At 44.2% G+C, this 1,126,805-nt stretch overlaps 5 protein-coding genes and 1 non-coding gene across 8 annotated transcripts; 2 read left to right on the top strand and 4 right to left on the bottom strand.

Moving 5' to 3' along the window:
* Positions 1-46,170: 46,170 nt before the first annotated feature.
* Positions 46,171-74,544, bottom strand: dnaja2a (DnaJ heat shock protein family (Hsp40) member A2a). Its single transcript, XM_070898050.1, has 9 exons — positions 74,403-74,544; positions 70,103-70,162; positions 68,428-68,651; positions 68,255-68,335; positions 66,921-67,054; positions 57,070-57,266; positions 53,140-53,284; positions 46,860-46,987; positions 46,171-46,631 (listed from the first exon to the last, which is right to left on the bottom strand). Exons 1-9 carry the CDS (start codon positions 74,478-74,480, stop codon positions 46,440-46,442), a joined length of 1,239 nt encoding a protein of 412 aa, XP_070754151.1. The 5' UTR covers positions 74,481-74,544; the 3' UTR covers positions 46,171-46,439.
* Positions 74,545-98,436: 23,892 nt separating this feature from the next.
* On the bottom strand, positions 98,437-162,218 carry LOC139278194 (neuropilin and tolloid-like protein 2). Its single transcript, XM_070896845.1, has 10 exons — positions 162,182-162,218; positions 152,550-152,621; positions 148,013-148,090; positions 147,116-147,256; positions 146,555-146,803; positions 144,873-144,917; positions 144,638-144,765; positions 123,334-123,562; positions 119,090-119,203; positions 98,437-99,398 (listed from the first exon to the last, which is right to left on the bottom strand). Exons 1-10 carry the CDS (start codon positions 162,216-162,218, stop codon positions 98,815-98,817), a joined length of 1,677 nt encoding a protein of 558 aa, XP_070752946.1. The 3' UTR covers positions 98,437-98,814.
* A 3,559-nt stretch (positions 162,219-165,777) lies between these two features.
* On the bottom strand, positions 165,778-497,259 carry itfg1 (integrin alpha FG-GAP repeat containing 1). Its single transcript, XM_070898049.1, has 18 exons — positions 497,010-497,259; positions 494,208-494,286; positions 493,984-494,117; positions 492,821-492,878; positions 471,741-471,821; positions 433,506-433,600; positions 377,718-377,776; positions 363,759-363,849; positions 356,876-356,970; positions 341,783-341,937; positions 306,349-306,499; positions 302,910-303,018; positions 264,288-264,331; positions 224,640-224,718; positions 186,510-186,634; positions 185,266-185,348; positions 178,784-178,901; positions 165,778-166,262 (listed from the first exon to the last, which is right to left on the bottom strand). Exons 1-18 carry the CDS (start codon positions 497,224-497,226, stop codon positions 166,203-166,205), a joined length of 1,833 nt encoding a protein of 610 aa, XP_070754150.1. The 5' UTR covers positions 497,227-497,259; the 3' UTR covers positions 165,778-166,202.
* On the top strand, positions 497,201-878,938 carry phkb (phosphorylase kinase, beta). 3 transcript variants are annotated; one of them, XM_070898046.1, is made up of 33 exons: positions 497,428-497,506; positions 497,653-497,732; positions 499,119-499,211; positions 524,573-524,659; positions 559,555-559,693; positions 620,754-620,853; positions 633,224-633,331; positions 633,492-633,572; positions 644,306-644,421; positions 664,766-664,829; positions 676,268-676,363; positions 677,791-677,988; positions 682,251-682,308; positions 686,093-686,170; positions 703,211-703,369; positions 706,226-706,320; positions 757,956-758,011; positions 758,243-758,336; positions 778,016-778,099; positions 778,847-778,951; positions 791,432-791,514; positions 791,616-791,706; positions 798,297-798,358; positions 798,457-798,619; positions 809,298-809,379; positions 816,177-816,234; positions 834,741-834,831; positions 837,505-837,707; positions 855,839-855,973; positions 861,442-861,571; positions 862,921-863,028; positions 866,301-866,441; positions 878,386-878,938. In XM_070898046.1, exons 3-33 carry the CDS (start codon positions 499,148-499,150, stop codon positions 878,518-878,520), a joined length of 3,264 nt encoding a protein of 1,087 aa, XP_070754147.1. In that variant the 5' UTR covers positions 497,428-497,506; positions 497,653-497,732; positions 499,119-499,147; the 3' UTR covers positions 878,521-878,938. The 3 variants fall into 3 exon arrangements, with proteins under 3 accessions (XP_070754149.1, XP_070754147.1, XP_070754148.1); XM_070898047.1 differs by lacking the exon at positions 834,741-834,831 and adding an exon at positions 819,121-819,211; XM_070898048.1 differs by lacking the exons at positions 497,653-497,732; positions 499,119-499,211 and having other exon boundaries at positions 497,201-497,506.
* LOC139279205 (U6 spliceosomal RNA) lies at positions 502,420-502,524 on the top strand. Its single transcript, XR_011596421.1, has one exon. It is a non-coding gene; the product is annotated as a U6 spliceosomal RNA (small nuclear RNA).
* A 55,131-nt stretch (positions 878,939-934,069) lies between the features above and the next one.
* Positions 934,070-1,115,255, bottom strand: abcc12 (ATP-binding cassette, sub-family C (CFTR/MRP), member 12). The gene is made up of 29 exons (XM_070896944.1): positions 1,115,155-1,115,255; positions 1,114,903-1,115,061; positions 1,114,652-1,114,799; positions 1,112,327-1,112,560; positions 1,091,340-1,091,513; positions 1,089,587-1,089,734; positions 1,089,044-1,089,192; positions 1,088,827-1,088,934; positions 1,088,395-1,088,679; positions 1,088,213-1,088,284; positions 1,077,115-1,077,239; positions 1,038,536-1,038,608; positions 1,038,229-1,038,432; positions 1,034,642-1,034,776; positions 1,031,222-1,031,321; positions 1,029,604-1,029,693; positions 1,018,208-1,018,297; positions 998,063-998,166; positions 989,284-989,484; positions 971,988-972,214; positions 961,203-961,340; positions 960,888-961,074; positions 945,911-946,000; positions 945,629-945,818; positions 943,137-943,296; positions 940,336-940,414; positions 935,762-935,875; positions 934,867-935,031; positions 934,070-934,162 (listed from the first exon to the last, which is right to left on the bottom strand). Exons 1-29 carry the CDS (start codon positions 1,115,253-1,115,255, stop codon positions 934,070-934,072), a joined length of 4,143 nt encoding a protein of 1,380 aa, XP_070753045.1.
* Between the last annotated feature and the right edge of the window lie 11,550 nt (positions 1,115,256-1,126,805).

Here is a 1,126,805-nt window from a genome sequence, read left to right as displayed (position 1 = left end):
TCAAAGTTAGGGACATAAAGGGGGATATTCTTGTGGAGGTAGGGGACATGGCTGAGGTACTAAATGAATACTTTACATTTGTCTTTACTAGAGAAGAGGATGCTGCTAATGCAACAGTAAAGGAAGAGGTAGTAACGATATTGGATAGGATAAAAATAGATAAAAAGGAGGTACTTAAAAAGTTAGCAAGGTAGAAAAGTCACTCTGTGATACCGGATGGCATACATCCCAGGTTACTGAGGGAAATAAGGGTGGAATTGCGAAGGCTCTGGCCACAATCTTCCATTCTCCTTAGTTATGGGGGTGGTGCCAGAGGACTGGAGGATTGCAAACACTGTTTAAAAAGGGGGAGAGCACTATAGGCCAGACAGCCTAATGTCAATAGTGAGAAAACTTTTAGAGCCAATAATCCGGGACAAAATGAATTGGCATTTAGAAAAATATAGCTAATAAATGAAAGCACGGATTTGTCAAAGGCAAATTGTGTTTGAATAACTTGATCGAGTTCTTTGATGCAGTAACGGAGAGGGTTGATGATAGTAGTGCTGTAGATGTGCATGTGAACTTTCTGGCATTTGACAACATGTACAACATAATAGACTTGTTAGCAAAATTAAAGCCCATGGGATTAAAGGGACAGTGGCAGCATGGATACAAAATTGGCAAAAGGACAAAAAACAGAGCGTAGTGGTGAACAGTTGTTTTCAGACTGGAGGGAAGCTGAGGGTGGTATTAAGGCCACTGCTCTTTTTGATATATATTAATGACCGGGACTTGGGTGTACAGAGCATAATTTCAAAGTTTGCACATGATATGAAACTTGGAAATGTAGTAAACAATTAGGAGCATAGTAACAGACTTCAGGAGGGCATAGACAGACTGGTGAAATGGGCAGGCACGTGCAGATGAAATTTAATGCAGAGAAATGCAAAGTGATACATTTTGGTAGGAAGAATGAGGAGAGGCAATATGAAGTAAATGGTACAATGTTAAAGGGGGTCCAGGATCAGAGAGACCCAGGGTATATGTACACAAACCTTTGAAGGTGGTAGGACAAGTTGAGAAGACTGTTTAAAAATATATGGGATTCTTGGCTTTATTAATCGAGGAACAGAGTACAAAAGCAATGAAGTTATGCTAAACCTTTATAAAACACACTTTAGGCCTCAGCTGGAGTATTGTGTTCAATTCTGGGCGCCACTTTAGGGAGGATATTAAGGCCTTACAAAGGATGCAGAAGAGATTTACTGGAATGGTACCAGGGATGAGGGACTTGAGTTATGTGGAGAGACTGGAGAAGCCAGGGTTATTCTCCCTAGAGTAGAGAAGGTTAAGAGAAGATTTGATAGAGATGATCAAAATCACAAATGGTTTTGATAAATAAGCAGATACTGTTCCCATTGGCAAAAGGGTCGATAACCAGAGGACACAGATTTAAGGTGATTGGCAAAAGAACCAGAGGCGACATGAAGAAAGCATTTTTTACACAACATTGTTGTGATCTGGAATGCACTGCCTGAGCGTGGTGGAAGCAGATTCAACAGTAACTTTCCAAAGAGAATGGTATAGTACTTGAAGGAAAAAAAAATTACAGAGCTATGGGGAGTAGGAGAGTGGGACTAATTGGATAGCTCTACCAAAGAACCGGCGCAGGCATAATGGGCCGAATGGCCTCCTTCTATCCTGCATCATTCTATGATTCTATGACAGGTATGGCAATTTTACCTAGTGTGATAAACAGTTCCCTACCTGGTGGCTTGTCTGAGAACTGCCAAAATTGCAGATGTCGCTGGTAGATTCCTACATAGATTTACGAGGATTTAGCCAGGGATGTGGAGTTACAGTTATGAATAGATGCTTAAGAAGTTGAGGCTTTTTCACTAGCGCTAAGAAGGATAAGGGATAACCTGAAAGTGGTCTTCAAGATTATGAAGACTTACGATAGGGTAATAGATGGATTGTTCCCACTGGTTAGCAAGATGTTAATGAAAGGGTACAAGTTCAAGAAAATCACGAAAAATATTAAAGGGAAAAATGGAAAAAAAATCCTTTCTACAAAAGGTGGTTAGATTGTGGAATTATGTCATATGCTCTTGTTGAAGTAGAATCCATAAATTCTCATTAAATAAAATTAGATAGGTGCCTGAAAAGGGGAAGCATTTAAGGGTATATACTGAGTGGCTCATGCTGAGAAAAATACTTGCACAGACTTGGGCCAAATGTTACGTTTTTGTGCTGTTTAAGGATGGACTCCCCAAGGATCTGGACATTGCGTTTTAATCCCCAAGGATTTTTTGGTTATCTGTACCTTGTGTTTTAATTTCTCACTGCAGGAAAAAGCTGGAAGCCATTTGTGGGAAGGGCCCAGGTACTTCTTCCATGTTGGACTTGGAATGATGGGCAGGGGATCTGGGAAGACAATGGACAAGATAAGGCAATTCATCGCAGGTGATGAGCAAATGGAGAGTCCATTTGTTAAGCAATGTGAACTCGTCAAGTGAACTGATCAGTGATCGAGCCATTACCTGGATGAGATACAAGAACAATAGAAAGCTATTAGGCCCAGACCGCTCGGAAGCAAAAACCATCACTGGAAAAACAGGAAACCTCGAAACAAAGGAAGAAAACTTTATTGAGCCAAAAAGAAGACACATCCACAGGAAGCCTCGAAACTTTATCCGGGCTAAAAGAGGCAGACAATATGGGAGTATAAAAGAAGGCTCTCTCTCTTGCCTCGATACTTCGCCTCTACAAGAATCCAACCCTCCGTGTGGGACAGAGAGAAGAAACCAGAAGAGACACCTTTTCATCAGAAGAACATAGCCAAGTTTGCTGATGATACAAAGATGGGAGGAAAAGCAATGTACAAGAAGGACACAAAAAATCTGCAAAAGGACATGGACAGGCTAAGTGAGTGGGCAAAAATTTGGCAGTTGGAGTATAATGTTGGAAAGTGTGAGGTCATGCACTTTGGCAGATAAAATCAAAGAGCAAGTTATTATTTAAATTGCAAAGTGCTGCAGTACAGCAGGACCTGGGGGTAATTGTGCATGAAACACAAAAGGATAATATGCAGGTACAGCAAGTGATCAGGAAGGCCAATGGAATCTTGGCCTTTACTGCAATGGGGATGGAGTAAAAAAGCAGGGAACTTTTGCTACAGCTATACAGGGTATTGGTGAGGCCACACCTGGAATACTGCGTGCAGTTTTGGTTTCCATATTTATGAGAGGATGTATTTGCTTTGGAGGCAGTTCAAAGAAGGTTCATTAGGTTGATTCTGGAGATGAGGGGGTTGACTCGTGAGGAAAGGTTGAGTAAGTTGGGCCTCTACTCATTGGAATTCAGAAGAATGAGAGGTGATCTTATCGAAACGTGTAAGATTATGAGGGGGCTTGACAAGGTGGATGCAGAGAGGATATTTCCACTGATGGGGGAGACTAGAACTCAGGGCATGATCTTAGAATAAGGGCCACCCATTTAAAACAGAGATGAGGAGACATTTCTTCTCTCAGAGGGTTGTAAATCTGTGGAATTCGCTGCCTCAGAGAGCTGTGGAAACTGGGACATTAAATAAATTTAAGACAGAAATAGAGAGTTTCTGAAACGATAAGGGGATAAGGGGTTATGGGAAGCGGACAGGGAAGTGGACCTGAGTCCATGATCAGATCAGCCATGATCTTATTAAATGGTGGAGCAGGCTCGAGGGGCCGTACAGCCTATTCCTGTTCCTATTTCTTATGTTCTTATGTTCTTATGTAAGAAGCAGCAAGTAAGCCAGCGAATCGGTGAGCGTAATCTCTGCACACACATCTTTTAAGATCACAGCCACAGTGTGAGGACGTATTGTGTGTTCTCCCAACCAAATTCTATGGGGTTTTCAGGGGAGGTGTTAGAAGTGGATACTTCACATTAGAGGCCTGTTTAGATGGGCCGAACAGTGTATTGTACTGCATTTGTTTGTTTTACACACCAGGGTGTGTGTGGTTTTACTTGGTGCAGGTGTGTGTGCTTTAACTTTAATAAAAGCATTGCCGCTTGAGACCAAGGTATTCGTTCGTGACTCATTCATCTGTTCAGTACAGTAATCACTCCCAGCTCTAGAACTATTATAAAGTGGGGGTTGCTTCAAAGACACCTAAGGGAAACCACTTACAGCTGAAACATTTTATGATTCAAATGGACTCATAAATAGCTACCCTAGTAATACCAAAGTCACTCCAAAAAGAATACTTGACAGAAGATTAAATATAGTTATTTGTTATTCATTCAACCAATACAGTAGACAGTCCAGTTTTTGAGTGGGTTGAATGAAAATTTCTAAAATATAAACTCTGTGTCTCATGATATAATTATTAAGCTTGTTACGGTTTTCATCAGCAAAGCTAATATCAGATATAAAGTGCTGGTCTCACTTCTTTGCTTGGTTTTGGTGGCTACTCTACAAAATAAGCACAGCACATTTGATTAGATCGGTGTGATTCTCTTCTACACAGGACTGGCAACATTGTGGCTGTAACAAATAAAACGTAAGAATATATATCAGGTCTTTAGCTGACATGCATTAGTTAAAGAGTAATCTGAACCAAGGTTTAGATCATTCAGTCTGAAGTTGCTGGTTTTGTATTTTTACACTCTTCCTTTGGCGAGAATAGTATGAATTAGTGGAAGGACTCGCAGGCTGATTAACAAACTGACAAGTCGTGACATGAACGCTCCTTCCATAGCCATAATCATTTTTATACCAGCCGATCGGGTGGTTAGTCCTATACGGCGGGAGAGCTTTATGGGTTCCACAACCCATACAATGAGGGGGAACCACCCACGTTTACCAGATGTGAATATCTCACTGGATGTCAACTAGTATTCAAATCCGGAGCTCTGGTCTCCACTCGCCAGGACTATCTGGAGTGGGGTTCAAACCCTGCACCTGCTGACTTAGGCAGGAATGTTATCACTAAGTCTGAGGAAATAGTGCAAGAGACTAAATACACAGCCCCACCATAGAAGATTCACTCTTTATAAAATGGTTTAACATTTCCAGCTAGTACATGATTTATCCAAATATTAGCTTGATCATTTTGATCGCTAAAATATTCAAGCACCAATATAATTCAACTGTAAAAGGATTTTTTTTAAAACACTGCAGTGGAATTTGTCCATATGAAGGTAAGAGGCGTTTTGCTGCTGTCAGAGAAAGGAACACTATTTGTTCTTGATCAGCACAAAAATGAATTAATCATTGCTTTCAATCTACCAAACAGTTCCTATACTGCCATCTCTTAAATGGCATAGCATTTGATCAATTAGCCACAAGTATTTAATTCAATAAGATGTTATGCTCCTTTATCTCATGTCTACTATTTGAATGAAGCAGATATTATTATTAAGGCAAGTGATTGGCATTGTAAGTATTGCTGAAAATTGTGGAACAGTTGCAGGACAAACAACTAGAATGATGGGCATGTAGGTGAATATTTTTCTTGTAGTCCCAGTTTTTTTTCCCCCTCACAGCAGCTTTACATTGAATTAGCAGTATGTTTTAAAGTATTGGTGTTCAGCCTGCCTAAAAGTGAAGAAAAGTTACAGCTGGATACCGTAACAGCTACTTCTATAATCAGCAAGCACATCAACACTGTTTAAAAATAAGGTGGCACTAAGCAGAGGACATGACTGTACAAACACTGTTACATTTGCATGTTTATATGGTTGAGACATCAAATAGTAGCTATGTATTTTTATTTCACATTTATTATATCAGGAGCATCCCTGATTATAGTCGCTCAACCATTGGTAGCCGTGGCTTCTGTTGCCTAGGCCCAAGCTCTGGAACTCCCTGCCTAAACCTCCCCGCCGTACTTTCTCTCTTTCCTCCTTAAAGACACCCCTTAAAACCTACCTCTTTGACCTAATTCCCCCTTATGTGGCTTGGTGTCAAATTTTTTGTCTCATAATACTCATGTGAAGCGCCTTGGGACATTTCACTACGTTAAAGGCGCTATATAAATCCAAGTTGTTGTTGCTATATGTTTACTATTTGTCTGTTTTCTTCAAAATGTAATGAATCGTATATTTTAAAAAGTTATGAAACTAGCTGCTTCACTTTAGTGCTCCATTTCTAAAAACTTACTAAATATCATAGACTTACAGTCAAGTATTTTTTAAATTGAACATTGTTTGTTTGTCTGGAAGCATTACATATCAATAACAAGTGAAAAGGTCAACTTGCAATAAGTAATATAAAAATAGTTAACAAAATGATAAGCAATAGGTATCATAGAAGTAAATGCATTGAACGATTGATTATGTCTTGAAATATCGATGTTATTAGAGTATAGGAGCCATACGACAAGTCAGAAACCAGCTTTCTGAACTTAAGTGCCACTGAACTCTTGTACGATATCAGAGTAGTCAAGTTCCCGATAAATCTCATTCAATCGAGATCTCTGCAAAGCCATTTAGATGCTGTTGCATAGTCGACCTTAAATAGTTCTTTGTCAATTTTAATTGTGTAAAGCTGCTTTTGCCTGATGCAACTGTCACAGGCACTGCCAATGTGATATCTTGTTTACTTGTCATGTAACCTGTCACATGACCCTTTTATTATATACAGCATTCATTGCATTACCACAGTAGTCCACTGGGTGGAGCTATATTACACTTCTCCCTCCTTAATGAAGAAGTAATCAAAACAAAATAATCATCATACATAACTTGCATGGTTATACACAACAAAAGATATGGACTTATTTTGCCATATTTACAAATCAAACTTAACGACTGGTATTCTGTTTTGAAGAGGATACCTTCAGTCTCGACCAGAACTTTCCAAATATGGTGTCGAACTTAGACTCGTTCTAGGCTGAGCCTGAGGAGAGTTTTTCTCCAAGGGATGCCCTTGATCTACATTTGAACTCTCTACAAATTCAGATTGTTTGTCTGCCTGATTCGGACTCAGACTTAAATTTGGACTTTCTCTTGGACTTGTTTCTAGTACATCTGATGTAGGGTTTGCTACGGGTACTCTACTTGTAATAAGATTATCTGACTCATCAGAAATAATCAAATCATTCCAACTTTCAACTCCTTCCACATCTGTAGATAAAATATGATCAATGTGAACAAACCTAACCTGTCCATGATCAAACATCTTGACCAAATATGTGTGAGGGCAATATATCTTCACTACTTTTCCTGGTAACCACTTTAACCATTTATGGTGATGGTTCTTCACTCTCACCTTCTGATTCAATTTCACACTTCTCTCTCTTACTGTACCCCTATCATGATTCTGTGTTAATTGTTTCTCTTCTACCAACTGTGCCAGGTTTGGCTTTAACAACGAGAACCTGGTTTGTGGCTGTCATTTGAGAAACAACTCTGCTGGTGTTCTACCAGTAGTTGTATGAGGAGTATTACGATAAGTAATCAGAAAATTTGCCAATTTGTGGTCCAATAACAACTGCTGGTACTTTGGCTTTGGATTCAACATTTGCCTGATGAGGGCACATTGTACAATTTGTACTGTGCGTTCTGCTGCACTATTTGAAGCAGGGTGGTACGGTATGTTTTACACCGTTTCTGATCACGAACTGTGCAAATTGCTCTGAACAAAATTGCAGCCCATTATCAGAAACAATTTCTTCTGGGTGGTCATATGAAGAAAACAATCTTCGCAAATTGTCTAGTGTTTTACTTCTTGTTATTTTCCGCATAAGAAACGCCTCTACCCACTTTGAATGACTATCAATCACAGCTCAGCAAAATCTATATGTAACCTTTGCTATACCTTGGGAGGCCATTTCCATGGCTGTAATGGTACTGATGGTAGTTTCTTGCTTACCGATTGACATGTTGTACACTGACTAATGATGTACTCTATATCTTTATCTAGACCTGGCCACCATAAGTAACTGCATGCAAAACTCTTAGTCAAGCACATTCCCAGGTGCTGGTCATGAAGACCTCCTAATAATTTGGACCTGAATTTATTTGGGATAGCTACTCTTGCACCCCATATGATACAATCTTTATCCACGGACAATTCATTCTTACGAACTAAGTATGAATGAATATCTTTCTCTGATACCTGGTTTGGCCAGCCATTTGTTATGTAATCATATACCTTTGACATAATTGGGTCACATTTGGTTGCTCTACCAATTTCTTCCACAGTGACTGGCAGTTCATCAATGTATGAAAAATAGAACACTTCTTCCCTATTGGATGTAACTTGTGATGGGGTTGGCAATCTGTACACAGCATCAGCATTACCATCTGACTTAGGTCCAACAACAATGGGGGTAGCCCAATTACATAGATCTACTTTAGAGATAATGTTTTCTGTTTCTAGTCTTTTGAGTTCTTGCTCAACTTTCTTGAGTGTGTATGGTAAGGGATGTGGCTTGCAGTAAACTGGTCTAGCGTCCTTCTGTAATCTGACACTTGCCTTGAAACCTTGAATTGGACTGCCTGTTTCGCGAAACACCTTCGGATTTGCTTGATGATGTCATCTTTTGATGCAAATCTCATTTCAACACGAAAAATCTCATTCAAATCCAGCTTCAGTGATCCCAATTAATTTCTACCTATTAAGGCAGGCTTGCCTCCTGCCACTACTAAGAGAAGTAAACTCTGAAAATGATTCTTGTATTTCACCAGTACGGTGATATGTCCTACAACAGGAATTTGCTCTCCTGAATAGACTCACATTCTATCTTCGATTTCTCCATCGAAAAATCACTCAACTTGTCAAGATACAGTGATTCTGGTACTATGCTCACGGATACACCAGTGTCGATTAACATGGGTGTCCTGATTCTTACAATGATAACTTGGATGACGATATTTCGCGAATTGCTGTATCTCCAGAACCTCTTTATTCTGTTGCTTTTCTTCCATGCTATGTATACTCTGGCGATTTCAATTTATGGCCTTGAAAGTTGGGTTACTTTTCGGCCTTTGCAAGATGCTCAGTTTTCTTGCAGAAGAAACATTCTGCCTTCACATATGGACAGCTTTGAGCAATGTGTTGTCCCAGGCACCGATAGCATGACTTCAATGCGCTGTTGTCTTGGCCAGCTGCTGAGGCCTTGGGGCCCAACTGCCTTTTACTTTTAACCTGCAGGCGATTCACCGCAGTCCGGGGAGCGTCGAGAGAGGCGGGAGTCCAGAGAGGCAGCGGCCTATAAAAGGCTCAGCAGTCCGGGGAGCGTCGAGAGAGGCGGGAGTCGAGAGAGGCAGCGGCCTATAAAAGGCTCAGCAGTCCGGGGAGCGTCGCGAGAGACGGGAGTCGAGAGAGGCAGCGGCCTATAAAAGGCTCAGCAGTCCGGGGAGCGTCGCGAGAGACGGGAGTCGAGAGAGGCAGCGGCCTATAAAAGGCTCAGCAGTCCGGGGAGCGTCGAGAGAGGCGGGAGTCGAGAGAGGCAGCGGCCTATAAAAGGCTCAGCAGTCCGGAGAGTCGAGAGAGGCGGGAGTCGAGAGAGGCGTACCGGTGCAGCTCCAGCTGAGAGAAGTCAAAAAAGAAGTAGAAAGAAATCAAAAGGTGACGTCAAAGCCAACGTGGTAAGTGATTGGCTGCTGATTGGTGAGTAGTTTTTCTTTTTCTTTATTAGTCAGTAACTTTTAACATTGTTGTCGGCAATTTAAGTGTATCTAAGGGTTAAGTCATGGCAGGACAGCTCGGTCATGTGATATGCTCCTCCTGTACCATGTGGGAACACGGGGACAACACCAGTGTCCCTGACGACTACATGTGCGGGAAGTGTGTCCACCTCCGGCTACTGACGGTCCGCGTTGCGGAGTTGGAGCTGAAGGTGGATTCACTCTGGAGCATCCACGATGCTGAGAATGACGTGAGTATCACGTGTAGCGAGTTGGTCTTACCGCAGGAGAAGGGTCCACAGCCAGCGAGGGAATGGAAGACCAGCAGGAAGAGTAGTGCAAGGAAGGTAGTGCAGGGGTCCCCTGTGGTCATCCCACTGCAAAACAGATACACTGCTTTGAGTGCTGTTGAGGGGGATGACTCATCAGGAGTGGGCAGCAGCAGCCAAGTTCATGGCACCGTGGCTGGCTCTGTTGCACAGGAGGGCAGGAAAAAGAGTGGGCGAGCGATAGTGATAGGGGATTCAATTGTAAGGGGAATAGATAGGCGTTTCTGCGGCCGCAACCGAGACTCCAGGATGGTATGTTGCCTCCCTGGTGCAAGGGTCAAGGATGTCTCGGAGCGGGTGCAGGACATTCTAAAAAGGGAGGGAGAACAACCAGTTGTCGTGGTGCACGTTGGTACCAATGACATAGGTAAAAAAAGGGATGAGTTCCTACGAAATGAATTTAAGGAGCTAGGAGCTAAATTAAAAAGTAGGACCTCAAAAGTAGTAATCTCGGGATTGCTACCAGTGCCACGTGCTAGTCAGAGTAGGAATCGCAGGATAGCTCAGATGAATACGTGGCTTGAGCAATGGTGCAGCAGGGAGGGATTCAAATTCCTGGGGCATTGGAACCGGTTCTGGGGGAGGTGGGACCAGTACAATTCGGACGGTCTGCACCTGGGCAGAATCGGAACCAATGTCCTCGGGGGAGTGTTTGCTAGTGCTGTTGGGGAGGAGTTAAACTAATATGGCAGGGGGATGGGAACCAATGCAGGAGATAGAGGGAAACAAAAAGGAGGCAAAAACAAAAGACAGAAAGGAGATGAGGAAAAGTGAAGGGCAGAGAAACCCAAGGCAAAGAACAAAAAGGGCCATTGTACAGCAAAATTCTAAAAGGACAGAGGGTGTTAAAAAAACAAGCCTAAAGGCTTTGTGTCTTAATGCAAGGAGTATCCGCAATAAGGTGGATGAATTAACTGTGCAAATAGATGTTAACAAATATGATGTGATTGGGATTATGGAGACGTGGCTCCAGGATGAGCAGGGCTGGGAACTCAACATCCAGGGGTATTCAACATTCAGGAAGGATAGAATAAAAGGAAAAGGAGGTGGGGTAGCATTGCTGGTTAAGGAGGAGATTAAGGCAATAGTTAGGAAGGACATTAGCTTGGATGATGTGGAATCTATATGGGTAGAGCTGCAGAACACCAAAGGGCAAAAAACGTTAGTGGGAGTTGTGTACAGACCTCCAAACAGTAGTAGTGATGTTGGGGAGGGCATCAAACAGGAAATTAGGGGTGCGTGCAATAAAGGTGCAGCAGTTATAATGGGTGACTTTAATATGCACATAGATTGGGCTAACCAAACTGGAAGCAATACGGTGGAGGAGGATTTTCTGGAGTGCATAAGGGATGGTTTTTTAGACCAATATGTCGAGGAACCAACTAGGGGGGAGGCCATCTTAGACTGGGTGTTATGTAATGAGAAAGGATTAATTAGCAATCTCGTTGTGCGAGGCCCCTTGGGGAAGAGTGACCATAATATGGTGGAATTCTGCATTAGGATGGAGAATGAAACAGTTAATTCAGAGACCATGGTCCAGAACTTAAAGAAGGCTAACTTTGAAGGTATGAGCGTGAATTGGCTGAGATGGATTGGCGAATGATACTTAAGGGGTTGACTGTGGATGGGCAATGGCAGACATTTAGAGACCGCATGGATGAACTACAACAATTGTACATTCCTGTCTGGCATAGAAATAAAAAAGGGAAGGTGGCTCAACCGTGGCTATCAAGGGAAATCAGGGATAGTATTAAAGCCAAGGAAGTGGCATACAAATTGGCCAGAAATAGCAGCGAACCTGGGGACTGGGAGAAATTTAGAACTCAGCAGAGGAGGACAAAGGGTTTGATTAGGGCAGGGAAAATGGAGTATGAGAAGAAGCTTGCAGGGAACATTAAGACGGATTGCAAAAGTTTCTATAGATATGTAAAGAGAAAAAGGTTAGTAAAGACAAACGTAGGTCCCCTGCAGTCAGAATCAGGGGAAGTCATAACGGGGAACAAAGAAATGGCGGACCAATTGAACAAGTACTTTGGTTCGGTATTCACGAAGGAGGACACGAACAACCTTCCGGTTATAAAAGGGGTCGGGGGGTCTAGTAAGGAGGAGGAACTGAGGGAAATCCTTATTAGCCGGGAAATTGTGTTGGGGAAATTGATGGGATTGAAGGCCGATAAATCCCCAGGGCCTGATGGACTGCATCCCAGAGTACTTAAGGAGGTGGCCTTGGAAATAGTGGATGCGTTGACAGTCATTTTCCAACATTCCATTGACTCTGGATCAGTTCCTATGGAGTGGAGGGTAGCCAATGTAACCCCACTTTTTAAAAAAGGAGGGAGAGAGAAAACAGGGAATTATAGACCGGTCAGCCTGACATCGGTAGTGGGTAAAATGATGGAATCAATAATTAAGGATGTCATAGCAGTGCATTTGGAAAGAGGTGACATGATAGGTCCAAGTCAGCATGGATTTGTGAAAGGGAAATCATGCTTGACAAATCTTCTGGAATTTTTTGAGGATGTTTCCAGTAGAGTGGATAAGGGAGAACCAGTTGATGTGGTATATTTGGACTTTCAGAAGGCGTTCGACAAGGTCCCACACAAGAGATTGATGTGCAAAGTTAGAGCACATGGGATTGGGGGTAGTGTACTGACATGGATTGACAACTGGTTGTCAGACAGGAAGCAAAGAGTAGGAGTAAATGGGTACTTTTCAGAATGGCAGGCAGTGACTAGTGGGGTACCGCAAGGTTCTGTGCTGGGGCCCCAGCTGTTTACACTGTACATTAATGATTTAGATGAGGGGATTAAATGTAGTATCTCCAAATTTGCGGATGACACTAAGTTGGGTGGCAGTGTGAGCTGCGAGGAGGATGCTGTGAGGCTGCAGAGCGACTTGGATAGGTTAGGTGAGTGGGCAAATGCATGGCAGATGAAGTATAATGTGGATAAATGTGAGGTTATCCACTTTGGTGGTAAAAACAGAGAGACAGACTATTATCTGAATGGTGACAGATTAGGAAAAGGGGAGGTGCAAAGAGACCTGGGTGTCATGGTACATCAGTCATTGAAGGTTGGCATGCAGGTGCAGCAGGCGGTTAAGAAAGCAAATGGCATGTTGGCCTTCATAGCAAGGGGATTTGAGTACAGGGGCAGGGAGGTGTTGCTACAGTTGTACAGGGCATTGGTGAGGCCACACCTGGAGTATTGTGTACAGTTTTGGTCTCCTAACCTGAGGAAGGACATTCTTGCTATTGAGGGAGTGCAGCGAAGGTTCACCAGACTGATTCCCGGGATGGCGGGACTGACCTATCAAGAAAGACTGGATCAACTGGGCTTGTATTCACTGGAGTTCAGAAGAATGAGAGGGGACCTCATAGAAACATATAAAATTCTGACGGGGTTAGACAGGTTAGATGCAGGAAGAATGTTCCCAATGTTGGGGAAGTCCAGAACCAGGGGTCACAGTCTAAGGATAAGGGGTAAGCCATTTAGGACCGAGATGCGGAGGAACTTCTTCACCCAGAGAGTGGTGAACCTGTGGAATTCTCTACCACAGAAAGTTGTTGAGGCCAATTCACTAAATATATTCAAAAAGGAGTTAGATGAGGTCCTTACTGCTAGGGGGATCAAGGGGTATGGCGAGAAAGCAGGAATGGGGTACTGAAGTTGAATGTTCAGCCATGAACTCATTGAATGGCGGTGCAGGCTAGAAGGGCCGAATGGCCTACTCCTGCACCTATTTTCTATGTTTCTATGTTTCTATGTTTCTATGTTAGTTGTCTGACGACTGGAAATGGCTCAAAATTCTCGGGAGTATTGGTCGGCCATATCCATCGATATAGCTGTCTGACAAGCTAAATCAAAAGTCAATTTAGGGGTTGTCAACAACTTTCTTCTGATTGCTTCATTTTTCATCCCACAAACAAAGCAGTCACGCAATGCTCAGTACTGAAAGTTTCCAAAATGACAGTGAATGGATAGCTTTTTTAATGCTATAATGTACTCACTGATACTCTCATCATTCAACTGATTTCGTGTTCCAAAACAATAACTTTCAGCAATTTCTAGGGGCTCAGGACTGTAGTGCTAGAATCTCCATCAGTGGTGTATCCTTTGGCTTCATGGGTTTCATACACCTCGGAGCCTGCTTCAGTCAGGAAAATAGCCCATTTTCTTTCTAACATCACCCGGTTACGATTTTCATCATTGGGGACTTCAACAATACTACTCGCGGTGAAAAACATTTCTAGCCGCTCCACATACGCTCCGAAAGTCCCTCGGTCATGATGGAACTCACCCAAGTGCCCTATTATTCCTATAGGCGCGGCCATCTGGACTCTTCTAATCAGCCAAGTGTGCTTGTAATTTACCTTGGATTTTTAGCTGTTCTGCAAAACAAAGAACCTGGTTAGAATCACCATCAGTAGCGTGTTCTTTGGCTTGACAGAAACAAGCAAAGTTACCTCTCCAAGTCTCTGTTAGTTGGCTGGATTAATCACCAACAAAATTTCAGCTAGGGAATCCAATTATCCTATCCTCATTCTTTTATTATATACAGCATTAGTTGCATTACCATAGTAGTCCACTAGGTGGAGCAGTAGTCCACCAGATGGGCAATATTACAGTCAACAGCACTCTAAACACAACAAAATAGAGGGTCTTCCAAAGCTGCGCCAGGCTCAACTATCACTCCTCTCCTGGCAATCCCTGGGGTAAGTGGCAATAGCAGCCAAAGGCAGTGAAATCAGGTGGTTTCCCAGGCTGTGACTCCCATCCATCATTTCTATCAGCACAGGCAGTCGAGTGGTGGCTGGCTACCTTCCCTGCTGTGATGGAGGAGGAAATCTATGGTTGTGTTGGTTGGGGTGAGGATGTGGCAGTTGGCTTCCCCATTTAATTTCCCTGCAGCTGTACTATCCAATTTTGGGTGGTATAAATGAGGAAAATACAGCCCATGTTGTTTGGCCGCAATCCATTAATCCATAATACACTTTGCACTTACAGAAATAATTGCTGACATTATATAATAAAGGTTCAATCTGACAAGGACTTGCATCTACCAACTAAATTACCATGCATTAGTTTACAGTGTGCCCAGCTTTCAAAATGTGGCCTCTAAAAGGTAATAAATCTGACATCATGCAGGCAGGCCTTTCCTAATTGTGCAAGTCCATTTAATTTTCTGGAAAGAATTGACATTCATTCTGCAGTGATCTTGTGGCTTCAGCAAGTTTGCAAGATTCCACTCTGCATAGTGCAGGAAAAAGCTGACTAGATCAGTGTTGTCAAATGGAAATCGTTGACTAGCCACAGGCATGGCTACAGCAGCACTGTTCTAACCACATGCACTAATTTTAGTAGAAAATGGCGTACACACAATACAGGTAAACGTTCCTCACTTGTATATTTACTTAACAAACATCTATTATCATTCAGTCTCTTTCACCAAAGCTTGGATTTCGGGCATGAATTTATCGGACACAGCACATCTTAGTGCAGCTTCTAGGTTTTTATCCAGCAATTGCAAGCATATTTTGACTCCAGAATAATTGCTGAGAAGGTTGACTCACAATGACACGTGTCAGACCCAGCTCTGTTTTCCACCCAGAATGCAGCTTAGATGCTGCATGCCCTTTGTTAGAATATGTTCCCTTGGAGCTGTTCCTTATTGTTTGGGCTTGCTTTCTTCTGCTGACTTGGAGCACTTAGTCTGAGCAATTCAGCTGGCCATGATGACATATAATGTTGTTGGTGTTTCCATGGTGCTGAAGTCAGGAGCTTTTACCCATGTTGCACACCATTTTAGCAAATAACCACTAAGCAGTAACCAAAGAAGTAAATCACACACAACAATCAAAAAAAACTTGCATTCCTATGTTTTTGACTCTTTCAACTGCCAATTAGGATGACAGTCATCAATTGACATCTAATTAACAAAGTGCTCCTTTTTAAAAGGAGCACAAACAATAAACTCTAAATTATAAATAAAAAACAAAAAAAACTTATGAAATTAAGTCATAATCTTATTTACAGTGTCGACAATCAACTCCAGCCCCTGCAGTACTCACCGAACACAAATGGTCTGAAGCATACTGGCAGACGACCGCGATCCAGGCCCACCCAGGCACGGACACAACAACAACAACTTGTATTTATATAGTGCCTTTAATGTAGTGAAACATCTCAAGGTGCTTCACAGGAGCATTATAAGACAAAAAATTTGACACTGAGCCACATAAGGAGAAATTAGGGCAGGTGACCAAAAGCTTGGTCAAAGAGGTAGGTTTTAAGGTGCATCTTAAAGGAGGAAAGAGAGGTAGAGAGGTTTAGGCAGGGAATTCCAGAGCTTAGGGCCTAGGCAGCTGAAGGCACAGCCACCAATGGTTGAACAATTATTATCAGGAATGCTCAAGAGGGCAAAATTAGTGGAGCACAGATATCTCGGGGGTTGTGGGGCTGAAGGAGATTACAGAGATAGGGAGGGGCGAGGCCCTGGAGGGATTTGAAAACAAGGATGAAAATTTTGAAATCGAGTTGTTGCTTAACCGGGAACCAATGTAGGTTAGGAGTGGTGGATGAACGGGACTTGGTGCGAGTTAGGACACAGGTAGCCGAGTTTTGGATGACCTCCAGTTTACGTAGAGTAGAATGTGGGAGGCTAGCCAGGCGTGCATTGGAACAGTCAAGGAGAGGTAACAAAGGCATGGATGAGAGTTTCTGCAGCGGATAAGCTGAGGCAAGGGTGGAGACAGGCGATGCTACAGAGGTGGAATTAGGCAGTCTTAGTTATGCCGTGAATACGTGGTCGGAAACTCATTTCAGGGTCAAATATGACACCAAGTTATGAACAACATGGTTCAGCCTCAGACAGATGTTAGGGAGAGGGATTGGAGTCAGTAGTTAGGGAACGGAGTTTGTGGACGGAACTTAAAACAATGGTTTTGGTCTTCCCAATATTTAATTGGAGAAGATTTCTGCTCATCCAGAACTGGATGTCGGACAAGCAGTCTGACAATTTAGATACTGTGAAGGGGTCGAGGGAAGTGCTGGTGAGGTAGAGCTGGGTGCCATCAGTGTACTTGTGGAAAATGATGCTGTGTTTTCAGATGATGTCGGTAATGGGTAGCATGTAGATGAGAAATAGGAGGGGACCAAGGATAGATCCTTGGGGGTCACCAGAGGTAATGATGCGATAACATAGCCATGGAAGAGAGGCAGGCAGTCAGAGAAAACAACACCAGCGGCCCCATCCAACCTGGACCTGTTGATGGCCACCTTGCCCAGGCTTAGGAGTAGACCCACGTCCTCCAATTTACCCTCCCCCTCCACACCGGGTGGCCAAAGAGCAGGAGCGTGAGACTGAAGTGCAGCCAAAAATTTAGGAGCAGCCTCTTCAAATAGTGGAAGAGGGGCTGCAACCTCTCACACTCAACATATACATGAAACACAGACCCATCCAGGCCGCAAAAGTTACAAGCAGTCTGGAAGTCGATGAAATGATGGGACTGCTTCATGCAACACCCTCCACGCCAGATCTCCACTTGAACAGAGGAGGACTTCTGCGTAGCAAGTCCTATGCTTTTCGTCTAACCCTTTTACTAACAAATGCACAAAAAGGTTAAAGTACACATGTGTATTCCTTGCGAATATGAGTATTGAAATCAAGTGGATAATGAGAGTCTATTTTATTGACTAATTAAAAATGGAATTGGCCACATTTGGATTCCCAATTGGCTGCAATGTGCTGGAGGCCGTTGCACAGAGCAGTCCCGTGCAATAGGTTTTTAAGTAGGTTCACGGATTCCCAGGCCGTTTGCAATTTCTGTGGTCTGGAAGAGTCCGTGTTCCCTGTGGTATGTACAGTGTGTGAGGTTGCAGCCCCGCTTCCATTATTTGAAGGGGCTGCTCCTCGATTTTTGGCTGCACTTCAGTCCTATGCTCTTGATCTTTGGGCAACCTGTGCGGAGGGGAGCGGGCAGGTCGGAAGGCCTCCTCGTAGGACTGCTCCTGACCAAGGGGGCCATTAACCATTCCAGGCAGCGGACGGTCGAGGGGATCGTTCAGCCTGACTGCCTGCCTCTCTTCCGCGGCTACATTCGCGCCAGGGTGTCCTTGGAGATGGAACACGCGGTTTCCACCGGTACGCTCGCGGCCTTCCGCGAGAGGTGGGCGCCGGAGGGACTGGAGTGCATCATCACCCCCGGCAACCAAATTTGAATTTGATCTAAGTTCCCTTTAAAGTTTTATTTGGAAACATGTGGGTTCTAGTGCCCCTTTAAGAAGGGGGCACTTGTCTTTATCTGTTTATTTTAAAATAGTTGTGGTTGATGGCCTCTCTGGAGATGGAGCACGCGGTGTCCACCGGTACGCTCGCGGCCTTCCGCGAGAGGTGGGTGTCGGAGGGACTGAAGTGCATCATCACCTCAGAAACCAAATTTTGATTTGATTTGTACGGTTTTCTTAAACATTTTTGGTTAGTTTGCAGTTTCTAGTTGTTGTGCCACTTTAACAAGGGGCACTTGGTTTAATTGTATAATTTAAAAGAGCTGTGGCTGGTGGCTAACTTGTTGGACAACACTGCCTCGTTGCTACAGGCGTCTCCTGTCTGGGGTTTATCGGTCATGGAGATTTGGGGACTGGATCATAGGCGGAAATCAAGTGGCAGCAAGAATTTGTACACTTACATATTTAGCAACAAAGTCCATTTATAAATCGATAACCCGAATTCACAAATAGATCTGTGACTCCCGCGGACCAGGCAAATCTGCAATCTTTAACCTTATCACTGGAACGGCCCGGGGCCTCGTGCAATTACACGGGGTTCACGCCCCGAACACACAAAACCAAAAAGCTCCCGTTATAACCCGGTGTATTAGACTGTAACCTTACACAGCACAGCACTGCCTCTCGTCATTTAACATTATTGCAATTAAAATACATTCCAACGGCCACTTCGCATTGAGTGGATTAAATAGAATAACTTCAATTAGACAATGATTCCCAGCCAGTACAAACAGGACGAGCATTAAATAAAGATGTAACCTGCAGGTGGCAGGTAACTTTCACTCAGTTTCACCAGGCGCTGATTATGGCGTCAGGGAGCCGAGCTGAGCGGGATGCTGTTGGGGACAATGTGGAGTTGGTTCTCTCGCAGGAGGCGAGGGATGAGAACAAACAATTATTTATTAAATATTTCGATGCAAAAGGTAAATTCGATTCTCGTGGCAGAATAACTCACACCAGTTTATTTCACACGCTTGTTACCGCATACTTATTTACTTTTTTTAAATGTATCTTGCACTGCTTTTAATTTACCTACTACATTTCTGTAAAGTTCCTATTTCTGGGGTGTATTTTTTTTTCACAAGACATAATTTGTGCGGAGATTTTAGCACTAGTAGCTCTTTAACTTAATAGAAGGGGTGGGTGGACCCTGTCCCCCTCGCGCGCACACTTTTTGGCAGGTCTTTGACTTTCCTTGCCCCCATCCCAGCCCGTGCTACAGCCACCATCCAATCAGTGGGTTCCACTAAATAAGTACAAGTTAGATTTGACAATGTGTTGGTCTGTATGGTTTACTGCGTTTACTAATTGAACAGTGTAATGGTATATTCAGACTACATTGTACAATTGAAAGTTCGGTCTATGGGCACAGCTAAATGTTTTCCTTCTCCTTTGCAGCAAATGAGAAAATAAGGGAAATGGAACAAGCTTTTGGAAAACTAATGGAATTGGTTGATTGTGTCTTGGCCGTTCACTTGTTAAAGATGCCGGCAGCAATCAAACGAATGAAGCTGAAAGACTTCCTTAGTAATTTTTTCCCCTGCTTTATGTTTATCTAGTATTCTTTGTTATGTCTTTAATACTCTTATGAATGACTCCGAGGTCTAGTATTGTACTTGAGCTGTTGTAACCTTAGTCCCATTTATTGTAACTCCAGAGTGAGGCACAAGCATGGTGGGCAGCCTTTTATACTGGGCCCTGCACACCTGTGCAGGTGACCCTCAGGTCTCCCACTGCAGTGCCCTCTAGTGGCACACCTTATGTGACTATACAGTTAGTATACATGGTCTACATAAATGACATACAGTACAGAAGTGGGTGATTTGGCCCACTCCATGCTGGTGTTTATGCTCCACAGCCTACATGAGCATCCTCGCACTCCTTCTAACTCCATTATCTATTCCTTTCTCATGTTTATTTAGCTTCCATTTTTAAATGCATCTGTGCTAGTTGCTTCAACTGTTCTTTGTGGAAGTGTGTTTCACTCTCTGGATAAACAAGTTTGTCCTAAATTCCCTATTGGATTTATGGCCTCTAGTTCGTGTCTCTCCTGCAAGTGTAAACATTTCCCCCAGTCTATCAAACATTGTCACAATCTTAAAGACCTCCTATCATGTCACCCTTCAGTTTTTTTTCTGTAACACAGACCCCCAGCCTGTTCAATCTTTCCTGATGGATATAACCCGTCAGTTCTGGTATCTTTCTAGTAAAACTCTTACACCTTTTCAGGTGTGTCTCTTTTTAAAATATAGAGACCGTACTCCCAAGTGTGGTTTAACCAAGGTTCTACACAAGTTGAACTAATGCCTCTTTTTCAATTCTACCCCTCCAGAAATTAACCTGTGAGAAAAGAAGCTTTTTCCTTTAACAGCCTTATTACTGCATTACTTTGTCATTACTTTTTATGATGTGTATCTGTGCACCCAGATCCCTCTGCCCCATTTACACACTATTCTCCAGGGAGTATGTGGCCTCCTTGTTCATTCAACCAAAATGTACAAACTCTCATTTATCATTTAACATATTATTCAATATATATCGTAGTCATTTTTAAATGAAGTGGAAACCAAAGAATTTGTGCCCTCCTTGCATAACTCTCAAATGTTTAAAAAAAAAAAATCCAAGCTTTGTTTGGACTTCTCCCAGTGACTCCTGATTAAACCAGGAGTAACCGTGCCATATGGAACAGGGGGACGATTCCAAGTTCCATACCCAGTCTGTTGCTGGGTTACCTGATTGCAACTAGGGTGACTGTTACAGTTGGTTTCTGCATCCCTGGATTTGGGATGGGGCAAATTTGGCATATGTTCCTATCCATGCCAGCTGCAACTATAAGTGTGTAGACAAGAGTGGGCTTACCTGTAATTCCCTTCCATTCACCCCCTTGTTTAACATCCTTTCCACAATTGTCACATTGGGGCCCCCCCGCCATATGAAGAATAGCGACTTGGGTGAAGTAATGGGGAGGACAGAGACAGAGACACCCCCCCCCCCCCAGAGCTGTATTGTAGAAAGGTGAGGCAGGAAGGGGGACAAATTTAACAGGAAAAACAAAAGGCCACTTGCTAAGTGATTTTGCTTTTGGGTGTGGGGAAAAATCTATGGAATTGCTGAATATGATCCCAACACACCAGTAATTATGCCAGGAAATCCTTTTAATACCATGTGTAAAAACAGAAGAATAGTTAGTCACCATTACCATCAGCCTAATTATGAATGGGGAGAGATGTAGGGTGTAATCCGCAAAACACTAATGAAAAATTCTGGAATGTCCAGTAAATAGAAGCAGAATGTGACTTGCGCAGTCACAGTAAAATAATGGTCCAGGTGATTGCATTTTCAAATCTTTTTATGCTTTTATGATTTGTAAAACACCTGCATTTCACTTCACAATCTCCTTCATGCCTTGTGTAGCTACAGGAGAAGCTGATCAAGTTGCAACTGCTGCTGTGATGGTGAGTATTTTTTTGTCTAAATGTGGCTCCATAGAACTGGTTTACCAATACTTTTATGTAATTTAATCCTCTTGAACACTGTTCACTTCCTATTTCATTACATTATCTTGGGTTATTTTGTGTTACTAAATCCACTTTTTAAAATGCCAATGCTCCAATCCATTTTAACTAGAGACACATTTACTGTCAGTTCAGCTCTGATTAGTTTGTCCTAAGTACCTGTAAATATTGGCTACCTGCTAGTTTATAAAATCAGTCTGTTTACACCATAGAAAAGTGCCATGAACCAGGAAAAATATCCACCCTGGAGCAGATATGTATATGGAGGGGGAGAAGATGGACCATTTTATCTTGAGAAAAACAAAATGCTAGAAACACTTGGGTCAGGCATCATCTGTGGAGAGAAAAACATAGGGTTAATGTTTCAAATCATTTAACCTCTTTTGACAACTGAAAGATGTGACAGATGAAAAACTTTTAACTGGTTGGGGTGGCAGAGGGGAACGTGGAGGAAAGGAAAATAAACGAATAGGTCTGATATTGGGTGAAGGGCAGGAGATGATTAACTGACAGAAGTGATGGTGCAAGGCAAAATGAGCTGATAATTTAAGAAAGCAAAGATGTCCTAGAGGGTGAGGGTAGCTTAGAAAATCTGTTGAAGTGAAGAAGGCTTCTGTGGCCCTGGAATCCCCTTAATAAAAAAATGGAACAAGTAACAATTGTTTTGAGTGAATATGGCTTCAGAGTTTTGGATTGGCTCCAGTTTCTGTATGCAAGAGGACTAGGCTAGGCAAACATTAGAGAAGGAGTTTATTTGAGGTAACCAGGACATAAATGTGGCAGCTGAAAAGATGAACAGTTTATGCAAACAGTGTTCTAGCTGTGAAGTATGAAATTCAGCTTGGGGGCCCAGTAGATTGCGGCATGTGAGATGGTGTCAGTATCAGAGGCATATTGGTACATTATTGGCGATTCTGATGGTGAGCTGTCATTTCGGCCTTGAAACTGAATGCAACTTCAGGATTTAGAGCCATGCGCAGCCTAATGCGGAAACCCTTAAGTTGCAGTCTGTCATTCACTGCTCATCCACAGGCTCACTGTGCCCTGCCCCACCCCAAACAAACCAGCAATCAGCGTAATCTTCAAATCTTGGAAACTGACAAACTTTGGTTCTTCAGCAGTGAGTACGCTGTTAAATAGTCAAAAGTTAAACCCAAAGAGATGAGGTGTAACTGGGCTTTTAACAGCATATTGACTGCTCAACAAAGTGTTTGGGCCTTAAAAACTAATTTTAATTTTTGTGCAGTGTCAAATTTTTCCATTTTAATAAATATTAAAACTTTTTTAAAAAAACATTCAATTTTATTTCAGGTTTGCTTTTTCCCTATGAGCCCCAATCTTTGTTTTGATCTCTACTTTTTAAAACATTTTAGAATCTTAAACTTACCCACTTCTGGTTTGCTGTAAGAATTCTTCATTTTGATTGGCTGCTTAGATGGCTTGTCATTACAACAGCTCGCACTATAGGATTCCCACTATACTACGTTGATTTTGAATTGTGCATCGGAAACCCCAAACTTCTCTATGCAGAGATCGCAAGATTTTTGTGCAAAGCTTACTTAGGGCAGCGGCGAATGCTGTTGCTTTGTCGCTGACTGCAAATTCCGGACCATTATTTTTGCCTTTAGTTGCAACAATATTGAGCTGTAGGAAGTTGGTGTCTGACTAGTCTATAGAGTTTGGCGGTGGTGGGAACATATAGAAGTTAACCTATCTTTGTGTGAAGTGTGGCTGAGGAGTAGAATGAGTATATTGGAGGTGATCATGTAAGCATGTGGTGAAACAAATATATTGCAGCAAGAAGTGGGTGTGCAGTCAGTTTATAATGTCATGGTAAAGGGCATGAAGAGCGGTGAATCAGTTGTACAGGATGTTGTTGGTATCATTTGACCAAGGTGGTCTTAATGTTGAGGATTGGTGGCCAGGAGCAAGATTGGAAATACCTGGCATATTTACGTTTTTCTCTTAATCCAACAAACTCTATTGTGTACAACTGATGGAAACCATTTATTCACATTCACAGGCTGACTATCCAGAGGAAGTGGTAATAGCCACTCTTGCTATTAAGACAAAGAAAAAAGGCAAGTCAAAATGTATGTGCAGTTAATAACATTAATTCGGGATAGTTTAATGTGGATGACATCATATTTCTATTTCAGACACAGCTCTCTTGGCTTTGAATTCTAAAGTAGAATTCACCAAATCAAAATGCAAAGCCAAGTCGACTGGAGCAAAATATCGCACGGTAAGTTCATGCCCTAAATTCTCTTGTCAAAGATTGATTGAAATCCCCCTGGCTTTGTAGATAAATGCATTATATATTTTGTGGTGTAGATAAGGAAAGTTCTAATCTTGGTCTGTGTTAAGTTTGGTCGATCTCTGCCATTGGTTTTCCTACATATGGACGGGGAGAAAACATTTAGCTGAAGAGAGGATCAGACTTTTCTTGTCACCCATTGATAGTCAGTGGGTTTGCATGTTAGAAATGGTTAGTTTGAAGTACCAGATAGGGCTGGTTCTACAGGCACAAGATGGGGCTTTTGTATTCCAGTCTAAAATCCCACAGAATTGCAAGAGACCAGACAATTTTCTATTGGTTCACATTCCTGAGTCAGTTGGTCTGGCATGTCTTTTGTAGGATTGACCAAGAGTAGAAAATGGATTTGCCACCTACTGATTGTGACTATTAAACTGTTGGATGAAAAGGGAGGAAGCTTTTCTGGCTTGAATCAGTCTTTATCTGGAGGAAGTTGCTAACATCTTGGCATGTAGGGCTCTGTCATGGACCTCTAAGACCATGGGCAAGCGGGATGGCCTAATAACATCTGCAAGATGTAACGTAAATTTATGGTTTCTGCAAAAATTTGACAACTCCAACCAGATTCTAGATGAACAGCAGAGGACTTGATCTTTTCACCTGCAAACTGGTTGTATTCTCGAACTTGGTTTTGTATACCAGCATGTGCTGTCCTGTCTTATCATTTACACTTCCAAAGTAGGTATGTCGGTGCCTGCTTCTACAAACAGCAGGAAGTGGGCTTCAGTAACGCTGCTGCTTAGTATTCCCTGGCACCTACTGTGTACTATATTCAATGCCAAGCTGCTAGTGGCATCTCCAGTTATAGGAACTTGGGTCCAAAGGTAAGCAGCAACTGTAGCAGTACATTGAAAGTGCGCACTTTGAAAGTAAACTGGGTGTAGCCATGCAACCATATACTGCTTGTCATGCAACATTATTGCTACTGTTGATGGTGACATCCATGTACTTTAATAATAATAATAATTAGGCTTTATTTCAGATACCTCAAGCCAAGCCAAAACCTGGTTCATTCTCCAACTGTGACCGGGAAATCTTCACAAGGTAATGCTTTTTTAAACTGAAAAGTGGCATATTTTGATCATAGTTGCTAACAATAACATTTGTCAAAATATTTTCCTTCCTGTTGTTCAATGTATTTTTTCTTAAATATATGCACAGCAGTCCAATAGTGAGAACCAAAAAGACTTCAGTTCTTCAAGGAGCTGCACCAAAGAAATCTTCTGTCGGTGACAAAAAGTAAATTCCATCTTTATTTTAAAATAAAGATTCAGTTGCTAATTTCAAACTTTTTATAAAGGGATGACATTAAGCATCAAAATGGCCATGTTTATTTTTCCAAATTGATGGTGTTTAGATGTAAGATTTGGGAATGCAGAAGCTAGAAGGCTGCTAAAGGGCTTCTATTATATTTCCACCTCCCCTGCTCCAGGAAGCATTCACCCCCTCTAGTTCCTTGCTCAAGGATCTGTTCATATGTAATCCATGGGGATGGATGGACATGTATAACCCAGCGACTTGCTGCCTTTTCCTCCTTCACACCACCTCCTCTTTTTAGAGGTTGAGGGGCACAAATATGAATTTCAATTTCATCCCCTCTTCCACTCATTCATTTTATCATAAATTTTGATCCTTTTTGTGAGTAATGCAGTTTGGGGTTCCTTTGTAAATATAATATTTGTGATTGGAGAGACTGTTAGTCCGTGTGTGTGTGTGTACATAATGTGACTAATGTCTAAGGCAATGTTTAGATCTATCAGTTGTGCAAAATACCAGAAATACTTGCATGAAGATCTATCTATTTAGGTATCACCATTGACTGTAAACTAACTTTGTTTTTATTTTTAGATCTAGACAAAAACCACAGAAATGTTCACGTCGTTCTCCAGCACGTGTGGATAGGTCACTGCCGTTTATTAAGATACCTTTGGCTGATGGACAAGTAAGTAAACAACCTTTTTGAGGGCCAAGGTTCTAATGCAGGTCAGATTGATTTTAAAGGTGAAGACTTGTTTAAGAAAATCTAATCCTACATAACCTTGTAAGCAGATGTATACTTGATGCTTTGGGCATCATATCTATTTGACAAATCTCCATGATGGCCCTCAATCTTTCATAATCTCCTAAAACATCTTTGACCTCTTCTGCTAGGTGTTTGACAAGCTAGGGTCGAAATTAAAATGCAGAACTTCATGGGTAATAATTTTGTTACCTGAGCCGTGTGCAAATTGGAATAGGGCCAAGCTGATTAGAAGATTAAATGTGTGGTTCAAAGAGTGGTGTGGGAGGCAGGGGTTTCAATTCATAGGGCACTGGTACCAGTACTGGGAAAGAGGGAGCTGTTCCATCGGGACGTGCTTCACTTAACACGGGGATTTGTGTCCTGGCGAATCGAATAGCTAGGGTGTTAAACTAATGAAGGGTGGGTGGGGGAGGAGAGGAAGTGGTAAGATTGAGGAAAGGGTAAATTCAGAAGCAGCAAGAGAAATGTCAAGGCTGTAGAGCAGAATAATAAGAACACAAGATAAGAACATAAGAAATAGGAGCAGGAGTAGGCCATACGGCCCCTCGAGCCTGCCCCGCCATTCAATAAGATCATGGACTCAGCTTCACTTCCCTGCCTGCTTCCCATAACCCCTTATCCCCTTATCATTTGAATAAATTTAAGACCGAAATACAGTTTTTTAATGTCCCAGCTTCCACAGCTCTCTGAGGCAGCGAATTCCACAGATTTACAGCCCTCAGAAGAAATTTCTCCTCATCTCAGTTTTAAATGGGTGGCCCCTTATTCTAAGATCATGCCCTCTAGTTCTAGTCTCCCCCATCAGTGGAAACATTCTCTGCATCCACCTTGTCAAGCTCCCTCATAATCTTATACGTTTCGATAAGATCACCCCTCATTCTTCTGAATTCCAATGAATAGAGGCCCAACCTACTCGACCTTTCCTCATAAGTCAACCTCCTCATCTCCAGAATCAACCTAGTGAACCTTCTCTGAACTGCCTCAAGCTAGTATATCCTTTCGTAAATATGGAAACCAAAACTGCACGCAGTATTCCAGCTGTGACCTCACCAATACCCTGCATAACTGTGGCAAGACTTCCCTGCTTTTATACTCCATCCACATTGCAACAAAGGCCAAGATTCCATTGGCCTTCCTGATCACTTGCTGTACCTGCATACTATCACTTTGTTTCATGCACAAGTACCCCCAGGTCCTGCTGTACTGCAGCACTTTGCAATCTTTCTCCATTTAAATAATAACTTGCTTTGATTTATTTCTGCCAAAGTGCATGACCTCACACTTTCCAACATTATACTCCATCTTTCAAATTTTTGTCCACTCACTTAGCCTGTCTATGTCCTTTTGCAGATTTTGTGTCCTCCTCACACATTGCTTTCCCCCCCATCTTTGTGCCATCAGCAAATTTGGCCATGTTACACACTCCCTTCTTTCAAGTCATTAACATGGATTGTAAATAGCTGGGCTCCCAGCGCTGATCCCTGCGGTACCGCACTAGTTACTGGTTGCCAACCAGAGAATTAACCATTTATCCCAACTCTGTTTTCTGTTAGCCAATCCTCTATCCATGCTAATATATTACCGCCAACCCTGTTGTCATGTATTGATGCTTGCGGTCACTAGGCACCAGGGGGTGCCACTGTCAGAGGTCATCGTGCTGTCAGGCCCTGGCATATAAATGCTGGTACCATGTCTTGTAGTCACTTTGGGCGTGAATAAAGTGGCCCTGGTTTACACCTGAGTGAGTTTACAGCAACAAGTCTTTTTGAGTCATAATATACATAACATTTGGCGATGAGGTAACTTAAGAACCTTCGCATGCACAATGGGCATTATTGGAATTCTGGAGAGATTCGTGGATGGTGAGGATTGGGTGGATTTTATCAACCACTTGGATCAGTATTTTGTGGCCAACATGGTGGGAGACGATGACGCAGTTAGGCACCGGGCGGTTATCCTCAATGTTTGTGAGTCAAGAATATATGGCCTCATGAAGAATCTGCTATCGCCTGCATGTCCAACGGACAAAGAATACAAGGATTTGTGTGCTTTAGTACATGACCATCTCAAGCCAAACGAGGGGATCATATCACGCTATTGCTTTTACACACGTTCGTGCTGAGGGCCAGGATGTGTCGGAATTCGTTGCCGACCTGCGACGTCTTACTGAGCCATGCAAGTTCGGGACCATGTTGGAAGACATGTGGCGAGATTTCTTCGTGATGGGCATCAACCATGATGTGATTCTCCGGAAGTTATTGACTGCACAGACGCTGGATTTGAGCAAGGCCATCGCGACTGCCCAGGCATGCATGACGACTGATGATTTGAGGCAGATATCATCAAAGTCTGTGCTGTAAACAAGAGTGTGTTGTCGTCTGGCAGAGCTGGTTATGGCAGGGCCTACTCACTGCTTACGTCAAACCTGTAACTGCTCAAAGTCCGCCAACTAGGAAGAATCCTATTTCACCCTATTGGTGGTGTGGGGGCAATCATCGGCCTCATCAGTGTCAGTTTAGGCAGTACATCTCAAGGCTGTTCCAAAGTGGGCATCTTCAGAGAATGTGTCCACAACTGAGCAAGCGTCCTACTGCTCATCACATTGGTGATGATGACCAGTCTAGTTGTGCATCCGGCCAGCACTAGAGGAAGTGTGTGGTCTGTATTCGTTCTGATGGTTAATGTGAAACAGAATGGTGTGCCGATATCGATGGAGCTGGACATGGGTGCGAGTCAGTCGATAATGAGCTAAAGGTCATTCGACAAGCTGTGGGACACCGAGGCTGTGACGCCAGAGTCCAGTCAGTGCCAAGTTGCGTACTTGCACTAAGGAACTCCTACCGGTGATTGGCAATGCAGTCGTCTAGGTGTCATGATAGTGTGTTTCATGATCTTCCGTTATGGACTGTCCCAGGCAATGGTCCAATGCTGTTCGGCAGGAATTGGCTTGAGAAAATCAAATGCAATTGGAATGATATCAAAGCGTGGTCATTGGTGGATGACACTGTGTGCTCAAGTGTTGAAGTTTCCTTCTTTTGAACCGGGCACTGGTAATTTTACTGGAGCCAAGGTGCCGATTCATCTGGATTCTGATGCAAGGCCTGTATCATAAAGCTTGGTCTGTTCCCTATATGATGAGGGAGAAGGTTGAAATTGATCTTGACAGACTCTAACGTGAAGGGGTCATCACCAGTCGAGTTTAACAAGTGGGCCAGTCCTATTTCTGTGTTGGAGTGATGGCACTGTCAGGATTTGTGGAGACTACAAGGTTACGATTAATCAATTTTCAAAACTGGATCAGAATCTGTTAAGAGAGCTGATGACCTGTTTGCCATGCTAGCTGGTGGAAAGTCGTTCATTAATCTGGATCGGACATCGGCCTATATGACACTGGAGCTTGTCGACACTTCGAAGAAACTCACCTGCATCAACACCCATAAAGGACTGTTTGTCTACAAGTGTCCTTTTTGGAATTTGTTTGGCTGCAGCCATATTTCAGAGGCATATGGAAAGTCGTCTAAAGTCTGTCCCTAGAACTGTTGTTTCAAGATGACATTCTGGTCACCGGTCGCAACACTGCTGAACATCTGAACAACCTTGAAGTTCTACGTTGATTGGACAAAGTGGCGCTCTGGCACCTGAAGTTGAATTCCTGGGGAGGAAGATTGCTGCTGATGGCATCAGGCCTATGGATTTGCAAACCAAGGCCATCAAAAATGCACCCAGGCCTCAATGTGATGGAGCTGTGTTCATTCCTTGGGCTACTCAACTACTTCGGTAATTTTCTTTACCTGGATTGAGCACTTTTCTGAGCAGCATGTGCAGTGGCTCTAGTAAAGTTGACAACTGGGTCTGGGGTGTATCTTAAGATAAAGCTTTTGAGAAAGCTAAGAATCTGCTCTGTTCAAATAAGCTGCTGGTTTACTATGATCCGTGTAAGCGTCTTGTATTGGCCTGTGATGCATCATATGGGGTTGGCTGTGTACTCCTACAAGCAAATGAGTTTCGTAAACTACAACCTGTTGCGTGTGCTTCGAAGTTTATCAAAAGCGGAAAGAGCTTACAGCATGGTAGAAAAAGCTTTGGCCTGTGTAGTGTTTTTTTTTAATAAATGAATGTGTTCCTGTTTGGTCTTCACCTTTGAACTTGAAACTGATCTCAAGCACTCATTTCATTGTTTTCGGAAAACAAAAGTATCAATACGAATGCATCGTCCTGCATCCAGAGCTGGGTGTTGGTGCTGTCTGCCTATGGATTGTTATTCACAGACCAGGCACTAAGAATTTGTGCCGATGCACTGAATTGTCTGTCTTTGCCCACAACAGATATGGAGATGCCTCAACCTGCAGATCTACTGTTAGTAATGGAGGCTTTTGAGTGAAGATACTCTTGTCCCAGCTCAACAAGTTGGGATCCGGACCAGCCATGACTCTTATCTGTTGTAAAACTTTGTTTTCCATGGTGGTTGATCTGCAATACCCATGGAGATGTGTGATGAGACCAAACCTTACAACCATCAAAGATGAACTGTCCATTCAGTCAGATTGCCCCACAGTAGACAATCTTGTTATGCCCAAGAAAGGCAGAGAGAAATTTGTATGTGAACTACATAGTACTCATCCTGGCATTGTCCTGATAAAAGCCATTGCCAAGGCTCATGTTTGGTGACCTGAAATTGACTCTGATCTGGACTTGTGTGTGCATCAGTGCAATACTTGCATGCAGTTAAGTAAAGTACCAGCGGAATCTCCGCTGAGTCTTTGGTCATGGCCATCTAAACCATGGTGGAGGATCCACATCGATTTTTGCAGATCCTTTCCTGGGAAAGATGTTTTTTGTTGTGGATGCATATTCAAAGTGGGTAGTGTATTATGTCAGCTAGTATGTCCACAGCTACCATTGAGAGCCTTTGTGTCATGTTTTGCTACTCATGGTTTGCCTGACATTGTTGCGTGACAATGAATCTTCAAGTCTGGAGTTTCAAGAGTTCATGAAACTCAGTGGTATTAAACATGAGGTCAGCCCCATTCAAACCTGCTTCTAACGGTCAAGCAGAGCGTGCTGTTCAAATGATCAAGCAGAGCATGAAACATGTAACTCTGGGTTCCCTGCAGACTCATTTGCATATTGCTTATGCGTACCAGGGTCTCCCCAGCTGAACTACTGATTGAGAAGTCTCAAGACCAAGCGCGCTCTTCCCAATTTTGAATGAGAGTATTGAAAACAGATGTCAAAGTCAGCAATTTTATCATGATTGTGCTGCTGTTACATGATATTTCTGTCAATGATCTAGTTTACATATTGAACTATGGTTAAAGTCCAAAGTGGATTGCTGTACTGTCACAGCCAAGGAAGGTAACTGTTTGTTGTGCTCAAGAATGGGCAAACATGCAGGAAACCTGTTGTTCAAGTGAAACTGCGGCACACTGATGAACTGCAACTGTTTGAAGAAGCCATCGGTGACCAACCAACCAATGGTCATTCATCAGAGGACTTTGCTGTCATTACCAAACCTGGATTTCAGTCTCTGACATGGTCATTACCACTCCCATCGGATTGGCTACTCTGCCTCCAGTCATAACAGACTCCAAATGCTCGCCCAGAACTGGAGTTGAACTGAGACGATCAACTAGTGAGCGTAAAGCCCCAGACTTGTAAAGAGATGGATACTAAGATCTTGAGGGGGGTGTTGTCATGTATTGATGCTTGGTCACTAGGCACCAGTGTGCGTGCGTGAATAAAGTGGACCAGGTTTACACCTGTGAGTTTACAGCAACAAGTCTTTTGAATCATTATATACATAACACCCATGAACTTTTATCTTGTGCAGTAACCTTTTATGAGGCACCTTGTCAAATGCCTTCTGGAAGTCCACATCCACTGGTCCCCCTTTATCCACCCTGTTCATTACATCCTCAAAGAATTCCACCAAATTTGTCAAATGTCTTCCCTTTCATAAATCCATGCTGACTCTGCCTGACCAATTTTTGTTTTTCCAAATGTCCTGCTACTGCTTCTTTAATAATGGACTCCAACATTTTCCCAACCACAGATCTTGGGCTAACTGGTCTATAGTTTCCTGCTTTTTTTTTTAATCTGCCTCCTTTTTTAAAAAATTATTCCGATAAAAATCAGCAGAGTGGGTCAAGAAGGGACAGAGGGCAGAAAGCTCCACAAAGGTAATGGGGCATCAGTGGCTAAGGTGACAACAGGGTAAAATAGAAAAAAATTAAAGCTAAAGGCACAATATCTGCATGATGCGTTTGCAACTAAATAGATGAATTTATAGCAGATAGAAATAAATGGGCTTGATATAATAACTGTGGCAGTGACCAAATTTGGGAACTAAATATTGCATATACTTGACTTTTTGAGATAGGCAGACTGGAAAAGGAGGGCTGGTAGCCCTGAAAGGATAGGATAAGGACAGTAGAGAGAAGGGATCTTTGCTCTGAAAAACAAGATGTAGAATCACTTTGGGTGGAGCCAAGAAACAAGGGACAGAAAACACTGGTGGAAGTAGTTTATAGGCCCCCTTAACAGTAATTGTAGTGTCAGGCACAGTTGATCAGGAAATTAGAGTTGCATGTAATGAGGGTAATCATTGGGGGCTTTAATCTACATATAAACTGGGCAAACCAACTGCAGAGGAAGAGTTCATGGAATGCATTCAAGATAGTTTTCCAGATCAGTATGTCGAGGAACCAACTAGGGAACAGGTTATTTTAGATCTCTTATTGTGCAATAAGACCAGGTGAATTAATAACCTTGTAGTAAAGGAGCCTCTGAACAGTAAATCATAGAAAAATTCTGACACCGAAGGAGGCCATTCAGCCTATCATGTTCATGCCAGTTGAGAGTTACCCAGCCTAATCCCACCTTCCAGCACTAGGTCTGTAGTCCTGTGGATTATGGCTCTTAAGTACACATCCAAGTACTTTTTAAATGTGAGGGTTTCTGACTCTACCACTCTTTCAGGCAGTGAGTTCCAGAGCCTCATCTCCCCTCTAAACCTTCTACCAACTACTTTAAATCTGCTATGATGGAATTTAATGTTCATTTGAGTGATTTATAAATCTGAAACTAGGGTCTTCAATCTGAACAAAGCAAACCAAGTAGGTATGAGGAGAGTTGGGGAAACTAGATTAATAATTCATAAAATGCATATCCATTCCTTTTGAGGAATAAAAACCACACAGGTGGGGGAAATGGTCCAACCTTTGCAAACAAGTATTCAATTAAAGGAAGAGGCTTATATTGCCAAAGAGGAGTAAGCCTGATTTGGGAATTCAGTAAAAGGGCCAAGAAATAAGAGGAAATAGAATGTGTAAATTAGCTAGAGACCTAAAACAGATGCAAAAGCTTTTAAAAGTATGTTAAAAAGGAAGAGATTAGCAAAAGTAAACATGGGTCCTTGAGGCAGACAGGAGAAATTATAATGGGGAATAAGGAAATGGCAGAAATTAAACGCACACATGTTTGTCATCATGGAAGAAGAAACAAAAAACATTCTGGAAAGAAGGGTCTAATGAGAATGAGACATTTAGTATTGAGAAATAGTACTGGAAAAATTAATGGGACTAAAAGCCAACACATCCTTTTGAGCTGATGGCCTACATTCTAAGGTTTTAAGAGGTGGCTGCGGAGATAGTGGATGCGTTGATTTTGATCTTCCAGAATTCCCACTATTTAAGGAGGGAAAGAGAAAACGAGGATTTAGAGACCAGTTAACCTGACATCAGTAGTAGGGAAAATGTTAAAATCTATTATTGAGGATGTGGTAACGGGTCAGAATGATATGGGCAGAGTCAACACTGATTTATGAACGGGAAATCTTGTTTGAAGTGTTTTGAGGTTGTAACTAACTGGGTAGATAAGGGTGAACCAGTGGATGTAGTATAAATCTAGGTAGCCGCACAAAATTATTGCTGAAAATTAGGGCTCATGGAATTGGGGGAATATATTAGCATGAATTGGTTAATGGACAAAATCGAGTAGGAATAAATGGGTCATTTTCAGTTGGAAAGCTATAACTATTGTGGTACTGCAAGGATCAAGTGTTTGGGACTCGGCCAGTTACAACCTGACTTGGTTGAGGGGATTGATGTATCCAAGTTTGGTGACGATACAAAGCTAGGTGGGAAAGTAAGTTGAAGAGGCTGCAAAGGGGATATAGTCACTTTAAGTGGGCAAGAACATGGCAGATGGAATATAATGTGGAGAAATGTAAAGTTGTCCACTTTGGTAGGAAAAATAGAAAAGCAAAATATTTTTAAATGGTGAGATTGGGAAATGTTATTGAACGGGACCTGTGTCCTTGAATACACATCAAAGTTAACATGCAGGACAGTAGGCAAATGGTATGTTAGCCTTTTATTATAAAAGGATTGGAGTATGAGAGTAAAGAAGTCTCACTGCAATTATATAGGGCCTTGGTGAGACCACAGCTGGTGTACAGTCTTGGTCTCCTTGCCTAAGGAAGGATTATCAGGATTACTTTGGAGGGAGTGTAGCGAAGGTTCACCAGACTGATTTCTGGGGTGGGGATTTGTCCTTTTGAGGAGACTAAGCCTATATTCCCTAAATTTAGAAGAATGAGAGGTGATCTCAGTGAAACTTATAAAATTCTTAAGGGGCTAGACCGGGTAGATGCTGGGAGGGTGTTTTCCCCCGGCTGGTGAATCTAGAACTAGGGGTCACAATCTCTGAATAAGGGATCGGCCATTTTAGGACTGAAATTTCTTAACTCAAAGGTTGAGTCTTTGGAATTCTCTACCCCAGAGGGGAAGGCTGTGGATGTTCAAGACAGAGATTGATAGACTTTTGGATATTAAGTGAATCAAGGGATATGGGGATAGTGGAGTTGAGGTAGATCAGCCATGACCTTATTGAATGGATGGTGGAGCAGGCTCGAATGGCCTACTCCTGCTCCTATATCTTTTTTCATATGTATTCTCGTGCATTAAACACACGCTTTGCCTTTCATGACTCACTTTTGGAAAAACCTATCTGCAACCTAGATCTCTGCTTCCTTAAGAATCTTGCCATTTAGGGTATACCTCCTTTCAGTGTCTCTACTTTGAACTACATGGTCATCTTTCTATCACTTTGCTAACCTGTCTTTCATCCTGTGTTCTTTTGTTAACCGCCATGCTCTTTAATTTAATATCTTTCCTCTGTGCCTTTTTCCCTTGGAACTTTCTCCAAATCCAAGCCATAAATAGAAAATGAGCAGTCCCAGCACTGATGCCTGAGGCACAATGCTGCCCTTGCCTGCCAATCTGGGGGGGACCTGCACATAAACCCTATTTCCTCCCCCCACTTCATATCTCAATGTATCTACATTCTTCCTTCCTTATGCAACTTACTGATTTTCTTCCTAGATGCATTCTACAATCCTCCATCTTGCTCACAAACATGCATCCATCTTCAGATAGCAAAGTTCTCCATTGCCGACAGCTCTCCTTTTCAACTCGACCACTATTTCATCAATGCATTCCCAAACCATGTGTTTTTTCTTGTCTTGGAGCACAGTTATATTTGTCATTGAGCTTGCTGGTTAGACTGCTACATCTATCCTTAGCCACTCCTGAATACACCTTTTGGCCATGTCTACTGTTATGTCTTTAGATGCTCTGCCTCGTGAAGTCATTATCAATGTGTTGTACTTGAACTGTAGTGACCTTAGTCCTTTTATTGATTACTTGAGTCAGGATCATATCTGGTGGCCTGCCTTTTATACTAGGCCTGGCACACCTGTACAGGTAACCTACAAGTCTCTCTCTGGTGGCACACCTTGTGATAGTACAATCAGTAACCATGTAGGATACATCACTCCATTCTTCTCCCCGGGTTCTGCCACCGAAGCTGGGAAGTCTCCTTTAGATCTGATTTTCTTCCAGAGTCCTGCCACTGGAGCCTGGAAGGTGCGTTCGGGTCGTCTCAGCTGGATCATCTCCACGCAGTCGTGCTGAGTGGTCTGTGCCTCGAGTGCTGTGCTGGTCTGTTCTCTGGTGCCGGGTCCACCCTCTGGTGAGAGCTTGCTTTGCCTCTGAACACAGAGGACATCAATTGCTGGAGGGATGAAATCTTCTTAACTCCAATGGATCTTCTCCATCCACCTTCTTCTGAGTAGCGTTGGTCCATCACCTGCAACAATCCACAGTGGTAACTTGTGCAATGTGCCATCATGGAGTACCTTTACTTCTGCACTACTGACGACTGGGATAAGTTCATTGGTGTCGGTGCACAGCTTTGCCTGAACCGGGACCAACTTGGGTTGTTCAGCTTGATTGTCCCATAGCCTCTCAGACTTCTTGATTCATTACTGACTGGCTCGCTCCTGAGTCCACTTCCATGAAGACTGGAACGCCATTTATATCGACTTCCATCCTCAACGGGGAACGCTCAGTGGTGCAGGTAAACATGCTATATACCTCATCGTGGAGCTGAGCTGCCTCTCTGACTATTGCTTCATAATCTGTGCTGGATTCATGGCCATCTGCAGATTCTTCATCAACAGTGAGTCATATTTCTTTTACACATTTGCTGGAGGTGGCCCTTTGTGCTGCAGTCTTTAAAGCGGCACTGGTGAGCCCTGTGATTCCCTCCAACGCTAACATGGAGCTACTCGATTAGTCCCCCTCAGCGGGGAGAGTGTTGCCGGGTTTGAGTCCTGAGGATGAGTCATCTGCCTAGAGCCACAGGTTGAGGTCATGAATGCCTGGCTCATGGAGATGGCCTTCTGCAGTGTGACTGTGGTATCCGCAGCGAGTAGCTTAAGGCGGCCCTTGTGGCCGATTCCAATGACTCTTATCCCGCAGCGCTTTGGTGAGGTAGTCGCCGAAATCACACGGTGTCGCTAGCCTCCTGAGGTCTGCAGCATATTTTGCGATTTCCTGGCCTCTGGGCCGTCAGTGGGTGTAAAACCGTTGTTTGGCTGTGAGGACGCTCTCTTGGGCTCGTGTTGTTCTTCGATCAGCGTTCCAAGCTCCTCGTACGTCTTGGTCATTATCTTCGCTGGTGCCAGCAAGTCCCTGACGAGGCCATAGACAGTGGGCCCACAACTGGTTAGCAGGATAGTTCTGGGCTTATCAGCCAGTGTGACCGAATTGCCGCCTGCCAGGTCATTTGCTGTGAAGAAATGGTCGAGCCTCTACACAAAGGCATCCCAATCATCACCATCGGTGTACTGCTGCAACGTACCTAGGGTAGCCATTTTCGTGTGAAGGTCTGTAATTTTGTCGCCAATTATTGTCTTTAGATGCTCTGATGACTCCACGGGGCAATGTATTGTACTTGAACTGTAGTGCCCTTAGTCCTTTAACTCCAAAGTGAGGATCACACCTGGTGGCTTGCCTTTTATACTAGGCCTGGCACACCTGTACAAGTCTCCCACTTTGGTGGCACACCTTGTGATAGTACAAGCAGTAACCATGTAGGATACATGACCTACAGTCTCAAACCTTTCCTCACTGCACCACCTAAACCAAAATACCACCTGTTGAGCTCCTTCTAGCACCAGTCTGAAATCTGAAACCCTTTCTTCTGCATTTGCCATGTTCAATCCACTTCCTAACTGGCCTAGTGACTCTAGGAGTAGTTGTAAAATGATCCTTGAGGCTCTGCATTTTAATCTAATAGCAAGTCTCTCTCTCTCTTTTTTTTTTTTTTTTTTTTTTTTTTTCCCCCCCCCCCCCCCCCCCCCCCCCTTTTTGCTGCCCACCACCAAAACCTCCATCCTACCTTTCCCAGTATCACTGGTTCTAACATGCAATGCTCATCCACTCTTGACCTGGCACCTAGAAGACGGACAGTGATTTGTCAGCGGCTATATATCTCATGATTAAATCTCCCATAGCTACCACTTGACACTAGCATCATATGCCCTTCTCTTCAGTCCATCTGGAGATGCTCCTTACATTTGTAATTTTCTTTGTAGGAGCATTCCACAGAGCTTGTCTGTACTGTATTACAACATCATGTGCTAGTTAAGTGCCTCTTTCTTGACCTTGGTGTGAGTTCAGTCAAACGTTTCCTCATCGTTCAGCTAAATTCTGCTAAGCTCCTCTTATGTCAGTGCGCCTCTTGATTCCCCGCTCAGGTGCTTGCTCCTGCTTAAAGCTTTGCAAAATACCTGAGTGCTCTTTGCTCCTCATCTGGCTTAGCTGAAACTACAATAGATATCTAGCAGCCAAATGCATCAGATACAGTATTTGATCTCGCGCTCTTGCTCTCTCTCCATTTATCAGATCTATAAATTTGTGAACTAAAATCTAACGCATATTTGCCACTGAATTCCCATTTAAAACGCTCCCTTTGCTCGGTGTTTGACATTGAGACTCTTCTATTAATGTAGATGATGTAATGTGGTCTTTTGCACTGCGAACAGGAAAGAGGAGAATGCAAAGAGGAAATAGTCTCTGGGGAGTGCCTGAATAGAGTCCCTTACTGAAAGGCTTTTGCTGTTTATGCGACATATGCCTTAACATAACCTTATCTATTTTGACCACTTGTTTTCTTTTATATGTTCCTGGTGATGTTGCTCTGCAATCTATATGGATGCATTTACAAGTATTGGCCATTTACCCATCTATTTTAACATTTACCCACTTTCATCTGTCTTGTTCTACTGGCAATGCCATGGCCCTCTACCTTGAGGGATGTAGCTGGTGATCCTAATCTGTAAATTCATTCTTCATGTTTCTAAAGCAGTTACTAAAGTTGTATTTTATTACTCTTGCTTTCAAAATCAGTTGTGATGTTTTAATGTTTGCTTATTAGGCAATCCATGCAGTTGGCGAGGAAGTAAACAATATAGATGTGCAGTCACTTGATCCACATGCCCTTCAGGGTATTCAGTTCCTAGTGGTAAGCCTCTTTCTTCTTTGCCTGTTGTATCCACCGGAGTTGTTTTATGAAGATTAATACCTAGCTAAAGGCACTAGAAGGTTTTTTTTAAAATCTGCAGCAAATGACTTGCTCAGACCTAAAATGTCACTTTCACCAGCTGTTTAAGTGAAGGGTCAAGTCTTTCACTTGTTTTAAAAGCAGTTGACCTGCAGTGAGACTACAGCCTATAATGGTCAAGGACACATTCTCTGATTAATCCTGCAACATCATTCCTGTTTCATCCCATCTTCACTTCCATCTACAGTGTTGCTGATTTAAAAAAAAAAAAAAAAATTGTTCCTGGTATGTGGATGTTGTTGGCAAGGCCTGCATTTATTGTCCATCCCTTATTGCTCCTGAGAAGTTGGTGCTTTGTTACTCCAAGTCCATACGTACTGACCCTCACTGGTTTTTTGGCAAGAATGGGGAGAGCTGAGGGCACATCAGGAAAGGAATATTAAAAGCGGCCTACTGAAGCCAGTCTGCTGCAAAAGTTGAGGCTTCCCTGAATTTGGCTTAATGGGCAAACCCACTAAAACATTTAGGTTGTGATTTTAGGCCAATCTCATGAATCTATAATGGAGATGACTGTTGTCCCTGACTGCTTGGTAGATTTGGCTTGGATGTGTTTCTTCCACCCCCACCTCCCCTGAGTCCAATGAATTTCTCAATTGTAAAGAGCCACAAGTTGAGAACTAATGCCAATTGAATCATAACCTGGTATGAGCTATGTGGAGGGTGAAGCTGATATGTCATTATCTAAAATGGTTTTGTTTCTCAAGGGGAGAAACTCCTGACTAGATTTATCTTTGCACAAGCTAGCAACTTATTCCAAAGATTTATGACTCTTTGCAAAGAAAGACCTCCTGACTTCTAACCTAGTGCTATACACAACGTAGACCACTTCCCATATCTCGGGCGCCTCCTATCAATATCAATGACTAGATCCAACACCATCTCCAGTGCAGCCTTCGGCCGCCTGAGGAAAAGTGTTTGGAGACCAGGCCCTCAAAACTGCCACCAAGGTCTACTGGGCTGTAGTAATACCCGCCTCCTGTATGGCTGAGACATGGACCATGTGCAGTAGACACCAAGTCGCTGGAAAAATATCACCAACAATGTCTCTGCAAGATCTACAAATCCCCTGGGAGGACAGGCGCACCAACATCAGCGTCCTCGTCCAGGCCAACATCCCCAGCATTAAAGCACTGACCACACTCTATTAGCTCCGCTGGGCGGGCCGCATAGTTTCAAGATTTTGTGTTCCATGTAAACCTGATGGTGTTAAGCTTTCTCCTTTCTTTCTACAGACTCAACTAACAGCCTTGTGTGAAAAGGCCCAAAATAGTGCAATACATGGCAACAGCATATGAAGAATTTCTGCAGTCATGTTTTTTTGATTCAAAAGTTTTTTTTTAGGATTTTATAGAATTTGTGTTTGTTGGGGGGGAGGTGTTGTTGGAGAGATAGGTAGGGGATGGGAGGGAGGAGAGAAGAATAAGATATTTAATTATTGTTCTACAATTTGTATTCCTACATTAAATTGATATATAAAACTCCATCATCCTTCCCTCTCTCTTCCCTACCAGCCATTTGCTATGTTTAGGCAAGGGGCATGCAAAAGTGGAACGAAGTGTTCTGATTTTTTTTTTGTTTGGGGAGGGGACGGAAAGGAAGTGGGTGAAGGGTGTGGTTTGAAGCTCCACTTCATGTTGAAATGTTGCATGTTGTGTGGTTCAGGGAGAGGAAAGGAAGCAGTGATTCTGATGTGGATCAAAAGATGGCTTGTTCTACCTGAAGTTTTATTCAAAGGCACATCTGGCTTCTTGTGGATGCAGAGCTGGATGTTGACATCTGTATTTGAAACTGATGTCACTGAGTGACAACAGGCCAAGGCTAAATTTTTGGGGAACGTCATTAATTGTGCAATGTAAACAGATGTACTACCTTACTGGGACTCTCGTACAAGGGCATTCCCTCAGCAGACAAAATGGTATATTTGACAGCACAAAAGGAGGAATATTCTCTAAATTACTTTGAACTGACTTGTGTATAGTTTGCAGCTTCCATTACTGCTAAGTTACATGTTTTGAACATCAGCTTTGAACTTTAGTTTTAATTTATGACTTGCATTTATATAGTGCCTTAACATAGTAAAATGTCCCAAGGCACTTCACAGGAGCATTGTTAAATAAAAGTTTACACCAAGCTGCATAAGATTAGGACATGATGACAAAGCTTAATCTAAAGTAGGTTTTTAAGGAGCATCTTGAAGGAGGCACAATTTAGGGAGGGAATTCTATAGCTGAAGGTGATTGTTTAGGGTGGGAATTCCAGTGCTGATTGCATGACTGCTATTGATGGAGCATCGCCCCCACAAAGAGCTGGAATCGGAGGTGTGTAAAGAGCTGAGGGTTGTAGGGCTGAAGGAGGTTAGAGACGGGGACTGGTGAGGCTGCGGAGAGATTTCAGGCTGAGCATTTTAACAGAATTGTAAGCACGACTGGGCTGGGTGAAGACCTAGTGCAAGTTGGGATACGGGTAGCAAAGTCCAGCTCGAGAATAGTAAACTGGGTTACAGAATTGCCTGTGCCAAGTTGTTTCTTTTGTTTGCAGTACATTCAAGCTGTATAAGGAGCTATTTTCTCACCTTCCTGAATTGCTTCTTTAAATACATTTTCTGAATGGATTATCTAATATAAGTGCTTGTTGTATAATCTGAGTTAAGTTTTCAAAATTGCAAGTCAGCAAACCTGTAGCAAGGAAGAACTTGATATTGTAATAGTTTAAAAATTGCTTATTACCATTTTGGCTGCAAAGCTATATTTAGATTTGAATCTTGTAGCAGCCTCCAGCGAAGAAACAATGAGCCACATCAGATTCAAAGAAAACTAGAGCAGGATCTTCCAGTGCTGTTCAAGTTCTTTAAGATGATTGCTGAGTAATTCCTAGGCCCACAATAAACATGAGATAAAGCTCAGAAAAGGCAGTAGGGAACATAATAGATCAGATAACTAATAAAGGTAGTGAATGTTTGAAATGGATGAGCCAGTAGTCTTAAAAAGGAATTGATGTGCATTTTGTGAGAAAAGTGATGAAGGATTATAGGTTATGAATTGTACTCTACTTTGCACAGTAGAGCTGGAACAGTATTCCTGTACTTCTATTTCTGCACAAGAACAAATGTTCTTGGATTCAATGATCAACTCTATAACTGGGCCACATATCCCTATAAAGCTAGTTTGCCTTTTTCTACCCAATATCTAGTTAAAGAATAGAATGATCATGAAATGTAATGCACAATCCTTACTTCATATACCAGCTCTGGAAATGTATGAATTCTTCCCTTTTTAATCGAGAATAGTTTGACTAATATCTCTATTTATATAACAAACAAACAGATCTAGCTTTCACAGTTGGAATAATACTCCTAACCTTTTCGGTTAGATGTCCTCTCTAGTTTAGACTTTGAAAGCTCAGCTGATAGCTTTTTAAAAAGCTAACACTCTGCTGCTGTATGTGATCACGGATCACTCTGCTGCAATTTTCTCTGACCTGATTTTGCTTGTGTGCATAGAATATCTAATTTAATTGACTAGCTAATTTACCAATATTGATGAAGACAACGATCACCTTTAATGATGGCCTAAGATGCTGAATAATGGCCCTCTATTGTTTCAAGGCTATGCTAATTTACAAATTCAGAGGGTCATTTCTGGGACGAGGCCGATGTGAGCATCCTCAAAGCAGAATTGGTGATGGATGTTAACCCATTATGATCTGTAGAAATACAGCTCCAATCACAGGCAGAATCTGATCTGCCACACCCATGAAAGTACCTTCATTCCTCTTTAATTGACCAGATCATGTTTGTGATGTTGGCTGGGGAACCAGGAAAATGCCCCTGCTCTTCAAACTAGTGCCATAGGATATTTTGTGCCACTTGCAGGACCATTGGTCTCTTCCAAAAGTGTGCACCACTCCCTCAGCAACTGCACCTAGATTATGTGTTTGAGACTCTGGAATGGGGCTTGAATCTTCTGACTCCAGAAAGACTTGCATTTATATAGTGTCTTTTACAACTTCAGGATGGCCTAAATGCTATAGTACTTTCAAAATGTAATCACTGTTGTAGGAAATGCAGCTGCCAATTTGCACACACCAATGTCTCACAACCAGCAATGTGATAATGACCAGATAACCTGTGTGATAATTGAGATAAATATTGCCCAGGACACCAGGAAGATCAACCCTGCTCTTCTTTGGCACTATTTCAAAGAATCTTTTATATCCACCCAAGAGGGCTATTCCAGGTCCTATCAAGGGGACAAAATGAGAAATAGAAATAAAATTGACATCACAAGGATTGTAGGGCAGTGATTGGCTCTTCCATATTAATTGAATCACTGGACAGGGAACAAATCTTAAGCTAATAACTGATTAAGAATATCAGCAACTGAATCATTAAAACACAATTAATCTTTATTATATTGATTTTACTATTGAATACTCATTATAAATAATACAATGTAATTTGAATGTTTTTCTTATCTATGCGCATTTTGGCTCCCACTTCAGACCTGAGCCTTTAACCTCTTTTTACACACACTTTCTCTTTCCCTTTAATGGTCAATATTGAATATGTTGAAGTGCCTTGGGATGTTTTACAACGTTGGAGGGGGGGCTATATAAATAAGTTATTATACCAAACAGTAACTGCTCTGCTACTTGTAATAGTGCAATGAGCATAGACCAATGAAAAGCAAATACAAACTTCCAACAGGCAGGTGCTCAAACAGCTGCTACTGTACTAGAGACAACCTGCTCTTTGAGGAAATGTTAATTTTTATTAACCCTGAAAATATGTAAATTGGTAAAAGCATATTTCAACTTTTTGATTTGAAGTGGGAAAATTGCTTCAGGTATAATATGGCCCAGATTGCATGATATCAGCATGGTCCTAATTTTGCCCAAGCAGAAATAAATGCGTATGCTGACCTGTACGCACATTTTGTTGTGGACTGTTTGGTCCGAAAGCTACTTTTAAACATACACCAGAATATGTATGGTGCCACTCTCACTGGTAATCAACGCCAACGTTGTCAAATCTTTAAACTTAAGCTTCAACATCAGAAAAATCACTTGTGGCCTTCATACTATCCTTGTGTATGATTACCCCTTCTTTCCCTCTTTTTGAGTGGTCCCAGGCTTTACCTCAGGTCTATACCAGTGCCACGGCAATCCTCATCAATTATTTTGCTCTTGCCCCCCTCTCCCCAGAGTCCCACTGATCTAAGTTGCCACATGTGGTACAGTGGTCCAAGTCAGTCTTTTCAAAGTTTGGCAGGTTATAATTTATAAAACAGCGTTCTCAATTTGCTAATTACATTTTGTATATTCATGAATGATACTGAAGGCCACACTTCTCAGTAGCTATAGGATCATGTTCCACTTGTGTGACTAGTCAGTTCCTCAGCCTGCAAGAACACACTAAGGGATTATTTTTTACAAAACAATCTAACCAAGTAACAATACAATATTGAATTTCACCTCAAAATCAACTGGTACATCTTTACATTGAAAGTACTTTCAATCAGTTTATCAAAGCTCAATTATGTTCCTCAGAATCTTCAAATTAAGGATCATGGCTATGTATTGTACAGCATACAGCTAAAATTGGACATCAGTGTTTGGTACCACACAAATGGTCAGGGGAAATACAAATCAGAAAAACCAGGTCACAAGGAGACACTTATGGATTGAATTTACAAATCCTCCCTCCATGTGCACAGGCACAGATACTTAAAAGCTGTCGGACCCCAACTAATTATAGTACCACCAACACTAGCCTTGTTAATTTGGAGTACACTGGAGCCAATGTAAGCACATACAATGAGTTTCTGCTTCAAAAGTTACTTAAAAAAATTCTCATGTCTTTAAATCCTTTCATGACCTAACTCAATAAACCTCCCCATACTCAAGTTCTTCAGATTCTGACCTTGCATATCTGCACCTCCTTTACCCTACCTTCAGTGACCTAGATTCCACTCCATAAACCCCTCTGCATCTCCACCTTTAAGATCTGCCTCAAAACCAAACTTTTGGTCACTCCTCCTTTGACTTGGTGTCCATTGTTTTTTTTTTCCTACACCTGAAGCTCCTTGATGTTAAAAGTACTATAAAGATTCAAGTTGTTGGTGTGCAGTTAGATATTTGATCATGGTCCATTAGGTATTAAAAAATATTTGCCACATTCCATCAACATTTTGCTCAATTAAAAAAAAAAAATGGGATCCAGCAGGTAGTATGTAGCTTCGAATCAAATATTCACAGCCACTGCCCAATGATTCCAATAAAAATAAATGCTCATCCACATCTTTAATTGATTTGTATTACTGGGCAACATTTGATTGTATCTACAATGACCACCACTGCTCTGTCATACAGGTAGTTTTTGCTACACATATTTAGCAGACTACACCCTATTTTCAGCAAATGACATTTGATGTGACCATTAAACAAAAGTCTGCCCCCAAATTCTTAAAACAGCTATATATTTAACAGTGCATACAAGTGATTCTAATTTTTTCAAAACTTTTAATTGGAACAAACATTTTAACAGATGACTCAATTTTGGATGTCAGAAATAACTACTTACAGTTTAAGTATGGAAAAAAGACATTTTAAATCAGTCTTACAATACAGAATGGTCCAAAGGCTTTGCCAGAATTTAAGGCAAGGGGAGGGGTGGGGGAAAGCAAAAAAAAAACTTTGCCCAAGCTTTATAAAGCAAACAGAATTGGGCCTGCTTGCAAGCACAGGGTCAGAGTAAAAAAAAAGTTGCACTGTTGCCATTTGAATTTATTACTTAAACAACCACAGAACTCTCAAGATTCTAGAAAAGAACCATACAACCACATTATCTGTTATTTTGTTTTAACTTTTTTTTTTGAAGCTCAAGAAAACTTATAGATGCAGCTCCACTTGGGTTGACATGCAGCTGTTTGGAGATATGCGCACCACTAAATTCTTTATTTCTACTTATGTTAGCAGCTCATGTGATTTCAGCCCATACATCAATCAAGTGTACACAAGGGCCTTACAACATCAGGAAAACATTTTTAAAATGGTGGCAGAAAGAAAAGAAAAGAATTTACAGAAACTTCTCTTTTTAAAAAAAAAAGCAGAGATACAAGGACAGACAAAATTTGTGATACCAGTTTAATTCTCACCAGCTGCTCCCCTGCATAGGTCTCAAAGAATTGAGCACCTCACACTGTGCCATGGTTAGTTTACTTTAAATTATACATTCGGTAAATATAATTAAAAGTTACATATACAGCAAAGAGATGTCCATCAGAGTTCCTCTGGATTGAGTTGTGACATAAAGTCCAGTTTGGCTCTTAGCAAAACCAGATGAAACCTGAAAATATCCAAAACTGAACAGAACATGGTTTGCAAGTGTTTTATCAAAGTTTACTGATGGGCACACTGTACACCAGGGCCAGTGTGGTGGCCACTTTCATCATCAGAGCTATCATTGTAGGCTTCCCGTCGGTGTCCTCCTGCAGAGCCACGGGTGTTATCAAACTCCTGCAGATCAACCTCCTCAATGTCACCAATCACATCAGGAACATCGGGCCTGGCTGGGAGTAGATCCTCTAGTTCCTGTAAACAACAAAAGTATTCATTTTTTGTGCATACATTTTTAGTTACATAAAATGTTACAAACCAGTCACATTTAACATGGTGATAAATTTTTTCCTGGTTTATAGTAGAGTATTAGATGCTTCATTACTACATCTTTTCAAGTGCCAGATACCAAAATATCTGATGGTGGTTCCATTCAGTCAACCAAACAAGTAAAAAAAATAAGCATTGGAGCTTTCCACTTACAGCTATTTTTTCAGGACTAATCCAATTATGTTCAGGGAACTGAACATCAAACTTGATGTACAAGTCGCCTTTTTCAAATGGATTACGATATTGCGGCATTCCTTCACCTTTGACCACACGAACACAACCTATTGAAGAAATAAAATACAAATATTAGAATGGCCCTTTGTCAACTGAGTGCAAGATACAACCTAAAACGCACTATAAATATCTGAATTTTAGGAAAGTAGAAAATCAGATCTACACCGCAGTGGTTTTACTCAGTACCACCAGCCAATGAATGCATAATCAAGGAATTTTATACCACAACTGCCTGAAGCACCAGGTAAAGCTATACAGCAAGCATAACCAGGCTATGGAATAAGAAAGGCGCACTCTCACAATATAAGCAGAACTATTTTTTTTGCAATCTATTTGCATTCTGGGGGGGGGGATGCGTGGAGGAGAAAAAGAGGGTGAACAGCCAGAGGTTGTGGTCCATATCGGGACCAATGACATAGGTAGAAAGAGGGATGAGGTCCTGCAGGCAGGGTTTTCGGGAGCTAGGAGAGATTAAAAAGCAGGATCTCAAAAAGAAGTAATCTCCGGATAACTCCTGGTGCCACAAGTTAGTGAGTACAGAAATAGGAGGATAGAGCAGATGAATGATTGGCTGGAGAAATGGTGTAGGAGGGAGGTCTTTAGATTCCTGAGGCACTGGGACTGCTTCTGGGGGAGGTGGGACCTGTACAAGCCGGACAGGTTGCACCTCAAGAGCCAGGACAATATCCTCACCTGGGGAGGGCATTGCTAGTGCTGTTGGGGAGGTTTAAAACTAGCTTGGCAGGGAGATGGGAACCTGAGAATAGATTCAGTAGGGAGGGGAGTAAAGCTGGAATTAGAAAGCAAAAATGTGGGAAGTGAGTTTGAATGACAGAGGAAACAAATAGGAAAATGTAAAAACATTTTTTAAAGCTCTATCTAAATGCATGTAGCATTTGTAACAAAATAGATAAGTTGATAGCACAAATGGATATAAATGGGTATGATCTGATAGCCATTGCAGAGATGTGGTTGCAAGGTGACCAGGACTGGGAACTAAGTATTCAGGGGTATTTGACAATTCGGAAGGACCAGACAGAAAGGAAAAGGAGGTGGGTAGCACTGTTAATAAAGGATAGGATCAGTGAGTTTGTGAGAAACAATATTGGCTCAGAGGATCAAGATGTTGAATCAGTTTGCGTGGCGATAAGGAATAATAGAGAGAATAATAAAGGTGGGTGTAGTTTATAGGCCCCCCTAACAGTAGCTACACTGTTGGATGGAGTATAAATCAAGAAATTATGGAGACTTGTAATAAAAGAACAGCAATAATCATGGGTAATTTTAACCTTCATATTGATTGGGCAAAGCAAATTGGCCAGGGTAGCCTTGAGGAGGAATTCATAGTGCATCCGGGATTGTTTCCTTGAACAGTACGTTGCTGAACCAACCAGGGAGCAGGCTATTTTAGATCTAGTACTGTGTAATGAGGCAGGATTAATAAATGATCTCGAAGTAAAAGATCCTCTAGGAATGAATGACCATAATATGGTTGAATTTCAAGTTAAGTTGGAGGGTGAGAAAGTTGGGTCTTAAACCAAGGTCCTAAGCTTAAATAAAGGAGACTACAAAAGGTATGAGGGCAGAGTTGGCTAAAGTGGACTGGGAAAATAGACTAAAGAATGGGATGGTTGATGAGCAATGGCAGACATTTAAGGAGATATTTCATAACTCAACAAAAATATATCCCAATGAGAAGGAAAGACTAAGAGAAGGGCTAACCATCCATGGCTAACTAAGGAAATAAGGGAGGGTATCAAATTGAAAACAAAGGCATACAATGTGGCCAAGACTAGTGGGAGGCGAGAGGATTGAGACATTTTTAAAAGCCAGCAGAGAACTAAAAAAATAATTGAGGGATACATTATGAAAGTAAACTAGCACGAAATATAAAAACAGATAGTAAGAGTTTCTACAGGTACATTAAAAGGAAAAAAAAGTGTGACTAAAGTAAATGTTGGTCCCCGGGAGATGAGACTGGGGAATTAATAATGGAGAACAGGGAAATGGCAGAGACATTGAACAAATATTTTGTATCGGTCTTCACGGTAGAAGACACTAAAAACATCCCAATAGTGGATAATCAAGAGGCTATAGGGAGAGAGGAACTTAATACAATCACTAATGAAGTAGTACTACGTAAAATAATGGGACTAAAGGCAGACAAGTCCCTTGGACCTGATGCCTTACATCCTAGGGTCTCCAGAGAAGTGGCTGCAGAAATATTGGATGCATTGGTTGTAATCTACCAAAATTCCCTGGATGCTGGGGCGGTCCCAGCAGATTGGAAAACCGCAAATGTAACGCCCCTATTTAAAAAAGGAGGCAGACAAAAAGCAAGAAATTATAGGCCAGTTAGCCTTAACATCCGCCAATGGGAAAATGCTGGAGTCCATTATTAAGGAAGCAGTAGCGGGACATTTGGAAAGACATGATTCAATCAAGCAGAGTCAGCATGGTTTTATGAAAGGGAAATCATGTTTGACAAACTTGCTGGAGTTCTCAGAGGATGTAACAAGCAGGGTGGATAAGGGGAACCAGTAGATGTGGTGTATTTGGATTTCCAGAAGGCATTCGATAAGGTGCCATATAAAAGAGGTTACTGCACAAGATAAAAGCTCATGGCGTTGGGTATCTTAGCATGGATAGAGGGTTGGCTAATTAACAGAAAAGAGAGTTGGGATAAATGGGTCATTTTCCAGTTGGCAAATGGTGACTAGTGGGGTGCCACAGGGATCAGTGCTGGGTCCTCAACTTTTTACAATGAAGGGACAGAGTGTAATGTAGCCAAGTTTGCAGATGACACAAACATGGGTGGGAAAGCAAACTGTGAGGAGGACACCATCTGCAAAGGGATTATAGACAGACTGAGTGGGCAAAAATTTGGCAGATGGAGTATAATGTGGGAAAATGTGAGGTTATCCACTTTGGCAGAAATAATAGAAAAGCAAATTATAATTTAAATGGAGAAAAATTGCAAAGTGCTGCAGTACAGGGAGACCTGGGGATCCTAATGCATGAAACACAAAAAGTTGGTATGCAGTAACCAGGAAGGCAAATGGAATGCTGGCCTTTATTGCAAGGGGGAGAGAGTATAAAAGCAGAGAAGTCCTGCTACAGGGTATTGGTGAGTCCACACCTGGAGTACTGCGTACAGTTTTGGTCTCCGTATTTAAAAAAAAAAAGGATGGATATACTTGCATTGAAGGCTGTTCAGAGGTTCACTAGGTTGATTCCAGAGATTGGGCGGGGGGGCGTTGACTTATGAGGATAGGTTGAGCCTATACACATTGGAGTTCAGAAGAATGAGGTGTGATCTTATTGAAACATTAAGATAATGAGGGGGCTCAACAAGGAGGATGCAGAGGGGATATTTCCACTCAGGGGAAATTAAAACTACGGGGATGTAGTCTTAGAATAAGGGGCCGCCCATTTAAAACTGAGATGAGGAGAAATTTCTTCTCTGAGGGTTGTAAATCTATGGAATTCTCTGCCCCAGAGAGCTGTGGAGACTGGGTCATTGAATATATTTAAGGCAAAGATGGACAGATTTTTCAGCATTAAGGAAGTAAAGGGTTATGGGGAGCGAGCAGGGAAGTGGAGGTGAGTCCATGATCAGATCAGCCATGATCTTATTGAATGGCAGAGCAGGCTTGAGGGGCCAAATTGCCTACTCCTGCTCCTATTTCTTATGTTATTGATTCAGCATACAGCTAGGTTTCTTTCATCAGATGCTTCTTGTTGTACCATTGTTTAAAAAGGGAGGAAGGGATAAACCGAGTAATTACAGGCCAGTTAGTTTTACCTCAGTGTTGGGCAAATTACTGGAATCAATTGAGGGACAGTACATGCCTTCATTTAGAAAGACACAAATCAATCAAGGACAGTCGGCATGGATTTGTTAAGGGATCATCATAGGCAGTCCCTCGGAACCAAGGAAGACTTTCTTCCACTCTTAAAATGAATTCTTAGGTGGCTGAACAGTCCAATACGAGAACCAGTCTCTGTCACAGGTAGGACAGATAGGTGTTGAGGGAAGGGGTGGGTGGGACTGGTTTGCCGCACGCTCTTTCCGCTGCCTGCACTCAGCGATAAGACTAGAGGAGCTCAGCGACCTCCCGGATGCACATCCTCCACTTAGGTCTTTGGCCAGGGACTCCCAGGTGTCAGTGGGAATGTTGCATTTTATCGGGGAGGCTTTGAGGGTGTCCTTGTAACATTTCTTCTGCCCACCTTTGGCTCGTTTGCCGTGAAAGAGTTCAGAGTAGAGCACTTCACTTGCTTTGGGAGTCTCGTGTCTGGCATGTGGACAATGTGGCCTGCACAGGAGCTGATCAAGTGTGGTCAGTGCTGCAATGCTGGGGATGTTGGCCTGGTCAAGGACACTGATGTTGGTGCATCTGTCCTCCCAGGGGATTTGTAGGATCTTGCAGAGACATTGTTGGTGGTATTTCTCCATTGATGAGGTGTCTACTGTACATGGTCCATGTCTCTGAGCTATACAGGAGGGCGGGTATTACTACAGCCCTGTGGAAGGTAGTGTCTGACTAACTTGATTGAATTTTGTGTGAGATGGTAACAAGGAGGGTCGATGAGGGCAATGCCTTTGATGTAGTCTACATGGATTTTAGCAAGGCCTTTGACAAAGTCCCACATGGCAGGCTGATCAAAAAAGTAAAAGCCCATGAGATCTAAGGGATTGTGGCAAATTGGATCCAAAATTGGCTGAGTAACAGGAAGCAAAAGTTTGACTGGTGTTTTTGCAACTGGAAGGCCGTTTCCAGTGGGGTCCCACTTGGCTCAGTCCCTTGCTTTTTGTAGTATATATTAATGATACTTAAATTTAGGGGCATAAAGAAATTTGCATATGATACAAAAATTGGCCATGTGGTTGACAATGAGGGGGAAAGCTTTAGACTGCAGGAAAATATCTATGAACTGGTCAGTTGGACAGAAAAGTGGAAAATGGAATTCAATCTGGAAAAAATGTGAGGTAATGCATTTGGAGAAGGGCAACAAGGCAAGGTAATGCACAATAAAATGGGAGGATACAGAGAGGTGTGGAGGAAGAGGGACCTTTGAGTGTATGTCCACAGATCCTTATTAGGTAGGACTGGTTGATAATGTAGTTAAAATGGCTTCCTTTATTTGCTGAGGCATAGAATACAAGAGCAGAGAAGTTATGCTAGAACTGTATATAACACTAGTTAGGCCACAGCTACTGCATGCAGTTCTGGTCACCACATTACAGGAAGGACATGATTGCACTAGAGCAGGTGCAGAGGAGATTTATGAGGATGTTGTCAGGTCTGGAATATTTTAGCCGAGGAAAGATTGGATAGGCTGGGATTGTTTTTCTTGGAACAGGAGATGCTGAGATTTAATGGAGGTGCATAAAATTATGAGGGGCCTAGATATAGAGTGGGTAGGAAGGACTTATTTCCCTTAGTAGAGGGTCAATAACTAGGGGGCATTGATTTAAAGCAGCTGGTAGAAGAGTTAGAGGGGAGATGAGGAAAGAAATTTCACCCAGAGGGTGGTGGGGGTCTGGAACTTGCTGCCTGAAAGGGTGATAGAGGCAGAAACCCTCTTCACGTTTAAAAAGTACTTGGATGTGCACTTAAAGAGCCGTGACCTACAGGGCTACGGTCCTAGTGCTGGAAGGTGGCATTAGGCTGGGTAGCTTTTTCTCGACCGACATGGACACGATGGCTCGAATGGCCTCCTTCTGCGTCGTATTTTTCTATGACTCTGTGACTTCATTCCTCATAGATGTGTGTCATTACAAAATAGCAATGTCCTCCTGAGTGTGAATACACTATTTATACAGTGCCAGACTATGTCCCACAATCACCTTTTGTCCCTTCTATTGAGGCAATAGTGCCATAGCACAAATGGAATGGTTCTACCACTAAAGAAACAGCAAACCCTCACAGCTATGTTTATTCCAAAAGCTGTTCTGTGCAATGCATTAGGAGGTACAACACTCAGGTGGTGGGTAAATGGCGAAAAACTGGATGGGACAAATGGACGGTGTGTTGCAACTTTTATGCAGGAAAAAATACCACTTACAAATCTATTTTTAATCACAATTATACACTAGAAAATGCTTCGCACTTTAAAAAAAAAAAAATAATTTATACTGGTGGAATAGATCTTCAAATAGTTTGGTAACTTTCATACTATTCTTATCGATTACCTGGTTCAATAACTTTTCCTGGAGGATACTTCACAACAATCTGCCGCCCATCCAAATGCTGGAATGTGAATTGAAAGCCACAGAGTGCCTCAACGAGACCAATTTTGTGAGTCATGTGCAAGTCATTTCCCTCTCTTTGAAACACCTAGGAATAAAAGCAATTGTTATATGCAATGTCTTCAATGGTCCAGTGAACCAAGTATAACTTCCATTTTAAAGAGTATCAAAATGTAAGAAACCAAATAGATAAAGCGTCACTGATCTAAAGTGTGGTGCACCATGGCACGCTACGCCAACTATGCTCCACGAGTGTTTCCTGGACAATCAGGGACAAAATAAAATCTAAAGCAAATGCAAATTTCCATTAGTTACAACGGGCAGGAATATTGGATTGCCATTTATTTAAATACAGTAGTTGCAGTATTACTACTTTAGGAGTTTTGTCTAGTCCAAATTTTTATTTAGCAATTTTGGGTTTGCCCCTTCAGTTTATGACTAAATATTTTACACAGAGGTTGTTCAGCTGACTTAACCAAAGTAAATGGCACCATTAGATGATCAACTGACATTTTATTTAATAAAATTGTACTGGGTTCCCAAGGAAACATTCTATGAAACGATGTTACATATATTTTATGAAGCTTTTATACATATAGCTTATTCACAATCTATAAAGTGTTTGTACAATTAAAAGTGCATTCACTTATTTTATAAATCTGTACAATCACACATAGGTTAAGTCACTGCTCACCCTAACTTCCTCCTGCAAGCAATGTACAAGTATCGCAGCAGCAGGCTGCTGATACTGGACAATATGCAGTTTGAGGGACAGAGAAAAAGCTAAGTGATTCCGTGTGTTTGGCCCTGGGTATTTTTTTTGAGCATAGGAATGGTGGGGAAGGGTCTTGCATAGTTGCATACTGGTTGAGGTTGGTGCCCTTCACGGCATGGTTTGTTTTGACTCAGTTTTCAAGAATGGGCCCCAGATGGTGGCTCAGTTCCAGGCAGAGGCCAAACATCACCCACTCAGTAGCAGATGTCACATGGGTTGGTGAAAGGTTTGGCAGGGCTGCAGTCTGCCAGATTGGTTTGCATGTACTTGCAGCTAGTAACGAGAGCTATTCTAATCTACTTGCGCCCGGGGCCTTCTCTCCCACGGTCAGACGCAACAAGCACGGAGCATCAAGATATATTAAGCCAGTCACCATGCACAATTCCTGAATTATGGATAACTGTGAAGGTCGTGTCATCTGCTTATGTGTAGATGAGTATGTAATCAGAAAGTCATCCAAATTCTTTGATGCTTTGAAAAATATTCAGGAATGAGGTGGTTACATATAGCACATCATCAGCATACATATTGTGTGTTCATTCCCCTTGATTCTACTCTGATTGCCTGGGTTCACTTGGATGCATGTCCCTAGAGGGAGCATTTTTGTTTAATCACTTGGTGCAGCAGGATGTGAATGCAACATTGTAATTCACCTCCTGTAGATGTTGCTAAAACCCTTTCTCTTGAGTGTTGCAAGAAATAATTTGGAGTGTTGCAAGAAATAATAAGTTGAATATCTTTTCCACTTGGAGAGAGTGTGCCAAGACAGAGCAGTGGTGCACTAACAGTAGTGCACCATCTTATGCTGGCCCTTGGTGACCACGTAAAAACTGGTCTGACAAAGGGTCCACACCCGAAGCATTTATTTATTCTCTCTACAGATACTGCCTAACCTGCTGAGTGTTTCCAGCATCTGCAGTTTTTTGCTGTGCATATAAACACTGTTGCATCGACCATCCCAGGGATGACTGGATCTAATCTGGAGTCTAAGATCTTTGGCAGTATTTCAGTCAGCATTGATAAAAGATATTGATTACATGACAAGCCTGGGTGGAGTCTAGATCTTTCTTGTATATTGTGATTATGCCCTCTGGATATATCTTGGGGAGGGCCTTTGCTTCCATCACATAGCATAGGAGTTTCAACAGGAGGGGATGAACTCTAGGAGTAGGGTCTTGTATAACTCAGCAAAATAGCCATCAGGGTTAAGGCTTTCTCTGAAAGTTATGGGTGACATGTTTTGCATTCTATCATTTTATGACAAATTCTCAGCAGTAAAAAAATAACCCCTGACTAGTTTTAAAGTTATAATAATAGAAACTAACGTCAAAGAATGCTAGTGCCTTACCCATTGTTAGCAGCTCATGCCAGTTGTAAAACTGGTACAGTATTATTCATAAAGACTTCGAGGAACACCATTTTCCCAGAAGTTTCCAAAATCAACCCAATTTAAAAATCTGTTAATTTCATTACATGGGCTCAATTTTCCCCAATTATCTGCGCCTTTTTTGGCGTAAGTTAAAATCTTCAAGTTTCCCCAAAGTTTCTGCGCTAGCGTAATTTACCTTAGGCTAAGATTTTTTTTTTTAAAAAACCTCATTGGGGACGTAACCTGCCACCTGTGGCAATTCTGGCCAGCTCCAATTTTTCTTAGCACGGCGTATGTGACCACTCTGGAAAAACCTTCTGGGCTGTTAACAAAATCGGCGCAGGCAAGAGAATCAGCGCAGCAGATGCAGTTCCACAGCTGAAACAACAATAGCAGAGAGGGGACGTGGGGGGGGAGAAGGAGGCCTTTCAGCCAGGGTTAGGAGCGGTACCCGGGTAAAAGCCCCGGGGGGGGATAGAAAGAGAAGCGGATAGACTTTTGGCATATACTCTTAATAATTTAATGCTGGTAAGCTGTTGCAATGTGCAAGGTGCTTGTGCAGATTGCTGTGAGCTGGCCAGAATGTGTTGTATGTTTCATTTTCCAGCCTCAGCCCGTAGTGCGTCCCTCGTTAACCTAGCAACCTGATCTTTTTGGTGCAGATCTTAGGTTCCACCCCCAAAGCTAAAGGACAGGCTACGAGGCACCAAAAACAATTCAAACAGGGAAAGTTGGATGATTTTTTTTGCCGCTGTTGGGACCCAAAAAAACGGGCATAATTCTTCACGTATGCCAAAAAACGGCATTGGGGAAAATTGACCCCTTTATCTCTTCAACAATGGCCCAGCCTCTCAATTTGTGCTCTCAATTTAAATCTCATTCTACCTACCAAAACACTTCCTGCAGTAATTGATGTTTTTGGTAGACAGTGATCATCTCTCCCCACCGTTCTATATAAACTGTATACCTGCCCAAATGATGCTACAATGAATATAAACTACAGACAGAATTATAAGTGAAAATTGTCCTGGATTTAACCATTTTGCAAGAACTGTTGCAGCAGTCATTTTCAGTTTTCTGGAATAAAGCTCCAATATTAGTATACCAACTATAAAAAAAAGTTTAATAAGCAACAAATGCTTCTGTCGGATTGTAAAGTGGAAGTGAAGAAAATCAGAGCACTGCATCTTTACTCCAAAATGGGCATGATATTTGACCTTAACTGAAGAAAATGGAGCTAAATGCAATCTGCTTTATAGATAATTTATGAATTGGTAAGAGATATGAAAGAAATACTATGGCTAAAAACAGGTTACCTTCACTTCTTACAGAACATTAATTAAAATAGCAGCTTATATGTACATGCTCACTGGCATCAAGCTCTCACTTACCTGAACTGTAGCAGTGTTCGGAATCGACTAAATTGATAGTACAGTATATATAAGCTCCAAACATCTCAAATGCCAAGTAGTTTCAGGTTCACAAGTGACATACTCCAAAGAGTTATATTTTGTTTGATTTATTGTTGAATGATTAATAAAAATAAGACTGCTTCCCTCTATTCCCTTTAAAAAAATGCAAGAGCTGTAAATGACATCAAGATTCACCCAATATGTTTTCTCCCTCTGATAGGTTGATCCATTTGACATCTGCTGAACCACAGCAGCAATATTTGAGATGAGAAACAAATGATAAAAGTTAGGGTCATTAACTTGGTTAATTCAAGTACCTCATGATCCTTCTCTTGTAGTACGAGGATAATATCACCAGGTTCCACACCAGGAGACTGGTCTGCTTCTCCACTGAATGTAATACGCTGCCCATGCTTCATGCCTTTATCTATGTGAACTTCTAGAATCTTCACTTCTTTTATCACCTTCTTTCCCTCGCATTTCTTGCATCGATCCTTTTCATTAATAACTTCACCTGTAATATTAAACAATTCAAGTTGTAATATAGGATAAGCAACTTTTAAACAGTTCAAATTTAATAGCTCTACCATGCAGCCTTTGTTCAGATAGTTTTAGGGATTAATAAAGATTAGACATAGAAACAGGTGCAACATAAAATACACCCCCTTGTGATTTTAAATCGTGTATGTACAAGCAGTTTAGAATGCTACAGAATAGACAGATTTAGATTAAAGCTTAGTGGCTTCTAGAATCTAGTGGTAGCTCATGTTTAAGACATGGTAAAGCCATGACGGGGTAGATGCTGGGTGGATGTTTCCTCTGGCTGGGGAGTCTGGAACTAGGGGTCAATCTCAGAATAAGGGGTCAGCCATTTAGGACTGAAATGAGGAGGAATTTCTTGAGGGTTGTGAAGTTTGGAATTCTCTATCCGGAGGGCTGTGGATGCTCAGTTGTTGCGTATATTCAAAACAGAGATCCATAGATTTTTGAATATTAAGGAAATCAAGGGATATGGAGATTGTGCGGGAAGATGGAGTTGAGGTAGAAGATCAGCCATGATCTTATTGAATAGCGGAGCAGGCTCGAAGGGCCGAATGGCCTGCTCCTGCTCCTATTTCATACGTTCTTAAAGCCCATGTTTCTTTATAACAGACATAGTGGCAGCAACTCAATACAATAGGACTGAAATTATAAGGCTACGCACTGCATGGAGCCACTGTAGGTATGACTATGGGTCAGATAGGGCTACAACATTGTAGGTCTAAATCTGCAACTGTGCTCACATTTAGTCATGATCTGTGCTGGAACCGTGCAATTTCTTCCTTAATATACTAACAGATTTCTCATAGGAAGAAGCATACATTGCATAATCAGTGCATTATAGCATGTAATCCAATGCTAAAATATAAATACGTGTCTCAAACACAAAGGTTTATGGTCACAACTGCATGTATTCACGATTACACCATTCAAATTACTTAAGGCAATGGATACCATTTCTAATCTTTTAAATATTTGCTATTTAAAATGCAATGTTGAATTGAACTGCATTAGTTTATAATCCCAATACACAGTGGGCAAAAATCTTTGTAACCCTAAGCATATGCAGATAATGTAAAGATAATGTTTAGATTTTAGACACCATCTTTTTTGTCACAAATTCAAGAATAACCCTCTACTTCGCTATGCATCCAATATGACATATTTGCAAAATTTCATACTGTTTGCTGGTGTTGAGCTTGGTGGCATTAGTGACAAAGTAATAAAACCAAGACAATACAGTTAAATGGCTCTGGGTGCAATAGCTCCTTTCTAGGGCATGCACTAGTACAGGCGCAATGCCCCGAATCCGGAACTCCGAAAACTGGACATTTTGCACATGGCTGGAGTCGTCCAGAATTATTGTCCGAAAACCAGACTTGAGGCAAAACCCAAAATCCGGCATGGATTAGGTCAAGAATTCCAGATTTCAAGCAGGAAAATAAAATCTGAAACCCGGAATCCTCAACTAAATCCATGCTGGATTTTGGACCTCGTTACTCAAAACCCAACACAGATTCAGTCGCGGATTCGGTTTCAGACTATTGATTTTCTTGGCTGAAATCGAGAAACCCCCAAAAACCAGAACAGATTCGGTCCCGAGGATTCCGGATGTTATACCTGTAACAGCTTCATACCTCTGACCACAGATGAGCAGTTTTACTACACTAGAAATGGGTGTTAAAAGGCCGATGGACAGATGTATTTTCCCCATTAATTGTTGGGGACAAGATATACTAGTTTCGCAACAAAATTGTTCAGTTACTGCAGTACCAGTTGAGACCAAGTCCATATGGGATTTATGGTATCGTGCAAAGAAAAAAGTTTCATGAATAATCTTGCAGTAAAGGGGCCTTTAAGGAAGAGAGTGATCATAACATGATAGCATTTTATATGGAGTTTGAAAGTGATTTAGTTAAATCGGAAACTCTGGTACTAAATCTAAACAAAGCAAACTATGTAGGTATAAGGGGCAAGCTGGCCAAGGTAGATTGAAAAACTATATTAAAAGTTATGACAGTAGATAAACAATGGCTGGCATTTAAAGAATTAATACGGAATTTACAACAAATATACATTCCTTTGAGGCACAAAAACCTTACAGGAAAAGTGGTCCGATTGTGGATAACAAGAGGATTTAAAGATAGTATTAGATCAAAGGAAGAAGCTTATAAATTTGCAAAAAAAAGCAGTAAGCATGAGGATTAGGAGGATTTTATAATTCAGCAAAGGAGGACCAAGAAATTGATGAAGGGAAAATAAAGTGATAGTAAACTAGTGAGACAAACAGACTGTAAAAGCTTCTCTAGAAATGTAAAAAGATTAGCAAAAGTAAATGTGTCCCTTACAGGTGAAATTATAATGGAGAATAAGGAAGTGGCAGAGAAATTAAACAAATACTTTATGTCTGTCTTCACAGAAGAAGACATAAAAAGCCTCCTGGGAATAGTGGAGAACCAAGGGTCTAGCAAGAATGAGGAATGGAAAGAAATTAGCATTAGTTAAAAAATAATACTGATTAAATTAACAGGACTGAAAGTCAATAAATCCACTAGACCCACATCCTAGGATTTTGAAAGAGGTGCCTGGAGAGATAGTGGATCGATTGGTTGTTTTCTTCCAAAATTCCGTAGATTCTAGAATTGTTCCCTTCCAATCCGCAGGAACCAATGTACCCCCACTATTTAAGTTGGGGGGGGGGGGGGGGGGGGGCAGAGAAAGAGAGAAAACAGGGAACTACAAACCAGTTAGCCTGACATCAGTAGTAGGGAAAATGCTAGAATCTATTAAGGATGTGGTAACAGGGCACTTAGAAAAGAATTGGATTGGGCAGAGTCAACACAGATTTGAAAGGGAAATCATGTTTGACAAATTTGTTGAGTATTTTTTTTTGAGGTTGTAACTAGCAGAATAGATAAGGGGGAAACCAGTCGAAGTGATGTATTTGGATTTTCAGAAGGCACTCAGTAAGGTGCCACACAAGAGGTTATTAAACAAAATTAGGGCTCATGGGATTGGGGGTAATATATTAGCACGGATAGAGGATTGGTTAATGGACAGAAAACAGTAAGAATAAATGGGTCATTTTCAGATTGGCAGGCTGCAACTAGTGGGGTGCCGCAAGGATCAATGATTTGGATTATGGAACCAAATGTAATTTATCCACGTTTGCTGATGATACAAAGCTAGGTGGGAATGTAAGTTGTGAGGACACAGAATCTTCAAGGGGATATAGATAGGCTAAGTGAGTGGGTGAGAACGTGGCAAATGGAATATAGGGCCTAAAATTGCCCAGGAGATGCTCCGGTTTTTTTTGGAGCAACTTAATTTTTCTGGAGTATTTCAAAAATCCCCATTTTGCACATTCAATTTGCACCAGTGTGAGTTAGTTAGTATTTTTTTTTAAAGTTTAGTTTTGTTCAAAAGGGACGTTACCAGCCACCTACACCCGTTTTAGCCATTTAAGCCAGTTTGGACAGCTAATAGTTACTCCAAACTAACTTAAGCCAGCGTATGTGACCACTTGTGGCCGCATAGAAAATCCTTGCGGAGAGTTATGAAATCAGCACAAGTGGCTAGAGATTTGGGGGGGGGGGGGGGGGGGAAGAAGAGAGGGAAGCGCAGAGGACCTTGCAAAGCACTAAACACCTTCACAACAACATTCAAGCAGCATAAAAATCATCAATAATAAATTTTAAAAAACTTAAGTCCTACCTTCCTAACTCGGTCCAGGAAGTCAGCGGGCCGGCCGGTGAGAGAGGCCACTTGGCCGGGGATAGGTGCAGGCGGGACGGCACAGGGAACTGGGCTCACAGAACACACACAGGCAGGTTGGGCTGGGCTCGCACAACACACAGGCTGCAGGAATCAACGGATAGCGGGCCAGGCAGCCAGTGCAAGGCCACTCGGCCGGGGATAGGTGCGGGCACGACGACCGGGCGAGAGCGCACAGGGAACTGATTCTCTGACTGACTCGCTCTGTCTATTCCAGCGATATCTCTCTTTCCAGCAGCCAGGCTGGCGTGCGTTGTGAAGCCACTCGGCCAGGGATAGGGGCGGGACCCATCGTGTCCCACGCTGCAGTACGGCTGGGGGCAGGAGCTACTGTGCTTGCGCGAAACCTCCAGTGCGCATGTGTTGAGCTGCAGGCACTTTTTTCACGCAGGGCCCTAGCTCCGCCCCCCTAATGGACAGAGCACGCCGTGCCAAGTCATGGGAGAGGCCAGAATCTAGGGAGATCTTTTCAGCGCCGTTTTCACCCTAGGAAGTCAGCGTATCTCCAGTCGGTGAGTGTGCCGAAAAAATGGGTGGGTCAAATTTGGGCCCGTAATGTGGAGAAATGTGAAGTTATCCATTTTGGTAGGAAAAATAAGAGTTTTTTTTTTAAACTGGCGAGAGATTGAGAAATGCTGGTGTTCAGAGGGACCTTGGCATCCTTGTACATGAATACCCAGGTCCCTATTTATAAACAACTTTTATTTATCTAGCGCCTTTAACATAGCATAATGTCCCAAGGCGCTTCACAGTAGTGATATAAGACATCACAGATAAATTTGACACCGAGCCACAGAAGAAATTAGAGATAACCAAAAGCATGATTAAAGCGGTAGGTTGTAAGGAACATCTTAAAAGGAGGAAAGCAAGGTGGAGAGGTTTAGGGGAGTTCCAGAGCTTAGGGCCCCAATAGCTGAAGCCACAGCCACCGATGGTTGAGCAGTTATAATCAGGGATATACAAGAGGGCAGAATTTGAGGAGCGCAGACATCTCGTAGGGTTGCGAGGATGAAAGAGGTTACAGAGATAGGGAAGGATGAGGCAACGGAGGGATTTGTAAACAACGATGAGAATTTTGAAATCGAGGCTTTGCGAAACCGGGAGCCAATGTAGGTCAGTGAGCACAGGGGTAATGGGTAATCGTGACTTGGGAGAGAGCAAGGACACGAGCTGCCAAGTTTTGGATGACCTCAAGTTTACGTAGTGTAGAATGTGGGAGCCCAGCCAGGAGTGCGTTGGAGTTGTCAGTCTAGATGTAACAAAGGGTTTCAGCCGCAGAAGAGCTGAGGCAGGGGCGGAGGTGGGCAATGTTAAGAGGTGGAAATAGGCGATTTTAGTTATGTGGCCGGAAGCTCATTTCTGGGTCAAATATGACACCTAGGTTGCGAACAGTCTGGTTTAGCTTCATAGATGCTAGGGAGAGGGATGAAGTCAGTGGCTAGGGAACAGAGTTTGTGGTGGGGACCAAAGACAATGGAGAAAATTTCTGCTCATCCAATACCGAATGTCGGATAAGCAGTCTGACAATTTAGAAATCATGGAGGGGTCAAGAGAAGTGGCGGAGAGGTAGAGCTGGGTGTCGTCAGCTTACATGTGGAAACTGACTCCGTGTTTTCGAATGATATCACCAAGGGGTAGCATATAGATGAGAAATGGAAGGATAGACAAAGGAAAAGGAGATGTGGCAGCTTTGTTAATAAAGAATGAGATCAGTGCTGTCAGTAGTGAGGAATGATAATGACTCAGAAGATCAAGATGTAGAATCAGTTTGGGTGGAAATAAGAAATAATAAGGGGAAGTAGTCACTGGTGGGCATAGTCTATAGGCCACCTAACAAGCTACACTGTTGGATGAAATATACATAAAGAAATGAGAGGCTTGTAAGAAAGGTACGGCAATAATCATGGGCAATTTTAATCTTCATATTGATTGGACAAATCAAATTGGCCAAGGTAGCATTGAGGAAGAGTTCCCAAAGTGTAGCTGAGATGGTTTCCTTGAACAGTACATTGTGGAACCAACCAGGGAGCAGGCTATCTTGGATCTGGTACTGTGTAATGAGACAGGATTAATAAATGATCTCATAGTAAAGGATCCTCTTGGAAAGAGTGACCATAGCATGGTTGAATTTCAAGTTCAGTTGGAGGGTGAAAAAATTGGATCTCAAACCAGTGTCATGATCTTAAATAAAGGCAATTACAAAGGCATAGTTGGCTAAAGTGGACTGGGAAAATAGATTAAAGTGTAAGAGGATTGATAATTAGTGGCAGACATTGAAGGAGCTATTTCCCAACTTAACAAAAATATATTCCAGTGAGAAGGAAAAACTTTAAGGGAGAACCATCCGTGGTTGGAAGTAAAGGATGGTATCAATTTTTTTTAAATGGCATACAAGGGGCCACATAAAAGGTTACTGCACAAGATAATAGCTCAAGGGTTGGCGATAACATTAGCATGGATAACAGATTGGCTAACTAACAAAATAGGGAGTGGGGATAAATAGGTTATTTTCCAGTTGGCAAACAATAACTAGTGGGGTGCCACAGGGATCGGTGCTGGGGCCTCAACTATGCTGCTGTAGGGTGGGAAAGCAAGTTGTGAGGACACAAACAATCTGCAAAGGGATATAGACAGGCTAAGTGAATGGGCAAAAATTTGACAGATTGAGTATAATGTGGGAAAGTGTGAGGGGTTATCCACTTTGGCAGGAAAAATAAAAAAGCAAATTATTTAAATGGAGAGAAACTGCAAAATACTGCAGTTCAGAGGGATCTGGGGGTTCGTGCATGAAACAAAAAAAGTTAGTATGCAGGTATAGCAAGTAATGAAGATGGCAAATGGAATGTTGGTCTTTATTGCAAGGGGGATGGAGTATAAAAGCAGGGAAGTCCTGCTACAACTGTATAGGGTATTGGTGAGGCCACACCTACAGTACTGCATAGTTTTGGTCTCCTTATTTAAGGAAGGATATACTTGCACTGGAGGAAGTTCAGAGAAAGTTCACTAGATTGATTCCGGAGATGAAGGGGTTGACTTATGAAAAGGTTGACTTATGAAGAACGGATGAGTAGGTTGCACCTATACTCATTGTAGTTTAGAAGAATGAGAGGTATCTTATTGAAACAGAAGAAACTGAGGGGGTTGGACAAGGTAGATGTTTCCACTTGTGGGGGAAATCCAGAACTAGGGGCATAGTTTAAGAATAAGGGGTTGCCCATTTAGAACAGAGATGAGGAAAAATTTGCTCTAAGAGTTGGAAATCTGGAATTCTCTGCCCCAGAGAGCTGTGGTCATTGAACATATTTAAAGGTGGAGATAGACATGATTTCTGATTGATAAGGAAGTGAAGGGTTATGGGGAGTGGGCAGGGAAGTGAAGCAGAGCCCACGATCAGATCAGCCATGATCTTATTAAATGGTGGAGCAGGCTTGAGGGACCTAATGGCCTGCTCCAAATTCTTAAGGTCTTAAATAGGTGGGGGCCAAGGATAGATCCTTGGGAGACACCAGAGGTAACAATGCAGGAATGGGAAGAGAAGCCATTGCAGATTTTCTGTACACAATTAGACAGACAAGAATGGAACCAGGCGAGTGCATTCCCACCCAGCTGGACGATGGTGGAGAGGCATTGGAGGAGGATGGAGTGGTCAACTGTATTGAAGGCTGCAGACAGGCCAAGGAGGATGAGGAGGCATAGTTTACCTTTGTCAGTCACAAAGTATGTCATGTGAGACTTTTGAGAGCCGTTTCAGTACTGTGGCATGGAGCGAAAACCAGACTGAAGGGATTTAAACAGCGAGTTCCGGGAAAGATGGTCACGGATTTGAGAGGCGACAACACATTCAAGGACTGGAGAGGAAAGGGAGGTTGCTAGCACAGTGGGCAGGGAGTGGGTTGGTTTTTTGAGGGGTGATGACCACAGATTTGAAGCAGAGGGAAACACTACCCGAGAGAACAGTTAACAATATCAGCAATCATGGGAGCCAAAAAAGGATGTTGCATGGTCAGCAGTTTAATGGGAATAGGGTCAAGGGAGCAGGAAATGGGTCTCATGGACAAGATGAGCTTGGAGAAGTCAAGAGGGAAGATCAAAGTGAAACCAAAGAAAGATGCGAGTTTAGGGCTAGGGCAGGTGGGAGCTTCAGAGGAAGTCTAGCCCGGTGGACTAGGGGAAGGAAGGGAACTCGCAGAGGCAGCTGATCGGATGGTCTCAATCTTTGAAACAAAAGTCCACGAGCTCCTCACACTTGTTGTTGGAGGAGAGTATGGTGGAGACAGGGGAGAGGGGTTTAAGAAGACAGTTTGCAGTAGAGAATAGTAGCCGGGTATTATCTTTGCATTCCAGAATGATCCGAAATAGTGAGCAGTTTTTGCAGACAAGAGTAGGACTCGATAATGTTTTATGCGGTCGAGCCAGATCAAGCAGTGAATGGCTAAAAGTTAAAATGCAGGTACAGCAAGCAATTAAGAAAGCAAATGGTATGTTGGTCTTTATTACAAGAGTACAAGAGTAAAGATGTCTTACTGCAATTACACAGAGCCCTGGCGAGACCACATCTGGAATATGGTGTACAGTTTTGGTCTCCTTCCAAAGGAAGGATATACTTGCCATAGAGAAAGTGCAACAAATGTTCAGCAGACTGATTCCCGAGATGGGGGGGGAAATAGTCCTATGAGGAGAGATTAAGACGACTAGGCCTATGTTCTCTAGAGTTTAGAAGAATAGGAGGTGGTTTCATTGAAATATATAAAATTCTTACAGGGCTTGACCAGTTAGATGCAGGGAGGATGTTTTTCCCCTGGCTGGCGAGTCTAGAACCAGGGATCATAGTCTCAGAATAAGGGGTCTGCCATTTAGGACTGAGATGAGGAAAGATTTCTTCACCCGGAGTGTGGTGAATCTTTGGAATTCTCTACCCCAAAGGTCTGTGGAGGCTCAGGCGTTGAGTATATTCAAGACAGAGATTGATAGATTTTTGGAAATTAAGGGAATCAAGGGATATAGGGATAGTGCAGGAAAGTGGAGTGGATGTCAAGGGGCCGAATAGCCTACTCCTGCCCCCGTTATGTTCTTTGCCATGTATAGATAAGTTCGTAAAAGTAAGCTAGGCTACAGTCACATTATGTCAAGCAAATAATGTCAAATCCGGGTTTGTTCTCAATAATTTGATGTAGGCTTCATGTTACATATGAACATAAGAAATAAGAACAGGAGTAGGCCATACGGCCCCTCGAACCTGCTCCACCATTCAATAAGATCATGGCTGATCTGATCATGGACTCAGCTCCACTTCCCCGCCCGCTCCCCATAACCCCTTATCGTTTAACAAACTGTCTATTTGTCTTAAATTTATTCAATGTCCCAGCTTCCACAGCTCTGAGGCAGCGAATTCTACAGATTTACAACACTCAGAAGAAATTTCTCCTCATCTCAGTTTTAAACGGGCGGCTCCTTATTCTGTCAAGCCCCCTCATAATCTTATACATTTCGATTTAAGATCATTCTTCTGAATTCCAATGAGTAGAGGCCCAACCTACTCAACCTTACCTCATAAGTCAAACCCCCTCATCCCCAGAATCAACCTAGTGAACCTTCTCTGAACTGCCTCCAAAGCAAGTATATCCTTTCGTAAATATGGAAACCAAAACTGCACGCGGTATTCCAGGTGTGGCCTCACCAATACCTTGTATAGCTGTAGCAAGACTTCCCTGCAATAAAGATACCATTGACCTTCCTGATCACTTGCTGTCCCTGCATACTATCCTTTTCAGAACAAATCCTACTCATTATATATATATATTTTTTAAATCCAGCATTACTGTGCATTACATGTAAACACAAAGAATTTACTCACCCTCTCCATTGCAATCAGAACACACAGACTGCATCTGTTGAACCATTCCCGGTGCCAACTGTCTAATCATAATCCTTACACCTCGTCCCCTGCAAGCACTGCACTTCTGAACAGCTCCTGCCTTCCCACCCTGGCTGTGTTTAAAAATAAACATTTTAGTGTTGTCAACAAATGATTGCATACAAGCATAAGCTATCAGAACAACTGTTGAGATCAATAAGGGCTCTGGCACTTAATTGAAAGACATTCAAATCAGTGCCACTATTTAGAGAATCAGTTTGTTAAACCAAATAAAGACATTTGAAGAAAGAACTTTCTTATTCCCAGTTAAATTTAATGATGGAGATTATACAACAAAGGCTATAGTTAAATTTATTCAAGATTCATCTCCGAAAAAAAGCCAAAGCAAAGATGATCCAAGAAAGCATGCAAAGAATACTTGGTTGATAGAAGACGTATAATTTAATAATTAAGGTAGAAGTAGCAATGAAAGCAATGACTGCTTAAGTGTCTTCAAAATATAAAACTAATTATAAATCCACTCATTTCATTATTTATCACTAGAGGAAAAAAAAGTCAGACATTTAATGATCTACATTCCTATTTTTTTTTTTAAGTCAGGATTTCCATCTCTGATCACTACCAGTGACTAATAAGTGAACTGTGGATGCCATACGAGATCAGCATCAGGCTCTCCTGTAATGCCATCTATGGTTACTTAGCTTGCCAACACTCAATGAGTGGCCATTTTTACCATGTAGCAGACAGCTGACACCCTGGAACTGTACATCGGCATAAGCAATTGCCTTCAAAAGAGCAGAGAATACTGGCAGAAAAAACACACACTTTCTATTTTCTTTAGAAAGTACCAAGAAATTTTAAGCCGTAATAAATTAGCATCCTATTGTAAATTTTCCAAAAATAAAACAAGCATAGCTTAGTTGGTTAAAAACCTCAGCACCATTGCTTCAAGCCCCACTCGCAGACTCAAAACAATCTAGGTTCATGTTCTGATGCCGTACCAAGGCATGCGACTTTCAGATTTGAGATTACATTTCAAACTTGCAATTAAACCAAGGATCTATCTGCCAGTCCACATGGCACTAGTTGAAGAGCACACAGCTCTTGGATATATTGATCAACATCCCACCCTCTAGCACTAAAACTAGTCATTCATCGCACTGCTATTTGTGGGAAGGCCTTCTATAAATGTAATACTTTAATGGATGGCATGCTTTTAAATCACAAATATTGAAAAAAAAGTACAGTTCTGTACTTAATGATTTTAAAATACTAAATCACAAATAATGCAGTTTTACTTCAGCGCAACTTACCCATTACATGAACTACACAGGACATTTTTGCTTAATTGTAGCTTGGTTGTCTTTGCATTATACAAGTCTTCTAAAGATACCCTGTTGAATTTAGAAAACAAAAATGTAACATGACAATTGATATGCCAAAAAATAATGTTTTTTTTTTAAATAAAAAGGAAATGAAAACTTACTTAAGGGGATGCACCATATCCTCTCCTCTTCGTCTACTGTTGCGGTTTCTACTCTGACCACCCATGAACCCAAAGAGACCACCACCAAAGATATGCGAGAAGATATCATCCATTCCAGTTCCACCGCCACCACTTTCTCGCAAACCTTGTTCGCCATAACGATCATAAAGTTCTCGCTTCTCTGGATTTGATAAAACTTCATATGCAAAGCTTATTTCTTTAAACTGTAGACAAAAAAAAAGTGAATATTCTTCAATCTCAATAATCAATCTAAAAACACTTAAACATCATCTTTTTGGTGGTCAGCCATTCAGTATTAAAAGCTAAATCTACCATTCAAAATATCGTTGACCATATAGGTTACAAATCAATACCTTGAACATGGAAACTTTATGCATGAATCATTCAAATTCGTATTAGAATAAGCCTCAACCTTCCTAAGTCACCTCTGCCCTGCCAGGAAATAACAGTCATCAGTTTGCCCAAGGTTTTGTTCCGCAGAGAAACAGCGGCCCCGATTGTACATACCGAATGGTTTTTAAAGATAAACTCTACCCATGAAAGTGATCTAGCAAAAGGACATGAAATGCTAGATAACATTTCAGCACCATGACCAAGAAAAACATTTTTGGCAAAATGAGCATGGTTTCAAAAATGCCCTACATGCCATCAGTTCCATGAAAATTCCTTCTCTGAACATTGAGTAAAAGGCATAGCCCCAGCCACCCTCATCTCTCACCCAAGTATCCGATATACAAGGACGCACTCAAACCTTTAATCTCATGTGCAGTATTCTCTGAGTAGCAACTTGATGACAGCAGCAACCAAGCCACTTAAAAAACTATCGAAGGATTCTAATTTCCAAGAAATAACTAGTTAACAACTCAATTTTTAAAGAAACAGCATATTTCAACAACTTATACAGCGCCTTAAACATAATAAAACATCCCAGTTGGGTTTTGGGGTAGAATGGATATCATTCTCCAATGGTTCAGCTAATTTATTAAATAGGTAGCTGAGCCATACAGCACAGGAAGGTCCTAGGTTTAACCTATGACCATGCTAAGTTAGCCTTTGCCAGGATGGCAGAAGGAATGCTACAATTAAGAGGAAAAATTAATGCATGGACTTTTTGTTCAATATTTAGTGACTCCTGTTGGAAGTGAAAGTGTGGAATGCCCTTCACAGTCCAATAATCTGCCATGGCTCATGTTAATAATGGCATCTTATGCAAAGTACTGGGAGGCAGCTGGCACCTGTGTAACCAAACCTCAGCATGGAGTTGTGCCTTCACGAGAGGAAGGGAAGGGAGAATGTTTAAGAAAAAATATTGTGACTTCAGTGCAAAATTTAAATTTCAAGAGTGTAGCATTGCTACTATTTAAAATTTGGATGGGCTGAGTACATCAAGCTGCATGTTCCCATCTACCTGGTGCGTTTGGGACTATCATTTCCCAGGCAGTGCCTAAATGTAGAGACACACACACACACACACACACACACACACACAAATATCACATGTGTTACTTAAGACAACTTGGAAAGAAGTGAGGCCAGCTTTGTTAGCAATCCATTTTTCCCATTTCAAAATTTCTCAGTTAAAGTATAGCAACGTCAGATATGATTAAGTAAACAAAAAAAACTTTAAAATGTAAAAAAGATTGGTGATCGTTACCTTGTCTCCAGCATTTGGATTTTTATCTGGATGGTATTCCTTAGCCAACTTGCGATATGCCTTCAGAAAAATGAATACATCACAGGTCAAACAAATTGAATAAAAATATTTTTATTCAGTCAGCATTATATTCCACATATTAAAGAGTTTGTTTAATAATAGTTATTGGGAGGGAGGAGGAAATTAATTCATTAAGTACACAGAATATTCAGTGAATTTTTGACAATTATGACAGTGGAAAAACTGGATTTACAAGTACAGGTACTACCAATCCATGATATTATCTCAGGAAAAGTGTAAGACCCCAGATATCACTAACAGCATATTAAATGACATTAACTGATTGATTGAAATAATCAAATACTTCATTATGTGTCACATGACTAAGACCAAGGGCATAGTCCACACTGCAGCAATATTTACAGGTAATTACAACTATATATTTAACTATCAAGAACAAGTTGATCTGTAGGTACCAATATAAATAATTTGCATAATTATTTGAATTTTGTGCGACAAGCTCCTCCATTGTAGTCCCTCTTCCCCTTCTAACCGTCACTTCTGAAGGCATGGCTCATGCCGGGATACTGCATTTTGAAAGACAGCTATCTGACTGAGGGATACGACAGTTAAGACCAACCCCGCCCTTGAAGCAACTCCCAAACAGATACATATTCCAGATGAGGATCGCTGAATAGCAATCAGACGTGGTAACTGCAGCTGACTTTTTCCTTCTTGGCCCAGGAGTAGACAGTCCAAGTTTAATGCCTCTACTGCTGCCTCATTGGAGATACACCACAGGCCAGGGATTGAATCTGGGAACATCATGGTCAGTGTTTTAATTCCATACCGAGCATGCATTTATGATGAAAGCTTGAACCTCATTTAATGTGTGCATTTCATAGTGATTGATAAATTAAGGTGGTTGTTATTCACCTTAAGAACAACTAACTACACAAAAACACATCAAATGTCACCTGCCTACAAAAAATATGTGCAATCATACCTACATTTTTCTTGCTACTGTTCGCAACATCAATGCAGTAATATGAACCTCTCTGAATTCCTTTCTACAAAATCCGAAGTTTAGTTAAGGCAGATGAAATCATGAAACAAATATTTCACCTTCCCAGTGAGTAACAGCAAAACTAGCTAATTGTGCTGTTCATTATGCAATACATATTTCAACAGCCATAATAGCAAGGCAACAACTTAATGAATATCCTACAAATTATATTGGTGACAGCTAAGGAGCTACCATTTGTGACAGTAGGTACATTTTTTTTTAAAAATTAATATACTTTGGAAGGAATGTTTTTATCTATGTTCCATTTCCTCACCTCTAAAGAATATGGCTAAATCATGATGTTAACTTGCACATCACACCAGACAAAATTCAAAATATATACCCTGTATACACAAGAGGCACCAAATTTCAGATCCTGTAAAAGCTAAATATTCATGCTTAACAAGTCAAGTTAAACTGGTAATTAACATTACAGCATTCGCAGGGCCATGGGGACCAGATTACTTTTTTGTCCATTCTGACATATAATGGGATCAAAAGGGAAATTTAACACTCAAAACAGGGCTCTTATCAACTGGCTTAATCACAGAACTTCTTTCGTTTCCAAGAATCAATTTTGTTCCCTATCGTTGCTATGATACATATATTTGTTGTGGTAAGCAACACAATTTGGTGTCTTTGTTGCTGTTAAAGATATATTATAGCTTGATATTCATTTTGTTGAATGGATATTTGATTAACTACAGCCTAACTTTTCCTCCGAATATTGGGTTGTAATTTCAAAGAGTAACAAGTTCCACCTTGAAACATCCATGGAAGGAAACTATAGAAGGCTACGACACAGGAGGAGGCAATTTCACTATGTCTCTGCCACCCAGAACTAATCCCAATGCCCTACTCTTGCATCTGTATTTTTCCTTGTGAAATTTTCATCTAAAAAGATACAATAGTCTCTGCTTCAACTTCTACCTCCACTCACGCTTTGAAGGAATTATATTTTTGCACCCTTATATCTCTGTTCCTCCATATCGTGCAAGAAACACCATTTAGATTGTACTGCCAAAAATGCATTAACTCACAATTTGCTCCAGTAACATATCTAAGCCCGCTTGAGATTTTTGTGCCATCAGTAGATAGCTATCTGCCCCCAGGGTAAGGAGAGAGATGCAGGAGAGATCAGATTTAGAGGAGCAGAAATTTCTGGGATAGGGAGTTATAGGCCTAGAGGAGGTTAGAGAAATAGGGAGAAGAGGGGAAGAAGGGCTTTAAATGCAAGGATGAGAATTTTAAATTGGAAGCGTTGGAGGACCAGAAGCCAATGTAGGTCAACAAGGACAGGAGCAATGGGTGAGCAGGACTTGGTGCAAGATAGGATACACGCAGCAGAGTTTTGGATTTGCTGAAGTTTACAGCGCGTTGAGGATGGGAGGCTGGCCAAGTGAGCATTGGAATAGTTGAGTCCACAGATGAGGATTTCGGTAGATAAGTGGAGATGGGCGACGTTTCAGTGGTGGAAGTGAGCTATCTATTTGATGGGGAGAGATAGGGCTTTGAGTAATACAGCACAGTTTTGAATTACTCGTGAAAGGTACAGGGATTCCAGGTACAAAAAAATCTGCAAAGAAACACTGATTAAACTGTTCCTGTCCCTTTTAAAAAATACCCCTCTAATCTCAGTAGATGCATACAGTCCAACTAGGTAGCAATGGCCCACACATGGTCTGGAAAGACAAAAACATGACGACCTTTTATTATAAATTATTCTGAAGAAAGAAAATATTTTACTTTTGAAGACTGCAATTTTTTCTCAAGATTCTTAATATGAATATAGTTAGCAGCAGAATGATGTTTAAGTTATGCAGAAGCATTCTAGTAGAAGACAAAACCATTCAGGAATTGGAACTGAAAGAAATGTCTACTAGACCAATAGTAATTTCACATATAAATTAAATTAATTTCAACGTGATAAGCTTTTACACAGTGCACTTTCAGACACAAGTAGAAATTTCACAAGACTATTAGATACACATCAGTCTTAGGAACATCAACGGCCAATTTTGATAACCCCCGAGATCAGCGAACTCAGCACTGGACAAGGACCGAATCTCAAACTTTCACCATCATTCAATTTCTTTCTCGCTTGACCAGATGAGCTACCTAGGGAGCCCGTGCTCGACATCCTTTTAAATAGAAATGCCAATTCTGTACAGTACACAGTGAATTATTTAAAAAAAATCAGAAGACGGTACAATATATATGGAGCATCAATCACGCTTCAAAATGTGAAAAGCATTAAAAAGGGCTGCCGTTCCATATTTTGGAGAGATATGGAGCCAGAAATCTACACTCTCCACCGTGCTCACCCAACAGCAACTAATCGTTGGAGCAATCGACTTTGTAACTGGAAAGGAACAAGCTAACAAGACAAATAGCAGAATATATTGTGCTACACATTTGCATACCATTCATCAACAATTCTACAGTTTATGGCATTCGCAAACACGTTTGCCGTCATATCAGATTAGGGGTAGAACCCTTGCAGAAATGTAACTTGGGTGTTCCTTCGCCCTTTCGGTTTAGGGGCAGCTCAGCCCTACCGACGCCTGTGGGTGGTGGCAGTCTCCGGCCGCGGCAGAATACGCTGACAGCGAGACGTTTCCAGATTACAGCAAGGTCTAAATTTACAGGCAGCGTTTCACGTGCCTCCGCAGTCACCGTCATTTCACTTCTGCAAGTCTCGCAACGACCCACCCGCTGCGGCGTGAACCAGCAGCGGCAGCGCCGACAAAAGCTGGCGAGCCCCGCGGGAACAAAATGGTGTCGCGGTGTCAGATGAACAGAAACGAGCCCGGTGTTTCCCAAACTCGCACCACGCGACCTGCGGGGGGGCGGAGGGACACGGAGCGGATGCCGGTGGGGCCGGCACTCTCACTTCCAACTGCCGACTTTCCCTTGACAGCGGCCCAGCTCCGCCTGTTTAATAAAAACACAAGATGAAAGCGGCCGGATGCCGAGCGGAGTCAGGCTGAACCCGGTCCACCCGGCGCCGCTGCGCCATGGCTCGCCGATCTCTCCTCACCCCCCCAAAATACCAGGGCCTCAGCAGCGGCCTAGCCGGTTAGGCCTCGGCTTGTTTTTTTTTCGAAATCCTTAATGGGGGGGGGGGGGGGGGAAAGAGAACACCAACTACCCGGCGCCGGGTTTACCGCGCCGCTGTGGAGGTAATCTGTTCTCTCTTCTCTCCTCTCTTCTCTCCCTCCGACCGTTACTGACCTTCTTCAGCTCGTTCTCTGTGGCCGCAGACGCAACTCCGAGGATATCGTAGAGCTTTGTGTCGGCTACAGACGCCATCGTGACAAGAGAGGAAGAAGCTCGAGCACCGGCCGCAGGCAGGCAGGCTCCGGAAGTGACGTTGGCCCGTTTCCTCACATATAGCTCGTTTACGTCAGCGCGGCTCGGTGACAGTTGGGGAGAGGGGGCGGGGTTTTAGTTATCACGTGCAGCCGGTCACAGTACCACACATTCAGAGACCATTAACCTCACACATATTCCACATACACATCACACATATCGCACACACAAATATATACCACATACACATATATATCACACACAAATATTTATTTATCACACACATATTCCACATACACATATATATCACACACATATATATCATACACACGCACATATCACCGAGAGAAAACCAAGTGTGCGACGGCTTCGAGGTGGGCGACTGCGTGACGTCATCAGGATCCAGGTCGTTGTTTGGAGCGTGGGCAGGAACATCGGCTGGGCCCTGGTAAAGCAGAGGAGCGACGAGTGATCGGGGCGAAAGAGCGATGAGGGATCATGGCTGAGATTTGATGGTTGATCGTGACGGAGGTTTGGCGAATGTTTGGTGCGGTGGGAGATCGTGACGGAGGTGCGGCGAGTGTTTTTGTGGCGGAAGAGCGGTGACAGATTGTGGCGGAGGTACAGTGAATGAGGGTACAGGGCCCAGAAGAGCCGAGGGCCCAGTGGCAGTACGGGCCTTCCCACACTGTGATATGTGTGCGCCCTAGGTCCGTGCAGTAGAGCAGGTCTCCAGTTGTCCTGGTTAACCTTTGCCACTGGATAAAGGCCTAGCTCTGTCAAGCCCATATGGTGGCTGATGTGCAACGGTCACCACACGTTAAAAAAATCCACGCACAGGCATCTTGTACCCCCTCAATTGGAGTTCAGGACTGGAACATCGGGTCCTTCATCGAAACATCTGTGAACTCATGTAGAAGCAATTCATCCTCGTTCGAGGGACCGCTTATGATGATGACATATCACACGCATATATATCACACACACAAATAGATATCACACGAACATATCTGTTGCACACGCAAATATATATATCACACACACACACACACAGGTGCATTATGGGTTGGGCAGGTGACATCAGACACCAACAGGCTGAGGTTTGATACAATCTCTTGAATTTCTTGCATCGCACTTACGCTGACATCTACGCCAACAGCGATTTCCGCTGAGATTTCCTGAGAATTCCATTAGCGTGCGCTTAAGGAACTTCAAAACCACAATAAAATGACTGGAAATCAGTGTAAACAAAGCGCTGAACATACCCCATCTTTCTTCTTTGAGTCCTTCTTGATCTTATTGGTGTTATGAAAATTGCACTTTGAAGCCATCAAACCATCATTTATATACATTAGGCACAACAGTTGATAAGTTGATATATTTGCCTAGAGCTGTGATGCTGTGAGTTGAACTCAGAAAGTGCAGTCTGAACATAATTTACCTAATTTTACAAGATACATCAATATTGTTCAGTGAGCTGTACTGATGGGATATTCTTCTTTATCGCCTAGCGCTTTCTGTCCATTAGCTTTTCTTCAAATAATTTTGAAAAACAGGAGAACAAAGTTCATAAGAACATAAGAAATAGGATCAGGAGTAGGCCATTTAGCCCCTTGAGCCATTCAGTAAGATCACGGCTGATCTGATCTTGGCCTCAACTCCATTTTCCTGCCCACTCCCCATAACCCTTGATTCCACTATCTGTCTATCTCTACCTTAAATATATTCAGTGACCCAGCTTGTTCAGCAAGCCTTCAAAAGTCTTGCATGGGCAAAATTTATGTTGAATATTTTTTTCTAAAATAGAGAGATTGTATGTATTTGCATGCATGCATTTGTGTGTGTGTGTGCGTGTGTAAAATGAAAAAAATCTGTTTGATTACATACCTGTTACGTGTTCTATACAAGTTAAAATGTGTATTAGATAAAAAGAGGGAGAGGTGAGAGAGACAAGGGCAGAGAGAAAAAGAGTGTGTGTGCTTTCTTCATTTAATGCTACTTAAATTTAAAAAAAACACCAATGAAATGTAGAAACCAACTAATTATTTCAATGTGTCAGAATAGTTCAATGGCTCAGAAATTGCTGGAACGATATCAATTAGCCATTTTTCCTCACCCTTCAGATCGCACTATATTTGCGCAGCAAATTGTTGGACATGCAAATTGATAATGGCATGGCGTGGCGATGTCAACATTGCTTCTGGGATCTCATGAATGCCATGCCCAATGGTCTATCTCCTTAACCAATGCGATTTAAGGATAAAGAAACAGAGCAAACAATGGAGAAGGAAATAAGGTGAATTAGAGTCAAATTAGAGAGAGCAAGAGAGTAAATTAATTTAAGTAAGAAAAAAATTACAAGCAACAAGCAGATGAAAAGGACATTTTAGCCCAGTTGTGTTTGGAAATTGTTTTGTTCCTTGAAAAGTTAATAATGAGTGAATGGCAGGGTATATGTGCGAAATGTACATTCTTACTCATATACAGTATTCCCAAATTATTTCATGTAGGAAATTTATCTTATTTGCATTTCTGAGTGTCAAAGCAATTTTGTGTCCTGAAAATTATTGCCTTCCAAGACTGACAGGAATATGAATGGCACAAAAATACCACCAAGATAGATTAAAAAATAAAGTTTTTAAAAACTCTAGGAACAATTCTCTACCTGCTAGAGTGAGACTCCACAGCTTAATTTGTTCCTTTTCTGGGCCTCCAAGGTTGGGTTTCATGTCAGGACCACAAATCCTGTCATTGACAGGGTCCTTACGACATGAATTACCAGCCCTAAATGGCAGCGGCGAGATTGATTGCATTTACAGTGCAAATCCAGCAATGTTGTGACAGGCCCTCGGTGATGTTGCAATTTTTCCAGTTTTGTTGAGACTAATAGCGGAGCAGCGTAAATTGTCCAGCAATTTTTGGAGAATCGTAACTCATGATTTATATCTTCATCACAAATTGCTGGATTTGTCATCACAAATGGCGGTCGCCGTTAATTCACCATTGTTTTTTCAGCAATTTCTGGGCCATTGTTAATCGTGCATACTTGTGAGACAATTTCTAACACCTAAGGACAGAGTGGGAGGGAAAGAGAGAGAAAGGCACAGATCGAGAGAAAGGAAACAAGCAGTTATTTCATCATTCTAATTTGATTTCTTAAAAAAAAATAATTTTGAAAGCAACAAAGCCTCTTTTGGGAAACAGATGGGCGTGAGGTGAAAAGCATGAGGAAAATTGGTTCAGGATGTTTTTTTAAAGTGTGTGTCAATATTTTATGTGTGAGTCTGTCAGTGTGAGAGAGAGGGAGCCAAAGTAACAGTGTACTAATTACACATCTATTGTGTCTTTTATTTTATGTTCTATGAACTTCAGAACATTAACCTAGCTGACAGAAAGAATGGGGGTGACAGTAAGAGAGAGGACAAAGTGTAGTTCGCAATTACTCACTTGTGTCATTGTTACTGGTCATAATTAACTGCACTCTTCTATATTTATAATCGTGATTGGATCTTTGGAAGAACTCTGAAGACTCTGGTATCTAATGCTTCTCAGTATGTGAGCTCTGTTTCATGGCATGCTTCTCAGCCAGTATTGTAAATATAGCTTTTCTGTTTCTAAAGATGTCTCTGAAGAAGAGATTGCAGGCCTGAATGGCAGTTCTGAAGCCAGTACGTCACAGTATCATTTACACTACCTCTTCCAAACACCAGTGCAATTATGGTCACCCCTGATGATTTAGGTAGACATATGAGCTGGTTTCACCAAGTAAAGCATTGAGCATGAGTGAGCAGGAACAGGTAATGGAGGCAGAGGAGGAGCAGCAATATGTTGGTCGGAGGACTTGATTGCGATCATCATCAGCTGCAGAACCCTGGGATCCAGATATTGTTAGGCCTACTTTTAAAAGGATATTATCTGAGCACTAACATTTTTTTCAGTCATTAGCGAGGCTGTCAAGCATCCTGTAATGCTACAAAATAATATTTATGAATATACAGAAAGGGTGAAGAAAAGGCCATCAATGCTTGCCCCATCTACTACATGGTGCAACCTCACAAATTGCCTCTTAACATATGGTAACCCCTGGGTGAGGCAAAACAAAACAAATGAATTTCAGTTTCATCTCTGATACAATCAAAGTGCTGTCAGTTTAATATTTACTTTGGTGAGGTGGGATTGATCTCCAAGCTTATTCATCACTTGTCAAATGGCAATAAAGGTATCAGGTTATTGTTATATCAAAAAAGATAACCTTTTGTTAAATGAATTCAACAGCTGCACTTGTTTGTTAAACTACAGATTATTTCACTGGCAGAAAAATTCAAGGAATGAAAGGTTAGGGTCAACACAGTAACATGGTGGAACTTAGTGACTTAGAAAGTTGTTAAATTGCAGCCTACCGCTGGGAAGCCAAAGTATCCACTTATTCCAGGTAGTAGGTCCTCTTTAATAGGCAAATCGGAAGGAGATAATGGAAGGCCCACCACCACCTTCTCAAGGGTAACTAGAAATGGGCAATAACTGCTGGCCTTGCTAACAACGCTCGGAGCCCGAGAAGGAATAAAATAAAAATATAAGTAGCCCTAAGCTAATTCCTGAAATTCCATGGGGCCATCTCTTGCAAAACATTCATACAGCCACAGAAGTTTATAGCACACAGGAGGGCATTCGACCCATGATGTTTGTGTTGCTTCTTTGCTAGAGCAATCCAAAACTAATCCCACTGCCCTGCTTTCGCCCTATAGTGTTGTATCTTCCTCTGTTTCAAATATTTATCTACTTTTCCCGTAAAAGATTCAATGGTCTTTACGTCAACCACTCCCTGTGGAAATCATTCCCTGCTCCAATTACCTTCTGCATAAAAACATTTCTCCTAGCCTCGTTCCTCACTCTTTCAGTGACAATTTTAAATGTATGATTCCTTATCATTGACTCCACAATCAGAAAAAATTGTCTCTCCTTATTAACCCTGTCAAAACTCTTCATAATTTCAAACCTCTATTAAATCTCTTCTTAATTTTCACTGCTCCAGTGGAAATAGTCAAAGTATCTTAAGTCGTTGCTCATAGGTATTAGTTTCCCATCCCTGACATCCTCTCGGTGAATGAACACTGTACACTCTCTCGATGACGTAATATCCTTTCCATAGTGAGATGCCCAAAATTGCACACAATATTCTAACTAACCATTGCCATAAAGCGAAATACTTAAAAAAAAAATCTCTTATTTGGAAAATGTCATTAAATTACCACAATTTACATGGCAAAATACATTTAGAGCCTTTTCAAAATGGCATAAAATGAAATTGTACAGTGCTCACAGTCCCTCTCCAACAAGTGTAACATGGATTACAAAGACATGTTCAGTACAGTATCGCTTAACTATGTTATCAGGGGAGACGTGAGAGGGAGTGCAGCGAAGGTTCACTAGACTGAATCCAGGGAAGGCTGGGCTGTCATATGAGGAGAGACTGGATCAACTGGGCCTTTATTCACTGGAGTTTAGAAGGATGAGAGGGGATCTCATTGGAAATAGCGGATGCATTGACAGTCATTTTCCAACATTCCATTGACTCTGGATCAGTTCCTGTCGAGTGGAGGGTAGCCAATGTAACCCCACTTTTTAAAAAAGGAAGGAGAGAGAAAACAGGGAATTATAGACCGGTCAGCCTGATATCGGTAGTGGATAAAATGATGGAATCAATTATTAAGGATGTCAAAGCAACGCATTTGGAAAGAGGTGACATGATAGGTCCAAGTCAGCATGGATTTGTGAAAGGGAAATCATGCTTAACAAATCTTCTGGAATTTTTTGAGGATGCTTCCAGTAGAGTGGACAAGGGAGAACCAGTTGATGTGGTATATTTGGACTTTCAGAAGGCTTTCGACAAGGTCCCACACAAGAGATTAATGTGCAAAGTTAAAGCACATGGGATTGGGGGTAGTGTGCTGACATGGATTGAGAACTGGTTGTCAGACAGGAAGCAAAGAGTAGGAGTAAATGGGTACTTTTCAGAATGGCAGGCAGTGACTAGTGGGGTACCGCAAGGTTCTGTGCTGGGGCCCCAGCTGTTTACACTGTACATTAATGATTTAGATGAGGGGATTAAATGTAGTATCTCCAAATTTGCGGATGACACTAAGTTGGATGGCAGTGAGAGCTGCGAGGAGGATGCTATGGGGCTGCAGAGCGACTTCGATAGATTAGGTGAGTGGGCAAATGCATGGCAGATGAAGTATAATGTGGATAAATGTGAGGTTATCCACTTTGGTGGTAAAAACAGAAAGACAGACTATTATCTGAATGGTGACAGATTAGGAAAAGGGGAGGTGCAACGAGACCTGGGTGTCATGGTACATGGCATGCAGGTACAGCAGGCGGTTAAGAAAGCAAATGGCATGTTGGCCTTCATAGCGAGGGGATTTGAGTACAGGGGCAGGGAGGTGTTGCTATAGTTGTACAGGGCCTTGGTGAGGCCATACCTGGAGTATTGTGTACAGTTTTGGTCTCCTAACCTGAGGAAGGACATTCTTGCTATTGAGGGAGTGCAGTGAAGGTTCACCAGACTGATTCCCGGGATGACGGGACTGACCTATCAAGAAAGACTGGATCAACTGGGCTTATATTCACTGGAGTTCAGAAGAATGAGAGGGGACCTCATAGAAACGTTTAAAATTCTGATGGGTTTAGACAGGTTAGATGCAGGAAGAATGTTCCCAATGTTGGGGAAGTCCAGAACCAGGGGTCACAGTCTAAGGATAAGGGGTAAGCCATTTAGGACCGAGATGAGGAGAAACTTCTTCACCCAGAGAGTGGTGAACCTGTGGAATTCTCTACCACAGAAAGTTGTTGAGGCCAATTCACTAAATATATTCAAAAAGGAGTTAGATGAAGTCCTTACTACTAGGGGGATCAAGGGGTATGGTGAGAAAGCAGGAATGGAGTACTGAAGTTGCATGTTCAGCCATGAACTCATTGAATGGCGGTGCAGGCTAGAAGGGCCGAATGACCTACTCCTGCACCTATTTTCTATGTTTCTATGTTTCTATGAAACATATAAGATTCTGACGGGACTGGACAGGTTAGATGCGGGAAGAATGTTCCCGATGTTGGGGAAGTCCAGAACCAAGGGATAGTCTTAGGATAAGTGGTAGGCCATTTAGCACTGAGATGAGGAGAAACTTCTTCACTCAGAGAGTTGTTAACCTGTGGAATTCCCTGCCAGATAGTTGTTGATGCCAATTCACTGGATATTTTCAAGAGGGAGTTAGATATGGCTCTTATAGTCAAGGGGATCAAGGGGTATGGAGAGAAAGCAGGAAAGGAGTACTGAAGGAATGATCAGTCATAGAAACATAGTCGCTCTGCAGCCTCATAGCATCCTCCTCGCAGCTCACACTGCCACCTAACTTAGTGTCATCCGCAAATTTGGAGATACTACATTTAATCCCCTCGTCTAAATCATTAATATACAGTGTAAACAGCTGGGGCCCCAGCACAGAACCTTGCGGTACCCCACTACTCACCGCCTGCCATTCTGAAAAGTACCCATTTACTCCTACTCTTTGCTTCCTGTCTGACAACCAGTTCTCAATCCACGTCAGCACACTACCCCCAATCCCATGTGCTTTAACTTTGCACATTAATCTCTTGTGTGGAACCTTGTCGAAAGCCTTCTGAAAGTCCAAATATACCATATCAAATGGTTCTCCCGTGTCCACTCTACTGGAAACATCCTCAAAAAATTCCAGAAGATTTGTCAAGCATGATTTCCCTTTCACAAATCCATGCTGACTTGGACCTATCATGTCACCTCTTTCCAAATGCGCTGCTATGACATCCTTAATAATTGATTCCATCATCTTACCCACTACCGATGTCAGGCTGACCGGTCTATAATTCCCTGTTTTCTCTCTCCCTCCTTTTTTAAAAAGTGGGGTTACATTGGCTACCCTCCACTCGATAGGAACTGATCCAGAGTCAATGGAATGTTGGAAAATGACTGTCAATGCATCCGCTATTTCCAAGGCCACCTCCTTAAGTACTCTGGGATGCAGTCCATCAGGCCCTGGAGATTTATCGGCCTTCAATCCCATCAATTTCCCGACTAATAAAGATTTCCCTCAGTTCCTCCTCCTTACTAGACCCTCTGACCCTTCTTATATCCGGAATGTTGTTAGTGTCCTCCTCAGTGAATACCGAACCAACCAAGTCATGATCTTATTGAATGGCGGTGCAGGCTCGAAGGGCCGAATGGCCTACTCCTGCACCTATTTTTCTATGTTTCTATGTTTCTATAACTATTAAGTGTCACAGTGACACTGTTAATCTCATAAATAGATTCAAATATAAATAGGAACGTGAAAAATAAATATCTGGCAATAGCACAATGAGGCATGCATTTGTAATAAAAAATGCACAATATGAAAAGCAATTTATAAAAATCATGCAAATTAGATCCAAAGGAGCTGATAGAAAATGCCACTTTAAGCTGTATAATGGATCAAGCAAATAGAATTAATTGAGAATTAAGTCCAGAACCAGGGGTCACAGCCGAAGGATAAGGGGTAAGCCATTTAGGACTGAGATGAGGAGAAACTTCTTCACCCAGAGAGTGGTAAACCTGTGGAATTCTCTACCACAGTAAGTTGTTGAGGCCGATTCACTAAATATATTCAAGAAGGAGTTAGATGTAGTCCTTACTACTAGGGGGATCAAGGGATATGGCGAGAAAGCAGGAATGGGGTACTGAAGTTGCATGTTCAGCCATGAATGGCGGTGCAGGCTTGAAGGGCCGAATGGCCTACTCCTGCACCTATTTTCTATGTTTCTATGTTAACATGCATACACGTAATTGAGATCTGAAATTGTGCAAGTGAAATAAATAAAATAAGATCAAGGGGATAACAAAGAAGTAGACAGCAGTGAAAAATAAATCAGAGCATATGTAACAATGTAAAGTGGTATCGTAGGTGAAAGCTATCTAAAAAACGCAAAATGTATAAACATTTCAACTATCATTACTTATAATTACTTGTTTCTTGAAAACATTAGTAATACATAAAAACAAAGGTGGGAGAATCAATTAAATAAGTACAAAAATAAGTTTCATTCAATTCAGCAATGACCAGCTGTGAATTCTGTATCAAATAGGTCGAGAAATTCAATCACACAGTGCCTGTTGTTCGGGTGCTAAATGGCCTCCTAAGCTTTCAATATGGCAGGCAGGAAGCATACTCTCATTACAAGTTGGCAGTATGCTGCCCGCCATATTGGTGTAGGCAACTCCATTGATGTCAGGAGTGCATGCTGGCATTATGTTCAGAGCTGAATATCTTATTTAAATGAAGGTCCTGTGCTTCTTACAGAACCTGGTTTAAATTTTGGTATGGGCCAGTGCAATGCCAGCCATGTGCTGAACCCTCACAGCAACACGTAGGCATGATAATCCATCACCCATTATATAGCATAACTCACGTATTATTATTAAAATCAGATAATGCCTTCGAAGATCTAAAGAGAGAGCAAGGGGGCAGTAACCATCTGAGATTGGGACTTTCTGTGCCCGGCACGTTATTGCCCTTACCGCCCCTCAAAGGAAGCGGAGCACAATCTCACATGCTCCACTTCCTTTGGAGGTGGTTACCAGGGCTCTGAGGGAAGCGCTACGCAGATGCTCCGCATAGCACTGACGTGCTTCAATGCCCATCTCCTTTGATTAAAGGAGCGGCCGCTGCACCACTCTGTAAGGCCTCTGATGGCCTCCACTGGGCCATCAGGGCAGCGGGCGACCGGGCCTGCAGCCTGGCACCCAAAACAGAGTTCCGAGCTGCATGAAGATGGCGCAGACCATGCTAGGGCCGACACTGTAGAGCAGACCCGAGAGTCGGCAGGCAAAAAAAGTTGGGGGCACGGGGCACTGGCGCCCTCACCTTTAAAGAGTGCCCTGAGAGCAGATGGCGGGCCATGGGGCAATTTCACCCACGGGTCGTTAAGGGGTTGGCGCGTGGTGGTGAGGGGTCGTCGTGCAATGCAATGATGTCATCACCGGTTGTGCGGCAGTGCTAACCACAGGGTATGGCGCTGCCGTGGCAGTGCCTATACAAACTCCCGGGCAATTTCCTGGGTGAAAAGTCTCCTCCGCCCCATTAGTGCTGGGCATTTTCGCCCCCAAAGTGTGTGTGCGTGTGTGTGTGCATGGCAGGAAGGATCCCTCATCAGCGAAATATAGGGGGCAGAGGAGGGTGGAAACACAATGTAATCCCAAAAAGGAGGGGGGAGGTAGGCGCAATTTTGTTCAGAGCCTGGATCCATTGAGGTCCATCCCATCTGTCCTGCTGCACATCTGCCCCTTTACACAAGAGTTTGTGGAATTTTGAGTCCTATATGTACAATTTTTAACAATAATTGGAGAACTCACATATAGATTTGGGTTTTCTCTGTAGTCATTTCTCCATGCCACATAAAATTATAACCACATGGTGGCACCAGAGGACCATAACCGTACTTAAATGTCTACATGTAGCTACTGCACCACTCTGTGGCCAATCAGAAAGCAGGCTACTAGTAATATTTTCCTCTTTTGACAAATTGTAATGAAAAAGGAGACATACGTGAAAATTGGTAGTATATCAACAAAAGACACTAATGCAATAATGCTGATTTGAGTGTTCCTACCCCTTCAAAAACGGTCCAATGAACATTAGCGAAAAGCAAGTAAAAAATCTGATTTTGCTCTTGTTGGTGAACCAGTGCAAGGTTCTGCAGCTGTAATAAAGTCAATTTGAAAAGTAAATATTTTACTCAAGATTGGACCAGATGGGGTGGTAATGAGTTGAACAAAAGGGAAGTATTGAAAGTATCACATCAGTTAAAATATGGGAATAATACAGAGGATTTTTATTTGCATATGGATGTAGCAGCCATTGGTGAGAAGAGGACAAGGAGGAGAAGGCAGGTCAGGTCTGAAAAGGGCAGAGGGGAGCACAGCTTGCAGCAGCAACTCGTACAGGTAGTGTATGTACTGCAACAGAGTGAGCTAACTGGACATGGCATATGAGCTGTGCATGAAGTCTCAGATTAGCAGGGAAGTTGGTACTGAGATGTGCCCCGACCCACAAAGATCTGTAGGGGCAATCGACCATCTGCAATGCTCTATTAATGGCCGTGAATGCCCACTGCTCTGTGTGAGCATGGAATAGTGGCCATCTATGACATCTCAGATATCTATGATAACTCCTCCCTCAGGGTATCCAAAAACAATTCCTCAAGTAAGTTGAAGCAGGCTATGACTGTACCTTGCAGTTTATAGCCCAAAACCCATATGTCAGAAGTGGATCCATTCATGAATGATACTCTTAATATAGTTATGGCCTGTGTCATGTATTCAACTGTCATTGTAATCCATGTATAAACTGATCTAAGTTGTACACCGTGAGAACACTGACCACTAGGTGGTGAACTTGTGGGAGACACTCCTAACCTGGACTTTAAGGTATAAAAGGGGAAGCTCTACCCATCTTCTCCACTTCAGTGCTGGAATAAAGGTTGCTGGTCACAGAGTGACCTTCTCTCAAGTATGGGCCTCGTGTGCATTTGTACTGTATAGTAAGGACATATTATTGGCGACAAAAAACTGGGATTTAAACCACGCGAGCATGGCCACTAGCAGCATAGACGAGAGGTACTGTGTTGGTGATGATTGGGACAATTTTATTGAGAGACTACAGCAAAATTTCGTCACTAAGGAATGGCTGGGTCAGGATTCGGCCAACAAACGCAGGGCTCATCTCCTGACGGTTTGTGGATCCAGGACGTACTCCCTGATGAAAGACCTTCTAGCGCCAGAGAAGCCGGCGGACAAGACTTTTGAAGAGCTCAATAAGTTGATCGGGGAACACTTTAAACCGGCGAGCAGCATGCACATGGCGAGACACCGGTTTTACATGCACCGGCGGCGAGAAGGGCAAAGCGTTCCAGACTTTGTGGCAGACCTCCGCCGACTGGCGAGCCTATGTAAGTTCCCAGATGCATGCAGAGCGAAGATACTGTGAGACTTTTTTTTTTTATTGAGGGCATCGGGCACGCTGGGGTTTTCAGGAAACTGATTGAGACCAAAGACTTGACCCTGGAAACGGCGGCTTTGATGGCCCAGACATTTATCTCAGGGGAGGAAGAGACCAGAATGATGTTTGACAAAAATCTTGGTTTAAATGCAGCAAATGGACAGGGAGTCAATATTGTTAACGCGGCACACAGTTCTCCAGGCAGACAGGGGCAATCGGACATGCCCGAGCATGTAGTCGAACCCAAAGGGGGAATTCAACAGAGACAATGGCTAGCTGAACGGCGATTCATGCCATCGCAAGGGACAATGCGGCCAGTAATGGGGCCATCAACACCTGTCAATGGTGCGTTTAAGGACAGTTACAGTGACAGTCAGAGACGATCGATTGGTAATGGACCTTTTGTTTCCAACAATGGCTCATGTTGGAGGTGTGGAAGCAAACACAGCCAGAGTTTGCAGAAATTGCAACGCCAGCGGTCACTTGGCGCATATGTACAGGAAGCGTGCAGCCAGGTTGATGTATGAGGAGGATGGGCCCGATGAAAGCCCTACAAGGCCAAATGGACACTGGGGGAAAATGCTGGAAGCTGAAGTTCAGCGAGTTCATGTGGAGCACATATACAGTTCATACACCAGGACGTCACCGATAATGATGAAAGTGCTCCTCAATGGCATCCCAGTATCAATGGAGCTAGACACGGGGGCCAGCCAGTCCCTGATGAGTATCAAACAGTTCGACAAGTTGTGGGCGTCCAAGGCCAGGAGGCTAAAATTATTGCCGATTGACGCACAGCTACGGACATATACAAAGGAGATCATTCGGTGCTAGGCAGCGGCATGGTAGTCGTGACCCACAAAGATTCGGAGAACAGATTGCCACTCTGGATTGTCCCAGGGGATGGTCCCGCACTGCTGGGGAGGAGTTGGCTTGCTGTCATGAACTGGAAATGAGGCGATGTCAATGCAATTTCTTCTATGGAGCGAATATCATGCTCACAGGTCCTGGACAAATTTGACTCACTATTCCAACCCGGCATAGGCACTTTCATGGGGACCAAGGTAGTGATTCACATAAACCCGGACGCCAGGCCAGTACACCACAAGGCCAGAGCGGTGCCGTACGTGATGAGGGGAAAGATAGAAGGCGAATTGGACCGCCTGCTGAGGGAAGGCATCATCTTGCCAGTCGAATTCAGTGACTCGGTGAGCCCGATTGTGCCGGTGCTCAAGGCGGATGGGTCGGTCAGGATATGTGGTGATTACAAGACCACCATCAATCGGGTGTCACTCCAAGACCAGTACCCGCTACCGAGAGCAGAGGACCTCTTTGCGACGCTATCCGGTGGCAAACATTTTTCAAAATTGGACTTGACCTCAGCTTACTTGACCCAGGAGCTGGCGAGTGAGTCGAAGAAGCTGACCACCATCACGACACACAAGGGGTTGTTTGAGTACAACAGATGTTCGTTCGGGATTCACTCGGCCGCCGCGATCTTTCAGTGAAACATGGAAAGTCTCCTCAAGTCGATTCCAAGGACGGTGGTTTGTCAAGACGACAGCCTCATCACGGGTTGCGATACTGAAGAACACCTCCACAACCTGGAGGAGGTGCTACGCAGACTGGACCGGGTAGGTCTGCGACTGAAAAAGCCGAAGTGCGTCTTCCTAGCTCCAGAGGTAGAATTCCTGGGAACGAGGATAGCAGCAGACGGGATCAGACCTACTGCGTCCAAAACGGAAGCGATCCAGAGAGCACCCGGACCCCGTAACACGACGGAGCTGCGTTCGTTCCTGGGGCTCCTGAACTATTTTGGTAACGTTCTTCCCAAATTGAGCACGCTGTTAGAGCTGCTCCACCTGCTCCTACGCAAAGGTCGCGAATGGGTCTAGGGGGACAGCCAGGAAAGGGCTTTTGATAGAGCACGCAATTTGTTATGCTCCAACAATCTGTTAACGCTATATGACCCATGTAAGAAACTTGTTTTAATGTGCGATGCGTCGTCCTATGGGGTCGGGTGTGTGTTGCAGCATGTTCATGCCAAGGGTCAGTTACAGCTGGTAGCTTATGCCTCCAGAAGTCTGTCCCAGGCAGAAAGGGGCTACGAAATGGTGGAAAAGGAAGCGCTTGCATGTGTATATGCAGTAAAAAAAATGCACCAGTACCTGTTTGGCAGGAAATTTGAGCTGGAGACAGATCATAAACCCCTAACGTCCCTTTTGGCCAACAACAAGGCCATAAATGCAAGTGCGTCGGCCCTCATACAGAGGTGGGCACTCACGTTAGCCGCCTATGACTACACAATTCGGCACAGACCGGGCATTGAAAACTGCGCCGATGCACTCAGCAGGCTTCCACTAGCCACCACCGAGTGGGCAACCGATCATGCTGCTGAGATGGTCATGGCTGTTGAAGCTTTCGAAAGCGGAGTCTCACCCGTGACAGCCCGTCAGATTAAAGTCTGGACAAATAGAGACCCACTACTGTCTTTAGTCAAGAAATGTGTCCTGAATGGGGACTGGGCAGCCACGTACGGGGCATGCCCTGAGGAATTTAAACCATTTCACAGGCGCAAGGATGAACTCTCGATTCAGGCCAATTGCCTACTATGGGGAAACCAAGTAGTCATGCCCCAGATGGGCAGAGAGGCATTCATCCGAGAACTCCACAATGAGCACCCGGGCATCGTCATGATGAAGGAAATTGCCAGGTCACATGTTTGGTGGCCAGGGATAGATGCAGACTGGAACTTTGTGTTCGCAGGTGCAACACGTGTGCCCAGCTGGGCAATGCGCCCAGGAAGCCCCCCTTAGCCCCTGGCCCTGGCCCGCCAAGCCATGGTCACGCATCCATGTGGACTACGCAGGTCCTTTCATGCGAAAAATGTTTTTGGTTGTAGTAGACGCCTACTCCAAATAGATCGAGTGTGACATTCTCAATTCAAGCACATCCTCTGCCACGGTAGAAATTCTATGGGCAATGTTCGCCGCCCATGGTCTACCGGACGTCTTGGTCAGCGACAATGGCCCGTGCTTTACAAGCATTGAATTCCAGGACTTCATGGCAGGAAATGGTATCAACCATGTCAGAACGGCACACTTCAAGCCGGCTTCAAACGGCCAGGTGGAACGAGCAGTGCAGATAATCAAACAGGGGATGCTCAGAATCCAAGGGGATTCCCTACAAAGCCGCTTATCACGCCTTCTGTTGGCCAATAGATCCCGACCACACTCGCTCACAGAGGTTTCACCCGCAGAGCTGCTAATGAAAAGGACGCTCAAAACCAGGTTATCCCTTATACACCCCACCATGAAAGAAATTGTTGGGAGCAGGCACCGGTCACAATGTGACTACCACGACGGGAATGCGAGGGCGCGATGTATTGATGTCAATCACCCTGTCTCTATCCTCAACTATGCTGCAGGGCCCAAATGGCTTGCAGGCACTGTGATTGCCAAAGAGGGGAATAGGATTCTGGTAGTTAAACTTACCAATGGCCAAATCTGCCACAAACACGTGGATCAAACAAAAAGGAGGTTCAGCAACCCCATAGAAGAAGCAGAGGAAGAACACGATGTAGAGTTCACTCCACCACAGGTGACCGAACACCGGAACCAAGAGGAAGAGAGCCCAGTCACTGTGGGCAGTCTGGACAGGCTTGAGGTACCACAAACAGCAAACACTCAGGCCAGCGCCCAATGACCAGAGCCCCAACTCAGGCGCTCTACAAGGGAGCGTAAACTACCAGAGAGACTTAACCTGTGATCCCAATAAGACTTTGGTGGGGAGGTGATGTCATGTATTCAACTGGTCATTGTAATCCATGTATAAACTGACCTAAGTTGTACACCGTGAGAACACTGACCACTAGGTGGTGAACTTGTGGGAGACATTCCTAACCTGGATTTTCAGGTATAAACGTGGATGCTCCACCCATCTTCTCCACTTTGGTGCTGGAATAAAGGTTACTGGTCACAGAGTGACCTTCTCTCTAGTATGGGCTTCGTGTGCATTTGTACTGTATAGTAAGGACATATTAGCCTGCATAAGTGAGTTGCCCACTGAAAATGCAAGACGCTCTAATGCAGACAATCTAACCTCAGCATCTTCCAATGCTGTATATATGCAGGCAAATGGCTGTTCAATATGACCGTGTGTTCTAACAGTCACTACAGAAATATGTGCAACTTAGGAAGGGCATTCTCCTTGCTCTATGATTAAAGCAGATGAAATATTATGAGTAAATAAGTGCATATATCCATCTAGGTATTATATAGCCATTGCTACTATATGCTTGTGCACAATTATGTGTAAGATATGCTAATATACTATATTGGGCAAATCATAGAATATATGAATAATATGATACATAAACTAGTTCTGTGCATTGCTCCATTCTCTACAGTCCCAATATATTCCACACTGTCCTTCCTGAAAAATAAACTATGCTTGCTCATACAGAGTGAGTTGTTTCCTACTATATGCAATTTTGACTTCAAACAGTGGGGATTGACACAGGGTGATCTGCGTCATGGAAATTCTTCCCTGTAGTATAGTTTTGTTCCCATTATGGAATGTATAATATAACTAACATAACCCTGCTTTTTCACTTTAATAGCCCTCTTGCTGCATCCTTACTAACATTTCTCTGTGTCAGCACAGTAATATATTGTTCACAACTACTTTTTTCCTTCAACTTCGCAGCATGTCTAGTGCCTTGTTGCTAAAACAAACTATTTGCGATTGTCACTGAAGAACTTCCCTCCAAAATTGTGCAGCCAGATTAACACACAACTTGTAATATATATTGGTCACATTGCTCATTGGCTGAGATGGAAACATTAAAAAAAATCATTATTACTTGTGCATGTGATTGGCTGCTATTGTTCATTACTGCTAAAAAAAATAGCATTCTCCAAAATTACATTTTTCAAAACTGTACATTCCAACAATTTCATTGGTGGCTCACTAACTATAATGAGACACATGCATTCTTCCCAATTTCATCAAATATGGCCCCTTGTGTTTTATCACTTAGATGCAAATGAGCATATCAAAAGGAAGATTGTGGTCCATTAATTTCTAAATTGTCTGTAACTTATATCAAACATCAGAGGGAGTGTTCATCTAATCAATTAAAATTAAGTACATTTCTTGTGGAAACTTAAAAGAACTACAATTTAAAATAAGGAGGCAATGCTGAAAATAAAATCAAAATTATTTCTAGGACTAAAAGAAACCTGATCAATAGTCCACTAGGTTTAGAAGAGATGTTGGAATTGAAGCCGATGATGACAGTCCCTATACTGGGAATTTCTGCTGTTGTATCTTTGCTGGAAGTGAATTTACAGCAGCGTAGTGGAGCAGCACTAAGGAAATTCCAGGCCTATCGTAGTTTCCATTCAAGTGTATCATTTATTCCAATTGGTCATGTTCTTGCAAGCTGTGTGAGAATTGAAACAATTTTAAGATATTCATTTTGGGGGGAAAATCTGAAAAGACTAGAATAAAAATATTGAGAGCATAAAGTAATTTCTTGACTATAGCTTGACATTTCAAAAGGAAAGACTAGACTAAAATTGGAACATCATTTCTTCCAAATACTATAAATAAAATAACATTGAACAAAAACTTGAATTCCAGATACAAGACTAAAAACTATATTTGTGCGACTACAACAACATTGATTATACGCCATTTTGTTGGTTGTATTGGATCTCTAATATGCTACATCACTGATCAGCGCACAATAGGCTTATGCCAATAGCACTTGAAATACTTGAGAGTAAAACCTGGCGGTGAAGTTGTGATTGCAACCTGTCAATTATCATCATCATCATCATAGGCAGTCCCTCGGAATCGAGGAAGACTTGCTTCCACTCCTGAAGTGAGTTCTTTGGTGGCTGAACAGTCCAATACGAGAGCCACAGGTGGGACAGATATTTGCCGAGGGAAGGGTTGGGTGGAACTGGTTTGCTGCACACTTCTTCCGCTGCCTGCGCTTGACCTCTTCACAATCTCGGCGTTGAGATTCGAAGAGCTCAACGTCCTCCCGGATGCACTTTCTCCACCTAGGACGGTCTTCGGCCAGGGACTCCCAGGTATCAGTGGTGATGTCGCACTTTACCAGGGAGGCTTTGAGGGTGTCCTTGTAACGTTTCCGCTGCCCACCTTTGGCTCGTTTGCCGTGAAGGAGCTCCGCATAGAGCATTTGCTTAGGGAGTCTCGTGTCTGGCATGCGAACCATGTGGCCTGCCCAGCGAAGCTGATCGAGTATGGTCAGTGCTTCAATGCTGGGGATGTTAGCCTGAACGAGGATGCTAATGTTGGTGCGCCTGTCCTCCCAGGGGATTTGCAGGATCTTGCGGAGACATCGTTGGTGATATATCTCCATACCCAACTCTCAGCAGCTGGCTCCTGTTGGATTTTAGCTGTGGCTCAGTGGTAGCACTCTCACCTTTGAGTCTAAGGGTTGTTGGTTCAAGTCCTATTCTAGAAACTTGATCTAAGCTGATACTCCAGAGCAGTCACTGAGACAGTGCTACAGTGTTGAACCTTCGAGTCTAAGGGTTGTTGGTTCAAGTCCTATTCTAGAAACTTGATCTAAGCTGATACTCCAGAGCAGTCACTGAGACAGTGCTACAGTGTTGAAGACACCGTCCTCTTAGATGAGCCATTAAACGGAGGCCCTGTTTGCCCTCTCAGGTGGATGTAAAAGATCCCATGGTACTATCTCAAAGAAGAGCTGGGGAGTTCTCCCCGGTGTCCAGGCCAATATTTATCCCTTAACAATCAACACTAAAACAGATGATCTGGTCATTATCATGTTGCTGTTTGTGGGATCTTGCTGTGTGCAAATTGGCTGCCGCGTTTCCTACATTACAATAATGACTACACTTCATAAGTACTTAATTGGCTGTAGTTGTAGCACTCTCACCTTTGAGCCAGAAGGTCATGGGTTTAAGCCCCAATCCAGGACTTGAGCATGTAATCTAGGCTGACATATCAATGCAGCACTGAGAAAGTGCTGCATTATCAGAGGTGCTGACTTTTGGATGAAAAATTAAACCTATGTGTTCCATGGCATTATTCAAAAAGAGCTGGTGTTCTGGAGAACATCTATCCTTCAGTCAACACCATCAAAAACAGATTGACTGTTCATTGCATTGCTGTTGACGGGATCTTGCTGTGCATGTTTGCCTACAAAACAACAGTGGCTTCACTTCAAAAAGTAATTCATTGGCTGTGAAGCACTTTGAGACATCCTGAGAATGTGAAAGGTAGCATATCATTGTAAATGTTTTTTTCTTTGCCTCAAGAAATTTCTGGAAGTAAATGCGTCTTACTATGAGGCACACAATTTAGTGATATTGTGCTTACCATATTCTCTTTGCAGTGTTCTGTAAAGGATGAGAAAATCTAAGATTATCACCTGACATTGTTAGGTTATGTGTTTAATATGTGCAAAAGTTAAAAAGAACAAAGGGAAGTAGGAAGAAGAGGAAATGGTCACAGTATTTGAACCATGAAACTAAAATTGATTTCCTCCTCGATACCTCTCTGGAATTCCAGCATGTCGATGAAATAGTGTTACACAAATGCATTTAAATTAGGCAATTAATTTATATTTGCCAACACAAAGCATTATTTGGCACTATTGAACAGAATAATAGAAAATACTGAGCCCAGATTTCAGTACCTTTTCTTTCTACCATGTATAAATTATCTTATTAAATTCAATCAAATAATTCAAATTCTGTCTGTTACACTATTCTGAATTATTTTTTATAATCATTGGGGGATCAATAATCTGCTGTTCCAGCATGTATTTTAAAATTTGGCTGTCAGTCAATTATCATTAACTGCCAATACAAGTAACGTAGATGTCACTTTATGGGTGATGGGAGAGGGACAGATGAAATCTGAAGAGTTTATTCAACTTTGTACTGACCTGATAACTCATAAATGACATACTCATAGATGAGTTTAGTCCACAAGTAAAAACATTCTTCATTTTTCATATCCAGCCGATTGAACAGTCTATTTATACCACAGGTTTAGTGTTATTTTTTGAAAAAAAATGTAAAGTGTTATTCATTCTATGTTTGATTAGTTATAATGAGAACTGCTTTAATATTCCTTTTTAGTTCACGTTTTTGTCTGATTACATTTTTGTGAAGTGCCTTGCGATGTTTATCTGTTGTATAAATGTTGTTATTATTGCTGTTCTTGTTATTATTGTTCTGAGCGGTTACCTCTTCCCAGAGAGGAGATGACCAATTTAAAAATCCATTTAATAGTGAATGATATTTCAAAAGGATATTAGTAGAGTGCTAATGGCTAATGAGTTATGGTTATGGAACTAATTTCAATTTCTGTCTCCATTACTCATCCCTCACAAAATATAACAATGCAGTTGAAGTTAAGCATCAAAGTGTCGCAATCCTATTAATACCACTCTGTATCTTAGCACTTGAGTTAATACCATTTTGCACACTGGCAGCATTCATCACACAATGTGGCTTTTAATGACATTCTGAGATAAGGAACTGAATAAGGAAATACACTGCCAACAGGTTGAGAGTGGAGAGAAGGAATTCTTGGTATTAGATGCTAAGTGTAATAGGAAGTGATATGTCTTCTATATACCTTTGCTGATGTCTTGTAGCCTCTCCACACGCTTAGAAATATCATCAATCCTCAGTCAGGCCGCTGCATGGTGCAGCTTTCAATAAGTGTGGTGTTCCGCCACAGGGGAAGGTACATTTAGCACTGTCCATTCCACATACCAGAAGAATCTTGACTGCATTCTCTTCCCTTGTTTGTCCACTATTTTTTCACACTCTTTGATTGCTTGCACTATATGCTATTCCCCAACCAGGAGAGCACGTAGGTGACCTATCAGACCTCACTATCTCTTCTCTGCTTTGTCACCTTCACCCCACCCCACAGAAAAAAAGATAATCCAGTTGAGATCCTACAATTATGAGGCAAAACCATTAACCACCGTTCCACAGAATTTAACATTTGTTTCCCAGCAATCACAACCTGCTCAAAAATCCAAGAGGGGGATTTTCAACTAATAGCTGGTTTCAAAAAATGCATGTTAGGCCTCCTAAATTTGAATGGACAGCTCACTTGCCTGATCTCTACTCGAAGTGCACTTGGTGTCTTTTTGAGTCAGGTGCATTTTAGTTATCCAAGGTGCCCGTCTGTTGCCGAATACATATATGCAAATAAGGGCCCTGCGCCTGTTACTGTGATTTTCAACTCCTTCAGCTCTGAATTCGCCTATTCTAAAACCCACTCACAATCCCTGGGGCGGAACAGTTGGGAGGGATGGTGTACCAGTGTCATTTAAAGGGATCCTCAGTTGCAATTAGTTATGGACCTGGTTGCTCATTTTTAAATGCTAGCAGGCTTTTATGTTCATTTCTGCTGAGTTGGCTGATGTAGCTGAGTGCAAAACTTGTGGCAAGTCTTTTTTGTAGCTGGAAGAGAATTGCTGCCCATAGGCTTCTGCACAAACTTCAGCTGGTAACATGGGTGTGCTGCTCAGTCTGCCATTGTAGAGGAGGACCAGGAGGAGGAAGAGCAGAAAGCAAGAGTTGGGGGGAGCTTTAGCCCACACAAGTTTACAGGACAACAACATCGTTCCTCTAGTTATGTGAGGAACAGTGGCTCTGATTCTTGATGGAGGCTGTAGAGAGCTAGGCCGCCTACTGCAACAGCAACTGGTGTCCATCACCAGATCATACACTTTATTACCTGCGGCTCTGAAGGTGCCTGGATTTACATGCTTCAGGGTCATTTCAGGCTGCAGTAGGTGACATAAACAATATGAATCAAGTTGCGGCACATGCCTGCATCAGATCCAATGAGTGCACTTGAGATGGCCATCGTGGGTGAGCTTGTGGACCTTGGACCTGAGAGGGCCTGACTGCAGCAGCTTGGCTACTGCCAGGGCAGTCTGATCCAGCTTGCTTTATAGCACCAAAACAGACACTGGTTGAAGGGGTGACGGGGAGCATGCATCTTACCATCTTTAAAAAGGAATGCATCTGCCTCTTCTGTGAAGCTACTGCCACCCGCATGAGGTTGTGTCTCAGCACTCCCATTACGCTGCACGAGAACCAAGTATAGGAATGATTGGATAGTTTAGATGCCCCTATCGATGCTTTCATTCAAGATGCAGGAGGTGCTGGAACCCTATACCTGAATGGAAACAATCTGAACTACCATCAAAGATGTTAGAGCTGTTACCACAAGCTCCATAACCGAGAGCCTCACTGCAGTGTGCAGAAAGGTGATTCTATGCTCCCTGCAGACAGTGCAGTGCTTTGATGTCATGTGCAAGGACCTCACATGAGTTTGAGATGGACTACTCCACACTGATGCAAGCTCCCGGGCAGGCAGTCCAATGCATTGAGCAGTTGCTGGTGTCCAGCTATCCATCTTTTATAGCCTAAGCCCTGGAAGCCTTCATCTGTGCTGTCTACAGAGCTAGTACATGAACTTGCCCTGCGATAAACTCATTCCTGTGCCATCCTTTCCCTTGTTCATGTTCCTGTGCACTTGTACTTGGAGATTCTCCCAGTGTAGACCCCAGTGGCAGTTCAAGGCAGCACCAGGTTGCCATGCATAGTATGTGAGGGTTGGATGGCCAAACATCCTGTGGGACATATTCTCCAGCCTTGCCATCTGCAAATATCTGGTGCAGAGGAAAGTGTGTTAGTGTGTGACCTGAAGAAGGGTTCTGAGGATGAGCTTGTCAGGGTAGCACAGTGTGGATGATGTTTGAAAGAAGCCGCAGGTGTGAGGCATTGAGGGGAATATTTGAGGAGGTGCAGAGTGTGCAGGTGGCAGTTGAAAGAGATGCAGTGCAGTGAAATGTGCTGCTGTGCTGCTGTGAATGGAGGAAAGTGATGGGAAGCAGGGAAGACTTATGAGTGCTGGGGCCACAGATGGAGCAGGACTAAGCGGAGAGTAAGATAGATGGGAATAGGAATCTTATCTTAGCAGCTCTAGTCGAATCATTGTTTTTTTTTTAAGGCACTGTGCCAAGTTCTCAGGCAATGCTTAGCACATGCATCTAGTCAGCTACCTCTGCCCACCATTGTGGAGCTATTTGCCTTGGCAACCTTCTCCCGTTATCCAGAAACAGGACCAGCTTCTTCCTGCTAACCTCCTCTAAAATTACTTGTCTGAAAATGTTGAGGCCTTTGAAGTACACATTGAGAATGTACTTTCCAAGTTCAAAACCATGCAGCAAAGTGCACCTCACCTTTAAGAGGTGGAGGTTGCCTTTAAATTGCATTACTCCTGTCCGAATTCACTCCCCCCGCTAACCAATGGGTGAGCTGTCAATAATCAGTATGATTAGTCCCATCATATGGAAATGAGGCATGAACATGAAATGGTTCAGGCCTCTCACCCGCATCATTGGTGGGCACCACAGAGGCCCCACCCACTTTCTGTCACCTTGGGCTTAAGATAAACATTTCCCTCCCCTCCCTCTTTCAAGTGCCAGGATTTCACAGAGCTTTTAAAAGTTAACCATATACCAAGATAAGTCACTAAAATATTACATTTCGTAAAGAGAATGGATAAGTAGGTTGCCAATAGTATGCACAGAAAGAAATAATTTTACATTTCAACAAGCTTTTTATTTGAACTGGCAAATACACAATCCTGTGAGTTCACTAATGGTAAATTTATTCATCGTGGTGACCTGATCTAAATAGTGTGTTAAATTAATGTGTAAAAAACAGGCCAAAACAAGTAGAAAACATTGCCATTCAAAACCATAGTCTAGCAGGGTCTAAAAATTCAATGCTTCTTTTTAAGTTAAAAAAAAGATACTTGAAAGGGCTTTTGATGTCGTTGTAGTGCTGCTTTTCTGCTTTTCATACTTAAGTTAAAAAGCTTCTCTCCAATGGAATGGAGCAATTAATGGGCTAACAGCAGGAGACCAAAGAATTAAACCTTTAGCATATTTACAGTAATTACCAACCAATAATACAATATTAGCAAGCTTCAGAACACAATCAGAGAGTCTGTTATTAAGAATTGTTGTCGACAGTTCGTCTCACAGAAATAGTCAATCAGAAGGGTCAAGGAAAGGTGACCCCAGTTCCACATATCTTGTCATTGAGCTGATTATTGGGCTATATTAAAATGCCAAATGAAATGTCAAAGTGACAGAGCAGCATTTGCAAGAGACAAAGAGACTAAAAGATAGTGTTCAGTAACAGCACAGCAGTTCCACTTCAGAAGTCAATGGACATTGAACGCTGAACAGTGTCATTTCTGCCACGTACGTAGATTTCAGGAGGAATCTCCTCCATCACTCTGTCTTCTATGACTCGTTCTGGACTGTCTTGTGAGTGTTTTAAAGTATAGCAGCTTTTCTTGAAGGTGCTATTAAATGTTTTCATTGGCTGTGGCTGAGAGAAATCATTCCGAAATGGAAGGTCCATTGTGCTTAAATTAGTCCTGCTTTGCTTTATACTCGGTGGTTGTGAGCCGCAGTGGTGGTCGTGGATGCACCTGGAGGCGTTGGATGAGGAGCGCCTCAGTTTATGGTAGTTCTCAAAGTCTTCAGATAAATCAGCCAAATCTGCCGTTATTTCTTTGTCTCTTAGCGAAAATAGTTCGTAATGAGGAGGATCAAACACTTCTTGAAATCCTGATTTGTTAAATGCCGCTTTGCGAGCCAAAACCTTTTTGCGAGGTTGTTTTAATTGCACTAGTACAGAAATGACAAGAAGAACCAGAACAATTCCTGATGAAATGCCGATGATTGTTCCGTGAGTTTTGGTAATCTGGTGAAAGAGGCCAGGCTTTTTCTTTTCTGCAAAAGTAGTACAAATATCCGAATATGTAAACATTACACCAATCTAAAAATATTCACACCAATGCCACTTTGAGTACAAATAAATGTCTTTGACAAGAACTAGAACAGCTAGTCTTGACCGAACCATAGCTCAGCATCTGACCTGCACAGTGGTAGCACTTGATTGTAAATGGACTTTCATTGTATACTATATTGGGGCCAAGTTTCAGCCTGAGTTGCTCCTGTTTTTTTGGAGCAACTGGTTTAGAATGGAGTATCTTAGAAATTGCAATTCTCGGCATTTAGTTTGCTCCAGTTCTAGTCAGTTAGAACAGTTTCAGTTTGGAACAGATTTTTTTTTCAAAAGGGGGCGTGACCGGCCACTTACACCCATTTTGAAAGTTTAGGCAGTGAAAACATACTCCAAACTAACTTAGAATGGAGTAAGTGTAGATTTTTGTACGCTCAGAAAAACCTTGTCTACACTTAGAAAATCACGCGTAGGGAATGCGGGGGGGGGGGGGGGTTTAAAGGGAAGTTTACAAACATTAAACACTTCAGTTTTACAAATAAAGAGCCATGATCAATAATAAATGATAAATACATCAATAAATCAACCAATAAATCAATCAAAAAAAAATTAATAAAAAATAAATTTTTAAAAAAAATCAATAAATAAAACATTTTCTACTTACCGACTGCAGCACCGGGAGTCCTCCAACAGCGTGCTGGGACGGCCCCCCCAGTGTGTCTCTGTCAGTGTCTCTATCTCTCTGTCTGTCTGTGTGTGTGTCTCTCACTCTCTGTCTGTCAGTGTCTGCGTTTCTGACAGTGAGGGGAGGGGGAGGGGGTTGGGGGAGGGGGAGAAGGGGGGTGGTGGGGGGAGAGGGGGAGGAAGGAGGAGGGAGGTAGAGGGGGGTGGGGAGTAGAGGGGGGGGAGGAGGAGAGGAGGCGGAGGAGGAGGAGAGGAGGCGGAGGAGAAGGAAGAGAGGAGGGGGAGGGGGAGGAGGAGGAGAAGGGGGGGAGGAGAAGGAGAAGAGGGGGAGGGAGAAGAGGGGGAGGGAGAAGAGGGGGAGGGAGGAGATGGGGGGAGGGAGAAGGGAGAAGGGGAGGGAGGGAGGAGAGGAGAGGAGAGGAGAGGGGAGGGAGGGAGGAAGTAGAGGAGAGGGAGGAGAGGGAAGGGAAGGGAGCAGAGGAGAGGGAAGGAAGGAGAGGGGAGGCTGAACGGCCGGGCCCAAGACTTCGGGCTGGATTTACAGGTAGGTGGCGTCGGGTCTCGAGTCCGGGGGGAGGGGGTCACGGAGGTCGTGTGGGGGTCGCGGAGGTCGGGAGTCGCGGAGGTCAGGGGGGGGGGGGGGAGTCTTGGAGGTCGGGTCGCCGGGGCTGGGGGGGAGCGGAGGTCGGGGGGGAGTGGAGGTCGGGTGGGGGGGAAGAGCGGAGGTCGGGTCGGGGATGGGGGGGGAGCGGAGGTCGGGTCGCCGGTGGGGGGGTGGGGGAACGGAAGTCGGGTCGCCGAGGGGGGAGGGGCGGGGGAGCGGAGGTCGGGTCGCCGGGGGAAGCGGGGGTCGGGTCGCCGGGGGGCGGAGGTTGGGTCGTCGGGGGGGGGGGGGGCGCGGAGATCGGGTTGCTGGGGCGGGGAGGGGGAGAGCGGAGATCGGGTTGCTGGGGCGGGGAGGGTGGGGGGGGGAGAGCGGGGGTCGGGTCGGGTCCGGTCCGGGGAGCGGGAGTCAGGTCGGGTCGGGTGGGAGGAGCCTTATCCACGCAGCCCCACTGAGGCCATTCGGCCAGGGCTAGGGGCTGCGTGGTTCGGGCCCCTCCCACAGTTTTGGGCGCCTGAAGCTACTGCACATGCGCGCCCACTGTTTTCAGTGCAGGGACCTGGCTCCGCCCCCCACAGCTCGTGCTGCGCCGCACCGCGCTGCGAGAGGACCTGCAGGGAGTCAGAGAATAGGTGAGGTTTTTTTAGGCGCACTTTGTGACGTGAAAAACGGGCGTCCAGGTCCGGGCTGCGCTGTTTTAGGCACGGCCCGAAACTTGGGCCCATTGTTTCTAACTAGCATAATTATCATTATAGGTTTTTTTAAAAAGCAGTCCACTATCTAAATCTATAAACTTGTCAGACCTAATAACCATTCCATTTCAATGTAATGGCCTATCTTTCGGCAATGAAAATTTCTCCATTTTCTCATTTATTTTATTTGCAGCTCAAAAAATATGAAAATATACAGATTTACAACTATTTGGGGACTTAGACAAACTCGATTATTTTTATTAAAATAGATCTGTTATTTCAGAAACTGCTAATAATTCTGATGAAATTATGTGGTGAAAAAATATCAGATGCAGTAGGAATTCTAAAGTTTGTCATTATCTTTAAGTCTAGTTCTGTAACAATTGCTCAGTAGCATTTAAAGAGTGTTAACAAAGCACATTAAATGTTTCTGAGGTCCCTGATTTTAACTCGAGGGACAAACTGGGTGGGTAGTGGGTAATGGGGGGGGGGGGCAGGGGGGAAGAGAAGGGGGGGGGAGGTGGGTGGTCAGGAGTGTGAGGGACCTGTGCCTGTCTGGACATAAGAGGGAAGAGTGTATGGAAACATTGGACCCAGTTGAAATTGTACAAAGAAACTAATGAGTAAAAATAAGACATGTGATTCACGATAATGTAACCAGGATACTTGTTTATGCACCCCGAACAGGTGACGACTGCAAGCAAGTCCAAATTACGGCTACTGCTAACGTGTAAATATTGTATTGTTTGAGCGTAACAAACATGTCTAAGATAGCGTATATAATCGCGTTACTCTATGTTGTCACGGTTGTAAAGCTAATAGGATTAGAAGATAACTTGTTTTTCAAGACCCATATACGTTTACACGGCAATCGAACCGTGTTACCCACTAGCCCAATCAGTAGAGGCCCTGTTCGTGGCCACCCCTGGGTGGACCCCCCGTGACTTATATACGGCGGATACCTCGGATGCACCCTGTGAGGGACAAACGGGCGAATATAGAAGGGGTATACAGGGAAGATGCATGGAATTAATAAATCCCACAGATCCTGTGTGCAAGGGGTCCCGGGGAAAGGACGAAACGGTATGCTCAGACAATGCAAGCTACCCGCTTTGCTTCTCGGGGCAAGGATGGGGGTGTGCATATGCCCTGGACCCCGAGAACGCCACCTGTGTGCAGACGCAGTGTGCCCGTCAGCACTGTCGAGTGCATAGAGGCCTGAACGTGACCGCAGGGAGGCAAGTTATCTGCGGTCAGTGCAACGGAACTCATGTCAGCTCAGAAACATGGACATACCCGTTTGATGCTTACCAATTGGTAGGATCGGGCTCAAATTCAAGGGAACTGAGCAATTGGTGGTATAAGCAGTTCACGAGTGTTAGCAACACCGACGTAAAGTGTTATAGAGCTAAGGAGGGATTTGTGTTCCTCCTCAACGGCACCTTCAAGACCGCAACACCGACCCTCCCGATCCTCTTTGCAATAGGAACTATAGGACCACTCACTGTTCCATGCCCCCAAAGAGGGCATACCCGGAAAAGGATAGTAACACGGGGCATCAGCAAGGAGTTCTGTGCCGATTGGAAGGATCCTATCACGCTGGGATCATCACTCGGCCGCGGGTTCCTCGGGGCCCTGTCTGTGGGGGGATCAGCGGGGGTAATTAGTGCCAAAAATAGGAACTAGCTTATTTGTGGATTAACCATTCTGGGAAACAGCACATCTAAGGGATAGGATGCCATCAACCGGGAGCTGTCTGAATTAAGATTGTATACGCAGCAGACCCGTTATGCCATAGATTATCAGTTAGCCCAACAGGGGGGAGTATGCACAATAATAGGAGACAAATGTATAACGCATGTTACGGATGAATCATACAATATCACCCAAGCCATTGATGCCATAAGAAAGCAGCTTGACGAGTTCAGACAAGGCTCAAAAAGGGGGAACAGCTAGCTTGACTGGCTATTAGGGGGATCCTGGGGGTCCTATTTAACACATGGAGTAGTTATTCTTGTTGTAATAATAATTACTTGTTGCTTGATTATCGGATGTTTTAATATCTGCTGTAAAGTCATGATGGCCCGAATAGTGCCGGTTGCCAGCGTGATCACCGGAAAAGAACGTCTGATGGGAACACCTGGAGACGCCGAGGAAGACGGAGCGGACGATGCAGGCACAGACCACTACCTATGAAGGGTAGGCTAGAGCTACAGGCAAGGCAGGGAAGTAACTTGCCTCGAAGGTAGGCACTGAGCCACCTTCATTGTGGTCATCTGGATTTCGTGAACATCCTCCAGGACCAACAGGGGGAACTGTTGGAGTGGATTTTCGGACATAGCAATGCAGGATGGGGTAAGCCACCACTAAATGAACTTTGTACCAAGAAGCCTATCTGCTGTCCCTGATATGAACTCTGCAGCAACAAGTGACTCCTGGCCAGGTGCAGGCCACTGTTTCATAGAAAGCTTTGCAACAGAATAACTAACCATAAAAGATACAGAGGAAGGGCCCCCAAACTCGCGCCATGCTATCAGGTTTCACTAGGACTAAAAAGTTGTATGTAAATTAATTGCGTTGCCATATAGATTGATTAGTTGTATGTAAATAAATTGCATTGCCATATGGATTGATTGGTTGTATGTAAATGAATTTAAATGATTGTATTCCACCCCCTGTAAACTGCTTATAACCCCGCGGCACAAGGCACTCGGGGAGAAGGTGTTTGCAGATCGCGGAATCTCAACTCTTCTCCCAGAGCTCTGTTAGCAATAAAGTTGTCTCTCTTACTTTACTAGAGTCTATGTGAATTTATTTTCATTAACAACCGGCATCAACCTGTTGGGTCGAATGGCCTGTTTCTGTGCAGTAAGTACTAGGTTATACTATGTAACAGCATTTCCTTCTTACATTTTACCATTTGCACAGCCAGAGTCTCCTTCCAGGACTCCTGCTTCACTTCACATTGCACACATTTGGCTTTCCATTCACCACCCACCCAACCTCATCCCACCTTGCCTCAACTCCAGCTCTCAGGACATGCACCACAGCACAAGTCCCACATATCTCCACTTACCCTTTCAACAACCACTCACTACCTCTCGCTCTATCTTTCTGCAGGACAAGATAGAACATAATGCGATGGATAGCAGCAAGACTGGGGGAAGAGTATTAGGCATCTTAGCCCTAACCAACCCAACTGAAGTACAAAGCCCTGGCGATGAGTGACACCGGGAAGGCACGGCTGTCTATATATTACTTGTAGTCCTTCAATCACCTCAGCAAATATTCAGCATGCTTCACAAATTGAAGCTGCATTCTGAAGACTGTCACCTGCTCTCAGTACCGTCTACCTTGATGCCTTTTTCTTCCCTCTTGGTCCTTCTCAGCACCTGGACCCTGCTGAATAATACCCCTCAGAGGAGTACAATCCTAAGGATGCACCGTCACACACTCCATCCCTTTCAAGTACCAGCACAAATATTGGGACCATGTGTAGGTGAGATAGAGGGGTCTGCACATGATGGAAAATCCAGCACAAGTGAGCAGGAGCAGGTACAGGTGAGACAGCCCAGGTGAGAGCTGGCTGGAGGGTGAAGTGCTCTCCCAGCTCTGCTGAGCAGGACAGAGATGAGGACTTCAGAGGCCTAGCCATGAACAGAAAACTGCTTGTCTCTCACAAGAGGCTCAACAATGTATTGGAAGGCCTGCCAAGGAGTTTCAGCACTATGGAGAAGTCAACTGCCATGTCAGCTACTTTACTACCACTCAACAAATACCCAACATGGTGCCAAAATGTCAACTGGGCCAGACTGCCCTGGAAGCAGTCAAGGTTCAGCAGTCTGCAGCCTGGCAATCACAGGCTTGAGCACTCAGAATTTGCCAGCCACGAGCATCTCAAGTGTTTTAACACGAGGAACAGCAGCCTTCCACCAGCTTTGCTGAGGAAACTAAGGACCACATGATAGGAGTAGTAGAGTCAGTAAGCCCTCTCATAAGTAGGAAACCATGGGTAGACATTGACACTTGGGTGAGAAATTAATTGAAGGCAATTATTGTGTTGGGCATTAAATTGATCACCTTAATCACATTTGGCACTTTGGTCTGCATTGTGGTTTAATAGTGTCTTCTGAGTTTGCATTGCCAGTATGTCATTGATATAGAAGTTGACTGAATGGTCAGAGCAGACAAGAGATGTAATAGGCAGTCGAAGATCAGTGAACCTATGTCACTGTCCAGGAATTAAATCTTGCCTGAGAGTCCTCCAAAATGAAACTGTAACCAGAGGTCCTATTTAACCCAAAGATTTAACTAATAAGTAGTAAATAATAAAAGTAGACAATGCTGTCCACTTATGATTAAATTGGGTAAGAAAAACATGCATTGAAGCTGTTGAAGGAATGTGCTATAATTTTTTTTAATGTTGAGGCCAATTAGGTGTTTTTTATATTTCTAGTACCATAATTGAGGAATTATGCCAAATGTCATTCCTTGAAGACTCACTAGATTTGAAATGGATCAGACACGCTTTAAACAAACAAAGTAGTATATGATTTGCTGCTTTAAGTAACAGCCACTGTTGGAATTAGAACCCAATGTATAGACAGTGAGGTAGATTTTCATCTTAATCACCTAGACTTTAAGACTCACCTTGCTAGAAAGTCTAGCTGCAGAACCCGCCTGATTTTGCTTCACTTTAAATTATTGGAAGGAAAATCAAGCAAGCTCTTTAAGATAGATCCATTCCAGCCGATGGTTCTCTCCGCATTGCCCAATGGCTCTCTCCGCACTGTGCCCAGGTGATTTTTAAGGCCCAAGCAGTAAAAACTAAAAATCTACTCCAGTCCCTCAGCACTACTGTGCCAACTATAATTCTTTATGAGTTTTACTAGTAAATGTAACAACCATGTAAATTTGGGTTCACATAATACAATCAGAATATTTTCAATTTTTATCTTTAATTCATCTATGCACTTAAAAAGGGAGTACTTTTTTCGCAGTTCAACAAAAAGTTGGAGGAGAAAAATGCATATAGTTTTAAGTGGTTTCCATGTCTCCACTTAATTGTGTATCAGGATCCTTAATTGATGCAAAATGCAACTCCATTAGTCACCTTGAGTTTTATGAATCAGCTATAAAACTGTGCATGTAGTTGATTGTGCAGAATGACGGAAAATAATTACCAACCTTTGGAGAGAAATTGCATCCATTATTGGAAAAAACATAGAAAATAATTTATCCTGATAAACTGGAGCAGTGTAACTGTGAGTGTATAACAAATCTTTAGGAAATCGAAATAATGGAGTTTGTCAAACCTTTATAGCTGCTCTACTATACATTATCTGCACTCTCCCAAAATGATCAGACATTGAATCCTTAGAGAATGACTCAGTGCTTTTAGCATGACTCACAGGAAGGCCTATGCCTTCCTTAATTATTTAGTCAATCACAAAAGCACAATGAATGTGCCGAAGATGCTGGTTCACTACAGATTATAAATGCTTTATGATAATACAAGTATTTTTAAAACATGATTATGGGCTCAATTTTCCCCAGTATTTGCGCCGTTTTTTTTTGGAGCAGGCTGCTTTTTCTGGCCTAACTTAAAAATCCCCGAGAGAGAGAGAGAAAGAGAGACCTGAACTGGCGACCAAGAAACCGGGCAGCCTTTGGACGGGGTTGGAGGTAAGGTAGTGCTATGTGTTTTTCAATTCTTGTGTTGGGAGCTGGCTGTATGCTTCACTTTGCAGCCTCAGCTCACATTGTGTCCCTGGTTACCATGGCAGCCCGATCTTTTTGGCGCAGATTAAGGCTCCACCCCCAAAACTAAAGGTCGGGTTAGGCCACGCCAAAATGAAGAGGTGCAGTGGGGAAACTTACAACACTTTTTTTTTGGCATACTTGGGCCCAAAAAATTGGGCGTATGCCAAAAAAATGCTTTGGGGGAAAATTGAGCCCATAATGTGGACAAACAATGAATAGGAAAACTAAATATCCCCACCCAGCCAGAATATATGGGTGAGTTCTGCGTTGGCTTTAGTTATTGAAGTAAAATGTATCAAATCAGATGCATTGCATTCTGATGTCCATTCACCTATGTTAAAAACCATACTGTGCCAGAAGCCATCAATACTGCACATTGTGACATTTTCATCAATGTACTCGTCACTGGTGAGTTCTGCCTGCTGCAGCTGAAAGCACTTGACTATATATTTAGACTGGTCATGGTATAATGGATGACAGATGGTTATTTAATATTGGATTTTCCTTTGCCATGTACTATGGTGTTAAAATGTTCTATAATATACTTTTTATTGAACCAGAGTACACAACATCAGTAGACACTTTACCCACTGAATTAGAATATGAAATATTTACTTCACTGGTATATCGCTATTTAGACAGACAGAAAACTAAGGGGAATAGGTAGAGAAAGTACTAGTTACACAGAGTATATAGCATCTGAGTATCACCAGGAGGGGAACGGAAATAGCATTGTGTGGGGCATGAACTTACTGCCATTAGAGTAAAGTTGGAATATTATGCCCAGTTTTGGAATCCATGCTATAGCAAGGATGTTGACGCAATAGATGGGGTACAATTCAGAATCATTAGGATGTTGTCTGGTATAAAGAAATACAAATATGAAGATAGTCGCGAAAAGTAGGGCTGTTTTTGTTACGACAGAGAAAATTAAAGGGGGATTTGATAGAGTTATCAGGAGTGAAGGGTTATGGGGAGCGGGCAGGGAAGTGAAGCTGAGCCCAAGATCAGATCAGCCATGATCTTATTAAATGGCGGAGCAGGCTGGAGCGGCCAAATGGCCTAATCCTGATCCTATTTCTTATGTTCTTAGTTGTTTAAAATTATAAAGGAATGAGACAGAGTAAATAGAGATGGACTGTTCCAGTGATTGATAGCCCTAGAACGAGGCTATAGATATGATTAAATGAATGTGATTTAGGACAGAGAGCAAGAGAAACTATTTTACACAGAGGGTATTGAGGCTGTGGAAAGTACTAATGGAGTTAGTTATTGAAGCAGAGACCATGTCAGCATTGAAAAATAATTTAGATGCGTGATTGAACGAAAAGAGGACTCATGGATCTGGGAACATATGCAGATGCAACCACTTGAGTGGAGTAAGGGGAAGAATCAGAGAGGTAATAAAAAAGGTCTAAGGGACAAAATTGGGTTCCTTTGCGCCTCCCGTTAGCACCTCCAGGGGGCGATAACAGGACGCAAATGGTTTTTGCGAGATCAGCGACTCCCGTCATATTCGCTGGGAGGTTTGCGGCGATATGGTGTTGCGCCCCAATCTCCTTCACCCGGAGACCATGATGTCATCGCTGTGTGCATGGCCCAGGTAGCACCCCAGACCCGAAATTGACTTCCACCCCCTGCAGCAGCGTCAGACAAAAACACCGACAGCTGCAGGAGGCGTGCATTGGGCGGCTGGCCACTTTAGGGGTGATGTTTAAAGGCGTGGTGGCCAAGATAAATAAAAACTTACCTTCTCTCTTGTAGGTTTTTTCGCGGGTTCCTGCCTGCGATTGATCAGCCCAGCTCTGTGCTCAAGTGCTGGGCTGATCGGGTGGGATCGCGGCTGCCGTCGTGGAGAAGGTTGTTTCTTTTCCTTTGCAGAGCCTGCAGCGATGGCCCTCCCCATTAAGGGAGGGAAGGAGCCTTTCAACGCGGCAATACTCACTGCCCCGCCTGCTGCCGATTGCGCTCCAGGAAGGAAGTGGACACTTGATTTAGGGCTCCACTTCCTTCTTGGAGCCAAAACACCGAATTAAAAAAAAATTAAACATTGTTAGCGCTTCACACTAATTTTTCAAGCTTTTAAAAGTTAGCGCATCAAATGGAGCGAAACCCAATTTCACCCCCCTTATTGAGTACTCTTTCGCTCTCTATTCTCATTTTCCCTTGTTCCTGAAGACATGCACACTAGCACCCATCTGATAGCTCACTAAAGTGGCTGCCTTTGTAAGGAGATGAGGAGGGAGCTGGGACCTATGATGCCCGGTCTCCATCCCCTTTATGCTGCCACGGGATTTCCCCTGGAAGTGGGAGGTGGGGCGAGGCAAAATGTTTGACCCTGAAGCAAGTTGAAGCAAAGGACAACAATGGAAATGAGGTGGGATGGGACGCCGGGCTCATTTTCCTCCAGCTTCACCGATAGAGGGTCCACTGATGGTAGGCCTTGACTGATTCCCGGGATGGCGGGACTGTCATATCAAGAAAGACTGGATCAACTGGACCACAGAAAGTTGTTGAGGCCAATTCACTAAATATATTCAAAAAGGAGCTAGATGTAGTCCTTACTACTAGGGGGATCAAGGGGTATGGCGAGAAAGCAGGAATGGGGTACTGAAGTTGCATGTTCAGCCATGAACTCATTGAATGGCGGTGCAGGCTCGAAGGGCCGAATGGCCTACTCCTGCACCTATTTTCTATGTTTCTATGCCCTCGGCTCCCATGTTAATCAGGCAGTGTTATGTATGGCGAAAGAGTCAGACTGAACACTGTGAGCTCAAAGTAAAATGTGACCGTAGTCTTTTATTGCAGGTCTCCAGAGTGGCTCTCCAACCTGTGAGGCCTCCTTAAATACCTGTGCTCCCAAGGGATTATGGGATCCCTTGGGACTCTAAGGGATGAGCCCTCTGGTGGCTGTAAAGAGTAAATATAAGTTTACATATATAACAACACTCCCCCACCCCCCCGCCGCCCCCAAAGTCAATAGTGTAACTATTTACAATGTGAATCGATCTGGGGCCCTTCGGGCCCTGGTTGATCGTCTTGGTGTGAAAGCTGGTATTGTTGAATTATTTGTTGGGCCCTCGCTGGGCTGCTGTGCAGCTAGCCTTGCTGGGCTGCCTGGTGTGTTCGGTCCTGCAGGGCTGCTGTGGATGATGGGTTTTGCTTCGTGGTCAACTGTGGTGCTAATTGCCACTGATGTGTATGTTGGGGGATCAAAAAAGGTAGGGTCCAAGGTGGGTTGCTCAGGATAGTCCGTGAAACTCTTTTAGGTTGAAACTCTTTTAGGAGGATAGTCCATGAATCTGAGTTTGATTTGGTCCAAGTGTTTCTGGTGATTGAGTCCATTTGAAAGTTTGACCCGAAACACCCTGCTCCCCTGTTTGGCCATGACAGTGCCGGGAAGCCGCTTGGAACCTTGTCCATAATTCAACACAAATACAGGATCATTGATTTCAATCTTGCATGACACATTTGCGCAATCATGGTATGTACTTTGTTGAAGCCGCCTGCTCTCTACCTGTTCATATAGATCAGGGTGAACTAATGAGAGCCTTGTCTTAAGTGCTCTTTTCATGAGCAGTTCAGCAGTTGGGATCCTAGTGAGCGAGTGGGGTCTCATGCGGTAGCTAAGCAGGACTCGGGATAGGCGAGTCTGCAGTGAGCCTTCAGTTACCCTCTTCAAGCCTTGCTTGATGGCTTGCACTGCTCTCTCTGCCTGACCATTGGACGCTGGTTTAAACGGGGCAGATGTGACATGTTTGATCCCGTTACGGGTCATGAATTGTTTGAACTCAGCACTGGTAAAACATGGCCCATCGTCGCTCACCAGGACATTGGGTAGGCCGTGTGTGGCAAACATGACCCGCAGGCTTTCAGTAGTGGCAGCGGACATTATCTCACATTCAATCCGCTTGGAGTATGCGTCTAGAACTACAAGGAACATTTTACCCAAGAACAGGCCTGCATAGTCGACATGTACCCTAGACAACGGTTTGGACGGCCAAGACCATAAACTTAGCGTTGCCTCCCTGGGTACATTGCTTAACTGCGAGCATGTATTACATCTGTGAACGCAGGACTCTAAGTCCGCATCGATACCGGGCCAACACACGTGGGATCTGGCTATCGCTTTCATCATTACGATGGGTTGGTACTGTGGAGGTCATTGATGAAGGTGTCTCTGCCCTTCTTGGGAACCACTACACGATTGCCCCACAGAAGGCAGTCTGCCTGTATAGACATTTCATCTGCGCCGCTGGAATGGCTTTACCTCTTCCTGCATTTCCACTGGGACACTGGACCAGCTCCCGTGAAGCACACAGCTTTTGACTAGGGATAATAAGGGGTCCTGGCTCGGTTTTGGTCCAGGTTTTGATCTGCCGGACAGTGACGGGTGATTGCTCACTCTTAAATGTTTCCATAACCATGGCTAAATCTGCGGGCTGCGCCATTTCCACTCCCGTGGTGGGCAATGGCAGCCTACTGAGAGCATCGGTGCAGTTTTCTGTGCCTGGCCTGTGGCAGATGGCGTAGTCGTAAGCGGACAGTGTGAGCGCCCATTTCTGGATGCGGGCCGATGCGTTGGTATTTATCCCTTTACTCTTGGAAAACAGGGATATGAGTGGCTTATGGTCAGTTTCCAATTCGAATTTTAGCCCAAACAGGTATTGATGCATTTTCTTTACCCCATAGACACACGCTAACACTTCTTTCTCAATCATGTTGTAGGCACTCTCAGCCTTAGACAGACTCCTGGATGCATAAGCAACCGGTTGCAGTTTCCCAAAATCATTAGCTTGTTGCAATACACACCCGATGCCATATGACGACGCATCACATGCTAGTACCAAACGTTTACATGGATCATACAACACAAGCAATTTATTTGAACATAACAATTTTCTCGTTTTAACAAAGGCATTTTCTTGGCTTTTGCCCAAAATCCATTCGTCCCCTTTTCACAGCAAGACATGCAATGGATCTAGCAGTGTCCTGAGACCCGGTAAGAAGTTACCAAAGTAGTTCAGGAGTCCGAGAAACGACTGCAGCTCCGTCACGCTCTGTGGCCTCGGTGCATTCTTGATTGCCTCCGTCTTCGCGTTGGTGGGCCTGATGGCGTCCGCCGCAATCCTCCTTCCCAAGAACTTCACTTCAGGCGCCAGGAAAACACATTGAGCGTTTTAACCTGAACCCCACGTGGTTGAGTCGACTAAGAACCTCCTCCAGGTTCTGCAGGTGCTCAACTGTGTTCCGACCTGTGACCAAGATGTCGTCCTTTAAGACCACGGTGTGCAGGATCAGCTTCAGTAATCTTTCCATGTTTCTCTGGAATATCGCCGCCGCTGATCTAATTCCAAATGGGCATCTGTTATAAATAAAAAGACCTTTGTGCGTGTTGATGCAGGTGAGGCCCATCGATGATTTCTCCAGTTCCTGTCATGTAGGCTGAAGTCAGATTCAGCTTCGTGAACGTCTTTCCTTCCACCAGCATTGCAAAGAGGTCGTCGGCCTTTGGTAGTGGGTATTGGTTCGGCAGGGAGAAACGATTGATAGTTACTTTGAAATCGCCACAGATTCTGACTGGGCCGTCTCCCTTGAGGACAGGAACGATCAGGCTGGCCCACTCGTTGAACTCGATCGGTGAAATGATGCCCTCTTGTTGCAGCCGATCTAGCTTGATCTCTACTCTTTCTCTCATCATGTACGGGTACTGCTCTCGGCTTGTGATGGATGGGTTGTGCCCCCGGAATTAGGTGGATCTTCACTTTTACTCCTTGGAATTTCCCGATGCCTGGTTCGAACACCGAAGGGAATTTGTTTAAGACCTGGGCACATGAAGTGTCGTCAGCGGACGATAGCGCTCGGACGTCGTCCCAGTTCCAGCATATCTTTCCCAGCCAGCTCCTACCGAGCAGCGTGGGACCATCGCCCGGTACCACCCAGAGTGGTAGCTTGTGCACCGCTCCATCGTAGGAGACCTTTACGGTAGCACTCCAATTACGGGAATCAGTTATTTCGTGTAAATTCTTAGTTTCATACGAATTGGAGTTAAGACTGGCCTTGAGGCCTTGTTGCACCACAATCTTTCGAAAGTCTTTTTGCCCATGATGGACTGGCTCGCGCCCGTGTCCAGTCCCATTGACACCGGGAGTCCATTTAGTTCAACATTCAGCATTATTGGGGGACAATTCGTCGTGAATGTGTGCACCCCATGTACCTCTGCCTCCTCGGTCTGAGGCTCTGGTTCGTCGTGATCCTCCGTGGATCTGTCCTCTTCTGCAACATGGTAGTTTGCAGGTTTAACGGGATTTGCAGCTCGCCTGCACACTCGTTGGAGGTATCCCACAGCCCTTGCAACCATACCCTTTGAATCAGCTTGATTGGAAACAATGATCACCCCCGCAGCACCAACAAGGTATTAATGGCTTTGTATTCATCCCCTTGATGGTGGACTCAGACATTTGCAGACCTGCAGCTGCAGGCATGTGTGACCTGCCCTGTACGTTGCGATTCGAAAACAACATCACTTTGTTCACAGCATTTGTGTGCGGAGAGATTTGCTTAGCATTGTCACTGTTGGCAACGAATGCCTGGGCCATTGCTATTGCCTTACTCAAAGTTGGGGTCTCTACAGCCAAAAGTTTGCGAAGTATGGTTGCGTGGCCAATGCCAAGTACGAAAAAGTCTCTGAGCATGTGCTCCAAATGTCCTTCAAATTCGCAATGTCCTGCAAGGCATCTTAGCTCGGCAACATAACTCGCTACTTCCTGGCCTTCAGACCTTTTGTAGGTGTAGAACCGGTACCTCGCCATCAGGACGCTTTCCTTGGGGTTCAAATGCTCTCGGACCAGTGTACACAAATCATCGTACGATTTCTCCGTGGGTTTCACTGGAGTGAGCAGATTCTTCATGAGGCCATATGTTGGTGTCCCACAGACGGTGAGGCAGCGTTCTCTTCCCCATCTAGCTCGTTGGCCATGAAGTATTGGTCGAGTCGCTCCACAAAAGTTTCCCAATCATCTCCCTCCGAGAATTTCTCCAGGATGCCCACTGTTCTCTGCATCTTTGGGTTCACTATCTGTATCTCGTCGCCAGTTGTTATGTATGGAGAAAGAGTCAGTCTGAACACTGAGCTCAAAGTAAAGTGTGACCGTAGTCTTTTATTACAGGTCTCCAGAGTGCCTCTCCAACCTGTAAGGCCTCCTTAAATACCTGTGCTCCCAAGGGATTATTGGATCCCTTGGGACTCCAGGCAATGAGCCCTCTGGTGACTGTACAGAGTAAATACGTTTACCTATATAACAGGCAGGGAGGCCTAAAAAGTTAAGTGAAAGGTTCTTTTTAAGCCTCCCTAGAGATCTTTGGGCCTGGGGCTTTTGGCTGCAGTTTTTGGAGAACAGCCTGAAGATCTGGATGCCAATAGCCATTCCTACTGCTGCAAGACTCTCAGGTCTGATGAACCGCCTGCATTTCTGGCCCATTTCTTGGTCCATGGCCCTGCCAGATGGCTGGATTGCATCGGATGCATGATAATGATCTGAATTGGCAAATTCAAACCGGTTCAAGTCATTGCATGTGAACTTACTTTGAATTTACGCCACCTGTCTGGTGCCTAGGTGGACAGAGGACAAGAAAATCATTTCCAGCCTCTTCAGGAAAAGAGCGGCATTGGAAGCAGAAAGAAATGATATATTTCCAACATCAGACACAATTGGCAATAGCGTTGATATTGTTAAGCAGTCTTTTGTGTATCAACAAGACCGTTTTGTCAGGCTGACCAACCCCTTTAAAACAAAATAAATTACATATGAACATAGGAACATAAGAAATAAGAGGTGGGGTAGGCCATTCGGCCCTTCGAGCCTGCTCCACCATTCAATAAGATCATGGCTGATCTTCTACTTCAACCCACCTTCCCACGCCATCCCCGTATCTCTTTGTTCCCTTAGTATCCAAAAACCTATCGATCTCTGTCTTAAATATACTCAATGAGAGCATCCACAGCTCTCTGGGGTAGAGAATTCGAAAGATTCACAACTATTAGGGCTAGATTTTCAATTTTCGACGAAAACGGTAGTTTTATACTAAAATTACCGTTTTTGCTGCGCTACCATTTTTAGGCCGAACTTTCAGCCTTTACATCTGCGCCATGCGATAAAGTTGGCGTTGCACGAGGATTCGTGGTGCAAACCGCAAGTTTCGGCAACGTTGGTCCGGGGCCGGGAGCGCTGCATGGGAGGTCCTGGGAGGGCAGGCTGTGGGGGGAAATAAATTGCAAAAAACATTCACAAAACCCTTACCTACTAAATCGCTGGAAAAGAATTGAAAAATAAAAACTTAAACGTACCTTTTTTGCAGGTCTTCATACTTACCACTGCTGGCAGGGCTGCACCAACAGGTTTGATCCTGTCGGTATTCTGGGAGCAGAGTATGGATACGGAGAAAGCCGAAAGTACGACGATAACACAATCCGCGGTGTTGCACGCTGTTTCACGTCAGCGCTCCTCTCCCCAGCAATACATGGAAACGCCGTCGCAAAAAGGTGCCCGAAGATCCCGCGAAATCGCGGCGAAAGCCTGATCGCAAAGTTGCCGAAAATCCAGCCCTAAGAGTGAAGAAATTTCTCCTCATGCCAGTCCTAAATTGCCGAGACCTTATTCTGAGACTGTGACCAATGTTCCCTGTAACTTTTTTTCAGGCCTTGTGGCCCACTCAAAATACCACGCCTGCTTGTTTTTTCTGTTTAAAAGCCGGCTGCATGGGATCTTCCACACAGCTTACAGGGAACATTGACTGTGACCCTAGTTCTAGATCCTTAGCCAGAGAAAACATCCTCTCTGCATCTACTCGGTCAAGTCCTGTAAGAATTGTATTTGTTTCAATGAGACCAACTTTCACTCTTCTAAACTCTAGGGAATAAATGTCTATTCTATTCAATATCTCCTCATAGAACAATCCCCTCATCCGAGGAATCGTCTAATGAACCTTTCTTCTAAGGCAAGTATATCCTTGCTTAGGTAAGGAGATTAAATCTGTACACAGTACTCCAGGTGTGGCCTCACCAAGGCCCTATATCATTGTATTAAGACTAATTTACTATTATACTCCAATCCTTTTGTAATAAAGGCCAACATATCATTTGTTTTCCTAATTGCATGCTGTACCTGCATGTTAACTTTCAGTGATTTGTGTACAAGGACACCTAGGTCCCTCTGAACACCAACAAATATTCTGTTTTTCTATTTTTCCTACCAAAGTGAATATCATCACACTTCTCCACTTTATATTCCATCTGCCATGTTCTTGCCCACTCACTTAACCGGTCTATATCTTTTTGCAGCCTCTTTGCGTCCTCCTCACAGCTTACTTTCCCACTTAGCTTTGAATTGTCAAGAAACTTGGATGCATTACAAGCAGTCCCCTCAATTAATTCATTGATATAGATCGTGAATAGCTGGAGCCTAAGCACTGATCCTTGCGGTACCCCACTAGTTAAAGCCTGCCAGCACGAAAATGACCCGTTTATTCCTACTCTCTGATCTCTGTTCATTAACCAATTCTCAACAACGACAATGATTTGTATTTATACAGCGCCTTTAACATAGTAAAACGTCTCAAGGCGCTTCACAGGTGTTAGAAGACGAAACAAATAAATTTGACACTGAGCCACAAAAGAAGAAATTATGGCAGATGACCAAAAGCTTGGTCAAAGAGGTTGGTTTTAAGGACCATCTTAAAAGGAGGAAAGAGAGGCGGAGAGGTTTATAGAGGGAGTTCCAGAGCTTGGGGCCTAGGCAGCTGAAGGCACGGCCACCAATGGTTGAGCAATTATAATCAGGGGTGCTCAAGAGGGCAGAATTTGAAGAGCCCAGACATCTTGAGGGTGGGAGGGGGGTGAGCTGAAGGAGATTACAGAGATAGGGAGGGGCGAGGCCATGGAGGGGTTTGTAAACAAGGATGAGAATTTTGAAATCGAGGCATTGCTTAACCGGGAGCCAATGTAGCTCAGCAAGCACAGGGGTGATGGATGAACGGGACTTGATGCGAGTTAGCACACGGGCTGGCGAGTTTTAGATTACCTCAAGTTTACGTAGGGTAGAATGTGGGAGGCCAGCCAGGAATGCGTTGGAACAGTCAAGCCTAGAGGTAACAAAGACATGGATGAGGGCTTCAGCAGCAGATGAGCTGAGGCAGGGGCGGAGACGGGCAATGTTACGGAGGTGGAAATAGTTGGTATTAGTTATGGCACAGATATGTGGTCGTGAACTTATTTCAAGGTCAAATATGACACCGAGGTTGCGCACAGTCTGGTTCAGTCTCAGACATTTGCTAGGGAGAAGGATGGAGTCGGTCGCTAGAGAACGGAGTTTGTGGCGGGGACCAAAGACAATGGTTCAATCCATGCCAGTATATTACCCCCAATCCCATGAGCTCTAAACTTGTGTAATAACCTCTTGTGTGGCACCTTATTGAATGCTTTTTGAAAATCCAAATAGATTTGTCGACTTTTAGTCCCATTAATTAATTACTTCAACAGTTTTCTGTACTTTGTTTAATCTTTCCATTAAACTATTAAATTCAAAAATGTGTATGAGGCATTACTGATATAGCATCAATTCCGAAAATGCACAAGATTTTTCCTAAGCTTTTAACACAGACCATTCAAAGGGCACCTGCCAACATTCAGAAACGATCTGGACAGGCTGGTGTGAATGGTGAGGACAGTCTTGGCAGTTTTAAATGGAAATGATCAGGCACTGGATCCAGCCTTTGACAGCAATTTACTGTTTATTTAGTGCATCTCGGTGTACATTAGTTAATTCTAACAGCTTTATTTCAATAAGATTTCATTCTGTTTCCAGTTAAGGATTAGAGCTCTAAGCAGTGCTAGTATAAGGATAACAAGCCTATTCTTCCCCAAGTAGGCAGTATTTAACATTAATTGTATTAATAGAAAAAAACTGCTCTCAGTTGAAGTCAGTCTCTTTGCGGCTGTGAAAGTTTCTGTGGCAGGGACCATCTTCCAATGTTAGATGCTTGCTGTATATATTCTATCATAATGCTGGGCATATTATTGACTTGCTGTTTCAGTGCCAAGGTGGCCATGTTGTTAATTGCTCTTGATATATGCTGAAGAATATTGCCAACCAAGGACAGGACTCTAATCCACAATTAAGATAACGGATATCCTGGGAACTGCCACAGTTGGCCAGGGTTCCCGGATTGTTTTCAATTAACTCTGCTGCAAGAGAATGCAGATGGATACTGGACGAGGACAAGATCATACTTAGCTTTTGGTGCAATACCAGCCTCCCTCCCACCCCACTTCTGGTCCGACGAGCCCTACGTTTGCCATTTGTAGTACTGACAAAAAGGAACAGGCCCTTGGCAGGACAGGCTGTCTCATTCATCCAGTGCTAGCGGTTAACCAAAGACGATCAGGTATCGGGCAAAGCTGAATATCTCCACTGTTACTCTAGATTTTAACTCTGTTTAACATTGGCAGACACACCACTATAAACTATCATAGGGGGTGGAGGGGGGGACAAATAGCAAGAAATATACAACCATGGAATATTATCCAATTAATCTTCAGTACCAGTCTAAATAAGCCAAAAATCATACCCATCTTCAACCGGGTGACATATCTTCATTTCATAACTGTGATCTGAGCCTCTCCGATTTTATTAGGGAATGAGATGAGCTATTTTGTATTAAATCAGATTTCCATATAGTAGCTGTGGAAATGTCAAAACTAGTTAAGATTGGTTAGGCTTTGTAAACCAATGCTTAATGGAAGCTTTGACTGAGATAAATGTACTGATTTAACCCATAAATACAGCTGTCAGAGAGAAATGGCTTTTGTCAAGTCTGATGAAGCAAAGGGCATTTTTTTCTCACAAATGCTTTTACAGTTCTAGACAAACAATGTTACCTTTACAATGATTTTCATCCCATGGGTACACACAGTTCTGGACTCCATTACAGACCAAAGAATTGTTGATGCACATGTTGCTGTGGCAAAAGAATGTGTTGTCCTGGCAGGGAGCTGTGAGACAAAGGTTAGTGTCACCATAAATTATAGCACAGCAATTGTATTTCAAAATCTTATACAAGATGTGGTGTAGCACTGTGTATAGCCATTCAACCATGAGCAACTAAACACAGTAAATGTGCACTTTGAAAAGGTCATGTCTTTGTTAGTTCAGCTGTGCCAGTTAGGTAAATTGGTCATAGCTCCATTATTCACAGTAAAAGCATGAACTGAATCTCTGACACAAAATTAATGAATTCATGTAATCTTGTTGGATTTATTGATTGCTAACTTGCATGAATTCATAGCATCGTTCAATCATTAGCTTTGGAAACTAGGTGTAAACAAGATGTACTGCTCTGGTTAATAGCATTCTGAAATAAGGGAATAGATCAGAAAATAACAAAAAAAACTATAGTGATGTACTTTTGGCACTTTCTGTGATGCATACTATTTTGTACATTGTGATCCAATTTTTCATGGTGATTCTTTAGGGATTTATGCTGATCAACTGCCTAAATTTTCAACACGTAAAGGACAAGTCATAAGTTATGTCAAAGTAACAATATCTGGAGATGTTGTTTACTCTGCAGCTGGTGGGTTGAAAAAGATAAAAATGTACATTCAAGTGGTATCTTCATGCAAGTGGCATCTGCTATGAATAATTTGTGTCTGAAGTCTCTAAAGGTCTGTTTTAAAAAAACACAAGATATGAACATTACTTTAAAGGGTTTTGGGGTCAGGTGGGCTCTTCATTTTTAATGAAAATCCCGATTGGAACAGGCAGTTTTTCTATGCATAATCCCGGAGTGAATTCAGACAAGTGAGTAAAAAAGAGAAGCCTTATGAAGATATCAATTAATTAATAAGCACACAAGCACACATCAACTGATATAGATTAAAAAGATTTGCATAATTATTATTGATTTTCACTGAATAGGGAATTTGATCTTGTTAACTTTAATTACTAGCTGTAATCCATTGCCTCATGGACACTAAGTCACAATATAGGCACTTTCCTGAAATCAGTACTAATTCAACTATCTTTATTTCAAAAGGGCCACAAAAGAGAAAATAAGATTGGGAAAGATATATTTAGCAGAACAGGTGCTGTTGTGCGACTGCTGATAAAATGAACTGTCTTTTAAAATTTATATGGGAGTCATGTGTCGCAATCTGTCAATATGAAATGGGATTTAGCCAAAGTGGACTGGAAGCAGCTACTTGAAGGTAAATCAGTGTCAGAGCAGTGGGAGGCATTCAAGGAGGAGATTGTGAGGGTTCAGAGCAAGTATGTTCCCTTAAAAATAAAGGGTGGGACTAACAAATCTAGAGCCCCCTGGATGTCAAGGGGCATACAGGGTAGGATAAAGAAAAAAAAGGGAGGCTTATGACATACCGAGGGCCCAATACCGCAGAAACTCAAGGGGAATGTAGAAAGTGCAGGGGTGAAATTAAAAAGGAAATTAGGAAAGCAGAGAGAGCATGAAAAAATGTTGGCAAGTAAAATCAAGGAGAACCCAAAGATGTTTTATAAATACATTAAGAGCAAGAGGATAACTAAAGAAAAAGTAGGGCCTATTAGAGTCCATAAAGGTAATCTGTGTGTGGAGGCGGAAGACATAGGTATTGTTCTTAATGAATACTTTGCGTCTGTTTTCACAAAAGAGATGGGCCATGCAGACATTGCAATCAGGGAGGAGGAGTGTGAAATATTAGATGAAATAAACATAGTGAGAGAGGAAGTATTAAGGGGTTTAGCAGATTTTAAAGTGGTTAACTCCCCAGGCCCGGATTAAATGCATCCCAGGTTGTTAAGAGAAGCAAAAGAGGAAATAGCAGAGGCTCTGACCATCATTTTCCAATCCTCTCTGGCTACAGGTGTGGTGCCGGAGGACTGCTAAAGTTGTACCATTGTTTAAAAAGAAGAAAGGGATAAACTGAATAATTACAGGCCAGTCAGCCTAACCTCGGTGGTGGGAAATTATTGGAAAACATTCTGAGGGACAGGATAAATCTTCATTTAGAAAGATACGGATTAATCAAGGTCAGCCAGCATGGATTTGCTAAGGGAAGGTCGTGTCTGACTAACGATTGAATTTTTTAAAGAAATAACAAGGAGGGTCGATGAGGGTAGTGCGTTTGATGTAGTGTATATGAATTTTAGCAAGGCTTTTGATAAGGTCCCACATGGCAGACTGGTCACGAAAGTAAAAGTCCATGGGATCCAAGGCAAAGTGGCAAGTTGGATCCAAAACTGGCTCAGAGGCAGGAAGCATAGGCCAATGGCTGATGGGTGTTTTTATGACTGGATGGCTGTTTTCAGTGGGGTTCCGCAGGGCTCAATACTAGGTCACTTGCTTTTTGTGGTATATATCAATGATTTAAACTTGAATGTAAGGGGTATGATTAAGAAGCTCGCAGATGATACAAAAATTGGCCGTGTGGTTTATAATGAAGAAGAAAACTAGACTGCAGGAAGATATCAATGAACTCATCAGGTGGGCAGAACAGTGGCAAATGGAATTCAATCCGGAGAAGTGCAAGGTAATGCATTTGGGGATGGCTAATGTTAAGTATCAAATAACTCCACGAGGCGAAGTACAATGAGCTTGTTCAGGCATGACCTTATTCCAGTTTATTTATTCTCAAAGTGAGGATTCAACATGGCTGCCAACATTATATACACGGTTTGCACATGTCTGCCAGTGACCATTAGGACTCCGACAGTTGCGCCCTCCGGTGGCAGGTAAAACCCAGTTAACATACATAACAGCTAACAAGGTAAGGGAATACACAATAAATGGTAGGACACTGAAGTGTAGAGGATCAGAGAGACTTTGGAATGCATGTCCACAGATCCCTGAAGGTAGCAGGACAGGTGGATAAGATGGTTAAGGCGGCATATGGAATACTAACTTTTATTAGCCGAGACATAGAATACAAGAGCAGAGAGGTTATGCTTGAACTGTATAAAACACTAGCTAGGCCACTGCGTGCAGTTCTGGTCACCACATTACAGGAAAGATGTGATTGCACTAGAGAGGGTACAGAGGCGATTTACGAGGATGTTGCCTCGACTAAAGAACTTTAGCTATGAGAAAAGATTGGATAGGCTAGGGTTATTTTCTTTGGAACAGAGGAGACTGAGGGGAAACCTTATTGAGGTGTATAAAATTATGAGGGGCCTTGATAGAGTGGATAGGAAGGGCCTATTTCCCTTAGCAGAGGTGTCAACAACCAGGGGACATAGATTTAAAGTAATTGGTGGGAGGTTTAGAGGGGATTTGAGGGGAACCTTTTTCACCCAGAGGGTGGTGGAGGTCTGGAACTCACTGCCTGATAGGGTGGTAGAGGCAGAAACCTTCATAGCATTTAAAAAGTACTTGGATGTGCACTTGAAGTGCCATAATCTACAAGGCTACAGACCAAGAGCTGGAAGTGGGATTAGGCTGGATAGCTCTTTGTTTGCCGGCACAGACATGATGGGCCTAAATGGCCTCTTTCAACGCTGTAAATTTCTATGATTCTATAATATCACAACCTAGCTAAAGTACTTCCTGCTGTTGTTGAGTGTACAAGTGCAATGGCATTCTGTTTTCTAGTGTTGTCCTGACTTACTTTCCGACAGGAAATCGAAAAGCTTTTCTGTCAATAATTCTTACAAATATTTTCAAAAAAGGAAAAGAAATTCTGATATAATCATGTCAATTTTTGAAACATTTCCTTTTTGATCTTTATGTCTGCAAACATTTCTTGTAAATTTCTAAAGACAAATTTTAGAAAGTATAATCAAAGAAGTGTAGAGGACCAAAATAAATTGCATTCCTGGAAATTTAAAAAAGTTTTAATCTTTTATCAGCAATTCTCCAAGGTAACATATGTTACCCCTGTTAATCAGTCAGCTCAGCCACACTGCTCCCAAACTTCTCGCAATCCTCCCAGTGCCACACCTTATAACATTGAACAGCATAATTTCCAAGCCTGCATTTTTGATTATGGTATCAAAATCCTGCTGCCGTATTACAATAGTGTTTCAGTTTTAAAACAAACTATCCTCTGAAGCAGTCTATTGCACAATAAACAAGCTAATAACAAATTAAATGTTATTTGAGAATAATGTTTGTAAGCCATTAATTACTTACGATCCACAAATGAAGTAAATAGCATTTGGAATTTGCTAAGCCTGCTGCCCTCATCAGCCCACATGCGAACCACTCCAACTCCAGTTTGTAGCATTATGTCATTGGCTACTGTGCTACAAAACTTTGCCTTCAGGTTTTCAATAGCACTACTCCCATCATACACAGCAACAAAATTCCTCTTGCATTCATTAGAGTGATCCATTTGATAATCGAGAAAGCGTAAATAAATCTATCAAACAGAAATATTTTGAGGTTTAGTGACAATAGTGTATACATAATATGGTATTTGATTATTCTTTACAGCCCATAAAAGCTTATTGTTGTATACCTTTACATTTAAAGAAAAAGAGGACCAAGAATGAGTATCCTTTGTCTTTAAAACCATCAGAATGAGATCTCAGAGAGTGGCTGATTTTCATCATCATCATCATAGGCAGTCCCTTGAAATCAAGGAAGACTTGCTTCCGTCTAAAAGTGAGTTCTCAAGTGACTGTACAGTCCAATATGGGAATTACAATCTCTGTCACAGGTGGGATAGACAGTAGTTGAAGGAAAGGGTGGTTTGGGAGTCTGGTTTTCCGCATGCTCCTTCCGCTGTCTGCGTTTAGTTTCTGCATGCTCTCGGCGACGAGACTCGAGGTGCTCAGCGCCCTCCCGGATGCTCTTCCTTCACTTAGAGCGGTCTTGGGCCAGGGATTCCCAGGTGCCGGTGGGGATGTTGCACTTTATCAAGGAGGCTTTGAGGGTGTCCTTGAAACGTATCCTCTGCCCACCTGGGGCTCGTTTGCCGTGTATGAGTTCCGCTTGCTTTGGGAGTCTCGTATCGGGCATGCAGACGATGTGGCCTGCCCAACGGAGCTGGTCGAGTGTGGTCAGTGCTTCGATGCTGGGGATGTTGGCCTGAGCAAGAACACGGACGTTGGTACATCTATACTCCCAGTGGATTTGCAGGATCTTGCGGAGGCAGCACTGGTGGTACTTCTCCAGCTCTTTGAGGTGTCTACTGTATATGGTCCACGGCTCTGACCAATATAGAAGAGCGGGTATCACTACTGCCCTGTGGACCATGAACTTAGTGCCAGATTTGTTGTCCTGGTCTTCAAACATTCTCTTCCTCAGGCAACTGAAGGCGTCAACTCAAGAACAAGAAGGCATCAGGAGCAGATGGAATTCCCGCTGAGGCACTCAAGTATGGCGGAGAAGCACTATTGGCATGAATGCATGACCTCATTTCTCTTATCTGGAAGGAGAAGAGCATGTCAGGAGATCTCAGAGAGGCCGTAATCGTGACCATCTTCAAAAAAGGGACAAGTCCGACTGTGGCAACTACAGAGGAATCCTCCTGCTGTCGGCCACTGGGAAAGTCATCGCTAGAATCCTCCTCAACCATCTTCTCCCTGTGGCTGAAGAGCTCCTCCCAGAGCCACAATGCGCTATCCGTCCACTAAGGTGTACAATGAACATGATCTTCACTGCGTGACAAGTACAAGAGAAATGCAGGGAACAGCACCAACCCTTGTACATGACCTTCTTTGACCTCACAAAGGCCTTTGGTATTGTCAACCGTGAGGGACTATGGAGTGTCCTCCTCTGTTTCGGCTGTCCCCAAAAGTTTGTCACCATCCTCCGCCTGCTGATTTTACTTACCTGACCACTAACATTTAATAATTTTTTTTGATTTTGACCTAGTTTTTAGTTTTTCTCTCCTTTTCATTTTTGAATGTCAGGAGGTGAAGTTCATGCTTATCAACTTGAAAATATTTGGGCTGGAGATGGACTACTTTTCAGTATCAGAATCGAGCTACTGTGTGTCAGATGGGCAATAAAGCTCCCCCTATTCTGCCCCACCTTTGGGGAACAATCCCTATTACACCAGTGTACCAACTCAACCATTCGTAGTCCCGTTTAATGGTCCCTTATGCTGAGGTTTTGAAGTTGTCACATTGAATCATTTATAAAGCAAATCCAAAATTACAGCATAGAACCCATACTGAGAGCCTGTCCTTGATTACAACAATAAGTCTACCTTCAGATGGTGGACTTTCACTGATCATTCTTTATAACCACAGTTAGCATCTTCGGAGTACCACTTGTGCCCTACAGACATTGCCACTATAGTACTGACTGGACAATATGCTTCAGTATACTGATGTGGGTTAAATGCAACTTCTTCCCAGGTGTGGTATCAATAGCATCTCATTTTTATAAGGTTGTTAAAGGAAAGTTAATTCAACATATTTAATTTTATTCAGTTTCCAAATATTAAGCTAGTTGTGTTCAATTACTATTATGGATGTATTGTGTATGTGTCTGCATTGAAGCCAGATTGTGAGCATGCAGGTCTATTATCAACCTTTGCCTTGATATCAATATGGGTGGCTAGTAAATCCTTGTCAGTTCATTTGTGCATATTTTGACAAAGAGCTATAGAATAATTGAGCTAAGAATGATATATACCAATTAATTATAAATGGTGGACAATGCACTTGCACCTACACACCAACATTTCACTTCTGGTCCTTTACAAAGGAAGTTTGAATCCAGCTTTTAATAGAACATTTATTATAACATTACTGAATCATTATTCTCGAATTTCATGAATTACATGTAATGCACACTGTATGTAATAGGCTTGGATCCCAAAGACCATGTTATAACAAAGCTGCACTGTTGTAAGCAATACCAATGAAGAAAACAAATCACAAAGCAGCAGTGCTGAAAGCACATTTATCTTCTGTTCCATTTCTGTAGATTACAAAGCACAGGAATATTGTATATTAATTACCTTATTCGGTATTAATTTGGAAACGTTATTAAAGTGCCATTCTCTTTGAGTCTTACCTGATGCGAATCTGCATAAGAAGAATTCCAAATAATCTGTCTTGATTTGTTGGTAATGTTAATTGTGCAATACAAAGGTTAAATGAAATAGCTCGCACTCTTGGGATCACAGTGGCACTGGGCAGTAAATTGAATTTTACCTATCATATATTCCTTGCATGCATGATATAAATTTTTTCTGATACTTTAAAATAAAGCGCATCTTTCAAGGTCAATTACAATTGAAATTGGTCACGAAAACTACCATAATGTACAAGCTATGCATCCATTTGTTCAAAATGTAAATGCTATTGATATGGATTGTACAATACTGCAGGATATGATGGACATATTTGACGGACATTTTGAAAGGTTATTTGGCAAACAAGACATGAAAAGAAAATAAATTGAACAAAATTTTTAATCACTTATGAGAAAGCGGTTAAATGCCAAGTAACAGTTTACTTGCAAATTTCAATCTCACTGCCTTCAGGGACAATTCATATTAATCAGAATTCAATGAAAACAAAGGACTTTCGGAAGAGAAAGAAATATTGACATATTTATGCCCATTGCCTGTAGATATCACAGGTGTTTTGTTGCTAATGGAAATAACCCAGGTGGGAATTTTTCTCTCTGAAATCATTATTGTAAATGCCATTTAAATCACACCAAACGTAATCTCATTTTTCTGCAACAGGTTTTAGGCTGTAATATATTGTTACTGTCATTAGTATTCATAAAGCTAAGACATTGGGTTTATTCTAACATTAGACAGCCTACATCACAGTTGGTGAATCTTCTTTATGATCAACACTGTAAAATGTATAGCTATATTTGCATCTGTGAAATTAAATAATTTACTTGCACTGTTTCATTAATTAAGTGCATTTGACCTGAAAGTGCAATAATATTTTTGATATTGTCTTTTAATAAAAAAACAAGCACAAAGTAATAAGAGACTGAGTTTAATTCAAAGTCATTCTGACGGTGCCAAGCAGCACAGACGCATACATCACTAGAATGCTGCTGTGATGCCACATAACTATATCGTTATTGTTGTGTATCTGTAAAGCATGCACTCCCATGTTCCGCCAACAGGGAGCTCATCCCCTGAAGTCCCAAGGGATCCCAGCATCCCTTGGGAGCACTGTATATAAGCCGGCCCCGAAGGCCTGTTCCTCACTCTGGAGTGTCTTATTAAAGACTGAGGTCACTGTTGTTTTAACCTCCCTGTGTGCAGCCTCATCTGTGTTAGGAACACAATAACTGGCGACGAGAATACAAATCCAACGCAAAGATGCCGCAAACTGTGGGCATCCTGGAGAAGTTCTGGGAGGGCGAGGACTGGGAAGCCTCTGTCGAACAGTTAGACCAGTACTTTGTAGCCAACGAGCTGGACGGAGAAGGAAGCGCTGCAAAAAGGAGAGCGGTCCTCCTCACAGCCTGCGGGGCACCGACCTACAGCCTCATGAAGAATCTTCTGGCTCCGGTGAAACCCACAGATAAGTCGTATGAGGAGCTGTGTACACTGGTTCGGGAGCATCTTAACCCGAGGGAGTGTGTGCTGATGTTGAGGTATCGGTTCTATACGTGCCAGCGATCTGAAGGTCAGGAAGTGGCGAGCTACGTCGCCAAGCTAAGGCGACTTGCACGACAATTTGAGTTTGATGGCTACCTGGAGCAAATGCTCAGAGACTTTTTCGTACTGGGTATTGGCCACGAGACCATCCTACAAAAACTTTTGACTGTAGAGACAACGACCCTCAGTAAGGCCATTGCGATAGCACAGGCGTTTATGTCCACGAGTGATAACACCAAACAAATCTCTTAGTACATAAGTGCTAGCAATGTTCATAAATTAACTGGATCTGTGTTTACGAGCAGAAATGTACAGGGCAGAACCCACAAGTCTGCAACTGCCAGCAGGCCTCAGGTGACCCAGATGACTGAGTCCTCAACAAAGGATGAATGTAAGGCAATTCACACCTTGTTGGCATTGTGGAGGCTTCCATTCAGCCTATTCATGCCGCTTCAAAGGGTATGTTTGCAAGAACTGTGGAACAATGGGGCACCTCCACCGAGCTTGCAAACGAGCTGCAAGCTCTGCAAAACCTGCTAACCACCACGTGGCAGAGGAAGATCGGTCCAGGGTGGACCAAAGCAATTTTGAGCCTCAGAGAAAGGAGGCAGATGCTGAAGTACACGGGGTGCACACATTTGAGACGAAATGTCCACCTATAATGCTAAACGTAAAATTGAATGGCTTACCCGTAGCCATAGAACTGGACACTGGCGCTAGCCAATCCATCATGAGTAAAAAGATGTTTGAGAGACTGTGGTGTGACAAGGCATTCAGACCAGCCCTGAGCCCCATCCACACGAAACTGAGAACGTACACCAAAGAGCTTATCACTGTCCTGGGCAGCGCCATAGTCAAGGTTACCTACGAGGGCACGGTGCACGAACTGCCACTCTGGATTGTCCCGGGCGATGGCCCCAGACTGCTTGGAAGGAGCTGGCTGGGCAAAATCCGTTGGAACTGGGATGACAGCCGAGCGCTATCACAGTCAATGAGGCCTCATGTACCCTGGTTCTTAACAAATTTCCTTCCCTTTTTGAGCCAGGCATTGGAAACTTTTCCGGGGCGAAGTTGCAGATCCACTTGGTCCCAGAGGCACGACCCATTCACCACAGGGCACAAGCGGTACCTCACATGATGAGGGAGAAAGTGGAAATTGAGCTGGACAGGCTGCAATGCGAGGGCATCATCCAGTGGAATTCAGTGAGTGGGCCAGCCCGATTGTTCCAGTACTCAAAAGTGATGGCAGTCAGGATTTGCGGCGATTATAAAGTAAGAATTAATCTTATCTCGCAACAGGACCAATACCCGCTACCTAAGGCAGATGACCTATTTGCGACGCTGGGAGGAGGCAAGACGCTCACCAAGCTCGTCCTGACTTTGGTCTACATGACGCAGGAACTGGAGGAGTCTTCGAAGGGCCTCACCTGCATCAACACGCACAAGGGACTGTTCATCTACAACAGATGCCCGTTTGGAATTTGGTCAGCTGCAGCGATCTTCCACAGAAATATGGAGAGCCTACTCAAGTCGGTACCACACACACTGGTCTTTCAGGACGACATATTGGTCACGGGTCAGGACATTGCCGAGCACCTACAAAACCTCCAGCGACTGGATCGGGTAGGGCTGCGGTTGAAGAGGTCGAAATGCGTCTCCATGGCAACAGAAGTGGAGTTTTTGGGCAGAAAGATCGCGGCGGACGGCATTCGGCCCACAGACGCCAAGACAGAGGCTATCAGGAACGCACCCAGGCCACAGAATGTCACGCAGCTGTGGTCGTTCCTGGGACTCTTCAACGATTTTGGTAACTCCCCACCTAGGTTAAGCACCCTTTTAGAGCCACTATATGTGTTATTGCGCAAAGGTGAGAACTGGGTATGGGGAAAAAAACAAGTAATTGCTTTTGAGAAAGCCAGAAACATTTTATGCTCCAACAAGCTGCTTGTATTGTATAACCTGTGTAAAAAAACTTGTGCTAGCATGTGCTGCGTCGTCGTACGGAGTCAGGTGTGTATTACAACAAGCTAACATTGCGGGGAAGTTACAATCTGTCGCCTATGCCTCCAGGAGCTTGTCTAAGGCCGAGAGGGCCTACAGCATAATTGAGAAAGAGGCATTAGCGTGTGTGTTCGGGGTAAAGAAAATGCATCAGTACCTGTTTGGCCTCAAATTTGAGCTGGAAACCGATCACAAGCCCCTCACATCCCTGTTCGCTGAAAACAAGGAGATAAATACTAATGCCTCAGCCCGCATACAAAGGTGGGCACTCGCGCTATCAGCATATAACTATACCATCCGCCACAGGCCAGGCACTGAGAACTGTGCAGATGCTCTCAGTCGGCTACCATTGCCCACCATGGGGGTGGAAATGGCGCAGCCTGCAAACTTGTTGATGGTGGCGCAGCCCACAGACTTGTTGATGGTCATGGAAGCATTTGAAAATGATAAATCACCTGTCACGGCCCACCAGATTAGGACTTGGACCAGTCAAGATCCTCTGCTGTCCCTAGTAAAAAACTGTGTACTGCATGGGAGCTGGGCCAGCATCCCCGTTGAAATGCAAGAGCCAATCAAGCCGCTCCAGCAGCGAAAGGACGAGCTGTCCATTCAGGCAGACTGCCTGTTGTGGGGTAACCGCGTAATGCGACCAAAAAAGGGCAGGGAGACGTTCATCTCAGATCTCCACAGCACACACCTGGGTATAGTAATGAAAGCGATAGCCAGATCCCATGTGTGGTGGCCCGGTATCGACTCTGACTTAGAGTCCTGTGTACAGCAATGCAGCGTGTGTGCTCAGTTGAGCAACGTGCCCAGAGAGGCACCATTACGTTTGTGGTCCTGACCCGCCAGACCATGGTCGAGGATCCATGTTGACTATGCAGGCCCTTTTCTCGATAAAATGTTCCCGGTGGTGGTGGATACTTTTTCAAAATGGATTGAATGTGAAATAATGTCGGGAAGTACCGCCACCGCCACCATTGAAAGCCTGAGGGCCATGTTTGCCACCCACGGCCTGCCTGACATACTGGTCAGTGACAACGGGCCATGTTTTACCAGTGCCGAATTTAAAGAATTCATGACCCGCAATGGGATCAAACATGTCACCTCGGCCACGTTTAAACCGGCCTCCAATGGGCAGGCAGAGCGGGCAGTACAAACAATCAAACAGAGCCTCAAACGAGTCACAGAAGGCTCACTCCAAACTCGCCTGACCCGAGTACTGCTCAGCTACCGCACGAGACCACACTCGCTCACAGGGGTGCCCCTGGCTAAGCTACTTATGAAAAGGACACTTAAAACCAGACTCTCGCTGGTTCACCCCAACCTGCATGATCAGGTAGAGAGCAGGCGGCAGCAACAAAATGTAAACGATGGTCGCGCCACTGTGTCACAGGAAATTGATCTGAATGGCCCTGAGTATGTGCTAAACTATGGACATGGTCCCAAGTGGATCGCGGGCATGGTGATAGCTAAAGAAGGGAGTAGGGTGTTTGTAGTCAAACTAGACAATGGACAAATTTGCAGAAAGCACCTGGACCAAACGAGGCTGTGGTTCACAGATTGCCCTGAACAACCCACAGCAGACACCACCTTTTTCGAGCCCACAACACACACCCAAAGGATCAACACCACCCCGGACCAGGAAATCGAACTCATCACACCCAACAGCCCAGCAAGGCCAGGCTCACCTAACGGCCCTACAGGGCCAACAACACGCCAGCCCAGTGAGGGCACAGCCAACACACCAGAACAGACATTTGTACCGAGGCGGTCCACCAGGGAAAGAAAGGCTCCCGACCGCCTCACCTTGTGAATAGTTTTCACTTTGACTTTTGGGGGGGGGGGGGGGGGGGGGGCTGGGGGGAGTGATATTGTGTATCTGTAAAGTATGCACTCCCATGTTCCGCCACTAGGGAGCTCATCCCCTGAAGTCCCAAGGGATCCCAGTATCCCTTGGGAGCACTGTATATAAGCCGGCCCCTAAGGCCTGTTCCTCACTCTGGAGTGTCTTATTGAAGACTGAGGTCACTGTTACTTTAACCTCCCTGTATGCAGCCTCATCTGTGTTAGGAATACAATAGTTACACTGTGAGACAAAAAAGGAAAATCGCCCTTAAAGGTTGTTTCGGGGTTTGTAAATTATTTATCAAAAAGTAAATGTTGGTCCCTTAGAAGATGAGAAGGGGGATTTAATAATGGGAAATGTGGAAATGGCTGAGACCTTAAACAATTATTTTGCTTCGGTCTTCACAGTGGAAGACACAAAAATCATGCCAAAAATTGCTGGTCACAGGAATGTGGGAAGGGAGGACCTTGAGACAATCACTATCACTAGTGAGGTAGTGCTGGACAACCTAATGGGACTCAAGGTAGACAAGTCTCCTGGTCCTGATGAAATGCATCCCAGGGTATTAAAAGAGATGGCGGAAGTTATAGCAGATGCATTCGTTATAATCTACCAAAAGTCTCTGGACTCTGGGGAGGTACCAGCGGATTGGAAAGCAGCTAATGTAACGGCTCTGTTTAAAAAAGGGGGCAGACAAAAGGCAGGTAACTATAGGCCGGTTAGTTTAACATCTGTAGTGGGGAAAATGCTTGAAACTATCATTAAGGAAGAAATAGCGGGACATCTAGATAGGAATAGTGCAATCAAGCAGACGCAGCATGGATTCATGAAGGGGAAATCATGTTTAACTAATTTACTGGAATTCTTTGAGGATATAACGAGCATGGTGGATAGAGGTATACCGATAGATGTGGTCTATTTAGATTTTCAAAAGGCATTCGATAAGGTGCCACACAAAAGGTTACTGCAGAAGATAAGGGTACGCGGAATCAGAGGAAATGTATTAGCATGGATAGAGAATTGGCTGGCGAACAGAAAGCAGAGAGTCGGGATAAATGGGTCCTTTTCGGGTTGGAAATCGGTGGTTAGTGGTGTGCCACAGGGATCGGTGATGGGACTACAACTGTTTACAATATACATAGATGACTTGGAAGAGGGGACAGAGTGTAGTGTAACAAAATTTGCAGATAACACAAAGATTAGTGGGAAAGCGGGTTTTGTAGAGGACACAGAAAGGCTGCAAAGAGATTTAGATAGGTTAAGCGAATGGGCTAAAGTTTGGCAGATGGAATACAATGTCGGAAAATGCGAGGTCATCCACCTTGGGGAAAAAAACAGTAAAAGGGAATATTATTTGAATGGGGTGAAATTACAACATGCTGCGGTGCAGAGGGACCTGGGGGTCCTTGTGCATGAATCCCAAAAAGTTAGTTTGCAGGTGCAGCAGGTAATCAGGAAGGCGAATGGAATGTTGGCCTTCATTGCGAGAGGGATGGAGTACAAAAGCAGGGAGGTCCTTCTGCAACTGTATAGGGTATTGGTGAGGCCACACCTGGAGTACTGCGTGCAGTTTTGATCACCTTACTTAAGGAAGGATATACTAGCTTTGGAGGGGGTACAGAGACGATTCACTAGGCTGATTCCGGAGATGAGGGGGTTACCTTATGATGATAGATTGAGTAGACTGGGTCTTTACTCGTTGGAGTTCAGAAGGATGAGGGGTGATCTTATAGAAACATTTAAAATAATGAAAGGGATAGACAAGATAGAGGCAGAGAGGTTGTTTCGACTGGTCAGGGAGACTAGAACTAGGGGGCACAGCCTCAAAATACGGGGGAGCCAATTTAAAACCGAGTTGAGAAGGAATTTCTTCTCCCAGAGGGTTGTGAATTTGTGGAATTCTCTGCCCAAGGAAGCAGTTGAGGCTAGCTCATTGAATGTATTCAAGTCACAGATAGATAGATTTTTAACCAATAAGGGAATTAACGGTTACGGGGAGCGGGCGGGTAAGTGGAGCTGAGTCCACGGCCAGATCAGCCATGATCTTGTTGAATGGCGGAGCAGGCTCAAGGGGCTAGATGGCCTACTCCTGTTCCTAATTCTTATGTTCTTATGTTCAAATTCAAGTGTAACAGCCATTTACTTAAAAATGTAGTTTTGCCATTAGTATAGCCCTGTTAAAAAGCCTACCTGCTGCAGAGAATTGTCATTATTCTTTTACTTTAAGTCTTTTTCTATTTTTAGCAAAAATACTGGTCAGAAAGTTTGTTGATGATTCTCTTTTTCATGTATTATGGGCACAGTTTGAAATTATTGACAAGAAACATAGAAAATAGGTGCAGGAGCAGGCCATTCGGCCCCTCAAGCCTGCACCGCCATTCAATATGATCATGGCTGATCATTCAAACTCAGTACCCCACCCCAGCCTTCTCTCCATACCCCCTGATCCCTTTAGCCGTAAGGGCCACATCTAACTCCCTTTTGTATATGTCCAACGAACTGGACTCAACAACTTTCTGTGGCAGAGAATTCCACAGGTTCACAACTCTCTGGGTGAAAAAGTTTCTCCTCATCTCGGTCCTATATGACTTACCCCTTATCCTTAGACTGTGACCCCTGGTTCTGGACTTCCCCAACATCGGGAACATTCTTCCTGCATCTAACCTGTCCAGTCCCGTCAGAATTTTATATCTTTCTATGAGATCCCTTCTCATTCTTCTAAATTCCAGTGAGTATAATCCTAGTCGATCCAGTCTTTCCTCATATGTCAGTCCTGCCATCCTGGGAATCAGTCTGGTGAACCTTCGCTGCACTCCCTCAATAGCAAGCACGTCCTTCCTCAGATTAGGAGACCAAAACTCACACAATACTCAAGTTGTGGTCTTGTGAATGTTTAAAAATGTATAGAGACATTGAAGTTGAGAACGTGGGAATTGTATAGGGACAGTATAAGCTAACAAAGAATTCATGGAGGAATAGTCATGACATCTCAGACTTGAGACTGCGAAATGTTACAACACCAACACATATTGAAACAAAACCCACAGCTTGCAGAAAAACCTCAAGGTCTTATTAAATCATGTTATTAACCTGAAACATTGACAGAAGGTCTTTGTTTAAAATCGGACCATGCTTGGGTCGGCTTATGAGTGGACAAAGGGAAGGAGGGATCAAAAGAGATGGGCTGAGCTGGGATGTCACTCTGGCCCTATCTTGTTATCTTTTGCCGAAAATGTATAACCATCGTCCCTTTACAATGTAACGTCACTTTGTCCGTAGGAAGTGGGTGCGTTCGAACAGACTTGCATTCCTTCTGTCTGATAAAGTCCCCGATCGGGATTTGCTTTTTAAATAAAAACTTGCTTTGTTTAAAGCACAAACGGTATTCGTTTCAGTAATTTTGCTGAACCAGATTGAGGTAAAAGAATCCAGAAATCAACATTTGGTGTCAGAAGTGGGATCTCAACAGACGACTGCCAAAAACTTGCGAATTAAGAGCCAGACTAGCCTTGGACGAGATGAGGGGAAAGTGGCCACTGGAGTGAGTATAATTTCAATACTGCTCCAGTTTCCCCCGGTTTCAAAAGTCTGAGGAAAGTTTAGCCACTCGCTGGTTCTCAGGTAGTGTCTGAACGAGATCCAGGACAATCTGGTGAATACCTTTCAAACTTAGAATAGGGATAGAGATAGGGAAATTGCGCGGTGATGCAAACCAAGCGGCGACTTGGAAAGATAGGTTATAGTTAGAGCTAGATAGGGATAGATGATCAATCATGGATCCAAAAATTAATAGGAAAGAAAAGAGACTCTTGTGAACGTCTGTTTAAATGAGAAATGGTTCTGTGATTTTTACTGTTAAAAAAAAAAGCCGGGGAGTTGTGGTTTGTTTTATCTCCACCTACTTTTTCAAACAGAATGAAAGTTTTTTTTAACCCTTCGTAGTGTTGTCCTGTATGTGGGAAGTTTAAGAGTGTGAACCTTATTGAATTACGTATATTCGGATGATAAGTTACGGAGCCAGGAAATGCACAAAGGATAGGTTGGTTGAGCAAAAAAAAAAGAAAAAATACATGGTCCCCGGTGGTTAAAAAAAAGGATTTAACATGCTCACTTACTTGTCGAAAGAAAACATTCAGAGAAGGCACAGCAAAACAACTGAGATGGATTCAAAAGGATTCAAAAAAATATATATTATATTAAATAACACGACCTTGAGGCTGGAACAATTGAGATAATGAAAAGCAGTCCACAGCCTACGTGCCAGACTTCTCTCTAGTTATGGAAAAGACAAAAAAAAAGTAACGTACTAAACAGGTGCTGAAAAAAAAATGTTCTGAGATTTTAAATTATGAGAAAAATTCCACTGCAGTCTAAAAAAAAAATCGCTCCTGTCCAGTTGGCAGAAAAACTCCATTAAATTAGGGCTTTCATTGACTGATTGGATTTAAACTGAGCAGTGACGTGAAAGGATAGGGAAATTTGGAGACTAAAAGAAATTAAATAAGGCTCATGAGAAATCAAATTTAGAAAATTAGGCTCACAGGGAATTAAGTAAGGCTTATGGGGAATTAAATAGAGGATAGGTGTTCAAGTCAGGTGTGACGTCGACCTCGTATATCACTTGGCCCGTCTAGGCACTGATTGGATTTAAATCACGCAGCAACTCGAAAGGTAGGGCTAGATAAGCGCGCGGCGGCGCGAGCGCGCAGCGGCGTGGGACGTGCGGCGGCGCGAGCGCGCGGCAGTGAACGTGGGCCGACGCAGACGCGCAGCAGCGTGAAACGCGTGGCGGCGTGGGACGTGCGGCGGCGCGAGTGCGCAGCAGAGTGAACGTGGGTCGACGCGAACGCGCAGAAACGCAAACCGCGAGGTGATGCTGAAGTCAGTGCTGGTTTCAGTAAGTCTGTGTTTATTTTAAGTTTGTTAAATCGCGCGGCGACGCGAACCGCGGGGCGACGAGGAAGTCTGTGTTTATTTTAAGTGTTTCAAATCGCGGGGCGACGCGGGAGTCAGTGTTAGTTTTAGTAAAGTCTGTTTAGTTTAAGTGTTTCAAATCACGCGGCGACGCGAACCGCGTGGCGACGCGGAAGTCAGTGTTAGTTTTAGTAAAGTCTGTTTATTTTAAGTGTTTCAAATCGCGCGGCGACGCGAACCGCGGGGCGACGTGGAAGTCAGTGTTAGTTTTAGTAAAGTCTGTTTATTTTGAGTTTGTTCAAATCGCGCGGCGAAGCGAACCGCGGGGCGACGCGGAAGTCAGTGTTAGTTTCAGTAAAGTCTGTGTTTATTTTAAGTTTGTTCAAATTGCACGACGACGCGAACGCGTAACAACACGGTAATTCGAGTCAGTTTAAATACGAGGGGCAGCGTGAAAATGGGTAATCAGTTGGATAAAACAACGGATGCGGATAGTCCGCTACAAAAGTTACGTGAGGAATTCCCTGAAAGAGCTGAAGACTTTAGAAAATTATCAGGAGCCCTGAACAAATTATTAGGAGATGACCAGTGGCCTCTAGGTGGCACTAGAAGCATAGAGGTAGCAAAAAAAGCACAGGGATTGTCAAAAATTAAAAGATGCATCACTTCTGTCAAGTTGGCAAATAAATGCTATTAAATTGGGACTCTCATTGACAGAGGGAACACATGTTAAAACTGTAGACGTCTTTAAAAAAAGAATGTGCGCACGAGAAACTTACTAAGAGATCCTCTGGGACCTCTGAGAAAGGTATTGACCGACTACGTAGTCAAATGGCTGGCTTTGTGTTAACCGAGGCTGATGATGAAATTGATGAGTGGTCACTGACTCAGCGCCCAACGGCGCCTCCCGCACCCCCTGGCCCCTTGCTCCAGTCCTCTTCCCAACACCCTCCACCTTACACTCCGGCGAGAGGAGTTAAAAATAACCCCATACCACCAAAGCAACAAACCCAAACTGACTCCTCATCCTCTGATAGCGATTCGGATCCCCAGTTCACAAGCAATATAGCCGAAAGGACCAGATCTCACACTCGAAAGGGCAGAACTATATCTCGATATCACAGACAGTCCCGTAAATCTTCTAGTCAATCTACCAGTCCAAGTTGTGAAAGACATAGCAAACACCCCCGCCGATCGAGACGCAGAACTGTCAAGCAGTCAGACAGCTCCGAAACATCCTCCGACCTAGAAATGATTTCCAAGATCCCAAAGTCCCGACACCAATTCCCTGTCAGACCAATGCCAAACCCTGATGCACAACAAGCTGCAGACCACCCCACTATAGATGTCTATGTGATCTTCGAACAACTATTTCAGTTTATAATGCAGAATCAAGGGACCTGTGGGCCTTGGTAAAGCAAACCTTGAGCCCAACTGAACACACCCGATTTCTAACTCACCTAGGACGTGCTACTCATGATGCATTGTTGGTTGCTCACCCTAACGATATCCAGGATCGCCTAAATGCTATCTTCAATTCTCTCACCACGACCCTTCAGAAGCCCATCAGTATGGCCACAGTATTAGAAACTGAACCCAAGCGTGAAGAAACTGCCGATTGAAATATACGGGAGTCAATCAGGAGATAATGCCTTCAGGGCAGGAGAGGATTCTCCTCAATTCTGCGCTATCCTACTTCAGTGCCTGCCCTATTCGATTGCTCACGCTATCCGGACAAATAATATGAATTGGGCAGATAACAGTAAAGCCCAGATGGAAAGGGCAGTTAGGTATTATTGGCAGGAAAAGAAAGGGGAGGGAGGAGGTGCGCCCCCAACCCGGGTCAAGACTGAATACGTGACTAGAAAGGAAGAGCCATCTCGGGAGGAAGGACCAATAGAACCGCAGTGTTGCATACAGGATTGGATGGATAAGCAAGGATATGGTTATACTAAACAACCAAACGGCCCGAGCCCTGCTAATAAACCTCCCTACTGTCCCCGGCTTGGTATGGGAAGAGGTCGGGGCTGGGAAAGACGAGATGGATGCTTTATTTATGGGCAAGAAAGACATTGGAATAGAAATTGTCCCTCCCGTCAGCACGAAAAAGGAAGAGGAAGAGGAGGGGGGCAAGGGGGGAGAGGACGGGGATCTTACACTAACTTCTCCCAGAGCAACCCCTTTGGCCAACCGTCCCCCGATTCGTATTGACTACGCAGGGACCCTCCCCGAATGACGAACCGATGATATTGTTAAAAATTCGGAATGAGTGGCAATCCTTCTTGATAGATACGGGAGCCTTCATGTCTTCTGTACAATCAAAGCTTAAACTCCCCGCCTTCACTGAAACACAGGGACTGTCAGGATTCCTGGGACAAGTCTCTACATTCCCGGTGTCAGAACCGGTTAAAATGGGTTACCAGGAAGAATCGGTGGAACATCGATTTGTTATCACAACCAATCTGGACTGTAACTTGATGGCTAGAGACCTCCTCAGCAAATTCCAGTTGCATTTGGAGTGTGGAGATGATGGAATTATTGTAAAACAGGGAACCCTTAAGCGGCAGTATTATACCACTAGAACCCCTCAGTGGTGGTCTCTGGACCTGCCGCAGGCACCCTATCACGTGACCCTAGCATACGATCCCAGTGGAAATGGGAAGACCTCTTCACTCCAGCAATCGATGTCCCCCATGCTCAGAGGCAGAGCAAAACCTCACCTTTGCTTGGGCCAAGCAACAGAGAACAGATCAGTGCAGCACCTGAGGCACAGACCATCCATCGCGACTGCGTGGCAATGATCCGACTGGAACGATCTAAAAATACCTTCCCAGCTCCAGTGGCAGGACTCCTGGGGAAGAAGATCAATTTCATAGGTACCCTTCTAGCGGTTGTGGCAGAATCGCGGGAGAGAAGGATCAAGGCAGTCGACCTCGAGGACAGAGGCAAGATGGCGTTCCTGCTGCAGCGAGGGGCAGCGTGGTTGAAAAAAGAGCCCCACCACGCTAAAGATTTGGAAGTTATGGTGCGCCAGGCTATAGACGAGGCTGACCCTACCAGCCGGGATGTGCAAATACCTGACTATGTGGATCCTCATGTGTGGGCAGAGGACCACTCCCAAGTGGGTTATACTCCCATTGATCCGATTGAGATCCCAGTGCAGGGCAATGTGGACTGGCCCTCTATCCGACAGAACCCACTGAAATCACAGGCAATCCTAAACTGACCTTTCAGCACTGTACTGCAATTAATCCGGCCTGTTTTCTTACTGAGCCACCCCAAGATGAGGAAGAACCCAGTCATGATTGTTTATCTTTAATTTAAGAGGCCACATCAGTCAGGGAAGATTTTGTTGATGTACCAATTGAAGATCCAGACTGTATTATGTATGTTGACAGAATTAATCCAGAAGGTACACGAATCTCAGGATACGCCATAGTAAACCAGGAGAATCAGGTCTTGGAATCTGCCGCTTTTGAAACCACCTATTCTGCCCAACAAGCTGAACTATTCGCCCTCACCCGAGCCTGTATCTTGGCCAAAGATCTCAAAGTCAATATCTATACCGACTCTAGGTATGCCTTTGGGGTGGCCCATGATTTCGGACAATTATGGAAAAATAGGGGATTCCTAACCTCACAGGGGAATGAGATATCCCATAAGCAACTAGTATCTGATTTGTTGCAAGCCCTCATGCTCCCCAAGCAAATTGCCGTTGTTAAATGTACCGCCCACACCACCGGAAAATCCCCGGTTGATATAGGGAACCACCGTGCTGACAAAGAGGCTAAACAGGCCTCTCGTGACCAACAGATGGTAGTGCCCAAAATGATGAGTCAGACTAAAAATCCTGCGAAGGATAAGTTAGCCTCGGAAAAACCTATGCCAACCATCCAAGATGTTATCAAAGCACAGGAGGACGCTCCTGAAAAAGATAAACTGTTGTGGAAATATTATGGATGTACTTATGACATTGTTTCTAAACTCTGGACCACTCCCACGGAACAGACTTGCATGTCTGACGAGTTGGCTCTATGGGTTATTGAATGTATGCATTTTGCTACTCATTGTGGAGCAAGGACCACGAGTGACACACTTGGTGGCACCCTAGACTCCAGGCGCTCACCCAGAACATCAGTAGTCATTGCCTGGTTTGCCAGCAACATAATCCAGGGAAGGGAGTCCCCTGTGATTGGGGTAAAACACCCCTACCCGAAGGTCCCTTTGAGACATTTCAGTTGGACTACATTGAGTTGCAAAAGGTTCAGTGTTACAAATATGTGTTAGTAATAGTAGATGTGTTTAGCAGATGGATTGAAGCCTACCCTACCCTGAACAATAAGGCTCAAACTGTTGTTAAGGTGTTAATGAGGGAAATTGTTCCTAGATATGGTATCTCAGCTCGACTGATGACCACCTATGTTCTTTCTCTGACTCAGGCTCTGCGACTAGCTCACAACCAGGTTCAAGATGCTCACCTCGACCTCCCAGTTTTACCCGAATTGTCCCTCGTGGCACCAGGGAAGTATGGATTCGGAAGGGATTAGAGCCACGATGGGAGGGGCCTTTTCAGGTGTTACTCACTACCCCCACTGCAGCCAAGGTTGAGGGGAAAAGTGCCTGGGTTCACCTGCACCACTGCAAGCTCACCACCCTCTAGCGAACCTATTTTACTGGTTATTCTAACTCCTGTTTCTGTTCCAGACTTCCTCTTCTCCATAGCTGAACAAGGCCGTTGGCATCCTAATTTGAACTTTTACCCGTAGTGATAGACAGCCAGCTACACTGACGGTGACCTGAGAAGAGAGACGGGAAAACTGAACTCTTTTAATCAGCAAAATAATTGGACTATTTATCTGAATCCTGAGCCATAAGATGAAACTGTCTGTATGCCACAGTCTGTATAATAGTGTTGATATATGACAGTTTCGGCGCATGGGAGGGGAGACAGAGACGAGAGCTCCATGTAAACATCTTTTTGTACATGTCTTATGTTTATGCGCAAAATGGGAACTTTTCTAGATGTTGGGTGTGTTCACATTCCCTTTACATTCCAAAGGGGGAATTCCTTTGCGCCCCGTTCCACTAACCCTAACTGAGATTGTCAGATGGATTCAGAGCCAAACTATCTCGAGAGGAGGGGGGCCAATACAATACTGCTGAAGCTCTGGAGGGCATCACAGCTGAAATGGTAGCAATAAGGACCGTAGCATTACAAAACCGAATGGCCCTCAATTACCTGTTAGCTGAGAAAGGGGGAACGTGTGTCCTGATAGGATCTGAATGTTGCACTTACATTCCTGATAGTTCAGAAAACATAACCAATCTCGCTGATCACATAAGAAGGGAGGTGAAGAAGTTATCCACACCAGCAGAAGGATCTAGCTGGTTTGATTGGCTATCAGATGGATCTTGGAGATCCTATCTAATTGTTGGTTGCCTTAACCTTTGTTGTAAAGTAATGATGGCAAGGTTAGCAAACCCTCTTGTGGTCAAGGGCTCCCGAGTTATGATCCAACGAACTAAAGAACTACTCGACACTAACAACAATATGATTCAGGAAATAGAGTGTGAACGGATGAATGCAATACTCCTAGAATGATCCTAAGTGTTATCATGGAATGATAAAAGGGGGGAATGTGAATGTTTAAAAATGTATAGAGACATTGAAGTTGAGAACTTGGGAATTGTATAGGGACAGTATAAGCTAACAAAGAATTCATGGAGGAATAGCCATGACATCTCAGACTCGAGACTGCGAAATGTTACAACACTAACACATATTGAAACAAAACCCAAGCTTGCAGAAAAACCTCAAGGTCTTATTAAATCATGTTATTAACCTGAAACATTGACAGAAGGTCTTTGTTTAAAATCGGACCATGCTTGGGTCGGCTTATGAGTGGACAAAGGGAAGGAGGGATCAAAAGAGATGGGCTGAGCTGGGATGTCACTCTGGCCCTATCTTGTTATCTTTTGCCGAAAATGTATAACCATCGTCCCTTTACAATGTAACGTCACTTTGTCCGTAGGAAGTGGGTGCGTTCGAACAGACTTGCATTCCTTCTGTCTGATAAAGTCCCCGATCGGGATTTGCTTTTTAAATAAAAACTTGCTTTGTTTAAAGCACAAACGGTATTCGTTTCAGTAATTTTGCTGAACCAGATTGAGGTAAAAGAATCCAGAAATCAACAATCTCACCAAGGCCCTGTACAACTGCAGCCAGACCTCCCTGCTCCAATACTCAAATCCCCTCACTATGAACGCCAGCATGCCATTTGCTTTCTTTACTGCCTGCTGTACCTGCATGCCTACCTTCAATGACTGATGTACCATGACACCCAGGTCTCGTTGCAACTCCCCTTTTACTAATCTGTCACCATTCAGATAATAATCTGCCTTCCTATTTTTGCCACCAAAGTGGATAACCTCACATTTAACCACATTATACTGCATCTGCCATGCATTTGCCCACTCACCTAACCCGTCCAAGTCCCCCTGCAGCGTCTTAGCTTCCTCCTCGCAGCTCGCACTGCCACCCAGCTTAATGTCATCTGCAAACTTGGAGATATTACATTCAATTCCTTAGTCTAAATCATTAATGTATATTGTAAATAGCTGGGGTCCCAGCACTGAACCCTGCGGCACCTCACCAGTCACTGCCTGCCATTCTGAAAAGGAACCGTTTATTCCCACTCTTTGCTTCCTGTCTGACAACCATTTCTCTATCCATGTCAATATATTACCCCCAATACCATGTGCCTTAATTTTGCACACTAATCTCTTGTGTGGGACCTTGTCAAAAGCCTTTTGAAAGTCCAAATACACCACATCTACTGGTTCTCCCTTATCCACTCTACTAGTTACATCCTCAAAAAACTCCAGAAGATTTGTCAAGCATGATTTCCCTTTCACAAATCCGATCCTGTCACTGCTTTCCAAATGCGCTGTTATTACATCTTTAATAATTGACTCCAGCATTTTCCCCACCACTGATGTTAGGCTAACCGGTCTATAATTCCCTGTTTTCTCTCTCCCTCCTTTTTTAAAAAGTGAGGTTATATTAGCTACTCTCGAATCCATAGGAACTGATCCAGAGTCCATGGAAAGTTGGAAAATGATCACCAATGCATCTACTATTTCTAGGGCCACTTCCTTAAGTACTCTGGAATGCAGACTATCAGGCCCTGGGGATTTATCGGCCTTCAGTCCCTTCAATTTCCCCAACATCATTTCCTGATTAATAAGTATTTCCCTCAGTTCCCCCTTCTCACTAGACCCTCGGTCCCCTAGTATTTTCGGGAGGTTATTTGTGTCTTCCTTAGTGAAGACAGAACCAAAGTATTTGTTCAAATAGTCTGCCATTTCCTTATTCCCCATTATAAATTCACCTGATTCTGACTGCAAGGGACCTACATTAGTCTTCACTAATCTTTTTCTCTTCACATAGCTGCAGAACCTTTTGCAGTCGGTTTTTATGTTCCCTGCAAGGTTACTCTCATACTCTATTTTCCCCCTGCTAATTAAACCCTTAGTTCTCCTCTGCTGAATTTTAAATTTCTCCCAGTCCTCAGGTTTGCTGCTTTTTCTGGCCAATTAAATGCCTCTTCCTTGGATTTAACACTATCCCTAATTTCCCTTGTTAGCCACGGTTGAGCCACCTTCCCTTTTTTATTTTTAACCTACACAGGAATGAACAATTGTTGTAGTTCATCCATGTGATCTTTAAATGTCTGCCATTGCCTATCCACCATCAATCCTTTAAGTATCATTCGCCAGTCTATCCTAGCCAATAACAAAAGATCAATCAGAGTAAATTAAAAGTTTCTTTGCTATTGATTTTGAATCCTTTAAGATTTGAATTTATTGTGGCGCACAAACTAATGTGGAGATATCAGCAACAATTTCAGTGCAATCCGTGTTTCCACAAACTAGTATGAGGACCAATAAATGACCTCTGGGAAGCCTGAATAATGTTTGGTGCCAATGCTCTCTTTATTTTTAAAGGGCACTGCTCAAATTGCCAAATGTTTTGGTTTGAACATGACACTACAAATGTTCTATCATACAAGGCTCTGGGTAGGAACCTCAATTAAAGTTACTCTCTGTGCATTGTTTTCTGTGAAGTACAAACATACTTTAGCTTTTGGTGGGGCTCTTATTGTCCAAATGCAGTCGATTGCTTCTCCAGGTTTTATTTTCTCCTCTTGTTCCACTTGACTAGAATGAATAATCCCATCAGGCCCTGATAATTCAAACTGGCAATCTAGAGAGACAAAATATTAATATTGACTGGAAAGAAAGAGAAAATATGAACTTTTTTTTAAAAACTAGTGTTAAAAATTCACCTGGAACATGTAATGGTAATAATACCTGGAATAGGGTTCAAGATTCCACCAAGATAGATAAAATCAGGATCTGGAAAAGTAGGAAACGTTTGATGGTCAATTTAAATGACATGTTAAATCAAGTAATATTTGATAAATATATCTAAAATGTGCATCTTTATTTTGGAGGAACCTGACACAAAGGAAAAAGATTATGGTTATTGGAGGCCAATTATCACACCCCCAGGACATTGTTATGGGAGTTTCTCAGGGAAACAGCCTACAGGAGTATTTAGATGACATCCAGGTTGGGCTGACAAGTGGCGTGTAACATTTATGCCACATGAATGTCAAGTAATAGCCATCTGTAACAACAGAAAGTTAACTTCAACAGATCCATCACTGCTGAGTCCTCTACTATTAACATTTTGGGAGGTCACCGTTGACCAGAAGATTAACTGGACCAGCCATATCAACTCTGTATCTATAATAGCAGGAGAGAGGCTGGGTAAACTTTGACAAGTGGCTCACCTCATGATCCCTCAAAGGCTCCCCTCCATCTACAAGGCTCAAGTCAGGAATGTGATGTAATATTTACCATTTTCTTGGATAGGTGTGGCTTAAACAACACGCAAGAAGCTTGACAATATCCAGGACAGAGCAATTCACTTGATCGGCACCAATACTCTTGTACTCAATATCCACCTGTCCACACTACGCTTGCAGTACGTCCTACCTACAGGATGCATTGCACCAACTCATGAAAGTTACTTCAACAGCAACTCCTTCCCCATTGACCTCTATTACCAAGGACTGCAGTACCAATGTCATGGGAACATCATCCTCTCCTAGTTCCCCTCCAAGTCACACAGCATTCTAATTTGAACAGTTTCTTCACCATTGCTGAATCAATATACTCAAATTCTGTAACACCATTGTGGGAGTATCATTACCACAAGATAGGCTAAAAGAGTTGGGACTCCACATTTTAGAGAAGCTTAGATTTGGGGGTGATCTGATTGAGGTTTATAAGATGATGAAGGGAATAGATTGTGTTCTAGTTGACAGTTTGCTCCAATTACATAGATTAGGGAGGACCAGAGGTCACAATTTTAAGTTGTGTAAGGCCAGATGTAAGTTAAATGGCAGGAGGTGGTTCCTTTCCCAGAGCACACTGGATCTCTGGAGAAGGCTGCCGTCTCGTGCGTTGGATGTCGATTCACTAAATTGCTTCAAGTGAGAGCTTGGCTGATTTCTGGTTTGGGTGGAGCTCATCTCTTGTAAAAGGTAGGTACTTCAGGGAATTCAGGGCTAGAGTGATCTGTTGGACTAGTTTTGATCATTTAGATGGGTCAGAGAAAAATTTCCCAGATTCTTTCCCCTAAACTGGTCTGGGTTTTTATCTGTTTTTTGTCTCTCCCAGAAGATCACATGGCTTTGGGTGGGGTGGAGAGAGTATACATTGTGGTACACATATCACAATTGTGTGGGACAGGCTGGATGGACCATAGAGTGTTATTCTGTCTGTCATTCTTCGTATGTTCGTAAGAACTTAAGCAGTTCAAGGAGAAGGCTCCCTTCTACCTTTGTCGAAGCAACTATGTGTGAGCAATAAATGTGCCCCTTACATCCCGACAACACATTTTTAAAAACTGTGTCCTCGCCAAAGTTGATAGTTCTGCCCATTGAAAATCTTTACTTTCTTCCAAAAAATGATAAATTAGTTACCTGGTACAAAAGAATATTTTGCTCGAAATCCAAAACCTTCTAATTCCTCATCTGAAGTAAATTTTATCCATAAGAACCTTCCAGATGATTTAATAAGTGGTGGACTTTTTTGACCACAGTAACGGTTTATCACATGGGAGAATCCAAATGGTCCATCTCTGAATTCCAAGTGGTCAAATCGACAATCCCAGGAGGGTTCAATGCTATAAGGTTCGTCAAAAGTGAGTTCAATTCGCTGGCGTGGGGCGGCTGCAAGTACAGCAAAATGTTAACAAACGTAGTACTTAGGGGACGAGGCTTGCCTCGAGGTTTAAGGTGTATTCAGTTATCAAAGGAAGAAGCATTGTCATTTCTGAGAACATTTCAAGCAGGAAGACTAAAGATGCACAATGTTGTAACAAGTCTCCAGTTTAGCCATTTTAACAAATTATATACAGTCATTCTTCAAGCAAATGCTGCAGATAATCCCTACTAATAAATATGGATAGATCTTTGGTGAGTACTGCCACTGGGCTCCAACTAGTGTCATAGAGTTTGGTGAAAATGAGGAAATTACATTACCTTCCAGTATGTAGATACATTCTCTATTGGGAGGGTAAGTATTTGGGTAATTTGGTGAAGAAAAATATCCGCCATTGTCATTCCGAACCCAAACTCCGCATTGTTTTCCTGACTTGTGATGGGGTATGATGTTCTGTCTCTCTGTAAAATGAAGTAAATTCAGTTTACAGTGATTTAAATTATAATTTCAGGAGCACAGTTGGTAGATGGCTGGTATATGCCAAGAAAATGGCTGCTGCTTAGTAACTATAATTATCTAATGCATTGAATTGAGATCATTAAGTTTTGGTATCATTATGTATCCTCTAGCCGCTAAAGCAGGTCATATGCTTTGCTCATGAACAACTAATTTTACAATCAGAGTTTGGAACGTGCATGTGTAAGAATTGGCAGAAAAAAACAGGCAGAAATCAGTAAAGCATCTACTGAGTGTGAGCTACGAATAAGAAATAGCCATCTAAATGTGATAATATGGGTATGGTTTAGACTTGAATGGTGAGAAGCAGATTTTCGACAGACCCAAATGGAAGTGTACTATTTCCACCCAATTTTCTGAGGTGTGCTCATTGGTATAACCCCATATGTAAAGGGAGAATGCTCGCTGTAGAAGAAGAAAACTGGAGGTGAAATTTAAGGGATAGGGACAATTAAAAGAGAGAGTCAGAATAGACTGAACAAATTACTGAAAGTTTTTGGGAAAACCTGTTTGCCAAGGCTGAAGGAGAAAGGGACTAAGAAATGACAGGTAAAAGTGATGGGAAAAAAAAACCAAGGTGCAGGTATGAGAAGGCAGGCAAGGGGCAGAAAAACCCTTTGTAAACTAACAGCACTTTCTCCCTAGTTAACATTGAAACATGCCTGTAAGGATGTGGAGCCAAATTTCAGAGCGCAGCTTACCATTGTCGTCATTGAATGTGCCATCTCTATGTGCATGGATGGCATAGCTCTGCAGCTGGTTCTCTGATGACCTGGACCCTGTGAAGATAAGTCACCATGGTCATTGTCAGGTAGATATGGCAAGGCTTTCACTAATGACCGGCAGCGTCTTGATGGGTACAGCCAATCAGGTTATGCTGGCTGTTGATCATGTGGTATATCTTCTTTCATGCCGTTCCGCTGAAAGCATAAGATACTGTGATCGGGTTGCTTCTGGGAAAGCATCCAGTATTGTGGTTAGTCAGGCATTCACATATCATACTGGTGCCAATCCAATTACAATCATAGAATGAGGCACAGAAGGAGGCCATATCTGTGCTGACTCTTTGAAAGAGCTCTCCCAATCAGTCCCACTCCCCTGCTCTTTCCCCATAGCTCTGTAATGTTTTCACCTTCAAATATTTATCCAATTCCCTTTTGAAAATTATTATTGAATCTGCTTTCACCACCCTTTCAGGCAGTGCATTCCCGATCATAATGACTTACTGTGTAATTTTTTTCCCTTATGTCGCCTCTGGTGCTTTTGCCAATTACCTTAAATCTGCGTCCTCTGGTTAACGACCTTTCTGTCAATGGAAATATTTTCTCCTTATTTACTCTATCAAAACCATTCCTGATTTTGAACACGATCAAATCTCCCCTTAACCTTTTCTACTCTAAAGGAGAAAATCCCAGCTTCTCTAGTCTCGCCATATAACTGAAAGAAACAGGAATGTTACAGCCAATATATTTAGCCATTTATTAAATGCTGGCATTTAGATTCTCACGAGCCCTTGTGATAATTGTTCTATTTTTGTTGCCCTTAGCCCCAGTCCTGGCATCAATGGCTTTCCAGTGAGAATCCTAGCTAAAAAGTTTGCAATAAAAGGAGTATCAAAGAGGAATGCCAGGGAGGTCTGGTTGTACTAGAGGCGCTCAGTGCCTAAATGTCAGTATCTACACACTCACTACTGCAGACAGAAATATATCTTACTTTGGCAGATGATTCGTGCCTGCAGAGTATCCTATTTCAAAAGGAAAGTTGGGAAAGCAAATTGAGAAATTGGATAGGATAAAAATAATGAGGAGGTACTTAAAAGGTTGGCAAGGCTCAAAGTAGAAAGTCACCCGGTCCGGATGGAATGCATCATAGATTGCTGAGGGAAGTAAGGGTTGAAACTGTGGAGGCTCTGGCCACAATCTTGCAATGCTCCTTAGATACAGGTGTGGTGCCAGAGGACTGGAAGACTGCAAATGTTACACCCTTGTTCAAAAAAGAGGAGAGGGATAAACCTGTCAACTACTGGCCTGTCTGCCTCACGTCAGTGGTGGTTTTTTTAGAGACATTAATCTGGGTCAAAATTAATTGGCACTTAACTTAATATGGGTTAATAAATGAAAGCCAGCACGATTTGTTAAAGGCAAATCGTGCTTGAGTTAACTTGACTGATTTCTTTGATAAATAACGGAGAGGGTTGATGAGGGTAGTGCAGTTAATGTTGTGTGTATGGACTTTCAAACGGCGTCGATAAAATACCACATAATAGACTTGTTAGCAAAATTAAAGCCCATGGGATTAAAGGGGCAGTGGCTTTCTGGATACGAAATTAGCTAGGGGCAGAAAGCTTACAGAAGTGGTGAAAGGTTGTTTTTCAGACTGGAGGGAAGTGTGCAGTGGTGTCCCCCAAGGGTCAGTGTTGGGACCACTGCCCTTTTTGATATATATTAATGACACGGACTTGGGTATAAAGGGCATAATTTCAAAGTTTGCAGATGACATAAAACTGATATGACATGACAGGTAACAGACTTAAGGAGGACATAGACTGCCTGCCGCAACTGGCAGATGAAATTTAACGCAGAGAAGTGCAAAGTAATTAATTTTGGTAGGAAGAATGAGGAGAGGCAGTATAAACTAAATGGTAGTTTTAAAAGGGCTGCAGGAACAGAGAGACCTGGAGGTGTACGTTCACAAGTCTTTGATGGTGGCAAGACAAATTGGGAAGGTTGAACTTGTCTTTACATAGCAACCTTGAACACCCATTTCAAATGGGCATCGTTACAAATTTCTCATAAACTACCCATTACAAAATTCAACAAACAGAAGCCCAAGTTGACTAGTGGTGAATCAACCAACCACCTATTTTGTAAGAGAAACATGCTAACAATAACATTCAAGGACCATAATGGGCAATAAATTGTTGACAGTGTGCCCATCATTTCCCAATTTGTGTGACCAGCAGGTGAGGCTCCCCACCATGCACATTTTGAAAATAGTCCCTTCAATGTCCAGCATTCACATAGATGTGTAACAATTGCAGTTTAAAAAAATAATTTGTTACCAAGTGTAAGACAAAGAGACAGGAAAAGAAAAAATTGCAAACTGTATAAGTACAGAAATACATAATTGCAGCAATGGAGAATCAGCAAAAGTCTATTTCAAATGTGACAATGCGGGCCAATGACAAGTAGATGTTAAATTTCACCTGTTGTGCAGCAACTTGCAATCTACTCCCTAACAAAAAGTATGTGTTTGTTATAAGAAATCCAGATTATCTTTATCTCAAAGAAGTAAAGCTAAGCCAAAACTGTATGATGGATATGTGATGGCTCCAATAAGCAAATGTAAATTGAACTGTACGAGAGAAGGAATTATAGCCAATCTTGAACCCCATATTGTAGATAAAGATGTAACACTATTATCTCTGATTCTATGACTTCTGCTGGATGCAGAAATATGACAGAAATTTAACTTTCTGAAGTTGCCAGCTGTTACACCATAGCATTATGTAAATATTGCATTATGTAAATATTGTTAACAAAAACCAAAGAACCAAGAAGTTCTGAATGTATGCAATGATGGGTTTTAGGTCTGAGTGGTCTACAGTACATGCTACATTGAAAATAGACAAATTTGTGAAACTGGTAATGAAATTGTCTATAGAAATTTCCTATTGGGTTGAAAAAGCCCCTGAAGAAAGCAATTGATTAACTTATTGCATAGGTGCTTGCTCCTATCAATAAACCCATGGATTGGGTACCAAGTATGGAGCCAAAAAAGCCTGAGGATTTGCATTGATTCTATGGGCCCAAGTTTCGAACCGCGCCGCAGTCCCGACCTGGACGCCCGTTTTTCGGGCCACAAAGTGCGCCTAAAAAAACGCTCCAGATTCTCCACCTCCCTGCAGGTCCTCTGGCCCTCGGCGCAGCGCAGCAGGAGCTGTAGGGGGCAGAGCCAGGTCCCTGCGCCGAAAACAGTGCCGGGACCTCTGCACATGCGCGAAACTGTGTGGGAGGGCCCGAAGCACGCAGCCCCTAGCTCTGGCCGAATGGCCTCACTGGGGCTGCGTGAATAAGGCTCCTCCCACGGCCAGCTCCTGCTTCCTCCCGACCCGACTCGACTCCGGCTTCCTGCCTCTGGACCGGACCCGACACCCGCTCCCCCCGCCCCCTCCCCACCCCTGCCTCCGGACCGGACCCGACACCCACTCCTCGCTCCCTGGACCGGACCCGACACCCGCTCCCCAACCCCCGCCCCCGGACTGGATCCGACCTGACCTCCCTCCCCCCGACCTGACCTCCCTCCCTCCCTCCCCCCGACCTGACCTCCCTCTCCCTCCCTCCTTCCCCCCAACCCGAACCGATCCGACCTCCCTCCCACCACCCCCCCGACCTGACCCAACGCCACCTACCTGTAAATCTGGTGCTGGGTCTCGAGCCGGGCCCCTTCAGCCTCCCTCCCCCTTCTCCTTCCCCCGACCCCCCCAATCGCCTTTTTCCCCCCCATCTCTCCTTTATCCCCTTCTCCCCCATCCCTCCCCCTGCTCCCCCCCTCTCTCCCTCTACCCCCTCCTCGCTGTCAGAAACACAGACACTGACAGAGAATGAGAGACACACAGACAGACAGAGAGATAGAGACACTGACAGAGACGCACTGAGGGGGGCATCCCAGCACGCTGTTGGAGGGCTCCCGGTGCTGCAGTCGGTAAGTAGAAAATGTTTTATTTATTGATTTAAAAAAATATATATTTCTTATTAATTTTTTTTGATTGATTTATTGGTTGATTTATTGATGTATTTATAATTTATTATTGATAATGGCTCTTTATTTGTAAAACTGAAGTGTTTAATGTTTGTAAACTTCCCTTTAAACACCCCCCCCCATTCCCTACGCCTGATTTGTAACCTACGCCTGATTTTCTAAAGTGTAGACAAGGTTTTTTTCGAGCGTACAAAAGTCTTCACTTACTCCATTCTAAGTTAGTTTGGAGTAAGTTTTCACTCACGAAACTTTGAAATCAGGCGTAAGTGGCCGGACACCCCCTCTTTTGAAAAGAAAATTCTGTTCCAAAGTGAAACTGTTCTAACTGACTAGAACTGGAGCAAACTAAATGACGAGAATTCCGATTTCTAAGATACTCCGTTCTACACCAGTTGCTCCTAAAAATCAGGAGCAAATCATGTGGAAACTTGGGGCCTATGTATTTAACTAGAACAATTAAGAGCTCTTTACACCTACTGTCAGCTGTTGAACAGATTGCCACAAAACTCACAGAGCCACATTTCTCTGAATTAGGTATCAAGATGGGTTCTAGCAAGTTAAGTTGGCAAAAGAATTAAGCCAATTGATCATTTTCAACATTCCATTTGGTAAGTTTCAGTGGCCATGCATGACTTTTTCTGTTGTATCACTCCAGAGGAGTACTAAAAGTGTAAGCATCAAAATCTTGGGGACCTAAATTGCCCCTTTCCAAAAGGCCCATTAGCGCATCTGGGAGGCGCTAACGGAGCGATAAGGATGTTTTGCCCGGGGATAGGCGGCGGAAGCAACCCGCCCGGAATTGCCGCTGGAATGGCAGCAGCGAAAACGGCTTTGCACCGTGCCCCATAATTTTCTCCCCAGGCAGTGGCGCACATGGCGATGATGTCATCGATGTGTGCGTTGACACCTTATTGCCACACGTCGACCCTTTATGGGGAATTTGCCCCATGGGAATTAGATTGGCGTGAGGCGGCCACTAGCAGCTTTGCGGGTTGCAAAACTGTGGTGGCTGGTGCCCCCCCCGTCCACTCTTAAAGGGGAGGGCCTTGCGCCGCACTTGCCATCTTTTTTTCTGTTGGTTGACATTGCAGTCGACCCGGCAATGGCACCCTCTTGGGTGCTGGGACACTGGCCCAGCCAAAACCCTCCCTGGTGGTCCAGTGGGTGCCTAGAAAACAGCTACAGAGTTTGCAGCGGCCCTCCCCTTTAAAAGGAGAGGGACATTGTGACACGTCCGCGCGATGCGGCACATCCGCGTCGCGCTGATGCCATCAATGCCGCGCTTCCGCCCTTCTATCCCACCCTGCTTCCGCCCCATGGAAGCAAATTATGCCTCCAATACGGCCCCGCAGATTTTTTTCCCTTTAAAGTCGCCAATTCTGGGACACTTAGCTACCCATCTCGCTGGGCGCTAAATTTTCATTTAATTCGAATTTTGTGCCCCAAATGGGGAGCGGGTCAATTTCGCTCCCTTGGGGTTTTCTAGGAGCAGAATGAATTGCAGATGTCATCTTGGTTTATGTAAAAGGAAATTATCTTAAAAATACCACAGCAGGTTATGGCAATAATTGTTGTAACCTTCTTGGAAGAGAAAAAATTACAGTTAAACAAGAAGATATTTAAGTTGCAGCTTACATAGGTATAATATATATTTCTACGTGAACCATTTACAACTGATACAAGATCCAAATAAAAGTTAAAACTATCCTAGATTCATTCACCAAATAATGTCTCTTCCCTCAAGTACCTTAGTTTAGTGATCGCGCTTCAATCTTTCTGCCATATTTGTTGAACCACTTCGATTTATAAGAGATCAAGGCATGGAATGGCAATGATTAGAGACCCATGACCAATCTGTAAATTAAGTCAAATCATTTGGTTTCTAGGTATTGTGGTGTGAAGAAGTGGGAACATTCATGTGATACAAAAGCATTCGATCTGTGAGCTGCTTTGATGTAAAGATCCAATGGAATATGCCTCAAAAGCAGTCACTCCAGCAGAAGGAAACTAACTACAAATGAGAAAGAGATGCTTGCCATAATATATAAGGTGAGTGATTTGACCACTGTGTATGGAACAGAGGTGAGACTCATCATAAGTCCTTGAACAACATTATTATCTGCAACCAAATGATTACGAAGAATGCTGCACCCTCCGAAAGTGAATTACAAGCAAGTAATGGATATGTACATTGCTGCAATGTTTACAGACAGTGAGTTCATTGAGAAGATCAAAAACATCATGGTGCAGTATCTTGGTATCTCAAAATAGCACCTAAAATCCATTTAAAAATTCTGACTAAATGCCCAAAGTTCAAAAAATATATTCTTTCTGAGATTAAGAATGCTACCATTTCCAATATGAATTCTCTATTCAAGATGAAATCGCATTCAAAGTTATCAACACTGGGAATGTAAAGGCAGAGATGATGCAGAAAATTAATTCCAGCCATTTGGGATTGCTGGATATTTGTACGAAGCCAGAGATGTTGTATACTGACTCGCCATGAATGCTGAACTCAACCCCTACATATCTTCATGTGATACTTATAATAATTCTCAAATGTCAAAACAAGGCGGCTTTAATATCACATGTCGCTGATAGACTGATGTCAAAACTGGAACACAAATTCTGTCTTGAGAAGCTTATTCCCCTGTGGAAAAATATGCGGCAGAAACGCCAGCATCAGTAAAAACAGACACAACAAGCCATCTTGATGGTGGCACAGTGACTCACAAGTCCAGAAAGAAACAAACACAGTTTAGATCCACCAAAATTTCAAATAAGAAAGAGATCATCAAAAGGCAGACTAATCAAATCGCCACTGAATTTGAATGTGTATTTTGTAAAATATAATTTACAGCAAGTGAATAATTGTGGGATGATTCTAAAAGGACTGAAGGAAATTGTGTAAGTTAAAACCCAAATAGCTTATAGCAGGAAAAGTCTTTTGGAAAGGAAATGTAATATAATCAGGTCAGGCATCTGTGGAGGGATGCAATGCTTTCCCTTTTACCTCCTCCCTTCCTATTGTCCAGGACCCCAAAACACTCCTACCAGGTGAAACAGCAATTTACTTGTACTTCTTGCAATTTAATATTCGCTGCTCACGATGCAGTCTCCTCTGCATTGGGGAGACCAAACACAGATTGGGTGACTGCTTTGTGGAACACCTCAGTTCAGGCCGTAAGCATGACCCCAAGCTTCTGGTTGCCTGTCACTTTAATTCTCCACTCCACTCCCACTCTGACTTCGGCCTCTTACAATGTTCCAGTGAAGCTCAATGTAAGCTCGAAGAATAGCACCGCATCTTTCAATTTGGCATTTTACAGCCTTCTGGACCCAACATCGAGTTCAACAATTTCAAACCATAACCTCTGCTCCTATTTTTTCACATGGCAGCTGTTGATGTTTCTGCCATTCATAAGAACATAAGAAATAGGAGCAGGAGTAGGCCACCTGGCCCGTCGAGCCTGATCCGCCATTTAAGATCATGGCTGATCTGATCATGGACTCAGCTCCACTTCCCTGCCTGCTCCCCATAATCCTTCATTCCCATATCACTCAAAAATCTGTCTATCTCCGCCTTAAATATATTCAATGACCCAGCTTCCCATTTACACCTCTTCTAGACTCATCTTTTGTTTCTGTACTTGTCCCATTACCATCTCCTTTTGCTTTGTACTATCATACCTTTTGTCATTTGAGCACTCCTGCCTTCCAACTTATCACAGACCTTTCCTTTTGTTCTTTCCTCCCCTCCCTCCTTTCCCTGCCCCTGCATTTGCTTAAAATCTTTTACATCTCAAATTTTTCCAGTTCTGACAAAAGGTCATCGACCTGAAACGTTCACTCTCTCTCTCTCTCCACAGATGCTGCCTGACCTGCTGATCATTTCCAGCATTTATGATTTTTATTTCAGATTTCCAGCATCCACAGTACTTTGCTTTTGTAATATAACAAAGTTGGACTGATTGTATAAAAGGTAGACTACACACCATTGTGTTCTGGGATTGTTATGTACTGTCCAACTATTAGAATAAATTACCCACATTCTGCCTTTAAAAACAACCACGTTTGTATCCATTCTAAAGTCAATGTCTAGTTTGTGTGCATTTGTAAGAAGCTGAAACTCTCAGTAGTAAAGAATCTACTAAGTGAGCTATAAGAACCTTTGTTACACCAAGTATATGAATGTTGCAGTCTGCCTTACAATGGAGCAGATGTCTTTGGGACACTTTAGTCTGGATCAGCATATGCGATTGCCAAAACTCTCTGTATAAATAATTCAGATCTGAGATGCAAGTACTGAAGAATGCTACCACTTGAACTGATTAAACATGTTGTTGTAACTCATTAAGACACTGTCAAACTCTAATGAACACAGACATTATTTTTTTTAATCTGAAAAGGGAAGTGAATCTGTTTACTTTTACTGAAAACTTCCTGTTGGCCAGCTAGGAATTAATTATATTTCTTTACATTTTAAAACTTCCTTCAACCAGTATTAACAAATAATCTCAAACTGGGACAAAGAAGTTTGGGGCCGAAATTCAGTTGCTCAGTGAAACCCACTAGCACCCGAGAGGGATGCCAATGGGCCACTAAGCTCCTACCGAGTGAGCACCGCACTAGCAGCACCTCCCGGGAACTTCAGTAGAGGATCGCCGGTGACGCCAACAGTCAGCGTTGCACACTCTAGCGCCAACCACTGGGTGACATAGATGCACGTGCGTCGTGGTCGCGAACTTCATTGGGTTTGCCTGCCTTAGCGCCTGCCACCAATCGCAACAGGGAAAGCAGGCAATCCCCAACCTCCCAGGACGATAAGGAGACAACTGAACAGGTGGTGTCCATAAGTTGCGATTTTTGCATTTCCATTGAGTTATTATGCACTTATTTCACCTTGATTGGCGTGCAACAGTCTTCAACAGAGCTCCAGTCCATTTTTTCCAGTCTTCAGGTTGTCCATCGGACCTCCCCTTTAGGTGCTAGGAAGCCGGTTTCCTAGCACCAAAACTTCAGTTGCAATGCCGCGCTACCGCCCCAGGAATCAGGGTTAACGCCCGAAGAGGGAACGCTTCCCTTAGCGTTCCACTCCTCTCCTGGGGTGCTAAAACTGAATGCCCCGGTTGGAGGCGGTAAACATCGTCCAGCGCTAAAGTTAGTGACCAGGCGGTATCACCGCCTCAAACCAGGCAGTACAGGGTCCTTCCATTCCCCTGTTTTGTCTGTCCAGGGTATTCTGCCCTGTACCTGACATTAAGGGGTTTCATTTTCAATAAAGATTTAAAAAACACATTAATTCAATTAAAAATAATTTTAGTTGAAACTCCTTTTTTTTTGTTTGCAAAATGTTGTTTTAAAATATCTACTTGTCTATTTACTGCTGGGGTATGGTTTAATTTAAAAGAACTGGAAGAATTATTTGTTTTTAAATTGGGAAAATGGAAATAATCTATTGCCTCTTGTTTTAAAGAAGAGCTGGGAGAGTGGAAACTAGGCAAGATTTATTTTAATTGCCCTAGTAGCAACAACTATTCTATTGCAATGAGAAAACGTTATGATTTTTTAAGACATAATTACATATAGGGAAAAGCAACCCAATGGTTCAATTCCCCTAATTGTTATGATTTTATTTTTCGAAAATCCTAGGTGAAAAAAACGCTTTTTCTTTAATTTAAACATTTATATGGAAACAATGGTCAAAGATTCTCTTCCGGCAAAGAGAGGATTCGCCCTGGTCTTCAGTGTCCCATTCACTGTGTTATTGAGACTATTTAAACAGATATAATTACCGTTTTCATTTTTCAACTTAAGCAATTGAAAATCGACAATTCATTAACACACAGCCAACTAGGGACTCGGGAATAGGTGGTTTGATGGTCGGAGCGCAGTGCAGGAGGGTTCTGACCCATTCTAACCACAGGCGCGGAGCCCCTGGTGGCCACACAGACAGCAAGATCTAAGACCGGCCCTGATAGCACACAGCTGATATACGGGTGTACATGACTAGTAAAGAGTTGAAGAGCAAGTTTTCCTCGGTTCCGAGGGACTGCCTATGATGACGATGATGATGATACGCGAATGGTTAGTGGCGGATACACGGATAGTAAATGGTTGTCGTGCTCTCTGCCAGCCACCAATACGCACTTATTTAGCAGCTGCGACCTAACATGCGATGGTCCCATCCCTGAATCTTTTGGGATGAGGACCTGCGAGAGTGGTGACCAGATCAGACGGTGACACATCAACATAAACGCCTGCGAGATGGCAGGTCGATTCAAGATGGGCTTTAATGCTGACTGTCGAAGTGGTGATACATTTCAGGCTGCTCGCCAGTACATTGTATTATCTCACTAATGCAATAAATGAGCGCAGTACAACCTATATCTACAATGCACATGCTAGCGGATATAAAACATCTTGTTTTGTTTCTCAAATTCATATCTACTAATGTTCCTAAATAGTTCAATACAATAGCTGTAAAAAAAAATAGAATTACAAACGCACCTTGAACCTTTTGTGTAGACACGATCCCTCCTGTGAGAACAATGATCGACCAGACTGGAAAAGAAAATGAGCTTTCAGTGTCTGGGTGTCAAGAAAAACATGCCGCCCAAATAGGCGAATGGAATCATATAAAATTGGGTAGAATGGTACAGAGATTAGAAATTTTAAAAATTCAAAACTTAATATTTTTTTCCTCAAAATCCAAGATAAAACATATATTTATATTACACAAAAAGGTATTCCCAAATAATTGATCACAATCAAGGTAAAAATTCAACATACTAGATTTGTTTTCTAGAATGGCAGTAAAGTCTGTCTACATATCCTGCGACACGCAGCTTTACTGGGGAACTGAATTAGGGGCTTCACTCCTCTCCGTCTCGGTCTCGTTGTCGTCAGGGAAATAAATGTTTTGCATTCTCCCCGCAATTGTGATGTCCCGGTGGCGAAAGTACTATAATCGAGGTACTTTGATCATGTTTCCCTAAACTAACTATACAATTAATGAGACAAGTCAAATAATACGAGTATTGGCACATCTCCTGATCCAACGGTAATTTCACCAGTGAGTTCCTTGAAGAATTCTAAAATTGTTTGGTTTTAGGAAGGATACGCGCGACTCCGAGCCTCTCCTGCAATTACAAATGACAGAATTGTCACTGCCTCAACCTTTTGACGAAGAGGGAATTCTGATAGGAAACTATATACACTACAGTCACACGGCAGTAAAATCTCAACAGTTCACCGACCAACTGCATAGATTTTGAAAACAATGCAAGTGTTATTGAACCCTCCCCAACAATAACGATTGCGTTTCCCGAATAAAGACTCATAACGCTTCTTGGTGTAGCTTGGGGTTTGGTGCGAGTTCTTTGCATTTTACGGAGTTTAATGTACGGTGTAGCTAAAAGCACTTTAAGACTCCCAAACCTTTGCATTTTTTGACCGTCAATGCAGGTTCCTGTTATCTTACCCGATTGTCAATGTATCTTTCTATCTTAAGCCTCATTTTAAAGGATTGCGACTTTTCCCCAACAAACGCTAACCGTGTGATACATCTAAATGTTATTTTTAGAATCGCTTATACCCATGCAAGCAATTAAGAGAGTGCGTTTGTTAGCCAGGATTAGTGACAAGGCAGTAATATAATTAACGGGGTCAGAAAGATGTTCAAGCAGCTTTTAACTATCATCTTGGTCCACAAAAGGGAGTATAAATTAAGAATCATATTTGCTATAGTTTGTGCAGTTTAGTTTGGACTTATCTTTGCCAATAGCCAGTATCACATTGGACATTGCTGAAAATGTATTTTGTGCAGATGCATAATTACTGCATATTTATTGAGTGACTATCACCAGAAATACCATCCTATGTGTGTCTTTCCTCTAATTCTGCTCTCTTGAGCATCCCTGATTATAGAAAAGCAAAATACTATGGATGCTGGAATCTGGAATGAAAACAGAAAATGCTGGAAATACTTAGCAGGTCAGGCAGCATCTGTGGAGAAGAAGCAAGAGTTAACGTAAAAGGCGCTATACATACAAGTTGTTGTATATTATTGAAACTTAAATAAATTACAAAATGCAGCTATATTCTCCTTGAGGCGATGAAACAATTGTTGCTGTAACGACATGACTCTTTCTACTAAATTTGAAGGCCTTGGCTTTACTAAGGGAGTGGGATACTGGATTGGGAACACACTTTCCTGAGTGCCCCTGTGTGCTCGAACCTCCTTGGCCTTATATTCCCCTACTCACACGCATCAAAAGTTTCCTCGTGTTCCAATGCAGAGAAAGCACGCTAGCGCCTTGTCATCTGGTGCAAATTTCCCAGCCACGCAGGGTGGGAGATCCTATGCAAGAGCAGCTGGAGAACAGGGAAAACGCCTTGTCTTCATCCACTCAGATTTTATGTGGCAATGCACAGTCAATGTATAAATCAGCTAATAAATGTATTTATTCCAATACATGCACTAAGAAGCGGTAGATTGTACAAGGGAATCCCAAATGTTTATTGCACTGTGATTGAAATCCGGACCCATGATTTTAGGAAATAGTCGTTCGTAGTATTCAGAATCCTTTTTTCTGAGATCAACTTGATCTTCCAAGTTTTGAAATGACACTTTTTCATAATTTCCAATTAATCATGATTGGTCATTTGGAACAAGCTGTTACTGGATGTGGTTCCCAATTTGGAGCGAATAAGCATGTTCGCCAAACCCGACAAAAGGACAGTTACGTTTCATCAATGATTTTGAAGTGCACCCGTTCACAGAATAGAACCAGAGAACAGTACGGCACAGTACAGTACAGCACAGAAAGAACCCTTCGGCCCGTCCAGTCTGCGCCGGCTCGTCTGAAGAGCAATTGTTTTAAAATTCTAAGACAGCTTGTGTGGAAATTCATGGGCGTTATGCAACTTGCGCCCACGAGTGGATGAGAAATAGTACTATAATTTCTGCTTAGTGCTCAACATCGCTCAACAATAAAATCAAATCGACCTTTTTTAAACGGACGGATAAATGAGATTCTAACGGTACAGGGACCGCGGTGAATGACTGCAACCTCCAGCTTCTCCTACATGTTGCTGTTAAAAGCTACCAGCTCAGAGCAGACCATTGAATCCCCCTCTCAGCAATGTGGAGCAGGGGCGTTCGATCAGGCGGGGAATTCAGCGCCTTTTCATCGCCGTTCATCTCACTGGCGCACTTTTTGCCGAAGAGTATAGATCGGGTGTTATTCTAATGACGTTGCCAAGATTTGGGCATAACAAAGAGATGTGGGTGTTGCAAGCAGGAGAATGGGGACGATGATCGAAGCTTATGTAGACACTCGGGGCGAGCTCCGGCGCCGAGGGATTGAATGAGGAAAGGAGCCGTCCTCAAGGTGCTCGGACAGGAGCAACTCCAGCACCACGTGGAGCTGTTACTTCAGCACTTCCCGCAAAGCTCCACATAGCGGGAAAGGGACACATCCTGACACCCATTACCCGCCCTCAGTATCAGTCGCCGAGCAAACAAAGCATTTGCTTCCAATCTGCTTCCCAAGAAATAAAGGAAAGCGCGGATCGACTCTATTTTCTCTTTTTATGCAAGGTCCCGAGGCTCAAGGCGCGGAGCTCCGGCGGTTGTACAACCAGAGCCCAGTGGGACAGAGACTTGTGCTCAGTGAATGAGCAGCTCCATTTTATTGATCACTTTCTCTCTACCCCGCGCTGCTCTCATCGTATTGGGGTCGCCTGTTCTACACACTCTACATTTATGCAAACTTTTTGTGATTTAAAATTGATTCGGAAAGCAATGACACATCCAAGGCATGATCCTGTTACAAGAAAAGATTTGCTTCAAATAGTTCAAAATACCCGGACCTTTTAAACACAGGGATTCCAACACAACTGAGTGGAAATATTTTAGCCCGTTAGAGAAGTCCTGGTAAAGTCGTTAATGCATTGAGACAAAAGCTTCTAAAATAAAACAAAAGGGCAGGCATGTTTTCAAGAACAATTATTCTGGACATGAATACGATTTGATGATTTACAAAACACAGCAGAACCTTCCTGTAGATGGCGACGTTATTTTATATTTTATTCGGACTCACCTTTGAACATGAAGAAAAAGCGTCTTTCCAGCACCATCCTTTCGGTTTGGAAGATGTCTATTTTCCCCGAGTACCTTCTCGGAAGTATTGAAAGGGCAGTCTGCAATGCTGGCTCTGCAGACACAGGCACAGAGCACTTCGGAGTCGTGGCCAAGTGAAACAAAGAATCCACGTTATTCGAATCAAGCGATTTAGCCTTCCATTCGGTTGCTTTTCTCCCCGATACCTACCTACTTTCATACATTAGGTCCGTAATCCAATCTCCTGATATTCTAATTCGGTTCAAAACGAAATCCATGCCTTTACCCGACAGCAGAGACCCGCTTCTTTGCTAAAATACAAACTTTCCGCGCCGGGTTAATTCCATCCCTTTGTCATATCTACCCCTCGGGCATTCCCTCCACAAAGACCGTATTAGTCCTCCAAGAATGTTCTTTGGCTTTACATTTCTTTGAAGGGACTTTTCAATTCACTTAAGCATGGGATAGAAAATCTGGGAGAATCGGACTTGTCCCAAAGCTGCCTAAATCCGTCACAGGGTGCAAAGCGGACAGGAAGGGACTGTCGCTCTTTGGAGGAGCAGCAAGAGCCACTCCAGCTCCCAGCTGGATGGAAGGACTGTACAGCGAATGAATGAGGCTCATTTTCAGATCTACGTGCTGTGCTTCAATGAGCAGCTTGTACGCATGCACCCACTCCACAAAACACACCAAGCTGCAGCCTGCTGTTTCCAATTCCACACACACACCTTCAGACACAACGGCAGTGACCAAAGACAGATCATTAATGAAGCCTTAAAAAACAAGTTCACGATTGCTTAAAGGGATTAGTACATACATCATTTTAAACATTTTGGGGTTGTAAATCCCAACATCATTTGGTTGTTACCGTGGAACAGGGAAAAATAAATACACCCTATAGATTTTTTTTCGACAGTGTGGTTTATACCACATTGTCTCTTTAACTAATAATGTTTTCAGAACATACACAACGTAACAATACTACTGTGTTGGAAAGACAGATTCCTGGAAAACGCAAGCTTTCTATCAGCTTTTCATTCATCGTTAAACGTTTATATAATCTTTTGGATTTTGGCCATTAATAGAACAAAACGTCCTGTCTTTCAAAATATTAGGCATTCAGGACAATGCACTGCTATTGACAGCAATATCTTCCAATATGGTTAAATCAGTTAAGTGAAAATACAGCAGGCGAGACGAGTTTCCAGTCATACGTGCCTCTCCATCTTAATTTGCAGCTTTATTGCATCTGATCATCCACTCAGTCTAAATAACGAGGAATTGTCCTCTTCAACAAGGGTGTATAAAATGACCAGTGACCAGTGATCCATACGTTTTGTAAGAAGCTATTGGAATACAATAGATGACTGGTTAAACCGACCACAAAACAGAAGAATGGACTTATCTGCAATACTATCGTGATAAATCAGGAAAAGGATTCTTTGTAAGATAAACAAAAATGGAACTTCTGCTCACCAATAATAGTTTTCAAGTTTCAATCTGTGCTGTAAGTTTTAATGTATGACAGGACCAACAATACAAATATACTGCAACAACTAGTAGCACCTGCATGTAGTAAAATGCCACAATGTACTTTACAAGAGCATTATTAGACAACATTTTACACCAAGCCACCTAAGGAGATATAAAAACAGGTGATGAAAAGTTTGGTCAGAGGCAGGTTTTAAGGAGTCTCTTAAAGGAGGAGAAAGAAGTAGAGAGGTTTAAGAAAGGAACTCCAAAGTTTGGGGCCTAGGCACAGCCACCAATGGTGGGAAAATCAACCAGAAATGCACAAGAATTGGAGGCACGTAGAGTGATTTGGAGGAATTTGAATACAAGGATGAGAATTTTAAATTCAAGACATTACTGGAACTGGCAACCAATGTAGGTCAGCCAGCATAGGGGTTATGGGACTCGGTGCGAGTTAGGATACGGCAGCAGAATTTTGGATGAGCTGAAGTTTACGGATGGTGGAAGATGGGAGGCCAGCCAGGAGAGCATTGTAATAGTTAAGTCTGGAGGTTAAAAAAAAGCATGGATAAGGGCTTCAGCAGCAGATAGGCTGAGGCAGGGGTGGAGACAGGCGATCTTGGTTATGGTAAGAATATGAGGTTGGAAGCTCAGCTCAGGGTCTAATAGGATGTCGAAGTTGCGAACTTCAGCCCTAGGTGGCTAGGGCTGAAGACAATAGCTTTGGTCTTTCCAATATGTAGATCGTCAAATATATCGCCATCTTGCAGTATGGTTGGGAATATTCAAACACTACAACATGGTCCAATATATGTAAACCTCGAACAGATGCAAGAAGTTATTCACAAAAGATCAATCTGCCGATTATAATGGTTTGCAGTGTCAGGGTACTTTGCCTGTAAGGTATTTTGTGATAGTTACTGTCCTGTGACTGTTACCATCTTGCAGCAAGATAGGGCAAGCAAACTTGAGTTATACTGTCGGCCCCTCATTGCTCTCTTTATCCAGGCCATATAGAGGTGCGTGCATCAAATGCTGCTTAAATTTAAATGTTTATTTGCTGTTCAGCAGCTCCTTACTAATATTAAAAAGCTTACAAAGTTAAACATTTTCCATCATTCAAATGTATCTGTGGAAACAATTAAAAACTTCGCTTTGGACTGAAGGCAGAGCTGTTTGTATGAGGCTCACAATATTCGATTTGGGCAATTCATTTCCAAATTACACTGTTTACATTAATACAAACCCCAAACTGATTCACATGGAAACTGTGCAGTGTATTTGACCCATTCGAAAGGCTTTCATTTCCCGCTGTACTTACTCTTACTGTTTGCATAAGGGAAAAATAAAAGGTTGCTGCTATTGTGAAATTGTTAAATGAGTTTGTGTTGCAGAACTAAAATGTGATATTTCATGTACTTTGAGGTTAGATAGGTTAACTAAAAAAAAATCCAACCTTACCCACAGGCCTTCGAAGCAGTTAAGCTTACTTAAAATAATGACTTTTTAATGTAACGCACAGTCAAATGAATGTTGCCCCAGCCTCTACTTTGCATGAAACTTTGGTTATGTTCCTTTACCTCACAGTAGAGAACAGAGGTGGGAATGCAAAGCAGTAACTCATCTGGCATTTTTAATTTACAAATATATGGAGGTGAAATTCCACTTTATAAATTTAGCAAAGAGTTGAAGTGAGTGAAAAAAATGGGATTTCTTTTTTTCTAGCCAATTTTCTGTAAAATTATCGTTAGGAAAAATTTAACCCCATAGCATGCTTGGGTTAAGCGGATCAACACCCCTTATTTGTCAAAATATAGTTTCAAAGAAAGCTTGGTGGCATCTTAAAATCATAAGATATTATTCACCGCTGTCAGTCAAATCATTCTATTATCCATATACTGCTAAAACAACATTCTTAGAACTCCAGCTACATGCTTAAGTTATGCATTTGCCTCTTACCACAAACTAGTTTGCAGTGTAGGGATTTAAATACTGCAATTCCAGTCATCTAGTCTCACAACTGGATGTCAGTCTGAGTACTGTTTCACATCTAAAATAATGCGATCATATAGTAGTATAAAAAGCAGAATTTGAAACAGAATATTTGTTTTAAATGATTAGAAGTTTAATACACCACAATATGGTTCATTTTGACCTACCAGAAACATTAAGTATACTTCTCCACAGAGACCATTTATTTTAAGCAGACATTTGGAGGCTGATGAGCCGCATTAATAACAGAACGATTCACCAAGTTGAGAGAAACAACAGGAACATACATTTGGAAATACATGCAGTAATACAGTGAAATGCATAATTTAATTTGAAATTATTAACTCCCCAAAATATACAGCTCAAGTTATCTGCAACCACTGCCCAGAAACCATAAATCGGATTTCAAAAAAATCCAGGAAGCAGTTAGACTATGTACAATTCAACATTAAACATTCATCTTTTGCTATTTATTAGAAGTAACATTTTAAGCTTAACATAACACTTAACATTTCTCTCTCAGGAACCATTGCATTTCACATGGCATCAAAATGGAATCTGTGTGCTTCCTGGCGCTTCTCCCGGTCATCTGCTTTCTGAAATAAAAGCAAAAAGAAAGTCATTAGGAACAAATATACCCATTTTCTTTATCGAGCTGCATGGTATGACCAGAACCTTTTGACCCAAATTACTTAAAAAAAAATCCAAGTTTGAATTTTCTCTGTAAATATTTAACCAGGCTGGAAAAGTTGTTTTTGAATAAAGACCATATAGTCAGTAAAGGATAAGAATAATATTCTAATTATATGAAAGGAGGAAGATTTTGGGGCTTTTTTTGTGAAGTCTCTATCAGCCATATTAAGGTAAGCTAAGACCTACATTTGCATCGTATTTTAATATTTTTTTTTTTAAAGTCCATGCTAGTTAACTCATTACATTTACACAGACTACTTTTCTTTCTGTTCAAAGTTAGGAGTGACAGCTATGGAGAAATGTAATTTTATGATTTTGGTACCCAGAGTCAGACACAGTGCAGAGTAAAGCTCCCCCCACCACAGCAATGCACTTTAACTCTAATTTGCAGTGGATTTGTGTAAATCTTTCCATTTCCCACCATTTTGGGATAATAAAGTGAAATTGCCAAATTAATGCCATTCAGCTGAATAATGGCTAGTTTAGCGCTATGGCTTCATACCTGCTAGGAACTGGATGTTCAAACTAATTTTATATTGAACCATTAAAGTTGTCAGAGAAAATCATTATCCATTATTACTCTGTGCTGGATTCAAATCTAGGTATAAGGGCTGCAAAGAAAGCAAGGTACATTTTCCACCCTGATGCTGAAGCTATAGGACTGGTCTGTTGAAAGCTTTGCGCTCAAACAAGTGTGCACTGCTAGTAAAAAATTATGCAATGCCCACAAAGAACCACAGCATTCAATGATGCAGCTGTGGAACTGCTCCTTCAAGAAGTGGACCAAGGGAAGGATGCCCTGTTTGACATTGAAGTGCATCCTTCCCCACAAGAGAACTATCCAGACTGGATCAAAGGGTCAACATGGTGGTCCTCATTCAGATAACCTGGAAGCAAATGAGGAAGACCTTTGCCAACCATGAAATTGTCCCAAAGTAAACTACCCAGCATTTCCATTTACAAAGTAGATGGGAAAAGTATGCATGCCAGAAAGAGTTTCTTCTGAACCTGTCATATCATGACTGAGATCACATGCAAAGTCCTCAGATAACCCTATAGTGCTACCTAGCTTCACATGCATCGCCACAACTTTCTAGCTCCAACTTCAAACTGGAACTATTGTTGCACTTACATCTGTAAAGGTGAATCAACAAAGCAAACTTCCAATAAAATCTATCTGCACAGGCACTGCGTGTCACTGTAGGTATTTCTCAAACTTACAATCTCTTAAAACTATTGGCAGGACAAAGCAGTACACAACAGGCAGCAGAACATTCAACAGGAGGAAGGCCTGGAACTTTCTTCACTTAAGTACATTTGAGTCCACGATGGAAATCCTGGGCCATGAGAATATAGAGAGTGGGCAGACTGAAGCCAAAGGTCTCCCTTATGTTCAGTATTCCTACTTTCCTTCTGTTCTTTCTCCCCCTGCTCATTCATTCTCACACAAACATGCACTCAATCATAACACCATGGCATGAGTCATATTATCATACAAGTAGTAATTTAAGCCAGCATTATAACATATATTCCTCCAGTTTTTATAGATGTCTCTCAAGAACCAGCCAGAGCTTGTGGTACCTTAGAAGATGCCACCCAGCATCATTCATTGCTCAACTTGTCGAATGCAGCAGCACAAGTACGTCCACTCAGTGGGATTTAGATTGTCAGTTTGAGGAAGGGACACAAGTGAACAGGAGCCTGTGTTGGTGGCAGTGGAGGAGTAGGAACCTGCTTGTTGGAGGTTTGGAACTCGATGGGTCTATATAAGAAAGTTGCTATCTGAACACAAGCATTATCAACAATTGTTTTGGTTTGTCTATACCATCATGCAAATTTGAGCAGTATTTGTGGAAGAATCCAGTACCCATATCTGTGCAGTTCTGCATGATGCCTTATCAAAAAGTTGTATAGCACGCAGCAGATAAAAATGATCTTGAAGACTCTACCATATTATACTCACTAATCTGTCCAAGCATTGAAGTGTTGCTTAACAATATCTACAATATGCTCAATAATGATCTGGTTGTTTCATATGTCTCATTATATATGCATTCATCTGGTGTTCTTAATTGTCACAATGCTGTCACAAGCTGGTGCTGAACAGCATAAGCTCCGTCACAGAGAAGCTATCCTTCCTGTCTGTCTTCTCTGTCAAACAGGGCAGACACATATAATTGTCTGAAAATAAAATCATGACTGCTGCCTGAGAAATGGGCATTCACCTGCAAGAGCCTGTCTTCTACCAGCTGATTACCTGACGTTGATGGAATGGAAGCCTTTGTGGGTCATAAAAGATGTAGGGCCCTAGATGGTCATATGGATGCCATCAAAAACAGCCTAGACTTTGGGGAATTCTGAGACAGAAAAATTGCAGAGCTCTCTCAATATTCTTGCAGTTTTCCATGGGGAAGGTAATGATGAATAATCTATCAGTGACTTGCTGAATGCATTTTTGAACTGTGAATTTTATGATGTTGCTATGAACCTGAAGCATAAAGTGCTATTTTTGCGGTAGAGGTTGTTTGCAGGATAGATTCCAGCAGATGGCACAACCCTGCTATTGCTTCGCTGGTGAAGTGAAATCTCCGAAGGCATTCCTGGATCCGCAGATGTGGATAAGGATGGATACAGGCGGTCAGTCTCTGATGCAGATAAACGTGCTTACCGTCCCTTTTTTCTGCCTTCAAAAAACTCAGCAGTATTTAATCGAATATCCATTTTAAGAGTTTAGGTTGCAGCAATGAAAAAGCCAGCAATACAGCTTTAACTCACTTCCTGAATAGCTCAGAATGTGCTTCCCTTCATTGTTCATTTCGGATGGACAAGCTGAGCTCATGAATATGGGAGAACACTTTAGGCTGGCTGGAAGATTAAGAACTGCGTGATTTGGGTGGGGAAGTGCTGTGCTGAGCTGTGCTGGGACCAATCATTCCGCCAACCAGACAATTTTCCTGACTGTTCTAACTCAGTGAGTCATTAAATCTGCCATAATTTTGATTTTAAATGACTGCACTAAAAAGAAGCAAAACTAAAAATTTCAAAAGCATGGTGAGCAAAAACAGATATCCTGTAATCCAGTAAAGAAACAACATTGGATAAACCGATTTGTAAATGTGGACCGTTAAATCGGTGAGAAACCAAGGCCAATAGTTCTATTAATATTCATCTGCCTTCATAGTTTTGTACATCGAGATGTACTTCTTTAAATACTCTGAAGGACACTGCTCCAATAGGGAATAGGCAGTCTGTTGTCACTGTAGAGTGTAGAAAAGCGACTGCATCATCAGACTAACAATGAATCATTTTTGAACACTTGAGGGGGAAAAAATAACCTTATTTCTCCTGAAGTCTGAAATACAGTAGCATTGGCACTGATAGTTCCCAGTACCTCTTCAAAGTAGCCATTCTTCATGAATATGCCGAGATAGCGACTGTCTACAGGTTGTTCAATCAGTTCTGTACTCAGCCAATACTCACATAAGGGCACGGCCAAACGTACGTCACTAGATTGTGATCAGGAGCAGGAACTTTGGCTGATTTGAAATTTATTAGTGTAGGAATATTAAATCCAATCAGCTGCCCCAGCTGAACAGGTTCAGATCCCTACCTATAGCCCTTTGATTATCCACTATTGGGATGTTTTTAGTGTCTTCTACTGTGAAGACCGATACAAAATATTTGTTGAACGTCTCTGCCATTTCCCTGTTCTCCATTATTAATTCCCCAGTCTCATCCTATTGGGGACCAACATTTACTTTAGCCACTCTTTTCCTTTTTATGTACCTGTCAACACTCTTACTATCTGTTTTTATATTTCATGCTAGTTTACTTTCATAATCTATTTTCCCTTTCTTAATCACTTTTTTTAGTCGTTCTCTGCTGGCTTTTAAAAATTTTCCAATCCTCTGGCTTCCCACTAGTCTTGGCCACGTTGTATGCCTTTGTTTTCAATTTGATACCCTCCCTTATTTCCTTAGTTAGCCACAGATGGTTAATCCTTCTCTTACAGTTTTTCCTTCTCATTGGGATATATTTTTGTTGCGAGTTATGAAATATCTCCTTAAATGTCTGCCACTGCTCATCAACCGTCCCATTCTTTAGTCTATTTTCCCAAACCACTTTAGCCATCTCTGCCCTTGTACTTTTGTAATCTCCTTTATTTAAGCTTTGGACTCTGGTTTGAGAACCAACTTTCTCACCCTCCAACTGAATTTGAAATTCAACCATATCATGGTCACTCATTACTAGAGGATCCTTTACTACGAGATCATTTATTAATCTTGCTTCATTACACGGTACTAGATCTAAGATAGCCTGCTCCCTGGTTGGTTCCACAACGTACTGTTCAAGTAATATGCATCCATAAGATCTCATTCCAGACTTTGAAAGCGGTAAAGCATCCCATCAGTCCTTGTGTTCAATTTAAAGTATCAAATTTAATTTACAAAGACGAACAAGCACATATGGAAATGTCATAAAGAGTGTACTAGTCTAGTAATTACGGAATTGGACTCGTAACCCAGAGGTCATGGGTCATAGCAAGTTATGAAATTTAATTCAAGCTGGTAATAGAACTGCCATTTTGTTATAAAAATCCAACTGGCTCCTACCCAGTCTGGCCTACAAATGACTCCGGTTCCATTACATGTGGCTGACTCCAACGTGCACTTTGTAGTGGCCCCTTACTACCTTCTCAGGGCAACTATGGCGGCGCAATAAAGGTGGAGTTGCCCACATCCTTAGAACATAAGATTTTTTTTAAATTGTATTTTTACAGTGGACAGTTTTCCATCAACTCCTTCTGTGAATAGCATAATAAAAAAAAAAAAATCACAATTCTAAGAATAAAGCTAACTTAAAAAAATATTCTAGAAATAACTCCTTTCTTTTCCTTTAATTTCTTACCACCATGGGAGCCTAATTAATCATACAACCATCAAACTGCTCTCATTCATTTAATGGGGTGTTGGCCCAAAATCTGAATGCCTTGGTCACAGAGTTCTGCTTCAGGCCTTTGCTGCAGAATTCCCAGAAATCATCCCCTTTTTGTTTTGGGTGGGTGATTTTGAGGGGTGGGGGTTGGGAGTTGGCAGGCTGACAAATGTAAAGTAAGGCAGGATCAGTAATAGGATAAGTAGATCAACAACCATTTCTAATATCGATAACGAACCATCTCTACAGCATTGACAAAGCTAGCCTTTAGTCTTTTGTTATCGACTCATCTGTTGCATTTCAAATGCAAGAAAATAATGGTTATTGGTTACATATGCATACTACTTGTCATTTGGGTTTCTGGCTGACTCAAGGCTACACAATGCCCCTCTGGACTTGTGCAAGCTGCCAATGCATTTATCATTGATTTCAATGATTTTTCGGTGAGTGTTGAAAACTTGTTTTTCAAATAGGCTTATCAGCTTCCATTAAGCAATTTTTGCATCTCCCAATATTGACCAGCTTGAAAAGGGTTAGTGTTAAGACTCTTAAGAAAACAGGTATCTTTATGAAGTCAGTGCATAACAGATGAAATGTATTTTCTGGCCATGCCAGAACTATGAAATGTGACTAAAAATCCAATAGCAAAACAAACAGTACATATTTACGACACAAACATTTTGAGCAATGGCTGGTTAAATGCTTAGCTGAATGCATGATGTACTGTTATCATCACTTGCATGCAGAGAACCTTTGAGTGACATAGAATCATAGAATGATACAGCACAGAAGGAAGCCATTCGGCCCATCGCGCCTGTGCTGGCTCTTTAGTAGAGTTATCTAATTATTCCCACTACTCTACTCCTTCCCCATAGCCCTGTAATTTTTTCCCCTTCAAGTATTTATCCAATTCCCTTTTTAAAGTTACTATTGAATCTGCTTCCACCATTCTCAGGCAGTGCATTCCAGATCACAACAACTCGCTGTGTAAAAAGGTTTCCTCATATCGCCTCTGGTTCTTTTGCCAATCACCTCAAATCTGTTTCTTCTGGTTACTGACCTTTCTGCCAATAGAAACAGTTTCTGCTTATTTACTCTATCAAATGATTTTGAACATCTCTATCAAATCTCCTCTTAACCTCTTCTGCTCGAAGGAGAATAACCTCAGCTTTTCCATCTCTCCACATAACTGAAGTCTAGTAAATCGCTTCTGCATCCTCTCCAAGACCTTGACAGGTATCTCTGTTCCTGCACGCCTTTAAAATTGTATAATTTAGTTTCTATTGCCTCTCCTCAAAAATTATTTAAATAAATCCACAGTAATGTTGTTGGCAAATCTTTATAAGGTTACAATAGATTTTGCAAGACTTTAACCAAGCATCATTGCTTATATTTTAAACATCCAAAGACTTTCTATAATTCTGTGGGTGTTCTGATTACAGGAATTTTCTCTAACTCCTCCTGCAATGTACAACTATTTCAGACTTCTGCAGTATGTAAAGGATGTTAAATTAGTAACAAAAGTAAAATTATTGACCCCGTGAGTCTCGCTCATTCTTCGAAAGAAACATACTCCACATGATAAGAACCCTCATTTCCAGTCTCTGTCTCCAAGAATTTGTTGTAAATAGTTAATCAAGCTATTACTGTATACCACTGCAGTTTCTGCTTCTTCTGGAAAAGCACAAATAAGTCAAGCTGGGGATTAACTTTTATATAACACAAAAAGGGATTGTTATGTGGATGCCATCCCAATGTTGTGATATCGAAAACATCTCAAAATGGGCTCATCCATAGTTATTTTTCTCACTGGCATCCTGGACATAGTCCTGTGTTTTACAGAAAATGCTTTGTTTGTGGAATAAGGGAATTGTAACAAATTAGGATAAATTCACTGATCAAGTACAATAACAACTTCAGCCATATATTGCATTTATATAGCCTCATTAACTTAGAAAAATGTCCTAAGGGGGTTCATAGAGGGATTATGCAAAATGGATACTGAACCCAAGAAGGAAAGATTAAAAGGGGTGACCAAAAGCTTGGTCAAATAAGTGGGTTTTATGGAGGGTTTAAAAGAGAGAGAGAGATGAAGGCTTTTAGGGAAGGAATTCTCGAGTATAGGTCATAGTAGCTAAAGTACAGCAACTAGGGTGAAGGGAGAGTGGTCTGCCCAAGCAGCCCGAATCAGTGAAACACAGATTTCAGAATAGGCTGTAGCACTGGAGGAGGTTATAGGGATAGGCAAGGCTGAGATGACAAAGGCCTGAAGGAGGGTTTCAAAAGCAGATGGTTTATGGTAGGGGTGGAGATGGGTGATGCTGCAGAGATGGAAGTAGGCAGTTTTCGTGAAGGAGAGGATAAGGGATCAGAAAATCAGTTTAGGGTTGAACAGGACACTGAGTTTGCAAACAGTCTGGTTCAGCGTGAGTCAGCGCCCAGAAAAAGGGATCGAGTCGGTAGTGAGGGTACACGACCTTTGGACAATGGCACTCAAAGTGACTGTGGGTCACAGGATCAGCACAAGGTTATCACCCTATCTTGCGCCCATGCTCTTTCTGATACAGCATCAGCGAATTTACTCTAGTAGATAACCTTGCTATTTACGTTCTGCATTTTCCCAAGAAAGGCTATTACATATTAAAATAAAAATAATGGGCTCAGTTTTGCCCAAAGCTGTTTTTTGGCGTATTGCCAGAGTTACGGCCGTTTTTCTAATCCAGAACTAGTACAAAAATAAATGTGACAAGTTTCCCTGCTCTATTTTTCAAAATTGGTGCCGCGCAGCCTGTCCTGTGGCCTCAGGGGGTGGAGCCAACTCTTTGCGCCGAGAAAACGAAAAAAAAAGGATACTTTTGACGTGATTCCTATGGGCGTGTATGCGCAATACACCCGGTTTGCAATCGGCCATTTTTAAAGAGGCAGTTATGTGTGTGAGAACTTTAATTATCATTGGAAAATTCAGAGCTGCAATACAAGATGCAACGCGGCGCAAGGATGAAGAATTTCTTACAGGATGAAGTGGAGGCACAAGTTACTGTGATTGAGGCCAGATGGCAGGAGCTGGACACCAGCAGAGGTCACATAAAAGTTCCACCCGAAGAAACGCAGGAACCAACTTGCAGAAGATTACTGTTCAATGGTGATCACCCCGAGGTCTGGAGGCCAGTGCAAAAAGAAGTGGCAGGACCTTGGTCAAGTAGTTAGTGCAAGTAGTATTTTCATTTATTCAATGCAATTGCAATTGTAAATGTGACCATCTGTATATGTCCCACCCAGCAGAAAGACACCCTCTCTAAAAAGTTATATTTTCATCTTTGCAGAGGAAAGTGGCACACAACAAACGAGAAAGAACTCGAATAGGAGGAGGTCCGGCAAATCTGCACCCACTGACACACTTGGAAGACAGGGTTGCTGCTTTGATGGGTCCTGCCTGGAGAAAAGCAACCACCACTGCACAAGCTGGGCCCACACTCGAGGGAGAGGGTAATTCCTGCAAATTTCACAGTCTGGCTTTCCTAAATGTTAAGTACTGTGCGGGCTAGCCATGCTGCAGTTCATGGAGATGTCTCCCTCAGCTACGCTTCGGTTGATACAATGTGCTATCATTCATCGTGGTCCTTCAAATCAGCCTGCTGCCTGCACTGTGAGAGCCTATTTAGGCTACCCACCCTGCCCCCTCCTCTGCTGCTGCTAACCATTTGTCTATTCTGTTATATTTTACAGAACTTGAGGCCAACCCTGACGATACAGAAGATTCAGACAAGGACGAGCTGAAGAGGAGAACACCTTCCAATCTCACCTTCCAGACCAAGAGCATGAGGTGAGGGGGAGGGGGATGGATGACGTCCCCACTCTTGTACCCACTTTGGAGGAGGTGCAGGTGCCACTGAGGTGCTAGACCCTTCCCTGAATAGTGGTTTGAGTGTTAGTGGAATATTCCATGGTTTTCCATCATCCGAGGCTGGGGATTCCAGTGGGTTGCAGCCAGGCACACCCAGGGCCCCACCGTCCCAGGCTGAGGATCCCAGTAGGATGCAGCAAGGTACATCCAGGGCCCCACCGTCCCAGGCTGCGGGTCCCATTTGGATGCTGCGAGCCACACCCATGGTGAGGAGGGGAAGGAGAGCTCGACCGCGCTATCCTGAGGTGCAGGATCTAACAGATGTGGTTCACAAGATGGCAATGAGTGCAGAGAGCATTGACCTTGCACGATCACTCCTGGACACCATCAGTGAGGTGGGTGATGAGATATCGGGACTGTCGGGAGAAGTAACAACACTCTCACGAGAAATGGGAACGCTGTCCGGGAAGATGAGGGAGGGAATATCTCAGTCAGCTGAAGCCATGTCGGTGCACATGAGGGAAGTAATGTTGCAGGTAGTTGAAACACTGTCAGGGCACATGAGGGAGGGAATTTTGGAGTTAGTTGCTGCAATAAGGAAACACGGCCAGACCCCGCGCCCATTGACAGAATCAACTGCCACTCCCACTCCAATCCCCAGATCAGCTTCTGAAGAGACCCAAGCCGGGCCTTCCACATTACTGCCTGCCCACCGCCGCACCCTCCCCCACCCCCACCCACCTCCCCCCGCCCCATCAAGAAGTGCGCATTATCTGAGATGTTCAAAAGAATAAGCTTGGTACCAACCAGAGAAATGCTGCGCCAACGCCTGTGGGCAGGGGTGGAGTCACCAAGACCAAGCGCAGCGGGCGGTCTTAGAATAAGGTGGAGGAGAGATGAGTGCAGCCTTTCTTTGCTGCTGCTGCTGTTGTTATTATTATTGTTGTTAATATTGGAACTGTTCTCAAATTAAAAGTTTTTTGTAAGTTATGTAAATTTACAAGTTTAAAAGTTAGTAAGTGATCTTAAAGTTTGTAAGTGATCTTGTGAAAACTTTAAAGTTTGATACAAGAATATGTTTATTAAAGTTAAGTACAAACAAATATTTGTTAAACTTTTGAATAAAATATATTTTAAATTATAACTGAATCATTTCCATTATTAACACAAATTGTGAAGTAAACAAGAATCATTTCCATCATTTGTTCCATTAACACAACACAACGTTACGGAACAGGTCCAAACATGGCCCATTTGGAATAGTTGTCGCTGAGCTTTCAGGCAGCAAAGCGGTCATGGATGAACTGCTGGCGCAAGGCTCGAGCAATCGTTAAAGGGGCATGACGGTCCACCCTCCTCCGCCGTGCTTCGGGTTCAGGTAGTTGCATAGCTTCCTCGTCCTCCTCCTCGTCGTCATCTGCATCTTCCTCATCATTATCATCAGCCACTCTCACCTCAGGTGGGTCTTCTACTACCATCTGCTGCTGCATGATGGCTAAGTTATGCAGCATGCAGCACACAACAATGAACTGACGGACAATCTCCGGAAGCCTCCGGAATGATCCAGGCATCGGAAACGCTGTTCCAAGATGCCAATGCTCCTCTCTATTATGCTGCGCGTTGCAATGTACAACATGTTGTATTCCAGGTCAGCTTCCATCTGGGTTACGCGTAGAGGCGTCATGAGCAGGTGGTGAGGCCGTACCTTTTATCTCCCAGTAGCCAGCTCTGCCCTTCTGGCCTCTGCTGAAACATGGCAGGTATAACGCTCTAGCATAGGATGAACACATCATGCATGTTCCCAGGGTATCTTGCATCAACTGACATGATGCGATGCATGTCGTCACGCACAAGCTGCACATTAATGGAGTGGAAGCCTTTTCTGTTCCTGTACATCTTGGAATCCTCCAAAGCTGCTCGCAAGGCGATGTGGGTACAATCAATGCAGCCCTGTACTTTTGGGAAGCCAGCAATCCTGGAGAAGCCCACAGCCCTGTCACACATTGCCTGAGCGGTCATAGGGAATTTTATGTAGTCATTCCTCCAGGCATATAGTGCAGCAGTCACCTGCCGAATGCAGACATGTGTTGCATGTTGAGACATGGTGCACACATCCCCAGTTGTAGCTTGGAACGATCTGGATGCATAGAATGAAAGTGCAGCTGTAACCTGACAAAGCAGTCCTCCTGATGCTTCTAGGTTGCAGCTCTGCTTTTATCAACTCACAGATCTCAGTTACAACTTCTTTGCGGAAACACAGTCTTCCGACAGTCTGCATCACTCAGGTGCAGGTACGAACCCGTCTTGATGTACCCGGTGTGGGTAAGGCATCCTGCCCAGCACCCGACAGACTCTGAGATTCGTCATGCGATGACGTCGAATCAATTGTCTCCTCCGCAGCACCGTCATGCAAAAGGTTTGCACAAGGTATGGCATTGTCAGTATTGTCCCCATGCTTAAATGTTACCTTTGCAAGAAGCTCAAAACGGCAGGCAGGCAGGACAAGGTTCTTTGTTGTCTCTCCCCACAGGTCTGTATGGACCATACCCAGGTCTGAGCAGGCTCTGTGATCGGGAACCCCCCCACCCCCCTCCTCCAAACAGCCTCCTGGGCTACATTTAATGTGTAGTGCAATCTTGTGATGCCTTCCTTATGCCTTCCACAGCCCCCCCACACACCCAGGTTACATTTGATGGGTAGTGCAATCTTGTGATGCCTTCCGCAACCCCCCACCCATTCGGGCTACATTTGATGCATAATGCAGTCTTCTGATCGCCTTCCACAGCCCCCCACCCATCCAAGCTTGATTTGATGCGTAGTGCAGGCTTCTGATGCTTTCTGATCACCTTCCTCAGCTCCCCACCCCCGGGCTTCTTTTGCAGTCGAGCCCCGTGCCCGTGTCCAGACCGATTCTGCCGGCCTTCGCTCCGACCCTCCAGCTCTGTTTGCAGATGTTCGGTGGTGGTGTGTGAGTTGAAAAAAATATGAAAACTTACAAAATTCCATCAAACTTCCATTTGCTGCATTATAAAGGTAAACATTTTAAATCTTTATGATGCATATTTAAGTCGTCTTGACTAGATCCAAAACTTTGCTGAAAAACAATGGCGTCTATCTGCACCGATTTTTCAATGTGCGCTGCTTTTTCTTATCTTACCAGAAGGTTTTTCGGGAGTGGTCACAAATGCCGCCCTAGGAGAAATTATTTTGGGGCATACTTCCATAATTGACAAAAACTGGAGCAGAAATCAGGTTACGACGCAAAAAAAAAACAAACCTAAAAAAATCATAACTAACTGAGTTACGCTGGCGCACATTCCTTGGGGAAACTTAAATTTTTTTAACTTGCGCTAAAAAAAGCGCCGCGCGCCAAAAAAACGGCACAAATCACTGGGGAAAATTGAGCCCAATAAATGTACCAGCAATCTTATGCTGTTAAATAACGAAAACATCAATAGTAATTAAACTAAATGAACATAACTGTAGCACATTGATGTGACCATGATAACATCTACAGATTCATTGTCAATATCATAGCTTGAATATTTCTGAAAGTTATTCCAATACTATATAATAACAATTCTATTGTTTAAAATCTTATTACTGTGCATTACACAAACATTAATTGAAATCTCAAAGAAGTACCTTCTCTTGCCAGTGTAAAATGCCGATTACAGCCAAAATGAAAACACAGACTCCAATTAAGGCTATGGCTGTAAGCAGTACAATGTTACTGGGGGTCAAATATAATTTGGCACTCCAGCTGTGAAAAGAAAGGAGAAAAAAATTAATGAAGTTAACATTTCAATGAGACAATATTATTTTTAAACTATTTGGAAAATAAAAAATAACTTGTATGCCGAATAAATTTGGAAGTATTGCTGCCCGATATTTTCTTCAGTAACTTGTGCTTAAATATCATACTTTGGAAAACATTCCAAGTGTAGTATGTATTGTCATGAGTACCATTTAAAAAAAATAGAATTATAGAATCATACAGCAGAAAAGGAGGCCATTCGGCCCATTGTGCCGGTGTCAATTCTTTGAAAGAGCTATTCAATTAGTCTCACTCCCCTCCTCTTTTCCCATAGTCTTGTAATATTTTCCTTTTCAAGTATATATCCAATTCCCTTTTGAAAGTTTTTATTGAATCTGCTTCCACCACCCTACCAGGCAATTCATTCCGGATCATAACAACTCGCTGTGTAAAAAAATTCTAATCTGCCCTCTGGTTCTTTTGCCAATTATCTTAAATTTCTGTCCTCTGGTTACCAATCCTCTTGCCAGTGCAAACAGTTTCTCTCTATGTACTCTATCAAAACCTTTCATAATTTTGAATACCTCTATTACATCTCCTCTCAATGTTCTCTGCTCTAAAAAGAACAATCCCAACTTCTCTAGTCTTTTGACATAACTGAAGATCCTCATCCCTTATACCATTTTAGTAAATCTCCTCTGCACAGTCTCCAAGGACTTGATATACTTCCTAAAGTTGTGTGCCCAGAATTGGACAGCACACTCCAGCTGAGGCCTAACGAGTGATTTATAAAGGTTTAGCACATTTGCTTTTTTATATTAATTATAAAGAATAGTCATTACAAAAGGTACAAACCCCCACTATCTTTTTCTTCCTCTAAAGGTACTGACTCATGAGGAGGTACAGTACCATGGATGCTGACAGTGCTTTACCACCTTTCCTAAATGGTCATGCTTCATGTGTTAGCAGATCAACCATTCACTAACCATTTGACCATGGAGGACTATTACAATTGAGCCTTACCTTGCACTCAACCAACCCATACATGCATCTTTCAGGATGAGTCACTGGATTGCAATCAGCAAAATGAGGATGATTTTTACCCTCCCTAATCTCGATACATTGATGCAAACTATAGAGCATTCATCATTGTTCTTTGAGATCACCTTACTCAGCACAGATCAGAGAGCGAACCTGCAAGCTCTATGTCTCAGCATCACACCACGCAGTGTATTTGTTCACTGAGTTTCAAACCGCTGTATTATTTTGTTCTGGTTTCAATCTATGACCCAGCTTCTATACTTAGAGGGAGGGTGGTCAACTATAAGTAACTTCAGGGGGACGTAGACAGGTTAGTAGATTGGGACTGGAATAGCGGGTCCTTCATTGAAACATTTATGAACCCATGTGGAAGCAAGTCATCCTCGTTCGAGGGACTGCTTATGATGAGTAGATTGGAAAGACAGAAGTCCGATGAAAGTTAATGCAGAAAAATGTAAAGTATTACAGTATGGGAGGAAGAATGAGAAGAAATATACACTAAATAGTAAAACGTTAGCAGTTAAAATGCAAGTTATTTAAAAGTGGGAGGACAAGTTGATAAGGCTGTTAAAAAAAACACATATAACCCTAGGCCTTATAAATAGAAATGTAGTGTACAAAAGCAAAGATGTCATGTTAAACCTACACAAATCATTGGTTATGCCAGTTAGAATATCGAGTCAGGTTTTTGGGAACCCTACTTTAAGGATAGGGTACGGAAGAATATATATTTTCTGTATTCTAACTTACATTTTGTTCATGCTTTATTCATTACTGATTTTCTCAATAATTTTATTTGTATTGTCTGTTCATCATCATAATCATGCATTGGTCCACTGCCTTGCTTGCACACTTATTATGTTTCTTGTCTTTCGTTTCACATCTGATAATTCCAATTTCTATTTTACTACTAGTTAGTCAGCATTCACAGATTCTGCAAAGACTTTGAAGCTCTGATATTAGCTTCCCAAAGATATCCTTGAAGTAGCAACATAATGGCTCGGATTTTGCAGTCAGTTGTGAATGTTCGCCGTCCACTGCACTTACACTGCAATTACAGCATCTTGAGGGCCCAAACAGTGCCCTCTACAGGGGATCTGGGACCCGTGTAAACAGGTCAAGCAACAATGTGTCTCCTCATCCAATCAGATTGAAGAATCCTTACCGAGGCAGGCAGGAAGTGGCAGCTAGAATATTTAATTCAATGTACAGAAGGCAAAATAAAGAGAGGGAAAGAAAGATGCGATTGAGAGAGAGAAATAAAAGTGAAAAAGGAAAAGTAAAAAAAAATTTTTTAGAAAACAATTACAATAATTAAAATCTGAAGGAATAAGACTCCAAACTTAAAAGTAAATTTTCAGTGCCAGAGAGGTTGTTTGGCAGTAATTAAATCGTACCACGCCGTTAAAAATTCACTTACACTTGAATGGATAAGCCCTACTTTTTTCTGGCGCATTTAATGGGTATCTAATGGGCAGGTACCACAACATCACGCCGTTCATGTATTTGTATGCCGAGTTTGTTGGCGAGGTACCACTGTAATGAAGCTTGTGGAGGAGCAGGGCAACTCTGACAGCAACTTCCTGATTTCCACATTTAAGAACATAAGAATTAGGAACAGGAGTAGGCCATCTAGCCCCTCGAGCCTGCTCCGCCATTCAATAAGATCATGGCTGATCTGGTCGTGGACTCAGCTCCACTTACCCGCCCTCTCCCCGTAACCCTTAATTCCCTTATTGCTTAAAAATCTATCTATCTTTGACTTGAAAACATTCAATGAGCCAGCCTCAACTGTTTCCTTGGGCAGAGAATTCCACAGATTCACAACCCTCTGGGAGAAGAAATTCTTTCTCAACTCGGTTTTAAATTGGCTCCTCCGTATTTTGAGGCTGTGCCCCCTAGTTCTAGTCTCCCCCACCAATGGAAACAACCTCTCTGCCTCTATCTTGTCTATCCCTTTCATGATTTTAAATGTTTCTATAAGATCACCCCTCATCCTTCTGAACTCCAAGGAGTAAAGACCCAGTCTACTCAATCTATCATCATAAGGTAACCCCCTCATTTCTGGAATCAGCCTAGTGAATCGTCTCGGTACCCCCTCCAAAGCTAGTATATCCTTCCTTAAGTCAGGTGACCAAAACTGCAAGCAGTACTCCAGGTGCGGCCTTACCAATACCTTATACAGTTGCAGCAACACCTCCCTGCTTTTGTACTCCATCCCTTTCGCAATGAAGGCCAACATTCCATTTGCCTTCCTGATTACCTGCTGCACCTGCAAACTAACCTTTTGGGATTCATGCACAAGGACCCCCCCAGGTCCCTCTGCACCACAGCATGTTGTAATTTCTCCCCATTCAAATAATATTCCCTTTTACTGTTTTTTTTCCCCAAGGTGGATGACCTCACACTTTCCGACATTGTATTCCATCTGCCAAACCTTAGCCCATTCGCTTAACCTATCCAAATCTCCTTGCAGCCTCTCTGTGTCCTCTACACAACCCGCTTTCCCACTAATCTTAGTGTCATCTGCAAATTTTGTTACACTACAGTCTGTCCCCTCTTCCAGGTCATCTATGTATATTGTAAACAGTTGTGGTCCTAGTACCGATCCCTGTGGCACACCACTAACCACTGATTTCCAACCGGAAAAGGACCCATTTATCCTGACTCTCTGCTTTCTGTTCGCCAGCCAATTCTTTATCCATGCTAATACATTTCCTCTGATTCCGCGTACCTTTATCTTCTGCAGTAACCTTTTGTGTGGCACCTTATCGAATGTCTTTTGGAAATCTAAATACACCACATCCATCGGTACACCTCTATCCACCATACTCGTTATATCCTCAAAGAATTCCAGTAAGTTAGTTAAACATGATTTCCCCTTCATGAATCCATGCTGCGTCTGCTTGATTGCACTATTTCTATCCAGATGTCCCGCTATTTCTTCCTTAATGATAGTTTCAAGCATTTTCCCCACTACAGATGTTAAACTAACCGGCCTATAGTTACCTGCCTTTTGTCTGCCCCCTTTATTAAACAGAGGCGTTACATTAGCTGCTCTCCAATCCGCTGGTACCTCCCCAGAGTCCAGAGAATTTTGGTAGATTATAACAAATGCATCTGCTATAACTTCCGCCATCTCTTTTAATACCCTGGGATGCATTTCATCAGGACCAGGGGACTTGTCTACCTTCAGTCCCATTAGTCTGTCCAGCACTACCTCCCTAGTGATAGTGATCATCTCAAGGTCCTCCCTTCCCACGTTCCTATGACCAGCAATTTTTGGCATGGTTTGTGTGTCTTCCACTGTGAAGACGGAAGCAAAATAATTGTTTAAGGTCTCAGCCATTTCCACATTTCCCATTATTAAATCCCCCTTTTCATCTTCTAAGGGACCAACATTTACTTTAGTCACTCTTTTCCGTTTTATATATCTGTAAAAGCTTTTACTATCTGTTTTTATGTTTTGCGCAAGTTTACCTTCGTAATCTATCTTCCCTTTCTTTATTGCTTTTTTAGTCATTCTTTGCTGTTGCTTAAAATTTTCCCAATCCTCTAGTTTCCCACTAACCTTGGCTACCTTATACGCATTGGTCTTTGATTTGATACTTTCCTTTATTTCCTTGGTTATCCACGGCTGGTTATCTCTTCTCTTGCCGCCCTTCTTTTTCACTGGAATATATTTTTGTTGCGCACTATGAAAGAGCTCCTTAAAAGTCCTCAATTGTGCCACCGTTTAGTCCTTGTTTCCAGTCTACTTTAGCCAACTCTGCCCTCATCCCACTGTAGTTCCCTTTGTTTAAGCATAGTACGCTCGTTTCTGACACAACTTCCTCATCCTCAATCTGTATTACAAATTCAACCATATTGTGATCACTCATTCCGAGAGGATCTTTTACGAGGAGATCGTTTATTTTTCCTGTCTCGTTACACAGGACCAGATCCAAAATGGCTTGCTCCCTTGTAGGCTCTGTTACATACTGTTCTAAGAAACAATCCCGTATGCATTCTATGAATTCCTCCTCCAGGCTACCCCCTGCGATTTGATTTGACCAATCGATATGTAGGTTAAAATCCCCCATAACTACTGCCGTTCCTTTTTCACATGCCTCCATTATTCCCTTGATTATTGCCCGCCCCACCATGAAGTTATTATTTGGGGGCCTATAAACTACGCCGACCAGTGACTTTTTCCCCTTACTATCTCTAATCTCCACCCACAATGATTCAACATTTTGTTCATTGGAGCCAATATCATCCCTCACAACTGCCCTAATATCATCCTTTATTAACAGAGCTACCCCACCTCCTTTCCCTTCTTGTCTATCTTTCTGAATCTTCAGATACCTCTGTATGTTTAATTCCCAGTCTTGGCTACCTTGCAACCATGTTTCTGTAATGGCCACCAAATCATACCCATTTAACTGCATATGTGCGGTTGCCAGAAGTTGCTGTCCGATTTACACCTTAATAATAAGTGCTGATAGCCTCACCGTTATTCTTACCGCAAAATCCGGGCACATACTTAGTTTAGAAAAGCAGACATGAATCTAAAGAATGAATTTTAAACAGACCAGTTAACCACTGCTGTTAGGGTTTTGTTTTCAAATCCAACAAAAGTTATCAGCTTGCACTTCTAGCAACTTAGTGGGCAAAAAATGTTTAAACCTGAATGTGCACGAACAAGTCTAACGAACAGGGCATGCCACAAAATGCCCTGCTCCAGCAAAATCTGGCCTAATAGAAGCATGCAAGTTATATTTAAAATGAGAATACAGTGACTTATTTTTGCAATTTCTTCTTAATGTACCCCAATGAGACAAATGTTGCAAGTTTACTTGACATAATTTCCCATTTAATATGATAGTGGATTTAACGAAAATGTGTACTCTTGGGAAGCTTTTAAAATCATATGGCCTGTTCTGATAAGCTTAAGAGGAATGCACTGTACAGTATTCAGAAGATATTAAGATCCACACCCCAAACCGATGACTGCTAAATTGAACAATAGTCACGGCTAACGTAGAAATCACCGTGTCAGACAGCAAGTCACTTATTGTTACAAAACTTAAGTATTCTTCAAAAAGATTCATTATGTTAGTGACTATTGGTTTACATCATTTACAATTGAATAATCGCACAGTGATTCTAAAGTAACATATACAGACATTAGGAGGAATGACCCAACTTTCTGGGCATCTGGCCATATGGATACACAACAGAAGACTATTGACATTTTCAGAAACAGTATTGTGTTAAATGTATTCCAAGAATAGACTGGTTAAATTCCCAACATTGCAGGGATATAAAATCAGCTTACAAATGTTACCTTTTTGGTGAATTATGAGGATATGGAATTACTATAAGCTGAGAATTTGGAATGATAGCTGTCCATTCTTGTTTTCTTATAGACTATCAAAGAGAAAATAAAAGAGAAAATAATTAGACAGAAAAAAATTCACCTCAAAATGCAGTTGTATCTTCAAACTAATAGAAATCATTTAAAAGCACAACTTGCATTTACACAGCACTCTTTACAAGCAGAAGATTTAGAGTCAGCTTTAGTATAATAATAATAATAATAATAATGTAAACAAGCAAGGCTAATACTTGTGATCCATTTCACACTGCATGCATCCAATGTCCCTGAGAATTTGCAGTGTCAGAATAATTGCATTCACTCTGCAGACAAAGAATGGATACTTCGGGAGGAATGGGAAGGTGAGGGTGCTAACAAAAGTTATATGTTAAATATTCTTAAAAAAAAATCAATTAATTGTTATTTACTATTTTCTTATAGATTATCAGAGATTAAAAAAAACTATTGGAAAATATTTAAGCAGCTCCATTTTCCTTGCAATACAGTGACTTCCAATCTCAACCCAACTATACTGCACAAATGGATAGAAAAATAATCCATGCCATTTTTGTGGGCTTCCAAACAGCCAGTTACAGAGTGGAATTGGCAGAGGCCCTGGAAAAAGTGCACCAATCAGTCCTCCCGGTTAGGAATGATGCATGTGCAAGGAAACCTAAAAAGAAGTGTGGGTAAGAATCTACACAATAAAGCTTTTTTCTTAAAACCTGCATAGAGTGATGGCACAAGTGCCAACCAGAATGGAGATGATTGGGTGGCGTCAATCATGCCTAGAGACCACACTGCTTATGTAATTATTCTCCATTCATTGCATTTTACTGGAAAAATAATCGTGCTTTTCTCAGGAGACTTTGCTGTAGTTTCGGTCAGGAGTTCTGCATTGTAGTCTGTACAGACTGTTTGCATAGACCCAGTTTGCTGTAAAATAGACTCTGTTTGCTCTAAGTCCAGCCTTAAGTCCCTCCCAGTCTCCAACTCAATGGCTGAAACATTGCAACTCATTGGCTGACACAGTGGTGTCAATACTTACGCTTTAAAAAAAACGTTAGCACTTTCTATCAAGAATATTTGAAACTACTTACACAAATATGAATCCATATTAAACTCAAAATAAATTAAAACATATTACTACATATTGACACATACACAGAAACACAAAACTTCACATCATCACAAGTTTCCCACTGGGTTATTACCTTTTCTCCAAGTGGACGAGGAATCCCAACATAGAGATGGTCAAGAAAGTTTGCACTACGTCCTAGACCAAGGACTACATAGGGCAGTTGTAGAGCAAAATGTGCTGATTGGCTGAGCTGTCCCGCTGCCGAAAGATCAGATTAAACAATAAAAATCCAAATGCAACAAGACAGGGATAGTTCGTTGTCATGAAATATCAAAATGTCTAGTTACTAGATTCAATTTCATACAACTTCATAATTTCTTACATGCAAAGTTTTACATTTGATTCTTCAAAAAGTTTTATTATATATTTTTTTTAAATGAAGTTTTCCCTTAATTTCTTTTTTGACATACAACAATTCCTAATCAAAGTATGGAAGTTGACTATCTTTCAGGCTTCTGCCTATATTGCTAAATATTGTATAATAGTGGTAAGGGTTGATATATCTGCTGACTTTCTCTTTCGATGTGGAGAGGAACTTTTGCACATACTCAGTTAAACACGGAAATCAGGAAGTTGCACTGCTCCTCCAGAAGCTTCGCTACAACAGTATCTTGCCAAGAGACTTGACATTTCAATATGTGGTAAGGTGATAAATTGTGGTATTTACCTGATATACACCCATTAAACTCACCAGAAAATATTAGGGCTTGTCCATTTCAGTGTAAGTAAATTTTGAATAGCATGAGTCTTAATTACTGCCAAACAACTTCTCTGGCACTGAAAATTAACTTTGATAAGTATGGAGTCTCATTCCTTCAGATTGTAATTATTGTTAGAGATTTAAATTTTAAAAAAAATAAAAGAAAGTGTTTTTTTTACTTTTTCTTTGTCTCTTTTATCTCTCTCTTAATCCCACCTTTCTTTCCCTTTCTTTATTTTGCTTTCTGTATCTGATTTGAAATTGAATTAAATATTCTAACCAACACTTCCTGGCTCAGATTCTGCGCTATTCATTTATAATTCTTCAGTTTGATTGGATAAGGAGTGTAGGGGCACAAATCTATGTCAAAGAACAAGACTCGAGACACCCATCTGCTTTAAGTGGGAAAACACACGAGTTTAATGTAAGTATTTGGAGACGTGGCCACGTTGGAGATCTGTGCTCAGGTTCCGCAACCCATCGCCCCAGAACTCTCCGACTGGCCCAGAGTGCCCCATATTTAAACTTACAAACTACAAGTGCGTGCTTCATCGAGGTTACAACAGAAGAATAGACACATTCCGCAACAAGGTACCTGAGGTCATTGTTTAAACATTCAGTTCCCCTTTATCAGCAGAAAAGCAAGCAGAGATCAGTAAAAACAAACATGCAGCTGTGTGCCCCCTTCAACTGTCCCATGTCTTGCTTCCCCCATCTTCACGACTCATGGTCAGCAGATGTTGGAGTCTAAATATGTTCTTCTGCCAGGCAGACAAATTCTGCTTGATCATTTTTCCTTCCCCATTAAGCCTTATATTAGCAGGAATAGCCAAAAAAAATTGTCTACAAGGAGATACAACAGGTCCCAGATGGACATGCAACAGGTCCCGGATCGCCTGTAGAGGGTGCTGCGCCATTTTGGCTCTCCAATTTACAGCAAGTTCTAGTGCAAAATCCCAGAAAGATTCTGTGGCCAATTGCAAGTGTAATGATTGGTTGGCGCCATTCGTTCGTTGCTGAGAGCAAAATCCGGCCCATAGTTTAGCAAATAGAAAGTCAATTATTTTATTAATTTCCTCTTTAAATTTGAGAAGAATTAAAACCAGTATGTATTTTACAGTGTTAAGTTACATAAATGTATGTAGCAAGTACCAACAGATGTGCTATTATGCACATTAAGTTCACTTATACTGCCATACAGGGTGTAGTGCCCACCTGCTCCCTTACTTCCATCCCCTCTGAATGCCTTAACCATGGCTCATGTTACTGCTCGTCTTGACTTATCTGCCACCCTCTTCTGGCCTCTCAAATACCACCCCACACAAACTCCAACTCATCCTAAACTCCACCACCTGCATTCTGTCCTGTTCATCTATCAGCCTCATCCTCACAATTGGTTTCGTATCCCTGAATGCATCAAACTTGAAATCGTTTTGACTATGCTTTCAGTCATTTCTTGTAACTCCTCCACTGTTGCTCTGTACCCATTTCACTTTTAGGAATCACCTTGCAACATTTTTTATTCTCAAGAAGATATATAAACTGCTAATTACTGTAGTTGGCTCTACTGAGCAGCCTTGGATACAGTCTGTGCAGCAAACTAATATTAAATGTTTGACCCAAGGTCTTATCTTGCCTGAAACTCTTACAATGTAAATGCTCAACATCTGAATTTCATTTTTCTTCATGCAATATTGTTTGCATATATTGTGGAGATTAAATTTTGAACAAATTACAGAAAAATTATTTTCCTGAATTTAAAGGCGCAAATCAACCACATTTCATTTTACAAGTAGTGCTTCACTTATAAAATCTTTTCAACATTCAAGTATGGACTGGGGGATTGCTATCGACATGTCTGCAGCAACTGCTTACATATAAATAAATAAGGCAGCTTGCTGTACCAAAATACTGCAAAGAAATATTTAGCAGATAAAGGCCAAAGAGCTTTTTAAAGAACAGCATTACACACAGATTCACCTACAATAAACTATTCATTTCTATAAAAAGTCTATTAAACCATACTGACAATCTTTAAATGACTGTCCTTAGGTAGACAAAGAAATAATCAGTCTGTTATCATAGCAATATTTTAATTGAACTCCATGTGGAAATATTTCAATAAACAACAAAGGGCGTGTTTGATTAGTTGTAATTTTTTTTCCCAGTGTTCCACCATCTCAGTGCTTTACACGTTGGTGCTTCTGTCTGTTCTGCAGATTCTGTATGACAAATGGTTTTGTGTAGGTGTTCTTTCAACCCACTCTCATCTGCAACTTTACAGTTATCCCTGCTGGTGCACTGCTTCATTGCAGCAGCTTTTGTGCACAATTAGAGATCAACGGCTGTTCTGCAGAATGAATCACCACACAGCAATCTCAGATCTTGAAAAACAGACTCTGTGTTGGTCTCCAGACCTGGCAACAAAAATTAAGAGCAATGCAATCTACAACATCTGGTAAAAGCTTAGCCACAGGTCATATGAATTATGCTTTTCCTAACAGCACATTAACCATAATAGTTTTTGGGGCAACAGGATAGAGAAGGAAAAGGAAGCAGGTTGTTGTATTACAGCTATAGATTTAGTGGTACTCATTTGTCTTTAGCAAATGCTACATTAATCCTCTGTGATACTGATTAGAAGTATCGTGAGGGCCTACCCTTCTTATCTATTTACAGAATACAGACTATGATCACGAGGAAAAACATTCAGCCCATCTTAGTTCATCAATCCAGAAGAAACCTACAATCCCGCCCACATTGCAGCATCCAATCAACCTTAAATGATTCTAGGATTTTTGCCTCCACCTCTCTACCAGGAAGTACATCCTAAGATGATAGAAGGTGGACAAGGTGGTGAAGGCGGCATGTGGAATGCTTGCCTTTATTAGCCGAGGCATAGAATTTAAGAGCAAAGGGGTTATGCTTGAACTGTATTAAACACTGGTTAGGCCACAGCTGGAGTACTGCGTGCAGTTCTGGTCACCGCATTACAGGAAGGACGCGATTGCACTGGAGAGGGTACAGAAGAGATTTACGAGGATGTTGCCAGGAGTGGAGAATCTTAGCTATGAAGACAGATTGGATAGGCTGGGTTTGTTTTTGTTGGAACAGAGGAGGCTGAGGGGAGACCTCGATGAGGTGTATAAAATTATGAGGGGCCGAGATATAGTGGATAGAAAGGACCTATTTCCCTTAGCAGAGGAGTCAACAACCAGAGGGCATAAATTTAAAGTAATTGGTAAAAAGTTTAGAGGGGATTTGAGGGGAAATTTCTTCACGCAGAGGGTTGTGAGGGTCTGGAACTCACTGCCTGAAAGGGTGGTAGAGGCAGAAACCCTCACCACATTTAAAAAGTACTTGGATGTGCACTTGAAGTGCCGTAACCTGCAGGGTTATGGACAGAGATCTGGAAAGTGGAATTAGGCTGGATAGCCGCTTGTTGGCCGGCACGGACATGGGCCGAAATGGCCTCCTTCCGTGCTGTAAACTTCTATGATTCTAAATGTTGATCATTCTCTGCATGAAGAACTTCTTAGCTCTAAAATTACCATTTACTAGTTTGAACCTATGTCTTCTTGTCCTACTCCTACATTTAATTTGTTATTTTGGATTTACCTTTTCCATACATAAGAACATAAGAATTAGGAACAGGAATAGGCCATCTAGCCCCTTGAGCCTGCTCCGACATTCAACAAGATTATGGCTGATCTGGCCGTGGACCCAGCTCCACTTACCCGCCCGCTCCCCGTAACCATTAATTCCCTTATTGGTTAAAAATCCATCTATCTGTGACTTGAATACATTCAATGAGCTAGCCTCAACTGCTTCCTTGGGCAGAGAATTCCACAGATTCACAACCCTCTGGGAGAAGAAATTCCTTCTCAACTCGGTTTTAAATTGGCTCCCCCGTATTTTGAGGCAGTGCCCCCTAGTTCTAGTCTCCCAGACCAGTGGAAATAACCTCTCTGTCTCTATCTTGTCTATTCCTTTCATTATTTTAAATGTTTCTATAAGATCACCCCTCATCCTTTTGAGCTCCAACGAGTAAAGACCCAGTCTACTCAATCTATCATCATAAGGCAACCCCCTCATCTCCGGAATCAGCCTAGTGAATCGTCTCTGTACCCCCTCCAAAGCTAGTATATCCTTCCTTAAGTAAGGTGACCAAAACTGCACACAGTACTTCAGGTGCAGCCTCACCAATACCCTATGCAGTTGCAGAAGGACCTCCCTGCTTTTGTACTCCATCCCTCTCGCAATGAAGGCCAACATTCCATTCACCGTCCTGATTACCTGCTGCACCTGCAAACTAACACTTTGGGATTCATGCACAAGGACCCCCAGGTCCCTCTGCACCGCAGCATGTTGTAATTTCTCCCCATTCAAATAATATTCCCTTTTACTGTTTTTTTTCCCCCAAGGTGGATGACCTCATACTTTCCGACATTGTATTCCATTTGCCAAACCTTAGCCCATTCGCTTAACCTATCTAAATCTCTTTGCAGACTATTTGCTATTGTATACAGCTCTATAATTCATCTCTCAAGTGCCTCCTTTCCAGGCTGAAAAGTCCGAGTTTCTCCAGAACCTGATGCCAGTGCTTTTATCTGCACTTCCTCCAGTGCTAGATTATTTCTGTCTCAGCATCCAGAACCAGATACAGTACTCGAGGTGTGATCTGACTGTACAGTTTAACCATTACTTCTTCTGTATTATGTTCAACTGTTTTGGCTGTTGATTGTTACCCTGCATTGTTGGCCATGTTTACCAACACACACCTCAAGTCTCTTTCCACTCTATCCATATCTATTTCAACACCATTCATGGAATACGTGTGTTTCTTATTTTTCCATCCTATGTGCATTACTTTGCTGGTGTCAGCATTAAATTTCAACGCCCGTTCATCTACCCATATATTTTGTACAACTTGCTAATTTCCGAGTTGCATTCTTCAGTTCCATTGTCCTTGCAGCTTGCTTATCAGTAAATTTAACCACTTTGCACTGAGTTTGGCCCAAAAATCTAAGGTGCATGGGCGAAAGGTACTCTATGCCAGAATGGTGCAAGCCAGGTAAGACGGACGATGAACCAGGCAGCGGGCCTCAGGGGGGTTGGGTTGGAAATGGGGAGGAGACAGCACAGATCCAGGGATTGGGTAAGGGCAAGACAACACGGTTCCCGGAGTTGGGCTGGAATTGAGGGTCAGGAGGCCTTGAGTTGCAGAGGCAGGATTGGGGAGCCTGGCGTCGTGGAGACGGAGAGAAATTGGGGCTGGGGTGAGGGAGATTGCCGGATTTGCGATCGGGGATCAGGAGAGACGGCTGGGAGGGGTGGGGGAGGAGGAACTGGGGTTGGTAGCAGAAGCTATCTGGATGCGAGTCTAATGTAGGGTCCTCTTGGCCCTCCCAGTTCCACATTCAGGTAAGTTAATTATCTTCTTTGTGGCAGATGATTCCTAGGGTTGGGTTGCCCAAGTGCAGCATTATTGGAGAGGGGACCTCAAGCAGGTGTTAGATCCATTATTTAAGGATGCAAAATGGTGAATGCCAGCTTCAGGAGTGGGCTAAGGAAGCATCTAGTTTGTCCTTACCCAACATGTTGGCCAATGCACTTTAAGGCCCGCCTTTTATGCAAATGAGAAACAGAAGTGGTCCCAACATTGGGCCTCGGGCCAAATCCCATTCAGCCCTTCCCCCACCCCAACATAACTTCTTTAATGAATACTTATTGATTTCTACCCAGTAGCTAGTTTCATATCCATTCCCAGGGTTTATCCTGAATCCCCATAACTTTGAACACGACTAATAGCCTTTCATGCAGTCACCTGCAGTCAGAATCAGGGGAAATCACAATGGGGAACAAAGAAATGGCAGACCAATTGAACAAATACTTTGGTTCGGTATTCACTAAGGAGGACAGAAACAACCTTCCGGATATAAAAGGGGTCAGAGGGTCTAGTAAGAAGGAGGAACTGAGGGAAATCCTTATTAGTCGGGAAATTGTGTTGGAGAAATTGATGGGATTGAAGGCCGATAAATCCCCAGGGCCTGATGGACTGCATCCCAGAGTACTTAAGGAGGTGGCCTTGGAAATAGCGGATGCATTGACAGTCATTTTCCAACATTCCATTGACTCTGGATCAGTTCCTATCGAATGGAGGGTAGCCAATGTAACCCCACTTTTTAAAAAAGGAGGGAGAGAAAACAGGGAATTATAGACCGGTCAGCCTGACATCAGTAGTGTGGTAAAATGATGGAATCAATTATTAAGGATGTCATAGCAGCGCATTTGGAAAGAGGTGACATGATAGGTCCAAGTCAGCATGGATTTGTGAAAGGGAAATCATGCTTGACAAATCTTCTAGAATTTTTTGAGGATGTTTCCAGTAGAGTGGACAAGGGAGAACCAGTTGATGTGGTATATTTGGACTTTCAGAAGGCTTTCGACAAGGTCCCACACAAGAGATTAATGTGCAAAGTTAAAGCACATGGGATTGGGGTAGTGTGCTGACATGGATTGAGAACTGGTTGGCAGACAGGAAGCAAAGAGTAGGAGTAAATGGGTACTTTTCAGAATGACAGGCAGTGACTAGTGGGGTACCGCAAGGTTCTGTGCTGGGGCCCCAGCTGTTTACATTGTACATTAATGATTTGGACGAGGGGATTAAATGTAGCATCTCCAAATTTGCGGATGACATTAAGTTGGGTGGCAGTCTGAGCTGTGAGGAGGATGCTATGAGGCTGCAGAGTGACTTGGATAGGTTAGGTGAGTGGGCAAATGCATGGCAGATTAAGTATAATATGGATAAATGTGAGGTTATCCACTTTGGTGGTAAAAACAGAGAGACAGACTATTATCTGAATGGTGACAGATTAGGAAAAGGGGAGGTGCAACGAGACCTGGGTGTCATGGTACATCAGTCATTAAAGGTTGGCATGCAGGTACAGCAGGCGATTAAGAAAGCAAATGGCATGTTGGCCTTCATAGCGAGGGGATTTGAGTACAGGGGCAGGGAGGTGTTGCTACAGTTGTACAGGGCCTTGGTGAGGCCACACCTGGAGTATTGTGTTCAGTTTTGGTCTCCTAACTTGAGGAAGGACATTCTTCTATTGAGGGAGTGCAGCGAAGGTTCACCAGACTGATTCCCGGGATGGCGGGACTGACATATCAAGAAAGACTGGATCAACTGGGCTTGTATTCACTGGAGTTCAGAAGAATGAGAGGGGATCTCATAGAAACATTTAAAATTCTGACGGGTTTAGACAGGTTAGATGCAGGAAGAATGTTCCCAATGTTGGGGAAGTCCAGAACCAGGGGTCACAGTCTAAGGATAAGGGGTAAGCCATTTAGGACTGAGATGAGGAGAAACATCTTCACCCAAAGAGTGGTGAACCTGTGGAATTCTCTACCACAGAAAGCTGTTGAGGCCAATTCACTAAATATATTCAAAAAGGAGTTAGATATAGTCCTTACTACTAGGGGGATCAAGGGGTATGGCGAGAAAGCAGGAATGGGGTACTGAGGTTGCATGTTCAGCCATGAACTCATTGAATGGTGGTGCAGGCTCGAAGGGCCGAATGGCCTACTCCTGGACCTATTTTCTATGTTTCTATGTTTCTATGAGGGACTTTCTTAAATGCCATGGCTAGGTATACTAGTTCATTGTGCGTTCCACAGTCCCCATGTAATTTGATTGTTCGTTTTGGGTCCTTTCAGCTGGTCTAGATCCTCCATCTCATTTATATCAAAGTCATTGGGCTGAGTTTTCCTTTTAAATCGTCCCAGCCTGATCCTTAGCGGTGTTCCGGCGGTTGCGTCTTTTTCAACCGCCAGAATGCCGCTGGTGCACGCTTCCGCGGTTTTCAGGCGCTCCATGTCGGAGGCGGCGAAGCGGTGCAGGAGCGAAGTGCAGCGGACGGTGTGCGGCAGAGGCGGCCTATCGACTCGGGAATCTTCGGCTCCCAAGTTGTGTGCACGGCGCGCGACTGTCAAGCTCCGCACCCCCGAGAGGCACCGATGAGAGGCCAGAGACCGCTGGGGGGGGGGGGGGGGAGAGAAGAGAGATCGCTGACGGTGGGGGGGGGGATAGATCACTGTAGGGGGGAGACGGGGGGTGGGAGGAGAGACTAATGTGAGTGATATTAGTGAGTGAGAGTGACTAAAAGAGTAACTAAGGCTTTATTAGACCATTTATATTATTGCCTAACTAGAAAATACTACAATCCATTTAAAAATACATCAAACTGTGGAGAACTATAAAGATCTGTGTAATATCAAACAAATCTGTCAGATCTGTGTCCATACCACCCACTTAAGATCCAGTAAGACCTGTTTTTTCAGGGCGATAATAAGATCCGGTGAAACTTCCATTTTGGGCGGTAATATATGGGCAGACTGTATCGAATATCGCCCGCTGGTAATGACTGTGGAATTTGCCGCCGGGCAGTAAATGGGCGATTCGAGAGGAAACTCTAGCCCAATGATTTACTTTAGTTATCTCTGTGTGAGCAGGGTGTTACTCATGTCTTCATTTAATATTTGGAAGAAGTAATCATTCAGAATATTAGCCATCTGTATTCCTCTTTAGTTTAGATTCTGTTTGAACCTTTTGTGGTTCTTGCCTCTTCTCTGACTGCCTGCTTACTATTATAGCACTGAAATATTTTTTTTACTGTTACATTCAACCTCTGGTACTATGTTTTGATCCAGGTCTCCCTTTGCCCTTCAGAACACCCTTATAACTCATTTTTGCATTTTCTTATATTAATTTCAGTGACCCCTTTCCTCTTTCACTCTGCAGGATTTGTATCAGTTTTAATTTGTTTGTTAATCCATTTTGAGCCATATCTGTTTAACATGAGCTTATTAGTTTTCAGTATGTATTTATCCTGCATTATACCTTTAAAGGTGTTCCATTTATATGCTGAAGTGTTGTTGAAGGAACTCCATTAATCTATTTGTTTTAGTTGATCTCTCGATGCATAGAATAGCCCTTTTAAATTATCTCCCTGAGTCTTGGGGACCAAGTTTTTTTGGAGCAACTGGTTTAGAATGGAGTATCTTAGAAATATGAATTCTCGGCATTTAGTTTGCTCTAGTTCTAATCAGTTAGAACAGTTTCACTTTGGAACAGAATTTTTTTTTCCAAAAGGGGGCGTGTCCGGCCACTTATGCCTGTTTTCAAAGTTTAGGCAGTGAAAACTTACTCCAAACTAACTTAGAATGGAGTAAGTGAAGATTTTTGTACATTCAAAAAAACCTTGTCTACACTTTAGAAAATCAGGCGTAGGTTACAAATTAGGCTAGGCAATGGGGGGGAGGTTTAAAGGGAAGTTTACAAACATTAAACACTTCAGTTTTACAAATAAAGAGCCATCATCAATAATAAATGATAAATACATCAATAAATCAACCAATAAATCAATCAAAAAAAATTAATAAAAAAAATAAAAAAAATCAATAAATAAAACATTTCCTACTTGCCGACTGCAGCACCGGGAGTCCTCCAACAGCGTGCTGGGACGGCCCCCCCCAGTGTGTCTCTGTCAGTGTCTCTATCTCTCTGTCTGTGTGTCTCTCACTCTCTGTCTGTCAGTGTCTGTGTTTCTGACAGCGAGGGGAGGGGGAGAATTGGGGTGGAGGGGGAGAAAGGGGGTGGGGGGAGAAGGGGGGATGGGGGAGGAGGAGGAGGAGGAGGAGAGGAGGGGCGAGAAGGGGGGGAGAGGGGGAGAGAGGGGGAGAAGGAAGAGAGGATGGAGGGAGGGAAGGAGAGGGGAGGGAAGGAGAGAGGATGGAGGGAGGGAAGGAGAGAGGATGGAGGGAGGGAAGGAGAGAGGATGGAGGGAGGGAAGGAGAGAGGATGGAGGGAGGGAAGGAGAGAGGATGGAGGGAGGGAAGGAGAGAGGATGGAGGGAGGGAAGGAGAGAGGATGGAGGGAGGGAAGGAGAGAGGATGGAGGGAGGGAAGGAGAGAGGATAGAGGGAGGGAAGGAGAGAGGATGGAGGGAGGGAAGGAAGGAGAGAGGAAGGAGAGAGGGAGGGAAGGAAGGAGAGAGGGAAGGAGGGGAAGGAAGGAGAGAGGAGGGAGAGAGGGAAGGAGGGAAGGAGAGAGGAGGGAGGGAGGGAAGGAGGGAGGGAGGGAAGGAGAGAGAGAGGGAAGGAGAGAGGAGGGAGGGAGGGAAGGAGAGAGGCAGGAGGGAAGGAAGGAGAGAGGGAAGGAGGGAGGGAAGGAGGGAGGGAGGGAAGGAGGGAGGGAAGGAGGGAGGGAAGGAGGGAGGGAAGGAGGGAGGGAAGGAGGGAGGGAAGGAGGGAGGGAGGGAGGGAAGGAGGGAGGGAGGGAGGGAAGGAGGGAGGGAAGGAGGGTAGGAGAGAGGAGGGAGGGAGGGAGGGAAGGAGAGAGGAGGGAGGGAGGGAGGGAAGGAGAGAGGAGGGAGGGAGGGAAGGAGAGAGCAGAGAGGGTAGGAGAGAGGAGGGAGGGAGGGAAGGAGAGAGGAGGGAGGGAGAGGGAAGGAGAGAGGAGGGAGGGAGAGGGAAGGAGAGAGGAGGGAGGGAGAGGGAAGGAGAGAGGAGGGAAGGAGAGAGGAGGGAAGGAGAGAGGAGGGAGGGAGAGGGAAGGAGAGAGGAGGGAGGGAGAGGGAAGGAGAGAGGAGGGAGAGAGGGAAGGAAGGAGGCGAAGGGAGAGAAGGAGGCTGAATAGCCGGGCCCAAGACTTCGGGCTGGATTTACAGGTAGGTGGCGTCAGGTCTTGGCGGGGAAAGAGTCGCGGAGGTCCGAGGGCCGGGCGTGGAGGTCGAGTCCCGGCGGGGGCGGTTTGAATGGAGGTCGGATCGGGTGGGAGGAGCCTTATCCACGCAGCCCCAGTGAGGCCATTCGGCCAGGGCTAGGGGCTGCGTGCTTTTGGCCCCTCCCACAGTTTTGGGTGTCTGGAGCTACTGCACATGTGCGCCCACTGTAGTGCGCATGTGCAGAGGTCCCGGCACGGTTTTCAGCGTAGGGACCTGGCTCCACCCCCCACAGCTCGTGCTGCGCTGCGCCGAGCTGCAAAGGACCTGCAGGGAGCCGGAAAATAGCTAAGTTTTTTTTGGCGCACTTTGTGGCGCGACAAACGGGCGTCCAGGTCCCGGCGCGGCCCGAAACTTGGGCCCATAGAAGCTACAAGACAGAAGCAGGCCACTTACACACCATCCTGACTTGGAAGTATATCGCTGTTACTTCACAATCGCTGGGTCAAAATCCTGAAACTCCATCCCTAACACCACTGTGGGAGTGTAGCTTCACCACGAGGACTGCAGTGGTTCAAGAAGGTGGCTCACCACCACCTTTTCAAGCGCAAAAGGATAGGCAATAAATGCTGGCCTTGCCAGCGATGCCCACCGCCTGGAACGTATTAAAAAATGTATTAAAAAAAGCCCAACCAGTTCCTGTTGGTGTTTATGCTCCACATGAGCAAATAATTATAACCATATTTATTCACCCAGTTCCATACCCATACCCTTTCAACTTCTCTTCCTTCATCCTGATGTAAATCTAATTTTTAATGTTGACATATTTTCTGCCTCAACCATGAACCCTGAAAGTGAATTTTACAGCCTCACAACTCACTGTCGGAAGAAGTTTCTCCTGCCCTCTATTCTAAATCTCTACCTTTGGTCCCTCATTCTTGATCCCTCAACAGTCTGATTCTATCTACTCTGTCCCATCCTTTCACAATTTTATACACCTTTATTATATTGCCCTGTAAACTGCTTTCTTCAATTAAAAAAAATTGTCAAGTTTTTCTTCATACCAGGTAGCATCCTGGTGAATCTGCATTGTACTCTATCTAAAGCTTCAATATCCTTCCGACAGTGTGGAGCCCAATACGGAGGTCTTTTAAAAGTTTTATATAGGCCCATCATTACTTCTTTGTTTTTATATTCTATATGCCGCATGATAAAACCTTGAACTCGATTCGCTTTTTTGCAGCCTGATCAACAGAGTGACTGCCTTTAATTTTCTGTGAACCTGTACCCACAAGACCTTTTCCACAGCACCAAGCCTACTTCCATTCAGAGTGTAATTACTGCTGCCATTTTTTTCCACTAAAATGCAACAACTCACACTTATTGACAATGAATTCCGTCTACCATTTTTTAACCCATTCCCCAATATTATCAGTATCACTTTACGCAGCTTCCTTTGGCCTTGTAAAGTATCAACTATACTTCCTACTTCGGTATTATCTGCAAATTTTTACACCACTCTCTCGGCATATATCTATACACAATGAACAGAAGTAGCCCCAGAAGTGAACCTTTAAGGACATCACAATCTACTTTCAAATAATCTGAAAAACTGCCTTACTCTCGGTTTTCTTCCTTCTAACCAATTTTTAATCCAGTTTTTTAACCTGCCCCAATTCCATACTCCATAATCTTCTCTAGTAATTTTCTATGTGATACCTTGTCAAAGGCTTAACTAAAGTCCATCCACTGCATTTCATCCATCTACCATGTTTGTTATCTATTCAGAAAATACTATGAGGTTTGTCAAGCACCATCGTTCATTTTTAAATTCAAGCTGGTTACTTCTAACTATTTTCTCTTTGTCTAGATAGGTGGTAATTTCAGACTCTTAAAGACTCCAAAATGTTCTCTACTACAGATGTCAAACTCACAGGCCTGTAATTATCCTTATTAACTCTGTCTCCCCTTTTAAAAATCAGTACTAAATTGACAACGCTTCAGTTCTCCAGCACATATCCACTCAATAGAGCCCTGAATTATAATTGCTCGGGCCTCTGCAATTTCCTCCTTCAACTACTTCAGGATCCTAGGATGTATTCCATCCCGAGAGCGCCAGCGAGTGCGGGGGGCCGAGCGAGCCAGCGAGTGCGGGGGGCCGAGAGAGCCAGCGAGTGCGGGGGGCCGAGAGAGAGAGATTGCGGGAGCCCGAGAGAGAGAGATTGCGGGAGCCCGAAAGAGAGAGATTGCGGGAGCCCGAGAGAGAGAGATTGCGGGAGCCCGAGAGAGAGAGATTGCGGGAGCCCGAGAGAGAGAGATTGCGGGAGCCCGAGAGAGAGAGATTGCGGGAGCCCGAGAGAGAGAGATTGCGGGAGCCCGAGAGAGAGAGATTGCGGGAGCCCGAGAGAGTGCGGGAGCCCGAGAGAGAGAGAGCGGGAGTCTGAGAGTGAGAGTTCGGGAGTCCGAGAAGCGGGAGACCTGGAGGTCGGCGAGGAGCGGGAGGCCCAGAGGTTAGCGAGGAGCTCACAGCCCTCTTCCGAGCAGGTAAGTGATTGATAAGTATCTCTCTCTTTAATAACAGATAAGTTAAATAGAAGAATGGCAGGGCAGCTCAGTCCTGTGGCGTGCATTTCCTGCAGCACGTGGGAAGTCCTGCACACTTTGCGCAGCCTAGCCAACTATGTCTGAGGAGATGTTTCCAGCTTAAATTACTCGAGCTCTGCGTTTGAGCTTGAAAGTGGCTGGAGTCAATACGGTACATCCGCGAGGCTGAGAGCTACGTGGATAGCACGTTTCAGGAGGTGGTCAATCCACAGCATAAAAGCATGCCAGTAGAGGGGAAGTGGGCGAATACCAGATGGAGGAAGAACAGCAGTGCCCCAGAGTTCATCTCGCTTTCCAACCGATATTCTCTTCTGAGCACCAGTGAGGGCGATGGTACCTCTGGGGAGTGCAGCTAGAGCCAAGTCCAAGGCATCATGGGTGGCTCAGCTGCACCGGGGGGGGGGGGGGGGGGGGGGGGTGGTCGGGAGAAAGAAGAATGGAAGAGCTACAGTGATAGGGGAATAGAGTGGCGTTTCTGCGGCCATAAACGTGACTCCAGGATAGTATGGTGCCTCCCCAGTGCCAGGGTGAAGGATGTTACAAAGCAGATGCAGGGCATACTGTGGGGAGAGAGTGAACAGCTAGAGGTCATAGTCCATATCAAACCAATGATATAGGTAGAAACAGGGATGAGGTCCTGCAGGCAGAATTTAAGGAGCTAGGAGAAAAATTAAAGGGTAAGACCTCAAAAGCTAGTAATCTCCAGGTTACTACCAGTGCCACATGCTAATGAATACAAGAATAGAAGGATAGAGAGGATGAACGCGTGGCTGGAGAGTTGGTGTAGGAGAGAGGGCTTTAAATTCCTGAGGCATTGGGACCACTTCTGGGGGAGATAGGACCTGTACAAATCGGACAGGTTGCACCTCAACAGCGCCGGGACCAATAACCTTGCGGGGAATTTTGCTAGTGCTGTTGGGGACAATTTAAACTAGCTTGGCGGGGGATGGGAACCGGAGAATCAATTCAATCGGGAAGGAAGTAAAGCTGAAATTGGAAAGCAAGAATGTAGAAAGTGAATCTGTAAGACAGAGGAAACAAGGGTTAGTAAGTAGTAATCAAGGAGGTCTTCCTATGCTAAATGGTATATACTTCAATGCAAGGAGTATAGCGAATAAGGCGAATGAGCTGAGAGCACAGGTAGACATTTGGAAGTATGACATTATAGCCATTACAGAGACATGGCTGAAAGAGGGGCAGGTTTGGCAGCTCAATATTCCTGGTTACAGGGTTTTTAGATAGGACAGTGAGGGGGGTAAAAAAGCATGGGGGGGGGGGGGGGAGGTCATGGTATTGATTAAAGACACTATTACAGCTGTGAGGAGGGGTGATATCTTAAGGGGATCATCAAATGAGGCCATATGGATCGAACTGAAAAATAAAAAAGGGGCAATCACACTGCTGGACGTGAATTATAGACCCCAGAACAGTGGGAGGGAGATAAAAGAGCAAATATGTAGGCACATTTCTGTGAAATCCAAAAACCATAGGACAGTAATAGTAGGGGATTTCAACCATCCCAATATTGATTGGGACAAATACAGTGTTAAGGGTATAGAAGGTGTAGAATTGCTAAAATGCATTCAAGAAAACTTTTTTAGTCAGTATGTAACAAGCCCAACACGGGAAGGGGTGGTTCTGGATTTAGTTTTGGGGAATGAAGCTGGGCAGGTGGAAGGGATATCAGCGGGAGAGCACTTGGGTGCCAGTGACCATAATTCAGTCAGATTCAAGGTAGTTATGGATAAGGACAAGGATAGACCAGGAATAAAAGTCCCAAATTGGGGAAAAGCTAACTTTGCTAAATTGAGAATGATTTGGCCACAGCAGCTACTTGAAAGTAAATCAGTGTCGGAACAGTGGGAGGCATTCAAGGAGGAGATCCGAAGGGCTCAGGCCAAACATGTGCCCTTAAAGAAAAAGGGTGGGAATAACAATTCTGGAGCCTCTGGATGTCTAGGGACTTACAGGGGAGGATAAAGAAAAAGAGAGATGCTTATGTCATATACCGACAGCCAGGTACTAGAGAATCTCTGGAGGAATATATTTCAGAGGTAAAATTAAAAATGATATTAGGAATGCTAAGAGAGAGCATGAAAAATTCTTGGCAAGTAAAACCCAAAGATGTTTTATAAATATATTAAGTGCAAGAGGATAACTAAAGAAAGGGTAGGGCTTAGAGACCATGAGGGTAATGTGTGTGTGGAGGCGGAAGATGTTGGTATGGTTCTTAATGAATACTTTGCGTCTGTTTTCACAAAGGAAAGGGGCAATGCAGATACTGCTAATCAAGGAGGAGTGTGAAATTCTGGATGAAATAAACATAGTGAGAGATGAGCTGTTAAAGGGTTTAGCATCTTTGAACGTGGATAAGTACCCCAGGCCCGGATGAAATGCATCCCAGGCTGTTGAGCGAAGCAAAAGAGGAAATAGCAGAGGCCTTGATCATTATTTTCCAGTCCTCTTTGGATTCAGGCATGGTGCCGGAGGACTGCTAATGTGATACCCTTGTTTAAGAAGAGAGAAAGGGATAGGCAGAGTAATTACAGGCCTGTCAGCTTAACCTTATTGGAAAAAATCCTGAAGGATAGGATAAATCTACATTCAGAAAGGCAAGGATTAATCAGGTACAGTCAACAGGGATTTGTTAAGGGAAGATCGTGTTTGACTAACCTGATTGAATTTTTTGAGGAGATAACCAGGAGGGTCGATAAGGGTAATGTGTATGATGTAGTGTATATGGACTTTAGCAAAGCTTTTGATAAGGTACCACATAGCAGACTGGTCACGAAGGTAAAAGCTCATAGGATCCAGGGCAAAGTGGCAAGTTGGATCCAAAATTGGCTTAGAGGTGGAAGCAAAGGGTAATGGTTGCTGGATGTTTTTGTGACTAGAAGGATGTTTCCTGTGGGGTTCTGCAGGGCTCAGTACTGGGTCCCTTGCTTTTTGTGGTGTACATCGATGATCTAGATTTGAATATAGGGGGTATGATTAAGAAGTTTGCAGATGACGCTAAAATTGGCTGTGTGGTTGATAATGAAGAGTAAATTCATGGACTGCAGGAGGATATGAATCTACTGGTCAGGTGGTCAGAACAGTGACAAATGGAATTTAATTCGGAGAAGTGTGAGGTAATGCACTTGGGGATAGCTAATAAGGAAAGGGTATACACATTAAATGGTAGGCCATTTAGAAGTGCAGATGAACAAAGGGACCTTGGAGTGCTTGTCCACAGATCCCTGAAAGTAGCAGGCCAGGTGGTTAAGGTGGTTAAGAAGGCATGCGGAATGCTTGCCTTTATTGGCCGAGGCATAGAATATAAGAGCAGGGAGGTTATGCTTAAATTGTATAATACACTGGTTAGGCCACAGCTGGAATACTGCATGCAGTTCTGGTCACTGTATTATAGGAAGGACGTGATTGCACTGGAGAAGGTGCAGAGGAGATTTACGACGATGCTGCCTGGAATGGAGAATCTTAGTTTTGAGTACAGATTGGATAGGCTGGGTTTGTTCTCCTTGGAACAGAGGAGGCTGAAAGGTGACCTCATTGAGGTGTATAAAATTTTGAGGGGCCTGGATATAGTGGTTAGCAAGGGCCTATTTCCCTTGGTGGAAGGGTCAATTATGAGTGGGCATAGGTTTAAGGTGGTTGGTGGAAGGTTTAGAGGGGATTTGAGGGGCAGCTTCTTCACGCAGAGGGTTGTGGGGGTCTGGAACTCACTGCTTGGAAAGATGGTAGAGGCAGAAACCCTCACCACATTTAAAAGGTGCTTGGATGGGCACTTGAAGTGCTGTAACCTGCAGGGTTACGGACCTGGAGCTTGTAAGTGGGATTAGACTGGATAACCTCTTGTTGGCTGGCACAGATACGATGGCAAGTACTTCAGGGAATCTAATTCGGCCATAGTGATCTCCTGGACTAGTTTTGATCCTGGATGGGTCGGAGAGGAACTTTCTCAGATGTTTTTCCCCCAATTGGCCTGGGTTTTTAAACTGTTTTTTTGCCTCTCCCAGGAGATCGCATGGCTCCGGGTGGGGTGGAGTGTAAAATGTTGCGTGCATGGGATATCACAGTTGCGTGTGACGGACTGGTTGAGCCGGATGCTTTTTACCTGTCCGCCATTGTTCATAGGTTTATATGCAACCTTTGGGACTGCTTACCGAGGGCCATGTGGCTCTTTGTCGGCCGGCGTGGACACGATGGGCTGAGATGGCCTCCTTCTGCGCTGTAAATTTCTATGTTTCTGAGCCCTGTCACCTTGTCTTCCCTTAGCTTAACTAACTAACCCAAATTTATTCTTTTATACATCACAATATCACTCATCTCATTCTAAAGCATTTCAGAATTCTACTCCTCTCCAATATCGTCCCCTTTGAGAGGAGAAAGACTGATGCAAAGTGTTTATTAATTACCTTTCCCATTTTTTGACTATCATCCACAAATTGACAAGCCTCTTCTCTCAGGGATCCCATCTATCTCGCTTTTACAATTCTCTTTTCTCGGATATATTTGTAAGTATAAATTATTTTCCTCATACTGTCTCTTAGATTTTCTTATTCAACTCTTAACTTTTTTTCTCATATTCTTTAGCTTTTTCATTATTATTCTTATTGTCCTCCTCGGCTCTTTATCTCAATTTTAATTACCAATCTCGGTTAAAAAAAAGCACTGCCTTAACTCCAGTCTCATTTCCTTCTCTCCCTTTCCACTCCCCGCCCTTGAATTGTTGGTAACCTGTATCTGACTCATTCTCTCAGTTTTCTTTTTTCCTGTTTCTTTGCTCTGCTGAGTAGTTTATTATAGAATATTAACATTTTTTAAAAGGTGGTGGTGCAGTGTGTTATACCCCAGACTGATGGTATGAGAGCCTTCCAATTCTTTTGGCTGCAAGGGTCCAATATAAAATGAGTTTGGGCTGTCTAAACCTATTTTCTAGTCCATAGTGCAAATGAACAGTCTCATTGATACCCTCGTTAAGCTACAAGGTTGCTTTCAACTACAAGAGCACCGTGCTGGCAATCCTATAATATAGGCACCTTGAGCTGTCAGCATTCCTAGCCTTTACAGAAAAGGCCTATGGGTAAACAGGCAGTTACAAAAGTGACTGTGTACGTGCGAATTTTGCGAATGCACAGTAGTGTTAGCTATATTTGCAACTTCAGAGAAACTGTGCATGCTGAGTTCCCTATAGTTGCTGAATTTGCCCCACAGGATAAACAGTGAAGATTCAGTACAATCGGATAACAAAAATTCTGGAAGATTTTCAGGACATCACAACCTGCTAACAGCCTTTGCTGAAGGAGCAGGAAAAGAAAATCCAAGATACAATCATGAGTCTGCAGATAAGTAACAACATGTGGCCTCATATTTGATGGCTGCTGAAGTGAAGGTGGCGCTGCTTGAGGCAGTTGCAAGGCAGTGGTCCGCTGTGCAATTTCCAATATGTCAGCATTGCAGGTTGCCTGCAGGGAGGTAGATACAAATTTCAGACCTCATCTGACTGGCAACATCACTGGGTGTGTCAGTCCTATGCTACATGGTAGCTGCAAGTGCCCTTGACGCAGAAGGCATAGCTCTGCATCTGGCTCTCTGATGGTCCGTATCCTGTGAAGACAGTTCCCCACAGTCATAATCAGGCAGGTGTGGTAGGATCTTCAGAAATTGCTTGTGGTATCTTGGCAGATGTGACCAAACAGGCTGGGTTGGCTGATCAGCCTGGCATACTATTTTCATGAAGTGTCATTGAAAGCATGAACACTGTGATTGGGGTGCTTCTGAGGAAGAATCGAACATTACAGCCAGTCAGGCCTTCACATACCTCAGTGGTGCTATTGGCTTTGCTGTGCCAGGTTTGTTTGGGAAGAAGAGCATCTACCAACATAATAGTTTACCAAAGCAAGGCATTTTTACCTCGGTCAACAGATGCAGGCGTGTGGCAACCGACAGATGGACAGAGCCTCTCTCTTGGCAGGTCTGAAATCCCTCCATGGGCTTTCTTTTAAACATCTCAGACAGGGGATTCCCAATGGGAAACCCATTGCTATCAGCGATAGTAATATGGCAAACAATACAAAACTTACAATATTTGGCAGTAAGACTCATGAAAACCCAAGTATCAGCAGGAAAAAACGAAAGTTATGACTTGGCTGAAATATCTCAACATTAAGATCCAGAAGCAACATTTTGCCATTGCAGATTTTTCAGACAGAATTTTAAGGGTAAAGCAGATTTCCTTCAAAGTGCTCTCTGTAAAAGCTACAAATTATAATCTTACTGTATTCATTTACTCTGCTGCTACAATCATCTAAGGATTAAGTTGGTGTTGAAACATCTGCACCCAAAACAGTGTAGCAGAGGGGCAATGAAAAATATATTGGCCTGGGTTTCGCAGTTGGTATGATCTCAGATACACCGTCATACCGTCTTTGAAATGGACAGCAAATTTTGGATTTCCGCATGTGCTTACGTTTGCGCTAAACCTCGACTTTGTGATGTCAAGTTCCGACTTGGCAGATCATCCGCCATGCTAATCCGAATTGCTGGTACAGAGTTGGGCTCATGGCCCACCAACTGTCCAGCAATTATGCCTGAAGATTTTACAGCTAGTGCAAACAGGCGAACTGTTACCCATCAATAAAAATCTTCATTTTGGTGAAAATCATTTCCTTTATTAGCTGTCTGCAAACTTTGACACTAAACATAATTTAGAAAAAAAATCAGTTCAGCAATTCATATTGTTGCATTATATGAATTATTTTATTGTGAGGGCTCCACAGCAATCTTACTTTCTCCCATTTTCCAAACTGGGAGCAGCTGGCCATGAACATTACAGCTAAGAGGGTAGAAAAGTGACTTGCTCCCTGGCCTTTCTCCAAAGTCACTCCATTTGAGTTACTAGGTGGTGTATAATCTGATTGGAGCACCACGTGATCCCAGGTACACTTCCGCACACGGTGCCTCTTTGGGATCCGCGGGCCATTACGCTGCTCTCTATTCCACAATGTTTGAGAGGAACTTTTCCTTTGGGGCCTCACAACAGGTAAGTGCCCATTTGGTTTGAATGCCAGCGGCATAATCCTTATCCGAGCCATCAAACCAGGGTATTTGACAACTTTAGTCATTGTGATTTATATGCTTTGTTACATTCAAATTTTAACTGCTGGAATACAAAACAATGTTGGGTGGAAAAAATATTCACAGAAATGTTTAAAACAGAAAAAAACCCGCAAGCTGCAGTTTGTCAGATGGAGTTTAGTTCAAATGCTATCAAAAGACAATAAACACCAGGATTCATCATCAATAGTAATGAGCACAGAGAACACAATGTGTCAGATTTATCCTTCTCCAATTCTATTTCTATCGCCTAGGAGATTTGATTGTTACAGAAAGTAGAAGATACAAACTATTATACAGGATACATTTCTTGAAATGAGCATTCCTTACTGGCAGCACTAAAAATACTCAAAAAGCAAGTGCTATATGATACTTCCAGTTATGAATTTTGAATAAAGGTCTCCAAATCATTAAAATAGAAACAAATTTATGAATAATTTATGTATTTACTATTTCACAAATCTTATCCTGTTCCCGAGATAAATCAGAAGTGACAGAGTAGCTGAACCGTTGGAGGCACAGAAAGTACAATTTGCTTCCTGAATTCTGGTATACTTAAGTTGGCAGAACTGGTGATACAAGGTCAGCAGTGCGGGTCTTTTTCTTCCAATTTTGTTATAATTCTTGCAGTTGCCACAGTAAGACATGTTGAATTGCAGTTGAGATTTGCTTCCATTTGAATAAGCAAAATTCGGTCAGGCAGAGTCAGCATGGATTTATGAAGGGGAAGTCACGTTTGACAAATTTGCTGGAGTTCTTGAGGATAAAGGGGAACCAGTGGATGTGGTGTATTTGGACTTCCAGAAGGCATTTGACAAGGTGCCACATAAAAGGTTACTGCACAAGATAAAAGTTCACGGGGTTGGGGGTAATATATTAGCATAGATAGAGGATTGGCTAACTAACAGAACAGAGAGTCGGGATAAATGGTTCATTCTCTGGTTGGCAACCAGTAACTGGTGGGGTGCTGCAGGGATCAGTGCTAGGACCCCAACTATTTACAATCTATATTAACGACGTGTAAGAAGAGACTGAGTGTAGTGTAGCCAAGTTTGCTGACGATACAAAGATGGGAGGAAAAGCAATGTGTGAGGAGGACACAAAAAATCTGCAAAAGGACATAGACAGGCTAAGTGAGTGGGAAAAAATTTGGCAGATGGAGTATAATGTTGGAAAGTGTGAGGTCATGCACTTTGGCAGAAAAAAAATCAAAGAGCAAGTTATTATTTAAATGGAGAAAGATTGCAAAGTGCCGCAGTACAGCGGGTACTTGTGCATGAAACACAAAAGGATAGTATGCAGGTAGAGCAAGTGATCAGGAAGGCCAATGGTATCTTGGCCTTTATTGCAAAGGGTATGGAGTTTAAAAGCAGGGAAGTCTTGTTACAGCTGTACAGGGTTTTGGTGAGGCCACCCCTGGAATACTGTGTGCAGTTTTGGTTTTCATATTTACGAAAGGATATACTTGCTTTGGAGGCAGTTCCGAGAAGGTTCACTAGGTTGATTCTGGGGATGAGGGGGTTGACTTATGAGGAAAGGTTGAGTAGGTTGGGCCTCTACTCATTGGAATTCAGGAGAATGAGGTGTGATCTTATCGAAATGTATAAGATTATGAGGGGGCTTGACAAGGTGGGTGCAGAGAGGATGTTTCCACTGATGGGGGAGACTAGAACTAGAGGGCATGATCTTAGAATAAGGAGCCGCCCATTTAAAACAGAGATGAGGAGGAATTTCTTCTCTCAGAGGGTTGTAAATCTGTGGCATTTGCTGCCTCGGAGAGCTGTGGAAGCTGGGACATTGAATAAATTTAAGAAAAAAATAGACAGTTTCTTGAGCGATAAGGGGTTATGGGGAGCGGGCGGGGAAGTAGAGCTGAGTCCATGATCAGATCAGCCATGATCTTATTGAATGGCGGAGCAGGCTCGAAGGGCCATATGGCCTGTTCCTTATTCTTATGTTCTTATGACAGGTGACCAAGAACATGGTTGGAGAAATAGATTTTGAGAAGGCTTTTAAAAGCTGAGACAAAGAGGTAGAGAGGGCAGTGGGGTTAGGAAGGGAATTCTACAGAATATATCAAACTAATAATGGAGAACAGGGAAATGGCAGAGACATTGAACAAATATTTAGTATCGGTCTTCACGGTAGAAGACACTAAAACATCCCAATAGTGGATAATCAAGGGGCTATAGGTAGGGAGGAACTTAATACAATCACTATCACTAATGAAGTAGTACTAGGTAAAATAATGGGACTAAAGGCGGACAAGTTCCCTGGACCTGATGCCTTACATTCTAGAGTCTAAAGAGAAGTGGCTGCTGAGATAGTGAATGCATTGGTTGTAATCTACCAAATTTCCTTCATTCTGGGAAGGTCCCAGCAGACTGGAAAACGCAAATGTAACGCCCCTATTTAAAAAAGGAGGCAGACAAAAAGAAGGAAACTACAGACTAGTTAACCTAACATCTGTCATTGGGAAAATGCTGGAGTCCATTATTAAGGAAGCAGTAGGGGACATTTGGAAAAGCATGATTCAATCAAGCAGAGTCAGCATGGTTTTATGAAAGGGAAATCATGTTTGATAAATTTGCTGGAGTTCTTAGTGGATGTAACAAGCAGGGCGGATAAGGGGGAACCAGTGGATGTGGTGTATTTGGATTTCCAGAAGGCATTCGATAAGGTGCCACATAAGAGGTTACTGCACAAGATAAAAGCTCACGGGGTTGGTGGTAATATATTAGCATGGATAGAGGATTGGCTAACTAACAGAAAACAGAGAGTCGGGATAAATGGGTCATTTTCCAGTTGGCAAACAGTGACTAGTGGGGTGCCACAGGGATCGTGCTGGGTCCTCAACTATTTACAATCTATATTAATGACTTGGATGAAGGGACCAAGTGTAATGTAGCCAAATTTGCTGATACAAAGATAGGAGGAAAGCAAATTGTGAGGAGGACACACTAAAATCTGCAAAGGGATAATAGACAGGCTAAATGAGTGGGCAAAAATTTAGCAGATGGCATACTGGCCCCAAGTTTCCACACGCGGCGAAAAAGGCGCACCTCAGAGCTGGGCGCCTGTTTTTCGCGCCGAAAACGCGCCAGAAAAAAACTGCGGTATTCTCGAGCTCCTTGGAGCTCGATGTCTGCTTGGCGCGGCGCACAGGGGGCGGAGCCTACCACTCGCGCCGATTTTGTAAGTAGGAGGGGGCGGGTACAATTGAAATGAGGCTTCTTGGTGCCGGCAACCCTGCGCGTGCGTGTTGGAGCGTTTGCGCACGCGTAGTCTGAAGTAAACATTGGCACTCGGCCATTTTTAAAAGTGTTGCAGAAAAAGTGAAGATTTGTTTCTTGGAACCCTGCAAAGGCTTGTATTTTAATTTTCTTGATATTTCTGTATGTGAGAGTGCTTTTAGCAGCACTGCTGAATAAATCACCTGCTGAAATCAGTGAGTTCAGCTTTTCACTGCTAAACTTGCAGAACCGGTGCCTGCAAATTAAGGACTGTGTGTTTGGAGAAATAAGAGTGCCAATTCAACTTTGCAATGGATCAACATCCACCAAGAACAAAGAATTTCTTGCATGAGGAAGCAAACCATTGCATAATATGTGGTGTTGACAATGCAGCACCCATTCTGCAAATTTAAATATAAAGATGTCGATGTGGCTGCCTCTCCCTGCCCACATGGCCTCAGTCCCCCTCACAGCTCGAAGGCTGCTGCTGGTCTTTCTTCGGCTCCCGGCCAGCCACTGACGCCGCTGCAATCCCATGGCCGAATGGCCTCACGTCCGCTCCTGATTCTTCGGCTGCCTTCGAGCCACTGACGCCGCCCCATAAGCGTGGCCGAATGGCCTAAAGAATTTTAAATCTGCAGCTGCATGTGTCCTGTGTTCATTCTTCGGCTCCCGGCCAGCCACTGACGCCGCTGCAATCCCATGGCCGAATGGCCTCAAGTCTGTCCGGGTGCTGCATCTTCGCGGGGAATGAAGGCCTGCCTCAAGCACCGCAGCCCAGCTCGAAGGCTGCTTGCTGCCTGCCGCTGCCATCGAGACACTGACGCCACACCGCTGCCTGAAAGGCCTGCCTGAAGCACTTTCACACAGGTAGGAAGATGGTTTATTTAATCTCTTCTTTGCTTGTAAATTTTTATTCAGGTTGGATTTATATGTATAATATTTGTATAAGTATAACTAAGGATTGATTGTAGAATTTAATGACTTCCCTTCCCCCCCTCCCCCCCCCCCCACCTCGTTCCCGACGCCTAATTTGTAACCTGCACCTGATTTTTTAAAGTGTAGACAAGGTTTTTTCAAGCGTACAAAAATCTTCACTTACTCCATTCTAAGTTAGTTTGGAGTACGTTTTCACTGTGGAAACTTTCAAATCAGGAGTCAGTGGCCGGACACGCCCCCTTTTGAAAAAAAAATTCTATTCCAAAGTGAAACTGTTCTACCTGACTAGAACTGCAGAAAACTAAATGTGGAGAATTCCGATTTCTAAGATACTCCGTTCTACACCAGTTGCTCCTAAAAATCAGGAGCAAATCATGTGGAAACTTGGGGCCATAATGTGGGAAAATGTGAGGTTATCCACTTTGGCAGAAATTATAAATTATAATTTGCTTTTCTAAGTGAAGAAAAATTGCAAAGTGCTGCAGTACAGAGAGACCTGGGGGTCCTTGTGCATGAAACACAAAAAGTTAGTATGCAGTTACAGCAAGTAATCAGGAATGCAAATGGAATGTTGGCCTTTATTGCAAGGGGGATAGAGTATAAAAGCAGAGAAGTTCTGCTACAACTGTACAGGGTATTGGTGATGCCACACCTGGAGTACTGCATACAGTTTTGGTCTTCGTATTTAAGGAAGGATATACTTGCTTTGGAGGCTGTTGAGAGAAGGCTCACTAGGTTGATTCCGGAGATGAAGGGGTTGACTTATGAGGATAGGTTGAGTAGGTTGGGCCTATACACATTGGAGTTCAGAAGAATGAGAGGTGATCTTATTGAAAAATATAAGATAATGAGGGGGCTCGACAAGGTGGATGCAGAGAGAATATTTCCACTCATAAGGGAAACTAAAACTAGGGGACATAGTCTTAGAATAAGGGGCCGCCCATTTAAAACTGAGATGAAGAGAAATTTCTTCTCTCAGAGGATTGTAAATCAATGGAATTCTCTCTGTCTCAGACAGCTGTGGACAATGGGTCATTGAATATATTTAAGACAGATATAGAGATATTTTTGAGTGATACGGGAGTAAAGAGTTATGGGGAGCGGGCAGGGAAGTGGAGCTGAGTCCATGATCAGATCAGCCATGATCTTATTGAATGGCGGAGCAGGCTCAAGGGGCCAAATGGCCTGCTCCTGCTCCTATTTCTGATGAAAGCTCTGCTACCAATGGTGTAGTGGAGGAGAACTAGCAATGCAAAGAAACTCAGAGTCAGAGGATCAGAGGGGACGCAAGGCTGGAAAAGTGTAAAGGTAGGGTCGGGAGAGGTGGTGGAGAAATTTTTATTTGCGGATTGAGGACTTGATGCATTGGAAGAAAGGGAATCACAGTGTGTCATAATAAGGCTAATGGGTGAGTGGAACTGTACAGATTAGGATGCAGGTGGAGGAGCTTTGGATGAGTTAAGAGTTTGTGGAGGATGGTAGTCAGAAGAACCAGCAAGGAGGGGATTGAAGAAAAAGTCTGGTGTGGATAACTGTTCTGGCATTGGTAGGGGTGATGCTGAGGTGGCTGATATATAAACGTGAAAGAATGTGGTCTTGGTGATGAATAGGATGTCGGGCTTGAGGCTCTGCTCAGGATGAAACAAGATGCCAATGTTGCACACAGCTTGGTTCAGATCGAGACTGCAGCCAGGGAGAAGGTTGAAGTCAGTTGTACGGGTGTGGAGTATTGGATGGGGGGCCAAGAATAATGACTTTGGTCTCCCCGATGTTCAATTGGAGGAAATTCTGCCTCTGCCATGAATTAATGTCAGGCAGCTAGTCTGAAAGGACAAAGGTGGTCACAGATTTGAGGAATGTGGTGAAAAGGTAGAGTTGGGCGTAGACAGCATACAAATGGAAACTAACGTGTGAATAGGGAAGAGGTCACCAGGGACAGCATGCAAGTGAGGGGGAAGAGGGGGGTTCAAGGATGGATCCTTAGGAAATGCTGATGTGACCACAGGGGTGGAAGCACCAGCTGCGTTGGAGATACTCTGGTTGAATTGAGATGGAGAGGAGTCGGTTAGAGAGCAAACGAGGCATTCTTCCATAGCTCAACCACAAAGGAGAGGCAGCAGAGACGGATAGAGAAGTGCAGAGGTTGAGATGGACAAAGAGGGAAAGAGTGCTGCGGTTGCAGTCTCAGAGGATGTTGATGGTGACCATGACCAGGGTAGTCTTTGTGCTGTGAGCAAAAGTGAAGAGATTTTAACAGAAGTTCAGGGAGACATGGGTACAGAACTAGGAGGTGATGAAAATTTGAGGAAAGGCTGGAATGGGCAGTAGTAGGAGGGAGTTAAAGGGGAGCTTTTGGAAAATGGCAGATTTCAATGGGAAAGGGACAATGCCCAAGGAAGGGAGCCATTAATGATACTGGGGAACATATGGGCCAGGAAAGATAGTCTCGTGTATATCGGTGGACATTGCAAGGTTGTGAAGTATGGCGTAGTGAGATCCTGGTGAGCTGAGACAGCAATAGCAGGAGCAAGATCTTTAAAAGCACCTGTGAATTGCTGTGGCGCCTGTGGCAATCATTTTCCTGGCTCCAGGTTGAAATAGATTTGCCATTCCAGGCAGTTTATAGTGCAGCAATTACACTGACTATATGGTGTTGATCTAGCTAGTCTGGATGTTATAAATAGTGCATGCAAAGGAGGTTTAAGAGGCGTGGTCAGAGTACTGGAATAAAATTGTCGAAGTAGGAACAAAAGAGCTTTTATAAGGCTCTCCTGTACTACACACCATTTCCTGGCTGACAGAGTGAGCATGCAATATGCTATCAGGCCTCACTGTTCTTGAATTGGCCACTAGTAGATGTGTCATTATGAAATTGTATACGCATGTAGGTATATATATCATATATGTTAAACTTGAGCTACAAATAATAACTGGACTGAATTCAGTGTAAAGCCAAATCATTTCCGACCATCATAATTACAAACGGCACACTTTTGTATTTGTCTGGTTATGATGAAAATGAATAAGGAGCAACTCAAGACATTTTCTAGATGTAATCACAATGGCCGAGATTTTTCAGCATTCAGAAGGCGAATTAGGAGGCTGTTCCACTGTTAAAATCGAAAAGATTGACAACAGGGCAGGATCCCACTGGGAATCCGCCTCCGTGTCAGTTTCCCAAGTGCCGGGTCTGCCTACGCTTTACAGACGCAACTCAAAGGGCGGGTGAGCCAATTGAAATAGTTAAGAGGTTGGTAAAAGGTACTTAAACAGCATTTTACCAAGTACTTACCATTTTCCAACTTTTTGATGAGTTTCACAGCGCACGGGGATCACGTCAGGTAAGTAAGGTTGGGTTTTCAATGACTCTCCATTCCTCTGAATGCCAGAGATGGCTTCACCATGGTTAAAGTTACTTCACTCGATGCTGTACACCCTGGCTGCCACATGATCTGCCAGGTTAGTAACACCCCACACCTGCACCATAAAGCATCCCTACAACGCCCAAGCCATTCCTTTCACATTCATCATCATTGCGGGGGTACCATATGTCTCACCATTCACTGCAGCTCACTAAGCCACTTCCAAAAGAGCACACAAATCTCTCCAAGAAGGCAGTGTTAAAAATAAAGATTTCAATGTTTGACAACACATTAACAGAAACTTTACATGTACATTGGCTAAAAGATCTAAGTGCCTACCCATGTGTGTTGTTAGTTGGTATGATTGGACAAGGATAGAAACATAGAAACATAGAAAATAGGTGCAGGAGCAGGCCATTCAGGCCTTCGAGCCTGCACCGCCATTCAATGAGTTCATGGCTGAACATGAAACTTCAGTACCCACTTCCTGCTTTCACGCCATACCCCTTGATCCCCCGAGTAGTAAGGACTTCATCTAACTCCCTTTTGAATATATTTAGTGAATTGGCCTCAACTACTTTCTGTGGTAGAGAATTCCACAGGTTCACCACTCTCTGGGTGAAGAAGTTTCTCCTTATCTCGGTCCTAAATGGCTTACCCCTTATCCTTAGACTGTGACCCCTGGTTCTGGACTTCCCCAACATTGGGAACATTCTTCCTGCATCCAACCTGTCCAAACCCGTCAGAATTTTAAACGTTTCTATGAGGTCCCCTCTCACTCTTCTGAACTCCAGTGAATACAAGCCCAGTTGATCCAGTCTTTCTTGATAGGTCAATCCCACCATCCCGGGAATCAGTCTGGTGAATCTTCGCTGCACTCCCTCAATAGCAAGAATGTCCTTCCTCAAGTTAGGAGACCAAAACTGTACACAATACTCCAGGTGTGGCCTCACCAAGGCCCTGTACAACTGTAGCAACACCTCCCTGCCCCTGTACTCAATTCCCCTCGCTATGAAGGCCAACATGCCATTTGCTTTCTTAACCGCCTGCTGTACCTGCATGCCAACCTTCAATGACTGATGTACCATGACACCCAGGTCTCGTTGCACCTTCCCTTTTCCTAATCTGTCACCATTCAGATAATAGTCTGTCTCTCTGTTTTTACCACCAAAGTGGATAACCTCACATTTATCCACATTATACTTCATCTGCCACGCATTTGCCCACTCACCTAACCTATCCAAGTCACTCTGGAGCCTCATAGCATCCTCCTCGCAGCTCACACTGCCACCCAACTTAGTGTCATCCGCAAATTTGGAGATACTACATTTAATCCCCTCGTCTAAATCATTAATGTACAATGTAAACAACTGGGGCCCCAGCACAGAACCCTGCGGTACCCCACTAGTCACTGCCTGCCATTCCGAAAAGTACCCATTTACTCCTACTCTTTGCTTCCTGTCTGACAACCAGTTCTCAATCCACGTCAGCACACTACCCCCAATCCCATGTGCTTTAACTTTGCACATTAATCTCCTGTGTGGGACCTTGTCGAAAGCCTTCTGAAAGTCCAAATATACCACATCAACTGGTACTCCTTTGTCCACTTTATTGGAAACATCCTCAAAAAATTCCAGAAGATTTGTCAAGCATGATCTCCCTTTCACAAATCCATGCTGACTTGGACCTATCATGTCACCATTTTCCAAATGCGCTGCTATGACATCCTTAATAATTGATTCCATCATTTTACCCACTACTGAGGTCAGGCTGACCGGTCGATAATTCCCTGCTTTCTCTCTCCCTCCTTTTTTAAAAAGTGGGGTTACATTGGCTACCCTCCACTCGATAGGAACTGATCCAGAGTCAATGGAATGTTGGAAAATGACTGTCAATGCATCCGCTATTTCCAAGGCCACCTCCTTAAGTACTCTGGGATGCAGTCCATCAGGCCCTGGGGATTTATCGGCCTTCAATCCCATCAATTTCCCCAACACAATTTCCCGACTAATAAAGATTTCCCTCAGTTCCTCCTCCTTACTAGACCCTCTGACCACTTTTATATCCGGAAGGTTGTTTGTGTCCTCCTTAGTGAATACTGAACCAAAGTACTTGTTCAATTGGTCTGCCATTTCTTTGTTCCCCGTTATGACTTCCCCTGATTCTGACTGCAGGGGACCTACGTTTGTCTTTACTAACCTTTTTCTCTTTACATACCTATAGAAACTTTTGCAATCCGCCTTAATGTTCCCTGCAAGCTTCTTCTCGTACTCCATTTTCCCTGCCCTAATCAAACCCTTTGTCCTCCTCTGCTGAGTTCTAAATTTCTCCCAGTCCCCAGGTTCGCTGCTATTTCTGGCCAATTTGTATGCCATTTCCTTGGCTTTAATACTATCCCTGATTTCCCTAGATAGCCACGGTTGAGCCACCTTCCCTTTTTTATTTTTACGCCAGACAGGAATGTACAATTGTTGTAATTCATCCATGCGGTCTCTAAATGTCTGCCATTGCCCATCCACAGTCAACCCCTTAAGTATCATTAGCCAATCTATCTTAGCCAATTCATGCCTCATACCTTCAAAGTTACCCTTCTTTAAGTTCTGGACCATGGTCTCTGAATTAACTGTTTCATTCTCCATCCTAATGCAGAATTCCACCATATTATGGTCACTCTTCCCCAAGGGGCCTCGCACAATGAGATTGCTAATTAATCCTCTCTCATTACACAACACCCAGTCTAAGATGGCCTCCCCCCTAGTTGGTTCCTCGACATATTGGTCTAGAAAACCATCCCTTATGCACTCCAGGAAATCCTCCTCCACCGTATTGCTTCCAGTTTGGCTGGCCCAATCTATGTGCATATTAAAGTCACCCATTATAACTGCTGCACCTTTATTGCATGCACTCCTAATTTCCTGTTTGATGCCCTCCCCAACATCACTACTACTGTTTGGAGGTCTGTACACAACTCCCACTAACGATTTTTGCCCTTTAGTGTTCTGCAGCTCTACCCATATAGATTCCACATCATCCAAGCTAATGTCTTTCCTAACTATTGCATTAATCTCCTCTTTAACCAGCAATGCTACCCCACCTCCTTTTCATTTTATTCTATCCTTCCTGAATGTTGAATACCCCTGGATGTTGAGTTCCCAGCCCTGATCATCCTGGAGCCACGTCTCCGTAATCCCAATCACATCATATTTGTTAACATCTATTTGCACAGTTAATTCATCCACCTTATTGCGGATACTCCTTGCATTAAGACACAAAGCCTTCAGGCTTGCTTTTTTAACACCCTTTGTCCTTTTAGAATTTTGCTGTACAGTGGCCCTTTTTGTTCTTTGCCTTGGGTTTCTCTGCCCTCCACTTTTCCTCATCTCCTTTCTGTCTTTTGCTTTTGCCTCATTTTTGTCTCCCTCTGTCTCCCTGCATAGGTTCCCATCCCCCTGCAATATTAGTTTAACTCCTCCCCAAAAGCACTAGCAAACACTCCCCCTAGGACATTGGTTCCGGTCCTGCCCAGGTGCAGACCGTCCAGTTTGTACTGGTCCCACCTCCCCCAGAACCGGTTCCAATGCCCCAAGAATTTGAATCCCTCCCTGCTGCACCACTGCTCAAGCCATGTATTCATCTGCGCTATCCTGCGATTCCTACTCTGACTAGCACGTGGCACTGGTAGCAATCCCGAGATTACTACTTTTGAGGTCCTACTTTTTAATTTAGCTCCTAGCTCCTTAAATTCGTTTTGTAGGACCTCATCCCTTTTTTTACCTATGTCGTTGGTACCAATGTGCACCACGACAACTGGCTGTTCTCCCTCCCATTTCAGAATGTCCTGCACCCGCTCCGAGACATCCTTGACCCTTGCATCAGGGAGGCAACATACCATCCTGGAGTCTCGGTTGAGTCCGCAGAAACGCCTATCTATTCCCCTCACCATCGAATCCCCTATCACTATCGCGCTCCCAATCTTTTTCCTGCCCTCCTTTGCAGCAGAGCCACCTACGGTGCCATGAACTTGGCTGCTGCTGCCCTCCCCTGATGAGTCATCCCCCCCAACAGTACTCAAAGCAGTGTATCTGTTTTGCAGGGGGATGACCACAGGGGACCCCTGCACTATCTTTCTTGCACTGCTCTTCCTGCTGGTCTTCCATTCCCTATCTGGCTGTGGACCCTTCTCCTGCGGTAAGACCAACTCACTACACGTGATACTCACGTCATTCTCAGCATCGTGGATGCTCCAGAGTGAATCCGCCCTCAGCTCCAATTCTGCAACGCGGACCGTCAAGAGCTCGAGGCGGATACACTTCCCACACACGTAGCGCCCAGGGACACCGGAAGTGTCCCCGAGTTCCCACATGGTACAGGAGGAGCATATCACATGGCCGAGCTCTCCTGCCATGTCTTAACCTTAGATACCCTTAAATTGGTAATAACAATGTTACAGTTCACTTACTGATATAAAAAATAAACGAAAAGCTACTCACCAATCACCAGCCAATCACTTACCCCATTGGCTGTGACATCACTTTTTGATGAGGGTGAGGGGTGACTGGTGAGATGGGGATGTGATAATGTGGATAGAGAGAGAGGGGGATGAGTGGAGGTGCAAGGAAAGTTGGTGAGAGTCGGGATGTTCAGGGTAGAGTAGGGAAGATGGAGTGATGGGGATGTGATGAGTGGCACAGCAGGATGAGGCTCAGTGTGGCTTTGCAGTAACGTTTCGTGATCTACTGAGATCATTGAAAGGTTTGTGCCACTGCAGCCAGGTCCTCCTGATGACATCCCTGCTTGTGCATTCCTGCTGAGACCTCCCCATGCTGCACTGGTATCCTGGAAGAGTCTCTTCTGCCCATTGGAAGGGAAGAGAACCACCCTGTGTGCTGTGACTCCCTCCATAAGCATATGGGGTAAGTCATAGGAGAGCCTGGGTGAAGCAGTGCACCTTGGTGCCCTGCTTGTCAGTGTTTACAGAACCTCAATGCTTAGAACACAGACAGCATAACTGTCAAAATGAATGTGGACATGGCCCCTTTAAGAAAACCGGCTGATGATCCATCATCAAATAACATAATCAGTCTTGCTTCTATTTAATTGGCCAGGAACCTCGCAGGGCGGGCTTAACAAGCCCAATCAGTGACAAGTCGTGGGGGAAGCCGGCATGGAGACAGCAGCAGGGTCGCAGCCCCCACCTCCCTCAACTGCACTGAGGCTGCCTCGGTAGGCGAAATTGCAGCCAATGTAGCAAATATATATGAGAATCAAAAGAACTTGTGCTGATTCTGGACTTGTCACAGTCGAGAGAACAGTAGGCAGTTATAGAAACTCCTTACATTGATCCAATGATCATTGTCCTGATCAAACCCACAAAGAGTTTGTAGTTATTAACTTAGAAATCACAGACTTCGATCATGATTCATGGATTTCAAGGAGATGTAAAGTCAGAAAACGTGAAACTACATAAAAATCTACAATGTAGATAAACATTTCAAAATTGAAGTACAAGACACACGTAAATATTAGCTATCTTTCAAAAGAGCTATTGCCTGTCTGACATCTATTTTAAAGTTATTGAAGAAATTGAGTAAATGGGACAAGCTACGTGAATTACTGAACACATGGGTTAACTGCGACCAAATTAAATTTTTTTGGTAAATATTTGGGGGAGTGGGGGGGGGTGAAATTGCCCTCTGCCCCGTTTCAGGCTGATAATTTGAATTATTACTGTCCAGCGGGAGTCGGAGGGAAGAGCCGGAAAATTTGGCTCTTTAATTCAGACATCGCCACCCAGCGTTTTCGGGCGCTATTGGAGATGGTGGAGGGGCGGGTTTGGGTCGGGAGAGGGGCGGTGATGTTGCCAGCACGACGCCGCGTCGCACTGATGCATCGTAATGTCTCTCCCCTTCACCTAATGGGGAGGAACGCTGCAAGACCTAGTGAGGCATCCGTGGTGCCCACTGGACCACCAGGGAAGGGCTTGGCCTGGCCAGCTGTCGCCATTGTCGGTCGACAATAAAAAGAAAATGGCGGCTGCGGCAGTGCGCTCTCCCCTTTAAGGGCAGCCACACCGCCTTGCCAAACTGTCAGTGGCACCGACTGGCGGCAGCGCCGCTCCTGTGGGGCAATTTACCCCATGGGCAGAAAAGGGGTCATGCCGGGCAGGGCGGAAACAATAGGGCCCAGGGAAGGCCATACCGCCCCATTGGGCCTTAAAAAAAGGGAAAATTTCGGCCCATTAAGCTCCTTTGCAGAAAAAAAATCACGGACTCACCGCTATAATTCAATAGAGATATGTACTTGCACTTGAAATTCATATCAAATTTGCGCACTTGCTTTGAGCACATCTTTATTTATAGGTCAAAGCGGAAGCTGGTACAACTCTCTCATCCAGTCAGCTTAGGGAGAAGATTCCTTGTTGCTACATGAGACATTGTAAAATTAGTGGGAATATTTCTCAGTTCACTATTTGTAGCAAACTTGTAATGCATGTTAAAAGAATATTTTCATAATTTTGCTAAAAAAAAAAATCAGAGGAATACTTGTCACCATTTATGACATAACGAGCATACAGAAATCCGAGGGGTAGGTTTAAGCCATGTGAGGTGAAGCACACTTGGATCGTTGTGCAAGCTTAAAGCAAGAAATGGACATCGATTGAAGTGACAATTGTGACCATTTTGCTGTGCACATGGGAATAATTCAATGGAGTAAGTTAATAGGATAAAAGTTGTACCTTGTTTCAGGGAGTAAAACGGGCAAAACAAGGGCCCATTTTGGAGACCAATATCCTGCGTCCCAAGGACGCCCAAAAGACATCTTACCCGAAATTGCATCAGATGATTAGGCCCAATATATACGTAAAATAAGAGGCTTAATGCATCTTAGGACACCGCTGGCAAATTGTGCAGCGGAGGAGTGGAGCTTTTCACTATCTTCTTAGCTCTATTCTAGTCCAATCAGCTTTACAGACAGGATGATTATGACCTACTGATTTATGTACAGTTATTATCAATGTTTGACTGTTAGGTGCATTGGTTAGTGTAATGGAATACATCTCTGAGATTGGACATTTCACGATGCTGAGGCATGCTACTGTATAACATCCTGACCAAGACAATTATCTATAGAGGGTAGCAAATTTTTATGACAAGTTGAAATTGGGGCTTGAAATTGAAGCCACTGAATTGGAGATATAACCAGCAGAGCTATTGGGCAATGGTACTGTGAACAATACAATATCACTTATGTTTCATTAAACATCTGTGATGAAGATATTTATAATTACGTAGAATCAAGAACACAGAAATAAGCCGTTTGGCCTAACTGTTTATGCCGGAGTTTATGTTCCACTCTAGCTACTTAACTAGCTTCCCCTTAAATGCATCTATGCTATTCTCCTCAACTACTGCTTGTGGTGGCAAGTTCCACATGCTAACCACTCTCAGGGTTCACTTATGTGTTAATTACTTGCAAATTATGAACTTTGTTTTTTTTTTTCCCCTTGTTTGTGGGATAAAATTGGTTTTCCACTGCTCACCTCTATGCTTCCTCTTTCATTGAATTCAAAACGAATTTTACTGTCTCTGTGTGATATTGGCCCAGATTTTGTCATCAGTGGGGAACGAACGGCGCTCCCCGTTCATTACATTTACAGCTGCTCACAGACTTTGTGGGTTTTTGAGCAGCAACTTACTAGCGGGCGTCTGAAACTCTACAAGGGATCTGGAACCTGTGTGAATAGGTCAAGCAATAGCGTGTCTCGTCAACCAATTAGATTGGAGAATCCTCACTAAGAAACACAGAGTCTAAACCAGGAAGTATAAGTTAGAATATTTAACTCAATGCAAAATCAGGTACAGAAAGCAAAATAAAGAGATGGAAAGAAGGATGAGATTCACACCAAATGGCTACAGAAAGAGAGATAAAAGACTCAGGGAAAAAAAAAGGAAAAAAAAAAATTATTTTAATTTTTATAAAATCTCCAATAATTATTAAAATCTGAAGGAATGAGACCCCACAATTGTAGAAGTAAATTTTCAGTGCCAGAGAGTTGTTTGGCAGTAAATAAAGACTTATCACAGCATTAAAAATTCACTTATAATTGAATGGATAAGCCCTAACTTTTTCTGGCATGTTTAGTGGGAAGCTAGTGAGCAGTTACAGTAACTTCACGCTGTTCCATGTATTGCAATGCTGAGTCTATCAGTGAGGTACCGGTGCAGCAAAACCTGTGGAGGAGCAGGGTAACTTGAACAGCAACTTCCTGATTTCCGTATTTAACTGCACATGTGCGGCTCCAGAAGTTGCCGTCCGATTTACACCATAGTAATGGTGAGCGCTGATGGCCTCACTGTTATTATTACTGCAAAACTTGAGTCTACAAATGTATGCGGGGCTATAAATAGAGCTGGAGCGCCGGGCCCTGGAACATCATGGGCTGCCCTGACCTGTGTGAGAACACCACCGCAGGTCGGGTCTATAAATAGAGTTGGAGCGCCGGGTCCTGGGACATCGTGGCGAAGGTGTGCGAATGAGAATACGGGACCCAGAAGAGCCGAGGGCCCAGGGGCAGCACGGGCCTGCCCACACTGCGATATGTGTGCGCACTAGGTCCGTGCAGCAGAGCAGGCCTCCAGTCGTCCTGGTTTAACCCTTGCCACTGGATAAAGGCCTAGCTCTGTTGAGCCTGAGTGGTGGCTGATGTGCAACGGTCACCACACGTTAAAAAAATCCACGCATAAGCATCTTCCATCCCCTCAACTGGAGTTCAGGACTGGAATATCAGGTCCTTCATTGAAACATCTGTGAACTCTTGTGGAAGCAAGACATCCTCGTTCGAGGGACTGCTTATGATGATGATGTTTTACTGTTATATGTCCAACAGAACTGTACTAATGGTCAGCCGACTCAAATTAAAGTAAATTAAATTTCTTTGTCCGCGTGGTAACTGCATATTGTTATGTATTTGTCTTCTATGTCAATATATTTTTGTAACATGCAGGGAGAATGCTGTCTCTGCCTGGATTTACTCCTGAAACACAACTTCAATTCTTTGTCGGTTCTATGCCCCATGCTGAATTCTCTAACATTTAAGCAAGATAAGGCAGAAGCCAAGTCTTGTATTTCATAATAAAGTATTGAAGTTGCTGACACTAGACTCTCAGACGTATTGATTAACATGATGAGCCAGAGTGGTCAAATCTGACACTGAATATAAAGTTAAGCAATGTAAATCCCTTTAGTTTAGCAGTTGCTAAAAGCTAAGAAGTGTACTTAATTGTGGGCTATTTGGAAACCATTTGTGACTCTTATTTGATAGACTATCTTAGTCATTTTCAAATGCAATAACTTAGGCTTATCACTGGTAGTGCTGGCTCAATTCATCTTTGTTCATTTATTTTCCTTTTTCTACATTATGGCATTAATACAATTATTTCAGTGAGAACATTACTTAAGTGAAAATAAATGTAAATGTAAGTTACACTAGACCTGAGCTCTAAGTGCTACTTTAACTTGCACCCACCTGAAGCATTTTTCAGATATCCATTAGCATCTGCTGTTGTATACATGATGTACGGCCCAGGCTGATTCACACCAAATGGCTACAGAAAAAGAGATAATCAAACTGGATTACATATATCATACATACAACTTCACCAAAAATACATTATAAGCAATAACATAACAAATTATTAAATCTCTTCAGCAACCAATTGAGGTTAAAGGAAAGCTCTTATTATTCATTTTGCTGTGTAGTATCCATGTATCATTAGCTGCTTAAAATATATTTCCAATTTTATTTTAAAAGATGCAATGGTTTCTACCTCAATGACTTCCTATAGCAAAGTATCTCATGCTCTGACAAAATCTCTGTAAAAATTTTTTTATTTCTTCCCTCCTAATGATAATTCTAAATTTACAATCCCTCTTTATATGATCTCCAGTCAGAGGAAATAGTATTTCCCTCTATCAAACCCTTCATAATTTTAAAATTATTCTATTCACTGCTCTAGTGAAAAAGTTCCAATATCTCAAGTCTCTTCCCATAACTATAATTTCCCATCCCTGGCATCAGTGTTGTGAATCTACACTCTTTATGGCTTTAATGTCTTTTCTATAATGGGCCCGCAAAACTGCACACAGTACTGGGTTGATGAAATTAATTTTCTTCAATATCTATTGAATTCCACTAATATTAGATTTTTTAAAACCATATTTAACTTTGTCCAAACCAAAACAGGTAGAAGATTAAATTATTTTTCAAGTAAATTACATGATAAATTATCCACCCATTAAGAGAAACTGGTAGTAGTGACAACCTTTCAGTCTTTCACTACTATACAGTATCTCTGCCCCGGAGACTAGCTTTGGCAGCTTGCCATCTGAGAGCAGGTCAGCATCAGCTGGATTCTCAGTGACTCATTTACAGTCCATAGCTTGCATTCCAGATGTGTTGGAAAATCCCAGCCTCAGCTTGGTCTAGGCTCGCATGCACAGCACAGTGAGGAAGTGCAATCAATGTTAAATTGATTTTACATTGAAGTCAACTGAAGTTATATTACTGTACAGTATATTAAAGCGAGCTTGGGTTCTGCATTTTACCAGGAACAAAGACCCCCTTCAGAAGATTTCACCAAACGAAAATCCATTAAGCCTCATTATATCATAGTCCTGACATATTGAATTCAGTAACTCCAGACTCCACTGTATTCAACTTTAATGAAAACAGAGGGTAAGAGTTAAGGGAACTTTCTCAGACTGGCAGAAAGTGGGAAGTGGTTTCCGGCAGGGATCCATGCTGTTTACTGTTGATCACCATATAGGAGTTATGGTATAAAAATTTGTAGATAAAGCAAATTGCTTTTTTGGGGGTGGGGGAGAGGCGGGGGAGAGGCGGGGGAAAGTGTAGCTCTGTGGAGGACTGTGCCAAAATGCAGGAAGACAAGCTTGCAGACTGGGTAGATAAATGGAAAATAAAATTCAATGTAGCAAGGACATAAGAAATAGTAGCCATTTGGCCCCTCGTGCCTGCTCTGCCATTCAATATCATGGCTGATTTTCTACTTCAACGTCACTTGCCTGCACTACCCCATATCCCTTGATTCCCTTAATATCCAAAAATCTATCGATCTCTGTCTTGAACATACTCAATGACTGAGCTTCCACAGCCCTCTGGGGTAGAGAATTCCAAAGATTCACCACCCTGAGTGAAGAAATTTCTCCTCATCTCAGTCTTAAATGGCGGACTCCTTATTCTGAGACTGTGACCCCTGGTTCTAGACACCCCAGCCAGGGGAAACATCCTCCCTGCAACTACCCTGTCAAGCCCTGTAAGAATTTTGTATGTTTCAATGAGATCACCTCTCATTCTTCTAAACTCTAGAGAATATAGGCCTAGTCTACTCAATTTCTCCTCATAGGGCAATCCCACCCATCCCATCCCAGGAATCAGTCTGGTGAACCTTTGTTGCACTCTCTCAATGGCAAGTATATCCTTCCTCAGGTAAGGAGACCAACACTATACACAATACTCCGGGTGCAGTCTCAGGGCCCTATATAATTGCAGCAAGGCATCTTTACTCTTATACTCAAATCCTCCTGTTATAAAGGCCACCATACCATTTGCTTTCTTAATTGCTTGCTGTACCTGCATGTTAAATTTCAATAATTCGTGTACAAGGACACCCAGGTCCCTCTGGACACCAACATTTCCCAATCTCTCACCATTTAAAAAATACTCTGCTTTTCTATTTTTGCTACCAAAGTGAATAATTTCACATTTCTCCACATTATATTCAATTTGTCATGTTCTTACCCACTCACTTAGTCTGTCTATATCCCCTTGAAGTCTCTTTGTATCCTCCTCACAACTTACATTCCCACCTAGCTTTGTATCATCAACAAACTTGGATATATATTTGGTCCCTTCATCCAAATCATTGATATATACTGTCAATAGCTGAGGCCCAAGCACTGATCCTTGCAGTAACCCACCAGTTGCAGCCTGTCAACCCAAAAATGACCCGTTTATTCCTACTTTCTGTTTTCTGGCCGTTAACCAATCCTCAATCTATGCTAGTATATTATCCCCAATCCCTTGAACCCTAATTTTGTTTAATTACCTCTTATCGAATGACTTCTGAAAATCCAAATACACCACATCCACTGGTTCCTCTTTATCTATTCTGCTTTTTACAATTTGTTAAACATTATTTCCCTTTCATAAATCCATGTTGAGTCTGCCCAATCTTATTATTCATTTTCTAAGTGCCCTGTTACCACATCCTTAGATTCTAGCATTTTCCCTACTACTGATGTCAGGCTAACTGGTCTGTAGTTCCCCGTTTTCTCTCTCCCTCCCTCCTTTCTTAAATAATGGGGTTACATTTGCTACCTTCCAATCCACGAGAACCGTTCTAAAATCTATGGAAGTTTGGAAGATGACACTATTTCTATACCCACCAATTCAAAACCCTAGAATGTAGGCCATCTGGTCCAGGGGATTTATCGGCTTTCAGCCCCATTAATTTCTCCAGTACTAATATAATTTCTTTCAGTTCCTCATTCTTGCTAGACCCTTGGTTCTCCACTATTTCCAGCAAGTTTTTTGTGTCTACTTCCGTGAAGACAGACACAAAGCAAAGTGAGTGTGATGTGGTCCATTTTAGCTAGAGGAATAAGGAGAAAAAAAGCTAAATGGGGTAGAGGAGCAAAGAGATCTGGGAATACAAAAGTAGGGGCCAATGTTAAATTTATATAGAACCTCTGATAGACTATACTTGGGAGTACTGTGTGCAGTTCTGGTCTCCATTTGATAAAAATAATATTGAAGCACTGGAGAAAATGCAGAAAAAAATTACAAGATCATGACCAGAATTAATAGGATGCAACAATTGAGAAAGATTGCACAGTCTGAGTTTCTTTTCTCTGGAAAAAGAAGACGAAGAGACCACCTGATAAATTATGAAGGGGTTCAATTGGGTGGATGTGGGGAAACTTACAGGTGTGTCCATAACAAGGGGGCATAAATACAGGATAACCACTAAGAGATAAAATAACAAAATTAGAAGCTTTTTTTTAAAAAGCAGAGTGGATAATGTGGAATTTGCTGCCACATGGAGTGATTGAAGCAGACAGCATTTAAGGGGAGGCTTGATGCACATGAGGGAGAAGGAAAGAAAGATGGGAAAGAGGTAATTAGAATGCAAGAAAGCTTGTGTGGAGTAGAAAGCAGTTGGGCCAAATGGTGTATTTCTGTGCTGTAGATTCTATGCGATACTCTTTCACATCTTTAATAAATTATTGTTCCTAGATGCAGATATAAATCTCAGCATGTTCATCTTTGAAAGAAGTAAAGAACTTGACAAGATTAAAAAGCACCGTTATATAATAGATCCGTTTTTAAAAAAACATGCTGATGTAGCAACATGTCTCCATTACAAGATTTACTGTGATTGTAAAGTGAGTACTTTAGTTGGCTGCATGACATGTAAAAAATTTACAGTGAAATGATGATTAAAGATCAGACTCCAAATCATTTGGCTGCCTTTGTACATTTCAAGAATGGTGTGGCACAACACAAAGTTCAGATTTTCTTTCTTTTGCAAATTGTGTGGGTTAATCTTTTAGGTACACTTTTTTTCAGATTACAATTTATCCATATTATTAATTTTATTCTAAATAATTTTAGGTTGTGACTGCAGTTTTATATACTAAGCAACAGTCTATTATTGTGGTTACATGCAATGATTGTTAGAGATCAGGGTATCAAAATGTATAAAACTGACACGAAGAACGCTGTATTTAAATTGTTGTTTTGAACTGGAGATGAAATGTCTCCTCAGACTGATAATAGATGCTTAGAAAAGCTAATGTTTTGGTACTCTGCTGAGATGTTATAGCATTCTGCACTATGCTAACCATTGTCTGTTGTTTTCAAGTTAAGACTTCAACTTTGTTTATGTATCTTTAAGACAACGTGTTAAACATTTGCTACATCATAAAGGAGGGAACACTATGAAGCGAGCAATTTTCTGGTTTGGCCTCATAAGATCAAAAAGAGGATAGGGACGAAAGAGTTAAGACACAAATTTCAAAGGAAGAAACCCTGGGAAATTATAAACAGAGAAAGACACATGGCCAAAATTATTAGACATCTTTAGGGTGGGCTTTGACCCAAGAATCGAGATAAAGAACTTGAAGCCCCATTGGGTATTGAGTTTTTAGGGAAACCTCTATAGGTCAAAAGGTTTGGTCAATATCCCATTTCAGGACCACCCCTAAAAATGGAATAAAAGTAGCTTTATCAAGGATGTCTTCACAAACGGTGTGAGGAGAGAGCGAAACAGAAGTTGAGCCGGTCGAATGCTCTTTGAGCGATCCCATGCTTTACCGAAGGAAGCTCTAGACGAAGAGAAAGTGGCTGCAAGCCAGAGAACTGCTCACCGTTTGTCCAATCGGATTGGTATCAGCTACTTGTGACGGTTGTATGTTTTTGCTGTATAACTAATGTGTTATATTCCATCTTAAACTCTGACTAAACACAATATACCCACCTGATTGGTTTACACTCGATCCTGATCATTAAAGTGATCAGAGATAGCCTTATGTTGGCTATTTCCAACATGATTCACTGATTATCCATTAGCAATAAAAAATGCTTCATAACCATGTGTTAGCGACACAAATATCGCATCCAAATAGCTTTTCTCTGGGCATTGATTGTGTCAGATGACGTGTTTATAAGGGTTACAATCCTGAGGAATTATCTTAGTCATTCCGTAAAATACTTATCCCAAAATCTGTGCTTAATAAACATTTATCATCACCTTAAATATTTTAACAATCTGTTTCAACAACAACTTGTAATTATATAGCTATTCCAATTAAAAATTAATCAGACCACAAAACTGGTAAAACAATATTTGAAAAAAAAAGCTGACTGTACTTAATAGAATACTTTGGGATTTGCAAAAAATTCTATATGAAGGCAACTTTATCTTACCTTCTAATTGCCATAGGATCTCAGTACCTTCCACTATATATTTCTATAGCCCAGAATTTCCCATTTACACCGGATATTAGGCCAGTTTCTAAGTCAATATTGCTGAGAGGAATTTATTCCCAAATAGAAACATAGAAAATAGGTGCAGGAGTAGGCCATTCGGCCCTTCGAGCCTGCACCGCCATTCAATGTTCATGGCTGAACATGCAATCTCAGTACCCCATTCCTGCTTTCTCACCATACCCCTTGATCCCCCTAGTAGTAAGGACTACATCTAACTCCTTTTTGAATATATTTAGTGAATTGGCCTCAACAACTTTCTGTGGTAGAGAATTTCACAGGTTCACCACTCTCTGGGTGAAGTTGTTTCTCCTCATCTCGGTCCTAAATGGCTTACCCCTTATCCTTAGACTGTGACCCCTGGTTCTGGACTTCCCCAACATTGGGAACATTCTTCCTGCATCTATGTTCTGCAGAGGTTATTTGCTTGCACCAGAATATAAAAACTGCCATAAAACAAGTGTAAATGCAGCAGCACAAGTAGCAGTAATAGTGAATGGGCTATTGGCTCTCAGAGCCTCTTGCCTCTGTTGCTCCTCCTCCATTATTATGCAGAGGATAAGCCATGATCTTATTGAATGGTGGTGCAGGCTCGAAGGGCCGAATGGTCTACTCCTGCACCTATTTTCTATGTTTCTATGTAGAACAGGGTATACCCATTAGGAAAGCCATTCCAGCTGCTTAGTCCTTCTGACCGCGTAGGGTAGGCGGGGATCCGAAAATGTTTGGGTGCACTGAGACTGACAGGATAAGTACAGTGCAAATCTCAGTGAGAAAAATTGGAAAAAATGTAAATTAAATCACTATCAAAACTAGTCTGGCCTAGTAATTGCCTCTCATGCTCGGCTCTGAATCTGTGTGTGGTAAATATGCCTGGGATCCCCCCATTGTGCCAGACTGGGATCTTAAGCAAAGAGCAGGTATCTCCAGACTGATTTTATTAGCACAATTGTGGAATGCTTCTGGATCTCTTCTGCTGAGGTTTATGAACAGTGGGCAAAGAGGCTTCAAAATCCATACCCAGTCATGGATTTCTCAGGAAGGCTGTTCCCAACCACAATTAATCTAAGTTGGGGCACTGTAGTAGCTTCGTAGGCTTGGTAGGGTTATCCTCCCTTGAGTTTGCGGATATGTAGGTGTGAAGCAGCATAATCCTGGTGATTTGGCTGTCCAGAGCAATTTGATGTGCCTGGACTGAACTCTGATCCTGAGGAGGGCAACATTAACACACCAGTAGGCACAACTACAGTAGCACAATCATTGCATCAATGCAGGCTCCTGAAAATGCCATGCAAACAAAGTATATGAAAAGAGCTTAGTTCAAGATTTACATACATTTCATATCCCTCCAACATCTGGGTAAATTTACTGATAGAGCTCCAGAAATAAGATATATATAAAAAAAGACCTGCATTTATATAGCGCCTTTCATGACCTCAGGACATCTCATAGTACTTTACAGCCAATGAAGTGCTTTTGAAATGAAGTCACTGTTGTAATATAGAAAATGTGGCAACCAATTTTTGCACAGCAAGCTTCCACAAGCAGCAATGTGATAATGACCAGATAATCTGTTTTTTAAGTGCTGTTGATTAAGGGTTAAAAATCCTCTGTCATCGAACTACAGCACGCGGACGACGCTTGCATCTGTGCACATTCAGAGGCCGAATTCCAAGCCATCGTCAACATCTTCACCGAGGCGTACGAAAGAATGGGCCTTATACCAAACATCCATAAGACAAAGGTCCTCCAACAACCTGACCCCACCACACAGCACTGCCCCCCCGGTCATCAAAATCCATGGTGCGACCATTTTCCATACATCGAGAGCCTACTATCAGCAAGGGCAGACATCGATGACGAGGTCCAACACTGCCTCGAGTGTGCCAGCGCAGCCTTCGGTCACCTGAGGAAGAGTGTTTGAAGACCAGGACCTCAAATCTGGCACCAAGCTTACGGTCTACAGGGCAGTAGTGATACCCGCCCTCCTATATGGCTCAGAGACGAGGACCATATACAGTAGACACCTCAAAGCGCTGGAGAAGTCCATCAGCGTTGCCTTCGCAAGATCCTGCAAATCCACTAGGAGGATAAACGCACCAACGTCAGTATTCTTGCTCAGGCCAACATCCCCTGCATCAAACCGTTGACCACACTCGACCAGCTCCGTTGGGCAGGCCACATCGTCCACATGCCAGACATGAGACTCCCAAAGCAAGTGCTCTACTCAGAACCCCTACCTGGCAAGCGTGCCACAGGTGGGCAGAGAAAACGTTTCAAGGTCACCCTCAAAGCCTCCTTGATAAAGTGCAACATCCTCACTGGGACCTGAGAATCCCTGGTCTAAGACCGCCCTAAGTGGAGGAAGAGCATCCGGGAATGCGTTGAGCACCTCGAGTCTCATCGCCGAGAGCATTCAAAAATCAAACACAGATAGCAGAAGGAGCGTGCGCCAAACCAGACTCCCCACCCAACCCTTCCTTCAGCCAGTCTATCCCACCTGTGACAGAGACTGTAATTCCTGAATTGGATTGTACAGTCACCCGAGAACTCACTTTTATAGTGGAAGCAAATCTTCCTTGATTTCGAGGGACTGCCTATGAGGATGAAATATTGGCCAGGATAGCGGGGAGAACGCGACTGCTCTTCTATGAAATAGTGCCATGTGTTCTTTTACATCCATCTGAGAGAGCAGACAGGGCCTCGGTTTAACGTCTCATCTGAGATGGCACCTCCAACAGTGCAGCACTCTCTCAGCACTGCACTGAAGTGTCTGCCTAGATTTTTGTGCTCAAGACTCAGGAGTGGGATTTGAACCCACAACCTCTGACTCAGACTCAGAGGCAGAGACAAACGGAGCCACAGCTGACAGACATCTTTTTCTTAAGAAATTATTCTCATGGCTGCTGAATGAACTTGGAACTGCAAAGGTTTTTGTTAAGACAATGAAACCTGTAAATTACAGATACCTAAGGGACTGGCATCAGCTATCAGTCTTTTGAAGGTATCTTACTTTCAAAATTTTCATTGTGTATACTGACAGCAGTGCAGGGGTAATTCAAACTCCGATACTGACATGGACAAAAAGGAATCCAGTGACAATCCATCAGTCATCACAATCTTTTGACTCAGATACAGTACGTACTTTAAACATTTTAAAGTGTGACGTCAGGCTGTGTCCAGTGTTTTAGGGTGTAAAAGGGCTTGACACATTGAAGGCTGCATTGAAGGTGCATAGCTTGTAATTGTTCTGTATCTGTTACAATTTAAGTTATTTAGGACTGTCAGTAAGTGTACATTTTTTGCAAATGTCTTTTTTGGGAACGTCCGTTTATACAGGTTTCACTATACTTTGTGCACACTCATTATAATAATGGAGAAACTATTAATTTATATTTATAGCGTGAGTAGTATAGACTATCTGTATCGTAACACCTTTAAAATTGAACGATACTAATCCATACTAACTCTAGGTATATTTCCAAGAAATCTACTACAATATTCCAAATTCCCCACTCCCGAGCATAGCGTTATCAGAATGACTGATTTTAAAGGAAGGAAAAGGACTTGCATTTATATAACAACTTTCATGACCTCAGGATGTCCCATGGCACTTTAGAGCCAATGAATTACCTTTGAAGTGTCGTCACTATTGTAATGTCGGCAAACACGACAACCAATTTGCACACAGCAAGGTCTCACAAACAGCAAACACATGATCAGATAATCGGTTTTTGTGATGTTGGTATTACCGGGTGAACTCCCCTGCTCTTCTTTGAATCGTGCCATGGGATCTTTTATGTCGACCTGAGTGGGCAGCTGGAGCCTCGGTTTAACAATGTTGTACTCCGTCAGCACTGCTTTAAGGTGTCAGCCTGGATTAAGTATTCAAGTCTCCTGAGTGGGACTTGAACACATGACGTTTTGAGTTAGAAGTGAGAATGCTACCATTGAGCCAAGGCTGACACTAGTTTGATTATTTCTAGTATTAATTGTGTTTCTTTAAATAAAGTAGGTAATTTCAAACAACGAGCATGTGTTTTAGAGCATGATATATTCATTATACTGTGTATGCATATATTCATTATACTGTGTATGCGAGCTCTTTATACAATGTATGTTTCTCAGGTCACTAAAAATTCCTGATTATTTTAATTTGCAGACTATATGCAGCAGGATTTTCCTGCATAGTTTTTATAACTTCCATAACTTTAATTGAAAATACAGGAGAATTTTCTTAGAAAATGCCCGAGGAGACATAGCTTGTACATTAAAATTAAACACAGCTGTCCATTAATTGTTTTACTGAGATCAATGAATAAATACATGTTGAACCAAAGACGTATGTAGGTTTTTGCTTTTACTCCGACATTTTGGTTCCCATTTAGAGTTGTATTTAGTCAGCTCTGCAAACTTACTCATGGCACATTTATTTGCAGAGCATGTTCAATAAGCAGTTATACAATAATGCTTCAGAGTCATTGTGCTGTTGAATCTTCACCACCGATATTAATAAAAACTGAAAAATCAGCCAAGCTTGTCTTAACTTTGCACATGCATTAAAGTTATAATTTGCAACTTAATTTCTGTTTACCCTACTGACCCCATTGACTGGGGAAGGTGCATATTGGTCAGTGAAGTGCAAAATCATTTTGCTGGCTTGTGTGGGCAGGCTGAGATGTTCAGTTCACAAGTTTATATTGCAATTTTGATAGGGCAAACTACCTTTTTTGGAGGGACAATTCACAGGCAGCAGTAGTACCTTGTTTGCTGTGCTTTCCCTGAAGTCAGGGTTACAGCTGGTTGAAGTGCTGCAAAGTAAATGGAGTACATGTTTAACCAGTAATGTTGCTGTATTAAATGCTCTTTCCCACTTTTCAAACTTTCAATTGAATTACTAACTATCAAGAAGCTTTTCTGTGGTTTAACATGACACTGACGAAGCTTGAGCGGCAGCTGAAGGCACTGCGGTGCATCCGCGAGACTGAGAGCTACGTGGATAGCACGTTTTTAGAGGTGGTCACCTCACAGCTCAAGAGTGTGCGGGCAGATAGGGTTTGGGTGACCCCTGGACAGACAAGGAGGACGAGGCAGGTAGTGCAGGAGTCCGCTGAGTCCATCTTGCTCTCCAACCAGCACTCTGTTCTGAGTACCGGTGAGGGCGATGGTGGCTCTGGGGAGTGTAGCCAGAGCCAAGTCCATGGCACCCCGGATGGCTCAGCTGCACAGGGGGGGAGGAAAAAGAAAGGAAGAGCGAAAGTGGTAGGGCATTCCATAGTCAGGGAAGTAGACATCATTTCTGCGGCCACAGATGTGACTGTAGGATGATATGTTGCCTCCCTGGTGCCAGGGTCAAGGATGTCACTGAGTGGCTGCAGGGCATTCTGGGGGGAGAGGGTGAACAGCCAGAGGTCGTGGTCCAAATCAGTACCAATGACAAATGGTAGGAAGAGGGATGAGGTGCTGCAGGCAGAGTTTAGGGAGCTAGGAGAGAGATTAAAAAGCAGGACCTCAAAGGTATTAATCTCCGGATTACTCCCAGTGCCACGAGCTAGTGAGTACAGAAATAGGAGGATAGAGCAGATGAATACGTGGCTGGAGAGATGGTGCAGGTGGGAAGGCTTTAGTTTCCTGAGGCATTGGGACCGCTTCTGGGGTAGGTGGGACATGTACAAGCCGGACGGGTTGCACCTCAACAGAGCCGGGACCAATATCCTCGCAGGGCTGGGGTGGGGGGGCGGTTGTTGGTGCTTTGGGGAGGGTTTGAACTAGCTTGGCAGGGAGATGGGAACCTGAAAATAGATTCAGTAGGGAGGGAAGTAAAGCTGGAATTAGAAAGCAAAAATAAAGAAAGTGAGTTTGAAGGAGAGAAAACAAGCAGGAAAAAAGTGTAAAAAAACAAATTTAAAGGCTCTTTGTCTAAATGCATGTAGCGTTTGTAACAAAATAGATAAGTTGACGGCACAAATAGATACAAATGGGTATGAGCTGATAGCCATTACAGAGATTGGTTGCAAGGTGACCAAGACTGGGAATTAAATATTCAGGGGTATTTGACAATCCGGAAGGACAGACAAAAAAAAACGGAGGTGGGGTAGCTCTATTAATAAAGGATGGAATCACTGCAATAGTGAGAAATGATATTGGCTCAAATGATCAGGATGTTGAAACAGATTGGGTAGAGATAAGGAATAATAAGGGGAAAAAGTCACTGGTGGGCGTAAGTCTATAGGCCCCCTAACAGTAGCAACTCTGTTGGTCGGAGCATAAACCAGGAAATAGTGGAGGCTTGTAAAAAGGGAATAGCAATAATCATGGGTGCTTTTAACCTCCATATTGATTGGACAAAGCAAATTGGCCAGGGTAGTCTTGAGGAACAGTTCATAGGCCCCAAGTTTCGGCCCGCGCCGAAAATGGCGCACCTCCGAGCTGGACGCCTGCTCTTCGCGCCTAAAAGTGCGCTAGAAAAAAACTTCGATATTCTCCGGCTCCTCGGAGCTCAATCTCAGCTTGGCGTGGCGCGCTCTTCACAGCGAGGGGCAGAACCAAACACTCGCGACGATTCTGTAAGTAGTGGGGGGGCGGGTCCAATTTAAATGAGCCAATGTGGTGCCGGCAACACTGCGCGTTGGAGCGTACGCGCACACGCAGTGTCAAACAAACATTGGCACTCGGCCATTTTTAAAAGGACTCGGCTGCCGTCGAGCCACTGACGCCGCCCCAGAAGCGTGGCCGAATGGCCTCAACCCCCTTGAAAAGCTGCGTGCGTCTGGTGTTGATCCTTCGGCTGCCGGCCAGCCACTGACGCTGTTCCTATCCCATGGCCGAATGGCCTCAACCCCCTTGAAAAGCTGCGTGCGTCCGGCGTTGATCCTTCGGCTGCCAGCCAGCCACTGACGCTGCTCCTATCCCATGGCCGAATGGCCTCAACCCCCTTGAAAAGCTGCGTGCCTCCGGCGTTGATCCTTCGGCTGCCGGTCAGCCACTAAGAGAATGAAGGCCTGCCTGCAGCACAGCAGCTCAGCTCGAAGGCTGCTTGCTGCCGCTGTTGGGGTTGTCGTTGAGACACTGACGCCACACCCCTGCCTGTCTCCAACATGAAAGGCCTGCCTGAAGCACTTTCACACAGGTAGGAACATGGTTTATTTAATCTTTTCTTTGCTTATAAATTTTTATTCAGGTTGGATTTATTTGTATAATATTTGTATAAGTATAACTAAGGATTGATTGTAGAATTTAATGACTTCCCTCCCCCCCCCCCCCGACCTTGTTCCCTACGCCTGATTTTCTAAAGTGTAGACAAGGTTTTTTTGAGCGTACAAAAATCTTCCCTTACTCCATTCTAAGATAGTTTGGAGTAAGTTTTCACTGCCGAAACTTTGAAAACAGGCGGAAGTGGCCGGACACGCCCCCTTTTGAAAAAAGAATTCTGTTCCAAAGTGAAACTGTTCTAACTGACTAGAACTGGAGCAAACTAAATGCCGAGAATTTGAATTTCTAAGATACTCCGTTCTACACCAGTTGCTCCAAAAAATCAGGAGCAACTGAGGCCGAAACTTGGGCCCATAGAGTGCATAAGGGACGGATTCCTTCAGCAGTATGTAACAGAACCAACCAGGGGGCAGGCTATCTTGGATCAGGTCCTGTGTACATAGAAACATAGAAAGTAGGTGCAGGTGCAGGAGTAGGAGTAGGCCATTCGGCCCTTCGAGCCTGCACCACCATTCAATATGATAATATGATCATGGCTGAGTAATGAGACAGGATTAATAAACAATCTCCTAGTAAAGGATCCCCTTGGAATGAGTGATCATAGCATAATTGAATTTCAAATTCAGATGGAGGGTGAGAAAGTTGGATCTCAAACCAGCATACTAAGCTTAAATAAAGGAGACTCCAAAGGTATGAGGGCAGAGTTGGCTAAAGTGGATTGGGAAAATAGATTAAAGTGTAGGACGGTTGATGAACAGTGGTGTACATTTAAGGAGGTATTTCACAACTCTCAAGAAAAATATATTCCAGTGAGGAGGAAAGAGTGTCAGAGAAAAGATAGCCATCCGTGGCTAACTAAAGAAATAAAGGACGATATCCAATTAAAAACAAGGGCATACAAAGTGGCCAAAACTACTGGAAGGACAGAAGATTGGGAAGCTTTTAAAAGGCAGCAAAGAATGACTAAAATAATTATTAAGAAAGGGAAGATAATAAACTCGCACGAAATATAAAAACAGATAACAAGAGTTTCTATAGGTATATAAAAAGGAAACAAGTGGCTAAAGTAAATATTGGTCCCTGAGAGGATAAGACCGGGGAATTAGTAATGGGGAACATGGAGATGGCAGAAACTCTCAACAAATATTTTGTTTCAGTCTTTACGGCAGAGGACACTAACAATATTCCAACAGTGGATAGTCAAGGGGCTATAGGGGGGAAAGGAACATAACACAAACACAATCACTAAAGAGGTGGTACTCAGTAAGATGGGACTAAAGGCAGATAAATCCCTTGGACCTGATGGCTTGCCTCTTAGGGTCTTAAGAGCAGTAGTGGCAGGGATTGTGGATGCATTGGTTGTAATTTACCAAAATTCCCTGGACTCTGGGGAGGTCCCAGCAGATTGGTAAACTGCAAATGTAATGCCCCTACTTAAAAAAGGAGGCAGACAAAAAGCAGGAAACTATTAGACCAGTTAGCCTAACATCTGTGGTTGGGAAAATGTTGGAGTCCATTATTAAAGAAGCAGTAGCAGGACATTTGGAAAAGTAAATTTGGTCAGGCAGAGTCAGCATGGATTTATGAAGGGAAAGTCATGTTTGGCAAATTTGCTGGAATTCTTTGAGGATGTAACGTAAAGGATGGATAAGGGGGAACCAGTGGATGTGGTGTATTGGGACTTCCAGAATGCATGTGACAAGGTGCCACAAAAAAGGTCACTGCACAAGATAAAAGTTCACAGGGTTGGGGGTAATATATTAGCATGGATAGAGAATTGGCTAACTAACAGAAAACAGAGAGTCGGGATACATGGTCCATTCCCTGGTTGGCAATCAGTAACTAGTGGGGTACCACAGGGATCAGGGTTGGGACCCTAACTATTTACAATTTATATTAACGACTTGGAAGAAGGGACTGAGTGTAACGTAACCAAGTTTGCTGATGATACAAAGATGGGAGGAAAAGCAATAGAAACATAGAAAATAGGTGCAGGTGTAGGCCATTCCGCTCTTCAAGCCTGCACCACCATTCAATAAGATCATGGCTTATCATTCACCTCAGTACACCTTTCCTGCTTTCTCTCCATACCCGTTGATCTCTTTAGCCGTAAGGGTCATATCTAACTCCCTCTTGAATATATCCAATGAACTGGCATCAACAACTCTCTGCGGTAGGGAATTCCACAGGTTAACAACTCTGAGTGAAGAAGTTTATCCTCATCTCAGTCCTAAATGGCTTACCCCTTATCCTTAGACTATGTCCCCTGGTTCTGGACTTCCCCAACATCGGGAACATTCTTCCTACATCTAACCTGTCCAGTCCCATCAGAATTTTATATGTTTCTATGAGATCCCCTCTCATCCTTCTAAACTCCAGTGAATACAGGCCCAGTCGATCCAGTCTCTCCTCATATGTCAGTCCTGCCATCCCGGGAATCAGTCTGGTGAACCTTCGTTGCACTCCTTCAATAGCAAGACTTCCTTCCTCAGATTACGAGACCAAAACTGAAAACAATATTCCAGGTGAGGCCTCACCAAGGCCCTGTACAACTGCAGTAAGACCTCCCTGCTCCTATACTGAAATCCCCTAGCTATGAAGGCCAACATACCATTTGCTTTCTTCACCACCTGCTGTACCTGCATGCCAACTTTCAATGACTGATGTACCATGACACCCATGTCTCGTTGCACCTCCCCTTTTCCTAATCTGCCACCATTCAGATAATATTCTGCCTCGTGTTTTTGCCACCAAAGTGGATAACCTCACATTTAGCAACATTATACTGCATCTGCCATGCGTTTGCCAACTCACCTAACCTGTCCAAGTCACCCTGCAGCTTCTTAGCGTCCTCCTCACAGCTCACACCGCCACCCAGCTTAGTGTCATCTGCAAACTTGGAGATATTACACTAAATTCCTTCATCTAAATCATTAATGTATATTGTAAAGAGCTGGGGTCCCAGCACTGAGCCCTGTGGCACTCCACTAGTCACTGCCTGCCATTCTGAAAAGGACCTGTTTATCCCGGCTCTGCGCTTCCTGTCTGCCAACTAGTTCTCTATCCACGTCAGTACATTACCCCCAATACCATGTGCTTTAATTTTGCACACCAATCTCTTGTGTGGGACCTTGTCAAAAGCCTTTTGAAAGTCCAAATACACCACATCCACTGGTTCTCCCTTGTCCTCCTCAGTTACATCCTCAAAAAATTCTAGAAGATTTGTCAAATAGGATTTCCCTTTCATAAATCCATGCTGACTTGGACCAATCCCGTCACTGCTTTCCAAATGCGCTGCTATTTCATCTTTAATAATTGATTCCAACATTTTCCCCACTACTGATGTCAGGCTAACCGGTCTATAATTACCCATTTTCTCTCTCTCTTTCTTAAAAAGTGGTGTTACATTAGCTACCCTCCAGTCCATAGGAACTGATCCAGATTCGATAGACTGTTGGAAAATGATCACCAATGCAACCACTATTTCTAGGGCTACTTTCTTAAGTACTCTGGGATGCAGACGATCAGGCCCCGGGGATTTATTGGCCTTCAATCCCCTCAATTTCCCGAACACAATTTCCCGCCAGTAAGGATTTCCTTCAGTTCTTCCTTCTCACTAAACCCTCGGTCCCCTAGTATTTCCGGAAGGTTATTTGTGTTTTCCTTTGTGAAGACAGAACCAAGTATTTGTATTTGTTTAACTGGTCCGCCATTTCTTTGTTCTCCATTATAAATTCACCTGAATCTGACTGCAAGGGACCTACGTTTGTGTTTAGTTTTCTCTTCACATAGCTATAGAAGCTTTTGCAGTCAGTTTTTATGTTCCCAGCAAGCTTCCTCTCCGACTCTATTTTCCCTCTGCTAATTAAATCCTTTGTCCTCCTCTGCTGTATTATAAGATTCTCCCAGTCGTCAGGTTTGCTGCTTTTTCTGGCCAATTTATATGCCACTTCCTTGGATTTAACACTATCCTTAATTTCCCTTGTTAGTCACGGTTGAGTCACCTTCCCCGTTTTATTTTTACTCCAGACAAGGATGCACAATTGTTGAAGTTCATCCATGTGATCTTTAAATGTTTGCCATTGCCTATCCACCGTCAACCCTTTAAGTATCACTCGACAGTCTATTCTAGCCAATTCACATCTCATACCATTGAAGTTACCTTTCCTTAAGTTCAGGACGCTAGTCTCTGAATTAACTGTCACTCTCCATCTTAATAAAGAATTCTACCATATTATGGTCACTCTTCCCCAAGGGGCCTCGCACAACAAGATTGCTAATTAGTCTTTTCTCATTACACATCAGCACTAGCAAACACTCCCCCCCCCCCCCAGGACATTGGTTCCAGTCCTGCCCAGGTGCAGACCGTCCGGTTTGTACTGGTCCCACCTCCCCCAGAACCGGTTCCAATATTCCAGGAATTTGAATCCCTCCCTTCTGCACCACTCCTCAAGCCACATATTCATTTGAGCTATCCTGCAGCACATGGCACTGGTAGCAATCCTGAGATTACTACTTTTGAGGTCCAACTTTTTAAATTTAGCTCCTAGCTCCCTAAATTCTTGTAGGACCTCATCCCGTTTTTTACCTAAATCGTTGGTTCCTATGTGCACCATGACAACTGGCTGTTCACCCTCCCCCTTCAAAATGTGTGAGGAGGATACTAAAAATCTGCAAACGACATAGACAGGCTAAATGACTGGGCAAAATTTGGCAGATGGAGTAAAATGGTGGAAAGTGTGAGGTCATGCACTTTGGCAGAAAAAAATCACAGAGCAAGTTATTATTTAAATGGAGAAAAATTGCAAAGTGCTGCAGTACAGCGGGATCTGGGGTTACTTGTGCATGAAACACAAAAGAATAGTATGCAGGTACAGCAAGTGATCAGGAACACCAATGGAATCTTGGCCTTTATTGCAAAGGGTATAAAAGCAGGGAAATCTTGCTACAGTTATACAGGGTATTGGTGAGGCCACACCTGGAATATTGCGTGCAGTTTTGGTTTTCATATTTAAGAAAGGATATACTTATTTTGGAGGCAGTTCAGAGAAGGTTCACTAGGTTGATTCCGGAGATGAGGGGGTTGACTTATGAAGAAAGATTGAGTAGGTTGGGCCTCTACTCATTGGAATTCAGAAGAATGAGAGGTGATCTTATCGAAACGTATAAGATTATGAGGGGGTTTGACACGGTGGATGCAGAGAGGATGTTTCCACTGATAGGGGAAAATTAGAACTAGAGGACATAATCTTAGAATAAGGGACCGCCCATTTAAAACTGAGATGAGCAGACATTTCTTCTTTCAGAGGGTTGTAAATCTGTGGAATTCGCTGCCTCAGAGAGCTGTGGAAGCTGGGATATTGAATAAATTTAAGACAATAATAGACAGTTTCTTAAACGATAGGGGGATAAGGGGTTATGGGGAGCAGGCAGGGAAATGGACCCGAGTCCATGATCGGATCAGCCATGATCGTATTGAAAGGTGGAGCAGGCTCGAGGGGCCGTATGGACTATTCCTGCTCCTATTTTTTAATGTTCTTATTATAGGAAGATTTTTCTTGGTCTGCTGCCTTGCACATTGGATCACCTGGTGTAAGGGGATAAAAAATGGTCATTAAAGTGGATACTGAAGGTAGCGAATTGATCTGACACATGGTCTAGATTGTAGGGCTTATAAGTATTCGGAGGTTCTGAGGAATCGGGAGTTCCTCTGTCTTATGGTACGGATTGTAATTGACCGATTGTATGTAAAATATGCTTATGTATGTAAAGCACGCTTACACACTTGCTTGAATGGGTTTTAAAAAGGGGAAGCAGCATAGCTTGCTACGCAGCAAAGCTTGATGGTTAATGAACCATCCATTGTATTAACCTTAGTACAGACTCAGGGAAACTTACATATTCAGTGCAGATCAAGGACAGTAAAATGTTTGGAAACATAGATTATAGCAGCATGGGAAGAGTATGGTATTGACTGTTAGTTTTGACTAGAGTTCTTGGGAGAGGGATAAGGAGGCACCACCCTGGAAAACAAAGTTAATCAACACGTCATGAGGAACTGAGGCAAAGTTTGACACCACTGAATAACACATTCCGTGAGGGTGACATGTGATGGGCGATGGACAGGTGGGGGAGAACCAGTCAGTCTGTGCAGTGGGCCAATCGGTGGTTTTGTAGGAGAGTCGCACACCTCGAAAAATGTATAACTTTAATTGTAAAACTTTTGTGCTGAGAAGGTTCATCCGTGAACACTTCCCCAGCATGCTTGAATAAAAACTGGTTAAACCGAGGTTTCGCTTGAGTGATTCCGTGGTCGCTATATGGATGGGCGGGTGTCGATTCCTTATATCAGGGAGTCCACCTTGAGGAAGAGAAGTCTTCTTTTTACCCCAACACCTGGGCACAGTAAAAATATTAGAAATTGGGAGGACAGAGCACACACCTGTAAAGGAACCTGCCCAATTTTGTTCCAATTAAATGAATAGAAGGAAAAGTGGTGGGTTCCGTTCCTGTCTGATTTTACGATATTCCCTGAGCTCAGGCAATCTAATGTGTCTGGGTGCAGATCCAGGAAAATTTCCCCATTAATTTTTCTCTCAGTTTTCTGTTGAGTAATGTTACAATAATAATTTTTTTCTACATCAGGATCTTTACCTGGACTACAGATGCTTTTTTAGTGATAAAATGACAGAATTGTTTTACAAAAGGTCTAGTTTGTTTTCAAATTACACTTCAAGAAGAGACAGAGTAGTGCTCTCTTTTCCTTACAGTGTTCGATTGTTTAATTCAGTACTTTGTCATATCCAGGACATAATTCTGGAGCCAGACTGGATCAGACAGCTGCAGACATACTTTCCTTTCTTTCCAAAACTTTGTTCACTGCATTCAAGTAGTTTTTGAAATCCATCACCACCTATCCATTTGTCTGTTACTTTTGTGCAATAAAGATCAGAATAATGAGAACTCAGTTTGTCAAATAACTCTGAAAATGCATTAAATTCCTTGTTCAAAGATTTGCTCACCAAAACGTACTGCAACTTGGAGATCATTCACTGAACATTAGCTTGGATGATGTGGAATCTATATGGGTAGAGCTGCAGAACACTAAAGGGCAAAAATCGTTAGTGGGAGTTGTGTACAGACCTCCAAACAGTAGTAGTGATGTTGGGGAGGGCATCAAACAGGAAATTAGGAGTGCATGCAATTATAATGGGTGACTTTAATATGCACATAGATTGGGCTAGCCAAACTGGAAGCAATACGGTGGAGGAGGATTTCCTGGAATGCATAAGGGATGGTTTTCTAGACCAATATGTCGAGGAACCAACTAGGGGGGAGGCCATCTTAGACTGGGTGTTGTGTAATGAGAGAGGATTAATTAACAATCTCATTGTGCGAGGCCCCTTGGGGAAGAGTGACCATAATATGGTGGAATTCTGCATTAGGATGGAGAATGAAACAGTTAATTCAGAGACCATGGTCCAGAACTTAAAGAAGGGTAACTTTGAAGGTATGAGGCATGAATTGGCTAAGATAGATTGGCTAATGATACTTAAGGGGTTGACTGTGGATGGGCAATGGCAGACATTTAGAGACCGCATGGATGAATTACAACAATTGTACATTCCTGTCTGGCGTAAAAATAAAAAAGGGAAGGTGGCTCAACCGTGGCTATCTAGGGAAATCAGGGATAGTATTAAAGCCAAGGAAATGGCATACAAATTGGCCAGAAATAGCAGCGAACCTGGGGACTGGGAGAAATTTAGAACTCAGCAGAGGAGGACAAAGGGTTTGATTAGGGCAGGGAAAATGGAGTACGAGAAGAAGCTTGCAGGGAACATTAAGGCGGATTGCAAAAGTTTCTATAGGTATGTAAAGAGAAAAAGGTTAGTAAAGACAAACGTGGGTCCCCTGCAGTCAGAATCAGGGGAAGTCATAACGGGGAACAAAGAAATGGCAGACCAATTGAACAAGTACTTTGGTTCAGTATTCACTAAGGAGGACACAAACAACCTTCCGGATATAAAAGTGGTCAGAGGGTCTAGTAAGGAGGAGGAACTGAGGGAAATCTTTATTAGTCGGGAAATTGTGTTGGGGAAATTGATGGGATTGAAGGCCGATAAATCCCCAGGGCCTGATGGACTGCATCCCAGAGTACTTAAGGAGGTGGCCTTGGAAATAGCGGATGCATTGACAGTCATTTTCCAACATTCCATTGACTCTGGATCAGTTCCTATCGAGTGGAGGGTAGCCAATGTAACCCCACTTTTTAAAAAAGGAGGGAGAGAGAAAGCAGGGAATTATAGACCGGTCAGCCTGACCTCAGTAGTGGGTAAAATGATGGAATCAATTATTAAGGATGTCATAGCAGCGCATTTGGAAAATGGTGACATGATAGGTCCAAGTCAGCATGGATTTGTGAAAGGGAGATCATGCTTGACAAATCTTCTGGAATTTTTTGAGGATGTTTCCAATAAAGTGGACAAAGGAGTACCAGTTGATGTGGTATATTTGGACTTTCAGAAGGCTTTCGACAAGGTCCCACACAGGAGATTAATGTACAAAGTTAAAGCACATGGGATTGGGGGTAGTGTGCTGACGTGGATTGAGAACTGGTTGTCAGACAGGAAGCAAAGAGTAGGAGTAAATGGGTACTTTTCGGAATGGCAGGCAGTGACTAGTGGGGTACCGCAGGGTTCTGTGCTGGGGCCCCAGCTGTTTACATTGTACATTAATGATTTAGACGAGGGGATTAAATGTAGTATCTCCAAATTTGCGGATGACACTAAGTTGGGTGGCAGTGTGAGCTGCGAGGAGGATGCTATGAGGCTACAGAGTGACTTGGATAGGTTAGGTGAGTGGGCAAATGCGTGGCAGATGAAGTATAATGTGGATAAATGTGAGGTTATCCACTTTGGTGGTAAAAACAGAGAGACAGACTATTATCTGAATGGTGACAGATTAGGAAAAGGGAAGGTGCAACGAGACCTGGGTGTCATGGTACATCAGTCATTGAAGGTTGGCATGCAGGTACAGCAGGCGGTTAAGAAAGCAAATGGCATGTTGGCCTTCATAGCGATGGGATTTGAGTACAGGGGCAGGGAGGTGTTGCTACAGTTGTACAGGGCCTTGGTGAGGCCACACCTGGAGTATTGTGTACAGTTTTGGTCTCCTAACTTGAGGAAGGACATTCTTGCTATTGAGGGAGTGCAGTGAAGATTCACCAGACTGATTCCCGGGATGGTGGGACTGACCTATCAAGAAAGACTGGATCAACTGGGCTTGTATTCACTGGAGTTCAGAAGAGTGAGAGGGGACCTCATAGAAACGTTTAAAATTCTGACGGGTTTGGACAGGTTGGATGCAGGAAGAATGTTCCCAATGTTGGGGAAGTCCAGAACCAGGGGTCACAGTCTAAGGATAAGGGGTAAGCCATTTAGGACCGAGATAAGGAGAAACTTCTTCACCCAGAGAGTGGTGAACCTGTGGAATTCTCTACCACAGGAAGTAGTTGAGGCCAATTCACTAAATATATTCAAAAGGGAGTTAGATGAAGTCCTTACTACTCGGGGGATCAAGGGGTATGGCGTGAAAGCAGGAAGTGGGTACTGAAGTTTCATGTTCAGCCATGAACTCATTGAATGGCGGTGCAGGCTAGAAGGGCTGAATGGCCTGCTCCTGCACCTATTTTCTATGTTTCTAAAGTACCCGCTGATGAATTATGCAATTTGTTAACCCCATTTGTCATAGTTTTGCCCACTCAGTTAATCTGTCCATGTCCCTTTGCAACTCCCTGCTCCCATCTGCACTTCTTACTGTTCCTCTTAACATCATGTCTTCTGAAAACTTAGATATACAACTCTGTATTCCTTTATCCAAGTCATTAATAAATGTGGCAAAAAGATGAACTGTCAATGATTGCATTACAGAGCAGTTTGTAATACTGACTATAACATGTGGGGCCAAAAGGTCTGTAAAGGGAGAAAATAACATCTAAATGCTGGATTTGAATAGAATTATCTTCTGTAACATACCATATTAAACATAATACTGGGTGAAACACATTCAAATCACTGACAATTGGTTCAAATCCAAACCCAAGGAAACAGACCACCTAAATACCATTGGCTGCTTGCAGTGTTTCTCAGCAATCCACAGATCTTACCTCATCATTTATGGGTTAACTTGCTTTGACTTCTTTTATAAATCCATGCTGACAGTGATTGGAATGATTTTTGCAGCTTTTGAACTGATGGCCTAGCATTCTGTAGCACGAGTGACTCCAGATTGCATTCTCAACTAGCAGCTAGCTCTTTCAAAAACATAAAAAAAAAACAGGTCTCACTGGGATATTTCTGTTCCTTATCAATTTACAAATATTCTATCATGTCAATAACCAAATGTATTTATTTAGCTTCCATCTTTCCTGTTTTATTCATCCTTCCATGAATTGTGCAAACCACTATGTACTCTTTTTCGCACCATAAGAATAGGGAAATAGCTACAGGTTCCTCCCTGCTGTTTAGATGCCAAGAACAGTCACTTTACCGACATAAGAAGGTATACTCAGTGGGAAACCAGATGATCAGAGTACCATTTTCTCTACAATTGAAAAGCACTACAAGGTGGTGAGCCAGAAACTGCGGCCGGAGGCTTCCTGTGGGCGGATGCCACCGACCAAATACATGAAAGTACCTGATGGTCCCGGATAAATGGTGTGTTTTCTGAATTACTTTTTTAAACCTTCAGTCCATAGCAGGATGAAGGAAATAGAGTGCAGATAGCTGGATCCAAATGAAATCCTTGTTTGGTTTTAATTCCAAAATCTGTCAATAGAAACTAACTGTTTAACAATTCGCCACTCCATTTGCAGTCCAGCGTATTCCAGGAGTGTATGTGCAGCTGGGTCTCTAAGTGAACCCGTGAGTTCTTTTAACTTGGGGTGGCCACTGCACACTGGCAACCATGCCGGCTTAGCTGAACAAGGTCTTGGTCCAGTGGCAAGGGAGGTCCAAGACAACTGGAGACCAGGCACAGCTCTATAAGCCTAATTGCCTATGGCGAAGTGTTGGCCGCAAGCTCAGCGCCGAGTAGCGCTATTGATGGTGGATTGGGTCTGTAATGGATCCGTTGGTAAGGATCACGACCTGCATGTCATTGTGAAGCAGGCGAAGGATGTTGACAAACTTTTGGGGGCATCCGAAACGGAGGAGGATGCTCCATGGACCCTCACGGTTGACAATGTCAAAGACCTTTGTAAGATCGAAAAAGGCCATCTCATGGCCCCAAGTTTCCACATGATTTGTTCCTGATTTTTAGGAGCAACTGGTGTAGAACGGAGTATCTTAGAAATCGGAATTCTCATCATTTAGTTTGCTCCAGTTCTAGTCAGTTAGAACAGTTTCACTTTGGAACAGAATTTTTTTTCCCAAAAGGGGGCGTGTCCGGCCACTTACGCCTGATTTCAAAGTTTCGTGAGTGAAACCTTACTCCAAACTAACTTAGAATGGAGTAAGTGAAGATTTTTGTATGCTCGAAAAAACCTTGTCTACACTTTAGAAAATCAGGCGTAGGTTACAAATCAGGCGTAGGGAACGAGGTGGGGGGCGGGGGGGGGGAAGGGAAGTCATTAAATTCTACAATCAATCCTTAGTTATACTTATACAAATATTATACAAATAAATCCAACTTAAATAAAAATTTATAAGCAAAGAAAAGATTAAATAAACCATGTTCCTACCTGTGTGAAATAGCATCAGCCTTCGAGCTGCTGTGCTTCAGGCAGGCCTTTCATGTTGGAGACAGACAGGGGTGTGGCGTCAGTGTCTCGACGGCAGTGGCAGCAAGCTTCGAGCTGAGCTGCAGTGCTTGAGGCAGGCCTTCATTCTCTTCGTGGCTGGCCGCGAAGAAGCAACACCGGACGGACCCGAGGCCATTCGGCCATGAGATATCAGCGGCGTCAGTGGCTGGCCGGCAGCCGAAGAATCAGCAGCGGACCGATGTGAGGCCATTCGGCCACAGGATATCAGCGGCGTCAGTGGCTGGCCGGCAGCCGAAGAATCAACACCTGATACACGCAGCTCTTTATGGTGCTTGAGGCCATTCGGCCACGCTTTAGGGGCGGCGTCAGTGGTTCGATGGCAGCCAAAGATACAGCAGCAGCCTTCGAGCTGTGAGGGGGACTGAGGCCATTTGGACAGGGAGAGGCAGCCACATCGACAGTTTTATATTTAAATTTGCAGAATGGGTGCTGCATTGTCAACGCCACGTATTATGCAATGGTTTGCCATCTTTGTTCTTGGTGGACGTTGATCCATTGCAAAGTTGAATTGGCACTCTTATTTCTCCAAACACACAGTCCTTAATTTGCATGCACCAATGCAGCACTGGTTCTGCAAGTTTAGCAGTGAAAAGCTGAACTCACTGATTTCAGCAGGTGATTTATTCAGCAGTGCTGCTAAAAGCACTCCCTCACACACAGAAATATCAAAAAAAATTAAATTACAAGCCTTTGCAGGAGTCCAAGAAACAAATCTTCACTTTTTCTGCAGTATTTTTAAAAATGGCCGAGTGCCAATGTTTGTGTGAGACTGCGCGTGTGCGCACGCTCCAACGCGCACGCGCAGGGTTGCCGGCACCACAAAGGCTAATTTAAATTGTACCCGCCCCCTGCTACTTAGAAAATCGGCGCGAGTGTTAGGCTCCGCCCCGTGCTGCGAAGAGCGCGCCGCGCCAAGCAGGCATCGAGCTCCAAGGAGCTCGAGAATATCGGACTTTTTTTTAGGCGCAGTTTTCGGCGCGAAAAACAGGCGCCCAGCTCGGAGGTGCGGCGTTTTTGCCGCGGGACGAAACTTGGGGCCAATATGGCGGGCACTGCTCCCTGCATTTTTCCTGCAACTGTGGCGCTGCAAAGATCATGTCTGTTGTGCCCCGAAGGGGACGAAATCCCGCATTGTGATTCCGGGAGGAACTCCTCGGCCACAGGAAGAAGTCGATTGAGGAGAACTCTAGCGACAACTTTCCCAGTGGCTGATAGCAGGGAGATTCCCCTGTAGTTGCCACAGTCGGACTTGTCCCCTTTTTTAAAAATGGTCATGATCACTGCATCTCTGAGATCCCCCGGCATGCTCTCTTCCCTCCAGATGAGAGAGATGAGGTTATGTATCCATGCCAACAGTGCTTCTCCGCCATACTTGAGCGCCTCAGCAGAGATTCCATCCGCACCCATAGCCTCGTTATTCTTCAGCTGTTTTATGGCTTTGCCTATCTCGTGCAACATTGGAGTTTCACTGAGTTTGTGGCGGGTCGCATGCTGCGGGATGGAGTCGAGAACACTCGAGTCAAAGGCCTCGGTGTCCTTAATGAGTGTTTCCCCTTCTTGGCCAGGAGTGGGGTGGGGCTTTGGGAGTTTGGACCGTAGGTGGCCTTGACTGCAGTGAAGAATCCTCGCATATCGTGGCTGTCGGCCAGTTGTTGTATCTCCTATGCTTTTTCCATCCACCACCTGTTCTTTCGGTCCCGGGTTTTTTGTTGGACCTGAGCCTTGAGCCGTCTGTAATGTTGTTTCGCAGCTCCCGAATTGGGTTGTTGCTTGAGGCTCAGAAATGCTTTGCGCTCGAGATCTATTCGTTCTTCGATCTCCTGATCACTTTCATCAAACCAGTCCTGATGTTTTCGGGTTGAGTGACCAAGTGTCTCTTCACAGGCACTGGTTATAGAGGCCTGGAGGGCAGACCAAGCGCTGTGGGCATTCAGCATCTCAGGATCATTAAGGCACGCCAGATTGGCTGTGAGGCGCTGGCTGTATAGGGCTCTCTTAGCTGGATTTCCAAGTGTCCCAGCATTAACTTTTTTGCGAAACTGCTTCTGCTGTCCCCTCTGCTTTGGGGCAATGTTAATGTTGATGATGGAACGGATTAGGCAGTGGTCCGTCCAGCAGTCGTCAGCTCCTGTCACGGCACGGGTGATGCGCACATCCTTGCGATCCCTGGCTCGGACGATGACATAATCAAGCAGGTGCCAGTGTTTGGAGCGAGGGTGTTGCCACGATGCCTTGTATTTGTCCCTCTGGTGGAACAACGTGTTGGTGATGAGGAGTTCATGTTCTAGACATTTTGTCAGGAGTATGGTACCACTGGAGTTGGCTTTTCCTAACCCCTTTCTGCCAATAACGCCTCCCCAAAGGGCTGTGTCTTTGCCGACCCTGGTATTAAAATCACCCAGGAGGTTCAATTTGTCACCTGTGGGGACGCGGGACAAGGATGTCTCGAGGTTGGAATAAAAACCCTCTTTAGCCTCATCCGTTTCATCGAGCGTAGGGGCGTACGCACTGATGACTGTGGCACATTAGTTCTGGGATAAAGTAATATGAAAAATTACGAGGCGTCCGTTAACCCCACAGGGGGAGTCTCTGAGGCGGTTGAGTAGCTCATTCTTGACGGCAAAGCCGACTCCATGAAGGCGGCGTTCTGCCTCTGGTTTCCCTTTCCAGAAGGTGGTATAACCTCCACCATGTTCCTTCAACTGGCCTTCCCCTGCCCGCCGGGTCTCGCTTAGGGCGGCAATGTCAATGTCAAAACATCTGAGTTCCCGGGCAACTATGGCGGTGCGGCGTTCCGGCCTGTTGCTGTTGGGATTGTCCATGAGGGTCCTGACATTCCAGGTCTCGAACTTCATATTAGCGAAGTGGAAGATGCCTGTGAGTGAGTTCTTATAACATGGGGTGGCCGCTGCACACTGGCAATCACATGGGCTTAGCTGAACAAGGTCTTGGTCCAGTGGCAAGGGAGGTCCAAGACAACTGGAGACCAGGCACAGCTCTATAAGCCTAATTGCCTACGGCGAAGTGTTGGCCGCAAGCTCGGCGCCGAATAGCGCCATTACAGACCCAATTCACATCCGGACTGGGGTCAAACAGGGCTGCGTCATCGCTCCAACCCTCTTCTCAATCTTCCTCGCTGCCATGCTCCACCTCACAATCAACAAGCTCCCCGCTGAAGTGGAACTAAACTACAGAACCAGTGGGAAGCTGTTTAACCAACACCGCCTCCAGGCTAGGTCCAAAATCACCCCAACCTCTGTCATTGAGCTGCAGTATGCAGACAACACCTGCGTCTGCGCACATTCAGAGGCTGAACTCCAGGATATAGTCAATGTATTCACGGAGGCATATGAAAGGATGGACCTTACGCTTAACATCCGTAAGACAAAGGTCCTCCACCAGCCTGTCACCGCCGCACAGCACTGCCCTCCAATCATCAAGATTCACGGCACGGCCCTCGACAATGTGGACCATTTCCCTTATCTCGGGAGCTTCTTATCAACAAAGGCAGACATTGATGCGGAGATTCAACATCGCCTCCAGTGCGCCAGTGCAGCCTTCGGCCGTCTGAGGAAAAGAGTGTTTGAAGACCAAGCCCTCAAATCTACCAACAAGCTCATGGTCTACAGGGCTGTAGTAATACCCGCCCTCGTGTATGGATCCGAGGCATGGACGATGTATAGAAGGCACCTCAAGTTGCTGGAGATATATCACCAACGATGTCTCCGCAAGATCCTGCAAATCCCCTGGGAGGACAGGCGCACCAACATCAGTGTCCTCGACCAGGCTAACATTCCCAGTATTGAAGCACTGACCACACTCGATCAGCTTTGCTGGGCAGGCCACATAGTTCGCATGCCAGATACGGGACTCCCGAAGCAAATGCTTTATGTGGAGCTCCTTCGTGGTAAACGAGCCAAAGGTGAGCAGCGGAAACATTATAAGGACACCCTCAAAGCCTCCCTGGTAAAGTGCGACATCACCACTGATACCTGGAAGGTCCTGGCCGAAGACCGCCCGAGGTGGAGAAAGTGCATCCAGGAGGGCATTGAGCTCTTCAAGTCTCAATGCAAAGAGCGTGAAGAGGGCAAGCGCAGACAGCGGAACGAGCGCGCGGCAAACCAGCCCCCCGACCCCTTCCCTCGATGAATGTCTGTCCCACCTGTGACAGGGTCTGTGGCTCTCGTAACGGACTGTTTAGCCATCAAAGAACTCACTTTGGGAGTGGAAGCAAGTCTTCCTCGATTCCGAGGGGCTATCTATGAATATGAATGGGATGCCCCCAAGAACACAAACAGTTAAAATAAATCAGAAAAGAACTTCACATATTTAAAATTAATTGAAATTGAATTTAATTAAATGTTTTAGACAAAAATATTTTTGGGAATTTTTAAAAATGATATATTTAATAGAGGTAATAGACAGGGCTTTTAGTATAACAATTATTGATAAAATTGTATTTTTCTATCTTTTAAAACTCTTACGCTGGTAAAAGCAGACCTTACGCGGGGATCCGTTGGAACTGTGAAAAGACATTTTGACAGTTTGCAAGTGCTGGTTTTCGGCACATGCGCATTGCACGCTGAGAACTGGCACTTGCAGGGCCTCTACAGGTGTGTTCACATGTTGTACGCACCCAGAGAGACTGTGATTTTTGGGCCATGGTATTCAAGCCCTCTACCTCACGTCAACCTCTGTCAGGTTATTGTAAACTGTTACGTAAATATTAATCCTTGTGGAAAGAAATGGTAGGATTGGAAATCTTCAAGGTCTTTACAGACTTCAAAGAAATCCCATTTTAACTTTGTTAATTGCAAGATGTTCGAAGACGGAAAGCCCCGTTTTCTTACGATACATTTGCACTGCAAGTTTAATATTGGTGTGAAACAAAATGCTACATTGGAAGTATATATCTGGTGTCAGCTCAACTCAAAAAGAGATCATCCTACCCATATAGAGCAAGCCAGATGTGCACATATTTTCCTTAAAACCAGAGGAACATCTAAAATAAATAACACAATTAAATATTAGCCAATATATCAATTTTAAGAGGGTTTCCTTTTGTATTGCTCATGGTAAGCGGCAAGATATGCGGTTTAACAATGACAGGAATGAAAGAGTCTGCAGCAAATAATGTATACTGTTAAAAAAAATAGTTGATGTCCTGTGATGTTGATCAAGGAGTTGCATGGAGTACCTTCTGTCAGTAAAGTGACTGTTCCTGGATGTAACCTGTGGCACATTGTATTGCAAGCTGTAAATAAATAAATGTGGAGACCAGCTGGATTGGGTTGACTGGAAGGAAGTTCAAAAATACAACCTAAATACCCAGCAAGAAATAATGTACGAGGAATGAGTTGGCAGGAAATAAATTAATAAATGAATAATGCAATAATAGGCCAGTAGAAAAGAAATGAAAACGTTCACAACAGGAAGCATTCGGGGTGAGAGGTCAGGTCTTTACCAAATCTTGGAATCAGCACAAGGAATGAAATGAGGCAAAAGACAAGAAAGATTTACATGTTGAGGAAGCAAAGTGGTGGCTGATAGAGCTTGGGAGAAATGTTTTTAAAGAGATTTTCTCGTTAACTGAAGCAGTGTTATTCAATTGGTTTCATATGGCTGTCGATTCTATAAGCAGAAATATGGGGCTGAAAATTGGCTTAGAAGAGAACACCAGGCTTAAGTACGAGGTTGCGCCTGTATGGGTGTTCGGCTGCTAACCACCAAAGTTCACAAGGTTGGGGGAAGGTCCCATTATTTGCATGTGAATGGGCAGTGCCTGTGCTACTTGGAGTGCATTAGGGCGCCCGCCCCAGATACTAGAAAATAGTCTGATTATTGCTCGTTTGGGGGATGGTGCTACCCTTTGAAATAATAAATAAGTGTCCCCGCAGCCGATTTGTGAGGTAGCCCAAACTTTTTCTATGATTAAATCTTCATTTTTCATAGGTCCAGGCCACTTTCCAGGTGGTTCACACTCCTGCCACTCAAATGGGCAGTATGTCTGTATTTTTTGTTTTTACTTTAGATTCCAGCATCCGCAGTAGATTGCTTCTCTATTTGGGCCAGTATGTCAGCTTTCACCAGGAGTACTGACCACCAGCCCTGTCCTGCCTTTGCCCCTGCTACTTCCCTGGAAAGGGGAGGCTTTTACCCTTGAGGCCCACAGAAGTTCACGTGTAAGGCAGGACCACGCGCATCCAGGCCCTGGCCTAATAACTCTGACGGAAGAGCAAGGGAAGGGGTGTGGGGGGTGGGTGTGGGGGGGGGGGGGGGGGGAGGAGCGTGGAGGAGAACTGTGAATATTCGGTATTTTTATTGAATATGCTAATTTTGCATTAGTGTGCATGCTTCAGCCAATATGCCTCAGAAAATTCATTTTAAGAATCCATTAAAACAATGTGGGCATCCGTTTGAAAGAACACCAAAAACCTTTGCTGTAGTCTTTACTGTGATACCATCTAATTATATCACTTTGTCACTATGTTCTCTCCCCTTCTGTTCACCTACACACTCCCTCTGATTTGCTGGATATTACAAAACAGATCAAAATAAGTGGGTGCTGTTCATGCATCCATCATCATTCCAGGATCTCCAGAACACACTTTCAATGAATCTACAGTTTATTTATTCTGAGACATGTGGACATGCCATTGACCTATCCCCACATAAATGGAACCTACAGAAGCATAAGTCTATGCCACACAATTTTAGTTCTTCTCACTCATATAATTTGAACAGCTTGTTGTCAAGTGTCCTCTATATTCAATGAGTCAAGTTTAACTGTGAACAGCTTTATGCATATCATTCAATGCATCCAGCTGCTAGCATATTTAATCCATTGCTTCCTTCACTCTGAATGAATGGTTTTCTGATTAGCTATTAATTAGGATTAAGTTTCAAACGGACAAATCCACAAACCTATAAAAATGCAGTACACCCAAGTTTGCTTCATTTTAAACACTACACAGAACATCTAGCAAAATGAGTGTGCTGGTTGTTTCGGACTAGAATTTCAATAGAACTATGTAAAAACAATCTGCTCCATGCTAATTTATACCTAGTTACAAGAACATGCAGACGATTGTAAATGTGTTGAAATTGAACAGAGAAACTTGCCATCTGTCAAAATATGACTGGTATTAATGATACCAGACATGCCTTTAAATCCCTTTGGCTGTCAATATAAATTTGCTTCACAAAACTTTGTAAAACTTGGATAATGCCATATGTGCATCAATTTCACCCAATGCAATGAGAGCCAAAGTTTCCAACCTGATGGAAACCATTTGGCATAGGCGGTCACTGGAATCTATTTACAGATTAAAGTGTGATTGGCATGATTATGGTGACAATACCTTAACGAGGAAAGGAAAATAATATCTAAGGGAGGAAATAAAGACTAGTTTTATTATATGTTATGTAGGTACAGAAATGGGTTGGAGGAAAGTAAAATACAGAATACCGTTTGTGTAAAACCATCAATATATTAAAGATTGAGGGAAAAAATACACAATTATTAAAGATAGTTAACGGGAACGGTTATGTTACAGGACTAGTAATCCAGAGGCATGGACTAATGATCCAGAGACATGATTTCAAATCCCACCATGGCAGCTGGGGAATTTAAATTCAGTTAATTAAATAAATCTGACATTAAAAAAGCTAGTATCAGTTAATGGTGACCATGAAACTATCAGACTGTTGTAAAAACCCATCTGATTCACTAATGTCCTTTAGGCAAGAAAATCTGCTGTCCTTACCTGGTCTGGCCTATATGTGACTCCAAACCCACAGCAATATGGTTGACTCTAAACTACTGCCCTCTGAAATGGCCTAGCAAGCCACTCAGTTGTAACCAACCACTACAGAAAATAATAAGAATAAAACTGAATGGACCACCAAGCATCGATCTTGGCACCAACTTCGGACACGACAACAGCACACCCAGCCCAGTCGACCCTGCAAAATCCTCCGCACTAACATCTGGGGACATGTGCCAAAATTGGGAGAGCAGTCCCACAGACTAGTCAAGCAACAGCCTGACAGCCACACTCTCAAAATCATACATTTCAGCCAATGCCCCAGACTCCTCCATAACCATCCCTGGATATGTCCTGTCCCAATGGCAGGACGGATCCACCAGAGGTAGCGGTACAGTGCTTTAGTCAGGAAGGAGTGGCCCTGGGAGTCCTCAACATTGACTCTGGACCCCATGAAGTCGCATGGCTTCAGGTCAAGTATCGGTACCTACCACCCTCCCTCAGCTGATCAGTACTCCTGCATGTTGAAAACCACTTGGAAGAAGCACTGAGGGCAGCAAGGGCACAGAATGTACTCTGGGTGGGGGACGTCAATGTCCATCACCAAGAGTGGCTCGGGAGCACCACTACTGACCGATCTGGCTGAGTCCTGAAGGATATAGCTGCCAAACTGAGCCTGCAGCAGGTGATGAGAGAACCAACACGAGGGAAAAACCTACCTGACCTCGTTCTCACCAATCTACCCGTCACAGATGCATCTGTCCATGACAGCATTGTTAGCAGTGACCACTGAACAGTCCTTGGGAGTCGAAGACCCGTCTTCACACTGAGGACACCTACCATCGTGTTGTGTGGTACTATCACCTTGCTAAATGGGATAGATTCAAAACAGATCTAGCAGCTCAAAACTGGGTATCCATGAGGCACTATGGGCCATCAGCAGCAGCAGAATTGTACTCCACCACAATCTGTAGCCTTATGGCCTGGCATATCCCTCACTCTACCATTACCATCAAGCCAGGGGACCAACCCTGGTTTAATGAGGAGTGCATGCCAGGAGCAGCACCAGGCATACCTGGAGAAGCTGCAACACAGGACTACATTCATGCTAAACAGCGAAAGCAGAATGCTATAGACAGAACTAAGCAATCCCACAACTAACAGATCAGATCAAAGCTCTGCAGTCCTGCCACATCAAGTCGTGAATGGCAGTGGACAATTAAGCTAATAGGAGGAGGAGGCTCCATGAATATCCCCATCCTCAATAATGGCAGAGCCCAACACGCGAGTGCAAAAGACAAGGTTGAAATTTTTGCAACCATCTTCAGCCAGAAGTGCCAAGTGAAGGCTATGGGTCCAGACAACATCCCGGCTGTTGTGCTGAAGACATGCGGTCCAGCCTCTAGCCAAGCTGTTCCTGTACAGCTATAATATTGGCATCTACCCGACAATGTGGAAAACTGCCCAGGTATGTCATGTCCACAAAAAGCAGGACAAATCCAATCCGGCCAATTACCGCCCCATCAGTCTGATCTCAATCATCAGCAAAGTGATGGAAGGTGTCATCGACAGTACTATCAAGCGGCACTTACTCATCAATAACTAGCTCAGCGATGCTCAGTTTGGGTTCTGCCAGGACCACTTGGCTCCAGACCTTATTACAGTCTTGGTCCAAACATGGAAAAAAAGAGCTGAATTCCAGAGGTGAGGTGAGTGTGGCATCAAGGCGCCCTCATCAAATTGAAGTCAAAGGGGATCGGGGGGAAAACTCTCCACTGGCTTGAGTCATATCTAGCACAAAGAAAGATGGTTGTAGTTGTTGGAGGCCAATCATCTCAGCCAAGGACATCGCTGCAGGAGTTCCTCAGGGCAGTGTCCCTTACCCAACCATCTTCCGTTGCTTCATCAATGACCTTCCCTCCAGCATAAGCAATGGGGATGTTCGCTGATAATTGCACAGTGTTCAGTTCCATTTGCAACTCCCCAGATAATAAAGCAATCCATACCTGCATGCAGCAAGACCTGAACAACATTCCGGCTTGGGCTGATCAGTGGCAAGTAACATTCGTGCCACACAAGTGCCAGGCGATGACTATCTCCAACATGAGATTCTAACCACCGCCCCATGACATTCAACAGCATTACGACCACTGAATCCCCCACTATCAACATACTGGGGGGGCGGGGGGGCGGGTCACTATTGTTAGGAATTAGGGTTACCTGAAAATGATACTGTGTTTATTGATTATATATTTCTGCTCGAGGAAAGTTACTGTATAAGTTATGAGAATGCTTAAGTTTCACTTTCCCAAGAAGGTGTTTTTAATGAGTTAGATTAGAGAATGCATAACATTTTGACTTAGTCATTAATTTGGCCAATGAAGGGCCAACCTAATGTTTCTTCCATTATTACTAATAATCAATTATAATGCTAAAGTAGAATTTGGAGTTTGTTTAACAGATATTAATAGTTAATTGATATAAAAGTCATTGAATAGAAGGAATGGAAGTTAGGGTATCCATGACGACTGGCTAAAATAAGGTAGTTCTAGCCTGGGGCCCTGAGTTAATGGCCTAAGATTGCCCTGAGACATGCACCGGTTGGAGCAGGGAGGACAAGGCAGAATGCGATCAGAGACTATAGCTATGAGGGAACCGGGCTTGACAGATAAGAGGGTTCCAGATGGATGGATTGGCCTTCAAAACCATAAACTAGAAAGATGAGTAATGGTTGTAAAAATCCCTCATTCGGGGTGGGTCCTCATCAACAGGTGAAGACAAAGAACTAAAAGTACTATTGGGCAATAGGTTTTTAAAGGTGCCTTCATAGGTCGAATAGCCCTGTCAATAATTTGATCCCAGGCCCACCCATAAAAAGAGGATAAAAGAAACACCATTAGGGTTCATTCAGACAAATCGGGAAGGGAGAACCACACAAGGGTGAGCTGGTTGAATGATCTTTCGAGAGTGGACCCTGCTCATTGAAGTCAACCACTCTTGGGGTTCCAGATAAAAGGAAGAGATGATATGTAAGAACATAAGAAATAGGAACAGGATCAGGCCATATGGCCCCTCAAGCCCGCTCCATCATTCAATAAGATCATGGCTGATCTGATCATGGACTCAGCTCCACTTCCCTGCCCGCTCCCCATAACCCCTTATTATTTAAGAAACTGTCTATTTCTGTCTTAAATGTATTCAATGTCCCAGCTTCCACAGCTCTGAGGCAGCAAATTCCACAGATTTACAACCCTCAGAGAAGAAATTTCTCCTCATCTCTGTTTTAAATGGGCGGCCCCTTATTCTAAGATCGTGCCCTCTAGTTCTAGTCTCCCCCATCAGTGGAAACATCCTCTCTGCATCCAACTTGTCAAGCCCCCTCATAATCTTATACGTTTCGATAAGATCACTTCTCATTCTTCTGAATTCCAATGAGTAGAGGCCCAACCTACTCAACCTTTCCTCAAAAGTAAACCCCCTCATCCCCAGAATCAACCTAGTGAACCTTCTCTGAACTGCCTCCAAAGCAAGTATATCCTTTTGTAAATATGGAAACCAAAACTGCACGCAGTATTCCAGGTGTGGCCTCACCAATACCCTATACAGCTGTTGCAAGACTTCCTTGCTTTTATACTCCATCCCCTTTGCAATGAAGACCAAGATACCATTGGCCTTCCTTATCACTTGCTCTACCTGCATACTATCCTTTTGTGTTTCAATCACAAGTACCCCCAGGTCCGATTGTACTGCGGCACTTTGCAATCTTTCTCCATTTAAATAATAACTTGCTCTTTGATTTTTTTCTGTCAAAGTGCATGACCTCACACTTTCCAACATTATACTCCATCTGCCAAATGTTTGCCCACTCACTTAGCCTGTCTATGTCCTTTTGCAGATTTTTTGTGTCCTCCTCACACATTGCTTTTCCTCCCATCTTTGTATCATCAGCAAACTTGGCTACTTTACACTCGGTCCCTTGTTCCAAGTCGTTAATATAGATTGTAAATAGTTGGGGTCCCAGCACTGATCCCTGCAGCACCCCACTAATTACTGGTTGCCAACCAGAGAATGAACCATTTATCGCGACTCTCTGTTTTCTGTTAGTTAGCCAATCCTCTATCCATGCTAATATATTACCCCCAACCCCGTGAACTTTTATCTTGTGCAGTAACCTTTTATGTGGCATCTTGTCAAATGCCTTCTGGAAGTCCAATACACCACATCCACCGATTCCCCTTTGTCCACCCTGCTCGTTACATCCTCGAAGAACTCCAGGAAATTTGTCAAACAAGACTTCCCCTTCATAAATCCATGCTGACTCTGCCTGACCGAATTTTGCTTTTCCAAATGTCCTGCTACTGCTTCTTTAATAATGGAATCCAACATTTTCCCAACCACAGATGTTAGGCTAACTCGTCTATGCTGGATAACTGCTTGCCACGGTCATAGGCTTTTGCTGTATAACTCAGGTGTTATATTTTGTCCTGAAGTCTGAATAAACACAATATATCCACCATATTGGTTTGCACTCGAACCTGATTGTTACTCACCAAAGCCTTTCCACAATCTACAAGGCACAAATCAGGAGTGTTGTAGAATACTCTCCGCTTGCCTGGATGAGTACAGCACCAAAAACACACAAGAAGCTCGACACCATCCAGGATAAAATAGCTCGCTTGATCAGCACCCCATTCACCACCTGTCGACTCTGCAGGGCCCTACCTGGATCACTGGGGAGAGGGGTACTGTGGCATCAGCACCGGCACTCAAGCAGAGTGCACTGAAGTGAAGTGCCGGGCTGCCAGATTGTGGCACCGACCCCGCGTTGAAGGATGCAACGGGCCACGACAGGTAAGTCGGCCCACTGGGCATTGTGGCTGCAGTGCGTACCATCTACACAATGCATTGCAGTAACTCGCCAAAGCTTCTTCGACAGCACCTTCCAAACGCACGACCTCTACCACCGAGGAGATAGGCAACAGGCGCATGGGAACACCATTACCTGCAAATTTTTCTCCAAGTTACACACCATCCTGACTTGGAAATATATCGCCGCCATTCCTTCATCGTCGCTGGGTCAAAATCCTGGAACTCTCTCCCTAACAGCACTGTGGGAGTACGTTCACCACAAGGACTGCAGCAGTTCAAGAAGGCGGTTCACCACTACCATCTTGAGGACAATTATGGATGGGACTTGCCAATGATGTCCCCATCCCAGGAACGAATAATTTAAAAAATATATTAATTCCAAGTTACTGTTAAGTTTGAGGGCTGCTAAAAGGATCACTCCAATGCTTGCTCCCTGAGCTTTGTAGAGGGAAATCAACAAGAAAAACATTCGCAAATATTTGAGAGAGATTCAAACAGTAGAGACAAATCATACTCCAGCAGCCCTGGTTCCAGAACTGATCATCAACTCTGCAGTTAAACTTTTACGTATGAGAGACAGAGTTCCAGTTGACATCGCCACCTTAGAAAGAGTTCTATAGCCAGTAGTGGCATGTAAAGGTTTGCTACCAGATTTTGTTTAGACTGAAGCAGAATATTGAGTTTCAGTTACAGTAGCTTTTAAGCTAAACCTCTAATCTTAATGCAAGGCACCTAAGTGCGAGCAACTCCTATGCTGCTCTACTCATAATCTGGTTAAGCATAGGCAGCCTCTTCACATCTTTACAAATTTGGAAAAACTGGACTCAGAAATGGAGCAGGCTATTCTTTTTAAGTCCGCTGGTAAGCTTTGGATTGGATTGAGAAAAAAATGGGTTTTCGCAGCAGCCTGCCAAACAGGATTACAATATTCCTCCATCATTAATCAGGTTTATGTTTTGTAAAACACTAAAGTTGCCAAGGGCGATAAGCAAGGATAAAATTTCTTATGGTCATTTTCATCACTCGCTTATCCTAGACTCCAAAGAGCTCATAACCCCGAGAGCAGAGGCAGGTGGGTAACATCATCGTTCATCTTTTTCAAGACAACAAATCCAAATCAAAAGATGCTTATTTTCTGGGCTGAATGACTATATAATTTGGTTCACCATCTCGAGTTTTTTTGATTCCATTGTTTAGAACAGAGAGCCACCATTGGATTCCTTCCACATATACAGACAAATTAAACCTAGATTATTCGAACAAAAATAACTTGGATTTGAGAAAATAATTGTCAAAAATGCAATCTACTCTGTGCAATTTATTATTTGAATATGGCTATCCTTATTGTACTGAAAAGCTTTAACTTATATTACTAAAAGTTTTCCTTATTGGGTTCACTTTTGGGGGGGAAATTGCATAGCGTTCTGTTTGAGGGCAGTAACAGCCGCGAAGTGGGAGTTCCTGCACCAGCTGTGGAAGTCCCGCCCCATTCGCGATATTGGGGTTACTGCCCCCGAGAGGAAATGGAATGAAAAACAACGCATTCCACTTCCTCTGTTGGTCATTAAGGGGGCGGAAGTACAGGGAGAGGGGCGCAGGGGCAAGCACTGGGACACGTGGTGCTGCGCCGTGTAGAAAGGGAGAGCCAAGCTGCAGACTCTGCAGGGCCCTACGTGGACCACTGGGGAGCGGGGTACTGTGGCATCAGCCCAGCACTCAAGCGGAGTGCTGGGCTGCCAGATTGTGGCACGGACCTCGCGTTGAAGGATGCAAAGGGCCATGACAGGTAAGTCAGACGATTTTTTTTCACATGCATGCCACCTCCCGTTTAACTAGCGCTCCGTGAGCGGCTTGCAGCCCCCTGAAACTGTCATCACCCAGCGCGACTTCAGGGGGCGCTTCCGAATTTTTGCTTCAGGGTGAAAATGGGTTGCTGTGCACAGTGATGAAGTTGTCACCGCTGGTGCAGTGCAGCGGGGCGCTACGGGTTACCACTGCCGCTAAGCTGCCACAGAATTTAGCGGGAGTCGTCAGCGGCATTGCACCCGGCGAAAAGTCGTTTGTGCCCTGGGGGCACTAATTGGGGGCACAAACAACCCCAATATCTCCCCCATAACGTCGATGCTGCTGTTAAGCATTAGATGTTCAAATAAATTCTACTCGAGATAACATAACATATGGTAAATATCTGGCATACTCTGAGCAACAGAACAGCATGTAATAATTGATTTTTGAAATTTTTTAATATAACATTTATATTTTAATTTCACAGGATGCACAGGGAAACTTTTTTCTTCGAGCCACCCAGTTGGAATGCAAAGAGCTTAATTGTGCTGTGTGTCAAACATTTTTCAAGTATCATTCTCTGCCATCTTTTAAATTTTGTAACTAAAATGAAATCAACACTGCCTAATATAGACAACATAAAGCATTACTTACAGTGACCTTGTGTGGACAATCATTGGAACACAATCCACTAAGAACTGGAGGAGGAAATGAAACAATTGTTAAACTCGGTTTTCAAGACTAGTAATTAATAAATTATTTGAAGAGATAAATGTTGACCAAATATATGACACTGCACATGGGGAATCAAGACGAGGGTAGAGCATAACCAGGATTCACAGAAGTCATTAAATCCTCATTTTAACTTTAGAAACTGCCATTTTTATATAACAAATAGCAAAACATACAGCAATTTGGGAAGCAGTTAGTTGGAGAATTGAAGTTTCTCTGCAAGAGAAGCTGAGGAACTGGGAAATACAAAATCAGGCTGTATAGTGCCACCACTGTCAGGAGAGTGCAATTACATGGTGATAAATTACATAGGCAGTTTCCAATATAAATACGGACACAAAAGTTTACAATGGAAATAGCTGCTACAAAAGTATGACAAAGACCAAAGTAAGGTTTTGTAGACAGAAGGTGCAAACAGATTTAATATATTAGATTAATTTTTCAAAGTCTTTATTTTACTTCTTCATTGCGACAGCAAATAGCTTAAAAATATCAACAAAGATCTTCAATCCTTTAGATCAATTCTACAGCAAATTAATGAAAACTACTAATGATTGCCTAAAGGAATTCTATTATATACTAATAGTTCCTAATGACTTTAAAAGTCTGCAAAAACAGCTTTTGAGGTTGTTGTCTAGCATGCTCAAATTTATACGGCTTTTAACTTCTTATAATCTAAAATGAGTTTCCCCTTATCTTGCAAAGCAGATTGGACTTGAAAAGCAATTTGCTTCTTATATACACAATGTTCATCATTCCTAGCTTCACCTCAGATTCTTGCCATTTACCACCCACAACACCATCACAGAAATAAATGGCACAGATTTAAATCATACATGTTACCATATATATTCATCTTAAATGCTCAAGTCTCGAGAACATTAAATTGATAATTTGCCAGGCAAACACACTTTGGACAATAAAATTCTACTGCTGATGTGTAGCTAATTAGAAAAAAAATTGACATTTGTAAATGTTACATAAATTGAATTTACTCTTTGCAAATACCTAGAGAGTCACTTTTTAAAATCTTGAATAAGTTAAATTACTGCTCTCATTAAATTTTTTTTTAAAGATAGGAGGAGGCTGTGCTAACAGAAGTGACATTGAACAACACTGCAAGGAAATCATTAACACTATGGATCTTGATCAGCAATTTTTTAAGATGGTTTGGTTTCAGGCAGATGTTACAGATTACAAAGTGCAGGAACAATTCAAAACTAAAAGTTGCAAAGTGCATGTTGTGGAATACATTGCTACACAATACAACAATTATTTGGAGCCCGAGAACATGACAATTTGATGGCACGCTCTAAAGAATGTTTCTAGGGCAACAACTCAAAGTAAAATGTACATTTTTAGAAAACCTAGGTTTCTAAATACAAACTGCGATTTCTACAACTAAATGTAAAAAGTCACCTAGCAATGGTTACTGAGAAGACATCATCTTGGCTAATTTATGCTCCTCTTCAATAATAATTAAGAGTATTCAATTAAAGAAATTTAAAAATAACACAATTTGGTATTTCTAAGTTTCAAAATATAAAAACAAAAAATTCTTTTAACTTACCACTGGGTCAGTGAAATTATGTTAATTAATTACCCAACGGAAGATCAAATATTTAATGACATTTTACTACATGCACTACAGCCCTGATTTTAACCTCTCTCTCCTGGCCAGAACGTGACATGTTTGGTTGGATGCCCAATTTAGACCTTGACTGATTTTATGCTTCCTTGATATCTCGCCTATTTTCGCTGGAAACTTGAGCTTAAAATCAGGGCTCAAGCCCTTCAGAACTGGCTCAGATGATGGCAAATTAACTTCACATTATTATTTAAACAAAAGACACCCATTTATCTCAGCTGCATAGACTTATTATTTTTGCTATTGTATTTTATTTTGTCAGTTTTCTCCACTCCTTCCTGAAGGTGAGGTACGGTTCCATAGGCCCTGACACCCCTTTGGCATCTCACCAATTGGATCATCTCATGTATGTGAAACTAGAGTGCGGACAGGCTATTTGACCATGGATGCATCAGAGCTGAGCTTGGTCTATCTTTTAGTTGACAATAGAAAGCCATATTTGCAGCTTTGCTGAGGACACAAAGATTGGTGGTATAGAACTACAGTTTCCTTAATCTGTTTTTCTAGTGCCCTCACCTGAGGTGCACGGTTTTTGTCCACCTCCAAGCGCGCTGAAAAAAAGACGTCGGTATTCTGGCCGCTCCCCAGCCTCTCTTCGATCGTGGCGCAGCGTCGCCCAATGGATTAGCAGCGGAACCAGGTCCCGGCGCTGAAAACAGTGCCGGGATCTCTGCACATGCGCGCTATAGTCTGCGCGCATGAGCAGTAGCTCCTGGCAGGCCGTTTCTGCAAATGCCGCTGCAGGCTGTGTGGGAGGGGCCCGAAGCACGCCGTCCCTAGCCCTGGCCGAATGGGCTCCCTCATATACAGCCTGCTGCATTCCCTAAGGTAGGACTTCTATTTTTTATTTGTTATTTACTTAAGCCAGTGTATGTTGCCACTTCTGGTGATTTTGGTGCTTTAGGTACAGGGTTCCTTCTATTTTTTTTATTTGTTATTTATTGATTGCTTATTACTTTGGTCTTGGTGGTTTAGGTGCAGGGTTCCATCTATTTTATTTGTTAATTAATTGTTTATTACTTTTTGTGCTTTGGTGCTTGATGCTTTAAATGTAGTTACTTTCGCCGATTCCTTAACTCTAGGTAAGGTTTTTCTGTGCGGACAGAAGTGGCAACATACGCTGGCCTAAGTTAGTTTGGAGCAACTATTTGCTGGCCAAACACCTAAAACAGGGGTAAGTGGCTGGGAACGTCCCCTTTTGGAAAAAAAAATGAACTAAAATAAAACCTAACTAACTCACTTACACTGGCATAAATTAAATGGCCAGAATTGCAACTAAAAAGATAGTCCAGAAAAATCAAGTTACTCCACAAAAAAAAGGAGCAACGCCTGGGGAAACTTGGGCCCTAGAGTAAGTAGTGTAGACTGGATCATAAAATTACACAAAGACATTGCTAGATTAAGTGAGTGGGCAAAACTGTGGCAGATGGATTTCAATGCAGGCAAGTGTGAGGTCATTTCATTTTGAGCAAAAAGGATAGATTTTAATATTATTTAAATGGTGAAAAGCTCGTGGAGGTCCAAAGTGACTTAGGGATCCATGTACACAGTTCACAAATGTAGGAACCAGGTACAAAAAAAATAATCAAAAAGGCTAATGGAACATTTGCCTTTATAACTAGAGGGTTAGAATATAAAGGAGAGAAAGCCCTGATTAGACCACATCTGGAATATTGTTTCCAGTTCTGGGCATCGCACCTAAGAAAAGATATATTGACCTTAGAAGGAGTGCAGCGCAGATTCACCAGAATGTTACCAGGGCTTCAAAGGTTAGATTATGAGGAGAGATTACATAAACTAGGCCTGTATTCCCTAGAATATAGAAGTTAAGGGGTGATTTGATTGAGGTTTTTAGGATTTTGAAAGTAATTGATACGGTGGATAGAGAGAATTTGTTTCCGCTGGTGGGGGAGTCTAGGACAAGGAGATGTAACCTTAAAATCAGAGCGAGGCTATTCAGGTGCTCGAAGTGCAGAACACTCCCACAAAATGCAGTAAATGCTAGCTCAATTAAGAATTTTAAACCGGTGATTGATAGAATTTTGCTTGACAAGTGTATAAACGAATATAGAGCCAAGGCAGGTGAATCATAGAATCATAGAAATTTACATCACGGAAGGAGGCCATTTGGTCCATCGTGTCCGTGCCGGCCGACAAAGAGCTATCCAGCCTTATCCCACTTTCCAACTCTTGGTCCGCAGCCTTGCAGGTTACGGCACGACAAGTGCACATCTAAGTATGTTTTAAATGTGGTGAGGAGTTCTGTCTCCATCACCCTTTCAGGCAGAGAGTTCCAGACCCCCCCACCCGACCTTCTGGGTGAAAAACCGTCTCCTCAAATCCCCTCTAAACTTCCTACCAATTACTTTAAATCTATGCCTCCTGGTTGTTGACCCCTGTGCTAAGGGAAATAGGTCCTCCCTATCCACTTTATCTAGGTCCCTCATAATTTTATGGGCCCAAGTTTCCACATGATTTGCGCCTGATTTTTAGGAGCAACTGGTGGAGAACGGACTATCTTAGAAATCGCAATTCTCCACATTTTTTTTTCTGCAGTTCTAGTCAGGTAGAACAGTTCTACTTTGGAACAGAATTTTTTCTTCAAAAGGGGGCGTGTCCGGCCACTGACGCCTGATTTGAAAGTTTCCACAGTGAAAACGTACTCCAAACTAAAGTAGAATGGAGCAAGTGAAGATTTTTGTAGAACTGAAAAAACCTGTTCTACACATTAAAAAATCAGGCGCAGGTTACAAATTAGGCGTCCAAAACGAGGTGGGGGGGGGGGGGAAGGGAAGTCATTAAATTCTATAATAAATCCTTATTTATACTTATACAAATATTATACAAATAAATCTAACCTGAATAAACATTTATAAGCAAAGAAAAGATTAAATAAACCATCTTCCTACCTGTGTGAAAGTGCTTCAGGCAGGCCTTTTGGGACCGAAGGCTGAACTGTCCCCAGCACCAGATTTACAAGTAGGTGGCATTGGGTTGGGTCGGGGAGGGGAGGTTCGGTTCGGGTCGGGGGGGGAGAGAGAGAGGGGGAGAGGGGGGGCGGAGGGAGAGAGAGAGAGAGGGAGTGGGGGGCGGGGGGAGGGAGAGAGAGGGAGGGGGGGGCGGAGGGAGAGAGAGAGAGAGAGAGAGAGAGAGAGAGAGAGAGAGAGAGAGGGAGAGAGGGAGGGAGGGAGGGAGGGAGAGAGGTCAGGTCGGATCCAGTCCGAGAGCGGGAGTCGGGTCGTGGGGCGGGTCGGGTCGGGTCCAGTCGGGGGGGCGGGGACAGGAGCGCGGGTCAAGTCGGGTCAGTCGGGGGGGGGGGGGGGGGGGGGGCGGGTGTCGGGTCTGGTCCGGAGGCGGGGGGGGGGGAAGCGGGTGTCGGGTCTGGTCCGGAGGCGGGGGGGGGGGGAAGCGGGTGTCGGGTCTGGTCCGGAGGCAGGGGGGGGGGGGGGGGGGAGCGGGTGTCGGGTCTGGTCCGGAGGTAGGGGGGGGGGGGGGGGAGCGGGTGTCGGGTCTGGTCTGGTCTGGAGGCAGGGGGGGGGGAAGCGGGTGTCGGGTCTGGTCCGGAGGCGGGGGGGGCGGGGAGCGAGTGTCGGGTCTGGTCGAGGGGGGGGGGGGGGGGAGCAGGAGCTGGCCGTGGGAGGAGCCTTATTCACGCCGCCCCAGTGAGGCCATTCAGCCAGGGCTAGGGGCTGCGTGCTTCGGGCCCCTCCCACACAGTTCGGCGCCTGGAGCTACTGCACTTGCGTGCCCACTGTAGCGCACGTGCAGAGGTCCCGGCACTGTTTTCAGCGCAGGGACCTGGCTCCGCCCCCCCACAGCTCGTGCTGGCTGCGCCGAGGGCCAGAGGACCTGCAAGTAGGTGGAGAATACCGAGGATTTTTTTAGGCGCACTTTGTGGCGCGAAAAACGGGCGTCCAGGTCGGGACTGCGCCGTTCTAGGCGCATGTGGAAACTTGGGCCCTATATACCTCAATAAAAGGTCTCCCCTCAGACTCCTCGGTTCCAAAGAAAACAACCCCAGCATATCCAATCTTTCCTCATAGCTAAAATTCTCTGGTCCAGGCACCATTCTCATAAATCCCCTCTGTACCTTCCCTAGTGCAATCACATCTTTCCTGTAATGTGGTGAGCAGAACTGCACACAGTACTCTAGCTGTGGCCTAACTTGTATTTTATACAGTTCAAGCATAACGTCCCTCCTCTTGTATTCTATGCCTTGGCTAATAAGGGCAAGTATTGCGTATGCCTTCTTAACCACCTTACCTACCTGTCCTGCTACCTTCAGGGATCTGTGGGCATGCACTCCAAGGTCCCTCTGTTACTCTACACTTCATGTCCTATCATTTAATGTGTATTCCCTTGCCTCGTTAGCTCTCCCCAAATGCATTCATTACCTCACACTTCTCCGGATTGAATTCCATTTACCACTGTTCCGCCCACCTGACCAGTTCATTGATATCTTCCTGCAGTCTACAGCTTTCTTCTTCATTATCAACCACAAGGCTAATTTTTGTCTCATCTGTAAACTTCTTAATGATACCCCCTACATTCAAGTCTAAATGATTGACATATACTACAAAAAGCAAGGGACTAAGTACTGAGCCCTGCAGAATCCCACTGTAAACAGCCTTCCAGTCACAAAAACACCCATCGACCATTACCCTCTGCTTCCTGCCTCTGAGCTAATTTTGGATCCAATTTGCCATTTTCCATTGAATCCCATGGGCTTTTACTTTTGTGACCAATCTGCCATGTGGGACCTTATCAAAAGCCTTGCTAAAATCCATATACACTACATCAAACGCACTATCTTCATTGTTCCCTCTTCAAAAAGTTCAATCAAGTTAATCAGACACGACCTTCCTTTAACAAACATGCTGATTGTCCTTGATTAATCCATGTCTTTCTAAATGAAGATTTATCCTGTCCCTCAGAATTTTTTCAAATAATTTTCTCACCACCAAGGTTAGGCTGACAGGCCTGTAATTACTCAGTCTATCCCTTTCTCCCCTTTTAAACCTCCAGCACCACACCTATAGCTAGAGAGGATTGGAAAATGATGGTAAAAGCCTCTGCTATTTCCTCTCTTGCTTCTCTTAACAGCCTGTGATACATTTCATCCAGGCCTGGGGATTTATCCACTTTCAAAGATGCTAAACCTCTTAATACTTCTTCCTCACTATGTTTATTTTATCTATATTTCACACTCCTCCCTGATTGCAATGTCTAAATTTGTCCCTCTCTTTTGTGAAAACAGATGCAAAGTATTCATTAAGAACCATACCCACGTCTTCCGACTCCACACACAGATCACCTTTATGGTCTCTAATAGGCCCTAGTCTTTCTTTAGTTATCCTCTTGCTCTTAATGTATTTATAAAACATCTTTGGGTTTTCCTTGATGTTACTTGCCAAAAGTTTTTCATGCTCTCTTTGCTTTCCTAATTTTCTTTTTAATTTCACCTCTGCAGTTTCTATACTCCTCAGAGGTTTCTGCAGTATTGAGCCCTCGCTATCTGTCATAATCCTCCCTTTTTTTCTTTATCCTACCCTGTATGCCCCTTGACATCCAGGGGACTCTTTGTTAGTCCCACCCTTTTTCTTTAAGTGAACATACTTGCTCTGAACCCTCACGATCTCCACCTTGAATGCCTCCCACTGCTCTGACACTGATTTACCTTCAAGTAGGTGTTTCCAGTCCACTTTGGTTAAATCACATCTCAGCTTATCCCGAATTGAGAGCTTTTATTTCTGGTCTATCTTTGTCCTTTTCCATAACTACCCTAAATCTAACTGAATTATAATCACGAGCATCAAAATGCTGTCCCACCTGCCCAGCTTCATTCCCTAAAACTAAGTCCAGATCCACCCTCTCCCTTGTCGGGCTTGCTATGTACTGGCTAAAAAAAAAAGAGTTCTCCTGAATGTATTTTTGGAATTCTGCACCCTCGATACCTTTCACACTAATTCTATCCCAGTTAATATTAGGGTTGGTGAAATCCCCTACTATTACTGCCCTATAGTTTTTGCACTTCTCAGAAATATGCCTACATATTTGCTCTTCTATCTCCCTCTGACTGTTTGGGGGTCTATAGTATACTCCCAGCAGTGCGATCACCCTTTTTTTCTTCTTCAGTTTAACCCATATGGCCTCATTTGATGATCCTTCTAACATATCAGCCACCTCACAACTAATTTTTTTTTTTTAAATCAATACTGCGAACCCCCCTCCTTTTTTATACCCCTCTCTATCCTATCGGAAAACCCTGTAACCAGGAATGTTGAGCAGCCATTCCTGCCCTTCTTTCAGCCAGGTGGATGATACAGATCACCCATGATCTCACTCAATGGCAAAACAGGCTCAAGGGGCTAAATAGTTTATTCCTGCTCCTATGTTCCTTTCACACACATGCACTTTCTGGCTTGGGTCAACGAATAGCACGAGTCCCAGCTGATTTCCCCCATCCCCAGCCTGGAGAGACTGAAGGCAATTGTAGTGCTTCTAATATTGTACTGGCTGAGATAAGCTAATTCAGCACAAACCAAGGACTGGATTTTGTTTATGGTTTACTCGCACACCACATTGAACCTTATGGGAAGCTTGCCGCGTTGTGAATTCCTGCTAAAAAAGTGTAAAACAAAGAAAAACAAGTATGTGCTATTGAAACTATCGGTCTGATTGTCTTCCCTTGCCAGGAACAGACCTCAATTGCAGTGCCTCTCACAAATCTATACTAAAATATTGTTCTTTCTTTGTGCAACATACAAAGGGATGGTGTTTTCAACCTGTAATAGTCATTCATTTTTTTTAAGTTATTTGCTTTTACATAGAATATATAGCACAGAAACAGGTCATTCGTCCCAACTAGTCGGTGTTGTTTATACTCCACACAAGTCTCCTCCCAGTTCATCTACCTCATCTCTGCCTTTCAGCACATCTTTCTATTCCCTTTTCTCTCATGTACTCATCTAGTTTTCTTTTGAAAGCATCTGAGCTATTCACCTGTGGTAGCGAGTTCCACATTCTAACCACTGAGTAAAGATATGTCTCTTTATTTCCCTATTGGATTTATTAATAACTATCTTGTATTCATGGCCCCTAGTTTTAGATTCTCCACAAGTGGAAATATTCTCTCAACATCTGTGCCCTATCCAACCCATTCATAATTTTAAAGACCTCTGTCAGGACACCTCTATGTCTTCTCTTTTCTAAGGAAAAAAGCTGTTCAATCTTTCCCGATAGTTGTAATCTCACAGTTCTAATGCCATCTGCTTTCTCCAGTGTTTCTATGTCCTTTTTTTAGTATGGAGACCAGAACTGTGCACAGTACTCTAAGTGCAGTCTAACCAGGGTCCTATACAAGTTTAACATAACTTCAATACTTTTGAATTCTATACCTATAGAAATTAATCCCAGAGCTTTGTTAGCATTTTAATTGCTTTGCTGTTTTTAATGATTTGTTCACCTGCATCCCCAGATCCCTTTGCTCTTCTGCCCCATTCAGTTTCTTGTTTTCTAAGGTGTCAGTAATGTTTCTGTTTTTCCTACCAAAGTGCATCACCTCACTGTTATCTATGTTAAAGTTAATTTGCCACTTAACTGCCCAGTCTGCAAGTTTCCTAATTTATTCTTGTATTATGCTGCATGCTTCCTCAGTGTTAGCTAGTTTGGTATCATCTGCAAATTTTGATATTGAGTTACTTATTCCTAAGGCTCATATCTTTAAAGAAATGTATAAAGACAAATGCTCCCAGCGTATTATCGTATTTGTTAATATAGTAAACCGGTTACCCTCAGATAATAGAGAAGCCTAGTGGCTAAGAGTTCAAATCCCATCATGGTAAGTTGCGAAACGGAATGCAATAAATTTGTGGCTAGCACCAGAAAATTTTCATGAAAGCTGAGAGATTGTTTTAATTAAAATTCCCTTTTAAGGTCAACTTTACAAATTCTGAAATGTGTTTAACTGGAGCAAATATAACCTGGTGGGCATTTGTTTTTAATGAATAGTTAGGGTGTGGATAGGAAGCAAATCACTAAATTAGATCCAAAACGAAAATGAATGTAATGGGAGCAGCTTTAACGTGGGTGGTGATAATTAACTAGAAACTTGATGTGATCCAACTCCAGTAGGGAAAATGTCTGCATTAATTCAACAATCATAATTGCATTTTAATTTTCAAACAATTATTTTAATATTCTGGCCACTCAGATTAATTCAACAGATGTTTTAACTTGTTCTTAGGATGTAGACGACAGTGATATGCCAGTATTTATTGCCTATCCCTAGTTGTCCTAAGGGTATTAAAAGTCAACTATGTGATGTGGAACCCGGAGTCATGTAAAGGCCAGACTGGGTAGATTATCTTTATTGAAGTACATTAATGAACCAGTTGGATTTTTATGACAATCTAGTAGCTTTCATTCTCATTTTCTGGTGCTATCCCACAAATATATTGAATTCAATTCAACTTGCCATGGTGGGATTTGAACCTTCAACCTTTTCAGTCCAGTACTCTACCACTAGACTACCATACCCTCTACTATCTAAAGGTAACTGCTGTCATCATCATCATCATCATAGTCAGTCCCTCGGAATCGAGGAAGACTTGCTTCCTCTCTTAGCATGAGTTCTTAGGTGGTTGTACAGTCCAATACAATAACCACAGTCTCTGTCACAGGTGGGACAAATAGAAACATAGAAAGTAGGTGCAGGAGCAGGCTATGCGGCCCTTCGAGCCTGCACCACTATTCAATATGATCATGGCTGATCATGCAACTTCAGTACCCCATTCCCGTTTTCTCTTCATACCCCTTGATCCCTTTAGCCGTTAAGGGAAGGGGTGGGTGGGACTGGTTTGCCACAGACACTTTCCATTGCCTGCGCTTGATTTTTGCATGCTCTCGACGATGAGACTCTAGGTGCTCAGCGTCCTCCTGGATGCACTTCCTCCGCTTCGGGCGGTCTTTGGCCAGGGACTCCCAGGTGTCAGTGGGGATGTTGCACTTTATCAGGGAGGCTTTGAGGGTGTCCTTGTAGTGTTTCCGCTGCCCTCCTTTGGCTCGTTTGCCGTGAAGGAGTTCCGAGTAGAGCGCTTGCTTTGGGAGTCTCGTGTCTGGCATGCGAACTATGTGGCCTGTCCAGTGGAGCTGATCAAGTGTGGTCAGTGCTTCAATGCTGGGGATGTTGGCCTGGACGAGGACGCCAACGTCGGTGTGTCTGTCATCCCGGGGGATTTGTAGGATCTTGCGGAGACATCGTTGATGGTATTTCTCCAGCGACTTGAGGTCTCTACTGTACATGGTCCATGTTTCTGAGCCATGCAGGAGGGCGGGTATTCCTACAGCCCTGTAAACCATGAGCTTGGTGCTGTACAACACTAACAGATACTATAGCACTCTGATGGCATTTTTTCTTTACATTTTTACACGAAGATATGAAAAATTATAACAAATAACTTTAAAATGAAGGTACATTTTCAGAATTCAGACTTTCGTAACCAAGAGATGAGGCTGCATCATTGACTTTGCTTATTGTGGCAATGTTGAAAGGCACTGAAATGTTACCATTCAAAATGGACTTCTAATTTTGAGAAGAAAAGACAGGGAGGTTTATCATCAATAAAGCCTGGAAATTGTAAATATCAAGCTTTTATAATGTACACAGAAAACTAACTAATGCAAAACAGAAAAGGAAATGGTATCGAGCTTGTAAAGATTATATCAGATAAGCTCAACTTAAAGTTTTGCAATCATTTCTCTAAATATTGAATTAATTAATTAATTAATTTTATATATGAGTACTGACATGCAAACTAGACTAAAGACAGACTTGCATTTATATAGTTCCCAACGTGACCTCAGGATGTCCTAAAGCGCTTTACAGCAAATTAATTACTTTTGAAGTGTAATCACTGTTGTAATGTAGAGAAAAGCGGCAGCCAATTTGCACACAGCAAAGTCCCACAAACAGCAATGTGATAATGAATGGATAATCTGTTTGTGATGTTGGTTGAGGGATAAATATTGGCTAGGCCATTGGGAAGTAGTCTCCTACTCTTCTTCAAAATAGTGCTGTGGGATCGTTTATGTCCACCTGAGAAGTCTCGTTCAAAAGATGGCACCTCTGACACTGCAGCACTGCACTGGAGTGTCAGCCTAGATTTTGCGTTCAAGTCTCTGTAGTGGAACCCAGAACCTTCTAACCAGAGGCGAGATTGCTACAACTGAGCCACAGCTAAGAAAGACAGTGTTGTCCAATACATTAGCCAGTAGCTTGGATTAATAAATAAAAAATGAGTATTAGACAGTCACTGAGTATGTGATCTCAATATATTGCATAAGCAGGTGTACTTTAACTATTTTGTGTGTTCGTTGGTAAAATGATAAGCAGAGTGTGCAAGTGTTTTTTCGATAGTTGGGAGTGTGTTATTTCCTTGGTTACAGAACGCTCGTATTTTAAGTAAACATACACATTTGAATTACATGTACCTGTATTGTGTTTGTGTGTGTATAAAGGTGTTATTTTTACTAAAATTAGTACATTTGGCTAAAATGGTGTCACCATAGCTACAGCTGTGGGTAATCAGCAATTTCTATTGGACAACACTGGACTGAGACTTTTCTGCATTCATGGGATTCTGGCATTTGCAGAGTTGGGTAAAAAAATAACATTAAGACTGGAAGAGTGGTAGCAAGGAACTAGTTAACATTGGATCGGTCTCGATCAGCTCACTACTGCGTCAGCAAAAAGCTCATCAGACTGTAGAATCAAATTTTCAAGAAAACTCTACTTTTAGATGGAAAAAATTTAATTTAAAATGATTGAAGGATATACATCTCACGAAAGAGTCCATGGGCCCAAAATTGGCCAGGAGTTGCTCTGTTATTTTTGGAGCCACTTGATTTTTCTGGAGTATCTTAAAAACCTCCATTTTGCACATTCAATTTGCACCAGTCTAAGTGAGTTAGTTACAATTTTTTTTAGTTTAGTTTAGTTTTTCTCAAAAGGGGCTGTTACCAGCCACCGATGCCAGTTTTGGCCATTTCTGCCACTTTGGCCAGCTAATTACTCCAAATCTACTTAGGCCAGCATATGTGGCCACTTCAGAAAACCCTTGCAGAGAGTTCAGAAATCAGCGCAGGTAGGTACATCGGAGGCCAGCAGAACTTAATGACTTGGCTAAAGAATGTGAATAGGATTAAACAGCTGTACAGGACATCATATGACAAACTTCGCAAAGTTAATTTACTATACAACAGAAGCATTCATGGAAGCTTAAACTACAAAAATAAAAGTAAAAGATAGTTGAATTAAATTTCCCTAATCTCACAACTAATTTAAACAACTATTTGTTTGCAATGATTATACTGGGCCAAAATTGAGCCCATATTATCTAAAAAAAAGTCTACTTCAATAAATAAGATATTCTCTCAGTGTTCCTCCGTCACTTATGTTCTTCTGTCACAATAGCCTTGCCCGCCCACTGCTAGCCCTGGCCAAATGGCTGATCGATGCGATTTCTCGATGATTAAAGCTGCAAATCAAATACCCCTACTCACAGCAACATTTGCCGGTATCGGGTCTCACGCTGCAGCAACATTCAGAGGCTGGGGGCGAGGAGCTACTGCACATGTGCGCGTACACTCCACTGCGCATGTGCAGACGTCCCGGCACTGTTTTCAGCACGGGACGCCGGCTCCGCCCCGACTCGACTGGCCACGCTGCACGAAGACCCAGGAGAGGCCGGACAGTGGCCAAAGTTGGGACGTCTTTTTGCGGCATGCTTGGAAACGTAGAAAAGCGGCGCAACTCAGGTGAACGTGCCAAAAATCGTCATGTGCCAATTTTGGGTCATTGAATATATTTAAGGCAGAGATAGACAGATTTTTGAGCAGTAAGGGAATAAAGGGTTATTGGGAACGGGCAGGGAAGTGCAGCTGAGTCCATGATCAGATCAGCCATGATTTATGAAATGGCGGAGCAGGCTCAAGGGGCTAGGTGGCCTACTCCGGCTCCTATTTCTTATGTTCTTATAAAGGAAAAGGAGGTGGGGTAGTTTTGTTAATAAAGAATGAGATCAGTGCAGTAGTGAGAAATGATATTGGCTTAGAAGATCAAGATGTAGAATCAGTTTGGGTGGAGATAAGAAATAATAAGGGAAATAAGTCACTGGTGGGAGTAGTCTATAGGCCCCCTAACAGTAGCGACACTGTAGGACAGAGTATAAATTAATAATGGAGGCTTGTAAGAAAGGTACGGCAATAATCATGGGTGATTTTTATTGTGTTCCTAACACAGATGAGGCTGCACACAGGGAGGTTAAAGTAACAGTGACCTCAGTCTTTAATAAGACACTCCAGAGTGAGGAACAGGCCTTAGGGGCCGGCTTACATACAGTGTTTCCAAGGGATGCTGGGATCCCTTGGGACTTCAGGGGATGAGCTCCCTGGTGGCGGAACATGGGAGTGCATGCTTTACAGATACACAACATCACTCCCTGTCCCCCCCCCAAAAGTCAAAGTGAAAACTATTTACAAGGTGAGGCGGTCGGGAAACTTTCTTTCCCTGGTGGACCGCTTAGATACAAATGTCTGTTCTGGTGTGTTGGCTGTGCCCTCGCTGGGCTGGCGTGTTGTTGGCCCTGCAGGGCTGCTAGGTGAGCCTGGCCTTGCTGGGCTGTTGGGCATGATGGGTTCGATTTCCTGGTCCGGCATGGTGTCGTTGATCCTTTGGGTGCCTGCTGTGTTCCGCAGTCTGTGAACCGCAACCTCGTTTGGTCCAGGTGCTTTCTGCAAATTTGTCCATTGTCTAGTTTGACTACAAACACCCTATTCCCTTCTTTAGCTATCACCGTGCCCGCGATCCACTTGGGACCATGTCCATAGTTTAGCACATACACAGGGTCATTCAGATCAATTTCCCGTGACACAGTGGCGCGACCATCGTTTACATTTTGTTGCTGCCGCCTGCTCTCTACCTGATCATGCAGGTTGGGGTGAACCAGCGAGAGTCTGATTTTAAGTGTCATTTTCATGAGTAGCTCAGCCAGGGGCACCCATGAGCGAGTGGGGTCTCGTGCGGTAGCTAAGCAGTACTTGGGACGGGCGGGTTTGGAGTGAGCCTTCTGTGACTCGTTCAAGGCTCTGTTTGATGGTTTGCACTGCCCGCTCTGCCTATCCATTGGAGGCTGGTTTAAACGGGGCCGAGGTGACATGTTTGATCCCATTGCGGGTCATGAATTCTTTAAATTCGGCACTGGTGAAACATGGCCCGTTGTCACTGACCAGTATGTCAGGCAGGCCGTGGGTGGCAAACATGGCCCTCAGGCTTTCAATGGTGGCGGTGGCAGTGCTTCCCGACATTATTTCACATTCAATTCATTTTGAAAAAGCATCCACCACGACCAGGAACATTTTACTGAGAAATGGACCCGCATAGTCGACATGGATCCTCGACCATGGTCTGGAGGGCCAGGACTACAAACTTAATGGTGCCTCTCTGGGCGCGTTGCTCAACTGAGCACATACGCTGCATTGCCGTACACAGGACTCTAAGTCAGAGTGGATACCGGGCCACCACACATGGGATCCGGCTCTCGCTTTCATCATTACTATACCCGGGTGTGTGCTGTGGAGATCCGAGATGAACGTCTCCCTGCCCTTTTTTGGTCGCACCACGCGGTTACCCCACAACAGGCAGTCTGCCTGAATGTGCAGTACGTCCTTTCGCCGCTGGAATGGCTTGATTGGCTCTTGCATTCCAACGGGGATGCTGGCCCAGTTCCCATGCAGTTCACAGTTTTTTTTTTACTAGGGACAGCAGAGGATCTTGGCTGGTCCAAGTCCTAATCTGGCGGGCCGTGACAGGTGATTTATCATTTTCAAACGCTTCCATGACCATCAACAAGTCTGCGGGCTGCGCCACCATCAACAAGTTTGCAGGCTGCGCCTTTTCCACCCCCGTGGTGGGCAATGGTAGCCGACTGAGAGCATCCGCACAGTTCTCGGTGCCTGGCCTGTGGCGGGTGGTATAGTTATACGCTGATAGCCCGCATACAAAGGTGGGCACTCGCGCTGAGGCATTAGTATTTATCCCCTTGTTTTCAGCGAACAGGGATGTGAAGGACCTGTGATCAGTTTCCAGCTCAAATTTGAGGCCAAACAGGTACTGATGCATTTTCTTTACCCTGAACACACACGATAATGCCTCTTTCTCAATCATGTTGTCGGCCCTCTCGGCCTTAGACAAGCTCCTGGAAGCATAGGCGACAGGTTGCAACTTTCACAGCTCAGTGATGTTCTATGACCTGAGCACGTTCCTGATAGCCTCTGTCTTGGCGTTTGTGGGCCGAATGCCGTCCGCCGCGATCTTTCTCCCCAAAAACTCCACTTCTGTTGCCATGAAGACGCATTTAAACCTCTTCAGCCGCAGCCCTACGCGATCCAGTCGCTGGAGGACCTTCTCCAGGTTTTGTAGGTGCTCGGCGGTGTCCCGACCCGTGACCAATATGTCGTCCTGAAAGACCACCGTGTGTGGTATCGACTTGAGTAGGCTCTCCATGTTTCTCTGGAAGATCGCTGCAGCCGACCGAATTCCAAACGGGCATCTGTTGTAGATGAACAGTCCCTTGTGCGTGTTGATGCAGGTGAGGACCTTCGAAGACTCCTCCAGCTCCTGCATCATGTAGGCTGAAGTCAGGTCGAGTTTGGTGAACGTCTTGCCTCCTGCCAGTGTCGCAAATAGGTCATCTTCTTTAGGTAGTGGGTATTGGTCCTGTAGCGAGAAACGATTAATAGTTATTTTATAATTGCCGCAAATCCTGACCGTGCCATCACTTTTGAGTACTGGAACAATCGGGCTGGCCCACTCGCTAAATTCCACTGGGGAGATGATGCCCTCATGTTGCAGCCTGTCCAGCTCGATTTCCACTCTCTCCCTCATCATGTGATGTACCGCTCTTGCCTTGTGGTGAATGGGTCGTGCCTCTGGGACCAAGTGGATCTACGCCTTCGCCCCGGAAAAGTTTCCAATGTCTGGCTCAAAAAGGGAAGGAAATTTGTTCAAAACCTGGGTACATGAGGCCTCATTGATGTGTGATAGCGCTCGGATGTCATCCCAATTCCAGCGGATTTTGCCCAGCCAGCTCCTTCCAAGCTGTGTAGGGCCATCGCCCGGGACAATCCAGAGTGGCAGTTCGTGCACCGTGCCCTCGTAGGTGACCTTGACCATGGCGCTGCCCAGGACAGTGATAAGCTCTTTGGTGTACGTTCTCAGTTTCGTGTGGAAGGAGCTCAGGGCTGGTCTGAGTGCCTTGTTGCACCACAGTCTCTCAAACATCCTTTTACTCATGATGGATTGGCTAGCGCCAGTGTCCAGTTCTATGGCTACGGGTAAGCCATTCAATTTTACGTTTAGCATTATAGGTGGACATTTCATCGAAAATGTGTGCACCCTGTGTACGTCAGCATCTGCCTCCTCTCTCTGAGGCTTGAAATTGCTTTGATCCACTATGGACCGATCTTCCTCTGCCACGTGGTGGTTAGCAGGTTTTGCAGAGCTTGCAGCTCGTTTGCAAGTTCGTTGGAGGTGCCCCATTGTTCCACAGCTCTTGCAAACATACCCTTTGAAGCGGCATGAATAGGCTGAATGGAAGCCTCTACAACACCAAGAAGATGTGAATTGCCTTGCATTCATCCTTTGTTGGGGACTCGGAGTCACCTGGGTCACCTGAGGCCTGCTGGCAGTTGGAGACTCGTGGGTTCTGCCCTGTACATTTCTGCTCACAAACACAGTTCCAGTTAATTTATGAACATTGCTAGCACTTGTGTGCTGAGAGATTTGTTTGGTGTTATCACTGGTGGACATAAGGCCTGTACTATCGCAATGGCCTTACTGAGGGTCGGTGACTCTACAGTCAAAAGTTTTCATAGGATGGTCTCGTGGCCAATGTCCAGTACAAAAAAGTCTCTGAGCATTTGCTCCAGGTAGCCATCAAACTCACATTGTCCTGCAAGTCGCCTTAGCTCGGCGACATAGCTCGCCACTTCCTGACCTTCAGATCGCTGGCACGTGTAGAACCGATACCTCGCCATCAGCACGCTCTCCCTCGGGTTAAGATGCTTCCGAACCAGTGTACACAGCTCCTCATACAACTTATCTGTGGGTTTCACCGGAGCCAGAAGATTCTTCATGAGGCTGTAGGTCGGTGCCCTGCAGACTGTGAGGAAGACCGCTCTCCTTTTTGCAGCGCTTTCTTCTCCGTCCAGCTCGTTGGCTACAAAGTACTGGTCTAGCTGTTCGACATAGGCTTCCCAGTCCTCACCCTCCGAGAACTTCTCCAGGATGCTCAGTTTGCTGCATCTTTGCGTTGGATTCGTATTCTCGTCGCCAGTTATTGTGTTCCTAACACAGATGAGGCGGCACACAGGGAGGTTAAAGTAACAGTGACCTCAGTCTTTAATAAGACACTCCAGAGTGAGGAACAGGCCTCGGGCCGGTTTATATACAGTGCTCCCAAGGGATGCTGGGATCCCTTGGGACTTCAGGGGATAGGCTTCCTGGTGGCGGAACATGGGAGTGTATGCTTTACAGATACACAACAATTTTAATCTTCATATTGATTGGACAAATCAAACTGACAAAGGTAGCCTTGAGTAAGTGTTCATAGAGTATATTCGGGATGGTTTCTTAGAACAATACGTTGTGGAACCAACCAAGGAGCGGACTATTTTAGAGCTGGCAATGCGTAATAAGACTGGATTAATTAATGATCTCATAATAAAGAATCCTCTTGGGAAGAGTGATCATAACATGGTAGAATTTCAAATTCAGTTTGAGGGTGAGAAAGCAAAATCTCAAACTAGCGTCATGAACTTAAACAAAGGCAATTATAAAGGCATGAATGTTAAAGTGGACTGGGAAAATAGATTAAAGGGTAAGACGGTAGATCAGCAGTGTCAAACATTTACGGAGATATTGCATAACTTTCAGCAAAGATATATTCCAGTGAGAAAGAAAGACTTTACGAGAAGGGTGAATCATCCGTAGCTCACTCATGAAGTAAAGGAAGGTACCAAAATGAAAACAAAGCCATACAATGTTGAGAAGAATAGTGGAAGGCCAGAGGATTGGGAAATTTTTAGCAAAGGATGACTAAAAAAGAGAGAGAAGATAGTTCGAGAGTAAACAAGCAAGAAATATAAAAACAGACAGTAATAGCTTCTACAGGTATATATAAAAGGAAGAGAATAGCTAAAGTAAACGTTGGTCCATTAGAAGATGAGACTGGGGAATTAACAATGGGAAACAGGGAAATGGAAGAGACTTTGAACAAATATTTTGTATCGGTCTTCACAGTAGAAGACCCTAAAAACATCCCAACAATGATAATCAACAGGCTATTGGGAGGGGGAACTTAAAACAATCACTATCACTAGAGAAAAAGTACTAGGCAAACTACTGGGACTAAAGGTGGACAAGTCTCCTGGACCTGATGGACTGCATCCGAGGGTCTTAAAAGAAGTGGCTGCAGAGATCGTGGATGCATTGGTTGTAATCTACCAAAATTCCCTGGATTCCAGAGAGGTCCCAGTGGATTGGCATACTGCAATGTAACACCCCTATTTAAGAAAGGAGGGAAACAGAAAGCAGGAAATTATAGACCAGTTAGCCTAACATCTGTCATTGGGAAAATGCTGGCGTCCATTATTAAGGAAGTAGTAGCAGGACATTTAGAAAATCATAATACCATGCTGATTGATTGTATGAAAGGGAAATCATGTTTGAAACATTTGCTGGAGTTCTGCTGAAAATGTAACGAGCAGGGTGGATAAAGGGCAACCAGTAGATGTTGCGTATTTGGATTTCCAGAAGGCATTCGATAAGGTGCCACATGAAAGATTAGTGCACTAGATAAGAGTTCACGGGATTGGGGATAATATAGTAGCATGGATAGAGGAATGGCTGACTAACAGAAAACAGAGTCAGGATAAATGGGTAATTTTCAGGTTGGAAAACTGTAACTAGTGGGGTGCCACAGGGATCAGTGCTGGGGCCTCAACTATTTACAATCTATATTAATGACTTGGATGAAGGAACCAAGTGTAATGTAGCAAAAATTACTGATGATACAAAGATAGGTGGGAAAGCAAGTTGTGAGGAGGACACAAAGATTCTGCAAAGGGATATAGATAGGCAAAGTGATTGGGCAAAAATTTGGCAAATGGAGTATAATGTGGGAAAATGTGAGATTATCCACTCTGGTAGGAAAAATAAAAAAGTAAATTATTTAAATGGGGAGATTACAAAATGCTGTGGTAGAGGGGGATCTGGGGGTCCTTGTGCATGAAATATAAAAAGTTAGTATGCAGGTACAGCAAGTAATTAGGAAGGTGAATGGAACATTGGCCTTTATTGCAAGGGGGAGAGAGTATAATAGTAGGGAAGTCCTGCTCCAACTGTGCAAGGCATTGGTGAGATCATACCTGAAGTAATGTGTATTTAAGGCAGGATATACTTGCATTGGATTTAGTTCAGAGAAGGTTCATGAGGTTGATTCCTGAGATGGAGTTGTCTTATGAAGAAAGGTTGGGCCTATACTCATTGGAGTTTAGAAGAATGAGAGGGGATCTTATTGAAACATAAGATTCTGACGGGGCTTGAGAGTAGATATAGAGAGGATGTTTCTTCTCATGGGGGAATCTAGAACTAGGGGGCATAGTTTCAGAATAAGAGGTCGCCCATTGAAAATGGAAATGAGGAGGAATTTATTTTCTCAAGAGGGTCGCAAATCTATGGAATTCTCTACCCCAGAGAGCTGCGGAGGCTGGGTCATTGAATATATTTAAAGTGGAGATAGACAGATCTTTGAACGATAAGGGAGCCATGATCTTATTGAATGGCGGAGCAGGCTCGAGGGGCCAAATGGCTTATTCCTGCTCCTATTTCTTATGTTATCCATAAGAACAAATGTGGTATGCAAATTTTGAGAACAGGAAGATGAAAATGCCCTGCTTCATGTCCAAAAAAAATCATGTGTTAGGTTTATTCATTTTCTTTGTGGGAAAATTCCAGTGGCCACTGTAGATTGAAGATAAAAAAATGTCTAATCTGCTCACTCTACAGAACTTGTGCACTCAATGGAAATGTATCACCGCAGCAAACACTGTACATACTGAATTCACTTAATTCATAGATCATTTCTCTTTCATTTGCCAGTTACTGAAGAGTACAGTGTGGTCTTTGCTAGCTTGGTGTAAGCTACATGGCCATACCAATGTAATTTTTGTTACCTTATAAAACAGAATTACATCATATTTAAAACTGAGCAACTCCTAGAAAATAAGCCTGCTTGTATAGTTTGAATGTGAACATTTGTAGGTAGCTTGTAAGATATAAATCTACATAGTGAATACATGTTTTATGTTGGGTTTCCTAAATGCTGCACACTGTTTACCTATAGATTTCTTTACTCAGAAGACAGTTCCTTCAATGATGTCAAAATATCACCTTCAACCGCTTTGGCCACCCACATGCTTCAAGTGAGCTCAGTGTAAATTTAAAGCACCCTACCTCATCTTAAACCTACGCACGCTGCAGGTCTTTTGATCTGAACATTGACTTGAACAAAACCAGATATTAACCATTTCCCCATTTCTTCTACTAGTTTTGCTGATTTACAATCCACTTTGTTCCGTTCCATTGAGTTTAAAAAAAAAAACTCCCCTTTTATCTTTCTAAACTCTTTTGCAGCCTGACTTAGTTGACCATTGGCGATTAATAGAACCTTTTACTTTCTAGTGTCAGCTGTGGCTCAGTGGGTAGCACACTTGCCTCCGAGTCAGAAGGTTGTGAATTCAAGTCCCACTCCAGTGACTTTTGTAAATAAATCTAGGGTGACATTCCAGTGCAATGCTGAGGGAGTGCTGCACTGTTGGAGGTGCCGTCTTTCGGATGAAACATTAAACTGAGACCCCGTCTGCTTTCTCAGGTGGACGTAAAAGATTTCATGGCACTATTTTGAAGAAGAGCAGGGAAGTTATCCCCGGTGTCCTGGCCAATATTTATGGGACTGACTATTGGCACTGAACTTTTTCTGTCGAGTACCTGCCCCCGAAGCCTCTTGCCCAAACCAGAAGTGCGGCCGGACCGGAAGCAGGGCCCTGCAATCAGTGTGACCACATTCCACGAGCCTCTGAGCGACCGCCGACCGGGCCTTCTGATCTTCCACGAGCCTCCGAGCAACCGAGGGAGATAGAGAGAGGGAGTTTAGAGGGGGGGGGGGGGGGGGGGAGAAAGAGAGAGAGAGAGAGAGAGAGAGAGAGAGAGAGAGAGAGACCTTGGGGGGGTGAGAGGAGAGAAAGAGAGGCACGGGGGTAGCGGGGGCGCAGGAGAAGAGAGAGGCACGGGGGGGGGGGGGGGGGGGGAAATGAAGGGGAAGAGAGGTTTTTCCAATCCAGAAGTCACGACACTGTCACTATTCACTTCATACCCAATAAATAATGTTAATAATCTGCACACAATGACCCATCCATGACAGGGGGAGGGGGGGTTATGCATTTGCACTGGGGCAAGGGACTTCAGCTGGGGGAGGCAGCCTGTGCGCTGGGGTATGGGACATTGGTTGGGGGGAAGCAGCACTTGCGCTGAGGTATGGGACATTGGCTGGGGGGGGAGACAGCACTTGCGTTGGGGTATGGGACTTTGGCTGAGGGAGGGATGCACTTGCGTTGGTGTGAGGGACTTTGGCTGGGGGAGGCAGCACTTGTGCTGGAGGGCAAGGGACTTTGGCGGGCACTCGGTGGCTTCTGGGGAGATCTATCCTCTGTGGCTTCTGGAAGTCAAAGTGGATCGAGTTACAATTTGCGAAATCAGTGAGAACTTGGGCTGGACGGTTCCAGTTACACATTCCAAAGAAACTTCAAGGTATGGCTTATCCTCCAAGAGGACCAATCAGAGACAAGGGGCGGTTATTTTTACAGTACAAATAAACGCGCCCAATATTTATCCTTCAATCAACATAACAAAAGCAGGTTATCTGGTCATTATCATATTGCTGTTTGTGGGAACGTGCTGTGCACAAATTGGCTGCCGCGTTTCTCACATTACAACAGTGACTGCACTCCGAAAGTACTTCATTGGCTGTAAAGCGCTTTGAGACGGCTGGTGGTCGTGAAAGGTGCTGTATAAATGTCAGTCTTTTTTTCACTAAAAAAAAATCTATTTTCGGACTATTAAACACATTAGCTGCACATGTATATTAGAAGGTCGCATATTTCACTCATGTCTGTCACGTGTTACTCTACCCCTCTTTGTTTAGGTTAATCCTGTAAGAGACTCTATTGCGTTCCTTTTTCTAATTCCAATGAAGGGTTACAAGGTTAATCAGTCACTTTTTTGTCAGATGCGGACTGATCTGCTTGTATTTCTAGCATTTTCTGTTTTTTATTTACATTTTTACCCACTTTCATCTTCCCAATGTTTACCAAAAATGGAAACAATTTGGAGAAAAGAAATCAGAATGGGATTTTCTGGTGCAGTGGATCCACACACTGTCTTCTCACCTCAGATTGAATTCGGCCCAGACTGATATAGTGTAAGCCTTCTGTGTTTGGTAACTGTAAGGGTCTATGTGAAATGCATTTGGCAGTCTCAACCATGTTTTTAGTTGGTATGTTTTCACAGCACAAAACTGTCCATAATTGCTACTCTCGCTTTCAATCAAGAGGTGGTTTGTGTGAGAAGCGGAACTATCATATTGATGCTCTATTGAGATTGTGACAGTAGAATCATAGGGGTCGAAATTTATCAAAGGCAAGTTCCGCCCACTTACTGTCGAAAAGATCGCTAAGATTCTGACGGTACTTTGGGCGGAACTTTGGTCAAAAAAGGAGGAAAAAAGCGCCCAACGGCAAAATGGGCGTTACACGCCGATTCAGGGTGGGAGAGAGCGGTGGCGGGGGGAGGGGGAAATTCGGGGTGGCAAATGGAATGACGCCGAGGCTGGAGTCAGGCCGTTCAAAAAAAATCACAAAACCTTCAGGAGGACCCTTTAACACAAAATCGCTGCAAAAGAAGTAAAAAAAATCTCACTTACCTTTTCTGCAGGTCTTCATACCTACTGTCCAGGTAAGACCTGCTCCCACGTGGCAGTCTTTTCTCCTGCAGGGGCGAAGGACTGCTTGGATGAATCTCGGACGGGAGGACTTTTTCGACGTTGCACGTCGGCGCACACTCCCCAGAGGTCCTTCCAAACCACCGGTGTGAGGGCCTCACCAATCTCCCATGGAGGGGAAAGCGGCGAAAAAAACGGGGAAACCGCCATGAAAACTCGGCGGAAGGCGGTGGTAGGACCATCAATTTCAGCCCCAAAGAAATTTACAGCACAGGAGGGGGCCATTCGGCCCATTGTGTCTGCGCCATCCAAAAAAGAGCTATCCAGCCTAATCTCACTTTCCAGCTCTTGGCCCATTCTCCTGTAGGCTATGGCGCTTCACGAGCATATTCTGGTACTTTTTAAATGCAATGAGGGTTTCTGCCTCTACCACCCCTTCAGGTAGTGAGTTCCAGACCTCCACCACCCTCTGGGTTTAAAAAGCTCTCAACTCCCCTCTAATCCTTCTACCAATTATTTTAAATTTATGCCCCCTGGTTATTGACCTCTCTGCTAAGGGAAATGGGAGAGTAGAACGAGCAGTGTGGCGGCCTAGCCCAGCAGGCTGAGCAGTAGCACGTGCTGGAGTAGGAGAGCTACGACAGTGAAAAGGGACATCACCAAGATCCAGGTCGGTGATTGGAGTGTGGGCACATACAGCAGGAGCAGCGAGGTCAGGGCGAAGGAGTGGCGAGAGATTATAGAGGGACGTGATCGGGGCCCAGGAGAGGCCTGAGTTTGGGGCGCACGGGCCTATCCACACTGCGATATGTGTGCGCACTAGGTCTGTGCAGCAGAGCTGGTGTCCAGTCGTCTTGGTTAATTCTTGCTACTGGACCAAGACCTAGTTCTGTCAAGCCCGTGTGGTGACTGGTGTGCATCTGTCACCACACATTAAAAAAATCCACGCATTGGCATCTTCAACCCTTCAATATGCAGTTCGGGACCTGGAATTTTAGGTCCTTCATTGAAACACCTGTGAACTTTTTGACGTGGAAGCAAGTCATCCTCGATTCGAGGGACTGCCTATGATGATGAAGGGAAATAGATCATAAGAACATAAGAATTAGGAGCAAGAGTAGGGCATTCCGTCCCTCGAGCCTGCTCCGCCATTCAATAAGATCATGGTTGATCTTCTACCTCAACTCCACTTTCCTGCACTGTCCCCATATCCCTTAATTCCCTTAATATTCAAATATCTAGCGATCTCCATCTTGAATATACTCAAAGACTGAGCCTCCACAGCCCTCTGGGGTAGAGAATCTGAGTGAAGAAGTTTCTCTTCATCTCAGTCCTATATGGCAGACTCCTTATTATGGGACTGTGACCCCTGGTTCTAGACTCCTCAGTCAGAGGAAACATCCTCACTGCATCTACCCTGTCAAGCCCTGTAAGAATGCTGTATGTTTCAATGAGATCACCTCTCATTCTTCTAAACTCTATAGGCCTAGTCTACTCAATCTCTCCGCATTTTACCAGGAACAAAGACCCCCTTCAGAGGATTTCACCAAACGAAAATCCATTAAGCCTCATTATATCATAGTCCTGACATATTGAATTCAGTAACTCCAGACTCCACTGTATTCGACTTTAATGAAAACAGAGGGTAAGAGTTCAGGGAACTTTCTCAGACTGGCAGAAAGTGGGAAGTGGTTTCTGGCAGGGATCCATGCTGTTTACTGTTGATCACCATATAGGAGGTATGGTATCAAAATTTGTAGATAAAGCAAATTGCTTTTTGGGGGGGTGGGGGAAGTGTAGCTCTGTGGAGGACTGTGCCAAAATGCAGGAAGATAAGCTTGCAGAATGGGCAGATAAATGGAAAATAAAATTCAATGTAGCAAGGACATAAGAAATAGTAGCAAGAGTAGGCCATTTGGCCCCTCGTGCCTGCTCTGCCATTCAATATCATGGCTGATTTTCTACTTCAATATCACTTGCCTGCACTACCCCATATCCCTTGATTCCCTTAATATCCAAAAATCTATCGATCTCTGTCTTGAACATACTCAATGACTGAGCTTCCACAACCCTCTGGGGTAGAGAATTCCAAAGATTCACCACCCTCTGAGTGAAGAAATTTCTCCTCATCTCAGTCTTAAATGGTGGACTCCTTATTCTGAGACTGTGACCCCTGGTTCTAGACACCCCAGCCAGGGGAAACATCCTCCCTGCATCCACCCTGTCAAGCCCTGTAAGAATTTTGTATGTTTCAATGAGATCATCTCTCATTCTTCTAAACTCTGAAGAATATAGGCCTAGTCTACTCAATCTCTCCTCATAGGGCAATCGCACTCATCCCATCCCAGGAATCAGTCTGGTGAACCTTTGTTGCACTCCCTCAATGGCAAGTATATCCTTCCTCAGGTAAGGAGACCAACACTATACACAATACTCCAGGAACGGTCTCACCAGGGCCCTATATAATTGCAGCAAGGCATCTTTACTCTTATACTCAAATCCTCCTGTTATAAAGGCCACCATACCATTTGCTTTCTTAATTGCTTGCTGTACCTGCATGTTAACTTTCAGTGATTCATGTGCAAGGACACCCAGGTCCCCCTGAACACCAACATTTCCCAATCTCTCACCATTTATAAAATACTCTGCTTTTCTATTTGTCCTCCCAAAGTGGATAACTTCACATTTCTCCACATTATATTCCATTTGCCATGTTCTTGCCCATTCACTTAGCCTGTCTATATCCCCTTGAAGCCTCTTTGCGTCCTGCTCACAACTTACATTCCTACCTAGCTTTGTATCATCAGCAAACTTGGATATATTATATTTGGTCCCCTCATCCAAATCATTGATATAGATTGTGAATAGCTGGGGCCCAAACACTGATCCTTGCGGCACCCCACTAGTTACAGCCTGTCAATCCGAAAATGACCCGTTTATTCCTTCTCTCTGTTTTCTGTCCGATAACCAATCCTCAATCCATGCTAGTATATTACCCCCAATCCCATGAGCCCTAATTTGGTTTAATAATCTCTTATGTGGCACCTTATCGAATGCCTTCTGAAAATCCAAATACACCACATCTACTGGTTCCCCCATATCTATTCTACTAGTTACAACCTCAAAGAACGAACAGATTTGTCAAACATGATTTCCCTTTCATAAATCCGTGTTGACTCTGCCTAATATTATTTTCTAAGTACCCTTTTACCACATCCTTAATAATAAATTCTAGCATTTTTCCTACAACTGATGTCAGGCTAACTGGCCCTTTTTCTCTCTCCCTCCTCTCTTAAATAGCGGGATTACATTAGCTACCTTCCAATCTTCGGGAATCGTTCTAGAATCAATGGAATTTTGGAAGATGACAACCAATGCATCCACTATCTCTATAGACACCTCATTCAAAATCCTAGGATGTAGGCCATCAGATCCAGGGGATTTATCGGCTTTCGGTCCTATTAATTTCTCTAGTACTTTTTTTTACGAATACTAATTTCTCTCTGTTCCTCATTCTCGCCAGTTCCTTGATTCTCCATTCTTCCCGGGAGGTTTTTTGTGTCTTCTGTGAAGAACCCCACTGGAAACAGTCTTCCAGACACAAAAACACCCATCGACCATTACCCTTTGCTTCCTGTCACTGAGCCAATTTTGGATCCAACTTGCCACTTCCCTTGGATCCCATGGGCTTTTACTTTTCTGACCAGTTTGCCATGTGGAAGCTTGTCAAAAGCCTTGCTAAAATCCACATAGACTACATCAAACGCTCCAACTTCATCAACCCTCCTTGTTACCTCTTTCAAAAGATTCAATCAAGTTAGTCAGATACGACCATCCCTTAACAAATCCATGTCGACTGTCCTTGATTAATTCATGCCTTTCTAAATGATGATTAATATCGGCCCTCAGAATTTTTTCCAATAATTTTTCCACCACTGAGGTTAGGCTGACTGACTTGCAGTTACTCGATCTATCCCTGCCTTCCTTTACAAACAATGGTACAACGTTAGCCTTCCTCCAGTACCACATCTGTAGCCAGAGAGGATAGGAAAATGATGGTCAGAGCCCCCGCTATTTCCTCCCTTGCCTCTCTTCACAGCCTGGGATTCATTTCATCCAGGCCTGGTGACTTATCTACTTTCAAACCCTTTAATATTTCCTCTCTCACTATATTTATCTCATCTAAGATTTCACACTCCTCCTTAACTACAATGTTTGCATCGTCCCTCTCTTTTGTGAAGACAGAGTAGGGACAGCTTTGGATAGTAACTGACTGCAATTCCTGACCTATGATCCTTGTTATGGAACTGGGTGTTCAAAATAGAAACAGATTCCATTCTTTAGCATTGACAGCAGTCTCCTTGATAAGCAGAGAAAAACTACCAAAAAAGAATTATGTACAAACATCAACACAGTACTACTGTGTAACACCTTCATATGAAGTGATAGCCTCATCTTCAAGATGATAACAGGAATGAGAAACTATAGTTATGAGGAGAGACTCGAGATATTTTGACTATTTCCACTGAAGATAAGAATAGAACTGATTTAGTAGAGGTTTGTAAAAATGCAGAGTTTTGATCGTGAAGTTGGAAAGATTTTTTCCTCTGGTTGGGAAGTCAATGGTGAGGGGTCTTCAATTTAAAATTGTCTTTGTTTGAGGAGAATGTTTAGGAGACATGACTTTGTCAGAGCATGAGCACAGGGAGTAGTTATGGCAGAGACCATTGCATCTTTTAAGGGAAGATAGATAACCATTTGAAGTAGAGCAAGATAAGAGGTATGGGGAAAGAGCATGGCAGTAAGATTAGTTTTGGTTAGCTCGGGCAAAGTGTTGATGACAATCTAAGAAGTAGATTGAAGGAGATAATGGGCTGGTTATTGTGCAGCACCTGAATTGTCAGCAGACGCAGTTATTAACTCAGTGTGCTTCAGTGATTCTGTCGTTATCACTGCATATGTAAATTTAGCTCTCTGTTGATTACAGTATCTCCTCCCCGTTACATTCCTTGATGAGGTCATCAGCACTCATAATTTAATCAAAAACATTGAGACATCAAGTAGACAAAAAATAATGTTGAGAAAATAAACATTGTTCTCAAACTGCTGAAATTTTTAAAAAGGTACGCTGGTAACAAGGTTCTCATTATAAGGAGATTATGAAGGGAAATTTGTATCCCACCAGAAACCACACACGTACTCAAAAAAAACTTAGAGATTTACCCAAAAGTTGTTAAACATCAATAACATATCAATATACATTATATATCAATTTCTGTATGCAGAAAAGTAGGTCTCCAATTTCTGAATTGACATCCCTGGGCCTGAAGGATAGCTTATACAAAGGACAATATAGACAGTTGCTTTTAGGATTTTATCTCAATTTGATAGCTTCGTGGGCCTGAGAATATTCATGGCTCATGTCATGTCTTGGGAGATTATTATCTTTAGGGTGCCATAGACTCTCTGAATTTTTTCGGTGGCATCACACAATGTAGAAGTGGCAAAATCACAGAATCTTTAAATCTTCAACTCTAAGCTACCAACGCCACTTGTCATTAAAACTGCTTTCATGTTATCAGTGATGTGCAGGTTTCGTGCAGCTGGCAGCAACACAGGAAATAAACTTTGCTAAGGCAGATGATCCGGAAGACCTAGGTTTTATTGGCTTTAGCAAATCTGGCAGTTTTATCCATGGTGCTGTTATCATCTGTATGAGGCCCAAGTCAGGAACCATCAGCTCTAGTAAAAGCACCAGCAACAATATTAAAGTAGTTCAAATATATTGGCAGGAAGAATAACCTATTTCATTCAATCACAGTATCTCTGGAATTAATTTTGCCAAGCTCAAGACTATCTGCTGATTAATATGTTTTATACTGATTACTGAAGTAGATCACAGACATCAGCAGTTTTCTGTGCTCTAAATTAAAAATGGTGCAGTTAGAGAAAATAAAAAAGCAGATGTTTGAGGATTAAAAGTGAGCAAATTAACAATTAAAAATTTGTATTCATAAAGAATGCACACAAGGAATAAATCTGCATTTAAAAGAAAAAAGGATGGAAAAACATGCTCTTAGATCAACTATTACAATGCGCATTACACTTGAAATCAATCAATATTCATTCCACTAATAACATTAGTGCAACTGGAACTCAATACTGCATTAAAACAATCACTCCATCACTTAGAAGTAGTTTTGAAAGTTGTAATTGGTTGAATTCATCAGCAACGATCAATCAGATCTTTTCAGTGGCTGTCCGCTAACTAGCCCTGGCATAATGTCAATAATAAAACTTCTCCTTGAATAGTAGTTCAGAATAATGCATGTGATATTGCTTCCAGACCATGCCAAGAAGTCAGGGCTTACTACAACCTGAAACTACCAATTAATCCTCTCCTCCAGTTTGTTTGCAGCCTCTTTAATATTAGTGCACAACATCTGTTCCTGATCTGAAATTATCCTTCAGTACCAGTCTGAAGTTACTTCAAGTATGTAAAACATCATGATTAAAAGAAACACCTAATGACCCAATCATTAATCACTCTTTTTCAGAAAAAAGGTTGCATTTTCAGACTTGCGCTTTCGTAGCTATCAAACTAACCATATCATAACCAGTTTATAGATTATATATGGTAAAATTATGCTGAATTTGCATAATTTTTTTTTAAAAAGCTGCAATTTGTTAACAGTGCACACAAAACATTTTAAATTAAAAATCCTGAACAGATTCCGTGCATAACAAGTTTCCAGTATCAAACAGGCCATGATGGGGGGGGGGGTTCTTAGCAGAAGTTACATTTTTGACTATAGAAATGAGAGGAAATGCGAAGGTTGAGTAAACTTACACCACTCTCATAAACCTTTAAATGACCTGTTGAAAAGCAAGACTGTTCAAGACATTGGTCAAGACACAAGAATAAAACCCCCCACTAGAAAAACCAATTTGAAATAGAGAAAAAATTGCAAAATAGGCAGCAGGTCTATTACAATCTGTAAATGCTTATGTTCTGGGTGTAGATCCTGCTACAGGACTGGAAACTGAAATAAGCATGGTTTTTACTGGATTAAATAAACAAAGAAATTCAGAATTCAGTCCTAAGAGATAAACTTATCTTCCCATTTCCAGTTCCATTAAAGAGTATATAATTTAAATGGTAACTTTTCTTTTCTCATGACAGTTTCACATTTCCAGTATTTTCTGCTTTTAATTCTGGACGTAAACTTCCTTGTTAAAAGGCCAGGTAATACTGTGGAGGGAACTCAATTAAGATTGCAAATCAGAGCATTTTACACCACTCCCAAAAGAAACCCTTGATGATGCTGACTTCTAAGTATACCAACTTGAATTTCCTATTTTCCAAGGTCAAGTGCATGTCTATACTCTCTAATCCCTCATATTTTATTTATTCTATCCCTTCTAAGCATTTTGCACATGCCTGTTTGTTTTCCCCAGGTCTCTGTTAAAGCCACGTCTAACCACCTCCTCAGTAACATGCTTGTTTTATTTTTCTATTAGTATAAAAATAATTTGTCGGAGATAAAATGAAAAACCTGGATGGCAGGTTTGAACATCTGGTCATGTATCCAAAATTCAGTGCCTACTATCACTGTTTTTAAAAAATTCCTACAAGGGATGAGGGCGTTGTTGACAAGACCAGCATTATTTGTTCATCTCTAATTGCCATTGAGAAGGTGGCGGTGATCCGCCTTATTGAACTACTGCAGTCCGTGAGGTGAAGGTACTCCAACAGTAATGTCAGGTAGGGAGTTCCAGGATTATGACTCAGCAATGATGAAGGAACAGCGATATATTTCCAAGTCAGGATGGTAGGTGACTTGGAGGGGAACTTGAAGGTGGTGGTGTTCCCATGCGCCTGCTACCTTTGTCTTTCCATGTGGTAGAGGTAGCAAGGTAGGGGTCCTATTCGCTGGAATATTGTGTGAATCCATGTTGTGGTGAGGAGAATGTTGGTAAAGTGGGCACATATTTTATGGCGAGTTGTGCATTTATTATGCCAGTCGTGACGAACTGCTTGTACCTGCTGTCTGCAAAGGAACAACAACTTGTATTTATATAGCGTCTTTAACGTAGTAAAACGTCCCAAGGCGCTTAACAGGAGTATTATGAGACAAAAAAATGTGACACCGAGCCACATAAGGAGAAATAAGGGCAGGTGACCAAAAGTTTGATCAAAGAGGTAGGTTTTAGGGAGCGTCTTAAAGGAGGAGGGAGAGGAGAGAGGCGGAGAGGTTTCGGCAGGGAATTCCAGAGCTTAGGGCCGAGGCAACAGAAGGCATGACCACCAATGGTTGAGCGATTATTATCAGGGATGCTCATGAGGACAAAATTAGAGGAGCGCAGATATCTCAGGGTGTTGTGGGGCTGGAGGAGATTGCAGAGAAAGGGAGGAGCGAGGGCATGGAGGTATTTGAAATTAAGGATGAGAATTTTGAAAATGAGGTGTTGCTTAACCGGGAGCCAATGTAGCACAGGTGTAATGGGTGAACATCATGGGCCTTTGTGAGAACACCACTGCAGGTCGGGGTTATAAAGAGAGCTAGAACTCTGGGCCCTGGAACATCATGGGCCGCCCTGACCTGTGTGAGAACACCACCGTAGGTCGGGGCTATAAATAGAGCTGGAGTGCCGGGCCCTGGAACATCGTGGGTGAAGGTGCGGTGAATGAGGGTACAATGGCCCCAGAAGCGCCGAGGGCCCAGGGGCAGCACAGGCCTGCCCACACTGCGATGTGTGTGCGCACTAGGTCTGTGCAGCAGAGCAGGCCTCCAGTCGTCCTGGTTCAATCCTTGCCACTGGATAAAGGCCTAGCTCTGTTGAGCCCATGTGATGGTTGATGTGCAACGGTCACCACACGTTAAAAAAATCCACGCACAGGCATCTTCCACCCCCTCAATTGGAGTTCAGGACTGGAATATCAGGTCCTTCATTGAAACATCTATGAACTCTTGTGGAAGCAAGTCATCCTCGTTCGAGGGACCGCCTATGAAGTCGATGGGTGAACGGGATTTGATGCGAGTTAAGTCATGGGCAGCCAAGTTTTGGATGACCTCAAGTTTACATATGGTTGAATGTGGGAGGCCAACCAGGAGTGCATTGGAATAATGCAGTCTAGAGATAACAAAGGCATGGACGAGGGTTTCAGCAGCGGATGAGCTGAGGCAAGGGCGGAGACGTGCGATGTTACAAAGGTGGAACTAGGTGGTCTTAGTTATGCTGCGGATATGTGGTCGGAGCCCATCTCAGGATCAAATATGATACCAAGGTTGCGAACAGTGTGGTTCAGCCTCAGACAGTTGTTTGGGAGAGGAATGGAGCCAGTGGCTAAGGAACGGAGTTCGTGGTGGGGACCGAAAACGATGGCTTCAGTCTCCCCAATATTTAATTGGAGAAAATTTCTGTTCATCCAGAACTGGATGTTGGACAAGCAGTCTGACAATTTAGAGACTGTGGAGTGGCCGAGAGAAGTGGTGGTGCGGTAGAGTTGGGTGTCATCAGCCATACATGTGGAAACTGACGCTGTTTTCAGATGATGTCGCCAACGGCCAGTATGCAGATGAGGATAGATCCTTGGGGGACACCAGAGCTAATGATGTGGAAGCGGGAAGAGAAGCAGTTGCAGGTTATTCTTTGGCTATGATTAGATAGATAAGAATAGAACCAGGCGACTGAAGTCCCACCCATCTGGACGACGGCGGAGATGCGTTGGAAAAGGATGGAGTGGGCAACCGTGTCAAACGCTGCAGACAAGTCAAGAAAGATGAGGAGGTTAAATACTAACTTGTCAGTTCACCATTGATCCAACTAGTAGCCATTTTGCTTGAGAAGGCGATAGGTTGATAGACAGCATTGAGTTGGCTCCAACATATCGGCTAATGTAAGTTCATAATCAAATCAACCCCATGTGGAAAACTTGATAATCCAATTCCTGAGCTTGGCATGTCTGCAGCACTCAAGGACACTGTTGATGAATGATCAGCCATCCTGGCTTACTAAATGGAATGTGGAGAGAAAAGCTGTCTTGGTGGGGGGGTGGTGGGGGGAGATTTGGATGACAGTCTTTTACTTCCAAAAAAAGGGAAATTGCTAAGATATTCCATAAAGTGGCCCAGCAAAAACAGACAACATTCCAATTGTGGAAAATAAATCTGAGTGCCAAGCAGTCCTGGGATTTGAAGATGATAACTTGTTTAGAATTCCAGTGCTACCATTTGCTGGACTCCCTAGTTACATTCCACAACAATGCTGACTGATCAGTACTGCTTTGATTACTACAAATAAAGATGCTGTAATGATATATATATATTTTTTAACAAGAGTATAGAAAGTACAGGGGTGAAATTAAAAAGGACATTAAGAAAACAAAGAGAGAGCATGAAAAATTATTGGCAAGTAAAATCAAGGAAAACCCAAAGATGTTTTATAAATATATTAAGAGCAAGAGGATAACTAAAGAAAGGGTAGGGCCTATTAGAGACCACGAGGGTAATCTGTGTGTGGAGGCAGGAGATGTGGGTATGGTTCTTAATGAATACTTTGCGTCTGTTTTCACAAAGGAAAGGGGCAATGCAGATACTACTATCGGGAGGAGGAGTGTGAAATATTAGATGAAATAAATAGTGAGGGAGGAGGTATTAAGGGGTTCAGCAGCTTTGAAAGTGGATAAGTCCCCAGGTCCGGATGAAATGTATCCCAGGCTGTTAACTGAAGCAAAAGAGGAAATAGCAGAGGCTTTGACCATCATTTTCCAATCCTCTCTGGCTTCAGGTGTGGTGCCAGAGGACTGGAGGACTGCTAATGTGATACATTAGGTATAGACTGAGTAACTACAGGCCAGTCAGCCTAACCTTGGTAGTGGGAAAATTATTGGAAAAAATTCCAAAGGGCAGGATAAATCTTCATTTAGAAAGACCCCACGGATTAATCAAGGACAATCAGCACAGATTTGTTAAGGGAAGGTCATGCCTGAATAACTTGATTGAATTTTTTGAGGAGGTAACAAGGAGGGTTGATGAGGGTAGTGCATATGGATTATGCATATGATAGTGTATATGGATTTCAGCAAGGCTTTTGAGAAGGTGCCACATGGCAGACTGATCATGAAAGTAAATGCCCATGGGATCCAGGGCAAAGTGGCAAGTTGGATCCAAAATTGCTCAAAGGCAGGAAGCAAGGATAATGGTCGATGGGTGTTTGTGTGACTGGAAGGCTGATATAGTGGGGTTCCGCAGGGCTCAGTACTAGATCTCTTGCTTTTTGTGGTATACATTAATGATCTAGACTTGCATATAGGGGGTAAGATTAAGAAGTTTGCAGATGATACTAAAATTGGCTGTGTGGTTGATAATGAATAAGAAAGCTGTAGATTGCAGGAAGATATCAATCAACTGGTCAGGTGGGCAGAACAGCGGCAAGTGGAATTTAATTCGGAGAAGTGTGAGGTAATGCATTTGGGAAGGGCTAACAAGGAAAGGGAATACACATTAAATGGTAGGACACTGAAAGTGTAGTGGAACAAAGGGACCTTGGAGTGCATGTCCACAGATCTGTGAAGGTAGCAGGCCAGGTAGATAAGGTGGTTAAGAAGGCATCAGGAATGCTCGCCTTTATTAGCCAAGGCATAGAATACAAGAGTAGGAGGGGTTTATTCTTGGACTGGAAAAAACACTACTTAGGCCAAAGCTAGAATACTGCATGCAGTTCTATCACCGCATTACAGGAAGGATGTGATTGCACTGGAGAGGGTACAGAGGAGGTTGCCGGGAATGGAGAATCTTAGCTATGAGGACAGATTGGATAGGCTGGGTTTGTTTTCCTTGGAACAGAGGAGGCTGAGGGGAGACTTCATTGAGGTGTATAAATTTTATAAGGGGCCTAGATATAATGGATAAAAAGGGCCTATTTCCCTTTGCAGAGGTGTCAATAACCAAGGGGCATAAATTTAAAGTAATTGGTAGAAGGTTTAGAGGGGATTTGAGGGGAAATTTCTGAACCCAGAGGGTTGTGAGGGTCTGGAACTCACTGCCTGAAAGAGTGATAGAGGCTGAAACCCTCACCACATTTAGGGCCCAAATTTGCCCAGGAGTTGCTCTGTTTTTTTTGGAGCAACTTGATTTTTCTGGAGTATCTTAAAAATCCCCATTCTGCACATTTAATTTGCGCCAGTGTAAGTGGGTTAGTTAGGATTTTTTTTGGTTTCGTTTTTTTTTCCAAAAGGGGGCGTTACCAGACACCTACGCCCATTTTGGCCATTTATGCCAGTTTTGGCCAGTTAAGCCAGCTAATAGTTGCTCCAAACTAACTTAGGCCAGTGTATGTGGCCACAGAAAACCCTTGCAGAGTTAAGAAATCAACGCAGGTCATCATCATCATCATAGGCAGTCCCTCGGAATCGAGGAAGACTTGCTTCCACTCCTGAAGTGAGTTCTTTGGTGGCTGAACAGTTCAATACGAGAGCCACAGACTCTGTTACAGGTGAGACAGATAGTCGTTGAGGGAAGGGGTGGGTGGGACTGGTTTGCCGCACGCTCTTTCCGCTGCCTGCGCTTGATTTCTGTATGCTCTCGGCGTTGAGACTCGAGGTGCTCAGCGCCCTCTCGGATGCACTTCCTCCACTTAGGGCGGTCTTGGGCCAGGGACTCCCAGGTGCCAGTGGGGATATTGCACTTTATCAGGGAGACTTTGAGGGTGTACTTGTAGCGTTTCCGCTGCCCACCTTTGGCTCGTTTGCCGTGAAGGAGCTCAGAGTAGGGAGTCTTGTGTCTGGCATGTGGACTATGTGGCCTGCCCAGCGGAGCTGATAGAGTGTGATCAGTGCTTCAATGCAGGGATGTTAGCCTGAATGAGGACGCTGATGTTGGTGCGCCTGTCCTCCCAGGGGATTTGTAGGATCCTGCGGAGTCATCGTTGGTGATATTTCTCCAGCAACTTGAGGTGTCTACTGTACATGGTCCATGTCTCTGAGCCATACAGGAGGGCGGGTATTACTACAGCCCTGTAGACCATGAGCTTTGTGGCAGTTTTGAGGGCGTGGTCTTCAAACACTCTTTTCCTCAGGTGGTCGAAGGCTGCACTGGCGCACTGGAGGCTGTGTGGGATCTCGTCGTCGATGCCTGCTCTTGTTGATTGGAGGCTCCCGAGATATGGGAAGTGGTCCACGTTGTCCAGAGCCGTGCCGTGGATCTTGATAATTGGGGGGCAGTGCTGTGCGGTGAGGTCAGGCTGGTAGAGGACCTGTGTCTTATGGATGTTTAGCGTGAGGCCCATGCTTTCGTACCCCTCAGTAAATACGTCGACTATGTCCTGGAGTACTGCCTCTGTATGTGCGCAGAAACAGGTGTCAACCGCATACTGTAGCTCGACGACAGAGATTGGGGTGGTCTTGGATCTGGCCTGGAGACGGCGAAGGTTGAACAGATTCCCACTGGTTCTGTAGTTTAGTTCCACTCCAGTGGGGAGCTTGTTGACTGTGAGGTAGAGCATGGCGGCGAGAAAGATTGAGAAGAGGGTTGGGGCGATGACACAATGACTTGACTAAAGAATATGAATAGGATCAAACAGCTATACAGCTATCGAGGACCGACAAACTTCGCAAAGTTAATTTACTATACAACAGAAGCATTCATGGAAGCTTAAACTACAAAAATAAAAGTAGTAAAGAGACAAAACATATTTACATAATTTTTTCAAAATATACAAATAAAAAATAGAAGTACCTCCTGCAAAAATAGAAGTATTTTCATTAACAGGGTTAAGGAAAGTCTTGAGTAAGCTCATGAAAATTACTGGCTACACAGTTATCACACCCTCCCTCCACCCCACCCCGCCCGCCCACCCCATCAAAACTCTCCTCTCTTCTCCCCCCCCCATCAAAACTCTCCTCTCTCCTCCCCCCCAGATCAAAACTCTCCTCCTTCCTCCCCCCCTCCCACCGCCACCCCCAATCAAAACTCTCCTCTCTTCTCCCTCCCCCCCCAACCCATCAAAACTCCTCTCTCCTCCCATCCGGATCAAAACTCTTCTCCTTCCCCCCACCCTCCTCCTTACCCCCACCCCCCGATCAAAACTCTTTCCCGCCCGATCAAAAGTCTCCCCGCACCAACCTGTTTCTTGTAGCCCTCAGTGCGGGAAGGCAGCAGCCAGCCTGTGCGGCAAGCCACTCGGCCTGGGATAGGGGCGGGACATGTTGGGTCCCACGCTGCAGGCACGCATCATCACAATCATGGGAGGAGCTACTGCACATGCGCGACGCTCTACTGCGCATGCGGACAGCTGCCGGCACTCTTTTAGGCGCAGGGCCCTAGCTCCGTCCCCTACTGGACTCGCCACACCAAGCCCCAGGAGAGTCGGCAGAGGGGCCAGAATCCGGGGACATCTTTTTGGCGCCGTTTGGATCGTAGGAAGTCGCGGATCTTACATGAGTGCGCTGAAAAAATGGGTGGGCCAAATTTGGGACCTTAAAAAGTACTTGGATGTGCAGTTGAAGTGCTGTAACCTGCAGGGCTACGGACCTAGAGCTGGAAAATGGGATTAGGCTGGATAGCCTCTTGTTGGCTGCCACTGACACAATGAACCGAAATGGCCTCATTCCGTGCTGTAAATTTCTATGATTCTATACCTATTGCTTTCTATCTATAATGAGAAAATAAACTTCTAATTATCTATTAAAAGTTTTACCTGAATTTGATAAAGATTGATTTAATTTCAAAACTGTGCTTGATAAATATATACAACTTGGATGCGACAGATTCTACTTACCAATGACTTTAACAAAGTAAGCATCAGCATCAAAGTTATTTCGCAAAGCATGGATGGTGAACTCTGAATTTTCCTTATTTTCATTTAATACAAGCAAGTCCAAGATACCCTGCCATAAAAAGATCATAACGAGAAATATTAGTGTTACTTGAAAATTCATGTTTTTTGACCATGGTGATCATATTTTCTTCATTTGTTACTAAATACAGTTGCACATACTAATATGCCATTTACACCTTTCATTAAAAGGAAGATATAGTGCTTTTTAAGACATATATTCAAATCCTCCTGTTCAGCAATGAACATGGTATACTTTAAAGCTGAACAAGATAATCTACAGGAGGATTTGAATATACTCAGATGAATTGGGCACACAGGCAGCAGATGAAATTCAATGTAGAGAAATGCAAAGTATGTCACATGGGGACAAAAAAAATCCAGGAAGGGACTATTACTTAAATAGAAAGAAAATAAAGTGCTTGGAAAATGAATGATTGACAATAAATTGAAGCGATTGCAACAATGCTCGGTAGCAGCGGGTAATGCAAATCAGTTGTTTGGATGTTTTAAAAGGTTAATATTGAGCCGAAATAGTGAGGTAATGCTTCCACTTTAGAAATCAATCATTGGTGTGGCTGCACTTAGAATACAGTGTACAGTTCTGGTCGCCACTGTCCAAAAGGATATTGCAGTTATTAAAAGGATACAGAAGAGAGCAACCAGAATGATTGAGGGGATGGAGGGATTGGATTATAAGCGATTATGCAAATTGGACACCAGAAGAGGTTGAGAAATGATATGATTGGTGTTTTTTAGGATTCTAAAGGGACTAGATAATGCGGACCATGACAAGCGATTTCATCTTGTCCAGAACAGTACAATCAGAGGGCATGGTCTGGCTTGAAGGGGAAAAATTCAAAGCTAATCTGTGGAAACATTATTTCAGTGAGCGAGTGGCCAATCTATACAACAGACTCCCTAGGGTGATGGTGGATGCAGATATTATTGACTCATTCAAATGCAAATGAGATTTCTTTTAGAAAACAACATTTTAGGATACAGTATACGAGTTATTTGAAACATAACGTGGTAATAGTTTGCTTGGGAGGAAGAGGTGACTTTGGGCCAATGATTTTCAAAGTTCTCCACCAGTGGGGTTTTCCTTGCCGCATGTCTGCGCCCATTGTACATTCATTGAATGAGGTTGATTGCTATGATTAGTCAACAACTTTATTATAATTATATCATGTGACTACCAGGGTGCTAGAAGGTGAACTAGATGGACCTTTATCTTTTTTTGTCTCGAAATTCCTATGTTCGTGAGACATTACCAGAATTCAAAACTTTGTTGATCAAAGCTGCACTGATTTAACCTATTTGAAATATTCTTATAATTAAACTTGTACACATTTTATGAAATATGAGAGAATACCCTTTGTAATATGTGATGAACTGAAACCAATTTTATGTTTGGTGTAGCAGTCTTCTACTTTACAAGTAGTAATATACTGTGTATCAAATTTTTCATGGTGAGAAACTTATTGTAAAGAATGAAATAACCAGATTGCTAATATTTTGGGTCTGATTTCTAAACTGAATAATTATGATTTCATTCGTGAAGCAATGCCGATTTTCATACCCAGATTGCCAGCTTATAGCACTGATAAGGTAACTGTAACAGTCTAATATGAATAAAAGGTACGGCAAATATTATAGAGGTTAAAAGGTTTGTTTTATAAATACATGATTATGGGTTGAAGTCCTAGAACTAGCAATGGATGTGATAAGTCGAGTTACTTCTTAGCCCATTCATAAGGCAATCAGTCTCAGTACTGTCAAAATTCAAGATGTTCTTGTCTCACCAGTCTCCTCAGTCAGAAAGGCTGTGTGGCTGAAAACTCATGAGGGAAACAAATTGCACAAGAAGGATGGAGCTTGTAATGATTGACTCAATTATAAAGTGTAATCTATCTGCTATTTCTGTGGCCTTTTGCACTCTAAGTGCATCTTTAACCTCCAGCATTCTTTACATGTAGAGACTGTCTATTTACATGCTGCTCAGGGAGCAAATACTCATCCTTTTTAATGACATATTTTATTTTTTGCCCAGGATGTTGATGTCCTTGTGTGCTTAAAGATTGATACCAACTTCTACCACTTAGTAACAGTTCACCAAGTTAGGATAAATATTCTTACTTACATGGATATGAGTTATTGTAACTGTTCCTAATTCTTAACAGATACCCAAAACTTGTAACATTAAATTTTTTTAAAGGAAAAGTTTTATATCTGAAACGTCAACTGTCTTGTGTATTCTCAATGTATTCTGCCTGACATGCTGAGTATCTCCAGTGTTTTCTATTTTTGCCTCAGTGAATAATGCATTTTAAATTTATTTCAGCTGCAACATTTTTAAATTAAGCTTTTAAAAATTTTCTTCTGCAAATTATCTCCCCCTGTCTGCTTCCATATCAGCTAACTACATACAACTAATCTTCACTGAATAGGAAAGTGCACAAGAACAGGCCAACCCACTGACATTGTTACAGTCATGCCAATGGTCAGCACCAGATAACACATCGGAATGCCATAGGAAGGGATCTCAGACAATTATCTCTCCTTCCTGTAAATTATCAAGCAGAGGCCAGCCAACAGTGCCCTCTCTGAGGCAGTTCAAAAACGAATGTGACTTGGATTCAAACTTGGGTTTCCAACATGACAGTAAAAAAATTTAAACATTTTCAATTTCAGATCTATTTATGCCTTGAATTAAGAAACTGCTCTTACAAATCCTCCCACTTACACCAAAATAATTGTCTTTAATAAAACTAGAAATTTCACCACACTTAGTCAATTGAGTGGAATCACAGATGTGCATATCAATGTTCTAATTGTAGATGAACATTTCTCCTTTACAGATTAGTTTAAAATTAAGATGATGAGTGCACAAAATAAAGCAGTTTTCTAATTTGGCCAATATTGGAAAAAAAATCTCTCCTCCAAACTCCTCCTGTAATCATTTTTCCTGAGAGCAGTATTACAGCATTCCATCACATGGGGTAAATAATCTCAGAGCAGGCAATTCAAACATAAGGGACATCAAAACCAAAACCAATCCTGTCCTCACCCAGGTCCATATAGCTGTACTTTTTAGCAAGGGTCACTTACAGGAATCAGTACCAGGAACCATGGCTGTTTTTTTCTCTTCCCAGCCCAGGGTTGTTAATTCCCTTTCATCACCTTGGTTGAGATCTACAATATCAGCATACATCAGGGATTGAATCTGAAAACTTCCGAGTTTGTAGAAATCATTACCACATTGGTTGGTGAATATACCCAATCAGTAAAGTTCCCCAATATGAGCAGTTGTAAAAGGTTGGGCACAGAGTTAATATTAATAATGGGCAAAAGATAATTACGAGCTCAAAGCTGAACTTACATCTTCATAAATGTCAAAGAAGGTTGCCACAACAGCATTCTTGATTTGGTTTAAATCGGACAGCTCCCAAAGGACCCTAAACATTCGACCCACTGTCCTGCAGCTTGCATCATTGCATGGAACATTTTCCAGTAGAAAAGCTTGCTTGTTGCTGCAAAAAGAGAAAGTGTGATCTTTAAATAATTCTGTTTAAAACAAAGTGCAAATTAATAATTGATTTGGAGGCATACTGGGGGCAATTGACATGTTGGCAAGTGTAAAATGGGCGAGACTGCTTCGGTCACCTGTTATACACCCCCGCCTGATTTTTCTTTCTATTAAAGGTGTATAATGGGAAGCGCATCTGATATCGTCTGTTTTACACCATCGCCAGAAATGAAAATGACCCTGACTAATATTACACAAATTGTAGGGTGAATTTTGTTTATACTGTATCATTTGAACTACCTAACGTCAGCATCAAGGTCCCTCTATTCTGCTGAATCACAGAAGAAGACTAGTTACTGATATTTTCTTCATTCCCACATCAGCCATCCTGTGCTCCCTCTTAGTGACATTGCTAGCTTTGCTGAATTAGAGGTAGTTTTTGGTCATAGGTTCATGCCTACCAGGACCTAATTTTAGACTGCTGAAACTGTTTCGAGGCATCATCAAAAACCTTCACTTCATTAGTCTGGACTGGATTTGATTTCAGGTCCCAGAGGTGAAAGATCAGCTCCCAAGATTACATGGTTAATAAATAATGTACTAGGATTCATATACAAAACAAAAAAACAGGTATTTTGCAATCTTCCTGCAGTTCACACTGCACGGGTAATATTTTTGTCGATAAATCTAATACAGCCTGATGGTTAAAGCTATCTTAGACTGTAAAACATTCAAATGGTCTAGGGGCTGGCTGTAACGCTTGATGGATCAGAAATATACTTCAAAACAAGACAGTTTCTTTCTAGATTGTTATTTGTGCTGTTGAATGCCATTTTGAAAATTGGTATAAAACAGCAGGAGGTGAACACGCTCAGATATTTTTGGACAGTCTGGAGCCAACTTAGTCAGTCTATCATATTTTCAACTATCAACTTTTTTTTTACATTACTGACAAATCACCAACATTTTCAAAGAAAAAACAATTAACATTCCAGGAACCATACTAAAAGCTGCAGTGTCATTTTAGACAAGCAATCTTGTTTACAACCTACTACACTATTTCAAACAGATAACAACCCATCTGTTGCTAATCACTGAAGCTTTCAAAATGCAAATGCATTCCATGTGAAGGATTACAGATTACTTATTACTTCCTTTCAGATAAGCCATTTATCCAAAGAGGAATGTTCCAAAATCTGTAATTTCCTGAAAATCTAAGTTGATATTGCAGCCCTCCTGACCTTTCATTTATTTCTTGTCAGGAGCCAACACTTTGCATCATGAAGAAGCTGATCAAATAAATCTCATCACAGATGAGCAGATCACTAGGAGGGGGTCCTAACCTTTTAATTGCTTCTAAAACACATTTTGGAGGGACTAACTATAATCACACACCATCTGGCTTTTTCAATTCTGTCAGTGACAACTCCGAGGTACAGGATGATGTCACACAGTATGCCTAATAATTAAATTGTTTGAGCTATAATTACAAACACTGTTATTAACCCTTCATAGACTCTTGATGTTCACATAGCAAGTTTGGAACTTGCACTGCATGAAACAATCTAGTCAGCAAAATTTCAATATGTAATATTAACAGAATATACATTAAACCCCCAAATATAAATTACTTAAAATGAGTGGAATTAACACAGATTTCTAAAGCCATTACATAATATACACAGCATTTACATTAAAAAAAATTGTTTCAACATCCACTGCACTTCACACACCAGCGTCTTGCCAAAATTGAAAGCATTTGACCAGCACCCAGGCCTGCGCCTACCACTCAAAGCACGTGGTATATGGTGACCTGGGGCAATTCACTCATTTTCTTTCTCTTGTTGAAGTTTACCTGGAATTTACTATTGTGCCTCCCTGACAGCATCACTGAGTTTCAGACCATGACAAGTTCGAACTGAGAATGCAAATTTCAGATTTTAACAGCTTCATTTGAAAAAACCTCAAAAAACAAAAATGTAAAACTATGGGCTCAGTTTTCCCCAATGCCGGTTTTTGGCACATTGCAAGAGTTGCGCACATTTTTTTGGCTCCGACTACTCCAAAAAAATTATTGGAAGTTTCCCCATTCTATTTTTTTTTTGAAAACAACTTCCAATCCCACCTTCCAGACCAGAGCATGGATGAAGCCCCCACTGTTGTACTCACTCTGGAGGAGGTGCAGGTGCCATCCATTGAGGTGCGAGGCCCTTTCCTCAGTGGTACGAGTGGTGGGACATTCCATGATTTCTCACAGTCCGAGGCTGGGGATTCCAATGGGGTGCAGCGAGGCACACCCAGGGCCCCACCATCCGAGGCGGCGGGTGCAGTGAGCCACACCCATGGTGAGGAGGGGAAGGAGAGCTCGACAGCGCCCTCCTGAGGTGCAGGATCTAACAGATGTGGTTCAGATGATGGCAATGAGTGCAGAGAGCACTGACCTTACGCGATCACTCCTGGACACAATCAGTGGGATGGGTGATGAGGTATCGGGACTGTTGGGAGAAGTAACAACATTCTCACAAGAAATGGGAACACTGTCCGGGCACATGAGGGAGGGAATGTCGCCGGTAGCTGATTCATTGTCAGTGAACATGAGGGAGGGAATGTTGCAGGTAGTTGAGACACTGTCAGGGCACGAGGGAGGGAATGTCAGAGTTAGCTGCTGCAATAAGGGAACACACCCAGACCCCACGGCCATTGACAGAATCAACTGCCACTCCCACTGCAATCCCCAGATCAGCCTCTGAAGAGGCCCAAGCCGGGACTTTCGCATTACTACCTGCCCACGCCCCTCATCAAGAAGTGCGCATTACCCGAGATGCTCGAAAGAATAAGCTTGGTTCCAACTTGAGAAATGCTGCGCCATCGCCTGCGGGAAGGGGTGGAGTCAACAAGACCAAGCGCATCGGGCGGTCTTAGAATAAGGTGGAGGAGAGATGGGTGCAGTCTTTCTTTGCTGCTGTTATTATTGTTGTTACTATTGTAACTGTTCTCAAATTAAAAGTTTTGTGTAAGTTATGCAAATTTACAAGTTTAAAAGTTTGTAAATGATCTTAAAGTTTGTAAGTGATCTTAACTGAAAACTTTAAAGTTTGATTCAAGAATATTTTTATTAAAATTAAGTGCAAACAAGTGTTACATTTTTGAATAAAATATATTTTAAATTATAATTGAATCATTTCCATTATTTGTTCCATTAACACAACACAACATTACGGAACAGGTCCAAACAGTAAACATGGTCCATTTGGAATAGTTGCTGCTGAGCCTTTAGGCAGCAAAGCGTTCACAGATGAGCTACTGGCGCAAGGTTCGAGAAATCAATAAAGGAGCACAATGGCCTGCCCTACTCCGCCGTTGTGCTCTGGGTTAAGGTAGTTGCATGGCTTCCTCCTCCTCCTCGTCATCAGCCTAATCATCAGCCGCTATCACCTCAGGTGTGTCTCCTATTACCAGCTGCTGCTGCCTCATGATGGCTAAGTTATGCAGCATACAGCACACAACAGTGAACTGACCGACAATCTCAGGGGAGTATTGCAAGTAGCCTCCGAAATGATCCAGGCATCAGAAACGCTATTTCAAGATGCCAATGGTCCTCTCTGTGATGCTGCATATCGCAATGTGAGACATATTGTATTTCAGGTCAGCTTCTGTCTGGGTTACGCGTAGGGGCGTCATGAGCCAGGTGGCGAGGCCGTACCTTTTGTCACCCAGCAGCCAGCTCTGCCCTTCTGCCTGCTACGGAAACATGGCAGATATAGCGCTTTCGCTTAGGATGAATGAATCATAGATGCTCCCAGAGTATCTCGCATCAACTGACATGATGCGATGCAAGTCGTCACAGGTGAGCTGCACATTAATGAAGTAGAAGCCTTTTCTGTTCCTGTACATCTTGGAATCCTCAAAAGGTGCTCGCAAGGCGATGTGGGTACAATCAGTGCAGCCCTGCACCTTTGGGAAGCCAGCAATCCTAGAGAAGCTCACAGCCCTGTCACACATTGCTTGGGTGGTTATGGGGAACTTTATGTAGTCATTCCTCCGAGCATATAGTGCAGCAGTCACCTGCTGAATGCACATGTGTTGCATGTTGAGAATTAGCGCACACATCCCCAGTTGTGGCCTGGAATGATCCAGATGCATAGAATGAAAGTGCAGCTGTAACCTTCACTTCAACTAACAAAGCAGTCCTCCTGACGCTTCTAGGTTGCAGGTCGACTTTTACTAACTCACAGATCTCTGCTATGACTTCTTTGCGGAAGCGCAGCCTTCTCACACAGTCTGCATCACTCAGGTGCAGGTATGAATGCCTCTCTCAATATACCTGACGTGGGTAAGGCCTCCTGCCCATCATCCTACGTGCTGATGTTCTTCATGCGATGATGTCGAATCAATCGTCTCCTCTGCAGCACCATTATGCAGAAGGCTTGCATGAGGCATGGCATCGTCAGTATTGCCCCCATAATTAAATTGTACCTTTGCAAGAAGCTCAAAACAACAGGACAAGGAGTTAAAGCTTCTCTCCTCTCTCTCCCCAAAAGGTCGACGCCCTAGTATGGACCACACCTTGGTTTGAGCATGCGCAATAGGCTTACTTAGAATGGGAAGTTAGGCATTCAATGAGAACATTTGGGACAACAAAGTCTAATGCAATGATTTAATTTTAGATTTTTTTCAAAGTACCACCCCACAACTGACTGAACATCATCTCACTGGCTCGCTCCCTTGCCCGGACACAGTGGCTCGGCAAACACCCACTCTCCCCGGCCTCCGGGCTTCTTTTGAAGCTGCTGTATAGTGTAAGGCTTCTCAACCCTTCAGTTCGGTTTCCACCGCCCCCAACCCCCGCGCTTTGTTTTTTTAAAAAGCCGAGCCCCGAACATTTCTGCCGGCCGACGCTCCGACCCTCGAGCCCGCTGAGGAGATGTTCGGTGGTGGCGTGGCACTTTGAAAAAAATCCAAAATTAAAGAATTGCATTAGACTTCCATTTTCTCCGTTCTGAGTTTGAAAAAAATTAAGCTTCATATTTAATGTCTTCTTGACTGCCTCCAAAACTTTGCATAAAAACAATGACGTCCTTATATGCCGATTTTTTAATGTGCGCTGATTTTTCTAAGTGCCCAGAAGGTTTTTTGGGAGTGGTCACATACGCTATCCTAGGAAAAATGTAAGTTGACAAGCTTGCATAAATCTGAAAAACTGGCGCAGACATCAGGTTACGCCCTCTATGACGCAAAAAAAACTAACCTAAAAAAATCGTAACTAATTGAGTTACGCTGGTGCAGAAACATTAGGGAAACTTGGATATTTTAATTTACGCCAAAAAAAGCAGCACGCGCCAAAAAAACGGCGCAGATAACTGGGGAAAATTGAACCCAATAATCTTAATTTTGACACAAAGGTGGATAAGGAATAAGAATTTGGAGCAGGTGTAGGCCATACGTCCCTTTGAGCCTGTTCTGTACAGTACGTGTGCATGAATGGCTCATATACTATGTAACAGGTACAACTACATTTGGTTATAATTTACAACATTAGCTTATTTTTTTTTTAAGTTTCCTCGTGCAGCCTAAATGACATCTTTCAAGCTCTCTTAGATTGCAGCAAAGCTTTCATTGATAATATCTGCTCAAAAAAGAATCATACTTGTCCTCTACCCATAATCCTAAGAGGAATGTAGGAAAGAAAAGATGGAGGTGGCTCTTTTTCGGCTCAGTGTTTGCATTCCTCACACCTCTGGAAGTGCCTTGGAACAATTGGTGTTAACGGAGATGGGGTCGGTAACCAACTCACTCCCAGGAGATGGGTCCCTCATTTAAATATTTTAATGAGGCTGCATGCCGCAGATATTTTCTCTGCTCCAGCTTTAACACTGGCCGGTCAGGTTTCCTGGGCCTCGGGAAACCCGGCTGCTAAAGGGAGGCGAGGACTGCATGGAACAGGCAAGTGCTTTTCCAGCAATGTTTGTGAGCCATGAGGAGCAGGAGTGCTTCTCCCCAGCTCGCCCCCGCTACCCCCACTCCCGAGCAAACATGTAAACCTCCCCAGCGTTCGCCGCCCCACGCCGATCTGATGCCCGCTCGACATCCTCTACGTGCACCCTGCAACAGTCTCCCCATCTCCCTTGATCTCTCCTGGTCCCTTCAGCAATGTGTTCCCCCGCCCCACCCCCAGCTGATCTCTCCAGGTTTCAAAAGAGCTGCTAATTTAAGAATGGCATTGATTATAAATCTATGACATGTGAAAAGCAGTTACACAGGTTGTAACTTAAGTTATAAGTATATGAAACATTCCTTTATCTCAAGGAGATTGGAATACAAAGGCAAATAACTTATGCTTTAGTTGTACAGAGCCTTGGTCAGACCCGATCTAAAGTACTACATTCAGGTCTGGGCACTGCACTGCACGAAGGATATATTGGCCTTGGAGGGAGTGCAGTGCCGATTCACCAGAATGATCACAGGGGGTTAAAGGATTATGTTGTGAAGACGGGTTGTATAAATTGGCTTGATTTCCCTCGAGAATAGAAGAGCGAGGAGTGATCTAATCAAGGTATTTAAGATTATAAAAAGATTCAATAGCATAGATACAGAGGATCTATTTCTTCTGATGAGGGAATCCAGAGCAAGAGGGCATAATCTTAAAATTAGAGTCAGGCCACTGAATGGTGAAATCAGTAAGCACTTCTTCACACAAAGTGTAGTAGAAATCTCCCCACTCAATTCAACCTGTCACTTTTCTCCCCACCAACCCAGTTCAAGTTGTACTCTTCTTCCATCCCTGTTCAGGCTGACACTATTTTTTTCCTACGCCCTCTCAGTTAATGATGGTATCCACCTTCCTCACATACCTCAAAGAATCGCTTCTAGCATCTCCCTCGTCTTCTCCTCCTCCTAAAAATGGCTCTTGGCTTTTTTCCTTCCAAAGCACCATTTCTGTCTTCTTCCACTTACCCAAAACACAGGTTCCAGCTTTTACCTTCACAAATCATCATTCCTGGTTTCTCACACTTCCTTCCTAAAATTGCTGCTAACAGTTTCTCCCATCATGCTCCTTCAAATCCATTCCTACCCTGTTCTGCTGCTGTGATTCCGGCCACTATAGACCTTCGGTGGGAATTCCAGTTTTCCCCAAGAATTCTCACCTATATTATGGAGTGGCTGAAACCATTTCAAATAACAGTCAGATAAAAAAGCAGTTTTGAGGAGAAAGGAGGCCCAGTGTGCACTGATTTACATCTGCAAATGTGGACACACATCCTGGGATCCCAAAACACAGAACCACAGTGTTAAATGCAGAAGGTAGGCATGCGTTTGTAGATGTTGGGCAATTATGGGGTTCAGCTCAGTATAATGGTTCCATAATTGAATAACGAGTCAACAATCACAATGCGGGCTCACACATTAGTAGTTACTTGGGTGAGATAAGAGTGGGTCACTGTCCTAGCATGAGTCACTTACACCAGAGGGGGCGAGATAAGGGAGGGCAGGTGGGAGAGAATGAAGATAACTGAAATATTTTAACTTCGATCCACTACCAGCTGAACATTTAACCCAGTGCAGTAGTCTTGCACCTATATCTGGAATAACACAACCTGTCCATCCTCAAACAATATTTTCCATGCAGCCAAACAATTAATTTGTTTGTATGCAATATTTGATTGAGGAAGCTCAAGTGAACAGATGTGATTAAATATTAAAAGTCTGATGTAATTCTTTTGAAAACCAGGAGTTTTAATGCTCAAGTACTGGTTCCTAAAGCATTGAGATTTGATTTATTATTACTATTGATGTATGCACTCTTCAATCACTGCTATTTGCAGAAGCCCATTCAATACTAAAGGGTGATCACTAGCCAAAGATGTAGCAGTCCTTACTCTACTGATTAAATTTTCCTTAATATACAACAATCATCAAGCAAACAAATTCCACAGAAGCAGTTTTCCAGCAACATCATGAAATATCTCATCAACTAATTAAAGACAAATTGTAGCATTCTTGCTAATTTAAACAGGATTACAACAACGTTGATTGGTCCACTTTTCTCTTTTTACAAAAATACAGGCTAAGCTTAATTATTTAATATACAGTAATTGTATCACAGAACAAAAACCTAAAGCTGAATTTATTACTTAGCTCAGATAAAGAGGCAAATGAAAATTGGATAACCAAGCTAGTATGTAGAGAACTTCACACAAAATAAGGATGACTAAACCTCTGGTGAGTAATCAACCTTTCTGCTTCCCTCGTTTCCCACCCCCCCTCCGCCCCGCATGCCATGAATCATTCTCATAAAACATATTGGCAAGGGAGGGCCTGTCTGCATAAGGGCAACAACTAAACTGCACATCCATGCTTTCAGTCAGCTGCAATCAGCAATTATTGTGAGATTAACCCATATTAATTTTTAAATATGTTTTTAAAAAGCCTGTCTAAATGTAAAAACATGTCATGGCTGTAGCTAGGTTCAACTGAAATTTAGGAACAAATATTGTCAAAAAACTATGGCAAAATTGTACCACCAATCTTGACAATAATGCCTACACTTCTATTAAAAACAACACTAAAGCAGGTAATAATGCAGAAATCTAGAATTAAAAAAAATTAAAAATCAACACTTTTACTGAGGTACTAAATTTAAGCACTTCCTGTTGTTTTACTCTTGACCTAGTGTCAGAAAATTCATGTTTTTCATTGATGCAGGACTGACAGATTATTGGAATTATAAGACTATAGCACCAGTTGGGACTGAGATTGACTGATTTGATTTGTGTAGATTGCTATTTAATTTATTTATTGGCGTCAGCTGGACTGAATCATTTTCTGTGTGCTGGTGCCTATTTTAAAATTTCCATTTGGAATTGCTAAGTCCAAATAATAAGACATATTTCTTTGCTCTTTTAAATCCAGAATGAAAGTAGACAAATCCTGTGAAAACAAAAATATTTTTTCATGGAACTTGCATCAAAAGCAATGTGCCCATTGGGAACTAATGGTGAATAAACTCCAATGACCTAATAATGCTTGGTGAAGGGATTCCCCATAGACTTATCTTTGCAGGACACAATTACCAGTTTCCTAACTCTTAGTTCTGCCTGCATAGAAGCAGTGTGACTGGTGCACATCCAAATGATCAAATCTATATTGCATGTCAGATCTTTGTGGGACAAGGCAAAGGATGGCGTGTACCTTTAGTATCTACCAGTTTTAATCACATTTAAATGGTGCTCTATACTTTGTGACAGCACAGGTTATGGACAGTTTGTAATTGAAGCTTGGTACTTGCCACAACTTCTAGCAGAGATCACATTTACAAGGATGGTTATTAGGTTATAATTTTATCACAAGAGGCCATTGTTCAAAAAGGAGACCAAGAAGAGTTTTTGGAAGATTAAACACCTTAGTGGGTGAAATTATTGATACTAGATGAGAAACTTCTTCAATTACCTATCATAATCAATCAGAATAACATACTTCCTGGTTATCATCCAGATTGCAGTTATCTACTGCAGCAATTCCTAAACATGTAGCCAGTCCCATTAAACAGTTAGATGTAGGATGGATGGAGCAGGGTGTCTGAAAATGTTCACACTGAGCAGTGTGTCTTCAATACATGGAAGGGTTTAAGGCTTGTTGGAAGAGGGGGAAACGATCCAAGAACTAATGTCTTCATGGTTGCCGATGGACTATCAGGGTGTGTAATTCCTCTCGATTTCTGTGAGCATTGGGGAAAGTTGCAGGAAATATTCCACACAATTGACCTTTAAGGTCTAAAACCTGTAACATTTGTACTTAAAAGAAGGAACAGACCCATCCTCTGCCCTGTAAAAGGCTGTGCTCCTAGACGCCATTGCTGTAAGTTGTGATACATACTTTTGGAGCTAACATCTGAGAGAAGGTAGCATGCTCCTGCTCAAGAATTCAAGCCTTTCAACTTTCTACTAATATTGGGGATACACTATACAGCCCTTGCGAAGGTCAACAATTCAGGTCCTCTACTTATTAATTAATTTCACCGCAACAATATTGCTGTTTGTAAGAGGATTGAATGACTTTGCTTCAGGCAATAGAAGCTCTGCAAAAACAGCTAAAACAGTTCTCAGCTACAATCAGGTGACATGTTGCTGGGTTCCTGGGGAGAACATGTCTTTGCTTCAATCTGTTTCCTATTCTGTCAAGGAACATCTGTAATTTGTGACAGACAGCAGTAATTGTTGCAGCTTAGTACCTTGCAAGATACTGTGACTATGAATCCATCAGAAACATTAAACCATGAGTTTTTAAAAACTAAACATCATAGGAAAGCATTAGATAGAAACTTCAAAATATTTTTTAGAATATCTTGCATTATTGAACTGTAATATTGAACATCTAACTGACTTGCATAAAACAGAACACTCAAACCTATTCTAATTTCTATTCATCGTCACTGTGACTAAAACATATAAAAAGAAAAGTGAACGGTTAATTAAAATGAAGACATGCCATTAAGTACATTGTTACTATTAATTACAGTATAATGTTGGGAATTATACTTGTCCCAAATTTCAGGGCAGTTTTCAAAAAGATTTGATATACCTGTAGTCAGAAAGTGACCTCTTTAACTACTAGATACAACTTGCATCTATCCTGCAAATCAAATTATTTGGATAAAAATGCATCAAGTTATTCTGAACAATGGGCCATAAAAAAGGACAGACATGTATAACTCTGATCAGAATATTACTTTTTTGGGAGGTGGGGAAAGAAATGTCACATCACCCATCACATTTTTCTCTGAATGTAGCCAAGTCTCCATCTACATACGAGATGTGGAAAACTACATAGAAATGTGCGTCAAATAGGACCATCTTGGTCAGATATTCTTTCTCATCCTCATGTGTGTATTATTCATTCTGAATCACATCTCAGTAGTTCAGTGACATAAGGTACCAGAGAGACCAAGTTTGAGCAATGAGAACATTTTTCATTCCTAGTTCTACCTATATCATTGGTTCCTAAGTTGACTAAGGCAACTCAGGCAGGTAAGGGGACTGCAGATGCAGTGGTGGAGGAGCCTCAGCCTTTACCATTGTTCAGCGGGTATATGAGGTACTTGCTATCGGTGTGGATGAGAACAAAGACTGCACGGAGAATGGTCATATTGACCACGGCACCGTGGTACAGTAGGTCATTCAAGTGGGGGGAGCGAAAAGGAATGTGGTAGTTGTAGAGGAGAGTATAGTCGGGGTAGATACTGTTCTATGCAACCCCGACTGGGAGTCCCGAAAGCTCTGTTGTCTGCCTGGTGCCAGGGTTAAGGATATCTAATTGCGGCTGGAGAAGAACGTGGAGCAGGAGAAGCAGGCATCAGAGCTTGCGGGACTCCCAATCGCGGTTGCATAGAACAGTATCTACCCCGACTATACTCTCCCCTACAACTACCATATTCCTTTTCGCTCCCCCCACTTGAATGGCCTACTGTACCACGGTGCCGTGGTCAATATGACCATTCTCCCTGCAGTCTTTGTTCTCATCCACACCGATAGCAAATACCCTCATATACCCGCTGGACAATGGTAAAGGCTGAGGCTCCTCCACCACTGCATCTGCAGTCCCCTTACCTGCCTGAGTCGCAGTCACATCCCGCTGTTCCCAATCACTAACCAAATCTAAACTACTACCTAACCCAAGGGGTGTGGCTGGCTCTTGAGTCAAAATGTCCAGGTAACACTCTCCCTGATGCATTGCAATGTCTGCACTTCGGATTCTAGCTCAACAACTGAGCTGAAGTTTGAGTTGCAGACACAACAGATGAGGTTGCCTGGGATCATACTGCCCTCCACAAACTGCCAGATGTTGGAAATATAATATACTACAGTTATAATATACAGCTAAGGTAGTCAAGCATTTTATCTTTGTGGTTCACAGCGCATGTCTAAGTTCCCATTAATTTGAATATGTGTCAAATTACTCATACTACCAGGTCTTGGTGTTTGGATTTAGGATTTTTCCACCAATGAAGTAACAACAGTAATAAGAACATAAGAACATAAGAATTAGGAACAGGAGTAGGCCATCTAGCCCCTCAAGCCTGCTCCGCCATTCAACAAGATCATGGCTGATCTGGCCGTGGACTCAGCTCCACTTACCCGCCCACTCCCCATAACCCTTAATTCCCTTATTGGCCAAAAATCTATCTGTCTGTGACTTGAATACATTCAATGAGCTAGCCTCAACTGCTTCCTTGGGCAGAGAATTCCACAGATTCACAACCCTCTGGGAGAAGAAATTCCTTCTCAACTCGGTTTTAAATTGGCTCCCCCGTATTTTGAGGCTGTGCCCCTAGTTCTAGTCTCCCCGACCAGTGGAAACAACCTCTCTGCCTCTATCTTGTCTATCCCTTTCATTATTTTAAATGTTTCTATAAGATCACCCCTCACCCTTCTGAACTCCAACGAGTAAAGACTCAGTCTACTCAATCTATCATCATAAGGTAACCCCCTCATCTCCGGAATCAGCCTAGTGAATCGTCTCTGTACCCCCTCCAAAGCTAGTATATCCTTCCTTAAGGTGACCAAAACTGCACGCAGTACTCCAGGTGCGGCCTCACCAATACCCAATACAGTTGCAGAAGGACCTCCCTGCTTTTGTACTCCATCCCTCTCGCAATGAAGGCCAACATTCCATTCGCCTTCCTGATTACCTGCTGCACCTGCAAACTCACTTTTTGGGATTCATGCACAAGGACCCCCAAGTCCTTCTGCACCGCAGCATGTTGTAATTTCTCCCCATTCAAATAATATTCCCTTTTACTGTTTTTTTCCCCAAGGTGGATGACCTCACACTTTCCGACATTGTATTCCGTCTGCCAAACCTTAGCCCATTCGCTTAACCTATCTAAATCACTTTGCAGCCTCTCTGTGACCTCTACACAATCCGCTTTCCCACTAATCTTTGTGTCATCTGCAAATTTTGTTACACTACACTCTGTCCCCTCTTCCAGGTCATCTATGTATATTGTAAACAGTTGTGGTCCCAGCACCGATCCCTGTGGCACACCACTAACCACCGATTTCCAACCCGAAAAGGACCCATTTATCCTAACTCTGTGCTTTCTGTTAGCCAGCCAATTCTCTATCCATGCTAATACATTTCCTCTGACTCCGCGTACCTTTATCTTCTGCAGTAACCTTTTGTGTGGCACCTTATCGAATGCCTTTTGAAAATCTAAATACACCACATACATCGGTACACCTCTATCCACCATGCTCATTATATCCTCAAAGAATTCCAGTAAATTAGTTAAACATGATTTGTCCTTCATGAATCCATGCTGCGTCTGCTTGATTGCACTATTCCTATCTAGATGTCCCGCTATTTCTTCCTTAATGAAAGTTTCAAGCATTTTCCCCACTACAGATGTTAAACTAACCGGCCTATAGTTACCTGCCTTTTGTTTGCCCCCTTTTTTTTTAAAAAACAGAGGCGTTACATTAGCTGCTTTCCAATCCGCTGGTACCTCCCCAGAGTCCGGAGAATTTTGGTAGATTATAACGAATGCATCTGCTATAACTTCCGCCATCTCTTTTAATACCCTGGGATGCATTTCATCAGGACCAGGGGACTTGTCTACCTTGAGTCCCATTAGCCATTCCAGCACTACCCCCCTAGTGATAGTAATTGTTTCAAGGTCCTCCCTTCCCACGTTCCTGTGACCAGCAATTTTTGGCATGGTTTTTGTGTCTTTCACTGTGAAGACTGAAGCAAAATAATTGTTTAAGGTCTCAGCCATTTCCACATTTCCCCATATTAAATCCCCCTTCTCATCTTCTAAGGGACCAACATTTACTTTAGTCACTTTTCCGTTTTATATATCTGTAAAAGCTTTTACTATCCGTTTTTATGTTTTGCGCAAGTTTACCTTCGTAATCTATCTTTCCTTTCTTTATTGCTTTCTTCGTCATTCTTTGCTGTCGTTTAAAATTTTCCCAATCTTCTATTTTCCCACTAAACTTGGCCACCTTATACGCATTGGTTTTTAATTTGATACTCTCCTTTATTTCCTTGGTTATCCACGGCTGGTTATCCCTTCTCTTACTGCCCTTCTTTTTCACTGGAATATAATTTTTGTTGAGCACTAGAAAGAGCTCCTTAAAAGTCTTCCACTGCTCCTCAATTGTGCCACCGTTTAGTCTGTGTTTCCAGTCTACTTTAGCCAACTCTTCCCTCATCCCACTGTAGTCCCCTTTGTTTAAGCATAGTACGCTCGTTTGAGACACTACTTCCTCACCCTCAATCTGTATTACAAATTCAACCATACTGTGATCACTCATTCCGAGAGGATCTTTTACTCGGAGATCGTTTATTATTCCTGTCTCATTACACAGGACCAGATCTAAGATAGCTTGCTCCCTTGTATGTAACATTTCTTAGCTTCCAGGACCACAAAATTAAAACAGGACCAAACTTGCAAGTACATGCAAGTGCAAATAGGACTGTTTCTCTCTCCATAGATGCTGCCTAACCTCGTGAGTGTTTCCAGCACTTTGCTTTTATTGCTAATAGAACTTATTTGCCTATGCTTTGAGGACCAGATTGAGCTCACAGGCTGCAAGTGGCTCATGGGCCAAGTTTGGATATCCCTCGTACACAGTATTCAACAGATCCAAGTCAGTAGGATCCATATTTTTGTCTCTGTATATACCATATAGCCTTTGGTGTCAACTATGAAATTTAAATGTATGTTCTCATTGATTTGCATATATCTCAAGCTGCTGATACTAGCAGATCTTGGCTTCTGGTTAGGATTTATTCACCAATGAGATGTCAACGCTACAAACAGTCCTTTCCAAACCTCGAGGCCCAACAAAATTAAAACAGGACAAACCAGTGAATAAGAAATATGAGTACAAATAGAAAGAGCGGGAACTGAGCAGCATGTATTGCACGGAGACAGGAGGCCAGAAAGAGCGGGAGCTGAGCGAGAGCAGAGCCGCAAGGCTCCGATTCAAAAACAACAAAAACAAATTGGAATGACGTCACAGGGGAGCAGGTAGGTGATTGGTTGGTGAGTATTACAGATTTTCTTTGCTATCTAAGTTAGGGAAGGGGGTTAAATTGCGGGCTGAGAAACTGTAACTTGCTGGTACTTATTAAATTAATAACTTAAAACAGATAAAATAATTAAACTATAGAACTAAAATATCATTGAATAAAAGCTTTAACTAATTAATTAATAAATAAAACCAGGTTAGAGATGGCAGGGCAGATGGTGTGTCGTAACTGCAGCCTGTGGGAGTTGGTGGAGAGCATCGCTATCTCGAGCAACCACATCTGTAGTAAGTATCTGCAACTCGAGGAATTTCGGCTCAGACACTTTGGTTCAGAATTGTTGAGCTGAAGTACGAGCTGCAGACATTACAATGATTCAGGGAGGGGGAGTGTTAACTGGACACTTTGTTCCAGGAGGCAGTCACACCTTTAAGGTTAAATAGTACTTTAGATTTAGTCAATGATCAGGGACAGGAGGGTATGACTGCGAGTCAGGAAGGTATGGGGACCCCGGATGCAGTGACGGAGGAGCCTCAGCCCTGAACCCTGTCCAACAGGTACGAGGTACTTGCTACCTGTATGGATGAGGAAAAGCACTGCAGGGAGGATGGGCAAACTGATCACGGCACCATGGTACAGGGGGGCATCCAAGTGGGGGGAGAAGGAAGGAATGTGGTAGTGGTAGGGGATAGTTTAGTCATGGGGGACTGGCACCAGTTCTGGGGAAAGAGGCAGCTGTTCCGTTGGGACGGGTTCTACTTAAACTGGGCTGGGACCAGCGTCCTGGCGAATCGAATAACTAAGCTGTAGATAGGGCTTTAAACTAAAAAGTGGAGGGGTCAGTGAGGGGAAATTTAGGAATCAATGCAATCGAGAAGTGTAGCAATTTGGATAAAAATAAGTAAAGTGTGACAGGAAGGGAGAGAGAGATTAATAGTAGCATTGCAGTAGAAAATAAGGTCAAAGCAGGGAATAATGGTAAAAAAAAGTAAGTTAAAGGCTCTTTATCTGAATGCACGAAGCATTCATAACAAGATAGATAAACTAGTGGCAGAGAGATAAATGGGTTTGATCTAATAACCATTACAAAGATGTGGTTGCAATGTGACCACGTTGGGATCTAAATGTTCAAGGGTATTGGACGTTTCGAAAAGACTGGCAGAATGGAAAAGGAGGATACAAGGGCAGTAGAGAGAAAGGATCTCAGCCCGGAAGATCAGAAAGTAGCATCAGTATGGGGGAAGATAAGAAATAACAAGGGGCAGAAAACACTGGTGGGAGTAGTATATAGGCCCCCCTAACAGTAGCGATACAGTTGGACAGAATATTAATCAAGAAATAGTAGGAGCTTGTAGCAAAGATAATGCAATAATCATGGGGGACTTTAATCTTCACATAGACTGAACAAATCAAATTGGCAAAGGTAGTCTGGAGGATGAGTTCATGGAATGCATTCGGGACAGTTTCCTAGAACAATATGTCATGGAATCAACCAGGGAACAGGCTATTTTAGATCTTGTTTTGTGCAAAGAGATAGGGTTAATTAGCAATCTCATAGTAAGGGATCCTCGGAGGCAGAGTGATCATAATATGGTAGAATTTCACATTACGTTTGCGAGTGACTTGCTTAAGTCTGAAACTAGACTCCTCCATAAGAACATAAGAAATAAGATCAGGAGTAGGCCATTTGGCTCCTCAAACCTGCTCCACCATTCAATAAGATCACGGCTGTTCTGATCTTGTCCTCAACTCCACTTCCCTGCCCGCTCCCCATAACTTAAATAAAGCCAATTACATAGGTATGAAGGGTGAGTTGGCTAGGGTAAATTGGATAAATAGATTAAAAGGTATGGCAGTAGATAAGCAGTGGCTAGCATTTAAAGAAATATTTCATAGTTCTCAACAAAAATACATTCCATGGAAAAACAAAAACTCCATGGAGACAGTGGCTAACCATGGCGAACCATCGCCCCTATATTCTCCACCATTGGGTGCTGATTTTTTGGCGCCCAGTGATTTTCTTAGCGTAGATGGTCAGTTTTAATTTTCCCCAAAGTTTTGGTGCCGGAGCCGACTATTAGCGCTAGAATTTTTGGCGCTGGCGTATGTTACAAAGTGATCCCGCGCCGTTTCTGGTCATTAAGGCCATTTTCCCCAGCCGCGATTTTTTTTTAAATGGCGCAGCGACATTAGAGGTTGTTGGAAAAAGCCTACCTTAACTTAATGAAATCGGCGCTGGCCCGCTTCTATCCCTGGTCAAAGGTCCTCTATGCTTATCTGAGCAAATAACTGCAGGTAAAAATAAACCAAGCGATGAGCCTTTTCCATGAGTGAGCAAACTGCAGGCAAATTTCAAAAAAATCTTCCAGAACAGCCTTTTCTTTCGAAGTCCCAACTCCAGGCAAATTTCAAAAGATACTTCAAGGCACATCAAAACATTCAGAGGAGACTCTTCCCTCGAAGACCAAACTGCAGGCTCATCACAAAATCAAGAGCAGCCTTTTCCTTCGTAGAGAAAACTCCAGGCACATTGCGACATTCAGAAGAGCCTTTTCCATGCACCCGACCAGATCCGCTGCTATCCCTGGCTGATGGTCCTCCACACATCCGGCCCGCTGCTATTCCTGGCCGGAGGTCTTCCATATGCAGAATTTTTATTTATTTATTTATTTTCTACAGCGCATGCGCAGTGAATGGTTTTTAATTGTTTTTTAAACAGCGCATGCGCAGTGAATTTTTGGCGCACACTTTAAGCTCCGCCCCCCCCAAAATGAACTCGGGTAGCGCGGTGCTAAAAATAGCTAAGTTCGGCGAAACTGACTGGGTTTTTTTTGCTCCTGACCGTGGGGGAAAAAAAATATACGTTAAGGTAAGTGGACGCCAAAAATCTTTACTGGGGAAAATAGGGTCTCAAAGAAGTTAAGGATAGCATTAGATTGAAACTAGAAGCATACAATGTTGCGAAAAATAGTAGTAAGCCTGTGCATTGGGAGAGTTTCATAAATTAGCAAAGGATGACCAAAAAAACTGATAAAAAGGGAAAAAATAGAATGAGAGAAAACTGGCAAGAAATATAAAAACAGATTGTAAGAGCTTCTACAAGTATGTAAAAAGAAAGAATAGCAAAAGTAAACGTTGGTCCCCTAGACGTTGAGACAGGAGAAATTATTATGGGGAATAAGGAACTGGTAGAAACTTTAAACAAATATTTTGTATGTCTTCACAGTAGAAGTTGCAAAAAGCATACCTAAAATGGTGTGAACGAAGGGTCTAATGAGGGTGAGGAACTTAATGTAATTAATATAAGTAGAGAAAAAGTACTAGAGAAACTAATGGGACTAAAAGCCGACAAATCCCCTGGGCCCGACAGCTTACATTGTAGGGTTCTAAAAGAGGTGGCTGCAGAGATAATGGATGCATTGGTTTTGATCTTGCAAAATTCCCTAGATTGTGGAACGGTCTCAGCGGATTGGAAGGCAGCAAATGTAACATCACTATTCAAGAAAGGAGGGAGAGAGAAAACAGAGAACTACAGGTTAGTTAGCCTGACATCAGTCATTGGGAAAATACTGTAATTCATTGTTAAGAAAGTGGTATCAAGGCACTCACGGATTTATGAAAGGGAAATCGTGTTTGACAAATTTATGAGTTTTTTTTGAGGATGTAGCTAGCAGGGTAGCTAAAGGGAAACCAATTGATGTAGTATATTTGGATTTCCAAAAGGCATTCGATAAGATGCCATATAAAAGGTTATTACACAAGATAAGGGCTCGTGGGATAGGAGGTAACGTATTAGCACGGATAGAGGATTGGTTAACGGACAGAAAACAGAGAGTAAGGATAAACAAATCTTTTTCAGGTTGGCAGGCTCTAACTAGTGGAGTGCCGCAAGGATCAGTACTGAGGTCTCAGCCATGTACAATCTATATTAATGACCTAGATGAAAGAACTGAGTGTAATGTATCCAAGTTTGCTGATGATACAAAGCTAGGTGGGACAGTAAGCTGAGAGGAGAAAACGAAGAATCTGCAAAGGTATATAGATAGACTAAGTGAGTTGGCAGTAAGATGGCAAATGGAGTATAATGCAGGGAAATGTGAAGTTATTCACTTTGGTAGGAAAAATAGAAAAGCAGATTTTTTTTTTTTTAAATGGTGAGAAACTTTTAAATGTTGGTGTCCAGAGAAATTTGGGTGTCCTCGTGCAAGAAACACAGAAAGCAAGCATGTAGGCACAGCAAGCAATAAGGTAAGCAAAGGGCATGTTGTCCTTTCTATGTTTTTCTATTAGACCGGTTAGCCTGACATCAGTTGTGGGGAAAATGTTGGAATCAATTATTAAGGATGAAATAGCAGCGCATTTGGAAAGCAGTCACAGGATCGGTCCAAGTCAGCATGGATTTATGAAAGGGAAATCATGCTTGACAAATCTTCTGGAATTTTTTGAGGATGTAACTAGTAGAGTGGACAAGGGAGAACCAGTGGATGTGGTGTATTTGGACTTTCAAAAGGCTTTTGACAAGGTCCCACACAAGAGATTGGCGTGCAAAATTAAAGCACATGGTATTGGGGGTAATATACTGATGTGGATAGAGAACTGGTTTGCAGACAGGAAGCAGAGAGTTGGAATAAACGGGTCCTTTTCAGAATGGCAGGCAGTGATTCGTGGAGTGCCGCAGGGCTCAGTGCTGGGACCCCAGCTCTTTACAATATACATCAATGATTTGGATGAAGGAATTGAATGTAATATCTCCAAGTTTGCAGATGACACTAAACTGGGTGGCGGTGTGAGCTGTGAGGGGGACACTAAGAGGCTGCAGGGTGACTTGGACAGGTTAGGTGAGTGGGCAAATGCATGGCAGATGCAGTATAAAGTGGATAAATGTGAGGTTATCCACTTTGCAGGCAAAAATGCGAAGACAGATTATTATCTGAATGGTGGCAGATTAGGAAAAGGGTAGATGCAACAAGACCTGGGTGTCATGGTTCATCAGTCATTGAATGTTGGCATACAGGTACAGCAGGCGGTAAAGAAGGCAAATGGTATGTTGGCCTTCATAGTTAGGGGATTTGAGTACAGGAGCAGGGAGGTCTTACTGCAGTTGTACAGGGCCTTGGTGAGGCCTCACCTGGAATATTGTGTTCAGTTTTGGTCTCCTAATCTGAGGAAGGACGTTCTTGCTATTGAGGGAGTGCAGCGAAGGTTCACCAGACTGATTCCCGGGATGGCTGGACTGACATATGAAGAGAGACTGGATCAACTGGGCCTTTATACATTGGAGTTTAGAAGAATGAGAGAGGATCTCATAGAAACATACAAGATTCTGATGTGACTGGACAGGTTCGATGCGGGTAGATTGTTCCTGATGTTGGGGAAGTCCAGAACCAGGGAACAAAGTCTTAGGAAAAGGGGAAGGCCATTTAAGACTGAGATGAGGAGAAACGTCTTCTCTCAGAGAATTGTTAAGCTGTGGAATTCCCTGCCTCAGAGAGTTGTTGATGCCAGTTCATTGGATATATTCAAGAGGGAGTTAGATATGGCCCTTACGACTGGGGGGGATCAAAAGGTATGGAGAGAAAGCAGGAAAGGGATACTGAGGGAATGATCAGCCATGATCTTATTGAATGGTGGTGCAGGCTCAAAGGGCCGAATGGCCTACTCCAGCACCTATTTTCCAAGTTTTCTATGTTTATTGCCATGGGGGGGCTGGAGTATAAGTGTAAGGAAGTCTTACTACAATTGTACAGGGCCATGGTGAGACCATACCTAGAGTACTGTGCATAGTTTTGGTCTCCTTGTCTAAGGAATGGTATACTTGCCTTGGATGCGGTGCAATGAAGGTTCACCAGATTGATTCCTGGGATGAGAGGGATATCTTATGAGAGATTGTGTAGACTGGGCCTATACTCTCTGGAGTTTAGAAGAATGAGAGGTGATCTCATTGAAACATAGATTTGAAGGGGATTGATGGTAGTTGTTGGGAGGTTGTTTCCCCTGGCTGGAGTGCCTAGAACTAGGGGCACAGTCTCAGGAAAGGGGATAGGCCATTTAAGACAGAAATGAGGAAGAATTTGTTCACTCAGAGGGTTGTGAATCTTTGGAATTCTCTGCCCCAGAGGGCTGTGGATGCTGAGTCTGAGTATATTCAAGGCTGAGATAGATAGACATTTGGACTCTGAGAATCAAGGGATATGGAGATCGGGCGGGAAAGTGGAGTTGAGGTCGATGATCAGCCATGGTGCTATTGAATGGGGGAGCAGGCTTGAGGGGCTGTATGGCCTACTCCTGCTCCTATTTCTTATGTTTCTTATTTGAATTGCATTGGCTACAAAGGGCATGTCACAAGGCTCAGGTGCTACATGAGGCCCAAGGTCTGCAGTTCGACGACAGAGGTTGGGATGGTCTTGGATCTGGCCTGGAGACGATGAAGTTTGAACAGGTTCCCATTGTTCTATGGTTTATAGTTCCATTCCAGCGGGGAGCTTGTTGAGTGTGAGGTGGAGCATTGCAGTGAGGAAGATCGAGAAAAGAATTGGCATGATGACGCAGCCCTGCTTGACCCTGGTCCGGACGTGGATTGGGTCTGTGATGGATCCGTTGGTCAGGATCACGGCTTGCATGTCGTTGTGGAGCAGGTGGAGGATGGCGACGAACTTTTGGGGGCAGCCAAAACGGAGGACGACGCTCCATAGTCCCTCGCGGTTGACAGTGTCAAAGACCTTTGGAAGGTCAAAGGCCATGTACAAGGGTTGGTGCTGTCCCCTGCATTTTTCTTGCAGCTGTTGTGCCGTAAAAATCATGTCCGTTGTACCCCATAGAGGACAAAATCCACACTGTGACTCCGGAAGGAGCTCGTCAGTCACAGGGAGAAGACGGTTGAGGAGGATTCTAGCGCCGATTTTCAGTGGCTGACAACAGGGAGATTCCTATGTAGTTGCCGCAGTCGGACGTGTCCCCTTTTTTAAAGATGGTCACGATTATTGCATCGCTGAGATCTCCCGGCATGCTCTCCTCCTTCTAGATGAGAGAAGATCGCTGGAGAAATACCACCAACGATGTCTCCGCAAGATCCTGCAAATCTCTGGGAGGATAGACGCACCAACGTTAGTGTCCTCGATCAGGCCAACATTCCCAGCATCGAAGCACTGACGACACTCGACCAGCTCCATTGGGCGGGCCACATTGTTCGCATGCCTGACACAAGACTCCCAAAGCAAGCGCTCTACTCGGAACTCCGACATGGCAAGCGAGCTCCAGGGGGGCAGAGGAAACGTTTCAAGGATACCCTCAAAGCCTCATTGATAAAATGCAACATCCCCACCGACACCTGGGAGTCCCTGGCCAAAGATTGCCCTAAGTGGAGGAAGTGTATCCGGGAGGGTGCGGAGCACCTAGAGTCTCGTCGCCGAGAGCATGCAGAAAACAAGCGCAGGCAGCGGAAGGAGCGTGTGGCAATCCAGTCCCACCCACCCTTTCCTTCAACGACTGTCTGTCCCATCTGTGACAGAGACTGTAATTCTCGTATTGGACCATCCAGTCAGCTAAGAACTCACTTTTAGAGTGGAAGCAAGTCTTCTTCGATTTCAAGGGACTGCCTATTATGACGATGATGAAGGTCTGTAGGTTGAACATCCCTAATGTAAGTTGCAAGAATCCTGAAAACAAATCTCATCTAGAAGTTGATATGCTAAAACCTGTTCAGGTACAGCGTCGAAAATCCAGCAGCTTTGGGACCAAGGCCGCTCCGGATTCCGGGTACTTCCGGACTTCGGAATGTCTTTCTGATGTCCTGAATCCGGAAACGTCCGAGCCCAGGTTCGTGAATTTCCGCATTTCAGAACGTCTTTCGCAGCGGTGGAGGGGGCAGCGGCAGATCCAGACTCCGGAACAGTATGGATTCCGGAACTCCGGATTTTCGACGCTGTACCTGTACGTGCATTACACTTTATTAGAAGTTCTACGTAAATTTGTATCATTATCAATATTCCACATTCATTCGAAGCATAGACCATTTACAACAAAATAGCTGGTCAGATTTTGAAATATAATAATAGTTTTGAAAGGAAGACTCTCTCTTTGCTACCTGTATTCTTTAAATATGTGATTATCATTTTGCTACAAAGAGTGAACAGAGAAAATCTTCTTTCCCTGTTCTGTACTCAAAAGTATTATCTATCGCCAATGAAATGTAAAATGTTAGATTATCATGTTTACCCACAATAAATAGCCTTGTGAATAACTTGCCATCTGTGTGGAATTTGTATTTCAGCAATAACATTTTAAGCAGTTTTATTTTTAGATGAAGATGAATAATTGTAACACTTGACTTTCATAAAATTGCAAACACTAAAACGAACTTGCGAATGCAAAATATAAAGCAAATTTCTACTGATGGCAAAAGTCGTTGTTAACCACAATCAAAGCAAAAGAAAGCAACTAGAAAAATAAACATTGATAGTTGCCACCGGATGACCAAATCAAATATCTGGTGGATTAAGGTAGTGATATAGTTATGAAAATATAAAGGTCGATTTTCTTCATCACCAAACTGGTATACTTGAGATCATTAAAACAGTAGGGTTGACTGAGAGTAGTGTCAATATAAACCAAATTACATACTCTACATTTTATATATGGATGTGCTTATTTGTACTGTCAAAATGGCCAACATGCTCCACCTTTGTTTCTGATTGAATTCCTTGGAGGATAAGCCACACCCCGAAGTTTCACAAGAATGTGTCACTGGAACCGCCCATCCCAAGGTCTCACTGACTTTGCAAATTGTAACTCGATCCACTTTGACTTCCTGAAGCGACAGAGGACAGAGCTCCCCAGAAGACAGCAAGGGTCAGCCAAAGTTCCGTACCCCAGTCCAAGTACATGCCTCCCCCAGCCAAAGTGCCTTACCCCAGTCCAAGTCTCACACACCAGCACAAGTGCATGTGTCCGCCCCCCCCATCCCCACCCCACTTCCCACCAACCATAGATGGGGCATTGTGTATGGATTGTTAACAGGTTTATTGGATATGAAATGAATAGTGACAGTATTGTGACTTCTGGATATCATCCATCCCAGCAATGTCTCTTGTAGGGCGTTGGAAGAACGTGATCCGTCTTCCCAGAGTTCCCTCTCTCCACTCCGCCTCCCCCCCCTCCCCTCCCATGTCTCTCTCTCTCTCTCTCTCTCTCTGCCCCCTCCCCAGCCTCTCTCACTCTCTCCCCTCCCCCCCTACCCCAAGCTCTCTCTCTCTCTTGCCCTCTTCTTTCCCCCCCCCCCCCCTCCCGGGGATGCGGAGGATCTGTCTTTAGAAATCTTGACAGATTGGAAAAGCCGGTTTTCGGCGCTGGTGCATTGCACCCTGAAAACCGGCTTTTGCAAGGCCTCGCCGGGTCCGTGAAAACTTCGCACGGACCCAGTGAGGCCAGAATTTTCGGCCCAATAAACTTCAAGGAAAGGGTGCTTAAAGACAGGGAAATATGTCTCCAACACGCCGCACAACCCACCTTATGGTGGTGGATACTGGAGCATCCGAATTTTCAGCTGTGGAGAGTCGGGACACAGTAACATTTTTAAATCGGGCTCCCACAATGCATTTAGGAGCCTGATTTAAATTTCACTACCAATGAATGACCTTGCCACTGGTCGGAAACCCAGCAGTGAAAGGGAAGCGGGAGTGCCTTTTTCAGCACTCCTTGTGGGCCTTGAAGAGCAGGAGTCCTACCCTAGCCTCTCAATGAAGCCCATCCCCTCCTGCCAATCACAGCATCTCTCTTCTCGCTCCCAATTGCCGACCTCTGCCCCCCCACCCCCCCGCACCAACTGATTACTGGGGACCAGGCTGCTGGTGTTCGTCCCCAGCCGCCGACCAGGCTGTCAATTTGGCCAGCTGCCATGATATCTGTACTCCTCCAATTTTGGCCTCTTGGGAATCCCCGATTTTAATCGCTCCACCATTGGGAGCAGTGCCTTCAGCTGCCGAGGCCCCAAGCTCTGAAATTCCCTCCTTCAACCTCTCTGCCTCGCTTTCCTCTTTCAAAGCATTCCTTAAAACCTACCTCTTGGTCCAAGATTTTGGTCATCTGCCCTAATATCTCCACGTGGCTCGATGTCAAATGAGGTCTGAGAACGCTCCTATGAAGCACCTTGGGACGTTTTACTACGTTAAAGGTGCTATATAAATGCAAGTGGTTATTGTTGCAAGCACCATAAGATCGTCATTACAATTTGGATCTTGTGGTATGTCAAACTGTGAGCAGAGTAATCCTTTACACTTTTATAATGCCCAGACAAATTGATATTATGCTATGTTTTTGGTTATCATAGAGTAACATAGAACATAGAAAATAGGTGCAGGAGCAGGCCATTCAGCCCTTCTAGCCTGCACCGCCATTCAATGAGTTCATGGCTGAACATAAAACTTCAGTACCCCATTCCTGCTTTCTCGCCATAACCCTTGATCCCCCGAGTAGTAAGGACTTCATCTAACTCCCTTTTGAATCTATTTAGTGAATTGGCCTCAACTACTTTCTGTGGTAGAGAATTCCACAGGTTCACCACTCTCTGGGTGAAGAAGTTTCTCCTCATCTCAGTCCTAAATGGCTTACCCCTTATCCTCAGACTGTGACCCCTGGTTGTGGACTTCCCCAACATTGGAAACATTCTTCCTGCATCTAACCTGTCTAAACCCGTCAGAATTTTAAACGTTTCCATGAGGTCCCCTCTCATTCTTCTGAACTCCAGTGAATACAAGCCCAGTTGATCCAGTCTTTCTTGATAGGTCAGTCCCGCCATCCCGGGAATCAGTCTGGTGAACCTTCGCTGCACTCCCTCAATAGCAAGAATGTCCTTCCTCAAGTTAGGAGACCAAAACTGTACACAATACTCCAGGTGTGGCCTCACCAAGGCCCTGTACAACTGTAGCAACACCTCCCTGCCCCTGTATTAAAATATCCTCGCTATGAAGGCCAACATGCCATTTGCTTTCTTAACCGCCTGCTGTACCTGCATGCTAACCTTCAATGACTGATGTACCATGACACCCAGGTCTCGTTGCACCTTCCCTTTTCCTAATCTGTCACCATTCAGATAATAGTCTGTCTCTCTGTTTTTACCACCAAAGTGGATAACCTCACATTTATCCACATTATACTTCATCTGCCATGCATTTGCCCACTCACCTAACCTATCCAAGTCACTCTGCAGCCTAATAGCATCCTCCTCGCAGCTCACACTGCCACCCAACTTAGTGTCATCCGCAAATTTGGAGATGCTGCATTTAATCCCCTCGTCTAAATCATTAATGTACAATGTAAACAGCTGGGGCCCCAGCACAGAACCTTGCGGCACCCCACTAGTCACTGCCTGCCATTCTGAAAAGTACCCGTTTACTCCTACTCTTTGCTTCCTGTCTGACAACCAGTTCTCAATCCACGTCAGCACACTATCCCCAATCCCATGTGCTTTAACTTTGCACATTAATCTCTTGTGTGGGACCTTGTCGAAAGCCTTCTGAATGTCCAAATATACCACATCAACTGGTTCTCCTTTGTCCACTTTACTGGAAACATCCTCAAAAAATTCCAGAAGATTTGTCAAGCATGATTTCCCTTTCACAAATCCATGCTGACTTGGACCAATCATGTCACCATTTTCCAGATGCACTGCTATGACATCCTTAATTATTGATTCCATCATTTTACCCACGACTGAGGTCAGGCTGACCGGTCTATAATTCCCTGTTTTCTCTCTCCCTCCTTTTTTAAAAAGTGGGGTTACATTGGCTACCCTCCACTCCATAGGAACTGATCCAGAGTCAATGGAATGTTGGAAAATGACTGTCAATGCATCCGCTATTTCCAAGGCCACCTCCTTACATACTCTGGGATGCAGTCCATCAGGCCCTGGGGATTTATCGGCCTTCAATCCCATCAATTTCCCCAACACAATTTCCCGACTAATAAAGATTTCCCTCAGTTCCCCCTCCTTACTAGACCCTCTGACCCCTTTTATATCCGGAAGGTTGTTTGTATCCTCCTTAGTGAATACCGAACCAAAGTACTTGTTCAATTGGTCTGCCATTTCTTTGTTCCCCGTTATGACTTCCCCTGATTCTGACTGCAGGGGACCTACGTTCGTCTTTACTAACCTTTTTCTCTTTACATACCTATAGAAACTTTTGCAATCCGCCTTAATGTTCCCTGCAAGCTTCTTCTCGTACTCCATTTTCCCTGCCCTAATCAAACCCTTTGTCCTCCTCTGCTGAGTTCTAAATTTCTCCCAGTCCCCAGGTTCGCTGCTATTTCTGGCCAATTTGTATGCCACTTCCTTGGCTTTAATACTATCCCCGATTTCCCCAGATAGCCACGGTTGAGCCACCTTCCCTTTTTTATTTTTACGCCAGACAGGAATGTACAATTGTTGTAATTCATCCATGCGGTCTCTAAATGTCTGCCATTGCCCATCCACAGTCAACCCCCTAAGTATCATTCGCCAATCTATCCAAGCCAATTCACGCCTCATACCTTCAAAGTTACCCTTCTTTAAGTTCTGGACCATGGTCTCTGAATTTACTGTTTCATTCTCCATCCTAATGCAGAATTCCACCATATTATGGTCACTCTTCCCCAAGGGGCCTCGCACAATGAGATTGCTAATTAATCCTCTCTCATTACACAACACCCAGTCTAAGATGGCCTCCCCCCTAGTTGGTTCCTCAACATATTGGTCTAGAGAACCATTCCTTATGCACTCCAGGAAATCCTCCTCCACCGTATTGCTTCCAGTTTGGCTAGCCCAATCTATGTGCATATTAAAGTCACCCATTATAACTGCTACACCTTTATTGCATGCACCCCTAATTTCTTGTTTGATGCCCTCCCCAACATCCCCATTACTGTTTGGAGGTCTGTACACAACTCCGACTAACGTTTTTTGCCCTTTGGTGTTCTGCAGCTCTACCCATATAGATTCCACATCATCCAAGCTAATGTCTTTCCGAACTATTGCATTAATCTCCTCTTTAACCAGCAATGCTACCCCACCTCCTTTTCCTTTTATTCTATCCTTCCTGAATGTTGAATACCCCTGAATGTTGAGTTCCCAGCCCTGATCATCCTGGAGCCACGTCTCCGTAATCCCAATCACATCGTATTTGTTAACATCCAAATGTTGGCCTGAAAAGTAAGACTTGAAGAATTCCAGAATGGTTTATAAACCATGACTGCAAGATAGCAGAAACATTGCCATTAGTAAGCTACTTTCTGGGGTCAGAAATAGGTACAGAAGAATGCAAACCTACACGTGATACAGTTTGTACTGGTTGTTTTGTTACCTTTTAAAGTGCTGGTATAGAACACCATCATTGTTCATCCAGAGTAACTATACAAAAAAATATTACTTTCAAAACATGAGATTGTGCAAAAGTGCTTTCTCCGAGGATGAACTTTCACATAAATTGCCCCAAGTTGAAGGTTTTGTGTTCCATCGAATACTTCCTTCGGGATTTCATTATCTGATATGCTCCAAATTTATTTTGTTTGAGTTACAGTTGCAGATGCAGTGATAATGGATTTATTCATTATAATTGTTCTCACTTTTACAATTTTACTTGCAACTTTCTATGGTAGTTTTCTATACCACAGCTTTTTTATTTACTTATTGCTCCCTCTTTAATTTTATTTTCCATTTGCTTATCCTGTGCTGCTTATCACTGCCAAATCAGGAGGACAGGCAGGCCACCTGTTCCCAAGCAACTGCCAGTCACGAGGATCTGTGTAAGAGGAGCCCAATTTGACTTGTGCTCTGATTTTCTCTTCAGTCCTTTTAGAGAATTACTGCACACTTGCTCAACAACACCTTGGCCAAGATCAAGAATTCACTAGGTGAGAAATTACTGGTGCAAACTCACAAATGTAATCCTTTGTGGTGCAAACTCACAATATAATTCTCTGAGATGCAATCTGTTGGCATACAGTGAGCTGTACATTGTACCATCTGAAGGACACTAATTTTGTGTCAAGTCACTAGCCAATTATTGAATTGTTACTCGCTTCAAATAAGTCAAAACATGATTCATTTTGAAAATGAACACACTCAGAACAATTTCTGAGTCTCTGTTGTGTGCCTGTAAACACTTAAATGTTACTTCAGTAGCATATAACTGACATTTGCATTACAGAATAATACAAAGGCTCATGAGTGCAATTTCACATATGATGCGTTTCTCAGCCTAAATGTTAAATTGAGGTACAGAAAAAGAGATTTACCACTGGGAAAGATTGAAAATAGTTATTTTTACCATCGTTATACAAGGTGGAACCTGCCGTTTTTAATAATTACCCCTTCAATGAGTCAGTACCGGCTTTCAGTTGGAGGTTTAATAAAAATAAAGAAACATTGGAAAAAGAATTTAATAAAAATCTGTAAGCCTAAAGTAACCTGTCGCTTTCAAAAGCAATCCCCTACTGAATTTGGGGAGAGAATTTATCTGCTCCTGGAAAATAACCCCAGCGTAGTCCATGGTTCACTGAAAACTGGAACATGTCAGGGCACTGTAATATTTATAGGTTTTCTTCAGATAGATATCCCAGGGTTTCCAGCTGTTCCAAGGGGGTTAGTTATATTATTGGCATACATACCAAACCAAGAATGGCAGTAAGGAGAATCATTTAGAAGATACAAGAACTGCATGTACTTAAGTGCAGTGTCGTATGTGAACTGACAAAGCAGTCAGATTATTTCAAAAGTGCCAGTCACAATAACAGTATTGTCTGTGGGGTGACGGTGCACCCATCTTTGGAGACAGTTATTCGATTTGACGAATGCTTGTACACATAAATAATTAGGAACTAATTAGGTGCCGCAGGGAATCAGTGCTGGGACCCCAACTATTTACAATCTATATTAACAACTTGGAAGAAGGGACTGAGTAAAACGTAGCCAAGTTTGCTGACGATCAAAGATGGGAGGAAAAGCAATGAGTGAGGAGGACACAAAAAATCTGCAAAACGACATAGACAGGCTAAGTGAGTGGGAAAAAATTTGGTAGATGGAGTACAATGTTGGAAAGTGTGAGGTCATGCACTTTGGCAGAAAAAAAATCAAAGAGCAAGTTATTATTTAAATGGAGAAAGACTACAAAATGCTGCAGTACAGCGAGACTTGAGGGTACTTGTGCATGAAACACAAAAGAATAGTATGCAGGTAGAGCAAGTGATCAGGAAGGCCAATGGTATCTTGGCCTTTATTGCAAAGGGGATGGAGTATAAAAGCAGGGAAGTCTTACTACAGCTATATAAGGTATTGGTGAGGCCACACCTGGAATACTGCGTGCAGTTTTGGTTTCCATATTTACGAAAGGATATACTTGCTTTGGAGGCAGTTCAGAGAAGGTTCACTCGGTTGATTCCGGGGTTGACTTATGAGGAAAGGTTGAGTAGGTTGGGCCTCTACTCATTGGAATTCAGAAGAATGAGAAGTGATCTTATCGTATAAGATTATGAGGGGGCTTGTCAGGGTGGATGCAGAGAGGATGTTTCCACTGATGGGGGAGTGGGGGAGACTAGAACTAGAGGGCACGATCTTAGAATAAGGGGCCGCCCATTTAAAACAGAGATGAGGAGAAATTTCTTCTCTGAGGGTTGTAAATCTGTGGAATTCGCTGCCTCAGAGAGCTGTGGAAACTGGGACATTGAATAAATTTAAGACAGAAATAGACGGTTTCTTAGTCGATAAGGGGATAAGGGGTTATGGGGAGTGGGCAGGGAAGTGGAGCTGAGTCCATGATCAGATCAGCCATGACCTTATTGAATGGCGGAGCAGGCTCGAGGGGCCGTATGGCCTACTCCTGTTCCTATTTCTTATGTTCTTATGAATGAATTGTGAGGAAGCAGGGAATTAAGCCATAATGAACATAAAATGTGTAGAATTTCTGCTGCCTTTGTTTCTTTGAAATAAACAATCACCACAATTTTTTCTACTGTTCTTTATCTTCTTAATCCCAAAGGGTAATGCTCATCCTTTCTTGTACTCTCCTTTCCAACAGATCCACCACAGCAACAGAGCACAGATGATTAAAAGAAGGATGGTGAGGAGGAGGAGAAGGGGAAGGAGCAGGAGCGATGGAAATTCATCCTTGTGGACTGAGGATGATGCCAAGGAGCATGATGATGAACAGGATGAGAATCTGAAGGCCAAGGATGTTGCATAGTAGTTCATGAGTGCACACATTGCACGGCAGTATCCTGTAATATAATTCTTTGGCAACTGAGTCGAAGTTTACGGTTAACTGCAAGTTCCAAATCAACTGAGTGATTAAAAGCACCAGCAGCTTAAGTGATTTGTTGAAGTTTGCTTCCTGTGATTTGGAACTTGCAGTTAACCGTAAACTGCCACTTGTAAGGACAGATGGGAGGTGTAGTCCGATGACTCATTAAAAGTTATGTATGGCAGACTTTGCACTGCTGAGCCAATCTGGCATGCTGCCTGTTTTTACTGGGAGATGATACAGGAGACTGAGCGTGTTCAACAGAGAGTGCGAAGCAGCAAGATGCGGAGAGTTGTCATATTCAATTACTTATCTAAACTCCAATATGTTTCTAGTAAAACCCTATTTACACTTGCTATTATTGTTCTCCAATGTGTCTCTGATTGACACTGATTAGTTGTGAGGTGCGTGTAGTGACACCAGCTGTCAGTCACCAGTACTAAAGGGCAGCCAAAACTTGAGCAGGTCACAATCAGCATTAAAATACGTTGTCTTTGTGAAAAAGATTTTGGGATTTTTTTGTTTTTATTTGCCAATGCTTCGGGTTAAAATATACCTCATCTAATTCAGGCTGCCACAATGAAAGGAATTTGTGGCTCTACCTGCTATTGGCCTTTGAGGTTGTTTAAATTTTCTCTCTTCCTGATAAGTACAATTGTTTGGGTGCATTTTGAACTGGGAGTTCCATGCAATTTGTTTCAAAGGGAGGAGAAAGTAGACCAGTTTTAAAAAACATTTTACACTCTGATCGTGAAATTTATAGAAGATACTGATATTTTAAAAAATAACATCCAATGTACAATAGCTTCTGGCATTTTATGATATTGGTACAGTTATGGAATAAGGAACAAGGAACTAAGTCGTGAGAGCTAATTTTCCAATGACTACTCCATGCATCAAATGTGGATTATAGTACGCCTTAGCTATTAAAACTAGAAGCTTTTATAGTCTGTGTTACCATGGTAATCAGAGTTTCACAGTTACAATGTAAAACAATCAGGTTTCAAGTTTCTCCCGTCTGGAGGCTTCTAGAGGATTTATTTCACTACAATATTTATGGCTGTGTTGTAAATAGGTACAGGTTTGGTTTTCATTAACCTAAATGTTAAAGCATCTAATAAAATTTATAACTTTGAAATGAGCTTTTAAGGATTCCTTACATTTTCTAACAGCAAACTGCACAAATTAGATTTTTAAATTAATAGAACGAAGCATTAATTTAAACATTTGCCAGAATCTATATTTTGAGATTAGCTTAGAAACTACTGCTGCTTATTATAAGCATACAAAAACCTACCCGTTTGGATGACATTCCTTCATCCATTATTTCAATACAGGCTTGAATCTGTTCAGTTCAAATGGGTTAATGACTCAATTGAAATAACAGACAGAAAAATGTTGGATAGCTGCATTAAGTATTGATCAGCTATTACTGCAAAAAGTACATGTCTAGATTATTGCACACATGCAAAGTGGGGGCTTGGTTAACGAGTTCATCCTGCCTGACTGGACCCCTCTTCCCTCAGTCACCAAAATCAGAGGACAAATCAACATGCTGGAAAATGTCACAAATCAAATCTGGCTGGGGGCTGGTATGGCCCTAGACCCCCCAAACGCATGTTTTGTGCAGAGTTTAGTTCTTCCTATTAATTTTTTGAAAACCACCAATGCAAAAATTGCCCTTTTGTCTTCTTGAGATTGTTCCCCCCCACTGCCATAATACAACTGAAGGAAATATTGGAAATAGGTGGAACTAAAGTCAAAACAAGTTTATCTTCCACTGCACCCCCATCGTAGCTCCAAGTTGGTATGTCAGCTGTGAGGCCACTGAGTTTTACAGTTTCACCAAAAGAAAAACAATTACAATACACTTAAATCCTGAAATCAGAGAATTATAGAAATTTACAGCACTGGAGGCCGCCATTCGGCCCATCGTGTCTGTGCCAGCCGAAAAAGATCTATCCAGCCTAATCCCACCGAAAACAGCCTTCCAGTCATAAAAACACCTGTCGACTATTACCCTTTGTTTCCTGCCACTGATCCAATTTTGGACCCAACCTACAAAAGCAAAATACTGCGGATGCTGGAAATCTGAAATAAAAACTGAAAATACTGGAAATACTCAGATCAGGCAGCATCTGTGGAAAGAGAAAGAGAGTTAACGTTTCAGGTCGATGGCCTTTCATCAGCATTTTGTTTTTATTTCAGATTTCCAACAGCCGCAGTATTTTACTTTTGTCACTCCTCTTCTAGGAATGCCCACCTTGAAGAAGTTCTGCTCTTCTCTCCGATGGGATTTCCGTTTGTCTCTTTTAACTTGTCCATCTTCATTGCTTGCTGTTTCCCTCCTCGTGTTTGATCAAGTATCTGCCAAAACTTGCTTTCACAGCCACATCTCTTTCCTCAGCAACTGTCTCTGGCTCAGACTTAATCCACGTGGATTCCGACTGAAATTCCATCCTTCGTGTTTTGGATCCACCCAGGATTACAGATATCTCGGAGATATTCAGCATTCCTCAAACCACTGCTCTCGCCGCATCCAGAGATCCCGCTCAATGCTATAAGCTGCCACATGCACGCTCTCGACCTCTCTCGTCCGCAGCACCGATTCACTCAGAGCTGTCCTGGTCGGGGATCCATTTCATCCTTCGTCTCATCTGGCACTTTAACAAAGAACCGTTTTCCTTCCTTTCAGGTGTCAAGAATCATAAGCTTCAACAACTCTTGGACACCAACGCCCCTCCAGAACCACCTTCCCCTTCACTTCCCTCTGAACCTATCCCTTCTTCCAATCCCATCCCTGCCGTGAGCTTCATCCTCTTACGCTACCACCTCAATGAATTTCCAGCTTGGCACGACGCTGATTTTTTCCGATCGCCTTCGTCTCCGTGCCCACTTCTTTGGCCAGGAGTCTGTCCCTGCCTCCCCCCAACCCCTGCACAATTGACCTTTTCACCCATTTTCAGAATTCTCACTCTACCTGGGCCCTTCCCTCTCTCGATCAAAGTAAAAAGGCAGTTCTGATGAAAGGTCATTGATCTGAAATTTTAAGTCCGTTTCTCCCTCCACAGATGCTAACTGACCTGCTGAGCATTTCTATTATTTTATGTTTTTATTTGGATCTAAATTGCCACTTTCCCTTAGATCCCATGGACTATTACTTTTCTGATCAGTCTGCTATGTGCTAAAAACCTTGATAAAATCGATGTAGACTACACCAAACGCGCTACTCTCATTGACCCTCCTTGGTATCTCATCAAAAAATTAAATCACGTTAGTCAGACATAACCTTCCCACAACAAATCCATACTGACTCTCCTCGATTAATCCATGCATTTCTAAACGACAATTAATACTGATCTTCAGAATTTTTTCCAATAATTTGCCCACCACCAAGGTTAGGTTAACTGGCTTGTAGTTACTCGGTCTATCCCTTTCTTCCTTTTTACACAACAGTACACTGTTAGCAGTCTTCCAGCACCAATCCTGTAGCCAAAGAGGATTGGAAAATAATGATCAGAGCCTCCGCTGTTTCCTCCCTTGCTTCTCTTAACAGCCTGGAATACATTTCATCCAGGCCTGGTAATTTATCTACTTTCAAAGATGCTATATTTCCTTTTGCACTATGTTCATCCAATCTAATATTTCACACTCCTCCTCAACTACAATGTCTGCATCGTCCCTCTCTTTTGTGAAAACAGACTCAAATTATTAATTAAGAATGAAATGTAATAAAATGGAGTTTAACTTAATCTTGAAGCAGTTTACTAAGGGCGATTTTTCAGCGTACATTGTTTTTCTGAGTTGTCAGTTTTTTTTAGGGATAGGTTAGGTTTTTTTTTTAAAAAGGTGTTTGTTGGCTTCTCTCAGATATACAGGCAGGCATGATTTTTTCACATGCACTATATCTTTTACAGTAACACAGAAGTATAATTAGGAGATTTTTGCGGTCACCTTTATAAGGTTGTTGAAAAGAAAAAACAACCTACCTGCCTGAAGTGTTCTTCAGTATGGCCAATGCATCAGGAAAGCCATCCATGTTGTAGTCCCCTAAGTGAATGGTGATTGGAAATTGTACTGGTTCTTGTGAAACAAATCCCCAAAGGGTATCGCCATTCTTCAGATTTGATAAAATGGGTATCCACTGTTAATGTGAAACATAAGAATTTTTAGGACGAGGAAGAGACCATCAAGTCCAAACCAAGCCAGTCCCACTTTCGTAGATTAACCCCTTCACATCATATTCCTAATCTCTTTTCTCTCCAGAAATGCGTCAATTGTTTTTGGAACCCATTCATAAACATTGTTGTTACATGTAACATGTTATAGCATCAAAAATAAGAATCATGCACCACTGTGTTTCTAAACTGTACAGCACATCAGAGATTTGTCCTGAACCTAATATTAAAGAAAGAATACATCAGTAAATCAAATTTCTCTCAAGTACTTTCTTGCATTTAACAAGAGTCCAATGAAGATCATAATGCTGAAAGTGATATTAGTTGGCAACAAAAATTATAATTTTTTGAAAATATCTTGACTAAAGATGTGTACTAAGATCCTGTACATGTCTAAAACATTAATTTGGATTGCATGCTCTCCAATACTTTAAAATCCCAATGATAGTGATTTAGTTGTCCCAATTAATTTATTCTATAATTCATCAGAATGACACTTCTGTTATACTGTAACTACTACCCAACTGGAGTAGGCCACGTTTAGCTCATAAGAAGCATGTGCAAGTTTAATCAGATAAACAAGGGTCAGCACTGCTAACGATTATGCACCAAATTTCTATCCGTATATTCAATGGCACTTTAAAAAATATATTTATTCCAGCTCATTGATAGTCAGCCCAGGGTCAGTCATTTTGGAAAGAATACATATCAAGCAGTTTTTTGGTTTACATCCTGAAAAAAAAACAAGTATGTCACACTTTCTTCAGAATAACGTCAAATTATATCACACTTTCAGTACTGGTGCCATATTAGAAATAGTTTGAGTGGTGGAAAATTATAGGAGGAGGAGAAAAGAATATCAGTGCGGTGGTGGCAGTGAATGAGTCTGAAAGTTGCAGTTCGGGTTGAGTGTGAGGGAGTGGTGAAAGGAGAGAAAGAAAAAAGAGGATGAAAGTTAAGGGTTGCAGAGAGCTGACAACTAGAGGCCGTTCATCCCATCTCTCTCCATGCTGGCTCTTCGCTAGATCAACCCTAAACCATAATGCATGATAAGGCTGAAACTATTTGTGTTTGTTGGGTGATCACGTTTAGTAGTGTTTAAATATTCCCATTTAAATATTGGGAAGACCAAAGCCATTGTTTTCGGTCCCCGCCACAAATTCCATTCCCGAGCCACTGACTTTATCCCTCTCCCCAACGTTTGCCTGAGTCTGAACCACACTTTGCAATCTTGGTATCATATTTGACCCCGAAATGAGCTTTCGACGACATATCCGCAGCATAACTAAGACTGCCTATTTCCGAAACCCTCACCCTTGCCTTTGTTACCTCTAGACTTGACTATTCCAACACACTCCTGGCTGGTCTTCCACATTTTACCCTGGGTAAATTTGGTGATCCAAAACTCGGCTGCCCATGACCTAACTCACACCAAGTTCCGCTCACCCATCACCCTTGTGGTAGCTGACCTACATTGGCTCCTGGTTAAGCAACTCCTCGATTTCAAAATTCTCATCCTTGTTTTCAAAACCCTCCATGGTCTCTCCCCTCTCTATCTCTGTACTCCCGCCCACCGCAGATGCCCTCTTGAGCATCCCTGATTCTAATCGCTCAACCATTGTTGGCCGTGCCTTCTGTTGCCTAGGCCAAGCTCTGGAATTCTCTGCCTAAACCTCTTGGCCTCCCTATCTCTCTTTATGTGGCTCGGTGTCAAATATTTTGCCTCATAATACTTCTGTGAAGCGCCTTGGGACGTTTTACAATATTAAAAGGTGCTATATAAATAAAAGTAGTTGTTGTTGATGGAAGAATCTGTGGCCCAGGCCAGCTTGCTGCACATCAGATTTCCAGCTAGAGAGCGATACATAGCTCCACAGAACTTTACAACACGAAAGGAAGCCATTTGTTTCATCATGTCTATGCTGTCCATTAGAGCATTCCAAAACTAATCTCACTCCCCTGCTCTTTTCCCACAGCCCTGTATATTCTGGTTTCAAATATTTATCTGCTCTTCCCTTAAATGCTCTCTACCTCAACAACTTCCTGCAGCAATGCATTCTATGCTCCAACAACTCTCCACATAAAGGGCCCAAGTTTCCGCCCTCTGTAAGATCGGCGCATAAGGTGCGCCGACTTTCTGGAATAAAAAGGGTGCCGAAAACTTACCTTGTGATTCTGCGAGCTCTTCAGGACGTCTTCGTGCTTGGCGTGGCGCAGCACAAGGGGTTGGGGGCGGAGCTAGGTCCCGATGCTGAAAACAGTGCCGTAGCTCCTCGCCCCCGAGGCTGCGTGGGAGGGGCCCGACCCTAGCCCTGGCCGAAGATCGGACTCGGGCCTCCCTCCCTTCCAGCTCCCGCTTCCCGCCCCCCGCTTCCCATTCAGCCGTTCCTTCCCCCGCCCCCCTCCTCTCCACCCACTCCCTCCCTCACTCCATGTCCTCGGCAAGGCCCCTCCGCCCGGCATCTTGCTGGGGACGGCCCCCGCCCGAAGTCCTCAGCAGCAGCCAGGCATCTGCATTGTCGGCGGGGTCCGCCAGCCCGGCATCTTGCTACGGGCGGGCCCTGCCCGAAGTTCTCGGCGGCCCGGCTTCGACGCCATCGGTGGGGCCCGCCCGCCCGGAATCTTGCTGTGGGCGGGTCCCGCCCAAAGTCTTCAGCGGCCCGGCTTTTAGTTGTCGGTGGGGCGCGTTCAGCCTCCCTCCCCGCTCCTCTCCCTCCCTTCCCCCTCCTCTTTCCCCCCATCCCTTCCCCCTCCCTCTCACCCCCTCCTCCTCTCCCTCCCTTCCCCTCCCCTCCTCTCAGCCTTCTCTCCTCCTCGCCCTCCCTCCCTCCTCCTCACCTTCCTTCCCTCCCTCCCTCCTCCTCCCTCACCCACCCCTCGCTGTCAGAAACAGAGAGAGAAAAAGACACAGAGAGAGAGGGAGACATTGGGGGGGGGGGGGGGGGGGGGCCCGTCCCAGCATGCTGATGGAGGACTCCCGGTGCTGCAGTTGGTGAGTAGAAACTTCATTTTTTATTTATTGATTGATTTTTAAATTTTTTTGGATTGATTTATTGGTTGATTTATTGATTTATTTATCATTTATTATTGATGATGACTCCTTATTTGTAAAAGTGAAGTGTTTAATGTTTGTAAACCCCCCTCCCCGCCCTGCCCCCCCGCCCCCCTCCATCTCTCGTTCCCTATACCTGATTTATGTGTGGGCAGGGTTTTTCTGAGCGTACAAAAATTTACTTACTCCATTCTAAGTTAGTTTGGAGTAAGTTTTCACTGCCTAAACTTAAAAACAGGCGTAAGTGGCTGGACATGCCCCCTTTTGAAAAAAAAACTGTTCTAAAATGAAACTGTTCTAACTCACTAGAACTGGAGCAAACTAAGTGCCGAGAATTGCATTTTCTAAGATGCTCCATTGTAAACTAGTTGCTCCAAAAAAATAGGAGCAACTCAGGCCAAAACTTGAGCCCAAAGACAGTTCTCTTAACTTCTCTCGAATGACACTTTTAAATTGATGACCTCTGGTCATTGACACCACAGCCAGGGTGAATATATGCTTTCCCTGTTCGCCCCAACAAAACTTTTCATAATTTAATAACCCTCTATTAAATCTCCTCTTACCCACCTCTGCTGCAGTGCAAATGATCCAGTACCTCACTACTGTAGTTACTCATTTCTGGTATCGTGACATATCTATGCTGTATGCTCTATATGGCTTCCAGGTCCTTTCTATACAAAGGCACCTGAAACTGCAGAGTACTCTAACTTGCCTTGATCAAATGCATCATAACCATTTGTTTATTTGCTTTATGCATGTATCTATAAAACTCCAAATGCTATTGGTCTGTTTTATGGCTTTTTTTCTACCTGCACTCCGTAACAATTAACCTGAACAAGAGTGGGAAAAAAAGGCAGAAGGGAAATTAAATGAAATGCTCAACAACTTTTGGCTAGATACCCAGTTCCTAATCATGCTAAGTGTCTTATTGCAGACTATTATTTTAAATACTGAACCAAACACTCATAAGATATGAGCTAATATCAAACATTTATCTTTACTTTTAAAAGCTAACTCAAGCTAACTTTACAAATTACAAGCTATAGCTTTGACTCCAGAAATTAGAGTGCACACCAGTTTGAAACAATGCAGTAAATAATTATTTACCAAAAGCACCCTATTGTACAAGTTTCTTTTCACAGGAAAATTTACTATCTAAAAATGTAGTACAAGTATAACAAGTCTTCTTTGTAATATTCTGAAAGTTATCTTGAAATAAAGCATATTTGACTGCATTCAGTAGTACAACTGAAAGCACACACTCAATTAACTATATTGGATATCAAAATATATTGATCCACAGTTAGTATGGTTGGATTTCATTCCAGGTAAAGAATAGGATTTCAAATTTCAAGTAAAAATGGATTTCAAATTATCTTCTTGAAATGAACATCATCGAGCTCAAGAACATTAGTTATCAACTGACTCAAATATTCAAACTGAAGCAACATAAACATTTATAGGGCAGCAGTGATACCTACCAATCTTTATGTCAACACAGCAAAGTACATATCAGCTGTTGCATGTGAAAGTGCGACACCCCATTATCTTGGCAAGTTTATTCCAGAATGAATCTGGAATCACCTGTAAATACGGAACTACATACTTTCATCTCATACCAGTATGAAAATGTACCACTCTGGAGACACTGTATTACAATCCAGATCTGAATGCAAGCTAGGTTTGTTGCTAGGCTACCAACTTGAATAAAAGTGACATCAATGCAATAATTTTAGGAATAAAACACATGCTCATGATTCCAATTTTAGGAATAAAATGCATGCTCATAATTCCTATTCACACACTGCAGGTATGCTAATGCTTCTGAATGTCCAACAGCAAATAATCTACCCAAATTTACAGTTAAATAGACAAAATTCAGTTCCAGTGTCAAAACTGAAGCAACCCTAAGATGCTGGCCCTGATGCATCTCTACTTTGAGCAAATAGAACACAAGAACATAAGAAATAGGAGGAGTAGGCCACCTGGCTCCTTGAGCCTGCTCCGCCATTTAATAAGATCATGGCTGATCTGATCTGATCTTGGGCTCAGCTTCACTTCCCTGTCCGCTCTCCGTAACCCTTCACTCCCATATCGTTCAAAAACCTGTCCATCTCCACCTTAAATATAGTCAATGACCCAGCCTCCACAGCTCTCTGGGGTAGAGAATTCCTCAGATTTATGACACCCAGAGAAGAAATTCCTCCTCATCTCAATTCTAAATGTGCGACTCCTTATTCTTAAACTATGCCCCCTAGTTCCAGATGCGCCCACGAGTGGAAACATCCTCTCTGCAACTACCTTGTCGAGCCCCCTTAGTATTTTATATGTTTCAAAAAGATCATCTCTCATTCTTCTAAACTCCAATGAGTAAAGGCCCAACCTGCTCAATCTTTCTTCATAAGTTAACCCCTTTATCTCAGGAAGCAACCTAGTGAACCTTCTATGAACTGCCTCCAATACAAGTATATCCCTCCTTAAATAAGGAGAGCGAAACGGTATGCAGTACTCTAGGTGTGGTCTCACCAATACCCTGCACAGTTGCAGCAGGACTTCCGTGCTTTTATACTCCATTCTCCTTGCAATAAAGGCCAACATTCCATTTGACTTCCTGACCACTTGCTGTACCTGCATACTAACCTTTTGTGGTTCATGCACAAGGACCCCCCCCAAGTTCCTCTGTAATGCAGCATTTTGCAATCTCTCCCCATTTAAATAATAATTTGCTTTTTTATTTTTCCTGCCAAAGTGGATAACCTCACATTTTCCAACACTGTACTGCATCTGCCAAATGTTTACCCACTCACTTAGCCTGTCTATATCCCTTTGCAGATTCTTTGTGTCCCCCTCACAACTTGCTTTCCCATCCATCTTTGTCTCATCAGCAAACTTGGCTCCCTTAACCCAACAATATAGATTGTAAATAGTTGAGTTCTCAGCACCGATCCCTGTGTCACCCCATGAGTTACCGTTTGCCAACCGGAAAATAACCCATTTATCCCGACTGTCTGTTTTCTGTTGGTTAGCCAATCCTCTATCCATGCTGATATATTACCTTCAACTCTGTGATCTCTTATTTGTGCAATAACCTTTTATTGGCACCTTATCGAATGCCTTATGGAAATCCAAATGTAACAAATTCACTGGTTCCCCCTTATCCACCCGGCTAGTTACATCCTCAAAGAACTCCAGCAAATTTGTCAAACAGATGGAGTACTGCGTGCAGTTCTGGTCGCCATATTATATGAAGGACGTGATTGCACTAGAGAGGGTGCAGAGGAGACTTACTAGGATGCTGCCTGGAATGGAGAATCTTAAGTTATGAGGACAGATTGGATCGGCTGGGTTTGTTCTCATTGGAAGTTGTTCTCATTGGAAGTTGAGAGGAGACCTCATTGAGGTGTACAAAATATTGAGGGGCCTGGACATAGTGGATAGTAAGGGCCCATTTTCATTGGTGGAGGGGGCTATTACGAGGGGGCATAGTTTTAAGGTGGTTGGTAGAAGGTTTAGAGCGGATTTAAGGGGGAGCTTCTTTATGCAGAAAGTTGTGGGGATCGGAACTCGTTGCCTGGAAGAGTGATGGATGCAGAAACCCTCACCACTTTTAAGAGATGGTTGGATGGGCTCTTAAAGTGCCGTAACCTGCAGGGTTACTGACCTAGAGCTGATAATTGGGATTAGACTGGATGGCCTTTTGTTGGATGGAACAGATATAATGGTAAGTACTGTAGGGAATCGAATAGGCCAGGGTGATCTCCTGGACTAGTTTCGATCGCCTGGATGGGTCGGAGAGGAATTTACCAGATTTTTGCCTTTCCCAGGAGATCACATGGCTTTGGTTGGGGTGGAATGTAGACTGTTTCAGTATAAGGGGTATCGCAGTTGTGTGAGGTGGAATGGTTGGGCTGTTCTTTGCCTTTCCGTCATTGTTCATAGGTTTTTATTACCAAGGACTTTGCAGCTTTTTGTTGGCTGGCGTGGACAAGATGGGCCGAAATGGCCTCATTCTGCACTGTAAATTTCTACGTTTCTATGATTTCTCTTTCATAAAACCATGCTGACTCTGCTCGACTGTATTATGCTTTTCCAAATGTCCTGCTACTGCATCCTTAATAATGGACTCCAGCTTTTCCTCAACGACAGATGTTAGGCTAACTGGTCTATAGTTCCTTGCTTTCGATCTTTCTTCTTTTCTAAATAGGGGTGTTACATTTGCGGTTTTCCAATCCACTGGTACCTCTCCAGAATTCAGGGAATTTTGGTAGATTACAACCAATGCATCCACTATCTCTGCAGCCACTTCTTTTAAGACCCTTGGTTGCAGCCCACGGGTCCAGGGAACTTGTCCACCTTTAGTCCCATTATTTTACCGAGTACTTTTGTTTTAGTGATGGTGATTGTTTTAAGTTTTCCGCTCCCTATAGCCACTTGATTATCTATTATTGGGATGTTTTTAGTGTCTTCTACCGTGAAGACCGACAGCATGTGTGTTTAGATTAGGGAGGGATGCGGGGAAAACTAAATATTATCCTTTTTACATGAGCCAAATGTTATTAATTAGGCAACAACTAATGCACAGATTCCATTCATTGGAATTAGAGCATACAGTTGCTACTTCAGCCAGATCAACTGATTCAAAATCAGACTGTTGCAAAATGGCTTTTGTTGGAGCTGAGAATCAACAATTCCTCTGGGCAGGTCACCAAGTTAAGTGAATCTAACCAGATACCAAAACTACTTAATTCTAGGCAGAGGTTTCTAAGTTTCTTAAAATGTATGTTACATTTTCTTTGACCTAGACAATTCTGAGAAAACCAACCAAAAGTGAACAATATTGTGACCGGGACATGAAATTGAGGGAGCTGTATTGAAATTTGTTGAGGATATCAAATTGGCATGGCAGAGATGTGGCAAATTGTAACAAATATTGTGAACCAACTACACATAGATAGGTTATCAGGATAGGCAGTTAGGTAGCAGATTAATTCAATGCAGAAAATCTTAAGTAATGGGCTGAAATCTGCAGTTGGAGGCGTACCTCCAGAGTACGCCTCCGACCCCCCAAAAAATCCAAAAGTACCTTCGTAAAGGCTCACAGATTCCAGGGACGCAGGCGGTTTGGAAGCGTCCCTGGGATCACGTGAGCCAGAACAACCAATTAGAAAGGGGGATTCCTCATAAGCTTATGGGATTCCATTTACAAATGGAATCCTCTAAGATTGAGAAATTCTCAAATAATTAATCAATATAATTCTAATAAAAATATTCCCATGTTCAAAATTAAGTAAAAGTCCCTTTAATTAAACATTTAAAATAAAAATTAAATATTTTGAAAAATAATTTTAAACATAATGGGCCCAAGTTGCGGGCCGCGCCTCGAACGGCGCAGCCCCGACCTGGACGTCGGTCTTTCGCGCCACAAAGTGCGCCTAAAAAGAACTTCCAGATTCTACGGCTCCCTGTTGGTCCTCTTGAGCCGGGCGCGGCGCAGTACGAACTGTAGGGGGCGGAGCTCGGTCCCTGCGCTGAAAACAGTGCCGGGACCTCTGCACATGCGCGCTACAGTGGGCGCGCATGTGCAGTAGCTCCAGGCGCCCAAAACTGTGTGGGAGGGGCCTGAAGCACACAGTCCCTAGCCCTGGCCGAATGGCCTCACTCGGGCTGCATGAATAAGGCTCCTCCCACGCCCAGCTCCTGCTTCCTCCCGACCCGACTCGACTCCCGCTTCCCCCCCACCCTGCCCCCAGACCGGACACGACCCGCGCTTCCCCCCACCCAACCAGACCTCCCTCTTCCCCGACCCGAACCGACCCCCCTCCCACCACCCCCCGACCCGCGCTCCCGACCGCCCCCCCCCGGACTGGACCAGACCCAACCTGACCTCCCTCCCCCCGCCCCAACACGAACCGGCTCGCGCTCCCTCCCTCCCCCCCACCTCCATCCTCCCCCCCACTCCCGACCCAACCATCCCGACCGCCCCCCACCCCACCCCCTCGGACCCGACCCGTGCTCCCGACCCTGACTCGCACTCCCCCCGACCCCTGCTCCCGACCCCGAACCCAACGCTACCTACCTGTAAATCTGGTGCTGGGGACGGAGGGGGGGGGGGGGGGGCATCCCAGCACGCTGTTGGAGGGCTCCCGGTGCTGCAGTCGGTAAGTAGAAAATGTTTTATTTATTGATTTAAATTTTTTTTTTTTTTTACATTTTTTTGATTGATTTATTGGTTGATTTATTGATGTTTTTATCATTTATTATTGATGATGGCTCTTTATTTGTAAAACTGAAGTGTTTAATGTTTGTAAACTTCCCTTTAAACCCCCACCCCCGCCCCCCCTTTTCCCTATGCCTAACCTACGCCTGATTTTCTAAAGTGTAGACAAAGTTTTTTCGAGCGTACAAAAATCTTCACTTACTCCATTCTAAGTTAGTTTGGAGTAAGTTTTCACTGCCGAAACTTTGAAAACAGACGCAAGTGGCCGGACACGCCCCCTTTTGAAAAGAAAATTCTGTTCCAAAGTGAAACTGTTCTAACTGACTAGAACTGGAGCAAATTAAATGCCGAGAATTTGAATTTCTAAGATACTCCGTTCTACACCCGTTGCTCCAAAAAATCAGGAGCAACTGAGGCAGAAACTTGGGCCCAGTATTCCAGGCCAACATTTATATGAACTAATTTTAAATGTTTTATATGTTTTAATCCTTTTAAAAATTTTAATTTAACATTTATTTTAACCCTTAAGCTGGAACACGTTTTTATCAGGCGTAAGGGTTTTTATGGGCATTTGCTGGGCAGTAGTTGGGCAAATAGCCCAACTCTGCACCAGCAAAATTGTTTTGGGGCACATGCAGACAATCAGTCAAGGTGAAGCTCGACAGATCGCAAGTTCTGGGTTTTGCACTTGCCCAGCACATGTGGAAGCCCGGAATTTGCGGGGCCATTCTGAGGGTTTACGACGGCGTACACTGCAAGTTCGTTGTCATTGGCCCCGCAAAATCCGTGCCAACATATTATAGAAAGGAAATACCCCTTAAATCGTTCATGTCCAGCCTGCAAGCCAAATCCACCCATGATGTAATCCTATCCACTCTGGGAGCTCTAACCTTTGGTCCCAAACGCCAGTAGCAATAGTTGATCCACACTGGATTTGTGGAAATTTTAATAACAAATCTTAACCAGCGCTAAGGATTTTCTCAGCAAGAGCACACGGGATTAATATGCAGCTTTGGCTAACAGTACTGTTGCTCTCCTCCTTCAGCTGGCATATGCAGCATGATAGATCCTGAGATCGGTCCCAACTCAAAGACCGCTGTGGTAACAAAGCTCATCATGCTACTGAATCCAGAACAGGGAGGTAGAATCTTTAAGTTAGAACTCAGCCATTCAGGAGTGAAACCAGGAAGCATATTTTCACACAAAGGGTAGTAGAATATGGAATTGTTTCCCCCTAAAAGGCTGTGGATGCTAGAACAATTGGAACTGTCAAGACTGAGATAGATAGATTTTTGTTAGGTAAGGGTATCAAGGGATATGGAACAAAGGCAGATAAATGGAGTTGTGGTGCAGATCAGCCAGGATTAATTTGTGTGGCGGAGCAGGTTCGAGAGGTTGAATGGCCTACTCCTGTTTCTAATAGACCCATGTTCCTACAAGTGAGGGGGTGGAGGTTGGGAAGTGAGTGAGGCGGGAAAGCAAGAGATTTTGGTTGAGGGATAAATATTGCAGAGAACTCCAGAACAATTTTGTAATAGTGCCATGGGATCTGTTACAGAACCTCGGTTCAACATTTTATCTGAAAGGTAGCATCCCCAGCAGTGTAGCTCTCCCTTAGTACTGCACTAAAGTATTAGCCTCGATTACGTGCTCAAGTCTTGAAACCATAACCTTCTTGAGTCAGTGGTGAGTGTGCTGGTGGAGAGGGAGGAGAGACAGAGGGGAAAAAGGGAGAGGGGAGAGAGATGGACAAAAGGAGAGGAGAAAGAAGGGACAGAGCAAAACAGAGCGCTGAGGGAGAAAGAGAAAGACACAGACAGACACTGATTGAAAACTGAACAAAAGTGGGTACCGGATGCATGCTGCAGATTCTTAGTAGTGGTTCTAAACACTCGCTGTTGCTAAGTAGGTTGGATTTTTGAAAGATCAGGCCTTTTACTGTTGTCATTGAACATACATTTGTACTATTTTGTACGTGTCCTTCCTGCTTAATTTCCGTAAATAAGTCTAGTTAATTACAGGATCATAAGATAATTACAGATGAGGAAGGCCTTTCAGCTTTAAAATTCATTCCTCCGGAGAGATCCTACCATCTCCCTATTGTAGTATATCATTGTTTCTTAAATTATTCCAAAATTTTTGCCTCCACTATCTACCTGGAAATTTATCACTGTGTGTGAAATTTTTTCCCTGATTATGAGACTTAAAATTACTTTTTACTAGTTCTACTCCTGCACTTAAGTTTAAGTAATATTCCAGGTTAACGATTTCTATACCATTAACAATATTATACAACTTTATAAAATGACCTCAGATGCCTCCGTGAGAGCCAGGATGAGACTACAAAGCAGCATTGTAAACTGGTAATATTTGCATGCCACTTGAAAATGAACAAACATCATTTTGATTATAAATTCTCTAGAATCTTGTAAGTGACTTCTTTGTTTAAGCCGTTTTTACCTTGCTTTTTTGCTTCACTTGTCTTAAAGAATAGAATTATAGGGCCCAAGTTTCCACAAGAAAAATCCTCGGTATTCTCCACCTACTTACAGGTCCTCTGGCCCTCAGCGCAGCCTGCACGAGCTGTGGGGGGGGGGGGGGGGGGGCGGAGCCAGGTCCCAGCGCTGAAAACAGTGCCGGGACCTCTGCACATGCGCGCTACAGTCGGCGCGCAAGTGCAGTAGCTCCAGGCGCCGAACTGTGTGGGAGGGGCCCGAAGCACGCAGCCCCTAGCCCTGGCTGAATGGCCTCACTGGGGCTGCGTGAATGAGGCTCCTCCCACGGCCAGCTCCTGCTACCCCTCCCCGACCAGACCCTCGCTTCCCCCCCCCCCCGCCGATCAGACCAGACCCGACACCCGCGCCCCCCCCCTGCCGACCAGACACCCGCGCCCCCCCCCCCACCGACCAGACACCCGCTCCCCCCCGCGACCAGACACCCGCTCCCCCCACCCCGACTGACCCGACCCGACCTGCGCTCCTGTTCCCCGACCCCTCCCCCCCTCTCTCTCCCCCCTCTCTCCTCCCCCTCCCCCCTCCCTCTCTCCCTCCCCCTCCCTCCCTCCCTCCCTCCCTCTCCCTCTCCCTCTCCCTCTCCCTCTCCCTCTCAGCGGCACGAACGGCTGCAGAATTCTCCCTGGCTGAAGCACTTTCACACAGGTAGGAAGATGGTTTATTTAATCTTTTCTTGGCTTATAAATGTTTATTCAGGTTGGATTTATTTGTATAATATTTGTAGAAGTATAAATAAGGATTTATTGTCGAATTTAATGAGTTCCCTTCCCCCCCCACCTCGTTCTGGACGCCTAATTTGTAACCTGTGCCTGATTTTTTAATGGGTAGAACAGTTTTTTTCAGTTCTACAAAAATCTTCACTGGCTCCATTCTACTTTAGTTTGGAGTACATTTTCACTGTGGAAACTTTCAAATCAGGCGTCACGCCCTCTGTTGAAGAAAAAATTCTGTTCTAAACTAGAACTGTTCTACACTAGAACTGCAGAAAAAAAGTGGAGAATTGCGATTTCTAAAATAGTCCGTTCTTCACCAGTTGCTCCTAAAAATCAGGCGCGAATCATGTGGAAACTTGGGCCCATAGAATGGTTACAGCACAGAAGGTGGCAATTCGGCCTGTCGAGCCCTTGCCGGCTCTCAACTCGTACCACTCCCCGCCTTTTCCCCGTACCCTGCAAGTTTTTTTCCTTCAGATACTTATCTAACTCAGTTTTGAAAGATACGATTCAGTCCGTCTCCACAACACTTTCAGGCAGTGCATTCCAGATCCTAACCACTCGAAGCATAAAAAAGTTTTTCCTTGTGTTGCCTTTTGGCAATCACCTTAAATCTGTGTCTGGTTCTCGACCATTTGGCTAATGGATATAGTTTCCCTCTATCTACTCTGTTCAGGCCTCTCATGATTTTGAACACCTCTATCAAATCTCCTCTCAATCTTCTCTGCTCCAAGGAGAACCACCCTAGCTTCTCCAGTTTATCAACGTAACTGAAGTTCCTCATTCCTGGAAACATTTTCGTAAATCTTTTCTGCATCTTCACGAAGGCCTTCCCAAAGTGTGATGTCCAGAATTGGACACAGTACTCCAGTTGGGGCCGAACCTGTGTTTTATACAGGTTCATCATCATTTCCACACTTTTGTACTCTATGCCTCTAGTTATGAAGCCCAGGATCCCATAAGCCTCAACTACTTCCTCAACTTGCCACCTTCAACGATTTGTGCACACATACCCCCACGTCTCTCTGTTCGTGCACCCCCTTTAGGATTGTACCCTTTAGTTTATATGTCCTCTCCTCATTCTTTCTACCAAAATGTATCACTGCACACTTTTCTGCATTAAATTTCATCTGCCACGTGTCCGCCCACTTCACCAGCCTGTCTATGTCTTCCTGAAGTCTATCAGTCACCTCCCCACTTTTGAAATTGTTCCCTGTATACCCACATTCAAGTCATTAATATATCTCAAGGAAAGCTGTGGTCCTAGAATCAACTGATGGGAAACATCACTGTGTACCTTTCTCCAGTCTGAAAAACAACTAGTCACCACTACTCTCTGTTTCCTACCACTTAGCCAATTCTGTATCCATGCTGTCCCTTTTATTCCATGTCTTCTAGAAGTTAAAACAGATTCTGCACTCTACAAGGCTATAAACGAGAGGAAGCTACCAGAGATAATCACATAATCTTTGGACAAAGTAGTCCAAGTTAATAGTTTTGTTTTGCAATGTCCCTTTGTAATACAGTAGATGAAACACAACTGGTAACAATGTCAAGAGAATCATAATTTGAGGGCACTCGTATGTCAGGTCTGAAGTAGAAAATGACATGGTTTCACCCACTATCTCTCAAGCGGAGGCCTTAGTAGCAGTGCTAAGGGGCTGGGAAAAGCAGTCCTGCTCCTTTTCGCTCCACATTAAACTAGGTATTTTTAAAAACAACATAATCTGTTGGTGGCCGCCTCCAGCAGGCCTGACACGAGTGCCCTCAAATTAAGGACTGCTGGTTAGGCTGCATGTAGACCAAGTAATCCTGGGTGGAGATGCCTGCTCCACTCAGAACAAACAAATTTATTTAATGGATCCTAAAACAGGCATTAGGCTCTTTATTAGCATGGCCAAGAAGCCTGTTTTAGGCTCACACCAGGGAGACCTCCACAATGCCCGAACAAATGTGGTGTAGTCCGTGTTTTGAAGTTGTTTGGGAACGGGGTGTTCACCCCCTAAATTGGACCTGTGAGTCCTCGTTGATCATCTTTACAGCTAGAGTACACGCAAGGCCTATTTTCACAATTCTTCTATTAAGTATTACAGTATTGAAGCTGCAATCCTGATAGTTTCCCATTAATTAAAATCTTCCTCTTTTGTAGACTAGAGTTAAAAATATCCCTCAATTTGTCTATTGTGGCAAGGATCTGCACTTTTTCCTCTGGGTATGGTCTATCTTAGCAAGGAATCCAGGACAAAAAGACAAGATCAGCAGAAAATGAAAAAAAATTACAATCCTTGAACGATCTGTTCGGAGGTTATCGAACGAATATCTACACAAGAGGAAAGTTTAAATGTGAGGCAATATAGCACTGCAGCATTAAAATATTCAGAGTTCTAAACATACTGAGTTATATCATACCTGGTTAGATCCTGGCATGTTCCGGTAAATGACACTTTCATGGCAGTTTTCATCTGCACAGACAGGCAGTAAATGTTCCTGCTGCCCATCCCCATCTGAGAGGGAAAATAAATCAACTTATTGAAATGCATAGGATGGAACTTAAACTTAATGATTACGAAAACAAATGTCTTAGATTAATTTAAAACAATTTGGAAATCTAGTCATAATGATACAGCATAATAAAGACTTAATGTCAATCCCAAGTTATGGAAGGCCAGAACTAGGTTAGATGTTAGGAGGTGGTTCTTTTCAGAGAGAATAGGGTGCATGTGGAACAAGCTGCTGTGCTGTGAACACTAATTCACTGACTTCCTTTAAGCGAGAACTGGACTTGTTGCTGGCTAGGGCGGAGACCAACTTGTACAAAAGATAGGCACTATATAATGACCCTGATTTTGCAGTCAGAGGCTTCCCGCAGGGAGATGCCTCCGATTTGCAAATAAAAAGCCCATGTACCTGGTGGTTCGGGAGGTACAGAGGTTTGCGGTTCAGGGACTCACATGCTTCGCGAGCGCCCCTGCCATTACGTGGGTCAGCCCAATGAATGTCAAAAGGGGATCCCCATTCATACTTATGGGGATTCCGTATGTACAGAGTCGCATAAGTATCCCAAAAAGTACCTCTACACTTCAAATAAATTTTAAAAAATTACATTTAAAATTACTTAAAATGGCATTTAAAACTAAACTTTATTTTTTGAAAAATAAATGTACATGTTTTAAACGGTCTAAAAATAAATTTCGCTTATTTCACAGATTTTTTAAATGTATAAATTACTGATAAACTTTTATTTTTCTATTTTTAAAAACTCTTGCACTGGTAAAAGCTTTTATCAGGCTAAAGAACTTCATCGGCATTCGCTAAGCAGAGCTCTCTGCCCACGGATGCCGTTTTCAGATTGCGAGTTCCGGGTATTAGCACATGCACAGTACATGCCTAAACCCGGAACTTGCGGGCGCGTGCACACCTCACACTCGCCTGTAGGGGCTGCAAATTATGGTCCAATATTAATTAGGACCATAGTGGTCTTCCTGGACAAGTTTTGATCGCCTAAGGAGGTCGGAGAGGAATTTTCCAGATTTTGTTTCCCCCTGAATCTGCGTGGTTTTTTTTTGCTTCTTGCAGGAGATTACGTGGCTTTCAGTAGGGTGGAGAGTGTATATATTGTGATGCACAAGGCATCGCAATTGTGTGGGGCAGTAGCTGTTTTCCGGTTTGTCATGGTTCGTATGTTAGTCCTGAAACATAGGTTCAGGGTTAGGGCTGGGGTTGCTTTGGAGAATATGTACTACTTTGTATTCTTCTACCATGTATTATTTCACATTCTTGAACAACAATTACCAGTTATGTACCCACTGAGGCTGAGGCATAAACACGTATATGAGAGAAAAGGTTAATGCCAGTCAGTTCAGCGATTGCTAACTTGTAAGTGAGATAACTCACAACAAGGGCAGAGTTGCACTTTTGTTGTTTTATGTTGCAAGGAATGGGTGGAAATAAATGTATTTCACTACAAGAATATATTTTGTTCATTCATATATTTATAATCATGTAAAATAAACACGTTTATTGGTTGATAATCAGTCTTGGTTCAATGTGCCTTGTGGAAAAAATAGGTGTATGCATGCGTCAGCATGTACAAGTTCATAATATCCAGTAAATGCAACAAGGGATTTATGGTTATGAACATGCCATCATTTAACTTGCTTTTGGACAGTAAAGGTGTGCTCCAGAATGTAAGGAACATGAGGTCTGCTTAAATGAGTGACTGGTGACACTGAACCCTAGAGAAAATCGATTGTCACAGGTGCCTAATCCAATGCATTTTGAAAATCCATATAAACTTATTCACTGTATTTCCTTTATAAAGCCATTGTTAGTTCTTCAAAGAATTCATGAGCAAGCATGATCTACCTTTCAGTAATATATGCTGACTGGCTCTGATTAACTTATATTTTGGCAAAGTTCTCAGAAATTTAATCCATTGACAGTTTAATAACAACTGAAGTAAGACTAATTGGCTTATAATTTATTGGCTTCTCCCGATCCCATTCTTTTGAAGATGGAATCACTTTTGTCACACTAGTTCTCTGGCAAAATTTTCCTTTCCACAGATGTAGTGTATTTGTATTGTAAGTGCTCATGAGGGCTCTGATGCAGCGTTATTGGGATAAAATTTTAAAATTTTGAACAAAGTTACATATTTGCAAATAGTTGAAATAAATTGAGGCTAGACCAAACTATTTCAAGGTCAATAAAACAGCAGGAAATTACTGGCTTTCTTTATCTTTTTACATACTTATATTCAGTTGTGATTTGTTGATGTTTTCTACAAAATGTGATGTTTGAAATGATGGATGCTCTCAAAACTTTCAAAGAAAAGTTTTTTTCATACATGATGCTACTCAAAGGAAGTCAAATGATGCACTTTTATAAGGAGAGAAGTGCTATACAATGTTATGCAGAATGTATTACTGTGCTGGTGAGGTGGATTTGTATCTTTTTAAGGGCACAATGTCCAATCATAGAAAATAGGTGCAGGAGTAGGCCATTCGGCCCTTGTAGCCTGCACCGCCATTCAATGAGTTCATGGCTGAACATTCAACTTCAGTACCCCATTCCTGCTTTCTCACCATACCCCTTGATCCCCCTAGTAGTATGGACCTCATCTAACTCCTTTTTGAATATATTTAGTGAATTGGCCTCAACAACTTTCTGTGGTAGAGAATTCCACAGGTTCACCACTCTCTGGGTGAAGAAGTTCCTCCGCATCTCGGTCCTAAATGGCTTACCCCTTATCCTTAGACTGTGACCTCTGGTTCTGGACTTCCCCAACATTGGGAACATTCTTCCTGCATCTAACCTGTCTAACCCCGTCAGAATTTTAAATGTTTCTATGAGGTCCCCTCTCATTCTTCTGAACTCCAGTGAATACAAGCCCAGTTGATCCAGTCTTTCTTGATAGGTCAGTCCCGCCATCCCGGGAATCAGTCTGGTGAACCTTCGCTGCACTCCCTCAATAGCAAGAATGTCCTTCCTCAGGTTAGGAGACCAAAACTGTACACAATACTCCAGGTGTGGCCTCACCAATGCCCTGTACAACTGTAGCAACACCTCCCTGCCCCTGTACTCAAATCCCCTTGCTATGAAGGCCAACATGCCATTTGCTTTCTTAACCGCCTGCTGCATCTGCATGCCAACCTTCAATGACTGATGTACCATGACACCCAGGTCTCTTTGCACCTCCCCTTTTCCTAATCTGTCACCATTCAGATAATAGTCTGTCTCTCTGTTTTTACCACCAAAGTGGATAACCTCACATTTATCCACATTATACTTCATCTGCCAAGCATTTGCCCACTCATCTAACCTATCCAAGTCGCTCTGCAGCCTCACAGCATCCTCCTCGCAGCTCACACTGCCACCCAACTTAGTGTCATTCGCAAATTTGGAGATACTACATTTAATCCCCTCATCTAAATCATTAATGTACAGTGTAAACAGCTGGGGCCCCAGCACAGAACCTTGCGGTACCCCACTAGTCACTGCCTGCCATTCTGAAAAGTACCCATTTACTCCTACTCTTTGCTTCCTGTCTGACAACCAGTTCTCAATCCATGTCAGCACACTACCCCCAATCCCATGTGCTCTAACTTTGCACATCAATCTCTTGTGTGGGACCTTGTCGAACGCCTTCTGAAAGTCCAAATATACCACATCAACTGGTTCTCCCTTGTCCACTCTACTGGAAACATCCTCAAAAAATTCCAGAAGATTTGTCAAGCATGATTTCCCTTTCACAAATCCATGCCGACTTGGACCTATCATGTCACCTCTTTCCAAATGCACTGCTATGACATCCTTAATAATTGATTCCATCATTTTACCCACTACCGATGTCAGGCTTTAAGTAAAGTAAATACTCGTTAAGTAAATACAGAGCCTCGGGTCACTCAGAGTTAAACTACTGTTTGGTCAAATTGGACTGGCTGGTCAGTTTAGGTTCCAGCTGAGAAACACATTTTCACTTGTAACAAAAATTGTTTCATGCACTGATTTAATGTTTCTAATATATTCATTCAAAACTTACACAAAAATCTCTTAAAAAATTAATTCAACAGAAAATGTGTATTTTTGAACTTAGATACTCAGGGTTGATATAGACTTACTTATTGGACATCAACCTGCCTGGCTGTGACACATGCAAAATTTAAATTTTTCTCATTTAAAATCAAGGGAGTACATTTATTCAGTTTAGGTATGCACAAGCAAAAACAATTCATCGACATCTATTTCAAAACATGTTACAAAGTAAAAATATTTCAAATTGCTTTAGACCTGCAAATGAAAAGATTATTTTTACTAAACCGAGTTGGCCTTGGGGCAATATTATGCACTTAAGCTGAACTGAATTAATTTAGAATTAAACCTCATCAAAATAAGCTTATTTGAATTGAACTGAATGTTTTTATGGTCATTATTGAAGACATATACAGAATATCCTCATCACTATGACAGTATTTTCACACTGAAACGGTTATAAACTAAGATTTTCTGAAAATGCTGGATTACATTGTTCTGGATAAACAGTTTTACAACAACTGATGTTTTTCTAACAAGGGAATTAATTATTTTTTGTGAAGTCATTCCTGTTCATTTTTCAAATGAGCTTGTGTGCTTTCTCATTCAGGTCACTCGGGTTGCCATGCTATTTTCTGTCTCAGAATTATGGGTAAACAATTGAGTACACAGTTCTGGAGTCAAGCCTGTTCCTAGGAAATTAGTTTTGCTAATTAAATGAAAATAATGCCTTGGGGACAAGCATTGCAGATGAACGGAGACTGTCTCAGTGGGACCAATAATTAGCATGAAAAAGATGTCATGCTTAAATGGCCTAAATAAGCAAGCACAGTGACAGAATGCTCTCATGCCAGCAACAAAACAACACATACATCTACTTAATGTTATATCTGTGCTCCTTCTTTTTGTATCCAAGAGCACCTGACAGTTTCTTGCGGAATCTCTATATCAGTAAAGTCATAACATAAGTATCTAGTCATACCTCTTCACTAGCATCTTGATGTTCAACAGCAGGGTAACAAATGGAATTCCATTACTGTGACAGAATCTCAACCCTGGATTGCAGGAAGTTTGGTCTTTGTCATGTACTTAGTCAAAAATGGCCACAACAGCTCATGGCATAAAATATTGCAGCCCTAAATCAGCTGGCTACTGTGATGTGATTTGTAAGTCACTGACAGTTGAGCACTATGGTAGAAGGTTCTTCTGAATAAATTAGCTAAGAAACTATGGACAGCTGGTCAAGTTAAAAGACTATTCCAACATTGGTTTCCAAGTAAGAGACTGATCATTTGACTTATGGTAGAGTGGTTTCTGTGATTTCAGATTGCATCATTCATCTCTATCTGCATGTGGGTTCCTGACAGGTACCATGTGTTCAGAGGATAGCCCTTGTTGCCAATCAGCCAGCCTGTCACTCAATTTTCTGGGTGGAAGATAGGTCGGAATTGATGACTGGTGAAGGATGAAGGCAACTGTCAAGAAACTGGGCACAGGGCTGCATGATGCATTGCCTGTTGTCGCACACCTGCTGCATATTCAGCAAGTGGAAACCCTTAATGTGCATATATACTCCGGTATCTTGATGTGGAGCACAGAAGACCATTTGGGTGCAATCTGCGATCTTTGTAAAACTCGGAACCTTATCTTTCTATTTTTCTGGCTCCTTAGGGAAGCAGATGATATATCTGCTTTGGCAAAGAGCATATCATAATCTGCTTGATGCAGGCATGCACCACAAATTGACTAATGTTGCTTATATCCACTCATAATGGCATTGGGTACACTTTTGGCATACATCAGGTGAATGAGAGTTCCACCCAAAATGCAGAGGGCCCGCACCCATTTTTTCAGTGCAAAATGGGCAACCGGAAGTTATAAATTGCTCCCATGAGAGACAATATTCAAATGGTAAACCTAGCTGATTATTTTTCTCAGTTGCTTCAAAAATATATTTTCGTTGCACCTATCATTTACTGGTATATTATAACCTATTTTAAAATAAAATTGCTTTACAAGCAACCGTGCATTCCATATAATACATAAAGGTAATATCACTGTTGTGCTTTCTACATGTTATACCTCCAAAACAAATTTCAAAAATTATATTTTAATTTGTGATGATACCATCTGAATTCCATGTTGGTTAAGAGATAATTGGATTACATCTATGCTAAAAGGTTTTTGATAGAGACGGCTATGAAATTATTAAAGTTTGAGAGTGAGCCAGCATGTGACCCAGCATAATAATCAGCATAACTCTTGCAGTAAGCTGCCTGATGAGGAAAATACAAGGGAGCTGGTGATGGACAAGAACACAACTATCCACAACAACAGAAAAGCATATTAAGACATGGTTAATAGATCCTGGAGCTGCTGGGTAGGTAATGAGGAGGCTCAAGGGACATTATAAGGGACACGAAGAGGTAATAAGCAGCACTTAACTTACAAATGTAAAATGCCATAAAAGCTGGCTGAATTAGTACACCGTCTAAACTACTAAAATAAAAAGACAAGAAAAGATTAATTTTACAATTTATTTTACAAGACCAAAAAGCAGATAAGAGTCTTGTGCTGTTTAGAAGAGTATGCTGGATGCAAAGAGTAGTTAGAAAAAGCTCTGTTTATTCCAATTATTTGCTGTTAAAACAAAATCAGAGAAATACTTCTGTTCTTATCTGCAAAGCAAACTTGCTCCCATTTTTTGCATTGAGGAATACATTTTTCAGCAAAGAGCAGGGAAGGGACAAGAAAATCTTACCAAAATCAGCAAAAGCAGACTGTCCAATTTTCTTGGCATTTGGAGGTTTTTTCATGTCATATGGGGCAGGGACTTTTGAGAAATTTCCATCCTGTTGGGAGTAAGTTGACGAACAAATGATTACAAAGAAACATTCCTCCTGGTGCAGATTTGTGCCATTGTAGCAGTGATGTCTGTACTGTTAGTGTGCTGCTTTATCATTTATTTTTAAATAGAAAAGATTATTTTTCCTAAATCAACAAAATTATAAAAATTGCCTAATTTTAAAAATATTAATCCAGTACATATAATTTTAAAATATGTTGCAATATCAGTCTTTGGTATAGTCTTCATTCTGGGCAGCTTGACTCACTTTGTAACACTCTCATCTGTGTCATAACTGGGAGGCCCAAGTCCCATTCGGCTGATTGCTGAGTGTAGTACTGAGGGAATGCTACCTTGAACATAAGAAATAGGAGCAGGAGTAGGCCATTTGGCTCCTCGAGCCTGCTCCATCATTTAATAAGATCATGGCTGATCTGATCTTGGGCTCAGCTCCACTTCCCATAACCCTTCACTCCCTTATCGATCAAAAATCTGTCTATTTCCACCTGAAACATATTCAAATGACACAGCCTCCCACAGCTCCCTGGGGTAGAGAATTCCACAGATTTACGAAACTCAGAAGAAATTCCTCCTCATTTCAGTTCTAAATGGGCGACCCCTTATTCTGAAACTATGCCCTCTAATTCTAGATTCCCCCACGAGGGGAAACATCCTCTCTGCATCTACCTTGTTGAGCCCCCTAAGTATCTTATATGTTTCAATAAGATCACTTCTCAATCTTCTAAACTTGAGAGAGGTGCCAGCTTTTGGATGACATATTAAACCAAGGTTCAGTCTTCCTGTTCAAATGGATAAAAAGAATCCTACAGCACTAATCAAAGAAGAGCAGGGAGCTCCCCTGATGTCCTGGATAACAGTCCTCCTTTTAACCAACCCCATTGAATACAGATTATCCAGTTATCGTTATCTGTTGCTTGTGGGACCTTGTAGAGTGCAAACTGGCTGCCACATCTGCCTTCAAATAAAGTTATCTATTGGCTGTGAAGTGCTTTGTTATCTCCTGAATATGTGATGAGCCACTATAAACATGTATGTTCTTTCTTTGAACATAAGCTTACTTTTCACTTGCAACTAGGATTCATACAAAGGAAAACATGAGACACTGTGTTCCATTAATATTTTTAAGCCTTGTAATTAGCCAGTAGAGCCTGATAAAATCTCCCAATCTAGATGCAAAAGTCTTCATTCTGAATTTACACCTAAGTATTTTTTTTTGGAGGAGATAGCGAAAGTAATTTTAAAAATCATGATGTGGGCATTGCGACAGAAGGATGTGGTAGGCCTTTTTCTTGAACCACTGCAATCCATGTGGTGAAGATGCTCCCACAGTGCTATCAGGGAGGGAGTTACAGGATTTTGACCCAGCAACAATGCCCAAGTCAGGTTAGTGTGTGACTTGAAGGGGAACTTGGAGGTGATGTTCCTATGCACATCATTATCGGCAGCCCCTCGAAATCGAGGAAGACTTGCTTCCACTCTAAAAATGAGTTCTCAGGTGACTGTACAGTCCAATGCGGGAATTACAGTCTCTGTCACAGGTGGGACAGACAGTGGTTGAAGGAAAGGGTGGGTGGGTAGTCTGGTTTGCCGCACGCTCCTTCCACTGTCTGCATTTGGTTTCTGCATGCTCTCGGCGACGAGACTCAAGGTGCTCAGCGCCCTCCCGGATGCTTTTCCTTCAAGTAGGGTGGTCTTGGGCCAGGGATTCCCAGGTGTCGGTGAGGATGTTGCACTTTATCAAGGAGGCTTTGAGGGTGTCCTTGAAACGATTCCTCTTCCCACCTGGGGCTCTTATGCACATGCAGCCATTGTCCTTCTCGGTGGTAAATGTCGAGTGTTTGGAGGTGCTGCCGAAGCAGCCTTGGTGCATCGTGTAAATAGTACACATTGCAGCCACGGTACACCGATGGTGGAGGGAGTGGATGTTTAAGCTAATGGATGAGCTGCAGATCAAGTGAACTGCTTTGTCCTGGAGAGTGTTGAGCTTTGAGTGTTGTTGGAGCTGCATGCATGCAGTCAAGTGAAGAATGTTCCATGATACTCCTGACTTGTGCCTTGTAGATGGTGCAGAGGATTGGGGAAGTCAGGGAGGTGGCGCAGTATGTCTCTGCACGAAGCGTGATGGACAGAAGTGGCACCCAATGTAGGAAAAAGTTCAATGATCTCACTCGGGTGGTCAGTTCGAGTACATTCTTCCAAAACCTCTACATGCCACAATGTGAACCTCACTATTTGCACAAACTGTACAAACCGCCACATCCCAGCACTCACTCACCAATGATAGTGACATCCACATCTCACGCCTTGCATAAATTAATAGCTATTCAACTATGGTAGGCACATCTGACAAACAGAGCTGCACACTCACTCACACACTATTGTTTTTCTTGCAGGCCAAGCTTGCTCATATAACAGGCTTGAGCAGCTACACATGGGAGGTGGTGAGGCGGATTCAGGCCCCTTACAGACCTGGAGGAGCAAGTGCACCGAATAATTGGGCCGCAACTCGTGGGCAGGACGCGGTGAGGCTGACCCCGCTGGGGACAACAACGGTATTTTCATCACCTCTCCCTCGTCTCTCATACCACTTCCCCTTCACACCACAAGCCTTTCCCATTTTCCATCTAAGTATACTGTTTCCATTTCTTGCTCCCTTCCTGCCCCCCTCCCTTGAACTCAACCACATACTTGCGCCTTTATGCTTTCAGATAATCAGCCACCACCACAGGGGCCTGTCCCTCAGACTCCCAGTGGCAGCGATGCAGGAGAGGAGAAGGAAGGAGACGAGACAGCATCACTGCCTGTGTCTGCAGAACAAGCTGGCTCGGACAGTGAGGCAATGACGTTGCTGGAGGAGGCCATGTTCGAGGGCTCTGATGTGGGCGAAGTTCTGGGACCCAGCAGCAGGCAACAGCGCCACAGGGAAAGGCAAGCCCGGGGATCATCTCCCCGGAGGGGAAGTTTGCGTGCGAGTTCTGCTCAACAGGACTCAGATGAGGACCTCGATGTGGAAGCTTTGGCCAGACGGCCAATAAGATTCCACAGCAAGCTTCTGGGTGCAATGGCAAGGGTACCTGAGAGCATGGATGCACTTGCTATGAGCTTGGAGGAGTCCGCCTCAAGCATTGCACCGGTCTCACAGCACACCTTTGAGCTCATCCTTGCAAAGGATGGTAGACACACAGAGACACCATGGGGACCCAGACCTCATGCCGCGTGTCATTTGTGAGGTGCAGCACAGGACGAAGGAACGCAATTGTTTAGTGCTATAATAGAATCAGTACATGGTGGCATCCAAACTCAGTCTTCTCTCATGCAGACTCAGATTGATGCCACGCAAGTGCTGACTGCTGCCATCGTCTCTGGATTTCCCCCCAGTCCAATGGGGATCTCCGTGCCGGTGCAGGCCAGCAATCTGTGCTCGAGCAAATTGCTCCAGATGCGGAGGCTCTGCCCCGGGTGAGTGGCAGTGTGTCGGTCAAACTGGAAGTTGCTGTCCTCTCTCAGGATGACAGCATTCCAGCTCCCACCACTGCCACTTCGCCATTGCACTTGCCACTATCTACACCCCAGCCATCCGAGATTGCTGCCGCTCATGCTGAGGTGGTGTAGTCTGCAGCCGGGCCTTCCAGGCCCAGAGCTGGTTGAGGGCATCCTGTGTCAGTCTCTGTGTTGCAGACTAAGCAACCTTTCAGTGGCCTTGCTGCAGCCACTGGGGCTGCATTAAGGAGGAGCAGTAGGGTTGGGAGGGGGGAAAAGCAATGGGGGAGGAGGGGGGAAACAAGTAAAAAAGGGTGTTTTTTTTTTTACATCGTTACATTTAGTGTTTGTAAATATATTGTTACTGTTGTTTTTGTAAATATATTATTGCTATTGGCTGTGGGTACTTATGGTTGATGGGAGAGAATTGTAGGTACTATTAAATTGTTCATTTGACGTTTCAATTTTTTGTGATGTTTTTCATTTGATCCTTGACCCTTGCAGGGTGATAGGGACTGCGATTTGCACAGTGATGTGTTCATGCTGCGCAATTGCCATGTGATTTCTGCTTTACTGTAAGCGCTGTATAATGAGGCACTCATGCACGGCCTTTGCAGAAGCTGCACTGAAAGGGTCCCTCCTCTGTTGCTGCTGCCCCGCCTCCTCCTCTTCCTCTCCCTCCTCCTGAGGTAGACCTGCAATCCCTGGTGGCAATGTCTGGGCCCTCACAATGGCCAGGTTGTGCAGTATGCAGCACACAACGATGAAAAGGCAGACTCGATCCGGGAGGGTACTGCAGGGTTCCTCCAGAGCGTTTAAGGCAGCGGAACCGTTGTTTTAGCACCCCCATAGTCTGATCGATCACGTTCAAGGTGTAAGCATGGCTCTGAGTGTTGGGATTGCGGAGGGGTGTCATCAGCCAGGTGGCAAGTGGATAATCCTTGTCCACAAGCAGCCAGCCGCGAGCTTCATGTGGCGGTTGGAACAGTGGTCTGTTGTAGGATGAATGCATTGTGGCTGCTGCCAGGATAACAGGCATTGATGGCGAGGATGAGTTGCCTGTGGTCACACACCAACTGAACATTTCATGAGTGGTAACCTTTGCAGTTATGGAACACCTCTGCAGTGTGATGAGGTGCCCGCAATGCCACTGGAGTGCAGTCAATATCGTCCTGAACCATGAGGAAGCCTGCTATCCTTGCAATGCCACGAGTGTTCCTCCAGTTTCTCCCTGGTCACGATGAATGAGATTTGCTCTCTTGGAGGCCGAGAGTCGAGGTGGGGTAGACTAACAGAGGGATCTCAGAGTACAAATACACAAATCACAAAGTTACGACACAAGTTAACAAGGCCATAAAAAAAGCAAACCACGCACTAGGGTTCATTTCTAGAGGTATAGAATTGAAAAGTAGGGAAGTTATGCTAAACCTGTATCGAACCTTGGTTAGATCACACAACTGCGTACAGTTCTGGTCGCCATATTATGTAAAGGATAGAGGTACTGGAGAGGGTGCAGAGAAGATTTAAAGGATGATAACAGAAATGCGAGGGTGTACAGATCAGGAAAGGATGAACAGGCTGCGTCTCTTTTCTCTTAATTAGGTCTCTTTAAGGACCTAATAGAGGTCTTTAAAATTATGAAAGGTTTTGATAGAGTGGATAGAGAGAAAATGTTTTCACTTGTGGGGAAGAGCATAACTAGAGGCCATCAAAATAAGATCGTCACCAAGAAATCCAATAGGAAATTCAGAAGAAAATTCTTTACCCAAAGAGTGGTGAGAATGTGAAACTCGCTATCACAGGGAGTGGTTGAAGCGAATAGTATAGATGCATTTAAGGGGAGGCTAGACAAGCATATGATGGAGACAGGACTAGAGGATTATGTGGATAGATTTAGATGAGGAAAGATGGGAGGAGGCTCACGTGGAGAATAAACGCCGGCATGGACTGGTTGAGCCGAAAGGCCTGTTTCTGTGCCATATATCCTATGTAATCCTTCGACTGTAGAGATCATCTGTCACCTCCCGGATGCAGCAATGGATGGCGCACTGTGAAATGTTTGCAATAACCCCTGCTGTAGCTTGGAAGGTGTCGCTAGCGTAGAAAGTGAGTGCCACTGTGACCTTAACTGCCACTGAGAGAGAAGTCCTGGTCCTGATCTGAGGCTGAAGGTCTGGCTGCAGAAGGTGGCAGAGCTCTGTGCTCACCTCCTTCCTGAAGCGGAGCGTTCTAACACACCGCTCCTCAGAGATGAATGTAGGAGAAGAACTCCTGGAAAACCTTAGGAGGGTAAGGTCTCCTGTTGCAAGATACGTGGGCCCTTCTCCTGTCTCTGGCCACATTCGGCATTATCTATCTCTGCAGCCGCCGCCTCCGAAGTAGTTACCGGATGGCAAGGTGGAGTCCCAGCACAGCCCCTATAAATGAGAGACCAGAGCAGCTATAAATATTCAGAGAAATACAAGTGAAGAAACTGTAAGAGCAGCAACAAAACAAGGATGTAGAAAATGTGAAAGCAGTCAAAGTGCTATCTGACAAGCTAGCAAGGAATCTGACCTCCCAATGACCTGGCTGCTGATCCCTTAAAATAGTACCCCGGCAGTGCCAATCCCAGGTATGAACGCCTGCTTTTTCTGGCGAGATCAGCGCCAGACGGCAAGTCAGGTGAACCGACTGAATTTTGCGTCCGAGGCACTAACGGGGCATTACACACTCAATTACATCATGGTCTCAGTGGTGCTACAGGGTCAGGCGCTAAGTGGTAACGCCGCTGCTAAAAGCCCACTGAATTATGCTGGCAGCATTGATTTTGCCTTGCCTGGGTGATAAGCCATTAGCCCCCAGTTGGCGCCCCACCCGGGTGCTAAAGTCATGAATTTCTAGTCCTTAATCTTAAGTTTATTTCTGCAAGTTAGTTGCTAGCCTATTAAATAGAGGCATATTTCAGGGCACCTCAGTCCCATAAAAAGCACATCCTGTGCCATGTGGGAAATCCAGAATGCTTCCCATGTCCTGGACAACCACGTGTGCAGATAGTGGACGAGCTCGAGCTCCGAGTTTCGGAGCTTGAGCAGCAGCTGGCGACACTGCGGTGCATCCTTGAGACTGAGAGATACGTGGATAGCATGTTTCAGGAGGTGGTCACCCTGCTTAAGAGTGTGCAGGTAGTGAGGGAATGGGTGACAGTCATGCAGACAAGGAGGACCAGGCAGATAGTGCAGGAGTCCCCTGAGTGCATTTTGCTCTCCAACCAGTAATACTGGTGAGGGCGATGGTTCCTCTGGGGAGTACAGCCAGAGCCAAGTCCACGGCACCACGGGTGGCTCAGCTATACAGTGGGGAGGTGGGGGTCGGGGTGGGAGAGGAGGAAAATTGGGAAGGCAATAGTGATAGGGGATTCAATAGTCAAGGGAAATAGACAGGAGTTTCTGGGGCCACAGATCTGATTCCAGGATGGTATGTTGTCTCCCTGGTGCCAAGAGTCAAGGATGTCACTGAGCGGCTGCAGAACATTCTAAGGGGAGCGGGTGAACAGCCAGAGGTTGTGGTCCATATTGATTCCAACAACATAGGTAGAAAGAGGGATGAGGTTCTGCAGACAGCTTTGAGGGAGCTAGGAAAGAGATTAAAAAGTAGGACCTCAAAAGGTAGTAATCTCCAGATTACTCTCGGAGCCACACGCAAATGCGTATTGAATTGACACGCAGTGATTTTTCAAAACACACACTCCTTATTTTGCATGCAGCAATGATTTTCAGATATGCAGCACTCCTTCTGGAACTTTAGCAGGCACGGAGTGTCAATTCAATACAGCAATGCAACAACGTGCACCAAGAACAAAGAATTTCTTGCATGACGAAGTGGAGACACAAGTTAATGTCATTGAGAACAGATGGCAGGAGCTGGATACCAGCAACAGAGGTCGCACAAAAGTGCCACCCAAAGAAATGAAGAAATGCTGGAACCAAGTTGCAGAAGATTACTGTGCACCCAGGGATCTGGAAGCCAGTGTAAAAAGAAATGGCAGGACCTTGGTCAAGTAGTTAGTGTAAGTAATATATTCATTTATTCAATGCAATTGCAGTTCTAAATGTAACCAGCTGTATATGTCTCACCCAGCAGAAAGACACCCTCTCTAAAAAGTTGTACTTTCATCTTTGCAGAAGAAATTGGCTCACAACAAAAGGAAAAGAACTCGAACAGGAGAAGGCTTGCCAAATCTCCACCAACTGACACCCTTGGGAAAGAGGGTCACTGCTTTGCTGGGTCCCACCTGGAGAAAAACAATCAGTACTGCAAAAGCTGGGCCCACACGCGAGGGAGAGGGTAAGTCCTGAAAATTCATCGTGGCCCTTCAAATCAACCTGCTGCCTAGCCTGCTACGTGTGCGCCTACTCATGCCACCCATCCTGCCCCCTCCTGTGCTGCTAATTATTTGACTGTTCTGTTTTATTTTGCAGAACCTGATGCCAGTCCTGAAGATCCAGAAGATGATTCAGACACATATAAGCCTAATCCTGCAGATCAACCTGGGTGGGGGGACAATGTTGTAATGAATATGGATGAGGCCGCGTTAATGGAGTTGGCATTGCCAAACCATTCCATGAGTTCTGGTGTGACATACCTTGGTTTCAGCATGTCCATGGTTAGTGATTCTCATGTGACATTCCATGGTTTCACAACGTCCAAGGTTAAGGGTTCCAGTGGTGGTGGAATGCAGCATGGAACACCCAGTGCCCCATGGTCCCAGCTTGCGGGTCCCAGCATGGAACACCCAGGGCCCCACCGTCCGAGGTTGCGCCTCCCACTGGGGGGTTGCGGTGAGAGACACCCAGGGTGAGGGTAAGGAGAAATCAACCACACTCTCCTGAGATGCAGGATGCAACAGATGTAGTTCAGATGATGGCATTGAGTGCGGAGAGCACTGAACTTACCCGATCGCTCGTGCACACTTTGTGGTGTGGGTGATGACGTAACAGGACTGTCGGGAGAAATAACAATAATCGCATGGGAAATGGGAACGATTTCTGGAAACATCAATGAGGGAATAGTGTCTATGAGGGAGGGAATGTCAGAGGTAGTGGAAAGGACGGCACAGGCCATCAGGGAGGGCATGTGTGAGTTAGCTGCTGCAATAAGGGAACACACTCAGGCCATACGCCACCACTCCCACTGCAATCCCCACACTAGCCTCTGAAGAGATCCAAGTCGGGCCGTCCACATTAACACCTGACTGACATCACCCCCGCCACCCTCCATGAAGAAGTGCACATTCACCAAGATGGGGATGAGAGATGGGTGCAGCCTTTCTTTGCTGCTGCTGCTGTTGTTGATGTTACTGTTGTAACTGTTTGCAAATTGAAAGTTTTTTGTAAGTTATGTAAATTTACAACTTTATAAGCAATCTTAAAGTTTTTAGGTGATCTTAAAGAGTCATATTAAAGTAAAGTTTAATACAAGAATTATTTTATTACACTGAAGTGAAGTACATTGTACACTTTTGAATAAAATATATTTTACATTAAAACTGAATCATGTTCCATTAAAACAACTCAACATTTAGGAACTGCAAAAAATAAACATGTCCATGCGGAATAGTTGTCGCTGAGCCCTCGGGCATCAGTAAAGCGTTCACAGATGAGCTGCTCGCGCAAGGCTCGAGCAATCGTTGATTGCTTCTACGTCGTGCTTCGGCCTCAGGCACTTGCATGGTTTCCTGATCCTCGTCATCATCCTCCTCCACCACCTCCTCCTGCTCGTCACCTGCATCTTCCACATCATTATCATCAGCCACTCTCACTGCAGGTGGATTGTCTTCTTCCACTATCAGCTGCTGGTGTCTCATGATGGCCAAGTTATGCAGCATGCAGCATACAACAGTGAACTGACCGACAATCTCAGGGGAATATTGCAAGTAGTCTCCGGAATGGTCCAGGCATCGGAAACGCTGTTTCAAGGTGCCAATGCTCCTCTCTATGATGCTGCGTGTCTTAATGTGCGACATCTTGTATTGACGGTCAGCTTCCGTCTGGGTTATGCGTAGGGGCGTCATGAGCCAGATGGCCAGGCCGTACCCTTTGTCTCCCAGTAGCCAGCTCTGCCCTTCTGGCTGCTGCTCAAACATGGCAGATATAACGCTGTCGCGTAGGATGATCGTATCATGGGTGCTGCCAGGGTATCTTGCACTGACTGACATGATGCGATGCATGTTGTCACACACGAGCTGCACATTAATAGAGTGGACACCTTTTCTATTCCTGAACTGTTCGGCATCCTCCACAGGTGCTTGCAAGGCGATGTGGATACAATCAATGCAGCTCTGTACCTTTGGGAAGCCAGCAATCCTTGACAACCCCACGGCCCTGTCATGGATTGCTTGGAGGGTCATTGGGAACTTGATGAAGTAATTCCTCCGTGCATAGTGCAGCCGTGACCTGACGAATGGAGACATGTATTCCATGTTGAGAGATGGCGCACACATCTCCAGTTGTAGCGTGAAACGATCCTGAGGCATAGAAGGAAAGTGCAGCTGTAATCTTCACTTCAACAGACAAAGCAGTCCACCTGTTGCTTCTCGGCTGTAAGTCTGGTCTCTCCAACTCGACGATCCCATAGACAACTTCTCTGCGGAAACGCAGCCTTCTGACACAATCTGCATCACTCAGGTCCAGGTACGAACGCCTGACTCGAAATTGCTGAGGTGGGCAAGACCTCCTGCCCAGCAGTCTACAGGCTCTGATGTTCCTGATATGATGAGTTCTAATCAATTGTCTCCTACGTAGCACACTGATGCAGAACGTTTGCAAAAGGTGTGATATTGATATTGTTGCACACATACTTAAAGTTAAAGTTAAACTTTCAAAGGCCAAAGAAGGTGAAATGGCAGGAAAGCAGGCAACACAGTAGAGTTTCGCAGTTCTGTCTCTCTCTCCCCCCCAAGGTATGTATATGGACCGCATCCAAAGATCTTTTGTTCTCTCCCCTCCCCCCTTCAGTCATGTGACTTCTCTCTCCCATCTCCTCCACACTGCCCCCCCCGCCCCCGCCACCCAGCCTGTTGCAGCCTGTCCGTGAGGTTGATTCCTGCAGCCAGCCAGCCTGTGTCTTCTGCTTCAATGTCGGCGGGCAGTTCCCTGTGCTCTCCCGGTTGTCCCGCATCTATCTCCGGCCGAGTGGCCTCCCGCACCGGCCGGCCCGTTGACTTCCTGGGCCAAGTTCTAACAGGAAGGTAGGACTTAGTTTTATTTTTTATTTCTTCTTGAATGTTTTTATGTCTTCTTGAATGCTTACTATTTATTGTGCTTTGTTTAGTGCTTTGCAAGGTCCTCTCCACTTCCCTTCCCGCCCCTATCTCTGGCTGAATGGTCTCCGATGTACCTACCTGCGCGGATTTCTTAACTCTCTGCAAGGGTTTTCTGTGTGGCCACATACACTCGCCCAAGGAGTAACTATTAGCTGTCCAAAGTGGCTTAAATGACCAAAATGGGCGTAGGTAACGCCCCCTTTTGAAAAAAAAACTAAACTAAAAAAATCCAAACTAACTCACTTACACTGGTGCAAATTAAGATACTCCAGAAAAATTAAATTGCTCCAAAAAAAACGGAGCAACTCCTGGCCAATTTTTAGCCCATTAACTCTGTTTCTCGCTCTAAAGATGCTGCCTGACCTGCTGAGCAGTTCCAGCATTTTCTGTTTTTATCTCAGATATCTAGCATCTGCAGTATTTTGCTTTTGTAGAACTGCGACAGTTTTTGATATGATCAAAAAATGAGGAAGACCACTCTGCAGGTAGATAAGGTAACATGTTTCCATGCAAGCTCATTCATCAACATACAAATAAATCATACAAGAATACTTCAACAGCAGAAGTGGGCAAACTCTAGAACTATGAGCATAATTTACAAGATTGAAGCTAGAAAAGGTTGTCACAAAATTATAGAATTTTACAACTCATCACCCTGTCCTTTCTCCAGATCTGGTTAATGTTTTTTCAAATATTTATCCACTTAACTTTTAAAAGCTGTTCAGGATTCTGCTTCGTCCATTGTTTGACAGGACAATCCATATCCTAACAAACATTTTTGTTCAAGTATCTCTCCTAATCTCTCCCCTTTATTCTTAAATGTATTTCCCAGAGGTTTTCACAATTTACCTATCGTAACTCTTCATTATTTCAAACACCTCGATCAGATTGTCTCTTAACTTTCTTTATTATAATGAAAAATCTAATTTCTATAATCTTTCCTCATAATTGAAGCTCTCAACCCTAGTACCCTCTCAGTGAACCTCTTCTGAACCCTATGCCTTGACAGTCTTCATAAAGTAAGGTGCCCAAAACTAGACAAAGTATTGTAACTGTGACCTAACAAATTATTTGTCCAGTTTTGGCATTAGCTCTTTGCTTTTGTAATCTATACCCCTATTTATGAAACCAAGGACCTCATATACTTTGTTTCAACAGTTTCAATTTGTTTCAGTTTGTTTTCTCACAAAGATTTGTGCATTTGAATGTTTAAGTTTCTCTGCTCATTTTAAAGCTTTACCATTTAGTCTATATGTCCTATCATTATTCTTCAATGTCATTTTAATATAACCGAACAAAGTTATATACACGAATGCCAATACTGTCATTGCTAGGACATAAAACCACCTGCAAAATGACACATATAACATGACAGAAGGATTACAATACGTAGATGACGCTTGCGTATGCGCACACTCGGAGGCCGAACTCCAGGCCATCGTCAACACCTTCACCGAGGCGTGCGAGAGCATGGGCCTTATACTAAACATCCGTAAGACAAAGGTCCTCTACCAACCTGCCCCCGCCACATAGCACCGCCCCCCGGTTATCAAAATCCACGACGAGGCCTTGGACAATGTGGATCATTTTCCATATCTCGGGAGCTTACTGTTAACAAAGGCAGACATCGACGAAGAGGTACAACACCGCCTTCAGTGTGCCAGTTAGAAGACCAGGACCTCAAACCCAGCACCAAGCTCATGGTCTACAGAGCAGTGGTGATACACACCCTCCTGTATGGCTCAGAGGCATGAACTGTGTACAACAAACACCTCAAAACACTGGAAAAGTACCACCAACACTGCCTGTGCAAGATCCTGCAAATCTACGGGCACGATAGATACACCAACGTCAGTGTTGTTGCTCAGGCTAACATCCCCAGTATCGAAGCACTGACTACGCTCGATCACTTCCGCTGGATGGGTCACATCGTCCTGACACGCGACTCCCAAAACAAGTGTTCTACTTGGAGCTCCGACACGGCAAGCGAGCCCCAGGTGGGCAGAGAAAACCCCTCAAAGCCTCCTTGAAAAAATCTAACATCCCCACTGATACCTGGGAATCCCTGGCCCAAGACTGCTCAAAGTGGAGGAAAAGCATTCTTATAGACTCATTGAAAATAGGAGCAATAGTAGGCTATTTGGCCCTTCGAGTCTGCCATTCAATATGATCACGGCTGGAAGGCGCTGAACACTTCGAGTCTCTTCGGCGAGAACCAGCTGAAGCCAAGTGTAGATGGAGCGGAAGGAGCGCGCGGCACCCCAGACCCCCCACCCACCCGTTCCTTCAACCACCATCTGCCCCACCTGTGATAGAGACTGTAGATTCCGAATTGGACTCTTCAGTCAGTCACCGGAGAACTCATTAATAATTGTAATTGCACTTTTAATACAGGTGGAGATGGTACAAGTCAATATCCACATTTCCTGCCATTCCTTATCAAGAAGTTTGCTTGAATTTCATTTTCATTGATATCAGTTTTGTAGTGTTCTCTGAATACATTTCAATAGAAAGTTTCTAAGCGGATGACACACTTACCTCTAATTTAGAAGAAAATCTACTGAGGTTTAGACATGTTTGATTTGGGAATAATGGATTTCACAAAAAGCACTGAATAGGAAGATGAAGAAATATATGTCTACAATCTGATGAAATTTTACCAAAATTATTCAAATGGAAGGCAAGATTAAACTCTGAAGATCATCATCCATATTGCAATTCACTTCACTATGCAAAAAGGTTAATACATATTAGTTGACCTAATATCACAAAGGGTTACACAGTGTTGTTTGGATTAAAAAAAAATGTTTTTTTAATTGAATTTTGTGCTCATTAAGGTGCATAATGTTAGTGCTGTGGGATTATAACACTTCTCTATTTCAGGGTTCCAGTGCCAGCAAATACCCCAGGGCAGATATAGCACAATTAGAAGCCCAGCAAAGCTCCCTCTACATTGCCCAATAAGGAGCCTGAAGCCCAACCTTATAACGCCACTTTAATCCATCAATGTCACATTTTTCCATTGACCAACTACTTCTGTTGCTAAGAAATTCAAAACCATTATGGAATACCTTGTTTTCCCATATCTCAAAGTGAATTTCCCCGGCATCCTTGGTGGTAAGAAATAAGTCTGGAATAAAGTTTAAAACACATTATTAGACAATATTTCAGGTTTTTACCAAACTGCTCAAACATGATCTATGTATATTTAAACACAAGTACAAGTTAGATACTGGATTTTTACATTATCTATGTCTTTAAACTACAACTCTTACATTAACTAGCCAGTGAAAACCACACCAAATGCAGATTGCCATATTGAAAAAAACCTTGCATTTATATAGCACCTTACACGTCCTTAGTATGTCCCAAATGATTTACTTTTGACGTGTGGTTACTCCTGTTCTGTTGGCAAACATGGTAGTCCGATAACTCACAACAAGCTGCCATAAACAGCAATGAGATTATGATCAGTTAATCTGTTTTTATAATGTTGTTTGAGGGATAAATGTTGGCCAGCACGCTGAGAGAACGTCCCTGCTCTTCGAATAGTGCTGAGGGGGCAGACAGGTCCTTGGTTTAACATTTCATTCGAAAGATGGAACCTTTGGCAGTGCAGTGCTCATTCAGTACTGCACTGAAGTGTCAATTTAATTATGTTCTCGCATCTATAAGGCCGGGTTTTTGGCTTTCGGGTTTTTTTTCCAGAGAAAACAGTAGCGATATGTGAAACTTGGCATTTTCGCTGAGCTACTGTTTTTAGGCTGAACTTTCGGGCTTTATGTCATTGGTTGCATGAGGATTCGCGGTGCAAAAACGTGAGTTTCACCAAATTTAGTCCGGGGCCGAGAGCGCTGTGAGAGAGGCCTTGGGAGGGGGGAAAAAATGCACAAAACATTCCCAAACCATTCACAAAACCCTTAGCTAACAAATCACTGAAAAATAATTAAAAAATAAAAATTTTAAATTACTTTTTTTGCAGGTTTTCATACTTACAGCTGCTGGCAGGGCTGCACTGACAGGTTTGACCTGTCAGTATTCTGGGCGCGGCGTACGGGTCGGGAGAGTGCCGAAAGTACGATGGTAACGCAATCCGCGTCGTTGCACGTCGGCGCACCTCTCCCTGGCGGTACTTGAAAGCACCGCCGCAAACAGGTACCAGAGGATCCCACCCGGGCTTTGCGCCCGGGTTTTCACCATGGAGGGTCAAATCGCGCTGAAAATCCGGCTGAGTGGGGCTTGAACCCAAGACTTTTAGATCTTAAGGTCAGATTGTTACCACTGATCCAAGATTAACACCTACAAAAGTACACCAAAAAATAACTTTATCATAGCTTGTATTAAGTAAAGATATAAATGAGTTGCTTTCAGTAATACTTTTTTGTAAAAATATATATTTCATGAAATGTAGTATGAAAATTTGTTAAATCAGTGGTTTGCACCATCCAGACACTGCACAGCTGATGTGTATGCCAGCGCTATAGTTCAGATACAAAGCTGTCTCTCTGAAAATGGCTGTATGGTTCTGTAGAATTAACCTCCATGTGCAAAGGCCAACTATATGCACTCAAATAGATTATGCATCTATTCTAACATTCCTACAAGATTAAAAATTTGATTATTTTCTTATATAATTTTTTCAGGCTGCATCTTGAAAATGGCCACAATGTATGTGTCATTGCAGACTGTTCTCACCTGCTTCATCAGTTTGAAGGAAAAGTGCAAAAAAGCAAATCTCTCCCTACTATAAAGCAACTCTAAACTTTTGCAACAATTCAGTGACAGGACAATTATCCCAAAGAAGAAAGAGACCTTCGGCTAGACTTTTCATTATTATCGCTTTTGGGCGCTATTTCCGGCGTTAGTGGTCGTTTTATTTTTCAGGATTGCTGGAATATCGCCCAATTTAAAAACCGCTAGTTTTGCCTTTTTAATTTGGGCGATAGCCGTAGCGATGTGAAATGGGCAATAGCGATGCAACATAGAAACATAGAAAATAGGAGCAGTAGTAGGCCATTCAGCCCTTCGAGCCTGCACTGCCATTCAATATGATCATGGCTGATCCTCTATCTCAACATCATATTCCCGCTTTTTCCCCATACCTCTTGATGCCTTTTGTGTCGAGAAATCTATCTACCTCCTGCTTAAATATATTCAGTGACTTGGCCTCCACAGCCTTCCGTGGTAGAGAATTCCACCCTCAGAGTGAAAAAATATCTCCTCATCTCGGTCCTAAATTTCCTACCCCGTATCCTGAAATTGTGACCCATTGTTCTAGACTTCCCAGCCAGGGGAAACATCCTCCCCACATCCAGTCTGTCCAATCCCGTCAGAATGTTATACTTTTCAATGAGATCACCTCTCATTCTTCTAAACTCTAGTGAATACAGGCCAAGTCGACCCAATCTCCCATACGACAGTCCTACCATCTCAGGATTCAGTCTGGTGAACTTTCGCTGCACTCCCTCTATGGCAAGTATATCCTTTCTTAGGTAAGGAGACCAAAACTGCACACAATACTCCAGGTGTGGTCTCACCAAGGCCCTGTAGTAAGACATCCTTGCTTCTGTACTCAAATCTTCTTGCAATGAAGGCCAACATATCATTTGTCTTCCTAACTGCTTGTTGCATCTGCATGTTTGCTTTCAATGACTGGTGTACAAGGACACCCAGGTCCCTTTGTACATCGACATTTCGCAAGCTATCACCATTTAAATAATGGGAAAATGGAGTACGAGAAGAAGCTTGCAGGGAACATTAAGGCAGATTGCAAAAGTTTCTATAGGTATGTAAAGAGAAAAAGGTTAGTAAAGACAAACGTAGGTCCCCTGCAGTCAGAATCAGGGGAAGTCATAACGGGGAACAAAGAAATGGCAGACCAATTGAACAAGTACTTTGGTTCGGTATTCACTAAGGAGGACACAAACAACTTTCCGGATATAAAAGGGGTCAGAGGGTCTAGTAAGGAGGAGGAACTGAGGGAAATCTTTATTAGTCGGGAAATTGTGTTGGGGAAATTGATGGGATTGAAGGCCGATAAATCCCCAGGGCCTGATGGACTGCATCCCAGAGTACTTAAGGAGGTGGCCTTGGAAATAGCGGATGCATTGAGAGTCATTTTCCAACATTCCATTGACTCTGGATCAGTTCCTATGGAGTGGAGGGTAGCCAATGTAACCCCACTTTTTAAAAAAGGAGGGAGAGAGAAAACAGGGAATTATAGACCGGTCAGCCTGACCTCAGTAGTGGGTAAAATGATGGAATCAATTATTAAGGATGTCATAGCAGCGCATTTGGAAAATGGTGACATGATAGGTCCAAGTCAGCATGGATTTGTGAAAGGGAAATCATGCTTGACAAATCTTCTGGAATTTTTTGAGGATGTTTCCAGTAAAGTGGACAAAGGAGAACCAGTTGATGTGGTATATTTGGACTTTCAGAGGGCTTTCGACAAGGTCCCACACAAGAGATTAATGTGCAAAGTTAAAGCACATGGGATTGGGAGTAGTGTGCTGACGTGGATTGAGAACTGGTTGTCAGACAGGAAGCAAAGAGTAGGAGTAAATGGGTACTTTTCAGAATGGCAGGCAGTGACTAGTGGGGTACCGCAAGGTTCTGTGCTGGGGCCCCAGCTGTTTACATTGTACATTAATGATTTAGACGAGGGGATTAAATGTAATATCTCCAAATTTGCGGATGACACTAAGTTGGGTGGCAGTGTGAGCTGCGAGGAGGATGCTATGAGGCTGCAGAATGACTTGGATAGGTTAGGTGAGTGGGCAAATGCATGGCAGATGAAGTATAATGTGGATAAATGTGAGGTTATCCACTTTGGTGGTAAAAACAGAAAGACAGACTATTATCTGAATGGTGACAGATTAGGAAAAGGGGAGGTGCAACGAGACCTGGGTGTCATGGTGCATCAGTCATTGAAGGTTGGCATGCAGGTACAGCAGGCGGTTAAGAAAGCAAATGGCATGTTGGCCTTCATAGCGAGGGGATTTGAGTACAGGGGCAGGGAGGTGTTGCTACAGTTGTACAGGGCCTTGGTGAGGCCACACCTGGAGTATTGTGTACAGTTTTGGTCTCCTAACTTGAGGAAGGACATTCTTGCTATTGAGGGAGTGCAGCGAAGATTCACCAGACTGATTCCCGGGATGGTGGGACTGACCCATCAAGAAAGACTGGATCAACTGGGCTTGTATTCACTGGAGTTCAGAAGAATGAGAGGGGACCTCATAGAAATGTTTAAAATTCTGATGGGTTTAGACAGGTTAGATGCAGGAAGAATGTTCCCAATGTTGGGGAAGTCCAGAACCAGGGGTCACAGTCTAAGGATAAGGGGTAAGCCATTTAGGACCGAGATGAGGAGAAACTTCTTCACCCAGAAGTGGTGAACCTGTGGAATACTCTACCACAGAAAGTAGTTGAGGCCAATTCACTAAATATATTCAAAAGGGAGTTAGATGAAGTCCTTACTACTCGGGGGATCAAGGGGTATGGCGAGAAAGCAGGAAGGGGGTACTGAAGTTGCATGTTCAGCCATGAACTCATTGAATGGCGGTGCAGGCTAGAAGGGCTGAATGGCCTACTCCTGCACCTATTTTCTATGTTTCTAATACTACCAAAGTGGATAACTTCACATTTATCCACGTTATACTGCATCTGCCATGGGTTTGCCTATTCACTCAACCTATCTAAATCGCCTTGCTGCGTCTTTGCATCCTCCTCACAACTCACAATCCCACTTAGTTTTGTGTTGTCAGCAAACTTGGAAATATTACATTTAGTTCCCTCATCCAAATCATTTATATATATTGTGAGTAGCTGGGGCCCAAGCACTGATCCCTGTAGTACCCCACGAGTCACTGCCCACCACCCCAAAAAAGACCCGTTTATTCCGACTCTCTGTTTCCTGTCAGTTAACCAATTTTCAATCCATGCCAATACATTACCCCCAATACCACGTGCTTTAATTTTGCACACTAACCTCTTATGTGGGATTTTATCAAAGGCCTTCTGAAAATCTAAATACACTACGATCCACTGGTTCTCCCTTATCTATTCTATCAGTTACATCCTCAAGAAACTCCAGTAGGTTTGTCAAACATGATTTTCCTTTCATAAATCCATAGTGACTTTGTCTAATCCCGTAAATATTATCTAAGTGTGCCATTATCACATCCTTTATAATAGACTCTTTTCCCTAATACTGATATTAGGCTAACCGGTCTGTAGTTCCCTGTTTTCTCTCTCCCTCCTTTGTTAAATTGTGGGGTTACATTTGCCACCCTCCAATCTGCAGGAACTGTTCCATAATCTACAGAATTTTGGAAGATGACAACCATGCATCCAATGTATTCAGTCATGCAAGGCCGACGTCCATAGCAATGACTGTTCTGCGCATGCGCGTTTTTATCAATTAACTTTTCCCGTTCAGAAGACAAAGGGAGGGAGAGAGAGAAAGAAGGTTGTGTCAAGGCAATGAAGATGGAACACGAGGAGTCGTGAGAGAGTGATGTTGCGGAGGTTGCAGGGAGAAGGAGGGGGAAAGCCTTTTCTGATGAAGCCAACGAAGCTCTGGTCCATGAGGTGGAGACTTGGTGGGGCCAATTAACCTGGGGTGGGGGTGGGAGTGGGAGACCGCCGCACCCGCCACCCCCGCCCCCCACCCCGGATATACCAGCAAAAATGGGCGGACATTGCCGAAGTGATAATTTCAACAGCCCATAATGTGAGAGAGCCAAAACAGTGCCGCAAGCGCTGCAACAGTCTGGTGGCATCTGTAAGAGTAAGTATTACATTTATAATTGCAATGATGCACTGACTCATTAATTACAATGTAAATCTGCCAGATTGCAATTGAGCTGGGTAATCCTGGGTAGCATCCCTGTTAAGATTTGGACTGGGGTCAGAACCTGCGTCCCCAGGACTCTAACCCCTGGGAGGGTAGGTGTCCCAGGAACCATTCTGTGCAAATGTGCCTTCGTAATCTTGCTGAGATGCCTTTAACTGAATCGACAGTATTATTATTTAAACGCTTTGATCGAAAATTGGGGCCAAAGGAATAACTGTTTCCAAACACTCGGCATTTCTACCACTTTAGTTTAGAAGGAGAATTATTAAATTATATCGCTGCTTGTGTGCTGTGAGCAACTCTTCAACTTGGGCACCGTCTCCTTTTTGGTTAGGTTGGTGGATGGGGGCATGACTGAGCACTGAGCAGGCCGCTCAGCTTTACCCAGACTGTGAGTCTCTCCGGCTGCTGTCAATCACAGTGACCCAGCCGGAACTAGGAGAAAACTGCCCTGGCTCACTGTCTGCCCTGGGACACTTGGGACATTAGCTCCGGCCACACGGAGGTCTCCAAGCACAGCCCAAGGACACGGTGACCCCTCCCCCATGGTCCTGTCGTTGCTGAACTCACCAGCGGTTCTGATTCCCACCCCCCTCAGGGACCTCCATTGATTGCAATAACCCGGCTCCCTCCCCTCAGGCGGCGAATGTCACGGCCCGTGGATGAGGCCTTTCCTGGGGATTGATGTCACGCATTAGTTCCTAACCACGATCTTATTGAATTTCTTCTCTAAACGTGGATGTCATAACCATGCATCAATTACATACAAACCGTATTAGCATATAACATTAACGATGAATAGCATGTGCGATGACTAATTGTGGATTACAATATCTCTGTTTCCGTAATAGTACCTAGGCAATTAGCTTATGTCATACTCTTGTCACATTTGCAGAAGATATCTAAGAATCAGGCGGAGCGCAGATGGACCGGAGGAGGGCCTGCGGATCTTTTTCAGTTAACCGACCTGGAAGAGCGTGCCTCAGCCCTTGTAAGGACACATAATCGTTCTACCGCCCGTGGTGGTGCAGATCCCATTGTTGCGCCACGTGAGTAATGTGTAAACCAGTGATAATTTAAAGTAATTTAATGCCATTTGATTATAATATATGAATGATGATGTAATGTTATGCATGCAGGTTCTGTACTCGCATGTTAATTATATGTAACATCTGTCGTTCATATTTATTGTATTAGTGTTGCTCCTCGTACATATGCCTGCGGAGTGTAAGCATTCTCATGCCTCCCCTTCTCTTCTACTAACCTCAATTATGTTTTCCAGCTCCCCAGGCGCAACCTGGAGCATCACCCCACTTGCTACAGGTTGTGCTGACCGCGGGGGAAGATACAACTGAGGAGCAGGATGAGCGTCAACAGTGTTGCATCAACTGAAGAGTCTGCAGTACCTGCGGCCATGTCATCCTCAACGGATGAAGTAGCGGGCCAAGTGGCTTGCAGCAGGGCATTCAGAGTGGTCCAGTGCCTACGTCGACCCCGCGGAGGTTGGGTCAGCGAGGTAGGCATGTGCAGCGGCATGCAAATGCAAACCAGGACATGGTGTCGCTGTCGAGGGTCGACATTGGTTGAGAGCTCCTCCAAGCGATTGGTGGGTTAACCAGCAACATTGCCGCACTCTCTTTGCGAATCTCGGAGGACATGGGGCAGATGGCTGTGGCAATGCGGTGAACGGCCGACTCTGTCAATGCCATGTGGCAAGCGATGGTTTCGGGATACGGTACTGCACCCCAAGGTGCCGTACTACCCACATCGACAGATGCGAGTCAGGAGGGAGCAGTCTTCTCCTGGGGCCCAAGAATTGAATCTGCCAACATCACCCCACCCGCCCCCCCACCCTACAGCAGTATTGCTCGAGATGCTCTACTGCACCTCGACTTGGTGTTAGTGGGGGTAGAAGGGGGAGCGTAAGTGGGAAAGGGGGGGCTACGACAAGGAGGGGGGGAGGGTAGAGGGAAGGGAAAAGGTAGAGGGAAGCTTGGCCGCAGGTAGGGGGATATTCACTTGGTTGCAAGGGTGGGCCTTATTCTTATTACTGTTTTTATTGTTATTAAAATTATTGACTGTTGGGGGGGGGTGGTTGTTATTATTATTAAAATTTGTTGAATGTTGGGGGTGGGAGAGGGTTTTTGTACTGTTATATTTTTATTATTGAAAATTTATGGTTGTGACTGTTAGGGGTGGGGGCGGGGGGAGAAGGCTGTTATATAGTTTTTACATATTTTTTGTTAAATTATTAAAGATTTTTATTTAACTTTACAATTGTTGTGCAGTGTCTTCTAATAACGTAAGGTTGAAAACAATGGCCAGACAAGGATGAAACGCAACGTAACGCAACTATAACTGTCACCAACGTAAGTTCACGCAAAGCGTTCATTTATGAGCTGCTGACGCAATAGTCTTGCAGCTGCATAACTACCATGATTATTTGCTTGCAGTTGACAACGAGCTGCACATTCAGGGAGTGAAATCCCTTTCAGTTACGGTAAACTGCTGCATCCTCTAAAGGTGCTGGCAGGGCGATGTGCGTACAGTCTATTGCTCCCTGCACCTTAGGGAAGTTTGCTATTCTCAAGAACCCCAAAGCCCTCTCACTCTGTGCCTCCCTAGTCAGAGGGAAGTTTATAAAGTCCATCCTGGCTTCAGTCACCTGTCAAATGCAGCAATGTGTGGCGTGCTGAGAGAAGCAGCAAATGTCACCAGCTGAAGCCTGAAAGGAGCCTAATGCATAGAAGGATAATGCCGCAGTAATCTTAACCTCAACGGGCAGTGTAGTCCTGATGGTGCTGGTAGGCTGCAGATCTCCCTTAATTAGCTGCCGTATCTCACGGACGATCTCCTTTCGGAAGCGCAGCCTTTTAACGCACATGTTATCGAACAAGTCCAGGTAAGATTGCATCCTGTAAATACATTGGGTGCAAGGTTTCCTCCTCCTCAGCAGTCTGCCACCTCTTTGAAGAGCATTGTGTCCAATCAATTAACCTTCTCCTCTCTCTATTCTGCAGCATGTGAGTAGTCATCAATACTGGCTGAGAAATTACAGGCCCCATCACTATAAATGCCCTAATCTGTTGACAAAATTCTTAAATTGTCCTCAACAAACACAAATTAAACTCTAAGTTGACCACAATGTGATTAGATGATTGTCAAGATTCTAAAACGCCCTTAAAATCACTCACAAATTACTTCAATGCTTCCATCAACTTGAAGCAGCCTTTTATTAAACTTCCTCTAATTTACAAAATAGTGACCATACTGCTGAGTTCTCAAGTGAGTGCAGCTTTTCGTGCATCTTTTTGGGCAGGCGATCATTTCAGCGATATATGGCCGAAATGCCGAAAGTAGTGCTCGGCGATAATCTGGGTGATATTTGGGCGTTAGTTTCCATTATAAACAGTATTCTGGGCGTTGCACGAGTGATGACGTCAGATTTTTTAAACAATGGGCAGGTGGTTCAGCTCATTCTTGTATGCCGAAAGTTTCGCTGGCGATAAATAGGCAGCAGTTCCCATTTATCATCAAATATGGGCAGTAAACTGAATCTCGGCGATTATATAGGCGCTAAATGGCTGGATATATACCAAAAGTCTAGCCCAAACTTCACACACAATAATAAAAGATCTATGCATGCAACCAAGATAAATCTGCAGTGCTGAATTCCATTATAGTTTAGAGTCCCAGATATGAAAATAAAACAAAATGTCATTTTTAAAAGGATACGTTAGCCCTGAAATTCCAGTTGGAGATTTTTACGAATTTACCTGGTGGTCCCGTAGAAGCGTGTGATTCCGGTTGGGAGGCTTTCTCTTTCCGCGCTACGAAGCGTGCTCCCGTCCGCCAGGTTCCCATGCAGAAGGTGCAATCACGTGTGACTGCACAACTAATCAGGTTCAGTATTCCACAGCTTTCTCATTAATAGCAATGAGAACTCCGTATCTACAAGTTCTCATTGCTATTGATGCGAAAAACAAAACAAATACACTAAACACCATAATAAAAAATAAAAAACACACCTCACATAATTAAAATTAATTGAAATTAAAGTTAATAAATGTCTTAAAAAAAATCAGAATTTTTTTTTCTAAGTTTTGTAATTGGGGTTAAAAATAAACTTACCTTAGTGGGCAGGGTTTTTAAACAATAATATGTTTTTAAAATTTAATTTTATAATGTTTTTGTATTTTTTAAAACTCTTATGCCTGTAAATGTAGGCCATGCGCCCGCTTTTATCAGGCACAAGAGTTTTGAGGACATTTGCCAGGCAAGATATGGGTAAATACCGCAATCTTGCCCTTGCAAATGTCCTCGCTCCCGAGATATGGAAGACCTGCAGATTGGAAAAGCTGGTTTTCAGTGCATGCGCGTGGTGCTCTGTAAACCGGCTTTTGCGATGCCTTCTCGGGTCCGTACACACTCCGTACAGACCCGGGGAGGCCGGGATTTCCAGGACATTATTTGTCTAACAGTAGTAATTATTTTTGCAGTTATATGGCACTTCACATGACAGATCTAAAATAATATGGAACCAGAGATCAGGTCATCAGCTATTTTGTATCTCTAATTAGTTCTCTTCAATTCCAGAACAAGGAATTTAGAGGTGCAACAATTTTTGTTTGTTCCACTTCATATTCAGCTGGTAAAAATACTACAACTTTAATTTGCACAAAGGCTGAAATATTTTACTCCTTAAAAATTTGCTTTGGGACAGATACAGAGTGTAGCCAGATGTAAATAAACATACCTTTTAATGCACCTTTTAACATAGGAAATGCCATATCCTTTATAATTACTTGAAGCTATCATAATAAACCTGCAGCAACCATTAAACTTCTTGTACAAATATCATACTTAAAGTGTACAGAGCATGTTGAGTTGGTGTGCACACTAAGTCAGTAACAGAAACAAACATAAAAATGACAAAATGCAAAGATTGCAAATAATAATGGATTCAAAAGGAGTAATTTCAAGGATTCAAATGTTGATTATAAACTGATAAATTTTCAATCTCAAAATTAATGAGTTTGATTAAATTACTGTCTTATAATCAAATTTATCTCCCTTTATTGTTCAAATAGTGCAGGCTTAAATTCATGAGCTGGATATAATTTGGTCTTGATAAATGCACACAAATTGACTAAGAAAAGTTATACTTCCATTCTTTCCAGAAACTCGAGTAGCAAGAATGAATGGGAACAGCACATTGAATTGGCATCCTGGTTGGTACATTGGGGTCAAGTTTCAGGCCGCGCCTAGAGCGGCGCAGCCCCGACATGGATGCCCGTTTTTCGCGCCTAAAAGTGCGACAAAAATGTACCTTGTAATTCTCGGGCTCCTTGCTGATCCCTGGGAGCTCGGCGCGCCGCGCAGACAGCAGCAGGGGGCAGAGCTGATTCTGCAAGTGGAGGGGGTGGGACTAAGTCAAATGAGGGAACGTCGTGCCGGCAGCCCTGCGCGTGCACGTTGGAGCGCGCGCGTATGCGCAGTAGCCCAGAAACATTGGCACTCGCCCATTTTTAAAGGAACTTAAAGAAAAGTGCTGATTTGTCTCATGGACCTCTGGAAAAGCTTGGGATTGAATTTTGGTGATTTTTTTGGTGTCTGAAGGAGTGCTTTTAGCAGCACTGTTGAAGAAATCACCTGCTGAAATCAGTGAGTGCTGCTTTTCACTGCTAAACTTCCAGAACAGGTGCTGCATAGGTGCATGCAAATTAATGACTGTGTGTTTTGAAAAATAAGAGTGTCAATTCAATACAGCAATGGAACAATGTCCACCAAGAACAAAGAATTTCTTGCATGAGGAAGTGGAGATATTAATCAACATCATTGAGCAGAGATGGCAGGAGCTAGATACCAGCAACAGAGGTCACATAAAAGTGCCACCTAAAGAAAAGAAGAAACGTTGGAACCAAATTGCAGAAGATTACTGCGCAGTGGTGCATATCATGAGATCTGGAAGCCAGTGAAAAGAAATAGCACGACTTTGGTCAAGTAGTTAGTGTAATATTTTCATTTTTTAATGTAATCGTAATTGTAACGTGACTATCTGCATGTCCCACCCTGCAGAAAGATGCACTCTGTAAAAAGTTATATTTTACTCTTTGCAGAAGAAATTGGCCCACAACAAAAGGGAGGCAACTCGGACAGGAGGAGGCGTGCCCAATCTGCATCCACTGACACCCTTGGAACAGAGGGTAGCTGCTATGATGAGTCGTACATGGAGAAAAGCAATCAGTACAGCACAAGCTGGGCCCGCACGCGAGGAAGAGGGTAAGTCCTGAAAATGCATCGTGGCCCTTCAAATCAACCTGCTGCCTGGCCTGCTATGTGTGAGAGTACTCATGCCACCCATCCTGCCCTCTCCCTTGCTGTTAAACATTTGACTGTTCTGATGTATTTTGCAGAACATGATGATGATGATGCTGCTGCTGCCAACCCTGAGGATCCTGAAGATACAGAACAAGAACCAGTACAACCAGATGTGGACAATCCAGACTGGATGATGGCGACGATGACTGAAATGTCTACAGGGGAGAGCTTCCAAATTAATATTTATGAGCCCCCATTAAGGGGCATCAGAGTTTCAACCCCTTGCATAGGTTCTGGTTCCATCTTCCATGGTTTTGATTCCGACGTTGCAGGTCCCAGTGGTGCTGGTGATATAATGGAGCAGTTTACACCCATTCACCCACCATCCCAGCCCATGGCTCGCACTCGAGTGCTGTCGTCTGGAACACCGAGCACTCCACCGTCCCAGCCCGCGCCTCTCTCTCCAGTACTGCTGTCTGGAACACCGAGCGTCCCACCGTCCCAGCCCGCGCCTCCGTGCAGTGGTGCCGCGAAGCAGACCCAGGCAGAGGAGGAGGAGATTGCAGACACACTTTCCTGAGATGCAGCGTACAACAGATGCGGCTCAGGTTGTGGCATTGAGTATGAAGACCAATGAGCTTACCCGATCACTCATCGGTGGAGTCAGTGCAGTGGGTGAAGAGGTGACGGTCCTGACGGGAGAAATAGCAGTAATGACACGGGAACTTAGGGAGGGAATGTCCGAGGGAGTGCAATCAACGGCACAGGCCCTCATGGAGGTAGCTGCTGCAATAAGGGCACACAGCTCCGCCAATCAAATGATACCCACATGAAGAAGTGAACATTCACTGAGATGTGGCTGAGAGATGGTTGCAGCCTTTCTTTGTTGCTTTTGTTGCTTTGATGGAGCTGTAGTAGCGTTTTACAAATTGAAATTGTTTTGTAAGTTTTGTAACTTTACAACTTATAAATGATCTTAGGGTTTTTAAGTGATCTTAAGAGTGTAAATGCTCTCACATTTTGGCCCCAAGTTTCCACACGCCCCTCCGAGCTGGGCGCCTGTTTTTCACGCCGAAAATGGCGCCTGAAAAAAAACGCGCTATTCTCAAGCGCTTTGCAGCTCGATGTCTGCTTGGCGCAGCGCCCAGGGGGCGGAGCCTACCACTCGCGCCGATTTTGTAAGTAGGAGGGGGCGGGTACAATTTAAATGAGTTTTTTTTGTGCCGGCAACCCCGCGCGTGCGCGTTGGAGCGTTTGCGCACGCGCAGTCTGAAGGAAACATTGGCACTCGGCCATTTTAAAAAGTGCTGCAGAAAAAGTGAAAATTTGTTCATTGAACCCTTGCAAAGGCTTGTATTTTAATTTTCTTGATATTTCTGTGTGTGAGGGTGAGGGAGTGCATTCTGTAATTAAAGATAGACTGTGATAAATGGGACACATGCACTTGTTTGAGACTATTCAAATTCTTTGTAGCTGTTCAATTTTTAACATTTTTTAATAAAACCACATTGCCCTTCCATCATCAGCACTGAGGCTTCTTGCAGCTTTCTCCCCCTGCCGTCGGTCGGGCCCGACGGCAAACCGCTGCCCGAAAGGCCTGCCTGAAGCACTTTCACACAGGTAGGAACATGGTTTATTTAATCTTTTCTTTGCTTATAAATTTTTATTCAGGTTGTATTTATTTGTAGAATATTTGTATAAGAATAACTAAGGATTTATTGTAGAATGTAATGACTTCCCTCCCGCCCCCCACCTCGTTCCCGACGCCTAATTTGTAACCTGCGCCTGATTTTTTAATGTGTAGACAAGGTTTTTTCAAGCCTACAAAAATCTTCACTTGCTCCATTCTAAGTTAGTTTGGAGTACGTTTTCACTGTGGAAACTTTCAAATCAGACGTCAGTGGCTGGACACGCCCCCTTTTGAAAAGTGAAACTGTTCTATCTGACTGGAAGTGCAGAAAACTTAAATGTGGAGAATTCCGATTTCTAAGATACTCCGTTCTCCAGCAGTTGCTCCTAAAAATCAGGAGCAAATCATGTGGAAACTTGGGACCTTTGTATCTTATTTAATTTTGCACCTGAAAAGTGATCTTGAAGTCTAAGTGATCTTAAGAGTGTAAAATTTTTCACATTGAAATTGTTCTGTAACTTTATAAGTTTATAAGTGATCTTAAAGTTTTTAAGTGATCTTCAAGAGTCATATTAAAAAGTAAAGTTTGATACAACAAATATTTTATTACAGTGACGTTAACTTTTCAATAAAATATTTTTTCATTAAAACTGAATCATCTTCCACTAACACAACACAACGTAGGAATAACTCCAAAGAATAAACATGTCCACGCGCAAGAGTGGTTGCAGAGCCCTCAGGCATCAGTAATTGAAGTGTTCACGGATGAGCTGCTGGCACAGGGCTCGAGCAATCGTTAAAGGAGCACGATGGACGGCCCTCCTCCGACCTCGTGCTCCAGCATCAGGCACTTGCATGCTTTCCTGATCGTCGTCATTATTCTCATCCTGCTCTTCCAAAATACTAGCATCAGGCACTGGATCCTCACTTGGGTGTTCTGGTTCCACTACCAGCTCCTGCTGCCTCATGGTGGCTAAGTTACGGAGCATGCAACACACAACAGTGAAGTGAACGACAATCTGAGGAGAGCATTGCAAGTGGCTTCCAGAATGGTCCAGGCATCGGAAATGCGGATTCAATATGCCAATGGTCCTCTCAATGACACTGCGTGTCGCAATGTGCGCCATGTTGTATTGACGGTCAGCTTCTGTCTGTCACGCGTAGGGGCGTCTTAGAAACATAGAAAATAGGTGCAGGAGTAGGCCATTCGGCCCTTCGAGCCTGCACCACCATTCAATGAGTTCATGGCTGAACATGCAACTTCAGTACCCCCATTCCTGCTTTCTCGCCATACCCCTTGATCCCCCTAGTAGTAAGGACTACATCTAACTCCTTTTTGAATATATTTAGTGAATTGGCCTCAACAACTTTCTGTGGTAGAGAATTCCACAGGTTCACCACTCTCTGGGTGAAGAAGTTACTCCTCATCTCGGTCCTAAATGGCTTACCCCTTATCCTTAGACTGTGTCCCCTGGTTCTGGACTTCCCCAACATTGGGAACATTCTTCCTGCATCTAACCTGCCTAAACCCATCAGAATTTTAATCATGAGCCAGGTGGTCTGGCCGTACCCTTTGTCACCCAGTAGCCAGCTCTGCCCTTCTGGCTGCTGCTCAAACAGGTCAGATAGAACACTGCCGCGTAGGATGAACGCATTATGGGTGCTGCCAGTGTATCTCGCATCGGCTGACATGATGCGCTGATTGTCGTCACACACGAGCTGCACATTGATGGAGTGGAAACCTTTTCTATTCCTGTACTGCTCGGAATCCTCCACAGGTGCTCGCAAGGCTATGTGGGTACAATCAATGCAGCCCTGTACCTTTGGGAAGCCGGCAATCCTGGAGAAGCCCACAGCCCTCTCATGGATCGCTTGTGCGGTCATTGGGAAATTGATGAAGTCATTCCTCCGCGCATACAGTGCAGCCGTGACCTGGTAAACGCAGGCATGCATTACACGTTGAGAGATGGCGCACACATCTCCAGTTGTAGCCCGAAGCGATCCCGAGGCATAGAAGGCAAGTGCAGCTGTTACCTTCACTTCAACAGTTGGCGTTCTGCTTCTGGGCTGCAAATCTGCTCTCAGCATATCACAGATCTCAACGACAACTTCTCTGCGGAAATGCAGCCTTTTGACACAATCAGCCTCGCTTATGTCCAGGTACGAGCACCTGGCTCGATATTGCCGACGTGGGTAAGGTCTCCTGTCCATCAGTCTACGGGCTATGACGTTCCTGGTGCAGTGAGCTCTGATCAATTCTCTCCTATGCAGTGAATTGCTGGCGAACCATTGCATAATCCGTGGTGTTGACAATGCAGCACCCATTCTGCAATTACAAATTTAAGTTTCAAACTGGCTATCTGGCTGCCTCTCCCTGTCCCTGGCCGAATGGCCTCAGCCTCCCTCGCAGCTCGAAGGCTGCTTGCTGTGTCTTCGGCCGCCGTCAGCCACTGCCGTCGCCCCTATCCCGTGGCCGAATGGCCTCAGCTTCCCTCGCAGCTCGAAGGCTGCTTACTGTGTCTTCGGCTGCCGTCGAGCCACTGACGCCGCTCCTGTCTCCTACATGGAAGGAAGGCCTGCCTGAAGCGCCGCAGCTCGAAGGCTGCTGCTCCTTCACACAGGTAGGAATATTCAATATTTTGTATTTGCTTTGTTTATAATTTTTTTTTATTCAGGGTGGCTCTTTATTTGTATAAGTAAGACTGTTGAATGCTTGTAAAATTTTATTACTTCCCTTCCCCTTCCCCCCCACCCCCCGCCCCCCTCGTTCCCTACACCTGATTTGTAACCTACGCCTGATTTCTAAAGTGTAGGCTAGGTTTTTCTGAGTGTATAAAAACCTAGACTTACTCTATTCTAATTTAGTTTGGAGTAAGTTTTCACTGCCTAAACTTTCAAAACAGGCGTAAGTGGCCGGATACGCCCCCTTTTGAAAAAAAAATCTGTTCCAAAATGAAACTGTTCTAACTGACCAGAACTGGAGCAAACTAAATGCCGAGAATTGCAATTTCTAAGATACTCCATTCTAAACCAGTTGCTCCAAAAAAATTGGAGCAACTCAGGCCGAAACTTGACCCCATAATTACTAGGTTCATAACCAGACAGCTTCAGCTTTTTGTGTTCAACACAATTGACAGAATAAGGGGCCCAAATTTCCGAAGGAGCTGCTCCATTTTTTTGGAGCAACTAGATTTTTTTGGAGAACTTAAAAATCGCAATTCTCCCCATTTAAGTTGCTCCAGTGTAAGTGAGTTAGTTAGGTCTTTTTTTTAGTTCAGTTTATTTTCCAAAAGGGGGCGTTACCAGCCACTTATGCCTATTTTGGCCATTTAAGCAAGTTTAGCCAACTAAAACTTACTCCAAACTAACTTAGGCCAGAGTAAGTGGCCACCTTTGTACATTCTGAAAAACCCTGCGATGAATTAAGAGATCAGCGCAGGTAGCCAGAGATAAGGGGTGGGGGAAAGGGAAGTGAGAGCACTAAACACCTTCTCAACAACATTCATTAAGCATAAAAACCATCAATAATAATTAAAAAGTAAATAAATAAAACTTAAATCCTACCTTCATACCGGGCCGGGCAAGTCAGCGAGCCGGGAGGCGACTCGGCCGGGGATAGGGGCGGGAGAACTCACCGGCAGACAGGCAGGCAGGAGAACTGAGAGAGTGTGTTCAGGGTGCAGGTGGATGGCGCTCGGCACGGAGTATTGGTAACTGTGAGCCATGGAATGTGAACTAGTGAGTGAGACAGGCTGGCTCTCCGCCGTCTGCCCCGGCACCTGCCCCGACGGGTGTAAGTACAAATGGCAGGCGGACCGGTGTCAACAATGGATCTGGGCAAAGCTCAGGCATTCCCACCCATTCTCAGCGTAGCTGACCAAAAGCTCCTCTGCCGCATTTACACACACATCAAGACCGAGACTGGGCTGCCCTGCCCAGGGACCTGATGAGCAGCGCTACATTATTTGCAGAGTATGTTGAAATCAATGGCTTCTGAGCCGATTACTTACGTTGCTTACAAGAAAAGGGCCAATAAGTTTCAAAACAAGTATGGAAGGAATCCTGGACTAGAAGTCCGACCTTCATCTGACCACTCGGCCAGGGATAGGGTCGGCAACTGTGAGAATCGGGTCCCTCTCAGGCTGCAGGACGCGCTGGGGGCGAGGAGCTACTGCACATGCACGCACACTCTAGCGCACATGTGCAGCGGTCTGGCACTGTTTTCAGCACCGGGACCTGGCTCCAACCCCCACTGGATGTGCTGCACCATGCCGAGGCCGAAGACGTCCTGAGGAGCGAAGAGAATTGCAAGGTAACTTTTTGGCACCCTTTTTACTCTAGAAAGTCGGTGCACCGTTTTTACAGGGGGGAGAAACTTGTGCCCAAGGAAACTTCTGCTCAACAATTTCCAAGTGGCCATGTTCCAAATCCCCATCACTCAAACTGCCAATTTGGAATGGCATTAGTTAAATCTCAGCTGGGACAGCTTCATAGGCATGCTTATTATGAGATGATAAGTACAATGTCTATGTTATGATTACATTGATTGTGCTGGAGAAATTGATGGATGATCTACCCACCTTCTCAGTTGAAGAAAAGATATCAAAATGAGGGGGAGGAAGAGAAAAGAAACATACTTATTTTCATTTAGTGGTCCTTCTGTGGTTAAGGAACATATGTAATTTGAGAAATGTTAACAGATGAGATGGTGGGAAAGAACACATGTAATGCGTGCAGGTAACACTTTTGCAAATTTCAGGAATTACTTAATGTGTTATTTTTTTGTAGGTGTAGCTAGGACAAAATGCTGTTGCCTGCTTCAAGGGAAACCTTGCATGGACATCAATTTTCAGAGTTCCGCAAACAGTGCCCTCTATCTAGAAATCTTTCAATGTGGATTTACTGCTTAGACTGTATGGCAGTCATTGCAGCATCATAAGATCATCAAATATACATTACAATTTCAGTTTTAATAACCAGTAGAAAAAACTTTATCTAAAGTATCATGTAAAATGGACTTCAAATAAATTGAAAAAAACAAATTATGTGGTTGATGAAGGATCAACTTATGTTAATTTTCAGTTTTTCGGTCAAAGAGCACCACAGGTTCTTTGACTAGGAAAGTGAAAATTATTTTGTTATCCTTGCATGTTTTGATGATCCTACAAAGCATTCTTCTTAATTATCAGTACAATGGACAATTCACTGTTCAATCATTTTTCTGTTCAGGTACAGCAAGCAATTAGGAAGACAAATGGTATGTTAGCCTTTATTGCAAGGAGATTGGAGTACAAGAGTAAGGAGGTCATGCTGCAGTTATATAGGGCTTTAGTGAGACCATTGAAGTACTGTGCAATTTTGGTCTCCTTACCCAAGGAAGGATATTTTTGCCTTAAACGGGGTGCAACAAAGGCTCACTAGATTGATTCACGGATGAGAGCACTGTCCTATGAGGGGAGATTGAGTAGAATGGACGTACATTCTCTGGAGTTTTGAAGAATGAGAAATTATCTCATTGGAATGCTGAGAGGCTATTGCCCCTGGTTAGAGAGTCTAGAACTAGGGGACATTGTCTTAGGATAAGGGTTGGCCATCTATTCTGAGATGAAGAGGAATTTCTTCACTCAGAAGGTGGTGAATCTTTTGAATTTTCTACGTCAGAGGGCTGTGGATGCACATTCGATGAGTATATTCAAGACTGAGATCGATCGATTTTTAAGGGAATCAAGGGATATGGCGATAGGGCAGGAAAGTGAAGTTGATGTCGAACTTCAACCATGATCTTATTGATTTGCAGCACAGGCTTGATGGGTTGTAAGGCCTACTCCTGCTCCTATTTATTATGTTATGTTCTTAATTAACAAATACTTTTCAAGAAAGTCAAAGTTGTAATTTTATGACTTATCAATTTAATTTTTTTCTTCTGGAAAGCACTTGGTGTGGCATCTATTTTACCTTCAAAGCAAAATAAATCCTCATACTTAAAATGCAAGGCAGTCAATATTGATTTGCTATTTTCTCATTTAAAGAGTTGCATTGCTTACATGAAGAGTGCATTCACAGTACGAATACGTAAAATTACAGAAATGACCCTATCTGGGCTAGTATTTTGTCAATTCCTGTGAACATCAGAACTATATGGCACACTTCATGAAAATGTTCCTTTTACTTCCTGCCCTTCATCTTGGAATATCAACCTACTTGCGTATTCAAACTCATTCTGGGGATAGCACATCTCTGCCTTAGCCTCAGCTCATCTGCTGCTGAAACCCTCATCTGTGCCTTTTTTACCTCTAGACTTGACTATTCCAACGCTCTCCTGGCTGCCCTTTCATTCTTCTGAACTCCAATGAGTATAGGCCCAACCTACCTTCATAAGTCGTCCCCCTCATCTTTGGAATCAACCTAGTGAACCTTCTCTGAACAGCCTCGATTGCAAGTATATCCTTCCTTAAATACAGAGACCAAAACTGTACACAGTACTCTAGGTCTGGCCTCACCAATACCCTGTACAGTTGTAGCAGGATTTCTCTGCTTTTATACTCTATTCCCCTTGCAATAAAGGCCAACATTCCATTTGCCTTCCTGATTACTTGCTGTACCTGCATACTCACGTTTTGTGTTTCATGCACAAGGACCCCCAGGTCCCTCTGTACTGCAGCACTTTGCAATTTTTCTCCATTCTCCATTTACATTATAATTTGCTGTTCTATTTTTTCTGTAAAAGTGGATAACCTCACATTTTCCCACATTATCCTCCATCTGCCAAATTTTTGCCCACTCACTTAGCCTGTCTTTGCAGATTTTTTGTATCCTTCTCACAATTTGCTTTACCACCCATCTTTATATCATCAGCAAACTTGGCAACATTACATGGAAACATAGAAAATAGGTGCAGGAGTAAGCCATTCAAACCTGCACCACCATTCAATATGATAATGGCTGATCATGCAAATTCAGTACCCCATTCCTGCGTTCTCTCCATACCCCTTGATCCCTTTAGCCGTAAGGGCCATATCTAACTCCCTCTTGAATATATCCAATGAACTGGCATCAACAACTTTCTGTGGTAGAGAATTCCATAGGTTCTGGGTGAAAAGGTTTCTCCTCGTCTCGGTCCTATATGGCTTACCCCTTATCCTTAGACTGTGATCCCTAGTTCTAGATTTCCCCAACATTGGGAACATTCTTCCTGCATCTAACCTATCCAATCCCATCAGAATTTTATATGCTTCTGAGATCCCCTCTCATTCTTCTAAATTCCAGTGAATATAAGCCTAGTCGATCCAGTCTTTCTTCATATGTCAGTCCTGCCATCCCGTGAATCAGTCTGGTAAACCTCCGCTGCACTCCCTCAATAGCAAGAATGTCCTTCCTCAGATTAGGAGACCAAAACTGCAGACAATACTCAAGGTGTGGTCTCACCAAGGCCCTGTACAACTGAAGTAAGACCTCATTGCTCCTATACTCAAATCCTCTCGCTATGAAGGCCAACATGCCATTTGCTTTCTTTACTGCCTGCTGTACCTGCATGCCTACTTTCAATGACTGGTGTACCATGACACGCAAGTCTTGTTGCACCTCCCCCTTTTCTAATCTGTCACCATTCAAATAATAATCTGCCTTCCTATTTTTGCCACCAAAGTGGATAAACTCACATTTATCCACATTATACTGCATCTGCCATGCATTTGCCCATTCACCTAACCTGTCCAAGTCATCCTGCAGCCTCTTAGCATCCTCCTCACAGCTCACACTGCCACCCAGCTTAGTGTCATCTGCAACTTCATCCAAGTCATTAATATAGATTGTAAATAGTTGAAGCTCCAGCACCGATCCCTGTGGCATCCCACTAGTTACTGTTTACCAACTGGAAAATGACCCAATTATCCCGATTCTGTTTTCTGTTAGTTAGCCAATCCTCTATCTATGCTAATATATTACCACCAACCCCGTGAACTTTTATCTTGTGCAGTAACCTTTTATGTGGCACCTTATTGAATGCCTTCTGGAAATCCAAATATACCACCATCCACTGATTCCCCCTTATCCACCCTGCTCGTTACATCCTCAAAAGAACTCCTGCAAATTTGTCAAACATGATTTCCCTTTCATAAAACCATGACGACTCTGTTTAATTGAATTATGGTTTTCCAAATGCCCCACGACTGCTTCCTTAATAATGGATTCTGCCATTTTCCCAATGACAGATGTTAGGCTAACTGGTCTTTAGTTACCTGCTTTTTGTATGCCTCCTTTTTAAAAAAAAAAAATAGGGGCGTTACATTTACCGTTTTCCAATCCACTGGGACGCCCCAAGAATCCAGGGAATTTTGGTAGATCACTACCAATGCATCCACTATCTCCGCAGACACTTATTTTAGGACCTTAGAATGTAAGCCATCAGATCCAGGGGACCTGTCCGCCATAATTTTACCGAGTACTACTTCTTTAGTGATAGTGATTGTATTAAGTTCCTCCCTACTATAGCCCCTTGATTATCCACTATTGGGATGTTTTTAGTGTCTTCGACCATGAAGACCGATATAAAATATTTGTTCAATGTCTCTGCCGTTTCCCTGTTCTCCATTATTAATTCCCCAGTCTCTTCCTCTAGGGGACCAACATGTTGGAGTTCGACACGTGTCACCCGGTGGCCGGGAATGGTTCCGGATGAGGGGTGTATCCGGATAAGGGAAGTTCAACCTGTATATATACACACAAGACTGTAAAATCTTCAGCCACACCAACCCCTCCCAAACATGACTTCTGACTCATGTTCCAGTTTACAATATTTACCCAATCTGAAAGTTACTGGTGCATATAAAATATTGTGGCAAGGATTTGATAACAATATGAACATTATGTTCCACATCAATCCCTCCTTTTTTGCACCCTTATTAATTTTCTCATTTAATGTATCCTTGGATGCATCCAGATATTTTTCATTGTTTCTGTGCATTTTTTTTATCCTTTCATCATTTGATGTTATCCTCTTTCAGTAGTGGTTGTTTTTAAAGCCACACTGCTTGTGTAACAAGGCTTGGTATTTGAATTTAATTCATGCCACAGTGCAAGTAGTAATCACACATGTTCTACTACATAGAGAATAACAGTCATGCCCACTGAAAATGCTCCTGGTGGTCTCTCAGTGTTGCAGTATAACATTAATACCTGTTAAAACCTTGACAGCATCTGTGTTACTTGGTAGAAACAGGGAAATGAATCTGGAGCACTTCTATTAACAACAGGCAAAAATTCAGCATCCATGAATAGAGTTTATTTACTGGAATGAACAATTCGTCCTTTACTACCCAAATTAGATAATGGCTGTAAACAACAAATAAACAGAGTTCTATTAACTTACCACAATACTAATTAGATAATGGCTGTAAACAACAAAAATGCAGAGTTCTACTAACTTATCACAATGCTCTGAGATATTTTTCAGACACTATTTCATTAAATCTTGATTTTTTGTGAACACACAAAATTCAGAAAATAGTGCTATGACCGGTTTTTGGGCAGTATTTGATGATTTAGGTTTTTTTTTTTTACTGACAGAAGACAGCAAAATTCGCCAAAGTGACAGACGGCAGCGGTAGAATCTGATCTTGCACGACAGGATTTGTGCGCCGGAGCCGAATTCAACGATCTAAAAAAAAAACACCTTCTGCGCACGCGCAAATTTTTTTCCGCTGAATTTTTTTCACGACTTCCCCCCCCCCCCCCCCCCGTTATTCTGGTCAGGTGTCAGGGTGTGTCCGCGCATGCTCTGACATTTTTCAGACAAGACAACATGCAGCACGTTGATCAGAGCAGGCAGAGGGCCCGAAAATTTAGTTTTGACGCCAATGAGGCTCTTAGTACAGCCATCGAGAGTAGATGGAGGGAATTTAACAGGAGGGGTCTAGGGAAACCCCTCCCCCCAACCATCGTAAAAAGATTTTGGACCGCTGTTGCTGAGGTGTCGTCAGCGGATGATATTCCTCGAATCTACCAGCAATGTCAGAAGAGGTGGAATAAGCATTGCAGGGTGGTGAGAATTAGCAATATTTTTATGCATGCATGCATGTTGCTGTTAGTAGGCTTAGTGTTGCACCTTATTTGCCATGAATGATCGTTACACATTATTAAGACTGCTTTTTGATATCTTAAAAGATGTTTCCCCATGTTGATGTCTTCCTCATGAACCATGTGGAATTACCTGGGCTATTAAATAGATGGTTGTATTAAATGCAAACAGTATGGTATAAGTGCTTTGATGGCTCTCTGTCTCTGCCACAAGAGCAGAATGGTACTCTGGTAACCATTCCTATTGTCATTTTTGCAGGAAAAACTGTCACACAATTGGCGTGAGCAGCGATGGACAGGCAGTGGTCCACCCAATACGTATCCCTTGAACGTGTAGTCGGCTTAATCGGTAGCCACGGGAGATCAACTACCCATGCAGGTGCTGACCCCATGGTCGGAACGGAGGGAGAGTCCTGCAAAAATCCCGGGCTGGGTTGGGGTCATGTCATGTAGTGTCTGCGGACTCGGATTCGGCTAATGTGATGCAGTGTCTCTCGAATAGATATAATGCAGTCGTGGTGTCCTTCAAATAAGCCTGCGCTATGCCTTACTCATGTTACCCTGCCCTCTGCCCTGCTGCTAACCACTTGTCTGCCGTTTTCTACTTTGTAAATGAGGATTCTGAGGCACCACATCGTCCGATGCAAGCCTCCACACCTCAGCCCATCATGTGTGGGTTGAAGAGGAAGATGAGGGGCACGCTGAGGACCCTCCATGAGAGGAACAACATCCTCAAGCTGTTGCGGGGGTGGGGGGAGGGTGGAGGAGGTGCTGGGAGTGGAGGGGGCAATGCAGTCAGCGTGTTTTAGCTGTGCTGTTCCTCGGCGGAAGCCACTTTTACAGGCTTTGTCCCATCCGAGGCGAGTCCGGAAATCACACGCAGGGTAGAACCCCGTATACTGTCTCTGCGGAGGTTGAGTCGATAAAGCTGGTCTGCTGAAAGACAGGCAGACATACACTTGGACATGATGGGACTGTCAAGGAAGAGCGTCGAACTCGGTCACGAGCTCCTCCAGGCCCTAGGTGGCATTTCCGGCAACATCAACGCACTTGATTGTATACTGCAACATTCGTCTTTAACCTCAGCATCTCCATGCAATTCCACAAAGCCTTTTACAAAACACAAAATTACAAGAGATATATCTTTGTCCCCCAGTATCCAGCTCTAGCCTTGTGGCCGACGCTCTAACAGGTCAGAGAGTGGTCTCACATAAGATGAAAGCATCATGGATGCTCCCTGGAAACTGGCCATTGACTGCCATGATACGCTGCGTATGGTCGCAGAATATGTGTATGTTCAGCAAGTGGAATCCCTTTCGGTTTCGGTAAACCTCTGGCTCCTCTAAAGGTGCTCGCAGGGCGATGTGTGTACAGTCAATGATACCCTGAATCTTGAGGAAGCCAGCTAATGGTGCGAAAACCACAGCCCTCTCACCCTGTGCCTCCCTGGTCATTGGGAACTTTATGTGCGCGTACAGTACAGTAGTCACCTGGCGAGTACAGCTATGTGTAGTGAATTGCGAGATGCAGCATATGTCCCCTGCTGATGCCTGAAAGGAGCCGGAGGCATAGAAGGCAAGTGGCACAGTCACCTTCACTTCGACGGGCAGTGCAGTCCTGTTCCCGCTGGCAGGCTGTAGCTTTTCCTTTAAGAGCTGACATACTTTTCGAAAGCGCAGCCTTCGAACGCACTGTGGCTCAGACTGCTGCAAGTAAACATAGAAACATAGAAACATAGAAAATAGGTGCAGGAGCAGGCCATTCAGCCCTTCTAGCCTGCACCGCCATTCAATGAGTTCATGGCTGAACATGAAACTTCAGTACCCCCTTCCTGCTTTCTCGCCATAACCCTTGATCCCCCGAGTAGTAAGGACTTCATCTAACTCCCTTTTGAATATATTTAGTGAATTGGCCTCAACTACTTTCTGTGGTAGAGAATTCCACAGGTTCACCACTCTCTGGGTGAAGAAGTTTCTCCTCATCTCGGTCCTAAATGGCTTACCCCTTATCCTCAGACTGTGACCCCTGGTTCTGGACCTCCCCAACATTGGGAACATTCTTTCTGCATCTAACCTGTCTAAACCCGTCAGAATTTTAAACGTTTCTATGAGGTCCCCTCTCATTCTTCTGAACTCCAGTGAATACAAGCCCAATTGATCCAATCTTTCTTGATAGGTCAGTCCCGCCATCCCGGGAATCAGTCTGGTGAACCTTCGCTGCACTCCCTCAATAGCAAGAATGTCCTTCCTCAAGTTAGGAGACCAAAACTGTACACAATACTCCAGGTGTGGCCTCACCAAGGCCCTGTACAACTGTAGCAACACCTCCCTGCCCCTGTATTCAAATCCCCTCGCTATGAAGGCCAACATGCCATTTGCTTTCTTAACCGCCTGCTGTACCTGCATGCCAACCTTCAATGACTGATGTACCATGACACCCAGGTCTCGTTGCACCTTCCCTTTTCCTAATCTGTCACCATTCAGATAATAGTCTGTCTCTCTGTTTTTACCACCAAAGTGGATAACCTCACATTTATCCACATTATACTTCATCTGCCATGCATTTGCCCACTCACCTAACCTATCCAAGTCACTCTGCAGCCTAATAGCATCCTCCTCGCAGCTCACACTGCCACCCAACTTAGTATCATCCGCAAATTTGGAGATACTGCATTTAATCCCCTCGTCTAAATCATTAATGTACAATGTAAACAGCTGGGGCCCCAGCACAGAACCTTGCGGCACTCCACTAGTCACTGCCTGCCATTCTGAAAAGTACCCGTTTACTCCTACTCTTTGCTTCCTGTCTGACAACCAGTTCTCAATCCACGTCAGCACACTACCCCCAATCCCATGTGCTTTAACTTTGCACATTAATCTCTTGTGTGGGACCTTGTCGAAAGCCTTCTGAAAGTCCAAATATACCACATCAACTGGTTCTCCTTTGTCCACTTTACTGGAAACATCCTCAAAAAATTCCAGAAGATTTGTCAAGCATGATTTCCCTTTCACAAATCCATGCTGACTTCGACCTATCATGTCACCATTTTCCAGATGCACTGCTATGACATCCTTAATAATTGATTCCATCATTTTACCCACTACTGAGGTCAGGCTGACCGGTCTATAATTCCCTGTTTTCTCTCTCCCTCCTTTTTTAAAAAGTGGGGTTACATTGGCTACCCTCCACTCCATAGGAACTGATCCAGAGTCAATGGAATGTTGGAAAATGACTGTCAATGCATCCGCTATTTCCAAGGCCACCTCCTTAAGTACTCTAGGATGCAGGCCATCAGGCCCTGGGGATTTATCGGCCTTCAATCCCATCAATTTCCCCAACACAATTTCCCGACTAATAAAGATTTCCCTCAGTTCCTCTTCCTTACTAGACCCTCTGACCCCTTTTATATCCGGAAGGTTGTTTGTATCCTCCTTAGTGAATACCGAACCAAAGTACTTGTTCAATTGATCCGCCATTTCTTTGTTCCCCGTTATGACTTCCCCTGATTCTGACTGCAGGGGACCTACGTTTGTCTTCACCAACCTTTTTCTCTTTACATACCTATAGAAACTTTTGCAATCCGCCTTAATGTTCCCTGCAAGCTTCTTCTCGTACTCCATTTTCCCTGTCCTAATCAAACCCTTTGTCCTCCTCTGCTGAGTTCTAAATTTCTCCCAGTCCCCAGGTTCGCTGCTATTTCTGGCCAATTTGTATGCCACTTCCTTGGCTTTAATACTATCCCTGATTTCCCTAGATAGCCACGGTTGAGCCACCTTCCCCTTTTTATTTTTACGCCAGACAGGAATGTACAATTGTTGTACTTCATCCATGCGGTCTCTAAATGTCTGCCATTGCCCATCCACAGTCAACCCCCTAAGTATCATTCGCCAATCTATCCTAGCCAATTCACGCCTCATACCTTCAAAGTTACCCTTCTTTAAGTTCTGGACCATGGTCTCTGAAATTACTGTTTCATTCTCCATCCTAATGCAGAATTCCACCATATTATGGTCACTCTTCCCCAAGGGGCCTCGCACAATGAGATTGCTAATTAATCCTCTCTCATTACACAACACCCAGTCTAAGATGGCCTCCCCCCTAGTTGGTTCCTCAACATATTGGTCTAGAAAACCATCCCTTATGCACTCCAGGAAATCCTCCTCCACCGTATTGCTTCCAGTTTGGCTAGCCCAATCTATGTGCATATTAAAGTCACCCATTATAACTGCTACACCTTTATTGCATGCACCCCTAATTTCCTGTTTGATGCCCTCCCCAACATCCCTACTACTGTTTGGAGGTCTGTACACAACTCCTACTAACGTTTTTTGCCCTTTGGTGTTCTGCAGCTCTACCCATATAGATTCCACATCATCCAAGCTAATGTCTTTCCTAACTATTGCATTAATCTCCTCTTTAACCAGCAATGCTACCCCACCTCCTTTTCCTTTTATTCTATCCTTCCTGAATGTTGAATACCCCTGAATGTTGAGTTCCCAGCCCTGATCATCCTGGAGCCACGTCTCCGTAATCCGTATGAGCGCTGTTCCCTATAAACTCATGAGAGTAAGGCTTCCTCCCCATACGTCTGCGCGCTCTTTGATTACGCTCATAATGCTCTTGAATAAGGCTTCTTCCAAGCTATTTGCTGCATATAGAAAAAGCAGCCAGCATTATTGGCAGAGATATTATAGTCCCCATTCTTTTAAATGTCCTCAAAATGTCCGCCAATGTGCTCAAAAAGCCTTAAAAACTATGAACTCAATAAAACTCTGAGTAAAACGCAGCCTTTTCTCAAAATCTTTTTATGCACTGAACTTCTGCTCCATTTTTTAAAATAGTGGCGTCAGCGCTGGCTGCGTCGTGGGTCTGAACAGGAAAGAATTGTGTTTTCATGGCGTTTTTTTTGGTGGGCAGTAAAAATGGCGCTATTGGCGAATTTCCTGCCTGTGGCGATAGTGGAGCGTTGCACGCCGATTTAAGTCATAAAAACGGTGAAAAAAAGGGCAGGCGGTATTTTTTAACTACCGGCGCATAACCATTGGTAAATTTTCCATCCCGGGGCTAAATTTTGTGAGTCATGTTTACCACCCAAAAAATTACTTTTTACATCCCAAAACGGTAGTAAAACGGGGGTAAGTGGGCGCAAACCTGCCGAATTTCTAGCATGGAAGGAATGGAATCAGCGCATTGTGTCTGCTAGATTTCTGAGAAAACTATCAATTTATTCCTTCTTTTTCTTTTTAAAATACTTATCCACTTTCTTTTTGAAAATTATGGATGCTGCTTCCACCACTGTTTCTGAGACGACATTCCATGTTCTAACACCACTCTGCGTAAAATAAAATCTCCTAATCTCTCCCTTGGCTCTTTTGGTGATAACCTTCAATTTATGCTTTAGTTACTGCCTCACTGACCAGTGTAAATAGTTTTTCCTCAACTTAGCTCATCAAAAGCTGACATAATTTGAACTCTCCAACCGATTTCCTCCCAATCTTCTTTGCTCTAAGGAAAAGAACTCGAGTTTCCCTCGGCTTTCCCCATAACTAAGCCTTTTATCTTAACTCAACATAATGGCCTGGAAAAGAACAACAGTACAGCTAACAGCGCTCACTGTTATTATGGAGTCCGCACATGTGTAGTTGAATGTGGAAATCTGGAAGCTGATATCCGATTTGCCCTGCTCCTCTACAAGCTGCGTTCCATCAGCACCTTTCCTGTACGGAAAAATTAATTTTACAAGTGTGGAGTCTCATTCATTCAGAATTGAATTATTGTTGGACATTAAAAAAAAATTACTTTAAATTTTTTTTTTTAAATTCTGTCTCTTTTATCTCTCTCTTAATTCAATCTTTCTTTCCTTCTCTTTATTTTGCTCTCTGTTCATGATTTTACAATGAATTAAACAATCTAATATATACTTTCTGGTTTAGACTCTGCATGTGACAGTGAGAATTCCTCAATCTTATTGGTTGAAGAGCCATACTGTTGTTCACACATGCCACAGATCCCCTGTAGAGGGCACTGCGCTGGATCATACACTCAATGACAGCAAGTTGTTGTTCAAAAATCCACGAAAAGTCTGTGGGCAGCTGTAGGTGTAGTGAACGATGAGCGCCGTTCCATTGCCGCAGAGCGCAAAATCTGGCCCAATTATGTCAGGAATACAGAAGATTGAAACTGAAGCTGCTTTAAATATTATCCCCACTCGTGCTTTTTCTTTCCGCAGTTCTGTGTTGTATAATTCTTTACATTCCTTGCCATTGCTATTCTATGGTGGTTGACATAAAATGAGCTTCTGCGAGGATGATCAAGGATGGAAAGGCAAATTAGAGTTTTACAAGACTGTTATTTGAATGTAAAATCTGCCCAGATAGTCTTTGCCACATTGTTACAGGTACTCAGCCCACAAACTCTGGCCTTTTCTAACACAGGTGGCTAGTAGGGAGCATCTACAGAGAAAACCAACACAAAAAAAATAATTTTAAATGTGGTCACACTTGCAAAAATTAATACAGATGAACATTTCTAATATAATGAAAACTAACCATTGCCATCACTGGTACAATATATTAAAAATATCTACTCTGAATTACAATCTGTCAGGAGGTCTGTGTAGGAGCCTTTGGTGAACAGTCACTCTTGGTTATCTTAGTCAGCGGACTAGAGATTGAATAATCGCTCATACTTGCTATAGTACTCACATACAGAAATCAAATTTGACAAAACTGAAAGTCTAATGTTGAAGACCAGATAATTGTTAGTCTTCATATAACAATTCAGAACATTATTAAAACATGGGGGTTTAATGCAGCCAAAGAATATTCTGAATTTCCTATTAAAACCTTGCAGGATACATCACTGTTGTTGAAATAAACATTGCAGTTTTCGGAACAGGTGCTGGAAATGATGGATGGCTGCACCAAAGTCACTGGGAGTGGAGGAGATGTGGGATGGTACTTGGGGTGGGGATCCCCTATCGGTACACAGCTGGCAGAGTGATCGACACCCATAGGGTCTACCTGTCTTTTATCCACCACAATCCTGAGCTACGGGAGCCTTTTCTTTGCTAGGTTTTTTTTTCACCTTAAACATTCACTCCCTTCATTACCCGCACACCGTGGCTGCAGTGCATACAATCTATAAGATGCACTGCAGCAACTCGTCAAGGCTCCTTCGACAGCACCTCCCAAACCCGCGATGTACCACTTAGAAGGACAAGGGCAGCAGGTGCATGGGAATACCACTTCACTTACCATCCGGATTTGGAAATATATTGGCATTCCAATATCGTAACTTAAGTCAAAATCCTGGAACTCCCTACTTCAACAGCACTGTGGCAGTACTTTCACTGCATGGACTGCAGTGGTTCAAGGCGGCAGCTAACCACCACCTTCTCAAGGGTAATAAATGCTCATCTTGCCAGCGACACCCTCATCCCGTGAATAAATACATTTTTAAAAATTCCCTTCTTCTCTCTTCATTCTCTACTATTTTGCTCTAATCATTTATACCTCCTCTGGACCTATCTTTTGTTTTTAGACTTGTCTCATTATCACCTCATGTTGACTTGTACCATTATCACTACCATTTAATCGCGCCTGAACTTCACTCTCCCTTTTGTACTTTTCCTGCTCCTCTTCACCCTGGCTCTGCACTTGCAACATCTTCCAATTCTGCTGAAAGGTCATTGACCTGAAATGTTAACTCAGTTTCTCTCTCCACAGATGTTGGAGTGACCTGCTGAGTGTTTCCAGCATTTTCTGTTTTTACTTCACATATATTGTTGGATTCAGATTTTTTTTATTAGACCCAGTTACTTTGCTGAGAAGTGAAACATCTGGTCTTTCATACATTGCAATGACAAATGGCAATGTATTCCCTAACCGCCATTGCAAATTGGTAAGCATTGCTTGATATTAAATCTCTCAAATTGATTAATTAGAACAGAAAACAACTATTAGAGAAAGGAAGTACTGATGAATTAATTAAATGTTCTTATGCATTATTTGCAGAACATGTGCAGAGAATATAATAAATTAATTATTTTATAAATTATTGGTTACCACTACAGTGTAACTTACAGTAGAGTTGATTCCAATGAATTAGAGTAATTAAAGAGCTACCAAACATTTAATCCTTTGAAAACTACTAGATTATTAAATACCTTTTGTTGGACTCAAGGGACCCATAATAGATACCAGAAAAATTATGGTGGCCAAGTATATTCAAGTGTGGGGATTAGACAGAAATTGTGTGCCTTTAATGTTTGTTAATTTACTTCCCTCTTTTATTATAGTTCTTCCTAACTACTCTTATTTCCTCAGAGAGATTGGGCTTATACTCTGGAGTTTAGAAGAATGACAGGTGATCTCATTGAAAGACACAAGATTCTAAAAGGATTGAAGGGAGAGGTTGTTTCCTTTGGCTGGAGAGTCTAGAACTAGGAGGCATTGTCTCAGGATAATGGGTCGGCCATTTAAGACTGAGATGAGGAGGAATTTCTTCATTCGGTGCGTTGTGAATCTTTGGAATTCTCTGTGGAGGAGGGTTTAAACTTGCTTGGCAGGGGGATGGGAACCGAAGAATAGACTCAGTGGGGAAAGAAGCAAAGCTGGAATTGGGCAGCCGAAAAGTAGAAAGTGAATTTGGAAGGCAGAGGAAACAAGTGTTGGAGAATAGACAACAACGGAGTTTGGCACCACTAAATGGTATATACTTCAATGCAAGGAGTATAGGAATAAGGCAGATGAGCTAAGAGCACAGATAAACACTTGGGAGTACGATGTTATAGCCATTACTAAGACATGGCTGAAAGAAGGGCAGGAATGCCAGCTCAACATTCCTGGTTGTAGGGTTTTCAGACTGGATAGAGAGGGGGGTTTAAAAAAAAAAAGGGATGGGGGTTGCACGATTAATTAAACAATTACAGCTGTGAGTAGGGATGATATGTTGGAGGGGTCATCAAACGATGCCATATGGGTTGAATTGAAGAACAAAAAAGGGACAATCACACTACTGGGAGTGTATTATAGATCCCCAAACAGTCAGAGGGAGATAGAACAAATATGTGGGAAAATTGCTGCGAAATGCAAAAACTAGAGCTGTAATAGTGAGGGATTTCAACTACCCTAATATTAACTGGAAAAAAAGTAGTGTGAATGGTACAGAGGATGCAGAATTTCTAAAATGCATTCAGGAGAACTTCTTTAGCCAGTACGCAATAAGCCCAACAAGGGAGGGGGTGGTTCTGGACTTGGTTTTGCAGGTGGAAGGAGTATCAGTGGGAGAGCATTTTGATGCTAGTGATCATAATTCAGTAAGATTTAGGGTAGTTATGGAAAAGGCCAAAGGTAGACCAGGAAAAAAAGTTCTCAATTAGGGTAAAGCCAATTTTGCTGAGCCGAGATGGGATTTGGCCAAAGTGGACTGGAAATGGCTACTTGATGGTAAATCAGTGTCAGAGCAGTGGGGAGGGGAGGCATTCAAGGAGGAGATTGAGAAAGCAGTGTGTATGATGTAGTCTATATGGATTTTAGCAAAGCTTTTGATAAGGTCCCACATGGCAAACTGCTCATGAAACTAAAAGCCCATGGGATCCAGGGCAAAGTGGCAACTTGGATCCAAAAGTGGATCAGAGGCAAGCAAAGAGTAATGGTTGATGAGTGTTTTTGTGACTGGAAGGTTGTATCCAGTGGGGTTCCAGTGGGCTCAATGCTTGGTCCCTTGCTTTTAATGGTATATGTCAATCATTTAGACTTGAATGTTGAGGGTATGATTAAGAAGTTTGCAGATGACACTAAAATAGGCTGTTTGGTTAATAACGTAGAAGAAAGCTGCGGATTGCAGGAAGGTATCAATGTACTGGTCAGGTGGACAGAACAGCGGCAAATGGAATTCAATCCGGATAAGTGGTAATGCATTTGGGGAGGTCTAACAAGGTAAGGGAATACACATTAAATGGTACGACACTGAAAAGTGTAGAGGAACAAAGGGACTTGGAGTGCAGGTCCACAGATCCCTGAAGGTAGCAGGCCAGGTCGATAAGGTGGTTAAGAAGGCATATGGAATACTTGCCTTTATTAGTCGAGGCGTGGAATACAAGAGCAAGGAGATTATGATTGAACTGTATAAAACACTAGTTAGGCCGCAGCTCGAGTACTATATGCAGTTCTGGTCACCATATTACAGGAAAGATGTGATTGCACTGAAAAGGGAGCAGAGGAGATTTACAAGAATGTTGCCTGGACTGGGGAATTTTGGCTATGAGGAAAGATTGGAGATGCTGGGTCTGTTTTCTTTGGAACAAAGGAGGCTGAGGGGAGACCTGATTGAGGTGTATAAAATTATGAGGGGCCTGGATAGGAAGGATGTTTTCCCTTGGCAGAGGGGTCAACAACCAGTGGGGATAGATTTAAAGTAATTGGGGGGGGGGGGGAAGGGAGGTTTAAAAGAGACAAGAGGGGAAATGTCTTCACCCAGAGGATGGTGGGGGTCTGGAACTCACTGCCTGATAGGGTGGTAGAGGCAGAAACCCCCACCACATTTAAAAAATACTTGGATGTGCACTTAAAGTGCCGTAGCCTACAGGGCTATGGACCAAGAGCTGGAAAGTGGTATTAGGCTGGATAACTCTTGGTCAGGCGGCACGGACACAATGGGCTGAAATGAGCTGTAAATTTCTATGATTCTATGAACCCTGCTAAGGACATTTGGCACTTGAAAAGATTAAAGTATTCATGTGAGTTCATCCCTTCGGTTCACAGCATGTTAACAAAATTATAGTTAAATGGCCAAATGAATTGTTATTCGAATTTTACTAAACTTTTATTCACGTCTACAACCTTGTTCTTTTTTTTCCCCCACAAACAGCAAACCTTCAAAATTCGAGGCAAATAAAATGTTCCCCCTCAATAAACCTATGAGGAATATTAATTTAACTGAGTGGAAGTTGAGTATTCAACCTATTGTATGACGTTCTTCACTGTAACTGATGCTTTACCATCTATAACAGGTCAAGTGGCACAACATTTTTTCCCAGCCTCAATGAATACATTTGACCAGAATGTACTGCAATCAAAGGGTCACTCCATTTGAAGAAACAGAGCTACATTGTCTAATGTTAGTTTTTAATTACCTTGCCAAATCAAAATCATCATCATCATAGGCAGTCCCTCGAAACAAGGATGACTTGCTTCCATGCCAAAATAGGATGAGTTCACAGGTTTTCAATGAAGGACCTAATATTCCAGATCCCTAACTACACCCTGAAGGGTGGAAGATGCCTGTGCATGGATTTTTTTTTAACATGTGGTGGCCGTTGCACACCAGCCACCACATGGGCTTGACAGAGCGAGGTCTTGGTCCAGGTCCAGTGGCAAGGGTTATCCAAGACGACCAAATCAAAATATTGCACTGCTTACAAATTTTCAAATTAGTACGAAAAAAAAAAATCAGGTTTTTAATTCTCCTTTACTAAAGTGACACCCACTCAGCCAGTTCAAAATGCTGCATTCAGTGGGATCTTTAAACTTTGAATGAAAGTTATTCCTTGCTAAGATGAGTACATTTGCAAATAAGAGATTTTATGTAGCTTTGATGTAACTTGTGTTATCAAAGTGAATTTAATTATTGTAACATTTGATTTAGTGTGCTTGCTGCTCATTTTCCTTATTAATTAGCTTAAATATAGAAAGACAGATGTTGGCTCCCCTCAAGCATTTTTTCAATTAGTGAATGAAAGCACATCCTCAATAGACAAATCAAATTTCTGATTATGCAAATCTCAGGCAAAGTGCGCTATGGTACAATATCATTTTGGGCTTGAAAGTGCTTTCCCAGGCTCGGTGTGCATTCCCTGACTCTTCAAATGCCTGAAAACAACAAGGATGCAATTTCCCACAGTGATTAGAACAGTTTTTCAAAGCCAGGATAGATGGGCTTCCAGCAGCCACATATTTTGTTTTCTCAATTAACTCCATTAACATTGCTCATGGGTAGACTGAACCTGTAAACCAGTTTCAGAAATGTTGCCTGGTCCTGCCTAAATGTCAAAACATTTCTCCATCTCCGTACACAATTTCACAAAAGCAATATATTACACGGCAAGCATGAGGTGAAAACATCACACCCCAAACTGAAAGATTCAGGGCTTCACAAATACAATATTTGTAACCTTATAAAACTTCCTTATGATACAAGTTCGTTCATCCCTCAATTGTTTTTTTTTTATGTTCTACTTCTCATGGCGGATTAACTTCAGATGTAATTATTTTCTCCTCCTTCCTCAAAACATCTTAATTGTTCTCAATTAATTAGATTATAGTAGATTATTTGTTTCCCTCCTCAATTCCACACAGTGGATTTGTAGTTCTTGCTGAACTGGTCATTGACATCAGGCTGCAAAGGCGAAGTTGTTCCCACCGTTAAGTCTCCAATAACCTTTACCGGTCATGATTCGCCAAGCAAAATAGTGCTCAGGAATCTGTAACACAATGGGCTAGACTTTCCGTTAGTTTTGCATCGATACCACCCACTTACCATCCATTTTAACGCTGAGCTGGAGTATAACGCCCATTTATCGCCCTTTTCACAAAAAATGGAAACTAACGCCCATTTATCGCCCAGTGTTAATTCTTGGCGTTAACTAGATGCCGAAATTAATAAAACTGCCCACCCATATTTTTTTGCCGTAAAGGCTCAGAATGAAACGAAACTAATGCTCACATCGGCAAGCGTTACTTACGGCATATCGTCCATATATCGCCGAAAATATCGCTCGCCAAAAAAAAACGCTGAAAAAAAGCTGCACTCACCTGACCTTAACCCAGCGGTATGGACGCCATTTTGTAAGTCAGAGGACTTTTCATATAAAAAGCTGCTTCAAGTTCTGGGGAGTTTGGATGTAATCTGGAGTTATTTTAAGGGGATTTGAAAATCTGAACAAACATCTCATACTGTGAGTGAATTGAATTTATTTGATGAATTTTACTAGGTAAGTGTAATGTTTGTGAAGAATAGGTATAATACTGATTGTTATTGCAATGGGGCCTGTAGTTTCTCAGTCTGTATTGATGACTACTCACATGCTGCAGACTAGAGATGGGAGAAGGTATATTGAAGAGCATTATGTGCCCTAAGAGCTGGCAGACTGAGGACGAGGAGGAGAACTTGCACATGACGCACTTACAGGGAGAAGCGGCCTTACCTGAACTTGTCCGAGAACACGTGCCTTAGGAGACTGCGCTTCCGGAAGGAGGTCATCAGTGAGATATGCCAGCTCATTAGGGGAGATCTACAGCCGAACAGCACCATCAGGACCGCACTGTCTGTTGAGGTCAAGGTAACTGCGGCACTTTCCTTCTGTGCATTGGGCTCCTTTCAGGCCTCAGCTGGCAACATTTGCGCTATTGATGACCCTCGACCTCCTGAAACGCGGGAAAAGACCGTTGCTAAGGCATTGCTATGGACGCCGACATTTTACGACAGAAAAAAGAACCGCTAACCATTTCACATCGCTCCCGCTAACACCCAAATTATAAAGTGGAAACTGGCGGATTTGAAAATGGGCGATAATCCAGCGATCTTAAAACCCATAATAAACGCTAACGCTGGAAATAATGCCCATTTATGGGCGATTTGCACAATAATGGAAAGTCTAGCCGTTTGAGTTTCTTGAAAATGTATTTTAGTGATGTCTGATTGGGCAGATTGCCCAAAAATGGGCGTTATTTCCAGTGTTAGCATTTATTATGGGTTTTGAGATCGACGGATTATCGCCCATTTTCAAACTTGCTAGTTGCCGCTAGTTTATAATTTGGGCGTTTGCGGGAGCGGTGAAATGGGCGTTAGTGTTTTTTTTTCCTGTCGTAAAATGTCGGCATCCATAGCAATGCCCTTTTCCCGCGTTTCAGGTGGTCAGGGGTCATCGATAGCGCAAATGTCGCCAACTGAGGCCTGAAAGGAGCCTGATGCAGAGAAGGAAAGTGCCGCAGTTACCTTGACCTCAACGGACAGTGCGGTCCTGATGGTGCTGCTAGGCTGCAGATCTCCCCTAATGAGCTGGCATATCTCACTGATGACCTGCTTCCGGAAGCGCAGTCTGCTAAGGCACATGTTCTTGGACAAGTTCAGGTAAGGTCACTTCTCCCTGTAAGTGCGTCAGGTGTAAGTTCTCCTCCTCCTCAGTCTGCCAGCTCTTTGATTGGGCACATAATGCTCTTCAATATACCTTCTCCCATCTCTAGTCTGTAGCATGTGAGTAGTCATCAATACAGGCTGAGAAATTACAAACCCCATTACAATAACATTCAGTATTATACCTATTCTTCACAAACAATAAATTTACCTACAAAAACTCAAAATCCATTCATTCGTCCACAGTATGATAAGATGTTTGTTCAGATTTTCAAATCATCTTAAAATAACTCCAGATTACATCAAAACTGCCCAGAACTTGAAGCAGCCTTTTATATAAAAAGTCCTCCGATTTACAAAATAGCGTCCATACCACTGGGTTAAGGTCAGGTGAGTGCAGCTTTTTTTCCAACGAACGATATTTTCGGCAATATATGGGCAATATGCCAAAAGTATCGCTCGCCGATATTATGGCCATTAGTTTCATTTATTCTGAGCCTTTATGGCAAAAAAATATGGGCGGGCGGTTTTATTAATTCTTAGGGTAAACTAGATGCTGAAAATAACACTGGGTGATAAGTGAGTGCTAAATAGGCATTAGTTTCTATTTTTTTGTGAAATGGGCGATAAATGGGCGTTATACTTCACCTCAGCGTTAAAATGGACGGTAAGTGGGCGGTAGCGATGCAAAACTGATGAAAAGTCTAGCCTAAAGAACTAAATGTCCACAAAGAACCAGGCCCAGATGAGATACACGTGGGATGCTAAAGGAAATTAGGAACAAGTGAAACTCTGGTTAATAAAGTTAGGAGTTCTATAAAAAAAAAAGATTTGTACCCAAGGATTGGAGGAATGTAATTATTGTGCCGATATTCAAAAAAGGAGCAACATCAACCTGAAAATTATAGATCATGTAGCCTAATGTCTATACAGTCAAAATTGTGATAGCATTAAAAAGAAACACTCAATATAAATTTTACCTCAAAGCTTTTGAAATGTGTTCTTTTTTTTAAATCATTTGAAGAAAAGCTTCTTAGAGCCAAAAAAAAATGGCATCAGTATAGTTAACTGAATAGTACTGAGGCATCTTGGAAAACTACATGCACTTCACATGCTCAGAGCACAAATTCAGCTTACCAAGAGAAACAGCTCTGGGCAAAAATATCAATTTCAAGCCTATGCATTTGGGAGAGACTGAGGCCTTTAAGTAAAACTTTAATGAAGGCAAAAAGGATAATTCAGTTAATACATTTAATCAGGTTATTTTGAAGTATATATTTTTTAAATTTTGTCTTTAAAACTGCTTTTGGACATTAGAAATTTCAGTTAAAGAAAGAAATTGGTGAATGATATTTTATTTTCCAGAAAGCATTTTGAACAATTTGTGGGAACTCACAAAACACAACCCAGCTTGCACAACCACAGGGGGGTATACTCTCATCCAATGTACCCTCTAATTTTTTTTTTTGGTTGCGCGGCTCCTTTAACTTGCTGTACGGCCCATTCAAATTTCCACGCATGCGTAATTTTTCCATTTAAAAGCCAGAGAGCCATCCGCGCGTGACCTCCAGACTACTACGCAGTTTAAAAGGAACAGAACATTGTTCTCTTCATAAAATAGAAGCTATTTTAATATTGAAATATCTATCACAGCACCACCTGCAAGAATGAAACGTACTGCAGGTACTTAGAATTGAGCAAATTTTGGTTGAGCAGGACATCTAACAGCGACTGCCATTAGATTTCCCCTAGTACATATAGATTTTTAATTTTTTTACGTGGCAAGTTGTTGAAAGTGCGAGCCAATAACATCACAGCGAGGGAAACAGGGCATCTGGGACTTGAGTGAACAGGACTGTGTATCTCCTTAACCAATTAGACTGAACAATTGAGAAAAACAATGCAAAGACTGAGAAGCAAACGTAAGTTAGTGTGGGTGAATTCAATGTCATATCAAGTATAGAAAGAGAAATAAAAAGAAAAACTAGGTTAAGAGAAAACTAAAGAGATAGAAAGGAAAAGTAAATAAAAAATAAAGTTTATATTTTCAAAATCTCCAGCAATTAAACCTGAAGAAATTAGCTTCCATATTTGTAATAGCCAGAGAAGCTGATCAGCAGAAGTTAACACTTATTGGACCAAAAGTTGTGGACGGAGCCTTCCCGCAGGCGGATGCCTCCGACTGGAATTTTTTTAACGAAAATACCTGGTGGTCCCAGAGGATCAAACTCTTCCGAGGCCTAGCTGCGCAGTGCAGCGTAGGGACCACGTGTTCCAGGAGCACATGCGTATCCTGGGATCACGTGGGCCTGGACCACCAATCACAATGTAGTATTCTCATTCATAGTAATGGGAGCTCCAAGCTCCCATTACTATGATAATACTCCTAAAATCAAATAAAACACAAACATAAATAACAAAAACACTTCAATTTTAAAAACATTTATAGAAATTGTATTAAATTAAATGTTTGAGAAAAAGATTTTTTTTTAAGTTTAAAAAGTTGTTTTAATAGTATTAATAATAAACTTACCTTCATGGACATGGTTTTTAATATAAAAATAAGTAATAACATTTATCTTTTCTATTAAAACTCGGGCTGGATTTTCGGCTTTTTGTGTTTTCGCCCATTTCCGGGCACAATTCGCGGCGGAGCGAAAAACTTTGCACTGGGTTAACGTTAGCACCAGAGTGAGGAACTTTTGTCAAATGGAAGTTCACGAGGAGCGTTGGCGTTAACTCCAGCATTGCACTACACACTTTGAGCGCCGGAGCCGCAGGTTCCAGCGCTGAAAAAATCTGCCGTTCTGCGCATGCGCAATTTTTTTTTCTTCTTCTGGTCTGGTCTCCTGTCGCAAACGCTAATGCAAGGCGCGGCCGCGCGCATGCGCAGCACAACCAGGGCTGAATCAGCCATTTCACATTTGGATTTTGATCATGGAAGACGACTCTTCCAGACAGCGGCCAGGCGATTCAGCCACGAGGTTAATGAAGCTCTAGTGGGGTTGTGGAAAGAAGATGGCAGGAGTTGCATCTTTGGGATGGTTCTAGATCATGGCCATCGATATTTAAAAGGATTTGGCAGGAGATAGCAGAGGAAGTCTCTGCCTCAGACACTGTGGTCAGGACTGGCACACAGTGCCGAAAGAAGTTTAATGATCTGACAAGGGTTGTCTGTGTACAATTATAATTCATGCACTCCTTCATTACTTCAATTATAAAACAGACACATTATTTGTTCTCATGCTGTTGGTGCCTCTCAGCACTCTGTGTGTTGCCTCCTAAAATACATGACACATAGGTAGGCTTAGTTCGGCACCCTATTTGCAATGAATGATCTTTACACATTATTAAGATTGCTTTCTGAGATCTCATAAGATGGCTCCCCACTTCGATGTCCTCCTGATGAACCACATGTGTAATGTCTAAGTTTGTAATGTAGCTCCACACTGTGGATGTGGACGTATTGTGTTACTGCAACTAAAGGTGAATAAATGAGTCAGCTGACTAGAAGCTTCCGGAATTTCTGAGATGCTGTCTGCAATTATAGAAAACTGTGTGCGCTGTGCTCTGTGAATATATCACAATGTGCAATTTCCAAGGCCATTAAACAGAGGAGTCTATTACATTCAGACAGTATGGTACAAGTGCTTTGGTGGCTGTCTGTGCCACAAGAGCAGATGGACCCTCTTGCAACCATTCCCACCTTTATCTTTGCAGGCAAAGCGGTCTCATAATCGGCGTGAGTAGGTGCGGACAGGCAGCAGTCCGCCTCAGACTCTGCCACTGATGGACAGCGAGGACAGAGTTGCAGGCCTCATCTGCGTCACTGGTCGGGCAGCTGCCACTGGGGCACTGACCCCCGCTCGGATATGGAAGGCAAGTTCTGCACACTCAATGGGCTGGGTTGGGTCAATGTCCTGCACTCTCCCTGGACTAAGTTGGGGCAATGTCCTGCAGTGCCACTGGACCAGGGTTGGGGCAATGTCCTGCAGCATCTCTGGACTAGATATAATGGAGTAGTGGCAGTCCTTCAAATAAGCTTGTGCTATGCGACCGTCGTCATGTCACCCTACCCTCTCCCCTGCTGTTAACCAGTCGTCTGTTGATTTCTACTTCCAGATGATCAGTCACAGGCGCAGCATCCCTCAAGGGACCACTCCACGTCAGGCCATCGTCTGGAGGAAGACGAAGAGGAGGATACCGATGAGCCGACTCCAGCGCAGCATCATTTGACCATTGCTCCACCACCGTCACTCAGCTCCTCAGAGAACGATGTGACGTTCTCGAGGTTCGAGGAATCCGGGGCTCCTAGGACCAATGGCGTGCAGCAACGCAGTGCTGGCGTTGAATCCTGCAGGCCATCTCTCCGGAGGGTGAGTTGACAAAATCCGTCTGCTGACGACAGGCAGACGTGGAACTGGACATGGTGGGAATGTTCAGGGAGAACATCCAGATCAGCCAGCAGCTCCTTGATGTCTTGGGTAGGATTCCCGCGAGCATCGACAGTCTGAAAGCGACCATTACGGAGATAAGGTCACAGATGGTCAGTGCGAGGTGTGATACCTGCGGGGCCATCAATGTACACACGAGGCTGGTGGCCTCCAGCAGTGACACTGGAGTCCCGGAGAGTGTGGTACGAGCCCTAGCAGAATATGGCGCATCACAGGAACAAGTTCTGCTTCATCTTGGGCAGGTGATGCAGTCCATACCTGCCTCCATACTTTCTGCGTACCCCACTGTCACACGGGGAAGTGATGGTTCCAAAGCAGGCAGCAAGGTGCTCTGGTTGCTAGGGACCAGCCCCGTCAGCGATCGAGTGGCTCCAGGGATATGGGAGGTGGAGTCATTCCTCCGGATGACAGCATTATGTCTCCCCCCACTCAGTCGCCAACCAAGCATCAGCGACGGTTGTCACCCAAACCACCTGTGACTGGCTATGCTGACGAAGAAGCTAGCCCGTCAGTAGCCGGGCCTTCCATGCCACGAGCTGGTCCAGTGCATCCCTAGACGCCGTCTCTCTCCCCCCACCCGGCCAACACAGTAGCGTTCTGGTAGCCTTATTGCATGCCATGTTGGTACCACTTTGATTAGGAGCAGTAGGCAAGGGAGGATTGATGAAGGGATGGGGGGGTGGCAAAAGACGGTGGGAAAAATAGTGGGGCAGGAATTGATTTTGCTGGATTATGTTGTTGATGCAGGATGTATCGTATGTTTAATGTTACAGTATCATTGTTACAGTATCACACTGGATTATGTTGTTGATGCTTGATTATGTTCCGATAATGTTGAATTATTACACTGCTGGATGCAGCTCATTTTATTTTATACAAAAGAAAAATACTGCGAATGCTGGAATCTGAAATAAAAACAGAAAATGCTGGAAATCTCAGCAGGTCAGGCAGCATCTGTGGGGAGGAAGCAAAGTTAACGTTTTGGGTCGATGACCCACAGATGCTGCCTGACCTGCTGAGATTTTCAGCATTTTCTGTTTTTATTTTATTTAAGTCTCACAATGAAGGTTATAAAGTTTACAATGTTCAATAAACTTTTTCTTAACCGTAACCATTTCTGTGCAATGTCTCATTTGCGGATTTAGAGGGGGAATAGTCAACATGGTAAGGCTTTTGTACCTGGAAATCTCCACGATGCCTCCAGTTGTTGTGGTGATGGTGGCATGGGTTCCTCAGCAGGCTCCTCCTCCTCCTCCTCCTCTCCCACTTTTCTCCTGAGCTGGTCCAGCAATCCCCATTGGCAATTCCTTCCCCCTCATAATGGCTAAGTGGTGTAGCATGCAGCACACCACAATGAACTCAGACCTGCTAAGGGGATTAGGCAGCCTCCAGAGTGGTCCAGGCATCGGAAGCGCTGCTTCAGCACTCCAACTGTCTGTGCGACGATGCTGCGTGTGGCTGCATGGTTCTCATTATAGCGATGCTCTGCTTCTGTCTCGAGCTTTTGTCCCCGAGCATCCAACTCTGGCCTTGTGGTTTGACGCTGGAATATGCATGAGACACTTCTCTCACGTCAGATGAAAGCATCATAAATGCTCCCTGGATATTGGGCGTTGACTGCCATAATGCGCTGAATATGGTCGCAGACGATCTGTGCGTTCATGTAGTGGAATCCCTTTCGGTTTCGGAAAAACTCAGCATTCTGTAAAGGTGCTCGCAGGGCGATGTGCATACAGTCAAGGGCACCCTGAACCTTGGGGAAGCCAGAAAATTGTCCAAAACCGATAGCCCTCTCATTTTGGGTCTCCCTGGTTATTGGGAAATTTATGAAGTCCATTCTGCTTGCATTCGTCACCTGGCGAATGCAGTAATGTGTAACGTGCTGAGAGTCGGAGCATATGTCCCCCGCAGCCAGGATGAACGACTCCCGACCTAGCATGGCCCCCATCTTTTAAAATGTCCTTTGTAAAACAAACTAGAAACTCACATAAACTTCACAATCAAAAGTATGTAGTAATGCAGCGTTCTTCTCCCAATCCTTTTAATCACTCAACTGCGACTTTCTCCTCCGCTTTCAACACGGCGCCATTAGCGCCTGGTGCGTCCTGGGTCCATCTGGTTTTTCTGGGCGGGTTCTCGGGCAGACGCTAAATCGGTGAAATGCTCGAAAGTGCCACTCGGAGCACTAACGCAGCGATGCACGGCGATTTACGGTCCCAATGGTCAAAACAGTGGCAGAGCAGTAAGTTTTAGCGCCGCTGCAAAACCATTGGTGAAAGATCCACCCGGGCGCAAAGTCTTGTGCGCTTTGTTTCACGCCCCCCCAAAAAATCATCTTTGCGCCCCACTGAGCACTAAATGGGGCGCAAATCAGCCGAAAATCCAGCCCTTACACTGGTAAAAGGTTTGAAGGACATTTGAAGGACAAGAGTTGGGCAAATAGCCTAAATCTCTGCTCACGTAGGCTCTTCTCCCGGGGATGCATTGGAACTGTCAAAAGAAATTGACAGTTCGCAAGTGCCGGATTTTGGTGCATGCGCATTGCACGCCGAGAACCGGCACTTGCGCACTTCGTATACGCCCGTAGAGACTGCAATTTTTGTCCCAGAGGGTACTTAGACTGGAATGGACAAGACTTAACTTTCTATAGTGAGTTTTGTTTGTATTTACCATGCAAATAGAAAAACTTCATGCTGTTCAATGCATTTCAAGGGTGAGGCAGACAGCGAGATCCCATTTTCGCGAAGCCAACAGTGGAACAATGCAATTCAGACAGCAACTTTTGGATAATTGAGTTTAACCATGCATCTGCCTGGGAAAACCGGCCCTCAGCTGTTAAATTTAGAGGGCTGCTAAAATCTGAGCAAGGCAGCCTCATTAATATATTAAATCATTGATCTGCCTTTCCAGAGTGTGTTACTTGGCAATCCCCAAATCCGCCGCGGTTAAAATAGAAGTAGGCGCATCTGCAGATGGTTTCAAACTTTTACCAAGTTAAACCCCCTCCCACTCCACCTGTCATGGAGGATTAAAATTCCCCCCAATGTCTTTCATATAATGAAACATTCGAAGATGCTTTATAGAGTGTTATGTACAACAAGCAAAAAGTGAGTCAAAAGGTAAATTTAAACTAGCTTTTTGAACGTGGGGAGAAAAGTTGTAAAGATATGGGCTGGCATTTTGCCTGCAGGTCCGGTGTGGGCGGTGGCCATGACAGGTCACAACCCCACTGCTAGCTCCATCCCACTGCTGAAAACGAACTTGCGTTAAAAGAGCCCGCCTAGCACGTTACCCAGCCCAATTAAATGGAGCGGGTCTGGTGACGTCATTTATGACATGTTTTCAGCTGGGATCTCTAAAGGGACCATGGCCACATTAGATTTGATATTTTATCTAATATAGTGCTGTCAGTATAGTACAGGATTGGAGTGCTGCAAACACTGGTAAACACTGCACAGAGGCACCCAGGTTCTCCGCTGACTCCCTCGATATGCTTATGGAGGGAGTCACAGCACACAGGAAGGTCCTCCTCCCTTCCGATGGGCAGAAGAGAACTCCCCAGGAAACTAATATGGCCTGGTTGCAGATTGAAGAGGAGGTCACAAGCAGGGATGTCATCAGGAGGACCTGCATGGAGTGCCACAAACATTTTAATTATCTCATTAGATCACAAAACGTTACTGCAAAGCCACACTTAACTTCATCCTGCTGGGCCTCTCATCACATTCCCTTCACTCTGCCTTCCCTACTCTACTCCTGCAGATCCTTACTCAGACGACATACGTTGCACCTCCACCCATCCTTCTCTCTCTATCTACATTATCACATCCCCATCTCACTAGACACCCCTTACACTCACCCTCATCCTAGTGCAATCATACCAACGAACAATGCACAAGGGTAGCCACTTGGGTGTTTTATCCAATGTTTATGTAAAGTTTTTATTAACGTGGTGTCAAACATGAAAATCTTTATTTTCAACAATCTTGGAAAGATTTGTGTGCACCTTTGGAAGTGGCTTAGTGAGTTGCAGTGAATGGTCAGACATAACAGTATCCCCTGCAATGGTGTTCAGCGTGAAAGGAATGGCTTGGTCATTGTAGGGATACTTGGGGTTAGACTTTTGGCTTAATTTTTGGCGGTTCTCAGCGGTACAGCTGTTTTTTGATGAAAAATCACCCGGCGAAAGTTTCCTCTTAAAAAAAATAAATAAATAAATAAATAATTTTTAAAAAAAAAGTTACGCCAACATTTTGAAAAGACCGCCGGGGAGCAAACCACCCACGTGCATTGCCGAGAAAACCGCCAGGGTCTAAGTTTTGCCTCAACGGAAGCCCATACACATCGCCGAGGAAAGCGCCCACGAAAAGCTGCCTAAAACAGGGCGGTAGGTGAGTACCCTGCAAAGAAAGGTAAGTTAAAGGTTTTTTAATAACTATTTTTAAAATTCTAAAACAGTGATTACGTTAAAAAGTGTCTCGAGAGTGTTTTATAGCTTTTTATTTTTTTGTTTAAGTGAAAAAATATTTTTTGAATTTTCCCCCCTCCCTAGGCCCAACCGCAGCCTCAGACTAAATTTTAAGTACTTACTGTCCATTCCGGTTAAGAACCGCCGAGAATATTGATGCAAGATCCATTTTCTCACCAGGCGATAATTTTTACCCTTATTATGGAAACTTTCGCCAGCGTTAGTTGCAGAACGTTAGCGGTGTTTCTGGGTGGCAATTGGGCGATGAGGAGTTTTATGGAAAGTCTAGCCCATGGTGTTGGTGTGGGGTGGTGCCAACCTGGCGCATCATGTGGCAGCCATTTGGATGTACAGCTTAAAGTTAACTAAATCTGGCTATGATGAGGCCAACCCTGGCCTCCTGGAAAGCAAAATAAGAAATAGGATCAGGAGTGGGCCAGACGAGCCTACTCTGCCATTCAATAAGATCATGGTTGATTTGATCTTGGCCTCAATTCCACTTTACTGCCTGTCCCCCATAACTCTCGAGTCCCCTATAGTTCCAGAATCTGTCTATCTCAGCCTTGAATATATTCAATGACTCAGCATCCACAGCTCTCTGGGGTAGAGAATTCCAAAGATTCACAACCCTCTGCGAGAAGAAATTCCTCCTCATCTCAGTCCTAAATGAGCGACCACTTATTCTGAAACCCCTCAGAATCGTATAATTTCAATAAGATCACCTCTCATTCTTCTAAACTCCAATGAGTACAGGCCCAACCTGCTCAACCTTTCCTCATAAGACAACCCCTTCATCCCAGGAATCAGCGTACTTCTCTGAACTGCCTCCAATGCAAGTATATCCCTCCTTAAATAAGGAGACCGAAACTGTACGCAGTGCTCTAGGTGTGGTCTCACCAACGCCCTGTACAGTTCTATCAAGACTTCCTTACTTTTATACTCCATCCCCCTTGCAATAAAGGCCAACATTTCATTTGCCTTCCTACTTGCTGTATCTGCATGCTAATGTTTTGTGTTTCATGTACGAGGACACCCAGATCCCTCTGTACCGCAGCATTCTGTAGTCCCTCTCCATTTAAATAATACTTTGCTTTCTATTCTTCCGACCAAAGTGGATAATCTCACATTTTCCCACATTATATGCCATCTGCCAAATTTTTACCCACTCACTTAACCTATCTATATCCCTTTGCAGACTATTTGCATTCTCCTCACAACTTGCTTGCCCACCTATCTTTGTATCATCAGAAAATTTGGCAATAATACACTCGTTCCCTTCATCCAAGTCATTAATATAGATTATAAATAGTTGATGCCCCAACACTGATCCCTGTGGCACCCCACTAGTTAGTTTGCCAACCTGAAAACGACCCATTTATCCCTGACTCCCTGTTTTCTGTTAGTTAGCCAATCCTGTAGCCATGCTCATCATCACCATCATAGGTAGTCCCTCAGGATCGAGGATGACTTGCTTCCACACTAAAATGAGTACTCAGGTGACTGAAGAACTCATTTTAAATGGTGGAATACACCTGTGTGTGAATTCTTTTAACATGGGGTGACCGTTGCACCGCAGCCATCACACGGGCTTGACGGAGCAAAGTCTTGCTCCAGTGGCAAGGGGTTCCAAGACGACTGGAGACCAGGCTCTGCCGCATGTGCCAATACATACACACAAACTCAAACATATTCCTGCTGTCCTCCTTCTCACAGGACCTCTCTCTATGTGGAATTCATAGTACGCAATGTGAGCCTCACGACCTCACAGCCTTGCTATTGGCCCGCGCTGTGCCTTCCCTTGGTCTTGTCCATGCTGCTCCACCTCTGGGCTCCGACCTCTCCACTCTTCCATGCCTCGTCTTGCTCAACTCTCCACTGCGATACACGCTGGCCCTTCCCGGCCCCTCGCCGGTCCCCCGCCTGTCCCTCCCGGCCCCCCGCCAGTCCCGTTGCCGGTCCCTTCCGGGTCCCTCCCGGCCCCCCGCGGCCCGTCCCTTCAGCCCCCGACCGGTCCCCCCCCCGGCCTCTGCAACTCGCCGCTTCTGACCTCCGCATTGTTGATTCTGCTGCTGCAGTGGCTAGCTTTTTTTTGATTTGCTCACAGCTCCAGCCCCGCACTGCAAACTGCTCCTCTGACTATCCCACGAAGTCGGGAGTTTTTGATTTGCCCACAGCTCCAGCTTCGCGCTCCAAACTGCTCCTCCAAAACAGACTTGCTAATATATTACATCACCATGAGCTCTTATCTTGTGTAGTAACCTTTTATGTGGCATCATATCGAATGCCTTTTGGAAATCCAAATACACTACATTTATTGGTTTCCTTTTACCCACCCTGCTCGTTACATCCTCAAAGAACTCTAATAAATTTGTCAAACACAATTTCCCTTTCATAAAATCATGCTGTCTCTGCTTGATTGCAATATGATTTTCTAAATGCCCTGCTACTACTTCCTTAATAATGGATTCCAGCATTTTCCCCATGACAGATGTTAGGCTAACTGGCCTATAGTTTCCTGCTTTCGGTCACCCTCTATTTTTAAATAAGGGTGTTAACATTTGCAGTTTTCCAACCTGCTGGGACCTTTCCAGAATCTAAGGAATTTTGGAAGAATACAACCAATGCAGCCATTATCTCTGCAGCCACTACTTTTAAGACCCTAGGATGCAGGCCATCATGTCCAAGGGACTTGTCAGCCTTTAGTCCCATTCGTTTGCCTAGTACTTTGTCTCTAGTGATAATGATTGTTTTAATTTCCTCCCTCTCTTTTGCTCCCTGATTTTTTGCTATTATTGGGATGCTTGTTATTGTCTTCTACTGTGAAGATAGACACAAAATATTTGTCCAAAGTCCCTGCCATTTCCTTATTTCCCATTAGTAATTCACTCGTCCCATCCGCTAAGTGACCAATGTTTACTTTAGCTACTCTCTTTCTTTTTATATACTTGTAGAAGCTCTTACTGTCTGTTTTTATATTTTGTTAGTTTATGCTCAATCTATTTTCTCCCTCTATTATTTTTTCAGTCATCCTTTGAAATTCCCAATCTTCAAGCCTACCATTAATCTTCACAACACTGTATGCCTTTTCTTTCAATTTGATACTATCCGTAACTTCCTTAGTTAGCCACGGATGGTTTATCCTTCTCGTAAACTTTCTTTCTCACTGGAATATATCTGTTGAGAATTCTGAAATATCTCCTTAAATATCTGCCACTGCTCATCTACCATCTTACCTTTTAATCTATTTTCCCAGTTCACTTTAGCCAACTGTGTTTTCATACCTTTGTAATTGTTTTTATTTTAGGTTTAAGACACTAGTTTCAGACCCAAGTTTCTCACTCTCAAACGGAGTATGAAATTCTATCATGTTATGATCACTCTTCCCAAGAGGATCCTTTAGTATGAGATCATTAATTAATCCTGTCTCATTACACATTACCAGATCTAAAATAGCCTGATCCCTGATTGGTTCCACAACATATTGTTCTAAGAAATTGTGCCAAATACACTCTATGAACTCATCCTCAAGACTATCTTTGCCAATTTGATTTGCCCAATCTATATGAAGATTAAAGTCGCAGTATTATTGCAGTACCTCTCTTACAAGCCCCCATTATTTCTTGATTTATACTCTGTCCTGCAGTATAGCTACTGTTAGGGGGCCTATAGACTACTCCCACCAGCGACATATTTCCCTTGCTATTTCTTATCTCCATCCAAACTGATTCTACATCTTGACCTTCTGAGCCAAGATCATTTCTCACTACTGTACTGATCTCATCCTTTATTAACAGAGCTACTCCACCTCCTTTTCCTTTCTGCCTATCCTTCCGAAATGTCAAGTACCCCTGAATATTCAGTTCCTAGCCTTGGTCACCTTGCAACCAGGGCTATGCAATGCTATCACACCATACCCATTTATTTCTACTTGTGCCGTCAACTCAACTATCTTGTTACGAATGCTGCGTGCATTCAGATAAAGAGCCTTTAATTTTGTCTTTTTACCATTACTGTTTTTCCCTACTCTGACCCGATTTGCTGGTGCACTCTTATGTTTGTACGCTCTGTCCCTTTCTGTCACAGTCTGGTTATCATTATCTAGATCGCTACCGCTACCCTACACTATTGCTTTGTCCTTTCTCTTTAACTTTCTAAATTTCCCCTCACCTGACCCTTCTGCGCCCCCCCCCCGCCCCACCCATTTTATAGTTTAAAGCCCAATATAAAGCCCTAGTTATTTGATGCCAGTACGCTGGTCCCAGCCCGGTTTAACTGGAGCCCAGTGGAACAGCACCCTCTTTCCCCAGTACTGGTGCCAGTTCCCCATGAATTGAAACCCCTTCTTCTCACACCACTCTTTGAGCCATGCATTTAAACACTCTGATCTGCTTGTCCCTATGTCAATTTGCGCGTGGCTCAGGTCGTAATCCAGAGATTATTACCCTCGAGGTTCTGCTTATTAATTATGGACTCTAGCTCCTCAAGCTCCCTCAGCAGAACCTCTTTCTTAGTTCTACCTATGTCATTGGTTCCTACATGGACAATGACAACTGGATCCTCCCGCTCCAAGTTGTTCTCCAGCTGCGAGGAGATATCCTTAACCCTGGCACCGGGCAAGCAACACAACCTCCAGAACTCCCTGTTGTGACTGCAGAGAACAGTATCTATCCATCTGACTACACTATCCCCGACCACATTCCTTCCTTCTCCCTCCACTTGGCCGGCTCCCTGTACCATAGTGCCATGGTCAGTTTTCTCATCCTCCCTGCAGTTCTTTTTCCTCATCCATACAGGTAGCAAGTACCTCGTACCTTTTGGACATGGTCAAGGACCGAGGCTCCTCCATTGCAATATCCTGGGTCCCCATACCTTCCTGATTCGTAGTCACATCCTCGTGTCCCTGACCACAGACTGCTGTCTGGAGCAAAGTGTCCAGATAACTCTCCCCCTCACTGATGCATCGCAATGTCTGCAGTTCTTACTCCAGCTCAACAATTCTGTGCCAAAGTTCCTCGAGATGCAGACTTACAGCAGATGTGGTTGCTCAGAATCGCGATGCTCTCTGCCAACTCCCACATGCTGCAGTTACGTCACACCATCTGCCCTGCCAACTCGAACCTTGTTTTATTAATTAATTAATTTGTAAAAGCTTTTATTATTATATGGTCAGGTGCTGATGCCCTCTGTCCTGTGCAGCATCAGATGATTGCGGAGAAGGTTGGTGTTGTTGGTGCTGCTGGTGTGCCTAGTGCTTCAGGGGCTCATCGTGATCCGATTCTGAGGACCAAGGTGAGACAGTATAAACGGCCCCCATGTTGATAGAATAGATGGTAGGTGAAGTACAGATGACAGAAGCATTCTGTGAATGGTGAGAGAGTTCTTCCAATGAGTTGAGACTGGATGGAGACTTTGCTAAACAGACTTGCAGCCTGCAGACTCTGTGCTAGAAATGGACTGAGCAACAGCTTCTGCCTGAGGAAAGTGATCATCTATCAGTTGAGAGGTTTTACTGTACATTTGATGCTGTCAAGTGAGCAGCTGGAGCAATGGCCACGGAGCTCCCACTTCAGGTTGACAGACATGCTTCCCGAGCAATGCTGTTGTTGTGGCCATGCAGTTAAATTTAAAAAGCAAGTTAAAAAAGCCTGTTAAGGGTCTGACAACTAGCTGTTAATCATCTCAATTAGGTCAACTGCTGCTGTTGGTCAGGTTGGCTTCGCAATGACAGATGCGCCTGTGGGTTAGGGTTAGGGTGACCCGCTGTCAAAAACAACTTTCCCACCCGTCCTGCCACCGTTCACACCCACTACTATCCTGGAAAATTCCAGCAATTATGTTTCTGATATTGCCATTGTTGAACTGAAGATGTAATTCATCCAGGACTTGGTGTCAAACAGGCAGTTGTGCAACATGATGATAATGAAGGAGTCAAGGGTGGATGCAGAAAGAATAAATTATGATTTGGGTTTTTGCACTTGCGCTGCATCTTCAAAAAGCCTCCTACTATAAATGTAGCATAAATTACAGCAGTTTCCAATCTTCCAGTGCCAATTACTCACGTGAAAATGCACACATTAGAATGCATAAACAACATAAATCAGGCTTTTTTGAACATCTCTCTCAACAAAATGTCACTGTAGTTAATTTAGATTGCCTGTAGATGTTCTGTTGAACATGGCTATGCATACAAGTGATTTATTTCAACGCAGCCTTGATGCTTTCAAACGTTTGGAAACGCAGGAGATAAAGGAGGATTTAGAAAGCAACAACTGAACTTGCTATGAATTTATTTCTCAACTTGTGCAACAATCACAGCTTTGTGATTTCTGCACTGTTTCACGGCAACAAATCTCAATGGAAATCTTGGCAAGCACTTAAGCAAAATGTTCAGTCTTCTAACATTGGAGGCAATTTAACTGTTCTCTCTCCCAAAAGCCAATTAATACCAGTTAGGCGGAATATCAGAAACCAACGACTTATCCCATTACTATATGGCCTTACTGCCACGAAAGTCTAATTATAATTATGTTAAAATATAGAGGTCTACACCTAAAAGTGCACTTACACCTAAATAACAGGAATACTTTTAATTTCCTGATAACAGATCATATTACACTGATATGCCCTCAATCACATCAAAAATTATTTCAGCCGACGAGCATCGAGACAGGGAAATGAATGCCTTTAAAACCATCTGGAAGAATGCAACAGTTGCTGCTAGTATAGGGTTCAAGTCCCTTGAATTTTATTTCCTTTCATGCAAGTGCAAAGTATGATCAGAACTGCATCATAAATCTGCTAATCGCAAAGACTTTGTTTGAAAACAAAAAAAGTTCATGCAAATTATTTTGTCCTGCCTGCAGATTTATTTGGTGCAGAACAAATGCTGCTTCATCTGCCTACCAAAAGTAAACCACAGTAACTACCTCAAATAGATATCTAATATTTAAGCTTCCATCGCTCAACAAATAAAAACTACATATACCTACAGTTAACACAACACAAGCTGGTATACTGTGTTTTTTTTAATATTCTTCCTCCTTTTTCCATTAATTTTCTCTATTTCTCTCCTGGAATCAAAGGCTTGTTGCTGGGATACGAATTCATAGGTGGTCATCCTCTGGGACATATTGTAAGTGACTATTCTTTACTCAAGAGCCTTGGCAGTAAGTGCTGGCAGTTAACTTGACTGAAGGGGAGCCAAACTTTATCTGGTCTTCACTCAACATTCACTTCCAGTGAGGATCACTGGATTAGCATGTAACAGGAATCTTGGCTGGTTTTCCCTTTCCTAACCTAGGGGTGCTGAGACCAACTGCAGAACCCCTACTGCATCTCCATCCAAGATCTAACGCAGCAGAGTTTTAAACAGCAAGTAAAACAAAACGTTAAAAAAAAATCAATGACAAATCAATCATTAAGTGCGCTATCAACTTATTCCATTTTAAGATTGCTCGCGTGCCAATGGCTACTTTTCAGGAAAGATATCTTATCTATTAAAAAGTGCATTAAATCTTGACAGCATTATGATGAACTGCTTAGCACAGTGTGGCTATAACACTGCATATCTGTAAAACTAATATTGCAGTGAATGGGCAACTTGCTAAATTGGTCCACGCTAACTGTGAACATGATTTCTATTTGTACATTTTTTTTTTAAGCATTGTTCCCTTTTTGATAAAATAAAAAAACATTCTTCAGCATGTCAAGATCCTGACCGATTCAGCCTCTATATCTCATCTGACCCTCGGAACTGCCAACCCAAACCCAACCACTCTGCACAACTTGGCATCTCTATCCTGCCTGACTCCAATCCCAACAACCTCCTCAACACCAACCTGACTTGGGATCCACCCACCCAACTGACCCAAATTAGTGATGCAATGGTCAGACTCCACAATATCACTCCGTCCTTCAGCCCCACTTATCCTGCACTTTGATTGCCAAGGAATGTGATGTACGAATTTTTGGTGCAGATTCCTCACTACTTGGTCATGGGAAGAGACCATGACAGATCACAAAATCTAGATCATTCCATCTCCCAAAGAAAGAATCATAGAATTATATAAATTTACAGCACAGAAGGAGGCCATTTCAGCCCATCAAGTCCGCTCCGGCTGACAAAGAGCTATCCAGCCTAATCCCACTTTCCAGCTCTTGGTCCATAGCCCTGTAAGTTATACCATTCCAAGTACGTTTTAAATATGATCAGAGTTTCTGCCTTTACCATCTTTTCAGGCCATGAGTACCAGGCTCCTACCACCCTCTAGGTGAAAATAAGTTCTCCTCAACTCTCCTCTAATCCTTCTATTAATTACTTTAAACCTATGTCACCTGATCATTGACCTCTCGGCTATGGGAAATAGGTCTTTCCTATCCACTATCTACGCTCCTCGTAATTTTATAAGCCTCAATTAAGTCTCCCCTCAGTCTCCTCTACACCAAAAGAAAACAACCCCACCCTATCAAGTCTTTCCTCATAGCTAAAATTCTCCAGTCCTGGCAACATCCTTGTAAATCTCCTCTGTACCCTCTCTAGTGCAATCACATCTTTTCTGTAATGTGTTGACCAGAACTGTATGCAATACTCTCGCTGTGGCCTAACTAGTATTTTATACAGTTCAAGCATAAACTCCCTGCTCTTGTATCTGCTGAAAAGTAGAACAGCAGGATTTGTAGAAATTTTGCAAAGAGTTACAGGTACACGAGCAACATTACATAATTTCTATTAAAAAGATCCTAATGTATTACAGCAAATGTATATACATTTAACATGTTTCATACTGAGCAACGTCTCCTGCATCATTAAACATTTCTATTAGACTCTACACCATTAAACCTTTTTTCCATGAAATATTATGCCATTACAACTCTTGCATTATTTTTCTTTTGCTTATCTGGAGTTTTTATGAAACATACCTGCAGTGAAGTCTTTATTCAGGTCAATGAAAGCATGCGAATGAGGTACATGCATTTCAATATCAGCATCCAAAGCAGGATACCAGGTTTGATTTCTGAAAAAGAAAAATCACAATGTTCAAGGTTATGACATTACTTCATCTGTCTAGAGATGTGTGTGAATCAGCAGTGAAAAAACAGAATAGGAAACTAATATTAGTCATTTAAAATAATAGCTTCAGTCTTCATTTGTGTTTTTCTATTTTGTTTGAGTTAATGAGATAAGAGACAAAATACTTATGGACTGTTTCAAGAATGCATATTGGGCAGTTCTCAGCATAACCATTTTGAAAGCATCTGAGTGACAACAGGAAGTTAGCTGCTATGTTTAATGATATACTCATAAATTAAACACACATCCCACCAATGGCGCAACACATTACCACAATAGATGTAGACTGCACCCAGAATTCAGGTTTCACATATTCCTTGCTGGAAGTCTGGTGATGCTTGTGCAGTGCCTGGGGGTGGGTGAGGGGGGGGGGGGGGGTGGTGAGGAGTTAGAGGGGGAGTTACTGAAACCAAGTGAATTTCTACGCTTGTAATTATTTTGATGATTTTCTTTTTTACGTTCCTCATCTGCCAAATTTTACTTTCGGGGTTTATATGGAGTAGGTGAGAGGCTGTCAGGGCCGCTCGATGTTGCAGAATTTTGTTTGGACAACTGTGATTTGTTTGGGCGCTATAGTATTGAGGGGAAATTGAAATTCTGAAGCAATGCTTTCCATAATATGATTTACAAGCAAACACTAATTTTCTCTTCCTCTCATTACCCTTCTCGCTTCTGTGCACCTCTCTCTCCCTCTCCCTCCTGCCCACATCTTTACCCCTCCCATATCGCTCCACTGCCTCCTCACCCTCTCTATTCTTCCCTCTTCATCTCTTGTATTAAAAGTTAGGATTTCTGTCTTAGAGGTGCAAGCAATTAGCATTGACCCTTTTTGCCTGTCATCAAAAGACAATTGACATAAATTTTTTGAAAGTTAAATATATATTAAATGAAGACCCGCTCTCTCCCTCAACTCCTTTTTCCCCCTCAGCTGAATTTGCTTTCTGAAATTTATAGAACACAAAACAAAAGCTACACCTAGAAATGGCACTTAGAAGCAGCACGAGAATGTGTTTTAAAAAAATAAAGTCACATGTAGGCACCCAGGAGAACAAAGAATAGGTTGATTTTGTGCTCTTTGGAATTCATGGTCTTAAAACAGAATGTGTACCAACTTTGGTTCTGTCTTCACGAAGGAAGACACAAATAATCTTCCGGAAATACTAGAGGACCAAGGGTCTAGTGAAAAGGAAGAACTGAAAGAAATCCTTATTAGGCGTGAAATTGTGTTGGGGAAATTGATGGGATTGAAGGCTGATAAATCCCCGGGGCCTGATAGTCTGCACCCCAGAGTACTTAAGGAAGTGGCCCTAGAAATAGTGGATGCATTGATGATCATTTTCCAACAGTCTATCGACTCTGGATCAGTTCCTATGGACTGGAGGGTAGCTAATGTAACACCACTTTTTTAAAAAAGGGAAAGAGAAAATGGGTAATTATAGACTGGTTAGCCCGACATCAATAGTGGGGAAAATGTTGGAATCAATTATTAAAGATGAAATAGCAGCGCATTTGGAAAGCAGTGACAGGATCGGTCCAATTCAGCATGGATTTATGAAAGGGAAATCATGCTTGACAAATCTTCTGGAATTTTTTGAGGATGTAACTAGTGGAGTGGACAAGAGAGAACCAGTAGTTGTGGTGTATTTGGACTTTCAAAAGGCTTTTGACAAGGTCCCACACAAGAGATTGGTGTGCAAAATTAAAGCACATGGTATTGGGGGTAATGTACTGACATGGATAGAGAATTGATTGGAAGACAGGAAGCAAAGAGTCGGGATAAATGGGTCTTTTTCAGAATGGCAGGCAGTGACAAGTAGGGTGCCACAGGGCTCAGTGCTGCGACCCCAGCTATTTACAATATACATTAATGATTTAGGTGAAGGAATTGAGTGTAATATCTCCAAGTTTGTGGATGACACTAAACTGGGTGGCGGTGTGAGCTGTGAGGAGGATGCTAAGAGGCTGCAGAGTGACTTGGACAGGTTAGGTGAGTGGGAAAATGCATGGCAGATGCAGTATAATGTGGATAAATGTGAGGTTATCCACTTTGGGGGCAAAAATACAAAGGCAGAATATTATCTGAATGGCGGCAGATTAGAAAAAGGGGAGGTGCAACGAGACCTGGGTGTAATGGTACATCAGTCATTGAAAGTTGGCATGCAGGTACAGCAGCCGGTGAAGAAGGCAAATGGTATGTTGGCCTTCATAGCGAGGGGATTTGAGTATAGGAGCAGGGAGATCTTACTGCAGTTGTACAGAGCCTTGGTGAGGCCTCACCTGGAATATTGTGTTCAGTTTTGGTCTCGTAATCTGAGGAAGGACGTTCTTGCTATTGAGGGAGTGCAGCAAAGGTTCACCAGACTGATTCCCAGGATGGCAGGACTGACATATGAGGAGAGACTGGATCGAATGGGCCTGTATTCACTGGAGTTTAGAAGGATGAGAGGGGATCTCATAGAAACATATAAAATTCTGACGGGACTGGCCAGATTAGATGCTGGAAGAATGTTCCCGATGTTGGGGAAGTTCAGAACCAAGGGACACAGTCTAAGGATAAGGGGTAAGCCATTTAGGATTGAGATGAGGAGAAACTTCTTCATTCAGAGAGTTGTTAACTTGTGGAATTCGCTACCACAGAGAGTTGTTGATGCCAGTTCATTGGATATATTCAAGAGGGAGTTAGATATGGCCCTTATGGCTAAAGGGATCAAGGGGTATGGAGTGAAAGCAGGAAAGGGGTACTGAGGTGAATGATCAGCCATGATCTTATTAAATGGTAGTGCAGGCTCAAAGGGCCGAATGGCCTACTCCTGCACCTATTTTCTATGGTGTTGTTAGTCACGAAGGTTAAAGTATTAGGGAAAGTGTGTATTTATGTGATGCTGAAGTCTCCACTCAGGTGACGATGCACATGTAAGGGCAAAGAAGGCTGATATGTTGTCATGTGGTAAGATGGGTGGTGGTTTGAGGAAATGTCCCTTTATTTTAAAGAGATGGAGATGGGGGTAAAGGCTCTGGTGTCAAAGGTAGATTTTTCCACAGAGGAGAAGACCAGAAATTATTTGTGCTGCGATGGCTCTTGTAGTAAGTGCTACCTAAGTGTCCTTTGCTCCACTCTGTGATGCTCCTCCTTCTACATTATAATGGCAAAGAAGAGTATGCCCATACCTGCTTTTGAAAATCCCGGAGTGTGGGTAGAAATCTGTATTCAAAGTTTCCAGATTCTTCTGCATTAGAAACACCTCACTACTACTTGTATCAGCTGGTCTTAGCAGCTGCAGCGCCTCATAAATCTCAGTTTAAGTTACCTAGATTTGTTCCCTAACCACTGACTCCATCCCTCTCCCTAGCATCAATCTGAGGGTGAACAAGACTGTTCGCAACCTAGGTGTCATATTTGATCCTGGAATGAGTTTCCAGCCACATATCTGTGGCATAACTAAAATCGCCTTTTTCACCTAGGTAATATTGCCCACCTACGCCCCTGCCTCAACTCTTCTGCGGCTGAAACCCTCATTCATGCCATTGTTACCTCTAGACATGACAATTCCAACTCACTCCTGGCTGGCCTCCCATATTCTACACAACGTAAATTTGAGGTCATCCAAAACTCGGCAGCCCATATCCTAACTCGTACCAAGTCACCCATCACCCCTGTGCTTTCTGACCTACATTGGCTCCCGGTTAAACAACGCCTCGATTTCAAAATTCTCATCCTTGTTTACAAATCACTCCATGGCCTTGCCCCTCCCTATCTCGGTCATCTTTTTCAGCCTCACAGATGTTTGCGCTCCTCAAATTCTGCCTTCTTGAATATCCCACATTATAACTGCTCAACCATCAGTGGCTGTGCCTTCAGCTGTTTGGGCTCTAAGCTCTGAAACTCCCTCCCTAAACCTCTCTATCCTCCTTGACACTCCTTAAAACCTACCTCTGTTACCAAGCTTTTGGTCATTTTCCTTAATTTCTCTTGTGTGGCTCGGTGTCAAATTTATCTGTTTTATCTTGGGATGTTTTGCTACGTTAAAGGCGCTATATAAATAAAAGTTGTTATTATTGTTAGTAGAAACCCCGGAAACCCGCAGCTGCTATGTTACCAGCTCTTTCTCTTGACATATGTCAAGGAGGCCACTGGGGACACAACAGACAGGTCGCGATAAGTTTAAAAGAACACAAGAAAACTCCGAGGAAGCGTTCCAAAGATGCACAAGTAGCAGAAATGGCTTCTACCTGAAGTACCTTGCTTAAAAAAAAAAGCAAGCTTTTTATACACCACTAATACGCTGAAAGTAATGAGGAAAATCCTAGCCCTGTAATGTTTAGCAGTCCTTGAGCAGGGGCAGAAGGTCGGAGGTTTACCAACATTAGGGCGGTCCTTAGCAAGGGTTTTGTGATTGGCTCTTGGTCAATAAGTAAATACTATATGTAAATATACAGAGAGGGTAATCTCTCTCTCTCTCTCTCTCTCTCTCACACCAGGACCGAGAATGAACCGGACCGGGAGAATGGGGACTGAACCAGCAAGCCCTTCGGGTGGGGCTGGAGGTAAGTTGCTGCTATGTATTTTTCAATTCTTTTAGTGTGTCCGGCCATCTGCTGCACCGATTTCCATACCTGCGCCAATTTCCTTAACTCTCCGGAAGGTTTTTCTGGAGAAGCCACATACACTGGCCTAAGCAGAACTGGAGTAACTGTCAGCTGGCCAAGCTTCCCTAAATGGCCAGAACTGGTGCAGGTGGCTGGTTATGCTCCCTTTGGCTGAAAAAAAAACTGACCTGAGTTACACTGGTGCAAAGTGATTGGGAAATCTGCGGTTTTTCCAACTTAGGCCAAAAAGAGCAGTCTGCTCCAAAAAACGGCACAAATCACTGGGGAAAATTGAGCCCTAAATTAGTGGAAATAACACTGTGGATGAGTATAACTCTAGTACTTCCAAAGCTCTGCAGACTATCAAATTCCTGCAACTGGAATTATGGTAGACCATAGTTTTTACTCTTCAGCAACAGAGAAACCAAATAGCACTGACAGAAATTAGATTTCTACAACAATATGGTCCTATTAAATATTTTTTACATCACAAAGTAAGCGGTAATTTATTATAATTGTTACTCAATTTGTTTTGTTAATCAATCCACTTTTTAGGAAGATTGGAGAAGCACATATGGTGGCATGACTGACATTACATTATCCCGTTCATACTGTAAGGAGTTTCATTGTTATGATCCTCTGGACCATACTATCATCTGACTAGATATTGGATAGAAAAGGTAAACTGATCATCATGGACTTCGGATCCACTTGCGGAGATACACAGAACTAGAGGCAATATCTAGTGCGCACCCAAAATTTGCAGCAATTACCATCAAAGTTGAAATCTTTTAAATAAATTTAGTAAGAAAATGAATGCTATTCATGAAGACATCCTTGTTTCAGGGGCAGTTTTAAGCCATGAGATTGTAGGAACATATGCTTATCAAACTGTTCTAATTGCTGCACAAAAAAGTCAACAGCTGGAATGTAATCTTTCTTCCTAGATGGAAGCCAAACCCAATGGAGACATTAATGGTGTAAGTGAATACCCATAACAATCACATTGATTTTAAAATATTTTATCCCAGAGGAAGTTGACTTAAACTTTCATTTAATTTCATAGGCAATTAAGGTACATTTCCTTTTAACTCAGAAGTATATGTTCAGTAGGCTGAAAAATTACACTTGACTTCTGGAACATAATGAAAATGTTCAATCTTTTTTAAATACTTTGAAACTGTTTTATTTCCTTGGTTCTTGTATCAAGGAGAAATCAGAGGCTATGGGCTGGAATTTCATCAGCCTTCCGCCATGTTTTTCGGCGGTATTTCTTTGTATTGGGTGGAAAATGGTGCGGTGGGAAATTCATCGAAGTCTTCCGCTGGCGGTTTTGAAATACCGCTGGGGAGCGGACCTCCGGCGTGCAACACTCGAAAAAACGCTTCCGCCAGAATTTGGTCAAAACGGTGACCCGTAGATGGGGTTAAAAAAAAAAACACCAAAGAGAAACCTGTCGGAGCAGCCCTTGGAACAGGAGGTATGAAACCCTGCAAAAAAAGGTAAGTTAAAGTTTAATTTTAAATTATTTTGCAGTGATGCTCTAGAAAAGGGTCTGGTGAATGTTTTGCAATTTTTTATTTTTTGGAAAAATATTGTGTGTGCATTCCCCCCCTCCCTAGGCCCAACTCACAGCGGCAATCAGCCTCGGACTATAGTTGATGAGGACTGCAGTTTCCTCCGCGAATTGTCGCGCAACACCGATTTCTTTCCGCCGGGCGGATTTTTCCCCATTTTTTTCATGACTTTTCTCCCGAGAATTCATAGTGGAGTCATAGCGTGTTTTTTTGGGTGGAAAACCAGAGGCAGCAGTTTTTCATGAATTTCCCTATATTTCCAAAGAAGAATTATTTATTTTGCAAGAGGCTTTGTTGTACCAGTCATTACTCCCAAATGATTTAGTGATTAATTCTACATAAACAGCTGAATAATTGTCCACAAGTAATTATTCAAACAATCTAAGGTCCTCCTCAGCAACTTTAACCTTCAAGTGACGTCACCTAACATTTCTCCCCCTCCTTTCCTCCCTCAAGCTTACCCCCCACATAAATTCTCACTCTCAATTTGGATGTTGCACAGCATCTCCAAAGTTAAGATCACCAATAGAGTAATGTCCAAAATATTTTTTCATCTCCTTCACCATCTTTTTATTTCTAATCTTTCCATCCTCTCTTTCTGCCCCTGGGGGAAAAAACCTCAAACTCATTGAACTGCACCCTCTCCTTTAACCTACCCTCTGCATCCATCTATTGCAGTCTTTTCTGCTATGGTCAAGAAAACCTTGTGAGACCTGCAGAAAGAAGTGATCTTCGATGGACAGATGGAAAGTTGTGTAACTGACACAGACTATAAACAGAGACCAAAATTGAAGGAACTATCTTTCATAAGATCCAGTCAGTGATGACTGTTCTCTTTTGGGCTACACATTAGAAGACCCCTAAAGCATCAACAACTATTTTGCATCTGCACACAGACTGCAAGAACAGGTTATGCACCAATGCACATCACCACTATTCTTTGAGGGAACACAGCTCAGGTCAGTCCAACAATTTATCTAATGGGGCAGCACACAGAGACTAAAAAAAAACAGGCTCAGCTTTTGGATATTTGAAGAAATGCTTATAGGTTGAACATGGATTAAAACTTCTCTCCCTCCCCCCCCACCCCCCCACCCACCCCCTGCACAAAATTCTCTGACTGGTATGGAAGCAAGTACAATGCTGCTCGTCCTGGCAACCACTCTTCTCTTTGCACATATCTTTAAAAATTTGCATGCATCCAATATTGGGCTGTAAATTGCAGCCTCTCCAAGTGCGTATGCACCCGAAGAGGCCCCACAAGTACACTGCGCATGCGCCTAAACCCAGCACTTACGAACTGTCAAAGATCGTACGAATGCAAAAGTAAAAGGAAGAGTTTATTTTTAACATTAAAATAAACTTTTTTTTTTAAATATATATTTTTTTCTAAAACATTTCATTTAATTTCTATTAATTTTAAATAAATGAGGCGTTTCTTTAAATTTATGTAAAGTGTTTTTGTTTTGTGGGTACACCCATTCATAGTAATGCGACTCTACAAAAGGGTGTCCGTGGCTAACTAAAGAAATAAAGGACGGTAGCCAATTAAATACAAGGGCATACAAAGTGGCCAAGGCTAGTGGGAGGACAGAAAATTGGGAAGCTTTTAAAAGCCAGCAAAGAATGACTAAAAAAATGATTAAGAAAGGGAAGATAGACTATTAAAGTAAACTAGCACGAAATATAAAAACAGATAGCAAGAGTTTCTATAAGTATATAAAAAGGAAAAAAGTGGCTAAAGTAAATGTTGGTCTCTTGGAGGACAAGAACGGGGAATTAGTAATGGGGAACATGGAGATGGCAGAAACTCTGAACAAATATTTTGTATCAGTCTTTACGGTAGAGGGCTAACGATGGGCCCAAATTTGGCCAGGTGTTGCTACTTTTTTTTTTGGAGCGACTTGATTTTTCTGGAGTATTTTAAAAATCCCCATTCTGCACATTTAATTTGCGCCAGTTAGTGAGCATTTTTTTTAGTTTAGTTCTTTTTCCCCAAAAGGGGGCGTTACCAGACACCTATGCCTGTTTTGGCCATTTAAGCCAGTTTGGACAGCTAATAGTTGCTCCAAACTAACTTAGGTCAGCGTATGTGACCACTTGTGGCCTGCACAGAAAACCCTTGCGGAGAAATCAGCGCAGGTAAGTAGATTCTAAAGCACCAAGCACTAAACAAAGCCCAAAAATAAACATTCAATAATAAATAAAAAATACAAGGAAGCTGAGAGGACCTGCACCTAGCACCAAGACTTACAAAGCACAAAAAGTAATAAGCAATTAATTAATAAAAAATAGAAGGAACCTTGCACCTAAAGCACCAAGACCAAAGTAATAAGCAATGTCAATCAATCACAAATAAAAAATAGCAGTCCTATCAAAACACGGCCCGGGAAGGCAGTGGGCCACCGATGAGGGAGACCATTCGGCCAGGGATAGGGGCGGCGCGCTTTGGCCCCTCCTACACAGCCTGCAGCACACACTCTCAGATTCTCGGGCGAGGAGCTACTGCGCATGCACACACACACTCTAGCGTGCATGTGCAGAGGTCCCAGCACTGTTTTCAGCACCGGGACCTGGTTCCGCCCCCGAATCCAATGGCCATGCTTCGCCACCATCGTGGAGAGTCTGGGGAGCGGCCAAACTCGGCCCGAAGATTTTTGGAGCACTTCGAGGCGGACAAAAGCAGCGCACCTCTGGTGAGTGCGGCAGAAATCTGTACTGGGAAATTCTATCCCATTATCCCAACAGTGGATAGTCAAGAGGCTATATGGGGCAGGGCCGGGGGGGGGGGGGGGGGTGGGGGGGAGAAAGAAGGGGAGGAACTTAACACAATCACAAAGGAGGTGGTACTCAGTAAGACAATGGGACTAAAGGCGGATAAATCCCCTGGACCTGATGGCTTGCATCATAGGGACTTAAGAGGAGTAGCAGCAGGGATAGTGGGTGCATTGGTTGTAATTTACCAAAATTCCCTGGATTCTGGGGAGGTCCCAGCAGATTGGAAAACTGCAAATGTAATGTCCCTATTTAAATAAGGAGGCTGACAAAAAGCAGGAAACTATAGACCAGTTAGCCTAACATCTGTGGTCGGGAAAATGTTGGAGTCCATTATTAAAGAAGCAGTAACAGGACATTTGGAAAAGCGTAATTCGGTCAGGCAGAGTCAGCATGGATTTATGAAGGGGAAGTCATGTTTGACAAATTTGCTGGAATTCTTTGAGGATGTAACGAACAGGGTGGATAAAGGGGAACCAGTGGATGTGGTGTATTTGGACTTCCAGAAGGCATTTGACAAGGTGCCACATAAAAGGTTACTGCACAAGATAAAAGTTCATGGGGTTGGGGGTAATATATTAGCATGGATAGAGGATTGGCTAACTAACAGAAAACAGAGGGTTGGGATAAATGATTCATTCTCAGGTTGGCAATCAGCAACTAGTGGGGTGCCGCAGGGATCAGTACTGGGACCCCAACTATTTACAATCTATATTAATGACTTGGAAGAAAGGACCGAGTGTAACGTAGCCAAGTTTGCTGATGATACAAAGATGGGAGGAAAAGCAATGTGTGAGGAGGACACAAAAAATCTGCAAAAGGACATAGACAGGCTAAGTGAGTGGGTAAAAATTTGGCAGATGGAGTATAATGTTGGAAAGTGTTGGAAAGTGTGAGGTTACAAAGTGCTGCAGTACAGGGTATTGGTGAGGCCACACCTGGAATACTGCGTACAGTTTTGGTTTCCATATTTACGAAAGGATATACTTGCTTTGGAGGCAGTTCAGAGAAGATGCACTAGGTTGATTCTGGAGATGAGGGGGTTGACTTTTGAGGAAAAGTTGAGGTTGGGCCTCTACTCATTGGAATTCAGAAGAATGAGAGGTGATCTTATCGAAATGTATAAGATTATGAGGGGGCTTGACAAGGTGGATGTTTCCACTGATAGGGTAGACTCGAACTAGGGGGCATAATCTTAGAATAAGGGGCCGTCCATTTAAAACTGAGATGGAGAGAAATTTCTTCTCTCAGAGGGTTGTAAATCTGTGGAATTCGCTGCCTCTGAGAGCTGTGGAAGCCAGGACATTGAATACATTTAAGACAGAGATTGCTTAACCGATAAGGGATTAAGGGGTTATGGAGAATGGGCAGGGAAGTGGACCTGAGTCCATGATCGGATCAGCCATGATCGTATTAAATGGCGAAGCAGGCTCGAGGGGCTTATTGGCCTACCCCTGCTCCTATTTCTTCTGTTCTTATATTGTTCTAATGTAAGATTGGAGTAAAAAAAAAAATCAGGGGCGTGCCCTACTCAAATTAGCTTTTTTGACAGGACTTGTGAGCGGTACTATTTTCAGAACGAAGTAATAGGCTTCGTGTGCGCAGCGTTCCTGGACAGTGTGACGTCATGCGCTGCCCGGGATTCTGCCGGTTCAAAGCGGAATTCCGTGTGTGCAGGGACTGCAGGTAGGTGCGCATCGTGTTTTGGTGATTGGAGTCTTGCATCCGCGAGAAGCCTCCGACCGCAATTCTTGGCCCATTATCTCTTATTCTGGAAAAATTTTATTCATTCAGGGGATGTGGCAAGGCCAGCATTTATTACCCATCCCTAATGGCCCTAGAGAAGGTGGTGAGTCGCCTGAGTAACTTTCTGGGCCATTTCAGATGGCAGTGAAGAGTCACTATATCGCTGTGCGTCTGGAGTCACATATCGGCCAGACTGGGCAAGAACAGCAGATTTCCTTCGTTGAAAGGCTATTACTGAACCAGATGGGTTTTTTTCAACAATCCGGTCGTTTTGTGGTCAACCATTACTGATGCTAGCTGTTCATTCCAGATTTATTTAATTGAATGTAAATTTCCCAGCTACTGTGATGGGATTTGAACATGTCTTTGGATCATTAGTCCATGCCTCTAAATTACTAGTCCAGTAACATAAAAACTATGCTACCGTACCCACTGGAGAGAAGCCTGCATCATGTTGAAGAAGTGGACTTGCTAGCCCTCCCCCTCAAACCACATCAGCAAACTACAAGGGAACTCCTGTACCAGTGGCCTCAAGGCATGGCACAAGATGGGCATCATAGGGTTATGTAAACTGCTTCAAAAAGGGGCAAATTATGTTGCTGTTCCAGCAGTTGGTCAACAAATTTGATCAAAGTGACAAATGTTACCGTGTACAATTTTAATCATGGCTCATTATCTCTCCTTAACCTCTCCACTGTCTTCAGCACTACTGACCATTCCATTCTCTGCAATGAATGGATTTGAGAATGTTTATTCCATAGATGAGAGCAGCTCATCTATTAGTCAAAATTGCTAAATGGTCAAGTCAATTGCCGATCATTCAGAATATGCCCAGTGTTAAAAAAGTAATGACAATCTGGAAATGTGTCACACAGATGCTTTCTAATGCATAATGTTTATCTGACCTATTACATCTTCCAAAAACTTCTGTTGTTGTCGTCATCATTACTGTCCCCCTGCATCTTTCTGGGCAGAATTTTAGAACATAAACATTGGGATGATCCAAAATGTTCTACTTCCACACAAGAAGTGAACGCAACCATAGCTTTCCTCCTCAGTATGTACTTCCTAGAATTGGTACCTAAACTAAGCAATCACATGGTCGCACAGGGCCTCCAACTACACAAATTGATTGTCTCAAATTGTTAAATCCTATTGTTGCAATGGATGTTTTGTCTACCCAAGTCCTCAGAATGGGTATCGTAATGGGCAGGCTGGTAACCAACATATTGCTATGGGGTTATCGCCCTTATCATACTGACGGGAAAATTTTTTTTTACCCACACCTTCTCCCATCCAGTATGTATACAATTGTTTTCTCTATCCGTTTTTCTTTCTATTGGAGGATTCCAAACTCTCTCAGGGAGGATGATCCACACAGATCAGGATTATGATCCAGAAGAATATCATGAATTTAGGTGTTGCTGTGAGACTAATCTTGCCAAGTTCGGAGTCTACAATCACTCCCAGATCCCTTGCTACTTAGGTCCAATTAGTTCAGTATCATTTATTAAGTAGGTATGTCTCCCATACTTTCTTCTGCATGATAGCGGATACATAAAGCAATAGGCTAGAGAGAATAGGGTGTTAGGATGTATTTATAGGACAATTCACCATCAGACAAAGCATACCATTTTATCCTTGTACAAGATCTTGGTTAGACCTTCGTTAGAATGGTGTCCAGTTTTGATGGTCTCACATGTTGGATGATATTGAGGCTTTGTAAAGGGTGCAGAGGAGGGCCATCAGATCAATCCCAATTTGAAGCATCTTGGTTACCAAGATAGGTGCAAAGAGCTAGGATTCTACACTTTAGAGAAGTGTAGACTTGGGGGCAATTTAATCTAGCTTTATAATAACTTTTATTGATATAGGTACGTCGAGATTCCGGAAGCCTCGAGACCGAGGCCGCTCCGGATTCTGTGTATTTCCGGACTTCGGAACGCCTTTATGACATGCCGATTCCGGAAACGACCGAGCCCGGGTTGATGTTTTCCAGAGTTCGGAACGTCTTTCCGACATCTCAAGCCCGGAAACGCCTGGGCCAAGTAGGTAGGGGAGGGGAGGTCGGCCTGAGGTGCCCGGGGGGGGGGAGGTGGGGGGAGAAAGAGAAGCCGGTCCGAGGTGGGGGCGAGGTCGGCAGTGGCTTGATGCCGGGGTCCGTATTCCGGAACATTTTCCGGACGACCCTGCCACGGATCGTCCCTGCTGTCTGGATTCTCGACACTGTACCCGTAGAGCGCCTTTAAAGTAGTAAAACTTCCCAAGGCGCTTCACTACAGTGTTACAAGACAAAATAGATACATTTGACACCGAGCCACAAAAGAAGAAATTGAGGCAGATGACCAAAAGCTTGTTGAAAGAGGTAGGTTTTAAGGAGCGTCTTAAAGGAGGAAAGAGAGGCGGAGAGGTTAAGGGAGGGAGTTCCAGAGCTTAGGGCCCAGGCAGTTGAAGTCACGGTCACTGATGGTTGAGCAGTTATAATGAGGGATTGTTAATTAATATTGTTATAATATGATGAAGTGAATAGATTGCGCTTGTGTAAACGAAATAGGTTAGGGAGAACTAGGGTTAAAATTTCAAGTTATACAATGCCAGAGCTTGGTTAGATGTTAGGAAGCTGTCCTTTTCCCAGAGAATAGTGGACCTGTGGAACAGGTTGCTGGCTCGTGCAGTGAACTCTGATTCACTGAATTCCTTCAAGCGAGAGCTGGAACCACTTCTGGATGAAGCAATCATCATAAGCAGTCCCTCGGAATCAAGGAAGACTTGCTTCCACATTTTAAATGAGTCCTTAGATGGCTGAACAGTCCAATACGAGAGCCACAAATCGCTGTCACAGGTGGGACAGATAGTCGTTGAGGGTAAGGGAGGGTGGAACAGATTTGCCGCATGCTCTTTCCACTGCCTGCGCTTGATGTCTGCATGCTCTCAGCGATGAGACTCGAGGTGCTCAGTGCCCTCCCTGATGCACTTCCTCCACTTAGAGCGGTCTTTGGCCGGGGTCTCCCATGTGTCAATGGGGATGTTGCACTCGGCAGCCTCTTAACAAGAGCAGACATTGATGGGGCAAAAAAATAGATACCACATAACACTAATTAGGACTACAGTGGTTTCCTAGATTAGTTGTGACCACCTAAGGGGGTCGGAGAAGAATTTTCCAGATTTTTGTTCCCTAATTGGCTTGAGTTTGTAATCTGTGTTTACACCTTTCCCAGGTGATGACATGGTTTTTGAGTGGGGTGGTGAGTATATATATTGTGATGCATGAGGCATTGCAGTTGTTTAGGCCAGGCTGGATGGACGAGTGGGTCTTTTCTTTTCCGGAATTGTTTGTACCTGTACTTAATTTCACCTGCCACAGTTCTACCCACTTGAAAATTTTACTTCAGCCCAGCCCCAATTGTAGTTGTTTGACTATCTCATCAAACTGAACAAAATTCCCCAACTTTATTATCTGTGAATCTGAGCAAACTGTACTGTGTTCATGAATCTGGGTTATGTGTGTGGATTAGAAACAGTAAGGGCTGCAAAACTGATTCCTGTGAAAGGCACTTTAATATTTCCCCAGCTTGATATAACTCTCCCAACTAGCACATGGTGCTTCCTCGCTTTCAGCAAATTTCTTATTTACCTTCACTCTCTGTCTTGTCTAATAGCTGTTTTCCTGCGATGACCCTATAAACTTTTTGAAACTGCTTAAAACACTTCAAAGAACAATGATATCGCCATATTTCGAGTGGTTTCCCAATCATGGTCAGGAACATGGTTTGAAATGTATTTTCGGAGCAGGGGGGGTGGGAATCCTTCAAGGACTTTCCCAGCACTTAGCTTTAAATAACAAATCAGTTTCACAGCTTAGTGCTGGGAAAGAAATATAGCAAGACCACGGTGGGTGAAAGTGGCAGTACATGAAGTGTTACAGGCTTCATTCTTCTTTTGATCCATCCCCCAAGTCTACCAGCAGACCCCAGTCCCCTCTAATACTATCATATCCTAAGCACAATAGATGGTCAAACAATCCCACCTCAATCTTCCCAGAGCCTCCCCACAACCGCCCCACATTCCATCACACCCCAACAAATAGCCCCAATTATCCTACATCCATACAGCCACTCCCCGAAGACTCTAGAACCTAGCACCCATCCGCTGCTCTCAAACCCAACCAACAATCTCCTAATATTCCCAGGCATACCACTGCTAGCACTCTTAGTTCCTGCAAACCTCTTAATACTATCTCCAGCCCTGAAACACTCTCGTAGTACTCACACCCAGCAACTATCCTCCCCAATGCTGCTACACCCTGCCAAGGGAATCCAGTGCTACCATATCTGAAGACCACCTTCTGACTTCCTGCAATATCACACTTTGTTGATTCATTCAAAGTAAAGACAACAGCTGATCAAGGCCTCATCATGGCTGAAAAACAGTAGGTTTTATGAGTTGAAGTGAAAGGCATATCCCCTGCATCTATGAAAAAAATTCAAAAGACGTTTGAAACAATTTGGAGATTGAATTCTCTATTTTCAGGTAAATTTCCCACTGCATGGCACTTTTCAAAGAAGAACAGGGGAGATCTCCCTAATGTCCTGGCCAATATTTATCCTTCAACAAACATTACTAAAACAGATTATCTGGCCATTATCTCATTGCTGTTTGTGGGATGTTGCAGTGCACAAACTAGCTGCCACCCTTTCCTATACTTTAACTATACTTTAAAAAGCACCTCATTGGCTGTAAAGCACTTTGAGACATCCTGAGGTCATAAAAGATACTATATAAATGCTAGTTCTTTCTTGTTTCAATGCTCCAAGCACCCCTCTTTACACTGCTCTGGACCTCAGGGTTCACTTCCAATCTATCCATTCCCACTCAAGGTTGAATTACTGGAACCTATATCCACTATTTGAAGATCTTAATATGGGTAACCCAAAAGCAATACAAGATTCAGAAGTGTTTCACCACTGCAACTTTGGGAAAGACATAATACATAAGCATTTATTATTTTCACAAGTCATAATTTGTCATTTAAAATGCATTGTGTCAATACAGCTAAACTATAAGTACTTTAAAAACAAAGCACAGCAACCAAACTAGAGTGCCACATCTGTCTGTACAGCAGATTTGCTTAATACAGGTGGCTGAAGTCACAAGTGGATTGAAGCTGAAGATACCAAAACCAATATTACTGTATACAAGTCAGAAGGACTCATAACCCTACTGAGAGTGGATGATCAAACCCTGTGGCCATTATCTTGGTGTAATTATTAAAAGTCTAAGTTGTCTGCTATAAAAAGGATCAATTTAGGGGCAAGGTTTAATTAGAAAAAAAACACACTTTGGGCTCAAATACCTTTTCAGCATGCAAGGAAGAAATGTTTCATTCACATCTTCCAGAGAAATTAAAATCAAGCCGAGTCTTATTTACCTAGTTTTAAAATGAATGAGCAGTACAATGCATTTTTCTTTCTAATGTATTGCATTAAGACATTCCCCTCCACTATCTCCCAACATTGGGTTCCCAATCTCAGCTGAGGTTTTTGGGAAAATGCCAAAGAGTACCTTGGCATTTCGTCAGAAAAAAAAGTATTAAGGAAGAGAAGGATGGCAGAGCAGACTCGAAGGGTCGAATGCCCTACTCCTGCTCCTGTTTCTTATGTTAAGAAAGAAAAAAAGCATCTAATGCACTGCCTTGTGTCTGGCACAGAACTACCGCTGACAGAGAACAGGGTACAGGTCATCTGCTTTTGCTCTCCGGTGAGGAATGGTTTGCAAAAATTTGGCGTCTAAAGGAGAACAAAAATGGGATGAATAACTCAAGGGCAATTAGGGATGGGCAATAAAGGCTGGTTTTGCCAGCAACGCCCATATCCCAGGAATGAATATTAAAAGAATCCTACCATACTGTTCTCCCATCCAGACTAAATTCAATTTTATTTCAAATTCAGTATCTATCTGCAAAATGACATTTAGTTTTAATTTATAAGCTGATTCAGTGCAAAGGCATAATGATAATTTAAGTAGTATGCATAAGTTAATTAACAAGCGAACTATGAATTCACATTGCATTAATAAGTTCCCATGAGGGAGAATTTTTTTTGTTACCTCTTAATTTCAAACATACTAAAATAGATCAGGAAATCAATTCCACAGTGTACAAGTTACTTTTCAATTTGAAATTTAAGGTTCTATTTCCTGTAATGTTAGGCATCTTTGGAATTAATCAGCAACTGAAATCTATTATTGGGTTTTAGTGTCAATACTAATGTTGAGCATGAAATTGTTTTATTTATGAAATAAAATTCTTCCTCTTCGACAACTGATGATGTCCCAGTACTACATACATCACAATATCTAAAAGAACAATGGCAATGAAATAATCTAAAAGCTGCTACTCTAATGGAGAAACAAAATCTCGTTTCATCACTGGAGGACAGATGCATCAATTAACCTGATTAACTACGGTCATTTTCCAGTTTATCTATCACTACATTACTAACACAGCAGCAAGGCAATACATTTAAAAATGCCTTTGTACATAAACATCACCTATTGCAATAAAAAATAAACTGGAATCAATGACAAATAATGAAACACTGAACAAAATTCTTCGGTTTATCTGCTTTCATTGCAATTTAGACGGTTAAAACGTTTTTTTTTTTAAAATGTCATTCTCGGGATATGGTATCGCTGGCAAGGCCAGCATTTATTAGCCATCCCTAGTTAACCTTGAGAAGATGGTGATGACTCTTCTTCTTGAACTGCTGCAATCCGTGTGGTGAAGCTGTGCAGTAGGGAATTCCAGGATTTTGACCCACACTATAAAGAAACGGTGATGCATGTCCAAGTTGAGATGTTGTATGACTTGGAGGAGAACTTAGAAGTGACAGCATTCTGTTTTCCATACTGGGGGGCATTTAGTATTTTACATTTTTAACAATTTTAGCAATGAAAATATAATTTTGTGAAGAGTTGCATGAACAATGTCACATACAGGAATCACAGAGATTGCTCTATTAGCAATTAGATTAGGATGTACTGAAAGAATGGTAGTTTTTAAAAAAGGAAAGGGAGATTGCCAAGAGTAACATCAGTAAAGCCGAAATGTCTAAATTATGGTACTTGCTGCTTGAGGAATCTCAAAGGTCGAAGAAAGAAAGAAACTATCAGAATCAGACAGAATAATCCTATCAAAAATTCAAGTAAACTGCATCTGAATACAGTATGAAAGACCTAGTGCATCGTTGGTGGTTTGACCATGCAAGAAGAAAAGACTAAACTGCAGACAAGTGAATGATACAGATGAAGTAAGGGAAAAATTATGACTTGGGCTGCTTCAGAACCCAACAAAACATCTGGCATGATTATTGCACAACTTGGTACAACACAGTTTCAGATGCAACCCTATTTTCACTTTGCTCCCAAATTTAGTGTCTTTCCAAGTTTCACCTTCATATTTAAAAACAGTTGAGTTAAATGTAAAAAAACCAGAACATTCAAGTATCATCAGGTGTCAGCCTTGGCTCAGTGGATAAAGGAGATCCAGTGGATGTGGTGTATTTGGACTTCCAGAAGGCATCTGACAAGGTGCCACATAAAAGGTTACTGCACAAGATAAAAGTTCACGGGGTTGGGGGTAATATATTAGCATGGATAGAGGATTGCCTAACTAACTGAAAACGGAGAGTCGGGATAAATGGTTCATTCTCTGGTTGGCAACCAGTAACTAGTGGGGTGCCGCAGGGATCAGAGCTGGGACCCCAACTATTTACAATCTATATTAACGACTTGGAAGAAGGGACCGAGTGTAACGTAGCCAAGTTTGCTGACAATACAAAGATGGGAGGAAAAGCAGTGTGTGAGGAGGACACAAAAAATCTGCAAAAGGACATAGACAGGCTAAATGAATGAGCAAAAATTTGGCAGATGGAGTATAATGTGGGAAAGTGTGAGGTCATGCACTTTGGCAGAAAAAAATCAATGAGCAAGTTATTATTTAAATGGAGAAAGGTTGCAAAGTGCCGCAGTACAGCGGGACGTGGGGGTACTTGTGCATGAAACACAAAAGGATAGTGTTACGTATGTAAACCTGTAATTACCATGACTGACCACCAGAGGGCTTATCCCCTGGAGTCCCAAGGGATTCCACAATCCCTTGGGAGCACGTGTATATAAGGAGGCCTCACAGGCTGGCGAGGCACTCTGAGATATGTAATAAAGGACTACGGTCACACTTACTTTGAGCTTGCAGTATCTAGTCTGACTCTTTATCCAAGACTTAACAGATAGTATGCAGGTACAGCAAGTGATCAGGAAGGCCAATGATATCTTGGCCTTTATTTCAAAGAGTATAAAAGCAGGGTAGTCTTGTTACAGCTATACAAGGTATTGGTGAGGCCACACCTGGAATACTGCGTGCAGTTTTGGTTTCCATATTTACGAAAGGATATACTTGCTTTGGACGCAGTTCAGAGAAGGTTCACTAGGTTGATTCCGGGTATGAGGGGGTTGACTTATAAGGAAAGGTTGAGTAGGTTGGGCCTCTACTCATTGGAATTCAGAAGAATGAAAGGTGATCTTATCGAAACATAAGATTATGAGGGGGCTTGACAAGGTGGATGCAGAGAGGATGTTTCCACTGATGGGGGAAATTAGAACTAGAAGGCACAATCTTAAAATAAGGGGCCACCCATTTAAAACAGAGATGAGGAGAAATTTCTTCTCTCAGAGGGTTGTAAATCGTGGAATTTGCTGCCTCAGAGAGCTGTGGAAGCTGGGACATTGAATAAATTTAAGATAGAAATAGAGTGTTTCTTAAACGATAATGGGATAAGGGGTTATGGGGAGCGGGCGGGGAAGTGGAGCTGAGTCCATAATCAGATCAGCAATGATCTTATTGAATGGCGGAGCAGGCTGGAGGGGCCGTATGGCCTACTCGTGTTCCTATTTCTTATGTTTAGTGGTAGCACTCTCACCTCTGAATCAAAAAGTCGTGGGTTCAAGCCCCACTCTTAAGGGCTCAATTTTCCCTGTTCATCTGCGTCGTTTTTTTGGTGTATTTTTTTTTCAAAGTTTCCCTTGCGATCTGCACCAGCATAACTGACTTAGTTACGATTTTTCTCAGCCAGTTTTTTTCTTAACGTCATAGGGGGGCGTTCCCTCATGTCTACACTGGTTTTTTCAATTGGTCGCAGTTTGGCCAACATTTTTTCCTCTTACGTCGGCGTATCTGGCCACTCCCGAAAAACCTTCTGGTGAGTTAAGAAAACCAGCGCACATTCACAAATCTGTGCTGAAAGACACCATTGTTTTAAAATCGAAGATTTTGGAGGGAGTCAAGAACACTGTCAAAATCAATAATAAAGTTCAACTTTTTTTTTTTTTAAACCTGTCAACGTAGAAGTGTAAATTTGTTGGATTTCAGAAGTTCTCTCATTTTTTTTAAACTCACACACACGCCACCAGCGAACGTCTTGAAGCAGGGCTGGAGGGTCGTAGGTCTGACTGGCAGAATCGGCCCCGCACCCGGACATAGGGGCTCGGCTACAAAACAAGCCATGGGGGGCGGATGGGGGGACGAGAAGTGTTGATCGGAAGGCTTGGAGCCCGGGGAGGGAAGAGAGAGAAGTCACAAGACCAATTAAGGGGGGGTGAGGGGTAGAAAAGAGAGGAGAAGTCACAAGACCTTTGGGTGTGGTCCATCCATCCAGACCTGGAGAGATACAACTGCGAACCTCTGCTGCCTGCTTTCCTGCCGTTTTGAGCTTCTTTCAAAGATTACATTTAAGTATGGGGCAATACTGACAGTGCCATACCTTGTGTGAGCCTTCTGCATCATGGTGCTATGTAGGAGACAATTGATTTGACTTCATCGCATTAGGAACATCAGAGCCCGTAGGGTGCTGGGCAGGAGGCCATACCCACCTCGGGTATATCGAGACATGCGTTCACACCTCCACCTGAGTGATGCAGACTGTGTCAGAAGGCTGCGTTTCTGCAAGTAAGTTGCAAGTGAGATTTGAGAGTTGGTCAAAGCAGACCTGCAACCTAGAAGCATCAGGAGGACTGCTTTGTCAGTTGAAGTGAAGGTTGCAGCTGCACTTTCATTCTATACCTCCGGATCATTTCAAACTACAATTGGGGGTGTGTGTGCCATCTCTCAACATGCAACTCATGTCGCCATTTGCCAGGTCACGGCTGCACTGTACGCACGTAGGAATGACTTCATAAAGTTCCCCATGACTGCCCATGCGATGCATGACATGGCTGTGGACTTCTCCAGGATTGCTGACTTCCCAAAGATACAGGGCTGCATTGATTGTACCCACATCACCTTGCGAGCACCTTTTAATGTATAGCTCGTGTGTGACGACATGCATCGTATCATGTCAGTTGATGCAAGATACCCTGGCAGCACCCATGATGCATTCATCCTATGTGAGAGTGCTATATCTGCCATGTTTCAGCAGCAGCCAGAAGGGCAGAGCTGGTGAGACAAAGGGTACGACCTCGCTACCTGGCTCATGACGGCTCTACGCATAACCTGGATGGAAGCTGACCGTCAATACAACATGCTGCACATTGCAATGCACAGCATCACTGAGAGGACCACTGGCATATTGAAACAGTGTTTCCGATGCCTGGACCATTCCGGAGGCTACTTGCTGTACTGCCATGAGATTGTCGGTCAGTTCACTGTTGTGTGCTACATGCTGCATAACTTAGCCATCATGAGGCAGCAGCAGCTGGTAGTGGAAGACCCACCTGCGGAGAGAGTGGCTGATGATAACGATGTGCAAGATGCAGGTGACGAGCAGGAGGAGTAGGAGGAAGAGGACGACATGGATGAGGAAGCCATGCAAGTGCCTGAGGCCTGAGCACAACGGCGAAGGAGGGCGGGCCATCATGCTCCTTTAACCTTACGCCAGCAGCTCATCCGTGAACGTTTCCTGATTCCTGAGGGCTCAGCGACAACTATTCCACATGGACAGGTTTACTGTTTGGAGCTGTTCCATAGACCCCAAGTTTCCACATGATTTGCTCCTGATTTTTAGGAGCAACTGGTGCAGAACGGAGTATCTTAGAAATCGGAATTCTCCACATTTAGTTTGCTCCAGTTCTAGTCAGTTAGAACAGTTTCACTTTGGAACAGAATTTTTTTTTCAAAAGGGGGCATGTCCGGCCACTTACGCCTGATTTCAAAGTTTCGTGAGTGAAAACTTACTCCAAACTAACTTAGAATGGAGTAAGTGAAGATTTTTGTACGCTCGAAAAAACCTTGTCTACACTTTAGAAAATCAGGCGTAGGTTACAAATTAGGCGTAGGGAACGAGGTGGGGGGGAAGGGCGGGGGGGGGAAGGGAAGTCTGGCGTAAAAATAAAAAAGGGAAGGTGGCTCAACCGTGGCTATCAAGGGAAATCAGGGATAGTATTAAAGCCAAGGAAGTGGCATACAAATTGGCCAGAAATAGCAGCGAACCCGGGGACTGGGAGAAATTTAGAACTCAGCAGAGGAGGACAAAGGGTTTGATTAGGGCAGGGAAAATGGAGTACGAGAAGAAGCTTGCAGGGAACATTAAGACAGATTGCAAAAGTTTCTATAGATATGTAAAGAGAAAAAGGTTAGTAAAGACAAACGTAGGTCCCCTGCAGTCAGAATCGGGGGAAGTCATAACGGGGAACAAAGAAATGGCGGACCAATTGAATAAGTACTTTGGTTCGGTATTCACTGAGGAGGACACAAACAACCTTCCGGATATAAAAGGGGTCGGAGGGTCTAGTAAGGAGGAGGAACTGAGGGAAATCCTTATTAGTCGGGAAATTGTGTTGGGGAAACTGATGGGATTGAAGGCCGATAAATCCCCAGGGCCTGATGGACTGCATCCCAGAGTACTTAAGGAAGTGGCCTTGGAAATAGTGGGTGCATTGACAGTCATTTTCCAACATTCCATTGACTCTGGATCAGTTCCTATGGAGTGGAGGGTAGCCAATGTAACCCCACTTTTTAAAAAAGGAGGGAGAGAGAAAACAGGGAATTATAGACCGGTCAGCCTGACATCGGTAGTGGGTAAAATGATGGAATCAATTATTAAGGATGTCATAGCAGCGCATTTGGAAAATGGTGACATGATAGGTCCAAGTCAGCATGGATTTGTGAAAGGGAAATCATGCTTGACAAATCTTCTGGAATTTTTTGAGGATGTTTCCAGTAAAGTGGACAAAGGAGAACCAGTTGATATGGTATATTTGGACTTTCAGAAGGCTTTCGACAAGGTCCCACACAAGAGATTAATGTGCAAAGTTAAAGCACATGGGATTGGGGGTAGTGTGCTGACATGGATTGAGAACTGGTTGTCAGACAGGAAGCAAAGAGTAGGAGTAAATGGGGACTTTTCAGAATGGCAGGCAGTGACTAGTGGGGTACCGCAAGGTTCTGTGCTGGGGCCCCAGCTGTACATTAATGATTTAGACGAGGGGATTAAATGTAGTATCTCCAAATTTGCAGATGACACTAAGTTGGGTGGCAGTGTGAGCTGTGAGGAGGCTGCTATGAGGCTGCAGAGTGACTTGGATAAGTTAGGTGAGTGGGCAAATGCATGGCAGATGAAGTATAATGTGGATAAATGTGAGGTTATCCACTTTGGTGGTAAAAACAGAGAAACAGACTATTATCTGAATGGTGACATATTAGGAAAAGGGGAGGTGCAAAGAGACCTGGGTGTCATGGTACATCAGTCATTGAAGGTTGGCATGCAGGTACAGCAGGCGGTTAAGAAAGCAAATGGCATGTTGGCCTTCATAGCGAGGAGATTTGAGTACAGGGGCAGGGAGGTGTTGCTACAGTTGTACAGGGCCTTGGTGAGGCCACACCTGGAGTATTGTGTACAGTTTTGGTCTCCTAACCTGAGGAAGGACATTCTTGCTATTGAGGGAGTGCAGCGAAGGTTCACCAGACTGATTCCCAGGATGGCGGGACTGACCTATCAAGAAAGACTGGATCAACTGGGCTTGTATTCACTGGAGTTCAGAAGAATGAGAGGGGACCTCATAGAAACGTTTAAAATTCTGATGGGGTTAGACAGGTTAGATGCAGGAAGAATGTTCCCAATGTTGGGGAAGTCCAGAACCAGGGGACACAATCTAAGGATAAGGGGTAAGCCATTTAGGACCGAGATGAGGAGGAATTTCTTCACCCAGAGAGTGGTGAACCTGTAGAATTCTCTACCACAGAAAGTTGTTGAGACCAGTTCACTGAATATATTCAAAAAGGAGTTAGATGAAGTCCTTACTACTAGGGGAATCAAGGGGTATGGCGAGAAAGCAGGAATGGGGTACTGAAGTTGCATGTTCAGCCATGAACTCATTGAATGGCGGTGCAGGCTAGAAGGGCCGAATGGCCTACTCCTGCACCTATTTTCTATGTTTCTATGTTTCATTAAATTCTACAATCAATCCTTAGTTATACTTATACAAATATTATACAAATAAATCCAACCTGAATAAAAATTTATAAGCAAAGAAAAGATTAAATAAACCATGTTCCTACCTGTGTAAAAGTGCTTCAGGCAGGCCTTTCATGTTGGAGACAGGCAGCGGTGTAGCGTCAGTGTCTCGACGGCAGCGGCAGCAAGCTTCGAGCTGAGCTGCAGTGCTTGAGGCAGGCCTTCATTCTCTTCATGGCTGGCCGCGAAGAAGCAGCACCGGACGGACCCGAGGCCATTCGGCCATGAGATATCAGCGGCATCAGTGGCTGGCCGGCAGCCGAAGAATCAGCGGACCGATGTGAGGCCACTCGGCCATGAGATAGCAGCGGCGTCAGTGGCTGGCCAGCAGCAGAAGAATCAACGCAGGACACACGCAGCTCATTAAGGTTCTTGAGGCCATTCGGCCACGCTTTAGGGCCGGCGTCAGTGGCTGGCCGGCAGTCAAAGAATCAGCAGCGGGCGGACATGAGGCCATTCGGCCACAGGATATCAGCGGCGTCAGTGGCTGGCTGGCAGCCGAAGATACAGCAGCAGCCTTCGAGCTGTGAGGGGGACTGAGGCCAGTTGGACAGGGAGAGGCAGTTTTATATTTAAATTTGCAGAATGGGTGCTGCATTGTCAACACCACGTATTATTGCAAAGTTGAATTGGCACTCTTATTTCTCCAAACATACAGTCCTTAATTTGCATGCACCAATGCAGCACTGGTTCTACAAGTTTAGCAGTGAAAAGCTGAACTCACTGATTTCAGCAGGTGATTTATTCAGCACTCCCTCACACACAGAAATATCAAAAAAAATTAAATTACAAGCCTTTGCAGGGGTCCAAGAAACAAATCTTCACTTTTTCTGCAGTATTTTTAAAAATGGCCGAGTGGCAATGTTTGTGTGAGACTGCGCGTGCGCGCACGCTCCAACGCGCACGTGCAGGGTTGCCGGCACCACGAAGGCTAATTTAAATTGTACCCGCCCCCTGCTACTTAGAAAATCGGCGCGAGTGTTAGGCTCCGCCCCCTGCTGCGAAGAGCGCGCTGTGCCAAGCAGACATCGAGCTCGAATATCGGACTTTTTTTTTTTAGGCGCAGTTTTCGGCGCGAAAAACAGGCGCCCAGCTCGGAGGTGCGCCGTTTTCGCCACGGCACAAAACTTGGGGCCATAATGTTGTGTTGTGTTAATGGAACATGATTCAGTTTTAGTGTAAAATATATTTTAGTCAAAAGTTTACAATGTACTTAATTTTAATAAAATTATTCTTGCTTCAAACTTTACTTTAAGATCACTTATAAACTTGTAGATTTACATAACTTACAAAAAACTTTTAATTTGAGAACAGTAACAATAACAACAACAAAGAAAAGCTGCACCCATCTCTCATCACCCTTATTCTAAGACTGCCCGCCACACTTGGTCTTGTACATTCCACCACCCCTGCCCGCAGTCGGTGGCGCAGTGTTTCTGGGCTTGACATCTCGGGTACTGCGCACCTCTTGAGGGTGGGGGGGCGTCGGCATCAGGTAGCAAGTTGGAGGGCCCGGCTTTGGGCTCTTCAGAGGCTGGTGTAGGGATTGGAGTGGGAGTGACAGTTGCTTCTGTCAATGGACGCGGGGTCTGGGCGTGTTCCCTTATTGCAGCAGCTAACTCCAACGTGCTGTCCCTCATGCACCCCGACAGCGTCTCAATGAGCTACAACATTCCCTCCCTCATGGTCAGTGACGTGGTTTGCACTACCTCGGACATTCCCTCCCTCATGGCCACTATTCCTTCACTCTTGGTCCTGAATATCATTCCCATTTCTCGTGTCATTGCTGTTACTTCTCCCGACAGTCCCGCTACCTCATCACTCACCCCACTGATGGCGTCCAGGGGTGATCGGGTAAGGTCAATGCTCTCCGCACTCAATGACATCATCTGAGCCACATCTGTTAGATCCTGCATCTCAGGAGAGCGTGGTCGAGCTCTCTTTCCCCTCCTCCCCACGGGTGTGGCTCGCACCCCAACACTGGAACCCGCAACCTGGGACGGTGGGGCCCTGGGTGTGCCTCGCTGCACCACACCTCTGGGACCCGCAACTTCATACGGTGTGAAACTATGGAATGTCCCACCAACACTCAAACCACTAGTCACGGAAGGTCTCTTCTTCGAATAGTGCCATGGGATATTTTATGTCTACATGATGGGACCTTGGTTTAAATGTCTCATCCGAAAGAAGGCACTTCTGACACTGCAGCATTCCCACAGTTCTGCACTGGAGTGTCAGCCAAGATTACATGCTCAAGTCTTAGGGCTCAATTTTCCCCAAGCCCATTTTCTGGCATATTGCCAGAGTTACACCCATTTTTCTAGACCAGAAATGCGGCAGAAATATTTTGCCAAAGTTTCCCCGATTTATCATTTGAATTTGGCGCCGCGCAGCATGTCCAGTTTCCTTGGCGGGTGGAGCCTGCTGTCTGTGCCGAAAAACAAAGCCGCACCTTCTGCGCATGTGCCGGGGGGGCGAGTTAAATTTTTGACGTCGTTCCAGTGGATGCGCATACTCAGTACAGCTCGGATTTGGCAATTGACCATTTTTAAAGAGCCAGTTGTGTTTGTGAGAAGGAGTGCTGTGCGAGCATTGGAAAAATCGCAACTGAAGCAATGCAAGATGCATTGCAGTGCAAGGGCCAAGAATTTCTTGCAGGAAGAAGTGGCGGCACTAGTTACTGTGATTGAGAACAGATGGCAGGAGCTGGACACCAGCAGAGGTCACATAAAAGTTCCACCCAAAGAAATTATGAAACATTGGAACCAAGTTGCAGAAGATTACTACGCAGTGGTGACCACCACAAGATCTGGAGGCCAGTAAAAAGAAATGGCAGGACCTTGGTCATGTAGTTAGTGCAAGTAATATTTTCATTTATTCAATGGAATTGCAATTGTAAATGTGACCAGCTGTATATGTCCCACCCAGCAGAAAGACACCCTCTCTAAAAAGTTGGATTTTCATCTTTGCAGAGGAAGGTGGCACATAATAAAAGGGAAAGAACTTGAACTGGAGGAGGCCTGGCAAATCTGCACCCTCTGACACCATTGAAGAGGGCCGCTGCTTTGATGGGTCCTGCCTGGAAAAAAAGCAATCAGTACCGCACAAGCTGGGCCCACACACGAGGGAGAGGGCAAGTCCTGAAAATTCACCGTTGTCCTTCAAATCAGCCTGCTGCCTGGCCTGCGATGTGTGAGCCTACTCATGCCACCCATCCTGCCCCCTCCTCTGCTGCTAACCATTTGACTGTTCTGTTATATTTTGCAGAACTTGAGGCCAACCCTGACAATGCAGAAGATGGTTCAGACGAGGATGAACCTGAAGAGGAGAACATTTTCCAATCCAACCCTCCAGACCAAGATCATGGGGGTGAGGGGGAGGGGATGGAGCTGTATGAACTGACTTTGGAGGAGGTGCCGCCCATGGAGGTGACTTTACACACACTGATAATTATTAAGAAAAGCATCACTGCAAACAGAAACTTTGCAACTGTTGCCCAATTAAGATCATGGATATTACATTCTTGCATCGTATTACATAGTAATTACATCACAGCAACAGGCCAATCAGCCCAACAGGTTCATGCTGGTGTTTATGCTCCACGTAATATCCATGATCTTAATTGGGCAACAGTTGCAAAGTTTCTGTTTACAGTGATGCTTTTCTTAATAATTATCAGTGTGTGTAAAGTTAAGAATAATAAAAAAGAAATATTTCTCAGGATCAAAAAGCGATACCAAGTTTCCTCGTTTATATTAGGTGTGTGTGGTGTGTACTACATAAATGTAAATCCCTTTCTTTTTCTTGCTTTCTTTTGTTATACTGGCACCCTTCATCATCTAACCACATGAACATATTTTTCGATTTCTTCTGCGTTTGTGTCTCTGCTGAACCGCTGAACTGGTTCTACTGGTTTTTCAGCTCTGCTGGCTTATAGCTAGCAGCTGCTGCTTCACACGTTCTACTTTGCTGGTCACTGGCTGTGGTTTTACTTTTTCTCCGCTGCTTTGATCTCCGGTGACCTACAAACTTGCGTCTACTTTGCCATCATCTTTCTGCACCACTACTGACTCCTTCCTGCGGCACAACCTCGAACTCTCTACAGCTTCCCTCTCTGCCTCTCCTGGAGTCCTACGAAGAACCCATCGAGGCACCCATTGCTGCCTCCTTACGAGCAGCAACCCCAACTGTCCCATCTACTCTCTCGCCGACCTGTCCACCCAATGCACCCACTGGGGGCGAATCTTGCCAATCTCCTCCCCATCCAACTCATTCCTCCCAACCGCTGACCCAGTGGACGCTCATCTTCCTCCAGAATGTCCGTTCGCTTGCGAACAAAGCCCTTGCTATCCATAAGCTTATCGTGGATGACTGCATTGATATCATGTCCCTGACGGAAATGTGGTTGAGGGGCGATGACACCTTACCCTTAAATGAAGCCTCCCCACCTGACTATACCTTGCACCACTTGCCCCACTCAGACCGCCGTGGTGGTGATGTGGCTCTCATCAGCAAATCATACTTTAGTCTGTCCCCCTACTCCTCCAGCGCTTTCTCTTCACCCACCCAAGTACCATAAAAATGTTATTACTGATATTTCTTCACTGCTTTCCTCCCTCAGCCTCTGCACCGAACAATTTCTCATCCTTGCCGATTTCAACCTCATCTTAATTCATCAAGCGCTCTCTCTGCTGAATTCACTAGCCTCTTATCCTCCCTTAATCTTGCCATCCATGCAAACTCCCCAACCCATATTCACGGCCACCCCCTCGACCTTGCCATCGCTCATGGCCTCACTACTCCCATCGTGTCAACCATAGATAAGGGCATCTCTCACCAATTCCTTACATCACTCACCACCCACATTCCCCTTCCACACCCCCACCCCCATCCAACCCTACATCCTGTGTCCGCCTTTGGAAAAAACCCTCTCCCGACTCTCTTACAACTGCATTTATGAACTCCCAACTATCCAGCCTTTGGCCCTCCATTCACCATGACATTTCTATAGCTACCAATCTGCTCAATCATACCCTCACCACCACCTTTGATGCCTTAGTCCCTATTAAAACAATTACTCTCTCTCTCCCCCTGGCTGTTCTGCCTGATACAGCCCTGAAGTCCAAAGAATGCAGAATTGAACGGATATGGCGCACAACTGGTTTAGCCACTCACTGCCAGATCTGGCTGGACTGCATAAAGCATTATCGGGTCCTGCTCTCGTCTGCCAAGATTGCTCACTAGTCCTTCTTCTTCTTCAGCAGTCCCCCGGAGTAGAGGAATATGCAGAATCATTCTGGAATGCAAAGATAAACTCCGCTTCTATTCTTCACTGCTAACCGTCTTCTTAAACCCCTTTCCCCAGCCTCCACCCTCACCTTTTGACAATGTGTGAGGAGCTCATGGACTTCCTTGTCTCCAAGATTGAGACCATCTGTTCAGCCGCCTCTGCGTCTTCCCTTCATTCCCCGACCTCATCAGGCCAAACTTCCTCCAAGGATCTCCCCTGCCCTAGCCCTGACCTCACATCTTTCTCCAGTTTCTCTCCGATCTTCCTTCATGAGCTCTCCGAACTCATCTTGTCCATGAGACCCACTTCCTGTTCCCTTGACCCGATTCCCAACAAACTGATCACCCAACTGCCTTTTCTGGCTCCCATGTCAGGTGACATTGTTAATGGTTCTCTCTCGTCAGGTACTGTCCCCCTCTCCCTCAAATCTGCCATCATCACCTCTCTCCTCAAAAAAAGGTACTCATGACCCCTCCATCCTTGCAAACTACTGCCACCCCTCCATCCTTGCAAACTACTGCCCCACCTCCAATCTCCCTTTCCTTTCCAAAGTCCTTGAACGTGTTGTGCCTCCCAAATCAGTGCCCACCTTTCCCGCAACTCCATGTCTGAACCCCTCCGATCTGGTTTCCAAGCCTGCTACAGTACGGAAACATATCTCATCAAAGTCACAAATGACATCCTTTGTGACTATGACAAAGGCAAACTATCCCTCCTCGTCCTTCTTGACTTGTCTGCAGCCTTTGACACGGTTGACCACTCCATCCTTCTCCAACACCTCTCCACCGTCGTCCAGCTGGGTGGGACTGCACTCGCCTGGTTCCATTCTTATCTATCTAATCATAGCCAGAGAATCACCTGCAACATCTTCTCTTCCCGCTCCGGCATCATTACTTCTGATGTACCCCAAGGATCTATCCTTGGCCCCTCCTATTTCTCATCTACATGTTGCCGCTTGGTGACATCCAGTTCTGCATGAGCAGAAGCTTTCTCCAATTAAATATTGGGAAGACTGAAGCCATTGTTTTCGGTCCCTGCCACAAACTCCGTTCCCTAGCCACTTTCTCTATCCCTTTCCCCAACTTCTGTCTGAGCTGATCCACACTGATCGCAACCTTGGTGTCATATTTGACCCTGAAATGAGCTTTGGACCACATATCTGCAGCATAACTAAGACCGCCTATTTTCACCTCCGTAACATCGCCCGTCTCCATCCTTGCCTCAGCTCATCCACTGCTGAAACGCTCATCCATGCCTTTGTTACCTCTAGACTTGACTATTCCAACGCACTCCTGGCTGGCCTCCCACATTCTACCCTACCTAAACTTGAAGTGATCCAAAACTCAGCTGCCCATGTCCTAATTAGCACCAAGTCCCGTTCATCTATTACCTCTGTGGTCACCGATCTACATTGGCTCCCGGTTAAGCAACACCTGGATTTCAAAATTCTCATCCTGGTTTTCAAATCACTCCATGGCCTCGACCCTCACCATCTCTGTAATCTCCTTCAGCAACCACCGCGCCCCCCCGCCCCCGCTGAAATATTTGCGCTCTTCTAATTCTGCCCTTGAGCACCCTGATGATGATCACTCAACTATTGGTGGCCGAGCCTTCTGTTGCCACGGCCCTAAGTTCTGGAATTCCCTGCTTAAACCTCTAGACTTCTCTTTCCTCCTTCAAGACCAAGCTTTTGGCCACCTGCCCTAATTTCTCCTTATGTGGCTCGGTGTCAAATTTTTGTCTCATAATACTCCTGTGATGCGTCTTAGGACATTTTACTATGTTAAAGGCCCTATATAAATACAAGTTGCTGTTGTTGCATTCCTTTCTCCATCGTTTATCTAGCTTCCCCTTAAATGCATCTGTGTTATTTGCTTCAACTACTCCTTATGGTAGCGAGTCCCACATTCTAACTACAACGGATTTGTAAAGCACAGATCATGTCTAACGAACCTAATTAAATTTTTTGATGAAGTAACTGAAGTAGTAGACAGGAAAATGTCGATAGATGCAGTTTATATGGAGACTTGAGAGCAAAACAGAAATATTTGTACAGTCTAACAATTGGTTTCTACTGGCATGACCAATATACGGAATACAGGATTTCTTTTGGCTTATAAATTAGATATCAAAATCAGCAGAAAGCAAACTAAAAACCTGTAGAAACTGGCTAAGGAGAATGTTATGTATGCAAACCTCACCAATGGTAAGACATGCCACCAGGGGGCACACCTGTGGGAGACCGAAGGGTCACTTGTGCACCCTGGGCAAGCAGATATAAAAGGCAATCCACCATGCTGCTTCCTCACTTTGGAGTTACATTAAAGAGACCAAGGTCACAATGGTTTGAGCTTACAACATAGTCTTGTGGAGTTATTCTGAACACAATAATTGGCGCCGAGTTACAGATCACGAACTTTCACGCGGTAATGGCTGCCATTGGTATTCTTGAGAGATTTGGATTTGGTGAGGGTGATGATTGGGAAGCCTTCGTTGAGCGTCTCGACAAGTACTTTGTGGCCAACGAGCTGGACACGGCTGTCAAGCGCAGGGCGATTCTCCTCACCGTATGTGGGTCTTTGATATATGACCTCATCAAAGATCTGCTGGCACCGGTCAAACCAACGGACAAGACTTGCACAGAGCTGCGCACGCTGGTTCAGGAACACCTCAAGCTGAAGGAGAGCATCCTAATGGCCAGGTATCGCTTTTACACGCACCATCGCTCAGAGGGCCAGAACGCGGCGGGATTTGTCGCCGACCTAAGACGCCTTGCGGGACAGTGCAAATTTGCCAGATCATTGGGGGAAATGTTGCGGGACTTTTTCGTGCTTGGAATCGGCCACGAGGTCATTCGTCGCAAACTGCTGTCTGCCGAATCCCTAGATCTGAACAAGGCCATCACGATAGCCCAGGCTTTCATATCCACGAGCAACAACACGAAACAGATATCTTCACAGCATCGAAGCTCATCAGCAAGTACTGTGCATAAAATAATGCCTTCAGCGGGCAGAACCATACATGGCAGGGCCTACATGACCGCAGAGGCCAGGCCTAGGGTGACTCAGAGACCACTGTGGGGTGTAAATGTGTATCCATTAACACCATGTTGGCGCTGCAAATGCAGTCATGGAGCCCATCAATGTTGATTCAAGCACCATGTGTACAATGGCTGTCGAACAATGGGGCACCTCCAGCGAATGTGCAAACGACCTCTGACTTACCACGTGGCAGAGTCAGCAGAGGACGACCGATCCAGCACGGATCACGCTGAACAAGGAGAGGAAACTCAACCGGAGGATGAAGAGGAAGTATATGGGGTACACACCTTCACCACCAAAAGCCTTCCGATAATGTTAAAAGTTAAACTTAACGGCATTCCAGTCTCCATGGAATTGGACACGGGGGCGAGTCAATCATGAGCCAGAAGGTTTTTGAGAAACTGTGGGGCAACAAGGCAGAGGCGCCAAAACTGAGCCCGATTCACACAATGCTGCGCACTTATACCAAAGAACTTATATCTGTTATCGACAGTGCGGCAGTGAAAGTATCGTATGACGGAATGATGCATGATTTATCACTATGGATTGTACCAGGCGATGGCCCAACGCAGTTCAGCAGAAGCTGGCTAGGAAAGATCCGATGGAACTGGGACGACATCAAAGCTCGGTCTTCGGTGGATGACGCTTCGTGGGCCCAGGTGCTAAACAAATTCCCGCCGTTATTTGAGCCAGGGATTGGCAACTTCACAGGCACCAAGGTGCAGATCCATCTTGTTCCTGGGGCACGACCCGTTCATCACAAGGCCCGAGCAGTCCCATATATGATGCGAGAGAAAGTAGAGATCGACTTCAACGAGAGGGAATAATATTGCCAGTCGCATTCAACGAGTGGGCCAGTCCAATCGTGCTGGTGCTAAAGAGCGATGAGACGGTCAGAATCTGCAGGGACTACAAGGTAACCATCAACCGAGTCTCGTTACAGGACCAGTACCCACTACCTAAAGCAGAGGACCTATTCGCAACGCTAGCAGGGGGAAATTCATTCACCAAGCTAGATCTAACCTCTGCTTGCATGACACAGGAGCTGGCTGAACCGTCAAAGAAATTGACTTACATCAACATGCACAAAGGACGGTTCATATACCACAGATGCCCCTTTGGGATTCGCTCGGCTGCGGCCATCTTCCAGAGGAACATGGAGAGTCTGCTAAAATCGGTTCCACGCACCGTGGTGTTCCAAGACGACATCTTGATCACTGGTCGCAACACCACCGAACACTTGCACAACCTGGAAGAGGTTCTAAAGTGACTGGACAGAGTGGGACTCAGGCTGAAACGCTCCAAGTGTTTTTACCTGGCACCAGAGGTTAAATTTTTGGGGAGAAAGATTGCGGCAGATGGCATCAGACCCACGGACTCCAAGACGGAGGCCATCAAGAACGCACCCAGACCACAGATCGTGACAGAGCTGCGTTCGTTCCTGGGACTCCTCAACTATTTTGGTAACTTTCTACCAGGGTTGAGCATTTTGCTGGAACCACTGCATTTATTGCTACGCAAGGGTGATGACTGGGTTTGGGGTAAATCTCAAGAGACAGCCTTTAATAAGGCCCGCTATGCTCTAACAAGTTATTTGTATTGTATGACCCATGTAAACGTTTAGTATTAGCTTGTGATGCGTCGTCGTACAGGGTCGGTTGTGTGTTACAGCAAGCAAATGTGTCAGGCAAACTGCAACCGGTTGCATATGCGTCCAGAAGTTTATCCAAGGCTGAAAAAGCCGACAGTATGGTTGAGAAAGAAGCGTTTGCATATGTATACGGGGTGAAGAAAATGCATCAATACGTATTTGGTCTCCAGTTCGAGCTCGAAATTGACCATAAACCGCTTACTTCACTGCTCTCAGAAAGCAAAGGTATCAACACCAATGCTTCGTCCCGCATCCAAAGATGGGCACTAACATTGTCCGCGTATGACTATGTAATCCGCCACAGACCAGGCACTGAGAACTGCGCTGACGCCCTCAGTTGGCTACCATTGCCCACCACCGGGGTGGAAATGGCGCAACCCGCAGACTTGCTTCTGGTAATGGATGCTTTTGAGAGCGAGGGGTCACCTGTCACGGCTCGCCAGAACAGGACCTGGACCAGTCAAGACCCTGTGGTATCATTAGTAAAAAGCTGCAACCTTAAATGGGAGCTGGTCGGTGGTTCCCGGGGAAATGCAAGATGAAATTAAGCTGTTCCACCGACGCAAGGATGAATTGTCCATCCAATCGGATTGTCTCCTATGGGTGAATTGTGTAGTTTTGCCAGAAAAAGGCAGGGAAACGTTTATATGCGACCTACACAGTACCCACCCAGGCATAATCATGATGAAGGCTATCGCCAGGTCGCATGTTTAGTGGCTTGGCACTGACTCCGAATTGGAGTCATGCATACACCAATGAAACACTTGCTCACAGTTGAACAACGCACCCAGGGAGGCCCCACTGAGCCTGTGGTCCTAGCCCTCCAAACCATCTTCCAGAGTCCACGTAGATTTTGCAGGCCCTTTTCTAGGAAAGATGTTTCTAGTAGCAGTGGACACTTACTCTAAATGGATTGAATGTATAATATCATGAACGTCCACTGCCACCATTGAAAGCCTCAGGGCCATGTTCGCCACCCATGGTTTGCCCGATGTCCTCGTTAGACAATGGACCGTGTTTCACCAGCTCGGAATTCAATGAGTTCATGACCCACAATGGCATTAAGCATGTCAGGTCTGCCCCATTTAAGCCCGCATCCAATGGTCAAGCAAAACGGGCAGTCCAAACCATCAAGCAGAGCTTGAAACGCGCAACGGACGGCTCCTTGCAGACCCGGTTATCTCGGGTCCTGCTCAGCTACCGGATGCGCCCCCACTCGCTCACCAGGGTTCCCCCTGCAGAATTGTTAACGAAGAGAGCACTCAAAATCAGGCTCTCCTTCGTCCACCCGGATCTCAATGATCACGTAGAAACCTAGCGGCACCAGTATAATGTGTACCACGAGCGCGCGACTGTATCACGTGACATTGAGGTTAATGATCATGTGTTTGTTCTCAACTATGGTCATGGTCCCAAATGGATTGCTGGCACAGTTTTAGCCAAGAGGGGAATAGAGTGTTTGTTGTTAAACTGCTGAATGGGCAAACATGCAGAAAGCACTTGGATCAGACCAAACTGCGATTCACTGACAACCAAGAACAGTTTGAAGAAGACTTTACCATCTATGATCCACCAACACACACCCAACCAGCCAAGGAGGGGAATAGAGTGTTTGTTTGTTCAACTGCTGAATGGGCAAACGTGCAGAAAGCACTTGGATCAGACCAAACTGCGATTCACTGACAACCAAGAACAGTTTGAAGACGACTTTACCATCTATGATCCACCAACACACACCCAACCAGACCTCACTGCTGTCAACCACGAGAATAAACCCACCATGCCCGACAGTCCGATCAGACCAGCCGCGCTGCCGTGCAGCAATGATCCGACCAACTCAGCCATGCTAGGACTTCAACTCAGGCGATCGACCCAGATCGCCTCAACCTGTAAATAACTTGTACATAAGACTTTGGGGGGATGGGGGGGGGGGGGGGGGGGCGGGGAAGTGATGTTATGTATGCAAACCTCACCAATGGTAAGACTTGCCACCAAGAGGCACACCAGTGGGAGACCTAAGTGTCACCTGTGCACCCTGGGCAAGCAGGTATAAAAGGCAATCCACTTTGGAGTTACATTAAAGAGACCAAGGTCACAATGGTTTGAGCTTACAACATAGTCTTGTGGAATTATTCTGAACACAATAGAGAATATGGCACTGAACAGTAAATTTCAGTTGAGCCACCAGTTAATGGTCAAGACAAAGAAAGTCAATGTTCAGCACTGCTCAGTTGAGAGACTGATGCACTGCTGGGTAGCTTGATAACTAATGATGAAAGCTTAATAATTTATGATACTGGTACATTATGGCTTCAGGTGATTACAGAATTGGAACTAGTGAGCAAATGCCAGAAAATCAATTTCTTGAAGCAGAAATTTGAAGCAGGTTTGCCATATAGTGCCCACCACTGGCCCAACTGTGGCCAGTAAAAGCACTGCACCAGTGTGATCTTCATAGATTTGAAACACACCTCCCAACCCTCTCGCACACTCACATTTTAAACACATTTGTACATGCCTGTCTGTCCATGATAATGCCATGATGTAATGACACTATTACATTGTATCTGGGTAGTGGCCAATTTGTCAAGACCAACTTGTGCATTCGCATCCTGAAACACAATTTGCTGCCGGTCTCCCTGTGACTTGCATAAGAACATAAGAAATATGAGCAGGAGTGGGCCCCTTGAGCCTGCTCCGCCATTTAATATCATGGCTGATCTGATCATGGACTCAGCTCTACTTCCCTGCCCACTCCCCATAACCATTTATTCCCTTATCGTTCAAAAATCTGTCTATATCCGCCTTAAATATATACAATGACCCAACCTTCACAACTCTCTGGGGCAGAGAATTCCATAGATTTACAACCCTCAGAAGAAATTTCTCCTCATCTTGGTTTTAAATGGGCGACCCCTTATTCTGAGACTATGTCCCCTAGTTTTAGTTTCCCCTATGAATGGAAATATTCTCTCTGTATCCATCTTGTCGAGCCCCCTCATTAACTTATCTAATTCGATAAGATCACCTCTCATTCTTCTGAACCCAATGAGTATATGCCCAACCTATTCAACTTATCTTCATAAATCATCCCCCTCATCTCCAGAATCAGCCTTCTCTGAACAGTAAGTATATCCTTCCTTTAATATGGAGACCAAAATTGTACGCAGTACTCCAGGTGCGGCCTCACCAATATCCTGTACAGTTGTAGCAGGACTTCTCTGGTTTTATACTCGTAGTGAAAACTTGAAAGAGCAGTTATCAAATTAATTAAATGCAATAACATTTGCAGACTGCAGCGAATGTCATGTGAACGATTGTCATGTGGCAGAACCTCCAGAAATGGGTCCAACTAGAGTAATGACCATAGCATCCAGAAAGATAACAGTGAAATACACTCGAGATAAGTTTTCAATTCTTTGTAATAACAAAAGCACAACACTCTGACAAATGAGAATACACTGGAATAGGTTTTCTTCTAAAGTACTCACAGCCACAAACCATTTATATCCCTAACAAACAGGTCATGTCAATTTGCTCAATGTCTTAGATGACAGATTTAAAGACCCAAAGTATATTCAATTTATAATCTGTGGGCATTATGTGGCTGAAACTCGGATTCAGTATAATACAAATCATTTTACATACTGTATTAAATGTCAGTCTACCAGATAATAAAATTCCTTTTTCACCTCAATAATTAATGCTTTAATGTGCAATTTAATTGCTTGATTAATGAAATACCCAGAAATGTAATGAAATATGTATTCAAATTAAGAGAACCACAAATATACAAACAGATAACGTCTAATAAGAAAACTTCCTTCCGGTGGTTTAGGAATTGGAAAATAACTGGCAAATTTCTTTAACATTTTAACCAATTCTATAGAATGCAACGTGAATACTGGTACCTACCTTCCAATCAATGAGCATATCTGTGGTTTAGGATTCCCCTTGACCATTCCAAATATATCAGGTATCATATCACCATTAAAACTGAAAGGAAATAAATGTAAGTTTAGACAAACCTAATTTAAAAGATCAGCTAAGCGACACTTTCAATGACGTTGAATGAAATTTTGCTCAGCACAGCTCCTTTCACATTTATTCATGTTTAATGTGAGGCAGCAAAACCGATTTTCTCAGCGTTAAAAAGAAGAAAATGTACTGTTTTTAAAGAAGGTAAAGTACATAACATGAGAAATAGGAGTAGGCCATTTGGCCCCTCGAGGCTGCTCCGCCATTCAAGAAGATTATGGTTGATCTGATCTTAGCATCAACTCCACTTTCCTGCCCACTCCCATTAACCCTAGACTCCCCTGTAGTTCAAAAATCTGTCTATCGCCACATTAAATATATTCTATGACTTAGCCTCCACAGCTCTCTGTGGTAGAGAATTACAAAGATTCACGACCCTCAGAAGAAATTCCTTTTCATCTCCATATTAAATGGGTGACCCCTTATTCTGAAACTATGCCCCATAGTTCTAAATTCTCCCACGAGGGGAAACATCCTCTCTGCATCTACCCTGTCAAGCCTCCTCAGATTCTTACATGTTTCAATAAGATCACCTCTCATTCTTCTAAACTCCAATGAGTATATGCCCAACCTTTCTTCATAAGACAATCCCTTCATCTCAGAAATCAACCTACTGAACATTCTCTGAACTGCCTCCAATGCAAGTATATCCCTCCTTAAATAAGGAGGCCAAAACTGTACGCAGTACTCCAGATGTGGTCTCACCAACACCCTTGTAGAGTTGTAGCAAGACTTCCCTACTTTTATACTCCATCCCCCCTGCAATAAATGCCAACATTCCATTTGCCTTCTGAATTACATGCTGTACCTGCATGCTAACTAAAAGCAGAAGCATGAAACAGATAAATAGCAGTAAACCATTCATCACCTTAAGCTTGTTCCATTCAATTAGATCATGGCTGATCTGTATCCGAATTCCATTTAGCTGCCTTGGTTCCATATCCCTTAAAACCCTTACCGAAGAAAAAGTCATCAATCTAGTATTGAAATTTTCAATAGACTTAGCCTCAACAGCTTTCTGGGGAGCATGTCATGCAAATTTTTTCCTCCAGCCTGCTAGCTATTGCGATCATGTTTTGTACCTGATATCAATTGGTATGGTTCACAGACTGATTCTCACTCCCCCGACCAAATTCTTATGCCAAGTACTAAGAAGCTCTCAGAACTAAAATACCTAAATCTTTTGAGCATTTGGTGACTAGGTACTGCAACTGCAACTCGTGGGGAAAAAATGATTTACGAAACATTATTCTCCATGAAAACTGCACAAATGGAAAATGTATTTATAATGAGAATATACAAACTTTCGTAATTCCACTTAATTCTACTAGATTTTCTTCTGGACACTGTCAAATGATTTAAGTAGTAGTGAAATGCTTCTCTTGAACAGGTAACTGTTTTCTAAAACAGCTGAGACCTGTTCTTCTACAAGTTTCCACTAACTGAACTCATTTTTGTCTGGGAATATAGTTTAATGATATTTTCATTTTGTCTATCAAGCCTCTAAAAAGAACTAAACTAAAGCACATTCTTGTTAACATATTTTGATAGAGATAAACCATCTTTATTTTAGACAGAGTTAAACACATAATTTGACTTTGTAATGCACTGTTACATTATAATAAAATATAAACTATAAAAAAATCTGTAAAATTACATCTCCATCATAGCAAATCAAGAAACAATAAGTCATTTACATTTGATAACAACATCTTCCCTCTTTATTACAGATGCATATAGTTTCCGTTTCATCAAATAATCCAATTTATTCAGCTTCATAAATGTAACAATGTATTAATTCAAGTCTATAAATATTGGAATTAAAATTACTTCCATGATAAAATAATTGAACCAGTATCCACAGTTTCAAGTTGCTCGCAGTCCTCAGGATATTAGAACCTTAATCTTAGCTGATTAAGGTTTGAGTATTTCAAAGCTTATTACATTTCTCCTCAATAGTTCAAATTCATTTGGATGTGGAACTTACCTATCAATTAATTCTCAGATGTTTCTTTAAAAAAAAGTTTGGGCCTGAATTTGCTGGAAAACGTGTTTAGCAGTGAATGCTATTAATTGGACATTTTAACTCTCCATTCATATTGCACTACATTTGCGCTGCAAATTCATGCAATGTCAATCTGTTAACGGCATAGCAAGGTCAATGACGAACCATGGGCTTCATAGACGGCATGGCCAATGGCTTAGCCCACAGACCAACCACATGGCACCAAAAAAAGTTGAGCCATAGCTCAGATTGAGACGTGGCACTGGGAGGCAAGACCTGCAACTTCCAAAATTACCTTAACCAACTTAAAAAAAAGTTATAAAGGCTTAGTAAAATGCTGCAAAAAAATGATTTCCATTGTTTGCACATCATCTCTTCTGCAGAGATGGTGCAAGATGATAGAAGCTGGTTTTTTCCACGGCTCACACATTATTTTGGAAAGTTATGGTGCAGGTGAATGATCTTTTTCTATCTTATTGTCATGTGGTACAAGTTGTTGCGATATACTCTTATTGTAGGTCCACAGCAGTAGGATGAAAACCACAACTCCCATCATTTCCACTGGGGCTGGAAATCCCGAGTTGCCCCACGCTGGCGATTTCAAGATGAAATTTACTTCTTGGATTGAAGCAGAACAAGTCCTAGGTCCCAGACAAAAGGGGGCAGGCATTTGCAGAAAAAATATCTTGCAGGGATTTTGAACATTAAATTTACCGATAAAAGTAATTATTTTATTATAGAATCACAGAATGGTTACAGCACAGGAGGCCGCCATTCAGCCCATCGAGCCTGTACCAGCTCTCTGCTAGAGCACTTCAGCTAGTCCCACTCCCCAACCCTTTCCCAGTAGCCCTGCAATTTTTTTCCTTCAGGTAATTATCCAATTCTCTTTAGAAAGCCATGATTGAATCTGCCTCCATCACCCTTTCAGGCAATGCATTCCAAATCATAACTACGCGCTGCGTAAAAAAGTTTTACTCCTATCGACTTTGGTTCTTCAGCCAATCACCTTAAATCTGGGTCCTCTGGGTCTCGACCCTTCCGCCAATGGGAACAGTTTCTCTCTATCGACTCTGTCTAGACCCCTCATGATTTTGAACACCTCTATCAAATCTCCTCTGCTCTAAGGAGACCATCAGCTCCTCCAGTCTATCCACGTAACTGAAGTCTCTCATCCCTGGAACCATTCTTGTAAATCTTGCACCATCTCAAAGGCCTTCACATCCTTCTTAAAGTGTGGTGCCCAGAATTGGACACATTACTCCAGTTGGGGCTGAAGTAGTGTTGTATAAAGGTTCATCATAACTTCCTTGCTTGTGTACTCTATGCCTCTGTTTATGAAGACCAGGATCCTGTATACTTTTTTAATTGCTTTCTCAACCTACCCAGCCACCTTCAATGATTTGTGCACATATATCCCCAGGTCTCTGTTAATGTACCCCCTGTAGAATTGTACCCTTCAGTTTATATTGCCTCTTCTCGTTCTTCCTATCCAAATGTATCACTTTGTATTTTTCTGGGTTAAATTTCATCTGCCATGTTCCACCAGCCTGTCTATGTCCTCTTGAAGTCTATCATTATCCTGCTCACTGTTCACTATACTTCCAAATTTTGAGCCATCTGCACATTTTGAAATTGTTCCCTGTACACCCAAGTCCAAGTCATTAATATACATCAAGAAAAGCAGTGGTCCTAGTACCAGACCCCTGGGGACCACCATTGTATACCTTCCTCCAGTCTGAAAAACAACCACTACTCTTGTTTCCTGTAACGTAGCCAATTTTGAATCCATGCTGCCACTATCCCTTTTATTCCATGGGCTTGAACTATACTGGCACCTTTTGGAAGTCCATGTACATCACGTCAACCACATTTCACATTTCTCTCATCTACCCTCTCTTGTTACCTTGTCAAAAACTCAATCAAGTTAGTTAAACACGATTTGCCTTTAACAAATCCATGCTGGCTTTCCTTAATTAATCCACACTTGTCCAAGTAACTCTTAATTATGTTCCTGATTATTGTTTCTAAGTTTCCCCACTACCGAGGTTAAACTGACTAGCCTGTAGTTGTTGGGTTTATCTTTTTTGAACAAGGGTGTAACATTTGCAATTCTCCAGTCCTCTATCCAAGGAGGATTGTAAGATTATGGCTAATACCTCTGGAATTTCCACCCTAGGATGCATCCCATCCGGTCCAAGTGACTTATCTACTTTAAGTACAGCCTTTCTAGTACCTTCTCTTTATACTTTCTTTTATCCTATCCAGTATCTCAGCAACCTCCTCTTTCACTGTGACTTTGGCAGCATCTTCTTCCTTGGTAAAGACAGATGTAAAGTACTCATTTAGTACCTCAGCCATGCCCTCTGCCTCCACGTGTAGGACTCCTTTTTGGTCCCTAATCAGCCCCATCCCCCCTCTTACTACCCGTTTATTATTTATATGCCTATAGAAGACCTTTGGATTCCCTTTTAAGTTAGCTGCCAGTCTATTCACATACCCTCTCTTTGCCCCGCTTATTACCTTTTTCACTTTCCCTTTGAACTTTCTATATTCAGCCTGGTTCTGACATTCTAATTCATCTTACTCTCTCTCTTTCATCATCCAGGGAGCTTTGGCTTTGGTTGGTCTACCTTTCCCCCTCATGGGAAAGTACCCCGACTGAACCATCTTCTTTATAAATGGTGTATTTCATTTTTAAATATTTATGTCGTTGCCTATTCAGTTGGGACAAAAATCAAGACAGCAACTGGAGTCACTTGAAAAAAATAAACTGAGCAATGCGACTGGTTTGAATTAGCATGTGAACTGGTTGCTTCTCTGTGGAATCTGTCCTTATCTATTGTCCTTTGGTGAATTAGTATTGTTATATTCCTTATTTAAAACAAATCAAAGGAGTGTGACACACTTTTTTTTTGCCATGGACTGATTTTTAATGCCAATTTATTGATTTAAATGTGATGCGCTATTATGACTTTTAATTATACAGATATCTTAACACCATTGACAGAACAAGCGGGTGAAAACTTGATTAATCCTAACAGTGAGGGTAAAAGATATCGGGCTTTAAAATGGTGGATGAAGCATCCAAATGATTAGAGATATCCATTGCATTAATATATTCAACTTATTCACTTATTAATTACTTCCTTGACTTGTTGATCACACATATAATTAACAATCTTGTATTGATTGCATGCTCATAGTGTCACACCCTTCAAGAATGTCTTGTATCAACTTTGGCTGTAAGATATAAAAATCTTGAACAGTAACTAACAGTTAGTGGTTCTTTGACTGACCAAATACAGATAAGTCAAAAGTTGCAAAAAAAGGTACCGAGAAAAAAAAGAGAGTAACCAGCAGAAACCAAGAAATCAAATCGCTCAATTTTTCGCCGACTACTTTCCATTTACAAATCAAGTACACAAAACCAATTAAAATCACACAATTTTCTTCAAATTTTTCCACGTTGCTTCCTAAGCTATTTATAAAAGTACAATTTATGACAGAAATACAAAGACTGAGAATTTAAAAAAATCTGTCAACTTATGGTAGCGAAATGCAGTATCAAAAGATTAAATACCAGTACATTACTTATTATAGCAATACAGGGAATTATAGACCGGTTAGCCTGACATTGGTAGTGGGGAAAATATTGGAATCAATTATAAGGTGCTTTATAAATTAATGTTGTTGTAAATAGGAGCATTGAATAAACCTTCCCAAATCTCTGGGTTGGCCTCACCTGAAGTATTGTGTACAATTCTGGGCACCACATTTTAGGAAGGATATCAAGGCCTTAGTGTACAGAGGAGGATACCATGGATTAGGGACTTCAGTTATGTGGGGAGATTGGAGAATTGTTCTTTTTAGAACAGAAAAGATTAAAGGGAGATCTTATCGAGGTATTCAAAATTACGCAGGGTTTTGATAGATCAAGTAGGGAGAACTGTTTCCTCTGGCAAATGGATCGGTAACTAGGGGTCATAGAGTTAAAATAATTGTCAAAAGAACTAGAGGGGAAAAGAACAGAAATTTTTTCACACGGAGGGTTGTTACAATCTGGAATGCACGACCTGATAATGGTGGAACAAGATTCCATAGGAACCTTCGAAAGGCAATTAAACATGTACTTGAAGAGGATTAATTTGAAGAGTTATGGGGAAAAGCTGGTATGTGGGACTAAATTAGACAGTTCTTTCAAAAAAGCCACAACAGGCTTGAATGGTCTTCTGTGCTATAAGATTCTATGATAGGAACAGGAGTAGGCCATTCAGCCTTTCATGCCTAATATGTCATTCAATTAGACCATGGCTGATCTCCAACATCCAGTACTGAAGCCATTGTCTTTGGTCCCCGCCACAAACTCCGTTCCCTAGCGACTGACTCCATCCCTCTCCCTAGCATCTGTCTGAGACTGAACTAGATTGTGCGCAACCTTGATGTCATATTTGACCTTGAAATGAGCTCACGACCACATATCTGTTCCATAACTAATAGCGCCTATTTCCACCTCCGTAACATCGCCCGTCTCCGCCCCTGCCTCAGCTCATCTGCTGCTGAAACCCTCATTCATGTCTTTGTTATCTCTAGACTTGACTATTCCAACGCATTCCTGGCTGGTCTCCCATATTCTATCCCACGTAAACTTGTGGTCATCTAAAATTCGGCGGCTCGTGTCCTAACTCGCATCAAGTCCTGTTGATCCATCACCCCTGTGCTCGCTGATCTACATTGGTTCCCGGTTAAGCAGTGCCTCGATTTAAAAATTCTTATCCTTATTTTCCAATTTTGTTTTCAACCACCCAAGATATCTGCACTCTTCTAATTCTGACCTCTTGAGCATCCCTGATTATAATCGCTCAACCAATGGTGGCCGTATCTTCAGCTGCCTAAGTCCCAAGCTCTGTAATTCCTTCCCTACATGTCCGGCTCTCTATCTCACTTTGCTCCTTTAAGACGTTCCTTAAAACCTAGTTCTTCGAACAAGCTTTTAATCATCTGCCCTAATTTCTCCTTTAGTGTCTTGGTGTCAATTTATTTTGTCTTATAATACCCCTGTGAAGCACCTTAGTATGTTTTACTACATTAAAGGCATTATATAAATAAAAGTTGTTATCAATATCTTAACTACATCTTCCTTCCTTTTGGTTTTGTATCCCTTAATACTCTTGCCTAAATCTATCAATCTCAGTTTTTAAATTTTCAATTGACCTAAGCTTCAACAGCTCTTTGTGGGAGAGAGTTCTAGATTTCCACTACCCTGTTATAATGTATTTGCTTCATGGGACCTTTGCTTAAGAATTCATAGCAATACATTGCTAATAAACCAACTAGTTCTTAATAGCAAAGGTTTAACAATCACACTACACATTATCAGTTCATCCACTAGGCTCACAACCACATGCCTCATTGTGGCTCTCCTAAACCCAACTGGGGTTTTATTGAGTCTTGTGAGCATCACGTGACTGACTAAGCCACTCACAATTCAACAGCTCTACAACTATTTTAGCAGAACCTTAAAAGAAGTGCCCCCTTATTAAAGGGGCACTAGAACTCTCAAATTATCAAATGAAAAATTTGACTAACTTAAGTCAAATTAAAATTTGGTTGCCGGGGGGTGATGATGCACTCCAGTCCCTCTGGTGCCCACCTCTCATGGAAGGCCACATGCGTACTGGTGGACGCCGTGTGCTCCATCTGCAGGGACACCCTGGCGCGAATAAAACCGCGGAAGAGAGGATGGCAGTCAGGCTGAACGACCCACTCGACCGCCCGCTGTCTGGATGGTTAATGGCCACCTTGGCCAGGCCCAGGAGCAATCCTTCGAGGAGGCCTTCCGACCTGCCTGCTCCCCTCCGCAGTTCATGCCCAAAGATCAGGAGTGTGGGACTGAAGTGCAACCAGAATTTGAGGAGCAGAATTTTCAAATAATGGAATAGGGGCTGCAACCACTCACATTCCACATAAACACGGAACACAGATTCTTCCAGACCACAGAAATTACAGGCGGCCTGGGAGTCCATGAACCTACTTAAAAACCTATTGCACGGGACTGCCCTGTGAACACTCTCCAGGCCAAGTCCACACTGAATAGAGGGAGGACTCCCACATAGAGGGATCCCTGCCTCCTCCGGACGGCAAGATGGTGCGTCATGGCGTGTACGGACGGCAGACGAGGATGGCAAAGTGGAGAGTGTGCAAGAGCAGCCCTTACAGAAATCCCCCCCGTGCCGAACTGAAAGGCACGGAGGGGATTTCCCGGAGGAGGCTCAAGTTGTGAGGTGCCGGCACCGGAGGGAGGTTTCGGGGCTTGGTGCCGATAAGGAATTCCGTCCGGACAGGGGTCAGTTCGGACGGGATCTCCCCATGTGTCTGAGCCTCCTCAACATACCTAGTGGAGTTAGGGCCCAGTGCCATTTTTAGCAACTCAATGGTGTTGGCCGTGAGCCGGATGTCGGCCCAGGATAGGTGCCGTGCCAGCTCTTCTGCCATCCAGCCCACTTCAACAGCTCTACAACTCTTTTTAAGGAGACAAAATAAAGTTAGATCAAGTGCCCCCCGATCTGGGGGACACTCCAAACATTTCCCAAGGCCCTTTTTTCTTTTTTTTGTATTTTTGTAGTTTTTTTTTTGTGGTTTTTTTTGGGCTCTAAAACCATAATTTACAAGTGCCCCCTATAAAAGGGGAGGGGGACACTAAAACCAGCATTTAAAACAAATTAAACTTTAAAACATATAAAATCAAATTAAAATTTGGTTGCCAGGGGTCCAGTCCCTCCGGCGCCCATCTCTTGCGGAAGGATGCGAGCGTACCGGTGGACACCGTGTGCTTCATCTCTAGGGACACCCTGGCCCGAATGTAAGCACGGAAGAGAGGCAGGCAGTCAGGCTGAACGACCCCCTTGACCGCCCGCTGCCTGGACCGGCTGATGGCACCCTTGGCCGTGCCCAGGAGCAGTCCTACGAGGAGGTCCTCGGACCTACCCGCTCCCCTCCGTATAGGGTGCCCAAAGATCAGGAGCCCAACAGGTCTACAACTCTTTTAAGGAGACAAAATTAAACATTAATTTTTCCCCCAATCTGGGGGACACTTCAACAGCTCTACAAACCTGTGAGCATACACTCTATCTACCCTGTCAAACATTTTAATCATCTTAAATACCTCAATTAGATTACCCCTTAATCTATACTCCAAGGAATACAAACCTAGTCTGTGTAACCTGTCCTCATAATTTACTCCTTTTAGTTCTGGTATCATTCTGATGAATCTGTGCTGCACTCCTTCCAAGGTCAATATATCCTTCCTGAAATGAAATGCCTAAAACATGAATGCTGAAAACAAAATATGGTCTAACCAGAGCTTTATATAACTTTATATAACTAAAATAACTTCCACCCCTTTGTATTCCAGCCCCCTCGAGATAAAGGCCAACATTCCATTTTGTATAATGAGAGAGGATTAATTAGCAATCTTGTTGTGCGAGGCCCCTTGGGGAAGAGTGACCATAATATGGTAGAATTCTTCATTAAGATGGAGAGTGACACAGTTAATTCAGAGACTAGGGTCCTGAACTTAAAGAAAGGTAACTTCAATGGTATGAGATGTGAATTGGCTAGGATAGATTGGCGAATGATACTTAAAGGGTTGATGGTGGATAGGCACTGGCAGACATTTAAATATCACATGGATGAACTTCAACAATTGTACATCCCTGTCTGGCGTAAAAATAAAAAGGGGAAGGTGGTTCAACCATGGCTAACAAGGGAAATTAGGGATAGTGTTAAATCCAAGGAAGAGGCATATAAATTGGCCAGAAAAAGCAGCAAACCGGAGGACTGGGAAAAATTTAGAATTCAGCAGCGGAGGACAAAGGGTTTAATTAGGAGGAGGAAAATATAGTATGAGAGTAAGCTTGCAGGGAACATAAAAACTGACTGCAAAAGCTTCTATAGATAGGTGAAGAGAAAAAGATTAGTGAAGACAAATGTAGGTACCTTGCAGTCAGAATCAGGTGAATTTATAATGGGGAACAAAGAAATGGCAGGCCAATTGAACACGTACTTTGCTTCTGTCTTCACAAAGGAAGACACAAATAACCTTCCGGAAATACTAGGGGACCGAGGGTCTAGCGAGAAGGAGAAACTGAAGGAAATCCTTATTAGTCAGGAAATTGTGTTAGGGAAATTGATGGGATTGAAGGCCTATAAATCCCCAGGGCCTGATAGTCTGCATCCCAGAGTACTTAAGGAAGTGGCCCTAGAAATAGTGGATGCATTGGTGGTCATTTTCCAGCATTCTATAGACTCTGGATCAGTTCCTATGGATTGGAGGGTAGCTAATGTAATCCCACTTTTAAAAAAAAGGAGGGAGAGAGAAAATGGAATTATAGACCGGATAGCCTGAAATGGGTAGTGGGGAAAATGTTGGAATCAATTATTAAAGATGTAATAACAGTGCATTTGGAAAGCAGTGACAGGATCGGTCCAAGTCAGCATGGATTTATGAAAGGGAAATCATGCTTGACAAATCTTCTAGAATTTTTTTTGAGGATGTAACTAGTAGAGTGGACAACAAAGAACCAGTGAATGTGGTGTATTTGGACTTTCAAAAGGCTTTTGACAAGGTCCCACACAGGAGATTAGTGTGCAAAATTAAAGCACATGGTATTGTGCTGACGTAGATAGAGAACAGGTTGGCAGAGAGGAAGCAAAGAGGAGGAATAAAAGGGTCCCTTTCAGAATGGCAGGCAGTGACTAGTGGGGTACCTCAAGGTTCAGTCCTGGGACACCAGCTATTTACAATATGCATCAATGATTTAGACAAAGGAATTGAATGTAATATCTCCAAGTTTGCAGATGACACGAAGTTGGGTGGCAGGGTGAGCTGAGGAGGAGGATGCTAAGAGGCTGCAGGGTGACTTGGACAGGTTAGGTGAGTGGGCAAATACATGGCAGATGCAGTATAATGTAGATAAATGTGAGGATATCCACTTTGGTGGCAAAAACAGGGAGGCAGAATATTATCTGAATGGTGACAGATGAGGAAAAGGGGAGGTGCAACGAGACCTGCTTGACATGGTACATCAGTCATTGAAAGTTGGCATGCAGGTACAGCAGGCGGTGAAGAAGGCAAATGGCATGTTGGCCTTCATAGCGAGAGGATTTGAGTACAGGAGCAGGGAGGTCTTACCGCAGTTGTACAGGGCCTTGGTGAGCCCACACCTTGAATATTGTGTAGTTTTGATCTCCTAATCTGAGGAAAGATATTCTTGCTATTGAGGGAGTACAGCAAAGGTTCACTAGACTAATTCCCAAGATGGCAGGACTGACATATGAAGAAAGACTGGATCAATTAGGCTTATATTCACTGGAATTTAGAAGAATGAGAGGGGATCTCATAGAAACACATAAAATTCTGACGGGATTGGACAGGTTAGATGCAGGAAGAATGTTCCCCGATGATGGGGAAGTCCAAAACCAGGGGTCACAGTCTAAGGTTAAGAGGTAAGCCATTTAGGACCGAGATGAGGAGAAACTTCTTCACTCAGAGAATTGTGAACCTGTGGAATTCTCTACCACAGAAAGTTGTTGAGGCCAGTTAGTTAGATATATTCAAAAGGGAGTTAGATTTGGCCCTTACGGCTAAAGGGATCAAGGGGTATGGAGAGAAAGCAGGAATCGGGTACTGAAGTTGCATGATCAGCCATGGTCTTATTGAATGGTGGTACAGGCTCGAAGGGCCGAATGGCCTACTCCAGCACCTATTTTCTATGTTTCTATGTTTAACTCACAGAAACATTAATCTGTTCCCCGAGTTCTATACTGCAAATTATTTTAAGATTCTTATAGACCTTTAATCAGAATTTTGACCAAGGTTATATGGCATAATGGGTACGAAAACAGAGTTCCTGCCCACCACTACAGCTTTGTGCTCAAAAACTTAAACATATTAACCAAACCAATGGGCAACAATGATCACATTTATTTGGAGTCGGTGTTGTCTCTGCAGATAGAACTGTCAATCAAACCAGGTTTCAAAGACACAAGAACAAGCACTCAAATACTTCATTTCAAGCAGATTCATATACTATGCCTGATTTAATAAGACAAGAATCTTGTTAGGTACACACCCGCTGGTAAGCTATAACTACTGACTATTTCTCAGTGACAAACTCAAGTACATTATCTGAGGAAACAAATGAACCTAGGACAGTGTCGGAGGCCAAGGACTGAGACGTCAGACTGGGACGGAGAATTAAAATGGCAAGTGACCGGAAGCTCAGGGTCAGGCTTGCAGATTGAGGGAAGGCATTCAGCAAAGTGATTACCCAATTTGCGTTTGGTCTTTCCAATGCAGAGACGATTGCATTGTGAGTAACAAATACAGTATACTAAATTGAAATAAGTAGAAAATAAATCACTTTCACCTGGAAGGACTGTTTGGGGCCTTGGACGGTGGGAAGGGAAGACATGAAAGGGCAGGTGTTACATCTTCTGTGCTAGTACGGGAAGGTGCTGTGGGAAGGGAAGCGGGCGTTGGGAGTGATTGAAGAGTAGACCAGGGTGTCGCGGAGGAAACGTTCCCTCGGAATATTGAAAGGGAAGTGGAGAATGTGTTTGGTGGTGGCATCACCCTGTAGGTGGTAGAAATGGCAGAGGATGATCTGTTGAATTGGAGGCTGGTGGGGTAAGGTGAGGATAAGGGGGACCCCATCCTTTTGTTGAATTCTGCACTTTGTATGAAACATTGCAGATCAAAAAAATGTCTGGGGCCTGAAATTGGTGGACATACCGCCACATAATCACAAAATTGATCAAAAAATACCAACATACTGCCCGGCAGGAAATTCATCAGTGACATACCGCCAGGCGGTATGCCTTCACGGAGCACTCTACAAATTGCACAAAATCTGAATATATATTCAAGAATATTCATACAATTGATTGTTAACCCCTTTTCTGCTGAATGAGAGAATATTGTATATGGTTAGCATGATCAATAGTGTGACTCACAGGGATTAATACATGTGACTACTCTCTCTCAGGTGTCAGATGTGGCTCAGTTGGTAGCACTCTCACTTCTGAGTCAGATGATCGTGGACTCTAGTTCCACTCAAGACTTGAGCACACAATCTAGGCTGATGCTCCAGTGCAGTACTGAGGGAGTGCTGCACGGTCGGATGAGACACTAAACCGAAGCCCTGTCTGCCCTCGCACATGGATGTAAAAGATCCCATGACTCTATTCGAAGAAGAGCAGGGTAATCTCTCGGCTGTCCTGGCAAATATTTATCCCTCAAGCCAAAACACAGATTACCTGGTTATTTTTACATTGCTGATTGAGCGACCTTGCTATGTGTAAATTGGCTACCGCATTTCCTACATTACAACGGTGACTACACTGCAAAGTACTTCATTGGCTGCAAAGCGCTTTGGGATGTCCGGAGGTTGTGAAAGACGCTATATTTCTTTTCTTCATGTGATTTACTTGTTTCAGATGTTAATTTTTAATATCACCACTTTCCTCCAAGTGTAAATGTGAACTGTTCAACATTTATTGATTTACAATTTGCCTTCAAGAACACAACAGAAGGGAAACAAAATGAGAATAGAAAATTGTCTTGTGAAAGTTAAAAACAGAAATGCAGCTGGGATAGATAATCCATGACCGTCAGAACTTGGTGCTCACGTTGATGCATGTGATTTTATTGATTGTTATAGTGCATCAACATCAATGAAAATTATTCAACTCCGATTTAATCTGGTCATTAAGTTTTATTATTGCACAACAAATACTTGGCTGGCTGTATCCGAGGATATAGATTGGAAAAAGCAAACAATCATCCATTATTTTCTTCTTCCAATAATTTAAATTTATCACAGCTTCTAGATGCCTGCTGTGTTTAAGCTCAGTGAGTCTTTTGAAGTTTTTGCTAAATAGCCTGAGGTTATACTTGGGAAACTGCAAGACCTACCCACCCACTGAAGTAACTTTAACCTCTCTGCTGCTACCATGTCCGCGAGAAGGGCAGGACAATCTGGGCCACAAATTCACGGCAATGTTCACCAGTACTCAGCATCTAATGGAACTTTTCATTTCATGGTCAGAACAACAGTCTGGCACAAGACACTCCATTTGACAGCCAATCAAAAAAGTGGCAAAACTTTCCTTCAGCAGGTAGCCAACATAAATGTCAATGACAGCTGGAGTTCAATTAAAATCTTTCAAAAGGAGTCCAATCTTCGAAGCATTACTGTACCATATAAGGACGCATTAGTTCGCAACACCTAAAGCTCCGATTGGTTCCCTTGGAGGATAAGACACACCCAGCAGTTTCTCTGGAATGTGTAATTGGAACCGTCCTTCCCACATAATCAGTGATTTTGCAATGTGTAATTTGAGCCATTCTAACTGCCGACTGCAGACAGAACAGGGCTCACTCTCGCCCGCGGGTCAGGTTGGCTCTGCAATGTCACACACGCCTGGGGGAAAAGGCTCGTGGGTTGGGGGTGGGGGGGGGGGTGGGGGGCCCGCGATGACAGCGGGTTCCTGACCTGCTGTCAAAAATAATAATAAAACACGACCCACCAAACGCGCCTGCTACCACCCCGGAAAATTCCAGCCACATTTTCCAAGGAATATGTGGCCTCCTTATTCCTGGACGCAAATGTACAGACCTGCTCCTGAGCCTTTCGGAATGCCCCATGACCCCGACCCACGCGAGACCCAAGCCGACGCCCACCTGGCCCACGTACTCCCCTCAATCAGGCCCCACTCAAGCTGACTCAATCACTGTGGTTTACCCGATTTTAAAAGCCTGTACAGGTACAGTACAGGGTATTGTGAATTTGTGTTGTTTACCACTGATTGCAAACATGTTAAAAAGGTCAACAGATACCCCAATAGGTAAAACAGGTAGTGCAAAGAGGAGGCATCAATTGCCAAGAAAGTGGAGTTACTCCAGAGATTAGATAGAGGTGGTTCAGTGAGAAGATTGAGTGAGGAGTATGGTGTCGGAACCTCCACCATTTATGATATAAAAAAAACAAGGAACAGATCATGAAGTTTTATGCAGAATGTGATGTTCAGAAAGAAATGAATAAGAGAAAAACTATGCATAAGCCTAAAAGTGATGAGTCGGATCGAGTAATGATGGAGAAGTGGCGACAGAGGAGAAGTGAAAAGATTCCTTTGTCTGGCCCAATGATGGTGCAACAAGCCAAGATATTCCATGCAGAACTGGAGATTGAAACTCCATGCGAGTACTCTTCAGGTTGGCTAACCAAATTTAAAAGGCATCATGGCATCAAGCAATTGAAAGTATGTGATGAAAAAGCCTCAGTATATCATGAGGCAGCTGAAGGTTATATCGATGAGTTTGTTAAACTAATTGCTGAGCAAATGTATAATGCCGATGAGACAGCACTGCTTTGGCACTACGTACCGAGAAAGACATTAGCAACAGAAGAATCGCAGCCATCAGGTGTAAAAGACCGTCAAAGATAGACTAACTGTACTTGTTTGTGCAAATGCGGCTGGAACACATAAGCGTAAGCTTATGGTCATTAGGAAAAGTCAGTGTTCAAGATGTTTCAAGGGCGTGAGAGTATTGCCAGTGCATTATTATGCTAATAAGAAAGCATGGGTAACCAGGGTAATCTTTCTGAACTGGTTTGAAAAGCATTTTGTTCCACAGGCGTGTGCTCATTGCACGGCAGCTGATCTTGAAGAAAACTGCAAAATACTCTTGCTGCTAGACAATTGCTCAGCACATCCTGATGCTGAGCTTCTAGTAAAGGATGTCATAGAAACATAGAAAGTAGGTGCAGGACTAGGCCATTCGGCCCTTTGAGCCTGCATCACCATTCAATGAGTTCATGGCTGAACATGCAACTTCAGTACCCCATTCCTGCTTTCTCGCCATACCCCTTGATTCCCCCTAGTAGTAAGGACTACATCTAACTCCTTTTTGAATATATTAGTGAATTGGCCTCAACAACTTTCTGTGGTAGAGAATTCCACAGGTTCACCACTCTCTGGGTGAAGAAGTTTCTCCTCATCTCGGTCCTAAATGGCTTACACCTTATCCTTATCTATTTACCTCCCAATGTAACATCACTAGTACAGCCAATGGACCAAGGAATTTTGAGATCGATGAAGCGTCTCTACAAAAAGGAAATGTTTGCTTAGTGCTGTGAACAGAGGCATGGGAATAAAAGCGTTCTCAAAAAAAGTGTGTGAGAGAAGGACACCATCTGAGCAGCTGCGGATGCGTGGAATGAGGTAACTAGAGACACCTTGGCCAATGCTTGGCATAACGTCTGGCCAACAACTATGTTCAGTGAAGATGACGATGCCTTTGAAGGCTTTCATGTGTCCAGGGAGAAGGAAATGATTGCTGAACTTTTGGAATACGCAAAAGTGCTAACTTGAGAAGCTGCGTTAGAAATGAATGAAAACGATGTCACAGAAGTCATGGACATAGACAATGACGCTCCCATTGTGAATGTAGTGACAGAATAAATAATTATGGCCATGGTTTTGCATCCAGAGGAAAAGGATGAAAGCAGTGAGGATGACGGTGCTAATGTTAATAATCAAGTCAAAAAAGTGTCCATTGACAAAATCAATCAATCTTTGTCAAGAATTAATTACCGCCTGAGAGCAACAAAACTGCATAAGTGAAAAGGAAATAATGTAGGTGTATAAAATTCAGGAAAAAAAAACAAAAGCTCAAATTACTTAAACAATTAAAATTAGTCGATATGTTTCAAAGGGTATCGCAGCAGAGTGCCCAAGATCTACAGCCTGCAACTACACCAGCAATTTCCACATTTGAAAATCTTATTGCTGGCCCATCTTCAGCCCCAGACATCATAGGGGAACCCTCGATCTCAAGCACAACCTCCAGCCAATTGTAACCTGCACCTATTTCTGTGCAGCTTTCTTACGAAGTGGATCATAGGAAGGAACATTATTCTTTATACATTACAGGGTACAGTACCTGTATTCTGTTTCATACCTGTACTCTGCTTAATAAAAAAACTTTATTATATTTCAGACCTGTACTGTTTAACAAATAAAAACCTTTATTTATTATATTTCATGCTTTGAATACATTCATTTTCATATTTTAAGTACATTTTAAACTGTATATACCTTTTCAAAGATAAATCCGGAAAAATACCCGGCCCGGCCTCGAGGCTGCAGGATTCGGGCCGTCGGATTTTCTTCTCTGAAATCCGGAAATACGCGAACATCGTCCATGAGGTTTCCGGATTCGGGCCGTTGGATTTTCGGCTTCGAAATCTGGAAAAACCCAAAACTAGCCCAAAGGTTTCTGGATTCGGGACGTCGGGTTTCTTCTCCAAAATCGGGAAAACCCCAAAAACCAGAATGACTTCGGTCCCGAGGTTTCCGGTTTCGGGATGTTCTACTGTACACTACATCCACTGATTCCCTTTTATCGTTACAACCTCAAAAAACGAACAGATTTGTCAAACACTATTTCTCTTTCATAAATCTGTGTTGACTTTGTCCAATCAAATTATAATTTTCTAAGTGCTCCCTAATAATAGATTCTAGCATTTTCCTTACTTCCAGGGTAACTGGCCCATAGTTCGCTGTTTTCTTGCTCTCTCTCCTTACTTAAATAGCAGGGTTACGTTTGCTACTGTCCAATCCATGGGCACCGTTCTAGAATTTAGGGAATTCTGCAAGATCATAACAAATACATCCACTATCTCTGTTGTTACCTCTTCTAAAACCCAAGGATGTAGGCAATCAGCTCCACGGGATTTGTCGACTTTTAGTCCCATTAATTTTTCCAGTACAATTTTGTAACTGATACTAATTTCTTTAAGTTCATCATTCTTGCTAGTCCCTAGGTTCCCCACTATTTACGGAATGTTATTTGTTTCTTCTACAGTGCAGACATATAAAATAATTTAAAAAGCTATAAAAGGTTCAGAAATATTGACTTGGTTTCCCTGATTGAGTAATACATTTAACCATTGAACAATGAACTTGAAGATCCCAGATTTGGTCCTCCCAAAACCAAACAGATCATCAATGCTTGTTGTGCAGATTCACTCACGAAAGAATGCCTAGTGTAGTAAGGTAGTGAAGTAGTACTGGAAGGTAATCAAAAGGCAAGAAGAACCAGTATGAATAGAAACCCCTGGCCTTTGTTTCAGGGTTGATGTCTTAAATACATTTTTGGGGAAAGCATGGGCCCAAGTTTCAGATGTCCTCCAAGAACAGCACACTCCGAGACGCCCGCACTATTTTTTAAGAATAAAAAAAGCACCTAAAACTTACTTTGCGATTCTCCGAGTCCAGCAAGCCTGTTTCACAGTCAACGTAGCACAGCACAAGCAGCTGGGCGTGGAGCTACAGCCCTGCGCCAAAGAGCGCCGGCAGCTGCGCGCGTGCGCAGTGGAGTCTGCGCGCGTGCACAGTAGCTCCTAGCCGTCCCAGCGCGTCCTGTCTCCGGGCGACCCTATCCCTGGCCGAAGGGACATTGCGCTGTTCGCTGCCCCTATCCCGGGTCAAGTGGCCTGCCTGCCTCACCGTCCCTTGCCTCGTCGCCACTGCCCTTAGCTCCTCGGAGGTGGGGCCCGCCCGACGACCTCCTCCCTGGCGGCGGACCCCGCACGTCCGAGCTGCACCTCTGCGGCAGGCTGTTGGAGGGCTCCCGGTGCTGCAGTAGGTGAATAGAAACTTTGAATTTTTTATTTATTGATTTATCATTTATTATTGATGATGGCTCTTTATTGGTAAAAGTGAAGTGTTTAATGCTTTGTAAAATCCCCTAACTTCCCTTCCCCCAACCCCCATCTCTCGCTACCTGTGCCTAATTTCTAAAAAGTGTAGGGAAGGTTTTTCTGAGTGTACAAAAATCGACACTTACTCCGTTCTAAGTTAGTTTCGAGTAACTTTTCGCTGCCTAAACTTGCAAAACAGACATAAGTGGCTGGTAACACCCCCTTTTGAAAAGAAACTGTGCTAAAACAAAACTATTCTAACTAACTAGAACTGGAGCAAACTAAATGCCGAGATTTGCGATTTCTAAGATATTCCATAATAAACTAGTTACTCCAAAAAAATAGGAGCAACTTGAGCCGTAACTAGGCCCCAAGTTTCCACACGCTACAAAACGAGCGCCCCTCCGAGCTGGGCGCCCGTTTTACGCGCCAAAAAAAAAAACGCGCGATTCTGGAGCACCCTGTAGCTCCATGTCTGCTTGGCGCGGCGCCCAGGGGGGCGGAGCCTACCACTCGCGCCGATTTTGTAAGTGGGAGGGTACCATTTAAATTCGTTTTTTTCGTGCCGGCAACGCTGCGCTAGCGCGTTGGAGCATTCGCGCACGCGCAGTGTGAAGTAAACATTGACACTCGGCCATTTTTGTAGTTCTTTGTAGCTGTTTAATTTTTGAACATTTTTTAATAAAAGCACATTGCCCTTCTATGATCAGCACTGAGGCTTCTTGCAGCAGTAAGAAGGCTGCAGGAAGCCTCAGAAGTTGAGGCAGCCGTTTCCCGACGGCCTCTCCCCCCCCCCTGCTGTCGGGAATGGCTGCTCAACTTCTGAGGCTTCCTGCAGCCTTCTCACTGCCTCCTTCCCCCCACCGCCCGCCGTCGGGAACGGCTGCCTCCTCCCTCCCTTCCGTTCGCGGGAACGACGCCACACTGCTGAGCTGACTGTAAGGCTTCCGCCTCAAGTGAAAGGCTGCTTGCTGCCTGCTTACTGCCCCTCCCTCCCTCCCGTTCGCGGGAACGACGCCACACCGCTGAGCTGACTGTAAGACTTCCACCTCAAGTGGAAGGCTGCTTGCTGCCTGCTTACTGCCCGACTGCCCCTCCCTCCCTTCCGTTCGCGGGAACGACGCCACACCGCTGAGCTGACTGAAGCACTTTCACACAGGTAGGAAGATGGTTTATTTAATCTTTTCTTTGCTTATAAATGTTTATTCAGGTTGGATTTATTTGTATAAGTATAAATAAGGATTTATTGTAGAATTTAATGACTTCCCTTTCCCCCCCCCCCACCTCGTTCTGGACGCCTAATTTGTAACCTGCGCCTGATTTTTTAATGTGTAGAACAGGTTTTTTCAGTTCTACAAAAATCTTCACTTGCTCCATTCTAAGTTAGTTTGGAGTACGTTTTCACTGTGGAAACTTTGAAATCAGGCGTCAGTGGCCGGACACGCCCCCTTTTGAAGAAAAAATTCTGTTCCAAAGTGAAACTATTCTAACTGACTAGAACTGCAGAAAAAAAAATGTGGAGAATTGCGATTTCTAAGATAGTCCGTTCTCCACCAGTTGCTCCTAAAAATCAGGCTCAAATCATGTAGAAACTTGGGCCCTATATGTGGATGTTTTCATTTTTCCAAGTTCACATTTTGTTTTTCTTGCTATTGTTACCATTGTAGATCTTGACAATAAGATTTTTTAAATTCTCAGTCGATAAGGGAATTAAGGGTTACGGGGAGCGGGCGGGTAAGTGGAGCTGAGTCCACGGCCAGATCAGCCATGATCTTGTTGAATGGCGGAGCAGGCTCGAGGGGCTAGATGGCCTACTCCTGTTCCTAATTCTTATAAATCCCCTCCTCTTTGAAGTATCACTCAAGATTATTTTTTGGTCTCTGGTAAAAAACACAACATTTATGCCACTTGAGATAAATAAATAGTCAGTCAGTCAGTAGAATTGCTGACACTTGCAGTCATATTTGGCCAGCAATAAAACAGTGTTTAACATTCCAAACTTTCCCAGTGCATTAACCAGCAGAGTTGAGTAACTATTTTTCCACCAAGCAAACTAGGAAGGGGTTGGGGGAAGAAATTATTTTCATTCATTTTACGCTACAAGTTAACAGTAGAGATCAAATGGCACTGTTCATTCTACAGTTACTCATATTCTAATACAGGTTAAAACAGAGAGTACTTACTCCAGTACTAGTGGTTCATCCAAAAAGCTCTGTTTTAAAGTGGTATAAAGTTTTGGATCTGAGAAAAAAAAATCAATTAATTTACATACAACTAGCAAATGAAAACTCTTATGCACTACAATAATAGAGTAATATGGTTTGCTAGAAATGAACAATTATACACGTTTGAAAAAGATATAAAATCCAGAAAGGCAAAAAATTATAACGGTCAGTCCCAGGAGCCTAGCTACAGTGACAATCTATGGGTCCCTAGTTACGTCAGCTGTGGCTCAGTCGTAGTGCACTCGCTTCTGAGTCAGAAGGTTGTGGGTTTAAGTCCCACGTTAGAGACCTGAGCACAAAAGCTAGGCAGACATTCCAGCACAGTACCAAGGGAGTGTTGCTGCTGTCTTTCGAATGAGACGTTAAACCGAGGCACAGCCTGCCGTCTCAAGTGGATGGAAAGATTCCATGGCCTGATTTTGAAGAAGTGCGAGGGAGTTCTGCCCGGTGTCCTAACCAATATTTATTTCTCAGCCAACATTAATAAAACAGATTATCTGGTCATTATCTCATTGCTGTTTGTGGGACCTTGCTGTGCACAAATTGGCTGCCTTGATTCTTAAATTAGAATAGCCTCACTTCAAAAAAGTACTTTATTGGCTGTAAAGTGGTTTGGGATGTCCTGAGATCTTGAAAGAAAGTTATTTCTGTCTTTCTAACTCTTAAGAAATAGTGAGATTTATTCCTCCCGTCCCCCCTGCCAAATCGAAACATTCAATTAGATGATTCTGTTGGAATTATATTTGTTCGAGCGCCATAATTAGATCATGATAGTTTATAAGTGAAGGCTACAGTAAAATTAGTTTTGAATCAAATAACAGTCTACTCTAAATTCAAAGTTGTTTAATTCAAATTATCTGATCATTCAAATTTTTGGCACTACATTCCCACTTTGGTGTGTTATTCACATTGCTTAATTTGAAGCATATATAAACTCAATTTTTTCATTGTAAATATTATCAGAAGTATACTGTAAAAGCATTCTTTAAGAGATAATTTCACAAGGGGTAGACCTTACTCATATCAGTCTTTTGCTTTCAATAAACGGATAGAAAAAGTGAAAGAAAGATTTTTGTGACAAAAAATAATCAACACATGTTTAGTAATAAGCACAAGTTTACCTAATGTTTGATTATTTCCCCAGAAGATAACAGCGGTTGTGTTATCAGCCTTCTTAGAATGAAGCGTGAGGAGGACATCCATTTGTGAGTCTCCATCATAGTCCCCTGGTACCACACTGGTAATTACTTGATCACTGAAAGGAATAAAGGCCAAAAAATTATTTGATCAACGACTGTATTTAAAAAAATATATAAAAGAGAAGCATGACAAAATGACTACTCACCTCCACTGTAACACTACTTCTGGCTTTGGCTTATAATAGGGTGCCTTTACATCAGCCAATAAGATTACTAATTGATTTTCTAAAAAAAAAGAAAATGTAAGAAAGTCATACACAATTAGATGTGTTTTATGCAATATTTAATATGTCACAACAGAATAGGCATTTTTTTTTTTTTTTTTAAATTGCCTCCTTTCAACTCTATACAACAGCCTGACCTATGGGATTGTCAAAAAAGATACAAGCAGAGAGATGATGATACATCATAGTTTTCTATCCCTCTTATAATCATCACAGACTGCAGTACTGATTCATGGTGGTGAATCCCGATAATGAGGTTATACATGAATTGAAACTTATGGGCTGGATTTTCCGGTCTTCTGTACTGCGTTTTTTTGCCCCGGAGCGGCGGCAATGGGGTCTTCTGAGCGGTCAGCCTCCAGCGACTCGCAGCGATCCTTGGGTCAAGTTTTGCGGCGGCATGGAGCAGCACCGCCCAGAAGAGCTGCACCGGTGTGCAAAGCCCCTGGTTGTGACACCGGCGCGAGTTAGAGCTCCTGACCGACCCATCTGCCTGGAATTGCGCCTCACAATAACCACCTGGGAAATCTGGGTGGTCCAACCATCCCATCAGCGAAGAGGTGAGTAATAGACTCCTAAGGCCAGTGTGATTGTTTTTTTCTTAATTTGCTCACCAAAAACCTGCTCACTGATGCCAAGTTTGGGTTTCGCCAGGACCACTTGGCTCCAGATCTTATTGCAGCCTTGGTCCAAACATGGACAAAAGAGCTGAATTCCAGAGGTGAGATGAGTGTGACTGCTCTTGGCATCAAGGCTCCCTAGTAAAATTTTAGTCAACAGCAATCAAGGGAAAATTCTCCACTGGCTAGAATCATACTGAGCACAAAAAAAGATGCTTTTGAGAGAGATTAAAGCCAGGGACCTCTGCTGTTGGATCAGTGATGAGGTGGTGGTTCTTATGTTGCATGTATCCCACGATTCCATCTATTTGTATAGTGGGTCGATACTAGCTGCATGAATATTGGCTGCTGTTTCGCAGGATGGTCTGAGCAATTTTAAGCACTTTCGTAGTGGGTTTTTCAAGTCTTCTTGAAAAGGAAGGTTGATGTTACTCATGATTTTCTTTCTATCTCATGGTGTACAGTGGCATTGCGGTGAATGGGGCAATATGGGACAGCACCGTGAGCCACTCAGTTGTTGCAGACTTAAGCATCCTGGACACGTTCCTCATCGCGGCATTTAGCTGCACATGCACGACCTGTGTGTGGTGGCTACAAGACTATGAAGCAGAATAGTATTCTGCAGCAGAGTAGACTAGGGCCACTGTTGCAGTGCGAGGTTTTCTGGCTGTGCTTTTTCATGACGTTCCAGTGAGTTTCCGGATCAGGTTCACCCTGGTTTTTACTATTTGGTTGGTGTTGGTGAGATGAGGTCGATAAGTGAAAGACCTGTCCAGGGAAACACCCAGGTATTTTAGGTGGGGTTAATGGGTAAGTTGCCTTCCGCAGAAGGAATGTTGAGTTCTTTCCTGGCGGTATTGGTGTTCAGATGGAATGCTGACACAACTGACTTCTCTGGATTGGAGCAGAGGTGCCAGGTCCGGCAGTAGCATTCCAGTAGGTCCAGGTCACTTGTGAGCTTCCTATTTGCTTCCTTTAGCATTGATGCTTGCATAAACAGTGCTATGTCATCGGCATAGGTGAACTTCCAGGATTTGGTGCAGGGTATGCCCAGCATGTGTATGTTTAAAAAAGCCAGTGCGAGCACCGACCCCTTTGGCAGACCGTTGTTGAGCATCCGTGTTCGGCTGGTCTCGTCAGCAAGATAGACGGGAAACATACGGCAGCTCGGTAGAGTGTTGATGAGCCTGAGAGTCTTGCGACATTGAATGATTGTGGATAGCTTCAGTAGTAGGCCTTCGCTCCAGACAGTGTCATATGCCAATGGAGGCAACCCCAGTCTTCAGCGACTTCTAGTTCTGCTTCAATGTTGGTCGTGAGTGCAAGGACCTGGTCAGAGCAGCTTCTACCCTCTGAAATCTGCCTGCTTGTTTGGGAGGGCGGCTTTTAAAGCCTGCTATATCCTGTTAAGGACAAGTCGTTCAACCACCTTGTATAGTCAACAAAGAGCGATAGTTTTTGGGATCGTTGGCTGGTTTTCGTGACTTTAGGATGGCAATGACAAGAATATGCAACCACAGCTCCAACAAAATACACATGTTCAAAATAATCTCTTATCTTTGAAATCAGTAATTTTGAGATATTAACAAGATGCCAGAGTGAGACGAATGTACTGGCATATAGGACTGGAGGAGGTTGGGAGGAATCTGTAGGTTAGCATGAGGATTTTGCAAGTGCATTGGGGGACAGGGAGCCAATGTAGGTTGGCAACAACAGTGGCATTAAGGATACACACACGTTAAACAGTGGTATAACTACTGACCTGCTACAGTTGAGATAACATATAAAAATGTCCCGAGGCACTTTAGTGTCAATGTTTGACAGGGCAACTTTTAATTAAAAATAACATTTTGAAGTAACTTCCAAATTAACTGAGCCCTGAATTTGATAACATTAAGAGTTGAACCACACCTTGTTACTGAATAAATGAAACACCCAGAAACACACCCTTTGAAATTTCTGAGGAACTCATCTTGTTAGATATTTTGACAGTACCAGATTTAGTATATAAGCAAACGTGAACACCAAACACCCTCTTCGCCTGTCACGTTTAGCACAATAAACAGAAGAACCAGAGCTACTCAGGCTGGTTGGAGCTACTCACTTGATCTGATGAGAAAGATGTCGGTTTGTTTATCTGAGTTAAAGTCTCCGAAAGCGGCCACGGTTCCCCGCGCCTCCGACCCGAAGAGCTCGGCAGTAACATCCTGCAGAGCAGAGAGGCCGGGATGACAGGAGCCGGGAAAGCAGGCGGAGAGCAGCAAAAGGAGGGTTAGGGTGGGAGTGGGGCCCATGGCCGGACAGAGGCAGAGTCGCCCCATCACAGACACCTAGCAACACATCAACCGCTTTACGGCCGGAAACCAGCAGCACGCTCAAACTAACCAATGGCCGCAGCTTGCCCAATCAAATGGATGCAAAACTCCCGTCGCAAAACCCGAATTAATTATATATATATATTTTTTTAATTGACATGATTCATCCGGAAAACTTTAGGTGTCAGGTATAAACTTGGCGACAGTGTCGTGCAGTACAAACTCTGAACCAGAATGGACGTGCGGTGGATGTTGACAGATTTGAGATCCCGATCAAAACGTACAGGTTTGCAATAAATAAGTGGCATGCATGAGAAAACATTCACGGCGGTGTCATGTTTTTCATCTAAGGTTTTGGTACTGAGCATGTTTGGTTTAAGTTGTTTATTTGGTACTGTCTTTACCTAAGTGTTTGTTCCCTGTGCAACACAGCATATCCTGATTGCACAGACTTTGTGATGTTGACTAAAACACCTTGGATCTTTGGTGGATTGGAGTTAACTACTCATGTGGTACACTTTTTTTAAATTTAGTTTGCATTAGCTGTTGATGTTGGTGCCTTTACTATTTTCAGTTTTCTGCATGCTGTTTCCAAATGCGCAGTATATATGCTCTGTAAGACCACAAATTAACTAACCTTTAACTAAAAATGGGAAGCATTCGTGGAAGCATAATCAAAGACATTTTTGATAAAACAATGCCAACTAATCTCCTTTAACAGTGTGTCGAAGTGCAAATGTTACTTAACTTATTTTGAGACTTCTGCCACTGCCGCCTGAACTGTAACCTTATCTGAGAAGGTCACATAACTCCTTCTGAAATGTCTAGCCCATGCTGTTAAACCATTTAACTCCATTAAATATTCCTTTGCTGTAATGTACAACAGAGTACATTTGTAATTTGGGATCACAGAGTCCATTTCACAAGCTGCTGTATTATTCCTGCAGTGATATGCCTCTTTTGTTGAGGTAGCATCAGTAAGTATAGTATAGTAGTATTAGGCAGTCCCTTGTGTCAAGGATGACCCACTTCCACACCAAAAAGGAATGAGTTCACGGGTGTTTCCTGAACTACATCCCGAAGGGTGCAAGATGCCTGTGCGTGAATTCTTTTAACGTGGAGTGGCCGTTGCACACCAGTCGCCACACAGGCTTGACAGAGCAAGGTCTTGGTCCAGTGGCAAGGGTTAACCAAGACGACTGGAGACCAAGCTCTGCTGCATGGACCTAGTACGCACACATACTCCTACTGTCCATAGATCGCAGTGTGGGCTGGCCTGTGCTGCACCTTCCCTGGGCCCCGGCCCCGGTGTTGTTATACGCTGCGCCGCTCCTGGTTCTCTTCCTAGCTGCTGGGCTCCTCGAGTCCGACCTTGCTGCTCCTAGATTCCACCGCTCCTGGGCCACGAACCCACTGCTAGCATCAGTAAGACAAATTAAATATACTAGTACATTTTATTTTATATAATTTTTCATTATTTTAATGCATATTATCAAAAAGAATACACCTGTCATGCGGAAACAAGTTAGACATAAATTCATAAACATTAGAATTATTTTGTAAAGTTGTATTAAAGAAATCTTAACATATATTGCTTCTGTCCTTTTATTTAACAATGTTTTATCTCTCGATTTCAGTTTGTAGGTTGGCTTTTGTCACATTTTTCTGAGTTACTGAGATAAATTCCATGTTTGAAGAACATGTTGACGTTAAATTCGCAACTAAAGTATTAATTTGTTTACAAATAAAATGAGTACATTGAGATCTGTTGTGTGTAATTTTGAAAAATGTAACAGTAACTGCATGCTCACCTATATATTTCAATGCGTCATTGTTTACTAATCTTGCATGTATGAGTTAATTATTTAACCTGTGTGAATTGCTGCAATATACTATAGCAAGGGAAGCGTGTTTTTGAAAGTTGAAAATGGAAGTATCCAACTTCGCTGATGATGACAACCCCACCTACATTCATAGTTATTGCCCACTGGGTAAGTTACTACTACTATAGTACTGAAAATAACATTTATTTCAGCATGAGTATACCAAATATATTTCCTTCATGTTCAAATGAGTATGTAAGTTTGTTTGGTATAGTAATACATTTACTGTTGAAAAACACAGAGGAATGTGGTACTAGGTTTCAACATCAGAAGCCCAGTAGTTTTTCTTAAGCTCCTAAGAATATGGGTCTGAAATTTAATGAGGGAACTCGTCCAGATCACACAAAAGACCTTGCATCAGTCAAAAAAATATATCTTTCTGGGTCATGTTACCACAGTCTTTACTCATCCTCAGTAGGCATCTGGGTGTTGAAACCAGTAGTAGGTTGTTATTTCTTCTATTTCAATATTGATTCTTGCCCATTTCTTCCATTCCTGGTTAAAAATTATTGAAGGATTCTGGACGTAATGTGCAAAGCCTGTGCCAGGAAATTCAAAAGAATTACCCCAACTTATTCTGAACTTGGCATTTGTCCCCATTTATGAACAAGATAGAACTTTTTTTGGACCAGTATCCCATTGATTGGTATCAGGGTTTGTACTTCTGCTAGAAAAATCTTGATGAGTATTTTGTACAGGTCAAATTCTAAAGCTAAATTTTAGATTGTGATCCTGTGAGAGTTAGTTCCTGAGCAGCTCATTCCCATTTCTTCTTTTCAAGTGAAGTGTGCCACAGAAAGCTCAATATCTGTTAGAAGCATCGTGTTTATAATCCTTTACGATGGGCTTATCACATACTCAGTATAACTGAACCTCCTGCTGCAATGATTTCCTAAACTCTAGTTCACACTTGAAGTGAATCATTTTTCATTTTGTTTTCCATTTGTAAACCCAAAGGAACAATTTTGTGAAGTAGCTCCAATTCTACCAGTATCTTTTTTATACTTTGGAAGAGTCATTTTGAAGGTGAGGAGCTGATCAGGAAAATTGATGTGCACAAAAACATTGCCCTCACACCAAGAAAGCTGGGGCATTAAATAACTTTGACCTGAGAAGCATTTGAACGGCTCTGAGCTCTGCTTTCAGACAACTAATGCTCAATCGGCAAAAAGCTACGAAGTATGCATTTCCCCCATTCTACTTGTTTACTGGAAAATAATAAAGGAACAAGGAAGGAATAGTTGTTACCTCAGGCTCAGGGAGAGAAATCAGCGATGGTGTTTATATGCTCTCTATTCAGAGATTCAGCAACCTTTCCAAGAGAAAGAAATCTTTTGTACTGTTGAGATTACCCCACAGATCCCTCAGATCTTAAGCAATTGTCTGACTGTTAAGCAGGACACATTCAAAGTTAAAGGCACAAAGAAACACTAACCAGTGTGATAAATTTAAGAAAAATTTCATCACTATTTGTTTAGAATAGCAAGGTCTGACCTTTGCCACCAAGATAATTACATTCTTTTATGCTTACTAGCTGATTTGTCATAGTGTTGTTCACATCATCATCATAGGCAGTCCCTCGAAATCGAGGAAGACTTGCTTCCACTCCAAAAGTGAGTTCTCAGGTGACTAAACAGTCCAATACGGGAATTACAGTCTCTGTTACAGGTGGGACAGACAGTCGTTGGAGAAAAGAGTGGGTGGGGTGTCTGGTTTGTCGCATGCTCCTTCCATTGCCTGCGCTTGTTTTCTGCATGCTCTCGGCAACGAGACTCGAGGTGCTCAGCGCCCTCCCGGATGCTCTTCCTCCACTTAGGGCGGTTTTTGGCCAGGGATTCCCAGGTGTCAGTGGGGATGTTGTACTTTATCACGGGGGCTTTGAGGGTGTCCTTGAAACATTTCCTCTGCCCACTTGGGGCTCGTTTGCCGAGTAGGAGATCCGAGTAGAGCGCTAGCTTTGGGAGTCTTGTGTCCGGCATGCAGACAATGTGGCCCACCCAATGGAACTGCTCGAGTGTGGTCAGTGCTTCGATGCTGGGGATGTTGGCCTGATCGGGAACACTGACGATGGTGCATCTGTCCTCCCAGAGGATTTGCAGAATCTTGCGGAGGCATCATTGGTGGTATTTCTCCAGCGATTTGAGGTGTTTACTGTATATGGTCCAAGTCTCTGAGCCATACAGGAGGGCGGGTATCACTACAGTCCTGTAAACCATAAGCTTGGTGCCAGATTTGAGGGCCTGATCTTCGAACACTCTCTTCCTCAGGCGGCCGAAGGCTGCGCTGGCACACTGGAGGCGGTGTTGAACCTCGTCGTCGATGTCTGCCCTTGCTGGTAATAGGCTCCCAAGGTATGGAAAGTGGTCCACATTGTCCAGGATCTTGATGACTGAGGGGCAGTGCTGTGTGGTGGGGTCAGGTTGGTGGAGGACCTTATGGATGTTTAGTGTAAGGCCCATGCTTTCGTATGCCTCACCTGTTGACGATGACTTGGGGTTCAGCCTCTGTGCGCAGAAGCAAGCGTCGTCCGCGTACTGTAATTCCTGGAATCACAATGCGGATTCCGTCCACTACGGGGTACAATGGACATGATCTTTACGGCGCGACAACTGCAAGAGAAATGCAGGGAACAGCACCAACCCTTGTACATGGCCTTCTTTGACCTTACAAAGGTTTTCGACACTGTTAACCACAAGGCACTGTGGAGCATCCTCCTCCGTTTTTGCTGCCCCCAAAAGTTTTTCGCTATCCTCCGCCTGCTCCACGATGGCATGTAAGCCGTGATCCTGACCAACGGATCCACCACAGACCCAATCAATGTCCAAACCGGAGTCAAGCAGGGCTGCGTCATTGCGCCAACTTTCTTCTCGATCTTCCTTGCTGCCACGCTCCACCTCACACTCAACAAGCTCCCACTGGAGTGGAACTAAACTACAGAACCAATGGGAATCTGTTCAACCTTCGTTGCCTCCAGGCCAGATCCAAGACCGTCTCATCCTCTGTTTTTCACAAGTAGTCTGATGTCTGAAGTACATTGTAATGTTTAGCTGTCAACCTTCTTTGTCGCACCACCACCAAGTCACTGCTCAGGAACTTGTAGTGCAACTAGTGGCTAATTATTTTTTTGCTGGGAATTTCTCTAGATTGGCAGCCGCTTGTTATCTCAACAACCTTTTCAGATTATGTTAAAGTTGGAAAAAACATTAGGAAATTACTTTGTCTATCTCTCTTCGTGGACATTTTTTCTAAGATTGCTCAGTTGAGATTTATTAGCGTATACACAAAATATAATTGATGCTGTCAAAATATTTATAAAAGTACATAGATGTATTCTACTACTCTCTTTTGAACAATAAATACAAGATTCGCATGGTTCTGCTCAAGGATGATAATGCAAATTTGTGAAGCGTTCCATATTTTTTGATTAAGTAATTGGCAGAGTGAGCAAAAATGTGGCAGATGGATTTCAGTGCAGGTAAGTGTGAGGTCATCCATTTTGGACCAAAAAAAGGATAGTCCCAAGTATTATTTAAATGGTGAAAAGCTAGGAGCAGTGGAGGTCCAAAAAGATTTTGGTGTCCATGTATACAAATCCCCAAAATGTAGTAGTCAGGTACAAAAAAAAATCAGAAAGGCTAGTGGAATGTTAGCCTTTATAACTAGAGAGCTACAATATAAAGGAGGAGGTTTTGCTGCAGCTATACAAAGCCCTTGTTACACTACATCTGGAATACTGTGTGCAATTCTGGGCATCGCACAAGATATATTGACCTTAGAAGGAGTGCAGCGGAGATTAAACAGAATGCTACCAGGGCTTCAAAGGTTAAATTATGAGGAGAGATTACATAATCTAGGCTTGTATTCCCTGGAATATAGAAGGTTAAAGGGTGATTTGAGGTTTTTAGTATTTTAAAAGAAATTGATAGGGTATGTAGAGAGAAACTTTTTCTCGCTGATCTGGGAGTCTAGGACAAGGGGTCATAACTGTAAAATCAGAGCCAATCATTCAGAAGAGATGTTAGGAAACACTTCTTCACACAAAGTGTGGAACTGAAAAAACTTTAGATGCGAGCTCAATTAATAATTTTAAATCTGAGAATGATAGATTTTTGCTAGGCATGGGTATAAAGAGATATGGAGCCAAGGCGGGTGAATAGAGTTAGGATACAGATCAGCATGATCTCATTGAATGGTGGAACAGGCTTGAGGGGCTGAATGGCTTACTCCTGTTCCGATGTTCCTAACCCATAGCTACTTGTAACTTAAAAGTGCCAGTCTTTGATGGTGGCCTTTATTTCAGGCTAAAGGGCTAGTAAGTTACAGATCCTAATAGAAAGCCAGCCTTACTTGGAGAATTTTAAGGTAGTAATTCAGCCATATTCTAAATTACCACCGGTCTTCAGTCTAATGTGACTCAGGAGATCATTAATCTAGCCGCCTTTCCTGCCCTTCGCAAATAAAATTCACACACGGTTGGCGCACATTGAGCATTCTGTTCTTCAAAGTCCAAATAACTTTTCTTTGACGGTTGTGCCTAAGAATATCCAATTACCAAATTACGGGCCCAAGTTTCCACATGATCCGCGCCTGATTTTTAGGAGCAACTGGTGGAGAACAGACTATTTTAGAAATCGCAATTCTCCAAATTTTTTTTCTGCAGTTCTAGTCAGGTAGAACAGTTCTAGTTTAGAACAGAATTTTTTCTTCAAAAGGGGGCGTGTCCGGCCACTGACGCCTGATTTGAAAGTTTCCACAGTGAAAATGTACTCCAAACTAAAGTAGAATGGAGCCAGTGAAGATTTTTGTAGAACTGAAAAAACCTGTTCTACACATTAAAAAATCAGGCGCAGGTTACAAATTAGGCGTCCAGAACGAGGGGGGGGAAGGGAACTCATTAAATTCGACAATAAATCCTTATTTATACTTCTACAAATATTATACAAATAAATCCAACCTGAATAAACATTTATAAGCCAAGAAAAGATTAAATAAACCATCTTCCTACCTGTGTGAAAGTGCTTCAGCCAGGGAGAATTCTACAGCCGTTCGTGCCGCTGAGCGGGAGGGGGGGAGAGAGAGAGAGAGGAGGGGGGGGGGGGAAGAGGGAGGGAGGAGGGGGGGGAAGAGAGAGGAGGGGGGGGAAGAGAGAGGAGGGGGGGGGGAAGAGAGAGGAGTGGGGGGGGAAGAGAGAGGAGTGGGGGGGGAAGAGAGAGGAGTGGGGGGGGAAGAGAGAGGAGGTGGGGGAAGAGAGAGGAGGTGGGGGAAGAGAGAGGAGGGGGGGGAAGAGAGAGGGGGGGGAAGAGAGAGAAGGGGGGGAAGAGAGGGGGGGGAAGAGAGAGGGGGGGGGAAGAGAAACGGGCCTCGGGTCGGGGCGGGGGGAGCGGGGTTCGGGGCGGGGGGGGGTGGTGGAGCGGGTCTCGGGTCGGGGCGCGGGGGGGGGGTGGAGCGGGTGTCGGGTGTCGGGGCGGGGGGGGACCGGGTATCGGGTCGGGGGGGGCGGGGTCGGGGCTGGGGGGGGGGAGCAGATGTCGGGTCGGGGGGGGGGCGGGAGCAGGTGTCGGGGCGGGGAGCGGGTGGCGGGGCGGGGGGAGGGAGCGGGTGTCGGGTCGGGTCGGGTCTGGTCGGCGGGGGGGGGGGAGCGGGTGTCGGGTCGGGGCTTGGGGGGGGGAGCGGGTGTCTGGTCGGCGGGGGGGGCGGAGAGCGGGTGTCGAGTCGGGTCGGGGCGGGGGGAGGGAGCGGGTGTCGGGTCGGGGGGGGGGCGGGAGCAGGTGTCGGGGCGGGGAGCGGGTGTCGGGTCGGGTCGGGGCGGGGGGAGGGAGCGGGTGTCGGGTCGGGTCGGGTCTGGTCGGCGGGGGGGGGGGAGCGGGTGTCGGGTCGGGGCTTGGGGGGGGAGCGGGTGTCTGGTCGGCGGCGGGGGGGGGGGGCGGAGAGCGGGTGTCGAGTCGGGTCTGGGGGGCGGGGGGGGAGCAGGTGTCGGGTCGGGGGGGGGCGGGAGCAGATGTCGGGTCGGGGCGGGGGAGGGAGCGGGTGTCGGGTCGGGTCTGGTCGGCGGGGGGGGCGGGGAGCGGGTGTCGGGTCGGGGCTTGGGGGGGGAGGGGGAGCGGATGTCAGGTCGGGGCGGGGGGGGGGAGCGGGTCTCGGGTCGGGTCTGGTCGGCGGGGGGGGGGGGGGGGGGGGCGGAGAGCGGGTGTCGAGTCGGGTCTGGGGGGCGGGGGGGGAGCAGGTGTCGGGTCGGGGGGGGCGGGAGCAGATGTCGGGTCGGGGCGGGGGAGGGAGCGGGTGTCGGGTCGGGTCTGGTCGGCGGGGGGGGGGGGGAGCGGGTGTCGGGTCGGGGCTTGGGGGGGGAGGGGGAGCGGATGTCAGGTCGGGGCGGGGGGGGGGGAGCGGGTGTCGGGTCGGGTCTGGGGGGCGGGGGGGGAGCCGGTGTCGGGTCTGGTCGGCAGTGGGGGGAGCAGGAGTTGGCCGTGGGAGGAGCCTCATTCATGCAGCCCCAGTGAGGCCATTGGGCCAGGGCTAGGGGCTGCGTGCTTCGGGCCCCTCCCACGCAGTTCGGCGCCTGGAGCTACTGCACTTCTGTGCCGACTGTATCGCGCATGTGCAGAGGTCCCGGCACTGTTTTCAGCGCCGGGACCTGGCTCCGCCCCCCCCACAGCTCGTGCTGGCTGCGCCGAGTGCCACAGGACCTGTAAGTAGGTGGAGGATACCGAGGATTTTTTTAGGCGCCGTTTTAGGCGCGAAAAACGGGCGCCCAGCTCGGAGGGGCGCCCGTTTTTTTTCTTGTGGAAACCTGGGCCCATAGACTCCCAGTTAGTGAGCACCTCTACCCCTTCTAGATTGCTCCAACTCAAACTCTCCGCTCCCTCTCTATGCGCACACTTTTTTTCTACTGTGCTCTCGTGCCTCTCTGGATGTTCTTTCCCCGCCATATTCCTACTTACCTTGATACTCACCACATCTACCCGTTTTAACTTGCCCACTGCATACTCATTCTGTCATTTTACTACGTCATACTACGGCTGGTGTCATCCGTGTTGTAAGAAAATCTGACCAATATTGTGATTTTTTTTTTGTTAGTCTATTATTACTTCAAGTGGTGCCAATGTGTTGTAAAAGAAGCAGCTCACTTTGAAAAGTGCAGAACTTCCTTGATCGATTGATTCGACAAATATTTTCAGGAAAGCATGTACTCACCAAAAACTTCTATTTTATATATTGCTTTAGGAACACAGGAACTCTGAATACTTTGGGCAAGAATTTCGCCACCCTAAAGTACATTTTAATGCAATTTTTTCACGTTAAAACACATTTTTTTGTGCTAAAAATAAACTGCTTAAAATTCCACAAACCTTGCATTGTCAAAATATCGCCAGTTTCAGTAACGCCGTACCTAAAAAAAACGTACCACCTAAGTTTGGCCATTTGGCACCGCCGTACTCGCTTCGCAAAACACCGTTTTGAACAACCTTGCGTTGCACTTCAAGAATGTCGGTAAGAAGACCAACAAAAAAGGTAAGTTGAAAGTTTTTTTAAAAAAAACAATTTTTCAGCGATTCTGTTGTTAATGCTTTTGTTAATGTTTTCTCAATTGTTACTTTTTTATTTTTGAAAATTTTGGGGGGTGTTTTTTCCCCTGTATTTTTCGCGACATCGGCCTCGTGGTAAAGTTGGAGAGGACGGCGTTTTCCAACACGATTCCTCCAGCAACACCGTTTTTTAACGACGGGGATATTTTTTGGTCAAACTTCATTAAAAAATGGCAACATTTTTCTTACTTTTTCACAAAAATTGTGTTATTTGTCAAATAACGACAGTCTGGCGAAATTCTAGCCCTTTGTATCTGTCTTCACAAAAGAAGAGGATGAGGTTAATGTTGCAGTAGACGAGGGAAAAGTAGAGATATTGGACTGAATAAAAACAGATAGCAAGGATGTGCTAAATAGGTTTGCATCACTCAAAGTTAACAAGTTAACCTGGTCTAGATGAGATGCATCCTAGAGTGGAGGTAGCAGAAGCTCTGACCGCAATCTTTCAATCCTTCTTGGATATGGAGTGGTGCCAGAGGACTGGAGGATTGCAAATGTTACCCACCTGTACAAAAACAGGTAGAGGGATTAACCTGATAATGACAGGCAATGTTCCCATTCAAAATACCACGCATCGAAAAGCCGGAGAGCCGGATGCGCGGGAGGTCCAGAGAGCCGCGCGGCCACGCAGCTAAAAGGGAACATTGATTACAGGCCAATCAGTCGAATGACAGTGGTGGGTAAACTACTAGAGACCATTGTCAAGGATAACATTAATTCTTATTTGGAGAAGCATGGGTTATTAAGGGACAGCCAGCATGGATTTGTTAAAGGCAAATCGTGTCTGACTAACCTGATTGAGTTCGTTGGTGAAGTAACAAAGAAGATTGATGAATGTAGTGTAGTAGATGTGTGTGTGTGTATATATCTATATGCGCTTTCAAAAGATATTTGATAAAGTACCATATAACAGACTTATTCGGAAAATAGAAGCACGTGGTATTAAAGGATCAATGGTAACTTGGGTACGTAATTGGCTAAGAGATAGGAGGCAGAGAGTAGTGGTGAACGGATGTATTTCTGACTGGGTGAGGTCATCGCTTTGGGGCTATGCAGTGAGGTTATCGCTTTGGGGCTATGTTGATGGAACGGATTAGGCAGTGGTCCGTCCAGCAGTCGTCAGCTCCTGAAATGGCACAGGTGATGCACACATCCTTGCGATCCCTGGCTCGAACAATGACATAGTCAATCAGGTGCTAGTGTTTGGAGTGAGGGTGTTGCCACGATGCCTTGTACTTGTCCCTCTATCGGAACAAGGTGTTAGTGATGATAAGGTCATGTTCGAGGCATTTTGTCAGGAGCACGGTACCGTTGGAGTTGGTTTTACTTACCCCCTCTCTGCCGATCACACTTCCCCAGAGGGCTGTATCCTTACCGACTCTGGCGTTGAAGTCGCCGAGGAGGATCAGTTTGTCGCCCGTAGGGATGCAGGACAGGGATTTTGAGGCTGGAGTAAAATCCCTCTTTGACCTCATCTGTTGCGTCGAGTGTTGGGGCGTACGCGCTGATGACTGTGCCGCACTGGTTCTGGGATAGGGTGAGTCGGAGAGTCATGAGACATTCGCTAATCCCGCAGGGGGAGTCTCTAAGGCGGTCGACCAGCTCGTTCTTGATGGCGAAACTGACTCCGTGGAGGTGGCATTCTTCCTCTGGTTTACCTTTCCAGAAGAAGGTATAACCTCCACCTTGTTCTTTGAGTTGGCCTTCCCCTGAACGCCGGGTCTTGCTTAGGGCGGCGATGTCGACATCGAAGCATCTAAGTTCCCGGGCAACGGTGGCGATGCGGCGTTCCGGTCTGTCACTGTTGGAGTTGTCCATGAGGGTCCTGACATTCCAGGTCCAAAACTTAATTTTGAAGGGTGGAAGATACCTGTGCGTGAGTTCTTTTAATGTGGGGTGGCCGTTGCACACGGGCTTAGCAGAGCAAGGTCTTGGTCCAGTGGCAAGAGGGTCCAAGACGACTGGAGACCAGGCACTGGTCATACAGCAGTGCCTGGTCTCCAGTCGCCTTTGTCTTATAACACTGCTGTGAAGCACCTTGGGACGTTTTACTACGTTAAAGGTGCTTTATAAATTAATGTTGTTGTAAATAGGAGCATTGAATAAAAAAACAAGGAAGTCATGCTAAACCTTCCCAAATCTCTGGGTTGGCCTCACCTGAAGTATTGTGTACAATTCTGGGCACCACATTTTAGGAAGGATATCAAGGCCTTAGGGTACAGAGGAGGATACCATGGATTAGGGACTTCAGTTATGTGGGGAGATTGGAGAATTGTTCTTTTTAGAACAGAAAAGATTAAAGGGAGATCTTATCGAGGTATTCAAAATTACGCAGGGTTTTGATAGATCAAGTAGGGAGAACTGTTTCCTCTGGCAAATGGATCGGTAACTAGGGGTCATAGAGTTAAAATAATTGTCAAAAGAACTAGAGGGGAAAAGAACAGAAATTTTTTCACACGGAGGGTTGTTACAATCTGGAATGCACGACCTGATAATGGTGGAACCAGATTCCATAGGAACCTTCGAAAGGCAATTAAACATGTACTTGAAGAGGATTAATTTGCAGAGTTATGGGGAAAAGCTGGTATGTGGGACTAAATTAGACAGTTCTTTCAAAAAAGCCACAACAGGCTTGAATGGTCTTCTGTGCTATAAGATTCTATGATAGGAACAGGAGTAGGCCATTCAGCCTTTCATGCCTAATATGTCATTCAATTAGATCATGGCTGATCTCCAACATCCAGTACTGAAGCCATTGTCTTTGGTCCCCGCCACAAACTCCGTTCCCTAGCGACTGACTCCATCCCTCTCCCTAGCATCTGTCTGAGACTGAACTAGATTGTGCGCAACCTTGATGTCATATTTGACCTTGAAATGAGCTCACGACCACATATCTGTTCCATAACTAATAGCGCCTATTTCCACCTCCGTAACATCGCCCGTCTCCGCCCCTGCCTCAGCTCATCTGCTGCTGAAACCCTCATTCATGTCTTTGTTATCTCTAGACTTGACTATTCCAACGCATTCCTGGCTGGTCTCCCATATTCTATCCCACGTAAACTTGTGGTCATCTAAAATTCGGCGGCTCGTGTCCTAACTCGCATCAAGTCCTGTTGATCCATCACCCCTGTGCTCGCTGATCTACATTGGTTCCCGGTTAAGCAGTGCCTCGATTTAAAAATTCTTATCCTTATTTTCCAATTTTGTTTTCAACCACCCAAGATATCTGCACTCTTCTAATTCTGACCTCTTGAGCATCCCTGATTATAATCGCTCAACCAATGGTGGCCGTATCTTCAGCTGCCTAAGTCCCAAGCTCTGTAATTCCTTCCCTACATGTCCGGCTCTCTATCTCACTTTGCTCCTTTAAGACGTTCCTTAAAACCGAGTTCTTCGATCAAGCTTTTAATCATCTGCCCTAATTTCTCCTTTAGTGTCTTGGTGTCAATTTATTTTGTCTTATAATACCCCTGTGAAGCACCTTAGTATGTTTTACTACATTAAAGGCATTATATAAATAAAAGTTGTTATCAATATCTTAACTACATCTTCCTTCCTTTTGGTTTTGTATCCCTTAATACTCTTGCCTAAATCTATCAATCTCAGTTTTTAAATTTTCAATTGACCTAAGCTTCAACAGCTCTTTGTGGGAGAGAGTTCTAGATTTCCACTACCCTGTTATAATGTATTTGCTTCATGGGACCTTTGCTTAAGAATTCATAGCAATACATTGCTAATAAACCAACTAGTTCTTAATAGCAAAGGTTTAACAATCACACTACACATTATCAGTTCATCCACTAGGCTCACAACCACATGCCTCATTGTGGCTCTCCTAAACCCAACTGGGGTTTTATTGAGTCTTGTGAGCATCACGTGACTGACTAAGCCACTCACAATTCAACAGCTCTACAACTATTTTAGCAGAACCTTAAAAGAAGTGCCCCCTTATTAAAGGGGCACTAGAACTCTCAAATTATCAAATGAAAAATTTGACTAACTTAAGTCAAATTAAAATTTGGTTGCCGGGGGGTGATGATGCACTCCAGTCCCTCTGGTGCCCACCTCTCATGGAAGGCCACATGCGTACTGGTGGACGCCGTGTGCTCCATCTGCAGGGACACCCTGGCGCGAATAAAACCGCGGAAGAGAGGATGGCAGTCAGGCTGAACGACCCACTCGACCGCCCGCTGTCTGGATGGTTAATGGCCACCTTGGCCAGGCCCAGGAGCAATCCTTCGAGGAGGCCTTCCGACCTGCCTGCTCCCCTCCGCAGTTCATGCCCAAAGATCAGGAGTGTGGGACTGAAGTGCAACCAGAATTTGAGGAGCAGAATTTTCAAATAATGGAATAGGGGCTGCAACCACTCACATTCCACATAAACACGGAACACAGATTCTTCCAGACCACAGAAATTACAGGCGGCCTGGGAGTCCATGAACCTACTTAAAAACCTATTGCACGGGACTGCCCTGTGAACACTCTCCAGGCCAAGTCCACACTGAATAGAGGGAGGACTCCCACATAGAGGGATCCCTGCCTCCTCCGGACGGCAAGATGGTGCGTCATGGCGTGTACGGACGGCAGACGAGGATGGCAAAGTGGAGAGTGTGCAAGAGCAGCCCTTACAGAAATCCCCCCCGTGCCGAACTGAAAGGCACGGAGGGGATTTCCCGGAGGAGGCTCAAGTTGTGAGGTGCCGGCACCGGAGGGAGGTTTCGGGGCTTGGTGCCGATAAGGAATTCCGTCCGGACAGGGGTCAGTTCGGACGGGATCTCCCCATGTGTCTGAGCCTCCTCAACATACCTAGTGGAGTTAGGGCCCAGTGCCATTTTTAGCAACTCAATGGTGTTGGCCGTGAGCCGGATGTCGGCCCAGGATAGGTGCCGTGCCAGCTCTTCTGCCATCCAGCCCACTTCAACAGCTCTACAACTCTTTTTAAGGAGACAAAATAAAGTTAGATCAAGTGCCCCCCGATCTGGGGGACACTCCAAACATTTCCCAAGGCCCTTTTTTCTTTTTTTTTTTTGTATTTTTGTAGTTTTTTTTTGTGGTTTTTTTTGTGCTCTAAAACCATAATTTACAAGTGCCCCCTATAAAAGGGGAGGGGGACACTAAAACCAGCATTTAAAACAAATTAAACTTTAAAACATATAAAATCAAATTAAAATTTGGTTGCCAGGGGTAATAATGCACTCCAGTCCCTCCGGCGCCCATCTCTTGCGGAAGGATGCGAGCGTACCGGTGGACACCGTGTGCTTCATCTCTAGGGACACCCTGGCCCGAATGTAAGCACGGAAGAGAGGCAGGCAGTCAGGCTGAACGACCCCCTTGACCGCCCGCTGCCTGGACCGGCTGATGGCACCCTTGGCCGTGCCCAGGAGCAGTCCTACGAGGAGGTCCTCGGACCTACCCGCTCCCCTCCGTACAGGGTGCCCAAAGATCAGGAGCCCAACAGGTCTACAACTCTTTTAAGGAGACAAAATTAAACATTAATTTTTCCCCCAATCTGGGGGACACTTCAACAGCTCTACAAACCTGTGAGCATACACTCTATCTACCCTGTCAAACATTTTAATCATCTTAAATACCTCAATTAGATTACCCCTTAATCTATACTCCAAGGAATACAAACCTAGTCTGTGTAACCTGTCCTCATAATTTACTCCTTTTAGTTCTGGTATCATTCTGATGAATCTGTGCTGCACTCCTTCCAAGGTCAATATATCCTTCCTGAAATGAAATGCCTAAAACATGAATGCTGAAAACAAAATATGGTCTAACCAGAGCTTTATATAACTTTATATAACTAAAATAACTTCCACCCCTTTGTATTCCAGCCCCCTCGAGATAAAGGCCAACATTCCATTTTGTGTAATGAGAGAGGATTAATTAGCAATCTTGTTGTGCGAGGCCCCTTGGGGAAGAGTGACCATAATATGGTAGAATTCTTCATTAAGATGGAGAGTGACACAGTTAATTCAGAGACTAGGGTCCTGAACTTAAAGAAAGGTAACTTCAATGGTATGAGATGTGAATTGGCTAGGATAGACTGGCGAATGATACTTAAAGGGTTGATGGTGGATAGGCACTGGCAGACATTTAAATATCACATGGATGAACTTCAACAATTGTACATCCCTGTCTGGCGTAAAAATAAAAAGGGGAAGGTGGTTCAACCATGGCTAACAAGGGAAATTAGGGATAGTGTTAAATCCAAGGAAGAGGCATATAAATTGGCCAGAAAAAGCAGCAAACCGGAGGACTGGGAAAAATTTAGAATTCAGCAGCGGAGGACAAAGGGTTTAATTAGGAGGAGGAAAATATAGTATGAGAGTAAGCTTGCAGGGAACATAAAAACTGACTGCAAAAGCTTCTATAGATAGGTGAAGAGAAAAAGATTAGTGAAGACAAATGTAGGTACCTTGCAGTCAGAATCAGGTGAATTTATAATGGGGAACAAAGAAATGGCAGGCCAATTGAACACGTACTTTGCTTCTGTCTTCACAAAGGAAGACACAAATAACCTTCCGGAAATACTAGGGGACCGAGGGTCTAGCGAGAAGGAGAAACTGAAGGAAATCCTTATTAGTCAGGAAATTGTGTTAGGGAAATTGATGGGATTGAAGGCCTATAAATTCCCAGGGCCTGATAGTCTGCATCCCAGAGGACTTAAGGAAGTGGCCCTAGAAATAGTGGATGCATTGGTGGTCATTTTCCAGCATTCTATAGACTCTGGATCAGTTCCTATGGATTGGAGGGTAGCTAATGTAATCCCACTTTTAAAAAAAAGGAGGGAGAGAGAAAATGGAATTATAGACCGGATAGCCTGAAATGGGTAGTGGGGAAAATGTTGGAATCAATTATTAAAGATGTAATAACAGTGCATTTGGAAAGCAGTGACAGGATCGGTCCAAGTCAGCATGGATTTATGAAAGGGAAATCATGCTTGACAAATCTTCTAGAATTTTTGGGGGATGTAACTAGTAGAGTGGACAGGGGCGAACCAGTGGATGTGGTGTATTTGGGCTTTCAAAAGGCTTTTGACAAGGTCCCACACAAGAGATTGGTGTGCAAAATTAAAGCACATGGTATTGGGGGTAATGTATTGACGTGGATAGAGAACTGGTTGGCAGACAGGAAGCAAAGAGTAGGAATAAACGGATCCTTTTCAGAACGGCTGGCAGTGACTAGTGGGGTACCGCAAGGTTCAGTGCTGGGACCCCAGCTATTTACAATATACATGAATAATTTGGACGAAGTAATTGAATGTAATATCTCCAGGTTTGCAGATGACACTAAGCTAGGTGGCATTGTGAGCTATGAGGAGGATGCTAAGAGGCTGCAGGGTGACTTGGACAGGTTAGGTGAGTGGGCAAATGCATGGCAGATGCATTATAATGTAGATAAATGTGAGGTTATTCACTTTGGTGGCAAAAACAGGGAGGCAGAATATTATCTGAATGGTGACAGATTAGAAAAAGGGGAGGTGCAACGATACCTGGGTGTCATGGTACATCAGTCATTGAAAGTTGGCATGCAGGTACAGCAGGCGGTGAAGAAGGCAAATGGCATGTTGGGCTTCATAGCGAGAGGATTTGAATATAGGAGCAGGGAGGTCTTACTGCAGTTGCACAGGGCCTTGGTGACGCCACACCTTGAATATTGTGTACAGTTTTGGTCTCCTAATCTGAGAAAGGACATTCTTGCTATTGAGGGAGTGTAGCGAAGGTTCACCAGACTGATTCCCATGATGGCAGGACGGACATATGAAGAAAGACTGGATCGACTCGGCTTATATTCACTGGAATTTAGAAGAATGAGAGGGGATCTCATAGAAACATATAAAATTCTGACAGGATTGGACAGGTTAGATGCAAGAAGAATGTTCCCGATGTTGGGGAAGTCCAGACCAGGGGTCATAGTCTAAGGACCTGTTGTGAACCTGTGGAATTCTCTACCACAGAAAGTTGTTGAGGCCAGTTCGTTAGATATATTCAAAAGGGAGTTAGATGTGGCCCTTACGGCTAAAGGGATCAAGGGGTATGGAGAGAAAGCAGGAATGGGGTGCTGACGTTGCATGATCTGCCATGATCATATTGAATGGAGGTGCAAACTCGAAGGCCCGAATGGCCTACTCCTGCACCTATTTTCTATGTTTCTATGTTTCTATTACCAGTTTAAATTATGTTTTGTACTTGTCCACTGGCTTTTAGTGATTTTTCCTTTTTATAGCTTTTGAAGATATTCTGCCTTTTTTTGAAAGCGAGGGTAATTCTTACATCTTTAACTGAAAAGGAAGGTTGGACATTGAGGAATTTTGAAGTAAAGATTTGTTGCATTTCTGTTTAGTTTCCTTGAGTTGCCCAATATCATTGCTGATTAGTGATGATTGCAGCTGCTACTACTTTCAGTTTGCCTCAACTGACTGAGAAGATTGGGCATTCAGGCTCGGCATTTCTGGGTTACACATGTACAACCCCCCCCTAGATTCAATCACACAGTGGCAATAAATGTTGACCTTCACTCTGCTGAACCATTTTAAAATAGATGCATTTCAAGACTTCATTTGCATACTGCATACACAGCTCACAGAGCAGCATGAAATAACTTCTTAATGTTTCCTTTAGTATGACAGATGCATGTGGGAGGTATTGACAGTGTTGACTGTTTTTAAATATTTCCCAACAGGCATTTTGTCAACTGCCAAACTGCTGGTGACATTTCTACCTCTGATCATTTACACATCAGAGCTGAGCAAAGGCTTTCCAACCGTGAAATACACCCAAGGAAGTCAAAAGTAGCTCTCTCCAGGGAATCTTAGGAGGGATCAGCTTGGCATATCAGACATTTTAGAAATGAGTAACCTTTCAGAAACTCTGTCTCTGCTAGACCTGGCAAAAAGAAGAGCAAATCCAGATTTTTTTTTAAAAGGAAAAGAAAAAGAAGGAACAAGATAAGTACAGCAATGGTTTCCATTGTTATTAGGTGGGGAAATAGTGATACAAAGAAAATCAGAAAATGTTAGATTTTTTAAAAAGCTATGCTGAAAATACATGGATCCATCAGCTTATGAAAAGATAGATATACCTGACCACTTGGCATCTCTATCACAAAGATCGCATACTTTCACCTCTAGCATTATCTGCCTCCTCGCCTGCCTCATTCCATCTGCAGCCAAAAGCCTTATCCTTGCCTTTGTCACCTCCATGCTCAACTATTTCAGTGCTCTTCTGGATGGCCTCTCATTTTCCACCCTCCATAAAGGTCAAAACTTTGCTGTTCATATCTTATCCTGCACAAAGCCCTGCTCACCCCTATGCTCGCTGACCTACATTGGCTCCCAGCCCTCCAATTTAAAATGTTCATCCTTATGTTTAAATCCTTTCATGGCCTTCCCCGCTATCTCCGTTATCTTATCCAGCTCTACAACCCTCTAACTCTGGCCTAATGTGCATCCCCCATTTTGTTTGCCCCACCACTGGCAGCTGTATCTCAGTCATCTAACCTCACTGTTATGGAATACCCTCTCTAAACCTCCATGCCTCTGCGACTCCCTCTCCTCCTGTAAGACACCCCTTAAAACCCATCTCCTTCATTAAGAATTTATTCACCCATTCAAATACCTCCTTTGGCTCAGTGTTGATTTTGTCTGTGAAGTGCCTTGGGACAGTATTCTACATTAAAAATGGAAGTTGGTTTTGTTTTGCAATTTCATTGAGTGTTATTTTTCCAGTTTTTGTTTTGCCTCTGTGTAAGTAATGTAAATTGATCTGTGTTCGTTTTTTCTTTAAAACATTAATCAGAGAATCAAAAATAGAATGTATAATCTCTTGATGCCGTAATTTCTTGCATTGGAGGTGGTGATGGGGTGGGGAGGCATTCTCCTAACACCCTGCCCCGTGAAATGCTATCCTAATTTTCCTCTGATCGCCCGACTGTGGCAACTGCTACCTGTCGTGAGGCCTACAAGCCATATTTAAATAAAGGCTAGGCCGTGGCTGCTTTCTTGCCAGGATTTCCTTAAGTTTACACTAAGTTCCCACCTCCAGGGAACACCCCAACTTTAAAGGAGGTGGTGTTGGGACCAAAATAGTGTATTTTAACAGTGGGAGAGCAAAGTGCAGGATGTTAAAGCCTGGAAGGGACTGCCAGTATTTGAGTCTCTTGAAAAGTAAGGAATTAAAAGTAATTGCTACATTCTGCGTAGATTACAAAATGTAAGTTAATTTTAGTGAAGTAATACATTTCCTTCTTAGAATTCCATTGTTTCTGTGCTTTGAGGAAAAGGACGATCAGGACATGGAGGAAAAGAGGATGGAAGCCAGAAAAGCTGGCATCGTCTACTCTAGATATGTAGAAAACAGTTGATATTTGCGGAGAAGCAGGACCCAATAAAACAGAGATATCACTCCATACAAAAAAAAATCAAGCTGGTCATTATCAGATCATGATTGTAAGTACTGTGTTAAATCCCATTAGAGAAAACAGTGTTCAGCATATGACCAAACATGCACGTGGTAAATATATAATGTATATTTTTAAAAATTCTAACGTGTGCAAAGCCAAAGCAAAACTCATTGTCAGGCAAGCAGAGGATAAAAAATTAAGTCCTAGACTTGAAGAATAGTGTGAGATGATTTTTATAGATTTGCCTTAAAGAGGAAATGGAATTTAATGTACAATTGATGCAAAGATGAATAACAGTATTGGTTACTTTAAGATGAATGCAGGAGTTCAATGTATTGTCATGCATTGTCGATTTACAAAAAGCTAAGCACAAAATCAAACAAGTTCACTACAAAGTTGGTGATTTACTCTGGCCAAAACGTCAAGTTGATAGGAGAATTAATGTGGTGTGAATATAAAGCAAATATCAAAGTCTACAGTTCAAAATTTTGGAAGTTTAAATCTACTCCTTGGTCTTCGAACCTACCAACAGTTATGTAGTGTATTTGCTTCATGGGTTCTTTGCTGTAAAGAACTAGCTGGTTTATTAGCAAAAGTTTAACAATGAAACTGAATACTACCAGTTCATCCACCAGGATCACAACTGCATACCTCATCGTGGAGAACCTAGGGTTTTATTGAACCTTGTGAACATACCGTGACTGGCTAAGCCACTCATAGTGCAACAGCTCCACAAGCCTGTGAGCATGCTCATAGATGCATACATTGCAAGTTCAAATTGATCAAAAGAATGAATTCAGTAACTGACCGAGAAGTATCCTGATGTAATTAAATTGGGTTGGGTAACAGGAATGGAGATCATATGATTAAAGCCAGACACTCATCCAGTCATACGCTCACCAAGGAAAGTGTCAGACATACTTTATGAAGAATTAGAAAGAATGGAGAAACTTGGTGCAATAAGGAACCAAGCCAGTGGGTCAGTGATATGGTGACAGCTGTTGAACCAATCAGTTAATGAGTTAAAATATACCTTGACCCTAAAGATTGAAATAAAATCACAGAAAGAGAACATTTTTCAGAAAGGCCATAGTATCAGTTACCAAATGCTAAAATGCTTATGACACAATACAATTAGAAGAGGACTTGTCACAGTTGTATTTTTCATAGTTCTTTCGGCAGATAAGCATATACCAGGATGTCCTTTATGATCAACTCAGCACCAGAAATTTTCAACACAAGATGTCATATGGTGACATTGCCAGAGTAAGTGAAAGTTATTGTCTTGGATTTTGTGTAGATAATAAAGGCGAGATTAACGGCGTTCACTGTTGTAACAGAGTAAATGGGACAGCAACTTCCGGCGTCCGCACATGCATAATTAAACACGGAAATCCAGAAGTTGCTGTCTGAGATACTCTGCTCCTCCATAGGGTGCGCTGTCGATAGCCTTGGCATTGAAATCAATGCAGTGGCGAGAAGTTGGGGTACTTGCCCACAAGTTCCCCACTGAAGACGCAACAAAATTTAGGGCTGGTGCATTCAGAAGTATTTTTAACAGCGTGGTAAGTGATAATTACTGTCAACAACCTCTTTAGCCCTGAGAATTTAATTTTACAAATGTGGAGTCTCATTGCTTCAGAAATTAGTGTTGGAGATATGAATATTTTTTTTTAGTTTTTCTGTCTGTCTCTTTTATCTCTGTCTTAATCCCATCTGTCTTTCCCAATCTTTATTTTACTTTCTGTACATGATTTAAATCTAATTTATACTTCCTACTTTATACTTCCTGGTTTAGACTTTGCGGGGGCAAAATTGTCCTGCGCCCCAATTGCGGGCGGTAACGTTCTGGGGCTGGAACTTTTAACACCCAGCGCAGAAGTCCCGCCCACCACAGAATTCCCTTACTGCCCCTCAAAGGAAGCGGAGCGTAATCTCGCGTGCTCCACTTGCTTTGGGGGCGGTAACCGGTGCACTGAAGGAAACGCTACGCGGATGATCCGCCTAGCGCTGACGCGCTTCAACACCCCTCCCCTTCAATTAAAGGGGAGGGCTGCTGAGCACTCTGCAAGGCCTATGATATCCTCCACTCGGCCACCAGGGCAGCATGCAACTGGGCCTGCAACCTGGCGCCCCAAGACAGAGTGCCAGGCTGCCATCCACGCTGCAGAGTCGGCTGACAAAAAAAATATGGTCCTCGGGTGCTGGCGCTCTCCCCTTTAACTAGCACCTCGAGAGTGGATGTCGGGCAGCTTTGTGACCCACCAAACTGGCATTGACATCTGCTCGCAATTTCCCCTGCAGGGCGGTAAGGGGTCGCTGCACATGGCGATGACGTCATCGCTGGCTGCATGGCGGCCCGGGGTGCTAACTGCAGCCCTGCCATGGCAGTGCCTCTGCAAACTCCCGGGTAATTTCCTGGGAGGCGGTACAATGTGAAGCTGAGTATGACTAAATGTACAAAGTATAAAACGTCAGTCACATAGGGTAGCTACTTAGCGCAGAACTAATCAAGGCCGAATGGGGTCAAAAGTGGAAGCAATCAAGCACATTGGGGGAAAAAGCAATAAAAACAACTTGCAACAATATTGTGGAATGGTAAACTATTTAGGGAAGTTCCTGTTTAATTTGTGAGCTGTAATAATACTCCTTATGAGAGCTACTTGAAAAAGATGGTGAGCTTTGTTGTAGACACATACTCATCTGTGTTCCTTAATCAGCACAGGAATTTCGAGAATGTTTTTCTGCTTATTCAATAAAAAATAGTCCTCATTCTAGATTAGGAGTTAGAAATTACAATATTAACTTAAAATAGATAGGCAGAGATATAGATATATTTGAGAGATAGAAAGATAGATGAATTGGGAGAAGATATATAATAGAGTTTTTTTGTAGCTAACTTGTTTCTGAGTGTTTGTTTTTCTTTTCAACTTAATATATCACAACTTGAAAATTTTTCCCACCAATCCCTTGAAATATTTTCAAATTTGTATAACTACAACTCAAACAAGCAGGCATTCAGTGCAATTGTATAGTAATGTTCTGCACTACTTTTAATAATCCTGAAACTAGTAAGTCTTAGTGGAAATGGCATTCAACATCCTCTGAAGACCAATAGGCTTTTGGCTTTTGGACTGTTTTTTTTTACTAAGTGGCTAAACAAGTGAAAGGGCTGAGGGAATTAGAGCTTTTAAGAACTTCTAGCTTCCCCCCTCTGCTGATAAATATCTAGTTGGCTTCTTTTGGAAGAATGCTGCAACCTCTTATAGACTGCAATATATGGTGTTCATCTAATTCACCAACTGTTAGGACCTTCATCCTCATAGAGGAAAATGTTGCTTTTGTTGTAGGTTTGGATCTAATGAGATTACTGCTATGGAATGATGCTGTACTGTAGTAGAAGGATTGGTAATAGACAGACTTTAACAACTAACAAATGTGTTTCAGTAGTCAGAGTTGGCCCTATTGACCTATCTTTTAGCAAGATTATATTAGGGAACATTGTGTTATTTATAAATCTGAGAAATACTGAAAAAAAACCTCAGACCAGTGAGATTGAAATACTACTTCTGGAATATCTTTGGTAAAGGGTCCCATCAAGTAACCAAATATGCGTTCCTAGTCAAATCTAATTCCTTGGTGCAGTGTTCCATCATATATCATATGTTGGAAAGCAAAATTTAAACTTAAATTTTATATGGATAGTGGAGCGGATTTTTCATAAGTTTGAAATAGACTTTCTTAATGCTGAACTAAAATTCATGTTGAATAATAGCCCACGCTGATTGTGCTGCATCAGATGGTAATTTGTATTGGCGGAAATGAGGGAACAGTTGGGTCAACTCGATGTTTGGAAACTCATCACCTTGTTTCCTTGTCTAAGCCAAGCTACTGAGAAATCTACAACTGTACAATTTGTTTATCCAAGATGGTGTTGCCTCTCTTTTCCCAGAGGGACACTCTTCACTTTCTAAAGAGTCTAGGTGCAGATTGGCAGAACCAAAGCTTAGGCATTCCCAAGTGTGCATTTAATTTAATTGTTTTTGAAGAGTCTCTGAATGTGAATTCAGCAAAAAACACAACATTTTGATTTAATTAAGTTTGAGTGCTGATCAAGGCAAGAGTATCAGCACGGGAATGGAATGCTTTTGCACAGTTGTCACCCATTATCAACATCAAGCACTCCCAATTCAGGTATAGCAAGGACTGATACTGATTAAAGTTCCCTCCACTCAGTCTTACAATGTTCCTTATGCCTAAACTCCGAACACCTCTTCTTACACCATAAATTTTTTCAATTTCCATACCAACTATTCTTGTGCTAAATTATATCCTGTTGATCTACATATACAAAGTGTTTGGTTAAGACTGCACAGACTCATTCTCCAAAGGCAATGTTTGTTAATAAGAGAGGAATCTTTCAACCCAGATATAAAAAGATTATAAAATGGTTTTGCACACTTTACTACCATCTTCTCTCAAATGTCAAACTATGGTTCTCATAAGCAAAGTTTGTTCCTTAGGATTCAAAGGTCGTACCTTTTCTGTACTCTTGTAGAGCTGCATACATGAAACTCTAAAAATTATTCTACTTGCAGTAATCTGCTTACTAGGTATAGCATAGTTGTGTGCAATGCTACCCATTCTGCTTTGAAATGGCAGATATTACTGCAAAAACCTGAGATTTACTGACAAATAAATACTAATCTGAAGCAAAATAAACATTAAGTACCAAAAATACAATAAACAAACATATATATAAATGAGCAAGTTCAGGACAAGCCATTTAGCTTTTGTACACATACTTCTGTTTGAGTTCATCTCTAAATTCCTGATTCATACTGTGGCAAACTTCTATCCTTCCTCTTCATCAAATGTTCTTCAAGAAGGACTGATACTGAGATTCTACTTCTGATCAACCACCAGCTTTAAAAATAACCCTTGTGGTGTTTAAACTCTGCTTTTAACCATTTAGCAACTAGGTGTAAACAGCAATACTTCTTATAACCTCCAGTTGTGGAGGTTCTCCGACAAACTCAACAATGCTTCATAAATGTATCCAATTAGCAACAGAAGACAGATTTTCGTAGTTTGGGCATTCTCCCAAAACATTTGTTTTGTGCTGACAGCAGATGATGAATCCATAAACAGAGCAGTTCTCCAATGAACTGAAATCTGCGGCCATATATATGTATGAGTGAGATAGCAGTCTTGTGATTGTCCCCTTAATTGCAGTATTGACTACTGGAGATCATGTGGGTTGCCCATTCGAGGCCCTCAACTCTTTTAGATGGTTTAATCAACCATGTAATTGATGCAAATTGGTAAAAGTCAAAACATCCATATCTTGTCATGCAGCTGTCACAAGGTAGTGGTGAATATCTCGTGAGGAAACACATACTTTGCATGATTTTATTCAATCTCCGCAATGGCACAGACCAATTCTTTTTGATCAAAGAAATAACGCAACAAATTAAATAACCATTTTGTTATTTTACTCTAAAATACAATCTGATCTTTATGTAAATCAAATGAGCAGTTCAAACTATTCTACAGCATGCTAACCCGCTGTGCTTCCCAGTTCTGCGGCGTACTAGGTCAAATTATGCAGTTTGTTACACCTTTCCGAGCTAATACAATTTTCAGAGTATGAATGAACAGCTCCATGTCATGTTGCGCTGTTTGTCCAGAAGAGCAGGTTAAAGTTATGGATAGTGGACTGGAGGCTTCAGGGTGGGTAAATAACTTGAGATATTTTAACTGCTACTCGATGGGTGGGTGGTTAAAATTGCCTCCTACGGTTGATTTCCATGGTCAAAATCTTGAAATCACAATTCAGTAACAAAAATTAGTGGTAAGAGAGTTGTTGATTATACTCGGCTAAGGTCCAGAGTCTTCTGTCACTCAAGTAAAACTGCACAATGTAATCATCTGGGGCAGTAGTTTTACCACTGTGCAGGTAAAGATTGATGCAATTCCTTCCTAAAGTGATTGTATTACCCAGACTTTCTTTATAGCCCTGTTTATATTTGGGGAAAATCTCAGCTATTAGAAATGAGCATCCAACCCAGCAGTACTGTATCATCTCTGGACAGAGTACAATTCCTCAGACACTTAAATGATGCATTTTTCCTGTGTTGCTTTGTGAAAATAAACTTGTGCAACATTTTATCCAACCCTATTCTCTGACGTTTGTCCTTCTATGAGTTGATTTGAATCATCAATTCCTTTTGTCTGACCAAGTGTGTTATGCTGGTGAGTGTCACCCCTCCTCCCTCAAAAGATAGCACTGAACCCCTTACCTGTTTCCTGCACTGAGCGGGAGTGATGGTTCTGATGAGGCATATATCTAGAAAAAAGTCCCGTTTGGATTGAAGGGGAGGAGAGAAATTGGATTGACTAATAATTCAATATTCAATCTCTAGAACTGTTAATGAGAAGAAGATGAACCTAGTCAAAGTACGTTGAATTGGCAGATGGTCTGAAACAGTGCTCTCAAGATCTGATCCTTTCAGTGAATTTGGCAAGAGAGAAAGATCAGTAGAGGAATAAGATCAGCAGGCATGTGGGGAGTTAAAAATCATGGTTAAGTGAAACCTCAAAAAAAATATAATTCCCAATTTTGACTGTGTAGTGTTTAGCTTTGATAACTATTAGAAGGGTAATATTGTAAATACAGAATCCTGAATAAATCTCCTGTGACGAATCTTATGTTATGGATTACATTATGTTAGGTTGTTACATTATTTGTATGTCAACATTCTGAATACTGGTATTGTTTTAAATACATTTAAAAGACGACCTTTTTTTTTAGCAGGAATCATCTTAATAGTGTGCTATTGCCGAGATAATTCTGTACACAAGCACAGTATACAAGCACTGTATAGAGTTAGAAGTGGTCTAATGGATAAGCATGTACCATTATATATAATTAAGTCCTGGAATAAGCTAGCCAATCTTAATTTATGTAATCTGCACAAATACGGGTGGTGAGGGAATGTTCTGATATATAGGGGTCATCTTTAATCTCATCTGTTACAGATTAATAATAAGACTGTTTCAGACGTAGAATTTAATGACAAATTTAAAGAGTTCAAGGACTGGTAGTAGGTTTGCTGTCTTCACTTTATAATAAGCTCTCATTTTTTTTCAAGCCTCCAGTATTGAGTATGTGCAATGTAAAAACAATTTGTTGGTTCACTGGAGGATATTTACACTATATTACAAACTCACAAAACTAGTTGAAATAATTTTTAACAGAGATCGAGTCTTCTCCAAATTTCAAACTTCAGCCAGATTAGTTAATGGCATTTGACTATAATGTTAATACTTATGTAATTTTGTTTTGATGTGCATTGAATTAACCCTGCATTGTGACACCAATGTATATTGTACTTACGGTTTCTAAATAATTTTTTTACACTTCTTGTATTCTCTAATTATGTGATTGAAAAATGCAGTTTTATTTTTCCTTAGACTCTGTATATGAAGCTGCCAAAACTGTAATACATTCGTCAGAGGATGAAAATCTGTTGGACAAACTTGACAGATATTACAGAAATGGTAAGATGTTTTAAACACAAATTTTACATTTATAACTTTTTAATCTGTAAAATGTTACATTTTTCTACATAGTAGTTGAGCGATTAAACAATCAGTTTTTGGATATAAGAAAAATATGTGCTGCTCGAGGAGAAAGGACGAATTATGTGATCCATGATCATGACATTGCTAATAATTATCACATTATGCTCCCTTGCATTAGGAATTCAGAATTCTTCTGTAAAAAAGACTGACATAACATTGTCATATATGTTTGTATTTATTGCTGAGCAATTGCCACAAATACAATGGCAGTTCAATAAAAAGAACTAGCATTTATATATTGCCTCACTACATCCTCAGGACTTCCCACCATGCTTTTAAAGGGTAGTCACTGTCCTTATATAAGCAAACACGGCAGCCAATTTGCATACAACAAGATTCAAATAAGAGAAAATTAAATGAATAACCAGTTAATCTGTTTTGGTGGTGATTGTGGGAGGAATATTGGCCAAGGCAAGGAAGAGTTCTGCTCTTCTTTGAATATTGCCATGGGACCTTTTACCTCCAGCTGAGCAGCTTAATGGGCTCAATTTAGCCCAAAGCCATTTTTTGTCGTATTGCCAGAGATATGCCCGTTTTTCCAGGCCGTTTACACCAGAAATACTCCAAAAATATTTGTGCCAAGTTTCCCCGCTGTATTTTTCAAAATTGGCGCCGCGCACCCTGTCCAGTCACCTCGGGGAGTGGAGCCTGCTGTCTGCACCGAAAAAACAATGCTGCACCTCCTGCGCATGCGTGGAAAAAAAGGAAGTTTTTGACGTTATTCCTATGGGTGCGCATGTGCAGTAGAGCTCTCGGTCTGCAATCGGCTATTTTTAAAGAGCCAGTTGTGTGTGTGAGAGCGTTGAGTGCTGTATGAGAAGATTGAAAAAATCGGAGCTGCAATACAAGATGCAACGCGGTGCAAGGATCAAGTGTTTCTTACATGGTGAAGTGGAGGCACAAGTTACTGTGATTGAGGCCAGATGGCAGGAGCTGGACACCAGCAGAGGTCACATCAAAGTTCCACCCAAAGAAATGAAGAAACGCTGGAACCAACTTGCACAAGATTACTGTGCAATGGTGATCACCCCGAGGTCTGGAGACCAGTGCAAAAACGAAGTGGCAGGACCTTGGTCAAGTAGTTAGTGTAAGTAATATTTTCATTTATTCAATGCAATTGCAATTGTAATGTAAATGTGACCAGCCATATATGTCCCACCCAGCAGAAAGACACCCTCTTTAAAAAGTTGTATTTTCATCTTTGCAGGGAAGGTGGCACATAACAAATGGGAGAGAACTCGAACAGGAGGAGGCCTAGCAAATCTGCACCCACTGACACACTTGGAAGAGAGGGTTGCTGCTTTGATGGCCTGCCTGGAGAAAAGCAACCACCACTGCACAAGCTGGGCCCACATTCGAGGGAGAGGGTAAGTCCTGCAAATTCCACAGTCTGGCTTTGCTAAATGTTAAGTACCGCATGGGCTAGCCATGCTTCGGTTCATGGGGATGTCTCCGTCAGCTACACTTTGGTTGATACAATGTGCTATCATTCATCGTGGTCCTTCAAATCAGCCTGCTGCCTGCGCTGTGTGAGCCTACTCATGCCACCCTCCCTGCCCCTTTCTGTGCTGCTAACCATTTGTCTGTGTTCTGTTATATTTTGCAGAACTTGAGACCAACCCTGATGGTGCAGAAGAATATTCAGACGATGACGAGCCTGAAGAGGAGAACATCTTCCAATCCCACCTTCCAGACCAAGAGCATGGAGGTGAGGGGGAGGTGGAGGGGATGGATGAAGCCCCATCTCTTGTACTCACTTTAGAGGAGGTGCAGGTGCCGCCCATTGAGTTGCTAGCCCCTTCCCTGACTAGCGGCTTGAGTCTTGATAGGACATTCCATGGTTTCCCACCGTCCGAGGCTGGGGATTCCAGTGGGGTGCAGCAAGGCACACCCAGGGCCCCACCGTCCGAGGCTGCGGGTTCCAGTGGTGGGGTTCAGCAAGGCAACCCAGGGCCCCACCGTCCGAGGCTGCGGGTTCCAGTGGTGGGGTTCAGCAAGGCACACCCAGGGCCCCACTGTCCGAGGCTGTGGGTTCCAATGGTGGGGTACAGCAAGGCACACCCAGGGCCCCACCGACCCAGGCTGCGGGTCCCACTGGGATGCTGCGAGCCACATCCAGGAGGAGGAGGGGAAGGAGAGCTCGATCGCGCTCTTCTGAGGTGCAGGATCTAACAGATGTGGTTCACATGATGGCAACGAATGCGGAGAGTATTGACCCGAAGCAATCACTCCTAGACACCATCAGTCGGGTGGGCGATGAGGTATCGGGACTGCCGGGAGAAGTAACAGCACTCTCACGAGAAACGAGAACGATGTCCGGGACCATGAGTGAGGGAATATCTCAGTCAGCTGAAACCATGTCAGTGAACATGAGTGAGGGAATGTCACAGGTAGTTCAGACACTTTTGCTCAACATGCGGGAGGAAATGTTGGAGGTCATTGAGACACTGTCGGGGCGCATGAGGGAGGGCATGTTGGAGTTAGCTGCTGCAATAAGGGAACACGCCCAGACCCCGCGCCCATTGACAGAATCAACTGCCACTCCCACTCCAATCCAATCCCCACACCAGCCTTTCAAGAGCCTCAAGCCGGGCCCTCCACATTGCTGCCAGCCCCTCACCCGCCCCCCCCTGCCCGCCTCAACAGGTGCACATTACCTGAGATGTTAGAAAGAATAAGCTTGGTAACAACCCCAGAAACGCTGCGCCACCGCCTGCGGGCAGGGGTGGTGAAGTCACCAAGACCAAGGACGACGAGCTAGAATTGGGTGCAGCCTTTTTTTGCTGTTGCTGTTGTTATTATTGTTGGAACTGTTCTCAAATTAAAAGTTTTTTGTAAGTTATGTAAATTTACAAGTTTAAAGTTAATAAGTGATCTTAAAGTTTGTATGTGATCTTAACTGAAAACTAAAGTTTGATACAAGAATATTTTTATTTAAATTAAGTACAAATATTTGTTAAATTTTCAAATAAAATATATTTTAAATTATAACTGAATCATTTCCATCATTTATTCCATTAACGCAACACAACATTACGGAACAGCTCCAAACAGTAAACATGGTCCATGTGGAATAGTTGCCGCTGAGCCTTCAGGCAGCAAAGTGTTCACGGATGAGCTGCTGGTGTAAGGCTCGAGCAATCATTAAAGGGGTACGATGGCCCACCCTCCTCCGCTGTGTGCTCTGGGTTCAGGTAGTTGCATGGCTTCCTTGTTCTCCTGCTCGTCATCTGCATCTTCCTCATCATTATCATCAGCCACTCTCACCGCAGGTGGGTCTTCTACTACAAGCTGCTGCTGCCTCATGATGGCTAAGTTATGCAGCATGCAGCACATAACAGCGAACTGACCAATAATCTCAGGGGAGTATAGCAAGCAGCCTCCGGAATTGTCCAGGCATCAGAAACGCTGTTTCAAGATGCCAATGGTCCTCTCTATGAAGCTGCGCGTCGTAATGTGCAACATGTTGTATTCCCGGTCAGCTTCCGTCCGGGTTACGCGTAGGGATGTCATGAGCCAGGTGGCAAGGCTGTACCCTTTGTCTCCCAGTAGCCAGCTGTGCTTTTCTGGCTGCTGCTGACAATGGCAGATATAGCACTCTTGGGTAGGATGAATGCATCATGGGTGCTCCCAGTGTATTTTGCATTGATTGACATGATGCGATGCATGTCGTCACACACAAGCTGTACATTAATGGAATGGAAGCCTTTTCTATTCCTGTACATCTCAGAATCCTCCAAAGGTGCTTGCAAGGTGATATGGGTACAATCAATGCAGCCCTGTACCTTTGGGAAGCCAGCAATCCTGGAGAAGCCCAGAACCCTGTCACACATTGCCTGGGCAGTCATGGGGAACTTTATGTAGTCATTCCTCCGGGCATATAGTGCAACAGTCACCTGCCGAATGCAGATATGTGTTGCATGTTGAGAAATGGCGCACACATCCCCATTGTAGCTTGGAAGGATCCGGATGCATAGAATGTATGTGCAGCTGTAACCTCAACTTCAACTGACAAAGCAGCCCTCCTGACACTTCTAGGTTGCAGGTATGCTTTCACCAACTCACAAATCTCAGTTACAACTTCTTTGTGGAAACACAGCCTTCTGACACAGCCTGCATCGCTCAGGTGCAGGTATGAATGCTTGTCTCGATATACCCGATGTGGGTAAGGCCTCCTGCTCAGCATCCTACGGGATGACGTCGAATCAACTGTCTCCTCTGCAGCACCATGATGCAGAAGGCTCGCACAAGGTATGGCATTGTCAGTATTTCCCCCATGCTTAAATTTTACCTTTGCAAGAAACTCAAAATGGCAGGCAGGCAGGCAGGACAGATTCTTTGTTCTCTCTCCCCAAGGTCTGTATGGACCACACGCCGGTCTGAGCAGGCGCAGTGATCGGCAACCTCCAACCTCTCCGGGCTCATTGCAGTTTTGTGATTTCTTCCGATTGCGTTCAACAGCTCCTTCCCCCGCAAAGCTCATTTGATGCCTAGGATAGTCTTCCGATCGTCACCTCCATCCCGGGCTTCTTTTGCAGCCAAGCTCCTGTGTCTGGGCACTGGGCCGATTCTGCTGGCTGATGCTCTGAGCCTCCAGCCCTGTTTGAAGATGTTCGGTGGTGGCGTGTGAGTTTGAAAAAAAATGAAAAGTTCAGAATTCCATCAAACTTCTATCTACTCTGTTGTAAGGGAAAAAATATAATCTTTATTATGCATATTTAAAGTGTTCTTATCTCGCTCCAAAACTTCGATGAAAAACAATGGTGTCTTTCTGCACCGATTTTTCAATGTGTGCTGCTTTCTCTTAACTCACCAGAAGGTTTTTCGGGAGTGGCCAGATATGCGGACCTAGGAGAAATTTTTTTTGAACAAACTTTGAAAAATGATAAAAAACTGGCGCAGACATGAGGTAACGCCCCCATGACGTTAAAAAAAAACGAACCTAAAAAAATGGTAACTAACTCAGTTACACTGGTGCAGATTCCTTGGGGAAATTTTAATTTTAAAACTTATGCAAAAAAAAAGTGACACGCACCAAAAAGACGGCGGAAATGATGGGGAAAATTGAGCCCATAATCTTGTGCAAACACTTCTGACAATGCAGCACTTCCTTTACTGCACTGAATCATGTGATTAATTAAAAACTTGCATAATATTTAAGCATTACCTGCATAAAATCAACGTTTGCCATATGTTCAATAATTTTTAATATCACTACTTTCCTGGGTAATTCCAAATCTTACTGTAATATACTAGATTCCCTGCCACTGACACCAACTGGCTGAGTGAGTGGTATATTAGTGCACTACCACAGAGGTTCTGCTTTCAGTCTCCCACGCAGAAAGTTCCTGATCTTGGCCACATTGTATTTGTTGCACAGGATTCAGGTCATTCTCCACAAGGAAGGAGATAAAACTTGCATTTGAGTCGCTTACGGGATCTTTTCATGTACTCTCTGCCAATGTTGAACATCAGTTGGAAGAAGCTTTGAGAGTAGCAAGGGCACAGAATGTAGTCTGAGTGGGGGTCTTCAATGTCCATCACCAAGAGTGGCTTGGTAGCACCACAACTGACTGAGTTGGTCGAGTCCAGAAGGACTTGGTGCCAGACTGGGCCTGCAGAAGGTGGTAAGAGAACCAACACGAGCGAAAAACTTACTTGACCTCATCCTCACCATTTTACCTGTCGCAGATGAATCTGTCCATGACAGTATTGATAGCAGTGACTGTCATGTTTGTAACTACAATGTAACACCACTGTATTACTGTATACACTCAACTCAGATGCACACCTTGACCACAGGGGGTGAACTTGTGGGAGACACTCCTTACCTGATCACACAGTTATATAAAGGGAGGTCCCACGCAGGGTCATCACTTCTGGAGTCCTGTAATAAAGAGTCAAGGTCACAGAGTGGCCTTGTCCCTGGAATATGCCTCGTGTGGTTTCATGCTGTAGAGTAAGGACTTTACATTGGCGACGAGAAACGGGAATTCACGACCCACGAGAATGGCCACCGGTAGCACAGAGGAACGGTACTATGTTGGGGAAGATTAGGACGATTTTGTAGAGAGGCTTCAACAAAGCTTCGTTACTAAAGACTGGCTGGGGGATGCAGCGGCCGACAAGCGACGGGCTCATCTCCTGACCAGATGCGGGCCAAAAACTTATGCGCTTATGAAGGACTTACTGGCACCCGAAAAGCCGGCAGACAAAACCTTTGAAGAGCTTAGCAAATTAATCGGGGAGCACCTCAAACCGACGAGCAGCATACATATGGCCCGACACAGATTCTACACCCACCGACGTCGTGAAGGACAGAGCATACCAGACTTTATAGCGGACCTCCGGCGTTTGGCCAGCCTCTGTAAGTTCACAGACGCCTGCAGGAGGGAGATGCTAAGGGACTTCTTTATCTAGGGTATCGGTCATGCGGGAATTTTTCGCAAGTTAATTGAGACCAAGGACTTGACCTTGGAAGCGGCAGCGTTGTTAGCTCAAACTTTCATAGTGGGGGAGAAAGAGACGAAAATGATTTACGCGTGCAACTCTGCCTCTAACGCGGCAATGGATCTGGGGGTCAACATCATCAATGCTACTCAGAGCCCCACAGGCAGGCAGGGGCAGTCCGACATTTACCAGGCAGCAATAGACCCCAGAGCAGGATCTCAACAGAGACAATGGCAGGCTGAACGGACGTTCACGCCATCACAGTGGACAATGCGGCCCAGGATGGGGCCATTGACACCCACTAATAGGGTACTTAAGAGCAGTCAAAGGGACAGTCAGCGTGGAATTCCTGGCCATAGTCCCTTTGTCCCCAACAATGGAAACTTTAACTCATGCTGGAGGTGTGAGGGAAAACACTCAGCCAGATCTTGCAGATTCCAACAGTTTGTCTGCAGAAACTGCAATCTCAGTGGCCATTTAGCTCGAATGTGCAGAAAACCTGCAACCAGACTAATATATGAGGCAGATGGACCAGAAGAGGGTTCTGTGAGGCAGGATGACTTTTGGGGCAAATCGATGGATGCCGAAGTTCAGCGGGTCCATGCGGCGAATATTCACAGTTCATACACCAAAACGCCACTAATGATGATGAGGGTTTTGTTGAATGGTATCCCAGTACGCATGGAGCTGGACACCGAGGCCAGCCAGTCACTCATGGGCGTTCAGCAATTTGAGAAGCTATGGCCACTCAAAGCCAGTAGACCCAAATTAGAACGTATTGAGACACAATTATGGACTTGCACCAAAGAAATCATTCCGATGCTTGGCAGTGCAATGATGGCTGTCACACACAATGGGTTAGTGAACCGGCTGCCACTCTGGATTGTCCCGGGCGATGGTCCCTCACTGTTGGGGAGGAGCTGGTTAGCCGAGTTGAACTGGAAGTGGGGGGATGTTCACGCAATGTCCTCGGTGGAGCGAAGTTCGTGCTCACAAGTCCTACAACAATTCGAGTCACTATTCCAACCGGGCGTCGGGACTTTCAAAGGCACTAAAGTAGTGATACACATCACCCCGGACGCCAGGCCAGTGCACCACAAAGCCAGAGCAGTGCCGTATGTAATGCGAATTGGACCGGCTGTTGTGAGAGGGCATCATCTCGCCTGTTGAAGTCAGTGGCTGGGCGAGCCCCATTATTCCCGTTCTAAAAGCGGATGGCTCTGTCAGGATCTGTGGCGACTACAAGGCCACCATCAATCAGGTGAACCAACAAGACCAATACCCGCTCCCAAGAGCGGAGGACCTCTTCACCATGCTGGCAGGCGGCAAGCTGTTCACCAAGTTGGACCTCACTTCAGCCTATATGAACCAGGAACTGGCCGACAAATCCAAACTACTGACCACCATCACCATGCACAAGGGACTGTTTGCATATAACAGGTGACCGTTTGGCATTCGATCAGCGACTGCGATTTTTCAACGTAACATGGAAAGCCTGCTTAAATCCATTCCGGGAACGATCGTATTCCAGGACGACATCCTCATCACGGGTAGAGACACCGAGGAACACCTCCACAACCTGGAGGAGGTGCTATGCCGACTGGAACGGGTAGGCCTGCGACTCAAGAAGTCAAAATGCATGTTCTTAGCTCCCGAGGTTGAGTTTCTGGGCAAGAGGGTTGCTGCAGATGGGACTCTGCCCACCTAATCCAAAACCGGGGCGATTCGACGAGCACCCAGGCCCTGCAACACATCAGAGCTGCGTTCATTCCTGGGACTGTTGAACTATTTTGGGAACTTTCTGCCAAACTTGAGCACGTTGATGGAGCCGCTACACGTGCTCCTGCGTAAGGGTTGCGATTGGTTTTGAGGGGACTGTCAGGAACGGGCTTTTGATCGGGCGCGTAACCTATTGTGTTCAAACAAGGTGTTGACCCTGTACGACCCCTGTAAGCATTTAGTTCTGACATGTGATGCATCGTCCTATGGGGTTGGGTGCGTGTTGCAGCAGGGTAATGCTGAGGGTCAACTACAACCTGTGGCTTATGCCTGCAGGTCGCTCTCTCAAGCAGAACGGGGATATGGGATGGTCGAGAAGGAAGCGCTTGCATGTGTCTATGGTGTAAAAAAAAATGCATCAGTAACTCTTCGGTAGGAAGTTTAAATTAGAGACAGACCACAAGCCACTCACATACCTGTTGTCAGACAGCAAGGCTGTCAATGTCAACGCATCAGCTCGCATACAGCGGTGGGCTCTCACGCTAGCTGCTTATGACTACTCCATCCGGCACCGGCCCGGCACTGAAAACTGCGCTGATGCACTCAGCAGGCTCCCACTGGCCACCACTGAGGGGGCAGCTGAGCAAAGCGCTGAGATCGTCAAGGTTGTCGATGCCTTTGATAGTGCACCAGCCGCCAGATCAAAATCTGGACAAACGGAGATCCCCTCCTATCCTTGATTAAGAGATGTGTCCTGATTGGGGATTGGGCCCGTACATGGAGCCCTGAGGAGGTCAGACTGTTCCACAGGCGGATGGATGAGCTCTCCATCCAAGCCGACTGCCTAGTATGGGGCAGCCGGGTAGTCATGCCCCAGAAGGGTAGGGAGGCATTCATCAGGAAACTCCACAGCGAGCACCCAGGCATTGTGATGATGAAGGCCATTGCCCGGTGACACATTTGGTGGCCTGGAATTGATTCAGACCTGGAACACTGTGTTCGCAGGTGCACGACCTGTGCCCAGCTGGGTAATGCGCCCAGGGAGGCTCCGCTCAGCCCGTGGCCCTGGCCCACCAAGCCATGGTCACATATTCACGTTGACTACGCAGGCCCGTTCATGGGGAAGATGTTCCTCATTGTAGTAGATGCGTATTCGAAATGGATCGAGTGCATCATCCTGAATTCATGCACGTCATCCACCACCGTGGAAAGCCTACGTGCGATCTTTGCAACCCATGGCTTGCCAGACATCCTGGTTAGTGATAATGGCCCGTGTTTCACGAGCTATGAATTCCGGGAGTTTATGTCGGGCAATGGCATCAACCATGTTAGGACTGCGCCGTTCAAGACGGCCTCCAATGGCCAAGCGGAACGGGCAGTCCAAATCATTAAGCAAGGTATACTCAGGATTCAAGGACCCTCCCTACATTGCTACCTATCGCGTCTCCTGCTGGCCTACAGATCCCGCCCGCACTCGCTCACGGGGGTCCCGCCCGCAGAGCTACTCATGAAACGGACACTCAAAACTCAGTTGTCCCTCATCCACTCAGTCCTGACCGACATAGTTGAGGGCAAGCGCAAGTCACAAAATGAGTACCATGACCGTAATTCAAGGGGAAGATGTATAGAAATAAATGATCCTGTATTCGTCCTCAATCACGCCATGGGGCCCAAATGGCTTGAGGGTACTGTAATTGGCAAAGAGGGGAACAGGGTCATCGTGGCAAAACTCAACAATGGCCAGATATGCCGTAAGCATCTGGACCAAGTCAAAAAAAGGTTCAGCATGGACCCAGAGGAACCTGAGGAAGACCATGAGATGGAGTTCACACTACCGCCAGCGAACGTGCAACAAGAGCAATCAGAAGAATGCACAGTCCCTGAGGTCAGCCCGGACAGGTGACAGACACTCACGTCAGAGTCCAACAACCAGTGCCCCAACTGCGGCGCTCCACGAGCGAGCGTAGACCACCTGAAAGACTAAACCTATGATCCCAGTAAGACTTTGGGCGGGGGGGGGCGGGGGGGAAGGTCATGTCATGTTTGTAACTACAATGTAACACCACTGTATTACTGTATACACTCAACTCAGATGCACACCTTGACCACAGGGGGTGAACTTGTGGGAGACATTCCTTACCTGATCACACAGGTATATAAAGGGAGGTCCCACGCAGGGTCATCACTTCTGGAGTCCTGTAATAAAGAGTCAAGGTCACAGAGTGGCCTTGTCCCTGGAATGTGCCTCATGTGGTTTCATGCTGTAGAGTAAGGACTTTACAGTGACCACCGCACAATTCTTGTGGAGATGAAGTCCCATCTTCACACTGAGGACACAATCCATTGTGGTGTGTGGCACTACCGCCGTGCTAAATGGGATAGATTTAGAACCGCTCTAGCAGCTCAAAACTGGGCATCCATGAGGTGATGTGGACCATCAGCAGCAGTAGAATTATATCCCTCACTCTACCATTAACATCAAGCCAGGTGACAAAGCCTGGTTCAATGAGGAGTGTAGAAGAGCATGTAGGAGCAGTACCAACCATACTTAAAAATGAGGTGCCAACTGGGGAAGCTGCAACACAGGACTTATATGCATGCAAAACAGAAGCAGCATGCTTCAGACAGAGCTAAGCAAACCCACAACCAATGGATCAGATCAAAGCTCTGCAGTCCTGCCACATCCATTTGTGAATGGTGGTGGACCATTAAACATTGACGGTAGGAGAACATCCCCATCCTCAATGATGGCGGAGCCTAGCACGCAAGTGCAAAAGACAAGGCTGAAGCTTTTGTAACCAACTTCAGCCAGAAGCGCCGAGTGGATGATCCATCTCGCCTCCTCCTGAGGTCCCCACCATCAGAGAAGTCAGTCTTCAGCCAATTCAATTTACTCCACGTAATATCAAGAAACGGCTGAGATATAGCATAGACTATGGGCCCCACCAACATCCCGGCTGTCATCCTTAAGGCTTGTGCTCCAGAATTAGCCGTGCCTTTAGCCAAGCTGTTCAGTACAATTACAACACTGGCATCTACCCGACAATGTGGAAAACTGCCCAGGTATGTCCTGTCCACAAAAAAAAGGATAAATCAAATCCGGCCAATTACCAACCCATCAATCTACTCTCAATCATCAGCAATGTGAAGGAAGGTGTTGTTGAAAGTGCTATCAAGCGGCACTTACCAATAACCTGCTCGCCGATGCGCAGTTTGGATTCTGCCAGGACCACCCCGGCTCCCGGCCTCATTGCATCCTTGGTCCAAACATGGACAAAAGAGCTGAATTCCAGAGGTGAAGTGAGAGTGACTGCCCTTGACATCAAGGCAGCATTTGACCAAGTGTGGCATCAAGGAACCCTAGAAACATTGAAGTCAATGGGAATTGGAGGAAAGACTCTCCACTGGCTGGAGTCATATCTAACACAAAGGAAGATGGTTATGGTTGTTGGAGGATAATCATCTCAGCCGCAGGACATCGTTGCAGGCGTTCCTCAGGGCAGTGTCCTAGGCCCAAACATCTTCATCAATGACCTTCCCTCCATCATAATGTCAGAAGGTTACTGCACAAGATAAAAGTAATATATTAGCATGGATAGAGGATTGGCTAACAGAGAGTTGGGATAAATGGTTCATTCTCTGGTTGGTAACCAGTAACTAGTGGGGTGCCGCAGGGATCAGTGCTGGAACCCCAACTATTTACAATCTATATTAATGACTTGGGAGAAGGGACTGAGTGTAACTTAGCCAAGTTTGCTGACGATACAAAGATGGGAGGAAAAGCAATGTGTGAGGAGGACACAAAAAATCTGCAAAAAGACATAGGCAGGCTAAGTGAATGGGCAAAAATTTGGCAGATGGAGTATAATGTTGGAAAGTGTGAGGTCATGCACTTTGGCAGAAAAAAATCAAAGAGCAAGTTATTATTTAAATGGAGAAAGATTGCAAAGTGCCGCAATACAGCGAGACTTGGGGGTACTTGTGCATAAAACACAAAAGGATAGTATGCAGGTAGAGCAAGTGATCAGGAAGGCCAATTGTATCTTGGCCTTTATTGCAAAGGGGATGGAATATAAAAGCAGGGAAGTCTTACTACAGCTATATAAGGTATTGGTGAGGCCACACCTGGAATACTGTGTGCAGTTTTGGTTTCCATATTTACGAAAGGATATACTTGCTTTGGAGGCAGTTCAGAGAAGGTTCACTATGTTGATTCCGGGGATGTGGGGGTTGACTTATGAGGAAAGGTTGTGTAGGTTGGGTCTCTACTCATTGGAATTCAGAAGAATGAGAGGTAATCTTATCGAAACGTATAAGATTATGAGGAGGCTTGACAAGGTGGATGCAGAGAATATGTTTCCACTGATGGGGGAGACTAGAACTAGAGGGCACAATCTTAGAATAAGGGGCCACCCATTTAAAACAGATGAGGAGAAATTTCTTCTCTCAGAGGGTTGTAAATCTGTGGAATTCGCTGCCTCAGAGAGCTGTGGAAGCTGGGACTTTGAATAAATTTAAGACAGAAATAGACAGTTTCTTAAACAATAAGGGGTTATTGGGAGTGGGGGGCGAAGGGGAGCTGAGTCCATGATCAGATCAGCCATGATCTTCTTGAATGGCGGAGCAGGCTCGAGGTGCCGTATGGCCTACTCCTGTTCCTATTTCTTATGTTCTGAGTGGGGATGTTTGCTGATGATTGCACATGTTCAGTTCCATTCGCAACTCTTCAGATATTGAAGCAGTCTATGCCCGCATGCACAAGACCTGGATGACATTCAGGCTTGGGCTGATAAGTGGCAGGCAGTGACTTTCTCCAACATGAGAGAATCTAACCACCGTCCCTTGACATTTAATGACATTACCATCGTCAAATCCCTCACCATCAACATTCTGAGGGTCACCATTGATCAGTAACTTAACTGGACCAGCCACATAAATACTGTGGCTACAAGAGCAGGTCAGAGGCTAGGTATTCTGCGACGAGTGTCTCAGCTCCTGACTCGCCAAAGCCTTTCCACTATCTACAAGGCACAAGTGAGGTGGGATACTCTCCACTTGCCTGGGTGAGGGAATCTTCAACAGCACTCAATAAGCTCGACACCATCCAGGACAAAGTAGCCCGCTTGATTGGCACCACATCCACCACCTTAAACATTCACTCCCTCAACCACAGGTGTCCCATGGCTGCATTGTGTACCATCCAAAAGATGCACTGCAGCAACTCACCAAGGCTTCTTCGACAGCACCTTCCAAACCCACGAGTCTACCACCTAGAAGGACGGCAGCAGGCGCATGGGAACACCATCACATCCCAAGTTCCGCTCCATGTCACACACCATCCTAACTTGGAAATATATTGCTGTTCCTTCATAGTCGATGGGTCAAAATCCAGGAACTCTCTCCCTAACAGCACTGTGGGATTCACCACATGGAATACAGTGACTCAAAAAAGCTCACCACCACCTTCTCAAGGGAAATTAGGGATGGGCAATAAATGCTGGCCTTGCCAGCGATGCCCACATCCCAGGAACGAATAAGAAAAAGGATTGGTGAGGACCTAGATACAAATTTTCTGCTCAGCTTATTGTTCAGCAAATCCTGTCTGCTGTGAGGAAATAACTGAATAGGGTCAAAATATACAATTAAATGGAACGGAAAGGAGTAAAAGTAACTGGTAGAGAAGAAATATAAAAGTTACCAGGAAAAAATTACAATGTAGAAAAATCAGTTTGAACTAGATTTTGGGCATTCTCCTCTCATTTCTATTTCCTTTCAGTCTTTGGATACAGAGATGTTACTGTTTAATGTGCACTAAGTTATACTTCTGTCACCGTACCAGCTTTCTAGGTAATCCTTGACAATCCCACTGACTTGTTGGTTCACTCAAAACACTTTATTTCCTCAGCAAGCCAGCAGCAAATTTAAAACTGGGTTAAGATAACGGGCTGGATTTTCTATCTTCCACCACCTCTGTTAGCGCCCCGGAGGGACAGCAATGGCGGCGGTAAGCACTTCCGGGCGGACGCCCCGCCAGTACTTTCGGTACCGGTTTTGATGGGGTGCGGGCATTACCACCCGGAAGAGGCGAGCCGGTGTGCAACGCACCTGGTTGTGACATCGACTTGATTTTTAGCTGCCGCCTGATCCATAGCGCTCCGTAGAGCGCCCTGGTGGAAACGCCTGTGAAAGTTGGCAGTCCGAACTCTAGCGGCTGCAGTGAGGTAAGTAATGTCAACCTCAGATAAGTGCAATTGTTTTTTAAAAACATTTTTTTGCGATTTATGTTGTGATGGCGTGAATTATTTATTAGGAATGTTTTTGGTGGGTTTTTTTCAGGGTTTGGCCCCCCCCCCCCCCCCCGGAAGCCGCTCTTACAGCACTCTAAAGACGGCTGTTGAGCTCGGAATTTTCAGTTGCTCAGCCGGCCTAGCGCCCTAAGAGAGGTGTGTAACGCCTCTCTTAGCACTCCTCCCCATACTCGGGGCCCAGCTGATGAAAGGTGCAAACTTTACCACCCCGCCATTAGCAGAACTGAAAATCCAGCCCAGTTTAAAGAAGGATGATTTTTTTTTTACTCTTACGTTAGTAGGTGACTGTGAATGTAAAAGAATTGGTTGACTTTGTCGGCAAAGAAGGCATTAAATGACCATGCGTGAGTGCGGAGACCAGGGATGAATTTATAGTGCAGGAGGCTGGTTTATATTCCACTCAGTTTTATCTGTTAAGGTTTATTTATGAAAGTATGTTCTTGTGAGAATAGCCTTAATTAAAAAAGAAAAAAAATGATCTAGGTCTCCTGCTGTATCCATTCAGTTTCCATTCTTGCCATTTGATATAAGTAGTCGACAACTTCAAGCAATGTTCCCTCTATTTTTTTTTCCTTTGCGGGCCCTTTATATTTGCTGCGCTGCATGCACGGTATCTCTTGCAGCGGCAGCAGCTGGTGAGCAGCCTGCACCGGACCGCACAATTGATGCGCAGCAGCACACCTTAGGGGGAACATTAACTTCAAGTCATAAAAAATTGTGCAGGTTTCTTGTTCTTGTGTTGCGCATTTTGCATGGAAATATTGTCCAACATGTTATTGTTGAGCTAAAGCTTTGCAGGTTGATTGATTTCCTGTTGCTCTGTGAAGATGTGACAGTTCAATTTGCTGTAACATTCTCAGAAAGTGGCTCTACGTTACATTTGGCATTTTTTACCACTCACTAATCTTCATCTTAACCAGTATTTGAAAATCTTTTAGAAATCTAATATTGAACTGAGCATTTTTATATTGATTTTTCACCTTCTTCCATCAGCAAAATATTTTTCAAATAACACAGCTCCATTTATTTTAAACCTAAATTATTGTATGAGACATCTTTGAAATTTTTATGGTGTGCAATAAATTCATAGATACTGGAGTGATTGAATTCAAGCTGAGTGAAAGAGTGAGAATCAAGTATTTCCATGGAACTTTTTGTTCATTTCTGAATGTGGTTTGAGCTAGTATTGTGTATTGTTGATTACGATGTGTGGTTTTGCAGTATGTCCAGTGGACATTTGACACATAATCTGTGCTGGAAATTGATTCAAGGTCAGCAAGTTTCAAGTATCTGAAAACATGCTTAAAGTTTCACGTTAAAAATAAGTATTCCAAACCATTGTCACAGCGATTACATTTGTGCTGTGCTGGCACAATGTGTCAAAGTTTTAATGAATTGTAAAAGTTCATGTTTGCAGTCTGCCACATGGTGATTTTTCTATCACATCCAGACCATCCTACAGGTGCTCGAAACAGGGCCCAAGTGCTTTTTCACAAGCAGATCAGGAGTCCGATAGCATTCTTCTGAGAATAGCCTTAATTAAAAAGGAAAACAAATGGTCTAGGTCTCCTGCTGCATGGTGAAAGCAGTATTCAAGGTTGTTCCATTATTTCTATCTGGTATAAGTAGCCAATAACTTCAACATTGAATCATCCTAGTCTCAGTCCGAGAACCAGAGGCTAAATTAATTTAAGTCTTATTGCATGTATTGTGGGTCAGCTGTATTATGGTCGTTTCCTTGCAAACTGCAAGATCAAATTCTGTGAATCGTCATAACCGCCACTACCTACTCAATGGTCGTTTCTCCATTTGTATTTCAGTTTTACTGTTAGATGTAATATCCAAGACCTTCCTATATCTTAGTTTGAATGTTCTGACGAAGAGATATCCGGAGATCAATGGGCTTAAGTTTTGGCCTGAGTTGCTCCTATTTTTTTGGAGCAACTAGTTTAGAATGGAGCATCTTAAAAATTGCAATTCTCGGCATTTAGTTTGCTCCAGTTCGAGTCAGTTAGAATAGTTTCATTTTAGAACAGATTTTTTTTTCAAAAGGGAGCGTGTCCAGCCACTTACGCCTGTTTTGCAAGTTTAGGCAGCGAAAACTTACTCCAAACTAACTTAGAATGGAATAAGTGTAGATTTTTGTACGCTCAGAAAAACCTTGCCTACACTTATAAATCAGGCGTAGGGAACGAAAGATCGGGGGCGGGGGGAGGGAAATTTACAAACATTAAATACTTCACTTTTACAAATAAAGAGCCATCATTAATAATAAATGATAAATAAATCAATAAACCAACCAATAAATCAATCAAAAAATGTTTTTAAATAAAATATTTTAAAAAAATCAATTAATCAATAAATAAAACATTACTTCTACTCATCTACTGCAGCACTGGGAGCCCTCCAACAGCATGCTGGGATAGGCCCCCCGCCCCAGTGTCTCTCTCTTGGTCTCTGTCAGTGTCTCTCTCGCTGTCTCTGTCAGTGTCTCTGTGTTTCTGACAGTGAGGGATAGGGGGAGAGGAGAAGGGAGAGGGGAAGGGGATGGGGGGAGAAGAAAAAGGAGGGGAGGAGAGGGGGGAGCGATAGGGAGGAAGGAGAGCAGGAGGGAGGGAAGGAGAGGAGGAGGAGGAGGGAAGGAGAGGAGGAGGAGGGAGGGAGAGGAGGTGGTGAGGGAGGGAGAGGAGGAGGAGGAGGGGGGAGGGAGGGAGAGAGAGGAGGGAAGGGGGGGAGAGAGCGGAGAGGGGAGAGGCTGAACGGGCCGCCGCCACCGACACTTCGGGTGGGGCCTGCCCCCAGCGAGATGCTGGGCGTGCAGGCCCGCCTCCTACGGGGCTGGGTGGGAGCAGAGGGGGCGGGGAGAAGAGGGGGGAGGGAGGGGGGGAAGGCTGATCAGGAGGTGGGGGGTGGTGGAGGGAGCTGAACGGGAGGGAGGTCCAGTCCGATCTTCGCCCTGTGAGCCCATTCGGCCAGGGCTAGGGTCGGGCCCCTCCCACGCAGCCTCGGGTACTGGAGCTACTAGAGTGTGCGCGCATGTGCAGAGGTCCCGGCACTGTTTTCGGCGCTGGGACCTGGCTCCAACCCCGACCTCTTGTGCTGCACCAAGCCGAGCACAAAGACGTCCTGAGGAGACTGGAGAATCACAAGGTAAGTTTTCGGCGCCCTTTTTATTCCAGAAAGTCGGCGCACCTTATGGAGAGGGTGGAAACTTGGGCCCATAGGGACTAAAATTCAGTTCGGAGGCTTCCTTCGGACGAACGCCTCCGATCAAAAATGTTTTTGCGAAAGTACCTGGTGGTCCCGGAGGCGCCTTCAATTCCGGTCGGAGACCTTCATTCAATGCGTAGCGTACAGAGAGATGACTTCCCCGTACGTACGAAAAAGCTGGAGTCACGTAGGCCTGGACCACCAATCACTCTGCAGTATTCTCATTGATAATAATGCGAACTCCGTTTTTACGAGTTCCCATTATTATCAATAAGACTAACCCCCTAAAACAAGAAACACAACATAATAAATAAATAGAACACCTCACATATTTAAAATTAATTGAAATTAAAGTTAATTAAATGTTTTAGAAAAACAAATATCTTTTGAAATTTTTTTGTGTGTGTTTTAATACTGTTTAAAATAAAGTTACCTTAAAGGACAGGGTTTTTAACATAAAAATGTGTTTTTAAATTTAATTTTTATATAGACATAGAAACATAGAAAATAGGTGCAGGAGTAGGCCATTCGGCCCTTCTAGTCTGCACCGCCATTCAATGAGTTCATGGCTGAACATTCAACTTCAGTACCCCATTCCTGCTTTCTCGCCATACCCCTTGATCCCCCTAGTAGTAAGGACCTCATCTAACTCCTTTTTGAATATATTTAGTGAATTGGCCTCAACAACTTTCTGTGGTAGAGAATTCCACAGGTTCACCACTCTCTGGGTGAAGAAGTTCCTCCGCATCTCGGTCCTAAATGGCTTACCCCTTATCCTTAGACTGTGACCTCTGGTTCTGGACTTCCCCAACATTGGGAACATTCTTCCTGCATCTAACCTGTCTAACCCCGTCAGAATTTTAAATGTTTCTATGAGGTCCCCTCTCATTCTTCTGAACTCCAGTGAATACAAGCCCAGTTGATCCAGTCTTTCTTGATAGGTCAGTCCCGCCATCCCGGGAATCAGTCTGGTGAACCTTCGCTGCACTCCCTCAATAGCAAGAATGTCCTTCCTCAGGTTAGGAGACCAAAACTGTACACAATACTCCAGGTGTGGCCTCACCAATGCCGTGTACAACTGTAGCAACACCTCCCTGCCCCTGTACTCAAATCCCCTTGCTATGAAGGCCAACATGCCATTTGCTTTCTTAACCGCCTGCTGTACCTGCATGCCAACCTTCAATGACTGATGTACCATGACACCCAGGTCTCTTTGCACCTCCCCTTTTCCTAATCTGTCACCATTCAGATAATAGTCTGTCTCTCTGTTTTTACCACCAAAGTGGATAACCTCACATTTATCCACATTATACTTCATCTGCCATGCATTTGCCCACTCACCTAACCTATTTAAGTCGCTCTGCAGCCTCACAGCATCCTCCTCGCAGCTCACACTGCCACCCAACTTAGTGTCATCCGCAAATTTGGAGATACTACATTTAATCCCCTCATCTAAATCATTAATGTATAGTGTAAACAGCTGGGGCCCCAGCACAGAACCTTGCGGTACCCCACTAGTCACTGCCTGCCATTCTGAAAAGTCCCCATTTACTCCTACTCTTTGCTTCCTGTCTGACAACCAGTTCTCAATCCATGTCAGCACACTACCCCCAATCCCATGTGCTCTAACTTTGCACATCAATCTCTTGTGTGGGACCTTGTCGAACGCCTTCTGAAAGTCCAAATATGCCACGTCAACTGGTTCTCCCTTGTCCACTCTACTGGAAACATCCTCAAAAAATTCCAGAAGATTTGTCAAGCATGATTTCCCTTTCACAAATCCATGCTGACTTGGACCTATCATGTCACCTCTTTCCAAATGCACTGCTATGACATCCTTAATTATTGATTCCATTATTTTACCCACTACCGATGTCAGGCTGACCGGTCTATAATTCCCTGTTTTCTCTCTCCCTCCTTTTTTAAAAAGTGGGGTTACATTGGCTACCCTCCACTCGATAGGAACTGATCTAGAGTCAATGGAATGTTGGAAAATGACTGTCAATGCATCCACTATTTCCAAGGCCACCTCCTTAAGTACTCTGGGATGCAGTCCATCAGGCCCTGGGGATTTATCGGCCTTCAATCCCATCAATTTCCCCAACACAATTTCCTGGCTAATAAGGATTTCCCTCAGTTCCTCCTCCTTACTAGACCCCACGAACCCTTTTATAACCGGAAGGTTGTTTGTGTCCTCCTTCGTGAATACCGAACCAAAGTACTTGTTCAATTGGTCCGCCATTTCTTTGTTCCCCGTTATGACTTCCCCTGATTCTGACTGCAGGGGACCTACGTTTGTCTTTACTAACCTTTTTCTCTTTACATAGCTATAGAAAGTTTTGCAATCCGTCTTAATGTTCCCTGCAAGCTTCTTCTCGTACTCCATTTTCCCTGCCCTAATCAAACCCTTTGTCCCCCTCTGCTGAGTTCTAAATTTCTCCCAAATAGCCCAATCTCTCCCGTGCGAATGTCCTTCTCCCAAGGATACGGAGGATCTGTCAGAAAAGATCGGAAAAGCTGCTTTTTGTCTCGTGCATCGCGCCCCGAAAACCAGCTTTTGTGAGGCCTCGCCGGGTCCGTTTGTACTTCGGTGATGCTGGCATTATAGCCCCATTAGCTGCTCTTATGAGGTAGGAAGAAGGAAGCATTAGCAAGAGAAGGATCACTGACAAATAGTTCCCCTCGAAGGGCAGGCCACCAGGAACTAATGTTGTGCCTGCTCAAAATCCACCCCCACTCCCCGCCCTCCAGGATGGGCAAGATGTTCGATTACCAGCACGTTTTGTGCTGACAGCTCGCCCTTCAAATTTAAATGAGGCAAGAAACTGGAAAGGGTTTGTGCAAGGTCATTGGGTCCAGTGTGCGACAAGAATTGTGACATAGGAAGTAAGAAATGACATAAGAAATCTGTACAGATAAGTAATTTATTATAGATAAAACAAATAATCCTGTTGCCCATCTGAAACACATCTTTAAAATTTGCAACAAAAAAATTGAGAGAATTGGTAATTTTTTTTTATATAACATTTTAATTTGAATTACCTGATATCTTAAATTTTGGAACTGCTGACTTTTTATTAATAGGCATTGATATTTACAATGTTGAAGCCACTTGGCTGTCAGTCTGGACCTTTTTCTTCTTTGTATTTTATTCCTGTTATCTGTTCAACAACAAGTTGAATGTGTTGCAGGTTCTCGTATTTTCATGCACTTAGTACATAGGCATTGCTTCCCTGCTGGTTCTTACTAGCAGGTAGCATTTTTTGATTTGTAAATGCTTGTTAGAAGAGGACCGGGAAAACTTGGGAACTATATACAAATAAGATTTTGCATTAAATCAATCCATTTAAATTACTCTGCAGAAATCAGCTACTATTACCTGACAGATCTATTCATCATTCTATTTGATTTCTATTTGTAGTTGTTATTAATGCTTCTCAAATAATCTTGGCGAATAATCAGGTAATAATGGTGTGACAGCAAGCTGTGTTAAATCAGGTTCCATAACTATTCCATTGAACTTTCAGTGTTTGGTTTAAGTTCTTTCTCCCACAAAGCATTGTACCAGACTGATAATACATGAAAATTAATTAATCTGAAAAATTATCTGAATTGATTATGGTAGATTCTGGACTGCAATATTTCTTAGTTGCATTTTTCTCAGCGAAATTGTTCAGTCGGAATATCCTGTCTATGCAGTAATGTGCACCACTCACATAAGTTACTATTTATATGTACACTACTGCTACGTTCAGGTTGCATGAGGCTATTTATCCGTAAATAATTTGCCTACAACTTTGTTTTATCTCTAGATACTATTGTCATTGTTTTTTGTAAATCCAAAAATATAAGGCATATGATTTTGATATATTCAAAGTAATTTATTTCTTACCTATTGTCAGGAGAAATATCTGATCTCAACAGCATCTTGCTCCAAGATCTACAAAGTTCTATTTTATCTTGTGCAATTTTGCTGCTTTAAAGTTCCTTGCACAATTATTGATAAGGGTATTGTGGTATGAAGAATCTAAAATGGACAGAGATGGAGAAAAATATTTCAGTCTAATCCTGATATAAAAAGACAATTTGAAATCAGTCCTTTCCTTCAGAATTGACTTGAGATGCCAAGTTCCAGTTCTGCTGTTTTTTTCTTTCCATGCATATTCATAATAAAAATAGAAAATGCTGGAAGGTCAGGCAGCAATGTTCTACATAGCCCACGAAAAGGCAGGCATAGCTAGGACCATACAGGTTCCTATAGCAACGCCTTTTATTTAGAGGAAGTGAGTGGAGTCAAAGGAGAAGTTGTTCCAAGTATAAACAAATTCACCCAGGTGGAGGAGGGTTGTGGTGGATGGGGCCTCCATTCAAGGAAGAAGCTGAGGGCTCTCAGGCCGTCTTGGTGGAGAATGGAGGTGCAGAGGGAATGGATGTCCATGGTGAAAATGAAACCGGGCCAGGAAACTAGAAACTGTTAATATCGTGGAGGATGCCGGAAGAGTTGCGGAAATAACTGGGAAGACACTGGACAAGGGGGAAAAAAATACAGTTGTTATAGGAAACAATCAATACAGTGGGGCAAGAACAGTCCAAAACAATGGGTCTACCAGGGCAGTCCTGTTTGTGGAAGGATGCAGAAGTGGGCTATGTGTGGTTGGGGAACAGTGAGGCTGGTGGCCATGGAGAGAAGATCTCCAGAGGAGATGAGGTCAATGACAGTCTGGGAAATAATGGCTTGACGTTCAGTGGTGTGGTTGTCGTCCAGAGTGAGGCAGGAGGAGATGTCGGAAAGTTGGCGTTCAGCCTCTGCAAGGTGGGGGTTGGTTCGCCAAACCAAAATAACAACACCCTGGTCAGCAGGTTTAATGACAATGTTAGGGTTAGACCTGAGAGAACGAATGCTGCAAATTCACAGGGAGGTAGGTTAGAGTGAGTGAGCGGAGCAGAAAAGTTGAGACGGATGCTGTCATGCCAGCAATTCCCAATGAAAAGATATAGGGAGGGTAAGAGGCCAGAGGGAGGGGTCCAGATGGAACAAAAATTCTGAAGACAGGAGTAAGGGGGCAAGACTCACGGACAGAGAAGTCGGCGCAGAGGCGAAGGTGATGGAGGAAGAGCTCAGCGGCGCGCCGAGTTCAAAAGTCATTGAGGTGGGTGCGTAAGAGGATGAAACTGAGGAAAGTGAAGGCGAAGAAGGTTCCAGAGGGCCGTGGAATCCAAGAGTTGTTATCTTTGACACCTGAAAGGAAGAAAAAAAGTTTTTTGTTAAAGTGGCAGATGAGGTGAAGGCTGAAATGGAACTGCAGACCAGGACAGCTTTGAGGGTTAGGCTGTCGACCAATACTACTATAAGCTCACTAACTCCCGCAGCTACCTTGACTACACTTCCTCCCACCCTGCTTCCTGTTAGGACCGTATTCTATCTCTCAGTTTCTCTGTTTCCGTCGCAACTGTTCTGACGATGCCGCCTACCATACCAGTGCTTCTGATATGTCTTCCTTTTTCTCTAATCTGAGGATTCCCATCTACCGCGGTTGACAGGGCTCTTGACCATGTCCATCCCATTTACCACACTTCTGCTCTCACCTGAAGCTGTCGCTGTCATCGCCCGGTGCAGCTTCAGGGGGTGCTCCCGAATTTTTGCTCCGGGGCAAAAATGGGTCGCTGCGCACGGTGATGACATCACTAATGCCAGCGGAGTGGGATGCTACCGATTACCGCTGCCAGTAAACTCCTGTGGAATTTAGCAGGAGTCTTTAGCGGTGCCATGCCCAGGTGAAAAGTCGTTTACCCTGGGAGCGCTATCTGGGGATGCAAACAGCCCCAATTTCTGTCCCCATTTCTCTCTAGTTTTTCCACTGGGGATTTGCCTTTTTGCTCTTTTCTGCATTGTGTCCAGTGCTTCAATGTCTTCCTTGTGTGCCGGCGACCAGGGCTGGACACAGTCTGACCAGACCACTATACCGTTTCATCACGATTCCTCTGACTTGTCCCCTACTGTTTCTGTGATATAATTCAGCATTCTATTGGCTTTGTTGATTGCTGCTGTTCAACATATTGATTATACAGCGTACTAAGACTTCCTAGATCTCTATTAACTTCATCCATAGCTAGTTCAACAACATTCATGAAGCATGTTTGTCACTTACATTTCCTTTCTCTGTGCAATACTTTACATGTCTCCATTAAACCTTATCAACAACAACAACTTTTATTTATATAGCACCTTTAATGTAGTAAAATGTCCCAAGGCGCAATACAGCAGTGTTATACGACGAAACAGATAAATTTGACACTGAGCCACATAAGAAATTACGGTAGATAACCAAAAGCTAGGTCAAAGAGGTAGGTTTTAAGGAGTGTCTTAAAGGAGGAAAAAGTGGTAGAGAGGCGGAGAGGTTTAGGGAGGGAGTTCTAGAGCTTGGGGCTTGGGCGGCTGAAGGCATGGCCACCGATGATTGAGCAGTTATAATCAGGGATGCTCAAGAGGGTAGAATTTGAGGAGCGCAGACATCTCGTGGGGTTGTGAGGTTGCAAGAGATTACAGAGATAGGGAAGACCATGGAGGGATTTGTAAACAAGAATGAGAATTTTGAAATTACGGCGTTGCTTAACCAGGAGCCAATGTAGGTCAGTGAGCACAGGGGTGATGGATGATTGGGACATGGTGTGAGTTAGGACATGGGCTGCCAAGTTTTGGATGACCTCAAGTTTACGTTGGGTAGAATGTGGGAGGCCAGCCAAGGGTTCATTGGAGTAATCAAGTCTAGAGGTAACAAAAGCACGGATGAGGGTTTCTGCAGCAGATGAGCTGCGGCAGGGACAGAGGTGGGCAATGTTACGGAAGTGGAAATAGGTGGTTTTAGTTATGCCGCGAATATGTGACCGTAAGCTCATTTCAAGGTCAATTATGACGCCTAGGTTGCAAAGGATCGGGTTTAGCCTCTGATAGATGTTAGGGAGAGGGATGGAGTCAGTGGCTAGGGAATGCAGTTCCTAAGACAATGGGTTCGCTCTTCCCAATATTGGAGAACATTTCTGCTCATCCAGTACTAGATGTCGGACAAGCAGTCTGACAATTTAGAGACCATGGAGGGGTCGATTATCTGCCATTGTTCTGCCCACATGCCTATTTTTCCAACTCATTCTGCGATTTCTGAGCTGTTTTCTCTTTCCTTGCCTGCTGCCCATGTAATATATTTAGTAATTTGTGAGAATCATGACATTCGCAATGTCATTTTTGATTTCTTTTTATTAATTTGTGGCTGCTGCTTTCATTTCAGGGATTAATCATCATAGTTTATAGCTGCTGTTTTCATTTTGCTTCATTTCAGGGATTAACCTTAGTTATGGCTGCTACTTCAATTTAATCCATTTTTTCCGCTTGCCCACTGCCCGTGTGATATATTTAATTTACGTTTGGAAGTCATGGCAGATGACTCCTGACAACACTTTAGACATTCATTTGGTTTATTAAATAGTCTCTGATAAATGATCATTAATAAATTCTGAGGTAACTCTTTTTGATTTGCTAGTTATTTAATTAATATATTATGGCCCAGTTCTGTTACATATCATTATGTTATCTAATAAATGTTGGAAGAACCTAAATAAATTGCTACTTTCATTTCACAAAGTTTAGTGAACTACATTCTAATTCCTGCTCTTATTTAATTTAGGAATTTTGGTCAAAGACTGTTCTGTTTACTTCTCTTATTAATGGATTTTTTGACAAGATTAAGAGATACATAATTCGGAACAGGGTTAGCATTTCAGGTTTAAAATCTGGTTAAAATGAAGGAAATACAATAGGAGTTAACATAAGAACATAAGAAATAGGAGCAGGTTTAGGCCATTTGGCCCATCGAGCCTGCTCTGCCAATCAATAAGATCATGGCTGATCTGATCATGGACTCAGTTCCACTTCCTTGCCCGCTCCCCTAACCCTTTACTCCCTTATCAATCAAAAATCTGTCTATCTCTGCCTTAAATATATTCAATGACCCAGCCTCCACAGCTCTCTGGGGTAGAGAATTCCATAGATTTACAACCCTCAGGGAGAAGAAATTCCTCCTCATCTGAATTTTAAATGGGTCGCCCCTTATTTTGAGACTAGGGTCCCCTAGTTTTAGTTTCCTCTATGAGTGGAAATATCACTATTGCATCCACCTTGTCGAGCCCCCTCATTATCTTATATATTTCGATAAGATCACCTTTCATTCTTCTGAACTCCAATGTGTATAGGCCCAACCTACTCAACCTATCTTCATAAGTCAACCCCCTCATCTCTGGAATCAACCGAGTGAACCTTCTCTGAACAGCCTCCAATGCAAATATATCCTTCCTTAAATACGGAGACCAAAACTGAATGCAGTACTCTCGGTGTGGCCTTACTAATACTCTGTACAATTGTGGCAAGACTTCTCTGCTTTTATACTCTATTCCCTTGTAATAAAGGCCAACATTCCATTTGCCTTTCTGATTATTGCTGTACCTGCATACTAACATTTTGTGTTCCATACACAAGAACCCCCAGGTCCCTCTGTACTGCAACACTTTGCAATTTTTCTCCATTTAAATTGTAATTTGCTTTTCTATTTTTTCTGCCAAAGTGAATAACCTCACATTTTCCCACATTATACTCCATCTGCCAGATTTTTGCCCACTCACTTAGCCTGTCTATATCCCGCTGCAGATTTGTTGTGTCCTCCTCACAATTTGCTTTCCCACCCATCTTTGTATCATCAGCAAACTTGGCTACATTACACTCGGTCCCTTCATCCAAGTCATTAATATAGATTGTAAATAGTTGAGGACCCAGCACCGATCCCTGCGGCACCCTATCACTGTTTGCCAACCGGAAAATTACCTATTTATCCCGACAGTCCGTTTAGTTAGCCAATCCTCTATCCATGCTAATATATTACCCCCAACCCCGTGAACTTTTATCTTGTGTAGTAACCTTTTACGTGGCACCTCATTAAATGCCTTCTAGAAATCCAAATACACCACATCCACTGGTTCCCCCTTATCCACCCTGCTCGTTAAATCCTCAAAGAACTCCAGCAAATTTGTCAGACATGATTTCCCTTTCATAAAACCATGCTGACTCTGCTTGATTGAATTATGGTTTTCCAAATGTTAAGAACAGTGCCTCAGTGGTTGGAACTGGGAAGCATTGACCCACAGGATTCTTTTCCCACAGGATTCTTTTATGGGACAAATGGGTATGATCTGGTAGCCATAACAGAGACGTGGTTGTAAGTTCACCAAGACTGGGAACTAAACTTTCAGGGGTACTTGACAATTCAGAAGGGCAGACAAAAAGGAAAAGGAGGTGGGGTAGCTCTGCTGATAAAGGATGGGATCACTGCAATACTGGGAAATAACATTGGTTCAAATGATCAGGATGTTGAAACAGTCTGGGTAGAGATAAGGAATAATAAAGGGGAAAAGTCACTGGTGGGCACAGTCTTTAGGCCCCTTAACAGTAACTTTGAGGACGAGTTCATAGGCCTCAAGTTTCCACACGCAGCAAAACAGGCGCCCCTCCGAGCTGGGCGCCCGTTTTTCGCGCCGAAAAAGGCGCCTGAAAAAAAAACGCGCTATTCTCGAGCGCTTTGCAGCTCGATGTCAGCTTGGCGCGGCGCCCAGGGGGCGGAGCCTACCACTCACGCCGATTTTGTAAGTAGGATGGGGCGGGTACCATTTAAATGATTTTTTTTCGTGCCGGCAACCGTGCGCGTTGGAGCGTTCGCGCACGCGCAGTGTGAAGGAAACATTGGCACTCGGCCATTTTTGTAGTTCTTTGCAGCTGTTCATTTTTTCTCATTTTTTAATAAAAGCCATCGCCCTTCCATGATCAGCACTGAGGCTTCTTGCAGCAGTGAGAAGGCTGCAGGAAGCCTCAGAAGTTGAGGCAGCCGTTTCCCGATGGGCCCGACCGACGGCAGGGGGCCTTCCCCCACTGCCATCGGGAATGGCTGCCTCAACTTCTGAGGCTTCCTGCAACCTTCTCCCTGCCTCCCCCCCCCCCCCGCTGCCATCGGTCGGGCCCTCACTGCCTCCCCCGCGCCAGCGGGAACGGCTGCTGCCGTCGGTCGGTCCGGCCCTCACTGCGTTTCTCCACCCCGCCGCCGTCGGGAACGGCTGCTGCTGTCGGTCGGTCGGCCCCTCACTGCCTTTCCTCCCCCCGCCCCCCCCTCGCGCCGTCGGGAACGGCTGCTGCCGTCGGTCGGTCGGCCCCTCACTGCCTTCCCCCCCCCCCCCAGCCGTCGGGAACGGCTGCCTCAACTTGTGAGGTTTCCTGCAGCCTTCTTCCTGCCTGAAGCACTTTCACACAGGTAGGAACATGGTTTATTTAATCTTTTCTTTGCTTATAAATTTTTATTCAGGTTGGAATTATTTGTAAAATATTTGTATAAGTATAACTAAGGATTTATTGTAGAATGTAATGACTTCCCTTCCCCTCACCTCGTTCCGGACGCCTAATTTGTAACCTGCACCTGATTTTTTAATGTGTAGACAAGGTTTTTTCAGACCTACAAAAATCAGGCGTCAGTGGCTGGACACGCCCCCTTTTGAAAAAAAAATTCTGTTCCAAAGTGAAACTGTTCTAACTGACTAGAACTACAGAAAACTTAAATGTGGAGAATTGCGATTTTTAAGATAGTCCGTTCTCCACCAGTTGCTCCTAAAAATCAGGCGCAAATCATGTGGAAACTTGGGCCCATAGTGTGCACAAGGGACGGGTTCCTTGAGCAGTATGTAAAGGAACCAACCAGGGGGCAGGCTATCTTAGATCTGGTCCTGTGTAATGAGACAGGATTAATAAACAATCTCTTAGTAAAGGATCCCCTTGGAATGAGCATAGCATGGTTGAATTTCAAATTCAGATGGAGGGTAAGAAAGTTGGATCTCAAACCAGCATACTAAGCTTAAATAAAGGAGACTACAAAGGTATGAGGGCAGAGTTGACTAAAGTGGACTGGGAAAATAGATTAAAGTATAGGACAGGTGATGAACAGTGGCGTACATTTAAGGAGATATTTCATAACTCTCAAGAAAAAATATTCAAGTGAGGAGGAAAGGGTGTAAAAGAAATGATAGCTATCCGTAGCCAATTAAAAACAAGGGCATACAAAGTTGTCAAAACTAGTGGGAGGACAGAAGATTAGGAAGCTTTTAAAAGGCAGCAAAGAATGACTAAAAAAATGATTAAGAAAGGGAAGATAAACTATGAAAGTAAACTAGCACGAAATATAAAAACAGATAGCAAGAGTTTCTACAGGTATATAAAAAGGAAAAGAGTGGCTAAAGTAAATGTTGGTCCCTTAGAGGACGAAACCGGGGAATTAGTGATGGGGAACATGGAGGTGGCAGAAACTCTGAACAAATATTTTGTATCAGTTTTTATGGTAGAGGACACTAACAATATCCCAACAGCGGATAGTCAAGGGGCTATGGCGTGGGAGGGATTTAACACAATCACAATCACTAAGGAGGTGGTACTCAGTAAGATAATGGGACTAAATCCCCTGGACCTGATGGCTTGAATCCTAGGGTCTTAAGAGAAGTAGCGGCAGGGACAGTGGATGCATTGGTTGTAATTTAGCAAAATTTCCTGGATTCTGGGCAGGTCCCAGCAGATTGGAAAACTGCAAATGTTGGAGACCATTATTAAAGCAGCAGTAGCAGGACATTTGGAAAAGCATAATTTAGGTAGGCAGAGTCAGCATGGATTTATTAAGGGGAAGGCCTGTTTGACAAATTTGCTGAAATTCTTTGAGGATGTAACGAACGCTGCTTTAATAATGGTCTCCAACATTTTCCCAACCATAGATGTCAGGCTAACTAGTCTACAGTTTCTTGCTTTATGACTGCATCCTTTTTTAAATAGGGGCATTACATTTGCAGTTTTCCAATCTGCTGGGACCTGCCCAGAATCCAGGGGATGTAACGAACAGGGTGGATAAAGGGGAACCAGTGGTGTACTTGGACTTCCAGAAGGCGTTTGACAAGGTGCCACATAAAAGGTTACTGCACAAGATAAAAGTTCACAGGGTTGGAGGTAATATATTAGCATGGATCGATGATTGGCTAACTAACAGAAAACAGAGAGTCAGGATAAATGGTTCATTCTCGGGTTGGCAATCAGTAACTAGTGGGATGCCGCAGGGATCAGTGCTGGGACCCCAACTATTTACAATCTATATTAATGACTTGGATGAAGGGTCCGAGTGTAATGTAGCCAAGTTTGCTGACAATACAAAGATGGGAGGAAAAGCAATGTGTGAGGAGGACACAAAAAACCTGCAAAAGGACATAGACAGGTTAAGTGAGTGGGCAAAAATTTGGCAGATGGAGTATAATGTGGGAAAGTGTGAGGTTATGCACTTTGGCAGAAAAAAATCGAAGAGCAAGTTATTTTTTAAATGGAGAAAAATTGCAACGGGCTGCAGTATAGTGGGACCTAGCGATCCTGGTACATGAAAGGTTAGTATGCAGATAAGTCTTGCTATAGTTATACAGGGTATTGGTGAGGCCGCACCTAGAATACTGCATACAGTTTTGGTTTCCTTATTTAAGAAAGGATATGCTTGCTTTGGAGGTAATTCACAGAAGGTTCACTAGGTTGATTCCGGGGGTGAGGGTTTGACTTATGAGGAAAGGTTGAGTAGGTTGGGCCTCTACTCATTGGAATTCAGAAGAATGAGAGGTGATCTTATTGAAACATATAAGATTATGAGGGGGCTTGACAAGATGGATGCAGAGAGGATGTTTCCACTAGAACTAGGGGGCATAATCTTAGAATATGGGGCCACCCATTTAAAACTGAGATGAAGAGGAATTTCTTCTCTCAGAGGTTGTAGATCTGTGGAATTCGCTGCCTCAGAGAGCTGTGGAAGCTGGGTCATTGAATAAATTTAAGACAGAAAAAGACAGTTTCTTAAACGATAAGAGAATAAGGGGTTATGGGAAGCAAGCAGGGAAGTGGACCTGAGTCCATGATCGGATCGGCCATGATCGTATTAAATGGCAGAGCAGGCTCAAGGGGCCTTATGGCCTACTGTTCCTATTTCTTATGTTCGTCTGTTCACTGTGTACATTAACAATTTGTATATAGTGCTAGAGGGAATGGTGTCCAGAGTTGCAGATGAGACTAAAACAGGAGGCAGATTAAATAATGGTAAGAATCAAAGGAGTTGTTGATAAGATGGTGAAATAGGTACACAGCTCCCCAGTACTCTGGAACCCCAGCATCCCTCCAATGCACTTATATAAAAGGCTTCCAATGTACAATTTCATCTTGTTTTTCAATTCATTAATTTTATTTCATTGGAATTTTTAGATAACTTCTTTATCATTTACTCTATTTTACACTCGTTTAATTTTCACCAATATTGCTTTTATTCCCAAAATATATCAGCGTACTGATAGCTTCTCCAGTCCTCAATATATTCGTCTCCTTACCAAATGAAGCATTATGCACAAATATACACACACATAATTTGAGGCTGAAAATACAACTAACTCCAACTCAATCACAATACATTAGTCACTCTCATAATATATCGCATGTTACACGAATAAAACAGTTTAGCATCCAGTTCATTGAGTAATGCTACAAGAGATCTGCTAGAAAAGTTTGGAAAAAATTGTCTTGCAAAAACCCTAGCCATTACACGTTACCGCCTGGGCTGAATAATGAGGCCTATGGTGTAAATTATTGTAACCGGATTGAAAGACGTGCACAGCCTCATGCTTGTGTGTAGGTGGCAAGCAGTGTGTAATGTTCTCAATATTAATTAAAATAATTTACAAATATTGACATTTTACTGCAACCCTGAAGAGCTAAAGACTAATGGCAACTTTTCTGGAAATCTGAATCATGCAGCAATACTTTATAATTATCATCCTGTTTGCTTTTTATGTCTACATAATAGAATACTTCGATAATAACCACTTCCATGCTTGATGTTGCTCATCCAGAAAGATTTATTTTGTGCTACTAGAAAGATGTCTGTAATTTATTTACCAAACCATTTGTGCTTTCTTTTTTTTCCCACTCTCTTCTATATTCAGTTTTAGTAGCTAATATGAAGGTAGTAGCAGCTGCAGATTGAAGGAAGATTGCTGACAAATCTAACATAACCTGAAGAAATCTGTAAAATATGAAATGGAGTTTAGAAAGCATAGGTAAAATTAAGCAGTCGCTGCAGGCAGCAATACTTGAACCAAATTATAGCGTTTTTTGAGAAATAACATTCTTGAGTATCAACACAAAACATTAACCAATTCTAATGAAATCAAATAGCAAACACTACAGGAGCGCTAAATAATGCCATAAAGCACGAAAGAAACTATTGAAAAACACATACGATCATAGAAAAATGGACAGGAAAAGACCAACTGGTCCATTGAGCCTGTCCCATATCGTCATGTTGCAATTTATGCATACCTTGACCCCCTTTCACTCCCTCATCTCCAACCAGCCACACAATCTCCTGGGAGAGGTAACAAAAAGATAAAAAAGCTTTGCGATTTTAGGGGGAGAAAACACTCTAGATAGTTTCACTCCAAACCCCCAAAGATGCTCAAGCAAGTTTTGATTGCGGCTTGCTTCCTGCCAACAACTCATTTTTCTGCACAGATTTTAGTACAAAGTTCCATCTGGATTGTTTGTCAGCTACTTACTCAACAATTGCACATAACTGGATTCCATATTTGCAGTGGGGGTTGCTTCTTCCGAAAGAAAGAAAGAACTTGTATTTATATAGCGCTTTTCATGACCTCAGGAAGTCCCAAAGTGCTTTACAGCCAATGAAGTACTTTTGAAGTGTAGTCACTGTTGTAATGTCGGGAAACGTGGCAACCAATTTGTGTACAAGGTCCCACAAGCAGCAATGTGATAATGATCAGTTAATCTGTTTTAATGATGTTGGTTGAGTGATAAATATTAGCCATGGGAGAACTTCCCTGCTCTTGTTCGAAATAGTCTCATGTGATCTTTTACATCCACATGAGGAGCATGCGAAGAGCCTGCAGAAGGATGTAGACAGGTTAAGTGAGTGGGCAAGAACATGGCAAATGGAATATTGGACCCAAATTTGGCCCACCAGTTTTTTTGGCGCACTCACGTGAGATGCGCTGACTTCCTACGATCCAAACGGCGCCAAAAACATGTCCCCGGATTCTGGCCCTTCTGCCAACTCTCCTGGGGCTTGGCACGGCGTAGCGAGTCCATTGGGGGGCAGAGCTAGGACCCTGCGCCTGAAAAAGTGCCGGCAGCTGTCCGCATGTGCAGCAGAGCGTTTCGCATCCGCAGTAGCACCTCCCATGATTATGATGATGCGTGCCTGCAGCGTGGAACCCAACGCGTCCCGCCCCTATCCCGGGCCCGAGTGGCCTGCCACACAGACCGGCCCGCTGCCTTCCCGCGCTGAGGGCTACAAGAAACAGGTTGGTGAGGGGAGACTTTTGATCGGGTGAGAGGAAAGTTTTGATCAGGGGGTGGGGTGGGGGGGTGGTGGGGTGTGGGGGGAAGGAGGAGAGTTTTGATCCGGGAGGGTGGAGAGAGGAGAGTTTTGATGGAGGGATGGAAGGAGGAGAGTTTTGATCCGGGGGGTAGGAGAGAGGCGAGCTTTGATGGGGTGTGGGGGAGAAGAGAGGAGAGTTTTGATTGGGGTCGGGGGGGCGGGGAAGAGAGGAGAGTTTTGATGGGGGCGGGAGGGGGGAAGGGGGGGCAGAGGGAGGGTGTACTGTGTAGCCAGTAATTTTAATGAGCTTACTCAAGACTTTCCTTAACCCTGTTGAAAATACTTTTCTACGAGCAGGAAGTACTTCTATTTTTTATTTGGATATTTTGAAAAAATTATGTAAATATGTTTTGTCTCTTTATTTATTTTATTTTTGTCGTTTAAGCTTCCATGAATGCTTCTGTTGTATAGTAAATTAACTTGGCCTGCTTGAACTCTCATTAATTAGCAAATTTTATTGGGCATTAACCAATTTGTGTGGGAATTCAAATTCATATTAATAATTCAAATTAAAGGCTTTAAATTCAGCAATGAGCTTTCAATGGGGGTATTTTTTTCCGTGATTTTAATTCAAGTTAAGCAACTTCAAAGAAGAGTAGACTGTAGTTCAAAGGCATTTAGAATTTTTCACAGCCAGATGAAGATGTCTGTTGCCATTAATGTTGCAGATTGAATTTTGTGTATTTGCTCAAAAACAAGCAAACAACCACAGGAAGAAGTTAATAGAAATCTCTTAAACTTGACAATTTTCACCAACTAAAATTTGAATTAAAAGTGTAGCCAAAATGTTATAAATTGGAGCAAGAGGGATCCCTGTTTCTATTGCACCACATCATGTGGCAAGGCCAGAACATTACTTCAGAGTAAATCTGTAAGTATGCCAGATAACAAAAAAATGAAAATGAGTGAAAAGTAAATTTAAAATTGATATGTACATTATTGGAATAATCTGCCAGATATTCAAAATATGGGATTATTCAAAAACAATCAAAATGCAAAAAAATGCAGAGGCTGGAAACCTGAAACAAAATCATATTCTAGAAACAGTGCGAACATGTGAAGGGAACATCCAAGTTAATGTTTTAGATATGGATCCTTTATCAGAACTGGAAGATAATACAGATGAACAGCATTCTAAAAAGTATAAAATAAAGGGAAGAAAATTGGGCGGGGTGTAAAATGGGCTGCCAATTAGTTATCGCCCATTTTACGCTACTGTTGAAGACCATTTTCACCCTAAAATATATTCCAATTGTGATAAAAGGTCCATACCTAAAATGTCAACTTGTCAATTCGCTCCACAGCTGCTGATGCCTGTTTTTAATGTTTTCTGTTATTCAAAATACAGTCGGCTGCTAAAACAGGAGAGAGGGATGGGCTGAATACCCAGTTCTCCACCTTGATTCTTAAATTTAATCTTGTGCTGGGATGCTAATAATTCCCTCAGCTGCCAATGGACAAATTAGATTTGAAGATTTTTATTAGTACTCTTGCATTACACTTGAATAATTGGTCTTTCATCATTTACACAATATAGACACACATTTGCTGAACTATCTCTGACTAGCATTTTGTTTCTTTTCAGTAAAATCAACTGTACTGAACTACCAGAGCCCTGCTACAGGTCTTTTCCCCAACAAAACAGTTGGTAATTGTCAAAATGCTAAAGTTCGAGATTGCCTTTATTGTGCTGCCAGTGCTTGGGCTGTATCACTTGCTTATAGGTAAGTGCACTCCTTGTGGATGTCTGGGTTTTAGTACCAAGACATTTATGAATTATATGTGTTATTACAAGGTTTGTGTTTATGCAAAGCTTGGTAGTCCATAAACTGCAAGCAGAAGTGTACAGGTTATGCATTTCTCTAAATTGATGTGACAATGCTGTAAATTTTAGAAACATCTGTGCATAGAATACTTACCAATTCCCCTATATTGGATGGGAGTTTTACACATAAGGAATTATGATCTTGTTTTGGACAGAGTATATATCTAGTAGCAGAACCTTGGTATAAACTTTTCACTGATAGTTTTGTGTGCTTCGATGTGATGCTGCCATCAGAACCATAGATGTTTACAGCATAGAAGGAAGCCATTTGGCCAATCGTATGTGTGCCAGCTCTTTGCTAAAGCAATCCAAAACTAATTCCACTCTCTCCCTATAGCCCTGTATCTTCTACCTCATTTATCCAATTTTTACTGATAAAATGCCTTCACCATTCCTTCTGGCAAGGCTTTTGATGCTCTAGTAACCATCTGTGTAAATATATTTCTCCTCATCACACTCCTCACTCTCTTAGTGATATTTTGAATTGATAATCTCTTGTCACTGACTTCCAAAGAAGAAGAAAGTGTTTCCTTATTCACTCTATCCAAACTCTTCATAATTTAAAAAACCTATTATTTAAATCTTCTCTTACTCTTCTCTATTCCAGTATCTCCTTATAACTAGTCTCCTATCTCGAGCATTATCCTAGTGAATCTAGTGAATCTATTCTGTATGATTTCAGTGGCCTTTAAGGTACTGAAAACTACACACCGTGCTCTAACTGGTCAAACCAATGTTTTGTACAAATTCATTGTTATTTATTTACTCTTATATTCTATGCTCCTATTTATTAAACCTAAAATTCTATTGGCCCTTTTTAATAATAACTTTTATTTATATAGCACTCTTGGAACCCCACTGAACGTAGATTGACATGCCTGCCCCCACTTATCAGATATCGTGGTCAGCCACAAATGCTCCATCCAAGTGATCAAAGATCACAGCCTACCCAGTCCCTCAGCAGCCAGACATGAACAATATGATGCCCAGGGGCACACTGAAGTGACAATTGTTGAAAATGAAGGATTCCATGTGCATAAACTGCAGCTGTACTAGTTTAACATGCTGCACAAATCAAAGTAAGAAATTGTAAGACCTCGGGCAGTTAAAATTAACAGGAAATCTTGCGTACTGCATTCCCTCCCTTTACTGAGCACACCCAACTGAGCAAAAAAAAGACATAATTCCCCCCCCCCCCCCCCCCCCGCCTCCTCCCCGCAACTAAGCACTCTTGTTGGGTAAGGGTATCAAGGGATATGGATCTGTATTTAAGGAAGGATATACTTGTATTGGAGGCTGATCAGAGAACATAAGAACATAAGAAAAAAGAGCAGGGGTAGGCCATACGGCCCCTCGGGCCTGCTCCGCCATTTAATACAATCATGGCTGATCTGATCATGGACTCAGGTCCACTTTCCTGCCCACTCCCCATAACCCCTTATTCCCTTATCGGTTAAGAAACTGTCTATCTCTGTTTTAAATTTATTCAGTGATCCAGTTCCACAGCTCTCTGAGACAGCAAATTCCACAGATTTACAACCCTCTGAGAGAAGAAATTTTTCCTCATCTCAGTTTTAAATGGGCGGCCCCTTATTCGAAGATTATGCCCTCTAGTTCTATTCTCCCTTATCAGTGGAAACATCCTCTCTGCATCCACCTTGTCAAGCCCCCTCATTATCTTATACATTTCGATAAGATCACCTCTCATTCTTCTGAATTCCAATGAGTAGAGGCCCAACCTCAACTTTTCCTCATAAGTCAACCCCCTCATCTCTGGAATCAACCTAGTGAACCTTCTCTGAACTGTCTCCAAAGCAAGTATATCTTTTCGTAAATATGGAAACTAAAACTGTACGTAATATTCCAGGTGTGGCCTTACCAATACCCTGTATGACTATAGCAAGACTTCCCTGCTTTTATACTCCATCCCCTTTGCAATAAAGGCCAAGATTCTATTGGCCTTTCTGATCACTTGCTGTACCTGCATACTAACCTTTTGTGTTTCATGCACAAGTACCCCCAGGTCCCACTGTATTGTAGCACTTTGCAATTTTTCTCCATTTAAATAATAACTTGCTCTTGGATTTTTTTTCTGCCAAAGTGCATAACCTCACACTTTCCAACATTATACTCCATCTGCCAAATTTTTGTCCATATCCTTTGGCAGGTTTTTTGTCCTCCTCACACGTTGCTTTTCCTCCCATCTTTGTATCATCAGCAAACTTGGATACGTTACACTCACTCCTTTCTTCCAAGTCATTAATATAGATTGTAAATAGTTGGAGTCCCAGCACTGATCCCTGCGGCATCCCACTAGTTACTGAATGCCAGCCCAAGGATGAACCATTTATCCTGACTCTCTGTTTTCAGTTAGTTAGCCAATCATCTATCCATGCTAATATATTACCCCCAACCCCGTGAGCTTTTATCTTGTGCAGTAACCTTTTATGCGGCACCTTGTCAAATGCCTTCTGGAAGTCCAAGTACACCACTGGTTCCCCTTTATCCACCCTGTTCGTTACATCCTCAAAGAATTCCAGCAAATTTGTCAAACATGACTTCTCCTTCATAAATCCATGCTGACTCTGCCTGACTGAATTATGCTTTTCCAAATGTCCTGCTACTGCTTCTTTAATAATGGACTCCAAACATTTTGCCAACCACAGATGTTAGGCTAACTGGTCTATAGTTTCCTGCTTTTTGTCTGCCTCCTTTTTTAAATAGGGGCATTACATTTGCAGTTTACCAATCTGCTGGGACCTCCCCAGAATCCAGGGAATTTTGGTAAATTACAACCAATGCATCCACTATCCCTGCCGCTACTTCTCTTAAGACCCTAGGATGCAAGCCATCAGGTCCCGAGGAATTATCTGCCTTTAGTCCCATTATCTTACTGAGTACCACCTCCTTCGTGATTGTGATTGTGTTAAGTTCCTCCCCTTCTTTCTCCCCCCCCCAGCCCTGCCCCATATAGCCTCTTGACTATCCACTGTTGGGATAATGGGATAGAATTTCCCAGTACAGATTTCTACCGCACTCACCAGAGGTGCGCTGCTTTTGTCCGCCTCGAATTGCTCCAAAAATCTTCGGGCCGAGTTTGGCCGCTCCCCAGACTCTCCACGATGGTGGCGTAGCATGGCCATTGGATTCGGGGGCGGAACCAGGTCCCGGCGCTGAAAACAGTGCCTGGACCTCTGCACATGCACGCTAGAGTGTGTGTGTGCATGCGCAGTAGCTCCTCGCCCGAGAATCTGAGAGAGTGTGCTGCAGGCTGTGTAGGAGGGGCCAAAGCGCGCCACCCCTATCCCTGGCCGAATGGTCTCCCTCATCAGCGGCCCACTGCCTTCCCGGGCCGTGTTTTGATAGGACTGCTATTTATTTGTGATTGATTGACATTGCTTATTACTTTGGTCTTGGTGCTTTAGGTGCAGGGTTCCTTCTATTTTTTATTAATTAATTGCTTATTACTTTTTGTGCTTTGTTTAGTGCTTTGTTTGTTCAGAGTTTCTGCCATCTCCATGTTCCCCATTCCTAATTCCCCGGTCTCGTCCTCTAAGGGACCAACATTTACTTTAGCCACTCTTTTCCTTTTTATATACCTATAGAAACTCTTGCTATCTGTTTTTATATTTCGTGCTAGTTTACTTTCATAGTCTATCTTCCCTTTCTTAATCATTTTTTGAGTCATTCTTTGCTGCCTTTTAAAAGCTTCCCAATCTTCTGTCCTCCCACTAGTTTTGGCCACTTTGTATGCCCTTGTTTTTAATTGGATACCGTCCTTTATTTCTTTAGTTAGCCACGGATGGCTATCTTTTCTTTTACACCCTTTCCTCCTCACTGGAATATATTTTTCTTGAGAGTTGTGAAATATCTCTTTAAATGTACGCCACTGTTCATCACCTGTCCTACACTTCAATCTATTTTCCCGGGCCACTTTAGCCAACTCTGTCCTCATACCTTCATAGTCTCCTTTATTTAAGCTGAGTACGCTGGTTTGAGATCCAACTTTCTCACCCTCCATCTGAATTTGAAATTCAACCATGCTATGATCACTCATTCTAAGGGGATCCTTTACTAGGAGATTGTTTATTAATCCTGTCTCATTACACAGGACCAGATCTAAGATAGCCTGCCCCCTGGTTGGTTCCGTTACATACTGCTCAAGAAACCCGTCCCTTATGCACTCTATAAACTCTTCCTCAAGGCTCCCCTGACCAATTTGATTTGTCCAATCAATATGGAGGATAAAATCACCCATGATTATTGCTGTTCCCTTTTTACAAGCCTATTTCCTTGTTTATACTCCTACCAAACAGAGTTGCTACTGTTAGGGGGCCTATAGACTACGCCCACCAGTGACTTTTTCCCCTTATTATTCCTTATCTCCACCCAAACTGTTTCAACATCCTGATTATTTGAGCCAATATCATTTCTCACTATTGCAGTGATTCCATCCTTTATCAATAGAGCTACCCCACCTCCTTTTCCTTTCTGTGTGTCCTTCCGGATTGTCAAATACCCCTGAATATTTAATTCCCAATCCTGGTCACCTTGCAAGGTTCACTAGATTGATTCTGGAGATGAGGGAGTTGACTGATGAGGATAGGTTGAGTAGTTTGGGCCTATACACATTGGAGTTCAGAAGATCTTATTGAAACTTATAAGATAATGAGGGGGCTCGACAAGGTGGATGCAGAGAGGATATTTCCACTCATAGCGGAAACTAAAACTAGGGGACATAGTCTCAGAATAAGGGGCCACCCATTTAAAACTGAGATGAGGAGGAATTTCTTCTCTCAGAGGGTTGTAAATCTGTGGAATTCTCTGCCTCAGAGAGCTATGGAGGCTGGGTCATTGAATATATTTAAGGCGGAGATAGACAGATCTTTGAGCGATAAGAGAGCAAAGGGTTATGGGGAGCGGACAGAGAAGTGGAGCTGAGTCCATGATCAGATCAGCCATGATCTTATTGAATGGCGGAGCAGGCTGGTTGGGCCAAATGGCCTACTCCTGCTCCTAATTCTTATGTCGTTAAAGGCAGGTAAATGGAGTTGAGATCCAGAGCAACTATGGTCTAATTAAATGACAGAACAGGTTTGAGGGACCAAATGGTCTACTTCTGTTTCTATGTCCTTTGCACTCTCTGCAAAGGCATAGGTGCCATTTTGATTGAGGCAAAATAAATTATTTCCCCTGTTCTAGAAATTACTTTAGTGACTCAAGATGTGATCTCTTCCCTCTGGCACAATCATGTAACCACATGTTAACTTCCTAATCGTCCTCTCCTGAACCTGTAAATTCCTATGTGGCCTGGGAAACAAACTAGAGTATACCACTGTTAAGACCTTGTTTTTCAATCCAGTCTGTAATTCCTGAAACTCCATCTGGAAGACCTCAAATGTGCTTCTTTCTATGTCATTCGTTCCCATATGGCTGCTGTCCCTTCCTTTCGAGAAATTTTCCCCGCCAGTTTTGTGATATCCTTCACCCTTGCACCAGCAAGACAACGTACTTGACATTATGACTACAAAAAAGTTCGATAGCTCCGACTATAGAATCCCCACTCTCCTATTGTAGTGTGGAGTACGCTCAACCCCTGAGTAGGTCACTAATGTCCTTTCGTGAAGGAAACCTGCCGTCCTTACTCGGTCTGGCTTACAGACCCACAGCAATGTGGTTGACTCTTAACTGCCCTCTGAAATGGCCTAGCAAGTCACTCATTGTAGCAAACCTCTACAAAGAAGTATAAGAATAAAACTGGATGGACCACTCAGCTTCAACCTAGGCATCTGATTCGACCAACTTTATTGATAGACAGTAAAAGTGCTCTTTCTTAACTGTGTATAGAGAGTGAATTTACTGGTTTCTCTATCTTTCAAGTACACTCTGACAAACTGTTTAAAAACCATACTCCTTTATAAACCATATTTTGACTACAACAAAGGAAAATGTCAAAATGATGTTATCTATTTCCCAAATCCTCTGGAAACAGACTACCTATGTAAACAGTTTGCAATTATTTACCTCTGAATCATTTCCCTTAAACAAGACTTCCTGGTGTAACATTTTCTAGCATCTTTGACTAATTGTTATCTGTATCTAATGGATACCTACTTCCCATGTTTATTATCCTAAAACTAAACATTAACCATTCATGGGTGATGACATCACTAATACTTATTTCCTTACTCAAGTACTTTACATTTCAGAAAACAAGCAATGCCTTCTCCTCAGACACTTCAATGTCATCCTGTTCATATCTTAGAAAGCCAAACAATGCATTTCTTTCACAACACTTCCAGGAAAACCTGTTGCTTTAAGATACAAAGTCGTTCGACTGATAAACTTTTAACTTTCATGATGTCCAACATTGCTCAGGAGCACCCTCCTTAGTCACTGTCACAGTCCACCTTATACTTGTCCAGCACTCAGTATCTATTGCATAATTCCAGTCAATCAGAGGCTCTGTGCAACTGTAAGTCCTGTTTACCTCTGATGTTTCTGCAAATGTTCACCCATTTCTCCCTTGCTGCATTATCCTTGTGTCCTGATCGACCTAGGCCTGCTTCTTGGTTGACCATATTCTGGAGAGTACTACCAGAAACCTCTCATCTTTTCTGAAACTGCATAATGTAGTCAATTGCTGCTCCAGAAACTTCTCTTTCTGTCATGTAGTGCAAATTTACTGCCCCTGTATACAATCATGATTAATAATAGCTCGCATTATGCATTCCACACGCAGAGGGTTCTGTACACAAAGGCATGTAAAAGCGTTTCGGCATATATTTGGGGTTCGGATCCTTGCTCTTCTTCGAATATTGCCATGGGATCTATTACATCTACTTGATAGAGCGGAAGGGGCCTCTATCAAGTAGATGTAGATCATTTGAAAGATGGCATCTCCGAGAGTGTACTACTCCCACAGTACTTCATTGAAGTCTCAGCCTAGATTATGTGCTCAAGTTTCTGGAGTGGGGCTTGAACCCACAATCGTCTGTCAGAATCGAGTGTGCTACCACTGAGCTAAGGCGGACACATTGGTATGTAATTCTGTCGGTGAAGATGCTGATAAATATCAGAAATATTTAATTGAATTTTTTTGTGATACTACTTTTAAGAAATGGGTGGACCATCAATCTTTTTTTTTAACTAATGTGTGTTTTTAAATATGAATGCAGTGTGTTCCAATATGCAAATGCAAGAAGTTGGATTAAATTATTTTCCTTGTCAAAACCGACAAAGATAATTAGTTGAGTGAAGCAGCCATTTGGGTCGATAGAGAATCTCAGTTCTCATTTCTCTCCTTCTTTTATAATCTCCTGGATCATATGTGCAAGTTTTTTTCTGAGGGAATGTCAGTTGTGGTTATCTCCATGGACAATTCCTAAAAGGTATTGAAATAGGAATGTCCACAACCCTCAGTGGGTTTAACTTTGTGCCACTTGATTGTTCCCTTGCCATTGTTTGCTGCAAGGCCATCAGCTGAATGTCAGTTGTGTTGAGACTTAAGTTGGTCGCTAATATGCATTTTTATTAATTTTACCAACTTAAACTTTATTGAACATCTTATAGTAAAAAATGTAAACCCATGCTCTTTAACTTAATTTTAAGATACTAATTTCATGTCAATGTGATTTCAATACTGCTGCTACTCTGAAGCAAACTTGACCATGTAGACCTCTTGTACTACTATCCTATAAGGTTCATGTTGTTGCAGTGATATTGCGATGGTGTAATCCAATGCTTGATCTGACGGTCTATTTTAGATGGTCTATTTTGATATGTTTCACATGTTTCTAGGCAACAAGGGACTCCACTGTTGTAAAAATGTCACCGTACTGCCAGCTCTGCTTTGTCCCGTATAATTAGATTTGAGAAGGTTTAGGTCCATAAATGCTTCAGATCTTGAACATTTACTTGAGCAAACTTACTCGATCACTGTAAGTACAGTTGAAATGCAATAAGCAAAACATGGTTTTGCACGTATTTGTTCCAAAGCCTATGTAAAAATTAATCTAATTACTACCAATAATTACCACTACAATTAGTTATACTGTTCTTCACAGGTACCAATTGTTATGCTTTAAAACAAATTCCAATGAAAATAAAAGAAAAATTAATATAACCACAACACTCTGTGGGCTAAATTGGTCTGTATAGCGCCCGTTGTTTAGCAGCCACCTAACACTCAAGAATGGGGTCCAAGATGCGCAGGCACACTTTCAACGAGAAATCCACAAGTCACCATCTCGGTAAAGGGGTTTGTTTGCGCATGTGCATCTAATAACTGCCGACAGCACACAGAGCAGGCAGATCATGACGCAAATCACTGTGCAACACTGATTTGACATCAGCGTTGTCATTTTTGAACTGCGCGCTCCAGCCAACACCCTACCTTAACTTTGCACAGCTGAATATGAGGTTAAACGGAATGGAGGACCCGTCCATGAGCACAATTTAAAGGGATCCTGAACTAATTGCATGTCAGTTGCTGGATTATTTCATCTGGCTGCTGGTGCAATTGTACATCTTTTTGGAGCTTTCATATACCTGATTAAAGTTTGAAAAGTCTACAGGGACTGGTGCTGAAGTACTACTTTGTTCATTTAAAAGCTTGTGCTGAAACATGTTGCTTGCAGACATGGATGGCCTCTGGGAATTGAAGACTGGGAAAATGAAGAGAGACCATGCAGAGCAGGACTAGCTGCTAGAAGAGGGAGGAGGAGGAGGGGGCTAAGGGCTCTCAGCAGGATGTCATTTCCACCGAGGGTCTTTAGGGAGCAATCCTCTTACTTCAACATCAGTGAGAACCAATGCTTGAGACACCTTCGCTTCAAAGAAGAGGTTGTAAGAAATCTGCTAACTGCTGCAGCCACAACCTCAAAGCCGGGCATGGACAGCATTGCCTGTGGATGTCAAAGTGTCTGTGGCTCTTAATTTTATGTGCCTTGCCTCTTCCAGGCTGCTGTTGGGGATGTAAGCAACATCTCAGTTTGCAGTGCACTACTGCATTAGGGATGTCATTGAGTCCCTCTATAGTCAGAGAAATAATTTAATCTCAGTCCTTCTTGCCAGAGACAAGCAGGCGAAGCAAGCATGAAGGTTTACATGGATTGCAGGCTTTCCCATGATGCAGGGTGCCATTGACTGCACGCAAATAGCCTTGCAGCGCCTTGTAGACTCGGCCATTTTCAAGAATCGAAAGGCATTGCACTCCCTCAATGAGTGGCATAGACAATGCATCCTGCAGCTGAATGCCCGTTATCTTGGCAGCAGTCACAATTCCTTCATTCTGTACCAGTCCCCGGCAATCTGTATTTGACCCACCACAGCAAGTTGAAGGCTGGCCACTGGAGAACAAGGGTTATCCGCTCATGACTCTGGTTTGGAACCCACGCACATGTGCATAGCAGACCTACAATGAGAGTCATACCGCTACAAGGAACATTATAGAACACACCATCAGTATTCTCACGCAACGCTTCCGCTGCCTGGACCACTCTGGAGGAGCCCTGCAGTACTCAGCTGAATGAGTATCAAGATTTGTACAGGTGCGGCGTCCAAAATCCGGAGTTCCAGAATCTGGAATGTTCCAGACTCCGGATTCTGGGCCGATCGGTGGCAGGGTCGTCTGGAATCCATAAAATGTTCCGGAATCCAGATCCGCCGACCCTGTCTACCTCGGGACCCTGCCGCGGCCCAATCTCGGGCCTCACCTTGCCGCTGCTGCCCTTACCCCGCCGCCACTTGCCTCATCCCGCTCACCACTGCTGCCCTTACCTCGGGGCCTCCTCACCGGCCCGCCCCAACAGCTCCTCTGCGACGGGGCCCGCTGGCCGGAACACTTCCTTGGTGGCGGGGGCCCGCCTGAACAGCTCCATCTTAGCGGGGCCTGCCCAAGCACCTCCTTGGCAACGGGGCCCTCCTGAACACCTCCTTGGCGTTGGGCCCGCCCAAACAACTCCTTGGGGGCGGGGCCCACCCGAACAGCTCCTTGGTGGTGGGGTCCCACCCGAACAGCTCCACCTCGACGGAGCCGGCGGCCCAAACAGCTCCTCGGCAGCAACCCCCCGCCCCCCTTTCTGACATGCCGAAATCCGGAAATATCCGAACCTGGACTCGGGTGCTTCCGGATTCATGACGACAGAAAGACGATCCAAAATCCGGAAAAACGCGAAATCCGGAATGGCCTCGGTCCCCAAGGTTCCGGATTCTGGACGCTGCACCTGTAGTAGTATGCTGCATGCTACAGAACTTCATTATTATGAGGAAATAGCCCTTGCAACAGGAAGTAGAGGAACAGGAAGAAGAAGGGAGGCTATAACATAGACAGTTCCTTTCTGCTCGGACACTACATGATCAAATAATTCATCAGCGATAACAATAACCTCAGCCACACCTCTGTATTCACCAACAGTCCTACATTCTTTACCTTTCTCTATCACTGGCCATCACATTGTCCTCTATCTGACAAAACAAAATAAAAACCACCAGAAAATGCACATCCTGATACAATTTAATAAATTCAGTGATTACATAATACACACAAAAATAAACTAATCACCCTTGTACATTCCCTTAGTGCCTGTGTTCCATGTACCTTTGTCTATCCTAGTGTTCCTACGATTTGCTTCCACAGTGGCTGCAGCATGGGTGGTGGAAGACTGCTGACCTTCAATTGAGGAGAATGCAATTGGCCTTGGAGGGCAACGTCGAGCAGCTCTGGACCTAGAGGGCCCGGCTTCAGACTGCACCATCTTGGCCTGAGCTGCAGCAGTCTGGGCTGGCTGGCTGACAGGGCACTGGCGGAGTTGTCACCCTGAGACAAGACTGCAGGTTCATGCTCCACAGAGCAACTCTCACTCGCCTGGGGCGGCGCCTCAGTAATTCTACTGATCTGTTGGAGAACAGATTGATGGAGTGCTGTGACACCCTGGAAGCCCTTTTGAACAGTGGTATACAGCGCCACAATGGCAGCAGTCTAAGCTTCGAGTCTGAGCTTCAGCACTCAGACCTTTGATGGAAAAAAAGAAAGACTTACATTTATACAGCACCTTTCACGACCACAAGACGTCTCAAAGTGCTTTACAGCCAATGAAGTACTTTTGGAGTGTAGTCGCTGTTGTAATGTGGGAAATGTTATGTATGCATGCCACTGATGTACTGTAACATTAGATCTGAACGTACCTTCACCATGTATATACCTTACTTGTACACCAGAAGGTGCTGCTGCTGGAGACCTAAGGGTCACCTGTACACTGCAGGTAACCCAGTATAAAAGGGAGCTCACCTCTTGATGTCCTCACTCTCGGAGCTGCAATAAAGGACTACAGTCTGTACAATTCAAGTGCCATCCCCCTGCCTCGTGGAGTCATGAACACAGTGCCTACATACACAATAACTGGCGATGAGGTTATAAATTCCATGCACAACATGTCTAATCTCAGCAACTTCCAACAATTCACCGATGAGAAAGATTGGGACATCTTCGTGGAAAGGTCAGAACACTTCTTCATCGCCAACGACCTGGATGGGGACTCACCGGTCACACTGGCGAACAAGCGCAGGGCCATCCTGCTCAGTAGTTGTGGGCCCACTATCCACGGCCTTGTCAGGGACCGACTAGCCCTAGCGAAGACAACAACCAAGAGCTATGAGGAGCTCGTAACCTTAATACAAGAGCTACTGAAACACAAAGAGAGCATCCAGACAGCCAGGCACCGGTTTTACATTCACCGGCGACCCGAAGGCCAAGAAATTGCTAAGTATGCTGCAGATTTAAGAAGGTTGGCTGCACCGTGTGATTTTGGCGACCACCTCACCGAAGCACTAAGGGACATATTTGTTCTTGGAATCGACCACGGGGGCCTCCTCCATAAACTGCTTTCTGCGGACATCACAGTCACCTGCAGAAACATAGAAAATAGGTGCAGGAGCAGGCCATTCAGCCCTTCTAGCCTGCACCGCCATTCAATGAGTTCATGGCTGAACATGCAACTTCAGTACCCCCTTCCTGCTTTCTTACCATACCCCTTGATCCCCCGAGTAGTGAGGACTTCATCTAACTCCTTTTTGAATATATTTAGTGAATTGGCCTCAACAACTTTCTGTGGTAGAGAATTCCACAGGTTCACCACTCTCTGGGTGAAGAAGTTTCTCCTCATCTCGGTCCTAAATGGCTTACCCCTTATCCTTAGACTGTGACCCCTGGTTCTGGACTTCCCCAACATTGGGAACATTCTTCCTGCATCTAACCTGTCTAAACCCGTCAGAATTTTAAACGTTTCTATGAGGTCCCCTCTCATTCTTCTGAACTCCAGTGAATATAAGCCCAGTTGATCCAGTCTTTCTTGATAGGTCAGTCCCACCATCCCGGGAATCAGTCTGGTGAATCTTCGCTGCACTCCCTCAACAGCAAGAATGTCATTCCTCAGGTTAGGAGACCAAAACTGTACACAATACTCCAGGTGTGGACTCACCAAGGCCCTGTACAACTGTAGCAACACCTCCCTGCCCCTGTACTCAAATCCCCTCGCTATGAAGGCCAACATGCCATTTGCTTTCTTAACCGCCTGCTGTACCTGCATGCCAACCTTCAATGACTGATGTACCATGACACCCAGGTCTCGTTGCACCTCCCCTTTTCCTAATCTGTCACCATTCAGATAATAGTCTGTCTCTCTGTTTTTACCACCAAAGTGGATAACCTCACATTTACCCACATTATACTTCATCTGCCATGCATTTGCCCACTCACCTAACCTATCCAAGTCACTCTGCAGCCTCATAGCATCCTCCTCGCAGCTCACACTGCCACCCAACTTAGTGTCATCCGCAAATTTGGAGATACTACATTTAATCCCCTCGTCTAAATCATTAATGTACAATGTAAACAGCTGGGGCCCCAGCACAGAACCTTGCGGTACCCCACTAGTCACTGCCTGCCATTCTGAAAAGTACACATTTACTCCTACTCTTTGCTTCCTGTCTGACAACCAGTTCTCAATCCACGTCAGCACACTACCCCCAATCCCATGTGCTTTAACTTTGCACATTAATCTCTTGTGTGGGACCTTGTTGAAAGCCTTCTGAAAGTCCAAATATACCACATCAACTGGTTCTCCCTTGTCCACTTTACTGGAAACATCCTCAAAAAATTCCAGAAGGTTTGTCAAGCATGATTTCCCTTTCACAAATCCATGCTGACTTGGACCTATCATGTCACCATTTTCCAAATGCACTGCTATGACATCCTTAATAATTGATTCCATCATTTTACTCACTACTGAGGTCAGGCTGACCGGTCTATAATTCCCTATTTTCTCTCTCCCTCCTTTTTTAAAAAGTGGGGTTACATTGGCTACCCTCCACTCGATAGGAACTGATCCAGAGTCAATGGAATGTTGGAAAATGACTGTCAATGCATCCGCTATTTCCAAGGCCACCTCCTTAAGTACTCTGGGATGCAGTCCATCAGGCCCTGGAGATTTATCGGCCTTCAATCCCATCAACTTCCCCAACACAATTTCCCGACTAATAAAGATTTCCCTCAGTTCCTCCTCCTTACTAGACCCTCTGACCCCCTTTTATATCCAGAAGGTTGTTGGTGTCCTCCTTAATGAATACCGAACCAAAGTACTTGTTCAATTGGTCTGCCATTTCTTTGTTCCCCGTTATGACTTCCCCTGATTCTGACTGCAGGGGACCTACGTTTGTCTTTACTAACCTTTTTCTCTTTACATATCTATAGAAACTTTTGCAATCCGCCTTAATATTCCCTGCAAGCTTCTTCTCGTACTCCATTTTCCCTGCCCTAATCAAACCCTTTGTCCTCCTCTGCTGAGTTCTAAATTTCTCCTAGTCCCCGGGTTCGCTGCTATTTCTGGCCAATTTGTATGCCACTTCCTTGGCTTTAATACTATCCCTGATTTCCCTTGATAGCCACGTTTGAGCCACCTCCCTTTTTTATTTTTACGCCAGACAGGAATGTACAATTGTTGTAGTTCATCCATGCGGTCTCTAAATGTCTGCCATTGCCCATCCACAGTCAACCCCTTAAGTATCATTCGCCAATCTATCCTAGCCAATTCACGCCTCATACCTTCAAAGTTACCCTTCTTTAAGTTCTGGACCATGGTCTCTGAATTAACTGTTTCATTCTCCATCCTAATGCAGAATTCCACCATATTATGGTCACTCTTCCCCAAGGGGCCTTGCACAATGAGATTGCTAATTAATCCTCTCATTACACAACACCCAGTCTAAGATGGCCTCCCCCCTAGTTGGTTCCTCGACATATTGGTCTAGAAAACCATCCCTTATGCACTCCAGGAAATCCTCCTCCACCGTATTGCTTCCAGTTTGGTTAGCCCAATCTATGTGCATATTAAAGTCACCCATTATAACTGCTGCACCTTTATTGCATGCACCCCTAATTTCCTGTTTTATACCCTCCCCAACATCACTACTACTGTTTGGAGGTCTGTACACAACTCTCACTAACGTTTTTTGCCCTTTGGTGTTCTGCAGCTCTACCCATATAGATTCCACATCATCCAAGCTAATGTCTTTCCTAACTATTGCATTAATCTCCTCTTTAACCAGCAATGCTACCCCACCTCCTTTTCCTTTTATTCTATCCTTCCTGAATGTTGAATACCCCTGGATGTTGAGTTCCCAGCCCTGATCATCCTGGAGCCACGTCTCCGTAATCCCAATCACATCATATTTGTTAACATCTATTTGCACAGTTAGTTCATACACCTTATTGCGGATACTCCTTGCATTAAGACACAAAGCCTTCAGGCTTGTTTTTTTAACACCCTTTGTCCTTTTAGAATTTTGCTGTACAGTGGCCCTTTTTGTTCTTTGCCTTGGGTTTCTCTGCCCTCCACTTTTCCTCATCTCCTTTCTGTCTTTTGCTTTTGCTTCCTTTTATTCTCCCTCTGTCTCCCTGTATTGGTTCCCATCCCCCTGCCACATTAGTTTAACTCCCCCAACAGCACTCGCAAACACTCCCCCTAGGACATTGGTTCCGGTCCTGCCCAGGTGCAGACCGTCCGGTTTGTACTGGTCCCACCTCCCCCAGAACCGGTTCCAATGCCCCAGGAATTTGAATCCCTCCCTGCTGCACCACTGCTCAAGCCACGTATTCATCTGCGCTATCCTGCGATTCCTACTCTGACTAGCACGTGGCACTGGTAGCAATCCCGAGATTACTACTTTTGAGGTCCTACTTTTTAATTTAGCTCCTCGCTCCTTAAATTCGTTTCGTAGGACCTCATCCCTTTTTTTACCTATGTCGTTGGTACCAATGTGCACCACGACAACTGGCTGTTCTCCCTCCCTTTTCAGAATGTCCTGCACCTGCTCCGAGACATCCTTGACCCTTGCACCAGGGAGGCAACATACCATCCTGGAGTCTCGGTTGCGGCCGCAGAAACGCCTATCTATTCCCCTCATCATTGAATCCCCTATCACTATTTGGTGTATTTAGATTTCCAAAAGGCATTCGATAAGGTGCCACACAAAAGGTTACTGCAGAAGATAAAGGTACGCGGAGTCAGAGGAAATGTATTAGCATGGATAGAGAATTGGCTGGCGAATAGAAAGCAGAGAGTCGGGATAAATGGGTCCTTTTCCGGTTGGAAATCAGTGGTTAATGGTGTGCCACAGGGATCAGTACTGGGACCACAACTGTTTACAATATACATAGATGACCTCGAAGAGGGGACAGAGTGTAGTGCAACAATATTTGCAGATGACACTAAGATTAGGGAAAGCGGGTTGTGTAGAGGACTCAGAGAGGCTGCAAGGAGATTTGGATAGGTTAAGCGAATGGGCTAAGGTTTGGCAGATGGAATACAATGTCGGAAAGTGTGAGGTCATCCACCTTGGGGAAAAAAAACAGTAAAAGGGAATATTATTTGATGGGGGAGAAATTACAACATGCTGTGGTGCAGAGGGACCTGGGGGTCCTTGTGCATGAATCCCAAAAGGTTAGTTTGCAGGTGCAGCAGGTAATCAGGAAGGTGAATGGAATGTTGGCCTTCATTGCGAAAGGGATGGAGTACAAAAGCAGGGAGGTGTTGCTGCAACTGTATAAGGTATTGGTAAGGCCGCACCTGGAGTACTGCGTGCAGTTTTGGTCACCTTACTTAAGGAAGGATATACTAGCTTTGGAAGGGGTACAGAGACGATTCACTAGGCTGATTCGAGAAATGAGGAGATTACCTTATGATGATAGATTGAGTAGACTGGGTCTTTACTCGTTGGAGTTCAGAAGGATGAGGGGTTATCTTATAGAAACATTTAAAATCATGAAAGGGATAGACAAGATAGAGGCCGAGAGGTTGTTTCCATTGGTGGGGGAGACTAGAACTAGGGGGCACAGCCTCAAAATACGGAGGAGCCAATTTAAAACCGAGTTGAGAAAGAATTTCTTCTCCCAGAGGGCTGTGAATCTGTGGAATTCTCGGCCCAAGGAAGCAGTTGAGGCTGGCTCATTGAATGTTTTCAAGTCAAAGATAAATAGATTTTTAAGCAATAAGGGAATTAAGGGTTACGGGGAGAGGGCGGGGAAGTGGAGCTGAGTCCACGACCAGATCAGCCATGATCTTATTGAATGGCGGAGCAGGCTCGAGGGGCCAGATGGCCTACTCCTGTTCCTAATTCTTATGTTCTTATGTTCTTATTACTATCGCTCTCCCACTCTTTTTCCTACCCTTCTGTGCAACAAAACCAGCCACAGTGCCATGAACTTAGCTGCTGCTGCCCTCCCCTGATGAGTCATCCCCCCCAACAGTACTCAAAGCGGTGTATCTGTTTTGCAGGGGGATGACCACAGGGGACCCCTGCACTACCTTCCTTGCACTACTCTTCCTGCTGGTCTTCCATTCCCTATCTGGCAATCAAAGTGAGCCAGGCTTTCGTGATTTCGGTCTGTGACTCCAAACGAATGATGACCCACATCCAGGACTCTAAACCGACGAGCGCAGTGAACAGAATGGCGACTTTCAAAGGCAGAAATGCTGCCCCGAGTCCCGCAACCCTGAGCCCGCCTCATGGGGCCAACCGGCTAGCCGTGCTAGCGCTGTGGAGGAAACCACATGGCCCATCAGTGCCGCTACAAAGATTATACTTGCAAAGGCTGCAAGACGAAAGGTCACCTTCAGAGAATGTGCAGAAAAAGCTATACTCACCGTGTCGCTGAAGAGTTGGCCGATCACCTAGGCTCTGACACTGATGAAGACGAAGCTGCTCAACCCCTGGAAGAAGAGTATGGAATTTATACCTGCTCCACCGAGAGTTCTCCATGGAAGATGGAAGTGGACATCAACGGAGTTCCAGTTTTGATGGAGATCGACACGGGGCGAGCCAGTGTTTGATGAGCCAGATGACCTTTGAAAAACTTTGGAACAATCCCGCTGAACGACCAAAGCTGTCTCCTATTCAGGCAAAGCTGCTCACCTACACCAAAGGCACCATCCCAGTCGTGGACGTCTAGGTCTCTCAGGGCGGTGTGATGAACAAGCTCCCTTTGTGGATTGTTGTCGGCAATGGTCCAACGCTGCTGGGAAGAAGTTGGATAAAGCAGGTCCAAATCGGTAGAAGCAACGACGGCCTCCGGGCCCCAGCGATCGACATCCCATGCAGCCCCAAACTTGGATCCATCGCTGTACCTAGAAATCCTACCGTCCAGCTCGACTGCGCGGCGACGACTGCACAACACTGTGGCGAGATCACCCAACCCGAATATCCAGAACTCGCCTTCCAAGCCGTGGCCGTACTCCGAGGGAAGAAGATCGTTGAAAAAGGTGGATTCCTGACGCCTGTGGCCAAACCTGAGAAGAAAAAGATCACCACAGCCTACCTCAAGGAGAGCAAGAAGATGGCGGCCGCAACACAAGGTGAAGAACCTAGAATCAAAATGGCCACGACCAGACCACGAGGGGCAGCGTTGGAGGAGTGACATGTGGCACCGAGCAGCGAACCAGATTGGAAGGCCCCCTAAAAGGAGACCGGTAACCCAAGGAAATTAAAGGGACAGTTTCACTCTAGGCACAACATTAAAGTTAAAAGTTCAGTAAGCGAATGCAGGTATGCCAATGTAACGTTAAATTACATTACATTTAATTTAACTAATGAAAAAAAGTAATGAATGCTTGTGAAATTGATGTTAGCAACAAGTTTGTACTGTTCAATGATGATGTGAGAAATTTTAATATGATAAATGTAACCCTGTATGGAGACACCGATACACAAGAAAGTGTTATAAGTGCTAAATGTGATAATGTAAAGAAAGATAACAGTGTAGAATCGACAATTTGTGATCGGAGCCAATGTGTCATGCATGCAGAAAGTAGACTGTTGAAGGACACCGGGTTCTACAGGTACAATGTGGGAGACCCCTAGGTCCAGCGGGCTATCTGACCATGTAGCCTGGGCTTTTGGGACAAATGTGATGCCCCAGGAAGGGCTCACACACACCCAGTGGGAGCAGACCCACTGCAGGGACAGCGGTCAATGGGCAGCACAGCCACCACCACTGGCACCCTGCCCTAGATCGGCCTACACCCCCTGGCCACCAGGGCCAGCCACCGTGAGTGAGAGGCCAGTACCCTCCAGCTTTCCTGGTGGACCCTGGGATGACCAGTCTTCCACCACTAATGGAGGACAAGGAGCCCACACAGCCCTGTGGCCCTGCCCACCACCAAACACCACCATTTACCCACTCTACAGTGTATGTACCGTACCCATTGCACTGGCTCTGTTATGTATTGATATGTGTATCGTCCTGGTGGCTTAAATGTAATGTAAGCACAATGCTACACCACAGAGGGCGCTGTGGTGGGAAACCTGGAATACCTGCAACAGGCACTATAAAAGGCTGACCACCACACCTGAGAGGCACTCTGGAGCTGAACAATAAAGGACCAAGGTCACAGCAGTTAGATTTACACCAGACCGTGTGGAGTCAGTGATTTGTGTGCTACATACATCACAGGCTCCACCACTGAGGAATCCTCCAACAGTGACACCCACATGGTCTGTGTGTGGGGGCGGGGGGAAATGAATGAGGTGAGCCTCAAGCACAGGGATCACACCTGGCATCCACACAACCCTCACCACAACCTCCCACAGCCCACTACTGATCACCTCCCCATGTCATGGCAATAAAGACTTGGGAACGGCGTGGGGGGAGTGTTATGTATGCATGCCAATGATGTACTGATGTACTGTAACAGTAGATATGAATGTACCTTCACTCTGTATATACCTTACCTGTACACCAGAGAGTGCTGCTGCTGGAGACCTAAGGGTCACCTGTACACTGCAGGTAACCCAGTATAAAAGGGAGCTCACTTCTTGGTGTCCTCACTCTAGGAGCTGCAATAAAGGATTACAGTCTGTACAGTTCAAGTGCCATCCCCTTGCCTCGTGGAGTCATTAACACAGTGCCTACATACACAATAGGAAACATGACAGCCAATTTGCACATAGCAACTCCCACGAACAGCAATGTGATAATGACCAGATAATCTGTTTTTGTTCAGTTGATTGAAGGATAAATATTGGCCAGGACATCCCCTGCTCTTCTTTGAAATTGTGCCATTGGATCTTTTATGAGAGAGCAGACGGGCTTCGGATTAACGTCTCATCCGAAAGATGGCACCTCCGACAGTGCAGCACTCCCTCAACACTGCACTGGCGTATCAGCCTAGATTTATGTGCTCAAGTCCCTGGTGCTGTGGTGCAATGCAAGCTGTGACACTGGTCATCAGACGCTGCATCATGCTGGATTCCACAGGTGTGCTGATGGAGGTGACCATGCATTCCATATTGAAAAGGATGAGTTCCAAGCTCTGCGCAAAACCCTGTGCCAAGTTGATGCAGGACTCCTCCATGCTCTTTCACTGTGCGCAGACTTTCTGACATGCTTTCCAGTGCACTAAGCATTTGGTTATGTACATGCGTCAGCCTTCTGCTGTACTCTGGCCCATCTGATTTCTCTGCAGCCGATCTAGTGTGTGATCGTGCCTCTAACAAGCTGACACCTGTGCTATCCTTTCCCCCAGCCCTGGTTCCTGCAACATGTGTCCAGTGTCGCATCGCGTGCAGATCCCTCCTCTATCCTAACCTCTAAAATACGAGCAGTGTCAGTATCTGAGCTGGTGGTTGTGAGTGTAAGATCGAGTGATGGTGTCTCTTCATCTTCACTGTAGTCTTCCTCTTCACCGTCTTCTTCCTCTTCCTCTTCTAACTGGGAAGTTTCCAGTTCTTGGGTATTTGAAATGAAAAAGGGACAAGTGTTGAGTTGTGGTGAAGGGAGAAGAGAAAATAAGAAGTGCGTGATTACATCATCTGTAGCTTGTGAGTCAGAAAAAAGAAGGATGCTTAGGTATGCAGATACCCTAATGATCGATCCCTCCATCCCTGCCAGTGGCCAATGTCTCATGGATGCCTCTTCCCATGATGTCAAGCTCGGTCTCTTCCATGAAGGTTAAAATATGCAGGCGCGCTTATCCTCCTCAAGTTCTTTCCTGCTGCCTTCTGTTATGCGCCACCTTTTCCTGCAAGAAAGAGGGAAGTCTGTCAGTGAATGCCCTGCAACATGTTTGGGTGATGTGGCTGTCATGGTTGAATATCTGCCAATGTATGTGAGCTGTGGCTGCGAGGCTTGCAACAGTACTAATTGTGAGAGGGTGAGGTAAAGCATACGAATTGAAGAATTGAGCACTGATTGATAGAGAATGCTGGTAGGTGCCTGATGGGTATGTAGTGAATTGAGCAGTAGATGAGGCTAGTGGTACAGTTAGTAGGATATGCCGTTTGACGATGAACTCATTCACCTTGACAAACCGTGTCAGATCGTTAAACTTCTTTCTTCACTACATCCATGTTGTTGGAGCAACACTATGGCATTGACCTCTGCCGCCACTTGTTCCCACTGGCTCCTGAGTATATGTCTAGAATGCCTCCCGCCCCACTATGGATACAGGATGTGTCTCCTTCTCTCCGCATCTTGCACCAAGACCTACAGTGCATTGTCAGAAAACCTTGGTGCTCGCTCTATCACATGTTTAGCCATTCCTCAAAGTATCACAGCCCAGCTTCACTCTCAGAAAATTCCCCCCAATTATTGCAGCCACAATGCACGTCCCCTTTAAGAGGTGCAGGCTGTCTTTAAGTAGGGATTGCCACTGGCAATATTGGGCCCACTGCTGATGTTTGCAGCCAATAAACAGCCGGCTGCATGAAGCAATCATTTGAAACAGCAAGCAGCACAAATTTATCGTGCTGCCTGCATCACAATTAATGTGTGTGGGTTAATTGCGTACTGTGATCCCCACGCCGAGTTTCAGTGTCAGCCAATTTACACCCCGCCCCCCCTCATCATATGAGATCTACCAGGGAGTTGTAAGACAGGGAGATTTGATGCATCCCTGGAGTGAGCAGTGTAGAGAAAACTTGATGGAAAGCCATCTTCAGCTGCCCTGTTTATCTCCTGACAAGTAGCACAGAAGCATTTTGGTAGAACTGTCAAGAGCTAAAGACCCATTAAATCATCTGCTAAGAAAGATGAAACAAAGGAGAGAAGATTCTTTTTAGAAGCAGAACTTTTCATTTTTTTGAAATGTTGATTTCTTGTAAGCATTTTGTGCTAATTCTGTAAGTTGTGCTCATTGTTTCATTCCCCACATGTAATATATTGTGAAACCAAGGCTTAGCAAGTAAATACCAGACATATTGATCCAGGGACTAAGGGCCCAAGTTTCCACATGACTTGCGCCTGATTTTTAGGAGCAACTGGTGAAGAACGGACTATCTTAGAAATCACAATTCTCCACATTTTTTTTTCTGCAGTTCTAGTCAGTTAGAACAGTTTCACTTTGGAACAGAATTTTTTCTTCAAAAGGGGGCGTGTCCGGCCACTGACGCCTGATTTCAAAGTTTCCATAGTGAAAACGTACTCCAAACTAACTTAGAATGGAGCAAGTGAAGATTTTTGTAGAACTGAAAAAACCTTGTCTACACATTAAAAAAATCAGGCGCAGGTTACAAATTAGGTGTCCAGAACGAGGTGGGGGGAAGGGAAGTCATTAAATTCTATAATAAATCCTTATTTATACTTATACAAATAAATCCAACCTGAATTAAAATTTATAAGCAAAGAAAAGATTAAATAAACCATCTTCCTACCTGTGTGAAAGTGCTTCAGCCAGGGAGAATGCTGCAGGAAGCCTCACAAGTTGAGGCAGCCGTTCCCCCGGGGGGGGGAGGGAGGAGGCAGCCGTTCGTTCCCGCGGGGGGGGGGGGGGAGGAGGGAGGAGGCAGCCGTTCGTTCCCGCGGGGGGGGGGGGGGGGAGGAGGGAGGAGGAAGCCGTTCGTTCACGCGGAGGGGGAGGGAGGAGGCAGCCGTTCGTTCCCGCGGGGGGGGGGGGGGAGGAGGGAGGAGGAAGCCGTTCGTTCACGCGGAGGGGGAGGGAGGAGGCAGCCGTTCGTTCCCGCCGGGGGGGGGGGGGGAGGAGGAAGCCGTTCGTTCTCGCGGGGGGGGGGGGGGGGGAGGAGGTAGCCGTTCGTTCTCGCGGGGGGGGGGGGGGGAGGAGGTAGCCGTTCGTTCCCGCGGGGGGGGAGGAGGAAGCCGTTCCCGGCGGCGGGCGGCGGGGGGAGGGAGGGAGTGAGTGCGGGCCCGACCAACCGACCAAACACAGCCGGGGGGGGGGGAGGAAGCCATTCCAGACGGCAGGCGGGGGGGGGGAAGGAGACAGTGAGAAGGCTGCAGGAAGCCTCACAAGTTCAGCAGCCATTTCCCGATGGCAGGGGGGGAGGCCGTCGGGAAACGGCTGCCTCAACTTTCTGAGGCTTCCTGCAGCCTTCTCACTGCTGCAAGAAGCCTCAGTGCTGATGTGCTGATGGCAATGTGCTTTTATTAAAAAATTTTCAAAAATTGAACAGCTACAAAGAACTACAAAAATGGCCGAGTGCCAATGTTTCCTTCACACTGCGCGTGCGCGAACGCTCCAACGCACACGCACAGGGTTGCCGGCAGGAAAAAAACTAATTTAAATGCTACCCACCCCCTCCCACTTACCAAATCGGCGCGAGTGGTAGGCTCCGCCCCCTGGGCGCCGCACCAAGCAGACATGGAGCTGCAGGGAGCTCCAGAATCGCGTGGTTTTTTTCCGGCGCCGTTTTCGGCGCGAAAAACGGGCGCCCAGCTCGGAGGGGCGCCCGTTTTTTATCGTGTGGAAACTTGGGGCCATAGAGTGTACTGTTTTTTAGGTGCATCTATTGGTGAATTCAAGCCATTTTCTGTGACTTTTGACCCCACTGAAGCTATACGTAGTCTGTTTCTGAGTGGGTCAGTTAAATTTTGTAAGACTCCCCTGTGGCTCAGGGAGTTTATTTGGTGAGTAACTGAGCACTGCAGGAAGCTCCAGTGTTTGATTCCCAATCTGTGCTAAGTTAGTTGATTTCAGTTGAGATGGCAGCTGGGGTACTACAACTGGCCTTGGTGTTTTGGGGTTGGGGAGGGTGGAAGCAGCCAGGGTTACTGCTCTTGATTTCCATCCAGAGACCCCAACTGGAAATTCACGGGGATGTTGGATAAACTATGTTGCTCATTACAGTCGGATAGCCTGCTTACACTGCCAACATTTCCAGGGTTGCGGATATTAGAAGGCACTGCCACTTAGGGAACTGTACCCCAGTTAAGAGTCATCAACATCAGGAGAGGAAAGCTGGGAGAAGAAAATTGATGCGTGAAGCAGGAAAAAAATCAAACTTTAAGCATTGGCAAGTTTTAAAAAAATTGTGACCATATCACAGAGCATGCATGAATGTACGATGAATAGCATTTTTTAAGCAGAACAGATCCAAAAGATTAATTTCATTTGTTTCTTATGTGTATCTAGTGTTTCTTTGAGTAAAGAATTTTCTCCTAGCTTCTCTCTTCCCTCTCTGTGACACTTTTAAATTGCTGACCCCCTCATCACTGATTCCCCAGCAGCGAAAGTAGTCTTCCCAATTCACAATAGTGACCTCCAGGATGTTGCCACACAAGTGCCACGCAATGACCATCTCCAACAAGCGAGAGTCTAACCACCACCCCATGATATTCAACAGCACTACCATCGCCAAAATCCCCCACCATCAACATCCTGGGGGTCACTATTGACCAGAAACATAACTGGACCAGCCACATAAATAGTGTGGCAACAAGTGCAGGTCAGAGGCTGGGTATGTTGCGGCAAGCGTCTCCTGACTCCCCAAAGCCTTTCCACCGTCTACAAGGCACAAGTCAAGAGTGTGATGGAATACCCTCCACTTCCCTGGATGAGTGCAGCTCCAACAACACTCAAGAAGCTCGACACCATTCAGGACAAAGCAGCCTGCTTGATTGGCACCCCATCCACCACCTTCAACATTCACTCCCTCCACCACAGGCGCATCACGGCTGCAGTGTTTACCATGTATAAGATGCCAAGGCTTCTTCGGCAGCACCTCCCAAATCCACGACCTCTACCATCTAGAAGGACAAGGGCAGCAGGCGCATGGGAGCACCATCACCTGCAAGATCCCCTCCAAGTTACACACCATCCTAACTTGGAAATATATCGCCATTCCTTCATTGTCGCTGGGTCAAAATCCTGGAACTCCCTCTCTAACAGCACTGTGGCTGTACTTTCACTACAAGGACTGCAGCGGTTCAAGAAGGCAGCTCACCACCACCTTCTAAAGGGCAATTAGGGATGGGCAATAAATGCTGGCCTTGCCACGACACCCACATCCTGGAATGAATTTAAAAAAATACTGTTCCAACATTTCATAATTCTAAAACCCTCTATTAAATCTCCTCTTAGATTTTTCTGCTCCAGTGGAAATACTCTCAGCTCATATAGTTTTCCACCCCTGGCATCATCCTGGTAAACCTATGCTGTACAGTATTTAATGTCTGGCAATGTCTCTCAGGGAAATACCACATCCGAACCTCATTGCCAGTCTACTGAAATGACTACAGATAAGGCCCTAAACATGCAGACTGCTGCAGCAACTTGATTGCTTGCTCTTGTGCCTGCAGTTGTAGGGTCATCTTCTAAATATGCAAGTGAGCCGATCCCACACGATGGGGTGAGGTTAGCTTGTAGTTCGATGTTCAGGGGTTCTAATGCTGTTGCCTTGACACTGCATTATCAGTCCCAATGTGTTGTACATCCCCATGGTTCTCAAATTTTCCTTGAACAAGGTAAGTACCTGATGTTCACATAGAAAACAATTTGTTTGATCGCTGACCTCAGCAAATCTGGAAGGTTAAAACCCCAGTTACACCTAATCCCTTTGGGTCTAACTTTTAGTGGGAATTTAACAGCATAATTACTGCAGAAGAGCCAAAGTTTTCATCATTTTCCCTGATTTAAGAGAAGATACAGATTGTCGGCTCTGTGGAGCCAATGTCGGAGCAGTGAATGACAGACATAACTGCAAAATTTCCTACATGCGCCAAATCCCGAAGTTGCAATCAGTTTCAAAGGCAGTATGACAGCGAACGCTGTTATCCGGACCGCATATTCCAGGTCAATAATTAATACATAAGGTATTATACTGGGGCAATTTGGAGATAAGTGAAAGCTCTCTGTCGAAAATTTTAAAAAGAACTAATGGCTAATTACCTTATTACATAAGTGTTGAAATATACACATGAGAGACAAAATAACAAAACTCTGACTTGCATTGCTAATTCATGTGATCGAACCAAAAGCATATCCTATGAAAAATGTCTTAATTTGACTTTCGTTTGAAATAAATTGCGAGAGTAACATTAATGGGACACAGCCAAATTTGTAAAATATAAATTTCAGACTGATACCAGAAATTCTTCACATAAAGAGTGATTAACATATGGAATAGACTGCTACCTTGATTAATGGAGATGAAAACCCTGGAATTATTTAGGCAGCTATTGGATCCTGCAATTGGGGGACTTTAGGATCTTTCAGGGTGGATGAATTATGATGAACTGCAGAACCTTCCTCAAACAACGGCCAGAATTTTATTGACTTTGGCGGGCGCAGTGCGGCCGGTGGCCATGTCAGGTCCCGACCCTGCTGCTGACTCCATCACGCTGTTGAAAATGAACTTGCCTTCATGGGGCCTTACATTACCCTACCCAATGAGATGGAGCAGGTCTGATGGCGTCACGTTTTCAGCCGGGATCTTTAAAGGGACCATGGCCGCGTTACATTTGAAGTTTCATTTAACATAGTGCTGTCCGTTTACCACACCACTTCAAACATTGACAATAAATGCACAGAGGCAGAGGGCTGCACCCAGGTTATGGAGGGAGTCAGAGCATGCAGGGAGGTCCTCTTCCCTTCCAATGGGTGGAAGAGACCTCCCCAGGAGACCAAGACAGCCTGGTTGCAGATTGCAGAGGAGGTCACAAGCAGGGATGTGGTCAGGAGGACCTGGGTGCAGTGCTGCAAATGTTTCAATGATCTTATTAGATCAGGAAATGTTAGTACAAAGCCACACTTACCTTCATTCTGCTGTGTCTCTCATCACATCCTATCACTCTGCTTTCCCTACTCTCCTCCTGCACATCCTTATTCACACCAACATACCTTGCATCTCCACCCATCCCTCTCTTTCTATCTACATTATCACATCCCCATCTCACTAGCCACCACTCACCCTCATCCTAGTCCAATCATACCAACTAATGACACACAAGGGTAGCCACTTGGGTGTTTTATGCAATGATTATGTAAAGTTTCTGTTAATGTGGTGTCAAACATTAAAATCTTTATCTTCAACACTTTATGGTCTTAGACAGATTTGTGTGCAACTTTGCAAGTGGCTTAGTGAGTTGCAGCGAATAATAGTAATCCCTACAATGGCGATGAGTATGAAAGGAATGGCTTGGACATTGTAGGGGTGTTTTATGGTGTTGGTGTGTGGTGGTGCCAACCTGGCGCATCATGTAGCAGCTATATAGCTATACAAAGTAAAGTTAACTAAATCTGGCCATGATGACGCCATCCTTGGCCTCCTGGGCAGCAATGTGCTCAGGTGTTGATACCCTGTATCTTGTACAGCATCAGGTGATTGCAGAGAAGGTTGGTGTTGTTGGTGGTGGTGCTGCTGCTGTTTGGGCTTATCATGGTCCGATTCTAAGGTCCAAGGTAAGTATAAACAGCACCCATGTTGATGGAATAGATGGCAAGTGAAGTACAGATAACAGAAGCATTCTGTCAATGGCAAAAGAGTTCTTCCAATGAGGTGAGACTCGAAGGAGACTTTGCTGGAAACACTTGCAGCCTGCAGAATCTGTGCTGGAAATGGACTAAGCAACAGGTTCTGTCTGAGGTAAGTGATCATTTGTCAGGTGGGAGGTTTTACTGTACATGTGATGCTGTCGAGTAATCAGCTGGAGCAATGACCACGGAACTCCCGCCTCAGATTGATAGACTTGGTTCCCGAGTTGCGTGAATCCCGTGGCATTGCAGTGAAATTTTAAAAGTGAAAAATCGCTCTTAAGTGCCTGTAAAGTACCTGATAATCATCTCAATTGGGTCCCCCGCCGCTGCCTGTTGGGTCGGCTCCGTTTTTGTACTGTCTTTTCTTAGAATAGCTGTCACTTTATTTAAGTGGTGACTATGGCACCATTTGTATGTAATTGCTGACAGCTGTTGAAGTAGATTAGTTTGGCTTTGAAGGTGTGAGGGCATAGAATATAATGCTGTAGGTTTATTTCAATAAAAGTTGATGTCAGTCCCATCAGGTGTTATTCCCTTCTGTTGTCGGCAGTTAGTGTATGCTTCCATGGAAACCATTCCTCGTGCTTCCACACATTTGAAGTACATTAGAAGTTTAGTTGCTCCATGTCTGGTCTACAGATGGAATTTTGCTTTTCCTTGTGGTATGTTAGATACATTAATATCAAAATAATCATCAAACGAGGTGGCCGGCAGTGAAAATAATGTCATGTTGGGCATGATTTTTGCCTGCAGCAACACTACCATTTCACTAAACCTGACTTGATGGTAGAGCACATTGCTGCTCCAGTAAGCTGTATAACATGATGAGATATAGCATCTGCTACAGTGCTAACATTCCCTGGCAACAGTTAACAGAGTGACAATTTCAGATTAGGTTGTGATGTGCACTGAGCGTTTTGGTTAATTTTAAAATTAATTTTGAAGATGATGATTTTAATTAGGTAGAAATTAGACATTTAGAATTTGGTGCTACATAAAGTAACTTTATTTGCTGCTCATCCGCTGCTGAAACCCTCATCCATGCCTTTATTACCTCTAGACTTGACTACTCCACGCACTCCTGGCTGGCCGCCCACATTCTACCCTACATAAACTTGAGGTCATCCAAAACTTGGCAGCCCGTGTCCAAACTCGCACCAAGTCCTGTTCACCCATCATCCCTGTGCTCGGTGACCTTCATTGCCTCCTGATTAAGCAACACCGTGATTTCAAAATTCTCATCCTTGTTTACAAGTCCCTCCTTGGCCTCGCCCCTCCCCTCTCTGTAATCTCCTTCAGCCTCACAATCTCCCAAGATGTCTGCGCTCCTCAAATTCTGCCCTCTTGAGCATCTCTGATTATAATTGCTCAACCATCAGTGGCTGTGCCTTCAGCTGCCTAAGCCCCCAAGCTCTGGAATTCCCTGCCTAAACCTCTATGATGCTCCTTAAAACCTTTGACCAAGCTTTTGGTCATCTGCCGTAATTTCTTCTTATCTAGCTCGGTGTAAATTTTTTTTTGTCTTAAAACACTTCTGTGAAGTGCCTTCGGATGTTTTACTACATTAAAGGCGCTATATAAATACAAGTTGTTGCTGTTGCCAAAGTGAACATGCTGGCAACTTGATTAGGTAACTCAATGGACTAATCAGAAGCTACAAACTCACTGTCGGACTAACTATGGGGGAAATCAATTTTTGCCGAGAGAGGGGTCCCTTCATTTTGATGAATAATTGAAGTTCCACTGTAATATTGCCACTGTAACTTGCTCACTGAAAATAAATTAGGTAATTCATATGCCCAAACACCTTAATAAATATCAAGTCAAAAACATGTAAGAGTTCATTTTTATGTGCATAAGCAGCAGTTTTTATTTTTGAAGTTATAAACCTTTTCACCCCACTCCCTTATTTACCCCCACCTTTCTGTTTACCTGTAATCCTTGACATGATTTAACTTTGTTCTCTTTTGTCAGGCTCTTGTCACTGTCGGGAATTGGCAACCAAAATGCATGTGAACTTTTCTCCAATTTTCCTCCTTTCTCCTCATGACATGACTGATACTGAAAATTCAGCAGTATAATATGAACGCAGGCTTGAATATATATCTCATTATACCATTGTGGTATGTGTTGGTACTCCATTTTATCACCTCATCGTACTTAAGTGCAGCCCTGAAGCTCTCATCCATAGGATGTGAAGATTATCCCGATGGAAAGTGTAGCATATTTCATCTTGTGCACTTGATTACATGTAAATCTTTACATTACTAGTTAACTAAAAAACTGTGTGAGATGTGGAGCTATGAAGTGGGAATTTCACTTCTGTATCTCAAAAATGAGTTATAGTTGTCTTAGCAACTTTCTGAATCACTGTGGCAGGTAATTCTTTCTGGGTAAGGCCATGCTAGAGCTTGCCCAATGAATTAGTGTGTCCTGTAGCAATCAATAACTCTCGGTCCATAAAGGATCATCTATCCTGCTTCATTATATGGTTGCAGTACATTGGGTATGTTATATGATATAGAAATGCTGGATGCTAATGCTGGGTGACAAAACTAGAAAAGTGTTTGCTCACGAATGACAACCCTCATCATAGTAAGGTCAGAAACCTTCCCCATCCTCCAAAAAATGATTCCACCCTTAACTTCACCTACTTAATGTTAACCATACCTCTCCACCTAAAAGGTGAAATTAGGTTGGCACATAGCAGGATTGTGATTTTCTGTAATACCAATGGACTTTGTCAGCTTGGGAATTCAAGCGTGCGACCATCTCATACTACTGAATTTCCAATCTTGAGAGCAGCAGTGATACTGTTTTTCTTGGCTGAGCTGTTTAATGTGGATTTTTTGATGTAGTTGAAGTGAAATGGTTGGTTGAGAGGTATTCTTGTAACTTTATAATTTGCCATATTTCCTGTACTGTCAGGCAGTAGCCTTGATTTATGCAATTTCCTGTAGCAGTGATAATGAAGTGGAGCTATGTAAGCTACAGTTGACATTATTACATTTCTTTATTTGATCAGTGTTTTGCAGAAAAGGCACTAGGCAATACATTTTTAATGTTGCAACTATTTTAGATTCCAAGGTAATGTGAAATGCTCTTAATTTCTAGATTATATTTAGGCTTTTTGTTTACACTAATCAATTATCCAGTAACCGTTAATTACATAATTTCATCTTTGTTTTCAGTAACGTAAAAGTGTAGTGGAGGGCAGGACACGCTGAGCCATGGACTGCCCCAAGAATGCTGTTACTCAGCTTACTGGGAGAATTGGTTAAAGAAGTGCAAAGAGAAGGGACCATTGTCAAAACTAGTTTATCCTCCCTTCCCATTAAACACAACCAAGTCTGGTAAAATTTGCTTTCTTGATTTTAACTGCTCACCCGTCCTGTTCCGGCCTGGCAGTTGGGTTAAAATCAGGGCCATGGTGTAGTTCATCGATCAGTTTTTCATGACCCTTCTTTCTGGAAGCTGAAATAAACTGTGATACCAATTAACTAAGCTATTATGATATTGTGACATATACAGCACAACCGTAAATTTATTGTATACATTGAACCTGTGGAAGGGCAGCTTCAAAAAAGTGCCTCTAGATACTCTTCCTATGCATGTCTTGTTTCTGCCTAAAGGTCACCATTAAGGGGACGTTGAAGATCTGCATATCACAATTACATTGGTGTCACATTCCAGCAATCTAATAACATTTTCTAGTAATATAGAGCCCAAATTTCCCCAACCCTTTTTTTCCGGTGCACTCTCCCGAGATGCGCCAATTTTGTGCACTCAAAACGGCACCAAAAAACTTACTAATGATTCTGGTGTGTCCCAGGTCCTAAAAGAGCGGATCTCAGGCGAAATCGCCCAGAAAGGAGGGTAATTTTTTCTCTTTATTTATTTCTGTATGTTTTCATTCGTTTCAAGAGTGGGGAAGTGTGTATGTGGTTCGGAGAAGTTTTAGTTTTTTTTTTTCTTCCCTTTGTTTTTCTCGTATGGTGGCAGCTTCCCGTTGGGAAATTCAGTAAACCTCCTGAGCTCCCGCCCGAGGATGAGTGACGGCACTTTTTTAGCGCTGCTCTCATCTTTGGGCGTAAAAACTGAATTTAGGACTTCGAGGCTGCGCCTAACGCCTGGCCCTAAAATCAGCACTCAGCTGGTGACACTGCCTCAAAAATAGTGGTACCGAATTTTAACCCCTTATTCTAGCGGCATCCTCAAGGAGCAAAATGATCATTATTCACATCTGTGAATAGTATGTGGTGAGGGAGGACCTAATCATGCTAATAAAATAATTTTAAAAGTGAAGATTAAAAATATCCTTCATTGAAATAGCTGAAAGTCTGCAATTATGATGTTCATTGAATTTGATTTAATGCATTCGGATACAATATCTAATGCAATGCAAACTTTTCTATGCATTTTATTTGCAAGGCATATGTTTATAAATTTAACTTGATTTTTAATCTAGTTAGTAGCTCCGATACTTTTCCCGTGTTATGGGGACTGGGGAAGCAACCTCTGTGCACTACTCTACTTCATTTAAATTACAGTTGTCGGGTGCTAATAAGAACATAAGAAATAGGAGCAGGAGTAGGCCATTTCGCCTCTCGATTCAATAAGATCATGGCTGATCTGATCTTGGCCTCAACTCCACTTCCCTGCCCGCTCCCCCATAACCCTTGACTCCCTAATCAAGAATCAACGAAAAATAAAATCATATTCTGCTTCAGTCTTCATTTCATGGTTAAAATTTCTATTTTTATAGAGTTAGATGAATGCACAGATCCAGTATCTGGGTCAGAGTGTCTTTCACCATTTCATAATGAAAAATTGAGTCAGAGTTCCGCTCAAACTACTTAAATATTGCTAAACCACTGCAACAATCATTGTCACCCCCCCTTCCAGCTTTGCATTTAGCAAAAGGTGCAATCTTAGGCCCCTATTTTGACCAGCAAAATTGGCGTGCAGTGATTTTTCTGGCGTTAAAGGTCAGTTAAAAGTTTCCCTATAGTTGTGGTGCCGGTGCCGACTACCAGCACCAGAATGTGTACCAGCGCCAGAATGTTTGGCGCCATACATTCTGCATGCGTCTGTGCGCGGATGCAAAAAAAACGTTATTGGGGAAAGTGGGCTAAGGCCAAAAAGGGCCGTAAACTGCTTTTTAGCGTACACCACCATTCTGGTGCTGGTGTATGCTAAAAAGCAGTTTACGCGCCCTTTTTGGCCTTAGCCCACTTTCCCCAAGAACGTTTTTTTTGCAACTGCGCACAGACGCATGCAACACCGTTTGAAAAAGCCTTACCTACAGTTAAAGAAATCTGCACTGGCCTGCTCCTATCCCCTGCCGAAGAGCCTCCCTGACTATTTTCTATCAACTTAATGCAGCTTAAAAATAAATCAGCTTGAAGAAAACTTACATTTAATACTCCTCCTTCGTTGCGAGAACTGTAGGCAGACAAATTAAACAGAAATCTTCACCACTCGCCTCTTCCATCGAAGTTCCAAGTGGCTAAAAATTTTCAAAGATAATCCAAAAGTGCAGGGAAGCCTTCGTATTTCAAACGGCAGCCAAAATCAGCACATCCACAAGAGTCTTTGTTTCAAAAACACCAAGGGCAACCTTTTCCAAATCTTCTACGCAGCCGACTTTACCCGTTGCTATCCCTGGCCAAAGGTCCTCCATGCACGTTTTGTTTTCTTCTGCACATGCGCAGTGGATTTTAGGTGCACACTGTTAACACCGCTCACCGAGATGGCCTCGGGTAGCGCCGGCACGACAGTCCGGTTTCCTTTACCGGAAACTTGCAATTTTTTTTTCTGGCGCTGACAGTGCTCAAAGAAACGTGTGTACAGGTACGTGGACGCTATAATTTTTGGTTAGGGAAATTTGGGGCCTATGGCTGACCACAGTGGAGATTTCACAATAGTTTAGGCTAGAATTTCGGTTGTCGTCGAAAACAGTAGTTTTACGCCAAAATTACCGTTTTTACCGCGCTACTATTTCTTTGCCTAAATTTCGGCCTTTAATTCTGTGTCATCGGTAAATTCGGCGTTGCACGAGGATTCTCCGTGCAAATCGCGAGTTTCGGCAACTTTAGTCCAAGGCTGGTAGCGCTGTGAGAGAGGCGTTGGGAGGGGGGAAAACAAAAAAAAAATATTCACAAAACCCTTACCGACTAAATCACTGAAACAGAATTAAAAAATAAAAACTTTAACTTACCTTTTTTTGCAGGTCTTCATACTTACCGCTGCTGGCAGTATTCTGGGCACGGCGGAGAGTGCCGAAAGTACGACGGTAACGCAATCTGTGGCGTTGCATGTCATATCACATCGGCGCACCCTCAAAAAGGTGCCCGAAGATCCTGCCGTCCGGGCTTTCGCTGCAGAGGGTCAAATCGCAGCGGAAACCCGGTCGCAAAGTCAGTGAAATTCTAGCCCAATATATGTGCAAATTTGAAAATTGAGAAGATACATGAAGTACATACGAGTGAGTCTCTGTGATTTAAAGTGATGTGCACTTCACGTTTTGTTCCCTTCGGAAACAAATTGCTAAATGCTTTCTTTCATTCAAATGAACTGTAAGACGAATGTATATAAAGTTGATAGAATTAATCCACTTCGATTATTACACTCAATTGTGAATCAGGGTTTTATTTTGTTTAATAAACTTCTCTTTTGGCTTCCATTGTGGCAGATTACTTCCCTTCTCTAGTGGATACTGACCGTCAGCCCCTTTAAACTCTTCCTTAACAGTCTGACCTTGTGGCGATCGACTAGTTGCAGAATGAATATTATTTAAATTGAAAGTCGCATATCATAAGAGAAATAAGATCAAATGTATTTTCAACCACCAGGAGCAAAATTTTCTCTCGCTTTCTTAGAGAAATATATTTTGTACCAACATTGGAATTTCCTGCTGTCAATAATCATGTCGACAAAAGCTGTAGATTTAGTCGTGCATCTAGGTAAATTTTACCTTAACTTGCCTGTCAGAAAACTGATGCGATCAGTTTAACAAATTGCCCCGTTATACTTTTCATTGATGATCCGATGCTGTCAGTTTCTCACCGGATGGGTTAGGTTTAAATTACTACAAATATAACACCTTCTCCAGTCTCGGTATTTTACTCTGTCTTATAGTACTACACGTATCACAATTGCTTATGATTACCTGTTAAATATTTAAAACATACAAAAATGTTCCAGTAGTAAGATGCTTCTCTTGCGACAATACATTTTTTGTGCAGATTCAAAAGACAGTTGTTTAATAGCGAGTTAGCGTATTTATATGTTTCTCACGCATTTCATGGGCTTATTAAAGTTATGCTTTAGGAGCAACTAAGACAAAGAAACATAGAAACATAGAAAATAGGTGCAGGAGTAGGCCATTCGGCCCTTCGAGCCTGCACCGCCATTCAATAAGATCATGGCTGATCATTCCCTCAGTATCCCTTTCCTGCTTTCTCTCCATACCCCTTGATCTCTTTAGCCGTAAGGACCATATCTAACTCCCTCTTGAATATATCCAATGAACTGGCATCAACAACTCTCTGCAGCAGGGAATTCCACAGGTTAACAACTCTCTGAGTAAAGAAGGTTCTCCTCATCTCAGTCCTAAATGGCCTACCCCTTATCCTAAGACTGTGTCCCCTGGTTCTGGACTTCCCCCAACATCGGGAACACTCTTCCCGCATCTAACCTGTCCAGTCCCGTCAGAATCTTATGCGTTTCCATGAGATCCCCTCTCATCCTTCTAAACTTCAGTGAATAAAGGCCCAGTTGATCCAGTCTCTCCTCATGTGTCAGTCCAGCCATCCCTGGAATCAGTCTGGTGAACCTTTGCTGCACTCCCTCAATAGCAATAACGTCCTTCCTCAGATTGGGAGACCAAAACTGAACACAATATTCCAGGTGAGGCCTCACCAAGGCCCTGTACAACTGGAGTAAGACCTCCCCGCTCCTATACTCAGATCCCCAAGTTATGAAGGCCAACATAGCATTTGTCTTTTTCACCGCCTGCTGTACCTGCATGCCAACTTTCAATGACTGATGAACCATGACACCCAGGTCTCGTTGCACCTCCCCTTTTCCTAATCTGTCGCCATTCAGATAATATTCTGCCTTCGTGTTTTTGCCCCCAAAATGGATAACCTCACATTTATCCACATTCTACTGCATCTACCATGCATTTGTCCACTCACCTAACCTGTCCAAGTCACCCTGCAGTCTCTTAGCGTCCTCCTCACAGCTCACACCGCCACCCAGTTTAGTGTCATCTGCAAACTTGGAGATATTACACTCAAATCCTTCATCTAAATCGTTAATGTATATTGTAAAGAGCTGGGGTCCCAGCACTGAGCCCTGCGGCACCCCACTAGTCACTGCCTGCCATTCTGAAAAGGACCTGTTTATCCTGACTCTCTGCTTCCTGTCTGCCAACCAGTTCTCTATCCACGCCAGTACATTACCCCAATACCATGTGCTTTGATTGTGTGGGACCTTGTCAAAAGCCTTTTGAAAGTCCAAATACACCACATCCACTGGTTCTCCCTTGTCCACTCTGCTAGTTACATCCTCAAAAAATTCCAGAAGATTCGTTAAGCATGATTTCCCTTTCATAAATCCATGCTGACTTGGACCAATCCTGTCACTGCTTTCCAAATGCGCTGCTATTTCATTCTTAATGATTGATTCCAACATTTTCCCCACTACTGATGTCAGGCTAACCATCTATAATTATCTGTTTTCTCTCTCCCTCCTTTTTTAAAAAGTGGTGTTACATTAGCTACCCTCCAGTCCACAGGAACTGATCCAGAGTCAATAGACTGTTGGAAAATGATCACCAATGCATCCACTATTTCTAGGGCCACTTCCTTAAGTACTCTGGGATGCAGACTGTCAGGCCCCGGGGATTTATCGGCCTTCAATCCCATCAATTTCCCTAATACAATTTCCCGCCTAATAAGGATATCCTTCAGTTCCTCCTTCTCACTAGACGCACTATCCCCTAGTACATTCGGAAGGTTATTTGTGTCTTCCTTCGTGAAGACAGAACCAAAATATTTGTTCAATTGGTCTGCCATTTCTTTGTTACATAGAAACATAGAAAATAGGTGCAGGAGTAGGCCATTTGGCCCTTCGAGCCTGCACCGCCATTCAATGAGTTCATGGCTGAACATGCAACTTCAGTACCCCATTCCTGCTTTCTCGCCATACCCCTTGATCCCCCTAATAGTAAGGACTTCATCGAACTCCTTTTTGAATATATTTAGTGAATTGGCCTCAACAACTTTCTGTGGTAGAGAATTCCACAGATTCACCACTCTCTGGGTGAAGAAGTTTCTCCTCATCTCAGTCCTAAATGGCTTACCCCTTATCCTTAGACTGTGTCCCCTGGTTCTGGACTTCCCCAACATTGGGAACATTCTTCCTGCATCTAACCTGTCTAAACCCATCAGAATTTTAAACGTTTCTATGAGGTCCCCTCTCATTCTTCTGAACTCCAGTGAATACAAGCCCAGTTGATCCAGTCTTTCTTGATAGGTCAGTCCCACCATCCCGGGAATCAGTCTGGTGAACCTTCGCTGCACTCCCTCAATAGCAAGAATGTCCTTCCTCAGGTTAGGAGACCAAAACTGTACACAATACTCCAGGTGTGGCCTCACCAAGGCCCTGTACAACTGTAGCAACACCTCCCTGCCCCTGTACTCAAATCCCCTCGCTATGAAGGCCAACATGCCATTTGCTTTCTTAACCGCCTGCTGTACCTGCATGCCAACCTTCAATGACTGATGTACCATGACACCCAGGTCTCGTTGCACCTCCCCTTTTCCTAATCTGTCACCATTCAGATAATAGTCTGTCTTTCTGTTTTTACCACCAAAGTGGATAACCTCACATTTATCCACATTATACTTCATCTGCCAAGCATTTGCCCACTCACCTAACCTATCCAAGTCGCTCTGCAGCCTCATAGCATCCTCCTCGCAGCTCACACTGCCACCCAACTTAGTGTCATCCGCAAATGTGGAGATACTACATTTAATCCCTTCGTCTAAATCATTAATGTACAGTGTAAACAGCTGGGGCCCCAGCACAGAACCTTGCGGTACCCCACTAGTCACTGCCTGCCATTCTGAAAAGTCCCCATTTACTCCTACTCTTTGCTTCCTGTCTGCCAACCAGTTCTCAATCCATGTCAACACACTACCCCCAATCCAATGTGCTTTAACTTTGCACATTAATCTCTTGTGTGGGACCTTGTCGAAAGCCTTCTGAAAGTCCAAATATACCACATCAACTGGTTCTCCCTTGTCCACTGTAATGGAAACATCCTCAAAAAATTCCAGAAGATTTGTCAAGCATGATTTCCCTTTCACAAATCCATGCTGACTTGGACCTATCATGTCACCTCTTTCCAAATGCACTGCTATGACATCCTTAATAATTGATTCCATCATTTTACCCACTACCGATGTCAGGCTGACCGGTCTATAATTCGCTGTTTTCTCTCTCCCTCCTTTTTTAAAAAGTGGGGTTACATTGGCTACCCTCCACTCGATAGGAACTGATCCAGAGTCAATGGAATGTTGGAAAATGACTGTCAATGCATCCACTATTTCCAAGGCCACCTCCTTAAATACTGTGGGATGCAGTCCATCAGGCCCTGGGGATTTATCGGCCTTCAATCCCATCAATTTCCCCAACACAATTTCCCGACTGATAAAGATTTCCCTCAGTTCCTCCTCCTTACTAGACCCTCTGACCCCTTTTATATCCGGAAGGTTGTTTGTGTCCTCCTTCGTGAATACCGAACCAAAGTACTTGTTCAATTGGTCTGCCATTTCTTTGTTCCCCGTTATGACTTCCCCTGATTCTGACTGCAGGGGACCTACGTTTGTCTTTACTAACCTTTTTCTCTTTACATATCTATAGAACTTTTGCAATCCGTCTTAATATTCCCTGCAAGCTTCTTCTCGTACTCCATTTTCCTTGCCCTAATCAAACCCTTTGTCCTCCTCTGCTGAGTTCTAAATTTCTCCCAGTCCCCGGGTTCGCTGCTATTTCTGGCCAATTTGTATGCCACTTCCTTGGCTTTAATACTATCCCTGATTTCCCTTGATAGCCACGGTTGAGCCACCTTCCCTTTTTTATTTTTATGCCAGACAGGAATGTACAATTGTTGTAGTTCATCCATGCGGTCTCTAAATGTTTGCCATTGCCCATCCACTGTCAACCCCTTAAGTATCATTCGCCAATCTATCCTAGCCAATTCACGCCTCATACCTTCAAAGTTACCCTTCTTTAAGTTCTGGACCATGGTCTCTGAATTAACTGTTTCATTCTCCATCCTAATGCAGAATTCCACCATATTATGGTCACTCTTCCCCAAGGGGCCTCGCACAACGAGATTGCTAATTAATCCTCTCCCATTACACAACACCCAGTCTAAGATGGCCTCCCCCCTAGTTGGTTCCTCGACATATTGGTCAAGAAAACCATCCCTTATGCATTCCAGGAAATCCTCCTCCACCGTATTGCTTCCAGTTTGGTTAGCCCAATCTATGTGCATATTAAAGTCACCCATTATAACTGCTGCACCTTTATTGCATGCACCCCTAATTTCCTGTTTGATGCCCTCCCCAACATCACTACTGCTGTTTGGAGGTGTGTCCACAACTCCCACTAACATTTTTTGCCCTTTGGTGTTCTGCAGCTCTACCCATATAGATTCCACATCATCCAAGCTAATGTCCTTCCTAACTATTGCATTAATCTCCTCTTTAACCAGCAATGCTACCCCACCTCCTTTTCCTTTTATTCTATCCTTCCTGAATGTTGAATACCCCTGGATGTTGAGTTCCCAGTCCTGATCATCCTGGAGCCACGTCTCTGTAATCCCAATCACATATTTGTTAACATCTATTTGCACAGTTAATTCATCCACCTTATTACAGATACTCCTTGCATTAAGACACAAAGCCTTCAAGCTTGTTTTTTTAACACCCTTTGTCCTTTTAGAATTTTGCTGTACAGTGGCCCTTTTTGTTCTTTGCCTTGGGTTTCTCTGCCCTCCACTTTTCCTCGTCTCCTTTCTGTCTTTTGCTTTTGTCTCCTTTTGTTTCCCTCTGTCTCCCTGCATTGGTTCCCATCCCCCTGCCATATTAGTTTAACTCCTCCCCAACAGCACTAGAAAACACTCCCCCTAGGACATTGGTTCCGGTCCTGCCCAGGTGCAGACCGTCCGGTTTGTACTGGTCCCACCTCCCCCAGAACCGGTTCCAATGCCCCAGGAATTTGAATCCATCCCTGCTGCACCACTGCTCAAGCCACGTATTCATCTGCGCTATCCTGCGATTCCTACTCTGACTAGCACGTGGCACTGGTAGCAATCCCGAGATTACTACTTTTGAGGTCCTACTTTTTAATTTAGCTCCTAGCTCCTTAAATTGGTTTCGTAGGACCTCATCCCTTTTTTTTACCTATGTCGTTGGTACCAATGTGCACCACGACAACTGGCTGTTCTCCCTCCATTTTTAGAATGTCCTGCACCCGCTCCGAGACATCTTTGACCCTTGCACCAGAGAGGCAACATACCATCCTGGAGTCTCAATTGCGGCCGCAGAAACGCCTATCTATTCCCCTTACAATTGAATCCCCTCCCACTCTTTTTCCTGCCCTCCTGTGCAACAGAGCCAGCCACGGTGCCATGAACTTGGCTGCTGCTGCCTTCCCCTGATGAGTCATCCCCCCCAACAGTACCCAAAGCAGTGTATCTGTTTTACAGGGGGATGACCACAGGGGACCCCTGCACTACCTTCCTTGCACTGCTCTTCCTGCTGGTCTTCCATTCCCTATCTGGCTGTGGACCCTTTCCCTGCGGTACGACCAACTCGCTACACGTGCTACTCACATCATTCTCAGCATCGTGGATGCTCCAGAGTGAATCCATCCTCAGCTTCAACTCCGCAACGCGGTCCGTCAGGAGCTGGAGGCGAATACACTTCCCGCACACGTCGTCGTCAGGAACACTGGTGTCGTCCCTGAGTTCCCACATGGTACAGGAGGAGCATAACACATTCCTCCTGCATCCAACCTGTCCAAACCCGTCAAAATCCTAAACGTTTCTATGAGATTCCCTCTCACCCCTCTGAACTCCAGTGAATACAAGCCCAGTCGATCCAGTCTTTCCTGACATGTCAGTCCCGCCATCCCGGGAATCAGTCTGGTGAACCTTCCCCATGATAAATTCACCTGAATCCGACTGCAAGGGACCTACGTTTGTCTTCACTCATCTTTTTCTCTTCACATATTTATAGAAGCTTTTGCAGTCAGTTTTCATGCTCCCTGCAAGCTTACTCTCGTATTTTCCCCCTCATAATTAAACCCTTAGTCCTCCTCTGTTGAATTCTAAATTTCTCCCAGTCCTCAGGTTTGTTGCTTTTTCTAGGCAATTTTTATGCCTCATCCTTGGTTTTAACACTATCCTTAACTTCCTTTGTTAGCCACGGTTGAGCCACCTTCCCCGTTTTATTTTTACTCAAGACAGGGATGTACAATTGCTGAAGTTCATCCATGTGATCTTTAAATATTTGCCATTGCTTATCCACCGTCAACCCTGTAAGTGTCCTTTGCCAGTCTATTCTAGCCAATTCATACCTCATACCGTCGAAGTTACCTTTCCTTAAGTTCAGGACCCTAGTTTCCGAATTAACTGTCACTCTCCAGCTTAATAAAGAATTCTACTATATTATGGTCACTCTTCCCCAAGGGTCCTCGCACAACAAGGTTGCTAATTAGTCCCTTCTCATTACACATCACCCAGTCTAGGATGGCCAGCTCTCTAGTTGGTTCCTCGACATATTGGTCTAGAAAACCATTCCTAATACACTCCAGGAAATCCTCCTCCACCGTATTGCTACCAGTTTGGTTAGCCCAATCAATATGTAGATTAAAGTCGCCCATGATAACTGCTGTACCTTTATTGCACACATCCCTTATTTCTTGTTTGATGCTGTCCCCAACCTCACGACTACTGTTTGGTGGTCTGTACACAACTCCCACTGACGTTTTCTGCCCTTTGGAATTCCGCAGCTCCACCCACACCGATTCCACGTCATCCAGGCTAATGTCCCTCCTTACTATTGCATTAATTTCCTCTTTAACCAGCAACGCCACCCTGCCTCCTTTTCCTCTCTGTCTATCCTTCCTAAATGTTGAATACCCCTGGATGTTGAGTTCCCAGTCTCGGTCACCCTGGAGCCATGTCTCCGTAATGCCAATTACATCATATCCGTTAACTGCTATCTGCGCAGTTAGTTCGTCCACCTTATTCCGAATACTTCTCGCATTGAGGCACAGAGCCTTCAGGCTTGTCTTTTGAACACACTTTGCCCCTTTAGAATTTTGCTGTAATGTGGCCCTTTTTGTTTTTTGCTTTGGGTTTCTGTGCCCTCCACTTTTACTATTCTCCTTTCTATCATTTGCTGCTGCCTCTATTTTATTTTCCTCTGTCTCGCTGCATAGGTTCCCATCCCACTGCCATGTTAATTTAGCTCCTCCCCAACAGCACTAGCAAACACTCCCCCTAGGACATTGATTGCGGTCCTGCCCAGGTGCAGACCGTCCGGTTTGTACTGGTCCCACCTCCCCCAGAACCGGTTCCAATGTCCCAGGAATTTGAATCCCTCCCTTGTGCACCACTCCTGAAGCCACGTATTCATCTGAGCTATCCTGCGATTCCTACTCTGACTAGCACGTGGCACTGGTAGCAATCCTGAGATTACTGCTTTTGAGGTCCTACTTTTTAATTTAGATCCTAGCTCCCTAAATTCGTCTTGTAGGAACTCATCCCGTTTTTTACCTATATCGTTGGTACCTATATGCACCACGACAACTGGCTGTTCACCCTCTCTGTTCAGAATGTCCTGCACCCGCTCCGAGACATCCTTGACCCTTGCACCAGGGAGACAACATACCATCCTGGAGTCTCGGTTGCGGCTGCAGAAATGCCTATCTATTCCCCTTACAATAGAATCCTTATCCCTAAAGCTCTCCCATTCTTTTTCCTGCCCTCCTGTGCCATGAACTTGGCTGCTGCTGCTCTCCCCTGATGAGACATCCCCCTCAGCGGTACCCAAAGCGGTGTATCTGTTTTGCAGGGGGATGACCGCAGGGAACCCCTGCACTACCTTCCTTGCACTGCTCTTCCTGTTGGTCACCCATCCCCTATCTGGCTGTGTACCTTTAACCTGCGGTAAGACCAATCCGCCAAATGTGCTATTCACGTCATTCTCAGCATCGTGGATGCTCCAGAGTGAATCCACCCGCAGCTCCAGTACCGCAATGCGGTCCGTCAGGCGTTGGAGGCAGATGCACTCCTCGCACACGTCGTCGTCAGGGACACTGGAAGCGTCCCTGACTTCCCACATAGTACAGGAGGAGCATAACACATGTCCGAGCTGTCCTGCCATGTCTTAACCCTTAAATTGGCAACAGCAATGCTAAATGTTACTTAATGATAGCGAAAAGAAAAAGAAAAGCTACTTACCAATCACCAGCCAATCACTTACCCCCTTGGCTGTGACATCACCTTTCGATTTCTTTCGACTTTTTTGCCTTCTCTCCCCGCTGCAGCTGCACCAGCTGGGCCTTTATAGGCCTCTCCAACTCCCCGAGCTCCCGCCTCTCCGACTGCCGCTGTGCCTCTCCTCTGCCGCTGGGCCTTTATAGGCCTCTCCGACTCTCCGAACTCCCGACTCTCCGACTGCCGCCGTCTCTCCTCTGCCACTGCGCCCTTATAGGCCTCTCCAACTCCCCGACCTCCCGCCATGCGGAGAGTACCATGAGTCAAGGATTAACCAGCAATCATATCAACAGTTTTGCATGCCAAATTAGAAATATAGGCATATTGGCAAGTATTTTTGAATGACGTGTCTTCCCTCACAGTAAAACAATACTATACCTTTTTAGCTAAGTTCGCATTATCCCTGAGCTGTTTTGTTCACCTATACTTTACAGATAGAAATACTCAGCGCGTCAGGCACCAACTGTATAGGGAGGATAATAAGATTAATGTTTCAGGTCTTATGACCCTTCGCCAGAACCAGAAGATGTTACAGATGAACAGCCTATAAGGAGGAACAGAGCCAGGCAGAAGTGGGTGGCGAAAACAATATATTAGGTTGGAAGTAGTACAAGTAAATTGCTGTTTCACCTGGAAGAAGTGTTTGGGGCCTTGGGCAGTAGTATGGCAGAGATGGCAGGGCAGGCATTGCATCTCCTGTGCTTGCATTGGAAGGTGTTTTTTCTCTCCACAGATACTGCCTGATCTGCTGTGTATTTCCAGCATTTTCGGATTTTATTTTTGATTTCCAGCATCTGTAGTATTTTGCTTTTTGTACTTTACAGATGTCTTGTTTATAAGATCTTGTTGAAGCCAAGTAACCTTCAGTTCAAGTACTTCTGTAGTGCAGAGCTCCCAATAAGTCAATTCTGGGGTTACCAGTTGGTGATTCTATTTTTATATTCTGGGTCAAAATCCTGGAACTCCCTTCCTCACAGCACTATGGGAATACCTTCACAACACGGACTGCAGCGTTTCAAAAAGACGGTTCACCACCACCTTCTCAACAACAACTTGTATTTACTTAGCTCCTTTAATGTAGTGAAATGTCCCAAGGCGCTTCACAGGAGTATTATAAGATAAAAAAATTTGACACTAAGCCGCATAAGTAGAAATTAGCGCAGGTGACCAAAAGCTTGGTCAGAGAGGTAGGTTTTAAGGAGCCTCTTGAAGGTGGAAAGATAGGCAGAGAGGTTTAGGCAGGGAATTCCAGAGCTTGGGGCCTAGGCAACAGAAGGCACGACCACCAGTGGTTGAGCAATTATAATCAGGGATGTTCAAGAGGGCAGAAGTAGAGGAGCACAGACATCTCGGGCGAGGGGTGCGGTGGGGGTGTAGGGGCGCGGTTTGTGGGGCTGGTGGAGATTATAGAGATAGGGAGGGGCGTGGCCATGGAGGGGTTTGAAACTAAGGATGAGAATTTTGAAATCGAGGTGTTGCTTAACTGGAAGCCAATGTAGGTCAGCGAGCACAGGGGTGATGGGTGAGCGGGACTTGGTGCAAATTAGGATACGGGCAGCCGAGTATTGGATCACCTCTGGTTTACGTTGGGTAGAAAGTGGGAGGCCAGCCAGTGGTGCGTTGGAATAGTCAACTCTAGAGGTAACAAAGGCATGGATCAGCAGCAGATGAGCTGAGGCAAGGGCGGAGACGGATGATGTCACGGAGGTGGAAATAGGCGGTCTTAGTTATGCTGCGGATATGTGGCCGAAAGCTCATTTCAGGGTCAAATATGACACCAAGGTTGCGAACAGTCTGGTTCAGCCTCAGACAGAAGTTGGGGAGAGCGATGGAGTCAGTGGCTAGGGAACAGAGTTTGTGGAGGGCAATTAGGGATGAGCAATAAATGCTGGCTTTGCCAGCAACGCCCACGTCCCTTGAATAAAAAAAGTATATAAATGCAGCTTTGTGTGAAAACTAAGGAAAATTATAGAATTAATTTTTCGCATAAAAATCATGATCTGCTATTTGTCAAAGTTGACTGTTTTTGTTCTTGAAAGACACAGTACCATCAAATTTGTCCTTCCCTGGCTCTAAGTTCCTGGCCTCTGTCATTATTCTCTCCTGCTCCTTCCACTTTTTACCTGGTCTGTGACTTTTTTCAGCTGCTCTTTTTTTATTTGCCTCTGTGTTCATTAATTTATGCAGGTTATGGCGCAGATTAATTAAATTTATATTAAGGAGGCTGTGTATGCTCCACTACCCATGATGTAAATTAAACCTACAGAGAAACAGTGGGCATTCGGAGCACAAGAAAAAAATCAGGAACAGAGATCCAGTGGTCAATGAAAGGACTGGGGAATAAAAATAATCATCAGCAGGGAAGCCCCACAGTTTAGAACTATTTGTAATTCAGACTCTTCAATTCTGAATTTTTTTAAGCTGGAGATCAGCCTTTATTGAAAGACTGAATCCTAACAACTAGTGAATTGTGTTTTCCTCATTTTATTCAGCAGTACATTTAAATGCATAATTTCATGACGTCACAAGCAGCAAAACAATGACATAATTACGATCTATCAGAATATTGACTTGTTGAGGTTGTATTTCAGCTTTTAATTCCTGAATACATGAGTTAATTCCTGAATACATGAGTGCTTCAGGTATAAATGAAATCAAGGTCCACAGTTTTACTGCTCCATGATTCATTTAATCTTTAATTGTAGCATCATTTTTTAGGGCATATTCTAAGCTCTGTGCTAACTGTTATCCATATAATTGAGGTATTTATGTTTGCAGTAAACATAGGGGCCAAAATTGCCCACTGCCCGAAGTGAGGTGCACCTACCATTTTCGATGTGTTCTGGCCACCCCAATGCATGGGACGGCGGAGTTATTTCCGTGCGGGGCAGAAGTGGCCTCATGATGGGGGCGGGGCAGAGTGGCCGTCAATAGCTGGGTGGAAGGGGAGGCGGAGTGACCGAAGCTGCAAGGCATCAGCGCCGCGCTGATGACGTCATCGCGCTGCAGTGTCACAACATCTTTCCCCTTCAGTTAAAGAGGAGGGCCGCTCCGAACTCTGCAGGCACTTTAGTGGCAAACACTTGGCCACCAGGGAGGGGATGCCAGGTTGCCTGTTGGCGGCCCAGCCAAACTCACAGCTGTAATTGTCGGCCCGACCTGGCAATCAGCCAACAAAAAAAAATAATATGGCGGCTGCGGCATTGCACCCTCCCCTTTAAGGGCGGCCGCGCCGCCAAGCCACTGAGAGTGTACTGACAACAAAAGCTGTCAGTCGCACTGACTGGCGGCGGGGCCACTCCTGCGCGGCAATTCTGGGAAGGGGGCAATTTCCCAAGGGCCAATTTCGGGAAGGGGTCCCCGCCAGTCGGTAAGGGGTCAGCGCATTTACGCTGCAGTGGGAAAACAGGCAGCCCCATAATCTACTAAACTGTAAGTTACAACTATTACTTTACTTTGCACAGCTTTTACTTTAAATGCTATGAATTGCTATCAGAGAATGTGACACTGCATTAATGCCCCCATTAATGTTGGATAGACTGAGGTCACTCAAACCGGCTTTTGTATTTGTATTTTCTGTCATAACCATACTGCACTCCTGCTAAAATGCTTTGTCAGTTCGTCCATACCCTTCCTCTGTAGGCATTGATTTTCAGCCCCCAATCTGTGCTGAGAATGCTCAACAGCTTGGTGCCACCTCGTTCTCTCCACTAGTATATTTGACTGAAACCCCTCCACTTGACAGCTTGATACCTTTGGCACCCTGCCTTCTCCATCTTCACTGAGACTGTTTGCTAGCACTGCCTCCCCCTTAGAGTTTTCCTCCTGTTGCTCATCCCCCTACTTTCCCCCGCCCTCTATGTCCCACCCCTTCCCAATGCCCTGTATCTTACCCCGGCCCCTCCCTGTCTCACCTCCTCTTCCTCTCTCCTCCTAACCCTTCTCCCTCTCCTCTCTGTCTCTCTCTCTCTGCTCCTTTCCCCTTTTCATTCGCTTCCCATCCCCTATCCTCGAATCCCCATTCCCTCCCTCCCCTCTTCACTTCCACCCCTCCCTCTCCCCTCCCCACATCCTCTCTTCCTTCCTTTGCCTCTCTGCTTTCTTGCTCACACCTCTTACCAATTCTCCTTCACCCTTCTTCTCTTCCCCCTCTCTCACTCCCTTTTCTCTCCCCTCCCCATCCTTCTGCCTCTCACAGTGTCAGCTGTGGCTCAGTGGGTATCATTCACCCCTGAGTCAGAAGGTTGTGGGTTCAAGTCCCACTCCAGAGACTTGAGCGCAAAAATCTAGGCTGACACTCCAGTGCCATACTGAGCGAGTGCGACACTGTCGGAGGTGCCATCTTTTGGATGAGACGCTAAACCGAAGCCCTGTTGTACACTTCGAAAGTACTTCATTGGCTGTAAAGTGCTTTAGGATGTCCTGAGACCATGAATGGTGCTATATAAATGCAAGTGTTTCTTTCTCCCCCTTCTACCCTCTAACTCTTTTTGATCTGAAGACTGCTCTTTGTCTAGACTCCCTATGTACAATGCCACAGGAGATCGATTAATTAAAAGCAATCTTAATATACAACAGTCGTTGCAGTTGGGGATTGCTAGGTGACCTTATAATAGGAACTATACAAGTTTGTCTACGTTGGTCTATGTCATGCAACCTGTAAATAAAGCTGATAAATCTTAATGATAGCAAAATGGAAAGAATGAGAAACCCAAGAGTGAGGGACTGAACAGAGAACATATTGAAAAATATTTTTGCATCACCGAGGGAGAATGCAATCAGGATGTATAGATGGAAGGGACACTTTACTGTGGAAATCAAGCGACACACTTCACAATGAGCAAGAGCAGATGGAAGTGGCAGGGACAGCAGTGGAAAGTCTGTGTCAGAGGGTGCAGTCCTCTGCAAGTTCTGCTTAGCTGTACCCAGGGGGGAAAGCCATCGATGAAAAGGATAAACATTGCAGCAGCAGAGAATGTGCCATGTACTGACAGGCCATCCAAGCACATCGACCACGATTGCAGACAAAATGGAGGAGTCTGCCTCAAGCATGATTGTGCTGATATCGCAGAGTATTGCGATGACGTCTTGCATGGATTGAGAGGCCAACTCCTTGGAACATCAAACATGGCAATCACGTGAGTCAATGCATGCCTTGAGCTTGGCCGTACAGACTCTAGATGCTAACATATCTGCCACCTTAACGAAATGACTGATACCTTAGCCTTGGCTTTACTACGGCGCATTGATCTGCACCAAGGTGCTCTCCAGCAGAGTAGTAGCCGTGAAGTACAGCAGGGCCATGTTAGCGATGATGGAGAAAGGGGACATGCAAGTGGGAACTCCACTCAAAGATCCTCCCCTTCCCCCCCCCCCCCGCAACCTCTCTCTGTCGGTACCCGACATACTGCCTCATGTTTCGATGGTTGAGTCTGTCCCTGCACACGTGCAGGGGGAGCAATCTTTGGTGGGGCCCTCACGGGCTCCAAATCCCAGAGGATAAGAGCATCTCAGCAGTCAGAGCTGGGAGCAGTAAAAGTTTGTAATTGCAAAAGGGTATAACATGGGTAGGTGAGAAAATGTTATGTTGTGAAGTTTCAGTTCTTCAATTCAATCACATAAATTTTATTCTCGTGCACCACTTTGCCATCTTGCCCTCTCTTGGTTGCAGCATGGCAAGTTTCCTTTTAATTTGTTGGATGATGAATAGGAATACTTGGCCATTGTATGTGCTTCTGACATTGGTCCACTGGTGTAACCAAAGTGAACCTTCCAATAATAAGGGCATCCCGGGCAGAAATATGAGCAATTGGTGATGCATTGCTCTCATCGCCTTCCTCCTCCTCCTTGGACTCAACCGAAGAGGATCTGCGCTTTGCACATTAGTCTTTCTGTAAGTCCGCACCTCGCTGCTGTGCAATGTTACGTAGAACGCAGTGCACCATGATCATTCATGACTGGTACATACTGAAGGGCGCCTCCAGATCTGTCTAGACACCTGAGCGCAACTTCAGTATGCCGATGGCTTGGTCGATCACACATCTGATGGTCACATGATATTCATTGTAACACTGTGAGCTTCATTAGTCAGATTACAGCGAAATTTGAAGTGGATTTCTCTTGTCTCCTCGAAGCCACCCAGGTTCAAATACATCAAGGAGCTTGAACTGCTGCAGGATGAAAGCATCCTGGCAGCTCCCGGCGAATCTTGCACACACCTGCACAAACCATCTCTTTGTGGTTGCACAGACGTTGCATATTGATGGAGTGGAAGTTTTTGCAGTCCACGAATAATCCTGGTTGATCTGGGGTGCCCAGATTGCCATGTGTGTGCAGTCGATAACACCCTGCACCTGTGGGAAACCAGCCAGAGACACCATTCCGAGCGCTGTCTCATCTGACTGGCGTCATCACAGGCAAAGTTAACTAATTGCCAGCCCTGGCAAACAAGGTATCAGTGCATTTGTTGGCCACTGACTGGGATGTCCCACATATGTCTCTGGCAGAGCCCTGAAAGAAACCGGAGGCAAGAAAGTTGAGGGCGGTGGTGACTTTGACAGTCATTGGTAACGCATGGCCACCCAGGTCCAACAGGCAACAGGTCTTCTAGCAAGCTGCAGTGTCTTCCATCACATGATATGACAACCTAAGTGTCCTGAGTACTGTTGTTTCAACATGTCAAGAAAACTCAGCCTCTGCCTGTAGACCCTGAGTCGCGGGTTGTGCCTCCTGCGCCTCCTGCGAGCTGCACCCCTCTGCTGCTCCCTTCTCTGATGTCCGACTGCAGATCTCTCAACAGCAGGCTGCTGCTGGTACTGGTGCTAGTGCTGATCATGTTGCTCCTCGTCCGAGATCTAAACTAAGGCAGCCAAGGCACAACCCACTCTGATGTGATTCAGAAAACCCCCAACATGTAGAAAGCAAACTCTCGGCAATAGTACTGTGACCATACCCTTCCGTAGGTAATGCAGTATTTCCATGAGGGTGAATCTGCCATTGTGTTCTCGCCTTGCTTTTACTGCCGAGCTTAGGGAAGCCCAGAAAACCCGTGGATGCACCATTAAGTTTGAAAATGAGTTGAAATATCGCTCCAATTGAGCGTTTAGCATGTGTTAATAGGCAACCCGCATCTCCAAAAGCAGCTTAATGCACTCCAGTTAAACGGATTGGAGCCACCTTCCCAACATGCTCGCATTTTTCCCAGTTTCAACCCACCACCGACACCCAAACCATCATTCTCCTCAGTGTTACAATTCCCCATGACTCAGGATTGTTATCAGTCTGTATACTGTGTAGAATAACATGGCAAGACAGATGGAGATGTGCTGAACTCTAGAAAGCTCTTTTTTTAAAGTACACTGAATAATGCATATCCAATGAGGTCGAAGAGTCGATTTCTTCAGTGCTGGTATATTTTTATAGTCTACAAAGTGAACCAGCAGGTTAACTGATATTATTTTTTAAACAAATATCAAAGCGATTGACTTGACAATTGAAATTGCAACTAAAAATATATAATCCCCGTGACAGTAAATAACATTCCTTTTAGAAATTATAATTTCTGTTAACATTCCGTTGACTGTTCTGTGCATAGCCAAATAACTTTGGCTTTAATATTTCTTAGACTAGACAACACCTCAAACAAGAGTAGATTTTTGATTAATTTATACCAATGGTATTTACCTATTTTGTGTAAACATTCTTATTAACTGTTTTGCAAGGGAGTACTAATGGAGTAAGCTATTTGGTAGGAAAAACATAAGGACAAAGTATTATTTAAATGGTGATGGCTTGGGAAGTGTCGATGTACAGAGGGACCTGGGTGTCCTTGTACACCAGTCATTGAAAGCAAACGTGCAGGTGCAGCAAGCAGTTAGGCCTTCATTGCAAGAGGATTTGAGTACAGGAGTAAGGATGTCTTACTACAGTTATACAGGGCCTTGGTGAGACCACACCTGGAGTGTTGTGTGCAGTTTTGGTCTCTTTACCTAAGAAAGGATATACTTGCCATAGAGGGAGTGCAGCGAAGGTTCACCAGACTGATTCCTGGGATGGCAAGACTGTCGTATGAGGAGAGATTGGGTTGATTAGGCCTGTATTCATTCACTGGAGTTTAGAAGAATGAGAGGGGATCTCATTGAAATGTATAATATTCTGACTGGGTTGGATAGACTGGATGCGGGGAAGATGTTTCCCCTGGCTGGGAAGTCTAGAACAAGGGGTCACAGTCTCAGGATACGGGGTAGGAAATTTAGGACCGAGATGAGGAGAAGTTTTTTCACTCAAAGGGTGGTGAACCTGTGGAATTCTCTACCACAGAAGGTTGTGGAGGCCAAGTCACTGAATATATTTAAGAGGGTAATAGATAGATTTCTCGAAACAAAAGGCATCAAGGGGTATGGGGAGAAAGCGGGAATATGGTGTTGGGATAGAGGATCAGCCATGATCGTATTGAATGGCGGTGCAGACTCGAAGGGCCAAATAGCCTATTACAGCTCCTATTTTCTATGTTTCTAAGGTATTTTTGTATTTAAAGTTAATTTCCTGGCTCGTCAAACATTGTTCATTGAAGTTATATGTGAAACAATCTCTGTGATAGATTATATTTGTAAAAAATGTGGCTTCATGTGCCAAGTCTGCAGCAGAGTAAACCACTATACATTACAGTTTATGTTTTTCCTAATGTCAATCTTAGATTTATTTAACATTTAGCTTGTGCCTACACTACTTGGTTGATATTAATTGAGTTTGGATAAAGAAGTCACAAGAGACCTGCATGAAAATAGTCCTAATGAAAGGAAAGAGCAAATGGGAGCGTATTTGAGAGCCTATACTGAAGATATATGGGCATGAATTTTCTCTGATGATCTCACGTACACTAAAATTTAAGCTGATTTCTATGTTAATCAAGCCAATGGCAATTTATATCAAAATTTCCTGATAATCTCATCTGCATATGCCAAGCGGAAAAAACAGTGTAAAACAAGTAGAAATTAACATAAACAAGCATTATCTTTCTTCTTTAAATCCCTCTTTATATTATTGATGTTCTGAAAATTAAAGTTTGAAGCCATCAAACCATCATTAATGCACATTAAGCACAATATTTAAGAAAATGCAATTGTGGAAGCTATTCTTGTGTAACAGATTCTGATGCAATAAAAAAGCATTGCTCATTATCATAGGCAGTCCCTCAAAATCGAGGAAGACTTGCTTCCACTCTTAATATGAGTCCTTAGGTGGCTGAACAGTCCAATACGAGAACCACAGTCTCTGTCATAGGTGGAACAGATAGCCGTTGAGGGAAAGGGTGGGTGGGACTGGTTTGCCGCATGCTCTTTCCGCTGCTTGCGCTTGATTTCTGCTTGCTCTCAGCGATGAGACTCGAGGTGCTCAGCGCCCTCCCTGATGCACTTCCTTTACTTAGGGCGGTCTTTGGCCAGGGACTACCAGATGTCAGTGGGGATGTTGCACTTTACCAGGGAGGCTTTGAAGGTGTCCTTGTAACGTTTCCTCTGCCTACCTTTGGCTCGTTTGCCATGAAGGAGTTCAGAGTAGAGCGCTTGCTTTGGGAGTCTCGTGTCTGGCATGCAGACAATGTGGCCTGCCCAGCAGAGCTGATCAAGTGTGGTCAGTGCTTCAATACTGGGGATGTTGGCCTGGTCGAGGACGCTAATGTTGGTGCGTCTGTCCTTCCAGGGGATTTGTAGGATCTTGAGGAGACATCGTTGGTGGTGTTTCTCCAGCAACTTGAGGTGTCTATTGTACATGGTCCATGTCTCTAAGCCATACAGGAGGGCGGGTATTACTACAGCCCTGTAGACCATGAGCTTGGTGGCAGTTTTGAGGGCCTGATCTTCAAACACTTTTCCTCAGGCGGCCGAAGGCTGCACTGACACACTGGAGGCGGTGTTGAATCTCGTCATCAATGTCTGCTCTTGTTGAAAAGGCTCCCTAGGTATGGGAAATGGTTCACGTTGTCCAGGGCTGCGCCATGGATCTTGATGACTGGGGGGCAGTGCTGTGCGGCGAGGACAGGCTGGTGGAGGACCTTTGTCTTACGGATGTTTAGCGTAAGGCCCATACTTTCGTACGCCTCAGTAAATACGTCAACTATGTCGTGGAGTTCAGCCTCTATATGTGCGCAGATACAGGCATCGTCCGCGTACTGTAGCTTAACGACAGAGGTTGGGATGGTCTTGGACCTGGCCTGGCGACGGTGAAGGTTGAACAGATTCCCACTGGTTCTGTAGTTTAGTTCCACTCCAGCGGGGAGCTTGTTGACTGTGAGGTGCAGCATGGCAACGAGGAAGATTGAGAAGAGGGTTGGGGCGATGACGCAGCCCTGTTTGACCCCGGTCCGGACGTGGATTGGATCTGTAATGGATCTGTTGGTAAGGATCACGGCTTGCATGTCGTCATGGAACAGGCGGAGGATGGTGACGAACTTTTGGGGGCATCCGAAATGGAGGAGGATGCTCCATAGACCCTTGCGGTTGACAGTGTCACAGGCCTTTGTAAAGCCGAAGAAGGCCATGTATAAGGGCTGCCGCTGTTCCCTGCATTTTTCCTGCAGCTGTTGCGCTGCAAACATCATGTCCGTTGTGCCCTGTAGGGGACGAAATCCGCACTGTGACTCCGGGAGGAGCTCCTCGGCCACAGGGAGAAGACGGTTGAGGAGAACTCTAGCGACAACTTTCCCAGTGGCTGATAGCAGAGAGATTCCTCCGCAGTCAGACTTGTCCCCTTTTTTAAAGATGGTCATGATCACTGCATCTCTGAGATCTCCTGGCATGCCCACCTCCCTCCAGATGAGAGAGATGAGGTCATGTATTCACGCCAACAGTGCCTCTCCGCCATACTTCAGTGCCTCAGCAGGGATTCCACCTGCTCCCGTAGCCTTGTTGTTCTTAAGCTGTCTTATGGCTTTTTCCACCTCGTGCTGTGTTGGGGTTTTACTGAGATGGTTGAGAACACTCGAGTCTATAAGGCAGAGTCTCGATTGAGGAGATCTTCAAAATGCTCCTTCCAGCGGGCCCTGACTGCCTCGGTGTCCTTGATGAGTGTTTGCCCGTTCTTGGCCAGCAGTGAGGTGGTGCCTTGGGTGTTTGGACCGTAAGTGGCCTTGACTGCAATGAAGAATCCTCGCACATCATGGCTGTCGGCCAGCTGCTGTATCTCCTATGCTTTCTCCATCCACCACCTGTTCTTTAGGTCCCGGGTCTTTTGTTGGACCTCAGCCTTGAGCCGTCTGTAATGCTGCTTTGCTGCTCCCGAGTTGGGTTGTTGTTTAAGGCTCAGAAATGCCCTGCGCTTGCAATCTATTAGCTCTTGGATCTCCTGATCTTTATCATCAATCTAGTCCTGGTTGTTTCCTGGTTGAGTGACCAAGCGTCTCTTTGCAGGCACTGGTCATGGAGGCCTGGAGGGCAGACCAAGCCCTGTGGGCATTCTGCGTCTCGGGGTTATCAAGGTACGCCAGGTTAACTGTGAGGCGCTGACTGTATAGGGCTCCCTTAGCTGGGTCTTTAAGTGCCCTGGCATTGACTTTTTGCGGCACTGTTTCTGCTGCCCCCCTCCACTTTGAGGCTATGTTGATGTCGATGATGGATCGGATTAGGCAGTGGTCCGTGCAGCAGTCGTCAGCTCCTGTCATGGCGCGGGTGATGCGCACATCCTTGCGATCCCTGGTTCGGATGATAATATAGTCGAGCAGGTGCCAGTGTTTGGTGCGAGGGTGTTGTCACGATGCCTTGTATTTGTCCCTCTGGCAGAACAAGGTGTTGGTGATGACAAGTTCAAGTTCCAGACATTTTGTCAGGAGTACGGTACCGCTGGAGTTGGTTTTCCCTACCCCCCTCTCTGCCAATCACGCCTCCCCAGAGGGCTGTGTCCTTGCCGAAGTCACTGGCATTGAAGTCACCGAGGAGGATCAGTTTGTCATCCGCGGGGATGTGGGGCAGGGATTTTTCAAGGTTGGAGTAAAAACCATCTTTGGTCTCATCTGTTGTATCGAGTGTTGGGGCGTACGCACGGATGACTACGGTGCATTGATTTCGGGATAGGGTGAGTCGCAGAGTCATGAGACGTTCGTTAACCCCGCAGGAGGAATCTTTGAGGCGGTCGACCAGCTTGTTTTTGATGACGAATCCGACTCCGTGGAGGCGGCGTTCTTCCTCTGGTTTCCCTATCCAGAAGAAGATGTAATCTCCACCTTGTTCCTTGAGCTGGCCTTCCCCTGCCCGCTGAGTCTTGCTTAGGGCGGCGATGTCGATATCATAGCATCTAAGTTCCCGGGCAACTATGGCGGTGCGGCATATTCCTATATGTATAGAAAATACAGTACAGGTCTTGGTAAGGAGAAATAATTCCTCAATTTTCTTTAATGAAGTGACTATAGATTGAAAAATATTCATGTTTTATTCTAGGTGAAGAGTGAGAGACATTTGAAATTACTTTGGCAAACCAAATGCATTAAACACGCATACTCCATGCATATGCTCCACCCAGTTTATGCTGAATTTGGCAGTGGGGTCCTACAGCAGGTGAGAGGCCCCGATTAGCATATCCAAGTCGCCTAATGCCTGTTTTAAGTGGGATCTGTAGACACTTGGATGTTGCTGATTCCAATTTGGCAGCTGACTCATTTCCAGGGCAGATTGGGAATGAAGATCTCGCTGCTAAATTGGTCCTTCCAACTACTTTTTTCCCCAAATGACGGGCGAGATGGGGGTCAGTTTCTCCCTGTATATGTTTCTCTATACGGTCAATATTTCTACCTCAACCAACATCACCAAAATAAATTAATTGACCATTTAACTCATTGCTGTTTGTGGGACCTGTGCACAGATTGACTACTGTATTTCCCTATATTACAACAGCAACTGCACTTCAAAAGTAATTCATTGTGAAGCTCTTTGAACTGTCCTGAGGCCATGAAAGTTGCTAATTAAGTGCAAGCTTTCCTTCTCTTTTTATCAGAAGTAGCTATCTTGATTTTGGTAATGGGTCATAACGTGGAAAGTTACATAAGTTGGATTTACCATTATCATATTGTAATTTTTTGGGAGGGTGGCATGAGCTCTGTGAAGGAGCAACATTTTGTTTAGATGAATTTGTGTCGTTTTTTTAAGAAAAAATCAAAAATGGGTCTGAAAATGATAAATATCTGCTTACCTACTTTATCCAACACAAAATGCTTTGTCTATAGAAGTCCAGGTATTGATATGGAGATTATATTGAGCCTGAAACTGCTTTGAAACTGTGAATGAACTTTTTACAATAAAATCTTTAGGAGGTGGATGTAGGTGATCTTGGTGATGGATTGGGTGCAGGGTCCAAAAAACATTTTTTAAAAGCTACAAAGAAAACGATGGGTGCTATACAAAGAACATATTTTTGCCGTGCATTGTTATATGAATTCTCTCGACCTTTACCCGAAGCAATACCTGCTCAATCTATATTGTAGCTGTCTAGCTCCTCCGCTCAAAGGAACTCAATTGGATGATTATGGGAATTAATTTTATTTGTACTGAATTTTGTGTAGCTACTCTCCAAACATCCTTTCATTACTAAGGAAATCATGTTCATGTTTGAATTTTGTGAACATACTTTGTGAAGGTACTTTTTTTATTGTCTCACTACATTTTACATCTCCAAATTTTACAAAATATTTGATAAGCCTTTCAAACTAATGGCGTAATTTTATATATGCTTAGATATTATTTTAAACATTTTGCTTCAAATTGGATTTGAAAAGTATTCTTAATCATCTGAGCACCTTAGGGCTGAGTTAAACATATGGCAATCACAGAAGGGTATGTAGACTTCACCCTAATGTTAGTTGAACTCCATTTATATCGGTTACCACTCAGCCCAAATAATTATGATACTTGATTACATATGAACAGGAAACTATTAAATGTTACTTATGTTCAACAAATATTTTCTGATACAGTAATGAACAGTTGCAAATCAAAAAGTCAATTTCATTAGATCAGCAATTTTTCTAGTGAAGTATGATTTGTTGGAGTAAATATTCCAATTAACAGGGTGTTCTTTAGCTGCCATATTCTGCAATCAGTTACAGTAATTAACTTATCAAGTTAGATCTGGCATGGTGTATCATTCCACTGTCATTTGATATGGTTATTGTTTTAAGGAATGAACAATGAAGCAAGTAGATAAAATAGAAGTTACAAAATTACTTGAACTGAATCCAAATCATGAGAGCAGAGAGCATTATTTAAAAATTAGAAAACCAGGAACAAAGAGAGTTAAGAAATAATTAATTCCTTAGTCAGCAATTGCTAAATTTGAATTAAAACTACCAGCTAAAGAAGTGAGGGAACTTAACATTTTTGCTGCAGAAAGGTGTAGAAACATTTCAGTTTAGAGCCAAAGGAAGACAATGAGAGTATTAGGATTGATGTTTTGTAAAATCAAAGGGGACAAAATTTCCCTTTTATAGCCTCGTTAGCTCCTCCTGGGGAGGCTAATGGGGCGCAATGGCGCTTTTGCCCGGAGGAGGGGGGCGCTACCGCCTCCTGGGAAATTGCCACGGAGGTTTCGGGGGCACTGTCCCGGCAGCACCATGTCCTACGATTAGCGCTGCGGGCTGGGGCACAACCCGCGATAACATCATCGCCATGTGCGCTGACCCCTTTCTGCCCTGCGCGGGAAATTGTCCCGCGGGCCACGAGGCTGTTGCGGGCGAATGACAACACCAGCTGTGCGGGTTGCCCTTTAAATAGGAAGCATTTAGCACCCCAGGCCACCATCTTTATTTGTCGGGCGATACTTGGGTCAGCCCAACAATGGCGGCCTTTGCGTCGATTTGGGTGCCGGGCTGCTGGCCTGGTCGATCACATCCCTGGTAGCCCAGTGGTGGCCACCAAAGGGGCTGGAGTATGTGCAGCGGCCCACCACTTTAATGGAAGGGGAGGGGTGGTGTAGCGTGCGCTACACGGGGCATACGCATAGCGCTGGCCTGCTCCGTGCGCCGCTGGACACCGCCCCGGGAGCCCCCCTCAAAGGAAGCGGATCGCTGGAGACAGCACTCCGCTTCCTTTGAGGGGTGTATGGCCCAATTCTGCATTGGGGGTGGGACGTCAGGGCCAGGTGCAGGGAGTCCCGGCCTCGGAAGGTTACCGCCCCCAATCGGGGGATTTTCCAGCCCAAAATGCCAATCATTACTATGGATATTAACTTGTTGCAGCACCAATCCATTCGACAAATCACACAACATGGTCCTGTTTTTCACTGGCGAAATACTATCGGTCATATGTACTTTTGATTTTTCAAACACACTGGCAAGTTATACATCGGATCAAAATGTAACCAGATACATACATAAGGCCCAAGTATAGATTTGCGCCAATTTTCTTGGAGCAACTCGTTTTTTTTTGGAGTATCCGAGAAATTGCAATTCTCCACATTTAGTTTCAGTGAGTTAGCTTAGTTTCGTTTTAGTTCAGTTTTTTTTCCAAAAGGGAGCGTGTCCAGCCACTTACGCCTGTTTTGCAAGTTTAGACTGCGAAAAGTTACTCCAAACTAACTTAGAACGGTGTAAGTGTCCACTTTTGTACACTCAGAAAAATCTTGTGTAGAGTTAAGAACGTAGTTAGCCAGAGATGGGGGGAGGGCGGGGACGGTGGGGGGGGATGGGGGGGAGGGAAGAGAGAGCACTAAACACCTTCACTTTTAAAAATAAAGAAACATCATCAATAATAAATGATAAATCAATCAATCAATAAATCAAGAAATAAAAAATTAAAAGTTCCGACTTCACCTACTGCAGTACCTATCTGTTCGGGAGCACCGGGAGCCCTCCAGCAACACACGCAGCCCTGCCTGCTTGATTACATTTTCAAGTAGTCAGATGCGCGGGAAGGCAACGGCCGGCGTGTGTGGCAGGCCACTCGGCCCGGGCTAGGGACAGCGAACATCGCGTCGTCCCTTCGGCGAGGGATAGGGTTGCTCGGAGACAGGACGCGCTGGGAGGGCCAGGAGCTACTGCGCACGCGCGCAGCTGCCGGCAATCTTTTCGGCGCAGGGCTATAGCTCTGTCCCCCGCTGGGACTGCTGCACCGTGCCGAGTGGAATGGAGGCCTGCAGACCATCCAGAATACCGAGGTACTTTTTAGGCGCACTTTTAATTCTACAAACTCGGCGCATCTCTCGGAGGTGCGCCTTTCTAACCAACAGTTGAAACTTGGGCCCATAGAACTTACAATACGGAAACAACATTTGTGTCAACATTTACCCTGCATGTTAGCAAATAGGCAGTCTTCTTCTATCTGCCCTATTGCATCCTTTCATAATTTTAAATACTCCTATCACATTATCCCATAATCTGAATGGTTCAAATGAAACAAGATAGCTCTCATTCAGTGCAGTGCTATGCATTATGCATGATCATCATCATAGGCAGTCCCTCGAAATCGAGGAAGACTTGCTTCCACTCTAAAAGTGAGTTCTCAGGTGACTGTACAGTCCAATATGGGAATTACAGTCTCTGTTACAGGTGGGACAGACAATCATTGAAGGAAAGGGTGGGTCTGGTTTGCCGCACGCTCCTTCCGCTGTCTGTGCCTCGTTTCTGCATGCTCTCGGCGACGAGACTCGTGTCTTGTATGCAGACGATGTCGCCCGCCCAACGGAGCTGGTCGAGTGTGGTCAGTGCTTTGATGCTGGCGATGTTGGCCTAATCGAGAACACTGACGTTGGTGCATCTATCTTCCTAGTGGTATCTGTCACATTTTAAAGCAGAATGTTGTACTATTTTATGACAGTTTGCAAATCTGAGGAATAATTCAATCTATTTATTTATTTAATAAACAAAATCAACAGGTAAAATTCCAATACTGCATTTTAGGTTTCAAAGTCACTTGTTGATCAATTTTTCATGGTCATACAAGTCTTTCATAAGGGCATAAGAAATAGGAGCAGGAGTAGGCCATATGGCCCCTCGCGCCTGCTTCGCCATTCAATAAGATCATGGCCAATCTGATCATGGACTGAGCTCCACTTCCCTGTCCGCTCCCCATAACCTCTTATCCCCTTTTTGTTTTAAGAAACTGTCTATTACTGTTTTAAATTTATTCAATGTCCCAGCTTTCACAGCTCTCTGAGGCAGCGAATTCCACAGATTTACATCCCTCTGAGACGAAATTTCTCCTCATCTCAGTTTTAAATGAGCGGCCCCTTATTCTAAGATTATGCTCTCTAGTTCTAGTTTCCCCCATCAGTGTAAACATCCTCTCTGTATCCACCTTGTCAAGCCCCCTCATAATCTTATACATTTTGATAAGATCACCTCTCATTCTTCTGAATTCCATTGAGTAGAGGCCCAACCTACTCAACCTTTCCTCAAAAGCCAACCCCTTCACCCCGGAATCAACCTAGTGAACCTTCTCTGAACTGCCTCCAAAGCAAGTATATCCTTTCATAAATATGGAAACCAAAACCGCACACAGTATTCCAGGTGTGGCCTCACCAATACCCTGTATAGCTGTAGCAAGACTTCCCTGCTTTTATACTCCATCCCCTTTGCAACAAAGGCCAAGATTCTATTGGCCTTCCTGATCACTTACTGTACCTGCATACTAACCTTTTGTGTTTCATGCACAAGTACCCCCAGGTCCCGTTGTACTGCAGCACTTTGCAATCTTTCTCCATTTAAATAATAACTTGCTCTTTGATTTTTTTCTGCCAAAGTGCATGACCTCACACTTTCCAACATTATCCTCCATCTGCCAAATTTTTGCCAACTCACTCAGCCTGTCTATGTCCTCTTGCAGATTTTTTGTGTCCTCCTCATACATTGCTTTTCCTCCCATTTTTGTATCGTCAGCAAACTTGGCTACGTTACACTCATTCTAGCTGTGCTACAACAATGCAGAATAATCCATTTGGAAAAGAACAGCAGAATTGTTTTATATAAAATTTTTCAGTGTGAATGTATTGATTTGCATCACTAATTTAGACTAATATTACTATTTATAACTTCCAGTTTTAATTTAGACATGATGGGACTGGACATATTGTTAAAAGTACTTGATTTTTATTTTGATAAATTTTCAATTTTGTTATATCTTATCTCCCTTATCTAGGCGCATTGACGATGACAAGGGAAGGACTCATGAACTGCAATACTCCGCTGTAAAATGTATGCGAGGAATTCTCTACTGCTATATGCGTCAAGCTGATAAGGTAAAAGACTAATGTCTGGATATACATTTTGACCTTTCATTTAGGATTGCTTTTACTTGCAGTAATGACTATGAACAGACCGAAACAGGTATGTTTCCAAAAATAAAATTTCATGTCACTTCAAAAAAAACTTTTGTAGTTTTGTATTATACAGGAGATTAGAGTTTACATAGAAACATAGAAAATAGGTGCAGGGGTAGGCCATTCGGCACAACAACACAATTAAACTTAATTATAGTGTAGTTTCTGTCCATGAGTACTTCCAATAATGTTTTTACTTGAAGCCCTTACCCTCTCTCAAAAACCTGCCTTTGGTTTTGAGATCCCTGATTTTAACCTGCGACGGATTCGGTGCAATTTGCAGTCCCTCAAAGACTAATCAGCATGAGGCCCGAGCCATTCTAACTCGCAGGCCTAATTTTAATGTTTGTCTTCTGCCCATAGTCGGCAGGAATGACGTCAAGGCTGGTGGGCAGGAGTGCAAATTGGGGTGGGAGCCGGATGCCACCAGGGACAAAGCGAATGAGGCCAGAATCCGGCACATATTCCCCAGCTGCCATTTTAACTAGCCTGCCTGCCATGTTTGCCTCCATAAGCTCGATTTCCCAGCTCTCCCCTCTCATAGGTATGTCCACCCACCTGACCTCCTTATTCTACCATTCTTTCTAAACCACTAACCACTCCACTGAAATCACCATTATCCCACTCTTCATGCTATTTCATAATCTGCTTTGGCCTTAAGTTTGTTAATGTGCGTACTACACTTTTATAGACAATAGTCTGGATATTAACAGGGGCGGGTTGCGTAGGCCGGGGAGGCAGAGATTCGGTCCCGGAAGTCCACATTTCCCCAAATGCTGTTGCGTGTCTTTCGCATTTGACAGGTTCCCCGTCCGGAAGTCAGCCTGATTGACAAGCTTGGCTTCCAGTTGGGTTGTGAAGACTCTGGAGCAGGCTGCAGGAGCAGGTAGGGTCGACCCAGGATGCGGGTGGAGGTTTCCGATCCAGGGTGGGTCCAATCCCCGACAACCGGTGGCTCTGATCCCCGATGCCAGGTGAGGGACCCCTTGTCCCGCCTCTGTTAAGCTTGGAAGTGGGCAGGTTGGGGTTAGGTTTCAGATTTTTAAAATGTTATCATCTGACCTGAGCCCAACCCACCTGTTTTTGGATGTTGAAATTCATCCAAACAATGCTGTGCAGGCACAATAAGTGGCTTTAATAAACTTAAACCAGGATTGGTCATAAAAGCTCTAATGGTCTCATCACTCACTCACTCATAGGCAGTCCCTCGCAATCGAGGAAGACTTGCTTTCACTCTTAAAATGAGTCCTTAGGTGTCTGAACAGTCTAATACGAGAGCCACAGTCCCTGTCACAGGTGGGACAGATAGTCGTTGATGGAAAGGGTGGGTGGGACAGGTTTGCCGCAAGCTCTTTCCATTGCCTGTGCTTGATTTCTGCATGCTCGCGGCGATGAGACTCCAGGTGCTCAGCGCCCTCCCGGATGCACTTCCTCCACTTAGGGCGATCTTTGACCAGGGAGTCCCAAGTGTCAGTGGGGGTGTTGCACTTCTTCAGGGAGGCTTTGAGGGTGTCCCTGTAACGTTTCCTCTGCCCACCTTTGGCTCATTTGCCGTGAAGGAGTTCCGAGTAGAGCACTTGCTTTGGGAGTCTCGTGTCTGGCAATGCGAACGATGTGGCCTGCCCAGCAAAGCTGAACAAGTGTGGTCAGTGCTTCAATGCTGGGGATGTTGGCCTTGTCGAGAACGCTAATGTTGGTGCATCTGTCCTCCCAGGGGATTTGTAGGATCTTGCGGAGGCATCGTTGGCGGCCGAACGCTGCACTGGCGCACTGGAGGCGGTGTTGAATCTCGTTGTCAATGTCTGCTCTTGTTGATAAGAGGCCCCCGAGGTATGGGAAATGGTCCATGTTGTCCAGGGCCACGCCGTGGATCTTGATGACTGGGGGGCAGTGCAGTGCGGCGTGGAGGACCTTTGTCTTATGGATGTTTAGTGCAAGGCCCAAGCTTTCATACGCCTCAGTAAATACGTCGACTATGTCCTGGAGTTCAGCCTCTGTATGTGCATGGACGCAGGCGTCGTCCGCGTACTGTAGTTCGACAACAGAGGTTGGGGTGGTCTTGGACCTGGCCTGGAGATGGCGAAGGTTGAACAGGTTCCCACTGTTTCTGTAGTTTAGTTCCACTCCAGCAGGGAGCTTGTTGACTGTGAGGCGGAGCACGGCAGCGAGGAAGATTGAGAAGAGGGTTGGGGCGATAACCCAGCGAACGGAATCCGCACTGTGACTCCAGGAGGAACTCCTCAGCCATGGGGCAAAGACGGTTGAGGAGGACTTTAGCGACAACTTTCCCAGTGGTTGATAACAGGCAGATTCCTCTGTCGTTGCCGCAGTTTGACTTGTCCCCTTTTTTAAAGATGGTCACAATCACTACATCTCTGAGATCTCCCGGCATGCTCTCTTCCCTCCAGATGAGAGAGATGAGATCATGTATTCGCGCTGACAGTGCCTCTCTGCCATACTTCAGTGCCTCATCAGGGATTCCATCCGCTCCCGTAGCCTTGTTGTTCTTAAGCTGTCTTATAGCTTTTTTTACCTCGTGCAATGTTGGGGTTTTACTGAGATGGTGGCAGGTAGCATGCTGCGGGATGGAGTCGAGAACACTCGGGTCAAAGGCAGAGTCTCGATTGAGGAGATCTTTGAAGTACTCCTTCCAGCGGGCCCTGACTGCCTCGGTGTCCTTGATGAGTGTTTGCCCGTTCTTGGCCAGCAGTGAGGTTGGGCCTTGGGTGTTTGGACTGTAGGTGGCCTTGACTGCTATGAAGAATCCTCGCACATCATGGCTGTCGGCCAGCTGCTGTATCTCCATCCACCACCTGTTCTTTAGGTCGGGGTTTTTTGTTGAACCTCAGCCATGAGTCGTCTATAATGCTGCTTTGCTGCTCTCGAGTTGGGTTGTTGTTTAGGGCTCAGAAATGCCCTGCTCTTGCGATCTATTAGCTCTTAGATTACCTGATCATTCTCATCAAACCAATACTGGTGTTTCCTGTGAAACCCTGCTCTTCCTCAATGGTCCTGGACCTAAGCACCCATTTCTCCAATATACAGTATACAGTAGTATAATGTTGTTTGAGGCAGTCCCGCAGGGTTGAGGATGATCTGCTTCCAAATCAACAAAAAAAATTAGTTCTCAGGTGTTTCCATGAGGGACCTGATGTTCCAGGTCCTGAACTTCATTTTGAAGGTCGGAAGATGCCTGTGCATAAATTCGTTTAATGTGGGGTGGCTTTTGCACCAGCCACCACACGGGCTAGACAGAGCAAGGTCTTGGTCCAGTGGCAAGGAGATCCAAGACGATTGGAGACCAAGCTCCGCTGCGGGGGCCAAGTACACACACATGCTCCTACTGTTCCTGGACTGCATAAGAAGCAGTGTGGGCCTCACGGCCTCACTGTTGGCCTGTGCTGCACCGTCCCTGGGCCCCGACCCTGTTGCTGGTACACACTGCGCCACTCCTGGGTCTCGACTTCGCCAGTGGGCTCTAGCTCGCTACTGGGCCACAACCCCACCGCTCCTGGGCCACGACCCCGCCGCTCCTGGGCCACGACCCCGCTGCTCCTGGGCCACGACCCCGCTGCTCCTGGGCCATGACTTCATCATTCCTCCACTGCTCGTGGCTCCCCGCCAGTCTTGATCTCCGCTCCACGCCGCCTCCAATCATATCGCCACTACCCGCCCGTCTCGAACGCCGCTCCACAGCGGTCATGATCACCACTCCCTTCCGGTCTCGAACGGCGCTCCCCGCCGGTCTCGAATGCCGCTACCTGCCGCTGATCGCCACACCCCGCCGGTCTCGAACACCGCTCCCCCATTGGTCTCGATCTCCGGGCCTCGCCGCTCCTCCTCCACCTGGGTCCCGACCCCACCGCTGGTCTCGCTCCTCTCGAATCAGCTGCCTGGACTCTGATGACGTTAATCCAGTTGCCCTCCTCCAATCCACTCGCCCTCCTCGAAACCGTCACCTTCCTCGAACGGCTCGTGCTGGGTCCTGGGGCGCTCCTGCTTTTATCCCCGCTTGCCACTGATGGTGTTCTCTCGCAGGTCGGTTGGGCGGCACTTCCCAATACATCTGCACTGAGAGACCACACCTGCTTACTTCCACATCCAATGCCCACCTCCCTTTGCTTCCAGATGCCATGAACCCTTTCCTAATATTCCCACATTCCCAGAATCACCTTTGCTGCTCCCATATTCCAAACCCTTACCAGTACTTGCAGACCTGAGAACCCACTTCCACCACTCCTAATCCTCTTCATTCCAGAACATCCTCCCACTACTCCTTTATCCACATCCTCATCTTTACCATCGCTGGACAAAACATCTCACTATCTGGTTTCAAGTAACAAAGTTTATTCTTTCCCTTCTCTCTGTGTCTATCTTCTAAGGGATGAACTTCACCTCTATCTCCTTTCCTATCCTTAATCATTACAGCAACTCCAACTCAAATTCCCACCTACACAACACTCACTGTTAACTTCCAGTTCTTCACTTACCCTTCACTCTTTTCCGAGTCAGTTGCACCTTATTCCCATTCCCTATTCAAGCACCACATTGGCTCACAGTTAGACTGCCTCCTATCTGTACTTCAATCACTTTGACCCTTAATATCCACCCCCGCACATACACTTCAAAAGCACCCCACATCTAAATCCCCCTCAATACAACTCCTTAATTAGAAATTACTTCACAAAGAAATCTGCCCCACACTGATCAAACTTGGCTTCACTGATGCTGTGAATAAAGAATGCATATATCACTCAAAAGAATGAAGTGATCCTACGAGGTGAGTCATCTATCTTTAAAACTATTGATGGATTTAAGCACGTAAATAACTTTTAATAATCTTGTTCTGAACAGAATATGTATTATTGTCTTGTTAACAGGTTATCGATATTTTGTGTATAATTTTGGGAAGCAAATGGAACACCAAAAATGCTGGACAAAATTGCAGTATTTGAAAATTGATCAAGTATTGAATTGCAGGAACATTTAATTTCACAGTATCAAAAACTAAGGTCTACAACATAAGGCAGAATGAATAAATTAATAAAAGAATCACTGTATTGTTTGGCACTTAGTTTGGAGTTGATAATTTTGAGGACAAAAAATGTCTGCGGTATAGCATCCGTTCATCGGGACTGAGTATAATGTAGCCAAGTTTGCTGATGATACAAAGATAGAAGGAAAAGCAATGTGTGAGGACAACACAAAAAATCTGCAAAAGGACATAGACAGGCTAAGTGAGTGGGCAAAAATTTGGCAGATGGAGTATAATGTTGGAAAGTGTGAGGTCATGCACTTTGACAGAAAAAAATCAAAGAACATTATTATTGCAAAGTGCCGCAGTACAGCGGGACCTTGGGATACTTGTGCATGAAACACAAAAGGATAGTATGCAGGGACAGCAAGTGATCAGGAAGGCCAATGGTATCTTGGCCTTTATTGCAAAGGGGATGGAATATAAAAGCGGGGCTATCTTGCTACAGCTATATAAGGTATTGGTGAGGCCACACCTGAAATACTGCGTGCAGTTTTGGTTTCCATATTTACGAAAGGATATACTTGCATGGGAGGCAGTTCAGAGAAGGTTAACTAGGTTGATTCCTGGGATGAGGGGGTTGACTTATAAGGAAAGGTTGAGTAGGTTGGGCCGCTACTCATTGAAATTCAGAAGAATGAGAGGTAATCTTATCGAAACGTATAAGATTATGAGGGGGCTTGACAAGGTGGATACAGAGAGGATGTTTCCACTGATGGGGGAGACTAGAACTAGAGGGCACAATCTTAGAATAAGGGGCTGCCCATTTAAAACAGAAATGAGGAGAAATTTCTTCTCTCAGGGTTGTAAATCTGTGGAATTCGCTGCCTCAGAGAGCTGTGGAAGCTGGGACAGTTAATAAATTTAAGACAGAAATAGACATTTTCTTGAACGATAAGGGGATAGGGGGTTATGGGGAGCGGGCAAGGAAGTGGAGCTGAGTCCATGATCAGACCAGCCATGATCTTATTGAATGGCGGAACAGGCTCGAGGGGCCATATGACCTACTCCTATTCCTATTTCTTATGTTCTTATGTTCATACTTGTATCAAACTAGCAGATAAATGAAGCTACTGCAGACAGAAAATGAAAACTGTAAAGCAACCTGCATAAAACACTTTGTTACACCAATTTGTTCTGATCTGATATATTTGGCATCTTAATTCATAGCTGGTCAAAATCCTCGAAAAATATCAGTGAAAAAAAACTTGCCCATTTACACTTACAGACCCAGAATAAATTTACCCAAAATCCTCTCAAAATATCAATGTAAAATAAATTTACCCAACTTCGGAGCCAACACCTCGGGGCCCCAACACCTTCGGGACTCGCTGACACCTCGGGGGCCAATGGCTCGCTAACACCTTGGGGCCAATGGCCTGCTGACATCTTGGGGCCCACTGGCCCGCCAACACCACACTGATGGCAATTCCAATAAAAATTGTTCGGAAAATGTTTTCAAAGTACTTACCTTTTTAATATCACAAAATGTTAAAAAGTCAGATGGGCTTGAATCTTTTTGCTTTTCAGCTAACCATTCCATAGATTTTGAGAATATCCTAACTCTAGAACACTAGAATAATTTGGTCTCCAGTGTGAGCTGAGACTGACTGATGATCGTTCCAGCCAATCGGTGCACACTCACACACTGAGAACACGTGACCTCCCCTTATCCGGAAATATCCTTCATTCGGAACAGGTCAAGTCCCGAGGGATCTGGATAAGGGAGGGTCAACCTGTACCATTAATGTAGAAAATACACCACGGCACTGCAAAGAGGCATAATACAATAATCGTGGGGGACTTGAATCTGCATATAGATTGGGCAAATCAAATTGACAAGGTTTGTCTGGTGGACGAGTTCATGGAATGTATTCGGGACTGTTTCCTAGAGCAATACATCATGGAACCAACCAGGGAACAGGCTATTTTAGATCTTGTTTTGTGTAATGAGACAAGCTTAATTAGTAATCTTGTCGTAAAGGATCCTGCAGGGATGAGTGATCATAATATGAAAGGACTTCACATTGAGTTTGAAAGTAACATTCTTAAGTCTGACACTAGAGTCTTAAATAAAGCCAATTATCTTGGTACGAGGGGCAAGTTGGTTAAGGTTGATTGGGAAATTAGATTAAAAGGTATGAGAGTAGATCAGTGGCAATCATTTAAAGAAATATTCAAAAATTCTCAATGAATATACATTCCATTGAGAAATAAAAAATGATCTATCAGTGGCTAACTAAAGAAGTTAAGGATTGTATTAGATTCAAAGCGGCTTATAATGTTACAAAGAATAGTAGTAAGCCTGAGGATTGGAAGAGCTTTAGAAACCAGCAAACAGTGATAAAAAGATTGATAAAAAGGGAGAAAATAGAATATGAGAGTAAATTAGCAAGAAATAGCAGAACAGATTGTAAGAGCTTCTGCAAGTTTGTAAAAAGGAAGAGAGTAGCAAAAGTAAACGATGGTCCCTTAGAGGCTGAGACAGGAGAAATTATATTGGGGAACAAGGAAATGGCAGAGACTTTAAACAAATATTTTGTATCTATCTTCACAGTAGAAGACACAAAAAGTATATCAGAAATAGTGGGGAACCATGGGGCTAATGAGAGCAAGGAACTTAAAGTAATTAATATCAGTAGGGAAAAAGTACTTGAGAAATTAATGGGACTAAAAGCCGACAAATCCCTTGGACCTAATTACCTACATCCTAGGGTTCTAAAACACATGGCTGCAGAGATAATTAATGCATTGGTTGTGATCTTCCAAAATTCCCTAGATTCAGGAATGGTCTCAGTGGATTGCAAGGAGGCAAATGTAACCCCGCTAGTCAAGAAAGGAGGAACCGAGAAAACAGGGAACTACAGGCCTGACATCAGTCATCATGAAAATGCTGGAATCCATTATTAGAAACATAGAAAATAGGTGCAGGAGTAGGCCATTCGAACCTGCACCGCCATTCAATAAGATCATGGCTGATCATCCCCTCAGTATCCCTTTCCTGCTCTCTCTCCATACCCCTTGATCCCCTTAGCCGTAAGGGCCATATCTAACTCCCTCTTGAATATATCCAATGAACTGGCATCAACAACTCTCTGCGGCAAGGAATTCCATAGGTTAACAACTCTCTGAGTGAAGAAGTTTCTCCTCATCTCAGTCCTAAATGGTCGACCCCTTATCCTAAGACTATGTCCCCTGGTTCTGGACTTCCCCAACATCGGGAACAATCGCATCTAACCTGTCCCATTCCATCAGAATCTTATACGTTTCTATGAGATCCCCTCTCATCCTTCTAAACTCCAGTGAATAAAGGCCCAGTTGATCCAGTCTCTCCTCATATGACAGTCCAGCCATCCCTGGAATTAGTCTGGTGAACCTTAGCTGCACTCCCTCAATAGCAAGAACGTCCTTCCTCAGATTAGGAGACCAAAACTGAACACAATATTCCAGGTGAGGGCTCACTAAGGCCCTGTACAACTGCAGTAAGACCTCCCTGCTCCTATACTCACATCCCCTAGCTGTGAAGACCAATATACCATTTGCCTTCTTTACCGCCTGCTGTACCTGTATGCCCACTTTCAGTGACTGATGAACCATGACACCTAGGTCTCGTTGCACCTCCCCTTTTCCTAATCTGCCGCCATTCAGATAATATTCTGCCTTTGTGTTTTTGCCTCCAAAATGTATAACCTCACATTTATCCACATTATACTGCATCTGCCATGCATTTGCCCACTCACCTAACCTGTCCAAGTCATCCTGCAGCCTATTAGCATCCTCCTCACAGCTCACACCGCCACCCAGTTTAGTGTCATCCGCAAACTTGGAGATATTACACTTAATTCCTTCATCTAAATCGTTACTGTATATTGTAAAGAGCTGGGGTCCCAGCACTGAGCCCTGCGGCACTCCACTAGTCACTGCCTCCCATTCTGAAAAGGACCCGTTTATCCCGACTCTCTGCTTCCTGTCTGCCAACCAGTTCTCTATCCACGTCAGTACATTACTCCCAATACCATGCGCTTTGATTTTGCACACCAATCTCTTGTGCGGGAGCTTGTCAAAAGCCTTTTGAAAGACCAAATACACCACATCCCTTGTCCACTCTGCTAGTTACATCCTCAAAAAATTCTGGAAGATTCGTCAAGCATGATTTCTCTTTCATAAATCCATGCTCACTTGGTCCGATTCTGTCACTGCCTTCCAAATGCGCTGCTGTTTCATCCTTAATGATCGATTCCAACATTTTCCCCACTACCAATGTCAGGCTAACCGGTCTATAATTACCTGCTTTCTCTCTCCCTCCTTTTTTAAAAAGTGGTGTTACATTAGCTACCCTCCAGTCCATAGGAACTGATCCAGAGTCGATAGACTGTTGGAAAATGATCACCAGTGCATCCACTATTTCTAGGGCCACTTCCTTAAGTACTCTGGGATGCAGACAATCAGGCCCCGGGGATTTATCGGCCTTCAATCCCATCAATTTCCCTAACACAATTTCCCGCCTAATAAGGATATCCTTCAGTTCCTCCTTCTCACTAGACCCCTAGTACATTTGGAAGGTTATTTGTGTCTTCCTTTGTGAAGACAGAACCAAAGTATTTGTTCAATTGGTCTGCCATTTCTTTGTTCCCCATTATAAATTCACCTGAATCCGACTGCAAGGGACCTACGTTTGTCTTCACTAATCTTTTTCTCTTCCCATATTTATAGAAGCTTTTGCAGTCAGTTTTTATGTTCCCTGCAAGCTTCCTCTCATACACTATTTTCTCCCTCTTAATTAAACCCTTAGTCCTCCTCTGTTGAATTCTAAATTTCTCCCAGTCCTCAGGTTTGTTGCTTTTTCTAGCCAATTTATATGCCTCTTCCTTGGCTTTAACACTATCCTTAATTTCCCTTGTTAGCCATGGTTGAGCCACCTTCCCCCGTTTTATTTTTACTCCAGACAGGGAAGTGCAATTGCTGAAGTTCATCCATGTGATCTTTAAATGTTTGCCATTGCTTATCTACCGTCAACCCTTTAAATATCCTTTGCCAGTCTATTCTAGCCAATTCACGCCTCATAACGTCTAAGTTCCCTTTCCTTAAGTTCAGGACCCTAGTTTCCGAATTAACTGTGTCACTCTCCATCTTAATAAAGAATTCTACCATGTTATGGTCACTCTTCCCCAAGGGGCCTCGCACAATAAGATTGCTAATTAGTCCCTTCTCATTACACATCACCCAATCTAGGATGGCCAGCTCTCTAGTTGGTTCCTTGACATATTGGTCGAGAAAACCATCCCTAATACACTCGAGGAAATCCTCCTCCACCGCATTGCTACCAGTTTGATTAGCCCAATCAATATGTAGATTAAAGTCGCCCATGATAACTGCTGTACCTTTATTGCACACATCCCTTATTTCTTGTTTGATGCTGTCCCCAACCTCACTACTACTGTTTGGTGGTCTGTACATCACTCCCGCTGACGTTTTCTGCCCTTTGGAATTCCGCAGCTCCACCCACACCGATTCCACATCATCCAGGCTAATGTCCCTTCTTACTATCGCATTAATTTCCTCTTTAACCAGCAATGACACCCAGCCTCCTTTTCCTCTCTGTCTATCCTTCCTAAATGTTGAATACCCCTGGATGTTGAGTTCCCAGCCTTGGTCACCCTGGAGCCATGTCTCCGTGATGCCAATTACATCATATCAGTTAACTGCTGTCTGCGCAGTTAATTCATCTACCTTATTCCGAATACTCCTCGCAGTGAGACACACAGCCTTCAGGCTGTCTTTTTAACACACTTTGCCCCTTTAGAATTTTTCTGTAATGTGGCCCTTTTTGTTTTTTGCCTTGGGTTTTTCTGCCCTCCATTATTACTATTCTCCTTTCTATCTTTTGCTTCTGCCTCCATTTTATTTCCCTCTGTCTCCCTGCATAGGTTCCCATCCCCCTGCCATGTTAGTTTAACTCCTCCCCAACAGCACTAGCAAACACTCCTCCTAGGACATTGATTGCGGTCCTGCCCAGGTGCAGACCGTCCGGTTTGCACTGGTCCCACCTCCCCCAGAACCGGTTCCAATGTCCCAGGAATTTAAACCCCTCCCTCTTGCACTACTCCTGAAGCCACGTATTCATCTGAGCTATCCTGCGATTCCTACTCTGACTAGCAAGTGGTAAAGAAGTAGTAACAGGATACTTAGAAAATCATAATATGATTCGGCAGAGTCAACATGGTTTTTGTTCTGGATTCCCCCACAAGATAAATGGTTTCTCTGTATCTATCCTATCAAATCCTTTTATCAGTTTGAAGACCTCGATTCGATCACTCCTCAATCTTCTAAACTCGAGGGAATACAAGCCAAGTTTATGCAACCTGTCCTCAAAATTAAACCATTTAAGCTCCCAGTTCTGGTGAATCTGCACTATAGCCCCTCCAAGGGCAACATACCCTTCCTGAGGTGCAGTGCCCAAAACTGAATGCAGTACTTCAGATGGGGTCTGACCAAAGCTCTGCAACTGAAGCAAAAATTCCTCCCCTATGTATTCCAGCCTTCTTGAGAAAAAGGCCAACATTTAATTAGCCTTTTTGATTAATTTTGTACTTGTGCACTACCTTTTAGTGATTTATGTGCCTGGACACCTAAATCCCTTTGCTCCTCCACTGTTTCTAGTTTCCCATCATTAAGAAAACATTCCCTTTGCCTTTCTCGATTCCAAAGTGGAGGATCTAATACTTCCCTGTTTTGAACTCCAACTGCCACTCACTTAATCCATCTGGATCCCTTTGTAACTTTGTACTCCCATCGGCACAATTTACTATGCCTTCTAACTTAGTGCCATCTGAAAACTTGGATATACAACTCCATTCCTTTATTCATGTTATTGATGTATATGTTGAAAAGCTGAGGCCCCAGTACAGATCCCTGGGCAATACCACTTGTCACATCCTGCCAATCAGAGTAGGTTCCCTTCATCCTGACATTTCTGTCGGCTATCTCTCAACCAATTATCAGCCTCTGTCACAAGATTACCTCCCAATTCCTTGCGCTTTCATATTTGCTCATAATCTCTTGTGTGTAACGTCATTAATTGCCTTCTGGAAGTTCCATTATAGACACTCCCTTATCCACCATGTTAATAACCTCTTCAAAAAATTCAACTGGTTGTCAGACATGAGCTGTTCTTCACAAATCCATTCTGACACTCTTTGATCAATTCATACTTGTCCAAGTGCTTAGTTACTCAATTCATTTATTTTTAAATAGGTGGAACATTTCAAGCAGCATTCAAATCCATCAAGCTGCCTACATTCTGTGTTCAACGTACATACAGGTGATGAAGTGTTATCTCATGAAGAATATGGGCACCTTCAGGTAAGGCAGTGCTATTGTACAGTTCTAATCCTTTTGACATACATTTTAATGTTAGCATTATCAGGGCCCATGAACCAGCTGTATGATCATTGATTGATTGATTGATGTAGCAACATTTCAAAGTTTTGTTTTGATTTTTTTGTATTGCTCTTTACCCCAGATTGATGCTGTATCTTTGTTCTTACTGTACTTGGTGGAGATGATTTCCTCAGGACTACAGATTATCTACAATACAGATGAGGTATGGTTTGTTAGACTGATGTATCAAGTTTATTTCTCAAAATGTTTTAAATTAATAACACTACAATTATCTTGCTAAAACATGAAGTTGCTTTCAACTTTTAAAATGTACTAATCGATCCCCCATGACGTTGCATGCGGGGAGTCAAAACTAAGTGCAATATTTGGGTCTAGCAGGTGGAGGACAAGGAAGCGGGATGGGGGAAAGATTTACAGAAGGGAAGCGTGAAACGGAGGAAGGAGAGGAGGAGAAGGGACAATAAGGAAAAGTGACAAGTGTGGGGGTGGGGGGGACGGACGGTAAAGACACCTCAGTTGGTGGGGTGAGCAGCAGCTCTCTGTGGTGGGTGGTCCACTTCCCTGCTTCAGAGCTGAATCTTTCTCCCAGTGTGGTTAATTAGTCTACCCTCTGAAAGGTCAGTGGTTGGGGAGGATTTTACCATTAATTATCATCAGGTGAGTGACGCAGTTGTTTTGGGCGCAAGTTGAAAGAGCCACCCAACAAATTTGAATCTGCACAAAGTTGACAGAGTCCTAACTAATGGCAGCTTCAAATATTACCACCGCAAGCATTATCAAGTTTTAACATTGAGCCCTTCTAAAACTGAATAAATTACTTGCATTTATATTGCACCTTATTATGTAGTGGAAACAGCAAAATATTTTGAGGTCAAGTTACTGTTGCAATGCATGGCATTGGAATGTCTTGAAGAGTCCTCAGCGCAGTTTCTCTCCCCTGCCTTCCAACTACATGGTTCCATCTTCTTTTGATGATGATTGTTAATTGTATATGCTGTTTCTTTCGGGCAGACTCTACCTATTCTTCAGGCCACATCCCTCTCAATGATTTCTTTAGTAATACTCCAAAGCTAAAATAGGTCAGGTTTTGGAGAAGACAACTTTGAAGCTCATCCCTGATCTGCAATGTATGATACCGAGGAAATGTGGTTGTGCAACTTGCTGTATTTGAGAAGGCTGTATTCTTCAAAATTTTATTAAATTGAATCTGACTTAAATGTGTAAAAATTCACTGCTATGATTATTGATGGTTGAATGGTCTTAAACTGTCATTGCACTAAAACTACTTGCATATCAAATCATAGCATCATCGAATGATACAGCACAGAAGGAAGTAATTTGGCTTACCGTATCTGTGCCAACTCTTTGGTTGAGCTATCCAATTAGTCCCACAAGCACCCCCGCCCCGCCATTCTTTCCCCACAGCCCTGCGAATATTTCCCTTCAAGTATTTATCCAATTTCCTTTTGAAAGCTACCACTGAATCTGTCAGGCAGTGTATTCCAAATCCTAACCACGCATTACGTAAAAACATTTTTCCTCATGTTGCCTCTAGTTTTTTTGCCAATCACCTTAAATTTGTGCCCTCTGGTTATCGACTAGACAACAACAGCAACAACAACTTGCAATTATTTAGCGCTGTTAACGTAGCAAAACATCCCAAGACACTAAACAAGAGCGAGATAAATAAAAACATTTGACACCGAGCCACAGAAGGAGATATCAGGACAGATGAGCAAAAGCTTGGCCAACAAGGTAGATTTTAAGGAGCGTCTTAAAGGAGGAGAGAGAGGTTAAGGGAGGGAATTCCAGAGCTTAAGGCTCAGACAGCTGAAAGTATGGCTGCCAATGGTGGAGCGATTAAAATTGGGGGTGTGCAAGATAAAAGAAAAAATGACTTGCGTCCTTCATGACCACCGGACGTCTCAAAACGCTTTACAGCCAATGAAGTACTTTTGGAGTGGAGTCACTGTTGTAATGTGGGAATGCCAGAATTTGAGGAGTACAGAGGTCTCAAAGGCTTGTAGAGCTGGATGAGGCTACAGAGATAAGGAGGGGCAAGGCCATAAAGGGATTTGAAAACAAGAATAAGGATTTTAAAATTGAGCTGTTAACGGATCGAGTGCCAGTGTAGGTCAGCAAGCATGGGGTGATGAGTGAACGGGACTTGGTGCGATTTAAGATACGGGCAGCAAAGGCTTGGATGAGCACAAGTTTATGTCGGGTGCAAGATGGAAACATGAAGTAGCTCGGACAGCACAGCAGCAGACAGCTGAGGCTGAGTCGGTGTCGGGTGATTTTACGGAGGTGGAAGTAGGCAGTCTTGGTGAGGGAGCGGATATGTGGTCAGAAACTCATCTCTGGGTCAAACACAACACCATTGTTGCGAACGGTCTGGCTCAGCTTCAGAAAATTGCCAGGGAGAGAGATGGAAATGGTGGTCAGAGAATGGAGTTTGTGGTGGAGACCAAAGATAATGGCTTTGGTCTTCCCAATATTTAGATGGAGGAAATTTCTGCTCATCCAATACTAGGTGTCAGACAAGCAGTGTGACAAATAAGAGACAGTGAAAGGGTCAAGAGAGTTGGTGGTGAGATAGAGCTGATGGTCGTCAACGTACAGATAGAAACGGATATTGTGTTTTCGGATGATGTTGCAGAGGGGCAGCATGTAAATGAGAAATAGAAGGGGGCTAAGGATAGATCCTTGGGCGACTTGAGAGTTAAAGGTGCAGGAGTGGAAAGAGAAGCCATTGCAGGTGATTCTCTGGCTACTATTTGATAGATCAGAATGGAACCAGGCAAGAACAGTTCTACCCAGCTGGATGACAGAGAAGAGGCATTGGAAGAGGATGGTGTGGTCAGCTGTGTCGAAGGCTGCAGATAGGTCGAGAAGGATAAGGAGGGATATTTTACCATGGTCACAGTCACACATAATGTCATTTGTGACTTTGATAAGGGCCGTTTCAGTACTGTGGCGGGAGCAGAAACCTGATTGAAGGGATTCAAACATGAAATTGCAGGAAAGGTGGACACGATTTAGGAGGCAACAAAACGTTCTAGAACTTTTGAGAGGAAAGGCAGGTTGGAGATGGGGTGGTAGTTTCCAAGGATAGAGGGGTCAAGGGTTGGTGTTTTGAGGAGAGTGGTGATGATGGCAGAGTTAAAGGAAACTTGATCCTTCAGTCATTGGAAATAGTTTTGCTTTATTTACTCTTATCTATTTCCTTCATGATTTTAAACACCTCTGCCAAATCTCCTCTTAGTCTTCTCTGCTCGAAGCAAAACAATCCCAGTTTCTCTGATCTATCCAGTAACTGTAATCCCTCATCCCTGGAACCAATCTAGTAAATCTCTTCTGTACCTTCTCTAAAGCCTTTACATCCCCAGAATTGAACACAATACTCCAGCTGGGGCCAAACTTTGCAAACTTTGAAATTATGTCCCATATACCCAAGTCCAATCATTAATATATATCAAAAAGAGCAGTGGTCCTAATACTGAACCCTGGGGAATGCCAATGTATACTTCACTCCAATCTGAAAAAGAACCATTCCCCACTAACTGCTTTCTGTCCCTTAGCCAATTTGGTATCCACACTGCCACTGTCCCTTCAATTTTGCTAACCCATCATCACAAATTGATTTACTGTTAATGATCATTTCTAGAATGATCTGGAATTTTCATTATATTTCCCTTCCTTATATTTCCTACATTAAATTGTAAAATTAAAAAAACACACATTTTCACAAAACAGTACAATATCTACATTTACAATCTGAAACCTATTAAAAAGGGATACAGGGGCACATAAGAACATAAGAAATAGAAGCAGGAGTAGGCCATACGGCCCCTCGAGCCTGCTCCGCCATTCAATAAGATCATTGCTGATCTGATCATGGACTCAGCTCCACTTCCCCGCCTGCTCCCGATAACCCCTTATCCCCTTATCATTTAAGAAACTGTCTATTTCTGCTGAAATTTATTCAAGGTCCCAGTTTCCACAGCTCTCTGAGGCAGCGAATTCCACAGATTTACAACCCTCTGAGAGAAGAAATTTCTCCTTGTCTCAGTTTTAAATGGACGGCCCCGTATTCTAAGATCATGCCCTCTAGTTCTAGTCTCCCCCATCAGTGGAAACATCCTCTCTGCATCCACCTTGTCAAGCCCCCTCATAACCTTATATGTTTCAATAAGATCACATCTCATGCTTCTGAATTCCAATGAGTAGAGGCCCAACCTACTCAACTTTTCCTCAAAAGTCAACCCCCTCATCTCCGGAATCAATCTAGTGAAGCTTCTCTGAACTGCCTCCAAAGCAAGTATACCCTTTCATAAATATGTAAACCAAAACTGCACGCAGTATTCCAGGTGTGGCCTCACCAATACCCTGTATAGCTGTAGCAAGACTTCCCCTCTTTTATATTCCATCCACTTTGCAATAAAGACCAAGATTCCATTGGCCTTCCTGATCACTTGCTGTACCTGCATATTATCATGTTGTGTTTCATGCACAAGTACCCCCAGGTCCCGTTGTACTGCAGCACTTTGCAATCTTTCTCCATTTAAATAATAACTTGTTCTTTGATTTTTATTTTGCCAAATTGCATGAACTCACACTTTCCAACATTATACTCCATCTGCCAAATTTTTGCCCACTCGCTTAGCCTGTCTACGTCCTTTTGCAGATTTTTTGTGTCCTCCTCACACATTGCTTTTCCTCCCATCTTTGTATCGTCAGCAAACTTGGCTACGTTACACCCAGTCCCTTCTTCCAAGTCGTTAATATAGATTGTAAATAGTTGGGGTCCCAGCACTGATCCCTGCGGCACCCCACTAGTTACTGATTGTCAACCAGAGAATGAACCATTTATCCCGACTCTCTGTTTTCTGTTATTTAGCCAATCCTCTATCTATGCTAATATATTACCCCCAACCCTGTGAACTTTTATTTTGTGCAGTAACCTTTTATGTGGCACCTTGTCACATGCCTTCTGGAGGTCCAAACACTCCACATCCACTGGTTCCCCTTTATCCACCCTGTTCGCTATATCCTCAAACCAGAAAATTTGTCAAACATGACTTCCCCTTCATAAATCCATGCTGACTCTGCCTGACCGAATTATGGTTTTCCAAATGTCCTGCTACTGCTTCTTTAATAATGGACTCCAACATTTTCCCGACCACAGATGTTAGGCTAACTGGTCTAGAGTTTCCTGCTTTTTGTCTGCCTCCTTTTTTAAATAGGGGCGTTACATTTGCAGTTTTCCAATCTGCTGGGACCTCCCAGAATCCAGGGAATTTTGGTAAATTACAACCAATGCATCCACAGGCCCTGCTGTTACTTCTCATAAGACCCTAGGGTGCAAACCATGAGGTCTAGGGGATTTATCTGCCTTTAGTCCCATTATCTTACTGAGTACCATCTCAGATATGCCTGATGTTATTCATGTAGGTGAAGGAATAAAGATGCCTCATTAACTTTATACAGGTGCAGCGCACAGAATCCAGAACCCTCGGGACCGAGGCCGTTCCAGATTCCGTGCTTTTCTGGATTTTCGATCGTCTTTCTGACGTCACGAATCCGGAAACACCCGAGCCCAGGTTCGAGTATATCCGGATTTCGGAACGTCAGAAAGAGTGGGGGGCGGGGGGGGGAGCGTCCCCGCCGAGGAGCTGTTCGGGCCGCTGGCCCTGTCAGTGAGGTCATCGGGTGAGGCCCCACCGCCAAGGAGATGTTCGGGCAGGCCCCGCCACCAAGAAAGTGTTCGGGAGGGCCCCGCCGTCGAGGAGATGTTCGGGCGGGTTCCGGAACTCAGATTTTCAATGCTGCACCTGTATAGCACACTCAGTTTTGACTCTAATCTGAAAATAGAAAGCACTGAGAGCAAATGGTACAGATTTGTTTTCTCACTGGAAGTCACAGTCTTTGAAAATTGACCTAAAACAATTTAAATTCATTAAGGCACAATAGGGCTCCAACATTTAATCATTTCATACCACTAATATCAATGTAGATAGAATTAATGTTTTTCCTTATCCTTATGACTTTCATTGTCTTTGAAGCCAATTGAATTTGAATATAGGCCCGGATTTTGCTGTAATAATAACAACGAGGCTGTCAGCGCTCACCGTTATTACGGGCTAAATTGGACAGAAATTTCTGGCGTGCGCACATGCGTAGTTAAATGCAGAAATCCAGAAGTGGCTGTCAGAGATACCCTACTACTTCAAAGGCTGCACTGTTGCAGTACTTGCTGATAGAGAAAAAAAAACTTTGTGACTGTGACTGGACCTGTCTGCAGCCTTTGATACAGTTGACCACTCCATCCTCCTCCAACGCCTCTCCACCATCGTCCAACTGGATGAGACTACACTCATCTGGTTCCATTCTTATCTCTCTAATCATAGCCAGAAATCTCCTGCAATGGCTTCTCTTCCCACTCCCGCATCGTTACCTCTGGTGCCCCCCATGGATCTATCCTTGGCCCCCTCCTATTTCTCATCTTTATGCTGCCCCTTGGCGATATCATCCGAAAACACAGTTTCCACATGTACGCTGATGATATCCAGCTCTACCTCTCCACCACTTCTCTCAACCCCTCCCTTGTCTCTAAATTGTCAGACTGCTTGTACGACATCCAATATTGGGAAGACCGAAGCCATTGTCTTTGGTCCCCGCCACAAACTGCGTTCCCCAGCCACTGACTCCATACCTCTCCCTAGTATCTAACTGAGGCTAAACCAAACAGTTTGCAACCTAGGCATCATATTTGACCCTGAAATGAGCTTCTGGCCACATATCCGCAGCATAACTAAAACGCCTACTTCCAACTCCGTAACATTGCCCACCTCCGCCCCTGTCTCAGCTCTTCTGCCGCTGAAACCCTCATCCATGCCTTTGTTACCTCTAGACTTGACTATTCTAATGCACTCCTGCTGGCCTCACATATTCTACACTACGTAAACTTGAGGTCATCCAAAACTCAGCTGCCCATGTCCTAACTCGCACCAAGTCATGATCACCCCTGTGCTTGCTGACCTACATTGGCTCCCAGTTAAGCAAAGCCTCGATTTCAAAATTCTCATCCTTGTTTACAAATCAATCCATGGCCTCACTCCTCCCTATCTCTAATCTCTTTCAGCCTCACAACCCCATGAGATGTCTGCGCTCCTCAAATTCTGCCCTCTTGAGCATCCCTGATTATAACTGCTCAACCATCGGTGGCCGTGCCTTCAGCTACTTGGGCCCTAAGCTCTGGAACTCCCTCCCTAGACCTTCTCCGCCTCTCTACCTCTCTTTCCTCCTTTATGATACTCCTTAAAACCTACCTCTTTGACCAAGCTGCCATTTCTTCTTATGTGGCTCGATGTCAAATCTTTCTGTTTTGTCTTATAACACTGCTGTGAAGCGCCTGCGGATGTTTTACTATGTTAAAGGTGCTTTATAAATAAAATTAGTTGTCGTTGTAGACTCAGCAGTGAAATAACTGCAATGGCATGAACTTGCTGTACTTGCCTACTAGTTCTGCACATAAAACAGCTGAAAAAGATAGGGCTAAGGCATTCAGCAGTAAGCGGGTTTTAAATGGCGTGATAAGTGATAATTACTGCTGAACAACTCTCTGGCTCTGAAAAAAATAATTTTACAAGTGTGGAGTCTCATGTCCTCCAAAGAAAATTATTTGAGATTTTTCTAAAAATTAAATATTTTTTTTAACTTTTATCTGTCTGTGTTTTTTCTCTCTCTCTCCCTTAATCCCATCTGTATTTCCCAATCTATTTTTTCACTTTCTGTACATTTAATTTAATTTATATTTCTTGCTTTATGCTTCCTGGTTTCGACCCTTGAGTGTCTCACTAAGGATTTTTCAGTATGATTGGTTGAAGAGTTTTGCTGTTTGTTGAACTGCTCACAGATGCCACAGATCCCACGCTGAAAAAGACACTAGATTCGAGGAAATCTACGCCAAGAAGCCCACAAAATTACAGTGGGCAGCTGTAAGTGAGGTGAATGGCAAGCGCCGTTCCTTCACCACTAAAGCAACATCTGGGCCGTAGTGTTCCCAAGAAGTATTTGTTTCCTGTACTGTAGGCGAATTAAATTCTCATCTATTGCTTTTTTAACAACTCAATTTTTACAGTGAATCATAGAAAATTATGCTTAATTTGATGAGTATGCCTGTTAATAAAAGCAGACTAATTTTAGTTTGATTGATCTATGTATTTCAGAGGAAGCATTGCGTTAGATGTAATAGGTTGGAGGTTAAAATGTATAATCTTTCACATGTCAGAGTTAGATGCTTAATGCAATCATGTGTACCAGTTGAAAAGGAAAAAGGATTCATCATGGACAACTAGATAGCACAGAATTTGAAGTTACATAATTTTATCCGATGGTTCCTAAGTTCAACTCCAGATGACAAAAAAATAATGAAATTCAACACTTCATTGGCTGTGAAAGCATAAGAACTTAAGAAATAGGAGCAGGAGTAGGTCATACGGCCCTTCGAGCCTGCTCCGCCATACAATAAAATAATTTTCCTGCCCTATTCCCATATCCTTCGATTCCCTTCCAAGCATCTATCGATCTCAATCTTAAATATGCTCAACTACTGAGCATCCACCGCCTTCTGGGGTAGCGAGTTCCAAAGATTCACAACTCTCTGAGTCAAGAAATTGACTCTAAAGTGCCGGGCTGATCGATCGCAGGCAGGAAGAAAAGCAAAAAATTCAAAAAGAGATTGGAATTTTTTTTTACTTACTCGGCCACTCGCCTTTAAGCATCGCCCCCGAAGCACCCGGCCTCCTGAAGAACGTCTCCTGCAAATGCCGGTGTTTTCACCTGGCGATGCTGCAGGGGGCGGAACGCAGGTTTTTAACCGGGGGATGCGCACATTGATCTCCAGGTGAAGGCGATCAGGGTGCAATGCGTAATGCCGCTGCAAACCCCCGACGAAGATGGCGAGAGTCAATGTTATCACCGTGCCCGATCGCTAAGTAGTTAGTTCTCCGTTATCTCCCCCCTGCCCCGAGGCGATAACATTGAGGAGGCCAATTTCTAGGCCCGAAACTATACACCAGGTGTGGTCTCATTGTACATATAATTGCAGCAAGATCTCCTTAATCTTATACTCCAGCCCCCTGCAAAAAAGGCTAATATACCATTTGCCTTCCTAATTGCTTACTGTACCTGAATGTTAACTTTCATGTACAAAGATACCCAAATCCCTCTGAATAACAACATTTACCAGTCTCTCACCTTTTAAAAAAATTCTGCTTTTCCATTCCGCCTATCAATGTGGATAATTTCTCACTTCCCCACTTTATACTGCATCCGCCACCTTCTTGTCCACTCACTTACCCTTTGTAGCCTCTTTGTGTCGTCCTCACAACTCACTTCACACCTAGCTTTGTATCTTCAGCAAACTTGGATACATTACACTCGGTCCCCTCATTTAAGTCATTAATATAGATGTAGATTAGAAATAGCCGAGGCCTAACTAATCACTGATCCTTGCAGTACCCCACTAGTTACAACCTGCCATCCCGAAAATGACCCATTTATTCCTACTCTGTTTTCTATCCGTTAACCAATTCTCTATCCATGCTAATATATTACCCCAATCCCATGAACCCTAATCTTGTGTAACAACCTTACCGAATAATTTCTGAAAATCCAAATATTCTACATCCACTGGTTCCCCTTTATCTACCCTGCTAGTTACACTCTCAAAAAAATGTAAGAGATTTGTCAAACACGATTTCCCTTTCATAAAACCGTGTTGACTCTGCTGAATCATATTGTGATTTTCCAAGTGCCCCATTGCCATGTCACTAATAATAGATTCTAGTGTTTGTCCCTACTACTGGTGTCAGGCTAACTTGCTTATAGTTCCCTATTTTCTCTCTCCCTCTTCTTGAGTAGTGGGGTTAGATTTGCTAACTTCTAATCCACGGGGACCGTTCTTTAATCTAGGGAATTTCTGGAAGGTCAAAATCAATGCATCCATTATCTCTGCAGTCACCTCTTTTAAAACCTTAGGATGGAGGCCATCAGGTCCGGGGATTTATCGGCTTTTAGTCCCATGAATTTCTCCAATATTTTTTCTTTACTAATATTAATTACTTTAAGTTCCCCACAATGTTCTTTGTGTCTTCTATTGTGATGATAGATACAAAATATTTGTTTAACGTCTCTGCCATTTCCTTATTCCCCATTATAATTTCTCCTGTCTCTGCCTCTGCTTTTGCTTATCTCTTCCTTTTTACATTCTTATAAAAATTCTTACAATCTGTTTTTATATTTCTTGCTAGTTTACTCTCATATTCTATTTTCTCTCTCTTTATGAATTTTTTGGTCATTCTTTACTGATTTTTAAAACCCTCCCAATCGTCAGGCTTACTACTCTTTTTGCAACATTGGAATCCTCTTTTAATCTAATGCTATCATTAACTTCCCGAGTTAGCTACGGTAGTACTGTTTTTCAAGTGGTGTTTTTATTCCTCAAGGGAATTTATATTTGTTGAGAGTTATGAATTAATTCTTTAAATATTTGCCATTGCTTATCTACTGTCACAACTTTTAACCTAATTTCCCAAACTTCCTCAGCCATCTCACCCTTCATACCTCTGTAATTGGTATCATTTCAATTTAAGACCCTAGTTTCGGATTTAACTACATCACTCTCATACTTAATATGGAATTCTATCATATTATAATCACACTTTCCCAGAGCATTCTTTATTATAAGATTTCCAACCACTTTTTGCTCCCAATCATCTAAATACAGCCCCAAATTAGACAATAAAATGAGAAAGATGTACATTTAAATATTGAGAAAAAACCACAGTCACTACAGCTAAGCCAGATTAAAAACAAATTACTGACTGTCTTCTGCCTGTGCCGTAATTATTTTGTTATGTTGTTTAATAGGTATCTTTCATTCAAAATCTTGTTTTCTGTGTGGAAAGAAGCTACCGTAGGCCAGATTTTGGTATGTGGGAAAGAGGAAGCAAATATAACAATGGCAGCACTGAACTACACTCAAGGTATGCTGTTTCACAAGATTCTTATTTTATTTAATATTTTTATAATCATACATGAATTTAGCATGTTGGTTGCAAGTACAAATATAATGGGAAATGAAAATTATTTGCTCAGTTTTGACCATAATGTGCATTTGAAATTTTGGTCGGAATTTTCTGGGGTCTGTGCGGGCGCAAGCGGTTCGGATGGGAAATTTGAAATAAGTTAGAACTGGTCGGGAATCCGCTGTCATCATGCCCCCACTCGCCTTTCCCTTGGGCGTGTTTGCCGGTGCAACAGCGACTCGAACGGCAGAGGTGGGCGACCTAATTCAAATCATTATCACCTTGTTGTCAGACCCTTAAGCGCCTTTTTCAGTCTACCTTTCAAATTTCTCTGGCTGCCACGTGATTCACACAGCTCAGGAACCACGTCCGTCAGCTTGAGGCGGGGGTTAGAAACATAGAAACATAGAAATTTACAGTGCAGAAGGAGGCCATTTCAGCCCATTGTGTCTGCACCGGCCGACAAAGAGCCACACAGCCCTTGGTCAGCAGCCCTAAAGTTACATATAAACCTATGAACAATGACGGAAAGGCAAAGAGCACCCAGCCCAACCAGTCCGCCTCACACAACTGCGACACCCCTTATATTGAAACATTCGACACTCAACCCCAACCGGAGCCATGTGATAACCTGGGAGAGGCAATAACCAGATTAAAAACCCAGTACCCCATTCCTGCTTTCACTCCATACCCCTTGATGCCTTTAGCCGTAAGGGCCACATCTAACTCCCTTTTGAATCTATCGAACAAACTGGCCTCAACAACTTTCTGTGGTAGAGAATTCCACACTCGGTCCTAAATGGCTTACCCCTTATCCTTAGACTATGGCCCCTGGTTCTGGACTTCCCCAACATCTTGAATATTCTTCCTGCATCTAACCTGTCCAATTCCATCAGAATTTTATATGTTTCTATAAGACCCCCTCTCATTCTTCGAAATTTCAATGAATATAAGCCTAGTCGATCCAGTCTTTCTTCATATGTCAGTCCTGCCATCCCAGGAATCAGTCTGATGAACCTTCGCTGCACTCCCTCAATAGCAAGAATGTCCTTCCTCAGAGACCAATGTCCTTAAGAGACCAAAACTGTACACAATATTCAAGGTGTGGCCTCACCAAGGCCCTGTACAACTGCAGTAAAACCTCCCTGCTCCTATACTCAAATCCTCTTCACCGCCTGCTGCACTTGCATGCCAACTTTCAATGACTGATGTACCATGACACCCAGGTCTCGTTGCACCTCCCTTTTTCCTAATCTGTCACCATTCAGATAATATTCTGCCTTCCTGTTTTTGCCACCAAAGTGGATAACCTCACATTTATCCACATTATACTGCATCTGCCATGCAGTTGCCCACTCACCTAACCTGTCCAAGTCACCCTGCAGCCTCTTAGCATCCTCCTCACAGCTTAGTGTCATCTGCAAACTTGGAGATATTACACTCAATTCCTTTGCCTAAATCATTAATGTATATTGTAAATAGCTGGGGTCCTAGCACTGAACCTTGCGGTACCCCACTAGTCACTGCCTGCCATTCTGAAAAGTTTATTCCTACTCTTTGCTTACTGTCTGCCAACCAGTTCTCTATCCACGTCAATACATTACCCCCAATACCATGTGCTTTAATTTTGCACACTAATCTCTTTTGTGGGGCCTTGTCAAAAGCCTTTTGAAAGTCCAAATACACCACATCCACTGATTCTCCTTTGTCCACTCTACTAGTTACATGCTCAAAAAATTCGAGAAGGTCTGTCAAGCATGATTTCCCTTTCATAAATCCATGCTCACTTGGACCGATCCTGTCACTGCTTTCCAAATGCGCTGCTATTACATCTTTAATAATTGATTCGAACATTTTCCCCACTACCGATGTCAGGCTAACCAGTCTATAATTCCCTGTTTTCTCTCCCTCCTTTTTTAAAAAGTGGTGTTACATTAGCTACCCTCCAATCCATAAGAACTGATCCAGAGTCTATAGAATGTTGGAAAATGACCACCAATGCATCCACTATTTCTAAGGCCACTTCCTTAAGTACTCTAGGATGCAGACTATCAGGCCCTAGGGATTTATCGGCCTTCATTCCCATCAATTTCCCTAACACAATTTCCTGACCAGTAAGGATTTCCTTCAGTTCCTCCTTCTCGCTAAACCCTCGGTCCCCTAGTATTTCCAGAAGGTTATTTGTGTCTTCCTTCGTGAAGACAGAACCAAAGTATTTGTTCAATTGGTGTGCCATTTCTTTGTTCCCCATTATAAATTCACCTGATTCTGACCTAATTTGTCTTCACTAATCTTTTTCTCTTCACATATCTATAGAAGTTTTTGCAGTCAGTTTTTATGTTCCTGGCAAGCTTCCTCCTGTACTCTATTTTCCCCCTCCTAATTAAATCATTTGTTCTCCTCTGCTGAATTCTAAATTTCTCCCAGTCCTCAGGTTTGCTGCTTTTTCTAGCTAATTTATATGCCTCTTCCTTGGATTTAACACTATCCCTAATTTCCCTTGTTGGCAACAGATGAGCCACCTTCCCCTTTTTATTTTTACGCCAGACAGGGATGTACAATTGTTGTAGTTCATCCATGTGATCTTTAAATGTCTGCCATTGCCTATCCACTGTCAGCCCTTTAAATATCATTCGCCAGTCTATCCTAGCCAATTCACGTCTCATACCATCGAAGTTACCTTTCTTTAAGTTCAGGACCCTAGTCTCTGAATTAACCGTGTCACTCTCCATCTTAATGAAGAATTCTACCATATTGTGGTCACTCTTTCCCAAGGGGCCTCGCAGGGACCAGATTGCTAATTAATCGTCTCTCATTACACAAGACCCATTCTAGGATGGCCTGCTCTCTAGTTGGTTCCCTGACATATTGGTCTCGAAAACCATCCCTTATACACTCCAGGAAATCCTCCTCCACAGTACTGCTACCAGTTTGGTTAGCCCAATCTATATGTAGATTAAAGTCACCCATGATAACTGCTGTACCCTTATTGCAGTGTCCCTAATTTCCTGTTTGATACTATCCCCAATCTCCCTACTACTATTTGGTGGTCTGTATACAACTGCCACTAACGTTTTCTGCCCTTTGGTGTTTCGCAGCTCTATCCATATAGATTCCACATCATCCACGCTAATGTCCTTCCTTACTAATGCGTTAATCTCTTTAACCAGTAACCAGTGACGAGTAGGGAGAAAAAATGTGGGAAAATTCCTCTCCGACCCATCCAGGTGATCGAAATTAGTCCAGGAGATCACACTGGCTGTATTCTATTCCCTGCTGTAGTTACCATTATATCTGCGCCGTCTAACAAAAGGTCATCCAGTCTAATCCCAATTACCAGCTCTAGGTCCGTAAGCCTGCAGGTTACTGCACTTCAAGTGCCCACCCAACCATCTCTTAAAAGTGGTGATGGATTCTGCGTCTACCACTGTTCCAGGCAGCGAGTTCCAGATCCTCACAACCCTCGGCATAAAGAAGCCCCCCCCCCCCCCGCCTCAAATCCCCTCTAAACCTTCCACCAACCACCTTAAAACTATGCCCACTCGCATTAGACCCCTTCACCAATGGAAATCGACCCTTACTATCCACTATCTCCAGGCCCCTCAATATTTTGTACACCTCAATGAGGTCTTCTTTCAATCTCTTCTGTTCCAATGAGAACAAACTCAGCCTATCCAATCTGTCCTCATAACTTAAGTTCTCCATTCCAGGCAGCATCCTAGTAAATCTCCTCTCCAATGTAATCATGTCCTTTGGATAATACGGCGACCAGAACTGCTTGCAGTACTCCAGCTATGGCCTAACCAAAGTATTATACAATTTAAGCATAACCTCCCGACTCTTATATTCTATGCCTCGGCCAATCAAGGTAAGCATTCCGTATGCCTTCTTAACCACCTTATCCACCTGGCCTGCTACTTTCAGGGATCTGTGGACAAGCACTCCAAGGTCCTTTTGTTCATCTAGACTATTAAGTGGCCTACCGTTTAATGTGCATATCCTTTCTTTATTAGCCCTCCCAATGTGCATCACCTCACACTTCTCTGAATTAAATTCCATTGCCACTGCTCTGCCCACCTGACCAGTAGATTGATATCCTCCTGCAGCCCATGATTTTCCTCTTCATTATCAACCACACAGCCAATTTTAGTGTCGTCTGCAAACTTCTTAATCATACTCCCTAGATTCAAATCTAACTTGTTGATATATACCACAAAAAGCAAGGGACCCAGCACTGAGCACTGCGGAACCCCACTGGAAACATCTTGCAATCATTACCCTTTGCTTCCGACCTCCAAGCCAATTTTGGATCCAACTTGCCATTTTGCCATGTATCCCATGGGCTTTAACCTTCACGACCAGTCTACCATGTGGGACCTTATCAAAAGCCTTGCTAAAGTCCATATATACTACTACCCTCATCGACCTTCTTGGTTACCTCCTCAAAAAATTCAATCAGGTTAGTCAAACACGACCTTCCCTTAACAAATCCATGCTGACTGTCCCGAATTAATCCTTGTCTTTCCAAATGCAGATTTATCCTGCCTTTCAGGATTTTTTCCAATAATTTTCCCACCACTGAGGTTAGGCTGACAGGCCTGTAATTACTCAGCCTATCCCTTTTTCCCTTCTTAAACATGGATACTACATTAGCAGTCCTCCAATCTTCTGGCACCATGGCCAGATCCAAAGAGGACTGGAAAATGATGGTCAAGGCCTTTGCTATTTCCTCTTTTACTTCGCTCAACAGCCTGGGATGCATTTCACCCAGGCCTGGGGACTTATCTACTTGATGTGATGTGATTGGGATTACGGAGACATGGCTCCAGGATGATCAGGGCTAGGAACTCAACATCCAGGGGTATTCAACATTCAGGAAGGATAGAATAAAAGGAAAAGGAAGTGGGGTAGCATTGCTGGTTAAGGAGGAGATTAAGGCAATAGTTAGGAAGGACATTAGCTTGGATGATGTGGAATCTATATGGGTAGAGCTGCAGAACACCAAAGGGCAAAAAACGTTAGTGGGAGTTGTGTACAGACCTCCAAACAGTAGTAGTGATGTTGGGGAGGGCATCAAACATGAAATTAGGGGTGCGTGCAATAAAGGTGCAGCAGTTATAATGGGTGACTTTAATATGCACATAGATTGGGCTAACCAAACTGGAAGCAATACAGTGGAGGAGGATTTCCTGAAGTGCATAAGGGATGGTTTTTTAGACCAATATGTCGAGGAACCAACTAGGGGGGAGGCCATCTTAGACTGGGTGTTATGTAATGAGAGAGGATTAATTAGCAATCTCGTTGTGCGAGGCCCCTTGGGGAAGAGTGACCATAATATGGTGGAATTCTGCATTGGGATGGAGAATGAAACAGTTAATTCAGAGACCATGGTCCAGAACTTAAAGAAGGGTAACTTTGAAGGTATGAGGCGTGAATTGGCTGGGATGGATTGGCGAATGATACTTAAGGGGTTGACTGTGGATGGGCAATGGCAGACATTTAGAGACCGCATGGATGAACTACAACAATTGTACATTCCTGTCTGGCATAAAAATAAAAAAGGGAAGGTGGCTCAACCGTGGCTATCAAGGGAAATCAGGGATAGTATTAAAGCCAAGGAAGTGGCATACAAATTGGCCAGAAATAGCAGCGAACCTGGGGACTGGGAGAAATTTAGAACTCAGCAGAGGAGGACAAAGGGTTTGATTAGGGCAGGGAAAATGGAGTATGAGAAGAAGCTTGCAGGGAACATTAAGACGGATTGCAAAAGTTTCTATAGATATGTAAAGAGAAAAAGGTTAGTAAAGACAAACGTAGGTCCCCTGCAGTCAGAATCAGGGGAAGTCATAACGGGGAACAAAGAAATGGCGGACCAATTGAACAAGTACTTTGGTTCGGTATTCACGAAGGAGGACACGAACAACCTTCCGGTTATAAAAGGGGTTGGGGGGTCTAGTAAGGAGGAGGAACTGAGGGAAATCATTATTAGCCGGGAAATTGTGTTGGGGAAATTGATGGGATTGAAGGCCGATAAATCCCCAGGGCCTGATGGACTGCATCCCAGAGTACTTAAGGAGGTGGCCTTGGAAATAGTGGATGCGTTGACAGTCATTTTCCAACATTCCATTGACTCTGGATCAGTTCCTATCGAGTGGAGGGTAGCCAATGTAACCCCACTTTTTAAAAAAGGAGGGAGAGAGAAAACAGGGAATTATAGACCGGTCAGCCTGACATCGGTAGTGGGTAAAATGATGGAATCAGTTATTAATGATGTCATAGCAGTGCATTTGGAAAGAGGTGACATGATAGGTCCAAGTCAGCATGGATTTGTGAAAGGGAAATCATGCTTGACAAATCTTCTGGAATTTTTTGAGGATGTTTCCAGTAGAATGGACAAAGGAGAACCAGTTGATGTGGTATATTTGGACTTTCAGAAGGCGTTCGACAAGGTCCCACACAAGAGATTGATGTGCAAAGTTAAAGCACATGGGATTGGGGGTAGTGTACTGACATGGATTGAGAACTGGTTGTCAGACAGGAAGCAAAGAGTAGGAGTAAATGGGTACTTTTCAGAATGGCAGGCAGTGACTAGTGGGGTACCGCAAGGTTCTGTGCTGGGGCCCCAGCTGTTTACACTATACATTAATGATTTAGATGAGGGGATTAAATGTAGTATCTCCAAATTTGCGGATGACACTAAGTTGGGTGGCAGTGTGAGCTGCGAGGAGGATGCTGTGAGGCTGCAGAGCGACTTAAATAGGTTAGGTGAGTGGGCAAATGCATGGCAGATGAAGTATAATGTGGATAAATGTGAGGTTATCCACTTTGGTGGTAAAAACAGAGAGACAGACTATTATCTGAATGGTGACAGATTAGGAAAAGGGGAGGTGCAAAGAGACCTGGGTGTCATGGTACATCAGTCATTGAAGGTTGGCATGCAGGTGCAGCAGGCGGTTAAGAAAGCAAATGGCATGTTGGCCTTCATAGCAAGGGGATTTGAGTACAGGGGCAGGGAGGTGTTGCTACAGTTGTACAGGGCATTGGTGAGGCCACACCTGGAGTATTGTGTACAGTTTTGGTCTCCTAACCTGAGGAAGGACATTCTTGTTATTGAGGGAGTGCAGCGAAGGTTCACCAGACTGATTCCCGGGATGGCGGGACTGACCTATCAAGAAAGACTGGATCAACTGGGCTTGTATTCACTGGAGTTCAGAAGAATGAGAGGGGACCTCATAGAAATAATTAAAATTCTGACGGGGTTAGACAGGTTAGATGCAGGAAGAATGTTCCCAATGTTGGGGAAGTCCAGAACCAGAGGTCACAGTCTAAGGATAAGGGGTAAGCCATTTAGGACCGAGATGCGGAGGAACTTCTTTACCCAGAGAGTGGTGAACCTGTGGAATTCTCTACCACAGAAAGTTGTTGAGGCCAATTCACTAAATATATTCAAAAAGGAGTTAGATGAGGTCCTTACTACTAGGGGGATCAAGGGGTATGGCGAGAAAGCAGGAATGGGGTTCTGAAGTTGAATGTTCAGCCATGAACTCATTGAATGGCGGTGCAGGCTAGAAGGGCCGAATGGCCTATTCCTGCACCTATTTTCTATGTTTCTATGTTTCAAAGCTGCTAAACCCCTTAATACTTCTCCTCTCACTATATTTATTTTATCCAGAATATCACACTCCACCTCAATAGCAGTATCTGCATTACCCCTTTCCTTTGTGAAAACAGATGCAAAGTATTCGTTAAGAACCCTCCCAACATCTTCTGCCTCCACACACACATTACTCTCATGGTCTCTAATAGGCTCTACCCTTTCTTTAGTTACCCTCTTACTTTTAATATATTTATAGAACATCTTAGGGTTTTCCTTAATTTTACTGGCCAAGAATTTCTCATGCTCTCTCTTAGCATTCCTAATATCCTTTTTAATTTTGCCTCTTAACTTCCTATATTCCTCTAAAGATTCTAAAGTATTTAGCCATTGGTATATGACATAAGCGGCCCGTTTTTTCTTAATCCTTCCCTGTAAGTCCCTTGACATCCAGGGGGCTCCAGAATTATTTTTGCCAGCCTTTTTCTTTAAGGGCACATGTTTGGCCTGTGCCTTCCGGATCACCTCCTTGAATGCCTCCCACTGTTCCGACACTGATTTACCCACAAGTAGCTGTTTCCAGTCCAGTATGGCCAAATCACTCCTTAACTTAGCAAAATTAGCTTTTCCCCAATTCGGAACTTTTATTCCAGGCCTATTCTTGTCCTTATCCATAACCAACTTGAATCTGACTGAATTATGGTCACTGGCACCCAAGTGCACTCCCACTAATACCCTTGCAACCTGTCCAGCTTAATTCCCCAAAACTAAATCCAAGACCGCCCCCTCTCGTGTTGGGCTTGCTACATACTGACTAAGAAAGTTCTCTTGAATGCATTTCACGAATTCCGCACCTTCTATACCCTTCACACTAAATTTATCCCAATCAATATTTGGATAGTTAAAATCCCTTACTATTACTACCCTGTGGTTTTTGGACTTCACAGCAATTTGCCCACATATTTGCTCCTCTATCTCCCTTCCCAGCAGTGTGATCATCCCTTTTTTATTTTTCAATTCGACCCATATGGCCTATTTGATGATTCCTCGAACATATCATCCCTCCTCACTGCTGTAATAGTTTCTTTCATCAGTACCGCAACCCCCCCCTCCCCCGCCACTTTTTACCCCCCTCTCTATCTAGTCTAAAGATCCTGTAGCCAGGAATATTGATCTGCCAAACCTGCCCCTCTTTCAGCCATATTTCTGTAATGGCTATAATGACATACTCCCAAGTGTCTACCTGTGCTCTTAGCTCATCCACCTTATTCATTACACTCCTTGCAATAAAGTATATACCATTCAGCACAGGGAGACCTCCTTGCTTACTACTCATTAAGCCCTGTTTCCTCTGTCTTACAGATTCGTCTTCTCGATTCTTGTTATCCAATTTCTGCTTTACTTCCTTCCCTTTTGAATTTGTTCTTAGGTTCCCATTCCCCTGCCAAGTTAATTTAAACTCTCCCCAACAGCGCTAGCAAAACTCCCCGCGAGGATATTGGTCCCGGCACTGTTGAGGTGCAACCCGTCTGGTTTGCACAGGTCCCATCTCCCCCAGAAGCGGTCCCAATGCCTCAAGAATTTAAAGCCCTCCCTTCTACACCAACTTTCCAGCCACGTGTTCATCCTCTCTATCCTATTCTTATACTTATTAACACGTGGCATCAGTAGTAACCCGGAGATTACTACCTTTGAGGTCCTACCCTTTAATTTTATTCCTAGCTCCCTAAATTCTTCCTGTAGGACCTCATCCCTCATTTTACCTATGTCATTGGTCCCGATATGGACCACGACCTCTAGATGTTTACCCTCCCCCTCCCCCCAGGATGCCCTGCGTCCACTCTGTGACATCCTTAACCCTGGCACCAGGGAGGCACAAAACCATTCGGGAGTCACGTCTATGGCAACAGAAACGCCTGTCTGTTCCCCTAACTATAGAATCCCCTATTACTAGGGCTCTTTTATTCTTCGTCCCTCCCCCCTGTGCAGCTGAGCCACCCGTTGAGTTGAGTGGCCATTGCTCCTGCAGATTAGATAACAGCATGAAATGTACTACAAAAGGTTCCACCTCACAGCCGATCATTTTCCTCAGGCATCATCATCATCATCATAGGCAGTCCCTCGAAACGAGGATGACTTGCTTCCACGCCAAAACAGGATGAGTTCACAGGTGTTTCAATGAAGGACCGAATATTCCAGATCCCGAACTACATCCTGAAGGGTGAAAGATGCCTGTGCATGGATTTTTTTAACGTATGGTGGCCGTTGCACACCAGCCACCACATGGACTTGACAGAGCTAGGTCTTGGTCCAGTGGCAAGGGTTATCCAAGACGGTTGGAGACCTGCTCTGCTGCACGGACCTAGTGCACACACATATCGCAATATGGGCTGGCCTGTGCTGCCCCTGGACCCGAACTCACGCCTCTCCTGGGCCCCGATCACATCCCTTCACAGCCTCTCGCTGTATCTGCCCATGCTCCAATCACCTGGACCTTGATGATGTCCCTCTTTGCTGCTGTCTCCCTCCTGCACCAGCTCATGATGCTCCCTGAAGCAGCATGCCGCCACGCTGCTCCTGGGCCACCGCACCTCCGCTCCTTTTATAGCCCCAACCAGGCAGAAGCTGTTGCTGACTGCATTCCCAGCACAGATTTAGCTTTCTAGAGGCTGCAAATGTTTGCAGTAAAGTCACCATCCAGTCGCGCCTCATTGGTACAACCTATCACATCATTGACAGATTGCTTCTCTCATCTCAACTTGACCTGCCATCTATTCCATCAGCATGAGTGCTGTGTTTCCTGTCTCACCTTGGTCCTCAGATTCAGACCACGATGAGCCCCAACACCAGCAGCACCAGGCACACCAGCAGCACCAACAACACCATCAATCACCTGATGCTACACAAGACAGAGGGCATTAGCGCAGGGCTGCTGGAGGCGATACAGCCAACACAGGGTATACCAGCAGAGGATGACTTCCTCAACGTGACTGAGCAGCAGTATCAAAGGAGGGTCAGGCTATCGCGCCAGGTCGTCGCAGACATTTGCACATTCCTGGAGGAACACCTGCAGTCCAGAGGAGCGGGTGGACACGCTGTCAAAGTCACCAGCCCCCTCAGCTTCTTCGCCTCAGGCTTCTTCCAGGGATCTGCAGCAGACATTTGCGACATCTCGCAGTCGTCGCCCATAGATGCATCACACAGGTCACCAACGCCCTCCTTGACAAGGCAGCCAATTTATCAACTTTGCCACTGATGAAGCCAGTGGTACTAAGCGAGCGCTCGGCTTTGCCATTCTAACTGGCTTCCTACGGGTGCAGGGCGTCATCGACTGTGCACATGTGGCCATCAGGACACCCCATCATAACCCAGGAGTCTTTGTCAACTGCAAGGGCTTCCACTCCCTCAGGCAGATCATCATGCATGTATATGGAGGGAGTCATCGGAGAACCTGGGTGCAGCCCTCTGTCTCTGTGCAGTCATGTTTCTAAATGTTTGGAGCAATCACAGTCTCCATTGCAGTGCCTGCACAATCCTACATGAACCTTCAAATGGCTTCTTTAAATATCCCGGCTGAAAACGCGCCATGGATGCACCGTTTAATAGGGTAACGCGCAGGGCGGGCTTAATAGGCTCCATTAGCCCAAAGTCGATTTCTACAGCGTGATGGAAGCCAGAATAGGGTCGTGACCTGCCATGCCGACAGTGCACACCTGATCTGCCCTAGTAAAGAAAATTCCGGCCTTTAAATGCAGCATGCATGATGTGATCATTTATTTTCTTTACATTTAACTAGGATTTTATTGTTCGTGTGTGCTTTTCCTTGTTCTAGAGTGATGACAAAATCACTTTCGATATACAGTAGCCATTTGTGTTGAACATTTTTCCAATGTTACTTTTTCTTTCTACTATTGCATTTATAATGTAAATTGCATCTATGATTTTGGGAGGTGTAGGGCAACTTTCATACCTGTGTGCAATTAAGCTTAGAATGGAAACAGCTCTAGGGAATTCTGTTGGCCATTTGATTTTTTAAATATGTCAGTTTGCACGATGGTGCTGAAAAATCCCTTACAGTAACAATGCTACCCAAATGTCAAGACTTTATTTAATATTTTAGTAATGAGAGCAGGGAGGTTATGCTTAAATTGTATAATGGCATTACTAGAGTAATAAATCAATTGCAGTGAAAGTTTTTAAAATGACTTCTGTTTCACCACATTCCTTTTGCTCTATTCTCTTTTCTGAACATGATATTTCTTATTTATCTTAAGTTTAAACATCTTAATGAATGTGCAAGTGGCATTTCCCAAGGATCAGTACTGGGATCTCGGCTTTTCACCATTAATATTAATGAATTGGATCAAGAAAAATCCAAGTTTGCAGATGACACTGTTAAGATGGATTGTAAGTTATGTAGATAGGAACAGGAAGTTACAAAGGGACACAGACAGACTGTGGCACATGTGGGGAAGCCTTTTGAGAATGAGTTCCAGATTTCCACTACCCTCTCTGATTTCACTGCTAAATGGCCCAGATTATGCACCCTTGTTCTGTATTCCCCAATCAGTGTGAATAGTCTCTCTGTATCTACTTTGAATTTGAAAAAGTCAAATCAGTATATTTTTGTAATGGTGAGAGACTAGGAGCTATCAAGGAACAAAGGGAATTAGCTGTCCATGTACACCAGTCACTAAAAACTGGTGCACGGGTACAAAAATGTGATGACAGTTACCCAGGAAAGGCTGCTTTTCACTAAACTTTACCTATACTTCCTACTTACTGCTTTTTTGTCCCATCACTGAAAGTAAGTGACACAAATTACAAAAAGTAATCCAAAAAGTCAATGGAATGTTGGCCTGTATCTCCAAGGTTAGAGTGCAAAAGTGGGCAAAGGATATTTCAGTTGTACAGAGCTTTGGTTAGGCCCCATCTGGAGTACTGAGTTCACTTTTGGACGCCAAACCTCAGGAAAGATATATTGGCCTTGGAAGGGGTAAAGCGCAGATTCACTAGAATTATAGTGGGGCTGAAAGGATTAAATTATGAGGATCGGTTGTATGAACTTGACATGTATTCCTGTTTTTAGCTAATTATTACGTTAAAGGCGCTATATGTTGTTGACATTAAAAAGTTGAGGTGTTCTAATTGAGATACTTAAAATGATAAAGGATTCAATAAAGTAGATATAGGGAACTATTCCCTCTGATGGGGTGTTGTGTTGAAATAATCACTCTTGAATCTGCTAGGTCCAAGCAAGTAAAGATTTTATTTGAGCATATGCAAGGGAGCAGGTCTCAATTGCCTGAGGTGCTTCACTTTATTATACATGGGTTTGCAGCATATATTTATAGTACACAAGTTCCTGTAACTTGGTTTTGCGACAGTCATAAATCATTACCCAGCAATTATTTTACACGACGAGTTTCACAACCCAATATGCAGATTTTTCCTTTTATCTCAACTTTCTAGCCTTGGGCCTCCGATTCCCATGGTAACTCCTGTCTGACCTTCAATTCTCCCTATCCCCTTGCTCTGAGAATAACAATGAGTTATATGTTTTCCAAAGCTTCTAAATCAGCTAGCTGTCTCTAAAGATACCCTTGGTCAAGTATCATGCCTCATCATCATCATCATAGGCAGTTCCTCGAAATGAGGATGACTTGCTTCCACGTCAAAAAACAGGATGAGTTCACAGGTGTTTCGAATGAAGAACCCGAACTACATCCTCAAGGGTGGAAGATGCCTGTGCGTGGATTTTTTTAACGTGGTGGCTGTTGCACACCAGCCACCACATGGGCTTGACAGAGCTAGGTCTTGGTCCAGTGACAACTGGAGACCTGCTGTACTGCACGGACCTAGTGCGCACACATATCGCAGTGTGCGCTGGCCCGTGCAGCCCCTGGGCCTCTGGCCCTGAACTCACGCCTCCCCTGGGCCTCGATCACATCCCTCGACAGTCTCACAGCTCCTTCGCCCCGACCTCAACGCTCCTGCTGCATCTGCCCACGTTCCAATCACCGACCTGGACCTTGCTGACGTCACTTTTCGCTGCCGTTGCCCTCCTGCATCAGCTCGTGCTTTACCTTGTAGTAGTATGCTGCCACGCTGTCCAGGGGCCGCACGCCGCTCCTTTTATGGCCCCGACCTGCCGCTGATTGTTTCTCCACGCTGTCCATGCCTATGTGAGGAGCCGCTACCACCTACTAACTTGTCGTCTAATCCCATCTACAGCGTTTATTTCAAAGATTCAAACATTGTTACTATTTTATTAGCCCCACTCGTCGCACTTCAGTCCCTCCTTTTGGACCCCCGGTCAGGCCCCCTTGACTCAGGCGGGACACTCCCGTGATCCTCTATTCACCAATTACTCCAGGGATCCTTCTGGAGTTCAGTGGACTTCAGATCCTTTAATTTTAATGTTTACTTACGGTTTCACCAAGATCCCAATGACCTAGGCTGAGCCTTGACCCGCCATCTCTTTAGATAGCAAAATCATCATATATGTTTCCCAACATCCTCTTCCCTGCGGGGGGTGGGGGTTTGGTTGCGGTAGATACCGGGGTGTACCCTTTGTTGGCCAGCATTACCATCTGCACCGCTTGGGACACCATCTGACTCTGGTAGCAACATATACAGAGACTGACCAACACGACTGCTATAGACGCAACGGCCGCTGCCATCCTCCCTACTTCCCACCAGTTATACTGCATTCTTCCCGCTTTGGCTCGGTTACTAGCAGAGTCCTCCAGTGCTCTAGCCACATCTTTGGCTAGATTCACTTGTACCCTTCCCCTCGTGATTGCTTGACGGCTCTGTTCAGTGAACCCTTTGGTAGTGGCGAGGGCCCTTTCTAACGCCACCCGGACTGCCCTTCCCAGGGCGTCGTCGATATTTAAAGTACCATTCTACCATGGGCGAGGAGCAACCTCTGACCCCTTACTCAAATTTAGTTCACTGTTCCAGTGTTCCAATTCTGTCCCGCCTGGGGTATTCTCTGTTTCTTGAGTTCTTTCCTGATCTTACGCCACCTGGGGTCTTCTCTACGTTGCTTACTTGAGGTGGAGGAATTATTTCCAACTCCTCAATTTATCATGATATTGGCTAGCCCTCTTAATCTGCATTAGTAGTATACCCAGATCAATTCACTGCCTCCGATATCCATATGCTTCCTCACACTAACTTTGTCCTTTCTGAATGTTGGTATAATTTTGGCTTATGCATCAAAGTCTTGCTACATGGGTATATATTTATCGAATACTCTCTCATTACAATTGGAGAACTACCAGAGCGTGTGAAATAATATGAACCTAAGTGTGTGCTGAAATATTGTGCTCCATAATTGTGCAGTCTATACTTAAGTATCTCATTTACTGTTGGTTTCACTTGAACATAATCCCATCTACAGCATTTATTTCAAAGGTTCAAGCATTGCTACTATTATAAAATTAGAGCTAAGCCATTTAGGAGTGACTTCGGGGAGCACTTTTTCACACAAAGTGTAGTAGAAATATGGTACTCACACCCCAAAAGGCTGTGGATGCTGTGTTAATTGAAATTTTCAAGACTAAGACAGATAGACTTTTGTTAGGTAAGGGTGTAAAGTTGTATGGAATAAAGGCAGGTAAATATAGTTGCGGTACAGATCAGCCATGTTCTAATAAAATGGCAGAATAGGCTCAAAGGGCTGAATTGCCTACTCCTGTTCCTACATTCCTATAACTTTCCTACCTGTCTTTCTCTATCACTACCTTCTTCCTATTTGTGATCACACTAAAAACCCACATCAGTTAAGTTTGGCTAAATAGTAATTCTGAAAGATGCTGTTTTCAATATTTTGGCGACTGAATATTCAAGCAATTTGCTCAAACTACAGCATAATTTTCAAGCTGACATTCAGCAGCCCAAGCCACTGACAAAATTAACTTAGTGGTGCAAGGAACTGAACTGTGACAAAATGAAATATCTGGTACAGCAGCACTCACTAAATGAAAATCTATGCATAATGTACAATTAAACTGAGGTTAATTGTAATGAAGTTATGAAAGAAAAGTTGATTTTAAAAGCCCTTTATTTCTTTGTGTGAAAGCTAAAACATAGTCATGGAAATAATTTGTATTTGGATGATTATTCCAGCTCTAATGGACTACTTAATAGGTTAGATTGGCCCAGAAATTCCGGTCGGAGGTTTCCCACAGGCAATTACCTCCGACCAGAGAATTTTTCCAAAAGTACCTGGTGGTCCCGGAGGAGCATGAGATTCCGTTGGGGAGGCCTTCTCTTCCCGCGCTATGAAGCGCACTCCCGTCCTCCAGGTTCCCACGCAGAAGGTGCAGTCATGAGTGACTGCTCAACCAATCAGGTAAAGTATTCTCAATTAATAGCAATGAGAACTCTGTATCTACGAGTTCTCATTGCTATTAATTGAGGAAAAACAAGAAACACAAAAGCATCATAATAAAAAATAAAAAACACACCTCACATAATTAAAATTAATTGAAATTAAAATTAATAAATACTTTAAAGGAAAAAAAATTCTGAGTTTTTAAAAAGTTTTTTAAATTATGGTTTAAATAATTTAAATAAATTTAATGTAGTGATCAGGGTTTTTAAAAATAAAATGTATATTTTTAATTTTATTTTTTATGTTTTACGTGCGTTTTGAGACTCTTATGCCTGTAAAAGTAAGCTGTGCGCCTGCTTTTATCAGATGCAAGAGTTTTGAGGACATTTGCTGGGCAAGATATGGGTAAATACCACAATCTTGCCCTTGCAAATGTCCTCGCTCCCGAGATGTGGATGATCTGTCAAGCTCCGGCCGTCATCTTTCAGAAAAAGGCTAACTCAGAAAGACCATAGAACTCTCGTGTGACGTTCATCGTAATGGTGATCGTAGAAACTGTCACAGTTTCTGTGCCAATAATTTTGAACAAATTCAAAGATGTAAATCGTTCAACAGCATTGCCCTGAAATTTACAGCAGGCACTTTTATGAGATTTGTGTGTTGGACAACCTAGAATTGGTCTTGTCTTGCAAGATTGTTTTCTTTAAGAAGACAGAGCCCTTTTAAAACTATTAACACATCCTCTTTGAGCTTTGTGCATGGTAGCATCTGAAACTGCAAAACTGTTTGTGATGAGATAGTTGCTATTGGAAACGAGCTAAATCATTTCAAAAGCCAAATTCATCCAGGCAGTGTGCTGGTGCTAGACTCTGCTGTGCTATTGAAGGAAAGTAGGTTGCTCCTTTGATTTTTTTTTTTGCGCAAGGAGGTCCTGATTTTCAAAGTGTCATCTAGAAGCAGACTGTTAATCCAGGTTATGGTACAAGATAAAACATCATAGGTTGAGTGAGAGGCACTGTGAGTTAATGTGACAGGAATAGCTTAGTGAAAATAATAGATATATTTAAAGGTACATTTCCCATAGTTTAATATTTAATGAAATCCATAATACGCCCCACAATAAAGAGTAAAAAAAAATGAATTAATAACATTTATTTAACCTACATCAAAAAGTAGGATTTAGTTACTTAAAATACATAATTAATCAAAGAGTAATTAGCAGTAAAATTGTTACATTTATAAGTGATAGCAGTTTGCAATGCCATTTTTATCTGTTTAAAACTCTGGCAGTGAGGAGGCAAAGAAGCCAAGATAATGGCCCATAATATGCGGTCAGCGGCAAAGCAAAGGCGTTCACCAATGACCCCGAAGTAATCTTCCCACAAAGATCTCGCAATCTCTGTGGTGAGAAGGTTGGATTTTGTGACGTGCAATTGAAATCAGCGTAGTTAAGTGGGAATCCCATTGTGCAAGCTGCTGTGACATCAACAAGCTGTCTGAGCAGCCAATCACAGTGCAGAATTCTCACAGACTAAGAACCAGAAAGTAAATAAACTCCTTTGATTCCAACTTTTCAAAAATGTTATAGAGAGCAACTCAAAGTTTGGAAGGCGAAATTCCCCCCAGAGATGCTAGCCCGGAGGGAGGGGCTACCAGCTCCCGCAAAATTGCGCGGGAGTTAGCGGGTGTGCGAAACTGGTAGCGCACTCCCCCGCTGGTAGCACCACGGGCCGCTGCTCCTTTGGCGATGACGTCATCACCGTGCACGTCGACTGCATTTTGCCTGGCGGCAGCCCATTTTTAACCCGTGGCAAAAATTGGACAGCACCCCGTGAGGTTGCCATGGGCAATGTTAGCGCCAGTTTCATAGGTTGCGAACCAGGCCGCACTTCGCTCACAGGGCAAAACTTAAAGGGGAGGTGTGTTCCGCCATTTTGCGCCGCCCTCCGACTTGCTTCCAGCCTCGGACTCCATTCTTGCGAGGTCTGTGCTGCGATCGTGCAGCCTGACACTCTGTTTCGGTGCCGGGCTGCGGCCATGGTACCCTGCGTCCCCGGTGGCCTGGTGGAGGCTCAACAAAATCCCTGCAGAGCTCGAAGCATACCACCCCTTTAATGGATTTGGAGGGCTCAGGGAAGCATCAGCGCTACGCTGAGAGGCCACGAAGCGCTCCGAGCTCACCCTGAAAGAAAGGGACTTGCGCGACATTGCGCTCCACTTCGCCTCAGGGGCGGTAACTCCAATTTAGGTTGCGGGGCGGGACTTCTGCGCCAGGCGCAGGAAATCTCGCCTCACGAGGGTTATCGCCCCCAAACAGAATTTAGCCCCCTGGATCTCTCACATGGACATAAGAAATAAGAACAGGGGTAGACCATACGGCCCCTCAAACCTGCTCCGCCATTCAATAAGATCATGGCAGATCTGATCATGGACTCAGCTCCACTTCCCTGCCCGTTCCCCATAACGCCTTATCCCCTTATCGTTTAAGAAACTGTCTATTTTTGTCTTAAATTTATTCAATGTCCCAGCTTCCACAGCTCTCTGAGGTAGCACATGCCACAGATTTACAACCCTCTGAGAGAAAAAATGGGCGGCCCCTTATTCTAAGATCGTGCCCTCTAGTTCTAGTCTCCCCCATCAGTGGATACATCCTCTCTGCATCCACCTTATCAAGCCCCCTCATAATCTTATACATTTCGATAAGATCACCTCTCATTCTTCTAAATTCCAATGAGTAGAGGCCCACTCAACCTTGCCTCATAAGTCAACCCCCTCATCTCCGGAATCAATCCAGTGAACCTTCTCTGCCTCCAAAACAAGTATATCCTTTCGTAAATATGGAAACCAAAACTGCACGGAATATTCCAGGTGTGGCCTCACCAATACCCTGTACAACTGTAGCAAGACTTCCCTGCTTTTATACTCCATCCCCTTGGCAATAAAGGTCAAGATTCCATTGGCCTTCCTAATCACTTGCTGTACCTGCATACTATCCTTTTGTGTTTCATGCACAAGTGCCCCCAGGTCCCGCTGCACTGCAGCACTTTGCAATCTTTCTCCATTTAAATAATAATGGAGAAAAGATAAACCTGAAATAAAGATGAACAAACTTTTAAAAAATAAAATAATTTATTTTAAGTTTCTTAAAAATCTTAATTTTTCTTAAAATGGATAGATTTGACACTTCACAAAAATAAAATTAGTTTTTCAGGGCCATAAAATTTGTTTAGCAGTCCATACGCTGTTAAAACCCCAGTTACACCAAATCCAAAAGAGTCTAACCTTTAATGTAACCTTTAATTACCACGGAAGAGACTAGTTTTTTTCAGATTCCCTGATTTCACAGATTATACTGATTGCCAGCTCTGGAGGAGTTAGGGGTGGGGTGGGCATAGTGCAGCCACTGTCGGAGCAGTGAATGACTGACCACAACTTCAGGATTTCCATAATTTGGATGTGCATATTTTTCACTTCTTTCTGGTAAGTGTGGGTAAGTAGTTGACTGGGTGATCATGTTTTGTTCACAGATTTTATAGCAGCTTTCTATATGTAATCTATTGTGTTCCTAACACAGATTAGGCTGCACACAGGGAGGTTAAAGTAACAGTGACCTCAGCCTTTAATAAGACACTCCAGAGTGAGGAACAGGCCTTAGGGACCAGCTTATATACAGTGCTCCCAAGGGATGCTGGGATCCCTTGGGACTTCAGGGGATGAGCTCCCTGGTGGCGGAACATGGGAGTGCATGCTTTACAGATACACAACATAATCATTCACAGACTTTCTGTTATCCTTTTTCATTCATTTCTTCCCTTTTTGGTGTCCCATGGTACCACTAATAAATCAAAAGTTATAAATTACTGAAGAAGGAAAATCTAGAGGAAATATTTAAATATAAGATATTCCCTTAGCTGTATTATTTCAAAACCTAAGATTGTGTGGGAGCTACCTTCATTTAGTGACTAATTTCCCCCCTTTTCCCGAGTGGAAACTTGCACAAGCAATGATTTGGTTTACAGAATGGCCTTCAAAGTTCAATTTAAACAAATTTCACATGGAAGAAAACAATGTTTTTTGGGATGTGATGTGGGCACCATAGTTGTCTCATTAAGAGCGAATCCTCATTCTGTTATATAACATTGCACAAAATGTTTTATTATTCATGTAATGTTTTATGCTTTGATTAAGTTTACCCGAATGTTGCTGTAAGAGGATGATGATTCATATTCAGCAATTTGAAATGAATTCATATTTGCCATATCGGCAAAAAAATCTACCATTCGACACAAAATGCTTGCTTCTAAATTGCTTATTGTATTGATTTTGTGTGCACTGAGATTTCAAACATGCCTTTCTTTTAATAGTTCAGTTGGCATGGCCAAAGCTGCGCTGGAAGCAATCAATGGCTTTAATCTCTTCGGCAATCAGGTATTTTGAATGATATTTATTACTTTTTAGTTTCCATATTGGAATTGGTAACTGTCAGTAATCCATCAACAGTTGTGAAAAAGGCATACAGGGTCACGACACAGTACATTACATTATTCTCCAGGAGTCTACTGTTTATATATTCTCAATTTTTTAATTGATTTATATGGAAAATTAATTACGATAATTTGCCCGATTATGAAAATTAAATTACACAAAAGCAAGAAAGTGTGAGTAATTACATTTTAATTACTTTTGCATAGTCTTTGATGAAGAAAATTAATTTGGTTTAAATTATTTGTAAAAAGATACAAAATATATTTCTCTTTTGTTTCAACACATTGAAATAGTATAGTTTTCAACCTTCAATATTTAAATAATTATATGACTGCATTTTTAAACCTTGCAATGAACCCAATTTTACTGTGTCAGTTGCAAAACCCTCTTTAACCCTTCTGAGATTGAGTTTAAACCGAATATTTCTGAGTAATACACAGATGATCTTTTAATATTTTAAAACTAATTAAAGTATGTATGGTAGAGCTGGAGTTTTCAATTTTATATTTGTTTAATCTGGTTCGTATGAAATGTAAAAGGATGCTATAAATTCAGGTTATTTTTGTCAAAGTGACAGAGGATGCAAATCTGTGCTGGCATATTATACCAGAATCCTGGGAAGATTTTACCCAGTTTTGCCTCTCTGCATTCAAATATAGTTTTGGATGTAAAGGAGAATTACACAAAATGGACAGATGACACTAACCGTCTTTAAAAAAAAAAGGAAGTTATAATTTGTGTAACTGTGAACTGAATTTATAGCTTCTCACCCTGTCTTACATGTTCACATCCAGAGTTATCCCAAGGTTCTATCCTTCACCTCTTCCTAATCCTTGTCTACATATTCATAGATAGGGGGCTAGCTTCCACATACATGCTGACAACGAGCTCTAATTCTGTTACCTATTGTCAGATTACTTGTCTGACATCAAATTGTAGGTGACTCAGAACTTTTCTGCAACACAGTATTGACAAGACCAAAGCCATCTTGTTTGGCTCCCATCAAAAGCTCAAGACTCTTACTCCGAGCTACATCACCCTCCACGCCTGCTCATTCAGGCTGAATCCAGTGGTGCACAACTGGCAACAACCCACCCATTCCCCTGTGCCACTGCAGCAAAGCAGTGGAAAATTTATCCAATATTTGCTATTATCTTTGGAGCAAGAGAAAGCCAATGCTTAAGCTGAGATGTAGCTTTGCCAAATGCTGAAAATTTACTGAGCCTCCAGTAGAAGACTAGCTTAAGAGAACGTAATCGCAAAAACATTACATGGAGCACAGAATGCGAATATTTGCCTTCTGATATAACAAGTGAGTTCTCACAATTGCTCACAATTAGTCAGAGGAAATGTCGTATCTTGGAGCTGAATTGTGTAACAGGCTGAGCGAGATTAAGGCACCACTGTACCTTAATCATAACAACTACGAATAACAGGTGTTCCTCTCGTATTAACTTTGAGGTTCCAGAAGCACCTGGATTAAGTAAGAATAGCAGGAGTTATTACCTATGATTGACTTCAATGGAGTGAGAACATGATAGCATTACCAGTTTAATGATTTTAATATATTTTTGATGTGTTGGATGTTTCACCGACATTTCCCTTGCATGTAGAACAACGCAAGCCTCATGCTACAGCTAAATTAAATATTCAAGAACACATTATTTTATCAGCATAAACCAGACCAAATACAACTGAGTGTATGCTGGCACCAACACATTAAATGTCATCTTGTGCAATTTCATTAAGCATTTCCTTATTACTCAGTCCTTAACAGCAAACCCATTTCAAAATTGCTTTCAATGTTATATTTCTTGATTGAAACTCAATTCGGTGATATGGAGTTGCTAAGTATAAACATACACAGTAAGTAAACTGATCTTACATAAATATGTTGATGTAAATGGATTTGAGCATCTCTATAATAGAACAGATTTACACAAGTAATGTATTTTCAGTATTGAAGTATAGATTCCCTCAAGCTGTGAGTAAAAGAGTATGAACGTAGATTTTCACTTAACTGAATACATTTCTATCTAAACCTGTTGCATGTCTAGCCCAAAGTCATAAGTTCAAAATCCTGTAGCTGAGGCACAAGAAATTAAAATGGATTTCTTAGTCACTTAATGTTAAAAATATAAAGGGTGAATTTGCATAGGTTCCAAACCGTAATTTTAATTGTAGCCACAAAATATAATGATAACAAATAGGTGGGGTGGGGGAGGGGGGCAAGGCTTTGGAAACCTAGAACTGAGCTCAAAACCCATGGCCATGCAGGAGAGAAACAGTGGGGAGGCCCTACACATCAGACTGCAGAATGGCATTGGAGCTCCTTGAACATCAAAAGATCCACCAGACATAGAACAGGGTCAAGGAGGCAACAGCTTAGGGATAAAGGAAGTTAGAACATGTACTGGCTGCAGTGTAAGGCTAAAATATGTCCAAATATTTTTATGCAGGTTAAACCTCCCTTATCCGGCACCCTGGGGACCTGGCCTGTGCCGGATAAGGGATTTTGCTGGATGAGGAGAGGTCAGTGGCCCGAGGTCAGGGAGTGGGGGGGGGAGGAGGTCGGTGCCCCGGGCAGACCCGAAATGTCAGTGGGCCCTCGGCGGGCCGCGAAGGAAGCGTCGGTGGGCCAAGTGTCGATGCAGCCCCAACGGGTGTCACAGCGGGCCGAGTGTCGGTGCGGCCCCAGCGGGCCGAATGTCGGAGCAGGCCGAGTGTCGGAGCGGCCCCAGCGGGCCAAATGTAGGATGCAACCCCAGCGGGCCGAGTGTCGGAGCGGTCCCAGCGGGCCGTGTGTCGGAGCGGCCCCAGCGGGCCGTGTGTCGGAGTGGGCCGAGTGTCGGAGTGGCCCCAGCGGGCCGAGTGTCAGAGCGGCCCCAGTGGGCCGTGTGTCGGAGTGGGCCGTGTGTCGGAGCGGCCCCAGCGGGCCGAGTGTCAGAGCGGGCCCAGCGGGCCGTGTGTCGGAGCGGCCTCAGCGGGCCGTGTGTCGGAGTGGGCCAAGTGTCGGAGCGGCCCCAGCAGGCCGAATGTCGGAGCGGGTCGAGTGTCGGAGCGGCCCCAGCGGGCCAAATGTCGGAGCAGCCCCAGCGGGCCGAGTGTCGGAGCGGCCCCAGCGGGCCGTGTGTCGGAGTGGGCCGAGTGTCGGAGTGGCCCCAGCGGGCCGAGTGTCAGAGCGGCCCCAGTGGGCCGTGTGTCGGAGTGGGCCGTGTGTCGGAGCGGCCCCAGCGGGCCGAGTGTCGGAGCGGGCCCAGCGGGCCGTGTGTCGGAGCGGGCCCAGCGGGCCGTGTGTCGGAGTGGGCCAAGTGTCGGAGCGGCCCCAGCAGGCCGAATGTCGGAGCGGGCCGAGTGTCGGAGCGGCCCCAGCGGGCCAAATGTCGGAGCAGCCCCAGCGGGCCGTGTGTCGGAGCGGCCCCAGCGGGCCGTGTGTCGGAGTGGGCCAAGTGTCGGAGCGGCCCCAGCGGGCCGTGTGTCGGAGTGGGCCAAGTGTCGGAGCGGCCCCAGTGGGCCGTGTGTCGGAGTGGGCCGAGTGTCGGAGCGGCCCCAGCGGGCCAAATGTCGGAGCAGCCCCAGCGGGCCGAGTGTCGGAGCGGTCCCAGCGGGCCGTGTGTCGGAGCGGCCCCGATGGGCCGTGTGTCGGAGTGGGCCGTGTGTCGGAGCGGCCCCAGCGGGCCGAGTGTCGGAGCGGCCCCGATGGGCCGTGTGTCGGAGTGGGCCGTGTGTCGGAGCGGCCCCAGCGGGCCGAGTGTCGGAGCGGCCCCAGTGGGCCGTGTGTCGGAGTGGGCCGTGTGTCGGAGCGGGCCCAGCGGGCCGTGTGTCGGAGCGGGCCCAGCGGGCTGTGTGTCGGAGCGGGCCGAGTGTCGGAGTGGCCCCAGCGGGCCGAGTGTCGGAGCGGGTCCAGCGGGCCATGTGTCGGAGCGGGCCGAGTGTTGGAGCGGCCCCAGCAGGCCGAGTGTCGGAGCGGCCCCAGCGGGTCGAGTGTCGGAACGGCCCCAGCGGGCCGTGTGTCGGAGCGGCCCCAGCGGGCCATGTGTTGGAGCGGGCCGAGTGTCGGAGCGGCCCCAGCAGGCCGTGTGTCGGAGCGGCCCCAGCGGGTCGAGTGTCGGAACGGCCCCAGCGGGCCGTGTGTTGGAGCGGCCCCAGCGGGCCGAGTGTCGGAGCGGGCCGTGTGTCGGAGCGGCCCCAGCGGGTCGAGTGTCGGAACGGCCCCAGCGGGTCGAGTGTCGGAACGGCCCCAGCGGGTCGAGTGTCGGAACGGCCCCAGCGGGCCATGTGTCGGAGCGGGCCGTGTGTCGGAGCGGCCCCAGCGGGCCGTGTGTCGGAGCGGCCCCGGCGGGCCGAGTGTCGGAACGGCCCCAGCGGGCCGAGTGTCGGAGCGGGCCCAGCAGGCCGTGTGTCGGAGCGGCCCCGGCGGGCCGTGTGTCGGAGCGGCCCCAGCGGGCCGTGTGCCAGAGCGGCCCCAGTGGGCCGAGTGTCGGCGCAGCCCCAAAGTCGGGGTGGAGGTCGGCCACGTTCTGCGCATGCGCCCCCTGCCAGACGAGGGGTGATGCCGAATAAGGGAGTCCCGGATAAGGGCGGTCCAACCTGTATAAAATAAAAAAATGTAGCATTCTTAAAGGGGAACTCAGTCTGTGTTTCAAAAAGCTTTGTTTAAAAAGCTAAACTTTTTATTTGTTCATGGGATGTGGGAGTCACTGGCAAGGCCAGCATTTATTGCCGTTCCCTAATTGCCTTTGAGAAGGTGGTGCTGAGCCACCTTGAACTGCTGCATTCCGTGTGGCGAAGGTGCTGTTAGAGAGGGAGTTCCAGGATTTTGACCCAGCGACGATGAGGGAACGGCGATACACTTCCAAGTCAGGATGGTGTCTGACTTGGAGAGAAACATGGCAGTGGTGGTATTCCCATGCGTCTGTTGCCCTTGTCCTTCTAGGTGGTAGAGGTCTCGGCTTTGTGAGGTGCTGCTGACGAAGCCTTGGCGAGTTGCTGCAGTGCATCTTGTAGATAGTACACATTGCAGCCACAGTATGCTGGTGGTGGAGGAAGTAAATGTTTAAGGAGGCGGATGGGGTGCCAATATAGCGGGCTGCTTTGTTCTGTATAGTGTCAAGCTTCTTGAGTGTTTTTGGAGCTGCACTCATCCAGGCAAATGGAGAGTATTCCATCACACTCCTGACTTGTGCCTCGTAGATAGTGGAAAGGCTTTGGAGAGTCAGGAGGTGAGACACACGCCGCAGAATACCCAGCCTCTGACCCATTCTTGTTGCCACTGTATTTATGTGGCTGGTCCAGTGAAGTTTCTGGTCAATGGTAATTCCCAGGATATTGATGGTGGGGGATTCAGCAATGGTAATTGTAGTGTAGGGTAGGGAGAAAGAGACAGACTGAACACTGTGAGCTCAAAGTAAGTGTGACCTTAGTATTTTTTTGCAGGTCTCCAGAGTGCCTCTCCAACCTGTGAAGCACTCTTAAATACCTGTGCTCCCAAGAGATTATGAGATCCCTTGGGACTCCGGGGAATGAGCCCTCTGGTGGCTGTACAGAGTATATACAAGTCCAGATACATAACAACATTCGCCCCTAAAGTCAATAGTGTAACTATTTACAATGTGACTTGATCTGGGGCCCTTCTTGCACTGGTTGATCGTCTCGGTGTGAAAGCTGGTGTTGTTGAGTCATTTGTTGGGCCCTCGCTGGGCTGCTGTGCAGCTGGCCTTGCTGGGCTGCCTGGTGTGTTAGGCCCTGCAGGGCTGCTGTGGATGATGGGTTCTGCTTCGTGGTCAATCGTGGTGCTGGTTGCCATTGGTGTGTGTGTTGGGGGATCAAAAAAGGTAGGGTCCAAGGTGGGTTACTCAGGGTAGTCCATGAATCTGAGTTTGATTTGGTCCAAGTGTTTCCGGTGAATGAGTCCATTTGAAAATTTGATCCGAAACACCTTGCTCCCCTCTTTGCCCACGACAGTGCCGGGAAGCCACTTGGGACCTTGCCCATAATTTAATACAAATACAGGATCATTGACTTCAATCTCACGTGACACATTTGCGCTATCATGGTATGTACTTTGTTGAAGCCGCCTGCTCTCTACCTGTTTATGTAGATCAGGGTGAACTAACAAGAGCCTTGTCTTAAGTGCTCTTTTCATGAGCAGTTTAGCAGGTGGGATCCCAGTGAGTGAGTGTGGTCTCGTGCGGTAACTAAGCAGGACTCAGGATAGGCGAGTCTGCAGTGAGCCTTCAGTTACCCTCTTCAAGCCTTGCTTGATGGTTTGCACTGCTCTCTCTGCCTGACCATTGGACGCTGGTTTAAATGGGGCAGATGTGACATGTTTGATCCCGTTAAGGGTCATAAATTCTTTGAACTCAGCACTGGTAAAACATGGCCCGTTATCGCTCACCAGGACATCGGGTAAGCCATGTGTGGCAAACATGGCCCGCAGGCTTTCGGTGGTGGCAGCGGACGTGCTGGCCAATATTATCTCACATTCAATCCACGTGGAGTACGCGTCTACAACCACAAGGAACATTTTACCCAAGAACGGGCCTGCATAGTCGACCTGTACCCTAGACCACAGTTTGGAGGGCCAAGACCATAAACTTAGCGGTGCCTCCCTGGGTACATTGCTTAACTGCGAGCATGTACTACATCTGTGAATGCAGGACTCTAAGTCCACATCGATGCCGGGCCACCACACATGGGATCTGGCTATCGCTTTTATCATTACGATGCCTGGGTGGGTACTGTGGAGGTCATTGATGAATGTGTCTCTGCCCTTCTTGAGGACCACTACTCGATTGCCCCACAGAAGGCAGTCTGCCTGTATAGACATTTCATCTTTGCGCCGCTGGAACGGCTTTATCCCTTCCTGCATTTCCACTGGGACACTGGACCAGCTCCCATGAAGCACACAGCTTTTGACTAGAGATAATAAGGGATCCTGGCTTGTCCAGGTTTTGATCTGCCGGGCAGTGACGGGTGATTGCTCACTCTCAAATGCTGCCCTGTACGTTGTGATTCGAAAACAACATCAATTTGTTCACAGCACTTGTGTGCTGAGAGATTTGCTTAGTATTGTCACTGGTGGCAATGAATGCCTGGGCTATTGCTATGGCCTTACTCAAAGTTGGGGTCTCTACAGTCAAAAGTTTGTGAAGTATTGTTTCGTGGCCAATGCCAAGTACAAAAAAGTCCCTGAGCATGTGCTCCAAATGTCCTTCAAATTCGCAATGTCCTGCAAGGCGTCTTACCTCGGCAACATAACTCGCCACTTCCTGGCCTTCAGATCTTTTGTAGGTGTAGAACCGGTACCTCGCCATCAGAACGCTTTCCTTCGGGTTCAAATGCTCTCGGACCAGTGTGCACAAATCATCGTATGATTTCTCCATGGGTTTCGCTGGAGTGAGCAGATTCTTCATGAGGTCATACGTTGGTGCCCCACAGATGGTGAGGAGGATCGCTCTACTTTTGGCAGCGCTCTCTTCCCCATCTAGCTCGTTGGCCACGAATTATTAGTCGAGTCGCTCCACAAAAGATTCCCAATTATCTCCCTCCGAGAATTTCTCCAGGATGTCCACTGTTCTCTGCATCTTTGGGTTCGCTATCTGTATCTCGTTGCCAGTTGTAGTGTATGGAGAAAGAGTCAGACTGAACACTGTGAACTCAAAGTAAAATGTGACCTTAGTCTTTTATTGCAGGTCTCCAGAGTGCCTCTCCAACCTGTGAAGCACTCTTAAATACCTGTGCTTTCAAGGGATTATGAGATCCCTTGGGACTCCGGGGAATGTCAAGCGGAGGTGATTAAATTCTCTTTTGTTGGAGATAGTCATTGTCTGGCTCTGGTGTGGCGCAAATGTTACTTGCCACATCAGCTCAAGCCTGAAATTCATCCAGGTCTTGCTGCAGCGGGTATGGACTGCTTCATTATCTGAGCAGTTGCGAATGGCACTGAACACTGTGTAGTCATCAGCGAACATCCCCACTTCTGACCTTATGATGGAGGAAAGGTCATTGATGAAGCAGCTGAAGATGGTTGGGCCTAGAACTCTGCCCTGAGGAACTCCTGCAACAATGGCCTGGGGCTATGATGATTGACCTCCAACCACCATAACTATCTTCCTTTGTGCTAGGTATGACTCCAGCCAGCGGAGAGTTTTCCCCCCTGATTCTCATTGACTTTAGTTTTACTAGGGCTCCTTGATGCCACACTTGGTCAAATGTTGCCTTGATGTCAAGGGCAATCACTCTCACCTCATCTCTGGAATTCAGCTCTTTTGTCCATGTTTGGATCAAGGCTTTAATGAGGTCTGGAGCCGAGTGGTCCTGGCCGAACCCAAACTGGGCATCAATGAGTAGATTATTGATGAGTAAGTGCCGCTTCATAGCACTGTCGACGACTCCTTCCATCACTTTGCTAATGATTGAGAGCAAACTGATGTGGTGATTGGATTTGTCCTGCTTTTTGTGGAAGGGACATACCTGGGCAGTTTTCCACATTGTCGGGTAAATGCCAGTGTTGTACTAGAACTACTTGGCTAGAAGCGCGGCTAGTTCTGCAGCACAAGTCTTCAGTATGACAGCCAGGATGTTGTCGGGACCCATAGCCTTTGCTGTATCCAATGCTCTCAGTTGTTTCTTGATACCACGTGGAGTGAATCGAATTGGCTGAAGACTGGCTTCAGGAGGAGACCGATATAGATCATCCACTCAGCACTTCTGGCTGAAGATTGTTGCAAATGCTTCAGCCTTGTCTTTTGCACTCACATGCTGGGCTTCGCCATCATTGAGGATGGGGATATTCATGGAGCCTCCTCCTCCCATTAGTTGTTTAATGGTCCATCACCATTCACGACTGGATGTGGCAGGACTGCAGAGCTATGATCTGATCCATTGATCGCTTAGCCCTGTCTATGACATGCTGCTTTCAGCATGCTTGTAGTCATGTGATGAAGCTTCCCCAGGTTGGCACCTCATTTTTAGGTATGCTTGGTGCTGCTCCTAGCATGCTATTCTACACTCCTCATTGAACCAAGTACATCCCCTGGCTTGATGATAATGGTAAAGTGAGGGTTATGTCGAGCCATGAGGTTACAGATTGTGGTGGAATACAATTCTGCTGCTGCTGATGGCCCACAGCGCCTCATGGATGCCCAGTTTTGAGCTGCTAAATCAGTTCTGAATCTATCGCATTTAGCATGGCAGTAGTGCCACACAATACGATGGAGGGTGTCCTCAGTGTGAAAACGAGACTTTGTCTCCACATTGACTGTGCTGTGGTCACTGCTACCAATACTGTCATGGACAGATGCATCTGCAGCAGGTAGATTAGTGAGTACGAAGTCAAGTAGGTTTTTTCCTTGTATTGGTTCTCTCACCACCTGCCACAGGCCCAGTTTGGCAGCTCTGGCCTTCAGTATTCGGCCAGCTCGGTCAGTAGTGGTGCTACTGAGCCACTCTTGGTGATGGACATTGAAGTCTATATCCTTCTTCTAAGTGGTGTCAACTGAGGGAGGGCAGTAGGCGGTAATCGACAGAAGGTTTCTTTGCCCATGCTTGACTTCATGTTGAGGATTCCCAGGGCCACTCCATCCCGACTGTATAGCAATGTACCACCACCCCTGGTGAGTCTATCCTGCCGGTGGGACAGGACATACCCAGGGGGTGATGGAGAAGTCTGTGACATTAACTTATAACGAGCTCTCCATATTATAATGGAGGGAGCAGGCGGGGGATCGGGATTTCTGCATAAAATACTCTGTTAATTGTTTTTTTTAAGTACTGCAATAGCTCCTGGCTGTCAGACTATATGTTTGTTTCCATAATATTTTTAGCAGTAGTGAGACTGCCATCTTCAGTTTATGGTGATTCTCCTGGGATTGAATGCCTCTGGATCAACCCTTGCATGTAATCTACCTCATCAGAGCAGCTGAAGAGGAATTTGAAATGCCTGGTATCAAGGAGGATGAAAATTAGTTAATAAAGAAGGATATCACCGAGTGGCAAGATAGTCTGCAATAATCTTTATAAAAAAGAATGTCATTGCTGGCATAGAAAATATTTCCCCCTAGTCTCTTACTTAAAATTATGAAATGACAACAACTTGTATTTATAAAGCGCCTTTAATGTAGAAAACCATTCCAAGGTGCTTTGCATAAAGGAAAAAAGTGGCTGCTAAGCCAAGGAAGGAAATGTTAGGAGGGGTGAACTAAATCTTGGTCAAAGAGGTGTGTTTTAAAGAAATTCTTAAAGGAAGAGATGGAGAGGCAGGGGTTGTGAGAGGGGGTGTGGATTAGGAAAGGAATTCCAGAGTATGGGGCCTGGGTGCTGAAGGTACAGATGCCAGCGGTGGGGTGAAGGGAGGGGCATGCACAAGAACCTAGAGTCAGAGGAACAGAGAGCCTTCAAGCAATTTCCTTTCAGTTGATGTACAGTTTGCAGCATCATAATAACTCTCAAATTTGTTCAATCCACTGTGAGAGATGAATAATAAGGTAATACTTCTTTAAAAAAAAATAAAACTTTGTGAAATTACTCTCTGACTCCAATCGATTAAAAGCTTAAGAACATAATTCTTATATTAAAATTTGCATTATTCAACCCTGGCCAGTGGTAATACTCTTGGGGTCCTAAAAGAACTGGACCCACAAATTTCATTAAATATATCCATCAATTTGAACTTAACATCATAATCTTTCGTTACGTTTCTAACCAGGTAAAGTCTGATGCGTTTTCCCATTTCAGCATCTTGTTGGTTCTTAAATGAGTCCAGTATCCTGATTTCAAATGCACTTCCTTGCAACATATCTCAGCTCTTGACCCTTCTCTGTGTAAACAAATACATCAGTCTTAAATGTAACCTTTACAATTTTAAACCTGTGCAATATATTTCTGCTGCTCTGATATATCTGAAAGTATTGGGTTTACTTCTTCAAACCTTGCAACGTATCATATACCTCTAAGATTTCTGTTGAGACATGTTTTTTTCAGGGCTGAAGAGCCCTGGCTTATCAACCATTCCTCATATCTCTTCCATTTCACACCTTGGATCATCCTTGCTTCTCTCCTGTATAAATGAGCACAGGCTCTATTAAAATAGTATATAGATTTTAGGATTGTTCTAGCTCAATCTAAAAGGCTTCATGTTAAAAAAACCTAAACAATGTCAAATGTAAAATTGTTATTATGTGGCTCGGTGTCAAATTTTTGTCTGATAATCACTCCTGTGAAGCGCCTTGGGATGTTTTACTTCGTTAAAGGTGCTATTTAAATGCAAGTTGTTGTTGTCATGTTTGATATCCTAGTATTTTAATAAATAAATACTTCCTTGTACCTATGTGTGTGTCGATATGGTTAAAATATAATATCCCTTCTGAATTTATTTACAGGGGTGTTCTTGGTCAGTCATTTTTGTTGATTTTGATGCTCACAATCGGAACAGACAAACCTTGTGTTCATTACTTCCACGAGAATCGAGGTCGCATGTAAGTAGTTCTGGAGACAATTAGCACATCTTTACAAAAGGAGAAGTAAATGCTTACATCATTCTACACAGCTAATGATTTTGTTATTTTGAAACCTATATTGGTTTGGAGGACTTGAAAGAAAGTGCTGATTTACAAATCCACCATTAGATTTTTCTAATCAGTCGGTATTGGCTGTCGTTGGTACCTGTGGATCAGCAAGTTTAATTTGCAGTTAGCACTTCAACAAAATGATGGATCTATTAAGAGTTTGATTGATTATTCCTGAGCTGCATACACAAAACTCGGCATTTTCGCTAGCACAAAGTTGTTTCATTTGATCCTGTGCTTATTTTAAAGTGTTACATTTCCAAAGGTTTGCTGATCCTGGTCTGCAAACCTCAGCAGTGCCTTTTAGTTATATTGGGCTCAATTTTCCCCAGTGATTTGTGCCGTTTTTTTGAACAGGCTGCTTTTTCTGGCCGAACTTAAAAATTCATAGTTTCCCCAATCAGTTTGCACCAGCGTAACTCATTTAGTTACGATTTCTTTAGGTAAGCTTTTTTTTCATCCAAAGTGGGTGTAACCAGCCACCTATGCTAATTCTGGCCATTTAGTGAACTTTGGCCAGCTGATATAAATATTGAGTTTATGTTCTTGGTTTATGTTAACATTGCTGTTTTATGCCCTTTGTTTTCCTGTGTCATTCTTAAAAGCAATAATACACAATAATTTATGATTTCAGCAATGACTTAGCAAATTTATCCATGGACTAGCTGAGACATACAGACAGGAAAGGTTCCAGGTTTAATCTCCAGAGTAACAGTCAGGATGCTACCATTGACCTCAGTGTTCTGACTTAGAGAGGGAAAAATAAGCCAGAGTTCACACTCACGATCGCTGTCCAATAACCTCTGCTGGTGAACAAGTGTAGATGCCAGCTGAGGACTGACTCCAGCTTGACTGTGATGCCGCCAGTAGTCGAGTAGTGTGTTGGCACTCTCTGTCAAGGCTCACATATAAATCACGGTGACTTGGGCAAGGCACTAAACCGGTGAGAAATAGAAAAAAATGTTTTAATCTTTGGATTTCAAAGATTGCAGTGTTTATTTAACTTCTCGTACTGAAACAAAATGACATTCTAAAACCTAATTGACTGACATAAGTATTTCACAACTTAAATGTCAATTCAGAACTTTAATTTCTCATTAGTACTGTGTAATGCTTCATTTACAGTTGATATAAAACTAATCCTTTGTCTAATGTTCCCAAGTTTCTTCATGTTTATTTCAATATAACTGCCAGAGTGTGGTTTTGTAGAACTATGATTTGTCATTCAAATGAATAATTGTATATAAATTTATGACTATTATTTAATATATAGTAAATTTGAATCATATAGGCAATCACAGCAAGATGATTAATCCTATTCTGTAATATTTTCCCAGAATACAGATGCTGCTCTACTGCCATGTATAAGTTACCCTGCATTTGCAGTGGATGATGATGCGTTGTTTGAACAAACTCTTGAGAAAGTTGTTCGCAAACTGAAAGGAAAATATGGATTGAAACGCTTCTTAAGAGATGGATACAGAACAGGATTAGAGGACCATTCGCGGCGTTACTACAAACCAGCAGAAATCAAGGTACTTGAGACCAAATCTGTAATGTCATTTTCCTAATGCATTCTAATAAATCTTAATTTGATTTGAATTTTTTTAATAAACCCTAATTTTGTGAATGAGTATTGTCCTCATTCTTTTAGGCAAACCCCTATACTACACATCACACCCCACTCTAACTGAGGGATGTGCAGGCCAAGGCCTCTTAACTCTGCTTTGGTCTATGATTCATCCAGTTGATAGAAGGTGTGAGAGCAAACGTTTAAATTGCTTGCTTACCTTTCAACCTTCTGGGATCAAAATCTCCCGTTTATTTGGTGTTTCTTTGTATTACGCAGCTGGGATCAGCAGCTTGCTGGGTGTGAAATTATGGTTACAACTATGTGGTGCCAATGCCAAACAGCAACCTTAAAGCTATTTCTATTCTAATCCAATCAGTGCATTCTTTCTTTTCTTCTGACTGAGATGTAAAAAGGTGAAAGAAAGAACTTTCATTTAGAAGGTGTCTTATTACATTCTCAGGACATCCTAAAGTGTTTCACAGCCAACAAGTTACTTTTGAAATTCAGTTACTGTTATTTTGTCGGCAAACACATAACTGATAGGAAAACAGGAAGGTCCCTCAAACAGTTACTGAGATATATGAGAAGTTCAACTGTTTTGCCGGTGTTAGTTGAAGGATGAAAGTTGACCACAACACCAGGAACATTTCTTGGTCTTTGAATAGTGCCATGGGATCGTTAATATTCACCAGAACAGGTAAACAGACCCTCAATAAAGAAACACTCCATCTAAGTGTCAACCTAGATTATGAAAGCTACTTGATAGGTTAGACAGTTACAGAGCTTGTTAAAGAGTTGTAGTCATACAAGGGCACTTTAATAAGTGGCTACAAAATTTGGCCACGCCTTTGCCACTACCTTGAGGGCATCATTAGAGCTTAAGGATTGGAAAGAAAACAGCGATCTTTAAAAAAGGGCATATGGACAACCAAAGGTACGATAGTCCATTGAGCCTCACATCTGTTTTGGGTAAAGTATTAGAAGGCATCCTGAGAAAGGAAACAATGAGATGCCTAGATAGTTTTGGGATGGTAAAAGAGAGTCAGTGGGTTTACGGGAGGGACTTCTTGCCCAACAAATTTATTGGAGTTCTCAAAGAAAATGTCAGACTTTGTTGAAACATTGGATCAAAAATTGCGGTCGGAAGCGTCCCACTGACAGAATCCTCCGACCACAAAAATATTTACAAATGTACCTGGTGGTACCGGAGAAACGGACATTTGCGCTACGAGGCCCCCATTCACAGTCCAGCGTAGAGGCCCATGTAGTCCAGGAATGTATGTGCAGCCTGTTATCACGTGGGCCGGACCAACCAATGAAAATGGTTTATCCCCATTCACAGTAATGGTGAGTTCCATTTGTACAGAGATCACTATTTCTATGCATGGGGATACCCTCAAAAACACAAACATTTTAAATAAGTAAGAAAAACACTTCACATATTTTAAAATTCATTGAAATTGAATATTAGATATTTTAGACAAAAGATTATTTTTTTGAAAAGTTTTTAATATGTTTTAATAGGGGTAAAGATAAACTTACCACAATGGACAGGGTTTTTAATATAAAAATTATTGATAAAATTTTATTTTTCTATCTTTTAAAACTCTTACGTCGGTAAAAGTAGGCCTTACACCTGCTTTTACCAGGCGTAAGAGTTTGAAGGACATTCGCTGGGCAGGAGTTGGGCAAATAGCCCAAATCCCAGCCCGCGAAGGCCCTTCTCCCGGGTATGTGTTGGAACTGTCAAAAGAAATTTTGATAGTTCGCAAGAGCCGGATTTCGGCACATGTGCTCCCGCGCCGAGAGCCGGCACTTGCAGGGCCTCTATAGGTGCGACCGCACATCGTAACCGCCCGTAGAGACCGCACATTTTGCCCCATTATTTCAGTGAACGAGTCATCAATGTATGGAACGGGCTCCTTAGGGAGACGGTGGGAGCAAACAATATTTATTCATTTAAATGGAAATTAGATAGATCTCTTTCAGAGAATAATATTTTAGGATACAGTATAAGAGTCATTTGAGGCATGACATATGGTAAGTGTAGCATGCTTGGGAGGAACAGGTGACTTTGGAATTATGCTTCTTAAATCTTTTCACCACTGCGATTCCTTGTCCGTTGGAGGCTAATTGGTAGAGATTGATTGCTATGATTAGTCAACAACTCCATTATTATTATATCATGGAACTATCAGGATGAATAAAATCTGAGACCCTCTTGATCTGTATGACTCAGCTACTTAGTGGCTAAACCCAGTAGGTCATCTGGAGGACAATTACATTATTTTTAAATTGTAAAAAATTTCTACCTTTGCGACAGCATAGCAGGTTTCAGTTGAGTTTTAATTTTGAAACTAGCACAGTCTTGAAAGCTATTTGGCTGGAATTGTCTCAAGGGTGGTGGGTCAGGGGCCACTTTAACTGCAGGGCCTGATTTGAATGCGAGGCCTCGGTTTCCCACCCACAGCCAGCCAGATTGAGAGGCTGGCTGGCTGCGGGTGGATAGGCCTCAGATGCGAGTGGCCAGTTTGGGGGAGGGATTGTGGGAGAGGGGTCGGCAATTGACACGGGTCAGGGATCGGGGGGTATGGGGGAGAAGATCGGCAGGGGTCGGGGATCAGGGCAGGGGTCGGTGGGGGTGTTGGCTGGGTATCGGTAAGGGGGGAGAGAGGATTGGGGCCAGCTTCCTCATCATCGCGGCCCTGGGAGTGCGAGGGGATGTGATCGGAGGCCTGGTGGGGGTTTCTAGTCACGGGGAGGGGGGGGGTGGTGGGTAGGTATGGTCAGGCTCCTGGATCCAGGAGGTAGGTATGGAGCCACACTCACCACCTGGATGCAGCAGTCTCCTCCTCTGTTTAATTGCCGGTTTCACGAATTGTGTAAAACCCGTCAATTAAACCCAAAATGGATGGGGGGAAAAGAGGCTTCTAGCCTGAATACAATATTTAAATTGAGGTAATGCCCCCTGGAGCGAGTTAGACACCTATACCCGTCCCGCGTATGGCAAGTGGGCAGGTTGGAGATGGGATCAGGTCGGGAAACTCATTTTTAACACTTTAACAGCCCCAAACTCCAAACCCACCTGTTTTTTTTAGGGCAATATTAAATACAAAACAGTGGCTTTTAAATTGCATTGCAGGATAATTTTTTTTCGTATCATTTTTTTGCTCAATCATATGTTTAACATGCATAGAAATTCGTCATCATGTTTGTAAACTATTATTGTACCCAAATGTCACATGGCTGACAAAAAAAGAAATATACTGTTTGTGAAAAGCATAGAGTAAAAATTAACTTTTTTATCTGAAGTTTACAACAACTAAACCCCCTGCCCAACCACAAAAACATGTCCTCTTTGTAAATATTGTAAATAGCTCATTCAATGTAAAGGATTCCAACATGTCTCAAATGCTGTCATTTGGCTTATGGAGACTGCATCTTGGGACAAATACCTGCTCCCAGTCTTTATTTATGATCAGCACATCATCTTCAAATGGTTTCCTGAAAAATCATTTTTTAAACTTTTGGAGATTTAAAAAAAATATATATATTAACATTGCTAAGGTTTGTTTTGTGTTTAAAAACCAATAGAGATGTTTGTATGCAATGGCTCTTAATTTAGTTTTCTTATTCAAATGCTCATTCGTTTTTTACAATTGCTAACTGAGACAACCAAGTTTTACAGAATGTGTTCCAGATTATTATCTGGTTGTTTAATCTTACTGACATAGAGAACCTGAATTTGGATGTAGCCCACTGGTAGTCAATGATTATATGTAAAACTCTTGTTTTTCCATACAAATACATTTAAGTGCAGCTATTGTCGTCTCAGTTCTAACTTTTCACCAAAATAACCCTTGCTACATTAAACATAGGACCAAGTCACTATCGGTTGCCAATGCTGTAATTGATCAGCTGATTACTTCCTGTTGCTGACTCTCAGTTTCAAAAAGGTTTCTATTTTATTTTATTACAATGGACAAACTTTTGTTCGAATCTACACTGCATTTTATAAAAATATATTTTTCTTCTATCATTATTTGAAATGACTCAAACTTGATGTTCAAATTATAAAAGATGAACTTTTAAGAATAATATTTGCTTTATTATAATCAACTTATATTTAAGCTGTATCCATTTCTAAACGTATTATTAAAAGCAAATGCCAGCAACACTGTTCATTAACTTAACAAAATATTGAAAATGATTTTTCTTTTCTAGCTGTTTGATGGCATTGAATGTGAATTTCCTCTGTTTTATATTTACTTGATAATTGATGGTGAGTAGATTTGCAGATTTATTTTATTTGGAAATAAATTTTTGCTTTAATGTATTGAAAATGTCACTTTCGGATTCAGAAATGTACAATTTACATCAGATTACCCGGCTTCCTATACAAGGAGCACAAGCAATATTGAAACATGAGAATAACAAATGGACTGATTTATGTTCGGAAACACAGGAGATATTTCTGACTGTGATCGATGGTGTAAAACGGGCGATACTGATTCAACCGCCCATTATACATTTCTCCCAATTTTCATTTCCATTGACTGCAAAAATCGGGAGAGATGTGTAATAGCTGGCTGAATCAATATCGTCTGCTTTACACTATCACCCAAAGTCAAAGTTACCCCCACTATGTGTAACATTTATCATTACATAAACTAATTTATTCAAAGTAGATTGAAAAATTGAATGAGAATAAAGGAAATACAGAGAAACTGTTTCTAATGGCTGAAGGGTTGATCACCAACGGGCACAGATTTAAGGTGATTGGCAGAAGAACCAGAGGCAACAGGAGGAAAAATATTTTTTACCCTACGAGTGGTTAGGATTTGGAAAGCACTGCCTGAAAGGGTGATGGAAATAAACTCAATAGTAGCTTTCAAAAGAGAATTGGATAAATACTTGAAAGAGAAAAATTGCAGGGATATGGGGAAAGAGGGGGGGAATGGGACTAACTGGATTGCTCTTCGAAAGAGCTGGCGCAGACTCGGTGGGCTGAATGACCTCCTTCTGTGCTGAACTATTCTATGATTTTATATAAATCCTAAATATTAAGGGGAAAAACCTGTTCATTTGGTTTGAATGATCTGTAAATGTAGCCTACAATAGATTTTTATTGTAAATCCTTGCAATCTTTAATATTGTTTACAAAAAGAACATTGGATTTGTTTATTAATTATAGGCAAAACTGAAATCTGTTTTGTAAAGTAGCTTTTAAAGAAAGACTTGGATTTTATAGCACCTTTCACAACCACTGGACATCCTAAAGCACTTTACAGCCAATGAAATATTTTTGAAGTGTAGTCACTGTTGTAATGTAGGGAAGATTACAGCAGTCTTTAAAGATTAGTGATTGGAAAACTGGCACAGACAAATCTCAGACATTGCCCCACTTATAGACTAACGTGGCTATTTATTCCCTACTTGCTGGCTCTACAAATGGCTTATGAGTTGTCACATGACCTAGTAAGAACACTGATGCTAGATTCATCAGATAGATCTAAGATTTAAATGATAGTAAGCATTTATTTTTATTTGTTCTCGGGATGTTACAATCTATAATATTTACAATCTATATTAACGACTTGGAAGAAGGGACCGAGTGTAACATAGCCAAGATTGCTGACGATACAAAGATGGGAGGAAAAGCAATGTGTGAGGAGGACACAAAAAATCTGCAAAAGGACATAGACAGGCTAAGTGAGTGGGCAAAAATTGGCAGATGGAGTATAATGTTGGAAAGTGTGAGGTCATGCACTTTGGCAGAAAAAAATCAAAGAGCAAGTTATTATTTAAATGGAGAAAGATTGCAAAGTGCTGCAGTACAGCGGGACCTGGGGGTACTTGTGCATGAAACACAAAAGGTTAGTATGCAGGTACAGTAATTGATCAGGAAGGCCAATGGAATCTTGGCCTTTATTGCAAAGGGGATGGAATATAAAAGAGGGGAAGTCTTGCTACAGCTATACAGGGTATTGGTGAGGCCACACCTGGAATACTGCGTGCAGTTTTGGTTTCCATATTTACGAAAGGATATACTTGCTTTGGAGGCAGTTCAGAGAAGGTTCACTAGGTTGATTCTGGAGATGAGGGGGTTGACTAATGAGGAAAGGTTGAGTAGGTTGGGCCTCTACTCATTGGAATTCAGAACATTGAGAGGTGATCTTATCGAAACTTACAAGATTATGAGGGGGCTTGACAAGCTGGATGCAGAGAGAATGTTTCCACTGATGGGTGAGACTAGAACTAGGGTGCATAATCTTAAAATAAGGGGACGCCCATTTAAAACTGAGATGAGGAGGAATTTCTTCTCTCAGAGGGTTGTAAATCTGTGAAATTCGCTGCCTCGGCGAGCTGTGGAAGCTGGGACATTTCTTAACTGATAAGGAAATAAGGGGTTATGGGGAGCGGGCGGGAAAGTGGACCTGAGTCCATGATCGGATCAGCCAAGATTGTATTAAATGGCAGAGCAGGCTCGAGGAGCCATATGGCCTACACCTGCTCCTATTTCTTATGTTCTTATGATATGGGTGGCATCATTCCTAGTTGTCTTATGAAGGTGAAATACTGCAGTGATTGTGCTCCCGTGAGGGCATTAGATAGAGAATTCAAGGACTTGAAGGCCAGGACGAGGTGGTAGTCATTTTCTTTTTGGCAATGGTCATTGCCTAACACTTATGTGGAATAACTGTAGCCTTCCACTTGTCAGCTTTAGCCTGGATGTTGTCCAGGTTCTGCTAAAGGGCCTGATCACCACCTCCCGTTCGTTCCTCAACTGACAAATCAGTACTCCTCATGTTGAATACCACGTGGATGAAGTTCTGAGGGAAACAGGGGCATAAAGTGTATCCTCAGTGGGGTACTTCAATATTCACCATCAACATCGGCGTGTTATTCACACCACTGACCACACTGGCCAAATCTTTGTTTGAGACTTCATGGATTTCAGAGTTATACTAATCCGATGTTGACTTCGAATATGTCTGTGCCAGGTTGTTGCTTGATTAGTCTGCTGTAGGACAGCTTTCCCAACTTGCGCATCAGTTGACCAAATGCTGACCAAGAGGACTAATGCAGAGTCGACTGCACTGGAATTATCTTAATCTGATGCCTGGGTTATTGGTGATACTCCAACTTCTAATTATCTTACTGTTCTGCTTTGTAGCCTCTTATTTTCTAGTTGAGTTGTTTTCTGTGTCACTTCAGAGAGTATTAAGAATCAACCACATATAATGGGGTAGAGTTACATATATGCCAGACCAGGTATGGCTTGCAGGTTCCTTTCCCTGAACGACATCAGTTAATTAGTTGGGTGTCATGGTCGTTTATCTGGTGTGAGCCCACAAATTGCCATGATGGAACTCGGGATCAGTCCAGCACCATAACCACGAGGCTACCATATCCACATGACAGAACAACATAAATGTCTCAATGACTGAATGTCGTGATTGTAAAACATGATATGATCTGTTTGTACATTTGCTACAAAATTCATGCAGAGATCTATATACCGATGGCTCAAATATATTTATATAGGTTTTCTAGTATAACTGTGGGCCATTCAATCATATAATAAGTCACATTAATCAGAATATCAAGGAGATGTAATGTCTAGGATTTAAACCAAATGTGCAGATTTGCAAATCTCATGAATGCATGCATCATTGTGTTGCTACTTTGTAAGGTATTGTGTTTTATTGTCTGTGGGACCTATCTATGGTACTTCTTATTGGTTAGACATTGGGAAATTTGTTTTCTGCTTTCACTATAAATGGATAGTAATTTTGCTGGTGTAAACAATAAGTGATTTGGGACATTAGAATCTTGTCACTGTATGCAGGTTCCGATATAAAATAGATCTCTAAAGCACTGATTATGGTGAAAAATATTTTACACGCATAATGTTGTCACAGTTGATGTTTAATATATAGAATGATATATAATGAATATAACTTTACAATTAATTAAAGGGAAAGCTGATAAAAAAAATATTATAGGAGAGTGTTTTTTTAGAAAAAAAATGAGAAAAGCTAATAATAACTTGTTTTCTACAGGAGTATTTAGGGGAAAATCTGATCAAGTGAAAGAATACATGAACCTTCTTGAACCATTGCTTCAACAGTCATATGATGGTAAGGAAGCACTTTATGTTCCTCATGATCATATTCAAAGCAAGATAGCGTCTACTCCTTATGTGTTTAGAGTATGCATAGAGAAGATTGTAAACACATTTGGCATCGGTTTGATACAAAATTTTGAATAAAAACATTTGTGAGGTTACTGTATCAGTGGATCATTTATTCACGTTTGTCCTGGTTGTACTTAAGTTAACAGCTTTATGGGTAGCCGGTGAGTTGATTAAAAATGTGATTTTATGCACCACAAGGTCACCCACCAACACAAACACGCTTCGTTTTTGTATATCCAATGTGAAATTAAGCTTTCTTGCTTATGGCTACAACAGGTTGATCTGTTGATCTATAAATAAAATGTAGGGGAAGTACAGTGTTTAAAAAAAATCTGAATCTTACAAACACAATTTGCTTGATTTTTTTTTTAATGGAAAGATAGTTAATAACTTCTCTTTAAAATAATTGACTTTTATTTGTGAGTTGACGGAGTTTTAATTTGGTCTGGCCTTCCATTGCAAGACCTGCTAGACTCAGCACCTGCTGTAGTTGTGTTCCCCTTCAATTGGTGCCACTGGGGAGGCTCCCATCCTCCATTCGGTTCCTCCTCTCAGCAATACATCTAATTACATTTGTTTCCCAATTCTCTGTGTTGCTGTTCATCCATGTTCTGACTTGTGCCCCCTTTGGAACTCTCATTTTAAATAGGCTCTGAACTTACTACCATTGTACTGATCAAAACTTCTAATTTTATTTTAATGAATGTCTTATTAAGATGAGAATAGCATAGTTCTCAATTTACGGCACCCAGTATCAGCATCACATACTCCCAGGTGAGGTCTAGCTTTGACTACATGCAAATTAAAGTTTTCATTTGTCTGCCCAAAAATGTGTTTTACCTAGAACCTATTACATTAGTGTGAATTTGCTGTTCCAGTCAGTACAATCTCTTCGCGTGACGTCACCAAAGTGTGCTGAATTTTGTACAGTTTTCTTTTTGTTACAGATGTACGTACCCTAAAACTATATTGAAACTGCCCAAAATACTGTCACATCAGAAGGATTCTTACAACCAGTGGAGAAAGCAAACTTTCATCCAGTCAGATGGATTGAAAGTCACCGTAATGTTCTTTCACAAATGTGAAACCCACTGTGTTTACTGAGTGTCTTCTTGACTTCTTAATAAAAAGGGTTTAATTCCTTAATTTGTTGTAGAAATGTACTTGAATGTCTAAATCATAGCACTGGGAGAAAAATCAAAGAAAAAGTGAAAGAGAATGCCCGGGTTACATTACTGTTAGATGCAAGTCAGTATCTTAAGAAGCAAGTGGCTTAAAACCACTGTTGTGTAGTTCAGCTCTTCCTTTTGTGCAGCTTAAAAATCCCTATATTACCATTTTGAAAGCCTGATCAACCTGTTAATTGTCAGCCTTAGCCTGGATGTTGTCCAGGTACTGCTAAAGATTGTATTCCCAGTGATACACTCCCCTCTCACCATGAAAAGGGCCTAAACAACCAGCCCTCCATTGTAGTTGCCAGATTCCCAGTCATGCTTAAATTTAGCTTGCTGGGAAAATTATGACATCTAAGAAGTTGAACTGACAGTGCTATGTTCCAGCTCATTTGTGCTAGGGCATTAGTGTGTCTGGTTTCCAGGAGAGCTCCCAGCAGGGTTATCTTGCATAACAACTTCGCTTTGGATGCAAAGAATCCAGCTACTGACTAATATGAAGCAATTAATACAGCGCATTGTAATTCTGTTAAATATGTACATGGCATTTTCGTTATTTATTGGTATATTGGCTTAAAGCCATGTTGGGGTTTCTCACATAAATATTTGACCAAGCGCCAATGGTGTATTGAGAGGGCATCTCTCTACAACAGTTGTACTTTGTTTCTTGCAGCAAAATGAAGAAAGCAGCTAAAAATGGTGATTCATCGATCATTTGCTACCAAAAAAAATTATTTTAGAATAAGAAATTCACCTTTATAGAGAACTCAAATTTAACTGGATTTTGACAAAAGCGGAACAGATTTTTACAGTGCAAATTACTATATTACTTACCCATAATAATAATTAATTAATTCCATTATCTGTGTTTTTTCCCAAAGATGTGGGATCCAGAGGCTGAACTTGGCTGTCACCCCAGTTGGGGGTGGTAACCTTTCCGAAGCCGGATATTCTGCGCCTGGTGCAGAAGTCCCGCACCGGGAGCGAAGTTGGGATTATCGCCCCTCACAGGAAGTGTAGCGCAATGTCGCGCTCTCCACTTCCTCTCAGGGCGGGATCGGGGTCGCGTATCGCTGCTGTGTTTCAACGCCCCTCCCCTTCCATTAAAGGGGAGGGACATTGTGAGCTCTGCACGCCCTACGATGGCCTCCACTGGGATGCGGGGTGCTGTGGCCGCAGCCCGGCACCGAAAGCATCAGACAATGACCCGACCTGTAAGTAGGTTAAAAAAGAAAGATGCCAGCGCGCGGTTCAGCGCACCCCCCCCCCCTTTAAATTTTGCTCTGCGATGGGTGTGTGGCCTGGTTTGTGACTCGCGAGGCTGGCGTGGGCCTCACGGAGCGCTGCCCAATTTCTGCCGCAGAGCGGAAACGGACCGCTACGGGACGAAAAGGGGCTGCCGCACATGGCGATGATGTCATCGCCAGAGGTGCTGCGGCCCGGGGCGCTACCAGCGGGGCTTGGCGCTACTGGTTTCGTTCCTCCGCTAACTCCCGCACAATTCCACGGGAGACAGTAGCACCGCCCCCTGGGCAAAAACAGTTTTGCGCCCCGTTATCTGCTATGGCACAATTTGGAGACTCTTAGTTAGGACAGTAATAAAATTAGAATTTTAAGCCCAAGGTTTAATTTATTGAAAAAGCAATAGGCAGTGATATTCATTCATTACAATTCCTCCCATATCCCTACTTCATGCTTGTGGTAATCTTTTTTATTGCTGTGCCTCAGATCTCCCTCTGGCCTCTTCTTTATCACACTCTGAATCTGCCTCCCCTCTGTCCTTTCCATATTGTTTTACTCTTTTTAATGATACTGCTGCTTCCTGCTCTTACTCTCACAGATAGAGATATTCATGGTAGATTATGTGGATAGAGCTTTACCATCTGTTCTAACACTTAGAAACCTACAAAGGAAGCTGGGAGCCTGCACTTACCAAGAGGATTCACTGCTAGAGCGAAAGCAGAGGAATCAACGTTATTTTATAGTGTCAAATAAAATGAGTAAATAGAGGCATGATGGATTAGGGAGGATCTTGGCTACATGTGGAGCAAGCAGGACTGGGAAGATGTCTTCCTGTCAGGGAAGTAGCTCATGCACAATGCTCACAAACAACATCTATTATTTTGCACAGTATATATATTATTCATTTCCTTATGCTCACAATCTATTTCAATTAACCTGATTGAACTGATTAAAATAGTTGGTCAACCAATCCACCCTGCCTACTTTGAGAAAATCACTTCCAAGTTGAATCCCATTTCACAAATCTTTTGAGTAATCAATGAAATATTAGGCCGGAATTTGCAGTCAGCAGCGAAGTGAAGGCTTACGCTGCTGGCCCCGAAGTACGCTCCACAGTCCCTGTGTCGAGAACTTTGGGTTTTCCGACCTTCAGTTCAATTTAACGGAACTTAATGGGGATCCCCTTGTTCGAACTGCTGTGACGTCAACAAGCTGTCTAAGCAACCAATCAAAAGGCAGAATTCTCACAGACGGCGAACAAGGAAGTGAGTAGGCCATAAAAATTCTAACTTTAAAAAAAATGTTAAATGGAGCAAAAGAAAGGTTTGGGCTCCCGTCTGGGGAAAAGGTAGACCTGAAATAAAGATGGACAAACTTAAAAAAAAACATTTTTGAAAAGTTTCTTAAAAATTTTTATTTTATTAAAATGAACAAATTTCAAACTGCACAGAAGTAAAATTAGTTATCCAGGCCCTTAGCATTTGTTTAACAGTCAATATGCTGTTAAAATCCCAATTACACCTAACCCCTTTGGGTCTAACTTTTAGTGGGGAATTTAACAGCGTAGTTACTGCGGAAGAGCTGAAGTTTTCGTCAGTTTCAATATTTGGCTGATTGCTGGCTCTGTGGGGGGGGGTGGGGTGGAGCGGGGGGGGGGGTGTTGCGCGGTGGCGGTGCACAGCGCAGCCTGTTTCGGAACTTTCAATGACTGACTGCAACTCTGGGATTTCATGCGTCTAATCTTGATGTTGCAGTCAGTTTCAAAGACAGAATGACAGCAAACGGTGTCAGTTCACATCATCCCAACTGATAATTCCGGGCTAATATATTTAACATAGTGCCTACAACCTCTTGTAGACCCAATTTGTTTCACCAGAAAACATTCAGTGAGTGGCTATGACAAATCAGTGGTCCTGGATGCTGACCCGGACATTTTGGTGATTTGAAATTCACAGTCAGCCAAAGACACCGCAGTACAGTACTTACCGAGTACTGAATTTTAAAATGAATTCTGGAATGGAATTAAAAGGGTAATTTCTCCTTCCATGTAGAAGAATGTTTCTAAAATCATTGCAGTAGAATAACCAAAAGAGAATACTTGTCATTGAAATGACTGTCCTACCAGTAATGTTCTTATTTCCAAAGTAGTTGCACATATAAATATATCGAAGTTACTACATGGAAACAGGACATATGGCCCAACCAGTTGTGTTGGTGTTTAGCCTCCTCATGAGCAAATAGTTCAAATCACAACTGTTCCCATATCCCTTCAGCTGCTTTTCCTTCACCCATTCTCTCCAATCTAATCTTGAATGTAGACACTGGAAGTGAAATCCACAGCCTAGGAGCAGGTGTAGGCCAGATGGCCTCTCGAGCCTGCTCTGCCATTCATTAAGATCATGGCTGATCTGATCCTGGCCTCAACTCCACTTTCCTGCCTGTTCCCCATAACCCTTGACTCCCCTATAGTTTAAGAATCTGTCTATCTCAGCCTTGAATATATTTAATGACCCAGCATCCACAGCTCTCTGGGGTAGAGAATTTCAAAGATTCACAACCCTCTGAGAGAAGAAATTCCTCCTCATTTCCATCTTAAATGGGCTACTCTTTATTCTTAAACTATGCCCCCTAGTTCTGGATTCCCCCACGAAGGGAAATATCCTCTCAGCACCTGCCCTGTCAAGCCCCCTCAGAATCGTATATGTTTCAATAAAATCACCTCTCATTCTTCTAAACTCCAATGAGTACAGGCCCAACCTGCTCAACCTTTCCTCCTAAGACAACTCCTTCATCCCTGGAATCAGTGTACTTCTCTGAACTGCCTCCAATGCAAGTATATCCCTCCTTAAATAAGGAGACCCAAACTGTATGCAGTACTCCAGGTGTGGTCTCACCAACGCCCTGTACAGTTGTAGCAAGAGTTCCCTACTTTTATACTTCATCCCCCTTGCAATAAAGACCAACATTCCATTTGCCTTCCTAACTACTTGCTAACTGCATACTAACTTTTTGTGTTTCATGTACGAGGAACCTCAGATCTCTCTATATCACAGCATTCTGTAGTCTCTCTATTTAAATAATATTTTGCTTCTCTGTTCTTCCCAAAATTGGATAACCTCACATTTTCCCACATTATACTCCATCTGCCAAATTTTTGCCCACTCACTTAACCTATCTAGATCCCTTTGCTGACTCTTTGTGTCCCCCTCACAACTTGCTTTCCCAGCCATCTTTGTATCATCAGCAAATTTGGCTGCAGTACACTCGGTCCCTTCATCCAAGTCATAAATATAGATTGTAAATTGTTGGAGGTCCAGCACTGATCCCTGTGGCACCCCAGTAGTTATAGTTTGCCAATCTGAAAATGACTCATTTATCCCAAATCTGTTTTCTGTTAGTTAGCCCATCCTCTATCCATGCTAATATATTATCCCCAACACCATGAGCTCTTCTCTTGTGTAGTAACCTTTTATGTCATCATCATCATAGGCAATCCCTTGGAATCGAGGAAGACTTGCTTTCACTCTTAAAATTAGTACTTAGGTGGCTGAACAGTCCAATATGAGGGCCACAGTCCCTGTCACAGGTGGGACAGATAGTTGTTGAGGGTAAGGGAGGGTGGGACAGGTTTGCCGCACGCTCTTTCCGCTGCCTGCGCTTGATTTCTGCATGCTCTCGACGATAAGACTCGAGATGCTCAGCGCCCTCCTGGATGCACTTCCTCCACTTAGGGCGGTCTTTGGCCAGCGACTCCCAGGTGTCGGTGGGGATGTTGCACTTTATTAGGGAAGCTTTGAGGGTGTCGTTGCAACGTTTCCTCTGCCCACCTTTGGCTCGTTTGCCATGAAGGAGTTCCAAGTAGAGCGCTTGCTTTGGGAGTCATGCGGACAATGTGGCCTGCCCAGCAGAGCTAATCAATTGTGGTCAGTGCTTCAATGTTGGGGATGTTGGCCTGGTCGAGGAAGCTAATGTTGGTGCGTCTGTCCTCCCAGGGGATTTGTAGGATCTTGCGGAGACATCGTTGATGGCATTTCTCCAGCGACTTGAGGTGTCTACTGTACATGGTCCATGTCTCTGAGCCATACAGGAGGGCGGGTATCACCACAGCCCTGCAGACCATGAACTTGGTTGCAGATTTGAGGGCCTGGTCTTCGAACACTCTTTTCCTCAGGTGGCCGAAGGCTGCATTGATCCACTGGAGGCGGTGTTGAACCTCGTCATCAATATCTGCTCTTGTTGATAAGAGGCTCCCGAGGTATGGGAAATGGTCCACGTTGTCCAACCTTTTATGTGGCAACTTATCGAATGCCTTTTGGAAATCCAAATACACTATATCTACTGGTTCCCCTTTATCCACCTTGCTCATTACATCCTCAAAGAACTCTTAACAAATTTGTCAAACATGATTTCCCTTTCACAAAACCATGTTGACTCTACTAGATTGTATTATATTTTCTAAATGTCCTGTTACTACTTCCTTCTTATAAACTGCCAACAAATCACCCCTGTGTGTTTAACTTTTTCAACTAGAGTGTCCATTTTCTTCAACATAAAAAAGATGGGCATTTTACATGAAGCACAGTATACAGGGAACAGTATAATATTCTGCTGTAAGACACTGTAATAAAATCAATCTCAAACAAAATGAAATGAAAGTGCAAACTAAATTTCTAGAGGGATAGCACTAGATAGCTGTGATCATATTATATGGATTCTACAAAATTATTTGAATCCATGGAAAAGGAAAATTGTATTTTATGCCGGTTATTGATGAGGTTGTCACCTGCTTTATGTTAAACAGCTTTCAAACAGTATTTTGCAAGAACATTTGCTCCATTGTAGTTTACAAAAAACACTAGGGGCTAGAAATTGGCCAGCCTTGCGCCCGTTTTTTAGGCGATAGTTCGCCTTTTTTGACGGAAAAAGATATTCACTTAAATTGGCCAAAGTTGTGCGCTAGGATTTTTTTTAACAGATTTATAAATTTGCATGACAAACCTGTTAAAAAAAATAACACAGATGAGTTTAAGGGACTAGATACTACAAAGTACAGCTGATAATTTGAAGGTGATAAAATTATGGTTTATTTTATTTGCAAAATTGTACTCCTTGTTGCAGTGTAAGGAGAAAGAGTCAGACTGAACACTGTGAGCTCAAAGTAAAGTGTAAGGAGAAAGAGTCAGACTGAACACTGTGAGCTCAAAGTAAAGTGTGACCTTAGTCTTTCATTGCAGGTCTCCAGAGTGCCTCTCCAACCTGTGAAGCACTCTTAAATACCTGTTCTCCCAAGGGATTATGAGATCCCTTGGGACTCTGGGGAATGAGCCCTCTGGTGACTGTACAGAGTATATACAAGTCCAGATACATAACAACATTCGCCCCTAAAGTCAATAGTGTAACTATTTACAATGTGAGTCTATCTGGGGCCCTTCTTGCCCTGATTGATCATCTCGGTGTGAAAGCTGGTGTTGTTGAGTCATTTATTGGGCCCTCGCTGGGCTGCCTGGTGTGTTGGGCCCTGCAGGGCTGCTGTGGATGATGGGTTCTGCTTCGTGGTCAACCGTGGTGTTGGTTGCCACTGGTGTGTGTGTTGGGGGATCAAAAAAGGTAGGGTTCAAGGTGGGTTGCTCAGGGTAGTCCGTGAATCTGAGTTTGATTTGGTCCAAGTGTTTCCAGTGAATGAGTCCATTTGAAAGTTTGACCCGAAACACCCTGCTCCCCTCTTTGGCCACGACAGTGCCGGGAAGCCACTTGGGACCTTGTCCATAATTTAATACAAATACAGGATCATTGACTTCAATCTCTCGTGACACATTTGCGCTATCATGGTATGCACTTTGTTGAAGCCGCATGCTTTCTACCTGTTCATGTAGATCAGGGTGAACTAACGGGAGCCTTGTCTTAAGTGCTCTTTTCATGAGCAGTTCAGCAGGTGGGATCCCAGTGAGTGAGTGTGGTCTTGTGCAGTAGCTAAGCAGGACTCAGGATAGGCGAGTCTGCAGTGAGCCTTCAGTTACCCTCTTCAAGCCTTGCTTGATGGTTTGCACTGCTCTCTCTGCCTGACCATTGGACGCTGGTTTAAACGGGGCAGATGTGACATGTTTGATCCCGTTACAGGTCATATTCTTTGAATCAGCACTGATAAAACGTGGCCCCTTGTCGCTCACCAGGACATCGGGTAAGCCATGTGTGGCAAACATGGCCCGCAGGCTTTCAGTGGTGGCAGTGGACGTGCTGACCAACATTATCTCACATTCAATCCACTTGGAGTACGCGTCTACAACCACAAGGAACATTTCACCCAAGAACGGGCCACATAGTCGACGTACATAAGAACATAAGAACATAAGAATTAGGAACAGGAGTAGGCCATCTAGCCCCTCGAGCCTGCTCCGCCATTCAATAAGATCATGGCTGATCTGGCCGTGGACTCAGCTCCACTTACCCGCCCGCTCCCCCTCACCCTTAATTCCTGTATTGGTTAAAAATCTATCTATCTGTGACTTGAATACATTCAGTGAGCTAGCCTCAACTGCTTCCTTGGGCAGAGAATTCCACAGATTCACAACCCTCTGGGAGAAGAAATTCCTTCTCAACTCGGTTTTAAATTGGCTCCCCCGTATTTTGAGGCTGTGCCCCCTAGTTCTAGTCTCCCCGACCAGTGGAAATAACCTCTCCGCCTCTATCTTGTCTATCCCTTTCATTATTTTAAATGTTTCTATAAGATCACCCCTCATCCTTCTGAACTCCAAGGAGTAAAGACCCAGTCTACTCAATCTATCATCACGTGTACCCTAGACCACGGTTTGGAGGGCCAAGACCATAAACTTAGCGGCGCCTCCCTGGGTACATTGCTTAACTGCGAGCATGTATTACATCTGTGAACACAGGACTCTAAGTCCGCATCAATGCCGGGCCACCACACATGGGATCTGGCTATCGCTTTCATCATTACGATGCCTGTGTGAGTACTGCGGAGATCATTGATGAAGGTGTCTCTGCCCTTCTTGGGGACCACTACTCGATTGCCCTACAGAAGGCAGTCTTCCTGTATAGACATTTCATCTTTGCGCCGCTGGAACGGCTTTATCTCTTCCTGCATTTCCACTGGGACACTGGACCAGCTCCCGTGAAGCACACAGCTTTTGACTCGAGATAATAAGGGGTCCTGGCTTGTCCAGGTTTTGATCTGCCGGGCAGTGACGGATGATTGCTCACTCTCAAATGCTCCCATAACCATGGCTAGATCTGCGGGCTGCGCCATTTCCACCCCCGTGGTGGGCAATGGCAGCCTACTGAGAGCATCAGCGCAGTTTTCTGTGCCTGGCCTGTGGCAGATGGCGAGTTGTATGCGGACAACGTAAGCGCCCATCTCTGGATGCGGGCCGATTCGTTCGTATTTATCCTTTTGCTCTCAGAAAACAGGGATATAAGTGGCTTATGGTCAATTTCCAATTCAAATTTTAGCCCAAACAGGTATTGATGCATTTTCTTTACCCCATAGACACATACTAACGCTTCTTTTTGATTAATGCTGTCGGCTCTCTCGGCCTTAGACAGACTCCTGGATGCATAAGCAACCAGTTGCAGTTTCCCGAAATCATTGGCTTGTTGCAATACACACCCGATGCCATATGACGACGCATCACATGCTAGTACCAAATGCTTACATGGATCATACAACACAAGCAATTTGTTTGAGCATAACAATTTTCTCACCTTTACAAAGGCATTTTCTTGGCTTTTGCCCCAAACCCATTCGCCTCCTTTTCTTGGTAAGACATGTAGTGGTTCTAGCAGGGTGCTGAGACCCGGTAAGAAGTTACCAAAGTAGTTGAAGAGTCCCAGGAACGACTGCAGCTCCGTCACATTCTGTGGCCTCGGTGCGTTCTCGATTGCCTCTGTCTTCGCGTTGGTGGGCCTGATGCCGTCCGCTGCAATCCTCCTTCCCAAGAACTCCATTTCAGGTGCCAGGAAATCGCACTTCAAGCGTTTTAACCTGAGCCCCACGCGGTTGAGTCAACTAAGAACCTCCTCCAGGTTCTGCAGATGCTCGACTGTGTTCCGACCTGTGACCAAGATGTCGTCCTGGAAGACCACAGTGTGCGGGGCTGACTTCAGTAAGCTTTCCATGTTTCTCTGGACTATCGGCGCCGCTGATCGGATTCCAAACGGGCATCTGTTATAAACAAAAAGACCTCTGTGCGTGTTGATGCAGGTGAGGGCCTTCGATGATTCCTCCAGTTCCTGCGTCATGTAGGCTGAGGTTAGATCCAGCTTCGTGAACGTCTTTCCTCCCGCCAGCGTTGCAAAGAGACTTTTGGAAGTGGGTATTGGCCTGCAGGGAGAAACGATTGATAGTTACCTTGTAATCGCCACAGATTCTGACGGTGCCGTCTCCCTCGAGGACTGGGACAATAGGACTGGCCCACTCACTGAACTCGATCGGTGAGATGATGCCCTCTCTTTGTAGCCGCTCGAGCTCGATTCCTACCCTTACTCTCATCATGTATGGTACTGCACTTGCCTTGTGATGGATGGGTCGCGTCTCCGGAATTAGGTAGATTTGAACTTTTGCTCCTTTGAATTTCCCGATGCCTGGTTCGAACAGTGAAGGAAATTTGTTTGCAACCTGTGGACACGAAGTGTCGCCAGCGGGCGATAGCGCTCGGATATCATCCCAGTTCCAGCGTATCTTTCCCAGCCAGCTCCTGCCGAGCAGCGTGGGACCATCGCCCAGTACTACCCAGAGTGGTAGCTTGTGCACCGCTCCATCGTAGGAGACCTTTACGGTAGCACTGCCGACTACAGGAATCAGTTCTTTCGTGTAAGTTCTTAGTTTCGTGCGAATTGGAATTAAGACTGGCCTTGTTGCACCACAACCTTTCGAAAGTCTTTTTGCCCATGATGGACTGGCCCGCGCCCGTGTCCAGCTCCCTTGACACCGGGAGTCCATTTAGTTCAACCTTCAGCATTATCGGGGGACAATTCATGGTGAATGTGTGCACCCCATGTACCTCTGCTTCCTCTATCAGAGGTTCTGTTTCGTCGTAATCCTCTGTAGATCTGTCCTCCTCTGGTTTGCAGGTTTAGCAGGCCCAGCAGCTCGCCTGCACACTCATTGGAGGTGTCCATTGTTCCACAGCCCTTGCAAATGTATCCTTTGAATCTGCATGAATGGAAACGATGATCACCCCCGCAACGCCAAAAAGGTGTTAATGGCCTTGCATTCATCACCTTTGATGGTGGACTCTCAGACATCTGCGGACTTGTAGCTGCAGGTATGTGTGACCTGCCCTGTCCGTTACGATTCGAAAACAACATCACTTTGTTCACAGTACTTGTGTGCTGAGAGATTTGCTTAGTATTGTCACTGGTGGCAATGAACGCCTGGGCTATCGCTATGGCCTTACTCAAGGTTGGAGTCTCTATAGTCAAAAGTTTGCGAAGTATGGTTACGTGGCCAATGCCAAGTACGGAAAAGTCTCTGAGAATGTGCTCCAAATGTCTTCAAATTTGCAATGTCCTGCAAGACGTTTTAGCTCGGCGACATAACTCGCCACTTCCTGGCCTTCAGATCTTTTGTCGGTGTAGAACCAGTACCTCGCCATCAGAACGCTTTCCTTCGGGTTCAGATGCTCTCGGATCAGTGTGCACAAATCATCATACGATTTCTCCGTGGGTTTCGCTGGAGTGAGCAAATTCTTCATGAGGCCATACGTTGGTGCCCCACGGACGGTGAAGAGGATCGCCCTACATTTGGCATCGCTCTCTTCCCCATCTAACTCGTTGGCCACGACGTATTAGTCGAGTTGTTCCAAAGAGATTCCCAATTATCTCCCTCCGAAAATTTCACCAGGATGCCCAATGTTCTCTGCATCTTTGGGTTCGCTACCCGTATCGCGTCGCCAGTTGTAGTGTATGCAGAAAGAGTCAAACTGAACATTGTGAGCTCAAAGTAAAGTATGACCGTTGTCTTTTATTGCAGGTCTCCAGAGTGCCTCTCCAATCTGTGAGGCCTCCTTAAATACTTGAGCTCCCAAGGGATTATGAGATCCCTTGGAGACTCCGAGGAATGTGCCCTCTGGTGGCTGTACAGAGTATATACAAGTCCAGATACTTATCACTTGTACAATACCAAAAATTTGCAACAGTGAACTAACCAATATATTGATGTTGGAAAGAAGAGGGTGTTACCTATTCTAATCTGTTTAAATTGTCAACGAGTAACATCCATTAATATAGATAGTACAGGTTGAACTTCCCTTATCCGGAACCCTAGGGACCTGACCTGCTCTGGATAAGGGATTTTTCCCGACAAGGGGTGGTCACGTTAAATTGAATGTTACAGGTACTGAGCAAGGCGATATCGGGGCTGGCTGGCTTGGGGCTGGCAGTGCGGCAGAGACATCATCGGGGGGCGGTGGATCATGGGGTCAGGCCAGCAATTGTGAGAGTCAACAGCGAGTAAGGACTTCAATTTGTCCATGTCGGAGTTTTGCACAAATGCCACCTGGTGGCCAGGAATGGTTCTGGATGAGGGGTGGTTCCAGATAAGGGAGTTCTGGATAAGGGAGGTTCAACCTGTACATACTATATACTGATAGTGAAGAAATGTTGAAAAATCATGTATTGGGACAGGTCCAGCCACACAAATCCTCTGTCCCTTTTTAGTACGAGTCCAGGTCCTGTATCGTGCCATTTCAATCTCACAGCCTTAGTGTACCAAAAACATAACAGTAATGTATTTTGTTTTTAAATTAAAGAAAACTGAAATGAATTAAAACAATATTTGGAGTAACTTGTAAGCTATAATTCAGTCTTTGGTTTCAGAAGGTAGTCACAAACGGCTCAAGATTCTCTGCTTTGAGCAATGACTTCAACAATGTAATTGAATTGCAGCTTTATAGCTCAGCACAGGGATCTGTTATGTATGTATTTAGAAAGAATATTCCCCTTTATTTTGCTGGAAGCTTTATTTCTAATAAAAGCTATAATGATGAGTATTGCTTGATTTTCAATAATAAGTTGGCAGACTTATCACTGCGATTACCACCCACTTCTTCCTATGGTTCTCTGTTTGTAATAGTAGCCATGATATGGGAAAGATCTCTTGATTGCCATGAACACATATATTTTTTTATTTTCTGCTGCTGCAGGGAAAATTAATATTTTAGGAATAGGTATATTTTACAAAGTAGCCCTCCTTAGGCACTTCTTTGCTTAACATTCCAGTGCTCTAATTCTTCACCCTGGTTGCTTCCTCCCTGGGCATTCTGTCCCACACTTGCTCCATGCATACCCAATCTTTCCCTCCACACAGCTAATCCAGATTATGTTCAAAATACTACTTGGCTTCTGATACTGATTCGCAAGCCTTAGCACTTTAATCTCAGCAGCCCCATTCACTTTGTGTACCACATAGTATGGCAGTTCCCCATGCTCCAGTCCTCACATTGCTTCAAGATCCTTCAATGCCCCCAGATAGTTAGAACACCACTCCATTGCCCCCATTCACCAGCTCCCTCTAAAGTCTCCACCTCCCTGCCTAATGCTTCTAGACCCTAGCCACCTCCACATTCAACTACAACCTCTCCTCCTGAACACTTGCAGGCCTGATACTCCAGGCCTACCAACTGATCCAAGGCACCATTCCTCTTAAGGCTGTTCCTAGGGCCCAACTGCCTTCCCTTCCCACCCCAAAGTTATTTGAGCCACAAGGCTACAGTTTTCTAAGAACCCCTACAAATGCTCCCACCCCCATCTCCCATACTCTGCTACTAGCATCATACCACCCAGAGGCCCACACCCCATGCCCTCTCTTCTAGCCTTAAACCCCACTTTCTCTCTTGCCTGCAAATGTTCCCGTAGCTCTCAGAAAACTTCTTATCCCTCCACCCCCCCCGCCCACTGTCTTTTTTTAATTCATTCATGGGATGTGGGCGTTACTGGCAAGGCCAGCATTTATTGCCCATCCCTAATTGCCCTTGAGAAGATGGTGGTGAGCTGCCTTCTTGAACCGTTGCAGTTCGTGTGGTGAAGGTAATCCCACAGTGCTGTTAGAGAGTGAGTTCCAGGGCGATGATGGAACGGCGATATACTTCCAAGTCAGGATGTTGTGTGACTTGGAGGACAACATGGAGGTAGTGGTGTTCCCATGCGTCTGCTGCCCTTGTCCTTCTAGATGGTAGAGCTTGCAGGTTTGGGAAGTACTGCCAAAGAAGCGTTGGTGAGTTGCTGCAGTGCATCTTGTAGATGGTGCACACTGCAGCCACGGTATGCCGCTGATGGAGGGAGTGAATGTTTGAGGTGGTGGCTGGGGTGCCAATTAAGCGGGCTGCTTTGTCCTGGATGGTGTCAAGCTTCTTGAGTGTTTTTTGGAGCTGCACTCATCCAAGCAAGTGGAGAGTATTCCATCACACTCCTGACATCTCCAATCCTGATACCCACTTCCAACCCAGTACTTGTTTACTCCCATCTTGCTGCATACTCTTTTGAAAAAAGTAGGAGATAGAAATTAAGTACATTAATTAAAGAACATATGAAAAAGCCGTAGAGACTTTGACACAAACAGAAGAAAAGAGTCGAAGGAAAGCAGAGGCTTATAGAAAGAGTTCGTAAAAGCATTAGAGGCAAGTGAGAAATGCAGAAACCACAAAAGGAGAAGTGAGTCAGAATCATATAGACAGAGGGACACAAAGAATTGGAGTGGGTAAGAACCAAGAGTGACAGTTACAGGAAGAGAAACAATTTTTAGTTTTGTTCATGAGCAGTTAGCCCCTGTAATATTGTACTTAATCTTGGAGAGACATTGTACTTTTATCATGCGCTGAAATAATGTTATTGCTTTTATCATGTTGGAATGACAGTACCATCTAAAAAAGAAATTTACTGGAATGTTTTTTTCCCGCTGATGGAACATCATAGACAGTTCTTTTGAGAGTGTCTGGAATATTCCAAAAACCTAATTCAGTGCAGGAGGATGTTTTGGAGAGATTTTTATAGGTCAACGATTTCAGACTGTCACTTTAATTGATTTTATATATTGTATGTATAGCAATCTTGCTTTCTGCTGTGGTATGTTGCTTAGTTCTGGTGCTTCATTGTTGAATTTGTAAATAAACAGCAAAGTAATTTAACAACAACAATGTGCACTTATATAGCACCTTTAACATATTAAAATGTCCCAAGGCACTTCATAGCAGTATATAAACTAATGAAATCTGGTTTGGTGGGTGATATTTCTGCATTCACATCAATAGGAGAACTAGTGGGAATCTTATGTAAATTTCAGTATGCAGTGTAACTGCAAAATAGATTAATTGCTAACCCTGTTAATTGTTAATCTTGCAATATTACATCATATAATCTAAAATGTGTACTCCAGATAACAAATGGCGCAGTTTGATTTGGGATGGGGGGTGGGAGCGTTCTAATACACGATTTGAAAGAGAAAACGGTATGTAAAACTCAAAATTGTAACAGTTATCAGAATGTCATTTTATTTTAAAACTTCAGTTGTAAATTCTGTACAATTGGAATCAATCTGGTTAGCAAATTGTCATTGAAAAAGAAACAAAGACTTACATTTATACAGCACCTTTCACGGCCATTGGACAACTCAAAGCGCTTTACAGCCAATGAAGTACTTTTGAAGTAGTCACTGTTGTAATGTGGGAAACATGGCAGCCAATTTGCACACAGCAACTCCCACAAACAGCAATGTGCTAATGAGTAGATAAACTGTTTTTGTTATGTTGATTGAGGGCTAAATATTGGCCAGGACATCATCATCATCATAGGCAGTCCCTCGGAATCGAGGAAGACTTGCTTCCACTCCTGAAGTGAGTTCTTTGGTGGCTGAACAGTCCAATATGAGAGGCACAGACTCTGTCACTGGTGGGACAGATAGTCATTGAGGGAAGTGGTGGGTGGGACTGGTTTGCCGTACGCTCTTTCCGCTGCTTGTGTTTGATTTCTGCATGCTCTCGGTGTTGAGACTTGAGGTGTTCAGCGCCCTCTCAAATGCACTTCCTCCACTTAGGGCGGTCTTGGGCAAGAGACTCCTAGGTGTCAGTGGGGATGTTTCACTTTATCAGGGAGGCTTTGAGGGTGTCCTTGTAACGTTTCCGCTGCCCACCTTTGGCTCGTTTGCCATGAAGGAGCTCCGAGTAGAGCACTTGCTTTGGGAGTCACGTGTCTGGCATGCAGACTATGCAGCCTGCCCAGCGCAGCTGATCGAGTGTGGTCAGTGCTTCAATGCTGGGGATGTTAGCCTGGACGAGGACGCTAATGTTGGTGTGACTGTCCTCCCAGGGGATTTGTAGGATCTCCTGGAAGGACAGGCCAGGGCACATTATAATTGGTTAGCAGTTAGCAGTACGAATGACAAAAGAAATACTGAGATCAATTTACAACTTACCGCCAACCCCACAGCTGGTGGGTTCTTGAAGACTAGCGTGACTAGTTTCTATTTTGAATATAAATACATTTCTTCTTCAGTTTGTTCTGAATATTAATGAGTTTTGTGATGCATATGCTTAATCCATATCTATTCCTTAACCCTACAGCCTTTGCCATTGTACCAAAGTACTATTATGTGCCGGCAGATTTTATTGAATTAGAAAGGGAATCACCTGGCAGCCTAAAGCGTTTCCCTAGCAACTCTGGACGTGATGGAAATCTTTTCTTATGGGGACAGGCCTTGTATATAATTGCAAAGTTGCTTGGTAAGTAATGTAGTTTTGTTGGCTAAACCTGTTAAATTAATGGCTAACAACAACAACCTGTATTTATATAACACATTTAATGTAGAAAAAACATTCCAAGATAATTCACAGAAGTATAAGGAAAAAATCAACACAGCCAAAGCAGCAACAGAGATTAGGAAAGGTCCAAGAGGAGTATTTTATGGAGGGTCTTATAGGAGGAGAGGGAAATGGCACATTAAAGGGGTTGTGGAGGGAATTCAAGAACATGTGACCTAGGCAGCTGAAAGCACAGCTGCCATTGATGGGACAAAATGAGGTGGGTGGGGCGTACACAAAAGGACATAGTCAGAAGAATGGAGGGTAGGGGTGTTGTAGGACTGGATGAGGTTTCAGAGATAGGGATAAGGCCATGGACAGTTTTAAACACAGATTTTCAAATTTAAAATACTGGAGAGCCACTATAGCTCAGCAAGGGCTGGAGTGATGGATGAACAAGACTTGGTGCAGGACAGAATACGATCAGCAGAGCTTTGGATGAGCTGAGGTTTATGGAGAGAAGATGATTTGTTGCAAAGGGGATGGAGTATAAAAGCAGGGAAGTCTTGCTACAGCTATACAGGGTATTGGTGAGGCCACGACTGAATACTGCGTACAGTTTTTGTTTCCATATTTGCAAAAGGATATACTTGCTTTGGAGGCAGTTCAGAGAAGGTTCACGAGGTTGATTCCGGAGATGAGGGGGTTGACTTATGAGGAAAGGTTGAGTAGGTTAGGCCTATACTCATTGGAATTCAGAAGAATGAGAGGTGATCTTATCGAAACGCATAAGATTATGAGGGGGCTTGACAAGGTGGATGCAGAGAAGATGTTTCCACTGATGGGGGAGACTAGAACTAGAGGGCATAATCTTAGAATAAGGGACCGCCCATTTAAAACTGAGATGAGGAGGAATTTCTTCTCTCAGAGGGTTGTAAATCTGTGGAATTCACTGCCTGAGAGAGCTGTGGCAGCTGGGACATTGAATAAATTTAAGACAGAAATAGAGAGTTTCTTAAACGATAAGGGGATAAGAGGTTATGGGGAGCGAGCATGGAAGTAGAGCTGAGTCCATGATCAGATCAGCCATGATCTTATTGAATGGCGGAGCAGGCTCGAGGGGCCGTATGATCTACTCCTGTTCCTATTTCTTATCTTCTTATGTTCTTATTAGAAGCCAGCAAGGAGAGCATTAGAGAAAACAAGTCTGGAGGTGACAAAAGCATGGATAAGGGTTGTAGCAGCAGATGGGCTGAGGTAGGGGCTGACTATGATGATGTTACAATGGACGTATGTGGTCTTTGTGATGGAAAGAATGTGGAGTTGAAAACTCAGCTCAGGGTTGTGTGCGATGCTGAGTTTGCAAACAGTGTGGTTCTGTCTGAGCGAGCTATTGGGGCGTGGAATGGAGTCAGTGGGGGCTGATGGCGAAGGCTTTCATCTTTCTGATGTTTAGCTGTAGGAACTTATGGCTGATCCAAGACTGAATGATGGACAATCAATTTGCTAGCAGAAGCAGTGAATGGTTTGAGAGAGGTGGTGGAGTGGTAGAATAAGGGGTCATCAGCATACATGTGAAAGCTGATCCTATGTTTATGGATGAGGTTGCCAAGGGGCAGCAATAGATGAGAAAGCCAAGGATGGATTTTTGGGGACTCTTGAGATGATGATGTGGGGTGGGAAGAGAAGCCATTGCTCAAAATGTTTTGGCTATGATCTTGAAGGTCAGTGAACAATGGAGGTGGATGGTGGTGATAGATTGTTTCAAGGTAAGTTCCAAGAGGACAAGGAGGGATAATGCAGCACGGTCACAGTCACAGAAAATGCCATTTGTGACTTTGATTAGGGTTGTTTTGTTGACAATTTTATGAGCTCATATGTTCCATGAAAAAAGGCTTTGTTGAATATAAAGCAAATCATTTGCTATTATGTATTGCAATAAACGTTGTCAAGCAATTAGTTGAATTCTAGGACATTCCCAGCCTCCAATAATTTGAACAATTGTACAAATAAATGTTACATGTACTCTATACTTTCAGGCCTTGCTGCATTTATTATCTCACCCTTCTGAATGCTTCCAACTCTTATCCCAGCCAATCAACCTCTCAGTAGCTCTTTAAGCAATTGAATTTAGTACATCAACTACTAAGGCCAAAATGAGATTTAATAATTTTTTATACTAGTCCAAAAGGGAATTTACTCTTCTGAAAAATTCCAAAGATAAATGTTATGAACTTAGTCTGACCGTGGCATCTTGCTAATAAATGTGCATTTTATAACTTTTGCAGCTATTCTTGTAATAACAAATACGCACTACATGCTAGACTGCTCAAAGGCTCAGTTGTGAAATGCACCACCCAGTAGGGAACTGAGATGCACAGACTAAGATGGTTCAAAGTTCAAAACCTCAGTCTGTGTTGAATTCACTGATTTCACCCAGGGAGAAGGTACCTGTATGAGCAATAGAAGTGATCTAGACCTCCTGTAATGGGGAGAGGGAATATCAATCACACTTGTCACTCTTGGTTGTTATCTAGTGAAACTATTGGAAAGTGTGCGTGTGGATGTCACACAAGGATAAGAACAGATTTGGCTGTGATGTCCACCATGGCCAAATCATTTGTTAATGTGCATTATCTGGTCTCTAAATAGTCATCCTTACTTATAGTCTACTGTATTTCTGAACATCCACAAATTGCATTCTATGACTTATGCTGGGTATGTTGCAAAGCATGCAAAAAAACCAATCGATGATAATTTGATGGACTAGCATGATGCAATATTCTGGCCACATTTTTGTTAACATCCAATTAATTCCTTATGTGTTATCCCTGATAGTGGATGAACTGATCAGCCCTAAAGATCTGGACCCTGCTAGGCGTTACATTCCTCCAAAGGAACAGAGGAATATCAGCATGAGATATTCCAACCAGGTTAGTTTTAAGGACAATAAAGTCAATTAATCCAACTGAAAAGCTGGGGAAGAAAATTAAATATAAAATGGTGAGATTTGAAAATCCCTTGAGCTTTCTACAAAACAATGTACTGACTGTAACTATACTGCTGATATTGTGTTTCATAGTTTGGTGAAACTGCATATTAAAGATACCTGTTAAATTGTATTGAATGCAGTTGTGAGAAATATTAATAGGTGATGTAGTTTAAAAATTGGCGTGCTATGTATTCTGGTGGTCTTATACCCTGAGTTCTTATATTTCCGATGACCAATTAAATGGCTCGTGAATATATTTGTTTATGGAATGCATGTAGTACTCATTTGACCATATTGTTACCAAATACGAGTAAGTTATGGGATGCATATGGTATTTATATAATTGTTATTAAATAATGGCCAATCTCTGACCTAAACCACAGTTAACTTGTTATAGTCAGCCTAGCAGAGTGAGTTACTGAAGGTATATATTTTTTTATTTATTCGTTCACGATGTGAGCGTCGCCAGCAAGGCCAACGTTTATTGCCCATCCCTAATTGTCCTATTGAAGGAGGTAGTGAGCCACCATTTCAGAGGGCAGTTAAGAGTCACCCACATTGCTGTGGATCTGGAGTCACATGTAGGCCAGCAGATTTCCTTCCCTAAAGGACATTGATGAACCAGGTGGGTTTTTACAGCAATCCGTAGTTTCATGGTCATCATTACTGGTACTATCTTTTTATTCAAGATTTATTTATTAATTGATTAAATTCCCCCGTGTGGGATTTGAACTCGCATCTCTGGATCATTAGTCCAGACCTCTGGATTACTAGTCCAGTGGCATAACCACTACGCTACCGTTTCCGTTATTGAGAGTGTTCTTAACTAGTAGTTCTACGATGAAGTAAAAGAAAGAACTTGCATTTATATAGTGGCTTTCTAACCTCACACCTCCCAAAGCACTTTACAGCCAATTAAGTACTTTCTGAAGTGTAGTCACTGTTGTGATGTAGGAAATGGGCAACCAATTTGTACACAACAATGTCTCACAAACAGCATTGAGATAGTGACCAGTTAAATTGTTTTAGCAATGTTGGCTGAGGGAGAACATCCCTGCTCGCCAAATGGTGACTTGGGATCTTTTACATCCACCTGAGAGGGCAGATGGGGCCTCAATGTAATGTCTCATCTCTAAAACGGTACCTATAATAGTGCAGCGGAAACTCCTTCAGTATTGCACTGAAACATCAGCCTGGATTATGTGCTCAAGCCTCTGGAGTGGGACTTAAACCATAACCTTCTGACTCAGGCGAGAGTTCCACCACTGAGCTGCAGCTTTTACAGCTGTTCTGAAAGCAGATTAGAACTGCTTATTTGAGGATCTTCTGAATTAAATATGTAATGTTGCATGACCTTTTAACTGCATCCATATATGCTGTGGGCAGGTGCAATTTCCAACTTGGAAGAATCATGTACTTTGATGTGTAAGTGACTTTTTGTTACAAGTTTAAAGTCATGCCTTCAATATTCTCGTGGATATAGCAGTGCTGGTCACTCCTGTAAGTTTAGGGGTGTGCCTTTGCTGCCCAATTTCTAGCAATACAATGGCCCAGAAATTGCGGTCAGAGGCTTCCCGTGGGCAGATGCCTCTGACCTGAATAATTTCTATGAATCTGCATGGTGGTCCCGGAAATTCAGAGGCTTGCGGTCCTGGACCTCTATGCGAAGGCCTTCATAGATGCATACGCATCAATGGGATCATATGGGCCGGCCCAACCTATCAGAGTAGGGGGATCCTCATTAATGCTTATGGTGATTCCGTATATGCGGAACCACCATAAGTATGAATGAGAATACCCACAAGAAACACTGAAAATAACTTTTTTTAAATCACATATTTCAAATTAATAAAAATGGAATTTAATTAATTATTTAAAACAAAAATTAAATTTTTTGAAAAATAAATTTACATATTTTAAAGGGTCTAAAAATAAACTTACCTTACATGATTTTAAATGTTTACATTTTTTTTTAATGTATTTTTCTGTACTTTAAAAGTCTTGAGCTGATTAAAGCAGGCCTTACGAAGGACATTCCCTGGGCAGGACTCTCCCACCTGCGGAGACCCTTTTGCTCCGGATGTAGTGGATCTGTCAAAAGAATTTTTGTCTGCATTACAGGAGATTTTGTGGTATTTAAAGACTTGTTCCCATGTTTTGGCAAAAATGTAGATTTTACACGTCTTGGAAGGGTCACAAACGAGGAAGCTGTTTCAAAATCAGCGAACTTGATCAGGACTCCAGGTCAGAGTTGAGAGGTCAATGGGTGAGTGGGTAGAAAGGGATAAAACCTCCTAATGAAGGATGGATTTTGCAGTTTGCAAGGATTGAACAGGGAGACTCTGGGATTAATAAAAGGGGACAGGAATAATCAGGATATAATTATTTCAAAGGTAAATAGTGAAAGGTTTAAGAAAAAGAATAAAACTGTGAAGAAAAGAATAAAACAGTCTAAACAAATAACGGAAGCAAGAAAATTCGGAAAACAAAGGACATGCAAAACAGGAAAATTATAGAACAAGAGATTACAAATAGAATGCACACAAAGAGCCTCAATATGGGTTGATGCAAGTCCAGCTTGTTCTTTTCTACAGTAATACTTATCATCATAGGCAGTCCCTCGGAATCGAGGAAGACTTCTCGATTTAAGAGTGCTTCCACTCTTAAAATGAGTCCTTAGGTGGCTGAACAGTCCAATACGAGAATCACAGACCCTGTCATAGGTGGGACAGATAGTCGTTGAGGATAAGGGAGGATGGGACAGGTTTGCTGCAGGCTCTTTCCACTGCCTGCGCTTGATTTCTGCATGCTCTCGACAATGAGACTCGAGGTGCTTAGCGCCCTCCCGGATGCACTTCCTCCACTTAGGGCTGTCTTTGGCCAGGGTCTCTTAGGTGTCGGTGGGGATGTTGCACTTTATGAGGGAGGCTTTGAGGATGTCGTTGTAACGTTTCCTCTGCCCACCTTTGGCTCATTTGCCATAAAGAAGTTCTGAGTAGAGCGCTTGCTTTGGCAGTCTCGTGTCTGGCATGCGGACAATGTGGCCTGCACAGCGGAGCTGATCAAGTGTGGTCAGTGCTTCAATGCTGGGGATGTTGACCTGCTCGAGGACGCTAACGTTGGTGCATCTGTCCTCCCAGGGGATTTGTAAGATCTTGCGGAGACATCGTTGGTGGTATTTCTCCAACGACTTGAGGTGTCTACTGTACATGGTCCATGTCTCTGAGCCATACAGGAGGGCGGGTATTACTACAGCCCTGTAGACCATGAGCTTGGTGGCAGATTTGAGAGCCTGGGGCTAGAACCTCATCTTTTTTTGCATGCTTAACGGTCACTTAACGGCAATTTTACCGCTGAAGTGACGTATAACGCCCATATATTGCCCATTTTGGCATAAAATGAAAACTGACGGGCTTTTTCAGGAGACTTATCGCCAAGCGTTATTTTCCCAATGTGCTTAATGCCGGGAAAATATACTACAGCCCGCCCAATTTTTGAGGGCGGAATCAGCAGAATGGGCGAAATCAATGCCCATAATATCGCCCAGCGTTACTTTCCGCACGGAATTAACGCCGAGATTCAATATGAACACACGCCCACTGTTTTTTGTCGTAAGGAGCATATTTACCCAAACTAGCGGCCATGGAGATTGCCCATCGTCAATTTCACCACCTCACACACATATCGCCCAGAATATCACTCGTTTAAAAAACCGCCTACAAAAAGTGAAACTAACCGGAACGAACGCCAGCGGTGTGGCTGGTATTTTGTAAATGATATTGGAAAGATTTACCTGAAAGAGCACTGATGTGAGTGACAATGCTGACACACTGCTGTGTGTGTGCAGCTCAGACATCAATGATGCCCATCATCTTGATGCCAGTTAAAGTTTACGTTGATTGATGTTAAGTTGTATTTAACCCTTTCATGGTAAGGAATCACCAGTGTGTAACGGTCCAGCTATCTGAGACAATGCGCAACAAGGTTATGTTAACACCAAGATTGGTCTGAAATCAGAAGTATCACGGCCAATAACACCCAACCTCCGCCCACACCCCACTTTTCCCACCATTGACATAAATCACATGTTCAACATGTCCACCAACACAAAATAGAAAGGCAAAGCAGGAGCATGGTCCCCAGCCCTCATACATTGCAACAAATTGCACACACCTGGAGATATAACACAGTCATCACCTGCACACATGCACCTCACTTTCCTTCCCCCTCTCCTTCTCCCTACCTATACCCCTTCCCTTCCTCACTCCATGGCACCTGGCCAAGGAGCTCCTCAGGCGGTGCCTCATTGCGGGGGATGAAGGCAGATGCAGTGATTGCACGGTTACGGGAGCAGGGGGTGCCGAGGGGGCAACATTCTCTGATGCAGAAGCAGGATCTTGGTCCTTCTTTCATCTGTCGTTCGCAGTGGTGGTGCGGAACCTAGGAGTGGAGTGCCGCGCTCGGGGACCACTGGGATGCCTGTGGCAGCAGTGTTCCTGGCTATCGCATCCAGGGACTCCGCCATGCGCGGAATGTACTCGGTCATGGTGGTCAGATGTCGGGGTATGCCCCCCATTGCTTTGATGAGCCGGTCACCAATGTCTACAGTCCTCCTGGACAACTGTACCATCTCTCCGTTGTCATGTCGCGCTCATGAAACAGACCTGCCGCGTCCACGAGGCCTCCATGGGGTCGGCACTGTCCTGGGGACAAATGGGGTGCCCTGTGGAGAGGTGCTTGGGCCCGGTATCTCCAGAGTGGAGGCGGGAATAACCGGAGGATCACTCAATGGCCTTGGGGTGAAATGACTTCTGGAGCGTGGCAATACAGGTTCTTCGAAGTCTGTGCTCTCATCCGTCGAGAACAGACCCAGCGGATTGACAGACGAGAATCGGAGCTCCTCAGCACCAGATGTAGTAGGATCGTCCGCCGACTCCTGCCCCGCCCCCCACCTTCTCACCTCTGTGGCCTTGCCTGGGGCTGCGTTGCTGGCTGAGCTGCAAAACACAAATGAGGTTGTTAGAGGAGAAGGGGGTGCTAGGGTGACAAGGTGAGTCCAGCGCTACACACAGCATATGAATGACAAAAGCACCACCGCTCTCAAAATCATCGCAGACATCACATTTCATGACCATCAACACATTGTGCATTGCAATGATTTTCATTAGGCCAGCATTATTTCTATGACACTTTTAGAGATCATCTATCATGTATGATTGTTCGGATATGAGTGAGTGTGGCATCTATTGACTTTACATCACGCAATGGTATAAGTTTTACTCATGTGGCATCACTTCAAGGTCTGCAGATGCGTCCGTGGCTGTCCGGGGGTGCTTCCCCATGAGTGCAAGCACCCGCTCCTCCATGTCAGTGATGCCGTTGGGGACTGATGGTCCCCCACCTGTTCGCCTCTGCACAGACCTCATCGTTGATAGCTTCTTTTGTAAAAGATGACAGGACGACATGGCATGAGATCATTGCATGATATCATTGCTAGGTACTGTCACAGAGACTGATACAGCACATAACCGACAGATGTAATCATGATTATTATGACAATTATCATTCTTTACCTAAAGATGTACACCGTGACTGCAGGCTTTGAGCAAAACATTCCCGGTAAAAGTGCAAGACCTCACATCTGCTGATAGTCACTCATGACTGTTACAAATCAAATTATATAAATACATAAGTACATGTAAATCAATGTAATACTTACTCTTGTGGATCCCTCAAGGTCGTTCCATCGTTTGTGGCATTGGTTGCCCTCACGCACCTCGTTGGTCGCCGAAGAGACCACCTCTGCTATCTCGGTCTATATCTTGTGGTAGGCCTTTGGGGTGAGCTTCCCACGCCCTCTCTATGTCAAATCACCCCAGTGTAACTCGACCTCCTGCAGGAGGGAGGCATTTGCCTCGTCCGAGAACCTCCTGGCTCTTTTGCGGCCTCCAATGTGCTCCTCTCCCATCTCACTGTTCTCTCCAGCGTCAGTCTCCACAGCGTGCTGTGATGCCTCCTCCTCTCTCTCCATTATAGGGCAAATTCGGTCAAATATGTGGTTGGTAACAGCCACTTTTTATTTGACTACTTGCTGTGAAGTCTCCCTTCTTCCTCCCAAAGCAGCCACACCATACCCAGCCACGCCTTCAGTCCCTCTGAGCTCCCTCTCTCTGTCTCCTCTTCTGCGCATGTCATGGTGACCCTTGACCTCCAGAATCACAGGAATCGAGCATTGCTATGCCATTGCTAAGGACGGCCACACCTTACGGCAGAAGGTCAAAAAAGTTTAACGCTACCGCCCATTTGATATCGCTCGCGGTAACGCCCATTTTCAAAAATGTAAACTAGGTGTTTTGAGAATGGGTGAGAAGCCTGCGATCTGAAAACCCTTTTTTATCACCCATGCTGGAAATAACGGCATTTTTGGACGATAAGCACAAAAGTGGAGGTTCTAGCCCCAGCTGGTCTTCAAACACTCTTTTCCTCAGGCGGCCGAAGGCTGCACTGGCGCACTGGAAGCGGTGTTGAATCTCGTCGTCAATGTCTGCTCTTATTGATAAGAGGCTCCCAAGCTATGGGAAATGGGAAATAGGGCTGTATTAACATGTCTGCAAAAAAATTTCACAAGTGAAATTGCATACTTTTAAAATAATCCGGAAAATTGCAGTAAATACATGTTCTTTATTTATATGAGTTTGCAAATTTATCTTGTAATGTTTGTCAGAAAGTAGTTATATGGTGATTCAAATGTACTTCTGTTTTAAATCCAGCACAGTACTAAAAATGCCGCAGTGCCTAAAGGGATAATGCAGTTTCCTGGTCCATCTTATTAAAAATTTTGTAAATCATACTGAAACTGACATGTAAGAATAATTAGGAGTGGTAGAAACATGTTGTGGAATTCTGTCTATTCGATCATTCACTCAAAAGTCAGCTCAATCAATATGAACTTATTATAAAATCATATCCTATTATCAGTAAGTCAGTGTGATAGTGCTGCAATAAGCTAGAATGAATGGGTTAAATCTTACTCCCAAAAATGGGTGGGTTGGTGTCGGGTCAAGATTAAAATTCAAAAAATCTGAAACATGAACCCAACTCGCCTCAAACCCACCCATGTTTTAATGGAGGTGGGACAGGGGGCATGCAATCACAATGCACGTGAGGCGGGTTGGTCATCTAAATATTATAATGATGCTGTCTGCCTTCATTTTAACAGTCATTCTATTTTTGACTCATGTTGCCGGATTTCCCAGGCCGCAGGAAATCTAGCAGCAAAAAACAATGGCAAGAATGGCTGAATCCATGAGGTACTCACAGCACTGCTTGTGAGTGATTTGTCTGCCTCCCTCCCCGACCACCATCGGACTGCCCCGATCACCACCGGACCACAACCTGACCCCAGCACTCGCGATCGGGACCTCCACCCCACCCTTCCCCGATCTCTCCCACTACACCTACCTGTTTTCCTTGGCTGCGGTCTTGCGCTACAGGCTTCCTCGCCTGACAGGACTCCAGTCTGTCAATGAGCCCAGCAAAAAAAAAATTCAAGGAGCCTTGCAGTTAATGAATGCGGGACATTTGGGAAACCTGTTCTTCCAGTTTCCTGACCTCAAAACACCACCCCACAACCCACCCCCCACCACATGGAACTCGCCTCTTGGCTAAAATCTAGGCCAATATCTTATCAGTGCAGCAAAGCACCTCATCATCGAAATCGAGGAAGACTTGCTTCCTCTCTAAAAGTGAGTTCTCAGGTGACTGTACAGTCCAATATTGGAATTACAGTCTCTGTCACAGTCATTGAAGGAAAGGGTGGGTGGGGAGTCTGGTTTGCCACACGTTCCTTCCGCTGTCTGCGCTTGGTTTCTGCATGCTCTCGGCGACGAGATGCGAGGTGCTCAATGCCCTCCCAGATGCTCCTCCTCCACTTAGGGCGGTCTTGGGCCAGGGATTCCTAGGTGCCGGTGGGGATGTTGCACTTTATCAAGGAGGCTTTGAAGGTGTCCTTGAAACGTTTCCTCTGCGCACCTGAGGCTCGCTTGCCGTATCGGAGTTCCGAGTAGAGCACTTGCTTTGGGAGTCTCGTGTCGGGCATGCGGACGATGTGGCCCGCCCAACGGGCTCATCAGGCGTGGTTAATGCTTCTATGCTAGGGATGTTGGCTGATCGAGAACACTGATGTTGGTGCGTCTATCTTCCCAGTGGATTTGCAGGATCTGTGTTTCTTCACCTCTACGCTTCTTCTAAACAATATTTCAAAGTTCAAGACTATTTTTTGTTCTCAACGTTGCTTTTAATAACTGTTGTCAACATAGTTAACAATAGAACAATAACATTCACTTTTGCAGTTTAAAACATGCCACGATATTTTCTTTAGAATGATTGCACAATTGACACCAGTTCATAAAAAATGTTGTACAGATCCTTTTGCAATTGCATTTTTGTGATACCATATTTCAAGCCCTTAATACATGTTTAAATTGTAAAAAGCACTCATCTTTTTCCACTAAGGTACCACTACTACAGTCTTTTTTGGAATTAAATCATCTTCTTCGGAAGCAGTCATTGGTGTGAATAAAGTTAGAGAAGCATGACGAATACTGTGCTGAAAGGAGACAGTAATTAGATAAGAATGTACCATGTCATCAGTTGAACACGAGAAGTAACAACTTCTGTTCAAATAGATGCTAAAGTGTACATTTTATTAGAGAATTACTTGTGGGTCATTTTGTCTCCACATTGTATGGCCTTATTTCCTCATGACCTTTCTTAAAACCACTTCTGCCACAGTTGTTGAAGCACTGTGCATTTTTCTTCTTAGTCTTTCACTTAGCAACAAAATAGAATAGATTGAAAGTGATGGATGATACTGGTAATGTGAAGCTGTTTACCCGAAGGCTTTTATCTATAGAACGTTGTTGAATTAAATGGTTAAATGTTGCTACTAGTTTATGCTGGCTTTTTAGAGATCACTCTTGCAATTGGGAACCATGGAGTAGGAATGAGTCAAATAATAAGCTTGTATATATGTGAATATTTTGTACTTAGAATTGCCATCTCAGTAAATCTTTATTTCAATCCATGCTCTTTCCCCTTGTGGGCAGCTACCATGTCAGGTCAGGAAGACGTTCGTACGCTTGATATCAACTATGACCTCTGTTAGTGAGCACCCCTCTTGAACATGAGCATTTTTACTTTAAAGTAACATTTGCAAAACAATGATACCAATTTCTAATGTTTTACCTTGCTTTATGAATTATTTTTCAAATATTTATGCTTTATTTCCTTTTGCTTGAACATTCGGATTCATGATCTAAGAAGTCATTTAAGCTTCTCTGGTCCACCTAAAAGACACTGCATTTCTCTGCTCTCTGGAATGATCTAATTCCTTTAGATTAAAGCATTGACTACACTTCAAAAAGCACTTCATTGGCTATAAAGCGCTTTGGGATGTTCTGAGGTAATGAAAGGTGTTATATAAATGCAAGATCTTTAAATAGGAAGTCCAGTTTCTAATTTCCCTAATATGGTCAAACTCAATAGTAAAAATATTACATTCTTAGTCAAACATATCATTTTCATTCTCTCTTTGTAACAGTTATATGCCATGTTCCTTGCTATATGTCCAGAAATGTTTAACGGAGGCAGTTTTCATGAGCAAGTATTTGGCAGAGCTTTATTTCTGTGCTAATTCATGACACAGTGATGTAATTATGTTGAACTACTATCTAGTTATGCTTGCACAAGCTGTTATTCTGAGAAAATTTATTGGTGGATCATTTTACTCTTCTCAACAACAACTACAACTTGCATTTGTATAGCACGTTCAATGTAGGAAAATGCCCTAAAATGCTTCACAGAGGCATAATCAGACAAAAATGGACACCGAGCCAAAGACGAACATATTAGGAGGGTGACCAAAGAGCTGGGTTTTGAGGAGGTCACAGTGCGGGGAAGGAAGAAAAGCTATTAGAGATGTTCTGGCAATGATCAGATAGTTAAGAATGTAAAAGTGAGGGCAATTCCACTGCAATGGACAACTGGGAGGAGGATTAGCAGAGGATGGTGTAATAAATCATGTCAAAATGTTGCTGAGAGGTTGAGGGAGGGCGAGTGCACCATTACCACCATCACAAAGGATGTGCTTTGTAGCTTTGGTAAGTGCTGTTTACGTACTGTGACAGAGACAGAAATCTTGATTACTAACATTCAAACATGGATTTGTAGAATATAGGAGAGAAAGACATGGGTTCAGAGCCATGGCAGGGGGAGCCTGGGGCTAGGTTTGGCTTGATGGGCAAGGGAAAGGGGGAGCAGCAGAGGCAGCTGAACAGATAGTCCCAGTCCTAGTGTCAAAGAATTCCATGAGCTCCTTGCACTTGTTGTTAGAGGTGGAAAATTGCAAGCACTTTTCCATAAAGACTATGATCATTTAATCTGCCTTGCTAACTTCAGAATTATACCAAAGAGACAGTTTATATAAAAAGTAATTGTACTATAAAATTTTTATTGCGCTTCTTCATTTAGAAGCGTTTTCTCATCCTATCTAACCGATACTGCCACATTATATAGGTCAACTTTAACGTGGCGAGTCATTTTATATATTGACCCATCAGCCAACCAACACTAAACCTGACAGATTCTTCCTCGTAATAACTTGGCTCATCTACACAATGAACGTTCTTACACATTGTTGTTTCTAATCATTACCTCATTAAAATCATTGATAAAGAAAAGAAAGTTTATCCAGGGCTAATCTTTATTGCACTCCACTAGTTGATGATCACCAAGCAAAAATGGTCCATTAAAAACCACCTTCTACTTTGTATTCTGTGATCTACAGTCCAATCTGTTGCAAGCTCCCAAAATCCACATTCTCTTATCAACTCAATAGGTGTGTTTGAAGAACATTATTATTTAATTTTATAAACATTCAGAGTATTGGAGATGAACACTTGAAACCACTTCAAGTTTGATTGAACCCATCTGTCTAAAATGACAGCACTAACATATTGATATTGGTTTATTCCAACAACTCTCAGACATGTCATCAAGAGGTCGTCTGAGGATGGTGACAAAGGTCCATCCAATCCTGGGTCGTCAAGTTTGTGTTTTATTGATCCTTGGTCGATGCTTTCTTGATGCCTATCTGTTCGGGCCCTCAGATGCTCTGGGCAGCTCATGGAGATAAAATGGTGGTAGATGATGCTTTCCCATTTCTTAGCACTCTGGTGTTGAGCATATGTGGCCTAATACTCAAGTGGTAAGGATTAATCTTCTATGGCTTAGTTTCAGTGCATATTTATTTTCTCTCACAGATTAGGCAGTCCATTGGTGAAAGGGGTATATAGAAGTGGTTTTATACATGTGGTTTTACACATATATTTGTCACAGAGAATTACCGTGTCTTGCCTGGAAATGTAATTGCTTCTCCATAAAACATCCAACATTATTTGTACTTTGAGGTGATAATTCACCCTAATTCTACTCACCTGCTTTCCAATTGTGCAATTCAAATTCACTCTTTACACGTCCACCAACCTGTTTGACATGCAACTCATTTATTTTTCTGGGATCCCGGCTCCCATCCGTTCTTTTGATGGGTAATTCTTTCTTTTACGAAGCTATTAATTTACCTTTGTCTCATTATAGTTTACTGGTGCTAGTTTCCACACCCACTTAAGCATAACAATATAGAGCCATGTCTGCAGTGAACAGGGTTTCCCGATCTCTTGAAAGCAAATGTAATCAGCTGTCTTGCAAGATTCAGAAGCTCTACCCCTGCAGCACTTCATTATTGATCTTAGTGACATTATATTAAGGCAACAGGAAGAAGGTCATCATTGGAAGGAACTCATCATTGGCAGAACAGATGATGCAAGTGAGGAACTTAACTCAGGGAACACATGCTGGCAGGGGGGACTTCACATCTTTCCAAAATGCTATCAGATAGATTGCTTAAAATCTGCGTATCTTAATATTCTGTGGTGGACTTCACTGTTCCTTTCAACTTGGTGTGTGGATTCTGTGAGCGAGAGGAAGAGATAGTAGCAAGAAATAAGATACACAGTCTGAACCATTCTTTTGTGACATTAATATAATTTAAATATAGGAAAGACAGGATTAATATTAAGGTTTGAGATATTTTTCAAGACTAAGAGTTGGTTCCATTGGGTATAGTTTTACAGTGAGGAGTCTCAATATAAGTAATTATATCTGTGCATAGTTTATGCAGCTGTGCATGGGGAAATTGATTTCAGTGAAACAGCATGTATTTTCCACAGTGAATGTAGCTCATCAGGAACAGGTCCAGTAGGTAAATGATCAAGTGTTAAGTATATGTAGGATGTGTGAACATTCATCAGTACGGAATAGTTTGACATTTTCCAAGTTTGAATGCCCTAAAGATGTTCTTAATTTAACTATAATGCAGCATCATAAATGTAATATTTAGGAGAGGGTTCTTTTGTTCAACTCCAAGGTACAACTTCAATAAAAAGCATAAGGTGGAGAAATTGGGTGAATTTGCACCGCCAGTTAGCAAATGCCTTTGCGACCGGGCACAGCGCTGACATCGGGTGGGAGTTTAGCGGTGGTGCCAGAGCGTTGTGCCCCAATCTCCTGCGCTTGGAGATTGTAGCGTCATCGCTGTGCACATCGGCCTGTTGGCGTCCCGGACCTGAAATTCACTTCAGCCCCCTGCAGCAGCGCTGGCAAATACACCAGCAGCAGCAGGAGGCATGGATTGGGAGGCCGGCTGCTACTGGGGTGATAATTAAATGTGAGGTGGCCAAGGTAAATAAAAACAAATGTACCCTTTTTGTTGCCATTTTCTTCGCAATGATACTTAAAGGGTTGACGGTGGATAGGCAATGGCAGATATTTAAATATTACGTGGATGAACTTCAACAATTGTACATCCCTGTCTGGCGTAAAAATAAAATGGGGAAGGTGGTTCAACCGTGGCTAACAAGGGACATTAGGGATAGTGTTAAATCCAAGGAGGAGGCATATAAATTGGCCAGAAAAAGCAGCAAACCTGAGGACTGGGAGAAATTTAGAATCCAGTAGAGGAGGACAATGTGTTTAATTAGGAGGGGGAAAATAGAGTATGAAAGGAAGCTTGCTGGGAACATAAAAACTGACTGCAAAAGCTTCTATAGATATGTGAAGAGAAAGAGATTAGTGAAGACAAACGTAGATCCCTTGCAATCAGAATCAGGTGAATTTCTAATGGGAAACAGAGAAATGGCAGACCAATTGAACAAATGCTTTGGTTCTGCCTTCACGAAGGAACACACAAATAACCTTCCGAAAATACTAGGGGACCGAGGGTCTAGCGAGAAGGAGGAACTGAAGGAAATCCTTATTAGTCAAGAAATTGTGTTAGGGAAATTGATGGGATTGAAGGCCGATAAATCCCCAGGGCCTGATAGTCTGCATCCCACAGTAGTTAAGGAAGTGCCCCTAGAAATAGTGGATGCATTGGTGATCATTTTCCAACAGTCTATCAACTCTGGATCAGTTCCTATGGACTGGAGGGTAGCTAATGTAACACCACTTTTTAAAAAAGGAGGGAGAGAGAAAATGGGGAATTATAGACCAGTTCGCCTGACATCAGTAGTGGGGAAAATGTTGGAATCAAATATTAAAGATGAAATAGCAGCGCATTTGGAAAGCAGTGACAGGATCGCTCCAAGTCAGCATGGATTTATGAAAGGGAAATCATGCTTGACAAATCTTCTAGAATTTTTTGTGGATGTAACTAGTAGAGTGGACAAGGGAGAACCAGTAGATGTGGTGTTTTGGACTTTCAAAAAGCTTTTGACAAGGTCCCACACAAGAAATTGTTGTGCAAAATTAAAGCACATGGTATTGGAGGTAATGTATTGACGTGGATAGAGAACTGGTTGGCAGACAGGAAGCAGGGAGTCGGGATAAACGGATCCTTTTCAGAATGGCAGTGATTAGTGGGGTGCCGCAGGGCTCAGTGCTGGGACCCCAGCTCTTTACAATATACATTAATGATTTAGATGAAGGAATTGAGTGTAATATCTCCAAGTTTGCAGATGACACTAAGCTGGGTGGTGGTGTGAGCTGTGAGAGGATGCTAAGAGAGGCTGCAGGGTGACTTGGACAGGTTAGGTGAGTGGGCAAATGCATGGCAGATGCAGTATAATGTGGATAAATGTGAGGTTATCCACTTTGGTGGCAAAACCGTGAAGGCAGAATATTATCTGAATGACGGTAGATTAGGAAAAGGGAAGATGCAATGAGACCTGGGTGTCATAGTACATCAGTCATTGAAAGTTGGCATGCAGGTACATCAGGCGGTGAAGAAGGCAAATGGCATGTTGGCCTTCATAGCTCGGAGATTTGAGTATAGAAGCATGGAGGTCTTACTGCAGTTGTACAGGGCCTTGGTGAGGCCTCACCTGGAATATTGTGTTCAGTTTTGGTCTCCTAATCTGAGGAAGGACGTTCTTGCTATTGAGGTAGTGCAGCGAAGGTTCACAAGACTGATTCCTGGGATGGCAGGACTGACATATGAGGAGAGATTGGATCGACTTGGCCTGTATTCACTGGAGTTTAGAAGAATGTGAGGGGATCTCATAGAACCATATAAAATTCTGACATCACTGGACAGATTAGATGCAGGAAGAATGTTCCTGTTTGGGGGAAGTCCAGAACCAGGGGTCACAGTCTAAGGATAAGGGGTAAGCCATTTAGGACTGAGATGAGGAGAAACTTCTTCACTCAGAGAATTGGGAACCTGTGGAATTCTCTACCGCAGAGAGTTGTTGATGCCATTTTGTTAGATATATTCAAGAGGGAGTTAGATATGGCCCTTATGGCTAAAGGGATCAAGCGGTATGGAGAGAAAGCAGGAAAGGGGAACTGAGGTGAATGATCAGCCATGATCTTAATGAATGGTGGTGCAGGCTCGAAGGGCCGAATGGCCTACTCCCGCACCTATTTTTCTATTTTTCTATGTTCCGGCCTGCGATCGTTCAGCCTGGCACTCTGCCAATGGGAACAGTTTCTCTCTATCTACTCTGTCCAGACACCTCATGATTATGAACACCTCTATCAAATCTGCTTGAGTGCCAGGCTGATCACACGGGATCGCCGAGGACTTGGTGGTCCAGGTAGGTGACGTTTAAGTTGTAGAGCCTGCAGCGATGGTCCCTTCCCTTTAAAGGAGTGAAGGACCCTTTGAACGTGGCAGCGCTGCAGGGTCCAATTTGCAGTGCTACTGAGGTCTCCATCCTGCCTGTGTCCTTCAGCACTCCAAGAAGGAAGTGGGGTGCTTGATTTAGCGCTCCACTTCCTTGCTGGAGCGCTAAAGCCAATTTTTTTAAAACTGGGATGCATTAGCCCCTGCCGCTAAGTTTGTCACCTTTCACAAGTTATTGCCCCCAAACGGGACGATAATGAATTTCATCCCCTTAGAATCTTAAAATATGGTGAACATACCAGAAATTGGGAAAAAAATAAAAAGATGAAAAATTGCATTTTTCCTGTTAGCCACTTTCAGGTAGAACGTAAGGAAGTGTGAACTAGATGTAGACCTTGCACCGGATACATGTGAGGGATGTGAAAACGCTAAGGTGCAGATTAAACTAAGTAAATAACAGTATTCCCAAGCATAACGGAATTGGAAGAGGTAGTAATGGATATAAAACAGAGAAATTTATGATGAGCACTCAGGAGGGATTCTATTTGTATAAGAATAACCAAAAGGAAAGCAAATAAGGAACAGATTAGGTTGTATGAAGTGAACAAAAGAACAGAAGGTCTAGGAAAAAATGTACTTAAATTGTCAGATTGATGGTTCCTCCTACTGTTTGGTGAAAAGCATTAGGAAAGTGATCACTAATGAAGTAAGATAGGTGAGTATGTACTAATAAAGTTCAATCACAGTCTGTTCCCAAGGTGCTGTTTGATTCTTTATACATGAGTCAGTAAATTATGTTGCTGGAAACACATGACGACCTCTTATTTCATAGAATCATAGAATGGTTACAGCATGGAAGAAGGCCATTCGCCCAGCAAGCCCGTGCCAACTCTCAGCTAGTCCCACTCCCCTGCCCTTTCCCCGTAGCCCTGCAATTTTTTTTCCTTCAGGTACTTATCCAACTCACTTTTGAAAGCCATAATTGAGTCTGCCTTCACCATCCTTTCAGGAAGTACATTCCAGATCCAAACCACTCACTGCGTAAAAATTTTTTTTCTTATGTCACCATTGGTTCTTTTGCCAATCATTTTAAATCTGTGTTCTCTGATTCTCGACCCTTCTGCCAATGGGAACAGTTTCTCTCTATCTACTCTGTCCAGACACCTCATGATTTTGAACACCTCCATCAAATCTCCTCTCAATCTTCTCCGCTCTAAGAACATTAGAAATAGGAGCAGGAGCAGGCCATTATGGCCCCTCAAGCCTGCTCCGCCATTTAATAAGATCATGGCTGATCTGATCATGGACTCAGCTCCACTTCCCTGCCTGCTCCCCATAACACTTTAATCCTTTATCGCTCAAAAATCTGTCTATCGCCGCCTTAAATATACTTAATGACCCAGCCTCCACAGCTCTCTGGGGCAGAGAATTCCATATTTTTACAACCCTCTGAGAGAAGAAATTTCTCCTCATCTCAGTTTTAAATGGGCGGCCCCTTATTCTAAGACTATGCCCCCTAGTTTTAGTTTCCCCTATGAGTGCAAATATCCTCTCTGCATCCACCTTGTCGAGCCCCCTCAATATCTTATGTTTCAATAAGATCACCTCTCATTCTTCTGAACTCCATTATGTATAGGCCCAAGCTACTCATCCTATCCTCATAAATCAACCCCCTCATCTCCGGAATCAACCTAGTGAACCTTCTCTGAACAGCCTCCAATGCAAGTATATCCTTCCTTAAATACGGAGACCAAAACTGTACACAGGTTAGCATCACCAATACCCTGTATAGTTGTAGCATGACTTCTCTGCTTTTATACTCCATCCCCCTTGCAATAAAGGGCAACATTCCATTTGCCTTCCTGATTATTTGCTGTACCTGCATACTAACTTTTTGTGTTTCATGCACAAGGACCCCCAGATCTCTCTATACTGCAGCACTTTGCAATTTTTCTCCATTTAAATTATAATTTGCTTTTCTATTATTTCTGCCAAAATGGATAATCTCACATTTTCCCACATTATACTCCATCTACCAAATTTTTGCCCACTCACTTAGCCTGTCTATATCCCTTTGCCGATTTTTTGTGTCCTCACAATTTCCTTTCCCACCCATTTTTGTATCATCAGCAAACTTGGCTACATTACACTCGGTCCTTCATCCAAGTAATTAATACAGATTGTAAATAGTTGAGGACCCAACACCGATCCCTGAGGCACCCCATTAGTCACTGTTTGCCAACCAGAATATGACCTATTTATCTCGACTCTCTAGGTCCAAGTTTCGAGCCGCGCCTAAAACGGCGCTGCCCGGACCTGGACGCCCGTTTTTCGCGCCAGAAAGTGCGCGTAAAAAAAACTTACCTATTCTCCGGCTCCCTGCAGGTCTTCTGCAGCTGGGCGCAGCACGAGCTGTAGGGGGCAGAGCCAGGTCTCTGCGCTGAAAACAGTGTCGGGACCTCTGCACATGCGCGCTACAGTGGGCGCGCATGTGCAGTAGCTCCAGGCGGCCAAAACTGTGGGAGGGGCCAGAAGCACGCAGCCCCTAGCCCTGGCACGCTGTTGGAGGATTCCCGGTGCTGCAGTCGGTAAGTAGAAAATGTTTTATTTATAGATTTTTTTTTAAATTTATTTTTTATTAATTGTTTTTGATGGATTTATTGGTTGATTTATTGATGTATTTATCATTTATTATTGATGATGGCTCTTTATTTGTAAAACTGAAGTGTTTAATGTTTGTAAACTTCCCTTTAACCCCATTCCCTACGCCTAATTTGTAACCTACGCCTGATTTTCTAAAGTGTAGACAAGGTTTTTTCGAACGTACAAAAATCTTCACTTACTCCATTCTAAGTTAGTTTGGAGTAAGTTTTCACTGCCGAAACTTTGAAAACAGGCGTAAGTGGCCGGACACGCCCCCTTTTGAAAAGAAAATTCTGTTCCAAAGTGAAACTGTTCTAACTGACTAGAACTGGAGCAAACTAAATGCCGAGAATTCAAATTTCTAAGATACTCCATTCTAAACCAGTTGCTCCAAAAAAACAGGAGCAACTCAGGCCGAAACTTGGCCCCTCTGTTTCTGTTAGTTAGCCAATCCTCTATCCATGCTAATATATTACCCCCAACCCCGTGAGCTTTTATCTTGTGCAGTAACCTCTTATGTGACACCTTATCGAATGCCTTCTGGAAATCCAAATACACCACATCCACTGGTTCCCCCTTATCCACCCTGCTCGTTACATCCTCAAAGAACTCCAGCAAATTTGTCAAACATGATTTCCCTTTCATAAAACCATGCTGACTCTTCTTGATTGAGTTATGCTTTTCCAAATGTCCTGCTACTGCTTCCTTAATAATGAACTCCAGCATTTTCCCAACAACAGATGTTCAGCTAACTGGTCTATAGTTTCCTGCTTTTTTTGTCTGCCTCCCTTTTTAAGTAGGGGCATTATATTTGCGGTTTTCCTATCTGTTGGGACTGCCCTACAATCCAGGGAATTTGGGGTAGATTACAACCATTGCATCCACTATCTCTGCAGCCAGTACAGGGAACTTGTCCACCTTTAGTCCCATTATTTTACGTAGTACTATTCATTAATATATATCAAGAAAAGCAGTGGTCCTAGAACCAACCACTGGTGAACACCACTGTATACCTTCTTCCAGTCCAAAAAAGACCGTTCACCACTACTCTCTGTTTCGTGTCATTTAGCCAGTTTCGTATCCATGCTGCCACTGTCCCTTTTATTCCATGGGCTTCAACTTTGCTGTTAAGCCTATTATGTGGCCTTTTGGAAATCCATGTACACTATGTCAACCGCATTACCCTCATCAACCCTCTCTGTTACCTCATCAAAAAACTCGATCAAGTTGGTTAAACACGATTTGCCTTTAACAAATCCGTGCTGGCTTTCCCTGATTACTGTTTCTAAAAACTTCCCAACCACTGACTGGCTCATAATGGCTGGTTTTATCTTTACACCCTTTTTTGAACAATGGTATAACATTTAGAATTCTCCAGTCCTCTGGCACCATCCCCGTAGCTATGGAGGATTGGAATATTATGGCCAGTACCTCCACAATTTCCGTCCTCAATTCCCTCAGCATTTTAGAATGCATCCCATCCACGCCTTAAGAACATAAGAAAAACATAAGAAATAGGAGCAGGAGTAGTCTATTTTTGAGCCAGGTCTCAGTTATTGCCACAACATCATGGGCTGGATTTAGGCTTTTCTGATTTCGGAATGGAAACAGGGCGGGAAAGTTTGCACTTTGGAAAGGAAGTTTTGTCATCTGGGCCCTGCGTCAAGGGGCGCAGTGTGAAGGGAGGCGAATTACACTTTTCATGGCGCAAAAATGGGAAACTCGTGAACTAAACTGCTGGGCCGTGTGCGCTCCGAGAGAGGGTGATGAGAAAAACACTTTTTAAAAAAAAAAACCCACAACAACATTCCCAAAACATTGCCCACGCCACCACAGCACAAATTGCTAAATAAATTAAAAGAACAAACACTCGCATTTACCTTCGGAGTACTTTACCTTCCTCACTGCCGCCGGCATGGCTGGACCACACTGATTTCCCAGGCGGTCATTGCGAACCTACTTCCGGGTGGACGGATCGTTGCCAGTGTCGCAACGAGAGGCGCTGCATACCCGATGCAGCTCTTCCCGGTGGTGCTACACCACACCGCTGCAAAAAACAGACTGGAGGATCGCAACGGGGCGGAGGAGACCCGAACGCCGCATTTCACATCGCTCCAGGGCGAAATGCAAATTTGTGCCTGTAGCTCACTTACCTTGTTTACTACGCTTCATGCATTCACATACATACACTGTAGACCCATCTTAGACCATCTTGTATTCTCTCTTAGCTTGATCCACCTAATAACTTACTATTTCTTACTTTAGAGCTCTCTGCCTCTCACAATCCTTTGATCACTTTAATTCCCCTTTCCATTGAAGAAAGACTTGGATTTATATAGCGTCTTTCAACACCATCGGACATCTCAAAGTGCTTTACAGCCAGTTAAAAAGTACTTTTGGAGTGTAGTCAATGTTGTAATGTAGGAAACTTTACATCCTGGTGCCCATCCCCCTGCCAAATTAGCTTAAACCCTCCCCAACGGCATTCGCAAACCTCCTGGTGAATATATTGGTTCCAACCCTATTGAGGTGCAAACCATCCGGCCTATACAGGTCCCACCTCCCCCAATGGACTAAGAAGCTGAAGCCCTCCCTCCTGCATCTTCTCTCCAGCCATGCATTAATCTGCTTTGTCTTCCTATTTCTATACTCACTCGTGCGTAGCATCGGGAATAATCCGGAGATTACTACCTTTGAGGTCCTGCTTTTTAATCTCTTCCTAAAATCTGCCTGCAGAACCTCATCACTCTTAATAACTATGTCATTGGTAGCGATATGGACCATGTCCTCTAGCTGTTCACCCTCCCCCCTCAGAATGTTCTGCAGCCGCACAGCGACATCCTTAACCCTGGCACCAGGGAGCAACATACCATCCTGGAATCACATCTGCGGCCACAGAAACGCCTGTCTGCTCCCCTAACTATCGAATCTCCCACCACCATTGCTCTCCCACTCTTCTTCTTCCCTCCACTATACAGCTGAGCCAACCATGGCGCCACGGGCTTGGCTCTGACTGTACTCCCCAGAGGAACCATCACCGTCACCAGTACTCAGAACCGAATACTGGTTTGAGAATGAGAGGCACTCAGAGGACTTCTGGACTACCTGCTTGGTGGTAACCTATTCCCTCTCTGCCTGCACACTTCTTATCTGCGGGATGACCACCTCCTGAAACGTGCTATCCACGAAACTCTCAGTCTCACGGATACACCGCAGTGACGCCAGCTGCTGCTCAACCTCCGAAACCCGGAGCTCGAACTCCTTCAACCAATGACACTATCTGCACACGTGGTTGTCCAGGACATGGGAAGCATTCTGGATTTACCACATGGCACAGGATGTGCATTTCATGGGATTGAGCTACCCTGCCATGCCTCTATTTAATACGCTATTAACTAACTTGCAGAAATAAACTTAAGGCTGAGGGGCAGAAATTTGGTTGCGCTTATGTTGTGGCATTGTCCCAGGCGGAGCGGTAAATTTTGCGTGGCAAATGGATTGGGTCTGCCGCCGCAAAATTCATCAGCTGGGCCCTGAGTTTGGAGCGGAGCGCTAAGGGAGGCGTTGCACACCACTTTTAGAGTACTAGACCAGCTGATCAAGTGACAATCCTGAGCTAAACAGCCGGTCTCGGAGCTCCCTAAGAGAGGCCTCAGAGGGCGGGGGGGGGGCGGGGGGAGACCTGAAAAAAAAACACCAAAAACATTCCCAATATATAACTCACGCCACCACAACATAAATCGCAAAAATAAATAATCAAAATTACCTGAGGGTTGACATTATGTATCTCACTGCGGCTGCTACAACTTGGAATGCCAGCTTCCATAGGCGTTCCCATCAGGGAGCACTACGGATTGGGCGGCAGCCAAAAATTGAGCCGGTGTCGCAACCATGGGCGGGCGGTAATGCTCTGCACCCCCTCAAAACCAGCACTGAATGTCCTGGCGCGAAGCTGGAAGCTGTCCGCCCACGTGGAAGTACATACCGTCACCATTGCCACCCCATCCGGGCCACTAACGGGCAGCAAAAGGCCAAAAACCAGCCATAAGAATCTTAACAGTTGGGCCTACCTTTATCTCCGGCTGCTTCTCTTGCTCTCTTCATTAAAGTCTTTATTCACACAATTATCTATAGTTATATTAATTAGTTTATCTAGTTACGAGTATAAAACACTAATAATCACTTACCTGCAGTCCTGTAATATCACTCCTTGCTTTTGCTGCTCTTCTGGAATTCGGCGGCTCCACGCTCTTTATCCTGTGTTGCCACCTCTGCTGTCGATTGCTTTCTTGTTGATGTAGAAAGAGTTTCTGTTGGTTCCTGGAATAAGAAGCTGCATGAAAAACAGTGGGTTCTATTGCATGGTATGATACCTCTTTATAAATAAGTCTTCTTTTGAGCTGACCCAAGTTGTGGAAGCCTTATGGTCATGAGCAGAATTTGTAACTTTGATGTGTTCAACAGTATCTTGTAATGTTGGGCATCTTTAGTCTAAAACCGTGTAATGCGACTTTAAGTCAGTACTTTGCCATGTCTAAAGAAGGAAACTAATGATATCATATTAATCTTTAAATATCTTTTCTAAGCTGATGTGTTTTCCATGAATGCTGCAGTTAGAAGAGCTGTCAAATAAATGGAACTTCATACCCTAGAAATGTGATTCTCAAAATATTTATCAATTTTCAGCCATATTTTTCTTGAACTAAGTATTTAAAATATTATATAATATATATACAATAAAAACAGAAAATGCTGGAAATACTCAGGTCAGGCAGCATCTGTGGAGAGAGAAACCGAGTTAACGTTTAAGGTTTGTGTGTGTTCGTGTTGTAGAAAGTGGTTGAAATGCGCATGCACATTTTGAATAAAACAATTATATAATGAATTGTCACATAGTTCTAAATGTTATAAAAGGAAAAATAAAGAACAGGGGCTAATAATGACGATGGCTGAATTACAAGGCGCAGAGGCGAGACTGAAGCCTTGCAGGACAATCAGAACTTGTTTCAGGTGCGTGTAATGGGTAGGTATAGCAACTTCACACGTTTACATGGATTTCAATGCCGAGTCTATTGATGAGGTACCGGTGTAGCACAGTTTGTGGAGGAGCAGGACAAATCGGACAACACGTCCGTATTTCCATATTTCCGGACTCTGGAAGTTGCTATCCAATTTACGGCATAATAATGCTGAGCTTTTGGTAGCCTCACCGTTATTCTTGATACAAAATCCAGGCCATTGAGTATAACTGTAGAAAGCACAGGAATGGATTCCTGGATAGATATGGATAAGATAAGTAGTATAGAGACTAATATAATTAGGAGGAGGAAAATGTAGTGAAGAAGTATATATGTTCGTAAATAAGTTCTTCAGATCAAATGGTGCATGTGATGAAAACTCAGGATATAACTAACAGAATGTGGCTAGTGAGCAGAAGGACCATTGCGCAGGAATGATCCTTATAAGGTTGAAATAGTAATGGATGTAGAAGTCAAATGATTTGTTATTGCACTGCTTTCTACGGTTATTCTCAATGGCCTGGATTTTGCATCAAGAATAACGGTGAGGCTACCAAAAGCTCAGTGTTAATATGGAGTACGTTGGATATTCCAGCCCGCTCCAGGCCACCTCCAAAGTGGCACTGGGCGGATCTTCACAAGGAATTTCGGCGGGAGTGGGCGGCAGTCGGCAACAGCAGGCAGTGAGTTGATGAATTTCGGCCCCTTAGACTGTGTGGACAGGGCACAATTTCAAAATTTGTTGATGACACAAAATTTGAAGGTATAGTGAACAGTGAGGAGGAGAGTGATAGACTTCAGGAAGTCAGAGACTAACTGGTGGAATGGACACACAGCTGAAATTTAATGCAGAAAAGTGCAAAGTCATACATTTTGGTAGGAAGAAAAAGGAGAAGCAATATAAACTAAAGGGTACAATTCTAAAGGGGGTGTAAGAATAGAGAGACCTGGGTGGCAATGTGTAAAAATCATTGAAGGTGGCAGTGCAGGTTGAGAAAGCAGTTAAAAAAGCATATGGTACCTGGGCTTCATAAATAGAGGCATAGAGTACTAAAACAAGGAAGTTATGATTAACATTTGTAAAACACTGGTTCAGCCTCAACTGGAATATTGTGTTCAATTCTGGGCACCGCACTTTAGGAAGGATATGAAGGCCTTAGAGAGAGTGCAGAAAAGATTTACAAGAATGGTTCCAGGGATGAGGGACTTCAATTACGTGGATAAACTGGAGAAGCTGAGGTTGTTCTCCTGAGAGCAGGGAAGGTTGAAATGAAATTTAATAGAGGTGTTCAAAATCATGAGGGGTCTGGACAGAGTAAAAAGAGTGAACCTGTTCCCATTGGCAGCACCGGGACACAGATTTAAGGGAAAACTTTTTTTCACAGCAAGTGGTTAGGATCTGGGATTCACTGCCTGAGAGGGTGGTGGAGTCAGATTCAATTGTGGCTTTCAAAAAGGAATTGGATAAGTAACTGAAGGAAAAAAATTGCAGAGCTATGGGGAAAGGATGGGGGAGTGGGACTAGCTGAAGTGCTCTTGCAGAGAGCCGGCACAGGCTCGATAGGCTGAATGGCCTCCTTCTGTGCTGTAACCATTCTATGATTCTATAGCAACTTCCATTTTCACTGCCTCTGGAACATTTAAAGAAAAATCTAGACATTCTGGCAACAAATTAAATTGCATGCAGTAAATGTAGAAATTCATAGCAGTTGTGCTGTGCCAGATTACTTGACTTTGATGAAATACTGTGGAGCAGAAGGGAATTGACTTTATATATAATTGAAACACTTTCTTGGTTAAAAGGAACTTGCAGTGGGGGAAATGATCTGCACATAACCAGATAGACAGCTTAGCTTCTGGTATAGGCTCCAAAACTGCAATTGTGATTCATTTGTTTAAGTTAGAAAAAAACAAAGTGCTGGAAATGCAAAGCATCTGTAATTAGAAAGACAGATTCATGTTGGATAGAGTTTAAGATGGAGAATAAAGAACTTGGCCTATGGGCTTGATGAGGCAAGTGGGCTTTTGATACTTTGCTGGTCGCTCTCTCATGGCATTGCACAAAGCAAGTCAAGACCAAGTGAAGTATTCAGGTCAAGTGGAGTTAGAGTTGGGGGGCATGGCGGGGGGCATAAATGGACCCAGGTGGAAGAGGTGTGAAGAAAATAAAAATGGAGGTGGTGGGGAGAGTGGGAGGTTTCTGAAAAAGGGAGCTGGGGAAGATGAATATAGGGAAAGAGACAGGGAGGAACAACGGAATGGGATGGGGAAAGAGGAAGCAAAAACTGGGCAACTACTTCAGCAGAGGTAGGGGATTGGGCAGTAAACGCAGCAAAAGGAGATTGCAGTGCACTGACCTTATTTATAACCACCCCTGATTTTGGTGTCGTCGGTTAGCCTGCGGGAGGCGGTGGGGGGAGGGAGGGGGGCGGGGGGGAGGGAATCATTCATGCCCTTCACTTCTCCCTGCATTTTCTTATTAAGTGGAGACAGTTAGACAGTTGGGTGAGGTAGTGAGATGCTCTTCCTTTCTTCAGTACCATAGATTCCTCACAGCAAGGGGTGGGGTGCTGTTCCACAGTAGAAGTGAAACTCAGGATTGTAATGCCCAAGCATGAGCACTGTGGCATGAGGTCTTTTGGTCATAACTGTACTACAAGTGCTATAAATACTGAATTTAACATGAAATTAAATCGATCTCATGTAGGGTCTTGTCATTCAGTTTAATGTTTCATGGCCTCTAAAATGGAATGTGTACAAACAGAAGTTAGCAAATATTGACTGCGAAGGCAGAGTTAAAACATTGCAACAAGTGAGCTTATAATTTTATAAGTCTGCTGTGTGCAAATCAACATATATTTTAAAAATACATTTTCCATCACTGTTGCCCCTACATTTAGTATTTTGCTATAGCTAAGAGATGCAGACTACTTTCATTGAAAACTCTAAGGTGAACCTTGGTTCTATGGCTACTGTCAGTTAGCTTTGGAACCAAGATTCACCTTAGAGTTTTCAATGAAACATGTGCCCCACGTACTTAATTTAACATGAAATTAAGTCGATCTCCTGCAGGCTCTTGTGTCATTCAGTTTAATGTTTCATGGCCTCTAAAATGGAATGTGTTAGACAGAAGTTAAGTTAGCAAATATTGACTATGAAAGCAGAGTTAAAACATTGCAACAAGTGAGCTTATAATTTTATAAGTCTGCTGTGTGCAAATCAACATATATTTTAAAAATACATTGTCCATCACTGTTGCCCCTACATTTAGTATTTTGCTATAGATAAGAGATGCAGACTACTGTCAGTTTGCTGAGCAGAAGATAATAATGATGAATTACTTTATGCTCCAGAGGGGTTACTAATAAATTGATTTGTGTTAATTATAGTGGTAGGCAGTGACAGCTGTTTTGCAAGAGCATTTTGCCTAATGGATTTTAGAATAAATCATTCATGTATCTGTTCACTGAACATATCAAAAGACGATTATTTAATTGCTGTCTTAAATGTTGATTATTGACCTATCAAGAAAGACTGGATCAACTGGGCTTGTATTCACTGGAGTTCAGAAGAGTGAGAGGGGACCTCATAGAAACGTTTAAAATTCTGACGGGTTTGGACAGGTTGGATGCAGGAAGAATGTTCCCAATGTTGGGGAAGTCCAGAACCAGGGGTCACAGTCTAAGGATAAGGGGTAAGCCATTTAGGACCGAGATAAGGAGAAACTTCTTCACCCAGAGAGTGGTGAACCTGTGGAATTCTCTACCACAGAAAGTAGTTGAGGCCAATTCACTAAATATATTCAAAAGGGAGTTAGATGAAGTCCTTACTACTCGGGGGATCAAGGGGTATGGCGTGAAAGCAGGAAGGGGGTACTGAAGTTTCATGTTCAGCCATGAACTCATTGAATGGCGGTGCAGGCTAGAAGGGCTGAATGGCCTGCTCCTGCACCTATTTTCTATGTTTCTATGTTTCTATTACATCAAAGTAACTTTTATAATTTCATACTTCAGATGGCTTGTTAAGATTAACAGCAGAAGTTTGTGTTTAACCTTAGACTTTGGTGCAATATGTTTCATTTTGTACAAGTTAAAAAAAAATGTGTTTTCTTGCTTTCTCCTTTCTTGGTGATCTTGTTCAATGCAGAATCCCTCGGCAGGCAGCCTGTGCTCAGGCTTCTGCCAATACCACCTTAACGAGAGCTGCTCAGAGGTGTGTGAGTACAGAACAAGCAATATCGTCCCAATTTCATCACTGCCCCATTTCCTCAATTCCCTGCAGGAAAGCATCTAACCTCTACATGACACTTCTCCATAATTGTGCAGTATTCAGTTGATAACTCACTATGTGAGATCTCAGGTGAATCTGCATCCCATCATTCTGTAGCACACTTTGACTCACTGGGTTGGCTCTTATATCATCATTCATCTTATAACTTATAACAACATTCATCTTATAATACTTGACACTTGTGCACTGATCTACATGAAAAAAACACTGCCTATATCATTTAACTAAATATAGACATTAACTTTCCCCAGTTATTTTGGTCAAAGAGATGTCTTTATTATGTGGTTCTAGATGGAGTATGTAGAATAAGTAGGAAGACAAAGTATTCAGTAATGTGCCAGTATGAATTCAATTTCAAAATTCTCATCCTTGTTTTCAAATCCCTCCATGGCCTTGCCCTCCCTAGCGCTATAATCTCTTCCAGCCCCACAACCCCCTCCGAGATGTCTGCGCTCCTCAAATTCTGCCCTCTTGAGCATCCCAGATTATAATCACTCAACCATTGGAGGCCATGCCTTCTGTTGTCTGGGCCCTAGGCTCTGGAACTCTCTGCCTAAACCTCTCCGCCTCTCTACCTCTCTTTCCTCCTTCAAGACGCTCCTTAAAACGTACCACTTTTTCACCTGCCCTAATTTCTCCTTATGCAGCTCAGTGTCAGATTTGTTTTTTTATACCTCATAATGCCCTTGTGAAGCACCTTGGGACGTTTCACTGCATTAAAGGTGCTATATAAATACAAGTTGTTGTTGTATGCTTTGATCGATGACTCAGACAGCTGTGTTAATCGATGAAAAATCTTTCTCCACTGCAGAAATATGTATCTTACACTGGGTGTGCAGTTGAACAGCTAACAGTACAAATAAAATCTAAATTTTACCATATAATTTCACAATTTCCTGTATTTGATACTTTTTGATATGCAATATGTCTGGTGCCCATCTTTACTTCAAACTTTTGCCACAAAATATTTTATCTATTTAAATATTTTATGTGTTACTTAATGAAATGTGCAGTTAAATAGAGCATGACTTTGCACAAATAAGACATAACCACATAGCCCCTATTAAGGGATTCAAATGATGCCTCAAAACAATAAACGTGAAGCTTGAGAGGAAAAATTTACTGCAACGGTATAACCGGCAAGTTATGCCAAAATTGCCGCCAGTTGTTACACCAATCTTGCCCAAATTTCCTGCATACCTAATCACGTAATTTAAACCTAACCAAAGGGGCCCCAGGGAACTCAGGCAGAGCCCTATAAATGGGAGGGGGCGAGTAATAGCTTTCGTCAGAATGAGGCTGTGGAGTTCAGTGGCTTGCCTGCTTGAATGTTTTTTTTAATTCACTTGTCCAAAGAGTTTCCAATGTCTCAACAGCATTTACCTTCTCACAGAGGATTACCAGAATCGGTAACACAGCGAAAGCGGTAATTTTGACGTATCGCTACCGTGTTCGCCCAAACCCGAAAATCCAGCCCGAAAGCTGACAGGAAGAGGACCTGCAATTTTGCTGAGGGTGACCTCCAAGCCCTCCTCAATGAAATAGAGAAAAGGCGGGAACCACTCCTGGGCTTTCCAAAGCCAAAAGTGGAACATGCCCTCAGCCGTGGGGCATGGAGAGAGGTGGCAGAAGTATTTAGTGCCTAATCCAAGACCCCCTAGGATGGCGGAGCAGTACCGGAAGAAATTTAACTACCTTACAAGAGCTGGGAAGATAAGGCACTCGCACTTTATTCCTTGCCCACCCTGCGCACAGGAGGCCATATAAGCTCACCAGCTTAGTCGTTTATTCCGGAGACAAGTGGACTCTGAAGTGGTGGAGGATGTTTCCATCTCTCCGGAGAGCCCAGCTAGAAGATGGCAATGGACTGATGAGTCATGGGACTCTGATTTGATGGGTGCACACCTCAAGAGCGGCACGTTCTTGGAACATTGGATGTCCTTGAGAACTCTGGGGTCCATCAACAACAATCTGGAGTTACTCGTGCGTCTGGCTCCAGAGTCCGCAGCACTGTTACATGCCAGCGTCGTATTGGTGATGTTCAAGTTGCGGGAAATAGTGTAACAGTTGGTGGCTGCATTAAGGCATGCAACAGGTCCCAGGCAGGTGCAGAGCTGGAGCAGTCGGGACATCCACCTTGCTGGAAGCTCAGGTTGCAGCTCTTGAGGCTTCTGGGGACAGATTGGAAGGCACCTTGAACAATGCCTCCCAGTCTCTCACCAAAGGGGTACTGAGGCCTTGCAGTATTTGGCGGACGCCATCATACCAGCAAGCCAACTGATGACTGGGGCCGCAAAGTGGAAGGGCAAAGGGTGAGGTCCAAGTGCCTGCTCTCTGGGCAGCAGCACTTGCCAAGGTAGAAAGCACGGTATCACCTGGACGTGGTAGGCGAGGGCAAACAGCTTAAGATCTCACTCCTTGGACTTAGCCAGCAGCCACTGCATGCCTTGAGCCAACTGACATTAACAAACATCCATCACAGCCCCAAGACCCTCCAGTCTGGCATCTGGAGTATGCCACTTCCTACCTTTCCAGCTCCTCTGCTGTGTTCTGCAGGACCTAAATTGTTGTCATCGACCATGACATCAATGGGTATGCCCCATCACCCAAGATTCATCCATCAACTATTCCGATCTGCATGAACAAGTGTGCATTGTCTGAATTGCCAGAGCTAAATGTATCATGACAGTTTCAAGCATGCTGGTTGTTCAAATGCAAAAATTTGCAGCCGAATGTCGCAGACAATCTGTTCGTTGAGCAACAAAAAAAATGGCATAACTCCAATTTCTGGTGCAATAAATTGTGCAAATTTGTTGGTAGCTTAAAAACGGGAGTAAGTGATTTATGGCTGAATTTCCTCGATCTTTTGCATCAGAAATTGGCATCACACTGCAAATATGCCATTTTCTTGTCGCAAATTTACAGGAAATTCCGGGCTTGATGGTTTTCCAAGTAACTTAAACCGCAGTATAGAATCATAGAAGTTTACTGCTCAGAAGAAGGCCATTTCGTCCCATTGTGTCTGTGCCAACCGACCAAGAGCTATCCAGCCAAATACCACTTTCCAACTCTTGGTCCGTAGCTCTGTAGGTTACGGCACTTTAAGTGCATATCCAAATATCTTTTAAATGTGGTGAGGGTTTCTGCCTCTACCACCCTTTTAGGCAGTGAGTTCCAGACCCCCACCACCCTCTGGGTGAAGACATTTCCCCTCATCTCCTATAAACCTCCCCCCATTTATTTTAAATCTATGCCCCCTGGTTGTTGACCCCTCTGCCAAGGGAAACAGGTCCTTCCTATCCACTCTATCCAGGCCCCTCATAATTTTATACACCTCAATCAGGTCTCCCCTTAGCCTTCTCTGTTCCAAAGAAAACAGACCCAACATCTCCAATCTTTCCTCATAGCTAAAATTCTCCAGTCCAGGCAACGTTCTTGTAAATCTCCTTTGCACCCTTTCCAGTGCAATCACATCTTTCCTGTAATGTGGTGACGAGAATTGCACACAGTACTTCAGCTGCGGCCTAACCAGTGTTTTATACAGTTCAAGCATAAGCTCCTTGCTCTTGTATTCCATGCCTCGACTTATAAAGGCAAGTATGTATATGCCTTCTTAACCACCTTATCTCTTGGCCTGCTACCTTCAGGGATCTGTGGACCTGCACTCCAAGGTCCCTTTGTTTCTCTACACTGTTCAATGTTGTACCATTTAATGTGTATTCCCTTACCTTGTTAGATCTCCCCAAATGCATTACCTCACACTTAGCCGGATTGAATTCCATTTGCCACTGTTCTGCCCACCTGACCAGTACATTGATATCTTCCTGCAGTCCGCAGCTTTCTTCTTCATTATCAACCACACAGTGTCATCTGCAAATTTCTTAATCATACCCCCAACATTTAAGTCCAAGTCATTGATATATACCACAAAAAGCAAGGGACCCAGCACTGAGCCCTGCGGCACACCATTGGATACAGCCTTCCAGTCACAAAATCACCCATCAACCATTACCCTTTGCTTCCTGCCTCCGAGCAAATTTTTGATCCAACTTGCCACGATGAGCACAGGCAGCGGAAAGAGCATGTGGCAAACCAGCCCCACCCACCCCTTCCCTCAACAACTATCACTCCCACCTGTGACAGAGTCTGTGGCTCTGTATTGGACTGTTCAGCCACCAAATAACTCACTTCAGGAGTGGCAGCAAGTCTTCCTCAATTCTGAGGGACTGTCTATGATGATGATGATGATGAGGCTATAATCTTAAAATATCTCTTTTAAAACAAATTCCCCAATCTCTCCCTTCATCTCCTTATGGTACTGACTCTACTGGGGTAGAGCTGGCCCCTCCATTAAATAGAGTATCAGCACAACCAAAAGATGAACCTGAGTCCATACACACAATGATTATAGACAAAGTGTGCTTACTCGATAAATGTGGTAAGTGTAACACGGAAGGCGTTTTTGTCTTCTGGTGCAAAGGTTGGAAGCAAAATTATCACTGAAATTTCAACTTAATGGGCCCAAGTTTCCACATGATTTGCGCCTGATTTTTAGGAGCAACTGGTGGAGAACGAACTATCTTAGAAATCGCAATTCTCCACATTTTTCTTTTCTGCAGTTCTAGTGAGGTAGAACAGTTCTACTTTGGAACAGAATTTTTTCTTCAAAAGGGGGCGTGTCCGGCCACTGATGCCTGATTTCAAAGTTTCCACAGTGAAAACTTACTCCAAACTAAAGTAGAATGGAGCAAGTGAAGATTTTTGTAGAACTGAAAAAACCTGTTTTACACATTAAAAAATCAGGCGCAGGTTACAAATTAGGCGTCCAGAACGAGGTGGGGGGGAGGGGGGGGAAGGGAAGTCATTAAATTCTACAATAAATTCTTATTTATACTTCTACAAATATTATACAAATAAATCCAACCTGAATAAACATTTATAAGCAAAGAAAAGATTAAATAAACCATCTTCCTACCTGTGTGAAAGTGCTTCAGCCATCGTTCGTTCCCGCGGGGGCGGGAGGGGGGGAAGAGCCGTTCAGTGCGTTCCCGACGGCGAGGGAAACGGCTGCCTCAACTTTCTGAGGCTTTCTCACTGCTGCAAGAAGCCTCAGTGCTGATGTCAATGTGCTTTTATTAAAAAATGTTCAAAAATTAAACAGCTACAAAGAACTACAAAAATGGCCGAGTGCCAATGTTTCCTTCACACTGCGCGTGCGCGAACGCTCCAACGCACACGCGCAGCGTTGCCGGCAGGAAAAAAAATAATTTAAATAGTACTCGCCCCCTCCCACTTACAAAATCGCCGCGAGTGTAGGCTCCGCCCCCCTGCACGCCGCACCAGGCAGACAAGGAGCTGCAGGGCGCTCGAGAATAGCGCGGTTTTTTTTAGGCGCCGTTTTAGGCGCGAAAAACGGGCGCCCAGCTCGGAGGGGCGCCCGTTTTTTTTCGTGTGGAAACTTGGGCCCTAAGATACTGATTTTTGTAAAGGAAACAAATCAGATTTCTAATCGTCAGTACAAATTCTAAATATAGTTTATTGAACTGTCATCTTTAATTTTACTGGAGTTTTGCGCTTTTGGCAAGAATAACATTTGTTGTATAGTTAATGACATATTGAATAAATTTACCCAATTGGATACAGAAATTCTGAAGCTGCTACCTTTTTGTACATCTTGTGCTATTTTCAGCTGAGCAACTTTAACCTTTTCACTGGTACAGATCTATATTTAGGTTTGAACAAGCTGCACCCTAGACAGCATCTAATATTTCTGCTTGCATTGCTTTTTCTTTTTGTTCAAACAACAACATTTTATAACGGTATACAGTGAATGGAACAAATACAATCGAAGTTAAATTCATTGAAGGACAATCAAAAAATAGCTTCATAATTGAGTGCCTTTCTGAGATTGTGTTTTCAGAGCAGACCACCAAAAAAATCCTGGTAATATTACAGTTAAAAGAAGCTTTCAGTCTGCAGCCAGTAGGAATAAATATGCATACTCCAAAACACAGCAGTCATATGTACTGCCTGTTGTGGTGCTGAGCCATGCAGAATATAAAGATCAGACAAATGCTCAAGCATGCCATGGATCTGCAGTCAATATCTGATGTCCAAGGTTGTGGTTTTTCTTCTTTATGTCCCAAAACGTGATGAATCTTTGTGCTTGTACAAGTGGGGCAAGTCGATTCGGGTCGTCATTTCTGCTTGGACATACTCCTGGAGGTTTCATCACATGATCTCCCTCCTCCATCTGCCCTGTTCGTCAAACAGCCTTTATTCCCATGTCCAATATTTTTACAACTAATAAATGAAAGTATTCAAAGAAAATTTAAAAAAAAACACAATTTTTTTTAATGTTCCTAAGATTTTTATCCTTGGTTGCTTCCAGCAGTGTCCAGGAGAGTAATCTTTAATTCCTGGGGATTCCAGGAAAATCCTGCAGGGTTGGTGACCCTAAAATCGATGCTCCAGAATATAACACTTTTACATTTAGGGCTTTGAACAATTCCAAGCCAAGTACATGATAGTCCGAGATGCAGAAAAGCTCCTTTTCCTCTGGCCCAAATCTAACTTCAAATAAGCAACCCAATTGACTAATGATGATGCCTCTGTTGCTGAAATCAACCATCCTTATGGCCTGCATGATGCCAACTTGTTCTGAGTTGTGATCAGATTATATAATAGGCACTGGATTGATGCTTCCCAAAGTGATTGCTCATAGGATCCTTGCAGTTGGCAGACACAGAAGGGTTTAATTCCATCAATATATTTAATTCCATCGTCTGGGCTGGATTCAGTCTAACCTCAGAGGTAAAGTGAAGTGAATAAATGTACCACCCGCTTCTCCCTCTAGGTATTTGGAATGAATTTCAAAAGGTTTCTGCATGCTTCTCTGAACATCTTTTGGACGAATATGGATTTATGAAAATGCAAAAAGAAAGTTTAGAAAAGATCTGTCAGTGTTCACCTTGTATCTTTGTGCAGTGTTCATATCTTTAGGCATCTGCCTGATTATGATTTATTTAATAATATAAGACTTATTCATTGTAAAGATTACTTTACTTTTAGAAAGAAAAAACTTTGCAACCAACACCAAACCCGATACTGTAAGATACAATTGAAATGTTATAACTTTTGTTCAAATTGTAAAGCAATGAAATTATTGGCTCAGATTTTGCTATAGAAGTAATGATGTGGCTATCAGTGCTCACCGTTATTAAAGAGCAAATTGGACAGCAACCTTTGGCGTCTGCACATGCAGTTAAACGCAGAATCAGAAAGTTGCTGTTCGAGTTGTCCTGCTTCTCTAGAAGCTTTGCTATAACAGTATCTGGCCAAGAGACTTGGCATTCAAATACTTGAACGGTATGATGTTGGTGTACTTACCCACAAGATACTCACTAAACACGTCAGAAAAAGTCCATTGAAGTGTAAGTGAATTTTTAACAGCGTGATCAGCCTTACTGCCAAACAACCCATGGCACTGAAAATTAACTTTGACATGTATGGAGTCTCATTCCTTCAGATTTCCCCTCAAGGATGGGAGATTTTTTAAAAAGCAAAATAATTTATTTTTTTCATTTTCCTTCTATCTCTTTTATCACTCTCTTAATCCCATATTTCTAGCTCTTTATTTTGCTTTCTGTACATGATTTGACATTGAATTAACTATTCTAACTTACACTTCCTGGTTTAGATGCTTTGTGACTCAGAAAGGATTCTTCAATCTGATTGGTTAAGGAGATACATGCTCGCCCTGTTCATACAGGTCCAAGATCCCCTGTAAACGGTGCCACATTATTTTGACTCATTAATAACCGCAAGTTCCAGTTCAAAAGCCCACAGATAGTCTGTAGGCAAGTAATTTGCCGCTGAGCACAAAATCAGTGTATACATCTAAAAATAACACGAATAAAAAAAACTATACCATTCTTTCAAGTCGGCCGAGGCTTCTGCTACAGGCAGGCGGGGGCCTATTTTGCATTCAAAATTCACGACCCGCCATAATCATAAGTTAAAGTCAGCGGGAGTCCGGTACTGTCTGCAGCCCAGCAACGGAACCACGGTGGGAATCACCAAGTGACCAGAAGAGGCCATGATAAGTTTTATAAATTCACTTCTGTCAGAACTCCTTTTTGGGCCAGGAAGAGTAGGAGTGATCCTTCCCTACCCCTCAAGAAGTACTTGGACTTTCCGAGCTCCAGCCACCCCCCCCCCCCCCCCCCGCCCCCGCTCCAAATTGTGGTAGAACCGCCCGCCAGACCCCTCTTCCCACTGACTGTCAGGGTCTGTTTTCAGGGGTCCCTGGCTACGTACTCCTGCCTCCAAATTTCAAACCTGCCCACCGGCCAGGTAATGGCTCTGGCTAGGTGTCGGGCGGGACTCCAGGAACTTGTAGGTCAGTGAGGCCCGGCCATTAAGATCAGCAGGGCATCCACGTCCAAGACTCGCCGGTTGTATGGCCTGCTTTGCGGCTCAGACACATCATTACTGTCCCCCATGTAAATCAGGGCCACCATGCTGAGAGATACGATGCGACAATCAAAGTTGCAAAAACACAAATTTTGACTTCGTAATTGAAGATCATTCAACAGATCTTGTTGGGTATTATAATGCACTGACTGTACCAGAGCATTATTGCAAAAGATTTCTTGCTAAGAAGACCATTTTTGGAATATTGTGTGGTGGTGAGCAATATTTTTCCCATGTTTCATCTTTTGAATCTACAGGTACCTTTCCAAAGGTTTTGTCCATTCCTAATAAATGTCATAAATGAAATGGCTTAGGGAGCAACATTTTCCCTTTTTATACCCCCCATAAGCCCCTCCAGGGGGCGCTAATGGGAGGCAAGGCAGTTTTCGTCTTGGGGGTAGGGGGGGGGGGGGGGCGGCATTACCGCCTCCCGGGAAATTGCCCAGGAAGTTTCAGAGGCAATGACCCGGCAGCACTGCGGTTAGCACCCCGGGCCGCTGCACAACTGGTGACCTATCATCGCTCCACGACGACTCTTTAACCCCATGGGGGAAATCGTCCCGCAGGCTGTGAGGCTGGCGCAGGCGGATGTCAACGAACTGGCGGACATCCGCTCTCAGGGCGCTGTTTAAAGGGGAGGCCTACAGAGCCCTGGGCCACCATCTTTGTTTGTCGGCCTACTCTTGGGTCAGCATGACCATGGCGACCCTAGCATGGTCCGGGCCGCCATCGTGCAGCCCTGCACTCCGTCTTGGGTGTCGGGCTGCTGGCATGGTCTCATGCTGCCCTGGTGGCCCAGTTGTGGCCACCACAGGGCCGTGCAGAGTGCGCAGCAGCCCTCCCCTTTAATATAAGGGGTGGGGCGTTGTAGCGCGGCAGGGCTATGTGGAGCATCTGTGTCGCGCTGCACTCAGCACCGTATTACCACCCTGGAACCCACTCCTAAAAGAAAGGGAGCGCTTTTAAGGGGCGGTAGGCCCAATTCGGGGTGGGACTTCCGTGCCGGGCACGAGCAGAGCATTATATCCTACCTGTTATATATGTATACTTGTATTTACTCTGTACAGCCACCAAAGGGCTCATCCCCTGGAGTCCCAAGGGATCCCATAATCCCTTGGGAGCACAGGTATTTAAGGAGGCTTCACAGGTTGGAGAGGCACTCTGGAGACCTGCAATAAAAGACTACGGTCACGCTTTACTTTGGGCTCACAGTGTTCAGTCTGACTCTTTCTCCATACACACTACCTACTGCAGATTATACAACATCTAAAAATTCGAAGGGAAAATAGTTAAATGTAGAAGTTATTTCTGATGCTTGTAATTGAATTTTCTATACTTCAGTTTTTCTCCTGTTTATGCTACATATGTTTACAATAAAAGATGCACATTTGGATTAGAATAAGGTCATACATTTGTTGGAAGACTGAATTCATCTGCATTGCGAAAATATACTGCATTATTTTTAATTACAGGCTATGTAAGTCAGGTAGACTTCAGGCTACCCATTTGAACAAATGGAATCTGTGGTAGTGTCACCTTGAAACCGCTGTGCATATTAATTCAACTGTGATCTCATTCAATTTCTTTTAAGTTATCCCTTTTATCGTAAAATAAATAGCCAACTCCCCTGGTCCAGGAAATTTTTTTTGAATCACGGCATTAAATCCCAGCATATTCTTAGGCAATCCTTACCCTTGCATCTCAAAGTACTATTCTCATCTGAATGCTGCCCCTTGGTGCTATCATCTGAAAACACAGCGTCAGTTTCCACATGTACTCTGACAACACCCAGCTCTACCTCACCACCACGCCTCTCAACCCCTCCATGATCTCTAAATTTTCAGACTGTTTGTCCGACATCCAGTTCTGGATGTGCATAAATTTTCTCCAATTAACTATTGGGAAGACTGAAGCCATTATTTTCGGTCCCCACCACAAACTCCATTCCCTAGCCACTGACTCCATCCCTCTCCCCAATATCTGTCTGAGGCTGAACCACATTGTTTGCAACCTTGGTGTCATATTTAACCCTGAAATACGCTCCTGACCACATATCTGCCACATAGCTAAGACCGACCGCCTACTTTCACCTCCGTAACATCACCGGTCTCCAACCTTGCCTCAGCTTATCTGCTGCTGAAACCCTCATCCATGTCTTTGTTACTTCTAGACTTGACTATTCTACTGCACTTCTGGCTGGCCTCCCAAGTTCTACCCTACGTAAACTTGAGGTCATCCAAAACTCAGTCACTCGTGTTCTAATTCACACCAAGTCCCATTCACCCATGACTCCTGTGCTCGCTGACCTACATGGGTAGCTATATGGGTAGAGCTGTGAAACATCAAAGGGCAGAAAACATTCGTGAGAGTTGTCTACAGACCACCAAACAGTAATAGGGAGGTTGGGGATGGCATCAAACAGGAAATTAGGGACGCGTGCAATAAGCGTACAGCAGTTATCGTGGGTGACTTTAATCTGCATATTGATTGGGCTAACCAAACTGATAGCACTACTGTGGAGGAGGATTTCCTGGAGTGTATAAGGGATGGTTTTCTAGACCAATATGTCGAGGAACCAACTAGAGAGCAGGCCATTCTAGACTGGGTCTTGTATAACGAGAGAGGATTAATTAGAAATCTGGTCGTGCGGGGCCCCTTGGGGAAGAGTGACCATAATATGATAGAATTCTTCATTAAGATGACACAGTTAATTCAGAGACTAGGGTCCTGAACTTAAAGAAAGGAAACGTCGACGGTATGAGACGTGAATTGGCTAGGATAGACTGGAGAATGATACTTAAAGGGTTGACGGTGGATAGGAAATGGCAGACATTTAAATATCACATGGATGAACTACAATAATTATACATCCCTGTGTGGCGCAAGAATAAAAAAGGGAAGGTGGCTCAACCGTGGCTAACAAGGGAAATTAGGGAAAGTGTTCAATCCAAGGAAGAGGCATATAAATTGGCCAGAAAAAGCAGCAAACCTGAGGACTGGGAGAAATTTAGAATTCAGCAGAGGAGGACTAAGGGTTTAATTAGGGGAGGGAAAATAGAGTATGAGAGTAAGCTTGCAAGGAACATAAAAACTGACTGCAAAAGCTTCTACAAATATGTGAAGAGAAAAAGATTAGTGAAGACTAATGTAGGTCTCTTGCAGTCAGAATCAGGGGAATTCATAATGGGGAACAAGGAAATGGCAGACCAATTGAAGAAATACTTTGGTTCTGTCTTCACTAAGGAAGACACGAATAACCTCCCGAAAATACTAGGGGACCGAGGGTCTAGTGAGAAGGGGGAACTGAGGGAAATCCTCATTAGTCAGGAAATTATGTTAGGGAAATTGAAGGGACTGAAGGCCGATAAATCCCCAGGGCCTGATAGTCTGCATCCCAGAGTACTTAAGGAAGTGGCCCTAGAAATAGTCGATGCATTGGTGGTCATTTTCCAACATTCCATGGACTCTGGTTCAGTTCCTGTGGACTGGAGGGTAGCTAATGTAACCCCACTTTTAAAAAAAGGAGGGAGAGAGAAAACAGGGAATTATGGATCGGTTAGCCTGACATCGGTGGTGGGGAAAATGCTGGAATCAATTATTAAAGATGGAAAGCAGGATCAGTCCAAGTCAGCATGGATTTATGAAAGGGAAATCATGCTTGACAAATCTTCTAGAGATTTTTGAGGATGTATTTGGACTTTCAAAAGGCTTTTGACAAGGTCCCACACAGGAGATTAGTATGCAAAATTAAGGCACATGGTATAGGGGGTAATGTATTGATGTGGATAAATAAATGGTTGTCAGACAGGAAGCAAAGAGTGGGAATAAACAAATCATTTTCAGAATGGCAGGCAGTGACGAGTGGGGTGCCACAGAGTTCAGTGCTGGGACCCCAGCTATTTACAATATACATTAATGATTTAGACGAAGGAATTGAATGTAATATCTCCAAGTTTGCAGATAACACTAAGCTGGGTGGCAGTGCGAGCTGTGAGGAGGATGCTAGGAGGCTGCAGGGGGACTTGGACAGGTTAGGTGAATGGGCAAATGCATGGCAGATGCAGTATAATGTGGATAAGTGTGAGGTTTTGGTGGCAAAAACAGGAAGGCAGATTATTATCTGAATGGTGACAGATTAGTAAAAGGGGAGGTGCAACGAGAGCTGGGTGTCATGGTACATCAGTCATTGAAGGTAGGCATGCAGGTACAGCAGGCAGTAAAGAAAGCAAATGGCATGCTGCCCTTCATAGTGAGGGGATTTGAGTATAGAAGCAAGGAGGTCTTACTGCAGTTGTACAGGGCCTTGGTGAGACCACACCTTGAGTATTGTGTGCAGTTTTGGTCTCCTAATCTGAGGAAGGACATTCTTGCTATTGAGGGAATGCAGCGAAGGTTCACCAGATTGATTCCCGGGATGGCAGGACTGACATATGAAGAAAGACTGGATCGACTAGGCTTATATTCACTGGAATTTAGAAGAATGAGAGGGATCTCATAGAAACATATAAAATTCTGATGGGATTGGACAGGTTAGATGCAGGAAGAATGTTCCTGATGTTGAGGAAGTCCAGGGGTCACAGTCTAAGGATAAGGGGTAAGCCATTTAGGACCAAGATGAGGAGAAACTTCTTCACTCAGAGAATAGTGAACCTGTGGAATTCTCTACCATAGAAAGTTGTTGAGGCCAGTTCGTTAGATATATTCAAAAAGGAGTTAGATGTGGCCTTTACGGCTAAAGGGATCAAGGGGTATGGAGAGAAAGCAGGAAGTTGCATGATCAACCATGATCATATTGAATGGTGGTGCAGGCTCGAAGGGCCGATCAGCCTACTCCTGCACCTATTTTCTATGTTTCTACATTGGCTCCCGGTTAAGCACCGCCTTGATTTCAAAATTCAGTAGGAAGGCAACTGAATTTAATATTCAATAATGTGCCAATATGAACTCGATTTCAGAATTTTCATCCTTGGTTTCAAATCCTGCTATGGCCTTGCCTCTCCCTATCTCTGTATCTTCTCCAGCCCCACAACCCCCCCAAGATATCTGCGCTTCTCTAATTCAACCCTCTTGAACATCCCTGATTATATTTGCTCTACCATTGGTGGCTGTGCCTTCTGTTGCCTCGGCCAAAGCTCTGGAATTCCCTTCCTAAACCTCTCCACCTCTCTACCTTTTTCCTCCTTTAAGATGCCCTTTAAAACCTACATATTTGACCAAGCTTTTGGTCATCTGCCCTAATTTCTCCTTATGTGGCTCAGTGTCAAAATATTTTGTCTTATAATACTCCAGTGAAGTGCCTTGGGACATTTTACTACATTAAAGGCGTTATATAAATATAAGTTCTTGTTGATTTGTTTTTGAGGATACTTCTTACTGCATGAAGTGTTAATATTGGACAAACTTTTAAACTGAACAAGTACATTCATTTGAAATTAATTCGAAGGATCTTTGTCCATCAGAATAAGCAAGTGAATAACCAGATTCAAACAGATGGGCCTAAATTGGATAGCCCTTGAAAACAGGCACAGGTATCGCGATGCGTGAGTAGCCTGTGCCCATTGATTTAATTGCAGACAGGACGCCAGCTTCTTGCTGCTTGCTCATTAGAATGACTCCTGTGTGCAGCCAACGATAGCTGCTCTGTTGATTGGCTGCACGCATCAGCACAGGGCCTAGAATCGTAACTTCCTAGCACAATATAAAGCTATCCTGCACCTTTCAAAGGGGAAATGCATTGTGGCTGGAGTAGATGCTGGAAGTCATGCAGGAAGTTAATGTGACCTGAGAAACGGTGAGGGTTTTTTAAAAATTCATTCACGGAATGTGGGTGTCGTTGGCAAGACCAGCATTTATTGCTTATCACTAATTGCTCTTGAGAAGGTGGTGGTGAGCCACCGCCTTGAACCGCTGCAGTCGTGTGGTAAAGGTACTCGCACAGTGCTGCTTCTATTCTGAATCTATCCCATTTAGCACGGTGGTAGTGCCACACAACACGATGGAGGATGTCTATAGTGTGAAGACGCGACTTCATCTCCACAAAGACTGCGGGATGGTCACTCCTGCCAATACTGTCATGGACAGATACATCTGCAACAGGTAGATTGGTGAGGACGAGGTCAAGTAGGTTTTTCCCTCATGTTGTTTCTCTCATCACCTGCCACAGGCTATAGAAACATAGAAAATAGGTGCAGGAGTAGGCCATTCAGCCCTTCGAGCCTGCACCACCATTCAGTATGATCATGGCTGATCATGCAACTTCAGTACCCCTTTCCTGCTTTCTCTCCATACCCCTTGATTACCATTGTGCTGCCAGCTCTGATGTGCCCATCCTGCTGGTGGGACAGGACGTACCCAGGGATAGTGATGGAGGAGTCTTGGGCGTTGCTGAAAGGTATGATTCTGTGAATATGATTATGTCAGGCTGTTGTTTGGCTAGTCTGAGGGATAGCTCTCCCAATTTTGGCAAACGTCCCCAGATGTTAGTGAGGAGGACTTTGCAGGGTTGACTGGGCTGGGTATGCCTTTGTCGGAATGGCACAACATGGGAGAGAGCAAGCTTTAAGGTTTTTGGACGCTGCACTGGAGGTCTTGGTGGAGGATGTAGGGAGGAGGAGAGATTCCTGTATCTACAGGCGCCAGGAGGCCCTCTAGACACACCATCAAAAGGCAGTGGGAGCAGATAGCCCTGGAAGTCAATGCCAGGAGTCAAGTACCGAGGACTTGGATGCAGTGATGCGAGAAGTTCAATGACCTCACACGAATGCTCAATGTCAGTGAATGCTTCTTCTATTGCCTACCAACTGCACCACTAGCCTCAGCCACTGCTCAATTCAACCACACCCCCACCACTCGCCTACCAACAATCTCTGTCAATAAGGACTCATACATAACGTTCATATGCTTCACACACTTAGCACTGCTGCAAGCCTCACACCCACATCTCACAGCTTACCCACATCTCACAGCTTGCACACACTGCCAGCTATTCAACCATGGCAGATACATCACCCAAACAGATTGCACAACACTGACACACTTCCCGCTCTCTTGCAGGAAAAGGTGGCACATAACCGTAGGCAGCAGCAGCTAACTGGAGGGAGACAGGTGCGCTTGAATGTCCTAACCCCCATGGCGGAGACGGTGCTAGACATTATTAGAAAGGCCATTGCTGAGGCTGAAACCATAGAAGATGATGGTAGCCTCATACTTAATTCGCCTTCTCAGATTCCACTTCCCCCTCATTTCACAATCTCTTCTGACTCACAAGCTGCAGATGGTGTAAGTATGCACCTTCTGCTTCTCCTCGCCACCGCCCCCCCCCCCCCACCGCCCAACTCTCACCAGCATGCTGTTTGACGTTATCATCTGCCTGCTCTGCATTTTTGCAGCGAACATTCGCCGTGCAAGATGGCGTCTGAGGTGATTCGTGGCAGGAATGTGCGTGCACCCTGACCACCCAAATAACGGGCGCTACCGAGCCCAATTTTGTGCGATAGAATTTCTGTGGTTAATTTGGTATTTTTACAAGAAGGAGAGAAAAACATCAAGTGGCCGAAATTTGCCTCCACCCCAAACAGGACAAATAATTCGAATTAAATGAATATTCTCCGGCCGAATCCATGGGGTGGAGAATAGAGGGAAATGGTCCTCTTTTTGTGTTTTATTTAGTTGCGGAGGTGTTTGGGGCGGGTGAGGGGCGGAAGTGCGTCGGGAGCAGGACAGAATGGGGGTAATATATTAGCATGGATAGAGGATTGGCTAACTAACAGAGAACAGAGAGTCAGGATAAATGGTTCATTCTCTGGTTGGCAACCAGTAACTAGTGGGGTGCCGCAGGGATCAGTGCTGGGACCCCAACTATTTACAATCTATATTAATGACTTGGAAGAAGGGACTGAGTGTAACGTAGCCAAGTTTGCTGACGATACAAAGATGGGAGGAAAAGCAATGTGTGAGAAGGACACAAAAAATCTGCAAAAGGGCATAGACAGGTTAAGTGAGTGGGCAAAAATTTGGCAGATGGAGTATAATGTTGGAAAGTGTGAGGTCATGCACTTTGGCAGAAAAAAAATCTAAGAGCAAGTTATTATTTAAATGGAGAAAGATTGCAAAGTGCCAGAGTACAGTGGGACCTGGGGGTACTTGTGCATGAAATGCAAAAGGATAGTATGCAGATACAGTAATTGATCAGGAAGGCCAATGGTATCTTGGCCTTTATTGCCAAGGGGATGGAGTATAAAAGCAGGGAAGTCTCGCTACAGCTATATAAGGTACTGGTGAGGCCACACCTGGACTACTGCGTGCAGTTTTCGTTTCCATATTTACGAAAGGGTATACTTGCTGTGGAGGCAGTTCAGAGAAGGTTCACTAGGTTGATTCTGGGGATGAGGGGGTTGACTTATGAGGAAAGATTGAGTAGGTTGGGCCTCTACTCATTGGAATTCAGAAGAATGAGAGGTGATCTTATCGAAAGGTATAAGATTATGAGGGGGCTTGACAAGGTGGATGCAGGGAGGATGTTTCCACTAATGGGGGAGACTAGAACTAGAGGGCATGATCTTAGAATAAGGGGCCGCCCATTTAAAACAGAGATGAGGAGAAATTTCTTCTCTCAGAGGGTTATAAATCTGGATTTCACTGCCTCAGAGAACTGTGGAAGCTGGGACATTGAATAGACAGTTATAGACAGAAATAGACAGTTTCTTAAACAATAAGGGGTTATGGGGAGCGGGCTGGGAAGTGGAGCTGAGTCCATGATCAGACCAGCCATGATCTTATTGAATGGCGGAGCAGGCTCGAGGGGCCGTATGGCCTACTCCTGTTACTGTTTCTTATGTTCTTATGCAATGTCTCTCCGCTTCAGTTAAAGGGGAGGGCCACTGCGAGCTCTGCAGCCACTTTAGTCGCGCCCACTGAGGTAACAGGGAGAGTTTCGGCCGGGCCAGCGAAGAAGGGGTGCCACACAGCCAGGCTGAACCCGTGTCCACCATTGTCGGCCCGACTTCAGAGTCTACCTACAATTAAAATAAAAAGGCATAAGCATGCACCTCCTGCACTGGCAGTTTCCTGCCGGGGAAAGCTGTCGGGGGCACCGAGCGGCGCCGGCTCTGCTCCTATGGGGCAATTTCCCTCGTGGGGCAGAAAGGGGACGCCGCTGGGCATTAAGGGTCAGCGCGTGCCCAAGGGAGCGGGAACACGGGGCGCAGCAGAAATCCGTTTCCGCCACTCCCGGTTGTAAAGGCCTTACCGCCCTTAAAGAGGTGGCCAATTTCGGCCCCGCAAATATCAGACATAAAACTGATACCTGGAATAATCCATCACTGTTGAGGTACTCTGATTATTCTCAGTGCACATCTAGTAGAAACATAAATATTTTCCAAATGAATGGTGCAATATGGTGCACAGCTACCCAGAGATTCAAGATAATTTTTTTAAAATGAGCTTGTCAATTCAGAGTTGCCATTTTTGCAGCACATGGGCTGAGTGTTGAAACGTAACATCTTAGTTTAACTTTGGTCTTCCATTAAAATCCCTGCACACAGTCCCTCACTGCTCCACTAAAAGCATATCTTAACCTCGGAGACACTGCTCTAAGTGCACAGACATCAGCAGTTGCATTTAAGTTTTTAGCATCAACATTTTGGAGATATCTCCCCACCAAAAGTGTGCTGTTTTTAAGCGCATCAATTTGCAAAATCTCCAAGTAATCACTTTCTTGACTCTTGTCAGACAGTTCTAACCTGTCACTGACTTCACCTACAGACATTAATAAAGTTCAACCATATGTAAAACAAAAAGACCAAGTAGCAGAAATTGCCCTGCGCCCCAAACGGAGCACTCCTACCTTTATTTAAGTGTTCTCTCTGTCCCAATGCATGGGGCGGACAATCCGGCAAAATTCAGTTGTTTGTACTTTTTCTTGCAGCGGAGTAGATATGGGATCGGGAGTGGGGAGGAAGTGCGGGCGGGTCAGAACGGCTGTCGCTCCAAGTCATCAGTCGATCGACAATAAAAAAATAAAATGGTGTCGCCGGTAACACGACCTCCCCTTTAAGGGTGGACGCACCGTCCAGCCACAGACAGGTTGGCGCTGAGGAACGCTATCAGTGGTTCCGACCGGCAGCGGCGCCACTCCCACGGGGCAATTCCGCACGGGGCAATTTCCTTCGGGGGAATTTCCCGCAGGGGTCCGAAAGCGGGTTGCCACCGTTCGGTAAGGGGTCAGCGCATGCCCGACGCAGCGGGGAAACAGGTAGGGCGGTCCCATATACTGCTCCAAAAGTAAAGGAGGTCAAGTTACAAAACGGTGGACCCTCCACACCGACCGAGTGGTGAGTTCTTACCGACCCGTGGCCGCCTCTCACAGCTCTTATAGAAAGGGGAATTTTGGCCCCCATGTATAGTACACGTTACTCCTAAGGCACCTCCAGTTGTATCTTCTTGCTTACTGTCCCTATTTATTAAATTCTGGATGATGTGTAATTTTGTGTTTTAATCCAATTTAAAATCCCATGTGTCTTGTTTCAAGGTTGTGTCATCATCTCACTATTTTTTGGTAGTAACCAAGATGTATTTTCTAAGGAGAGAAAGTACAGCTGCAATTTATTACATGAAAAAATAGGGCAGATCTTATTTCCTGTCCTCTTGCAATGTATTCCTCAAGTTAATGAATTAGTATAACATAGGTCAGAGATTGGCAATGTTTTAAAGAAGCAGTATGCATCTTTTGTAGCGCAGCTAAAGAATTGACCATGTCTGTTTAAATTGCTATCGAGCCCAACAGAATCATGATTAAATGCTATGTCCAACTCCCAATCAGTATTATATTTTTTGCAATACTTGGAGATGCCATTTACCTCCTTCACCACCCTCCATCTCACCTCCCTTTCTCTCACTGTATCTCTCTCTCTCTCTCTACCTGTATCTCTCCCTCTCTTCTCACTCTCCCCTCTTTCTCCCTCTCTCTCACTCTCCTCATTCTCCCTTTTCACTCTCTATCTCTCTCCCTTTACTGTTTTTTGGCTTCTAGGAATCCATCATGCTACAGGATGTGAGAGCAGTTCTGATGGGAGCTGTAAGTCTTGTGTGCTCTTGCCAAGAAAACTGACGATGCTGTTGGTGGATTTTATTTAAATTTCCACAACCCAACCAGCAGATCAGCCACATCTGCCACTGGGACGTTCCAGAGATGAGCAGTTTTCATTCATAACACTCGCCTCACTTTTCTGTGTAGGGTAAGAGAGAACAGTTAGGTGGTGATTCATGGGCCAAATATAATTGAGAAGTGGGTTCAATTTGGCCCACAGGCCTAGGTTAGACACCCCAATACAGGTGACTCATCTAAGCCAAATTGATGGCATGCATTAACTGATTCTATGAACAGATGTTCTCACGTCAGTAGATTCTACACAGGAGAAGTTATGTAGATCTTTGAACAATTTGGCCATCTATTTGTGTATGTTTTTGCCATTTCAGAGAATAGTGAACTCCATCAGTTCTACTCAAAGATCTGCAGAAGGGCGTTCTTTGAATAAACAACCCCTTCCTGTCCTGAAAGCAGCTTTTCCTATATCCTTCATTCCAATCTCATAGGTCTCTGAAAGTTTTTCAGGGAGAGAATAAAACTGTTGATAATAGTAAACTCCCTATGACTATAACATGAATGACCCTTAGTATTCAGCACTCTATTAATATTATTCTTGTGTCACTTTCCAGAGCTATCTGAATCTCTTCTCAAAAGCAAGGGGAGATAGGGGGAGAAATTGGCCTCCTTTGCGCCTCTCGTTAGCGCCTCCAGGGGAGCGATAGCAGGGCGTTACTGGCTCTGTCACCGTGTGCGGCGAGAGTACCGACACCCCCGAACTTGCCTTACAGGTTAGCAGTGGCGGTAACCCCTAATGCCATGATCTCCTGCGCCCTGGATATCGTGACGTAACCTGGTTCACAGCGCCACGGTAGCGCCCCGGATGCGAACTTCGGCTCCGCCTCCTGCAGCAACGACGGGCATCAACACCGGCAGCTGCAGGAGGCATTATAAGGTAGACCTGTCGCTTGGGGAGCGGTATTTAAAGGTAATGCCGCTTCGGGAAGTAAAAAATTAGTATTGAACCTTCAGGTCATTTTTTTACCATTTTGTTGTGCTGCGATCGATCAGCCTGCACTCTGTTAGAGTGCTTGGGGCTGATTGTCACAGATCGCTGGTGTTGTCGCTGAGCAGGGGCTTAGGTTCATTGCAGACCTTGCAACAATAGCCCTTTCCATTAAGGGAGGGAAGGAGCCTCCAATCCTGGCAGTGCTGCACTGGACATTGTGCAGCGCTCTGCTGCTACTGCCCCTCCTGCCTGCTGTAGCGCTCCAAGGGAAGTGGTAGCACTTGATTTAGCGCTCCTTGCTGGAGCACTAAACCGGAAGTTCGCGTCGGCTTCACTTGCATCGCGCCCGCTGATACTTTTGCGCTCCTGCAAAGGATATCACCCCAAATTGGGTGCTATGCAATTTCTAGCCCATTGTATACCCCTGGTAATTGAAAATTACAATTTGTTCTAAGATTTGATACTTGCTCAAATCCCTGCAAGATTTGTTTAATCTGAGTGTTAAATCTCATTATATCAGTATCTTCAGTTGTCAAACATTGTTCCTGACATAATGGGTCATGGAGTATTGCAAATATTTATCATCAAATAGATTGTTAAGAGATCTAGTAGTCTTATAAGGACAAAGGATAAAAAGGACAACGTTGTATGAAATTATACATTCATTTTAGCATTGATATTGTCCACTCATTGGGCTCAATTTTCCCCAAAGCTTTTTTTTTGGTGTACTTGAAGAGTTACGCCCGATTTTTTTGGGGCCCAAGTCCACCAAAAAAATGTTCTAAGTTTCCCCATTGGATTTCTTCGTTTTGGCGTGGCCTAATCTGTCCTTTAGTTTTGGGGGTAGAGCCTTGATCTGCGGCAAAAAGATCGGGCTGCCATGGTAACCAGGGACACAATGCAAGCTGAGGCTGCAAAGTGAAGCATACAGCATACAGCCAACTCGCAACACATTAAAAGAATTGCACAACACATAACAGCAACTTACCTTCAACCCCGCCCGAAGGGCTTGCCGTCCGGTCCCATTCTCGGTCTCTCTCTCTCTCTCTCTCTCTCTCTTCTCTCTTCTCTCTGTGTGTGAATCGAGGACCGAGAATGGGACCGGACAGCCTTCGGGCTGGAGGTAAGTTGCTGTTATGTGTTTTTCAATTCTTTTAGTGTGTCCAGGCACCTGCTGCGCCGATTTCCTTACTTGCCCCAATTTATTTAACTCTCCGCAAGGGTTTTCTGGAGAGGCTACATACGCTGGCCTAAGCAGAACTGGAGTAACTCTCACCTGGCCAAACTTCCATAAATGACCAGAATTGGCGGGGGTGGCTGGTTATGCCCTCTTTGGCTGAAAACAAAACTGACCTAAAAAAATCGTAACTAACTGATTTACACTAGTGCAAATTGATTGAGGAAACTTTGGTTTTTCAACTTAGGCCAAAAAGAGCAGCCTGCTCCAAAAAAAACAGAGCAAATCACTGGAGAAAATTGAGCCCAATTGTATCTGAAAATAAATATATTCCTATTTATTTGCATTGTGCTATTGCTGTATTAATGCTATTAATGTAAATTGTGATGTAGTTTAACCACAATAGATTGACGAACGCTGAAGATTGGTTCCTTCAAGAGAAAACCTGATTACATATCTGGTTAGGATTAGGATTGTAGGAAACTGATGAGTGTTGACGGAAATTATCAAATGCTACGTGAGCTGTTACTACCCTGCTTTATCATTGAGATACCTCGAGAGTACACAATGTTACAATTTTGAATTGTCCAGTTACCCATACCTTATATAAATTTTATAGTGGAAGTATGGAGTTCTCTGCATGAACTTATAGTTTTACTCAGAGATGGCCTTAAGATTTTAGGGCCCCTTGGCAAGTTTAGTCATCGATGTACATGTATATTTTGTGAATCTATTGCCCATTTTAAAGTGCAGTGACTGCCTTGAATATTACTCAAAGACTTACAGGAATTCTTTGCATTAACAGCTCCTTCCTAGACTCTTACCCCAGTCTTTGCCTTTCATTTCATAACTTTTAAACTGAACACAAATACAGTATTATATCGTAGGGACTCTGAAAATCTCTTTTTTTGGAAACTGGTCTCAATTGAATAGTGAAGCTATAAGTATAAATATAATAGAACTTTGATGAATTCCTTTTGAGGATCAAGAATAAATTTACAGAGCATTTCTTCAGGCACTTAAACTGGTGAGACCTCATAAAGCCCTTTGACACTGTCAACCGTGAGGGATGGGCTCAATTTTCCCCAAAGCATTTTTTTGGCGTACTTGAAGAGTTACGCCCAATTTTTTGGGGCCAAAGTACGGCAAAAAAAAAATTCTAGGTTTCCCCGTTAGATTTTTTCATTTTGGCGTGGCGTAACCCGACCTTTAGTTTTGGGGCTGGAGCCCTGATCTGCGCCAAAAAGAACGGGCTGCCACAGTAACCAGGGACACAATGCGAGCTGAGGCTGCAAAATGAAGCATACAGCAGCTCCCAACACATTAAATGAATTGAAAAACACATAGCAGCAACTTACCTCCAATCCTGCCCGAAGGGCTTACCGGTCCGGTCCCATTCTCAGTCCCCATTCTCCTGGTCCGGTTCCATTCTAGTCTTAGTCAGTCTCTCTCTCGCTCTCTCTCTCTCTCTCTCTCTCTCTCTCTCTCTCGCTCTCTCTCTCTCATAAGTTGCTGCTATGTGTTTTTTGATTCTTTTTGTGTGTCCGGGCATCTGCTGCGCCGATTTCCTTACCTGCGCCAATTTCCTTAACTCTCCAGAAAGTTTTTCTGCAGAGGCCACATGAGCACAATTGGAGTAACTCTCAGCTGGCCAAAGTTCCCTAAATGGCCATAATTGGCGAAGGTGGCTGGTTACGCCCCCTTTGGCTGAAAAAAAACTGCCCTAACAAAATCGTAATTAACTGAGTTACGCTGGTGCAAATTGATTGGGGAAACTGTGGTTTTTCAACTTGGGTCAAAAAGAGCAGCCTGCTCAAAAAAAATGGCACAAATCACTGGGGAAAATTGAGCCGAATGGTGTGTCCTCCTCCGTTTCGGCTGCCCCCAAATGTTTGTCACTATCCTCCGTCTGCAAGCCGTGATCCTGACCAACGGATCCACCACAGACCCGTAATGCTCCGCACCCCCTCAAAACCGACCCCGAATGTCCCAGCAGGGCACTGGAAGCTGTTTACCCGCCCAGAAGTGCTTACCGCCGACATTGCCATCCCACCGGGCACTAACACGGGTGGCAGAAGACCAAAAATCCAGCCATAGGAGTTTAAATGCTAACATTACAGAGTAAACTGGAATTGTAAATATTGGAAGTGCTAGGCATTGTATCACTGAGAAATGGTACCGTGTAGAGTATTAGTCCATTATGATAGTGCATTTTTGGGTGACCGGTTTCAGCAAAGTTTCTTCAACATCAGTATAAGACAATTTCTGTATGAAACATTTTTAAATCCTGTAATGCTGCACCTTTATGTTTACTGCTACAATAAAATCTGGTGAATAATGTATAGTGTATTACAAATGGTTTTTGCTTTGGACCATTACACTCAGAACCTTACCGTGACACTCCATTGATAGCATAGGAGAATGTATTGCACCAAACACCAAGTTATGCATCATACAAAATAGCTTTGACATTAAACCCCTTTGGGTAGTTGTTAGATTAATGGGTTTTAGCTGTAGAGTGTTGAATTGCTCTCTCAGCAAAATTGGATTGATTATAAGGTGATAGTGTAAAGAAACAGACTAATCAATATATTTTATTTTGTACCTTTTTACGAATCTTGCTTCTATTTCTAAGTTAATAGTATATTTTTATAATTTGCTTGATACTTGACATTTATCCAATTTTATTGTGTCTTTCAGGGCCTTTCAGAAAATGATGTGGTAGTTCATGTGTCCCTGATTACTGAAAGCCAGCGGTATGTGATGCATAACCCATTAGACAAGCTATTATAAGCCTCTGCCTCATCTACAGTATTTATTTGTTCTTTAGCCAAGAGATTATACAATTGCCATGCTGAGAATACTAATTTAGTTGTAACTTGTGTCTTAGGCATTATTAACTTGCATAAAACATCAGATATTCCATTTTACAATACTATTACTAGCATATGTTGTATTAATATAAAATGCCGATTCTGTGTTTGTAGCCTGCAAGTGTTTCTCAACACATATGGAATACAGACCCAGACCCCTCAGCAAGTAGAACCCATCCAAATATGGCCTCAACAGGAGCTTGTAAAGGTAAACAGTATATAATAATAGCTTCTGTTTAGAAGATGGAATTCAAAAAGCCTTGTAGCTTTGAGAGAACTTGTAGCTTTTAGATGGAAGATGTTCAGTTGTTGTGTTGTGTATGGAGATGTGGTCATACTGCTGTGCAACTGAGATTCCACTTCTTGCATGACCTATTAAGTATCATTATAAATGGCAGCTGCCATCTGATTCAACAACAGCAATAATAAATATTGGCATGAAATCACTACAATTTTTATTTTTATAAAAGTTGATATAAACAAATACTCTGTATTTGTTGTCATTTTATATAAAAGTTTGACCTAATATCTTTTTTTAAAAAAATGTAAATTATTTGTTAAAATGGTGTCTCATCCATTTGTGCTGAATGTCAATGAGCAGTGGGGTAATCTGCATGAAAAAATGTAATTACAATGATGTAAAACTGGTTTACGTGACCGGGTTTAAAAAGCAAGCCTTGCCTAAAAACTGTGATGAATAAAATTATACTTTCAGTGATCTGAAATGAAGATATTTTTCATCACATCCAAGTCTAAAATACTTTTTAAGGGCCCAATTTTGGCCATGACTTGCTCCAATTTTTTTGGAGTAAATTGGCTTTTCTGGCGTAAGTTTAAAAAATGCCATTTTCCCCAATAAACTTGCTCCAGAGTAACTCAGTTAGGTTTGATTTTTTTTTAGTTCAGTTTTTTTTCCAAAAGGGGGCGTTCCCAGCCACTTACGCCAGTTTTGGCCATTTATGCCACTTTGGCCAGCAAAAACTTACTCCAAATCGACTTAGGTCAGCGTATGTGGCCAACTCTGAAAAACGTTGCGGGCAGTTAAGAAATTGGCGCAGGTAAGTAAGTAAGGACCTGCACCCAAGCACCAAACATTGCAAATAAAAGTTTAAATAATTCATTAAAAATAAAGAACTCAGGTAAACAATTGAATAACAAATAAAAAATTGTAGTAAATCCTACCTTGATTTGAACTCGGCCGGGGAAGGCAGCGGGTCGGATTGTATGGGAGGCTATTCGGCCTGGGAAAGGGGCGGGCGGCAAAGACGCATCGGGAGGTTGAAGGAAGGGATGGGGAAGAGAGGCTGGTCTGGGCTCGGCACGCACCGGCAAGCCCTTCGTCCGGGGTGGGAGGGAGGCGGGGGGGTGGGGGGGTGGGGAGGTGGGAGTGCGAAGCAAAGCGACCGAACACGGCATCGTTGATGTGGGGGTGGAGGGGGTGGAGGGCGCAGGAGGGGAGAGAGAGAGCTGCTGGCTGGCCTTCATATCGAAGGTGGGGGGTGGGGGGTGACCGAATGCGGCATCTTAATTTGCATACAAACAGCAACACAGGCAGGACACTGCTGCAAGTTTCGACACTACTGCGCATGCGCGAACACCGGACCCGATGCCACTGCGCATGCGCGATACTGCCGGCACTGATTTCGGTGCAGGGCTATAGCTCCACACCCCACTGTTTAATCTGCGCCGTGCAGGGCACTCCAGACTCTTCAGAACGGCCAGGATGGGGCCATTTTTTTCCGGCGCCGTTTCCAGCGCACATAAATGGCGCATAAAGGGTGAGTACGCCAAAAAAACGGATTGGCCAAACTTGGGCCCACTATCTCCACCCCAAAAAATGTTTCTGTTGGTTTTATTTTATCAAGGGGGCACAACCTTAAAATTAGAGTTCAGGGCTTAGGCCAGAAAGCACTTCTTCACACAAAGGGTAGTGGAGATCTGGAACTCTCTTCCCCCAAAAAGCTGTTGAAGCTAGATCAATTGAAGATTTCAAGACTGGGATTAATCGATTTTTGTTGGACAAGAATATTAAGGGTTATGGAACGGACAGATGGAGTTAGGCTACAGATCATCCAAGGTCTAATTGAATGGTGGTGCAAGTACGAGGGTCTGAATGCCCTACTCCTGTTCCTATGCTCCTAAACCTTGTCTGACTGAAATATAACCCCATTTGAACACATAATTCTTGCGACGTATTGTTTTTTTATAGAGCATCTCGAAGTATCGTTGCATTATTTTTTTTCTTTCAACTTAAATGATTCTGGGCCTAAATTCCTTAGTGCCTAAAACTGGATGTGATTTAAAACTGGATCTAAAACTGGAGCAGCAACATTGCAGCAGAACAAAGAAGCCCAAGGATCAAAGCAAATTCATCCTCTGGCCTCATCAGAATAAATAGGGACAGTAGCGAATACTGATGCAGCTCGCCTGTTGTGGTTGTAGGGGCAAAAGGTGGAAAGTGATTTTGTACTTTAATCTGGGGAAATTAAATTATCTCCAGACAATTTGAATTTTATATTTAATTTAATAGGGTTTTTATACTAATAAACTCCAGGCGTAAACCATGGCTTTGTAAAGAAAACTATGGGCCAGAATTTGCCGAAAATATAACGGCATGTGAACGATGCATGGCGATATTAAGGTGAAAATCGGCCAACAACTTTTTTATTATTCATTCATGGGAGGTGGGCATTTCTGGCAAGGCCAGCATTTATTGCCCATCCCTAATTACCCTTGAGAATGTGGTGGTAAGATGTTCATGTGATGAAGGTCCTCCTACAGTGCTGTTAGGGAGGGAGTTCCAGGATTTTGACTCAGTGACGATGAAGGAATGTGATATATTTCCAAGTCAGGATGGTGTGTAACTTGAAGGGGATCTTGCAGGTGGTGGTGTTCCCATGCGCATGCTGCCCTTGTCGTTCTAGGTGGTAGAGGTCGCGGATTTGGGAGCTGCTGTCGAAGAAGCCTTGGCCAGTTGCTGCAGTATATCTTGTAGATGGATTACATTGCAGCCACGGTGCATGGAGGGAGTGAATATTTTAGGTAGTGGATGGGGTGTCAATCAAGCGGGCTGCTTTATTCTGGATGGTGTCAAGCTTCTTGAATGCTGTTGGCGCTGTACTCATCCAGACAATTGGAGAATATTCCATCACACTCCTGACTTGTGCCTTGTAGATGGGGAGTCACGAGGCGAGACACTTCCACAGAATACCTGGCCTCTGAACTGTTCTTGTTGACACAATACTTATCTGGATGGTCTAGAAGACGTTTCTGGTCAATGGTGACCCCCCCTCCCTAGGATGCTGATGGTGGGGGATTCAACGATGATAATGCCATTGAATATCAAGGGGCGGTGGGTGGACTTTCTCTTGTTGGAGATGTTCATTGCCTTGAACTTGTGTGGCATGAATTTGCCACTTATCAGCCCAAGGCTGAATGTTGTCCAGATCTTGCTGCATGTGAGTGTGGACTGCTTCATTATCTGAGGAGTTGCAAATAGACTGAACACTGTGCAATCATAAGAAAACATCCCTACTTCTGACCTTATGATGGAGGGAAGGTCATTAATGAAGCAGCTGAAGAAGGTTGGGCCTAGAACACTGCCCTGCGGAACTCCTGCAGCGATGTCCTGGGGCTGTGATGATTGGCTTCCAACAACCACAATCATCTTTCTTTGTGCTGGGTATGACTCCAGCCAGTGGAAATATTTCCTCCTCATTCCCATTGACTTCAATTTTACTAGAACTCCTTGATGCCACACTTGATCAAATGCGGCCTTGCTGTTAAATGCAGTCACTCTTATCGCAACTCTGGAATTCAGCTCTTTTGTCCATATTTGGATCAAGGCTGTAACGAGGTCTGCAGGGAAGTGGTCCTGGCGGAACCCAAACTGAGCATTGGTGAGCAGGTTATTGGTGAGTACGTGCTGCTTGATAGCACCTTTCATCACTTTTGACAACACCTTCCATCACTTTGCTGATGATTGCGAGTAGACTGATGGGGATAATTATTTGCTGTATTAGATTTGTCCTTCCTGTCATGTATTCAACTCTCATTGTAATCCATGTATAAACTGACCTAAGTTGTACACCGTGAGAACATTGACCACTAGGTGGTGAACTTGTGGGAGACACTCCTAACCTGGATTTTCAGGTATCAAAGGGGAAGCTCCACCCACCTTCATCACTTCAGTGCTGGCTAATAAAGGTTACTGGTCACAGAGTGACCTTCTCTCAAGTATGGGCCTCGTGTGCATTTATACTGTATAGTAAGGACATAACATTGGCAACGAGAAACTGGGATTTAAACCACGCGAGCATGGCCACTAACAGCACAGATGAGAGGTACTGTGTTAGTGATGATTGGGACGATTTTATTGATAGACTACAGCAAAGTTTCATCACTAAGGAATGGTTGGGACAGGATTTGGCCGACAAACGCAGGGCTCATCTGACGGTTTGTGGATCCAGGACGTACTCCCTGATGAAGGACCTTCTAGCGCCAGAGAAGCCGGCGGACAAGACTTTTGAAGACCTCAGTAAGTTGATCGGGGAACACTTCAAACCGGCAAGCAGCATACACATGGCGAGACACCGGTTTTACATGCACCGGTGGCGAGAAGGGCAAAGCGTTCCAGACTTCGTGGCAGACCTCTGGCGACTGGCAAGCCTATGTAAGTTCCCAGATGCATGCAGAGCGGAGATACTGCGAGACTTTTTTTATTGAGGGCATCGGGCACGCTGGGGTTTTCAGGAAACTGATTGAGACCAAAGACTTGACCCTGGGAAAGGCGGCTTTGATGGCCCAGACATTTATCTCAGGAGAGGAAGAGACCAGAATGATGTTTGACAAAAATCTTGGCTTAAATGCAGCAAATGGACAGGGAGTCAACATTGTTAACGCAGCACACAGTTCTCCAGGGGCAATCGGACATGCCCGAGCATGTAGTTGAACCCAAAGAGGGAATTCAACAGAGACAATGGCTAGCTGTACGGCGATTCATGCCATCGCAAGGGACAATGCAGCCAGTAATGGGGCCATCAACACCTGTCAATGGTGCGTTTAAGGACAGTTACAGAGACAGTCCGAGATGATCGACTGGTAATGGACCTTTTGTTTCCAACAACGGCTCATGTTGGAGGTGTGGAGGCAAACACCCAGCCAGAACTTGCAGGTATCAGCAATATACCTGCAGAAATTGCAACGTCAACGATCACTTGGCGCGTATGTGCAGGAAGCCTGCAGCCAGGTTGATGTGCGAGGAGGACGGGCCCCATGTAAGCCCTACGAGGCCAAATGAACACTGGGGGAAATCGCTAGAAGCTGAAGTTCAGCGAGTTCATGTGGAGCACATATAGAGTTCATACACCAGGACTGGATGTGGCAGGATGCTGAGCCTTGATCTGATCCTTTGGTTGTAGGATCACTTAGCTCTGTCTATAGCATGCTGCTTCTGCTGTTTATCATGCATGTAGTCCTGTGTTGTAGCTTCACTAGGTTGGCACTTAATTTTTAGGTATGCCTGGTGTTGGCATGCTCTTTTGCACTCTTCATTGAAAAAAATTGGTCCCCTGGCTTGATGGTAATGGTAGAATAGAAATATGCCAGGCCATGAGGTTACAGATTGTGGTGGAATACAATTCTGCTGCTGATGGCCCACAGTGCCTTATGAATGCCCAGTTTTGAGCTGCTAGATCTGTTCTGAATCTATTCCTTTAGGCACGATGGTAGTGCCACACAACATGGTGGAGGGTGGTCATGCCTGCTAATCCTATCAGGGACAGATGCATCTGTGACAGGTAGATTGGTGAGGATGAGGTCAAGTTGATTTTTCCCTTATGTTGTTTCTCTCACCACCTGCCGCAGGTCCACTCTGACAGCTATGTCCTTCAGGACTCGGCCAGTATTGGTGCTCCCAAGCCACTCTTGATTGAAGTCCCCTGTCCAGAGTACATTCTGTGCCCTTGCTACCCTTAATGCTTCTTCCAAGTGGTGTTCAACATGGAGGAGTACTGATTCATTAGCTGAGGGAGGGCGTCGGTGGTAATTAGCAGGAGGTTTTCTCGGCCATGTTTGAGTTGATGCCATGAGTCTCCATAGGGTCCAGATTAAATGTTGAGGACTTTCAGGGCAATCCATTCCTGACTGTATACTACTGTGCTGCCACCTCTAGTGGGTCTGCCCTACCGGTGGGACAGAACATACGCAGGGATGGTGATGGAGGAGTCTGACACGATGGCTGAAAGGTATGATTCTATGAGTATGACTATGTCAGGCTGCTGCTTGACTAGTCTGTAGAACAGCTCTCCCAATTTTGGTACAAGTCCCTGGATGTTAGTGAGGAGGACTTTGAAGGGTCGACAGGACTGGGTGTGCCTTTGTCATTTCCAGTGCCTAGGTCGATGCCGGGTGGTCCGTCCAGTTTTATTCTTTGTAGTGGTTTGGTACAACTGAGTGGCTTGCTGGGCCATTTCAGAGAGGAGTTACGAGTCAACCACTTTGCTGTGGGTCTGGAGTCACATATAGGTCAGACCGGATAAGGACAGCAGATTTCCTTCTCTAATGGACATTAGCGGTCTGGATGGGTTTTTACGGCAGTCTGGTAGTTTCATGGTCACCGTTACTGATACTAGCTTTTTATTCCAGATTTATTTAATTAGCTGAATTTAAATATCCCAGCTACTGTCGTGGGATTTGAAGTCTCGTCTCTCGATCATTTGTCCAGGCGTCTGGATTCTCTTCTTAGGCAGCCCCTCGTATCGAGGATGACTTGCTTCCACACCAAAAGGGGATGAGTTCATAGGTGTTTCAATGAAGGACCTGATATTCCCGGTCCCAAACTACATGTTAAAGGGTAGAAGATGCCTGTGGTGGATTTTTTTAACGTGTGGTGGCTGTTGCACACCAGCCATCACACGGGTCTGACAAAGCTAGGCCTTGGTCCAGTGGCAAGGATTAAGCAAGACAACTGGAGACCAGCTCTGCTGCAAGGACCTAGTGCGTACACATATTGGGACCAAGTTTCTGCCTGAGTTGCTCCTGTTTTTTTGGAGTAACTGGTTTAAAATGGAGTATCTTAAAAATTGCAATTCTCGGCATTTAGTTTGCTCCAGTTCTAGTCAGTTAGAACAGTTTCAGTTTGGAACAGATTTTTCTTTTCAAAAGGGGGCGTGTCCGGCCACTTACATCCGCTTTGAAAGTTTAGGCAGTGAAAACATACTCCAAACTAACTTAGAATGGAATAAGTGTAGATTTTTGTACGCTCAGAAAAACCTTGCCTACACTTAGAAAATCAGGCGTAGGTTACAAATCAGGCGTAGGGAACGGGGGGGGGGGCGGGGAGTTTACAAACATTAAACACTTCAGTTTTACAAATAAAGAGCCATCATCAATAATAAATGATAAATTCATCAATAAATCAACCAATAAATCAATAATAAAATTAATAAAAAATTAAATCAATAAATAAAAAATGTTCTACTCACCGACTGCAGCACCGGGAGCCCTCCAACAGCGTGCTGGGACGGGGCCCCCCCAGTGTGTCTCTCTCTGTCTCTGTCAGTGTCTCTCTCTCTCTCTCTGTCTGTCTGTGTGTCTCTCTCTCACTCTCTGTTTGTCAGTGTAAGTGTCTCTCTGTCTGTCAGTGTCTGTGTGTTTCTGACAGCTAGGGGAGGAGGGGGGAGGGAGGGAGGGGTGGGGAGGGGGATGGAGTGGGAGGAGGAGGGGGGGATGGAGTGGGAGGAGGAGGGGGGAGGGAGGAGGAGGGGAAGGGAGGGAGGGAGAGAGGACAGGGAGGGAGGGGGAGAGGACAGGGAGGGAGGGGGAAAGGAGAGAGAGGGAGGGAGGAGAGGGAGGGAGGGAGGGGGAGAGGAGAGGGAGGAGGCTGAACGGGCCTGGCCGACTTGAAGAAGCCGGGCCCAAGACTTCGGGCGGGGCCCACCCCCAGCAAGATGCCGGACGGGCGGGCGGGCCCTGCCGAAGGAAGAGGGAGCGGACCGGAGTTAAAGGTAGGTGGCCGGGGGAAGCCGGAGCTGGGGGGATAGCGGAGCGGGAGCTGGGGGGGAGCGGAGCGAGAGCTGGGGGGGGGGTGGCTCGTAGCGGGAGCTGGGGGGGAGCGGGAGCTGGGTGGGGGAGCGGAGCGGAAGCTGGTGTGGGGGGGTCGGAGTGGGAGCTGGTGGGGGAAGGGTGGGAGCGGGAACTGGGGGTGAGGGGGTGGGAGCAGGCAGCGGAGCGGGAGCTGGGGTGGACCGGGATCTGGGAGGAAGGGAGCGGGCAGCGGAGCGGGAGCTGGGGCGGGGGGGGGGGGGGGCGATGGGGGGTTGAGAGAGCCAGCTGAACAGGGGAGGAAGCTGGAGCCAGAGCAGGAGCTGGACGAGGGAGGTGCAGCCTGATCTTCGCCGCCCCAGTGAGCCCATTTGGCTAGGGCTAGGGGCGGCGTGCTTCAGGCCCTTCCCATACAGTTTCGGGCGCCTGGAGCTACTGCACATGCGCGCCCACTGTAGTGCGTCTGTGCAGAGGTCCTGGCACTGATTTCAGCGCAGGGACCTGGCTCCGCCCCCCCACAGCTCGTGCTGCGCCGCGCCAAGCTACAAAGGACCTGCAGGGAGCCAGGGAATCTGAAGGTATTTTTTTGATGCACTTTCGGGCGCGAAAAACAGGCGTCCAGGTCGGGGCTGAGCCGTTCTAGGTGTGGCCCGAAACTTGGGCCCATTGCAGTGTGCTGGCCCATGCCAGAGGGCCCTCGCCTCTGCAGGGCCCCAAACTCGCGCCTCTCCTGGGCCCCGATCACGTCGCTCCACGATCACTCGTCGCGCCTTCGTCCCGACCTCGCCGCTCCTGCTGTACCTGCCCATGCTCCAATCAGCAACCTGGACCTTGGTCACATTTCACAGCAGTGCACTGTAGCGAAATCCTAACTGTATGAATATGGACTTTAAAAAATTAAGTAAAACTCATGTGAGTGTAATGACAGAAATGCTCAAATAAAACTAGTGATGCATTCACACTAAGTACATCCACCTTATCTTAAAAAAAATCTTAAAATAAACTTTACATAAGACAACAGCTAGGCATGTCCAAAAAATTTCTTTGAGCAAATGATTTTTTATATATACTTTTCAGTAGCTTATCTGTTATATATAACTTCTTTGGTGACAAACACTAAATCAAACATATCTGTAATTCTGATTCTCAGGGACTGTCAGGTCATCTTAAAACTTTTCTGAGTACAGTAACATAACCGCTCTGCTACCATTCCCCATGTGGTGTGGAAGAGACCCGTGACTTGCGAATCGGCACAGGTTGTTGGACGATTTGCGCTGCTCCGCCAGTAGCTTCGTGAAAATGGCATCTCACCCTTAACCTGCACATCAATTTCATGAAGTTGCTGAATTTGCATGTGAAATACCCATTAAACTTGCCACAGAAAGTTAAGTCTAGTAATTAATAGCGCAAGTACCCTTTTAACAACATGATAATTGTTAATGACTGCCAATGAACCTGTCAGGCCCAGAAAGTGAACAGTTAGCTGTGTGGAGTCGCCTTTCTTCCAGTCATGAATTGTTGTTAGAGATTTTAAAAATGTAAAATTTTAAATTTTTACTTTTTTGTTCTTACTTTTCCATTCTGTCTTTTTTCTCTCTAAACCCATTCTTTCTTTGTCAGATGCCCTGTGGCCCTGTTATCAGCTCGCACTTCCAGCAACTTACAGGGAAAAACATTTTGAGCTGAAGGGTACAGGAGAAAGTCTAAATAACCGGGCATGCCACGAGGTGCACTGCTCCGATAAATTCTGGCCCAATCATTTATTATATACTACAGGAACAACGTCTCAAATCCGGCTGTCCGAAAATTATAATTGTCCAAAAACCAGACATTTTTGAGAAAATCCCATTTGTTATTCAGTAAACTAAAATCCGGAATTATTGTCCAAAAACCGCAAGGCCAGACTAGTTATCTGCTACTCCGCTTTGTTTTAAATGGCGTGCATTCGGTCTGAGCCTTGCTGAATGACCCTCGACTCGGCCCAACCCGACCTGACCCACGCCACCATTAGTACTTTGTCTGTCTCGGTAGCACACATACGCTCTTCAGATGCTCTGGTGTTTTCTCGTTCGAAATCCAGAAAAATCCAAAAACCGGCACGGTCTCAGTCCCATGGTTGCCGGATTTAAGACGTACTTGTAGAAAACAAACCAACATTAGAATTAAGCATCACCTTCGGTTTATGCATGATTTAGAATTAACAACAATTAAAAAGAAAACAAAGGACTATCCTGGTCTAACCTCAATGAAAGTTTGTATATACCCATGATTGGCTCAGGGTTGTCGAGTCTCTCTAAATATCTTGATGGACACATTTTGTGGTGTAGCACATGGTTTTCTCTCGTGGTCAGGTCAGCTGTCCCAGAAGCAGTCTACAAGAGATAGAGAACAGTAAGATAGACTGCCCTTTCTCCATATGATTAGGATTTTGTAGTCCTTTTATTTTTGAACCGCACCGCTGGGTATGGTTGCTTGCCAACAATGGGCTTCTCCAAGTACAACCCCAGGATTGATTGACACTTAATTTGTTTTCTTTCACTATCTTTAATGTAGCTAAGTTAGGTAGGTCTTCAGACGTTCCGGAGCCAGTTGATGCAAGATGCTGTGGTGATCTGATCTTTTGTCGTCTTTAGTGAGATGAACCTCAGCAGTTCTTTTTCCTACAGCCTTTCTGGAGCCGATTTTACCCTTTTACATAAAACTTTTGTTTAGCATATGTATTTTTATTATGGGGTTTTAAGAATGTCAGCCCACACCGAGGCCCAGAGTAAGTCTGGGAGGGTAGAGAAGGCAGGCTGGTGATGGCCTGCGATTGTATTGTGGACTCCTGTCGAGTCCACAAAATTCAACATTTTGGTATTTTTGGGGAATTTTTTTTGAGCGGCCCTTTATGAACCACTGATTAGGCTGTTCAAGTCCCGGAAATTCTAGTCAGAGCTCGTAAGCTCCAACCATGGCAAATACGTTTAGGAGTCCGGGTTTGAAATGAGTGCTGGGGCATCATTTCAATATGAAAATGAGGCCTGTGGTCCTTTCAGGCAACCGCCTGGGTCACATAGTAAAAAAGGCACTGACCAATTAAGTAGTGGCCCAAACTCCCATGTAGATCAGGCATGGCTCTGCACTGGTAAATTGATTATTTCCGTGCCCATGTTATGGGCCTTAAATGGGTGTAGCAATGTAAATTTAGTTCGCTCTGCCTCTACATTGTGCAGTAAAACACTATGGCCCCAAGTTTCCACATGATTTGCTCCTGATTTTTAGGAGCAACTGGTGTAGAACGGAGTATCTTAGAAATCGGAATTCTCGTCATTTAGTTTGCTCCAGTTCTAGTCAGTTAGAACAGTTTCACTTTGGAACAGAATTTTTTTTTCAAAAGGGGGCGTGTCCGGCCACTTACGCCTGTTTTCAAAGTTTCGTCAGTGAAAACTTACTCTAAACTAACTTAGAATGGAGTAAGTGAAGATTTTTGTACGCTCGAAAAAACCTTGTCTGCACTTTAGAAAATCAGGCGTAGGTTACAAATCAGGCGTAGGGAATGGTGGGGGGGGTGTTTAAAGGGAAGTTTACAAACATTAAACACTTCAGTTTTACAAATAAAGAGCCATCATCAATAATAAATGATAAATACATCAATAAATCAACCAATAAATCAATCAAACAAAATTAATAAGATAATTTTTTTTTAAAAAATCAATAAATAAAACATTTTCTACTTACCGACTGCAGCACCGGGAGCCCTCCAACAGCGTGCTGGGATGCCCCCCCTCAGTGTGTCTCTGTCAGTGTCTCTGGGCCCAAGTTTCCACATGATTTGCGCCTGATTTTTAGGAGCAACTGGTGGAGAACGGACTATCTTAGAAATCGCAATTCTCCACATTTTTTTTTCTGCAGTTCTAGTCAGGTAGAACAGTTTCACTTTGGAACAGAATTTTTTCTTCAAAAGGGGGCGTGTCCGGCCACTGACGCCTGATTTCAAAGTTTCTACAGTGAAAACGTACTCCAAACTAATTTAGAATGGAGCAAGTGAAGATTTTTGTAAAACTGAAAAAACCTTGTCTACACATTAAAAAATCAGGCGCAGGTTACAAATTAGGCGTCCAGAACGAGGTGTGGGGGGGGGAAGGGAAGTCATTAAATTCTATAATAAATCCTTATTTATACTTATACAAATATTATACAAATAAATCCAACCTAAATAAAAATTTATAAGCAAAGAAAAGATTAAATAAACCATCTTCCTACCTGTGTGAAAGTGCTTCAGCCAGGGAGAATGCTGCAGCAAGCCTCACAAGTTGAGGCAGCCATTCGTTCCCGCGGGGGGGGGAGGGGGGGGGGGAAGGAGGCAGCCGTTCGTTCCCGCGGGGGGGGGGGTAGGAGGCAGCCATTCGTTCCCGCGGGGGGGGGAGGGGGGGGGTAGGAGGCAGCCGTTCGTTCCCGCGGGGGGGGGAGGAGGCAGCCATTTGTTCCCGTGGGGGGGGGGGGGAGGAGACAGTGAGAAGGCTGCAGGAAGCCTCACAAGTTCAGCAGCCATTTCCCGACGGCAGGGGGGGGAGGCCATCGGGAAACGACTGCCTCAACTTTCTGAGGCTTCCTGCAGCCTTCTCACTGCTGCAAGAAGCCTCAGTGCTGATGTGCTGATGGCAATGTGCTTTTATTGAAAAATGTTCAAAAATTAAACAGCTACAAAGAACTACAAAAATGGCCGAGTGCCAATGTTTCCTTCACACTGCGCGTGCGCGAACGCTCCAACGCGCACGCGCAGGGTTGCCGGCAGGAAAAAAACTAATTTAAATGGTACCCGCCCCCTCCCACTTACAAAATCGGCGCGAGTGGTAGGCTCCGCCCCCCTGGGCGCCGCGCCAAGCAGACATGGAGCTGCAGGGCGCTCCAGAATCGCGTGTTTTTTTTTCGGCGCGAAAAACGGGCGCCCAGCTCGGAGGGGCGCCCGTTTTTTATCGTGTGGAAACTTGGGACCTATATCTCTCTGTCTGTCTGTGTGTGACTCTCATTCTCTGTCTGTCAGAATCTGTGTTTCTGACAGCGAGGGGAGGGGGAGGAGGGGGAGGAGGGGGTTAGAGGGAGAGAGGGGGGGAGCAGAGGGAGGGAAGGGTGAGGGATGGGGGAGAAGGGGGAGGGGGGAGAGGAGATGGGGAAGGAGATGGGGGGGGAAGGAGATGGGGGGGGAAGGCGATGGAGGGGGGGGGGGAAGGAGATTGGGGGGGGGAAAGGAGAAGGGGCGGGGGAAAGGAGAAGGGGGAGGGAGGCTGAACGGGCCGGGCCCGAGACTTTGGGCAGGGCCCGTCCCCAGCACCAGATTTACAGGTAGGTGGCGTTGGGTCGGGTCGGGGGGAGCGCGGGTCGGGGGGGTGGTGGGAGGGAGGTTGGTTCGGTTCGGGTCGGGGGGAGGGAGGGAGAGGGAGGTCAGGTCGGGGGGAGGGAGGTCGGGGGGGGGGGGGAGCGGGAGTCGGGTCGGTGTCGGGTCCGGTCCGGAGGTGGGGGCGGGTGGGGGGGGGAGCGAGAGTCGGGTCGGGTCCAGTCCGGGGGGTCGGGTCGGGTCCGGGGCGAGGGGGGGGGGAAGCGGGAGTCAGGTCGGTGTCGGGTCCGGTCCGGAGGCGGGAAGCGGGAGTCGAGTCGGGTCGGGAGGAAGCAGGAGCTGGCCATGGGAGGAGTCTTATTCACACAGCCCCAGTGAGGCCATTCGGCCAGGACTAGGGGCTGCGTGCTTCGGCCCCTCCCACACAGTTTTGGGCGCCTGGAGCTACTGCACATGCGCGCCCACTGTAGCGCGCATGTGCAGAGGTCCCGGCACTGTTTTCAGCGCAGGGACCTGGCTCCGCCCCCTACAGCTCGTGCTGCGCTGCGCCGAGGGCCAGAGGACCTGCAGGGAGCTGGAGAATCTGGAGGTTTATTTTAGGCGCACTTTGTGGCGCGAAAAACGGGCGTCCAGGTCGGGACTGCGCCGTTCTAGGCGCGTCTCAAAACTTGAGTCCCATATTGTTAGAAAACTGTCAGAACTCATATACAATTCTTGCTACCCAAAAAAGCTAACACCAAAATACAGCTTTGCAAAACTGTCTGCAGTAAATCTGGTATATGATTCCATAATTCATTCCTGTTTTTAAGTGCAGCAGAGTCAGGTGTGGTATTTATACAAAAGCAAAATACTGCAGATGCTGGAATCTGGAATAAAAACAGAAAATGCTGGAAATCTTAGCAGGTCAGGCAACATCTGTGGAGGAAGCAGAGTTAACGTTTTGGGTCGATGACCCTTCATCATCAATGTATTTATACATTTTGTTTTTACACAATGCAGTCTTTTTTTTAAAGATCTCATACAATAGGTAATCAATTCCTGCCTACTGCAGTAAGCTACGTGCAATATGCTTGATATGTCACACTCATAAGTTGGAAGAAAATTATTTCAAGATTTCAGACTCAGCCTTGAGATATTTAATTAATAAACTGTAGGGGAGAAATTTGGGGCGTTAACTTTTAAAAGTTTGAAAATTTAGCGCCAGCAAAAATGTTTTCAAACTTTACAGAAATTCGGCGTTTGCACTCCAGGAAGGAAATGGAGTGCTAAATCAAGCGCTCCACTTCCTTCCTGGAGTGCAAGCGGCAGCAGGCAGGGGATACTTGTGCAGCGTTGCACAATGGACCGTGCAGCGCTGCCGCGTTGGAATGCTCCTTCCCTCCCTTAAAAGGACGGGCCATCGCTCCTGGCTCAGCAAAAGAAGAACTTCCCTGGACACTGACGGCAGCCGGGATCCAGCCCGATGCACTGCAGTACAGTGCCAAGCTGATTGATTGTGGGGGAGAAAGCTGCAAAAATAATCAAACAGACCATCACTTACCTCGGCCACCTCGCCTTCAAGCGTCGTCTCCGAAGTACCTGGCCTCCTGATGAACACCTCCTGCAGCTGCTGATGTTTTCGCTGCAGGGGGTGGAACCCAACTTTGGGTCCGGGGTGATGCACATGGCAATGACATCACGATCTCCGAGCGAAGGAGTTTGGGGTGCAATGCTGTACCGCCTCGCAAACCTCCCGCCGAATATGGCGGTAGTTGATCTTCTCGCCACCCCCGGTTGGTAAGGCGTTAGCGTCCCATTATGGTCCCCACCCCCCGAAGGCTATAATGGGAGATGCTAAGCTGACCAATTTCGAGGCCTGTGAGTTTTTATGAATCTTCTTGGATAGTTAACCAAAATATACAAAGAAAATTTATTTTTTCTTTTCACAAATCTGGAAATTTATTGCAGAAAAGATGATTAATTAAAACATTTAATAATGCTCCTAGTGGAAAGAAAGTTCTAAATTTACCTGTTCAAATTGAGCCCAATATGACTAGTTTACTTTTTTTTAAATAAGCAATGTTCAAATACCATTATTATTTAACTCTTAAAACATTCATCACTAAATTGTCTAGGGGTTCAGCCAGGAGATTGGGAAGGGGGAATTGGCGGATCGTGAGGGTTCGGCGGATTGCGGGGTGGCAGTGGATTGTGGAGGGCGGTAAATCACGGGGAGCCATCCAAACCCCCCCCAATCTGATGCCCTCCCCGCAATCCCCACCCCCCGATCCGATGCTGACCCCCAATCTCTAGGCCGACCCACAAAATCTCCCACCCGGATTGATCTCTCCCTCCTCTCCTCTCCGGTCCCCGACTGTGGCCTTCAAGTGCAGACCTTCTCATCAGACAACCAGTAAGCCTCTCAATCTGGCTGGCTGCCAGCTGAGAATTGGAGGGAAAAAATTCAAGTGTAGTCGTGCCATTAAACTCACTTTCTTTCTTAAACACAGACTTTAAACAGAATTTTTCTTGCTGTAACATCAATCAAGCCTAGCTTTATTGCATACATTAAAACACACAACTCTTAGCCTGAGGGCCCTAAGACTGAAGCAATAACTATAGACTGCCCCTGGAATTGCACATGAAACCCAATATAAACCTGTAATTGGAGAAGTCAATCCATGACCCATGACTCCTTCTCAGAGTTTGCAAACACAACTGTCAATCAAACCTACTACCACTTTGATCTGTGTCACGGTCACATATGACCATCTTTTAAGTTGGACTGAAACAAATGGCAATAGATAATTACATATTTCATAATTATGTTAAATCAAGAGTCATTCATCAATATTAAATGGATAGCTAATCCTTGACAGTGATAATGATGATTATGATTGACAGTAATGGTTCTGGTCAATTTGACAGTTAACTCTTTACACAGTCCAATGTATTTGCTCCAGAAACTCACACCTTGTGAAACCTTTCCTGGTTAACCAACCTATTCTAAGCTGATGGCTTTTCTGTTGCGAAATGCTTTGGGATCACCTTGGTTGTTATATCCTTAAATGCTGTTTCTTGCAATACAAAATACAAGTTAAAAATTCAACACAGAAAAAATGTAAAATTTTTTACTGTCTCCATACAGCAGAGAAGCTGGGATTGTCAACTCAGTGATGTAGCAAGCCACAGCACAAACACTCCATGGCACTTTACAGTACCATCAGCATGCAATATTGCACCCAACTTTCTTATTTAGTATGTACATGCAGGACTTGCCTGTTTAATAAGATTAACCAGCATCTTGAAAGTCACATACAGTGGCTGAGGTGTGGCTCATTAATGCTTATATTCGTGCCTGCTCATCCATTCAACTGCAAAATTACATAAATGACATGATCAGCCACAAGATAAAAGTTGCCTTCCTTCTACTTTGAACTGGCTAACAAACATATCTTGAATTACAGCAAGTGCAATTGAAACAAATGTAAGTCTGGACACATCACCTTATGTAACAGGGGACTTGTCATGCAGACTCTGCTCTTAACAATAACCCAGCCCAGAGCCCAGCAAATAAGCAAACAGCAGCTGGTACCAGTGCTACCACATCTGTAGATCTTCAGCATACTACTGGGCTTTTGCTGCATTTACAGTGTTCTCATAAAAGGTAGAGTAGACTTTAATATACAAAGTAAACATGTCAATATATTAGAAACTGTAATATTGAAACTTAATGAAACAAATGGAGAACCCATGTTTTGTGGGTTATTGCTCAGAGGTGAACAGCTAACTGAAAAAAAATGAAAGATAATCTGAAGCTCTCTGCATTGATACAGTGATTATTTTTCACTGAGGGAGGGAATGGGAATGGGAGGAGGTAGAAGGGGAAAGGCAAGGAAACAAGGACTGAGGGAATGGAAGAGGCAATGTGAGAAGGGAAGAAACGAGAAAGCCAAGAGACTGAATGAGCAAAAGGATACAGAGAACAAGAGAGACAAGGTAGAAGGAATTAGATGGGGAAAGAAGAAATAAGGGAGGGAGTAAAAGAAAGGCAGAGAATGAGTGAGAGATTGGGAGAGACAAATGAGTGGGAATAAGGAAGGGAACAAGAAGGAATGAGAGGGGCTTAAGAAATTACAATCCAGATTTCCAAAAAACAATCTGTAACAAAGCATATCAATTGTCATATTTATGGACACAGTTTCAAATTTTTGCATGGTACATTTGTAATTACAGTGAGCGTATTGTACTGTATGTAAAACTGGTGGCCTTTTATATACAATTTATTATTTTGGTACTTGATGTTTGATGGGTTGGCCACACCTGAAATACATATTTAACCAGCATTTAAAAAAGGAGGCAGACAAAAAGAAGGAAATTATAGACCAGTTAGCCTAACATCTGTGGTTGGGAAAATGTTGGAGTCCATTATTAAAGAAGCAGTAGCAGCACATTTGGAAAAGCAAAATTCGGTCAGGCAGAGTCAGCATGAAGGGGAAGTCATGTTTGTCAAATTTGCTTGAGTTCTTTGAGGGAAACCAGTGGATGTGGTGTATTTGGATTTCCAGAAGGCTCTTGACAAGGTGCCACATAAAAGGTTATTGCACAAGATAAAAATTCACGGGGTTGGGGATAATATATTAGCATGGATAGAGGATTGGCTAACTAACAGAGAACAGAGAGTCGGGATAAATGGTTCATTCTCTGGTTGGCAACCTGTAACTAGTGGGGTGCCATAGGGATCAGTGCTGGGACCCCAACTATTTACAATCTATATTAATGACTTGGAAGAAGGGACTGAGTGTAACATAGCCAAGTTTGCTGACGATACAAAGGTGGGAGGAAAAGCAATGTGTGAGGAGGACACACAAAATCTGCAAAAGGACATAGACAGGCTAAGTGAGTGGGCAAAAATTTGGCAGATGGAGTATAATGTCGGAAAGTGTGAGGTCATGCATTTTGGCAGAAAAAAAATCAAATAGCAAGTTATTATTTAAATGGAGAAAGATTGCAAAGTGCCACAGTACAGCGGGACCTGGGGGTACTTGTGCATGAAATACAAAAGGATAGTATGCAGGTACAGCAAGTAATCAGGAAGGCCAATGGTATCTTGGCCTTTATTGCTAAGGGGATGGAGTAAAAAAGCAGGGAAGTCTCGCTACAGCTATATAAGGTATTGTTGAGGCCACAACTGGAATACTGCTTGCAGTTTTGGTTTCCATATTTACAAAAGGATATACTTGCTATGGAGGCAGTTCAGAGAAGGTTCACTAGGTTGATTCCGGGGATGATGGGGTTGTCTTATGAGGAAAGGTTGAGTAGGTTAGACCTCTACTCATTGGAATTCAGAAGAATGAGAGGTGATCTTATCAAAAGATTATGAGGGTGCTTGACAAGGTGGATGCAGAGAGGATATTTCCACTGATAAGGGAAGACTAGAATTAGGGGGCATGATCTCAGAATAAGGGGCCGCCCATTTAAAACAGAGATGAGGAGAAATTTCTTCTCCTTCTGTGGTATTCGCTGCCTCAGAGAGCTGTGGAAGCTGGGACATTGAATAAATTTAAGACAGAAATAGACAGTTTCTTAAACGATAAGGGGATAAGGGGCTATGGGGAGCGGGCGGGGAAGTGGAGCTGAGTCCATGATCAGATCAGCCATGTTATTGAATGGCGGAGCAGGCTCGAGGGGCCATATGGCCTACTCCTGTTCCTATTTCTTATGTTCTTATGTTCCTCTCCCGATAGAAACCAAAACCATAATAAACCTCCAGGAAGATAAAATTAGGCTGGTTTAAAGAATAATTTGATTAAGTAAAATGAGCGGCTTTCTAGAGCCAAATACAGATATTGTAACATATTTTACAATACTTTGGTGATGTCATTTTAAACCCATAATAATTTTACTGGAGACTGCATACTTACATCAGCTAAATATATCATTCTTTGATCTCACTTTTCAATAATTGCATAGGAAAACCTACCAATTTTATATATGGTAGAGTTTCACAGACAACAAATTTTGCCATGTTAAAATGTGCTAACTATGTGATATATTTACGGTGTGGAGACTCATTTATTATCACAGTAATGCAATATGGGTCTTCATGATGTAAAAAAAATATGATGAACGTTGTCAATTTTTAATAGAACAACATTAAGATCATGACGAAGTAGCAGGAAAAAATCATGTAGAACTATAGAAAATGTTTGGAGTGGTGCCAGATTTGATAAATGTATATATTCTAGCTTGCTACCAATATAATACATTTCTGTTGCTTAAGCGACTGTTTATGAGACAGAGTCCTGTAGATTATGTTCTCCTTGATTCTCACTGAGAACTTAATAAATAGATCTTTAATCTTGCTGGTACACAGTTTAGGATTATAATGACAATACTTATTTTAATACCATCAATGACACATAAGTAAAAGATTTGAATGTTTTTAGGAGGAAATTGATTTTTAGTTTATAGCAACAATTTGTATCTTTTTTTGTACTTAAGACTTCTAGAGAAATGTTCATTCTTCATAAATACTGTACTTGCAGGCCTATTTCCACCTGGGTGTAAATAAAAAACTTAACTTGTCCGGAAGACCAAATAGACCGATCGGATGTATTGGAACATCAAAGGTCAGTATTTTTTTCAACATTAAAGGAGAAATTATACAAGTTAGCTGTTGAGTTTAATGCTTAAACTTAGCACCATTTTAATAATGGAGGCAAAATATATCAAAATAATGTAGAATTATATTAATGTCGGATATTTAACATAACTAGTTGATTTCCTGTGGCATTACACAATGGGAGTCGAGACCAAGTGTAGTCTTCAGATAAAGCATGGTTACAGAGCAAGGGATAATTGGTCTAGGGAACAATAAGATCATCGATTTGTAAGAATTTTTTTCCTTAAATTCCAAACATTCAACAGTTTAACATGAAGTAGAGGTTAAAAATAACTTGGTTAGAATGCATTCTATTTTGGTTTCACTTTTTTAATATAACTCATTAGGTAAGAATAACAAGAGTGATTAGTTGCTTGTGGTAACTAAATGAGTATGTTTTAAATTCTTGTGTTTGAATGAGTTTCAGAATGCAGTCTTAATTTGAATTAATCTTTAACGGGTCTATTAGTTCTGCAAACGAGCTATGTTTGTTACACAATATCAATCATGGTGTTTAATACTGGTTTGAACTTATTTAAGTGTATATTTGTATCCAGATGATTTTTGATCAGGGTTAAATCATATACTAATAACATGAATGAAGACAGTATTTATTCAATTTGCCTCTATCTGCTTGTAAAAACCTTATTTTTTTCATTGTCAATAATACAGATATTGAAAGAAAAATAAAATTTAAATTACTTTTTTCCTGCAGCTTTACAGAATTCTAGGAAAGACCGTTGTGTGCTATCCCATTGTGTTTGATTTGAGTGACTTTTACATGGCGCAAGATGTCTTGCTGCTGATCGATGACATAAAGGTATTATCTAAGGGATTGTAGAGTCTCAGTTTGTCTTGACATGAATAGAATTGAGAGTCGATAGAAATAAGCCCAAATCTTGTTTCAGAAAAAACAGCACAAACACTAATTCTTTATTTGATATGACAACAGCTGATGGGGAAAAGACAACAAATCATGTATTCATATATACATACATAATTTTGAATGAACTGATTTAACTGTTTTACTTCAAGGAAAAGGAAAAAAATAGAATTTCATAAATTACTTTAAGATTAGGTTATTATTTTTCAGGCTTTATGTGTTTATAAAATCTAAAAACATTTGCAATGAAATTAGTTCATAAACTAAGTAAAGTCACTAAAGCAATTCCTACTTGAATTTGTGTAGTCAGCTGCGGTTTATCTCACCGACAGAGATGAAAACATGAAATTGACACCACCAAGAAAGCCAGATTTTTAATAATGGTTTGCTCTGCTCCGCCCCATATTTGCACATTGTGAACCAGTCCTCATTTTTACAAATTTTCACCAATTAATGATCAAGGGATTTCACAAAACTATAGTTTTGCTGAATTTTGGTTTATATTAATAAGGTATGATAATTTTGACATTGCATGTTTTATTCATTTTGATTAGTTTATTATAAAAGATTGCATTTTGTAAAATTTATTGATTATTATTATGTTCCTCTTGTACAGTTCGAAAGATTGCATGTAAAAAATTCTTAAGTAGAATTGAAGAGTTTAACATAATGGCAGATGACTCTATGGCTTGGATTTTGCGGTAGTAATGACGGCCAAATTGTCAGCATTTGCTGTCATTACTCCTCTGAAACTGACATCAAATTCTGGAATTAGCGCACGCGCAGCTAAACACAGAAATCCAGAAATGCTGTGAGTCATTCCCTGCTCCTGTGGAACTCCCCGGAGCCCGCAATCAATTCAAGTCACACTGAACCGACGAAAACTTCCTTTTTTATGTTTGCATATTGATGTTTAAAAAACCTCTCAAAAGGTTGAGCCTTGTTGAAAGAGATGTAGCTGGGATTTTAACAGTGTACTGACTGCTAAACAACCATTCTGGCCCTAAAAAATGAATTCTAGGTTTCGCGAATGTCAAATTGTTGCATTATGATAAAATTTCCCTGGTTTATATATATATATATATATATATTTTATTTGTTTCTTACATTTCAGCTTCTACCTAATTCCACGTATATATCCCAATCTTTATTTTCTTTATTTCACTCTCTGTAAAATGATAAAAATGATGGAAAATCAGTGCATTTCACTTCCTGGTTTGCTGTCTTTGAGAACTCTTCAGTGTGATTGGCTGCTTAGCCAGCTTGATGACATCGCTGTTGCTGAACACTGGAGATCCCCTTAACTTGACATCAGAATCAAATTAATGTTGGTTAAGGCAAAATCCACGCCACAGAGTTCGCTAGATCTTTGTGGGCAGCTTTCTTCAAGATCAGTGGTGAGCGCCGTCGCTTCACCACTGACTGCAAATTTTGGACCGTATATGTTTCCTCAAAAAGCGACAAACAATTTCAATTGAGCATCCCCAGTGACTCGGTTGCCAAATGCAGTGAGTGGTCTTGTGTCGGACTGAATTGTACAGGCCAGAAAGATTCCACGTTAAAACTTCAGTCTTCATTGAGTTAACTACACAGCCAGGCACTATAATTGGTATGAACATAAGAACATAAGAAATAGGAGCAGCTGTAGGCCACCTGGCCCCTTGAGCCTGCTCCACCATTTAATAAGATTATGGCTGATCTGATCATGGACTCAGCTCCACTTCCCTGCCCACTCCCCATAACCCTTTACTCCCTTGTCGCTCAAAAATCTGTCTATCTCCGCCTTAAATATATTCAATATCCCAGCTTCCACAGCTCTCTGGGGCAGAGAATTCCATAGATTTACAACACTCTGAGAGAAGAAATTCCTCCTCATCTGTTTTAAATGGGCGGCCCCATATTCTGAGACTATGTCCCCTAGTTTTAGTTTCCCCTATGAGTGGAAATATCCTCTCTGCATCCACCTTGTCAAGCTCCCTCATTATCTTATATGTTTCAATAAGATCACCTCTCATTCTTCTGATCTCCAATGAGTATAGGTCCAACCTACTCAACCTATCTTCATAAGTCAACCCCCTCATCTCCGGAATCAACCTAGTGAACCTTCTCTCAACAACCTCCAATGCAAGTATATCCTTCCTTAAATACAGAGACCAAAAGTATATTCAGTACTCTAGGTGTGGCCTCACCAAAACCCTGTACCCAATCGCAGGACTTCTCTGCTTCTATACCCTTGCAATAAAGGCCAACATTCCATTTGCCTTCCTGATTATTTGCTGTACCAGCATGCTAACATTTTGAGTTTCATGCACAAGGACCCCCAGGTCTCTCTGTATTGCAGCACTTTGCAATTTTTCTCCATTTAAATTATAATTTACTTTTCTATTTTATCTGCCAAAGTGGATAACCTCACATTTTCCCACATTATACTGCATCTGTTAAATTTTTGCCCACTCACTTAGCCCGTCTATATAATTTTACAGATTTTTTTGTGGCCTCCTCACAATTTGCTTTCCCACTCATCTTTGTATCATCAGCAAACTTGGCTCCATTACACTCGATCCCTTCGTCCCAACTCATTAATATAGATTGTAAATTGTTGAGGACCCAGCACCGATCCCTGCGGCATCCCATTAGTTACTGTTTGCCAACTGTAAAATGACCCATTTATCTCGACTCTCTGTTTTCTGTTAGTCAGCCAATCCTCTATCCATGCTAACTTATTACCCCCAACCCCGTGAACTTTTATTTTGTGCAGTAACCTTTTATGTGGCACCTTATCGAATGCCTTCTGGAAATCCAAATACACCACATCCACTGGTTCCCCCTTATCCATCCTGTTTGTTACATCCTCAAAGAACTCCAGCAAATTTGTCAAACATGAGCGTGGTGAGGCCTACAAGAGGCCCAACAGGCGTCGGGAGCCAGCGGGAAGTCCAGGAGGCAGAGCGGCAGCGTGCTGAGGCCTACAAGAGGCCTAACAGGCGTCGGGAGCCAGCGGGAGGTCCAGGAGGCGGAGCGGTTGCATGGTGAGGCCAACAAGAGGCCCAACAGGCATCGGGAGCCAGCGGGACGTCCAGGAGGCGGAGCGGCAGCATGGTGAGGCCTACAAGAGGCCCAACAGGCGTCGAAAGCCAGCGGGAGGTCCAGGAGGCGGAGCGGCAGCATGGTGAGGCCTACAAGAGGCCAGCCAGTGCAGCTGCAGCAGGGAGGCAAAAAAGAAGTAGAACGAAATCGAAAGGTGACGTCACAGCCAAGGGGGTAAGTGATTGGCTGATGATTGGTAAGTAGTTTTTCTTTTTCTTTTCTTTATCAGTAAGTAACCTTTTAGCATTGTTGTTGCCAGATTAAGTTAATCTAGGGGTTAAGTCATGGTAGGACAGCTCGGACACATGTTATGCTCCTCCTGTGCTATGTGGGAAGTCAGGGACGCTTCCAGTGTCCCTGACGACTACATTTGCGAGAAGTGCATCCGCCTGCAGCATCTGACAGACCATGTTGCGGCACTAGAGCTGCGGGTGGATTTACTCTGGAGCATTCACGATGCTGAGAATGACGGGAATAGCACGTTTAGTGAGTTGGCCACACCGCAGGTAAAGGGTACACAGCCATATAGGGGATGGGTGACCCAATAGGAAGAGCATTGGAAGGAAGGTAGTGTAGGGGTCCCCTGCGGTCATCCCCCTGCAAAACAGATACACCGCTTTGGGTACTGTTGAGGGGAATGATTCATCAGGTGAGAGCAGCAGCAGCCAAGTTCATGGCACACAAAAAGAGTTGGAGAGCTATAATGATAGGGGATTCGATTGTAAGGGGAATAGATGGACGTTTCTGTGGCCGCAATCGAGATTCCAGGATAGTATTTTGCCTCCCTGGTGCAAGGGTCAAGGATGTCTTGGAGTGGGTGCAGGACATTTTGAAGAGGGAGGGTGAACAGCCAGTTGTCGTGGTGCATATGGGTACCACCGATATAGGTAAAAAATGGGATGAGGTCCTTCAAGACGAATTTAGGGAGCTAGGAGCTAAATTAAAAAGTAGCACCTCAAAAGTAGTAATCTCAGGATTGCTACCAGTGCCATATGCTAGTCAGAGTAGGAATTTCAGGATAGCTCAGGTGAATACGTGGCTTGAGGAGTGGTGCAGAAGGGAGGGATTCAAATTCCTGGGACATTGGAACCGGTTCTGGGGGAGGTGGGACCAGTACAAACCGGACGGTCTGCACCTGGGCAGGACCGGAACGAATGTTCTCGGGGGAGTGTTTGCTAGTGCTGTTGGGGAGGAGTTAAACTAATATGGCAAGGGGATGGGAATCTATGCAGGGAGACAGAGGGAAGTAGAATGGGGACAGAAGCAAAAGATAGAAAGAAGAAAAGTAAAAATGGAGGGCAGAGAAACCCAAGACAAAAAGCAAAAAGGGCCACATTATAGCAAAATTCTAAAGGGGCAAAGTGTGTTAAAAAGACAAGCCTGAAGGCTTTGTGCCTCAATGCAAGGAGTATTCGGAATAAGGTGGACGAATTAACTGCGCAGATAGCAGTTAATGGATATGATGTAATTGGCATCACGGAGACATGGCTCCAGGGTGACCGAGGCTGGGAATTTAACATCCAGGGGTATTCAACATTTAGGAAGGATAGACAGAAAGGAAAAGAAGGTGGGGTGGCTTTGCTGGTTAAAGAGGAAATTAATGCAATAGTAAGGAAGGACATTAGCTTGGATGATGTGGAATCGGTATGGGTGGCGCTACGGAATACCAAAGGGCAGAAAACGCTAGTGGGAGTTGTGTACAGAACACCAAACAGTAGTAGTGAGGTTGGGGACAGCATCAAACAAGAAATAAGGGATGCGTTCAATAAAGGTACAGCAATTATCATGGGCGACTTTAATCTACATATTGATTGGGCTAACCAAAATGGTAGCAATGCGGTGGAGGAGGATTGCCTGGAGTGTATTAGGGATGGTTTTCGAGACCAATATGTAGAGGAACCAACTAGAGGGCTGGCCATCTGAGACTGGGTGATGTGCAATGAGAAAGGACTAATTAGCAATCTTGTTGTGCAAGGCCCCTTGGATAAGAGTGACCATATAATGGTAGAATTCTTTATTAAGATGGAGAGTGACACAGTTAATTCAGAGACTAGCATCCTGAACTTCAGGAAAGGTAACTTTGATGGTATGAGACGTGAATTGGCTAGAATAGACTGTCGAGTGGTAAGTAAAGAGTTGACGGTGGGTAGGCAATGGCAAACATTTAAAGATCACATGGATGAACTTCAGCAATGGTACATTCCTTTCTGGAGTAAAAATAAAATGAGGAAGGTGGCTCAACCATGGCTACAAGGGAAATTAGGGATAGTGTTAAATCCAAGGAAGAGGCATATAAATTGGACAGAAAAAGCAGCAAACCTGAGGACTGGGAGAATTTTGTAATTCAGCAGAGGAGGACAAAGGGTTTAATTAGGAGGGGGAAAATAGCGTATGAGAGGAAGCTTGCTGGGAACATAAAAACTGACTGCAAAAGCTTCTATAGATATGTGAAAAGAAAAAGATTAGTGAAAACAAACGTATGTCCCTTGCAGTCAGATTCAGGTGAATTTATAATGGGGAACAAAGAAAGGGCGGACCAGTTAACCAAGTACTCTCTTCACGAAGGAAGACAGAAATAACCTTCCGGAAATACTAGGGGACCGAGGGTCTAGTGAGAAGCAGGAACTGAAGGAAACCCATATTAGGCGGGGAATGGTGTTAGGGAAATTGATGGGATTGAAGGCCGATAAATCCCTGGGGCCTGATAGTCTGCATCCCAGAGTACTTAACGAAGTATCCCTAGAAATAATGGATGCATTGGTGATCATTTTCCAACAGTCTATCGACTCTGGATCAGTTCCTATGGACTGGAGGGTAACTAATGTAACACCACTTTTTAAAAAAGGAGGGAGAGAGAAAACGGGAAATTATAGACCCGTTAGCCTGACATCAGTAGTGGGGAAAATGTTGGAATCAATTATTAAAGATGAAATAGCAGCACATTTGGAAAGCAGTGACGGGATCGCCCAAGTCAGCATGGATTTATGAAAGGGAAATCCTGCTTGACAAATCTTCTAGAATTGTTTGTGGATGTAAAAGTGGACAAGGGAGAACCAGTGGATGGTGGTGTATTTGGACTTTCAAAACGCTTTTGACAAGGTCCCACACAAGAGATTGGTGTGCAAAATTAAAGCACATGGCATTGGGGGTAATGTACTGACGTGGATAGAGAACTGGTTGGCAGACAGGAAGCAGAGAGTCGGGATAAACGGGTCCTTTTCAGAATGGCAGGCAGTGACTAGTGGGGTACCGCAGGGCTCAGTGCTGGGATCCCACTATTTACAATATACATTAATGATTTGGATGAGTGAATTGAGTGTAATATCTCCAAGTTTGCAGATGATACTAAGCTGGGTGGCAGTGTGAGCTGTGAGGAGGATGCTAAAAGGCTGCAGGGTAACTTGGACAGGTTAAGTGAGTGGGCAAACGCGTGGCAGATGCAGTATAATGTGGATAAATGTGAGGTTATCCACTTTGGTGGCAAAAACACGAAGGCAGAATATTATCTGAATGGCGGCAGATTAGGAAAATGGGAGGTGCAGCGAGACCTGGGTGTCATGGTACATCAGTCATTGAAAGTTGGCATGCAGGTTCAGCAGGAGGTGAAGAAGGCAAATGGTATGTTGGCCTTCATAGCTGAGTATACTCTTTGAGTATAGGAGCAGGGAGGTCTTACAGCAGTTGTACAGGGCCTTGGTGAGGCCTCACCTGGAATATTGTGTTCAGTTTTGGTCTCCTAATCTGAGCAAGGACGTTCTTGCTATTGAGGGTGTGCAGCGAAGGTTAATCAGACTGTTTCCAGGGATGGCTGAACTGACATATGAGGAGAGACTGGATCAACTGGGCCTTTGTACACTGGAGTTTAGAAGGATGAGAGGGGATCTCATAGAAACATATAAAATTCTGATGGGACTGGACAGGTTAGATGCAGGAAGAATGTTCCCGATGTTGGGAAGTCCAGAACCAGGGAACATAGTCTAAGGATAAGGGCTAAGCCATTTAGGACTGAAATGAGGAGACATTTCTTCACTCATTGAGTTGTTAACCTGTGGAATTCCCTACCACAGAGAGTTGTTGATGGCAGCTCATTGGATATATTCAAGGGGGAGTTAGATCAGGCCCTTACGGCTAAAGGGTTCAAGTGATATGGAGAGAAAGCAGGTAAGGGGTACTGAGGTGAATGATCAGCCATGATCTTATTGAATGGTGGTGCAGGCTCGAAGGGCCGAATAGCCTACTCCTGCATCGATTTTCTATGTTTCTATGATTTCCTTTTCATAAAGCTGACTCTGCTTGATTGAATTATGCTTTTCCAAATGTCCTGCTACTGCTACCTTAATAATGGATTCCAGCATTTTCCCAACGCCAGATGTTAGGCTAATTGGTCTAGTTTCCTGCTTTTTGCCTGTCTCCTTTTTGAAATAGGGGCATTACATTTGCAGTTTTCCAATCCACTGGGACCGCCTCAGAATCCAGGGAATTTTGGTAGATTACAACCAATGCATCAACTATCTCTGCAGCCACTTTTATGACCCTAGGATGTAAACCATCAGGTCCAGGGGACTTGTCCGCCTTTAGTCCCATTATTTTAGTGAGTACTACTTCATTAGTGATTGTGATTGTATTAAGTTCCTCCCTTCCTATAGCCACTTGATTATCCACTATTGGGATGCTTTTAGTGTCTTCTACCGTGAAGACCGATACAAAATATTTGTTGAACGTCTCTGCCATTTCCCTGTTCTCCATTATTAATTCCCCAGTCTCATCCTCTAGGGGACCAACATTTACTTTAGTCACTCTTTTCCTTTTTATATACCTGTAAAAACTCTTACTATCTGTTTTTATATTTCATGCTAGTTTATTTCCATAATCTATCTTCCCTCTATATCATTTTTTTAGTCGTTCTTTGCTGGCTTTTAAAAGATTCCCAATCCTCTGGCCTCCCACTTGTCTTGGCCACATTGTATGTCCTTGTTTTCAATTTGATACCATCCCTTATTTCCTTAGTTAGCCACGGATGGTTATCCCTTCTCTTACAGTCTTTCCTTCTCATTGGGATATATTTTTGTTGCGAGTTATGAAATATCTCCTTAAATGTCTGCCATTGCTCATCAACCGTTTCATACTTTAATCTATTTTCTCAGTCCACTTTAGTCAACTCTGCCTTCATACCTTTGTAGTCTCCTTCATTTAAGCTTAGGACACTGGTTTGAGATCCAACTTTCTCACCCTCCAACTGAATTTGAAATTCAAACATGTTATGGTCACTCATTCCGAGAGGATCCTTTACTAGGAGATCATTTATTAATCCTGTCTCATTACACAGTACCAGGTCTAAGATAGCCTGCTCCATGGTTGGTTCTGCAACGTACTGTTCAAGGAAACTATCCCGGATACACTCTATGAAATCTTCCTCAAGGCTACTCTGGCCAATTTGTATTGTCCAATCAATATAAAGATTAAAATCGCCCATGCTTATTGCTGTTCCTTTTTTTAACAAGCCTCCATTATTTCTTGAGAAATAGGAACAGGAGTAGGCCAAATGGCCCCTCGAGCCTGCTCCGCCATTCAATAAGATCATGGCTGATCTAATCATGGACTAAGCTCCACTTCCCCGCCCGTTCCCCATAACTCCTTACCCCTTATCGTTCAAGAAACTGTCTATTTCTGTCTTAAATTTATTCAATGTCCCAGCTTCCACAGCTCTCCAAGGCAGCAAATTCCTGAAATTTACAACCCTTTGAGAGAAGAAATTCCTCCTCTCTTTTGTAAATGGGCAGCCCCTTATTCTAAGATCATGCCCTCTAGTTCTAGTCTCCCCCATCAGTGGAAACATCCTCTCTGCAATCCATCTTGTCAAGCCCCCTCATAATCTTATACATTTCAATAAGATCACCTCTCATTCTTCTGAACTCCAATGAGCAGAGGCCCAACCTACTCAACCTTTCCTCATAAGTCAACTCCCTCATCCCTGGAATCAACCTAGTGAACCTTCTCTGAACTGCCTCCAAAGCAAGTATATCCTTTCGTAAATATGGAAACCAAAACTGCAAGCAGTATTCCAGGTGTGGCCTCACCAAAACCTTGTATAGCTGTAGCAAAACTTCCCTGTTTTTATACTCCATCCCCTTTGCAATATACTCCATCCAACAGTGTAGCTACTGTTAGGGGGCCTATAGTTTATGCCCACCAACGACTTTTTCCCTTATTATTCCTTATCTCCACCCAAACTGATTCAACATCTTGATCTTCTGAGCCAATATTGTTTCTCACTAACGCACTGATCTCATCCTTTATTAACAGTGCTACCCCACCTCCTTTTCCTTTCTGTCTGGTCCTTCCGAATTGTCAAATATCCCTGAATATTTAGTTCCCATGAATTTCCAATGGCTAGAAAGAAGAAAGGGTGGCTACGGTTCCTGTTCCTCATTATTGTTCATCAATTCCTGCTGGAAAGTTTGCATATGTAAATGTTAGTTCAGAAAAGGATTGGTCTCGGATGTGATTCTCTTCCACCCCGCAAGCACATAGCCTGCCAATACTCACAATGTGGTGACACATAAAGAACTGACACTTCAGCAAGACTGTTGAGATTGCCCTCAGAGTATGTGCACTTCTTGCACAAAACAAATACTATGTAAATTTCTCAATAGCTATTAAATTTGTACCTGTAATTCCTGGTAGATGATTCTGTGATACGTATTTTCAGTGTTAACAGGGCTGAATTTTCACCGCCCTTCTGTGCCGTTTTGTTTGGCCTACGCTGTTTTTTTTTGAGCAGACTAAAACCTGCAAGTTTCACCAAAGTTTCTGTGCCATTCTAAAGTACTTACATCCAATTTTTTTAGTTCCTGATTTTTTGACGTCACCTAGGGCGGAACCTGCCGGGTGATAAAATCCTCAACCATTGGTGGCCATGCCTTCTATTGCCTAGGCTCTAAGCTCTGGAATACCCTGCCCTAAACCTCTCCGCATCTCAACCTTTTTCCTCCTTTAAGACGTTCCTTAAAACCTACCTCTTTGACCAAGCTTTTGGCCATCTGCCCTAATTTCTCCATTTGTGGCTCGGTATCAAATTTTTTGTCTCATAATACTCCTGCCAAGTACTTTCGGATGTTTTAGCCACAGACTAAGGGCCCAAAATTCCACATGGAGTTTTTTTGGTGCAGTTGTAGAGATACGTCCGATTTTTTAGTGGCCCGACTACGCCAGGAAAAAAGTTCCAAGTCTCGCCGGCATAACTTTTCATTTTGAGGCAGCGCAGATTGTCCTTAAGCTCTGTGGGTGGAGCTTGAGGTCTGCTCTGAAAAACTGAGGTTGCCAGGGTAACGAGGGACACGCTGAAAGGCTGAGGCACAAATAAAAATGGCCAATTCTGGCCATTTAAGCGAATTTGGCCAAGTATGATTTTTTCAAAAATGGCGTACTGCACCCTTCTGAAAAATCTTACATACATTTAAGAAAATTGGCGTAGAGAAGACACCATTGTTTTAGTGGAGCTGAAGACACGGCACCGGGAGCGGGGGGCCTTTCGGCCCAGATTGCAGTGGCACCAGTGGGGGCGGGGGAGGCCTTTCGGCCTGGGATTGCAGTGGCACCGGCAGTAGAGGGGGCCTATCAGCCTGGCATTGCAGTGGCACCGGCACTGTAGAGGTAAAAAAAATCTATAAATGCTAAAAAGGAATAAAGGAATTTCATATTGTTTCATATATTCAGATTTCAGTCTGTTGTCCCAAGTCTCACTTAGCGATCTATTTTACAAAGGGGAAATTCTTTATTTGTGCCTCAGCCTTTCAGCGTGCCCCTCGTTACCCTGGCAACCTCAGTTTTTCGGAGCAGACCTTAAGCTCCACCCACAGAGCTTAAGGACAATCTGCGCTGCCTCAAAATGAAAAGTTATGCCGGCGAGACTTGGAACTTTTTTCCTGGCGTAGTCGGGCCACTAAAAAAATCGGAGGTATCTCTACAACTGCGCCAAAAAAACTCCATGTGGAATTTTGGGCCCCTAGTCTGTGGCTAAAACATCCGAAAGTACTTCACAGGAGTATTCTAAGACAAAAAATTTGATACCGAGCCACACAAGGAGAAATTAGGGCAGATGACCAAAAGCTTGGTCAAAGAGGTAGGTTTTAAGGAGCGTCTTAAAGGAGGAAAAAGGTTGAGATGCGGAGAGGTTTAGGGCAGGGTATTCCAGAGCTTAGGGCCTAGGCAATAGAAGGCATGGCCACCAATGGTTGAGCGATTTTATCATGGATGCTCAAGAGGGCAGAATTAGAGGAGCATAAATATTTTGAGGTGTGTTGTGGGGCTGGAGGAGATTACAGAGATAAGGAGAGGGGAGGCCATGGAGGGATTTGAAAACAAGGATGAGATTTTTGAAATCAAGGCGTTGCTTAACTGGGAGCCAGAGTAGGTCAGCAAGCACAGGGGTGATGGGTGAACGGGACTTGATGTGAGTTAGGACACAGCCAGCCAAGTTTTGGATGACCTTAAGTTTATGTCGGGTAGAACATGGGAGGTCAGCCAGGTTTGCGTTGGAATAGTCAAGTCTAGAGGTAACAAAGGCATGGATGAGGATTTCAGCAGCGGATGAGCTGAGGTAAGGGCGGAGACAGGCGATGTTTCAGGCTTCTTACATAGCCAAGAGCTTTGATGAAAACATTGTTAGTGCCATTTCTAACACAGAAAATACCATTGTCTAGTTGAGTTTCATAATTTTTATATAAATTTGTTTTTTTTATGGTTTATTATGTTACAAACATTATTTCCAATCATAAGTGCTTGGCATGGAGAGAAGACAAGATGGTGGCTGAGAGGATTTTCAAAAATATATTGTAAACAATTTGATTGGCTCGTCTTTTTTTTAATTGGTAGCTGTTGTTGACTGCCCCTTCATGATTTCTGCTGACTCTTCTAATAAAATCTGTAAATTAACGAGATAGTTTAAATGAATCTTAACAAATTAGATTAATATCGTGTGGTGATGATGCACTCCAGTCCTTCCGGTGCCCACCAGTTGCCGAAGGCCTCAAGCATGCCGACGGAACGATTTGTGTGGGCTGGGTGTTCCACAGCTATCTAATTGTATTTTGTGGCTGTTTTATGAAGATGAAATTTGAGCCAATCTGATAACACAGATCTTTGCATGTAAAAGAAGATGTGATGTCTACAGCATGATGAGCATAGACGTGTGTGATGCGTAATGTTTTTAAAAATGTACATGGATAATTGAATTGACAATCCTTCCATTGTAACAAATTCTTGTATCCTTTAACATGTAATTGTTAAAATGAGCTTCCAAATGCTATTTTCTTAATTGACAATCCCCAGAATTTACTACAATTTACTAAGCAGTATTGGAAAATGAATCGACGTCCTCTCTTCCTTGTGCTGATCCGTGAAGATAACATAAAGTAAGGGATTCTTCTGTTATGAATGCTAGTTCTCACAATTCTTTTCCAAATATTAAATTAATAAAAATAATCTAAATTGGTTCAACATTTTTTCCATTTAGAGGGAGTCGACTTAATCCCATTTTGGACATGTTGGCAGCATTCAAAAATGGTATTATTGGGGGAGTGAAAGTTCATGTTGACAGACTTCAGGTACATGATGGTCAATATTTGTATCTTTTATGAACTGTATAATTGTATATTTCCTACGATGAATAAAAATCGTGGGTATGGTTAATCCACACATATAAGAATTACTTGCCTGATTGGTTCAGCCAAAACGTCGGCAGTCTAAAGATTGTCGGAAAGATGTGAGAGCAGAAACTAACACAGTTCAGGAACACATAGTCAAGTAAGCCAACTAACCCTATTTATTATGTTAATCTAACTTAATGAACCAGCTCTGCTTCTGTTGGTTTATTAGAAGATTTGGTACGTTATATTCAACTAATTGTGCAAATTATGACTACATAGTATTGAAGCTGTTCGTGCTTTTTTTTTATATGATTTCACGTGTGCAAAAAAATGTGATAATAAATTGTCCTAATTAATAGGAATTTTTTCCTGTATTAGTATGAAAAATATGGAGGTATGCAACAGCAATATTGATTGATTTACCCTCCGATTTCCTCTTGGGAAATTCTGAATTTCTACTTGCTCCCTCCATCAGAAAGATTGGCTAGGACAGGAAGCCCACACTTAGCTTTTCCAGACAATCAGCTCTTACTTCAAAGCCACATGATTGGGCCAGGTGGTACTTTATAGGACTAGACTTAGGCGAGATTTGTTTTACTAGTTCATAAAATGAATAGAAACATAGAAAATCTCAACCCTGGATGAGAGTGATGCTAGTCCACCTTCCTATAATAAAAACAATAAATGCTGGAAATACTCAGCAGGTCTGGCAGCATCTGTGGAGAGAGAAACAAAGTTAACATTGAGTTCAACAATTTCAAATAATAATCACTGCCCCCAATTTTTGCGGACAGCAGCTGTTGCTAATGATTCTGATATTTCCATTTCATCATCATAGGCAGTCCCTCGGAGTTGAGGAAGACTTGCTTCCACTCTTAAAATGAGTCCTTAGGTGGCTGAACAGTCCAATACGAGAACCACAGTCCTTGTCACAGGTGGGACAGATAGACGTTGAGGGAAAGGGTGGGTGGGACTGGTTTGCCACACACTCTTTCTGTTTCCTGCGCTTGATTTCCGCATGCTCTCGGCGATGAGACTCGAGGTGCTCAGCTCCCTCCCGGATGCACCACTTCCACTTAGGACGTTCTTTGCCAGGGACTCCCAGATGTCAGTGGGGATGGTGCACTTTATCAGGGAAGCTTTGAGGGTGCCCACCTTTGGCTCGTTTGCCGTGAAGGAGTTCCAAGTAGAGCGCTTGCTTTGGCAGTCTTGTATCTGGCAAGCTGACAATGTGGCCTGCCCAGTGGAGCTGATCAAGTGCTTCAATGCTGGGTTGTTGGCCTGGTCGAGGACGCTAATGTTGGTGCGTCTGTCCTCCTAGGGGATTTGTAGGATCTTGCGGAGACATCGTTGGTCGAAAAGACAGTTTACCATGGTCACAGTCACATAAGATGTTATTTGTGACTTTGAGAGGGGGCCATTTCAATCCTGTTGAAGAGGCGGAAACCCAATCGGAGGGATTCAAACATGGAGTTGCGGGAAAGATGGGCACGGATTTGAGAGGTGACAACACATTCAAGGACTTTGGAGAGGAGTGGTAAGTTTGAGATAGGACAGTAGTTTGCAAGGGCAGGGGGTTCAAAGGTGGGGTTTTTGAGGAGAGAGTTGATGGCGGCAGATTGGAAAGTGGAGGGAGGGGGGCAAGTACCTGAGGAGAGGGAACCATTAACAATATCAGCTAACATGGGGGCCAGGAACGACCTGAAACGTTAACTCTTCACAGATGCTGCCTGAACTGCTTAGTATTTACAGCATTTTCTGTTTTATCCCCGAAAAATCTATTGAGGCTAGGTCAATTAAAAAATTCTAAATTGAGATTCCTAGATACTTGTGAGGCAAGCCAGATAGATGGAGTTAAGAGACAGATCAGCCACGATCCAATTGCATGGTGGAACAGAATGAAGATAGCCCGACCTGTTGAAAAATAAACTCCATATCTCATTTCAATCCCTTTTAAGAACAAAAAAACACCTCCACCAGTAAATTCCTTCAGTAATGTCAAGCCAGCAATTCTGCTGTAATATTAATTGTCAAGTTCATGTTTGGGGCTTTAGTGTTGACTTTCTGAGTGCAGCATTGTCATAGATGTGCTAGTGGGTTTGGGATATGGGGGATAAAGCCCCCCCCCAAAAAAAAAAAAGTTGTTTTGGATTAATTTGATTCTTTAGGCATTAAAAAGGAAAGATTTTGCATTTACAGTCCCCACCACTTACATTGTCGCCGCTTATCCCGACAGCTGCCTATTACTGGCAAATAGCGCTAACCATTTATCTTCATCATAGGCGTCAATTACAAAGACACCGCTTATAACATATTAATTTCACTGGCTATTTCGTGCACTTTAGTACTTAACTGATGGAAGCTGCTCATATGTGAATCCGTCTTCATATTCGGTATTGCTGCTGTGTTCTCGGCTGTTGTTACTCATACACAGCCCACAGCTAAAAATCATGCAAAACAGGGATAGAACTGCCAAGAAACTTCCTTCACTTAAGTAACTGAAGGAAGCCTGAAGCTGTCAATTTTCATGGCAGGAAGCATCCTGCATTTCGCTCAGTACATGCAGTGTAAACAGCTGATTGAAGCTGCCCGAAGTCTCCATTTTCTGACTGTCTCTCATAGTTGCTAACAGTGCAACAAGCTGATGAAGACTTCAGGCAGCTTCAATCAGCTGATCAAAATATTGTTACCAGCTACAAGAGGCTATGAGAGATAGTTTTACCATCAATCGCGTATCGCGGGCAAATTGTGTTAGAATGAAAGCGGCCACTATATGTGGTGGCGACTGTATATAGTGCGTTTCATGACTTCAAGACACCCCAAAGCGCTTTAGAGAAAATGTAATACTTTTTGAAGTGTCGTCACTGATGTAATGCAGGAAATGCAGCAGCCAAATTGTGCACAGGAAGTATATTCAGCAAAAACATTGTTCTAATTATTTCTGATTTTGTTTGTTCTTATCTGCCATATATATTTCCTATTACTATGGCATTAAATTCTAATTCCAGGTCAATATATCAGGAAGACTTTCTAGATATTGGTTTTAGATTATGACTTTCTAAATTTTTGTGCCCAAACAGTTTCATTTAAAAAAAATCTATATTGTTGCTTTATCCAGTCATAAAGAACTAAGATTAAACACTAAAGGTAATGACATAATATATTATAACGGCATGGGAAAGTCCTATGTATCAACTCTTGTCATGACTTCCATGTAAATATGCTTGGCACAGAATGGGCCATGATTTTTTATATATGGAGGAGGCCTTTCATTTTAAAGAATAAGGATTTCTACACCATCTGCACCATTTGTCACTGCTGAATTTTAAACTGCTGTTCCATCCACACTGTTAAATGGCTTGCTCAGATTGTATGGATCAAAGAATTTGCAAACAAATAAAATTTTCTATTGTGCATTTTATGCAGCATTCTTTTTTGATGTGCCTTGGCATGAATTAATATATTTAGTTTCTTTATTAATTATAGATACACAGTGCTTGCTTTTCGAGGAAGCAAGTCTTAGAAACATAGAAACATAGAAAATAGGTGCAGTAGTAGGCCATTCGGCCCTTCAAGCCTGCACCACCATTCAATAAGATCATGGCTGACCATTCACCTCAGTACCCCTTTCCTGCCTTCTCTCCATACCCCTTGATCCCTTTAGCCATAAGGGCCATATCCAATTCCCTCTTGAATATATCAAATGAACTGGCATCAACAACTCTCTGCGGAAAAGAATTCCACAGGTTAACAATTTCTCCTCATCTCGGTCCTAAATGGCTTACCCCTTATCCTTAGACTGTGACCCCTGGTTCTGGACTCCCCCAACATCAGGAACATTCTTCCTGCATCTAACCTTCCCAGCCCCATCAGAATTCTATATGTTTCTATGAGATCCCCTCTCATTCTTCTAAACTCCAGTGAATACAGGCCCAGTCGATCCAGTCTCTCCTCATATGTCAGTCCTGCCATCCCAGACATCAGTCTTATGAACCTTCGCTGCACTCCCTCAATAGCAAGAACATCCTTGCTCAGATTAGGAAACCAAAACTGAACACAATATTCCAGGTGAGGTCTCACCAAGGCCCTGTACAACTGCACTAAGGCCTCCCTACTCCTATACTCAAATCCCCTAGCTATGAAGGCCAACATGTCATTTGCCTTCTTCACCGCCTGCTGTACCTGCATGCCAACCTTCAATGACTGATGTACCCTGACACCCAGGTCTCGTTGCCCCTTCCCTTTTCCTAATCTGCCGTCATTCAAATAATATTCTGCCTTTGTGTTTTTACCTCAAAAGTGGATAACCTCACAGTTATCCACATTATACTGCATCTGCCATGCATTTGCCCACTCACCTAACCTGTCCAAGTCACCCTGCAACCTCTTAGCATCCTCCTCACAGCTCACACCGCCACCCAGCTTAGTGTCATGTGCAAACTTTGAAATATTACTCAATTCCTTCATCTGGATCATTGATGTATATTGTAAATAGCTGGGGTCCCAGTACTGAGCCCTGCGGCACTCCACTAGTCACTGCCTGCCATTCTGAAAAGGACCCGTTTATCCCGATTCTCTGCTTCCTGTCTGCCAACCAGTTCTCTATCCACATCAATACATTACCCCCAATACCATGTGCTTTAATTTTGCACACCAATCTCTTGTGTGGGACCTTGTCAAAAGCCTTTTGAAAGTCCAAATACACCACATCCACTGGTTCTCCCTTGTCCACTCTACTAGTTACATCCACAAAAAATTCTAGAAGATTTGTCAAGTATGATTTCCCTTTCATAAATCCATGCTGACTTGGACCGATCCTGTCACTGCTTTCCAAATGTGCTGCTATTTCATCTTTAATAATTGATTCCAATATTTTCCCCACTGCTAATGTCAGGCTAACAGGTCTATAATTTCCCGTTTTCTCTCTCCCTCCTTTTATAAAAAGTGGTGTTACATTAGCTACCTTCCAGTCCATAGGAACTGATCCAGAGTCGATAGACTGTTGGAAAATGATGACCAATGCATCCACTATTTCTAGGGCCACTTCCTTAAGTACTCTGGGATGCAGACTATCAGGCCCTGAGGATTTATCGGCCTTCAATCCCATCAACTTCCCTAACACAATTTCCTGGCTAATAAGGATTTTCTTCAGTTCCTCCTTCTCACTAGACCCTCGGTCCCCTAGTATTTCCGGAACGTTGTTTGTGTCTTCCTTAGTGAAGACAGAACCAAAGTGTTTGTCCAATTGGTCTGCCATTTCTTTGTTCCCCATTTATAAATTCACCTGATTCTGACTGCAAGGGACCTACATTGGTCGTCACTAATCTTTTCTTCTTCACCATCTATAGAAGCTTTTGCAGTTAGTTTTTATGTTCCCAGCAAGCTTCCTCTCATACTCTATTTTCCCCCTCCTAATTAAACTCTTTGTCCTCCTCTGATGAATTCTAAATTTCTCCCAGTCCTCAGGTTTTCTGCTTTTTCTGGCCAATTTATATGCCTCTTCCTTGGATTTAACACTATCCCTAATTTCCCTTGTTAGCCACGGCTGAGCCACCTTTCCCGTTTTATTTTTACTCCAGACAGGGATGTACAATTGTTGAAGTTCATCCATGTGATCTTTAAATGTTTGCCATTGCCTATCTACCGTCAACCCTTTAAGTATCTTTCACCAGTCTATTCTAGCCAATTCACGTCTCATACCATCGAAGTTACCTTTCCTTAAGTTCAGGACCCTAGTATCTGAATTAACTGTGTCACTCTCCGTCTTAATAAAGAATTCTACCATATTATGGTCACTCTTCCCCAAAGGGCCTCGCACAACAAGATTGCTAATTAGTCCTTTGTCATTACACATCACCCAGTCTAGGATGGCCAGCTCTCTTGTTGGTTCCTCTACATATTGGTCTAGAAAACCATCCCTAATACACTCCAGGAAATCCTCCTCCACCGTACTGCTACCAATTTGGTTGGCCCAATTGATATGTAGATTAAAGTCGCTGTACCTTTATTGAACGCATCCCTAATTTCTTGTTTGATGCCATCCCCAACCTCACTACTACTGCTTGGTGGTCTGTACACAACTCCCACTAGCGTTTTCTGGTATTCCGCAGCTCTACCCATACAGATTCCACATCATCCAAGCTAATGTCCTTCTTTACTATTGCGTTAATTTCTTCTTTAACCAGCAATGCTACCCCACCTCCTTTTCTTTTCTGTCTATCCTTCCTGAATGTTGAATACCCCTAGATGTTGAGTTCCCAGCCTTGGTCACCCTGGAGCCATGTCTCCGTAATCCCAATTATACCATATTCGTTAATAGCTGCCTGTACAGTTAATTCATCCACCTTATTACGAATACTCCTTGCATTGAGGCACAGAGCCTTCAGGCTTGTCTTTTTAACACACTTTGTCCCTTTAGACTTTTGCTGTAATGTGGCCCTCGATTTCGAGGGACTGCCTATGATGATAAAATGTTGATGATATGAAAAACATTGATAATGTAGCAGTGTTTCTCTTTTAGTGAACAGCTCTTTTTATTTGTATTGCAGACATTAATATCTGGAGCAGTAGTGGAACAGCTAGACTTCCTTCGGATAAGTGACGAGGAGGAGTATGGTCCAACTAAATCCTTTCCTTAAAAAAACGTTTTGGGTTTTATTTTAGAGCGTCCTTTCTTAACAGGATTTACATGAGGAATTTATTTTTCAGAATTCCGCAGTTCGTAAGTTTTGAGGAGCTCGAATTTCCAAAGCATTCAAGAGTAAAGCGGCAGACAAGTATAGCAGGTCCTACTGATCTGCTGCAACAACCCGAGATAAATCTGAACGATTGGATATATGCCCACACAATGGATATTCTGCAAAAACTGGCTGTAAGGAAATTAATTGCATTTAATACTCCAGTAATATCTTTATTTGTCTCTTTGTCACATACAAATGCATATCTCATTTATACCTGTGGGAAACGTTGGACATATTGTGACCTGCTGTGGGATATGGCCAATATACCCCATCCCCCTCCCTTTAACAGATTACTATGCCCACCATCATTAATTCTCTTGCCACTTTGTGCTGGTTCTCTGTGTAATTGTCAGCACAATTCAAAAGCCATTTTAAAAAGTCATAAACTTAATCCTTCACCATTCCAGATCTCTGAACTTTTCTTAATGGATTGGACATTACGATCGGGGGCTTGCCACCGGCGTACAGCTTCGAGCCAAAAGAAAACGACGTACTTAACTGGTGTCTCTGGAGCTTCGGATTGTTCCAGTCCTAGGCCCATGGATCCCACACGCACATGCAAGTGTCTCTGGGATCATGTGGTCCAGGCCAACCAATGAAAAAGGGGGATTCCTATTATGCTTATGGGGATTCCATTTACGTACGGAATCCCCATAAGCACAATCGAAATCACCTAATAAATAAAATGTTACACTACTTAAATCAAAAATGATCACAGGTTCAAAATTAATAAAAATACCCTTTAATTGAACATTTAAAACATAAATTAAATGTTTTGAAAAATAAATGTAAACATTTTTAAACAGGACAAAAATCGAAGTACCTCCTCCTCATAATTCTTATGTTCTTATCTTCTCCCAGCCGCCTAAGCTCACCCACCATCAGCCCGCCCCTTACAAACAACCCTACCTCCCGGGGTCGGGGATCAGGCCCTCCAGGATCAGAACAGCACCTGGGGTCAGAGATCGGACACGTCTGGGGATCAGATCTTCCCTAGAGGTCAGGGATCGGACCGCCCACGGGAATCGGAACACCCTACCCCCATGGGGACGGTGATTGAATGCACCAGGATCAAAACTCCCCCATCCCCATGGATCAAAACTCCCCCACCCCCAAGGATCAAAACTCCCCCCGCCCCATCCCCACTGCCCCAGCTTGCGCCCCACACCAACCTGCTTGTTGTGACCTTCTAGCCCGGGAAGGCAGCGGGCCAGCCTGTGCGGGAAGCCACTCGGCCTGGGATAGGGGCGGGACGCATCGGGTCCCACGCTGCAGCACGCACACAGAGGCTGGGGGCAGGAGCTACTGCGCATGCGCACACACTCCAGCGTGTATGTGGAGAGCTGCCGGCACTGTTTCTCGCGCAGGACCCTAGCTCCGCCCCCCCCCAATCGACTGGCCACACTGCGCCAAGCCCTGGGAAAAGCAACACAGCGGCCAGAATTGAGGGAGATTTTCTCGGTGCCGTTTTCAGCCCACAAAGTCACTGCATCTCTGGTGAGTGTGCCGAAAAAAGAGGTGGGCCAATTTTGAGCCCACTAGATCAACATTCTCAGCCATTGGAGCAGACTTTGTTGGAAGATATATTTTGGCCTAGTATTGTAGCATCTATATTTTCTTCTTCTTGTCTATAAACCAATAATGAGTCCTTCTAATACCTTTTTTTGATACGTCTTCATGCCAATGTCTAGTTTATTGGTCCTTCAGTACAAGACAAGGAGATGCTTCAATTGCTAAGGAAGAATCAATACTAAAGACCATTAATAAAAGGGGTAAATTAACATAATTCAGAAGATCACAAGCTATATATGGATGTAGAAAACCATTAGACTCATCTGAGCTAATCCATCCAGAAGGAATGTACACTTCATGGTAACTAACCATTTCTTAAATCAGTGTTGTCCAATAGAAATCACTGGTTACTGCAACATCAGTTTAGCCACTTGCACTAATTGTAGTAGGAAACGCCTCACATACACTCACACACTACAGGTAAATGCAATTCAAATGTATATATTTACTGAACAAACGTCTACCAGCATTCAGTAACCAAGGAAGTAAAGCGCTCTCATCAATCAAAAAGCACTCGCCCATTCTGCTTTTCACCTTAACATATTTCCAACAAATGCACAAAAAGGTTAAAGTACACATGCATACACCATGTGGTTATGCGTATTGAGACCACATGCTCAACAACGGGGTCTGTTACTCATTTTTTATTTAGTAATCTAAAATGCAATTCGCCACATCTAGACTCCCAGTTAGCCACATGTGGCTTGTAGCTACGTATTGAACAACACTCTTAAACTATTCCATGGTTTTTGTCTTCATAACTGTACTCCAAAATTTCCTAACCTCAGTCCTAAAGTTGCCTTTTACTAGTTTGAACTTGTATCCTTATCCGAGTCTCATGATTTTGTTTACAGTAATTTTCCAGATGGTCATTTTCTATACCATTTACTTTCTTCTATACCTTTAAAAGGCCATGTTTCAATCGTTATCTATCAAGGCTAAAGAGCCTAAATTTCTCCGGTCTTATCTTAGTCCTCTGATTTGAGCGATCAGTCTCTTTGCTCTTCTCTGAAGTCTGGGTTACTAAAATTGCTTGCAGTATTCAAGGTGTTGAACTAACCAAAACAGTACAGTTTAAGCAATCCTAGCTTGTGGTGTTTGCATAATCAGAGGTTTCTGAAAATTATTCAGGTTTGTCAGCTCTTTATTTTTCCTATTTTGTTATCTTGTCAGTCGATTGCACACAGAAAATCAAATTCAGATTAAACAGCTAATTTTTCACCAATAAAAGTAAGAAAATACTTGAGTAAGCAAACATCTAAAATCTATAACTGTTGAAATTTCATCCTGATTTAACATTTGCTTTTTCAGAGTGGTAGTCTTGGAATGCGATCTCAGTAAGCATACATATGTCTTTACATGTTACTGTCTTACACCGGCTTTTGTTGAGAAGACTGTAGATGGGCTCAGATTTTGTGGTCAGCGGCAAACAAATGGCTCTAGCTGTTTATTACACTTGCTCACAGACTTTAAGTGGGCTTTTGCACTGGAAGTTGCAGTTATTAGAAATCCAAAACAGTGCGGTACCTTCTACAGGGGATCTGGGACCTGTGTGAACAGGAGAAGCATCAGCGTGTCTCCTTAACCAATCAGATTGAAGAATCTTTACTGAGACATGCAATCAGAACCAGGAAGTGTCAGTTAGAATAGTTAATTCCATGTTAAATAATGTATCAAAAGCAAAATAAAGAGAGGGAAAGAAAGATGGGATTAAGAGAGAGAGATAAAAGAGACAGGAAGAAAAGTTTATATTTAAAATAAATTTCCAACAATAATTAAAATCGGAAGGAATGAGACTCCACATTTATAAAAGTTAATTTTCAGTGCTGTGCCAGATAGGTCTTTTGGCAGTAATTAAGACTTATCACGCTGTTATAAATTCAGTTACACTTGAATGGACAAGCCCTAACTTTCTCGTCGCATTTAGTGAGTATCTATCAAGTAAATACCCCAACTTCACGCTGAGTCTCTTAGAGAGATATTGTTATAGTGTAGCTTGTGGAGGAGCAGGGCAACTCAGACAGCAAGTTGCAGATTTTTAGATTTAACTGTGCATGTGTGGTCATCGGAGGTTGTTATCCGTTTTACTCTTTAAAAGTGATGAGCGCTGATAATCTCACTATTTTTACCGCAAATTCCAGGCCATGTTATGTTGAGTATTTGCGTCTACTGTTATGGACAACATGATAAACAGTAGTAATGTGCTAAAACAGAATGGGGTAATGTGTTCATTCCTCATTTGCATTGAATGGTTTAAACAATCTTACCAATTGGCACATCACAACATTGTTCAAGTATCCTGTTCATCTAGTGGGACAATAGGAAACACTATAGATACAAATAATTTTATTATTATATTTTGTTATGTTGTTGAACACTGTAGTTTTGTTTTTACTGACAAGATGAATATTGACAAGATTAACCAATAACTTAGTAAAATAAGAACAAATAAATTAGGAGTAGGACTTTGCCATATGCCCCCTCAAGCCTGCTCTGCCATTCAATAAGATCACAGCTGATCTTCAGCCACTTTCCCACCTGATCCCCATATCCCTTGATTCCCCTGGAGTCCAAAAATGTATCTTTCAGCCTTGAATATACTCAATGACTGAGCATCCACAGCAGAAAATTCCAAAGATTCACAAACCTCTGAGTGAAGAAATTCTTCCTCATCGCAGTCTTAAATGGGCGACCACTTATAGAATCGTAGAAATTTACAGCACTGAAGAAGGCCATTTCGGCCCATCATGTCCGTACCGGCCAACAAGAGGCAATCCAGCCCAATCCCACTTTCCAGCTCTAGGTCTATAGCCGTGCAGGTTACAGCACTTCAAGTGCCTTTTATATGTGGTGAGGGTTTCTGCCTCTACCATCCTTTCAGGCAGTGAGTTCCAGACCCCCATAACCCTCTGGGTGAAGAAATTTTCACTCAAATCCCTTCTAAACCTTTTACCAATTACTTTAAATTTATGCCCCTGGTTGCTGAGGGAAATAGACCCTTTCTATCCACTATATCTAGGCCCCTCGTAATTTTATACACCTCAATGAGGTCTCCCCTCAGCCTCCTCTGTTCCAAGGAAAATAAACCCAGCCTATCCAATCTGTCCTCATAGCTAAGATTCTCCACTCCCGACAACATCCTTGTAAATCTCCGTTGCACCCTCTCTAGTGCAATCACATCCTTCCTGTAATGCAGTGACCAGAATTGCATGCAGTACTCCAGTTGTGGCTTAACCAGTGCTCTATACACTTCAAGCATAACCCCCCCTGCTCTTGTATTCTGTGCCTCGGCTAATAAAGGCAAGCATTCCGTATGCCTTCTTAACTCCTTATCTACCTGGCCTGCTACGTTCAGGGACCAGAATGCACTTCAAGGTCCGACCATTTAATGTGTATTCCCTTTCCTTGTTAGCCCTCCCCAAATGCAGATTGAATTCCATTTGCCACTGTTCTGCCCAGCTGACCAGTTGATCGATATCGTAGAATCATAGAAATTTACAGCACCAAAGGAGGCCATTTCGGCCCATAGTGTCCGTGCCGGCCTTTCTGCTTTTTCATTATCAACCGCACAGCCGATTTTAGTATCATCTGCAAACTTCTTAATCATACCCTCTATATTCAAGTCTAGATTATTAATGTATACCACAAAAAGCAAAGGACCTAGCACTGAGCCCTGCGAACCCCACTGGAAACAGCCTTCCAGTCACAAAAACACCCATCGACCATTACCCTTAGTTTCCTGCCTGTGAGCCAATTTTGGATCCAACTTGCCACTTTGCCCTGGATCCCATGGGCTTTTACTTTTGTGACCAGTCTGCCATGTGGGACCATACCAAAAGCCTTGCTAAAATCCATATACACTACATCAAATGGACTACCCTTATCGACCCTCCTTGTTACCTTCTCAAAAAATTCAATCGTTAGTCAGACACGACCTTCCCTTAACAAATCCGTGCTGACTGTCCTTAGTTAATCCGTGTCATCTAAATAAAGATTTATCCTGTCCTTCAGGAATTTTTCCAATAATTTTCCCACCACTGAGGTTAGGCTGACTGGCCTGTAATTACTGGGCCTATCCCTTTCTCCCTTTTTAAACAAAAGTACAACATTAGCAGTCCTCCAGTCCTCTGGCACCACACCTGTAGCCAGTGAGGATTGGAAAATGATGGTCAGAGCCTCTACTATTTCTTCTTTTGCTTCGGTTAATAGCCTGGGATACATTTCACCCGGACCTGGGGACTTATCCACTTTCAAAGCTGCTGAACCCCTTAATACCTCCTCTCTCACTGTTTATTTCATCTAATATTTCACACTCCTCCTGCCCGATAGCAGTGTCTGCATCACCCCTCTCTTTTGTGAAAACAGACGCAAAGTATTCATTAAGAACCATACCCACGTCTCCCGCCGCCACACACTCCTAGCTCCCTAGTTCTAGACTCTGCAGCCAGTGGAAACAATCTCTTAGCATCTACCCTGTCAATCCCCCTCAGAATCTTATATGTTTCAATGAGATCACCTCTCATTCTTCTAAACTCCAGAGAGTGTAGGCCCATTCTACTCAATTTCTCCTCATAGAACAACCCTCTCATCCCAGGAATCAATCTAGTGAACCTTTGTTGCACCGCCTCTAAGGAAAGTATATCCTCCCTTGGGACTTCAGGGGATGAGCTCCCTGGTGGCGGAACATGGGGTGCAAGCTTTACAGATACACAGCATCACTCCCCCAGCCCTGCCAAAGTCAAAGTGAAAACTATTTACAAGGTGAGGCGGTCGGGAGCCTTTCTTTCCCTGGTGGACCGGCTCGGTACAAATGTCTGTTCTGGTGTATTGGCTGTGCTTTCGCTGGGCTGGCATGTTGTTGGCCCTGCAAGACTACTAGGTGAGCCTGGCCTGGCCTTGCTGGGCTGTTGGGCGTGCTGGGTTTGATTTCCTGATCCAGCGTAGTGTCGTTGATCCTTTGGGTGTGTGTTGTGGGCTCGAAAAAGGTGGTGTCTGCTGTGGGTTGTTCAGGGCAGTCTGAACCGCAGCCTCGTTTGGTCCAGGTGCTTTCTGCAAATTTGTCCATTGTCTAGTTTGACTACAACACCCTATTCCCTTCTTTAGCTATCACCATGCCCGCGATCCACTTGGGACATGTCCATAGTTTAGCAAATACACAGGGTCATTCAGATCAATTTCCCGTGACACAGTGGCGCAACCATCATTTACATTTTGTTGCTGCCGCCTGCTCTCTACCTGATCATGCAGGTTGGGGTGAACCAGCGAGAGTCTGGTTTTAAGTATCCTTTTCATGAGTTGCTCAGCCGGGGGCAGCCCTGTAAGCGAGTGGGGCCTCATGCGGTAGCTGAGCAGTGCTCGGGACAGGCGGGTTTGGAGTGAGCCTTCTGTGACTCGTTTAAGGCTCTGTTTGATTGTTTGTACTGCCCGCTCTGCCTGCCCATTGGAGGCTGCTTTAAACAGAGCTGAGGTGACATGTTTGATCCCATTGCGGGTCATGAATTCTTTAAATTCGGCACTGGTGAAACATGACCCGTTGTCACTGACCAGTATGTCAGGCAGGCCGTGGGTGGCAAATATGGCCCTCAGGCTTTCAATGGTGGCGGTGGCGGTGCGTCCTGACATTATTTCACATTCAATCCCCTTTGAAAAAACATCCACCACCACCAGGAATATTTTACCGAGAAACGGGCCCGCATAGTCGACATGGATCCTCGACCATGGTCTGGAGGGCCAGAACCACAAACTTAGTGGTGCCTCCCTGGGCGCGTTGCTCAACTGAGTACATACGCTGCATTGCCGTACACAGGACTCTAAGTCAGAGTTGATACCGGACCACCACACGTGGGATCTGGCTATCGCTTTCATCATTACTATACCCGGGTGTGTGCTGTGGAGATCCGAGATGAACGTCTCCCTGCCCTTTTTTGGTAGCACTACGCGGTTACCCCAAAACAGGGAGTCTGCCTGAATGGACAGCTCGTCCTTTCGCCGCTGGCACGGCTTGATTAGCTCTTGCATTTCAACAGGGATGCTGGCCCAGCTCCCATGCAGTACACAGTTTTTTTACTAGGATCAGCAGAGGATCTTGGCTGGTCCAAGTCCTAATCTGGCGGGTCGTGACAGGTGATTTATCATTTTCAAACGCTTCCATGACCATCAACAAGTCTGCGGGCTGCGCCACTATCAACAAGTTTGCAGGCTGCGCCATTTCCACCCCCAATGGTGGCCGACTAAGAGCATCCGCACAGTTCTTGGTGCCTGGTCTGTGGCGGATGGTATAGTTATACGCTGATATCGCGAGTGCCCACCTTTGTATGCAGGCTGAGGCATTAGTATTTATCCCCTTGTTTTCAGCGAACAGGGATGTGAGGGGCTTGTGATCGGTTTCCAGCTCAAATTTGAGGCCAAACAGGTACTGATGCATTTTCTTTACCCCGAATACCCAAGCTAATGCCTCTTTCTCAATCATGCTGTAGGCCCTCTCAGCCTTAGACAAGCTCCTGGAAGCATAGGCGACAGGTTGCAACTTCCCCGCAATGTTAGCTTGTTGTAATACACACCCGACTCCGTATGACAACGTGTCACATGCTAGCACAAGTTTTTTACACGGGTTATACAATACAAGCAGGTTGTTGGAGCATAAAATGTTTCTGGCTTTCTCAAAAGCAATTACTTGTTTTTTTTCCCCATACCCAGTTCTCACCTTTGCGCAATAACACATGTAGGGGCTCTAAAAGGGTGCTTAACCCCGGTAGGAAGTTACCAAAATAGTTGAGGAGTCCCAGGAACGACCACAGCTCCGTGACATTCTGTGGCCTGTGCGCGTTCCTGATAGCCTCTGTCTTGGCATCTGTGGGCCGAATGCCGCACCTTCACCCCGGAAAAGTTTCCAATGCCTGGCTCAAAAAGGGAAGGAAATTTGTTCAAAACCTGGGTACATGAGGCCTCATCGATGTGTGATGGCGCTCGGATATCATCCCAGTTCCAGCGGATTTTGCCCAGCCAGCTCCTTCCAAGCAGTGTGGGGCCATCACCCGGGACAATCCAGAGTGGCAGTTCATGCACCGTGCCCTCGTAGGTGACCTTGAGCATGGTGCTGCCCAGGACAGTGATAAGCTCTTTGGTGTACGTTCTCAGTTTCGTGTGGATGGGGCTGAGGGCTGGTCTGAATGCCTTATTGCACCACAGTCTTTCAAACATCTTTTTACTCATGATGGATTGGCTAGCGCCAGTGTCGAGTTCCATGGCTACGGGTAAGCCATTCAATTTTACGTTTAGCATTATAGGTGAACATTTCGTTGAAAATGTGTGCACCCCGTGTACTTCAGCATCTGCCTCCTCTCTTTGAGGCTTGAAATTGCTTTGATCCATCATGGACCGATCTTCCTCTGCCACGTGGTGGTTAGCAGGTTTTGCAGAACTTGCAGCTCATTTGCAAGCTCGTTGGAGGTATCCCATTGTTCCACAGCTCTTGCAAGCATACCCTTTGAAGCAGCATGAATAGGCTGAATGGAAGCCTCCACTACGCCTTGCATTCATCCTTTGTTGGGTATTCTGAGTCATCTGTGTCACCTGAGGCCTGCTGGCAAACACAGTTCCAGTTATTTTATGAACATTGCTAGCATTTGTGTACTGAGAGATTTGTTTGGTGTTATCACTGGTAGAATAAACGCCTGTGCTATCGCAATGGCCTTACTGAGGGTCGGTGTCTCTACAGTCAAAAGTTTTCGTAGGATAGTCTCGTGGCCAATGCCCAGTACAAAAACGTCTCTGAGCATTTTCTCCAGGTAGCCATCAATCACATTGTCCTGCAAGTCGCCTTACCTTGGCGACGTAGCTCACCACTTCCTGACCTTCAGATTGCTGGCACATGTAGAACTGCTACCTCGCCATCAGCAAGCTCTCCCTCGGGCTAAAATGCTCCTGAACCAGTGTACACAGCTCCTCATACGACTTATCTGTGGGTTTCGCCGTAGCCAAAAGATTCTTCATGAGGCTGTAGGTCGGTGCCCCGCAGACTGTGAGGAGGATCGCTCTCCTTTTTGCAGCGCATCCTTCTCCGTCCAGCTCGTTGGCTACAAAGTACTGGTCTAGCCGTTCGACAAAGGCTTCCCAGTCCTCACCCTCCGAGAACTTCTCCAGGATGCCCATAGTTTGCTGCATCTTTGCATTGGATTCGTATTCTCGTCGCCAGTTATTGTGTTCCTAACACAGATAAGGCTGCACACAGGGAGGTTAAAGTAACAGTGACCTCAGTCTTTAATAAGACACTCCAGAGTGAGGAACAGGCCTTAGGGGCTGGCTTATATACAGTGCTCCCAAGGGATGCTGGGATCTCTTGGGACTTCAGGGGATGAGCTCTCTGGTGGCGGAACATGGGAGTGCATGCTTTACAGATACACAACACTTCCTTAGATATGGAGACCTAAACTGTACACAGTACTCCAGGTAAGGTTAAACAAAGCACTGTACAATTGTAACAAGACATCTTTACTCTTGTACTCCACCCCCCTTGCAATAAAGGCCAATATGCCATTTGCCTTCCTAATTGCTTGCTGCACCAGCATACTAATTCTCTGTGTTTCTTGTACCAGGACACCTAAATCTCTGAACACCAATATTTAATAGTTTCTGACCAGTTAAAGAATATTCTGTTTTCCTATTCTTCCGACCAAAGTGAATACCCTCACATTTCCCCATATTATACTCCATTTGCCACCTTAACCTGTCTATATTCCTTTGCAGGCTCTTTGTGTCCTCCTCACAGCTTACTTTTCCACCTTGCTTTGTATTATCAGCAAACTTGGATACATTGCACTCGTCCTTCATCTAAGTCATGGATTGTAACTAGCTGAGGCCCAAGCACTAATCCTTGCGGTACCCCACTAGTTACAACCTGCCAACCTGAAGGAACTGAAGGAATCGAATCATAGTTAAAACTTTAAAATGTTTAAAAATGGAGAATGTATCTGATATTACATTATTTAACTGTTTGTATTCATATTTGTTTCAATGCCTTGTATGAGCAAACTGTCAAAATATGCTCCAAGAAAACATGTTAAAAATTTGGAATAACCAATTGATACAGTTTCATTCAGACTCTGGATTCAAAACTTGAATGAGACTCCACTGTTGAAATGTTTTAAAATATTTCTGTAAAGACTGTTATTTTCTACTAAACCATATATCACTCGAAATGTTTTCATGCTTCTACTAAACATTCGTGTGTTTATTTAGGAATCTAGCACCCTTGTCAGCCAAGCCATGCTCTTGAGTATTTTGCTGAAGCGAGAAGGACCCAATTTCATTACAGCAGAAGGTGAGTTTTATTACGTTGTCTAGCAATGATGATATGTTTGCAACAAAATAATTTCCATTACTTGACAAGATAATATAGTTTGCAATCCAAGTCTTACATTATTAACACATATTTCACCTATTGTTTAAGGATGCGTCTATTTGTACTAACAAAATGGCCACCGTTTCTCTGATTGGCTCTCCATTATCACATGACCTATTGCTGATTGGTCCCATTGGAGGATAAGCCACACCCTGAAGTTTCTCTGGAATATGTAAATGGAACCGCCCAGCCGAAGATCTGACTGACTTTGCAAATTATAATTTAATAATAACTTTTATTTATATAGCGCCTTTAATGTAATAAAATGTCCCAAGGCGCTTCACAACAATTTTACAACACGTTAGCTATTGACCATTGAGGGAAAGAGAGAAAAAGCATGAGAAGGAAGTGTAAAAAGAGGTTAAAGTCTCGGGTCCGAAGCGGCAGCCAAAATGCGCACACAGATAGACACAGACGAAAAAAACTTTAAAAAAAATAAATTCAAATTTCATTGTAAATAATACAATAAGGAATACACAATAGTAAAATCAGTATAATAAAGATTAATTATAATTAAATAAAATTAAATAATATATACCATAATTATAAATTAAGTTAAAATTAGAAAATCAGCAATTGAAGCAAATTAAATCAGTTATTAGCTTTCTTTGAGATGCATTCCCTGACCAGTGATTCAATTAATATGGAAGAACCAATCACTGTCCTCCATCCTTGTGATGTCATAATGTTATTACTTTTTAATTCTCATTTTGTCCTCTTGATAGGACCTGTAATAGCTCCAGTATCGAGCTGCCTCCGTTGTCAGGGAGACGCTGATGTTTAAATCTCCCTCCAGCTGCTCCAGGCTCACTTATTAATTTGATACATTCTGACTTCAGAAGCCAGAGCTGACACATCTGGAACAAATCCAGGAAAAGCCACCAAGTTCCAGCCGAAGTCCCTTACCCCAGTGCAAGTGCTGCTTCACCCAGCTGAAGTCCCTTACCCCAGCGCAAGTGTTGCTTCATCCAGCTGAAGTCCCTTACCCCAAAGCCCTGGAAGCTTCCAATAGCCACTGACCCAAATGACATGGAAATAATGTAAAAAATGTAATGACATTTATTAACAATACAAAACAATCAAGTTGTATTGTAGGTCGGAGGCTCAGCAGCTTGGTGGGCAAAGCAAAACAAGCAAAAATAACACTACAAAACAAGCAAACGCGGTCGCTCAGGCTCAGGGCTCGGTCGGAGGCTCGGGCCTCGGTTGGAGGCTCAGCAGGAGGCTCGGGGCCCGGTCGGAGGCTCGGGGCCCGGTCGGAGGTTTGGGGCTCGGTCGGAGGCTCAGGGCCCGGTCGGAGGCTCAGGGCTCAGCGGTTTGTGGCTCAGTCGGACAACGTGGTCAGTTCAGAACGAAGGTGTTTGGGGCCCCACTTCCGGTTCTGGTTTTGGGAGTGAGGCGTCGGGGGCCGGAGTCGGGAGGACGCAAGCGCAGAAAGCGTTAGTACGAATAGTTAATTCGATAGTTTAAATGCTAATCCTAAAACTTCTGGAAGAAGTTTGGCTATTGCAAGGGACTGCTTGTCTGTCTGTGCAGGGTTTATTTGTTGTGGCGTCAATCTGGGAGCACTGGGAAGGAGCCCATGGTCTGGCAATATGGAGGTGAGGGTCTCAGGCCAGAGCCTCGAGAAAGCATTGTGGAGAGTAAGCCAGCAAGAGCTTGAGAATTTTTTTGGAGGGAGCAGGGCTAGAAGCAGAATCAAGTGCTGGACGTAGGCTTTTTAAATAGAGTTGGACCATCAAGAACCAGGGAATTAAAACATTCTTTATGATTTTCATTATGATGCTCGTTTAAACTTCAATTACCTTTCATATTCTGAAAAGCACTAATGAAGTGCAGTTCTGTGTTTTGAAACCAAGGGAAGCTCCATATTGGCATTCTCTTCTGTGGAAAATATTTTTTTATTTCCATTCAATACCCTGCCTTTGCCTGAAGTGCTGAAAAACACATTCCCAAGAATGTTAGAAGCATTGCTTTATCTAGTATAACCTATTAACATTGTTTAGATGATATGTCATTTTATCAAGCTTCCAGATATATGTAGCACTGAAGTTGTTTAATGCATTTATTGTTTTATCATGTAAAATCAATATTTTATTCAGCTTTATATGTAGAACTCTTTCAAAATTGCTTGGTAGAATGAGGAATTTCTTAAATTTATCTTCGTAGCTATTGTACAGATATCTGTGCTGGTTTGGTCACTGGAGTTTGCAGAGATTTACATATATGCCTACAGAAGCAATTGGAGGAATATAATATTTCTTTGAATAGACCTGGATAATGCTGTGTCTATTTGTCAACTACAGAATTCTAGTAGGCTCCATATGACAAGCATCCTTTTGAAAAGCACTCTCACCGTTTCATACATTGAAGCAAATCTCCCCTTCCCTTCTCCCGGACTCATTGGCCCTGAAATCCCGGTTTCTTCTTCCGACGGACATTCAACTAAAATAGGAGAAAAGATGCACACTTCTCTTTTGGCCGAACGCTCACCAGAGATTCCGGACTAGAGGCCTCCTCTTCTTGCGCAACGAAGCGCATTCATGTTGGGACGTCCGTAGGAGTTACGTGGGCCTGGACACTAATCATGGTAAAGTATTTTCTCATTCATAGTAATAGGAATTTTGTAAGTCCGAAACTTCTATTACTATGAATGAGAAACATCGCCAAACACCCAAACATTACATAAAAAATAAAAAACACCTCACATAAATACATTATAGAAATTAAAGTTGATAGAAATGTTTTTGAAAAAAATATATATTTGTCAATTTTTTTTAAAGTTTTAATTATGGTTTAAAATAAAATTACCTGAGTGGGCAGGGGTTTTAACATAAATATGTATTTTTAAATTTGTTTTTTTTTGTTTTTGATATGTTTTAAAACTTTTACGCTGGTAAAGGTAGGATATGCGCCTGCTTTGACCAGGTGCAAGAGTTTTAAAGACATTCGCAGGGCAAGAGATGGGAAAATCGCCCAATCTCTGCCATGGAAATGTCCTTCTCCCAGAGATGCGTGCGATCTGTCAAGCCAGAAACTTGACAAATCGGAAAAGCCAGTTTTCGGCGCATGCGCATTGCGTGCCGAAAACCGGCTTTTGCAATGCCTTCCCAGGTCGGTACACACTCCGTACGGACCCGGGGAGGATGGAATTTCAGGGCCAATGAAATCCCACTTCAATCTTGGAGAAGTACTGATTGGAAGCCCTGGCTCTGCACTGTTTTTAAACTACTGTTTCCTCTTTCACTTAGATTTATATAGTGCTTTTAAAACAGAAAAATGTCTCAAGATACTTCACAGATGAAGAAATAAATGGATATATTGACCCTTTGTGAGAGTTAGGAGAGGAAACAAAAAGCTTAGTCATAGTGATAGATTTTAAGGAGGTTTTTAAAGAATGTGGTCAGAGATAGAGCGTTAGAGAGGGAGATGCCTTTTTCCACTAACGGTGTATCAGAGGGATGGACAAAGAGCCGCAGTCAGATATGTCAGCATGATTCAGAAGCTGTATATTTTTCTGATTTTTTTTCCTGATATTTTGCCCTTGCAGAGGTTCATGCCCTTTAGGAGTAACAATGACCCTGTTTTGTGTAGTCTGCATACTGATTAACAGGAGTCTCACACTCCAATACCACACTCTGAGTTTGTCAGAATATTAAATTAACACCAGTTTCTCAGGGTAAGTTCAGGAAAACATCTATTTACAATTGAGACAGCAAAATGAAGCACCAAAAGAATTTGGCAAATGTTAGAACATTACATTAATCAAATGTAGATATAATGAACAGTGTCCATTGGGAATTAATTTGCCCTTTACATTGTGATGAAATAAATTCTTGAAGTTTCTAGTTCTGCATTTTCTGCTTCATTTTATCTTGTTGTACCCTTTGCAGTCTTGGTGTTGCCTGGATGTGAATGGCAATGAACAGAGCATTAGCTTTTTTGTTTTGGAATCCATCCTTCTAGCTCAATCTCAGAATTTAAGATAAATTAGAGAATTGTAGCAAAATTCTAGATTTTAACCTTTAACATTCCTTTGATATAAAGTTGTCAGCCAAAATTACAAAATTAACATTCATAGATACAAAGGATACACTTAATAAATCAATAGGTACATATATAATTTGTAGTTCAGCATGAGTTTATACAATGCAATTAGATGCATATCAGTGGGTGGTGAGATTCCACACTATTAAAACATCCACTTCTGTTTCCAAGGCTTTGTTAAAATACAAAAGATCAGCAGGGAGGGAAAATCAGAAAGAAAATCACCCTGTTATTGTTAGAATAGTACTAGTTTTCTATTCCCAGGTTCACACATAATTTGTTTTGAACTAATACATTTTTGTGCTGAGGGGAAAATCTGCTCCACAATACTTGCACACAACCAATTGCAGTTATTAATTGAAAGCACATATCCCTTTGTTATTTAGGACTTAATATTGCACTATCAGTCCATAGTCCTTATTGTTTGCTACTTACATGTCAATGTGGTGTGTTTTTGTTGCTTTCAATGGCTGCCATAAATTTCTAATGTTGAATGAGATATTGGCCCAGAAAATGCTGGAGCGGCGCATCTTATGGCGAGCGATGTGAATTTGACTTTTTTCATCACCCTTCAGATTGTATTTCTTTTGCGCTGCAAATGGCTGGAAATACAAATGCGCATCTGGGACCTCATGAACATCGCACTCAATGGTCTATCCCCTTAACCAATTAAATGTAAGGATAGCGAAAGATAGCGAGGAATAACAGTGAAAGAAATAGGGTGAATTGGAGTCAAATTTGATACAGAGAGAGAGGGAAAAAAAGAGTGGATTAACAGAGGGAGAAAAAAAGAGACAAAGGAAAAGTAAGAAAATAATGTAAAATTTAAAAAAAACTTCTCGCAATAATTCACTACCTGCTGGAGTGAAATTTCACAGTTTAATTCTTCAAGGTTGAGTGGCATGTCAGGACCATAAATAATGTCATTAACACGGTTGTTCTGACATGAATTACCAGGCCTAAATGGCTGCGGTGAGATTAATTCATATTGGCGGTCAAATCCAGCAATTTCATGACATACAATGGGTAGGCTCATGGCTAGATGTTAATTTTTTCAGTTTTGGCAAGTTGTGGTGAATCAAAACTCATGGCGTATCTCTTTGCCACAAAATGTTGGGTTTTTTGCACACTCATATGGCATGCCCCATGAACTCATAATTATGTGTCTATCAATTTCTGGGTCATTTGTCTTGTTTACATTTATGGCCCCAGTGACTCCAGTAATGCTCACTAAAATAAGTCTTAAGGTCTACAGTTTTTACACTATTGCAGAATCATCATCCATCATAGGCAGTCCCTCGAATTAGGATGACTTGCTTCCACACCAAAAGAAATGAGTTTGCAGATATTTCAATGAAGGACCCGATATTCCAGTCCTGAACTCGAGGGGTGAAAGATGCCTGTGCGTGGATTTTTTTTCACATGTGGTGACCGTTGCACCTCAGCCACCACACGGGCTTGACAGAGCTAGGCCTTTATCCATTGGCAAGGTTAACCAGGACGACTGGAGACCAGCTCTGCTGCACGGACCTAGTGCGCACACATATCGCGGTGTGGGCTGGCCCGTGCTACCCTGGGCCCTCGGCTCTTCTAGGCCCCGTATCCCATTGGCCGCACCGCCGCCACAATCTCTCACTGCTCCTCTGCCACAAAACATTCGCCGCACCTCTGCCACGATCTCTCACTCCACCTCCGCAACAAACATTTGCCGCACCTCTGCCGCGATCACTCGCCGAATCTCAGCCACAATCCCTCACCACTCCTCCGCCCCGATCATCCGCTGTATTTCTACCTCGATCTCTTGCCGCTCCTCCATCTCAGTCATTCATCACACCTCCGCCACGATCTCTCGCCGCTCATCCGCCCCGACCTTCCCGCTCCTCTGCTGTACCTGGGCCCAGAATTGCAGATTATAGACAATAGAACATACCTGCATGGATACCCAAACAAAAGGTAATGCAATTCCATGTTGGCGCATTGAAAAGACCACATGTCATAATTTCAAGAAGAGCAAGGAGATCTCCTGATAGCCAGGCCAACAGTTCGGAGGAGCAGGGAGTTCTACTGATGGCCTGGTCAACAGTTTGGAAGAGCGAGGAGTTCTCCTGATGGCCTGGCCAACAGTTTGGAAGAGCAGGGAGTTCTCCTGATAGCCAGGCCAACAGTTCGGAGGAGCAGGAAGTTCTCCTGATGGCCTGGCCAACAGTTTGGAAGAGTAGGGAGTTCTCCTGATGGCCTGGCCAACATTCAAATTTTTCACATTTGCAATAACTGTCAATACAGGTGACTGTTAGTAAACTGCCACATAATCAACCAATCCAAACATTTGTGTAATCTGCATAAGAAACCTATTAAGACCAGGGATCTACCAGAATATGCATTTTTATTCTTAATGTACTAAAAACAATTCATTTCCTTGGTTGCAGATTTAAACATATTTCCAACTGACAAAGCAAGGTCTGGTTCCATAGTGACAACTGCAAGGCCATGCTCAACTCTAAATTAATTTGCGTAGCGATCATTTAATCACAGATAAATTTCTGAAATCTTGCATCAGTATCCTAAATCGGTATTGCTTTCAACCGTTCTTGAATTTTGTTCATTTAATTTATCTAAGTGTTTCTATTGTATGCTACTGTGTCCTATTAAAAACTATGTTCCATTTTCAGGTATTGTTGTAGATCGTTTGGAAAGAATTTATCAGCGTTCAGGCAGCAAAAAACACTGGTCTGTATACTGCCCTATGCTTTTATACATTAAGCTGTGTCTCTAAATGCGAGGAGCTGTAAATGTACCGATCACACGTTTTGCTTTTAAGCACTTCTGCTTGCCTCCCACCTTAAATTTCCCCATTCCTGACCAATTGTGGAACTGTAGGACCATGAGTACCATTAAAGTTCTACTTTAATAGAGCTATTTCACTGCATGGAAGGTCATGGAAACAACCTTTTATCCAACCGAACAAGAGACTACTGACGTGGTAGAACAAGAAAGGAAAGTGACATGACAAAGTTTGCCCAAAATAGCCAGCTACTTAATGTTTTATAAGTGGTGCCTTTAATGGTAAATGGTTAGTGCCATTTGCATCAGCTGACCATGATCAACATGGATGGTGTAAGTGGTGGGGACTGTACATTATATCTGCTGCATTTCTTTTATCTATCCAATTGGTAATCTTGTCAAAAAGCTCTTTGGATTTGTGGAACATGATTTGCCTTTAACCAGACTCTGCTAGCTTCCCGTTTTGTGCTTCTGCCAAAACCAATTTCAACTCCTAACAGCGTTTAAAATAAAAAGAGTAATGGACCCAAAACTGACCCTTGGAAACCACCACTGCCTTGCCTTTAGCTATTCCTTTGCGTTTCATATGTTTATATAAGCCCTGGCTATTTCTTTTTATATTATCTGCTAGCTTTTTCCATATTCCCTTTTAGCACTTCAAATCTCCCTTTTCACCTGCTTGCTACATTTTCTATATTTCTGATTATCTTTGAACTATCATTCCTCTCGTGCCTCTGTCCAGATCATTTATATAAATGGAACTGCAGAAGTCCCAGTACAATTCCCTGGTGTGCAGTACTGTCATAACAATCCAAAAAAACCATACATTTCCACTTACTTTTTGTCTTCTAGTTATTTCTCTAACTATGGCGCTACATTTATTTTAATCTTTTATTATAAATCTTTTACACTAGCCTTGTCAAATGGCTTCTGACATAAAAACAGCATCCACTGCCTTCTTTTTATCTATATTCTAGATTTTCTCCAAAAAAAATCAGTTAAATTAGACAAGCATGACCTGCCCTTTACAAGTCCACATTGACACTCCCTGATTCGGCCATATCATTCTCAATATTCATTAATTCATTGTCATACACAAGCTGTAGAAATTTTCCCACACATGAGGTCAGACTTTCCTATAACTTCCTCTCTATCCCTTTCCACTTTCTTGAACAGCGGTGTAAGATTTGCTATCCTCCAGTCCTTCGCCGCAATTTCCATTTCCAGAAATCTTTGGAAAATCTCACTTTCTGCACCTGGTGATTTTTCTAAGTTTATTCCCATTAATGTTTTTTTATATAGCTTACTTTTAAATATTTTTCTCATCCTTATACATTCCCACCTTCAGCTTCCATTGTAAAAATTGAATTAAAATGTTTATTAAAATCTTCAGTCTCAAGTATAAGCGCCCCTTTGTCTCTGAATGTTCACATCCCTTTAATTACCTTCATTTTTTTTGCGTATAAAATCCTTCACTTTTGTCTTATGTTATCCACCTGAAAATTATATGAGGATAGTAAAAGGGGAATTAAGAAAAGCTTCTCCCTGAGTCTTAATTCCCTTTTTGCTATCCCCATATCTCTATATTAACTCTTCTATAATTATCATATGTCTCTTTAAAATATATTTAACCAGTGCCTTACCCATCTTGTATTTACTGCTACAACAATTTCAGGATTCTAAAGTAAAATCATGATATAATTATTAATAAAGGTCTTCAGCTATGTCCTTTTATAGTTGTTAATTAAGCTCACTTGTATTTTGGGGGGCAGTAACTCCTCTAAGCTTGTACCCTGGATAATAATTAAAATTAATTTTAGAAAGATATTATAAGGATATTATGGATAGCCTTCAGGGAAATCACTTCTTATATACAAGTCAGATGCTATGTAAGAGATAATTTGGGTAGTAATATCATGGGGATCAGCAAGTAGCAAGCATGTGAAGTGAATGATTGATGGCTGGACATATTCTTGATCTAATCAATATGGTTTAGGAATCTCTGCTTATTCATCATCATCATAGACAATCCCTCGAAATCAAGGAAGGCTTGCTTCCACTCTAAAATTGAGTTCTTAGGTGACTGAACAGTCCAATACAAGAATTACAGTCTCTGTCACAGGTGGGACAAACAACTTAGAGGAGTTACTGCCCCGCAAAATACAAGGGAGCTTCATTAACAACTATAAAAGGACATAGCTGAAGATCTTTATTAATAATTATATCACCACTACGAAGGCTGCCCACTGCCAGGATTGTCTTCAGCACTCGCCTCGATGTCCGAGGGCTAATGATGTCAGGGGAACATTTTGGCCACTTCTTTCAGGTCTGTGGTGAATGTGATGGCTGATGTTGCAGTTGTGTGTGAGAGAGCTGTTTGGCAGCAGATCAGCTGATATATCACCAGTTGTAGTGCCATCTGATGTTCCAGCAGGAGCAATGGAGCTAAGTGCTGTTGGAGAGGACTTGGACAGGCAGTTGGGGAGGGGGGCAAGTGTTCAAATTCAGAGCAGCCGTATAATTTAGTGGACCCTCCATTATTTTTTTTCTGGGGAGTGGGGGAAGCTTCATTATGGCATATAATCGAGGTTTGACCATCATCCCTAACTTGTTTAGCTATGCTTTGTATCTTTGATCTCCTCTTTACTAATATTACTTTATTACTGAATCTTGACAGAAATGTTACGGTTATTAAATTGAAATGGTTTGCAATTTATACATTTTATACTTTAAGCACTTTACAAAGCAATGTGACAGTAGTATGTTTAGAAATCTAATTGCCTTTCTTTGCAAATCCTATGTCCTTATATAATCATTATGCAATATATTTAGGTTGGCTGTACGTTACAGTGCTGCAATTTTAGAGCTGGTTGCTGCCTCTATGGCCCCACATATTACCACAATGGTGGTACATGGGAAGCAGGTAATTAGGACAGCATACATGAGATTTGGTGTGTAGTAGTACCATCCTCATTTATTTAATGAATGTCTTGCACTGCATAATTGTGTTTTAATGTTTTCCAAGCCATCACCAGAGAAAATGTCCTCTCTCTTGACTTATAAATGGCTTCTTACTAGTTTTGTGCTCGATTTTGAGCATGCATTTGAGTAGTTTAACTGGATGGCTAGCTATGCATTTGCTGAGCAACCCAAAGCATTCCATGTAATAAGTTTCTTAATTTAAATTATTATACATCAGTTTAAGATTTGCTTAATTATGAATGCATCCAGTTATGGTTCTCATACATTTTTGTCTTGCATATTTTGCATATTTGTAAAACATTTTTCACTAATGTCTTGTTGCATTCAATCATTTCTTGACATCTTTGTTCCATTGCATGTTCACATGTCACGATGTACAAATTGGCATTTTTTGGCACGAAGCACATTATTTACACCTCTTTTAAAGTCATTATCTTATGAATTTCGTCTGACAAAGCATTTAAACATTTTGGACCTTGACTTTTTGCCAGTGTTGTGTAGAAAAATTGATGAGCATCATTGAGGTTTTGTTTTATGTCTGTAGTAGTGCCAAGTTAAAATATATTTGTCCTAATCTGTATAAGATTTTGATCACTTATCTGATTCATTATTTTTAATCTTGGTAGCTATCTTGGATTTTTTGTGGCTCTGTGCTGTCACTTGCCATTCCCTCTTTAAATCTCCTGTTGCTGCCTCCCATTAACAGGCTTCCTTCTCCTTAGAGCAAGGGTGTCAAAAATACGGCCCGTGGAGCCGTTCCTTTTGGCCCATGGCTCACTATATATCTTAGAGCCCGGGAGATCTGCATCTTCAAATTTCACTCTGCAGTAGTGCTCCTCCGCCGTTCTGTGATGTCAAACATAGAAACATAGAAACATAGAAAATAGGTGCAGGAGTAGGCCATTCAGCCCTTCTAGCCTGCACCGCCATTCAATGAGTTCATGGCTGAACATGCAAATTCAGTACCCCATTCCTGCTTTCTCGCCATACCCCTTGATCCCCCGAGTAGTAAGGACTTCATCTAACTCCCTTTTGAATATATTTAGTGAATTGGCCTCAACTACTTGCTGTGGTAGAGAATTCCACAGGTTCACCACTCTCTGGGTGAAGAAGTTTCTCCTCATCTCGGTCCTAAATGGCTTACCCCTTATCCTTAGACTGTGACCCCTGGTTGTGGACTTCCCCAACATTGGGAACATTCTTCCTGCATCTAACCTGTCTAAACCCGTCAGAATTTTAAACGTTTCTATGAGGTCCCCTCTCATTCTTCTGAACTCCAGTGAATACAAGCCCAGTTGATCCAGTCTTTCTTGATAGGTCAGTCCCACCATCCCGGGAATCAGTCTGGTGAATCTTTGCTGCACTCCCTCAATAGCAAGAATGTCCTTCCTCAAGTTAGGAGACCAAAACTGTACACAATACTCCAGGTGTGGCCTCACCAAGGCCCTGTACAACTGTAGCAACACCTCCCTGCCCCTGTACTCAAATCCCCTTGCTATGAAGGCCAACATGCCATTTGCTTTCTTAACCGTCTGCTGTACCTGCATGCCAACCTTCAATGATTGATGTACCATGACACCCAGATCTCGTTGCATCTCCCCTTTTCCTAATCTGTCACCATTCAGATAATAGTCTGTCTCTCTGTTTTTACCACCAAAGTGGATAACCTCACATTTATCCACATTATACTTCATCTGCCATGCATTTGCCCACTCACCTAACCTATCCAAGTCACTCTGCAGCCTCATAGCATCCTCCTCGCAGCTCACACTGCCACCCAACTTAGTGTCATCCGCAAATTTGGAGATACTACATTTAATCCCCTCGTCTAAATCATTAATGTACAATGTAAACAGCTGGGGCCCCAGCACAGAACCTTGCGGTATCCCACTAGTCACTGCCTGCCATTCTGAAAAGTACCCATTTACTCCTCAATGACCCCTCCACCTGCCAGCTCAGAGTTGCAGCCCCAACCCCCTCAGGAGTGACCAGAAATGGGAACAGTGTGTGGAGTGGAGAGACACATGGACGAGGTGAGGTTGGGCTGGTTGAGCAGTGTCTAGGGGCTGGAGTTTGGGACGCGGGGGGGCGGGGTTTAGGACTCGTGATAGGGATTCAGGAAATTGGGAGCTGGGAAGTGGAGGTTCGAGAGATTGGGGCGAGGGATAGAGAGTAACTGGGGATTAGGGAGAAGGGCTCAAAGACTGGGGAATAGAGTTTGAAGTTCGGGGGCGAGGGGGGGCTAGGGAATGAGGTCAGAAGATTGCAGCTCAGGCAGGGGGAGAAGCGGAAACTGGGGCCTGGGGGGGATTGGATCTTGTGCGCTGGGGGTTGAGAAGACTTCGGAATGGAGTCGAAATTTGTGGGCATGGTGCTCAGCATTTCCTGCAGAGCTGCAAGCAGCAAGATGGCAAGAGTGAGTGGCACAAAGAGTGGAGCAGCCAGTAAAGGGGTGAATGAAATGTGAGGACTTTACTATGGGTAAATATTGAAAGATTATGTCCATTGGTGGGCAAATGGGGAACAAGGGGATGGAAATCACTGCGTACAGAGAGCTGCACGCTCTGGTTTTATATCACAATCTCCAATACGTAGAGGAGGGAGATGCAGGAGGGCTGATTACGGGCCAACAGCAGCTCACTGTAGTGATGTGGAGCACTCCTGCTCCTCGATGCACCACATGTCTTAGTTTATGCCACTGTAGAACTGTAGAACTGGAAAAACTTGTTGGAGCTTGCACGGCACATGTTCCACCTAGTTTTTTTAACGCATTTTTCAGAAGGGTCTTGAAACAGGCACAGGACCCATCTTTACGCACTTAAATTGATCCAATGCTGACTTCAGGCAGTTGCCAGGTACGCCTAAAAATAGTGAAGACAAATATGTTTTTGGGCAAATGAGATTTTTCAAGCCCCAAAATCAGGCAAAATGCCGACTAAATGCCTGACCCAATGTGTCCAAGTACCATTTTGCTGAATGTGGCCCATGGCAAATGCCAGGATATGGGATTCTTCTCCCCCTCCCCCATGAAAATTGAGTTGGACATCCTTGCCTTAGGGCTAATCTCAGTTGCAGTGACTCTGTGGCCCTATCTCAGTTACAGTCCCTCTGTGGCCCTCTACCCATTGCAGGCCCAATCACTGTTCTCTAAAAAACCAATGGGAGTTATTTTTTGTGTGATTGGGGCTCTATCAGACCCCTCCCCCTCCAGAGGTAGTGTGCCTTGCTGCTGATAGATTCACCATCTGATATCCTGGCTGAGAACTGGCATGATACCCACTTAGAGCATGCAACTTAGAATGAGGCCTGGACCTGGAAATCTAAGTGTGCTCTCCTTTGATTCGATATTCATAGTCAATTTTACTAATATGATGTATATTGTTATTCATATCTTTAAATACAAGACAGCCCTATGGAAAAAAAATAGTGGACTAGACTTTTGGCACATAATCGTCCATTTAGCGCCCATTTAGCACCGAGATTCAGTTTATCGCCTATATTTGATGATAAATGGAAACTAGCATCCGATTATCGCCCATTTATCGCCGGCGCAACTTTCAGCATACAGGAATGAGCTGAATCACCCGGCCTATTTTTTTAATAAAATCTGATGTCATCACTCGTGCAAGGCCCAGAATACTGTTTATAATGGAAACTAGTACTCAAATATCGCCCAGATTATTGCCGAACGCTACTTTCAGCATTTCGCCCATATTGCGCCCAAATGATCGCTTGCCCAAAAAGCGGCATTCGCCTGATAACCTAGCAGTATGGAGGAAGTTTAATAAAGGCTGCTTGAAGTGGATGGGAGCATTGAAGTAATTTGTGAGTGATTTTAAGGGCATTTTAGAATCTTGCCAATCATCTAATCACACTGTGGTTAATTTTGAGTTTTTATATTGTATTTGTTGAGGACAATTTAAGAATTTTGAAGACAGATTAGGGCATTTATAGTGAAGGGGCCTGTAATTTCTCAACCAATATTGATGACTACTCATGCTGCAGAATAGAGACAGGTGAAGGTTCATTGAAGAGCATTATGTGCCCAATCAAAGAGGTAACAGATTGCTGAGGAGGAGGAGAAGTTACCCCCAACGCATTTACAGGGATAAGCGATCGTACCTGGACTTTTCCAATAACACATGCGTTCAAAGGCTGCGCTTCCGAAAGGAGGTCATCATCAGTGAGATATGCCAGCCAATTAAGGGAGATCTACAGCCTACCAGCACCATCAGGACCGCACTGCCCGTTGAGGTTAAAGTTACTGCGGCACTTCCCTTCTATGCATTGGGCTCCTTTCAGGCCTCAGCTGGCGACATTTGCTGCATCTCTCAGCACACCACACATTGCTGCATTCGACAGTTGACAAGTCCTTTACGCACGCAGGGTGGACTTTATAAACTTCCCCATGATCAGGGAGGCACAGAGTGAGAGGGCTTGGGATTCTCAAGAATAACAAACTTCCCCATGGTGCAGAGAGCAATAGACTGTACGCACATCACCCTGCGAGCACCTTTACAGGATGTAGAGGTGTTTCAGAACCGAAAGGGATTCCACTCCCTGAATGTGCAGCTCGTTGTCGACCACAAGCAGATAATCATGGCAGTAAATGTAGATTTTCCAGGGAGCATCCATGATCTGCACATCTTGCATAAGAGCACTGTTTCTGACCTGTTTAAGAGTCAGCCACAAAGTCACGGTTGGATGCTGAGGCTTAAAGGATATGGCCTTGCTAGCTGACTTATGACCCACCGGCGTAAGTCCCAGATAGAAGCCAAGAAGCTTTACAACGAAAGCCATATAGACACACGCAATATCTTTGAGAAGACAATTGAAGTTCGGAAATGCTTGGACCACTCAGGAGGCAACCTACAATACCACCCTCAGTAGGTCGCTGAGTTCATTGTGGTATGCTGCATGTTGCATAACCTAGCTATCAGAAGAAGACAACAATTCCCAAATGGGACTGCTGGTCCACCTCAGGAGAGAGAGGAGGAGGATGAGGACCTCGGGGAGGACAATCAACCTGGCGATGAACCCCTGCCTCCACCCCCACACCACTGGAAAAGCCCCGTGGGCGTTACGTAGCTGCAAGCCTGTTGCATCAGCAGCTCATAAGTGAATGTTTTGCGTGAAGTTACGTTGGTGACAGTTACAGCTGTGTTACATTTCATCCTTGCCTGGCCTGGCCTGGCCATTGTTTGCAACCCTTGTAGTGCTGTTTAACCGTACGTTATTAGAAGACACTGCGCAACAATTGTAAAGTTCAATAAAAAATGTTAACGTAACAATTGATGTAAAATTTTAAAAACTAACTATTATACCCATCTCCCCCCACCCCACCCCAACAGTCAACAACATTTTTCACCCACTAATAAATTTAAAATAACGATAACCTTCCCAATACCCCCAAGATTCAACAAATTTTTAATAACAATAAGAAGAGTCAACAATTTTAATGAAAATAAATTAGCCCCCCCCCTCCCTATCTGCGGCCACACTTCCCTCCTTTATCTTTACCCTCCTCATCATAACCTCCCCTTTCCCACTTACGTCCTTAGTAACGGGGCCAAGTTGTCTTGCAGTAGAGCACCTCGAAGGCTGCTGTTATGGGGGGGGCGGGGAGGGGCGGGGAGTAACGTTGGCAGATTGACTTCAAGGGGCCGAGGAGAAGATGTTTCCAAAGAAACTTCTTCCGAGTCAGAAGCAACTGCTTCCTCCTGACTCGCATCTGTCGAAGTTAATGGTGGTACGGCACCTTAGGTGCAGTGCTGTATCCCGAAACCATCGCCTGCCACAGGCATCGACAGAGTCGGCCGTTCGCCGCATTGCCACAACTATCTGCCCAATGCCTTCCGAGATTCTAGCAGATAGTGTGGCAATGTTGCTGGTCAACCCACCAATTGCTTGGAGAAGCTCGCAACCAATGTCGACACTTGCCCTGGACAGAGACACCATGTCCTCGTTCACATCTGCCTGTCGCTGCACGTGCCTACCTCGTCAACCCAACCTCCACGGGGTCAGCGTGGGCACTGGATGACTCGGAGTGCCCTGCTGCAAGCCGCTTGACCCCGCTACTTCATTCATTGAGGATGACGTGGCCGCAGGTACTGCAGATGACTCTTCAGGCTCATCATCCTCCTCGGTCATATCTTGTTCTTCCCCCGTGGTCAGCACGACCTGTAGCGATTGGGGTGATGCTCCAGGGGCCTCCCGTTGCGCCTGGGGAGCTGGAAAGCATAATTGAGGTTATTAGAAGAGAAGGGGAGACATGAGAATGCTTGCGCTGCGCAGGCATATGTACGAGGAGCAACACTACTGCAATAAATGTGAACGACAGACGTTACACATAATTAACATGAGAGTACAGAAGCTGCATACAAAACATGACATCATTCATATATTATAATCAAATGGCATTAAATTACTTTAAATTACCACTGATTTACACATTACTCACGTGGCGCAACAATGGGATCTGCACCACCACGGGTGGCAGAACTATTATGTGTGCCTACTAAGGCTGCGGCACACTGCTTGAGATTGGTCGATGCGTAAAGGTCAGCAGGCCCTCCTTCGGTCCGCCTCCACACCACCTAATTCTTAGATATCTTCCTCTGCAAACGTGACAAGAGCATGGCATAAACTAATTGCCTAGGTACTATTACGGAAACACAACAGATATTATAATCCACAATTAGTCACCTCACATGCTATTCATCGTTAACATTATATGCTAATACGGTTTGTATCCACTGGATGCATGTTATAACATCTATGTTCTGAGAAAATATCTAATAAGATTGTGTTTAGGAGCAAATGCTTGACACCAATCCTCTTGCATACAATCCCTAGGAAAGGCCCCATCCATGGGCCGTGCCATTTGGTGCCTGAGGGGAGGGAGCCGAGGTATTGCAATCGATGGAGGTCCCCGGGGGCGCGGGGGAATTAGGACCACTGTTGAGCTGGTGACCTTAGCAATGACAGGACCATGAGGGGATGGGGCACCGTGTCCCTGGGCTGTGCTCAGAGACCTCCGTGTGGCCGGAGCCAATGTCACTAAGTCTCCCAGGGCAGATAGTGAGCCAGGGCAGCTCTCCCCCAGTCCAGGCTGGGTCACTGTGTGAGTGACAGCAGCCGGAGAGACTCACACAGTCTGGGTAGAGCTGAGCGACCCCCTCAGCGCTCAGACATGCCCCCATCTACCAACCTAACCAAAAAGGAGACGGTGCCCAAGTTAAAGAGTTGCTCACAGCACACAAGCAACAATATAATTTAATCATTCTCCTTCGAAACTAAAGTGGTAGAAATGCCGAGTGTTTGCGGTCTGTCTGTTTCCAGTCATTCCTTTGGCCCCAATTTTTGATCAAAGCGTTTAACTAATAATTAATACTGTCGAATCAGTTTAAGGCATCTCAGCAAAATTAGAGTTAAAGGGTGTAGGTTCCGACGCCAGACCAAATCTTAACAGGGAGGCTACACATGATTACCCAGCTTGATTACAATCCGGTACATTTACATTCTAATTAATGAGTCAGTGCATCATTACAATTATAAATTTAATAATTTAATACTTACTCTTGCGGATGAAACAAGACTGTTCCAGCACTTGCAGCACTGGTCTGCCTCTCTTCTATCGTGGCCTACTGATGAGACTATCGCGGCAATATTCGCTGATATACTCTTGAGGAGGGGTTTCCCACACCCACCCCAGGTTAATTGGACCCACTGAATCTCGACCTCGTGGACTAAAGCCTCGCCTGCCTCTTCGGAGAAGGCTTTCGTCCTCCTTCTCCCTGCAACCTCCTGAACATTCTCCCAACTCCTCGCCAGAAAAAGCAGTAAACCTGAGGACTGGAAGAAATTTAGAATCCAGCAGAGGAGGAAAAAGTGTTTAATTAGGAGAGGGAATATAGAGTATGAGAGGAAGCTTGCTGGGAACACAAAAACTGACTGCAAAAGTCTCTATAGATATGTGAAAAGAAAAAGATTAGTGAAGACAAACGTAGGTCATTTGCCGTCAGATTCAGGTGAATTTATAATGGGGAACAAAGAAATGGCAGACCAGTTGAATAAATACTTTGGTTCTGTCTTTACGAAGGATGACACAAATAACCTTCTGGAAATACTAGGGGTTCGAGGGTCTAGTGAGAAGGAGGAACTGAAGGATATCCTTATTAGGCGAGAAATTGTGTTGGGGAAATTGATGGGATTGAAGACCGATAAATCCCCGGGGTCTGATAGTCTGCATCCCAGAGTACTTAAGGAAGTGGCCCTAGAAATAGTGGATGCATTGGTGATCATTTTCCAAGTCTATCGCCTCTGGATCAGTTCCTATGGACTGGAGGGTAGCTAATGTAACACCACTTTTTAAAAAAGGAGGGAGAGAGAAAACGGGGAATTATAGGCCGGTTAGCATGACATCAGTAGTGGGGAAAATGTTGGAATCAATTATTAAAGATGAAATAGCAGCGCATTTGGAAAGCAGTGACAGTATCGGTCTTAGTCAGCATGGATTTATGAATGGGAAATTATACTTGACAAATTTCTAGAATTTTTTGAGGATGTAACTAGTAGAGTGGACAAGGGAGAACCAGTGGATGTGGTCTATTTGGACTTTCAAAAGGCTTTTGACAAGGTCCCACACAAGAGATTGGTGTGCAAAATCAAAGCACATGGTATTGGGGGTAATGTACTGACGTGGATAGAGAACTGGTTGGCAGACAGGAAGCAGAGAGTTGGGATTAACGGGTCCTTTTCAGAATGGCAGGCAGTGACTAGTGGGGTGCTGCAGGGCTCGGTGCTGGGACCCCAGCTATTTACAATATATATCAATGATTTAAATGAAGGAATTGAGTGTAATATCTCCAAGTTTGCAGATGACATTAAGCTGGGTGGCGGTGTGAGCTGTGAGGAGGACGCTAAGAGGCTGCAGGGTGACTTGGACAGGTTAGGTGAGTGGGCAAATGTATGGCAGATGCAGTATAATATGAATAAATGTAAGGTTATCCACTTTGGTGGCAAAAACACAAAGGCAGAATATTATCTGAATGGCAGCAGATTAGGAAAATGGGAGGTGCAACGAGACCTGGGTGTCATGGTTCATCAGTCATTGAAAGTTGGCATGCAGGTACAGCAGTCGGTGAAGAAGGCAAATGGTATGTTGGCCTTCATAGCTCGGGGATTTGAGTATAGGAGCAGGGAGGTCTTACTGCAGTTGAACAGAGCCTTGATGAGGTCTCACCTGGAATATTGTGTTGAGTTTTGGTCTCCTAATCTGAGGAAGGACGTTCTTGTTATTGAGGGAGTGCAGCGAACGTTCACCAGACTGATTCCCGGGATGGCAGGACTGACATATGAGGAGAGACTGGATCGACTGGGCCTGTATTCACTGACGTTTAGAAGGATGAGAGGGGATCTCATAGAAACATATAAAATTCTGACGGGACTGGACAGGTTAGATGCAGTAAGAATGTTCTCGATGTTGGGGGAGTCCAGAACCAGGGCTCACAGTCTAAGGATAAGGGGTAAACCATTTAGGACCAAGATGAGGAGAAACTTCTTTACTCAGAGAGTTGTTAACCTGTGAAATTCTCTACCACAGAGAGTTGTTGATGCCAGTTCATTGGATATATTCAAGAGGGAGTTAGATATGGCCCTTATGGCTAAAGGGATCAAGGGGTATGGAGAGAAAGCAGGAAAGGGGTACTGAGGTGAATGATCAGCCATGATCTTATTGAATGGTGGTGCAAGCTCGAAGGGCCGAATGGCCTACTCTTGCACGTATTTTCTGTGTTTCTATGTTTCTGTGTTCCATCTCCATGTTATCCGATTACTTTTTTCTCAATTCCTTCAAATGCACAAGCCTCCACAAACCTTCCTTCAAAAATCATTCCTTTTGCCTTCTGACCATGCGCAGATGACCCCTGACCTTCCGAATCGCGGGAAAAGTTATTTGCCTGAAAAAAAAGTGCATGCGCAGAACGATCGTTACTATGGACACCAGCCTTGCACGACTGAATACATCGCTATCGACCATTTCACATCGCTAAGGCTATCGCCCAAACTAAAAAGGCGACATGAGCGGTTTTTAAAATGGGCGATATTCCGCCGTTCCTGAAAAATAAAAAATCCACTAACGCCGGAAATATCACCCATTTTTGGACGATAGCAATCATAATGGAAAGTCTAGCCCACTAGTGTATTTTAGATATAGCAGGTGTAATGTGAACAACAGGAAATTGGAGTGTAGAATGCTTTCACTGTCATTTGAGATTTAAAGCCTACAGGGAGCGATATCATAAGTACTTTTCTTGTTCTACACGCAACAAAGTAGAATGCGTTTCACTGTGAAGCTCATTTTAATGTACCATTAGATGGTTCAGTCTGAAAAGTTTTGCAATGAAAGGAGGGACAGCCCCGCACTGTTGGACATGTCATTAGTTAATACTGAGATGTGTACTGGGTGTACAGCCCCAAACATATAAATTGTCGCATTTTTGCAAAGTTGTTCTAATATGTACTGTATTGAAGTTGCTTATTTTGTCACCAACATACTGAAAAAGTTGCGTGAGGAAAAAGATGGTGTGTCCAAACGTTGAATGCACTGTTACATTATATTGCATCAGTTGACAAAACAAATAGCGATCACACGCTTTTTTAAACTCACCCTGAAGAATCCTGAATGGGGTAGGCCCGACATCAGCCCCGCTTCATCGATAACTACTTTCACAATGGGGTCTTTCATTATTTTCGGCCTGCACAGGATGCAAATCTAGCAATGGGACCAACACTTGTGCAGATTGGCGCCATTGCTAAATTGGTGTGCTTTGCACCCATGTACTGCTGCATGAATGTACAGAGATGAGGAAGGGTACTGTCATGAAAGGATTTAAACCCAAAGATGAGAATTGTAAATTGGAGGTGCTGGTCGCTCAGGAGCCAATGTAGGTTGCAAGTACATCGATGATGGGTGAGTGGTACTTGGTGCAGGATAGGATACAGATAGCAAAGTTTTGAGTGGGTTGAAGTTTATGGAGCATGGCAGATGAGAGACCAACCAGGAGTGTATTGGAATAGTTGAGTCTGAAGGTGCCAAAGGGATGGATGAGGCTTTAGGCAGCAGATGAGCTTGAGGCAGCAGATATTATGGAGGTTCCTAAAATAATTTCTGAGCCATCAGGATGTATAGGATGGTGGAAGCAGGAAGGTTGCAGAGGACATGTAGACAATGCTAGAGATTTGATTGTGCTTTCCCACAATTCTACGATCAATTTTGGAATATTTAGAATACATATATATCGAGTGCATATTATACAGTAATTCTGTGCCATACTGAGAGTCAGGAGTTAACAGCTTTCAAGGAGGAGCTGGAATTACTGGCAGTTGTCCTCGTGCTGCTTATGTATTATAATATATTCTTACAATGTAATGTGGGTCATGAGCTAAATTTAACTACTGAACGGGACTTTTGGGATTGATTTTCTCAGCTGAAAGCAGTTAACTCTTAACTTCCTCTTCACTCTTTGAGGACTTCAGCTTTCGCAATACAAACATGGGTCGATTTTTGCTCGTGACTGTTGGTAGAAGAATCACTGCAGGTATACCAGTGTTATTGGTATTTCTCCTTCCAGGTGGAAGAATGGAAGATCTTATTTAAAAAGCTAGCAAGTTGCCTTTATACATGATGGCGACTTACATGTTATTCCCACTGCTGCTGAACAGCTGGGTTCTTGGCCAGTGCAATAAAAGTTCCAATAAAGCTTTTCTTTTTGGTGAGGAGGGGATACATGGTTCCATACTCATCTTGAGTCTTGACATACTTGGGGTAGTGTTTCCGCTAAGTTGCACTGGTATTTCCAGCGCAATTCGCCCAAAATCGGCCAAACCAGTGCAAGAGATAGCGAAATTTCAAGCGGCAGTTACATTCAGTGCAAATCGAGTTTCCGCAATCTTTTGCGCTAGTTTTAAAATATCGCACTGGAGACAGGCCCGCCCACAGAGCTGTCCACACCCCAAGCTCGAATTAATCACCATGCCGAGTTTCTGCTAATTGCGCCCGCTTGCGGGCCTTCAGAGAGTTTCTTAAAATTAAGCTGTTTTGTTTAAGCACAAGGGTATGAATAGGCACCTTTTAAAGCTTTTAAATATCAAAAATTTAATTTACTAAGAAATTGACTTGTGTATACCAATGAAATTAGTAAATGGCTCGGTACATTTTTGTTAAGTCATTTTCAGTGATTTAAAATCGGGGTACTCAGTTGTGATGGACTAGACACTTATTAAAAATGCTTATTTTTTGTGATTAACCCGATTTCAGCTGTATTGATAAACCTACACCAGGTTACCACTCTTAAATATATCAAGGAATACAAAAAAAAACTGTTTTTTTAAATTGCGTTCGAAAGCGCTGTCCAATTGCACTGGTTCATGGGCGATTTTACTTTTGTGATTATGCAAATTAGTTTGAGTGGAAACTTGAACCATAATTTCATTTTGGAAAACTAGTGCAATTTTGAGCACTTTACACATAGATTGCCGATTGCACTCAAAGCAGAAACTCTACCCCACTGAATGCAAATGCCTCAAAAGAAAGCCTTCGGTCTTCCCAGCCCGGATCATGGCTCCGATGTCCTAATTCCCTCCCATTCACGGTTCCAATGTCCTAGCTTTTCCCCACCCTGCCCCATATCCCCTCCTGATGGTGGCTCCGATGTTCTCGTTTCTGATGGCGGCCCGATGTCCTCGCATTGCTTCCCCCCACCCCGATCGCTGCTCAAGCTTTCAGCCTCTACTGACTGCAGAGGATCTCCCTCAATGGTCCTCGTCTGTGACCTCCTGCTGTTTATTTGTGCTCCCACCCACCAGCCAGGATGTCAATTTGGCCGGCTGTCAGACTGGAGTCTGCAGCAGTTTATTTACATGAGGCTCTGCCGGGCTTTTACCCCGCACCCGCCCCCGTTAATCTCTGGGCCAATATTATAGTGGTTGAAAGAAAGATAGGTTGCATAAACCTTTCTTGTATTCCCTTGAATGTAGAAAATCGAGGGTGATCTGATTGAGGTTAAACTGTTAAAACGTTTTGATGGGGTAGATAAGTAGAAACTATTTCCTCTGTTGGAAGAATCAAGAACAAGCTCTAATCTTAAAATTAGAGCTAGACCATTCAGAAGCAAAATCAGGAATCACTTTTTCACACAAAGGGTAGTAGAAATCTGGAATTCTCTCCCCAAAAATATAAATGTAAGTCTTTCTTTCAAAAAGTTGTTGAGGCTAGGTCCATTGCAAATCCACATAGTGGACGCTGGGACAACTAGAACTTTCAAGACTGAGTTAGATAGATTTTTGTAACATAAAGGCTATTAAGTTATATGGAGCAAAGGCGGGTAAATGGAGTTGAGGTACAGATCAGGCTATGATTTATTTGAATCACTTAGAGGGGCTGAATGGTGTCCTCATACTCCTATGTGAAATTATGTTATATTAAACACAGGTGCGCCTTTAAGTCTATCTTGCAGCAAGGGTGAAGGTACTAAAATGGGAAATATTGGTTCATAAAAAGTATTTATTAGAAAGTCAGAATATTGAATTTATAAAACATTGCTAATGGAGATTTCAACATTTCTCTTATGTGTAAATCTCTTCATCAACATACAACAAAGGATATTGCATTCACATGAGTTGCAGGTAGCTGTAGGTGGCTTTTTAGATATCTGCTGAGCATTGCTGTGGTTTTGCTTTCTATTTGGAAGTCTGGAACCATTTATATACATAAATTTTAAAATGCGCCTTTATAAGAATTTAAGTGAAATAAAAATATATGACTACAAGTGTATCTCCCTGGCATTACTTGTAGGGCTTTGGCTGAAGCGAGGTGTGGGAGCGGTGACTTCAAGCAGATGCTACAGGTCAGGACCGAGACCGGGGGCTATAAGTCCAGCCGAGACTTGTCCAGCATAGCCAGACATGGGGTCAGTGTTTCAAGCAAGGATCACAGGCTGAAGGATGTGGATTGGGTGGTACAGAGAATGAGGCTTCAAAGTTGAAAGCAACAGCGAGCAACAACTGTAAATCAGGACCTATAGTTCCCCGGCTTTGCCATTAAGATCTCTCGTGGTTGCAGTTTGCAAGATGATAGTCTGTAGTCATTCTTTTGGATGAGTTCCACCCAGCTTCTAGAACTTACTTGGGTGTTTATAGTAGAATAGATTTGGTCATTTAATTCATTAATCTGAAAATTTAGAAAGGAAAAAGAGAAAACTAATCAATCACAAGCCCCGATATTTATGGGGAGGGAGTTTTGGACGGGAAACCTGGACCGGTTCCCCGGAAGTCTTGCTGAAGTTAACAAAAGGACATATATCATGCAAATAAAGCAACATCATAACATTCAATGCATGTCAACGGTGAGGCATTTTCACGAAGCTGAAGGCTATATGGCACAACTCGGACAGCAACTTTTAGATATTCGCATCTACTCCTCACCTGAAGTTGCTGTACCATTTATGCATAAATAATGGTGAGTGCCATTAGCCTCACTGTTATTTTGACAGCAAATTCTGGCTTATTGAGTCAAAAACTGCACAGTGTCAAATACCAGTAATGGGGGTTGAAAATGTTAGTTGTTATTGAAGCTGAAATTTGCAGCTATAATGATATAAATGTAAATTTTCACATGGAGCCAAAGAGCCACTCTGTTTTGTGTACCTTGTTGTCTTTAGGTAGACTAGTCTAGGGCTTTGACTGCAAAGTTCTATTACTTTCATATATAATAAACCATTACTTGCATATCAGTCCCTGCCTTATTTTAGTGTTTATCATGGTTAGCCATGGGTGTACATTTTCTACTTTAAGGAATTAATGTAAAAGACATGGTCAGATCTCTTAGCATTCTGGCTGTTTTGGTTTTACATTTGCCTGTGCCCACCACTAATAATCAAGCTAGCATTTTGATATACTTGGTTGCTGTCCTTCGCATCTTTTGAGATATTTCCCTACCCTTGATAAGGAATTCAGAGTTGAATTTCCAATCTCAGGGGATGACAAGTTCTCCTTTTACTAGATAACCCTTCAGAGAAATCTGTAGCATTCTTGGCTCAGTTTTGATATAGATCGAAATAAAACAGATTTACAAAATGTTGTGCAGACAGATAGATGTTTCTTGGATATCAGTAGAAGAAGGCAGTAGAAGATTGATTGCTATCGCTTTGGATAAGGACATTGGATCTCTTGGGTATTTGGTTATTATTCAGTATCTGAAACCATGGCTATGTTTACCCTTTTCACACTAGAGTGGATATTAATATTTAATTTCTGTTTTTTCAATCACAACTGTTTAACAGTTTCTGTGCAATGAGAATTTTTTTCTTGTTTCATGAAACATATGTTTGACTACTGTAGAGTTAATTGGCTATACTTTAAGTTATTTTATACAGACAATATCTAGTAGAATTATGTTTTTTGTTTACCAGGTCTATTGTACGCCTCACAGCAAGTATTTTAGGTAAACAAGTGGACAGCATTGCTCCAGCAATTACTAGGGTTTTAGTTCAGGGTAAACAAGTAAGTATACACCTTACTCAACAGTATAAGTTCATTTGTAAAACAAATTTGTTTATTTAATATTGCTGTTAATTTTGCAATTCTCTCATGAACCATTTTTTGGGTTGTGGTTTAAATATCATGGGTAAGTCATGCAAAATAACAAGATATTTTCAAATTAGAACCACCCAATATTCCTTTCTCACGGCCTATAAAGAGTGTCCACACAAATGGCAGTCAATGGCCTGTCTCATTTTTGTTGCTGTTGTGAGTGAAATAAATTTTTTCCCCTGAACATTAGAAAAAACGAAATTGCATTCCACATCCTGAGAACATCCTAAACCGCTTTAGTCAATGAAGTACTTTTTAAAATAACGTCATTATTGTAATTTAGGGAAAAAAGTCAGCCAATTTGTAGACTTAACCGATAAGGGAATATGAGGTTATGGGGAGCAGGCAGGGAAGTGGACCTGAGTCCATGATCGGATCAGCCATGATCATATTAAATGGCGGAGCAGGCTCGAGGGGCCGGATGGCCTACTCCTGCTCCTATTTCTTATGTTCTTATGTAGATGGCTAAGGTCCCAGAATCACCAATCAGATAAATGATCAGATAATCTGTTTGATGGAGTTTTTTGAGGGATAAATATTGGCCATCAGGAGAACTCCCCAGCTCTTTTTTGTGCCATGGGATCTTTTATGTCCATCTGAGAGGGCAAACAGGACCTCAGTTTATGTCTCATCCGAAAGACAGCACCTCCGACAGTGCAGCACTCCCTCTTACTATACTAAAGTGTCAACCTAGTTTATGTGCTCAGGACTGTCGAGTGGGGCTTGAACCAACTTATTACTGACCAATGGGTGAGAGTCCTACCATTGAGTCAAGACTGACAGATTGTTTTCAACTTGTTGACCTGATAATTAGTTGTGTTCAGTTAGTTTTATTGTGCTTCTCAAGTTAAAGAAGAGATTTATTAAAATCATATACACAACTAGCAAGGGTAAACACAGACATTATACCAAACAGTGCATTATACAAGCCTATTATGAATTACTGAAAATATTCTGCCAAACAATTTCTGCTGCAGAGCTTATTTGCCCTCATCCCCCAACTTGTCTCTTTTTTTTTAAAAAGCTATTTAGTTCGACTATATGATTGTCCACTTTTCTCTTGCCTGTCTTGGCATTTGATGAGTGCCCGGAACCTTTAAGAGGAATAGCTGCCTCTTTTATATTTTTATATTTTCCACTGAATTTTATAGTCTTCTTGGTTAGGGATGTCCATGTCGTTGAATGGAATGTTTGTGCATTTTCTTATGTCGTTGCCATATCCTGCCCTTTTCTCTCTGCCCAAAAGATCAGCTGTGGAAAAACCCCACAGTCCGAAATGTTCCTGTCATCCATTGATGGCGGGTGTTTCTTTCTACATGCACGGCGTATACTTGTGTACTATTGAGATGTTTTGTGGTAAATTCCACAGAACATATGAATTCCCAGGGCATATGTACCCTTTCAGCTCCTTTGAATGAATTTTCCAATCAAGTCGAAAAGTATAGGCAATTTCCTGCTGTGTACTCATGCCTACTAGGAACTGGAATGATTTCACTGAATTTTATTTTGCTTGGAACCCATAGCGTGAGCAGAAAGTGGATATTTTCTTTTCAACTGTGTGAGCTGGATTCAGGCCCAGATTCCATTGATGAAAGCTCTGTGTTCGAACTCATTGTGCCATGCTGTAATCCATTTGGAAATGATCTTAATTTTGCTTGAATTACCCGTGATGTCTGGATAACTTTATGCAAAGAATGAGGAATAAGACTCCTGAAGCAAAGCATTTATCTTTCTTTGTGTATATCCCTGGCTTGTTAAGTCTCACCCATGCAGCAAAGGGGTTTTCTTTCACAGATTGCTAAATAACAGCTGCTTTCATTAGGATTTAGACTTTGTACAGATATATTAAAAGGGAGTAGCAGTCAGAATATCTTCATGCTTAAACAACTCATCCCCACTATATTAGATACACAGATCATTTTCAGCTTTCACAAACTTGTGTCAATACACATCGAAAAAACATATATTAGAAACAAAATCAATTGCTATGAGGAAATTGATACAGAATCCTGAGGAGACTTTTCATCACATTCAGCATGGCATCTTGAGTGAATGGATGTTGCTGCATGGTCTGCTGCAGTGTTCTGCAAACTTCTTATTAGCTATCACCATTTAGCCTTTATCATCATTGAAATAGTTGTGTCAATTCACTTTCACCCCAAACTGGAGCACCATTTTTCAACAATATAAAATAATTTGGAACCTTATTAATGGTAAAAACTAAAAGTGAGCAAACAGTTTTGCATGTTTAATGCGGCACTTTTAGTTTTTGTCGTGCTTGTAGCCTTTTATTGCTCAAAACTGATGAGGCATTTTCTAAATATATTATATATTACACATACATTATATAATATTTCTTGAATTGCTTAACTCATTTTTGAATTTGTTTCTAAAATCAATGAGGAATTATAAAGACATTTTGAACAACCTTCTATACATGATTACAAATATTACTGTCGAAGATTATTTTAAAATATGAGTTTATATCATTACATTCTAAAAATAGGTTCATATTAATGTGCATACATACTATGTGACTAGATACTTCATTCATTGTAAGTTTTCCTCACTGATATTTGCCAGGTGACGATAGGGGTGTTCGGACATGAGGAGGAGGTAATTTCAAACCCCTTGTCTCCAGGGGAGATAAAGAACATTGTCTACACCAAATGTGCCCCACACGATGAAAGGGAGGCAGTGCTTCAACAGGAACTTGTCATTCATATTGGTTGGCTTATCTCTAATTCTCCAGAACTCTTTCATGGCATGCTGAAATTTAGAATCGGGTATGTTACACATCAGGTATTATTTGGCTTTGAAGCAAATCACTATTGGAATATTGGTTCTTTGTTTATGATGTTAGCATGCATGAGATTCATGAGTGAAGCAAATTTTATTTTAAAATAAATGTTTCAATGGCTCATATGGACAGTCCTGGCTACATTATATAAATATTGGGCCATAATTTCCTGTAGGAGTGAACGCTGTTAGTTAAACTTGCCCAAGATTATCGTTTAATCTCAACAATATTTTGCACTACAAATTACTGAAAGTGCAAGCTGATAACTAATACCAGTAAAAAGTTTCTCTGCAGTGATAACACCGTTTTCCTTGGCGAGGAAGGAAAACCAGGCCTCTGGGGCCTGAGTGAACAGGGCAGGCGTCTGTGTATCTCCTTATCCAATCAGATTGAAGGATTTTGAAATAAACAGCGCAAGGAAGTGTAAATTAGAGTGGTTGAATTCAATGCCAAACCATGTTCAGAGAGAAACAAAGATTGGATTAAGAGAGAGAGAAAGAAAAAGAGACAGAAAGGAAAAGTAAATAAAAAATAATTTTAAATTTCACATTTTTGAAATATCCAACAATAATTAAAACCTGAAGGATTGAGACTCCACACTTTTAATAGTTAATTTTCGATGCCAGTGAGGTTAATTGGCAGTATTTAACACCTAGCACATTGTTAAAAGCATCTGTCCTCGACAATATTTATCCCTCAATCAACATCTAAAACAATTTATCCGGTCATTATCGCATTGCTGTTTGTGGGAGCTTGCTGTGTGCAAATTGATGCCCCGTTTCCTACATTACAATGGTGACTACACTTCAAAAAATACTTCATTGGCTGTAAAGCACTTTGGGACATCCAGTGGTCATGAAAGGCGCTATATAAATGCTTATATATTTCTTTAAATGGCTCCAAACAGGCTCCTTGTGTCACTTCAGATCAGCTCTACATTTCTGTGGCGAGTTTAGTTCAAATCAAATACAGCAACTTCACAACGTTCAATGGTGAGCCAGGCAGCAAGATGCCGTTTACGCGAAGCTTTAGATCCATAACCTAATAAATCTCTGTTTTTAAAAAAAAGATATATATTTGTTCTTCTAACCTCTCCCTTCATTCTTTTGGGGTCATCTTAAATTTATGCCCACTGCTTGCAGACTCACTAACCAGCGAAAATAGTTTTTCCCCACTAATCATATCAAAACTCTTCATAATTTTGAACATTTTCATCGATCTGTTATCTTTCTCTGTTCTAATGTAAAGAGACCCACCTCCTTTAGTTACTCCTCATAAATTTCTCTTAGTGACTCTCTTCTGCACTCTCTACATAGCCTTGACAAGTTCCCTAAAGTAGGGCACTGAAAATTGCACAAAATATTCTGGGGCCGAAATTGAGACACACCCCAAATGGGACGCACCTACCGGATCCGGAAAAATTCAGAACTCTGAATTTCTTTTGCCTCGGTGCAGTCAGGTACAGGGCAGAAGTGCCCTTGCAGTGGGTCCGCTGCCCGACTAGTCATTAGCACCGCACCACAACATCGCTCCCCTTTAAAGGGGAGAGCCGCTCCGAGCTCTGCATACTTTTAAGTTAGGTCTACTGGGCCACCAGGGAAGGTTTCGGCCAGGCCAGTGGCCTGGCACCCAAGAAGGGGTGCCAGGCTGCTTGTTGGCGGCCCGGCCGAATCTGGGGGAATAATTGTCGGGCTGACCTGGCAGTCGGCCGACAAAAAAAATGACATGGCCACAGCAGTGCGCCCTCCCCTTTAAGGGCGGCCAGAGTGTGTACCGACAGCAAAAGCTGTCAGGGGCACCGACTTACAGCGGGGCCATTCCCGCAGGGCAATTTTGGAAGGGAGCAATTTCCTGAGGGGCAATTTTGTGAGTGGGTCCCTGTCAGTCAGAAAGGGGTCGGCGCGTGCACACTGGGGCAGGAAAACTCGCCGAGCAGTCCCGCACACTGTTCCAAACCTGAAGTAGGGCAATTTACAAAATGGCGGCCCTTCCGCGGAGAGTCGGCAGCCATTCCGCGCCGCCCTGTGGCCGCCGCTTTCGGGAGGGGCAATTTCGGCCCCTCTAGCTCCAGTTTAGACAATAATTTCTATAGGTTTATTACTTGCCATTTGTACTCAATGCCTCTATAATAGTTTAAGATTGTTGTATCTAAACCCCTAACTCTTTGCTCCTCGACTTAATTTAGGCCCCAAAATGCCATGCTTTTTTTAATATTAATTTCTGTGCAGATTCGGGGCATCTTTTTGGGGTGGGTGGGGTGGGGAGAGTGGGTGGTAGAATAAGGTGGAAGTCATTTCCACTGACTGCCCCAAGATTAGTCCCCAGTAAGTTTCTTATTGTGAAACTCCTGTCGAGTTCCCAGCCAGCTCTCTAGCATATATTACAGTGAAGACCAGTGGTGCTGCAGCCCTAAATTTCCTAGGCTTATGATCGCAATGGTAAGTTAGAATAAGAAATATAGGCACAGATGTTCCCAGGGTCAGCAGATACTGGCAGAAGTGAATTTTTAGCCTGAAGCTTGCTGAGCAGCAATTACTGCAACTGGGAACAATCTTTTGGAGCTTTTTGTTTTGCATTGCCCATGGGAGTACAAGACCACCAGTATATTCTGACCCATCCCAGTCCCACCCCCAGTGAAAACCTCTAGGTTCAGGAATGGTATTCCCTATGGGCATACCACAGAAATTAGCCACAACCACTAACACAATCTTCTGTGAAATCTGAAGAAAAGTACTTATTTAACATCTCTGCCAATCCTTCATCCTCCATACAATTTCATTTTTTTATATCTAATATTTTTCTTTGCTCCCCTTCTAAATATTCTATGCTTTTAATAATTTTCTGTTCTATTATTTATGCAAGATTTGTCATTAATTTCTCTATTCATCCAATGATCTCCAGCTTCTGCTGCATGACCTTTACTTCTTGTTGGACTGTCTAGCCTGCGCTCTGTTTCCTGTTTGAAAGTTTCCCGTTGTTTGTCCATTGTTTTATCTGCCAATTTTCCTTTCCAATTATTCATTTCAATTTATCTGGGCTAGTTCCTTTTTTATTGCATTGAAGTTGGCTTTTACCCAGTCTGCAATCTGTATCTTTGACTGTTCCCTCAACTTTTCAGTTATGATATTGAATCATTCTATGTTATGCTAACTATTTCCTAGATTTTCCCTATACCTTTCATTACCTATTAGCTTAGCTCATGAGTAGCAATCTTGCCACTTATTCAGAAAGTTGTACTGCAAGCCCCACACTAGAATTTGAGCAAGTAATCTAAGTGGCTTGTCAGTGCAGTACTGAGAGTGAGTTGCACTATCGGAGGTGCTCTCTTTTGGATGAGACATTAAACCAAGGCGCCATCTGCCTGTTCCGGTGGATGTAAAAGACCCCATGGCACTATTTGAAGAAGAGCAGGGCAGTTTTACCAGTAGTTGGCCAATCAACCCAATCCCTCAACCAACACCACCAAAAAAAAATAATTTCTCTCATTGCTGTGTGTGGGACCTTGTCCTCAAAATGCATGCTGTATTTGCCTACATAACAACGGTGACTACATTTCAAATGTAATTCATTGGTTGTGCAGCATACTGAGGCTGCTGTATAAAGCTCGGTGCTTAATAAATGCAAGTTAATTTGTTCATTCCTTCTTTACACTGCTTTATTCTGTAGAATTGGATCCAGTATTGTCTCTTTCCTTGGATTAAAAACAGCTTCATGTTGACTGGATATTTTAAATAAATGGTCAATAATCACACAAAACCCTTTCCTTTTCTGCCTTTTAGAAGTCCATTTAAATACAGCACTCACTTAAACCTAATTGAGAGATCTGTCATACATATTTTATTAGACACGTAGCATCAATATAGCAAATTAGACAGTGAATTAGAGATCACAAGCTGAGGAAAATGAGCAACCAAAGCTTGACATGGTATTTGTTGCTAATAGAGAACTCAACTTTAGCTTTTATATTGCTGTATATTTCAAATTATATTGCCATATTTTTTATATATTTTATTTGTTAATTACAGAGACAGTTGGGTAAAAATAGTGTGTTGTATAGACACATTTCATTATGGTGATGGTTTTAAAATTCAGAGAAAGACTGAATTCAGGGGGTCAGTGGGTATGACTGAGTCTGGACATTAATTCTTTTTTCTGCAAGCTGTATTGTACAAAAATGGCTAGACTTTAAACTTACACTGTGTTTTAAACCAGAAAGGATGTATATAGCTTTAAAATAAGCTTTGTTATGTAAACTTTAATATTGGGCTAGAAATTGATCAGCATACCACTGGGTTTTTCGGGGGTATTTCCTTGTTTTGGGCGGTCTTTCATTCATTCGGAAATTCATTGCAGTCGTCCGCCGGCGGTTTTGCAATACCGCTGGGGAGCGGACCGCCGGTGTGCAAATCTGGGAAAACCGCTCCCGCCCGATTTTGGGGGAGCGGTGATTCATACTACTTCTTCACAAAAAACGCCCAGTCGGACCAGCCTTTCGATGGACAGTAGGTATGATAAAAAAAAGATAACTGAACGTTTTTTTTAAATTCTTTTACATCGATTCAGTGGAAAAGGATCCCCTGAATGTCTTCTGATGTTTTCTTTTTTCTTTTTTCTTTTTTGGAAAAGTATTTTTTGTATTTTTCCCTCTCCCTAGGCCAACTCTAGTCTTGGACTTAATTTAACCAGGACCGCCGAGAATCCATGTGCAACACCCATTTTTCCCGCTGGGCGTTTTTTTCTTCTATTTTTTTGATCAATTTTCCGCCAGCGTTAATTGCAGAATTTTAGCGGTTTTTGGGGTAGTAAACGGGCGGTGGTGGCCTTTGATCAATTTCTAGCCCATAGTATTTGACAATTATGAAAAAATATTGTTTCAAAGATATAGTGGTTCCACCATGACAAACTTGCATTTATATAGCACCTTTAATGTAGTTAAAGGCTCTTAGCAGGAGTATAATCAGACAAAAATTGACACCGAGCCAAAGAAGGGGATATTAGGCCAGGTGACCAAAGCTTGGTCAAAGAGGTATGTTTTAAGGAGTGTCTTCAAGGAGAAGGAAAAGGCTGTGAGATCTAGAGGAGGAATTCCAGAGCTTCAAGCCTAGACAGCTGAGGGCTAAATAGTGATTCTCTGTTCAACATCACAATAGTTCGACAGAAGCATAAAGGTAAATTAAGTCAGGTTACGCTCCTGAAATAGATCCTCACTTGACTGGAACATGGATTAAAGAATCGGGCACAAATGTTAGTACATCCAATTTGCAGCGCTCCCAATTCTTCGGTGATTAAAATCTCTCACTGGAAGATCAAGAGTGCCGTGAATCAGGTGCACTGATCTATGTGCCTGAATCCTCAATCTATAACCCCATTAAGTGATAATCTGTCCTCGGATTGTAGCCTCTCAAAATATACTGTATAAAGCATAGAACGAGAAAGAACATTTAGTCCTTCAAACCCACCCCTTCAGCAATTTATGCGATTGTGCATTCCGTCCGCCCATTTAATCTCCAGAGGGAACATTCTATATAAAATTTCCCTGATGCCAAAGATAATTAAGCAAAACTAACGATGGAAAACTAACAATAACTTGCATTTAAAAAGCATCTTTTACGTAGAAAAACAGAATCAGACAAAAAAAATTACACCAAATCAAAGGAAAGGCTAAAAGCTTAGTCGCAAAGATGGTTTTTAAGGAGGGTCTCAAAGGAGGAGTGTGAGGTTGGGAAGAAGAGAGGTTTATAGAGGGAATTCTAGAGCTTAGGGCCTAGACAGCTGAAGCCACGGCCACCAATGGTGCAACAATGGAAGTTGGGGACGCCTGAGAGGCCAGAATTGGAGGAACGCAAAGCTCTTGGAGGGTTGTAGGGCTGGAAGAGATTACAGAGATAAGGAGGAGTGAGGCCATAGCGGGATTTGAACACAAAGATGAGAATTTTAAATTTGCAACATTGCCAGACTGGGAGCCAATGTCGGTCAGCGAGTACAGGGGTGTTGGGTGAACGGGACTTGGTGCGAACTAGGTTAGAGTTTTGGATGAACTTGCATTTATGGAGGATGGATGATGGGAGGCCAGTTAGGAGAGCATTAGAATAGTTGAGTCTGGAGGTAACAAAAGCATGGATGAGGGTTTCAGCAACAGATGGGCAGAGGTGGAGATGGGTGATGTTATGAAGGTGGAGGTAGGCAATCTTGGTGATTGAGAGGATATGAGGCTGGAAGCTCAGCTCAGGGTCAAATAGAATGCCAAGGTTGTGAACAGTTTGCCAGGGAGGGGGATGGAATTGGTGGCTGGGGAACAGAGTTTGTGGCAAGGGCCAAAGACAATGGCTTCGGTCTTCTCAATATTTAAACGGTGGAATCATTTGCTCATCCAATACTGGATACCGGACAAGCAGCGTGACAAATCAGAGACAGTGGAGGAGTCGGGAGCGGTGGTGATGAGGTAGAGCTGGGTGTCGTTAGCGTATATGTGGAATCTGACGTTGTATTTTCAGGTGATGTAATCGAGGAGCAGGATGTAGATGAGAAATAGGAAAGGGCCAAGGATAAATTCTTTGGAGACATCAGAGATAATGGTGTGAGATTGGGAAGAGAAGTAATTGCAGGAAATTCTCTAGTTATGACAGAATACGTAAGAATAGAACCAGGCGATGGCAATCACATTCAGCTGGACTACAGAGAAGAGGCATTGGAGGAGGATGAAGTGATCAACTGGTTCAAAAGCTAGAGACAGGCCAAGAAGGACGAGGAGAGATAATGCATCACAGAATCGTAGAATGGTTACAGCACGGAAGAAGGCCATTTGGCCCGCCGAGCCTACGCCAGCTCTCTGCAAGAGCACCACAGCTAGTCCCACTCCCCCACTCTCTCTCCTGCAAATGTTTTTCTTCCAGGTACTTATCCAACACCATTTTGAAAGCTGTGATTGAATCTGCCTCCACCACCCTTTCAGGCAATGCATTCCAAATCCTAACTACTCGCTACATTAAAAAGTTTTTTCTTATGTCGCCTTTGGTTCTTTTTGCCAATCACCTTAAATTCAATTAATTAGATAAATCTGGAATAAAAAGCTAGTATCAATAATGGTGACCGTGAAACTATCAGATCACAATCTGTAATCTCATGGCCCAGCATATCCCTCATTCTACCATTACCATCAAGCCAGGGGACCAACCCTAGTTCAACGAGGAGTGTAGAAGAGCATGCCAGGAGCAGCACCAAGCGTACCTAAAAAAAAAATGGAACTGCCAACCTGGGGAAGCTGCAACACAGCACCACATGCATGCTAAAAAACAGAAGCAGCTTGCTCTAGACAGTGCTAAGCGATCCCACAATCAATGGATCAGATCAAAGCTCTGCAGTCCTGCCACATCCTGTTGTGAATGGTAGTGGACCATTATTAAATCACTAATGGGAGGAGAAGGCTCCATGAATATTCCCTTCCTCAATGATGGCGGAGCCCAGCACGTGAGTGCAAAAGACAAGGCTGAAGCGTTTGCAACCATCTTCAGCCAGAAGTGCCGAGTGGATGATCCATATCGGCATCCTCCTGAGGTTCCCACCATCACAGAAGCCAGTATTCAGCCAATTCGATTCACTCCATGTGATATCAAGAAACAGCTGAGTGCACTGGATACAGCAAAGGCTATGGGGCCCGACAACATCCCGGCTGTCATGCTGAAGACTTGTGCTCCAGAACTAGCCGCGCCTCTAGCCAAGCTATTCCTGTACAGCTACAACACTGGCATCTATCTGACAATGTGGAATACTGCCCAGATATATCCTGTCCACAAAAAGCAGGATAAATCCAATCCGGCCAATTACCGCCCCATCAGACTACTCTCAATCATCAGCAAAGAGATGGAACAAGTCGTCGACAGTGCTATCGAGTGGCACTCACCAATAACCTGCTCACCAATTCCCAGTTTGGGTTCGGCCAGGACCACTCGGCTCCTGACCTCACTACAGCCTTGGGCCAAACATGAGGTGAGAGTGAATGCCCTTGGCGTCAAGGCAGCATTTGACTGAGTGTGGCATCAAGGAGCGCTAGTAAAACTGAAGTCAATGGGAATCATGGGGGAAAACTCTCCATTGGCTGGAGTGATACCTAACACAAAGGAAGATAGTTGTGGTGGTTGGAGGTCAATCATCGCAGCTCCAGGACACCATTGCAGGAGTTCCTCAGGGCAGAGTCCAAGGCCCAATTTCAGCTGCTTTATCAATGACCTTCCCTCCATCATAAAGTCAGAAGTGGGGATGTTCGCTGATGGCTGTACAGTGTTCAGTGCCATTCACAACTTCTCAAATAATGGAACAGTCCATGCCCACATGCAGCAAGACCTGAATGACATTCAGGCTTGGGCTGATAAGTGGCAAGAAACATTTGCGTCACACAAGTGGCAGGCAATGACTATCTCCAACAAGCAAGAGTCTAACCACTGCATCTTGACGTTCAATGGCATTACCATCACCGAATCCCCCATCAACATACTGGGGGGTCAGCATTGACCATAACTTAACTGGACCAGGCACATAAATACAATGGCAACAAGAGCAGGTCAGAGGCTGGGTGTTCTGCGGCGAGTGTCTCTCCTCGTGACTCCTCAAAGCCTTTCCACAAGGCACAAGTCAAGAGTGTGATGGAATACTCTCCACTTGCCTGGATGAGTGCAACTCCAACAACACTCAAGAAGCTCAACACCATCCAGGACAAAGCAGTCCGCTTGATTAGCACTCCATCCACCACCTTAAACATTCACTCCCTCCACCACCGACACACCGTGGTGTGTACCATCTAAAAGATGCACTGCAGCAACTCGCCAAGGCTTTGGCAGCATCTCCCAAGCCCGCGACCTCTACCACCTAGAAGGACAAGGGCGCATGGGAACACCACCTCATCTACTTTGCCCTCCAAGTCACACACCATCCTGACTTGGAAGTATATCGCCATTCCTTCGTCGTCGCTGGGTCAAAATCCTAGAACTCACTCCCTATAACAGCACTGTGGGAGTACCTTCACCACACAGACTGCAGCGGTTCAAATTGGCGGCTCACCACCATCTTCTCCAAGGCAATTAGGGATGGGCAATATATATTCACCTTGACTGCGACGCCCACATCCCAAGAATGAATTTAAAAAAAAATCTGTGTCCTTTGGTTCTCGTCCCTTGTGCCAATGGGAACAGTTTCAGTCTTATCTACTCTGTCCAGACCCTTCATGATTTTGAACACCTCTATTAAATTTCCTCTCAATCGTCTCTGCTCCAAGAAGAACAATCCCAACTTCTCCAGTCTATCCACATAACTGAAGTCTCTCATTCCTGAAATCATTCTCGTAAATCTTTTCTGCACCCTTTCTGAGGCCTTCATATCCTTCCTATAGTGCAGTGCCCAGAATTGGACACAATACTCCAGTTGAGGCCGAACCAACGTTTTATATAATTTCATCATAATATCCATGCTTTTGTACTCTATACCTCTATATATGAAGTCCATGATCCCGTAAGCTTTTTTAACTGCTTTCTCCACCTGTCCTGCTACCTTCAATGATTTGTGCACATATACTCGCAGGTCTCTGAGCTCATGCACCCCCTTTTGAATTGTACCCTTTAGTTTATGTTTCCTCCTCATTCTTTCTACCAAAATGTATCATCTCGCACTTTTCGGCGTTAAATTTCATCTGCCTAGTGTCCGCCCATTCCACCAGCCTGTCTATGTCCTGTTGATGTCTATCGCTATCCATCTCACTGATCACTATACTTCCATGTTTTATGTCATCTGCAAATTTTGCAATTGTGCCCTGTACACCCAAGTCAAAGTCATTAATATATATCAAGAAAAGTAGTGGTCCTAGAACCGACCCCTGGGGAACACCACTGTATACCTTTCTCCAGTCCGAAAAATAATCATTCACCACTTAGTATCCATGCTGCCATGGTCACATTCACTTAGGATATCATTTGTGACTTTGAGTAGGGTCATTTCAGTGCTGTGGCAGGACCGAAAACCTGATTGTAGAGGTTCAAACATGGAGTTGCGGGAATGATGGGCACGGATTTGAGAGGCAACATGTTCAAGGACATGTTTGGAGGGGAAAGGGAGGTTGGAAATGGGGCAGGTTTGCATGGACAGAGGGGCCATGGGTGAGTTATTTAAGGAGTGGGGTGATGACAGCAAATTTGAAAGGGAGCGGGACAGGACCAGAGGGGAAGGAACCATTTACAATATAAGCTTGGAGGCCAGGAAAGGAACTTGTGGTCAGCAGTTTAGTTGGAACAGGGTCACGAGAACAGGAGGTGAGTTTCATGGACAAATTGAGCTCAGAGAGGGCATCAAGGGAAATAGAAGAGAAACTACAGAAAGATGCAAGTTCAGGGCTAGGGAATGGAGGAAAGCAGCAGAGGCAGCGTAACAGATGGTCTCAACCTTAGCTGCTGAAACCCTCATTAATGCTTTTGTTACCTCTAGTCTTGACTATTCCAACACACTCCTGGCTGGCCTCCCATGTTCTACCCTACGTAAACTTGAGGTCATCCAAAATTCAGCTGCCCATGTCCTAGCTCACACCAAGTCCCGTTCACCCATCACCCCTGTGTTTGCTGACCTTCATTGGCTCCCATTTAAGCAATGCCTCGATTTCAAAATTCTCATCCTTGTTTTCAAATTCCTCCATGGCCTCGCACCTTCCTATTTCTGTAATCTCCTCCAGCCCCACAACTCCCCCACGATTTCTGCGCTCCTCCAATTCTGCCCTCTCAACCATCCGTGGCCATGTCTTCAGCTGCCTAGATCCTAAGCTCTGGAATTCCCTCCCTAAATCTCTCCACCTCTCCATCTCTCTTTCCTCCTTTAAATCACTCCTTAAAATTTATCTCTTTGACCAAGCTTTTGGTCATCTGCCCTAACTTCTCCTTCTGTGACTCAGTGTCAAATTTTTTGATTATATAATACTCCTGTGAAGCACCTTGGGACATTTTAACTACATTATAGGTGCTATATAAATACATGTTGTTTTTGTTGTTAATGACTATGGGCCCAAATTTCCCCAGCCACCTAGAGCAGAGGAGTTAGCCGTGGTACGCTGACTGTGTGGGGCAAAAAACGCGCCAAAAATGTACCTATTAATTTGGCCGCTCCTTCATAGTTCTGGTCCCGTGGCGTGGCGCTACAGAGCCTGCGGGGGGTGGAGCTTCATCCGCGCCTGCTCAGCGTAGCCAGCAGGGGGGCGGGGCTTGGGCCCAGCATCTCCTCGATGCTGACGGGAACGCAGGTCCGTTTCAGCGTGCGCGCATGCACAATGCACTTTTCGGCAATGGAGCAGGAAGCTTGGCAATCGGCCAATTAAAGGGAGAGCATCCTCAGTGCCTCAGTAGCATTGGCAATGGACCATAGAAATAGGTACGGTATGAATAGTGATTTTTGGGTGGCTGAGGAAGTGGAAAGGAGTGCTGCATAGGTGAAAAAAAGGTGAGAACTGTGATTTTTCAAGATTACCTGAGTGTAACTCCAATACGCCAATGACGCAAGAGCGTGTAACAAGAACAAAGAATTTCCTCCATGAGGAAGTAGAGAAACTAGTCACTGTCATTGAGGACAAATGGCTGGAGCTGGATATCAGTAAGAGTGGTCCCACAAAAGTTCCACCCAAAGAAATGAGAAAACGATGGAACCTAGTTGCAGAAGAATACACCACAAGATCTGGAAGCCAGTGCAAAAAGAAATGGCAGGACGTTGGTCAAGTAGTGAGTGTAAGTAATATCTTCATCTTTAAATGAAATTGCAATTGTAAATGTGACCATCTGTACATGTCCCACCCATCAGAAGCGCACCATGTGTGAAAAGTTATATTTTCATCTTTGCAGAAGAAATTGGCCCACAACAAAAGGGAAAGACTTAAAACAGGAGGAGGTCTGCCAAATCTGCACCAACTATCACCCCTGGAAGAGAGGGTCGCTGCCTTGCTGAGTCGCACCTGCAGAAAAAGAATCAGCTCTGTACAAGCTGGACCCACACGTGAGGATGAGGTTGAGTCATTAAAATGCATCGTCGCCCTTCAAATTAACCTGCTAAACGGCCTGCTAAGCATGAGACTACTTGTAAAGTCCTTACTCTACAGTATGAAACCACACGACGCACATTCTGGGAACAAGGTCACTCTGTGGCCTTAACTCTTTATTCACAGGACTCCAAAGACGATGACCCTGCGTGGGACCTCCCTTTTTATACCTGTGTGATCAGGTAAGGAGTGTCTCCCACAAGTTCACCCCTTGTGGTCAAGGTGTGCATCCAGGTTGAGTGTATACAGTAATACAGTGGTGTGTTACATTGTGGTTACATACATAACATCACCTCCCCCCCCGCCCCCCCCCCACCCCCAAAGTCTTATTGGGATCATAGGTTTAGTCTTTCAGGTAGTCTACGCTCCCTTGTGGAACGCCGCAATTGGGGCTCTGGTTGTTGGACTCTGACGTGAGTGTCTGTCACCTGTGGTGATTCCGGCCTGTCCGGGCTGACTGCAGGGACTGTGCATTCTTCTGATTGCTCTTGTTGCTCGTTCACTGGCGGTGTTGTGAGCTCCATCTCATGGTCTTCAGGTTCCTCCGTGTCGATGCTGAACCTTTTTTTTACTTGGTCCAGATGCTTACGGCATATCTGACCATTGTTGAGTTTTACCACGATGACCCTATTCCCCTCTTTGTCAATTACAATGCCCTTAAGCCATTTGGGCCCCATGGCATGATTGAGGACAAATACAGGATCATTTATTTCTATACATCTCCCCCTCGAATTACGGTCATGGTACTCGTTTTGTGACTTGTGCTTGCCCTCAACTATGTCGGTCAGGACTGGGTGAATGAGGGACAACCAAGTTTTGAGTGTCCGTTTCATTAGTAGCTCTGCGGGCAGGACCCCCATGAGCGGGTGCGGTCGAGATCTATAGGCCATCAGGAGACGCGATAGGCGACATTGTAGGGAGGGTCCTTGAATCCTGAGCATACCTTGCTTAATGATTTGGACCGCACGTTCCGCCTGGCCATTGGAGGCCGGTTTGAACTGCGCAGTCCTGACGTGGTTGATACCATTGCCCGACATAAACTCTCAGAATTCGTAGCTTGTGAAACATGGGCCATTATCACTAACCAGGATATCCGGCAAGCCATGGCTTTCCACGGTGGTGGATGACGTGCATGAATTCAGAATGATGCACTCGATCCATTTCGAGTATGCATCTACCACAATAAGGAACATCTTTCCCATGAACGGGCCTGCGTAGTCAACATAAATGCGTGACCATGACCTGGTGGGCCAGGGCCACAGGCTGAGCGGGGCCTTCCTAGGGGCATTACCCAGCTGGGCACACGTCGTTCACCTGCAAACACAGTGTTCCAGGTCTCAATCAATTCCAGGCCACCAAACGTGTGACCGGGCAATGGCCTTCATCAGCACAATGCTTGGGTGCTCACTGTGGAGTTCCCTGATGAATGCCTCCCTGCCCTTCTGGGGCATAACTAGGCCGGCTGCCCCATAGTAGGCAGTCGGCTTGGATGGAGAGTTCAATCCATCCGTCTCTGGACGGGCGCCCAATCTCCAGTCAGGACACATTTCTTAATCAGGGATGGGAGGGGATCTCTGTTTGTCCAGATTTTGATCTGGCAGGCTGTGATAGGGGAGCCTGCGCTGTCAAAGGCATCGACAGCCATGACCATCTCGGCGCTTTGCTCCGCTGCCCCCTCAGTAGTGGCCAGTGGAAGCCTGCTGAGCATGTCAGCGCAATTTTCAGTGCCGGGCCGGTGCAGGATGGAGTAGTCATAAGCAGCCAGCATGAGAGCCCATCGCTGTATGCGAGCTGATGCGTTGGCATTGATAGCCTTGCTGTCTGACATCAGGGATGTTAATGGCTTGTGGTCCGTCTCTAATTCAAACTTCCTGCCAAAGAGGTAATGATGCAATTTTTTTACACCATAGACACATGCAAGCGCTTCCTTCTCGACCATCCCATATCCCCGTTCTGCTTGAGAGAGCGACCTGGAGGCATAAGCCACAGGTTGTAGTTGACCCTCAGCATTGCCCTGCTGCAACACGCATCCAACCCCATAGGACGATGCATCACATGTCAGAACCAATTTTTTACAGGGGTCATACAGGGTCAACAACTTCTTTGAACAAATTAGGTTTCGGGCCCGATCAAAAGCCCGTTCCGGACAGTCCCCCCAAAACCAATCGCAACCCTTACGCAGGAGCACGTGTAGCAGCTTCAACAACGTGCTCAAGTTCGGCAGAAAGTTCCCGAAATAGTTCAACAGTCCCAGGAATGAACGCAACTCCGATGTGTTGCAGGGCCTGGGTGCTCTTCGAATCGCCTCTGTTTTGGATTCGGTGGGCCAAATCCCATCTGCAGCAACCCTCCTGCCCAGAAACTCAACCTCAGGAGCTAAGAACACACATTTAGACTTGTTGAGTTGCAGGCCTACCCGGTCCAGTCGGCGTAGCACCTCCTCCAGGTGGTGGAGGTATTCCTCGGTGTCTCGACCCGTGATGAGGATGTCGTCCTGGAATGCAATTGTTCCAGCAATGGATTTAAGCAGGCTTTCCATGTTTCTTTGAAAAATTGCGGTCGCTGATCGAATGCCAAACGGGCACCTGCCTAAACGAACAGTCCCTTGTGAGTGGTGATGGTGGTCAGTAGTTTAGATTCGTCGGCCAGTTCCTGGATCATATAGGCTGAAGTGAGATCCAACTTGGTGAACAGCTTGCCGCCTGCCAGCATGGCGAAGAGGTCCTCCTCTCTCTCTCTCGAGAGCGAGTATTGATCTTGTAGGGACACCCAATTGATGGTGGCCTTGTAGTTGCCACAGATCCTGACAGAGCCATCTGCTTTTAGGACGAGAACGATGGGGCTTGCCCAGTCGCTGAATTCAACAGGCGAGATGATGCCCTCTCTCAACAGCCAGTCCAATTCGCTCTCGATCTTTTCCCGCATCACATACGGCACCGCTCTGGCTTTGTGGTGCACTGGCCTGGCATCCGGGGTGATGTGTATCACTACTTTAATGCCTTTGAAAGTCCCGATGCCAGGTTGGAATAGTGAATCGAATTGTTGTAGGACTTGTGAGCACGAACTTCGCTCCACAAATGACATTGCGTGAACATCCCCCCATTTCCAATTCATCTCGGCTAACCAGCTCCTCCCCAACAGTGCGGGACCATTGCCCGGGACAATCCAGAGCGGCAGCCGATTCACTAACCCATTGTGTGTGACAGCCAACATTGCACTGCCTAGCACCAGAATGATTTCTTTGGTGTAAGTCCGTAATTGTGTCTCAATATGTGCTAATTTAGATCTACTGGCTTTAAGTGGCCATAGCTTCTCAAATTGCTGAACGCCAATGAGTGACTGGCTGGCCCCAGTGTCCAGCTCTATGCGTACTGGGATACCGTTTAATAAAACCCTCATCATCATTGGTGCCGCTGCATCCCCCAGCCATTCTTTCGTAACAAAGCTTTGCTGAAGCCTCTCGACAAAATCGTCCCAGTCTTCCCCAACACAGTACCGTTCCTCTGTGCTATCGGTGGCCATTCTCGTTTCTTGTCGTGAATTCCCGTTTCTTGTCGCCAATATAAAGTCCTTCCTCTACAGTATGAAACCACACGAGGCACATTTTGGGGACAAGGTCACTCTGTGTCCTTAACTCTTTATTCACAGGACTCCAAAGACGATGACCCTGCGTGGGACCTTCCTTTTTATACCTGTGTGATCAGGTAAGGAGTGTCTCCCACAAGTTCACCCCTTGTGGTCAAGGTGTGCATCTAGGTTGAGTGTATACAGTAATACAGTGGTGTTACATTGTGGTTACATACATGACACTACTCATAGCATCCATCCTGCCCCCTCCTGTGCTGCTAACCATTTGACTGTTCTGTTGTATTTTGCAGAAGAAGATGACAATCCTGAAGATCCTGAAGATCCAGATGCGGCGCTCCAGACCAAAGCGGGTGGGGGGAGAAGGGGTCCATGGAAATGTGTTCACGGGAGAATGCTGATTGTGATATGGATCAGTCCATAGTATAGGGCATCACACGAGCTCCATGAGCTCCATGGCGACATTCATGGTTTCACACCTTCCGAGGTTGCGGGTCCCAGTGGCGGTGGTGAAATGCATGTTGGATCACCCAGTGCCCCACCGTCCCAGCCTGCGCCTCGCACTGGAGGGATGCCACCGTGGGAGACAGACCCACGGTGAAGGGAAGGAGAAGCCAACTAGTCTCTCCTGAGATGCAGCCTTCATCAGATGTTAATCAGGTTATGCCATTGGGTGAGGAGACCAATGCCCTTACAAGATCACTCGTGGCGACCATCAGTGAGGTGCGTGATGAGGTAGCGACACTGTCGGGAGAAATATCAGCACTGAGACGGGAACTGAGGGCGGGCATTTCAGAGCGTGTGCAAATGATGGCAGATGCCATGAGGGAACTGGCTGCTGCAATAATGACACAAAGGCCGGATACTCAAATGCCACTCCCACTTCAATCCATGCACCAGCCACCGGTGAGACCCAAGCCGGGCCCCCAACCCCCCCCCCCCCCACCACCATCACCAACCCTATGAGGATGTGCACTTTCCCAGAGATGTGGCTGAGGGGCGTAGCCTTTCTTTGCTGTTGTTGTTGTTGTTGAAGTGCATTGTAAACATTCCAATAAAATATATTTTGCATTAAAACTGAATCATGTTCCATTATCAGCACACAACATTTAGGAACAACTGTTTAAAAAAAAACCATCCCTCATCCCTACAGTCATGTGTGCCTGCTGCCCCTAGCCCTGGCGGGAGGGCTAGCCGCTGCGTTCTGCAGTCGGCAAGGCAGGACTGCTCTATTTTCAATAGCTTATTTATCTTTCCTTTATTTTTGATGATGTTGTGAAGATGTTGTGCTGAAGATGTTGTGATGTTGTGCTGATGCTATGAAGGTATTTAGTGCTTTAAAATCCTCTAACTCACCTCCTCCCCCCTCCCCATCTCTGGCTACCTGCGCTGATTTCTTAAATGTAGGTAAGGTTTTTCTGTGCCTACAAAAGTGGTCACATACACTGGCCTAAGTTAGTTTGGAGTAACTTTTAGCTGCCCAAATTTGCTTCTATGGTCAAAAGAGGTGTAAGTGGCTGGTAACGCCCCCTTTTGGAGAAAAAAAACTAAACTTAAAAAAAACCTAACTAACTGACTACGCTGGAGCAAGTTAAATGGGGAAATTTTCGATTTTTAAGTTACTCCAAAAAAAACTACTTGCTCCAAAAAAAGCAGGGCAACTCCTGGGGAAATTTGAGCCCAAAGAACTGACATCAGGACCGATAGTGCTTGGTGGGCCCAGCCAGATCTGCCAATGTAGAGCAAAACCAGTTGTCCGCCATAACCGCTCAAATCTACATCCCTTGGAGCGGAGATCAGAGCCGTACCAGGGGGAATGACCAGGGTGGGAGAGAGTGAGGGTTTTACAGAGGACGCGGGCATTAAAGGTGGAAGTGATGGTGTGATTGAGCAGCTGCAGAAGTATTGTGATAGTTGGGAATTTGGAAGTGTCATTAGAAGTGACTTGGGAAGAGTTTTCTCCAGGGGTGGCCACAGAAGGAAAGTGGTGAGGGATGCAAGGAAATGATCAGAGATGGCCTTATTTGTGACTGCGACGATTCAGTATAATATGAATTCCAGGTAGCTGTCACACGAATGTAGAGATAAGTAAACTAGTATTGAAAATGAATTCAGGCAGCATAAAGCCAAATGTAATGCAGTAGTGATTACAAATGATGTCAGGGTGGTGTATGATGGTTTAAGATTGGAGCCAGCTGCTGAAAAATCTGCAAGAGCTACCAGATGACATCCTTCCTGACATTTTTTTCCATTCCCGCTTTAGCTTCTAGTGTTGACATCAAAATAGTCTAATACAGTCAGATTTTAATAGAAACTGCTCGTAAAGATACATTGAATTGATGTGATAATATCATAAGCTAATGTTCCATGAAGTCTGAAAATCTGCTTCATTTTGATACTTAGGTACTGTTTATTAATTCTCTGCCATGTTCTTTAATCTATATTATTATGAGTATATGGTTTCACATTTAATTCAGATGGATCATCCATGCTATGAAACACGAACTGATGATTCGAGGTGAGGATCTACCCACCGATTACCTGTACCAAATGTCACCAAGTGATGTTAAAAAGCTTCTGCTGGATATTCTGCAGCCTGATCAACATGAAAGGTACTCTGAACCAATTAAGTAATGTTGCATATAACGAAGGGTCGTTGACCCGAAACGTTAACTCTGTTTTTCTCTCCACAGATGTTACCTGAATCGCTGAGATTTCCAGCATTTTCTGTTTTTATTTCATATTCCAGCATCCGCAGTATTTTGCTTTTGTACAAATAATGTTGCAACCTGAATACTGTCAGAGGTGTCATCTTTATTACATGTTTCTTTATCTGTGCATTTCAGTTTTATTGGTATCCTGGTCAATATTTATCCCTCAACCAGCATCACTAACACAGATTATCTGGTCACTTATCTCATTGCTGATTGTGGGATCTTGCTGTGTGCAAATTAAATGCACAATATTTTTCCCTACATTACAATAGTGACCACACTTTAAAAAATATATTTAATTGGTTGCAAATCGCTTTGGGGCATCCCGAGGTCATGGAAGGTACTGTATTAAATGCAAGTTCTTTCTTTACTGTGTAAAGTAAAGTTTTGATTTAATGGGGCGGTGGGGTGGTGGGGCGCAGCGGCGTGGTTATAACCATTGTGGTTATAATTATTGGGCCCTTTCTTCAAGGACACAGCTTAAATAAAAATGCCCATCAAATATATTTTGAAGCTGCGTTATTAACTTAGCCACATTATAGATAGATATTTTTTCAACCAACAGTCTCATGTTTCAATGGAGTGGCATGTAGCTGATCTGTATATATGTATGCAACAGTTGAGTTGAAAATTAAATATGTAGGATTTGAGCTGAATACCAAAACGATCTGGTAGAGGAACCATGAGCAATTTAATACCACCGTCAGGTTACATATGCTTAACTCAGGAAACAGCAAACTGCAGGAAATTTATATCGCAATATTATAGAAATTAATTCAGGAGCTATAAACATAACACCAGCATTTGCAGAGGATCCGAATATAAATCTTCAGCCTCTAAATTTAACACCTTAAAAATAATAGCATATAGGCCGCTGTAAAGTGAGACCAGAATAGATTTTCTGATGGTGCAGGTGGCCAAATTAAATGTAGAAAATTAGGCAAATTAATTTGTCTTCCCAAAGCTCCTGTCTAAATTCTCCTTGTGACTGGAAGGGCAATGTGGCAAATGTTTTTTTTTACCAAAAATTCTTCTCAAGTTAAAAAGGCCTGTGCTGAGATTGTAAACCCTAGTTCTGTACAATCAGAGGGTACTTCAGCAGCTCATCCACTGCAGAAATGATGTACAGGACCCTGATGTATATGATTTGTTGCCCACATAAATGGAATTGCTAATAAACTGTTTCACGACAATCACATACTCTGCACTACTTAATTTAATGTTTCATGCACATGAGGATTTTTCAGTGCAGATAAGGAATTCAAATAAGATTGGAAATTACCCACGGGAGTGCTGACACCAATTGTTTTCCTGCTGCTGATCAATGCTATTTTTATTTTATCTGTTCACTGTTGTGCAGAATGATTAGGTTTTGACCATTCTGCTGCCTGATTGAGTATTTGCTGTCCTGCTTTTATTCCTGTAGAAGATTTCAACTGACTTCTGTGATTTTACAGAAAATTCATGAACATCAGCTACATTTAGTAAAAATGTAAAATATATTAGTGTAAACTCATTATGTTAATTATATATCATTAAACGTCTTACTGTTTAAACGACATTACTCCATTCCCATCAACCTCATCCTGCTCTTTGTTTAGAAATTTTTTATAACTACTTTGTATTCAGCACATGCTGGGGAATAGAACTCTTTCCATTTTGAGCATCTTGTGTCAATATCAAGCATTCACAGTTCAGGTGTAGCAGAATTAATAAAATTTCCTCTACTCTGCTGAAACCATGGGTTCAATTTTCCCCAAAGCTGTTTTTTGGCGTACTTGAAGAGTTACTCCCGTTTTTTTGGGGCCCAACTACGCCAAAAAAAATCATCCAAGTTTCCCCGTTTGAATTGTTCATTTTGGCACCACCGAACCTGTCCTTTAACTTTGGAGGTGGAGCCTAAGATCTGCGCCAAAAAAATTGGGTTGCCAGGGTAACCAGGGACACACTGGAAAGTGACACAAACAACAGCCAGCTCACAGCAACCTGCACAAGCACCTTACACATCGCAGCAACTTACCACCATTAAATTATTAAAGTGTTTATGACAACAGTCTATCTCCCCGCCCCCTTTCCTGGTGCTGGTGCCGGTATCCGTTACTATCTCAGGCCAAAGGGCCTCCCAATGCCGGTACCCGCTACTGTCCCAGGTCAAAGGGCCTCTCTCCCCTGCCGATGCCGGTAATGGCTCCTAACTCTGGCCAAAAGGCCTTTCCCACCCCCCCGCCCCCCACTTTCTCTCCCCTCTCTGCTGCTGCTGTCTGGGCCCTGGAAGTGCATCTGCTGTGCTGATTTCCTTACCTGCACCGATTTTCTTAACTGTCCAGAAGGTTTTTCCACAACGGTCACATACGCCGTCCTAAGAAAAATTGGAGCAAATCGGAGCTGGCCAAACTTGCTTAAATGGCCTCCTTGGCGCAAGTGGCAGGTTACGCCCCAAGTGAGGTAAAAAAAAATTTACTTAAAAAATTTGTAACTGAGTTACACTGCCGTACAATTTTTGGGGAAACTTGGATATTTTAATTTACGCAAAAAAAAAGCGACGAGCGCCAAAAAAACGAACAAATAACCGGGGAAAATTGTGCCCTATGTATCTTCATGATATCTTCGGAAGAGCACCCCCGATTGCTTTATTTTTCCAATCACCCTGTGACCTCTTTAAGTAAAACTGCCCATTAGTATGCACCTAGAAGAGGATTAACTGCCCTTACAGCCAAGAAACAGAGGAAAGCTTCATCCCATTAGGCCGGGTGAGGTTCAAAACCAGGTCAAAAAGGTGAAAGGTCAGTGTGTAAAAACCCCAAACGTGAAATCTGGCACCTTAGCACCTGCTGATAAGGCCAGTTTCAGAGAAGAAATGGCAGCTGCTTCTCTTCTGCCCAGTTCCGGCCGGTCCCACGGCAGCCGCCATTTTGGACAGATCGGCAGCGCAGCCATTGCCTGCACTCATTAGAGAAATGGTAATGAGGCAGATTATGGTGTCAATCAGTGTGCGACGATGATTTAACACGTAACCTGCCATTTTTGACATTGCCGCTGCATTCAATGCTCTCTCCAAATCACAAACAGCTAGTCGCAGGAAGGACTCCCACAGCGCTATTTAAAGGGATCAGCAACAACTTGCAGCTGACTTGCATTTTGATTTCTATTGGCTCTTATGTAAGTTTGTGCAACTGTTTGGCGATTTCTACAGTTATTTAAAGTTCGTGAGGTGACCCGGAGTGGTGCTGCAAATGAAGACGGTCTTGCATCTGATTTAAAGAGATCTCACACCACTTGCTCCCAGTCATGGGGGCTCTACTTGCAGTCCCCCTCACGCTGGAGTATGACAGGGAGATGGAGCAGAGGCAGCGAAGAGGAGGACAAGCTGCGCACAGAGGAAAGAGGAGGAAGAGGGGCAGGAGGGCTTTCAGCAGGAGGCCTTACCCACCTAGGGTCTTTCAAAATAACTTCTCCTATCTGCACTTAAGACAGGAGCAGTGTATTAGGAGGCTCCACTTCACCAAAGACATGGTCACAGAACTCTGACACCTCCTCAAACCAGACATGCAGCCTGAGAGTGGGGTGATGCCAGTGGTCCTCAAGGTCACCGTGGCCCTTAATTTTTTTCGCCACCCGATCCTTCTAGTCTGGAGCAGGAGACATAGCTAAAATCTCCTAGTTCTCCATCCATCGCTACATCCAGCAGGTCACAGAGGCTCTGTACTCCAGTAGATGGGAGTTCATTGTCTTCTCGCTGAACAGAGAGAAGAGGCAGGAGCCTGCATGTGGCTTTGCCAGGATATCAATCTTCCCCATGCTGCAGGGCACCATTGACTGCACACATGTGGCTTTGTAGGCACCGCATATCAATCCTGAGATGTACCACAACCGCAAAAGCTACCACTCACTTAATGTGCAGTTGGTGTGCGACCATGCCCAGCACATTATGATGGTGAATGCCCGGTATCCAGGCAGCAGTCATGCTGCCTTCATCCTGTGCCAGTCCGGTGTGCCAGCAATCTTCCAGCCACCATGTCAAATCTGAGGGTGGCTGTTTGGAGACAAGGGCTATCCGCTCTACACCTGGCTGGTGACTCCCCTCCGCAACCCCACCACTCGTGGCCAGCACTCATATGATGAGAGCCCTGCTGCCATGAGCTCGTCAAGCAGGCCATCAAGATTCTGAAGCAACGGGTCCGCTGCTTTGACTGTTCGGGAGGAGCCCTGTAGTACGCGCTGGAGCAGGTCTGAACTTCTACTTGTGCTGCAATGGAAGCTGCGACGTCACTCATCGCACCCAGCATCATGGTTAGGTCCACAAGTGTCCTAATGGATTTCCCAATTTCCATCCTGGCAATGTGTTCAAGATGTGGGTGAGAGTCTTGCAGCAATGGTAAGTGTGTGAGGGTGAGATGTAGCTATAATTTTGAGGTATGAGTCGTGAATCCTAGAGAATGGTGGTGATGAGTGATAGGGGTATGGTGCATTGAGCAGTGTTTGAGGGTAGTGGTGCAGATGGTGGGATGTGGCATTTGCTGAACCCTTCACACACCTTGACCACTCGTGTAAGGTCATTAAACTTCTTGCGGCACTGGATCCAGGTCTTGGAAATAACACACATGGCACTGACGGCTTGTGCTATTTCCTCTGGCGTGTTGCCTGGAAGGCCTTCTGCCCTCCTGCGGGTAGAGGACCTGTTGTCTTCTGTGCACCCTCAGGACTAAGGCCTCCAGTGCTGCATCTGAGAACCTCCTTTCCCTCTCTCCTCCCTGTTGTGTCATGGCTTCAGAGTGACGATGAGAAGCTTCTGCAACAAAGCACCTTACCTTTACATATTGCAGTGAGTCTCGGCAAAATTCTATTAGCTAGTAAACCGCACTCGATTATGCCCCCCTGTTGAGAGCTAAGCCAACCAGCAGCGCGTTTTGTGCTGAGATCAGCATTCCAATCATTTTACTGAGCAGGAATTTTGCATCCTGTCTACACCACTTGGAACAGGTGCGGGCAGATCAAGCTTCGTGCTCCCCATGCCCGTTTTTGAGCTTTATCCAATTTCACTCCCCTTGTCCTTTTCAGGTTGCTAACATAATTTCAAAATACACTGAGCTTAGTAAAGTTTAAATTATTTGCAACAGCAGCAATTACATTTAGAGAGCAAGTTGCAGAATTTCAAGTGGATAGTGTTCTATTATTTGTAACGGTGTTGATCAAATTCTACTGTTTTTTTTGCTACATGTCAAAGTTAGTTGTCACTCTTTTGTGTAACATTCATGTCTACAACTTTAATTTTTAATTGTAATGTTGATGAAATAGCCTAGATTAAAAATGCAATGAAATATGATTTAAAAAATGCAGAATGAGTAGAGAGCTTTTTTCTCCTTCAGGTCATGGAAAAACAGGCGTCATCTTGACGGCTCCTTGAACCGTACTCCAAAGGGTTTCTATGACAGAGTGTGGCAGATTCTAGAGAGGACACCAGATGGCATCATAGTGACTGGAAAACATCTGCCCCAAGTAATTGCATAATATGAGAGTGACCTGCAACATTTTCATTCAGTAGGCAAACATTCAGCAAACCTCTGCATTCATATTCACAAACCAAGTTCAAGACTGGAATTCTTCATTCTGGCAATCAGAAAACTAGGTGCTTTGCGCCTGCCCCATTGCTGCACTCCTGGCTGTGGCCAATTTTCCAGGATCAAGCAATTTAACCTATTTGCATAACACTCAAACATCCATCATACATTCCGGCTGGGGGACAAGGAGGATAAGACAAAAAACGCTGTAGCAGGCCTCAAACCCCTGTCTCAGCGTGATGTTGGTGCCAGCCTCCAGATTTTTCCAAATGTTTGCAAAATCTCGCCTCAGTTTCTACGGTCCATTACCCTGTGATCAATTGGAATGTGGCCTTTAAATTCTAAAAGGGCCTATCCACTCCCATAGCAACCTGGGCACCAGGAATGCATCTGCATCCCTCACATTGAGTGTTGCTATGGGAAAAATGACCGGAAACATATTGTATAACTTAATGCTATAATTTGCATCTCATTAGAATACATCTGTCCATATTAGAATAGATATATTCTATGTCTCCTCACTTCTGGTGAAAAATCCCACAAGTGGCGCAGGTGAGGGAACCAGCAGAATATCTACCTACCTTTTTCCTCCCCAGCTGCTAGATTTACCCTGTGGCACTAGTGTAACTCCAGAGGAAAATCTGCCCTATTATGTTTTTTTTTAAGTCCACAGATATTTAAATCCATTTAGTTAACAGTTATTCAAAATAAATATGTTTAAGAGATCATTGTGATCGGTAACTAACTGATAATGTCTGAATAGATTTTCTTCACTTGAATACTTAGAGGTTCTCAGGTGGAATTGGAATTCCATTCTTTTAATTAAGAATGGAGGGGAAATTCCAGCCTGTTTTTCAAAACTATCGGAAATTATTTATAAGCTGATCTTGAACCAGTTTCTCTGAATTGATCTTGTGTCCATGAGTTACTCTGATTCTGTGGCCTGTGTTTATATTCATCTTTACCAAGTAAGGTGTTGCATAATGAAATGTTATACTAATGTTAGTGCACTATACTCAATCTCAAAATACTGCCGTATGAAAGATTTGAATAAAACCTTGGTAATATTGATCAGATTTCTAGTTGTATGTAACTCAAATAGTTGTATTGGAACAGCTAATCAGTGTAACTGGAAAATAACAATCAGAGTTTAAGCAAGGTTATGAAAGCCCACAATATAACCGTTTAAGCAATAAACAATGATTGATCTTTGTAAGTGAATGGGAGATTATATTGCTTTTCATCAGCAGAAGTTCTGCTCTAACATTAATGTGTTTGTTTCTGCAGCAACCAACTTTGTCAGATATGACCATGTATGAGATGAACTTTTCTCTCCTTGTTGAAGCCACATTGCAAGACATTGTACAGCCTGAATATCGACAGATCATTGTTGAGGTGCTAATTAACATCTTATTTTAAGCCCATCCCAAACTTTCAACATTTTCACAACCATACATATCATAGAATCATAGACTGATACAGCACAGAACGAGGCTATTTGGTCCACCGTACCATTACTAGCTCTTTGGTAGAGCTATCCAATTAATCTCATTCCCATGCACTTTCTCCATAACCCTGTAAATCATTTCCCTTCAAGTATTTATCCAATTCTCTTTTGAATGTTTCTCTGGAATCTGCTTCCACCACCCTTTCAGGCAGTGCATTCCAGATCACAACAGCTCGCTGTGTAAAAACAAATTTCTGCATGTTGCCTCTGATTCTTTTGCCAGTCACCTTAATTCTATGTCCTCTGGTTACCGACCCTTCTGCCACTGGATACAGTGGGCCCGAATTTGATGAAGGCCTCCACCTGCCCAAGTGCCACCCAAAGGACTACCAATGGCTGCCGAGGTCCCTGACGGTTCGTTGGGTGGGGTTTTCATCACCCAGGTCCCTCGAAGGTCGGCGGGTGGTAAATCTGCCAATCTGGGTGGCAGCCGGTGGGAGCTCTCATTCTCCCAAGTGCCGCCGAGGATGGAGTCGGGTCCATGGAGGGTCGAAGAACTAAAAATAAAAATCATCAAAAACAAAAAGAAACATTTGACGACCTTCAGGGGACCCCATCCAGGTAAGTACCTGTAAAGAAATAATTTAAATAAACTTCGCTAACCTTTTTTATAGCATCTTCACACTCACCGTTGAGGACAGAGCGGTTCACCGCCATCCTGCCGCCGATTCCAGCTGACTCCCGCCTGCATGATTATGGCACCTTGGCGGGTGAGAGTGTACTTACGCGCATCGACCATCCACTGACGTCGGTGGGCGCTTCCCGGTGGCTCTCCCCTCCCACTCGCTCCAAGTCACGACGAAAGTGGCACTGGGCAGTTCGACCAGAGGAATGTCGGCAGCAGTCGGCGGCAGTGGCCGGTATGGCCATCAATTTCGGCCCCAGTTTCTCTTTATTTACTCCAACAAAACTGTTCATGATTTTACACACCTCTATCAAATCTCCTCATAACCTTATCTGCTGTAAGGAGAACAACCCCAGTTTGTCCAGTCTCTTCACATAACTGAAGTCCCTCATCCTTGGTACCATTCTAGTAAATCTCTTCTGCAACCACTCTAAGGCCTTGACATCCTTCCTGAAATGTGGTGCCCAGAATTGAACACAATAATCCAACTGGAGCCTAATCGGTGTTTTGAAAGGTTCAGCATAACTTCCTTGCTTTTGTACTCTATTCCTCTATTAATAAAGCCAAGATCCCATATGCTTTTTTAACAGCCTTCTCAACTTTTCCTGCCACCTTCAAATATTTGTGTACATTTTTCCAGGCCTCTCTGCTCCTGCACCCCCTTTAAAATTGTACCATTTAGTTCATATTGCCTCTCCAAAATTCTTCCTACCAAAATGGTATGGAGCCGAAATTGCCCCAAGCTGCGTTTGGGGTGGTAACCTTCCGGGCCCGGAACTTTTACCGCCCGGGACAGAGGTCCCGCCCCCGGCGCGCAATTGGGCTTTGCTCCACCTTCTTGGAGAGGCGCTCCTGGGGCGTCAGCACAGCGCTGAGTTGAGTGCCGCGCTGAAGAGGTCAGCGCTACATGGAAGCTCCGCATAGCGCTGACGCTACAACACCCCTCCCCTTCAGTTAAAGGGAAGGGCCACTGCGCACGCTGCAGGCCCTTTGGTGGCCGCCACTGGGCCACCAGGGACGCACTCGATCGGACCAGCAGCCCGACACCCAAATGTGAGTGCCGGGCTGAATGGTGGCAGCCTGATCGAGACAAGGGCCGCCGTTATCGGACCGATCAAAGAGTAGGCCAACAAAATAAAATGGTGGCCCAGGGCGTACACAGCCTCCCTCTTAAGGGGCGCCCTGGCTGGATGTCAGAGCACTGCAAAGCTAGTGCTGACATCAGCCCATGCCAACCTCATGGCCCACGGGGCAATTTCTCCCACGGGGTGCAAAAGGGTCGGCACGCATGGCGATGACGACATCGTCTGTTGCGCGCCGGCACAGGGCAAATCGGCCCATAATCTCAGGGGCAATTTCACCCGAGGAGCACCACCGCCCGCCCCCGGGTGAAAAGGCCATTGCACCCGAGGCGCTAACCAGGCACAAAAAAGGGGCAGTTTTGGCCCCTATGTGTCTGCCCATTTCACCAATCGGTCTATAATCTCCTGAAGGACAACTTATCTTTGTGTAATAGTACAAAATTGGGAACATATCCTGCTAGCCCACTTCAGTGGGTCATTTTACTTGACTTAAAATGGCTTTTAACTATCTTTCAACATTCTAAAGAGTAGGGGAGTGGGACAAACTGGATTGCTCTTAGAAAAAGCCAGCGCAGACTTGATGGGCCAAATGGCCTCCTTCTGTGCTGTATTGTTCTATTCTCTGATTCTATGATAATAGTGAAAAAACAAAGTCATGGATTGAAGAATATAAGTCAGCACAGTTACAAGAACCTTTTAAAAATGTCTTTTATCATATCGGTCAATGCCCACTGACACACGGCAAATATAATTTTCAGACTATGTTTTAACAGGAACATGGGAAGCAAAAACAGGTGCTTTTTGAAGTGATGTTAAAATGTTGAAAATTTGGGTAACCCCTGTGCATTGTAATATTAACCACGGGATCATGTTACTCGGGTATATTTTCCACTATTCAGTCATTTGCCTGCTTAATACTCACATCCACGGTGACTTAGTGGTAGCATTCCCACTTGTGACTCAAAATAGTTGGGTTCAGGATTCAATCCAGTAAGCGGAGACCAGAGCGCCAGCTGTGAATACTGAATTGATGTCCAGCGGGGGTACTTGCATCCGATGAGTGCTGGTGGTGCCTCTCTCCCTCCCTCCCCCAATTGTAAGGGGTAGGTGGAACTTTTTAGCCTTGGTTACAGCCCACCTAGAAGAAGGTACTCTGAAGATAAACCCGCAACAAGAAACCATCACAGCTACTCTTCCTTTGTAAGTGGCTGAAGAATCTCATGTGAGACACTTGAGTTAGGACCCGCCCTGGGGCAGAACACAAGGGACTGGCTGCGAAAATTGCAGATGGTGTTTCTCTGTAAACGTAAAGCTATAGCTGTATCTCATTTTTTCCCTCAACAAATATGTTTAGAAATCACATGTTGGAGTAAATCCTAGAGAAATAACTTGGATATATGAATTCTTTATGAACAGTTTATCATGGTGTATTATGTTGTGTTTTTTGTTGCAGCTGATTATGGTAGTTTCTGTTGTATTGGAACGCAATCCTGAGCTGGAATTTCAAGCTGAAGTGAATTTGGACAACCTGGTGAAATATGCTTTTGATGAATTTAAGGGAGACAAAAGTAGGCTAGAGAATGTTGAGATTAAGGTGAGTAGAATGCACCTTTATAATGATAGACATTGTGGCCTGGAGTTTCTGCTCGATTGCGTTGCTTTTTTCGGCACAATTCGCCCGAAATCAGTGTAACCGGTGCAAAAGATCCTAGAATTTTAAGCACAAATTACGTTCAGCGCAACTCAAATTTCCATGACCTTTTGCGCTAGTTTTTAAAACATTGCTTTAGATGCAGACCCCCACCCACAAAACTGGCTGCGCCCCAGGGTGAATTAATCACCATTGGGAGTTTCCGCGAATAATACTCGTTTGCAGGCCTTTGCGGAGGCTTCAAAAATTAAGCTGGAACTTTTGGGCACAATGACACTAATAGGTTGGTTTTAAAAGGTTTTGAATTTTTAAAAAATTTAAATTATTAAGGAACTCACTATTGCACCCCAAATAGTTTCATATGTTTTTTAAAAATCAATTTCAGTCATTTAAAATCAGGTTACTAACAGTTGGTTTGTTTGACACTGATTAAAAATGCTTATTTTTTGTGATAAGCTCATTTTCAGCTGTATTAATCAATCTTTACCAAGTTACCACTCTTAAATATATCAAGGACTATTTTTTAAAGCAAATTTTTCTTCAAAACAAATTACATTTTAAAACACTCTCCAATTGCACTGCTTCATGGGAGATTGTAGGGTCAGCGAAATGCTAATTATTTATTCGTTCATGGGATGTGGGTGTTGCTGGCAAGACCAGCATTTATTGTCCATCCCTTATTGCCCTTGAGAAGGTAGTAGTCCTTGTGGTGAAGGTACTCCCACAATACTGACTTTGTCATAACAGTTTGGTACAACTGAGTGACTTGCTAGGCAATTTCAGAGTTAAGTGTCAACCACATTTCTTTTGAGTCTGGAGTCACATATAGGCCCGACTGGGTAAGGACGGCAGATTTCCTTCGTTAAAGGGCATGAGTGAACCAGTTAGGTTTTTCCAACAATCCAGTAGTTTCATGGTCACCATTACTGATACTCGCTTTTTAATTTCAAATGTATTTAATTAACTGAATTTAAATTCCCCCAGCTGCCATGGTGGGATTTGATCTCACGTTTCTGGGTTATTAGTCCTGGCCTCTGGATTACTAGTTCAGTAACGTAACCACTATGTTACCGTACCCCCTTATGCTTCTGTACCGTACCGTTGGCGATATGCAAATGAAACGAGGGGTGGTGGGGGGGGTGAGTTTTCCAAACGATTGCAATTTGCACCAAAATCACCGATTGCACCCAAAGCAGAAACTCTAATTCTATGGACCCAAATTTGGCCCACCTGTTTTTTCAGCGCACTCATGTGAAATGCGCCGACTTCCTAGGATAAAAACGGCGCCAAAAAGTTGTTACCGCATTCTGGCCGCTCTGTAGCTTCTCCCATGGCTTGGTGCAGCATGGCAATTCAATTAGGGGGCGGAGCTAGGGCCCTGCGCTCAAGAGTGCCAGCAGCTCAACGTATGCGCACTGGATGTTTTGTGCGTGCGCAATAGCTCCTCTGTAGCGTGGGACCCGATGACCCGCCCCTATCCCAGGCCGAGTGGCATCACGAGAGAAGTCAGCAGTCCTTGGAGAGAGAAGTCAGCAGTCCCTTGGAGGAGAAGTCAGCAGTCCCTCGGAGGAGAAGTCAGCGGTCCCTCGGAGGAGAAGTCAGCAGTCCCTCGGGGGAGAAGTCAGCAGTCCCTCGGAGTTGACACCTGCAGCCTCTTTGTTTTGCGAGCCCAGCCTGCTGTGTGTTGTGTGTGGCCAGTTCCCTGTGCGCTCTCTCTCCCGCCTGGGCGTCCCACCCACCCACACCTATCCCCAATAGAGTGGCCTCTTGCACCGGCATGCCACTGACTTCCCGGGCCAAGTTATGAAGATAGGACTTATGTTATTATTTATTTATTTATTATTGATGGTTTTTATGCTTCTTGAATGTTGTTGTGAAGGTGTTTAGTGCTTTGCAAGGTCCTCTCCGCTTCCCTCCGCCCCCCCCGACCCCTGGCTACCTGCGCTGATTTCTTAACTTTCCACAAAGGTTTTCTGTGTGGCCTCAAGTGGCCACATACGCAGGCCTAAGTTAGTTTAGAGCAACTATCAGCTGTCCAAACTGGCTTAAATGACCAAAACAGGTGTAGGTGGCTGGTAACGCCCCCTTTTGAAAAAACAAACTAAACTAAAAAAAATTCCTGACTCACTCACTTACACTGGCGCAAATTAAATGTGCTGAATGGGGATTTTTAAGATACTCCAGAAAAATCAAGTTGCTCCAAAAAAAATGGAGCAACTCCTGGGCAAATTTGGGCCCAATAAAACTAAATTTCAGTCATTTAGTGACATTGGAAAAGAGTTATTTAACTTGCCTTAAGGAGCTTACTCTTGATCTACTTGATAAATAAACACCAAATTATTGTTCCACTTTAAATGAAACAGATAACAAGTTTAACATACAGTAGTAAGGAAAAAAATGAAAGCCAAAATGTAAAGAAAAATAATCCATGCTAATTCCGAACCAAAGGTTAAGGTGTGCACTTTTCACACTTTCTGGTGGTTGTACCCTGTGTCCGAATGTGTTTAGCACACTGCGATGATGTCACACCAATAGCCCAACACATTGGAATGTCTAAGGACAACGGTCCCATATCCCAAATGCAGCGATGTGGTTTGTGCCATGAAACAGCACAAGCCTTTTGTGCCCCCGGCATGAGCCCCATGGAAAACACAAGGCTAATGCAAAATGGGCACAAACCTATTGCCTCCTGTGCCCAGCAATATGCCTGCACCACTGGTACACTGGAGCAGAATTTCAGCCACAATTTACCTTTGTTAATATAAAATTCCAACATTTTCATGAGGCAACTGGGGACTACCCATTCTCCCTTTCCTCCAAACCCAATGAAATTGTACATGCTAGCGCACTGCTTGAAGGCCAGCAGTTGGAAAAAGTGTATCATTTTAAACTTGCTGCCTACAGCTGTAGTGACACACGTTCTTTGGACAGCATTGGTAATATTGCCACTTTGAGATAATCTGTTAGTGATGCACTGTAGGAGTGGCTAGCTGGAATCTTGTGAACCCCATGAAGCTCTTTGCATTTGCTCATGGATTCAGTTGTGATGCAAAAGATGCAGCATGACATTGGAATGGGCAGCGTTCCTTCCAGTCTGACTAGGCTAAACAATGTGGTTTTGTGTTCTGACCAACAAAACGTATTCCAACATTGGGTGGCAGAGCCTGCTACACACACCTAGCTGTTGAACACTGGACAAGCCCGGAGCCAGCAGAGAACCACATAAGAAGGAACATCACTGATAGCATAGATGCAGGCCCTCAGCACATTGCCAATCTCAGTCGCAAAGAAGATGCCTTTGCCTAAAATTGGATGTGTTGCTGGGGTTTTGTGGAGAGATAGAGGAGAAAATATATTTAAGGGGGTGCAGTACAGGTTATAGTTAGAAACAAAGCATGTCAAAGGCCACATTGGTGGATTGACTATTTGATTTCTTACTCGGCAGGCTTGTGCTGAGGTTGAGTCAGAGTGCTATTCAGCTTAGAAACATCGAAACATAGAAAATAGGTGCAGGTGTAGGCCATTCGGCCCTTTGAGCCTGCACCACCATTCAATAAGATCCTTCACCTCAGTACCCCTTTCCTGCTTTCTCTCCATACCACTTGATGCCTTTAGCCATAAGGGCCATATCCAACTCACCCTTGAATATATCTAACGAACTGGCATCAACAACTCTCTGCGGAAGAGAATTCCACAGGTTAACAACTCTCTGAGTAAAGAAGTTTCTCCTCATCTCGGTCCTAAATGGCTTACCCCTTATCTTTAGACTGTGACCCCTGGTTCTGGACTCCCCCAACATCGGGAACATTCTTCCTGCATCCAAACCTGTCCAGTCCCGTCAGAATTTTATATGTTTCTATGAGATCCCCTCTCATTCTTCTAAACTCCAGTGAATACAGGCCAGTCGATCCAGCCTCTCATATGTCAGTCCTGCCATCCCGGGAATCAGTCTGGTGAACCTTTGCTACACTCCCTCAATAGCAAGAACGTCCTTCCTCAAATTAGGAGACCAAAACTGAACACAATATTCCAGGTGTGTCCTCAACAAGGCCCTGTACAGCTGCAGCAAGACCTCCCTGCTCCTATACTCAAATCCCCTAGCTATGAAAGCCAACATGCCATTTGCCTTCTTCACCACCTGCTGCACCTACATGCCAACCTTCAATGACTGATGAACCATGACACCCAGGTCTTGTTCCACCTCTCCTTTTCCTAATCTGCTGCCATTCAGATAATATTCATGGTGCCTTCATGTTATTGCCACCAAAGTGGATAGCCTCACATCTATCCACATTATACTGCATCTGCCATGCATTTGCCCACTCACCTAACCTGTCCAAGTCACCCTGCAGCCTCTTAGCATTTCCTCACAGCTCATCTAGCTTAGTGTCATCTGCAAACTTGGAGATATTACTCTCAATTCCTTCATCTAAATCATTGTAAATAGCTGGGATCGCAGCACTGAGCCCTGCGGCACCCACTAGTCACTGCTTGCCATTCTGAAAAGGACCCGTTTATCCCGACTCTCTGCTTCCTGTCTGCCAACCAGTTCTCTATCCACGTCAATACATTACCCCCAATACCATGTGCTTTAATTTTACACACCAATCTCTTGTGTGGGATCTTGTCAAAAGCCTTTTGAAAGTCCAAATACACCACATCCACTGGTTCTCCCTTATCCACTCTACTAGTTACATCCACAAAAAATTCCAGAAGTTTTGTCAAGCATGATTTCCCTTTCATAAATCTATGCTGACTTGGACCGATCCTATCACTGCTTTCCAAATGTGCTGCTGTTTCATCTTTAATAATTAATTCCAACATTTTCCCCACTACTGATGTCAGTCTAACCGGTCTATAATTCCCCGTTTTTTCTCTCCCTTCTTTTTTAAAAAGTGGGGTTACATTAGCTACCCTCCAGTCCATAGGAACTGATCCAGAGTCGATAGACTGTTGGAAAATGATGACCAATGCATCCACTATTTCTAGGGCCCCTTCCTTAAGTACTCTGGGATGCAGACTATCAGGCCCTGGGGATTTATCGGCCTTCAATCCCATCAATTTCCCTAACACAATTTCCTGACTAATAAGGGTTTCCTTCAGTTCCTCCTTCTCGCTAGACCCTCGATCCCCAAGTATTTCCGGAACGTTATTTGTGTCTTCCTTCGTGAAGACAGAATCAAAGTATTTGTTCAGTTGGTCTGCCATTTCTTTGTTCCCCATTATAAATTCACCTGATTCTGACTGCAAGGGACCTACGTTTGTCTTCACTAATCTTTTTCTCTTCACATATCTATAGAAGCTTTTGCAGTCAGTTTTTATGTTCCCAGCAAGCTTCCTCTCATACTCTATTTTCCCCTTCCTAATTAAACCCTTTGTCCTCCTCTGCTGAATTCTAAATTTCAGTCCTCCGGTTTACTGCTTTTTCTGGCCAATTTATATGCCTCTTCCTTGGATTTAACACTATTCCTAATTTCCCTTGTTAGCCACGGTTGAGCCACCTTCCCCGTTTTATTTTTTACTCCAGACAGGGATGTACATTTGTTGAAGTTCATTCATGTGATCTTTATATGTTTGCCATTGCCTATCCACCGTCAATCCTTTAAGTATCATTCACCAATCTATTCTAGCCAATTCATCGAAGTTACCTTTCCTTAAGTTCAGGACCCTAATCTCTGAATTAACTGTGTCACTCTCCATCTTCATGAAGAATTCTACCATATTATGGTCACTTTTCCCCAAGGGGCCTCACGCAACAAGATTGCTAATTAGTCCTTTCTCGTTACACATCACCCAGTCTAGGATGGCCAGCCCTCTAGTTGGTTCCTCGATATATTGGTCTAGAAAACCATCCCTAATACACTCCAGGAAATTCTCCTCCACCGTACTGCTACCAGTTTGGTTAGCCCAATCTGTATGTAGATTAAAGTCGCCCATGATAACTGCTGTACCTTTATTGCACACATCCCTAATTTCTTGTTTGACGCTGTCCCCAACCTCACTACTACTGTTTGGTGGTCTGTACACAACTCCCACTAGCATTTTCTGCCCTTTGGTATTCCGCAGCTCTATCCATACAGATTCCACATCATCCAAGCTAATGTCCTTCCTTACTATTGCGTTAATTTCTTCTTTAACCAGCAACGCTACCCCACCTCCTTTTCCTTTCTGCCTATCCTTCCTGAATGTTGAATACCCCTGGATGTTGAGTTCCCAGCCTTGGTCACCCTGGAGCCATGTCTCCGTAATCCCAATTATATCATATTTGTTAATAGCTGCCTGCGCAGTTAATTCATCCACCTTATTACGAATACTCCTCGCATTGAGGCACAGAGCCTTCAGGCTTGTCTTTTTAACACACTTTGTCCCTTTAGATTTCTGCTGTAACGTGGTCCTTTTTGATTTTTGCCTTGGATTTCTTTGCCCTCCACTTTTACTTTTCTTCTTTCTATCTTTTGCTTCTGCCCCCATTTTACTTTCCTCTGTCTCCCTGCGTAGGTTCCCATCCCCCTGCCATATTAGTTTAACCCCTCCCCAACAGCACTAGCAAACACTTCCCCTAGGACATTGCTTCCAGTCCTGACCAGGTGCAGACCGTCCAGTTTGTACTGGTCCCACCTCCCCCAGAACCGGTTCCAATGTCCCAGGGATTTGAATCCCTCCCTCCTGCACCACTCCTCAAGCCACGTATTCATCTTAGCTATCCTGCAATTCCTATCACTAGCACGTGGCACTGGTAGCAATCCTGAGATTACTACCTTTGCGGTCTTGCTTTTTAATTTAACTCCTAGCTCCCTAAGTGCAGCTTGTAGGACCTCATCCCATTTTTTACCTATATCGTTGGTACCTATATGCACCACGACAACTGGCTGTTCACCCTCCCCCTTCAAAATGTCCTGTAGCCGCTCCGAGACATCCTTGACCCTTGCACCAGGGAGGCAACATACCATTCTGGAGTCTCGATTGCGGCCGCAGAAACGCCTATCTATTCCCCTTACAATAGAATCCCTTACCACTATAGCTCTCCCACTCTTCTTCCTGCCCTCCTATGCAGCAGAGCCACCCACGGTGCCATGAACTTGGCTGCTGCTGCCTTCCCCTGATGAGTCATCCCCCCAACAGTACCCAAAATGGTGCATCTGTTTTGGAGGGGGATGACCGCAGGGGACCCCTGCACTACCTTCCTTCCACTGCTCTGCCTGATGGTCACCCATTCCTTATCTGCCTGAGTAACCTTTGCCTGCGGTGTGACCAACTCACTAAACATGCTATTCACGACATCCACAGCATCGCGGATGCTCCAGAGTGAATCCATGCACAGCTCCAGTGCCGCAATGCAGTCTGTCAGGTGCTGCAGCAGGATACACTTCCTGCACATGTAGTCGTCAGAGGCACTGGAAGCGTCCCTGGCTTCCCACATAGCACAGGAGGAGCATGACACTGGTCTGGGCTCTCCCGCCATGACTTAACCCTTAGATTAACTTAATTTGGCAACAATGTCAAAGGTTACCTACTAATAAGGAAATAAAAAGAAGAAAAAAAAGATTAAATACGAACCAATCCACCAGCCAATCACTTACCCGCTTGTCTGTGACGTCACCCTTCGATTTCTTTCTACTTCTTTGTTTACCTTCTGCCCCTGCACCAGCTAGCCTCCTCGAACTCCCGCTGCTTCCGAACTCCCGGGCCTCTTATAGGCCTCCTCGACTGCCGCCTCCTTGAACTCCCGCTGCTCCCGAACTCCCATAGTATTTAGAATTTGGGTTTTTTGCTGATAGAGTTTTGTTTTCCTGGTACCTGAGCTTGAACTTGGCCACCCATCATGTATAGTATTAATTATTGAACTTTGGTTAGTTTTATTTTTAAGCTTCTCTCACTTATGGGTTAAGAGTTCTTAATGCCATGTCATTTTCCAGCAATTAAAAACAATCTGTCGTTTAGGCAATTGCCTACTTTAGTTCCCAGCTCCATTTATGACCAGCACTCGTCAAAATTTTCAGGCAATGTGAAAGCACATCAGAAATTCAGTTCCGTGTAGAATATTCATTTTGCGACATTAACCTCGGCTTTAAACAGCTGAATATAATTGATTTTCATCACCCTACCACTATGACATGTAATTGGTGTCTGTGTCATTGTTAACTCTCAGCATACAAGCTAACCCTAGAAAGGATATCGAACTCTACTAGGTTAAAAGGAAGCAGGATTGGGAATTTTTGTTACTTCATTTACATTGTATAAGAATATAAGATTTAAGAGCAGGAATAGGTCATTTGGCCCCTCGATCCTGCTCCGCCATTCAATATGATCATGGCTGATCTATCTCAACTCCACTTTCCTGCACTATCTTCATGTGCCTTGATTCCCTTAATATCCAAAAATCTATCGATCTCTGTCTTAATTATACTCCACGACTGTGCCTCCACAGCCCTCTGGGGTAGAGAATTCCAAAGATTCACCACCGTTTGAGTGAAGAAAGTTCTCCTCATCTCAGTCCTAAATGACCGACCCCTTAATCTGAGACTGTGACCCCTGGTTCTAGACTCCCCAGCTAGGGGAAACATCCTCCCCGCATCTATCCTGTCAAGTCCTGTAAGAATGTCGTATGTTTCAATGAGATCACCTCTCATTCTTCTAAACTGTAGAGAATATAGACCTAGTCTACTCAATCTTTCCTCATAGGACAATCCTCCCATCCCAGGAATCAGTCTGGTGAACCTTCATTGCACTCCCTCTATGGCAAGTATATCCTTCCTTAGGTGAAGAGACCAAAACTGTACATAATACTCCAGGTGTGGTCTCACCAGAGCCCTATATAATTGCAGTAAGACGTCTTTACTCTTATACTTAAATCCTCTTGTAATAAAGGCCAGCATACCATTTGCATTCTTAATTGGTTGCTGTACCAGCATGTTAACTTTCAGTGATTCGTGTACAAGGACACCCAGGTCCCTCTGAACACCAACATTTCCCAATCTCTTACCATTTAAAAAATACTCTGCTTTTCTATTATTCCTACCAAAGTGGATAATTTCACATTTCTCCACATTATATTCCATTTGCCATGTTCTTGCCCATTCACTTAGCCCGTCTATATCCCTTTGACGCCTCTTTGCATCCTCCTTACAACTTACATTGCCATCTAGCTTTATATCAGCAAACTTGGATATATTACATTTGGACCTCTCATCCAAATCATTGATATATGTTATGAATAGCTGAGGCCCAAGCACTGTAGTTACAGCCTACCAACCTAAAAATGACCTGTTTATTCCTACTCTCTGTTTTCTGTCCGTTTACCAATCCTCAATCCATGCTAGTATATTCTACTACTTAGGCAGTCCCTCGGAGTTGAGAATGACTTGCTTCCGCACTAAAAATGAGTTCTCAGGTGACTGAAGAGTCCAATGCGGGACCTACAGTCTCTGTCACAGGTGGGGCAGACGGTGGCTTAAGGAATGGGTAGGTGGGGTGCTTGGGTTGCCGTGCACTCCTTCCGTTGTCTACGCTTGGCTTCAGCTTGTTCGGCACCTTCCCGGATGCTTTTCCTCCACTTTGAATGGTCTTGGGCCAGGGATTCCCAGATGTTGGTGGGGATATTGCACTTTTTCAAGAAGCTTTGAGGGTGTCCTTGAAGCATTTCCTCTGTCTACCTGGGGCTCACTTGCCGTGTCGAAGCTCCGAATAGAGCGTTTGTTTAGGGAGTCTCGTATCGGGCATGCGGACGATGTGGCCCGTCCAACGGAGCTGTTCAAGCGTGGTCAGTGCTTCGATGCTGGATATGTTGGCTTGAGCGAGAACACTGACGTTGGTGCCAATCGATTTGCAGGATCTTGTGGAGGCAGCATTGGTGGTACATCTCCAATGTTTTGGCTGCTGTACAAAGTCCATGTAACTGAACCATATCAGAGGGCGGATATCACTACTGCTCTGTAGACCATGAGCTTGGTGCCGGGTTTGAGGTCCTGGTCTTCGAACACTCTCTTCCTCAGGCGACCGAAGGCTACACTGGCACTCTGAAGGCGGTGTTGAACTTTGACATCGACTTCTGCCCTTTTTGGCAGTAGGCTCCCAAGGTGTGGAAAATGGTCCATGTTGTCCAAGGCCTCATCATGGATTTTAATAACAGGGGGGGGGGCAGTGCTGTGTGGCGGAGGCAGGTTGGTAGAGGACCTTTGTCTTACGGATATTTAGTGTAAGGCCCGTGCTCTCGTACGCTTGAGTGAAAGTGTTGATGATGGCTTGGAGTTCGGCCTCCGAGTGTGCGCAGACGCAAGCATCGTCTGCATACTGTAATTCAATGACAGAAGATGGAGCGACCGTGGATCTGGCCTGGAGGCAGCGGAGGTTGAACAGATTCCTGTTTGTCCTGTAATTTAGCTGTACTCCAGTGGGGAGCTTACTGAGGATGAGATGGAGCATTGCAGCAAGGAAGATCTAAAAGAGTGTTGGTGCGATGACACAGCCTTGCTTGACCCCGGTCCGAATGTGAATATTGGGTCTGTGGTGGATCGGTTGGTCAGTATCATGGCTTGCATGTCATCGTAAAGCAAGCAAAGGATGGTGACAAACTTTTGAGGGCAGCCAAATTTGAGGAGGACGCTCCATAATCCCTCACGGTTGACGGTGTCGAAGGCCTTTGTGAAGTCAAAGAAGGCCATGTATAAGGGTTGGTGCTGTTCCCTGCATTTCTCTTGGATTTGCCGCATGGTGAATCTCCATGGTGCCCCTTCATGGGCGGAATCCGCATTGCAACTCTGGAAGGAGCTCTTCAGCCACAGGGAGAAGGCGATTGAGGAGGATTCTTGCGATGACTTTCCCTGTGGCAGACAGCAGGGAAACTCCTTTGTAATTACCGCAATCGGACATGTCGCCTTTCTTGAAGGTGGTCACGATTACGGCGTCTCTGAGATCCCCTGGCTTGCTCTCCTCCTTTCAGATAAGAGAAATGAGATCATGTATTCACGCCAACTCCGCCATGTTTTAGTGTTTTGGCGGGGATTCCATCTGCTCCTGAGGACTTGTTGTTTTTCAGTTGTCGGATGGCCTTTTCTACCTCATGCCAAGCTGGGGTTGTGCTGAGATGGTGGCGGGTAGCATCCTGAGGGATAGAGTCGAGGACACTCACGTCGAACACAGAGTCTCGGTTAAGGAGATCTTCAAAGTGCTCTTTCCAGCATGCACTGTCTGCTTCTCTATCCTTGATGAGTACCTCTCTGTTCTTGGCCAGCAGTGGGGTAGGGCCTTGGGTGCTTGGGCCGTAGGTGGCACTAAAGAATCCTCGCACGTTGTGGTTGTCGCCTAGTTGCTGGATTTCCTGAGCTTTCTCCACACACCATCTGTTCTTTAGGTCGCGAGTTTTTTGTTGAACTGGAAACAGCTAGTATATTACCCCCAATCCCATAAGCCCTATTTTTTTTTTGTAACCTCTTGATTGGCACCTTATCGAATGCCTTCTGAAAATCCAAATACACCACATCCAGTGGTTCCCCCTTATCTATTTGGCTAGTTACAACCTCAAAAAACTCTTAACAGATTTGTCAAACATGATTTGCCTTCCATAAATCCGTGTTGACTCTGCCCAATCCTATTCTTATTTTCTAAGCGCCCTGTTACCACGTCCTTAATAATAGATCCTTATTACTGATGTCAGGCTAACTGGTCTGTAGTTCTGTTTTTTCTCTCTCCCTCCTTTCTGAAATAGTGTGGTTACATTTGCTACCTTCCAATCCACGGGAACCGTTCTAGAATTTATGGAATTTTGGAAGATGACAACCAATATATCCACTATCTCTTTTAAAACCCTAGGATGTCAGCCATCAGGTCCAGGAGATTTATTGGCTTTCAGTGCTAATTAATTTCAGTTCCTCATTGTATCTATTTACAGGACATGACTGACTTCTACAATACACCTCCAACGGGTATGAGAGGGACAGCCAGCTACCTCATGAAGGCTGTGATGAACACATTACTTGAGGCTGAAGTTAAATCAGGTCCTGAAGACCCCTGTGTGATCAGCTAAAGATAATGAGCTTGAAGAATGTGCACGTTCATGTGATTTATGATGTGTGCTAATGCATGTTATTGCCGCAATCCTACTCACTATAACTGAAGTCACATATAATATGTCAGTTTGCCAGATATTTGCTGTTTTCCTACAATTGCAGTAGAAGATTGATAAACTATTTGTGTTAAATTCACTTAACATATTATCTAGAAACACATAAAGGAGGTAATTTAAACTGGGTGATGGCTGCTTGTATGAAACAGATTCTGTTTAACAAATGAAACATTCATTTACACTTCAGTAACATTGTTTAGTGAGAGTGTCGCGTTATATAAAGTTAAAATATTAAATCTTAATAAATGTTTGGAATTTGCATGTGTGCCAATGTTATGAGTTATAATTATTAAATAAAAATGGCATATTTAAAATTGAATTTAGTAAACTTATATTTGAATCAAACTTGCACATCTATATTATTTGGTTGTTTTAAGTAGTCAGGCAGGGAAGTCTCTTAAACATATTTAAACTCCAACAATAGAGGTGATTCATAAATTATACTTTCACAAAAATATATTGGCCCTGAATTCGCGGCCCCTATGGGCACGTACAAGGTGTGCACGCACCCGTAGGGGTCCCGCTAGTTCTGGGTTTAGGCAATTTCGCACGCATCCGGAAGTAAAGGGCCTCCGTGGGCAGAGAGTTGAGCTGTTTGCCCAACTTCTGCCCAGCGAATGCCCTTGAAATTCTAATGACTGATAAACACTGCCTGCTTTTATCAACGTAAGACTTTTAAAGGACAGAAAAAGACACGAAAAAAAAATTAAATACTTATATTCCTGTTAAGGTAAGTTTATTTTTAGACTCATTAAAATATGTAATTTATTTTTCAAAAACGTACATTTTTGTTTTAAATAATGAATTAAATTCCATTTTGATTAATTTTAAACATGTGATTTAAATATATATATATATTAAGTGTATTAAGGGGTATTCCCATTCATACTCTTGGTGATTACGTACACACGGAACTCACCATAAGTATGAATGGAAATACCCCTACTTTGATTAGTTGGGCTGGCTCACGCGATCCCAGGGGCGGTGCAAAGCGCCTATGTCCCTGGAATAAGTGGGCCTCTACGCAGGCCTACGCTTAGAGGCCCAGAACTACGAGTCTCCGAACTTCCCAGACCACCAGGTAAATTCGTAGAAATTTTTCAGGTCAGAGGCATCCGACTACAATTTCTGGGCCAAAGTATGCAGAGAAGGAAATGGAGAGAAATGGTTCATAGTTCTTTTTTATATTTACTGGTTTGATTTTCAGGATGTGTTCTGTGTTTCCCTGAGTCCTGTGTATCCTGTAACCAAACAAGCAGAAGGCAGCTTGTTCCCAGGTCTCTGCCTTTGTGGGTTTGAACTGTCCACATAGCTGCTTGGCAATGGTTCTTCCTTTTTGAACAGCTGCCAAAGTATCACCGGCCAGTAATCTAATGTCAGGGTTCAGATTAAATGGTTTATGTTCATCATCTGAATACTGAATATATGAAAATAATGGCAGGAAAAGACCACCTGGCCCATCGATGAACATTCTATATGCACACCCTATCCATCCAGGGGTGCAATCTCATGTGTCACCTTTCCTAATCACTAGCAATGGTAACTTCTGGGGGTGGAAAAATAAAATTAAGGAAAGAAAGTTCTCCAGCCAATTTCAGGAAAAATTCTGGGCTCTTCTTTGACTCCCCAAGACATCGAGCAAGCTCCAGGAAAACATGGTATCCATGATGAATCACTAGATGTTCATAACCACACAGCCCACCCACTGATAGATCCCAATGTCTTCACAAATATCGAACCAGAAAAGAACATTTCCATTTATCAGGCCATTCCTAAATATCACAAATTTCCAACAGTACATTATTTCTCATACCCTTCAATAGTCCTGTCTGCAAAAATCTGTTCATCACTCACTTGTAATATATCACCTCTATTTGCACTGCCTCCGGGTAGACTATGCCACATATTCACCTCAGTTAAAAAATTATAATCTCATCTAAGCTTGAATCAATGGGCTGAATTTTCTGGGGTGGTAGCGGGTACGATTGGTGGCAGGTCGAGTGGGAAAGCTGTTTTTTTGAAGGAACCACTGTCATCTCACTCCCACATGCCTTTCCCATAGTCATCGTGGAACCGACCCAACCTGCAGCGGCGGGGGGCCCAATTGAAATCATTATGAGGTACTTTACAGGCACTTAAGAGCCTTTTCCCTCCTACTTTTCAAATTTCCCTGCATGGCCACTGGTTTCACACAGCTCGGGAACCAAGTTTGTTAACCTGAAGCATGACTTCCATGGCCATTGCTCCAGCTGATTAATATAAAAGCATGTTGAGTACATCAGCTAACAGATTCTGTTCCACTTGAAAAGCTACTGGTAAATGTTAATTCAGAAATTCCTGAAGGGATGTCTGTACTATCCTGGATGGTGAGGGAAATACATTTTTCACTGGCCATTCTCGGCTGTTGCCTTCCAACTCAACAGTAATTGCAGTGAATTGATCTGCACTATAAAAAAATGGCATATACCATTTGAATAATTTTTTGTGTTTCTGGTCAGGTTTTTCTCACGATCTACTGCGATTGTCCAATTACACGTTAAAACAAGTCAGCAAATGTAACAATTTCATTCTCATCACTCATTCCACTGGTTCAATTTGCTTTCAGCCGCTGAATATGACTAATTTAATTTCTCAGTCTGAGACTTTAGGGTCAATTTCTATAAAGGTTCTCTCACTTGTTCATTGTTAAATTCAACGGAATAGCTGCAGAAATCCTAGAAACACACTGTAAGCACCACTTACACTGTTCGCCAGGGATTCCGCAGCTCTTCCGCTGAATTTGCATGCGATGGTAAATCCACCCATTTACAATTACAGTTAAAATCTACTTAATTTTATGTACTACCTACACATACACATCTTTTAGTTGTACCAGTTACTGATACAAACGTCTATAGATTTGTGACCAAAGCACCAATAATTTCACAATTAATGTATTTTTTTAATTATGTTCTTGATCGTATTTGTAGATGGGGTCATATTAGTTAATGGTAGTTAAATATTTCTTTGTCATTCATATATAACTTTTATATTGTACAGTAAAGATTCAACACGCACTATGTTAGATAAATTTAAAATTTAATATGGCCAGGGTCTCTTTAAGGATCCCTTAAAATGCGTCATGAATGATGTCACCAGACCCGCTCCACCTAACTGGGCCGAGTAATGCGCTGGACGGGCTTTATAAGCCCCATTAAGGTAAGTTCATTTTCTACAGCAGGATGAAGCCAGAAGTGGGATCACAACCCGCCACACCAGCCGCACCGGACCCGCCAAGGTAAGGAAAATTCTGGCCAAAATCCCTTTGCCCTAGTGATTGAATGTCTCTCTGGGATTCAACCCTTTAAAACCTCAATTAGATCATCCCAAAACTGCCTTTTCCCTCTCAATATTAACATCTCTAGAACTCATATGCTCGTAGTACAGATGGCCAATTCCATTTATTGATGTAGTTACATAGAATATATAGCACAGAAACACCATTTGGCCGAACTAGTCTGTGCTGATATTTTACTCCACACAAGTCTCCTCCCATTCCATCTACTACATCTCAGCCTTTCAGCATATCTTTCTATTCCCTTCTCTCTCATGTACTCGTCTAGTTTCCTTTTGAAAGCATCTGAACTATTTCCCTCAACCACTTTCTGTGGTACTGAGTTCCACATTGTAACCACTCTGTGAGTAAGAGATTTCTCCTTATTTCTCTATTGGATTTATGAGTAACTATCTTGTATTTATGGCTCCTAGTATTGGATTCTTTGTGGACCCAATTTTGGCCATGACTTGCTCCAATTTCTTTGAAGTAAGTTGGTTTTTCTGGCGCAAGTTAAAAAATGTCATTTTCCCCAATAAACTTGCTCCAGAGTAACTTAGTTAGGTATGATTTTTTTTCGTTGATTTTTTTTTTCAAAAGGGTGCGTTCCCAGCCACTTTCGGCAGTTTTGGCCATTTATGTCACTTTGGCCAGCTAAAACTAACTCTAAATCGACTTAGGTCAGCGTATGTGGCCAGCTCTGAAAAACATTGCGGGCAGTTAAGAATTCGGCACAGGTTAGTACATTTAAAGCACCAACACTTAGAAAGCACTAAACAAAGCACAAAAATAGACATTCAATGACAAATAAAAAATACAAAGAAGCTGAGCGGACCTGCACCAAGACTTATAAAGCACCAAACAAAGGCCAAACAGTAATAAGCAATCAATCAATAACAAATTAAAAAAATAGAAGTCCTACCTTTCATTGGATATATTCAAGAGAGAGTTAGTTATGGCCCTTATGGCTAAAGGGATCAAGGGGTATGGAGAGAAAGCAGAAAAGGGGTACTGAGGTGAATGATCAGCCATGATCTTGTTGAATGGTGGTGAAGGCTCGAAGGGCCGAATGGCCTACTCCTGCACCTATTTTCTATGTTTTAAAGTTCCCATCCCCCCATCAAAATACTCTTTTCCCTCCTCCTCCCATCAAACCTCTCCTCCTCCCCCCCCCCCCCCCCCCCACCGCCGCAATCAAAACTATCGTCACTAAACAAAGCCCAGCCATCAATAAATAAAAAATAAAACTCAAGTCCTACCTCAGCCCGGGAAGTCAGCAGGAGGCCACTTGGCCAGGGATAGGGGCTGCGAGCATCGGGTCCTGCTCACAGCCCGCAGGACACGCTGGGAGGGTGAGGAGCATGTGCGCAGACTCCATTGCGCATGCGCGCAGCTGCCGGCAGTGTTTTCTGCGCTGGGCTATTGCTCTGCTCCCACTGCACTATGTATGCCACTCCAGGACACGGGAGACTCGGCAGAGCGGGCAGGATGGGGCCACTTTTTCGGCGCTGTTTCCAGCGGGCAAAGTCGCCGCATTTAGGGCAAGTGCGCCAAAAAAAGGGGTTGGGGAAAATTGGGCCCATTGTGTTTAATTGGAGTTTAAGGTGGAATATAACGCTAGTTTTACAGCAAAAACATATGGCTGTGACAAGTACGGCTGGCATGTGTGAACAGCTCTTCTCTCTCACCTTGAACTGTCCAGGAGTGTTAGACCAATGTCAGCATAGATCCACTCTTGAAAAATCTCTGATCTGCGTCTCCGCGGACGACAAACTGATCCTCCTCAACAACTTCAACGCCAGGATCGGCAAGGACACAGCCCTCTGGGGAGGCGTGATTGGCAGAGAGGGGTAGGGTAAAGCCAACTCCAGCGGTACCCTACTCCTGACAAAATGTCTAGAGCATGAACTTGTCATCACCAACACCTTGTTCCGACAGAGGCAGACTTAAGGCATCGTGGCAACACCCTCGCTCCATACACTGACACCTGTTCGACTATGTCATCGTCCGAGCCAGGGATCACAAGGGTGTGCACATCACCCGTTCCATGACAGGAGCTGACAACTGCTGGACGGACCACTGCCTAATCCGATCCATCATTGACAGCAACATAGCCCCAAAGTGAAGGGGGCAGCAGAAGCAGTGTCACAAAAAAGTCAATGCCGGGGCACTTAAGGACCCAGCTAAGAGAGCCCTTTACAGTCAGCGCCTCACAGCTAACCTGGCGTTCCTTGATGACCCCGAGACGCAGAATGTCCACAGCGCTTGGTCTGCCCTCCAGGCCTCCATAACCAGTGCCTGCAAAGAGACGCTCGGTCACTCAACCAGGAAACACCAGGACTGGTTTGTTGAGAATGATCAGGAGACTCAAGAACTAATAGATTGCAAGTGCAGGGCATTTCTGAGCCTTAAATAGCAACACAACTCTGGAGCAGCAAAGCAGCATTACAGACGGCTAAAGGCCAACAAAAGCCCAACAAAAAACCCAGGACCTAAAGAACAGGTGGTGGATGGAGAAAGCACAGGAGATACAGCAGCTGGCTGACAGCCATGATGTGCGAGGATTCTTCATCGCAGTCAAGGCCACATACGGTCCAAACTCCCAAGGCCCCACCCACTCCTGGTCAAGAACGGGGAAACACTCAACAAGGATACTGAGGCAGTCAGGGCCCGCTGGAAGGAGCACTTCGAAGATCTCCTCAATCGAGACTCTGCCTTTGACTCGAGTGTTCTCGACTCCATTCTGCAGCATGCTACCCACCACCAGCTCAGTGAGACCTCCAACACTGCATGAGGTAGAAAAAGCCATAAGACAGCTAAAAAACAACAAGGCTACAGGAGCGGATGGAATCCCTGCTGAGGCACTAAAGTATGGCGGGGAGGCACTGCTGGCGTGAATACACAACCTCATCTGTCTCATCTGGGAGGAGGAGAGCATGCCGGGAGATCTTAGAGATGCAGTGATCGTGACCATCTTTAAGAAAGGGGACACGTCCGACTGCAGCAACTACAGAGGAATCTCCCTGCTATCAACCACTAGGAAAGTCGTCACTAGAGTCCTCCTCAACCGTCTTCTGTCCGTGGCTGAGGAGCTCCTACCGGAGTCGCAGTGCGGATTTCGTCCCCTCCGGGCCACAACGGACATGATTTTTGCAGCGCGACAGCTGCAGGAAAAATGTAGGGAACAGCACCAGCCCTTTTACATGGCCTTCTTTGACCTTGCAAAGGCTTTTGACACTGTCAACCGTGAGGGTCTATGGAGCGTCCTCCTCCAGTTCGGATGGCACCAAGAGTACGTCACTATCCTCCGCCTGCTCCATGATGACATGCAAGTCGTGATCCTTACCAATGGATCCATCACAGACCCAATTCACGTCCGGACCAGGGTCAAGCAGGGCTGCATCATCGCCCCAAGCCTTTTCTCAATCTTCCTCGCTGCCATGCTCCACCTCACAGTTGACAAGCTCCCCGCTGGAGTGGAACTAAACTACAGAACCAGTGGGAAGCTGTTCAACCTTTGCCATCTCCAGGCCAGGTCCAAGACTACTCCAACCTCTGTCGTCGAGCTACAGTACGCGGACGATGCCTGCATCTGTGCACACACAGAGGCTGAACTCCTGGACATAGTCGACATATTTACCGAGGCGTATGAAAGTATAGGCCTTGCGCTAAACATCAGTAAGACAAAGGTCCTCCACCAGCCTGTCCTCGCCACACAGCACTGCCACCCAGACATCAAGATCCATGGTGCGGCCCTGGACAACGTGGACCACTTCCCTTATCTCGGGAGTCTCCTATCAACAAGAGCAGGCATTGACGATGAGATCCAACACCGCCTCCAGTGCGCCAGTGCAGCCTTCGGCTGCCTGAGGAAAAGAGTATTTGAAGATCAGGCGCTCAAAACTGTCACAATGCTCATGGTCTACAGGGCCGTAGTAATATCCGTCCTCCTGTATGGCCAGAGACATGAACCATGTACAGTAGACACCTCAAGTCGCTGGAGAAATACCACCAGCGATTTCTCAGCAAGATCCTGCAAATCCCCTGGCAGGACAGGCGCACAAACATTAGCGTCCTCGTCCAGGCCAACATTCCCAACATTGAAGCACTGGCCACACTTGATCAGCTCCGCTGGGCAGGCCACATAGTTCGCATGCTAGACACGAGACCCCCAAAGCAAGCGCTCTACTCGGAACTCATCCACGGCAAACGAGCCAAAGGCGGGCAGAGGAAACATTACAAGGACACCCTCAAAGCCTCCCTGGTAAAGTGCGCTCCCTGATAAAGTGCGACATCCGCACTGATACCTGGAAGTCCCTGCCAAAGACCGCCCTAAGTGGAGGAAGTGCATCCGGGAGGGCGCTGAGCTCCTCGAGGATCATCACTGAGAGCATGCAGAAATCAAGCGCTGGCAGCGGAAGGAGCATGCGGCAAACCAGGCTCCCTGCCCACTCTTCCCCTCAACCACTGTCTTTCCCACCTGTAACAGAGACTGTGGTTTTCGTATTGGACTGTACAGCCACCTAAGAACTCATGCTAAGAGTGGAAGCAGGTCTTCCTCGATTCCGAGGGACTGCCTATGATGATGATGACTCTCGGGAACTCTTCTTGAACTGCCCAAGAGTGCCCGACTGAAGTCAGCATAGATCCACTCTCGGGAAATGTCCACTCCATCATGCACTGGAGGCTTTTCTGGTCTTTTATACTTTTTTATTTAGGGGTGGATCTGGGGTAGAATATGCCGAGGACTGTTTCCTCTTAACTCCCGGCCCTGTCCTCCAAAGTTTGGAATCAGACATACCATTCTTGTCATTGTAGCTGCTTGTTATCAGTTATTTATGTTCAAAGCTCTTCATGCAGCTTAGCTGTACAAACTACTCCATTCCATTATTAGACTATTGTACCATGGAATGAATTATTAAATTCCCAAAGGCACACTGGTTAACTTGCACATTTTAGCAAACAGTTTTGTTAAACAGAGTTAGAATCCTAACTTGGTATTATAATATGCTTATTAGCAGTAATGGAAGAAACATAGGCGTTGGGCCTTGGTTGGCCAAATCAAAGACACAGTCAGGAACCTTCCGAGCACACAAACAGCAGACAGCTAGCCTGGGAAGCAAGGTCATATATGACTGCCACGGTGCAGAATGTTATAACATCCGCAGGGAATTAAAAACAGGCAAATTCTAAGCATCTATCCAGCTATTCTAATACTAGTCTCAAGACACTATATCTCAAGCTCTAATATAATTATCTAAACACAGTATTATTCGCATCACAATTTAATTCGCCTGACTATATATCTTTTTTGGTATCCCTAATTTCAAACATCATCTCCAAGCCTTCTCTTTTCAAAAGATAAAAGCCCCAACCTGTTCACTCTTTCCTGATTGCTGTAATTTCTCAGTTCTGGTACCATCCTTGGAAATCTTGGTTGTGCTTTCTCCAGTGCTTCTATGTCATTTTTGTAGTATGGAGACGAGAACTGTGCACAATACTTTTATGTGCGGCCTGACCAGGGTCCTATACAAGTTTAACATAACTTCACTACTTTTAAATTCTATATCCCGAGAAATCAATCCCAGTGTATTGTTCGCATTTTTAATTGATTTGCTGATCTGCGATGCTGCTTTTAATTATTTGTTCACCTGTATCTCTAGATTATTTTACTCTTCTACCCCATTCAATTTCTTATTTTCTAAGGTGTAGGTGATAGTCTATTTTCCTACCAAAGTACATCACCTCATATTTATGTTAAAGTTCATTTACCACTTAACCACCAGTTTGCAAGTTTTCTATTGTGTTGCATTCTTTCTCAGTGTTAGCTTTACCCCACATTTGGTATCATCTGCAAATTTTTCTGTTGAGTTACTTATTTCTAAGTCCAAATCATTAATGTAAATTATGATTAATAGAGGTCCCAGCACTGGTCGTTGTGGACCACTGCTTTCTACCTTCCTCCAGACTGAATAACTACCCTTTACCCATACTCTGCTTTCTTTTTATAGCCAATTTGCTATCCATTCAGCTATTTGTCCCCTGACTCCACATGCCCTAACTTTGGCCATGAACCTACCATGTGGTACCTTATCGAAGGCCTTTTGAAAATCCAAGTATATGACATCTACCATATTACCCTTTTCTACTCTTTCTGTTACCACTTCAAAGAATTCTGTCAGGTTAATTAACCATGGCTAGCCTTTTGAAATCCATGCTGACTATTTCGTATTATATTTTCTGTCTTTAGATGTTATTCTATCAATTTTACTATAGATTCCAGTATCTTTCCAATCACTGACATTAAGCTGATTGGTCTCTAGTTCCCAGGTTTTCTTCCAGCTTCCATTTGTATACAGGAACATTAGCTGTTCACCAGTCCTCTGGCATTAGCCCCTCTTCTGTGGAACTTTTAGATATATATACATTAGTTCCTCTGCTATCTGCTCCCTAGTTGCCTTGAGTATGCGTGGGTGCATAGCATCCAGACCTCGGGTTTTTTCCTCTTTTAGTTTTGCTAGTTTGTCAACTATTTCTCCCTTTCTATCAAAATGTTATTAATATTCTTTTTAAGCTCATCCTCCAGTGAAATGTCTGTTTCATTGACTTCTTTAGTAAAAACTGAGGTGAAGTAGTTATTCAATACTTCTGCCATTTCTCTGTCATTACCTGTGCGCTTATCTTGCCCTTCCTTTAGTGGCCCTATCCCTACTTTATTTTTTTTGTTATTTATGTGTCTATAGAACATTTTATTATTTAACTTTATAATTTGATTTTATAATTTTCTTTGCCACCCTGATAGTTTTTTCAATTTCTTTCTTAAGTTCTTTCTATTCCCTTTTGTCCTCCTCTCCTTTAGTATCTAAGTACTTCTTATACGTCTTTTTCTTTAGATTCAATTTTCCCTTTAATTCTTTATTCATTCACAGTGCCCCATAATCAGCTTGTTTGTTTTTTTGCTTCTGGTGGAATACATTTCTCTTGAACTCTATTGAATATCCTTTTAAAGATATCCCACTGTTTCCCTGTCTCTTTGTTTTTTTAAGATTTTCTCCCAGTTTACTTTCTTTAGTTCCACCCTCAAAATTTTCTCTTTTCCCATCTATTACATTACTCTTTATCCACTTATGTCACTCTCGATCCTAATCTTGAACCTTACTATGCACGTTAAAGCAGGCGGTGAAGCAAATAAGGACTGAACAGGTAAGCTGTTTATGCTGTTTCTCTGGGGGTTCTGTCTAAGTTGCGGTGGGAGATTAGAACAACCCTTGTGGAAATTGCTGACATTTATTAAAGACTTTCCGCATGCTCTCTACTTAATTGTTGGTCAATCTCCGCCAATCAAATTGTTTGATTGTTGTCTCATTTATTTGAAGTGAACCTTTTTGAAGTTACATACCTGGCTCCTGTTCTATTTTATTTCTGAATCCCAGATCATGTTAAGTTTAATCATCCTGCAGTTGCTGTTCCCCAGGGACACCACAAGATGAGCACTATCTCTTGTGGCTTCTCAGATGTACTGAGGCATGAATGCATTCAATTTACCAGCTCTGGCTCCAGACAACTTGGGTTTTACCAATTTATATTAGTTTGATTGAAGTTGCCCATTAAAATAACTTTCCTGCTATCATACATCCTGCTTATCGCTTTATCTTCCTCCTTATGATAACCTAATGGTCTCTAGCATACTCTAGTGTTAACTTGAATTATTTCATGTTTGAACTATCTCTCCAGAATAGTTCTTTGTGTATTTTTCTACATCCCACTGGAACAACTTCTTTTATCTCTGAGAAGGCTACATAACCTCCTTTTCTGTCCACTCTTATACCTCTGAATATTAAATTCATTACATGTTCTCTGGAGTTTGGAAATTTCTCATATTCCTATTGGATCATAGATCCCTGCGACCACAACAGCCTCCTGGCCCAGCATCTTACTTCTAATGCTTTAAATATTTATATAATATAGGTTTGCCTCCTTTCCTGATCCCCAATGTCTACTATTTCTTGGTCTCTGGTTCATGTATGTACTGTGTCCATACCTTCTACCCTATGCAGAGTCTCATCTCCATCTTATTTTCTGCCTGCTCCCCCCCCACCCCCACCACCCCCCCCCCGCCTCCCGCCTCCCGCCACTTGTTCACCTCTCTAGTTTAAATGATTCTCAGTTTCTGCTTCACTGTTACTCTGTCCCTACTTAGTTTAGGTGCAACTCGCATCTCCTGTGCCAGTTATTTTAAACATGCCCTCCCAAAAAAGGTGCCTAACACTTAATTTTTTTTGAAAAAATTGTTACATGATTCATTGTTGCAGTAGATAAAAGGGATGAGTGAAATGTAATGCTTATGTTATTTGACGTTAGCATCCCAAAGAGTCCTACATCAGGTTATATACAGCCAATAAAGCTCTCTGTCCTCAGCCCAGCAAAATGTCATAACTTCAGAAGAATGGGCCCAAGTTTCGGGCCGCGCCTAGAATGGACGCCCGTTTTTCGCGCCAGAAGGTGTGCCTAAAAAATACTTACAGATTCTCTGGCTCCCTGCAGGTCCTCTGGAGCTGTGCGCACGCAGCACGAGCTATGGGGGGGCGGAGCCAGGTCCCTGCGCTGAACACAGTGCCGGGACCTCTGCACAGGCGCGCTACAGTGCGCCCACTGTGCAGTAGCTCCAGGAGCCCAAAACTGTGTGGGAGGGGCCCGAAGCACGCAGCTCCTAGCCCTGGCCGAATGGCCTCACTGGGGCTGCGTGGATCAGACTGCACCTCCCACGCCCAGCTCCTGCTTCCTCCCTTCAGCTGGCTCTCTCAAACATCCCCCCCCCAGCTCCCGCTCCGACTCCCCCCCGACCCGACCTGACCCGACTCCCCTCCTCCCCGGACCCGACTCGGCTCCCACCCCCGGACCCGACCCCCGATCCCCCACCCCCGGACCGGACCCGTCCCAACCCGAATCCCGCTCCCCCCCCTCTGCCCCCGGACCCGACCCGACCCCGGACCCGACCCCGACCCCGACCCGACCCGACTCGACTCCCCCCCCCCAGACCCGACCCCCGCTGCCCCCCCCGAACCGGACCCGACTCCCGCTCCCCCCGCCCCCAGACCGCACCCGACCCGACTCGACCCGACCCACCCCCGCCCCCGGTGCTGCAGTCAGTAAGTAGAAAATGTTTTATTTACTGATTTTAAAAAAGATATATTTTTTTTATTAATTTTTTTTTGATTGATTTATTGGTTGATTTATTGATGTATTTATCATTTATTATTGATGATGGCTCTTTATTTGCAAAACTGAAGTGTTTAATGTTTGTAAACTTCCCTTAAACACCGCCCCCACCCTCATTCCCTACGCCTAATTTGTAACCTACGCCTGATTTTCTAAGTGTAGGCAAGGTTTTTCTGAGCGTACAAAAATCTACACTTACTCCATTCTAAGTTAGTTTGGAGTAAGTTTTCACTGCCTAAACTTTCAAAATGGGCGTAAGTGGCTGGACACGCCTCCTTTTGAAAATAAAATCTGTTCCAAACTGAAACTGTTCTAACTGACTAGAACTGGAGCAAACTAAATGCTGAGAATTGCAATTTCTAAGATACTCCATTCTAAACCAGTTGCTCCAAAAAAACAGGAGCAACTCAGGCCGAAACTATGCCCCCAATGTTTCTACTTCCCACGTTTGCCATATTTATGATCTCTCTGGAGTGAGTTGCCAGTTTGTGCGACATTAGTGCTCTCATCCATACCAAGTGGATTTGAGTCAAGAAGACCCAAATATTTTCATAGCATCTTATTTCATAGATTTTATTTCACAGATCCTCTGAGAGAAGAAATTCCTCCTCATGTCTTAAATGGGCAACACCTTATTTTGTAACTCGACCCCTAGTTCTAGATTCCCTCACGAGATGAAATATCCTCTCAGCATCTACCCTGTCAAGCCTGCTCAGAATCTCATATGTTTCAATAAGATCACCTCTCATTCTTCTAAACTCTAATGCGTACAGGCACAACCTGCTCAACCTTTCCTCATAAGACACCCCCGTTATCCCAGGAATCAACCTAGTGAACCTTCTCTGAACTGCCTCCAATGCAAATATATCCCTTCTTAAATAAGGAGGAGACTAAAACTGTAGCAAGACTTCCCTACTTTTATACTCCATCCCCCTTGCAATAAAGGCCACATTCCATTTGCCTTCCTAATTACTTGCTGAACCTACATGCTAACTTTTTGTGTTTCATGAACGAGGACATCCAGATCCCTCAAATGGGAAGTGCAAACGACGTGAATTTCTCCCCCACACTGTTTACCAGTTGATGTTCAATTACATGGTGAATTTCTTAACCAGGTTTATGATTGTTTGAAAGCTTAATTTTCAATACACTGAAGATGACAGATTTTCTTTCATTCTACTAACAATTGTGAGAAAGTGATTAAATAAAGAACATTAATATTTGTAAACATGCAAGATTGTTGTTGTGCATCAACCTGAAAGCACCAGCACTGACGATCTGTCCTCATCCAGTGAAGAATCAATGTTACAAAACACTTGACAAGATGTTCATGCAACCACTTGTTGTTTGTGAATGATATAACAACATCTACAATGCTTATTGGGAAAAATGGTGGAAAAATGTAAATATGTGATTTTTGTTTTTTGGATGTGTTGTATGTTAATGAAGTACATAGGATATTGTATTTTTCAGCCATTCTAGTTTAATTTAGAACATCTTTGACCTATTTTCAAAGGATTCCAAATTTCAATTATTTATCTTCAAACTAATTTCACCTGAACTTTGGTGTAATCAGGTGGTCTTTGAGCTAACTATTTGTTTCTGTGGTGCTGCAGTGGACTGGGCAATTACGTTTACCTCATTTGTGAGATGAGGCCAGATACCTATCATTAAAGTATTTTATTTCACAGACAGTAAGTGAACATACAGAGTAACAGTAAATCGAATTGCACTCAATATAACTTCTCCCTTTGAAAAATTGGAAAAAGTAATAAATCACATACCTTGCCCTTTCCATGGGATGACGTAATTATTTTTGGCATGTCATTCTCTCTCGCCAACTTCTAATCGCAAGCCCTGATGCCTGATGTTATTAGCTTTTCCAGCCAGGCCGGGAGCTGCGTCTCATCATCTTTTTGTTCAAAATCTGACTGCCTCCCAAAAATTGTATTTCCCTTTTCTGTTCGTTCTGACCCCAGGAAGCAGCGGGTCAATGTCTGACACGTTTCCATGCAGAGATTTACTGCAGGCCTGTCAACCAAACTGATTACCATCTCTCCCGGGAGTTATGTTCTTGGCAGACATTTCATGCCATGAATTGAATCACCTTTGTCACACTGGCTGTGAATACTAGTTGACTACATACAACAATATGATGAACCATTTCATGTCTCTGGTCATCCCATCCTTGCTAATAGGATGAGACAGTATATCCTTGTCGTATTATTTTGAAATATACTGTGAGTTGTAACATGCCTGAAACTGGCTCCAATATACATTAATCATTGCCTACAGCCTGTGCCTTTGTTTTTAAACCTGTGCAAAGACATGTTTTTAAAAAATACACAAACAACTCAATCCCCAAATCTTTTCCAAAGAAAAAAATAATCAAATATCTCAAAATGTGACGAGGAGGTTTTGGAGCATTGAGGGGTTGCAGGGACTAACAGCATTGTGGAGGAAGTGAGGCCCACAACAATAGACTCAAGCTTCCACTGGCCTCTTTCAAACTATCCACCCTCCGCCGTGTTCCCATCCATCTGCTTCCTTCCACCAAAACATCCCTTTTAAATTCTCAGGAATTCCCCCACCACATTTCCCTATTGTCAGCTGATTTATGTTCCTTATATTTTGCCCTTCTTAAAATTAATGAAATGAAAATCACAAGCTGGAAGAATGTAGTTTCTTGCTCTGTGCCGCCAGTATATGCCAAGATCATTGAAGCCGAACACTGAGTGCGCTATAGGAAGTTTGCTGACCTAGCGTGGACATTTTTGGATTCCAGTGTAATTGGGGTGGGCAGTGGAGTGAATGCTCTCTCCATCCAAACGGTCAGCGAATGGCCCAAGCCAGTTTCATGGTCAGGCTTCATTTACATTAATTCAGTAAACAGCCTGTGTGAAATGTGCTCCTTATAGGCAGCTCACCGATCTGGCGGTGGCATATTTTGAAGGACCTCCATCAGCACTTTAAAGGGGAAGGATGGTAGCATCAGAAGTGAAAGGCATTAATTGTTTTGAGTATCAGGCAGCAAGGAGGTTAAATATCGAAGCCTTTAAGGCTCAAAACTCACAAGTAATTGCAGTAAAAATGAGTGCCAACGGTGCTTCTAGCTTTCCTTGACTGCAGTTAAAGATCCCTTTAATGCAGACTCAAAATGGATCCAACTTCTACTGCCCATGTTTGGTGGGTGGGAGCAGAAACATGTGGTAATCTGCCAGGCAGAGACAACAATGGCATTGTGCAGGGTGTTTGTTTTTCACTCTACTCTGATTCTTAGACCTCGGGACATATAGTGGGAAAGGACAACATGTGGCACAAAATTTAGGCTTAACCCAGTGTCAGTTTTATTACTCAACAAAAAACGACTAAAACTCCAGGATTAGACGTCTGAGAGAAATTTGACTTTAGACATACAATCACCAGCCCTGGTTGTAGCTATTGTAGATCGTGGTTGATATTTCCTTACTATACAGTATAAATGCACACGAGGCCAATACTTGAGAGAAGGTCACTCTGTGACCAGTAACCTTTATTAGCCAGCACTGAAGTGATGAAGGTGGGTGGAGCTTCCTCTTATATACCTGAAAGTCCAGGTTAGGAGTGTCTCCCACAAGTTCACCACCTAGTGGTCAATGTTCTCACAGTGTACAACTTAGATCAGTTTATACATGGGTTACAATGACAGTTAAATACATGACATCACCTCCCCTCAAAGTCTTATTGGGATCACAGATTAAGTCTCTCTGGTGGCTTACGCTCCCTTGTAGAGTGCCTGAGTTGGGGCTCCGGTTGTTGGGCGATGGCCTGAGTGTCTGCTGTTTGTGGTGCCTCAGGCTTGTCCGGACTGCCCACAGTGACTGGGCTCTCCTCCTCTTGATTCCAGTGTTCGATCACCTGTGGTGGAGTGAACGCTACATCGTGTTCTTCCTCTGTTTCTTCAATGGGGTTGCTGAACCTCCTTTTTGTTTGATCCACGTGTTTGCAGCAGATTTGTCCATTGGTAAGTTTAACTACCAGAATCCTATTCCCCTCTTTGGCAATCACAGTGCCTGCGAGCCATTTGGGCCCTGCAGCGTAGTTGAGGACAAAGACAGGGTCATTGACATCAATACATCGCGCCCTCGCATTCCCATCGTGATAGTCACATTGTGACTGGCGCCTGCTCTCAACAATTTCTTTCATGGTGGGGTGTATAAGGGATAACCTGGTTTTGAGCGTCCTTTTCATTAGCAGCTCTGCAGGTGGGACCCCTGTGAGCGAGTGTGGTCGGGATCTATTGGCCAACAGGAGGCGTGATAAGCGGCTTCGTAGGGAATCCCCTTGGATTCTGAGCATCCCCTGTTTGATTATCTGCACTGCACGTTATGCCTGGCCGTTTGAGGCCGGCTTGAATGGCGCCGTTCTGACATGGTTGATATCATTTCCTGCCATGAAGTCCTGGAATTCAATGCTTGTAAAGCACGGGCCATTGTCGCTGACCAAGACGTCCGGTAGACCATGGGCGGCGAACATTGCCCATAGACTTTCTACCGTGCCACAGGATGTGCTTGAATTGAGAATGTCACGCTCAATCCATTTGGAGTAGGCATCTACTACAACCAAATACATTTTTCCCATGAAAGGACCTGCGTAGTCCACATGGATGCGTGACCATGGCTTGGCGAGCCAGGACCAGGGGCTAAGGGGGGCTTCCCTGGACGCATTGCCCAGCTGGACACATGTGTTGCACCTGAGAACACAAAGTTCCAGGTCTGCGTCTATCCCTGGCCACCAAATGTGTGACTTGGCAATTGCCTTCATCATGACAATGCCCGGGTGCTCATTGTGGAGTTCTCTGATGAACATCTCTCTGCTCATCTGGGGCATGACTACTCGGTTTCCCCATAGTAGGCAATCGGCCTGAATCGAGAGTTCACCCTTGTGCCTGTGAAATGGTTTAAATTCCTCAGGGCATGCCCTGTACGTGGCTGCCCAGTCCCCATTCAGGACACATTTCTTGACTAAAGACAATAGCGCGTCTCGATTTGTCCAGACTTTAATCTGACGGCTGTCACTGGTGAGCCTTCGCTTTCGAAAGCTTCAACAGCCATGACCATCTCAGCAGCATGCTCGGTTGCCCCCTCGGTGGTGGCTAATGGGAGCCTGCTGAGTGCATCGGCATAGTTTTCAGTGCCCGGTCTGTGCCGAATTGTATAGTCATAGACGGCTAACGTGAGTGCACACCTCTGTATACGGGCCAATGCATTTGCATTTATGGCCTTGTTGTTGGCCAAAAGGGATGTTAGGGGGTTGTGATCTGTCGCCTGCTCAAATTTCCTGCCAAACAGGTACTGATGCATTTTTTTTACAGCATATACACATGCAAGCTCATCCCTTTCTACCATCCCGTAGTCCCGTTCTGCCTGGGACAGACTTCTGGAGGCATAAGCTACCGGCTGTAACTGACCCTTGACATTAACATGCTGCAGCAACATACACCCGACCCCATAGGACGACACGTCACACGTTAAAACGAGTTTCTTACATGGGTCATATAGCGTTAACAGATTGTTGGAGCATAACAAATTGCTTGCTCTATCAAAAGCCCTTTCCTGGCTGTCCCCCCAGACCCATTCGCGACCTTTGCGTAGGAGCACGTGTAGCGGCTCGAACAGCGTGCTCAATTTGGGAAGAAAGTTACCAAAATAGTTCAGGAGCCCCAGGAACGAACGCAGCTCCGTCGTGGTACGGGGTCTGGGTGCTCACTGGATCGCTTCTGTTTTGGACGCAGTAGGTCTGATCCCATCTGCTGTTACTCTCTTGCCCAGGAATTCTACCTCTGGAGCTAGGAAGACGCACTTCGCCTTTTTCAGTTGCAGACCTACCCGGTCCAGTCTGCGTAGCACCTCCTCCAGGTTGCGGAGGCGTTCTTCAGTATCACAACCCGTGATGAGGATGTCGTCTTGAAAAACCACAGCCCTTGGAATCGACTTGAGGAGGCTTTCCATATTTTGTTGAAAGATCGCGGTGGCCGAGCGAATCCCAAACGGACATCTGTTGTACTCAAACAACCCCTTGTGTGTCATGATGGTGGTCAGCTTCTTCGACTCACTCGCTAGCTCCTGGGTCATGTAAGCTGAGGGCAGGTCCAATTTTCAAAAAAGTTTGCCACCGGATAGCATCGCAAAGAGGTCCTCCGCTCTCTGGTCTTGGAGTGACACCTGATTGATGGTGGCCTTGTAATCACCACATATCTTGAGCAACCCATCCGCCACAATCGGGCTCGCCCAGTCGCTGAATTTGACTGGCGAGATGATGCCTTCCCTCAGCAGGTGGTCCAATTCGCCTGCTATCTTTTCCCGCATCACGTATGGCACCGCCCTGGCCTTGTGGTGTACTGGCCTGGCTTCCGGGTTTATGTGAATTACTACCTTGGTCCCCATGAAAGTGCCAATGCCGGGTTGAAATAGTGAGTCAAATTTGTCCAGGACCTGTGAGCATGATATTCGCTCCACAGAAGAAATTGCATTGACGTCACCCCATTTCTAGTTCATGACAGCAAGCCAACTCCTCCCCAGCAGTGCGGGACTGCCCCCCGGGACAATCCAGAGTGGCAACCTGTTCTGCAAATCTTTGTGGGTCATGACTACCGTGGCGCTGCCTAGCACCGGAATGATCTCCTTTGTATATGTCCGTAGCTGTGTGTCAATCGGCAATAATTTTGGCTTCCTGGCCTTGGACGCTCACAACCTGTCGAATTGTTTGATACTCATCAGGGACTGACTGGTCCCTGTGTCTAGCTCCATTGATACTGGGATGCCATCGAGGAGCACTTTCATCATTATCGGTGGTATCCTGGTGTATGAACTGTATATGTGCTCCACGTGAACTCGCTGCACTTTAACTTCCAGCGATTTCCCCCAGTGTCCATTTGGCCTCGTAGGGCTTACAACGTCCCCGTCCTCTTCGTACATCAACCTGGCTGCAGGCTTCCTACACATACGCGCCAAGTAACCGCTGACATTGCAGTTTCTGCAGGTATATTGCTGATACCTGCAAGCTCTGGCTGTGTGTTTGCCTCCACACCTCCAACATGAGCTGTTGTTGGAAACAAAAGGTCCATTACCAGTCGATCGTCTCTGACTGTCTCTGTAACTGCCCTTAAGCGCACCATTGACAGGTGTTGATGGCCCCATTACTGGCCGCATTGTCCCTTGCGATGGCATGAATCGCCGTTCAGCTAGCCCTTGTCTCTGTTAAATTCCCCCTTTGGTTTCGACTACATGCTCGGGCATGTCCGATTGCCCCTATCTGCCTGGAGAACTGTGTGCCGCATTAACAATGTTGACTCCCTGTCCATTTATTGCATTTAAATCAAGATTTTTGTCAAACATCATTCTGGTCTCTTCCTCCCCTGAGATAAATGTCTGGGCCATCAAAGCTGCCATTTCCAGGGTCAAGTCTTTGGTCTCAATCAGTTTCCTGAAAACCCCAGCGTGCCCGATGCCCTCAATAAAAAAGACTCACAGCATCTCCGCTCTGCATGCATCTGGAAACTTACATAGGCTCGCCAGTCGCCGGAGGTCTGCCACGAAATCTGGAACGCTTTGCCCTTCTCGCCGCCGGTGCGTGTAAAACCGGTGTCTCGCCATGTGCATGCTGCTCGCCGGTTTAAAGTGTTCCCCGATCAACTTACTGAGCTCTTCAAAAGTCTTGTCCGTCGGCTTCTCTGGCGCTTCATCAGGGCGTACGTCCTGGATCGACAAACCGTCAGGAGATGAGCCCTGCATTTGTCGGCCGAATCCTGACCCAGCCATTCCTTAGTGACGAAACTTTGCTGTAGTCTCTCAATAAAATCGTCCCAATCATCACCAACACAGTACCTCTCGTCTGTGCTGCTAGTGGCCATGCTCGCGTAGTTTAAATCCCAGTTTCTCGGCGCCAATGATATGTCCTTACTATACAGTACACGTGCACATGAGGCTCATACTTGAGAGAAGGTCACTCTGTGACCAGTAACCTTTATTAGCCAGCACTGAAGTGATGAAGGTGGGTGGAGCTTCCCCTTATATACCTGAAAGTCCAGGTTAGGGGTATCTCCCACAAGTTCACCACCTAGTGGTCAATGTTCTCATGGCGTACAACTTAGGTCAATTTATACATGGGTTGCAATGACAGTTAAATACATGACAGTAGTCATTGATTTTGTGATCTGTTGGTTCTTCTTCTGGCCTTTCTCTGCAGTGCTGTGTTTGTCCTTCTTCCTTCTGTTTGTGTTCCTTCCTGTGTTGCCTGCTTGTGTGTCTCTGTGTTGGTATATTTATATCCATCATATGAATAAGTTTCCTGTTGGACCGAGATCTGATTATCGATGTGGTGATTTGTTTAACTGGCTGTGGTGATGAGTTTGAATAGCTATTAATTTGCACATGGAGTCGACATTGCAAAAGATAACTTCTTATGCGAAATGCTCTGTTATCCAAAAATGTGCATTTCGTACGTTCTTTGTACTCCTGGTGTTCTTGCAGACTTGTAGTCTCTGGTGTATCAATGTCTTTGTCTGTATGTATAACCAAGTGTCGTCTTTGATCAACAAGATTGCTTTAAATGGGTGATGAGTCACCACTTGCCACAGGCTGGCGCCTGTTCCCCTCCCAGGTAGTCCCACAGTTTGTTTTACTTTAAAACAGTTTATTTGAGGCCTCTACCGATGCCTTGTTTCAAGAAAAATAGATGTATCTTACAATTGGTAACATAACTATGTCATCTGACCATGATTAGCATATCTTCTTCTTAGGCGGTCCCTCATATCGAAGATGATTTGCTTCTATGCCAAAAAGTGATGAGTTCACAGGTGTTTCGATAAGGAACTGATATTCCAGGTCGCGAACTACATATTGAACGATGGAAGATACCTATGCTTGGATTTTTTCAACGTGTGGTGGCCGTTGCACACCAGCCACCACACGGGCTTGACAGAACTAGGTCTTGGTCCAGTGGCAAGGATTAACCAAGATGACTGGAGACCAGCTCTGCTGCATGGACCTAGTGCGCTCACATATTGCAGTGTGGGCTGGCCCGTGCTGCCCCTGGCCACTCGCCTCTGCTGGGCCCCGATCATGTCGCTCGTGAGCCCCGATATATTAGCATATATTCATGAAGCGTCCACCTGTTTCGGGAGCTTCAGCCACCAGAATAAAGGTCCGCAGGAAAATTGTAACAGGTGGCACCTCAGCACTAAATCAGTGCTTCAACTATACGTGCTATTTTGATCCTATTGCCACCTCATTTTTAGGTGAAAATGAGGCAGTAGAGACACGAGAAACACCCACATAGTCTTTAACTTCCATAAACAAAGAAACGTTGCCTCATTAAATGCTCAGAAGTTCATTGTTTGAACTAATTGCTATCCATTCTCTATAAATAACCAATTTATGTTTTTTCTAACCATAAACAAATAAACTACGATCATAGGTCCTTCTACTCACATATTAACAAATGCCAGCCTAACGTGAAATAAAAAGTTTTGAGAATTCAATCGCCGGTTTCTTTCAAAATCTGTTGAACAAAACCCTCAAATCCTCACAGAATGAAGAAACACACCTCCTACCATTCAACTTCTAATGATACAGATTGAATGCTAGATAATTCTACAAACTGCATGGATGATGTGGAATCTATATGGGTAGAGCTGCAGAACACTAAAGGGCAAAAAACGTTAGTGGAAGTTGTGTACAGACCTCCAAACAGTAGTAGTGATGTTGGGGAGGGCATCAAACAGGAAATTAGGAGTGCATGCAATAAAGGTGCAGCAGTTATAATGGGTGACTTTAATATGCACATAGATTGGGCTAGCCAAACTGGAAGCAATACGGTGGAGGAGGATTTCCTGGAGTGCATAAGGGATGGTTTTCTAGACCAATATGTCGAGGAACCAACTAGGGGGGAGGCCATCTTAGACTGGGTGTTGTGTAATGAGAGAGGATTAATTAACAATCTCATTGTGCGAGGCCCCTTGGGGAAGAGTGACCATAATATGGTGGAATTCTGCATTAGGATGGAGAATGAAACAGTTAATTCAGAGACCATGGTCCAGAACTTAAAGAAGGGTAACTTTGAAGGTATGAGGCGTGAATTGGCTAAGATAGATTGGCGAATGATACTTAAGGGGTTGACTGTGGATGGGCAATGGCAGACATTTAGAGACCGCATGGATGAATTACAACAATTGTACATTCCTGTCTGGCGTAAAAATAAAAAAGGGAAGGTGGCTCAACCGTGGCTATCTAGGGAAATCAGGGATAGTATTAAAGCCAAGGAAGTGGCATACAAATTGGCCAGAAATAGCAGCGAACCTGGGGACTGGGAGAAATTTAGAACTCAGCAGAGGAGGACAAAGGGTTTGATTAGGGCAGGGAAAATGGAGTACGAGAAGAAGCTTGCAGGGAACATTAAGGCGGATTGCAAAAGTTTCTATAGGTATGTAAAGAGAAAAAGGTTAGTAAAGACAAACGTAGGTCCCCTGCAGTCAGAATCAGGGGAAGTCATAACAGGGAACAAAGAAATGGCAGACCAATTGAACAAGTACTTTGGTTCAGTATTCACTAAGGAGGACACAAACAACCTTCCGGATATAAAAGGAGTCAGAGGGTCTAGTAAGGAGGAGGAACTGAGGGAAATCTTTATTAGTCGGGAAATTGTGTTGGGGAAATTGATGGGATTGAAGGCCGATAAATCCCCAGGGCCTGATGGACTGCATCCCAGAGTACTTAAGGAGGTGGCCTTGGAAATAGCGGATGCATTGACAGTCATTTTCCAACATTCCATTGACTCTGGATCAGTTCCTATCGAGTGGAGGGTAGCCAATGTAACCCCACTTTTTAAAAAAGGAGGGAGAGAGAAAGCAGGGAATTATAGACCGATCAGCCTGACCTCAGTAGTGGGTAAAATGATGGAATCAATTATTAAGGATGTCATAGCAGCGCATTTGGAAAATGGTGACATGATAGGTCCAAGTCAGCATGGATTTGTGAAAGGGAGATCATGCTTGACAAATCTTCTGGAATTTTTTGAGGATGTTTCCAGTAAAGTGGACAAAGGAGAACCAGTTGATGTGGTATATTTGGACTTTCAGAAGGCTTTCGACAAGGTCCCACACAGGAGATTAATGTGCAAAGTTAAAGCACATGGGATTGGGGGTAGTGTGCTGACGTGGATTGAGAACTGGTTGTCAGACAGGAAGCAAAGAGTAGGAGTAAATGGGTACTTTTCAGAATGGCAGGCAGTGACTAGTGGGGTACCGCAGGGTTCTGTGCTGGGGCCCCAGCTGTTTACATTGTACATTAATGATTTAGACGAGGGGATTAAATGTAATATCTCCAAATTTGCGGATGACACTAAGTTGGGTGGCAGTGTGAGCTGCGAGGAGGATGCTATGAGGCTGCAGAGTGACTTGGATAGGTTAGGTGAGTGGGCAAATGCGTGGCAGATGAAGTATAATGTGGATAAATGTGAGGTTATCCACTTTGGTGGTAAAAACAGAGAGATAGACTATTATCTGAATGGTGACAGATTAGGAAGGGGGAAGGTGCAGCGAGACCTGGGTATCATGGTACATCAGTCATTGAAGGTTGGCATGCAGATACAGCAGGCGGTTAAGAAAGCAAATGGCATGTTGGCCTTCATAGCGAGGGGATTTGAGTACAGGGGCAGGGAGGTGTTGCTACAGTTGTACAGGGCCTTGGTGAGGCCACACCTGGAGTATTGTGTACAGTTTTGGTCTCCTAACTTGAGGAAGGACGTTCTTGCTATTGAGGGAGTGCAGCGAAGCTTCACCAGACTGATTCCCGGGATGGTGGGACTGACCTATCAAGAAAGACTGGATCAACTGGACTTGTATTCACTGGAGTTCAGAAGAGTGAGAGGGGACCTCATAGAAACGTTTAAAATTCTGACGGGTTTGGACAGGTTGGATGCAGGAAGAATGTTCCCAATGTTGGGGAAGTCCAGAACCAGGGGTCACAGTCTAAGGAGAAGGGGTAAGCCATTTAGGACCGAGATGAGGAGAAACTTCTTCACCCAGAGAGTGGTGAACCTGTGGAATTCTCTACCACAGAAAGTAGTTGAGGCCAATTCACTAAATATATTCAAAAGGGAGTTAGATGAAGTCCTTACTACTCGGGGGATCAAGGGGTATGGCGAGAAAGCAGGAAGGGGGTACTGAAGTTTCATGTTCAGCCATGAACTCATTGAATGGCGGTGCAGGCTAGAAGGGCTGAATGGCCTACTCCTGCACCTATTTTCTATGTTTCTATGTTTCTATGTCCTCGAAGCGAACAGGTGGGATTGAAAGGGGTGAGGACAGGAGAGCAGAGGAGGTGAATGGAGAGGGAATAGAGCGAGCGAGGGGGATAGGGGACACTACCTCGGCAGGACGTGGCCAGGATTGGAATTATTTTCAGTGGGAGGGGGTCAGCAGCAAGTGTCAGTGCTGAACAGAAGCCTTCTTCCCATCCAGGGTGACCAGACAGAGGACAGAGAAGAGAGGCAAGTGGAGAGGTAAGAGGGAGGGGGAGAGAGACGTGGAGGTGAAAACGGAAGGAGAAGGATGGGAATGTTGTTGGCAAAGGCAGAGAAATGATTTCAGCACTGAAGGGTGTCCAGGGGTTTCTGAAATAAACGTTGCTTCCCTTCTGGCCCGCATGACTTGTGTATGAGTGGCCCTCCCTTCTTCGCCCAGTTTGATTCTCCGGTAGAGGGAAATGATTTGCATCCCATACAAGCCACTGCTTTCCTCTAAGGGTGGAGGCGGTTGTCACCTTTTCCCTTGGACGGTTGTGGCATTGTGTTCCGCACAGGCTCTATTTTCCTCTGAATAAGAGGGGGCAAGTAGAAGATTCCTGGGAAGCCCGTTGTGGGGATTGTCGTAATATGAGCACAATCCAGGATCCAGCTCACTGGAAAAAAAGACAGACTTGCATTATTATAGCACCTTTCACAGCCTCAGGACATCCCAAAGCGCTTTACAGCTAATGAAGTACTTTTTGGAAGTGTAGCCACTGTTGTAATGTAGGAAACGCAGCAGCCAATTTTCACACAGCAAACTCCCACAAACAGCAAGGTGATAATCACCTAATAATCCGTTTTAGTGATGTTGATTTCATTCATGGGCTGGGTCCTTTGCTACTCAAATGCCTCTGGAAACAACCACGTGAGGGATGGAGGCCACCACATTGGGTTAGGCATCCGCCACAATGCATGATGCAGGGTCGTAAACTGGCAGAATAATAACTGGGGAACTGAGAATGGGAAAGGTGTATAGGGTGTGGAAGACCAAGGCGGAGAGGATGCTATCACTGGTTGTAATAGCTACTTGATGGAGTATAGTGGGCAGTGGTTATAGGCAGTCTTACAATAGAGAAATCAGAAGGAATTTATAATACAGATTGGACCTCTTGCACCCTCGAGACCTGACCAGTGCTGAACCATAGAATTTTCCGAACCACGATATGATACACCCTACATAAGCATATGCCTAGCCTCGGCTGTCTTTTTTTCCAGTGAGCTGGATCCTGGATTGTGCTCATATTACGACAATCCCCACAACGGGCTTCCCAGGAATCTTCTACTTGCCCCCTCTTATTCAGAGGAAAATAGAGCCTGTGCGGAACACAATGCCACAACCGTCCAAGGGAAAAGGTGACCACCGCCTCCACCCTTAGAGGAAAGCAGTGGCTTGTATGGGATGCAAATCATTTCCCTCTACCGGAGAATCAAACTGGGCGAAGAAGGGAGGGCCACTCATACACAAGTCATGCGGGCCAGAAGGGAAGCGATGTTTATTTCAGAAACCCCTGGACACCCTTCAGTGCTGAAATCATTTCTCTGCCTTTGCCAACAACATTCCCATCCTTCTCCTTCCGTTTTCACCTCCACATCTCTCTCCCCCTCCCTCTTACCTCTCCACTTGCCTCTCTTCTCTGTCCTCTGTCTGGTCACCTGTAGAGTGCTGCTCACTGCTCTCCTGGGCTATCGTCTTAATAGCACAGAACACTGAGAGCCAGGACTGCAGGCCGGACGTAAACAAACTTTGCGGAAGCGCGGGAAACCGGGACGCCACCCACGCAAAGAGGCAGTTCCGCAAACTAATGCCGAACCACGGATGTTTCCAGACCAAAGAGTCCCAGGCCAGAGAAGTTCAACACACATTATAAAATGTTAATATTTTCAACAACATATGAACTGTGACTTAACTTTTCCTAATGTTGCAGGAAAAGGGAGCACAAACTCAACAGATGATTGTCAGGCTACTGTATCTTCCTCAGTGATTGGGGTGGCTTTTAGTCATAGTTATATATTCACTACTCATTTTCATTACTGCATTGGCGCTCTGTTGCTAAAAGATTAGAAATTCCAGTGATTTTTGGAGCAGCTTTTCAATTTTTTGGCTGCCATTGAGTTTATCATGTCCTCCGTTTTCATTTTTGATTGCATATGAGCCGCGATGGCATTTTCAATTCACTGTCTCGGTTTTAAATCAATACTCTGGTTTATGGCTGCCGTTGAAGAATTCTCATGTACTTTGTGAGGTGCGTATTTACATTCATTGCATTTTTAGTACAAATGTTTGTTTACGGTATTCTCTGTCCTATTTAACAGCTCCTGGGAGGCTACTTATTTTAAGAAAGGAATGAAGATGATTCAGGGTAGTGTATGAGGCTGTTGGGTAATGCTCGGTGGGACTCCACTGTTTACAATCTGTCATGCAACAGTACATTTACAGTGCCACCTACTGGTGCAGTATCTTCAGCATCTTGAGACCATTCAGCATTTTTAGTTAAAAAAAATATGTAAATGTGAAATTAAAAATCTATCTCACAGGTTTATAGCTCCCACTTGTTGCTCTAATAATTTTACAGTACAATTGTTCTTTTTAAGAACAATATTAAGAGTAGTCCTGAAACCGTATCACTTGGTTTACTTTCCGAACCATTTAAACTGCAAGTTTAAGCGTGTTTACAGGATTAACACGGAATAGTTCACTTGTGTAAGTCTGCAATAATCACCTGTGAAATAATCACCAACCTAGTGTTCACTAGAATTCATTTCAATTCATTCATGCAATGTCAGCTGTGGCTCAGTGGGTAGCACATTTGCCTCTGAGTCAGAAGGTTGTGGGTTCAAGTCAAAAGGTCTGGACTGACACTCCAATGCAGTGCTGAGGGAGTGCTGCACTGAAGGAAGTGCCGTCTTTCGGAGGACACGTTAAACCGAGGTCCCGTCTGCTCTCTCAAGTGGACGTAAAAGATCCCTTGGCACTATTTCGAAGAAGAGCAGGAGAGTTATTCCCAATGTTCTGGCCAATATTTATCCCTCAATCAACATAACAAAATAAACCAGATTATTTGCTCATTATCACATTGCTGTTTTTGGGAGCTTGCTTGTGCCCAAACAGCCGCGTTTCCCACATTACAACAGTGACTACACTCCAAAAGTTCATTGGCTGTAAAGCGTTTTGGGACGTCTGGTGGTCGTGAAAGGTGTAATATATGAATCCAAGTCTTTCTTTAAAAACTCACCTAATGGATGCTCTGTTGGCCATATTGGGGGAGGTGGAAATTGCGGTCGGAGGCTTTTATGAACGCCTCCGACCCGAAAAAAATCTATGGAAGTACCTGGTGGTCCTGGAGGAATGTAAAGACCCCGGTTGCAAGCCTAGATTTACTGCACAGCGCATGGGGATATGCCTTTCAGGTACGTACGTACAAGCTGGTGTCATGTGGGCCTGGACAACCAATCACATTGGTATTCTCATTGATAACTCCCATTACTATCAATGAGAAAACCCCCTAAAACACCGAAACACAGCACAATAAATAAATAAAACACCTCACCTATTTAAAATTTATTGAAATTAAATGTAATTAAATGTTTTAGAAAAAAAAATTGTTTTGGATTTTTTTTAATGTGTTTTAATCGTGTTAAAAATAAACTTACCTTAATGGACAGGGTTTTTAATATAAAAATGAGTGTTTAAATTTAATTTTTATATATTTTAAAACTCTTGCGCTGGTAAAAGTAAGCTATGCGCCTACTTTTACCAGGCGTAAAAGTTTGAATGACATCCGCTGGGCAAATAGCCCAATCTCTCCCGCGCAAATGTCCTTCTCCCGGGGATGCGGAGGTTGACAGATCGGAAAAGCCGGTTTTCGGCTTTTGATGGGCCTTGCCGGGTCCGTGCACACTTCATACAGACCCAGCGAGGCTGGAATTTCTGGTCCAATTATTATTTACACAACTAAAGCATTCATATTTGAATTTCAATTTTAATTGATAGTTCACACTCTGGCTTCCTAAAAGGTGTCAGTTTTCCAGTTTTATTTAGGTTGTTTGGTAGGGAAAGGAAAATTGCAAACCTTCTCGTACCGCTTTAAATTCTGTTAAGGCTTCTGCAGTCTGGACCATCCAAATAAAGAGCCAAGTGTGGATGCACTAGATTAAATTGGTGGTTGGAATGGAGGAGCAACTACAATTACAATTAAAGAGGGCTTGATATTCTTGTGGGAGCCTTACATCCAAAGAGTAAATAAAATACCTTGCCACTTATGATTTCTAGGCATTTATATTAAGGGCCATCATAATTCACTTGTACCTGCAGTACTCATAATATATGGGTCTTTCATGCTTGTTAAAACATTGCCATAACTCACTGTTACTGGTGAGATCTGCGGACCTAAACTAGCAATACATCATGGTCATTTTTCATCTGGAAAAGGCATTGCTAAAATCATTGAAACATTAAAACTCATTTATTTTATTTGTATAAAGTGTAGAAATATAATAAATAGAACACCCAGGAGGCTGGGCAATGATCTGAATAATTTAGTTGAAGCCAAAAGACAAATGATCCTCCGACCTAATGTTATCCTCCTCGGTTTGCTGAAGTTGCATTTCCAGCAACGCACCGCTACCATTCATCTTTCAGAGAATGATACAATCACGTTAGTTTCAGCTCTCACAAAACACCATAGCATCACTTTACAGTCTTCCAGACAACATCGAGTTCAACAATTTCAGATCATAATCACTGCTCCCATTTTTTCAGATAGCAGGTGCTGCTAGTGATTCTGCTATTGCCATTTTGAACTCCTCTAGACCCATCTTTTGTTAATTTACTTGTCCCATTACCATCTCCTTTTGTCTTGCCCCATCATCCCTGTTGTCATTTCTCCTTCCACCCTGTCACAGATCTTCCCTTGTGTTCTTTCCTTCCCTCCCCCCTTTCCCAGCCTCTGTACTTGCTTAAAAGCTAAAACATCTCTAACTTTTTCCAGTCCTGATGAAAGGTCATTGACCTTGCACGTTGCCTGCGATTTTGCCAGTGCTCAGCGGACTCGATTGGTGGTGGGTCAGCTGTGAAATTTAAAATAATTGACAGCAGCTTGGGAACCCGCTGTCAAAACATGCACGCCTACATTTGCCGATGTCGTGTCTGCCAGCGCTGAGCAGACCCAACAGGCAGCGGCAGAGGACATAATTCAAATCATTAGTGGATTTTTGGATTTGACAGGTCACCCATTGTGTATAGACCTTGTCTGTGAAATTGAGGCGGGAGGTCACATGCTAGTGAATCAGCTATTGAGTTGACAGCTTCAAATGTCAAGTCAGAGATCCCAACTGATTCAGATATCTTCCCTTAAGCACTAGCTTCTCTAAACTGCATTTCCACGACAGATTCAGAATGCTGCAAGTCTTTACACAAGTCTCCATCCAGTCTGACCTCATTACCTCTACCACCATTGACAGATCACTTCTTTCATCTCTACTTCACCCACCATCTATTCCATCTGTATGGGTGCACTTTATACTGTTTCACCTTGGTCGTTAGAATCTGACCAGGATCAGCCTCAACACCAGCATCACCAGGCACACCAGCAGCTCCAACAACCACACCAACCTTCTCCGCAATCACCTGATGCTGCACAGGACATAAGGCAGCAGCACCTGACCATATTGCTGCCCGGGATGCCAAGGATGGCCTCACCATGGCCACATTTACTTTATTTGATGCTGCACACCCTGACTGCCACATGATGCGTCAGGTTGGCACCACCCCACACCAACAACATGAAGCATCCCTACAAAGCCCAAGCCATTCCTTTCACACTGATCACCATTGCGGCAGGTGGGGGGGGGGGGGGGGGGGCTACCGTAAAGTCTCACCATTCACTGCAACTCACAAAGTCATTTCCAAAGGTGCACACAAATCTGTCCAAGAAAACAAAGAAAATAAAGATTTCAATATTCGACAGCACATTAACAGAACTTCGCATGAACATTGGCTAAAACACACAAGTGCCTACCCTTGTGTGTTGTTAGTTGCTATGATTGGATTACGATGAGGGTGAGTGTGAGGGGTGGCTAGTGAGATGGGGAAGTGATAATGTAGATAGAGAGAGGGATGGGTGGAGGTGCAAAGTAAGTTGGTGTGAGCAAGAATGTGCAGGAGTAGGGTAGGGAAGGTAGAGTGATTCAATTCAATTCATAGGCAATCCCTCGGAATCGAGGAAGACTTGCTTCCACTCCTGAAGTGAGTTCTTTGGTGGCTGAACAATCCAATACGAGAGCCACAGACTTTGTCATAGGTGGGACAGATAGTCGTTGAGGGAAGGTGAGGGTGGGACTGGTTTGCCGCACGCTCTTTCCGCTGCCTGCGCTTGATTTCTGCATGCTCTCAGCATTGCGACTCGAGGTGCTCAGTGCCCTCCCGGATGCACTTCCTCCACTTAGGGCGGTCTTTGGCCAGGAACTCCCAGGTGTCAGTGAGCATGTCACACTTTATCAGGGAGGCTTTGAGGGTGTCCTTGTAACGTTTCTGCTGCCCTTTGGTTCGTTTGCCGAGATGGAGCTCCGAGTAGGACACTTGCTTTGGGAGTCTCGTGTCGGGCATGCGAACTATGTGGCCTGCCCGGCGGAGCTGATCGAGTGTGGTCAGTGCTTCAATGCTGGGGATGTTAGCCTGGACAAGGACGCTGATGTTGGTGTGTCTGTCCTCCCAGGAGATTTGTAGGATCTTGCATAGACATCGTTGTGCGGCGAGGACAGGCTGGTGGAGGATCTTTGTCTTACCGATGTTTAGCGCAAGGCCTATGCTTTCGTACACCTCAGTAAATACGTTGACTATGTCCTGGAGTTCAGCCCCTGTATGTGCGTCGTCCCGTACCGTAGCTCAATGACAGAGGTTGGGGTGGTCTTGGACCTGGCCTGGAGACGGTGAAGGTTGAACAGGTTCCCACTGATTCTGTAGTTTAGTTCCACTCCAGCAGGGAGCTTATTGACTGTGAGGTGGAGCATGATGGTGAGAAAGGTTGAGAAGAGGGTTGGGGTGTTGGTGCAGCCCTGTTTGACCCTGGTCCGGACCTGGATTGGGTCTGTGATGGATCCATTGGTCAGGATCACGGCCTGCATGTCGTCGTGGAACAGGTGGAGGATGGTGACGAATCTTTGTGGGCATCCGTAAAGAAGGAGGACACTCCATAGACCCTCGCGGTTGACCGTGTCAAAGGCCTTTGGGTTGAAGTAGGCCATGTACAAGGGCAGGCACTGTCCCTGCATTTTTCCTGTAACTGTCACGCTGCAAAAATCATGTCCATTGTGCCCCGTAGGAGACGAAATCTGCACTGTGACTCCGGGAGGAGTTCCTCAGCCACGGGAAGAAGACAGTTGAGGTGGACTCTAGCGACGACTTTCCCAGTGGCTAATGGCAAGGAGATTCCTCTGTAGTTGCCGCAGTTGGACTTGTCCCCTTTTTTAAAGATGGTCACAATTACTGCATCTCTGAGATCCCCCGGCATGCTCTCCTCCCTCCAGATGAGAGATGAGGTCATATATTCATGCCAGCAATGCCTCTCCACCATATTTCAATGCCTCAGCAGGGATTCAATCTGCACCAGTAGACTTGTTGTTTTTAAGCTGTCTTATGGCTTTTTCTACCTCGTGCAGTATTACATAGAAACAATGGGCCCAAGTTTCCACACGATAAAAAACGGGCGCCCCTCCGAGCTGGGCGCCCGTTTTTCGCGCCTAAAACGGCGCCTAAAAAAAAATCGCGATTCTGGAGCGCCCTGCAGCTATCTCCTTGTCTGCCTGGCGCGGCGCCCAGGGGGGCGGAGCCGACACTCGCGGCGATTTTGTAAGTGGGAGGGGGCGGGTACTATTTAAATTATTTTTTTTCTTGCCGGCAACGCTGCACGTGCGTGTTGGAGCGTTCGCGCATGCTCAGTGTGAAAAAAACATTGCCACTCGGTCATTTTTGTAGTTCTTTGTAGCTGTTTAATTTTTGAACATTTTTTTAATGAAAGCACATTGCCATCAGCACATTAGCACTTGCAGCCTTCTCACTGTCTCCTTCCCCCCCCCCCCATCCGCGGGAAGAACGGGCGCCTCCTCTCCCCTCCCCCCCCCCGCGGGAAGAACGGGCGCCTCCTACCCCCCCCGCGGGAAGAACGGGCGCCTCCCCCCCCCTCCGCGGGAAAGAACGGGCGCCTCCTCACCCCTCCCCCCCGCGAGAAGAACGGGTGCCTCCCCCCCCCGCGGGAAAGAACGGGCGCCTCCTCTCCCCTCCCCCCCACCGCGGGAAGAACGGGCGCCTCAGGCTGACTGCAGAATTCTCTGTGCCTGAAGCACTTTCACACAGGTAGGAAGATGGTTTATTTAATCTTTTCTTTGCTTATAAATGTTTATTCATGTTGGATTTATTTGTATAATATTTGTAGAAGTATAAATAAGGATTTATTGTAGAATTTAATGAGTTCCCTTCCCCCCCCCTCCCCCCACCTCGTTCTGGACGCCTAATTTGTAACCTGCGCCTGATTTTTTAATGTGTAGAACAGGTTTTTTCAGTTCTACAAAAATCTTCACTTGCTCCATTCTACTTTAGTTTGGAGTACGTTTTCACTGTGGAAACTTTGAAATCAGGCGTCAGTGGCTGGACACGCCCCCTTTTGAAGAAAAAATTCTGTTCCAAAGTAGAACTGTTCTACCTGACTAGAACTGCAGAAAAAAAATGTGGAGAATTGCGATTTCTAAGATAGTCCGTTCTCCACCAGTTGCTCCTAAAAATCAGGCGCAAATCATGTGGAAACTTGGGCCCAAAGAAACATAGAAAATAGGTGCAGGAGTAGGCCATTCGGCCCTTCGAGACTGCACCACCATTCAATAAGATCATGGCTGATCATTCACCTCAGTACCCCTTTCCTGCTTTCTCTCCATACCCCTTGATCCCTTTAGCCGTAAGGGCCATATTTAACTCCCTCTTGAATATATCCAATGAACTGACATCAACAACTCTCTGCGGCAGGGAATTCCACAGGTTAACAATTCTCTGAGTGAAGAAGTTTCTCCTCATCTCAGTCCTAAATGTCTTACCCCTTATCCTTAGACTGTGTCCCCTGGTTCTGGACTTCCCCAACATCGGGAACATTCTTCCTGCATCTAACCTGTCCAGTCCCGTCAGTATTTTATACGTTTCTATGAGATCCCCTCTCATCCTTCTAAACTCCAGTATATAAAGGCCCAGTTGCTCCAGTCTCTCCTCAAAAGTCAGTCCAGCCATCCCTGGAATCAGTCTGGTGAACCTTCGCTGCACTCCCTCAATAGCAAGAACGTCCTTCCTCAGATTAGGAGACCAAAACTGAACACAATATTCCAGGTGAGGCCTCACCAAGGCCCTGTACAATTGCAATAAGACCTCCCTGCTCCTATACTCAAAACCCCTAGCTATGAAGGCCAACATGCCATTTGCCTTCTTCACCGCCTGCTGTACCTGCATGCCAACTTTCAATGACTGATGAACCATGACACTCAGGTCTCGTTTCACCTCCCCTTTTCCTAATCTGCCACCATTCAGATAATATTCTGCCTTCGTGTTTTTGCCACCAAAGTGGATAACGTCACATTTATCCACATTATACTGCATTTGCCCACTCACCTAACCTGTCCAAATCACCCTTCAGCCTCTTAGCATCCTCCTCACAGCTCACACCGCCACCCAGTTTAGTGTCATCAGCAAACTTGGAGATATTACACCCAATTCCTTCATCCAAATCATTAATGTATATTGTAAAGAGCTGGGGTCCCAGCACTGAGCCCTGCGGCACTCCACTAGTCACTGCCTCTCATTCCGAAAAGGACCCGTTTATCCCTGCTTCCTGCCTGCCAACCAATTCTCTATCCACGCCAGTACATTACCCCCAATACCATGTGCTTTGATTTTGTACACCAATCTCTTATGTGGGATCCTGTCAAAGGACTTTTGAAAGTCCAAATACACCACATCCATTGGTTCTCCCTTATCCACTCTACTAGTTACATCCTCAAAAAATTCCAGATTTGTCAAGCATGATTTCCCTTTCATAAATGCATGCTTTCTTGGACCAATCCTGTCACTGCTTTCCAAATGTGCTGCTATTTCATCCTTAATAATTGATTCCAACATTTTTCCCACTACTGATTTCAGGCTAACGGGCCTATAATTACCTGTTTTCTCTCCCTCCTTTTTTAAAAAGTGGTGTTACATTAGCTACCCTCCAGTCCATAGGAACTGATTCAGAGTCGATAGACTGTTGGAAAATGATCACCAATGCATCCACTATTTCTAGGGCCACTTCCTTAAGTACTCTGGGATGCAGACAATCAGGCGCCAGAGATTTATCGGCCTTCAATCCCATCAATTTCCCGAACACAATTTCCCGCCTAATAAGGATATCCTTCAGTTCCTCCTTCTCACTAGACCCTCGATCCCCTAGTACATCTGGAAGGTTATTTGTGTCTTCCTTCATGAAGACAGAACGAAAGTATTTGGTCAATTGGTCTGCCATTTCTTTGTTCCCCATTATAAATTCACCTGAGTCCGACTGCAAGGGACCTACATTTGTCTTCACTAATCTTTTTCTCTTCACATATCTATAGAAGCTTTTGCAGTCAGTTTTTATGTTCCCGGCAAGCTTCCTCTCGAACTCTATTTTCCCCTTCCTAATTAAACCCTTTGTCCTCCTCTGCTGAATTCTAAATTTCTCCCAGTCCTCAAGTTTGTTGCTTTTTCTGGCCAATTTATATGCCTCTTCCTCGGATCTAACACTATCCTTAATTTCCCTTGTTAGCCACGGTTGAGCCACCTTCCCTGTTTTATTTTTACTCCAGACAGGGATGTACAATTGTTGAAGTTCATCCATGTGATCTATAAATGTTTGCCATTGCCTATCCACCGTCAATCCTTTAAGTATCATTTGCCAGTCTATTCTAGCCAATTCACTTATCATGCCGTCGAAGTTAGCTTTCCTTAAGTTCAGAACCCTAGTTTCTGAATTAACTGTGGCACTCTCCATCTTAATAAAGAATTCTACCATATTATGGTCACTCTTCTCCAAGGGGCCTCGCACAACAAAATTGTTAATTAGTCCCTTCTCATTACATATCACCCAGTCTAGGATGGCCAGCTCTCTCGTTGGTTCCTCGACATATTGGTCAAGAAAACCATCCCTAATACACTCCAGGAAATCCTCCTCCGCATTGCTACCAGTTTGGCTAGCCCAATCTATATGTAAATTAAAGTCGCCCATGATAACTGCTGTACCTTTATTGCACACATCCCTTATTTCTTGTTTGATGCTGTCCCCAACCTCACTACTACCGTTTGGTGGTCTGTACACAACTCCCATCAGCGCTTTCTGCCCTGTGGTATTCCGTAGCTCCACCCATACCGATTCCACATCATCCAAGTCAATGTCCTTCCTTACTATTGCATTAATTTCCTCTTTAACCAGCAACACCACCCCGCCTCCTTTTCCCTTCTCTCTATCCTTCCTAAATGTTGGGGTCTTACTGAGGTGCTGGCGGGTAGCATGCTGCGGGATGAGGTCGATGGGGTAGAGTGATGGGGATGTGATGAATGGCACAGCAGGATGAGGCTCAGTGTGGCTTTGCAGTAACGTTTCGTGATCTACTGAGATCATTAAAAGGTTTGCGCCTCTGCAACCTGTTCCTCCTGTGCAATGTGCAACCAGTCTGCATTGGTCTCCTGGGGAGGTCTCTTCCACATATTGGAAGGGAAGTGAACCTCCCTGTGTGCTGTGACTCCCTACACAAGCCTAGATGTAGCCATGCACCTTTGTGCAGTGCTTGTCAGTGTTTGTAGCACCTCAATGCTGTAGTACACTGACAGCACAACTGTCAATGTAAATTTGCACAATGTCCCTTTAAGGAAACTGGTTGATGATGCGTCATCAAACGACATTATCAGATCCGCTTCCTTCAATTGGCCGGGAAACAAGCTGGTTGGGCTTAACAAGTCCAATCAGGGAAAAGTCATGTTGGAGGCCGGGATGGAGATAGGAGTGGGGCCAGGACCTGCCACCGAAATCACCCGCCACGGACCCACCGAGGTTGGGAAAATCACGACTGTTTACTCTGTTTGTCCCTCCACAGATGCCGGCTGACTCGTGAGTATTTTCTGTTTTTATTTCTTTCTTTTTACTGTATTCTCCAGATTTCTGGGCATGGCTAATTCTGGCCTCTTGCGGATCCCCGATTTTCAACACTCCACCATAAGCGGCCATGCCTCCAGCTGCCTATGCCCTAAGCTCTGGAGCTCCCTCCCTAAACCTCTCCGCTGCTCTATTTCTCTCCCTTCCTTTAAGATGCTCCTTAAAGCCTATCTCTAACCAAGCTTTTGGCCATCTTTTTTAATATCTCTTCATGTGGCTTGGTGTCATATTTTATTTGATTAGCACTCCTATCAACCGCCTTAGAATGTTTTACTACATTAAAGGTGCTATATACGTATATATGCAAGTTGTTGTTGTAGTTGTAAATGATAGTAAGAGAACCATTGCACCGACTTTGTGGAATGTATCATGTACCAGCATGTAATTCCCCAATCTTTACTGGGTGAATTGACTACACACACCGTCATGCTGCGATTACAAACCAACAAGCAATTTATTTAAGTAAAACTGGTAAATTAGCAGAATTGAGTGCAAAACAATACCCCAGAATTTTCTGGGAAAATAACACCAAGTTTAATGTGCATGCTGCAATTAGTGAAAGAGATACACCATGAGTTGTGAATCACCACAAATTGCTGGACGCTTAGTCTCTCAAAAATGGGAGCTCAACATCAATCTCCCCGTGAGTGTCAAAAAATTGGTGGATTTACGCCATAAATACAAATTAAACTTGGCGCAGAAAGTTAGGGCTGGTATTTCATGATGTAAGGAAACTTTTCATGATGAGATTTATGTTTCTGCAATTCCACTCAACTTGGAGTTGAAGAAAGAGAACAATGGAAATGGTGGAGTCTAACTTTGCAAGTAGTAAATTGTTCTAAGAGATTTTTAAAATTTTAATGGGGTGAAATTCGATAGCTCCCCGTTTGGGGCGGTAAACTTTTAACTTTTAGAAAATTTAGTGCAAGGCGAGATGCCTTGCTAAATTGGGTGAAATTGGGTGTTTTTGCCCCAGCGTTGAAGGAGGGCGGTACAGGAGGTGATATGGCATCAGCTGGGCGCTGCAGGGGCGTATTCACAGAGAGTTACCCAATCTCAGCTGACTTGCATTCAGCAATCAGCCTTCAATCCTTGACTCCAGCTCGATCTAGCTCTTAAAGGGGAGGTCATTTTAACCTGCTGCTGCTCATTTTCAGCATTGCTGCACTCGAGTTAGTGATCTGTGCGCCTCAGCAACTGAGAGACCTTTTGTGCAATGGCAGCTGGGAATCCTGCTTCAAGGGAGAGGGCCACACGGTTTAATGATGTGACGCTGGAGACATTGGTGGGGGCAGTGGAGAGGAGTTGCTGTTCCCTCCATCTGTAAGGAGGCCATCTCCACAGGCTTTCAGGGCCATGGCGGGAGAAGTGGCCCAGGAGGCATCGGCCAGCACAGTGGTGGACAGAAACCTCCCACAGTGCAGAAAGAAATTCAATGGGGGGATGGGGGGAGGAAGAAGAATGGAAAAGCTATAGTAGTAGGGGATTCAATAGTCAGGGGAGCAGACAGGCATTTCTGCGGCTGCAGATGTGACTCCAGGATTGTATGTTGCCTCCCTGGTGCCAGGGTCAAGGAGGACACCGAGGCTGAAAGACATTCTAGGAGGAGAGGTGAACAGCCAGGGGTCGTGGTCCATATTGGTACCAATGACATAGGTAGAAAGAGGGATGAGGTTCTGCAGGCAGAGTTTAGGGAGCTAGGAGGAAGATTAAAAAGCAGGACCAAAAAGGTAGTAATCTCCGGATTACTGCTAGTGTCACATGTTTGTGATTACAGAAATAAATGGATAGAGAAGATGAATGCGTGGCTGGAGAGATGGTGCAGGTGGGAGGGCTATAGATTCCTGAGGCACTGGGACCATTTTTGGGGGAGGTGGGACCTGTACAAACCAGACGGGTTGCACCTCAACAGATCCAGGACCAGTATACTCACGGGAGGGTTTGCTAGTGCTGTCAGGGAGGGTTTAAACTAGCTTGGCAGGGGGATGGGAATTGGAGAATAGATTCAGTGGGGAGAGAAGCAAAACTGGAATTGGGCAGCAGAAAAGTAGAAGGTAAATTTGGAAGACAGAGGAAAGAAGGGCTGGAAAATAGAGAACAAGGGAGTTTGGCACCACTAAATGGTATATACTTCAAGGAGTATAGGGAATAAGGCAGATGAGCTGAGAGCACAGATAGACACTTGGGAGTACGATATAGCTATTACTGAGACATGGCTGAAAGAAGGGCAGGTATGGCAGCTCAACATTCCTGGTTACAGGGTTTTTAGATGGGATGGGGGGGTGAGGGGCACATTAATAATTAAAGAAATAATTACAGCTGTGAGAAGGGGTGATATGTTGGAGGGTTCATCAAACGAGTCCATATGGGTTCAATTGAAGGAAAAAAAAAAGCGATCACACTATTGGGAGTGTACTATAGACCCCCAAACAGTCAGAGGGAGATAGAAGAACAAATATGTGGGCAAACTGCTGCAAAGTGAAAAAACTATAGAGCTGTAATAGCGGAGGATTTCAACTACCCTAATATTAACTGAGAAAAAAGTGATGTGAATGGTACAGAGGGTGCGGAATTCCTAAAATGCATTGAGTAGAACATCTTTAGCCAGGATGTAACAAGCCCAACAAGGAAGGGGGTGGTTCTGGACTTGGTTTTTGGGAATGAAGTGGGTCAGATAAAAGAGGTATCAGTGGGAGAGCATTTTGGTGCAACAGGTTGAACCCCCCTAATCCGGCAGCCTCGGGACCTGGCCTGTGTCGAATGGGGGATTTTGCCGGATGAGGGGAGTTCATCGGCCTGGGGGGGCATAGGCAGCCCGAAGGGGATGGGGGGAAGGGGGAGGGAGGTAGTTGCCTGAGGTCGGGGGGGAGGAGGTCGGTGGGGGAAGAGGTCGGGGCGGGGGGTGCGGGGGAGGAGGTCGCCCGAGGACGGGGGGAGATCAGCGGGCCCAGCGGACCCCGAAGTGTCAGCAGGCCGGTGGGCCCTGAAGTTGTGTTCCTCAACTTTGAGACTAATTAATAATTTAGCATCCATAACCAGCTCCCTTTCTTGGCACGTTAAGCTGAAGAGAAACATATCGGTTATGAACGTTTCCCCATCCGTTGCCCTGGACACTGCCTGGCTGTGACACCGCCCTTTCTTGTCTTTATCCCACTGAATGGTCACACACATGCATTATTTGTAAAGGAACAGTATATCCCCACAGAAATGACCAGATTTCTGGTTTCTTTTTCCATATTGCGAACAGTAAAATAAATGAAATTATGCTGCCGTTACTTTGTACAGTAAAGGAAACAACCACTTAAATTCCCAAGTATAGCTACAGTGTGGAGCCACACAAAGGTATCCCACTGAGAAAGGTTTCTGTCACCCCACTCAGCATGATTTCGGGTTTCTTACCCTCACTCTGTATGTACTCTTCTGCTCCTGCTCAGCAAGTCCTCCACCCAACTGAACATGTCTTTGGCTATTCACCGCGCCCCCCCCCCCCCCGCCCCTCCACCTTAGCATGTCCTCGCGTTATTGCCGCGTTCTGTGCATGTGCCATCCAGTGGCCGAGAAAGGTGCCGGACGAGGGGTCGTGCCGGATAAGGGAGTCCCGGATAAGAGAGGTTCAACATGTAGTGATCGTAATTCAGTAAGATTTAGGGTAGTTATAGAAAAGGACAAAGGTGGATGAGGAAAGAGAGTTCTCAATTGGGGTAAAGCCAATTTTGCTGAGCTGAGATGGGATTTGGCCAAAGTGGACTGGAAACGGTTACTTGATGCTTAATCAGTGTCAGAGCAGTGGGAGGCATTCAAGGAGGAGATCCTGAGGGTACCGAGCAAGTATGTTACCTTAAAGAAAAAGGGTGGGGGCTAACAAATTTGGAGCCCACTTTACATCAAGGGGCATACAGGGTAAGATAAAGAAAAAAAGGGAAGCTTATGACAGATACTGAGAACTCAATACCGCAGAAACTCTAAAGGAATATAAAAATTGCAGGGGTGCAATTAAAAATGATATCAGGAAAGCAAAGAGAGAGCATGAAAGAATGTTGATAAGTAATATCATGGAAAACCCAACGATGTTTGATAATACATTAAGAGCAAGAAGAAAACTAGAGAAAGAGTGGGACCTATTTGAGACCATAAAGGAAATCTGTGTGTGGAGGCAGAAGATGTGGGTATGACTCTTAATGAATACTTTGCATCTGTTTTCACAAAAGAGAGGGACGATGCAGACTTTGCAATGAGGGAGGAGGAGTGTGAAATATTAGATGATATAAACATAGTGAGAGAGGAAGTATTAAGGGGCTTAGAAGTTTTGAAAGTGGATAAATCCCCAGCTTCGGATGAAATGTATCCCAGGCTGTTAAGAGAAGCAAAAGAGGAAATAGTAGAAGCTCTGACCATCATTTTCCAATCCTCTCTAGCTACAGGTGTGGTGCCAGAGGACTGGAGGACGGCTAATGTTGTACCTTTGTTTAAAAAGGGAGAAAGGTATAGACCCAGTAATTACAGGCCAATCAGCCTAACCTCAGTGGTGGGAAAATTATTGGAAAAAATCGTGAGGGACAGGATAAATCTTCATTTGGAAAGACATGGATTAATCAGGGACAGTCAGCATGGATTTGTGAAGGGAATGTTGTATCTGACTAGATTGAATTTTTCGAGGAGGTAACCAGGAGTTTAGGGCAGTGCATATGATGCAGCGTATATAGATTTTAGCAAAACTTTTGATAAGGTCACACATGGCAGACTGGTCACGAAATAAAAAGCTCGTGGAATCCAGGGCAAAGTGGCAAGTTGGATCCAAAATTGGCTCAGAGGCAGGAAGCAAGGGTAATGGTTGATGGGTGTTTTTGTGACTGGAAGTTGTATCCAGTGGGGTTCCGCAGGGCTCAGTGTTGGGTCCCTTGCTTTTTGTGGTATATATATATCAATGATTTGGACTTGAATGTTGGGGGTATAATTAAGAAGTTTGCAGATGACATTAAAATAGGCTGTGTGGTTGATAATGAAGGAGAAAGGTGCGAACTGCAGGAAAATATCAATGTACTGGTTAGGTGGGCAGAACAGTGATAAATAAAATTCAATCCAGATAAGAGTGAGGCAACGCATTTGGGGAGGTCTAACAAGGCAAAGGAATACACATTACATGGTACAACACTGAAAAGTGCAGAGGAACAAAGGGATCTTGGAGTGCAGGTCCACAGATCCCTGAAGGTTGCAGGCCGGGTAGATAAGATGGTTAAGAAGGCATATATGGAATACTTGCCTTTATTAGTCGAGGCATGGAATATAAGAGCAAGGAGGTTATGCTTGAACGGTATAAACCACTGGTTAGGCCGCAGCTGGTGTACTGTGTGTAGTTCTGGTCACCACATTACAGGAAAGAAGTGATTGCACTGGAAAGGGTGCAGAGAAGATTTACAAGAATATTGCCTGGACAGGAGAATTTTGGGTATGAGGAAAGATTGGAGATGCTGGGTCTATTTTTTTTTTGGAACAGAGAAGGCTGAGGGGACCTAATTGAGGGATATAAAATTATGAGGGGCCTAGATAGAATGGATAGGAAGGACCTGTTTCCCTTGGCAGAGGGGTCAACAACCAGGGGGCATAGATTTAAAGTAATTGGGGGAGGTATAGAGGAGATATGAGGGGAAATTTCTTCACCCAGAGGATGGTGGGGGTCTGGAACTCACTGCCTAAAAGAGTGGTAGAGGCAGAAAGCCTCACCACATTTAAAAAATACTTGGATGTGCACTTAAAGTGCCGTAACCTACAGGGCTACGGACCAAGAGCTGGAAAGTGGGATTAGGCTGGATAGCTCTTGGTCGGCCGGCATGGAAACGATGGGCCGAAATGGCCTACTTCCATGCTGTAAATTTCTATGATTCTATGAATGACCTCAGTCAAGTGGTGAAGGTGAGTCCAAGCTTCCACACCTCCTATATACCAGCCTCTCAACCTCTGTCTGTGCACACTGTGCAAACCACCACTTCCCCACCACTCAACCACCCAGCATCTGCAGATACTCACACTCACATCCTCATCTCACGCCTTGACTACATTCACAACTATTCGACCACGCTTATACACTCACTTACATTGGGTTAGGAAGAGGGAGGCAGCATTGCCTGATGGTTAATGAACCATCTGAAGTAGCCAACACTGCATTGACCCGTAGCACAGAAAATAGAAGATGAAAATATACACTCAGTATTGAAACACAAGGGCAGTGGAGAATCAACATCCTAGAAAAATACCATAACCTGGGAAGCAAGGTCAATCAACATGTCATGCGAAACTGAGGCAAAATTGAACACATTCCAGAAGGGTGACACCATGAGAGATGGACAGGTGGGGGAGGACCACTCAGAGCGAGTCTGAGCCATAGGCCAATCAGTGGTTTTGTAGGAGGGTTACACACCTCGGAAAACTGTATAACTGTAATTGTAAAACCTTTGGGGCCAAGTTTCGGCCTGAGTTGCTCCTGTTTTTTTGGAACAACTGGTTTAGAATGGAGTATCTTAGAAATTTGAATTCTCGGCATTTAGTTTGCTCCAGTTCTAGTCAGTTAGAACAGTTTCACTTTGGAACAGAATTCTTTTTTCAAAAGGGGGCGTGTCCGGCCACTTACACCTGTTTTCAAAGTTTAGGCAGTGAAAACTTACTCCAAACTAACTTAGAATGGAGTAAGTGAAGATTTTTGTACGTTCGAAAAAACCTTGTCTACACTTTAGAAAATCGGCGTAGGTTACAAATCAGGCGTAGGGAATGGGGGGGGGGGGTTTAAAGGGAAGTTTACAAACATTAAACACTTCAGTTTTACAAATAAAGAGCCATCATGAATAATAAATGATAAATACATCAATAAATTAACCAATAAATCAATCAAAATAATTAATAAAAAATAAAAAAATCAATAAATAAAACATTTTCTACTTACCGACTGCAGCACCGGGAGTCCTCCAACAGCGTGCTGGGACGGTCCCCCCAGTGTGTCTCAGTCAGTGTCTCTATCTGTCTGTCTGCGTGTGTGTCTCTCACTCTCTGTCTGTCAGTGTCTGTGTTTCTGACAGTGAGGGGAGGGGGAGGATGGGGAGAAGGGAGGTGCGAGGTGGGGGGTGGGAGGAGAGGGGGAGAAGGGGAGTGGGGGGGGAGGGGGAGAAGGGGGGGAGGGGGGAGAAGGGGGAGGGGGGGAGAAGGGGGGAGGGGAGAAAGGGGGAGTGGGAGAAGGGGGTGGGGGAGGGGGAGAAGGGGGGGGAAGGGTGTGGGGGGAGGGGGGGTTGGGGTGTGGGAGGAGGGGTGGGAGGAGGAGAGGAGGGGCGAGGAGAAGGGGGAGAGGAGGAGAAGGGGGGAAGGGGGTGGGAGAGGGGGGAAGGGGGGGAAGAGGGGGGGAAGGGGGAGGGGGAGAGTGGGAGAAGGGAGAGAGGATGTAGGGAGGGAAGGAGCGAGGAGGGAGGGAGGGAAGGAGAGAGGAGGGGGGGTGGAGAGAGGAGGGAGGGAGGAAAGGAGAGAGGAGGGAGGGAGGGAAGGAGAGGAGGGAGGGAAGGAAGGAGAGAGGAGGGAGGGAAGGAGAGAGGAGGGAGGGAAGGAGGGAGGAGGGAGGGAGGGAAGGAGATAGGAGGGAGGGAGGGAAGGAGATAGGAGGGACGGAGGGAAGGAGAGAGGATGGAGGGAGGGAAGGAGAGAGGAGGGAGGGAGGGAGAGAGGAGGGAGGGAGGGAGGGAACGAGAGAGGGGGGGAAGGGAAAGAAGGAGGCTGAACCCCAAGACCTCGGGCTGGATTTACAGGTAGGTGGCGCGGGTCTCGGGGGGGTCGCGGAGGTCCGGGGGGGGGAAAGAGTCGCGGAGGTCCGGGAGGGGAGAGAGAGTCGCGGAGGTCTGGAGGGGGAGAGAGAGTCATGAGGTCCGGGGAGGGGGAGAGAGTCGCGGAGATCCGGTGGGGGGGGGGCGGGGAAGTGGAGGTCGGGTCGCCGGGGGGGGGGAGTGGGGGTCGGGTCGGGTGGGAGGAGCCTTATCCATGCAGCCCCAGTGAGGCCATTCGGCCAGGGCCAGGGCTTCGTGCCCCTCCCACAGTTTTGGGCACCTGGAGCTACTGCACATGCGCGCCCACTGTAGCGAGCATGTGCAGAGGTCCTGGCACTGTTTTCAGCGCAGGGATCTGGCTCCGCCCCCAACAGCTCGTGCTGCGCCGCGCCCAGCTCCAGAGGACCTGCAGGGAGCCAGAGAATAGGTAAGTTTTTTTTAGGCGCACTTTATGGTGCGAAAAACGGGCGTCCAGGTCCGGGCTGCGCCGTTTTAGGCGCGGCCCGAAACTTGGGCCCTTTGTTCTGGGAAGTGTTCATCGGAACATTTCCTGAGCATGTTCGAATAATAAAACCGGTGAATCGAAGTTTTCGTCTGAGTGAATCCGTAGTCACTATGCAGAGGGCACGTGTCGACTCCTTATATCAGGGAGTCCACCTCGAGGAAGAGAAGTCTTCCTTTTACCCCAACACACTCCGACATGATAGGTGCAATGGTAAGGGTGCTTGAGAGCCTCTCGGCAATGGTAAGGAGTGTGGAGGAGTCTGCACACACCATGGAGTCCATCATTCCATTCTGCAGACGATGGTGGCCTCCCAGAGAGAGTGGTGGACAGAATCCTCACACGGTGCAGAAAAAAATCCTCATAACGGCGTGTCTTGGGTGCTGTGGCAGCTTCCATTGCAGCACAGGTGGAAGCAATGCAATGTCTTAGTGCTGTAATGCAGACAATGGTTGGTGGCATGAAAGCTCAGATTGCTCTCTTGCCCTCTCAGCTGGATGCCATGCAATGTCCTGGTGTTGTCATTCAGTCAGTGAGTACTGGTATCAAGTCTCAGACTGCTCTCATGCAATCTCAGCTTGATGCCACGCATGGTCTGATTGCTGCCATTGCTGCTGGGTCCACCACAGTCCACCCGGGGATCTCATGTGTTGCAGCAGCCCATCAAACTCTGCTCCAGCTGATTGGTGGGGATGCTGAGGTGCTGCCCTGAGAGAGCAGTACTGGGTCAGTGAAGCAGGAACCTACTGTCCTCTCTCAGGACGACAGCATTCCTGAGCCCACCACTGCCACTCCACCATTGAACTTGTCGTTGCCTGTCGTCCAGCCAGCCCAGACTACCGCCGCCCATCCTGAGATGGTGCAGCCTACAGCCAGGCCCTCCAGGCCCAGATCTGGTCAAGGGCGTCCTGCAAGGCCATCTGTAGTCTCTGGCCCTGACACACAGTCGTGTTGCAGCCACAGGGGACACACTGCAGAGGAGCACTAGAATAGTTAGACCAAAGAGAGGATAAAAGGAAATGCACAACGATGATAATTAAATACAGTATGAAACCATTTGTTATTGTTATATAAATTTTGATTGGAATGTTTGACCTTTGCTGTTGTCTCTCATTTCAGTTTGGGGCTTTGTTATGGAAGAGCAAATTGAGGTGGTGATGGGGACGTCCAGAGGAACCAGGAAGTGGGATCAAATTCACTGGAACCAAAGTTTGATGAGACGGTCGTGGACCGCCCTTGCAGAATCATGATTGACTGGCTGCCTCCTCCCTCACTGATGTTACTGCTCCTGCTCCTCATCCTCCTCTTCCTCGTTCTCCTCCTCCTCCTCGTTCTCCTCCTCCTCCTTGTTCTCCTCCTCCTCAGGTGGTGCGGCAATGCCTAGTGGCAATGGTTGTGCTGTCATGATGGCGAGGTTGTGCAGCATGCAGCAAAGGATGACAAATAGGGGCACCCACTCAGGCGAGTACTGGAGGACTCCTCCCGAACTGTCAAGGCAATGGAACCTTTGCGTGAGCACTCCAATGGTCTGCTCAATGATGCTCCTGGTAGTGGCATGGCTTTCATTATAGGAGAGCTGAGCAGGAGTGTTGGGATTGTGGAGGGGAATCATGAGCCAGGTAGAGAATGGATAGCCCTTGTCTCCAAGCAGCTAGCCGCGAGCTTGATGTGCTGGCTGGAAGAGATCTGGCACACCGGGCTGGCACAGGATGAAGGCGTTGTGGCTGCTGCCAGGATAGCGGGTATTGACGGTGAGGATTCTGCATGTGTGGTCGTACACCAACTGCACATTCAGTGATTCGTAGACTTTGCAGTTACAGAAGATCTCAGGATTGTTATGCATTGCACGGAAAGTGACATGGGAACAGTCAATGGCACCCTGCACCATGGGGAAGCTCGCTATCCTGACAAAGCCACATGCACGCTTGTGCTGTTTCTCTCTGGTTATGAGGAGGGAAATGTCCCTTTTCCTTCTGTACAGAGCATCTGTCACCTCGCAGATGGAGCAATGGACGGCAAACTGGGAGATGTCTCTTGTCGCATCCTGGAAGGATTCATTTGCACAGAAATTGAGTGAGATGGTGACCTTGACTGCCATTGAGAGAGCCGTCCTCACCCTGGTCTGAGGCTCAAGGTCTGGTTGCAGCAGATGACAGAGCTCTGTAACCATGTCCTTGCTGAAGCTCAGCCTTTGAACACACTGTTCCTCAGTGAAATTGATGTAGGAGAATTGCTGCTGGAATACCATGGGAGAGTAATGTCTCCTGTTGCCAGCCCTCTTGGGCCTTCTCCCTCTGGCCACATTTTGCTACCTTTCACCCTAACTAGTGGGGTGCCACAGGGATCAGTGCTGAGACCCCAACTATTTACAATCTATATTGACGACTTGGAAGAAGGGACTGAATGTAACGTAGCCAAGGTTGCTGATGAAACAAAGATGGGAAGAAAATCAATGTGTGAGGAGGACACAAAAAATCTGCAAAAGAACATAGACAGGCTAAGTGAGTGGGCAAAAATTTGGCAGATGGAATATAATGTCAGAAACTGTGAGTTCATGCACTTTGGCAGAAAAAAATCAAAGAGAAAATTATTATTTAAATGGAGAAAGATTGCAAAGTGCCGCAGTATAGCGGGACCTGGGAGTACTTGTGCATGAAACACAAAAGGATAGTATGCAGGTACAGCAAATGATCAGGAAGGCCAGTGGTATCTTGGCCTTTATTGTAAAGGGGATGGAGTATAAAAGCAGGGAAGTCTTGCTACAGCTACATAAGGTATTGGTGAGGCCACACCTGTGAGACTGCGTGCAGTTTTGGTTTCCATATTTACGAAAGCATATACTTTCTTTGGAGACATTCAAAGAAGGTTCACTAGGTGGATTCCGGGGATGAGGGAATTGACTTATGAGGAAAGGTTGAGTAGGTTGGGCCTCTACTTATTGGAATTCAGAAGAATGAGAGGTGATCTTATCAAAACGTACAAGATTATGAGGGGGCTTGACAAGGTGGATGCAGAGAGGATGTTTCCACTGGTGGGTGAGACTAGAACTAGAGGATATGATCTTAGAATAAGGGGCCGCCCATTTAAAACAGAGATGAGGAGAAATTTCTTCTCCCAGAGGGTTGTAAATCTGTGGAATTCGCTGCCACAGAGAGCTGTGGAAGCTGGGACATTGAATAAATTTAAGACAGAAATAGACAGTTTCTTAAACGATAAGGGGATAAGGGGTTATGGGGAGCGGGGGTGGGGAAGTGGAGCTGAGTCCATGATCAGATCAGCCATGATCTTATTGAATGGCGGAGCAGGCTCGAGGGGCCGTAAGGCCTATTCCTGTTCCTATTTAAAACATAAGAACATAAGAATTAGGAACAGGAGTAGGCCATCTAGCCCCTCGAGCCTGCTCCACCATTCAACAAGATCATGGCTGATCTTGCCGTGGACTCAGCTCCACTTACCTGCCCACTCCCCGTAACCCTTAATTCCCTTATTGATTAAAAATTTATCTATCTGTGACTTGAATACATTCAATGAGCTAGCCTCAACTGCTTCCTTGGGAAGAGAATTCCACAGATTCACAACCCTCTTGGAGAAGAAATTCCTTCTCAACTCGGTTTTAAATTGGCTCCCCCATATTTTAAGGCTGTGCCCCCTAGTTCTAGTCTCCCCGACCAATGGAAACAACCTCTCTGCCTCTATCTTGTCTATCCCTTTCATTATTTTAAATGTTTCTATAAGATCACCCCTCATCCTTCTGAACTCCAATGAGTAAAGACCCAGTCTACTCAATCTATCACCATAAGGTAATCTCCGAAATCAGCCTAGTGAATCGTCTCTGTACCCCCTCCAAAGCTAGTATATCCTTCCATAAGTAAGGTGACCAAAACTGCACGCAGTACTCCAGGTGCGGCCTCACCAATACCCTATACAGTTGCAGCAGGACCTCCCTGCTTTTGTACTCCATCCCTCTCGCAATGAAGGCCAACATTCCATTCGCCTTCCTGATTACCTGCTGCACCTGCAAACTAACTTTTTGGGATTCATGCACAAGGACCCCCAGGTCCCTCTGCACCGCAGCATGTTGTAATTTCTCCCCATTCAAATAATATTCCCTTTTACTGTTTTTTTTCTCCCAAGGTGGATGACCTCACACTTTCCGACATTGTATTCCATCTGCCAAACCTTAGCCCATTCGCTTAACCTATCTAAATCTCTTTGCAGCCTCTCTGTGTCCTCTACACAACCCGCTTTCCCACTAATCTTTGTGTCATCTGCAAATTTTGTGACACTACATTCTGTCCCCTCTTCCAGGTCATCTATGTATATTGTAAACAGTTGTGGTCCCAGCATCCGATCCCTGTGGCACACCACTAACCACCGATTTCTAACCCGAAAAGGACCCATTTATCCCGACTCTCTGCTTTCTGTTAGCCAGCCAATTCTCTATCCATGCTAATACATTTCCTCTGACTCCGCATACCTTTATCTTCTGCAGTAACCTTTTGTGTGGCACCTTATCGAATGCCTTTTGGAAATCTAAATACACCACATCCATCGGTACACCTCTATCCATCATGCTCATTATATCCTCAAAGAATTCCAGTAAATTAGTTAAACATGATTTCCCCTTCATGAATCCATGTTGCGTCTGCTTGATTGCACTATTCCTATCCAGATGTCCCGCTATTTCTTCCTTAATGATAGCTTCAAGCATTTTCCTCAGTACAGATGTTAAACTAACTGGCCTATAGTTACCTGCCTTTTGTCTGCCCCCATTGTTAAACAGAGGCGTTACATTAGCTGCTTTCCAATCCGCTGGTACCTCCCCAGAGTCCAGAGAATTTTGGTAGATTATAACAAATGCATCTGCTATAACTTCCGCCATCTCTTTTAATACCCTGGGATGCATTTCATCAGGACCAGGGGACTTGTCTACCTTAAGTCCCATTAGCCTGTCCAGCACTACCCCCCTAGTGATAGTGATTGTCTCAAGGTCCTCCCTTCCCACATTCCTGTGACCAGCAATTTTTGGCATGATTTTTGTGTCTTCCACTGTGAAGACCGAAGCAAAATAATTGTTTAAGGTCTCAGCCATTTCCACATTTCCCATTATTAAATCTCCCTTCTCATCCTCTAAGGGACCAACATTTACTTTAGTTACTCTTTTCCGTTTTATATATCTGTAAAAGCTTTTACTATCTGTTTTTATGTTTTGCGCAAGTTTACCTTCGTAATCTATCTTTCCTTTCTTTATTGCTTTCTTAGTCATTCTTTGCTGTCGTTAAAAATTTTCCCAATCTTCTAGTTTCCCACTAACCTCGGCCACCTTATACGCATTTGTTTCTAATTTGATACTCTCCTTTATTTCCTTGGTTATCCATGGCTGGTTATCCCTTCTCTTACCGCCCTTCTTTTTCACTGGAATATATTTTTGTTGCGCACTATGAAAGAGCTCCTTAAAAGTCCTCCACTGTTCCTCAATTGTGCCACCGTTTAGTCTGTGTTTCCAGTCTACTTTAGCCAACTCTGCCCTCATCCCACTGTAGTCCCCTTTGTTTAAGCATAGTACGCTCGTTTGAGACACTACTTCCTCACCCTCAATCTGTATTACAAATTCAATCATACTGTGATCACTCATTCCGAGAGGATCTTTTACTAGGAGATCGTTTATTATTCCTGTCTCATTACACAGGACCAGATCTAAGATAGCTTGCTCCCTTGTAGGTTCTGTAACATATTGTTCTAAGAAACAATCCCGTATGCATTCTATGAATTCCTCCTCCAGGCTTCCCCATGCGATTTGATTTGACCAATCAATATGTAGGTTAAAAGCCCCCATGATTACTGCCGTTCCTTTTTCACATGCCTCCATTATTCCCTTGATTATTGCCCGCCCCACCGTGAAGTTATTATTTGGGGGCCTATAAACTACGCCCACCAGTGACTTTTTCCCCTTACTATCTCTAATCTCCACCCACAATGATTCAACATTTTGTTCATAAGAGCCAATATCATCTCTCACAACTGCCCTGATATCATCCTTTATTAACAGAGCTACCCCACCTCCTTTCCCTTCTTGTCTATCTTTCCGAATTGTCAGATACCCCTGTATGTTTAATTCCCAGTCTTGGCCACCCAGCAACCACGTTTCTGTAATGGCCACCAAATCATACCCATTTGTAATGATTTGTGCCGTCAACTCATTTACTTTATTTCGAATGCTGCGTGCGTTTAGGTAGAGTGTTTTAATATTAGTTTTTAAACCATGATTTTTAGTTTTGACCCTTCCTGCAGCCCCTTTATATTCAGTGGCCCTTTTTGTTTTTTGCCTTGGGTTTCTCTGCCCTCCACTTTTACTCATCTCCTTTCTGTCTTTTGCTTCTGTCTCCTATTTCTTATGTTCTTATATTCTTCCCCCTGTCCTGTTCCCTGTGCTGCTCCCTATCCTTCTCTCTGCCTTTCTCTGTGCATTTGTCTCTGCCTAAGCAGTTTCCGATGGTGACATTGGAACAGGAGGCCAGGTGCCAACGCAGCCACCATGAAACGATGTAAATGTTGTGGTTTCAAATCCGCCCTCAATGAAACAAGGGAACAATTAGGAAGCAGAACAGTCCTTGAATTGAAAATCGTTGCAATCTGTCCATTAGCCACGCTGCACGGAGTAATGATTGACAAAAATTGTTAGTAAAGATGGCGCTTTAAATAGTGCTCCTCCAGCTGACTCCTGACTGCAATTCGACAGCTGAAGCTGTCATTGTCAGTGCCAGATGGTAGGTAAGGAGGTGTTGCTGAATTTCTCTTCCAGGCCGGTAACGGGGCGCTGTTCATCGCCGGGTGCTGCTGGCAGGAGTGAGGCACTACCTCTTAGCGCCTCCGCAAAACCCCACCTAATTACGCAAGGGGTGATGTTCTCGCCGCGCCCGGCGTACAGGAGGCCAATTAAATGTCTTAATTTTTTTACTTGCTTTTCCTTTCTGCCTCTTTTTTTCTGTCTTGCTTCATCCTCTCTTTCTCTTTCTGTATCTAATTTGACTCTAATTCACCCTATTTCTTTTTTTGTTTCTTTTTCTATCCTTAAATTTCATTGGTTAAGGAGATACGGAGGTTGGTTAGTTCCATCGGCCATCGTGGTCCCAGGCGCCCATTGACCCCGCTGCCATTATCAATTCACACTTCCAGAAATTTGTAACGCAAAAATAACTGGAGCTAAAGGGTGAGGAAAAAAATCCAACAACGCCACATGCTGTGAGATGCCTCACTCCAGCAAATTCTGGGGCAATATATTACATAGGATTATGTTGGATATACAGCACAGAATCAGGTCATTTAGCTCAACCAGTTCATGCCGGCGTTTATGCTCCACTCGAGCCTCCTCCCCTTTTTCCTCATCTCTATCAGCATAACCCTCTATTCCCTTCTCCCACATATGCTTATCTAATCACCCCTTAAATGCATCTATACTAATCGCTTCAACCACTTCCTGTTGTAGCGAGTTTCACATTCTCACCACTCTCTGGGTAAAGAAGTTTCTTTTTGAATTCCCTATTTGATTTCTTGATGACTATCTTATATTGATGGCCTCTAGTTTTGCTCTTCCCCACAAGTGGAAACACTCTCTCTATCTACTCCATCAAAACATTTCATAATTTTAAAGACCTGTACTAGGTCACCCCTGTGCCTTCACTTTTCAAAAGAAAAGAATCCCAGCCTGTTCATCCTATGTTACAGTAACTACAAAATTTACTATCTTTGCTATATTAAAATAATACAGGCACTTCTCCCTAAGCTTCCTCTCTACATACAGTGGCCCCTATTTTCCACCTTCACGCTTTTTGCCGCTTACGTATGATAACGTATGTTTTCCCCCCCCCCCCACCCCCCACCCCCCACCCCCCCCCCCCCCGTTTGCGGCCCTCCAAAAAAAACAGTAGTTTCCACAAAAGAAAAGTTAATTTTAGCGCCACACTATCTGAGGACAATTTCTGGGGCGGAGCTTGCAGTGTGTGCCGAAAAATCTCTGCGCATGCACTGGAAAAATACACTCGAATATAACACACAGCGACCAGAACAATTCTCTCCCTCCAGGGAGTTAGACGAGGATTTTTTTTTAGAAGCGAATTCAGTTAGTATTTATAATCCCTTATTATGATATTGTGACTAATAAAAAAAGCATGTAATGTGTAACAGTGTGGGAAAGAAGCGTGACCTTAGCCACACACTGACTCGCTGATAATGGCAATCAAAGCTCATTAGTGCTTTCACCGGAATAACTGTCTGAAAAATGACCAGCAAGGCAAGGATTTCTTTTTTGTTAACCAGGAGTGAGTGAATAAGAATGTTTTAGTTTATAGGTTTAAGTCTGATGCCAGATGTGAGGGGGCAATTTCGTAGAGTGACGCTACATAAATTGAACATAGGTTCAGTGCCAAAGAATCACCCATCTCCCATTCTGCTCACACAAAATTGATGCAGTGACACATAATGGGGAGAATTATGGAAGAAACAGAGGCAGGGGAACTTTTGTGGAACCTCCCCACACACACGCACATGTTTTTACTTCAATCCAGGTATTTGAATTGAAACTAGAACAATTTCTCCAGGCACCAGCTCCAAGCCTGTGCTGATAATATTTACCCTACCAATGCCCATCGCCCTGTGAGGAGTGAAGTTACATTTTGCAGCGGGTTGGGAGCTGGGAGACCATTTGGCCCAGGATTGCAGCAGGTGATTTCCTGAAGTTAAGGTAGGGCTTTTTAGAACGGTACCTAAGGTCACTCTGCGCCGTTGTTGGGGAAACTGGCATAAATGGCCAAAAACGGCACAGAATCCCTTTTAAACGCAGACCAGCGGCAAAATATCTGGCGCCCAAAAATCTGGTACTGACAGTTGGTGCCGGCGTCAAACCTTTGTGTAAAATTTCAAAATACCGATTACTTCAAAAAAATCGCTGGGCACCAAAAAAACAGCGCCCAATGATGGTGAAAATTGCCCCCATTGTACCTTGAAAATGGATGTTCATTTCTTATGTGCAGACTCACTGCCGTGGAGTTGAACTGTGAAAGGCCCTCAGCTGGTCATATTCTGTTAACAGAGCTCAGGTACCCCAGATAAATCCACAGTCACATGATTCTGACCCAGAGCAATCCATTAAAAAATAATTGCTTCTTCCCATTGCCCCATCCCAGACACAGCTGTTAATCAATGCCATTATGCCCAGAAATATCAATTCCTTAGGAGATGTTGGAATTGAATGGGATGATTTGTATTGATCTGTGCCAAGTACTTTACATTGCATACAATGGCTGATAATTAACATGTTCAACAGCCGTGAAAGACATTTTATAATAGATTCTAATGAAGGGTCCACACATGTTATGTTACTTATCTGTTGTCTCCACAGACGCTGCCGCGACTGTTTCCAGCATTTTTTGCTTTTGTTACAGGCACAAATCAAAGCCTCTGCATTGAATCTACATCAACAGATTGATACCACCTTTGGCGTTAACAGGTACCATCACACATGTGCTAACATGTAAACATTCCCCCATCAATATTTATTATGGCAACTTATCTGGGTTCCCATCCGTGCAAAATTGCAGCAATCAGACCTTTCATACCATGGATTTGCAAACTCTGCCTGCCTCTGCGCTGGCCTGAAATATTGGGCCGGCAGTAATGTGAATTCCTCCCAGCTTGCAAGAGAGAGCTAGCAATAACTGATCTTAATCCTGTGTGTGTAACTGTATGGTAATAAAGAATTCTAATCAATAAGCTAATTCAGTCAGAATACATTTGTGAATCTCTAATGTTTTAATTCCTGAAATGAATTTATTTCAGGAATTACCTCAAGACTCAATGATGTACAACTTCAATATCATCATTAAAATAAAACTAGGAGCCAATTTATTTTCACTTCTCAATAGCTGAAACATAGGATTATATAGTATTTGCTTATTACATTGATTGGTTTATTCAAAAAAATGCATTCAGCTCCATAAGTACATTTATATCTAAGAACATTTGAGTCAATCTTCCTCTGATCTAATCAGAGTATCTTGCTGTAGAAATTCTGAACACAGATATGAACTTCCTTTGCATATTATGATGTCACTTTGTTGGTCGCAGCCAGCATTGTTGCAAACATTGAATTCTGATTCTGTACCAGCACAGCTGGCTTGTCAAATTCTACAACCTGGAAAAGAATTACAGAATATTGTATCAGTATCCCAACAAATGCAGACCAATAAATTTCACTGGACTGTATATTCAGGCTGGATAGAATAAAGAATGCTGTTAACAACCAGTATTGTGAATTTTAGCATTGTAATAAAGATGAACATAATGGGCTTTGCCTATCGAATAGAGGAGAAAAAACACATCTACCATCCCCTCACCCCATTTTCCTATTCTTGCGAATACAGTTATAGGTTAGTCTTATACCCACTAATACTTAATAATCTTTATCAATAGTTGCAGCTAAGTAACTCCATCAGTATATTCTAATGGTGAAGAAAGTGCTTTCATTTATATTGTGCCTTATGTTGTCTGAAGTACTTGACTACTTCCAAGTACAATTATTTGGATGTACACTCGCTGTTATGTAGGTATAGGATGGAAATATTTAAAGCTTTACAACTGGCTAACTCTTGGGTTTTTTCAAGCTCAATGACAACAGTCTTGAAAAGTGGCCATTGCAATGGTCGAAGTCAAATGGTCAAGTGATTAAACATGGTAATATGGCAGCCAGGAGGGGAAACATTTAAATTATCCAGAAGCAGGTTGTCTATTGGTACTGTCAGCAGAAAACCTACTAATAATGACAAAAATACTAACTTAGAGCATTTGTACAATGATATTGATATCAATCATGATATTGTTCTACAGGATATTCCTTACCTTCCCATTATCCATAACTAGAACTCTGTCACATTCTAGAACTGTGTTTATTCGATGTGCAATCGTCAGCATTGTGCAGTCTTTAAACACTTCCCTGATAGTGTGTTGAACCAATGAATCGGTTTCTGAATCAATGGAGGCTGTAGCTTCATCTAAAACTATAATCTAATGGAGAAATGTTACAGTAAATTAGTCATATAGAATTTGTTCAATAGAAAGAAAGAATTTGCAATTATATAATACCTTTCATGTCCTCGGGATGCCCCAAAACAATCCAGAGAATTAATTAATTTGAAGTGGAAACACAGTTGTAAAGTAGGCAAACACAGCAGTAAGCTATGCAGGCTGGGCATAGTGAGGAAGAGAAATTAAAAATCACAATGCTAAAAAAAATTGTAATTAGTATGATGTCTGGTCACATTTTAGTATGTTTTGTTTTACAAGTATGCCCACAAATCCACAGAAACAATTTTACCAGTTATAGGAGCCTGGTTACTATATTTGAAATCACCAAATTCATTTAATAAAATTTTTTACAAACACATTTTTTTTGTCTACTGACTGTGTACTTCAAAAAGTAAAAAACAATTTGAGAGAATTGTAGTAAGGTGCACTATATGTGGAATTTCTTTCTTTTCAATTGTTTTTTACCATAATAATGTTAAAACCATCCATACTGCATGTGTTGGTGCTTTAAAGCATTTACTTATTGGTCTAGCAAACAACTATAACCTGAAATCAGTATGATGGCATCGTCACAGCAGACTTCTAGATTAATGTAATGGGTCTGCTTTCAGCCACTGTCAACTTCACGACTTTTTTGCTAACATTTGTTTAGTCCTTTAATTCTTTTCATCCTTTTGTTGAAGTCTAGTTTCTAGTTTCTTTTTCTTACCTTTGAATTTCTCAGAAGTGCTCTTGCCATGCAAAGCAACTGGCGCTCTCCAACAGAAAAGTTTTCTCCATTTTCAATCACTTCTGACTCCAGTTTCTTTGGAAGTTTTGATACCTTCAAAAAATTCAATTTTTCAAAATGTAACAGTAATTTTCCTGCTCTGATAATTGTTGTGTTTATAAAAGTCTCAGAAAAGTTTGAAAACCAGTCTGTGTACTTGGGAATGTTACCAATGCCTTTATTACTATTGATTATCAGAGCTGTGGTCATCTAAATAGCAGAATAAGTATCTTCATAGTGATTTATGTCTCACCAAGGTTGCTATTTATATTAGCTGGGCCCTATTTTATATCATCATAGGCAATCCCTCGAAATGAGGATGACTTGCTCCCACGCCAAAAAGGGATGAGTTCACAGGTGTTTCAATGAAGGACCTAATATTCCAGATCCCAAACTACATCTTGGAGGGTGGAAGATATCTGTGCTTGGATTTTTTTTACGTGTGGTGGCCATTGCACACCAGCCACCACACGGGCTTGACAGAGCTAGGTCTTGGTCCAGTGGCAAGGATTACCCAAGACAACTGGCGACCAGCTCTGCTGCACGGACCGAATGCGCACACATATAGCAGTGCGGGCTGGCCAGTGCTGCCCCTGGACCCTCGCCTCTTCGAGGCCCCGAACTCACGCCTCTCCTGGGCCCCGGTCACTTCCTTCTACAAACTCTTGCCGCTCCTTCGCCCCTCCTGCTGTGCCTGCCCGCACTGCAATCAGCGACCTGACTTTGCAGCCGTTGCCCTCCTTGTAGCTTAACAGCACTGCAGCTAGCATGGTGTTAATAATTTGTTGGACTGGATTGACTGGTGGTTGTTGGATAATTGCACTTCTGCTAAAATATGGGAGTGGTTTAAGTGAATAGTAGAGCCGCATTTAAGGGGAGGCTGGATAAGAACCCATGAAGCAAATACATTATTAATATTAATAAGCATGGGGCCCGAAATTGGTCACTACATAAGGTCCACTCATTTCTCGGCGGTATGCTGGCGGTGAGTCGTTTCAAACCGCTGGCATACTGCCGAGACCAAAGAGGACAAAATTGATTGATACTTTTTCGGTGGTCTGTTGGTGGTATGCCAGCGGTCTGCAGCGGGTGGTCGATAACATAGTAGTCGATTCAGATCGACTTACTTTTTGATGGACGGTGCGGCACTGAACTGCGTATGCGCGATTTTTTTCTCCATTTTTCTCACGGAAGTGTTTTACTTGCGATTTCGGGGGTCAGGGGTCACCCACACAGGCACAGTGAGTTGAAGTCGAGGGAGAAAGAGTGAGAAGGAGCAGCAAGCTAGTTGACGGTCAGTTACTTTAAAAACACATTGCAGAGTTAAAAAAAAATCATAACAAATAATAATTCTACAGTTTAAACAATAAGACATATTTTACAAAGCAAAAATCATAACAACGTAAATATAATGGAGATGGTAAAACAAAATCCAAGCGCAGGAACATCGAAAAGGACGGGAGGTTGAGGGCGCCCGCCTTCGACGAGACGGAGTTACCGGCCCTTCTCGAGAATATCACAGAGAGGTACTCCCACCTAACGAAGGGTGGTCATGGAAAACCTCCCCCCAAAGAAGTACAACAGGATATGCGACGAGATTGGGGAGGCTGTGTCCTCCACAAGTACCATGATACGCACCGGGAAAGGTGCCGTAAGAGGTGGAACGACCTGGTGATGGTCGCAAGAGTAAGTAATGATTTTATTTATGCATCCACAATGTGCCACGTACCATGTAAATGTAGGTTCAGTGTCACACGGATGATGTTATTTATCTTAAGGTTACAGCAATGTATTCGTGCTTTTGGCAATGTCAAGAGGTGTGTGTGTGTGCATGTGTGTGTGTGGAGATGGAGACGGAGGAGGATACACCACTTCAATGTGGGCCAGCTGGAACATCCTCCACCACTGAGTCTGTATTCAGGGGATTCCCCCATGGCTCCTCTGATTCTGTGGGACCAAGGCACCTCCAGTGTTGCAGCACTTTTGCCGCAGCGACACAGATTGGTGCAGAAAAGGTCGGTTGCTGCACGACAGATAGGTGTGTACTCGGACATGGTGCGCCTGTCAGAGGCCGCTGTCGATATAGGTCGAGAGCTGCTCTAGGCCATGGCTACGATAGCTGCAAACATCGCAGCTCTATCAGAGCGGCAGTCGGAGGATATGTCGCGTAGGATCATTGCGATGGAGCGGACCGCCGACTCCGTCGAAGCCATGCGGCAATCGACGGGATTGGGATATGGTGCGGAATCCCCCCGTGCCATAGTAGTCAGGTCGACAGCACCTGAGGGTGGGGAGCTGACAGCATCTTCCAGCCCTGAAGCCGCGCCTTCCACATCACGAGCTTCTCCCGAGGCCCCATTTATTGCGCCTGCAATGTCTGACCCCCAACGACAGCAACAGCACTCGGGGTGCGATGCTGCACGCCGGCTTGGTACCAGCACGGGGAGGTCCGGGCTCAGGGGCAGTGGGAAAGGGAAGGGCGGGAGTAAGAAAGATGGGAATAGTCCCAAGGGTGGTGTAGCACATGGTCGAGGTCGTGGTCGAGGACAGTAAAGGGTCTTTTCTTGTATTTGTTCATTTAATAATTAAAGTTTGATTTTTAAAAGTTTATTCAAGTTGTTAAAAGTTTTGTTAAAGTTGTTATTAAAATTGTTACTATTGTTTTATAGTCATAAGTTTTACAAAGTTTAAAATTGTTTTATATTTTTTTACATTTTTACATAAACGTTTGAATTGAATGTAAGCACTCTCTTGTACAGTGTCAAACTTTTGGGGTGACAGTCATCAGGGTCCCAAAAAGCAGCTCTCCACATTCAAATATATTTATGAGCTGCTGATGTAACAATTTTGCAGTGGCATATGCTCCCCGTGCCCTCCGATGTTGTGTTGGAGGGGGGGGGGGGGGGCGGGGGGTTAGTGGGGGGGGGGTGCCATGGGTTTATCTGGAAGCTCTCCTCATCTTCCTCCCCCTCATTTTCCTCTTCTTGCTCCTCCGTCTCCTGCACTCTCTCCTCAGGTGGTCCCGCAGTCCCCTGTGGCAATTCCTGTCCCCGCATGATGGCTAAATTATGCAACATGCAGCACACCACTGTGAACTGAGCAACCTGCTCAGGTTGGTGTTGCAGTCTGCCTCCCGAGTGGTCCAAGCATCAAAAGCGCTGCTTCAGCACTCCAATTGTCTTTTTGATAATATTACGTGTGGCTTTATGGCTCTTATTATATCATTGCTTGGCTTCTGTCTGAGGGTTCCGCAGAGAGGTCAAGAGCCAGGTGGTGAGGCCGGATCATTTGTCCCCCCGCATCCAGCATTTATCTTGTGGCTCAGACTGGGTCAAACACAGTGCTCACGCGCAAGATGTGCGCATCACAGATGCTCATTGGAAAGTTGGCATTCACTACCATTATGCGCTGTGTATGGTCGCATACGAGCTGTTCGTTGAGGGAGTGGAATCCCTTACAGTTTCGGTACACCTCCGCCTCCTGTAATGGTGCTCACAGGGCAATTTGGGTACAGTCAACAGCACCCTGCACCTTGGGGAAGCCGGCAATGCGTGCAAATCTCAAAGCACTCTCACTCTGTGCCTCCCTAGACATTAGGAAGTTTATAAATTGCATCCGACGTGCATACAATGCTTCGGTTACTTGTCAAATGCACCGATGAGTAGCGTACTGAGAAATACAGCTTATGTCCCCAGCTGATGCCTGAAAAGAGCCGCATGCATAAAAGGAAAGTGCCGCAGTCACCTTCATCTCGACAGAGAGTGCAGTAATGTTGGTGGTACTGGGCTGCAGGTCTGCCTTAATGAGCTGGAAAATCTCATTGATCACCTCTTTTCGGAAGCGCATCCTTCGAACGCACTGTCAATCGGTCAGGTCCAAGTATGAGTGCTTCTCCCTGAAAATCCTTTGTGGGTAATGCCTCCTCCTCCTCATTAGTCTGCAACATCCTCCATTACCCTGATAACTCTGCTCAATAAACCTTCTCCCATCTGGATCCTCCATTAGGCAGGTAATCAGCAATACAGGCTGAAATAGTACAGGTCCCATTCTTTTTTCAAGAATATTTTTCAATGAAAAAAATGTAACTAAAATGCCTTTGATCTTAATAAGTTACTCAGTACCAGTAAAAATACCTTTTCCACTGTAAATCGCACTGTAAAGTCACTGTTCACCTCAGAAATACAGAGGTGCTATTTTAGCTGACTGTTCACGATTTCAAAATGGCAACTTCAAGCATTACCGCCCATTCCTGCCCACTTAACATCATGTAAAAGTGGTATGTCGGTGGTATGCCATGAAAATCGGACTTTTTGGGTGGTATGTGGGTGGTTCTGCACGGCGGATGGTGTGCATACCGCTCGGCGGTGTGTCAATGATGACTATTCCGCCGAGCGGTATGTCGGCAGTATGTAGGTGTTTTTTCTCCAAAATTGCATTTTTGGGCGGTACGTGGGCAGTATGTCCATGAATTTTGGGCCCGTAGTTTTTTTGTTTATGAAATGTTTTAAGCATACCATAGCCTTCATATAGGTTCTTTCAAGAGCTTCCCAAATCGCATCCTCTTTGTAATTCCTAAAAGGATCTAAGTTATACCTATGGAAAAAGTACAGGATTTATTTAGCTAGAGATAAATTCAACTCAATGCACTACATTAAAATAACTAACAATGGAATTAAAGTAAGCTGCTATTATTTTAAAACAGCCAACAGCTTTGTTATCAGGATGCTAAATACCACAGGGATTTAAAAGGTTTAAAAAGTATTACAGTAAAACATTCAGAACAGAACAATATGACAGGACACAGGCAATGTTATTGATAAATCATCCTGCCACTTTAAGCCAGTGAGGAACAATCTCTAGCTATATGAGGAGACACTATCAGATTTAATACAGACCCTGGTAGATAATACTTTTGAATTGCAAATATCTGCAATATTTCAAATTTACCCATCATTTTCCGATTATAATAAATTCCTATTCGTGGATGAGAATCCTGACAACAACTGATGAAAATTATAACACGTCTAGTTCCATCACAAAGGCAAGAGAAGAAGGTAATAGATAACACGACGACTTGGGCCAAGTAGCTTAATGTTTCCACTACAGATATTGGGTGCTCAAAGCTTTGATACATAGATTTGGTTTTATTGGGCCCAAGTTTCGAGCCGCGCCTAGAACGGCGCAGTCCCGATCTGGACGCCCGTTTTTCGCGCCACAAAGTGCACCTAAAAAAACCCTCCAGATTCTCCACCTCCCTGCAGGTCTTCTGGCCCTCGGCGCAGCGCAGCAGGAGCTGTGGGGGGGCAGAGCCAGGTCCCTGCGCTGAAAACAGTGCCGGGACCTCTGCACATGCGCGCTACAGTGGGCGCGCAAGTGCAGTAGCTCCAGGCGCCCGAAACTGTGTGGGAGGGGCCCGAAGCACGCAGCCCCTAGCCCTGGCCGAATGGCCTCACTGGGGCTGCATGCATAAGGCTCCTCCCAGCTCCTGCTTCCTCCGGACCCGACTCGACTCCCGCTTCCCGCCCCCCGCCCCCCCACCTCCAGACCGGACCCGACACTGACCCGACTCCCGCTCCCCCCCCCACCCCCGGACCGGACCTGACCCGACTCCCACTTCCCCCCGCCCCCACCGCCTCCGGACCCGACCCGACTCCCGCTTCCCCCCCCCCCCCAAGCTTCCGGACCCGACCCGACTCCAACTCCCCCCCACCCCCCGCTCCCGGACCGGACTGGACCCGACCCAACTCCCGCTTCGCCCCCCACCCCGCTCCCGGACCAGACCCGACCCGACTCCCGCTTCCCCCCCCGCCTCCGGACTGGATCGGACCTGACCTCCCTCCCCCCGACCTGACCTCCCTCTCCCTCCCTCTCCCCGACCCGAACCGAACCGACCTCCCTCCCACCACCCCCCCGACCCGACCCAATGCCACCTACCTGTAAATCTGGTGCTGGGGACGGGCCCGGCCCGAGACTTCCCCCTCCCCCTTCTCCATCCTCCCCCCATCTCCTTTCCCCCCCCATCTCCTTTCCCCCCCATCTCCTTTCTCCCCTTCTCCCCCCCTCCCCCTTCTCGCCCCCTCCCTCCCCCTGCTCCCCCCCTCTCTCCCTCTACCCCGCTCCTCCCCCTCCCCTCGCTGTCAGAAACACAGACACTGACAGACAGAGAATGAGAGACACACACAGACAGACAGAGAGATAGAGACACTGACAGAGACACACTGGGTGGGGGGGGGGGGGGGGCATCCCAGCACGCTGTTGGAGGGCTCCCGGTGCTGCAGTCGGTAAGTAGAAAATGTTATATTTATTGATTAAAAAAAAAAAATTATTTCTTATTAATTTTTTTTGATTGATTTATTGGTTGATTTATTGATATATTTATCATTTATTATTGATGATGGCTCTTTATTTGTAAAACTGAAGTGTTTAATGTTTGTAAACTTCCCTTTAAACACCCCCCCCACCATTCCCTACGCCTGATTTGTAACCTACGCCTGATTTTCTAAAGTGTAGACAAGGTTTTTTCGAGCGTACAAAAATCTTCACTTACTCCATTCTAAGTTAGTTTGGAGTAAGTTTTCACTGCCGAAACTTTGAAAACAGGCGTAAGTGGCCGGACACGCCCCCTTTTGAAATAAAAATTCTGTTCCAAAGTGAAACTGTTCTAACTGACTAGAACTGGAGCAAACTAAATGACGAGAATTCCGATTTCTAAGATACTCCGTTCTACACCAGTTGCTCCTAAAAATCAGGAGCAAATCATGTGGAAACTTGGGGCCATTGAAACTGAAACACTTCTCTAGGAAAGAAACAATGGTGGCCTATAGTTATGTCAGAGCAGTTACTTCTTGTGAAATGTCTACCAACAAAAGTAACAGCGTGGCAACTGTTCTCTTGACTAATGGTAATATCTGACTTTCCATGTATGTTATGTCTATTTTCTTGTTCGTAAATTTTCTGAACTCTATTGAATCTTGAGGTGGGACAGCCCATTGGAACTCAATACACCACAATAGCAGGTATGTGGGTTTGTACCTCATGGGAAGGTGTCAAATGTAGGTCACAAATTTTCCTACAGGATGGGACGAGAACAAAAATCAAAAGGAGAGTCATCCCGCACTCCATTCGTGCACCTCCGAGTGGCTGGTTATAGGTGGTATGGTTGGAAACCTGAGAATAAGTCTCCACGCATCTAAAGAAAGTGCAGTATGTAGGAAAGGCTTCACATTAGGAACTGTGGAGCAACTTAAAAATGAAACAATATTGTATGTCCCATCAACATCTAGTAATAATTGTGGAATGTATGAAGAGTTCCTACCTCACTGTGCCAACAAACAGAACTGGGTCCTGTGGAACAACTGAAAGTTTACTTCGCAGATCTTCCAAAGCGACAGTGCAAACATCAATGTCGTCAATCAGAATGGTCCCTGTGAGCGGATCGACTAGTCTGAACAATGCAACACTCAGTGATGACTTTCCTGCAACAGGAAACACTCAATATTTTAGAAGATTGTTTGCATGTTATTGAAGTGATCTCAATGCAAAGATGCTAAACAAGACTTCAGGAATATTATAACAGAGAGAAAGAAAGGGAGGGAGGAAGGAAGGAATAAATTGCATTTATATAGTGCCTTTCATGACCTTAGGACTTCCCATATGCTTTACAACCAATCAAGTACTTTTGAAGTGTAGTCACTGTTGTCATGTCGGAAACGTGGCAGTCAATATGTGCATAGCAAAGTCCCACAGACAGTAATGTGATAATGACCAGATAATCTGTTTTTTTTGGTGGTGTTTCTTGAGGAATAAATATTGGCCAGCACACCATGGAGAATTCGCCTGCTCTTCTATGAAACAGTGCTATGGGATCTTCTATGTTCATGCAAGAGGGCAGGTTACTTAACATATTCTAAACTGTAACTTTCTGCCACTGAATACTGACTACTTCAACTGAACCCTTATATTCTAGGGATCTTCTCCAATCTGATGCTTCTATCCGGGAGCTTATAGGGGATATGGGTAGTAGGATTGGGGCAATGATGCTGTAGCCAAACGTCTAATCTGTGCTTCCTGTAAATACACTCCAAACTGGAAGCACAGAATCATGAAATTATCCCTTCAAACCCTTAACACAAATATGCTGGATGCCCAGGATCTACAGAAATGCAGATTGATGCTAAAGAACAAATTACTTCCTTACATTATCATAATCAACCAGAAATGCCTGGAATTATTTGGAATTTCAGTTTTGCACTGCTAACTTATTAGTAACTTTTTACTCATCACCATAGGCAGTCTCTCGGAATCGAGGAAGCCTTGCTTCCACTCTTAAAATGAGTCCTTAGATGGCTGATCAGTCCAATACGAGAGCCACAGTCCCTGTCACAGGCGGGACAGATAGTCGTTGAGGGTAAGGGAGGGTGGGACAGATCTGCTGCCTGCCCTTGATTTCTGCATGCCCTCGCCGATGAGACTCGAGGTGCTCAGCGCCCTCCCAGATGCACATCCTCCAGTTAGGGTGGTCTTTGGCCAGGGACTCCCAGGTGTTGGTGGGGTTATTGCACTTTATCAGGGAGGTTTTGAGGGTGTCTTTGTAACATTTCCTTTGCCCACCTTTGGCTCGTTGCCATGAAGGAGTTCCGAGTAGAGCGCTTGCTTTGGGAGTCTCGTGTCTGGCATGCGGATAATGTGGCCTGCCCAGCGGAGCTGATCAAGTGTGGTCAGTGCTTCAATGCTGGGGATGTTGGCCTGGTTGAGGACGCTAATGTTGGTGCGTCTGTCCTCCCAGGGGATTTGTAGGATTTTGCGAAGACATCATACAGGGCTGTAGTAATCCCCGCCCTCCTGTATGGCTCAGAGACATGGACCATGTACAGTAGACAACTCAAGTCGCTGGAAAAATACCACCAACGATGTCTCCGCTTTTTACTAAGACTAGCAGGTCTCATGTGTAGTCTAGGGTCTGGAACATGCTTGTGATGTTTAGCTTCGTCTGCCTATTGCTTTAGGCAGCTCCACTAAATAGGAAAATTCAAATCGTTTAGTTACTTATAAAAGTCTCCGATCAATCAGAGGGCACTTGTAACTGTTTGCAGATATCAGGATTCAGGTGAGTGATTGGTTCGCTTTCTCTTCTTTTTAAAAGATTGTTTTGTATCTGTAAGAATCTGGGACTTGGCAAACCAAGGAAATAGCTAAAGCCAATGCTGGGAACTGGGCATTTCTGGTTACAAAGGAAGGATCGACTAGTAAAAGAGGAGGGGTGGAAGTGTTATGTTCCATTACATTGTAGATGTAGGGGATGGTGCAAAACCTGAAAATCTTTGGTTACAGTTAAGGAATAGGAAAGGAACGGTTACTCTATTTGGCGTATGTTATGGGCTCCTGAACAGTGTGAAGGAAATAGGGAAACAGATATGAAGATAAATGAGAAAACAATTGCAGGCCCAACAGGGTCATAATAAGTGATTTTAATTATCCAAAGATAGTTTGGGGTTAGCGTAATGATAATGGCAAAGAAGGAGTGGTTTCTACAATGTGTCCAGAACTGCATTCTGGATCAGTATGTTTTTAGAACAGGGAAGGCTGTAGTGCTGGTTCTAATCCCAGAAAGTAAAAGGGGCCAGCTCGGCAATGTAAGGATAGGGGAACATTTGGGAAATAGTGACCACACCATAATTATACACTACTGTTTCCCACAAAACTGCTTCTCTTGTTATAAGCTCTGACTAAATAAGGCATTTATTTTACTATTTCATGTTCTATATACTCTACTGTGGTAACCAGGAGTATTTTAAAAAAATCTCTTACCAGATCCTGTTCTTCCAACAATTCCAATTTTTTCCTGAGCATCTATATTTAAATTCAATCCCTTCAGAACTATTGGAGTGTTTTCTCTGTATTTCATCTGATAGTTCTTAAATGTGATTGCTCCACGATTTGGCCATTCCTTGGGAACACTTGCATTTTTAATATGAAGTGGAGCTTCTGACACACCAGTCTGATTGAAATATAGAATTTTAAACAGCAGTGAAACAAAAGTATTGCAGTGAATTGGTATTTCAGAATATATTTATGTCTTAATGTGCTCACCAGTATATATTCCATTATTCGTTCTACAGATATGAATCTGGCCTCTGTTTCAATTCCCATTCTTATACAGATTTGGAACAATCCTGTCAGCTATAAGCAAAAACATTTCAAACTCAATACTGTGTATTTGTGACTATGTCTTATAACAATAAGAAATAAGTAAATGACCATACTGGTCCTGAAATTCCCAGTTGCATTGGGTTTCCACAGTGCTGGGAGCTTCCTGTTTGCTCTGTAAGGAATCTTCCATTATGAGGTATGTGATGGTCGGAGAGTGGATCCAAGGGCAGGACCTCGCTATGCCATGAGTTCACCCATATTCAGGATCAGGTGTAACAGTGGAGGCCAGATGTAGCCCCACCGTGGAGTCCAGAACAAGCAAATGGCCTGAACCCCGAAGAATAGTAATTTAATGAAAAACATTTTGGGGAGGCAAATTGGTCCCTTTTCCAAAGACAGGCGGGTGCCAGAGTTTCTAACTTCAACAGAAGGCAGGTAATGAAAATGTATCCATCTGTCTATTGTAAATGAAGAGCCTTCCCACTAACCCCATCAACTCTGGTGTAGTCAGCAGTAGATGGTACCATTGGGCATGATCCTGGCATAAACACTAGGACCATCACCCAAGAACTTTCAAGGCCACTATATTTAATATTTGAAATAATAAATAAATTTATAGTGTACCTCTTTGAAGATCAGCTTTGCATTAGTGCGGTTTTATGGGGAATTTTTTTTTGTTGTTGTCCTTGTTTGTTGTTTTGAATACTTAATTGCACAAACAGAAAGTTCTCATGCTGGTTTCTTTTGGTAGATAAAAGTGACAATGTAAGGAAATATGAGCCTCTTTAATATCATGTTTCCCTTGTCATATTGTATTTAAAATATAAGGCCTTTTCACTATGGTGGATGCAATTTACATGTTACACAGTAATGTACTAATTGAACCAAATAATGTGATTCATTAACAAAGATTTAAATTTAGCACCTGTGTGATCAGACTATTCATCTGCTAGGGTCCACATTTGCAAAACCACTGATTTTTAAAAAATGCACAAAGGAACAGTATAAACTGTCCTTAATTTTAAACTCACATTGGTTTTACAAACTGAAACAACAGAAGCATTTTATAACAAAATGAGAAAGTGTAATGGATCGATATTTTGCCATTTTCTTGGGGCCAGAATCTCCATGTCCAAAAATTGGCGTTATTTCCGGCGTGGGCATTAAAAAAGGGTTTTCAGATCACCGGCTTCTCGCCCATTCTCAAAATACCTAGTTTCCATTTTTGAAAATGGACGTTACCGCGAGCGATATCAAATGGGTAGTAGCGTTAAATTTTTTTGACCTTCTGCCGTAAAGTGTGGCCATCCTTAGCAACGGCATGGCAACACTCGATTCCTGCGATTCAGGAGGTCAAGGGTCATCATGACATGTGCAGAAGAGGAGACACATAGAGAGAGAGCTCAGAGGCACTGAAAGCGTGTGTGGCTGTGGTGTGTGGCTGTTGTGGGAGGCACAATGGAGATTCACCAGTTGCAAATGCCTACTAAGCACCAAGAACATAGTTGCCACCTAGTTTTTGTCCAACAAATAAGATACAACATGGAAGGGATGGAGGAGGCCCTGGAGCTGGTAGCCAGGAACACTGGTAGCAGAGGGCTCCCGGTGGTCCCGGAGCACCGCACTGCACCCCAAGGTGATGCACCCCCATTGCCAACTACACATGAGAGCCAGCAACAACATCGTGCTTCTGGCTCAGAGCACGTTCCCACCTCGGGACCATCCTCTCCCGTATCTGGCCAAGCAGCACTTCGGCCATCACACCCCCCCCCGCCGCCCCCCCACGCCCCCCCCCCCAATGAAGCATCGCCTGAGGACTTCCTTGGTCAGGCAGCTTGGAGTCAGGAGGGGAAGAGGAAGGGGTAGAGGTGGGGAGGAGAAGCGGGGTGGGGGGTGGAGGGGGGGAAGGGTTGATTTGTACAGAAATACTGATGATTTCAGACTAATGTTTGGTTTAAATGTTTTTAATTTAACAAAACCTTGCAGCACATTGGCTCAGTTGGCTGCACCATTACACGCTGGTGATTCCTTAACATCAAAAGGTATAATCACACTTAACTTCAATCAACTTAAACTTTAACTGTCACCAAGGTGATGCCCATCATTGATGTATCACCTGCACACCCAGCAGTATGTCAGCCTTGTAAATAACACCAACGTTCTTTCAGGCAAAGCGATCATTGATGAGCTCCTGATGTAAGGCTCTTGCAGCTATCATGCCACCATGGACCCGTTCATGTAGTCTACCGGGGAGGGGGGGGGGGGGCGGGGGGTGGGGCATGGCTTCAGCATCAGCCTGATTGTCTGGGCCGATGTCAGCATCCGCCTCCTCATCCTCCTCATTCTTTCTCTGATGAGGTGGACTGTCAGACTCAGTCAATTCTTATCCCCTCCTGATAGCCAAGTCGTGTAGCATGGAGCACACCACCATGAATTGAGCTACCTGCTCAGGGTGGTATTGGAGCTCGCCTCCTGAGTGGTCCAGGCATCTAAAGTGCTGCTTTAGCACTCCAATGGTTTTCTCCACGATATTGTGAGTTGCTCTGTGGCTCTCTTTGTATCGCCTCTCGGCCTCAGTGTGGGTGTCACGCAGGGGGGTCATCAGCCAGGTGGCGAGGCCATATCCTTTGTCACCAAGCATCCAGCATTGACCTTGTGGCTCATTGTTAAACAAGTCAGATACAGTGCTCTCACGCAGGATGTGAGCATCATGGATGCTGCCCGGAAATTGAACATTCACTGCCAGTATAATTTGTTGGTGGTCGACAACCAGTTGGACATTCAGGGAGTGGAATCCCTTGCGGTTCCTGAAAACCTCAGCATCCTGAAAAGATTCCCGCATCGCATGTGCATACAATCTATTGCTCCCTGTACCTTGGGGAAGTTTGCAATTCTGGAGAAACCTAGAGCCCTCCTACTCTGTGTCTCCCTGGTCATAGGGAAGCTGATCAAGTCCCTCCTGCGTGAATACAGGGCTTCAGTGACCTGTCTAATGCAGCGACGTGTGGCATGCTGAGAAAGTCCACAAATGTCACCAGCTGTGGCCTGAAAAGAAGCCGAGGCGTAGAACGGTGACTTTGACCTCAACGGACAGTGCAGTACTGATGATGCTGGCAGGCTGCAGGTCTGCCCTTATCAGCTGGCATACCTCAGTGATAAACTCTTTGTGGAAGCGCAGTCTCTGAAGGCAGGTGGTGTCGGGCAAGTTGAGGTAAGAATGCTTTTCCTTGTACTTGCGGGGGGGTGTAATGTCTAGTCCTTCTCATCTGTCTGTCACTTCTTACATTGGGCACATAATACAGTGGAGCGTTCCTTCGGTGATGTCGAGTCTGCTGCATGTAATTGGTCACCAACAGAGGGTGAGAAAGGACAGGCCCCATTGCAGCAGCTCTCTGTTTGCCACCAATTGCACACAAACAAGTAATGTCCCGATGAAGACACCTCTTCAATTCCAATTGGTCATAGTATGGACAAGATGTTTGTAGAGATATTCACATCAACTCCAACGACCTGCAGAGTACATCCGAACTCCACCGAGGTTGAAGCACAGCAGCTTTTTAAAGGGCATGACATGTGATCTAGAACATGGCGACCATAACACTGTGATTCGTTCCGGTTAATTCCACTTTTTGTGGGTGGTTGTTTGGGCGAGCGATATTGTGGGCGATATGTTTGCAAGGTGGTGAAATTGAGGCTGGGCGATCTCATGGTCGCTAGTTTAGGTAAATATGCTCTTTACGACAAAAAAAGTGGGCGGGCGTTAATATTGAATCTTGGCGTTAAATCCGTGCGGAAAGTAACGCTGCGCGATATTATGGGTGTTGAATTTGCCCATTCTGCTGATTCCGCCTCCAAAACGTAGGCGGGTGGTAATATTTTTTCTCGGCGTTAAGCCCATGGGGAAAGTAACGCTCGGCAATAAGTTTCCGAAAAATGCCCGGCAGTTTCCATTTTGTGTCAAAATGGGCGATATATGGGCATCATATGTCATTTCACTGGTAAAATGGGCATTAAGTGGGCGTTAAGCATGCAAAAAAAGTGGAGGTTCTAGCCCTAGGAATCTGGCAAAGGAAGAATTGTTTTATTACTGCAAACTCTCACAAGCTATTTCTGTAAGTTACAAACAGAACTTTGTTTTTAAAGCATTTCAGCACAATAAAATCCATGGGCTAATGCATAGACATTGCACACAAAATCATTTCTCATTGCATAACTATAGAATAGTTGTGTGGTCTGGTGCACTATATAATTGCAAGAAATATAGCTGTTTTTTTTAATCAAATCTGACTGGTTACTCATTTTCAATATAGGAAAAGAAAGAACTTGCATTATATTGTGCCTTGCATGACTTCAGGATATTCCTTTCATTATAACAGTGATTACACTTCAGAAGTACTTAACAGCTAATGAAATACTTATCATGTGTAGTCATTGTTGTAATGTAGGGATACAGGGCATCATCATCATAGGCAGTCCCTCAAAAACAAGTCCGACTGCGGCAACTACAGTGGAATCTCCCTGCTATCAGCCACTGGGAAAGTTGTCGCTAGAGTCCTCCTCAACCATCTTCTCCCGGAGTCGCAGTGCGGATTTCGTCCCCCACAGGGCACAACGGACATGATTTCTGCAGCACGACAGCTGCAGGCAAAATGCAGGGAACAGCACCAGCCCTTATCCATGGCCTTCTTCGACCTTACAAAGGCCTTTGACACTGTCAACCGCGAGGGTCTATGGAGCGTCCTCCTCCATTTTGGATGCCCCCAAAAGTTCGTCAACATCCTCATCTTGCTCCACGACGACATGCAGGCCGTGATCCTTATCAACGGATCCTTTACAGACCCAATCCACGTCCGGACCGGGGTCAAACAGGGCTGCGTCATCGCCCCAACTCTTTTCTCAATCTTCCTCGTCGCCTTGCTCCATCTCACAGTCAACAAGCTCCCCGCTGGAGTGGAACTACAGAACCAGTGGGAAGTTGTTCAACCTTCGCCGTCTTCAGGCCAGGTCCAAGACCACCCCAACCTCTGTGGTCGAGCTACAGTACGCGGACGACACCTGCGTCTGCGCACATACAGAGGCTCAACTCCAGGACATAGTCGGCGTATTTACTGAGGCGTATGAAAGCATGGGCCTTACGCTAAACATCTATAAGCAAAGTTCCTCCACCAGCCTGTCCTCGCCGCACAACACTGCCCCCCAGTCATCAAATCCATGACGCAGCCCTGGACACCGTGGACCATTTCCCATACCTCGGGAGCCTCTTATCAACAAGAGCAGACATTGATGACGAGATTCAACACCGTCTCCAGTTCGCCAGTGCAGCCTGAGGAAAAGAGTGTTCGAAGACCATGCCCTCAAATCTACCACCAAGCTCATGGTTGACAGGGCTGTAGTAATAAAGGCCCTCCTGTATGGCCCAGAGACACGGACCATGTACAGTAGACACATCAAGTCGCGGGAGAAATACCACCAACGATGTCTCCGCAAGATCCTACAAATCCCCTGGGAGGACAGACACACCAACCTTAGCATCCTCGACCAGGCCAACATCCCCAGCATTGAAGCACTGACCACACTTGATCAGCTCCGCTGGGCAGGCCACATTGTCCGCATGCCAGACACGAGACTCCCAAAGCAAGCACTCTACTCGGAACTCCTTCACTGCAAACGAGCCAAAGGTGGGCAGAGGAAACGTTACAAGGACACCCTCAAAGCCTCCCTGATAAAGTGCAACATCCCCACCGTCACCTAGGAGTCCCTGGCCAAAGACCGCACTAAGTGGAGGAAGTGCATCCGGGATGGTACTGAGAGCCTCGAGTCTCATCGGCGAGAGCATGCAGAAATCAAGCGCAGGCAGCAGAAAGAGCGTGCGGCAAATCTGTCCCACCCTCCTTTACCCTCAACGACTATCTGTCCCACCTGTGACAGGGACTGTGGCTCTCGTATTGGACTGTTCAGCCACCTAAGAACTCATTTTAAGAGTGGAAGCAAGTCTTCCTCGATTCCGAGAGACTGCCTATGATGATGATGATAGATGTGTAGTCATTGTTGTAATGTAGGGATACAGGGCATCATCATCATAGGCAGTCCCTCAAAATCGTTGTTTCCACTCCAAAAGTGAGTTCTCAGGTGACTAAATAGTCCAATTCTGGAATTACAGTCTCTGTCTCAGATGGGACAGACAGTCGTTGGAGGAAAGGGTGACTGGGGAGTCTGGTTTGCCGCACACCCCTTCTGCTGCCTGCGCTTGTTTCTGCATGCTCTCTGCGACGAGACTCGAGGGGCTCAGCACCCTCCAGCGCCCTCCCGGATGCTCTTCCTCCACTTAGGGCGGTCTTTGGCCTCACTGCTAACCTGGAAAACCTTGATGACCCGAGACGCAGATTGCCCACAGAGCTTGGTCAGCCTTCCAGGCCACCATAATCAGTGCCTGTGAAAAGTCGCTCAGTCACTCAACCAGGAAACACCAGGACTGGTTTGATGAGCGCAGGGTATTTCTGAACCTAAAACGACAACCCAACTCGGGAGCAACAAAGCAGCTTTACAGGCGGCTTAAGGCCGAGGTCCAACAAAAAACCCGCGACCTAAAGAATAAATGGTGGGTGGAGAAAGCACAGGAGATTAAGCAACTGGTCGACAGCCATGACGTGCGAGGATTCTTCACCGCAGTCAAGTCCACCTATGGCTCAAGCACCCAATGCCCCACCTCACTGCTGGCCAAGAATGGAGAGACACTCATCAAGGACATGGAGGCAGTCAGTACCTGCTGGAAGGAGCACTTCGAAGATCTCCTTAATCGAGACTCTGCCTTTGACATGAGTGTCCTCGATTCCATCCCGCAGCATGCTACCCGCCACCATCTCAACAAAACCCCAGCCCTGCACGAGTTAGAAAAGGCCATCCATCAGCTCAAGAACAACAAGGCATTGGAAGCAGATGGAATCCCCGCTGAGGCACTAAAGTATGGCGGAGAGGCACTATTGACACAAATGCATGACCTCATCTCTCTCATCTGGAAGGAGGAGAGCATGCCGGGCGATCTCAGAGATGCATTAATCGTGACCATCTTTAAAAAAGGGGACATGTCCGACTGCGGCAACTACAGAGGAATCTCCCTGTTGTCAGCCATTGGGAAAGTCATCGCTAGAATCCTCCTCAACCGTCTTCTCCCTGTGGCTGAGGAGCTCCTCGCGGAGTCACAGAAACATAGAAACATAGAAAATAGGTGCAGGAGTAGGCCATTCGGCCCTTTGAGCCTGCACCACCATTCAATAAGATCATGGCTGATCATTCCCTCAGTACCCCTTTCCTGCTTTCTCTCCATACCCCTTGATCCCTTTAGCTGTAAGGGCCATATCTAACTCCCTCTTGAATATATCCAATGAACTGGCATCAACAACTCTCTGCAGCAGGGAATTCCACAGGTTAACAACTCTCTGAGTGAAGAAGTTTCTCCTCATCTCAGTCCTAAATGGCCTACCCCTTATCCTAAGACTATGTCCCCTGGTTCTGGACTTCCCCAACATCAGGAACATTCTTCCCGCATCTAACCTGTCCCGTCACGTCAGAATCTTATATGTTCCTATGAGATCTCCTCTCATCCTTCTAAACTCCAATGTATAAAGGCCCAGTTGATCCAGTCTCTCCTCATGTGACAGCCCAGCCATTCCGCGAATCAGTCTGGTGAACCTTCGCTGCACTCCCTCAATAGCAAGAATGTCCTTCCTCAGATTAGGAGACCAACTCTGAACACAATATTCCAGGTGAGGCCTCACTAAGGCCCTGTACAACTGCAGTAAGGCCTCCCTGCTCCTGTACTCAAATCCCCTAGCAATGAAGGCCAACATACCATTTGCCTTCTTCACCGCCTGCTGTACCTGCATGCCAACTTTCAATGACTGATGAACCATGACACCCAGGTCTCCTTGCACCTTCCCTTTTCCTAATCTGCCGCCTTTCAGATAATATTCTGTCATCGTGTTTTTGCCCCCAAAGTGGATAACCTCACATTTATCCACATTATACTGCATCTGCCATGCATTTGCCCACTCACCTAACCTGTCCAAGTCACCCTGCAGCCTCTTAGCGTGCCCCTCACAGCTCACACCGCCACCCAGTTTAGTGTCATCTGCAAACTTGGAGATATTACACTCAATTCCTTCATCTAAATCATTGATGTATATTGTAAAGAGCTGGGGTCCCAGCACTGAACCCTGCGGCACTCCACTAGTCACTGCCTGCCATTCTGAAAAGGACCCGTTTATCCTGACTCTCTGCTTGCTGTCTGCCAACCAGTTCTCTATCCATGTCAGTATATTACCCCCATTACCATGTGCTTTGATTTTGCACACCAATCTTTTATGTAGGACCTTGTCAAAAGCCTTTTGAAAGTCCAAATACACCACATCCACTGGTTCTCCCTTGTCCACTCTACTAGTTACATCCTCAAAAAATTCCAGAAGATTTGTTAAGCATGATTTCCACTTCATAAATCCATGCTGACTTGGACCGATCCTGTCACTGCTTTCCAAATGCGCTGCTATTTCATCCTTAATAATTGATTCCAACATTTTCCCCACTACTGATGTCAGGCTAACCGGTCTATAATTACCCGGTTTCTCTCTCCCTCCTTTTTTAAAAAGTGGTGTTACATTAGCTACCCTCCAGTCCATAGGAACTGATCCAGAGTCGATAGACTGTTGGAAAATGATCACCAATGCATCCACTATTTCTGGGGCCACTTCCTTAAGTACTCTGAAATGCAGACTATCAGACCCCGGGGATTTATCGTCCTTCAATCCCATCAATTTCCCTAACACAATTTCCCGCCTAATAAGGATAGCCTTCAGTTCCTCCTTCTCACTAGACCATCGGTCCCCTAGTACTTCCGGAAGGTTATTTGAGTCTTCTATCGTGAAGACAGAACCAAAGTATTTGTTCAATTGGTCTGCCATTTTTTTGTTCCCCATCATAAGTTCACCTGAATCCGACTGCAAGGGATCTACGTTTGTCTTTACTAATCTTTTTCTCTTCACATATCTATAGAAGCTTTTGCAGTCAGTTTTTATGTTCCCGGAAAGCTTCTTCTCGTACTCTATTTTCCACCTCTTAATTAAACCCTTTGTCCTCCTCTGCTGAATTTTAAATTTCTCCCAGTCCTCAGGTTTGCTGCTTTTTCTGGCCAATTTGTATGCGTCTTCCTTGGATTTAACACTATCCCGAATTTCCTTCGTTAGCCACGGTTGAGCCACCTTCGCCGTTTTATTTTTACTCCAGACAAGGATGTACAATTGCTGAAGTTCATTCATGTAATCTTTAAATGTTTGCCATTGCCTATCCACTGTCAACCCTTTAAGTATCATTTGCCAGTCTATTCTAGCCAATTCACACCTCAAACCATCAAAGTTACCTTTCCTTAAGTTCAGGACCCTAGTTTCTGAATTAACTGTGTCACCCTCCATGTTAATAAAGAATTCTACCATGCTATGGTCACTCTTCCCCAAGGGGCCTCGCACAACAAGATTGCTAATTAGTCCTTTCTCATTACACATCACCCAGTCTAGCATGGCCAGCTCCCTAATTGTTTCCTCGACATATTGGTCGAGAAAACCATCCCTAATATACTCCAGGAAATCCTCCTCCACTGCATTGCTACCAGTTTGGTTAGCCCAATCAATATGTAGATTAAAGTCACCCATGATAACTGCTGTACCTTTATTGCATGCATCCCTAATTTCTTGCTTGATGCTATCCCCAACCTCACGACTACTGTTTGGTGGTCTGTACACAACTCCCACTAGCGTTTTCTGCCCTTTGGTATTCTGTAGCTCCACCCATACCGATTCCACATCATCCAAGCTAATGTCCTTTCTTACTATTGCATTAATTTCCTCTTTAACCAGCAATGCCACCCCGCCTCCTTTTCCTTTCTGTCTAATCTTCCTAAATGTTGAATACCCCTAGATGTTGACTTCCCAGCCTTGGTCATCCTGGAGCCATGTCTCCGTTATGTCAATTACGTCATACCCGTTAACTGCTATCTGCACAGTTAATTCGTCCACCTTATTCCGAATTCTCCTCGCATTGAGGCACAGAGCCTTCAGGCTTGTCTATCTAACACACTTTGCCGCTTTAGAATTTTGGTGTCATGTGGCCCTTTTTGCTTTTTGCCTTAGGTTTCTCTGTCCTCCACTTTTACTTTTCTTCTTTCTATCTTTTGCTTCTGCCCCCATTATACTTCCCTCTGTCTCCCTGCATAGGTTCCCATCCCCCTGCCATATTAGTTTAACTCCTCCCCAACAGCATTCGCAAACACACCCCCTAGGACATTGGTTCCGGTCCTGCCCAGGTGCAGACCGTCCGATTTGTACTGGTCCCACCTCCCCCAGAACTGGTTCCAATGTCCCAGGAATTTGTATTCCTCCCTTGTGCACCACTCCTCAAGCTACGTATTCATCTGAGCTATCCTGCGATTCCTACTTTGACTAGCACATGGCACTGGTAGCAATCCTGAGATTACTACTTTTGAGGTCCTACTTTTTAATTTAGCTCTTAGCTCCCTAAATTCATCTTGTCGGACCTCATCCCGTTTTTTACCTATATTGTTGGTACCTATATGCACCACGACAACTGGCTGTTCACCCTCCCTTTTCAGAATGCCCTGCACCCGCTCCGAGACATCCTTGACCCTTGCACCAGGGAGGCAACATATCATCCTGGAGTCTCTGTTGCGGCAGCAGAAACATCTATCTATTCCCCTTACAATTGAATCCCCTATCGCTATAGCTCTCCCACTCTTCTTCCTGCCCTCCTGTGCAGCAGAGCCACCCACGGTGCCATGAACTTGGCTGCTGCTGCCCTCCCCTGATGAGTGATCCCACCAACAGTACCCAAAGCGTTGTATCTGTTTTGCAGGGGGATGACTGCAGGGGACCCCTGCACTACCTTCCTTGTACTGCTCTTCCTGTTGGTCACTCATTCCCTATCTGGTTGTGTACCCTTTACCTGCGGTAAGACCAACTCACTAAACATGCTATTCACGTCATTCTCTGCCTTGTGGTTGTTGCAGAGTAAATCCACCCGCAGCTCCAGTGCCGCAATGCGGTCCGTCAGGAGCTACAGGCTGATGCACTTCCCGCACACGTAGTTATCAGGGACACTGGAAGCGTCCCTGACTTCCCACATACTACAGGAGGAGCATAACACATGTCCGAGCACTCCTGCCATGACTTAACCCTTAGATAAACTTAATTTGGCAACAACAATGCTAAAGGTTACTTACTGATAAAGAAAAGAAAAAGAAAAACTACTTACCAATCACCAGTCAATCATTTAACCCCTTGGCTGTGACGTCACCTTTCGATTTCTTTCTACTTTTTTTTGCCTCCCTGCTGCAGCTGCACCGGCTGGGCCTCTTGTCGGCCTCCCAACGAACTCCCCGCTCCGCCTCCAACGTCAAACTCACGAGCCCCTCCGACGTTGGGCCTCTTGTCGGCCTCCCGACGAACTCCCCGCTCCGCCTCCGACATCAAACTCCTGAGCCTCTCTGACGTTGGGCCTCTTGTCGGCCCCCCGACGAACTCCCCGCTCCGCCTCCGATGACGAACTCCCGAGCCCTTCCAATGTTGAGCCTCTTGTCGGCCTCCCGACGAACTCCCCGCTCCGCCTCCGACGACGAACTCCCGAGCCCCTCCAACGTTGAGCCTCTTGTGGGCCTCCCAACGAACTCCCCGCTCTGCCTCCTATGTCGAACTCCCGAGCGGATTCCGTCCACTACGGGGCACAACGGACATGATCTTTATGATGTGACAACTGCAAGAGAAATGCAGGGAACAGCACCAACCCTTGTACATGGCCTTCTTTGACCTTATAAAAGCCTTTTGACACTGGATACAGGACAGCCAAATTGCATAGAACAAGGTGCTACAAACATCAATGAGATAAATGACCAGGTAATCTACTTTAATAATGATTGTTGATGTTTTGGATGTTTTATAATGTTTGGTAAGTAGGTGAAAGGTTCTAGTAGGAATTGGCGAATGTTAAAAAGAAGTTTTGTAACCATATGATATAAGGCTAAAGGTAAAATACTGTGGATTCTGGAAATCTGAAATATAAACAGAATCGGGCAGCACTGTGAAGAGAAAGACCGAGCTAACGATTCAGATCTGTAATCTTTCATTTGAACAGGAAAATGTTACAGGTGTCACAGATTTTAAGTAAATTTTAAACAATATCAATAGGCTATTGCTTATTATTGGAACTAATTTGTGTGATTTCAGGTTATTGCATTGTTTGCATAATTATTTTTGTGGTTTAAAGTTTTGTGCGTGTATAATTCTACATGAAAGTTTCTCATTTTAATTGTAAAATCTAGCGTGCAACAGATAGAGTTATTGAAATTCTGGGATTCGGGTTTCTGTGCCTTGTAATTGACGGTTCAATAGTAAGGCCACACTGTACGTGAATGTAATAGCAAAGAAGTGCACTGCACATTATGCAAAGCAGTGTTAGGCCTCTGCTTTAGGCACTCCACCTAGGATAGACTGATTTGGACAATGTCCGGCAACAATTCGATTCACCCAAGAAATTATTGGGATGAAAGGACTGAGCTATAATGAGTTCTGTCCTATGGCAATGATACAATTAAGTGGTGAGCTGATTGTGATGTTTAAAATAATGAAGGGAATTGATAAAGTAGATAAGGAATCCAGAAAAGGAACATCATCTTGGACTTCAAGCTGAAACAAATCGAGGAAAATGTGGAGCACATTGTACCAGAAAGCCACAGATGCAAAATAAATTGAGTTTAAAAGCAAGATAGATGTTGACTTGAGAAGTAAGCGTATTGTGGAAAACACAGAAAAGACAGGGAATTGGGGTGAGAAAGATAGACCTGCCATGGCTAACAAAATGGTGGAGTAGGCTCTGTGGGCTGAATGGGCTACCCCTGATCTTATGTTCTTAAGGCCCTTCAGTACAGGATTGGTTCTTTCAGGATCTCCAGACTTGAATTAGGAATATAACAACACTTACTTTCTCAATATTAATTAAAATAAAATATACAAAAATAGGTAAGATAATTGTATATGAATCCTTCATATACACTTTCTGGAGAGTTACTTAAAAGAACAAATTTAAAGGTTAAAATGAAATGAGGAAGGAATAAAACTGAAATAGGTGAAGCTAAAATCCAAAGTATACACAAGAGATGATTAAATTCACTGATTCTGCACTGTCAGAGGAGAACTGCACTCAACGGGCTCAATTTTGGCCAGGAGTTGCTCCGTTTTTTTGGAGTAACTTGGTTTTTCTGGCGTAACTTAAAATCCCCATTTTGCCCAATCAATTTGCACCAGTGTCACTGAGTTAGTTATGATTTTTTTAGTTTCATTTTTTTTTTCTCAAAAGGGGTTGTTACCAGCCACCTACGCCAGTTCTGCCCATTTCGGCAACTTTGGCCAGCTAATAGTTACTCCAAATCTACTTAGGCCAGCGTATGTGGCCACTTCAGAAAACCCTTGCGGAGAGTTAAAGAAATCGACGCAGGTAGGTACATCGGAGGCCATTGGGCCTGGGCTAGGGGCGGGAAGCAGAGAGGACCTGCCTGCACCTAAACCACCAAGCCTTACAAAACACCAAACCTTGCAAACAAAAAGTAATAAGAATTAAATAAGAAATAAAAAATTGAAGTAAGTCCGACCTTCGTCTTCAAACTCGGCCCGGAAAAGCAACGGGCCAGCCGGTGCGGGAGGCCACTTGGCCAGGGCTCGGGGTGGGTGGGCAGGAGAACTGATAGAAATCAGGCAGACAGGAGCACTATCGGTTCTCCTGCCCACCACTAGCCCTGGCCGAGTGGCCTCCCGGTGCGATCGATCTCTTAGAAATCGCACCGGGAGGCCACTCGGCCTGGGCTAGGGGCGGGAGCGATTCAACTGGCCGGCATCGGGGCCCACAGAACAGCTGCAGCAAGCAAATCACCGGAAAGGCTGCACCAAGCAAATGGAGAGGCTGGGGGCGAGGAACTACTGTGCATGCACGGACATCACCAGCGGACTCCACTGTGCATGTGCAGACATCCCGGCACAGTATTCGGCACAGAACGCTGGCTTCACCCTCGACAGGGAAGAGGCTGGACAGCGGCCAAAGTAGCAACAACATTTTTTGCCGTACTTTGGAATGGAGAAAACCGGCGCAACTCCGGTAAGTGCGCTGAAAAATGGGCTGGGCCAAAGTTGAGGGCAACAAGAGCACAGATCAGAGAATTGGCACTGCAGTGCTCTGATCTTATATCCAACCCACGCTTCTACAAACATGGCTGCCCACTGGGAGCATGGTGGAATTTACCTCTAGGATTATAAAAGTTACAATGTTATGTTACAATAATATCCATTCAAGAAGTTAAAGTATGTAATATGAAAATAGTATATCTGCTTCTGTTGATCAAACAAATGAAACAATTTAACGCTATTGAAGACCCCAGAGTCACAAGATTATTTTATCTGAAAAGAATCTTCCTTCTTTTTTTTGAAAATTCTTTCACATTTGGTGTTAAGGGTTCAGCAACATGTCAGCTGTGAAATTAAAATGTTATCTGGGCTGGTCTTCCTCCCCTTTTTGTGAATGGATATTAAATCTACACACTCCTTCTCCCAGAACAGTATTGAATGTGGGTATAGTACAACACAGATTTTTAATCTTTTTTAATCTTGTCTCAAGGTCGAGGTAGAATCTTTATTTTGAATCTTTTCTTATCGAGTCAAATATCTTTCTCACTGAATAGAAAAATCTCAACCGTGTCGAAGTTGATTTTGTTCCGAATTCTATCGAATCAGTGTTATCTCAGAAACCATTAGGCTATACTTAAGGAGATCCATAAAGACAAACAAAAAGAATAAAATGGAATTAGTTTCCTCACCTGAATAGCATATGACAAAGCTAGACCCTTATTTGATGAAGGAATTGAGTCAGGACTCAGGATGACAAAGAGAGCCACAGTCATAGTTATGAGAGCTGAGAGGATATCAATTCTCACAGCAAGCCATCGCATGGAACAGTGAAACAATAAAAAATGGCTAGAATTCTTATCACTTAAGTCTTTAAATCTGTAAAAAAATAAATCACACCATTTTTTTTGCAACAACTTTAGATTGAAAACAGTACTATGGTTGTAGAAGATCGATCATCTTCATTGAGATAAGCATGATATCAGAGATATAAAAGCCCCACTTACCGCTCAATAAAATCGTCTGTTTTATTATAGGCGTGAATTGTGCTCAGACCTTGAATACTTGAGGTGATGTGAGAGAACCAGGGGGATCTGCTAATGTTTTCTATTCTCTTCAGTTCTCTGATGCCTTTTTGAAAAATTCTGCACAGAAAACAGCATTTAGGGTTTCTTTTGTACGTGTTTTTTCTCCCCGACTTTAAATGACTATTTTGCTTCATTAATTCCCACAGTAAGAGCCAAGAGGACAGATAGGTCTGTTCTGAGGCTTCTGTCAATGGAACCAGCTGCTAGAAATTGAAATGAATAGTTCTAGGAATGAAAATGTATGTACTTTCAGTGCTTGGCTTCAACGATCCCAACATCTGGAAGCTTAGAAAAGCGAAAGTCTCATCCTGGTGACTGTTGGGCCTCCAGTGAACAGATGCATTTCACATCACACCACATACTGGAAGCATACTCACCCATACATCACCGAGGGTTAAACACACTCTTGCTCTCCTCAAGCCATGTGTGGTGAATCAGCCCACAAATATAAATAAAGATGGGAAAACCTTCCTCACTAGTAGGATGAGATATGCACAGTTGTGCATGCAGCTACTGAAGCACATTTTGGCTCTCTCATGTCTGCTGCTTTTTTCATTAAAACACACAAAACTAGAACCCCAAATTGGCATGATCACAAACTAACCTGAAGTTGTCCAATTTGAACTTAGTTTGGCTCACATCCCTAGTGACTTGCTCTCTGATAGCCTCTCTAAATTGCCAACAGTAAATCTTGTGTCTTGGCTCAATATCTCTCTCATCAGGATTTCACGGAACTGAAGGGAAAGCTCCACCTTAGTAGGCCACGAAACACAATTGGTTTACTGGGTTCTCTCATCTAAATTTTCAGATGTTACGGAACGTGGCAAAGTAGTAGATAGTGATGAGGATAGGTATAGGCTTCAGGATGAGATAGACAGGATGATTAAATGGGCAGAAGCATGGCAGATGGAGTTCAATGCAGAGAAGTATTGGGGGGATTCAGGAATGAGTAAATTCCTGAGTTAATAGCTATCTTATAAAGTCTGAGTGTGTTGTGATGTTGTAAAAAATATATTACATTAGCAATGAAGAATAGGATTTCTGGATTCCCCAGCTGAAATTTTTGTTGGTGGATGATTCCAGACAAACAACAGAGAGACTAGAGAGGTACTTTGTGTTGCAGAACAGCTAACAATCTAAGGTAAATTACAAGGACACTTGGCTGAACAGCCAGAGTCCAGATGGCCATGCCTATGGAAATAATAGGGCGCTTGGGTACATTTCAACGCAACCGTGAGACTTTCAGAGCGTATGTGGAGTGCTAGAAATGTTTTTCATTGCAAATTGTATCATTGAAGTCCCCGATGATGAAAACTGTAACTGGGTGGTGTTGGAAAGAAAACGGGCTATTTTCCTGACTGAAGCAGGCCCTGAGGTGTATGAAACCCTGAAAAATATGCTTATTCCAGTCAAGCCAAAGGACACATCACGTATGCAGATTCTAAGCAAGTTAGAACAGAACTACAGTCCTGAGCCCCTGGAAATTGCTGAAAGTTATCATGTTGGAATATGATATCAATTACCTGAGAGTATCAGTGAGTACATTGTAGCATTAAAAAGCTATCTATTCACTGTCATTTTGGTAATGTTTAGGACTGAGCATTGCGTGACCGCTTTGTTTGTGGGATGAAAAATGAAGCAATCAGAAGAAAGTTATTGACAATCCCTAACTTAACTTTTGATTTAGCTTGTCAGACAGCTATGTCAATGGATATAGCTGACCAACATTCCCGAGAATTTCGTACCATTTCCAGTTGTCAAACAACCGAGCTGAATCGCCTGCAGGTTAAAAGTAAAAGGCAGTTGGGCCCCAAGGTCTCAGCAACTGGCCAAGGTAACAGAGCATTGAAGTCATGCTATCTGTCATGTATTTAACTGTATTGCAACCCATGTATAAACTGACCTAAGTTGTACACCATGAGAACATTGACCACTAGGTGGTGAATTTTTGGGAGACACTCCTAACCTGGACTTTCAGGTATAAAAGGGGAAGGTCCACCCATCTTCCTCAATTCAGTGCTGGCTAATAAAGGTTACTGGTCACAGAGTGACCTTCTCCCAAGTATGGGCCTCGTGTGCATTTATACTGTATAGTAAGGACATATCATTGGTGATGAGAAACTGGGATTTAAACCACGTGAGCATGGCCACTAGCAGCTTAGACGAGAGGTACTGTGTTGGTGATGATTGGGACGATTTTATTGAGAGACTGCAGCAAAGTTTCGTCACTAAGGAATGGCTGGGACAGGATTCGACCGACAAACACAGGGCTCATCTCTTGACGGTTTGTGGATCTAGGACATACTCCCTGATGAAGGACCTTCTAGCGCCAGAGAAGCCGACGGACAAGACTTTTGAAGAGCTCAGTAAGTTGATCAGGGAACACATTAAACCGGCGAGCAGCATGCACATGGCGAGACACCGGTTTTACACACACCGACTGCGAGAAGGACAAAGTGTTCCAGCCTTTGTGATAGACCTCCGGCAACTGGCGAGCCGATGTAAGTTCCCAGATGCATGCAGAGCGGAGATGCTGCGAGACTTTTTTATTGAGGGCATCGGGCATGCTGGGGTTTTCAGGAAACTGATTGAGACCAAAGACTTGACCCTGGAAACGGCGGCTTTGATTGCCCAGACATTTATCTCAGGGGAGGAAGAGACCAGAATGATGTTTGACAAAAATCTTGGTTTAAATGCAGCAAATGGACAGGGAGTCAACATTGTTAACGCGGCACACAGTTCTCCAGGCAGACTGGGGCAATTGGACATGCCCGAGCATGTAGTCGAACCAAAGGGGGAATTCAACAGAGACAATGGCTAGCTGAACGGCAATTCATGCCATCGCAAGGGACAATGCGGCCAGTAATGGGGCCATCAACACCTGTCAATGGTGCGCTTAAGAGCAGTTACAGAGACAGTCAGAGACGATCGACTGGTAATGGACCTTTTATTTCCAACAACGGCTCATGTTGGAGGTGTGGAGGTAAACACACAGCCAGAGCTTGCAGGTATCAGCAATATACCTGAAGAAACTGCAACGTCAGCGGTCACTTGGCGAGTATGTGCAGGAAGCCTGCAGCCAGATTGATGTACGAGGAGGACGGGGACGATGTAAGCCCTACGAGGCCAAATGGACACTGGGGAAAATGCTGGAAGCTGAAGTTCAGCGAGTTCATGTGGAGCACAAATACAGTTCATACACCAGGACGCCACCGATAATGATGAGAGTACTCCTCGATGGCATCCCAGTATCAATGGAGCTGGAAACAGAGGCCAGCCAGTCCCTGATGAGTATCAAACAGTTCAACAAGTTGTGGGCGTCCAAGGCCAGGAGGCCAAAATTAATGCCAATTGACACACAGCTACGGACATATACAAAGGAGATTATTCCAGTGCTAGGCAGCGGCATGGTAGTCGTGACCCACAAAGATTCGAAGAACAGGTTGCGACTCTGGATTGTCCCGGGGGACGGTCCCGCACTGCTGGGGAGAGGTTGGCTGGCTGTCATTAACTGGAAATGGTGCAATGTCAATGCAATTTCTTCTTTGGAGAGAATATCATGCTCACAGGTCCTGGACAAATTTGACTCACTATTTCAACCCGGCATTGGCACTTTCATGGGGACCAAGGTAGTGATTCACATAAACCCGGACGCCAGGCCAGTACACCACAAGGCCAGAGCGGTGCCGTACATGATGCGGGAAAAGATAGAATGCGAATTGGACCGCCTGCTGAGGGAAAGCATCATCTTGCCAGTCGAATTCAGTGACTGGGTGAGCCCGATTGTGCCGGTGCTCAAGGTGGGTGGGTCGGTCAGGATATGTGGTGATTACAAGGCCACCATCAATCCAAGACCAGTACCCGCTACCGGGAGCGGAGGACCTCTTTGCGACTCTATCCGGTGGCAAACTTTTTTCAAAATTGGACCTGACCTCAACTTACATGACCCAGGAGCTGGCGAGTGAATCGAAGAAGCTGACCACCATCACGACACACAAGGGGTTGTTTGAGTACAACAGATGTCCGTTTGGGATTCGCTCGGCCGCCGCGATCTTTCAACGAAATATGGAAAGCCTCCTCAAGTCGATTCCAAGGACAGTGGTTTTTCAAGACGACATCCTCATCACTGGTTGTGATACTGAAGAGCACCTCCGCAACCTGGAGGAGGTGCTACGCAGACTGGACCAGGTAGGTCTGTGACTGAAAAAGGCAAAGTGAGTCTTCCTAGCTCCAGAGGTAGAATTCCTGGGGATGAGGGTAGCAGCAGACGGGATCAGCCCTACTGCATCCAAAACGGAAGCGATCCAGAGAGCACCCAGACCCCGTAACACGACGGAGCTGCGTTTATTCCTGGGGCTCCTGAACTATTTTGGTAACTTTCTTCCCAAATTGAGCACGCTGTTAGAGCCGCTACACATGCTCCTACGCAAAGGTCGCGAATGGGTCTGGGGGGACAGCCAGGAAAGGGCTTTTGATAGAGCACGAAATTTGTTATGTTCCAACAATCTGTTAACGCTATACGACCCATGTAAGAAACTCGTATTAACGTGCGACGCGTCACCCTATGGGGTCAGGTGTGTGTTGCAGCATGTTAATGCCAAGGGTCAGTTACAGCCGGTAGCCTATGCCTCCAGAAGTCTGTCCCAGGCAGAACGGGGCTACGGGATGGTAGAAAAGGAAGCGCTTGCATGTATATATGCTGTAAAATAAATGCACCAGTACCTGTTTGGCAGGAAATTTGAGCTGGAGACAGATCACAAACCCGTAACGTCCCTTTTGGCTGACAACAAGGCCATAAATGCAAATGCATCAACCCGCATACAGAGGTGGGCGCTCACGTTAGCTGCCTATGACTACACAATTCGGAACAGACCGGGCACTGAAAACTGCGCCGATGCACTCAGCAGGCTCCCACTAGCCACCACTGAGGGGGCAACCGAGCATGCTGCTGAGGTGGTCATGGCTGTTGAAGCTTTCGAAAGTGAAGACTCACCAGTGACAGCCCGTCAGATTAAAGTCTGGACAAATAGAGACCCGCTATTGTCTTTATTCAAGAAATGTGTCCTGAATGGGGACTGGGCAGCCACGTACGGGGCATGCCCTGAGGAATTCAAACCATTTCACAGGTGCAAGGATGAACTCTTGATTCAGGCCGATTGCCTACTATGGGGAAACCGAGAAGTCATGCCCCAGATGGGCAGAGAGATGTTCATCAGAGAACTCCACAATGAGCACCCGGGCATTGTCATCATGAAGGCAATTGCCAGGTCACACGTTTGGTGGCCAGGGATAGATACAGACCTGAAACTTTGTGTTCGCAGGTGCAACACGTGTGCCCAGCTGGGCAATGCACCCAGGGAAGCCCCCCTTAGCCCCTGGTCCTGGCCCACCAAGCCATGGTCACGTATCCATGTGCACTACGCAGGTCCTTTCATGGGAAAAATGTTTTTGGTTGTAGTAGACGCCTACTCCAAATGGATCGAGTGTGACATTCTCAATTCAAGCACATCCTCTGCCACGGTAGAAAGTCTACGGGCAATGTTCATCGCCCATGGTGTACCGGATGTCTTGGTCAGCGAAAATGGCCCGTGCTTTACAAGCATTAAATTCCAGGACTTCATGGCAGGAACTGATATCAACCATGTCAGAACGGCGCCATTCAAGCCAGCCTCAAATGGCCAGGCATAACGTGCAGTGCAGATAATCAAACAGGGGATGCTCAGAATCCAAGGGGGTTCCCTACAAAGCCGCTTATCACGCCTCCCGACCACACTCGCTCACAGGGGTCCCACTCGCAGAGCTGCTAATGAAAAGGACGCTCAAAACCAGGTTATCCCTTATACACCCCACCATGAAAGAAATTGTTGAGAACAGGCGCCAGTCACAATGTGACTACCATGACGGGAATACGAGGGCGCGATGTATTGATGTCAATGACCCTGTCTTTGTCCTCAACTACACTGCGGGGCCTAAATGGCTCGCAGGCACTGTGATTGCCAAAGAGGGGAATAGGATTCTGGTAGTTAAACTTACCAATGGACAAATCTGCCACAAACACGTGGATCAAACAAAAAGGAGGTTTAGCAACCCCATAGAAGAAGCAGAGGAAGAACACGATGTAGAGTTCACTCCTCCACACGTGACCGAACACCGGGACCAAGTGGAGGAGAGCCCAGTCACTGTGGGCAGTCCGGACAGGCCTGAGGCCCCGCAAACAGCAGACACTCAGGCCAGCGCCCAACAACCGGAGCCCCAACTCAGGCGCTGTACAAGGGAGCATAAACCACCAGAGAGACTTAACCAGTGATCCCAATAAGACTTTGGGGGGAGCTGATGTCATGTATTTAACTGTCATTGTAACCCATGCATAAACTGATCTAAGTTGTACAACGTGGGAACATTGACCACTAGGTGGTGAACTTGTGGGAGACACTCCTAACCTGGACTTCCATGTATAAAAGGGGAAGCTCCACCCACCTTCATCACTTCAGTGCTGGCTAATAAGGGTTACTGGTCACAGAGTGACCTTCTCTCAAGTATGGGCCTCGTGTGCATTTATACTGTACAGTGAGGACATATTACTATCGGTGTCTGGGACAACACATTGCTCAAAGTTGTCCATATATGAAGACAGAGTGTTTCTTCTGTTGGAAAACTGGGCATCTTGCAAAGGCATGCCGACTGAAGAGTAAACCAACATTCAAGGCTATAAGTAGAAATCCCCAGAGAGTACTTATAATGGAAGGAAAGCAACAGGATAAAGAGATACACATCATCAGGAGCACGAGGGTATCTAACAGTGATTTGAAAAGTATCATCATCCAAGTCGATCTTGCAGGAACCAGAATACCCATGGAAATCGATACTGGCACATCCATGAGTGTAGTACCGGAATCGCTATACCTCGACAAATTGCGTGATTTCCCATTGGAGAAATCCAAGGTAGAGCTGCAAGGCTACTCAGGAGAGCAAATTCCTGTGGTAGGTCATATCATCCTCCCGGTGAAATACAAGGATTAATTTCAGAACTTGCCTCTCTTAGTAGTGGCAGGTCACAAGCCTGCATTACTCGGAAGAAATTGGTTGGGATTACTGAAGCTGGATTGGAGTGAGATTTTTCGTGTTGAAACGAGATTTGCATCGAAGGATGATGTCATCAAGAAGTGTGTTCTGTGAAACAGTCAGTCTGATCCAAGGCTTCAAAGCGAGTGTCAGGGCACAGAAGGATGCTAGACCAGTTTACTGCAAGCCACGTCCCATACCATATGCACTCAAGGAGAGAGTTGAGCAAGAACTCAAAAGGCTAGAGACTGAGAACATTATCTCTAAGATAGATTTTTGTAATTGGGCTACACCCTTTGTTGTTGTACCTAAGTCACATGGTAAGGTAAGGTTGTGTGGGGATTATAAAGTAACCATAAACCAGGTTCTGGAGGGTAATCTCCCCAATACACTGGCAAATGTAGAAGAATTGTTCACAATGTTGACAGGTGGTCAGATCTTCTCAAAGTTAGATCTCACAAATGCCTACCTGCAACTTGAACTAGATGAGGAGTCCAAGTCATGCCTGACTATAAATACTCATCTAGGCCTATATCAATTTAATAGGCTACCATTTGGAGTGTCTTCTGCCCCCGCCATATTCCAAGGGATGATGAACCAGATTTTTCAAAGCATTGAAGGGGTAATATGTTATTTAGGTGACATACTCATTTCAGCAACAAACAGGCAAATCCATAATAATACATTGAATGAAGTGCTCAAATGGCTAGAAAAGCCCAGAGTACAAGTGACTGCTCACAAGCGTGAGTTATTTCAAAACTCAGTGGAGTACTTAGGGCACAGAGTAAACAAAGATGGTTTGCATCCAACCAACGGAAAGCTGGATGCAATTAGAAATGCACCCAGTCCCAAGAATGTCACTGAACTTCGATCATTTTTGGGTCATTTGAAATATTATGGGAAGTTCCTACCAAATTTGGCTACAGTATTACATCCACTGAATGAGCTGTTGAAAAAACAGGTCCAGTGGATGTGGTCAGAAGATGACGCAGCATTCAAGAAGTGTCAAAACCAATTGGTAAAGAGCACCATGTTAGTTCACTATGACGTATCTAAAAGGGAATAATGATAGAGGTAGAGTAAGAGAGAGAAGTGGGAAATTAAATCAGAAGGTGAGAGTAAAGAACCATCACCATAAATGGTTAAAGTGGTTACCAGGAAGAGTGGTGAAGATATGTGGTCCTCGCACATATTTGGTCATGGACAGGTAGGTTTGTTCACATTGATCATATTTTACCTACAAATGTGGAAGGAGTTGAAAGTTGGAATGATTCGATTATTTCTGATTCATCAGATAGTCTTGTTACAAGTACAGTACCTGTAGCATTTCCTACATCAAATGTACTAGAAACAAGTCCAAGAGAAAGTCAGAATTTAAGTCTGAATCCGAGTCAGGCAGACAAACAGTCTGAAAATATAGAGTTCAAATGTAGATCAAGGGTATCCCTTGGAGGAAAACCTTCCTCAGGATCAGCCTAGGATGAGTCTAAGTTCGACACCAAGTTTGGAAGGTTCTGTTCGAGAGCAAAGGTGTCCCCTATGAAATAGAAAGCCAGTGGTTAAGTTTAATTTGTAAATATGGCAAAATACAGTATAAATGGCATGATTCTGAAAAGTGTAGATGAGCAGAGGTGTCCAATATACACACAAATCTTTAAAGGTGGCAGGGCAAGTTGATAAGGTAGTTAGAAAAGCATATGGGTTATTTGGGTTTATAAATAGATGAATATAATATAAAGCAAAGAAATCATGCTAGATCCCTAGTTAGGCTCAGCTGGAGTATTGTGGATAATTCTGGGCCCCACACCAGGAAAGATGTAAAGACCTTAGAAAGGGTACAGAGGAGATTTACCAGAATGTTACCAAGGATGAGAGACTTCAGTTATGAGAGGTTTTAAAAGTTAGGACTATTTTTCTTGGAACAGAGAAGGTTAAGAGGTGGCTTAATAGAGGTTTCCAAGATGTTGAGAGATTTTGATAGAGTAGATAGTGAAAAATTATTCCCTCAGGCTTGTGGGTCAAGAACTAGAGGTCATAGACTTAAAACCAGTGGCAAAAGATCGAGAGGGGAGATGAGGAGAATTTTTTTTTCACTCAGTGAGTTGTCGGGATCTGGAACGCTCTACCTGAAAAAGTGCTGGAAACTGATTCCATCAATAATTTTAAAAACGAGTTGGACAGGTACTGGAGGATGAGGAACCTTGATGAACAGTGTTACGGACAAAAGCGGGACTAAGCACGGCTGCTTATTCAAAGAGCCAGCGCAGGCACAACAGGCTGAATGGCCTCCTTGTGTGCTGTTTTAATTTCTATGATTCTACGTTTAATTTACTTGAAAATTATGAGAAAATCATATTTTTATTTTTATTATGTACTTCAAAAAAAGGGGGAAAACACTTTTCAATGATATCTACAATTTGCTAGATAATTAAAGAACTCTACTCCCGGCTGCTCGTTGAATGAGTCTGATTATAATATCCAATAACATTTATTATTTTTTTGTTGACAATTAAAAATACAGTCCAAAAATGGAAAGTTTTAACTTACAATTCCCCTTAGAAAATTAATACCTATAAGATGATCTCATATGCAGACCCATGAGCACTGACAGGAGTGGGTCTTGATCCATTACCTTCTGACCCATAGGAGAGTTTCCCTGGTAAAAATACATTCAATTAATTTCAGTTGCTCTGGCACTCTGAAAGGGATCAAATACTCCACCCCATAACTTAATACAGGTGCTCATATAATTTCATCATCATAGGCAGTCCCTCGAAGTGAGGATGACTTGCTTCCATGCCAAAAAAGGGATGAGTTCACAGGTGTTTCAATGAAGGACCTAATATTCCAGATCCCGAACTAAATCGTGAAGGATGGAAGATGCCTGTGCTTGGATTTTTTAACGTGTGGTGGCTGATGGGCTTGACAGAGCTAGGTCTTGGTCCAGTGGCAAGGATTACCCAGGACTAACTGGAGACCGAGCGCGCACACATATCGCAGTGTGGGCTGGCCCGTGCTGCCCCTGGGCCCTCGCCTCTTTTGGGCCCCAGATTCACGCCTCTCCTGGGCCCCGGTCACTTCCCTCTACAGACTCTTGCCGCTCCTTCGCCCCTCCTGCTGTGCCTGCCCGCACTGCAAACAGCGACCTGGCTTCACAGCCGTCGCTCTCCTGCAGCAGCATGCGCAGCTCCCTGAAATAGCATACTGCTATACGCTGCTCCCTCCAACGACCCCGGCCTGCTGATGGTCTTACAGGCCGGGACCACGCCAATTTCCGGGCTGGGCCGCTGCACACTGCTCCCTCCAATGGCCCCGGCCTGCTGATGGTCTTGCAGGCCAGGACCGTGCCTGCAAGACCATCAGCAGAAGATGATTAACAGTGAAGCATGTATCGTGACATAAAAACAGTAATTCCTAGTGATTTTGTGATCCTAGCACGGAGCTTCATCTGCCAAGACTATATAGCGGGAATTCTAATGTGGAACTGAAGTCAATCTCCAATACACCAGTAAAAATCCCCAAATCCTATGTAATAGGAATTGAATCGAATTCATACAGAGGCTGTAAATCAATAGCCTGTCCTTCTGATTTCTCATTTCATTATTAAATACATCAAAAACCTTTCATAGATATAGAACTAACCTGAAAAAGATAGCAAAAATGATAACCATGGCAGCCACTGCGATGAGAAGGTACGGAAACACTGCTGTCAAGGTTGCTAATGTGAACAGTACCAACAACATTTGTTGCAGAAAATTCTCAGCCTGAAAAGGTAGTCTCACATCTACTTCATCCATATCCTTGGAAAAACGGTTGATTATTCTTCCAGTTGGGGTGGTGTCAAAGAACTTCATTGGACAGTGTAAAATCTTTTGTTGAAAGAAAAAAAATTAAATTTCACTCCAAAATTAATTATCCGGGTGAATATACTGTGAGACTTATATTAGTACTTTTCAATAACTATTGGAAATTTATCTTCTGTGTATTTATAAGCACATTTCGACTTTCCATTCATTTAAATTACTCATGTAACTTATCAGTGTACACGCAAGAACTAGTCCCTTCTGGGTTATCATTGCTGTGTAGCTGAAACTGGACAAAAAATGTAACCACATGTCTGGAGAAACCAATTAGAAGCACATTTTATAAATCACATAATAAGAACAGGATACAATCTCAGGGAGCACAAACCACCTGACACTCAGTATGCCTCATACTAACAGAGGACTGTCAAATATATTATGGCAATGACAGAAGTGACACTAGGGAGAGTTAAACGTTACCAACTATTGTTTCAGGGCAATAAGTATGTATTGGGGAAGAGGTTCTAAAAAGCTCACTATATTTGAATAATTGACAAGAATCAAGACAACAAAATTTCCTTGTGTCACTGGCATCCCAATTCTTAGTACCCCATGGAAATAAAATATCGATGTCATCTCGCGAGGCATAACTGTCCTATCCTGAACTGGGAAAGAGATGAGGAATACATCTTGAAGTTTGACATTGCAACTTGTTAAAAAGAAGATTTTTCACAGAGTGTATCTAACCCAACAGATTTTTAAAATTGAAACATTATCTGTTGCTGATGTCGAAAAGAGGAAGCACTTTAACCCCACCCCCCTTCGATAGCTTTAGTAATGCACTAAAATAAAAGCATTCTGGGCAGGGGGAAGGGGTGGAGTCTCCCTAAATAGAAGAGAAATATTGCTCTGAACGCAGATTTGTATGTACTAGTGGTCAAAACTCACGGAAAAATGAACTTATGTGAATCTAAAAAGGCTGGCATTTTATAATTCAGGGGGTCTTGATTTTCAGCGTAATCTGGGAGACTGGAAGAATAGGGGGATAGTGTAGGAGCCTAGAACTTCCGTAGATCCTTCTAAGAGGCATGAGCGCAGTGGAGCAGGACATCTGCCCACCACTTTATGGTTCAGTTGACCCTGTCTCAATTGGCAGCATGGAGTTCCGAGAATAATCGGGCAGGCGCTTGTGCCTGAAGTGGTTCAACAGAGTTACCAACCCCAATGATGAGGTGTAAGTCGAAGCAACACCCTGAAAGGGGGCAGCTGAAATCCAGAACAGGACAAATGAAAATGGGCTTGCAATTTTTTATAATTCCTCAAGCAGAGCAAAGGGACAGTCTGGCAGTTTTTCAACTTGAGGCCTTCTTAAGACCCAGAATAGGACCTGCATCAATACACTGCAGCTGTAGGTCTGCTGGGCCTATCGTAGTAAGCTGGGCAGAATTTGGAGGGAATCCCAGGAAGAACACCCAGACACACTGCCAAAATTGTCCATGGACATAATACAGGCAAGTAGAATGTACATTGTGAGGGATGGAAACCCGACAGATTTGGGTCCATCCCCCAGTTGAATACTCCTTGCTGTGCTTGGCTGTAGCCCTCGCCAACCACCCGAGGAGAATAACTTGTATAGATTAAAATCATTTCCTCAAAAGCAAGTTGGTAACGGGAATATCTGGGAGCAGTCTATTATGCAGTTGTCAATTTGTAAATTTGTTGAGGAGGGTCAAAGTTCACGTGTTAATGGAGCAGTCTATTGATATTTCCTGTTTGGAGCACGGTTACATATAATTTGCATTAATGTTAGAAATTCAAAAAATGTTATGCCAAACAAAACAAAAAGGTGACCCTTGCACATGAACAAATGGTTGAAGATAATTTTAAAACAGCAGCATGTGAAACTTAGCATCTATTTTTTAAATAAAGTGTCAGGCCTATAAGTGTGAACGGTATTGAACAGTTCAGTAAATTATAAATTTAAGTTCAAGAGAGACATTGAAAATAGGTTATGCATTGTCAATTACACAATTATTATGGGAACAAAATAAAACAAGACAGAAAAGTAAAAAGACAAAATATAAAATGATAAAATTCAGTATTTCACTGCTCTTGCAGACAGCTTCTTCAGGTGTGACATAAAAGCTGTTAAATAGAAGCAAATAGAGGGCTGCTAACAAATGGATGAGTGGTGAAATGTTGAGGTTTCCCATTTTATCCTTTCTTTTTTGCATTTTTTATTCCCCTTTTTATAGATAATTGGGTAAATGATGGTGTACAACCTGCTTTTAATGTATTTCTTAAACAATAATCCCCAAGAGGTTATAGTTGCATGTATACTCATTAATCTGTATAATGCATAATAGATAACACAATTGTAATGTCTGTAAGCTTGTAATATTTGTAGTTCCACACTGTGGATGTGGACGTATTGTGTACTGCAACTACAGAGTTAATAATTAAACAGAAGCAGGAGGTTCCGGAGACTTCCGAGAGCTGCCTGCCATGTTAGAAAGCTGTGTGTGCTTGTGGTCTGTGAATATATCACATTTGACGGCAAGATAGGAATTTTCGGATGATTTAAAGCTGAAATTTTGTTGGTGAAGGATTCAGCCAGCCGACAAAAAGACTTTGGAAGCATCTCTGTCTTTGGAAAAAGCTACAAAATCCGAGGTATAAAACGAGCACACTAGTTACTGCAGAGTTTAAAAATGGCTGCACCCATAGCAGTAATGGGACACTTAAGTGAATATAAACGCAACCAGGAAAGGTTTAAAGCGTATGTGGATCAGCTAGAAATGTATTTCACTGCAAATAACATAATCGAAGTTCCAGAGAAGGCAGATCAGAACCAGGCTGTGTTGGAACCGAAGAGAGCTATCTTCTTTTCTGCAGCTGGACCTGAATTGTATGAAACGCTGATAAATCTGCTTGTGCCTGACGAGCCAAAGGACACAATGCTTAAAGAGATTTTAGTGAAGCTGGAGCAGCACTATAACCCCAAACTGTTAGAAATTGCTGAAAGCTATCGTTTCGGTATACGAAATCAAAAGACTGATGATGTATCAGTGATTACATTGGAGCATTACAAAATCAATATTCAGGAAGGATAGAATAAAAGGAAAAGGAGGTGGGGTAGCATTGCTGGTTAAAGAGGAGATTAATGCAATAGTTAGAATGGACATTAGCTTGGATGATGTGGCATCTATATGGGTAGAGCTGCAGAACACAAAAGGGCAAAAACGTTAGTGGGAGTTGTGTACAGACCTCCAAATAGTAGTAGTGATGTTGGGGAGGGCATCAAACAGGAAATTAGGGGTGCATGCAATCAGTGTGCAGCAGTTATAATGGGTGACTTTAATGTGCACATAGATTGGGCTAACCAAACTGGAAGCAATACGGTGGAGGAGGATTTCCTGGAGTGCATAAGGGATGGTTTTCTAGACCAATATGTCGAGGAACCAACCATGGGGGAGGCCAACTTAGACTGGGTGTTGTGTAATGAGAGAGGATTAATTAGCAATCCCGTTGTGCGAGGCCCCTTGGGGAAGAGTGACCATAATATGGTGGAATTCTGCATTAGGATGGAGAATGATACAGTTAATTCAGAGACCATGGTCCAGAACTTAAAGAAGGGTAACTTTGAAGGTATGAGGCGTGAATTGGCGAGGATTGATTGGCGAATGATACTTAAAGGGTTGACTGTGGATGGGCAATGGCAGACATTTAGAGACCGCATGGATGAACTACAACAATTGTACATTCCTGTCTGTCGTAAAAATAAAAAAAGGAAGGTGGCTCAACCGTGGCTATCAAGGGAAATCAGGGATAGTATTAAAGCCAAGGAAGTGGCATACAAATTGGCCAGAAATAGTAGTGAACCCGGAGACTGGGAGAAATTTAGAACTTAGCAGAGGAGGACAAAGGGTTTGATTAGGGCAGGGAAAATGGAGTACGAGAAGAAGCTTGCAGGGAACATTAAGACGGATTGCAAAAGTTTCTATAGATATGTAAAGAGAAAAAGGTTAGTAAAGACAAACGTAGGTCCCCTGCAGTCAGAATCAGGGGAAGTCATAACGGGGAACAAAGAAATGGCGGACCAATTGAACAAGTACTTTGGTTCGGTATTCACTAAGGAGGACACTAACTACCTTCCAGATATAAGAGGAGTCAGAGCGTCTAGTAAGAAGGAGGAACTGAGCGAAATCCTTATTAGTCGGGAAATTGTGTTGGGGAAATTAATGGGATTGAAGGCCGATAAATCCCCAGGGCCTGATGGACTGCATCCCAGAGTACTTAAGGAGGTGGCCTTGGAAATAGCGGATGCATTGACAGTCATTTTCCAACATTCCATTGACTCTGGATCAGTTCCTATGGAGTGGAGGGTAGCCAATGTAACCCCACTTTTTAAAAAAGGAGGGAGAGAGAAAACAGGGAATTATAGACCGGTCAGCCTGACATCGGTAGTGGGTAAAATGATGGAATCAATAATTAAGGATGTCATAGCAGCGCATTTGGAAAGAGGTGACATGATAGGTCCAAGTCAGCATGGATTTGTGAAAGGGAAATCATGCTTGACAAATCTTCTAGAATTTTTTGAGGATGTTTCCAGTAGAGTGGACAAGGGAGAACCAGTTGATGTGGTATATTTGGACTTTCAGAGGGCTTTCGACAAGGTCCCACACAAGAGATTAATGTGCAAAGTTAAAGCACATGGGATTGGGGTTAGTGTGCTGACATGGATTGAGAACTGGTTGTCAGACAGGAAGCAAAGAGTAGGAGTAAATGGGTACTTTTCAGAATGGCAGGCGGTGACTAGTGGGGTACCGCAGGGTTTGTGCTGGGGCCCCAGCTGTTTACATTGTACATTAATGATTTAGACGAGGGGATTAAACGTAGTATCTCCAAATTTGCGGATGACACTAAGTTGGGTGGCAGTGTGAGCTGCGAGGAGGATGCTATGAGGCTGCAGAGTGACTTGGATAGGTTATGTGAGTGGGCAAATGCATGGCAGATGAAGTATAATGTGGATAAATGTGAGGTTATCCACTTTGGTGGTAAAAACAGAGAGACAGACTATTATCTGAATGGTGACAGATTAGGAAAAGGGGAGGTGCAACGAGACCTGGGTGTCATGGTACATCAGTCATTGAAGGTTGGCATGCAAGTACAGCAGGCGGTTAAGAAAGCAAATGGCGTGTTGGCCTTCATAGCGAGGGGATTTGAGTACAGGGGCAGGGAGGTGTTGTTACAGTTGTACAGGGCGTTGGTGAGGCCACACCTGGAGTATTGTGGACAGTTTTGGTCTCCTAACCTAAGGAAGGACATTCTTGCTATTGAGGGTGTGCAGCGAAGGTTCACCAGACTGATTCCCGGGATGGCGGGACTGACATATCAAGAAAGACTGGATCAACTGGGCTTGTATTCACTGGAGTTCAGAAGAATGAGAGGGGACCTCATAGAAACGTTTAAAATTCTGATGGGTTTAGACAGGTTAGATGCAGGAAGAATGTTCCCAATGTTGGGGAAGTCCAGAACCAGCGGTCACAGTCTAAGGATAAGGGGTAAGCCATTTAAGACCGAGATGAGGAGGAACTTCTTCACCCAGAGAATGGTGAACCTGTGGAATTCTCTACCACAGAAAGTTGTTGAGGCCAATTCACTAAATATATTCAAAAAGGAGTTAGATGTAGTCCTTACTACTAAGGGGATCAAGGGGTATGGTGAGAAAGCAGGAATGGGGTACTAAAGTTGCATGTTCAGCCATGAACTCATTGAATGGCGGTGCAGGCTAGAAGGGCCGAATGGCCATGTCCTGCACCTATTTTCTATGTTTCTATGTTTCGATTTTCTATCTATTCACTGTAATTTCGAAAACTTTCAAAACCGAGCATTGCGGAACCGTTTTGTTTGTGAGGTGAAAAATAATGTGATCAGAAGAAAGTTATTGACGACGGATGACTTAACTTTTGAAATTGCTTGTCAGACAGCGCGATTGATGGGCATGGCCGATCAATATTCCTCTAGAATTTCATAATAATAATGGTCGTCAGTCAACTGAGGTGAATCGCCTGCAGGTTCAAAGTAAAAGACGGTGGGGGCCCAAAGTCTCAGAAACTGGAAATTCTCACAGAGCACCAAAGTCGTGCTATAGGTGCCTGGGACAACACATTGCTCAAAGTTGTCCATATATAAACAGAGTGTTTCTTCTGCAGAAAGACTAGGCATCTTGCGAAGGCATGCCGACTGAAGGGTAAACCAACTTTTAAAGCTATGAGTAGAAATTCCCAGAGACTACATAGCATGGAAGAACAACAACAGGAAGTGGAGATGTTAGAGCTACAGGTCATCAGGAGCACGAGGTTAACGGACAATGATTCGAAAAGTATCAAAATCCACATAGATGTTGCGGAATTCAAGATACCAATGGAAATCCACACGGGTGCATCCATGAGTGTAGTACCGGAGTCGCTATACTTCGACAAATTGCATGATTTCCCATTGGAGAAATCCAAGATGGAGCTGCGAGGCTACTCGGGAGAGAACATTCCTGTGGTAGGTTGTATCACCGTACCGGTGAAATACAAGGATCAATTTCAGAACTTGCCTCTAATAGTAGTGAAAGGAGACATGCCTGCCTTACTAGGAAGAAATTGGTTGAGATCACTGAAGCTGGATTGGAGTAAGATTTTCCGTGTTGCATCAATGGATGATGTTATCAAGAAGTATCCGAAGGTGTTCTGTGAATCGGGCAGTCCAATCCAAGGCTTCAAGGCGAGTGTCAGGGTACAGAAGGACACTAGATCGGTTTACTGCAAGTCACGTTCCGTACCATATGCACTCAAGGAGAAAGTTAAGCAAGAACTCAAAAGACTAGAAACTGAGAACATTATTTCTAAGATAGATCGATGTAATTGAGCTACACCCATGGTTGTTGTACGTAAGTCCAATGGTAAGGTAAGATTGTGTGGTGATTATAAAGTAACCATAAACCACGTTCTAAAGGGTAAAGCCCCCAATACATTGCCGAATATAGAAGATTTGTTCCCAACACTGACAAGTGGTCAGATCTTCTCAAAACTGGATCTTACGGATGCGTACTACAGCTTGAACTAGATGAGGAGTCTATTGTGTTCCTAACACAGATGAGACTGCACACAGGGAGGTTAAAGTAACAGTGACCTCAGTCTTTATTAAGACACTCCAGAGTGAGGAACAGACCTTAGGGGCTGGCTTATATACAGTGCTCCCAAGGGATGCTGGGATCCCTTGGAACTTCAGGGGATGCGCTCCCTGGTGGCGGAACATGGGAGTGCATGCTTTACAGATACACAACATCACTACCCCACAAAGTCAAAGTGAAAACTATTTACAAGGTGAGGCGGTCGGGAGCCTTTCTTTCCCTGGTGGACCGCCTCAGTACAAATGTCTGTTCTGGTGTGTTGACTGTGCCCTCGCTGGGCTGGCGTGTTGTTGGCCCTGCAGGGCTGCTGGGTGAGCCTGGCCTTGCTGGGCTGTTGGGCGTGATGGGTTCGATTTCCTGGTCTGGGGTGGTGTCGTTGATCCTTAGCGTATGTGTTGTGGGCTCGAAAATGGTAGTGTCTGCTGTGGGTTGTTCAGGGCAGTCTATGAACCGCAGCCTCGTTTGGTCCAGGTGCTTTCTGCAAATTTGTCCATTGTCTAGTTTGACTACAAACATTCTATTCCCTTCTTTAGCTATCACCGTGCCCACGATCCACTTGGGACCATGTCCATAGTTTAGCACATACACAGGATCATTCAGATCAATTTGCCGTGACACAGTGGCGCGACCATCGTTTACATTTTGTTGCTGCCACCTGCTCTCTACCTGATCATGCAGGTTGGGGTGAACCAGCGAGAGTCTGGTTTTAAGTGTCCTTTTCATGAGTAGCTCAGCCGGGGGCACCCCTGTGAGCGAGTGGGGTCTCGTGCGGTAGCTGAGCAGTACTCGGGACAGGCGGGTTTGGAGTGAGCCTTCTGTGACTCGTTTAAGGCTCTGTTTGATTGTTTGTACTGCTCGCTCTGCCTGCCCATTGGAGGCTGGTTTAAATGGGGCCGAGGTGACATGTTTGATCCCATTGCGGGTCATGAATTCTTTAAATTCGGCACTGGTGGAACATGGCCCGTTGTCACTGACCAGTATGTCAGGCAGGCCGTGGGTGGCAAACATGACCCTGAGGCTTTCAATGGTGGCGGTGGCAGTGCTTCCCGACATTATTTCACATTCAATCCATTTTGAAAAAGCATCCACCACCACCAGGAACATTTTACCGAGAAACAGGCCCGCATAGTCAACATGGATCCTCGACCAGGGTCTGGAGGGCCAGGACCACAAACTTAGTGGTGCCTCTCTGGGTGCGTTGCTCAACTGAGCACATACGCTGCATTGCCATACACAGGACTCTAAGTCAGAGTCGATACCGGGCCACCACACGTGGGATCTGGCTATCGCTTTCATCATTACTATACCCGGATGTGTGCTGTGGAGATCTGAGATGAACGTCTCCCTGCCCTTTTTTGGTAGCACTACGCGGTTACCCACAACAGGCAGTCTGCCTGAATGGACAGCTCGTCCTTACGCCGCTGGAATGGCTTGATTGGCTCTTGCATTTCAACGGGGATGCTGGCCCAGCTCCCATGCAGTACACAGTTTTTTACTAGGGACAGCAGAGGATCTTGGCTGGTCCAAGTCCTAATCTGGCGGGCCGTGACAGGCGATTTATCATTTTCAACTGCTTCCATGACCATCAACAAGTCTGCAGGCTGCGCCACCATCAACAAGTTTGCAGGCTGCGCCATTTCCACCCCTGTGGTGCGCAATGGTAGCCGACTGAGAGCATCCGCACAGTTCTCGGTGCCTGGCCTGTGGCGGATGGTATAGTTATACGCTGATAACGCGAGTGCCCACCTTTGTATGTGGGCTGAGGCATTAGTATTTAATCCCCTTGTTTTCAGCGAACAGGGATATGAGGGGCTTGTGATCGGTTTCCAGCTCAAATTTGAGGCCAAACAGGTATTGATGCATTTTCTTTACCCCGAACACACATGCTAATGCCTCTTTCTCATTCATGCTGTAGGCCTTATTGGCACTTAGACAAGCTCCTGGAGGCATAGGCGACAGGTTGCAACTTCCCCGCAACTTTAGCTTGTTATAATACACACCCGACTCTGCACGACGACGCATCACATGCTAGCATCACAAGTCTTTTACACGGGTTATACAATACAAGTAGCTTGTTGGAGCATAAAATGTTTCTGGCTTTCTCAAAAAAGCAATTACTTGTTTTTTTCCCCATACTCAGTTCTCACCTTTATGCAATAACACATGTAGGGGCTCTAAGAGGGTGCTTAACCCCGGTAAGAAGTTACCAAAATAGTTGAGGAGTCCCAGGAACGACTGCAGCTCTGTGACATTCTGTGGCCTGGGCGCGTTCCTGATAGCCTCTGTCTTGGCATCTGTGGGCCGAATGCCGTCCGCCGCGATCTTTGCTCCCAAAAACTCCACTTCTGTTGCCATGAAGATTCATTTCGACCTCTTCAGCCGCAGCCCTATGCGATCCAGTTGCTGGAGGACCTCCTCCAGGTTTTCTAGGTGCTCGACGGTGTTCCGACCCATGACCAATATATCTTCCTGAAAAACCACCATGTGTGGTATCGACTTGAGTAGGCTCTCCATGTTTCTCTGGAAGATCGCTGCAGCCGACCGAATTCCAAACGGGCATCTGTTGTAGATGAACAGTCCCTTGTGCGTGTTGATGCAGGTGAGGCCCTTCGAAGACTCCTCCAGCTCCTGCGTCATGTAGGCCAAAGTCGGGTCGAGCTTGGTGAAGGTCTTGTCTCCTGCCAGCGTCGCAAATAGGTCGTCTGCCTTAGGTAGCGGGTATTGGTCCTGTTGTGAGAAACGATTAATAGTTACTTTATAATCGCCGCAAATCCTGACCGTGCCATCACTTTTGAGTACTGAAACAATCGGGCTGGCCCACTCACTGAATTCCACTGGGGAGATGATGTCCTCGCGTTGCAGCCTATCCAGCTCGATTTCCACTCTGTCCCTCATCATGTGAGGTACCGCTCGCGCAGTGTGGTGAATGGGTCATGCCTCTTGAACCAAGTGGATCCGCATCTTCACCCCAGAAAAGTTTCCAATGCCTGACTCAAAAAGGGAAGGAAATTTGTTCACAAGCTAGGTGCATGAGGCACCATCAACATGTGATAGCGCTCGGATGTCAGCCCAGTTCCAGTGGATTTTGCCCAGCCAGCTCCTTCCAAGCAGTATGGGGCCATCGCCTGGGACAATCCAGAGTGGAAGTTCGTGCACCGTGCTCTTGTAGGTGACCTTGACCGTGGCGCTGCCCAGGACAGTGATAAGCTCTTTGGTGTATGTTCTCAGTTTTGTGCAGATGGGGCTCAGGGCTGGTCTGAATGCCTTGTTGCACCACAGTCTCTCAAACATCTTTTTACTCATGATGGATTGGCTAGCGCTGGGGTCAGTTCCATGGCTACGGGTAAGCCATTCAATTTTACGTTTAGCATTATAGGTGGACATTTCATTGAAAATGTGTGCACCCCATGCACTTCAGCATCTGCCTCCTTTCTCTGAGGCTCAAAATTGCTTTGATCCACCATAGACCGATCTTACTCTGCCACGTGGTGGTTAGCAGGTTTTGCAGAGCTTGCAGCTCGTCTGCAAGCTCATTGAAGGTGCCCCATTGTTCCTAGCTCTTGGAAACATACCCTTTGAAGCGACATGAATAGGCTGAATGGAAGCCTCCACAACGCCAACAAGGTGTGAATTGCCTTGCATTCATCCTTTGTTGCAGACTCTGAGTCATCTGGGTCACCTGAGGCCTGCTGGCAGTTGCAGACTCGTGGTTTCTGCCCTGTACATTTCTGCTCGCAAACACAGTTCCAGTTAATTTATGAACATTGCTAGCACTTGTGTGCTGAGAAATTTGTTTGGTGTTATCACTGGTGGACATAAACGCCTGTGCTATCGCAATGGCCTTACTGAGGGTTGGTGTCTCTACAGTCAAAAGTTTTCGTAGGATGGTCTCGTGGCCAATGCCCAGTACAAAAAAGTCTCTGAGCATTTGCTCCAGGTAGCCATCAAACTCACATTGTCCTGCAAGTCGCCTTAACTCGGCGAAGTAGCTCGCCACTTCCTGACCTTCAGATTGCTGGCACGTGTAGAGCCGATACCTCGCCATCAGCATGCTCTCCCTCGGGTTAAGATGCTCCTGAACCAGTGTACACAGCTCCTCATATGACTTATCTGTGGGTTTCACCAGAGCCAGAAGATTCTTCATGAGGCTGTAGGTCAGTGCCCCGCAGACCGTGAGGAGGACCACTCTCCTTTTTGCAGCGCTTCTTTCTCCATCCAGCTCGTTGGCTACAAAGTACTGGTCTAGCCGTTTGACATAGGCTTCCCAGTCCTCACCCTCCGATAACTTCTCCAGGATGCCCACAGTTTGCTGCATCTTTGCGTTGGATTCGTATACTCGTCGCCAGTTATTGTGTTCCTAACACAGATGAGACTGCATACAGGGAGGTTAAAGTAACAGTGACCTCAGTCTTTATTAAGACACTCCAGAGTGAGGGACAGGCCTTAGGGGCCGGCTTATATACAGTGCTCCCAAGGGATGTTAGGATCCCTTGGGACTTCAGGGGATGCGCTCCCTGGTGGCGGAACATGGGAGTGCATGCTTTACAGATACACAACAGAGTCCAAGTCATGCTTGACTATAAATCTAGGCCTATAACAATTTAATAGGCTACCGTTTGGAGTGTCTTCCGCCCCTGCCATATTCCAAGGGGTGATGAACCAGATTTTGCAAGGTACTGAAGGGGTAGTATGTTATTTAGATGACATACTAATTTCAGCACCAAATAGGTAAATTCATAATAACATGTTGAATGAAGTCCTCAAATGGCTAGAGAAGCACAGAGTACGACTATTTGCTCGTAAGTGTGAGTTATTTCAAAACTCAGTGGAGTACTTAGGGTACAGAGTAGACAAAGATGGTTTACATCCAACCATGGGAAAACTGGATGCAATTGGAAATGCACCCACTCTCAGGAATGTCACTGAATTTCGATCATTCTTGGGTCTTTTGAACTATTATGGGAAGTTCCTACCAAATTTGGCTACAGTATTACATCCATTGAATGAACTATTGAAAAAATAGGTCCATTGGAAACATTCAAAAGAATGCGATACAGCATTCAAAGAGTGTAAAAGCAAATTGGTAGAGAGCACCATGTTAGTTCACTATGACATACCTAAGGAGATTAAGCTGGCATGTGATGCCTCTCCGTATGGAGTTGGGGCAATAATCTTTCATGTATTACGTAGTGGGGAGGAGAGACCAATTGCTTTTGCTTCACGCACTCTCAGTGCCAGTGAGAGTAATTATGCGCAGGTCGAAAGGGAAGCTTTGGCATTAATTTTTGGAGTCAAGACGTTTCACAAATACTTGTATGATCGTAAGTTTACCATCGTTATGGACCATAAGCCCCTAACAGCAATCCTCCATCCAAAGTCTCCAGTTCCAACATTAGCTGCAGCCCGAATGCAGAGATGGGCTTTCATTTTGTCAGCATATACATATGATATTGAATACAGATGATCTGCTGATCACAGTAATGCTGATGCAATGTCTAGATTGCCTTCCCCATCACAAGTTGCACCCGATAGGGAAGAAGTGTTTTATTTTTCATACATTGATGAACTGCCAGCCACAGCTGAAGAGATTGGTAGAGCAACCAAACGTGACCCAGTGATGTCAAAGATGTATGATAATATTGCCAAAGGATGGCCAAACCATGTAACAGACAAAGATGTTCATCCACTCTTAGTTTGTAGGAATTAATTATCAGTCGATAAAGATTGTATTATTTGGGGTGCAAGAGTAGTTATACCAAATAAATTCAGGTCCAAATTATTAGGAGACCTCCATGACCAGCACCTGGGAATGTGCTTGACCAAGAGTTTTACACGCAGTTATCTTTGGTGGCCAGGTCTTGATAAAGATATAGAATACATCGTGAGTCAGTGTACGACATGTCAACCGATAAGCAAGCAACCACCATCAGTACCATTACTGCCATGGAAATGGCAAAGGCTACAAATCGATTTTGCTCAGCTAGAAGGACAACAATTGTTCATTATGATTGATAGCCATTCAAAGTCGGTTGAGGTGCTTCCAATGTGGAAAATAACAACAAGTAAAACATTAGATATTTTACGAAGATTATTTTCTTCATTTGGCTTCCGAGAAGAAATTGTTTTGGACAATGGACCACAATTTCGTCCAGAACAATTTGCACAGTTCACGAGTAAAAATGGTGTGAAACATACCAAGGTTCCACCGTACCACCCTGCTTCGAATGGTGCAGCAGAGCGCACTGTACAAATTGTAAAACGTGCCCTCATAGAACAAATGTTAGATCCTAAGAAACGACAGTTGTCATTGGATCACCAATTAGCTAATTTTCTAATTACGTATCATAATACTCCTCACACAACTACTGGTAGAACATCAGCAGAGTTGTTTCTCAAACGACAGCCACGAACCAGATTCTCGTTGTTAAAACCAAATTTGGCACAGCCTGTAGAAGAGACACAATTAAGACAGAAAGAGAAGAATGATAGAGGTAGAGTAAAAGAGAGAAGTGTGAAATTAAACCAGAAGGTGAGAGTGAAGAACCATCACCATAAATGCTTAAAGTGGTTACTAGGAAGAGTGGTGATGATATGTGGTCCTCACACATATTTGGTAAAGATGTTTGATAATGGATAGTTAGGTTTGTTCATATTGATCATGTTTTACCTACAGACATGGAAGGAGTTGAAGGTGGGAATGATTCAATTATTTCTGACTCATCAGATAGTTTTGATACACCAGTAACAAATCCTACATCCAGTGTACTGGAAACAAATGCAAAAGAAAATCAGAATTTAAGTCTGAGTCCGAGTCAGGAGAACAAACAGTCTGGTTATAGTGAGTTCAAATGAAAATCAAGGAAATTCCGTGGAGGAAAACGTTCCTCAGGATGAGCCTCAAATGAGTTTAGATTCGACACCATGTTTGGAAGGTTCTGTTCGAGAGTGAAGGTATCCTCTTCGAAACAGAAAAGTGGTTAAGTTAAATTTGAAAATATGGAAAAAATAAGTCTATATCCTGTGTTATGTATAAATGTGCAATTTATGTATGATGTTGTTATAATAACTTCTTCATTAAGGAGGGAGAAGTGTAATGTCTGTAAGCTTGTAATGTTTGTAGCTCCACACTATGGATGTGGACGTATTGTGTACTGCAGCTACAGAGTTAATAATTAAACAGAAGCAGGAGGTTCCAGAGACTTGACCGAGAACGGCCTGCCATGTTAGAAAGCTGTGTGTGCTTGTGCTCTGTGAATATATCACAACAATAAATACAGATTATTGTATTTATCAATCTGTTTGTTAGTGCTCAAGTCCTGAACACCACACCAGTAGAATGGAGAAAATTCATTAACGGAGAAAGAATTTCCAACAGAAATGCATTCTGAGACAATGACATGTAATATTTTCTAACTCTGTGGCCTTATACAGAATAGAAAAACAAAGCAAGATCTTTAAAACGTTCTGACACAGTGATATATCCCAGGCTAAAAGCAACAGAGCATTGATTATTCTCTGCTCACTGTATGTCACTGTAGAAACCCAAAACTTAGTGGATCAGTTTCGCTAGAAATGCGACTTCCAACACCTGAGCACCTCCCTCCACAAACCCATGTGACAGGACATGTCGACACATTTGCTGTGGTGTTCCTGTTCTCTAGCACAGTAGAGAGTGATTTGAACACATCCTGCAATAGGAAGAGAAATGAAGGCGCCTCTATGAATAAATTTGTAGCTTCATTTGTTTTGCACAGCTGCAGATTAGGAATGGCTGAAGCTGCCCTGAAACCATTTTTCATCCAAGAAATTGCTGATAAGGTCTCTCTCCCATCACGTCCTGATACTGTTGACTAGATTCAGGCTCATTAAAGCTCAGTATACCTCGGATGCTAATGTGTTTAATTTAATGCTTTAGTGAGAAGCGAGAATATAGGCATCCTAGATGAGGATATGGAATAATTGATAGAGCTAACTGTAGAAAAGGGAAAGGTGAATACATCATGGGCCCTGATGCCTTGCATCCGAGACAGAGTGCCAGTTAACTTAGCTTGCATGGATGAACAATAAACTCCTTACGTGTTTGATAAGATAACTGGAAATAGTCATTTTTGACCTCTTGGACTGATGGCATAATATCTGACAGACTGTGTATCTTAGGCAAAAACCATCAATTAGGTTTATTAAGAAATTAAATTAGCAGAAGCAAGGGCAAACACACAACAACATACATTTCTAACAACTTTAACATAGTAAAGCATCCCAAGGTGCTTCACAGGAATGTAATCACATACCAAGCCACATAAGGAGATATTAGGACAAATTGCCAAAATCTTGGTCAAAGAGATATGTTTTATGGAGCATCTTAAAGGAGGAGAGAGAGGTAGAGAGGAGGAGAGGTTTAGGGAGGGAATTCCAGAGCTTAGGGCATATGCAGCAGAAGGCACGGCCGCTAATGGTGAGGTGATTAAAATTGGGGATGTGCATGAGGCCAGAGTTGGAGGAGTGCAGAGATTTGAGAGAGTTGTAGGGCTGGAGGAGGTTAGAGAGATAGGGAGAGGTGAAGCCATAGAGGAATTTGAAAATAAGGATGAGAAATTTAAATTGAGGCATTGCTGGACCGTGAGCCAATGTAAGTCAGCGAGCGCAATGGTGATGGATGAATGGGACTTGATGCGAGTTAGGATACAGGCAGCAGAGGTTTGGATCTGCTCAAATTTATGTAGGGTGAAAGATGGGAATTTGGCCAGGAGATCATTGGAATAGTCAAATCCAGAGGTAATACCTAATTACAAAGATTGTAAAAACGTTAGCCTGTTCCAAAACAATAAAAATGTCTCGAAAGTCTTATTGCTGTCAGCAGTATTACACTTGTACACTGGATCAAGATTTGTGATGTAAAGTGTATAGGTCACATTGATTATTGGCTGAGTCCTTTGTTCATCTCTGTGCTGCCCTGGCCTGACAAAAACTGTACTGAATTTTCAAAATCTTGGCATCCAGTCACTAATCAAAACTGACTTCAATAGTTCTAGTGAAAACTCTTGCATATAGGCCATCAATCACACTGGTGAGATATAGGGCCTTTCCTGCTATAGACAGCTTATTAGAATTGTGCACTGTCCACAATTGTCCATCCATTGATTTCAATTAACCTGTTGTCATCTAAGAAACTGCCTGCAGCATGCAAGGGACCACTGGAGGTGTGGTATTGAGTCTTGATAAATGTACACCATACAGTACTAATACACACTGCCAAACAATAAGTGTCTGCCAGATTTAATCGATGGGCAAGATTTTGCAATTAGGTAATAGGAGTAGTTCCATCAAAACATATAACAACTTTGTAATTAAAATACTAGTACCTGTATGTTAAAGACACTCTCGCTAGGAACTTGCTCAGGGGTTCTCCCGATCAGCTGCAATAACTTTGGTAGAAAATCAGTGGAAACCTGTTTATGCAACGTATACAGGGTTTCCGCTGATCCCATCACAACCACCCCATTCCAACCACTCCCACCCCGTAGGTACAGTGGCTAAAGGGGAGTACCCCCAATAAATTCCAAGCTTGTTTTACAATTTTTTTATAGCTGGCTTGGCTCTTGAGACCGCAAGCTGGTTCATGAATATGCCAATTCCAGGTCAAGTGTGGTATTCTTAAGGGAACCTATTTTCAATTAGGAAATACTATAAAGAATGTACAGAAAAGTAAACCATGAGCCAAAAGGCTCCATTTTTATCACACGCTGTTCAAAACGTTGAGGTATGCCACATCTCTTAAAGCTTAATCTCATCTTTACAATTGTACCCTCAACCCCATCAAAATGATTGCCTTTTTATATTTGCTGAGACAAAAGACTATATTTCATTGCATTAGGTTAAAGCCGCAATGTATTATTGGAAAAATCCCTTATAACTGAAATCTATAAAATCCTGTATCAAACATGCATCTTACCTTGTAAAATACAGTGTCATGTAATGATGAAGAAGCCTTCAGGGTAAACTTAGTGAAAACATATCCTTTAATGATACCCAGAACAACTAATATAACAATGAACATTCCATAAATCAGTTGGTAGAATCTTAGCTGGGGATTGGTGGTGATGCTGCTACAGTCAAACATCGTGGTGTTGTTGCTTTGTGCCATACAGTCAGCCTTTGTTTAAATAAATATAAACAATCAATGTCAAAAGCTTAGTTAATAAGGCATAAAGCAGACAATAGACTAGAAATTGCAGCCGTGAAGCTGTGTTGTCAGAAGTACAGCAGGGCAGGACTTCTCTATGCCTGTTTACTCTTGCCTTGATCTCGACCCAAATCCCAGGGATGAGATGGAACCAATATGGTCGAATGCCCACACCAGTACTGGCACGACTGGGATGGGAGAAGGGGCGCAGGCTGGGCTAACTAAACTTAAAAATTTGCGAATTCCCCTTCAATGCTGCTCTGTTGCTGGTCTTATCATATCCAAATGGTCGTCAATTTCCCTTGGATTGATTGCTGTTTGAATACAGCATTGTGGGACTCACATATGACTCTTACAGGAATGGAAATGGTGGGATTTCCAGAGGTGCTGGGATCTTACCAGTCCCACCCCAAAAGTAAGATTGAGATAGAATAGGGGTGGTGAAGTGCCATGAATAGAAGAAGTACCTTTCCATCCCAGAAAAGGGTGGAAATGGACTCCACCTCAAATTCTTACTCCTCCATTCCCAATGCTGCAGATTTCTACCCGGCAAAACAGCACAATTTCTAGGCTAATTTATTTATGAATTAGATATCACTAATGTTGTGCCAAATGAGGATTTTAAATTTTGTTGAAATTCTGTAAAATTTAAATTGTACTTTCATTTTGTGCCAGAAACACAATAGTTGCTGAAGATGCATCGTATCACTCTGTATCAATCCAACAAATCAACAAAGAACAGAGAATCTTTGCACATCACTTTTCCATTCCTGTCAGATTTTCTCTCAGTGCAATTACCCACAACTCTGGCCTTTGTATATATAATATTGACCAGAATTCTTGGAGCATGTATTTAGCCAAGATAATCCTCTGGGCTCTCCCCTTGGTATAAATTCTCCTGCCTATGTCTTGTGCTCGGTAAGTTTGGTGAGGCATCTATTATTATTAGTTGCTTCTGTCTGTATGCCATTGTTTACTGCCTAACTTGTACTCATTGCACCATTTTCATTACAGGCAACCATTGTGTACATCAAATGCAATCGCAGAAATTATTCCTGATATTAACATCTGGAGAATTTTTTTGCTGTCAAAGAATATGAAATGTTTTTGTGTTTGTAACAGTTATTGCAAATAAAGTACAATTTTTAGTTATATCCCTTTCTACCTATTCTAAATAGAATGATACAGCACAGAAGGAGGCCATTTCGCTCATTGTGCCTGTGGCGGCTCTTTGGTAGAGCTAGCCAATTCGTTCTACTCCCCTGTCCTTTCCCCATAGCTCTGTATTTTTTGTCCTTTCAAATATTGATCCTATGTAATATATGTAATATAACCAAATGTAATATATCCAAAGTTTGCTGATAATACAAAGCTAGGTGTGAATTTAAGTTGCAAGAAAGATGCAAACAGGCTTCAAGGGGATATAGACAGGTTAAGAGAATGGGAAAGAACTTCATATTGATTGGACAAACCAAATTGGCCAGGGTAGCCTTGAGAAAAAGTTCATTGAGTGTATCCGGGATAGTTTCCTTCAACAGTATGTTGCGGAACCAACCAGGGAGCAGGCTATCTTAGATCTGGTATTGTGTAATAAGACAAGATTAGTAAATTAACTCATAGTAAAGGAACCTCTAGGAAAGAGTGACCATAGCATGGTTGAATTTCAAATTCAGTTGGAAGGTGAGAAAGTTGGATCTCAAACCAGTGTCCTAAGCTTAAAGGAGACAACAAAGGGATGAAAGCAGAGTGTGCGACGGTTGATGAGCAGTGGCTGACATTTAAGGAGATATTTCATAACTCTCAACAAAAATATATTCCAATGAGAAGGAAAGACTTTAATTGAAGGGATAACCATCCGTGGCTAACTAAGGAAATAAAGGATCGTATCAAATTGAAAATAATGGCATACAAAGTGGCCAAGTTTATTGGGAGGCCACAGGATTGGGAAACTTATAAAAACCAGCAAAGAACAACTAAAAAAATGATAAAGAGAGAGAAGATAGATTATGAAAGTAAACTAGCAAGAAATATAAAAACAGATAGTAAGAGTTTCTACAGGTATATAAAAAGGAAGAGAGTGGCTAAAGTAAATGTTGGTCCCTTAGAGGATGAGACCAGGGAATTAATAAATTAATAATGGGGAACAGGGAAATGGCAGAGACTTTGAACAAATATTTTGTATCGGTCTTCATGGTAGAAGACACTAAAAACATTCTAATAATGGATAATCAAGGGACTATAGGGAGGGTGGAACTTAAAACAATCACTGTCACTAAAGAAGAAGTACTCGGTAAAATAATGGGACTAAAGATGGACAAGTCCCCTGGACCTGATGGCTTGCATCCTAGGGTCTTAAAAGAAGTGGCTGCAGAGATAGTGGATGCATTGGTTGTAATCTACCAAAATTCCCTGGATTTTGGGGAGATCCCAGCTGATTGGAAAACCACAAATGTAACACATCTATTTACAAAAGGAGGCAGACAGAAAGCAGGAAGCTATAGACCAGTTAGCCTAACATTTGTCATTCCCTTAGAGGATGAGACCAGGGAATTAATAATGGGGAACAGGAAAATGCTGGAGTCCATTATTAAGGAAGCAGTAGCAGAACATTTGGAAAAGCTTAATTTAGTCAAGCAGAGTCAGCATGGTTTTATGAAAGGGAAATCATGTTTGACAAATTTTCTGGAGTTCTTTGAGGATGGATAAGGAGGAACCAGTGCATGTTGTGTATTTGGATTTCCAGAAGACATTTGATAAGGTGCCACATAAAAGGTTACTGCACAAGATGAAAGTTCATGGGGTTGGGATAATATATTAGCATGGATAGAGGATTGACTAACTAACAGAAAACAGAGAGCCAGGATAAATGGGTCAGTTGGCAAACAGTAACTAGTGGGGTGCCATAGGGATTGGTGCTAGGGCCTCAACTATTTACAATCTATATTAATGATTTGGATGAAGTGACCTAGTGTAATGTAGCCAAGTTTGCTGATGTTACAAAGCTGGGTGGGAAAGCAAGTTGTGAGGAGGACACAAAAAATCAGCAAAGGGATATAAATAGGCTAAGTGAGTGGGAAAAATGTGGCAGATGCCGTATAATGTGGGAAAGTGTGAGGTTATCCACTTTGGCAGAAAAAATAAAAAAGCAAATTATTATTTAAACGGAGAAAAATTACAAAATGCTGCAGTACAGAAGGACCTGGGGGTCCTTGTGTATGAAACACAAAAGTTAATATGCAGGTACAGCAAGTAATCAGGAAGGCAAATGGAAAATTGGCCTTTATTGCAAGTGGGATGGAGTATAAAAGTAGAGAAGTCCTGCTACAATTGTACAGGGTATTGGTGAGGCCGCACCTAGAGTACTGGGTAGAGTTTTGGTCTTATTGAAGGAAGGATATACTTGCATTGGAGGCAGTTCAGAGAAGGTTCACTAGGTTGATTCCTGAGATGAAGGGATCGACTCATGAAGAAAGATTGAGCAGGTTGGGCCTGTACTCATTGGAATTCAGAAGAATGAGAGGTGATCTTATTGAGATATATAAGATAATGAAGGGGCTCGACAAGGTAGATGCAGAGAGGATGTTTCCACTCATGTGGGAATCTAGAACTAGAGGGCATAGTTTTTGAATAAGGGGCCGCTCATTTAAAATTGAGATGAGGGTTGTAAATTTATGGAATTCTGCCCCAGAGAGCTATGGAGGCTGGGTCATTGAATATATTTCAGGCGGAGATAGACAGATTTTTGAGCGATAAGGGAATAAAGGGTTATGGGGAGCGGGAAGGGAAGTGGAACTGAGCCCATGATCAGATCAGCCATGATCTTATTGAATGGCGGAGCAAGCTCGAGGGGCCAAATGGCCTACTCCTGATCCTATTTCTTATGCTCTTATGTTCAAATGGAATATTATGTGGAGAAATGTGAGGTTATCCACTTTGGTCGGAAAAATATAAAAGCAGAGTATTTTTTAAATGGTGAGAGATTGGGAAGTGTTGATGTTCAGAGGGACCTGGATGTCCTTGTACACAAATCACTGAAAGTTAACATGCAGGTACAGCAAGTAATTAAGAAAGCAAATAGTATATTGCCCTTTATTACAAGAGAATTTGAGTATGAGTAAAGACATCTTATTGAATATATTTAAGGTGGAAATAGACAGATTTTTGAATGACAATGGAGTCAAGGGTTATGGGAAGTGGGCAAAGAAGTGGAGTTGAGGCCAAGATCAGATCAGCCATGAACTTATTGAATGGCGGAGCAGACTCGAGGGGCCAAATGGCCTACTCCTGCTCCTATTTCTTATGTATGTTCTTATGTTCTTATTGCAATTATATAGGGCCCCGGTGAGACTGCACCTGGAGTACTGTTTATAGCTTTGATCTCTTTACCTGAGGAAGGTTATACTTGCCATAGAAGGGTTGCAATGAAGGTTCACCAGACTGATCCCTGGGATGGGGGGATTGTCTTACGAGGAGAGATTAAGCAGACTAGGCCTATATTTTCTAGAGTTTAGAAAAATGAGAGGTGGTCTCATTGAAACATACAAAATTCCTGCTCCTAATTCTTATGTTCTTATGTTCTATTCCGTTTTGAAAGTTACTATTGAATTTGCTTCCACCGCCCTTTCAGGCAGTGCATTCCAGATCACTGGAAGGGAATTTGCAGGTTGCGGTGTTCCCATATGCTTGCTGCCTATGTCCTTCTAGTTGGCAGAGGTGGTAGGTTTGGGAGTTGCTCTTGAAGAAGCCTTGGTATGTTGCTACAGTGCATCTTGTAGATGGTACTGGTGAGGGCAGAATCTACACAGGAAGCTGGGAAGTTGAACTGTGCTTGGTGGAACGTTAGTTAAAAGGGGCAATTCCAGACAAGTAGCTGGACCATAGGTCAGAAATATTGGTTTCTCTATAGTGTTGTATTTGTGAAGGCGAAGTAGTTGAAAGTTTTTTCTGGATTTAAGGAGCCACTTAGAAGATAGAACATGTCATTAAATGGGTTCAGTTTTGCTCCCCTTATATGGTTAGTGGAGGAGGAGGAGCAGCAACAGTATCTCAGAGCCTCTCTTCGTATATATGCTGAGCATGCCCAAAGTCCCACCTCCATCATTGGCAAGCTGCTCATTAACACCCACAAACACGCGGGTAACTCGCCTGCCACTCACTAACAAGGTCCGACCATCAAAATGGTTTAAGCCTCTCACACTTTTCATCAGATGCATGGCCCAATCACCCTGCTCATTAGGTGTTGAATCAGCACTTGAAGTGAAAATCTATCCCATGTGTTTGCTATACATGGAGTAAATCTCTTACCCATTTCATCTCAGAAAAAAATCAAATTTTAGTATGATATTCAGAAATTAGTAAATTCTGTTTGTTCCAATGGCATCAGGAGTGTCTTTTTATATACCACATAAATGGTTGCATTGGTTTAGCCGTTCGAGCTTCCAGTTTTCAAAATGAAAAGCCTTTCATACATTATCTGCACAAACGATTTCTGTGGAAAATATAATCATAGAACATAGAACATAGAAAATAGGTGCAGGAATAGGTCATTCGGCCCTTCTAGCCTGCACCGCCATTCAATGAGTTCATTGCTGAACATGCAACTTCAGTTCCCCATTCCTGCTTTCTCGCCATACCCCTTGATCCCCCTAGTAGTAAGGACTTCATCTAACTCCCTTTTGAATATAATTAGTGAATTGGCCTCAACAACTTTCTGTGGTAGAGAATTCCACAGGTTCACCACTCTCTGGGTGAAGAAGTTTCTCCTCATCTCGGTCCTAAATGGCTTACCCCTTATCGTTAGACTGTGACCCCTGGTTCTGGACTTCCCCAACATTGGGAACATTCTTCCTGCATCTAACCTGTCTAAACCCGTCAGAATTTTAAACGTTTCTTCTGAACTCCAGTGAATACAAGCCCAGTTGATCCAGTCTTTCTTGATATGTCAGTCCCACCATCCCGGGAATCAGTCTGGTGAACCTTCGCTGCACTCCCTCAATAGCAAGAATGTCCTTCCTCAAGTTAGGAGACCAAAACTGTACACAATACTCCAGGTGTGGCCTCACCAAGGCCCTGTACAACTGTAGCAACATCTCCCTGCCCCTGTACTCAAATCGCCTCGCTATGAAGGCCAACATGCCATTTGCTTTCTTAACCGCCTGCTGTACCTGCATGCCAACCTTCAATGACTGATGTACCATGACACCCAGGTCTCGTTGCACCTCCCCTTTTCCTAATCTGTCACCATTCAGATAATAGTCTGTCTCTCTGTTTTTACCACCAAAGTGGATAACCTCACATTTATCCACATTATACTTCATCTGCCATGCATTTGCCCACTCACCTAACCTATCCAAGTCACTCTGCAGCCTCATAGCATCTTCCTCGCAGCTCACACTGCCACCCAACTTAGTGTCTTCCGCAAATTTGGAGATACTACATTTAATCCCCTCGTCTAAATCATTAATGTACAGTGTAAACAGCTGGGGCCCCAGCACAGAACCTTGCGCTACCCCACTAGTCACTGCCTGCAATTCTGAAAAGTACCCATTTACTCCTACTCTTTGCTTCCTGTCTGACAACCAGTTCTCAATCCATATCAGCACACTACCCCCAATCCCATGTGCTTTAACTTTGCACATTAATCTCTTGTGTGGGGCCTTGTCGAAAGCCTTCTGAAAGTCCAAATATACCACATCAACTGGTTCTCCCTTGTCCACTCTACTGGAAACATCCTCAAAAAATTCTAGAAGATTTGTCAAGCATGATTTCCCTTTCACAAATCCATGCTGACTTGGACCTATCGTGTCACCTTTTTCCAAATGCCCTGCTATGACATCCTTAATAATTGATTCCATCATTTTACCCACTACTGATGTCAGGCTGACCGGTCTATAATTCCCTGTTTTCTCTCTCCCTCCTTTTTTTAAAAGTGGGGTTACATTGGCTACCCTCCACTTGATAGGAACTGATCCAGAGTCAATGGAATGTTGGAAAATGACTGTCAATGCATCTACTATTTCCAAGGCCACCTCCTTAATTACTGTGGGATGCAGTCCATCAGGCCCAGGGGATTTACCGGCCTTCAATCCCATCAATTTCCCCAACACAATTTCCCGACTAATAAGGATTTCCCTCAGTTCCTCCTCCTTACTAGACCCTCTGACCCCTTTTATATCCGGAAGGTTGTTTGTGTCCTCCTTAGTGAATACCGAACCAAAGTACTTGTTCAATTGGTCTGCCATTTCTTTGTTCCCCGTTATGACTTCCCCTGATTCTGACTGCAGGGGACCTACGTTTGTCTTTACTAACCTTTTTCTCTTTACATATCCAAAGAAACTTTTGCAATCCGTCTTAATGTTCCCTGCAAGCTTCTTCTTGTACTCCATTTTCCCTGCCCTAATCAAATCCTTTGTCCTCCTCTGCTGAGTTCTAAATTTCTCCCAGTCCCCGGGTTCGCTGCTATTTCTGGCCAATTTGTATGCCACTTCCTTGGCTTTAATACTATCCCTGATTTCCCTTGATAGCCACGGTTGAGCCACCTTCCCTTTTTTATTTTTACGCCAGACAGGAATGTGCAATTGTTGTAGTTCATCCATGCGGTCTCTAAATGTCTGCCATTGCCCATCCACAGTCAACCCCTTAAGTATCATTCGCCAATCAATCCTAGCTAATTCACGCCTCATACCTTCAAAGTTACCCTTCTTTAAGTTCTGGACCATGGTCTCTGAATTAACTGTTTCATTCTCCATCCTAATGCAGAATTCCACCATATTATGGCCACTCTTCCCCAAGGGGCCTCGCACAACGAGATTGCTAATTAATCCTCTCTCATTACACAACACCCAATCTAAGATGGCCTTCCCCCTAGTTGGTTCCTCGATATATTGGTCTAGAAAACCATCCCTTATGCACTCCAGGAAATCCTCCTCCACCGTATTGCTTCCAGTTTGGTTAGCCCAATCTATGTGCATATTAAAGTCACCCATTATAACTGCTGCACCTTTATTGCATGCACCCCTAATTTCCTGTTTGATGCCCTCCCCAACATGTTTGGAGGTCTGTACACAACTCCCACTAACGTTTTTTGCCCTCAGAGGCATGCACTGAAGAAAAGAACATTTCTTAAATTATGATATACATTAAATAAATCAAGACAAAGTAATCTTGTACAATTGTATTTTGGTGCTCAAATAGTGCTATCGACTTCAAAGAATTGATCATGTTTTCACTTAGGTTACTTGCACACAAGATAATGAATTAATTTGTCCATGTATTCAAAGAATATCGTGAATTAAGAAATGTTCTTTCGCTTGGTACATTGGAACCTGAACCATATATAATATAATGAATGTTTAATAGACTTTGTTATCTTGCAATCAATAAAATTATAAGAGCTTTCATTCTTCATTTTTCAGAGAGGCAATTCTTTCCAATGTATAGGGTAATTTGTTCTAAACAGCTGAATGAAATACAAAAATAATTTAAAGGATTATACTTTTCATAAGTTTACAGATGAATGCTTGCATTGGTTGTATACGGAGAAACTCACCCCAGATCCCTGGCTTATCCAATAACTTAACCACCATCCACTAAAAGTTGTACAGCTGATCATAAGGGTGAATAGAAAGAGAACAAAAAGAAAGAATACATATCCTAGAAAACAAATTAGAATAAACAATTTAATTAGCTATCTGCAGCGAAACATCATTTTCTAAAGTATAGCTCAAGTAAACATCAAAAAGAGTATTGAAATTAAATTATATGAAAATATGGATTTATGTCATAAATAGTTAATTATTAACTCTTAAAATTCCCATTGGCGGAAGGGTCGAGAGCCAGAGGATTGGCAGAAGAACCAAAGGCGACATGAGGAAATACTTTTCTACACAGCGAGTGGTTAGGATCTGGACTGCACTGCCTGAAAGGTGGGTGGAGGCAGATTCAATTGTGGATTTCAAAAGGGAATTGGATAAGTACCTGAAGGAAAAAATTTGCAGGGCTACGGGGACTAGCTGAAGCGCTCTTGCCGAGAGCTGGCACAGGCTCGACGGGCCGAATGGCCTCCTTCTGTGTTGTAACCATTATATGATTCTATGATTCTAAAGGTAATCAAGTGGTGCAGTGGATCATGTGAATATGTCATTGCTGAAAATCAGCCCAGAGAATTGAAATAATCGAGTGCTCAGAATAAAACGTTTAGGGTTTAAAGTGAAATAACTTTGAGTAATACCAAGCCAGTTTTTACTGGACAAGAATTGAAAGTGCAGAACTATCTGGACTTAGAGACTTCATAAGGAATATCAGTGTAAATGCAGTCACCTACACAAAAACAAACTGTCCTGTACTGTCAGACAATTGTTTTAAAAAACAAAATATTGCAGACGTTGGAAATCTGAAATAAAAACAGAAAATGCTGCCAACTCACAGCGAGGGAGAAAGCATTTGTGGAGAGAACAGACAAATTAACGTTGGATGCAGATCCTTCTTCAGAATTTCATGATGATGTGAATGATGTGGTCTAACATTGTTCTGTATTTAGTGAGAAAACATACTGATGGATGTATCCAAAATTCATAGAATCCGAGAAATTTACAGCACAGAAGGAGGTCATTTGACCCATCGGGCTGGACTTTATCAAACTGGTGGGTCATGGTGGGTGACGTCGGTGGCAGGTCCTGGCCAGCCCACTGTGTAACATTATTTTCCCCTGATGGGGCTTGTTAAGACCACCCAGCGCGTTTATCAGCCAATTGAAGGAAGCGGGTCTGATGATGTCATTTGATGATGCTTCATTTTCCGGTTCTCTTAAAGGGACTATACGCAAATTAATTATGACGTTTGTGTTGGCAGTGTTCAACAGCATTGAGGTGCTGCAGACACTGACAAGCACTGCACAGAGGTGCACAGCGACACCCAGGCTGTCTCATGACTCCCTCCACATGATTATGGAGGGAGTCACAGCACACAGGGATGTCCTCTTCCCTTCCAATGTGCGGAAGAGATCTCGCCAGGAGAATAACGCGCCCTGGTTGCACATTGTACACGAGGGCGCAATTAGGGATGTTGTCAGGAGGACCAGGCTGCAGTGGTACAAACCTTTCAATGATCTCAGTAGATCACGAAATGTTACTGCAAAGCTATATTCAACCTCATCCTGCTGTGCCACTCATCACAGCCCCATCACTCTGCCTCCCCTACCCTACTCCTGCACATCCTTACTCAAACCAACTTACCTTGCACCTCCACCCATCCCCCTCTATCTACATTATCAGTTCCCTATCTCACTGGCCACCCTTCACATTCACCCTCTTCCTAGTCCAATCATACCAACTAACAATACACAAGGGTAGGCACTTGTGTGTTTTAGCCAATGTTCATGTGAAATTTTCAACACATTCCATTCTTGGACAGATCTGTGTGCACCTTTAGAAGTGGCTTAGTGAGTTGTAGTGAATGACGGGACATAACGATACTCCCGCAATGGTGATGAGTGTGAAAGGAATGGCTTGAGCATTGTAGGGATGATGTTGGTGTTGGTGTGGGGTGGTGCCAACCTGGCAACAGGGTGTGCAGCATCAAGTGAAGTTAATCTGGCCATGGTGAGGCCATCTCTGGCGTCCCGGGCAGCAATGTGGTCAGGTTTCCAATGCCTTGGGTCCTGTGCAGCATGAGGTGATTGCGGAGAAGGTTGATGTTGTTGGTGCTGCCGAAGTGCCTGGCATTGCTGGTGTTGGGGCTGCTGATGGTGTAATTCTGAGGACCAAGGTGAGAGAGTTTGAAGAGCACCGATGCTGCTGGTATAGATGGCAGATGATCTTTAGATGACAGAAGCGATCTGTCAATGGTGGTAGATGTAATGAGGTCAGACTGGAAGGAGACTTGTGTAAAGACTTGCAGCATTCTGAATCTGTAGTGGAAATGCAGTTTAGAGAAGCTAGTGCCTAAGGGAACATTTCTCAATCAGCTGGGAGCATTGACTTGACATTTGAAGCTGTCAGCTCATCAGCTGAAACAATGGCAAGTGACCTCCCAGTGGGCGACCTGCCAAAATCAAAAAACTGAGAAAAAAGCATTGTTAAATGGCTGTAACCAAGTCACTAATGATTTCAATTGCCTCCCCCGCCGTTGCGTGAGTCTGCTCAGCGCTGGCAGACCCAACATTTGGGAAAGGTGCGTGGCGGCGGGATGACAGCGGGGTCCTGACCTGCTGCCAAAAAAAATCACTTTTCCACCTGATCACCTATAGTGCCCGCTGAACCCCCCCCCCACCACCCCGAAAATTCTGCCCATCGTGTTTGTGCCGGCCGAAAAAGAGCTATCCATCCTAATCCCATTTTCCTGCTCTTGGTCCGTAGCCCTGTAGGTTATGACACCTCAAATGCATTTTGAAGTAATTTTTAAATATAATGAGGGTTTCTGCCCCTACCACCCCTTCAGGCAGTGAATTCCAGACACCCACCACCTTCTGGGTGAAAAATGTTCTCCTCGACTCCCCCCTAATTCTACCACCAATTACTTTAAATCTATGCCCCCTGGTTATTTATCTCTCTGCTAGGGGAAATAGGTCCTTCCTATCCACTCTATCTCGGCTCCTCATATTTTTAGACACCTCAATTAAGTCCCCCATCAGCCTCCTAAGTTCCAAAGTAAACAACTCCAGCCTATACAATCTTTCCTCATGGCTAAAATGTTGCAGTCCTGGCAACATCCTTGTAAATCTCCTCTGTACCCTCTCCAGTGCGATCACATCTGTCCTGTAATGTGACCAGAACTGCAGTACTCTAGCTGTGGCCTAACAAGTGCACTATATAAATAAAATATATTATTATCAACCACACGGCCAATTTGTGCATCATCTGAAAACTTCTTAATCATGCCCCTAACATTGCGATCTCTTCTTTTTAGGCAGTCCCTAGATTCGAGGTTGACTTGCTTCCACACTAAAATGAGTACTAAGATGAGTGATGAGACCAATATAGGATCTACAGTCTCTGTCACAGGTGGGGCAGATAGTGGTTGGAGGGACGGGTGGGTGAGGTGCTTGATTTGTTGTACGCCCTTTCCGCTGTGTATGTGGCTTCTGCGTGCTTCCGGCGAAGAGACTCGATGTGTTCGGCGCCTTCTCGGATGCTTTTCCTCCACTTTGAGCGGTCCTGGGCCAGGGATTCCCAAGAGTCGGTTGGGATGTTACATTTTTTCAAGGAGGCTTTGAGCGTATCCTTGAAACATTTTATCTGCCCTCCTGGGACTCGCCTGTCATGAAGTAGCTCAGAGTAGAGTTCTTGTTTCAGGAGTCTAGTATCGGGCATTTGGACAATGTGGCCCGTCCATTGGAGCTGATCGAATATGGTCAATGCCTCGATACTGGAGATGTTGGCCTGAGAGAGAACGTTGACGTTGATGTGCCTATCCTACCAATGAATTTGCAAGATTTTGTGGAGGCAGTGTTGGTGGTACTTCTCCAGTGCTTTGAGATGCCAACTGTACATAGTCCATGTCTCTGAAGCATATAGGAGGGCGGATATCACTACTGCTCTGTAGACCATGAGCTTGGTGCCGGGTTTGAGATCCTGGTCTTCAAACACTCTTTTCCAAAGGCTGCCGAAGGCTGCACTGGCATACCAAAGTCGGTGTTGGACATCATCATCGATGTCTGTCCTTGCTGACAGTAGGCTCCCAAGGTATGGTAAGTGGTCCACATTGTCCAAGGTCTCGTCATGAATCTTGATAATCGGGGGGCAGTACTGTGTGGTGGGGGAAGGTTAGTAGAGAACCTTTGTCTTACGGATGTTTAATGTAAAACCCAGACTCTCATACGCTTCAGTGAAGGTGTCAACGATGGTTTGGAGTTCGGCCTCTGCGTGTACACAAACGCAAGCACGTTTGCATACTGTAATTCAATGACAGAGGTTGGAACAACCTTGGATCTGGACTGGAGGCGTCGGAGGTTGAACAATTTCCTGCTTGTCCTGTAGATTTACTCCACTCTAGCAGGGAGCTTGTTAAAAGTGAAATGAAGCATTGCAGCGAGGAAGATTGAATTGTAAATCATTGATGTATGCCACAAAAAGTAAGGGACCTTATATGAGCCCTGCGGAACTCCCCCTGGAAACAACTTTCCAGTCACAAAAACATCGGTTGACCATTAGCCTTTGTTTCCTGTCACTGAGCCAATTTTGGATCCAACGTGCCACTTTCCCTTGGATCCCCTGGGCTTTTACTTTTCTGACCAGTCTGCCATGTGGGACCTTGTCAAAAACCTTGCTAAAATCCATATAGATTACATCAAACACCTTACCCTCATCAACCCTCCTTGTTACCTTCTCAAAAAATTCAATCAAGTTAGTCAGACATGACATTCCCTTAACAAATCCATGCTGACTGTCCTTGATTAATCCGTGGGGAAATTGAATAAATTTAAGACAGAAATAGACAGTTTCTTAAACGATAAGGGGATAAGGTATTATGGGGAGTGGGCAGGGAAGTGGAGTTGAGTCCATGATCAGATCAGCCATGATCTTATTAAATGGCGGAGCAGGCTCGAGGAGCCATATGGCTTACTCCTGCTCCTATTTCTTATGTTCTTAAATGATCATTAACACTGTCCCTCAGAATTTTTTCCAACAATTTGCCCACCACTGAGGTTAGGCTGATTGGCCTATCCCCTTCTCCCTTTTTAAACAACAGTACAATGTTAGCAGTCCTCCAGTCCTCTGGCAGTGCACCTGTAGCCAGAGAGAATTGGTAAAATGATGGTCAGAGACTTCGCTATTTGCTCCTTTGCTTCTATTAACAGCCTGGGATAAATTTCATCCAGTCCTGGCAATTTATCTAATTCAAAGATGCTAAATCCCTTAATGCTTCCGCTCTCACTATGTTTATCTCATCTCATATTTCACTCTCCTTAACTACAACATCTGCATTGTCCCTCTCTTTTGTGAAGACAGACGCAAAGTATTCATTAAGAACCATAACCATGTTTTCCACCTCCACACGCAAGCTTCCTTTTTGGTCTTAAATAGGCTCTACTCTTTCTTTAGTTATACTCTTGCTCTTCATGTATTTATAAAATTTCTTTGGATTTTCCTTGATTTTACTTGCCATTATTTTTTCATGCTCTCGCTTTGCTTTCCTAATTTCCTTTTTAATTCCACTCCTGCACTTTCTATACTTCTCCAGGCTTTCTGCTGTATTTAGGTCTCGATATTTGACAGAAGCTTTCCTTTTTTGCCTCATCCTACCCTGAATGTGCTTGACATCCAAGGGGCTCTAGATTTGGGAGTCCCACCCTTTTTCTTTGTGGGAACCTACTTACTCAGAACATTTACTATCTCCTCCTTGAATGCCTTATTACTGCCCTGACATTGAATTGCTTCAAGTAGCTGTTTCCAGTCCACTTTTGCTTAATTACATCTTAGCTTAGTAAAATTAGCCTTTCCCCAATCGAGAACGTTAACTCCTGATCTATCTTTGTCCTTTTCCATAACTACACTAAATCTAACTGAATTATGATCACTACCACCAAAATCCTCTCCCCCCTTCCATCTGTCCTGCTTCATTCCCTAAAACTAAGTCCAGAACCGCACCCTCTCTGGTTAGGCTTGCTACGTACTGGTTAAAAAAGTTCTCCTGAATGCCCTTTATATCTTTTACACTGATTCTATCCCAGTTAATGTCAGGATAGTTGAAATCCCTTACTATTACTGTCCTTCTCAGAAATTTGCCGACATATTTGCTCTTTTATTTCACTGTGACTGTTTAGGGGTCTATACTCCCAGCAGTGTAATTGCTTCGTTTTTATTCTTCAGTTCAACCTGTAGGGGAGGACGAAAACCCCCTCATTTTACCCAGAAGGAAAAGGGCTGTGGGATCAGTCTGTGCTGTGAATTGAAACCGATGGAAGGAAAACTTTGGGACACAAATGGAGACCCCCCCCCCCCCAGTGTTTGGACTCATAGGAAAGGGAATTTAATTTGGAACTATCTACCAGAAAGTTTGAAATCCTAAAGTGCACATGGAAGAAACTACGAACTTTAATCGAATTTGGGATTTTTTTTAAAGGTCTGCAAGAAAAGGGGTGGAGTCAATATCAAAAGGGCCAGTTTGGACATTGGAACTAATCAAATTGTCTGGGAACTGTATACCCTCGAAACTTGCCCCTTGAAAACATTAGCATTTAAACAATGCCACATACATATTCCAACACCTTTTTCATCAGGCATAGAAATATCTGGCTCAGGCCAGACTAGCACAATGGCTACAGGAGGCTAATGAAATCAACACCCACTCAAACCTTGAGTAGGTTAAGATCAGTGGGGAAAAAAACCTAAAAACCTCAAACTGCTGCATTTTTCAAAATCAAAAGTCCACCAATGAGAAGAATCGACTTCAGCAGGAGAGGCGGACTGGATAATCTGGTTATAAAAAAGGGGTTTCTGACGTAGTGGTATAGAGGAGTGATGATTTTCCCTGCCCTCGTGATTCAACAACCACAACCACAGGCCTCTCGACACTGAAGGAAAACCAGTGTCCGAAGACACCAAAGATAGAAGAAACAAACCACCAGACTGCGGAAGGCACAGTAGTGAGTATAACCTCTGGTCCCCAGAACTCGCAACTCAGTTAGGCCAGGAAAGGTGGGAGGTTGGGCATTGTACTGCTAAACTGGTGTAAAGATTTTCATTGTGTCCGTTTAGTGGGATTTAGGGGGATTGTTTTGTTGGTGTATTGCTGTTTGTTGAGTTACACCTTGCCAAATAAATTGGAAGCCTAAAGTTCCTCTTGGAATCACCTTGTCTCAGTTCTATTGTATTACATCTCCTGATCGTGAGTCTTATGTCAGAACCATGTAAGGGAAGCTAGGAGCGCCTCGAAAACGCTCAACTGTGTGTCACAGGCTAGGGAAGAAGGGGTTAGGAGTGTTTGACACTCACAGGTGCCTCACAGGCTAGGCATAAGCTGTGGGGACGCACGAGTCTCAAAACTCCCTTCATAAGCTGTGGACACAGTCTCTCCAGGGGTGCTCTTGCAGCACTCAGGGTACCTCACAGGCCAGGCATAAGCTGTGAGGGCAGAAGCCCAAAGAGAGACACCCAAGGCACAACAACAACCCTGTGAAAACCCCTTACAGAACATGGCGACCACGAAGGGACTTAAGCAAACAGGAGATGTTAATATAACAGATGAGGTGATAAGAGAGGAAACTAAAATGGAGGAGAGAATTTCCTCATACATTTTTGGCAAGGTGAACCTCACCAAACCTTGGGTGCAAGCCCTCACTCGGGCAGAGCGCCCAGTGGATGCTGCTGCTCAGTGGACAGCAGGGAAGGACCACAACCACAGGGTGGAAAAGGCCATCTGGCTTCTCTGCCTCACCCGCCAAGTCCGAAAGCTCGACCAGCGGGTGAAGGACTTAGAACAGAGTCTTCAGAAATCAGAGGAGCTCTCTGCTATCCGGGCTGCGGTTGGGGACAACCTGCTGGCCGAATTAGCTGAGGAGCAGCAAAGGAACCGGCAGTTGGAGGAGACCTTCCGAAATAGCCGGGACTATCTTCAGTGTCAGGTCACTGAGGCCAAGGGTAGTGAGGGGTCCCTCCGGGAACAGAACTCTCGGTACACCCAGAAAATTTGGGAACTGGAGAATAAATTAAAAGACGTACAGACAGCCTATAAAGTGGCCAGTAGCAGTGAGTTTGCAGATCACGGTCCCTGCCAGGAGAGGATTAAAACTCTCACCCACGCTCTATCCCAGGCAAAGGGGATGGTCGCCCTGATAGGACCTGGAGGGTCCACAGGGGACAAAGGAGAGTATTGGGGGGTAGAGGAGAATCCAAAGGCAAGAGACGCCCGACCGCCTCCTGAGGCACCGGTGGTTTGTCCGGTGGGGTACCAGGAGGGGCGGGGCACGCAGGTAGTAGCATACCCAGGGCTGGGGGCAGGACCAATGTGTCCCGCTTGGCAGCAGGATGTGAGGTTCCAGCCGTGGGTCAGTTAAGGGCTGGATCAGGCGACCAGGCACTGTCTGCTGCACCGGGTATGGTGGGACAGCCGGAGGTAGAGGGACCAACGCAGAAAGATCCTGAACCAGGGCGGATGTGCTCGGTCAGGCAGCGCAAGTACGGTCCTCCACAGGGAGGTGGCCAACGTCGGGGAGCGCTGGAGAGCGACTTTATTATTCCCCACGGAGTTCAATCACTCAGGGCCATGGTGGCCCATTTGGTCAAACTCACTCGCAGCGGGGACCCATCTATCCACTTCATGGAGGTGATGCAGGCAGGGGAAATTAATGGGTGCGACGACGCAGAGACAGCCAAGCTGCTGCTCTTCTCTCTGGACACCAAATTGTACCAGGCCCTACCGGCAGAATGCCGGAGGGGACAGCGTACATTTACTGAGGTCCAGAGGGCCGTCCTTGAGGCTATGGGCTTCGACGACGGCAGTCCTTTCGAACGGGTCGAAAGGACAAGGCAGCTCGCAGGGGAAACCCCGCAGGCGTTTGCGGACAGGCTGTGGGTGGTATACCACGCAGTCTGTGGGGAGCTCCTTGACCGGGCTAATCTTTCCGCGGTACAGACTGGCCACTGGCTGAGGATGCTGGTGGCAAACTGCTTGTCCCGGCTCAAGGCCAGGGCAGAACTGTGATTCGATTCCCGGGACCCCAACCTCACCGAGGAAGCAGTGGTCAGGCAACTGGCACTGGTCCAACGGAATGGAGGAGGGGAGGAGGAGAAAACCTCCAAAGGTCGGGTAAATGAAGTAAAACCCAACTCGATTCCCAAAAGGGAATGGCACCAGGAGGGTGGCCGCTCGATTGATAAGGAGGGTGTGTGCTACGGGTGCGGGAAAGCTGGGCATTTTAAAAGGGATTGCAGGAGCCCAGTAAAGAGATATGGGGGGAGAAGTCCTTCAGGAGCCGCCCAGAGTGGGGGAAGTGGAGCGAGCTCCTCACCATCCCTTGACGAGATAGTAGCTGCAGTGAGGACAGCACTGGAGGGGACTGGGAAGGTAGCCACAGCAACAGGCAGGGAAGCACCAGCAACCCTGCCAGTACAGAGGCCGTGACTAGCCCAGACCCAGCCTGCAAACCTGTGCCCACTAGAATATGACCCCTGGGGACGACCCTGGGTCAAGATGGAGGTTGAGGGTGTATTGGGTACCTACCTTTTGGACACTGGTGCTTCCAGCACGATAGTCCATTCGGAGGACCCCGCAACCTCACCTCTATCAAACGGGGTGCCGTATCAACTAGTTGGGTTCACAGGTAATGAGAAGGCTGGGTTTTTCTCAGTCCCGCTTGCAGTTCGTTTAGGAGCACTCCAAACACAATGGAAGTGCGTCCTGATGAACTGGGAGCAGGTGGGAAAAGGGATTTTGGGGGCTGATTTTATCATCGCTCGCCAGATCCTAGTAGACTTGAGGAATCACTGTCTATGGGGCACAGTGGGCACGGGAGCAGAGGGAGAAGTCATGGTTATTGATAAGAAACAGGGAAAAGGGACTCTGTGTACAATGAAGCCAAAAGCGGGTTACGAACTGGAGGTTCTGGTCTGTAACACCCCGGCCGAGTACCGGGCCTATGTGCAAGCAAATCTTGCAGCATTTGCCACCCATAAACACGACTGTGGGAGAGTCACAGGAGTGGAGGTTCGAATAGATGGGGATCCCATGTCCCGCCCGCAAAAGCAGTATGGCTTTCCCCGAGAGGCAGAAGCAGACTTGGAGACAGCTTTAAGCTCGCTTGTCGAGCAGGGTGTTTTGAGACCCATAGCCACCCATGTCAACTCCCCGCTTTGGCCGGTTAGGAAACCGGACAATTCTTGGAGGGCTACGGTGGATTATAGGGTGCTCAATAAAAACATCCCAGCTTGTGCCCCCACAGTAGCGGCGGTTGCGGATCTGATAGGGGAAATCCCTGCATCCGCAACCAATTTCACAGTGTTGGACATATCCAACGGGTTCTGGTCTATCCCTGTACGGAGGGAAGACCAGTACAAGTTTGCCTTCACCTTCCGGGAACAGCAGTATACATGGAGCTGCCTCCCACAGGGCTTTCATAATAGTCCCAGCATCTTTCACCAATGCATGGCGAACTGCTTAAAAGGCTTCAGCCAGCCACACCAGCTGGTCCAGTATGTGGACGACCTATTGTTGTTCACAGACAGCAGTGAGGAACACGGTCCACTGCTGGCCGAACTGCTGGTCTTACTGAAGGAAGGGGGTTTTAAAGTTAACCCCAAGAAAGCCCAGATAGGTCTAGGAGAGGTAAAATTCCTGGGCCTGACGATAAGGGCAGGAGAAAGGGCCATTGATGAGGCTAGAAGAAAGGCAGTGCAGGAACTCCCTGTCCCTAGGGATGTGTCAGGGGTAAGGTCTTTCCTGGGAATCACTGGCTACTGTAGGGACTTCATCGAGGACTATGCAGCCACTGCCGCCCCTCTGCTCAGACTCCTACATAAGGGGGTTGAGTGGGAATGGGACGAGGGCTGTGAGGCAGCATTTGTCCGTCTTAAGAGAGACCTGCAGGTAGCACCAGCCCTCGGGGCAATTGATGGGGGGGAGGAATTCTTCCTGGAGGTGGCAGCCAGTGGTGACAGCTTAAGTGCAGTGTTGCTCCAGGGGCGAAACGGTCAGCTGAGACCAGTGGTGTACTCCTCCAGGGTCCTCACGGAGGTAGAAAAGGGATACTCCAATTGTGAGAGGCACTTGCTTGCCACCCACTTGGCAGTAAAGAGAGCTCAGATCCTCACCGGAATATCCCCCATTACACTCCTCACCCATCATACCCCGACGCAGATGCTGTTGGACGGGAGGATTAAGGACGGGACAGTGAGCAGTGCTAGAATCAATCGCTGGACCCTCCTCCTCTCCCAAATGACTTTAAAGGTCAAGGGCCTCTGCGAGCCCAGGCTCGCAGCAAATTTAATCTATCCAGGGCAGCCGCATCGATGCTCTGTGGAGGGAGTATGCAACATTAACTTTGGATTTCAGGCAGGGATACACCCCACAGGCCGCGAGATCTACATTGATGGCTCCAGTTCAGTATCCGCGGGTACAAGACTCACGGGCTGCGGAGTTTGGGATCCCAAGACAGGAATTGCCTTTGCTCTTAAACTCCCATGCACCCTGAGCGCCCAGCAGGCAGAACTCTCGGCGGTGATGTATGTGGTCACACACCCCGAGGAATTCCCTACCCCATACACGATTTGCTCGGACAGCATGTTCACTTGCAATTCATGTACAGAGTATCTGGCGATTTGGTCACGCCGGGGGTACACCTCTGCGGATGGGAAGCCCCTTGTGTCCAAACCCCTGCTAGAAAAGATCGTGGCTGCAGTGGGAGAAACCGGGAATGTATATATCCATAAGGTAAAGGCCCATTCCAAAACTGAGCCACGGGGGGAAGGTGCTGGCAAGGGAAGGTGCTCGCACAGGTCGCCCATGGGACCCATATGAGGCAGGCAGGATAGCAGCAGCAAGAAGCAAGCCAGGGACACAAGGGAGCGTAGGGGCGGCTGCGGCCCCGGACCTTAAAGTAGTCCAGATGCAGGATCCGATCCTGAAGGCTGCCTTGGCTGCTATCAAAAGGGGGGAAAAGGCAGAGGGCCCATACAGTGCTGTAGATATTGCTGTGCGGGAAGGCGTGTTGTTTAAAGGGGACAAATGGGTAGTGCCGCCACAACACCGGAGGGAATTCCTTCAGCTGGCCCATGAGGGTCCAGGTGCGGGACACCCTGGGCCGGAATCTACCTGGCAACGGGTAGAAAAGGCAGGGTGGTGGCCAGACCTCCGGGAAGACGTCCGCAACTTCTGTGCGGGCTGTCTGGTTTGCGCTGCAAACAATCCAGACCCTCAGAAAAGGAAGGCGTCTATGGGACACGTCAGGCGGGTAGAGGGACCATGGCAGTCGATCCAGATCGACTACATCGGACCCCTACCGGCCGCCCAGGGAGGTTATAAATACTGCCTTGTCCTGGTGGATGTGTTTTCCAAGTGGGTGGAAGCCTTCCCTTGCCGAACAGCTACCACGGTGGGGACTGCAAAAATCCTGGTGAGGGAGGTGTTCTCTCGGTGGGGTCTACCTCAAATCGTGGAGTCCGACCGAGGAAGCCACTTCACCGGCCAGGTGATGCAGGCCACCCTAAAGGTGCTGGGGATAAGAGCCAAATGGCATGTCGCCTACAACCCTCAGTCCTCAGGCACCGTAGCACGCCTGAACCGGACCCTAAAGGAAAGGCTGCGCAGGGAGACGGGAGACTTACCGAACAAGTGGGTGGAGGTCTTACCATTGGTCCTCATGGGAATCTGGACCAGTCAGTCAAAGAGCACAGGGTACTCACCCCATGAGCTGATGACGGGCCGGATCATGAGAACCCCAGTGCATGTGTTGGCGCCGGTTCTCACCGAAGGGCAGCTCCGAGAGGTGAACCGGGACCAGTTTGTCAGGAACCTGTTTGAACACCTCAAACAGATTCACTGGCAGGCTGCTAGTAACATGGGCAGACAGCATCAGAGTAACCGATTGCTGCTAGAACCCAGCAAACACCACGAATGGGAGATAGGGGACCAGGTCATGGTGAGGAACTATGCTCGGGTGGGGGTTTTTGAAGCATTATATACGGGACCATACAGCATAGTCGACAAGGCTAGCCCTATGGTCTATGCGGTTCGACTGCCTCGCCGGGTGAAGTGGTATCACATTAATCAATGTAAATTGTTTGACCCCAAAAGAAGTAAAAAACAGAGGGGACGAGCAAGGGAAGGGAATCAGGCACTGGGGGAGGAACAGGCCTCGGTGGATTTGGAGGCTCCGGAGGAGGCAGCGGGCCCCGAAGCTCTACAGCCGGGGCTGGTTCACTGCTCCTGTAAGGCTATCCCACCACTGGGTAGAGGTTCTCAGCCCACTAACAGAAGTAGGGAGAAAGGCTCTACCATTAGCAAGGTCCAAGGGGAAGCTGAACCTCCCATGGTGGATCAGCTGGGGCTAGCCCAAGAGGTGGAGGAGATGGCATTGCAGCCCATAACGTGGGACTCTGCACCGACAGTAAGGAGGAGTCACAGAGTGCCACAGCCCAGGGCGCCGTGGTCCCCTGTTTACTTAGCTACAATATGCAATGCGGTTCAAGGACCAGGAATTTCGTACAGGATGAAGTGGAGGCACTAGTTACTGTAATTGAGGCCAGATGGCACGAGCTGGACACCAGCAGAGGGCACATAAAAGTTTCACCAAAAGAAATGAAGAAATGCTGGAACCAACTTGCAGAAGATCCCTGTGCAATGGTGACCACCCCGAGGTCTGGAGGCCAGCGCAAAAAGAAGTGGCAGGACCTTGGTCAAATAGTTAGTGTAGGTAATATTTTCATTTATTCACTGGAATTGCAATTGTAAATGTGACCATCTGTATGTCCCACCCAGCAGCAAGACACCCTCTCTAAAAAATAATATTTTCATCTTTGCAGAGGAAGGTAGCACACAACAAAAGGGAAAAAGCTCGAACAGGAGGAGGCCCGGAAAATCTGCACCCACTGACACACTTGGAAGACAGGGTTGCTGCTTTGATGGGTCCTGCCTGGAGAAAAGCAACCATCACTGCACAAGTTGGGCCCACACTCGAGGGAGAGGGTAAGTCCTGCAAATTCCACAGTCTGGCTTTGCTAAATGTTAAGTACTGTGCGGGCTAGCCATGCTTCGGTTTATGGGGATGTCTCCATCAGCTACGCTTCGGTTGATGCAATGTGCTATCATTCATCGTGGTCCTTCAAATGAGCCTGATGCCTACGTTGTGTGAGCCTACTCGTGCCACCCACCCTGCCCCCTCCTCTGCTGCTAACCATTTGTCTGTTCTGTTATATTTTGCAGAACTTGAGGCCAATCCTGACGAGGCTGAAGCTGATGCAGAAGAAGATTCAGACATGGACGAGCCTGAAGAGGAGAACATCTTCCATTCCCACCTTCCAGACTATTATATATGCAAACTATAGATATATCTGTGTAGTCACTGTATAGTTGCATAAGATGGAGACTTGTTACCTGATGTACTATCAATAAGGTTTACACTATGTATATACTATGCTGGCACCACTAGAGGGTGCAACTGGTGGAGACCGGGGTTTCCTGCACTTGTGGAAGAGGCTGTCCACCAGAAGGCACTGCATTGGGAGACCTGAGGGTCACCTGCAGAGGTGTGCAGAGCCCAGTATAAAAGACTGCTCACCATGCTTTTGCCTCACTCTGGAGTTATGAATAAAGGACCAAGGTCACTACAGTTTGAGTACAACACATTGCCTCGTGGAGTTATTCATAAGTGCATTGCAGACATAATACAGACCGAGAGCATGGCGGGGGAGGGGTAGGGGGAGGATGAAGCCCTCACTCTTGTACTCACTCTGGAGGAGGTGCAGGTGCTGCCCATTGAGGTGCCAGGCTCTTTCCTGAGTGGTACGAGTGTTAAGGCATTCCATGGTTTCTCACAGTCCGAGGCTGGGGATTCCAGTTTGGACCTGTTCCGTAATGTTGTATTGTGTTAATAGAGCTACCTGCGATATTCCCTCCCTCATGTTCCCTCCCAGGGCACACCCAGGGCCCCATCGTCCGAGGCTGCGGGTCCGAGTGGGATGCAAGCGAGGCACACCCAAGGCCTCACCGTCCAAGGCTGCGGGTTCAAGTGGGATGCAGCGAGGCACACCCAGGGCCTCACCGTCCAAGGCTGCGGGTTCCAGTGGGATGCAGCGAGCCACACCCAGGATAAAGGTGTGGAAGGAGAGCTCGACAGTGCTCTCCTGAGGTGCAGGATCTAACAGATGTGGTTCAGATGATGGCAATGAGTGTGGAGAGCATTGACCTTACGCGATCACTCCTGGACACCATCAGTGGGGTGTTTTGATGTGGTATCGGGACTGTCGGGAGAAGTAACAACACTCCCACGAGAAATGGGAACACTGTCCAGGCACATTAGGGAGGGAATGTCTCAGGCAGCTGATACACTGTTGGTGAACATGAGGGAGGGAATATCACAGGTAGCTCTATTAACACAATACAACATTACGGAACAGGTCCAAACAGTAAACATGGTCCATTTGGAATAGTTGCCGCTGAGCCTTCAGATAGCAAAGTGTTCACGATGAGCTGCTGGCATAAGGCTTGAGCAATCGTTAAAGGGGCACGACGGCCCGTCCTCCTTCACTGTCATGCTCCGGGTTCAGGTAGTTGCATGGCTTCCTCGTCCTCATCCTCTTCCTCCTCCTCATTATCTGCATGTTCCTCCTCATCATCGGCCACTCTCACCTCAGGTGGGCCTTCTACTACCAGTTGCTGCTGCCTCATGATGGCTACGTTATGAAGCATGCAGCACACAACAGTGAACTGACTGACAATCTCAGGGGAGCATTGTAAGTACCCTCCGGAATTGTCCAGGCATTGGAAACGTGTTTCAAGATGCCAATGGTCCTCTCTATTATGCCACGTGTTGCAATGTGCGACATGTTGTATTCGCGGTCAGCTTCCGTCCGGGTTACACGTAGGGGTGTCATGAGCCAGGTGGCGAGGCCGTACCCTTTGTCTCCCAGTAGCCAGCTCTGCTCTTCTGGCTGCTGCTGAAACATGGCAGGTATGGCACTCTTGCATAGGATGAACGAATCATTGGTGCTCCCAGGGTATCTCACATCAACTGACATGATGCGATGCATGTCATCACAGATGTGCTACACATTCACGGAGTGGAAGTTTTTTGTGTTCCTGTACATCTCGGAATCCTCCAAAGGTGCTCGCAAGGTGATGTGGGTACAATCAATGCAGTCTTGTACCTTTGAGAAGCCAGCAATCCTTGAGAAGCCCACAGCCCTGTCATGCATTGCCTGGGCGGTCATGAGGAACAATATGTAATCATTCCTCCAGGCATATAGTGCAGCAGTCACCTGACGAATGCAGATATGTGTTGCATTTTGAGAAATGGCGCAAACGTTCCCAATTGTGGCCTGGAATGTTCCAGATGCATAGAATGAAAGTGCAGCTGTAACCTTTACTTCAACTGACAAAGCAGTCCTCCTGACGTTTCTTGGTTGCAGGTCTGCTTTTACAAACTCACAGATCTCGGTTACAACTTCTTTGCGGAAATGCAGCCTTCTCACACAGTCTGCATCACTCAGGTGCAGGTATGATCGCCTATCTCGATGTACTTGATGTGGGTAAGGCCTCCTGCCCATCATCCTACGTGCTCTGAGGTTCCTTAAGTGATGATGTCAAATCAATCGTCTCCTCCGCAGCACCATCATGCAGAAGGCTTGCACGAGGTATAGCATTGTCAATATTGCTCCCAGAATTAAACTGTAGCTTTGCAAGAAACTCAAAACAGCAAGACAAAGGACATAAACCTTCTTTCCTCTCTCTGTCTCCCCAAGCTCGATGCCCTAGTATGGACCACGCCCTTGTCTGCGCATGCGCAATAGGCTTGCTTAGAACGGGAAGCTTGGTATTCAATGAAGACATTTGGGGCAATGAAGTCGAATGCAATTCTTTAATTTTAGATTTTTTTCAAAGTACCACCCCACCAGCGACCAAACATCTCCTCACTGGGCTCGAGGGTCAGCCAGCAGAATTGCTTCCTCACTTGGACACAGGGGCTCGGTGTCCACCACCCCGCCCGGGCTTCTTTTGAAGCTACTGTGTGTCTAAGGGTTCTCATCACTTCAGTTCAGCATCCACCCCACTCCCCACCCCCCGACCTCCCCACGCCCCACCCCCCAGGCTTCTTTTGAATCTACTGTATGACAATAGGTTCTCATCCCTTCAGTTCGGCTTCCACCCACCCCCGGGCTTCTTTTGAAGCTGAGCCCTGAGCCCTTTTGTCTGGGTGAAGGAGCGATTCTGCCGGCCGACGCTCTGACCCTCGAGCCCGGTGAGGAGATGTTTGGTGATGGCTTGGTACTTTGAAAAAAATCAAAAATTAAAGAATTGCATTAGACTTCCATTTTCTCCCTTTTGACTTTGAAGAAATGAAGCTTCATGATGCATATTCTTTGTCTCTTGACTCCCTCCAAAACTTAGCCTTAAAACAATGGCGTCTTTCTGTGCCATATTTTTTTAGCGTATGCTAGTTTTTATTTAAGTGCCCAGAAGCTATTATGGGAGTGGTCACATATGCTGTCCTCTGAAAAATGTAAGTTGGCAAAACTTGCTTAAATCCAAATAAATGGCGCAGACATCCCCATGACACAAAAAAATTGTAACTAACTGAGTTATGCTGGCACAGAAACTTTGGGGAAACTTGGATATTTTAATTTATGCCAAAAAAGCAACGCGCGCCAAAAAACGGCGCCGATAACTGAGGAAAATTGAGCCTCATGTAACCAGGAATGGTGAGCTGCCATTCCTGCCCTTCTTTCAGCCATGTTTCAGTAATAGCTATGATATCATACTTCCACATGTCTATCTGTGCCCTCAGCTCTTCTGCCTTATTCACTAGACTCCCTGCATTGTATATACCAATAAACAGTGCCAAACCCCTTTGTTGTCTATTTTCTAGCATTTGTTTCCTCTGCCTTCCAAACTCACTAATTTATTGCCTTCCATTTCCAGCTTTGCATCTCTCCCTTCTGAATCTATTCTCAGGCTCCTATCCCCCTGCCAAGCTAATTTAAACCCTCCCCAACAGCACTAGCAACCCCACTCCTCACCCCGCGAGGATATGGGTCCCGGCTCTGTTGAGGTGCAACCCGTCTGGCTTGTACACCCACCTCCCCCAGAACCGGTCCCAATATCTCAGGAATTTAAAGCCCCCCCCCCTCCTGTACCATCTCTTCAGCCACGCATTCATCTGCTCAATCCTCCAATTTCTGTATTCACTAGCGCATGGCATTGGGAGCAATGAGGAGATTACTAACTTTGAGGTCCTGCTTGTTAATCTCTTTCCTAGCTCCCTAAAATCTGTCTGCAGGACCTGATCCCTCTTTCTACCTATGTCATTGATACCGATGTGGACCACGACTTCTGACTGTTCACCCTCCCCCCTCAGAATATCCTGCAGCCGCTCGGTGACATCTATGATTCTGGCACCAGGGAGACAACATACCATCCTGGAGCCACATCTGCGGTGGCAAAAATGCCTGTCTGTTCCCTTAACTATTGAATCCCCTATCACTATTGCTTTTCCTGATCTTTCTCCTCCCAACTGCAAACCCCCCCCACCCCCCCCCCAGCCACATACAGCTGAGGCATCCATGGTGCTGTGGACTTGGCTCTGACCGTACTCCCCAGAGGAACTATCACCTCACCAGTACTCAGAACAGAATACCGGTTGGAGAACGAGATGCACTAAGGGGACTCCTGCACTACCAGCCTGGTCGGCCTTGTCTTGCAGTCACCCATACCCTCTCTGCCTGCAAACTCTTAAGCTACAGGGTGACCACCTCCTGAAGCGTGCTATCCGCGAAGCTCTCAGCCTCATGGATGCACTGCAGTGATGCCAACCGCTGCTCAAGCTCCGAAACCTGGAGCTCGAATTCCTTCAGCTGACGATATCTAGATACTTAACTTGAGTCCTCGTTTTGAGTTAGATGTGAGAATCTGCCTTCCTCCTCTCCACCGAATTCCTACTATCATCAAATTCTGCCACTCTGCTTGCGATCCACTCCGATTGCGATTTACCCAGCTCTGTCTCCAAGTTCTGTGCTCAAGCTCTGTGCTTTTACAAACTAATGCTTAATATATATCTTTTTTTTTGGTCCTCTGAAAAATACTGATTCTATTCAGATATTAGCTTTGGACAAAGTATTGGTAATCTTAAATACATATCGTCAAGCACCTGATAATAAATCTCTCTCACTGGTTACATTTCTGAAAAAAACAGTTTTACAATTCAGCCTCTGGTGGACTGCATGTTATAAGTCGATGTGACAGTGTGAAAGTACAGACATCATGTTCAGCATCATTCAGCAAAGATTTGAACCGCCAAGGCAAATCTAGCTGCAAAACATGGAGTGATTTTAAAATTACTTGAATAATAATACCTAATGCATTATGAACTTTGTTAGGCACTGTATTATTTATGGCATGTGTGTGGTTTGAATTTGAGTTGATTCATATATTATTGGATGATTGGTTTCAAGAAGAACAGCAACGACATCTAGGATGGTTGACAGACTTATAGTGGACAGGTAGTGGTATCCATGGAGAGAATAGCAACGACCATGTGCCTTGAACTGTGACGAAATCCTTGGGGACAGCGGTAGTATAACATAAAATATACAGCCCATTTGGTCCAACCAATCCATGCCAGTGTTTATGCTCCACTCGAGCATCCTCCCATCCTTCTTCATCTCACTCTATCAATGTATTCCCTTCTCCCTCATATACTTATCTAATCTTCTCTTAAATGCATCTATACTATTTGCCTCAACTACTCCCTGTGGTAGTAAATTCGACATTCACACACTCTCTGAGTGTTTCTTCTGAATTTCCTATGTGATTTCTTGGTGACTGTCTTATATTGATAGTCTCTAGTTTTGCTCTTCCCCAAAAGTGGAAACTCTCTCTGTGTCTACTCTATCAAAAACTTCCATAAGTTTAAAGATCTCTATTAGGTTATTAGTAGCTTCTTGTTAAATTATTGGCATTCTTGTTAACAGTTGAGTCTATACTCAACCAGAGTAGAAGAAAGTCTCATGGATAGAGTATAATTTAAAGTGATAAGCACATTTCTTACCTCCTCCTGCCATAATATAATGGTGATATGTTCTCCCTGGTACTGAGCCCGTTTGTTTCTCTTCTTCTTGTATAAGCTGCTCTTTTGGTGCTATAAAATAAATTCACGATTCAATTACTATTCTCCACTGTTACACTCAGTTATGCTTGTTTCTCACTGTACATTATAAAAGGTATCACATGAATCAATGTTATGGAAGACACGATTATCACTTTAAAGTTCAATATGGCTGTTGCACAATAGCATCAAGAGATTTACTTTTAATGATAACATCAAATATTTTCAAAAAATCCTTGCCAAATCGGTCATTTTTAGAAACTGGGTAACACAGTAGATAAGTGCAGGATTTCACCTCTGTGGTTCGTGTTTGTTTCTAATGCAAACTGATGGGAGAAACATCAGCTCACTTTGGCTATAAGGATCAAACATGAAATGAGCTTCAGCAGTCTCAAACCACTTCCAATTGGTCATTTTACAGTCAGCATTGCACTGCCCAGAATGTGGTACTAAACACGAAAACTCATTTATGGGGGACACAAAAGAAATCTGGCTTCTGTGAGAAATGGGAAAATTAAACAAGTACAGTAGGCAGTGCTCTTCTGAGGTTGGGCTTACAGTACTATAATGAATTTCATATCTCAGCTTCAGTGATGATGAACACTCACGTCAGTGACCTTATATTCAGAAGTGTACCCACACTGCACAATATCTCATCATGATAATGGTGGGGGGTTACAATACTACCAATAGCACCCCCCTCCCCAGCCCCCAACCTGTGGTATGAATTGCATACCGTGCCTTTCACAAATACATTCACATGCACTTCTCTAATCTTTTAGTTGGCAGGCTTAAAACATTTTAATGAGATAGGGCCAGATATGAATTATTAAGCTGCTTTATCTTACAGACAGCAAATTAACATAGAGGTCTGAATTTTGCAGTCAGCGGCAAAGGGACACACTTGCTGCTGATCTCGAATAAAGCTGCCCACGAAGATTTAGCAAGTTCTAGATGTGGATTTCCTCTATTCCGATGAGTCTTTGAATTTGTCACCATTTGTGGCGTCTAGCAGCAGCTAGGCTCATCAGCTAATCAGATTGAAGAATTCTTACAGATAGCAAAGCAGGAAGTAAAAAGTGGGTTTTATAATTCGCATTTTAATCATTGTACAGAAATCAGGATAAAGATTGGGACATACACATGGGATTAAAGCAGAAGCTGAAATATCAAACAATCTTATAAAAAAAATATGAATTTTTAATATTTTTAAATTCTCGGAATTTTCTGAGGGAATAAGACTCGACACTTGTAAAATTAATTTTTCAGGGCCTGAGAGGATGTTGAACAGTAATTATGACTTAGTAGTGCATAAAAAGTTGACGTTCATGTCAATTCGCATCAACTGATTCTGTGTTGATTGCATCTGCAAAGACTGCAACAGCACACCCTGTAGAGGAGCAGGGTATCACTGATTTGTGGTGTCTAGCAGCAGCTTGGTTCATCAGCATTTACACATTTAACTGCGCTTGTGCAGACGTCAGACGTTGCTGTCAGTTTTACAGAGTAATGATGGCAAGCACTGACAGTTTCACTTTCATTACAACCGCAAATTCCACGCCAGAGAGTAACAGTTATAATCAAAATATACTTATTTCACTGAACTTGACACTCCTTCTGGTGAATAAGAAAAATAATAGCCCACACCACCCTATTCTACATTAGCTGGTGAATTCAAAATGTCTTTGTCAGCCTTCTGGTTCTGACTGGTTCTGAAATTAAGATAAATGAGATTTTCCTCAGTAGGCCAGGTTAACTGGTCTGACTGACCTTTGTTAGAAATCAAGGGTTCAAAATGTATCATCATCATAGGCAGTCCTCGGAATCGAGGAAGACTTGCTTCCACTCTTAGAATGAGTCACTAGGGGGTTGAACAGTCCAATACGAGAGCCACAGTCCCTGCCACAGGTGGGACAGACAGTTGTTGAGGGTAAGGGAGAGTGGGACAGGTGTGCTGTACGTTCTTTCCGCTGCCTGCGCTTGTTTTCTGCATGCACTCGGCGATGAGACTCGAGGCACCCAGCGCCTTCCCGGATGCACTTCCTCCACTTAGGGCAGTCTTTGGCCAGGGACTACCAGGTGTCAGTGGGGATGTTGTACTTTACCAGGGAGGCTTTGAGGGTGTCCTTGTAATGTTTCCTCTGCCCACCTTTGGCTCGCTTGCCGTAAAGGAGTTCTGAGTAGAGCGCTTGCTTTGGGAGTCTCGTGTCTGGCATGCGGACAATGTGGCCTGCCCAGCGGAGCCGATCAAATGTGGTCAGTGCTTCAATGCTGGGGATGTTGACCTGCTCGAGGACGCTAATGTTGGTGCGTCTGTCCTCCCAGGGGATTTGTAGGATCGTTGGTGATGTTTCTCCAGCGACTTGAGGTGTCTACTGTACATGGTCCATGTCTCTGAGCCATACAGGAGGGCGGGTATTACTACAGCCCTGTAGACCATAAGCTTGGTGGTAGATTTGAGGGCCTGGTCCGCGTACTGTAGCTCGACAACAGAGGTTGGGGTGGTCTTGGACCTGGCCCGGAGGCGGTGAAGGTTGAACAGCTTCCCACTGGTTCTGTAGTTTAGTTCCACTCCAGCGGGGAGCTTGTTGACTGTGAGGTGGAGCATGACAGTGAGGAAGATTGAGAAGAGGGTTGGGGTGATGACGCAGCCCTGTTTGATCCCGGTCCGGATGTGGATTGGGTCTGTAATGGATCCTTTGGTAAGGATCACGGCCTGCATGTCGTCGTGGAGCAGGTGGAGGATGTTGACAAACTTTTGGGGGCATCCGAAATGGAGGAGGACGCTCCATAGATCCTCGCGGTTGATAGTGTCAAAGGCCTTTGTAAGGTCGAAGGTCATGTATAAGGGTTGCCGCTGCTCCCTGCATTTTTCCTGCAGCTGTCGCGCTGCAAAGATCATGTCCATTGTGCCCCGTAAGGGACGAAAACCGCACTGTGACTCTGGGAGGAACTCCTCGGCCACAGGGAGAAGACGGTTGAGGAGGACTCTAGTGACAACTTTCCCAGTGGCTGATAGCAGGGAGGTTCCTCTGTAGTTGTCGCAGTCGGACTTGTCCCCTTTTTTAAAGATGGTCACGATCACTGCATCTCTGAGATCTCCCGGCATGCTCTCCTCCCTCCAGATGAGAGAGATGAGGTCATTTATCCGTGCCAACAGCGCCTCTCTGCCATACTATAGTGCCTCAGCAGGGATTCCATCCGCTCCAGTAGCCTTGCTGTTCTTGAGCTGTCTTATGGCTTTTCCTACCTCGGCAGCGTTGGGGTTTCACTGAGGTGGTGGCGGGTCACATGCTGCGCGATGGAGTCGAGAACATTCGAGTCAAATGCAGAGTCTCGATTGAGGAGATCTTCAAAGTGCTCCTTCCAGCGAGCCCTGACTACCTCGGTGTCCTTGATGAGTGTTTCCCCGTTCTTGGCCAGCAGTGGGGTGGGGCCTTGGGAGTTTGACCGTAGGTGGCCTTGACTGCGATAAAGAATCCTCGCACATCATGGCTGTCGGCCAGTTGTTGTATCTCCTATGCTTTCTCCATCCACCACCTGTTCTTTAGGTCCCGGGTTTTTTGTTGGACCTCAGTCTTGAGCCGCCTGTCATGTTGCTTTGCTGCTCTCGAGTTGGGTTATTGCTTAAGGCTTAGAAATGCTCTGCACTTGCGATCTATTAGTTCTTGGATCTCCTGATCATTCTCATCAAACCAATCCTGGTTGTTTCCTGGTTGAGTGACCAAGCGTATCTTTGCAGGCACTGGTTACGGAGGCCTGGAGGGCAGAGTGAGCATTCTGCGTCTCATGGTCATCAAGGCACACCAGGTTAGCTGTGAGGTGCTGACTGTATCACATCCTCAATACCGCTAACTAACCCCCACCCCCCCCACCCCAGGTGAAAGGAGTTGAGCTAATGCTTGGGGAGTCAAGAAGCAAGTGGGTCCTTAAGTGCTCCGGCATTGACTTTTTTGCGGTACTGCTTCTGCTGTCCCCTCCGCTTTGAGGCTATGTTAATGTCAATGATGGATCGGATTAGGCGGTGGTCTGTCCAACAGTCATCAGCTCCTGTCATGGCGCGGGTGATGCGCACATCCTTGCGATCCCTGGCTCGGACAATGACATAGTCGAGCAGTTGCCAGTGTTTGGAGCGAGGGTGTTGCCACGATGTCTTGTATTTGTCCCTCTGGCAGAACAAGGTGTTGGTGATGACAAGTTCATATTCTAGACATTTTGTCAGGAGTAGGGTACCGCTCTCTACCCACTCTCTGCCAATCACGCCCCCCCAGAGGGCTGTGTTTTTGCCGACCCTGGCATTAAAGTCACCGAGGAGGATCAGTTTACCGTCCACGGTAACAGGGATTTTTCGATGTTGGAATAAAAACCCTCTTTGGTCTCATCCGTTTCATCAAGTGTTGGGGCGTACGCATTGATGACTGTGGCGCATTGATTCCGGGATAGGGTGAGTTGAAGAGTCATGAGGCGTTCGTTAACCCCGCAGGGGGAGTCTTTGAGGCAGTCGACCAGCTCGTTTTTGATGGTGAAGCCGACTCCGTGAAGGCGGCGTTCTTCCTCTGGTTTCCCTTTCCAGAAAAAGGTGTAACCTCCACCTTGTTCCTTGAGCTGGCCTTCCCCTGCCCGTCGGGTCTTGCTTAGGGCAGCGATGTCAATGTCAAAGCGTCTAAGTTCCTGGGCAACCATGGTGGTGCAGCGTTCTGGCCTGTCGCTGTTGGAGTTGTTCATGAGGGTCCTGACGTTCCAGGTCTCGGACTTCATGTTGAAAGGAGTGGAAGATGCCTGTGCGTGAGTTCTTTTAACGACGGTTAAAATGACCAAAATGTATAAAACTGACATGAAGGATACCATGTTTAAATTGTTGTGCCGAAAAATCTCCTCAGACTTGAGAGGATGCTTAGAAATGCTAATGTTTTGGTTTCCTGTGGATGGTATGGCTTCTTTGTACTACAGGTATAGCATCGAAAATCCGGAGTTCCGGAATCCATACTGTACCAGAATCTGGACACTGGGACAATCCATGGCGGGCTCATCCGGAATCCGGAAAATGTTCCAGAATCCAGACCCACCACTGCTTCGCCTTGGATTTCCCACCTCGGGCCAACGCTGACCTCTCCCCCATCTCGGGCTGCAGTTGCCTACTTCACCCCCGCCTCACCCACCCCTCCCCCCCGCCTCCGCCATCGCTCGGCCACCTGACCCCCACCTCCCCTCCCCCACCTATCTACCTTGGCCCAGGTGTTTCCGGACTCGGGACATCGGAAAGACGTTCCGAAGTCTGGAAAAACCCGAACTTGGGCTTGGGTGTTTCTGGATTCGAGATGTCAGAAAGACGTTCTGAAGTCCGTAAATACACAGAATCCGGAACGGCCTCGGTCCTGAGGCTTCAGGATTTTCGACACTCTACCTGTATATACAATCTCTCTGTTGCTTCACGATTATCTGTTGTTTTTAAGTTAAGACTTGAACCTTGTTTATGTATTTTATGTATCGTGCTAAAGTAGGAGATTGAAGTTAGCTTAACAGAACACTTGTAGTACTGTAGTAGAAGTTAATGTGTTAAATATTTGCTATGTCATAAAGGAGGTAACACTCTGGAGCAAGCAGTTTTCTGGCTTTGGCCCCATGAGATCAAAGAGGGCATAGGGATGAAAGAGATGAAACGAATTTCAAAGGATGAACTCTGGGATAGTATAAACAGAAAAAGACATGTATCAAATCATGGGACATTTTAGGGAGAGTTTTTGATTCAGAATCGAAACAAAGAACTCGACAAGGCATTCGTAATTGAATGTTTAGGGGAACCTCTATAGGTCAAAAGGTCTTGTCAATATCCCATTTCAGGCCCACCCTTAAAAAGAGAATAAAGGTAGCCTCCTCAAGGCTGCCCTCACAAACGGTGTGAGGGGAGAGCGAAACAGAAGTTGGGCTGGTCGAACACCCTTTGAGCGATCCCATGCTTTAACTAATGAAGCTCTAGATGAAGAGACAGATGCTGCAAGCCAGAGAAGTGCTCATGTGCGCCAGCCATTTGGCCGATCAGATCGGTATCAGCTATTTGTCATGGTCATATGTTTTTGCTGTATACCTAATGTATTATATTCCGTCTTAAACTCTGATTAAACACAATGAGCTCAATTTTCCCCTGTGTTTTTTTTTGGCGTATTTGAGAGTTACGCCCATTTTCTTTGGCCCCGACTACTCCAAAAAATAACTTGAAAGTTTCCCCGTTCTCATTTTTAAAACGCAGTAACTATTTGTTCTAAGTCTCCCTTCTGCGCATGCATTTCCTGACACATACGCAAAAGCGAGAGTTCCGACACATATCACCAACTCTGCCCCCCCAGCGCAATTCCCACTATCCCTTTTCGGCGCATGCATCCGACACCACGTTGCCTCCACTGAGCAACTGAACGCATCCGCCGAGCCTTCCACAATGGCGAGCCCCGAGTGGGCCGCGGGCCCCGAGCATCCCTGAGCCCCGAGCAGGCCCCGAGCCTCCTGCAGCGCCGGGAAGAGCAGGTGGCAGGGATAGCGAGAGGCAGGCGGGGAGAGCGAGAAATGGGGAGAGAAAGCTTGGGGTGGGGGAGAGAGAGAGAGCTTGGGGGGGGGGGGGAAACAGAGAGAGAGAGCTTGGGGGGACAGAGAGAGAGAGAGAGAGCTTGGGGGGGGAGAGAAAGAGCTTGGGGGGGCAGAGAGAGAGAGAGAGCTTGGGGGCAGAGTACTTGGGGAGGCAGAGAGAGACTTGGGGGGCCAGAGAGAGAGCGCTTGGGGGGGGGCAGGGAGCTTGGGGGGACAGAGAGAGAGAGAGCTTGGGGGGGGGAGCCTGGCTGGGGGTGGGGGTGGGGGGGGAAGAGAGAGACACAGGTGGTGGTGGGGGAACAGAGGGGAGAGGGGGAATTCAGAAGACTGATTATGTTCTTCCTATCCCCTGGTGTGCGTAAGCTCGATGCGTGTGTTACAATGGACATCATTGGGGTGGATGAAATCCAGAAGTCACGACACTGTCACTATTCACTTCACACCCAATAAACATATTAACAATCTGTACATGATGCCCCATCTGTGGGGGGCGGGGGCGGTAGGGGGTAAGGCCTTGCGCTTGGGTATGGATCTTCAGCTGGCAGAAGAATTGCTGGGGTAAGGGTCTTCAGCTGCCGGAAGGATTTACTTACACTGGGGTAATGAACTTTGGCTGTGGGAGGCAGCACATGTGCTGTGGTAAGAGTCTTCAGCTGGCGGAGGGATGCACTTGCGCTGGGGTAAGGGACTTTGGCTGGAACTTGGTGGTTTTAGGGGAGATCTATCCTCTGTGGCTTCTGAAGTGAAAATGAATCGATTTACAAATTGGAAATTCACTCAGAACTTGGGCTGGGCAGTTCCAGTTACACATTCCAGTTGAACTTCAGGGTATGGCTTATCCTCCAAGGGGACCAATCAGCAATAGGCCTGGAGAGCCAGTCAGAGAAACGGTTGCATTTCAGTTAGTACAAATAGATGCATCCTTTTTTAAATTGGCGCTGCGCAGCCCATCCTTTAGCTTTTTTGGGGGGGGGGGGTGGAGCCTAATGTCAGCGGCGAAAAAAGGGTGCCCCCCTTTTCTGCGCATGAGCGAAATAAAAATGAAGTTTTTTACGTGACCGCTATGGGTGCGCGTGACCAGTACACCTCCATTTGGCCATTTTTAAAGAGAGAGTTGTGTCTGAGAACTTTGAGTACTGTGTGAGAATTTAATTCTCAGTGAAAAAATCGGAGCTGCAAGATGCAACGTGGCTCAAGGACCAAGAATTTCTCACATGAGGAAGTGAGGCACTAGTTACTATAACTGAGGCCAGATGGCATGAGCTGGACACCAGCAGAGGTCACATAAAGAAATGAAGAAATGCTGGAACCAACTTGCACAAGATTACTGTGCAATGGTGACCACCCCGAGGTCTGGAAGTCAGTGCAAAAAGCAGTGGCAGGACCTTGGTCAAGTGGTTAGTGTAAGTAATATATTCACTTATTCACTGGAATTGCAATTGTAAATGTGACCATCTGTATGTCTCATGCAGCAGAAGGATGAAGCCCCCACTGTTGTAATGGAGGAGGTGCTGGTGCCGCCCATTGAAGTGCCAGCCCCTTTCCTGAGTGGTACTAGTGTTAGGACATTCCATGGTTTCTCACAGTCCGAGGCTGTGGCTTCCAGTGGAATGCAACGAGTCACACTCAGCGGGAGGAGGGGAAAGAGAGCTCGGCAGCGCTCTCCTGAGGTGCAGGATATAACAGATGTGGTTCAGATAATTGTAATGAGCGCGGAGAGCATTGACCTTACGTGATCACACATGGACACCATCCATGTGGGGTGGGTGATGAGGTATCTGGAATGTCGGGAGAAGTAACAACACTCTCACAAGAAATGGGAACACTGTCCGGGCACATTAGGTAGGGAATGTCGCAGGTGGCTGATACAATGTCGCAGGTAGTTGAGATGCTGTCAGGGCACAAAAGGGAGGGAATGTCAGAGGAAGTTGTTGCAATAAGGGAACATGTCCGGACCCCGCAGCCATTGATGGAATCAACTGCCACTCCCACTCCAGTCCCCAGACCAGCCTCTGCAGAGACCCAAGCCGGGCTTTCCACTTTACTGCCTGCCCACGCCCTTCCTCCCATCAAGTGCGCGCGCATTACCTGAGATACTCGAAAGAATAAGCTTGGTACCAACCCGAGAAATGCTGTGCCACTGCCTGCGGACAAGGGTGGAGTCACCAAGAGCAAGCGCAGCAGACGGTCTTAGAAAAAGGTGGAAGAGAGATGGGTGCAGCCTTTCTTTGCAACTGCTGCTGTTATTATTATTGTTGTTACTGTTGTAACTGTTCTCAAGTTAAACGTTTTTTGTAAGTGGTGTAAATTTACAAGTTTTAAAGTTTGTAAGTGATCTTAACGTTTGTAAGTGATCTTAATTGAAAACTTTAAAGTTTGATACAAGAATATTTTTATTAAAGTTAAGTTAAGTATAAATAAGTGTTAAGCTTTTGAATAAAATATATTTTAAATTATAACTGAATCCTTTTCATTATTTGTTCCATTATTAACACAACTTTTTGAACTAAAGAAGAATAATTTCTATTATTTGTTCCATTAACACAACACAACATTACGAAACAGGTCCAAACAGTAAACATGGTCCATCAGGCAGCAAAGCGTTCACGGATGAGCTGCTGGTGCAAGGCGCAAGCAATCGTTAAAGGGGCATGACGGCCCGTCCTCCTCCGCCGTCATGCTCCGGGTTCAGGTAATTGCACGGCTTCCTCCTCCTCGAGCTCCTCCTCGTCATCTGCATCTTCTTCCTCATCATCAGTCACTCTCACCTCAGGTGGGTCTCCCACTACCAGCTGCTGCTGCCTCATGATGGCTAAGATATGCAGCATGCAGCACACAACAGTGAACTGACCGACAATCTCAGGGGAGTATTGCAAATAGCCTCTGGAATGGTCCAGGCATCGAAAACGCTGTTTCAAGATGCCAGTGGTCCTCTCTATGATGCTGCGCGTCGCAATGTGCGACATGTATTCGCAGTCAGCTTCCGTCCAGGTTACGCGTCGGGGCATCATGAGCCAGGTGGCGAGGCCATACCCTTTGGCTCTTAGCAGCCAGCTCTGCCCTTCTGGCTGCTGCTGAAACATGGCAGATATAGCACTCTCGCATAGGATGAACACATCATGGGTGCTCCCAGGGTATCTCGCGTTAACTGACATGATGCGATGCATGACGTCACAGACGAGCTCCACAGTCATGGAGTGGAAGCCTTTTCTGTTCCTGTACATCTCGGAATCCTCCAACGGTACTCGCAAAGCGATATGGGTACAATCAATGTAGCCCTGTACCTTTAAGAAGCCAGCAATCCTTGAGAAGCCCACAGCCCTGTCACGCAATGCCTGGGCAGTCATGAGGAACTATATGTAGTAATTCCTCCGGACATATAGTGCAGCAGTCACCTGCCGAATGCGGATATGTGTTGCATGTTGAGAAATGGTGCACACATCCCCACTTGTGGCCTGGAATGATCCAGATGCATAGAATGAAAGTGCAGCTGAAACCTTTATTTCAACTGACAAAGTCCTCCTGATGCTTCTAGGTTGCAGGTCTGCTTTTACTAACTCACCGATCTCAGTTACAACTTCTTTGCAGAAACGCAACTTTCTCACACAGTCTGCATCACTCAGGTGCAGGTATGAACGCCTGTCTCAATATACCCGATGTGGGTAAGGCCTCCTGCCCATCATCCTACATGCTCTGAGGTTCCTCATGCAATGATGTCTAATCAATCATCTCCTCCGCAGCACCATCAGGCAGAAGGCTTGCACAAGGTATGGCATTGTCAATGTTGTACCCATAATTTAATTGTAGCTTTGCAAGAAGCTCAAAACAGCAGGACAAAGGACTTAAACCTTCTTTCCCCTCTCTCTCTCCCCCAAGGTCGACACCCTAGTATGGACCACACCCTGGTCTGCGCATGCGCAATAGGCTTGCTTAGAACGGGAAGCTAGGCATTCAATAAAGAAACAAAATCTAATGCAATTCTTTAATTTTTGATTTTTTTTAAAGTACCACCCCACCACTGACTGAACGTCTCCTCACCAGGCTCGAGAGGCAGCCGGCAGAATCACTCCCTTGCCTGGACACAGAGACTCGGCATCCAACCCCCCACCCATCCCAGGGCTTCTTCTGAAGCTGAGCATTGAACGCCAAAATAACTGGGGAAAATTGAGCCCAATATACCCACCTGATTGATTTACAGTTGATCCTAATTATTAAAGTGACCAGAGATAGCCTTAAATTGGCTGTTTCTAACACCGTGAATATGGGTTTTTCTCTTTTCTTTTACTTCTAATCACAGGAAGTAGGTGGGCTGTCCCACCAACTTTGTCCCTGTTCAGTATTTCATCCATAGGCCTGTCACTAAAACTGGCCGTGCCCCTTCACCCTCTCCCTGAAGAGAAGATTCTCACCAGATGGGCCATGCTGCTCTCAAATGACTAGGTCATCTCAACAATAATTATAGAATCATAGAAGTTTACAGTATGGAAGGAGACCATTTCAGCCCATCATGTCTAAGTTTGGATGTTTTAGGGAACAAGTTTAAAACCTTACAGTAACCATATTAAATACCAGTTACTGAGAAAAAAAGCAAAGATATTTGTTTCAGAAAGCATTTTGAATGATTTGGTAATAAAATAGTGATGTGACAACTAGCCATTGATATTTTAATACTGGAATTCCCATAGGAAATGCTTATATAGCATGTTTCAATAGAGCACACAACCTATGTAGGAACTTTAATATAATTCTTAGTACCTTACCTGTTTTATAATTTTCTTCCTGCTGCATTGTTTTTGCATTCTCAGCATTTTCCTCTGCTGAATCATTCTTCTCATCAGTCATATCAAATGCTAAAAAGTTACAAAACATATTTGCACAAACTTTGTATTTGAAAATGCATTGTGAATATTTTCATAATGGTGAGAGACTGGGAGCTGATGAGAAATAAAATGATTTAGATGCCCATGTACACAAATCACTAAAAGCTCGTGAACAGGTACAAAAAGTAATCAAAAAGGCTAATGGAATGTTAGCCTTTATCTTAAGAGGGTTGGAAAACCAAAGTGGGGAAGTGATGTTCCAGTTGTATAGAGCTTTGGTTAGATCTCATCTGGAGTGTTGCATTCAGTTTTGGGCACCACACCAGGAAAGAGAGATTGGCCTTGTAGGGCAGTGATTCTCAAACTGTGATCTGCAAACACTGGGGATCCATAGAGACTTTACAGAGGGGGTGTAAAATAATGTGTAAGTGCGGTCGGAGGAGAGCTTGGTACGAGCTGGGAGACGGGAGCGGAGTGTGGCCACCACATGTGCAGCGCAGAGTGGGCTGGCTCTCTTGCCTAGGAGGGGAGATGCCTGAAGGTTATAATCCCATTTGGAATCAATTCCCAAGTTGTTGTTTACCAACAAAATCGTAAATCTCTTTCCTGGATAAAAGGCTATGGATTTTACAAGGAAGGAAAACAGATCGACTCAGCTAACTCACTAGAAAAACCTTCTTCACAACAGATTATAAAGTAGTGTGTGGCCAAAATCATGCCACCTCTAAATGCAGTTGGTACTGAGTGCCCTTAGCATTGCTATACCAACATTTTCAGGAAACATGGAGTTTAAGCTGCGGATGTAGGGCCACTTTCGCTCCCTCACCTGGGGAAAAACATCACACCAAGGATTAACAGATTCTGCAGTGAGAAACAGGCAGACCCATTTCATTGATATCTGTTAAAAGTATTTTTAAAGCACTCTATTTACATGCAGCACTTTCATATTATGAATATTATAATTTAGATGGGGGTCTGTAATTACTAATCCATTTGAAAAGGGGTCCTTCAACCCAAAAGGTTTGAGAATCACTGTTGTAGGGGGTACAGTGCAGATTCACCAGAATGATACTAGGGTTTAAAGGTTTAAATTATGAGGAAAGGTTGCATAAACTTGGCTTATATTCCCTTGAGTTTAGAAGGTAAAAGGTTGATCTAATTGAAGTGTTTGAAATGAAAAAAGGATTCGATCGGGTAGGTACAGAGAAACGGTTTCCTCAGGTGGGGAATCTAGATCAAGAATAATCTTAAAATTGAGCCAGACCAGCTAGAATTGAAATCAGGAAGCATTTTTTCACACAAAGGAGAGTGGAAATCTAGAACATCTCCTCCAAGAGGCTGTGGATGCTGGGTCAATTGAATTTTCCAAGGCTGATATAAATAGATTTTTGTTAGATAAAGGTATCAAGGATATGGAGCAAAGGCACGTAAATAAAGTTAATGTATAGATCAGCCGTGATCCAATTGAATGTCAGGCTGGAAAGCCTTAATGGCCTACTTCTGTTCCTATGCAAAACAGTTTTAAGTAAACTACCCTTCTCAATGATGACACACTTACCAGCATTGTCCAAGCCTTTTAACCTTGTGCTGGAAGGAGAAGTTCCGTCCAGGTTTCCTTTTTCTGAACTTAGTGGCATCATGTTGTTATCTTCTGAACCCTAAAAATATGGCATAGAAGAAATACTGAACTGTAAACTCACATTGCAGTATGTAGCACAGCAGCATAGGCCTCTCTAGCATATAGTCTTGGATTTGAATTCCAGGATGACCTGTTTATTAAATTACCGACCTCGACTGCAGGAATTTGATCAATTCTGAGCTTGCAACCAGGACTATGGATCCAACCCAATCTGGTGACCTGAATTGAGCTATGTTGTGTTAATTTGCAAATACCTGGGGGTCAAATTGCCCCCCTCTTTAAGGTCATTATCGTCTCTAAGAAGCGGTAATGGGGCGGTAAGGCCTTTCCAATCGGGGGCAGGTGGATAGACTGACCCATCCGAAATTGCCCCTAGGTCGGGGGCGGCGGAAACCGGTTTCCGCTCCGCTTGTGTTCCTGCCCCGTCGGGCACGTGCTGACCCCTTACCGGCCAGCAGAGCTGCCGGAAGCTGCCAGGGGCTGGGTGGCACGTCTACCCTGAAAGGGGAGAGCATATCAACGCAGCTGCCACGTTATTTTAATTGTCGGCCGACTCTAAAGTCAGTCCGACAATTGTGGCCACGGGTTCGGTCAGGCCGCCAACAGGCAGCTCGGCACCTCCTCTTGGTACCAGGCTGCTGGCCCGGCTGAAACTCTGCCTGTTGACCCAGTGGGCGCCACTAAAGTGGCTGCAGAGCTCGCAGCGGCCCTCCCCTTTAACTGAAAGGGACGGACGCTGCTACGTGTCAGCGCGACGTGGCATATCTGCGTCGTTCTGATGTGCTCAGCACGGCGCTGATGAAACCACCCGCCTTCCGCCCCATCCCCAAAACACTTGCGTCCCTCAGCCGACCCAAACACCGCCCGGAAAAATTAAAACATTTAAAGAGGCCAATTACCCGCTATTCTCCGCCCCATGGATTGGAGGCGGAGAATTATCATCTAATTCGAATTATCTGTCCCATTTGGGGCAGAGGGCAATTTTGGCCTCCTGATATATGTGCAATATTTAAGATTCATGCCTGATTTTCCCTAATCCTGTCTTTGATATTTTCTGGTGGGCCTCTTTGTTTATCTGCTATAAGAGAAAGATTTGCACGAATTGCACGTTTCCTTGGGCAGAGTCCCATGATAAGGCAGCACTTGGAAACTTGCATTGTTTTTGACTGGTTTCACGATGAAAAAAAAACCCTCGTATTTCACATTTCTCACATTTGAAATGAAACTTGGGAGGTAGGTCAACCTGCATCCTGTGAATCCGTGCTTACTTCCACAGTCTATATTTGAATTTCAATCAAAGGAAATGTAAGAACATATTTAAGAGGGTGGGAATGAGAAAAGGCTGCTCAAAGTTTCCAGCTTTCTAAACCACATTTAGAAAAAGATGCAACCAAAGTTTTCCTTTCCTGTACACATTTAGCGACTAGATCCAACGTTGTAAAAAGGAGAGGTGAGGAATTGGAGCATTTAATTACCAATATGTGGAATAGCTCTGACACTTTCAATACCTCTATCCCTTGACTGACACACTGGATGACCTGAATTGGAGACATTCTCTGCTGAACTCACATACGCTGTTGCATATCGCCTTATTCGGAGGTTAACATTCTGCAGTGACTACTGAGCAGGAGCTATAGTGAGTACGTTCTGTACTCCAACTCCTGGAACATGAATTGGGCATTCTTCAATCACACCTTCAATCTTCCTGACATCTAAAGCCATGCCAGACTTGTCTATGCTCTACTGCCAGAACAGCCAGACACCCATTATTGTTAATTAATTTTCATTTTCTGTTTTTTTGATATGTACACAAACAGATTTTCTGCTGTCAACGAAGGTCACATTTTTAATTTGAAATAATAACCATGGTTGGGGGTGGAGAAAAAAGATTTTGATATCTGGTGAAATCCTAAACCCATTCTTTATAAATGCATTTATAATATCACACAGAGGAAATCATTCCCATTGACGTTCCACAAAAGTGTAATTTCATTAAAAAAGTTATGATCTGCGATACACTTAAAATATTATTAACACTGCAGGGCATCGTAACAGAAACTGCTGCAGCAAATAGCAAGCAGCTTCGGAGAAGCTATAAATAATCAACATTGAAGACTCAGAAAGAACAAACACAGTAAAACGTCAACAAAGAAAAAGGAATAATTTCCTGATCAGATGCTCCCAGTGTGGAGCGACACTCTTGGGGAGTTCTGAATGGGAAACCATGAGGTGCAGCCCCTGGTTTTCTGTTTATTCATTTAAATGGAAGGAAATCCGGGTCTGTGGGCCTCTGATTTCCTGGCTGGTGCTCTCTGCCACCACCGCTCCATCCAATTGGCGGATTAGCCCTGTAGTCAAAATAGCAGAAGCTGAAATAAAAACTGACTGAGAAGGAAAATAAAAATGATACCAAAGAAAGGGTTAAACAAAGAAATAAAGTATGGAATTGGAAAAGGCCACTTGGTCTAACGAGCCTACTCCTTCCACAGCCATTTCATGGATTCTGCAACATCCATTTATTCATCTGAAAAAAATTCTGTAATATCTCTCCTTCATTCTTGAAGATACCACAGGAAAATTCCACAGTATCTAGCTATGCTTATATTTCCTTTATTCAAACCCGGTCAGCTACTTTGCACAGATGATATCATGGTCCCAGCACCAAGGAGCTAACTGTGTTTCATGGATTATTTGATCATCTCTGACTATGGTTATTTCTATAATATTCAATCATGCTTAACCAGATATTTAGCCTGTTTTTAAATATTCACACAGCCAAAACTGTCAGGTTAACGTTGGAATAATAACCTTGTTAACTGAATTACTTCAACACAAGTTTTGGATGCCTTATCGAGACAAAGTAAAATGAGGTTGTCAAATTAATAAGAATTGGATTAATGAGACATGACTGTAACATAATCTTTAACAGCACAGGCCCAATTATGCCACTTGCAACCAGCTAACTAATTAAAATGAGCTTAAAGAATATCTCCAATGACCGAAATATTAATATAACGGCATAAAATTCACAGAACAGCTCATATCTTCTTACCCTGGCTTCAAAATTGCTAAATTTGTTTATATTTTATTTTGTTTGGGCTTAATGTTATTAAAGGTTCTTTCTAAATTAATACTTCTAATGTACATATATAAATTAGACCTTGTTATATACTTAAAAAGAATTCTGCATCACCTGGTGGATAATAAATGGAATGTAAACTGCATGAGGTTATAAGTAAGGGGCTGTTGAGTTTGGTGCCAAATTCAACTGTTAAAAGGTATAAAACTGTTCAGAAAACCATTATAAATTGCAAAGTAAACATTTTATGATTTGCTTACATTTGGTTGGTTCATTTGGTAATTACTGATCAGGCTGGCATAGTGTCCATTTTCACTCATCAATGCCTCATGTTTTCCATTTTCCTTGATTTTGCCATCTTCCAATAAAATGATTTCATCACAGTGCTCTAAATACTAAAGATGATTTTTTAAAAATGGTCATAGGTTATCTGTACAATTCTTACAATCCTGGTATTTTTCCATAGCACGATGCGCTCCTAATTATGAAAGCCTGCATCCCTTGTATAAAAGTCACATAGATATTACAGTGGGGTAAGGGCAAGAACATAAGAACATAAGAATTAGGAACAGGAGTAGGCCATCTAGCCCCTCGAGCCTGCTCCGCCATTCAATAAGATCATGGCTGATCTGGTCGTGCACTCAGCTCCACTTACCCGCCCTCTCCCCGTAACCCTTAATTCCCTTATTGCTTAAAAATCTATCTATCTTTGACTTGAAAACATTCAATGAGCCAGCCTCAACTGCTTCCTTGGGCAGAGAATTCCACAGATTCACAACCCTCTGGGAGAAGAAATTCTTTCTCAACTCGGTTTTAAATTGGCTCCTCCGTATTTTGAGGCTGTGCCCCCTAGTTCTAGTCTCCCCCACCAATGGAAACAACCTCTCGGCCTCTATCTTGTCTATCCCTTTCATGATTTTAAATGTTTCTATAAGATCACCCCTCATCCTTCTGAACTCCAAGGAGTAAAGACCCAGTCTACCCAATCTATCATCATAAGTTAACCCCCTAATTTCTCGAATCAGCCTAGTGAATCGTCTCTGTACCTCTTCCAAAGCTAGTATATCCTTCCTTAAGTAAGGTGACCAAAACTGCACGCAGTACTCCAGGTGCGGCCTTACCAATACCTTATACAGTTGCAGCAACACCTCCCTGCTTTTGTACTCCATCCCTTTCGCAATGAAGGCCAACATTCCATTTGCCTTCCTGATTACCTGCTGCACCTGCAAACTAACCTTTTGGGATTCATGCACAAGGACCCCCAGGTCCCTCTGCACCACAGCATGTTGTAATTTCTCCCCATTCAAATAATATTCCCTTTTACTGTTTTTTTCCCCAAGGTGGATGACCTCACACTTTCCGACATTGTATTCCATCTGCCAAACCTTAGCCCATTCGCTTAACCTATCCAAATCTCCTTGTAGCCTCTCTGAGTCCTCTACACAACCCGCTTTCCCACTAATCTTAGTGTCATCTGCAAATTTTGTTGCACTACACTCTGTCCCCTCTTCTAAGTCATCTATGTATATTGTAAACAGTTGTGGTCCCAGCACTGATCCCTGTGGCACACCACTAACCACTGATTTCCAACCGGAAAAGGACCCATTTATCCCGACTCTCTGCTTTCTGTTCGCCAGCCAATTCTCTATCCATGCTAATACATTTCCTCTGACTCTGCGTACCTTTATCTTCTGCAGTAACCTTTTGTGTGGCACCTTATCGAATGCCTTTTGGAAATCTAAATACACCACATCCATCGGTACACCTCTATCCACCATCCTCGTTATATCCTCAAAGAATTCCAGTAAGTTAGTTAAACATGATTTCCCTTTCATGAATCCATGCTGCTTATGCTTGATTGCACTATTCCTATCCAGATGTCCCGCTATTTCTTCCTTAATGATAGTTTCAAGCATTTTCCCCACTACAGATGTTAAACTAACCGGCCTATAGTTACCTGCCTTTTGCCTGCCCCCTTTTTTAAACAGAGGCGTTACATTAGCTGCTCTCCAATCCGCTGGTACCTCCCCAGAGAATTTTGGTAGATTATAACAAATGCGTCTGCTATAACTTCCGCCATCTCTTTTAATACCCTGGGATGCATTTCATCAGGACCAGGGGACTTGTCTACCTTCAATCCCATTAGTCTGTCCAGCACTACCTCCCTAGTGATAGTGATCATCTCAAGGTCCTCCCTTCCCACATTCCTATGATCAGCAATTTTTGGCATGGTTTTTGTGTACTTCATATAATCTGACAGGCAGCATGGACCGTTCAGAAATGAGTGACAAATAGCTCTCAATGTAATTTAGTGTACTACATTTTGACGCTCAGCATCCATATTTAAGTAGCTTCTTTTAATCCAAATATTATGTTACTGAGTTTAACTTTCCTTGAAAACACCCATTTCTACAGAGAAATGTTTAAAAATGTTAAGAAAGGGAGCAAGAGCTCCCTCACTGTACCATCCCCATGAGAGTCACATTTATCAGCTGTGAAAGCTGTTAAATATATAGAAGTGGATTCTCCTTGGTCTTGGTATACATTTGGAGGTGGGATCATCCGGACACTGCGTGACCTCAACCCATTTTTCTGGATAGGGCTATTTATGCAGGGCTGGCTCCTAGCAGCATCCCTGCCACCAAGAGGGAGCCCATCACTGCCAGGACACAAAATCCCAAGGGTGGTGCACTACAGACTGCCTGACCTGGCAGATGTCATCTGATAGAAGTTCAAGGCAGTTGTAGTTTTCAAGGGAACAAGCAGAGCTGTCAATATTGTGGATGAAGTTTGCAGGTCAAAGTTCAGGCGATGGTAAAGTTCAAAGACTACCACTCTGGTGAAGCGTAAGTAGCAAATGTTGTTTTGCTGCACTATGCCCAGGTATCTCTGTCGAGTCCATAGTCCTGCCTCCTTGGCTAAAGTCAGGTCAGGTCGTATCCAATGCATCCCTTTGGAACTGCTCCTGATCCATTATCTGGCTGAGGCAAGGGGAATTCCCAGAGGAACATCTGTCCTATTAGCATTGGCTTTTTGAACAGAGCCAGGTTCCCTTCAATGATAGGCAGTGAACAAAAAAAAAGCAAAAATGAAGTGCAAAATAGCCCCCAAAAATATGCACCAAACTAAATGCAACAAAAGAATGCCTAAAAATTATTTTAAAAGTTCACATTCACTGCCAAGTGAGTTGATTTCATTTCCATCAGAACACTGTACCAGTGAGGTGTTCTGCACCCTTGGTGTTGACCTGTTTTTTTTAACCAGACTGTTGGGCCACTGGAGCCAGTTTTTCATGCTTCCCTTTTTGCCTGCCTATCCACCACCCCTTTACACACTATTTGTGTCTCATCTATACCTTTTATTTCTTTGATTTCTCTTATTATGCCTCCGATTGTCTCATTCTAATATTACTTCTGTCATTTAACCCCTGCTGTTCTCCACAAGCGCTGTACAGGTCATTCTATTTCTTTACCTGTGTGCGGTTGTATTTTTTTCCTTTCCCCTTTCCCTTGTTCCATTCACTCTTAAACATTATTTAATTGTAATATCTCCCAGTTCTGAGGAAGGGTCCATGCCCGAAAGGTCTTGTCTGTTCTCTGACCTGACCTGCAGAGTGTTTCCAGTGTTTTCTGTTTTAGTATTTTGCTTTTTCTTCAGTGGTGACATTGCATTTCTGTTGCAGAATAGGGAAATGTGCCCCAAATGATCACAACTTTTACACCTTTAATGAGGCTCATGTGTGCTTGCACAGGCCACCTGGAAGAAGGCATCCTGGCACATGCTAATCCCTCCTCTCAAAATTTCCTGCTCTCACCCCAGGACAAATGTAAGATTTTAGGTACTTTACCTGCAGCTGATGAGTGACTAAAATTACAGTTTTCTCCACGAGTGTTTTTTTGACACACTGTTCAAAGATGTGTTTCCCGACATGAGCATCCACAGCTGATAAGGGATCATCCAACAGATAAACATCTTGGTCTGAATACACAGCACGAGCAATGCTAATTCGCTGTTTCTGTCCACCAGACAGGTTGATGCCTCTTTCTCCTATCTTTGGTTTAATTAAAAAATCAATTAACATTTTTATTTACTGTGGAATATCTGATCAACTGTCTCTGAGACTTATTTTCTGAAAGTGAACTAGAGTTTCTTACTTCAGTTAAATCTCCAAAGGAGAGGCTGGACAGGTCCTGCTCTAGACTGCAGACTTCAATCACCTTCTTATACCTGTAGGTTTATAAAGCAGTTAAACAACATATCTGGAAATTTTGTTCTATAGCTGAATCATCACTGTTAATTTTTTTCAATATAAACAAGTACAGCATCACCACAATCAAGCAGTGCAACACATCTCCCAGTCACACAGTGTGACACATCGCCCAGTCACACAGTGTGACACATCGCCCAGTCACACAGTGTGACACATCGCCCAGTCACACAGTGCAACACATCTCCTAGTCACACAGTGTGACACATCGCCCAGTCACACAGTGCAGCATGTTTCACAATTACACAGTGCAATTTTCCACACATTGAAGTGCATTTGATGTACTTATATGTTTAACCACAAAGTTCACTAAAGAAAATTGGGATTGATTCAGGAGATCCACAATGGAAGAACTGTGTTTATATTACAGGTTTAATACAGGGACCCATTGAATCCACGAGCCCCTTTTATGAACTCTTTATTGATTCTTGGTCATGGTCCTGAATGAAGAAGGTTCCATGCTGTTCACCTTTAACACCTGCTGGGAGATGAATTTTGTTTTCTGGGTCCAATAGTTCTTTAGCAGTCCACAGATGTGCATGTGCTTACAACCTTTGCAACCTACATGTAGCTTTATATAGTGTGATTATAATTTTTCAGTATTCAGAACATATATTAACACAAGTCTCGTATGAAACATTTCGTTCAGACATTCCTGATTAGATTATCCACCCATTTAAACAGAATTGTTTTTTTTCAATTTAGTAATAACTTTATTCTCTTTAGTCTGAATATCAAATCTTTTGAATGTTTTGTGCCCCATTTCCCTTTTCTCCATTCCATAGCCCCAGGATCTCTCAACTCTATGTGAACTCTTTGGCTCATAAGGTAGAAATCAGTGCAAGAGTCTCTGAATAATAATACATCATTCCTGGAAATATGAGAAAGGTTACATTCTCTTCCTTTAAAGGTTTGGTTACTGTGCAAAGGCATCTTAATTGTGGTTGGTAGATGAGAGTGACAGGCAGCCTCGGCATTTAAACCTCTGACCTAATTGGAAAGCTAGTATTGCAGGTCTAAGCTTGGAGACCATGGGGGTGAAACTGGCCTGTACCCGATTGGGGCGGTAACCTGGATGGGGAGGTACTTCCTGCGTTCAGCGCGGAAGTCCCGCCCATGCTGCTGAATTGGGCTTACTGGCCCTCAAAGGAAGTGGAGCGCAATCTCACGTGCTCCACTTCCTGTAGGGGTGGGACCAGTGGCGCTAACAGGGCGTGATTGGGAACTTAAAGGGGAGAGCCCCTGTGAACTCTGCAAGGTCTCTGATGGCCTCCACTGGCCCACCAGGGCAGCGTGGTACCAGGGCTGCAACCCGGCACTGAGAACGGCGTGCCAGACTACACGATGACGACTTGGACCACTCTAGGAGGGAACAAATAGAGCCGACCTGAGAGTCGTCAAAACGAGCAAGATGGCAGTGCGGCGCATTGGCGGCCTCCCCTTTAACTTCTGCCCATGAGCGGATGTCAGCCAGCTTCATGACCCACGGGGTGTGTGGCAATATTCCTCATGGAACTAAAAAGGGTCAGCGCATGACGATGACATCATCGGCGGTTGCACGGCGGCCTGGGACGCTACCATGACAGCACCTCCGCAACATCCCGGGAGCCGGTAGCAACGCCCGGCCCGCCCCGCCCCCCCAGCCCCCCACCCCCGGCAAAAAGTGCTTTGCTAACGGGCATCACAAAAATGGGTAATTTCACCCCCCATGTATCTTCTTAATTCCCATTCCTACTGCAGATCAACCGTATTCTATATGCACCTTGTGCCTCTTGTTTAAATCTCTTATTACAGGACTGGAGAGCGTGCAGAGAAGATTTACAAGGATGATACCAGAAATGCAGGGCATACATATCAAGAAAGGATGAACAGGCTGGGTCCCGTTTCTCTTGAAAAAAAGAAGGCTGAGGGATGACCTAATAGAGGTCTTTAAAATTACAAAAGGTTTTGATAGAATGGATACAAAGAGAATGTTTCCACTTGTGGGGAAGAACATAACTAAAGGCCATCAATATAAGATAGTCACCAAGAAATCCAATAGCTAATTCAGAAGAAACGTCTTTACCCAAAGAGTAGTGAGAATGTGGAACTCGCTAAAAAGAAATAAAGACTTGGAGGCCGAAATTGCCCCTTTCTTTAAGCGCCGTGACTGCCTCAAAAAGGTGGCCACGGTCGGTACGGACTCGCCACCGAGTCAGCGTGGAGTCCAGCAACATTTAATAAATTGCCCTACCTGATTTTCCTGGCGGTGATTGTCACCGCACAGTCCATGTTCCCGCCCTGTCGGGCTCGCACCACCCTCCCACCGACCAGCATAGACCCCCTTTCCGCCCCCCGCGGGAAATTGTACCGCGAGAGCGGATCGGCCGCTGGTCGGTGCCACTCACGGTTTTCCGCTGCGGGAAGCTATGTGTGCCTGGGCGGCATGTCTGTCCTTAATGGGGAGGGTGCGCTGCCGGCGCCTCCATTTTATTTTATTTGTTGGACGCCTCTGAAGTCGGCCCGACAATGGCGGCCACGGGGGGGGGAGGGAGGGAGAGAGTGCCATATATCTTATATAGTCCAAAGTAATTAGCGCTTTAATTATTTGCTTTTACGAGCCCAAGTTTCCACATGATTTGCACCTGATTTTTAGGAGCAACTGGTGGAGAACGGATTATCTTAGAAATCGCAATTCTCCACATTTTTTTTTCTGCAGTTCTAGTCAGGTAGAACAGTTCCACTTTGGAACAGAATTTTTTCTTCAAAAGGGGGCGTGTCCGGCCACTGACGCCTGATTTCAAAGTTTCCACAGTGAAAACGTACTCCAAACTAACTTAGAATGGAGCAAGTGAAGATTTTTGTAGAACTGAAAAAACCTGTTCTACACATTAAAAAATCAGGCCCAGGTTACAAATTAGGCGTCCAGAACGAGGTGGGGGGGGGGAAGGGAAGTCATTAAATTCTACAATAAATCCTTATTTATACTTCTACAAATATTATACAAATAAATCCAACCTGAATAAACATTTTTATAAGCAAAGAAAAGATTAAATAAACCATCTTCCTACCTCTGTGAAAGTGCTTCAGGCAGGCCTTTCGGGACCGAAGGCTGAATGGGCCGGCCCGAGACTTCGGGCAGGGCCCGTCCCCAGCACCAGATTTACAGGTAGGTGGCGTTGGGTCGGGTCGGGGAGGTTCGGTTCGGTTTGGGGGGAGGGAGGGAGAGAGAGGGGGGGGAGGAAGGGAGAGAGAGGGGGGGGAGGGAGGGAGAGAGAGGGGGGGGGAGGGAGGGAGAGAGAGGGGGAGAGGGAGAGGGCGGGGGAGGGAGAGAGGGAGATGGCGGGGGAGGGAGGGAGAGATTGGGGGGGAGGGAGAGGGAGGGAGAGAGAGGGGGGAGTGAGGGAGAGAGAGGGGGAGAGGGAGGGAGAGAGAGGGAGGGAGGGAGAGAGAGGGGGGGAGGGAGGGAGAGAGAGGGGGGGGAGGGAGAGAGAGGGGGGGAGGGAGAGAGAGGGGGAGGGAGGGAGAGAGAGGAGGGAGGGAGGGGGAAAGAGAGGGGGGAGCGAGGGAGAGAGATGGGGGGGAGGGAGAGAGAAAGGGATGGGAGCGAGGGAGAGAGAGGGGGGAGGGAGAGAGAGGGGGAGGGAGAGAGAGGGGGGAGAGGGGGAGGGAGAGAGAGGGGGGAGAGAGGGGGGTGAGGGGAGGGAGGGGGGGAGAGAGAGGGAGGTCAGGTCAGGGAGGGGGAGGTCAGGTGGGGGAGGGAGTGGTCAGGTGGGGGAGGGGGAGGTCAGGTTGGATCCAGTCCGGGGGCGGGGGCGGGGGGAGCGGGAGTCGGGTCCAGTCGGGGGGGGGGGGAGCAGGAGTCGGGTCGGGTCCAGTCCGGGGGGTGGGGGAGCGGGAGCGGGAGCGGGAATCGGGTCCGGTCCGGAGGCAGGGGGGAGGGAAGCAGGAGCTGGCCGTGGGAGGAGCCTTATTCACGCAGCCCCAGTGAGGCCATTCGGCCAGGGCTAGGGGCTGCGTGCTTCGGGCCCCTCCCACACAGTTTCAGGCGCCTGGAGCTACTGCACTTGCGTGCCCACTGTAGCGCGCATGTGCAGAGGTCCCGGCACTGTTTTCAGCGCAGGGACCTGGCTCTGCCCCCTACAGCTCCTGCTGCGCTGCGCCAATGGCCAGAGGACCTGCAGGGAGGTGGAGAATACGGAGGATTTTTTTAGGCGCACTTTGTGGCGCGAAAAACGTGCGTCCAGGTCGGGACTGCGCCGTTGTAGGCGCGTGTGGAAACTTGGGCCCTACATGTGTCGTGTATGTAGGCACCTTTAGTAATAACTCCACGAGGCAGGGTATGGTACTTAAACTGCACAGACCTGCAGTCCTTTATTAGCAGCTCCTGAGTGCTGACAACAAGCTGTGTGTTCCTTTTTGTACTGGGTTACCTGCCGTGTGCAGACAACCCCTGGGTCTCCAGCAACAGCACCCTCTAGTGTACCAGTAAGGTGTGTACCGTACAAGGGTAAATTCAATGTTGCATGACAGTGTTACAGACATCACACAGTGAACCGGCATGCCTACACAACAATACTCCCACCTGAGCATTTTTCATATCCTAGTTGTCATGACCAGGGGAGGTGATCAGTGGTGGGCTATGGGAGGTTGTGGTGAGGGTTGTGTGGTTGCTGTAAAGTCCTGTCCCTGCAGTACAGACTCACACGAGGCACATGCTGAAGTCAAGGTCACTCAGGACCTACACCTTTATTACACAGCTCTCGAATGCCACACTTGCCTGAGACCTGTCTTTATATACCTGTGTGGGACAGGTATGCAGTGTCTCCTGCAAGTGCACCCCTGGTGGTAAGGTATGCTTGTGGTTACAGTTCATATCTAGTTACAGTCATGTATAGCATGGTAAGATACAGTTATGTACAGTAGTGTGAGATACATGACATCACCCTCCCCCAAGGTCTTATTGTCTTTATAGATTCTCTCTCAGGTGGTCTACGCTCTCACGTGGAGCGTCTTAGTTGTGGTTCAGTTGTTTGCCTTGGTGCCTGTTTTTCTTTCGGTGTGATTGCTAGTATCTCGCCTGGGCTGTCAGTTGAGATTGCCCTTTCCTCAGGTTGTTCCCTCTGTCTGTCAACCAGGTGTGAGTTCCACATTGTAGTCTGCCTCTGGTTCAGCAGTGTTGTTGGTAAATCTACTTTTGACTTGGTCTACATGCCTCCGGCAGGTTTGTCCATTATCCAGTTGTACCACCAGTAGTCTGGTTCCTTCCTTGCCTGTTACTGTCCCTGCAAGCCATTTGGGACCCCTGCCATAGTTTAGCACAAACACTTTGTCCCCTATCTCATTCCACCTCCCCCTCGAATTTCGGTCATGGTACTCAGTTAGCTTATGGCACTTTGCCTCAACGATTTCATGCATGTCTGGGAGGATTAATGAGAGCCTTGTCTTTAAGGTCCGTTTCATCAATAGTTGCGCGGGAGGAACCCCAGTCAATGAATGCAGACGAGATCTGTATGCCAGCAGCAGTCGCGACAGGCGGCCCTGCAGCGTGGGACCTTGGATTTTGAGCATGCCTTATTTACTGATTTGCACTGCTCGCTCCGCCTGGCCGTTGGAGGCTGGCTTGAACGGTGCCGGCTTAACGTGATTTATACCGTGGTCAACTATAAAATCTTGGAATTCTGCGCTGGTGAAGCACGCACCGTTATCACTGACCAATATGTCAGGAATTCCGTGCATTGCAAACATAGTTCCAAGGCTCTCCACAGTGGTGGAGGTGGTGCTTGAGTTTAAAATGGTGCATTCGATCCACTTTGAAAATGCATCTACAACTACGAGGAACATTTTGCCCATGAATGGGCCCGTATAGTCTACGTGCACCCGTGACCACCGTTTGGTGGGCCAGGGGCTCAGGGGGGTCTCCCTGGGGGCATTACTAAGTTGGGCACAAATGGTGCACCGTCAGACGCAGAGCTCCAAGTCCGCGTCACAATGCCAGGCCACCGTGGGATCTGGCTATGGCCTTCATGAGAACGATCCCTGCATGCTCGCAGTGGAGCTCCCGGACAAATTCCTTTCTGCCTCGCAGAGGCATAACTACTCGGCTGCCCCACCTCAGGCAGTCTGCTTGTAGTGATAGTTCATGTATGCGCCTATTGAAAGGTTTGATCTCCTCGGGGCAGGCATCGTGAGCCTCTGCCCAGTCGCCAATTAAGACACATCTTTTTACTAAGGATAACGTGGGGTCACTGGTCGTCCAGGCTCTGATTTGGCGAGCCGTCATGGGCGAACCTGTGGACTCAAAGGCATTGATTGCCATGACTATCTCACAGTCCTGTTCGTCAGACCCTTCCGTGGTCGCCAGAGGTAGCCTGCTAAGCGCGTTGGCACAGTTGTCTGTGCCTGGTCTGTGCCTTATGGTGTAATCGTAAGACGCCAGCATGAGTGTCCACCGTTGAATTCGCGCTGAGGCATTGGCGTTTATTGCCTTGCTTTCGGAGAGCAGGGACGTGAGGGGTTTGTGGTCAGTTTCTAACGCGAACTTGGCCCTGAAAAGGTATTGGTGCATCTTTTTGACACCGTACACGCACGCGAGCGCCTCCTTCTCCACCATACCGTACCTGCGCTCCGCCCGCGAAAGTGACCTGGAGGCATAAGCTATGGGTTGTAATTTACCCGCACCATTGACATGCTGTAAAACGCACTCGACCCCGTATGCTGCCGCATCACATGTAAGAACTAGCTTTTTACCTGGATCAAAAAAAAACAAAACACTGTTGGAACATAGAAGGTTACGTGCCTTATTGAAGGCGCATTCCTGGGCGTCCCCCCAAAACCAATCGCACCCCTTTCTGAGTAGCACGTGGAGAGGCTCCAGCAGCGTGCTCAAATTCTGCATAAAGTTCCCAAAGTAGCCTGAGAAAGGCGCGCAGTTCCGAGACATTCCGGGGCCTGGGTGCCAGACGAATTGCTTCGGTTTTGGATTCTGTTGGGCGGATTCCATCAGCGGCAATCTTTCTGCCCAAAAATTTAACCTCGGGCGCGAGAAACATACATTTGAAATTCTTAACTCTTAGGCCTACCCGATCCAACCGCTTTAGTACTTCCTCCAAATTGCGGAGATGAGAGTCGGTGTCCCTGCCTGTGATAAGTATGTCGTCTTGAAATACAACCATCCCCGGGATGGACTTGAGCAGACTCTCCATGTTGCGCTGGAATATAGCAGCTGCCGACCTGATGCCGAATGGGCATCGATTGTACATGAAAAGGCCTCGATGTGTGTTGATGGTGGTGAGTAGCTTAGACTCTTCGGTCAGTTCTTGCGTCATAAATGCAGATGTGAGATCTAGTTTAGAGAAAAGTTTTCCTCCAGCCAATGTGGCAAATAGGTCCTCCACTCTGGGCAGCGGGTATTGGTCCTGTAGGGAGACTCTGTTTATTGTAGATTTGTAATCCCCAAGATTCGTACAGATCCATCAGGCTTCATGACTGGGACAATGGGACTTGCCCAGTCGCTAAATTCCACGGGTGAGATAATGCCTTCCAGCAGAAACCTGTCCAGTTCATGTTCAATCTTTTCCCCCATCACATAAGGCACAGCTTCAGCCTTGTGATGGACTGGTCTAGCATCCTGTGTGATGTAGATTTTAACTTTAGCCCCTTTGAAGGTGCCCACATCTGGCTGAAAGAGATGTTCAAATCGACTTAGACCTGTTGAGCAGGAGGTCCGTTCCTCTGACGACATGGCGTGAACATCATCCCATTTCCAATTTAGCTTTGCCAGCCAGCATCTCCCCAGCAGTGCTGGGAGATTTCCGGGGACAATCCACAGGGGAAGTTGGTTCACTGTCCCTTTGTGTGTGACTGAGAGCATGGCGCTGCCAAGGACTGGGACGATTTCTTTTGTATAGATCCTTAGTTTGGTGTCGACCCTTGCGAGTTTTGGTCTGTTGCTTTTGTGCGGCCACAGCTGTTCAAATTGTTGAGCGCTCATGAGAGATTGACTCGCTCCCGTATCCAGTTCCATGTTGACGGGTATCCCATTGAGTAGGACCCTCATCATTATTGGAGGCGTCTTGTTGTAAGAACAGTGGACATTGATTGTGTTAACCCACTGTACCTCGGTGTCCCGGGCACTGTCCCCACCGTCTTCTGGTCCGCTTTCCGACCCTTCCGATTCGTATACCAGCCAAGCTGCTGTTTTTCTACACATGCGGGCCAGATGCCCTGTATAGTTGCAGTTCCTGCAAACGTCATGCTGAAATCGACACCCCCTTAATGAGTGCCTTCCCCCACATCTCCAGCACAGACCAGTTCCATTGTTTCCGAAGGATGAGCTGCGTCCGGCTGATCTCTCTTGAGCTTCTCTCAGTTTGTAGTTGATTGCTCGCATTGTGGGTTGATGAGGTGTGAACGGCCGTTCATGTGGCCCTTGATGGCTTCTGGCACCACTACCTGCTGTTGAGGGCCTGTTCTCCTGCCTTTGTCTGTGTGTGGGGGTAGCAGCTTGTTTCACACTGTGAACCCCTTGTTCCGATGTTTCGTTAGTTGTCGTACCCGCAGTGTAGATCAGCCTCGTTTCTTCTTCTCCTGCCAAGAATGTCTGTGCGACCAGTGCTGCTGCCTCTAGGGTCAAGTTCTTGGTCTCTATGAGCTTTCGGAATATGCCTGCGTGGCCTATTCCTTCAATAAAAAAGTCTCTCAGTACTTCTCTCCTTAGTTCATCGGAGAACTCACATAAGCTAGCCAGCCTCCGAAGTTCCGCCACAAAGTCGGGTATGCTCTGGCCCACACAGCGTCTGTAGTTGTAGAACCTGTGTCTGGCCATGTGTAGACTGCTCGCTGGCTTCAGGTGGTCTCTTACCAGTGTGCTCAACTCTTCAAACGACTTGCTTGCTGGTTTCTCAGGTGCCAGCAGGTCCTTCATTAAGGCGTATGTTATCGAGCCACAGCTGGTCAAGAGATGGGCTCTTCTCTTGTCTGCCTTTTCGTCGCCTAACCAGTCTTTGGTTACAAAGCTTTGCTGGAGCCTTTCTATAAAGTCCTCCCAATTATCTCCAGCATTGTATTTTTCATCTGAGCTGTTGGTCGCCATTCTGTGGATTCTGTGATCCCGTAACTCGTCGCCACTGTAAAGTCCTGTCCCTGCAGTACAGACTTACACGAGGCACATGCTGAAGTCAAGGTCACTCAGGACCTGCACCTTTATTACACAGCTCTCGAATGCCACACTTGCTTGAGACCTGTCTTTATATACCTGTGTGGAACAGGTATGCAGTGTCTCCTGCAAGTGCACCCCTGGTGGTAAGGTATGCTTGTGGTTACAGTTCATATCTAGTTACAGTCATGTATAGCATGGTAAGATACAGTTATGTACAGTAGTGTGAGATACTTGACAGTTACCAGGTGTGACCCCTGTGCTTGAGGCTGGCCTCGTACATTTCCCCTCCCTCACACACAAACCAAGTGGGTGTCACTGTTGTGGGATCCCTTGGGGAGGTAGCCATGGCAGCAGTGGGTGGTGTGTATACACTGTGATGTGGGTAGTTGTGGGGTGGTGGGCAGGGCCACAAGACTGAGTGGGCTCCTTGTCCACCAATGGGGATGAGGGTCAGGTCATCCCAGGGTTTGCCAGGGAAGCTGGAGGGTATTGGTCTCATGCTTCTGGTGTTGGCCCTGGTGGCCAGGGACTGTAGGGCTGGTCTGGCGTCGGTTGCCATTGGTGGTGGCTGGGCTACCCATTGACCACTGTCCCTGTAGTGAGTCTGCTCCCACTGCATGTGTGTGTGTCCTGCAAGGGGCATCACATTCATTCCAAAGGTCCAGGCTACATGGTCAGGTAGCCTGCTGGACCTGGGGGTCTCCCACAGGGGGATTCCATTGGCATTAGCATGGAACCTGTAGGACCCAATGTCCTTTGGCAGTGTCCTACCAGTATACATGACACCTTGGCTCTTATCACACATAGTCGAGCCTGCATTATACATTCTAGCACTTGCATCACTTTTGGGTGTCCTGGTTTCAACAGACATGGTTACATTAGGCATTTCACAATCTCTACCATTATTGTTAAGCATAATAAACTTGTTCTTAACCTTACTGATACCTGCATTCATCTCATTAGTCACATTAGTTAAACCAGCATCACAATCCATGGTTACATTGCATACATTTTCATACTTGCACCCTTTAATTGCATCTTTAGCTTTAAAGTCCGTGTACTCAAATAGTTGGAACTTCCCCCTTTGAACTTTTTTGGTTACCGGTCTCCTTTAAGGGAGCTTTCAAATCCGATTGGCCGCTCGATGTCACATGATGCTCCTCCATGCTGACTCGTGGCATGGAGGAGGCCATTTTGAATGTAGGTCTGCTGCTTGGTATGCTGCAGCCATTTTGTGGTGCTCTTTTCTTCCACGTGCTTGTGGTGCTGCAGCCATTCTTTGGTCTTGCTGCAGGCAGGCTGTGGTGCTCTTTTCTTCCACAGCACCACTTCGCCTGATGTGGACCGGGTTCATCCAATTCCTGCCCAGCAGCGTGGGACAGTCGCCGGCTACAATCCACAGGGGGAGTTTGTGCAACACGCCGCCCTGGGAGACCTGGACATCTACACTGCCAACGATTTGGATTTTACCTTTGGTATAGATAAGCAGCTTTGCCTGGACAGGAGACAGTTTTGGTCGAGTGGCAGGATTCCTCCAAATTTTTTCAAAGGTCTTTTGGCTCATCACAGACTGGCTCGCCCCGTGTTGATTTCCATGGAGACTGGAACCCCATTGATGTCCACTTCCATCATCTATGAAGAACTTCCGGTGGAGCAGGTCAAGATTCCATACTCCTCTCCCAGGGTTAGAGCAGCTTCATCTTCATCTGTGTTGGAGCCCTGGTGATTAGCCAACTCATCAGAGACATAGTGAGTACAGCCTTTTCTGTACATTCTCTGAAGGTGCCCTTTTTCTTTGCAGCCTTTGCATGCATAGTCTTTGTAGCGGCACTGGTGGGCCCTGTGGTTTCCTCCACAGTGCCAGCACGAGCCATCCGGTTTGCCCATGTGCTGGACTCAGGGTTGCGGGACTCGGAGCAGCATTTCTGCCTTTAGAAGTGTCCATGTGGTGCACTGCGCTCGCCGGTCTAGAATCCTGGGTCAGTAGTCGCCTGGAGTCGCTGGCTGAAACCATGTAGGCCTGGCTCACTTGAATTGCTTTCTGCAGGGTGACCGTGATGTCAGCCGAGAGCAATTTGTGACGGAGGCCTTCGTGGCCGATTCCGATGACAAATATGTCCCTTAGTGCTTCATTAAAGTGTTCGCCAAACTCACACGGTGCAGCTAGTCTTCTTAGGTGTGCAGCATACTTGGCAATTTCTTGGCCCTCAGATCACCGATAAGTGTAGATCTGGTGCCTGGCTGTGAGGATGCTTTCTTTCAGTTTTAGTTGTACCTGTATGATTGTTACAAGTTCCTCATAGCTCTTGGTGGTTGTCTTCTCCAGGGCTAGTAAGTCCCTGACGAGACCGTAGATGGTGGGCCCACAACTGCTGAGCAGAATGGCCCTGCGTTTGTTCGGTATTGTGGCCGGTGTGTCCCCATCCAGGTCGTTGGCTATAAAGAAGTGTTCCAATCTTTCCACAAAAGCATCCCAAACTTCCACCTCTGTAAAATGCTGAAAGTTGCTGAGGTTAGACATGTTGAGCGTGTAGTTCGTGATCCCGTATTCCCATCGCCAGTTGTAGTGTATGTAGGCACCTTTAGTAATGACTCCACGAGGGAGGGTATGGTACTTAAACTGTGCAGACCTGCAGTCCTTTATTAGCAGCTCCTGAGTGCTGACAACAAGCTGTGTGTTCCTTTTTATACTGGATTACCTGCCGTGTGCAGGCAACCCCTGGGTCTCCAGCAACAGCACCCTCTAGTGTACCGGTAAGGTGTGTACCGTACAAGGGTACATTCAATGTGCATGACAGCGCTACAGACATCACACAGTGAACTGGCATGCCTACACAACAACATGATTATTAAATCTCAATTACAGTGGACCTAGATATAGTGAAATTATTTACCTTGATCTCAGCTAATTTACAATGTAACTGAATGAGAAACATTTCTGATCTAAAGAAATTACAATCTACAAATAATGGAAATAAAGCGACACTGCAGGTCATCAGGGGCATGGAACATGTTCTTCACATGATCAGTGGAAACTGATCCTAGCAATCATAAACCATTTATTTTCTAACCTACAATTATATGTTTCATTCCAACTATGCTATAGGATACAGTTTCAAGATGGCAAGTGGTTCTGTGCAGTTACTTTATAACCTGAAGCTGAGAATGCAGGATGTTCGTTGGCTTAGAGACTTTTTGAATTACTGAACCACTGTTTGCGGAGACATCAGCTTTGAGTGGAAGTGACAGCTTGCTGCATATGAACTTGAACTTGCTTCTTTCTGTATTTCATTAAACTGTCAGCCAGTAAAAAGTAATCAGAATGTCCAAGCTCAAGGCAAAGGACAACTCCTGACACACAAATAGATTTTCCGAACACTTGGGCTGGTTGTACTGGGAAACATAAGAACATATGAAATAGGAGTAGGAGTAGGCCATTCGGTCTCTCGAGACTGCTCTGCCATTCAATAAGAAAGAAATCTTTCCTCATCTCAATCCTAAATGGCAGACCCCTTATTCTGAGACTGTGATCCCTGGTTCTAGACTCCCCAGCCAGAGGAAACATCCTCCCTATATCTACCCTGTCAAGCCCTGTAAGAATTTTGTATGTTTCAATGAGATCACCTCTCATTCTTCTAAACTCTAGAGAATATAGGCCTAGTCTACTCAATCTCTCCTCATAGAACAATCCCCTCATCCCAGGAATCAGTCTGGTGAACCTTGCACTCCCTCTATGGCAAGTATATTCTTTCTTAGGTAAGGAGACCAAAACTGTACACAATACTCCAGGTGTGGTCTCACCAGAGCCCTATATAATTCCAGTAAGACGTCTTTACTCTTACACTCAAATCCTCCTGTAATGAAGGCTAATATTCCATTTTTCTTTCTTAATTGCTTGCTGTACCTGCATGTTAACTTTCAATGATTTATGTACAAGGACAATCAGGTCCCTCTGAACACCAACATTTCCCAATCTCTCCCCATTTAAAAAATGATCTGTGTTTCTATTTGTCCTCTCAAAGTGGATAACTTCACAGTTCTCCACGTTATATTCCATTTGTTATGTTCTTGCCAATTCACTTAGCCTGTCTATGTCCCCTTGAAGTTTCTTTGCATTATCCTCACAACTTACATTCCCACCTAGCTTGGTATCATCAACAAACTTGGATATATTACATTTGGTCCCCTCTTTCAAATCATTGATATAGATTGTGAATAGTTGAGACCCAAGCACTAATCCTTGCAGTACCCCATTAGTTACAGCCTGCCAACCCAAAAATGACCTGTTTATTCCTACTCTGTTTTCTGTCCGTTATCCAATCCTCGGTCCATGCTAGTATATTACCCCCAATCCCATGAACCCTAATTTTGTTTAATAACCTCTTGTGTGGCACATTATTGAATGCCTTCTGAAAATCCAAATGCACCACATCCACTGGTCCCCCCTTATCTTTTCTGCAAGTTACAACCTCATAAAACTTTAACAGATTTGTCTAACATGATTTCCCTTTCATAGATCCGTGTTGACTCTGCAAAATCCTATTATTATTTTCTAAGTGCCCTGTTACCACATTTGTAATAATAGATTCTAACAAATTTCCCTACTACTGATGTCAGGATAACTCGTTTGTAGTTCTCTGTTTTCTCTCTCCCTCCTTTCTTAAATAGTGGGGGTACATTTACTACCTTCCAACCCTTGGGAACCATTCTAGAACCAATAGAATTTTGGAAGATGACAACCAATGCATCCGCTATCTCTATAGACACCTCTTTCAAAACCCTAGGATGTAGGCCATCAGATTCAGGGGATTTATTGGCTTTCAGTCCCATTAATTTCAACAGTGCTATTTTTTTACGAATACTAATTTCTTTCAGTTCCTCATTCTCGCTAGACCCTTGGCTTTCCACTATTTCTGGCAAGTTTTTTGGTGGCGAAGACAGACACAAAGTATTTGTTTATTTTTTCTGTCATTTCCTTATTCCCCATTATAATTTCTTCCGTCTGAGCCTGTAAGGGACCCAAATTTACTTTCCCTAATCTTTTCCTTTTTACATCCATATAGAAGTTTTGGCAAAACCTAAGTTCCACCCAAGTACCGTCCTGATGGTACTTTGGCCAGAAATTTTGTGAAAAAATGTGGGAAAGACATGCCCGGTGGCAAAATGGGTCTTTCACGATGATTCTGGATGTCAATGGGCATTAGCTCCCATTCTGGGCGGCAAACATGATCCTTGGCAAAGTACCGCTCAGGATAGGGAGGGGGGAACTGATAAAAGAAAATGTTTTCAAAACAATAAAAAAAACACCAGAAATCCTTCAAAGGATCCCATCCACCTAAATCCCTGCAAAAGAAATAAAGAAAACAAGTGCACTAACCTTTTTTTGCAGGTCTCTATACTTAGCGTTCAGGTGAGACCTGCCTCCACATGGTGGTCTCTTCTCCTGCTGGAGCAGAGGACCACCTGGACTAAACTGGGGACACAGTGGGCGGGAGGACTCCTGTGGGTGTTGCATGCCGATGGACGCCAGTGGATGGTCCCCAGCGGTCTTCTCTCCCCGCCGGCGTGAGGACCTGATGAAACTCGCTTGGAGGGGAGGGTGCCCAAAAACCATCGAGACTGCCGAGAAAACCTGGCGGCAGCCAGCGGTGAGTCAACCAAACTTGGGCTCTTTGTTTTTATGTTTCTTGCTAGTTTACTCTCATTCTATTTTCCCTTTCTTTATCAATTTCTTGACCCTCCTTTTCTGCATTCTAAAATCTTCCCAATCCTCAGGCTTACTGCTCTTTTTGGCAACATTATAAGTGTCTTCCTTTGAGCTAATACTATCTTCAACTTCTCTTGTTAGCCACGGTTGTATCACTTTTCCTGTGGGGTTTTTGTGCCTTCAAGGAATGTATATTTGTTGTAAATTATGTATTAATTCTTCAAATGCTAGCCATTGCTTGTCTACCATCATACTTTTTAATATAGTTTTCCCATATACCTTTGTCAACTCGCCCCTCATATCTACGTAGTTTGCTTTGTTTAGATTTAAGACCCTAGTTTCGGATTTAACTAAATCACTTTCAAACTTAATATAAAATTCTATCATATTATGGTCACTCTTCCCACATGGCCCCTTTATTACAAGATTATTAATTGCACAATACTAGATCTAAATAGTCTGTTCCCTATTTGGTTCCTCAACATACCGATCTAGAAGCTATCTTAAATACATTCCATGAATTCATCCTCCACAGTATTACTGCAAATTTGGTTTGCCCAGTCTATATGCCCCATTATTATTGTATTACCCTTGTTACATGCGCCTCTGATTTCCTGATTTATACTGTGCCCTACATTACCACTACTGATTGGGGGTCTATAAACAACTCCCACCAATGTTTTCTGCCCCTTGCTGTTTCTTAGCTCCACCCAAATAGATTCTACTTCTTGATTTTTGAGCTAAGATCCTTTCTCACGGCTGACTTTATCCCATTCTTTATTATCAGGGTGACCCCTCCTCCTCCTTTTCCATTTTGCCTATCTTTTCTAAAAATTAAGTATCCTCGAATATTTAGTTCCCAACTTTGGTCATTTTGAAACCACATCTCTATAATGGCTATTAGATCAAACCTATTAATTTCTATCTGCGCTATTATTTCATCTATTTTGTTGCGAATGCTTCGCGCATTCAGATATAGTGAGCCAGAAATTCACCGTCCCCGTAGGGATGGCTACCGCGGAGTTTGGGCGGTCGATCAAAACAATCAATCGGCTGCCGCAGTTGGGTACTTTTCCCTCCCCGAGCCGTATTCAGCTCGGGGAGGATTTGAGCGGTGTTCACTTCCGCCGGAAACAGCGCCGTGAAGCCGCAGTAAAGGAAGGTTTCCAGCGGTGAGCTTTGCAGTGTGTGGGCCACTGGAAAGGGTCGACCACAGCGAAATTCACCGAGGAAAAGGTAGGACTTTTCCCGGCAGTGCCGCCACGAGGTTTTCGATGCGGTGCTCGAACGCGACACTGCTGGGGCTCTTTGGTAGGTGAAGTTTTATTACTTACTTTTGTTTTTATTTCATTTTCCAGCATGCGCAATATTTATCTTTTCATATAGTTTTATTAATTGTTTTGGCTTAATTAAATCTGCTGAGTGCTACTCAGAGGTTTGCACATACCCCTGTACTTTGGTACAATTTTCAGGTCTGCTCTTTAGTGGAGTCCTGTGGGCTGCAGAGACCTGCTTGGCAGGGTTCAGCCTGAGGATAGGAGGAGTGTTGGGAGGGCAACACCTGGTACACCTGCTCAGAAGCAGGGCGGTATGCAGGAGAAGGCTTCGCCATCAGCACCGTGCAGACAGGCAGCGGGCAAGGGAGGCAGCAGCCATGATTCGTTCATTCTGTGCCAGACTAGAGTGCCCGCCATCTTCACTGGTCCGAATCAGGATTGCGGTTGGCTGCTTGGGTACAAGGGATATCTCCTGTGGCTGCTCATTCCTCTGTGGAACCCCAAGACAATGCCAGAACATCCAAACAATGACGCTCATTGTTCCAGGTGCATCATCGAGCAGTACATAGGCATCTTTAAGCAGAGATTCCAGTGCCTGGAACGCTCTGGTGGCACCTTGCAGTACTCTCCTCAACAGGTCTCCATAATCATCATGGTCTGCTGCATGCTGCACAACCTGGCCATCATGAGGGGCCAGCCGCTGGAGGTCGAGCCAGCAGTGCCACCTGAGGAGGAGGAGGAGGAGGATCCCCGTCGCCCCAGAGCTAGGAGGCTTCAACCCATCGCCACCCTGGAAGGGCCAGTGCAGACTGGCCAGCACCCTCCTGGGAGGGTGTGTCCTCACATATATGGAGGTGTCTGACACCTCCCTTGTAATCTCTCTCCATGCATTATATACTGCCTGTCTGCCAGGTCGCCCCACATCAGGAAACAGTATTCTTCTTCTGTCCTCCATGTTATGTTCAGAGTAAATCCACAGGACTATATCAGAAGCTCAAACTGTTGTGATCTTGGTCTCTTTATTTCAGACTCTAGAGTGAGGAAGCAGCATGGTAAGTCACCTTTTATACCTGCTTGTCCCAGGGTACACAGGTGACCCTTAGGTCTCCTACAGGTGTTTCCCCTGGTGGCAAGTCTTACATTTGGGTAAGGTCAACATACATACATAACATCACTCCCCCCCAAAGTCTTATTGTGCAAGTTATTTGCAAGTTGAGGCGATGGGGTGCCCCACGCCCCCAGGTCGATCACCTGGATTGAAGTCTTGACATGGTGGGTTCGTCCTTGTGGCTGACGACAAAGTTGATCGTGTTGGTGGGTCACTGGGGGCCAGGTCCTTACGGTGTGGTTCCTGGTTATCTGTCGTTCGCAGTTTGGTCTCGTCCCACTGCTTTACTCGTTGGCCCAGTACATGGTTTCACAATCAAACATTCTGTTTTCATCACATACATTCCATTCCTCCCCTTGGTTAATGCAGTGCTAGCGGCCCGACTGGAGCCCTGAACATGGTGTACACCACTTATTCTGATGTTGTGTGGAGGGACCGTGCACTTATGGTGCATTCTCTGCTGATGGCATGCGGAAGGCTCGGTTCTGAGTGATTCTGTCTGGAGTTTGCTTAACATCCAGGATGGCCAGGTCTGTTAGGAGCCTACCGTGGCACACGTGGTGCTGGGTTTAGTGATTTGGGTGCTGACCCTGAGGTCTGGCAAGCCTAGGATGGCCATAATGGCCTTAAGACTTTCGGTGGTGGCCGGAGGCCTAGTGGTCCCCATAGACATTGGGCCGTAGTATGGGGGCCCCAGACCACCGATTTTGTATAGCCGCCCTGCCTTGCTTTCCAATGTTGGGATGGGTCTATCGTCTTTTAGGCGGATAGATTGCCACAACCTGTCTAGCAGTTCACCTTTGGCAGGTGGTAACCTGGGATCCTGGCTGGTCCAGGTCCTAAGCTGGAGGGCCATTACGGTTGACCCCTCGCTTTCTAGCACTTCTACGACCGTGAATGGGTCTGCAGGTTGCTCTGTTTCCAGAGTGCCGCTCTCTGTGCCTGGCCCGTGGCGGATCATGTTACAGTGCACAGACAGTGTTGGACATTCTCAAAACAATGCATCGATAATGGTGCCTCTGCTCTCCCTAGCTTGTGGGATGCACAGCTTGTCTGACTTAAGCACATATTGGGACACTCTTTGTGTCATGTATTCAACCAGCATTGTAACCCATGTTTCATCTGACCGAAGTTGTACACCACGAGAACATTGACCACTAGGTGGTGAACTTGTGGGAGACACTCCTAACCTGGACCTTCAGATATAAAAGGGGAAGCTCCACCCACTTCCTGCACTTGAAGGCTAAGGAATAAAGAACAGGTCACAGACTGGCCTTCTCTCAAGCATGGGCCTCGGGTGCATTTATACTGTATAGTAAGGACGTATCACTTTGGTATGTCTCTTTAGTCCCGTGAATACAGGCTGCTGCTTTGTTTAACTTATTTGATACATGTTCAATCGTTTGGGGCTCGCCCGCTACTTTTGCTTGCTGCACAACATTCCTGACCCCGTGCGGTAACATCTCACTTGCTATGGATGCTTTGTCAGATACATATACAACTGGTTTGGGTTCGCCCGCTACTTTGGCTTACTGTACAACACACCCGACCCCATGTGATAACACATCACTTGTTACAAGAACTTGTCAGATAGATATATGACTGGTTGGTGTTCGCCCGCTACATTGGCTTGTTGTAAGGTACCCCTAACCCCATACAATGGTACATCACTGGCCGTGAAGGACCGCTCACACGAATTACATGGTGCACACAATTTATTTGAGCATGGTGGGTTCCTGGCCTTCATCGCGGTCGTCCCTTTACCTTTGCCCCGAACCCATTCATCTTCCTTGCTGGGCGACACATTCCTCCGTTCAGTTGAGGTGACCTTCCGTGGTCTGGATGCTCTCTCGTCCCGTGGTCTGGACACTCATTCGTCCCGTGGTCTGGACACGCTCTCATCCCGTGGTCTGGATGCTCTCTTGTCCCGTGGCCTGGACGTACTCCCGTCCCGTGGTTTGGATGCACCTTCGTCCCGTGGTCTGGACGCCTTCTCGTCCCGTGGTCAGGACGCCCTCTCGTCCATGTCCGTGATGCCAACTGCCGTGATCTTCCTCCCTAGGTATTTTGCCTCTGGCGTCAGGAAGGTGCATTTGGATCGTTTCGGCCGGAGTCCCACTCTGCATGGTCGACCTGGAGCTTCTTCCATCATCGCGAAGGGGTCGGCAGCTTCGGGTGGTGGGTACCTCGCCTGTACCACTGCTTGGTTGAACGTTACCTCCTTGTGGTTGTGATGAGCGGCCTGTGCCTTGGGGATCTGCATATGGATCTGCACTTCGATGCCTGGTACAGCTGGCGGGGGTTTGCTTGGCCTTTGGGAAAGGGAGGTCTTGTTCGCCAAAGAGGGTACACAGAGATCTTCTCAGTTCCATTGAATCTTCCCCATCCACCTCCTGCCAAGCAGCGTTAGCCCATCACCTGAAACAATCCACAGTGGTAATTCGTGCACTGCTCCCTTATGGAATACTCTTATGTCCGCACTACCAATAACTGGTATCAACTCCTTGGTGTAAGTGCGCAGCTTTGCCTGAATCGGGATCAGTTGAGGTCTCTTGGCTTCGTCGCTCAACAGCCTCTCGAAAGCCTTCTGGCTCATGGCTGATTGACTCGTCCCCATGTCTTGTTCCATGGAGACTGGAGTGCCGTTAAGTTCAACTTTTAAAATTATCGGAGGGCTTTTGGTGGTGAAGGTATGTATCCCATATACTTCCTCTTCATCCTCAGGTTGAGTTGCCTCTGCTGCTCGTTCATCATGATCCTCGCTGGGTCGGTTGTCCTCTCCTGACTGCCACATGGTGAGTCAGAGATCGTTTGCACATTCGCTGGAGGTGCCCCATTGTTCCACAGCCCTTGCACATATAGGGCTTGAATCGACATTGATGAGCTCTATGGCTGCCCCCGCAGCGCCAACATGGTGCTAATTGATATGCATTCAGGCCCCACGGCGGACTCTGAGTCACTCTAAGCCTAGGTCTGGCCTCTGCACCCGTAGGGGCCCTGCCCTGTGCCGTTCTGCCTGCTGCAAACATTATTTTGTGCACGGTGCTCGCCTGTGAGCTTTGATTCTGTGAAGATATCTGTTTCGTGTTATCGCTCATGGATATGAAAGCTTGGGCTATCGTGATCTAGAGAATCGGCAGACAGCAGTTTGCGAAGGATGACCTCGTGGCCAATTCCAAGCATGAAAAAGTCCCGCAATATTTCCCCCAAGGATCCTGCAAATTCGCACTGCCCCGCAAGGCGTCTTAGGCCGGCGACAAAACTCGCCATGTTCTGGCCCTCAGAGCAACGGTGCATGTAGAAGCGGTACCTGGCCATCAGGATGCTCTCCTTTGGCTTGAGAGGTTCCTGAGCCAGCGTACACAGCTCCGCGTAAGATATCTCCGTTATTTTAACCGGTGCCAGCAAGTTTTTTAGGAGGCCATATACCGATGACCCACGTATGGTGAGGAGAATCACCCTACACTTGGCCTCCGTCTCAGCTTTGTCCAATTCGTTGGCCACAAAGTACTGGTCGAGGTGCTCAACGAAGGCTTCACAATCATCACCCTCAACAAATCTCTCAAGAAGACCAACGGCCGCCATTACCACGTGGAAGTTCATGATCCGATACTCGTCGCCAATTTGTTATGTTCAGAATAAATCCACAGGACTATATCGCAAGCTGTTGTGACCTTGGTCTCTTTATTTCAGACTCTAAGTGAGGAAGCAGCATGGTGAGTCACCCTTTATACCTGCTTGTCCCAGGGTACACAGGTGACCCTTAGGTCTCCCACAGGTGTGCCCCCTGGTGGCAAGTCTTACATTTGGGTAAGGTCAACATACATAACACTCCACACCGTCCATCAGTGTCTCCAGCTCCATATCAGTGAACCTGTTTGGCTCTCCTTGCACTTCTTGCATCAGCCATCCTTCCAAACTCCTTCCAACCTCCTTCCCCTGTCAGGGCCTTGCTGCAAACCCTGGCCTTTTTAGAAACCCTTACCCTTCTGCTGAATTTCTCAGTGGTGTTAGCGCTCAAATTAAGACAGCCACACCGCTGAAAAATCCACTTTGGAAGGGTTCATTAGCGCTGGAAGCCATTTGTTCACTTTTGGAGCTGAAAATAGGGTGGCCCAGCCACGAAAAAATTTTGGCGCTAATGGCCATAAAATGGTGGGGAGAGCACCAGCTTTCCAGTGGTACTGAATTTTGGGCCCAATGCCTTTAGCTTTGACTTTTTTCTATTTTTCCCTGATGTCATCTTAGTCACTGATGTCCTATCACCTTTGTTACTCTCTCTGTCCCTTATGACCCACTTTGCTTATTTTTACCCAAAACCCTGCTCTGCTCTAGAGCCTTGGCATTTTTCTTGCTGGTTTTAAATTTACTCTTTCCAGAATCCTCACGCCCCACCTTCATTAGCTTAAAGCCCTGTCTACTGCCCTAGTTATTTGATTCGTCAGTACACCGGTTCCAGCCCGGTTTAAGTGGAGCCCATCCCAACAGAACAGCTCCCTCTTTCCCCAGTACTGATGCCAATTTCGCACAAAGCAAAGCCCCTGCTTCCCACACCACTCTTTGAGCCATGCATTTAACCTTCTAATCTAATCCTATGCCAATTGTGGTGTGGCTCAGGTAATAATCCAGAGAGTATTACCTTTTAGGTTCTGCTTTTTACTTTGGACCTTGTTATATATATATGGACTTGTATTTACTCTGTACAGCCACCAGAGGGCTCATTCCCCAGAGTCCCAAGGGACTTCATAATCCCTTTATGAGCATAGGTATTTAAGAAGGCTTCACAGGTTGGAGAGGGACGCTGGAGACCTGCAATAAAAGACTAAGGTCACACATTACTTTGAGCTCACAGTGTTCAGTCTGACTCTTTCTCCATACACAACAACTGGTAACGAGATACAGATAGTGAACCCAAAGATGCAGAGACCAGTGGGCATCCTGGAGAAATTTTCGGAGGCAGATGATTGGGAAACTTTTGTGGAGCGACTCGACCAATACTTCATGGCCAACGAGCTAGATGGGGAAGAGAGTGCTGCCAAAAGTAGAGTGATCCTCCTCACCATCTGTGGGGCACCAACGTATGGCCTCATGAAGAATCTGCTCATTCCAGCAAAACCCATGGAGAAATCGTATGACAATTTGTGCACACTGGTCCGAGAGCATTTGAACCTGAAGGAAAGCATTCTGATGGCGAGGTACCGGTTCTACACCTACAATAGATCTGAAGACCAGGAAGTGCCGAGTTATGTCGCCGAGCTAAGGTGCCTTGCAGGACATTGTGAATTTCAAGGACATTTGGAGAACATGCTCAGAAACGTTTTCGTGCTTGGCATTGGCCACGAAACCATACTTTGCAAACTTTTGACTGTAGAGACCCCAACCTTGAGTAAGGCCAAAGCGATAGCCCAGGCGTTCATTGCCACCAGTGAAAATACTAAGCAAATCTCTCAGCACACAAGTGCTGCTACAAGTACTGTGAACAAAGTGATGTTGTTTTCAAATCATATCGTACAGGGCAGGTCACACATACCTGCAGCTACATGTCCGCAGATGTCTCAGAGTCCACCATCAAGGGTGATGAATACAAGGCCATTAACACCTTGTTGGCGCTGCGGGGGTGATCATCGTTTCCATTCATGCCGATTCAAAGGATACGTTTGCAAGGGCTGTGGAACAATGGGACACCTCCAACGAGTGTGCAGGCGAGCTGCTAAGCCTGTTAAACCTGCAAACCACCACGTTGCAGAGGAGGACACATCCATGGAGGATCAAAACGAAACAGAGCCTCAGATAGAGGAGGCAGAGGTACATGGGGTACACACATTCACAATGAATTGTCCCCCGATAATGCTGAATGTTGAACTAAATGGACTCCCGGTGTCAATGGAGCTGGACACGGGCACAAGTCAGTACATCATGGGCAAAAAGACTTTCGCAAGGTTGTGGTGCAACAAGGCCTCAAGGCCAGTCTTAACTCCAATTCGCACGAAACTAAGAACTTACACAAAAGAACTGATTCCTGTAATCGGCAATGCTGCCGTAAAGGTCTCCTACGATGGAACGGTGCACAAGCTACCACTCTGGGTGGTACCGGGCGATGGTCCCACGCTGCTCGGCAGGAGCTGGCTGGGAAAGATATGCTGGAACTGGATCGATAGCTGAGCGTTATCGCCCGCTGATGACACTTCGTGTGCCCAGGTCTTAAACAAATTTCCTTCGCAGTTCAAACCAGGCATCACGAAATTCCAAGGAGCAAAAGTGCAGATCCACCTAATTCCGGGGACGCGACCCATCCATCACAAGGCGAGAGCAGTACCATACATGATGAGGGAAAGGATAGAGATCGAGCTAGACCGGCTACAAAGAGAGGGCAACATCTCACCAATTGAGTTCAACGAGTGGGCCAGTCTTCTTGTCCCAGTCCTCAAGGGAGATGACACCGTCAGAATCTGTGGCGATTACAAAGTAACTATCAATCGTTTCTCCCTGCAGGACCAATACCCACTACCAAAAGACGACGACCTCTTTGCAATGCTGGCGGGAGGAAAGACGTTCATGAAGCTGGATCTAACCTCAGCCTACATGACGCAGGAACTGGAGAAATCATCGAAGGCCCTCACCTGCATCAACACGCACAAAGGTCTTTTTGTTTATAACAGATACCCATTTGGAATCCGATCAGTGGCGGCGATATTCCAGAGAAACATGGAAAGTTTATTGAAGTCGGTCCCACACACCGTGGTCTTCCAGGATGACATCTTGGTCACAGGTCGGAACACAGTCGAGCACCTGCAGAACCTGGAGGAGGTTCTTAGTCGACTCAACCGCGTGGGGCTCAGGTTAAAATGCTCGAAGTGCGTTTTCCTGGCCCCTGAAGTGGAGTTCTTGGGAAGGAGGATTGCTGTGGATGGCATCAGGTCCACTAACGCGAAGACGGAGGCAATCGAGAATGCACCAAGGCCACAGAACGTAACGGAGCTGTGGTCATTTCTGGGACTCTTGAACTACTTTGGTAACTTCTTACCGGGTCTCAGCACCCTGTTAGAACCACTACATGTCTTACTACGAAAAGGAGGTGAATGGGTTTGGGGCAAAAACCAAGAAAATGCCTTTGTAAAAGCGCGAAAATTGTTATGCTCAAACAAATTGCTTGTGTTGTATGATCTATGTGGTACTAGCATGTGATGCGTCGCCATATGGCGTCGGGTATGTATTGCAACAAGCTAATGATTTTGGAAGCTGCAACCGGTTGCTTATGCATCCAGGAGTCCGTCTAAGGCTGAGAGAGCCTACAGCATGATTGAAAAAGAAGCATTAGCGTGTGTCTATGGGGTAAAGAAAATGCATCAATACCTGTTTGGGCTAAAATTCGAATTGGAAACTAACCTTAAGCCATTTATATCCCTGTTTTCCGAGAGTAAAGGGATAAATACCAACGCATCGGCCCGCATCCAGAGATAGGCTCTCACGTTTTCCGCATACAACTATGCTATCCGCCACAGACCAGGCACAGGAAACTGCGTCGATGCTCTCAATAGGCTGCCATTGCCCACCACGGCGGTGGAAATGGCGCAGCCCGCAGATCTAGCCATGGTTATGGAAGCATTTGAGAGTGAGCAATCACCCATCACTGTCCGGCAGATCAAAACCTGAACAAGCCAGGACCCCTTATTATCTCTAGTCAAAAGCTGTGTGCTTCATGGGAGCTGGTCCAGTATCCCAATGGAAATGCAGGAAGAGATAAAGCCATTCCAGCAGCGCAAAGATGAAATGTCTATACAGGCAGACTGCCTTCTGTGAGGCAATCGAGTAGTGATCTCCAAGAAGAGCAGAGACACCTTCATCAATTACCTCCACAGTACTCACACAGGCATCGTAATGATGAAAGCGATAGCCAGATCTCACGTGTGATGGCCCGGTAATGATGCGGACTTAGAGTCCTGCGTTCACAGATGTAATACATGCTCGCAGTTAAGCAATGCACCGAGGGAGGCGCCACTAAGTGTATGGTCTTGGCCCTCCAAACCGTGGTCTAGGGTACACGTCGACTATGACGGCCCGCTCTTGGGTAAAATGTTCCTTGTGGTTGTAGACGCGTACTCCAAGTTGATTGAATGTGAGATAATGTCGGCTAACACGTCCGCTGCCACTACTGAAAGCCTGCAGGCCATGTTTGCCACTCACGGCTTACCCGATGTCCTAGTGAGCGACAACGGGCCATGTTTACCAGTGGAGTTCAAAGAATTCATGACCCGTAACGGGATCAAACATGTCACATCTGCCCCATTTAAACCAGCATCCAATGGTCAGGCAGAGAGAGCAGTGCAAACCATCAAGCAAGGCTTGAAGAGGGTAACCGCAGACTCACCTATACCGAGTCCTGCTTAGCTACCGCATGAGACCCCACTCACTCACTGGGATCCCACCTGCTGAACTGCACTTAAAGGGCACTTAAGACAAGGCTCTCGTTAGTTCACCCTGACCTGCATGAACAGGTAGAGAGCAGGCGGCTTCAACAAAGTGCATACTATGATAGCGCAAAAGTTTCACGCGAGATTGAAATCAATGATCCTGTATTTGTTTTAAATTATGGACAAGGTCCCAAGTGGCTTACCGGCATTGTCCGTGGCCAAAGAGGGGAGCAGGGTGTTTTGGGTCAAACTTTCAAATGGACTCATTCACCGGAGACACTTGGACCAAATCAAATTCAGATTCACGGACTACCCTGAGCAACCCATCTTGGATCCTACCTTTTTTGATCCCCCAACACACACACCAGTGGCAACCAACACCACGATTGACCACGAAGCAGAACCCATCATCCACAGCAGCCCTGCAGGGCCCAACACACCAGGCAGCCCAGCAAGGCCAGCTACACAGCAGCCTAGCAAGGGCCCAACAAATGATTCAACAACACCAGCTTTCACACCGAGATGATGAACCAGGTCAAGAAGGGCCCCAAATCGACTCACATTGTAAATAGTTACACTATTGACTTTGCGGGGGAAATGTTGTTATATATATGGACTTGTATTTACTCTGTACAGCCATGAGAGGGCTCAGCCCCTGGAGTCCTAAGGGATCCCATAATCCCTTGAGAGCGCAGGTATTTAAGAAGGCTTCACAGGTTAGACAGGCACTCTGGAGACCTGCAATAAAAGACTAAGGTCACACGTTACTTTGAGCTCAGTGTTCAGTCTGACTCTTTCTCCATACACAACAGACCCCAACTCCCTAAACTCTCTCAGCAAAACCTCATTCCTAATTCTACCTATGTGGTTGGTTCCTACATGGACGACGACAATTGGATCCTCCCCTTCCCACTCCAAATTTTTCTCCATATTACAGGTAGATATTTAATATTCATGAGGAGATTTCTTTAACCCTGGCACAGGCAGGTAACAGAACCTTTGGAACTCCCAGTCACAGCTTCAGAGAACAGTATCTGTCCCTCTGACTACACTGTCCCATATCACAACTACATTCCCTTTCACTCTGCCTACTTGAATAGCCTCCTGTTCCATGGTGCCATGATCAGCCTGCTCATCCATCCTGCAGGGTTTTCCCTCATCCTCACGGGCAGCAAGAACCTCATACCTATTGGATAAGGGCAAAGGCTGAGGCTCCTCCAGCACTGCACCTGGTGTCCCCTTACCTGCCTGAGTTACAGTCGCACCCTCTTGTCCCTGAACACTAACCAGACCTGTATCACTACCTAACCTAAAGGGTGTGTCTGCCTCCTGGATAAAAGTGTCCAGGTAACTCTCTCCCTCCCCGGTGCCCCGCAATGTCTGTACCCCAGACTCCAGCTCAACAATTCTGAGCTGAAGTTCCTCAAGATGCAGGCTCTAATTGCAAACAAGGTTGTCCGGGATCATAAGGTTCTTCACAAACTCCCACATGCTGCAATTGCAGCACACCACCTGCACTGCCACCCCTTGTTTTATTTCATTAAATTTAATTACATTTGTATTTAAGTTACTTAATTTACAGTTTCATTTCTTGACTACTTAATGGATGTAGATTAAGTTATGGGTAATGAAATTAAATGTCACACAAAACACTAAAAGTAGTTTAGGAAAAAAGCAACAACTCCTTCCCCGTCTTCTCCAAATTCCCACTCTTTCCAAATTCTCAAATAAAACACTCTGTTTAAGTGCACTTCATTTAATATGGCTCAGTGCAGACCGCTTTGTGCTCGACAGATCTTTTTGCTTTTGTACTTGGCAACCTCACCCACGTTAAAAGTAATGCCTCAGCTCCCCTGCTCCCAGTGATTAGCACCTATTCAAGCCAAACACTTACAGCTGACTGACAGTTAACTGCCATTGGCAGGCAGCTTTTGGTAACTATAGTTCTAAATTTCTAGGTTTAAATCAAAATGTTAAACTAAATTTCACTATTTACAGCTTCTACTTATCCATGCTTACCAGAAATTTCCAGGCTTTCCAAATTCCCAAATAAAACACTCTGTTTAAGTGCACTCCGTTTAATGCTGCTGTGCTCGGTGAAAGTTGGCGGAGGAGACTGCAGGCATATTTTGTACCTAATTCCTTCTGCCTACAATTATTCATCTGCCTAATTTTGGGTGCAAGAGTGCCTGTGTGTAATTAATGCCATAGCTTAGTCCAGACCCAGAATACATATAAGAAGTCCCTGCAGAAGTCCCTGCATCTCTTATTTTCACAACTATTTTCACTATCATGCACCATAACTTTGGCAAAAGATCCATGAAATCCCCAAAGAAACAGTATATATGTTTTTTAATGAAGTTTTTCTCCAGGGTTTCTGTGGATCTTCTGCTGAAATTACAGTGGATAATCGGGAATATCTTTGTGGACATTCAATCCCCAGATTCATTTCCCAGTTTCCATACTTGCCTTTTGAATGGAAGCAAGGAAAGCTCCAAAGGTCTGGTTATCTGGTACAATCACAATACAGGAGGACCAGAACATATTGTACACAATATTTTCAACCTGTAGAAGGGCTTAAACTATTTTTTTTTACCTCACATGCAAATACTTTGCTTTAAATGGAGGCAACAATTTGAAACTTCCTAACAGTAAAGTGTCATATATTTATACTCTGTGTATATACTGTGCTGGTACCACTAGAGAGTGCAACTGTGGGAAGCCCAGGGCAGTAGCTGTATAAAAGGCTGGTCACCACGCGGTGAAGGCATTCTGCAGTTACAATAAAGAGACTAAGGTCACAGCAATTCAAACACAGCACTAGGCCTCGTGGAGTTATTCTGCAGATAAGTAGAGACATATTAACTAGCGACGAGTACAGATCATGGACTTAATGCAGGGATGGCTGCCGTTGGTAGTTTAGAAAAGTTTACAGAGGGTGAAGCCTTTACTCAGGTTTCGCTGGCCAGGTATCGCTTCTACACACACTGCCACACCGAGGGCCAGGATTTAGCGGAATATGTCACAGACCTACAAAGGCTCGCGGAACTGTGCGAAGTTGGCGAACTCCTGAACAATGTGTTGTGGGACGTTTTCGGGACAGGGTGTGAAGCGGACCATCACCTTAAGCCAGGCATTCACGACCTCATCGTTGAGATTCTCCCAGAATCAAAACTCACTGGCAAGCACTGAGCAGAAAATAACTGTTAATCAAAGAATTAGTCTGACTCAGAGTCCACCAAGGGGTGGAAATGTGAATCGTTTAACATGCTGGCATTGCGGGGGTAACCATCGGGCCCGTCTATGTCGATTCAGACACTATGTGTGCAAAGGCTGCGGCCAAAAGGGCCGCTCACAGCGAATGTGCAGAAGAACTGCGACTCCAAATGTAGCAGAGGAGTCAGCAGGAGGTTTCTGATCCAACAAGGATCATAAAGTACAAGCTAGAGAGGCGACTCAGCCTGAGGAAGCAGTGCACAGGGTGCAAACCCTCAAGACCAAAAGTCCACCCATGGTATTGAAAGTCAAGATAAATGGCATTCCTGTTTCCATGGATTTGGACGCGGGGGCGAGTCAGTCCCTTATGAGCCAGAAGGCATTTGAGAGGCTGTGGGGCAACAAAGAACAAAGACCCAAGCTGAGCCCGATTCAGACAAAGCTGCGCACTTACACCAAGGAACTGATCCCAGTTATCGGCAGTGTGAACGTAAAAGTATCCTAAGATGGAGAGATACACGAATTGCCACTGTGAGTTGTACCAGACGACGAGCCAACGCTGCTCGGCAGAACCTGGATGGGGACGATCGGTGGAACTGGGAAGACGTCAAAGCACTGTCTACAGTGGACGATGCTTCCTGTGCTCAAGTGCTGAGCAAGTTCCCATCCTTATTTGAACCAGGTATCGGCAACTTCACAGGCACCAAAGTGCAGATCCACTTGGTCCCCGAGGCATGGCCTGTTCATCACAAGGCTCGAGCAGTCCCTTACATGAAGAGGGAGAAAGTGGAGATTGAATTGGACAGACTTCAACGCGAGGGAATCATATCAGCCGTCGAATTCAATGAGTGGGTCAGCCTGATTGTTCCGGTACTAAAGAGCGATGGCACGGTCAGAATCTGTGGCGACTACGAGGTAACAATCAACTGAGTTTCATTACAGGACCAGTGCCCGCTACCCAAAGCCGATGATCTCTTTGTGACATTAGCAGGGGGAAAGGCGTTCACCAAGCTGGATCTAACCTCCACTTACATGACCCAGGAGCTGACTAAGTCATCGAAAAAATTAATGTGCATTAACACACACAAGGGACTGTTTTTGTATCACAGGTGCCCATCCGGGATCCGCTCGGCTGCAGCCATCTTCCAAAGGAACATGGAGAGTCTGTTGAAATCGGTTCCACGCACCGTTATATTTCAGGATGACATCCTAATCACTGGTCACGACACCATCGAACACCTGCACAACTTGCAAGAGGTTTTAAGTCGACTAAACAGAGTCGGAGTCTGGCTGAAACGATCCAAGTGTGTCTTCCTGGCGTCAGAGGTAGAATTCCTGGGGAGGAAGATTGTGGCAAATGGCATCAGGCCCACGGACTCGAAGACAGAGGCCATCAAGAATGCTCCCAGATCACGAAATGTAACGGAGCTGCGCTCGTTCCTGGGACTCTTCAACTATTTCGGTAACTTTCTTCCAGAGTTGAGCATCTTGCTCGAACCATTGCACAAGTTGCTACACAAGGGAGACGACTGGGTTTGGGGTCAAAATCAAGAGGCTGCCTTCAAAAAGGCCAGAAACTTGCTGTGTTCGAACAAGTTGCTTGTATTGTATGACCCAGGTAAATGTCTAATTTTAGCATGTGATGTGCCGTCGTACGGTATCGGGTGTGTTTTACACAAGCAAATGTAGCGGGCATTCTCCAACCAGTTGCATATGCATTTAGAAGTCTATCCAAGGCCGAAAGAGCCAATAGTGTGGTTGAGAAGGAGGCTTTGGCCTGTGTCTATTGGGTAAAAAAAATGCACCAGTATTTGTTCGGACTCAGGTTCGAGTTGGAAACTGACCACAAGCCCCTAATCTCACTGTTTTCTGAAAGCAAAGGCATAAACACCAATGCTTCATTGCAAATCCAAAGATGGGCACTAACACTGTTGGCCTACGATTATACAATCCGCCATAAGCCAGGCACTGAGAACTGCGCCGATGCCCTCAGCCGGCTACCGTTGCCCACCATCAGAGTGGAAATGACGCAGCCCACAGACCTGTGCCTGGTCATGGACGTCTTCGAAAGTGAAGGGTCACCCATAACGGCCTGCCGGGTCAGGACCTGGACCAACCAGGACCCTGTGTTATCTCTTGTAAAAAGTTGCATCCTCAATGGGGACTGGTCAACGGTCCCAAGAGAAATGCAAGACGAGATAAAGCCGTTTCACCGTCGTAAAGACAAAATGTCCATCCAATCGGATTGCCTCTTATGGGGCAACCGCGTCGTCCTGCCAAAAAAAGGCAGGGCAACTTTCATACCCGATCTACACAGTGCCTACCCAGGCATAGTCATGATGAAGGCTATTGCCAGATCCCATGTCTGGTGGCCCGGCATTGACTCGGACTTGGAGTCGTGCATGCGCCAGTGTAACGCTTGCTCACAATTGAGCAATGCCCCCAGGGAGGCTCCACTTAGTCTGTGGTTCTGGCCCTCAAAACTATGGTCCAGGATCCACATAAATTTTCTAGGAAAAATGTTCTTCGTTGTAGTGGACGCCTACTCTAACTGGATCGAATGTGTAATAATGGTATCCAGCATGTCCACCGCCACCATTGAAAGCCTCAGGGCCATGTTCGCCACCCATGGCTTGCCCGACATTCTGGTCAGCGACAATGGTCCGTGTTTCACCAGCTTGGAATTCAATGAATTGAATGCAATGGCATCAAGCATGTCAGGTCTGCCCCGTTCAAGCCTGCATCCAACGGCCAAGTGAAGCGGGGAGTCCAAACCATAAGGCAGAGCTTGAAACACATCACGGAAGGCTCCTTACAAACCTGCCTATCCTGGGTGCTGATCAATTACAGAACACGACCCCACTCGCTTACCAGGGTCCCCCCTGCGGAGTTACTAATGAAACGTACACTCAAAACCAGCCTCTCCGTAGTCCACCCTGACCTCAATGATCAGGTGGATACCAGGCATTATCGGCAAAATATGTACCATGATCGCACGGCTGTATCACGTGACATCACTGTAAACGACCCGGTGTTTGTATTGATTCATGGTCATGGCCCCAAATGGGTCGCTGTCACTGTTTTAGCCAAGGAGGGGAATAGAGTGTTTGTTGTCAAACTGCTTAATGGACAAATGTGCAGAAAGCATTTAGACCAGACCAAATTGTGATTTGCAGGTAACCAGGAACTACCGGGAGAGGACCTTACCTTCAGCGATCCACCGACACACACCCAATCAGCAACAGACCTAGCTGCCAACCACGAGGATGATCCCACCATCTCCAACAGTCCAATCAGACCAACAGCGCTGCAAGACTGCAGTAGCCCGACCAACTCACCCATGCCAGAAGTGACACTCAGACGATCAGCCAGGGAGTGCAGAGTTGCGGATCACCTCAACCTATAACTAACTCACATGAAAGACTTTGGGGGGGAATGTTGTCATATATGTATACTCTGTGTATATACTATGTTGGTACCACTACAGGGTGCAACTGTGGGAGGCCCAGGCAGGAGCTGTATAAAAGGCTGGTCACTACAGTGAAGGCACTCTGCATTACAATAAAGAGACTAAGGTCACAGCAGTTTAAGCACAGCACTAGGCCTCGTGGAGTTATTCTACAGATAAGCAGAGACATATTATAAAGGATACAGGCTTACTGTATTTTCTGTCTCCCCGCTCCATCTCCCCCCTGTCATGTATTTCACCATCTTGCAATGACAATAGTTATGTAACTGTAACTCATGCACACTGTACCTGTACCCTTGAAATGCACACCCTGACCACAGGGGGTGAGCTTGCGGGAGACACTCCTCACCTGGGTTTCCATGTATAAAAGGGGAGGTCCCACCCAGGGTCAGCACTCCTTGGTCCTGGGAATAAATTGAAGGTCACAGAGTGACCGTGTCTGATATATCCATGCCTCGTGTGAGTTTCTAACAAGGTGCAGAGACACTACATTTGGCGACGAGAAACGGAATCACCGAACCACGAGGATGGCCACCGGTGGCACAGAGGAACGCTACTGTGTGGGTGAGGACTGGAACGACTTTGTGGAAAGACTCCAGCAGAGCTTTGTCACAAAGGACTGGCTGGAAGAGACAGCGGCTGACAAGCGGAGGGCGCATCTACTGACCAGCTGTGGTCCACAGATGACTGCGCTGATGGAAAGACCTACTCGCACCCCAAAAGCCAGCGGACAAGTCCTTCGAAGACCTCAGCCAACTGATCAGTGAGCATCTCAAGCCGGCAAGTAGCATACACACATGGCCCGGCACTGATTCTACTCTCATCGGCGTCGGGATGGTCAAAACGTCTCGGACTTCGTGGCGGAACTGCGGCGTTTGGCCAGTCTCTGTAAGTTCTCCAATGCCTGCAGGGGGGAGATATTAAGGGACTTTTTCATTGAAGGCATTAATCATGCCGGCATTTTCAGGAAGCTCATAAAGACTAAGGACTTGACTTTAGAAAGGGCGGCGTTGATAGCTCAGACCTTTATGGCAGGGGAAGAGGAGACCAAGCTAATCTACACTCACAGCCCTGGTTTTAAAGTTGCGATGAACCAGGGAGTTAATGTTGTTAAAGTGATACAGAACCCCGCAGGCAGGCAAGGGCAATTCGACACCGCCCAGGCAGGCAGGCAAGGGCAATTCGACAACGCTCAGGTAGCAACAAGCTCCAGGATAGGCCCGCAACAGGGACAATGGAAAGGGGATCGGCAATTCACGCCATCACGAGGAACAATGCATCCCGTGATGGGACCAATAACACCCTCCATCAGAGTGCTTAGAAACAGCCAAATGGGCCATCAGAGAGGAATGCCTGGGAATAGTCCTTTTGTTAACAGCAATCTCAGCTCATGCTGGAGGTGTGGGGGTAGACACACTGCCAAAAGTTGCAGGTTCCAGCTTTATACCTGTAGGATTTGTAATGTCAGTGGACACTTGGTCAAAAAGGCAGTAGTGAGGCTAGTCTGCGAGACAGAGAAACCAGACGAGGGGTCTGCAATGCAGGATGAGGCCTGGGGAACAACCATGGATGCTGAAGTTCAGAGAGTTCATGTGGCTGACGTCCACAGCTCATACACTAAAACGCCACCCATGATGATGAAAGTCTTACTGAATGGCATCCCGGTGCACATGGAGCTGGATACGGGAGCTAGCCAGTCACTCATGAGCACCCAACAATTTGAGAGACTATGGCCACACAGAGCTGGCAGGCCCAAACTTGAACGCTTTGAGGCGCAGCCACGTACACCAAAGAGATAATCCCAGTGCTGGGCAGTGCAAACTTGGTGGTAACGCATAATGGATTACAGAACCGGCTGCCACTCTGGGTTGTTCCGGGAAATGGCCCCGTGCTTTTGGGGAGGTGTTGGCTAGCTGCGATGAATTGGAAATGGGGGGATGTGCACGCCATTTCATCCGTGGAGCGAAGTTCATGCTTGCAGGTATTGCAAAAATTCGAGTCACTCTTTCAACCCAGTGTCGGAACATTCAAGGGCACTAAAATAGTGATACGCATCACTCCGAACGCCAGACCAGTGCACCACAAAGCCAGAATAGTGCCGTACATGATGCGTGAGAAAATTGAAAATGAACTGGACAGGCTGCTCAGAGAGGGCATAATTTCGGCCGTTGAATTCAGCGACTGGGCAAGTCCCATCGTTCCCATCCTCAAAGCAGATGGCTCGGTTAGGATTTGTGGCGACTACAAAGCCACCATCAACCGAGTGTCGCTGCAGGACTAATACCTGCTTCCGAGAGTGGAGGACCTCTTTGCCATGCTGGCAGGTGGAAAGCTGTTCACGAAGCTGAACCTCACTTCGGCCTACATGACTCAGGAACTGGCTGAAGATTCCAAGCTTTTGACCACCATCACGACGCACAAAGAATTATTTGTCTACAACAGGTGCCCATTTGCCATTCGTTCGGCAGTGGCCATCTTTCAGCGAAACATGGAAAGCTTGCTCAAGTCCATCCCTGGAACGGTCGTATTCCAAGACGACATCCTAATAATGGGTCGAGACACCGAGGAACACCTCCGCAACCTGGAGGAGCTGCTACGCCGATTGGATCGGGTAGGCTTGCGGTTGAAAAAGGCCAAGTGCGTGTTTTTGGCCCCAAAGGTTGAGTTCCTGGGCAGGAGGGTTGCCGCAGACGGGATCCAGCCCACTGAATCAAAAACTGAGGCGATTCGCCGGGCGCCCAGGCCCGGCAACACGTCAGAGTTGCAATCATTCCTGGGACTTTTGAACTATTTTGTGAACTTTCTGCCGAACTTAAGCACATTGTTGGAGCCATTACACATGCTCCTCCATAAAGGGTGTGAATGGTTTGGGGGGGATTGTCAAGAACGGGCTTTCAATAAGACGAGGAACCTGCTGTGTTCCAACAAACTGTTGACTTTGTATGACCCCTGTAAAAAACTGGTCTTAACATGTGATGCGTCATCCTACGGGGCTGGGTGCGTGTTGCAGCAGGGCAACGATGACGGCCGACTCCAACTGGTGGCTTACGCCTCCAGGTCGCCCTCCCAGGCAGAGCGTGGATACGGCATGGTCGAGAAGGAAGCACTCGCGTGTGTGTACAGTGTGAAAAAGATGCACCAGTACCTTTTCGGTAGACAGTTCGAGCTAGAGACGGACCACAAGCCATTAACATTCCTGTTGTCCGACAGCAAGGCTGTCAACGCTAACGCGTCAGCTCGCATACAGCGATGGGCCCTCACGCTGGCTGCGTATAACTACACCATACGGCACCGGCCAGGCACGGAAAATTGCGCTGATGCACTCAGCAGGCTCCCACTGGCCACCACCGAGGGGGCGTCGGAGCAGAGCGCTGAGATGGTCCTGGCCGTTGAGCCTTTTGACACTGCGGGCTTCCCCATCACAGCCTGACAGATCAAACTCTGGACCAACAGGGACCCCCTCCTATCCATGATAAAGAAATGTGTCCTGACTGGGAATTGGGCGCCCGCACACAGGGCATGCCCCGAGGAAGTCAGGCCATTTCAGAGACGGATGGTCATGCCCCAGAAAGGAAGGGAAGCGTTCGTAGGGAACTCCACAGCGAGCACCCTGGCATTGTGTTAATGAAGGCCATTGCCCGGTCACATGTATGGTGGCCGGGGATTGACTCAGACCTGGAACACTGGGTTTGCAGGTGCACGACGTGTGCCCAGCTGGACAATGCCCCCAGGGAGGCTCCACTCAGCCCATGGCCCTGGCCCACCAGGCCATGGTTACGCATTCACGTAGACTATGCGGGCCCGTTCATGGGGAAAATGTTCCTGATCGTTGTCGATGCATACTTGAAGTGGATTGAGTGCATCATATTGAACTCGTGCATGACATCCATCACTGTGAAGAGTCTGCGTATGGTTTTCACGACCCACAGCTTGCCGGACATACTGGTCAGCGTCAATGACCCGTGTTTTACCAGCCATGAATTCCAAGAGTTTACGTCGGGCAATGGGATCAAGCACGTCTGGACAGCGCTGTTCAAGCCGGCTTCCAATGGCCAGGCGGAACGGGCGGTCCAAGTCATATAGCAGGGCATGCTACGCATCCAAGGACCCTCCCTTCAGTACAGCCTATCACGCCTCCTGCTGGCCTACAGGTCCCGGCCGCACTCGCTCACGGGAGTCCTGCCAGTGGAACTCCTCATGAAACGCCGCTCAAGACACGGCTGTCCCTCATTCACCCAGACCTGGCAAATATTGTTGAGGGCAAGCGCCAGTCCCAAACCGAGCTCCATGATCGAGGCTCAAGGGGGCGGTGTATAGAAATAGATGACCCGGTATTTGTTCTTAACCATGCTTTGGGACCAAAATGGCTTGAGGGCACTGTAATTGGCAAAGAAGGAAACAGGATCATGGTGGTCAGACTAAACAATGGGCAGATATGCCGCAAATACTTGGACCAAGTAAAGACAAGGTTCAGCATAGACACGGAGGAACCGGAAGAAGAGCATGATGAGATAGCACCCACACCACTGCCAGCGTACGAGCAACAAAGACAGCACTCAGCATGCACAGTCCCGGTGGCCAGCCCAGACAGGCCGGAATCACCTCAAGTGACAGAGATGCGTGCTGAGGCTCAGCACTCCTTGGTCCTGGGAATAAAGTGAAGGTCACAGCGTGACCGTGTCTAATATATACATGCCTCGTGTGAGTTTGTAACAAGGTGCAGAGACACTACATCCCCCACCGCACCCTCCCACCCGCCCCAACACACACACACACACTCTCCATGAACTCCCAGCTGCATTTTAAAGCTAGCAGGAAGTGTACATAAACAATGATAATGAGCTGACTTCAGAATATAATATGCAATTGTACTCTGTTCCTCTGTGCGAACAGTTCACTCACAATGATCCAGTCCCATCAACTTTACACCAGGATCAGAAAATCCATTTAATAAAGACATCTTGTCTATTTCTATGGAGACACATGTAGCTGTTCTTATTTGTTAAATTCAGTTTTTGTTGCCTTTAGTTATCCTATGTAATGTAATTGTTTTTAATTTCATATCAGTAATGTTAGTGTTGCTACAGTTATAAAGACTTGTAAACCAACACCTTGCCATATAGTCATAAATGGATGTGGCGCCAAAATCCTCACATGTTGATCTTCATTTTTACACAACCAGCTGTTGTGATCTGGAATCTACTGCCTTAAAGGTTGGTGGAAGCAGATTCAATAGTAACTTTCAAAAGGGAATCAGGTAAATATTTGAAGGGGAAAAATTGCAGGGCTATGTGAAAAGAACAGGGGAGTGGGACTAATTGGATAGCCCCAACCTTAGCAGTTAACGGATATGATGTAATTGGCATCACGGAGACATGGCTGCAGGGTGACCAAGGCTGGGAACTCAACATCCAGGGGTATTCAACATTAAGGAAGGATAGACAGAAAGGAAAAAGAGGTGGAGTGGCATTGCTGGTTAAAGAGGAAATTAATGCAATAGTAAGAAAGGACATTAGCTTGGATGATGTGGAATCGGTATGGGTGGAGCTACAGAATACCAAGGGGCAGAAAACGCTAGTAGGAGTTGTATACAGACCACCAAACAATAATAGTAAGGTTGGGGACAGCATCAAACAAGAAATTAGGGATGCATGCAATAAAGGTACAGCAGTTCTCATGAGTGACTTTAATCTACATATTGATTGGGCTAATCAAACTGGTAGCAATGCGGTGGAGGTGGATTTCCTGTATTAGGATGCACAGAACCAGAGAACATTTTCATTCATAAGATTATAATCAATTGAAATTTAGTTATAGTTTTGGTTTGAATGCAGAAATGTTATTGCACTCCTCAAAGTATTAATGTGAAAGGCTTTATTCAGTTACTGTGATATTTTCAATTTCATTTTCAAATCTATCAGACTGCTCAGAGATGGTTGGCTTATCTTGAATATGATATAAGCTGAAATAGACCAATAGAATAGGGGACATGCTAATAAAGAACTGTGTTTGAAATATTGGTGCTTACTTTCTGGATTGCGAACACTACAAATACATTTTGCTTCCTCAATATCTCAGCATTTTTGTAATATGCATTATCAAAACAATCTAACAGATTACATCAGTACAGCAAACATACCTTTCCTCATCATACATCTTTCCAAATAGTATGTTTTCTCTGACATTTCCATGAAATATCCAAGCTTGCTGAGATACAAAAGCAAATGATCCATTGATAGCTACCACTCCATTATATAAATTCATCTGTATTAGGGGGGAGAAAATCAAGTTATAATTGATCATTAATGACTCTGGTAATACTTTTCTACTTTTAAATATAATTTTAAAAGTCCCTTGAATTCATTGGCGAAGAATTTGCTGGAGCAGGGCACCTTGTGGCGAACATTGTGAGTTAGATTTTTTTCCCTAATCCTTCACCTCCAATTAATATTGCTGAATTGATAGCAGCGGCGAGGTAAAAGGGGCATCTGAAATCTTGGTGAATGACGGGACCAATAGTCTATCTCCTTAACCAATTAAAGATAAGGATAGAGAAAGAAACAGAGCAAATGATGGAGCCAGTTAGAGTCAAATTAGATGCAGGAAGAGAAGTAAAGCAAGGGAAAGAAAGATTGTATTAATGGAGAAAGAAAAAAAGAGACAGAAATCATGGGATTATTTACAGCAAGATCTTGGTTTTGCAAAGCTAATGGCAGAATTGTAGTGACTCATAATTCACAGCGTATCTCTTCCTTGCCATAAAGTGATGGATCTTTTACAGACTAATAGTAGGACCTCAAAGGTAGTAATCTTTGAATTGCTACCAGTGTCACGTGCTAATCAGAGTAGAGGGAGCAGGATAGTTAGAATAAATACGTGGCTTGAGCAGTGGTGCAAGAGGGAGGGATTCAAATTCCTGGGACATTGGAATCAGTTCTGGGGGAAGTGGGACCTGTACAAAAGGGACGGTCTGCACTTGGGCAGGACTGGAACTGATGTCCTGGGGATAACATTTGCTAATGCAGTTCGGGAGTGTTTAAACTAATATGGCAGGGGGATGGGAACCTATGCAGTGAGACAGGGCGAAGTAATATGGAGTCAGAAACAGATGGTAGAAAGGTAAAAAGCAATAGTGGAAGGCCGAGTAAACAAAGGCAAGAAACAAAAAGGGCCACACTACATCATAATTCTAAAAGGACAAAGGGTGTTAAAAAAACAAGCCTGAACGCTTTGTGTCTTAATGCAAAGAGTATCCATAATAAGGTAGATGAATTAACTGTGCAAATAGATGTTAACAGATATGATTTGATTGGGATTACAGAGACGTGGCTCCAGGATGATCAGGGCTGGGAACTCAACATCCAAGGGTATTCAACATTCAGGAAGGATAGAATAAAATGAAAAGGAGATGGGGTAGCATTGCTGGTTAAAGAGGAGATTAATGCAATAGTTAGGAAGGCATTAGCTTGGATGATGTGGAATCTATAGGGGTAGAGCTGCAGAACACCAAAGGGCAAAAATCGTTAGTGGGAGTTGTGTACAGACCTCCAAACAGTAGTAGTGATGTTGGGGAGGACATGAAACAGGAAATTAGGCGTGCATGCAATAAAGGTGCAGCAGTTATCATGGGTGACTTTAATATGCATATAGATTGGGCTAACCAAACTGGAAGCAATACAGTAGAGGAGGATTTCCTGGAGTGCATAAGGGATGGTTTTCTAGACCAATATGTCGAGGTATCAACTAGGGGGGAGGCCATCTTAGACTGGGTGTTGTGTAATGAGAGAGGATTAATTAGCAATCTCGTTGTGCGAGGCCCCTTGGGGATGAGTGACCATAATATAGTGGAATTCTACATTAGGATGGAGAATGAAACAGTTAATTCAGAGACCATGGTCCAGAACTTAAAGAAGGGTAACTTTGAAGGTATGAGGCGTGAATTGGCTAGGATAGATTGGCGAATGATACTTAAGGGGTTGACAGTGGATGGGCAATGGCAGACATTTAGAGACCGCATGGATGAACTACAACAATTGTACATCCCTGTCTGGCGAAAAAATAAAAAAGGGAAGGTGGCTCAACCGTGGCTATCAAGGGAAATCAGGGATAGTATTAAAGCCAAGGAAGTGGCATACAAATTGGCCAGAAATAGCAATGAACCCGGGGACTGGGAGAAATTTAGAACTCAGCAGAGGAGGACAAAGGGTTTGATTAGGGCAGGGAAAATAGAGTACGAGAGGAAGCTTGCAGGGAATATTAAAACGGACTGCAAAAGCTTCTATAGATATGTAAAGAGAAAAAGGTTAGTAAAGACAAACGTATGTCCCCTGCAGTCAGAATCAGAGGAAGGAGGACACAAATAACCTTCCGGATATAAAAGGGGTCAGAGGGTCTAGTAAGAAGGAGGAACTGAAGGAAATCCTTATTAGTCGGGAAATTGTGTTGGGGAAATTGATGGGATTGAAGGCCGATAAATCCCCAGGGCCTGATGGTGATGGATTTTTTACAGACTGATGGCCTACATCCCAGAGTACTTAAGGAGATGGCTGTGGAAATAGCGGATGCATTGACAGTGATTTTCCAACATTCCATAGACTCTGGATCAGTTCCTATGGAGTGGAGGGTAGCCAATGTAACCCCACTTTTTAAAAAAGGAGGGAGAGAGAAAACAGGGAATTATAGACCGGTCAGCCTGACATCGGTAGTGGGTAAAATGATGGAATCAATTATTAAGGATGTCATAGCAGCGTATTTGGAAAGAGGTGACATGATAGGTCCAAGTCAGCATGGATTTGTGAAAGGGAAATGATGCTTGACAAATCTTCTGGAATTTTTTGAGGATGTTTCCAGTAGAGTGGACAAGGAAGAACCAGTTGATGTGGTGTATTTGGACTTTCAGAAGGCTTTTGACAAGGTCCCACACAAGAGATTAATGTGCAAATTAGAGCACATGGGATTGGGAGTAGTGTGCTGACGTGGATTGAGAACTGGTTGGCAGACAGGAAGCAAAGAGTAGGAGGAAATGGGTACCTTTCAGAATGGCAGGCAGTGACTAGTGGTGTACCGCAAGGTTCTAAGCTGGGGCCCCAGCTGTTTACATTGTACATTCATGATTTAGACGAGGGGATTAAATGTAGTATCTCCAAATTTGCAGATGACACTAAGTTGGGTGACAGTGTGGTGAGCTGCAAGGAGGATGCTATGAGGCTGCAGAGTGACTTGGATAGGTTAGGTGAGTAGGCACATGCATGGCAGATGAAGTATAATGTGGATAAATGTGAGGTTATCCACTTTGGTGGTAAAAACAGAGAGACAGATTATTATCTGAATGGTGACAGATTAGGAAAAGGGGAGGTGCAACGACACCTGGGTGTCATGATACATCAGTCATTGAAGGTTGGCATGCAGGTACAGCAGGCGGTTATGAAAGCAAATGGCATCTTGGCCTTCATAGCGAGGGGATTTGAGTACAGGGACAGGGAGGTGTTACTAAAGTTGTACAGGGCCTTGGTGAGGCCATACCTGGAGTATTGTGTACAGTTTTGGTCTCCTAACTTGAGGAAGGACATTCTTGCTATTGAGGGAGTGCAGCGAAAGTTCATCAGACTGATTCCCGGGATGCGGGACCGACATATCAGGAAAGACTGGATCAACTGGGCTTGTATTCACTGGAGTTCAGAAGAATGAGAGGGGATCTCATAGAAACGTTTAAAATTCTGATGGGTTTAGACAGGTTAGATGTAGGAAGAATGTTCCCAATGTTGGGGAAGTCCAGAACCAGGGGTCACAGTCTAAGGATAAGGGGTAAGCCATTTAGGACCGAGATGAGGAGAAACTTCTTCACCCAGAGAGTGGTGAACCTGTGGAATTCTCTACCACAGGAAGTTGTTGAGGCCAATTCACTAAATATATTCAAAAAGGAGTTAGATGTAGTCCTTACTACTAGGGGGATCAAGGGGTATGGCGAGAAAGCAGGAATGGGATACTGAAGTTGCATGTTCAGCCATGAACTCATTGAATGGCGGTGCAGGCTCGAAGGGCCGAATGGCCTACTCCTGCACCGAGTTTCTATGTTTCGATGTTTCTATAATGGCATGTGTCTTTAACTCGCCGTTATTTTGGCAGCAAATTCTGGCCCATTATTTTTGATTTGCTCTAGATTATTCTGTCGTAAAGGGATGATTTTGCAGGATAAACTCATGGGAAATGCATTTTTTTTAGAAGGATTTCTGTTCACTGGGAGTTCCCACATGAATAAACTTATTTGAGGAATTCTTTTCACTGAGCAATTGTACAATATCAGTCTCTCTATCAACACTGTCACAAGCAGATGCATTTTTACTTCCCAAATTGGGGTGAAATCCTGGTGCAACAAACGTAATGCCCGCCTAATTACACCAATGGCAGGATAACGGCAAATTTGTCCGTCGGGCTCATTTGTTTATTATCAGCGAGCTGCAGGCACCAGTACTGGCCCCAGAGGCAGCTTGCAGCCAGAGGAGGACAAAGGGTTTGATTAGGGCAGGGAAAATGGAGTATGAGAAGAAGCTTGCAGGGAACATTAAGACGGATTGCAAAAGTTTCTATAGATATGTAAAGAGAAAAAGGTTAGTAAAGACAAACGTAGGTCCCCTGCAGTCAGAATCAGGGGAAGTCATAACGGGGAACAAAGAAATGGCGGACCAATTGAACAAGTACTTTGGTTCGGTATTCACGAAGGAGGACACGAACAACCTTCCGGTTATAAAAGGGGTCGGGGGGTCTAGTAAGGAGGAGGAACTGAGGGAAATCCTTATTAGCCGGGAAATTGTGTTGGGGAAATTGATGGGATTGAAGGCCGATAAATCCCCAGGGCCTGATGGACTGCATCCCAGAGTACTTAAGGAGGTGGCCTTGGAAATAGTGGATGCGTTGACAGTCATTTTCCAACATTCCATTGACTCTGGATCAGTTCCTATGGAGTGGAGGGTAGCCAATGTAACCCCACTTTTTAAAAAAGGAGGGAGAGAGAAAACAGGGAATTATAGACCGGTCAGCCTGACATCGGTAGTGGGTAAAATGATGGAATCAATTATTAAGGATGTCATAGCAGTGCATTTGGAAAGAGGTGACATGATAGGTCCAAGTCAGCATGGATTTGTGAAAGGGAAATCATGCTTGACAAATCTTCTGGAATTTTTTGAGGATGTTTCCAGTAGAGTGGATAAGGGAGAACCAGTTGATGTGGTATATTTGGACTTTCAGAAGGCGTTCGACAAGGTCCCACACAAGAGATTGATGTGCAAAGTTAGAGCACATGGGATTGGGGGTAGTGTACTGACATGGATTGAGAACTGGTTGTCAGACAGGAAGCAAAGAGTAGGAGTAAATGGGTACTTTTCAGAATGGCAGTCAGTGACTAGTGGGGTACCGCAGGGTTCTGTGCTGGGGCCCCAGCTGTTTACACTGTACATTAATGATTTAGATGAGGGGATTGAGTGTAGTATCTCCAAGTTTGCGGATGACACTAAGTTGGGTGGCAGTGTGAGCTGCGAGGAGGATGCTGTGAGGCTGCAGAGCGACTTGGATAGGTTAGGTGAGTGGGCAAATGCATGGCAGATGAAGTATAATGTGGATAAATGTGAGGTTATCCACTTTGGTGGTAAAAACAGAGAGACAGACTATTATCTGAATGGTGACAGATTAGGAAAAGGGGAGGTGCAAAGAGACCTGGGTGTCATGGTACATCAGTCATTGAAGGTTGGCATGCAGGTGCAGCAGGCGGTTAAGAAAGCAAATGGCATGTTGGCCTTCATAGCAAGGGGATTTGAGTACAGGGGCAGGGAGGTGTTGCTACAGTTGTACAGGGCATTGGTGAGGCCACACCTGGAGTATTGTGTACAGTTTTGGTCTCCTAACCTGAGGAAGGACATTCTTGCTATTGAGGGAGTGCAGCGAAGGTTCACCAGACTGATTCCCGGGATGGCGGGACTGACCTATCAAGAAAGACTGGATCAACTGGGCTTGTATTCACTGGAGTTCAGAAGAATGAGAGGGGACCTCATAGAAACATATAAAATTCTGATGGGTTCAGACAGGTTAGATGCAGGAAGAATGTTCCCAATGTTGGGGAAGTCCAGAACCAGGGGTCACAGTCTAAGGATAAGGGGTAAGCCATTTAGGACCGAGATGCGGAGGAACTTCTTCACCCAGAGAGTGGTGAACCTGTGGAATTCTCTACCACAGAAAGTTGTTGAGGCCAATTCACTAAATATATTCAAAAAGGAGTTAGATGAGGTCCTTACTGCTAGGGGGATCAAGGGGTATGGCGAGAAAGCAGGAATGGGGTACTGAAGTTGAATGTTCAGCCATGAACTCATTGAATGGCGGTGCAGGCTAGAAGGGCCGAATGGCCTACTCCTGCACCTATTTTCTATGTTTCTATGTTTCTATGACTCAGATAGGTATAATTTGAGCAATTAGCCATTCCCCCTCCCGTTCCAATACACCAGCTGGCTGCCAATCCCTTTCCCCCAACATGTCCTCATGTACTACCCCTACCAAGCTTCATCTCCTCTTTAACGGTAACCCCCATCCCATTTCCCACACACAGCATCCCTCCCCCAACATTGGATGTATTTCTCCTCCTCCAATGGCTGGCTTTTCTTTGCCTTTATCCTCCGACCCCCACTTATCTGAATTTCCCTTCCTCACCACACCCTTCCTCTTCCCTACCCTCTCCCTTCCCCCTCGTCTTCCACTTTCCCCTCCCCAGCCTCCTTCTCCTTCCTTTTCCCCTTCTCATCCTCATTTCCTTCCTTTTCCCCTCCCCATCCTCCTTCTCCTTTCTTTTCCCCTTCTCCTACTCACTGTGAACTGTAAGCTTCACTAAAGGACAATTTAGTGTTCAGACAACAGAAAATCATGGTGTAAAAAGAAATAAAATGAACTGAAAAATAAAAAAGGGAATTCAGAAACATGACAACAAAGGAAGAAGAGAAAAATGAGGGGAAAAATGAATGATAAAATGAGATACATAAAAACAACAAACAGAATGTAAGGTGTAGGTTTTTAACAGGAAGATACCAATGATAATAAACAACAGAATGCAGAAAAAAATGCGAAGGGAATATGGTGAAATCAAATAGTATGATTTTGGAGAAACAAAAATGGCATGTTGGCCTTCATAGCGAGGGGATTTGAGTACAGGTTAGGGAGCTGTTACTACAATTGTACAGGGCCTTGGTGAGGCCACACCTGGAGTATTTGGTCTCCTAACTTGAGGAAGGACATTCTTGCTATTGAGGGAGTGCAGCGAAGGTTCACCAGACTGATTCCTGGGATGGTGGGACTGACATATCAAGAAAGACTGGATCAACTGGGCTTGTATTCACTGGAGTTCAGAAGAATGAGAGGGGATCTCATAGAAACGTTTAAAATTCTGATGGGTTTAGACAGGTTAGATGCAGGAAGAATGTTCCCAATGTTGGGGAAGTCCAGAACCAGGGTTCACAGTCTAAGGATAAGGGGTAAGCCATTTAGGACCGAGATGAGGAGAAACTTCCTCACCCAGAGAATGGTGAACCTGTGGAATTCTCTACCATAGAAAGTTGTTGAGGCCAATTCACTAAATATATTCAAAAAGGAGTTAGATGAAGTCCTTGCTACTAGGGGGACCAAGGGGTATGGCGAGAAAGCAGGAATGGGGTACTGAAGTTGCATGTTCAGCCATGAACTCATTGAATGGCGGTGCAGGCTCGAAGGGCCGCATGGCCTACGTTTCTATGTTTCTAAGTTTGATAACATGGGGTGGTAATTCCAGCTATGCTGCTGGATGTAGGGTGCTGTATCCCAGCTGCTTCCGTCCTGCCAGATGTGAAATCAGGATGGCAGTGTGGCTGAGTTCTTTGGTTGGTGCATTTTCTTCCTCATGCTGCTCGCTTAATCCTGGGGGATTGACTGGCACTCGATTCTTTCTTGGTGGACCCCTTTGACTGCCCAGAATGGCACCTATGTCTAATTTCTGCAGGTTCTGCAGAGTTCTAGTCTGAGATAGGTGGTGTCTACTTCACTATAACTTTATCATATGTACAACTTTGATATTCAACCCATTTAACATTTTATATTATGGACAAAATAAAACATCTTGGGCTAGAACCTCCACTTGTGTGCTTATCGTCCAAAAATGGGCGTTATTTCTGCTGTGGGCGTTAAAAAAGGGTTTTCAGATCGCCGGCTTCTCGCCCATTCTCAAAACACCTAGTTTCCATTTTTGAAAATGGGCGTTACCGTGAGCGATATCAAATGGGCGGCAGCGTTAATTTTTTTTGACCTTCTGCCGTAAAGTGTGGCCGTCCTTAGCACCCTTCGATTCCCGCGATTAAGGAGGACAAGGGTCATCATGGTATGCGCAGAAGAGGAGACAGAGAGAGAGGGCGCTCAGAGGCACTGAAAGCGTGTGTGGCTGTGGTGTGTGCTTGTCTGGCTGTTGTGGGAGGAACGACGGAGATTCACCAGTCGCAAAAAGCATACGAAGCACCAAGAACATAGTTGGCACCGAGTTTTTGTCCAACAAATAAGATATAACATGGAAGGGATGGAGGAGGCCCTGGAGCTGGTAACCAGGAACACTCGTGGCAGAGGGCTCCCAGTGGTCCCGGAGCACCGTACTGCACCACAAGGTGATGCACCCCCATTGCCAACTACACATGAGAGCCAGCAGCAACATCTTGCTTCCGGCTCGGAGCACGTTCCCACCTCGGGACCGTTCTCTGCCATATCCGTCCAAGCAGCGCTTCAGCCACCAACTAATGAAGCATCACCTGAGGACCTGGTGTCAGGAGTGGAATGGGAAGGGGTAGAGGTGGGGAGGAGAAGCGGGGCGGGCGCGGGGGGGGGGGGGGGGGGTGGTGTGGGTGAAGGGTTGGTTTGTAAAGAAATACTGATGATTTCAGACTAATGTTCCGTTTAAATGTTTTTTATTTAACTGTAGCATATTGGCTCAGATAGCTGCATCATTACACGCTGGTGATTCCTTAACATCAAAAGGTATAATCACACTTAACTTCAATTAACTTAAACTTTAACTGTCACCAAGGTGATGCCCATCATTGATGTATCACCTGCACACCCAGCATTTTGTCAGCCTTATAAATAACACCAACGTTCTTTCAGGCAAAGCGTTCATTTATGAGCTCCTGACATAAGGCTCTTGCAGCTATGATGCCACCACGGGCCCTTTCATGCGGTCTGCAGGGGGGTGGGGGCATGGCTTCAGTGTCAGCCTGATTGTCTGGGCCGATGTCAGCGTCCACCTCCTCGTCCTCCTCTTCCTCTCTCTGGTGAGGTGGACTGTCAGACTCATCAGGCAATTCTTGTCCCCTCCTGAGAGCCAAGTTGTGCAGCATGGAGCACACCGCCATGAATTGAGCTATCTGCTCAGGGTGGTATTGGAGGTCGCCTCCTGAGTGGTCCAGGCATCTAAAGCACTGCTTCAGCAGTCCATGGTTTTCTCCATAATATTGTGAGTTGCTCTGTGGCTCTCGTTGCATCGCCTCTCGGCCTCGGTGTGGGTGTCATGCAGGGGGGTCATCAGCCAGGTGGTGAGGCCATATCCTTTGTCACCAAGCATCCAGCATTGACCTTGTGGCTCATTGTTAAACAATCAGATACAGTGATCTCATGCAGGATGTGAGCATCATGGATGCTGCCCGGAAATTGAGCATTCACTGCCAGTATAATTTGCTGGTGGTCGACAACCAGTTGGACATTCAAGAAGTGGAATCCCTTGCGGTTCCTGAAAACCTCTGCATCCTGCCCGCATCGTGATGTGCGTACAGTCTATTGCTCCCTGCACCTTGGGGAAGTTTGCAATTCTGGAGAATCCTAGATCCCTCTCAGACTGTGCCTCCCTGGTCATCGGGAAGCTGATCAAGTCCCTCCTGCGTTTGTACAGGGCTTCAGTGACCTGTCTAATGCAACGATGTATGGCATGTTGAGAAAGTCCGCAAATATTGCCAGCTGTGGCCTGAAAAGAACCCGAGGCGTAGAACGACAGTGCCGCGGTGACTTTGACCTTGACAGACAGTGCAGTACTGATGGTGCTGGCAGGCTGCAGATCTGCCCTTATCAGCTGGCATACCTCAGTGATAACAACTTTGTGGAAGCGCAGTCTCTGAAGGCAGGTGGTATCAGGCAAGTCGAGGTAAGAATGCTTCTCCTTGTACTTGCTGGGGGTGTAACGTCTGGTCCTCCTCATCAGTCTGTCACGTCTTACATTGGGCACATAATGCAGTGCAGCCTTCCTTCGGCGATGTCGAGTCTGCTGCATGTATTTGGTCACCAAGAGAGGGTGAGAAAGGACAGGTCCCATTGCAGTAGCTCTCTGTTTTCCACCGATTGCTCACAAACAAGGAATGTCCCAACGAACACACCTCTTCAATTCCAATCGGTCACAGTATGTTCAAGATGTTTTTACAGATGTTCACATCAACTCCAGCGACCTGCAGAGTACATCCGAACTCCACCGAGGTTGAAGCACAGCAGCCTTTTAAAGGATGCGACATGTGATCTAGAACATGGCGACCATAATACTGTGATTAGTTCTGGTTAGTTCCACTTTTTGTGGGCGTTTTTTTGGGCGAGCGATATTGTGGGCAATATGTCTGCGAGGTGGTGAAATTGATGCTGGGTGATCTCATGGCCGCTAGTTTCGGTAAATATGCTCTTTACGCCAAAAAAAAGTGGGTGGGCGTTAATATTTAATCTCGGTGTTAAATCCTTGAGGAAAGTAACGCTGGGCGATATTAAGGGCGTTGAATTAGTCAATTCTGCTGATTCCGCCCCCAAAAAGTGGGCGGTCGGTAATATTTTTTCTCGCCGTTAAGCACACGGGGATAGTAATGCTCAATGATAAATTTCCAAAAAATGTCCAGCAGTTACCATTTTGTGCCAAATTGGGCGATATCTGGGCATTATACGTCATTTCAGCTGTAAAATGGGCGTTAAGTGGGTGTTAAGCATGCAAAAAAAGTGAAGGTTCTAGCCCATAGAACTGATCACATATATTAAACAATCTGATTGTGTGAAAGAATTTCAGAAGAAGCGTAACTTTATTTTATAGTCTTCTAATATGTATTGAAGACAAGCTACTTGGGCCTAAGCGCACTTTCACAGCTATATATCTAACACTTTGATTCCTCCTCACATGGTAATAGTAGTCTTTATTTTTATTATTAAACAATCCAAAATAATCATACCTGTCCCAATAGAGCAGATATTAAAGAGCTTTTTCCACTTCCTACATTTCCACAAACTCCTAAAAGTGATCCCTGAAAAAAATGTCAGAAGTTATTTATTAGACTTCTTGGACATTTCCTCAAACACAAGATAAATAAATATATGTGACTATTTAACTGGCATAATATATATAAACATGTACCTTCTTCAAGCAAAAGTTAATATTGTGAAGAGTCAATTCAAGGCCCTCTTTTCCTGTTGATGCTTTGGGTGTAATATCTGGCACCAGACCATTAATATTGATCTCATTTGTTCCATTTGTATTAAAAACAGCTTTTCCTTTTGCAATCTTGTCAGCAGGGTCTGATTTTTCTTCATTGACATTTGTATTGTCCCATGAAAGTGAAGCATTTTCCATCAGCACTGCATATGGAGAGTCTCGCAGAGTTTGCACGTATTCTACAGGATTTTCCATGACCAGAATTTTCTAATAATAAAGTAAGTTTTTGAAAGGAGAAACCATGTACAAATCTGAATGAAAATTTTGAGAATTGTTTAATTATGCTTTTGAAAACAATGTTCATATATATTTAAACCAATAAGTGTAAGATTATTAGCAGCCGTATTGGTTTACCTTTAATCTTCTTAAAGAAACTCTGGCCTCTGCAAACGCTTTAACTGAAAATGGCAGACTGGCCAATGTGAATTTCATTGCATTGAAAACTGCGATCACAGTAAATGCCTAGAGCGATGAGATAAATAAAAGATAAAGTTTAATGGAATGAATTTACAACCAGCCAGGATAACCCTTCAGTAAGTGCATTAGCAGTATTCTCTCCATTTACCCTTACCGTGGATGCTGTCAAATCATATCCCAACAGTGTATGCACAACAAATGTGAGGACTGTGGCCAATGTTGGTACAATAGGGGCAACGGAAGTATTCACACTCTGAACATATCCTGCTTTTTCTAATATCTTTCGTTCATCTTTCCGCACATCTGTATTAGAAAATGAGAAGCGTAACTTGTCCACAATCAGCACTGGGTTTACAGTCCCGTAAGATCTATAGAGCTTATATCATTTAAAATGTGCATTATTTGAAATCTTGTTCCTGGGTAATGATGTTGTTTCATATTTTGAATTTTAAAGAAACTCTAAAGCTACTTTATTTTGCTTTAAATACCATATACACAAATGCAAATGCGAGATAGACACAATTTGCATAAAGGCATCAAAGAATAGTGGGTACTTTAAAATAGCATTTTATATCGAACAGGTTTGTATTTACAAGATGTTCTTATGTTATATGTAAATTGGATGTCAAGATAAACAGCATGCTTCTAGTGAATAAATAATTCTTATTTCAATTAACTGAAAAATGCTTTATCTTACCACTAATAGAATGTGCAAATGATTTTTCCCATGCATACATTTTTATCAGTTTTATATGCGTCAACACTTCATTCATTAATCGCATGCGAGTGTCTGTATGACCAATGGCTTTTCGTCGAAATGATGTGCTAAATTGTGCCATGAACATCTGAAACCAATCAAAATCACAAATAAATGATCCTGTCCATCTTTCCTGCATGCCAATTTCATAAAACAATTTCTGAGCTTCAAGGTATTTGACTGGGAGATTGCACTCAAGAAAACATCAGTTGAGGACAAATGGAAAACATTTCAGGGCTTACCACTCAGCATACAAGATAAATACATACCGTTGACTAGTAAATGCAGATTACACAAAGGTGACACGAAGTAGATTAATAAGGCAACTTGAAGTGAAATTAGTAAGAAAGACAATCTCTATAGAGCCTTTGGGGAGAACAATGAAAGCAACTACTGGGAAGAATGCAGGAACATCCAAAAATAGTAAAAAAGACAGCCAAAGGATTGATGGCGAGCTAGATATTATGATAGCTGTCGAAACCAATTATGACAGTAAGAAATTTTATAACAGCAAGAGGAACAGAATTAACTGAAAATGCAAAATGATTATTTTCTTGAAGTATTCTTGATAGATGATACCAGTAACATGCCACCCATCATTAATTGTTTCACATCTAAACTTATCATCATCATAGGCAGTCCCTCGAACGAGGATGACTTGCTTCCACGCCAAAAGGGATGAGTTCACAGATATTTCAATGAAGGACCCGATATTCCAGTCCTAAACTCCAATTGAAAGGGTGGAAGATGCCTGTGCGTGGATTTTTTTTTACATGTGGTGGCCGTTGCACATCAGCCACCAGACGGGCTTGACAGAGCTAAGCCTTTATCCAGTGGCAAGGGTTAACCAGGACGACTGGAGACCTGCTCTGCTGCATGGACCTCGTGCGCACACATATCGCAGTGTGGGCTGGCCCGTGCTGCCCCTGGGTCCTCAGCTCTTCTGGGCTCCGTACCCTCATTTGCCGCACCTCCGCCATGATCTCTCGCCATTCCTCCGCCACAAACATTCGCCACACCTCCACCACAAACACTCGCCGCACCTCCGCCACAAACATTCGCCGCATCTCTGCTACGATCACCCGTCGAATCTCAGTCACGATCTCTCATCGCTCCTCTCGCAGTTTTCTCGCAGATCCGGCTGGCGGGGGGAGGGGGGGGCGGTGGGGCGCTGCTCCAGCTCTTTTATAGCTTGACCTGCGGAGGTGTTCTCTAAACTTAATGACATTGATATCATTCAGATGGATATCCTGAACATGATTGAAGGACTTCCTTGTACATTGAAAAACAATGGGGGTGAAATTCATCTTGGATTATGGTGCCAAACGGGCAAAGGCACATCAGCCGTCTGTTTTACACTCTGCCTGGTTTTACTTTCCATTGAAGTTAATGGAAACGAAAATTGGATGACGTGTAAAACTGATTGCCGATGCACTACAACCCAAGTCAAATTTCACCTCTAATATCTATAAAATACTAACAGTAAACATTGGCAGTCAATGAATACAAGGAAAGTCCTATTGTATTGGAAACAAGCTAATGTGGGATATATTTTGAAGAAAAGTGACAAAATAAATTCAGACCTGTTAGTGAGAGTGCACACAAGTCAGCTAAACTGACACATGTGAAATGTTTGATGTACTACAATTTGTAATTAATATGTTTTATTAAGCATTTCATTTCAATGTCATACCTGAACAGGCATGAATAAAATATAAGCAACAATTCCCAATAATGATGTAGGCCCAAGGATAATGTAAGAATATATTGTGCAACTGATCAGCAGCACTGGTGTACCAAATATAAAAGGACAAAATAAAGCAGCTTCAAATAGTCGATGGCCATCATTTGATAGAAGGTTCATAACCTGTATAAGCAAAACAAAATAAATTAAATTAATTCCAAGCAGTTTTGTTTTCACTCTTTGAGCCTCATTTCAAATCAGTCTGTATTTAAAGCTAACAGGTTGCAAACTTCCCTTTGGTTTCTGGTTTTGGACGGTTTGTTTTAGTCACAAATTTTGCCAAATTTTCCCATCTTGTTGAAGTACAAAACTTGAATCTGATCTGTCACATCCATTTAAAAAGAGAGAATTGTTACCATTCTGGGGAGAGATTTAGGGCCCAAGTTTCGACCTCAGTGCTCCTGATTTTTTTCAGCAACTGGTGTAGAACGGAGTATCTTAGAAATTCAAATTCTCGGCATTTAGTTTGCTCCAGTTCTAGTCAGTTAGAACAGTTTCACTTTGGAACAGAATTTTTTTTTCAAAAGGTGGTGTGTCCGGCCACTTACGCCTGTTTTCAAAGTTTTGGCAGTGAAAACTTACTCCAAACTAACTTAGAATGGAGTAAGTGAAGATTTTTGTACGCTCGAAAAAACCTTGTCTACACTTTAGAAAATCAGGCGTAGGTTACAAATCAGGCGTAGGGAATGGAGGGGGGGGGGGGTTTAAAGGGAAGTTTACAAACATCAAACACTTCAGTTTTACAAATAAAGAGCCATCATCAATAATAAATTATAAAACATCAATAAATCAACCAATAAATCAATCAAAAAAAATTAATAAGAAATAATTTTTTTTTTAAATCAAGAAATAGAACATTTTCTACTTACCGTCTGCAGCACCGGGAGCCCTCCAACAGCGTGCTGGGATGCTCCCCTCAGTGTGTCTCTGTCAGTGTCTCTATCTCTCTGTCTGTCTGTCTGTGTGTGTCTCTCACTCTCTGTCTGTCAGTGTCTGTGTTTCTGACAGCGAGGGGAGGGGAAGGAGGGGGGTAGAGGGAGAGGGGGGGAAGGGGGAGGGATGGGGTGGGAGGAAAGGGGGAGGGATGGGGGAGAAGGGGGAGGGAAGGGGGAGAAGGGGGAGGGGAGGGAAGGGGGGGGAGAGGGAAGGGGAGGGGGAGAGGAGAAGGGGAGGGGGGAGAAGGGGAAGGGGGAAGGAGAAGGGGAAGGGGGGAGGAGGAGAAGGAGAAAGGGGGGAGAGGAGAAGGGGAAAGGGGGGAGAGGAGAAGTGGAAAGGGGGGAGAGGAGAAGGGGAAAGAGAAGGGGGAAAGGAGAAGGGGGGGGAAAGGAGAAGGGGGGAGGCTGAACGGGCCAGGTCGGGGTGGAGGGAGGGAGGGAGGGAGAGGGAGGTCAGGTCGGGTGGTGGGGGGGGAAGCGCGGGTCGGGTCCAGTCCTGTCCGGGGGCGGGTGGGGGGGGGTGGGGGGGTGGGGGAGTCGGGTCGGTGTCGGGGTCGGGATCGGGTCCGGTCCGGGGAGGGGTGGGGGTGGGGAAGCGGGAGCCGAGTCGGGTCGGGAGCAAGCAGGAGCTGGGCGTGGGTGGCAGCCTTATGCACGCAGCCCCAGTGAGGCCATTTGGCCAGGGCTAGGGGCTGTGTGCTTCGGGCCCCTCCCACACAGTTTTGGGCGCCTGGAGCTACTGCACATGCACGTCCATTGTAGCGCGCATGTGCAGAGGTCCCAGCACTGTTTTCAGCGCAGGGACCTAGCTCCACCCCCAACTGCTCGTGCTGCGCCGCGCCTGACTCCAGAGGACCAGCAGGGAGCCGGAGAATCTGTAAGTTTTTTTTAGGCACACTTTGTGGCGCGACAAATGGGCGTCCAGGTCGGGGCTGCGCCATTCTAGGCACGGCCCGAAACTTGGGCCCTTACAGTCCTTAAGTTCAAGACCTGAGTATCACTTTCATCATTAAGGTGTCACAGAGAGGTGATGATGTGATTTATGCCCTTGGTAGCTTCATCACAAAAATTGTATATTATACATTTGGAAACAAAGCTCAGAAGACACATACCTCTTTAAAGTATTTGATGCAGACAGTGGCTGCATGTTTAATTTCTTAATTGAACCAATTGCTGTTACAATTTCAAGGTATTTATACATGATAATAGTGGTTCCCATAAACAGACCTGGTACTCTACAATAGACAAGAAGGGAAAGGAGGTGGGGTAGCTCTGTTAATAAAGGATGATATCGGGGCAGTTGTGAGAGACGATATTAGCTCGAATGAACAAAATGTTGAATCATTGTGGGTGGAGATTAGAGATAGTAAGGGGAAAAAGTCACTGGTGGGCATAGTTTATAGGCCCCCAAATAATAACTTCACGGTGGGGCGGGCAATAATCAAGGGAATAATGGAGGCATGTTAAAAAGGAACGGCAGTAGTCATGGGGGATTTTAACCTACATATCGATTGGTCAAATCAAATCGCACGGAGTAGCCTGGAGGAGGAATTCATAGAATGCATATGGGATTGTTTCTTAGAACAGTATGTTACAGAACCTACAAGGGAGCAAGCTATCTTAGATCTGGTCCTGTGTAATGAGACAGGGATAATAAACGATCTCTTAGTAAAAGATCCTCTCGGAATGAGTGATCACAGTATCGTTGAATTTGTAATACAGATTGAGGGTGAGGAAGTAGTGTCTCAAACGAGCGTACTATGCTTAAACAAAGGGGACTACAGTGGGATGAGGGCAGAGTTGGCTAAAGTAGACTGGAAACACAGACTAAACTGTGGCACAATTGAGGAACAGTGGAGGACTTTTAAGGAGCTCTTTCATAGTGCTCAACAAAAATATAGTCCAGTGAAAAAGAAGGGCGGTAAGAGAAGGGATAACCAGCCGTGGATAACCAAGGAAATAAGGGAGAGTATCAAATTAAAAACCAATAAGGTGGCCAAGGTTATTGGGAAACTAGAAGATTGGGAAAATTTTAAACGACAGCAAAGAATGACTAAGAAAGTAATAAAGAAAGAAAAGATAGATTACGAAAGTTAACTTGCGCAAAACATAAAAACAGATAGTAAAAGCTTTTACCGATATATAAAACGGAAAAGAGTGACTAAAGTAAATGTTGGTCCCTTAGAAGATAAGAAGGGGGATTTAATAATGGGAAATGTGGAAATGGCTGAGACCTTAAACAATTATTTTGCTTCCGTCTTCACAGTGGAAGACACAAAAACCATGCCAAAAATTGCTGGTCACGGGAATGTGGGAAGGGAGGACCTTGAGACAATCACTATCACTAGGGGGGTAGTGCTGGACAGGTTAATGGGACTCAAGGTAGACAAGTCCCCTGGTCCTGATGAAATGCATCCCAGGGTATTAAAAGAGATGGCGGAAGTTATAGCAGATGCATTCGTTATAATCTACCAAAATTCTCTGGACTCTGGGGAGGTACCAGCGGATTGGAAAGCAGCTAATGTAATGCCTCTGTTTAAAAAAGGGGGCAGACAAAAGGCAGGTAACTATAGGCCGGTTAGTTTAACATCTGTAGTGGGGAAAATGCTTGAAGCTATCATTAAGGAAGAAATAGCGGGATATCTAGATAGGAATATTGCAATCAAGCAGACGCAACATGGATTCATGAAGGGGAATCATGTTTAACTAATTTACTAGAATTCTTTGAGGATATAACGAGCATGGTGGATAGAGGTGTACCGATGGATGTGGTGCATTTAGATTTCCAAAAGGCATTCGATAAGGTGCCACACAAAAGGTTACTGCAGAAGATAAAGGTATGCGGAGTCAGAGGAAATGTATTAGCATGGATAGAGAATTGGCTGGCTAACAGAAAGCAGAGAGTCAGGATAAATGGGTCCTTTTCGGGTTGGAAATCGGTGGTTAGTGGTGTGCCACAGGAATCGGTGCTGGGACCACAACTGTTTACAATATACATAGATGACCTGGAAGAGGGGACAGAGTGTAGTGTAACAAAATTTGCAGATGACACAAAGATTAGTGGGAAAGCGGGTTGTGTAGAGGACACAGAGAGGCTGCAAAGAGATTTAGATAGGTTAAGCGAATGAGCTAAGGTTTGGCAGATGGAATACAATGTCGGAAAATGTGAGGTCATCCACCTTGGAAAAAAAAACAGTAAAAGGGAATATTATTTGAATGGGGAGAAATTACAACATGCTGCAGTGCAGAGCGACCTGGGGGTCCTTGTGCATGAATCCCAAAAAGTTAGTTTGCAGGTGCAGCAGGTAATCAGGAAGGCGGATGGAATGTTGGCCTTCATGGCGAGAGGGATGGAGTACAAAAGCAGGGAGGTCCTGCTGCAACTAAATAGGGTATTGGTGAGGCAGCACCTGGAGTACTGCGTGCAGTTTTGGTCACCTTACTTAAGGAAGGATATACTAGCTTTGGAAGGGGTACAGAGACGATTCACTAGGTTGATTCCGGAGATGAGAAGGCTACCTTGTGATGATAGATTGAGTAGACTGGGTCTTTACTCATTGGAGTTCAGAAGGATGAGGGGTGATCTTATAGTAACATTTAAAATAATGAAAGGGATAGACAAGATAGAGGCAGAGACGTTGTTTCCACTGGTCGGGGAGACTAGATCGAGGGGGCACAGCCTCAAAATACGGGGGAGCCAATTTAAAACCGAGTTGAGAAGGAATTTCTTCTCCCAGAGGGTTGTGAATCTGTGGAATTCTCTGCCCAAGGAAGCAGTTGAGGCTAGCTCATTGAATGTATTCAAATCACAGATAGATAGATTTTTAACCAATAAGGGAATTAAGGGTTACGGGGAGCGGGCGGGTAAGTGGCCAGATCAGCCATGATCTTGTTGAATGGCGGAGCAGGCTCGAGGGGCTAGATGGCCTACTCCTGTTCCTAATTCTTATATTCTTATGTTCTAATCCAAACACTTTACCTATTCTATATTCTGTTCTTTCAGAGACTAATTGTAATATATAGCTCCATCTAGTGGACTACTGCTCCACCTAGTATACCACTGTGTTAATACAACTAATGCTGTATATAATAAAAAGATCAGGTCACCTGACAAGTTCCAGAGTTGAAGCCATCTTATAAAGTGTGTGATTATGATGTCGTAAGGAAGATTTCACATTGGTGACGTAGGATCGGATTTCTGGATTCCCTAAGTGAAATTCTTATTGGTGGATGATTCCAGCCAAACAACAGAGAGACTAGCGAGGTCCTTTGTGTTGCAGAACAGTTAAAAATCCAAGGTAAATTACAAGCACACTTGGCTGAACTGCCAGAGCCCAGATGGCCGCACCTATGGGAATAATAGGGCGCTTGGGTGAGCTTCAACATGACCGAGAGAATTTCGGCGCGTCTGTGGAGCAGCTACAAATGTTTTTCACTGCAACTTGTATCATCTAAATCCCCGATGATGAAAACCATAACCGGTTGCTGTTAGAAAGAAAACGGACTATTTTTCTGACTGAAGCAGACACCGAGGTGTATGAAACCCTGATAAAAGTGCTTGTTCCCGTCAAGCCAAAGGACATGTCACATATGGAGATTCTAAGCAAGTTAGAACAGTACTACAGTCCTGAGCCCTTGGAAATTGCTGAAAGTTATCGTTTTGGAATACGAAATCAATTACCTGACGAGAGTATCAGTGAGTACATTGCAGCATTAAAAAAGCTATCCAATCACTTTCATTTCGGAAACTTTTAGGACTGAGCATTGCGTGACCGCTTTGTTTGTGGGATGAAAAATGAAGCAATAAGAAAAAAGTTGTTGACAACCCCTAATTTGATTTTGATTTAGCTTGTCAGATAGCTATGTCAATGGATATGGCTGACCAATATTCACGAGCCATTTCCAGTCATCAGACAACTGAAGTGATTTGCCTGCAGGTTAAAAGAAAAAGGCAGTGGAGCCCCAAGGCCTCAGCAATTGGCCAAGGTAACAGAGCATTGAAGTCGTGCTATCGGTGTCTGGGACAATACATTGCTCAAACTTGTCCATATGTGAAGGCAGAGTGTTTCTTCTGCAAGTAAACTAGGAATCTTGCGAAGGCATGGTGACTGAAAAGTAAACCGACTTTCAAAGCTATAAGAAGAAATCCTCAGAGACTACATAGCATGGAAAAAAAGCAACAGGATGAGAAATATACGTCATCAGGAGCACAAGGTACCTAACAACGATTTGCAAAGTATCATCATCCAAGCAGGAACAAAGATATCCATGGAAATCGACACTGGTGCATCCATGAGCGCAGTACCGGAATCGCTATATCTCGACAAATTGCATAATTTCCCATTAGAGAAATCGAAGGTAGAGCTGCGAGACTACTCAGGAGAGCAAATACCTGTGGTAGGTCGTATCACTGTACCGGTGAAATACAAGGATCAATTTCAGAGCTTGCCTCTTTTAGTTATGGCAGGAGACAAACCTGCTTTACTCGGTAGAAACTGGTTGGGATCACTGAAGCTGGATTGGAATGAGATATTTCGTGTTGAAACGAGATTTGCATCAAAGGATGATGTCATCAAGATGTGAAACAGGCAGTCCTATCCAAGGCGTCAAGGCGAGTGACAGGGTACAGAAGGACACTAGACCAGTTTATTGCAAGCCACATCTCATACCATATGCACTCAAGGAGCGAGTTGAGCAAGAACTCAAAAGACTAGAGACTGAGTACATTATCTCTAAGATAGATCTAAGTAATTGGGCTACACCCATTGTTGTTGTACCTAAGTCAGATAGTAAGGTAAGGTTGTGTGTGATTATAAAGTAACCGTAAACCAAGTTCTAGAGGGTAATCTCCCGAATACATTGCCAAATGTAGAAGATTTTTTCACATCTTCTCAAAGTTAGATCTACATAAATGCTTACTTACAACTTGAACTAGATGAGGAGTCCAAGTCATGCTTGACTATAAATACTCATCTAGGCCTATATCAATTTAATAGGCTACCATTTGGAGTGTCTTCCGCCCCCGCTATATTTCAAGGGGTGATGAACCAGATTGTGCAAAGCATTGAGGGGGTAGTATGACATACTCATTTCAGCACCAAATAGGCAAATCCATAATAATGTATTGAATGAAGTGCTCAAATGGCTAGAGAAGCACAGAGTACAAGTGACTGCTCACAAGTGTAAGTTATTTCAAAGCTCAGTGGAATACTTCGGGCACAGAGTAGACAAAGATGGTTTACATTCAGGAAATGCACCCACTCCCAAGAATATCACTGAACTTCGATCATTTTTGGGTCTTTTGAACTATTATAGAAAGTTCCTACCAAATTTGGCTACAGTGTTACATCCACTGAATGAGCTGTTGAAAAAACAGGTCCATTGGAAGTGGTCAGAAGAATGCGATACAGCATTCAAGGAGTGTAAAAGCCAGTTGGTAGAGAGTACCATGTTAATTCATTATGACGTATCTAAGGAGATCAAGCTAGCATGTGATGTCTCTCCATATGGAGTTGGGGCAGTGATCTCTCACGTACTACATAGTGGGGAGGAGAGACCAATTGCTTTTGCTTCACGCACTCTCAGTGCCAGTGAGCATAATTATGGGCAAATCGAAAGGGAAGCTTTAGCATTCATTTTTGGGGTCAAGAAGTTCCACAAATACTTGTACAGTTATAATGTACCATTATTATGGACCTTAAGCCCCTGACAGCAATCCTCCATCCAAAGTCCCCAGTTCCAACCTTAGCTGCAGCCCGAATGCAGAGATGGGATTTGATTTTGTCAGCATATACGTATGACATTAAGTACAGATGATCAGTTGATCACAGTAATGCTGATGCTATGTGTGGGTTGCCATCCCCACCACAAGTTACACCCAACAGGGAAGAAGTGTTCTATTTTTCGTACATTGATGAGCTGCCAGTTACAGCTGAAGAGATTGGTAGAGCAACCAAACGTGACCCAGTTATGAGTACATTGCAAATGGCTGGCCAAACCAAGTATCAGAGAAAGATATTTATTAATACTTCATTCGTAGGAATGCATTATCAGTGGATAAAGATTGTATCATGTAGGGTGCAAGAGTGGTTATCTCAAATAAATCTGGTCCAAACTATTAGGAGATTTTCATGACCAGCACCTGGGAATGTGTTTGACCAAGAGTTTTGCATGCAATTACTTATGGTGGCCAGATCTAGATAAGAATATAGGCCCCGAAATTGGTGGAAGCTACCAAGTACCACCCAAAAGACCGCTGATGGTACTTTGGGCAGAAGTTCATGGAAAAATCTTGGAAAGACTGCCCAGTAGCAAAAATGGGACTTACGCCCTGAATCTGGGTGGCAGCGGGCGGTAGATCCTATTCTTGGCGGCAAATGCAATCCTCGGCAAAGTACCGCCGAGGATTGAATCGGACCCAGGGAGAGGGGAAATGATTAAATTAAAAATTGTCAAAAAATAAGAAAAAGCACCAGAAATCATTCAGGAGACCCCATTCACCTGAATCCCTGTTAAAAAAAATAAAGAAAAGTGGATTAACCTTTTTTTTGCAGGTCTTCGTACTTACCGTTGAGGTTAGACCTGCCTCCACGCGGCGGTCTTTTCCCCTGCTGCAGCGGAGGACCGCCCGGACCGAACTGGCAGCTCGGCAGGCGGGAGGACTCTTACGCGCGTTGCATGCCAGTGGACATCAGCAGGCAGTCCCCAGCTGTCTTTCCTCCCCGCCAGTGGGAGGTCTCCACCAAACTCACTCGAATGGGAGACCACCCAGAAAACTCGGCGGTGGCGGACAGTAATTCCACCAATTTCGGCCCCATAGAGTACATTGTTAGTCAGTGTACAACATGTCAATTGGTAAGCAAGGAACCACCATCAGTACCATTACAGTCATGGAAATGGCTTCCTAGGGTATGGCAGAGGTTGCATATAGATTTTGCTGTGCTAGTGGGACAGCACTTGTTCATTGTGATTGATAACCATTTAAAGTGAGTAGAGGTGTTCCCGATGCAGAAAATAGCAAGTAAAACACTAGACGATTTGTGAAGATTATTTTCTTCATATGGCCTCCCAGAAGAAATTGTGTCTGATAATGGGCCACAATGTTGTTCAGAAGAATTTGCACAGTTCACGAGCAAAAATGGTGCAGCAGAGCGGACAGTACAAATTGTAAAATGTTCCCTCATCAAGCAAATGTTGGATCCAAATCCAAAGCAACGACAGTTGTCATTGAACCATAGAATGGAAAATTTTCTAATTACTGGTTGTATTACTCCTCATACAACTATTAGTAGAGCACCAGCAGAGTTATTTCTCAAATGACAGTCATGAACTAGGTTCTTGTTGTTAAAGCCAAAATTGGCACAGTTTGTAGAAGAGAAACAATTAAAACAGAAAGAGAATCATGATAGAGGTAGAGTAAGAGAGAGAAGTATGAAATTAAATCGGAAGGTGCGAGTGAAGAATCATTACCATAAATGGTTAAAGTGGTTACCAGGAAGAATGGTGAATATATGTGCTCCTCGCACATATTTGGTCAAGATGTTTGATCATGGACACGTTAGGTTTGTTCACGTTGATCACATTTTACCAACAGATGTGGAAGGAGTTGAAAGTTGGAATGATTTGATTATTTCTGACTCATCAGATAGTCTTGTTACAAGTAGAGTACCAATAGCAAATCCTACATCAGATGTACTAGAAATAAGTCCAAGAGAAACTCAGAATTTAAGTCTGAGTCCGAGTCAGGCAGACAAACAGTCTGAAGATGTAGAGAGTTCAAATGTAGATCAAGGGTATCCCTTGGAGGAAAACTTTCCTCAGGATCAGCCTAGGATGAGTCTAAGTTCGACACCAAGTTTGGAAGGTTCTGTTCAAGAGCGAAGGTATCCTCTTCAAAACAGAAAACAAGTGGTTAAGTTTGATTTGTAAATATGGCAAAATAAGTCCATATCTTTTGTTATGTATAACCACGCAAGTTATGTCTGATGATTGTTTGTTATAATTACTTCTTCATTAAGGAGGGAGAAGTGTAATATACAGCTCCATCTAATGGACTACTACTCCACCTAGTGGACTACTGTGGTAATGCAATGAATGATGTATATAATAAAAAGGTAAGGTCACCTGACAAGTTCAAGAGTTGCAACCATCTTGTTAAGCGTGTGTTTATGATGTCATAAGGAAGATACCACACTATCCATTATGCCATTTGCATTAATATGATTACTGGAGTTACATAAACTCAGGCTATGCTATTAAATTCTTCTCTGAATAGTGGATATTACTACATAGACCAGACGTTTGCAGATTTAAAGCAACTAATATATTTATGAACAAATTATTAGTAAGAAGAACAATAATCGACAAATGTGATAAGTAGAATAAATAACCATAAATACAAGAGAAAATGTATAATGGATTAATAAGCCTTTGTAAGAATCCCACCAGTTCAAGAGGTTCTGTAAATTTGATGAATAAAGTTTGTGCACCGTAATTTCAGCTTGTTTTGCTCTCTCAGAAGCCCCATGTATGAGTTGTTCCCTCAGGCATGTAGAGAAACAAAACTTCCCACTCTCATTAAACAAAGAACTTGTGTATTGATTCCAATTGCCTTAGCTTTTAAGTCTAAGTTATTAAAACCAAGATTAGTATTAACTTATTTATACCCAGAGTATTTAAGGAAATGGCCCGAGAAATAGTGGATGCATTGATGATCATTTTCCAACAGTCTATCGACTTTGGATCAGTTCCTATGGACTGGAGGGTAGCTAATGTAACACCACTTTTTAAAAAAGGAGGGAGAGAAAAAACGGGTAATTATAGACCGGTTAGCCTGACATCAGTAGTGGGGAAAATGTTGGAATCAATTATTAAAGATGAAATAGCAGCGCATTTGGAAAGCAGTGACAGGATCGGTCCAAGTCAGCATGGATTTATGAAAGAGAAATCATGGCTTGACAAATCTTCTAGAATTTTTTGAGGATGTAACCAGTAGAGTGGACAAGGGAGAACCAGTGGATGTGGTCTATTTGGACTTTCAAAAGGCTTTTGACAAGGTCCCACACAAGAGATTGGTATGCAAAATTAAAGCACATGGTATTGGGGGGGTAATGTACTGACGTGGATAGAAAACTGGTTGGCAGTCAGGAAGCAGAGAGTCGGGATAAGCGGGTCCTTTTCAGAATGGCAGGCAGTGACTAGTGGGGTGCCGCAGGGCTCAGTGCTGGGACCCCAGCTATTCACAATATACATCAATGATTTAGATGAAGGAGTTGAGTGTAATATCTCCAAGTTTGCAGATGACACTAAACTGGGTGGCAGTGTGAGCTGTGAGGGGCACGCTAAGAGGCTGCAGGGTGACTTGGACAGATTAGGTGAGTGGGGAAATGCATGGCAGATGCAGTATAATATGGATAAATGTGAGGTTATCCACTTTGGTGGCAAAAACACGAAGGCAGAATATTATCTGAATGGCGGCAGATTAGGAAAAGGGAGGTGCAACGAGACCTGGGTGTCATGGTACATCAGTCATTGAAAGTTGGCATGCAGGTACAGCAAGTGGTGAAGAAGGAAAATGGTATGTTGGCCTTCATAGCTAGGTGATTTGAGTATAGGGGCGTGGAGGTCTTACTGCAGTTGTACAGGACCTTGATGAGGCCTCACCTGGAATATTGTGTTCAGTTTTGGTCTCCTAATCTGAGGAAGGACGTTCTTGCTATTGAGGGAGTGCAGCAAAGGTTCACCAGACTGATTCCCGGGATGGCAGGACTGACATATGAGGAGAGACTGGATCGACTGGGCCTGTGTTCACTGGAGTTTAGAAGGATGAGAGGGGATCTCATAGAAACATATAAAATTCTGATGGGACTGGACAGGTTAGATGCAAGAAGAATGTTCCCGATGTTGGGGAAGTCCAGAACCAGGGGACATAGTCTAAGGATAAGAGGTAAGCCATTTAGGACTGAAATGAAGAGAAACTTCTTCACTCAGAGAGTTGTTAATCTGTGAGATTCCCTACCGCAGAGAGATGTTGATGCCAGCTCATTGGATATATTCAAGAAGGAGTTAGATACGGCCCTTACGGCTAAAGGGATCAAGGGGTATGGAGAGAAAGCAGGAAAGGGGTGCTGACGTGAATGATCAGCCATGATCTTATTGAATGGTGGTGCAGGCTCGAAGGGTGGAAAGGCCGACTCCTGCACCTATTTTCTATGTTTCTATATAGCAATTCCCAGGCAAACACAATGCTTCATGCATATAATCAAGGAACAATGGGGAACCCAGAGATTGTGAGTTTATAATTCCCCACTGGCAATGTGTTACATTGAATTCAATAAATCTGGTGAGTTTTTGGCTGGCATTATAAATGTGACCACAAAAGCTGCAGAATTGTTATGCAAAACCAACTTGTTCGCTAATACAATAAAGGGTGAGAACTTACCACCCCTGCCAAATCTGACCTATTGAAGTCTCTAGTCTACACTATGTAGTTGATGCTTAATGCCCTTTGAAATAGCCTAGCAACTCACTCAGTTGCCAAGACAAGAAGGGAAGGGTGATAAATGCAGTATTGCTCACATTCTGAGAATAAATTTTAAAAAGGAAGAGCGAATATCCAGAATTATGTGAACATTGCGTGTCTGCATTAAATGTACAATTGATACAATGAAACAAACCACTTGAATTTAAGAGTAAATGGCAGCAAATTTGCTTTTACTCCATTATTTTGGATGGAGTTGTTTTTGTCATAATTTGCACCAGTTTTCTCCATCTTGTAATATAATGGAATCCGATCAGCCAGATCCACTTTAAAGAGAAAGTTGTCACAATTTCCTTTGTTCAGTTTTAAAAGAGCTGAAAGGAATATCACTGCTAAATAAATCAAGGGAACGTACCAATGTGGTCTTCTGATTACAAGCACAATTTCATCGCAGTATAAAGGAAACCAGCAATTCAAACTTTGCTAATGGATGAGAAATATACTAAGCTGAATAATAAAATTACAACCAGAGAATATATTTTTCTATGCAAATCATTAGAACCTAGTCTCCTCCTCTAACCCTGCTTCTCCCCGCCCCTTGCTGACCACCACATTAAACAGACTGCAATTGGAATAATTGGCTGCTCTACAATTCATTGCATTATGGAAGTACCCTTTGAATTTTTCATATACTATTTTCATTGATATGTCTACATTTAGGTTTATATACCCTCAGCTTTAAAAAATTATTTCTTTGTTTTCCATATCCTGATTTATTTTTTATGATCTTGTCCATTCAACCTTTCTATCTCATTATTAGCAATATACCTGAAGCACCCTCCCTGCACAGGTATGGTAGCAAAGTGGTTATATTACTGGACTAGGAATCCAAGGCCTGGACGACTGATCCAGAGATGTGAGTTTGAATCAGCTGGGGAATTTAAATTCAGTTACTGAAATATATCTGGAATAATAAGCTTGTATCAGCAATGGTGACCATGAGCTCAATTTTCCACAAAGCATTTTTTTGGCGTACTTGAAGAGTTACACCCGATTTTGGGGGGCCTAAGTAGGCCAAAAAAAAAGATTCTAAGTTTCCCCGTTGGATTTCTTCATTTTGGCGTGGCCTAACCCGACCTTTAGTTTTGGGAGTGGAGCCTTGATCTGCGCCAAAAAAATCAGGCTGCCATGGTCTATGTGTGTGTGTGTGTGTGTGTGTGAGAGAGAGAACCGGGGACCGCGAATGGGACCAGATCGGTAGAATGGGGACTGAGAATGGGACCGGACAGCCTTCGGGCGGGGTTGGAGGTATGTGTTTTTCAAGTCTTTCAGTGTGTCCGGGCATCAGCTGCGCCAATTTCCTTACCTGCGCTGATTTCCTTAACTCTAGGGAAGGTTTTTCAGCAGAGGCCACATACGCTGGCCTAAGCACAACTGGAGTAACTCTCAGTTGGCCAAACTTCCCTAATTGTCGTAGGTGGCTGAATACGCCCCCTTTGGCTGAAAAAAAAACTGACCTAAAAAAATCATAACTAACTGAGTGCAAATTGATTGAAGAAACTGTGGTTTTTCAACTTAGGCCAAAAAGAGCAGCCTGCTCCAAAAAAATGGAGCAAATCACTGGGGAAAATTGAGCCCATGCATGAAACTATCGGATTGTCATTCAGGGAACTAAATCTGCAGTCCTTACCTGGTCTGGCTGATATGTAACTCAAGACCCACAGCAATGTGATTGACTCTTAATGCTCTCTGAAATGGCCTAGCAAGCCACTCAGTTGTAACAACCACTACAAGAAACAATAATGGATCCTGGTGGGGACAGCCAGGAAAGGACTTTTGATGGAGCACGAAATTTGTTATGCTCCAACAATCTGTTAACGCTATATGACCCATGTAAGAAACTTGTTTTAACGTGCGACGCATCGTCCTATGGGATCGGGTTTGTGTTGCAGCATGTTAATGCCAAGGGTCAGTTACAGCTGGTAGCTTATGCCTCCAGAAGTCTGTCCCAGGCAGAACGGGGCTACGGGATGTTAGAAAAGGAAGCGCTTGCATGTGTATATGCAGTAAAAAAATGCACCAGTACCTGTTTGGCAGGAAATTTGAGCTGGAGACAGATCACAAACCCCTAACGTCCATTTTGGCCGACAACAAGGCCATAAATGCAAATGCATCGGCCCGCATACAGAGGCGGGCACTCACGTTAGCCGCCTATGACTACACAATTCGGCACAGACCGAGCACTTAAAACTTCGCCAATGCACTCAGCAGGCTCCCACTAGCCACCACCAAGGGGGCAACTGAGCATGCTGCTGAGATGGTCATGGCTGTTGAAGCTTTCGAAAGCGAAGTCTCACCCGTGACAGCCCGTGACAACCCATGGCTCCAGGATGATCAGGGCTGGGAACTCAACATCCAAGGGTATTCAACATTCAGAAAGGATAGAATAAAAGGAAAAGGAGGTGGTGTAGCATTGCTGGTTAAAGAGGAGATTAGTGCAATAGTTAGGAAGGACATTAGCTTGGATCATGTGGAATCTATATGGGTAGAGCTGCAGAACACCAAAGGGCAAAAAACGTTAGTGGGAGTTGTGTACAGAACTCCAAACAGTAGTAGTGATGTTGGGTAGTGCATCAAACAGAAATTAGGGGTGCTGGCAATAAAGGTGCAGCAGTTATCATGGGTGACTTTAATATGCATATAGATTGGGCTAACCAAACTGGAAGCAATACAGTAGAGGAGGATTTCCTGGAGTGCATAAGGGATGGTTTTCTAGACCAATATGTCGAGGAACCAACTAGGGGGGAGGCCATTTTAGACTGGGTGTTGTGTAATGAGAGAGGATTAATTAGCAATCTCGTTGTGCAAGGCCCCTTGGGGAAGAGTGACCATAATATGGTGGAATTCTACATTAGGATGGGGAATGAAACAGTTAATTCAGAGACCATGGTCCAGAACTTAAAGAGGGGAACTTTGAAGGTATGAGGCATGAATTGGCTAGGATAGATTGGTGAATGATACTTAAGGGATTGACAGTGGATGGGCAATGGCAGACATTTAGAGACTGCATGGATGAACTACAACAATTGTACATCCCTGCCTGGCGTAAAAATAAAAAAGGAAAGGTGGCTCAACCGTGGCTATCAAGGGAAATCAGGGATAATATTAAAGCCAAGGAAGTGGCATACAAATTGGCCAGAAATAGCAGAGAACCCGGGGATTGGGAGAAATTTAGAACTCAGCAGAGGAGGACAAAGGGTTTGATTAGGGCAGGGAAAATAGAGTACGAGAGGAAGCTTGCAGGGAACATTAAGACGGACTGCAAAAACTTCTATAGATATGTAAAGAGAAAAAGGTTAGTAAAGACAAACGTAGGTCCCCTGCAGTCAGAATCAGGGGAAGTCATAACTGGGAACAAAGCAATGGCAGACCAATTGAACAAGTACTTTGGTTCGGTATTCACTAAGGAGGACACAAACAACCTTCCGGATATAAAAGGGGTCAGAGGGTCTAGTAAGAAGGAGGAACTGAGGGAAATCCTTATTAGTCAGGAAATTGTGTTGGGGAAATTGATGGGATTGAAGGCCGATAAATCCCCAGAGCCTGATGGTCTGCATCCCAGAGTACTTAGGGAGGTGGCCTTGGAAATAGCGGATGCATTGACAGTGATTTTCCAACATTCCATAGACTCTGCATCAGTTCCTATGGAGTGGAGGGTAGCCAATGTAACCCCACTTTTTAAAAAAGGAGGGAGAGAAAAAACAGGGAATTATAGACCAGTCAGCCTAACATCGGTAGTGGGTAAAATGATGGAATCAATTATTAAGGATGTCATAGCAGCGCATTTGGAAAGAGGTGACATGATAGGTCCAAGTCAGCATGGATTTGTGAAAGGGAAATCATGCTTGACAAATCTTCTGGAATTTTTTGCGGATGTTTCCAGTAGAGTGGGCAAGGGAGAACCAGTTGATGTGGTGTATTTGGACCTTCAGAAGGCTTTCGACAAGGTCCCACACAAGAGATTAATGTGCAAAGTTAAAGCACATGGGATTGGGGATGGTGTGCTGACGTGGATTGCGAACTGGTTGGCAGACAGGAAGCAAAGAGTACGAGTAATGGGTACTTTTCAGAATGGCAGGCAGTGACTAGTGGGGTACCGCAAGGTTCTGTGCTGGGGCCCCAGCTGTTTACATTGTACATTAATGATTTAGACGAGGGGATTAAATGTAGTATCTCCAAATTTGCGGATGACACTAAGTTGGGTGGCAGTGTGAGCTGCGAGGAAGATGCTATGAGGCTGCAGAGTGACTTGGATAGGTTAGGTGAGTGGGCAAATGCATGGCAGATGAAGTATAATGTGGATAAATGTGAGGTTATCCACTTTGGTGATAAAAACAGAGAGACAGACTATTATCTGAATGGTGACAGATTAGGAAAAGGGGAGGTGCAACGAGACCTGGGTGTCATGGTACATCAGTCATTGAAGGTTGGCATGCAGGTGCAGCAGGCGATTAAGAAAGCAAATGGCATGTTGGCCTTCATAGCGAGGGGATTTGAGTACAGGGGCAGGGAGATGTTACTACAGTTGTACAGGGCCTTGGTGAGGCCACACCTGGATTATTATGTACAGTTTTGGTCTCCTAACTTGAGGAAGGACATTCTTGCTATTGAGGGAGTGCAGCGAAGGTTCACCAGACTGATTCCCGGGATGGCGGGACTGACATATCAAGAAAGACTGGATCAACTGGGCTTGTATTCACTGGAGTTCAGAAGAATGAGAGGGGATCTCATAGAAACGTTTAAAATTCTGACGGGTTTAGACAGGTTAGATGCAGGAAGAATGTTCCCAATGTTGGGGAAGTCCAGAACCAGGGGTCACAGTCTAAGGATAAGGGGTAAACCATTTAGGACCGAGATGAGGAGAAACTTCTTCACCCAGAGAGTGGTGAACCTGAGGAATTCTCTACCACAGAAAGTTGTTGAGGCCAATTCACTAAATATATTCAAAAAGGAGTTAGATGTAGTCCTTACTACCAGGGGGATCAAGGGGTATGGCGAGAAAGCAGGAATGGGGTACTGAAGTTGCATGTTCAGCCATGAACTCATTGAATGGCGGTGCAGGCTCGAAGGGCCGAATGACCTACTCCTGCACCTATTTTCTATGTTTCTATGTTTCTAAAGTCTGGACAAATAGAGACCCGCTACTGTCTTTAGTCAAGAACTATGTCCTGAATGGGGACTGGGCAGCCACGTACAGGGCATGCCCTGAGAAATTCAAACCATTTCATAAGCGCAAGGATGCACTCTCGATTCAGGCCGATTGCCTACTATGGAGAAACCGAGTAGTCATGCCCCAGATGGGCAGAGAGATGTTCATCGGAGAACTCCACAATTAGCACCCTGGCATTGTCATGATGAAGGCAATTGCCAGGTCACACGTTTGGTGGCCAGGGATAGATGCAGACCTGGAACTTTGTGTTCGCAGCTGCAACACATGTGCCCAGCTGGGGAATGCACCCAGGGAAGCCTCCCTTAGCCCCTGGCCCTGGCCCGCCAAGCCATGGTCACGCATCCATGTGGACTACGCAGGTCCTTTCATGGGAAAAATGTTTTTGGTTGTAGTAGACGCCTACTCCAAATGGATCGAGTGTGACATTCTCAATTCAAGTACATCCTCTGCCACGGTAGAAAGTCTACGGGCAATGTTCGCCGCTCATGGTCTACCTGACGTCTTGGTCAGCGACAATGCCCGTGCTTTACAAGCATTGAATTCCAGGACTTCATGGCATAAATGGTATCAACCATGTCAGAACAACACCATTCAAGCCGGCCTCAATCGGCCAGGCGGAGCGAGCAGTGCAGATAATCAAACAGGGGATGCTCAGAATCCAAGGGGGTTCCCTACAAAGCCACTTATCATGCCTCCTGTTGACCAATCGATCCCGACCACACTCACTCACAGGGGTCCCATCCGCAGAGCTGCTAATGAAAAGGACGCTCAAAACCAGGTTATCCCTTTTACACCCCACCATGAAAGAAATTGTTGAGAGCAGGCGCCAGTCACAATGTGACTACCATGACGGGAATGCGAGAGCGCGATGTATTGATGTCAATGACCCTGTCTTTGTCCTCAACTACACTGCAGGGCCCAAATGGCTCACAGGCACTGTGATTGCCAAAGAGGGAAATAGGATTCTGGTAGTTAAACTTACCAATGGACAAATCTGTTGCAAACACGTGGATCAAACAAAAAGGAGGTTCAGCAACCCCACAGAAGAAGCAGAGGAAGAACACAATGTAGAGTTCACTCCACCACAGGTGACCGAACACCGGAACCAAGCGGAGGAGAGCCCAGTCACTGTGGACAGTCCGGACGGGCCTGAGGCATCGCAAACAGCAGACACTCAGGCCAGCGCCCAACAACCGGAGCCCCAACTCAGGCACTCTACAAGGGAGTGTAAACCATCAGAGAGACTTCACCTGTGATCCCAAAAAGACTTTGGGGGGGAGGTGATGTCATGTATTCAACTGTCATTGTAACCCATGTATAAACTGACCTAAGTTGTACACCGTGAGAACATTGACCACTAGGTGGTGAACTTGTGGGAGACACTCCTAACCTGGACTTCCATGTATAAAAGGGGAAGCTCCACCCACCTTCTTCACTTCAGTGCTGGCTAATAAAGGTTACTGGTCAAAGAGTGACCTTCTCTCAAGTATGGGCCTCGTATGCATTTATACTGTATAGTAAGGACATATTGGTCTACTGGCCAATATTTATCTCTCAATCAACATCACTAAAAAACAGATTTTCTGGTCATTATCACATTGCTGTTGTGGGAACTTGCTGTGTACAAATTGGCTGCCGCCTTTCCGACATTACAACAGTGACTAAAAAAAAAGTACTTTATTAGCTGTGAAGCATTTTGAGACATCCTGAGGTTGTGAAAGGTGCTATATAAATGCAAGTCTTTTTTATATCTTACCTTTTTAAAGCACAGTATATACAGGATGACGGTAGGCAAGATGTAGCAGACTGGATGTGAGGTTTAGCAGTAGTGAGCAAGATGTTGGGGGAGCAGTTGAAAGGAAGTGCAGGGCTTAGAGTGGTTTTTGGGTTGGCCTTACTTGGGGGTGGAATATGGGGTTTGGGTTATTGTGGGGTTCCTAGAATCCAGCAGTGGTGTGGGGTGAGTACCAGGATATGGCAGCACTGTGCAGCGAGTCCTGTACTATGGGATAATTGGGGAAGGTACCAAAAACTGTGTGTAATGTTGGACAGAAGGAATCTCAGTGTGGCAGCACTTGGGTGGGTTTACAGTGTCTGGCACACTGCGTACGGGTCCTGGGACATGTCTGAGTAGAGGACCAGTTCCTTCTTGTGTAAGTACTGGGCAGGCAGCAATGGGGGATAGTTTGTGGTATTGCAGTATTGTGTGGTGGGGTCTAGTTTCCTCTAGTGGAGGATGGTACTGAGGTCTATTGTTACTAAGAGTGGAGGATTCCAGTATGTAGCAGCTCTGCGGGTGTCTGGAGATTGAGTAACATTGGGGGGAGAGGTCTAGGACTGGTGGCCCTGCAGGTAAAAGGCATCAGGTCTGGCAATATTTGGGGGTACTGGGAATCTGACTGAGATCTTAGTGTTTGGCGGCACTGGGGATGGGGGCTCTGGAGTGATTACCAGTACTGGAGTGGGCCCCAGGGTCTGGAAGCAAGTGGGATTGCCTGTGATCTGTCAGCAGAGAGGGCATCTCAGGGTCCGGGAAAATTAGAGAATGGGGTTTGTGAGCACTAGAGAAGGTCTTGGAGTCTGGGTGCACTGGGGAGGGGTTATCTTTGTCTGGAAGTATTGGTCTGGAACTCCCCGATTCTGGAAGCAGTGAGAAGAGTCTGGGACCTCAAAGTGTCTCAGTTGGAGAGATGGGCCAAACAGAATCTGTTCAATCCATCTCCAGCCTGTTCACAAAAAAGAAAAGAAAAACCTGCATTTATATAGCACCTTTCATGACCTCAAGACATCCAAAAGTGTTTTACAGCCAATGAAGTACTTTTGAAATGTAGTCACTGTGTTAATGTAGGAATCGGCCATCAGAAATTGTCTTTGACCCAAAGTCATGTTGTATTTGTTAACTTTAATCACAACTACAGGCCTGCCAGAATGGAGCTGGGCCAGGGAAGATCAAGGTCAGTCAGGAATGGGTTATGGCAAGTCAGGATGGGCTGCAGGGGACACGGATTGGTGCAGCAGCAGAAATGTAAAAGGTTCATTTATAACCACTTAGTTTGGCCAATATCTCAACTGACTATGCAAAACCATTTTTAATGAGCTGGATCTACTACAGGGACACATGGAGCAGAGGATAGATACTTGCCCATGGGGAGAAGAACAGAAAAAGTCAGAGCGACAGTCATCACCAGGCTGCCATCAGGTACGTTCTTACAGCTGTTTTAATGTCTATAATCAGTGAAGAAAATCAACTAAGGACAACTGCTATAACCTTACATTACAGATTAGTGCCTACCTCACCAATGGAAATGTTGTTTAAACTTTTAAGATGAACCAGCTTAACAAATGCCAATGTAGAAATGGCACCTTTTAGTTGGATACCAGTCTGATAGTTGACAGCCCATGAGGCGGAGAAGAAAAAGGTTTTGAAAAACTCTGTAATAAATAGGACAAAGCACAGTCCAACTCCATAAACAAGATTTTCTGACTTTTCTTCAACATGCTTGAGTATAGCATGAACCAGCACAGCCTGTAGAGTAAGAAACAGAAGTGGCAATTATTCAGCAATAATATGGTGAAATATTTTAATGGTGCAGACTAGGAGACATTCATTTTGGATATCTGCAACAACAACAACAATAACAACTACAGCCTGCATCAATGTAATACCTTTAACAAGAAAAATGATCTGAACACACGTTACAGATAAGTGGAAAGCAAACCTACACCAAGCCAGGAACGGGGAAATTAGGAGGGACAAGCAAAAACTTGGTTTGAGATAGGTTTCAAGGTTTTTAAAAGGACAGGGAGGTTTAGTAAGGGGATTGCAGAGAGTGAAACCCAAGTGGCTGAGATTTTACTATTACAGGTGGGGCGAATGGCAGAAGCTGCACTAAAGGCTGGAGTCAGAGCAATGGAGTGTTCAGCAGGAAGGGGAGATATAGAGCTGGAGGACATTACAGAGATAGGGTGGGGTGAGGTCATGAAGCGATTTAAAGGCGAGGCCAAAGATTTTAGGTTTAAGGCACAGGGGATAGAGAGCCAATGTAAATCAGCAAAGCTAGCTAGCATTGATGTGCCAATAGGACTTATTGTGGGACAGGTTACTTGGAGTTGATGGAGGATGGGGGGGCCCAGCGAGGAGAGTCTACAAATGATAAGATATGCAGCATACTGACATGAAAAAGTGTCCACTATGGGGACCGCTCCTCCCATAGCAATGCAGAGCAAATCTCTCTGTACTCTGAACTAACAATGTACTTTTAACCGATAGGACTGGATTTTCGGGTGCTTTGCGACCGGGTTTTCACCGCGTTTTGATGCTCCGCGGCAAAAATCCGGTCACAAAGCCCAGTTGCGATCCTTGGCTCCTTGTTTGCGGTGGCGCTTGGAGGCACCACCGGAGAGAACTGTGCTGGGGTGTAACGACGCGGATTGTGTTACCGTCTGAGTTTTGGCACTCACCCGACCCGTATGCCATGCCCAGAACACCAACAGGTAAAACCTAGTGGTGCAGCCCTGCCAGCAGCGGTAAGTTGGAAAACCTGCAAAAAGGGTAAGTTAAAGTTTTTATTTTTTTATTTTTTTGCAGCGATTTGTTAGCTAAGTGTCTTGGTAATGCTGTTTGAATGTTTTTTTACATTTATTTTTTCCCTTCTCAAGGCCTATCTCGCAGCGCTCCCAGTCCCGCACTAATGTTGGCAAGGATCGCGTTTTGCGCGCGATTAATTGTGCAATGCCTCCCTTTGTGACCCCAAAGGCCCAAAATTAGGCCTTAAATCGGTAACACAGTGGAAACGATAATTTTCATGTATCGCTTATGTTTTTTCCCAAAAACGGAGAAATCTGAAAATCCAGCCCATTGATTCTTAAGATTAATGCCTGCTCCACTAATGTGATGTTTTTCACTTTTCATATTGATTGTATTTGTGAATGACATTGCCAGGTTAGTGCCAAGGTTAGTGCCAGGTTAGTGGTAGTTTTGTCCTGTGGTTCTGTGCCCTCCAGTAATTGTGTTGACATTCATTTTATGAATGACCTTTAAAACCACAGAGACATTTATCCTATGTCTGTGGGTGGATTAAAGCTCAATGGCCAGGGATGTTGCTGATCTAGTCCTTTGGACAGTCTTCTTGAAAACTTAACACCTAACAGGGAAGGGTGGTTCCAAACTATATAGACCAATGATACTGTTAGTATTTTAATACTCAATTAAAAAATATACAAACCAATTTAATAGTTCCTTTAGGTATTAATGCATATTTGATTTTTATTTGTTTACAAGAATTTTTAATATTTTGAGTGACTATATTATATAGAGAATGCAAAGAAATATTAAGCTTCATAAAACTGCTTTAAGGAACTTTGCAAAACTGTGTTATAGAGAAAATGTTTGAAATAGTTTCACTAAGTGAGGGAGACACAAATAATGTACATTTATGTCAGAGATCGTTTACTTTCATAAGGAGGGGGTGCTATAAGTTCTTACAGTTTTGTAGTCATGCTTCAGTGATGAACCTAAAATCCTTTCAATTTAAAGTTTGTTTGAAATATAGGAAAATAAAATAAATATTGAAACAGTGAGTAATTAGTTAATTTAAAGGCAGATATGACTGCTTACCGGTCCCAAAAAGCTACAAATCATACAAGTAACTGTACAAATTATATTCATAATAAGCCTTGTTCGCTGAAACTGTACAGTTACTTTTTCCAAGGAAGCTTTCTCACTGCCAACCCTTTCCACTTCATTCTCCCAAAGATGCAAGAATCTGTAAATATATTCAACAAATTGTCAAAAGCATTTTCATTTTATTTTTTATAAATATTTTTGTACTTTCTGATCACCCAAAATTTTTCTCCAAATTGACATACCTTTTGGCATTCACATCTGAATAATTGGACTGGGGCAGGGGAGGCATATTGTCTTGATTTAGTTTCTTCTTGAAGCCTTTCAGCATCACTGGTGTCAGCCAGGAGAACAAGATGAATGAAAATAAGCCAGCATCATCAACTGGAGCTGGAGATGGATTCCTGCAAAATGTTTTGTTGCGTATGATAAAGGATGGTAAATTCTGAAAACCATGAAGGATTTTGCATTGTAGGACAGATTTTTCTTTCACTTACTTTGGCTTTGGACGAATAGGAATCATTGTTTTAAAACTCTGAAAGTATTTGTGGTGCTTATTCTGAACCTCATGTACGTCTTCTGTGCCTGGAAATTCCATTTCACTGACTTCTGGGAATGTACTTCAATATCGGGACGATTGCTCTTGAAATTAAAGAGTTACAGGTTAAATATTGATGCAAGTTGAAGAAGTATTCAATATCATAGCTTTTACACCAATTTGATTGTCACAGCAGAGGTCTTGATATGACTTTTCACTTTAACAAATGGCATATTTAATTACTTGAATGTTAGACATTGCAATTTCATTGTAAATATGCAATGTTTGGACATCAAGGGGGTAAAACTGCCCCTTTTTATAGCTCCGTTAGCACCTCCGGGAGTTGCTAATGGGGCGCAATGGCGTTTTCACCCGGGGAAAGGGGATGCTATCGCCTCCTGTGAAATTGCCCCGGAAGTTTGGGGAATGCTGTCCTGGCAGCGGCCGCTCCGCGATTAGTGCCCTGGGCTGCCATGCAACCAGCGATGAGGTCATCGCCGTGCGGACCAACCCCATTCCGCCCCACGCCGACTCCTTAAATCGGGTCGCAAGGCTGGTGGGGGCGGATGTCAAAGCCAGCCCCGCGGGTCACGAAGCTGCTGGACATCCGCCACCGGGGCGTTCCTTAAAGGGGACGCCTTTAGCGCCCCGGGGTGCCATCTTTATTTGTCGACCGACTCTTGGGTCGGCCCGACAATGGCAGCCCTCACGTCGACTGGGCTGCCATCGTACAGCCCGGCTCTCCATTTTGGATGCCGGACTGCTGGCTCGGTCTTACACGTCCCTGGTGGCCCAGTGTTGACCACCAAAGGGTCATACAGAGTGCACAGCAGCCCTCCTCTTTAATGGAAGGGGAGAGGTGTGTAGCGCTACAAGGAGCATCCGTGTAGCACTGGCCTGCTCCACACAGCACTGCCGTCCCGCCCCGGGAGCACCTCTCAAAGGAAGCGGTGCGCCAGAGACAGCGCTCTGCTTCCTTTGAGGGGCATACGGTCCAATTCCGCAACGGGGGCGGGACGTCCGGGCCGGGCGCAGGAAGTTCCAGCCCCGGAAGGTTACCGCCCCCAATCAGGGCGAAGGGCAATTTCTAGCCCCAAGGCTCCAGAATTCTTGGGGTTAGAAAGGATGGTTCTGAAGTGTTGCGGCAGCAGGTGAGGCAGAAATTGGAACTCAGATCTGGCAGAATTGTGTCCTTTTGGCTCTGTCAGATATTTTTTCAGGTGTGGGCCCATAATACACCTAACCACAAGTTTAAATGAGGGAAATATGAGCCTGAAATTGGAGTAGCAAGCGATGTCCCAGATATCCCGACATACACCTTTTACTGATAGGCGAGCAGTGGTTCATTTTGTATATTTTTAAATTGTTCAACTTGTAATCATTTGAAAAGTCTAATTAAAATTATTTAATATAAACGAGTTTAACATTTTCCTCTAGTCATAGATTGGTTCTAATATTTCAACTAAGCTGATTGTATTGAGGTTGGGGGAACAATTAATACAGCTTAGGGCCCTCCAAGGCCACCTGTGATGGAAAGGTACAACGCATCAAACATCTGAACAATCTTACCCAAAAGTCAACCATCAACCTGTTTTATACTCAGACCGACTTCTCTCACATTAACAGCCCGTATATCTCAGTCTGTAATTCAGCCGTCAACTGAGAGATGATTCAGGTCTTTAAAGTGATGGAAGCCTTTGGTGATGCAAGTTAAATTCAAAATGTGACTTTGACTGTGATTAATTGCTAAAGTCAAATAAGGCCAGTTGAATTTTTTTCCCCTGTAGAGTAGTAGATATCTGGGGCACAATTTTCACCAACATTCTGCGCCGTTTTTTTGGCATCCGTTTTTTTTTGTTTGGAGCAAATTAACATCTGCAAGTTCCGTCAAAGTTCTGCGCCATCGTAAACTACTTACGGACGATTTTGTTAGTTCCCAATTTTTAGATGTCACTGCGGGTGCCGGCTGCTGGCAGCACCATTTCTGGCCATTTAAGTGAATTTGGCCAACTAGGATTTTTCCAAAAACAGAGCAGTGTACCGTTCTGAAAAACCTTATGTGAATTTCAGAAAATCGCCGCAGAAGATCGAATTCTACGGCCCGGGATAGAAGCGGAGGTGGGGGGGGACGCGGGGGGTGGGGGTGGGGGGGGGGGAACTTTTGGCACGGGATAGCAGGGGCACCGGCACCGGCCCAGGATAGGAGAAGCACCGAGGCTTTACAATTGCTTATGTCTTGCTGCATCTTGTATGTTTCACTTTGCAGCCTCAGCCCTTCAGTGTGTCCCTCGTTACCTTGGCAACCTCAGTTTTTCGGTGCAGACAAGCTCCACCCACAGAGCTTAAGGTCTATGGGCTCAATTTTCCTGGGTCATTTACACCGTTTTTTTGGTGCGCCCCGTTTTTTCTGGCGAAATTATTTAATTCACAGTTTTCCCCTGGAATCTGCGCTGGCGGAACTGCTTTAGTTACGATTTTTCTACGTTAGCTTTTTTTGATGTCATAGTCTCCCTGATATCTGCACCAGTTTTCAGCACTTTTCGCAGTTTGCCCCCAAATTTTTTATCCTAGGTCGATGTATCTGGCTACTCCTGAAAAATCTTATGGTGAGTTAACAGAAAGCAGCACACATTGAAAAATCGGCGCTGAAAGACGCCATTGTTTTTCATCAAAGTTTTTGGAGGGAGTCTCTAACACTTGAAAAATCCATAATAAAGTTCAACTTTTTTTTAACCTTTCAACGGAGTACATGGAAGTTTCTTGGATTTCTGAAGTTTCAACTTTTTTTTTACTCACACGCCACCACCGAACGTCTTCAAGCAGGGCTGGAGGGGGGTCGGAGCTTTGGCCGTCAGAATCGGCCCAGACACAGGGGCTCGGGGCTCGGTTGGAAAACAAGTCCAGGGTGGTGGGGGGTGATTAGAAGGCTGCTGCACAGGGCACAAGACTGCAATGAGTTTGGGGAGGAGGGAGAAGGGGAGAAGTCACAAGACTGCAATGAGTTGGGGGGGGAGGGGGGAGAAAGGGAGAACTCACAAGACTGCAATGAGTTTGGGGGGAGGGGAGAAGGGGAGAAGTCACAAGACCTGGGTGTGGTCCATCCATACAGACCTTGGGAGAGAGAACAAAGAACCTATCTGTTGTGTATCTGTAAAATATGCACTCCCATCTTCCACCACCAGGGAGCTCATCCCCTGAAGTCCCAAGGGATCCCAGCATCCCTTGGGAGCACTGTATATAAGCCGGCCCCGAAGGCCTGTTCCTCACTCTGGAGTGTCTTATTAAAGACTGAGGTCACTGTTACTTTAACCTCCCTGTGTGCAGCCTCATGTATGTTAGGAACACAATAACTAGCAACGAGAATACAAATCCAACGCAAAGATGCAGCAAACTGTGGGCATCCTGGAGAAGTTCTCGGAGGGTGAGGACTGGGAAGCCTATGTCGAACGGCTAGACCAGTACTTTGTAACCAATGTGCTGGACGGAGAAGGAAGCACTGCAAAAAGGAGCGTGGTCCTCCTCACAGTCTGCGGGGCACCGACCTACAGCCTCATGAAGATTCTTCTGGCTCCAGTGAAACCCACAGATAAGTCGTATGAGGAGCTGTGTACACTGTTTCGGGAGCATCTTAACCTGAGGGAGAGCGTGCTGATGACGAGGTATCGGTTCTACACGTGCCAGCGATCTGAAGGTCAGGAAGTGGTGAGCTACATCACCGAGCTAAGGCGACTTGCAGCAAAATGTGAGTTTGATGGCTACCTGGAGCAAATGCTCAGAGACTTTTTTGTACTGGGCATTGGCCACGAGACCATCCTACGAAAACTTTTGACTGTAGAGACACCGACACTCAGTAAGGCCATTGCGATAGCACAGGCGTTTATGTCCACCAGTGATAACACCAAACAAATCTCTCAGGACACAAGTGCTAGCAATGTTCATAAATTAACTGGAACTGTGTTTGCGAGCAGAAATGTACATGTCAGAACCCACGAGTCTGCAACTGCCAGCAGGCCTCAGGTGACCCAGATGAATGCAAAGCAATTCACACTTTGTTGGCGTTGTGGAGGCTTCCATTCAACCTATTCATGCTGCTTCAAAGGGTATGTTTGCAAGAGCTGTGGAACAATGGGGCATCTCCAACCAGCTGCAAGCTCTGCAAAACCTGCTAACCACCACGTGGCAGAGGAAGATCGGTCAATGGTGGATCAAAGCAATTTCCAGCCTCAGAGAGAGGGGGCAGATCCTGAAGTACACGGGGTGTACACATTTTCGATGAAATGTCCATCTATAATGCTAAACGTAAAATTAAATGGCTTACTGTAGCCATGGAACTGGACATTGGCGCAAGTCAATCCATCATGAGTAAAAAGATGTTTGAGAGACTGTGGTGCAACAAGGCATTCAGACCAGCCCTGAGCCCCATCTACATGAAACTGAGAATATGCACCAAAGAGCTTATCACTGTCCTAGGCAGCACCATGGTCAAGGTCACCTACGAGGGCACGGTGCACGAACTGCCACTCTGGATTGTCCCAGGCGATTACCCCACACTGCTTGGAAGGAGCTGGCTGGGCAAAATCTGCTGGAACTGGGATGAAATCCGAGCGCTATCACATGTCGATGAGGCCTTATGTACCCAGATTCTTAAAAAATTTCCTTCCCATTTTGAACCAGGCATTGGAAACTTTTCCGGGGAAAGGTGCGGATTATCTTGGTCCGAGAGGCACGACCCATTCACCATAAGGCGCGAGCGGTACCTCACATGATGAGGGAGAGAGTGGAAATCGAGCTGGACAGGCTGCAACGCGAGGGCACCATCTCCCCAGTGGAATTCAGTGAGTCGGCCAGCCCGATTGTTCCAGTATTCAAAAGTGATGGCCTGGTCAGGATTTGTGGCGATTATAAAGTAACTATTAATCGTTTCTCGCTACAGGACCAATACCCGCTACCTAAGGCAGATGACCTATTTGCGATGCTGGCAGGAGGCAAGACATTCATCAAGCTCGACCTGACTTCGGCCTATATGACGAAGGAGCTGGAGGAGTCTTCGAAGGGCCTCACCTGCATCAACATGCACAAGGGACTGTTCATCTACAACAGATGCCCATTTGGAATTTGGTCGGCTGCAGCGATCTTCCAGAGAAACATGGAGAGCCTACTCAAGTCGGTACCACACAGTGGTCTTTCAGGACGACATATTGGTCACGGGTCGGGACAAAACCTGGAGGAGGTCCTCCAGCAACTGGATCACGTAGGGCTGCAGCTGAAGAGGTCGAAATGCATATTCATGGCAACAGAAGTGGAGTTTTTGGGGAGAAAGATCGCAGCGGACGGCATTCAGCCCACAGATGCCAAGACAGAGGCTATCAGGAACGCGCCCAGGCCACAGAATGTCATGGAGCTGCGGTCATTCCTCGGACTCCTCAACTATTTTGGTTACTTCCTATCGGGGTTAAGCACCCTTTTAGAGCCCTTACATGTGTTATTGCGCAAAGATGCGAATTGGGTATAGGGAAAAAAACCAAGTAATTTCTTTTGAGAAAGCCAGAAACATTTTATGCTCCAACAAGCTGCTTGTATTGTATAACCCGTGTAAAAGACTTGTGCTATCATGTGACGCATCGTCGTACGGAGTCGGGTGTGTATTACAACAAGCTAACGTTGCGGGGAAGTTGCAACCTGTCGCCAATGCTTCCAGGAGCTTGTCTGAGGCTGAGAGGGCCTACAGCATGATTGAGAAAGAGGCATTAGCGTGTGTATTCAGGGTAAAGAAAATGCATCAGTACCTGTTTGGCTTCAAATTTGAGCTGGAAACCGATCACAAGGCCCTCACATCCCTGTTTTGCTGAAAACAGGGGGATAAATACTAATGCCTCAGCCCGCATACAAAGGTGGGCACTTGCGCTATCAGCGTATAACTATACCATCCGCCACAGGCCAGGCACCGAGAACTGTGCGGATGCTCTCAGTCGGCTACCATTGCCCATCACGGGGGTGGAAATGGCGCAGCCTGCAAACTTATTGATGCTGGCGCAGCCCGCAGACTTGTTGATGGTCATGGAAGCGTTTGAAAATGATAAATCACCTGTCACGGCTCGCCAGATAAGGACTTGGACCAGCCAAGATCCTCTGCTTTCCCTAGTAAAAAACTGTGTACTGCATGGGAGCTGGGCCAGCATCCCTGTTGAAATGCAAGAGCCAATCAAGCCGTTCCAGCGGCGAAAGGACGAGCTGTCCATTCAGGCAGACTGCCTGTTGTGGGGTAACCGTGTAGTGCGACCAACAAAGGGCAGGGAGACGTTCATCTCGGATCTCCACAGCACACACCTGGGTAAAGTAATGATGAAAGCGATAGCCAGATCTCATGTGTGGTGGCCCGGTATCGACTCTGACTTAGAGTCCTGTGTACGGCAATGCAGCGTATGTGCTCAGTTGAGCAACGCGCCCAGAGAGGCACCACTAAGTTTGTGGTCCTGGCCCTCCAGACCATGGTCGAGTATCCATGTCGACTGCGCGGGCCCGTTTCTCGGTAAAATGTTCCTGGTGGTGGTGGATGCTTTTTCAAAATGGATTGAATGTGAAATAATGTCGGGAAGCACCGCCACCGCCACCATTGAAAGCCTGAGGGCCATGTTTGCCACCCATGGCCTGCCTGACATACTGGTTAGTGACAACAGGCCATGTTTTACCAGTGCCGAATTTAAAGAATTCATGACCCGCAATGGGATCATACATGTCACCTCGGCCCTGTTTAAACCAGCCTCCGATGGGCAGGCAGAGCGGGCAGTACAAACCATCAAACAGAGCCTTAAACGAGTCATAGAAGGCTCACTCCAAACCCGCCTGTCCCGAGTACTGCTCAGCTACTGCACCAGACCCCACTCGCTCACAGGGGTGCCTTCATGAAAAGGACACTTAAAACCAGACCCTCACTTCTTCACTCCAACCTGCATGATCAGGTAAAGAGCAGGCGGCAGCAACAAAATGTAAATGATGGTCGCGCCACTGTGGTCACGGGAAATTGATCTGAATGACCCTGTGCATGTGCCAAACTATGGACATGGTTCCAAGTGGATCGTGGGCACGGTGATAGCCAAAGAAGCAAATAGGGTGCTTGTAGTCAAACTAGACAATGGACAAATTTGCAGAAAGCACCTGGACCAAACGAGGCTGCGGTTCACAGACTGCCCTGAACAACCCACAGCAGACACCACATTTTTCGAGCCCACAACATACACCCAAAGGATCAATGACACCACGGCGGACCAGGAAATCGAACCCATCATGCCCAACAGCCCAGCAAAGCCAGGCTCACCTAGCAGCCCTGCAGGGCCAACAACATGCCAGCCAGCGAGGGCACAGCCAACACACCAAAACAGACATTTGTACCGAGGCGGTCCACCAGGGAACGAAAGGCTCCCGACCGGCTCACCTTGTAAATAGTTTTTGTAAAGTCCTGACACTGCAGTACAGACTTACACGAGACACATGCTAAAGTCAAGGTCGCTTAGGACCTGCACCTTTATTTCACAGCTCTGGAATGCCTCACTTGCCTGAGACCTGCCTTTATATACCTGTGTGGGACAGGTGTGCAGTGTCTCCTGCAAGTGCACCCCTGGTGGTAAAGTATGCTTATGGTTACAGGTCATATCTAGTTACAGTCTTGTATAGCATGGTAAGATACAGTTATATACAGTAGTGTGAGATACATGACATCACCCTCCCCCAAGGTCTTATTGTCTTTATAGATTCAATCTCTCAGGTGGTCTACGCGCTTGCGTGGAGCGTCTTACTTGTGGTTCAGTTGTTTGCCTTGGTGCCTGTTTTTCTTTCGGTGTGATTGCTGGTATCTCGCCTGGGCTGTATGTTTCGTTCAGTATGATTGCTGGTATCTCGCCTGGGCTGTCTGTTGAGACTGCCCTTTCCTCAGGTTGTTCCCTCTGTCTGTCCACCAGGTGTGCTGTGAGTTCCACATTGTAGTCTGCCTCTGGTTCTGCAGTGTTGTTGGTGAATCTACTTTTTACTTGGTCTTCATGCCTCCGGCAGGTTTGGCCATTGTCCATTTGTACAACCAGTAGCCTATTTCCTTCCTTGCCTGTTACTGTCCCTGCAAGCCATTTGGGACTCCTGCCATAGTTTAGCACAAACACTTTTCCCCTATCTCATTCCACCTCCCCCTCGAATTTCGGTCATGGTACTCAGTCAGCTTCCGGCACTTTGCCTCAACAATTTCATGCATGTCTGAGAGGATTAACGAGAGCCTAGTATTTAAGGTCCGTTTCATCAATAGTTGCGCGGGGGAAACCCAGTCAATGAATGCGGATGAGATCTGAATGCCAGCAGCAGTCGCGACAGGCGGCTCTGCAGCGTGGGACCTTGGATTTTAAGCATGCCTTGTTTAATGATTTGCACTGCTCGCTCCGCCTGGCCATTGGAGGCCGGCTTGAATGGTGCCGTCTTAACATGATTTATGCCATGGTCAACTATACAATCTTGGAATTCTACGCGAGTGAAGCACGGACCATTATCACTGACCAATATGTCAGGAATTCTGTGCGTTGCAAACATGGTTCTAAGGCTCTCCACAGTGGTGGAAGTGGCGCTCGAGTTTAAAATGGTGCATTCGATCCACTTTGAAAATGCATCGACGACTACAAGGAACATTTTGCCCATGAATGGGCCCGCATAGTCTATGTGCACCTGGGGGCATTGCTGAGTTGGGCACAAATGGTGCACCGTCAGACGCAGAGCTCCAAGTCCGCGTCAATGCCCGGCCACCAGACGTGGGATCTGGCTATGGCCTTCATAAGAACGATCCCCGGGTGCTCGCGATGGAGCTCCCGGACAAACGCCTCTCTGCCTCGCAAAGACATGACTACTCGGCTGCCCCACATCAGGCAGTCTGCCTGTAGTGATAGTTCATGCATGCGCCTATGGAAAGGTTTGATCTCCTCGGGGCAGGCATCGCGAGCCTCTGCCCAGTCACCAGTTAAAACACATCTTTTGACTAAGGATAACGTGTGGTCGCTGGTTGTCCAGGTTCTGATTTGGCGAGCCATCATGGGCGAACCTGTGGACTCAAAGGCATTGATTACCATGACCATCTCACAGTCCTGTTCGTCGGACCCTTCCGTGGTCGCCAGGGGTAGCCTGCTAAGCGCATCGGCACAGTTGTCTGTGCCTGGTCTGTGACTTATGGTGTAGTAGTAAGACGCCAGCATGAGTGCCCACCGTTGAATGCGCGCCGAGGCGTTGTCGTTTATTGCCTTGCTCTCGGATAGCAGGGACGTGAGGGGTTTGTGGTTGGTTTCTAACGCGAACTTGGCCCCGAAAAGGTATTGGTGCATCTTTTTGACACCGTACACGCACGCGAACGCCTTCTTCTCCACCATACCGTACCCGCGCTCTGCCCGCGAAAGTGACCTGGAGGCATAAGCAATGGGTTGTAATTTACCTGCAACATTGACATGCTGTAAAACACACCCGACCCCGTACGCTGACGCATCACATGTAAGAACTAGCTTTTTACCTGGATCAAAAAAAGTCAAAACACTGTTGGAACATAGAAGATTGCGTGCCTTATTGAAGGCGCGTTCTTGGGCGTCCCCCCAAAACCAATCGCACCCCTTTCTGAGTAGCACGTGGAGAGGCACCAGCAGCATGCTCAAGTTCCACATAAAGTTCCCAAAGTAATTGAGTAGCCCGAGAAAGGCGCGCAGTACCGAGATATTCCGGGGCCTGGGTGCCAGACGAATTGCTTCGGTTTTGGATTCTGTTGGGCGGATTCCATCAGCGGCAATCCTTCTGCCCAAAAATTCAACCTCGGACGTGAGAAACAGACACTTGGATTTCTTAACTCTTCGGCTACCCGATCCAACTGCTTTAGTACTTCCTCCAAATTGCGGCGATGGGAGTCGGTGTCCCTGCCCGTGATGAGTATTTCATCTTGAACACAACCGTCCCCGGGATGGACTTGAGCAGACTCTCCATGTTGCACTGGAATATAGCAGCTGCCGACCTGATGCCGAATGGGCATCGATTGTACATGAAAAGGCCTCGATGTGTGTTTATGGTGGTGAGTAGCTTAGACTCTTCGATCAGTTCTTGCGTCATATACACAGATGTGAGATCTAGTTTCGAGAAAAGGTTTCCTCCAGCCAATGTGGCAAATAGATCCTCCACTCTGGGCAGCGGATATTGGTCCTGTAGGGAGACTCTGTTTATGGTAGATTTGTAATCCCCTCAGATTCGTACGGATCCATCAGACTTCATGACGGGGATGATGGGACTTGCCCAATCGCTAAATTCCACGGGTGAGGTAATGCCGTCCCGCAGAATGCTGTCCAGTTCATGTTCAATCTTTTCCCTCATCACATAAGGCACAGTTCTGGCCTTGTGATGGACCGGTCTAGCATTCTGTGTGATGTAGATTTTAACTTTAGCCCCTTTGAAGGTGCCCACACCTGGCTGAAAGAGATGTTCAAATCGACTTAGACCTGTTGAGCAGGAGGTCCGTTCCTCTGACGACATGGCGTGAACATCATCCCATTTCCAATTTAGTTTTGCCAGCCAGCTTCTCCCCAACAGTGCTAGGAGATCTCCGGAGACAATCCACAGGGGAAGTCGGTTCACCGTCCCTTTGTGTGTGACTGAGAGCTTGGCGCTGCCAAGGACTGGGACGATTTCTTTGGTATTGGTCCTTCGTTTGGTGTCGACCCTTGTGAGTTTTGGTCTGTTGCTTTTGTGCGGCCACAGCTGTTCAAATTGTTGGACGCTCATGAGAGATTGACTCGCTCCCGTATCCAGCTCCATGTTGACGGGTATCCCGTTGAGTAAGACCCTCACCATTATTGGAGGCGTCTTGTTGTAAGAACAGTGGACATTGATCGTGTTGACCCGCTGTACCTCGGTGTCCCGGGCACTGTCCCCACCGTCTTCTGGTCCGCTTTCCGACCCTTCCGATTCGTATACCAGCCGAGCTGCTGTTTTTCTGCACATGCGGGCCAGATGCCCTGTATAGTTGCAGTTTCTGCAAACGGCATGCTGAAATCAACACCCCCTTCATGAGTGCCTTCCCCCACATCTCCAGCACAGACGGCTTCCATTGTTTCCGAAGGATGAGCTGCGTCTGGCTGATCTCTCTTGAGCTTCTCTCAGTTTGTAGTTGATTGCTTGCATTGTGGGTTGATGAGGTGTGAACGGCCGTTCATGTGGCCCTTGATGGCTTCTGGCGCCACTGCCTGCTGTTGAAGGCCTGTTCTCCTGCCTTTGTCTGTGTGTGGGGGTAGCGGCTTGTTTCACGCTGTGAACCACTTGTTCCGATGTTTCGTTAGTTGTCGTACCCGCAGTAAAGATCAACCTCGTTTCTTCTTCTCTTGCCAAGAATGTCTGTGCGACCAGTGCTGCTGCCTCTAGGGTCAAGTTCTTGGTCTTTATGAGCTTTCGGAATATGCCTGTGTGGCCTATTACTTCAATAAAAAAGTCTCTCAGTACTTCTCTCCTTAGTTCGTCGGAGAACTCACATAAACTAGCCAGCCTCCGAAGTTCCGCCACAAAGTCGGGTATGCTCTGGCCCACACAGCGTCTGTAGTTGTAGAACCTGTGCCTGGC

The sequence above is a fragment of the Pristiophorus japonicus genome, chromosome 13, assembly GCF_044704955.1.
Source record: "Pristiophorus japonicus isolate sPriJap1 chromosome 13, sPriJap1.hap1, whole genome shotgun sequence".
In the NCBI taxonomy this organism is placed as follows: domain Eukaryota; kingdom Metazoa; phylum Chordata; class Chondrichthyes; family Pristiophoridae; genus Pristiophorus; species Pristiophorus japonicus.
Note: the sequence above shows the minus strand (reverse complement) of the source record. Positions and strands in the feature narration are given on the sequence as shown.

Excerpts from the sequence above, each read along its gene's own strand:
- itfg1 (XM_070898049.1), bottom strand. The coding sequence starts at position 497,226 with ATGGGGCGACTCTGCCTCTGTCCGGCCATGGGCCCCACTCCCACCCTA. Across the intron at positions 363,850-377,717 it reads TTGAGATATGGGAAAACAAG|GATGGAAATTTCTCAAAAGT; the intron begins GTATTCCATAAT and ends TACTCCCAACAG. Across the intron at positions 178,902-185,265 it reads CCTCATAATTCACCAAAAAG|CTGGAGTGCCAAATTATATT; the intron begins GTAACATTTGTA and ends TTCTTTTCACAG.
- dnaja2a (XM_070898050.1), bottom strand. The coding sequence starts at position 74,480 with ATGGCGTCTGTAGCCGACACAAAGCTCTACGATATCCTCGGAGTTGCG. Across the intron at positions 67,055-68,254 it reads CTGTGTAGTTCATGTAATGG|CCAGGGTGGGAAGGCAGGAG; the intron begins GTAAGTTGCGCT and ends TTTTAAACACAG. Across the intron at positions 53,285-57,069 it reads TACAAGAGAAGGATCATGAG|GTGTTTCAAAGAGAGGGAAA; the intron begins GTACTTGAATTA and ends TTTTATTCCTAG.
- phkb (XM_070898046.1), top strand. The coding sequence starts at position 499,148 with ATGGAAGTATCCAACTTCGCTGATGATGACAACCCCACCTACATTCAT. Across the intron at positions 559,694-620,753 it reads GCTGTATCACTTGCTTATAG|GCGCATTGACGATGACAAGG; the intron begins GTAAGTGCACTC and ends TCCCTTATCTAG. Across the intron at positions 633,573-644,305 it reads TTATCTACAATACAGATGAG|GTATCTTTCATTCAAAATCT; the intron begins GTATGGTTTGTT and ends GTTGTTTAATAG.
- abcc12 (XM_070896944.1), bottom strand. The coding sequence starts at position 1,115,255 with ATGGAATTTCCAGGCACAGAAGACGTACATGAGGTTCAGAATAAGCAC. Across the intron at positions 1,114,800-1,114,902 it reads TCAGATGTGAATGCCAAAAG|ATTCTTGCATCTTTGGGAGA; the intron begins GTATGTCAATTT and ends ATATATTTACAG. Across the intron at positions 961,075-961,202 it reads ACAGACGATTTTATTGAGCG|ATTTAAAGACTTAAGTGATA; the intron begins GTAAGTGGGGCT and ends ATTTTTTTACAG.
- LOC139278194 (XM_070896845.1), bottom strand. The coding sequence starts at position 162,218 with ATGGTGCTGGAAAGACGCTTTTTCTTCATGTTCAAAG. Across the intron at positions 144,918-146,554 it reads AAAATATTCTTTTGTACCAG|ATCCTGATTTTATCTATCTT; the intron begins GTAACTAATTTA and ends CTACTTTTCCAG. Across the intron at positions 119,204-123,333 it reads ATTTACTTCATTTGTGGATC|CTCCCTGCCAGGACAACACA; the intron begins GTAAGTAATTAA and ends TTTGTCTCACAG.